Genomic DNA, 1,110,646 nt, shown 5'->3' with positions numbered 1-1,110,646 from the left:
CACATGAGACATTGTTCCTCCATGGCCTTGTACAGAATGGCCAGGAAAGTTCCCAGATGCTTTCCACGCCCTTTTTTTGCCATGAAACTTCTGTTTCCCCTTTCAGTAAGAGCTCTTACTACACTGGTTCCAAAACCAGTGCTTCCCTTGGCCGGCCAGAACCACAACTGCCGCTCCTCCTAGAAGCTCTGACTCTACTTTTTCCACCCGTTTCTAGGAAATTAGGCTTCACCTTGATGGAAGGAGATCTGAGTTGTCATATAATATCAGAAACGATTCAGTTGCAAGTGATCTCACCTTTGTCATTTACAAAATGCCCTGTTATAAGACACCATTGTTTTGGAGGTGATCCTCATAGAATGCTGTGTGTATATTTCTCTGTAAGTAGCATCACATCAAATGTTTCGTTGTTCTTTTTTTTTGTTTGTTTGTTTGTGTTTCGTTGTTCTTGTTCAGTGTCTTAAGTCACGTCCGACTCTTTGAGACTCCATGGACTGTAGTCCGCCAGGCTCCTCTGTCCATGGAACTCTCCAGGCAAGAATACTGGAATGTGTGGCTATTTCCTCCTCCAGGGGATCTTGCCGACCCGGGGACTGAATGTGTGTTCCCTGCATCTCAGGCGTATTCTTTACCACTGAGCCACCAGGGAAGCCCCAAGTGTTTTATCGTTTTCCTCTTTGTCATTCTTAAAGGTCTTTCTATGGCCTATACCTGCTTTTCCTGTGTCTATTTTCACCATTTGTAAAAGCCTTGGGCAAATCGCTCCCACAGCAGTGCTAAGACAGTTCATTGACCCGTTTTATGCATTTTGATGATAAAAGACAAAACGCCAGTCTTATTTTCACTATGATCACTTCTGTAGCAAGTTCATGAGAAAAGTACTCACCTAGGGGAAATAAAGTTCTTTACCAAAGACATCAGGTTCAGCCCTCCTGGTCCCCCGCTGAAGCCAGTCCGCATCGTCTTTAAGTGATACCTCCCTTTGTCAGGGATCTCCCTGTGGAATCAGACCTTTGGGTTGTCTTATTTGTTGGTAATAGTGCACTTGGTCAGGCCCTTACAGGAGAAAGCTAAATGCAGGGTGGAAAAGAAATATTTAACCACTAGAAACCAGAGGAACTGCGCACTCTAAACAGGGGTGTTAACTCTGGTGCTCTGTGCTGTGTGAATTATGCTCAGTGACCACGGCAGCCCACCGCATGTCCGCCAGGTGGGCTTCATGTACAGAGTTCTTACTGCTGTGAGAACCAGGGATGCCCCAGCTAGGTGACTGCAGTCCTTAATGTAGTGCCCACTTTTATGATTGAAGTCAACTTATGAGGAGAGATGAGACCTCTGTTCTTTAGTGTTTTATCCAAGGGCATCTCTTGCCTTCATTGTGCGTGTATGTTGCGAGGGTTGTATTATTGGGTTCTTTGCCAGTTTCAGCATTAGTAATGGCTGCAACTGAAGGGCTGAAGACGCTCGTGGCTTGGCCACAATAAGTTTTTACAGCATTTCACTTTATCAGTTCATTCCAAACCTGATACCAGGACCATCACAGGTGAAGGTTACCAGATTTTTTAATTGAACTCTGATATTATCTTTGATGCAGTAAATACAGCTTTTTTATTTTACTATCTTCTGTGAATTTAAAGAACTCATTAATGTCTACCAAAGAAGAAGGAAATCGTTGGGGGTGTGTGTGTGTTTATTCAGTGTGTGGGAATGCTGAAATGTAAAACTCTTCCTTGTCTCCTATATTTACTAAAGACTGCCTTTAATCCCTTTCAGAAATTGATCTGCGGTTCTGTCCACCTTGACATTTCCTTTCTTCCATCCCCTTCTCATAAACCTGGAGAGGACAGGAACATCATTCAGAAAATAGAATTTGCCTCAGAGTTTTGCTTTTCCAGCTGATGCAACCCACCAGCCAACCTCCTTAGCCATTCTGGGCTCAGGCTTGAACCTCTTGGGCCCCAGGTATTAATTTTGTTTGTTTTGTTATCCGAATGCTCTGAAAACATTGCCTGCAAATTGTGGGCATTGATAACGCCCCAAATGGCAGAAAGGTTTTCTTCCATGTGCCTGGCCTCCTGCCCTCTCCGCCCCCCACCCTGCACACGATCTCCCCAGGCCCTCAGATACCAGTGTCCCTGTGTGGGACACTTTTCTGGATGCTGAGTCAAGGGGCCTCATGTGTAGCTTTACAACCACTGGAAATAAGGTTTATTTGCCTTTCAAAGAGGAAGGGTAGATGAACCTGAGACCAGGACCTAAAATATTGCATCCTCATGTCTGAAGTCTACCTACAGTAGCCTTAACTACAGTTGTTGAACTGCAGGCAGGGTTTGTGTAATAGTCCATCCTGGAAAATCTGGACCGTAAACCTTGCTGTTCCCACCCGCCTGACTCCTCAGTCTCATCAATCCAACTACATCCATCCCAAGGCGATTAGAGATATTATGGGTGCAACCCGGGAAAATCTTAGGAAGATTCCCCAGGTTTCAGAAGGCCTAGAATCCTCTCCCTTCTCTTAGTCTGGATGAAATCCAGGCCAGGAGCTGGGGGGTGGGGGGAGAGTTCACTAAGGCCACTGCTCGCAAATCTTCTAGACACAGGCATGCAGGGGACTGGGATCCTTCCAAAGACCTCTGGACAGGGGCTCTTGGAACCCCCCCTTCTTCCTGTGTGTCTCCCGAGTGGCCACCACAGCACTCAGCTGGCTTTCTAGAGACCTGAGTACCAGCGCAGCCCTTGCAGTTCCAGGAGAAAGGGGCGCCTGAGACACCTGCCCCTCCCACTTCCCTGCCCGTGCCCCTGTGATTGTGTTCTTCCATCCTCTGAGTTTGCTGTTATTCCTGTTTTCCAGAGTTGTGGGGCTTAAGGACTTCACCAAGAGCACCCTCAGAGGTGTCAGATCAGCCCAGAGCCTAACGCAGTCTCTCCCACTCCAGGCTCCTTAGTCTCGTGTTCATGTCTTAAGCCCTATTACCAGCCCTGAGCCTGCACCCATGCCCCCCGCCCACCTCCCTCCCAGCCGGCCTCAACAAAAGGATGATGAGAAGCCCCGGGTGGCACCCACACCTTTGCCTCCCCTGCTCTGGGGTTCCCTGCGTAGTGGTGGTCAAACCTCCAGGCCACCACAGATGTTGACTCTCTGTGTGGTTTCAGCTGGTTGCGTGCTTGGTGGAAGGGATGACCGGAGTCACGTGCTCCTTGAAGCAGGGTCCTCTTGCCATGTGGGTTCTTTCGCTGATGTTTTGATGCATTCTGCAAACCGTTGGAAGGCAATTCTTCCTGTGTGTAGCGGCTCCCTCTGCCCTCAGGAATTTGATTTACAACCTGGCCAGGCCATAAACCTCGGCTCTTCTGAAAAACAGCGAAGTATGGGAAAGAATGTAAATTATAAATACTGAATTCCTATGGTCAGCAATAATGTAATGGCCTGGCTTGTTGTGTTTTGTGTTTTTTTTCTTTAAATACGGCATCCATATGGCTTTCATTTCTAAGGGGCTAGGTTCACCATCACCCACTCCCCATCACCACCATCACATATTTCCTAGGGAGCAAAGATAACCGTGAAATGTCCCACTGGGATAGGGTGTTTTTTCCACAATGAGAAGAAGCACTTTCCCATGTGATGACTCACTGGTCCAAGGTGGACATGCCGCTCTTCACTGAGAGGTTCGGGACCCTAGGTCACAGTGACATCACCACAGTCTGGTCACTGTGCTCCAAACCATCGCCTGGTGTTGTCACTTAGCAAACCCCACCCCCAGTGTTGACTTTCTAGGAGGAGGCTTTCCTGTAAGATTGTTGAAGTCCTCGCTCTGTCCCTCTGACCAGTCTAGGTCGGCTCACTGGAAACAGACTTCTCACTTCCACTTGCACCGCTGCTGGTGCCGTCATCAAAGACAGCTTCAAACTCATCCCGAAGACCAGCTGGTGGCTGGGTTTGAATTTTCGTTCCAGCAGTGGGTCAGCTCCTGGTTTAAATTTCACATGCAGGGCAGAAGCAGCTCCTTGCTCTGCTGAGGCAGGACGGAGCCACTGGTCACTGCATAAATTCCTGCTTTCCTCCTCTGCAGAATCCAGTGCCTCAGAGGGCTGTGCTGGTCCTCAGCATTTCTGCCTTTAAACGCAACCATGTCCCCAGTACAAAATGATGGGTGAAAGCTGCGAAAACACCCAGGGTCCCAAGCTACTGTTAGAACAGCCCTAGTCTACCATAGCATCTATTAAAAGTCAATGGGATTGTGTTTTCTTTGGTCAGGAAGTGTGCTAATAGCAGAGGAGGGTGTGTGAGAAAATGATGCTCGAGCTCACAGGGGTGTCTACCCACAGAAATATATAGGTTTGCACGCACCTTTTCACCCCCACGCTCGCCTTCATGCCTTCTCTCCATTTTCTTTGGGTCGTATTTGATACACAAAATGCCAAGCCCAAATCTAGCATGGGACCTGCCAGGCCACACATAGGGTGTGGAGGAGAGGGCCAGAGTTCTCAGAAATGTCCAAGGGGAGGTTGCATACATTTTGACCACCAGGATAACCTCAGATGCAGTTCTATTCCTCAAAATTGTGTCTCTGCCAGAAGGTACTATGTATGTACCTCTAAGTAATTTCAACAGAAATCAAAGATAAGCCCAGCAGTGATGGTCACAGAATACGTGTGTTTCAACTGCTGGTTACTTTTGTGTGTCACTGTGACTGGGCTAAGGGCTGCCCAGACGGCTAGTGAAATGGTATTCTGGCATGTGTTGTTGGTGACGGTGTCTCTGAAAGAGACTGGCATTTGAATCCGTTGACGGAGTAAAGCAGCTCTACCTGATGTGGGTGGGTGGGCCAGCCTCACGCAATCTGTTCAGGGCCTGAATAGAACAGAAACACAGAGAAAGGGTGAATTTGCTCTCTGTCTGCTTGATGTGAGGCATCCCTCTTCTTCCCTTGGACATTGCTGCTCCCAGTTCTCAGCTTTCAAACTCAGACTAGAATTTATACCCCCCTGCCCCATGCATAGTGAGGCCTTTGAACTTGAACTGAATCACAGCACCAGCTTTCCTGGTTCTCCAGCTTGCAGACAGCAGGTTGTGGGTCTTACAGGCCTCCGTAGCTGTGATAGCCAGTCCCTATAATAGCTCTCCTCATATATAGAGACGTATATATATATATATATCCTGTTGGTTCTGTTTCTCTAGAGAACCTAATACCGCCAGCCTATATTTGGACTAAGGTTTGTAAGTCAAACTTATAAAAAGAAAGGAGATAGTTGGAGTTGTAGAGTAAAGAATGCTCCAAAATGTGGATGCTGACCTGTAAATCAACTTGTATTGTCAACTGGTTTTCCAGATAACGTTGCTGTGAACAGCAGAATTGCCTTTTAAGTTTAGACTAGTGGTGTACACACAACTTCTTGAATGCTGCTGTGAAGATGGCCAGGGTTGTGAACCTTTCCCAGAGGTGTGTAATAAGGTTGGCCAAAGAAAAAAAACAAAAAGTTGGCATCGTACCCTGGACTCATTGCCTCAACCTTTCACGCTTGCCCTAACCCAGTCCTTGACTGTTAAAACATCTTTGCCATTATGGCCATACCACCATGAACACACCTGATGTCGTCTGAAAAATCACTGCAAACAGTTGTATCTTGTTTGAGAAAATCCTCTACTGAGTAGCTGCTCAGGCTGGGAGAGGGAAAAAGAATGTTCAGTTTTTCCAAATAAATTTCTTCATATTTAGCGTGTTGGCATCACCCAACTGCTCTGTTGTTGAGATGCTAATGTGACTGGCAGATAGTGGTTTTGTCCTACATGACAGAATCAGTTCAGGTCAGTCGTTCAGTCGTGTCCGACTCTTTGCGACCCCATGAATCGCAGCACGCCAGGCCTCCCTGTCCATCACCAACTCCCAGAGTTCACTCAGACTCATGTCCATCGAGTCAGTGATGCCATCCAGCCATCTCATCCTCTGTCATCCCCTTCTCCTTCTGCCCCCAATCCCTCCCAGCATCAGAGTTCTTTTCCAATGAGTCAACTCTTCGCATGAGGTGGCCAAAGTACTGGAGTTTCAGCTTTAGCATCAGTGCTTCCAAAGAAATCCCAGGGCTGATCTTTAGAATGGGCTGGTTGGATCTCCTTGCAGTCCAAGGGACTCTCCAGAGTCTTTTCCTACACCACAGTTCAAAAGTATCAATTCTTCGGTGCTCAGCTTTCTCCACAGTCCAACTCTCACATCCATACATGACCACAGGAAAAACCATAGCCTTGACTAGATGGACCTTAGTCAGCGAAGTAATGTCTCTGCTTTTGAATATACTGTCTAGGTTGGTCATAACTTTTCTTCCAAGGAGTAAGCGTCTTTTAATTTCATGGCTGCAATCACCATCTGCAGTCATTTTGGAGCCCAAAAAAATAAAGTCTGACACTGTTTCCCCATCTATTTGCCATGAAGTGATGGGACCAGATGCCGTGTTCTTCGTTTTCTGAATGTTGAGCTTTAAGCCAACTTTTTCACTCTCTTTCACTTTCGTCAAGAGGCTTTTTAGTTCCTCTTCACTTTCTGCCATTAGGGTGGTGTCATCTGCATATCTGAGGTTATTGATATTTCTCCTGGCAATCTTGATTCCAGCTTGTACTTCTTCCAGCCCAGCGTTTCTCATGATGTACTCTGCATATAAGTTAAATACACACATGACAAAATAATTAATAGTAAAAATTAATGCTTAACTATTTGCTGAACACCATGCTTGGTGCTTGCCATGGTTCATCCACCCCTCCAAGCTTATGGGACAAGAGACAGGAGAGGCCTTCCAGAGAGAAGCAGTGGGGCCGGTACCCAATGAGCGAGGAGTCTGAGATGGAGCCCATACTCCTTGGCATCTCAGGGATCAGGATGGGGCAACCCAGCTATGTGTCCAGCATCAGCTCTTACCCCCTGCACCAAGGGTGCCCCATCCCCCCACTGATAGCACTGTGGGATCCCTGCCACTCCCAATGCCCACCAAGCACACTGTCCTTTCAGGCTGTGCAGCGTCTGTGACGCACCGGGAACGTCTGCCTCTGCACTCTGCCTGATCGTTTCATGGTCCTGCAAAGCTCAGCTCAGATGCTCTGTGCTCTGTGCAGCTCCCCCGATCCCTGATGTGCACGGCCACGCTCCTTCCCCGTGTGCTGTGTCCGCCTTGGAGTAGGGGGCTCTCTCCAGTCTCCCAGGCTCAGTCCAGGCTCCCAACAGTGTCTATTACCAACGCCTGACCCATGGCAGGTGCTCAGAAAATGCTGTGAATGAGCCTGAGAGTGAGCGGGTTTGTGGGCCAGGGGCCACAGACCACCTCTTCCAGGATGGACCCGCAGTGTGTGACTGCTTCATTTCTGGTTTCACGGGAATCCTGTACGGAGTCCTCTGGTCCAGGTGCATCTCGGCCTGCCTTTGAGTCTGCAGTTCTGCTGCCTCCACTGTTTAATTTTTCTTCAAGAGAACTTTTTGGCTCACTGAAAAATTGAGCAGAAGATAGAGTTCCCAGGTACCCCCTGCCCCTCCTTATGCATAGCCTCCCCCGTTATCAGCGTCCCCCACCAGAGTGGGACATTTGTTACAGTTGATGACCTGCACTGACACATCAGGATCACCCAGAGTCCAGTTTACCTTTCCATTCACTCTCGGTGGTGTACACTGTGTGGGTTTAGACAGGCATATAATTCCTACCGTTTTAGCATCATACAGAGTATTTCCACTGCCCTTGGTGGTGTGGATCCAGGTAGAAACTGGCCAGCATTCTGAATCTGCCTTGCAGCCTGCTGGGATGCTCAGTTTAGACAACATATAAAGTTTCCTGGATGCAGGACAAACCCAGGCCTATGGAAAGAGCACGAAGTTAAAGTATGTGGTACTTTGAGCAGTGACGAAGGCATAACCAGGGAGCTGACGTGTTTGCTCCAACACCAAGAATTCCAGGACAATTTGTTATTCAACCGAAGCCAGTGTAGTTGCTACAAAAAATAAGCCTGGGAACATACCTTTTCCTTCTTTTTGTCTTTTTACATACCCATTCTGTTCTCTAGTGCTGTGGTGAAGACGTCAAAAACAATAGCTGATGCTGTTTGCTATTCTCTTTCTTGCAAGAGAATAAGAGCCAGGGCTCTGGTCAAAACATGGCTCTTATAAGCTAAAGGTATCAGCTTCCTGAAAGGGCTTGACAAATGCTAACATACTCTTAAGAAACCCTGGTTGGACGGGCTTAGGAAAATCCTAGGTTTTATTAGGAATTATTTTTTGCCAGATTAAGCCTAGCCTGAAGGCATCAATTACCTTCTTTCTTTTTCTTAAAGTTTTATTAAATAGAAGGGAAATAAAAACTTGGCTTGTCTGATTTGCCAAAACCCAAGTAGTTACAGGACTAGTATCCCAGAACCTCATAGGCAGGTGTTAGAATGGGCTAAGAATTCTCTGTCAGCTTGTTTCAGCACTGGTGGTATTCTGGAGAAGAAAATGGCAACCCACTCCAGTATTTTTGCCTGGAGAATTCCATGGACAGGGAGCCTGGCAGGCTACAGTCTATGGGGTCACAAGAGTTGGACACGACTGAGTGGCTAAGCACACACAAAAAAATCCTCTGTGCTCTGACCATTCATTTCTCCCTCCGGGATTTCAGGCAACAATGGACCTTTTTTTTATTGTCCCCATAGTTTTTGCCTTTTCCAGAATGTCGTATAGTTGGAATCATTCAGTATATAGCCTTCTCAGATTGACTCCTTTCACTTGCACCGAAGATTCCTTCATGGCTTGATAGCTCATTTATTTTTAGGGCTGACTACCATTCTATCATCTGAATGGGCCACAGTTTGCTTATCCACTCACCTACTTGAAGACATCTTGGTTGCTTCAGTTTGGGTAATGATGAGTAAAGCTGCTATAAACATTTGTGTGTGGTTTTTTATACAGACATACATTTTCAGCTCCTGTGAGTAAATCCCAGCAAGGCAGTTGCTAGATCATATGGTAAGAATGTATTTAATGTTATGAGAAGCCACCAAACTGTCTCCCAAGGTGGCTGTACCATTTTGCATTTCTACCAAAAATGAATGAAAGTTCCTGTTGGCAGCATTCTTGCCAGCATTTGGTGGTGTCTGTGTTCTGGATTTTGGCCATTCTGATGTAGGGATATGTAGTGACACCTTGTTTAAATTTTCATTTCCCTCCAGACATGATAGACCTGCCTCCACTTCTTCAGCTAGTGTGTTTATCTTTGTGCCGACACCCTGGCATTTTGGAGGGCTGCCTTGCTTCCTTTTTTGTTTTGTTTTTTTCTCTTTAAACTTCCACCAACAGTGGAAATTGGTAGAGCCCCTTTGGAGTGTTAATCAGAAAATACCTTATTTTCAAGTTTATTAGAACATCTTTCCTTTGAAGGTGATGACTAGGGATCACTTTTTGATTCTCAACATGCAGGGGAGGGGTGCAGACTATAGGTACCAAAGGCACCCACTCTCCTGCTTAGGATTTGTTTTGATATTGTAAACTCCAGAAGAATGGTCTGATTCTCTCCTTTGGATCCTGGTTCATCCATATAACTTAAAGCTCAGAAAGTTTTGTGGGGCGCTCCATTTGGGGATTCAGAATTGTAGAGCTCTTTTAGAAAAAACTAATATATAAAGCTCTTACTCCCAATATTTGATTTTTAAAAAAGCAAATGCCAAGCACTGTTTATAATAGCCAGGACATGGAAACAACCTAGATGTCCATCAGCAGATGAATGGGTAAGAAAGCTGTGGTACATATACACAATGGAGTATTACTCAGCCATTAAAAAGAATACATTTGAATCAGTTCTAATGAGATGGATGAAACTGGAGCCAATTATACAGAGTGAGGTAAGCCAGAAAGAAAAACACCAATACAGTATACTGACACATATATACGGAATTTAGAAAGATGGTAATGATAACCCTGTATGCGAGACAGCAAAAGAGACACAGATGTATAGAACGGACTTTTGGACTCTGAGGGAGAGGGAGAGGGTGGGATGATTTGGGAGAATGCCACTGAAACATGTATACTATCATGTAAGAAATGAAGTGCCAGTCTATGTTCGATACAGGATACAGCATGCTTGGGGCTGGTGCATGGGGATGATCCAGAGTGATGATATGGGGTGGGAGGTGGGAGGGGGATTCAGGATTGGGAGCTTTTATACACCCGTGGTGGATTCATGTCAATGTATGGCAAAACCAATTCAGTATTGTAAAGTAAAATAAAGTAAAAATTAAAAAAAAAAAAAAGCAAATGCCATATGGCCCCAGCTCTAGGTTACCTCCTGGGGCAGGAGGCTTGGAAGAGGCCAGGTGAAAGAGGGCTGGAAAGTGGAAGCATCACCAACTTTGCAGTAAACCTACCTCCACTGGAGCCGGTACGACCTGTGCTTCACCTGCTGGGGGAAATAAACCACATCTTGGATTCTTCCGGTTAACTGCTCAAACTGCTGTTATCAGCAGGAAACATAGCCTTTTCCCCTGCAGCTTTTTCCCACCCCACTTAAGCACTCTAAGAACATTCGGGGATTTGTTCTACGCCGTGAGTCAGAGAACAGAGCGATTCCATCAGTCGTGGAACAGTCTGATTCAGGTGTCCTGCCGCACAGAGCAACTGTCCACTGGGCCAGGACCCCTTGTCAGTCCCCATCCCATAGTCACAGTGTCCCCACGTGGGCAACCAGCTGGCACCACCATACCATCCCCAGAGCAGGAGACTGGGCCAGCACCAGGGAGTCTATTGAATGTTCAAGCCTCAGATCCAGCCTTTTTCCAGACCCAGCTCTTGTTCCTTGGGGGCCCGGTTCGCCAGCCAGGCCCCTCCTGTTCTCTCATGGATGAGCTTCTGTTGGGGCCTCAGCATCCATTACCACCAGGGGCAACCTAATCCATCCGGAGGTTACCCCCAAAGCCAAGAGTGGAGCTCCTGGGCCCCTCTCCTGCCCACTCTGCAGCCCTGGCTCCTCCCGCTGGCAACGGCTCGCCAACAGAGGGTGTTGCCAGCAGGTGCCTTGCCAGGTCGCAGAAGTGGGCCCCCAGTTTTCCAGTCCTGTGGTTCTCTCCCCATAAGGAGCTGCCTGGATCTGACACAGGCGTTCCTGCTCCTGTGTAAGCTGCTTCTTTCCTGATGGAGCCACAGCACCTCTGGTTTTCAGATGGTGACCGCGGTGTTTGTGGGGGTTCTTTCCGGAGCCACGGAGTCTGGGCTGCCAGCAACTGCATCTGCTGTGTGTCTAGGAAAGATGTCCGTCCTTCCGTGTCTTGCCGTGCCTGGTAACTGCTTTAATGAAGAAGGAGCTGCAGCGAAAAGGCACTTCTGTTGGTGACTCTCCCCCAGGTTGAAATAATTATCTTTCATCCTGCTAACTTTAGCCTCCTGGGACCAGTTAGTTTGGGGAACTGTTTTTGCTTTTGAACGCAAATGTTCTTCCCCCTTGCATCTGCTCCCCACAAGCTTTCCGAACACGCAATGGCAGACCATTGAGTTAGAGTGTTTTATCCCCTGAAGAAAGCGCTTATGTGGTTTTTGAATATATGTTTCCTCAAGAAAACCGCCCCCATGTGGACCATCCGCCTTTTGTGAAGAGGCGTCTAGGTGAACCTGACTTCCCTCCAGGGTTAACTGAGCCAAAAAAGAATCACTCGCTTGGCTGCAGGGAGAGGGCAACCTCTGTTCTGCAAAGTTACCATCCCCATAACCAGCCAGCCAAGCCCTTCTGCTAGTTGAAGCCAGGAGACAGGTTTTATTAAAAGATGGTGAGGAAATGACCCAGAAGCACACGTTTTCACCTCTTTTCCAGTCCAAAGAGAGTTGCTCCCAGGTGCTGTTTCTGCAGTCCAGCTTCTGACTTGCAAACTGTTCAAGAAGGAGGTGGTGGGCTGGATGGCTCAGAGCCCGCATGATGTAAGTTTCATGTTGTAACACATACATGTGCAGACAGAGGAATCTGACATTTGGAGGAGGGGCTCAGGGTCAGCCAATGGTTGTACCTCTATAGTTCATATGTCAAGGCACCAAGGTCCCCCTTATACCCATCAAGGTGCCCACTATCCAAAAAACAAAGCAAAACAAAATCAGTGTTGGTGAGAAATGTGGAAACCATTTTTGTGCACTGTTGGTGGGAATGTAAAATGGTGTAACTGCTGGAAAACAGTATGCTGGATCCTCCAAAAAGTGAAAATAGAATTACCATATGATCCAGTTAATTACACTTCTGGGTATATATCCAAAAACTGAAAGCAGACTCATAGAGATACTTGTACATCCTTGTTCACAGAAGCACTATTCACAATGGCTAAGATACAGAGGTATCCCAAGAGTCCACTGACAGATGAATGGGTAAGCAAAATCTTGGTATGTACATATGGTGAAATACTCAGTTCAGTTCAGTCACTCAGTCCTGTCTGACTCTTTGGGACCCCATGGTCTGCAGCATGCCAGGCCTCCCTGTCCATCGCCAACTCTGGGAGTTTACTTAAACTCATGTGTATTGAGTCGGTGATGCCATCCAGCCATCTCATCCTCTGTCGTCCCCTTCTCCTCCCACCTTCAATCTTTCCCAGCTTCAGGGTCTTTTCAAATGAGTCAGCTCTTCGCATCAGGTGGCCAAAGTATTGGAGTTTCAGCTTCAGCATCAGTTCTTCCAATGAATATTGAATTTCCTTTAGGATGGACTGGTTGGATCTCCTTCCAGTCCAAGGGACTCTCAAGAGTCTTCTCCAACATCACAGTTCAAAAGCATCAATTCTTTGGCACTCAGCTTTCTTTATAGTCCAACTCTCACGTCCATACATGACTACTGGAAAAACCATAGCCTTAACTAAAAGGAAGGAATCCTGGACTTCCCTGGTGGCGCAGTAGATAAAAATCTGCCTGCCAATGCAAGGGACAAAGGTTCAATCCCTGGTCCAGGAAGATTCCACTTTAGAGCCCAGGAGTCACAATTATCGAGCCCGCCTGCTGCAATTACTGAAGCCCACATACCTGGAGTCTGTGCTTTGCAACAAGAGAAGTCACTGCAATGAGATGCTTTCGCACGACAACAAATAGTAGCCCCTGCTCGCTGCAAGTAGAGAAAGCCAGCGTGCAGCAATGAAGACCCAGTGTAGCCGAAAATAAAATAAATAAACATTTTTTTTAAAGGAAGGAATCTTGCATTATGCTGAATGGAATAATGCAGTCACTAAAGGATGAATATTCAGTATGAGTCCACTTACCCGAGGTACTTAGAGTAGACAAAACCATAGGGACAGAGAGTAGAATGGTGGTTGCCAGGGACTTAGGGGAGGAGAAGATGGAGAATCTTTGTTTAATGGGAGCAGAATTTCAGTTTTACAACATAAAGGGTTGTGGGGGTGAATGAATGACAGTGATGTTAACAAAACATTATGAGTGTATTTTAAACCACTAATCTGAACACTTGATGACTAAGATGGTAAATTTTATGTATCTTTTACCACAATTTAGAAAAACAATTGGATTAAAAAAAAAGACACCTAGGCCCAGAGTAGTGAAGCCACTTGCCAGGGTCACACAGCTGGCTGCACCAGGGCCAGGCTTCAGGCTGCCTCCAGAACCCTGCTGCAACTTTCCTGCCCAGGACACGTTATCCTCCCACAAGTCACCGAAGAAGATGAACCATGTGTGGCTTGTGCAGCTGCCCAGGTGCATGCATTTAGGGGACTTATCCTTTATACCAAACTTCTTTTCCCCTCGCCCCATCGCTTTTCTCACCTTCGGAATTTCTCACCTTCAGAATCCGACTCCACTTTCTGAAGCCTTCTATCACTAACAGGTTTAGAATTTTAAAGCACATGTACAAAAATAGAGTGCACAAAGGTGCACTGAGGGTGCTGATGAAAAGGTGGCAAAACTCCCATAAAATTAGAGTATTCAGAGTGGCCAAAGCCTGGGGTGATCTGAGGAGCTTGGGAAGTGCTGAGAACAACTTTTCAAATGACGGTGGGGAGAGCTTTTGAAAGTCATATACATAAGGCAAAGAGGGAAAGCAAAAGAACAGTGTCTCCTGTTTGGAAAGAGTTCCATCTGATGATGTCCTTCTCTGCTGCAGGTCCTTTTGAGATGTCTATTAACTCTTTATTATGTCAAATTAAGTTTATCTAAGTCAAGTTCAGGCCCTCCTGCACATACCCCCACCCCATCTCTATACTTCAGCCATTCTGACCTATTTTCCTTACTTGAATATTCATCATGTCTTCCCTATCACATCCTGTTCCCCACTATTTCTCTAGCAAATTCACCCACATCCTTATATTCTCAGACAACACTTGGGCAGGAAGACCTTTGTTGACACCCAGCCTAGATTATCTGCTCCACTGCACCATCCATCTCCTTTTGTAAATCTTAGTTCTTGTTCAACAGCTGTCTTCCCTGCCAAAGTTATTAACTTCCAGATTATTTTTGGTTTGTCCACTCTCAGATACCCAACACTTACCACAACAGCACTCAGAAAATATGTTTCGGATGAAAGAATTCTTCAATGTGTAGATGATATAGAAAACAGGACAAGTCAATACAGGCATGACAAAGAAATGAAGGGAGGGAGAGATATGGTTAGCCAGAAAAGAACTGAATGAAGTGAGGGATGCTCCAGCTAGGTTTAGAAGAGAATGATATGAGTTAGAGGAGATCCAGGAAGTCAATGAAAACATGAAAGTCTGAGGCAGGGTAGTTAGGAATCTGCCTTGACTAAAAGGCTGAGTGATTTATATATCATTTATATAGTCTCCATCAACAGAATGATATTCAGCCTGGAAAAGACAGAGTATGCATTAGTAGGAGGGAACAGAAGCCCGAGATGGCACCTAACTGTGTTAAAAATGTCATCTCTAGGTAAATGTCATGTAAATATCATGGTGCTGAATTTCAGAGCTGTTGTGGGTTAAACCTGGAGAAAAAAAGAAAGTGTCATTTAAGAGAGAGGAGGAAAGAGACTTTTGAAAACTGTCGATGCACAAGCTTGGTATGAAAGCACAATAAATTCTAGAGTAGGTTATTAAAGATGGCCTGTGTCCATACTTTCTGAAGAACACATTAATCACTGGGCATTAACAGAAGTTCAATAAACAAGCCATGCAAGCTAATGTGTCCTATTTTCACAGGATTACAAGATTGGGAGATCAAGGGAATATCACAAATAAGCAAAAAACACAGCATAAACCCCACCTAAGATAAAAAAAAGAGATTTAAAAAAAAATTTAAAAACCACCTCACCTTTGAGAAACTAGGGTGCTAGTATAGTTCCTTTTTGAGAGTCACCATGCACGTTAGCTCATTAAAGACTCTGAGAAGGTCTGCAGCAAAGAACATATTTAATATTATCCCCTGAAGCATGAAGAATGTTTTGGACAAATTTCAGCAAAGTAATTTGTTAAGGTTTTTTTTTTTTTTTTAAAATATCAGCTCTGAAGGAGGTGGAGAAATGTGGACTTAAAAATACCTGTTGGGATCAGAGCCAGGTAGACACCTGTACCTGAAGAGCATTAATTAACTGATTAATAGTCACCTGCGAAAGGTCTCGAATGAAATGTCTCAAGACTCTGCCCTGTCTCCTGAAATGTTCAACATTTTATCACAACACGGAAAATCTTCTAAATTTTTATTTATTTATTTATTTATTATTTTTGGCTGAGCTATACAGTCCCTGGAGTTCTCCAGGCCAGAATATTGGAGTGGGTAGCCCTTCCCTTCTCCAGGGGATCTTCCCAACCCAGGAATCAAACTGGGCTGTATAACCTTGGACAAATTTCTCAAGATCTCTTAGCCTCAAAGCCCTTTGATAAGAAATCATCTTCCCCATTTTGTGGGGTTATTTTGATGGTCCTGGAGCAGGGTGGGTGGTCACTGTATGCTTCTCTTCTCTTTCTCCCATGTGAAGAAGGGCAGTTGGAGAAACTAGAAAGGAGATTTATTGGGTATAGATCCAACAGAGAGACTGAACCAGTGGGGAAATCCCCCCAAAGGAGGTAGATTTGGCTGATGAAAACTAAGAACTCCATAAGAACCAAAGCTGGAAAACAAAGATATGGGCTTGGCTAGCTTTAGGTTGGCCATGGCACTACCACAGATTCTGTGTAAGAGATTTCTGCTTTGGGTGGGTGATAGGATTAGGTGACTCCCCAGATACCTTCCAGCTCTAGAGTCCATGATTCTATCTCAGCTAGACTGTTGATTGTTCTCTTCTATATGTAGTCAGTTCATAGATATTCAGCTTCCACTCATATATATACTTATTTAAAGTATATATCTAGAGTATCATATGTAGATACTTATTTAAAATCATTCTTTGGTCATTCCCTATGGATGAGCTCTTTCTTGTTTTAGGGCCTCTTTAAAGCCTAGTTTAGAGATTTGTCCTTATTGGGAACTTAATAAATGGTGAAGGACTATTAAGAGAGATCAGTGGTGGTCTGATGACCACACACTCACACTTCAGACTCATACAGGCATGTGTTCAAATCTTGGCTCTATTTCTTGGCCGTGTGACCTTGAGCAAGTTTCTCTCTGGGCCCCCATTTCCTCATCTATAAAATAGAGATGGTAATAAAAGCTGTAAGAGATCAAATGAATAGGATATTCTAATTTCTTAGGAAAACAGTGTCTTCCATTTTATAGTTGCTGTCAGAGTGAACTTAAACCTTTCTGTTGCTGTTGTTCAGTTGCTCAGTCATGTCTGACTTTGTGACCCCATGAACTGCAGCATGCCTGGCTTCCCTGTCCTTCACCATCACCTGGAGCTTGCTTAAACTCATGTCCATTGAGTCGATGATGCCATCCAACCATTTTGTCCACCTACATAGGACTAATAGAGAGATTTTCCAGTTACACAGTAAGCAACTTATGGATGAATTGGTTCCTTCCTTTACATTCTTATTTAAAAATATTTTCTTCTAAACAATGTTCTTGGCTATCATGCCTTTTCTAAAACCAGCTTGAACATCAGGAAATTAACGGTTCACATATTGCTGAAGCCTGGCTTGGAGAATTTGGGGCATTACTTTACTAGCATGTGAGATGAGTGCAATTGTGCGGTAGTTTGAGCATTCTTTGGCATTGCCTTTCTTTGGGATTGGAATGAAAACTGACCTTTTCCAGTCCTGTGGCCACTGCTGAGTTTTCCAAATTTGCTGGCATATTGAGTGCAGCACTTTCACAGCATCATCTTTCAGGATTTGAAAGAGCTCAGCTCGAATTCCATCACCTCCACTAGCTTTGTTCGTAGTGATGCTTTCTAAGGCCCACTTGACTTCACATTCCAGGTTGTCTGGCTCTAGGTGAGTGATGACACCATCGTGATTATCCTGGTCATGAAGATCTTTTTCGTACAGTTCTTCTGTGTATTCTTGCCACCTCTTCTTAATATCTTCTGCTTATGTTCAGTTCAGTTCAGTTCAGCCGCTCAGTCGTGTCTGACTCTTTGCAACCCCATGAATCGCAGCACGCCAGGCCTCCCTGTCTATCACCAACCCCCAGAGTTCACTCAGACTTACATCCATCGAGTCCGTGATGCCATCCAGCCATCTCATCCTCTGTCGTCCTCTTCTCCTCCTGCCCCCAATCCCTCCCAGCATCAAAGTCTTTTCCAATGAGTCAACTCTTCGCATGAGGTGGCCAAAGTACTGGAGTTTCAGCTTTAGCATCATTCCTTCCAAAGAAATCCCAGGGCTGATCTCCTTCAGAATGGATTGGTTGGATCTCCTTGCAGTCCTAGGGACTCTCAAGAGTCTTCTCCAACACCACAGTTCAAAAGCATCAATTCTTCGGTGCTCAGCCTTCTTCACAGTCCAACTCTCATATCCATACATGACTACTGGAAAAACCATAGCCTTGACTAGACGGACCTTAGTCAGCAAAGTAATGTCTCTGCTTTTGAATATGCTATCTAGGTTGGTCATAACTTTTCTTCCAAGGAGTAAGCGTCTTTTAATTTCATGGCTGCAATCACCATCTGCAGTGATTTTGGAGCCCCCAAAAATAATGTCTGACACTGTTTCCACTGTTTCCCCATCTATTTCCCATGAAGTAATGGGACCGGATGCCATGATCTTCGTTTTCTGAATGTTGAGCTTTAAGCCAACTTTTTCACTCTCCTCTTTCACTTCCATCAAGAGGCTCTTTTGTTCCTCTTCACTTTCTGCCATTAGGGTGGTGTCATCTGCATATCTGAGGTTATTGATATTTCTCCTGGCTATCTTGATTCCAGCTTGTGTTTCTTCCAGTCCAGCATTTCTCATGATGCTTCTGTTAAGTCCATACCATTTCTGTCCTTTATTGAGCCCATCTTTGCATGAAATGTTCCCTTGGTATCTCTAATTCTCTTGAAGAGATCTCTAGTCTTTCCCATTCTGTTCTTTTCCTCTATTTCTATCAGCCATGTGAATTCCAGGATGAGGGAAGGTTGTGTTAAGCAAGTAAGAGAAGGCCATGAGCCTGGAGGTGAGTGGGATGGGGGTATAACTGGAGAGAAGGAGTGTGATGGTGGGCTTGACCTCACAGAACCTTGTTGATCACAGAATGAATCCTGGATTTCTTCTCTAACACAATAGGAATCCACTGAGGAGTTTTACACTAGGGAGTGACATTAGCTGATTTGTTTATCTAGAAACTCATTCTGGAGGTCAGATGGAAAGTGGATTGGAGAGGGCAAAGGGTGGAGTGGTGAGTGGAATCTTGCAGATGATGCTTTAGACCAAGGTAGAGACAGAAGAGATGGAGAGAAAGCAGGGTCAGACATACTTGGGACACATGAAGGTTCATAACAGCACTATTCACCATGACCGACAGGTGGAAATGGACCAAATGCCTAGAAACTGTTGAACGGATAAACAAATACGGTGTGTCCACATGGCCCTGCAGTGCAGGAGCTGTAGAAGACATGTGTTCAATCCCTGGGTGGGGAGGACCCCCTGGAGGAGGGCATGGCAACCCACTCCAGTATTCTCGCCTGGATAATTCCATGGACAGAGGAGACTGGTGGGCAACAGCCCATAGAGTCACAAAGAATTGGACACGACTGAAGCAACTTAACACACACACATGCACATGCGTCCATATGGTAGAATATTGTTCAGCCATAAAAAGGTTGATATAACGTGGATAAACCTAAAAAACCTTATGTTGAATATAAGAAGCTGGTCACAAAAGACCCCATATCATATGATTCTATTCATATGAAAGTCCAGAACAGGAAAATTTACAGAAGTAGATCGGTGGTTGCCTAGGGCTAGGGGGGAGAGGGTGATGGGAAGAGAGGAGAAATGGGGAGGGTCTTTTTGAGATGGTAAAATTATTCTAAAATTGATTGTGATGATGATTACACATATCTGGGAATATATAAAAAGCCATTGAGTTGCATACTTTAAATGCATGAGTTATATGGCACATGAATCATATCTCAATAAAGATGTTTGATATAAAAGACCCCCAACTTGGGAGGATGCCATACTGGTTTGGAAAAGGAGGTGCAGCCTCTCATCTCTACTTGCTCTGCTTCATTTGCCTTCCTCTCTGTGCACAAGGACCTTTGCCAACAAAGGTCTGTCTAGTCAAAACTATGGTTTTTCCAGTAGTCATGTATGGATGTGAGAGTTGGACTATAAAGAAAGCTGAGCACCGAAGAACAGATGCTTTTGAACTGTGGTGTTAGAGAAGACTCTTGAGAGTCCCTTGGACTGCAAGGAGATCCAACCAGTCCATCCTAAAGGAGATCAGTCCTGAATATTCATTGGAAGGACTGATGTTGATGCTGAAACTCCAATACTTTGGCCACCTGCTTCGAAGAACTGACTCATTGGAAAATACCCTGATGCTGGGAAAGATTGAAGGTGAGAGGAGAAGGGGACGACAGAGGATAAGATGGTTGGATGGCATCACCGACTCGAAAGACATGAGTTTGAGTAAACTCCAGGAGTTGGTGATGGACACGGAGGTCTGGCGTGCTGCAGTCCATGGGGTCACAAAGAGTCGGACACGGCTGAGTGACTGAATTGAACTGAACTGTGCTCAAGGAAAAGGGGGCGGACCTAGGGCTTACTCTATGTTCCACCCAGCCCAGTGACTGGACAATAGAAATCTCTGTAGCCCCAGATATGATCCTCTGGATGGAGACTCATTGCCTAGTGTGGGTCAGTGGCAGGGAAGCGGAGTTCCCCAGTACTTACAGGCAGGTCCGCCCCTTAGCAGGGCCATATGGGATGAGTAGCTCCCATCCTCGGAGGTCATAGGAGACGATTCTCAGATTTTTCAGACAGAGCTACCATGTAATGCACACTTCCATGTGCCACATCCAGTGTTAACTGCTGTCATATCCCTAATGCCACTTAATTCCTTATCTATACTGTGAAAAAGCTTCTGCTGACTAAAAGAAAGCATTCTCCACTGGGCTCAACTTGTGGTTTATGCACAAGGTCACATCAAGGCCACCACTGGTAAAAATCATCTCCCCAAGGGTAGGAAGGGGCCTCCTTGAAATGCGATTGCCAGCCACAAAGTCTGGTTTACAGAAGGCGGTGTTTTCCGGTCACTGAAACACAGGGCTGAGTCCCTTCTGGTTAGAGAGCTGCACTGGTCAACAAGAAGTATTTCTGAAAAACACTTTAGAACCCATCTGATGGAAGAGAATCTGCTACAAATAATATTTGGCTCTTAAATAGTGATCTGTGAATTGCCTGTTTAAAAGTCCTTCTTGACCTTTATTAAATCTGATGTTACTCTTTAGAAAGAATGATTGGTAACCCCTGAGGCTGAAGGTGGGGAGCGAGACACAGGGAAAAATTCGTCTTCTTTAACTTCAGCAGTGTCTACGGAGTAGGCAGAATCCAAATCCAAACCATATTTTCCAAAAATATTTTTCCTCTTAATTCTTAAATCCATGTGTACTATATGAGAAATCTAATCCGTATGTTTCTTACTCATTTACACTTTACTCATCAAAGCGTTTCCTCTGAAGAATTATTTGATGTCCAAGGAGACTTTAGAGACATTTTTCTTTTCAACAAGGCTTTGTTCTTAGAAATAAAGAAGTTGCTGCATTTATGCATGCAAAGAATAAATGAACTTGAACCCCAGAAAGGTTAAACTTTGTTTCAAGTAGATTCTATATTCAGAAGAAACAATTTGAGAAATGAGCTTTCTCTTTTAAATTTTTTAAGGGCGGGGGTGGGGGAGAGCCTCCAAACGGATGCTTGGGATTTCATGCCAGTTTCCTCTTCAGCTGTTGGTAAGTGCCCTTAGATAAAATCCACCTTTATCTCTGAGGTGGTCTTTGACTTTTTGTTAGAAGAGGCTGCGTCTAACTTGATCTCTGTCTCAATCTGTGACAGAATGTGCCCAGAGGAAGGCAAGGGTATGCTGAAATTCCGAGTATGTGTTTGAAAGAACAAAGCTCTTGATGAAAAATGTGCCATGGAGCTACGAGGCGGGACCACCACCTAACCCTTCTGTTAGGACGAGGAGCAACGCTGGAGGGAGACGAAAAGAAGTTTCTGGTTCCGAGAAGGCATCGGCGACCCAGAAACCTGGATGTCAAGGCAGGGCATGGCTTTGAAGGGAAGAAGCTGAGTCTGTTGTGTCTGAAGTTCTGGAAGAACTGCCATCTAGGCTCCTGGTGCTCTCTGGAGAGTGGTCAGTGCTGAATCAGAGGACTAGCCTCATGATGAGGAACTGAAAGCCATGGATGGACCTCCAGAAAAGGAAGCTGGGAAGCCCACTGAACGCTGGACCTTTGGGACAAGCGCCTTGCATTTCTTACAATACGATAGGGCTACGTCTCAGTGGGGGCTCTGCAGCCTCTGAGGCAGAGTGTGGGAAAACAGAAGGGAGGCTTTGGGCTGTCCCAGGGATTGGAGGAGGCCACCCACCTTCCACAGGGACAAAGGGTATACAGGGATACAAGATGTCCTACCATGCAGTAGAGAGCTCTGCTCAATGTATATGAACTTGTAGATAGATTTTTCACTTAAATGAATATCCAATGGGATATTTAGAAGTCAAGAGGAACCCAGAGTAATTTTTTGGTCTCTGAGCTTAGAATCTAACTACAGTTTCCATATATGCATATACATTTTGCTCCATTTAAATTGATGCTCAGTTTCACAAAAATGGAATCATGTAGATAAAACATTGTACTTTGCTTTGCTGAAACTGAACAGTTGTTGCATTTCAGAAAATCACATCTCTGATGGCAATAATTTGCTAGAATTTGAGTTAGTTCTCTGCATTAATAGCAACTCCATCAAAGGTGATTCTGCATATGTATTCCAGCACCTGATTACTTTGTCTTCAAGTACTCATGTCCAGCCATAAGTTGAAATACATTTTTCCCCCCAAATAGATTCGTTTCTCTTATCCTTCATATTAGAGTTAGGCCATTGTATTGCTTTTTAAAATTATTCCTATAGATAAGTTGTATTATCTATAACTTTCATTTCAAGAGAATAAAGGAGGTGTATGTTAAAAACAGTTAAGATGATAAGTGTGTATTATGTTTTATGTATTCTTTACCAAAATTTAAAAAAAGAACATGAAATGAATGTTTATATTATTCATTTAACCGAGTTTAGTTCAGTCGCTCAGTCCTGTCCAACTCTTTGCGACCCCATAGACTACAGCACACCAGGCCTCCTTGTCCATCACCAACTCCTAGAGTTTACTCAAACTCATGTCCATTGAGTCGGTGATACCATCCAACCATCTCATCCTCTGTCGTCCCTTTCTCCTCCCACCTTCAATCTTTCCCAGCATCAGGGTCTTTTCCAATGAGTCAGTTCTTCAAAGCAGGTGGCCAAAGTATTGGAGTTTCAGCTTCAACATCAGTCCTTCCAATGAATATTCAGGACTGATTTCCTTTAGGATGGACTGGTTGGATCTCCTTGGAATCCAAGGGACTCTCAAGAGTCTTCTCTAACACCACAGTTCAAAAGCATCAATTCTTTGGCACTCAGCTTTCTTTATAGTCCAACTCTCACATCCATACATGACTACTGGAAAAACCGTAGGCTTGACTAGATGGACCTTTGTTGGCAAAGTAATGTCTCTGCTTTTTAATATGCTGTCTAGGTAGGTCATAGCTTTTCTTCCAAGGAGCAAGCGTCTTTTAATTTCATGGCTGCAGTCACCATCTGCAGTGATTTTGGAGCCTCAAAAAATAAAGTCTGACACTGTTTCCACTGTTTCCCCATCTATTTCCCATGAAGTAATGGGACCAGATGCCATGATCTTAGTTTTCTGAATGCTGAGTATATCCCAGTATAGTATCCCAGTTGAGTATTTAACCCAGTATATCCCCAAATGCTATCATTTCAACATATAATTGAAATATCAACTTAAATTAATCAATAGAACAACTGTCAATGAGATATTTTATATATTCTTTCTTATACAAAGTCTTTGAAATCTGTGTATATTTTATTCCTACAGCAACTCTCAAGCCAGACTGGTCACACTCCTGGTACTCAGTGGCCACATGTGGGTAGGGGTTACCATATTGGACAGTGAAGTCCTAGAGAACAGCTAACACTTGCTGAGCAGACTCTAAGTGCCAGGTACTGCTGTGAACACTTCAGATGGAATGGCTCATTTAATCCTTATAACGGCTCTATGAGATAGACACAATGATTGTCCTCACTGAATATGAACAAACTGAAGCTCAGAAAGCCTGAGTCGCTGGTCCGAGGTCACACACCATTATGACATCAAGCAGAAAGCTAAATGCAGGCATTCTGGCTTCCAAGTCCTGCCTTAACCAATGCTGTGGACACCATGGTAGGACTTTCCCCTCAGACTCCTTTTCTGAACTTAGGGCATCTCCGCTGCCCCGGCAACCTTGGGGCAGCAGGAACCTGGCTGGCCCACCAGGCAGGCTGGTCTTCCTGGCCACTCCTGACAAGCATGGCAGAAGTGTGGGCCAGCCCTTCTGAGAAGCAGACGGTTTCCCCTGAAACCTTTTCATTCTTATCTAGATTTCCATGCAGAGAAATGGTGGGTCTGGCAAAGAAAGACAAATTCCATACGATATCACTTATACATGGAGTCTAAAATATGATATAAATGAACTTATTTACAAAACAGAAATAGACTCACAGACATAGAAAACAAACTTACGGCTACCAGAGGGAGAGGAGGGAAGGGATAAATTAGGGGTTTGGGACTAACAGACACACACTGCTGTATATAAAACAGAAAAAAAAATAGATAAACAACAAAGGTCCTACTATATAGCACAGGGAACTATATTCAATATCTTGTAACAAATTACAGTGGAAAAGAATATGAAAAAAATATATCTATGTGAAATTAAATCAGTTTGTACAGCAGCAGCTGTACACCAGCAATGGACACAACATTGTAAATCAACTATTCTTCAATTTAGAAAAACAAAAAAAAAAAGTAGTGGGTCTGGGCAAATGGAGTCTGGACAAAGCACAGATGCAGCAGAAGATTGTCCCAAGTCATGCATCTAATAAAGACTTGCTCCCAAGACCTTGCTGGTGAATTGTCTGCATTCCAGTAACTTTTTCTCCTGAATTTTCCTCAATAAGGACAGATTTCTTCACTTCCTGGGACTCCCTCAGGATTATACTGACAACTTCCCCATTAATTATCGAATTATGCCCCGTTACAAAATGATTACATTTGCTTCCTACCTAAACACCTCCTCTCATTGATGAAAAGTCTCGTTTAAACTAATATCCTTTAACTTGCTTCATTTCAACATCTCCGTAGAGGCTACTAACAAGCTGACTCCTTGCCCAGCTGGTCCCTCCGCCCTTCCTTCTGTTCTCTGTTCCAAGACCAATTTAGATCTGGCGGAACAGGAAAGGGGAGGACTCACCCTCTGAATCGGAAGCTTGGCTGGAACCTTCTTGAGGGATGAGGACAGTTAGCACACGACCTTGAGTCTGAACCCCCCTCAAGAGGGAGACTCCACCTGCTGCTTCCAGAAGCAGGAAAATTGCCTGAGAGTGCGGCCACTGGGGTAAAACGGCCTCCCAGCTTAATGAGTCAGGTAATTATACCCAGATTCCCTTTACAGGGGCCTCTTAATTATTATTTAATAAAGAGATGATTCCAGGCTGTGACCTATGAGGCTGGTGGCCTGATAACCATCTCGCTGGAGGAGTGCCTCCCCTCAGACGTTGTCCTTCTCTGGCAGGGAGATGGGGTGCTTTCAAAGGACCCCTCAGGCCTGCTTTTGAGAATATCACGTACCAAGAAACTCCCCTTCCTGGCACTGTCTTCTCTGGGGTGTCAGATGGGCCCCTTCCCTGGAGTGCTCTGAATCAGGTCAGTCTGTTCCTCTGAGTAACCCTGATCTCATTTTGTTGGCAGCAGGCAGCAGCCTGAGGCCCTGCTGCCCGCTCACGCCAGAGCCACCGGAAGCAGGAAGAGCTCCCTGAGCTCGGGGTGTGAGCCAGGCTCCGTCCCAAGTGCTTCTGAGGCCTGCTTATACATCTCTCCCCATTTTACAGATCAGGAAACTGAGGCTCACTGGGGTTATGCACAGTGCGCAAGGCCATACAACATATGGAACTGGGAGAGCAAGGATTTGAACCCACATCTCTATGGCTCCAGAGCAGAAGGGCTTAATTCCTGTACCATACCACTTGGTGTTAGCTGGCCAGAGGGAAAATTATCTGGATCATGTTTTTCAAGGCCAGAACTTTGGTAGAGTATCTAAAGACATCCATTGTCATCACTATTGATGGTGCATCATGCTCTTGGTCCCTGACCAGGGACCTATACTGCAATCATGGTTTCCCTGCCCCATCTCAGTATATGAGACCAGGGACGATGGGCTTCTCATCCTGGCCAGACCCCCAGGATGTCTTCCCTGGAAGTTTACAAACTGGAATTGAAGAAAAGAGATGCTTTATCCACCCTGGTGGCATCAGCAACTAGGTAGATGTGAGCTCCAAGTGCCCAGGGGTCATGGTCCAGGCTTGTGTAAAAATGCAAAGACAATGCTGACAACACATAAAGAGAAAAGTTTCCAGTTATATTCAAGCCCCTGATTCAAATTCTTGGGGCACAACCTGTGTATTTCCTGCAATTCAGCTCTGTAAATCATTAAAGTTCCACTGAAGTTTCTATCACTTGTAATAAAACTGTTCTAACACACCATGCTCTGGAATTTGGTCTACTGTGGACAACAGGGAGCTTCTTAAGTGTTTTGACGTGTGCGGCAGAGCGGCAGCTGTGGCCTGGTAGAGAGGCAGGCGTGGGGAGGGCCACGCAGTGAACAGGAAGACCACATGGAGCTTCCTGCAATGCAGGCAGCAACTGAGAGATGACTAGAGGCAGAATCAAAGTGACTGGGGATGGGGTCAATAGACACTTAGTTGGGAGAAGTTTTTAGATTTGATGATTGAATAAAATTGGGGAGATGATGCTGGAGATGCCCAAGATGATTCTGAAATGGATGGTGATGCCACTAGCTGAAAGGGAAACGCAGGAGGCAGAGTGAGCCTGGGGGAGGTGAGTGGTGACGTCAGAGGTAACAGGCTTGGCCGTGGAGAGCTGACTGGTGTCCAGCTGCCTGTGGCTCTGTTACGCTGCGTGGTATGTTCTGGCCCTGAGACAAAAGTGTGCTCTGGCAATCACCTGCTGGTCACAGCCTCAGTCCTGACTCACCCGTCCTGACCTGTGCAACAGCCCCCTGTCCATCCGTCTCTCAGTTCCCAGTCATCAGTGGTTCTATTTTTGTCTTCATATCACCCTGCAGACTTGTCAGAACTGGTATTGTCTTCCATAGATCCTGGGCTTTTTTCCATGGGATTCTGTTCTTCCTGCTGCTCTATTGAATTGAGCCACCTTGGATAACTCCCTGCCTACAGTGGTGGGGAAAGATGGCTAGCACTGTTAAAAACAAACAAAGGAATCATGCTGTAGGACACTGACTCCAGCCAATTTGACTGCTTATAATTATTTGGTGTGTGTGTGTGTGTGTGTGTGTGTGTGTGTAGGGTATCTATAGCTTACCATAGTTAAAGGGAGCTGAGGATTATATTGATAGATCTCCTCTACGAGGACTGCCCAGCTAAGGGGTTGATGGCATTGGGTAGGTTGCACTGAAAGCAAGACTCAGACCAAATTCTTCTATACACATATGTACCATTCATAAAACAGGCACTACAAACATGCACAATCTTTTTTCCTAAATTCAGTGAAATCTTTGCTCTCTGTCTGACACATACCTTGTACAATGAGACAATATTCTAGTGACAGAACTCATCTGGGCTTCTAGTCAGAATCAGGCAACAGCCTTATCTGTTAAGTGTGGCTCACAGATTAGGTGGAGGCTTAGGCTTCGCGAGCCAGTATGAAGGTTGTAAGCCCTTGAATTTGCAAGATTCTTCATCCTGCTCATGTAAGCATAGGGTGCCCATATTATATTTCTAAATAGTCACCATATCTTTTTCAACATTCATGTAATGAATGAAAATTATTTCTAAGTAAACAAACTCTCTACGGAGATTAGAAGATAAAGATTGCTGAGATCTACCCAGAAATAAACCCATGCATAGACGGCCTTCTAGTATTTAACAAGGAAGCTAAGAAGAGTCAATGGAGAAAGGAGAGCCGCTCCAGTAAATGGTGATGGGGATCTTCACGCGCAGAATAGAACTGAATCCCTATCTTACACCACTCACGGAAGTGAACTCAAAATGGATTAAAGACTTGAACATAAGACACGAAACTATGAAACTGATAGAATAAAACACAAGGAGGAAGCCCCTGACGTTGGTCTTGGCAAAGGTTTTTTTGGTTATGACGCTAAAAGCGCAAGTAACCAAAGCAAAAACAACCAAGTGAGACGACATCAAACTAAAACCTTCTCGCACAAAAAAGAGAAGAATCATCAAGATAAAAAGCAGAGCAGGAGAAAACATCTGCAAACCAAATATGGAACAGGAGAAAATATTTGCAAGCCATCTCTCTGATGAGGTGTTCATATCCAAAATATAGAAGGAACTCATACAACTCGATAGCAAAAAAACCCCCAAACACTCCAATTTAAAAATAGGAAAAGGACTTGAATAGACATTTTTCCAAAGAAGATATACAAATGGTCAACAGGTACATGAAAAAATGCTCAACATCACTAATCACCACAGAAATGGAAATCAAACCACAACAAGATATCACCTCACACCTGTTAGAACAGCTATCATTAAAAGACAATGGATCACTTTTGGCAAGGGAGTGAAAAAAAGGGAACCTTTGTACACTGTTGGTGGGAATGCAAATTTGTACAGTCACTATGGAAAACACTACAGGGATACCTCAAAAAATTAAAAATACAACTACCATATGATCCAGAAATCTCCTTTCTGAGTATAAATCCAAAGAAAATGAAAACGTCATCTCTAAGAGATATTTGTGCCCCCGTGTTTATTGCAACATTATTCACAGTAGTCAATACTTGGAAACAACCTAAGTGTCCATATAAAGAAAATGTTATATATATAACATGACACATTATATTGACTATGCTAAAGCCTTTGACTGTGTGGATCATGACAAACTGTGGAAAATTCTTTAAAAATGGTAAAACCAGACCAGCTTACCTGCCTCCTGAGAAACCCGTATGCAGGTTAAGAATCAACAGTTAGAACCAGACATGAAACAGCAGAGTGATTCAGAATTGGGAAAGGAGTGCGTCAAGGCTGTATATCATCACCCTGCTTATTTAACTTATATCCAGAACACCATGCGAAATGCCGGGCTGGATGAAGCACAAGCTGGAATCAAGATTGCCAGGAGAAATATCAGTAACCTTAGCTTTACAAATGACACCATCCTAATGGCAGAAAGTGAAGAGGAACTAAACAGCCTCTTGACGAAGGTGAAATAGAAGAGTGAAAAAGCTGGCTTAAAGCTCAACATTCGAAAAAGTAAGATCATGGCACCTGGTCCCGTTACTTCATGGCAAATAGATGGGAAAATTCTCAACATCACTAATCACCAGAGAAATAGAAATCAAACTGAAACAAGATATCAGGAAATAGTCACTGTGGATCGTGACTCCAGTCATGAAATTAAAAGACACTTGCTCCTTGGAAGAAAAGCTATGACAAACCTAGACAGTGTATTAAAAAGCAGACACATCACTTTGCTTACAAAAGTCCATATACTCAAAGCTATGGTTTTTCCAGCAATCATGTACAGATGTGAAAGTTGGACCATAAAGGAGGCTGAACACTGAAGAACTGATGCTTTCAAACTGTGGTATTGGAAAAGACTCTTGAGACTCCTTTGGGCAGGAATGAGCTCAAACCTGTCAGTCCTAAAGAAAATCAACCCTAGATATTCATTGAAAGGACTGATTCTGGAGCTGAAGCTCCAATACTTAGGCCACCGTATGCAAAGAGCCAACTCACTGGAAAAGACCTTGATGCTGGAAAAGATTGAGGGGAGGAGGAGAAGGGGGCAACAGGGGATGAGATGGTTGGATGGCATCACAGACTCAATGGACATAAGTTTGAGTGAGCTCTGGCACATAGTGAAGGACAGGGAAACCTGGCGTGCTACAGTCCATGAGGTCACAAAGAATCGGACGCATCTAAGAGATGGAACAACAACAATAGTGTAATATAATACATTATAGTAATATCACATAACATTCTATATTATATACACACAAACATAGATATATTATATATACACACACACACACAAACAATATTTACCCATTAAAAGGGAAGGAACTCTTGCCTTTGCAACAACATGTATAGATCTTCAGGACATTATGCTAAGTGAAGTAAGTCAGATACAGAAAGACATATTTGATGTTTTCAGTTATATTGGGAATCTAAAAAAGCCAAACTCCTAAAAGTAGAGAATAGAATGGTGGTTGCCAGGGGCTGGGGGTGAGGGAGGTAAGAGATGTTGGTCAAAGGTACAAAACTCTCAGCAATAAGATGAATAAATTTGGGGGATACAATGCACAGTAGGGTGACTATAATTAATGACATTGTATTAAATATTTGAAAAGTAATTAACCTCTAATTAAAATTAAAAACAGTTTAACAACAAAGAAAGAAAGTTAATAGAGTAGATTTAAAATTTCATCACCACAAAAAAATGATAATTATATGAGGTGATGAAAGTGTTAATTACCTTTATTGTAGTGATCATTTTGTAATATATACATGTATCAAATCATCCCACTGCACACCTTATACTTACACATATTATAAATATCTCAGTAAAGCTGGAATTGAAAAAGATGGCTGAAGCTCTGGTAGAAGTTACCTCTGGAGTGTGACATCCAATTAGCATCTATCAAAACTTATAAAAACTCTGGAATGTGTAGTCCTGAGCAGGGTACTTCGAATGTTAACAAATTGTTCCTAGAATGTAGATTAAAAATAACACATGCATCTCTCTGTCTAGGCTGAAGTATTTGAAATTAAATTGTATGGCATATAAATCATGCCATATACTCACCTCAGAACCTTTGCAGAAGCATTCACTGTGTGCGATGTCTTCATCACCTTCTCACTGATTTGCCTGGGTAACTCTTACTCAATCTTCATGATTTAGAATAGCTGTCACCTCCTCCACAAAGCCCTCCCTGATCCTCCCTATCCCTACCAAGGCAGAATTGAATGACTCTCATGTCTCTCATACCATCTGGGCTAACTTTTCATCACTGAGAATCAACTGGTCTTTCCCCATCACTTGATGATAATCCACAGTCGTTTTATCCCTAGTCCCAAGCAGAATATCTGGCCATTAGCACAGGCCCAGTTTGTTTGTAAAATTGAATTTAACTCACACAAGAAACCAATTTTCTTCTTCTGTTTCATTGCTTCCCATCCATGCGTTTGGAAAAGGAATTACCGGTGATGATTTGCTGGCCAAAGATACATAACTGATGAGAAGGAAATAAATGAGACGCAGTCCTGGATAGACCATAAGTATGAGAATAATTTGAAAGTGACCAAACATAGAATCATTTTTAGTTTGTTTTACTTTAAATGCTCCAAGTCTTCACAGAGTTTGCACTTAAGGTGGGCTCTGGAGCTTCTGCTGGCTGATCTCTGATATTTATCCTGAAGAGAGAAAGCAATCAGAAGTCTTATTCACTGGATGCTTTCCTAGAAGTCCTGCAATTCCTTGTGGAGAGAAGGTCGGTGAGGTGTTCTCTGCCAGACAGAAAGCCTGCCAGGAGACTGCTGACCCCATTTTATCCAAATACACAGAGTTGGACTTGACATTTGCAAAGTGCAGCTACACAAATGGTGGTAAAATGATGCCCCACCTATGCAACCCACATCAAAGAGGCTAAATGGGGTTTTCAATGGCAGAAAATAGACTCGGCAGAATACTTAGGTACAGCCGTTTATTCCCAGGAACTCTTTCCCTTGCAGCTATAGATGTGTAATTTTAAATCAGACCAAGCCTGTGTCTCATTGGACTTTTTGTCTCATTTAAATAGTGAAGAAGGAGAAAGGATGATGTGGAATTTGTGCATTCAAAATATGTCAGGTTTACACTCTTGGATATTAAGGAAAATACTGTGAGTGAATAACTGTTGTCCCCAGAGGCCCCTGGAAAGGAACTGGAGGCCGGGGGATTCCTGTTTCTCTTGCACATCCCTATCCACAGCTCCGACCTTCTCCCCACCTCAACCCCCTTTCCCGAGTCACCACGAAGTCACCCCAGAATCAGCAATCTGGGCAGGAAATCAACTCAGGACAGTTCTAACATGGATTGGAAAAACTGTGCTTCTGGGAAGGAGATTGGGCAGCAGCCACTGAGGAAGCTGGCTGGCATTTAGGTGGAGGACTGGTCAGGGATGCATGGCCTGGGGCTTGTTATCCTTCCTTGTGGGGAGCAAGGGCTTCTCTGAAGAGCACTTGGATATAAGTTCTTTTAATGCAGGTCATTCTGTGAATAAAATCTGGTGTATCTGTGTTCTTGGCTCTAAAAGTTCGTCACCCAGTTGTGTCTCTTTGCAACCCCACAGACGGTAGCCCGCCAGGCTTCTTTGTCCATGGAGATTCTCCAGGCAAGAATACCAGAGTGGGTTGCCATGCCCTCCTCCAGGGGAATCTTCCCAACCCAGGGATCGAACCCAGGTCTCCCGCATTGCAGGTGGATTCTTTACTGTCTGAGCCTCCAGGGAAGGAGGCTGGTTTAAACCTGACCTGTGGACCCCTTCGGCTATTTGTTGGATACTAGGAGGCTGCTTGACCTCTGTGAACCTCAGCTTATCCAGCTACAAACCCTCTTGCAGGGCTCTCATAAGAATGAAACGAGGCTTTAAAATTGCTGACATTTATGGAATGCTTACTCTGTACAAAGCATGTGTTGAGATCTACATGAAGGGTGATTCTATAAAACAGATATCATCCTTGTTTCATAGACGAGGAAACTGAGCTGAGAAAGCTTGACTAACTGGAGCCACGCTGCTATCAAACAGAGAAGCTGGCATTCAACACTGAGTCATCTAACCCCTGTTACTCTCAACCACTCTGCTCTAAGGGTTCATTGGATGGTCGGTGAAATGTTTTGCACAGTTTGAAACAGAGAGAACTCTCAGAATAGGATTAACTATGATGCCATAGTGATGATGTTAAAAGAGAGCTGATTTCAAACTAAGCTGAATCTGGAGGCAGACCGTGGAGTGACTTGGTCGTTGTTGTGATTACCCATGTGATGGTCCTGACTTGACAGCCTAGGGATAACCCCCCGCAGCTCTGTCAGCATCCTTTTTAAGTAGAATCTCACATACAGCTGGCTCAGGGTTTTTAAAAATGTTATCAATCTGTCTTCCATGTCCTCTAGTTCAGTGATAAAGCAGCACCTACTGTCTTAAGTCAGGTTCCTTGGGGGGAGGGGGGGAAACAACAACCCATAAGCAGAAAATTGATAGGCAAGTGCTCTAGGGATCATCGACTATGGGGAATGAAGGCTGAAGGCCTGAGCAGAGAAGAGAATTGCACTGCAATGCAGTCCCAACAAAGACCTCAGCCTATCCCACTGGGACCACTGGGGCCAAGATGGTCTGTGGTGGGCAGAAATCTAGGATAGTACAAAGATTACTGCCCTGCGGTGTACATGTGGCTTCCCAGGTGGCGCTTGTGGTAAAGAACTGCCAGACAGTGCAGGAGATGCAAGAGACACGGGTTTGATCCCTGGGTCGGGAAGGTCCCTGGAGGCAACCCACTCCAGATTCCTCCTGCCTGGAGAATCCCATGGACAGAGGAGCCTGGAGGGCTACAGAGCATGGGGTCACAAAGAGTTGGACACGACTGAAGAGACTTAGCACACAGCACGCAATGTACATGCCTCGTGCAATTCCTTTACCTTGAGTACAGGCAGGAGATGTGAATAGGGTGGACTGTCACACCCACGGCTAGGCTACTATTCAGTCGATTTGGAGTTATTATAAAGGAAGAGTATCTGGGTGGGGCCTGACCTAATCAGGTGAGGCCCTAAAGGGATCTGAGCCCTTCCAGAAGTGGGATTCCAAGCATGAGAGGGAATAAAGGAAGGGCTACATTGCAAGAAGCAGCAGGAAGGCCCTAGACAGCTGAGAATGGTCCCTGGTCAGCCCAGGAAATGGGAGAGCCATCTTAGAGTCACAAGAAACTAGTTCCGCCAACTCCTGATGGAACTGGGAAGAAGACAGTGAAACCTCAGATGAGACCACAGCCCCTGGCTGGCACCTTGGGTTCAGCCTGGTGAGACCTGAGCAGAGGATCCAGCTGTGCTGTGCTTGAACTTCTGACCTGCGAGATGACAAAGGGGTGTGGTTTATGCTTTATTATTTTAGTTTAATTTTTTCTTTTGAGATAGTTGTAAATTCATGTTGTAAGCAACAGTACAGAGAGATGCTGTGTACTGTTTACCCAGTTTCTCCCAAGGATAACATCTTGAAAATTTATAGTACAAAATCACAACCAGAATACAGACAATGAGACAGTCAAGACACAGAGCAACACATCACTGCAAAGATGCCCCCTGTAGTCCTCTTACAGCCAGTCCCCCTTGCCTCCTGCATCCCCTTCTTCAGTTTATCTTTAACTCTCTGCAGCCGCTAGTCCGTTCTCTATTCCTGTAATTTTGTCATTTCAAGAATGTTGTATGAATGTAGTAATACAATGTGCAACATTTTGGAATTGGATTTTTTTCACTTAGCATCATTCCTTGGAGATTTATCCAAGCTGTTGTGTGTACCAATTTCATTCTTTTTTACTGCAACGTATTCTATGAATGTACCACAGTGTGTTTAGCCATTTACCTGTTAAAGAATATTTTGGTGGTTTACAGTTTGGAGCTGCTACCAGAAAACCTGCTTTGAGCGTTTGTGTACAGCTTTTTGTTTGAACATGTTTCCATTTCTCTGTGATAAATACCTAGGATTGAAACTCTGGGTTGTATGCTTACTGTACAACCTTTTTGGCACCAGGGACCAGTTTCCTGGAAGACAATTTTTCCCCAGACTGAGTGAAAGGGATGGTTCAAGTGGTAATGCCAGTGATGTGGAGTGGTAGATGAAGCTGTGTGGCCTGGTTCCTAACAGGCCTCGGACCACTCTGCTTCCATGGACCATGGTGGGTTGGGAACTCCTGATTTAAGGAATGGCCAAATTTTTCTAAAGTAGCTAAATGATTTTGCCTTTCCACTAGCAATGTATGAGTGATCAAGTTTAATGCCATCACAACTGTTTAGATTTTCTGATAGATGTATGGTGATAACTCATTGTGCTTTTAATTTACATTTCCCTAATGGCTACTGATGTTGAGGCTCTTTTCACAGGGATATTTACTATCTCTATATCCTCTTCAGTTGGAGAAAGGAAAGGCCACCCACTCCAGTATTCTGGCGTGGAGAATTCCATGGACTGTACAGTCCATGGGGTCGCAAAGAGTCAGACATGACTGAGTGACTTTAAATGTAAATGTAAATGTATCCTCTTCAGTAAAATGTTCCTTCATGCCTTTCCCCTCAAATCTAATTGGATTGTTTTTCTTTTATCATTTAGTTTTGAATTTTGAGAGATCTTTACATATTTTAGATACTAGTCCTTTGTTGGAAAAATGGTTTGCAAAAATTTTCTCACTGTCTGAAAATTATCTTTTCATTCTCTAACAGAATATTTGCAAAGCAAATTTTAAAATTTTGATGAAACAATTTTTTTTTATTGGTTATGCTATTGGTGGCAAGTCTAAGAATTCTTTGCTTAGCCTTGGATCCCCCAAATTCTTTCTGAGGTTTTCTTTTCTGAAAGTCTCATAGTTTTACACTTTGCATTTAAGGTCATGATCCTTTTAAGTTAATTTTTTAATAAGATGTGAGATTTAAGTTGAGATTCATTAAAAAAACAGCCTTCTTCCATTGAACTATTTTTGTAATTTTGTAAAAAACTAGTTGGGCCTATTTGTGTGAATCTGTTTCTGGATTCTCAATTCTTTTCCACTGATTTACATGTTTCTCTCTCTCTGTAAATATCACAGCTCTGTCTTGAAATCAAGTGGGCTGATTCCTTCCGTTATATTCTTTTACAGTACAATTTTAGCTATTTTAGTTCATCTGCATTTCCAAATAAATTTTAGAATAATTTTATCTATATCTATAAAAAAAATCTTACTGGGATTTTGATAAGAATTGCATTAAACCTGCATAGAAATTTGGGAGAATTGACCTCTTAATTATGTTGAACCTTCCAATACATGAACATACTATGTCTCCATCTATTTAGATCTTTGATTTCTTTCAACATTGTTTTGTTGTTTTTAGCATAGAAGTTCTGTAGATGTTTTGTTAGATTTACACTTACGTATTTCCCTTTTTTTCTTTTTTTGAGTAATTGTAAGTTGCATTGTATTTTGAGCTTCGATGTGCACCTATTCATTGATATATAGAGATACAATTACCTTATTATATACAATTGTGCATATAGAAAACAAATGTATACAATTTTTGTATGTTTGTCTTATATCTTGCAACTTTGCTGAACTCAGTGATTTGCTCTAGGAGTTGGGTTTTTTAGTTTGTTTATTTATAGATTCCATGGGATTTACTACAGTCAACCATGTCATTTGCAAATAGGGACAGTTTTATATCTTCCTTTCTGGTCTGTATGCATTTTAATTCCTTTTTGGGCTATTCATTTGGTTAGAACTTCTAATACTATATTGAGTAAGAGTAGTGAAAACAAACATCCCCTACCTTGTTCTTAATCTTGGCAGAGAAAGCGTTCAGTCTTTCACCATTAGGTGTAATATTAGACTAGATACTTTTCAACAAGCTGAGAAAGTTGCCCCCTATTCTTATTTTCTTCTGAGAGTTCTATCATGAATACATGCTGAATTTTGTTAAAAAATTTTTGCATCAACTGATAAGACCATGTAGTTTTTCTTCTTTAGCTATTAATATGGTGGATCACAATGATTGATTTTCAAGATTGAACAGCCTTGCATTCTTTGAATAAACCTCCTCTGGGAAGGTGAGGAAGACCACTGGGAATGCTTTGTTGAATTTTAAGCCTCTTAAGAACAAATGGTGAGGCTTTCACCAGGCAATTAAGGAGGGAAAGAACTTCCACGGTGAGGTATTACAGTTACAAAGGCACTGAGGCATGAAACTGGCTTCTTCGAAAAAATGCAAATATTTCAGAATGTCTGGAGTGTTGAGACCCAGAGGAAGAATGGCAGGAATGAGACTAAGCTGTAAGCAGAGCACAGTTCCAAGGCTTTGTAGGCTGTGCTGTGGACAGTGGCCTTTCACTGAAGGTGATGGAAATCACTATGAGGCTGGACATAGGGAATGATCCTGTGAAGTTTCCCTTTTGGAAACCCCATGAAAAGGGAGCTGGAGGACTGAGCCTGGAGAACTTGGTGAATCAATAGGAAGAATCCTGGAACGGAAGGATGGAGTCTTGCAGCACCACTAACACTGAACGTACCATCTTCCGTCTTCAAATGCTTCTCCTCAGAGCCCCTGACTCTCCTTAGCCACTTGCCCAAGGTCATCTCAGACTCTTTTCTTTCATCTTCTACAGTTGATTGGTTGACAGAGCCTCTGTGTCCTCATTTCTTCTGTTCCTTTCCTCTACTCACTGCCACCAACTCAGTAAACCTGTAGTATTCCTTTACCACTCGCTGGCCTCCTATGTCTGCATTTCCTCCATCTCCAGTTCATTCTCCTGGAGTAGGAAATGGCAACCCACTCCAGTGTTCTTGCCTGGAAAATCCTATGGACAGAGGAGCCTGGAGGACTACAGTCCATGGGGTTGCAAAGAGTAGGACATGACTGAGCGCACACACAATTCATTCTCTGTCCTTGCCCCTGCTTTCATTTTTAAAATTCTCTAGTCAGATCACTTGTATTTCTCTATAAAAACGTCAGAAAGGGGTCGCTTGGTTTGGATCAAATGGAACAGACTCCTGGCTGCCTGGGGGCTTAGACTGGGGTCTTAGGGGAACTGCTTTGGAAGGTATTTAAGAGAAATCTCATGTGAGTTGTCAGGGGGCCTCCAGTGCCAAGGGTCGCCTCTACAGCACAGAGCACTGATGCCTGAAAAGATGCCCTCTCTTTAGCATGCCTGACCTCTGCCAAACTGCTCATTTTTTTCTTGTGGCCTCCCTCTCAAGCAAGCTGGTTAATGACAGGCACACAGAGACACTCAATAGGTACTTGGTGAATTGAACTGAATTGAACATAGTTCAGCCAGCTTCCACTGTTTCTGCATCTATTTGCCATGAAGTGATGGGACCGGATGCCATGATCTTCGTTTTCTGAATGTTGAGCTTTAAGCCAACTTTTTCACTCTCCTCTTTCACTTTCATCAAGAGGCTTTTTAGTTCCTGTTCACTTTCTGCCATAAGGGTGGTGTCATCTGCATATCTGAGGTGATTGATATTTCTCCCAGCAATCTTGATTCCACCTTGTGTTTCTTCCAGTCCAGCGTTTCTCATGATGTACTCTGCACAGAAGTTAAATAAGCAGGGTGACAATATACAGCCTTGACGTACTCCTTTTCCTGTTTGGAACTAGTCTGTTATTCCATGTCCAGTTCTAACTGTTGCTTCCTGACCTGCATATAGGTTTCTCAAGAGGCAGGTCAGGTGGTCTGGTATTCCCATTTCTCTCAGAATTTTCCACAGTTTATTGTGATCCACACAGTCAAAGGCTTTGGCATAGTCAATAAAGCAGAAATAGAATAGAATGTTTTTCTGGAACTCTTGCTTTTTTGATGATCCAGCGGATGTTGGTAATTTGATCTCTGGTTCCTCTGCCTTTTCTAAAACCAGCTTGAACATCTGGAAGCTCACGGGTCACATATTGCTAAAGCCTGGCTTAGAGAATTTTGAGCATTAATTTACTAGCATGTGAGATGAGTGCAATTGTGTGGTAGTTTGAGCATTCTTTTATTTTGGGGGGCTCCAAAATCACTGAAGATGGTGACTGCAGCCATGAAATTAAAAGACGCTTACTCCTTGGAAGGAAAGTTATGACCAACCTAGATAGCATATTCAAAAGCAGAGACATTACTTTATCAACAAAGGTCCGTCTAGTCAAGGCTATGGTTTTTCCAATGGTCATGTATGGATGTGAGAGTTGGCCTGTGAAGAAGGCTGAGCACCGAAGAATTGATTCCTTTGAACTGTGGTGTTGGAGAAGACTCTTGAGAGTCCCTTGGACTGCAAGGAGATCCAACCAGTCCATCCTAAAGGAGATCAGTCCTGGGTGTTCATTGGAAGGACTGATGCTAAAGCTGAAACTCCGATACTTTGGCCACCTCATGCGAAGAGTTGACTCATTAGAAAAGACCGTGGTGCTGGGAGGGATTGGGGGCAGGAGGAAAAGGGAACGACAGAAGATGAGATGGCTGAATGGCATCACTGACTCGATGGACATGAGTTTGAGTAGACTCTGGGAGTTGGTGATGGACAGGGAGGCCTGGCGTGCTGTGATTCACAGGGTCGCAAAGAGTCGGACACGACTGAGTGACTGAACTGAACTGAACTGAACAGCCAGCTTATTGCTTTACTATTATTTGCAATTTAATCTGTGTTTCTGGGACTTTTCTTTCCCCCTTCTCTTACTTACCTCAGTGTTAGAAAATCTCTCCTTTTTCTGTGCTTTCCTGTGCTTGGCTTGGAGACAAAGGAGGCAGGTGCCCTAGCGTCCTAGCTACCCAAGACTGCTGGCTGCTGTGTCTGTGCACCAGGGTCGTCCCTCCAGGCTCTCAGGGCACATTTTGCTGTGAATTGTGACAGTCTTTGGGGGCAGGGATTGAGCTGTCTTTGTGATAAGGGTTGGGGCATGACACTCCAGTCCCTGCCAGTCCAAGGACAGAGAGTATTTATTTAGTAAATGAGTGTTAATATTTGGTTACATGCAAAGCCCCCAGGGAGTCATTCCAAGAACACAAATGGACATCCCAGGCTTCAACTTCCCTGATCCAGTCTACCACCATCCCCAGCCCCCACCACACTCCTGAACGCTCAAGATGGAATTCTTGGCCTTCCTTCATTATCTTCCTTTCTGATCTGTCGCCTAAGTCCTCTCTGAGCCTCTTTTATGGCCCTATGCTGCCCAGGCATCCACTCTTGGCATTGTTCCAGCCTGACACCTCCCTCTTCCTGTCCCAGGTCATTTGTTCAAACTTGTGGTGTCTCCACTTATAATAGCTATTAAGGAATTCTTCCCCAGTCCCAGCCCTCTCTGCTCTTGAGTACTATCCACTCACCTCTTGACCATGATGACCTTCTGGTCTTGGGTCATCTTATCTTCTGTGTCAGGAACAATGGTGGTGGTGTCAACAGTGAGAAGAGCGGCCTCAGGGTGGTCCAAGTGGTTGCAAGGATGTGCTGGAGGCTTGGCTGAAGGACAGGAGGCCTGCACAGTGGAGAATTCTAAGAATTATCTCTGGGAAGGAATACAAAGACACAATGGCAGCTTTTCATGACATCCTATAAAAATCAAGTCTCTGTTAATATTTCACCCAGTCTTGTAAGACTGGTGGTAGTAAAAGAAGCTTTATGTGGATAAGGTGGCTGGATCTCACAGCCACAACTCCCAGGGAACAGCTGCCTCTTTAATTTCTTGCCCAAGCCCTGCCCACAGTGTGACTCTCTATTCAGTCCATCCAATGAGACCATATTGAAAAACAGACACCCTTAACCAGCGCACTTAGACTTCAGAGGACCCAGGCTCCCTGGCTGTGTGATCCCGTAGCATCAGCAATTGCCACCCTCAAATATTGTAAATGATCACTTGGAGCATTAATAAGCATACATGGTTGTCACTAGTCTGCCTTCCCTGGTCTGTCTGTATGTCACTCGTCCCCATAACCTACATCATAGCTCAGTGACTGCCAGAGATTGATGCTCAACAAATATCTGTTAAATGAATGAAAGAATAGGTAGATGACTGACTAAATGAATAAATGAATGAATTTGGCTTACAGTTCAAGGATAGCAAAAGAGAAAACAGACCCAGAAAGCTACTTACAACTAAGGAATCTGGCTTACACAGTGTAACTTACCCATCTCCAGCTTGTGTTCCTCTCCAGGGTCTCCCTGCCTGGCTTCTGGCATAACCCCACACCTCTCCCTTCCCACCTAGTGCCCTCTAGCCCAGCTAGACCTCAAGATAGATGCACCGGGCAAGGGGAACAGGAACTCCCCCCATGGTGGATAAGTTGAGTCTGAATCCACCCTCTAAGATTCCAGATTCCTGTATGAAGGCCTACATCTTCTCGGGATGACATGTCTCCTCCTTTAGGGGGTGTGTACTTCCTCTAGGCCAGAAGGGTAAAGAGCTTTCACCTCCCTTGGCGATGTTCATCAGTTTCTCCTAAAGTACTCTATTGAGAATTAGCAAGAAAGTGTAGGTGATCCTTTAACAGTGGAGGAGAGAGAGTTTCTATGGTGCATATTTGCCTATGTCCTCAGCAGGACAACCTGCTTTATACAGCAAAGAAATCTAAGAGCCACAATTAGGGGCATCGTTTCATACTTATCCTTTAAGGAGCTAAGGTTTCCCTTGTCAGCCTTCATAGGTACGATTCCTCTACAGGAATGTGTGCTAAGTCGCTTCAGTCACATCCAGCTCTTTGCGACCCCATGGACTGTAGCCTACCAGACTCCTCTGTCCGTGGGATTCTCCAGGCAAGAATACTGGAGTGGACTGCCATGCCCTCCTCCAGGGGATCTTCCCAGACCAGCGATCAAACCCGAGTCTCTTACGTCTCCACTACTGGCCGGCAGGATCTTCGCCACTAGCGCCACCTGGGAAGCTTGGTGAGGGACATTTTGTGCGTCTTTTTCTGTTGTAATTTTTTTTCCTTCTGAGATGTAACAGAAGCTGAAGGAGGCAACTGCAACAGGATAGTATTTCTTAAACCCAGTTCTGTCGTTATTATTTTTGTAAATTTTATCATTTTATTATGAGCCTTTAATGGGATGCTCCTGGGCTTCCCTCATAGCTCAGTTGGTAAAGAATCCACCTGCAATGCAGGAGACCCCAGTTTGATTCCTGGGTCGGGAGGATCCACTGGAGAAGAGAAAGGCTACCCACTCCAGTAATCCTGAGCTTCCCTTGTGGCTCAGCTGGTAAAGAATCTGCCTGCAATGCACGAGACCTGGATTTGATCCCTGGATTGGGAAGATCCTCTGGAGAAGGGAAAGGCTACCCACTGCAGTATTCTGGCCTAGAGAATTCCATGGACTGTATAGTCCACAGGGTCGCAAAGAGTTGGATAGGACTGAGCAACTTTCACTTTCATTCTCTTTGGCAAGCATCATCCCTGAGCTCTGTCAATGGTGGTGGCTAAACCAGGGACGGGGTACTCATGGGACCTCTTGTCCTCCTTGGGTCTGAACCACACCTTCTGATGGGCCCCAAAGGGAGTCTGGCTCAGCATCTACACCAGTACTCACGAGATTGAAGCTCATGTTGGGAAACCAAGAAGCAAGGGCAATTGCTGGGCTCCTTGATTAGTAAGAAGTATCTTCAGAGCATGCACCCACTAGGCCTGTGAGTGATGGCAGCCGGGGAAGGGCCTGAGTGGGTTTAGGTGGGTTCTTGGATTGAAGCAACACAAATTTATTGAGCAGAGGAGGCAGAGGACAGTTTTTGTCTCACAGGCCCCTGGCAGTGAGCTACAGACCCAGAGCAAAACAATAAAATGTCATGAAGAGCAGAAACCAAAGGCGGGAAGACAGACAGCTGTGCAGAGGAGGGGAAGGAGCCGGCAGGAACAAGATGGAGAGGTGGCTGAGACTGAGCGTGTGTGTCCAGTGAAGTCGAACATTTTCTTTGCAGATTCAAATTACCTTGTGAATTTTTTTCTAGTACTTTCTCATATCTCTGGGAGCAAATATGTGCATGGGGCATGTCTAAAACGGATGTATTTAAAGCAGTTTTTGAAGAAGCAGGTAGAGATAAGCTTCTAACTTTTAAACAGGGGAAGGGAGGGTTTTTTCCCCCTGACTCAGTAATGTGGCAGAGCAAGCAGAAACACACCTCTTCACTCAGAATGTCTCAGCTTCCCTTCCCACATTGTCTCCAGCTGTTTCTCAGACAGGACTTTTTTTTTTTTTTTTTTCATTTTTATTTTATATTAGAGTGTCTCAGTGGAAACTTTCCTATTTCTTTTCACGGGGCTTCCCTGGTGGCTCAGATGGTAAAGAATCCTCCTGCAATGCAGGAGACCCAGGTTCAATCCCTGGGTCAGGAAGACGCCCTGGAGAAGGGAATAACAACCCACTCCAGGATTCTTGCCTGGAGAATTCCATGGACAGAGCAGCCTAACAGGCTGCAGTCCATGGGGTCGCAAAGAGTCAGACACGACTGAGCAACTGACACACACACAATATAGCTGATTTACAATGTTATGTTGATTTCAGGTGTACAGCAAAATTTATACATACACAAATATCCATTTTTTTCAGGTTCTTTCCCCATATAGGTTATTGCAGAATACTGAGCAGAGTTCCCTGTGTTGTATATTAAGTCCTTGTTGCTTAGGAGCCTTTGTTTCCCTTTCTCGGTGGGCAACATATCTGACTTGAAAGTAAAGGACAGCATCCTGTATAATGGGTAAAGATTGAATATCTACAAGTGTTTATTTTCTTATTGTTTAAAAAATCATTTTCCTAAGAAGTTTAAGAGACACAAAACTCTGTGGATGATTTAAAAAGTGCACTGATATGAATGGAGAAGAGAAAGCTCATTCTGCCTCTTCAGTCATCCCACTAGTGTCTGACACAGAAGATTGGTTTTTTCCTTTCATTCTTGATATTTACATTAAATAATGAAATTTATTAATTAATAATTTAATAAACCATGATAACAATAGCAGTATATAATATCTGTAGCGGTCATGTAATTTATTATCCAATCTGGGGCTTTTGAGAGTGAAAGGGAGTGCTAACAATCTTTAATACAGGATAAGATGCTGGGAAAGACTGAGGGCAGGCGGAGAAGGGGACAACAGAGGATGAGATGGTTGGATGGCATCACCGACTCAATGGACATGAGTTTGGGTAAACTCCGGGGGTTGGTGATGGACAGGGAAGCCTGGTGTGCTGGGGTTCATGGGGTCGCAAAGAGTCAGATACGACTGAGCGACTGAACTAAACTGAACTGAATTGAACTGAAGAAGCTTAATCTTATATCCTGACATACATTCACCCTAATAACAGAAATAGCACAGATTCTAGAGTTAGACCCAGATTTCAGTTCCAATTCCCCACGTACCTGCCTGCTATGTGAGTGCAGACATGCTTTTCACCTCCAAAGCCCCTCTTTGTTCGTTTGATATCAATACTTACCTTGCAAGAGTGTTCCAAGGGTTAAGTGAGATAGTATATGTGAAATCAGCTAGCCTGGCACAGGGCTGGCATCCCAAATGCAGACATGTTCTTTGCTTCCTAGCAGTATTCCAGGGTTAGTGAGTTTGTCCCTTTCCTCATTTAGTCATGCACTCCTGAGTGAATTGGACAAGTGTGTTTTTTTGTTTTTTGGCCATGCCACACAGCATGTGGAATCTGGGATCTTAGTTCCCTGATCTGGGATTGAACCCACACCCCATGCATTGGAAGCATGGAGTCTTAACCATTGGACCACCAGGGCTATCCCAGACAAGCATGTATTGAACAAAAGCAACACATCTCCACAAGGGATGTTATGGAAACTTGTGGAGGTAATATATTTGGTTGTCACTATGACTTTCGGGGCCACTGTTGGCATTGAGCAGGAGGTGTCAAAGACACTAGACATCCTGAGATATGCAGAAAAATCCTGGACAACAAAGGCTTGTCCTTCAAACTCTCTGGACCTCTTAGTGTCCCAGTGGACATTCATTTTGGTGAAAAAAGAAAAAAATCTCTTCATAAATCTGAGCTTAGAGACCAATTTTATTTTACACATAAATGCACAACATTTTTCACAGAGTTTCAATATGCATTAGATTTTCCAGGAATGTATCAGCAGTGTAAATTAAGGGAAGGCCTGAAAGATGATGCTGTGAAAGTGCTGCACTCAATATGCCAGCAAGTTTGGAAAACTCAGCAGTGGCCACAGGACTGGAAAAGGTCAGTTTTCATTCCAATCCCAAAGAAAGGCAATGCCAAAGAATGCTCAAACTACCACACAGTTGTACTCATCTCACACGCTAGTAAATTAATGCTCAAAATTCTCCAAGCCAGGCTTCAGCAGTACCTGAACCGTAAACTTCCAGATGTTCAAGCTGGTTTTAGAAAAGGCAGAGGAACCAGAGATCGAATTGCCAACCTCTGATGGATCATGGAAAAAGCAAGAGAGTTCCAGGAAAACATCAATTTCTGCTTTATTGACTATGCCAAAGGCTTTGATTCTGTGGATCACAATAAACTGTGGAAAATTCTTCAAGAGATGGGAAGACCAGACCACCTGACCTGCCTCTTGAGAAACCTATATGCAGGTCAGGAAGCAACAGCTAGAAATGGACATGGAACAACAGACTGGTTCCAAACAGGAAAACGAGTACGTCAAGGCTGTATATTGTCACCCTATTTATTTAACTTCTATGCGGAGTACATCATGAGAAACACTGGGCTGGAAGAAGCACAAGCTGGAATCAAGATTGCTGGGAGAGACATCAATAACCTCAGATATGCAAATGACACCACCCTTATGGCAGAAAGACAGGAGGAACTAAAAAGCCTCTTGATGAAAGTGAAAGAGGAGAGTGAAAAAGTTGGCTTAAAGCTCAACATTCAGAAAACGAAGATCATGGCATCTGGCCCCATCACTTCATGGGAAATAGATGGGGAAACAGTGGAAACCATGTCAGACTTTATTTTGGGGGGCTCCAAAATCACTGCAGATGGTGATTGCAGCCATGAAATTAAAAGATGCTTACTCCTTGGAAGAAAAGTTATGACCAACCTAGATAGCATATTCAAAAGCAGAGACATTACTTTGCCAAGAAAGGTCCATCTCGTCAAGGCTATGGTTTTTCCTGTGGTCATGTATGGATGTGAGAGTTGGACTGTGGAGAAAGCTGAGTGCCGAAGAATTGATGCTTTTGAACTGTGGTGTTGGAGAAGACTCTTGAGAGGCCCTTGGACTGCAAGGAGATCCAACCAGTCCATCCTAGAGGAAATCAGTCCTGGGTGTTCATTAGAAGGACTGATACTGAAGCTGAAACTCCAGTACTTTGGCCACCTCATGCAAAGAGTTGACTCATTGGAAACGACCCTGATGCTGGGAGGGATTGGAGGCAGGAGGAAAAGGGAACGACAGAGGATGAGATGGCTGGATGGCATCACTGACTCGATGGACATGAGTTTGAGTGAACTCCACGAGTTGGTGATGGACAGGGAGGTCTGGCATACTGTGATTCATGGGGTCTCAAAGAGTTGGGTATGACTGAGCGACTGAACGGAACTGAACACTTTGTTCAGAATTTTACCAAGAGTTGCTCACCATCTCAGGAACTCCTGTTGCTAGTAGCAATACATCTGCAGTGGACTGCAATGGTAAAATGGCGAAGATTATGTCAGTCACTAATACAACACAACTGTCTTCAGCTGCAGGGGATTCCCCATAGAGAAATTAGCATCTGACTTCATGTCTGCTGGCATGGCCAAGCTTGAGAATTTACATAATGAAATCACATTTTTTCTTACAAATTATTTTCCTTTTCACTTTTTTCATTTTTCTTTTATTTCTTTTTAATAACAGGACATTGTATTCACCAGGGCTTCCCTGGTAGCTCAGTGGTAAAGAATCTGTCAGCAGTAAAAATCTGCCTGCAATGCAGGAGATGTGGGTTTGAGCACTGGATGGGGAAGATCCCCTGGAGGAGGGCATGGCAGCCCACTCCAGTATTCTTGCCTGGGAAATTGCATGGACAGAGGAGCCTAGAGGGGTATAGTCCACGGGGTCACAGAAGAGTCGGACGTGACTTAGTGACTAAAGAGCAACACTTGTATTCACAGCAGAAACTGGTAAATGCCCACCAAAAGGTAAATTCTCCTCTGTCTCCTGGGCCCCCAACTAGACTTGATTTCCCAGCCACCTTTGCGGTTAGCTGTGGTCATGTGACTGAGTTCCAGCCAAAGGCCTCTGAGAAATGATGCACAACACTTCCAGGCCTGGCCCGTGAAAACCTCGTGCACTCACCCCCCCATGTCTGCTTCTGCTCACCACCAACTGTTTACCTGCCCAGTCCTATGATAGAAACTAGAAATAAATTTCTGTTGTATTTAAGCCATTAAATATCGGGTCTATTTGTTTTAGCAGTTGGAGAACCTTAACTAAGTCAATGTGGTTTTCTTTTTTTTAATACTCATACATGGATTTCATGTTAAGATAGTAACGAGGGCATTATAAAATATTAGCTATAAAAGGGGCCTTAGGTTTAATTGAGTTGAGATCCACTAGCCTAGATTGTGGAAGGTTTTCTAAGAACTATAAACTGAAGAACACATTGACCGAATTCATCAAGTCCAACATAGTGTGTGCAACTACAGACACACACGTGTGCAGTTAATCACTAATTCCAGGCAGTGTGTAATGAGAACAACTGAATTATACAGATCAGTAACCTCCAACTTTTTTCATTTTGCAACTTCATTAGCTAAAAACTTTGTGAGCAAGCACACTCTCTATATATCTACATTTTTCATAGAATTCAAGACACTATCAACTGTATATCACATCTTACATCCCATGAAGAGAGAAAAATATTTTTGCAAATTAAATTGGGACAAAAAGCTTTCTTTAGGCATCAGTTGTAAAATACATCCTAATATGAGGATGTTAAAATGTGAACCAATGAGGATCTTAGAATTGCTGAAAATTGGTCATATACTTCTAAATGAATATATTAAGTCCATTTAAAAATATTCACAAAAATTGGTATTTAAAAGGCTGAAATTTATAAGCAAAATTTTCACTACTTTCATGTTGTACACCAAAGGATTGCCATAGGCACCCCACTTTGAAAACCACAGACATAGGTCCTTTGTGGGTTCCGAAGAGAGAGGGTTCCTATTGGCCATGCCTGTGAGGCTCTGGAAAAGTGGAAGAGAGTCTAGATGGAAGATGCTTCCAAGTACAGGACAGAGGTGTTTGGGGGACTGAGAATGGACCTCAGGTCTGGAAGTGACTGAGATGCTGAGCTTCCGTGTTAGAGCTAATGACAGAAATACTGTAGCCAGGAGAGGAACCTAGTCTTGGGAGAAATGATAAATAACTCAAGGGGAAAAGAGGCTGTCCAAGGAGAGCCCACCTTGAACAGAGTGAGCAAAGGATAGCTGGGCTCTGGATTTCACGTCGGCGTGGGAGAAGAATTTCAGTAGGTGCCATGTAAGTTGGATCTGGTAAGCCAGGTGTGGATTTCCTGCGCCCAAATCTCCTCACTACTGACTGTCACAGCGCCTGAAATTTCTCCTTTGAAAATTAATCTTTGTCAGGTAAAGGACTGGAGGCCCCAATTAAACTACAATTCCCCTAATGAAAGTAAGGTCTTTATTTCTTGTGAGTTAATATTTCAAAGGGAACAGGTTGCTGAGAGGAAAATGGTTTAGAAATACAGCGGGAAAGCTGGAGGTGGGAGAAAGTAGTAACCCAAAGTGGAGAAAATGTACTAACAGGAGAGATGGGAGGCTATGGCACCTACTGAAGGAAATTTTATGTTCACAATCTGCTTATGGAGTCTTGGATTCTGCACTGAATTTTATATATATATATAAATTACAAACATATAATTAACATAAACAATTATATATATTAATCACCTTATGAGAAAATGCACATCCATATATACTGCAATCATATATAAAACACACACACAATGTATAATTATATGTAATATATGTCTTTATAAGTATTTTGATCATATACATATTCCTGAATTTTTTTCTTCTCTGAAAACACACATACATATATTTGATACATAATAATTATTATATATAATTATATTCAATTGAAATAATAAAAAGAATAGCATCATTATTATATCAGAATTATAATTATGTGTCATGTACATATGTTTTCTTACAAGGTGGTTTCTAGTAAGAGAAAAATGATAAGAAAACTCAGAAATAGCCATTTGTAACATTTTCTCAGCCTAAAAGCAAGAGAAGAAATCATAAGTGAAAAGTCCTATTAGGTTTGAATAGATAATTTCAAAATTAACAAGGGAAAGTACCACCAAAACCAAGATTAAAAGGCAAACAGAGGAATACATTTTCAGTAAATACAACAAAGGGTTGCTCTCTTTGCTGCATAAAGGGTTCAAGCAATTCAATGAGGGAAATGCAAAAACCCTAAACATAAGCAAGGATGCATACAGACAGTCTGAAAAAGAAGAACTCTCATTAGTCAGTGGATACAAGGTCCGTGAGGGAGGGACCATGTCTGTGTGTTCACCATTGGAGCCCCAGGCCCTGGTCAGTGCTGTGTCACCTGTTAAGTAAATATTTGTTGAATGATTGATTTAATGAATGAACTCATTAATATAAGAAAAAGTCAATCTTGTGCTAATCAAATGCATGAAAATTAAATTTTTTTGTCCATAACTGAGCAAATATTTTTTAAATGGAGGAATATCCAAAGAATATCTAAAGGAATATCCAAAGTAATTAATATCTGTTGGATCATTGAAAAAGCAAGAAAGTTCCAGAAAAACATCAATTTCTGCTTTATCGACTATGCCAAAGCCTTTGATCGTGTGGACCACAACAAACTGTGGAAAATTTTTAAAGAGATGGGAATACCAGACCACCTGACCTGCCTCTTAAAAAATCTGTATGATGAGGTGATCACTAATCTAGAGCCAGACATCTTGGAAAGTGAAGTCAAGTGGGCCTTGGAAAGCATCACTACAAACAAAGCTAGTGGAGGTGATGGAATTCCAGTTGAGCTCTTTCAAATCCTGAAAGATGATGCTGTGAAAGTGCTGCACTCAATATGCCAGCAAGTTTGGAAAACTCAGCAGTGGCCACAGGACTGGAAAAGGTCAGTTTTCATTCCAATGTCAAAGAAAGGCAATGCCAAAGAATGCTCAAACTACTGCACAATTGCACTCATCTCACACGCTAGTAAAGTAATGCTCAAAATTCTCCAAGCCAGGCTTCAGCAATATGTGAACCGTGAACTCCCTGATGTTCAAGCTGGTTTTAGAAAAAGCAGAGGAACCAGAGATCAAATTGCCAACATCTGCTGGATCATGGAAAAAGCAAGAGAGTTCCAGAAAAACATCAATTTCTGCTTTATTGACTATGCCAAAGCCTTTGACTGTGTGGATCACAATAAACTGTGGAAAATTCTGAAAGAGATGGGAATACCAGACCACCTAACCTGCTTCTTGAGAAATCTGTATGCAGGTCAGGAAACAACAGTTAGAACTGGACATGGAACAACAGACTGGTGCCAAATAGGAAAAGGAGTACGTCAAGGCTGTATATTGTCACCCTGGTTATTTAACTTATATGCAGAGTACAGCATGAGAAACGCTGGACTGGAAGAAACACAAGCTGAAATCAAGATTGCTGGGAGAAATATCAATCACCTCAGATATGCAGATGACACCACCCTTATGGCAGAAAGTGAAGAGGAGCTAAAAAGCCTCTTGATGAAAGTGAAAGAGGAGAGTGAAAAAGTTGGCTTAAAGCTCAGCATTCAGAAAACGAAGATCATGGCATCTGGTCCCATCACTTCATGGGAAATAGATGGGGAAACAGTGGAAACAGTGTCAGACTTTATTTTGGGGGGCTCCAAAAATCACTGCAGATGGTGACTGCAGCCATGAAATTAAAAGATGCTTACTCCTTGGAAGAAAAGTTATGATCAACCTAGATAGTATATTCAAAAGCAGAGACATTACTTTGCCGACTAAGGTCTGCCTAGTCAAGGCTATGGTTTTTCCTGTGGTCATGTATGGATCTGAGCGTTGGACTGTGAAGAAGGCTGAGCGCCAAAGAATTGATGCTTTTGAACTGTGCTGTTGGAGAAGACTCTTGAGAGGCCCTTGGACTGCAAGGAGACCCAACCAGTCCATTCTGAAGGAGATCAGCCCTGGGATTTCTTTGGAAGGAATGATGCTAAAGTGAAGCTCCAGTACTTTGGCCACCTCATGCAAAGAGTTGACTCGTTGGAAAAGACTCTGATGCTTGGAGGGATTGGGGGCAGGAGAAGAAGGGGACGACCGAGGATGAGATGGCCGGATGGCATCACAGACTCGATGGATGTGAGTCTGAGTGAACTCCGGGAGATGGTGATGGACAGGGAGGCCTGGCGTGCTGCGATTCATGGGGTCACAAAGAGTCAGACACGACTGAGTGACTGAACTGAACTGAACAGATGCAGGTCAGGAAACAACAGTTAGAACTGAACATGGAACAACAGACTGGTTCCAAATCAGGCAAGGAATATGTCAAGGCTGTATACTGTCACCCTGCTTATTGAACTTCTATGCAGAGCACATCATGGGAAACACTGGGCTGGATGAAGCACAAGCTGGAATCTCAAGATTGTGGGGAGAAATATCAATAACCTCAGATATGCAGATGATGCCACCCTTATGGCAGAAAGCAAAGAAGAACTAAAGAGCCTCTTGATGAAAGTGAAAGAGGAGACTGAAAAAGTTGGCTTAAAGCTCAACATTCAGAAAACAAAGATCATGGCATCTGGCCCCATCACTTCATAAGAAATAGATGGGGAAACAGTGGAAACTGTGAGACTTTATTCTCTTGGGCTGCAAAATCACTGTAGATGGTGACTGCAGCCATGAAATTAAAAGACGCCTGCTCCTTAGAAGAAAAGTTGTGATCAACCTAGATAGCATATTAAAAAGCAGAGACATACTTTGCTAATAAAGGTCCATCTAGTCAAAGCTGTTTTTCCAGTAGTCATGTATGGATGTGAGAGTTGGACTATAAAGAAAGCTGAGTCCTGAAGAACTGATGCTTTTGAACTATGGTGTTGGAGAAGACTCTTGAGAGTCCCTTGGACTGCAAGGAGATCCAACCAGACCATACTAAAGAAAATCAGTCCTGAATATTCATTGGAAGGACTGATACTGAAGCTGAAACTGCAATACTTTGGCCACCTGATGCAAAGGACTGACTCATTGGTAAAGACCCTGATGCTGGGAAAGATCGAAGGCCAGAGGAGAAGGGGACGACAGAGGATGAGATGGTTGGATGGCATCACCAACTCGATAGACATGAGTTTGGGTGAATTCTGGAAGTTGGTGATGGACAGGGAGGCCTGGTGTGCTGTGGTTCATGGGGTTCACAAAGAGTTGGACAGGACTGAGTGATTGAACTGAACTGAACTGAAAGTAATTAAGTATAATGAAAAGGGCTTTCTCATGGGAATCAATGGTATGACTCAAAAGGAAAGCAGTTTGTCAACAACATTAACCTTGATGTGTCAGAACTTTTCACTGCTCACCTCCTTCTTTTTTCTAAATTCTTCTTTTATTTAATTACTTTATTTAGGTTGTATGGGGTCTTCATTGCTGTGCACAGGCTTTCTCTAGTTGAGGCGAGTGGCTCTGTGCTCTATTGTGGTGCATGGGCTTCTCATTGCTGTGGCATCTCTTGTTATAGAACAGAGGCTCTAGGCGTGTGGGCATTAGTAGCTGCAGCACGTGGCCAGCAGTGGTGGCTCTTGGGCTCAAAAGTGTGGCACATGAAATTAGCTGCTTCGCAGCATACAGAATCTTCCCAGACCAGGGGTCCAACTCCAGTCCCCTGCATTGGCAGGCAGATTCTTTACCATTGAGCCATCAGGGAAGTCTTCACCTACTTCTTATGCGTGGCAAAAACATACCTCCTCACCCTGCTTCCCCTCCTTGGAGTCAGAACTCGCTGTGTACCTAGTTCTGCCCACTGGGTTATGGGCAGAGGTGATGATGTGAGTCACTTCTGGACGGAAGCAGTTAGCAACATGCCCCTGAAGATGTGATCATGGAAGAGGCCCCGCTGAGAAGGTGGAGCCAAAAGACTGAACAGCCTGGACTGCAGAAGGAAGACAGCAGCTTCAGAGAGTAACCTGAACTGAAAGATGATGTGTGGGACTAGGAACTAAACTCTTAATTGCATTTTGTTAGGTCATCGAGACATGAGGGCTGCTTTCCTGTGGCACACCTAGCTTATTTGATTAATATGTTTATTTCATTCTGTTCATGTGAATATCTATTGAACTAAGCACCTACTATAAGACAGACCCAGAAATTCCATTTATGAAGAAAGAGAAAATCATCCTAAATAAGGAAAAAGATATTTATATATGAAGATGCTCATTGTAAGGTTATTTTAAAACCAACATTCCCATAATAGAACAGTAACTCTCAAAAGAAAAATGTATCACATGCACTTAGTAGATATTTATAAAGAAGTAATACATGGGAAAATATTTGTGACTGTCATTCTCTTAAATTTCCTATGCATATTGAAAAACCAGATTGAAAGAAAAAACACAAAAAATGTTGAAGTGTGGTTTTGTTGAGTGGTGAAAATTAAGATCATTTTTCCTCTTTATTTCTTTCTACTTTTTAAAATTTTCTAAGTATTTAAAAATAAAATGGTATTAATTTTCATAATGAAAAGCAGTCATCCTCTCCTAATGTTTAGATTTATAACAAATCGGTATTTGTGTTGTATCTTATTGCTAAGATTTTATTTTAAAAAACTTTGGAAACAAACCTTTCCCAAGTTACTCTAAAATCCAAATGGTGGGTGATCTTTATATTTTTTGCTACCATTTATTTGTAGAAATGCAGACATTGCAAATTTTAAGGAAAATTTTTCTATCTATTCATCTTTGTTAAAGACATTGCAAACTCCTTATTGATGTTTTTAAAACAGAATCTGATCTTGAGCAAGACCCTCCTCCTCTCTGGAACCCATTGTCTTTGTCTGAACAACAGAAGGCTGGGTCTAATAATCTCTTAGACTCCTGCCAACTCTAGCAGCCTAAGATTCTATATTCAAGTGAAATAAGAAGTTAATAATTTCAGATGGCAGAGGTGTCATTCAAGCAGGTTTTGGAAAAACATTTGTCTCATCAGTTGTGTGAACAGGTATCTATGGAAACAATTTATATTTGCATTCAAGGGAGATAATCATGTATGAATTTATCTCCATATTATCTTCACAAAGATAAGCTGTACTGGGGCAAAGCTTCTAATAGTATGTACTAGTAGATACGTCTTTACACCTTCTTGGTTGAATCAAGTAAAAATCAGGATGAGATACCATCAGAGTTTCAAAGACTGGAAGGTTTCACTTGAAAATAAGCTATAGGGATCCAGAAAGTCACAGTATTCAGTAGACACGATTTTTTGAAGCTTGAGAAAAACACTCTTGGAAGATGGCAGAACTAACCAAGAAAACATGGAAAGCAGAAGAGAAAAACTAGAAGCAACCAGTATCATTTTTTCTTCAACCTGAGTCATTTTTAAAAATTATTTATTCTTGATGGAAGGATAATTGCTTTATAGTACTGCACTGGTTAACTGGGTCATTTTTAACCAATGATTAGCTGCTCATCTCTGGGCCTGAGTTTCTTCTGCATGTAGAAAAGGAGAGACCTTAACCAGATGATGTCTAAGATTCCTTGCAGCTCTAATATTAACAGTGACTGAGCTAGCATTTAGTATTTTTGTTATCATGTGATGTCTTTCAGCACCAGATGAAGAACCCAAAGTCCAGGCTATGTGCAAAGAGGTGCTCTATGCTTTGATATTGCCTAATAAGGAGCACTGGTATCTTCCAGTTAACAGTTCTCAACTCCTCTACCTGTATTATTCAGGACTCTGGACACCAGTGACAAAACCTGAACATGATTTAGCTTAACTGGAAAGGGGGAGCCTTGGCTCATGTAAACACATCACTGAAAGAACGTGGGTCAGGTGACAAAGGACAATGGATTCAGAAACTCAAACTCTGTCCAGACTCTCCCAGCCCTTTGGGTGTCGAGGGCTATGTGTATCATGTCCCCTTTATCATGAGGGATGTGACTATGGGCAGCTCTGGGTCCTAAGCTTAGGACCAGAAAGAAAAACTAGCTCTCCACGTATATCAGGTAGAGACACTGATCACACAGCTTGGGTTACTGCCCAGTGCCTGAGTTGATTATCATGCCCAGAGGTGGGAAATATGATGATCTGGCTCAGCATTTGCCCAGTCTTTGTTGTCAAGAAGATTTGAGTCTGTTATTAGGAGTTGAAGGAAAAGATGCTGAACAGAAAAATTTAGCTGGTGTACTTGTTTTCTGCTTCTTGCATGTAGCAAGTAATCACAACCATAACGGCTTAAAACAGCTCCATCTGTGAGTTCACAGAGCTGTAAGTCAGAGGGCTGTGCTTGGCATGACTGGATTCTCTACTCAGGATTTCACAAAGCTAGAAGGTGTTCACAAGGTTTTGTTCCCCTTGGAAGCACGAGGTCATCTTCTGAAGTCATGTGGTTTTAGCAGTATTCAGTTCCTTGTGGGTGTGGGACTGAGGTCCTCGTTTCCTTGCTGGCTGCTCTCAGCTCCTAAAAGCTTCTCACCTACCTTGCCACATGGCCCCCACCATCCTCAAAGCCAGCCAGAGCTGAATCTGTCTCACTCTCCCAGTCTTTTTCACCAGAAAGAGCCCAATCCTTTTTAAGAGTTAATTTGATTAGTTCAGCCTTGCCCCAGGATCGTCTCCCTATTTTAAAGTCAATTGATTTAATGCCTTAATTATATATGAAAAATCCCTTTGCTGGAGTACCTACCTTAGTGTCTGAGTAGGTGAAGGCAGCAGAGGGTGGGATAAGAGGGTGGGAATTGGGGACCATCTTAGAATTGTCCCAACTACCACTGCTACCTGAGCTTAGGAATTTTAAATCAATCTTGAGCAGACCTATTCCAAAAGGCCAATCATTCCAAGACTTGAGTTTACTCACGTAAGCAATTAGTCTGATAAAATGAATTAGTTGCCCAAGAGTTAGGTAAACTCAAGCCTTGAACTCTTAGGCAACTAATTCATTTATCAGGCTAGTTGCTTGACTTGTATATAATGAAATGATTGAATATATTTGTTATTATTAATCTGATTCTCAATTTTAGGAAGATGGAGTGTAAACTAAAAGCAGAGATTGCTTAGTCAAAAGCACATTTTAAACACTTTCTGCATGCTCTTGCCCTGTGATCCCCTAAACTCAATTCAGTTCCCTGTTGTACACTCTTATGGGGCCCTGTTCCTTTCACTTGTGATGCTCTTCACTGCTTATTCAACATCAGCCCTCTAGACTACATATTGATAGCATTAGTGCCTGGCATACGGAATAAATATTTCTAAAACAGAGAGGACAGGTGTCACATCATACCTCGGGTGGACTTGTGGGCTTAGGGCCATGCCAGCACACATGGTAAGCGTTCCATCAAAATGGAAGGACTTCCCTGGTGGGCCAGTGGTTAAGAATCCGCCTTGCAATGCAGGGGGGATGCTGGTTCAATCCCTGGTCGGGGAACTAAGATCCCACATGCCGCAGAGCAACTAAGCCTGCATGTCACAACTACTGAACCCAAGCACCACACTGATGAGTTTGGACTTGAACAACGGGAACCAATGAGAGTTTTTGAATGGGGAGTGGCATTAGCTGTGTGCATGCATGCAAAGTCATTTCCAGTCACATCTGACTCATTGGTTAGCTGTGCATTCTCAAGCAAATATTTTGTCATTTGGAACCTCAGGTTTCTGGTGAGAGGAGTTAGGTTGCCCAAGGACAAAGAGACGTGCACATCCTCTGAATGTCATAATTCATTGCATAACTGTATGAAAGTCACGGCATTTTGCCTTCACCTTTTTGCACTCCTCACAAGGCAAGACAACCTGCTAAGAGACCAACTCTGTGAAGCTCATTTCACTTCTGTTTATTTAAGCGGGACTACCCTTGTGACTGCCTCTTGAGAAACCTGTATGCAGGTCAGGAAGCAAAAGTTAGAACTGGACATGGAACAACAGACTGGTTCCAAATAGGAAAAGGAGTACATCAAGGCTGTATAATGTCACCCTGCTCATTTAACTTATATGCAGAGTACATCGTGAGAAACACTGGACTGGAAGAAGCACAAGCTGGAATCAAGATTGCCAGGAGAAATATCAATAACCTCAGATATGCAGATGACACCACCTTTATGGCAGAAATTGAAGAACTAAAGAGCCTCTTGATGAAAGTGAAACAGGAGAGTGAAAAAGTTGGCTTAAAACTCAACATTCAGAAAACGAAGATCATGGCATCTGGTCCCATCATTTCATGGCAAATAGATGGGGAAACAGTGGGAACAGTGTCAGACCTTATTTTTGGGGGGCTCCAAAATCACTGCAGATGGTGATTGCAGCCATGAAATTAAAAGATGCTTACTCCTTGGAAGGAAAGTTATGACCAACCTAGATAGCATATTCAAAAGCAGAGACATTACTTTGCCAACAAAGGTCCATCTAATCAAGGCTATGGTTTTTCCAGTGGTCATGTATGGATGTAAGAGTTGGACTGTGAAGAAAGCTGCGTGCCAAAGAATTGATGCTTTTGAACTGTGGTGTTGGAGAAGACTCTTGAGAGTCCCTTGGACTGCAAGGAGATCCAACCAGTCCATCCTAGAGGAAATCAGTCCTGGGTGTTCATTGGAGGGATTGATGCTGAAGCTGAAACTCCAATATTTTGGCCAGCTCCTGTGAAGAGTTGACTCATTGGAAAAGACCCTGATGCTGGGAGAGATTGGGGGCAGGAGGAGAAGGGGACGACAGAAGATGAGATGGCTGGATGGCATCACCGACTCGATGGGCACGAGTCTGAATGAACTCTGGGAGTTGCTGATGGACAGGGAGGCCTGGCGTGCTGTGATTCATGGGGTCGCAAAGAGTCGGGCACAACTGAGTGACTGAACTGAACTGAACTGAACCCTTGTGACTGAGTAGTTCTTTCTAACCCTGTGTTGTTGCTGCCTGGGCAGAGGAAGTATCCAAATGTGGAGGGGATTTGAAGTCCTTTATTATGGGGAAAGTCTCCCATCTGCTTTGCAACTTTACTTCTGGGCAATAAGCAGAGATTCCTTTCTAGCTTGTTAATATTCATTCCAAAAACTACTGAAGGAGATGAAAGCTTGAGTTTAAATTTGTCAAGTATGTTTTAGCAGCAAAAAAAAAAAAAGAAAGAAAAGACAATCGAAACACAGACACACACAGACAGACACACACTCACGCAGGCTTGCTGCTGCTGTTGTTGTCATTCCATCCTGGGATTACTTGGTTTAGAAAGCTGATAATGCACGAAACACTCCCTATAGAATGTCCTAGCCGGGGAGTGAGCTATGCGATAAGGATCCCATATATGGGAGTGTGACTAAGCTCTGAGAGAAAACATGGCAGAGATGGCTGGCTACAAATCTGGGATAATTCCTCGAGAAGGAAAAAAAAAGAAGGAAGGGTAACAAAACCCGCGGTGCACAGGAAATGCCTGGCTCGCAGAGGGCAAGCACGTTTGTGTGGGAAAAACACACAGCTTGACCAGCGCCAGCTCCCAGCAGAAAGATGTTTTCAAAATACTGTCTCCCCAACTTTCAGATGTCTAAGAGGCTCTTTGGGGACTTTTGAAAAAGACCTTGGCCCTTCAGGTCGGGACATTTTTGAACAGCCTTTCTCACAGGCTTAGCTCTGTGTTCCTTGCAAACTGCTAAATCCCTCAACCTCTAGATTCTGTTTTGAAGTCATAAATTTCTCTCCAGGCATCTTGGTTTTCAGAAACCAGCAGGGCGTGTTTCATTTGTGAACAACTGGAAGAAAGCAACTTTATTGCCAACATTTTTTTTTAAGATTTTTTTTAAACTTTCATTGCCTTTTAATTTTACATAAAGGTATGCCCTGTCTGCCAGATGTTGGAAAGTGCAATGGAATTAATGTAGCTTAATCCTCAGAATCGCACTGGTTTGCTAGTCTAAAAATATCTCAACAGGCTAAAATGTTAGGCTGAATTTGCAAAATATAAACGAGAAGAGATAGATGTAATGCCCCTCATTTAGCTTCAAAAATTCAGCTGCACGAGTGCATTTAGGAAGTTATCTACCTGTAAGTCCACTCATCCTAGCCCCATTTCCCTGCAGACCAGACCATTGGAGGTGGTTTCAGTGGGGTTTGGATTATAGCCCCAGCCCTGACCCTTGCAGATGTGTATGTTTGGGGCAAGCCACTTCACTGAACCTCAGGGTTCTCACCTGAAAAATGAAAAAAAATAAATCTTTTCCCAGAGATGGGTAAACATGAAATGAGATCACAAATTAAAGCATTGATCACTAAGTTCTCACCAAATAAATGCCTGTTGTTATTAGATCATCAGCCTCACCCTATAGCTCAAACAGTAAAAAAATCTGCCTGCAGTGCAGGACACTAGGGTTCGATCCCTGGGTTGGGAGGATCCTCTGGAGAAGGGAATGGCAATCCACTCCAGTATTCTTGCCTGGAGAATTCCATGGACAGAGAAGCCTGGTGGGTTACAGTCCATGGGGTTGCAAAGAGTCAGATATGACTGAGTGACTAACACACACACACACACATACACACACACTCTACATGGGAACCACTTTGGAGGACACCAATCAGTGGGCCCCACTCAGCTTTTGGTATTTCTGCTATAAGCCACATTTGTAAGGGTCAATACATTGAAAATGTTAAAGCTAAAGCAAGTTTCATCAGAATAGCTTAAATCACACAATCTGCTACCCACTCCAGTATCCTGGCCTGGAGAATTCCATGGACTGTAGAGTCCTTGGGGTCGCAAAGAGTCGGAAATGACTGAGCTACTTTCATTTTCACTTTCACAATCTGAAGAACATTATTTCTTCAATAAAGTTCATTACTATTTCAATAATTATTTCATCATTATTTCAATAATTGACTATATATTTTTTCCTTAGTGAAGCAAGTAAGGATTTATTAGGAAGGAAAAAAAGTACAGTACATGTGGAGAGACACATGGATGGGCTCAGACAGAGTCACTGAGTGGAACCCTCGTGGCAGTTTGAATCGCTTATGTGGGGCCTTTTTTCTGGGCTTCCTTTGGCCAGTCATTTTGATTTGCCTGGATCCATCCATGTTTGGTATATCTCAGGATCCTCCCACGTGCACACACATCTCTCTCTTTTTTTAACCTTAAGCTTTTTCTTTTGTCTTGAGATATAGCTGATTAGCAATGTTGTAGTAGTTTCAGGCAAGCAGTGAAGGGACTCAGCCATACGTATACAGGTATCTATTCTGGCCCAAACCCTTCTCCCATCCAGGCTGCCACATAATGTGGAGCAGAGTTCCATGTGCTATATAATAGGTCTTTGTTGATTATCCATTTTAAATATAGCAGTGTGTCCATGACCTTCCCAAAGTCAAGTTCATTTTCTAAGTCTGTGGTGTGCACACATCTCTTAGCCAAGATGGATCCAACCGCAAAGGTCTGTGGGTTGATTATACATGTTTTTTACTATTTCAGTTGACATCTCTGTATCAATCTTTCTTGTAAGTCCCAGGTTGAATGTCAAGGTCACTGCCCTCTTCCCTCACCTCCTTGGGAGGCTGGTAGCTCAAAGCAGCTCATGACCCAGGTAGAGTTACCGTCAATCCTCTTCGTGTCTGCTTTCTTATTCCTGCTCACATTTAATGTGCTGATTTTCATCTCTTTCCTTTTCTCCTGGGCTCGCTCACTCCCGCTCTCTCTCTGATACTTAGAGTCATAAAGTTTTCAGACGACTGTTACTGCTACTGCTTTGCCTCTTTATAGTGACTGTTTGGGTTCAAATCCTCTGTTACTTAAATCTTTTGACCTCTGTGCCTCCATTTCCCTACCAGTAAAATGACTTGGAGCATGAAAAGACCTGCTTCTGACAGTGTTATGGAGATCCACCTGTGCTGTGTTCGAGGCCACGAGGCTCAATGAAAAGAGTGAGAGCTTTAGACCTGGAGGCGCCTGCCTTCAAATCTCAGTTCAACCATTTTTCAATTGTGTGGACATGAACAGTAACTTCATGTCTCTTGGCCTGATTTCTCATTTGGAACATAAAGCAGCAGACTGTTGTTGCTTGCCACATATCCATTTCTCATTTTCTTCAACCAATAAAAGCCTGATTGCGTTTGGAGCTGAAATATGCTCAGATAAAAAATTTTCATTTCCACTCTCCCATCTGATACTGGCCATGAACTGGAAGTAGAAGCCACCGAGGACAGTGGATGGAAGGTTATTCTAAAAGAATAGCCTGGGCTGCTGTGAGCTTCTGCCTTTGCCTTTCCTCTTCTCGTCCCCCCAGAATCTGAACACAATGCCTGGAGGGACAGCAAGTGGCCCCATAACCCCAACGTGCTAAACATGAGGATGAAGACTATAACTAAGGAGGGCTGAACAGAAAGAGGGAGAGCCCTTCTCTGATCGCCTAGCAGGGTTCCCAGCAAGTCCTGGGCTGCCCACTCCCAGGCTTGCAAAACACGTTACTGTTCAAATAGATCCCCATCTTTTAAGTTTTTATTGGTCAGTTTGTGTGTTATTTGGAGTCAGACTCTTCTCAAAATGGACATCCACAAGAACTAAAGTGATACTTGCTTCCCAGGATCCTTGTGAGAATAAAATAGGTTCAGTGTACAAAGCGTTTAGGGTTTTGGCATCTTGGCACACGGAAGACTTCTAATAACTGCCCATTCCTTTCCTGCTTCCCATCATCACATTTTGCATTTTCCTTGGTACAAGTAATTATCAGAGCTATTTGGGGACCATCTCGGATGTTTTGCTCTTAATGTGCCCCTAAGTATGAATTGCCCAACTGAACGTGATCCCACAGTCAGATGGTCACTTCCTAAAGCACAGATGTTTCTAGGCTACCTTCTTGGAACAGAATCCCAGGAGAAGGGATGCTAATGGTCAGGCGTTCTCTGCACTAATGCAGGGCATTTATGATAAAGTCCACCCCCCATATTTCAGTACTGACATCTTTACTAAGAAAAGGGCCTGAAAACCACTGTCTTATTGGGTACGTTTATAGGGCTTCCCTGGTGGCTCAGTGGTAAAGAACCTGCCTGCCAGTGCAGGAGACATAAAGATGTGTGTTCAGTCGCTGGGTTGGGAAGATCCCCTGGAGGACCCAGTCTAGTATTCTTGCCTGGAGAATCCCATGGACAGAGGAGCCTGGTGGGCTACAGTTCCTGGAGTCACAAAGACTCGAACACGACTGAAGTGACTCAGCATGTATACCTATGTTTAGCTTTAAAAAGAAAAGGTACGAGGGACAACACATGGCAGCTTTCTTCAAATATCACTTGGGTTCTGGGGAGACTCTGCCAAGTATTTAGCTGTGTGGATTTGGAAACAGCAGCTTCTGGAAACCCTTCCAGTTCTAGGTAAGATGCACTGTGGGTCCTGGGCTTTGAAAGGATGAGCAAAGTATAACTCAGCAAGTGTTTAGTGAATTGATTAATTAATTAAAGAGTTAAGTGTTTAGCCCTGATGTTTTTATGAGTAAATGTAGCTTAACTCCCAATATCCAATTCATTGGTGAGAATGTGCCTTTGTGTGAAATGGGGGTCACTTGACTTTGGAGTCATTTGAAATCCACCCTCTCTCTAATAAGCCCCTCTCTAAGAAAGTCCAGAGAAAACTATCTTGAAGGGGCAAGACCTACAGCTATCCCCATCCCAATTTCAAAGGCAATGGTTATACAACTGAAATTAATAAGGCCAGAAAACTGATTTATGCAAAAATCTTTTTTTTCTTAGCCAATTGTTTTATTTCAACTGAGTTAGTATCACACATTCTTGGCATCCCCTCCAAGAAGTCTCCTCCAAAAGTCGACTCATTGGAAAAGACCCTGATGCTGGGAAAGATTGAAGGCTTTCAAAAGGGGAAGGGAGCAGCAGAAAATGAGATGTTTGGGTAGCATCACCAGCTCAATGGACAAGAATCTGAGCACACTCAGGGACATAGTGGAGGACAGAGGAGCCTGGTGTGCTGCAGTCCATGGGATCCCAAAGAGTCGGACATGACTTAGCAACCGAACAACCAAAACAACAACAACAGACAAGAAGTCTACACAATAAGCCAGAAACATATGAAATGCACCCTTTGCTCTCAGAAATGTTATATTGACTGTACTTAAAGTTATTAAATCTTGAATGCATGGAAGAGAAAATGTCATAATGACACCAGTGGAGAAGAGAAAGCACGCACAAAATCTCCTAACATGAAGACAGCATGTTGAGAATTGAAGCAAAAGGGAATTTTTCATTACTTGTATCTGGGTTTTATGTTATAGTGAAAAGCACTTGGCTACTACAGTTGGTTTTCTGTACACCTCCTCTATAACTACCTAAGCACTCCATTGGGCAAAAATTTAATCAAATATCTTGGTTTCTAGTAAGTACATTTGCGGCAAGCATCAGTGACCAAAACAAGAAAATCTGAAGTATTTCTACCTACTTGGACACAATAAATGTTCACTTCTCAAATTCAGGTTGAAGAGGAAGGAATTCTCTTATGGAAACAAGGGAATGAGTTCTCTCACTTTTTATATTTTGGTTTAACACATTCATTTTACCAAGGACTCGGCATTAAGTTTGAAGTTTCAGCACCAGAACCTGTTTTGGAGGTGATATTGGAAAGCAGCATCACATTTTTTTTTAATGCACTTTCCCCACTATCCATAAAAGTGAGTTGAAACTTTCCCCATCACTCTGCATTTCTACAACCTGCCTTAAATTTACCTTTCTATTCAAATTTTGTCAAATTTCAAGTAAAATCCTCTTTTACAAATTATGAGAAATTTTGAAAAATGAAATTAAGCTACAGGACTCTGGCAATGAGGGAAATGATGAGGTTCAACTGTATGCTTTCATTATGACTTATTTTGATCCTCTAAAAAACCCTGCCTTTTCCCCTTTTCAAATTTTTTAAAAATTAAAAGATGTATACAATTTTAAGAAGTTACACTCTATTTATAGTTACTGTAAGACTTTGACTATGTTCCCTAGGTTTTACAATACATCCTTGTAGCCTGTCTTACACTCAGTAGGTTGTACCTCCTACTGCCCCACCCTTATATTTCTCCTTCCCCATGGTAACCATGAGTTTGTTCACTGGATCTGTGGGTCTGTTTCTTTTTGTTTTATTCACTGAAAAGTGAAAGAGAAGTCACTTAGTTGTGTCTGGCTCTTTGCAACCCCATGGACAATAACCTACTAGGTTCCTCTGTTCATGGGATTCTCCAGGCAAGAATATTGGATTGGGTTGCCATTTCCTCCTCCAGGTAGCTTATTTTATTTTTTAGGTTTCACATATAAGTGATATCATCCAGTATTTGTCTTTCACTGTATACACATTTCACTTAGCATCATGCCCTCCAAGCCCTCCATGTTGCTGCAAATATCAAAATTTCATTTTTAATGGTTAAATAGTATTTCACTGTGTGTATATATGTGTATATATATTATATGTAATACACACATAACATATACATTATATGTGTGTATAACATATACATTATATGTATAACATATATGTATAACATATACATTATGTGTGTGTATATGTGTGTATGTGTATATATATGTGTATGTGTGTATATGTGTGTATATGCATACGTGTATATGTGTGTATATGTGTGTATGTGTGTATATGTGTGTATGTACACACATATAATGTATATGTTATATGTCATCCAGTACCATTGCTGCTACTGCTAAGTCGCTTCAGTCGTGTCCACCTTTGTGCGACCCCATAGACGGCAGCCCATCAGGCTCCACCGTCCCTGGGATTCTCCAGGCAAGAACACCAGAGTGGGTTGCCATTTCCTTCTCCAAGTCCCATTACTTCATGTCAAATAGATGGGGAAACAGTGGAAACAGTGGCAGACTGTGGCCTTATTTTTTGGGGCTCCAAAATCACTGCAGATAGTGACAGCAGCCATGAAATTAAAAGATGCTTACTCCTTGGAAATAAAGTTCTGACCACCCTAGACAGCATATTAGAGAGCAGAGACATTACTTTGCCAACAAAGATCCATCTAGTCAAGGCTATGTTTTTTCCAGTAGTCACGTATGGATGTGAGAGTTGGACTGTGAAGAAAGCTGAGAACCAAAGAATTGATGCTTTTGAACTGTGGTGTTGGAGAAGACTCTTGAGAGTCTCTTGGACTTCAAGGATATCCAACCAGTCCATCTTAAAGGAGATCAGTCCTGGGTGTTCATTGGAAGGACTGATGCTAAAGCTGAAACTCCAGTACTTTGGCCACCTCATGCAAAGAGTTGACTCATTTGAAAAGACCCTGATGTTGGGAAAGATTAAAGGCAGGAAGAGAAGGGGACGACAGAGGATGAGATCGTTGGATGGCATCACCGACTCAATGGACATGAGTTTGAGTAAACTCCGGGAGTTGGTGATGGACAGGGAGGGCTGGCATGCTGCAGTCCATGGGGTCACAAAGAGTCGAACATGCCTGAGTGACTGAACTGAACTGATATGTATATACACGCACCTATGTATTTATGTATAGGCTTCCCAGGTGGCTCGGTGTTAAAGAATCTGCCTGTCAATGCAGGAGCCGCAGGGGATGCGAGTTTGATTCCTGAATTGGGAAGATTCCCCTGGAGAAGGAAATGGTAACCTGCTCCAGCATTCTTGCCAGGATAATCCAATGGGCAGAGGAGCCTGGTGAGCTAGAGAAGCATGGAGGGCTACAGTCCATGGGGTTGCAAAAGTCATATACAGGTTGTTTCCATACTTGGCAATTGTATATAATGCTGCTCTGAACACTGGGGTGCATGCATCTTTTCAAATTAGTGTTTTCATTTTTTTTTCAGAGTACACCCAAGAGTGAAATTACTGGGTCTATGACTTCAAAATTGGCAGTTCTATTTTCAGTTTTTTGAGAACTCTTCATATTGTCCTATACTGTGACTGCACCAATTTACATTCCAACCAACAGTGTACAAGAGTTCCCTTTTCTCCACTTCCTTGCCAATATTTGTTATTTGTGTTCTTTTTGATGAAAGGCATTCTGGCAGGTGTGAGATGATACCTCATTGTGATTTCAATTTGCATTTCCCTGCAGATTAGTGATGTTGAACATTTATTCATGTGATTATTGGCCATCTGCATTTTCTCTTTGGAAAAATGTCTATTCAGTTCTTCTGCCCATTTTTTAAATTGGGTTGTTTGGCTTTTTTGATGCTAAGTTCTATGAGCTGTTTATATATGTTGGATCCCTTTGCAAATATGTTCTCCCATTCATTAGGTTGTCTTTTCACGTTGTTACTGGTTTCATTGCTGTATAAAAGCTTTTAAGTTTAATTAGGTCACATTTGTTTATTTTTGCTTTTATTTCCTATTCTTTAGGAGATAGATCCAAAAAATTTTGCTGTAATTTATGTCAAAGAGTTTGCTGCCTATGTTTTCCTTTAGGAGTTTTAATGGTATCCAGTCTTGGCCACCTCATGCGAACAGCTGACTCATTGGAAAAGACTCTGATGCTGGGAGGGATTGGGGGCAGGAGAAGAAGGGGATGACAGAGGATGAGATGGTTGGATGGTGTCACTGCCTCAATGGACGTGAGTCTGAGTGAACTCCGGGAGTTGGTGATGGACAGGGAGGCCTGGCGTGCTGCGATTCATGGGGTCACAAAGAGTCGGACACAACTGAGCAACTGAACTGAAGTGAACTGAACTGAGTCTTACATTTAGGTCTTTAATTCACTTTGAGTTTATTTTTGTATCTGGTGTTAGACTATGTTCTAATGTTCCAATTTTATTCTTTTACATGGGGCTGTTCAGTTTCTCCAGCACTACCTGTTGAAGAGACTGTCTTTTCTCCATTGTATATTCTTGCCTTCTTTGTTGTAGATTAATTGACCATAAGTGCATAGGTTTATTTCTGTACTCTATCCTATTCCACCGATGTGTCTGTTTTTGTGGCAGTACCATACTCTTTTGATTACTCTATCATTGTAGTATAGTCTGAAGCTAGGAAGCATGATTCCTCCAGCTCTGTTCTTCTTTCTGTTCTTTTTGTGTTTTTCTCTTTCTTTTTGTGTTTTCATACAAACTGTGAAATGTTTTTTTCTAGTTCTATGAAAAATGCCACTGGTTATTTTGATAGAGGTTGCATTGAATCTGTAGATTGCCTTGGGTAGTATGGTCATTTTAACAATACTGATTCTTCCAATCCAAGAACACAGTGTATCTTTCCATTTGATTGCATCATCATCAGTTTCTTTCATGAGTGTCGTACATTTTTTGGAACACAGGTCTTTTGCCTCCTTAGGTAGGTTTATTCCTAGATATTTCATTCTTTTTGATGTGATGGTAAATGGGACTGTCTCCTTAATACCTCTTTGTGATATTTCATCATCAATGTATAGAAATGCAACATATTTCTTTTTTTAATTGGAGGATAGTTGCTTTACAATATTGTGATGGTCTCTGCTGTACATCAATGTGAGTCAGTTATAATTATATATATATATGTATGTATTACACCCCTCTTGTGCCTCCCCACCCCTCACCATTCCACCCCTCTTGGTCATCACAGGGTGCCAGGCTGGACTCCCTGTGTTACACAGCAGCTTCCCACTGGTTATTCATTTTACACATGATGTATGTCAAAGCAATTTTATCAACTTGTCCTACCCTCTCCTTCCCACACTGTGTCTCCCAGTCCATTCTCTACATCTGCATCTCCATTTCTTCTCTGTAAATAGGTTCATCAGGACTATTAATATTTTTCTAGATCCCATATATATGCATTAATATATGTTATTTGTTTTCCTCTTTCTGACTTGCTTAACTTTGTAAAACAAACTGTAGGTTCATTCAGAAAAAGACACCCCACATCCAAGGACAAAGGAGAAGCCACATGGAGATGGTAGGAGGGGCACAATCAAGGTAAAATCAAATCCCATACCCACCTGGTGGGAGACTGATAAACTGGAGAACAATAATGCCAAAGAAGTTCTCTCACTGTTGCAAAGGCTCTAAGCCTCACATCAGACTTCCCAATTCGAGGATCCGGCAAAGGGTTGGAAATTCCCAGGGAATCTGACTTTAAGGGGCAGCAGGATTTGATTACAGAACTTCCACAAGACTGGGGGAAACAGAGACCCTTGGAGGGCATAAACAAAGCCTCAAGCCCACCAGGACCCAGGGGAAAGCAGTCACCCCATAAAAGACTGAGCCAGACCTGCCTATGAGTGTTTGAGGGCCTCTTGTGGAGGTGTGGGTCAGCAGTGGCCTGACGCAGGGATGGAGCACTGGCAGCAGCAGTTTTGGGAGCACGTGCATTGTTGGCATAAGTCCTTTTGGAGGTCACCAGGAGCCTTACCATAGAGCCTGTAGACTCCAGGGCCAGGCCACCTGATGGTCACCTGTCCAGGCCAAACAACTAACAGGGAGGGAGCACAGCAAGCAAATGGATTAAAGATTTACTGAGCATGGCCTTGCTCACCAGAGCAAGACTCAGTTTTCTCCACAACCAGTCCCTCCTATCAGGAAGCTTGCACAAGCCTCTTATCCTCATCCATCAGAATGCAGACAGAAGAAACAAGAACTGTAATCCCACAACATCCAGAACTAAACCCCAATCCCAGGAAACTAATCAAAATGATCACATGGATCAGAGCCTTGTGTAGCTCAGTGAAGCTATGAGCCATGCCGTGCAGGACCGCCCAAGATAGATGAGTCATGGTAGAGAGTTCTGACAAAGCATGGTCTCCTGGAGAAGGGAATAGTAAACCACTTTGGTATTCTTGCCTTGAGAACCTGATGAACAGTATGAAAAGGCAAAAAGATATGACTTTGGAAGATGAGTCCGCCAGGTCAGTAAACGTCCAATATGCTACTAGGGTAGAGTTGAGAAATAACTCTAGAAAGAATGAAGAGACTGGGGCAAAGCAGAAATAACAGTCAGTTGTGGATATGTCTGGAGGTGAAAGTAAAGTCCAGTGTTATAAAGAACAATACAACAATATCACATAGGAACCTGAAATGTTAGGTCCATGAATCAAGGTAAATTGGACATGATCAAGCAGAAGATGGAAAGAGTGAACATCAACATCTTAGGAATCCACTCCAGTACTCTTGCCTGGAAAATCCTATGGATGGAGGAGCCTGGTAGGCTGCAGTCCAGAGGGTCGCAGAGTCGGACACGACCGAAGCGACTTAGCAGTAGCAGCAAAATGGGTAGGAATGGGCAAATCTAATTCAGATGACCATTATATCTACTACTGTAGACAAAATTCCCTTAGAAGAAATGGAGTAGCCCTTATAGTCAAAAGAGAGTTCTGAATGCAGTACTTGGGTACTGTCTCAAAAATGACAGAATGATCTTGGTTCATTTCCAAGGCAACTAATTCAACATCACAGTAATCCAAGTCTATGCCCCAACTACTGATACTGAAGAAGCTGAAGTTGACCATTTCCGTGAAGACTTCCAAGACATTCCAGAACTAACACCAAAAAAAGATGTCCTTTTCATCATAAGGGATTGGAATGTAAAAGTATGAAATCAAGAGATACCTGGAGTAACAGGCAAGCTTGACCTTGGAATATAAAATGAAGCAGGGCAAAGGCTAACAGAGTTTGGCCAAGAGAACACACTGGTCATAGCAAACAGCCTCTTCCAATAACACAAGACAATTTTACACATGGACATCAGATAGTCAATACTGAAATCAGATTGGCTGTATTCTTTGCAGCCAAAGGTGGAGAAGCTCTACACAGTCAGCAAAACAAGACCTGGAGCTGAATGTGGCTCAGATCATGAGCTCCTTATTGCAAAATTCAGGCTTAAATTGAATAAAGTAGTGAAAACCACTAGACCATTCAGGTATGACCTAAGTCAAATCCCTTATGATTATATAGTGGAGGTGACATATAGATTCAAGGGATTAGATCTGGTAGACAGAGTGCTTGAAGACCTATGGACAAAGGTTTGTAACATTATACAGGAGGCAGTGATCAAAAAAATCCCCAAGGAAAAGAAATGCAAGAAGGCAAAATGGTTGTCTGAGAGGGCCTTACTTACAAATAGCTAAGAAAAGAAGAGAAGTGAAAGGCAGAGAAGAAAGGGAAAGATATACTCAACTGGGGGGGGGGGTCCCACTTGCCAAGGAGACATAAGAGATGCAGGTTCTTTCCCTCAGGGAGGGCATGGCAATCCACTCCAGTATTCTTGCTTGAAGATCTTATGGACAGGGGAGCCTGGTGGGCTACAGTCCATAGGGTTGCAAAGAGTCAGACACAACTGAAGTGATACACACATACCCAACTGAATGAAGGGTTCCAGAGAATAGCAAGGAGAGATAAGAAAGGCTTCTCAAGTGCACAATGCAAAGAAATAGAGAAAAGCTATAGAATGGGAAAGACTAGAGATCTTTTCAAGAAAATTAGAGATACCCAGGGAGCATTTCATGCAAAGATGGGCTCAATAAAGGACAGAGATGGAAGAGACCTAACAGAGGCAGAGGAGGTTAAGAAGAGGTGGCAAGACTACACAGAAGAACTATACCAAAAAGTCATAATGACCCGAGTAAACATGACGGTGTGGTCACTCACCTAGAACCATCCTGGAATGTGAAGTCAAATGGGCCTGAGGAAGCATTACTGCAAACAAAGCTAGTGGAAGTGATGGAATTCCAGCTGAGCTACTTTAAACCCTGAAAGATGATGCTGTTAAAATGCTACACTCAATATGCCAGCAAATTTGGAAAACTCAGCAGTGGCCACAGGGCTGGAAAAGGTCAGTTTTCATCCCAATCTCAAAAAATACAATGGCAAAGAATGTTAAAACTTCTGCACAATTGCACTCATTTCATATGTTAGCAAGGTCATGATTAAAATACTTCAAGGTAGTCTTCAGCAGTACATGAACTTCCAGATGTACAAAGAAGATTTAGAAAAGGTAAAGGAACCAGAGATCAAATTGTCAACATTTATTGGATCATAGGGAAAGCAAGGGAATTCCAAGAAACCTCTACTTATGCTTCATTGTCTGTGCTAAAAAGCCTTGGATTGTGTGAATCACAAAAAATCATGGAAAACTCTTAAAGAGATGGGAATACCAGACTACATTACCTGTCTCCTGAGAAACCTGTGCAGGTCAAGAAACAAGAGTTAGAACTAGACATGGAACAACTGACTGGTTCAAAATTGGGAAAAGAATCTGTCAAGACTGTATATTATCATCCTGCTTATTTAACTTATATGCAGAATATATCATGTGAAATGCTGGGCTGGATGACACACAAGCTGGAATCAAGATTGTTGGGAGAAATATCAATAACCTCAGATATGCAGATGATACCACCCACCCCCATGCAGAAAGTAAAGAGGAATTAAAGAACCTCTTGATGAAGGTGAAAGAGGAGAGTGAAAAAAACTGGCTTAAAACTTGACTTTCAAAAAACTAAGATCATGGCGTCTGGTCCCATCACTTCAAGGCAAATAGATGGTGAAAAAGTGGAAACAGTGCCAGATTTTCTTTTCTTGGGCTCCAAATTCACTGTGGATGGTGACTGCAGCCATGAAATTAAAAGACACTTTCTCCTTGGAAGAAAAGCTATGACAAATCTAGACTGCATATTAAAAAGCAGAGACATTCCTTTGCTGACAAACGTTCATATAGTCAAAGCTATGGTTTTTCCAGTATCCGTGTATGGACTTGAGAGTTGGACCATAAAAAAGGCTGAGTGTTGAAGAACTGATGTTTTTGAATTGTGTTGCTGGAGAAGATGCTTGAGAGTCTCTTGGACTGCAAGGAGATCAAACCAGTTAATCCTAAAGGAAATCAACCCTGAGTATTCACTGGAAGGACTTATGCTGAAGCTGAAGCTCCAATACTTTGGCCACCTGATGTGAAGAGCCGACTCATTGGAAAAGACCCTGATGCTGAGAAAGATTGAGGACAGAAGGAGGAGGAGGCTATAGAAGATGAGACAGTTGGATGAGATCACCAACTTAATGGATGTGACTTTAAGTACGTCCTGACATGGGGTGGCAGACTTATTGACTGAACAGCAACAACAATGTTTCATCCACATCACTACAACTGACTTAAATTCGTTAATTTTTATGGCTGAGTAATATTCCATTGTATATATGCATCACATCTTCCTTATCCATTCTTCTGTTGATGGGCATCTAGGTTGCTTTCATGTCCTTGCTTTTGCAAACAAACCATGCTGCAATGAACACTGGGGTACATATGTCTTTTTGAATTTTTTTTCAGGGTATATGCCCAGTAGTGGGATTGCTGGGTCACATGGTAGTTTTATTGCTACTTAAGCAATCTCCATACTATTCCCCATAATGGCTGTACCAATTTACATTCCCACCAACAATGCAGTAGAGTTCCCTTTTCTCCATATCCTCTCCAGCATTTATCGTTTGTAGCTTTTTTGATGATGGCCATTCTGATTGGTGTGAGGTGATATCTCCTTGTAGTTTTGCTTTACCTTTCTTTAATAATGAGCAGTGTTGAGCATCTTTTCATGTGTTTATTTGCCATCTGTATGTATTATTTGGATAGAAGTATGTTTAGGTCTTCTGCCCATTTTTGGATTGGGCTGTTTGTTTTTCTGATATTGAGCTATATGAGCTGCTTATACATTTTGGAGATTAATCCTTTGTCAGTTGCTCCTTTGGCAATTATTTTCTCCCATTCTGAGGGTTGTCCTTTAACCTTATTTACTTTGCATTGCAAAAGCTTTTAAGTTTAATTAGGTCCCACTTGTTTATTTTTATTTCCATTACTCTAGGAGGTGAGTCAAAGGAGATCTTGCTGTGACTTATGTCAAAGAGTGTTTTGCCTATGTTGTGGCTAAAGGCTTTGTAGTTTCTGGCCTTACATTTAAGTCTTTAATCCATTTTGAACTTATTTTTGTATATAGTGTTAGGAAGTGCCCTAATTTCATCCTTTTACACATGACTGTCCAGTTATCCTGGCACTACTTAATGAAGAGATTGTATTTTCTCCATTTTACATTGTTTCCTCCTTTGTCAAATATAAGTCGTCCATAGGTGTGTGGGTTTACCTCTGGGCTATCTTGCTCATTGGTCTATATTTCCATTTTTGTGCTGATACCATCCTGTCTGGATGACTGTAGCTTTGTAGTATAGTTTGAAGTCAGGAAGGTTGATTCCTCCAGTTTCATTTTTCTTTCTCATGATTGCTTTGGCTATGCAAGGTCTTTTGTGTTTCCATACAAATTGTGAATTTTTCTGTTCTAGCACTGTGAAAAATACCATTGGTAGTTTGATAGGGATTGCATTGATTCAGTGGATTGCTTTGGGTAGTATACTCATTTTTACAATATTGATTCTTCCAATCCAAAAACATGGTATATCTCTCCATCAGCTTGTGTCATCTTTGATTTCTTTCATCACTGTCATATAGTTTTTTGCACACAGGTCAAATTTCTGTATATGAATTTTGTATCATGCAATTTTACCAAATTCATTGATGAGCTCTAGTAGTCTTTTGGTGGCATCTTTGGGATTTTCTATCGAGTTGGTCAAAAAGTTAGTTTAGGTTTTTCCATAAGATGGTACAGAAAAACTTGAACAAACTTTTTGGCCAAACCAATGTATATATATAGTATCATGTCATCTGCAAACAGTGACAATTTTACTTCTTTATTTTTTTCTTCTAATTTGGATTCATTTCATTTCTTTTTCTTGTCTGATTGCTTTGGCTAGGACTTCAAAAATGATGTTGAATAAAGTTGGTGAGATGGGTGCCCTTGTCTTATTCCTAATCTTAGGGAAAATGCTTTCAGCTTTTCATTGTTATCTTGTTAGCAGTAGGCTTGTCATATATGGCCTTTATTATGTTGAGGTATGTTTCCTCTGTGCTGCTTTCTGGAGAGATTTTTTTTTTTTATCATACATGTATGCTAAATTTTATCAAAAGCTTTTTCTGCATCTATTGATAGGACCATATGGTTTTTATTCTTTAGTTTGTAAATGTGGTATATCACCTTGATTGATTTGTGGGTTTTGAAAAATCCTTGCCTCCCCAGGATAAATCTCACTAGATTATGGTGTATGATCCTTTTGACATATTGCTGGACTCTGTTTGCTAGTATTTTCTTGAGGATTTTTGCATCTATGTTCATTAGTAATATTGGCCTGTAATCTTTTTTTTGTGATATCTTTGTCTGGTTTTGGTATCAGGGTGATGGTGGCCTCACAGAATGAGTTCAGAGGGGTTCACTGCCCTGCAATGTTTTGAAACAGTTTCAGAAAGATAGGTGTTAACTCTTCTCTTTAATAGAATTCACTTGTGAAGTCATCCGGTCCCGGATTTAAAAGCCCTATAGTTTATATGTTTCAGTTCAGTTCAGTTCAGTCACTCAGTCGTGTCCGACTCTTTGCAACCCCATGAATCGCAGCACGCCAGGCCTCCCTGTCCATCACCAACTCCCGGAGTTCACTCAGACTTGCATCCATTGAGTCAGTGATGCCATCCAGCCATCTCATCCTCAGTCGTCCCCTTCTCCTCCTGCCCCCCAACCCCTCCCAGAATCAGAGTCTTTTCCAATGAGTCAACTCTTCGCATGAGGTGGCCAAAGTACTGGAGTTTCAGCTTTAGCATCATTCCTTCCAAAGAAATCCCAGGGTTGAGCTCCTTCAGAATGGACTGGTTGGATCTCCTTGCAGTCCAAGCTCTCAAGAGTCTTCTCCAACAGCACAGTTCAAAAGCATCAATTCTTCGGTGCTCAGCCTTCTTCACAGTCCAACTCTCACATCCATACATGACTACTGGAAAAACCATAGCCTTAATTTTCATTAAATCTTGTAATAATGGGTAGCAAGCCTCCTTCTGGGGAAGGCAGGAGGAAGTCATGTGAAAATGAGTTGGCTCCTCAATACATGTCGGAGCCTCTGCCAGTCTGGCACTGTGTGACCTGGACATTGCAAGGGAAGCAGTGGAGAGTGGGGCCTAAGGAGGAGCCAGGTCCCCATACTTAGGGTTTGTCAGACAGCAGCAGGGGTCTTGTGTTTAGCTCTGAAGGCCACATTTTAATCCAGGCATTTCAAAACCAGAGAGCCTCAGAAGAGACCCAAGGGCAGAATCCTGAGGTGCTGAGGTGTAACATCTATTTATCTTACAGCTGCTTAAAGGAGCACCTGATGTCCAGTGTCAAGAGATTCCCCAGCAAGGGCAGAGTGGCTGCCTCAATGCTTAAAGCCTTGTCACTCATGAGGGGCAGCAAGGTCAGGTTTAGCATCCAACAGCAGCTCCATCAGAGTGGAAGATACAGAAAGTTGGTCTCAGATGGCTGGAGGAGGTCATGGAGAGGATGTAACCACCGGTTGACCCCCAAGCTGCACCCAGGAAATAGAGGCTCCTCACTCCCTCACCTGTCCTTGGAATGTGCATTCCCACAGTTGAAGCTCTCCCAGGGACCTGGCTTTGAGAGAGTAAGGTGTTGCTGAGGCCATCTGGATGGGATACGTGACTGAGCCCAGTAAGTGCTTCATATAAACTTTAAGATTCTAGTGGGCAAGTGCTGAGATCTAATCATCGTATAGCTGCCCCAGTAGTTAGAAGCCAACAAGTTTCCTAAGTAAGTTCCCTTGTTTATTAAACCTGCTACCTTGCAGTCTGAAGTAATCTGCTCGGTCTTTCCTCTCTCCTCCCTATATGTATGCAGGGGCCAGTTTGTGAACTCACACACATCAAAATGAAGAAGCCTGTTCTGACATGGAGAACTGCCCCCAAATGAGAGGACTGGCCTCATCTGAGGGTCTGGAGGTCATCCTAATAATGACTGATGGCTGTAAATATCTTTAAAATCTACAACAAACTCTCATATGTATCATCTCAGCTGAGAGGTATGATCCTTGTTTACTAAGGAGAAAATAGAGATGCTGAGAGACCGAATGACTTTTAAAAAGTCGTAGAATCATCTTAGAGCCTTTGAGTTAGAAGAGACAAAGAATGTTATTCAGACAGAAAAGGTATTTGAGATGCAAAGACTGATTTGAGACTCAAATCAGTTCTCCTAGCCTCCTGGTCCATGCCCGCAGATTACATCCCATTTCCTTTCAGCTTGTTTTTTGTTTGTTTATTTTCTGGGAATTTTCAAATTCTGTCTGGGGGGGCTTGCTGTGTGTCATTCTTCACCCTTCTTTTCTCCACCCTCAACCACAGCTTAACAAGATGTTTAAACTTGAGTGAATTTCTTAAACTCTCCAAGCCTCAGTTTCATTATTTACCCACTGGAGGTGATGGCGGGATTCATCTCTTAGGCCTCATGCTATGAGTTAAATGAGATGATACATACACATCTCTGGACACAGAATTAACACCCAGTGGGTTTTCAGCTTGATTTTTACCTTTGCCACACCTAGTCCCTGGAGAAGGAAATGGCAGTCCAATCCAGTATTCTTGCCTGGAAATCCCCATGGATAGAGGAGCCTGGAGAGCTACCGTCCATGGGGGTCACAAACAGCCTGACACAATGATACAGAATTAGCGCCCAGGGGGTTTTCAAGTAGATTTTACCTCTGCCAGCACCCGGTCCAGGCCTTTGTAATTCCTCACTGGGAACCATTTACGATTGCCTCCTAACTGGCTTTCCCACACCAATTTGTGCCCTGTCCAGTTGATTCTCCATACTGTAGATGAGGGGCCTTCCTAAAATTCAAATCTAATCATGTCGCTTCCTGGCTTAAAACTTGCAGTGGCTTCTGCTGATTTTTAGATAAAGGCCAAGACCTGCAACAAGGCCCACAACCCGGAGTGTGGTCTGGGCCCTGTGTGCCTCTCTGGCTTCACCTCATGGCAATCTCCTCTCGTTCAACACTGACCACTGCAGGCTCCTTCTCTCACCATCTAGGCTCTTTCTCCCCTCAGGGCCTAGAATGTTCTTCCACACCTTCAGGAAGCCCGATAGCCTCCTGCCACCCTCCACACTCTCAGCGCCCCATTTCCATCCCTTGGTGGCGCTAGGCCCACCACAGCTGTGTATTTGTGAGTATTTCACTACAGTCTGTCACAGTGTGTCTTGAGGGCCTTGCTCACCGGTGTTTCTCAGCATCGAGTATGGGGCCTGTCATCTAGCAGATGCTCAAAGAACATTGAGCGTGTACGGTGGTGAGAGCTGGACCGTAAAGGAGGCAGACTGCCAAAGAATTGATGCCTTCGAACCATGATTCTGGAGAAGACTCTTGAAAGTCCTTTGGACTGCAAGGAGATCAGACCAGTTAATCTTAAAGGAAATCAACCCTGAATACTCATTGGAAGGACTGATGCTGAAGCTGAAGCTCCAATATTTTGGTCATCTGATGCAAACTGCTGACTCATTGGAAAAGACCCTGATGCTGGGAAAGACTGAGGGCAGAAGAGGATGAGATGGCTGGATAGTATCACTGATGCAGTGGGCATGAACTTGGGCAAATTCTGGAAGATGGTGAGGGAGAGGGAGACTGGTGTGCTGCAGTCCATGGGGCTGCAAAGAATGGGGCACGACTGGGCGACTGAACAGCAACACGAAGAATGTGAACTGACTGGAGAAAGGCTTTGTAGCAGGCCCTTCCATACAGATTTCTGTGAGGCTTAAGCTAGAAGGTAGGACTCAATTTACTCCAAGAGCCCTTCCTTCTCTGGAATTGGATGATTCCACATGACTGAGCAACTTCACTTTCACTTTCCACTTTCATGCATTGGAGAAGGAAATGGCAACCCACTCCAGTGTTCTTGCCTGGAGAATCCCAGGGATGGGGGAGCCTGGTGGGCTGCCATCTATGGGGTCGCACAGAGTCGGACACGACTGAAGTGACTTAGCAGCAGCAGCAGCAGCAGCATGCTACCTTGTATATTTCCCTCCCTCCCCTCTCCAGACATTGTCACCTTTAGATGAGCTCACAGGAGTCTGTCAACAAATCCTTGCAAACGTATAAACAAATGACTCAGAGCAGTAGAAAACAAGCCTTGAACTGTATTCTGTGCAAATTCTCATCTTGACATTATTTTTACTCCCCCACAGAATGTGAAAAATATCAACTCTTGTCATTGTTGGTGAAAATGCCCATTGGTACCAACCATTTCTACAGTCCCTCTGGCAGTATCTTACGAAACTCAAGATGGTCAAACTTGATAACTCAGAAACTTTATTCCTTAGTAGACATCTGAGAAACTCCTGCACTTCTGCCCAGCACAAAGAACGACTGGCATAGCAAACATACAAGCATAATCACCTAATTTCCATCAACAGAAAGAAAAACAAATAATCTGTAATATAGTCATACAGTGGGATACACTAGACCAGTAAAAGAAATAAGTAAACCAGAACTTCATGTGTTAGCATGGTATCTTTTTTAAAAAGTTTAATAATGAAAGCAAATCTCAGGAGAATATACACCAAACAATTCTATTTAAGGAAATTTAAATTTAAGTAAGTGAAACCACCAAATGTGTTGTGTAGGGATTCTTAACAATGTAATAAAAATATAAGGACCTCAGACAGAATGGTAAACAGTAGAGTCCATGTAGGGCTGCCTCCAGAATGGAGAGAGTTGAAGGTGATATGAACACGGGTACCCAAGGGGCTTCAACCAGCCTGCTACTATCTTATTTCTTAAGAGGGATAGTTGGTAAACTGCTCATCATTATAATAGTATCTTTGTCATTTTGTAACATATCTGAACTATTTTATAATAAAAAACACTTTAAATATATTTGGAGTTACTGATTCAACTTAAAACAAGAGCAGCCACTCTGGGTTTTATTGGGCCCCTATGCATGTGTCTGGCTAGTGGTAAAGGGTTCCTTCTTCCCTTCCTGAGATGAGAGATGCCAGGTGAATTCTAAGCTTTCTTGCTGTCTGTGACCCTAGGACCCTCTCTCCCCGGGCATATTCTCAGAGGACCCTAGTGAGTATTAGGGCCAAAAATTTGAAAGAAGATGTTTGCCTTTAGCCTGGGGACCAGGTACAAGATCCTTTTTGCTCCTTTCAGGACGTAGCAAGAGAAAGGGCTGAAAAGAAAGAATGGAGCAAATAGATCAGAATTTAGCTCTAAAGTAGGCATTATTATGGACTTTCCCAGTGACTCAGTGTTAAATAACCCTTCTGCAATGGAGGAGATGCAGGAGACATGGGTTTGATCCCTGGGTCAGGAATATACCCTGGAGGAGAGCATGGCTATCCACTCCAGTAGTCTTGCATGGAGAATCCCAAGGACAGAGGAGCCTGGTGGGCTACAGTCCATAGGGTCACAAAGAGCGGGACATGACTGAAGAGACTGGGCACAGGCATTTTTATAGATGAATCTTTACTCTTCTGGCCAGAAGGAAGGCCAAGCCTTTTGGTATTTACATCAGATGTGCAAATAAAAACAGTTTATTTCTCCCAAGAAAGCCCATGGCAAAAGCTGCATGGCCTCCTGTTCCCCTCCACACCACGTACTACACACCTGTCTTTCAGCGTTGCTCAGAGGTAGGGGTAAGAGGGATGTCATCCTACATTAACAGGACATTTTATTTGTCTCCTGCTGATAAACTCTATAAAATGATGTCAGTGCAATATCTGCTTCTGAATCTACCATCTTACTGGCTCTTTGCTCCTTCTTCGAAAGAGCGTTGGGAGATTATAGAGTCCCCAGGGAAAGCCAGATAGGGCCAGTGATGAGAGCAGAAGGACCCTGAGCTATGACTCTGGCCCTGGAAGGGTGCTTCTGTCCTCTTGAACTCCACATCAAACCAACATTTCTTACCAAAAACACCTTAGACACAGCTCTCTGTTTTCCCTACTATCCTAACTCAACACCTAAAACAGGTCAAATCCACTACATTGTGGGCAAACACGTCATAATTAACTGAGCCCAAGGCTTGGGAAAGATGATCTTAGCGTGTCTGGTTTATCCTCAAGGCTAAGACTGCAGGAACCCCTTCTTTGACCTGCCTTCCTGCCTCGGATGACCTCAGTGGTTGTGGGATACACTTCAAGCCCTGCCTTCCACCCTGAGGTAATTGTAGCCTCTGAAAAATAGTATTTCACAGTGAAAATCAAGTTTGTGATTGCTGTAATATAAATCAACACAAATGCAAGTTTGTGTTGCTGTAAGCTTTCATCTTACTTTCTGTCTCAGGGTAGCCCTAATTCAAAGGCAAGTGGGTAGCAAAGGGTGAAGACTGGCAAGGGGATAGAGAAAGAATTGGGGGGTTGCAGGGCAGCAGGGAGGGAGTCGGGGGCTGCAGGACAGTGGGGCCGGGCCCAGCGTTTAAAGTCACCCTGCCCCCCCCACTCACTGTGTGAAGTGCTCCTGTGACTGGCCTGTAACCTGCCTCTCCTCTCCTTCTCTCTCGCTCTGTCTCTCTCTCTCTCTCTCTCTCACACACACACACACACACACACACTCCTGTGAGGGTAGGCTCTGAGCCGACACTGCCTGGATTTAGATCCTGGCTATGCCACTCAGGAGCTTGATGACCTGGGCCATGTTATCAAGCCATTGGAGGCCTCAGTTTCCGCCTTCTTCCCCAATAGTCTCTGCCTTGAGCACATCACCGGGAGGATGAAATGAGTTGATATGAGTCACATACTTAGTACTGGCACAGAGTAACTCTGACACTGGTGTTTGGTCAATCAAACTAGAGGGTAAGGGAAGGGCAAGGGAAGGGATAAACTGAGACACTGAGACTGACATACACGCTACTATATATAAAACAGATAACTAATAAGGCCATGGTGTATAGCATAGTGAACCCTACCCAGTACTCTACAATGATCTATATGGGAGAAGAATCGAAAAAAAAAGTGAATATATATATATGTGTGTGTATAACTGATTCACTTTGCTGTATACCTGGGATTTCTTTGGAAGGAATGATGCTAAAGCTGAAACTCCAGTACTTTGGCCACCTCATGCGAAGAGTTGACTCATTGGAAAAGACTCTGATGCTGGGAGGGATTGGGGGCAGGAGGAGAAGGGAACAACAGAGGATGAGATGGCTGGATGGCATCACTGACTCGATGGACGTGAGTCTGAGTGAACTCTGGGAGTTGGTGACGGACAGGGAGGCCTGGAGTGCTGTGATTCACGGGGTTGCAAAGAGTCGGACACGACTGAGTGACTGAACTGAACTGAACTGATACCTGAAATTAACACAACATTGTAAATCAACTATGCTGCAATACAAATTAAAAGAAAAAACAGCTGTGAAATTTCCCATTCCTCATCCTCTCCCTACTTGTCCAGCCTCAACTCGGCCCCTGTAAAACTCTTGAAGACCCAGGCGCCTTCACACTGCTGTCCCCAGCTCTCCCCTAAGCAGTGAGCAAGGTTGGGAGGCCAGGGATTCAACCATAAGGGTTCAGAATAACCACTATTGTGCTGGAGGACAGCCCAAGGCCCCTCTTGCCTCAGCCCTAATTCAAAGGCAGGTGGGTAGCAAAGGGTGAAGACTGGCCAGGGGATAGAGAAAGAGTTTGGGGGTTGCAGGGAGTTTGGGGGTCATGTTTTCTGCATCTTGCTCAGGACCACTGAGGAGGAGGGGACATGTGGCAGCCCTTGATTGTTGGTGGGGCCTCTGGTTCCATCAGCCTGCCTTTGAGTGGTGCTGGTTAGACACTGTCCTGCTCTCCCTCTCTGCTGTTAGATGGGGATTATAAAAATGGCAGCGTCTCATAGTCTTCCTTTCTCCTCCCTGCAAGCCTGATCAGGACTCTTGCAACACGTGCCTGGAAATACTGCTAATGTTTGTGAAATGATTAACACGTGCCTGGTTGTGGGCTAAACAGGGCTTTTCAGGTGGCGTTAGTAGTAAAGAACCCACTTGCCAATGCAGGAGACATAAGAGAGGCAGGTTCGATCCCTGGGTCTGAAAGATCCCCTGGAGGAGGGCATGGCAATCCACTCCGGTTTTCTTGCCTGGAGAATCCCATGGACAGGGGAGCCTGGAGGGCTACAGTCCATGGGGTCAAACCAAGTCAGACACAACTGAATTAACTTAACATGCACACACATGGGCTAAATACTAAACTTTAATCCCCCCAAGAACTACTTGAGGTGGGTACTATTACCAAACGCATTTTTCAGGGAAGGTCACAGGCCAGGGAGTTTAAGTGACGTGACCAGCTCTTACTTTCCCTTAGACACTTCATACTCAGCCCTGAACTGGCTTGACTCTTGCACCTTATCTGTTCAGGGACCTCTTAGATGTTGAGGGAAGGTGTGGCTCTGGTCCTCTTCTCTTCCATATGGGTTTCCTGAAAGCACATAAAGTGTCTAACTCAGGGCTGAGTATTGAGTAAGCTGTTAATGAACAGTAGCTATTATTATTACATAATATTTATTGAACTTGCTGTATTAGGCCCTGGAAGTGGGCCAAGAAAATAGGATACAATTCCTGTCCTCCAAGTGCTTACGTTCAAGCATGGGGTGGGTGAGTTGGGGAAAAGACACTGGCACCAGAGTAAATTGCAGATGCTTTTGGTAACTGCTGAGAGGCAGCCTGGACTGAGGTCATTCGGGAGACGTCTTGGGGGAGGAGGAAGGATGGAGAGATTTCAGAAAGAACAGAGGTTGTCTAGGACAGGATGCAGAGACTCCATTCTCAGAACCGCGGCAAGACAAGGGTCAGCATGGGGGAGGTCTCACAGGTTTGGAACTCACCCCTGTGATCAGAATCACTGGGTGTCCAGGCCTGCCGATGACAGGACGCAACGTGTGGCTGTGCCAGGAGCAGGACTGGAAGTCTGCCTGCGCAGTGGGGTCTAATGGCTGCATTTCATCATGCGGAAGTCTCAGAGTTTATTTAACCATGCATTTTTTGTTAGGCTTTTAGCTTGTTTCTCAATGTCCCACTATTATAAATAAGGCAGAGAGGCAAGATGGTAATAGACATGGAACTGATCATCAAAGAGGCCTGTGTTTGAATTCTTTCTCTGCCCCTTGTAAGCAATGTGACCACAGGCAAGTTACCTAATCTCTTGAAGCCTCAGTGTCATTATCTATAACATTAAAATGATAATGCTACCTAACTCACTGCATTGCTATGAATCCGGGGAAACCACGTTTAAGTGACAGATACTATCTCTATATATTTGACTGCTTATCATGTGATTATTAGGTGCCTGACTCTGTTCTTAACAAGGCAGTTGTGAGGATCCTATGCCTTTTTAAGAAGGCCTTGTCACTAACATCCTGGTGCTCGATATAAGCAAAACCAGCAGGGTCTTGTCCAAGGTTACAAGGCAGAAGGAGGACGGTACTCAATGTTGATAATCATGCGCCAGGGGCTTTCCGGGGGCACTGGTGGTAAAGAACCTTCCTGCCAATTCAGGAGACACAAGAGATGCAGGTTCGATCCTTGGCTTGGGAAGATCCTCTGGAGGAGGGCATGGCAACCCACTCCAGTATTCTTGCCTGGCGGGCTCCTGTCTGTGGTGTTCCGAAGAGTCGGACGGAACTGAAGTGACAGCACGCACACACACACGCACTCATGTGGCAGAGCCCACTTCCTCAGCACCCCTCTGCTCTCCTGCTCAGTAAGTGCTAGCTGGTACTGCATTTATCACTGTCATGCTGCTGTTGGCACTGTTACAGATTTGGGAGAGGCTGAAGGTGGCTCTCAGTCACTTTCAGATTTTCAAGCTCCTGGTAGAAATGAGAAAATGTCCAACAGGGCTTTTTAACATGTGGTGTATTTTAGGTGTTTATGTTTCACACATTCACAGTAGTAAATGTTTATTAAAAGAAAATGTAAAAATTCAACAATAGACCTAAGAGATAAGCCCTCGACTGAGTTTCCCTCCAAGGATGCACTGAAGCTTCGGTGTCCCTGACACCCAACCCAGAATCTCCCCCAGAGAAGCAGTGTTGGGGTCAGGAGCTGGTTAGACGGGGTTGCTTATCTTCGAGTTATGGGAGATGACCCCCGCCGTCGCTGCTGCTGAACAGTCTTCCGCAAGGCTGGTTTGTGGTGAAGATGAACAGGAGAGTGACTGGAGGGGACTTGGCATGCAAAGTAAATGCTAAACATTCATTGTGTAAATGTTAGCATTTTAGGATCCTGGAAATAATGCCATCCATTTATTTACAAATACCCACTTTCGTAGCAGGCAGTTATGTTAGATTCCAAGCAGCTTTTCTAAATTTTTTTTGAGAAATTGCCATCCTGTTTGTTCTTAGGGACCAACGCTAAAACCACTACCACCATCCCCCTCCTTCCTTCCAAATGACAGTATAGACTAGAACTCAATATTTATTAAACAAATGCTATTTGCAAAGTCCTGCGCTTGGAGTTGTAGCAACAGCAGTGACATTAACTGCGGCATTTACTGAGCGCATCATCGGCTGGGGCCGAGGCTCAGTGCTTCCCACACATAGTTCTTACTTAATCCTCAGGACAGCCTTATGAGGTCAGTGTGTTATTATCATCATGATTTTTCAGATGAGGAAAAGGAGCCTCACAGAGGATGTCTACCAGATTCTACGTCTGTTGGCTTATTGTTGGGACTCTGCTCTTACTGAAAGGCCCAAGCGACAGGTCAGACTGTCCCTGTGCAATTAAGTTTTGACATCTGTAAAATTGGACTAGATTATTTCTAAGATCACTTCAAAATTCTAGCTTTCTGTCAGATAGTAGACATTTCATATAATCTGGACATTTTTCTTTCAAATTGTACTTTCCTGTGGATTTTTTCTTATTTTTCTTTTTTTTTAAGCATGTAAGCTAAAGAGAAAAATGTATACATCTTGATGAATGAACGGAATGAACACCCACTTGTAACCAGCACCTAGAAAAGATTCATAGGCTTCTATTTCAATTTCAGAGATCTTATGTCATTAATTCACTCATCTAGTTAATATTCACTGAGCACCTACACTGTGCAAAAAAGGTGATGCAGAGTCAAGAGAACGAGAAGACATGCCACAAACTGGGAGAAAATATTTGTGAAAGACACATCTGATCAAGCACTGGTGTCCAAAATATAAAAAGAACTCTTAAAACTCAATAAGAAAACAAACAACCTGACTAAAAGATGATTCAAAAGCCTTAAGAGCTACCTCATCAACATATATATATATATATATATATATATATATATATATATATATATACATCAAGTGAGCATGTAAAAAGATGCTCCATATCCTATCTCATCAGGGAAATAGAAATTAACACAGCGAGATATCGCTACATACCTATTAGAACAGAGAAAATCCAGAACACTATCAGTACCAGATGCTGGTGGGGATGTAGAATAATGGGAATTCTCACCCACTGCTGGTGGAAATGCAAAAAGATACAGTCACTGTGTAAGACAATTTGGCAGTTTCTCACAAAACTAAGCATATGCTCTTACCATATAAGCCAGCACCACATTCCCAGGTATTTACCCAAAGGAGCTGAAAACTTAGGTCTACATGAAAGCTTCCACACAGATATTTATAGCACCTTTATTCATCATTTTCAAAACATGGAAGAAACCAAGATGTCCCTCAGTAGGTGAATGGATAAACTGAATCCAGACAATTCAGTGCTAAAAAAAAAGGAACAATAAAGCCATGAATAGACATGGAGGAACTTTAAATGCATATTACTAAGTGAAAGAAGCCCATCTGAAAAGCTGCATACTGTTTGATTTCAAGCATATGACATTCTGAAAAAAGGCAAAACTATGGAGGCAGTAAAAAAAAAAAAAAATCAGTGGTTGTCAGGGAGGTGGATAAACAGGTGGAACACAAAGGGTTTGGGGGCAATGAAACTATTCAGCGTGATGCTGTAATGGAGAATGCATGTCACTGTATATTCCTTACAACACACAGAATCAACATCACCAAGACTGAGTCTGAATATAAACTGTGGACTTTGGCTCCTAGTGATGTGTCAGGTGGGTTCACGGATGGTAATGAATGTACCGCTCTGCTGCTGGATGTTGATAATAACGGGGTATTGGGGCCAGGGCATATGGAACTCTCCACTCCTGGCTCTGTTTTGCTGTGAACCTGAAACTGCTCTACAAAATAAAGTCTATTTTTAAAGATTATGCAGAGTGGAAATTGTCATGAGGAGCCCCTAGTTTTAGCCTTGCCACTATAAAACCTGGGACAGACTACTCAGTCCTTTCTGGAAAATAAAGAAATAAGACTTGATAAGATCAATGCCCCCCTTTAACTCTAGATCTTGTACCAGAAAAATTATATTTAAGAACTTAAATCACTCCATAAAACACTTTGGTTTCGCTTGAGCTGAATCCCTCTTCATATTTAATTTTCTCCTGTGACTCCATCAAGAACAATTAAACAGAGCATGCTGTGTGCTGCGCTTGGTCACTCAGTCGTGTCCGACTCTTTGTGACCCCTTGGACTACAGCCCTCCAGGCCCCTCCATCCATGGGGATTCTCTGGGCAAGAATCCTGGAGTGGGTTGCTATGCCCTCCTCCAGGGGGTCTTCCCAACCTAGGGATCAAACCCAGATCTCCCACATTGCAGGTGGATTCTTAACCGTCTGAGCCACCAGGGAAGCCCAAGAATACTGGAGTGGGTTGCCATGCCCTCATCCAAGGGATCTTCCCAACACAGGGATCAAACCCAGATCTCCTGCATTGTGGGCAGATTCTTTGCCAGCTGAGCCACCAGGGAAGCCCAAGAATACTGGAGTGTGTAGTTGATCCCTTCTCCAGGGGATCTTCCCGAGCCAGGAACCCAAACAGGGCCTCCTGCATTGCAGGCGGATTCTTACCAGCTGAGCTACCAGGGAAGGTAATCATATCTAAAACCTTCCTACATTTGTTAATAGTACACAGAGAACAGACTCCAAACAGAACCGTGAAGAAAGCAAGCCTCCTGTTGCTGCCCCTCAGCTCCCCTTCCCCTCTCTTCCATCTCCCTGGAGCCTAGGTTTCTTGGGCTCTTCTTCCCCCTTTAGAGAGACTTGCTGTCAGGAAGGGCCCTCTGTAGCTCTGTAGTTCTCTAGTTCTCCCTGACATGCTTGCTTCTCCTGGATCATGAGGAATCACCATAGCTCCTTCAGTTGTGCCCTGAGGCCTCAGACCCAGATCTGTGATAGCATCAGAGGTGCAGGCCTCTGTTTCCATACCCAGCTCCCTGACAGGACTCTAAGCCTCATGACAATAAGAACCATCTCTTCCTCGGAGCACGGGCTCCATTTATATGTGTGAATAAAGTCCCTTCCCATCAAACATTGCTGAGAAAAGTCTGCTTTGTCCACCTACTATGGGGATACATTTTCTCCTCATGATTCGCGGATCCTGTGTTTTCAAATTTTCCCACTCACTGAAACGTGTTTGTAACCTCACTTGTATTTCTGCGGTCATTCAAGGACATGAGCAGAACAAAGGTGCACACCTGTGTCAGATGGTCTTTGTTCAGGTGTGAGTTTTGTGTTGTTGGCTGTGAGTTCAATGTGAATGAAGCGACACTATATGCTCAGTAAGGTGTCAACAGTATATATCTATAAGGTCACGTATTGTCAGCTGATGAAAAAGTGACCAGAGCCCACAGGAACCTAACCCTCGTTTTCCCCTAGGCGCTCATATCAGTTCAGTTCAGTTCAGTTCAGTCGCTCAGTTGTGTCCGACTCTTTGCGACGCCATGAATCGCAGCACGCCAGGCCTCCCTGTCCATCACCATCTCCCGGAGTTCACTCAGACTTACGTCCATCGACTTAGTGATGCCATCCAGCCATCTCATCCTCGGTCGTCCCCTTCTCCTCCTGCCCCCAATCCCTCCAAGCATCAGAGTCTTTTCCAATGAGTCAACTCTTCACATGAGGTGGCCAAAGTACTGGAGTTTCAGCTTCAGCATCATTCCTTCCAAAGAACACCCAGGGCTGATCTCCTTCAGAATGGACTGGTTGAATCTCCTTGCAGTCCAAGGGACTCTCAAGAGTCTTCTCCAACAGTACAGTTCAAAAGCATCAATTCTTCGGAGCTCAGCCTTCTTCACAGTCCAACTCTCACATCCATACATGACCACAATAGCCTTGACTAGGCGGACCTTAGTCGGCAAAGTATGTCTCTGCTTTTGAATATACTATCTAGGTTGCTCATAACTTTTCTTCCAAGGAGTAAGCGTCTTTTAATTTTATGGCTGCAGTCACCATCTGCACTGATTTTGGAGCTCCAAAAAATAAAGTCTGACACTCTTTCTACTGTTTCCCCATCTATTTGCAATGAAGGGATGGGACCGGATGCCATGATCTTCGTTTTCTGAATGTTGAGGTTTAAGCCAACTTTTTCACTCTCCTCTTTCACTTCCATCAAGAGGCTTTTTAGTTCCTCTTGACTTTCTGCCATAAGGGTGGTGTCATCTGCATATCTGAGGTTATTGATCATATTAGTATTTGCTAATTCAGCACTTATAGTGACTTTATAGAATTACTTTATAGAACTACTATGAATAATGACATTCAAGTGTATTTGCTTTTTTTTACAGGGAGAAAAGTATTGACTCTCTTTATAGGAATCCTCTGACCATCACAAACAAGTGAGTTTATTTGGCCAACAAACAAGGTGGAAGGCATGACCAGTCCCCAGGTCCCTGAACTCATGGTCCTCCACTGAGTACACATGGTTTACAACATTCTGTCCAGCTGTCCCTAGAACATTTTCCAGAAAAGTAAAAAGAACAACCAAATGTCTTGCTGCTCCCTTTCCAGCATGTGATTTCACTGTGGGAAATCTAGACTTTGCAATAAAGGAAAGGCCAATTGTTTTCAACACTTAACTCTATTAGAAACATCATTAATAAATAATCAGCTTTTTAAACAACTTACCATGAGAAAAACAAAATATAAATTCTTACCCAGTCCTCAGACCTTCAACACTCTAAATTCAGATTCTTTATTAAAGATTAAAAGGCAATTTATGTATTAAAATATGAATTGTACTGAAGCTCTGCACTGAAGATTAATATTGAGCAAAACAACTTTCTACTGCTCAGTAAAAGTGAAGAAAAAAGTATCAAAATTTGCCACTTAGAACTTGAATCTTGGGTCCACTAACTTCAAAAGATTTTTTCCCCCTCAAAAGACATAATGAATGAAGGCACTAACTTTAAAAACAAATAGGAAAAATAAAAATTATAAACACAGATATTGTAATAATTCAACCAAGCAGTTAAGTTTCCAGGGGCTGCTTAAACACAACTTGGTGGCTTAAAATAACTTGGTAGAGAGAAATTTATTCTTTCCCAGTCCTAGACGCCAGAAAACAAAGCAGACTCACTGGGCTGAGATCAGTGTGTCAGCAGGACCATACTCCCTCTAAAGGAGAAATTGTTCTTTGTCTTTTCCAGCTTCTGATGAGCAATGCATTCCTTGGCTTTCGACCTCATCACTCTGTGGTCACCTTGTTTTCTTTTATGTGTGTGTCAAATCTCATCCTATCCCTTTCTTATCAGGATTTATTACATATTGGCCCACCCAGATAATCCTAGATTTTATCCCCATCTCAAATTCTTTAACTTAATCAAAACTTCCAAGTTGTTGTTGTTGTTGTTTTTCTGTATAAAATGACATCTACAAGTTCCAGGGATTGAACCCGGGTCAATCCCTGGGTCGGGAAGATCTCCTGGAGAAGGAAATGGCAGCCCACTCCAGTATTCTTGCCTGGAAAATCCCATGGATGGAGGAGCCTAGTAGGCTACAGTCTATGGGGTTGGAGAGAGTCGGACACAACTGAGCTACTTCACTTTCTTTCTGGGTGGCAATGGTGGCTCAGACAGTAAAGCATCTGTCTACAATGCTAGAGACCTGTGTTCAATCCCTGGGTTGGGAAGATCCCCTGGAGAAGGAAATGGCAGCCCATTCCAGGACTATTGCCTGGAAAATCTCATGGACGGAGGAGCCTGGTAGGCTACAGTCCATGGGGTCGCAAAGAGTCAGACACTACTGAGCCACTTCACTTCAAAGGTTCCAGGGATTAGGAGATTCAGTTCAGTTCAGTCGCTCAGTCATGTCCGACTCTTTGTGACGCCATGAATCGCAGCACGCCAGGCCTCCCTGTCCATCACCATCTCCCGGAGTTCACTCAGACTCACGTCCATCGAGTCCACGATGCCATCCAGTCATCTCATCCTCGGTCGTCCCTTTCTCCTCCTGCCCCCAATCCCTCCCAGCATCAGTCTTTTCCAATGAGTCAACTCTTCGCATGAGGTGGCCAAAGTACTACAGCTTCAGCTTTAGCATCATTCCTTCCAAAGAAATCCCAGGGTAGATCTCCTTCAGAATGGACTGGTTGGATCTCCTTGCAGTCCAAGGGACTCTCAAGAGTCTTCTCCAACACCACAGTTCAAACGCATCAATTCTTCGGCGCTCAGCCTTTTTCACAGGCCAACTCTCACATCCATACATGACGACTGGAAAAACCATAGCCTTGACTAGACGGACCTTAGTCAGCAAAGTAATGTCTCTGCTTTTGAATATGCTATCTAGGTTGCTCATAACTTTTCTTCCAAGGAGTAAGCATCTTTTAATTTCATGGCTGCAGTCACCATCTGCGGTGATTTTGGAGCGCCCCCCTCCCCCACAAAAAAAAAGTCTGACACTGTTTCTACTGTTTCTCCATCTATTTCCCATGAAGTGATGGGGCCAGATGCCATGATCTTCGTTTTCTGAATGTTGAGCTTTAAGCCAACTTTTTCACTCTCCTCTTTCACTTCCATCAAGAGGCTTTTTAGTTCCTCTTCACTTTCTGCCATAAGGGTGGTGTCATCTGCATATCTGAGGTTATTGAGATTTCTCCCGGCAATCTTGATTCCAGCTTGTGTTTCTTCCAGCCCAGCGTTTCTCATGATGTACTCTGCATAGAAGTTAAATAAGCAGGGTGACAGTATACAGCCTTGATGTACTCCTTTTCCTATTTGGAACCAGCCTGTTGTTCCATGTCCAGTTCTAACTGTTGCTTCCTGACCTGCATACAGATTTCTCAAGAGGCAGGTTACGTGGTCTGGTATTCCCATCTCTTTCAGAATTTTCCACAGTTTATTGTGATCCACACAGTCAAAGGCTTTGGCATAGTCAGTAAAGCAGAAATAGATGTTTTTCTGGAACTCTCTTGCTTTTTCAATGATCCAGCAGATGTTGGCAATTTGATCTCTGGTTCCTCTGCCTTTTCTAAAACCAGCTTGAACATCAGGGAGTTCACGGTTCACGTATTGCTTAAGTCTGGCTTGGAGAATTTTGAGCATTACTTTACTAGCAAGTGAGATGAGTGCAATTGTGTGGTAGTTTGAGCATTTTTTGCATTGCTTTTCTTTGGAATTGGAATGAAAACTGACCTTTTCCAGTCCTGTGGCCACTGCTGAGTTTTCCAAACTTGCTGGCATATTGAGTGCAGCACTTTCACAGCATCATCTTTCAGGATTTGAAAGAGCTCAACTGGAATTCCATCACCTCCACTAGCTTTGTTCATAGTGATGCTTTCTAAGGCCCAGTTGATTTCACATTCCAAGATGCCTGGCTCTAGATTAGTGATCACATCATCGAGGCCAGGGGCGGTGACCTTGAGGAGCCACCCCGAGCCCGAGGCCAGCGGTGGCAGCTGGGAGGAGCCACCCACGCCCGAGGAGAGGGCTGGCCGCCAGGAGGAGCAACCCAAGGAGTGGTGGCTTCGCAGGCACAGGAGGGCCTAGAGGAGTTATCCCACGTTGAAGGTCAGAAACGGTGGTGGTAAGGAGATACCCCTCATCCAAGATAAGGCACAGCGGTTGTGCTTTGCTGGAGCAGCCGTGAAGAGATACCCCACGCCAAGGTAAGAGAAACCCAAGTAAGATGGTAAGTGTTGCAAGAGGGCATCAGAGGGCAGACACACTGAAAACATACTCACAGAAAACTAGTCAATCTAATCACACTAGGACCACAGCCTTGTCTAACTCAATGAAACCAAGCAATGCCTGCAGGGCAACCCAAGACGGGCGGGTCATGGTGGAGAGGCCTGACAGAATGTGGTCCACTGGAGAAGGGAATGGCAAGCCGCTTCAGTATTCTTGCCTTAAGAACCCCATGAACAGTAGGAAAATGCAAAATGATAGGATACCAAAAGAGGAACTCCCCAGGTCATTAGGTGCCCAATATGCTACTGAAGATCAGTGCAGAAATAACTCCAGAAAGAATGAAGGGATGGAGCCAAAGCAAAAACAATACCCAGTTGTGGATGTGACTGGTGATAGAAGCAAGATCCGATGCTGTAAAGAGCAATATTGCATAGGAACCTGGAATGTCAGGTCCATGAATCAAGGCAAATTGGAAGTGGTCAAACAAGAGATGGCAAGAGTGAATGTCGACATTCTAGGAATCAGCGAACTAAAATGGCCTGGAATGGGTGAATTTAACTCAGATGACCATTATATCTACTACTGCGGGCAGGAATCCCTCAGAAGAAATGGAGTAGCCATTATGGTTAACAAAAGAGTCCGAAATGCAGTACTTGGATGCAATCTCAAAAACGACAGAATGATCTCTGTTCGTCTCCAAGGCAAACCATTCAGTATCACAGTAATCCAAGCCTATGCCCCAACCAGTAATGCTGAAGAAACTGAAGTTGAACGGTTTTATGAAGACCTACAAGATCTTTTAGAGATAACACCCAAAAAAGATGTCTTTTTCATTATAGGGGATTGGAATGCAAAAGTAGGAAATCAAGAAACACTTGGAGTAACAGGCAAATTTGGCCTTGGAATGTGGAATGAAGCAGGGCAAAGACTAATAGAGTTTTGCCAAGAAAATGCACTGGTCATAGCAAACACCCTCTTCCAACAACACAAGAGAAGACTCTATACATGGACATCACCAGATGGTCAACACCGAAATCAGACTGATTATATTCTTTGCAGCCAAAGATGAAGAAGCTCTATATAGTCAACAAAAACAAGACCGGGAGCTGACTGTGGCTCAGATCATGAACTCCTTATTACCAAATTCAGATTTAAATTAAAGAAAGTAGGGAAAACCGCTAGACCATTCAGGTATGACCTAAATCAAGTCCCTTATGATTATACAGTGGAAGTGAGAAATAGATTTAAGGGCCTAGATCTGATAGATAGAGTGCCTGATGAACCATGGAATGAGGTTCGTGACATTGTACAGGAGACAGGGATCAAGACCATCCCCATGGAAAACAAATGCAAAAAAAGCAAAATGGCTGTCTGGGGAGGCCTTACAAATAGCTGTGAAAAGAAGAGAGGCAAAAAGCAAAGGAGAAAAGGAAAGATATAAGCATCTGAATGCAGAATTCCAAAGAATAGCAAGAAGAGATAAGAAAGCCTTCCTCAATGATCAATGCAAAAAAAGAGAGGAAAACAGTAGAATGGGAAAGACTAGAGATCTCTTCAAGAAAATTAGAGATACCAAGGGAACATTTCATGCAAAGATGGGCTCGATAAAGGACAGAAATGGTCTGGACCTAACAGAAGCAGAAGATATTAAGAAGAGGTGGCAAGAATACACAGAAGAACTGTACAAAAAAGATCTTCACGACCCAGATAATCATGAGTAGGAGATTAGGACATACGTATCTCTTGGGATGGGGCATTACTTAGCTTGCCACATGCAGTAAACCTAATAATTCTATCTATTACTTGTGACATAACCTAATGAAAAAGAGAGGTGCCTGTGAGAACACCCCCTCTGTTCCTGAGACCCCCACACTTCATAGTCAGTTGAGATTTTTTTTTTTTTATGATAACAATGATGATAAGTTTCTCAAGCACCAGCCATGTGCCTACTCCTGTTCTAAATCCAAGCCTTGCCCCACAGAATCCTCACAATGACCCTACATGGTAGGACAGCCATGCTTTCACATTTTACAGGTGTGGAAATGGAGGAGGCTAAATCCATCAAAACAAGACCTAGTTTCCCCCACAGTCAGTCTTTCCCATGAGGAAGCTTCCATAAGCCTCTTATCCTTATCAGAGGACAGACAGAATGAAAACCACAGTTCCAGAAAACTAATCAAACTGATTACATGGACCACAGACTTACCTAACTCAACTGGGTGCTGTTTTTGCTTTGGCTCTGTCTCTTTATTCTTTCTAGAGTTATTTCTCCACTGATCTCCAGTAGCATATTGGGCACCTACCGACCTGGGGGATTAATCTTTCAGTGTCCTCTCTTCTTGCCTTGTCATACTGTTCATGGGATTCTCAAGGCAAGAATACTGAAGTGGTTTGCCATTCCCTTCTCCAGTGGACCATGTTTTGTCAGAACTCTCCACCATGACCCGTCCATCTTGAGTGGCAAAAACAACACCCAGTTGTGGATGTGACTGTGATGGAAGCAAGATCCGATGTTGTAAAGAGCAATATTGCATAGGAACCTGGAATGTCAGGTCCATGAATCAAGGCAAATTGGAAGTGGTCAAACAAGAGATGGCAAGAGTGAACGTCGACATTCTAGGAATCAGTGAACTAAAATGGACTGGAATGGGTGAATTTAACTCAGATGACCGTTATATCTACTACTGCGGGCAGGAATCCCTCAGAAGAAATGGAGTAGCCATTATGGTCAACAAAAGAGTCCAAAATGCAGTACTTGGATGCAATCTCAAAAACGACAGAATGATCTCTGTTCGTCTCCAAGGCAAACCATTCAGTATCACAGTAATCCAAGTCTATGCCCCAACCAGTAATGCTGAAGAAACTGAAGTTGAACGGTTTTATGAAGACCTACAAGACCTTTTAGAATTAACACCCGAAAAAGATGTCTTTTTCATTATAGGGGATTGGAATGCAAAAGTAGGAAGTCAAGAAACACTTGGAGTAACAGGCAAATTTGGCCTTGGAATACAGAACAAAGCAGGGCAAAGACTAATAGAGTTTTGCCAAGAGAATGCACTGGTCATAGCAAATACCCTCTTCCTACAACACAAGAGAAGACTCTACACATGGACATTCCCAGATGGTCAACACTGAAATCAGATTGATTATATTCTTTGCAGCCAAAGATGGAGAAGCTCTATAAAGTCAGCAAAAACAAGACTGCAAGCCAATTGTGGCTCAGAGCATGAACTCCTTATTGCCAAATTCAGACTTAAATTGGAAATAGTAGGGAAAATCTCTAAACCATTCAGGTATGACCTAAATCAAATCCCTTATGATTATACAGTGGAAGTGACAAATAGACTTAAGGGACTAGATCTGATGGACAGAACCTCCTCTATGGATGGAGGTTCGTGACACTGCACAGGAGACAGGGATCAAGACCATCCCCATGGAAAAGAAATGCAAAAAAGCAAAATGGCTGTCTGGGGAGGCCTTACAAATAGCTGTGAAAAGAAGAGAGGCAAAAAGCAAAGGAGAAAAGGAAAGATATACCCATTTGAATGCAGAGTTCCAAAGAATAGCAAGAAGAGATAAGACAGCCTTCCTCAGTGATCAATGCAAAGAAATAGATGAAAACAGTAGAATGGGAAAGACTAGAGATCTCTTCAAGAAAATTAGAGATATCATGGGAACATTTCATGCAAAGATGGGCTCAATGAAGGACAGAAATGGTATGGACCTGATAGAAGCAGAAGATATTAAGAAGAGGTGGCAAGAATACACAGAAGAATTGTACAAAAAAGATCTTCATTACCCAGATAATCATGATGGTGTGATCACTCTCCTAGAGCCAGACATCCTGGAATGTGAAGTCAAGTGGGCCTTAGGAAGCAACACTACAAACAAAGCTAGTGGAGGTGATGGAATTCCAGTTGTGCTCTTTCAAATCCTGAAAGATGATGCTGTGAAAGTGCTGCACTCAATATGCCAGCAAATTTGGAAAACTCAGCAGTGGCCACAGGACTGGAAAAGGTCAGTTTTCATTCCAATCCCAAAGAAAGATAACGCCAAAGAATGCTCAAACTACTGCACAAGTGCACTCATCTTACTTCCCCTCATACCTCAGTTGGCAAATCATTTGCCTGTAATGAAGGAGACCTGGGTTCAATTCCTGGGTCGGGAAGATCCCCTGGAGAAGGAAATAGCAATGCACTCCAATATTCTTGCCTGGAGAATCCCATGGACAGAGAAGCCTGACAGGCTACAGTCCATGGGATCTCAAGAGTCAGACACAACTTAGCCACTAAACCACCACCACCACCACGCACTAGTGAAGTAATGCTCAAAATTCTCCAAGCCAGGCTTTAACAATATATGAATCATGAACTTCCAGATGTTCAAGCTGGATTTAGAAAAGGCAGAGGAACCAGAGATCAAATTGCCAACATCTGCTGGATCATTGAAAAAGCAAGAGAGTTCCAGAAAAACATCTATTTCTGCTTTACTGACTATGCCAAAGCCTTTGACTGTGTGGATCACAATAAACTGTGGAAAATTCTGAAAGAGATGGGAATACCAGACCATGTAACCTGCCTCTTGAGAAATCTGTATGCAGGTCAGGAAGCAACAGTTAGAACTGGACATGGAACAACAGACTGGTTCTAAATAGGAAAAGGAGTACATCAAGGCTGTATATTGTCACCCTGCTTATTTAACTTCTATGCAGAGTATGTCATGAGAAATGCAGGACTGGATGAAGCACAAGCTGGAATCCAGATTTCTGGAAGAAATATCAATAACCTCAGATATGCAGATGACACCACCCTTATGGTAGAAAGTGAAGAGGAACTAAAAAGCCTCTTGATGGAAGTGAAAGAGGAGAGTGAAAAAGTTGGCTTAAAGCTCAACATTCAGAAAACGAAGATCATGGCATCTGGTCCCATCACTTCATGGGAAATAGTTGGGGAAACAGTAGAAACAGTGTCAGACTTTTTTTGGGGGGGGGGGCGCTCCAAAATCACCGCAGATGGTGACTGCAGCCATGAAATTAAAAGATGCTTACTCCTTGGAAGGAAAGTTATGACCAACCTAGATAGCATATTCAAAAGCAGAGGCATCACTTTACCAACCAAGGTCCATCTAGTCAAGGCTATGGTTTTTCCAGTGGTCATATATGGATGTGAGAGTTGGACTATAAAGAAAGCCGAGTGCCACAGAATTGATGCTTTTGAACTGTGGTATTGAAGAAGGCTCTTGAGAGTCCCTTGGACTGCAAGGAGATCCAACCAGTCCATCCTAAAGAAAATCAGTCCTGAATACTCATTGGAAGGACTGATGATGAAGCTGAAACTCCAATACTTTGGCCACCTGATGTGAAGAGCTGACTCATTTGAAAAGACCCTGAAGCTGGAAAGATTGAAGGCGGGAAGAGAAGGGGATGACAGAGGATGAGATGGTTGGATGGCATCACCGACTCAATGGAAATGAGTTTGAGTAAACTCCAGGAGTTGGTGATGGACAGGGAAGCCTGGTGTGCCTCAGTCCATGGGGTCGCAAAGAGTCAGATACGACTGAGCAACTGGACTGAACTGAACTGAAATCCATGTTAACTGAGGCACAACCAGGCTTCAAAACTGAGAGTGTCCACTTCCCACAACAGTGTCTCTGGTTGATTGGGAGTGCACCACACCTGACTCCCCGGAGAAGAACATCCCTTGGGCAGGAGCAGGAGCCGCTGCTGCAGGTGTTCCAAGACTGCTTGGTGTTACACAACTGGCTTGTGGGCTCTGGCTCCATGACCTCCACATTACCCTAAAATAAAACACTGTACTTGGAGAATAAGAATATCCCTTTGTGTCATAATGATAGCGTAGCTATTCAGAATATTTTAAGTTTACACGAGCATGCAGGCAAATCTTACTTTCTTATAGGTAGAGCTGATCTAACACATTCACTCCCTTTGATTTTGGATCCCGTGCTGTGCTTTGCTTAGTCGCTTAGTCATGTCCAACTCTTTGCGATGCTGTGGACTGTAGCCTTTCCCTTATCCAGGGGATCTTCCCCACCCAGTATCAAACCCAGGTCTCCCACATTGCAGGTAGATTCTTTGCCGCCTGAGCTACTTGTCCTGGAGTAGGCTGTCTCCTAGCTTGTGCTCATGCTGCTCTTCTCTGCTCAGTTCCCATCTCCTTTCTGGTCATCTGGCATCACACAGTGAGCACCTAGTATATGCAGGGTATTGGGCTCAGTGCTGCCCATATAAAGGCAATTAAACAGGAATCCTCCCAACAGCAGATTCTAGAGCCAATTTATTCCAACACTCTTCAAACTGGTTAGAGCTAGTCACTGGTTTATTTATTCCATTCAACAAATATTTATTGGGCATCTTCTTTGTGCCAGGCATGAAGGGAGTAAAAAATAAAAAAGGTATCTAAGCAGCCTTAGAGAGGGTAACTAATGCTTCCAGGAGGAATTACGAAGCTTAAAGATGGATAGGAATTGCCTAGATTCATTTCCAGGAGTAGAGTAATTGTGCAAGGCTGGGTGTGAGGGGACCAAGGAAAAAGTGGCGATGGATAAGGGTGAGGGGTTAGGGTCAGAACTTGGAGGGGCTTGAAAGCTATGTCAAGATTTCTAGACTTTGTCCCAAGGGGGAAAATGAGCTCTTGAAGATGTTTTATTTTTTAATAAATAAAAGGTTTGTTTACATTACGAGAAGCACACAGATTCCATACAATACATGCCGACAGAAGTAAAAAGAGTACATTGTGTATCTCCCACTACAAGTTCCTGACACAAGAGTTAGTGCCCTAAGTATATCATGCATGTAAAAAGAAGGAAAACAATAAAAACTTTAAAAAAAATTGGTGGTGATTATATCAATGTCAATCTCTTGGTTGTGACACTGCACAAAAATCACCTTCAACATTACCATTGGAAGACATTAAGTGAAGGGTATAATTATCACTATTATTTCTCACAACAGTATGTGAATCTACAAAGATCTCAGAACAAAAGTTTTTTTAAAGGCACACACATACAAAAATAAAGTCAAAGAGATCTCGGGAAGGAAAATACTGATGTAGTAAAACAGCACAATGGACCCGCTGGTAGCTTCTGAACACCAATGAGCGCAGCCCGTCCAGTGGAGCTTTGGATGCAACTAAAGGTTCAGCTGTGGGTCTGTAACCCACATTTTCACTGCAAAAAACAAACAAACAAACAAAAAACCCTGAGAATGCTTAGAGCATTCATACATGAAGGAAAAAATGGAATGACTCAGATGGCAATAAAATTCTAAGAAAAGTAAGACTGTGTGGTTAGGGAAAGAGGTGGCTGTTGGACTATGATTCATAAGTGGGTTTAGATGTCCCTAACACCCACCCTACCAGCAAATAAGTCTATGTTCTTTCATTGGCTATTGTAGGATACAGTGCTCCCCAGAGTCTTCCTTGCCTGCAGGAGCTTCCAGTGATGTTTCTAGCAATGTTCCTTGGATCCTAATGAATACGTGATATAAACTGCATAGCAAAATTGAACCCAAATATGGAGTAGGACATGCTCAGGTCCTGATCCTCAACTCATAAGATGAAACATGCCATCACTAACAGGTTAGAACTTACCAGCCTCTTGAAAGGTTTTTAACAACAGGAGTAATGTAATCAAATGTGTCATCTAGAAGATCTCTTTGGCAGCAGGATAGACAATTTATTTGGGAGGGGGGTGAAAGTTCAAAGGAGAAACAGTAAGAACTCCCACTAAAGGGGCAGTGGCAATAGAGAGGAGACAGATTCCAGAATTATTTAGGAAGCAAAAAAAAAATCGCTATCTTAATCATAAGAAATTCCCATTAGAGGTTGGCTCTTGAATCTGCTGGGATCAAATTTGGCTGTAAAGCAGAATGTTCAATAGTAGTGGTTTAAACAGGATAGATGTTTATTTCTCTCATAAAAAGAAGTCTGGAGACTTCAGTTCAGATGTGATCTGGTGGCTCCAGAGTCATCAGGGTGTCAAGTTCCTCCTGTTGTGATCTACATTGCTAGTACATAGCCTCAGTCTTTAAAGTTACATTTTGGTCCAAGATGGCGGCCAGAGCCCATCTAACTGGTCCATATCACTGCTGGTGGAAAGAAAAAGGGAGAAAACCGAACCATCAACTTCCACAGCGCTTTCCCAGGACTTCCGCATACATCAATGTTTACATCTCATTGGCCAAAACCAATGGGTACACCTACGAAAGAGGATGATAGGGAAATAATATATTCTAGCCCTGCTATCATTACCAGTACATATGGAGTGGATATCTGATGAATACTTAACAATCTCTGTCACAGCTATCAATTAAATGAGACACAGAGAAGGCAAGAATATCCTAGTCCTCCAGGGGATGAGTCACAGAATTTGGTGGACACTGTGTTATGTCTTCCAGGTCTCCTTCCAAGAAGGACTTTTTGTCTCAACTGCAGGGAGTGTTTTCGACAGAGAGCTTTCATCTGTCAGACTCTTCTGAGAGCCTTTGCACCCAAGGAGCCTAGACAGCCTACACATAACAACCACTGCTACAGGAATATAAAGGCACGTCCACCTTCATCCAACTGAGGACAACTCAGAAGGACTACGCTAGCTCCACATCCTTCCTTGGAGTTGGCCAAGGCTATCGTTGAGTTACATGGTACTGTGAATTTTCAAGCTAGAAACTACACTCCCCAAAGAAATGACTAAGTTCCTGTTTCTTGCCACAAATTTCTCTCTTTTCCCCCCCAGAAGGGACTCCTACTTTCTTGCCCTCCCTTCCACAGCATGCAGGCCATATTCACTCTTTAATAAACATCCTGGGTGCCACGCTCTATATAAGAGTCTGCTTCCCAGGCAGGTCAATGCGGCAAGGAGGGAGGGTACATCTACCGAAGGTGTCAGAAACTCCAGAAGGAGGCGAAATGTTCGCATTTACTGAAAGCAGAATAGGCTAGAAAGACGGAGACATGCTGCTGTGCACACAGCCCCTTGTTCTATTTCCTACTTGCCTTTCACGGCTGCCAATGCATCTTCTACGTCCTTTCCAATGTGTAACTATCCGTCTAGGTTTGGATAACCAGATCCTCAAACTTGTCAAAACTGTGCGTGAAGAAAGGAAAATGGCCATTGGGTGAGAGCTGAGTCTCCCTGGAAAGGAAGTGTCTGAGCGGGCTCATGGACTGCCACCATCATTAGTTACACTTAGAGCCTTTTTTTTTTTTTTTCTTTCTTGGATCTTGGCTAGGCTCCAGAAAAGTGAGATGGGACTCAAAACGCAATAAAAAAGAGAGGGAAAAATTACTCTACTTTTGAGGCATTTTTCTCTCTAACTCAGAAGCCAACTTTCCTTGCTCTATCTGGGGGTTTACAGAATCTGGCCTAAAACAGTCTGTCATTATAGACACCCCTTCCTCTGGCTTTCCGGGTGACTGAGATGGTAAAGAATACACTTGCAAAGCAGGAGACCCAGGTTCGATCCCTGGGTCGGGAAGACCCCTTGGAGAATGGAAAGGCTACTCACTCCAGTATTCTGGCCTGGAGAATTCCATGGACAGAGGAGTCTGGTCGTGGTATCGCAGAGTCGGACACAACTGAGTGACTAACACTTTTACTTTCTTCACTTCCTCTGGGGTTCTGTCTGCCCATTAGTGAAAGCTGGTCTGCACAAATGTTCACTTAGGAAGAGAGCACCTGAGCACCCAGTCATGTGTGAGGGGTGCTCATGAAACATGGAGAAGAATCACAGACGGGCCAGAACCACGTCATCACCCAGCTCTCAGGCAGGCGGCCCTTCCCGCGGACCCCCGCCTCCTCACCGGTGGGGATGAGGACCTGCAAACACTCCTGTGCGCCTAAAACTCCATGGTCAGAAATGCTTTTCCACTTTCATGACTCGGAGCAAACATTATTCACATCGTGCCTCTGAGTACACCCACTTCTGGAAAAAAAGAGAAACGCGGCAAGAAAAGGACACTCTGCCATCGTTTCTTCCTGGAGTTTAAATTCTGGGTTAGGAAGCAGCAGCTGCTAGCAGCACAAGCCTGTGCACTATGTGGCTTTTGAGGTTTGCACACTCACAGATCTCTCTGTCTCTTCCCGTTTGTCTCTGTCAACAACTAACACTGCAGTCTTTATTCAAAAAATGAATTTGAGATGGCACCTTTTCTCACAAAAGCACTTCTCAGGACAGGGTGAGCAAGCAGTCCACAGCAGTTTTCTCCTGGTTTTTTATTTTAAAATTTTTAAAAAACATTGGGCTTTTTTGTTGTATTCATTTATTTATGGCTGCATTGGGCCTTAGTTATGGCATGCAGGCTTCTCACCCCACATCATATGGAATCTTTGTTCCCAGACCAGGGATCGAACCCACACCCCCTGCATCTGGAAGGCAGATTTTTAACCACTGGACCACCAGGAAAGTCCTTCTTTGGGTTTATTTTAGTGAAAAGTGCAAGGAAAAGATCCTCTCTGTTTGAAAAACCCAAACTAAGCTCACACAAATCTGTAAATAAAATTTCTTAGAAACTTTTATTCATTTTAAAATCTTCCAGGGTCTGCCACTTGGAGTATGGTAGATATTAATGTTTGTTGTATGAATACGTGAAACAGTGAATGAAAGAAGTAAGGAAATGAATGACAATTACTGAGTGAATAAATGGAAGTGAGCTCAAGAAGCCTGCTGGTACGAGGATAAATTCAGCTCATGAAAGGTGTAACACAGGAATGCTGGGAGGAGGTGGAGGGAGCAATCACATCGGGTGAGATCCGTGAGGCTCAAACTGGCTGTATCTGGCAGAGTCACCAGGAGGGTTCACAAACCCCGGAGCCCAACCTGTTAAATAAGAGTCTTTGGGGGTGGACTCTGGCAATGGTGTTTTTAAAAGCTCCTTAGGAGATGCCAATGTTCAGCCAGAATTGAGAACACTGGGACAGGAGGACCAGAAAGGGATTCACCAAGGAAATGGTTTTTGAAAACAACCTTTAAGGATGGAGAGAGTTTTTTTTAACTTTTTATTTTATAGTGGGGCATAGCCAATGAACGATGTTGTGATAGTTTCAGGTGAACAGCGAAAGGACTCAGCCATATATATGTATCCACAAGATACATGTACCCCAACCCCAGCCATACATTGTATCCATTCTCCCCCAAACACCCCTCCCATGCAGGCTGCCACATAACATTGAGCAGAGTTCCATGTGCTATATACATTAGGTCCTTGATGGTCATCCATTTTAAATGCAGTGTTGTATACATGTCCATCTCAAACTCCCTAGCTATCACTTCCCCAAGGATGGATGGGGAAGATGGAGTTTTGACTTGTAAAAATGAGCAGGAACCAGGGAAGATGTCCTGACCTCCTTTCCCTCCCAACTGCAGTTTCAGACAGTCTAATTGAATCGTCTAATTCAGACAGATATTGGCAACTGGTAATGACGCACCTAGGCAGTGAAATGGCTTTCTCCCCTCTGGACCATCTAAGAGCCTGGTCACTAGGTTCTGAGGGACTCAGGGGAGGGGCTGAACACTGAGTATCCTGGCCTGAGGGATCGCCCATCCCAGGGAATGTCTGTATCCATTGGTATATCCCAACTCAAGAGCTGTATAGGGAGGTTGAGGCCATTTCATCCTTGAGGTTGGTGTCTCATGAAAAGATGGAAAATGCAAAGTCTCCCTTCCTGAGGTGCCTTCACAGGGATGGGACAACCTATCACTGGTTCCACTGCCAGCTCCTGTGGCAGGGACCCAGAATGCCTGCCACTGCTCGTGAAAGTGATGCTACAGAAGGTTCTTAGCAGCTATACCCAAGCCCCAAGGGATAAACAAAGAAAAACAATACATTAAGGCTAACAGCTAGGGAGAGAGAAAGAACAAACAGAGCAATCAGAACATAAAAAATAAAGACATAAAATGCTGGAGCTACTGGAGAAGATAGTCAACAAACTATACACAAATATAATAATAATAAGAGAAGCTGTGGAGACTTAAGAAAAACCTTCAGAAGACAGCCTGTCATGCAAACAGACAAATGTGATTTTTCAGATCCAAACAAACTGAATTAAGAAAAGAGTAGTTGAGATTCACCTCAGGGCCTGGAGGATCAAGTAGAAGAAACAACCTAAACCACAGAAATGATGGCTTCTGTCAGGGAAAACAGCAACTCCAGCTGGAGAAGGAGGAACAGCTGGAGAAGAGGCAACAATTAAACAATGATGCAAGACAATTTCCTACAGATGAAGAAAGATTCATACCTGTCTTGCAAGTTTTCACCAGATTCTACACCCACGTATATCTTGGTCAATTTCCAAATTCCAAAGGTAAAGCAATCAATATTTCAGTTCACAGGTAAAAAGAATGAGAAAGGAAAATCACATTGGCCTTTAACTCTGCTGCACTAAAAACTAGAAAAACATTTATAGACTTTGGAGAAAAAAAGGATTGCCACCTAGGATTCCTATGCTGGCCAAGTTAGTCTTTATTGATCATCAAGAAAGAAAGATATTTGGGGTGTGCAAGAATTCAGAGAACATATTATTCCCATAGCCTTTCTGGAGGAAATACTAAAGAAAGGGCTCTAATTAAAAAACAAATGAATCATAACAGAGAACTCAAGATCAGGAAAAAAGAGTGAGTAAAAGGAAAGAGTCGTGAGCTATGATGCTTGCTATTTATATAAATATATGTAATATATCAATCTATCACTGTAGGTTGCCTGAGGATGTGTAATATAAATTCCAAATAAGGACTCTTGAAATAGGCAATGAATGTTCCCAGGAAATTCTAATAATAATAATAATCTGCAATGAAGAGTTCTTCTGTATCTCAGCAAAGCCTAGAAGTGGGAGAAGGATGAAGCAGCAAAGCAAAAGCACTTATTATATCTCCTTTGGAGAAGGAAGAGGAGGGAGAGAGGAAGATTAAGCCTTCTAAAGGAGAACCAGTAAACATGAAAGATGAGTGAGCTAAATAGGAAAGAAAATCACATAAGATACTATTGATTAAATCCAAAGGCTTGTTCAGACAAAGTTCATTAGAACTGATAAACCCTTCCCTAGTCTCTTTAAAGAAAGACAGAACAAAGAAATAAACAAGAACACCTGAAGCTCACATCATGGTATGTCAATTACACCTCAGTGAAAAAACAGACAAAATTGAAAGTGAAAAAAAGTCATCATCACAGATACAGAAGAGATTAAAATAATTTTAAGAATGCATTACATGTTATTCTATGACAATAAATTGGAAGATCTAGAAGAAATTACCAAAATTAATCCAAGTAAAACGAGTAACAATTTTAGTGGGAGAGAAGAGAAAGGTTGTTAAAGATCAGCCATTAACAAGGGTATCAGGACATATGGTTTAACAGCTCAGTGTTCCAATCTTCAAAGAATAGATAATATCAGTATTAATTAATTTATTCTAGACCATGGAAAAATTGAAAGCTTCTCAGTTTATTTTATGAAGCAAACATGATTTTAATGCTAAAATCTGATAAAGATAGTTCAAAAAAGGAAACTGTAGGCCAGTCTTATTTCTAAATAAATATTAACAAATATAATTTATCAATCTGGCAAAAAATAGCACACTGTAACCAAGCAGATTTATTCTAGGATCACAAAGCACAACATAAAGAAATTTATCAACATGAATATTTTCATCAATAAGTTAAAAATGAAAAACCATATTCTATCAATAGTTCCTGAAAAGGCATTTGATAAAGTTGAGCAGCCATCATTATTAAAACTTTAAGGAAAATAAGAATGAAAGGGTAGTTGTTGGATATAATTGTCTCTTTATCAAAAATCAGTGGTCCATATCATTCTTATTGGCCAAATACCAAAGGTATTTCAAAAAATCAAAACCAGACAAAAATACCTACTGTTGCCAATTGTAACTCAACATTTTCTTTGAGATTCAGAGATTCAAACAAAGCGTGGTAAGGTAAGAAAATGAAGGACTGATGCTGAAGCTCCAATATTTTGACCACCTGATGCAAAGATCCAACTCACTGGAAAAGACTCTGATGCTGGGAAAGATTGAGGGCAGTAGAAGAAGGGCACGACAAAGGCTGAGATGGTTGGATGGCACCACCAACTCAATGGACATGAGTTGAGCAAACTCTGGGAGCTGGTGAAGGAATGGGAAACCTGGCAAGCTGCAGTTCACAGGGGCACAAAGGGTCGGACATGACTTAGCGACTGAACCATAGCAAAGAAAATGAAGAGATTAGCACAAGCATGTGCAAGAGGAAATAAAGTATTGGAATGTTTCTTTTTGCTCACAATTCTGTCTCTGCATTTCATATTTATGCCTGTTATTAGTGTTCCTGTTTAACATTGCCTTGAAGGTTTTTAAAAATAAAATAAGAACATAAAATAAATATAACAACCAGCACCCCACAAGCCCCCCATCCTCCCCACTCCTAGTCTCCTCCAACACAAAGGTGGAAACCATCTATTATCTTGACTAATACCATACTTTGCCTTCAGTAGGTTTGGTTTTTAGCTGAATAAAACGTGCTTAGAATTTCCATGGACAATAAATGTTCAGAAGATGAGAAAAATAGGGGAAAAAGTAACAATAAGAGGTGTCTAACCCTATGGGATATCAGAGCACTCCAAAAAGCCGTTGTAATCAAACCACTGTCTGCAGGAAGAGACCAACAGTGAGAGGGACAGAATTTGGATGAAAAAAATCAATCCTGGTACATGTGAGCATCTAATACATGACAAAGTTGGTAAGTCAAGTCACCAGGGAAAGAATAAATTATTTAATATGTGATACTAGTCCAGCTTGCTAGAACAAGTTAAATCCTATCCTATGCCATATCCATAAACAAATTTTAGACGTACATGGGACTTATTATATTTCTATGAAGTAAAACAATAAATAGCTTAGAAGAAAATCTAGGTAAATAGATTGGGAAATCTTGGTAAATAGGCTGGGAAATCTCATCAGGACGGGAAACTCAGAACCTCTGAAAGAAAGACATATTCCACTTATTTAAATTGAAAATGCTGCTAAGATAATAGATTTGGAGGGGAAAGTTTTACAGATAACTTGATAAATGATAAATAATGACACTATAAAAATACCTCCTACAAATTGCCCAATTAGAAAAATGGGCAAAGAGTATGATAGATAATTCGTAGAAAAGTAAATCCAAATTCTCAATAAACTTGAAAAGGTGCTCAAGCTCACCAGTAGTCCATAGACTGCAAATTAAGTTTACAGCGAAATATCACTTTACAAAGATCTGGATGGAAAACATTAAAACAAGAGTGATAGAGACTGTTGATAGCTGGGGTGTGGGTCTTCTCCATACTTTACTGTTGAAAATATGATGGGCCATTTTGAAAGCAATGTAGAAATACATGATAAATTTTAAAATACACATGCTTTTCAAACCTGGAATCTATTCTGTAGAAGCAAGAACATCAGCACATAAAGATACATGCGTAATAAAATTTATTGCTTCACTGTTTATAGGGACAGAAACTTAAAACAAAAATATCTTATCAAAAGAAAGATAAATAATGGATAAATTATGAAAGAGTATCATCAAGGATTATTATGTAGCCAATACAAACAATGAATTAGAACCAGAGGACAGGGATGTCCACAAGATATTTTTGAATGAGAATTGGAATATGTACAAAATCCATGACCTAATTTTTCCAGAGAAAGCAATGAACTACCCAAAACCCTACATAGAGGTTCTATCAGTTTATTATCCATCTACCTATCTATCTAATCTCTCTATGTATTGTGTATATATTATCTTGTATCATTATACGACAATGTAGAAAGTTAGAAGGTTATTAGCATCTGGTCATCTGGGGGTAGGGGATTCGGGCACAGAGTTGGTGGGTGAATACCTGAGAGGACTAAGAAGTGGGACATTGCAGGGAATCTATGGATGGGAGTGAATAGCTGCACTCATCTCTCATGGGGATTTCGAGGGTTCTGGGTATACCCAAAGCTCAAACTCCAAGGATGCTGGTGGGGGCTGTCTTGGGGGATACTACTGCCAGACTCTCCTTGGAGCATGTGGGTGTGGGAGGTATCACAGAGCAGGTCTCCCGTCCCTCCCAGCACCTGACCTGGTGAGATCACAACACAATGAACACCAAGCACACCCTGGGGCACTCCTGGTCTGGGATGTGCAAGACCTCATGCTGTGTTCAGGGTGAATGCTCCTGCCGGTCTCCTGCCCAGGGCACCCTGGTAACCATGGGATCACTGTGTGTACGGAACCCAATAGCCCTGGGTCCCTTAGGACCCAGTCTGGTTAGGCAAAATCCTATTGAAGTCCACAACTACTTATTAAAAATAAACCCTAATTTTCACTTACATCTCATAAAAAACATTCAGGGATCCAATTCCTATTCCATATCAACATCTCAAACTACCCTATTTCTGGGTTTTACTTTGAGATGATAAAAATGCTGCAAAGCTAGGTAAGGTGGGTGGTTCCACCGCAGGGTGAATGTAACTAAATGCCACTTAATTTTTTCACTTTAAAAGCATTAATTTTATGTTATGCGAATTTCACCTCAATAAATCATTTAAGGGGGAAAAAAAGATGCCCTTTCTCTCCCAGTCGAAAATTGCTTTTGTTATCTTATTCTCAGCTCTACCAAAAACATTCCTCAAAACCCAGTCCACAAACCCGTCCAATTTATTCCCCTCTCTCTTCCCTCTTGTTTCTAGTTGTTTGCATTCATCCCCCATCCTCCAGCTCAAATCCCAGGAGACAGGCTGGAAACCATGAACTTCTACCAGGGGGATGGGGGGGCTGTTGAGAAAAGAGGGGAGCTGAGGGGAAAAAGATACATTTTCTTTTAACAGGTGGTGGTACTGACGAGGCTCGGCTGGTATTACTCATTAGTAAGTGTGCCTCTTTCACGTATGGGAGTTTAAGGTAATTTGGGTAGCAGCCACCCTCAGCAGCTTGTCTTCCCCACACCCTGAGTCACTGCCCCTGCCTGTCAGGACAGCTGTTCTCAGCCCCTCCCGCCCCCCGTAACTGGGCGCCCCCATCTAAAAGTTACTTTTGGAAGGGGATAGGGAACCTCCCTTGTTGGTGGGAGGGAGTCAGGTTGGGAGAGCTCTGCTGGGCAGCATGCAGTCTTGCAAAACAGGTAGCTTTGTTTACTGTTCTCCATTTCATTTGCAAAATTGTACCCTTTACTAAAACGGCCTTGGGACTCAAACACAACAAAGACAGGCACAGTAAGATGGCATTTCATTAAAATACAGAAATACAAGTAGTCAACATCTTGATGGAGCAGTAGAAATCGCCACAATTAGCAAACATCCAAGCAGCCACTGCCACTTGGCTGCTCAGCCACTGAGAGGGCAGGAGACAGGCGTGTCCAGCTCAGCCCTTCACCCTGCTCATCCCGGGCAAGGCGGAAAGGCAGGAGCAGGCCAGTCTGCAGCGTCTGGGCCTCCAAGGCTCCAAAAGGCACCCTCCAGCCCCTGCCTTAAATGAAGGTGGGCTTCCTGTGCTTTTATGGGTTAACTGTGGTTTTAGGGAATCAATCTGATCATATTACTAATACCAAAAAACACTTGGAAAGTCATTATGGTACAGCAGAAAGAGCTTTCTACTCCCACTCCACCCTCCCCACACTATTTTATTTTTCTTTAAGTCAAATTAAGTGTGAAGTGAAAGTCACTCAGTCATGTCTGACCCCATGGCGGATACAGTCCATGGAATTCTCCAGGCCAGAATACTGGAGTGGGTAGCCATTCCCTTCTCCGGGGGATCTTCCCAACCCAGGGATTTCAAATCCTGGCTCTGTCCCTTACCAGCTGTGTTGAACTTGTACAAATCACGTCAATTCTGGAGGCTTCTGTTTGCTCATCTCTGGGCAAGGTCAGAGTGATATCACTGGTTTACTAGGAGTCTCAGTTCAGTGGGGACATAAACATGAAATGGTTTATTTTTCCTGAAATTGCTTCCAAACTCTCCACTCCACCCCCAACACCGCCCCCACTCCACCAACCCCGCCGACATTTCTCACTGGGTAGCAGCTCCTCTGAATGACGAGTCAGCCCAATTCCATGTATTTCAGTTGCTTTTTATCATTAAGGGGTTATATTCAGTCCTTAAGATTCTGCTTTGTTCGTTTTAAAATTTCAGTCTTCTATCCATTTCAAATACTTTCCCTTCCCTCTTAAAATTGCCAGACAAAATGCAGGATTCCCATTAAATTAAGAGTTTTAGATAAATAAGTTTTTAATATATGTACTTCTCATTTTGCTTGTTAAATCTGGGAACCCTCCCTCAAGCACAGGCTTTAGAGAGGTGGTTCTCAACCCAGGCCATTCATTAAAAATTTCAATGCCTGTGTTCCATTCCAGATCAGTTAAGTCGGCATATCTGGGCATACCATGAGGTTTGTTTTTTTTCTTTTAAGTTTCCCCAGGGTTGAGACTATTCCAGGGTTTTGCAGGGTGGTCTGGCTTCCTCTGGTTCTACCAACATCTCCCACTTCCCAGCATGCTTTGCTTTGGTTTTTGGACATAGAGAAAGGTGAGGCCAGTCTCATTTTATTAGACTACCGATTGTAAACTAGTAACCCTCTCCACTGGTCACCACGGGGCTTCCATTTGGCACCAACAGGCTGTTTGTTCCCAGTGCATGGTGGGAGTCCAAATATGGGCTCTCCTGTGAAGTGCATTTTGTTGGTTCTCTGAAGGGCCTGTGTGTGTGGGGGGGGGGGGGTCTTCCTTCTGTGTGCCCCTTGGTGTAGTGGTGGAGGTGGTTTAGTGTCTAAGTCATACCAGCTCTTCTGGGAGTCCGTGGACTGTAGCCCATCAGGGTCCTCTGTCCATGGGATTTCCTAGGCAAGAATACTGGAGTGGGTCGCCATTTCCTTCTCTGCTCCCTGGTATAGAGATCAGGTTTTATTTGCCTCTCCAAATCAGCTCTCTGCCGGAAGTAACTTCCACCCCCAACAATTTCTTGCTGCTTGCTGCCCAGCACCATGTTACACTCATAATAACTCAGGCTTGTTGAGGTTTTCTAAGTGCCCAGCCCTGTGCTCAGCTATTTCAAATGTTATCTTGCTTTAATCCTAGAAACAGGGTGGATTCCCCACTTTTCAGATAAGTAAATATTAACTAGGAGAGTTTAAGTAATTTGCTGAAGGTCATACAACTAATAAGAATCAGAGCTCAAACTTGGCTCCAATATCTTGCCTTTACCACTATAATTTATAAATACTCCTATTGTAATGTGATTTATTAAACTTATCTTGCTGTCTACTACACAGCAGGCACTTAGTAGATATATTAGTTCTCTTCCTAGATAACCTCATACTCGAAATCTATCATCATTGAGTACAATTTTATGCCTTTCAGTCCAAGTTACTCGGAAACAATTTAAAGCTTTGTTTCTTCATTCCCATATAGTAATCTATTAACTAATTTACTCTTTTAAAACATATAGTATATGTCAGGTTCTGTGCTAGTACCAAGATAGAGAGTAAGAAAACTTCAGCATTCATTTCTTGTGGCTGCTGCTACAAATTACCACATACTTGGTCACTTAACAGAAATTTATTCGCTCACAGTTCTGGAAGCTGGGAGACTGAAATCAAGGACCACATTCCCTCTGAAGATTCTAGGGGACCATCTCCTTGCCTCTTGCAGTTTATGGTGAATCAAGGTATTCCTTGGATTGTGGCTGCATCACCCAATCTCTGCCTTGGTCTTCACATGACCCTCTCCCTGTGTTTAATATGTCTATACTTTTCATTGATTCTAGGACTTACCCATATAATCCAGGATGATTTCACACACCCTAATGGCAGAAAGTGAAGAGGAATTAAAGTCCCTCTTAATAAAGATGAAAGAGGACAGTGAAAAAAATTGGCTTAAAACTCTATGTTCAAAAACTAAGATTCATGGCATCTGGTCCTACCCCCTACTGGCAAATAGATGGGAAAAAAATAGAAACAGTGGCAGATTTTATTTTCTTGAGCTCCAAAATCACTGCAGATGGTGACTGCAGCCATGAAATTAAAAGACTCTTGCTCCTTGGAAGAAAAGCTATGACAAACCTAGACAGCATATTAAAAAGCAGAGACATCACTTTGCCAACAAATGTCCATATAGTCAAAGCTATGGTTTTTCCAGTAGTCATGTACTGATGCAAGAGTTGGGCCATAAAGAAGGCTGAGTGTCAAAGAACTGATGCTTTTGAACTGTGGTATTGGAGAAGACTCTTGACAGTCCCTTGGATTGCAAAGAGGTCCAACCAGTCCATCCTAAAGGAAATCAGTCCTGAATATTCTCTGGAAGGACTGATGCTGAAGCTGAAGCTCCAATACTTTGGCCATCTGATGACAAGAGCAGACTCCTTGGAAAAATCCCCGATGCTGAGAAAGATTGACGGCAGGAAGAGAAGGGGATGACAGAGGGTGAGATGGTTGGATGGGATCACCGACTCAATGGACATGAGTTCGAGCAAGCTCCAGGAGATGGTGAAGGACAGGGAAACCTGCTGTGCTGCAGTTCATGGGAATGCAAAGAGTCAGACAAGATTTAGTGACTGACCAACAATGACTCATCTCAAGGTCTTGAATTTAATTACATCTGCAAAGACTCTTCTTACAAAAAAGGTCACATTCACAGCTTTCATGAGTTAGGATTAGCCATATTTTTGGGGGGTGGAGGGTACTATTTAACAATACAAAATTATAATGGAGCTTTCCAAGTGGCACTAGTGATAAAGAACCTGCCTGCCAATGGAGGAGACTTAAGAGATGTGGGTTTGATCCCTGGGTCGGGAAGATCCCCTGGAGGGGGTCATGGCCATCCACTCCAGTATTCTTGCCTAGAGAATCCCACAGACAGAGGAGCTTGAAGTCTAAGTCCATAGGGTTGCAAAGAGTCAGACATGACTAAAATGACTTAGCACACACAGCACAAAATTATAATGTGGTGTGTTGGAAAGAACTTGAGTTTGGTCTTTGGAGTGAAAAAAATACATATATCAAATTCCACCCAAGGCATTAACTCAGGCAAATTATTCATATTTTCTAACATGCCAGTTCAGGTCTTCTGAGAAATGGTTGGAATTAGATGTGCAAGAGGCTTATTGGAGGACATCCCTGTGGGATTCCTCAGGGATCCTTACTTGTAGTTTCACCAGATGGACTGTTCTGCATGATATATCTAGCTGCAAGGGAGTCTAGGAAGAATATATTAACTTCCCCATCTTTATTGTACAGATAGGCAAGAGGGAGAGGGGATTTTGGGTATCTGATACATAATACCTAGATAATACAATGCCTGAACCATACAATATTGGTGTCCACAGTGCCTGTGGCATGACATTTGGAAGCTTCAGTTCCTATCATGGAAGCGAAGTGCCTAAATTGGCCTAAATCTTTGTTTGAGGAGGAGGGAAGGGTCATCATGGTGATGTTTGGAAGTGTACTGTTTGCCAGATGAACGAGGACATTTCAGGCAGAAGATGTGCAAATGCAAAGATGAAGATCTGTGGGTCAGAAAGGCCTGATGAAGAAATGGTCAGCAGTTTGGGAAAGTTAGACTTTCCTCATACCAGCACTTGATATTTTCTGTTTTCTTCTTCTTCTATATAATTGCCATTTGAATGAGTATGAAGTGATATCTCATTGTGGTTTTAATTTGAATTTCTCTCATGATTAGTGATGTTGAGACTCTTTTTATGCATTTATTGGCCACTTGTACATTTTCTTTAGAAAAATGTCTGTTCAAGTCTTTGCCCATTTTTTAATCTGGTTGTTTTGTTGTTGGATTGCAAGACTTCTTCGTATATTCTGGATATTGATCTCTTATCAGATTGATAATCTGCAAATATTTTTTTCCATTCCATGAGTTGTCTTTTACTCTGCTGATACTGTCTTTTGATGCAGAGAAGTTTTATATTTTGATGAAGTCCAATTTTTAATTGCTTTTTTTCCCTTGTTGCCTAGGTGCTTAGCATCATACCCAAGAAATCATCACTAAATCTAATATCATGAAATCTAAATCCCTATGTTTTCTTCAAAGAATTTTCTAGTTTTAGTTCTTATACTTAGGACCTTGATCCGTTTTGAATTAATTTTTATATATGTTGAAAGATAAGAGCCCAACTTCATATTTTAAGAGTGGGCTATCAAGTTTTGAGCACTTCATTTTAAATAAATTTAGATATTTGGAGAAATTCACTGCAATGCCTTTAATTTTCTTTTTCCCTGAAGATTGGTACAAACTTCATCAGAGTCTGTGGGATGACATTTGGAAACCATAGTCAAAGGAGAGACAGTGATGGCCTGAACCGGAGCTGCAGAGTGGTGTTGATGGAGAGGCCCAGTGTGGGAGATGCGGAATCAACAGAGTATCATGCTCTTTGTTGATAATGTTTGGGCATTTTTCAAACATCCTAATTTCCAAATATAAACTTCAATATATTTGTGGAAACATGGTATAGTTGTTCAAATTCCAGCTCTGCCCTTACTATATGACTCCTCATCCATAAAATGACATTAACAGTAATACCTCCTTATAAAATTGGCAGGAGGGTTAAGTCACTGAATATTTGTAAAACCCTTAGAAGAGTGCCTGACATATGGTAAGTGCTGCTTAAATAAAAAACTACCAACTAGAAGTTTCTGGGGTCCCTGATGGACCACTAGAATTTATCCCCTTTCCAGACACACATCTGCCTCCTTCCTCTCCTGACCCATGGCAGAGTCTGCTGGGAAGGCAGTCAGCTGACTCTCCCTAACTTCTACAACATAGACTCATCTCTGGGGACCAAGAATAAATAGTTGGCCTGTTATTGATTAGACCTTGAGGCCACTCTTTCCAGTGACTATTGATCTATTTAGAACACTATGCAGTCACTGATTTACAGAACAGCGTCCTGAGCATGCAGAAGACACCCCGCCTAGAATGGCAAAGTTAATGGAACATTGCTCTGGCTGGGCAGAATCCTTCAGGTGATGCCAGCATTTAAAATCATACAAGGATCTATCTTAAATGCTCGGTCATTGTCTTTTTCTTAATCATACACTCAGACAATGATTCAATGTATCATGATGTTTATTACATTGTGATTTATAGCGAGGGAAGATTGGAACTGGCTTATGTGTCCAACACCAGGGGACCAGTAAATAAATTAAAGGCAGCTGCATGACAGCTCTCAACAGATAAGATCCACGTTCCCACCAGTAGGATCCCTGGGCCGCCCTGGATTCTGTACACACTGCATCCTAGTTATCAAACTCTCCTTCAGTTCTGTGTGGTCACCTTGTATCTATCCAGTAATTTCTCCCCTTTGCTTAAGAAGGAAGAGCTAGTTTCTGTTGCGTGTAAATGAAAGAACTTTCATACCATACCCTAATTGCTTTAGGGACATGCATCTTATATCCTCAAGTAGAAGTTAGCTCTTCGATGCTAAGGACTGTTTTCTCTGTACCTCTCTGAGTTCCAGGAATAGCAGGAATGCAAACGCTGTGGATTTCCCTCAAGTAGGTGGGAGGCCTGAGGGGGAACCTAACAAAGCACTCCTGAATGGTCGGCATGGTCACTGGGAGGCTTAAGGTGTGGGGAAGATGACGGGAAATAAGGGCCACCTCCCATCTAATCAGTATCGGACGAGGGCTTTTCAAGAACAAAGCTAGCTTTTAAGAGGAGAAAAAGTCTGTTATATAAAAACATTCTCTTTGCTGCTAGTCCTTAACCTGCAGGCCCAGCTCACAGAGAGGGTGATCAGCCCCTCGGGCCCTGAGCTGAATCCCGCACTATCTAATTAGAAAGGGTCCCGGGGACATTTCAAGGGGCCTTTCTGAAGTCAGGCTTATACCTGCTTCCAAACTGAACCCTCCCAATCAGGTTTTCCTTTTCTTTGTTTTTTTTTTTTTTTAAATTTTGTGATGTGGACCATTTTAAAATACTTTACTGAATTTGTTACGATATTGTTTCTGTTTTATGTTTTGGTTTTTTGGCCTTGAGGCATGTAGGATCTTAGCTCCCCAACCGGGGATCCCCAGCCACAGGCCCTGCATTGGAAGGCGAAGTTTTAACCATTGGACCACCAGGGAAGTCCCTTTTATCTTTCTTTTTTTTGGAAGAAAACAATTTCATAGATGATGTCTACTGTGCAATGAAGTTTTTGTACAGTATCTATCCCTCCTCAAATGAAGTACATCTCGACAGGGGTAAACCACATAGCTGCTGGCCTGAGCTCGGCGGCCTGCCCCTCCTGTGTGCCTGTCTCTGTCTCTGTCTCTTTCGGTCCCTGATTTCCTCTTGGGTCTCGACTCTGCTCCCTTCGGCAGGAATGACAGTGCTCAAATTCCTTCCTGGCATCATCGCCAGTCTAACACTCACCTCTTCTGCTTAGACGCGTGTCCCCCAGAAAGCCTTCTCGGATCCCACTCCAACCCCCACCTGCCTTCTCCCCTCCCCCATCTCTGAGTCCACCCCCCACACCCCCGGCTAACACACTGTCCCTGTTCACACTCTTCCCAGCACTTTCACACTGAAGAGCAGCAGTCTGCTTGCCCGTCTCCCCGCTAAAGTGCATGGAGACTGCATGAGGCCAGGGACTGGGTCTTACCCCCCACTGCAGTCACCGCATTGGCGCTTGGTATAGAGTTCACTCATTCACTCAGCGATGAAGACCGCATCCTGTGTGCCAAGCACTGGGAGCAAATGATGAGCTGAAACACAATGCCTGTGCTTACGGAACTGCTCTTCTAGCTCAGAAGACAGAGGTGAATCAGAGACACAAGCAAATATTATGAAACATCTCTGAGGTGCTAAGCTCTGTGCTAGATACCAGGACACAACTCTACACTGTGATCAGAGTGGAAAAATACATTTGTGATACAATGGAGAAATGCACAGTGCCACGAGGCTCATGATAGGGGACTTGACCTTGTCCAGGTGGGTGGTCAGGGAGGGAATCTCCTGAGGAAATGACCCTCTTAACTTCTTATGCCTGTGCTTTGGACACAGTAAGAGGGATGTGTGTGTGTCTAGATTTACATGCCAATCTAGATATAAAACCAGAGCTAGAACTGGAGATGATAGAGGGATATCCCGAGATGGGAGGGTGAGCAGCAAGGTAGCTAGGCAAAGAGGAAGGAGTCTTTGTGGGGTGTGAACAGCAAGTTCAAAGGCTCCGAGGCGGAAGGGATTGTGGGGTGTCCGAGGCCCTGGCCGGCATGTAGCCCCCAATACAGACATGGAGGCAGATGGGCTGCAGAGACCGGAAGTCAGTAAGTCTGCATCGGACGGCCACTGCAGCCGCAGCACACTTACTACTGGAACGTGGCCTCCGTGTCTACCTGCCACACTGGCTGGGGTGGTTCCTCTTTCAAGCAGGGGTACACCTCCCTGCTCTCAGCCTTTGCTTCCCCTTCCAGCTTGCTGATTAGCTGCTGATTTATTCCAGTTGGTTCATGGATGTGGCCTCTCAGGGTTCAGGCCCACCCGCACAGTCTCATTGGTACTTCCTACGCACACAGCTCTCTCCTCACACTCTGCTTTCTACTGCCTCCTGAATCCCCTTGTCACACAATCTGCTATGCAGAGTGACATCAGGGAGCCAGACTCTGTTATACAGGTACTGTGAAAAGGCATGCAGGTGGCTTAAGCCACACTCGTTAAACAGCAAAAAAGAAAAAAAAGAGGCCGAATCATTTTCTAATTTTGCTGTTAAGATTTTCTCTCCTATCTTATGTAAAGCTGAAGAAATCTTTAAGATGTTAACTTGAATTTCCTTGAAGGAGTTATTGTAAGGCTTCTAAACCTATCTATGCTGTTGGAACAAACCAGGGAGATTCCCTTTAGTTTGTTTTTCTCTTTTCACATGTCTCTTTGACAGATCAAATAAGATCCAGATGTTGGAGGGTGCTAAGTTGCTTCAGTTGTGTCTGACTCTTTGTGACTCTATGGACCACAGCCTGCCAGGCTCCTCTGTCCATGGGATCCTCCAGTCAAGAATACTGGAGCGGGTTGCCATGCCCTCCTCCAGGGGATCTTCTCAACCCAAAGATGGAACCCATGTCTCATGTCTCCTGCGCTGGCAGGCAGATTCTTTCCCACTAGTGCCGCCTAATTGGCTCTAACTACTTTTTGCTTTCCCTTTGCAACTCATGGGCTCCTGGGACAATTCTTTAAGATTCTGTGTATGACCCAACTCCCCACGCCTCACCATGTAGGAAGCTCAGGAAGAGACAGCACAAGAGAGGGAAGACAACAAAATCAAAGCGTGAGAGACCTCCATGACAGAAGTTGTTCGTCCAAGGAAACTGGACAGTGAGAAAAGCGCCTGGGCCACTCGCCTTGGGGTGTCGGAAGGCTTACTTCCGCCATAGGGCCCCCCCTGGGGGACAGTGATCAAGTGACGGCTGGGCAAAGATGAGATGGCTTCAATCTAGGGCGAGTTTGCGAGCAGAGAGAGGGAAATCATGGCCATCTTCGGTCGAGGAATGAAGACACGGAATGATGACAGCGAGAATGCGACTTCTCCAAGCCAGAGACATCACTAAGCAGTTGGCCACCTAAGGATTTCTTGTAAGGTATCTTGGATCTTTAAGAAGATATTTTGTAATTAGAGGCCAGGCTAAAATGACGCCACTGAAGAGACTGGTATCCTCACTTTTCTTGTAGATGTATTTTTCTGTCACACAAAGTGGCATATACAGAGGAAAAGCATAGACACAAATAATGTGATCCCATCACCCACAGCCTGTGGATCTTTCCCTAAAGTCTGCATTAATCTGCGCATGTAAAAGTACCCTCAAACTTTCCCCCAAATTAGGAAATCTCATGGCATAGTCTATCTTCTAACTTGCTTTTCCTCGCTTCAAAATGTATAACGATGTATAATATCAACATATATAGATTTGTATGACGTTTTATGATAAAACAGTACTCAATTACATAAATTTTGAGCAATTTCATTCCCTCCAGCTTAGCAATTTGTCTTTTTGCATTTTTTTAATCGTTATAAACAATGTTACAATGAAGTCTTTGCCAACGAAACTCAGTACATAGCCATGCTGATTATCTCAGGGTAAATTCCTACAAAGTAGAATTGCTGGAACAAATGGCATATTTTTAAAGAATTTGCATAGGATTACAGAGTACCCTTATAAAGATCATGCCAATTTATATTCCTGGGTCCTGCTGGCAATGTAAAAGCATTCCCATTTTCCCCCATTCTCAGTAAAGTGTATCTTACAAGATGTTAATTCAGGAGAATGTTGGCAATACTAATTAGGCAGTGAAGAGAAGTAAGCATCAAAACTTTTTCACCCGCCTCCTTCCATCGTGAGCTTCCTCACACTCCTCCGTTCTGTCTCCTTGTTTTCTCCTTGGCATGATCTGGGTGCCCATCTCTCTCCTGCATTAAGTCTTAACAGGTTTGAAGGCACGGAACATGTCTGATTCAATTAATATTTTTCTGTACTCTTAGGGCCTAGCACAGAGTTTTGTTGGTAATAGATCTGTTAAATATTTGTTTAATACGGTAGGTTAATTGAATTAAAATGTATGATTTCGATCCAAAATAGCTCACAAAGTGACACAGTGTAGAAAAATAGCATTCGGTAAAATTATGAAAAGAGTGAAAATGAGTGTTTTATCTTGACATCCGAAAGCTGCTTAGCAAGAATCTGTACTCTTGGGTTCCTAAAAGAATCCTCGCCAATGTCGCCCACAGTCAACAGGCTCATTTAGTTAGTCATTCATTTATTCAGACAGTTACTAGGGACCTGTCAAGCACCAAGCACATCAGTGAAATGAACCCAGTGGCTGCACTCAGGGATTTTGCTGTGGAGCTGGAGAGCTGAAACATACACATTGATTCCACGAGAGATGATGAGTACCCATGATGTGCCAGGTCCCAGGGATACAGAAATAAATAATATCTTAGCTATGACCTCTAAGAGCTTATGATCCCGTGGAGCAGAGAAACTGGAGAGAAATAATTTCACCATGGCGTGATGAGGGCTCTGCCTGCCATAGCAGTGCACCAGCAGAAGGCACCAGCATGTGGGAGGAAAAGAGTAAGCTTCAGGATCAGGCAGACCTACATTTGCATTTATAATCCGCTTTCCAGTTCTGGGACCCTGGGCAAGCCACTTCCAGCTTCAGTTTCCTTATACCAGGTTTTCTAGGAAATAATGTGTGTGAAAGGCCTTCAGTATCTGTAGGTGGTAAGTGATTGTGGTTAGCAGGATGAGGGAGAGGAGCGGGTGTTAGGATTGAACCGGGCGGGATAAAAGGGACATTACTGGGCACAAAACGTGGAGAAGAACCTTTCAAGGAAAAGGAACAGCATGTGCAAAGTGGAAGCATGAAAACCACTTGTCCATTTGGAAAATCACGGTTGTTTAGTGATGTTGTGCCAAACAACACAGAACAAGGAAGGGTGGGGAGTAAAGAGCAGGAACTGAGCAAAAGACAGATCACCGCATGGCTGCGTATGTCATAGTGAGAAGCATGGGTGGTATCTTCTGTAGTTGATATGTCCAGTACAGCAGCCACTAGCCCCATGTGACCCTGTAACTGTACGTGAATGACAGACATTGAAAGCAGACTTCCAGTTACCAGAGGGAAAAGTGGGGGGGAAGGATAGATTAGCAGTTTGGGATTAGCAGATACAAACTACTACATATGAAATAGATAACCAACAAGGACATACTATATACCACCAGGAACTATACTAAATAACTTGTAGAACCTTATATGAAAGTATATGTAGTACCTTATATGAAAAAGAATATAGTTTGTTCCAGAACACACACTGAAGCTCCCAGCTGGAGGTCTGAAACAAGCTAGGCAGCCACCACAAATGGGCTGGTGTTGGCAGACAAGATCACAACGGCCCTGCAGTAGCACACAGGGTGGAGACTGGCACCAGCAGCTGCAGTGGAAAAAAAATAACAGCCCAGAAGAATATATGATCCACCCTGTGCAAGAACTCAAGATCCCAGAAGTTCGGTTCCTGAAAGTGTTTTCTGCACAGAATGGGCAAATTGCAATCACCGTTGATGAATAATTAAAGAAATAAAGCTTTTGACAGAGGATGAAATTGTTGGATGGCATCACCAACTTGATGGACGTGAGTCTGAGCAAACTCTGGGAGATGGTGAAGGACAGGGAAGCCTGGGGTGCTGCAGTCCCTGGGGTCGCAAAGAGTCAGACACGAATGAGTGCATGATAACAAAGCTTTTGACATTAGGAGTTTTTAGAAAAGTGTCAATATCTGAGATGCAGAATTTTATATCTTTGGCTTCTTTAAAGTTAGCAATACAGACAACATAGAACTCTCTATTTTTTTTGTCTGTATTTTGTCAGGCAATATAGACAAAAAAAAAAAAGAACTCTAATCTTCCAGTTTAAAAAAATTCACACTGGGCTTCCCTAGTGGCTCAGTGATTAAAAAAAGATTTGTCTGCCAGTGCAGGAGACATGGCTTTGATCCCTGATCCAGAAAGATCCCACATGCTGCGGAGCAACTGAGCCTGTGGGCCGCAACTACTGAACCTATGCTCTAGTGCCCAGGAGCCTCAACCACTGAGCCCACATGCCACAGCCACTGGGGCCCGCGTGCCTTAGAGCCCATGCCCCACAGCCAGAGAAGCCACCACAATAAGCCTGTGCGCCACAGCTAGAGAGTGGCCCCGCTCTGCAGCCAGAGAAAGCCCGCACAGCAACAAAGACCTAGCATGGCAAACAATAAATAACTATTGAAAAGAATATATATATTTTATATATATGTTTAACTGAATTCCTTTGCTGTGTACCAGAAACTAATCAACACTGTGTACAGTGTTGATTTACAACACTGTAAATCAACTACACTTCAGTCAGACTGTGAATCAACTATTCAGTTCAGTTCAGTTCAGTCACTCGGTCATGTCGACTCTTTGCGACCCCGTGGACTTCAGCATGCCTGGCCTCCCTGTCCATCACCAACTGTTGGAGCTTACTCAAACTCATGTCCATTGAGTCGGTGATGCCATCCAGCCATCTCATCCTCTGTCGCCCCCTTCTCCTCCCACCTTCAATCTTTCCCAGCATCAGGGTCTTTTCTAATGAGTCAGTTCTTTGCATCAGGTAGCCAAGGTACTGGGGTTTCAGCTTCAGCATCAGTCCTTCCAATGAATATTCAGGACTGATCTCCTTTAGGATGGACTGGTTGGATCTCCTTGCAGTTTAAGCAACTCTCAAGAGTCTTCTCCAACACCACAGTTCAAAAGCATCAATTCTTTGGTGCTCAGCTTTCTTTATATTCCAACTCTCACATCCATAAATTTAAAAAATGAACTGAAATAAATAAATGTAACTGATTAAGTACGAAATAAAATGTAAAATTCAGTTCCTCAGTCACACAAGGCACCTTTCAATACTCACACTTCATCCCAACATTCACATGAAGTTAGTGGCTATCATATTAGACAGTTCAGATAGAGAACATTTCCGTCATCAGAGACATTCATATTGGACAGTGCTTCTTTAGAAGTCAGCAGACCAGAAGCACTGGTCTCAGCTAGGGGCTTGTTAGAAATGCAGACTCTCAGATCCCCACACCAAGTGAAGTGGAATCTGCATTTCACAAGATGTACCCCGTCCCCCACCCCATCCCAGGTGATTCATATTGCACATAGACACTTAAGAGGCACGCTCTCTAGAATGCAGAGCCACTGAATGGGTTAGGAAGAGACAGCATGGTCAAACTCACAATGTTTTTCTTTATATTTTCTGTTCAACATCCCCCCATTTCCCCGACCCCCACCCCTCCAGCAACCACCATTCTACTCTCTACCTCTGAGTAGAGACAGAATTGTCCTGTGCCCATCAATAGCAGGTTCATGCATGTTGTAGCAAAGGTCAGGATTTTCTTTTTTAAGGCTGAATATCATACATCTATCTCTCTCACATTTTCTTTATCCACTCACCCATTGAGGGACGCTCAAGTTGTTTCCATTCTTAGCTGTCGTGAACAGTGATATAGTGAACATGGAAATGCAGGTGCCTCTTGGTGGTGGTTTAGTTGCTAAGTCGTGTCCACCTCTCCTGACCCCATGGACTGTAGCCTGCCAGGCTCCTCTGTTCATTGGATTCTCCAGGCAAGAGTACTGGAGTGGGTTGCCATTTCCTTCTCCAGCAGGTACGTCTTTGAGATATTAATTTTATTCCCTTTAGATATATAGTACTCAGAAGGGAGTTGCTGGACCATACAATAGCTACATTTTTAATTCTTTGAGGTACCTCCATACCACTTTCCATAACGGTGAACCAATGTACATTCCCACACATTATTCAGGTGTTCCTGTTTCTCCACATCCTTTCCAGTATTTATCTTTGGTGTTTTGATAACAGCCATCCTAACAGGTCTGAGATGATATGTCATTGTGGTCTGAATTTGCATTTCCTTGATGGCTAGTGATATTGAGCATCTTTTCATATATCTGTTGGCCATTGGTATGTCATCTCTGGAAAAATGTCTAGTCGGGTCCTTTGCTCATTTCTTTAATTGGGTTATGTGTTTTCTTGCTATTGGTTATTCCTTGTATATTTTGGATATTAACCTGTTATCAGATATATGGTTGGCAAATATTTTTCCTATTTCCATAGGTTGTCTCTTCATTCTATTCATTGTTCCCTTTGCTCCGCAGAAGCTTTTTTGCTCGATGAAATCCCATTTGTCTATTTTTTCTTTTGTTTTATATGCTTTTGGGGTCATTAAAAAAAATTAAAAAATTATTGTCCAGACCCATGTTTCCCCTACATTTTCTCCTAGCAGTTTTACAGTTTCAGGACTTGAGTTTTTAACTCATTCTTGAGTTGACTTTTGCATATGGAGAGAGATGAGAGTCCAATTTCATTTTTATACATATTGATATCTGGTTTCCCCAGGACCATTTACTGAAGAGACTGTCCTTTCCACATTGTGTATTCTTGGCACCATCATTAAAGATTGTCTGGTCATATATATGGGGGTTTATTTCTAGGTTCTCTTTTTCTGTTCCATTGGTCTATATGTCTTTTTTATGTCAGAAACCATATTGTTTTGATCACTGTAGGTTTGTAAAATAATTTTAAACCAGAAGGTGTGATGCCTCCAGCTTTGTTCTTCTTTCTCAAAACTGCTGCAGCTATTCAGGGTCTTTTGTGATTAGAATTGTTTGGTTTTTTTTTTCTTCTATTTCTGTGAAAAATAACACTGGAGTGTTGATCAGAATTGCATTGAATCTGTAGATTACTTTGGGTAGTACGGGCAGTTTAACAATATTAATTCTTCCAGTTCATGAACACAGAATATCTTTCCAATGATGTGTGTCTTCAGTTCCTTTCATTAATGTTTTTCAAACCTCCATTTTAGAAGTTTATTCTTGAATGAGGATACCGAAAAGAAAGCAAGACCAGCAGAAGAGAGACTGGTTAGGAGACACTCGCAATAGAGCTACTGTTGCTGCTCTTGAGTAAATTTTTAAAAGGCAATTTTTCTTCATTGAAGCAGCCTAGACAGGCCTGGTGAGCAGAGTGCAGGCTACATTTAAGCCTTGCTTCGGCCCAGGCAACCTTGTGCAGTGAGCCAAGTGCATGATCATATGAGGAAGCATCTTGGCAGTTGTCCAGGTGAGTGATGCGGGAAGCCTGAAGTACATAGCTTTAGGATATTGATCAACAGCAACAAGCACCACTATATGTAGCATTGCTTTGTAACAAGCCATGTGTGTTTTACACATACAAAGCAGAGGCGGTGGCAGTTGTGAGAAAATAGGAGTCTGCACCACAAGGACCAGTAAGGAGGGCTGGCCTCTTCACATCACGCGCTAACGGGCAGTCCTGCCCTGTAGAGCGCCTGCTTAATTTCACATCAGGAAAGTGATTAATTTCCTTAGACCAATGCCATTATTTCTTGGGTATAATACCCATAATTTGAGATTCGAACACAATTCCAGTAAATTATACTAATCACAGAAAAACTTCATTAAGCTAAAATAGGTTTATTCAAAAGAGTGTCGTTTTAAGCAATCAGTATTCTCAAGTTGAAATGTATGTACCTGTTTTATAATAAAGGAGACTGTATACTTCAAAACTTTGTTCGTTGGAAGCCTGGTTTTTCTAAAATAATCTGAGTTTTAGAAAATGTTAACTCATTTGGGGAATGGTCACCTTTTAAATTGTGGGACATAATGCTGAAAAAGATTAAAACAAACAAACCTACAAGTAGCCTTATATGGAAAAAGTCTTTAAAACTCAGTTCTCCCTAGTCTGAATACTTCTGGATTTCTCAGACAAGGCAAAGTTTTCTTTGTGCCCTTTGCAATGGCTTTTATAACATGAGTTGAGGCAGAAAAAATGTCTACCATTTGCTACAAGAGTGTTGTACACAACGCATAATTATATTGGTCAGAGTTCCTGCAGGCATTTGATTGGCATACTCAGCCAGGCTATCAGAGGATTGTTGAATGAAAGGATCATTCACAGCTGTGTAGGTGGGCTGAAGGGAATCAGTGGCAACTGTAGCAGCATGCTGCAGAGAAGGCAATGGCACCCCACTCCAGTACTCTTGCCTGGAAAATCCCATGGACAGAGGAGCCTGGTAGGCTGCAGTCCATGGGGTCTCAAAGAGTTGGACACGACTAAGCGACTTCACTTTCACTTTTCATTTTCATGCATTGGAGAAGGAAATGGCAACCCACTCCAGTGTTCTTGCCTGAAGAATCCCAGGGATGGGAGAGCCTGATGGGCTGCCGTCTATGGGGTCGCAGAGAATCAGACATGACTGAAGCGACTTAGCAGCAGCAGCAGCATGCTGGGTCTAGCAACAGCTGAGAGCTGTTACCAACCTAGGCTGGAAGGGGGAAAGGGAGAAGGTATTTTTTTGAAACTCTGCCAGTGAAGGCTGACCGTAAGGAGCCCTGGCCTTTGATAGAAAGATGCAACTAACTTACCCAACCTGGAAGGAAGGAAAATGTGGGAATAAATGTCCCAGCCTCAGACATCCCTTCTCCAGGCACTTCATGTTGGCCAAACCTAAGAGGAAGCCAAATGGTAAGAGAGTCTAATGCTGCAGTCCCTTCAGGAAAGCCTCCCCAAACAAAAAGCTACATAGAGAAGGGTGAAGAGTGAACAAACAATACCCAGCACTCACTTCAAAACCACAGACACAGTTAAATACTTATTTTACATGTTCATAATACCTTATGGTTAGCAAGGAATTTCAAATATCCTTCAAATATGCACCTCAGAGCAAATACTCCATATATATTTATCAAGTCAATGAGATATATTATTTTCAACTGATCTATTTTTTTCTTATTCCTAATAATTAGGTTTCTTTTATATTTTTTTATTATGGAAAAATATTCATAATTTGCCATTTTAGCTATTTTAAGTGGCCTTATGTACATTCATGATGTTGTGTAACCACCATAATTATCCAGTGCCAAAAGTTTTTCATTATCCCAAATGGAAACCCCATGCTACAAGTTTATTTTTAAAGTGACAGACTTCTGTGCAAAAATTTGTGGAAGATAATTTGTATATAAGAGCTATTAAATGGTGTGACAATTTTCCTGTTAGAAAAGGATAAAGGATAAAAAAGTAACCCAAGTTTCAATATGACTCTGTCTAGAAAATCCCATGGACCGTGGAGCCTGGTTGGCTGCAGTCCATGGGGTCGCTACAAGTCGGACACTACTGAGCGACTTCCCTTTCACTTTTCACTTTCATGCATTGGAGAAGGAAATGGCAACCCACTCCAGTGTTCTTGCCTGGAGAATCCCAGGGACGGGGGAGTCTGCTGGGCTTCCGTCTATGGGGTCGTACGGAGTTGGACACGACTGAAACGACTTAGCAGCAGCAGCAGCATAGATACATAGTGAAATACATGGAGTTACTATGTTGGTACAGGTGTAATTGCAGTTTGGGACCATGAATTTTAAATCATTATAACGACTCAAATATATCTTTATTAATCAAAATAGTAACCAATACAATAACATCTTTTTTGCCAATGAGAAATAAGTTTATCCCTGTAGCATGAAAATCCATGCTTTGGGATTCAACAGCTCTTAGAAAGCATTTTCTGCCTCCTGCTGATTATGGAAGCGTTTTCTCTACAGAAAGGTATCAAGATGCTTGAGGAAGTGGTAGTCGTTTGGTGAGAGGTCAGGTGAGTATGGCGGATGAGGCAAAACTTCGTAACCTGATTCGTTCAACTTTCAAAGTGTCGGTTGTGTGATGTGCAGTAGGGCGTTGTCATGGAGAAGAATTGGGCCCTTTCTGTTGACGAATGCTGGCTGCAGGCTTTGCAGTTTACAGGGCATCTCATTGATTTGCTGAGCATACTTTTCAGATGGAATAGTTTCCCTGGAATTCAGAAGGCTGTAGTGAATCAGACCGGAAGCAGACCAATGACCGCTGACCTTTTCTTGGTGCAAGATTGGCTTTGTGAAGTGCTTTGGAGCTTTTTCTCAATCCAACAACTGAGCTGGTCATTGCCGGTTGTTGTATAAAATCCACTTGTTGCATATCACAACCCAATCGAGAAATGGTTCATTGTTGCACAGAATAAGAGAAGACAACTCACCAAAATATTTTTTTTCTGATTTTGTCGGCTCATAAGGCACCCACTTATCGAGCTTTTTTCACCTTTCCAACTTGCTTCAAATGCCGAATGACCATAGAAAGGTCAACGCTGAGTTCTTTGGTGACCTCTTGTGTCGCTGTAAGAGGATCTGTCTCGATGATCCTCTCAGTTGGTTGTTGTCAACTTCTGACAGCTGCCAACTGCGCTCCTCACCTTCAAGGCTCTCGTCTCCTTTGCACAACTTCTTGAACCACCACTGCACTGTTTGTTCTTTAGCAGCTTCTGAGCCAAACGTGTTGTTGATGTTGCAAGTTGTCTCCACTGTTTCACAACCCATTTTGAACTCGAATAAGAAAATCACTCAAATTTGCTTTTTGTCTAACATTTCCCTAGTCTAAAATAAGTACAAAATTAATAGCAAGTAATAAGTCATTAGCAAAAAAAAAGTGAGAAACGCACATTAAAATAATGTATAACATAACCACATTTATTTTAAAAATGTATTCAATGTCAAAGGCAAATTCAGTTCAGTTCAGTTGCTCAGTTGTGTCCAACTCTTTGCGACCCCATGAATCGCAGCACGCCAGGCCTCCCTGTCCATCACCAACTCCCGGAGTTCACTCAGACTCGCATCCGTCAAGTCAGTGATGCCATCCAGCCATCTCATCCTCTGTCATCCCCTTCTCCTCCTGTCCCCAATCCCTCCCAGAATCAGAGTCTTTTCCATTACTTTGCCAACAAAGGTCCGTCTAGTCAAGGCTATGGTTTTTCCAGTGGTCATGTATGGATGTGAGTTGGACTGCGAAGGAAGCTGAATGCCGAAGAATTGATACTTTTGAACTGTGGTGTTGGAGAAGACTCTTGAGAGTCCCTTGGACTGCAAGGAGATCCAACCAGTCCATTCTAAAGGAGATCAGCCCTGGGTGTTCTTTGGAAGGAATGATGCTAAAGCTGAAACTCCAGTACTTTGGCCACCTCATGTGAAGAGTTGACTCATTGGAAAAGACTGATGCTGGGAGGGATTGGGGGCAGGAGGAGAAGGGGATGACAGAGAATGAGATGGCTGGATGGCATCACTGACTTGATGGACGTGAGTCTAACGATGCAAAAACCGCAATTACTTTTGCACCAACCTAACACACAGAAATATTGGGCTTCTCTCATAGCTCAGCTGGTAAAGAATCTGCCTGTAATGCAGGAGATCTGGGTTCGATTCCTGGGTCGGGAAGATCCCCTGGAGAAGGACATGGCAACCCACTCCAGTATTCTTGCCTGGAGAATCCATGGACAGAGGAACCTGGTGGGCTACCGTCCATGGGGCTGCAAGAGTTAGACATGACTTAGCCACTAAACCACCACCGGTACACAAAACTGACACATCGACTGTAGTTAATTCAAATATAGGACCTGGATATTTAAGGAAACAACTTCCTGTTGACCACCTTTATGACCAAATTGGCCAGAAAGTCGATCAGTGTGACTGCTCAGATGTTAATGCCTTCTGAGAGCACTGCCTTCTTCCTTTTCCAATGAGGAAATAGTCATTTTCGAGTCTCAAAACTTGCCAATGAGGCCAAAACAAATTCCCGAAGGAGTTTTGAGCAAGCATAATTTCACAGTCAGAGTCTGATGCTGGGAGGGGTTGGGGGCAGGAGGAGAAGGGGAGGACAGAGGATGAGATGGCTGGATGGCATCACCGACTCGATGGACATGAGTCTGAGTGAACTCCGGGAGTTGGTGATGGGCAGGGAGGCCTGGCGTGTTGCGATTCATGGGGTCGCAAAGAGCCGGACACGACTGAGCGACTGAACTGAACTGAACTGAACTGAACCGAATTTCACAGTCGCAGCTGGCCTGTTAGTGGCAGGTACTAGGTCCAGCCCTGCGTCGGCCATTGACTAGCTGCGCATTGCAAAGCTCGCCCACCTCACCTCCCTTATGTGTAAAACAGCGGGTCTGGACTTTGAGCCCTAAAGCACCTTGTGACTCTAGCCTCTGTCCAAAAACTTCTGAAGCTTTCACTGAAAAAGTCTCACAGTCAAAAGACAGCAAATATCTGAACACACGGTATTTACCCTTGTGATGAAATAGCCAATGTGGAATTTGACCCTTTTGACCAATCATGACGGTGAAAGTCAACATTCTGTGCATGTAAAGCCAGTGGAGAAACAAGTAAGCCAGATTCACTGACTAATGTACTTTTTAATGGGTATTTTAATGACAAGGAGAAGCTGGTTCTGACCTTTTATCTGCAGCACAGTTCTCCCAATGGTGCTGGCAGACTGGCACTGATCCATCCCCACCTGGTCTCCTTGGTAACCAAGGGCCTAGATCTGTGAGATGCTTGCAGGACATCTGGCCAGGATTAAGGTGCAGACAACCATGATAAGAGATCAAGCCCGTAGCCCCGGCCTTTGAAGACCCCTTGCTCATTAGGGCTGGGGTGTGGAGCGCGGCTGGCAGTCAGGTTGGTACATTGGTTGAGAAGGTAGGAATCAGACTGCTCGGGACTAAATACCAACCTGTCTCTCACTAATGGTGGAACCTTGGGCTAGTTTTAATTTGCCTCTCTAGGCCTTCATTTTCTTACTTGTAAAAGGAGTTTACTAAAAGTACCTTCCTCGTGTGGTTGTCAGTATTAAATGCATTTAAATACTGAAAGTTCCTAAGCAAGGGCTCAACATGAATTAGCCAGCAGTAGTAACAGTGAGGAGCTTCCCTGGTGGCTTAGAGGGTAAATACTCTGCCTGCAGTGCGAGAGGTCTGTGTTTGATCCCTGGGTTGGGAAGAGCCCCTGGAGACGGCATCCCACTCCAGTATTCATGCCTGGAGAATCCCATGGACAGAGAAGCCTAGCAAGCTACAGTCCATGGGGTTGCAAAGAGTCAGACATGACTGAGAGACTAACACACACAGTCGCAATGAGATGATTATGCAACACCGGTAAGAAAAACAGAGCTTCTCTGAGATGACCACATCCAGTATTGTGGTAGGGAGATCCTAGCAAAGGTGGTGGGGCTATAAAGACAGCTGGAAAAGTCTCTGGCCTGTTCTTTAACAAATACACAGTTAGACTGGGCTTTCCTGGTGGCTCAGTGGTAAAGAATCCACCTGCCAAAGCAGGAGACATGAGTTCGGTCCCTGGGTTGGGAAGATTTCCTGAAGGAGGAAATAGCAACCCACTCCAGGATTCTTGTCTGGGAAATCTCCTGGACAGAGGAACTTGGTGGACTCTAGTTCATGGGGTCTCAAAGAATCTGATACGACTGAGCATGCATGCACACACACACACACACACACACACACACATATGCACACAAGGTTAGACTATCAGGGCAGGGTTATTTGAACAGCAGGAGAAGATTGTGAAGGTTGAAATCAATGGCTTTGGCAACAGACAGATCTGAGTTAGGATCCTAGCCCTGCAGGTTACTAGCTGTGTAAATTTAACTTAATCTGACCCTTACTCTCCTCAAACATACAACGGGCAGAATCTACCTCAGAGGGTGTGTTGATGATGAAATGGATAAAGTATGAAAAGTGCTCAGCACCCCTCCTAGGTCCCATCCTGCTCCATCTGGTCCAGTGGTTTCCCATATCACTCCCATATCTCCCGTACACTTATTCATTCATTTCATCTGTCAAACATTTTCTAAGACTACCTTTCTGTCTATTACCAAACCTGACCCCAGGAATTCCAAAATGATTGAGATGAGGTTCATGCTTCTGAATATCTAAACAGCATAAATATCCTCCTAAATATCCTAATGTCCCAATCTCATCTGGAAATGAATCACAGATCCGCCCAGTCACAGGAGAGCCACCTCAGAGCGCCCCATGCACTGGTGTGAGATTATGGAGGAGGAGAAGTCAGGAGAAGGGTGAGGAGGTCAGGACTAAAGGAGGCATCTGGAAGGTGGCTGAGGAGAGGTAGTGTGGTCTCGAGGTGAGGGGTGCAGGCCCGTTTCAGAGGCTGCCTTCAGCATCCCAGATCTCCTCCCATGAACTTATACAACATGGGTAAAGTTGCTTCATCCCTCCCTGGCTCAGCATCCTGGGCTGTAAAATGGTGAAATGAAGCTTCCTCAGCTGTAAAATGGTGAGGTGATAATATCTAAGAACAGTGGCTCAGACGGTAAAGAATCTGTCTGCAATGCAGGAGACCCAGGTTCAATCCCTGGATCGGGAAGATCCCTTGGAGAAGGAAATGGCTACCCACTCCAGCATTCTTGCCTGGAGAATTCCTTGGACAGAGGAACCTGGTGAGCTACAGTCTATGCGGTCTCAAAGAGTCGGACTAACACTTTCAAGAATTAAATGAGTTGAAACCTGATGAAGCATGCAGCTTGTATTAAAAATTATTGTTATGGTGTGGGTGAGAGAAAGGGAGAATTTTTCATGCACTAAGATATCAGAAGCTTTTGTTTGTTTTTTAAACTGGACATTGTCCACATAACGCTGCCACTGCACCCCTTGAAGTTGACAAAGGTGGATCCTTAGTTTATCCCCAAAGAACCCAGTCTCGTGGCTTATCAAAAATAGTGGGGCTCCCAAAGGCCTGGGTGCATGTGTGAGTGCTAAGTTGCTTCGGTCGTGTCCAACACTGTGCGACTCTCTAGACTGTATAGTCTGCCAGGCTGCTCTGTCCATGGAATTTTCCAGACAGGTTGTCATGCCCTCCTCTAGGGGACCTTCCGGACCCAGGGATCAAACCTGCATCTCCCGCGGTTCCTGCATTGGCAGCTGAGTTCTTTACCACTAGCGCCACCTGGGAAGCTCAAAGGCCTGGGGGAGGTACTTATTTACCTGCACTTGGGGCCACTTTGCAGTAAGAGCTGGCTCATTATTATGTGGGAGCCTGGAAACCCCTTCTCTTTGGTCACCTACCCTCCCACAACCACTTTCACCCCCAGGGTCCCAGCTCCATCCTGTCATTGGCCCTGAGTGGGAGCTAGTGAATGGCATCTCCCAGGGCTCCACTCAGGTCCATGACTGAGGTCCTGTTTGCCCATGTTTTGAAATTCTTCAGGTAGGGCACCCACTGCATAAGTCAGACTCTTTCTTTTTAAAAAATGTTTATTTGTGTTATTTCTTTGGCTGCACCAGTTCTCAGTGGCAGCACACAGCATCTTTGATCTTCATTGCAGCATGCAGAGTCTTTAGTTGTGGCGGGAAGGATTTATCTAGTTCCTTGACCAGGGTCCGAACCCCAGACCCCCTGCATTGGGAGCATGGAGTCTTCGCCAATGAACGGCCAGGGAAGTACAAGTCAGGCTTTTTCAAGCTAAAACCAATCTCTTCCCAGAGGATAATTTGTATTTTATACTAAAGACCCCTTCCCTGCTAAGGGAGAACAGGGAGGGACAATAGGGGTGAAAGCATTTACCCTACATAAAATATTAATGTCCCTACTCGATCCTCCACACTGAAGTCTGGCAGAGAGACCGTTTCGTGGCTTGCTTTAATTATAAGTTCATCCAATGCCAAGCTTAAGCCCCCAAGGTCTAATTTAGGAGGGTTAAGGGTTTAGTGGAGGCTTTGCATTGCTGAAGAGCAGCTGGAGAGGAGCATTGCCTTGTGCCCCAGCTAGGACTCTGATTTCCAGCAGCATCCAAAGTCTCATCGTCCCAGAGACTCAGTGGCCAGCACGGGCTCAGTGTGTCACCACAAAGCTCATCACCGGATGCGTTTGGCTTCCCTGGCCAAGTTCGGGAGAGCTCTCTTATCGTTTGATGGTCTGGAGACAACTAAGGCTGTCTTCATCTTCTGTGCTGCTGGCTCGTTTCTGTCTGGGAAGAGCAGACGCTGCTAGGGCTTCCCTTTGCCCTTGACAGCGGTGAAGGAGCCCCGTGGACTGATCCTTCCCATCATAGGTAAGGACCAGTAGTTTAGAAGAATTTAAACAGCAAGCAGCATTTCTTGAACAACTAATGCACACACTGCAAATGGCTTGGTCCAGTGAGAGAAGAGAGATGAGAATGCCAATCACCGTAAAAGGAGAAAAGACCGGAGGGAAAAGGTATATAGACCCTGGAGCTGAGAGAGCCAGAAACAGCTTCCCCAAAACAGGCGCAAATTGTCCCAGAAGTAAGGTATAATTCATAGAGCATCTGTTTTGGATATTGCACTTATTTCAATTAATTCTCTCACCAGAGTCACAGAGCTGATAAGTACCAAAACCGGGGTTTGAATCTAGGTTGGTTTGAACCCAAATCCATTTCGCTGCATCCTGCTGTTAAGGAACCAGGGAGGCCTGGGCAGGTGGCTTGGGTGATGGGACCTCAGGCCAAGAGAATCACCTCCTCAGCAGAGGGAAATCTCTGTGGGGTTGAAGTCAGACTGCAAAGGCCTGTGTAGAAATCCCTTCCTAGGTCTGAGGCAGACACATGGCATTGCTTGTTGCTGGGTCCTGAAGGGGCCTTAGAATTGTTCTCAGCGGCACATAGCAGGACCACTGTGGATCAGATTTGAAACATATCTGCCACATAGAAGAAGAGAATGGATCTGGAGGAGACAGAGAAGTTCTAAAGGAACCTCACAGAGCCAGAAGCTCAGGAAGGATGACTTGAATTTTCTCGTCTCCAGTTGCCTAAGGAGGGAAAAGTTAATAAAATTCCACTGCTAAAAAGTTGAGGCTAATGCTTACCCAAGGAAAAGGAAGCGAGGTCAGGATGACTTCTTTTTTTTTTCTCTAGTCTCATGCTAAAATTTCACCAATACTGCTGGTAAACACTTGTTGACTACCCCCAAATTCAGACTCCAGGATGGTACTGAAAGCTTAGGAAGGAGTGCCCCAAATTGGGCCTGGGCATAGAAAACTTAAGAGCAGAACAGATTCATGCCAGCTGCTTGCTTTGCTTTCTCTAATTAAAGCACTCTCCAGTTAAGGAGAAATGTTAAAGGCTACCCAGCTTTGGTTGAAACATGTATGTTGGACTGAACTAACTTGAGACATTACTCTGACTCAGCCAGACTTTGATTAAAAACCTGCATCATTTTCTGCCTCAAGTTTCTGAGCACTAGGTTGATGTCTGAAACCCCCAAAAAAGGTTAATCTCCACACTCCATTAAGAGGAACAACGATTTCTCAGGTAGGTTTTTCTTTTTTTTTTTCCTGCCTGCAATATCTTTGTAATATTCTTCCAAGGGCTCCTGTGGGCTTAATATATATGACATTCAAAAAATAATAGTAAATGAATTTCTATCCATTTCACTGAGGGAGTTTTTCTCTCCATTTGTAATCTTTTTTTTTTAAATGATTATCTTTGCCTTGCAGGAAACAGAAGTAGAGGTGATTTGGGGCCATCTGTGTAATTCTGGGATCAGCTCTCTGTGATCAAAATGGAAACAAATCCCAGATGAGAGCCCCAACTGTTTGAGAAGAACATAGCAAAGCCCAGTGTTCCTGACCAAGTTGTCACATAAAGAGCAGAACTATGGATGAGAGCTGTACAACATCTGTTGCCTGGGTAACCATCCATCCACTGAGCCAGCCCTGAGTCATAAGTGGTGTGGGGAGGAGGTCTGCTAGGACAGAGAGCAGTGCGAACTCTTCTCTTCCTTCCCCACCTCCATACATGGCCTAAGGATGCCATACAAGGTTAATAGGAACCTGAGTGTGTGTGTGCTCAGTGGCTAAGTCGTGTCTGACTCCGTGATCCCATGGACTGTAGCCTGCCAAGCTCCTCTGTCCATGGGATTTCCCAGGCACGAATAGCAGAGTGGGTTGCCATTCCCTTCTCCAGGGGACCTTCCTGATGTATCTCCAGCGTTTCCTGCATTGGCAGGCAGATTCTTTACCACTGAGCCCCCTGGGAAGCCCCCGTAGAAACGTTCTAGATCTGTATCCCTAAAGACCTAAAGACCCCTCTTTCCCTAACCCTCATTCAAAGATTCATGGACCTCCGTCAGTCTCATCACAAAAGCTCTCCAGATTCTTTTTTTTTTTTATAATATATATATTTTAAACTTTATTTTTAACAGCAAAACATTTTGTATTGGGGTATAGTTGATTAACAATGTTGTGATAGTTTCAGGTGAACAATAAAGGGACTCGGCCACACATATACATATACCCTTTTTCCCCCACCCCCTCTTCCATCCAGGCTGGCATATGACACTGAAAAGCTCCCCAGGCTCTAATCAGTGCCAGCGCATTATCAGTGCTAAGCAACACTGCTCAAATGCTGGTCCTCGACCGGCGCCATAGCGTCTGCACACCAGCACCTGGCTCCCAGGCTGCACTTTGAGTAGCATTAGAGCACTGATGCCTTAGGACCACTATGGCAGCCCACCAGATTCACACACTTACCTGCAGGGATGGGAAAACCTACTGTGTGGTTTTCCTGTCATGCATTTCATCACATCCTTGATACTACACACAAATTTAGAGAGAAAAATTAATAAATATGCCTTTGCTGAGTAATTAGTTCCAGTTCTCTAAAAACACCCTTAAGTATATTCCCCAAAGAATTGAAAATAGGTATTGAAACAAAAACTTATACACAAAGGTTCGTAGCAGCACTATTCACCATAGCCAAAAGTTGGAAACAACTTAAATATCCATTAATAGCTGAATGGATAAACAAATTGTGGTATATCCACACAATGGAATATTACTCAGCCATAAAAAGGAATGAAATACTGATATATATCATGACATGGATGAACCCTGAAAGGGTTTCCCTGGTGGCTCAGTGGTAAAGAATCCACCAGCCAACACAGGAGCTGGAGGAGACGTGGGTTTGATCCCTGGGTCAAGAAGAGCCCCTTGAGGAGGAAACGGCAACTCACTCCAGTATTCTTGCTGAGAAAATCCAAAGGACAGAGGAACCAGGCAGACTCCATGGGGCTGCAAAGAGTCATACACGACTTAATGGCTGAGCACAAAACATGTATTGTGCAAGCACAAACCTTGACAATATTATCCTAAGTGAAAAACTAGGCACAAAAGGTCACATATTGTATGATTTCATTTATATGAAATATCCAGAAAGGTACATACGTATAGAAAGGAGGTCAGAGGTTGCCAGAGACAGAGATGTCATCTGAATTTTACCTCAATTAAAAAGGAGTATGTATAAAAGAAAGGTGGAAAGAAAATGTATAAAAAAGAAAAACAAATAAAAAGTATTCCCCAGAGTTGCACCACCCAAAATCCAACACTCTTCTCACTTTCTTCCAGTTTATGTTCCACAGAATTCATATTGCTTTTATAATTTACATTGTGTTTTCATATTTAATGTTATTTCCAAAGTATTGCCTATGGTCTATATAGGCAATATAGAGCTTAAATACTGGGTAAAGCTCTTTGATACTTATTTTTAAATTGCTTCTTAATATTGTTTTAATTTATATACAGATATCTGCAGTATATGAAAATATGTATTTATATACATCACTGCCAGCACTGACTAGTCTCCTAAAAGATAAAAAAAAGGGAATAGTGTATGGTTGTTTTAATACTATTTCATTTGCTTGTTAGTAGTCAAATAGATGGGGAAACAGTGGAAACAGTGTCAGACTTAATTTGGGGGGGCTCCAAAATCACTGCAGATGGTGACTGCAGCCATGAAATTAAAAGATGCTTACTCCTTGGAAGAAAAGCTATGATCAACCTAGATAGCATATTCAAAAGCAGAGACATTACTTTGCCGACTAAGGTCCATCTAGTCAAGGCTATGGTTTTTCCTGTGGTCATGTATGGATGTGAGAGTTGGACTGTGAAGAAGGCTGAGCGACGAAGAATTGATGCTTTTGAACTGTGGTGTTGGAGAAGACTCTTGAGGGTCCCTTGGCCTGCAAGGAGATCCAACCAGTCTGTTCTGAAGGAGATCAGCCCTGGGATTTCTTTGAAAGGAATGATGCTGAAGCTGAAACTCCAGTACTTTGGCCACCTCATGCGAAGAGTTGACTCATTGGAAAAGACTCTGATGCTGGGAGGGATTGGGGGCAGGAGGAGAAGGGGACGACCGAAGATGAGATGGCTGGATGGCATCACTGACTCGATGGACGTCTGAGTGAACTCCGGGAGATGGTGATGGACAGGGAGGCCTGGCGTGCTGCGATTCATGGGGTTGCAAAGAGTCAGACACGACTGAGCGACTGAACTGAACTGAACTGAACTGAAGCTTGTCATCCTACATCTTTCTTTTTCAAATAATACATGTTTAGTAGAGACTTCTTTGTTTTGTCTTTGTCCGAGTAGAGAATAGCTAATTATTATTGTTTAGGGGAGAAGTTAATAGTAAAGACTTTAAAAGACTGGAGTAGACTAAACTAGACACAGTCGTCCCTAAAGAAGGAACTAAAGAATTGGAAGATTGATACGATCAAATAACCTGGAATGCAAGACTGAACAGAGAGAAAATATGCAAGACAAGCGCATATAAGATAAAAGTTTACAATCCTGGTGAAAATCAAGTAGGTTACATCTGTGAAGGATCTGACCTTGCATGAGCGAGGAAGGTGGTTAAACACTCTGCAAGACTATTGTCTTCCAGAATGATGCTGGAAGAGCTACGTTCCAGCCCTGAGAGATGCTGCCAGAGAATCACAGAAAGAACACAGAAGAGCATCAGGACAGATCCTGAGATGCAGGCTGTTCAGTCTCACACGTGCTTAGCTGGTTACACCTCAGGGTATGGAGCGGGGGATAGTGCCAACAAAAGCTGTGACTGTGGAGGCCACGTAGTCTGTCTTTTCCAGGAATTAACTGATACTAAATTCCAGGCCTGAAACTAAGAAATAACAGCAATAGAAAATTTTTAATTTAATCTGGAGCTTTATAGTATTGAGATGCTACTCACACGGAAATGTGGCAAAAAGCCACCAGGGTCACACAAAATTACTGAGCCTTGTTAATGAGTAGCTGAGGATGGGACATAGGCCCACCATGTCACTGACTGGCTTTGGACCCTTGCTCAGAGCCTTGCTGATCCTTAGCTTTTTCTCCTTCCTAAGCCTCAGCTTGGTCTCCTTGCTAAGCATCCCTCTTCAGGAATGCAAAGAATAGCTGAACAGAACAGTAATTTTAGCATTACAATGAACACTGCCCAACATTAGTCTTGTCTCTGCTATACTTTAGTAAATCCAGGGGAGAATCTCACAAATTAACAAGGACTACTGAGGGTGGTGGTCTGGGAAGATGCAGAAAAGAGGACCCTCTCTTTTCCATTTTTGAGTAAAAACAACAGGAAAAATGGGTTCAACTTTAGTATGCCCAGGGAGAAACTGTGATTGAAAGTGACAAAATTTGTTGAAATAATGAATGCATGACAGAGGAACTTCACCTTTGGTGAGAAGAAGCTATGTTCTCAGTGGTCATATCTCAGTCCTTTGAGGCTGAATTGTGATATACAGCAGGAGTTTCTCACTTTCTGTAGCTCAGAGTATGATATCCTGCAAGCCAATTCTGCCTTTCAACCAGAGCAACTCTGCTCACAATCATTTATATATTGGAGTTGTATTAATATACTGCTTGAAAACACAGTCCTACTTAAACTCAAAATCTTTTGCACAGCAAGGGAAACAATAAACAAAACAAAAAGACAATCCACAGATTGGGAGAAAATATCTGCAAATTATGTGACCAATAAAGGATTAGTCTCCAAAATTTACAAACAGCTTAGGCCAATAACAGCATCTAACAGCCCACTCAAAAAATGGGCAGAAGACCTGAACAGACATTTTTCCAAAGACGACATACATAAGGCCAACAGGCACATGAAAAGATGTTCGACATCAGTAGTTATTAGAGAAATGCAAATCAGATCTACAATGAGATATCACCTCTCACCAGTCAGAAAGGCTATCATCAAAAAATCCACAAACACCAAATACTGGAGAGTGTGAGAAGAGCAGGGAATCTTCCTAGACTGTCGGAGGGAATGTAAATTGGTACAGCCACTGTGGAGAACGCTATGGAAGTTCCTTAAAAAAACCTGAAAGGATGCATGCACCCCTGTGTTCACTGCAGCACCGTTTATAATAACCAAGACATGGAAGCCACCTAAAAGTCTACCAACAGAGGAATGGATTCTGAAGATGTGATACATATAGACAATGGCATATTACTCAGCCGTTAAAAAGAATGAAATAATGCCATTTGCAGCAACAAGGACAGACTTAGAGAGTGTCATAGTGAAGTCAGATAGAGAAGGAGAAATAGCGTATGGCATTCCTTATAGGTGGAATCTAAAAAGAAATGACCCAAATCAACTTACTTACAAAACAGAAAGAGACTAACAGACTTAGAAAACAAATTTATAGTTGCTGGGGGGTGGGGAAGGGATAGTTAGGGAGTTTGGGAAGATCATGGACACACTACTATATTTAAAATGGATAACCAACAAGGACCTACAGCATAGCACATGAAACTCTACTCAATGTTATGTGCCAGCCTCGATGGGAGGTAGATTTGGGGGAGAGTGGATACGTGGATATGTATGGCTGAGACCCTTTGTTGTTTATCTGAAACTACCATAACATTGTTAATTGGCTATACCCCAATACAAAATAAAAAGTTTAAGGTTTGGAAAAAAAAAACACAAACGATTCAATTAGAAAATTTAGTTAAGTAAATCTTGGGGAAGAAATAAACACAATGGTATAGGTAACTTAAAAATAAAAAGATGGGCAAGGTAGACCAGGCAAACACTAATGCAAAGAGAGCTAGAACCGCTGCATTAATAACAGACAAAGTAAATTTCAGTTCCCACGGATAAAGATAGACACCACCCCACAACAGAAGTGTCAATTCACAAGGCAGACTCAAGCCTAAATGTGCACGCAACTGGCAACAGTTTCAAAACACACACAAAAAAGGCATATAGTACTAAAAGGAGAAATGGAAAAATCCACAGTTACAGCTTTAATATTCTTCTCTCGGGACTTGATAGAATAAATAGACAGAAAATCCATAAGGATATATGAATTGAACATACAATCAACCAACTACATCAAATTGATGTAACATCAGCTCTAAGAAATACTGATCCCTGGGCCCCACCCCAGACCAAAGACATCAAAATCTCCAGAGGGTGAAGTCCATGCAAGGGTATTTTTGCAAAGCAACCTCAGTGCTTTTGCTGTATAGCCACCATTGAGAACTACTCTTTGAAGTACTGAAAAAGTGATAGAAAATTATCTGGGGGCACAGATGAATTGCCAGGGCCCTGTCTTCAAGGAGGGTGTCACTGGGTTTGAAGAATATGCTTGAATTTATCTCGTGGGAAAGGATTAGGAGGAAAGGCCTTCAGGCATGGGAACAACATGCACCAAGCCACAGAGATATGAGAGGGTATTTAGGGAATGAAGTACAAAGTATATCTATTGTGCCACCTTACACACACACACACACACACACACACACACACACACACACACACACATGCTTGCACATATACATACATGTGTGTATATATATATATATATATATTAGTCGCTCAGTTTTGCCTGACTTTTTGCGACCCCATGGACTGTAGCCTGCCAGGCTCCTCTGTCCATGGGATTCTCTAGGCAAAAATACTGGAGTGGGTTGCCATTGTAATTCAAATGCTTATTTCCTACTGTTAGGGTGAACAAATGACCTAAACTTTCACAAAGCTCTACATGGAGAAGGGATAGAAAATATTTGAAGATAGGTTCTCACTGCGTAGGAGAAATCTGGGGAGTGAAAATTACTAAAAATCATTTGTTTGGATCTCAATTTACATACAAGGATTTAAATAGTGTGGTAGACTGAAATACTCAATCCATAAGTGAGAGTCGTTCAGTCACGTCCAACTCTTTGCCACCCCGCGGACTGTAGACTGTCAGAAGCCTCTGTCCATGGACGTCTCCAGGCCAGAATCCTGGAGCGGGTAGCCATTCTCTTCTTCAGGGGATCTTCCCAACCCAGGGATGGAACCCAGGTCTCCCACATTGCACGCGGACTCTTTACCCTCTGAGCCACCAGGGAAGCTCTAAATCGATAAAGCCCACCGGAATAGAATGTTTTTGTGTTCAGCCTGGGCGGGTTTGGCTTTTCCTTTTGTTCCCTCTCTAGCTCTCCAGTCTCACTTCTGGCCAGTCTCCCTCTGCCCCCGTACCACCTTGTAGTTTATTCTTTAACAGCAGAAAGAACACTGGACTGAGTCACCTCCATACTTCTTGCTTCTGTGCCTTTGCTTATGTCGTGCTCTTTGCCAGGATGGTCTCACTCTCTGCTCCCCAGCCACCCTGGTTAATCCTCTACTCTTCAACTCAGATATCACCTCTTCCAGGAAGACTTCCCTGAATGGAAGTGCTTTGGTTGGCTCTTAAAGATCCTTTAAGATCCTCGTTTGTAAATTCAGGATACTTTGCATTTTTCTGCATTGTCTTTGGATATGCAGTAAAATTTTATAATTTTATTTCTTAATTTTGAAGCACAGATCTGAAGGAGGTTCAAAAAGCTTATGTCATTTCTGAGTCTCCCGGGAGCAGCTGGAATCCTCTATTGTGATTATTTTGCAAGAAGCAGATTTGAAAGATTGTAGCAAACAGACATTTGTTTGTCTTGGGCATTCCAGAAAACATTGAGGAAGGCCTTAGAAAACAAAACTCTAAGCTGCAGCAGGTGGTGTTATTTCAGAGAAGAAATTAGGCATTAATAAGGTTGGTAACACTAGACCCTGATGTCTATCTCCTCTTCGTGTTGGGAAGTTGTTGGAGGGATGCCAGAGTGCTCCATGGACACATTCTAGGCTTTCTAAGAAACATAAAATTGAATTCCAGAGGCCCTTTAATGTAGGGTGAGGTTTGTCAGCTGTAAAGTTTTTTAACCGGAAGTGAAAACCCCAGGTAAACATTCATTCTCTCTCCCCCTGTGGCAGGGGACAGAAAGAGAGAGCACAAAAATCTTGACAGAGTAAGGAAATTAACCTGGCATGGTGATGGTGATGAGAGTTTTCATGATGGGACATTATAACTGTCCTTTGGGACAGAACCGCCAATTGCCCTGCTTAATGATCTGACTGTGTGAGGACAAGGCTATGTTTGATAAGATGTTACGTGAAAATAAAAGTAAGCTACAGAATACTACGAGAAGAGCCGACTCATTGGAAAAGACCCTAATGCTGGGAAAAGATTGAAGGCAGGAGGAGAAGGGGATGACAGAGGGTGAGATGGTTAATTGGGGTTTCCCTTGTAGTCCAGTTGGTAAAGAATCTGCCTGCAGTGCAGGATACCCAGGTTCGATCCCTGGGTTGGGAAGATCCCCTGGAGAAGGAAATGGCGATCCACTCCAGTATCCTTGTCTGGAAAATCTCATGGACAGAGAAGCCTGGTGCCTGCTGCAGTGCGTGGGGTCACAGAGCTGGCCACGACTGAGCGACTAACACACGCACAAATCAATGGACATGAGACTGAGCGAGCTCCTGGAGATGGTGAAGGACAGGGAAGTTTGGCTTTCTGCAGTCTATGGGCTCACAAAGAGTTGAACATGACTTAGCAAGTGAACAACAGGCTACTCAGGTCTTCCCAGATGACTCAGTGGTAAAGAATCCACCTGCCAGAGCAGGAGATGCAGATTCAGTTCCTGGGTCGGGAAGATCCCCTAGAGAAGGAAACAGCAACCCACTCCGGTATTCTTGCCTGGGAAAGCCCACGGACAGAGGAGCCTAGTGGGCTACAGTCCACGGGGTTGCAAAAGAGTCGGACAAGACTGAGCAACTAAACACCAGCAACAGATTATCATATTTGATGTTGTCCTAACTCTATTTAAAACAGGAACACAGGTGCTTTACAAAAACAATTGTGGGGAATGTCATTAACTTTTCAACTGTGATCGTCTATGGCTCTTGAGACTACAGGTAATTTTAAAAGATTCTTTTCCATTATGGTTTATTAGAAGATAGTGAATACAGTTCTCTATACTATGCAGTGGGACCTTGCTGTGTGTCCCTTCTTTATATAACAGCTTACATGTGCCAGCCCCAACTTCCCACTCCATCCCTCCTCCAGCCCCCTCCCCCTGGAGAACCGCAAATCTGTTCTTTACAGGTAATTGTTTTTGCTTGCTTGCAGTTTTTGGTATTTTATCTATTTTTTTGTACTGAGCACACATTGCATTTATAGTACAGAAGCAGTGAGCTTTATTCAATAATAGTAAATAATAGTAAATTAAAAGATGAGACTGTGTGCAGGAAGAGGGCACGAGCTGGACCTAAGAATCAGATCCATCAAGCCGTGAACTTGCAGAGTGAAGATGTGGACATGGTTGTTCCTTATTCTTTGCCAGTTTGACAAATGGAAAAGGTAATAACTCAGTGTTTTTAATTTTTCTTATTTTAACACCAGTATTATTGAATCCTTCTCTTTTGGAAAAAAAAAAAATGAGAACGCACTGTGGGAGTCTGCCACACAGTATGATACCATCAAAAGGGCACCCACAGTATTCTCTGTATATACCAAATTCACATTTCTATCATCAGGGAGTTTTCCTTCAAAACTGGCTGAGCTTCCAACGAATGCATAAATAAGGTTTATAGGACTCTGTGTTCTACCAGGGAATCTGTTAGCCTCACGTAGAAAATACAAACTCAGAGTGAGCCCATGGGTGGTAGGTGAGGTGGGTGGGCTTTGGAGAAAAACTGACAATACAAAGAGGAGAAGGCAGTCCCGTGGCTACACTTTTCATACACAACTGGTACCCAGGTACCTCCATGCCAGCCTTTATGTGCCACCACTGGGCTGGGGCCAACCATCTGCCACCTGGAGGAACCTGGTAACAACACTGTCCACCTATCAGAAGTGGGGTCAGTCACTGACAAAGAGTCAGGGCTTGATTAGAAAGTGACAAGTGAAGAGGAGGTGAATCAAACCTCACAGGTATTTCTGTGGCTCCTGCTCTCTGGTGCAGACCCATTGAGAGTTTGTCCAGGAAGCCGAAAGAATCATTCTGTTTCTCAGAATCACAGTGAAGTGTCACTCCGGGGATTCCCCTGAAAGTCCTCGCCTCATTTTGAGCCATGACTTGTTGACGTTCATGCCTATGGAAAGAGTTAATGTTAATATCTGTTAGGATCTCTCTACATATACGAGCCACTGAGAAAATGTTCCTGAGCTTCGGGATGCTGTTATCATACCTGGTATTACTGTCATTACTGACTTTCACTAAATCGATTGTGTAATCTTCATAGCATTTGATGACTATCCTTTGCTGAATCAATTTTCTGAACAAAATCTTCCTAGTCTGACTGTGGAACTGAATGAGGTTTTAGAACACAGCAAGCATGAGCTTGATGGCAGGTTTAGCAGGGTGTGGGAGATGAAAAACAGGAATACTTACAATTAGACAATGACCAGTGACAACTATTATTTACATAACAAATACTCAGTGATACCAACAGCATTAATGACTATTTGAATTAATTCTATATTTTAAATTCCCATGTAGTGAAACCAACTGTGTGTGTGTGTGTGTATACAGCGCTCTGCATTTTAATATTTGTAGGGATTCTCCTATCCACCAGCACATCAGGGTACACAACAAATCCATCGCCTCAGAAAAGTCCCCCATGTTGCTTCTTTGCAGTCACACTCTCCCCATCCTTACCCCTGGATACCGGTCTGTTCTGTATAACTACAGTATTGTCCTTTGCTCTGGGTTGCTTCAGTCGTGTCTGACTCTGCGATGCGATGGACTGTAGCCTGCTGGGCTCCTCTGTCCATGGGATTCTCCAGGCAAGAATACTGGAGTGGGTTGCCATTTCCTTCTCCAAGAATACTGTAGGTGGTTGCCATTTCCTCCTCCAGGGGATCTTCTAGACCCAGGGATGGAACCCACATCTCTTATGTCTCCTGCGTTGGCAGGCGAGTTCTTTACCAGTAGCGCCACCTGGGAAGGTCTTACGGTCTTTTAGAGACTGTCATATAAGTGGAATCATACAGTATATAACCTTTCGAGATCCTCTTTCATACAGAATAATGCTTTTGAAATCCATGCAAGTCACTGCATATATTAGCAGCTGGCTCGTTTTTGTTGCTAAGTACTCCAATGCACGCCTGTGTCACAGTTGAGGCATCATTTGTGGAAGGACATTTGGGCTGTTTCCAGTTTGGGGAAATTAAGAATAGGGCTTCTCTAAATATTTGTGTACAGATTTTTGTATGAACACAAGTTTTTATTTCTCTAAGGTAAATGCCTAGGAGTGAGATTGCTGGGTTATATGGTCTATATTTAAAATTACGGGAAAGTTTCAGAGTAGTTGTACTATTTTGCATTTCCATCAACTATTAAGGAGAGTTCCAGCTGTTTTCCATTCTTAGCAGCACTCTGAGTGGTCAGTAATTCACCGTTCTACTAGGCATCTACTGATATCTCATTGTGACCTCAATTTGCATTTCCTTGATGGTTAATAATAGTGAACTTCTTTCCTCATGCTTCCTTGCCATCCTTGTATCCTCTTTAGTGAAGTATCTGTTCATCTTTTATCTGTATTTTAGTTGGTTTGTTTTCTTACTGTTGAGTTTTGAGGGTTTTTTAAATATATTTTGGATATAAATCATTTGTAGAAAATTTAATTAGCCAATATTTACTCCCAGTTTGTTAGCCCCTCTTTTCATCCTCTTAACAAACAGTATATCTCACAGACAAAAAGGTTTTAATTTTGATGAACTTTAACTTATGGTTGTATTCTTTTATGAATCATGCTTTTGTGTCATCTCTAAGAACTAACCCCAAGTTAAACAAATATTTCCTCCTGTGTTTTCTTCTAAAATTTTATAGTCTTAGATCTATGATCTATTTTGAGTTAAGTTTTGTATAAGGTGTGGTGTTAGGTCAAATTTCTCTTTTTTTTGCCTATGGATGTCCAAATGTTCCAACATATTTGTTGAAAAGACCATCCTTTCTCCATTGAACTGCTTTTGGGCCTTTGTCAAAAATCAATTGACTATATTTGTGAGGGTCTATTTCTGGGCTCTTTATTCTCTTCCATTGACCTATGTGTCTATATCCCTTTACCAATACCTCCACTGTCTTGATATCTATAGCTTTATAGTAACTCTTAAAATCAAGTAGTGTGATTCCTCCAACTTTATTCTTCTTTCTCAAAATTTCATCAGCTACTTTTCAATGAGATTTGCTATGAATCCAACACTGTGCCAAGCACCTTATGTGAATGATCTCATTTAAGCTTCACAAAAAACCTTTGAGGAACTGTGTCAGTTCAAGTCTGTCAAGAAGCAGATGTCAAGGTGGATTTAAAAGTTCAAAAGATTTATTGGGGGCAATTTCTATAGAGGATGAAGGGGTGAGGGAGCAGGGGTAACAGGGAAAGATTTCAGGTCATGATGCTGTGAAAGGCCTGACACTGTGAAAGGAGCAGATCAGGAAGGAGGCTGAAGCAGGAGGAGATGCAAACTGTAGCACCACCTGGAGAAAATCTCAGCCAAGCTTACGGGGAACAATCGAGAACAAAACTTTCCCACTAGAGGAGCCCCATGTTGAGCAGCAATCTCCAGGCTCTTGTACCGGACCCCTACCCAACGTGCTAAGCTGTCGGTTGGAAGCAGCCTGAGGAATGTCTGGCCTCTCTATAAATGCTGCAGAGGACTTAAAACTTGGAGAGTTTTAAAACTGATTCTAACTCTTATTATTTCCCCAAATGCAAATTTCATCTCATGATTAAATTTAATGGTAACATTACAAACAAAATAATTTGAACCCCGCCCCACCTGCTCAAAAATGAAGATCTCACTGGTAAAAGAGTTGGAAATTCTATGACATTTTTCTGCTCTGGCAAGATCCAAATATTAGTAGAACTCAATATAGTGCATTTCCAACGGCTTTGAGATCCATTTCCCTGGCCACAGACACAGAACTGGACCTGGAATCTATTTCTTGCCCTGGTTCCTCATTAATTGATCTTTTTTTTCCCTTAATAACATTACCCCTTTCTCTTCTTCCTTTCTTATCTCTCCGTGTAAATTTCTTCAAAGATCAATGTCAACATCCACTCATATCCTCCTATCTGGTCAACAGAAGCCAGCTGTCTTCTGTTTTATTAAAAACCACATTCAGAATCTCTTTAATCAATGTGCTTATTTAACATCTGTAATAAAATGCTAAGAAATGAAAAAGCTTCTGTACTATGTTTATCATTGGCAAAACTTTCACTGCACTTTGATACTTTAGGGTGCCCTGTTAAAGCATTCAAGATATTTCCATTTGTACAAGACATTTTTAGTGAGATTTAAATGCGTATACTGACCAGCAGCTGCCAAATCAAGACTTTTTCTCCACTGATTTTTCACCAATCTTTCTATCCTTAGGAAAAGAAACAGAAATGTGAAAGGCATTTTTAGTAACAGCAATGATAACATCAATGTAACTCCCATTTTACAGATGAGCAAAGTGTGGACCTGAAAGTTAAAGTGACATCTAAAGCAGAGATTGTGATGAAAATCCAAGTTTCATGACTCAAAACATGTTCTCTCTTCTCTATACATGCATGTCTGTATATAGCATCATAATTTGTAAACAGAGAAGACAAACAAACCTTTAAAAAGTAAATAGTTGACAGAAAGTTTGGAGTGTTTGTGAGCATGGAACATGCTAGGCATCGCATGTTTATGTAGGAGCTCAGCCACTCACGCTAACGAGAGAATAACCTCAAGAAGTTTCAGAAACAGTTGGATGAATGAACGAATGATTGAGGGCCTGCCTCAAACCCAAGCAAAGCCGCCACTGCCAGCATCGGGGTCCAGAGGGTGACCACGGAGTCCCACCCATTTCAGATCATCTCTTCGGTTCATGATGTCACATTTTCCTCCCATTTGCCTTAAAATAGGCAAGCCTCTGCTAAGAGGCAGTGAATGGAGAGGTTTTCCCCCAGCCCTGGACAAAATGCACTTTCCCCCTCTGGGAAGGCATGGAAATGAGGGGTCGACCTTTCCAGAGAGCGCATCTAGGTGAATTAAGTTCACGCAGAGCATCCTCCTTCCACCCTGCTCGCTGTGACCACCACCCCATCACTTAACTCACCCCATTGTCTACATGTTTGTCTCCGGCATCGCTGAGTGAGCAATGTGATTTCAGAAGCACACTCAACCACCATTATACCCTACAGCACCCATCACAGCGGGCTTCCCTGGTAGCTCAGCTGGTAAAGAATCCGCCTGCAATGCAAGGACAACCCAGTTCTATCCCTGGGTGGGGAAGATTCCCCTGGAGAAGGGATAGGCTACCCACTCCAGTATTCTTGCCTAGAGAATCCTCATGGACAGAGGAGCCTAGCAGGCTGCAGTCTATAGGGTTGCCAAGAGTTGCACATGACTGAGCAACTCAGCACAGCACACAGCGCCCATCACAGCTCCTGATACAGTTGACGCTCCTTAAGCAATGGTCCAGATGAAGGAATGAGAAATAAATGATCAGTGTCAGAGCTAGGTTTTCGAGTCCTCTGATGAGGAAGAGGAGGAAGATAAAATGATGATGATGACACTAATGATATCAGTTAACATTTATCCGCACTTATTATATACCAGGCACTCTGCCACATGTTTCACACACACAATCTAATCGAATTCTCACATCCACCTTTACAAGGTCGCAATTTCCACTGATCACATACACATCCTAGGAAGCTGGGGCTTATTAGGGTTGAATAATCTGCTCAGGACCACACAATGAGGATATGGCAGAATTATGTCTGTTGGACTCCAGGGAGAGTAGCCTTAACTTTTATGTTATTCTGCTGGTCATACTGTCCAATCCAGAAAATGAATGCATGGTCCCAACCATGGTCTTTCAGAGAGGACAGGAAAGATTCCCTGAAAGATCTGGGAACCAAGTCACCTTAGCAAAGGGGAAAAAAAACAATTTAGTGGCAGTTAGGGCTCCATCTTCAAGGAGCTTACAGCCATAATAAGGAGATGAGATCAACATACATATTATATTAATGAGATGACCCAGACACGTGAAACTGACTGTTTTGATATCCACCCATTTATCTAGACAGCCATACCTCTACCAGTTGGTACACGCATCCTATATGCCCCATACTATGCTAAATGCTTTACATGCGTGCTTGCATGCTTAGTCGCTTCAGTCGTGTCTGACTCTCTGTGACCCCATGGACCATGGCCTGCCAGGATCCCCTGTCCATGGGATTCTCCAGGCAAGAACACTGGAGTGGGTTGCCATTTCCTTCTCCAAATCTTTACATCTACTTTTAAAACAATCCTTCCAAAAACTTTTAGAAAGTAGATATTATCTTCAATTATAGATGTTCTGGTTAGGAAAAGTAAGCAATTTGTGCTAGACCACAGAACTAAGACCAAATGGTGGATTTGAGTTTCTGAGCCAGGTCACAGGACTGCAGACCCAAGATGACAAGCTGCATCCTCCAAGTACTCTGAACCAGGAATGGTAGAGATCTGGCAGTTACCCCATTAAAGCAGAATGTGTTTCCAAAATGGAGACATCTTGATGAAAAATGAGGATTCTTAGCAAAGACTTGTCGATCTTGTATAAACAGTTGTTTTCCAGATTGGCTAATCATTCAGCCAGGATCTTATGTACGTAGGGAGCAGATAGATATTTTATCTTCTGCTCAAAGGTGATAGGTCTGTATAAGGGCCACATGAGGCATCCTGAGTAATGGGGTGATGGAACATGAAGGCGATAGAAGTCCTATAGCCCAAAGACTCTGGAAGCCTGAAGAGCAGCAGGTCTGCAGTTAATGAGGGAATGATGAAGGCCAAGTCCACAATTTCACCCAGAACTGGCTCTGTTTAAGGATGTGAAAGAATCATGTCTTGGAGACTTATTCTTGGAGGTTATTCCGCTTATTTTGTTATTCTGCTTACATAAGCAGAATATTGTCTAGTAAAAGAACTAACATTTTGGAGCACTTAATATATGTGCCAGTGTCCTAAGCAAGTTTTACAAGATTTCTAATTAAGTTTTGCATTAATTATACCACATTAAATTCTCACAACTAGCTATTAGGCAGTTGGCTCTCAAGAAATTAAAAAAGGATTGAAATAATGAATACTATATGCATTAATCTGTGCCTTGGGTTAATTTAACTTAACAATTTGTTTGGAGCTATTTCCAGATGCGCATATACTGATCTACTACCTTCTTTTAAATGGATACACATTATTCTATAGTATTGATGTACTCTAATTTATAGAACTATTCTCTTGTCGTTGGATGTTTACGACATTTCTGTTCTCTCTATGCAAGCAATAATCCAATGCATGTTTTTGTTCATACAACCTTGTATACATTGCCAATACTTCTTTGGGATAGACACCATCGTAGAGTGTCACTGTTCTTTTTTAAAAACGAAATACCCCAACTTTATTCACTGTTGAGTTGAAGAAACAACTCTAACTTCTGACCTAAGTTGGCTTTTGAAAGATTCTTTTTCTGTTTTAATATAAAGTTGAAAAATATTTTTTTCAAGATAGGAGGCATAAATTATAGGCCTCCTATTTGGATAATAGACGAAAAGCTACTCATAATCATAAAAGAGCTTTAAAATTCTATTCTGTGCTTCAGCATGAGGCAAATAGAAATTTTCAGAATAATGAATATAATTTGGGGTGTTTTGATGTCAAGTTTAGGCTTTACATTTTATAGTAATGCTTTCCATTACTCCTATTTTCAAGCGTTTTTTTGTAGATTTGTTCTCTTATACATGGAATAACAAAATTTGGGGGGAAATGTACTAGTGACTCCTCACGCATTTTTTTAAAAAAACATATTTTGCCTCTGTACATACTTTGATTCAGCTACCATTCCTAAATCCCCGAATTTGTCATTTCAGAATTAGAATGCAGCAGTAGCGGTAGTGGAGTGGGAGGTATAAACTATTGGGAATAAGACAGGTTCAAAGATGTATTGTATGAAACAGGGAATATAACCACTATTTTGTAATAACTGTAACTGGAAAGTGATCTTTAAACATTGTATACAAATTAAAAAAATAAATAAAGATGAGGAAAAGAAAAAGAAATGCAGTTGGTGGCTAGAATGCTTAGGAGGTGAAGAAACAAGCGAGACTACAATGTGGCCTGTGGGGTCCTCCTCCTGTGAAGATGGCTTCTACACCCTGAAAGCATTACAGATAAGCTACTCAAATGTGCATCAACAGATGAATGGATAAACAAAATGAAATATATACTTACAGCAGAATATTATTCAGTCTTAAAAAGGAAGGAGAGTCTGACACATGCTGCATCTTGAATGAACCTGTAAGACATTTTGTTAATTAAAATAGACCAGTCACAAAAATACACAATCGCTATGATTCCACTTACATGAGGCATCTAGAGTAGTTAAACTCAGAATGTAGAATGGAGGCTGCCAGTGGCAGAGTGCAGAGGAAATGGAGAGCTATTGTTTAATGGGTGTAGAGTTTCAGTTTTGTGAGATGAAAAAGTTCTGGATATCTCTTTCACAACAATGTGAATATACTCAACACTGCTAACTGTATGCATACTTAAAAATGATGAAGATGGTAAATTTTATGTGTATTTTATTACAACTTAAAAAATTATAGATGGGGACTTCCCTGGTGGTTCAGTGGTTGGGAACCTGCCTTGCAGGGCAGGGGGTGCAGGTCTGAACCCTGGTCGGGAAACTAAGATCCTACACGCTGCGGAGCAACTCAACTTGAGTGCTGCGACTGGAGAGTCTGTGCGCTGCAAGGAAAGACCCTGCCTGACGCAGCAAAGATCCTCTGTGCCGAAACTAAGACGCAAGACAGCCAAATAAATAAATATTTAAAAATTTAAAAATTAAACACTTTAAAAAATTTACAATGATTTAATCCAAATAACAAGGCATCTGCTAGACTCTGAGGCACCTACTCTCTAGTGCTCACATTTAAAGTTGCATTTTTAAACTTAGTTACAGTAGTTGGTGTAGCCTAGACCCCAACACGTTGACCTCAAAAATGTCAAGTGGCTAAAACATACTGAAAGATCATTTGTCTCACAAAACAGTCACTGACAGGTGGTAAGTAAATGTTAGTTAAATGAATGAATGAGTGAAAGTGGCTTATAAGATGTGTATGAAAGTGAAAGTGGCTCAGTTGTGTCTGACTCTTTTCGACCCCATGGACTATACCGTCTATGGAATTCTCCAGGAAAGAATACTGGAGTGGGTAGCCTATCCATTCTCCAGGGGATTTTCCCAACCCAGGAATCAAACCAGGGTCTCCTGCATTGCAGGCAGATTCTTTACCAGCTGAGCTACCAGGGATAAGATGTGTATACAAGCCCCAATACCAAGTATGAATCTCAGTTTATTAACTCAGATGTGAAAGAAATGACAGTTTCTTCTTTCAGAGTTAAAATTGCTTGCATGCTTAATCAGTTGTGTCTGACTCTTCGTGACCCTGTGACTGCAACCTGCCAAGCTGCTCTGTCCATAAGATTTCCCAGGCAAGAATATTGGAGTCAGCTGTCATTTCCTCCTCCAGGGGATCTTCCTGACCCAGAGATAGAACTTGCATCTCCTGCACTGGCAGACGAATTCTTTACCATTGAGCCACCTATAATTAAAATTAAAATATATTAAATCTTCCTTCTGCCAGGCTAGGTGGCCAAAGATAAACCTGAGGCTGCTCTTTGCACACTGTGGCAGTATGCTTGTGCTCAGCTGCTAAACCGTGTTCAGCAGTTTTGTGACCTCATGGACTGCAGCCCCCCAGACCCTTCTGTCCATGGGATTTTCCAGGCAAGAATATTGGAGTAGGTTGCCAGTTCCTTCTCCAGGGGTAGGCAGAATAACAACCTTCAAAGATGTCCACACCCTAATCCCCAGAATGTATGAATATGCTCAGTTCAGTTCAGTTCAGTTGCTCAGTTGTGTCCAACTCTTTGCGACCCCATGAATCACAGCACACCAGCCCTCCCTATCCATCACCAACTCCTGGAGTTCACTCAGACTCACATCCATCGAGTCAGTGATGCCATCCAGGCATCTCATCCTCTGCCGTCCCCTTTTCCTCCTGCCTCCAATCCCTCCCAGCATCAGAGTCTTTTCCAGTGAGTCAACTCTTCGCATGAGGTGGCCAAAGGACTGGAGTTTCAGCTTCAGCATCATTCCTTCCAAAGAAATCTTCAGCAAAAGTACTTTGCAGATACAATGAAATAAGGGAAGATTATCCTGGATTATCTGGGTGGCCAAATGTAGGCACTAAGGGTTCTTATAATTGAAAGAGGGAGGCTGGAGAGTCAGAGTGAGAGAGAGATGTACCAATGCTACTCTGATGGCTTTGAAGAAAGACGAAGGGGCCACAAACCAGGGGATGTAGGAGCTTTCTAGAAGCTGGAAAAGGCCAGGAAGCAGATTCTCCCCAGGTCCTCCAGGAGGAACTCAGGCCAGCTGATACCTTGATTTTAGCCCCATGAAACCCATTTCAAACTTGTGATCTCTCAACTGTAAAGTCATAAATGTGCATTGTTTTAAGCCACTAAGTTTGTGATAAGTTGTTTTAGCAGCAATAGGAAACTCATACACACCATCCTCACTTTGCTGGCATGGTAGCTAAATTCTGGAAGGGGGAGGCAACAGTATGCAGAAAGGTTATATAGAGCACAAGGACTCAGAGTAGAAAGCGTCTGGATTCAAAACTCAGATCAGTCACCTGTTCGGTTTATAACCTGAGTGAAGTTACATAACTTTTCCAAGAACGGCTACTTTCTCACCTGTAAATTAATACTCTCCTCTGTAAACTAAGATCAGTACCTACTTCTTTGGGCTATTGCAAAGAATGAATGTGTTCATTTAGGTGGAGGACTTAGCACAGGGTCTGGCATGCAGTAAACACTATGTCACTTTAGCTGTTATTGTGATTACTCTTACTATTATCATTTGGTCTTGGGTCTTAATTGGTCCGTGCTGGTTCCTGCCAAGTGAACCCTAAACCCAGGTCTGTCTGTGTTTCAGTTAATTCTCTTCCAGAATGTTCGGCCCACTCTGGAAACATGATGCTGATTCCCATACCAATCTGAAACAGGGACCCTCACCCAGATCCCTTGGAATCCTTTTTATCTGCTGGTTGGTGTGCTTGGCCCCCTTGCTTCTGCTTGGGCTCCAACTGAACCCTCTCCCCTGCAACCTCGTCCAGAGGATTGCCCTTGCGCAATGGAAGCCACTTTGCCCAGAGTGAAGATGCCCTCATCCAAGGTCAGAGCTCAAGGGAAGGGTGTAAAAGTTTTGCTCATCTGTCTGAAGGCAGGACAGACTCTGCAATAAACTTTACGCTCCAAAGCTTGAAGAGGACTGGATGGAACCCGCCTCCTTCCCCTTCGGATCCCGCTGCACTCCCCACCCTACAGACACCTCCCGCGAGAACTCCTTCAGTCTATCTCTTGCAGACACCTCCCGCGAGAACTCCTTCAGTCTATCACTTGCAGACACCTCCCGCGAGAACTCCTTCAGTCTATCACTTGCAGCACCTCCCGCGAGAACTCCTTCAGTCTATCTCTTGCACATGAAGTGCATCTTCGGCTCTGGTTCTAGGAAACTTCATCCGAAATGTACCCTAAGTTCTTGAGACACATAATAGGGGCTGTTTAGGGAACATGATAGGTGACCTGGATGAGAGATGATAATAAGAGGCTGTGGGACTGCAGAGGAAGGAAAGATTTGAGCCGGAGGAGCAAGGAAGGAGATCCACCCAGTCCATCCGAAAGGAAATCAGTCCTGAATATTCATTGGAAGGACTGATGCTGAAGCTGAAGCTCCAATACTTTGGCCACATGATGCGAAGAGCTGACTCACTGGCAAAGACCCTGCTGCTGGGAAAGACTGAAGGCAGGAGGAGAAGGGGACGACAGAGGATGAGATGGTTGGATGGCATCATCGACTCAACGGACATGAGTTTGAACAAGCTCTGAGTTGGTGATGGACAGGGAGGCCTGGCGTGCTGCAGCCCATGAGGTCGCTAGGAGTCAGACGCGACTGAGAGACTGAACTGAACTGAACTGAGCAAGGAAGGTGTCGCAGGTGGCCTGGGCCGACATTCCAGCTGTACGTACCTCATCAAAAAAGCATCCTTTTATACCGGGCTTTGTTGTCGGCCACTTTCAGACGTCATTGTGTCCTTTGCACACAGAATGCGTGATGCTATTTTCAATTCAACCTTAGTTGTTACAAAGTCATTTTTTTTTTCTTCAAAAGTAATGATGCTTCTACCCCTTAAGTTTCTCCTTAGGTCCTCTATGTTAAAGTTAAGACTTAAAAGCTCAAATATTTTTTGTACCTGGAAACCAAATACAAAGTTTCCAAGACAAGTAAAATTCTGTTTGTAGTTTTTCCTGAATAGATTTTTCAAAAAACAAATAAACCATTAAAATTGGAAACATTTCACCAATTTATACTATGATCTTGTTATTGTCCCTTTAGGTGACATACTTCTTAATATGTAAGCATTTATTGCCATTGTGTCTCAGACAGTCAGGATTTTACTTCGTTACATTTTCTGGGGTTTGCCTGTTTCTGCTCCTTCCTGACATTCCCCACTATCTAAGACAACTCCTGCCCCCATTTCAACTCTTCTCTCTCACACTTGCCATACAAATGCTTCTCACGTGCATGCTAAGTCACTTCAGTTCTGTTCGACTCTTTGTGAGCCTATGGACTGTAACCTGCCAAGCTCCTCTGTCGAAGGGATTTTCCAGGCAAAAATATTGCAGTGGCTTGCCATGCTCGCCTCCAGGGGATCTTCCAGACCCAGGGATTGAATGCACATCTCTTGTGTCTCCTGCATCTGCAGGTGGGTTCCTTACCACTAGTGCCATCTGGGAAGCCCCTGACATAAGCCTTTTTAAAAATTTTAAACAAAAGAACCATGGCCAATGGCAAGCCATTCTGGGAGTGATAAGAATATCATATGAATTCCCTGAGAAAGACATTGACTATATGTTCCATTGGAGCCACAGATAACAAACCTAAAGGACAGTGAGCAACAAGGTCCTACTATAGCACAGAGAACTATATTCAGTATCTCATGATAAACCATAATGGGAAAAAATTATTTTTAAAAACAATGTATATACATACACATGTATAACTGAATCATTTTGCTGAGCCACAGAAATGAACACAACATTGTAAACCAACCTCACTCAATAAAAAAATCTAAATTAAAAAGTCTGAAGGACAGCGTCTTTCCCAACACATAAAAGTGTTCAATGAAAGGAAAAATCAACAATGGCCAATCATCCACCATTGAACAGGACAAGAAAAATGGTGAACAGTGACTCTCCACCACCCATCTGCTTCTCTGTCCCCTTCTTTCTTATGCATTGGCACCTTATCTTTTCTGGACTGTTGCCAGGAACCAAACACGAACCTAACTGAACGGTGGGAACCGGCTCTGAGCTGATTCAGTTTGGGAACACAGCCCCTCCTCCAGTCCTGCTGGGACCCCCTGGAGAGCTGGGCCCTGCCAGGGTGGCGGAAAGGCCACATGTCCTCCCCTGGACCAGACATGCTGGCCCATGAAAGGGGGACTCAGAAGGGCCTCCGTACCTGCCCTTTGTCTGTGTCTCACTCAGAAACACACTCACAGGTGTGCTTGGACACTGGCGCATGGAGAGTCTCCAATGTAATTCTTTGATCTTTGCTTGAATGACAAAAATGACGCTTTTACTTCTTCCCATTTCTTTCTTTAAAATATACATTAACATATGCTTTGGGGCTTTTGTGTAGTCTATTTTTTTCAGTAGGTCTTTGCTTTCCTGTTTTTAGTTCTAAACCAAGAATGGAGATAGACCAGGATCCAGATGCCTTCTGAATCACTTCAAGGGCAAATAAGGAATTGCACTCATTAACATAGCATGTAGTAGTTAATCATACTGAAGTATTTTTATTTCTAACAAAAGCCTTGTAAAATGTCATCTCCATTTAATATAGTAACAAAAGCAGATGAAAAATAGAGTGATTTGGTCAAAACTCATCAGATTATGGCAGAGGCAAAGCAAGAAACCAAGAACTCTTTGATCCGAACCCAAAGAGCTTGTGTAACTTCCAGTTTAATGGGGCAAAAGTTGTGAGGACACATCTTTGAACATAAAACAAAAACAGAAATATAACTTCTAGCTCATTTACTAATTCTCAGAGAATGCAGCCTCCAGTTTTAGAGTTTGAAAGTCTACTTCAGCATTTGAATGCTTTTAGCACCAACCTCAATATGGGCTTTCTTTAGATTGCTCTTAGCGGCATTCCTTTATAAGATACTTTTCTAAATAAAAGGAAATCAGTGTTAACATATCATGCCCCTATCCCCACCCCTAATTGTGTATTGCTGCTTCTTGTTGTCCATAAAAGCAATAAAGCTATCATCAACAACTTCCACCTTCGTGACTCACTCCTTGGGTACCTGTCTTGAGAACACTAAAGCTGTGTGGAAGAACCATAACTCAAACGGTCCCTTAGGAAGAAGTACTACCTTTCAGTCTATGACAAAGAATCTGCAGTGAGAATGTTAAACGCAAGCACATTGAGAGGTATTTAGAGGAAAACGTCACCAGGGAAGAACACGAGAAAATAGCAGAAACAGATGAAATAATTTATGGCCTTTCTCCAAATTATCAAGTTGGGGTAAGTTTTCTGGATTTTATCCATTTCTTTACAAATATGAAGATACTTACGACTTTTATTGCTAGGTAAAATATCTATCCAAGAATACGATCTTGTATTTGAATTGTAAGAAGGGCTTTCTTACTCTGTTTTCTGCACATGATTGGCTAAAATGGAACTATTGTCTACTTAATTATTTCTGCCCTTTGTTTCCCTGTTATTTAAAGAAGTTCCAAGATTTGAGAATTAACTTTAAACTCATAGTTTGCAAATCATTTTTTGGCATTTGCTGGTGCTGTTACTGTGTAAAACAAGTATTATTTCTAACTCTATTTGTGTATTTATTCCCTCCCTTTGGAGGGCAAAAATAAATTGGCTTAAACTTAAATAAAGTTAAATGGATGTAATATTTTTCAGGGTTTCCCTAGTGGCTCAGACAGTAAAGAATCTGCCTGCAATGCAAGAGACCCAGGTTTGGTCCATGGGTTGGGAAGATCCCCTGGAGAAGGGAATGGCAACCCACTCCAGTATTCTTGCCTGGAGAATCCCATGGACAGAGGAGCCTGGAGGGCTATAGTTCACGGGTTCACAAAGAGTTGGACATGACTGAGTAACTAACACTTTCACTACTTCTCAATATTTTTCAATTAAAAAAAGATAAATATTCTCTATGCTATTAATGATCCCTGCCATCCCCGCATCAGTGCTCTCTTTTATTGTCCAAAAGGGAAGCAAATGTTTTATAGGTCAGTGAAAGTTTTAATGGACAAGTGTTCAAAACCTTTATCTATAATTCTAATTTAAACTAATTTGAGTTTATGATCTTTAGGGAGATTTGTGATCCATGTGCAGATTATTATTACAATAAATTATTTTCCAGTAGGGTTCAATATAAAGGAAATGAGCATGATTCTATGACTAGGCAGAGGAGAAATTTTCTAAGAAAAACAACCAAGGGTTGGAATGAGAAATTTTTTCCCAGTGATATCTTAAAATGTGAGTCAGATACTAATTTGTCCTGGGCGATTTAGTTGAAGCATCTCTGGGGGCTGAGTGATGAATTATATGACTCTGAAGGCTCTTTCCATTCCTGCAATGTGATGATAAATTTGGGCATTGCATTAGATTTGTATTCTTTCAAATGGGTGACATGGCTTTCTCTTCTTTGACTCCAATGAGAAAAATATCTGCTGTTGAGATTTTTCTTCTTAGGCTTTCTGTCACTTTTCCTATTTGAAAACAATGACGATGGATACAATTATCTATAAAAGGAAACAAAGTGAAATTGAATCCCTACCTCATACCAAATACAAAAATCAGTTATATATGGATTGAAGATTATTTGTCAAATGCAAAACCTTAAAACATTTTGAGTTTTCTAGGTGACTGACCATTGAGCTTTTAAATACATCAACCTGTAATGGCCGTCAAATAAAAGCTTGAGCTATTCAACTACAGTAAAACATAGAACTTTGGTTCATCAAAAAGACTTTTCAAAAGTGAAAAGATAAGACTGAGGGAAGGTGTCTGAAACATATATAAAAGATAATATTGTTATTAAGGTATACACAGAACTCCTTCAAGTTAATAAGAAAACGACAAATAATCCAATAGAAAAGCAGGAAAAAGAAATGAAGAGTCACTTCACAGAAGAGGTAATGTACATGGCCAATGCGAATCAAGACTATGAGATAGCATTTTATACCCATTTAATTGGCAAAAATTTAGCAATCTGATGATGCCAAATATTGGAAAGGATGTGAATCAAATGTAAATCGCTACATCCATTCTGGAAAATAGTTTGGCATCATCCTGTAAAGTCATGTCTCAGGACGCTGCAATTCTACTCCGAGGCATGTACTTGTGCAACTACCCAAACACTCATATTTTGGGGAATTAAAAAAAGGATACTCACTGTAGCCAAATAGATAAGTTATTCTGTGACAGTCACCCAACAGAATGAATGAACTACATCCATGACAACATGGGTGAATTTTAGTTACATAATATTGAGTGAGAAAAGTAAGTCTGAAATATTAAAAAACAAAGCAAAATGAAACCACATATTGTTTAAAAAGAACATTAAAAGTAATAAAGAAAATTTAAGATAATTGTTTCTGGAGTTGAGGAAGATAGCACATGGGTAGGTTTAACTTAGGGATCACTGTAGATCTTACATTGAATGGCAGGTTCTTAGATTTTCATTAAATAATTGTTAATAAAAAATAACTGAAAAGAAAAGATAGTTATGCTCGAAGAGGAGAGTGTGAACCAAGTATTATGATTAACTAGGTTTTATATATAAGGTCTCCCTAAGCTTCCAAAAGAAATAAAAATAAGACTAATCTTTTCATAATTGGATTATTTGTGTTTTTGTATTTCAAGTCTTATAAAATATCTATGAACCTCCATTCATAGATTCTATACTACTTAACCGTATGTACATCCACCTTCTCCCACTTTATCTCTTCTTGGTGTTTCCTTTTTGGGTTGCAGTTGAAAAAAATGGGCAAACAAAAAAATGCTTTAATGGTTTTCTCAAAAATCAGTTAGCCTAGAAAAATGACTTTCTAGACTTTTATCTTTATACCTAACAGCACATGAGTGCACATCTCCCCTAATTAACAGCAGTGACTTCATAGTTCTGTGAGGTTTTCACTTTTGCCTACGGGGCCACTTTTTCCTTAATCAGTCTTGCTAGGGGGTAATACTTTTATCAATCTTTTCAAAGAACTGACTTTTTAATTTATTTTCTTTCAGTTCAGTTCAGTCACTCAGTCGTGTCCGACTCTTTGCGACTCCATGAATCGCAGCACACCAGGCCTCCCTGTCCATCACCAACTCCCAGAGTTCACTCAGACTCATGTCCATCGAGTCAGTGATGCCATCCAGCCATCTCATCCTCTGTCATCCCCTTCTCCTCCTGCCCCCAATCCCTCCCAGCATCAGAGTCTTTTCCAATGAGTCAACTCTTCGCATGAGGTGGCCAAAGTACTGGAGTTTCAGCTTTAGCATCATTCCTTCCAAAGAAATCCCAGGGCTGATCTCCTTCAGAATGGACTGGTTGGATCTCCTTGCAGTCCAAGGGACTCTCAAGAGTCTTCTCCAATGCCACAGTTCAAAAGCATCAATTCTTCAGTGCTCAGCCTTCTTCACAGTCCAACTCTCACATCCATACATGACTACTGGAAAAACCATAGCCTTGACTAGATGGACCTTAGTCAGCAAAGTAATGTCTCTGGTTTTGAATATGCTATCTAGGTTGGTCATCACTTTCCTTCCAAGGAGTAAGCGTCTTTTAATTTCATGGCTGCAGTCACCATCTGCAGTCATTTTGGAGCCCCAAAAAATAAAGTCTGGCACTGTTTCCACTGTTTCCCCATCTATTTCCCATGAAGTGATGGGACCAGATGCCATGATCTTCGTTTTCTGAATGTTGAGCTTTAAGCCAACTTTTTCACTCTCCTCTTTTACATTCATCAAGAGGCTTTTTAGTTCCTCTTCGCTTTCTGCCATAAGGGTGGTGACATCTGCATATCTGAGGTTATTGATATTTCTCCCGGCAATCTTATTTTCTTTACGGTTTGTCTATTTTCTATGTTGTTAATCCTGACTTTACTAGTTTCCTTCTCTCTACCCATTTGAGTTTATTCTGCTTTTCAAGTTGAAAATTTAGGGAGTTGATTTGAAACCTGTCTTTGTTTCTAGCATAAGTATTTAAAGTTATACACTTCTTGGGGCTTCCCTGGTGGTCCAGTGGTTACGAAACCACACTTCCACTGTAGAGGTCACGGGTTCAATCCCTGGCATGAGAACTAAGATCTCTGCCTGCTGCACAGCACAGCCAAAAAATAGAAGAAAAAAAAATTAAGTTATGCATTTATCTCTAAATGCTGTTTAGTTATATTTTACAAACTTTAATATTTTCATTCACTCAAAAAATCTTTCTACTGTATCTTATGATTTCTTCTTTGACCTATCAGTTATTTAAAATTACAGTTTAGTTTCCAAATGTTTGGGCCTTTTCTAAGTATCTTATTGTTATTACTTTTAAATTTTTATTAGCTTCTAATTAGTTTCTACTGTGGCCAGAGTACATATTCTGCATGATTTAAATTGCTTCTGAAACTTATAGATGCTTATTTTGTGTGACAGATTATGGTGTACCTTGGTGGATATATCTTGAGAAGAATGTACATTCTGCAGGGGCTGGGTATGGTGTTCTGTAAATGTTAATAAGGTTAAGTTGAGAGATAGGTTTGTTCATATCTTCCATGTCCTTACTGATTTTTAAAATCTATGTATCCTGTCAATTACTGAGAGCATTAAAATACCCAGCTATGATTGTCTTCCTTAGTTCTGCCGGTTTCACTTCACGTCTTTTGAAGCTCTGGTTCTAGTTGCATACATATTCAGGATTATATGTTTTCCTGATGAACTGACATTTTAACACTATGAAACGTCTTTTAAAATCCTTTGTAATATTTTTTTGTCTTGATGTCTATTTTGTCTGGTATTAGTACTGCTACGTTTGATTTCTTAGGCTTACTCTTTACAAGGAATGTTTTTTCCATTTTTAAAATTACAACCTAGTTGGGGCTCAGTCAGTTCAGTTCAGTCACTCAGTCATGTCCTACTCTTTGTAACCCCATGAATCGCAGCACGCCAGGCCTCTCTGTCCATCACCAACTCCCGGAGTTCACTCAGACTCACGTCCATCGAGTCGGTGATGCCATCCAGCCATCTCATCCTCTGTCGTCCCCTTCTCCTCCTGCCCCCAATCCCTCCCAGCATCAGAGTTTTTTTCCAATGAGTCAACCCTTCTCATGAGGTGGCCAAAGTACTGGAGTTTCAGCTTTAGCATCATTCCCTCCAAAGAACACCCAGGGCTGATCTCCTTCAGAATGGACTGGTTGGATCTCCTTGCAGTCCAAGGGACTCTCAAGAGTCTTCTCCAACACCACAGTTCAAAAGCATCAGTTCTTCAGTGCTCAGCTTTCTTCACAGTCCAACTCTCGCATCCATATATATGGGGCTATACATCTATAAATGCATTCCTTATTAACTTCCCATAGTTGAGCCTTACTTTATTTTTCATAAAGCAGTCTACTTTATTTATTTATGGCCATGTCATGGGGCATGTGGGATCTTACTTCCCGGATCAGGTATCAAACCCATACCATCTGCAGCGGAAGGAAGGAGCCTTAATCACTGCACCGCCAGGAAAGCCCCAAGTCTTACTTTTTCATCCAGGCTGATTTCTGCTTTTAAGTGATATGTGTAGTCAATCTGCATTTAATACAGGTATTGCTACAACTGGGTTTAAATGTACCATCTCGCCCATTTTATTTCATTTGCCTCAAATGTGAGATAAGGTGACTAAACATTCTGGAAAACAACTCAGTTCCAGGCACACCATAAAAAGTTTGGTTACCCTCAGGTCACAATATGGATCCTCACCTTATCAACATCTAATTCTAATTACTATTCTACCACTTCATATAAAAAGTCAGAGCCTTAGCACCCATGCCATTCTTTTTGCTATTTCGCTCATGGATTTTATTAACACTAAGAACACATTATAAATTTTAGACTAGAATTGTAATTTTTTTTTACTGTAAACAATCAAATGTTTGTTTTTTTTTTAAATTAAGAGAAAAAAGATTTAAAAAGTATACAGTTGACCCTTGAGCAACATAGATTTGAACAGCATGGGTCCACTTATACACGGAGTTTTTTTCCCCAGTAACTATTACAGTCACACGATCTGTGGTTGGTTGAATCTGTGGATGCAGAACTACAGATATGGAGTGTTGTGTTCAGTATGGGGCTTGAGCATCCACAGTATTAATATATTTTGGTGGTGGTTTAGTCACTAAATTGAGTCCAACTCTTGAGACCCCATGGACTCTAGCCTGCCAGGCTCCTCTGTCCATGGAATTCTCCAGGCAAGAATACTGGAGTGGGTTTCCATTTCCTTCTTCAAGGGACCTTCCAGACCCAGGAATAGAACCCAGGTCTCCAGCCTTGCAGATTCTTTTTTTTTTTTTTTCTCCTATCTTACAGTCTCTCTCTCTTTTTTTATTCTTTACCGAGTGAGCTATGAGGGATGATTCTTGGTATATTTTGGTGGGTCCTAAAACCAGTTCCCCCATAGATGCTGCAGGATGACTGTACGCATCTTTACCATTCCCTGTATGCTTTCATTCCTGCCTGTAGATTTAGCTTCCGTTTGGTACCATTTCCTTTCAACATGAAGAATTTCCTTTAATATTTCTTACAGTGCATATCTGCTGGCAATAAGTCCTCTCAGCTTTTGCTTATTTGATCATTTCTATTTCATCTTCATTTTTCAAAGATACTTTTACTAGATAAAGAATTCTGGGTTGACAGTTATTTTTTCCCCTTCTAGCACTTTAAAGATCATTTTTCACTGTCTTCTGGCCACCAAAGTTGCAGAAAACTCAGTCAGTAATTTCTGTTTTTATTCCCCTGAGCCTAATGTGTCTTTTAATCTTGACTTCTTAAAGATTTTATCTTTATCATTGTTTTCCATCAACTTGACTAGAATGTGCCTAGGTGAGGTTTGTTTTGTATTCATCTCATACACTATTTGTTGAGTTTCTTGACTCTAACTTTGGAAAGATCTCAGCCACTGTTTCTTCAAATATTTTTTCTGGCCCGTTCTGTCTCTCTCTCGCTTCGTCTTTTCTTCCCCTCTTCACTCGCCTCCCCTCCTGTTTCCTCTCTTCTGTCCTTTTCTCTTTTCAGACACTAACGCATAGGATTTTCCAGGCAAGAGTGCTGGGGTGGATTGCCATTTCTCTCTCCAGGGGATCTTCCCGACCCAGGAATGGAACCCAGGTCTCCCGCATTGCAGGCAGATGCGTACCATCTCAGCCACCGGGGAAGGCAGTATATATATATATACATTAGACTACTTGATATTGTCCCACAAGTTAAAGAGACTCTTCATTTTTACTTTTCTGATATTTAATTTTCTGTTCTAGAATCTTCATCTAACTCTTCTTTTATAATTTCCATTTATGTGCTAATATTCCTTATTTGTTTAATCCTTTTCTTAATGTATTTATTTTTAAATAGAGGATACTTGCTTTACAATATTGTGTTGGTTTCTACCAAACATCAATGTGAATCAGTTATAGGTTTATCCATGTCCCCTCCCACTGAACATCCCTCCCTCATTTAATTTTTACATCCATTTTTTCCTTCAAGCCCTTGACATATTTATAGTAGTTATTTGAAAGTCTTTATTGGCTAAATATAACATCTTGGCCACCTCAGGGTTAATTTTTATTAGGCACCTTTCCCCCCCCCCCTTAATTATTGATCATATTTTTCTATTTCTTTGCATGTCAAGTAATTATCAAAGATATTCTGGATATTGTGAGGAACACCGTGTCAGAGTCTGGATTATTTTGCCTTCCATCAAAGAGTATTGAGTTTTTTTCTGGCAGGCGGTTACAGTAGTGGTAGATTTTCATGTCAGGCTTGGTTTTATGCTCTTTAGGGTGGGTCTATTTTGATTTTATCTTTAGTCCTAAGGAATGGCTAGAATGTACTCTTAATATATGGTCTTACTCTGATTTTCAACTGAATGCAGTGATGTTTGTCTACTCTGGCTGGTCCAGGCACCCACATCAGCCAGCACTATGCAATCTCCCTTATCTCTATTCTGCTCTTAGCTTCACAATAGCTGTGTCCTGCTAGGCTGCTAGCCCTCTCCAAGCACGTATGATGCATCCCCACCAGAGCTCCGGGGTCACCTTTGCCTAGCTACTTCCTTTCCAGGACTCTGCTCACAAATGCAGCCTTCCACAGCCCCAGTCTTTCATCCCTCCTCCTCAACTCAGCTAGACTGCTATTGGGCTTTCCCTTCCTGAACTACAGGCCAAAAATTTACCCCAGGAAGAAAACTAGGGTAGCCATAGACATCCTTTGTGTATTTCCCTTCTCTCAAGAACCACAATCCTGTACTTCCCATTAAGCAAAGCTTTGAAACAGCAACCTCATTTGTTTTGCCCAAATTTATAGTTGTTTATGATGGAGGGGGGAGCAAACCCAGTAGCAGTGACTCCATCCTGGTCAGAAGGAGAGGTGACATGACTTGATTCTTATAAGCTTTCATTCTGTTTTTATAAAACTTTGAATTTTTTATAGTGTTGCAAAGGAAATTGAATTATGACTTATAGTCACAGCTCAGAGATCTAATTTCTCATGCTTTTGCAAAGCTGTCACATCCCAACTGCTCTAAGTTTTTTTTTTCCTCTCAGTTGTCAGGATATTTTTCTGGGACACTTGTGACCTTTCCTTCTACCCGATGTTTTCCTTTTCATGTCAAACTTAGGCTCACTACCCACAAAGTTTCTTATTGATATCTTCTGGACTATCCACCTCAAAATTTAAATTCTAAAAATCCTAAACCCTTTTTAAAAATCCAGCATTCAGTCATTATTTGTGCATTATAAAAATGATTCCAGAATCTGTGCATTATAAAAATAGATTCCAGAATCTATTTTCAGTCTAAGCCATATTTGGGCGAAAGATCTCTAATACGTGATTTTTCTTACTTTTATGTATGTTGAAATTTTGTATAATAAAATGTTATAGCAAAAACAAAAAGAAAATTCCAAAAGTTCATCATTAGTTCTCTCTCATCTGTCCTAAAACTATTTCCTTCAAAACTAAGTGATGCTCTTAGTTCCAAGTCTAGGATTTGATGGGTGAGTATCTCTCCAAGATAATTCTCATTACTCTATAAGCATCAATCACTTTCCTGTTATCCTTAATCTTATCTGAGTTGACTATTTCATTTAATCTCTCCTAATTAGATAGCTCCTAAATCTGCAGGCATTTTTGCTACTTTCCTCTAGAACCTTCAAATGTCCTTTTATGTCTCATTTTAAAGCACAGTAACCCCAGCTGTATCTGGTTCTCCAGGAGAGCATTCTAGACAAGAAGATAAACATCACCTAGTAAGAAGGTGCTGAGTCCACACCTCGAGTCTTCTTTAGCTTGATACACATAAAAACCTTCTAATTATGTTCTCTAATGACAATACAAGTCATTTGACACTCGGTATTAAAAAATAGTTTACAAAATCTGCAAATAAGAAAACCAAAATGTACAATAGAAAACAAAACTGGAAACTTCCTCAGTGAAATATTTATAAATTTTTGCTTAAGCCTTTAAACAGCTAGCAAGTAACTAGTGTTTCCAATTCCTGACTAAGAAGAATTTATGGAAGAAATTTCAGAAGATTAAAAAAAAAGTTCTAGACATGCTGGTTTGGGAATCCCGCCTCTAAAACTTAAAAGCTGAGTCAATTTGAGCAAATGAGGAAAACTCTCAGAGTCACAGTTTCTAGTCTGTTATATGAAGACATTTCATGGTTTGCATGAAGTTTTCCCTGAGATGTCCGCCTTGCAAAGAACACTTGCTCTTTAAACCTTCTCTGTTCTCACTAAATGAGTTTCAAATCCTAGATCTGTCTGACTCCAGAGCCCATTCTAGCTACTCTGTCATAATTTCAGTAGTGTATTTCATTTCAGAAAATATAAAAGATAGGGCTTCCCAGGTGGCTCAGTGGTAAAAGAATCCTCTTGCCAGTGCAGGAGATGGAGTAGATGCAGGTTTGATCCCTGGGTTGGGAAGATCCCTTGGAGTAGGAAATAGTAACCCACGCCAGTATTTTGCCTGGAAAATCCATGGACAGAGGAGCCTGGCGGACTATAGCCCAGGGGTTGCAAAGAGTCAGACACGCCTGAGCCACTGTGCATGCACACAAAAATAAAGAAAGAGAGACTTCCCTGGTGCTCCAGTGGCTAAGAATTCACCTTGCAATGCAGGAGTTACAGGTCCTATCACTGGGGAGGGAATTAAAACCCCACGTGTGGTGGAGCAACTAAGCCCACGCGCAACAACTAGACAATTTGTTACTGCAACAGAAGATCCCTCATGACACAGCAAAGATCCCGTGTGCCACAACTGAGACCCAAGGGCAGACATATAAATAAACAGAAAAGTAAATATTAAAAATAAAATACAAGATAGCTTAGGAGGGTCCATCCACAGTGATTTTGGAGCCCAGGAAAATAAAACCATGGGCTTTTCTTTTCCCCTTCCATTTTTTCCCCTTGACTCATTGGAAAAGACTTTGATGCTGGGAGGGATTGGGGGCAGGAGAAGAAGGAGACGACCAAGGATGAGCTGGCTGGATGGCATCACCAACTTGATGGACGCGACTCTGAGTGAACTCTGGGAGTTAGTGATGGACAGGGAGGCCTGGCGTGCTGTGATTCATGGGGTCGCAAAGAGTCGGACACGACTGAGCGACTGAACTGAACTGAACTGATGTGCTGTGAAGGGGTGGGATAGGATGCCAGTGTCTTAGTTTTTTTGATGTTAAGTTTTAAGCCAGCTTTTTCACTCTCCTCTTTCACCTTCATCAAGAAGCTCTTTAGTTTTTCTTCACTTTCTGCCATTAGTGTGGTATCATCTGCATATCTGAGGTTGATATTTCTCCCGGCAGTCTTGATTCCAGCCTGTGATTCATCCACCCTGGCTTTTCACATAATACACTCTGCAGAGAAGTTAAATAAACAGGGTGACAATATACAGCCTTGTTGTACTCTTCCCCAATTTTGAATAAGTCTGCCGTTTCACGTCTGGTTCTAACCATTGTTTCTTGATCTGCATACAGATTTCTCAGGAGACAAGTCAGGGTGGTCTGATATTCTTATCTCTTTAAGAATTTTCCAGAGTTTGTTGTGACCCATACAGTCAAAGGCTTTAGCATAGTCAATGAAGCAAAAGTAGACGTTTTTCTTGAATTTCCTTGCTTTCTCCATGATCCAAAAAATGTTAGCAATTTGACCTCTGGTTCTTCTGCCTTTTCTAAATCCAGCTTGTACATTGGATAGTTCTCAGTTCCTGTACTGTTGAAGCCTAGTTTGAAGGATTTTGAGCATTACTTTGCTAGCATGTGACATGAGCACAATTGTATGGTAGTTTGAGCATTCTTTGTCATTGCTTTTCTTTGGGATTGGAATGAAAACCGACATTTTCCAGTCCTGTGGCCACTGCTGAATTTTCCAAATTTGCGGACCCACTGAGTGCAGCACTTTAATAGTATCATCTTTTAGGATTTGAAATAGATCAGCTGGAATTCCAGCACCTCTACTAGCTTTGTTTGTAGTAATGCTTCCTAAGGCCCACTTGACTGCACATTCTTGGATGTCTGGTTCTAGGTGACACCATCATGGTTGTCTGGGTCATTAATGACCTTTTTGTAGCCTGAGTGAGGAAAATACATTAGATCTCACACCTGAAAATAAAACTGAGAAGAAAATTCACCTGAGAAGACAGATGAAAATACAAGTTAAAAAAAAATAAGTGCACTTAAAGAGCTTAAATGCATCTGCAAATAAATAATAAAAATTAATACTAAAAATATGATTTCCTAATAAAAAAATAAGAAGGTGAAAAATAATCACTGCTAAGATCTAAAATGTATTTATTTATTATAATATAGGCTTTGTGTTTAGATGATTTTGCCCAACTGTAGGCTAATGTGTTTGAGCACGCTTAAGGTAAACAAAGCTAAACTGTTATGTTCAGTAAGCTAAGTGTATTAAATACATTTTTGACTTATGACATTTTCAATTTACAATGGTTTTATCAGCACATAGCCCTATCATAAGCTGAGGAAGATCTGTATTAGCAAATAATAGCAAGTTCTCAAAAACTGATAGACTAAAAGCAAGTAAGTTTTGTTAAAGGAATGTGGAAGTGGCTTGCTATTAAAAAAAAAAAAAACCTCACTCTCGGGGAACATCAGCACAATTTATTACATCAACTAGCTAAAGGACAGAACCCATAGAATCTTAGCAATAAATCTTGGAACAGAAGGGCTTTCATCAAATTCAACAACTATTCCTAATAAAAACTTATAATAAGTAATGAAACATTTCATCTGCTAAAAACTACCTGCAAACCAACCACAAGTATTATTTTAAATGCTAAGATACACTAAATTATTTTCCTTAAAATCAGGAGCTAGATTGGAATGCCTTGCTATCACCCTCATTGTTTATAACTTCTGTTGTTAAATAACTGGTATAAATATTAGAAAAGATAATAAAACAACACTTTTTGCTAATGATATAATTGTATGCCTAGAAATCCAAGAGACTCTATTAAAAAGATATGAGAGTAACTAAGACTGAACTGAACTGAACTGAAAGAATTTTAAAAGATGGTAGTATACAAAATGTAAGACAAAGCAGTTTTCCTCTAGCAATAATTTCCTAGATGAAATAGGAGAAACACTATAACAGTGCTAAAATATATATTAATATGGGACTATCTATAAAAAGAAGCTCACATGATCTATAAAGATCTATAAGAAACTATAAAATCTTATCAAAAATGGAAAGATCTTAACAAAGTTGAATATAAAATTTTCTGGTTTGAAATAACTTAATATCATAAAAACATAAATTGTCTCAAAGCCAATAATAAATTTAGTTCAATCCCAAATAGAATTCTAAAATGGTTTAACTGTCTAAAATATTCTTAGAATTTATATGGATGAAAAAACACCCAAAGATATCCAAGAAAAGTATGGAAAAGAAGAAAACAATGTGTAGTTAGAGAGTAGGAAGATTGGTTTTGGAAATATCAGAAGGCACTGTATTATCAAGGTAGTCAAATGATTATGGTATGACATGGAAACAGACAAATCAGTTGCTAGGATAGTTAATTGGAAATAGATTATAGTATATATAAAAATATACGTAAGATGGATTAATACCACAGTTGTAGATTGATGTATTTAGAGCAATTATGCAAGAGCTCATATAAGAAAAAAAGCATGTTACCATGTAGAAAAATGGGAAAAGGATACAAACAGATAATATACATAAGACCAACTCCAAATATAACAAATACAAACAATGCTTTAGCAACTTCCCTGGCAGTCAGTGGTTAAGACTTTGCCTTCCAATGGAGGGGGTGCAAGTTTGATCCCTGCTCAGGGAGCTAAATGGAGAAGGCAATGGCACCCCACTCCAGAGCTCTTGCCTGGAAAATCCCATGGGCAGAGGAGCCTGGCAGGCTGCAGTCCATGGGGTGGCTAAGAGTTGGACATGACTAAGGGACTTCACTTTCACTTTTCATTTTCATGCATTGGAGAAGGAAACGGCAACCCACTCCAGTGTTCTTGCCTGGAGAATCCCAGGGACGGAGGAGCCTGGTGGGCTGCCGTCTATGGGGTCGCACAGTCAGACACGACTGAAGAGACTTAGCAGCAGTAGCAGCAGCAGCAGCAGGGAGCTAAAATCCCACATGCCTTGAGGACAAAAAAAAAAGAAACAAGATTGTAACAAGTTCAACAAAGACTTTAAAAATGGTCAACATCAAAAAAAAAAAAAATAATAACCCTTAAAAAAAAAAAAGATGCCCTAAAGTACTGCTAAGTCGCTTCAGTCGTGTCCGACTCTGTGCTACCCCATAGACGGCAGCCCACCAGGCTGCCCGTCCCTGGGATTCTCCAGGCAAGAACACTGGAGTGGGTTGCCATTTCCTTCTCCAATGCATGAAAGTGAAAAGTAAAGTGAAGTCCCTCAGTCGTATCTGACTCTTAGCGACCCCATGGACTGCAGCCTACCAGGCTCCTCCGTCCATAGGATTTTCCAGGCAAGAGTACTGGAGTGGGGTGCCCTTGCCTTCTCCGCCTAAAGTACTAGTACTAGTACTCAGGAAAATGCACCTAACACTAGCAATAAGCTGTCATTTCCTACTTATTAAATGGCCAAGAAGAAAGTTAACGTCTATTGCTGGCTGCAACGCGGAGAAAGAAAAAGCATACTCTCAAACATCCCTAGCGGAAATGTGAAAACTTTCTGTTGTGAAACTGTCAAACAACATCACATAAAATTAAAAATATTTATACTTTCCAACCCAACAGTCCCACTCTTAGGCATCTAGCCTCCAGAAAGAAAATCATCATGAATTAAGGAAATATATAAATGGTATTTCCTGTAAGATTGTTTTTAGGAAACCACTGGAAACAGATTGAATGCCTTATTACAGGCAAATGACTGAATCAAGTGTGAAATACCCATACCAAAGGAAATATGCAGCCATTAAAAATTAGTGAAAGTTCTGTCAAGTGACTTGGAAGAATTTCTACAAGATGAAGGAGGTGTTTAATGTAATCTTTTTTGCAAAACAAGTAAGAACAAAATTAACCAAATACTTACGTGTGTGTCACGTATTTGTGTCTGTTTCTATATAGGGTTATACGAGTTGGGAGGGAAAGGACATTCAGACTGGGCTGTTCACATAAGTCACCTTGGGCTGTTGGTGTTGGGGTGTGGTGAGTGAGCAGGTGGCAAGAGGTGCTTTCACAATGCACACTGGACTGAAATCTGCAGAGAACGTCTCTTCCTCTGTGATGGGGGCATTGCTAACAGCTACACAAAAAAGAGCAAACATTAGACATACTGAATTTTGACATTATGATACAGTGTATTTTTTTCCTTCCCAGAAACAGTTTGCTTATTTCTATCTGAATTCAAAAGAGTAAGGGTTTTTTGTTTAACAATTCAATTCTCTTTACTTCTTTAGAGTCTACAATTTAAAATTTTACACTCCCTCTCTAAGTGTTTATGTAGGTTTAAATTTGTTATGGTGCACATTTTTCTAAAGGTAGAATGCTGGATTCTCTTGTTTACTATGCCCTTATTGACGCTATTTTTTGGTTTGTTTGTTTTGTACTTTTAGACACAACAGAACATATTTATATGAGCAAATTTTATTAATATTCAAATATCCTATCCTAGGTTATAATTAACAGGTGAGAATTAAGTGTCTTAAAGGTCTCTTTATTTGGTTGAGGGGGATCAGGGAAGGCTACCTGGAGGAGGTGTTGTGACACACAGTAAGCCTTCAAATGTTTGCCAGTGAGGACACTTCTAAACTGACACTGAACGGTCAAGTAAGAATTAGCCAGAGAACTGGGAGAACAGATGGGTTATTTCAGACAGAGGAAACACTAATAATGACAAGGGCATTTATTGGAAACTATGTGCAAAATAACTCAATAACTGCTTTGATGCATGAGCCTACAGATTCCACACATTAACCTGGCTGTTTCCAATCTACAGATGAGGAAACTGAGACTTAGAGTCAATGGGCTGTTGGGTGTCAAGGGCTCTTAAAGCACAATAAAGGGTGGAATTATGAGTCAAACTCCAGTCTGTGTTTTGCCAAACTCTGAGCTACTATTCACTGTAGTGTACTAACAGCAGGTATAAAATGCAAGATTCTGTCACCTGAGTGAGTTAACAGCTCACCCAGGCGTGACCACACTGCCTGTTTCACATTTCACTACCTGAAAGAATTTGGTAACGTTTCATATCTGGATGTTTGTGCACTTTGCCAGCTAGACCTTTTAGAAATATGTTCAATGAAGCAATTGCCAGTGTTAGCCTGCAGGTGGTCCCAATATTGATACTATTCTATTCAAAGAAATATTTATGTATTCTATTCTGCTTTCAGAATATTTAATATACCTAACCCTAGGTAATTCAATGATGTAAATACCTCTTTCCTAATTTTTTTTCTGAAAATCTAAATAACTTTTATGGTAGGTTGTCTTCACGAAACCTGTTCTTTACTCATATATGTATAAAGCAGTAAATGGCAAGGATTCCATTCTATTCCAAGTGAAGGAAACATAGTCAAAACTCTCGTTTTCAGCTCTGTCTTTGTCTGAGATCATTTGTTTACCAGGAACAGAAACCTTCTAAAACTAGCTAAGGAAAAATGAGGATTTTACCTTAAAGACTTGACTTTACCAGAGTATTTTGTAGATTCCCAAAGGAATCGAGTTGATTTGGATCTCAAAAAGAGGCTAGGAAAGGAACTGGAAAAAAATCAGGAATCTTACATTATTCTGGGGTCATGTGTTCTCTGATTCTCTCCTCTCTGTTCACCTGCTTTATTCTTTCGACGGCAGATCAGCCCCTTCTGTTTCAGCACACAAGAACCCTTGCTGGTTTTGGATAACTCCCAGGTCAATGTACAATTGAGTTAGACTCTAAGTTCCCTAGTTTAAATGATCTGAAGGGTGAATCTGGCCCACTAATAAATTGCCTTCTCCAACATCCAGCCCTGGTCTGCATAATTGTGAGCAAGGGGATGTGGGCTTTTTAGTATATAGTATGTAGGGTTCCCATCCAGGGTCTTAGAGAAGATGGATCTCTAAGAATAGTGGGGGGAGAGGGGTGGTAGAGCTTGCTGCCGTTAAAGTAATAGTCTATACAGACAGTAGTAACAAGAGGAATACCATTTTACATCAGATCAACCAAGATTAGATATTCCTGTCCAATTGGAATACAAGTGCAGTGCAAATAATTTGAAGATACCTTTATGGAACCTTTCTAATTTCACATATATAGCTCTTGGGAAAATGTTGCTTGATGCCCAAGAATGATATATTCTATAAATAAAGTTTTCTTTATTTCATATCTGATTTTAGGGTGAAATTTGACATGGACCTTGTCACAGACTTGTGACTGGAGGATAACTCTCAGTTTAAAATGTGTTACTGTAACATATTTTGAGAAAATTCATGTGCCTACCCCACAAGGACCAGGCATGTGCAGGTGACCCACGTATATTTGTCAAATGAATGGATGCCAATTTTGCCAGTCTTTCAAGAACCATGCCATTCTGTTCTGTTCAGTTCAGTTCAGTTCAGTCGCTCAGTCGTGTCCAACTCTTTGCGACCCCATGAATCGCAGCACGCCAGACCTCCCTGTCCATCACCAACTCCCGGAGTTCACTCAGACTCAGGTCCATTGAGTCAGTGATGCCATCCAGCCATCTCATCCTCTGTCATCCCCTTCTCCTCCTGCCCCCAATCCCTCCCAGCATCAGAGTCTTTTCCAATGAGTCAACGCTTCGCATGAGGTGGCCAAAGTACTGGAGTTTCAGCTTTAGCATCATTCTTTCCAAAGAAATCCCAGGGCTGATCTTTAGAATGGACTGGTTGGATCTCCTTGCAGTCCAAGGGACTCTCAAGAGTCTTCTCCAACACCACAGTTCAAAAGTATCAATTCTTTGGCGCTCAGCCTTCTTCACAGTCCAACTCTCACATCCATACATGACCACTGGAAAAACCATAGCCTTGACTAGTCGGACCTTAGTCGGCAAAGTAATGTCTCTGCTTTTGATATGCTGTTTAGGTTGGTCATAACTTTCCTTCCAAGGCTAGGGAAGCCAAAAAGGGTGTTCTGCCTTCTGTGTTATTCAGGGGATAATTTATGTACTCTATGATTTGACTTTCCTGCTTGTGTCCTGCTGCCCAAAATGAGACCATTTTGTTCAACATTAGCACAGACTCAAATTATGAAACTCAAATCAGCCAACATCTCTGGCAAAGGCTTGACAGAGGTGAACAGGGAGAACAGTGTGAAGACTGAGGCTAAGAATAGATTTTCTTGGATGGCCTGTGGATATTCATCACGGCCTCCACTCACTTGCCGTTATTAGCACTGGTAATATCTGGCTGGCTAGATTTCGTCATAGTCTCAGGTTCTATTCTCTTCTGGGTGAATTTAGTCAGGGCTGATGCTACTAAATGGATTTCTAACCCAGAGCCTTCGGAACATTCCAGGGGATGCTGAGTGGAAGAACCACCAGGTAGCATTTTTTTTTTCCCTCTGCAGTTTCTTGCTCTGACAGTTCCCCCTGGAACATAACACCTGCTAGTCCACAGTTATCATAGGATAGATACGTAGATACAAAATAGGTTCTCATTTTTATTTTTTATGATTCTGAGCCTTAGTCTCTGCATTCTGTTTTTTTGTTATATTTTCTTTCGAGATTCTTGAGAAAGGGCATTTATTTTTAGCAATCAGTGAAGCTATTTGAAAAGTGATTGGTTTTGCTATTGTATTTGCTGTGCCCCTCAAAGCACAGTCCTGAAATAAGGACTTGAAAACATAGGTTAGAGAGGAGCCAAATTCTACTGAATTTTAGTCCGTTATCAGTTTAAAAATATTTCAAATAGGTAAAAGCACAGATAGGTGACTATCCGTAGTGATAGTCAAATTCATAGATTGAGTGATCGTGTCCCACCACGTGTGCTTCCCTGACAGCTCAGACGGCAAAGAATTTGCCTGCAATGCAGGAGACCTATGTTCAATTCCCGGGTTGGGAAAATCCCATGGAGAAGGGAATGGCTACCCACTCCAGTATTCTTGCCTGGAAAATTCCATGGACAGAGAAACCTGGAAGCTACAGTCCATGGCGTCGCAAAGAGTTGGACTGAGCAAATTTCACTTTCCAAGAAATCCTTATCTCCAAGGTGATGGTACTAGGTGGTGCGACTTTTGGGGAGGTGCTTGGGTAATGACAGCATAGCTCGCATGGATAGGACTTGCACTCTTACAAGAGGCTCCAGAGAATCTCGCACCTCTGCTACTACATGAGGACGCAGTGAAAAGACAACTGCCTCTAAACCAGGAAGCCTCTTTTCACCAGACACTGCAGCTGCCAGCGCCTTGATCTTGGACTTCCAGCCTCCAAGTGTGAGAAATAAATTTTTGTTGTTTATAAGCCTCCTAGCCTATGACATTTTTCTTAAAGCAGCTCAAATAAACTAAGACACAGGTCTTCACCATTTTCAAGTTTAGACATGTGTCTAACATTGGGGACAACCCTGCTCCCACTCAGCAGGGTGAATGTTTTTGTAGCCAGCTCTCTGTAAGTGCTTTCACAGTCTGTGATTTTCCCACGGTCAGATTATCCTTTCGGCCACACCTGTTCATGCACTTAAGCACCAAGTCTTAAATATTTGTTATCATGTACCTGATATTATGTGACTCTCAAAATAGTTGCTGTCGTTCAGTCACTACGTTGTGTCCAACTCTTTGCAACTCCATGGACTGCAGCATGCCAGGCTTCCCTGTCCTGCACTATCTCCTGGAGTTTGCTCAGATTCATGTCCATTGTGTCGGTGATGCCATCCAACCATCTCATCTTCTGCTGTCCCCTTCTCCTTTTGCCCTCAATCTTTCCCAGCTTCAGGGTCTTTTCCAATGAGTTGGCTCATCAGGTAGCCAAAGTATTGGAGCTTCAGCATCAGTCCTTCCAATGAATGTTCAGGGTTGACTTCCTTTAGGATTGACTGGTTTATCTCCTTGCAGTCCAAGGGACTCTCAAGAGTCTTCTCCAGCACCACAATTTGAAGGCCTCTGTTCTTCGGTGTTCAGCCTTCTTTATGGTCCAACTCTCACATCCATACATGACTACTGGAAAACCGTAAAACAGTACCATCTCCTTATTACATAAATTCTCCTACAGATGATTTATTAAAAAAATACCAAGTCACTGAGAGTCTCAAAAATGCCAAGAGATCTGGGGTATGTCATCAGTTGCATAGATGCATTCCTTTCACAGATGCATCTGCTAATTCATTTTTACCAGTCTGCCTAAGCTGAAACAGAGAGCGGTCTCCACGCTCATTAGGTGGATGACCCAATAAACATCAGTAGCTGTGACAGCCAGTCGAGAAGTGCTTTTTCCTCTTTCACTAAAATTCTAATTTATTTGATGGGTTCTTAACTGTTGGGGAGATGGGAGGAGTGGCCTTGCCCAAAGCCTGGAGAGCAAACTGGGTCTCTTTTGGGAATAGAGATGACGTTTCTCTTATATTGTTCATTGTCCTTTGGAAACTCGTTTTAGAAGCTCTCCATCTCAAGAAATTCTTCAACCCATGGATGAATCCTATGGAACCCACAGGTTCTGAAACCCAGAGACTGGGGTTTGAGTCTCCCTACTTGGAAGCTGCTGACTCTGCATGTTTAGCCAGACCCTTTTCTGTGGGGGGTGGTGGGAGTGGGGGCGGGAGGGGATGGGATACGGGGTATTGGTGAGGGGAGCTAAGAATACTTTCATCCAGATTACAGGATGACAGTGGCCCTTGGACTGGCAGCCCGGCAGAAGTAGGAATGGCCACATTCAGCGCTGTGTTCAAACCACAGAGAATCTACCTTAAAACACCGTCACTGTTCATTCTCCCCAAAACCAAGCAAGACCTAGTCCCACATCGATCCGCCAGGTACCAGCTCAGTTTCTGTGGAAATTACAGCTCCCAGTCTCCTGATATTTTTCTGTTCTGTCCACTCTTCCATTTTTCCAAACTACCTCTTGGCTGCCAACACCTTAGATTTGCCTGTTGGGAGCCTGGTAGTTGGGACTTTTCAACCAAAGAAGTGGACCTCTCAGACTCAGTTCTTTTAACGTTTCCTCCGGTTCTCTAAATTTCTTTCTCTGAGACTTCTTCCATGAAATGTTACTAAGACATTGTAATTCTCACTTAGAGCATGAGTCTAATTTATTCCAAGTTCAAACATTTTCACGGTCTAGTATCTGTGCGTGCTCAGGTGTGTCTGACTCTTTGTGACCCTTTGGGCTGTAGCCCCCCAGGCTCCTGGGTCCATGGGATGTTTCAGGCAAGAAAACTGGAGTGGGTTTCCATTTCCTCTTCCAAGGGATCCTCCCTCCCCAGGGATAGAACACGCATTTCTTGTGTCTCCTGCAGTGCAGGCAGGCAGATACTTTTGCAGTTTTAGATCATAGTTTATCCAAGAAATATCTATTGTGTATTTTATGAAGCAGGAATGAGAATACAGTGGTGAACAAGATAGAAAGTTCCCTGGTTTCCTAGAGCAGGCATTCTAGGAGCAGAATGGCTCCATAATTCATTCACTTCAGAAGTCAGAGGGAAAAATAATGCTAGAAATAGGAAAGAACTATGCAGTTTGCCATGTTGTATAGTGTACTATAGACCCGGAATTGAAAAAAAAGACTTCACAACAAAATGTTTCAGATCGATTATCCAGGAAATAATACTAATTTTTGCAAACTAGAAATTACTTTATCCCTCTTTTCTTTAAAGTTCTCTTGAATCGGTAATTATTCAAGGTCTCCATCCAATTCTCATCAAATTGCCCTATTTGTAGCTTCCTATTTCTGTGCTGAAATGGAGCCTATAAAATACTTCAGGGGCTTAAACTGTGTGAGGCAAAATGGTACTTAAGTCTTTAGTTGAAATTACAAGCTTTGAAAGTGTTGCATTTTTAATTTATGGGAGTATTCCTCCACTTCCTTTTTTGGGGGAGGGTGGTTAGGGAAAGTGGGAAATACTCAACATACGTTTACTATATTGACTGTCTTCTCTTTTAAACACAATTTTCATGAACTGGAGACTTAGAAACACTTCATACTGCTTGCACGCATCTGTAAACTTCGTGGCTTCCCGCCCCCGACCCCGAGCAGTTTCTTACCGCTAGTCCAATTGTCGCAGGCAGAAAAGCTATTAATAAATACATATCTCGTTTTTCACCGATCTTTCTTCCAGAAAAGTGCAAGTGAAAAGGAAATAGAGAAGAAGGAGTACGGAGGAGGAGAGAGGAAAAGGAGGGAGAGACTAGGGGAGAAAGAAGCCAGAGAATGAAGGCGTAGCAGAGCGGTGGAGCATGGACTGAGGACGAGCGGACCCAGCGCAGCCGCGGCGCGGAGCCGCCTGTGGCCACTGGTCCCCGGAGCTGCCAATCCGGGCGTAATCCTGGAGGAGGAATTTCTCCCGGGTTTCGCTGGGAGTCACACTGCCGCCTCCTCTCCTCGGGCGGCCCGGAGGAGTCCGGAGAAGCAGGCTGGGGAGGGAAGAGGGAGGGAGCGGGAGGAGGAAGGGAGTGGGGGGTGGAGGAGGAGGAGGACCTGGGGAGGGAGGCGGCGGCGCGGGAGGAGGAGGAGGCGGAGGAGGGGCGCCGCGGCTGAGCCACTAGCCCGGCTCGGACGCGCTACTCTCCAGATACTCCGGGAGCTCCAGCCGCGCGGATCGCGCGCCCCCGCCGCTCTGCCCCCAAACTTCAGCTGCAGCTTCATTCCAAGCCATCTAATTTATTCCTCAAAAAAATCAGAAACGGAGCAGCGACACAGGGAAGGAGTCCGCGGAGGAGTAAAACCACAGCAGAGCAACAAGAGCCTCCGAGCCGCCTCCCCCGCCCGGAGCCACAATCCGGCCTCGGGAGTGAAGGAGCCAACAAGTGAGAAGGCGCCGCGGTCCCGGGGCGCAGCCGGAGGAAGCGGGCGCTCCGGAGCCCCGAGCCCCCCGAGTCCCGTCGACCCCCCCGAACCGCGGTCGCTGCGGCAGCTCCGCTCCTGATCTTTCTGCGCGAGCAGCGCCGGGCGCTGGGCGAGAAGCTTCGTATTCTCCCTCGTTGCAAGCGGGCAGCTGGGAGCCACCGGTCCCGGAGGAATATGCGGCGCGCTTGGATCCTGCTCACCTGGGTCTTGGTGGCCTGCGTGTCCGCCGAGTCGGTGAGTTGGGCCGGGCGGGGGTCGCGCGCCGTTTAGGGTGCGGAGGCCGAGCCGAGTCCGCAGACCCCGCGGAGAATCGGGGAGCGCCCCCTGGGGGATGCCCCCCCACCCAGTCCCCCGCTGCCGGACGTATAGCTGGGGATCCCGCGGGGATCTAAAGGATAAATGCGCTCCACGCCTTCTCCCCTTTCCCTTTCCGCAGAAAAGCGCCTCTCGCTGAAGTTACCCCGAGGTCCCCCGGGATGAGAGCGAAGGTATTGCCGTTTTGTCGAACCGCGGAGGCCGCTGAAGACGTTCCCAACTTATTCACCCTCCCGAGGGTCTTGCTGCGTCGCCGAGAAGGACCGATGGGGAAAGGGGGACGGGAGAGAGGAAGCGTGCATAGGGCTTCGAGGGAACTGATCCCCCCCGCGCGCTCCCCGAGACTCGGGGACGGCCTGGAAACTTTGGGGGTCCCTTCCTCCGTGCACCCTCCCCCCGCGCCGCCCCCCCGCCCCCCGCGCCAGCTTCTCTACTGGATTGAATGCAGGTTCTGGGAAGATGGGGCTAAGCTTTTTAAGAAACCCGCGAAGTGTCCGGAGAGGAAAGTTTGCAAAAAAGTTCTTTTGTTTGATGTTCCCAGTGGCTGGGGTGAGGGAGCAGACACTATGGGGTAACGCGACCCGCGGAGGCGCGCAGTCCTGGGTCCTGCTGGGGGGGCGGGAGGAGTGCGTGGAAAATGCACCCAAAAATGCCGGGGTGCGGACCCTGGACTCCCATTTCTGCCGACCCGTCCTGCTTGAGGGTCCAGGGGGCTCGTGGGCCATCAGGGGCGGGAGGGCATCTCTGTATGGATCGCGTTCGAGCGCGGCAGCTGGGCGAGACGGGGGTGCGGATGGCACTGCACTCGGCCTCGGGTCGCCTAGCGGCTCGCAGCCTGAAGCTTCCAGCCTGACGCGCTCGCTCTCGCGGACCCCGGCCGGGGTGCCCCCAGGCCCGGGGAGTCTCTTCTCCGGCTCCGGCTGCGGGCAACCCAGCCTCCCTCCCCGGCCTTGGTGGTGGGAACTGGGTTTCCCCTCTGGCTCGAGGGTTGGAGCTGGTTTCCCTACGACACCCAGTGAGCGCCCTCTACAGGGAAATGCCTCCTGGGCTTGCCCTTGTGCCTGGCGGCCCCTACCTGGGCGCCCCGAGCTTTGTCCGGCTGGGTGGAACCCCGAAACACCCGCGAGCCCGTCTACAGCCTCAGCGCGGTCCGGGGCCTCGGGTAGGGAGGACAGCTGTTTCTACCCCCCTCTCGTTCCCCATACCTCCTCCCTTGGCTACTTATCAACGTGTCCATTTCTAATAAATCGGACCGTCCCTTCCAAGACAAATCATGTCATCTTTAGGGGTGGTTTTGTAAAGGTTTTTTCCCCCCCTCGCCTTTGGCGTGTTATTCTTCCCTTCTCTCCCGGCCCCCTCCCTTTTTTTTTTTTTTTCCTTTTAAATTGATACGATTTAGGATTGGGAAACCTCTTTGGCACCGAGCAGCCGATGTGGCATTTATCATCAGTGCGCAGGGGCTCTGGGTGTGCTAGCAGGTCGCCAAACGTTACGCGGAGACTGGAGAGCGTAGACTGAACACATTTGGGTGCTGCGGCTGGCTGTAGAGCTCCGAGCCTTAACGGCATTTCTCTTTGGCATACGATCGTTTTTATCCGTTGGGATTGGTACTCTCCCAGGCAGTTATGAACTTTGGCTCTTTGCACAGATTCTCTGTTTCTTTCAGAAAATCATTACTGTTCATCTTGTTGCAAAACAGGGCAAAGGGAGAACTCTATCTAAAGGTTTTCTAGCGAAGCCTGCGTAAACAGCTGTGCTGGGCTAAGGAGGTCCCTTTTTGCTGAGTCCTGTTTGGAGATTTGCTAGAAAGTGTTACTATTTGAGGATTCTACAGGAAGAATATCTCCCTGGGTTTTTTCTTAAATCCAACAGTGATTCATAAGGAAGCTTTTTGGCTGAACGATACCTGTCTTCTCCCGTGACACCCTCCCCCCTGCCCCAACTCTTTGGGGTTCTAGTATTTCTCATTTCCAGCCAGAATTGGATGCTTTCCAAATGAGGTGTTTCACCGTGGTAGATACCATTTTCAGGAATTGGAATATCATTCAAAAGGGTGATTAGAGATTTTTAAAATGTCAACTGTAGCATGAATGAAGACTGTAGCAGAGAGTCTGTGAGGGAGGCAATTTTTCTCAAAAGCAGCTGTTTCAAGGCCCAGAAAGGCCAGTAGTTCATTTAAATTACTTTTCAGTCTCTGTTTGTTTCAAGTATAGCCACATAAATGAAAGACTTCATTTTTCAACGTTTTAGCCATTCTAGTACATTATTTCCAGTACTTTTCATTTTAATGGGAAAACTGCAACTGTTTTCCAGGGAGTCAGAAATAGTGATCATCTGGACTCAGAGCCTCTCTTTTTTTTGGAAGGAAAAGTGTCCGCAGTGCATTCTTGAGTTTTATACCAAGTTCAAGGGGGAAAAGAAAAGGAGATTCTCAGCAACTAAGGCTCAAGGCTATCTGTCTGTGGAAGGCAACCAGTGGCCCTTGGTTTCTGCATGCTGGAGACAGCAGGGAGAGCCTGGTCATGGCCGTGCATTTATACTTCCCACTGACCAAGCGAGGGGAAAGACTGACGGAGTGTGGCAGTAGTGATATGCTGCCGTTTTTCTATCAATTTTTTACATGATTGTTTATCTTTAGAAATAATACATTGCAGATTGCTATAAACACGTAATGTGAACTGGAGATATGTTTAAGAAAAGGAAGTGTTTTGAACTAGTGGAATTTTATACCCATGCTTAGATGTGTGTAAATTAAAAGAAACTGTCAAATCATTTGGACCCATGCATTACCTCTCATGTATTATGAAAGGCAGGCATTGGAAAGTTTGCATTCGAAGGAAAAATTAAATTGGAACCATATAACCTTTTGCAGTTCCTTAAAAAAATAAATTTTGGCTGCTCTAGTAATGTAGCTAATTATACTTGCTAGGGAATCTTAGAGGAACAAGGGCTCTTTCTCTGTTAGTTGGATTTTAGCAGTAGGTGGATGTCTCTTAGGAAGGAAAGATCTTATTAAGATCAGGCCTGTGGAAGAATGGGTGTCCAGAGGAATCTGAGTACACCTTCCAACTCCTACTTCTGGGACCTGGAACATGTAATTTTGATGGTGCTTGCCATTTGAGGGACTGTGTAACATGATTACACACGTGGCATCTTGAATAATCACTAGTTTGAAAAAGATTTCAAAAGATCATCTTTTTTTTTTTTTCCTGGGCAGAACTAGTCCTCAAGTCTCCAGAAGCCCCCCAGTGACCTCACTGGCCAACTTAAGGGGCCAGGAGTCTACTCAAGTTGGCAAAGCCCAAGGTTGACCCAACCACACAGAGCCTGGCCAGCTCTGTCATTAAGGTTTATAGGGAGTCCAGTTAAGTCACTGTGCTATCGGGCTGTCTGCTGGCAAGAATCTTGGGTTACAAGAGGAATGTCCTCTGAGATTAGATTCTCACGAGATTGTCTCTCCTCCATTGCCAAAACTCAAACCAGAAGATCTTGCCCATCGTTTTCTTCTTCGTAAGACAGAAGACCTGCTGTTCATGCCGCTGTCGAAGGTACATTCATGTATTTCAAAACCACCTGATTCTTTCATGCACCAGAAGCCAAATAAAGTTTTAGAGAAAAGCAGGAAGTAATGAAGAAGAACTGACTTGTTTTTGCAGAAAACAAGCTACTCTTTTTTAGTCACCTCTGCCAGTACCCTCATCTTAATTCTAGACTTTTAGATTTGAACCTTGAAGTCAGGCCCCTGATGTATTCATAGTTGTTGATTTTGTGACCAGTTGACCACTGAACACACTGACATGTTCATTCCATGATATTTATTCAGCATCTACTAAGTGTTTGGCGTAAAGGCGTGAGGAAACCAGGCAGCCCCTCTGTCTTCTTGGAGCTCATATGTTGGTGATCCAGGTAGCATTCCTTTTCACGTTTTTCTTGAAAAAAAAAAAGGGGGGAGGGGGGCCCTTGCCAACATGTAAAGCTGACCTGGTGGCTCAGTGGTAAAGAATCCACCTGCCAGTGCAAGAGACTGCAGTTCAATCCCTGGGTCAGGAAGATCCCCCTGGAGGAGGAAATGGCAGCCCACTTCAGTATTCTTGCCTGGGGAATCCCATGGACAGAGGAGCCTGGCAGGCTACAGCCTGTGGGGTCGCAAAGAGTCAGACACAATTTAGCAACTGAACAAGCCAGCGTGTTTCCCATGTTAGCAGCCATGTCAGCGCCCTTCCTGGCCCAAACATTTATCCTGTTGGATTTATTTATTTATTTATTTATTTATTTATTTATTTGATTTATCCTGTGCCGCGTTGTGTTTCCCTTGTCAGCCTGGTATGGCGTCTAAGTACCTCTGCCTTTCCAGGTGGCACTGGAGGTAAAGAACCTGCCTGCCAGTGCAGGAGACATAGGAGACCTGGTTCGATCACCGGGTTGGAAAGATCCGCTGGAGGAGGGCATGGCAGCCCACTGTAGTATTCTTGCCTGGAAAGTCCCATGGACAGAAGAGCCTGGTGGGCTACAGTTCATAGGGTCGCAAAGAGTCGGATGCAACTGAAACCAGTTAGCTGAGCACACAGCACAGCTAGCCACCACGCCGGCCCACCCCGGCCCACGCCGGCCCACCCCGGCCCACGCCGGCCCACGCCGCTCCATCACGCCTCCCCACGCCGGCCCACCCCGGCCCACCCCGGCCCACCCCGGCCCACGCCAGCCCGCCCCGGCCCACCCCGGCCCACGCCGCTCCATCACGCCTCCCCACGCCGGCCCACCCCGGCCCACCCCGGCCCACGCCGCTCCATCACGCCTCCCCACGCCGGCCCACCCCGGCCCACCCCGCTCCATCACGCCTCCCCACCCTCGCCCACTGGCCTCGCTTTCATGAATGCACCCTGGACATTGCCACCTCTTCAGTGTTTCTCCTTTTGAATTCTGTTGATTCATATCCCACGCTCCCAGGGAGCCTTTTATGATTGATCTAGCCATATTGTTTTCTTTCTGTAAGGCAGACTGGCAATCCGAATCACTGAAAGTATGTAAAAAATAAAGATGTCAGGGCCTTGTAACAATCAGAAGCCTAAAAGGGGGTGGGTAATCTGTATTTTTATGAAGCATCTCAGGTGATGCTAATAAAGTAGCCACAGTTGGTAACCACAGGTCCAGTCATACACTTTACCCCTTCTTACAAGCTATTTTGTATTTGTCCTGAAGCTCCACCCGGGTAAGAACCTGTGACCCTGAGGGCCAAGATAGAGACCAAGGATTTGGGATGGGGAGATGTTGGTACTTTGCTGCTTACTTCCTGTTAGGACTTGGACAAGATACTAAATATTTGAATCACTTAAAAAAAATACATATGTGTGCATATAAATTGCACTTGAGAATGCCTTTATAACAGGACTGTTGTGAGGGTAAAATGAGGGAGCATGGGAATGGCACCTAAGGTACAGAAAATAATAGTATTTTTCTCTTTTTCTTTCTTGGGCTCTGTTTTCTTGGCTATGAAATGAAAGAGCCATATTTGATGTTCTTGAAGCCCCTGAGCCCTCTGGGGGCATGGAGATTGGCCCCATCTGAGGAGCGGGCCCTTGTTGCCATAATTTTGACCCCTGCAGCAAACGCCTGTTGATGCTCCATATTTAAGCGCAGGTGCCCATGGCCTGGGAAGTTGGAGTCTGTTTGACCTGCTGACGCTCAGCTTTGCTGTGGCCCCTGAAGATGGTGTGGTCTGGAATCAACTGAATCCCCCAGCCCCAGAGGAGGACCTGGGCTAGTTTGCTGCAAGTTTTGACTCTCTCGACCTCCAGTTTCATCAACATTGTAGCGTTGGTGTGAAGAATAAACGAGTCCAGTGCTTCCCATCCGTGTATATTCCTGCTTCCTTCCGTGTCTGTGTCGGTATCCTTCAGTTGGATCAAGTTTCTAGCAGGTCAGAAAGAGAGAGTTACAGTGGCATCGTGTGCTTGAGTGCCCCTGGGCATCTAGAATGAGATGGCATGGGAGGTGAGGCGTGTTGGGGAGCTGTGAGTAGAGATAGGAGGCATTTTGATTCTTTAAGAGTAGAAGTGCATGGAAGAATTTCTGGGGTGATTGCCTAGAGGGGTGATTGGCTCTGAGTAAGAAAGGATTCTTGAAATAGATGGTGTATGTCTGTTTTTCCTCTGGTGTCTTAAAGAGTTGATGAGACTTGGGGAAAGCCTTAAAGCCACTGGAAAATTCTCCATTTGAATCAGCAGAGTGAGGCCAACTGGTATACCTGTCAGTGCTATGCGAGCCAGGGCATGGTCTTAGACTCCAAGCTATAGAAAAATGTTATTAAAAATGAGATATGTTTTCGCATTTCTCTCCTCTGCTGTTGAATCTGTTCTGTGAGAAATGTCACAAAGATGCAGTTGTGTCCTTTATAAAGCGTTTTAATGTTTATTGTCTTTTCTTATGATTATACACGCATGTGAAATATGAATAGTACAGATGTTTAAGGAGAATGGACAATTAATAGAGTTCAGTCTCATGGTAAGAATGACACATAGAACAAGATACCCAGTGAAAGGAAAATTATTTTTTAAAAGTTCTTATCAAAAAAGAGTAAGTTAAAAATTGTATTTTTGTACAATTTATTGTTAAGTATAAAGGCAATAAAAGTAAACGTATTATGTTGAAGGCAAAAGTGATGTTTTGCACACCCGTAATTAGCAATCATAATCCCTGTGGGACTTCAGCTTTCCCATCTATAAAATGATGAGGTGAGCTAGAAGAACATTCTGTCTTTAATATTTATCTTTTTCTATGTATGTGCTTCGGGGTATAATTGGAGCAATGTTAAGATTAACCTAATCAATAAGTGATTATTAAGCTCCTGCCAAATACTTACTATTCTATTACTGGAGCAAGGAACTTACTCATGTTACAGAAAAGCAAGTCATTTCTACTAGCTGGTGGTAATCAGTTAACTTGAGCTAGGTATTCATCATGTCCTGGGATTATATACATCACTCTAAATATTCAGGATCTAATGTTTAGTGTTTTCCCATGTATGTTCTCATATAAGCCAGTGTATTATAGCCTCAAGAGCAGTTAATGTGATAGAACTCACTTTCATTCTAGAGGGAAGACAGCATGACTTGTTGATGCAATTTGGAGGGCTTTTTGAAGCATAAACCACCGCAGGGATCTCAGGCTACTCTTTTGGTTTCTGGCCTTGACCTTCATTTGCAGAGACGGGCCTTTAACTGCCTTCCCTATGGGTTCTTTCTATAGCACTGGAGCCCAGCGTCAGTGCTGTGAAGACAAGACTCAATGAGCAGATGGTAGAGTGGCTCAGAGCCTGCGCATTGGAGTTCAGATGTGCCTGGGTTAGAATCCACAACTGTGTCACCTTGGGCAGGCTTCTTAACCTCTCTGTGCTTAGCTTCCCCATCCGTAAAGTGGAATATCCTAAAATAGGGTTTTAGGACTATGTAAGACAGAATACATTGGAACTTTCAGCACAGTAGTGTATCTACACTCTATGTCACATGTTGCTGCTGCTGCTAAGTCACTGCAGTCGTGTTCGACTCTGTGTGACCCCATAGACGGCAGCTACCAGGCTCCCGCGTCCCTGGGATTCTTCAGGCAAGAACACTGGAGTGGGTTAGTCACTAGTATTCTAATTCCTGGTTTTCCGCTTCTAAAGTGTGGGGATTTGACATACTATATGGGCTCATCTGATAAGTTCAAGTCCAGAGAGCAGCCCAGAATAGGCATGATAGAATGGTTTTTCATAGCTGGGTTCTTTCTCTGACTTGGGGAGGCCTAGCTCTACCCTGAGATATTGGGGACATTTTTATATTGATATACTCGAGATACTGTGGGTTAGGTTCCAGGCCACTGCAATAAAGCAAGTATTGCAATAAAGCAAATATCACAATAAAGCAAACCACATGAATTCTTTGGTTTCCCAGCGCATATAAAAGTATGTTTATACTATACTGTATTCTGTTATGTTAAAAAAATAAATGTACATTATCTCAATCAAAAATACTGCTAAAAATGCTGACCATCATCTAAGGCTTCAGCAAACTCTAATCTTTTTGCCGGTGGAGGGTCTTGCCTTGATGTTGACGGCTGCTGACTGATCAGGGTGGTGGTTACCAAGGGCTGGGGTGGCTGTGGCAATTTCTTAAATTAGACAACAGTCAAGTCTGCCACGTAGATGAACTCTTCCTCTCACGATTTCTGTGTAGAATTTGGTGCTGTGTGATAATTTTACTCACAGTAGCAGTTCTTTCAAAACTGGAGTCAGTCCTCGCATACTTTGATGCTGCTTTATCAACTTAGTTTATGTCATATCCTAATCTTTTGTTTTCATTTCAGAAAGCTCTTTGAAAGATCAAAAAGATCTATGAAGCTATTCATAGCGTCTTCAGGAGTAGATTCCATCTCAAGAAACAACTTTCTTTGCTTATCCATGAGAAGCAACTCCTCACCCATTGAAGTTTTATCATGAGATTGCAGCAGTTTGTTCACATTATCAGGCTGTGCTTCTAATTCTAGTTCTCTTGCTATTTTCATCCCATCTGCAGTTACTTCCTCCACTGAAGTCTTGAACCCCTCAAAGTCATCCCCTCCAAGGGTTGGAGTCAGTTTCTTCCAAATGCCTGTGAATGTTTATATTTTAATTCTTCCCATGAATCACAGATGTTCTTAATGGCATCTAGAATGGTTAATCCTTTCCAGAAGGTTTTCAGTTTACTTTGCCCAGATACGTTAGAAGAATCACTATTGATAGCCTTACGAAACGTATTTCTTAAATAGTAAAAGTTGAAATGATCCATGAGCTGCAAAATGAATGTTGTGTTTGCAGACAGGAAAACAGCCTTCATCTCTTCTCTCAGCAATCACCAGGTGGATTGTTAGTGAACAGTAACGTTTTGAAAGGAATCTTTTTTTTTTCTGAGCAGTACATCTCAACAGTGGGCTTAAGATATTAAGTAAACCATGTTGTAAACAGAGGTGCTGTCATCCAGGCTTTGTTGTTCCTTTGACAGAGCACAGGCGGAGTAAATTTAGCATAATTCTTAAAGGTCCTAGGATTTTTGGAATGATAAATGAACACTGGCTTCAACTTCAAGTCACAAGCTTTATTAGCCCCTAACAAGAGAGTCCTTTGAACTTGGAAGTCGGGCATTGACTTCTCCTCTGTAGCTATGAAAGTCCTAGATGACATCCTCTTCCAGTAGAAGGCTGTCTCATCTACACTGAAAATCTGTTTAGTGTCACCACTTTCATGAATTATCTTAGCTAGATATTCTGAATGGCTTGCTGGAGCTTCTACATCAGCACTTGCTTCTCACCTTGTACTTTCATGTTACAGAGATGGTTTCTTTCCTTAAACCTTAAGAACCAACCTCTGCTAGCCACAACCTTTTCTTCCATGGCTTCCTCACTTCTCTCAATCTTTGCAGAATTGAAGAGAGTCAGGGCCTTGCTCTGGATTAAGCTTTGGCTTAAGGGAATGTTATGTCTGGTTTGATCATTAAACTTTTTCTATATCAGTGATGAGGCTGTTTTACTTTGTTCAAATTTGTGTGTTCACCTGAGTAGCACTTCCATTTCCTTCAAGAACTTTTCCTTTGCATTTGTAACTGCAACTGTTGGGCACAAAAGGCCTGGCATTTGGCTTCTCTCAGCTCTAGACATGCCTTCCTCACTAAGCTTACTCATGTCTAGCTTTTGATTTAAAGTGAGAGACTCTTCCTTTTACTTGAACATGTAGAGGCCACTGTAGGGTTACTAATTGGCCCAATTTCAATATCATGTGTCTCCGGGAGCACGGAGGCCAAAGGAGAGGGAGAGAGACAGGGAACGGCTGACCGGTGGAGTGGTTAGAATACATACAGCATTTGTTAAGTTTGTTGTTTTAAATGGGCAAAATTCATCCCCAAAACAATTACAATAGTAACATCAAAGATCACTGATCACCATAACAAATACAGTAATAATGAAAAAGTTTTCAAAATGTGAAACAAAGCCACAAAGTGAGCAAATGCTGGTTGGAAAATGGCACAGACAGACTTGTGAGATGCAGGGTTGCCTCAAACCCTTAATTTCTAAAAAATGCGGTATCTTTGAAGCACCATGAAATGAAGTATGCCTGTGCTCAGCCTTTTCTGTAAATGTGGGCAATATGAGAGAATGTGTCATTGATTATTTCTGGCCCATGATAAGTTTCTGCAGTAATTTCATCTCTACAACTCTCTCCAAAGGAAATAATTGTAGCTGGGTAAATGTATTTATTGAAGCCTTACTTATGATAGTTAAAAAACTAGAAACAACCTTAGTGTATAATACTAGAGAAATGGTTAAACAAAAGATTCTGAGTTACACATTAAATATCATATAGCCATTAAAAATGGATTTGAAGAATGTTTATAACTTGGAAAATGTTTATAATAGAAAAAAATCTGATACACAGCTGTATATAGACAACTGTGTAAATCAACTTCAATAAAAAAGCTGTACAGTAAAACCCTGATTATCTTGAATAAATCTGTATATATCTATACGTATATGTGATGGTAGTCGTTGGCTTAGTTGTGAAGTCACATCCGACTCCTGCGACCCACGGACTGTAGCCTGCCAGGCTCCTCTGTCCATGGGATCCTCCAGGCAAGAATATTGGAGTAGGTTGCCATTTCCTTCTCCAGGGTATATACTGTGGATTTATGCATCCACAAATCTATGCATATAATGAAATTGCATAGAACTAAATGAACACAGACATAAACACAAATGAATGCAGGTAGAACTGGGGAAATCTGAATAGGAATGGTTGATTGTATCAATGTCAGTATCCTTGTTGTGATGTTTACTTTAATTTTATAAAATGTTACCATTGGGGGAAATTGGGTTAAGGGAACAAGAGAAGTTTCTATATTATTTCTTACAGTTTCAGGTGAATCTCAACAAAAAATTGAATCTCAATTTCAGGTGAATCGGAACAAAAAATGTGAGTCTCAGTCAAAAAATTGTATTAAAAAAGTGGCACCAGATCTAGGTGGTTTTACAAACAAGTTCTGCTGATCCTTCAAGGAACAGATAATTATTCCGAAGCTTAGAGAGTGACAGGAGACTGTTCTTCCTCATTTCGTGAGGTTAGCATTATGTCAGAAGCAGATACGGTGAGCACAGGAAGACAAGTGTTTAGGCCACTTTCAGTTGTGATCATAGACGCCGACATTTAAAACAGAATGTTATCAAATTGAGTACAGAAGCTTACTGAAAGAAGAGTAATGAGTTCAAGTAGGGTTGATCCAAGGAATGCATCACCATCAGAAGAGCAGTGCAGTCATTGACAGTTTAAGGGGGATAATGATATGATCATCTCAACAAATGCAAAAGAGCACCTGAGAAAAGTTTCAGTTCAGTTGCTCAGTCGTGTCCGACTCTTTGTGACCCCATGAATCGCAGCACGGATAAAAGTTTACAAAAATGTTAATGTAAGGGTCTAGTATCTGGTTAAGTGAAGACTTACTGTAGAAGGCTTGGTACATCTGTGCTGAAGGCTCAATTCATTTGACATGTTTAGGAACCAGAGGGACCACTGTTTGCTGAGTTGTTAGGCAACGGTCTGCCTGCGTGGATGACAGGTGTGTGACATCGCAGTAAGTGTGGGTCGTAACATATATAGATCCAGCTCACATGCGGTCGCAGTCCTAGTGTTGCCACGCTTCACTTGTGCGCCCACCCTAATCAAGATAACACAGGGGATGATATTGCAGGCTTTGGAATCAAGTATACTGTGGTTCGGTTCCTGCTATTACCACCTGAAAGCCATATGACCTTGGGGCACAGTTGCTTATCATTTCTGAGCTCGTTTTTTTTTTTTTTTTTCCCAGTGTAAAATTGGGAATTATAATATTTTGCCTCTGGGTTAATTTTCAAGACTCGCCTCTGTAGTGATTGAACACTTCTAACAAAAAAAACTAACCCATAGTAGATGTTTTAAACTTATTTGGTTCTCTCTCCTTTCAGCATTAAGTTTTGTGATTCTGGAATGTATTATGTATGCATCAATATGTATGCATGTTTCTTGTTTCTCGCTTGCATTCTGACCCTTGGCACCAAGGGACATACATTTTCACACAATTTAGGACCAGTTTGTTTTTCACGAAGCAGGGTGTGATGCGGCAGTTTTTTTTTTATTTCCTGCATCATCCATTCCCTGGATTATATTGAGGTGAAGCTCAAAATAGACGTGCATGCAGGTTGGAAATTTAGTTAAGACTTGAAATATCTGACCTAGTACCTGGGATTGTAACTGTAAAATGCTTCAAGGTGTCAACATTGGAATCCTATTGTAAACACTGATTCATCTGTTAGGTGCACTAATGAATTAAAATCTTAACTTCATTTATGTCTCACCTCTAACTCTTTAGCTAAGAGTAGGGAGTATTTTTTAAATTTTAATTTCATGGCTGCAATCACCATCTGTAGTGATTTTGGAGCCCAGAAAAATAAAGTCAGCCACTGTTTCCACAGTTTCCCCATCTATTTGCCATGAAATTAAAAGATGCTTACTCCTTGGAAGGAAAGTTATGACCATTCTAGACAGCATATTGAAAAGCAGAGACATTACTTTGTCAACAAAGGTCCGTCTAGTCAAAGCTATTGTTTTTCCACTAGTCATGTATGGATGTGAGAGTTGGACTATAAAGAAAGCTGAGCGCCGAAGAATTGATGCTTTTGAACCGTGGTGTTGGAGAAGACTCTTGAGAGTCCCTTGGACTGCAAGGAGATCCAACCAGTCCATCCTAGAGGAAATCAGTCCTGAATATTCTTTGAAAGGACTGATGCTAAAGCTGAATCTCCAATACTTTGGCCACCTGCTGCGAAGAACTGACTCATTGGAAAAGACCCTGATGCTGGGAAAGATTGAGGGTAGGAGGAGAAGGGGACGACAGAGGATGAGATGGTTGGATGGCATCACTGACTCAATGGACATGGGTTTGGGTGGACTCCGGGAGATAGTGATGGACAGGGAGGCCTGGTGTGCTGCAGTTCATGGGGTTGCAAAGAGCCAGACACAACTGAGCGACTGAACTGAACTGAACTGAAGGGAGTATTTTAATTGTATTTGAGTTGATTAGGTTTTGTAATTGTCCTGATTAGTTATTGGATGAAGATTTATATTTGGTAAGGCAGTTGTTGTTGTTTAGTCATTTGATTCTTGTGACCCCATGGACTGTAGCCCACCAAGCTCCTCTGTCCATGGGATTTTCGAGGCAAGAATACTCGAGTGGGTTTCCTTCTGCAGGATCTTCCCAACCCAGAGATTGAATCTGTGGCTTCTGCCCTGTCTCCTACATTGTGGGCGGATTCTTTACTGCTGAACCACTGGGTAAGCTGTGGTAAGTTAATTCATGGTACTGCATATCAACCAGGTGCAAAGCTCTTGTCTCGTGAGTTAAAAAGAAATGACATGATACCTACCTTCAAGCCACTATTATCTATCTTTTGATTATTCAGGGCAATTACAGATGCGTTGGGCCCATATTTAACATATGCACTCTCTGTAAACTGTCTATCACTTTGTTTTTGTCTCAATCTCTTTTGGCATATCTAGCAATCACAATTGCCTGAGAACTACAGTTGAGAAGGGTAAGAAGAACAGCTTATAGAAGAGAAGTCACTGCTTTCCCAGGCAAACAAAAAGTCTTCCCTAAAGTGGGACCGTGTCTTAGAGAGAAAACCACAATTAGACGCTGGGTTTTGATCCTTTTTTCTTTCCCTCCATCTGCTCTGCAAGGAAAGACTTCTGAATATTAAAATGTACAAAAGGCACAAAGAGCAAGAAATTGTTTACAACCTGAGTAGTCGATTGCTATTTATATCAGGGGAGAAAGAAATCTTATGTTTCATCCAGTTTAATTCTCCACACTCTGTAAGCTTTGGAATCTTAAGGATTAGAGCTAGAGCTTATATTAGGTTTGAAGGGTTGATCAAAAGGTCTTAGTCAATGAATGAAAGAGGTATAAAAGTGTTGGGATGATTTTCATTGTGTTCTTTTTGGATTCTGCCTTTTCGGGATGTAACAGTGGATTTGGGGGCTGGAATTGACTTGTCCAAGATCACATAGTTAGCTAGTGGTAGATGTATAAATTGGGCACAGGCTATCTCATTTATTGCTGTTTTTCTTCTTACCATAACACATTTCCTATCTGGCTCCTTCTTCCTCATTCCCTACACTAATGACTAGCACTTAATACACTTACTTCTGGCCATGTTTGATGAATAAATGAAGTTCCAAGTAGAATGTACATTATTTGTTATATACGCTGCATCAACATAGTTCATGTGTTTTTGTGCAAAATGAATATTTAAAGTGATGTTTAGATCATTTCTGAATTTCTAGCCAGAAAGGTGCTCCTGCGAACTCCTTTACTGTCTGTGAACCTTTGGGCTCATTTGGGGAGGAGGGCAGAGAGCACTGGGATCCGGAAGACCCATAGAGATCAGGGACTGAAATCAAATTGATTTGTAAATCTTGGGAAGATCGTAGGCAGAGATAAAAGCTTCTTGGAGATTAGAATCAAAACTAGAAGCAAAATCCTCATGAATTAATACCACATTTTATTTGAGTAGCAAACTGCTGTTGCAGGTTGAGGAGAACATTCTTTGGATTTTTAGACTAAAATTATGTCAGTGCCTTCAGGGAAAAGAGTCTGTGCAACTGAGTGCCCAAGTAGAAGTGCTTTTTCCAGTGCTGGGTGAAGGTTTATCTTCTGACATCTTTTCTCTTGAATACTATTGTTGTAAATCTTAGTGTAATAATTTAAATACGTTTGAGCCCTAGTTTTTCAGAAAATAAGTCTGTGGGATGATATTTTGAAGAAATGAATCTTGTTAAAAGACAACAGCATGAGACATTACCTCCCTGATCTCCTCTGTGCTCAGAACTCTGATCAGCACTTCCCATTTATTGCCTATAATTGGTGGTATTACTTGCCACGGCTGTATTTTAGGTGACTGAGCAGAAGTCAGATCCTCCATTTTTCTACCTTTAGATAGTCCTGGTTTGATACTATACTCTTTCAAGAGAGCAGTGAGGGTTTAATCACTTTTTAATGCAGTCTCTGATGGGTGCAGCCCCCATTAGTGATGGGTCAGACCCTTCATTTGCATTGTTGAGCTAATAGTCTAGGTCACCCATTTCCTAATTTCTTTACCAATATTCAGCATCTTACCTTGAAAGCTTTTCTCCACAAGCTTCAGTCTGGTAATAGAAACTCTTTAAATGCCAGATCTGTTGGTACCTGGCTGCAGGGCTTTCAGCAGGTTACTTAGTTTTCTCATCTATGAAAAGGGGATGAGTCACAGTGGCCGTTCATCGAGATGCTGTGAGGATTAATGAGCACTTAGGAGAGGGCCTGGCATGGACTTGGCGCTGGTCTCTGGCTGACGTGCATTGAAATGGATGGCTAATAAGATATGTTGATCAAAGAACCGTTTTTGAGGTTTTAAAACCTGAGGCTGAGAAAAATGATGGTGCTGCTGACCAGATAGGAAAGACAAAAGGAGAGGCTGACTTTTTCTTTCTTTCTTTTTTTGTGGCTGTTGTGTTTTGGTGATAAGAAGAGGTGTCTTTCCTCTTCAGCTCCTAGTCTTCTGTGAAGAACAAGTTCAGAATCAGTGATTCTCAGTCTTTCCTGGACATTAAACTCACCTAGGGAGCTTTTCAAAGCTCTCTGTGCCTGGGCCCCACTCAGGACCAATTAAACCAGAACCCCAGCCAGCTGGGAAAGCTCCCCGGGTGATTCTCACTTCTAGAAGATTTGAGAACTACGGTTCTGGATGCTTGTTTGATCTTCGCCCAGCTCCTAGGAAAGACTGAGGGCAAGAGGAGAAGGGAGCGACAGAGGATGAGATGGTTGGGTAGCATCACTGACTCAGTGGACATGAGTTTGAGCCAACTCGGGGAGATGGTGAAGGACAGGGAAGCCTGGTGTGCTGCAGTCCATGGGGTTGCAAAGAGTCGGACATGACTTAGCGACTGAACAACAGTAACAGCTTTGAAGGAAGTCTGGCACGCAAGATTTTGTCCTCTTAAACCCACTGTCCACTGCATGTGACCAGCCACGTGGAGCGCAGTGGCTTCCCAGGACAGATCTGCTGCTGGGCACAGCCTAAGCTGCATACAATTAGGAAATACTCACACCCTCCCAGGGCTTCCCTTGTGGCTCAGCTGATAAAGAATCCACCTGCAATGTGGGAGTCCTAGGTTCGATCCCAGGGTTGGGAGGATTCCCCTGGAGAAGGGAAAGGTTACCCACTCCAGTATTCTGGCCTGGAGAATTCCAAAGAGTCGGACATCACTGAACAACTTTTACTTTTCATGCTCTCCCAGGCTTTTCAAAACTTTTCTACCCTGCTCTTCAACATCTCTTTCTGCTGGTTCACACTCTTCTGATAATTATGTTGGTAGATTAGGATACATGTGAGAACTCTTTAGACAAAAGATTATAAATTAAATTTGTCCGAGGACGTCTTTAAAAATTTGAAATATATCCCTCGCCTTTTGAAAACTCTCCTCGGTGGAATGAAGGGTGCCTGTCTTTTTGGTCTGGTTGCAGAAAAGCATGTTTGGTCAGCTTGTTAGATTTGCCTGAGTTCAGGCTTTGAGCAGAGAGATGGTGTGTTTGACTGAGTGGAAATGTATTCTAGGGCTTGTGTGTATGTACTGGTCATGTGTAAGCCGTCTACACGTGTCTTAAATGATGGCCCTCTTATTGTAACTGCACTTCAGCTTTTTGGACCTGGTTCAAGCTGAATTAATTCCATGGAACTAGAATGTTTCCGGTTAGAGCCGGGAAGAGAGAATGCTTTAGGCTGTCCTGTGAATAAGACATCCGAGTTGTCTTTAGTTCTTGCTTAAGTAAAAAAGCAGCAGCCCATTATCCACTCTATTCATAGTTTACTTTGTTCAGATAGCTAATTCGGGAGCATGTTTGCCCTCGCTCAACTCTAAAACACAGTTTTCCATCCCTTGAATAAAAGGGGGTATCTTTAATTGACTCCGGGGGAAAAAAACCTTGTTTAAGAATTCTGGAGTTCTCAAAGCTTTTAAAAACGGCTCCGCAGGATAACATTAAAATGCTGACCCTTTAGAAACTGCCATTCAACATGGATCTGTCCTACAGTACAGTTGGAAAGAAGTAGTATTCTGAGCAAGCTGTTAAAGTGAGCTGTTTGCTATGATTCATAGGCTTTTAAACCTGATGAGTCTGTAATAGCCAGAATAAAATTCAGCGTTATTACTGTTTATTATTTTGGTCAGAACAGGGTTAAGTGTGTCCTTAGAAAAATACTAAGCCTTCACAGAGACTAGTCTTAGAAATTTAGGAAGCGGACATGTGAGTTCTTCTCCCCTCCCCCAGTGCAGGGCATGGCAACCCACTCCAGGATTCTTGCCTGGAGAATCCCGTGGACAGAGGAGCCTGGCGGGCTACAGTCCATGGGATCACACAGAGTTGGACACGACTGAAGCGACTTCGCGCACACACACGTGCACGCACCCGCAGTGTATCCTGATAGATGTTCCAGAGCACCGATAGAATAAAACTGGCAGATAAAGGCATTTGCTCTTAGGGGAAATTTTGGTCTGTTGGAGGCATTATTAACTCTAGCATTTGCTCAGGGGGTCTCAAAGTGGACAGATCAGAGCTTCTGTATCACCAAGGAACGTGTTAGACATGCGGGTTCTGGGCCTAACTTCAGGCCAACCAAATCAAGTCTGTGGGTGGGATCCAGCAATCTGAGTTTCTAAAAGCCCCTCAAGTGAGGTCTGTGGCTCACTAGAGTTTGAAAACTCCTGAGAAATGGTTCTTGTCTCTAACAGTCCAGGCGCCACTAAAGGACGGCTCCTGGGGGAGCCCACATGTCAGTGGGCTTTTGTTTTGTTTCGCTGTTTGTTTTCAGCTGCCGTGGTGATTCTGCTGTGCAGCCAGGCTTGTAGACCACTGCTTTAGGGCGTCACTACCAAAAATGTGGGCCCTGTTTTGGCAGCCTGAGCATCACCTGGGAGCTCATTAGAAATCCAGAACCCCAAACCCCACCTGAGACTGCTGACTTCTAATTTGCATTTTAACAAGACTCCCAGTGACTCATAGGCACATTATAGTTGGTGAAACACTACTTTATAGAAATAGTGAGTTCCCTTTATAGAAGTCAGCCCCTAGAATGCCCTTAATTTACAGTTCTGTTGAGGAGACAGAATAGCTGCTTCGGCTTCCATCTGATGTTGACTCAGGGAATCAGGCAGTGGTTGGGAAGAAAGGGATGGCTTGGTAGATCCTCCTGGGACTGTTAGGCTTAACGGTAGCCCGTAGCCATAGCCATAGCCATTTAAGCCATTTAAGCCATAGCCATAGACATTTAAGCAGTGAAGACACGGTCAGGTGCAAGTAACAAAAATCCTAGCTTGGATCAGCATGAGCAATAAAAAGGAATTTTTCGGCTGAGATAATGCAGAAGCCCAGGAGTAGTTTTGCCTTCAGTCTGGGCTGCATCCAGAAGCTGAAGTATCAGGTCTCTCAGTACAACTTTCCTTTCTTAGGTTTAACTCCCAGGACTTATACTGATTAAGGTAGCAGCTCAGCTGTTGTTAAAAAGAGATCCCCAAATACAGTGTCTTAAAATAGCTGTTTTATTTCCTTTTGACATAACAATCCAAAGACAGGGCTGCTGGGATGGTTCTGCTGTTTTCACATGCAGCTCTCATCTGTGGCTCCAAGGTGGCTGCTTCATCTTTACTGTCTCCCAGCCAAGAGAGAGGGTCAAGAAGATGGGCCCATTCCTCTTTTTTTTTTTTTAGCCATACCCTACAGCATGTGGGACCTTAATTCCTCAACCAGGGATTGAACCAGCGCCCCCTGCGTTGGAAGGTGGAGTCTTAACTGTTGGACTGCCGGGGGAGTCCCTGTCCATTACTCTTAAGGCCATAGCCTGGAAGTGTATGCATCACTTCCACCTATTAATACACCCCATTGGTCAGAGTGTACAAAATGCAATGCAGCTTGGGAAATGTAGTTTCTCCATGGGCAGCCACATGCCTGGTAAAAATCTGGGGAGGCTGTATTACTAAAGACAGGAAGATTTTAGATCTCGATGACAACTAGAAGAGACCACTCCCCTTGCGGTGGCAAGATGGGTCTGGCAACTCCAGGTTAGCAAGCAGCCCATCTTCTCAGCAGTTGTGGTAGAAAGAGCTTCTCTTTGCCAGTTATTCTACTAAGAATCCGAGAAGAGCTTGTCATTGACTCTTGATTGGCTTGACCTGGCTGTGTCTGGCCTGGGCCACAAGCATCATCCCTGGAACTATAAGTGGAGGAAGAGGCTGAATCCCTTAGATGGTGCTGGGAAAGGCTTGGCTCTCCAGATAAAAACGGGGGGACTGTTAACCTGAGGGGGGAGAATGAACGCCGTCAGAGTAGGACACTTCGTCTTCCCTTCCCTGTGCCCTGGCTCTTAACTATAATCACTTTTCTTTCCTCTTTCAAGCCTGATCTTCACCTTACTTTATTTTTCCAGAATAAGATGTTTGGCACACACAACATTTGGCCTTGGGGCTTATACTCCTAAGACCATGTCTTGGAAGTGGGCTCATATCTTGCAGGGGGAGAGGGGGTCATAACTGGGAAGGGGTCCTAACTGGGAAGTGGAGGTTGTAACTTGGATGTAGGTTCAGGCATTGCCCTTTATCCATGTGAAAACTCCTACATCCATCTATTTAGTGACCAGTTGAATAGCAGATGTATTACAGAGTAAACTTACACTTTTAACTGGCATTTGGACCTAGACAGGAAAGGGAAGTGGAGAAGTTGGGGGTGCTAAAGCCAGGGCTGGGGGAGTGTTTACTGTCAACTTAGTTGTGTATGGAATATGTGAAGATTATTGGCACGTTAGATAAAAGACATTTTAAGAGCAAATGTATTTGATGAGTTTAATAAACATAAGAGACTGCAGCAATGTACTTTTGATGTTTTATTTTAGTGATTGGTAAATATTAATAAAGGAGAAGATAAATTTGTGTATCTTTGACTGGCAAATGCTTTTTTAAAAACATTCTAAATAGTTTGCATCTTTAACAGCAAAAGATTGTATAAACAGAGGTCTTTAGTACATCCAACAGTGATGAATGTTATAAAAATGATGAATTATGCTGTTTACCTCTCATTCTCAAGGTTTTGTTTCCTTTAATATGTATATTTTAGTAACTTATTCATTGCACAAAAGATCTGAGGTGGTTTCCAAGACTGCAAACTTTTCCACAAACTTTAAAAGAAATGGTATAAGTGGTTGAATTATATGCAACAGGAGCATTTGTAAAGCATATACTATGTTTAAAAACAGTTGTAACAGTTAAATGATAGAAAAATAATGCATAATATTCAAAATTACATGCAGTTTCCAAGCCTCTCAACTGAATGCTTATTGTCCTTTTTAATAAAAATATGGATTGCAGGCATATCTGATATAAATGAGTTAAAATTTCATTTGCCCATAACTTGGTATATTACGTTAATAAGATTTATCCAAAACGCTATTGTTGGTTTAATAAACATTAAGAGATGCCTCCTAGTGTTTGCTGTTTTTCTCCCTGGGCATTCACTGCTCTTGTGAGCCTTTACCAGACTGCTTTTGTAGTTTTTTGCCTTGAGGTATAAATAGAGACAGAAAACCCAGAAGATTCAAACCAGTTCCATATCATAAACTATTTGCAGATGTGTTTAGTATTCATTCAGAAAAGCCTTTTAGTTAATTTCATATAAAACTACTCTCTTTTAGCATCTCCATGTGTGAGAGCTTGTATTTATTTTACTGGAAAATTTAAAAACAAAAATATTTTTCTGGAAAGCATCATCATCTTACAAGCACCAGGAAGACATAATGTGATGGCTTACATCTGACCCTTTGCCTTAGATCTTTCATTGTTTTGGACAGTTAGGAATAAAAAGGGTGGTAGCTTCCAAGGAGACAGATTTTGATTGAATAAACGAAAGCCCTTTCTGAAAGGTAAGCAGGGATGGAATAGGCCACTTCAGAAATAGTGAGGCCCCAGCCTAGAAGTAAGTGAGCATGTGCTTGGATGGCCGTTTGGGATCTTTAGAAGAGATTCAGAGCATCAGGTGGCTGGGAGGTTAGTTGACCTTTATTGCTTCCTTCTAACCTTAGATTCTGTTGTTCTTATAATATTTTAAAGTTAGACACTGAGCAACTTAAAATAGATTTCCTTTCCTTTCCTAATAACTTCATTTTAGACTACACATTGTTTCCTTAGTTGAAGGACCAATTTTCTGTCCAACTGAAAATTGGACAGATTTCAATTGGCCAACTTTAGGGGACAGGGAAACTACTGAAATGTGCCATTGCCTCAAACATCAAGGGACCTTGACAGGTGCTTAAAACAGGCAGAATGGCCAGCTTGATTGCCTAATGTGAGCCAGAGAGGTGTGTACCTGGCGGATGAGCAAACTCAAGTCACAGAGAGGGGCCAGGACTTGAGGGCGAAGGAAGAGTCTCCAAAGGACGAGAAGCAGCTGGCCTCCAAGCCAGCATGAAGGATGTTGGGGAAAGGAGCCACCGTCCCAGTGTGTCCCAGCGGCGGGAGGTCCACTGAGCTGCCCAACCATTCACTCCTCCATCACTTTGTGACACACAGCCAAGGTTCTTTGCTTAGACTGGATGAGGCAGTCATGCTCATGATCACCCATGACCCGTGGGCTGTGAAAGTCGCTCAGTTGTGTCCGACTCTTTGTGACCCCATGGACTGTAGACCACGGAATTCTCTAGGCCAGAATACTGGAGTGGGTAGCCTCTTCCTTCTCCAGGGGGGTCGTCCCAACCCAGGGGGTTGAACCCAGGTCTCCTGCATTGCAGGCGGATTCTTTACCCGCTGAGCCACCAGGGAGGCCCTTATGACTTTCCTTAAAGGCTTAAGCTACTATTGTGAAAAACACCCCCGAAACAAATGATGGGCTGCAGGTTAGGAACTAACAGGAGGTCGGTAGGTTGGGAACCGTTTCTCTATCTCTTCACTGTTGTCCACAGAGCACCTGCTTCGTGTTTTCTTGTTTACTCTGCGTGAAGCAAGACTGCTGGCCAGGTAGCCACAAGACTCGGGTTCCTGTAAGCTGGCCTTTCTCTGCCGGTAACCAGCAATGACCTCTGGCACATCTCTCGGCCTCTTCTGTCTCATTTTCCCTATTTCTAAAATCCATGATCTCTGCCACCGAACGTGCTATAGCTCTATAAAGGCTGCACTTTTTTTTTTTTAAGGAAATACTTTTTTTTTCTCCTTTCTGCCTACTGCCTTGGAATAAAGTTTTCAAAATTCCAGTCCACATTGTAACATGGTACTCTATTCTGTTCTGCTTTGTCAGCTGAGTACATTGGTTCCAGTTGTCATTTAGAATGCTATAATCTTCATGACTAACCATTTCCTCTCTCAGAGACGCCACCCCATCTAGCTGCTGTCGCTCAGATTTCTTCATCCCAGATAGGAGGATGGAGGTTGCTTCTGAATATGGGAAATAGAAATTTTTTGGAGTATGAGGTGAAATTCTCACAGTAGGGAGAATGTGGTCCACCTGCTGGAGGCAGGAAACAGCTGTAGTGTGAAGGCCAGCTGTCCTTTTTCTGTGGATCAGAGTTCCCAGCAGATTTCTTTCCTCATTTTTAAGCTCTGAGTATTACACACTACATGTACAGTTTTGTTGTCCTGGAATCTAATAGTTCTGTTGAAAACTGGCAAGCAAATGCACTCTGGAAAGTTCCTGAGGCTTCGAGTAGCTCAAGTATGGTATTCTGGGGGCGGGGGTCCCAAGGACTGACTGAATTTCCTCTTCCAAAGGTGGTGGACATTTCACCTGGTACGATTCAGCCACAGATTTTCAAATTTGAATATCTCCCAAATGCCTGTGAAGTTGATGGCCAGAATTATTATGAAAAATGCTGCCTAACTATGATCACGACACACCCACTGATTTACAGCTCATTAGCCCCAGGACTGGCCAGAGATGCCTTTCCAGGTGGATGGGTCTCCTTGCTCAAGTACTGTCCTCACGCTGCCTGGATTAGAACCATCTTGGGGGAGGGAAGGGGTGGTTTATTAAAAGTGCACTTTCTTGGCTCCCACCCTCGACACTGCATTTTAATGTCTAAATACTGAAGTTATAGAATAACTGCTCTAGGCTGGAGAACTAGAAAGCTTGGAAGGACTTTCTGTGGACTCCACCTCTCTGCTAATAACCTTTTCGGTGTGTTTATTTCTGGTCTGTGTGGTTTAGTCGTTAAGTCATGTCTGACTCTTGTGATCCCATGGACTCTAGGCCGCCAGGCTCCTCTGTCCGTAGGATTTTCCAGGCAAGAATACTATAGTGGGTTGCCATTTCCTTCTCCAGGGGATCTTCCTCACCCAGGGATCGAACCCAGGTTCCCTGAATTGCAGGCAGATTGTTTACCGACTGAACTACCAGGGAAGGCCTGGTCTGAGGTCCTCAGAAATACGGAATTTGACACTGAACTCAGGATCAAAACATACCTTGCATTATCTGAAAACAATTTATTATTCAAAAAAATCATTTGCTTGGCCATGCATCACTGGCAAAGTCTTTCTTTCTGCTCTTAGTAGTTAATGTACATATATTTGTGTGTATATATATGTGTATATATAATTTAATAGCTTTAAGATACAACTCATATGCCACAAAGTCACCCATTTAATGTTTACAGCACAGTCTAGTGATTTTGGTATTTTCACAATTGGCAACATTTGCCACAATTTGATTTTAGAACATTTTTCATCACCCCAAAAGGAAACCCTCTCATTCCATCAACAGTTACCTCTCATTCCACCCCCACTAAGTCCTAGGTAACCACTAATCTGCCTTCTGTCTTTATAGATTGTCTCTATAGTTTTGTCTGTTCTGGACGTTTTGTGTAAGTGAAGTTATATAATATGTGGTCTTTTGTGACCAGTTTCTTTCACTTAGCATGATATTCTCAAGGTTCATCCATGTTGGTGCACAGATGAGTACTTAATTTCTCTTCCTTGCCAAATAATATTTTGTTATATGGATGTACCAAATTTTGTTTACCCATTCATCAGCTGATGGACATTTGGATTGTTTCAACTTTGGGGCATTTATGAACAGTACTATGGGGCTAGTGGCTCAGATGGTAAAGAATCGGCCTGCAGTGTGGGAGACCTGGGTTCAGTCCCTGGGTCAGGAAGATCCCCTGGAGAAGGAAATGGCAACCCACTCCAGTATTCTTGCCTGGAGAATCTCATGGACAGAGAGGCTGGGTGGTCTACAGTCCATAGAGTCACACAGAGTCGGACATGAGTGAAGTGACTGAGCAGGATGAACAATACTGTTCTGAAAATTTATGTACAGGTTTGTGTGTAGACATATGGTTTTGTTTCTCTTGGCTATATACATAGGAGTGCAATTGCCAGGTCATATGGTAACTCTATGTTTAACATTTTGAGAAACTGCCAAACTGCTTTCCAAACTAGCTGGAATATTTTATATTTCCACCAGCAGTGCACGAGGGTTCTCAGCATCCTTGCTAACACTTGGTATTATCTGGCCTTTGATCATAGTCCTTCTAGTGAGGGTGTCATGGTACCTCACTGTGGTTTTCCTTTTACCTAATGACTAATGACGTTGAGCATCTTTCTGTGTTCCTACTAACCACTTGTATTTCCCTTTGGAATATGTCTGTTTAAATCTCTGCCCACTTTAAAATTGGGTTATTTCTCTTATTACTGAGATTTGAGTGTTCTTTATATGTTCTAACTGCAGGTCCTTTATCAGATACTCAGTTTGTAAATCTTTTCTCCCATTCTGTGGATTGTCTTTTCATTCTCTTGGTAGTGTACTTCAAAGCACAGAAGTTATAATTTTTATTAAGTCATGTTTATTTTTCTTTTGTTGCCATATATGAGGAGCCCTTTCCTCACTTTATTCCTATGTGTTTTAAGAATTTTCTATTTCTAGGTCTTACATTTAGGTTTGTAATCCATTTTAAGTTAATTATTAATTTTTGCATGTGTTATGAAGTAGGGGTACAGCTTTTTTTTTGCATGTGGTTACTAGGTATCCCAACATATTTTGTTAAAAAGAATATTCTTTCCTCCATTGAATTGTCTTGGCACCCTTGTCGAAAATTACCATAATGACTAGTAGACCATAAATGTAAGGATTTATTTCCAAACTCTTGATTTTACTCCATTTATCTATATGATCTATATGCAGTATTTTATGGACAAATTTATCTATGTAAATTTATATATATGTATCTGTTAAATATATTTCAGTCAGTTCAGTCGCTCAGTCGTGTCCAACTCTTTGCGACCCCATGAATCGCACCACGCCAGGCCTCCCTGTCCATCACCATCTCCCGAAGATTGCTCAGACTCATGTCCATCTAGTCCATGATGCCATCCAGCCATCTCATCCTGGGTCGTCCCCTTCTCCTCCTGCCCCCAATCCCTCCCAGCATCAGAGTCTTTTCCAATGAGTCAGCTCTTCGCATGAGGTGTCCAAAGTACTGGAGCTTCAGCTTTAGCATCATTCCTTCCAAAGAAATCCCAGGGTTGATCTCCTTAAATATATTTAATATCCATTAAATATATCTATTGAGTTCAGTCGCTCAGTCATGTCTGACTCTTTGTGACCCCAAGGACGGTAGCCTGCCAGGCTTCTCTGTCCATGGAATTCTCTAGGCAAGAGTACTGGAATGGGTTGCCATTTCCTTCTCCAGGGTATCTTCCTGACTGGGGGATCAAATCTGGGTCTCCTGCATTGCAGAAAGATTCTTTATTCTCTGAGCCTCCTACCTGGTGGCTCCCTGTGTGTGCCTGGCCACCCCTTAAACAATGGTACGTTTTATCATTGTTGCCTACATGTGTAACTATAAGAATAAACGTATATCCTACTGTTGATTTCATATTTTGTTAGTAATTCTGGTGAGAAGAGGCTAGGAAGCACATAAGATGGGGGATTGAAGTGACCAGTGCTCTTCGTTTAATGGTATGAAAAGCCTAGTCACGTGCTCTGAGGATATTTCTTCGTTATTTTAATATTTAATGATAAAATATGTGGCACAGAAAGAGTAAGAAACAAAAATTTGCTGTGACACCGTGTGGTAATAGTTAGGAAGATGGCCTTACCTTGAGAGCAGTTACCTTGCAGATAAATAGTTGAAACTTCTTTCAGAAATGTCTAACTTTTGTTCTTGGGTTCATGGGAATTTTAGAGATACAGGCTTTTAATTGTTCACAGCTGGTGCATGAATATAGTGGTAATAATAATTAGGAACAATACGGTTCACCTCTTAAGTTGTTAATTTTAATCACTAAAGTTTTTTGATCTGAAGTCTGGCAGCGTCTTCCAGTGGGAACGTTTGGAGGGGTTCCATCCTAGTTTTCAGTGAGGAAGTATGCATGTCTGCCTTGTCTTGCTAATTTGTTACAATGATTTCCATGGTTTGATTTTCATGTCTTCCACCTAAAAGCACACACAAAAAACCAGCCCACACTCAACAAAACCCTTACTGTATACAGGGCCCTTGAGCAGATGCGGCAGGCACCAGGAGCCTGGATCAAGGATATCTGCGGAGCTTGTGGCCTCAGGTGTGGCCCCTTACCTGATGGAGATGGGAGCCTTGTTAGGAGAGGAAAAGTGAGTTTGAATTACGAGCTTGTGAATGGAGGCCAAGCCCCAATGTGGTTGACACTCATTACTTCCTTGGGATGAAAAGAATGCTTCCAATTCCCTAGCTAGTAGAAGCAGTCGTAAAGCTGATTTTATAAGTTATTTATTCCTCCCACCTTGCTTTTTGTCAAGTCTTCAAATTCCACAGTATTAAGACAAGTTTCTGGAGGCATTCACTCTCCATGACTCCATCTTAGGGAAATTTTTCTAAGTGATAAATATTTATTAGCGAGTAAGTATGGATTTCCCTGGCTGTCCAGTGGTCGATTCTGCATTTCCACTGCAGAGAATGTGGGTTCAATCCCTGGTCAGGGAACTAAGATCCCACATGCTGCATGGCACAGCTAAAAAAAGAGGGGGGAAAGAGAGAGAGAATAAGTATTAAAAAAACGTGTATTCTTGAACAGTGATTTCAATGGAAGTAGTATTCTGAGAAATTTTAAAGCAACAACAAAACAGATTTCAAAATAGAACATGTAATTATATCAAATTGTTAAAAGATACCTCTTTCACCTTGGATACCTCGGGGAGAAAAAAATCTTAAATTGACATTGCATATGTGAAAGAAATGTAAATCCTAATTTTGGTTATTTTTAGAAGTTAGTAGTAGAACATTAATTACATGAACAAATTTATAGCTTCTCATAATTCACACTGACCCCTGGTTTGGCCGAGGCGGCCCACTCTTGTGTTCTGGAACTAAGTAATTTCTCCTAGCACATCCTCTTTGCTTTTCCCACAAGACTTCCTGGAACAAGACAGCGTTCGCCAGGTAGAGTTGATACAAGAATCCTGCCTAGATAACTTTGTGATGACAACCTTTTTTGCTTTTAAAAGTACGCGTTGTAAAAAACTCCCTTGAATCTACAAATAAAACCCATTTTATGAAGCTAGGTTGTTATTCACATTGTACTTCCAGGAAAACAAATTGGAATTAGTTTTCACTTCAGAGCGCCGTGAAAGTGAAGTGCAGCAAGTCAGAGAGCCGCAGGAAAGGCTGTGACCTTGTGGAAACACCAGGTCAGTATTGGAAATTAGTGTGAGATCCCCAAATGCAGCAGTTTCTAAGTGGGTGATTTTTGTCATTTTATTCACTTTTGCTAGCTCATGAAAAATTGTCAGAGTGAACAGAGAGGGACAGCATTAATTCCCTGAATAAGGAACCCTTACATCCCTACCCCTCAAAGACTGTTTTCTCATCCCAGCCTATTTGTAGGTGATCAGTGTGCGGACACTGTATGTGCTTATGTCTTCTAAGTATTTGCTTCTGGAGAACCAGCTTGAAAAAGCAAAACAGAAAAATCCATTGGCATTTTGAGAGTTGAATCCACAGAAGATGTTGTTTGCAATGTGCTGCAAACATAAGGTTCAAACAGCCGGAACAGGCCTGGTGCCAGGCAGTTTTACTGTGAGAGAAAGAGGAGGTCTGAAGCAGTCCTTTTAGGATTATCTCCAACTCAGCAGCTGCTGTCTGAGTTTGATTATGCACATCCTGCTCTGGGAGACCTGCCTTAACCCTGGGCCCCTGGGGAACCTCAGGCCTCTCTTTTAAATAAAAGGCTCTTCCCCTGGACACCCAAGGGCAAAAGCCAAAACAATATGGAGGTTAAAAGAAAGTGGAGCTTTTAAAGACTGGATTTGAGCGAACAGTCTAGGAAGGAAACTTGAGTGCAGAAGTTTGGAACTTGCAAGAGCCTTTTAAGACCCTCTGATTTTATGGATGAAGGAGCAGAGGCTTGGGGAAGTTAAGTGACTTGACCAGAGAGAACCAGTCAGAACTGAAATCCAGATCTCCTTGCCACCCTCCTACCCCCCAACCCTCACCACCCTACCGGCCCCACCCAGCCACGGTTTATATAGGATCACATGCTTTAAAGATGGGATTCTCACACCCATATAAATGACGCATTGTATATTTTTAAAAATTGAGCCGAAAGAGAAGAAATGTTGAAAGAGCATTGGAGTTAAGAGCTGACCAGGTGTATTCAGATTTTTCTTTCAAGCAGCAGAGTTTCCTCAGTGTGTAAATAAGTGGACCAGTAAATAGATTATTCCAGTAAATTCTGTGTAAGATTTTTAAAGGTCAGTTCAGTTAAGTCGCTCAGTCGTGTCCAACTCCTTGAGACCTCGTGAACTGCAGCACGCCAGGCCTCCCTGTCCATCACTAACTCCCAGAGTTTACCCAGAGTCATGTCCATTGAGTCGGTGATGCCATCCAACCATCTCATCCTCTGTCATCACCTTCTCCTCCTGCCTTCAGTCTTTCCCAGCATCAGGATCTTTTCAAATGAGTCGGTTTTTAAAGGTAGAACCAGGCATATTGGAGAGGTGTTGGGAGGGAAAAGTTGAATCTAGGAAGATGGTTCTGAAAACTAGGAAGGATGTTTGTGTAAGGAACTCTTATTCAATGATTGTGGTATCTGGAGCTGGGCTACAGCCTCTGAGGATTTATGACCTCCAGTCTGGTGAAGGTAGGTGGGCTTCCATTATCTGTGTTGAAGAATGCATGTGGGATCCTTGAGCCTAAGGCTGTCCAGGTAACTAAAGGCTTTGTCAGAGAAGATAGCTGCCTAGAGTTCTTGGAGAAGAATGCATGGTTGGTTGTTTTACATTTGTTTTGGGAAGTGAGAATTTCCCCCTGCCCTATGGTTGAAATAAGATGAAGTTTTCTTCCTTTTAAAGTTTCAGAAGCTAATTTCTTACAGAAAATAATACTGAAATCCAGGAATATTACTAAAATGTGGATACTTTCTCTTCTTGCCTGCTTAAAGGACTGAGCTGGTCGAGTTTTTTTGGTATAACGGCACCGGGTAACATTGTTGACCTAAAAGGGTTTTGATTAAACGAGAGAGAAAAATCAGAACAATCTTATTCACTAACATGCCAGTCGGATTTGCAGCCTATTTTTATACTTTTTAATAGTGGAATTTTTATTCTCCTTTTAAGGTTATATTGAGTGTGAGCTGAGTATCCTTTTCTACACGCCACCATCCTTTCTGTGAAACCTAAGAGAAAAAGACTACATTTAGGATACCCTGAGATACACTGGGATGTGTTTCTTTGCACTTAATTTTCTTTCTAGGATTTTGGTGACATCTGTAGCTGAAAATAAAAGGAGCGATGGGTGATCCGGAGCATGTCTCAAACAGGCAAATGTGAGAGTCTTCCTTTGGAGCTATGCCTTAGGAATGTCTTTTATTTAGTGGCCTAATTAGGACAGGCCTGTGTCGGTTTATTGATTGACAAGCTTTTGAAGTACCTGTTGCCTGCAAGTGTGAATTTTTAAAGCAGTTACCTGATTTTGTTTTTTCCCCTCTGACTGGAGAAAAGTTAGGGCCTAAGAAGACGCTGTATATTACTTTCCTTGTTCTTCACCAAAGACAAAGTTTTGAGTTCTTTGGGAAAAGAAGTTTATCCGAAGGTCATGAGTCCTTCCCTCCTTTGTTTCCCTTAATTGATAGCAGCAGCTCTTTGTCCCATTGGGATACATTGTCTTAATGCTATTCTTATGCAGTAATGATATTAAAGGAGGCAGCTGAAGTGATTTTCTCTGTAGGCAATTGTTCCGTTTATGATATATTATAAAACTTTTTGAAGAGCTATTTATACGTGTAAGAGAGGGGAAGTAGCTTAAGGATCTATGATCTTTGAGATAGTTACTAATCTATCTAATTGGATCTTTAGAGCAAAATGGGCAGTTTGTGGATGTGTAGTGTAGGATGAATTCTGTGTAAGTACCACCTCTGAATTGTCAGCTTGCCCAGAAGTGACATTCCTCAGCTGGGAACTCTCTCTGGGTTGTTGTTCAGTTGCTAAGTCGCGTCCGATGATTTGTGACCCCATGCCAGCCTTCCTTGTCCTTTACTATCCCCCAGAGTTTGCTCAAACCCATGTCCATTGAGTCTGTGATGCCATCCAACCATCTCATCCTCTGTCACCCTCTTCGCCTCCTTTCTCTGGGAAGGGGGTGTGTGTATATATATATATATATAAAATCTATTTCTGGATTAGTTTCACACAAGTGAAGTGTCTTTCCCACCTGCTGCTCTTTGCCTGGGGTTGGAATTTTTCCCTTTTACTGCTTGTCACTTGGCCTTTGAATGGAAATGTGTCCTCCCTTTCAGAGTCAGAAGATTGTGTAATTCATCAGGAGAAATTTCTCCGAAGACTTATTAATTCAGTTGCTCCATGGCAAACTCCGCACACTACAATGATAAACTTCTGAATTTGAAATCTCTTAAAATTTTTTTTCTTCCCAAAATGTGTACAATGAATTTCTGAGCTGCTAAAAATCCCACATTGTATTGGACTGTCATTCTCTGTAATCTTGTTTTAGAGGATTTGGTGTTGTTAGGCTGCTTCAGCTAAACCACATTAACATGAAATTCAGTCTTTTGAAGTGTAGAAGCAGTGTGGGAAGAATGATGGGAGATCCTAGGTTTCCTTGAAGAAGAGAGAGGGATGTATGGGGAATATACATGAATGTCCCTTTCCCCGGGCCTCAGATGGTAAAGAATCCGCCAGCAATGTGGGAGACCTGGGTTTGATCCCTGGGTTGGGAAGATCTTCTGAGGAAGGAACTGGCTACCCACTCCAGTATTCTTGCCTGGGAAGTCCCATGGACAGAGGAGCCTGGTGGGCTAGAGTCCATGGGGTCAGAAAGAGTCGGACACGACTAAGTGACTAACACACACACACACACTCAACCATGTTTGGAAATGTGACTTAGTAATTTTGGTTGGGAGTAAAGCTTGTTCCCGGTGCCTTGGGCCTCTTCCAGTCCTAGGTATTGTTGGAGAGGAACCTTTCATTCTTGGCCTTCTGGGGGAGATTTACATCTGTAAGCCGGATAGAAATACGTGGCAAGGTGATTAGTTTAATTGGCCCACTAGTATAATTATTCAGTAGGAGGTGACTGTGGGATGGCTATTCTAGTCCAAAATGCCTGGGAGGAAGGGGGAGGAGACTCACTGAAAACAGCAGCAACCTTACAAAACGTTGGTTTAAATGTGCATTTAATAGCAAATTATCCTGTCACTTTAAGAAGGATGGAGGGATTCTTAACCAAGTGGGATTGGAATCCAATCCCCCCGGCTCCCCCCAAAAAAGAGGTGGGCTTTTTTTTGCAAGGATAACTGTGGGGGAATTCTGTGAACAATCTTTCTCCCCTTAAGTAGTACCGGGGATAACAGGATTTAGTGGATGTAAACTCGCCCCAACCCTCAGCTAGTCATCCTTCCCCCAGGTGTTGCAACAGGCAGGGTGGCCGCAAGCTGGTGTGGCCCCAAGAGTGGGGGTGTCTTGGCTTCTTTCAGAAAAAGCCCAGTGGAAGGGAATGTGGTAAAGCGGCGTATTTTTCTTTCACATCAAAGGGCAGGGAATGTTGTGCAGACAGTGAGCTAAGGAGGAGGGAGCAGCCCTTTCGGTGCGCGCTTTGGGAAAGTATGTGTGGAACGCGGTGGTTCAGGGACCAGGGCCCTCCCCCACCCCCCAGAGGGTCCAGGTGCCTGCCTGGTTGCTGTGTTCCTGGAGCCCAGTGACCGGAGGCTGAAATTGCAGCCAGAAGAACTGAAAATAAAATTGATGGCTTTATTGGACATTCTTTTTGTGAGATTTAACTTTCTAATGTGCACATTTATCACTCTGGGGATGGCATTATCCGTGGTTGACCTTTCGTTTGGGGGAGCTGCCACTCGCTGACTGCTGCTCCCTTCAGCTCTGCTTTGATTCCTCTCCACATCTGCTGAACATGTGAGATAAATATATATATATATGTGTGTGTGTGTATGCACGTATACACTTTTTCCTCTGAAGCACACTGACAACTGGCTAGAAAGATTTAATGAAAATCAGTCAGAACTAATTTTAGCTAGCTATTCCAGTTTAGGGTCCTGGCTCTCCTGGTTCCTTTTCAAATGTAGACATTATGGCTTCCTACAAGTTGCTGTGGGGAGCATGGGGCAGCATGGGGAAGGCTCTTTGGGCAGGAGGCTGGGGGTCTTTGGCTTATTTCCACCCCGCTCCACACTGCCCCCTCTTTAATGATTTGGGGGTGGCTGGGAATCATAAGCCTGCAAGGCTTGTTGTCAATGTGCTCAGTAATATTTAAAAATCGTCCTTCCTTCCCTTCCTCCTTGCCAGTAGGGATCAGAGCATGGCTGTGGTTACACCTAATAAACCTCAAAGACTTCCCTGGACTGTTTAATGGGACCTCATGCATGGCAACCCACTCCAGTGTTCTTGCCTGGAGAATCCCCATGGACAGGGGAGCCTGGTGGGCTGCAGTCCATGGGGTCACAGAGAGTGGGACATGACTGAGCACGCACGGGGTGGAGTGTCATGCGCCCTTCCGTGAGTGGTGGGTGGGTTCTTATTTTGAAAAGATGTGACGACTGAGGACTTTGCAATTATTACAATCTTTCATGGGATCAGAATTTGAGGGAGACAAGACTTAGGCCAGTATTTAACAGGTCATCGGAGCTTCCACATGAGCGTTGGGGGTGCTGGAGGCGTTGGGTCACAAACATAAAATTGCAGTCTGTGTTTCCGCTTGCTCCAGAGAAGTGGCTGGAATGCCTGCTCTCCTTCTTCAGGAGAATCCCAGTCAGGATGTCACCGTCTCCCCAAGTGCTCCCGAGTGTTTGTGGCTGCCCACTCCCTCTCCCTACGACATCCTCGGTCTCATCTTTGGCCAATCTGGAGGCAGGAAGTAGTGGGACTTCCGGTTTGGGTGTGAGGTCACTAGGGCAGGAGGCGGCCTTGTCTTGGACGTGGTCATCCTCTCACCTTGGTGTTGATGCAGCTTGCTTTCTGCAGCAGCTCCATGCTCAGCCTCCCACCTGTGCTTGGTGAATACTGCTCGGCCTTGCTGCTGCAGCATTGGATGGTCGACTTAGGTCCCTGGACAGATTCCTTGTCAGAACACCCTTCCCAGTAGAGGGAGGCTGCACCCTCCTGCCCCTGTGTCCTGGTGGGACTGCATTACCTCTGAGCTGCTTAGGAGATAGGGACAAGGTTCTTGCCCTGGGATCTAAAAGTCAGGCCCTGTTGCTCTAGTCTTTTCCTTCTCCTTAAAGCTTCCTTATGACAAAATCTTCCAACCCTCCAGGCAGGTTTGCTGAACTCAAACAGAAGGTAGTGCTTAGAAGCGTTGAGACTCTCCTCCTCCAAGATCATGCCTTACGACAAACTGGATTCCCAGGTCTTTATTGATTTCTGGGGGTTTCCCTTGATAGTTGCATTCCCCCCCTCTCCTCAGGAAAAAAGCATTATTTGGCCTTACTTTGGCCATAAATAGAATCAGAATGAGACAAGGAACTCATGTAACTGAAAGGGTGGTCATCACAGTGCTTCCAGAGGGGAGGACTCAGGATGTTTGCATATCTCTTATCAGTATACAGAGCTTTATTAAGTTTTATAAACTTATCAAGATCACTCATAATGGTAACTCTGTGGGGTGGGCGTCACTGACCTTGTTTCACAGAGAAGGAAAGTAGTCACCCCTTGAGGTTGGAGGAGAGGCTTAGCAAAACTAAGCATTTGATCCAAAGTAAAGCATCCAGTGGTAGAGATGGTCTTGGCTCTTGGACTTGACTGGTAGTGGTTTGCTTTGGAGTATTTCTCTGTGATTTGGGCCTGGCCAAAGTGGCTTTGTACTGATTACTGTAATAGGTCTAAATTGATTAGATTTCAGTAAATACGTACTGATCATCTATGATTCAAGATTTAAACATAGGAATCTTTAATGGCAGACTTGAAGTTTTGTAGAGAATGAAGCATCAAAAATCATTTTACAGAGGCAAAAGAAAAAGTTACAAGTTTACATGCTTGATGTATAGACCAAAACCACCCTGTTATTACTTAACAATATGTGTTTCTCCTTTTGCCTCATGTGGCCAATAAATGCAGAAATTTCTTTACTCTCTTCTTTGCATTAAAAAAGTGGAACAAATGTCTCTAGCCTGTTCTCAATGCTATGAGGGAGAGAGAGGAACTTCTTTCTAGATTATAGGAGTGCCAGGCGAATGGTCTCCTATTAACAGTGGATAGATTGTGCCTGGAGACCGGTGGAAATGCCATCCCCATTGAGGGGAGGACAGTAAACAGTTGAGCAAAAAATGAGGAAAGGTCTTTCCCGTTTCTTTTTGAGTACGAAGGGCCTTTGTAAGACCTTGGGGTATATCACAAAGACAAAATGGTCAAGCCAGGGAATCCTGAATTGGATTCTACATGGATTCCCCTGCATGTCCCCGTGGGTTTCACTTGGCTCTGTTGACCCATCCATAAAACCGGGATGGTGATACAGCTTCGAGGAAGGCTTGGAAGGTACTCACAAGGTCCTGGATCTGCAGGGGGTGGAGGTTGGGAGCTGGCCACCAGCCTGGAGGAGAGAGGCAGGTGTCCTCTGGAAGGTGATGACTCCATGCAACTGTCTTTCTGATGTCTGCGTGGCTCCAGTTCCTAATACTTGGCTGTATGTTCACGTGTCAGAGTTACACTTTGTTTTCCATGACTCCTGTTAATTTTGGGCATGGACGCACCCAGGATTTATTTCTACAGCTAGCACGGTGATTGACCCATAATGGGTGCTCAGTAAATACTGGTTGAGTGAATGTATCCCAAGGGGAAGAGGGACAATGTGCCTATTCACAGGTGGGAAGAGACCAGGCCTGCGGACAAGTTTCGAGCTTCTTTATTTCTGCCTCTGGAGTGTTTGAATGCATGCTTCATAGCATTGGAGGCCATGCTGCCATGCCATAAATAACCCCAGAATTGGTCTTTGTTTCCCACTGCGTTGCCCAGGTCACGGCTTATCAGGAACAGGTACCGAGGGAGGTTCCGCCCTTCTCCCGCCTCTGCTGGGTGCTTTCTGCCTAAGCTAGCCACCCATTCTCAGGGCTATGTTTGTCCTTCTCACAGAGAAATCTGATCATGGCACCCTCCTTACTAGTAAGTGCCCTCAGTGGCTCCCTGTCGCCCCCAGTAAAGCCCATACTCCTTGCGCCCTCTGACCTGGTCCTTCTACTGTGTTGGATATCAGGACCCCCTTGGGCAGCCCTGCAGGCTGTTTGAGGGTGAAAGGCAGTGGAGCGGGGTGGTGTTGATCTACCAGATGGAGTTAGATCTGCTGGGTTTAACCGGGGAGTTTTAAAACCTGCTCTGAGTTGGTCTCCAAATGAGCTGAAAATCAGTATATTTGGCACACATCAGTACAGTACACTAAGAAAAAGAAGTTGGATGTTTGGAATAGGTGCAATAGTTCATGTTAAGGGACAGAGAAAATCATGATGCTAAAGGATCTTTGCATATAGTCTTCAAAGACCTATTTGATAAAAAGTGTTTTCAACTGACCCTGTAGTTTATTTGGAAGAATATATATATGTTGTATAGGTGCACGTGTATCTACACTTGCATATATCTTTTTAATTTGGAAAATAAATGAGACAGAGACTTGTATTATGGAGATTGAAAATTACTGTAAAGCTATAATAATAAAAGAGGATGACGTGGGTGTAAAAATGTACAAACAACCAAACAAAATAGCACCTCTCAAAAATTTTCAGTGTGTGGAATAACAATTATATGGTAAGTCCTTGGGAGAAGGTACTGGTTATCTGGTAAAGGAGGTTGTGAAGTTGGATACTTAAAAAAAAACAACCCACACAACCTATTTAGATCTTTGCCTCAGGTCATCACCAAAATACCATTCTTGTACATTGGGTTATGTATTTTTAAAACCCTAAACCAAAAAAATATTGAAGGATATTTGATCTCTGAGTAAGGGTGTCTTTTTAAGGCTGAAAGCAAGAAGCAGTGGTTGCTCAATTAGGTACATAAAATTATTACTTATACTGAGGAATTATCAAATGACCAGTGATCACTAGTACCAAAAAATGCAAGCCCAACAAGTGTTCATTCTTCTAACATCGTATCAGGCAAGATTTAGAAAATGCAAAGACTTCAGGATTCATTCAGTTCAGTTCAGTTCAGTTGCTCAGTCGTGTCTGACTCTTTGCGACCCCATGAATCGCAGCACGCCAGGCCTCGCTGTCCATCACCAACTCCCAGAGTCAGGTATGCCATCTAGCCATCTCATCCCCTGTTGTCCCCTTTTCCTCCTGCCCCCAATCCCTCCCAGCATCAGAGTCTTTTCCAATGAGTCAACTCTTCCCATGAGGTGGCCAAAGTACTGGAGTTTCAGCTTTAGCATCATTCCTTCCAAAGAAATCCCAGGGCTGATCTCCTTCAGAATGGACTGGTTGGATCTCCTTGCAGTCCAAGGGACTCTCAAGAGTCTTCTCCAACACCACAGTTCAAAAGCATCAATTCTTTGGTGCTCAGCTTTCTTCACGGTCCAACTCTCACATCCATACATGACCACAGGAAAAACCATAGCCTTGACTAGACGGACCTTTGTTGGCAAAGTAATGTCTCTGCTTTTCAATATGCTATCTAGGTTGGTCATAACTTTTCTTCCAAGGAGTAAGCGTCTTTTAATTTCATGGCTGCAATCACCATCTACAGTGATTTTGGAGCCCCCCAAAATAAAGTCTAACACTGTTTCCACTGTTTCCGTATCTATTTGCCATGAAGTGATGGGACCAGATGCCGTGATCTTTGTTTTCTGAATGTTGAGCTTTAAGCCAACTTTTTCACTCTCCTCTTTCACTTTCATCAAGAGGCTTTTTAGTTCCTCTTCACTTTCTGTCATAAGGGTGGTGTCATCTGCATATCTGAGGTTATTGATATTTCTCCCGGCAATCTTGATTCCAGCTTGTGCTTCTTCCAGCCCAGCGTTTCTCATGATGTACTCAGTACTCATTAGAATGCACTTAGACATCCTTTCAGGAAAGAAATGTAGTTTAAAAAAGTCTAGATAATTTAAAGTGGTTGGATTTTATATATACTGGGGAATATTTCTATTTAAAGACTTATGTAAATTATTTAAACATGGAAACCTCTAGTTTTATAACCTTGGTTTTTCATTTTAGTTTTGTGGTTGCTTTTTAAATAACAAAGGCCCTTTGGACTTTGAGTTGTCCAAAAGAGAGATACCTACAATTTAATGCTTTTAATCATATACTATTCCATATAAAATAGGGCAGAGAGATTAAACCATCAGGGAAAGCATGACTTATTCAGGGGTTTTGTGACCCTTAATATTCTAGAAGACCATAATGAGGCATTATATGTAAAAGACAAGTCAGCCTAGACTCCAGTTTCTGAACTGTTCACATTGTAAGTCACAGAGTGACTTGGAGTACACTGCTTTAGCTCTCTGGGTCTTAACATCCTCATCTGTAAAATGGGAGAGTTGCGTTAACTCACAGTTTCCCAGCTAGGATGCTGTGGCATAGCTGTGCTGAGATTTTGATGTGTCTGAGCCCTCGGGGCCACTGAACAGAGCCTGTGGTGGAGGCCACAGACCTGTCACCTCCAGCCAAGAATAGCCACTTCTTTCTCCCAGTGGGTTGTGCAAATACTACCCAAAATCACACTTAACTGCATCAAACCTGGATGAAGCAAGTTGTTCTACTTTTAGATTCAAGAGGTAAAAGCTAGGTGGGGAAGGAGATAATTTCAGATATCATGATGAACCACTCATCCTTTTGACTATTCAGTAGTGTGTTTAAAAATAAACAGAGGAAAATACATAAGAATGTTATCAGTGATTGTTTTTGGTGGTGGGCTTATGGATAATTTTTTTTCTTGTTTCTAATATTCTGTGTCTTTCAAATTTGCTGTGTTAAGAATGGGTTAAGTTTAAAATGAGAATAGTCAACTAAAAACAAAGTCTCCCTGTAGCCATCGTCATATTCCAAAACTCCATGAGTACAGGGGGCCACTGTGGCTATCAGTGTTATGATTCTGACAAAAATAAAATGCCAAACCCGGGACCCATTTCTCTTTATGTAAATATCCTGGAGGATTTTCATCCCAGGGTTTCTTGCTTGGGCCAGTTTATGCTGTGAGGAGTAACCTTGGAGCAGAGGCCTGCTGTTGAGGGAGTTAGAAGCCTTCTCTTTACTCAAGGGTCGCCTACCCCAAAAGTCATCTTCTTCCCCAAATGCTTTCTGCCCTTTCTCCCATCCCTGAGATCCCTGGAATTACTGAGTAATTCTTCTTTCTTTGTTCTTCTTGATCCCCAGTGTGTATATAGTTAGATGTCCCTTGTGCCCGCTCAGCTAAGCAATGGAGATTCTGTTTTTAACTTGTCCTCTCTAAGGCAGCCCTTCTAGGTTCTTTGTCATTATATTATTTTTTCCTCTCCCAGCTCCCTCCTGCATATTTACATCTTTCTGATAATGAGTTGCCTGGAACTTTCCGACCTGATAGTTTAAACCACACCAGAGATTGTGGGCTATTTTTTTTTTGCCTCTGGTTGGCTTTGCTTTACTTTGAGGAAAAAACAATATAGACATTAAATGTGTTTAAACCCTATTTTCTCTGGCTTCTTAAAAAAGCATTTTTGATTGACTCCAAACATTTTAGTTCTCTGAAAAGTGTGATTGTTTTGTCTAAATGTTGGAGGTGGCAGGCCCATGGGTCATGAGAAGTGCCATTATAATTCTTCAGCAAAATTTTAGAATGATTAATAGGGAGGCTACTGGGGCATATAGTAATGACTCATAAAAGTCAGAATATTCTATAATACTATATGTATGAAGACTGTACTAAATATTGATTCCTTCCTTTTATATAACACTTCAGTGTCTTACAGGGTGCCTTGACCTTCTGAACAGAGATAATAAACTAAGGTATTCAGTAATAGAAATTTCCAATTGGTGGAATGCTAGTAAAGGACGTTGTAATTATATATGTTGTTTTCCTCGAGAGATGCCTCTGCAGTCTGAGCCATTGTCACAAATGTTGAGTGTTTCCTGATTATACAGCACCATACTCTGCATTGCAGCTGAGAGCATCATTAGTCATTGGCCATGGGCCGTAGCTCAGACTTACAAGATGTCAGAGTTAGTGGGGACCTTGAGGTCATCCAATCCAGTGCTTCCCAGTCATTTTCACTTCATAGAACACATTGAAAAGGTTTATACACTCACTGCGGGGAGACAAATGGCTGCTTTTGGCTGGAGGTGTGGTTCTGGGGCCTCCACTGTGGGCTCTGTACAGATGCCCCGAGGGCCTGGGGGCATCAGAAGCCTGGCACAGCTGGGCCAGCACATGCCAGTTGGGGAACTGCGATCTAATCCAACCCTCCCATTTTACAAATGAGACATCTGTGTTTACACATCGAGACCTAGAGAGGTAAAACAGCTTGTTCAAGGTCACACAGTGAATTAGTGATGTTATAGTAGATAGAACTGGAGCATTTCCGAGTCTGAAATGGCTTCTCTTTTACATAGAATGATCTTTTTCAGGATCGTTAAGGACCATAAAGACCTTTTACAGGGCATGTTTTCCCAAAAGGTTTATTATCTCTTTGCCCTATTTTGTAAAAGAGAAGTACATGCTTAAGAGTAGTAAATCATACATATATTTCAACAATCCAAAGAATAAAAGGTTGTTTAAAAAAAAACAGTAAAATGAAAGTTACAAAACTGGAAACGGCACAGTATATATAAAAATCACCAAAACCATCTTAAAATATTTTATTTACACAAATCAAGAATGTACTCAGTGTTTAAAAACTGTAAGTTTGGGAGTTGTCTTGCTTTTGAAATTCAAGAGATAAAAGTACGATGGAAAAGGAGATGAAAAATGTTAATAATCACAGTGAACTGCTGTCACCTCCATATTTACATTTAAGCCCTTTGAGAATACTAAGTAGCTGTGGTTCTCTGGGGTAGTTTTATGATTCGGTTCTGGTAGCTTCTGAGTTCTCCTTCCCCCCCATGGTATGACTCACTGATTCTAGTATCATCACAGCTTAGTTCAGACTTACATACGTCCATGTGTGTGCCAGTGAGGATGGTATTGGAACAGGGCATCTCGTTTTCAGTTCCAGGACTGAACTACAAACTCTGTGTGCCAGTTTAGGACAGTTTATGGCATGCTAGAATCGTGACATCAGATGGATTTGTTCCATCATTACCTCAAGATGTGTAAGTCTAGACCAGCATCACCTACCATTTACAGCTGTATCTTAATCTCTGTCTCCTTTTTCTCATCTATACAGTGGGGAAATCATGGTACCTGTCTGCTAACTTTGGGCACCAGTTAAATACTTTTTATAAATGCAAAGACTCAAGAATAACATCTGGCACATACAAGCCCACAATAAATGTTAGCTACTGTTATTATTTGCCACCATGATTGTCTTGGGGTAAGGGGCAGGTAAGGCCTTCAGATGTGGGTAAGAGCTATTCTACCTTGTCAGTTTCAGACTAACACCTTTTATAAAGGTAGCAGTCACCTAACTGAGTTCTTGCAGCACCAGGGAGTGTGAATCTTGCCAGGTACCACCAACAGGCTCCTTTTGGGGGGGGGAGGGTTGTTGGACTTTCTTCTTTGGAAGAAAGATAAAGAAAGCCTGCCTCCTGGGACATGGGGAAAATGTATTTCCTCCCATATTTAACATTAAATTCTGGTCATTATTTTGTAGACTGTTGTGGAATAGGAAGGAGAGATAAAGATCCCAGCTTTTGACTTTCCTAAGACTTTGCAGCTAACCAGTATCTTCAGCGTGGTACTTTCTGAGCCATGCACTCCTCCAGATGGTGTGGGGGGAAGGGCTAGAGCTTTGAATTCAGACAAACTGGCTTTGGCTTCTGGCCACATGTGACTGAGCTCGTCCCGGCTGTGCCTTCACCTTCTCTGGTAGTCCTCCAGGTGGGAGCCAACTGCTACAGGTGTACAAGCTATCAGGGATGCGGAGTAAGAGGCTAGCGAGGTGCCTGGCATGTAGCCCGTTTGCCATGAATGTGCCTTGTCTCTTCTGAGTTCATTGTTGCCAGAATTGTGGTTTCATTTTTTAACTTTATTACCTGCATCTTTGGGCAGTCTTGTGTGGTAGCCCAGGGCTGTTTCTCACCAGTGGCCTTTCCATGGTGACTTTCAGCTAATGGTCCTCAAGCTTCTCGTCCTCTGCCTTCTTCCCCCACCAACTTTTAAGCATCATACTGAGTTTCTTCAACCCCTTTAGTTTTTTCACCCAAGTTGTCAGTCCCTTCATCACAGTCGCTAGCCTCACTGTGCTTCTTGCTGTCTCACTGTCCTACCCCTTCACCCATAGGATTGCCAGATAAAATACAGGGTGCTCAGTTAAATACAATTTCGGACAAACACCTAATTTTTTTAACATGAGTATGCCCCTTGCCCTATGTGGGACATATTTATACTAAAAAGTATTCATTATGTGAAATTCAAATTTGACTGAGCATCTCCTATTTATGACTTTGACAACCCTATGAATATCTGTTACCAGTTACACTGCTGTGGCATATTTTGGCTTTAAGAATGCCAACAGGAAAAAGAGAGGCTTCCCAGGTACCTCCTGAGGCAGCGTTTTGACTGCCTTGAAAAGAAAATGCCCAACAGTTAGGAGAATCTGACAGTTGGTAGGAAGCTCTGTGATGTCAGGGCAGGAGACACATATCCACTTTGATTTGGGAGATTGACACGATATTAAAAAAAAATGGTCATTTAGCAGTTCAGCATTATGTCAGGCAGTTTTATGAAACGTAGAAATGGCTTTTTCATGCAGCTCAAAGGCATGATGTTGAAATGGAAAACCCAAACAGGAATGATTTGTGTTCATCAACTGTGAACACTTAAGGAAATGTCCATGGGGAATACCCAGTCATCAGATGACATGGACTTACCCTACAAAGAATCTAATTTATGGGTGAGAAATTTGAAAACAGAATGGCTTACGCCAACTTTTCTTTTTCTTCTCTTTGTTTCTTCCCTTTCACTTCTCTCCTGAAAGACAGAACTAGAGCTGTGGACAAGAATAATCATGGGAAGGTTGGTTATTGGCTAAGTGCTCCCAGGTAGAGGTTTCACTGGTGGCTCTGTGATACTTTTTGAGTATCCTCTGGGTGTGGGTGGTCATCATATTTCCTGAGTGCCTTGTGTGTGCCTGGCAGGGCTGTAGGTGCCAGGGCTGCAGCAGCAAGTGGCCTAGGCCCAGTTCCAGCTTCATGGAGCTTGTGCTCCATCAGTGGGGGCACCTTGAGAAATACAAAGATGTGCCAGGTTGGGAGGAAATCCTGGCCTTCAGGAGCCCGATGAGGATTGGCTCCTGTGTGCTTTCCCTCTGTTCAGTCAGAGAAAGGGTACGTCGTTGGCCAGAGCACTGGAAACCTGTCTGGGCACTGTTGTTCGGAAAGCTCATCAAACCTCAGGTCGCTCATTGGGGAATTTTACACCAGAATCTTCAGTCCAACCTGACAGCGGCAGGCTGTAATAAAATAGCTAGTCAACCAGCCAGTCAATCTGTCTTCTCAAAATAACGAAGGGATCTTCCATGTTTTGTCAGATAGCATGCCTGCTAACACTGGCACATTAGCGGTACCTTCATAGTCGTCTACTTTACGAAAAATGGTGGAACTTGGTTCATTCTAATGACCTTATGATAAATTTGAGGGGACTGAGAAGATTGTGCTGTGATAGTTAGGTGTTTCTTCCTTACCAGGAGAATTTAGAAATGGTGCAGAGTAAGAGAGAAGACAGGTGGTTCTGGAAGTTCTCAATTTTTTTTTTAAGGTAAGAGAAAAAGCCTGATTTTAAAGCCCTTGGAGTCTGAACTCTTGCCTGTATTCTAGAAGCTTCTTGGACTGCTTGAGAACCCCAGCCTGAAGTTTTTACAGGACCTCACAGTGTCCAGATATTTCAGAGCTGTCACAAAGTTCTCCATAAATTCTGGAAGCAATATACTTAAGGAATAAATGCCTGCTGTGGAGTACTCTTTAAGGCTCCTTTCTCTGTGACAGTAATGAGGTGGTTATCAAAAAGACTGCCTAGAAATCAGTGGTTTTAGGTGTTCAGGGAAGTCAATCTAATAACTTTTCTTCTGAAAGATTTTTGCTTTGGGATATTTTGTTTATTTTGTACTGGTTTCAAATGCTATTTTAATGAGCCTAGTATTTTGTAGTGGGCTTATAACCTAGCCATGAATTTTAAGGATAATTTAGGGGGAAAAAGTTGATTCTTCTATTACTTAAGGGCTAATATACTTAAAAATATCTGTCAGCTTTGTCTTTAAAATCTTTTTATTTACAAGTGACCCCTGACTTTAAGCCTAATTGGTTTCCGAACGTTTAGTCTTGAGGCCTGGCCATAACACAAACTCTTGTTTCCTGTAGGCTGTGTTGAATGTAAAGCTTATGTGATGTATTGGGCTTCCCTTTCTGGAAATCTGCTTTATAGTGTCAAAAATAACAAAATGGATATGAAAATATATCAGAAATTAAATTGTCCTTTTTAAAAGACAAATGTTTATTAAATATTTTAGATGAAAGATAGTTTAAAAAAAGAAAGCTTTGCCGTAAATAAATGTTACTTTGGGGAAATTTTCCTGCCTAGGTTGGATTGATTGAAGTTGTTAGTTCAGTTTCCCTTAAGCAAATATAGGTATTTTTGCCATTGCTTCAAGTTCCTTAAAATTGTATTATATAATGGAATGGTCTGCCTCAGATTCTCTTGTGCATGAAAATTGATAGAAATGCCACCAAGTTTCTTAATTGCTGAAACCTGAAGGAGGGGCAGTTGCCGCAGCAACTTCTGTAGCCACCAGTACTCCGATATTTCAGAAGGATCTTCTTTGCTGAGCTGTGAATGGAATATTAAGAATTCATTCAAGTCTTCAGAATGAGCAATTGCTGGAGAAATTCATTTGCCCTAAGTACAGTTAGAGCAGACAGCTAGCTGGATGTGTGCCGTCCCCAGGAGCATCAGCCGTGCCGGTTCACTGACCGAGGTGTTGACTTTTGGGGGTCTGATTGCCATCAGTTTTGTTACCCCTGTAAGGATCTTATAAGAGGAGAGGCAGTTGCAAATTGAGCTGTCTTTGGGGTTTGTTGCCTGGCCATTATTAGGATGTTCTCCTTTAATCTATGTGGTTTGTGTCTCAAAACAGTGAGCAAAACCAAAGTTTTGGCTAAGAGAACAAATTTATGCTGTAATCATTTGTTGGTTTTTCTTTTCAATAAGAAAACAAAGCAGGGCTTGGCATTACTTGTAAATAACCAGCACTGGCCATAGAATTTCATGTTGGAGTTCTTTCAGAAGTGACATTAAAGGAGGATCTTTTATCTCCCATGTTGTCAAAGATGAAACACATCTAAGTGTGAATGAGATGATATTAAAGCATTTTCTTCAAACATCTTGGGCACTTCTTTTTTTCTTACAGATCGTCTCATTTGGTTTTGTGCTTTGTAGAGTTGCATACACGGTAAATTACTTAAGAATGTGTGGATGTGTTGACTCTTACTTTCTGGTTGAATTTTTGTTTTTAAAAAATTACTGAATTATGTTAAGAAAGGAAGAAAACCATTCATCTTGCATGATTGCTTATGGTCAAGGAAGCATTAATCTATAAATCAACATGTGTTAAGTGTGGTAGTTATTTGCCTAGCACCAGACCACAGGGATCAAAGGAAGATAAGAGGAATGACCTCTACTCCCCTTAAAGTCTCCTGACCACTTATTAGTGATTAAAAGGCAATAAGACATGAGTTTAATGAGTTTTTCACTACCAGTGCATTCTACTCTCATTTTTTTCATTCATCCTGTTTGCTTGTGTTAGATAACATTTCTGGTCTTCTTAGTCTTGTGGGTTACTCCCCTCCTCAGATTTTCCAGTTTTCTAAAGTGTCCTTTTTGGATCAGGGTCTATTTTAACAGTTTCCTACCCTTTGGGAGGGCTTCCCAGGTAGCTCAACTGGTAAAGAATCTGCCTGCAATGCCAGAGACCTCAGTTCAATTGCTGGGTCGGGAAGTTCCCCTGGAGAAGGGTTAGGCTACCCACTCCAGTATTCTTGGGCATCCCTGGTAACTAAACTGGTAAAGAATCCACCTTCAATGCGGGAGACCTGGGTTTGATCCCTGAATTGGGAAGATTCTGGTAAAGAATCCGCCTGCAACATGGAAGACCTGGATTCAATCCCTGGGTGGGGAAGATTCCCTGGAGGAGGGCATGGCAACCCGCTTGGGTATTCGTGCCTGGAGAATCCCCATGGACAGAGGAGCCTGGCGGGCTACAGTTCACGGGGTGGCAAAGTTCCAGACACGACTGAGTGACTTGAGCACAGCAGCACAGCACGCTTTGGGACGTCATATGAGAGGAACAGACAGAAGCAGTTCGGACTAATTAACATGGCTGGGAAAATAGGGCCATATTGACAGGAAGAGTTCCAGAAGAAATGCTTCTAAAACAAGTCATTATATTTAGCTTCATGAAGATAATTCGATCAGGCTTCCAGGAAGTGCTAAGGAGTAGGAAGAAAAGTATGTTCATTATGAACAGCACCTCTTATCTACGTGCGTCTGATGTCTGTTCATTATGAACAGCATCTCTATCTACGTGCGTCTGATGTCTGTTTAGAATCTCAAGATGGTGGAGGAAGGAGACGGGAAGCCCCTCCAGGTGCGGCGGTGAGTGCCTCGACGACTCAGAAGTCCGCTGCTCTTGGCAGGTCCCCGGTGCCGCTGCCTGCCTTGGAGGTCACCCTTGTGGAGACAGTGGCTGCCCAGAACACCGCCCCCAGCCAGACACACACACACAGCTTTATTTAAACTTCGGTGGTTTGTGGAAGTCAGGATCTGAAAGGCTTTATCAATTGCTTATTCATTCTGTAGTGGCTTTCTCTTTGCAGATGAAGAGGCTACCCTCCTGGCCTTCGTGAAAATAGGTTTTCCTCCTGCCCTGAAACAGAAGCTTTAAAATATAAACTGATAAAGGCAAGGCGTTTAACCAGGAAAATTTCAGTTCACACAGGCCCAGTGAGTTATTAAGTCCCATACTCTCCTTGAGTGGTAGGGCATAGAAGAGAGCCTTGGGAAGCATTTTCTTACTTTTTTTTTTTAAATTGCAAGTTCATCTCTGTTTCTCTGAAAAGTGAAAGTGAAAGTTGCTCAGTCATGTCCAACTCTTTGTGACCCCATGGGCTATATAGAGTCCATGGAATTCTCCAGCAGAATACTGGAGTGGGTAGCCTTTCCCTTCTCTGGGGGATCTTCCCAACCCAGGGGTTGAACCAGGTCTCCCACACTGCAGGCAGATTCTTTACCAGCTGAGCCTCCAGGGAAGCCCTTAAGAAAGAGACTTAAAACTCACACTTGAGGAGACTGTGTTCCAGTCTCTGAGGTACTTTGATTCAAAAGGTATTTATTATTAAAAAAAAAGCACATATGTACAATGGGTTATTACTCAGTTTTAAATAGAGGAAATTCTGAGACCTGCTCCATGGATGAACTTTGACGAGATTATGCTGGGTGAAATAAGCCAGTCACGAAAGACAAGTGTTAAGTGTTGTAGGATTCCACTTTCATTTATGCGAGGCACCTAGAGCGGCCAGATTTCTGGACACAGAAAGAAGGTAGAAGGGTGGTGGCCCAGCGACTGAGGGCAGGAGAAATGGGGATTTGTGTAATGGGTACAGAGTTTCAGTTTTGCAAGATGAAGAGAGTGGATGGTAGTGATGGGTGTAAATCATAGTGAATGTAAACACTCCTGAACTGTACAGCTGAGAATGGCTAACGTGATATATTTTATGTTCTACATATTTTCCTATGATTTTTAAAGATATTTATTTATCTGGTTTTTGGGTGCCCATTATACTCCAGTGACTGACACAAGTGTCCCCAGGTTTAGGGGAGCTTTGCAGGTCAGTGGGAGGTGAGGGTATGATGGCTGCTGGACTGGGGGTGCACTTACATCTTGGTAAAGGATGCTTTGGCCCTAAACTCAGGTGAACCTGCACCGAGGCCTGAAAAAGGATCTCACCTGCTTCTCTGTGATGCCCATTTCTGCCTGGCTTCGCCTCCCAACACATGGTGTAGCTTGTCTCTGTGTCCCCAGAGCCCATGCCTTCAGGATCCCTTGAACCCGTTTTCTCCTTTAACTGGTTTGCTTTCTGCTCCATTCCGAAATCCAGCTCTGCCCTTCCTCCTTGGCCTCCGTTTTTGAATCACCTGTTTGGTGTGTGAGGATCTCCAATTTTACAGCCCACATCATTTTCCTCCTTTGGACTGTCCATTCAGGGAGGACATGGGCTCTGTGGCCCTCTGACCTGGGCAGCACCCAGCACAGTAAAATGCACTTAATGAATGTTTTGGATGAGGATGAGCCTCTGAAGTTGGAAGCTGACGTTGTTGATGCCTATTTAATTGAAGGTTGCTAATGCCTCTTTAACAGTGAAGGATAGTCTTTCTTCCATTTCTACCAGAGACCAACAAGCTGTCAGGTTTTCCAGTGGTCCCATAGGGTCGCAGAGTCGGACACCATGGAAGTGGCTTAGCACACACGCGGGCTTAGCATATGTCCTGGGTTTTCATACCTGATTTTCTGGCTTAATTATTAATAGCTCCCCTCTTTCCCTCTCCAAAGTGCCCTGGTTGAACGACAAATTTTATTGCTACTGTGGTTAAAAGGAGGAACTTGTGGAGAAAATCAGTTATTAAGGAAAACTGGGGAGCAGAGGAAGGCAACTTGAAGCTGCTAGATATTCAGGAGGTGAGGAATTTGAGAAATAGCTGCAGAGTCTGGCATGTTAGGGGTTCTTTGGATGGAAAAAAGTATTTGACTCTTAAATTATAAGCATGCTAATTAAATTATAAAGCATATGCTAGTCTAATATGTTAGAATTTGAAAGTCTTGAGGGCTGTATGGGATCAAAGGAGGATTTATTTTAATTAGTCACATTATAGAATCCTTTAGTGCAGGTTAACAGGTTAATATGTTTACTTAGGGCTTCAAACATTTTTATGGCTAATGGCAAAAGAGTTCAGTATAAGGTACAGATGTGTGTATGTGTCTTGCATTTGTTTCTTGTTGTCTGTTAAAATTCTGTTTTTTCTGTGAGTATGTATTTAACTTAGATAATTGTATAGTGGATATTCGTTATTGATTGACCCTAGCTATTTAAAAAAGCCAAGATGATAATGAAGGAAACTAGGTAGGACCATAGTAATATCTTTATAATTATTAAGGGAGCATCTTGTAATCTGAAGAAAATAAGTGTTTTTTTTTAATCGAATATCATTTAGGACTTTTTTATGTTGCAGTTTTTAATTTAAACAAATTTGAGCTGACTTTCTGTTAAGGAGGTGTCTTTGTTTATTAAACAGAAAGACTAGCTGTAAGATGCTTTCAGGATTGGTTTTCTAGCAGCCCAACAATTTTAGCATCATCTTGTTTATTTCCATTTTTCCACTCTGGCATCTGCTTCTGCCTGAGCCTAGAGCTCCCCTTGCTGTGGACAGTCATATTATTTGAGGGTTGTTTTTTTTTCAATGGAGACAATGTATACTTTAAAATATATTTTAAAACTTTTCAAAACCTACCCAGTAATATTGCCTTACATTTTGAAAAGCTTTATAATTTTACAAAGGACATTCACATCCATGTGTTGGAATAGCACTTTTCTTGGGTGGGGAAATTATCATTTGCATTATATTTTGCATATGATAAAACGGAGTGTGAGACTTACTCAAGGTGTTATAGCTGAAGAAATGAACCTGAACCCAGGTCTCCTGACTTTGTGTCCTTTGCTCTGCTAGAAGGATCCTTCTCATTTCTTCCTGTCTAGTTATTGCCAAACATAGTTTTCCTCCAATTTTCTTTCCTTGGAGGCTTAATTTGAGGTTGGGCCACACTATTGTTAGGAAGGAAAGAACCTGCGGGCCGTTGGACTGATTGGACATGGTTTCCCCATCAGCAAAGTGACTTGACGGATATAAAGTCATCCCTGTCCTACGGGTGAACCCAGGAGAGGTCAAGGAGCATCAGTTCAATTATCCTTTCAACAGCTCTGCCTCAATTGCCCGTCCCATCCCATTCCAATCATAAGGATTTTTCCTCTGTGTTCCTAAGCTCTTGCCCTTCCTGCTTGCTGACTGTCCTCTCAGTCCCAACCTCAAAAACTGGGTGAACTGCTGCTGCTTTTTTCTCTGTTTATTCTGGTCATCACTGCCTCTCTCCTGAGCTCCTCTAGTACCTTGACTTTCTCTCATAGCACTTACTACACACTGCTTTGCGCTCTAGCTATTTGTGTTTATTATATACCTTCCTACAAGACTGTGCTGAGTCCTCAAGGGTAATAACCATTTCTCGATCATCTTGGTGTCCCCTGCGCCCTTAGCACGGTGCCACATATCTGAGAAGCTTTGCAGTTAATTTTTTTGAATAAATGAGTGGATTTAGGAATGGTTATGGCCACTCATGGGCTTTCCCAGTGCCTCAGCAGTAAAGAATCCGCCTGCAATGCAGGATACACAGGTTCGATCCCTGGGTCAGGAAGATCCCCTGGAGGAGGCCATGGCAACCCACTCCTGTATTGTTGCCTGGAGTATCCCGTGGACAGAGGAGCCTGGCGGGCTACAGTCCATGGGGTCACAGAGAGTCAGACACAACTCAAATGACTTCGCACGCTTGCACACATGCCTACTCATAAGATTTGAGGATTGAAGCTTTTTGAAACACATGCATATTCTAGGGCAGTTTATTATTGGTATAATTATCACCTGAGTTGTGCATAACTTAAAAAAGTAATTGTATATCTTTATGCAATAGGTTATCATGTGGAGTTTTAAGCCTGCACTACTTTTTATGGGCCTGTTTAATTAAATGGCACAGGGATTTTTGAGACGCTGCTGGGAGGAGGGGGAGGGGCCGAGTTGAGGTCTTTTCCAGAAGCTCCGTGAGCTGGCTCTTCGCACTGTCGGTATATCCTGTTAGGCTAAGCCCTAGCACAGCTGTCTCCACCTGACTGGCTTTGCTCTGGTAGCTGGCATCCATTGCATTAGCTGAGAGAGCAGGTTTAAAGACTTTAACTCTTCTCCGCCTGGGCTCTGTTTCAGAAATATTTTGGAGGCGTTTCGGAAAGTAGAGACTCAACAGACAAGATTTTGGTGGTTTTGAGAGTTCTTTCTTTTAATGTTTACATATTTACATTCATTCCATGTTCTTCCAATTCTGTAGAACCAGGACTGGGCTAATCACTAGTGTCTTAAGGACTAAGTGTTAGTCACTCAGTTGTGTCCGACTCTTTGCGACCCCATGCACCGTAGCCCGCCAGGCTCCTCCATCCATGGGATTCTCCGGGCAAGAATCCTGGAGTGGGTTGCCATTTCCTCCTTCAGGGGATCTTCCTGACCCAGGGATGAAACCCAGGTCTCCCACATTGCAGGCAGATTCTTTACTGTCTGAGCCACCAGGGAAGCCCATTTTAAGGAATAGGTAGTTCAGATGTGTGAAGTTAGAGAAAAATTCACTTGAGAGAGGCTCACGGAGCTTCTGGAAAAGACCTCAACTCTGCCCCTCCCCCTCCTCCCAGCAGCATCTCAGAAACCCCTGTGCCATTTAATTAAACAGGCCCATAAAGTAGTGCAGGCTTGAGAGAGATCAGAATAGATCAGTCCATGTTGGGGAAGGAAGGGCTTTGAGGTAGACCTCTTGAAATAGGTAACATTTAAGTAGGTGGAGAATATTTTCATTTAGAGATAAGAAACAGAAAAAAGTCTTAGGTGAGAATGAACATGTAAATATTAGGAAGGAGGCAGGCAAGGAGAATCTCACCCAGGCTTCAGTGAAAGATGATTTGTGAACAATGGTTCGCAAACTGTGGGTGCATAAGAAATGTCCACAAGCTCTGTAAGCACGCACATTCCTGCACCTTACTCTGAAATTCGGTCAGTTCAGCGTGTTCTGAGGTTTGGGGTGTGGCCTGGGCATCTGCATTTCTGACAAACGTCCTGCTGACCATGAGCTCCCCAGAGTGCTGGGACCCCCTGCTTTGTGGAGTAAACAGGATACCCTGATAGGGTAGCAGGGATGACATTTGGCATCCCTTCCATTTTTGGATGGGGTTTTGTGACTTAAGGTGGGGAGACCAGAGCTCTGGCTGGAGGAGTGGTTCTGGGGCTGCTGAGTTATCCTGGTGAGGTGGTACAAGCTGTGAGGGGACAGGGAGAGGGGAAGATCAGCAATTAAAGGGCAGCCTGCAAAGAAAGTATTAGCTGAAGAAGGAGTTTGCCCTTCTGTAGACTGCTCAGACAGAGAACGCAATGGCGTCACACTCCAGTACTCTTGCCTGGAAAATCCCATGGACAGAGGAACCTGGTAGGCTGCAGTCCATGGGGTCGCTAAGAGTCGGACACGACTGAGAGACTTCACTTTCACTTTCCACTTTCATGGATTGGAGAAGGAAATGGCAACCCACTCCAGTGTTCTTGCCTGGAAAATCCCAGGGACGGGGGAGCCTGGTGGGCTGCCGTCTATGTGGTCGCACAGAGTCGGACACGACTGAAGTGACTCAGCAGCAGCAGACTGCTCAGAAATTGCAGAGGAATTTTCCACTTCCATAATCTATCGCATTTTTTAGAAAGGAAAGCCTTTACATCCACCCCTTGAAGGGCCCAACAGTGGTCCCTCACAGAGTCCAAAATAGCCTAAGGTCAGAGAGTGGTCCACTTTGACTAGGAGTCCATGGATCCTGGATGGAACCTAAGGATTTCACGAATCAGCTGCCAGAAACTGTAGAATTTTTTGTGGACAGACCAGTTTCAGGGTGTGGTGACGGTCCACACTCTTTCTTATGTTCTCAGAGGAGCCCTTACTAGCATTTCAGTTCAGTTCAGTTGCTCAGTCATGTCTGACTCTTTGCGACCCCATGAATCGCAGCACGCCAGGCCTCCCTGTCCATCACCAACTCCCAGAGTTTACTCATGTCCATTGAGTCGGTGATGCCATCCAGCCATCTCATCCTCTGTCGACCCCTTCTCCTCCTGCCCCCAATCCCTCCCAGCATCAGACTCTTTTCCAATGAGTCAACTCTTCACATGAGGTGTCCAAAGTACTGGAGTTTCAGCTTCAGCGTCAGTCCTTCCAATGAACACCCAGGACTGATTTCCTTTAGGATGGACTGGTTGGATCTCCTTGCAGTCCAAGGGACTCTCAAGAGTCTTCTCCAGCACCACAGTTCAAAAGCATCAACTCTTCAGCGCTCAGCTTTCTTTATAGTCCAACTCTCACATCCATATATGACTACTGGAAAAACCATAGCCTTGACTAGACGGACCTTTGCTGGCAAAGTAATGTCTCTGCTTTTGAATATACTATCTAGGTTGGTCATCACTTTCCTTCCAAGGAGTAAGCATCTTTTAATTTCATGACTGCATTCACCATCTGCAGTGATTTTGGAGCCCCCAAAAAATAAAGTCTGACACTGTTTCCACTGTTTCTCCATCTATTTCCCATGAAGTGATGGGACCAGATGCCATGACCTTAGATTCATTTAGGGCAAGCTAATTTAGTAGAAGGAAATGGCAACCCACTCCAGTATTCTCGCCTGGAGAATCCTATGGACAGAGGAGCCTGGCAGGCTACAGTCCACGGGGTCACAAAGAGTTGAACACGACTGAGTGACACACGCAATGACATGAGTTTAGTCCTTGGGCTTCCCAGGTGGCACTGGTGGTAAAGAACCTGCTGCCAAAGCAAGAGATGTTAGAGACACGGCTTTGATCCCTGCCTGCATCAGGAAGATCCCCTAGGGGAGGGCATGGCAAGCCACTCCAGTATTCTTGCCTGGGGAGTTCCATGGATAGAGGAGCCTGGCGGGCTACTGTTCATAGGGTTGCAAAGAGTTAGCCACAACTAAAACGACTTAGCATGCACAGCATAGCACAGCAATTTAGTACTTGACTGATTGGCTGGCCTGCTGTCTCTCTCTTCTCTGTTTTAAAAATCTGAAACAAATTCCTGTTAGTGAAAAAATCAGCCAATTAAAGAACACAGAGGGCTCCAGTTCAGAGAATGGAGTGATGGAGGAGACATGGACCTCCCAACAGAAGACCCTCTCTTTCTTCTGTGTGATGGGAATGCCGTCCTCATAGTAAACTGGAGGGAAAAAGAAATGGGGCCAATTGTTGTAGAACGTACGGTGGAGTTTTCTGTTCCTCAGTGGTCTCAGCTAAAAGTACAAACAAAGAAAGGGAGGTGAATTATTAGTTATTACCATCAAGTTTGGAGCTGAGAAAGAAGGCTGGTGTGTGAAACAGGACTATGTGTGAATGGATTTCTCAAGTGTTTCATAAAGATTTGTCAGAATGGTTAGTCCTCTAACCATCTAGAGTCCCTCACCTCTGATTCCTTATGTGGAATTACAAAATGCTTCTGGGAAGAGGGCTTGCACACGCCTTTTATTTGAATTTCCATATATTGATTAATGGGCCCAGCCGTGCATCCTGCTGTGAATTCCCGCTGTTGATGGGAGCCCTCACAGAAAGCAGAGCTCTTCTGAACCAGCACTTTCCACGCAGACCACAGGCTGCTATATTGGGTGTGACCATTTTTTAAAAAGCCGCTGTGCTAGAATGAAAACGGACCATTTCTAAATGGCCTATTGATTCGCAAAACCTTTTTGTGTGAGGTTGAATGGTCTCATATCCGAGTTGAGTGGAAAGCGCGGGCTATTTTCAATTTATTATTGTGTCTCAAAGGCTTGAGTTGATGGCGTTTAGGCAGTGATGTCCCATCCCCCGCCCCCGGCCAACCCCCTGTTGAAAGTCCCACTCACATCCGATACCTCGGATGTACATATGAAAATCTGGTTCAGTAGCTTATCCTATAAAAGTCTCCCACAGCCACACTTACAGTGTGAGTCACAGTTGGTAAATAAGGATCCAGGAGGCCTAATTATGACTCAGGCTCACCCATAAACTTGGGGACCACCTCCCCAGCAACGCTTTCCACCATTATTTAGGGAAGAAGCTGCCGGCAGTTGTTAGGGTTTGCCTTCATTCGCTGTATCACAGTATTTAATCGTGAGGTTAGTCTGGACTCTGCATAAAATTTGCACATGGCAATAAATGGTATCAGGGTGTACCTAGATAGAGGATTTTTTTCTCCCCCTGCTGATACAGGATATCGAAGTGGCTCTTATGTAAAACTATGGGGTCTGAATTTAAAGGATACTTTGTCTTGATGGCTGACCTGACTTGGGTGGTTCCTGGTTTGGCTTTTTATGCAAAGTTTAGACAGGTTTCATAGATGTTACAATAGCAGCAACAATAATAATAAAGGTAGTTGAGATGCCCACGCTTTATCTTTCCCCAGACATGAAAGGTCAAGGAGGAAGAAAGTTCTAAGGATCACAGATGCTTTTTGCTGCAGACTGCAGTGTGATCCATCTTGATAGAAGGATTCTACTCGCCTTCAGGCAATCTTCCCTGCAGGGAGCGAGCTGCCATCCTTTCTCTGTTCTTAGCCTATATTTTACCCCATCATCTCAATGCTTCCTTTTTTTTCTTCTTGAAGTGACAGGAATATTCATGAAAGGTGAGGAACTGCTGGAAGTAACCATGACCTGAAATGGACCAATGAAATTGCTGGTCTGAGCCCTCTGTTTAAACTGTCAGTTTTAATGGGTGAGAATCTGCTTTGCCGTGAACGCAAAACAGGGAATTTGCAGCTTTGAGGGCATGCGCTTCACTCCTCTTGATGTTGATTTTGGTGGTGAGTAGGACCGCAGCAACAGAAAAGCTCTGATCCCCAACTTTAGAGCCTCCTAGACGAGAGTGTGCGCATGGAGTAGACATCATGTCATGCGTTTTTGCAGCATATTATGTGTTGGGTGAAATTTCTTCTTATCACTGTTCTAGCAAATTGAACTCAAATGTGTCTATGTACCTTTTATCTCTATCTGTCAGAAGCATTTCTTGGGTAGTCTGAGTGTAGGCATCTAAAAATGGAGTGTTGAAAGAACACTCTTAAACTGAAATTGAGATCCTTAGTTCTTCAGGTAAACTTAGGGAAGAGTCTTGTATGAAAACAGTTGGCATAGCAGTGTTTCTAAAATGTTCTCCTATTTTTCTCCTTTTCATTCATTTTCCTCCCAGGAGGAGATCTTGATATGAGGAAAAAGCAAACAAATCCCCTCCCCCCCCCCCCCCCCCGCCCCCGCAATGTTTACATATGTTTCCTGGTCTTGAATCACAGTCCCCCTAAACAGCTGGGAGGCTTGAGGGTCTCCTGCCAATGTGGGATACCCGAATAACAAAAGTCTTATCTGTTAGTCTTATCTAACTCAGAAAATGGAGCTGAAGTCTATTTGAGAGCTGTCCAGCAACTGCTGTGAACTGAGCAGCCTTTTTAGAAATGAGTGGCTTATGAGATGTTGGGAAAGGGGGGGTTCAACCCTAATAACAGTAACTCTAGGAAGCGTTAATACAGCTTGTAGATAGAACCAGTTGTCTTCACAAGTAGGCCCGTTGGAACCAATAATTTGGGGAATGTTTATTAATTGGCCCTTTGTTTCCCCTTAGTTGGTGTGTCTTCGGGGACAACATGGTTTTAAAAGATCTTAAATCAGTTTTTCTTCTGAAGGCTATAGTGATAACTTCTGTATGTTTGCATACCCTGAAATGCCTTACTATAGAAACTCGATAAGTACTGAATATTACTCAAGTAAGTATTCAAAAAATTATTGAATTTTATAGTTTTAAATTTAATGAACATTGTTTAAAACAAAACTTATTTCTTTAGGTTGAACCAGAGCCTAAAAACTGTTGTAGTGATTAACTGTCCTAGTCTTTTAGCTCAAAGAATAGAGTTAGAAGAACTTTTCTGATTCATTGGGTGTGAAATCCAGCTCCCTTTTGAGACTTCTCTCTTGCACTTTGGTGTGAAATTTTACACTTGGGCCTCTGGGGTTTCTGTAGCAGTGTATAGTCCCCCCAAATATGGGCAGCTTAGATAGGCTGCGACCTCTTGGCTCACATGAAAATTTGAACCCCCAGCGCTTGTCAGTGATCTCATATTTACAAGTATGTATAATGTAAAATGTAAGAATTAAAATCAAAGTGGAAGATGGGATAGTTGCCCCAGTCTTAGTGTAGGATTTTTGATTGAATCTAGCGATAATTCAGTTCAAGCAGTTGATGGAGAATGCTAACAGTCATTCCCAGAGAGAGAAAAATTCTACTGAAGAAGAAAGCTTAATGGCCATTGATACTATCATTATTGGCACACTTGTGTAAGCTGTACAGTGAGGAGGGAGTTTTGATGCCCCCCCCCCACATTGTCCACGTGTAGCACTTGGGCCGATTCCCAACCAACAAACAGACCCCTAGAACCCTGGAGAAGTAACTTAGCCCCAAACAAGACCCCTGACCTCCGTTCTCCAGGCATGTCTCATTAAAAACTAAAGTGCTCCACTGAAGTATATTACAAGGATTCTTATTTAAACTAGCCAATCATAACAATTCCAGTAGTCATGTATGGATGTAAGAACTGGACTATAAAGAAAGCTGAGCACTGAAGAATTGATGCTTTTGAACTGTGGTGTTGGAGAAGACTCTTGAGAGTCCCTTGGACTCCAAGGAGATCCAACCAGTCCATCCTAAAGGAAATCAGTCCTGAATGGTCATTGGAAGAACTGATGCTGAAGCTGAAACTCCAATACTTTGGCCACCTGATGCAAAGAACTGATTCATTTGAAAAGACCCTGATGCTGGGAAAGACTGAAGGCAGAAAGGGAAGGGGACGACAGAGGATGAGATGATTGGATGGCATCACCGACTTGACGGACATGAATTTGAGTAAGCTCCGGGAGTTGGTAATGGATAGGGGAGCCTGGCAAGCTGCAGTCCATGGAGTCGAAAAGAGTCAGACACAACTGAGCGACTGAACTAAACTGAATTGAACTGAATTATAACGATCCATTGCCCTTTTCTAACTATTCCTCATCAGCATTTGGAGGCCCCAGGAACCTTTTGTGTGGGTCCTGATTCTGGAGTTGCAGGAGTCAAATTGCTTCTTGTTGATGAGTGACCTGATCATTTTTCTAGTCCTAGTATCATCAGCTGGAGAAGGCAATGGCACCCCCCTTCAATACTCTTGCCTGGAATATCCCATGGATGGAGGAGCCTGGTGGCCTGCAGTCCATGGGGTCGCTAAGAGTTGGACACGACTGAGCGACTTCACTTTCACTTTTCACTTTCATGCATTGGAGAAGGAAATGGCAACCCACTCCAGTGTTCTTGCCTGGAGAATCCCAGGGACGGGGGAGCCTGGTGGGCTGCCGTCTATGTGGTCGCACAGAGTCGGACATGACTGAAGTGACTTAGCAGCAGCAGCAGTATCATCAGCTCCTGGTTCCTACCCACCATCTCCGTGATCATTGGTCTAGAAAGGTCCCTGGGTTGCACATAACTCACAGGTTGCTATTGAGGAGGACTTGAAACTTTTCTCCTGCCAGCCAAGTCCCACCTGAGCAGGGCTGCTGGCGATAGGAGGAAACTGTCCCCGGGGAGCTCCAACTTGCTTCTAGCCCTTTGGCCCATTAACTCATCCCCTGGGGGAGGTATTCTTCGGCCCACGCCCAGACAGGTGGTGTAGGTGCATAGAATACACCTTCTACATGCTTGCTCTGGGTTCCTACAAACCCCCAGAAATTCACCTCTCACCCACTAAATGGGATTAAGGGAGAATCTGCTTAAAAGATAAGAATCTTATCTTATTTCTTGATAAGAATAATTTTTCTTCTCAAACCCATCTCTACATGGGCTTTTCAAGTGGTTGACTCTGCTTGTTTATGACAGCAGGCAGATCGTTTTGAGACTCTATGGAGGGAGAGATACCAAGGAAGAAACCAGTTATAGAAAAAGTTCTTAACTAGCTCAGTGAGCTTGCCAGGCCCTCTGCTCTGAGACTTCAATCTCTCCACTCTGATTCCACCCCTGCCCCTACCGTGAACCCAGGTGTCAGAGTCTCTTGTGCCCACTTCCTTTTTCTTAGAATATGTTTTCTCAGATATCTCCATTTCCATCAGTTCCCCTCTTCCTCCTTCCTCTTCCTTGAACAAGATCAGCCTGAGTTCACTCTTGGTGGGCAGGGTGAGTGCCCCAGAGGGACTTGATCGGCAATATGAGGGACCAGTTCTTGCTGCCTTCTTGGAGGACTTGATGAGTCCTGGTTTGGGAAAAGGAACAAACTTCAGCATTCTTCAGCAGAAACCTTGAAACATTGGTGTGTATTTGACTTGCCCCTAACTTGATGGTGTTCTTCTCCAGCTGGGCTTGGCTTAAAGCCTTACTTCACCCAGACTTTGTTCAAGCTGATGTCTCAGTCTCCACATGAAATAAGGAATGAAATACAGATTCTAGTGTCTAATATTAAACTCTAACTTGTTTTTACTCATGAGTTCCATCTTGAGACTCTGTTCTACCCAGAGGTCCCGAAGGCCTTCTTTCCCTCTTTTGTTTTGATATATTAAAGTTCTTAGATTATATTCCATGTTATTGATCTTGGCACATATGGGTTTCAAAACTGAAAGGGAAGTAAATGGTGCGGTGTTGTTGCCATGCATTTGTTTGAATTCTATCCAGCATCTAAAAGGAAGGCGTTCTATCCAGCCACTGTTTTTTGACTTAAGATCAGTTTGCACTTTGCCTTTTAAAAAATGGATTTTTTCACTCAGTACATTTGGTGTTTGTGTACCTAGGCATTTATTCTGACTCAATATCATTGTCAAGTCCTAACTTTTACTTAGGACAACATTTTCTAATATTCTTACTTATAGGCACTCTATCTCTGCTTTCAATGCTAAAAGGAACAAAGGTTTTAGGTTTTTGTTCCTAACTCTTAACATACAATTAAAAGTATTTTTATACTGTTTTGAAGGCTGTCTATTTTGTTCTGTGGTTCTGTTGTTCTGTAGAAGGGATACTTTACAATCCTTCAGTGTGTACTTAGTTAGCTTTTCCTAGAGTGGTCTCCCCTCCCCCATCCCACGTTGGAAGATGGAATGATGAAATTCCTGGGGCTTCTTGAAGCTTCTTGCCTTTGTCAGCCGGTAATGCTTCTCCAATTCATTAAGCTTATAAGAGTTTTCTGGTATTGAATGGAAAAATCTTGTAGGTATTTCAGTAATTTCAGAATAGCTATTTTATAGTCAGACTGATGAAGAGAAAAAAGCAATTTTAGGTTTGAAGTTAATATGTAATGAAAATTTCATATTTTAAAAATGATGCAAAAATCTGACACCTTTATTTTACAAAAGTTAACACCTTTATTTTACATTGAGGGATAAATTGCTAAAAGACATAAAATAAGTTTCATTTGATAAATATTTGTAAGAAAAAAATGTGTTTTACGAGGCATACTTTTTAAATAGACTCAATCCCTATGAAACCAGTATTAATTTTGGAAAATACTAATTACAGGCATTTAGTTTTAATAACAGATCTGTAAGTATGCTATACTCATGGATTGTTTTAGAATGTACTTTTATAAAATTTTATACTGTTTTATTATTTTGATTTTTAAAACATATTTTTTGAAGATTCCTGTAGCAGTTTTAGCTGCAAATGACCTAGAAGTTACACTGTATAATATGAAAATAGCCTAAACTGTGTGTGTGTGTGTGTGTCTTGCTCAAGTCATTCCTCTTGCTAAATTTGATTGCTTTAATCTCTTCCTTTTAGGAAGAGATAAGGGTCATGGGAAGTTGTAGAGATAAGCAAGCCTTACACCAACATCAGTTTTAGAGCACCCTGCTTTTTTTTCTCTTGCTTGCTATTTTTTGGCAGCAAGAACTGCACACACCAAGAACGAAGTATATGATAGAGTCATTTATCCATCATAAAGAACCACAAATGTATTTTTTTCTTTATGCTTTATTGCTCTACTTTAGAATATTGCCTTCAAACCATGAAAGCCACTTGTACTTACTTATGTCTAATGATATACAAGGATTGGTAAGCTTTCTATCTAGTTTGGCACCAAGCTTTCTGTGTAATAAGATTATTGATTGATGACATACAATTCTGGATTAATACCAGAGATATTTTTCCTGAGGAAGTTTACATGGTGGTAGTTAAGATTCTAGTATATTGAAATATAATATATGGTGTATTGAAATATATGAATAGCTGAAGAGCAGGCTATCCATCCATAAAAGGTCAGAGTGTAGGTTAACATCTGAATTTTAATTAGGTCTTAAGTTTTGTAAATATCATTTCTTTCAGTGAAGCACAAGTATGAGAATATTACCCTTAAAGTGTGTTATATCCACCTGGGAAGCCTCCCACCTTTGGGCACATGTTTCCTAATTTGATGTTAAAAGGAGAAAATAGAATTTATGCAAATCATGGTTTATGTTCCAACATTTAATTTAAAGTAACCAGTAATCTTATAATGCCAATGATTTTCTAAACACTTGACAAAGCAACTTCACATGCTTTACCTAATGTATTCCTCACCGGATGCTGGGAGATAGGTCTTGGTACCTTCATTTGACACACTGACTGAGGCAGAGGTTGGCATCCACTTGTTTTTGATCTCGAACTTGGGACTAGGAAGCACTTATCTGATTTGGGATCCAGTCCACTTTCTATCGTTGCTACATGGAGCTTTTTGGGGTTTTGTTATTTCCTCTTGTTTAATGTCAAGGTATGGACACACCCTTACCTGCCTGCTGCACGTCTGGCCTCTGCCTGCTTCTCCGCCCCATCTCCTCGTGTTGCCTGCTCTCCTGTCACCCAATAGCGTGGGCAGATTTCAGCTTCTCCTGTGGGCCACTTCCTTGCTCCAGGGACTTTTGCATAAACTGCTCTTTCTTTTATTATTTTTACATTTTGGCCGCACTGAGAAGCATATGGGATTTTAGTTCCCCGACCAGGGATTGAACCCTTGCCCCCCGCCCCCTGAGTGGAAGCACAGAGTCTTTAACTGCTGGACTGCTAGGGTTGTTGTTGTTCAGTTGCTCCGTCGTGTCTGACTCTTTGCGACCCCGTGGACTGCAGCACGCCAGGCTTCCCTGTCCATCACCAACTCTCGGAGCTTGCTCAATCCAACCATCTCATCCTCTGTCATCCCCTTCTCCTCCTGCCCTCAATCTTTCCCAGCCTCAGGGTCTTTTCCAATGAGTCAGTTCTTCGCTTCAGGTGGCTGAAGTATTGGATGTCCACGGAAGTCCCAGAGACTATTACTTCTGTGTGAAACGTTCTTCCTCTCTGTTTCTCTTTTCTTTTCTTTCTTCCTTTAGTTAAGGCCTGTCCACCTTCAGCTCTCAGAGCAGTCCCCTTTGACCACTCCTCCCCCACCCCCAGCACACACACAGGCACACACACTTGTGGCTCTGCTCACCTCTCCTGGGAACACTTATTTCTCCAATCTGTTTTCATGGCATTTGATTGACTCTCATTAGACCAAGCTCCAGAGGGACGGGGCTCTGTTCAGTTTTGCACCTTGTGTTATAAAGGGGGGCGTACGACCTCCTTGTGGGGTCTTTAGGGATCATCACAAATGGCCACAGAGGTTACCCCCCAGAGAGGCATATGAAATTAAAGGCATTATCACACTCACAGGTCCTGGGAGAGGGAGGCCCAGCGTGCGATGCAGGGGGCTGTGTGCGAGGAGCTCCAGGGAGCACACTCAGCGGGGCAGGTGGGGGCGGGGAGGACCCTGGTCGGGTGCCTTCACTGGGTTCAGGTGGGGAATACAAGCATGGGAGGTGAACTCACTGGTGTGTTTGAATGTCACTAGCTCACAACTGGGGGAGGGCAGGAAGGGGGACGTGTGGTAGGGCCAGCTTTATTGCACTGGGGCAACTGGTCATTTGCACGAGTTGTTTTGACAGCCTATCTGTGGTGATTTTGAGGCAAAGGAAAATAAAAAGTTGGAAAAATTTACACACATTATATTCTCAGCCTTTAGTATGGTGCCTAGCACTTTAGAGGTTTCATATTCCTGGATTGGTAGGTGGATGGATGGTTAACACAGACTTTGTTTTGTCTCCTTTCATAGGCCGCTAGAATCGGGGGGCACTCATGGGATTCAGTTAGCGTTCATTAAGAGTAGCTGAGTGGGAATTCCCTGGCAATCCAGTGATTAGGACTTGGGCCTTCCACTGCGGTGGCCTGGGTTCAATCCCTGTTCAAGGAACTAAGATTCTGTAAGCTACAAATCAGGCCAAAAAAAAAAAAAAGAGTATCTGTTGTGGCACTTGAGTAGATTTGAATAACTTAGAAATGTTTTGTTTAGTTCAAAGTCCAATCAGTTAACCAATGTCTACTGAGTATGAGCCAGGGTGTGAAGTGTTGTAGCTTTCTGGTCTTCTTTATGTCTCCATTGTAGCATTTACTCATAGTTTATAGAGCAATGAGAATGATTCAGGTAGCTGAAAGAAGCCACCAGGTAAACATGCACAGCTAATAAATATTGATATTTATTTAAGGGAGCTGCGTAAACATTTAAACACAAAATGTATGTCACTGGAGGAATTTAATAAAGTCAGCTAGATTAAAATTTTTTCCCTCTGGTATATAATACTTCACAGTCTTGAAAGTTTTCAGAAAATGTGGCTACTTCTCAGTTACTCCTGACAACACTTACTCTCCAGATTTAATAGCATTTTCTGCACCAATGTCCTTCCTTTGTTCATCTCTCAAACTCCTTTATTGACCCTGCAAGTTGAGGCATCCATACAAATCCAGAGGCTTAACTTATTTGCCTGCTTAGAGAAGGTTCAAGTTAGTATAAATTTTCTCTTGGTCTAAGAATAGTATATTTCCAGCTTGAGCTGTAATAAATTGTTAAACTTTTAGTGAAAGCTGGACTTCTCAACTTCCTCTTGAGCTTGGTTGTTAAAACATAGTTTGTTTGCAGTGAATTCTCAGAATATCACACAAACACGTATGTTCAAATATGATTAAGTGACATACTTGGAAGTCCGAGTATGAATTGGAAAATTTATGGTTTGGATTATTTTTGTAATGTAAGTTCAGATTTTTCATCATTATATTTCCCTCTTTGGGGATGATCATTTGAGAAGTTTAACTACATATAAGCCAGGTTTAAGAAATTTTATTATGCTTAAAAGAGAAAAAACTAAACATGGAAATGATTCTTCCTCTTTGGCCACACTACTGCCCTCATGCTGTGGATCTTAACTTTTAACCAGTTTTAAGACTGGATCAGTTGAACATTTTGTCCTATGTGTGGTCACTCCATACCTTTATATAAGGATGGTGTTTCTTGCTAAACAGTATTTCTATCTCTTTGATACTTGCCCCAAGCCCAAGAACACAATACCTCTGTTGTATAGTAGGAAAGTCCTAGAATGCCAGGCTGGATTTTTTTTTTCGGCTGGCGGGGGCAGTGGGGGGGAATGTTTTTTTAAAGAAGATACACAAGTGCAAGAGGAAGGTAAGTATGTTAAACTGATCCTGAGGATAAATGTCAGGGCGTGTCTGAACCGTGTCTACACTCAGTGTACTTTGTAAATAAAGCCCATAATTGGTATGCGTGAGTAGTTAGCAGTTCTAATTGCATGAAACCCATCTGAGAAGGATCCATTCTGTTCTTGGCGGTTGAGGAGATTGTAAGTGTAGGGTAGAGCTGTGTGTCATTTAGAAATGTTTTGCTAGGGCTCAGACATGCTGCTTTTCTGGTGGGTGGAGATGGGGAAAGAGGAAAATAGCTGGATTTGTCTTGATTCTTGGAAAAGAAGAGGATTTATGATTCAGGCTCAAGGCTTTGGTAACTAGGAACAATGCCCAAGCAAAAGATATAGTCAATGGTGGCTTCATGGCAAGAAGCTGAAAGACCTTCATTGATAAGGATGTTGCCTGTTTAGGCGCCTGTGTTGGTTGTTGTCTTCAATTGATACCTTGACATGTATGGAGGAAATCTTTTCAAAGTGAACCCAATGACAATGTATTTCTGAATGTTACCTTTTAAAATAGGCTTTGAATTCTGATGACTAAATTCCTGACACCTAGTGGGTGCTATGAAATATTTATTGAATGGAAGAATGAATGTGATTTTTAAATGGAGTAAGTCCATACCAGTTCAGTTCAGTTCAGTCGCTCAGTCGTGTCCGACTCTTTGCGACCCCATGAATCGCAGCATGCCAGGCCTCCCTGTCCATCACCAACTTCCGGAGTTCACTCAGATTCACGTCCATCGAGTCAGTGATGCCATTCAGCCATCTCTTCCTCTGTTGTCCCCTTCTCCTCCTGCCCCCAATCCCTCCCAGCATCAGAGTCTTTTCCAATGAGTCAACTCTTCGCATGAGGTGGCCAGAGTACTGGAGTTTCAGCTTTAGCATCATTCCTTCCAAAGAAATTCCAGGGCTGATCTCCTTCAGAATGGACTGGTTGGAAAAGCAGAGACTTTACTTTGCCCACAAAGGTCTGTCTAGTCAAGGCTGTGGTTTTTCCAGTAGTCATGTATGGATGTGAGAGTTGGACTATAAAGAAAGCTGAGCACCGAAGAATGATGATTTTGAACTGTGGTGTTGGAGAAGACTCTTGAGAGTCCCTTGGACTGCAAGGAGATCCAACCAGTCCATCCTAAAGGAGATCAGTCCTGAATATTCATTGGAAGGATTGATGCGGAAGCTGAAACTCCAATTCTTTGGCTACATGATGCGAAGAACTGACTCATTAGAAAAGACCCTGATGGTGGGAAAGATTGAAGGCAGGAGGAGAAGGGGACGACAGAGGATGAGATGATTGGATGGCATCACCGACTTGATGGACATGAGTTTGAGTAAGCTCCGGGAGTTGGTGATGGACAGGAAAGCCTGGCGTGCTGCAGTCCATAGGGTTGCAAAGTGTCAGACATGACTGAGCGACTGAATTGAATTGAACTGAAGTCCATATCAATCAAATATCCATGTCTGAATCATTTCCGTAAATCATGTGAAATTTTTTATTCTTCTGTGTACTAAACTAAGTGATACATATTAATTAAGCACCTCACTAGAAAACTCTTAAATCATATATTGTCTTAAATCTCACCTATAAAGATAATTTCCAGATTATTTCATGGGTTGCTAGTGAACGAACTGGTTTATTTTTTGACTGTTTTGCATGACTTATTGGAGTTGGGAAGTAAGTCTACTCATGGTAGTTTAACGACTAAGTTATCTTCTTTATACACAGTTCTGATCTATGTGCTTGTCACGTGGGGTCTCCTTCCCAAAGAATGATGATGGAAGCATACTTACTGTATTTGGTACAAGGTTCAGTGGTGACTAGATGGGATGTAATGTGAAAGAAGAGAGTCAAGGCTGAATGGTCAAAAAGGATGTGAGACTTGAGGTAGGCCTAAAAGATACAGGATTTTGAAGGCAGTGAAAGTGAGTCGCTAGTCGTGTCCAACTCTTTGCAACCCCACAGACTATACAGTCCATGGAATTCTCCAGGCCAGAATACTGGAGTGAGTAGCCTTTCCCTTCTCCAGGGGATCATCCCAACCCAGGGATTGAACCCAGGTTTCCCACATTGCAGGTGGATTCTTTACCAGCTGAGCCAAGGGAGAAGAAGGGAAGGGATTGCTGGAGAATCCCCCCTAGCTCGGAGATGGAATTGAGTGTGAAACAGTGAGGAGGGCGCCCGACTTGAGGCTTTTATAATAGATGGGAGATGAGGAGGAGTTGGGTGCCAGTCGGAGCATTTGGAATTTAATAAGATAAATAACAAGGAAACATTGAGCATTTCTGAAAAGGGAAGTGGAGGAATGAAACTGGGGTTTTAAAGATAAGCTTGACTTGGTATGTTTATGAGTACTTCTCGTGACATTAGCATAACTTGCAATTTCCGTAGCCCTAATGACCAGTAATAGTTTAGTGATTAAACTTTTCTGAGTATTAGGTTTTTGTCTCCATTTTTATGTCTCTTTAAGTCAGAGTACAGATAAGTAAGTTCAGTCCCTACCCTGCAGGAGGAGAGGTAGAGGAAACTCAAGAGATCTTCAGCCAGATTCTAGCCAAGCTGGAGTTAATCCAGGAATAGTAAGTCAACTTTGCTCTTCTAGCTACTACTGACCTTCCTAATGTGAAATGAATTGTAAATACTTGGGGAAACGAAAACACCTAAGTCATAGTTTCTGAGTTGTATTCATCTTGATCTTAAAGATGACGAAATACTGAAAATTGGTACTCTCCTTAAGTGTTCATCTGATGTGGTAACAGCTTTTTTGAGATATAATTCACATGCTCTACAGTTCATCCATCTAAAAAGTACACAACTCAGGGGTTTTCAGTGTGTTCAGAGTTGTGCAGCCATCACCACACTCTAATTTTAGAACTTTTTCATCAAGCCCCTGAATGAAGACCAATATCCATTAGCAGTCACTTCCCTCCTGCTCCTAAGCCCCACGCCATTCTCACCTCATCTCTCATGCCTCCCAGCTCTAGGCAACCACTAGCCAACCTTCTGTCTCTATAGTCCAGTTGATATTTATTTAAACTAGTAGTTTACAGAATGTTACCACAGATTTTGGCATCAGAAGACCTGGGTTCAAACCCCAGCTTCCTAGTACAATGACCTTCAGAAAAAAATTAGCTTTGTAAGTCTGTTTTCATGCATTTAAAACATGAAAGCTACTTCACAGCTTTTTGTGTAGATTAAAGGACGTTTATATAAAAGTATTAAGTGAGGTATGCCTTCCACAGGAGGTATATAACTGAATTATTAAAGGGTTTCAAATATTGATCCTTTAAAGTAGTTGGTGAAGCATAAAACAATGCGTAAAATTGTCTGGATACAAAAGGACAGAGTTTCTGTTTTTAAGGCTATAGCTTTATTGTCGTGTGACTTTAGGGTTTGACTTTTAAGATGGAAGAGTGCTTCTGGATTTCCCTATAGAACCAAATATAGTGCTACTTAAAGCTATTTTTGGATCACAGACTCCTTGGAGAATTTGATGAAGGCTGTACACATACACTTGATTTCATTTCTTTTAAAAATCAGGAGGCTGATGGATCCTTTAAAACTATCCATATACTCCCTACACAGTATATTAAGAGCCCTTAGTCTTTTAAAAGAGAGAGAAAATAGCTCTTCAAAGCTAGAGTGAACAGTGCCACCCACACACTGGCAGGAAAACACAACCTTTAACTTGAAGGGTATTTGTTGATCTCCTAGTTTTTAATGTCCAGGTCAAAGTGTGCCCAGTAAGTGTTTGGCCCAGCAAAGGGGACTTTCTTCTAGGCACAGAAATGTACACACATCTCACGCAGAGAAGAAATGGAGGGTAGTGTCCCTGAAAGTCATTGCTGGGGAGAGGAAGGAAAAACAACGAGAGCATCTGTCATATTGTAAGCAGTGCCTGCTCACCCACCCCCTGGGCCTGCCCATTTTAGAACCCTTGTATAAACAAGCACTGATTCCCACTGGTCCGCGGGGATGCGGGAATTCACAACAGCCTTACTGTACGTGAGCGAGATGGCCTTGATTGAGGTTATACTCCAGATAGCTGCTGCTTGATACCGCTCCACTCTTGTTTGTTTCATCGCGGTTCTGTGACCCCATGGTGTGGCATCCCTCAGTAGATTTAACAAAGTTCTTATCATACCAAAACAGCAGATTTCTTCCTTATCATGTCTATTTTCCCAGTTCCTTCCCTTAGCTGGAAATGTTTATTATTGTGGGAAAATATGTAGGTACCAGCAGTGAAAGGATCTGATGAAGAACAAAGTCCAGAAGGTTGTGATGGGGAGAAAAGATGAGCTGAAAGCGAAATGAGTACTGGTGAACACGGCATGGCCAGGAGGCCCTGACAAATAGGAAGACCACTTGCTGTCCAACCTTTGCATCATAGTCCCCTACCAGATGTGTTTTCCAGAAATCTTTTCTCCAGTCTGTGGCTTCTCTTCTTGTTTTCTTGACTGTGTAGTTTGCAGGGTAGAAGTTTTCAATTTTAATGAATTATTATCAATTATGTCTTCATGGATGATGCTTTTGGTATTGTCTCTAAATAGTCATTCTTATACCCAAAGTCATTTAGATTTTCTCCAGTGGGATCTTCCAGGAGTTTTGCGTTTGACAGTTAGGTCTATAATCCATTCTGGGTTAATTTCTCTGAAGCATGAAAGTCTGTGTCTAGACTTTTTTTTGGCGTGTGGATCTTCCCAGGTGGCGCTAGGGGTAAAGAACTCATCTGACAGTGCAAGAGACCTAAGAGACGCGGGTTTGATCCCTGGGTCAGGAAGATCCCCTGGAGGAGGTTATGGTAGCCCACTCCAGTTTTCTTGCCTGGAGAATTCCATGGACACAGGAGCCTGGTGGGCTACCGTCTATAGGGTCGTAAGGAGTTGGACACGAGTGAAGTGACTTAGCACGCATCCAGCACCATTTGTCAAAAAGGCTGCTTCTTCTCCATTGTACTCCCTCTGCCTCTTTGTTAAAAATCAGTTGACTACACGGTTGACCTTTGAATTATGCCAGTTCACCTATATGTGGGTTCGTTGTTGTTGTTGTTTTTTTAATAGTAAATATTACGGTCCTACACGATCCATGGTAGGTTGAATGGCTGGCGTGATAGACAGATGGGGAGGATACAGGCAACAGTGGATACAGAAAACAAACTATAAGTTGTGTGTGGATTTTCAACTGCAAGGAAGGTTGTCACCCCTAAACCCCTGCGCTGTTCAAGGGTCAGCTGTACTTCTGCATCTGTTTCTGGGCCACAACCTGTTAGTGACTTAAAGTGACAGAGGTGGTACGGTTACTGAACTGCCCTGCCTCCCTTCCTTGCTCTTGGCAGGACTTCTGCAGGTGATGGTCAGCCAGGGGAGCCAGAGGGCAAGGGGCTGACATGGCAGCCCCCCCACCACCCTGTGATCTTAGGAGCTCTGGGAGTTTCCAAGGAAAAAACTCTTTGTTGCCAGGGTAAAAGGGAAAGGTTCTGTAATAGAATAAAAGTGAATCTGATGCTTGTTTCCTGCTGTTCATCAGGTTCCCCATTCATAACACTTTCATTCTTACTGATAAGATAATTAGAGCAAAATTCTGTGTAACTACTAGAACCAGGGATTCCTTTGAAACAAATATAATTGCTAATCCTCACCTTCAATTCTTCATTCTAGGGCAACCTAAAATACAATTAGGGCTGTTTTCAAGCAGAGCTGTTGTGTTTAAATTACCCCACTTCTCTCACTCTCTGTATCTACAGGCTGATCTCAGTTCCAGATTTCCCACTTGGGGACTTGGATGGTTCTGCTATTTGGTGATAAGTTAGTAAGTGTAAGAAAGAAATTCACTATGAAATTCTATTCTTTTTTTTTTTCTATTCATTTGCCCCGCGAATATCACTTAACTTTGTGGCTTCAGACCATCATTTTCACATGCCCGCATCATTTCTAATCTCTTTTTCTGGCTCTGTGCTCTTTTCTTTTTCACTGTTCTGATCACCTGGTAGACGTTTTCCTTGGATGCTCTGTTGGTATCCCAAACACCAAAACCAACATTGGCTGGTCTTCTCCCAAACGTACCTTTCTCATTGCTTTTCTATAAATGGTGTCGGCAAGATGTCTCTGCTGCCAAGCCTTACTGAAATTTCCAATCTTGAGACCTTGTAAACCCCTCCTTTGTCCCCATTTCATTATCTTGCTCTAGAGTAGCCTTCCTGATAGCTTTCCATCAAGGCTTCCCAGCTATTCCTAATCCACCCTTCTAAGGATCTCACTTCCTGCTCCCGAACTTTCAAGTGTGCCAGCCTTTTGGTGTTCTTTCACATTTCCCAGTTCAAAGTTTGGGCGTCCTGGGCTGGCACTCAATATCGTCAGTTTCCTGGTTTTAAAACCTAACTTTCCTCTTATTTCTACTACATTTCCTCATGCTCTTTTCTACCTGAGCGTTCTTTCTGTGTCCCACCCCATTTCATATAAATATCTTGTACTTTTTTCCTTTTGTGTCTTCATTCTCTTCTAAGCTAGTGGGCCTCAGGCTTCAGTGGGCATTAGAGCCACCTGGTAGTCTGGTTGCAGCACAAATCACCGAGTGCCACCCCCCGAGTTTCTGTTTCAATAGGTCTGGGGTGCAGTCTAAGAATTTATGGTTCTAACAAATAGCATCATGCTAAATGCTGGGCTTGATGAAGCACAAGCTGGAATCAAGATTGCCGGGAGAAATATCAACAACCTCAGATATGCAGATGACACCACCCTTATGGCAGAAAGTGAAGAAGAACTAAAGAGCCTCTTGATGAAAGTGAAAGTGGAGAGTGAAAAAGTTGGCTTAAAGCTCAACATTCAGAAACTAAGATCATGGCATCTGGTCCCATCACTTCATGGCAAATAGATGGGGAAACAATGGAAACAGTGAAAGGCTTTATATTTTGGGGCTCCAAAATCACTGCAGATGGTGACTGCAGCCATGAAATTAAAAGATGCTTGCTCCTTGGAAGAAAAGCTATGACCAACCTAGACAGCATATTAAAAAGCAGAGACATCACTTTGCCAACAAAGGTCCGTCTAGTCAAAGCTATGGTTTTTCCAGTGGTCATGTATGGATGTGAGAGTTGGACTATAAAGAAGATAGAGCACCGAAGAATTGATGCTTTTGAACTATGGTGTTGGAGAAGACTCTTGAGAGTCCTTTGGACTGCAAGGAGATCAAACCAGTCAATCCTTAAGGAAATCAGGCCTGAATATTCATTGGCAGGACTGATGCTGAAGCTGAAACTCCAGTACTTTGGCCACCTGATGTGAAGAACTGACTCATTTGAAAAGACCCTGATGCTGGGAAAGATTGAAGGTGGGAGGAGAAGGAGATGATAGAGGATGAGATGGCTAGATGCCATCACCGACTTGATATACCTGGGCAGAAAAAGATACCTATCCCATTGCTTGCTAATTTATCAAAGTTTGTGAAGTAAAGAATGGACACAGAATGACTAAAATGCAACAGAAGTCAGTTTTGAGATATGAGTTTGAGTAAGCTCTGAGAGTTGGTGATGGACAGGGAGGCCTGGCGTGCTGCAGTCAATGCGGTCGCAAAGAGCTGGACACGACTGAGCGCCTGAACTGATGAACTGAACAAATAACCGGGTGATGTTGACGGTATAGAACTCCACCTTGGACCTTGAGTACTGCTCTTCAAAGCAATTTTCAAAGCTGACACGGAAGTATTACAGTCCATATTTAATACATTTGGGTTAAATTTAGCTCATAAGAAGGTTGTCTGTTATCCACATCTGTGCACTGGAGTTCGTGTACAGCAGTGCTAAAATGGAGTTTTGAACTTCAAAATGTGTATCATTTAAGCTCTTACTCTGTGCCAGCTGACAGGCCCTTTGCCTGTAAAAGCACTGTTGAATTAAGGGTTATACTTCTGTTTCCTCTCTACATGCTACATGAGGATACTTGTCATCTTGACTCGTGGGCCACAGATGGCCTTGCTCTGTCATTACAGACCAGCAGGCTCTCCAGCCAGTCAACTGCCAATTACCAAACTACAGGGCTGTACACTGAAAGTAATGCCAGCACCTCGGTTGTTTTCTGTTCCCAGGCCTGGGTACAGCCTTGTAGCTTGGTGGCTTGGTAATTACACCCTTTAAAGACTCAGGTGTCCCCATGTGTCCTGATGAGAAGGCTATACATTTTAGTCTTATTTTTAAATGTAGGGATCTATCCTTGTCCCATTGGAAAATGGATGTGTAGGCCGCCTGTACCAACAGCAGCGGGTAGGAAAGAGCAGGTAGGAAGGTGGTGCGGGCTCCAGCTTCTTAGAGCCACTTCTGCGCTTTTCACTTTTCAAGGGCAAGTCCAAGGGTGCATGAGTTTGAGGAGGGTGTCTGGAAGATAACCAGAACCTAAAAGAAGACTTTTCACTCATCTTCTCATTATAGATACATTCTCTGGGTATAGTCTACAGTCCTTTAAACTTCTAGCCTGTGGCCTGGCCTCACGCAGGGAAGTAAAGGACCTCTTTGGGGCTTCTTTTGTAAAGTATTCTGAAGGGAAAGTGTGAAGAGTGCTTGCTGCTGAGTCAATGTGCCTAAGATATAGTTACCTCTGGACTTTTAATATCTAACCCCAAACAAAACATTCTGAGGAAATGTCTTCTGATTCTAGATATCTTTTCCTGTGGTTCGTCTTAGAAGTTTTCTCATTTCTGTGTAGTTAGGTGATGAGGTTGACCTTGCTGGTGCTTTGCAAAGTGCCTTGCCCATTGCTTTGGGAGTTGAACTTTGTGATCCTTTAGAAAACTGACTTCATGCCTTCTGTTGCATTTTAGTCATCCTGTGTCCATTCTTTACTTCACAAACTTTGATAAATTAGCAAGCAGTGGGATAGGTATCTTTTTCTGCCCCGGTATATTTATTTATTCTTTAAAGTTGTACATTGAGGAAAGGAAAGTAGTTTTTAGGAAAATTGTAATGCATTAAACATGTACAATAAAGGCATAAAGTGTATCAAGTATTTTAATTATACTTTTTTAAAATGAATATTGTATGACTGAATTATTGTATGAATGAATAGTGTACATTAATACACTGAGGTCTTATTTCTGAAGTTTTTTTTTAGAAATAAGATTACTGTTTAATAATAGTCTGGTTAAGTGTATACATTCGCTGTCTGTAAGTTCAATTTTTAAAAAATTCTCAGAATGTTTTTCTAGAGGTGAAAGTTATATTAGAGATGCCCAATCTCTTATTTCATAGGTAAGTGCAGTGAGGTCCTTTGTTTCTTGTTAGATAAGAAACGGAATCTCTTTGGGTTTCCCCAGTGGCTCAGCAGTAAAGAATCTGCCTACGATGCAGGAGATGTGGGTTCGATCCCTGGGTTGGGAAGATCTCCTGAAGGAGGGCTTGGCAACCCACTCTAGTATTCTTGCCTGGAGAATCCCATGGACAGGGAAGCATGGCCGGCTACAGTCCATGGGGTTGCAAAGAGTTGGACACGACTTAGCACGCACATGCACACATGTAGGGAGGCCCTGATAAATCACACTGATTTCTGAAACCACCCTGAGTCCGACTTTATCTTTTATTCAGATGATATCTCAGGGTCCTGTGGGGTTGTCATACTGAAAAGAATCTTCTGTGTTTCTCTGTGTGGAGGAAATAAGTTTAGGTTGAGTCTTGGTTTAGCAGCGTTTTGGATCAACAGAGCATAGCACGCATGAGCCCCAGCACTGGTCTTGTGTGGTCTTGCTTGCTGCGGTAGGGACAGGGTCGGCAGTGGTGTGTGACGCCAGCACCGGCAACACTGCTGTAACTGCAGCGTTGACAGTGTCGCCTTGTGGCTGTCTCAGTCTCCCTGACTCCCACTGTAGCCCCTTCACACATCCACATAGATTGGGAAAAGCTACCTTTCCTTCCACCAGCCCTGCCCTAGGTGTGTCTGATCAAACAGGCCTCATAGATAATGGTCATGAAGAAACTGAAGACTTTTGGAGCGAAATGGTGTTTCCCTTGGGGGTGGGAAGGGAAGGGTGGAAGACTGGGGGATCAATGACCCAGAGTGTTGTGAAGTTGGAGTTCTGCAGCCAGTTGAAATACCTGAGTTGTCACTCGCTGGAAGACTCATACTGTGAGTGGAGAATGCCATATGCGTGATGCTCTGGAGATCTGGGCTTGAGTCTGCCTTCTTTTCTGCCCCTTACATCACTTATTAGCTGTGTGATCTTCAGTAGGATTCTAGACTCACATTTTTTTAATATACTTTTTAAAGACATTTATATTTTATATTATAGTTGATTAACAATATTGTGATAGTTTTAGGTGGACAGCAAAGTGGTTCAGTTGTATATATACATGCGTCTGTTCTTTTTCAAATTCTTTTCCCATTTAGATTGTTAACATAAAATTGAGCAGAGTTCCCTGTGCTATATGTAGTAGGATATTGCACCTCTTTTTTTAAATTTTTAAAATTTATGTAATTTTAATGGAAGCATAATTGCTTTACAGTGTTCTGTGGGTTTCTGCGAAACAGCAACATCAAGCAGCCATAGGTATACGTATGTCCCCTCCCTCGTGAACCTCCCTCCCCATCCCACCCCTTTAGATTGTTACAGAGCCCGGGTTTGAGTTCCCCGTAGAGTCACTTTTCTTTTTTTTCAAACAAAAGATCTTATATATTTATTACCAAGCCAGCTCACTAATATAGAAACACTGAAGCAAAGAGACAAATCATTTTCCCAGTAAAGCACATTTGGCTGTCCAGACAGTAGTGATGTTTTCACAGCGATATAGTAAGATGCCGGTGACCTTGATACAGCATCTATATGTGTGCCAGCTCAGGTGAGCGACTCCTTACAGACCCAGCTCGGTTCTTCTCCAGTGTCTCCTCTTGGAGCTGTACCTGATTCTGTTACACATTATCATCCAATCCGTTGGGGCGTTCGGACAGTTCTGCTTTTGTTTCTTGGCCATGAATCACTTGATCCTGAAAGTCTAATGAGAAGACTTGGTGAGAACAGAGAGAAGTGAGAGCATCTCATGACGGAGAAAAAAAGAGAGCACCCCTTTTGCTGTTGATGGTGCCCACTGCCTGGTCTCCCTCATCTGGGTGCCAGGAGCATTAACTGCCTCACCTGGCTGTGGGAAGCCATCACTGGATGATGTGGAGGTGTGGCATAAAGCGGTGAAATGAAATGTCAAGTGTTTTATCATGGTAATTATCCTGGTTAGAGTGTTTATTATATTGGTTGACTTTATTGTGGGTTTCTTAGATGCTTTCTCTTAAAGAAATTGGGAATTTTAATTTGAAAGCACAGTTCACGTAAAAGCATTAGAGTTGACTTTGGTAAATTCATGAACTTAAACACTTAAACTCTCTCTCAGCCTTTAATTATTGTTTGATTGTTTAAGAGCATTTAATTTGTCCTAATGCTATGGCGTTATAGAACCATTAATAGTGTTATGGCTTTGGAAGCAAAGGCTGCAGCTAATTCCTTAGAATGATAAGAAATATTGTGAAAGGGTTTTGAGTTATTCCACTCACAATATTTCTGGGAAAATAATTAAGTATGAACCATCACAGATTTTATTTGGGCATGTTTTACATGTCTAAAGAAGCTTTCATAATAACCATTGTAGTTATTTGGTTCATGTGAAAATGAGCTGATAAGCATATGTAACATAACAGAAAATATTTTTGCTCGTCTTAGTTTCCCTAAGATGTTAGTTGTCTTTTGTTTTAAGTCATTCTGACCTTGCAATTTGAGACGCTTGGGCATTATTTTCATATGTTAACTCCATGGTAAGCATTTATATTTAAGGAAGGGTGTGTGTACGTGTTTGTGTATGTATGCTCAAGTATATCTTTATTTCTGTCTACACAGTGAAAATTTTATAGTAAGCTATCACGGCTATAACAGTTTCTATCAAGTGTCATCAAAGTCTGACTAAGGGAATTCTGGCAGCAAAAAGATAGGGAGAATTCTCATTTCTCAGTTGCAGTTTGAAGAGAAAAAAATGGTTTCATAATGACTTCTTATGAAAGTCTTAAGTTGTGGCATGTTCTGATCAAGTGTTCACAAGGGTAATTTAGTAGTCATAGATATTTTTTTCCTAAACTTATTTTTTCCATAAAAGCCTCATTACCCAACTATATCCTGAGAAGTAGAGCGAGAGTAACATCTCTTGAGTACTGACTGTGTGCCAGGCACTGTTACATACGCGGGTGGCATTATATCGTTGCAGAGGTATACTCTTCACTTTTTAGGAGGGGAAACTCCTGTGAACTCTTGCTCTGCTTCAAACCTAGGTCTGCACGTCTGTAGTTTTCCCACTGCTTCCTTTTGTGCACGCTCAGTCGTGTCCAACTTTTCGCTACCCCATGGACTGCAAAGGCTGCCAGGCTCCTCTGTCCATGGAATTTTCCTGGCAAGGTTAATGGAGTGGGTTGCTATGTCCTACTCCAGGGGATCTTCCTGACTCAGGGATCGGACCTACGTCTCTTGCGTTTCCTGCATTGGCAGGCAGATTCTTTACCACTGCGCCGCTATTGCCCACTGTTTATCTAACACTCTAGTAAAGGTGGTTCTAAACTTGAAGGAGTTTTCTTTGTCCACTTTTCCTTGAAGGAGTTTTCTGACCATAGCTCAGGCTGCCATTTTGGAAAAGTCGGTCTCTTCTGAGTGTTCTCAGTTTTCTTTGCTTTGTCTTAAAAGTTATATGAGGTAGGGGCTAGGTAAACCCGATCTGCAGCAAACCCTGTGGGTTTTTCATCTCTTACTCAGAAGTACTTAATTACTCTTGGCACCTCCTATAGTGAAAGAATATATCTTGTGGGGGTGGAAAATGAAATGGTAACTATAATGAATAAAATTGTTGGCCAGTCACAAGTTGGTTTAAACAAAAGTGGGGAGGAAGCAGCTCAAAAGAATTTACTTTTCATAATGTACCTTTAAAACATAATCAGAATTTGTTGAAGATACTAAGCAATCATCCAGTTGCTAAAATGGTTGGATGAGAACTTGGTGATAAAGGCCTGAAGCTCTGTCTGTATTAGCTAGACAGCCAAGGTGGCTGGAGAGGTGATGTCTGTGGGTCAGCTAGACAGCCAAGGTGGCTGGAGAGGTGATGTCTGTGGGTCAGCTAGACAGGCAAGGTGGCTGGAGAGGTGATGTCTGTGGGTCAGCTAGACAGGCAAGGTGGCTGGAGAGGTGATGTATATGGGTCAGACAGGCTCAATGTCTTGCCTGAGGCAAAACCTGGAGGTGGAAGTCTCACTTGGTGTTCTTGATTCGTAGGTGGGAAATAAACACCGCAGAGATTGAGTTAGAGGCAACTTTTCTTGTATCTGCAGGTTTGAAGAATGTGAACTGGTTTGGTACTGTAAATTGAACATGAGTCTGTTGAAGCCAGGAGCTAGTTGGTATAAACCGCGTGGAGAACCATGGCTTAGGCGGCCAGTTTGGAAAAGTGGGTCTTTATTCCTAAGGAAAAAATAGGGGAAAGTTAATTCATTCAATAAACATGTCCTGAATATTTTCTGTGCTTAGTAGGGAAGCAGGTGATGAGGGAAACTATGTCTGTGGGGATAGGAAGACATAAGTCAGAGAATAATAGAAATGAGAGTCACGAGGAGTAATGAAGTCATTCCGTGATCAGGGAAGGGTGAGGAGTTACATGCGGCTGTTGCTTAGGTGGAATGTTCTTCCATGTTCACTCCCCCTTCTTCCTTCTTATTAACTAAGTCTAGAGATCCTTTCCTCCATGAAGGTCTTTCCTGACCCCCTATTCAAGACTAGATTAGATTTCCTTGTTGTGGGGACCTAAAGTTCAGTATAGCACCCCTAGCAGACATCTGCCCCCTGGATGATAGCTTGCTCTTACCTGACTTTAAGCTCCTGTGATAGAAACAGCCATGTAGACACAGTACCCTTCAGTAGGTTCTTAAGTATTTGCTAAATGAAGCTATAAATGTTGGAATGTAGTTGGGGAGGGCCCTGTAATAATAATAGATATTTGTTGAATGCTCATTATGTGCCAGGCAAGGCTGAGTCTAGGCTCTTAACCAGCGTCCCATGCTGCCCTGAGCCTTTTGTGAAAGGGAACATCTGATTACTGGTGGTCTCCAGGGATGTTGCCATTCTAGATGATAGAGGATCTCAGTGATATGTTGGAGATGGAGTCTTCCATTTGTAAAAAAAATCTGCTCTAAAGACATCTATCTAGGAATATTTAAATGATTCTGTTCTATTTAATATATGCTTGGCTTAGAGCAGAAAACAAAACGTACAAACAAAAAACAGAAGACACAGGCCCCACCTTGAGGAGCTTATATTCTGCTGAGCATAGACATAAAAGTTAAAATAATTTTGGCTAGAGAAAAGTAAGTGAAAAAAGTTAAAAAGGTGACCTGGTAGACCTATGCTATCCACGATGGCGGCTGCATACCACATGAACACTGAGTAAGTGAATCACGGCCACTCCCCACTGTGAAGAGCTGTAAGTGTAAGATGCACACTGCAGTTTAGAGACTTAGTATGAAAAGAAAATTATCAATATCCCATTTTTTACATTGATTACATCTTAAAATAAATTGTTTATGTTTTTAGTTGCTAAGTCGTGTCCAATTCTTCTGTGACCCCATGGACTATAATAGCCTGCCAGGCACCTCTGTCCGTGGGATTCTCCAGGCAAGAATACTGGAGTGGGTTGCCATTTCCTTCTCCGGGGGATCTTCCCGACCCGGGGATTGAACCTGTGTCTCCTGAATTGCAAGCAGATTCTTTACCACTGAGCTACCAGGGAAGCCAGTTGTTTATGTATTGGGGTAAATAAAACATAATAAATAAATGACAGGTGAAATATGCTAGACACCAAAGGACAAATATTGTATATTCCATGTATATATGAGGAATAAGCAGATTCCAAAGACAGAAAGTAGAATGTTGTTACCAGGGGCTGGAGGGGCAGGAAATGGGAAATTATTGTTTGATGGCTAGAGAATTTCAGTTTGGGATGATGAAAAGGGTCTGGGGATGGAAGGTAGTCATAGTTACTTGACAGTGTGAGGGTACTTAATGCCGCTGAACTATACGCTCCCCACGTGGTTAAAATGGTGAAATTTATGTCCGTTTTAATCACAGTTTTTAAAAAGCCAAACAGATAAATTTAATTGGAAAATTTTCACTGCTAAAAATTTAAAAATTACACATGTGCTTTGCATTATAGTGTTTTCGGAGTGTGTTGGGATAGAGAGTGGTGGGTAAGACGGTCATGAAAGGCCTTTTTGAAAAGATTTTCTAAAAGAAAGATGAGTCCTCTGAAATGAGAAGGAATTGACCACAAAGAAGCCTGAGGGAGAGTTTCAGGCAGACAAAGAGCTAGTGCAATGATCCTGTGGTGGAAACAAGTGGGAGTGCTTGTTGTGGGGGGCGCGAGTGAGATAAGGACGAGAGCAGATCCTGCAGTCTTACAGGCCATGGTGAAGAGTTCAGGTACTCCTTCTGCTCAATTTGAGAACAGAAACAATGCAATTAAAAAAATGCAAATTCTGTATAGATGAAACCATACAAAGTTGCTGATGTTTCTGACCTCCAAAATGGTAATTTCCTCTCATCAGACCTCATAGTGGGATTTGTTTCACCCGGGATGTGCCCTTTCTGCAAGCGAAGAATGCACTTTGATTGTTTCTAATTACTCATTCTTTGGTGGCTTCCTCGGAGGACAGCGCCCTGTCCCGTTGTCTTGCAGAGCACACAGGGCCTGACAACACGTCTGTGTGGAAACGGAAGAAAACCTAGATGATCACAAGCTGACGCTGTCACAAGGAATGGAAAACAATCCTGGAGGCAGTCTCTGGAATGTTTCCTATTTGATAAACCATTGTCTTGGTCAGCTTGGTGATTCTTGGAACCTGGAAGAAGAGATAATAGTATCTTTAGTACCTTTGCATCTCTTGTCTCTATCAAGTCACCGGGGGCATTTATTATTATTGCACAGGGGAACTTTTCCTTCTGGAAAGGCCTTGGCTCAGGACAGGTAAATGGAAGGGTTGGCCTTCCCCGTAGCTGGGGAGGGTTGTAGGAAAGGCAAGTTGGGGTGCTTTAACCTTGTATTAAAGGCCATCAGCGCCGGCCCAGGTCGTATCTCAGCCGTGCTTTGCTTCCCGAGGCCACCAAGGTGGTCTTGAGGTGTGTTATTACCGCCTTTCCTGGAGCAGGGACCCGGAGGCAAGGAGAGGTGAGCCCCCCAGAGGTGCTGCAGGCCAAATCTTTTCCTTAATCATCTTTGGTTCCAGAGCCGCTGGTGGAAAATGTTTATTCATGTTAAAGAGGAAGATGGTTAATACCTAAAATCTTTCATTTTCTGGAAACAGTCTCTGGCCTTGGAAACCTCTCTGGCCACCTGCTGGGGACCACTGAGTCCAGTTAGGGATAAAGATTACTGCCTTGGGCCTTGGGGCATCTCAGGTGGTGGAGAGGGAAGAGGTGAGTGCAGATTCCTCGGGCTGTGTGGGGCGTTAAAAGTTGTCTGTACTTTGCCTTCTGAGCCCCTGCTTTTGCACAGCTCTTTGAGGTTCCGCAACTCCCCCTTGGTCCTGCCTGTGAGGGGGATTTCCTCTTCTGTGAAAACTTTGCCTCCTTCAGGACTCCCTCCCTCCCTTGGGGCAGAAGCTCAAGGCCCAGGGAGCAGAAGGAGGGGTTAGATGAATGCATGGAAGCAGATGCACTAACACGTGCTAAATAGATAGCCACTGGAAATTGGCTGCATGACTCAGGGAACTCCACCTGAACCTGATGCTCTGTAACAACCTAGAGGGGTGGGAGAGAGGTTCAAGAGGGAGGAGACATTTGTACCCTTACGTCTGATTCATGTTGATGTATGGCAGAAATCAACCAATGTTGTAAAGCAATCACCAATCAATTAAAAATCAATAAATATAATTTTTTAAAAGTTGTCTGGATGTGTTGTGCTCTCCTGGGATGACTGGACATCTTTTCCTGGTAGCCTAGGTGCTGTGCAAGCTAATTTTCTAAACACAGTAGAGGCATGTGATGTAATTTTTGATGTCTGAGCCACAAAGCAGGAATGTGTCCCGTAATTTCCAGCAGATCTCTCAGCTCTGCATACTGTGATCTGTTTCTGTGGGTCACTGTTGTGTCATCTTCGTTTACTGTCAAATGGTCAACTAACAGAAGTCATGAGCCGCTTTCATTCACCACTTTCTAACCACACGAGGAACTCCATATTCGGGTAGCTCATATGAAGGTGGAGTTGTGTTTAGGGGAGTTACAGAGCCTTTCCTTTGTTTTTCAGTCCTGATAAGCTTGTTTGGTTTGTTTTATATAAAGGTTATCCAGATCACTGTGACCCCCTGGCTTCATTATGACACAGATTAAGAAAGTTGTGTGGCTCCCCAGATTGGCCTGAGTTTGAGTAACTGTCATTTTTTTTTTTTTAATCAATAAAATGGTAGCTGATCTGCCTAAAAGAGAAAATCTACACAATTATAAATAATCATCCATTGGGTTTTTATTTTCCAGTTTACAGTGTTGGTTCACAGGTTGTCTCTCTTTAATTTTCCCATAAAATCCGGGAGACAGGTGTTGTTTTTTTCTCATTTTACCCAAAAGGAGATGGACTAAGCCTCTGAGTTTCTGTCTGGGTGCACTGATTTCAGGTTGGAGTCTCATAAGCCCCTTCTAACTCCCGTGTTGCCTAACTGTCTGGAGCATGGCCCAATGGACTATAAAAATCCATTCATTCAATATAAGGGGAGGAATCTGTCACCCATCAAGTTTCATTTCTGATTCTCTCCCTAGAGGTATCACTGGCACGTCCTGCTTGCTCGGTCTCCAAGCTCATCAAATCTCAAACCACTGCTGTGGGAACCCCATGCCTGCTTCTGCCTGTATTTCTGATTCAGTGAAGGGCTCTACCCCTCATTCCAGTCCTGGGTGTTAGGGTTGTATGTGAGTGATGGTGAACTCACCATGTGATCACTAAAGCTCAGGATTCTTCAGCTATAAAATGGGGCTAATTAATACCTGCCCTATGTTGTGAATATTTTGAGGTCTCATCCGTTTAAATTTGGTACACAAATGCACTGTAAGGATAGCAGCCACTATTGTCATTTTAAAAAGTCATTATATCCTCTTACCCCTCATGTGATCAGTTGTCAGGTCCTACAGGTTCTACCCACATTAATGCCATCCAGTCTGTCTGCCTGAGACTTCTTACATAATTGCTGCCATAATTTGACTCATCAACCGTGGCTCCAGTCCAGCCCCTCTAATCCATCATCTGCACTATATCTAACCTGATATTTCCCAAAGCACAAATGTGAACTTCTCCTTTAAGCCCCTCATTTACTTACAGAATAAAAATTCTTTAGTTTCTCCCCAAAGGCCCTTCATGACCTGCCCCTTTACACAGCCTCCTCTCACTATCATTCCTGTTCCTGGACGCACACGCTGCCCTCCATAGTGTGGAACTAAGACTTCTCTGAATAACCTCCCATCCAGTCTTGGTCCCCTAAAAGCTGGCATTCTCTGCCTCCAGTTTCCCTTCTTCCCTCCTGCCCCTTAAACCTTCCCCAACCCCATCCCCATGCCTAGCTGGTATCATCTCACCTTCAGCTTCAGGGTCTCAGTACTTCCCATAGCATCCTGCATACAGTAGGTGCTCAAGAAGTGAACAAATTAACTCTTGGTTTCAGTGGATACAGGGTGGCCAGGCACCTTTAGCCCTGGGTCTTCTCAACTTGACGGCATCTCTGAGGAGTTGGCAAGGCTGGACCACAGACTGGATCTTTAGGAAAGACCCTGGATGGGTAGCTGAGCCATGAGGAAACGTGTAGTCTGCCCTTGGGAACTTGGGGTGAAGAGAAATGAGGTCACTGTCACCACAATTCATGCACTTCATCAGCCTACGTATGATTGACGTGTATAGCAGTAGACTGCCCTGGTAGCTCAGCTGGTAAAGAATCCACCTGAAATTCAGGAGACCCTGGTTCAATTCCTGGGTCGGGAAGATCCCCTGGAGAAGGGAATGGCTATTCACTCCAGTATCCTTGGGCTTCCCTTGTGGCTCAAATGGTAAAGAATATGCCTGCAATGCAAGAGACCTAAGTTCAATCCCTGGGTTGGGAAGATTTCCCTGGAGGAGGGCATGGAAACCTGCTCCAGTATTCTTGCCTGGACAATTCCCATGGACAGAGGAGTCTAGCAGGCTGCAGTCCACGGGGCTGCAAAGAGTCAGACACCACTGAGCGACTAAGCACAGCATAGCACGTATACAGCAGCAGCCGTCTCACCAGGAATTTATCCAGAGTTGTCACTTCACTACTCAGAGTTTACTCCAGAATTGTCCCTAAATATTCCTGGCAGAAGCAGCCGTCCACATCCTCCCCCTACCCTCAGCAACAACCAGCTGGGAGCGATCAGCCATGGTTACCGTGTCCATTAGCTGAAAAGTAACAAAGCCGGGCCTCTTGGCTCTGCAGGCTGTAGGCTCTTACCTTGTTGTGACCGAGATCACTCCTGTCCAGAGTCATCTGACAGCTTTCCACAGAAGATTGTGAGGTGTTAGTCTTATTGTTTTGTGAGAAAGACATTGAACACTTCTGTCCAAATGTTATGGTCTGGAAAACTCAAGAGCCACCTAGAACTTACTGCATTACATGTTATGTTTGAAACCTCTAGAAATCCAAGCCTCTCTCCCACTGTGGGGATTTGCTTTGCCCCTTCCTCAGAAAGATGCAAAGCCTGCTAAATGTGTTCCTGAGCGGGTTTTGACATCTTTGAGTTACTGTTGTTGTTCAGTTGCTCAGTCGTGTCTGATTCTTTGCGACCCTGTGGACTGCAGCATGCCAGGTTTTCCTAACTTCACTATCTCCCAGAGTCTGCATGCTCAGATATATAGAAGTGCCTGAAAAAGGACCCCACAATCTACCTGCTGTGAGTCTTAGAAACGCAAACCTGTCTTGAGAGAGAAGTCTATGACCAGGGGAAAGGATTTATTCTCTAAGACTCTGGTTGCTCTCTTTATTGGTTGGTCTGTTTTAGCCAACTTTTTACTGAAGCCCAGTGCCTTCAGGAAAGGACACAAACCAGAAGTGTACAGCTTGAATTTGCAAATCACCCTTTTCATATATTAATATATAATAATTTCTAAGACTCAGTGCCACCAGCAATTTCTTGTTGAATTAAATGGAGGGAAGGTGAGGATGGAAATGGGAAGTTCTGAATCCTTTTCCCTTGACACAGCTGTTTGATAACTTTCCTGTCACTTATGTGCTCAAGGAGGTAGTTTTGTTTTCCTGGTGCTAATATTTGAGCCACCCACAGCCTGGAATTTTTGCCTCCAATTTGGTTTCTTTTGCCTTTTAAATGATGAATCCCATGAAGCCCCCCACCCCATGTATGAAAATGGCCTGCTGCTGTCTATGTGTGTCGGATACTTGTTTGTCCAAAGAAAGGACACCTAAGAGTTTATCTGCACACCTGGCTCTGATAAGGGAGTTCCAATCTAAGGTGGATTTCCCCCCCTTATTCTGAAGATGCCTCTCTTATCTCCATGTCTTTCCCTTCTCTGTCTTCAGAGGTGGAAATTCTTTAGGTCTGTAGTTTATCTCTCAAATTCACGACCTTCTTTTCTTCTGGAAGATTTATCTGATCACCTCCCCTTTCCCATGTGGCCCTTTGTGGATTCAGTTAGTTGAAGCAACTTAACACAGGCTGTTGCACTTTTCAGTGAAGTTCAATCCACTCTTCCTTCCGGTTAGGAAAACATCCCTTTCTTGACCCATTAGTGATGAACTGTTTACGTTATGATCAGCCTCGGTGTCATATGAAATGTTTTCAGCTGGAATTGTCTCCCCCATTACCCCAAAACTTTTTAATTATGAAAATTCTTAAATATACATAACAGTTGAAAGACTGTCCTCCACCTGAATTCAGTAATTGGAAGTCATATTTGCTTTATTTATGTGTAGATTTTGGAGGGTTATGCTATTGATAGTAAAATTTATCCATCAGGATATTTCATCCATGAGTACTTCAGTATGCACTCCCTGTGAGTAAGAACAGTATTTTATATGAAAACAGTCTTACCCAAGAGAGTTAATTCTAGGTCCATACTATCTTCTAATATCCTGTCCACATTCAAATTTCCCCAGTTGTCCTAAGAATGTCTTTTATAATTTTTTTCAAAACCAGGCTATACCAGAGTTTTTATTTCCTGTAGTTTATTAGTGCGTCAGAGACTCTCTGGGTGATTGTGATGGCTCAGGGGACAGAACAATGTTGCAGTCGTGTAGACATTTCTCCAGGAGAAGATTGCATTTACCTGTCTGTTTCCTTACTTGCTTCATGCAGCAGTGGAGGCAACAGTGAATTAATAAGCATGAATGCAGACACCCATCACTGCTGTGAATGGACCACTCATCACTCCTAGAAGTCCAGAAGGTCTCGTTTTTTTCATGCAGCTAACTGTATCTGCCGTTGCTTTGATGCAGCCGTGTACACACATTTTTAGCACCTAGAAACCATCTCGTGTGTGCTGGTTTGCCAAAAACGTGTGTTGTTATTCTGGAAGGGAGCATAGCTCAGGAGAGATATATGGGCAAGAATTCTCCAGAAATTTGGATTTCATGATAATTAATAGAGTCTATTTGGGGGGAGTTCATTTTAAGATGTGCAGAATAATTGAACAGATAGTATGTAGGTTCATGTATCTCCCAGCACTCCGTCATTTCCCTTATTGTTGCACCCATTGGTTGTAATTAATGAACCAATATTGATACATTATCATTACTTATAGTCCACAGTTTGCATTAAGGTTCACACTTCGTGTTGTATATTCCTATGGGTTTTCAAAAAATGCTTATTTATTTACTTGTTTATTCTTATTTATTTACTTATGCAGGATCTTTAGTTGTGGTTTGCAAACTCTTAGTTGTTCCATGTGGAGTTTGGTTCCCTGACCAGGGATTGAACCCAGATCCCTTGCATTGGGAGTGTAGTCTTAGCCACTGGACCACCAGGGAAGTCCTCGTTCTATGGGTTTTGACAAATGCATCATATCAAGTATTAACAATTACAGTTTTCCACAGGATAGTTTCACTGCCCTAAAAATTCCCTGTGTTCCACCTGTTCATCCATTCCTCCTTCTCCCTGAAAATCTGACCTTTTTACTGTCTCTAGTTTTGGCTCTTCCAGAATGTCATAGTTTAAATCATACACTGTGTAGCCTTTTCAGACAGACTTTTGTCACTTAGTAATAAGCATATGTTTCCTCCACATCTTTTAGTGGCTTGCTAGCTCATTTTAGCTTATCACTGAATATTATTCCATTGTTTGGCTGTATCACACTTTGTTTATCCATTCACTTTGTTTATTCATTACTGTTATTCTTAAACAGATAATAGAATTTTTTGGCACATATTAGGTATTTGGTTAATTAGTAGTTATTTAATGGCTTAGATTGAATCCTTACTTTTTTCTGATAGGTGTGTAGTGCAAAGGGAGTGTTGTGATGGAAAAGGCAATTCTGTGTTAGGAACTGATTTCTGCTAATGTGCAGTTATCGTTTAAGGATAGAGCATTTAACCCCACAGCCGCTTAGCCCAGCAACTGCAGACAACTTCGATATGCCCAGGCTTCTAACAACAGTTTAAACATTCTCCCTAGCATTGCAGTGTCCCATATAGTAGCCACCAGCCACATGTGGCTATTTCCATTTGAATTGATTAAAAATAAAATAAAAAACTCAGTGCCTCTGTTGCACCAGCCATATTTCAGCCGCTTGATAACTGTATGTGTCTAGTGGCTTCCACGTTGGACAAAGCACATCTAGAGCATTGTCATCATCACAGATAGTTTCGTCGAACAGCCCTGATCTAGAGCATTCAAATAGAAGGATGGGATTGAAGTGAGTTGACCAGGCCGATTCTGGTTTCTCTTTAAGGCTTAGCTGTTTTGTGCTGCAGCAGTTTTACAATGGAAGAGAGGAAGGCCAGAGATTTGTCTGCTGGAGCAAAGTTGCTTAAAATAACTTACTAGGGATAAAAAGGCTGCCCAGGGCAGTGAAGCTGTGAAATCCTCCTTGTGTGACAGCCCCAGGAGGCCCAGCTTGACAAAGGGTTAGGCCCTTGATCAGCTAGTGTTAAGGACCTTTACAGAACTCTGAGTTCTTGCTTATTTAGTTTGGTGAAAAAGCAGGGGCTTTCTCTAATTTGAGGGGTTGGGGTGGGTGTGGAAAGGGAGTTAAACTTCTCAACTAATAAGCTTGCAAATTGTACACGCATCCCTGAGTAAAATCCTGTGGTCCTTGGATTCCAGGAATGTGAATCTTGACCGAATATCACATATTTGCCACAAAAATTGTAGCTCTCTCCCTTGAAATTGACATTACTCTTATTTGGGAGCAAAAGCAAATGGCAGTTTTCTTGTGTGTTTTTTTCCTTCTTTTTTGCTAGCTCTTGGATTTGCTCAGATCTAATTTCATTCACACGGTAAGTGCCATGCTGACACAAAGTATTATGGGTTGTCAGTCTGCTTGGATCTCAGTTCTGTATTCATTTTATGTATGGCATTTTACTGAAGTCTTCAGGTTTTTTTCTTCTACATTGAAGTCCAGATAACAGACATTATATGAAATTGTGCTTTTCCTTAATGCCTAATCTTGAAATTGGCTGTTGATGCTGGTGAGGGTTTTTAATAGAATTTTCAACGGAAAGCACCAAATTGCTCTGTTTGCACAGTGCAGCTTTCAATGTTGACTTTTCACCTTTTGGCATGCTCAGGCTTCTAAGGGGCCTCATGTGGAAAGGCAAATTTGACAGAATAATATATCAACCAGAATTCCTGTGAAAAGGCTTAAAATATTCTGGTATTTGGACGTCCAGTCAGGATGTGACCACTTGGAATCATGACTGTCTATAAACACAGGCTTACAATTGATAGTTTCTCTAAGAATAGGCACAGAGAAAATAGTATATTATCTTGCAAATGAAGAACTGGAAATGCCAGACCTCAAATGAAGATGGATTTCCCTTTAATCTTTCAGCTAGTGTCACCTGCTAAACAACTCTCAGAAGAGTTGCTGAGATTTAATCAGTATTTAATAATTATTGCATTTGTTCAATTGACTTTGCTTTAAAAACTAACACATCAGCCCTCGAATAAAAGGCAGGGTAATGGATGGATTTCTTATATTTACTATGGTTTTCAGTTAATTTTAAAAAGTATATTTTCATTCAGACACTGTTTCATGTTAGCAAAGTCTTGAGAAATTGATTATGGTTTCTTCACATGGGGTTGTTTTCTTAAAAGCCATGCAAGGGGAAAGAATCAATATTAGAGCTTTCTGAGTGGCAGCTTTATACAGAGCCCCCCCAGCACAATTGATTACAGCTGTTTTTGTAAAGGATTTAAAAAGAACAATCTGTATTAAAAACCTCCTTTGCTATGAGCTTGAACAGTTCCAAGCGGGTTTCCATGGGGGCTGCGCTGCAGTGTGACCACTTGAAGGGCTTGTGGCCGCACCGGCGAGCCAAGGCAGTCGGATGAGAAAGGCTATTAGGTGAGGGGGTGTCGGAGTGCGTGCCAAAGAGGTTACTGTGGCAGCTGCAATCATTCAGCCGAATTCCTCAGCCTCCAAAGCAGGAGAGGCAAGAAGCAAGTGACTTTTCTACCAGTGGTGTGTAAAGCAGCCGGAAAAGAGAGATGAAAGTCAGTTTCTGTTCCAAAGCATTGGCCAAAGGCAGGGATGTTCAGGCCAAGTAAGGAGGCATAGAAATGGATAGCCCCCAGTTTCCACACCCCCAACTGCTGCCTGGAGGCCAGTGAGGAGTGGATGCGTCTTCCATGGGCCTCTTACACCGAGCACCAGGAGAGAGCTCTAATCAGGCTGCCCGCTGCTGTTGTCCCAGTTAAATAATAAACTCTACTCTGTGGGCAGAGGCACTGCATGGTGGCAGGGTGCCTGGAGCAGTCACATCTATCCCAAACCAGTCCCATCTTGAACGGCTGTGACAGGAACAAAGTGAGAGACCGGGAATGTGGGCTGGGCTCCCCAGTCTTTACTTCTCAGGAAGACCTGTGCTCTTTCGGAAATGAAGATGTAACAAGCAGCCCTGGGTGGCTGTCATCTGAGAAGGTGGGGCGTTTTACATAGACCTTGCCATGGGTTGCTTTGCAGAAGGCATTTGCAGGCCTAGGGTGGCCCATTAATTTGGGAAGAAGTCAAAATCCTGGGGAATGTGGGGATTTTTAGAAAATATTGTTACATTTAGTACCCATGAGTGCTAAATCTCCCCATAGGCCTTTGGTATGGCTTGCTTTAGAACTGATGGAATCAGTTGGTAAGCAGCCTTTGTTACTGGATTTACTTGGGGAAAAAAATTCCTTGAGATGATCTGATAAGTTTTTGACTCCCAGTGATTAATATTTGCTTTTCTTTATCTCCTGTATTTTTAGAAAATGAAGTGCTATTTCTCTTATGAAATGTGCTTATGAATGTGTGTTCCAACTGAGACTTTTAATTATCACTAGGGAATAACCATGAATCGGCCTCACTTGGATGCAAAACATAATAATGATGGGCTCTTTTCAAAAAAATATATTCTCAAAAGCATTTCTTAAATATTATTTTTTAATTGCACATGTAATTTTACCATCTTGCAGGCTCCCCTTTTCCCTTCATCTTCCATACCCTTGTATCGTAAGAGTATAGGATTCCATCAGCAGGATGTTGGAATGTCTCCATAGATGCTGATCAGAAAGACAGACGGCAGCGCTGGGTGGTGGGGATTAGGTTACCTTTTGGATTTTTGAAGTTTTTTCCCCACATGTTAGTTTGAATAGCCAAAGAAGTGTTTATCATTGTTGGGAAAAAAATATGACTGTCCACACAGCTTCTTTCCTCTTCCTTTGGTAAGATTGTAAATATTGTCTTCAGATAAATAACTCATAAACAACACTCGACAACACCAACATGAGTGCTTTCTCAAATGCATTCGTATAAGAGATGGCACAGGTCACGTGACTATAAACGTACTCCCTATGAAACAGGTGCTTTTGTCTGGGAGCTCAGGTTTCATTTCTTGTGGAATTTTATACGGGATCCACAATGGATTTCATAATCAGTCTCTAATACCTTTAAATCTTTGCCTGCTTCCTTTGTTAAGGAAATCATTTCTTTAAAGGCTGCTTGGCCTTCCTTGTTAATTGGTTGAAGAGTTTGATCAGGAACAATTCCTTTCTACAACAAAAAGAAATACAGGGCCAGAGGCTATGAGTCTTGAGCAGAATCAGGATGTTTTTCTGGGAGATAATCAAGAATGTGATTAGCTTCAGCTCCCAATAGAGCCACCACTGTGACTTGGCACTTGGTATTAAAAATCCACTCTTCAGAACAGTTTGACTTCAGTTTTGAAATCTGTGGTCTCATCACCTTTGGAGGTATCTCCTTCTGTCTAGCTTTGTTCCTTTTATTTAGATAAGTGCCGTCACGTTTTCAGTCTTCCAGGGTAAGGAAGCAGTCACATGTCATTTTCTTCATTGAAAAAGTCTCCTAGATCAGGTAGTCACCTTGGCAACCCAAGGCTTTCTAGAATCAGCAAAAGGAGAGAGAGAACAAGAGGCTCTCCTTACAGACAGACAACATCGATGTAACAGAGTGAAGTGAAGTGAAACTTGCTCCATCATTTCCGACTCTTTGCGACCCCATGGACCGTGCAGTCCATGGAATTCTCCAGGCCAGAATACTGGAGTGGGTAGCCTTTCCCTTCACGGGATCTTCCCAACCCGGGAATCGAACGCAGGTCCCTTGCATTGAACGCGATTCTTTACCAGCTGAGCCACCAGGGAAGCCCAAGAATAGTGAATTGGGTAGCCTATCCCTTCTCCAGGGGATCTTCCTGACCCAGGAATTGAACCGGGATCTCCTGCATTGCAGGCAAATTCTTTACCAACTGAGCTATCAGGGAATGTAACAGAATGTGCCCTGAAAACCGGGAACAACTCAAAACATCTTCAGGGCTCACTGGCACATCAGCCCTGGAGTGTGTCTGGGGCACAGTGCTTCCAGGTCAGATAGTGGCCACTGCAGGTGGGGACTAGACAGGAAGGAAGATTGTTGACTGGGGCACCAACAGCCACACCTTGACGTGAAGTGTCTTCCCTGCTTTAAATAACCCAGAAGCAAAGTGTAACTAATGAGATGGGTAATGAGACACAGGGCATTTTAGAACCTAGAATCTTGTGATTAAATATCCATTTTGCTAGACCTCTTGCCTTTATGGCTTTAGATAAACTGGATCAGGAGTGACCAAAGCACTGTGGTGTGATTCTGGGGCACTTTCCTGAAATGTGCACTTTTTTTTTTTTAATGTTTGTCACTTATATACCTGTATACTTCCATGACGCTTTCTTTAGGCTCTTTCTACGTGTATGTAGCTGTCTGTTTAAATATATTAGCTGTTAAAAGTACTGTTGATGTTTGGAAGCTGGTTCCTGGCCATTTCCATTGTTTGTGGCTTTAGCAGCGTATATATGTTGGGAAAATATAACAGTAATTAGGAACAAGATCATTCGCAAGCCACCAGCCTCACCAATTAACTCTTCATTTTTCTATTGATTTGAGATTTTGAGAGTTGTAATATTAGAAAATATTAAAGCAATATATACTTTTTAAATACAGTGTGTTGTCCAAACATTCTTCCTCATTGTTCTGTGGAATATGATTTTTAATGGCTATGTTGAGAAAATTAATGTATGAGACATAATTGACATAGCTATCCTTCTGTAGGTGTATTTACATTGTCTCAGTGGTTTTGCCTTAATTCAGAAGTAAACATTCCGCCTCGCCTTCTGTTTAGAATATTTCCTTAGGATAATTCCTGAGAGTAGAAATATCTGATCAGATGTTAGAAAAGATTTTATATCTTCTTAAAACACATTGCCAATGTGCTTCCCAAAGGGCTCATGCCCATTTCTGTAAGTTGGCATCTTTCACACAGAACTCCTCTTTACAGGCCTGAAGGAAAGTGTCCGTATCAATGTTCAATCTCAGTGCTAGCTTAGACCTGAAATAGGCTCAGTTGGAAATTCCATCCACCAACTGCCCCTCATCTCTTGAGAGTAAGTTTATTCTCCAGCATTAGTTGGAGCCTGGCAGGGTGTGGTCTACCCTTTGGACCTGAGATCTTTCCCATTTTCCTGTCCCATAGGCATCCTGGGGCACTCTGTCAGCTCCCGTATAGTGTAGAGAATATATGTGGCTATGCCTCGGGGCTTAAAATTGTAGCAGTTGAAAAGCCTTTAGAGTGAATTATTAAATCTAAACCAGAGCCTTTTGGCTTCCTGTGCTTGACTTGGAGTCTGTTCCATTATGGTAGTTTTTACAAAACACTTCTGAATGAGAAATACATTCCAAATCTCTTTTCCCCCCACCTCTCCTGCCAAACGCCACCAGGAAACAGAATCTGGTTACTTCAGTTAGAATATATTAATCCTGACCCTCTCCAGCCCTTGGGACTTTTCAGGTTAGGCCCACATGGCTTCTATTTTTACTCTAGTCTAAACTGTGGTCATATGGATGGCAAAATAAATACTAGAATATTTTAGTTCGGGAGGGAGAGAGGCAGCAGTGCTTATAATAACATGGCAGCAAACCTCTCTCTTCGCTCTGCTTGATATTCCAAAAAAGGAAGAAAGCGCCACTCAGAGCACATCTGTAAGTCATGAACATTTTCCTTTTGTGTGTCATGCATATTCAACATAACCCCCCTCCCCACACGGCCCAGGCGTTGCTTTAATATCCATTGCTCCGTAAGATCCCTAGTTTTGGTGCCAACAAATTTAATTCAAGACCCAGGTAACTTCCCTTCTCTCTTTGGACCAAGAATGCAAACCCTTTATCACAAAGAGAAGTGCAAAGTGGTGGTGTGTTCTGCTCCTGTCCCCCACTGCCCACCCCTCACCCTCTACCTACTTTTTCACGTCCATGTCCCTGAAGAGGAAGACTGGTTGTGTTTACATTTGAAAAGACCCTGATGCTGGGAAAGACTGAAGGCAGGAGAAGAAGGGGACGACAGAGGATGAGATGGTTGGATGATATCACTGACTCAATGGACATGAGTTTGAGTGAACTCCGGGAGTTGGTTATGGACAGGGAGGCCTGGCGTACTGCAGTCCATGGGGTCGCAAAGAGTCGGACACGACTGAGCTACTGAACTGAACTGAATCCTAGGAAGAAAATTAAATTGAATTTCACAATATAGATATTTCAAAACTCAAAAGTTACGAAAGGACATAAAGTGAAAACGCTCTCCAGGTGAGAGATTTTGCATTTAGTTAGTTGACCCTGTAATTTTCTCTAGGTGACAAAGCATAAAGTATGTCAAGAATTTAGGTGCGAGGCTTAGATTTCTTTCAGCTCAGTTTAGTCGATGGCTTTTCTTCCTGAGACGGTGGCCTATAGAGACTGAGGGCTGTGCAACAGGGGGCTTTGTAGAGTGATATGGCTATGATACGATTATTGGCAAGGGAGCAGATTCTTGCATATTGGCAAGGAAGTGTCTGTAATCAGGGCCGTTTGTTGTTACCAAGGCATAGTTTAAAGAGAAATGGGACCGACGCCCTGAATCCTGCCTGTTCTATGTTGTAATGCTTGGGGGTGGGGGCGGGGATGCAGAGGAGAATTGCATCCTTCAGTTAAATAAGCATGCAGGGCCTTCTGGGTCCTCCTGTTTGAGATATTGGTTTAAATTTACCCACCAAACCATTTACTGAGCCAGGACCATACTGTAGACTCAATAGACAAACCCTGTAGGAAGAAAAATAATGTTGAAGCAGCTACTCCAACGTACCTATGGTGAGACATCTTTTGTGACAATGATATGGATTCTGTTGAATCATTAATATACATTGAGATGAGCCAAGAAATCCTTTGGTCAGATTCTTTTGCTATTCTTTTTCTTAACATGCTGATTGTTGGGCTGAGCATTTTATTAGAGAAAGATTTTGTTTGTGCTTTGTTGGCTAGAAAATCGAAGTGCTTTGACCCACATTCTGTTCTTTTTTTAAACAAAGAAGAAAATTTCGACTGTGAGGTACACTAACTCAGTGTTACTTTTTGAAACACTTTTCAGCCATTCCGATGTACTCCAGAGACTAGTGTTGTGCCCGGCTCCTTGGAGGCATTCTTAAAGAGTTGGCGAATTCTTCTCAAGTCATCCTTATCTTTCTGTTAGTCCTCCTCACAATATAAGGCTAAATTCCAGATTCCCCTTTTCATAAGGAGACCTTGTAAGAGTTCATGGATTGAGTTTTCCCCGATGTGTTTTAACCAGGTAACTTGTTTCAAATATGTGGTTATTTTCTTTCACCCAGTGGCTTTAAGCTTGCTTTCAGGCTTTCAGAAAAATGCGACCTCTCCTATTTGTTGAACCTTTACCCATATGCTGGCTCTAAAGCAGTAGGAGATACAGAAAACACCAGACCTGCTCCTGGTTCCTCAGCCTCTTCAAGTAATATACATTCTAAGGGGTGAGGTAAGATTATCGCATTCAACAGGAAAATCTGCCATGACTAGTAAATTCTGAATGAGTGGTTCAGACCTGCAGGATTGTAAGTAGTTACTTGTAGGAATTCTGTCATCTCCCATGCTTTGGTTTGTTTCAAAAGGTTCATGGAACTAGCTGAATTCTTTCACAGTCACTGATGATTTGACTCTCTTAGAGTTTATTTTTTGATGTGACATTTTTATGAGCAGCCCAGTCATCTTTTTGCTTCATACTTCACACCCAAATGTGATTCTGCCTTCATAAACCTGATATTTTTCTTTCCAGAATTGGGTTTATTTTCCTAATAGACACAAGTAAATAATTTATACTAAATTCCCACTTAATAGAAATGCATGCTGAAGTGTTTCTTAAAGTTAGAGACTAGCTTTTTATGTAATTAAGGACCAGCGTAGGTGTTTGAAGCAGGTCTGAGCTTAAAGACCTTTCTTTAGGATTTCTTAAGTAGGAATTTAAGAATCTGCTTTCATGTGTGACCTCAGCTTTTGTATGAGTTACACACAGGATAGTAGAGTAAGTCTAAGCCATTGTTAGATAGCAGAGCATTTTATGTAAACAAGTCCTTAGAATAAGTGCTTGGTAAATACAGTAGCACTTGCCTGTAAATATATAATGCAGTCATATCTCACACATGTTCAGGGACCACAGTATGCTTCCCAACAGTAAACATAGGTTTCTTTCCTTCCATTACATCTTTGATTTGGGTGGGACACCTAACAGAGATGAAGGTGTTACTAAAAATGAATGAGTGACAGTTGGCATCCTTCACAGGGGCAGTGTACAGGATGTTAGGCAGAGAAGAAATTGTTAAGCTAGAATTCTAACTCTTCACACAGATTTTTCCCCATCTATAATGCCAAAAACACTAGTTCTGAAAGATGTTAAATAGATTTTCAGGGCATGTGGGGAGAATTTCCATGGCCAAAGTTTGAAAGTGTTGGATCAAGCAGAGTTCAACAAGACTCTTGTATTACAGTTCTTCTCAGGGCCTTTATTATGATTACGTGTGAATTACAAGGCGGGGTGGTGAGGGGTGGGTAGTGGGCAGGCCCAGCAAGGCCAACACTCTCAGTGAGCACACACTTTGAAGCCCTGACTTGGACATGAATCCTTATTCTCCACTCCTGAGCTGTCTGTCTTTGGACAAGCCTCAGTTCCTTGGTCTGTAGTGGAGATTGTTGAGATGATTAGATTTGCCAGTGCTTATAAAACACTTAACACAGAATGCCTGGCACATAATAAACACTTAGCAGTTAGCTACAGTTAATCCTTTTGAACCCCAGGCTGACTAGCTCTGATAGCTTCGTGTTGTGGGGCATTATAGTTCAATAGCAAGAGCCCAGAATTTAGGTGGCAAATGTTTTGGGCTCCAGTTTGACCACCAACTAGACTAGATGATTTTTAAGTGACTTTATCACTGTGGTGTTCTGTGTCTTCACTTTTGAAAGAAATAGGTCATCTGGATGCCTATAATGTCCAGTCAAGCTCTAAGATTATATGTTCCCATGGGCTCTACCTAAGCCACAGTTGGCAAGTTCATCTTAAGGGCAAGTATATCATCCCTGTGGGACTATGTAGGAGAAAATTTTAATTATTATTTCATTTACAGTGTGTGTTCAACTAGTAATAAAATAGGTTATTAAGTCATCTCTGGAAAAATAAGCTAGAGTTACAGCCAGTGTCGTGCTTTGTAATCACCATGAAAATAAATAAGCATTTGAGTCTTTGAGGCCAAGTCAGGACTGAATGTGCCTTTATGCTAAAACTAAGAAACATCATCCAGGTGCTTGTTTTCTATGAGGTGATTCAGAGTGTCATAACAGGCCACACAAACATTTAACTTTTAAGTCTGAAGGCTAATTTTCTGAAGTTTGGGTTTGGGGTGGTGGTATCCATAAATAGGCTTTCTACTTTCTGACTTTGCTATCAGCCTAAGTTTCCACCATGTGTGCGTGCAAGCTAAATCACTGCAGTTGTGTCCAACTCTTTGCAACCCTATGCACTGTAGCCCACCTGGCTCCTCTGTCCATGGGATTCTCCAGGCAAGAATACTGGAGTGGGTTGCCATGCCCTCCTCCAGGGGATCTTCTCAAACCAGGGATCCAACCCACATCTCTTGCCCTCCTCCAGAGGATCTTCTCAAACCAGGGATCCAACCCACATCTCTTGCAGCTCCTGCATTGAGCCACTAGGGAAGCCCCAGTTTCCACCATAAGGTGAATTTAATACCTACTGCTTTGAGCTTTAATTATCTTGACCACTGTTTATTGGTTGCACTAGTTTAAGGCATTTAGAGGACATCCATCTAGTATATAAAGCAGTGTATCTTTAAGGAAGACCTCGGATTTCTAAATAACAGATTTCCACCCCGGCAGTTGGAAACATGAGATTTGCCGGATGTAGGCTTCACCTCATAGTTAAAAAAACCAACAAGTAGATTTATTCAGTTGCCATCTCACACATTTTCTTTGCTGAGACAATGGGAAGATTTGTGATATTTCTTATTTTGAGATTAGTGCACTTGGGGTCTTCTATGCACCAAATCAGCATTTTCTCTGTTCATTTTTATTACAGATGTCATATATGTTTGGGCTGAACTCTTTTGTCAGAATATTGGTTTTCATCATCTTCAACTACGCGAGCCCCTCAATTTTCTGTCCTTGGAGTTTATTTCCTCTTAGAGGTTTTGTATAAAGTAAATTGATGTCACCAGGTCTGAGTGGAGATTTTTTGTTGTCTTTGATTTGTGTGTGTGTGTGTGTGTCATGGAACCTGGGGTTTGGGTGGAGGAAGTGGCAGTAACTGACTGGAAATGCAGGTGAGGTCATGTAGTGGAAGAATGTCTTTCAAGGCCAAGGAGTTTTTATTTTAATCCAGTGGAAGATAGGGAACCAAGAAAGGGTTTTTTATATTGGCAGGGGAGCAATGTGGTCATGTTTAAGAATGGTCCCTTGGCAGATGATGGATTCAAAGACAAAGCCCTGAGGGGTGGCTGAGGAAGGAAGCCTTTGTAATGGTCCAGGCCCAGCATGGCACGGTTGCTGCAGTTTGAAGGGCAGGGAGGAAGCGATAGAGTTGGGAGATAAAGGCAGATTTTACCAGCCTTCAGGCATTACCTCCTCTGTGGAGGTAACTCGGGGCTCGGTTTCCATGGCTGAACCTCCGTTGTGTCCTGTGGTTGCTTTTCCTCTTCATTGTACCTCTGTGCTTTCCACATCTTCCCTCTGCTCTCCCACAGCATGTCTCGAGTCAGCTGAGGGGAGAAAGGTCTGAAAGACCAGCTTTGGTTTTCTTCCAGCTTGTACTCTGAGCCCTGTTAGCCAACAGTATTGACGCTGCCCCTCGGTCACGGCCAGTCCCCAGTGAAACAAATTCGATAGGAAATCCTGCCGTCGAGCTGGGCCTCTGCACGTTTCCTCCCCATTGGTTTCCTTCATGCAGGGTCTCTGTCTCATCGAACGCAAGAGTGTTCCGTGTGTCTTGGGGTTTTCTGCTTAGTGAGGCAAATCACTGTTGGCTGGTGTAGAAGCCGTAATCTTGAGTCACCCCTTTTCTTGGCTTTTGGAAAGATGCGTGTCTTGCCCCCAGGGGATGTGAGTGTAGAATTCATTTCCCTTTCTGGGCATGTTAACTGCAGCAATCCTTTCTGCACAGAGTGTGGAGTCTTCACCAAAGGAATTGTCATGTTTGCAAAGAATTTTTTGTTAAGAGGAAAAGACAGTGGAGGTTTTCTTTGAGCGTTATCTGCTACTGTGGGAAAAGAAGCCTGCTTATATGAGATCAGACTATGGAAGGTTGTGTGTGTGTGTATGTGTGTTTGTGTGTGTGCGCACGCGCATCTGCTAAGCTGCTTTAGTTGTATCTGATTCTTTGGAACCCTATGGACTGTACCCACCAGTCCATGTACCCATCTCTGTCCATGGGCTTCTCCAGGCAAGAATACTGGAGTGGGTTGCCATGCCCTCCTCCAGGGGATCTTCTCAACCCAGGGATCAAATGTGCAGCTCCTGCGACTCCTGCATTGGATTTTTTTACTGCTGAGCCACCAGTGAAGCTCTCTATGGAAGGATAGATATTAGCAATTCCTCTTAGGTGCTTGGTGCCCCTGATGTCAGAAGAGGAGATAACTTTTAGTGTGATGTCATAATTATTTGTACCACATCAGACAATGGAGGAACAAATCCTTTTAGCTGCCCTCGAGCACATTAAACATCCCATCAGCCCCAGGACTGCCCTGGAGCCTCGCAGAGCCTGAGGGGCTGAGGGGGTGCCAGCTTCTTTAGATGCGTCCTGAGCCCAAGTCTTGTAGCAATTCAGGTCCCACAGCCTCCTCCTAAGGAGCTGGTTGTCATAGAGAAGTGAGTTGCTTGTCAAGCCAGCCTGTGTGGTTGAGTTGTGAGGTGGCCACAGTCCTCTGGGAGACGTGTTTTGGCCCATCTGCCTGTGCGTGTGACAGACGTGCCCGTCTAGCAACTGGGTCACCTAAAGAATAGACTTGCAGTTTACAAGTAGGGATTAAATATTTCACGTGGCCCGTGCCACCTCCAACTTCTTTGACAGAGCCAAGAGGAAAAAATCATTCAGTGTTGAGAAAAGGCAAACAGGTTTCTGCTTTTAAGTTCAAGGTTGCGCAAATAGGTCCCTGTCCACGTGTACAGTTTGGGACTGATGGTCTCTGAGGCTTCGGATGGAAAGATATCAACTGTAGGAGTCCCCCAGGACTCGTGACATGTGTTAACTCTGAAGCCTGAGTCAAAGGCCAGTTTGTTTAAGGTAATCTCAGTCAGCAAATATTTATTGAATCCCCAGAGGGCCAGAGAGCTTAGGTCATTGAGGCCCTGCCTTCTCCAAGTGTGCTCTGCTGAGGGGCCACAGGACAATGCACACCAGACAATTAATAACACCGAGCCTTTGTCTTCAATTGTTCACAGGCTAAAAATCCAAAATAGTAGTTTCTAACAAGGGGACGTGGAAGGTCTGAAAAAACAGAGCCTGTTTTGTAGACTGGACTTGAGAGAAAGAATGAGAGGGCTCTGCCGGTGGAGTTCATAGGACAAAGTTTAATACACACAGGACAGCAAACGGCCCAAGCGCTGTTTGCTGAGCACTTGCTGCCCCCCAGATGGTGTGATTGTAGGGGGTTGGGTGAACTGAGGACGTATGAAGCACAGTCCTTGCCCTCGTAGGAGCTAAGAGACTGCCAGGGTCAGTGACGCCGATGGTGGGCCTGTGGAACCCATGGCTCCTGATACTGTAGGTTCACGAGCTTTGGGAAGCCCGGCCTGGACTGGTGAAAGCCTTGGAGACTGCTATCATGAAGCATGGCCTCACAGGGCAGAGTTAAGCTCTGACTGTTCTAGGAAAATTCAAGCACACTCTTGTCTCAGGGTGGTCGTTCAGTGCCTGCCGGCCAGGCTACTGGGAAACCAGGGCCTCATTAAGGTGTCAGTTCTCAGAACGTGCCGATGTGGCCGCTTGAGCAAAGCGGGCATCCATACCTCCACGGTAGTTGTCACTGAGGCCTGGAGGACACCGGCTTGGGTTTAGGACACCAGCTTGGGTTTAGGATACTTCGGTCTCTACAATCAGCTGTCAAAACCCGAGAGAAGAAAGTGGTGCCGTGATGGGGTGGCCCCGGCGTCCTCCGTGGAAGGTTCCAGTCCAGTGACAGCTGGAGCAGAAGAAGGCTTTATTTTATCAATAAAAGGAAATCTAATGAAAGCCACTGTAATGAGGGAAACATTTTTTTGTCATTCCTGTTAAAAACAAACATTCCATTTGATTTTTAAAAAATAGGACAATAATGAGTGCTGCCTTTTTCCAAACACGAGGGGTTTTTAGAGGCTTACAGGCTGCTGTATTTGTTTCTGGGCTGTCATGAGATACTGGTGGTAAAATATCAATTTACTGAAACCATTTAAGAAAAATTATACATCTACTCAGCCTCCACTTCATGCAAATGACTCTCTTGACAGGATTAGATTGAATTTTAATACTAAAACTCTTACTGAAGTGCTAAGAAGCTGTGGAACTGGTCAACTTAGCAAATGATCCCTTTCCCTATTCAGTGTGTGATTTGCTATTACCCAGTGCCAGGAATATAAAAAGAATGCGCTCCTGTGGGTTTATCTGCATTTCTCATTAAGGCTCCACTAAGCCTGTGGGCCCCAGATGCGGCTCGCGGTGGGCTTGCCCTGGTCCACAGCCTCGCAGGCCCTGCTCCTGGCGGGGTGTGGTGCTGGCCTCTGCACGGCCCCCAAGAGCTCCTGGCCATGCTGGTGCCTCTCTGAGTGTGGCCAGGCCTGTAAATGTCCAAGGGACCTTGACACATCCCTAGGAGATGGTTTTTCCCAAGCACCCTAATACATCCCCAAGGAAGTCTTAAATGAGTTGACTGTCTTGCAGCTTTTCCAGTCAAGGAGCCTCACGGTGACTTTGGGAAAGCAGATGGCTCCAGCTACCACTGGGGCCACTGGCACTCAGACAGCTTTAGTGGGAAGTGAGGAAATAAGCCCCGTGATAGGTGCTTCTGAGGCATCTTCTGAGGATCCACTGGGTTAGGTTTCCCTCAGGAGCATTGTCTGTGGTCAGCCCTTGACGTCATACGACTTGTCAGGGTGTGCCAAGGAAAGGTAGGGACAAAAATCGGTTTAAAGGAACAGGAAAGAGGGACAGGTAGTCACTGAGGTATAAGCCTGAACAGTGAGATGAATGAATAAACTCATTTCCTAATTTCTCACCATCCTGAACCCCCTCTCTCTCCTTTCTCAGCGGGCAGAGCTGACATCTGATAAAGACATGTACCTCGACAACAGCTCCATTGAAGAAGCTTCAGGAGTATATCCTATTGACGATGATGACTATGCTTCTGCATCAGGCTCGGGTAAGGCTAGCTACATCCACACTCATCTCTGATCTCTGTGTTTGTGTATGCATGTGCACTCACACACACACACTCTTACACACACATACACTCACACTCTATTGGAACGTGCTTCAGGGAAGCAAGCAGGAGGCATAACTGTTAAGGGCACGCTCAGTGCCTGGGTGTGAATTCTAGCTCCCAGCTACTTGAGCTGTGACATCTTGGAAACATATTTAATTTGGCTGAACCTCAGTTTCCTCATTTATAGAATGGAAGATGATAATAATCCCTCCCACATAGGGTTGTCATGCATCTTAAGGGGTTGATACATCTGTAACTCTTAGAGATTGCTGCTTGGCGTGTAGTCAGTGTTCTGTCAACATTATCAGAGTGATGTCATGAAAACCACCCTCAAATACTAGTTTCATAAAACTGCCAACCCTACCTTAAAGCTTATAGAGGAGACCGAGAAGAGTTATGCTTTCTTACTACTAGTGTATTGCTCAGAAGTAGGAGGCAATAGCCAAGTAAAATGATTGTACACTGATATCTTCAACTCCTGTGGTGTATCAGTTATCTATTACTTCAGTAATGCCTTGTAACAAACCATCCCAAAGTGTAGTGGCTAAAAACAACAGTCATTTTGCTTAGCTGCTTACTGTTCAGGGTGGCAATCTAGGTGGCCTGACTGGGCTCTTTCCCATGTCAGTGGTCAGCTGCAGGCTGAGTGTGCTCATCTTGCTGGGCTCTGTCATATCTGTGGGTAGCCAGGCAGACGTGGCTCTGGTCACTATGGGCTCTCTTTCTCCAGAAGGCCAGCCATTTGTCCACAGGGAGGAGACAGAGATCCCAAGATAGCAAGTAGGAGTGTGCAAAGGCTCTTGAAGTCAAGGCTTAGAATGGGCACAATTTCACTACCATGTTTGACAGGTCAAAGCCAGTCGTAGGCCCAACCCAGACTCTGCTTCCTAGTGAAGGGAGCCGTAGGGTTGTCACAGTGCAGAGGAAAACACTACAAGAAAGAGAAAAGATTTGATCATTTTGCAATCAATTTCCCATACCTGGGACATATTTCACCTGTGCCAGGATTGGCTCCCAGGAAACTGAGAAAGAGGAGGAGCTTGTGCATGTATTAATGATCAGATCAGGAAGGTGAGGTCAGCAGCATCCTAGGCAAGTCTTATCCAGGATCTTCCTTGATTTGAGTTTCATTTTACATTCAACATTTGGTAAAAGTCTGTGTAGTCAAAGCCATGGTTTTTCCAGTAGTCATGTACAGATGTGAGTGTTAGACCATAAAGAAGGCTGAGCATCAAAGAATTGCTACTTTCAAACCATGGTGCTGAAGACTCTTGGGAGTCCCTTGGATATCAAGGAGATCAAACAAGTCAATTGTAAAGAAAATCAACCCTGAATATTGATGCTGAAGCTGAAGTTCCAGTACTTTGGCCACCTGATGTGAAGAGCCGATTCATTGGAAAAGACCCTGATGCTGGGAAAGATTGAGGGCAGGAGGAGAAGGGGATGACAGAGGATGAGATGGTTGGGTTGGTTCATTGGACCAACTCAATAGACATGAGTTTGAGCAAACTCTGGGAGATAGTGAAGGACAGGGAAGCCTGGTGTGCTGCTGTGCATGGGATTGCAAAGAGTCAGACATGAGTTAGCAACTGAATAAATGCCGAATGTAGATGTCTCACAATCAGATCAGCGTGGGCTTCAGAATAACCCAGAACAAATTAAAATTGTGTCTTTGGGAGAGATCTAGCTATATAAGAATGAGTATCTTAGGTTGGAAAATGCAAGTCTGAGAAAGACAAGAAGAAGGGTTGTGGCCGACCTAGTTAACAGTGAGCTTACAATGCAGTCCTCTTGTAAAAATAGCCCTAGTTATTCTGGGGAGAGTGATATATATCACACACGCAGGATGAGTGTGAAAAGTTGTTCTCTGTAGCCCACAACTCTATTAATATTGTTCGCTCATGGCACCTCTTTTTTTTTGTTAACACCTCAAAAGTGCTTTGTAACTGTCTTCTTCAAAATGTCTCAGGAAATATACCTATACATACATTTTGGTCCTCATTTCACAGATCTTAGAATCTGAGAGTTGTTAGAGACTTGTAGAGGTTGTCCAAGTTATTTTTCTGATTTCTGCTAAGATTGTCCTTAAATTTAATATAAAGAATGCAGATTCAGTCCTGCTCCTCTGGAAGCCCCCCATGTCCCCCATCCAGATGAAAGGAGATTGAAATGGTAGTTTGAAATCCTGAACCACTCATCAGACAGATCGAGCTCAGACTTAAATGTGGGCCCACATTGCCTCTGCCTCGGCTGCAACCTTGGGCAGATCATTGCTGCAAAGAAGTGTATCGTTCTGGATTTTGGAAACCTCCTTGCACTATACTGGGGATGTTGATTTTCAGCTTAAAGGTAGCAGAAGATATAACTAAAATTTGTAAAGCCCTTATTACATATTTACTGCATGTCAGACACTGTTCCTAGTCTTATAACATCTCTATAAAGACAGATTCTGTTACCTCTGTTTTTCACATGGAAAAATCTAAGGCCTGAGGAGATTGAATAGCTTGCCTCAGATCACACTGTTTAAGGGAAATGGAGCTGGGATAGGGGCTAGGGAGCCGGGCTTGGGAGTGTGTTCTCTTCACTCCTTTGCTCTACTGCCTCCCTGTGTCCTGAAACCCCACTCTAGAATGGGGAGACCCTGCCTCGGTGATGCACAGTCCTTGGTGGAAACTGGGGTCTCCTGGGTTTTGGCCAGTGTTCCCTCTGTTCTCAGTGCTGTCATGCTGTTCAGTAGAGGAGCACAGGGCCTGCAGGAATGTCCCAAGACCCAGAGGGTACCTCCCAGGGGAGAAGATATATCATCCTCTTACTATACATGTGGACTCAGGGGTGGGCATTGACAGACATGAAAACTTCAACCATCCACTTAAACGTTTCATGGACATTCACTGTGTGCCAGATGCTTGACCATATTCTTTGGACACACAGAGATGAAAAACTAGGTCTCTGTACTCAAGGAACCAACAGTCAGATGAGAAAAATGTAGAAATGAGAAAAAATATAATTGTTACACCATGTCATGGATGATATAGCATAAGAAGGTGCTATACAACAAAAGTGTAAGAGCTAAAAGCAGAGTTCTGGATAAAGGTGGCGGATTGAAGGTATATACCTTCCAATACCCAGCTAAACTGCCCGTAAACGAATTGGGCCTAAACTTGTGAAGACAAATGGAACTGTATAGGAGCCAAAGGCCACAGTGTTCTGAAAGCTGGGAGGCAGATGGGCTTGTAGTAACAGACTTGGCAGGCGTGAGAAAGCTGAGTTAGCCAGCTGTGGGGTGCAGACGGGGGCAGGGATGGGAGAGCAAAGAAGCAAACTAATTTACACGGCAGAGTCCCCACAGGGCCCTAGAATTCACACCACTAGATGGAGGGTGAAGATGATACCGAACTCAGGATGACTGACTGAAAGTTTATGAACTAAGTAGATTTCCCACCTGAAACTATCACAACATTGTTAATCAACTATACTTCAGTACACAATAAAGAGTTAAAAAAAAGAAAGTAAGTGGATTCCCTAATTCCTTCCCATCAGAATGCAGCAAAGAGATTGATGCTCCCGATCTGAGAAGAAAACTGGAGGTTTGTTATCTGGAGAGGAAAAACAGAGGGGTCTTTGGACTGGAAATGTATCAGGCACATTTGGGGATGGGGGCCCCACATTGAAAACAGGGAGAGCAAGTTCTTAGATTAATGCTTAGGTTAATGCAGAGATTTTCCCAGTTGTCTCCTCCCAGTCAGTTCCCAGAACTTGGCCTTCACCCTCTCTAGGGACTTGAACCAACTCAAAGGAAATAAGTCTAAAATACTGACATTGGCATTTAACAGACTTCTGTGTGCTCAGAGTTTCTAGTCAGCTGCTCAACCTTTCCCTCTTAAATATGAGAAGACAACCAAGGCTCCCTGGACATTTATAGGAGAGCTGTAAATGTCTGAAAGATCAAGACCTTCCTATACCTCCAAATTGGAAGAGAACAGAAACTCACAGTGAGAACTTAGGGAAAAACTTATTAAATTTGGAGAGATAAGGTGCTTTAATGTTGAAACAAGAAGAGGATACTATAAAAAAAGAACATTGTGAGAGTGCAAGAGTCCTTGGAAAGTGAAACTGTCATGTCAGAAATGAGCAACTCATTAGGAAATGAGATGATATGCAGATTATTTATTCAACTCATTCAACTAGTGTTTAATAATGACCTATAACATGGGGAAATAGACATCATTCTAGGTGCTAGGGACACTTTAGTAAATAAAATCTAACGATGCTTTCTCTGATGAAATAATCTTATTTATTCCTTCCTATATTCTCTATTTCCCAATTTCATCTGTGAAAAAAAATGCATTATATTTTTAAAAGATTTATTTCTTCAGGAAGTAGAAGAAAATGTTATTTTTTTTTTTAAAGAAGAGACTCAGTGAACAGTGGAAGCAGATTAAAATAGTTCCATGATGGAGAAAGAGGGGATGACACTGATTTTAGGAATGAGAGTTTAAGCAGGAGAGTTTCCAAGGTGGAAACAGGCTTTGGGCTCAAGGCTAAGCTGTTTCAGGCACAGAGGACAGTGAGAGCTGAAAGTCAGGGGTGAAGGGGATGTGATCAATGGGGTTCCCAGATTTCTGGTTTGGGCAAGAGGGTCAATCTTTTTAATAAAGATGATAAATGCAGTGGAAGAGCCACCTGAGGTGGGTCACTCATCTAATTTAAGAAGTGCTAACTTGAGAGAATTTTCTACTTTATAAAATCTCTTCTTTCACAACAAATTCTCCAAACTCCTAATTTGGCGATTCGTATTTGTAACTATTGTAAGCCAAGAGTCTCGAAAACCCTTAATTGAAAATTTTTCCTTTCTCATTGAATTTTTTTCCTAAGAAGCAAATCAGTCATATTATGTATAAAATTTTGATGGAAAATCAGGGAAGCTGATATGAGAGAGCAATGTATTTGGACCCATCATTATTAATGACTTACATTTACGTAACATTTTATGTACACAGAATGCTTTCAAATATATATATATAATGTTTGCACCTCTGAGAATTAGTTGTTAGCTCCATTTTACTGATGAAGAAACTAACTCAAGCATTATTTGTCCAAGGTCACAGAGATAATAAATGCCAGAACAAGTACTAAGTTTGTTTAATGCCAAATCCCATATTTATTTCAATATACTCTTCACCATTTTTTTTCTGAATAATGAGTGTACATGCTGGAGGGAAATCAATATATTAAAATATTTTAAATGAGTCATATTCATAGCTTTGCACTTTTCCTAGTATCTTACCTCATATTTTTTGAACTGCTTGTTATTTTAACATGATTCCATGCAGAATCTGGGGCTATTCATCATTTCTTCCTGTCTGAGGAAGCAGGTTAGTTTGAGTTACAGACTTTGAATTTTTTAAGTTGTTACAAGTTTGACAAATGATCAACTTAAAAAGAATGTTGTATTTGAATGTGAACAATTCTCAAATGTTATTTTTGTAAAAAGGCAAAATGAACAAACAAAAAGACATAGTGCCAGTTGGAAGTCAGTGATTAGTCCTTACCGCACAGATACTGGGCCAGCCCCTGGAGGTGTTGGGATTTTGTTAGACACTCTTGTGGGGAGCCAATCAAATGCAATCCCTCAGCCATGGGAAGCTTGTGATAAGTGCAGTCTTAGGGTAAGACAGGTGGTGCTAAATAAGCAGGTGATGAAGACTCTAATGTGGAAGGAAGCCCTTCTCCAAGGAATGACATTTGTGCTAACGTCTAGAGGTGAGGTTTAGAAATTAACTAGGCAGAGACTTCTGGCCGAAGATCAGGGGACCACAGCTGGAGTCTAGGGGATAACAGGATAAATGATGCTGAAGGAAACTGAAAGAAAGGTAGGCCAGGACCAGACTACACAAGAAGAGGTGGCGGCATTTCATATTCACCTTGAGAGCAGTGGCGTGCCACTGGTACAGTTTTAAACAGGAGAGTGATGGGGTTGCAGCCCGTCTGTGCACAGAGGACTGGAAGGAAATGAGGAAGAAGGGAGGTATGGTGATTATGGAAAGACTGGATGGCGATGGAAGCCCGGGAACCCTAGAAAGGTGTCAAGAGAGGAGACGTAAAAAGAAGGTAAAATCCATAGAACTGGGTATAGGTTCAGTGTGGTGGTGAGGAAGAGGGGAGGGAGCCAGAGCTGTGATTTACAGGAACGAAAGGTTCCACTCACTGCCAGATAACATGAGGAGAAAAGACTGCCTTTGTAGAGGGACAGGCAGGGAAATCATGAGTTCTAGTTTTTAAAAATTTTATTGACGTGTAGTTGATTTATAATATCGTATTCATTTCTGCTGTATGACAGTGATTCAGTTGTGTATATTTTTTCAATATTCTTTTCCATTATGGTTTATCACAGGATATTGAATATAGCTCCCTGTGTTATGCAATATGACTTTGTTGTTTATACATTCTATGTATGATAATTTGCATCTGTTAATCCCAAACCTCCAATCCTTCCCTCCTTACCTCCTCTCCCCTGGCAACCACAGGTCTGTTTCATGAGTTCTATTTGAACATGACCGAGATGTATTTACTACCTTTGAGTCATTCAAGTGAAAATGCCAAGTAGGCTGGTGGATATGTAGGTCTAAATTTTGGAGGAGTGGTAGAAGGGAACCACTTGGGTTAGTTTGGGTTTCATTTGTATTTAGATGTAACAGAAGCCATGGGTGAGAGAGAAAGTGTACAGTAAGGTGCAGCCTAGGGCTCAGCCTTAAGGAACTTTTCATATTTTGTGTCCAGGTAGAAGACAATGAATCTGCAAAGGAGACTTAGAAATAGCCAGAGAGGTGAGAGGAAAGCCAAGAAGTCAGAGTCATAGAAACCCAAAGGTAGTGCATCAGAAAGGAGGTGAGAGTTGACAAGCGTCCAGTAATACTAGGAGGTTCAATTAGATGAGGACCACTCTGGAAAATGCCACTGGATACGGTGCGTGAAGGGGAATGGTGACCTTAAGAAAACAGTGCCAGCAGTGTGATGACCAGGAACAGTCGACTAGAGGGAGTAGAGCAGAGAGTGGAATAGGTGGTGTGGGAAGGAGCTGGTGAGTCTGCACAACCCCACTGAGAAAGTCTGGCTATAAATGGGGCAGGAAGTGCAGCAGCTCACCCACATACAGGGTCGGTGTTCCCTTTTTGTTGTTGTTGTAATGGAAAATGGAAAATATAGCATGTTTCAGCATCAAAGGGAAGCAATCTCTTGAGGAGGGGAGACTGAACACACAAGCAAAAGAAGGGCTACTTGACGGTCTTCCCTGGTGGTCCAGCAGTGAAGAATCCACCTTGCAACGCAGGGGACATCAGTTCGATCCCTGATTGGGGAACTAAGACCCCACGTGCCATGGAGCTGCTAAACCCAGGCACTGCAACCAGAGAGCCCGGGTGCACCAACTGCTGAGCCCACAGGCCACTCCTGGAGAGTCTGTGTGCCACAATGAAACATCCCTCATGCCACAACTAAGACCTGATGCAGCCAAATAAATAAATTGTTTTTAAAAGGGCTACTCGAGAACATTCGGGATAATAATAATATAGAAAAAAACTCCAGACTCCCCACAGATCCACTTTGAAGTCACTTCTTCAAACTCTGAAGACTGCAGGAAGGTTTATGCTAAGTTCCTGAGGAGCAGGTATTGTGAAAAAACATGGCTCTGTCATCATCAACTTTAGACCATGTAGCCTGAAACTGTAGAATTCTGTGTCGTGACTCATGTGCTTAGCTCATCTTTGCTTATTCTTCCAGGAGCTGATGAGGATGGAGAGAGTCCAGAGCTGACCACGTCTCGGCCCATTCCAAAGATACCGTTCACTAGTACTGCTCCGAGAGTGGAAACCACAACGCTGAGCAAGATACAGGACAAGATCCCTGCTCAGACAAAGGTGTGTTTTATTTCACATTGCGTCATCAGGTTATGGTCAATGTGCCTTTTAAAAAAATTGTACAGAATGTTCCTTTTAAGAGGCACCTTTTAAAACTGTGTAAGGACAACTGGTCTTTTCATTATATTGTAAATGGCTCCTCCTTACTCTTCATGATCGTTTTGACATTTGCCACTTACTGCTTTTTTTGTTGTTGTTAAATAGGCTGTGTTTTTCAAAGCAGTTTTAGGTTCATAGCAGAATTGAGTGGGAAGCACAGAGAGTTCCTGTATACCACCTGCCCTCACACACGTTCAATTGCCCCCCCCCCCCCCCCATCAACATCCTGTGACAGAGAGGTACACTTGTTACAACTGATGAATCCACATTCAGTTCAGTTCAGTGACTCAGTTGTGTCCAACTCTTTGTGACCCCATGGATTACAGCACGCCAGGCTTCCCTGTCCATCACCAACTCCTGGAGTTTACTCAAACTCATGTCCATCACGTCAGTGATGCCATCCAACCATCTCATCCTCTGTCGTCCCCTTCTCTTCCCACCTTTGATCTTTCCCAGCATCAGGGTCTTTTCCAATGAGTTGGTTCTTTGCATCAGATGGCCAAGGTATTGGAATTTCAGCTTCAGCATCAGTCCTTCCAATGAACATTCAGGACTGATTTCCATTAGGATGGACTGGTTGGATCTCCTTGCAGTCCAAGGGACTCTCAAGAGTCTGCTCCAACACCACAGCTCAAAAGCATCAATTCTTCAGCGCTCAGCTTTCTTTACAGTCTAACCCTCACATCCATACATGACTACTGGAAAAACCATAGCTTTGACTAGACGGACCTTTGTTGGTAAAATAATGTCTCTGCTTTTTCATATGCTGTCTAGGTTTGTCATAGCTTTTCTTCCAAGGAGGAAGAATCTACATTGGCTGGTCATAATCTCCTAGAGTCCAGAGTTTAATTTAGGGTTTGCTCACTGTGATGTATTACCTTGTATGGGTTCTGACACATTTCTAATGGGCATTTTTCCACCATTAGTGTAGCCTACAGAATAACTGCACTGTCCTAAAAGTCCTCTCTCCCATACATGTTTGTTCCTCCTGCCCTCCCAGCCCCTGGAAACCACTGATTTCTTTTTACTATCTCCGTAGTTTGTGCCTTTCCAAAATGTTGCATAGTTAGAATCATGTAGTATGTAGTCTTTTCCGATTGGCTTCTTTCACTTAGTAATATGCATTTACAGTTCCGCCATGTCTTTTCATAGCCTAATGGCTAATTCTACCCATTATTTTTATCACCCGGGCCTAGCTTATAAACAAATCTTTTTTACAGGGTGCTTTTTCTTAAGGAACTCACAGCCCAGTTAGGAAGCACAACCTTTTCAGTTTATGTGACGTACATTAGGAAAATTTGTTTTTATTCCATAAAGAATTGGTTGTGAGTTAAAACCATTGTAAACTTTACATCTGCTGAAATAGCTTATGGACTAAGAAGACTCCAGGTACTTAATCTCAGTAAGTATTTTCCCAAAGTCTTTTCAGGCCCACCACCAGTGGCATGTAAACTTCAGCTCTTCCAGTGATAATGATGAATGTGGGTACATATCTATATTCATTTTGAGAGCTGTCTTATTAAGAAATAAGATCTTTGGTCTTAAAACAGAGCAAAGGTTTCTAATGGAAACTAGGGGACTGGTGATTTTGGCTTTATTAGCATGGTATTGCAGTTAGCTGACCAGCTACTACTAGGTAAGCTTCTTACGTTGGAAAATGCATGCTACAGTCTGAAGAAGGCTGAAGTTTCAAATCCTGCTGTTGTTGTTCAGTTGCTCAGTCATGTCTGACTCTTTGCTTCCCCATGCACTGCAGCACGCCAGGCCTCCCTGTCCCTTCACCATCTCCCAGATCTTGCTCAAACTCATGTCCATTGAATCAGTAATGCTATCCAACCACCTAATCTTCTGTCGTCCCCTTCTTTTCCTGCCTTCAATCTTTCCCACATCAGGGTCTTTTCTAATGAGTCTGCTCTTTGTATCAGGTGGCTAAACTATTGGAGTTTCAGCCTCAGCATCAGTCCTTCAAATGAATATCCAGGGTTTATTTCCTTTAGGGTTGACTGGCTTGATCTCCTTGAAGTCTAAGGGACTCTCAAGAATCTTCTCCAATACCACAGTTTGAAAGTATCAGTTCTTCGGCCCTCACCCTTCATGGTCCAACTCTCACATCCATACGTGACTACTGAAAAAACCATGGCTTTGACTAAACGGACCTTTGTTGGCAAAGTAATGTCTCAAGTCCTAGATCTGGTCAAGTGTCTTAGCTTCTCTGACCCATTTCTTTTGGGTCCTTGGGAAGATTAAATGTGAGGGCATGCAGCATGGCACCTGAGACTCAGTAAGCACTCTGTAAGCCTTCATGGAAGTCGGTTAGAGCAGTAGAGACTGGGGCAGTTCCCCAAGGGAAAGTGTGGAGTAGTTGCGGCAGGAGACTGCAGACAGTGGAGGATAGCATGCTGCTTAGGAGAGCCTGGAATCACAAGTGTCCCTGCTTGGTGCTCACCCGTCTGTTGGTTACAAATGAGATGCTGCCAAGGTTTAACAGCAGACAGGACGTGGAAGACTGTGTCATGAAGGTAGGGACAGGCTGTCTCCGGAGTGAGAAGTGCCCCCTCTGCAGGTAGGACTGCACATGGGCTTCCAGCCCAATGACGCTCCTCCCTTTCCCACATTGCACTTGTTCTTCCCCTTCCCACAGTGCACTTCTTCCCCTTCCCACAGTGCACTTCTTCCCCTTCCCACAGTGCACTTGTTCTTCCCTTCCCCCGCTAACCTCCTGCCCACGCCACTCCCCACACAAGCACATAGGCTGGGGAGGAACAGGGCTGGCTAGGTTTCTTCAGATGTGGAGCAGCCAGGACAGTCCTCTCCAGCCTGGAGTGCCCTCTGTTGGGTGGAGAAGGGCCTGTTTCCGTTAGCGGTAGACGAACTCCACAGGCCAGGCACTAGAAGGAGGAGCTGTGAGCCGTGAGGCAGACCCATCTGGCTCCCTGCATGGTAGCTGCTCCAGAAATGGATTCTGTAGAATGAATGAAAAGAAAAAGGGAGAAGAGAAGTGAAAAGCAACAGGTGCAGCTGAGGGTAGGTCATCCGGGGTGGCCGCTGAAAGATGCGTCTGACTCCACTGCACGTATATGTGACCAGTTGTCGTGACTGAATCCCCTGAGGTCAGGAACCATTAGGACTCACTAGCTTGAGACACGGAGAAGGCAATGGCACCCCACTCCAGTACTCTTGCCTGGAAAATCCCATGGACGGAGGAGCCTGGTAGGCTGCAGTCCATGGGATCGGGAAGAGTCGGACATGACTGACCGACTTCACTTTCACTTTTCACTTTCATATATTGGAGAAGGAAATGGCAACCCACTCCAGTGTTCTTGCCTGGAGAATCCCAGGGACAGCGGAGCCTGGTGGGCTGCTGTCTATGGGGTAGCATAGAGTCGGACACGACTGAAGTGACTTAGCAGCAGCAGCAGCTTGAGACAAGAAACTCAGTTTTGGCTTCTTGTGGTAGAGTTTTTATCTTCAGGAAAACCTTATTTGACATAGAGCTGTGTGGTCAGTTGACAACAATAGGTTGAAAATTGATGTAAGTTTTAAAAAATTGACTTTAAGGGAGTAATTGTGTTAGATTGAAATAAAAAAGATAGCTGTTTGGCAAATGAGCTCAGAAATGAAGGACCCCAAAACATTTTAATGTGTTCTTGGTATCGTTTGTTTTTGATGTAGTAATAATAAAAGTTCATCCATTTGTGGGAGATTTATTGAGTGCTACTCATTGTGTCGAACACTTTTTGCAGTACTTATCATGATAATGATAATATTAGTGATTAAATTTTCTATTTTGTAATTACATGGCACAGTTAAATTAAACATTGCCTTTCGGATACCATTAATACAGACTTTGCTTTTGATTGGGGGCGTCACAGTGGCATTGATGTCACTGTTATAGATATTCTGTCCAGTTTGTTGTAAATTTATGTGACTAAAATAAAAAGAATACAGGTATCTGTTCAAGCAGAGCATTGCTCGTAACCTTTTACTCCGTTACATTTTCATGGTATCCAAAGAACCAGACATAGTTATGACAGATCTTTAATTGACCTCATCTAATCATCTATGCTGCCTTTTCATAATTTCACTTTGCACATGTATATGAGAGTCCAAGAATTTCAGATTAGTTCTGTACTATAGAAAGTATTCTTATTAGTCAAACTCTTCCTTTCATACAGTGAAACTTGTAAATTTAAAGAGTAACTGTTCCATCCAGAGCACTTAGAAGCTTGTGCACTCATTCCTGTGAGTAGTGTGGTAGCCCCAGTTCTGTGGAGACCTCCTGTCCCCCAACCTGCAGACCCCCTGAAATGCAGGCTCATTCCTGGCTGTTGGATCAGAAGCTGAGTAAAATGGAAATGTTAACTCTCTCAAAGGATTTTAGGGACTGAAAAGACCTGAGGGGAACTCATGTGATCTGTCATATAAATGAGACAAAGATAACATGGATGAATTAAATTCCATCTCTAATGTCACAGTAGCTACTTACCTTCACCTCATTCACCACCAGAACTCACTTCTTCTTTCCCTCATCACAAGCCTGGGTATCAACCTCCTTGAGTTTTCTCTTCCCTTTCCTAACGCTCCCTTAACTGCTAATGAGCAGTGAAAAGTCTCCTAGATGAGAATCCAGATAATTCATTTTCTCATCTATTGAGTTGTCTGTCCTTCTACCAGGCATCCAATTAACGATGGGCTTTCCATGAGAAGAATGGAGGAATTGAGGCAGAATACTGTCAATGAGCTTTTCTCTTTGCTTTCCCTCGGTACAGGAAAGCCAGGGGAGACCTTATTTTCTTCTCTCACAATAATGTCGCTGCTGCTGCTAAGTTGCTTCAGTCGTGTCCGACTCTGTGCGATCCCATGGACAGCAGCCCACCAGGCTTCCCTGTCCCTGGGATTCTCCAGGCAAGAATACTGGAGTGGGTTGCCATTGCCTTCTCCAATGCATGAAAGTGAAATGTGAAAGTGAAAGTGAAGTCGTGTCCGACTCTTCATGACCCCATGGACCGCAGCCTACCCGGCTCCTCCATCCATGGGATTTTCCAGGCAAGAGTACTGGAGCAGGGTGCCATTGCATTCTCCACACAATAATGTAGAGAATAGTGAAATTTGGAGTGCATGTTGTATGGCAGTGAAATGATCATTTTCCTGTAGCCTCTGCTTTTTGTAAGTCATGGCAGGTTGAGGGTTAAGTCAGTACAGGGTTTTCGTGTGGCTTAGGAAAATGAGACAGGCATTCTTTATCGTGCTTTATTATACGTCATCTTCAGTGGAAACCAGTCTAGTGCTCTGTCCACTGAGGCAAGGCCCACTGACCTGGAGCTCAGATGGATACACCTAGTGATCCTTCTTGGAAACACTGATGACCTTAAGGCACCCCAGAAAGGTGAGGTCCCTATGCTTTTTAACCCTCTAGGCTAAGTAGCTAGTGGCCGTATTGGATGAATGCTGGCCTTCAAAAAGCCATCAGGCATTTAACTGGGCCGCAGCTTAGAATCCTAATGAAGATGGTTGGCTGCTCTTAGGAAGAGTAGTAAAGCTAAAAAATATTTTTGTCTACAGTACGAGACCAGTGGAATTTGACAGTGTTTTTCGTCAGTAGTGTTGGCCAACAAGAACTTGAGCCTGATAGAGAAGAAACAACTCATTTGAACTGTGCTTATCTAATTCAGTGGTTCTCAAACTGTAGAATTATCTGGAGAACTTTAAATAAGTACCAACAATAAGCAGTGCCAGTTTTACTCAGTCCAGAACAATGAAACAGTCTCTAGTGGTGGTCTTTTATATATATATGTTTTTTTTTCTTTAATTTTTCAGGTGATTTCAGATTTCATTGTAATCTTAGGTCATTTGTACACAATGGCCAACATTGGTGCTGAAGGTTAGAAAGCCAACAGATGATTTATGTGATGGTATAAAGGGCTATAAAGTGTTCAGGGGTTTTTGAGAGCTGGAAGATCAGGGCTTTGTGAAGGACAAATGGACAATGAAAGAAATGAAAATTTTGTATTGGAGTTAGAAGTATATGAACCAAGGCACAGATGTTAGGAATCAGTTTTGGTAAGTAAGTGGTAATAGAGATGGCTTTTCAGGGCTTCCTACTGGAGATTAAGCAGTGGCCTTGGGAGATGGATTGGAAGCCACCCAACGCATGCTGTTGGGTATGATGTGGTAAAGACCTAGATAAGGCCTCAGGAATGAGAATCCATGGAAGACACTGAATTTGAAGGAATGGTGAAAGGCAAATTGAAAGGACTATATCTATATATATCTATATCTATCTATCTATCTATCTATATATACACATATACACACACATATATATATGATATATGAGGTATCACTTAGTCATGTCTACCTCTTTGCGACCCTGTGGACTGTAGCCAGGCAGGCTCCTGTGTCCATGGAATTCTTCAGGCAGGAATACTGGAGTACGTTGCCTTGCCCTCTTTCAGGAGATCTTCCCAACCCAGGGATTGAATCCAGGTCTCCCACATGGCAGGCAGATTTTTTACCATCTGAGCCACCACCAGGCAAGCCCATTGAAAGGACTGTGACATACCAAAAGATATAACTTGAAATGTGCCAAAATAACTTTTGGGGCCCAAGAGAATAGTAGTTCCTATTGATGAAAATGGGGAGGGGGTCAATCTGTTATGATGGTACAGCCAAGGATGAGGGTCCTGTAGGGTGCTGGTGGGTAGGAATAATGCTGCCTGGAGGTGAGATGGTGAGAACTGGAGAATACTCAAGAAACTGAGAATGCCCTTCACTGGACAGATAGAAAAAGTGAGGCCCAGAAAAATAGTGGATCAGGGCCACACAGGAGCTCTTTACAGAACCCAGGCCCCCCTGAAGTCTAGATTCTAATCCAGGGTGTGGTGAAGGTGTAAGAGTGAATAAATAGTGAGGATCATTACAGATGAAGCCTGTTGGCTGTGCCCCACAGAGCAGGCAGAGCCCTGGGAGAACACTCAGGGAGAATGCCTGCAGGGAAGCTGCCATCGCAGTACCCCAGGTCGCAGAAAGGTGATGAAGGAGTGAGTTGAATTGGGTAATGTTGTTGGGTTGGAGCAGCCAGAAGGGGATGGTGGCCGGAAGACTGAAGAGTGGTAAGAAGGCTAGAGATCCTTGTGAAATGTCAGCTTAGAGAATAACCATGCCATTAGGGTTATTGCAAAACTCCGTAAGTTGTCCATCTTGCCTATACATGTGATGGGTGTTGTATAAAACCATGAACAATGCAGGTCCACCATAGGACTCACCCATTGGTATACACATCACACAAAGGGATTATTTCATTTATTTTATAAACCCAGTGTTTGAAAAAAAAAAAAAAAACTTGGGAAAGTACTTACTATTTCTTTCTTCCAGCACATTAAAAGATTTTTATAATCTTCCTTTTCTTTCCTTTTTTTTTTTTGCCTATACCAGTCACCTGAAGAAATTGATAAGGAAAAAGTTCACCTCCCTGACTCAGAAAGGAAAATGGACCCAGCTGAAGAGGATACAAATGTATATACTGAGAAGCACTCAGACAATCTGTTTAAACGAACAGAAGTCCTGGCAGGTCAGTAGCCCGGTGGAGGGTCCTTAAATAGGCTTCTGTTTGTCTGAGTGATGTTCAGAAGTATCAGCGGAGTTTGCCGGATGTTACCTTACTACTGAAAACCATCTTGAGCGCCTGTCTCATTTCAGAGCGAGTGAGGCAAGGGTTAGGCAGAGGTTGTCTCTGTTTTCTGTCAGCTCTCTCAACCTACCCCTTGGCCTGCCATTTGAGTTGGGGTGGGGAGAGGCAAGAAGAAAGTTAAGGCCTAAATTGGTCTAGAACAACTGGGTGTCAAGTATGGCAGAATGTGAAGCTCGGTCAGGCTTGATACAAGACCTCCTGATCTCAAGATAAATTTAAGAGATGAGAAGGTTCTTTATGGAGAGGGCCGTTGATACAGTGTCTACGGCACAGAAGGATGTTGTCTCTAATCATAAATAAAGTATTAACCTTTGATTTTAAAGGGGAAGATTTGCAAGATATTACAACACAGTCCTTTTTAAAAATTTTTATTTTATTGAAGTCTATTTGATTTACAACGTTGTGTTAGTTTCTGATGTACAGCAAAGTGATTCAGTTATAGATATAATAGTTTACATCTGCTAATCCCAAGCTCCCATTCTAGCCCTCCCCCACCCGCACCCCTCCCTTAGCAACCACAGATCTGACCTCTACCTTTGTAGAACACTTGATCCTTGAGAGGAAAGTCCCAAATCCAAAATGACAAAGGAAATTTGCATGCTTTTTTTCACAGTTCCCTTTGCGAAATTTAAGTCAGTTATATCATGTTTTGTGTTTTCATTGAAAAAGCAATTAGAAGATTAGATTACAAAAATGTGAATGCTGAAAAGGCTTAAGAGTTTTAATGTATGGAACTAGTTGAGGTCACAGCCAGATTTTTTCTTATTGAGGCTTTTGGGTGATATTATTAATACTAATCAAAGGAAGTATTATACCTCTTGAAGAATGTCAGCTTTGCTTAATTACCTGGTTGCTTCACTGAATCCAGTTTTTTTTTAGTTTTGGGGTTTTCAAATTAAGCTTTTTATGAAAGTGTCGATAAATTGGCCTTAACAAAGCTAATTTCTACCATCCTTGAATCTCTTCTATAAGTAATCTTCCTTTTGGTGTGTTTCAGCTGTCATTGCTGGCGGAGTTATCGGCTTTCTCTTTGCAATTTTCCTTATCCTGCTGTTGGTGTATCGCATGAGAAAGAAGGATGAAGGAAGTTATGACCTTGGAGAACGCAAACCATCCAGTGCTGCTTATCAGAAGGCACCTACTAAGGAGTTTTATGCGTGAAAACTCCCATTTAGTGTCTCTATTTATGAGATCACTGAACTTTTAAAAATAAAGCTTTTGCATAGAATAATGAAGATCTTTGTTTTTTGTTTGTTTGTTTTTTTCATTAAAGAGCCATTCTGGCACTTTAATGATAAAAATCCCATTGTATTTAAATCTTTTCATGTATTTCTTTAGAACAACATAAAATTCAAACTTAACATCTGCAGTGTTCTGTGAATAGCAGTGGCAAAATATTATGTTATAAAAATGCTCAATGTACATGGAATCAGTTTAAATTTCTATGCGCAAATATGAAAAGAGTGTTTTTATCCGATGGTTCGAAGATGAAAGCTATTTCATTTGTGTCAGCATGTCTCAGAGTGACCTTATCAAGTTGGTCTTACTTTGTTAATTTATCTGTTGTTCCCCTCTACTCTGCTCGCCCTTGAAAACGAAACAAAACTCTATGCCTTTTGTAGCTGTTACGGTGCAATTTGTCTTTGGGTAATTCAGATAATGGTAATTTAGTGTATATGTGATTTTCAAATATGTAAACTTTAACCTCCACTTTGTATAAATTTTTAAGTGTCAGACTATCCATTTTACACTTGCTTTATTTTTCATTACCTGTAGCTTCAGGCAGATTTGCAACAGCAAATTAATGTGTAAAATTGGATTATCACCACAAAACTGTTTAGTCATGTCTATCCATTCAGATCTTCTTTTGAGAGGATTTGATGTGAGTTACTGACAAGCCTCAGTAAACCCAAAGATGCTAACAGTATTTTGAGAAGTTGCTGCAGATTCCTTTGGCCACTGTATTTGCTAATTTCTTGCGATTTGAAGGTACGAGTAGGGACTTAAGGAAAAAATCAGTTTTTGTTCTTACAAATGCATTTAAGTTGTAAACGTCTTTTTAAGCCTTTGAAGTGCCTATGATTCTATGTAACTCGTTGCAGACTGGTGTTAATGAGTATATATAACAGTTAAAAAAAAAGTTGGTATTTTATAAGCACAGACAATTCTAATGGTAACTTTTGTAGTCTTACAAATAGACGTAAATTGTAATTTGGGAATATAAAAACTACTGAATAAATCATGTGGCCTAATATTGAAAATGTCACTGTTATAAATTTTGTACATTTTCGATCAAATGTACACTTCCCCTTTGCTAACGACCGTCTGCTCTCAAGGATGTTGTGGGTTTGATTTCTGAGTGTTCCACAGTGTCTGTAAATCAAAACCAAAGAGCTCATTTGATGAGGCTGTGTATTATCAGATTCGCTTCTGAATTGGCCAGAGGAAATCTGAATGTATCATCCTGTGTGTGTTTGGATGTAGATATTGGAAGGCTGCCAGGGAGGGAATTGTGAGTTTCACAACCTCTATAGAGATAGCTGATGGCAATATTGAGATGGATACCTGCTCTGGCAAATAACTTTTAGGACTATAATTTCCAAAGAACTAAAGAGGGCTTTCCTGATGTCAGTATCTATGGTTTAGTCCTCTGGATTGTTTTACCTTTGAAACTGTGCTCCGAATCTCTCCTGAAGTTTAACCGAAGAAGTAATAGATGGAATACCATAGTTCACACTATGGGGAAGAAGAGTCCCTCAGGGAGGTTCTAGGTGTTAAAAGGAGGGCTTCACTGCTTAGGAATGAGGTTGCCAGAGAGCAGTGATGCCTAAGGAAGAGATGGAAATGGGAGGGTACCCTGGTGCCCTGGCTGGGGACTTCCTTCTAACTGAACATTTCCTTTTTCTGTTTTACCACCAATTTTGTTTTAAAGTGTGAGCTGCCAAAGTTGGAAGAAGACAGCAAAAATAGCAACCTTTCCAACATATAATTTGCTTTTAACGAAGTATGAATACTTGCTTCATTTGGAGAACATTCCCTGGAATTGCCACAGAACTCAAAAAAAAAAAAAAAAAAAAAATTGATGCAGCACTCAGAACAGTGTTTACTTAAATTCTTAATGGCCTTAATTCTCAAAGTCCTGTCCCATCACTTACAGAATCAGTCTACTGCAGAGTGATTAAAAGGAAGTGATAGCACTTTCTAAAGCTGCACAATGTCCCTCGGTTATGGAGGTTATGAGTGTAGTGGGTATACCTCTAACTGTGCAAAGCATAGCAAAGTTCAGTTTGTAGAATATTAACTGCTTGGAATATTCATGTCAGGAAAAGGGAATTTCTGGCAAATATTTTGTCACTGCTGTAAAGCAAAATATTTGTTAAAGTGCCAAAATAAAGTCTGTCATGCTGAAAGTAAAAAATCATTGTATAGACTGACATCCAGTTTTCTTCAACTCTACGTTTTCTGCTCAGTTTTTGTTTTTTGGTTTTTTTAAGATTCAGTAAATACTACTATGAAAACTGTTAGTAATGATTACCAAGTCCAGGAAAATTTTGGTAAAATATAAATATTAAAGCCAATGTGAAAATTTCCTGTTTCCTTAACCACATCTAAATGATTTCCTGTGTGTGAATATGGCTTTCTTTGAGAAGCTTGCAGTATTCAAACTGTCCCATTTGGAGCATATGTGGGTAATGGTATGAGCTCATTTTTAAAAAAGTTTCACCTGCAACTGCCTAGTACCTGAACTTCAGGATTAGGACATTGTTAATAAAGTTGAATTTAGGTTAGACAAGATTATAGAAATTACCATCTATTAACATGAAACTTAATACTTTCAGCTCAGATGTTTAAGGAATTATATTTTGGTAATTTTTTTTTTGCAAGTAAAAGACAATATACACTTCCTTATTAAGAATATAGCCTGTTTGTCTAGGGTCTAGGAGACAGCTAAATAAGGAGAACAAAGTTAATTTACCTTGGTTGCCCTAAAAAACTAAAGGGTACAGTAACTTTGTAGTTTTTAGGAATTTATTTCTTCAATATCTCAGATATTTTGAAACCGTAAGGAAAATTTTTAAGTGAGGAGCAAAAATACAAAACAAAAAATATTGCAGGATTAATTTTATAATCCTACATGTGTGCTCAGTTGTGTCTGACTCTGCAACCCTTTGGATTGTAGCCTGCCAGGCTCCTCTGTCCATGGGGATTTTTCAGGCAAGAATACTGGAGTGGGTTGCCATTTCCTTCTCCAGGGGATCTTCCTGACCCAGAGATGGAACCCACATCTCCTGCATTGCAGGCAGATTCTTTACTGTTGAGCTATCAGGGAAGCCCTAATTTTACAGTAAGGATATTCTTTACAGCTTTATTATAATTATATAATGAAATGCTTGGAAAAGTGTATTAAAATGTATTTGGTTTTAAAAGGCAATGACTAAGAAAACGACCTCTAACTTGAGTTTTTTAAATTCTAAGCCTCTGGCAGACAACAGTGAGACCCTCAGAGGTTTCCAATTAAAATAAATCAAGCCAGCTGATAAATAGATTTATCTAAGTAATCACTAAGGTTTTCTTCAATGCCCAAAGAGATCCAATCAGTCCATTCTGAAGGAGATCAGCCCTGGGATTTTTTTGGAAGGAATGATGCTGAAGCTGAAACTCCAGTACTTTGGACACCTCATGCGAAGAGTTGACTCACTGGAAAAGACTCTGATGCTGGGAGGGATTGGGGGCAGGAGGAGAAGGGGACGACAGAGGATGAGATGGCTGGATAGCATCATGAACTCGATGGACATGAGTCTGAGTGAACTCTGGGAGATGGTGATGGACAGGGAGGCCTGGCGTGCTGCGATTCATGGGGTTGCAAAGAGTCGGACACGGCTGAGCGACTGAACTGAACTGAACTGAATATTTTATGACCGTAGTGAAATCAGAGGTTTGTTCATTTCTGGGGAATTAGACTTAGTTGGCATTGGAAACTTGAAAAAGGATAAAACAGCTATCTGCCATTATCGGTTGAGTCACTTAGTCATGTCCATCTCTTTGCGACCCCATGGACTGCAGCACGTCAGTCTTCCCTGTCTTTTACCAACTTCCAGAGCTTGCTCAAACTCATGTCCATTGAGGCCATCCAACCATCTCATCCTCTGTCGGCCCCTTCTGCTCCTGCCCTCAATCTTTCCCAGCATCAGGGTCTTTTCCAATGAGTCAGTTCTTCGCATCAGATGGCCAAAGAATTGAAGTTTCAGCTTAAGCGTTAGTCCTTCCAATGAATATTCAGAATTGATTTCCTTAAGAATTGACTGGTTTGATCTCCTTGCAGTCCATGGGACTTTCAAGAGTCTTCTCCAACACCACAATTCAAAAGCATCAATTCTTCAGCGTTCAGCTTTCTTTATCGTCCAACTCTCACATCCATACATGACTACTGGAAAAACCATAGCTTTGACTAGAGGGACCTTTGTTGGCAAAGTAACGTTTCGGCCATATAGAATTGATAAAACAGAATCAGAATGAATTTTGTTCCACTCTGTCTCCTAACTCTGGGCAACTTCACTCTTATTTATGGTTCTAGGATTTCATTCCTTTTTGTTTATCTGCTGCATATGGTCTTTAGCAGAGCTTTTTCTGACCAAGAAATCGTGGTGACTGTGGGAAAATTGGTTTCCTGTGAATTAGCTGGAAGGGTGTAACCTGAGCAACTGTCCTAACCCATAAATAGCAGAGTGAAGCTTTAGGCTTTGGTGCTTCAGATGTGCTGAGTGCAAGACTCATTCATTCCAATTGCCTCAACAAAATAGCACACATAAGCCACAAATGCTATGTGCAAGGCATTGGAGGTTTAATCAACAGATATTTGCCTAGTGACTTGTCCTGGGCTCCTTCCTAGAAGCTGGGGGTATAGTGGTGAACTAGGTAAATAGAAATCCTTCTCTCATGGAGTTTGGAGAGAGCTGCATAAGAGAAACAAAATTCATGGATAAAATCAACAAGTAGAAATGATCACTTGGTGGTAGTATTTCCACAATGGACCTGACACAGGCTGATGTAAGGGACTGAGGGCTTATTTCAGCCCAGGTGGACTAGGAATGCTGTGGTCACCATCTCAAAGTCTCAGCAGCTTAAAACAGGAAACCTGGTGCTCATGCCACAAGCCCATGGGTTGGCAGAGAGAGCGACTCTGAACAGTCGTCATCTTCACTCCAGGCCTCGGGCCAGTGGAGGAGCCATGATCTGGAACACTGCCAGTCTCGTGGCGGAAGAAAAGTCATGGTGAAACACACAGTGGCTCTTGGGCATCCCCTCAGTGGCAATGTGTATCACTTCACCCATGTTTCATTGGGCAAAGCAAATCACATGGCCACAACCAACTCCCCAGGTGCAGAGAAGTACAGTCCCACTCTGTGCCCCTAAGGACAGAGGTGGGCTATTTGCGAACAGCTGTAATCACTACCACCTGGTCAGGAACGCTCTCCAGGAGAGTAGGGCCTGAATGATATGGAGCCAAACGTGCTCACGTTAGGATGGACATCCAGGCTGTGGGATGCCTTTCAGAGGGACGGGGCTCGGCAAGTTGGAGGCACAGTGAGAAGGCCAGCGGTGCCTGAGCAAGTGCACAGGTGTAGAAGAGGTGGGATAAGAGTGCTGAGATGCGTAACTGCCTCCCGCTTAGTCTCCTTTCTTCCACCTTTGGTCCCTTCTATTTCAGTTCCCGTGAAGAATCTAGGCTGGTCTCTTTACGATATAAATTATTTATGTCACTTCCTTCAGTGGCTCCTGTGTTATTGAGGATAACATCCTAACTCCTTACATTTGCCCTCCAGATCTTTAGGAACTGAACCCTGGACAATGGATGTAAGGAGACAGGGCGGAGGCTGGGTGGGTGGGTAACCATGGCCAGTTCAGAGGTCATGATCGTTACCTAGCAGAGAAATGATGGTGGCTTGGCCTAAGGGGGTAATAGTGGAGACTCAGAAGCCTGGAGAGGGACTACTGGGGAGGTGGAATCAATGGCTTTTGCTAAAAGATTGGAAGGAACAGAGAGGAAACAAAGGAATAAGAGGTCACTCATATTTTTGACTGAGCTGGGTGATCCGCATTTTGAGAAGGAGAGACTATCAGGGGGAATTGGCTGTTAAAACAAGATCTCTTTGGACCATGTTAAGTTAGAACTGTTAGACACCCACGTGGAAGTGTCTGGTGAACAACTGAATGTAAGAATCTGGAGCCCAGAGAAGGGGTCTGAGCTGGAGATGTAAATTTAGCAGCAGTGTCCATTATTGCCTGTTTGTACTCTGACTCACTTCCTTCTCTTCCCTGCTCTGCTCTGCATGGAAATTGGAGTGGGGGTGACCCATGCAAGCTATGTCCCCCAAATTTCCCTGCCAACTGACTTCTGAGAAAGTCTGACCAGTGTTGGCAGAAGGCTAAAGATCAAGAGGAAGGGAAAAGCCAGCGTACTTTCCCCTCTCCTTGCTTTGAGCAGCATCTCCAGCTTTAATGCATCTCCTCTATTGTTTGGATTCCACTGGTCTGACTCTCCTCGGAGTACCACCCCCCTGCCACCCCCACACTGTTCCCAAACTCTCGTAAACCCCACTTTGCCCTCCTTGTCTCTCCAGCCTCAAGAGGGTCACAGCTTCCTGCTGTTGCTATTCTCTGGGTTATCTGATTCTCCCCGGTTTGCCCGCACAGCTTTTCCAATGTCTTTGTCAGTAATTCCCTGGATTAAATTCCGTCTGTTTTGTTACCCCGCAGGGGTTCTTTTTTCCTTCCTGGCCCCCGACTGATGACGCTGGAGTGAGCGGCATGCAGACGGTGGTACTAAAGCCATGGGACTAGATGAGATCATTGGACAGGTGGACAGTGGAGCGGGAGGAAGGCCCTAGGCCTGCCTACTCACACAGTCCTTTGCAGATGAGCCACTGCCAGATTCGCTCTAGAGCTGGTCACAGGACTGGATTTTCCTTTCGGCAGATGCTTAGCAGGAAATCCCCATAATGCTTGATAGGGTGCTCGTTTTTGAGCACATTAATAAGCATGTTAAAGTATCTGCTTCTACCAGGTCATTAATAACATACACGATGGACTGTTGTTAAAACTGAAAAAAGTCATGGGGAGGTAGTAAGAATTATCTGAATATTCAGGAAATATCTCTGTCTTCTGTGTTTACAATAGGAAAATACCAGTACACTAAACAGTAATTCTGCTTGTAACCTTGTCCTGGGATCGTTGAAAGCAGAGCTTTATTTGTTTCTTAATTACATTCTGCTCAGGTAAATACCAGAGTAATCTGGCATTTCCTCTGCCCAGACCAATTGCAACAAAAACTGATAAAGATGGTGCAAAATGTAGATGAGTTTGGCTGCCTGTCAGACCCAGAACTTGGAGGTTAGGGAAGATTTCCTTTTCTGATCACCCCATATCTCCATCCTCTCCTCTTTTTTTTCTTCTTTTTCTCATCCAGTTCACTGTTTCACATGTAAAATAAAGATGATAACATACACTGCATGACCTGTTGTGGGAATCCGGTGGGGCACAGGTGGTGAGGTAATGCACTTAATGCACTTTCTGGTATGGTTCTGGTAGAACCTCGTTTCAGGATCGTTTATTCATCCCTTCACCAACTGCTTCCTGGGCACCCACTATGTACCAGACACACAGGTCCAGCCCTGGGAATACAGGAGCCAATGAAACAAAGTTCCCGTTCTCAAGTAACTTACATTCTAGCGGGAAGAGATAGACCATAAATACGTAACATGTCAAAAAGAAAGTGACATGTGAACAGAGAAGAAGGAGGGGAGGGACTGAGCTATGGTGGGTGTGGTAGGAGGCCTGGAGCTCTGGGGAACATTCTAGGCAGAAGGAGCAGTAAATGCCAAGACCTAGTGTATAGCCAAGGAGCAAGTGGGTTAGAGACAATTGATGAGCTGTCAGAGAAGGGCCCACATGCCAGATGATATGTGGATGGCCGTGTAGCTGAACCAAGGAGCGACGTTACCTCTCCTACGCTTACAATTTATTCTCAAAACTTAGGAGGCATCAGAATCAGCGGGAGGGCTTGTTGAAACAGATTTCTGGACGCTGCCTCCAGAACTTCTGACTCTAAAGCTGAGGAGAACTCAAGAACTCTCATTCCCAACAACTTCCCAGCTGCAGCTGCTGCTGCTAGTCCCAAGGACCCCACTTTGAGAACCACTGCTTCAAACAGATTGCTTCGATTATGGTGTTGAGAACAGATTGGTTGTGGATGATGAAAGTGAAAGTGAAGTCGCTCAGTCGTGTCCGACTCTTTGCGACCCCGTGGACTGTAGCCCACCAGGCTCCTCTGTCCATGGGATTCTCCAGGCTGGAGTGGGTTGCCATTTCCTTCTCCAGGGGATCTTCCCAAGCCAGGGATCGAACCCAGGTCTCCCACATTGCAGACAGACGTTTTAACCTCTCAGCCACCAGGGAAGCCTGGTGGTGGATCTGGGCAAAAACACAAGCGGGAAGACTAGTGAGCCGGTTTCAGTCCTCAAGAAGACACGACCATCACAGATGGCAGTGGCGAGAGTAGTGGATTTTGGAGAGCCAAAAAAAAAGATGCTTTAGTCACATCTGACTCTTCTGTGACCCCATGGACTGTAGCCCACCAGGCCCCTCTGTCCATGGAGTTCTCCAGGTAAGAATACTGGAGTGGGTTGTCATTCCCTTCTCCAGGGGATCTTTCCAACCCAGGGATTGAATCCAGGTTTCCCACGTTGCAGGCAGAGTCTTTACTATCTGAGCCACAAGCTGTTGCAGTCCTCGACAACCATAGAGAGACAACCATATTGGAAGGCAGTGGCGAGAAGTGATGGCCACATGTTACGTGCCTGCTTTGGCTTCAGTTTTCATTGTACTGAGGGACTGGATCAGGTGTGATTCATTTTGCTGCTTCCCAGCCTGAGCACACCTAGGCCAGTTCTGGAGAGCCACGGTGGCCAAGTCTGAAAATCCAGATGAATACGTAAGTGGTTTATTGACATTATATTTTACTACCTGATTACATTCGACAATTCACATTTCCATACTTTATGGCCACCCCGTATTTTGAAAGTGTGGCCAACAGCAATTACTAACAAGCCCTGGGTGACACTCTTCTCCCAGATGGCTGCAAGCTCCTGACTTTTCCCTTTTTCTTGAGAGATCAGGAACCACTGTCATGATCCAGTCCCCAGCCAACCCACTCCTCCCTCTTCACTCCTACAACTTTCAGCTTGTACCTTTGTCAAGCCTCATGTTACGTATCTGCTTATGCTTCAGTTCTCAGTGTGTTGAGGGACTAGATCAGGTTCGATCCATTTTGCTGCTTCCCACCCTGAGTACCTCGGCCCGTTCCTAGCCTTGGATAATGGACACACACCCATATCATCAGCTCTCTTACTAGCTCTTACAAAATTCCTCCCTGAAATGTAGTAAGGCACCATATGTTTGGGACATTCAGCCAAGCCAAACCAAACCAAACAATCTATATCACGTCAAAAATCTAAACAGAATCCAAGCAAGTAGGTGTTCACAGATATTTGTTAAGACCTTGGGCTTGAACATCCCCCCACTTAAAACACGGAATGTGCTCTTGATGGGTTAATGGTATTCTTCCAGATACACTTTATCATTTGGTAGATAAATATTTATCATTTATACGGGGAGCTGATGTGTGTTTTCTCCCTTTGTTCTCCCAATATTTCCGTTATGGTGCCACATAATCACCAAGCTGGATCCATGCTGTCCTGAGATCAAAAACTACCCTTTTTATGACCTCCCCTCCCATTTATGTGAAGGAGGCTGGGCTGTAAGCATGGTATGAAAAAAATTCTTATATGCCATCTTGATTGCTAACATCTGTTCAAATTTCCATTCATAAATTTAAAATTCAGGCTTCTGCAGCCATCTGTTTTCTTGCAACAATCTGAAAAGAAGAAAAGCCCAAGGCAGATGTGCAGGCGGGAGAGAAGCTTTCGCCTGGCTCGGCCAACTTCGCCGAGTTTCAGCTTTGCTTTCTTTCACTGCCTCAGCAGAGGAAAAGTGTGACTATCATTCCTGCTGGGAGGCATTTCAGCCCCTGTGCCACAGTCTCCTGTCATACCAGGACAAGGGATTAGGAATCGAGCAAGGTGTTCTTTTTCTCCACACTTCTCTTTTTAGTTCATTTAATCATGTTAACCCCATATTCTGGACAACTTGTTAAAAAATGCATTTATTTATTTATTTTGGCCTCAAGGTTTGTGGGATCTTAGTTACCTAACCAGGGCTCAATCGAACCCGCACCCTTGGTGGTGAAATCCCAGAGCCCCAGCCACTGGACCCCATCCCCTAAAAAATGTTTTTTGTTCATTTTGTCATTTCTTTCCGGTGCCCTCTCTGTCACTCCTTGCCTCTCTCTCTCTGTTACACACGCACACAAACACTATGGATGGAGTGCCCATTTTATGAACAAGAGGACAGGTACTGAACGCTTCCTAGTGATCTGCTCTGATCAAGAGGAAACTCGGCGAAACTTCTGCCTGGCAGAAGCTGGAGAACTGGAACCCATTGCTTGCCCAGATCCTGGGCGATTTTGTAGCTTGCTGGGCCACTGGGCCTCTCATGAGGAATTTCTCCGAGGATGACTTTGGCATGGTTAATGGATATGATTTGGCAGCTGTAGGACCCAGATGTCAAGCTAGGCAATGGCCCTTTCTGATTTTGCTCTTGGCATTGTTATCGATGTCTAGGGGACTGGGCTGCTTCTAACGCCGCTTGGCTTTATTCCATCAGTGCTGTTGCAGCAACTGTGAAATGCCTTTGAAAGCTGACATGACATTTTGGAGGCCTGCTGGGCTACAGTACTCTTTTAAATGCAACCTAGCCCGGGACTCACTTTTAGCTTTATCTAAATTTTTTTTTTCTAGTTTATCTTGAGAAATAAGCCGTCAGCAAACCACATGCAAAGTCTATTTCACATTCTTCTGTGCCTCTCTGAAAACCTCAGCAATATGAGCAAGGATCCACCCATCCCAAACCCTAGTTTACCAGTCCTGTACGTAAGCTGGTGGTTTGTGGGATCTTCTTGCTGGGCTCTATGTACTTATTTTCATTCTACTCTGACATTGCTTTTATATATAGCTCATGACTGATCTCACTGTGTGACCTGGGATGAATCATTTAACCATTGTGACAACTTCTTGAAATAAGTGCCATGAGAGTAGACAGAAACTTGCCTCCATTAGGCTTGCTGGTGGAGATGGTGGGGGAGATGTTTGCATGTGTGGGTAAGGGCCAGGCCAGCATGACGGACACACAGATTCTCAACTTGCAAGTTACCCGTGATTCTAAACAGCTGTTGTCACCCCATCAGAGGAGTCCTGGCCGCTGATCTCACCCTCCACCCCTGCCATCATTGGAAGCCTCGAGCAGTTTCTGCCTCCCCCTTTGGTTCTCAGGATCCCTGCCATGTCCACCTCCCGGACTCCTCAGGACTCAACAGTGAGACTCATCCAGAGACAGGGTTGCCAGCCTCAGTTTACAGCTTCGTGTCAGAGTGAAACGAGCCCAGAGCAGAAACAGCAAACGCTCAGCTTCAGGGCCCCTCTTCCTACATTTCTGTTCATGGAAGACATTATTAACTGATCCTCGTCTGCTAAGGACAACCTCAGAGTTCTTCTCTAGACAGCACTCACTGCCCTGTGCAGCAGCTAGTCACTGAGTAAAATCGAGTTGGGAGATAAAACCTCTTCACCGTCCTTTGCCCAGAGGGACACTGGTCTTGAGGCCATAGTTGTTATGAATCAGCCATGTCGTTAAATAAGTTTGAAATATTTAAAAAGGTTGGCCTAGGACCAAACAATTTGCAGTACTGTTTTGGTGGGAAATATATTAGAACTGAAAATACTGGCTTGCAAGTGAACTTTTGGAAAGCAACTGGCACATACATGTGCTTCCCTGGTGAGTCAGTGGTAAAGAATCCACCTGCAGTGTTCGAGATGTGGGCTCCAACCCTGGGTCAGGAAGACCCCCTGGAGAAGGAAATGGCAACCCACTCCAGTATTCGTGCCTGGGAAATCCAATGGACAGAGGAGCTTTGTGGGCTACAGTCCATGGGGGCATGAAGAGTTGGACACAACTTAGCGACTAATCCACCACCACCACATAAATGTACCAGCACAACTCCTGCACTTTGGTTATGTGGTGGCAAGAGCGGCCACATGGGTTGAGGTTGAGAACTGGGACTGCCTAGTTCTAATCCTGTCCCTGCCTCTCGCTGGCTGTGTGACTTTATTTATACAGCTTAACCTCTTTGGGGCTCAATTCTTTCAACTATAAAATGGGGAAGGTAATAGAATTACCCTTCTCATAGGATTATGATGATGATGAAAAATGTTTTATTTGGGGCTTCGTTGGTGGTACAATGGATAAGAATCTGCCTACCAGTGCAAGGGACACAGGTTCAATCCCTGGTCCGGGAAAATTCCACATGGGCAATTAAACCCATGCATCATAACTACTGAAGCCCAAGTGCCTAGACCCTGTGCTCTGCAACAAGAGAAGCCAGCACAGTGAGAAACCCACACTGCAATCAGGAGAAAGCCCACGTGCAGCAACAAAGACCCAGTGCAACCAAAATAAATGAATAAACCATTTTTTACTGTGTTAAAAATGTATTATTTGTAAAGTCCTTAGAATAGTGCCTAGCATACAGAAGGTGCAATAGAAGAGTTCATGAGTTAAAATAAATGCCACACCCCAATCTAAACTGGGAGGCTCTGTTTCTTTTCTGTTTTTTCTTTTCTGCCTAGGGATTATCTGGCTATATTAGTCCATTTTAATACCATACAGAAGCATTTCAGTTACCTCACCTGTAAAATTGGAATTAGAGCCCAGCTGCAGAAGGATATTGGGAGTACTAAATGAGTCAATACATTTGTAAAGTGTCAAACGGGCTTTTCAGGTGGCTCAGTGGTAAAGAATCCAAGTGCCAAACAGAAGACTCGGGTTCTCCTATAAACCGAGAACTTGGGTTTTGTTATCTTTAGGAAACGAAAAATGAGATGATTGCAAATTTTGTAGTTGTATAAATGAGGGGCTATGTGTACCTATTAATAACCCATTCAGCTCTCAGTTTTTGTTTAGTTGCTAAGTAGTGCTCAATCCTTTGCAACCCCACAGACTGTAGCTCCCCAGGCTCCTCTGTCTGGGGGATTTCCCAGGCGAGAGTACTGGACTGAGTTGCCACTTCCTTCTCCAGGGGATCTTCCTGACCCAGGGATCTCACCTGACTCTCCTGCCTGGCAGGTGGATTCTTTACCGCTGAGCCAACTGGGAAGCCCATTTAACATTTTGCAAATGTATTAACTCATTTAGCACACTCAACATCCTTCTGCAGTTGGGCATTAGTTCCAATTTTACAGATGATTTAAGTGAAATGCTTCTAAATAGTGTTAAAATGGACTGATACAGCCAGATACACCCTTAAGCACCTCTCAGACACATGGAACAGAGGTGATCACCCCATTCCAGAGACAAGCAGATGCTTCGAGGACTTTGCCCAATGTGTTCTGTAATATCAACACATCCCAGCTGATAAAAATGTGAGTTATTCAAGGTTGTGTACACTGAAGCACTGACTCTTTCCAGCTAATTCTTTTATTTAAATTTTACTTTAAAAATATCTTTTACTATCACAGAAAGAGGGCATGGACATTATTATATATTAGAAAATAAAGACAAACAAAAATAGAATAAAATGCCACTCAGCGAGTACCAGTACTAACGTTAGTATTTATGCTTCTAGAACTTTCCTTGTATTTCTTTGTGTGTGTGTGAAATGAGATCACATTATGCATACTACTTATTCTATGCTGCTGCTGCTCCTAAGTCGCTTCAGTCGTGTCCGACTCTATGCGACCCCATAGACAGCAGCCCACCAGGCTCCGCTGACCCTGGGATTCTCCAGGCAAGAACACTGGAGTGGGTTGCCATTTCCTTCTCCAATGCATGAAAATGAAAAGTGAAAGTTAAGTCGCTCAGTCGTGTCCGACTCCTAGCGACTCCATGGACTGCAGCCTACCAGGCTCCTCTGCCCAAGGGATTTCCCAGGCAAGAGTACTGGAGTGGGGTGCCATCACCTTCTCCACTTGTTCTATGTAACCTGCTCTTTTTTCCCCTGGTGAACGATGTCCATTTTTCCATTTCAGCACGTTTCATCTCATCTAATAACAAACCATATTTACATTACCCAGTCATCTCCAAAGTGTGCTTTGTTGCTGTTTATTCAAATTTGAATCCCATCCAAGACCATGTTTGCATCTGCTTGTCATATCCCATAAGACTCTCTTAACCCATCCCTGTTTTCATGACAAAGTTTCTTTGAAGAGACTGGCCTAGTTGTGCTGCCTCCTTGACCTTTGCTTTCTTCAATTTGGGAATGATCCTAAATTTACAGAAACATTGCAGTACAAATTATCTGTTTGTTTTTTTTTCTGAAGCATGTGAGAGTGAGTTGCTAACATGATGCCCCATCACATCCAGACATTTAAGTGTGTATTTCCTATATATATATATTTAAAAAAAAAAGACATTCCCCTACATGACCACAATGCCACTAGCAAATCAGGAAATCAACACTAATATATCACTACCACCTAATCTTCAGATCCTCTTCAAGTTTCTTTAATTACCCCAGTAAAGCCTTTCAGATGAGGGATTCAGTCTGGAATAACATGTGGAGTTTTGGTATCATTTTAGTCTCCTTTGATACAGAACATTTTTCCATCTTTCCTTGACTTTCATGACCTTGACATTTGCGGAGATTTGAGGCTTTTGTAGAGCATCCCTCCACACAGATTTGCCTGATATGTCTTCCTGATTAAATTCAGGCTGTGTGTCTTTGACAGAAATATCATAGAACTGATGCCGCCTCCCATCAGGTGTCAAAAGACTTAGATTTGCCCCATTACTGATGATGTCAGGGCTCAGTGGTAAAGAATCTGCCTGCAATGCAGGAGATGCAAGAGACATGGGTTCGATCCCTGGGTCGGGAAGATCCCCTACAGGAGGAAATGGCAACCCACTCCAGTATTCCTGCCTGGAGAATCCCATGGACAGAGGAGCGTGGCGGGCTGTTGTCCTTGGGGTTGCAAAGAGTCAGACGTGACTGAGTGACGAAGCATGACGTAGCATGATGATGAGGCTAACATTGACCATTACACTGGTATCTGCCTCCCAGGCATCTTTCCCTTTGTAATTTGTCAGTGCCTTATGGGGATTTATTTTGAGATTAGGGAAATAGCTCATTATGCTATTTCTTTTTAAAAATATTTGTTTATTTGACTGCACCAGGTCTTAGCTGCGGCATATGGAATCTAGTTCCTCAAGCAGGGATCGACCCCGGGCCCCCAATGCATCTCAACCTCGTTGAGAGCATTGGACCACTAGGGAAGTCCCTATACTACTTCTTATCATACCTTAACATTTTTTATTTATTTACATCAGTATTGATTCATGGATTCCTACTTTAATGGATCACAATCTGTAACTGTCTTTATTTATTTCCATATTTAGTATTATTCCATATTTGGCTAGTGGGAGTCCCTTTAAACTGGCTTCGGTGTCTTTTTGATGTGACATGGCTCTAAATTCTTTGATCACTTTTCAACTTTCTGGAACAAAAAGAGGTTTCAGGGTGATCTTATACTTTTTGTAGCCCAGTTCTGGAATCACCCGTTTATCCAAGGATCCCTGATGTTTTTAAAGTGCAGAATAGTGTTTAGAAATCACAATCTAGACACTTTGGATGTTCATTGATATTGGGGTATCACTACTCCCGGATCCTCTCATCCTCCCAGTGCACAGAAATAAGGGATGTGTATTTGTGTGTGTACACATTCACATTTTGAAAATCTATTTATCATCTCTCTGTTTACTCTCTCTATATCTGTATTGTAAATAGTGTGTTCACATCATCATCTTCAACTCTAATCCAACACACAGGGTTCATACTAATTTTTCTTTTTCTGTATCTGTAATTTCCTTCTCCAACCGTGAGGCATCTAGCTTTCCTTGTCCTTAATATATCTTCTTATTTAATCAACCCACTTCTATATAACCAATCTTTCATTTGTCCTCCTTATACCACTTGGGCTCCAGTGCCCCACACTGGGCTGACCTACCACATGGATGCCCTATTCACCCAGCTCAAGCCCTGACACTTCATACCGCCACCCCTGCTTCTGTCTGGGCATCCTCCTCACCCCACTGGGGCTCCCACTCCATACCAGCACCGCCCCCCAACACCCAGTGTGGACGTCTTCCTCACTCTGCTCAGGCTTTACTGTCTTTCACTGAGTAGCACCCCAGTGAGGAGGAGACACCCTCCTCACTTTGGCCATGACACCCCACACGGGGTCACACTCCCACATGGAGCCTCGCCTCTCCCCACTCAGCCTTCAACTCCTCACTCAGGCAGCTCAACCACATAAACGCCCTCCTCACCCTGCTCAGGCCAAGCTACCTCGTGCCAGGCTTGGCCCTGTGTGGATACCCTTCTCCTGCCATGCAGACACTAGCGTCCTCCTCTGGGCCACCACAGCTCACCAACCCCCTAGGTCCCCAACGCACACACACACACACACCTTACTTGCTCAGCTCCATCTAATGGATTTTGCACAAGTTGTTCAGGAAGAAGGAAGGAAGGGAAAGAAGAGGAGGAAAAGAGGCCATAGTTGACTCTGGTGGATGAGACTGCTATCATCCTCTCCCACCAGTGGTCGAGACCCTGGATCCATGTTTAGTAGTGATTCCACAAATACCATGAATTTCTTTTCTGTGTGTGTTTTTTTTTTTTTTTTTTTTTTTTGAGAGAGAGAGGGACATAGAGAGAAAGAGAGGAAGCAAGCCAGGAAGAGATTTCTATTGTTCTTTCCCAATGGATTTGGTGAAGAGGAATGTCAGTTTGCTAATAATTAGTAGGGAACTATGGAGAAGGCAATGGCATCCCATTCCAGTACTCTTGCCTGGAAAATCTCATGGATGAAGGAGCCTGGTGGGCTGCATGCAGTCCATGGGATCACGAAGTCAGACACGACTGAGCAACTTCACTTTCACTTTTCACTCTCATGCATTGGAGAAGGAAATGGCAACCCACTCCAGTGTTCTTGCCTGGAGAATCCCAGGGATGGGGGAGCCTGGTGGGCTGCCATCTCTGGGGTCGCACAGAGTCAAACACGACTGAAGCAACTTAGCAGCAGCAGCAGTAGGGAACTGATTAGTTTGCAGAGGAAACCATAACAAAGTACCTCAGACTGAGTGACTTAACTCAGTTTCTCACTGTTCTGAAGACTAAGAGTTCAAGATCAATGTGTCCATAAGCTTGGTTTCTTCCGAAGCCTCTTTCTTTGGCTGAGAGATGGCCATGTCCTAATCACTTCTTCCAATAAGGACACCAAACCTATTGGATTAGGGCCCACCCTAATGACTGCCTTTCAACTTAATTACCTCTTTGAAGATTCTATCTTCAAATACAGTTACATTCTGAGGCACTGGAGATTAGGACTTCAATAAGAATTTTGAGGAGACACAATTGAGTCCACAATAAGGACATACTCCAATAAGGCTAAAAGTCTTCATAAGGCTAAAACTGACCAGAGTGCCTTATGCAATATAGATGTTAAAGATTTCCATATTTTTATGATTATTAAACTTTTTATTTTGTATTGGGGCATAGCCACTAATAATGTTTTCATAGTTTCAGGTGGACAGCAAAGGGACTCAGCCATACATATACATGTATCTATCCTCCCCCAAACTTCCTCCCATTGAGGCTTCCACATAACATTGAGCAGAATTCCTGATGCTATACAGTAGGTCTTTGTTGGTTATGAGTTTTAAATAAAACAGCATACATGCCCATCCCAAACTCCTTAACTGTCCCTTCCCCCATCCTTCCCTCCAGCAACCATTATTTTGTGCTCTAGGGCTGTGAGTCTGTTTCTACTTTGTAAATAATTTCATTCGTATTATGTCTTTTTAGATTTGGATGTAAAGGATGTCATTCTACGTTTCTGTTTCTCTGACTTACTTCACTCTGTTTTGACATTCTCTGGGTCCATTCATGTTGTTGCAAATAACACTATTTCGTTCTTTTACATGGCTGTGTAATATTCCATTGTATATAAGTGTCACATTTTCTTTATCCATTCTTCTGTAGATGGACATTTAGGTTGCTTCCATAAAACGTCCTTATTTGAATGACTAACCTCTTCATGAAAGTTTATTCTTCTATTTTCCCATCAAAAATTCCTACTAACAAATCTGGGGAAAATAGTCTGAATAACTTTGGTGGATGACAGAGGAAGCTTTTGTTGTTGTTGTTTGGAATTTGGCAGGAGTTGCGGCACATAGCTTGCGGGGTCTTATAAGCCCCGACCAGGGATCAAACCCATGCCCCCTGCTGTGGAAGCGCAGAGTCCTAACCACTGGACCACCCTAGAGAAAATTTTGACCTTTGGGTTTCCTGAATAGCATAAATTAAAGCCAAAGGCACCAGCATGAAAAGAAGGGGAACATGTGTTAAGGGGCTCTGGAAGGTTTGCTCCAGGGCCCATGGGAAAAAGCAAAATGACAAAGTGGTTCTTGCTTATGGAGAGATGTCAGGCTCAGGGGTCCTGGGCCAGGCACAGAGGCTGGAGATATGGGTCCACAGGATACGAAGGCTGCAGCCCAGGGCTTTTGGAGGAACTAAGTTCGGGGAGACTGAAATAGAAGGCCAGGCTCAGTGGACCGTGAAGTGTCAATCCAAAGAGATCTGGGTACCAGACCACAGGACAGAAATAGAGATGAGCAACCAGGGAAGAGGGTTAGAGTGGAGGGAACACAGCGGAACCTGGAGCAATTTTCTGAACCTCTGGGACATAACTAGGAACTGTCTTTAGCTCCCCAGCAGTCTCAGTCAGGGTGAGCTTAGCCCTTACAACCAAATCATGTACTCTATGAATTAGGACTCTCTGGGAAGCAAACAGCAGAAACACTAAGTAAAATAAGCTTAAATATTAATAAAAAAAGGAATTATTTGTGCATGTAGCTGAAAGGGGCAAATCTACTTTCAGAAACAACTACATCTTGGGGTTCATGTGGTATCAGTACTTTCTGCTTGGCATCTGCTCAACTCTGCTTCCCTCTTTGGTTTGACTGCATTTTTTAAACCACATGAAAAGGGCTAGGAAAGATATTTTCAAATAGACCATCTTCCACTTTCCTTTATCTGTCCAAAAGAATCCACCCTCTTTCTTCCAGTGTCTGCAGTACATTTTAAGGAAGACTCTAGTTCAGTTTGAGTCATATATCCATTAACAAACCAGTCACATGGTCAGGAAGATGGCGTACTCTGAGTTCGTTCTGGGTGTGGTGGGAGCGGGCACAAGTGTACCAGAATCGCTTGGAAGGAGAGAGCAATGGATCTCTAGAAGGGTAGCAAAGTGCTCTTACCAGAGCAATAGACTATGGATGCATGGAGAGGGGTGGGGTGAACCACACAACCATTCCAGGCTGCTCTACCCAAACCAAGGGTGATAGATTTTACAAATTCCAGTCATCTCCTGTCCTGAAGTATCTATGTGCTAGAATTATCTCTATCATGTCCAGGAATGACCTTGGAAGACTAGGTCTGAGGACTCTTAACGTTCTTGCTATGGCACTGGCTTCCTTCTGAGTCAGGCCCTTTCTCTATATGCTAAACTAGCGTCTACTCTCATCCACTTTAAAAACATTAATTAATTAATTGGCTGCCCTGGGTCTTCATTGCCAATCTCATCCACCTTTGTTTGTCATTTTAGCGTCCACAAAGAGATTGGTAAGAGTTACACTGACTCGAGCACATGTAGTGGGCAAAGTGTGTCCCGGGTTGGCCAAGCAAAGAAATGAAGCTTCAGGTCTCTGGAGAGATAGTCCTTGCCAGAGAGACCTAGCAACAGTTTCTGCCTCTAGTAGAAAATGTTATAATATACTCACAGATAAGGCAGATAGCATTGACCTGCTTCTCATTGCACTTTCTTCATTCTATCTATCTATCGGTTATCTTCTGTCAGCGATTTCACTTGTATACACTCACCATGTGCCAGGTGTCATTTTAAGTGCCTTTTACAAACACCAGCTTCTTTATTCCACATAATTTTCATATCCTAACATTTTGTGTCAGAGTTGAGGAAATAATTTTTCTTCTGCAGGTTTATGAAAATCCTCAAATTGATCCTAAACATTTGAAAGTAATCAATAATTAAAATGAACAATGAGAAACTTGTTCAGTCACTAAGCCATGTCTGATTCTTTGCAACCCCATGGACTGCAGCACGCCAAGCTTCCCTGTCCTTCAGCATCTCCCAGAGTTTGCTCAAACTCACGTCCATTGAGTTAGTGATGCCACCCAACCATCTCATCCTCTGTTGCCCTCTTCTATTCCTGCCCTCAATCTTTCCCAGCATCAGAAACTTACCTCAGAGCAGATCAAGGTTACCTCCCTCCTCCACCAAAAGAAGAAGAAGAAGAAGAAAATGTTAAATAAGTAAAGAAGAAACAGTTAGAACTGGACATGGAACAACAGACTGGTTCCAAATCAGGAAAGAAGTACATCAAGGCTCTATATTGTCACCCTGCAGAGTACATCATGCGAAATGCTGGGTTGGATGAAGCACACAAGTTAGAATCAAGATTGCCAGGAGAAATATCAATAACCTCAGATACGCAGATGACACCACCCTTATGGCAGAAAGCAAAGAAGAATTAAATAGCCTCTTGATGAAAGTGAAAGAGGAGAATGAAAAAGTTGGCTTAAAACTCAGCATTCAGAAAACTAAGATCATGGCATCTGGTTCCATCACTTCATGGCAAATTGACAGGGAAATAATGAAAACAGTGAGAGACTTTATTTTGGGGGCTCCAAAATCACTGCAAATGGTGACTTCAGCCATGAAATTAAAAGATGCTTCTTCCTTGGAAGAAAAGCTATGACCAACCTAGACAGCCTATTAAAAAGCAAAGACATTACTTTACCAACAAAGGTCCATCTAATCAAAGCTATGTTTTTTCCAGTCATCATGTATGGATGTGAGAGTTGGACTATAAAGCAAGCTGAGTGCCAAAGAATTGATGCTTTTGAACTGTGGTGTTGGAGAAGACTCTTGAGAGTCCCTTGGACTGCAAGATCAAACCAGTCAATCGTTAAGGAAATCAGTCCTGAATATTCACTGGAAGGACTGATATTGAAGCTGAAGCTCCAATACTTCAGCTACCTGATGCGAAGAACTGACTCGTTGGAAAAGACCCTGATGCTGGGAAAGATTGAAGGCGGGAGAAGGGGACAACAGATGATGAGATGGTTGGATGGCATCACCGACTCAATGGACATGAGTTTGAGTAAACTCCAGGAGTTGGTGATGGACAGAGAAGCCTGGTGTGCTATAGTCCATGGGGTCACAAAAAGTTGGACATGACTGAGTGACTGAACTGAACTGAAATATGTAGTCCTTGGGTCTTCTGAAAATTATAATTTCAGACAGTCCTCTGAACTATCTTAATGTGATATAAATAAATGGAATTCAATCTTCTAGGTACTAGATACTATGGTAAAAAATGACAAAAAAGAAAATCTGTGTGCTTCATTGCTTGGTGGTGTCTGACTCTTCGTGACCCCAGGGACTATAGCCTGCCAGGCTTCTCTGTCCATGGGATTCTCCAGGCAAGAATACAGGAGTGAGTTGCCAGGCCCTCCTCCAGGAGATCCTCCCAACCCAGGGATCATTCGAACCCAGATCTCTTCCACTGGATTCTTGACCATCTCAGCCACCAGGGAAGTCCTTGTAAAAAAATATACTTACTTATTTGTTCTTAGCAAATGAGTCACAGTTCCTGCTCTCATGAAACTTACTCTCTAGTGAATAATAGTGAAATGTGGCAGAGACTGATAACTGTCTCCCTGTTTATTCCATCCTTCTTCATATTAGTAACAGAATCCCCAGAAATCTTAGCTGTGCTTGTGGTGGGCAAGTGCAAAACTACTTTCCCTAGCACCTGTGTAACTAAATGAGGCTATGAAATTATATCTGGGGTAATTAGATGTGAGCAGAAGTGTGTGACTCGCAAGTCAGTTGACTGAAGAATCTCCTTCCTCTCACGTCTATTGTCTCCCTTCCCATGGAGGGAAATGTGTAGATACGGTGCTGGGGTCTACCTTCAACCACGGGTAAGAACCACACTCAAGCAGCCTGACTCAAAATCAGATCCCTGTAAGAGAAATAAATCTTAGAGGAAATGACTTAAGTAACTCTGATTTCCATTATTCCAAGGATGGTACAAAGCTCTACTACTGTAGATACATAAGATAAAGGTTAAGTCATTACCACCATGGATGCTTTATAGCATTGAACCTTAATTTTCTTGATTGAGAAGGGCTGCTTGAGGATGTTGAAGAAAAAATTAAAAGAAATCTGCATTCCTGGATGTCCACATGGACCTCAGCCTCCAAACCATTTTGACTGCAGGCTCATTTTGAACAATATGAGAGAGAACTGAATATCATTATTATTTGAGTTTCTATGTTTTTTGCTGTCTCATATTCAGCAGCTTAGCCTTTTGCCTATCTAATTTATGCCGACAGGAGAATGAGCATTGCCATGGGATTCAAGAGAGCTGGGTTCAAAGAGGTTTTTGATGTTGGGCCAGTTGGTCTCAATCTGAGAAGATAAATAAGAATAGCTTGGGGGTTGTCCTTGTCACAGAGCTTTGGCCAAGAGAGCCCATCTGGATAGAACAGTGGTCACACACTCAGGGAGAACGTCTGTAAACCAATGCCAGGAGCTGCTTTTCCCACCTGCCTCCTGCCCTGCTTTGTCCTAGATCCTTGTGGGGCAAATACCCCTCTTATTTATGAACCAAAAATTCAACCTGCCAAGGAGTAAAGTGAACATGTAAAAGAGCTGTCAGACCAAACACATATCGTTCTGCTGACTTTCTCTGGAAGACACATCTTTCCTCAAAGACAGAAAGTTGTCGTTGCCGACAGAGACGGTGTTAGTGGTCATCTTAGGGGAATGCTGTATTCTGGGTTCTACTCAATTTTTGTTTCTCTCCAATATGTTGACTTGGCAGCCCCAAAGTCAAGCCACTGATCTCCCTTCTCATACCTCTTATCAATAGCCATGGCACGTTGTAGATAGCTAGCATCGGTGCCCAAAACGCAAAGCCCATGGAGAACATCACGTGCAAGTCTTGCAATCACAAGGTGGGGGAGATATCAATCTATATTTTATGGATGAGAAAGCTGATGTCTAGAGAATTTCAATAACTTTAAAAAGGCCACAAAGATATTAAGTGATTGGCTCCACAATTGAAGTTCTTTCTATAGACTACTTTCCATGTAGTCTCTAAATATTGAGTAAAAATGTCCTCTATGGTAGATTGAACTGGTTTTTAAAATACTTTGAGACTATGCCAATATCATTCTTTTTAATTTAGTTTATTTACTTGGCTGTGCTAGGTGTTAGCTGTGGCATGTGGGAGTCCAGTTTCCTGACCAGGAATCGAACCTGGACTCCCGGCATTGGGAGCACAGAGTCTTAGCCTCTGGACCAGCAGGGAAGTCCCCTGGATTGAACTACTGACCCCACTTTTTACTTCTCCTTGTATCTACATTCTTTACAATGAGTTGATTGTTTCTCTCACTAGAGGCACAGGGTACTGCCCTGCCTCTTTACTTTGGACTCAGCTGTACGACTTGCTCTGGCCAATGGAATGTGGGTGGACATCGCTATGCCCCTGTTCAGAGCCGTGGCCTTCAGAGACATCACAGTTTCTGCCTTCCCTCTGGGACTTCTGTCATTGCCATGGAAAGAAGATGCCCTGGATGGTCAACTGCACCAAGGAGGATAAGAAGCCCCCCATAGGCAGTGCTTCCCCAGGGCCCAGAATTAACACACCAGGATCAGATGTGGAGCCCAACCTACAGCAAGGGACTGAGCCCGGCAGACTTGCAGAGCAGAGCAGCCAGCTGAGCTTAGCCTAGAATGGGCCTGGCCAGCCTGAAGACATGAGCAAAAATAAATGAGTTGTTTTAGACACTGAGATGATTTGTTATACATCAATAGCTGGCTGAGACAATCTCTTAGAATATTTTTTATCCACTGTAGAAATTTTTGCACTGTCCTGAAACTGGGATGAGAGAGGTAATTATTCTGCTTGTAAAAGTTCCCTGTAGCTTCTAGGATAAAGTCCACACTCTAGCTGATCTCCAGTCTTGGTTCTTATCCTTGCCTGACTGTCCACTTTATCAACTCTACAAACTCGCCATGCTGGGTCCCCACGTTGATCATTATGTTTCACACCTTCATGTCTTTTGTGTATTCAGTAGCCTCTCCCTGGAATGTCCTGACTCCTCTGCCTAATTAATTCCAATCTTTTTTTCAAGATGAAGCAAAACATCACCTAATTCGGGAAGCTTTCTTGGCCCTCCAGTATGATTTAGATGCTTCCTTAGGTATGTTCACCTTTAATCTAGCCCTTGTCACACTCAAAACCATCTTTTCACATGCTTGCCTCTTCCACCTGCCTCTAATCTCCTTGAGTGTAGAGACAGTGTTTCATTTGTCTTTGATTCTTGGAATCCATCACAATACTAGGCTGAGGACAACCCCCACAGGGAATGAATACTAAGAAAAAACATAAATATCAAGCAATCACTTAAAACATTCTCAAACTAAGAAATCCTTCTGTATTTAAGAGGAGGCTCTTTTTCCTCAATAGGGGAAGGATTTTAACTGTACATGATCCCCCAGGCCTCATACCAAGTACTTAAGGGCTGCCACTATGTTTTTTTTTTTTTTAATTTAATAGTCAGGAAATGCACATAACACAAAATTTGCCATCTTAACCATTTTTAGCTGTACAGTTCAGTGGCACTAGGCACATTCACATTGTTTTGCTACCATCATCATTGTTTATCTACAGAACTCTCTTTCTCTTGCAAATCTGAAATTTTGTATCCTGTAAACAATAATTCCTCATTCTCCCTTAACTCCAGTCCCTAGCAACTACCATCCACTTTCTGTCTCTCTGAGTTTGACTATTACAGATACTCCTTATAAGTGGAATTATCAGTCATTGTCCTTTTATGACTAGTTTATTCAGCATAATGTCCTCGAAGTTTATCCTTAAAGCATACATCAAATTTTCCTCATTTCTGAGCCTGAATAATATTTCAGATTTAGCTTTTTTTGGCTAATATTTTAGAAAATCCTAATCTACCATTATGTTTTAAAGGTAAAGTGACATCTCATGGACAATGAGACCAAGAGAAAAAAAAAAAAAAAACCCAACTGGATTTGGTCCTGCAATTCTGGGAAAACTAAACTGTTAATCAGATAATTGCAGAATAGCACATTCAAAATAAACATCAAGCAATTCCTTTGAAATTCTGGTGTTGGAAAACAGGGCCACCACCTGGTATATTCTATATTTATTTGGTTTTGGGGAGTGCAATTTGGCTGCAGTTCACTATAATTAAGAACAGTATTATAATGGAGTTTAGCTCAATTCATATATTGGCTTTGACTTATGTGACACATGTTATCGTTTGGATTTGTTATGTGAGCCAAAAGCTTTATTTCAAACATGGTTTCTACCATAGTGGTGTTCTCTGCTGGGAATGGAGGAATGGTTTTGAAGTATAACCCATTCTCTTATATTTAATTTCTTTCTTTTTCTGGCAATGCCACACGATATGCAGGATATTAGTTCCTGACTAGGGATCAAACCTGTGCCTCCTGCAAGGGAAGCATGGAGTCTTAACCACTGGACTGCCAGGGAAGTTCCTATACTTAATTTTACCTCTCGGTTCTTACATGGCTCTGCAAGTCAATTTACTTCACCATCATGGTTATCCTGGCCAGCTCAGTCTTAACTATTACTACAACATGAATATTTATTGAGTGCCTACTGTATGTCAGACAGTGTTCTCAATGCTGGAAATACAGTAGGTAAAAAGGAAAACTATCTGCCCTTGAGGAATTTTCAAACATCATATAATAAACATGCTAAGTAAATACTATTACATAGTATGTTGGAAAATCTCATGCATGCGGAAAAATTGCAGAGCAGGTTAAGGGTGGATGGGGCTGGTTATAGTACTAAATAGGTGAAAGTGAAGTGAAAGTGAAAGTTGGCTCAGTTGTGTCAGACTCTTTGCTACCCCATGGGCTATATAGTCCATGGAATTCTCCAGGCCAGAATATTGGAGTGGGTAGCCCTTCCTTTCTCCAGGGGATCTTCCCAACCCAGGTCTCCCACATTGCAGGCAGATTCTTTACCAGCGGACCATGCAAGGGAAGCCCAAGAATACTGGAGCGGGTAGCCTATCCCTTCTCCAGGGGATCTTCCTGACCCAGGAATCAAACCAGGGTCTCCTGCATTGCAGGTGGATTCTTTACCAACTGAGCTATCAGGAAATCCCATACAGTAGGTAGTCAGGGTTAACCTTATAGAGAAGATGAGAAGTGACCCAAAACCTGAAGGACATGGCTGAGGAAGAGTTGGTGAAGTCTAGGAAGAGGAGCAGCTAGAGCAAAGTTCCTAATGTGGGAGTGTTTAAGGAGTGGCAACAAAGAAAGCAGTCTGGTTGGAGAAGGCTAACCCTGGGGAGAAGTGAGAATGGAGGCTACACCACGCAGCATCTTGTAGGCTGTTATTAGCACCTTGACTCTCTGGATACAATGGGAAGTTACTGGAGAGTTTTGAACAGGATGACATTATTTGACTTTCACTGTTAAAAGTTCTATTCCAATGTTTAAATTTAAAATGCTTTAATTATGGTAAAAAGCATGGAACATAAAATATATGACATATACGCTTTAAGCATACAGTTCAGTAGTGTTGGGTGCATTTCCAAGGTCGTGCAAATCTCCAGACCTTTTGCATACTGCAAAACTGAAAACTATACCCATTAGACAACTCTCCATTTCCCCTTTCTGCTAGGCCCAGGCAACCATCATTCTACTGTTTCTATGAATTTGACTACTTTAGTTACTTCATATAAATGGAATCTTATGAATATTTGTCTTCTTGTGAGTGGCTTGGGCTTCCCTGGTGGCTCGGTGGTAAAGGATCTGCCTGCTAGTGCAGGAGATGTGGGTTCAATCCCTGGGCCAAGAAGATCCCCTAAAGGAAGAAATGGCAACCCATTCCAGTATTCTTGCCTGGAAAATTCCATGGACAGAGGAGCCTGGTGAGCTCCAGTCCATGGGGCCACAAACTTAGCATAATGTCCTCAAGATTCATCCACATTCTAACATTTGATAGGATTTCTTTCCTTTTTAAGACTGAATAATACCCATTGGATCTATATACTGAGTTTTGTTTATTCATTCATCCACTGATGAAAATATGGATTGCTTCCACTTCTTGGCTCTTGTGAACAATGCTGCTATGAACATGGATGAGCAAATATCTCTTTGAGACTCTACTTTCAATTCTTTTGGCTATATACCCAGAAGTAGGATACCTGGAACTTATGATAATCCTATTTTTACTGTTTTGAGCATTTTTCTTTTTTTAATTTAATTTTTTGCCACTTTTTAAATTTTTTTAATTGAAGGATAATTGCTTTACAGAATTTTGTAGTCAAACATCTGTCAAACATCAATAAGAATCAGCCATAGGTACACCCATGTCCCCTCTGTCCTATCTCCCTCCCCATCCCACCCTTCTAGATTATCACAGAGCCCTTCTATACTGACTGCACCATTTTACATTCCGACTAACAGGGTGCTACTGTTCCAATTTCTTCATAACCTTGCCCACACTTGTTATTTTCTATTTTTGGTTTTGTTGCTGGCTGCACTTTGTGGCATTTGGGATCTTAGTTCTCTGAGGGATCGAATCCATGACCCTGCAGTGGGAGCTTGGAGTTTTAACCACTGAACCTCCATTGAAGTTCCTGTTTTTTTTGTTTTTTAAACAGTAGTCATCCTAATGGGTATGAAGTGATATCTCATTGTGGTTTTGATTTGTATTTCCCTAATGATTGGTGATCATCTTTTTACATGCTTATTGACTATTATTGTATGTTATCTTTGAAGAAATGTCTATTCAAGTTCTTTGCCCATTTTTAATTCAGCTATCTGGGGTTTTTTTGTTGTTGAGCTATAGGAGTTCTTTAGATATTTTGAGTATGAGCCTCTTATCAGATACATGATTTGCAAGTATTTTTTCCTGTTTTTAGGGGGAAATTTTCACTCAGTTGATTGTGTTCTTTGAAGCACAGAAGTTTTAAATTTTGGTGAAGTCCATTTAACATATTTTTACTGTTGTTGCCTGTGCTTTTGGTGTCATATCCAAGAAATCATTGCCAAACCCAATGTCATGGAATTTCTTTCCAAGGTCTTCTTCTAAGAGTTTCATAGTTTTAGGTCTTATGTTTTAGGTATTCAATCCATTTTGAGTTAATTTTTGTATATGCCATAAGGTAAGAGTGGAATTTTATTCATTTGCATGTGGATGTTCAGGTTCCCAGAACCATTTGTTGAAGAGACTATCCTTTCTTTATTGAGTAGTCTTGGCATCCTTGGCAAAGAACATTTGGCCATATACATGAGGATTTATTTCTAGGCTCTCTGTTCTAAGCCATTGGTCTATATGTCTGTGTCCATGCCGTCAAATGTAAAGGAGTCAGATAGAAAATAATATAAATTGTATGAGTCCATTTATATAAAATTCCAAAATGATTTAATCTATGGTGTTAGAAGTAAGGGGGTATCCTTGTGGGTAGGTAACAACTGTAAGGGGCATGAAGGGGTTTTGGTGGTACTGGTAATATTATTTATTGATCTTTGTGCTGATTTATACAGGTATGTTCACATGAAAAGTCACTGAGTTATACACAGGTATTTAGCATTCATAATTATCAGACTCTTTATACTGTTTAGTATAATCTTAATTAAAAGTGGTTGCCTAGAAACAGAGAAATATGATAAAAATCCATTGATTCTATACTGCTTTTAATTATAATGACACTCATTTTCCCTCACTGGATTTACAGTAGACAAGTTAAAGGAATAGATATATGTTTCAGCCTTTCATATTCAGGGAGACCTCTTTTTCACATACCTGGAGAGTAGTTAGAAGTGAGTGATGAAAGGGAATAAGTAACGCTTCTTATTGCTTTCTTTGAAGAATCAACATAACATTAGCTTTTGTTAGCTGACAGATAGCATTCGATTATAACACCTTCTCTAATTGCAATATTCTGATGATGCCAACTTTGACAAAAAACACCATTTTTTTTCATAATGCCAAGTTGATCAGGACCCACCAAAATAAGGACCCACAGTTATTCCTGCAAACCCACGTCAAGGGAAAAAGAAGGTGTAGACCTCTCTTCAGTAGTATGCATATTAGAACTTCCCAATCTGTGTGCCTTGGTGCACTTTGTGTTGGGAATGAATTACATGTGTATGGAGGCCGGATTCTGCTTAACCTTCAAGAGTGGTTAAGCCAGGCCTACAGTGGAAGAAATTACTGGGCTGGTCATTCCTACAATGAGATACCTCGTTCTTCAAATCCATTGTTTACTATAGATATTTTCCCTGTGCAGTAATGTACAAAGGGTTGGAAAGTCAGTAATGAGAAAAATAATAAGAGACTCCTAGCACAGTGAGGCAATGGCAACCCACTCCAGTGCTCTTGCCTGGAAAATCCCATGGACATGGATTTTGAGCCTACATGGCTCCCATGGGGGAGCCTGGTAGGTTACAGTCCCTAGGGTTGCGAAGAGTTGGGCACGACTGAGCAACTTCACTTTCAGTTTTCACTTTCATGCATTGGAGAAGGAAATGGCAACCCACTCCACTGTTCTTGCCTGGAGAATCCCAGGGATGGGGGAGCCCGGTGGGATGCAGAGTTGGACATGACTGATGTGATTTAGCAGCAGCAGCAGCACAGTAAAGAGTTCCACTTATAAACAGAGAATTATTTCTAAATTCTGGTAGTAACTGAGCTTTCTGGATGGGCTAGAGGAGTCTCTAGGGAAGAAAAACAAGGTATAGTGGTTTCCAGAGAAAGCTCTAGAGTTCAAGTACTTGTTTTTGAATGATGGCTCTATCATTAACCAATTGCTTTGAAAAGTACTTGAAAAACAAAATGACACAGCCCTGTGCCTCATTTTCTTCATCTATGATTCATAGAAACCTACTTCAGAGAGTCATATAAAAATTAAATTCCATTAGCTCAGTGCTCAGCATATAGTAAGTGATCAAGAAATATTAGCTATTGCTAACTGACTACCACTGTGTACCATTTATTGAGTACCAGGCTTGAATGCCAGACTTGCAAGGAATTTTTATAAAGTTTATTCAATCTAATCCTCAAAGTAGGTTTATTATTTCCTATTTTATAGATAAGAAAAGTAATGCAGAGAGAGGCTAAACGACTTGTCCATGGCTAACAGCTAACAAATGGCAGAGCCAGACTTTAACTTCTAGGTCACGTAAACTCATGGTCTTTCAATGTTTTTGCTAATATACTCGCTGGGACATTTAAAAAAAATTACTTATATAATTTTCATTATAATTATAATAGTTACAAAGAACACAATTTCCAGCATTGTGAATACTGATATTTCAAAATAAAACTATTATATCACTCTTCGTATCCAATGGCATTTAAATTTCACAGTGATTGGCTACTCACCATAGTCCAAATAAAAATACTTGAAAAAACTTATAATAGTTATTAAATTCACACAGTTCCTTTCCTTCCATGAACTTATTTTTCCATCTCAATCCCCTTATTCCAGGATTTTATCCCCCAGTCTTTATGATTCAAAGTATTTTTTGGCTTCCGTATCTGTCATAATTCTTTACATTAATAAATACACATAAATTTCCTGTGACCATAAGGTCTTGTGTTAAAATTTTTTTCTAAATTGAATTATCATTATATTTACCAGTAGTTCAAAATTCATTAAAACATATTATGAATTCACTAATTATTGAATATGGGCTTCCCTGATGGCTCAGTTGGTAAAGAATCTGCCTGCAACGCAGGTGGCCCTGGTTCAATGCTTTGGTTGGAAAGATCCACTGGAGAAGGGATAGGCTATCTGCTCCAGTATTCTTGTGCTTCCCTTGTGACTCAGCTGGTAAAGAATCTGCCTGCAATGCGGGAGACTTGCGTTCGATCCCTGGGTTGGGAAAATCCCCTGGAGAAGGGAGTCTATCCATTCCAGTATGCTGGCCTGGAGAATTCCATGAACTGTATAGTCCATGGGGTTGCAAAGAGTCGGACACCACTGAGCAACTTTCACTTCACAACTATTGAATATAAATGTAAGATACAGGAATGAGATAGATGGGGGTCATGTAGATCTGTAGAACTCTGATTAAGGACATTATCAAAATGTCCCTTAGCTTGCTCAGGGACATCTCTTCCCTCAGGACAATGCCTTTTTAGGGAGATGAGGGATGTGTGAGAGGAATTCTTTCTTGAGTTTCTGGATCTTAAGCCTCTCCACGCCTGTCTGCCTCTTGGAAAGTCCTTCATCACTGAGATGACTACACATTCCAGTTTATGCCTGTTATTCTGGCGTAAGTATTAACAGAAACCCTGTCACTCTCGTAAGTATCTCCGTTTGGAGGATAATATTGATCGCCCCATCAAGTACCCCTTGTGGTTCCCCAAGTGAACATTATTCAGATTTGAAGACCACTTTTATAAACCAAGGTACCTGAATTTCTTTTCTCCTGTTAAATTGTAAAAATATTCATTGTACACTTATGTTCCATGTACTATATTTGTTACTCTGACATATCTTGTCATCAGTATATACCCCTTTTTCTACGCCTCTTTTTTAACAGATAAGAAAACTGCAAACCCAGAGAGCTTAAATGACCTGTCACAGGTGGTAAGTGACTAAACCAGAACTCATGCCTTGCTCCCTGTTTCTAAACCTGTGCTTATAATCAGGTGTAATCTATGGGTCTCCAGCCTTGTGTTGATTCCCATCCCTCAGGCATGGGGGTCCCACCTTGTTGAAACTTGGGTTGTAGTTTAGGTCTGCCAAACTGCCCTTTTGCCCAAATCTCCACATCAAACACTTCCTACCAGGCTCCCTTTTACAGTTCTCAGCACTTTCTCTTCATCCCTCTCTTGATTCTGTTCACCAGCATCTCTTCTCTAGGTGACCGCACAGTGTCCAATCCATTTAGCAAAGGAATACAGAGCAATCTCTCCAAATGTTAGCATTCTGCTCACCTTCCTAAGCCAATGTGGTGCTTCCCATAAAGATGAAGTTTGAACCTCTTAAGATTTACCAGGCCTTTCTTCTCAAATGTACATGTCAGCCCTACTGAACTTTCTCCTTTTTCTTTTCCAACCTCACCCACTTTGCCTGTATTTGTGCCACACATATACCCATCTCCCAAACCCATCTTCTGTTCACACTTGGGGCTTCCCTGGTGGCTTAGATGGTAAAGAATCTGCCTGCAATGCAGGAGACCTGAGTTCAGTCTCTTGGTGGGGAAGATCCCCTGGAGTAGGGAATGGCAACCCACTCCAGTATTCTTGCCTGGGAAATCCCATGGACAGAGGAGCCTGGTGGGCTATAATTCATGGGGTCACAGAGAGTCAGACCTGACTGAGCAACTAACATTCGTACTTGAGATCTTAGTTAGATCTCCAGGCAGCTTGGTTGGACTTTGTGAGCCACTCTCTGTCCCACTAACTTGGTGTCCTTCCAGTGGTGTGTTGGAGCCAACTGGAACAGTCTCTCAAAGCTGATTATTCACATCATTTCCCAAGTTCAGCATTGCATGACATCACGTTGGCATCTTGAAACTGGTGACAGTGGAAGTGGTGCAAATCAGGGTCTTTTTTTTTTTCAACATTTTCAACATTTTTAGTCAACATTTATCAGAACAACACTGTGCCCCTCCTGTATTTTCATAATGCTTAGAACACCATTTACTTTATATGTCAGATACTGTTCTTATTGATGAGGCTATAAAGGTGGGCAAATAAGATAATCCTTACCATCATGGAGCTGACAATGCTGAAAGGGGGAGATTGACCTTAGTCAGATATCCACATAAATTAAATTAAAAATAATAATTATGTTAAGACTGAAAAATGCTTTAAAAATCTACAATAGGTGAGGCTTCCCTGGTGGTCCAGTGGTTAAGAATCCGCCTCCCAATGCAGGGGACATGAGTTCTATTGTTGGTTGGGGAACTAAGATCCCACATGCCTTGGGGCAACTAAGCCTGCATGTGACCAGAGAGTCCATGTGTCACAACAAGAGAGAAGCCCGTGCGCTGCAATGAAGACCTGGCACAGCCAAAACATAAATAAGTAAAATAAAATGGAAAGAACATACATGAAAACAAAATCTGTAATAGGATATTTGACCTAGTCTAAGAAGGTTTTCCTGAGCTAAAATCAGATGAAGCATAAGTGTAGGTTTAGGAAGGAGCAAGATGAAGGAGCATTCCAGGTCCAGGAAACAACATGTGCTACGGTTGGAGGGAGCATGACCCTCAGGATCAAGGGAAAGAGGACAAGTGTGGCAAGTGGGAGCTTGGTGGGAGATGCAGCTGCAGAGTTAAGGTTACACAGGGCTTTGCAAGCCTCACCAAAGAGTGTTGTCTTTATCCTAAGAGTGATGGAAAGTCACTGAAGTGTTTTGAGTAGGTAAAGCACATCGATCAAGTAGAAAATCAGCACAGCGTGGCACTTCAGAAATCAACTCTGCAGCCAGGTTGCCTAGCTCGAAAGGCTGACTCTGTGACTTACTAGCAGTTTACTAGTAACTTCTGTGTGCCTCAGTTTCCTCATGAATTGCTGCTGCTGCTGCTGCTAAGTCGCTTCAGTCATGTCCGACTCTTTGTGACCCCGTGATGGCAGCCCACCAGGCTCCCCTGTCCCTGGGATTCTCGAGGCAAGAATACTGGAGTGGGTTGCCATTTCCTTCTCCAATTCATGAAAGTGAAAGGTGAAAGTGAAGTCGCTCAGTCGTGTCCGAATCTTCACGACCCCATGGACCGCAGCCTACCAGGCTCCTCCGTCCATGGGATTTTCCAGGCAAGAGTACTGGAGTGGGGTGCCACTACCTTCTCCGTTCCTCATGGGTTAAATGATGATAAAACCTAATCTGCAGGCTGTTTATCAGGTTGTAAAGCTCTTAGAACAGTACATTCAGTTCAGTTCAGTCGCTCAGTCGTGTCTGACTCTTTGCGACCCCATGAATCGCAGCACGCCGGGCCTTGCTGTCCATCGCCATCTCCCGGAGTTCACTCAGACTCACGTCCATCGAGTCGGTGATGCCATCCAGCCATCTCATCCTCTGTCGTCCCCTTCTCCTCCTGCTCCCAATCCCTCCCAGCATCAGAGTCTTTTCCAATGAGTCAACTCTTCGCATGAGGTGGCCAAAGTACTGGAGTTTCAGCTTCAGCATCATTCCCTCCAAAGAAATCCCAGGGCTGATCTCCTTCAGAATGGACTGGTTGGATCTCCTTGCAGCCCAAGAGACTCTCAAGCGTCTTCTCCAACACCACAGTTCAAAAGCATCAATTCTTCGGCACTCAGCTCATCATAAATGCTAATGAAAATGCTTGTTCAATTAAACAAACAAAAATATCTTTGGTAAGACAACTGAATATTGTGGGAGGGCTGCGGTCTAATAGGGGATGCAGATAAAAACAAATCATTATAAAATAGCATGGAGTAAGCACGAAACATAGTGGTAACACAAAGATGAAGATGAACTTGGTTTCCAGTTATTAGGAGCAGAGTCAAGAGCATAAAGGATGTTCCAGTTGGAGAGAGCAGCACTAAGAGGGGTGGAGATTCACAAATGTCCCTGACTTGGATGCGATGCTTAAAGCTTAAAGCCAGACATCAATAAAAACCAATGAGGGGGATGGGGGTGCAACGGTGGGGGTTGAAATTCCTGGTGGTCCAACAGCTAGCGCTCTAATAGTGGGGCCAGGTTCCATTCCTGGCCAAGGAACTAAGATCCGGCAGGCTGCCTATACACAACAACAATAAAAACATCCCCCTCCCCAAACAACAACGAGGGGAGAGATGTTGTGGTAGAGGGACTAAGGTGTGATTAATTTCAACTCCAAAGCAAATGCAGAGGCTTTATGGAGGAGGGCTCCCATTAAGGTTGACGGCAGAGGCCTGAACAGGTCACAGTGCTAACTTTGCATCTCGCTAGTTTGTGATTTGACGTCTCTAATTCTTAATGTCCTCATCTGTAAAGTGGGAATAATAATAATAACAGTAATAACTCATAGAGTTGTTAAGTCACAGTTCATGCATTAAGGTCTTAGCATAAAGTATCCAATAAATGTGAAGCTATTATTATTATTATTATATTATGAGTTGAAACTTGAGTGAGAAGAACTTCGATTGGCACTAAAGGAATAAAAGGTCTCGAAGTCAGAAAGCATGTGACACATCTGAAGGATAGCAAGTCAAAAGGCACTTTAAGATATGGTCATCAGGGCCAATCTATGAACAGTTTTTACTGGTCCATGATGAGATAAATATAGAAATTGAGAGCAAACACTTAGAAATTGAAAGAATACAAAAATAAATTGACAGTAATTTTATATTTGTATACCTGCATCTGATCCCATCACTTCATGGCAAATAAATGGGGAAACAGTGGAAACAGTGGCTGACTTTATTTTTCTAGGATCCAAAATCACTGCAGATGGTGACTGCAGCCATGAAATTAAAAGACGCTTACTCCTTGGAAGGAAAGTTATGACCAACCTGAACAGCATATTCAAAAGCAGAGACATTACTTTGCCAACAAAGGTCCGTCTAGTCAAGGCTATGGTTTTTCCAGTGGTCATGTATGGATGCGAGAGTTGGACTGTAAAGAAAGCAGAGCGCAGAAGAATTAATGCTTTTGAACTGTGGTGTTGGAGAAGACTCTTGAGAGCCCCTTGGACTGCAAAGAGATCCAACCAGTCCATCCTAAAGCAGATCAGTCCTGGGTGTTCATTGGAAGGACAGACATTGAAGCTGAAACTCCAATACTTTGGCCACCTGATGTGAAGAGCTGACTCACTGGAAAAGACCCTGATGCTGGGAAAGATTGGGGGCAGGAGCAGAAGGGGATGACAGAGGATGGGATGGTTGGATGGGATCACCAACTCAATGGACATGGGTTTGGGTGGACTCTGGGAGTTGGTGATGGACAGGGAGGCCTGGCATGCGGCAGTTCATGGGGTCACAAAGAGTTGGACACAACTGAGTAACTGAACTGAACTGAATTGAAAATATCTGTAATGAAAATTGAGACTTGGAGTTTTTATGGTTTTTTTTTTTTTCACTTTTCTAGCAAGTTTTAGAGAGAAGGCAATGGCACCCCACTCTAGTACTCTTGCCTGGAAAATCCCATGCATGGAGGAGCCTGGTGGGCTGCAGTCCATGGGGTTGCTAAGAGTCAGACACAACTGAGAGACGTTACTTTTACTTTTCACTTTCATGCATTGGAGAAGGAAATGGCAACCCACTCCAGTGTTCTTGCCTGGAGAATCCCAGGGACGGGGGAGCCTGGTTGGCTGCCGTCTATGAGGTTGCACAGAGTTGGACACGACTGAAGTGACTTAGCAGCAGCAGCAGCAGCAAGTTTTAAATTGTATCTTACAAAAGTGACAGTGCATGGCTTATTGGAAATAATAAATAAATAATAAACTATCTTTACCTCAGATAATTTGAGAAAAAGTAATACTGCAGAGCTGGAGATAGCAACATAGAGATGATCCTGGTGGGCCAGGGTCACCTTTGAGGAACTATTTGAATGTCTGAGTTCACACTTTATTCAACGGGCAACGGGGTTACTAAAAGTTTAGACAGATTGTTAACCGAGGGTGAAGTGTATCGAGGTGAATGGACACTGCAAATTTTGTACTTTTTAACGTTCCCAGGGAGCATGTGTTTTTGTTGTTGTTAAAGAGGAGACCTGAACTGCTCCGTGTCTCACAAATATAACTGTTTTTATTTGATAAGAGTGTGGTTATACAAAGGAATTCAAATTTATGAAAACAGAAAACGTTGAAAATACGTGAGCACACATTGTGTGACCAGTGATGCGAGTGGCTCCTTGATACAAAAAGCTACGCCAGGTAATCAGATGAATCTGCTTTCTCCAGCACCCTCATATAATTAACGCATCAACCGAAGAGGCAGGACTCTGCCGGATCTCTCCCAGCTGGGGTCTTCTCGTCCATCTTCATCACCCTCGGCTCTCCAGCAACCCTGCGGGGTAGGATGGGACAATAACGCTCTAATCACCAGGTAGCCGTGGGAGGCGTTGGACAGCTCACCTATCCCAGGGTTTCCAGACTCTGCCCTCATCCAGGTGCTGAGACAGCCAAAACTTCCACATTTTCCTTTCAGCTCCTGAACCCCTTTCTTCGCTACCCGCCCGGCCACTCCTGCAAGCATACGACACCTCGGGTGAGCCCTTTGGCCACCTGAAGTCACATCTCAGGTAGGCCCTTTGGTCACTTGCGCTCTTGAAACCCCCTCGTGGCTCCGAGGTTCAAGGCCGTGGGCACCCGCGAGGCCTGAGAGCGACGTTCTGGCCGAAGGACTCCAAATAAAGACGCCAGACTGCGGGGGCCCAGGACACTGTGGAGCCAGATCCAGAAGGTGAGGTGACAGCCGGTAGCCCGCGGCCCTCAGGTCGCTTGAGTCGCAGCGAGGCCGTGGTCGGGCGTCGTGGAGGCGGCGCTTGGCCCCCCGCCCGCCTGCGGGCGCCCGGAGTCCCCGGCCGCTGCGCCCCGCCTTCTCGCCGCAGAAGCCCCGGCAGCTGCCAGGACCAGGTGGGGGGGCCGCGTCGCGGGTGTGGCCGCCGCCACTTGAAGGCTGGGCTCTGAACCTGGCCCTGAGCACGGCCACCCCCGCCGGCGCCGCCATAGCTCCAGCGGCCGACCAGGTGCGTGCGCCGCCCGCCCGCCCCAGTCAGCCAACGGCTGAGCTGGCTTCCCCGGGAAGGCGAGCCGAGGCGGGTGGCCGACCCCAGAGTGAGGGGAACTTTCCGAGTAGCTCTTTCGTGGGAGCGACGGACAGACGGGGTGGGGAAGCCGCCGGGAGACCGGTCTGGCCTGTGGCTTCCGCAGCAAAGGCCCAGAAATGAGGACATCGAATGAGGGCGCCGGGATGGAGGAGGATGCTGGGCGCAGAGGGCGGGAGCCAGGCATCATGGCTCCTTTTTCCTCTCGTCCTGGGACGCGGGAGGGAGTGCTCCGGCCCCAAGCTGCCACGCTGCTTGCCTTGCCTGCATCTGGAAGCAATTCCTAGTTCTCCCTTTTATCGGGCGCTCCTTTGTGGTTCTTTTCACCTTTTATCTTGTACTTTCATTTTTGGTGTGCAATTCTAGGCTCCACGCCGGCTCTTAAGTTCCACGGGACAGAGCCCCTGTTGGACTTGTCAGGTCCTCAGTGTGGTTGAGACGGTAAAGCGTCTGCCTGCAATGTGGGAGACCCAGCTTCCTGGGTTGGGAAGATCCCCCAGAGAAGGAAATGGCAACCCACTCCAGTACTCTTGCCTGGGAAATCCCATGATGGAGGAGCCTGGTAGGCTGCAGTCCATGGGGTCCCAAAGAATGGGACACGACTGAGCGACTTCACTTTCTTTTTCTTTCAGTAGTACTCAGTGAGGAATTGAGCAAAAAAGTGAGTTTCTATGGAGGAGAACTGGTGAATTAACGTCAGTGAATGAATAAGCCTGAAATAGATCTGAATGAAGGAATACATGAATGGATATAAATACATACAACGTGGAGGCAGTGGAGACAGAGGCTTACAAATCTTTATCTTCTGGTAGTTTTCCAAAGGCTGTATAGATGTTGCACTCATAAACGCAGTCATTCTGATTGTGGCTGTTTAAAAGTTCTATGCTGTATTAATCCGCAGAAGCACCCCTTCATTTTCCATTTTAGGTAGATTTTCCTTTATGCATTGCTTAAAGTGAAGTACGTCTAGGCTGCTTCTTCTGGGTGTTTTGTTTTTTTTTTTGCTTGTATTTTATTTTCTGACTTTGCAGAATCAGTGTCACTATAATTTTTTTTTTTACATATTGTGTACTTTATAATATTTTTTAATGTATTTATGAAAGATAAGTGAATCTGAAGGCAGTACCACGTGACTCTGTTTTTAGTAATTTGTAAAACCAGACATTTCTTTGAATTCAGGATTGTGGAGGATCTTGTTTGCTTTCCCAAGACAGGTGCTGGCTGGTTTGTGGGTGACTGAAGAAGGCTGCCTATAGTTCAAAGAGGAAAAGAGAGACATTTATCTGTGTGCAGATACTGTTGAAGTGACACAGGTGGAGACTTCTTTAATTCAATTGGTCACTGCTTCAGTTCCAGGTTTCCAGGCCTGGGTTTCAGAAAACCTGGATGACTTTAGACTTGTTCCTTTATCTCTTTAGGTCTGTTTCTTAATCTTTGAAATGCAGGAGGTTCGGTAGGGCCCCTTCCTGAGGTAGACTTCCAGGATTCTCTTTTATTAGGTAAAAGGTGAAATTGCAGATGATTTTAGGAAAGCTTAACTCACTTCAACTGCTCTGCTTGGAATTCTGTAGAATATTGGCCTCACTGTCATATCTGCAAATTACAACTCATTCCTCATCTTCACATCTGCTGCAGAAGGACCTGGGAGTTTGAGATGAGAATTATAGACTCTGGGCAGGAGGGGAGAAAGGAGGGCAAAACAGTTTTGTGCATTGCCACAGGCCTCCCGTCCTGGGGTCTAACTTGTTTTCAATACACCCAGCCTGACAATGCCATATATTTTCAGTATATCTGGGGAATCATCACTATTAATTTGCCTGCTTTGAGATTAGTTATCATAGATCACAACATTTTGGAAATGGAAGGACCTTAGAGATTTTTAAAAGGCACTTAAAAAGTCATTTTACATATATATTAAAATATTTCTTGCATGCTACATTTCACAAAGCCCCAAATGTGTTAAGTAAAATAAAATTAACATTACCTACTTCTGTTCTTTCAAGTCTCTTGGGAGAAGAGAAGTCAGATGTGGTGCTTGGTGGAAAAAAAACCACAACTTTTTGTGACTCTGTTCTCAAAGATCCAGTTGTTGGGTCGCATATGATTCCGACATGGAATGTAACAGAAATGATATTTATGGGCCAATGACCACTCACCAAGCACTGTTACATTTAACCTTTTTACTTGTTTTGCCCCATTTCATCCTTGCTGTAAACTTAAGTGCTGCATACCTTGTAATCCCTATTCCACCTTCCAAAAATAGAAACAGTGAAATGGGAAGGTCAGGTATTCAAAACACAAACAGATGGAGGCAGGGTTTCTCCCAGAAATGTAGACAATCCCTGCTAGGAAAATCTGTGTAACATTGGAGAATGTGGTCTCTGTGTGTGTTCCAGGATATATATTAAACTCTTGGGCATTGTGGATAAGGGTATTTAGAATGGGAGCTCAGGAGGGGGATAATTGAGACTGAATTACAGAGAATTGGTATAGCATTTTGAAAATTATTGAGTTCCATTGCTACTCTGGAAGACTCACATTTTTACATAGGTGCACATACATCCTAATGTTAAATGTGCTCATATTTAATAATCCAGGGAGTATAAAAAGGATCAATCACATCAAGAGATATATGGATGAGTGGCACCTATGGACATCAAACTGAGTACAGTGTTGTTTCTTGGGCTAGTTTTCTGATCCTTGATAAGTTGCTACCTCCCAACCTCCTTCTTTATAAGAGTGACAACTCCTAATGCAAAATACAATGCCTACCTTGCTGTAATCTAGGGGCAGGAATGCAGGATGAGTTTCCAAAACTCTTATAATTAATTGACAAGAGCAAAAGAGGGAAAGAGAGGCCCATAAAGTAAGTGGTAAATTATTTTGTTTCTTCGTCAGTCGAGTTTCCTAGAAGGCAGAGACCAGTTGCAGCTGCTTGAAAAACTAAGAGTGATGCCAGTTTGATTTAGCTCAGGAGGCTGAAACTTTCTGCCCTGAAGGCTGGTGTGATGGAATAGACCTTCCCATTGCTCACAATATTATGAAAAAAACATTAAAGCAACAATTTTTATTACTTGCCCTGGAGCTAGAGCTTTAAAATGTACTTTCTTCTCCCCCTGCCCTCCCTAAACCACTTAGGTTTTTTAAAACAAACAACCCATTTATGTGTTTGCTACATTAGATTATTAGTCCTTTCCTTTATTTTTGGGCTCTGTTTCTTTATTGCAGCTAAGATGAAGGACTGGTGTGCTTCTGTGGAATTTTTCTTTAATTATTATTTTATAACTCTGTGTGTGTTAATTTCAGTAACCGTTTATTGAGTGCGTACTGTGTGCCAGATAAAGATGAATGAGATCCCAAGTTTATGGAGGGAAGCGAGCCATCCACAAATAATTGCAGCACAGGATGATGTGGAAGTAGTGGCCACTCATTCTCCCAGGAGAGAGGTTTGGGCAGAATTTAGGAAGACTTCACAGAGCAGGTGAATTTTGAACTGGATTTTGAAGCCTAAAGGCCAAAAGGAGGGAGAAAAGTGTTCTGAGCACAGAGAACAGGATGGGCAAAGACAAGGAGGCCGTGTGAGCATAGCACTTGCCAGGGAGAGACATGGATTGGGTGGGTCTTGTAAGGCTGGGGCCAGAGAAAGAAGGTCCTTGAATGTCATGTTATTTCAACTTTATTACAGCCTAGAAAATTTTATTTAAGAGTTTTAAAGCTAATTTTTAATAGGAGGAGTGCTATAATTTGACTTTCTCTAGAAAATAACTCCAGCAATAATATTTTGGGGAAACTAGAGAAGGAAAGCTGGGAGGCCAGAGGAAAATGAGGATGCTGGTGCTATAGTCCAAAGGAAATAGGATAAGGGTCTAAACTAGCATAGGTTTGAGAGATTATCAGCAGATAGGCAGAGCAGGATTTAATGACTAGCCGGATATGGGAAGTAAGGTTGACAATAATTCTGAGGTTTCGGTACTGCTTACTTAGGTAGATGCAGATGCCACTAATGAGGGTAATAAACATCAGATGAGGAAGAGGTTTGGGGAGGAAGACAGTGAGTAGAGACAACTCACAGATGTGAGAACATGTAGGAATATCCTTGATGTAGACCCTTGACTAGTGACTATAGTACTGTGACATCATATAGCCAAGACTGGTCAAATTTTATGACAGATCTGCAGTCTAAATAGACAAATCAATTCAATAAATCATGTAAAAAGAAGGAAAAAACACATTAGACTTTACTAATGATGTTTATATTTCAGGTGAGTTTCTTAGAACTCTAATTCTTATGTAAGTTCTACTGAAAAAAAAAAAGATACTCAAACAATCAGGGGTTATTAAAAATTATCAAGACAACCAAACTAGAGTGACACAGAGGGGAGTGGTTGAAATGAACAAAGAAAGATAAGCAAATAGTTGGAGTGTAGCAGAGAGGACAGATTGCTCAAGACACAGGTAGAGGCAGATTTGGAATACAGAGATGACATTTGAGCTGGCTCTTCCAAATAATGTATTTCTTTAGTGGTAAGAGTATCACAAGCTTTGGTTTCTCATCTATTCAACTTGTTCAGTTCAGTTCAGTCACTCAGTCCTGTCCGACTCTTTGTGACCCCATGGACTGCAGCATACCAGGCTTCCCTGTCCTTCACCAACTCCTGGAGCTTGCTCAAACTCATGTCCATTGAGTCGGTGATGTCATCCAGCCATCTCATGCTCTGTTGTCCCCTTCTCCTCCCACATTCAATATTTCTTGTCTTTTCCAAGGAGTCATTCTTTGCACCAAGTGGCCAAAGTATTGGAGTTTCAACTTCAGCATCAATCCTTACAATGAATATTCAGGACTGATTTCCTTTAGGATGGACTGGTTGGATCTCTTTGCAGTCCAAGGGACTCTTCAAGAGTCTTCTCCAACACCACAGTTCAAAAGCATCAATTCTTTGGTGCTCAGCTTTCTTTATAGTCCGACTCTCACATCCATACATGACTACTAGAAAAACCATTGCCTTGACTAGATGGACCTTTGTTGGCAAAGTAATGTCTCTGCTTTTTAATATGTTTTCTAGGTTGGCCATAGCTTTTCTTCCAAGGAGCAAGCGTCTCTTAATTCAGCTTGTTAGGGAGAGACAAACAGGTGATTGTTTAGAGGTACTGTGCAGAGGGTTTGTTCTTATTTTGCAGATAAAGTGTTGGAAGACTTCGAACTAAGAGAAGAAAAACAGAGTAAGATAAAATGAGAAGGGTAATAATTAGGAGGAATTTTCAGAACATTTAATGAATTCTATGAGAAATAGTTGCTAACAAAGAAAAAGTTAGATTGATGTAGTATTCTCTTAGGGTCATGGCATTAGACTTTCTTGGAAAAAAGGATAAATTAGCATAGAACCTTATATATTAGAAAGAATTTTTACATTTGATTGTTACATGAACCCTCAGAAGCATGTGCAGCCAGGCACTATTATCTTTCTTTTATAAACTAAAAATCTTGATGTGAAAGAGGCTGTAGTTTGTCTCAGATCCTATAACTGGCAAGCACTCCAGGCCTTCTGAATTTCAGCCCACTGCTCTATCCATTGTTTTGGAATCTTGCTTGCCTGGGAACCTTGATGTGTTACAGTATGTCCCTTCCACTCCCACCATGTCCATCATGTAAAAATAAGAATAATGCAGATGATATTTGAGGGTCAAGAAAACCAAGATTGGGGAGAGAGGCAGTGATGGAAAGGCTCCTTACCACCAGCTGTGCTACATGCAGTAGAAATGGTCACGAAGTCTCTAGAGAATATCTGGGGAACTCAAACAATACTTAAAATGTAATAGGAGAGTCTACAATGTGAAACAATTTTATGATTAAATCTTGCAAGAGGCAAATAACCCTTTAATTAAGTGGCATGTTAATGGCCACTAGGATCTGGTAAAGGCAAAGATCCTTCCCTAGAGCTCCCAGAAGAAATGCAGTCCTGCCAACACATTGATTTTAGCTGGTAAGTCCAGTGTTGGATTTCTGACCTACAGAACTATAAGCATTTGTTTTGTTTAAGCCACCAAGTTTGGGGGTCATTTGTTACAGCCAGCAATAGAAAACCAGTGCGTTATCCTATAGATTTGCTGTAGGGTTAAGGAATGTAAGCATTTAGGAAAGGCCTTCTCAGTCAATACTAGCTACTGTCATTATTATTTTTTTCACTGGTACTTTCCCTTCTGTTTTTGCCTTTTTGTAATAGCCGTCCTGCGGTTACCCCTGATTGTTGGAAATCACTCCCCTCCTTCCCTGAGACTGTGACCTTAGGAGTTCCTCACTCCCAGGGTAGCCAGTATTCAGCCTCCAGCAATTTGTTAGAATTACCATTCAGGTATTCCTACATTTTATGGGTTCAGTGGCTTCTGCTCCAGATAAGCCAGAGCTGGGCTGTGACTCTCTGGATTTGCCTATCTCTGTAGACTTCAGGATGGTGGTTTGCTTTTTACCCTCACTTCTCTGTTCTAAGGGGAGTGGTTGTCAGTTTGTTCAGTTCTATTTCCTTCTATAAGGACAGGAGTAATGAAAGAAGTGAAAACAGTGCTCTCAGTACCCTATAGCTGTAATGAGCTCCTCTGTTCTTAAGAGAATTCCATCTCTATACTGGATCCCTTTCTGTTCTTTGGTTTTCAACTCAGCTTCATTCCAAAGAATGCTTTCTGGATTTTCTCATAGATTGAGATGCCATTAACCAAAATAGAAAACCCAGAAAGGATTCTGTGATGTGTCTGAAATACAGGGTACAAACAGGCTCAAAACCTGGGGAGATTAACCTTAACTCTTCCCTATTCCTCATCCTCCCAGATTTTAAGTCACCAAATGCTGTTGTGTCTACCTTTGATAGCACCTGAAATTTTCTGTTTTTTAATTGTCCCCATCCTTTCTATCCCCTTCATGGATCACAGCCTTGTAAGGGCAAAGGGGATTAACTCAATGAAGTTATGTGCCATGCCATGCAGGGCTACCCAGGACAGATGGGGTCATAGTGAAGAGTTCTGACAAAACGTGGTCCACTGGAGAAGGAAATGGCAGCCTACTCCAGTATTCTTGCCTGGAGAACCCCATGAACAGTATGAAAAGGCAAAAAGATATGACACTAGAAGATGAGCCCACCAGGTCAGAAGGTGTCCAGTGTGCTGCTGGGGAAGAGCAGAGGGCAATTACTAATAGCTCCAGAAAGAATGAATGGCTGAGCCAAAGCAGAAATGATGGTTAGCTGTGGATGTGTCTGGTAGTGAAAGCAAAGTCCGATGCTCCAAAGAACAACATTGCATAGGAACCTGGAATGTTAGGTCCATTAATTAAGGTCAATTGGATGTAATCAAGCAGGAGATGGCAAGATTGAATATTGACATCTAAGGAATCAGTGAACTAAAATCGACAGAATAGGCAAATTTAATTCAGATGATCATTATATCCACTCTGTGGACAAGAATCCCTTAGAAGAAATGGAGTATCCCTCATAGTCAACAGAAGAATCTGAAAGGCAGTACTTGGGTGCAACCTCAAAAATGACAGAATAATCTCGGTTTGTTTCCAAGGCAAACCATTCAGTATCACAGTAATCCAAGTCTATATCCCAGTCACTGATGCTGAAGAAGCTGGAGTTGACCGGTTCTGTGAAGACCTACAATACCTTCTGGAACTAATACCAAAAAGAAAAGAGTTTCTTGATGCTTTTGAATTGTGGTCCCAGAGAAGACTTTTGAGAGACCCTTATCTTCAAGGAGATAAACCAGTCCATCCTAAAGGAAATCAACCCTGAATATTCATTGGAAGGACTGATGCTGAAGCTGAAGTGTCAATACTTTGGCCACCTGATGCTAAGAACTGACTCATTGGAAAAGACACTGATGTTGGGAAAGATTGAGGGCAGGAGGAGAAGAGGGCAACAGAAGATGAGATGGTTAGATAGCATCATCAATTCAGTGGACATGAATTTGAGCAAATTCTGGGAGATAGTAGATGACAGAGCAATCTGATGTGTTGCAGTTCATGGAGTTGCAAAGATTTGGATGTGACTTTAGCGACTGACCAAGAACAGCAGTCCTTTCCTATCATGGCTCAACTCATATCCTTTATTGTTTCTTGCCTTGGACGGGCAGAGTCTTTAAATCATGCACACTGCTTCAAGAGTTGGATCATAGGCCAGATCATATTATTTTCCTTCTCAGAAGACCTACACTTTGAGAAATTACCTGTGAAATAAAGTAGAAACTCCTAATATGACATTTAAAGTTCTTAAAGATTTGGCATTAAAATATATTTCTCAGTGCATTCCTAGTGCCTTCACTTACTGTATTAGTTCTCTAGGCCTGTCATAACAAAATACCACTGACTGTGTAGCTTAAGCAGTAGAAATTTATTTTCTCATAGTTATAGAAGTTGAAAGTCCAAGATCAACATGTCAACGGGTTTGGTTTCTTCTGAAACTTCTCTCTTTGACTTGCAGATGTTCATCTTCTTGCTGTTTCCTCATATGGTCATTTTTTTTTCTGTTCATGTGCACCTTGGTGTCTCTATATGTTCAAATTTCCTCTTCAATCAGGTTATATTGGCCCACCTCCCCCAGTGCCCTCATTTTAACTTAATTACCTCTTTAAAGTCCCCATCTCTGAATATCATCACATTCTGAGGCACTGGGTTGTAGGACTTAAGCATATGAACTGGGGTGTGACATAGTTCAGCCCATAACACCTGTAAGACCCCTCCGTGTATTACTCTATATGTGTATATTGGATTGCATCATGGGGGCACAGCTTGACGTGGGAAGATTTGAAAGATACTGATTCCTGGGTCCCACCTAACTGTGGGTTCTGAACCGCTCTGTCTGAAATGGGACTGGGAATATGTTTGTTGTAGGCATGTGTATGTTTCAGGTTCCCCCTAGTGCTTTATAATACTGCAGCTTTTTATACCCCAGACTTTTCAAAATAAGTAAGTTCTGGAGAACATGTTATAAATGTTCACATCTTTGCTCACGATTGTTCTTTAACTAGAAAGACCCTTCCTACTATACAGCTGTGAAAATTCATCTATCCTGCAAGGCTGAGCTGAAATATCATCTTCTCTGTTATTACTTCCTTGTTCTCTCCTGTGATAATCCTGCACAACTTTATTATTACAGTTGACCCTTGAACAACTTGGGGATTAGGGGCACCAACCCCATAGCAGTCAGAAATCTGAGAATAACTTTACAGTTAGCCCCACCTATCTGTAGTCCTCAGATTCAACCAACATTTGATCCTGCAGTACTGCGGTATTTATTGAAAAAAATCCAGATGTGAGTGGACACACACTGTTCAAATCCATGTTGTTCAAGGGTCAACTGTACTTTATTGTTAATACTTTAGAATCAGTTTCCTGTTTTTTGTGTGTGTCCTAGTCATTTGCCTTCATCTTTCACCAGCTTCCTAAGGCCTATGCCTAGGATGACCTATTCTTTATTTCTGTATATCTGAAACAGTTGTAGTTGCTCTGAGCACAGTAGGTAACCAGTCACTGTCTGTAGTATGAATCAATGAACTCGTTAATAAATGCTACTAATTTCTTTTTCTTTAAGTGGGTTTTAAAAAACTGGACTATTGTTGCTTTACAATTTGATAAGCTTGTTTGTTTTATCCAGTGCTCTCCACTGGATAAAAAGTCATAAGAAAATTATTAGCTTTACAATGTAAAACTAATGGCAGATTTTACTCTGGAATTGGGTATCCTTAACATGATACAAGAACAATATTCTTCCCACTTAGTGTGTATTTCCCACTTAGAACTTTAAACATGTAAAAATTTTTCCTATAGAAGGTGTTTGATAATAGGAAGAGAATATAGTGAAGGCATCATAACAATTTGTGATAATGACAAATTTTTCTTTTTGCATTGCATTTTCAAGGCAGAGTGTGGATGGTTCAATTCTTACAGATGAATGGATTTCCCAGCATCCACTTGTATATCCTTGTTTATCCTCCCAATCGAGAACTGATTCCTTTTAGGGGGGATATGTTAAGGTGGAAATCTATTAGCTGAGCTAATAATAAGCTGTGCTTTTCTGGGTCAGTGAATAACAGAAACAGTTCTTGAAATAATTACATCAGCTAAGATCCAGTTTCCGAGTAGGGATCAAGAGTCCGGCTTATCCTTTGTCAGTCTTTTCAAAACTACTAAAACTTCTAGAGATGGGGTAATCGCCTCTTAAATAATAGCTCCAAAGCCTTTTCTGAACCAGAGCAGGCAGTAACGGGGATTGGCAGGGGAAGGACTGATGTCTACGCATGAGGGGAAAAATGACTCTGCCTTGAAAAAACAGATGAGCCTTTGGATGTGGAAATTTACAAGACTCAGAGAGCCCTGAAACATCTTTAGAAGCTGAGCCCAGCTGAATAATGGGAGGCTGTGTGCTGGCTTGGCATAGGAGCCTGTCTGGCACAAACTCCACTGTAAACAACTCTTCAAACATTTGCATCTGCGTACATGACATTGGATTCTCAAAATGTCCAATTAAACACTTTTCAATAAAAGAAACGTTTGCTTCCTCAGTTGACCTGGTGTCAGCCGGGCCTGTCTGGTGGGGAAGGAGTTGCAGCTGTTGAATGCCCTTCGTTTCTGGACCCAGTCATGTCCTGGTGGTTAGGACTCAGTGCTTTCATTGCCATGGCCTGGGTTCTATCCCTGATCAGGGAACTAAGATGCACAAGCCGAGTGGTGCAGCCAAAAAAAAAAAGAAAAAAAAGAGTCTTCTTGAAAGCTGTGGAAACTGTGCCAACCTGTGGGCCATGGGATTAGGTTAGGTAACTAGAGGGAAACACTGAGGCAGTGAGTGCTTTTCAAACTCAAGAAAACCTACTTAGTGCTGTAGTTGTTTTGTCCTTTGAGCTTGAAAAATTGTAAAAGTGATAATAGTAGCTGAGAAAGTGAAAAAGGGCAGTGCTGATTTTTAAAAAAATATTATTCTCTTGAGAACTATAAGAGAACTATATATAATTCAGTTTTTCAACATTTCAGCAAATATATGTTGAATAAGTGTTAATGGTGTGTAAGTATGTGTGTCTGTAGTGTATGCATTTCCCTGTCTGTGCTGACAGACATGGAACTGCTCAAATTGTGACTGGTATAGCAATGAAGCTTCTGGACACATGACACAGATGCACAAAGGGAGAGAGGAAGGGAATAAGAGAGAAGAATCAAATTTAGATATTCTTTAGAAAAGTGGGCATGTATAAGGAAGTGAAAAGCAAGTGACCTTGAGTAAATTTTTCAGTGCTATTAGCTCAGTTTCAGAGAAAGCAATGGCACCCCACTCCAGTACTCTTGCCTGGAAAATCCCATGGACGGAGGAGCCTGGTGGGCTGCGGTCCATGGGGTCGCTAAGAGTTGGACATGACTGAGCGACTTCACTTTCACTTTTCACTTTCCTGCATTGGAGAAGGAAATGGCAACTCACTCAGTACTCTTGCATGGAGAATCCCAGGGTCAGCGGAGCCTGGTGGGCTGCCGTCTATGGGATTGCAGAGTCTGACATGACTGAAGTGACTTAGCAGCAGCAGCAGCAACTTCAGTATCCTAGTCTTTAAAATAGGGACTATAATATCAAGAACATCAAAGTTTATTGTCAGAATTAATTAAAATGATCTATATAAACTGCTTACAGGCTTTCCAGGTGGCCCATTGATAAAGAATCCTTCTCCAAATGCAGGAGATGTGGGTTCAGTCCGAGTCAGGAAGATCCCCTGGAGGAGGAAATGGAAACCCACTCCAATATTCTTGGCTGGAATATTCCATAGACAGAGGAGCCTGGTGGTTTATAGTCCATGGGGTTGCAAAGAGTCGGACACATGGAAGCAATTGAGCACGTATGCAAACTGTTCACAGTGGCACTTGCCACATTGTGAATGCTCAGTCAATGTTAGCAAATGATGAAATATTGATAACTTTTTGGACAGAGAAGATTGAAGCATTCCTATATGGTGAAGGGAAGGAGCCAAGAAGAGGGAAAAAACTGGATAGCTGGTGTGTGGCTGTACTACGTTGAGTCCATCTTGTCAGCTCTATTTTAGGTCCACAGTTCTAACCCCTACCCCTCTTTCTGTGAGGCTGAGCTTTAGCTTAATTGACAAGGAATTCACTCAAGCCAGATATGTTCCCCATCAACGTTTACCCATGTCTTCTGGTATGAAAACTGGAAGCCTGCCTTATGCTTACACAGATGGTTACTGGTCATGAGATCCCCGGGGAGGGAAAAAATCCCCCATCCCCACTGGTGTGGTCATGCTTCTCACTCGATAGTTGGATTCTGTTTTTAGCTTTGGCCCCTTTAGATCCCCCATACCCCTTTCCATGGTGCAAAGTGCAACTGCAAACACCTCCAGATCATCCCATCTGCCTGATCCTTCCTGTGTGTAGGTTACCCATAGTAAACTTTGTAATTGCACTTAATGGCATTGCCTGCTTTGTTTTCTGGTCTCAAAGTTCCTGGTCAGTTTGGAGGATATTCTTCAGTGTCTCTGCCTCTCACTAATTGCTACAATATGGATAGAGAATTTGGCTTTGGAAAGGAGGGTGCATAGTTCTTTCACTGAGATGGGAGCTGAGAAGAATTGTGTAGATAAAGGGAGAGAAAAGTTTTGGGTTGAGGATGAAGAAAGCCAAGTCATCTCATGGTCATAATATCATATTCTCAGTTATGTAGAAGAGGAGAGCTTTTGCTGAGCATGAGGGGAGTAGAGGTTGAATCTGGGGCTTAAGGAGAGTGGAAAAACTTTGTAGCAGCTGCTGTGGGGAATTTGATAGGAGTCAGTTGAAGATAAATATAAGGGTTGCTGAGCAATGCAAGGGACCCAGCTGAGATCAGACAGCCTTAGTTCATAGTGGAGATATTTGCCATGGTTAAGAAAATGTTGATGATAATATCATGGAGCACGTGCAATTTTGAAGAATTGGCAGCTTAGATGAAGAGGAAAGGCAAAGGTGTTATAGGTGCTAATGAAAGCATTCTTGGAATCGTTAACCACCAGGTGATGTTGTGAGCCAAGATTAATCTGAAATGGTAAGTTGGGTAGACAGAAATACAGTCAGACTGGAGGCAAGGAGATCCTTGGACTGGAGGCAAGGAGACCTTTGGACTGCAAGGAGATCCAACCAGTCCATTCTGAAGGAGATCAGCCCTGGGATTTCTTTGGAAGGAATGATGCTGAAGCTGAAACTCCAGTACTTTGGTCACCTCATGTGAAGAGTTGACTCATTGGAAAAGACTCTGATGCTGGGAGGGATTAGGGGCAGGAGGAGAAGGGGACGACAGAGGATGAGATGGCTGGATGGCATCACTGACTCGATGGACGTGAGTCTGAGTGAACTCCGGGAGGTGGTGATGGACAGGGAGGCCTGGCATGCTGCAATTCATGGGGTCGCAAAGAGTTGGACACGACTGAGCGACTGAACTGAGAACTGAGGAAGCAAGGAAGTGTCTTAGTTAGCTCCAGCTGCTGTAACAAATTGCCACAGAGAGGGTGGCTTATGCATGGCAGAAATTTACTTCTCACAGTCTGGAGGCTAGAAGTCTGAGATCAAGGTGCCAGAATGGTCAGGTTCTGCTGAGGACCCTCTTCTGGGTTGTAGACTGCCACTTTCTCGTAGTATCCTCACATGGCAAAAATAGAAGGTGCCCCTCTTACAAGGGAACAAATCCCATTCATGAGGACTATATCCTTATGACCTAATTAACTATCAAAGGCCCCACTTGCTGATATTGCCACATTATTATGGTGGTATTATATGCATTTTATGGTGATACATTCAGTCTATTGCAGGAGGCTCTTCACTTAGCTGGCATCAGTCTAGCTGCTACTCTGCCACACATGTGCTGAGTGGTGGGGATACAAGGATGAAGAAAACACAATTCTCTTTAAAAGCTCAAAAGCGTTTATTGAGCTTCCGCTGTATACTGGGCAGATCATACAGAGGACATTGATTTTTCCTTTGAAAAGCTTTAAGACTGGTGACATAATCTAGATAATTTTGATTCAGAATTTTGATTCAGAAATGGTAAACTTCAAAGGAGATAAGCAGAGGGTGCTAGAAAATTGTAGAAGAATACATGTAACACATTCTGTGAGAAGAGGAACCAGGTCAGGAAAAGCACCCGGGAAAAAACTGTGCCTGAGTTGACTCAAAAAGACTGAAGGAGCATGAAGGTGGAGAAAAAGCAGAGTGAGGGAACTGCAGATAAGAAAAGGTTTCAGAGAGAAGGTGATCTTTGAGATGTGTGATGTATGATACTACTGCTAAAGTAGAAAAATAAAAGACCAGAATTACAGTGGTGACATTTTTGTTGGCAGGGAGAAAAGGAAGGGATGTCAGAGGATAGAATGATAAGATTTAGTGACACTGAATATGTGGGAGAATGAATAGATGAGACTGAACGATAGGACAGTTATGTTTACATTAACAGAAAGAGGCAAATCCTCTCTCTGGGTTAGAGAAGATTCTGGGGAAGGTGATGAGTTTGGAGATTTTGAATCAGAACATCTGGTTAGAAGTGAAAGCAATGTGACTAAAATGATACTAAACCAAAAGGAGAGATCTGTAACTTTCGTAACTGGAAAGTTCAGAGATACTTTTGGTATCTCTGATACATGGTGTTAGTCATGGCAGGATTCAGGTTACAAATGATGTGATATGGACCAATCTCTAGCCCTGTTGTCTCTGTCTTTTGGCTTAGCTTGTCCTGTTTAGCTTCATTTTGCAGACAGGTTCTCAGTATACAATAGGCAAAATGAGTACCTATAGCTATAGATTCCCATCCTGACATTCCCAGTGGACACAACGTTTCTTTTTTCGCAGTTTTATACGTGAAGACTTTATTTTACCTTTTCTCAATTATAATTTTAAAAATGTAAATTATTTCAAATGTTCAGTATTCAGTGTAGTCTGATTGAGGGACAACTATAATTGTCTTCCAATCATTTGAAGTTAAAGACATTTGTATTTTCCAAATTTATTTTATTTCCATCAATCTAGGAAACTTTTAAACATCTTTCTACCAAGTTTCTTGAATTTTTACCCCTTTATTTACTTATGCTGTTCTAATCACACCTGACATCAGATTTTTCTGTTAATTTCCCCTAATCAGAAGACTCAAGAAAATCCTCCCTTTAAAATAATTGCATTTACATTGTCATTTGTCATTGCATTTATTGCAATCAATGCAATTAAAAAGTAATTCAACCAATATTATTTTAGCATCTTTTTGATTTTAGACTGAAATATGGAGGAAATCAAAATACATAGTTACATAAAATAAAGCTGTCTGTTTTTAAGACAGTCACGGTCTAGCGTCAGAGACAAACATCCGAACATAACACTCGGATGATCAGCAGTGATCCTCAGGAGGAATATGAGCAGAGGCCACCGATGCCTGCAGAGCAGAGAGGCTCGCTTCTGGCCCAAGAGCCAGGCCCCAAGGGCTGCGCAAAGATAGGGTAAAGGCAATGCAGGGGCCAGTTGGTGTGCAGGATTAGAGGGAGAAGGAAGAAGGGAAGGCTGCCCACCAAGTTCTGAGAATTTATATGTGGAAGGATAGTGTGTTCTATCATGAATGGGAATCTAGAAAGACGTTAAGGAGAAGGGGTTGTGAATTTAGTTAGGCTTTGAAGGTATCCACAAGTTGAGATGCCTCCCAGGCGCGTTTGGAATGTAGGTCTGGTCCAAGAAAACAAACACAGGGTTTGGGATTAGGTGCAAAGAGACACTGAATATGGTTAAGCTGGGTGAGAAAAGCATTTGGGTAGGAGAATAATAGCAGCAAACTCAGTAGATCTTAGAGGGATCTAATGTCAGCACAAAAGGAACATTTAGAAAACAAATCCCAGTGATAGATGCGTGTCTGAGTTCCCATCTTTTAATTGCAAGGAGAGGCTCTTCTTCCTCCCTTCCTTCCTTCCTTCCTTTATTTTTACACTTAAAAAAATGAATTGTTCACCCATTTCTCCCAGTCTTAAACCCTTGCCTGTATCTGTGAGCCTGTTTTCTTTTTAGCTTAATTTTTTAAGATTCCACTTAAAAAATTAAGTGGAATGGCATTTATCTTTGTCTGACTTATTTTACTTGGCATAATGCCCTCATTTTTGTCTAAATTTCTAATTGTATATTTCTGTTATGTTTCTCACCCTGGAGAAGTGGCTGTCTGTAGGGGATGTCCTATGTGTTTCAGCGGTATACTCCTCTCTCAACCCAAAGGCCAGGGACCAGCTGGTTCCAGGGTAGGTTCTGCTTTGTGTTTGTGAACTCGGTTCTCCAGCATGCTGAATTGCAGCTTACTTGCTTCTGGTGTCTGGCTTCCTGGTGGGAGGGGCCAGTCCTTGCCCACTAGTGGGCAGACCTGGGCCTCAGTGCTCTGGTGGACAGGGCCATATCAAGGAGTGTGTCTAGAGGTGACTGTGAGTTCAGAAAGTCTTTTGGTAGCCTGTCTGCTGATAAGTGGGTCTGTGTTCCAGCACTGTTGGTTGTTTGGCCTGAGGCATCCCAGCGGTGGAACCTACAGGTGTTCATTGGGGCCAGGTCTTGGTGCCAAAATGCTGGCCTCCTGATACCTCCACCACCAGTGTTCTTGTCCATAAGTGAGTCATAGCCATCCCCTGCCTCCCCAGGAAGCCTGCTAAGACCAGCAGGTAGGTCTGGCCTAGGCTTGTATGAAGTCCTGGGTCCTGGTGCCCATGAGACCTTGTGTGCGCGCTCCAAGAGTGGAGTCTCCATGTCCCCCAGTCCTGTGGACCTCCTGCACCGTGCCCTGCTAGCCTTCAATGCCAAATGCCTCGGGGGCTGCTCCTTCTGATGCCAGACCCCCTGACAAGGGAGCCTGTCATGGGACTCAGAGCTCTCACTCCTATGGGAGAACTTCTATGATATAATTATTCTCCAGTTTATGGGTCTGCCCTGGGGGGATGGAATTTGATTATATCACTAGTGCATTGCTCTACGGAGAAGGAAATGGCACCCCACTACAGTACTCTTGCCTGGAAAATCCCATGGATGGAGAAGCCTGGTAGGCTACAGTCCATGGGGTCGCGAAGAGTCAGACACGACTGAGTGACTTCACTTTCACTTTTCACTCTCATGCATTGGAGAAGGAAATGGCAGCCCACTCCAGTGTTCTTGCCTCGAGAATTCCAGGGACAGAGGAGCCTGGTGGGCTGCTGTCAATGGAGTCGCATGGGGTTGGACATGACTGTAGTGATTTAGCAGCAGCAGCATTGCTCTAACCCTCTTGTTGTGTTCCTTCTTATGTCTTTAGATATATAATATCCTTTTTGGTAGGTCTTCGTCTTTTTTGTCAGTGGTTGTTCAGCAGTTAGTTGTGATTTGGTGTGCTCAAGAGTGAAGGTGAGCTAAAAGTCCTACTCCACCATTTTGTCCTTCTGACAATTTGGTAAAATGCCTTTAAAGACCATGCATTTTGTTGAAAATGCTAAGATTTCACTCTTTTTTTTTTATGGCTGGAGTATTCCATTGCGTATATATTGCAGTTTCTTTGTCCATTTACCCATGGATAGACAGTTGTTGCCAGTATATTGGCTAATATAAATAATGCTGCAATGAGTGCATAATTAAGTGTTTTGTTTTCTTCAAATAAATACTCAGAAGTGGAATTGCTGGATCATATGATTCGTTTTATTTTTAATTTTTTGAGGAACCTATTTGCCATAGCTTCAGCAATGGAATGCAGCAATGTGCATTCCTCTCAGCAGTGCACACAGGTTTCCTTTTCTCCACATCCTTGCTAACACTTGTCATTCTAGTTGTTTTGATAGCAGCCATTCTAACAGGCATGAGGTGGTATCTCATTATGGCTTTGATTTGCATTTCCCTGATGATTAGTATAAAAGCAAAAACAACACCCCATTGTAGATGTGACGTGTTGGAAGTAAAGTCCGATGCTGTGAAGAGCAATATTGCACAGGAACCTGGAATGTTAGGTCAAAGAATCAAGGCAAGTTGGAAGTGGTCAAACAGGAGATGGCAAGAGTGAACATGAACATTTTAGGAATCAGTGAACTCAAATGGGCCGGAATGGGTGAATTTAACTCAGATGACCATTATATCTACTACCGTGGGCAAGAATCTCATAGAAGAAATGGCGTAGCCCTCATGTCAACAAAAGAGTTCAAGATGCAGTACTTGGATGCAATCTCAAAAATGACAGAAAGATCTCTGTTCATTTCCAAGGCAAACGATTCAATATCACAGTTATCCAAGTCTATGCCCCAACCAGTAATGCTGAAGAAGCTGAAGTTGAACGGTGCTATGAAGACCTACAAGACCTTCTAGAACTAACACACAAAGAAGATGTCCTTTTCATTACAGAGGACTCGAATGCAAAAGTAGGAAGTCAAGAGATACCTGGAGTAACAGGCAAATTTGGCCTTGGAGTATAAAGCGAAGCAGGTCAAAGGCTAACAGAGTCCTGCCAAGAGAACGCACTGGTCATAGCAAACACCCTCTTCCAACAACACAAGAAAAGACTCTACACATAGACATCACCAGATGGTCAATACCGAAATCAGATTGATTATATTCTTTGCAGCCAAAGATGGAGAAGCTCTATACTGTCAGCAAAAATAAGACTGACTGTGGCTCAGATCATGAACTCCTTATTGCCAAATTCAGACTTAAATTGAAGAAAGTAGGGACAGCCACTAGACCATTCAGGTATGACCTAAATCAAATCCCTTATAATTATACAGTGGAAGTAACAAATAGATTCAAGGGATTAGATCTGATAGATAGAGTTGGCGGGGTCCAGACCCGGTGGATCCAGGGTAATTCGAAGGGGAGACAGAATCGGCATCCTAGGAAAAAACTTATTTAATTACAGGTATATAGAGAGATTAGAAGCAGATAGTGTAGTAGGAAATATTAGTAGAGAAAAAGATGCTGAATAACTTGGTTTACGTGGGATACCAATAAAATTCCAAGACAAGGAATTTGCACCATCTACATTGGGCCACTGGCGCCACTTGAATATTGGAAGGTGCCCCTCCTTGGGCTCCTTTTCGCATGGAACTTAAAAGCCGGGGCAAGTAAGTAGATGTGGCGGGTAGCCATGCTCCAGATAGGAATTCAGCCAGAAAAACGGGGAGCAAGAAAGAAATGACACAGGGGAATCAGTCTTTCCAGAAACTGATCCGATTTCTTTATTTTTTAGGTTTGCTTATATACCTTTAGTTATACATAGGGATGAATACAGAGTCACGTGGGAGTCAGCAGTCCTGACCTTTATCAAAATCAGGTGCTTCACATAAATGTATAAAAAAAGGTCTTAGGGGTTTTACATCATCTTCTGGCCATGAGGCCTGTTTACATTTTATGATCCTTTCTTTCTGATAACCAAAAAACTTATTTTTTCCAAGGGTGTTTTTTCTTAAACCAGGCGCCACCCTCTGAAGGTAGCAGATAAAGTTGCATTCCTATAGGGTGAGGGTGTAGTGGGTTACAACTAAGAAAGGAATTTATTTAACCTAAGGTTAACATGATTATTCTTAAAGGTTAATACTTATTTCTCCTATATGCTAGTTATATTCATTATAAGGGCAGGGAATATGGAGATTTAGCAGCAAACATCAGCCCAACAAATGAAAACCCTTCACCAATGTTCCCCTCAAGATCTATTTAGTCTTAAGATAGTGATAAAGTTACATTTTTGCATAGCAAGGACACAGTGATTTATAACAAAGTACAGTGATCTATAAAAAAAGAAAATTCATTAACTCAAAAGGTTTAGTATTGCTAACATCAAAAACTACTATATTTCCTTTTCTATATTCCAAATACATTAATATATTCCCAGGTGCCTAAGGATACAGAGGCCTGGCGGCAACCATTGACTCAACAATGAGAAAAGCTCTATGCTAATTAAGATTTTCAAAATACTCCAAACTCTCTGTGCTGTTTATGGTTGAGAGGTAGTAAAAAATCATGTGCATAGTGGCAGGAGTATGGATAATCCTGTCACACAAACTAGGCTGCCAGCAGAGAGGTTTGACCTGAGACACCCTTGTCATGCCCAGGAATTTTTATTGACTGGAGCTGCAAGTTTACACCTTCTCCGAGAGAACTGGTGGGGAACAGCCCCCCATAAAGTCAGAGGTGTAGGTGAGAGCATGAAACAGTAAAGTAGGTAGACTCTGGTTTTGGGAGTAGATGCTCGGGAACAGGGGGTTTCCTGACGTTCGATCCTGCCTTTGTGTATGCCGAAGCCTCCTCCCTCATGACCTTTGCCATGGGTGGAGTTCCTCATGCTGGCTCCCAGCAGAGAGTGCCTGAAGAACTATGGCCGAAGGTTGGTGACGTTGTACAGGAGGCAGGGATCAAGACCATCCTCAAGGAAAAGAAATGCAAAAAGGCAAACTGGTTGTATGAGGAGGCCTTACAAATAGCTGAGAAAAGAAGAGAAGCAAAAGGCAAAGGAGAAAAGGAAAGATATATCTGTTTGAATGCAGAGTTCCAAAGAATATCAAGGAGAGATAAGTAAGCCTGCCTGAGTGATCATTGCAAAGAAATAGCAGAAAACAATAGTATGGGAAAGACTAGAGACCCCTTCAAGAAAACTAGAGATACCAGCGGAATATTTCCTGCAAAGATGTGCATGATAAAGGACAGAAATGGTATGGACCTAATAGAAGCAGAAGATATTAAGAAGAGGTGGCAAGAATATATAAACAAACTATACAGAAAAGATCTTTGTGACCCGGATAACCACAGTGGTGTGCTCACTCACCTAGAGCCAGACATCCAGGAATGTGAAGTCAAGTGGACCTTATGAAGCATCACTATGAATAAAGCTAGTGGAAGTGATGGAATTCCAGTTGAACTATTTCAAATCCTAAAAGATGATGCTGTGAAAGTGCTGCACTCAATATGCCAGCAAATTTGGAAAACTCAGCAGTGGCCACAGGACTGGAAAAGGTCAGTTTTCATTCCAATCCCTAAGAAAGGCAATGCCAAAGAATATTCAAAGTACCACACAGTTGCACTCATCTCACACGCTAGCAAAGTAATGCTCAAAATTCTCCAAGCCAGGCTTCAATAGTATGTGGAATGTGAACTTCCAGATATTCAAGCTGGTTTTAGAAAAGGCAGAGGAACCAGAGATCAAATTGCCAACATCCGTGGGATCATTGAAAAAGCAAGAGAGTTCCAGAAAAACATCCTTCTGCTTTATTGATTATGCCAAAGCCTTTGACTGTGTGGATCACAATAAACTGTGGAAAATTCTGAAAGAGATGAGAATACCAGAGCACCTGACCTGTCTCCTGAGAAATCTGTATGCAGATCAAGATGAAACAGTTAGAACAGGACATGGAACAACAGGTTCCAAGTCATGAAAGGAGTATGTCAATGCTGTATATTGTCACCCTTCTTATTTAACTTATATGCAGAGTACATCATGTGAAATGACAGCTGGATGAAGCACAAGCTGGAATCAAGATTGCCCAGAAGAAATATCAGTTACCTCAGATATGCAGATGATACCACCCTTATGGCAGAAAGCAAAGAGGAAGTAGAGCCTCTTGATGAAAGTGAAAGAAGAGAGTGAAAAAGCTGGCTTAAAACTCAACATTCAGAAAACTAAGATCATGGCTTCCAGTCTCATCACTTCATGGCAAATAGATGGGGAAACAATGGAAACAGTGAGAGACTATTTTTGGGGGCTCCAAAATCCCTGCAGGTGGTGACTACAGCCATGAAATTAAAAGACGCTTGTTCCTTGGAAGAAAATCTATGACCAACCTAGGCAGTATATTAAAAAGCAGAGACATTACTTTTACAACACAGTTCCATCTAGTCAAAGCTATGGTTTCTCCAGTGGTCATGTATGGATGTGAGAGTTGGACTATAAAGAAAGCTGAGCACTGAAAGATTGATGCTTTTGAACTGTGGTGTTGGAGAAGACTCTTGAGAGTCCCTTGGACTGCAAGGAGATCCAACCAGTCTATCCTAAAGGAAATCAGTCCTGAATATTCATTGGAGGGACTAATGCTGAAGCTGAAGCTCCAGTACTTTGGCCACCTGATGCGATGAACTGACTCATTGGAAAAGATGCTGATGCTGGGAAGGATAGAAGAAAGAAGAAGGGGATGACAGAGGATGAGATGGTTGGATGGCATCACTGACTCAATGGATATGTTTGAGTAAGCTCCAGGAGTTGGTGATGGATAGGGCAGCCTGGCATGCTGCAGTACATGGGGTCACAAAGAGCTGGACATGACTGAGTGACTGAACTGAACTGATGATTGATAATGTAGAGCATCTTTTTGTGCACCTATAGGCTGAACTGTGGCCACCTCATGTGAAGAGTTGACTCATTGGAAAAGACTCTGATGCTGGGAGGGATTGGGGGCAGGAGGAGAAGGGGACGACCGAGGATGGGATGGCTGGATGGCATCACGGACTCGATGGACATGAGTCTGAGTGAACTCCGGGAGATGGTGATGGACGGGGGGCCTGGCGTGCTGCGATTCATGGGGTTGCAGAGTCGGACATGACTGAGCGACTGAACTGAACTGATAGGCTGATCTGTGGTGTTGGAGAAGACTCTTGAGAGTCCCTTGGACTGCAAGGAGATCCAACCAGTCCATTCTATAGGAGTTCAGTCCTGAGTGTTCTTTGGAAGGAATGGTGCTAAAGTCCAGTACTTTGGCCACCTCATGCAAAGAGTTGACTCATTGGAAAAGACTCTGATGCTAGGAGGGATTGGGGGCAGGAGGAGAAGGGGACAACAGAGGATGAGATGGCTGGATGGCATCACCAACTTGATGGACGTGAGTTTGAGTGGACTCTGGGAGTTGGTGATGGACAGGGAGGCCTGGCATGCTGCAATTCATGGGGTCACAAAGAGTTGGACACGACTGAGCGACTGAACTGAACTGAGGCTTCCTGCATGTCTCATTTGGAAAATATTTATTCAGATCTTATAACTATTTTTTAATTTGAATCTTTTTTTCATTGTTATTAGGTTATATGAGTTATTTATATATTTTGCATATTTAGCCCTATGATTTGCAAATATTTCTCCTATTCAGTAGATAGAATTTTCATTTTGTTGATGATAGTTCTAGTGTTAATTTTTTTGGGAGACTGTTTTCCACAGTGGGTGCACCAGTGTGCGTCTGTACTTTGCTGTATAGAAGCTTTCAGTTTTATATAGTCCCACTTGTTTATTTTTGCTTTGGTGTCAGATTCGAAAAATCATTGCTAAGACTTACGCCGAGGAGCTTACTGTCTATGTTTTCCTTTAGGATTTTATGATTTCAAGTATTATATACAAGTTTTTAATTTATTTTGGGTAATTCTTTTTGTGTGGTGAAGATAGTGGTTCAGTTTCATTCTTTTGCATGTGGCTGTCCTATCTTCCCAACGCCAGTTATTAAAGAAACTGTCCTTTCCTCACTGTATATTTTTGACTCTTTTGTTATAAATTAATGATCATGTATGCCTGGGTTGATTTCTGAGCTCTCTATTCTGTTCCATTGATCTATGTGTCTGTTTTTATGCAAATGCCACACTGTTTTAATTACTGTAGTTTTATAGTATGGTTTGAAATCAAGGAGCATGATGCCAGGTTTGTTCTTCATTCTCAAGATTTCTGTGGCTATTTGGTGTCTTTTGTGGTTCTGTACAAATTTTAGGGTCATTTGTTCTATTTCTGTGAAAGATACCCTTGAAATTTTGGTAGGGATTACACTGAATCTGTTTATTGCTTTCAGTAGCATGAACATTCTAATAGAATTAATTCTTTGATTGCATGAACACAGAATATCTATTTATTTGTATCTTTCTTAGTTTCTTTCATTAATGTCTTTTGTTTTCAGTGCATATGTCTTTCATCTCCTTGGTTAGATTTGTTTCTAGGCATTCTATTCTTTTTTATGCAGTTGTAAGTGGGATATCTTTCTGATATTTCATTATTAGTGTATAGAAATGTGGTAGATTTGTGTGTGTTGATTTTATATTTTACAAATTTACTGTGTTTGTTTATTCTAGCCATTGGTTTGATGGAGTCTTTACGATTTTCTATATATCTACAAAGAGTGACAGTTTTACTACTTTTTTTCTAATTTGAATGCTTTTTATTTCTTTTTCTTGCCTTATTTCTGTGAGTAGGACTGCCAGTAATAATTTTTACTTGCAACATCTGTATGTTTTAAAATCTGTTTTTTTATTATTCGGGTATGGTGAGGCCAACAGATCAGGAAATGATTGCCAATGAATTGTGTTGCTCACAGTTCCCAGGAGGGAATGTGCCAATGCTGCTCATGGTTCCCAGAAGGAAGGGCATGCCATGCCATGCCTGGTCACATAGGGAAGCATCAGGATTGGTTAAGAGGTAAAAGGAATGAGGGGGAAACATGGGCAAAAGACTTGATTGTAGTTTTGGCAGGAAAGAATGAGTTAGACTGGGTAGGCAGGCTTGGTGTTGGCTAATATGAATAATTTCAATGGACTGTCAGATATTGGAACTGTCCCAAGTTGTTTGGTACCTGGCCCTGGGTTGATTAGGGCAGGGAAAAATTGGTTTGGCCTGTGAGAGTTAGATAAAGGAAGTGATTGAACAGTATGGGTTTTAGATTGGTTGATTGTATATGAAAGGGATGTTCATTAAGAATTCACTAACCCTGGTGGGCTGCAGTCCATGGGGTCACTAAGAGTCAGATACAACTGAGCGTCTTCACTTTTACTTTTCACTTTCATGCATTGGAGAAGGAAATGGCAACCCACTCCAGTGTTCTTGCCTGGAGAATCCCAGGGACGGGGGAGCCTGGTGGGCTGCCATCTATGGGGTCACACAGAGTTGGACATGACTGAAGTGACTTAGCAGCAGCAGCAGCAACCCTGGGAGGGGTAGTTCTCCCAGTCTGTGAGGTCCAAGATGCCAGAGCTTCAAGAATATAGACAATAAGAAAATATAGTTGTTATTTTACAATATCAATATCAGTGAAGATTCTGATTGGCCTTGCTTGGGTCATCCTATCTCTGTAGTTTGGGTATGGAGTGTGGATAGGAATGGTACTGTGATTGACAGCCAGTCTAGACCAGAGGATAAACTTAAAGCCAAAGAAAACAAAAAGGAGGAAGCTCTGCTGGGAAGCCAGGAACTATAGTTACTGTAGTGCCCTGCAAGGCACCTGCAGCCATTGTGGTGGAGCTGAGCAACTTGCAATTCAAATATGGCTCTGGGCTTCCAGACTTCAGACAGGTTAGGGGGTTGTCTTTGTCTTAGCAGCTCTCGTTGCACAGCGTGCACTGTTCCCTGGCTTGAGGCCTTTCTTTTATCTTGGGCTTCTATAAGTCTATAGAGTTCCTGAAACTCAATGAGTACATGTATGTTTTCCAGTCCCTTTGACTAGGTACCAATGTTCTCCTCAATGCTTACAACAGAAATCTTAGCTTTTACTTCTTGACGCCTTTCCTTTCCCCTCTCTCAAGTCATCTATCTTCTTCTGAATCTCTTCTAGATTTATCCCTTTCTTATGCATATTTTGCTGCCGACTTTCTAGTTAGGGTCTTCATCAGTTTTCTAGTCTCTTCTTTTTAGTCCATCTTTCTTCATATTGTCAGATTTATCTCACTGGGGGAAAATCAGCTCCTACTCCTGGGGATAAACCACCCCCCCGATGCTGGACTGGAAGAAACACAAGCTGGAATCAAGATTGCCGGAAGAAATATCAATAACCTCAGATATGCAGATAACACCACCCTTATGGCAGAAAGTGAAGAGGAACTAAAAAGCCTCTTGATGAAAGTAAAAGAGGAGAGTGAAAAAGTTGGCTTAAGGCTCAACATTCAGAAAATGAAGATCATGGCATCCGGTCCCATCACTTCATGGGAAATAGATGGAGAAACAGTGGAAACAGTGTCAGGCTTTATTTTGGGGGGCTCCAAAATCACTGCAGATGATGATTGCAGCCATGAAATTAATAGACGCTTACTCCTTGGAAGAAAAGTTATGACCAACCTAGATAGCATATTCAAAAGCAGAGACATTACTTTGCCGACTAAGGTCCGTCTAGTCAAGGCTATGGTTTTTCCAGTCATATATGGATGTGAGAGTTGGACTGTGAAGAAGGCTGAGCACCGAAGAATTGATACTTTTGAACTGTGGTGTTGGAGAAGACTCTTGAGAGTCCCTTGGACTGCAAGGAGATCCAACCCGTCCATTCTGAAGGAGATCAACCCTGGGAGTCTTTGGAAGGAATGATGCTAAAGCTGAAACTCCAGTACTTTGGCCACCTCATGCGAAGAGCTGGCTTATTGGAAAAGACTTTGATGCTGGGAGGGATTGGGGGCAAGAGAAGAAGGGGATGACCGAGGATGAGATGGCTGGATGATATCACTGACTCGATGAACGTGAGTCTGAGTGAACGCCGGGAGTTGGTGATGGACAGGGAGGCTTGGCGTGCTGTGATTCATGGGGTCGCAAAGAGTTGGACGTGACTGAGCGACTGAACTGAACTGAACTGATCCAACAAGTTACTTTAACATTATATAGAGAGAATGGTGCAAACACAGCACAAGGGTGAATGTCTGAAGATTGAAATTCAAGTCACCTCTTCTGCATTTCATCAAAGATATTTTATGGCTTAAATGAGAAAATGCTTGCTTGAAAAATCTTTATAAACTGTAATGTTCAGATGATAGTGGTTTCTTTCTTTCTCTTTCTGTGCTGTATGAATTCTAAGTCTTTTCCAAACTCTAATTTTCAGCCTTTTCTCCTCTTTTTAAGTGAACTCCTCTCTGTCTTCACATTTAGCCCACATTTGGTTGTATCTTTCTGTATGTTGCTAAACCTGAAATGCTCTTCTCTTTGCTCTTCTGACAACTAAGTCTTAACCACTATTTTTTTTAAGACCTGACTAAAGTCCTGCCTCTTTTATTAAGTCTTTTTAATATTCAGGTCACCCATATTCTCTTTTTTTTCTTATACTTCATTTTTCACTATTGATCATTTACTTTTTAATTTTTGCTTATCTTTTAGTCTATATAATTGTTTTATACTTCTGAGGGCAGGAATCCTAACTTTAACTACTTTTGTACTGTGCATAGTTCTGGTCGTATAGTTTTAAATAAATGACTGATAATTAATTGTTAATTGGGGGAAAGTGCTAATCTGCAATAATTGCACTTTGGATATGCTTAGTGAGCTTCTCTTTTCCCCATAGGAAGAAATAATTGTGGATTGATTAGACTGACAGATGCAGAAACAGCTTATCCAACTTAACAAACCCTTATTGAGTTCTGGAACATATGGCAAGTGCTGAATAAATGTTCATTTGTTCACTTATTCAATCAACAAATATTTGTTGAGTATCTACTATTTCCCCACACCGTGTGAGTTATTGTAATACATGTATACTATTAGACATTCAGACACTGAGAATCCAAGCATGAATCTGACATGGTCCTCATCGTCAATTTGCTTTACTTCAGTGACCAATGATGACACTGTTGGATGATTGTAAGTCATTTTAGAAAAGTAAATAATATGCTGTGGACACGAAAAGACGGGAGCAATTCATTCTGACTTGAATAGTTCAGGAAAGGATTCACAGAGGAGAAAACATTCAGAAAAAAAATGAAGTGGGCAGGGAGGTAGCTTTGACACTCATGTTTGCTTTGTGACAGTTTTGTACTTTACACAGTGTGTTGTTAAAAATTATCATGCTGGGAGTTTCCACTTCTGGGAAGATGGAGTAGATGTACTCTTTTCTATTTATCCTACTAACTACCACTAAAAAACTTATCTGTTTGTCTGTCTACCTACCTACCTACCTACCTACTCCAACAAAATAAGATTCTGAAAGGTGGACAGAAGGTAGGCCAGCTGCAGATGTTGGGACCTGAGTCCCTTGGGTTTTCTTTTTGTGTCATGTATCTCAGACTTGGAGCTGAAAAAGCTGGCAACTTGGAAATGCCAGTGAGTACAGAAAACAAACTAACTAACCAACAGAAACCGCCCCCCGCCCTTCCACAAAAGTCTGTTCTCTCTAGTTGAATCAGGAAAGAGAGAATCTAATAAGAGAGAAAACTTTTAGAAAGTAATCACTCTATTCTAGTCAAACATTACAGAAAAAAATGTAGCCCGTTGTGACCCATGCCAACAAAGACTGAGTGGATGGATACCTTAGACTTCTTCCCTCCTAAGACTGTCACAGGATATCCCAACATGCCTACCAGGTGGTGGTCATGGAAGACCAAACAGGGAACTAGGACTTTCATGCCCAGCAGCCACTAAGGAGCCTCCCCACCCTGAACTCCATCTGTAGAGTACATAGAGATCATGTGGGGAGCCGGGGCTGTGGCCCATTTGGCAATAATGTACTCCTCCCTTTCTCTGCTGGCATGGTGTCAGAGGAGATATTCTGTAATGAGACCATCTCACTACGTAGTGTAGACTATGTGGAAAATCTGAAACTCCCATCCTCATTCAGAATTCATAGGAGACCCCTCTCTGAGTGTCAGTGGAGGCCACGTGGGAAACCTGGACTGCTGTCTCCAATGGCAGTGTTGGGCTGCGGCATCTCCAGCCCCCTTCTACTGCTGGGGTATCAGTAAAAAAAAAAAAAAGAACAAACAGTTAAAACAGAAGGTTTAAAAAAGATCCAGCCCTGGTGGCCCAAATGGTAAAGAATCTGCCTGTAATGCAGGAGACCTGTGTTCAATCACTGATTCAGGAAGATCCCCCGGAGAAGGAAAAGGCAGCCCACTCCAGTATTCTTGCCTGAAGAATTCCATGGTCAGAGGAGCCTGGCAGGCTACGGTCCACGAGGTTGCAAAGAGTCGGACATGACTGCGCGACAGACTTTCACTTTCAAGGAATAACCAGCCTGGTTCCAACAGTCTTGACAGCCACCTCACCCCTAAAGGGAGATTATTATTATTATTATTTTTGGATGATATGGGATGGAAAATAAAGCAATATTTCAGGAGCTTCCAGGGTAAGGAGATGCCAGGGAAAAAAAACAAATGGCACATGTGGGAGGACACACCCAAACAGTAGAGACAGGATGACCCAAGTAAAGCCAGTCAGACGTAGCATTACTGTGACGCGCTGTGCTGTGTGTTTAGTTGCTCAGTACCAAATGGCAAAAACGGTCTATAAAAACAAGAAAACTACAGACAAATGTCCCTCCTTTACACATAGACAGAAAATCCTTAACACAATATTAACAAATAGATTTCAGCAACACAGAAAAAGAACTTTATTCCAAGGACTGCAAGACTGATTCAGTATTTGAAAATCAATCAGCATTGTGATGGCTGGAACTATTAGGAATACAATTATAGAAGCATACAATTTACAGTATGTGCAAACCTAAAGTGTGAGTGTGCTAGTGAAAAGCATGTGCAAGAATGTCTTAGTAGAGTAGACGTAATTCTTCTTTTTCAGTATTTCTAATGTTTCATTGTAAATTGTGAGAGCTATACAGTAGTGTAACGTGGCATTTGTAATATTATTTAGCCCTTAACTTGCCAAGAAGAATATACTCTATTGGGATATATAGCTTCACTATACTACTAACCACTGTTTTGTCATATCCATGTGAATTATGTAAAACAAAAGTGTTATATCCATGTGAATTATGTAAAACAAAAGATAAACAAATGGTCTAGCTAAGGTTTGGCAGCTGCAGCAAGGAACCTATCAATTTGAAGTTTGTTGTAATGGATTGCATTTAAAACTAATTCTAAGTGCTTGAAATGAATAAAAAAATCTACAACTCATTTCCAAAAATTGGAAGAATAAAGAAAATAAAGGTCTTGCCAACTTTCCCTTGATTTGTCTTTATGAAGTATATGGAAGTTTAGCATTTTAGATTCTTTCCTAATTATCAGTTAATTTTTCTGATCTAGTTAAAACAACTAAGTTTTAACTAGAGTGGTAATTCACCACTATGATATTTAGGAATCTGGCAGAAAAAGAGATTCAATAACATCTTACGGTTTAAAGGAATTCTTACAGATTTAGGTGTAATAGATTTTTGCTTTAATACAACCAGATAATTGTCTTTCTGTTCAATGTCCAATTGTTGTTGATCAGTTGCTAAGTTGTGTCCAATTCTTTGCGACCTTGTGGACTGTAGCACACCACCGTCCTTTGTCCTCCACTGTCTCCCGGGGTTTGCTCAATATCCAATATCAGCTTCAGTTCAGTTCAATTGCTCAGTCATGTCCAACTCTTTGCGACCCCATGAATCGCAGCATGCCAGGCCTCCCTGTCCATCACTAATTCCCAGAGTTCACCCAAACCCATGTCCATTGAGTGAATGATGCCATCCAACCATCTCATCCTCTGTCGTCCCCTTCTCCTCCTGCCCTCAGTCTTTCCCATCATTAGGGCCTTTGAGTCAGCTCTTCACATCAGGTGGCCAATATACTGGAGTTTCAGCTTCAACATCAGTCCTTCTAATGAACACCAGGACTGATCTCCTTTAGGATGGACTGGATGGATCTCCTTGCAGTCCAAGGGACTCCCAAGAGGCTTCTCCAATACCACAGTTCAAAAGCATCAATTCTTTGGCACTCAGCTTTCTTCACAGTCCAACTCTCACATCCATACATGACCACTGGAAAAACCATAGCCTTGACTAGACGGACCTTTGTTGGCAAAGTAATGTCTCTGCTTTCTAATATGCTGTCTAGGGTGGTCATAACTTTCCTTCCAAGGAGTAAGTGTCTTTTAATTTCGTGGCTGCAGTCACCATCTGCAGTGATTTTGGAGCCCAGAAAAATAAAGTCAGCCACTGTTTCCACTGTTTCCCCATCTATTTGCCATGAAGTGATGAGACTGGATGCCATGATCTTCGTTTTCTGAATGTTGAGCTTTAAGCCAACTTTTTAACTCTCCTCTTTCACTTTCATCAAGAGGCCTTTTAGTTCCTCTTCACTTTCTGCCATATGGGTGGTGTCATCTGCATATCTGAGGTTATTGATATTTCTCCTGGCAATCTTGATTCCAGCTTGTGTTTCTTCCAGCTCAGCATTTCTCATGATGTACTCTGCATAGAAGTTAAATAAGCAGGGTGACAATATACAGCCTTGATGTACTCCTTTTCCTATTTGGAACCAGTCTGTGGTTCCATGTCCAGTTCTAACTGTTGCTTCCTGACCTGCATACAGGTTTCTCAAGAGGCAGGTCAGGTGGTCTGGTATTCCCATCTCTTTCTATGTAATAAAAATGAATCCAAGAGTCAAAAAGGAGGCAAAATAAAGCTTCATGGACATCTGAAACCATTTGTGAAAGCTGCTATATTTAATATCATAAAGCAGCTAGTTAACAACTCCGGATGCCTCTTCAGGACTGCACCACTGTGTCACTCCTGGACCTTGTGATGATGTCCTCTGGGGTCATGTATTACACAGTCAGCTCAGTTCTGTGTAGCAGCCCTAACACCTACCTGGTGCCTAATACTCTTCTAGGTAGTGGGGATACAGCAGTGAACTAAACAGGTGAAATCTCTGCCCTCAAAGAGTTTCCATTTTAGACTGGGAATATGGACCATAAGCTAAATGGATAAGTTAATTTTATACTATGTTTAGAAGTGACATGTTCTATGCAGAAAATAAATTGAGGGAGGAAGAGAAGGACTGGTAGAGTCAGGGAGGCACTGGAATTTTGAATCTGGTGGTCAAGGAAAAAGTGAATTTTGAGCACAGCCTTGAAGGCACTGTGTTCCTTCTGGGTAAGAGTGTTCCAAACAGTGAGAACAGTTAGTACAGAAGTTCTAAGGTGCGGACTTTGTTCTTTAGCAAGAAGACCAGAGTGCCTGGAGCTGGGGGAGAGAGTGGGAGTAAGGAGGTCTGAAAGTAGCAGGAGCCTGAGGGTATCTGAGGGAGATGGGGCGCAATTTGAGGGCTTTCAGCAGGGGAACATCCTGTTTGACAGCTAACGTTGGCTTGAGTACCATATTGCCTTGCTAGTAAGGAAGCAGCTTAAATACCACAGTGAAGCAACTTAGCCATAAAATGCTGTTAGGGCTGCAACTGGGGAAAAGGGTGGTTAGACTGAAAAAAAGGAAAACCCCCAAACCACACACACACAATACCCGATGAGACTTTTTTATTACTTTTAAGATAGTGGAGATGGAGGAATTGGAGATAGTCCTATAATAAAAACAATCTTGTATCTCAAATAATTGTTGAATTAGAAACAATGAAACTGATCACAGATCTACTTTAGTAGGTAGTACAATAATATCCCAACCATTACCACGGTATCTTAAACTTTTCAACATTGCAAAATACCCCAAATACCTGTTTCAGGTTGGATTCCTCACACTGGAAAAACCTGTTGAAAACCGAAAAGGTTTTGAAGAGGAAGGAGCCTGAGATGTAGAAGGGGCCGAAATGCATGAATTTTCTGAACTTTTTATCCTTTCTTTAATGATGTTATATTCAATACACTTTTGTGGTTTTATGTTTATTGTTTAATCAATATACTCCTTTATATCTCATTAAAGTCAGATCTACATGGCTGGGACTTCCCTGGTGGTCCACTGGCTAAGACACCAAGCTCCCAACGCAGGGGACTTGGGTTTGATCCCTGGTCTGGGAAATAGATCCCACATGCCACAGTTGAGTTTGCATGCTGCAACTAAAGATCCTGCATGCTGCAAAGATCACGATCCCACCTGCCACAACCAAGACATGGTGCAGCCAAATTAAAAAAAAAAGATCTATGTGGCTGAATAGTATTGTTTTGTAGTCTCTAATGTGTAAGACTTCATGACCTATAACCCAAATTAGTGGTACTAAGGCTGTAAGTTTCCTGAAGAAATGTTTGTGGAGACTAAGATAATGAAAAGCTACCTGTCTTACTTGGCTAAGAATTATTGCATTGGATTCACATTTCTCTAGATAAAAATCTGTCAGCATGTCCATGACAGGCACACATTTTCGGGTTGAAACTTGGCATGGCAGTTCCAAAGAAGAAAGAGATTCAAACAAAACGCGAAGAAAATCTTACTTTTGTTTGAAGAAGGAGACATTCCCTTTGTACCCTGATACAGCTACATCCCACAGAAGTGGGAATGTTGATTTTTATTTTGTTTCTAGGAAAATAAGGAGTGCCTTTGAAAACAGTTTATCTTCAGATGTAAAGGAGGAAAAACACCTTTTGATGTTTGGCAACAGATTTGCTTAAGAACAGAAATGGTTTAGAGGGCTTTTTAAAAAGAAGTAGTATTATCTACTTTTTTTTCCCTCCTGGTTATCATAATCAGATTGAAAACTGAAACACTGATACCCTTAAGGGTGCAATTTATCTGGCCTGTCCCTGGAACAAAACAAGAATACCCACAAAGGTGACACCCTCTTTAGAAAGATAAATAGACACTAAGTGCATATTTGTTGAGAATTTGAGAAGATACATGACAGATAAAAAAAAGTATATAAAAAAGGCTTTAAATTTTTATAGTTTTTGAGGCAATATGTGCAAGTGGAACACCACTCAAAAAGAGTATGTAGTGAAATGTCAGATTCCCTCTTCCTTCTGCCCTGAGCTACTGGGTTACTCTTCACAGAGGCAACCCCTGCTCGCAGAGGAACCCCTTGTTGTCATGTCTTGGGTATTCTTCAGGAGACAGTTCTTCTTCTTCTTTTTTTTTTAAGTAGTTAAATGGTAGTTTATTATGCATTTTATTCTGTGCCTCTTTTTTTTTTTCTGACATTTCATCTTCAGGCTGATCAATGTTTGTTCAGAGAGAGCACTTCATTCTTTTTAATAGTTTCATGTTTTACCTGAACAGATGTACCATAATGTACTTAGTCTCCTATACACAGGCATTTAGGCTTTTCTACACTTTTACTGTTATAAACTACATAACAGTAAATATCCTTGTGGACTTCCCTGGTGGCTCAGATGGTAAAGAATCTCCTTCAATGCAGGAGACCCAAGTTCGATCTCTGGGTCTGAAAGATTCCCTGGAGAAGGAAATGGCAACCCACTCCAGTATTCTTGCCGGGAGAACTCCACGGACATAGGAGCCTGACCATACGGTCGCAAAGAGTCAGACACAAATGAATAACACACACACACACACACACACACACACACACACACACACACACACACACACACCCTTGTTTGTAGGTCTTTTTGCTTGAGTATATTTGTAGGATAATTTCTAGAAGAGGAATTCTTATGTTAAAAAATGCATGCTCTCTATAGAAATTGTACACCCCCAGCAGCAATAGATAACTGTGCCTATTTCCCTATCTCCTTGTTACCACCATGTAAAAACCTTAAGATATTTGGCAGTCTGATGGAGGGAAATTGTACCCTGTATTGGTCTTTATCTCATTATAAATGATGTTGAACATTTTTTCCAAACTTTAAAAGTGATTTATATTTTCTGTGATCTGTCCATTCATGTCTTTTAATTCTTTTTAAAAGCATTATTACAAACAAAATGAAAGGACAATCTACAGAATGGGAGACAATATTTGCAAATAGTATACCTGTCAAAGGATGAATCTCCAAAATATTCAAACAGCTCATACAGCTCAGTGTCAAAAAGAGCAAGCAATCCAATTAAAAAAAAAAAAAAAACAGGCAGAAGATCTGAATAGACATTTCTCCAAAGAAGATATGTACATGGCCAAAAAGCACATGAAAAAATACTCAGCAATCACTATGTATTAGAGAAATGCAGGTCAGAATGACAGTGGGGAATCACCTCACACTGGTCTGAATGGCCATCATCAAAATATCTACAAACAGTAAATGCTGGAGAGGGTGTGGAGAAAAGGGAACCCTCCTTTATTGTTAGCAGAAATGAAAATTGGTACAACCATCATGGAGAACAGAATGGTTCCTTAAAAAGGAACAGAGGTTCCTTAAAAAACTAAAACTAGAACCACCATATGATCTAGCAATCCTACTCCTGGGCATTTACCTGGAGAAAGCCATGATCCAGAAGAATACATGAACCCCAGTGTTTATTGCAGCACTGTTTACAATAGCCAAGACATGAAAGTGAAGTCGCTCAGTCGTGTCTGACTCTTTGCGACCCTGTGGACTGTAGCCCACTAGGCTCCTCCGTCCATGAGATTCTCCAGGCAAGAAAACAGGAGTGGATTGCCATTTCCTTCTCCAAGAGATCTTCCCGACCCAGGGATCGAACCCAGGTCTCCTGCATTGCAGGCAGAGGCTTTAACCTCTGAGCCACCAGGGAATCCCTTGGAAGCAGTCTAAATGTCTGTCATCAGAGGAACAGATAAAAAAGATATGGTACCTTTATACAATAAACTATTTCTCAGCCATAAAAAAAAAATGAAATAATGCCATTTATAGCAACATGGATGGAACCTAAAGATTATCATACTGAGAAGTAAGACAGACAAATACCATATGATATCACTCACATGTGGAATCTAGTTAAAGAAAAAAGATAGAAATGAACTTAATTACAAAACAGAAACAGACTTACAGACACTGAAAATAAACTTATGGTTATCAAAGGGGAGAGGTGAAGGGGAGGGAAAAATCAGGAGCTTGGGACGAACACACAGATGCTACTGTATATGAGATAAATAACCAGCAAGGACCTGCTAAATGGTACAGAACTCTACTCAGTATTCTGTATATGAGAAAAGAATCTAAAAAAGAATGAATGTATGTATATCTATAACTGAATCACTTTGCTGCACATCTGAAACTAACACAACATTGCAAATCAACTGTAAGCCAATAAAATTAAATATTTTTAGAAAGCTTTATTGTACTTTTCTTATTGACTTGTGAGAATCCTTAATGCATTTATGACTATGTTTTCTCTAAGAGTTTTATAGTTTCTGGTCTTACATTTAGGTCTTTAATCCATTTTGAGTTTATCTTTGTGTATGGTGTTAGAAAGTGTTCTAATTTCATTCTTTTACATGTAGCTGTCCACTTTTCCTGGCACCACTTATTGAAGAGACTATCTTTTCTCCATTGTATATTATTTCCTCCTTTGTCAAAGATAAGGTGCCCATAGGTGCATGGGTTTAACTCCAGGCTTTCTATCTTGTTCTATCACTTGTCTGAAAAGCTTTTGACTTCTCAATCAATTTTGAATGAGATCCTTGCCAAGTAGAGTAATCTTGGCTTTATATTTTTCCCTTTCAGAACTTTAAATATATCCTACCATTCCATTTTGGCCTGCAGACTTTCTTCCAAAAGATCAGCTATTAATCTTATGGGGTTTCCCTTGTATGTTGCTTGTTGTTTTTCCTTGCTGCTTTTAATATTCTTTCTTTGTGTTTAATCTTTGTTAGTTGTGTCTCAGCATGTTTCTTCTTGGATTTATCCTGTATGGGACTCTCTGCACTTCTTGGACTTGATTGACTATTTCCTTTCCCTTATTGGGGAAGTTTTCAACTATAATTTCTTCAAAAATTTTCTCAAACCCTTTCTTTTTCTCTTCTTCTGGGGTTCAAATGTTGGTGAGTTTAATATTGTCCAGAGGTCCCTGAGAATGTCCTCGGTTCTTCTCACTCTTTTTCCTTTATTCTGCTCTTCAGCTATTATTTCGACCATTCTATCTTTCAGCGGACTTACCATTCTTCTGCCTCAGTTATTCTGCTATTGATTCCTTCTAGAGTACTTTTAATTTCAGTAATTATGTTGTTCTGCTCAGTTTGTTTATTTCTTCTAGGTCCATGTCAAATGTGTTAATTGATTCTTCTGTTTTCTCCATTCTCTTTTTGAGGTTTTAGATCATCTTTACTCTCGTTACTCTGAATAACTTTCAGACAGTGTTGCCTATTTCCTCGTCATATATTTGGTCTTGTAAGTTTTTACCTGGTTCCTTCATTTGTTGCGTATTTCTCTGTCTTGTCAATTTTTTCTGCTTGTGGTCTCCTTTTCTCAGGCTGCAGTGTTGCATTTCTTCTTCTTTTTGGCTTCTGCCCTCAGTGGATGAGATTGTTCTAGCGAGTTGTGTAAGCTTTGTGTGGGGAGGGACTTGCACCTGTGTTCCTGGTGGGAGGAGGTAAGGTTGTTTTTTCCCCTCTGATGGACAGTGCCGTGTCAGTTGGTATGTTTTGGGGTGTCTGTGGGAAGCCTGTCTGCTGATGACTGGGTTTCTGTCTTTGTCTTGCTTGTTGTTTGGTTGAGGCATTCTGCAGTGGGTGTTGCTGACAGTTGGGTACAGGTGGAGGCCTTCGTGGGAGTTCTCACTAATTAATACTCCCTGGGGTCAGGCGTTCTCTGGCAGCCTAATGTCCTAGACTCAGCATTTCCACTCCAAAGGCTCAGGCCAGTCTGTGGCAGGGAAACCGAGATGCCACAAGCTGTTTGTTATGGAAATAAAGGGGTTTAAAGCAAATACACAAAAATAAAAAATAAAACAAGAATGAAAAAACAAACCCCAGACAAATGATTAATACAAAATCAGACAAATAATAACAAAAACAAAGGAACACACACACACATACACAGAAACAAAACCAAAATAGTCCAAAGAAAGGAAAGTACAGGAGAGTGACCTGGTGAGCAAAGGAAAGCAAAAAATTTATCGACCAATTAAAAACGAAACAAAATAAAACATAAACCAGAAAATAAGACCAAAGCAGAGTGCCAACTGGAGAATAAAGCAAGGAAAACAAAACAAACGAACAAGCATGCTGAGATAAAGACAGAAAAGGAAGGAAAAAAAATAGAAAAGCAAAGTTAAGCAGAAGTGTATAAAAAAGACGTATATATATTAAAGAATATCTACAGCAGGAAAAGAACAAGAAAAACAAGCAAAACTAATAAAAAAGATAAAAAACTGCACAGAAGTTCAAAAAGCCAACTTAGAGGTAGAAGTATATAAAGGAAATAAAAACTGTGACTTAATAAAAAGTTCTCAAAAGCTTAAATAAAGTTAAGAATAATAATAAAATCAACAACTATAGCAACAGAGGAAAAAAAAGAACAAAAATCCAGAAACAACTACTGAGTGAATCAAAAGACAAGAATAATACTAAATGTTCTTCTCGCATCTCAGTTATCAGCTTCCTTTCCCTCAAAACTGAGTCACAGTCTACCGTCACCTCCCTAGATGGCCTTCCAGGACTGGGCTGGTCTCTATACCTGCTGTGGGGACAGCTCAGACTCTAATCCGGCCCTTCCCTTGCATGTTCTTGCCTCCACTGTCCACTGCTGCCAAAGCTCGGGTGTTTCCTTTTGTGGTAACTCTCCCTGTCCTTTTATATGTTCCATAGACACAGAGTCTGCCTAGCTGATTGCATGGATTTAATCTGCCGCTCGTACAGCTGGTGAAACGGTTCTCGATCCTCTTCCTTAACCTCCCTGACCCTGGAGTTCAATTGTAGTTTTATCCCCAACTCTGTGGTAAAGAACCTGCCTGCAATGCAGGAGACCAGGGATTGATCCCTGGGTTGGGAAGATCCCCGGGAGGAGGAAATGGCAACCTGCTTCAGTATTCTTACCTGGAGAATCCCATGGACAGACGAGCCTGGTGGGTTGCGGTCCATGGGGTCACAAACAGTCAGACACGACTGAAGCGACGTAGCATGCAGGCATGCATTGGAGAAGGAAATGGCAACCCACTCTAGTGTTCTTGCCTAGAGAATCCCTTGGACAGAGGAGCTTGGTGGGCTGCTGTCCATGGGGTCGCACAGAGTCGGACAAGACTGAAGCGACTTACATGCATGCGTGCAAGCAACCAGCACTGTTACTTTCGAGGGTGCTCCCGAGGCTGCCCTGGAGGACGGGTCTACCTCAGTGCGGGCCAGGTGTGACCATGGTGCAGCTTCTTGGATCACTGGGACCCCTGCACTGCCAGGTATGCAGGGAAGCTGGTAGCCACGGGCACAGGAGATTTGGCCCTCTAGCCTCTGGCACCTCTGCCCCAGTGAGACCTGAGAGTATGCCCCTTGAGAGTATGGAGGTGACAGCGGCTTGGACAGTGGGGACTCTGGCGGCTCCAAGTGTGCAGGGCCACCAGCAGCCTCAGGGGCAGGAGCTATGGCACCATTAGTCTTTTTCTAGCTTCTGGCAGCTGGTGTTACAGGGCCGCCTTGGTTCAATAGCCCTCCAAACTGGTGAGAAAATCGTGATCTCAAAAGAGTTCTCAGTGTACCATTCCTGTGTTTCTTATTGTCCTGAATGCCACCAGTTGGAGGAGGAAATGGCAATCCACTCCAGTTCTCTTGTCTGGAGAATTCCATGGACAGAGGAGCCTGGTGGGCTACAGTCCATGGGGTCCCAAAGAGTCAGACATGACTGAGTGATTAACACACACACTGCCACCAATTCTGACTGACTACACTAAACTTTCTTGTCTTGGAGTTCCTGCCAAGGATCTGGCTCAAGCCATTCTGCCTTTGTGCCACCATTTGAATGAACATCAGCCCCTAAGTAAAAGCTTTTTGTAGTCTATAGAGGTGGTCATTTAATTTTCTTTATTATATTATTAATATGCAAAATTATTTAATCAATTTTAATTATAAAATTACTCTTTTATTTTGGGAATAAACTCTCCTTGGTAATGGCATGAGATATTTTAATATGATCCTGGATTCTGTTTGCAATATTTGTCTAATGTTTTAAAAATGAAATATTTATGAATATTCAAATATTCATAAAATGAATTTGAACTGTAGTTTTGTTTTTTCTACACTATCTTTATTGGAGGTTTATATCTTCATAAACATAATTTTGAGGCTTTTCTTCTTTTCCTATGCTCTGAAACACTAAATGGCATTGGGCTTATCTGCTTCTTAAGGATCTGGCAGAATTTCTCTTGTAAATCAAACTGTGTGTTGAAATATTTTTGTAGGAGTAAATGTTTGACAATTTGTCCTACTTTTTCTATGGACGTTAGTCTGTTAAATTTTCATTCCTATCTGGGGTAGATTTCTTAGTAAATAATCTGTTTCATCTTAGTTCTCAAATTTACTCACATTGAGTGACCAAAATTGTGTTTTAGGATTTTAATTTCTTATGCTTTGTTATTTTCTCATCATTGTTTCTTTCCTTCTAAGTAAAAAAAAAAAGTATGCAAATCAAAGGTTTTCTTTTGTATTCGCCACTCCCTCTTCACCCAAAAAACAGTTCTTGGATTTACTTATTAATTCTATCATGTTCTCTTTTTCTAATTTATTAATTTCAACATTTATTTTTATTAATTTCTTCCTGATGTCTTATCTTTCTTTTCTTTTATTTTGCCTTCTTGAGTGCTTAAATTATCTTTTTCATTGATCCTTGTTTCTTAATACTTTGGCTGTATCTTCTAGATAATCTAGTTACCCTGTTTTTCTAAACAGTGTTTCAGTCCACATCAGTTCAGTTCAGTTCAGTCACTCAGTCGTGCCTGACTCTTTGCGACCTCATGCATCACACCATGCCAGGCTTCCCTGTCCATCACCAACTCCCAGAGTTTACTCAAACTCATGTTCATGGAGTCGGTGATGCCATCCAGCCATCTCATCCTCTGTCGTCCCCTTCTCCTCCTGCTCCTAATCCCTCCCAGCATCAGGGTCTTTTCCAGTGAGTCAACTCTTCACATGAGGTGGCCAAAGTACTGGAGTTTCAGCTTTAGCATCAGTCCTTCCAGTGAACACCCAGGACTGATCTCCTTCAGAATGGACTGGTTGGGTCTCCTTGCAGTCCAAGGGACTCTCAAGAGTCTTCTCCAACACCACAGTTCAAAAGCATCAATTCTTCGGTGCTCAGCTTTCTTCACAGTCCAACTCTCACATCCATACATGACCACTGGAAAAACCATAGCCTTGACTAGATGGACCCTTGTTGGCAAAGTAATGTCTTTGCTTTTGAATATGCTGTCTAGGATGGTTATAACTTTCCTCCCAAGGAGTAAGGGTCTTTTCATTTCATGGTGCAATCACCATTTGCAGTGATTTTGGAGCCCAGAAAAATAAAGTCTGACACTGTTTCCACTGTTTCCCCATCTATTTGCCATGAAGTGATGGGACCAGATGCCATGATCTTCATTTTCTGAATGTTGATCTTTCAGTCAACTTTTTCACTCTCCTCTTCCACTTTCATCAAGAGGCTTTTTAGTTCCTCTTCACTTTCTGCCACAAGGGTGGTATCATCTGCATATCTGAGGTTATTGATATTTCTCCTGGCAATCTTGATTTCAGCTTGTGCTTCTTCCAGCCCAGCGTTTCTCATGATGTACTCTGCATATAAGTTAAATAAGCAGGGTGACAATATACAGCCTTGACGTACTCCTTTTCCTATTTGGAACCAGTCTGTGGTTCCATGTCTAGTTCTAACTGTTGCTTCCTGACCTGCATGCAGGTTTCTCAAGAGGCAGTCAGGTGGTCTGGTATTCCCATCTCTTTCAGAATTTTCCACAGTTGATTGTGATCCACACATTCAGAGGCTTTGGCATAGTCAATAAAGCAGAAATAGATGTTTTTCTGGAACTCTCTTGCTTCAATCCACATAGTTCTTTTTTTTATCATTATTTTCTAGATATCCTACATCTTCTGTTTTTTAGAAAGTAATTTCTGTATGTGCTTGGCTGTATCCGGCCTTAGTTGCAGCGTGTGGGAATCCTCACTGAGTCATACAGGACCTTTGGTTGCAGGGTGTGGACTCTGCTTGTGTCACGTGGGCTCGGCAGCTGTGGCTCACCGGCTCCAGAACACACAGGCTTCAGTAGCTGTGGTGCCCGGCTTAGTTGCTCTGCAGCACTGGGATTGTAATTCCTCAACTTCTTGCATCCCCTGCATTGAAAGGCGGATTCTTAACCACTGGACCACCAGGGAGGTCCCTCTACAGCTTCAATTTTGGTATCATCTTTGAAATATGATATCAGTTACGTCATATTTGGAAGCAGAGAAAACTTTAGCAATATAAGTTTATTCATTTATATTGAAGTGTAATTGACTTACAATGTTGTACCAATATCTGCTGTACAGCAAAATGACTCGTTTATACACATTTATACACTTTTTAGTATTTTTTTTCCATTATGACTTATCACAGGATGTTGAATGTAGTTCCCTGTGCTATACATTAGAAAATTGTTGCTTACCCATTCTGACTGTGAGAGTTTGCATCTACAGCCGCAGACTCCCAATCCATCCCTCTCCCTCTCCCTCCCCCTTGGCACCACAAGTCTGTTCTCTATGAGTCTGTTTCTCTATAAGTCTGTTTGTGGATAGATTCACTCATACCATATTTTAGATTCCACATATAACTGGTATCATATGATATTTGTCTTTTTCTGACTTACTTCACTTAGTATGGTAATCTCTAGTTTCATTCATGTTGCTGCAGACGGCTTTTTTTTTCTGGCTGAGTAGTATTCCATTGAATATATGCACCACAGCTTCTTTATCTGTTCGTTTGTAGATGGACATTTAGGTGGCTTCCATGTTTGTGAACAGCACTGCTATGAACATGGGGGTGCATGTGTCTTTTTGAACTATAGTTTATCTAGGTATATTCCCAGTAGTTGGATTGCTGAATCACATGGTAATTCTATTTTTATTTTTATGAGAAACTTTCATTCTGTTTTCCATAGTGGCTATACCAGCTTACATTCCCACCTATAGTGTAAGAGGGTTCTAAAAGTTAAAGAATTTAAAGATATCTCATGGTAGAATATTTTTTATGTTCTAGTTTTGTTATTTTAAAGTTTTATTGCATTGTGATCACAGATATTTATACTGTTTCTACTTTTTTGGAACTTGCTAAAGTTTTCTTTGTTTCCAGATAGTCAGTTTTGTAAATGTATCTTGGGAACTTGAAAGAAGGTATGTTCTCTATTTTCTGAGCATATCACTTAGCGGTACATTATTTTATTTATGTTTTCTAAATTCTGAGATATATTCTGTCTATTCTGTCATGTACATGAAAGAAAAGAATCAAAATTTCCTATTGCTGAGATGATATTTTCTAGTTTAAAACTTCTATTTTTTAAATATATTTTGCTTTATGGATAGCAATGCTATATTGATGGATACTTAGATATTTGTAGCAATTAATCTTCATATTGGATTGTACTATTTAACATTATAAAGCTTTTTTTCAGTTAATGTATTTTACTTTGCATTCAAACTTATCTGATATTAATATCATGAACCTTGCTTTCTTTTTATTTGCTATTGCTTTTTAGAGCCTTTGCTCTTCCTTTTATCGTCAACCTTTTTTACCGAATCTAAAGGTCTCCTCTTACATGCCGCAGATAGTTGGATTTTGCTTTGAGAGTCAGTCTAAAGGTCCCTTTTTTCTGTAAATAGTTAAGTTTAAGTTATATGTGTTTATGGAAATAAATGTTTGCTTTTAGTTCTGTCATCTTTTTGTTAGTTTTTAAATTTACAATATGAATTAAATACAGTTTAGTTGGGTGAACTGCCTTGTTGGGTTGTGTGTGTACTTTATGGTAATTTGGAAGATTTGTACTTTTGTTCTAGTAGTTACCCTTATGATCATCTTTACATATTTCTCTCTCTTCTCCCTGTGAACATTGATGAACGTGGCTATTTCCACTTCTTTCCACTACCTTCACCACCAAATTCATAGTGTTATATTTCTTTTTATCTCTTTAAATATAATTCTACATTTAAATATGTTATATACATTTAAAACATTTAATTCTAAAGCTTGATTTGTCAGTTTTAAAAGATATCTTTTGACCTCTAGTATATCAAAATATTTTCGTCAATGAATAACTGAAAACTGTCAGCAAATCTAAGGATTGCTTAATCGATAAAGACGTGTTATCTCAATAACAAATGTCCAGAGATAGGATAGTTCTAGTATCTCAGTAGTGTGTTTAGGACCTTGGGTTTTTGCATCTTTCCACTTTGCATTCCTTAGCATGTAGACTGTATCTTCATGGTTATCTCTTTTTGGTTCCATTACAGGGATGGAGTAGCTATGAAGCTGAGGCAAGAGATGGAAAAACAGTGCTGTTTTGCCTTCTCACATTTCTTCACAAGAGCAAAGAAACAAATGTTTCCTCATCCCTCATTGGCTAGAACTGAACCACATGTTCATGCTAAGGCATTAACTGTTAAGGCAAACAGACTACAAAGCCTGGCTTAGACCATTCCTCAAAACTGAGGGGAGCCCCCCCAGCTCTGCTGAAGAAGCAGCTGGGGAGAACAGACTTGTGCAGGAGGGACCTACACATTGGTGTCTGCTATCCCTGCTTCCTTAAGATGGGAAACCAGCAGAAGTAGATCATCACTAACTTTCTTGTTGCTTGGGTCCTTTACTTGTTAATAAACTTTTCTGCGTGTTATGGCTTATAACACAGTAATTCTATCCTATAATCATAATCTATCTATTTGTTTTGTTCTTAGTTAATAGTGAATTCAGTACTGCTGTTAGTCATTTTTTGTTGGAATTTTTTTCATTTATTTCTTGATTAGCTGAGGTTAATATACTAGCAGTTTCTTCTAAGGATGGTGAAGAGGAGAGAGAGAATCAATTTGGGTCCTTCCATGCTCAAAAAATGTTTGTCAGCTGTCGTTATACTTCAGCAACGGTTCTTTTGGATACAAAATGCTTGGTCTTAATGTATTTCCTTGAGAATTTTTCTCCAGATCGGGAAATAAATATGGATTGAATCCTGTCTGTTTCATTGTTTTGATTATGTGCTTTGGAGACAATGTCTATACATATGTTTGATTCCATTTTTTGAATTCCATATATTTCATTTTTGCTGTAATTGTTTGAAAATTGTAATTTTGTTGTAAATAGTTTTAACTTGTATTTGCATTTCATTCTGATCACTGTTCTCATTTGTGTCCTTCCTGATCCTTACTCTTTTTAGCGGTCTCTTTGGGCTGTCTCTAAAATGATTTTCATTTCTCTGATGATTTTATTTTTCTCTTCTATTGATGAATTCCATCAATACAGAATTAATCTCTTCCTATTGACTTGGTTGATTTAACTTAAGCTCTTGTATATTTACACTGAGTTTTTGTTTTATAGGGGCATTTGCTTATTTTTGATTTTGTGAAGTTATATCTGGCCACATTTTTTAATCTGTTCTGTCCCAATATTTTTTTAAGTCACCTTTTTTCTCCTTTGTGACTTTTATGTAATTTTTTAATTTTATGTGGCTGTGCTGCATGGCTTGCTGGATCTTAAGTTTTCTGACCAGGATCGAACCTCCCTGGCAGTGAAAGCTCTGAGTCCTAACCACTGGACCACCAGAGGTTTCCCTTCCCTCACTTTTTATAGTCCTCTTTAAATGAGGCATGTCCGTTCCATGTCAGTTATTTGTGTAAGGTTTGTAAGGGAGAGGGACGACTGCTGTGTTCCAGGCTAGTAGCAGATGTCCCTGGGACATGGGACTTTGTTGGAGAGTATGGTCTTTTAGCTTTCTTTCTTCCTCAGTGCTTCACCATCAGCTTTCTGAAAATACGGCTTGTATGTTTGACTTGTTATCTGTTCCCAGCTACCTGCTTTCTTCTGTGCTAACTCTGGTCCAGAAAATCTGCTGCTACTTCATGTCAGTACTATCATCATTCCAAACAAGGGGTTGCTGCTTCTTTCCATCAGGTTGGGCAGTTTGGAAAACTGTCCTCGGCTGGTTTTGTCTCAGATCAGTAGCCACCAGTGCTCTCTTCTGACATCTTCGTGCAGCCCTGTTTGAGCTGTGACATAGGTTTATATGTCTAATGCAAGGGAAATGTGGTATGCCCGCCTCTTTTGAACGCTATAGTTGTTGACTTGTGCAGACTCTTGCGGTCTCTCCTGATAATGGCAGGGGTTAGGAAAAGCTGACCTAGAGTTGCAAAATCACTGCAGATGGTGACTTGCAGCCATGAAATTAAAAGTTGCTTGCTTGCTCCTTGGAAGAAAAGCTATGACCAACCTAGACAGCATAGTAAAGGGCAGAGGCATTACTTTGCCAACAAAGGCCCATCTAGTCAAAGCTATGGTTTTTCCAGTAGTCATGTATGGATGTGAGAGTTGGACTATAAAGAAAGCTGAGCGCCAAAGAATTGATGCTTTTGAATTGTGGTGTAGGAGAAGACTCTTGAGAGTCTCTTGGACAGCAAGGATATCAAACCAGTCAATCCTAAAGGATATCAGTCCTGAATATTCATTGGAAGGACTGAGGCTGAAGCTGAAACTCCAATACTTTGATCACATGATGCGAAGAACGAACTCATTGGAAAAGACCCTGATATTGGGAAAGATTGAAGACAGGAGGAGAAGATGACAGAGGATGAGATGGTTGGATGGCATCACCGACTCAATGGACACGAGTTTGAGTAAACTCTGGGAGTTGGTGATGGACAGGGAGGCCTGGCGTGCTGCAGTCCATGGGGTCACAAAGAGTCAGACATGACTGAGCAACTGAACTGAACTGAACTGAACTAGCCTTGATACACAAACTGGGACATCAGTCAACTCTCTGCAGATTTTGGACTTGTTAGCCCCAAAATGGTGTGAACCAATATCTTATAATAAATCTTTGTTTTTCTGGAGAACCCTGGCTAATACACACAGGGTATGGAGACTGACTAAATATAGGAGCCACAGATGAGTTAAAGATGACTTAAAATTTGGGATTAAGAATTGTGGAGAATAATAACTGTAGTAATAGAAATAGAAATGGGGAAATTGAAAATAGGAAGTCAGTTTTGAGGGAGAATTTGTTTGGTTTTGGTTTAGTTGACTCTGAAGTGAAATTGGAGATTCAAGTGAAGTTATTTTGAGTGGCTGCAGTAAGGTGGGCAGCTGTGTTGGTTAGTCTGGGTGTGGCATCTTGGAATCATCTGCAAGTGGGAGAACAGAAGTCACTTGAGAGAGCCAAGTCCACAGGGCAGTGAGATAGAGGAGCCTGGTGGGCTGCAGTCCATGGGGTTGCAAAGAGTCTGGCACAACTGGCAGAGTCAGACACAACTGAGCGACTAACACTTACTTACTTACTAAGTTACCAGTATTCCTCAAAATGTTTATAATTTGATTGAGGACTTAAGAACTACATTTGAACAATAATACAAGTTTTAAAAGTTAGTTTAAAAAGTGGAACATTTTGGTAACTAGTATAAGAATTAGTTTACTTGGAGAAATGCCTTTTTTGAGATGATGTTTGATAAGTTTGGGCAAGAGTTGTTAGGCTCCAAGGCCTGGCAGGTCCTCAAGTTTCTGCAAGAACGAATTTAAAAAGCAGGAGGATCAAGAGGGTCATTGATGGTGGTATGAGAGATGGCTTTAGGGAGAGGAAAGCCAAAAGAGGATTTTTTTCATGTGAAATTCTCTGTTTTCTGAAATGTGACCCTTTCTTATTCACTATATATATCAGTAATAACCATAAAAATCACAGTAAAAGTTTGTTGAGTAGATTTCCTTTGGAAACCAGTAAAGGAGCTGGGATTTATAAAAACACACACTTGCATATGATTAAATTCAAGACAGTGATGCTGTTAATAAGTCCTGTAATTTTGGAGAAGGGCAAGGACTCTTTGGTTTGAGTTGTCTCTGGGAAATGGATCTTGAAGTGAATCTGAAAGGCTGGATGCAATATGACCGACAAGGAGAGCATTCCGTCGGTGACTGTGATGTTGGTAAAGGCAGGAATGTACCTAAGACAGGCTTGAAACAACACATGAATGGTCTGGTCTGGCTGGATTCCTTCAGGCTTTCAGTGGGAGTGCAAGATTGCAGATTTGCTTGTAAATGAATATAAGGACTGTCCTGAATAAAGTTGTTGTTGGTTTTTTTTTGCCTCTCTATGCCTTGTGGGATCCTAGTTCCTCCACCAGCGATCAAACCCATACCCCCTGCAGTGGAAGCTTGGAGTCCTAAGCACCAGACCAGCAGGGAAGTACTGAAGTTGTAGTTCTTAGTAAAGGATGAGCCTTCCATAGCCTGTGAGGGTTTTTTTTCACTGTACTTCACAGTGAGAGCCACCATTCATTTTGTTGTGAGACTTGGCCTTAATACTGTCAAAAATACAGAGAGGGAGCCGCTAGAGATGGGAAAACCAGGATAGATTGGGGTCACTGGGGCTCAACTAGGAAAAAATTTTGAGAAGCATGACTTGACCTATAAAATCCCAAAGCTGAGAGAGGTCAAGGAGAAGAGCCTTTCGGCAATTTGGAATTCCTGATGTGTAATAACACATCTCAGCAGTGGGCGTGTGGCGGGATGGAGGGCAGTGACAGGCATGTGGCAGAGAGTTAGAAGGAGGCGGGTGGTGAGGAAAGAGCCATATTGGTAATGAGTGGGAGGGACAGAACGAGTGGCAGTCCAAGCAGGTGGTCCACTCAGATAACTCTGACCAGGCAGAGAGGACTTCAGCACCAGGTAAGAGCCTGGAAGGAGAGAGCTTAGAGACAGGGACTAGAAATGTAAGAGTGAGCGGCCCCATGAAATGCCAAGGTGGACAGGATCTGGACAAGTCGGGCTAAGTGTAATTGACAGGAAGAGGGACATTCTCCCTCTGGGTGTCTCCTTCAGGGGGTACTTCTGTTAGTGAGAATTCCAGGGAAGGGGAGAGCAGAGGTCTGACTCCCACAGTCAGTGAAGTATGGGGTCAGGGACTTCTGGGCTCCACTGTATGGAAGGGGTTTGATCTTTTGTGAGCTGTGGTTCTGGTAGAGAATGGAAACCAAGGAAGAGACTAAGGGAAAATATGGGGTGAATTTATTTGATTACTTAAAGTTTTGATGCAAGATTAATTGAGTTTAAAAAAAAAAGCATTTGCAGAGAGAGCAGGCAGAAGAAGTGGGCCATGACGTATAAACAAGCATCTCTGGGGGCCAGGATGGCACAAATGACTGAAGGGGGCAGGTCATGGACTGGAGAGCTCCTGCCCAGGCTCCGGGGGGAACCGCTCCCCAGCCTCTGCAGCTGTCACTGTGCACGGCCGGTGTGGCCCATCCTGGGAGATGTGGAGTTTATGTGAGCCCTCTGGATGAATTGGCACTTGTTTCCAATTTTTAAAAAAAAATGCTGTGTAACTCAAACCAAAATGCCCATTGGCAGTTTTGGGGCCTTGGCCACCAGTTTGTCAGCCCTGTTAAATGAGGGCCGAGGAAGCCCTTGGTGTGGGACTTTTGGTTTTTTTAATGGCTGGCTTTTATTTGGGAGCACCACTTAGCGATGGAGAGCAGGGACATGTTTCTTCATCAGTTTCAGTTGAGTGGCGTTCTTCTGACTCCACTGACAGACGGACAGTATTTAAAAACAGTTGTCACTGAGGCACTAGACTTTCAACATCCTTTGAAAGAATCTATAACCACAGCTTCACATTTGTACTCCACTAAGTACTGGTTCCAAATAGGAAAAGGAGTACATCAAGGCTGTATATTGTCACCCTGCTTATTTAACTTATATGCAGAGTACATCATGAGAAACACTGGGCTGGAAGAAGCACACGCTGGAATCAAGATTGCCGGGAGAAATATCAATAACCTCAGATATGCAGATGACACCACCCTTATGGCAGAAAGTGAACAGGAACTAAAAAGCCTCTTGATGAAAGTGAAAGAAGAGAGTGAAAAAGTTGGCTTAAAGCTCAACATTAAGAAAACGAAGATCATGGCATCTGGTCCCATCACTTCATGGGAAATAGATGGGGAAACAGTGGAAACAGTGTCAGACTTTATTTTTTGGGGCTCCAAAATCACTGCAGATGGTGACTGTAGCCATGAAATTAAAAGACACTTACTCCTTGGAAGAAAAGTTATGACAACCTAGATAGCATATTGAAAAGCAGAGACATTACTTTGTCAACAAAGGTCCATCTAGTCAAGGCTATGGTTTCTCCAGTGGTCATGTATGGATGTGAGAGTTGGACTGTGAAGAAAGCTGAGTGCCAAAGAATTGATGCTTTTGAACTGTGGTGTTGGAGAAGACTCTTGAGAGTCCCTTGGACTGCAAGGAGATCCAACCAGTCCATCCTAAAGGATGTCAGTCCTGGGTGTTCTTTGGAAGGACTGATGCTAAAGCTGAAACTCCAGTACTTTGGCCACCTCATGTGAAGAGTTGACTCATTGGAAAAGACTCTGATGCTGGGAGGGATTGGGGGCAGGAGGAGAAGGGGACGACAGAGGATGAGATGGTTGGATGGTGTCACTGCCTTGATGGACGTGAGTGTAAGTGAACTCTGGGAGTTGGTGATGGACAGGGAGGCCTGACGTGCTGCGATTCATGGGGTCACAAAGAGTCGGACACGACTGAGTGACTGAACTGAACTGAACTGAAGTTCAGTTAAAATTTGAAAGGCATGGTACCAAATTCAAAGGCAGAACTCCTGTTGCATTGTATTGAGTGGAATGCAATGTCACTTCTCCTGTCACTTGGATTTGGTAACAAGGGCCCATGTATCAGCACCCCTTATTGTAAAGTGAGATGCGAATAAGTGGAGTCAGACATTTCTCCCAGAACTCAGTAAGAGGTGGCCAGACTGTTGTCATTCTGAACTGTTACCTCATACCTCCCCCATCCTTTCTCAGCTGAGGAAAGAAAGCGTGGGGCAGAGAGGAGAAAGAAGGCATTGTTACCGTTGTGAGATGCTGACCAAAGGTCCAAGTGTGGCAGTGTTTCCCTCCTTTCCGCACGGGGCCTTCCTGAGGACCTCCAAGCCCTGTGATGGGGGGGGGGGGGGGTGGCTGCCGGATGAGAGCCTGGGGGCGTCCCGGGAGCCTGGCTTCTCTCGCCGGCTTTTAGATGGTGGGTGACGTGGGGCAACAGAAGCCGCTCTTGATGCTGCCATCAGCACGGAGTGGAGCTAAGCACGGGGAAGGAAGGAGAGAGACCGACACGGCTCTCTGAAGTGTAGGGCTATATGTGAATTTGGAAATTGGTGGCTGCTGCTTGCCTGGTCCTGGAGTCTGCCAAAGCTGATAAAGAAGGCTCCAGAGGGTAAGGCGTCTAAGAAGGCAGAGGGGATCTCCCGCCCCACCTAGAAGGCCCTGAAGGGGATTTCCATGGTTCCTGTGGCTCTGCAGAGGAAGCAGAGAATGCAGGCTGGGAGGCCTGGGTTTGGGGATGATCAGGTGACATCTAGTCAGGGGCTGGGGCAGATCCTGGGGGGTGTGGACTGACGGCTGAGACAACAGGGAGACATACCGCCCAGCTCGCTGAGAGCATTCTCTGTCACAGACGGAGACGGAGCAGCGCGTCTCCCCAAGTAAACCACACTCACCTTCTGGGTAAAAACCTGCCAAATCTGTGATGACCTCCAGCGGCTGAGAGAACCGGACTCGGCCAGAGTGGACACACGAATACACTGGCGTGACCGCGCACCTCTCGGGCAGCTGGCCTGAGAGCTCGAGCCCTGCCACCTCACAGATCTCCCTCTGTGCCCCAAAGCACTGGCCGACTGAAGCCTGGAAGGTGGGGAGGGGAGGAGGTGCCCTGGGCTCTGAGCAGGTCTCTCCACCTGGAGGGTGAGGAGGGGAGAGGAGCAGACCAGGGCCCCTGCCCCTCCAAGCCCAGACCTGCCCTGAAGCAGGGCTGCCCCCGGGGGGTGGAAGGAGGGGTGCTTGAAACTGGGTGAGAAACAGGAGTCCAGGAAATAAATGGGTTTGTGTCTTAAAAACTGCACTGAGACTCTTCTAATAACTGAAAATGATCCGAAAATTCTGGAGTCTGTCCAGATGTTACTAAGGGACGATAAGGTATATGGTGCTTTTTGGCACAACTCACAGGAAAGACTGGGGAAAAATAAAACCGTTTCAAGTTCGTGTTTCGTTGAATGCAGACCATACAATTACCTGGTTATATGCAATAGAGTAGAAAGGATACAGATATTAAACTCAGGCTGACTTGGGTTTGGGTCCTTTCTCAGCCACTTACTTTCCACATGATTTCTGGCAAATTACTTTCTGCACAGTTTCCTTAACTGTGAAATGCGGATGGGTTGTAGCAAACACCTCCCAGGGATTTGAGGGAAGATTGAATGAAATAAGTTCTAGGAAGTGTCTGGTGTGATGGCTGCAGCATGGATCCTTGAAAAGGGGAGTGATCATTACTGTAACTCAAGACAGACGTGATAAGTCAAGGACTAATGGCCAGTGTAGCTGTCACCTGTCATTTACCGCAGTTAGATGTGTCAAATCTGCTAAGCATTTGATGTTTTCTAAATCCCAAACTTTCTTTTTCAGTGAAAGCAGTAACAGTTTCAAAGCATTTTTCTGCTTGATTTGCAAGTTTAAACATATCTAACTGGAATCTAATTCTATAAAAACCATGAAAAAAGGGTCTCTTGTCCTGATCAGAAACACAAGGAAGCTCCAAAGAAGAGACCCGAGGCAGGGCTTCTGTCAGCCTCCAAATGTGCCACACACGTTTCACTGGGAAAACGCTCTGAATGACATGCTCTCAGCCTCGGGAGCACGTTCCTCGGCAACCTTGGCAGAGGGGATTTTTATGCTGCCAGCCAGAGCCCTGCCACTTGGGGCTGGCTTGAGTGCCTTTGCTCCTGACCAATTCCTTTTCCCCCATCTGAGGAACTTTTGTACGCTGATGGTCACTGTATCTCTTCCCTTGTACTCACTGGCCCTAACCCAGGCTTCCTCCCCTCTTCTCCCAGCTCAGCGGTGCAGGGGGAGGTTTGCTTTGAGAAGGCCCCGGCTTTGGCACTGCCATCCCACCTGGCTCCTCATCTCTCTCTTTACTTTGCCTGGAGCCTAGATTCCTTGTGACCCACTGAAAACTGATGGAGCAGCTCTAGTCCCTTGCTGCCAGAAGGAGGGCAAGTTGCAGAGCTGCCCAGTTAACAAGAAGACTCCTTCTGCCTGCGAATGGTCGATTCTTTCCCTTCCCCTCCCTTTCCTTCTCTCCTCACTCATATTGTGCCACTTTTTTTTTTTCTTCACATTTTTGTGCTTTTTTGGGGGGTGATTACAGTGTATAAATTGGCCCTCAAATGTAGTGCTGAAGTGCTGTCCAGCGTTCCAAGTGCAAGAAGGCTGTGATGTGCCTTACATGGAAGGCAAGGATAGATACACTTTGTTAGATAAGCTTTGTTCAGGCATGAGTTACAGTGCTATTGGCTGTACATTCGATGTTAATGCATCACTAGGTGTTATGCCCCTAACACCTGGTAGCTCAGATGGTAAAGTGTCTGCCTGCAATGCAGGAGCCCTAGGTTCGATCCCCACGTTGGGAAGATCCCCTGGAGAAGGAAATGGCAACCCACTCCAGTACTCTTGCCTGGAAAATTCCATGGATGGAGTAACCTCGTAGGCTCCAGTCCATGGGATTGCCAAGAGTCGGACACGACTGAGCAACTTCACTGACTGACTGAGGTGTTATATATGCTGTCTTTAAAAGAAACACATGAAACAAAGTTAAGTATTGATAAGTTGCCCAAAACCTTGTAACCAGAGGACAAGGAACCTAACCCTGTATTTCCCTAGGAGCCTCAGTTTAGTATTCTATAGTTCAGTGCTTGTGGTGACTTTATAGAGTATAACTACCATGAATAATGAGACTTGATTGTACATACTTTTCTGGCAAAGATGATAGAAAATATCTCCTTGCCATCTAAGTTTGGCTAGACACACAGCCGTGTTGTCAGTTTGCCACACGCCGCCCCTAATGCTGTACAGGCTTTGCTTCCTCATGTTGTAAAATCCCATACCCAGTATCATACATAGTACCTGAAGTGGCTGATGCTCAGTAAATACGGAGTGAATGAATGAGTTAACAAATGGTAAGTGAATGCTTCATATCCATAAGATAAACTAGTTTATTATTCCACATCTTAAGAAATACAAGAATGGACATGGGAATCAATAATTTCTTTAAGTAAGCCATAAAACTTTTAAGTTGCCTTCTAGTTGATTATATACTGTTTGTTAAGCACTGGCTGTTGGGATTTTCTGAATGGAATTTTACAGTTTGTTATATAGATTGTTTGTTTCCCTTAGTCCTGTCTGATAAGATTAAGGTCCGTCTTGGGTAAGAATGCAGTGTTGACTTCCTAAGAGCACTTTAGTAAACGGAGAGATTATCAGCCACCAATGTCACTTGCTTGTCATCTGTTTGACTGTTGGGTTCAGAGATCAAGAATCACCAGCTTAGGGAGGTAGATTATGTAAGGGATTCTGGTCCATGAAGAGCCTTATAAATGCCTGGGGACCTATAAACGTGGATGATTTTGTTTCATTTATTTATCTATTCAGCAAGGATTTTGAACAAGTATTTTGGTGATGTAATTTGTAGTGTAAAAATGTGACTTCCCGGAGATTGCAGCTATTCTGTGGCATATTGGAAAATAGTCCTATTTAGAAAGCAATATATTTTATAATTTATTCCTTAAATATGCATTGATCATCTGTTATGTCCAGGCACATGGGTTATAGCAGCAGACAAAGCCTCTGTCCTTTGAAGTTTCCATTCTTCCAGGAGAAGCAGATAGTGAACAATAGATCAGTGCTTTTTCCTTTGGCCTTGTTCCTAACCCAGCCACTCTCTCACATCATGAATTGTATTGTCCCCATATTATTATCTGAAATTATCTTGCTTTGTGGGAGTCTATTTGTTCATTGTCTGTCTGCCTTCATAGGTATATCGCTCCAAAAGAGTGCACACCTTGCTTGTCTTTTCTGTTAACTAAATCTTCATCACCTACAACAGTGTTTGGTCTAATCAGTTCAGTTCAGTTGCTCAGTTGTGTCCGACTCTTTGCAACCCCATGAATCGCATGCCAGGCCTCCCTGTCCATCACCAACTGCCGGAGTTCACCCAAACTCATGTCCATAGAGTCAGTGATGCCATTCAGCCATCTCATCCTCTGTCATCCCCTTCTCCTCCTGCCCCCAATCCCTCCCAACATCAGAGTCTTTTCCAGTGAGTCAACTCTTCGCATGAGGTGGCCAAAGTATTGGAGTTTCAGCTTTAGTATCAGTCCTTCCAAAGAACACCCAGGACTGATCTCCTTCAGAATGGACTGGTTGGATCTCCTTGCAGTCCAAGGGACTCTCAGGAGTCATCTCCAGCACCACAGTTCAAAAGCATCAATTCTTCAGTGCTCAGCTTTCTTCACAGTCCGACTCTCACATCCATACATGACTACTGGAAAAACCATAGCCTTGACTAGACAGACCTTTGTTGGCAAAGTAATGTTTTTGCTTTTGAATATGCTATCTAGGTTGGTCATAACTTTCCTTCCAAGGAGTAAGCGTCTTTTCATTTCATGGCTGCAGTCACTATCTGCAGTAATTTTGGAGCCCCCCAAAATAAAGTCTGACACTGTTTCCACTGTTTCCCCATCTATTTCCCATGAAGTGATGGGACCAGATGCCATGATCTTCATTTTCTGAATGTTGAGCTTTAAGCCAACTTTTTCACTCTAATAGTATCTATTTAATAAATGTTTCTCTATACTACATGATGGCTCAGACGGTAAAGAGTCTGCCTGCAATGAAGGAGACCTAGATTCAATCCCTGGACCAGGAAGATCCTGTGCAGAAGGGAATGGCAACCCACTCCAGTATTCTTGTCTGGAGAATCCTGTGGACAGAGGAGCCTGGTGGGCTACAGTCCATAGTCTCAGAGTTAGACACTGAGCAACTAACACTAATAAATGTTTGGTCATATTTATTTGTAGTTGTGGTAATGTTATGAAGTGTATTCTCTGAGATTTTGACTTAGCGCAAGGAATCAGGAATGTCTTTAAGAAAATACTGATTGAATTGAAGAAGTAAGAATTAACCAAAGGGGACAAGGAGGGTGTATTTTCCAGGCAGAGGAATCGGGACAAAGCATGGCATGATGGAGTGTGTGAGATTAAGTCAACATATCTAGAGTTCAAGGGTAGGAGAATGCATAAGAGCCTACAGAGGTAGGAGAGGGCAGGACATCAGGGATTTCAGGCTGTGTGAAGAGATTTAAAGTTTTATCCTACAAGCAGTGGGAAGCACTGAAGAACTGTAAACAGGAAATCAGTCTTGTTGCTCTATAGATTGGAGGGAGACAAATCAGTGTGACCTTTTGTGGTTTTGAAGATGAGCCATTCAGTTTTGGAAATCTTGAAGTCAAAGTTCCTGTAAAACATTTCCAGTTGGAGATGTCAAATAGACAGTTGTGTATACATATTATTGGGTTTAGAGAAGAGGTCTGAGATGATTATACACATTTGCGTAAAAACACACTGGTGGCTCAATGGTAAAGAATCCGCCTGCAACGCAGGAGATGTGAATTTCATTCCTGGGTTGGGACGATTCCCTAGAGAAGGAAATGGCAACCCACTCCAGTATTAGAGAATTCCATGGACAGAGAAGCCGGGTGTGCAGTCCATGGGGTCACAAGAGTCAGACACGACTCAGTGACTAACAAACAAACAAACAAAAAACTGTAGATGCTATTTGAGGTCGAGGGTATTGATCAATGGCTAGGGAGAGAGTATAGACTTTAAAAAAAAAGAGAGAGAGCTTTATTTAATTAGTTGTGAGGAACTTCACCTTTAAAAAAATTTATTTATTTTATTTGGCTGAGCTAGTTCTTAGTTGCCCCATGTGGGTTCTTAAACTGACATATTCAAATTTTTAGCTGTGGTATGTGGGATCTAGTCCCCTGACCAGGGATCAAACCTGGGCCCCCTGCGTTGGGAGTTTAGAGTCTTGGCCACTTGACCACCAGGGAAGTCCCAAGGAACTTCAGCTTTTAAAGATCTGACAAAAAGGATGAACAGGGAAGAATCTTAAAAGCGGCGGGGGCTGAAATTTTATATTTTCATCAATTTCTATATCCTCTGTAGACAGTTTTGTTGTCAGTTGCCCAAAGAGAGTTACATCCACCTTAAGCCTAATTTCTCAACTGAAATTCAACTTAATTTATTATATTCTAATTATTCATTTTCTTGTCCGTTCCTTCTACTGTCCTTGAGAACTGGGACTTTGTTTTTTAAAACCATGCTTGAAACCCTAGCATCCAGCACACCAACAACCTGCTGCTGCTGCTGCTAAGTCACTTCAGTCGTGTCTGACTCTGTGTGACCCCAGAGACGGCAGCCCACCAGGCTGCCCCGTCCCTGGCATTCTCCAGGCAAGAACACTGGAGTGGGTTGCCATGTCCTTCTCCAGTGCATGAAAGTGAAGGTTTGTGTTTGTCGCAAAACAGATGTCTGTGTTTGAGTGGGAATAAGGATCCTCCTTAGGAAAGATGAGTGAGGACAGAAAGCAGAGCTTTTCTTACATAGCTTCTCTGGGTGGCAACCATAGACAATTTTAAGAATTTTGTCTAAAACTGTGCAATGGTGACCTTCAGGTATCAGGAAATATATGGGACCATTTCTAGGGGTAGAGGAGTTCAAATGCTTCATCTGTGATGTGTTTGCGTGGATTTGTTCCTATCCCAAGGCCTGTGGCTGCTAGAAGCTGCTGTGTCACAGTTTGGTATCCACCAACAGGCCTCTATTCTCTTTTCTATTGCTTTTTTTTTTTTTTTTTTTTGGTCGTGTCCTGCTGCTTGTGGGATCTTAGTTCCCCCGCCAAGGATCAAACCCATGCCCTCTGCTGTGGAAGCCTGGAGTCCTGAATGACAGGGAATTCCTCCATCTCTTTCTTAATTGTGTACTGCCACTTCCCCTAACTTTTTATGAATCCTTCTTTTTCCTTTGCTGGAAGAATCCAGGAACATGTTTCACAATTATAGGCATTATTTTTATTGTTCTGTTGCTCAGTCATGTCCAATTCTTTGTAACTCCATGGACTGCAGCACGCCAGGCTTCCCTGTCCATCACCAGCTCCTGGAGTTGACTCAAATGCATGTCCATAGAGTCGGTGATTCCATTCAACCATCTCATCCTCTGTTATCCCCTTTTCTTCCTGCCTTCAATCTTGCCCAGCATCAGGATCTTTCCTGATGAGTCAGTTCTTTGCATCAGGTGGCCAAAATATTGGAACTTCAGCATCAGTCCTCCCAGTGAATATTCAGGACTGATTTCCTTTAGGATGGACTGGTTTGATCTCCTAGCAGTCCAAGGGACTCTCAAGAGTCTTCTCCAACACCACAGTTGGAAGGCATCAGTTCTTCGGCCCTCAGCCTTCTTTATAGTCCAGCTCTCACATCCATACATGACTACTGGAAAAACCATAGCTTTGACTAGATGGGCCTTTGTTGGCAAAGTAATGTCTCTGCTCTTTAATATGCTGTCTAGGTTGGTCATAGCTTTTCTTCCAAGGAGCAAGCATCTTTTAATTTTATGGCTGCAGTCACCTGCAGTAATTTTGGACACAAGAAAATAGTCTTTCACTGTTTCAGTGTTTCCCCATCTATATGCCGTGATGTGGTAGGACCAGATGCCATGATCTGAGTTTTCTGAACGTTGAGTTTTAAGCCAGCTTTTCCACTCTCCTATTTCAGCTTTATCAAGAGGCTCTTTAGTTCTTCTTTACTTTCTGCCGTTAGAGTGATATCATCTGCATATCTAAGGTTGTTGATATTTCTCCCTGCAATCTTAATTCCAGCTTGTGATTGATCTAGCCCACATTTCAGATGATGTACTCTGCATATAAGTTAAATAAACACGGTGACAATATACAGCCTTGACACAATTTCCCAATTTTGAACCAGGCTATTGTTCCATGTTCTTTTCTGATTGTTGCTTCTTGACCTGCATACAGGTTTCTCAGGAGGCAGATAAGGTGGTCTGGTATTCTCATCTCTTTAAGAATTATCCACAGTTTGTTGTGATCCACACAGTCAAGGGCTTTAGCGTAGTCAATAAAGCAGAAGTAGATGTTTTTCTGGAACTCTCTTGCTTTTTCTGTGATCCAACGGATGTTGGCAATTTGATCTCTGGTTCCTCTGCTTTTTCTAAATCCAGCTTCTTGTAAATCTGGAAGTTCTCAGTTCACATACTCATGAAGCCTAGCTTGGAGGATTTTGAGCATGACATTGCTAGCACTTGCTGCTGCTGCTGCTGCTAAGTTGCTTCAGTCGTGTCTGACTCTGTGTGACCCCATAGACGGCAGGCCACCAGGCTCCCCCAAATGAGTGCAATTGTGCAGTAGTTTGAGTATTCTTCAGCATTGGCCTTCTTTGGTATTGGAATGAAAGCTGACCTTTTCCAGGCATTATTTTTACTAAAGATTTAATATTTTTGTATGGTTAGTGACCCTTGTCTCCATTCTTTATTCTGAAATGCATTACTTCATTTCATATAATTTTTACTTTTGGTAATGGGGTTTCTATTTTCTCTTTGATAATGGATCTGATAATGATGATATGATCAGTGTGTGAAGGTCACTGGTCCATCCCGTCCTCGCATTATTCCACTCCTGTGGGGGTGTCTGTGCTGGCATAGCCTCTCATGCCCATGTTTGGGGATTGGTTCTTTTTCCTGGGCTGAAGCAACAGCTGTAATATTGAAACCTTGCTGTCAGCTAGTGATCCAGCCCTTGATGCCTGGACTCTGCTTTAATTCGTGATCTTTGCTACCTGAGTTTTCTTTTCTCAAGACTTAAACTGTTTGTTCTTGACCTGTGGAATTTTATGCTTACTTGATCTGTGGAATTTTTCTTAAGTCCCTAGTTTTGAACCAGTGACTCTGTTCTTTTAAGCCAGCTCTGTGTTTTTCAGCTTCTGCCTGTTATATTTCTTGTCTCCAGGATGACTTGGATGACTGGGCACTTTGTTAGCTTTGGGCAAGGGCATCAGCCTGACCTGCATGTGACTGGAGACGAGTAGTGCTTAGCTTTGGAGGGTTGGGGTGAGTGCATGGAGGGTGTCAGGGCAGAGAGTCTTGGGGAAACAGGGGCTGCTTTGGTGAGGGGCTTTCATCAAAATAAATTTCACTGATTTCAAATCAAGGTGAATATGAAATTCTGTCTACATGAGTGAAGACCAATTTTTTTTTTAAAACATTTGAAGGCATACATTTAAGATGACAGTGTAATGTTAAAAATGGGAAGTTATGATTTATAAGCAGTAGTATAATTTTGAATAGCATGACCTTTTTCATTGACACTAACTTGCTTTGCATCTTCGGGTTTCATTATATTCATACTGTGAGTAAAACCCAGAAAACTTATAGAGGAAGAAATGATTTTTTTAATTGATTTTTTAAAAAATTCAGTAGTCATTACTTAATCCCTTTTACATGATTGCAGATTTTAAATTGCAGTAATGATCTTGCTACTCAATTAGCCTATTTCTTACAATTGTAACCTTCTATATTTGTGAGTAGCCACAAATATAGGAGAAAACCAATAATAAAAACCTTTGAGTTCAACAAAAACATGCTCCACACAGTCCATGAATTCACCCTGTAATACTAGAATGGCATTTCCTTTTTTTGTAATAGGCCTGGAACTTATCTGAGTTAGTTATGTCTATGGCATTTTATTGATTTTTTTCCTGGAAATATATAGTTTTTACTTTTGACCTAGGAAACAAAACAAAAGATGATGGCCTTAAACATAGCCCTGTACGAAGTTACTGGCCTGAAAACGTAATTGAGAGAGACACTGAGGATATCAGTGCTGTTCAGAAGGGATTTCTGTGATAACAGACATGATTGTCTGTACTGTTCCCTACAGTGGCCACTGGCCATGTGGCTATAAGGAACTGAATATAAATTTTTATTTCATTTTAACTTAAATAATCACATGTGGATAGTGGCTTCTATCTTAGATGACACAGTTCTAGGTCATTGTATTGGTTTCCTATTGCTGCAATTAAAAAAATTATTATAAAGTTAGCGGGGTAAGCACATGATCGTATTTTCTTATGGTTCTGTGGGTTAGAAGTCTGGCAGAGGTCACAGTGACCTAAAATCAAGGTGCTTGCAAGGCTGCTTTCTTTTCTGGAGACTCTAGGGTAGAGTCCATCTCCTTGCTCTTTCTGTTTTTTGGCAGTGGCCCACATTCCTGGGTTCAAGGTCCCTTTCCTTCATTTTAATGCAGTGTTACATATCTCTGTCCCTTTCTTCCATAGTCACATCTCCCTCTGACTCTCCTGTCTCTCTCTCCCACTTTTAAAGACCCTTGTGATTATACTGGATTCACCTGGATAATCCAGCCTACTCTCCCTGTTTTAAAGTCAGATGGTTGGCAACCCTAATTCCCCATTTCCATGTAACCTAACATTTTCATAGGTTTAGAGATTAAGAGTTGGACATCTTTAGGAGGACTTTATTCTGAATTCCACATCATCTTGTAAATATGGAGCCATTTAGTGAAAGGGCAAGCTAAGCCCTGTACATCTTTTTCATCTTTTATTTGTTGAGCCTATGCCTGTTTTTCATTCACTGCTGTTTGAAGTTCTCATAATGATTTGAAAACAGTAGAAATTTAAGTTTAAAAGGAAGCTTATACCTAGAGATAAGGTATAAGGTTATTGGACTAAGGATTCCTAGTCCAATCTTCTTTCCCATACAGTATTATCCTCTTCTATAGAATCTGGTTCATTTGAAGGTGAAAGTGAAAGTTGCTCAGTTGTGTCTGACTCTTTGCGACCCCATGGGTTATACAGTCCATGGAATTCTCCAGGCCAGAATGCTGGGGTGGGTAGCCTTTTTCTTCTCCGGGGGATCTTCCCAACCCAGGAATCGAACCCAGGTCTCCCTCATTGCGAGTGGATTCTTCACCAGCTGAGCCACAAGGGAAGCCCAAGAATACTGGCGTGGGTAGCCTATCCCTTCTCCAGCGGATCTTAGCTTCTGTCATTAGTTTCCTATGAAGGGTACGCCACACTTAGGAACAAAATCTGTCTCAGTGTTGTATACCTTTAATTGTTTTGTCATCCTATCAGCTGGCCTTTTATTGTCTCCACACAGTAGCACTCTGGTTTTGACTTTTGGAACAGTGTTGGTATACTTTTCCTATGGTGTTACTATCTCAAGAAATGGTGCTACCCCTCAACAGGTGTCTGAGCAGAAAGTTTCAGAGTTCTCTCTGTTTACCACCATTAAAGATCCTAAAACGTATAGCTCTGAAAATACTTCTCATATAGTCCGCTTTCTTCATTGTGGTAATTAATTATACTTTCCAGTCCTGGAATTTAAAGTTTTTAATAGTTTTCATTTCTCTGCTTAGAGTCTCATTTATTAACTGAGTACTTTTTCTTGAATTCTCTGAGCATCTATATTTTCTTGAACATGTTTATAATAATTATTTAAGAGTTTCTATAAATTCAGCACCTGGGCCATATTGGAGTCAGTTTCTATTGCTTACTCATTTCTTAACTGTGGACCACCTTTTCCTTTTTCTTTGCAGATCTAGCAATTTTTGATTGCATGCTAGATATTGCAGGTGATACATTTTAGATATTATATGATCTGTTATTGTCCTCTGAAGAGTATTTTTTCTTTTTAGAAGGCATTTGCATTTTTTTTAGAAGACATATGATCACTTTGAGCTTGGATAAGCTTGGGTTATGCTTTGCTAGAATGGTCCTATGGAAAGCTCTAGGTGTTCCCAAAGCCTAACTTACTGAGACTCATATAAATACTCAGTTTCCTGTGAAGATCTTGTTTAGGCATAGTTTTAGGCTTTTCTTGTTAAGGTCTAGAGTAGTCTGTACTCTAGGGCATTGTTTGTCAATATTTTAAAAAAGATTACCCACTAAGGGGACGTCTGAGACATTTTCACTCCCTACCCATCTTTAACCCTGCTCCCACCTCCCTTAATCCTCTTGTGACGTTTTAACAATATATCTGTTTATGAGCTGTGTAATAGGTAAGCTATTTTTCACTTTCCTTCTCTCCCTGGCATTAATTTTCACCCTTTTGATGCTCTCACTCTTGCTGAGCATACAGGTTCTAGGGTGTGGACCCTGTTCATGAGATGAAGCCTTTTTGGTCTTTCTCCTGGGTGCCAAGGGGTTTCACGAGGTGAACATGAGATTTTTTCCTCTTTGGCTATGTCAGAACACCAGGATTTTCCACCAAGCCTCAAGCTCTGGTTTTGCTGTTTCTTTTTCAACCCTCCAGCAGCCACTCTCTGGGAAGCTCTCGGTAGTCTCAGCCCTCAGTGGGGGACTTGCAGGGACACCCACAGTGACTTCCCAGGCTGCTCGTTGTACGACTTGCTCCTCTCCATTGCCCTTCCTGGCGGATTCCAGCTCTTCAAACTCGGAACTCAGCTTTCCCAGTTCAGAGAGCCTGCTGTGCTCTGCGTGGATTCTAGCTCCCCTTGCTGCTTTTGATAAATTGTTCCTAGGCAAAGAGCTGGGCAGTTGGGGTCACCTTGTGAGTTTTTTTCTCTCAGAGATTACAGTCTTGCACTGAAAGATGTTGTCAATGTCTGAAAATCATTGCCCTCATTCGGTTTTATGGTTCTGTGGGAACAGTGGAAGTGTTAGTCCTATATGAGTAACTCCTGTCTCGGACTCCTATTGGAAGCAGAAATCCTTCCTCTGCTTCTTTTAGAACCCATCCATCACTAGTACAGGTGATAATCACCCAAGATTGAAACAGCAGCCTTTTAACTGTTCTGGTCTCCTTACCTTCAGCCTCCATACAATCTCCAGAGGGAACTCTGTAAAACACCCATCTGCTCTGTAATTTCACTGGTGGAAATCCTCCTTAGGAATTCTATTACCCTTGGGATAAAGTTCAGACTCTCTAAAGTGACTCAGAGTCCTCCCTCTTTGATTCATCCCCTGCCTTCCTCTCCAGCCTTGGGTTTCGTTGCTCTGTCTTGAACCCTTGTGTGGGTCACGCTGATCTCCCCCAGTTGTCAGATGTGCAGCGGTGTTACTTCCCTTTGCACATTTACTTTTCTGTGTCTGGAATCCCCACATCTTGACTTCCCACCTTACTTGGCTATCTCCTGCTCTTTAGGTTGCAACACAGACATTTTTCCTGGAAGGCCTACACAAGCTTCCTGCTATATGAAAGTAGAGCATTCCCATGAAACCTATGAAACCAAAATGATGTAAAGTGCAAAACATATCTTGCTAACGGATGTACAGAGTAAACTGAGATACAAGTATAAAGTCAGGAGCTACCTGGAATAACAGGCAAGTTTGGCCTTGGAGTACAAAATGATGCAGGGCAAAGGCTAACAGAGCTTTGCCAGGGAGTGCACTGGTCATAGCAAACACCCTCTTCCAACAACACAAGAGACAACTCTATACATGGACATCACCAGATGGTCAATACTGAAGTCAGACTGATTATATTCTTTGCAGCTGAGATGGAGAAGCTCTATACAGTCAGAAAAAAACAGGACCAGGAGCTGATTGTGGCTCAAATCATGAACTCCTTATTGCCAAATTCAGACTTAAATTGAAGAAAGTAGGGAAAATCACTAGACCATTCAGATATGACCTAAATCAAAGCCCTTATGATTACACAGTGGAAGTGACAAATAGATTCAAGGGATTAGATTTGATAGACAGAATGCCTGATGAACTATGGATGGAGGTTTGTGACATTGTATAGGAGGCAGTGATTAAAATCATTCCCAAGAAAAAGAAATGCAAAAGGCAAAATGGTTGTCTGAGGAAGCCTTACAAATAGCTGAGAAAAGAGAAGTTAAAGGCAAAGGAGAAAAGGAAAGATATGCCCATTTGAATGCAGAGTTCCAAAGAATAGCAAGGAGAGATAAGAAAACCTTTCTAAGTGATCAGTGCAAAGAAATAGAGGGAAACAATAGTATGGGAAAGACTAGAGATCTCTTTAAGAAAATTAGAGATACCAAGGGATGTTTCATGCAGAGATGGGTACAATAAAGAATAAAGAACAGAAATGGTATGGACCTAACAGAAGCAGAAGATATTAAGAAGAGGTGGCAAGAATATATAAACAAACTAAACAGAAAAGATCTTCATGACCCAGATAACCACAATGGTGTGCTCACTCACCTAGAGCCAGACATCCAGGAATGTGAAGTCAAGTGGACCTTATGAAGCATCACCATGAATAAAACTAGTGGAAGTGATGGAATTCCAATTGAGCTGTTTCAAATCCTAAAAGATGATGCTATGAAAGTGGTGCACTCATGATGCCAGCAAATTTGGAAAACTCAGCAGTGGCCACAGGCCTGGAAAAGGTCAGTTTTCATTCCAATCTCAAAGAAAGGCAATGCCAAAGAATGTTCAAACTACTGCACAATTGCACTCATCTCACATGCTAGCAAAGTAATTCTCAAAATTCTCCAAGTGAGACTTCAATAGTATGTGAACTGAGAACTTCTGGATGTTCAAGCTGGACTTAGAAAAGGCAGAGGAATGAGAGATCAAATTGTCAACATCTGCTGGATCATTGAAAAAGCAAGAGAGTTCCAGCAAAACATCTACTTCTGCTTTATTGACTATGCCAAAGCCTTTGACTGTGTGGATCACAATAAACTGTGGAAAATTCTGAAAGAGATGGGAATACCAGACCACCTTAATTGTCTCCTGAGAAATCTGTATGCAGGTCAAGAAGCAAGAGTTAGAACTGGACATGGAACAAGAGACTGGTTCAAAATTGAGAAAGGAGTACGTCAAGGCTGTATATTGTCACCCTGCTTATTTAACTTACATGCAGAGTACATCATGGTGAAATGCTGGACTAGATGAAGCACAAGCTGGAATCAAGATTGCCAGGAAAAACATCAATAACCTCAGATATGCAGATGACACCACCCTATGGCAAAAAGTGGAGAAGAACTAAAGAGCCTCTTGATGAAGGTGAAAGAGGAGTGTGAAAAAGCTGGCTTAAAACTCAGCATTCAAAAAAATGAAGATCATGGCATCTGGTCCCACCACTTTATGGCATATCATTGGGGAAACAATGGAAACAGTGAAAGACTTTATTTTCTTGGGCTCCAAAATCATTGCAGATGGTGACTACAATTAAAAGATGCTTGTTCTTTGGAAGAAAAGCTATTGACAAACCTATACAGCAATTAAAAAGCAGAGACATTGTTTTGCCAACAAAGGCTTGTCTAGTCAAACTACTGGTTTTTCCAGTAGTCATGTATGGATGTGAGAGTTGGATCAAAAAAAAAAGCTGAGTGCCATAGAATTGATGCTTTTGCACTGTGGTGTTGGAGAAGACTCTCAAGAGTCTCTTGGACTGCAAGGATATCAAACCAGTCAATCCTAAAGGAAATCAGTCCTGAATATTCATTGGAAGGACTGATACTGAAACTGAAGCTCCAATACTTTGGCCGACTCATTGTAAGAGACCATGATGCTGGGGAAGACTGAGGGCAAGAGAAGGGGGTGACAGAGGCTGAGATGGTTGGATGGCATCACTGACTCAATGGGTGTGAGTTTGAGCCAACTCCAGGTGATAGTGAAGGACAGGGAAGCCTGGTGTGCTGCAGGTCATGGGGTTGCAAATAGTCAGACATGACTTAGAGACTGAACAGCAATGTGTGCGTGTACCTTGAGGCAACACTTTGCTCACCCAGGGTGGAAACAGTCATACTGGGCCTAGGATTGGAGACACTTGACTTATTGCTGCCTTATACATCCTGAATATTTGTACATCCTGGTTTCACATTTCCTGAACATTTTCCTATGAAAATTTTCATTATAGGTAGGACAGTATTTTCTAGCTGTGCCTATTTTTCAAGGATGAGAATTCTAAAAAATACTTTTTATTATGAAAAATTTCAAAATATCATATAATAATGAATATCCATATATACATCATCTGGATTTAATAATTGTCAACATTTTACCACATTTGCTGTATCATTTTTGTTTTATTGCTAGTGTTTATCATCCCTACATATTTCTCTAAAAATATGGCTCTTTCTTGCAGTGCCATATACTATTATTGCTTTTATTAAAATGAGCTAGAATTCCTTAATATCATATAATACGTTGTCCATATTCAAATTTCTTACTTGTCTTCAAAGTATCTTTTGTAGCTGATTTGTTCAGTTCAGGATCTAAACAAGGCCAATACATTTCATTTCCTTCTTATGTCTCTTAAGCCTCTTTGAGCTTAGAACAGTTCTTTCTTATCCTTACTTTTATATGTGTGTGTGTCTTTGTGTGAACACATGACATTGACTTGTTACAGAGACAAGCCAGTTGGCTTACACCCTGTCTCATTTCCTGAATTTGTCTGCTTTTTCAGGATGGATTTTGATGCTTTATTTGATGTTGAACATCTCCTTGGGTCTGAATATTGGCAGTTGGGAGACCCTGTACACAGAGGGCCCCAGATAATAAGGAGGATAGACTAAAAAGGCAGTAGGGTATTCCGTGTTCCTGTGTTTTGCTTCCTGGCAGAGCTGATAGACTCATATGAACTCACAGCACCATAGTCCTTTCAGAAAGAACCAGCAAGACTTTTTCTTTTTGCTAGGTCATTAGCACAGAGCTTGAGGGTATAATGATCCTATTGGACATATATGTTGAATAGCATATCTTGAGTAGAACAAGTTAAAACAAAGAGACAGGAAGATGAAACTAAAACTATGAGAAGGCCATAGGAAATTACCAGTAGCCTGACAGCTTGGGTTTGTTCTCTCCTGAAGTCTGCTCATCTCTCTCGGTTGTAGCAGGGAACCAAATTTGGAATAGACAACTGCAGAGGATGAAGTGTCTTGGGAGAAGCTGATGACAGACCTTAGGAGATTAGGCTTGGGAAGAGGAACACAGCCAAAGAAGGAAGTGTAGTATAGGGAGGCAAACAGTGAGAGGGTCCAGCTCACCTCTTTTCTCCTTCCCCCCAAAGACTGGTGCTATGAGAAAGGCTGTAAAATCTTTCTGATCTTAAAGGTGTTTTGGAAAATTACTCAGTCCTTATTAGCGTTCTTAACTTACGCAGGGGAACTGAAACTTGAATGGTATCGTGTGGGAAGATTTAAAAACAACAAATACCTAGGTCCCACCCTCAGAAATTCTGATGTAATGAGTCTCAGATGTGGCCATGACAACAGGATTTTTAAAGACTCCCCAGGTGATTCTAATGTGCATCTATGTTTGAGACCTACTGACCTAGAGCAATAGACCATATATGCATTATCTTTTCTTTTTTTAAAGACATTCAATCATCTTTCCCACCTCCATTAAGCTATATGGAATTCTAATGCATAAAAAAGATAATAGTGGATTTTCTTTACTGAAGGTGTTTGTGAAATCTTGCTCATTGGACACCATTTGCCATCTGCATTACTAACTTTTTCCAAGCTCTCATTTCCTCCCTATAGCAGCATCTTCATAGAACTAAGTGCCAAAGAGGAAGACTATTCAGAAACATCACCCATCTAGAGTTTACTGGATTTTAGCCATCTAGATCTGGATTTGAACGCTACTTGTTAACTGTGTGACTTTGGACAACTACACCTAAACTCTCTGACCCTCATTTCCTTTACCTCTTAATTGGAGATGATACCTATCTCACACGTTGTTAATAAAAAAGAAAGTTTGATATAAGCTAGTGTACTCTCAATAGAGGTTAGCTCCTTGGGTACTTCAGGCTTTCCTTGAGGCCACTGTAAACTTTCAGGTCTGTTCTGGCATGGAACTGATGGTTTGGCTTAATCCAGGAAACTTCAGTTGCCTTCGTATTGAACTTGCATTGTCGGATGAACACAGATCCGCTCTATCCATGACAGGTCAAAAGTTCTTGATTGACTTGTAGCCTCATGGGAACAGATGGAGTGGGGGCGGAGTTGTTCCTGTTGAATGAAGGAGAAGCCAGGAACTTCCATGAAATGTCTCAGGAAATACTCTGTAACTTCGTAAATTGAATGAAGTGAGATAATCATTGCAGAGGGAAGCAGGTGCAAGCCTATTTTCATGAGAATGAAAGCAGTATGAGGGTCTAGAAATGGTGGTGATGGATGGGCTGGAGTTTGATGTGGGAAGGAGTTCTCTGTGGGCCAGACAGAGATGTAGGTTCATAGATGACGGAGGATTTTTTTTGATTCAAGAAACTTTTTTTTTTTTTTAATGACAATGGAATTTTAAGCAAGTATGTAAAAACATGAACATATTCTTTCCCATTTTGCTATCCCAATATAGATAAACAAAACTCCCAGGTAATACAGACACCTCAGTGTTTTTCATTGTGCATATGCTGAGAAGTGTAACTGAGCGATATGAATTTAACTTGCTCCTCCTTCTCCTTCTTCCTAACCCAGACTTTGGTTAAGTTGTGAAATGGCTGGAGGTGTTCAGGAAGATGACAAAGGAGAAGTCAGAGGCTGGGAGAATTACAAAATTAGATGATCTGTAATTGAATAATGTTGAGTAGAATACACAAATCAAAAGTGTCTAAAATCTGTTTAAAGAAAACTCATTCGGGTTTGGCCCTATCTCAGTGACATTGAACTAATGTTTCAAGTCTCAGCATGGCTAAATGTGGTATTTCCTGTTTATCTTCCACAAGCTGGCATTGATTTCCACATCGTGTTTCCTGCACACCCCCGACCTCTACAGAATGAAAAATGCTTTCCTAGTTTCCTCAGCACTCACAATGAAGAACCTTCAGAGTTCTTTTATTTCTGGCCTCTGACTAAGCGGAGGAATAGCATCCTGTTACAATAGGTGTTTGAGCCAATTAGGATGTTTGGTGGGCTCACTGTGGATTATCTTTAGTCCATTAAAATTTTTTTTTTTAAATTATTGACAGGTTATTATCCAAAATAGGTGAGTTTGGTTGCTAACCCATTTTAATGTAGTATTATAGTTTTTATTTCCATTCTTAACAGACAGATGAGAAAAAAAAAAAAACAAAACACTTTTAAGAAGTAAGAAGTAGAAAATGTTCATTTGGAATGATAAAACCTTTTGGTAATTTGAAATTGAAACCAAGGCAGTTTCTGGCACACTGTGAGCTGGGGCCTCCTCTCTGGGGCCCCGTCTCCTGTCATCTGGCATGCCTCTTCTCACATCCAGGCGCCCCGTAGGGGCCCCGTGTGGCTCTGGGATTACAGTTTACTTGCCCATAGTGTCCTATAAGAGCACCCCCTGCAAGGCTAAGATCTGATTTATTTTTTTAGCATTTCTCCTTCCCAAGAAAATTATTATTATTTTTTTTAATGCCTCAGGGTTAACAAGCTATCTGAGGAATGAATTTGATAAAGATAGCTCAGTTTAAGTTCTGTGTGACATCAATGGTAGGGCTCAGTGTTTCAGCCTGCTGTGAGTGTATACATTTCAAGAGAAGTTTATAAACCCCAACTAATGCATCCATCTGTCCACAAAGGCATTTCAGGATTTCATGTATCGATTTTAATGACAGGGGCAGAATGGTGTACAGTCATTTATACAGACTTCCTCAAATCTCAACGCAAGATTTATGTTTCAAACCTATTTTAAAGATAGGGCTTACTTAAATTTTAACTTAATGTCACTTAATTCCCTTTTAGTTATACCTCCCCATTGCCAGGACATTTAAAAGTCCCCTCCCTTCCTACCAAAGATAGGAAGTTGGTGACCTCTCAGTTTCTACCCACTTGTGACTCTTCTCAGTACTGGTGAAGAGGCGAAGCTTGTAGAGTATAGGCATTTCAATTCTTCCCTTTGCATTCAATTAACAGTTGACTCCCTTGATTATGATCCTGACTTTGCAGTGTGAGGCACATCTTTATTTCCCTTTCACTAGTTTTAACAACGAACTTTTTCACTCCATTGTTACTTAATGAAGACATGGATAATAGTGAATACATGATTCAGACAGTTCTTAGAACAGCCCTGGTCAATAGAAATAGCATGTGAGCTCCATACTTAATTTTGAATTTTGTATTAGCCACAATAAAAAATAAAAAGAAACAGGTGAAATACATTTTTAGTAATATATTTTATTTAATCCAGTGTAAAATATTATTTCACTGTGCAATCAACATAGAAAGTGAAGTATCTCATACTCGTTCCCCCCGCCCCCGCCCCACCACCTGTACATAGTCTTTGAAATCTAGGATGTAGTTTTATATTTTATAGCACATCTCAGTTTGCAATAGCCACATTTCAAGTGCTCAGTAGCTAAATGTAGCTAGTGACTATATTGTTTTTAGACTTCAAAAGTTTCTGAGTAAGAAAGACTACTGAATTGTGAGCTTAGGTTTAGTTTTAACTGGACTGTATTCTTTGTGAAAAATGTTTGTCTAAACTGATGATTTTTATTCCTAAATCTTCCCTGATGTTCTCCACTTCAGTAATCGTCACTGGCAGGTTTGCTCTATATGTTTTTATAGGTAGGGCTCTGTGCACCTCCAAGAGCTACTGATTACAATGCACACGGCTGTTTGCAGTCGCACTGTGTCAGTAACACTGCCTAATTGTCCATGCCAGAAAGGGAGTTTGTAATACTTTATCTCCTCCACCCCCTTGCCCATCTTCTCCAGTCTCTCTTTCACCGAGTGATGTTGGTTCTGCCTCCAAAATACATCTAGAATCTATCTGACTTCAGCTCTCAGTCTCTGCTACCACCCCTTTAGAGAGACTGCTACCAACTGGACTAACGCAGTGGCTGCTGACTGGTTCCCCACATCCACTTTGTATGTTCTCCAGTCCTTTCTCCATGTTGCAACCTGTGTTGGAAAAGGCAAGTCTGAGCAGGCCTCTCTCCCTCTGAAAATCTTCTAACAACCTCCCGTGCTTTTAGGATAGAGTCCAAAATCCTTTGGTGGCCCACAGGGTTCTCTGAGGCTCCTACCCATCTACTATTCCTTCCTTCTTTATTTTGCATTGCTTCTCTCTTCCTTACTAGGACTTTCACACACTTTTCAACTTTTACTTCCAGGGCTTGTTGCCTCTGTCTTTGCTTGGCTAGCTTATTTTTGCCATTTCAGGCCAAATAGGACTTCCTTGGGTTGCCGCCTTTTCTTCCTTGACTCTTGGGTTCCCATTATGTTTTCATAGTACCACTATGACTCCTTCAACATTGATCAGAGTTTTATGATTATTTGTGTAATTTTAGTGTATTATCTGGGTTGGCCAGTGTAAGAGTCACGATGAAAGAGCGCACTCTCTCCCTTGTTCATGACCTTTGTATCTTTGGTACCAGCCCTGGGCCCGGCATATTGCAAGCCTTCAGTAAATTCCAGCTGAACCTGTAAGTGGCTCAGCCTGTTGTTTCGGGCAGTTTGGTAGCTTTAGGAGGCTTCTTGAGGTTGCAGAACCTCATGTTGATATGACTACAGTGTTCTAGCTTCTGTTTTCCTGTGAACATCTTAGAGTATATCCTTTATGAAGCTACTTCTTCGGCAAATTGCTGATAGATTTGGGAAAATTCCACTGGGCATTGAGATAATGACCGCAATATCACCAAATTTGTTTTGTAGAATAAGCGTACTTTTACCACCAACCTCCCCTGTCCTCATACCAGCTCACATGGTTGTGGAATTCCTAGGTCATAGGACCATATAATTCCAAATTGTTTTCCAGAGTGTAGGAATTCTTTGTTTGCTCTATGTTATCTGCCATACTTATCAGACTTTTGTGTTTTTGCCAGCATTGTGGTGTAAATGATGTTTTATGGTTTAAATTTATAATTTCCTGATTTCTAATGAAAATCTAATGAACTTTTAATTTTTTTAAATTCACCATTCCTGTTTTCCTTTTTCTAAAATGACTTTTGCCTTTTTTTCTGTTTGGTTGTTCATCTTTTCCTCATTGGTTTTTTGAGATTTTTCTATATTCTAGGTCCTAATGCTTGATGATATTCGTATTGCTAGTATTTTCTCCCAGCTTGTTGCTTTTTACCTCCTACGTCATTCTATATGGTCTTTTCACGAATCAAGATTATTAATTTTAATATAGTAAATTAGCCAATCTTTTCCTTTATGGTTCTGCTTTCTAAAATCTCATTTAAGTACACTCCACATTATTCCAAAGTTATGAATCTGTCTTTAGCTTCCTTTATTTTGATCAATAGTATTTTTGTTATCTTTCAGTTCTATGTATTTTCTTTTTTTTCACATTTTTAAAGATAACTTTTTTTTTTTAATTTTAAAATCTTTAATTCTTACATGTGTATTTTCTAATTTTAATTCTTCTGTAACCTCTGGGTAATTTAGAATTGTGTTTCTGAATTTCAAGTATATAATTTCCTTTTATAGTTCTTCTTGCTACTGATACTTAATTTAGCTATTTACTTTCAGATAACATTGTGAGCTAAGAGAATGTGAAATTTGTTGAGATCTCTTTTATGGTCTGGTTAATGGTCTTTTATGGTATGGTTAATTTTTATAAGCCATGTGTGCTTAAAAAGAATGTGTATTCTCAAGTTGTTGAATGAGTTGTATCATAGGTGCTCAGTAGATCAAGTTGTTGAATGAGTTGTATCATAGGTGCTCAGTAGATCGAGTTGGTTGTGTAGTTCAGATTTCTGTGTCCTTATTGATTTTATTGCTGTTGTTGTTTTGCATGTCAGTTACTGAGAGAGTATGTTAAAATCTTCCATTGTTATGTGGATTTACATTTTCTTTTTAGTTCAGACTCTTTTTTCTCTATATACCTTTGAATCTATGTGATTAAGTGCATATACATGTAAAATTGTTACATATTCCTGGTGAACTGAACATTTTTATTAATGATTATCTTTATATCAGTAATCCTTTTGCCTTTAAATCTGTTTTGTCTGCTATTGATATAGCTTTACCAGTTTTTTCTTGATGACTGTGTTTGATGTATTTTTTCATAAACTTTACATTAAATTTGTGTTAAGCCTTATATATGGCCCTTACAAATAACTTAAAGTTGTATTTTAGTTTTTAGTCCAGTCTGACAATATTTGTCTTTTAACCAGACAGTCAGGTTCATTTATACTGATTGTGATTAATGTTATACAGGCATACCTTGGAGATATTTGGGGTTTGATTCCAGACCACTCAATAAAGCAAATATCCCAATAAAATGGGTCATATGAAGTTTTTGGCCTTCCAGTATATATAAAAGTTAGGTTTATACCATACTGTGGTCTGTTAAATATGTGATACTAGCGTTATATCATTGGAGAAGGAAATGGCAACCCACTCCAGTATTCTTGCTTGTAGAATCCCAGGGACAGAGGAGCCTGGTGGGCTGCTGTTTATGGGGTCGCAGAGAGTTGGACACGACTGAAGTGACTTAGCAGCAGCAGCAGCAGCAGCAGCAGCAGCAGCAGCAGCAGCGTTATATCTCCAAAAACAGTGAAAAAAAAAAGAAAGCAAAGCCTAAAAAACAACAATGACAAAAAACAATGTACCTATTTTAGTTAAAAATTACTTTATTGCTAAAAAATGCTAACCGTCTTCTGAGCCTTCATCAGATTGTAATCTTTTTTTCCCTTTGAATATTTATGTATGTATCTGGCTGTGCCAGGTTTTAGTTGTAGTGTGCTGGGTCTTCGCTGCAGCATGAGAACTCTTAGTTGAGGCATGTGGCATCTAGTTCTCTTGACTAGTCTAGAACCTGGGCCCCCTGCATTGGGAGCATGGAGTCTTAGCCACTGAACCACCAGGGAAGTCCCATCATTAGGTAACCTTTCTGCATGTGGAGGGTCTTGCCTCATTGTTGATGGCAGCTGACTGATCAGGTTGGTGTTGGTGATTGCTTGAAGGCTAGGGTGGCCATAGAAATTTCTTAAAATAAGGCAATGATTGATGCTTTCTTTTAGGAGTGATTTCTCTGCAGCATACAATGCTGTTTGATAGAATTTTACCGACAGTAGAACTTCTTTCAAATTGCAGTCAATCCTCTCAAATCCTGCCACTGCTTTATCAACTTGGTTGATTTAATATTCTAAGTTCCTTGTTGTCATTTCAACAATCTTCACAGTATCTTCACCAAGAATAGATGCCATCTCAAGAAACCCCTTTGCCCACCTGAAAGAAGCAGGTTCTCACCTGTGAAACTTTTATCATGAGACTGCCAACAATTTGTTCACATCTTCAGGCTCCACTTCTAATTCTAATTATGTTTCTCTTGCTGTTTCCACCACATCTGCAGTTACTTCCTCCACTAAAGTCTTGGGCCCCTCAAAGTCATTCCATGAGCACTGTAATCAACTTCTTCCAAATTCTTTGAATGTTGATATTTTGACCTCTTCCCATGAATCATGAATGTTCTTAATGGCATCTAGAGTGGTAATCCTTTCCAGAAGGTTTTCAGTTTACTTTGCTTAGATCCACCAGAGGAATATCCATGGAAGCTATAACATTACAAAATACATTTCTTAGATAGTAAGACTTGAAAGTGGAAACGACTCCTTGACCCATGGGCTGCAGAATGGTTTTTGTGTTAGCAGAAATGAAAACAACGTTAATCTCATTATACACCTCCATCAGAACTCTTGGATGACCAGGTGCATTGTCAATGAGCAGTAATATTTTGAAAGGGATCGTTTTTTTTTTCCCTGAGCAGTGGGTCTCAACAGGGGGCTTAAAATATTCAGTGAGCCATATTGTGAACAGATGTGCTGTCATCCCAGCTTCATCGTTCCATTTATAGTGCACAGGCAGGACAAATTAAGCATAATTCTTAAGGGCCCTGGAAATTTTGAAATGGTCATTTAAACTTCATTCAGCTTCAAGTCATCGGCTTCATTAGCCCCTAACAAGAGAGTCAGACTGTCCTTTGAAGCTTTTAAGTGAGGCACTGACTTCTCTTCTCTAGCTATGCAAGTCCCGGATGGCATCTGCTTCTTACAGAAGGCTGTTCCATCTATATGGAAATCTGTTGTTTAGTGTAGCCACTTTCGTTAATTATCTCAACCAGAACTGCTGGATAACTCCTGTAGCTTCTACCACAGTATTTGCTGCTTCACCTGGTACTTTTATGTTACAGGCTTCTTTCCATAAAGCTCAAGAACCAACCTCTGCTAGCTTCACACTTTTTTTCTGCAACTTGGTCACCTCTGCAGTCTACACAGAATTCAAGAGAGTTAGAGTCCTGCTCCGGATTAGTTTTTGGCTTAAGGAAATGTGGCCGATCTATCCAGATCACTCAAACTTTGTTCTTTCTTCACTAAGCCTATTTCATTTTCCTATCATTGGTATAGTCACTGGGGTAGCACTTTTATTTCTTTCAAGAGCTTTTCCTTTGCACTCATTCACAACTCGGCCGACTGTATGGTTCAGGAGGCTGGCTTTTGGCCTCTCTTGGCTTTTGATGCGCCTTACTCGCAAAGTGTAATAACCATTTCTAGCTTTTGATTTACAGTGAGAGATGTGCAGCTCTTTCTTTTACTCAAACAAATGCTTAGAGGCCATCATAGGGCTCCTAATTTGCCTAATTTGCCTTATTTGCAAAGTGTAATAACCATTTCTAGCTTTTGATTTACAGTGAGAGATGTGCAGCTCTTTCTTTTACTCAAACAAATGCTTAGAGGCCATCATAGGGCTCCTAATTTGCCTAATTTCAGTATTGCTGTGTCTTAGGCCCAAGGAAAGGGAGAGAGTCTGGAGTGGTCAGAACACACACAACATTTATTAAGTTTGTCATTTTATGTAGGTGCAGTTTGTGGTGTCCCAAAACAATTATAATGGTGACTTCAAAGGTCACTATCAGGTCACCATAACAAATAATAACGAAAAAATCTGAAGTGTTAGGAGAATTACCAAAACGTGACACAGAGGTTTGAAGTAAGTGCTGTTGGAAAAAAATGGTCCTGATAGAGTTTACTTGATGCAAGGTTCCCAGAGAGCTTCAATTTTTAAAAATGCAGTATCTGCGAGGTACAGAAAAGTGAAGCACCATAAAATGAGGTATGCCTGTATTTGAATTTATTCCTTCCACCTTGTAATTATTTGGACTGAAGTGTTGATGTGCATTGTGTCACAGTCTTTGGCTGAAAGATGTTCCACGTCACTGAATAACTCAACCACCCATGTTGGATTATCCCTACGACCCCAACATGGTAGAGACTTGGGACTAAATGGCAACAGAACACAATGCAGGAACTGGAGACAGTATAAGGCCAGTGGTAGGAAAGGAGACGTTCACCTTCATCAGTGTTTGAACAACTCTCATATGCACATAAAAGAGGAAATAAAACATTAGCAGCAAGTGACAGAGCTAGAACAAACGCTTGGAATAATATACTTTGTTCATTGAACAGCTGTTAAGTTCCATATACATTGCTAAGCACTTTTCACATATAATTTACTTCACACAACAAACCACTAAGGTAGGGAGTTACTGTTTTCATTTTACAGGTGGGGAAACTGAGGATCAGGGAGCTTAGAGAAGATGCCCAAGGTCGAACAACTGGTAAGTGGCAGAACTGGGAATTGTGTTCAATCCTGTATGGCTCTACAACTCTTGTTTTTTTCATTAAGTGATATCACAGGGAGTTGAACAGGTAAATAGCAAATAAAAGAAGACCTGTCTTTTAACTAAACTTGATCAAGAGCTTAAGGACCTATCATTTGGGGGAAGTGAGCATCCCATCTTTAGCCATTTCCAAGCAGAGAGAAGGTGGTCACATATCAAGGCTGTGGCAGTGGGAGTTTTACTTTGAGTGGGAAGTTGATCGAACAGATGCTTGGATTAGATGACCGATAAGGTCTATCAAGCTCAGTTTCCATCACCTTATTGAAACTGTGCCAAAGCTTAACAAGTGTATGCCTCTCAAAACTCTCCCTCCCTTTTTTGAGAGGAGCCACAATGTGAACCTGTCCTTTCTTCATTCAGGCTGCTCACTCGCCGCAGTGTTACATGATGTGCACAGGTGGTGGCTTAATAAAATGTTATTTGATGATGACTTGATGAAAGTCGACTTGGCCTGTTTAGATAGGAGAAGAACAAGTCCTGTGTATTTTATAGAGTGAAAACACGAGTGCAGCATAAGGTTCATTAATTTGGCATGCTGGAGCCAAGAGATACAAGAGCCGAGAGACTGCATTTAACATCAGCCTCCTCACTTGAAAAACTGTCAACAATCAAGCAGTACTTTACTTTTAAATTCAGTGTTTTAAAAATGAAATATTATTTTATAGGTAGGTTTTTTACAAGTAGCCAGAACTGGGGGGAAAAAGGTCTGTCCTCTGTTTCTTGCTTTCTTGGTACATTCTGCCTTGTGAAGGCCAAGAGCCCATTAAAAAAATAAGAAGTTAGTTGATTTCTGTCAGCAGTTTTATCAGGCTGCCTGTCCTGTAGTCTTTTCTTCTGTACACCTTATTTTCTTTATCCTCACTGTCACTCCATCAGTAACCACTTCTTCTTTTAAAGCCTTGCCAAAAGCAAATTTCTTCCAGATGCTTCTATTGACCTATGCTTCTGCTTGTACCTGAACCTCTCAAAGTGTCCAGTAGTGGCAGCCGAAGTAGATGAGAAGGGATTTTGTTTTTTCGATAGTCCTTTTAAAATGTGTAAAAGCAGTGTCACAGCTACCTGTATGCTATACCAGGCCTCTGAGCAGTGTAGGAAAAGTCTCATTGTGGTCTTATGTGAAGACACTGAGGCATAAGGAGGTTATGAATTGTAAATAGTTAGCAGTGTTAGCATCTTTTAGCCCCTTGGCTTTTACAGTCAAATGCTGCATTCCGAACTATTTCCCACCAGTTTCTGACTCTTGGTGTTTAAGCCATGACATGGCTGATACCTGGGGCTTGAGGTATTTACAGTTTGCTGAGCTCCTTGTTGCAAAGGGCCAACCAAGTGCTACCCAAGGCGTGGGAAGAGGCATGGCTGTTAAAGCCTACTAGCATGTGAACACACTTTGAGGAGGGCCTCCCACTGGGGTGAAGGTGCTGCCATCTGCCTGTGTGAGACTAAAGCCACCCCCCAAGATCCTTACTTTCAGAATTCGGCCGTGTGACTCTTAGGTGTGGACCATTCTGGTTTCATCTAGTTGCCCACGCTGACTTTGGATTGTCTGTGGGCAGCCAGAGATGTGCAGTGTGAAGCTTCGTGGGAACTGGGAACCTAGGGCTTGGGTTCTGAAACTTCCTGAGATTGGACTCATTACTTTTGTTGCCCTGGCCTCAGCCTTCTCATGTGACTGTTGTGCCAGACCAGTGATTCTTCGAAGATGGTCCTTGGATCACATGTCTCAGAACTTCTAGTGGGGGAGCTTGTTAAAAGTCAAGATTCCTGAACTCCATCCAGGCCAACAGGATTGGAGCCTCTGGGGGAAGGGACGCAAGTGGCTTCCTTTTAACTCCTTTTAACAAGCTGAGCAAGTATGTGCGCTGAGGTTCAGTCACCTGAGACAGCCTATGATTTTCTGGGTGAGAAGACGAAGAAGGATAGCAATTGTAAATTTAATTTTGGCAGAGATTTCGTTACTTTTTTTTTTTGCGCATAAAACTTTTTTGACATACAAAAGCTGAACATATTTAATGTACTCAACTTGGTGCATTTGGAGATAAGCACACACTTGTGAGACCATCAGTGCAGTCAGTGACATGAACACATCTGTCACCTACAGATTTTCCACTTGCTCCCTCCTTTCCCTCTTCATTCTTCCCTCCCTTCCTTGTGATAAGAACACAACATTAGATCTACTCCTCAACAAATCTTTAAGTATGTAATACAGTACTGTTAACTGTGGGCACTAAGTTGTACTTGTACAGTAGATCTCTAGGACTTACTCACCTTGCATAACTGAAACCTTGTCTCCTTGAACCAACATTGCCTTATTTCTCCCTCCTCCCAGCCCCTGGTAACCACTGTTCTACACTCTGCTTCTATGAGTTTGACTGTTTTAGAGTCCTCATATAAGTAGGATCATGCATTCTTTTGTGTCTAGCTTATTTCACTTAGTAGAATGTCTTTCAGGTTTATTTATATTGCTGCAAATGGCAGGATTTCCTTTTTTATAAGGCTGAATAATACTATATTGAGTGTAAATACTACATTTTATTTGTCCATGGACATTTAGTTTGTTTCCATATCTTGGCTATTGTGAAAAATGCTGCAGTGAACCTGAGAATGCAGATATCTCTTTGAGATTCTGATTTTAGTTCTTTCAGATAAATACCCAGAGGTGGAATTGTTGAGTCATGTGGTAGTTCTATTTTTAGTTTTTTGAGGAAACTCCATACTATTTTCCATGGTGGCTGCACCAATTTACTTTCCCACCAATAGTATATCAAGGCTCTCTTTTCTACACATCCTTGATAACATTTGTTATCTTTGTCTTTTCGATGATAGCCATCCAACATTCAGAAAACTAAGATCATGGCATCCAGTCCTATCACTTCATGGCAAATAGATGGGAAAACAGTGGAAAAGGTGGCAGACTTTATTGTTTTGGGGTTCCAAAATCACTGCAGATGGTGACTTGCAGCCATGAAATTAAAAGACGCTTGCTTGCTCCTTTGGAGAAGGCAATGGCACCTCACTCCAGTACTCTTGCCTGGGAAATCCCATGGATGGAAGAGCCTGGTAAGCTACAGTCCATGGGGTCGCTAAGAGTCAGACACGACTGAGCGACTTCACTTTTACTTTTCACTTTCCTGCATTGGAAAAGGAAATGGCAACCCACTCCAGTGTTCTTGCCTGGAGCATCCCAGGGACAGAGGAGCCTGGTGGGCTGCTGTCTATGGGGTCGCACAGAGTTGGACACAACTGATGCAACTTAGCAGCAGCATCAGCAGCTTGCTCCTTGGAAGAAAAGCTATGACCAACCTAGACAGCATAGTAGAAAGCAGAGACATTACTTTGCCAACAAAGGTCCATCTAGTCAAAGCTATGGTTTTTTCCAGTAGTCATGTATGGATGTGAGAGTTGGACTATAAAGAAAGCTGAGCGCCAAAGAATTAATGCTTTTGAACTGTGGTGTTGGAGAAGACTCTTGAGAGACTCTTGGACAGCAAGGACATCAAACCAGTCCATCCTAAAGGAAATCAGTCCTGAATATTCATTGGAAGGACTGAGGCTGAAGCTGAAATTCCAATACTTTGGCCACATGATGCAAAGAACTAACTCATTGGAAAAGACCCTGATATTGGGAAAGACTGAAGGCAGGAGGAGAAGGGGACGACAGAGGATGAGATGGTTGGATGGCATCACCGACTCAGTGGACATAAGTTTGAGTAAACCCTGGGAGTTGGTTATGGACAGGGAAGCCTGACGTGCTACAGTCTATGGGGTCGCAAAAAGCTGGACACAACTGAGCCACTGAATTGAACTGAATCCTAACAGGTGTGAGGTGACATCTCATTTTGGGTTTGACTTACATTTCCCTGATGATTAGTGATGTTCAGCACTTTTTCATGTACCTGTTGGTTATAACTGAATGCTCTTCTTTCATGTCAAAGACTCTAGTTGTTTTAAATTTGCCAGAAATCAACTAATTAGTATGTGATGACAATATATTATTTTCATTATTTGTGTCTGTGTTTCCTAACTTACAATCTGCTTTGGTCCTGTTTCTTTCCTGCATAACTGCAGTAACCTTCAGTCTCTTCCTAAGGATGGATTTGTCTGAGGATATTTTGGTCTGTAAAATAACAAAATCAAAGAATTCCCTCACACAATTGATATGTTATTTCTTTGTGTTATAAAACACTTAATTTCTCAACAGATTTTACTAGAGCTTTTCAAGTACTGCATCTTACCGTATCTTTGTAGTTTTATCTACCAATTTTTCACCCTCATCCATCCATCCATCTACTGATCTATCCATGGATCCATCCATCCATCCAGGAATCATTTGGTTCTCAAACTAGCATATGTAGCTGATTACCTAGAGTTAGTCATCCTGTTAAATTTTTTTAATATGAAATAGTTTTACTCCATCGTTGGAGTATTTTACGCCATCATTGGATATAGGGACAATCTTATTCATATAAAATATGCTAAATCATTAAATCAAAAGCATTTATTAGTAAAAAAAGCAAGCACTGGATTTAGTTTGGCTTTTTGAGTTTTTTATTTCACCGTTTTTGTATTTATTTTTACTGTTTGCTACTTACTGCTATTAGAAAATTGAAAAAAGTACAAAAGAAAAGATGAAGAAAATGATTTTCCACAAATGACCTCTAATAGCCAAAGCAATCTTGAGAAAGGAAAATGGAGCTGGAGGACTTCAAACTATAGTATAAAGTTATAGTAATCAAGACAGTATGGTACTGGTACAAAGACAGACTTATAGGTCAATGGAATAGGACAGAAAGTCCAGAAATAAACTCTCGCATTGATGGTCAATTAATCGACGACAAAGGAGGCTAGAATGGAAAAAAGAGAGTCTCTTTAATAAATGGTGCTGGGAAGACTAGACAGCTATATCTAAAAGAATGAAATTAGAACATTCTCTAATGCCATATACAAAAATAGGCTCAAAATGGATTGAAGACTTAAAGATAAAATTCTTAGAGGAAAACATAGACAGAATGCTCTTTGACATAAATTGCAGCAATATCTATTTGGATGCAATTCCCAGAGTAATGAAAAAAAAACAAAAATAAACAAATGGAACCTAGTGGAACTTACCCAAAAGGTTTTGTACAGCAAAGGAAACTGTAAAAAAAAATACACAGAAAGCCAGCACCCAAAATGGGAGAAAATATTTGCAAACAATGCAACCGACAAGGGCTTTATCTCCAAAATGTACAAACAGTTCATTCAGCTCAAAGTCAAAAAAAGCAAACAACCCAATCAAAAAATGGGCAGAAGATATAAATGGACATTTCTCCAAAGAAGACATATAGATGGCCAAAAGACATATGAAAAGATAATCAACATCATTAATTATTAGAAAAATACAAATCAAAACTACAATTAGGTATCACCTCACACCAGTCAGAATAGCCATCATCAAAAAGTCTGCAAACAAATGCTGGAGAGGGTGTGGAGAAAAGGGAGTTCTTCTACACTGTCAATGGGAATGCAAATTGGTACAACTATTATGGAGAACAGTAAGGAGTTTCCTTAAAAAACTAAAATAGAGCTACCACATGATCCAGAAGAAGCCATAATTTGGAAAGACACATACACCCCTATGTCCCTAACAGCACTACTTACAATAGCCAGGACACAGAGGCAACCTAAATGTCTATTGACATGAATGGATAAAGAAGATGTGGTACCTATATACAATGGAATATTTGTTGTTATTCTTTAGTTGCTAAGTTGTGTCCAACTCTTTTGCAACCCCACTGACTGTAGCCTGTCAGGCTCCTTTGTCCACGGGATTTCCCAGACAAGAATACTGGAGTGGGTTGCCATTTCCTTCTCCAGGGGAATCTTCCTGACCCAGGGATAAAACCCCATCTCCTGCATTGGCAGGCAGATTCCTTACCACTGAGCTACCAGGGAAGCCCCACCGAATTACTTAGCTATAAAAAGAAAATGAAATGATGCCATTTGCATCAACATGGATAGATCTAGAAATTACCATACTGTGTGAAAAAAGTCAAACCAAGAAAGACAGATATCATATGATTATTTATATGTGGGATCTAAAAAAATGACACAAATGAACTGATTTACAGACTTAGAAAACAAACTTATGGTAATCAAAGGGAAAGGTGGGGTGGGGGAAGGGATAAATTAGGAAGTTGGGATATAACATATATACACTGCTGCTGCTGCTAAGTCGCTTCAGTCGTGTCCGACTCTGTGCGACCCCATAGACGGCAGCCCACCAGGCTCCCCCGTCCCTGGGATTCTCCAGGCAAGAACACTGGAGTGGGTTGCCATTGCCTTCTCCAATGCATGAAAGTGAAAAGTGAAAGTAAAGTCGCTCAGTCGTGTCTGACTCTTAGCGACCCCATGGACTGCAGCCTACCAGGCTCCTCTGTCCATGGGACTTGCCAGGCAAGAGTACTGGAGTGGGGTGCCATTGCCTTCTCCACTACTATATATTAAAAAAAAAAAAAGATCCTAAAAGATGATGCTATGAAAGTACGGCACTCAATATGCCAGCAAATTTTGAAAACTCAGCAGTGGCCACAGGACTGGAAAACATCAGTTTTCATTCCAATCCCAAAGAAAGGCAATGCCAAAGAATATTCAAACTACCACACAATTGCACTCATCTCACACACTAGCAAAGTAATGCTCAAAATTCTCCAAGCCAGGCTTTAATAGTATGTAAACCAAGAACTTCCAGATGTTCAAGCTGGATTTAGAAAAGGCAGAGGAACCAGAGATCAAATTGCCAACATCCTTTGGATCACAGAAAAAGCAAGAGAGTTCCAGAAAAGTATCTACTTCAGCTTTATTGATTATTCCAAAGCCTTTGACTGTGTAGATCACAACAGACTGTGGACAATTCTTCAGTTGGGAATATCAGAGGCCCTTAACGGCCTCCTGAGAAATATCAATAACCTGATATGCAAACGACACCACCCTTATGGAAGAAAGTGAAGAGGAACTAAAGAGCCTCTTGATGGAAGTGAAAGAGGAGAATGAAAAAGCTGGCTTAAAACTTAACATTCACAAAATGAAGATCATGGAATCCGGTCCCATCACTTCATGGCAAATAGATGGGGAAACAGTGAAAACAGTGACAGACTATTTCCTTAGGCTCCAAAATCACTGCAGATGGTGACTGCAGCCATGAAATTAAAAGACACTTGTTCCTTGGAAGAAATTTATGACCAACCTAGACAGCATATTAAAAAACAGAGACATTACTTTGCTGACAAAGGTCCATGTAGTGGTCCATGTAGTGAAAACTATGGTTTTTCCATTAGTCATGTATGAATGCGAGACTTGGACCAAAATGAAAGCCTAGCGCTGAAGAATTGATGCTTTTGAACTGTGGTGTTGGAGAAGACTATTGAGAGTCCTTGGACTGCTAAGAGATCCACCCAGTCCATCCTGAAGGAAATCAGTCCTGAATGTTCATTGGAAGGACTGATGCTGAAGCTGAAACTCCAATACTTTGGCCGCCTGATGCAAAGAAACTGACTCATTGGAAAAGACCCTGATGTTGGAAAAGACTGAAGGCAGGAGGTGGAGGGGACGACAGAGGATGAGATGGTTGGATGGCATCACTGACTCGATGGACATGAGTTTGAGCGAGCTCCGGGAGTTGGTGATGGACAGGGAGGCCTAGCGTGCTGCAGTCCATGAGGCTGCAAAGAGTCGGACACGAGTGAGCAACTGAACTGAACTGATATATAAAATAGATAATCAGCAAGGACCTATCGCATGGCAGAAGGCAATCTTTTAGATAAGCTTCAAAAAATTTTTTTGTGTGCTTTATAGTTTCTACAATGTTGTTTTTGTTTCTGCCATATAACAATGTGTATCAGTCATAATTATACATATATCCGCTTTCTTTAGAGCCTCCCTCCCCTCCCCTGGTCCCACCCCTCTAGGTCATCACAGAGTGCCAGCCTGGGCTCCCCATGTTATGAAGCAGCCTCTCACCAGCCATCCACTTTACACATGATACTGTATGTATACTGATACCACTTTCTCCATTCATTTCACTCTCTCCCTCAGCCACTGTGTCACAAGTCCATTCTCTACATCTGCATCTCCATTCCTTCACTGCAAATAGGTTCATCAGTACCATTTTCTAGATTGCACGTGCATCCGTGTTAACACTTCAGTCGTGTCTGACTCTTTACAACCCAATGGACTGTGGCCGCCAGGCTCCTCTGTCCATGAGATACTCTAAGCAAGAATATTGGAGTGGATTGCCATGCTCCTCCAGGGGATCTTCCCGACCCAGTGACGGAACCCAGGTCTCCCGCATCTCCTGCATTGGCAAATGGAGTCTTTAGCACTAGAACCATATGGGAAGCCCCTAGATTCCATATATATGCTTTAATATATGATGTTTTGGAGAAGGGAATGGCAACCCACTCCAGTATTCTTGCCTGGAAAATTCCGTGGACAAAGGAGCCTGGCAGTCTACAGTCCATGGTGTCGCAAAGGGTCGGACAGGACTAAGCGACTTTCACTCACTTACTCATCCGTTGTTTTTCTCTGTCTTACTTCACTCTGCATAACAGGCTCTATCTGAAGAAGAATATATATATATATATATATATATATATATACACACATATATACATATATATACATATACCTAAATATACCTAAATCACTTTGCTGTATATCTGAAACTAACACAACCCTGTAAATCAACTGTATTCCAATATAAAATAAAAATTAAAAAACCTTCCAGGGCTTCCCTGGTGGTCCAGTGATTTAAGAACGCACGTTGCAATGCAGGGTATTTCAGTTCCATCCCTGACCCAGGGAAAGCCCACCTGCTGAGGAACAACTAAACCCATGTGCCACAACTGCTGAGCCTGCACTGGAAAGACCACAAGCTGCAGCTCCTGCAGCCCACGCTCCTAGAGCCCGCGCTCTGCAATAAGAAGCCAGCACCTGAGCAGCCCACACACTGCAACTGGAGAGTGGCCCCTGCTCTCTGCAACTAGGGAAAGTCCAGGCGCAACAAAGAAGACCCGGCACAGCCAAAAAAATTATGGAAAATAAACAAATTAAAAGAAAACCCTTCCAGTTACAAAATACTTGAGTCATGGTCATGAGATGTACAGCTTGAGGAGTATAGTTAATACCTATGTAATGTCTTTATATGGTGACAGATGGTTACTAGACTTATCATGGTGATCGTTCTGAAATGTATAGACAGATAGAATCACTATATTGGGCACCAGAAACTCACATAGTGTTCAGGTATATATTATACTTCATCAAATAAATAAGTTCATTGAAACAGAAATCATATCTGTGACTACCAGAGACTAGGAGGAGAAGGAGTTGGATAAAGGCAGGGAAAAGGTGCAGATGTCCAGGTATAAGATAAATAAGTGCTTTGGATGTAATATACATCATCAGCATAAGTAACACTGCTGTATCTGTATTTAAAAGTGATGAGTAAATCCTAAGAATTCTTATCATGAGGAAAGATATATTTTCTTTTTATTTGTATCTATATTAGATGATCGGAGAAGGCAATGGCACCCCACTCCAGTACTCTTGCCTGGAAAATCCCATGGATGGAGGAGCCTGGTAGGCTGTAGTCCATGGGGTCACGAAGAGTCAGACACTTACTGAGCGACTTCCCTTTCACTTTTCACTTTCATGCACTGGAGAAGGAAATGGCAACCCACTCCAGTGTTCTTGCCTGGAGAATCCCAGGGATGGTGGAGCCTGGTGGGCTGCCATCTGTGGGGTCGCACAGAGTTGTACACGACTGAAGCGACTTAGCAGCAGCATATTAGATGATAGGTTTTCACTAAACTTCTTCTGATAACCATTTCATGGTGTGTATGGTGTCAAATCATTATGCTTAAACTTATTACAGTGCTTTATGTCAATTATATTTCAGTAAAACTGGAAGAGAAAAAGCCCCAAAGATGTTTTTATCCAATAATAACATAAAATTTAGAATTCCCTATATGTTACTTTAGAAATAAAGGTTTGTTGCAGCAGATTGCCATTCTATAAACTACCTTGATTCTGCTTGTGTAGCACCAGGGTCCTCCGTGAAGTAGCGGAGCCTGTGTTGCTGTGGTTTCTTTCTTTCTGGTTTGCCTTTCTGAAGCTTCCCTGTTTGAAGAATTCTTACTCATTGTTCGAGACTCAGTGGCTCTGTCACCGTCTCTGTGAAGCTGTCTCTGACACATATGGACCCAGTGAAGTGCTCTTTCCTGTGTATTTTCCCTGTTACTTGGAATATTTGTCTATACTGTCTAATAATTCATATTGAACATAATAATAAACACTGGGTTAGAAATATCCCCTGGAGGAGGGCAAGGCAACCCACTCTGGTATTCTGACTTGGAAAATCCCCATGGATAGAGGAGCCTGGTGGGCTACAGTCCATGGGTTCAAAAAGAGTTGGACATGCCTGAGAGACTAGATGTATTATTATGTTTCTGTCTCCCTTACTAGGTTATGTTTCATTCTACTTTATATCTAAGTGCTTCTATAGCACAAAGTGATGTTCAATAATTTATGTTAAATGAAAATTTTCTTTTGGCCAAGATATTTGTTCTTCAAGAAATGTATCCTTCTTACCTTATTCTGTAATACCTGGATCACGGGACCTTATGTGTATCCACTTAGCCATAACAGACTGGCTAAATGATCTGACTTCTTTCTTCGCTCTGGGAAATAGCTCCCCCTGCCAAAGAGCAGTCAAGAAAAATTCATTTATTGAGTGTGATGTGACGATGGCTATTTGAAAAGCTTGAAACTACCTTTTTAGTGTAAAAGACTTGTGTCTGTCTCAAGTCTAGATTAGGGCCAGTGTTTGGTTATCTCAGTGAGTAAGGATCAGTTCAGTTCAGTTCAGTCACTCAGTCATGTCCGACTCTTTGCAACCCCATGAATCGCAGCACACCAGGCCTCCCTGTCCATCACCAGCTCCCGGAGTTCACTCAGACTCACGTCCATCGAGTCAGTGATGCCATCCAGCCATCTCATCCTCTGTCATCCCCTTCTCCTCCAGCCCCCAATCCCTCCCAGCCTCAGGGTCTTTTCCAATGAGTCAGCTCTTCGCATGAGGTGGCCAAAGTACTGGAGTTTCAGCTTTAGCATCATTCCTTCCAAAGAAATCCCAGGGCTGATCTCCTTCAGAATGGACTGGTTGGATCTCCTTGCAGTCCAAGGGACTCTTAAGAGTCTTCTCCAACGCCACAGTTCAAAAGCATCAATTCTTTGGTGCTCAGCCTTCTTCACAGTCCAACTCTCACATCCATACATGACTACTGGAAAAACCATAGCCTTGACTAGACGGACCTTTGTCGGCAAAATAATGTCTCTGCTTTTGAATATGCTATCTAGGTTGGTCATAACTTTTCTTCCAAGGAGCAAGTGTCTTTTAATTTCATGGCTGCAGGCACCATCTGCACTGATTTTGGAGCCCCAAAAAATAAAGTCTGACACTGTTTCCACTGTTTCCCCATCTATTTCCCATGAAGTGATGGGACCAGATGCCATGATCTTCGTTTTCTGAATGTTGAGCTTTAAGCCAACTTTTTCACTCTCCACTTTCACTTTCATCAATAGGCTTTTCAGTTCCTCTTCACTTTCTGCCATAAGGGTGGTGTCATCTGCATATCTGAGGTTATCAATATTTCTCCTGGCAATCTTGATTCCAGCATGTGCTTCTTCCAGCCCAGCGTTTCTCATGATGTACTCTGCATATAAGTTAAATAAGCAGGGTGACAATATACAGCCTTGACGTACTCCTTTTCCTATTTGGAACCAGTCCGTTGTTCCATGTCTAGTTCTAACTGTTGCTTCCTGACCTGCATACAGGTTTCTCAAGAGGCAGGTTGGGTGATCTGGTATTCCCATCTCTTGAAGAATTTTCCACAGTTTATTGTGATCCACACAGTCAAAGGCTTTGGCATAGTCAATAAAGCAGAAATAGATGTTTCTCTGGAACTCTCTTGCTTTTTCCATGACCCAGCGGATGTTGGCAATTTGATCTCCAGTTCCTCTGCCTTTTCTAAAACCAGCCTGAACATCAGGAAGTTCACGGTTCACGTATTGCTGGAGCCTGGCTTGGAGAATTTTGACCATTACTTTACCAGCATGTGAGATGAGTGCAATTGTGTGGTAGTTTGAGCATTCTTTTGCATTGCCTTTCTTTGGGATTGGAATGAAAACTGACCTTTTCCAGTCCTGTGGCCACTGCTGAGTTTTCCAAATTTGCTGGCATATTGAGTGCAGCACTTTCACAGCATCATCTTTTAGGATTTGAAATAGCTCAACTGGAATGCCATCACCTCTGCTAGCTTTGTTCGTAGTGATGCTTTCTAAGGCCCACTTGACTTCACATTCCAGGATGTCTGGTTCTAGGTAAGTGATCACACCATCATGATTATCGTGGTTGGGAAGATCTTTTTTGTACAGTTCTTCTGTGTATTCTTGCCCCCTCTCCTTAATATCTTCTGCTTCTGTTAGGTCCATACCATTTCTGTCCTTTATCGAGCCCATCTTTGCATGAAATGTTCCCTTGGTATGTCTAATTTTCTTGGAGAGATCTCTAGTCTTTCCCATTCTGTTCTTTTCCTCTATTTCTTTGCATTGATCGCTGAAGAAGGCTTTCTTATCTCTTCTTGCTATTCTCTGGAACTCTGCATTCAGATGCTTATATCTTTCATTTTCTCCTTTGCTTTTTGCCTCTCTTCTTTTCACAGCTATTTGTAAGCCCTCCCCAGACAGCCATTTTGCTTTTTTGCATTTCTTTTCCATGGGGATTGTCTTGATCCCTGTCTCCTGTACAGTGTCACAAACCTCATTCCATAGTTAATCAGGCACTCTATCTATCAGATCTAGGCCCTTAAATCTATTTCTCACTTCCACTGTATAATAATAAGGGATCTGATTTAGGTCATACCTGAATGGTCTAGCGGTTTTCCCTACTTTCTTCAATTTGAGTCTGAATTTGGTAATAAGGGGTTCATGATCTGAGCCACAGTCAGCTCCTGGTCTTGTTTTTGTTGACTGTATAGAGCTTCTCCATCTTTGGCTGCAAAGAATATAATCAATCTGATTTTGGTGTTGACCATCTGGTGATGTCCAGGTGTAGAGTCTTCTCTTGTGTTGTTGGAAGAGGGTGTTTGCTATGAGCAGTTCATTTTCTTGGCAAAACTCTATTAGTCTTTGCCCTGCTTCATTCTGCATTCCAAGGGCAAATTTGCCTGTTACTCCAGGTGTTTCTTGACTTCCTACTCTTGCATTCCAGTCCCCTGTAATGAAAAGAACATCTTTTTTGGGTGTTAGTTCTAAAAGATCTTGTAGGTCTTCATAGAACCGTTCAACTTCAGCTTTTTCAGCATTAGTGGTTCTGGCGTAGACATTGATAACTGTGATATTGAATGGTTTGCCTTGGAAATGAACAGAGATCTTTCTGTTGTTTTTGAGATTGCATCCAAGTACTGCATTTCGGACTCTTCTGTTGACCATGATGGCTACTCCATTTCTTCTGAGAGATTCCTGCCCGCAGTAGTAGATATAATGGTCATCTGAGTTAAATTCACCCATTCCAGTCCATTTTAGTTCGCTGATTCCTAGGATGTTGACGTTCACCCTTGCCATCTCTTGTTTGACCATTTCCAATTTGCCTTGGTTCATGGACCTGACATTCCAGGTTCCTATGCAATATTGCTCTTTACAGCATTGGATCTTGCTTCTATCACCAGTCACATCCACAGCTGGGTATTGTTTTTGCTTTGGCTCCATCCCTTCATTCTTTCTGGAGTTATTTCTCCATTGATCTCCAGTAGCATATTGGGTACCTACTGACCTGGGGAGTTCCTAATTCAGTACCCTATCATTTTGCCTTTTCATACTGTTCATGGGGTTCTCAAGGCAAGAATACTGAAGTGGTTTGCCATTCCCTTCTCCAGTGGACCACATTCTGTCAGACCTCTCCACCATGACCCGCCCGTCTTGGGTTACCCTGCAGGGATGGCTTAGTTTCATTGAATTAGACAAGGCTGTGGTCCTAGTGTGATTAGATTGACTAGTTTTCTGTGAGTATGGTTTCAGTGTGTTTGCCGTCTGATGCCCTCTTGCAACACCTACCATCTTACTTGGGTTTCTCTTACCTTGGGAGTGGGGTATCTCTTCACGGCTGCTCCAGCAAAGCGCAGCTGCTGCTCCTTACCTTGGACGAGGGGTATCTCCTCACCACCGCCTTTCCTGACCTTCAACGTGGGATAGCTCCTCTAGGCCCTCCTGTGCCCGCGCAGCCACTGCTCCTTGGACATAGGGTTGCTCCTCCTGGCCGCCACCCCTGGCCTCGGGTGCAGAGAAATTCATAATCTTTCATTCTGACCTGAAAATTGCTGAGATGATTTGTCAGTAAACAATGCAGACCTTCTAGGATTAGAAGGAAGAGGCAGGAAGGCCACAGTTTGGAAGGGGTGCTCTGCTGCCAGCATGGAATTCAGGAAGGAGCCTTAGTTCAGGTCTGATGAAGAGCTTAAGAATGAAGGAAACGCAAGGGCATGGCAGTCAAGAAAGTATCTTAGTACTGGCGGTTAACTCTGGTGTGAGAGAACGGGGGCTTTACACTGTTGGTGAGTACTGAAGTGTAAACTGGTACAGCCTTTCTAGAGTGTGGTTTTACAGTGTGTGATCAACATTTTAAGGGTGTTTACATTTACTTTTCTTACAAATTATACTTCTAAGGATTTTTGTTAGTGGAATCATATGAGAAGAGTACCAAGATGTTTGTATAAAGATACTTATTTGAAATCAGCCTAAAGCTTCAAAAATAGGGAACTGATTAAATATATTGATTCATCTATACAGGGGAATGTTACATAGGCATTTAAATAATGATGTAGGCTTATATTTACTAAAAAGGAAAGAGGTTCACAATATATTAAAAGAAAGCTGTCCAAGAAACCATAAGTGACTATGATTATTCTTTATAAAATATATATACTCGTGTATATATGGACCAAGCAATGGGGCTTCCCTAGTAGCTCAGATGGTAAAGCGTCTCCCTGCAATGCAAGAGACCTGGGTTTGATCCCTGGGTCGGGAAGATCCCCTGGAGAAGGAAATGGCAACCCACTCCAGTATTCTTGGCTGGAGAATTCCATGGACTTTAGCCTACCAGGCTCCAGGCTACAGTCCATGGGATCGCAAAGAGTCAGACACGACTGAGCGACTTCACTTCACTTCACTTAAACACTGAAACATTTTTTTCTTTTAATTTAGTGTTATAATTTTCTACAGAGAGCATATAATGCTTGACTTATAAAGAGAACAATTTTTAAAATATTGTTACTTACAGAAGGATAGTTCATTCAGATTTGTATTTTCTGGATTAAATGAATAAATGTATCACTGTGTTCAGCCCTCTTTTTGGCCCCAGGGACTGTAGCCGCCAGGCTCCTCTGTCCGTGGGATTCTTCAGGCAAGAATACTGGAGTGGTTTGCCATTTCTTCCTCCAGAGGATCTTCCTGACCCAGGGATCAAATTCAGGTCTCCAGCATCTCCTCCATTGCAGGCGGATTCTTTACCCCTTGTGCCACCTGGTTTTAGCGAATTAAATGAGTGCATCAATAGGCAAACAGCTTTACTTCCAGCTTGGCAATGGTAGGTAATAATGGAAAGATTTTTCTAAATTTTATTCTTCCATCTTCTTCCACTGAAACTGTTTCTGAGGGACAGCTGCTTTTAGTTTTTCTTGAGATCTTTTCTCCTTCCATGGATTTCGCTTCTCAGACTCTCATTTATGAGGTTACATACCTTCCTTGGTGTGAGGTTGTGCCCCTTTCTTTTTCTGAATGTTGCTGGTGTATTATATTTCTGGCTGGTCATTCATTATTTTTGTTCATTTCATTAAAGGTTTTGAGAGTCAGGTTTCATGGTCCCGTGTCATTTCATTATTTTAACCTGTGGGTCCGTCCAGAAGCTATGAGTTCTAGAAAATTCTTCCTCTCTAAAATTTGGCAAGTATTTATCTATTCTGCTTCAAAAATATGTTTTAAGTTAATTCTAAAATCTTTTTGAAATCTATTGTTGTATGGTTTGAGGTGAGACCATACATTTTTTTTTTCTTCCAAAACGCTTGTCCAGTTTTACAGAAATTATTGAGCAACCCATTTTATTCCATATAGACTTGTGATATGTACTTTTTCATATATTAAGTTATAATATATATAAGTATTTCAGGCCTGTTTTTTGTTGTTGTTGTTTCATTGTTTTGTCTGTTGATTCTGACACTGGTATTATACTGTTCTCATTTTAAAATACAATTTAATATCTAGTTTGAGTACATTTCCACTTATGTTACTGTTTTCTTGCATACTACTCAATGCTTGGCATTATGTCAAAAATATAAATTTGTTTGGAAATAATTGACATTTTTCATTATTTAGTGTGCCCTCTTGAACATGTTGGTTTAATTTTCTCCTCTGTTTCATCTCTCAGGGTTTTCCTTAAGTAATTTGCAGTTTGCAGCTGTGAATTTGAAATTTGCAGTTTGTGAATTAGACCTTCCCCTCATTACATTTTCTAACTGGTTATTATATAGGAAGTTACTATATAGGAAACTGAATCTTGAATATATATTTTATAATTAACCAATTTGTTGAGTGTTAGTTGTTATAATTTTGCTTTTTGATTCTCTTATTTTTCTAGGAAACAATCATCTCATGCAGAAAATTATAACTTCTATCCTGTTTTCAAATATTTATGTATCTTTCTTTTTGAATGTTAGTAATGATCCTGGACATCTTTTACCTTCTTCCAGATTTTAATGAGAGCAATTTTAGTAATTTGCTGCTAAAAGGGATTGACATTTGGTCTAGGAGAGATTAAGAAATATACTTTGCTTCCTAGCTCACTAGGAGGCTTAAAAATTTAAAAAAGTGTTGAATTTTATCAAATGATCTTTTGTCCTTTTTGATAATCTTGGGCTCTTTCTCATTTGACCTAGTGATGTAATGTGTTATATTAATATATTTTCTGATATTAAATAATACTTGCATTCCTGAGGTAATCCCTACTTGATTATGCTGACTTATTGTTTTAATATACTTAAATTCACTGGTCTCTTATTTAGGATTTTCACAACTGTATCTATAAATGAATTGTTTCTAGAGTATCATTAGTTGAAGTATTTTCTAGAAGGAATATTACAAGGGGGAAAAAAGTTTCCACGGTCAAACACATTTAAGAAAGACAGATTAAAACACTTAAAGAACTGTCTTTGCTTCTGGCCTCTCAGAGACTTTAATATGCTAATTAATACGTGCTGTAAATTTCTGAGAGAGTGTTTTCCAAACTAATGCATAGACTTTTCCCCTTAGAAACTTAGACACTAATATCCACGGAACCCTTTTTAGAATATATTACTCATTTTCAAATTTTAGCGTTAGAGTTATGTTAACATCTCAAAGTGAATTGGGATAACCTTTCATAATTTTATATGCTCTGGAATAGATTATACAATACAGATATTAATTAGTTTCTTGAAAACTTTCAAAGCCTTGCCCATAGCATTGTCTTGGCCTGGAACCAATCTCACAAATTATCTCTTGATAACATTAGCAGTGTCTTCCATGAATATTCAACTTTCTTATTCCACTGAATCAATTTTATTAATTCATATTTCTATAAAATGGTTCATATTATTGAGATTTCTAAACTGGTTAAAATGTAAATGTGTAGAATTTTTGTTAATTGATAAGACATGTTCTTATTTGTTGGTAAACACAATGGAAAGAAATGATCTATGCCAAATATTTGAATTATAGTATATAGCACTTTGTAAATGGTAAATTCTTTTTTCCCCTACTTTCCTTCTAATTTTGTTTCTTTCTTTTTTATTCAGTTTGTCATAACTTCCTGAATTTAAAAACTTTTCCTGCCCAGATAATCACCCCTTCTACTTATCTATTTGTCCACCTATCCATCTATTTATTTTATTGGTTTTCTGCTTAGATTGTTATTTTATTTTTCCTATGTTTCTTACAGTTGTTTTGCTTTTTCTTTTTGTCTAGTTTCTTAAGTTGACTGAAAAGTTTATTTAAACAAAATTCTTGACTAGTGATAAAAATAAGCCTATTAATTTAATTTTAAAATAGTTGTGTATTTTTGGTCTTTTATGCACCTAGTGCAATATTCAAAGTTTACTAAAAGACTTGCAAAGAAAACTGAGTCTCCTTCCTTCCCCTGGCCCAGTCATCTACTCATCAATCCCCAACTACAGTTCCCAATTCCTTGTGTTTGTTCCAGAGCTACTCTTAAATGGCTGTGTCAGGAATGAATACCTTTATGCTTAGTTTTAATTTTTGTTAGGTTTAAAAAAGACCTGCTTTTTAAGGAAAATTTTATTGGCATATAGTAAATTTAAATTAAATCAAAATTTAAATTAAAAGATGCTTTCTTCTTAGAAGGAAAGCTATGACAAACCTGCTGCTGCTGCTACTAAGTCGCTTCAATCGTGTCCGACTCCGTGCGACCCCATAGATAGCAGCCCACCTGGCTCCGCCATCCCTGGGATTCTCCAGGCGAGAACACTGGAGTGGGTTGCCATTGCCTTCTCCAATGCATGAAAGTGAAATGTGAAAGTCAAGTCACTCAGTCGTGTCCGACTCTTAGCGACCCCATGGACTGCAGCCTACCAGGCTCCTCCATCCATGGGATTTTCCAGGCAAGAGGACTGGAGTGGGGTGCCATTGCCTTCTCCAGACACAGTGTATTAAAAAGCAGAGACATCACTTTGCCAACAGAGATCCTTACAGTCAAAGCTTTAGTTTTTCCAGTAGTAGTGTATGGATGTGAGAGTTAGACCATAAAGAAGGCTGAATGCCGAAGAATTGATGCTTTCGAACTGTGGTGCTGGAGAAGACTCTTGAGAGTCCCTTGGACAGCAAGGAGATCCAACCAGGCAATCTGAAAGGAAATCAATCCTGAATATTCATTGGAAAGACTGATGTTGAAGCTTTAATACTTTGGCCACCTGATGTGAAGAGACAACTCTTTGGAAAAGACCCTGATGCTGGGAAAGAAGGCAAAAGGAGAAGAGGGCAGCAGGGGATGAGATGGTTAGATAGATCACTGATTCGATGGACATGAATTTGAGCAAACTCCAGGAGATAATGAAGAACAGGGAAGCCTGGCATGCTGCAGTCCATGGGGTTGCAAAGAGTCAGACACAACTTAGTGACTGAACAACAACAAAAACAGATAGTTGATTTACTATATTGTGTTAGTTCCAGGTGTACAGCAAAGTGAATCAGTTATACATATACATATATCCACTCTTTTTTAGATGCTTTCACTATGTAGGCCACCATAGAGCATTTTTTATCTTATTTTATTTTTTTAACTTTTTATTTTATATTGGAGTATAGCTGATTAACAGTGTTTGTGATAATTTTAGGTGGACATCAAAGGGATGCCACCATCTATATACATATATCAGTTCTCTTCCAAAACTCCCCTGCCATCTGGGCTACTATATAACATTGAACAGAGTTCCCTGTGCTAAACAGTAGGTCCTTATTAGTTATCTGTTTTATGTATAGTAGTGTGTAGATGATCTTCCAATTTATCCCTTCCCCGCTTACCACCTGATAACCATGTTTGTTTTTTACATCTGTAACTCTATTTCTATTTTGTAGAGGACCTACTTTTAATTTAATTTCTCATTTAATACAGTAATAGGACTGTGGCTTTAAAACTTTTTCACAAGATGTTAAATTATTTATTCATTTCTATTTTTATTGCATTGTGATTAATGTAGTCTGTACTCTTTGAACAGTTGTGACATACATCATGTGATCAATTACATGGTCAATTTTTATAAATATTTCGTGGATATTTTAAGTTGTATTGTCTTTAGAGGCCCAAAGTATATAATTATTAATCAAAACATTTTTTGTTTGTTGTTATTTAGTTGACCTATTATTATAGAGAGTAATAAATTGCTTTCTTTTTCAAATTTAACTTTTGTCAATTTTTATTTTTATTTCTGATAATTTTTGTGTTTTATATTTTATGTACATAAAGCTTAATTATTCTTTTATATTTATTTAAGAGTCTAACTTTTACTTCTTTAAAAAAATTCTATAAGTAATACCTGAGAGAGTCATTTCCTAGGCAGGTTGATAAGAAGTCCAGGGGTCCCCAAGGAGAGAGGGGTCTGGAATTCTCAAGGAGGAAGAAAGGACAAACTTTTTTCCCTCTACATTCCTTAGGATTATATACCAATAATGTATCCTGCTTGAGGACAGTCTCTGGAAAAAACCTGGCTAATCCTGTTATCTTGAGATGTAAATTATGGGAGTAGGTCTAGTGAGGTCTTTACAACCTCCAGACATTCTTTTGATTCATTGTAATAACTAATTGGAGAGTATATAACTCCATTGCTAACACTAGCAAGGGGGTACTCTTTCTGCACCCTTCTGCTGTCTATGTCAGAAGCTTTCTCTATCCCTTTCATACTTTACTAAAACTCTATTGCACAAAAGCTCTGAGTGATCAAGCCTCGTCTTTGGCCCCAGATTGAATTCTTCTCCTCCAGAGGCCAGGAATCCCGGCATCTTTTCGTGGTTCAGCAACAACCTTTCATACCTATACCTGGAAATAAGAATTCAAGTAATAGAGAAGGACATCAGATGATAAGTAAAATATTTTTTCAAATTCCCCACCTACAATGTCACACTTAAATTGTAATTATTTTTATTTTTCTAAGTGGTTACTTCCATAAGTTTTAATCTTATATAAATCTTATATAAATCTTATAGGTTTATACCTTTCATTCTTAATTTATTAACTTAATATTACATATTGACTTTTCAATATAAAAGATTAAGATTTAAGTTATTTACACAAACTTTACCTCTCCTCAAATTCCTAATTTTAATGTTTTATTAACCTTTATAATTTAAAAAAGCAGTTAAACTGTAACTTCTTGATTCATACATTTTAAACATTTTTTAATGCTGTTATTTATGATTTGGAAATTAATTTCCCAATTTAACATCTTTTGTGCCTCTCTTTTTCTGCCATCCAATTATGTTATCGCTTTTGTTTGGAGAAAGCTTAGAGCATTTTGTTCTCTAGTTATAATGAATGACCCTTCCATACTTTGTCTATAGATTGAAAGTTAAAAGTTGATAGATGGCATTTTAATATAATAAGTCATATAAATATTCACTGTATATTTGGTAGGAATATTGAAAATGTAGAGAAGATAGTGCAGTTCAACATATATGCCCCTTGAAGGTGAATGTTCCAAAGACAAGGCTAAATGGATTCTTTCTCTTTTAATATTTCATCTATTACTCAGACTCATTCAATGATTTAACTTGTTTCCTATGTGGACCATTCTTAGAAAACGATTTTGCTTTTTCCTTTTAGAATTTCTGATTGTCTTTTTTCTTAAAAGAAGCACATGCCACTCTAACCATATACAATATATGGCAACTGATAGTCATGGTATTTTTAAATACTTTAGTTTATATTGACATAATTTTTAGGTCTGTCTATAGCTAGCACCCTAGAATTTTTCTTAATTTCACTTCTGGATTTGTTCCACTTATTCCTGACATCCTGTATTTTATTCTGTAGTTATTATTTTATTACATCCTTATTTTTATTCCATTTTTCCCCCTTGTAGTTCATACTCAAATGATTTTTTTTTTTCAGAAAAGGTATATCAAAGATAAACTTTCTAGGTCCAAGTTTTTCTGAAAATATCTTTGCTTTGACCTAATGCTTGACTGATATTTTGCTAGGTATAGAATTCTAGATTTAAAATAACTTCTTAGCAATTTGAAAGTATTGCTTCTTTGCTTTTTCATTTGTCTTTTAGCATGTACCATTCCTGATAAAAGTGTGAGGCCAAGTGGATTCTCTTTACTTTCTAGGTAATCTGAGTTATTCCTTCTGGAAGCTCTAAGATTTTCTTTATAACATCAGTATTGTGCTTTTGTCAAAAGTGACTAAGAATTGTTTTTCTACTCTTCCTAGTGAACATTCCTGGATTCTTTTAACCTAAAGACAGATATCTTCAAGTTTGAAAGTTTTTTATTCTATTCTTTTTTTTCAGATATTTTCTGCTTTTATTTTCTTTTGTAGTTTTTTGAAACTGGCATTTCAGAGGGCTCATGGGAGGGAAGAGTTATTTGTAAGTAATTGGTCTGCTTTCTCATATGGAAATAAAGCTCAGTGTAATTTTTTTTCAATGTTAAATGTGCTTTCTTCTAGTTAATAGTTTTTGTCTTGAGTTCCTGTATGTTTTGTATGTACAGTACCGTTTCCCTCTCATTTTTTCTACTTTTGGCTGATATAGCTTTATTCAGCCTCATTTTCTTTTAATTTGTTGATTGTAAGCAGTGTTGAGTTGGATTAATACTCACTAATAGTATTTTAAAATGGTGACTTTCCTATTAATCAATTCTTAATTTTGATTAGACCCTACAGGCAGAATATGTGTAAGTAGTATTTTCAGCAAGTGTGTGTATGTCATATTTGCTAAACATATTCACATCTGAAGATGCTGTTCTGCTGCTTTGGGATGAGCATAGTAACTTGCCCTGGTGTATATTCTTTGGGCACAGCTTTTTTCTGTAAAATCTGTGTGTAAATGTGTACCCCTTTGTTCCTGTTTTGGGTGGGGAAGTCTGAGACCAACCTTTTGCTTCTTTCCATCCTTTTCCCTCTCTATTTCCCTTTGTGGCAGTTGTTTTGTTGCCTGGATCTGGGGTGTGTGTGTGTGTGTGTGTGTGTGTGTGTGTGTGTGTGTTTTCAGGGTGAAATTCAGAAAATTTTCTAGGTATGATTTTCTGCAATGATTTTGAACAGTGTCTTTTTCTTTCATCGACCCCTCTAAAGTTGAGACAAATTTTGTTTGTTTATTGCTTTTAATCTTATTTTTTTTTTCCATTTAGCAAACGTGTAGGTGGTATTGAATATATATTCTGTGTTCATCCTACTTGTCATCTTCCTTTGTGTAGTTTTTTGTTTCTCTGTATTCTGGCAGAATTTTTCAAACTTTTTCTCTGTATTTTTGTTGTGTACCTGGTCTAACAAGCAGCAGTTTAAACATCTCCCAGGAGCTTGTTAGGAGTGCAGAATTTGGGTTCCCCTCTAGAACTGCTGAGTCAGAATTTATATTTAAGAAGGGCCTTAAGGGATCCATGTGCACTTGAAATTTTGAAAAGTGCTACTCTATCACAAATTCCATTTTATGCAATGTCATTCTATTCTTCATTGTTGTTAATATGTTTTAAAATCCCCAATTGCATTTTGGGTTTCTAATATCTTCCTATTTTAGCCAAGTCTTTTGGCAGTTTATTCTCTAATTATTGTGTTCTGATTTTGCTTGATAGAGATGGTGACCTTTTGCATCTTTATGAAGAGGACAAAATAAGATTTAATTTTTCACTTGTAGAAAACTTATTTTAGTTTCTCTTTCTTTTAGGTTTTAGGACATTGTTTTTTCTTTTGCTGAAGGCTTTTTGTTTTTCATAAGCCCATTATTGGCTCTTTTCCTACTTTATTTATTCCTGAATTATATGAAATCTAGCCAGGATTTGTTCTTATTAATAAAAAGAATAGGTGAATTATTTTTCACTCTACTTACTGTTCACATTGTTTGGCTCAGATATAATGTAAAAATTTAATTTCATGTTTTCTTTATTTCTTATTTTTATATCTAGCAGGCATTCACCTATCAAGGATTTAGATGGATTACAGTTAATATCCTCTTAATACAGCTATTGCAGTTTTTGAAACTATAAGGTTTCATGTTATTTGCAGTTTTTAAAATAGTATAAAACATTAAATACTCTTAATGTGTCATCCCAGAATGTGAACTCTTCCTGTCTTTGTTCCTATTTATGATACTTTTTCTAAAAGAACTTCGCTTCCACCTATATTCATTATGTTGCTAAGTTAGGAGAGCTGAGGTCTCTTAGCAAAGTAGTCTAGACAGAGCCAGTAGACAGGAAGCTGTCCTATGAGAACTTCTGACCACTGCAGCTCTTGTATTCTAATATTTGGTGCTGGCTTTTGAGATGATAGAGATCTTTTCCTTTGTTCTCTGGACCATCCTTCGTCTGGATTTAAAGATGAAGCCTGTGATGCATAGTCTAAGGACACTCTTCCTAACCCATTCCTCCTGAGGCTTCATTCAATGGAATTTTGATACTCATAGTGATTGATTATCCCTTCTGATCTTTGGTTTCTGTACTTTACCATCTATTACATGTGTTTGTGTTTGGGTTTGCATTTATCAGCTATTATATGTGGTTTTTATAAGAAGAAGTGAGGAGAAGCCCTGTTAAGTACATCTAGCTTACTACCATGCTAAGGAGACCAGTCATTAGCCTGTTACTGAATTTTGATGAACTAGGGATCTCAGGTGGCTTTTGGTTTTCTCTTTAGTTATTATTATTTTTATTATAAAGTTTTCTTGTTTTATGTTTATTTTTGTGTTTTTAATTCATCCTCAGAGGCTGGATTCTCTTTCACTTAACTCATCTTGGGTGATCTCTCAACTTTTTCCCTTGAACGTTTTTTTGAGTCTTCTTATTGGTTCTACATCCTGGTTTATCACTGGCACGGATGAGTATCTTAGGTACTGAATCACCAATTAGACCATGAGCTACTTTCTTGAAGATCAAAGTTGTCTTGAAAGTGAAAGTCTCTCAGTCATGTCCGACTCCTTGTGACCCCATGGACTATACAGTCCATGGAATTCTCCAGGTCCGAATACTGGAGTGGGTAGCCTTTCCCTTCTCCAGGGGATCTTCCCAACCCAGGGATGAAACCCAGGTCTCCCGCATTGCAGGCAGATGCTGTACCAGCTGAGCCACCAGTTTAACTTTTTTAAATTAAGACTTAAAAAAAGTCTTCACTGTATTTCCCATTCAGTGGATGTTCAACATTTATTTACTGATAAACTTCATGAAGGGCCGATAGCTTCTACTCCTCTTTCTTCCACCAAAGCTTGAAAAAGGACAAAGTGGGATTATGTTTTCTAAGGAGAATCTGGAACCCAGACACCTACTATGCAGGCCTCACCCCCTTGCTTTCTGATCTCCTGGTGGGGGAAGCATGTGCTGCCTCACCTGTCTCCTGAGACCAAGCCAATAAGCGTGCTGTTCCGGGGCTGTGGGGGATGGCCAGCCTCTCCCTCCTTCGTCCCTGTCCTGCCTTTAATCTGCCTTCACCGAGCTCAGCTTATTCTCTTGTTTCCTTTCTTTTCTTACCCCTGAACCTCCAGTGAAAGAAGAGATTTTAGTATTAGAAAAATGGGCTGTTGAATTCCAAAGTCAGAAATAGACCACATAAATATGTATGAAGCATTAAAACCCTTCTTTGAAGTGTGATTTCCTGACTAATGGATGCTTCTGGCTTGATTTTTTTTTTTTTTTTTTTGCACTCAGTTAAGCCCTATTCAGACCAACTTTTTCTGGATGAACTTAAGAACCTTATGATTAGTATCCATTAGCATTTCCATAACATTTAGTATTATAATGATCATAGCTTCTGAAATTTCTGTATCATATTTTTTGTGGCGATTTATGGTCATTATTTTACTTGATACTCTCAACAATGCTGAAGGATGTAGGGAGTCTATCCTCATTCCTGTTCTATAGATGAGAAGACTGAGGTGCAGAAGGTTTAAGTGACTCGTCCAGAGTCCTGCAGCAAGTAAGGTGGCAGCATGGGGACCCGGAGCTAGGTCTCTGGCGAGGATGACAAGGGTGTGCTTCCTATCGCTGTTAGTAAAGAAAGCGATCACTGAGTGTTTACAGCAGACCAGCCACTGTGTTGGCTTCCCTGATGGCTCAGTTGGTAAAGAATCCACCTGCAATGCAGGAATCTGGGGTTCGATCCCTGGGTTGGGAACACCACCTGGAGAAGGAAATGGCAACCCACTCCACTGTTCTTGCCTGGGAAACCCCATGGGCAGAGGAGCCTGGTGGGCTACAGTCCACGGGGTCACAAGAGTCAGACACGACTTTGAGACTGAATCACCACCACCACCAACCACTGTGTTAGAGCTTTTATATTCATGATGTCATTTATTTTTTACCTTTGGTGTGGACCACTTTTAAAGTCTTTATTGAATTTGTTACAGTATTGATTCTGTTTTATGGTCTGATTTTTTTGGCCCCGAGGCATGTGGGATCTTAGCTTCCCAACCAGGGATCAAAGCCGCATCCCTTGTGTTGGAAGGTGAAGACCTAACCACTAGATCACCAGGGGAGTCCTTTCATGGTGCCACTTAATTCTCTTCCTAGCACAGCAGATCCAGCCATGTTATCCCCCCAGCTGCACACAAGGGAACCGCAGCTTAGACAGGTTAGGCAACTTGACCAAGGTCACACAGCTCACACTGATAGGGCTGTGCTTTGAGCCTAGGTTTCTCTGGTTTCATAACCCAAGCTCTTAGCTACTTGCTCCCTCTTAGCTTTATATTGGACACAGCCAGTGAGGATGTTCAACACAGCCTAGCTTTTAAAAGGCTGCGCCGTTTCTAATGATTTCCTGAGCTATGATTAAAAATTTCATTCTCCTCCCTATGACTCTTACAAACCTGGGATTTATTGTCGGGTAGAATTGGGAGAGCTGTGTGTATAAGAGGGGCAGAGAAAGTGACAGGAACTAGCGTGTACTGAACACTGATTTTATGCCCAGAGGCTGTTGGCAACCTGTGTCACTTTTGAGAACTCTAGAAATCTGATGTTACCATTCCCATACTGTGAAGGAGGAAACACAGGTTCAGAGAGGTGAAAGAACTTTCTGCAAGCTTATGAGTGGAGGAGTCAGGATTTTTTCCCCAGGTCTGTCAATGGCGATGCTCTCATGGCTAATGGGAGGGAGCAGTATTTCTCAGGGCCCAAAGGAGGACTTTAACCAACTGAGAAGAATTTAGCCCCTGCTGGTTATAAGCATTATAATCAATATTCTGGAGCCCCATAAATTATCCTATGAAGGAACTCAGAGAAGCCAAAGAGAAGAAAAATTGGCGAGTGTTAGGCTACAGTGCTTAGCTTCTATCATGATGCCAGCGGGTCTTTGACTGAAATACATAAGAACTGGGACTTAAGCTGCAAAAACACATTGGTAAACATCATAATGACACACACATTCAGGAAAATGATGTTTTTAATTTTAAATGCTATGCAGCCTTCCCTTATATAGTCAGTACTGGGAAGTTGTGGTGTACCAGGAAATGATTTACATTTTAGCCTTAGGGCAAAAATATGGAACTTGTAATTATGTCAGAGAGAGGCACAGTCTTCTAACAAGAAAAACTAAAGCTATAAAAGTCTCAGGATGTGTGTTGATTAAACTGTTGTGTGGCTGAGCATTTTGTCTGAGACGTCTTAGGAAATACGTAGCTGTTTCAGGTGAAAACCTCCCTTCTGAGTCTCTCGTGCTCTAGTGACAAAGTGAGGAGGTCGTAGGTGACAAGCGTTTTCCTGTTCTTTCTAAGGCCTTTTTGGTGTGAGGTGGTTTTGAGCAAGGAGGCCTGGCCAGGCTGGGTTTTTGGCTCATGGGAAGAAGGATGCATGTCTGCTTTATGCCTAGGCCGGCCTGAAGCCTGTGATGCCATCACATGCAGATAAACTGCCTTGCAGACTCGTCGCCCTCCGATGTGACTTCACCGCCTCCAGGGGCCAGAGCTCTCTGCACCATCCACCCCTCTCAGCACCCCACATATTCCTCTCCCAGAAGCCTTACATTGACTTCCTCAATGGGATCCCCCTCTGTAGGGTCTGTAGGGTGACCAGGGGTGTGACTGCCCTACCCTAGGGAACTAGAGTGAAGGGACAAAGAGGTAAGAGAAATCACTCAGGGTGGAGAAGTTTTCTGTTTTCTGTGCTCTTTCTCCGTGAGAGAGGCACCCTGCAGCAGGGGTTCAGAGAATCAGCTCTGCAGTCACAAATTTGGGTGCAGATTGCGACTCTGTCCCTCATTCACTGTGTGACACCACCATTTATCTTTTCTAAGCCTCTCTTTCATCTATAATACTATGCTATTGATACCTAGCTTCCAGAGTTGTGAGAATTAAATGAGATACTGCTACTGCTAAGTCACTTCAGTCGTGTCCGACTCTGTGCGACCCCATAGACGGCAGCCCACCAGGCTCCCCCATCCCTGGGACTCTCCAGGCAAGAACACTGGAGTGGGTTGCCATTTCCTTCTTCAGTGCATGAAAGTGAAAAGTGAAAGTGAAGTCGCTCAGCCGTGTTTGACTCTTCGCGACCCCATGGACTGCAGCCTACCAGGCTCCTCCATCCATGGGATTTTCCAGGCAAGAGTACTGGAGTGGGGTGCCATGTGATGTTGAGTCCCTATGACTTGAGGAGGAGTAGATATTATTTGGGGTTTCCCCGGTGGCTCAGCTGGTAAAGAATCTGCCTGCAATGTGGGAGACCTGGGTTTGAACCCTGGGTTGGGAAGATCCCCTGGAGAAGGGAACGGCTAGCACTTATGCCTGTATTCTCGCCTGGAGAATTCCATGGATTGTATAGTCCATGGGGTAGCAAACAGTTGGACATGGTTGAACAGCTTTCACTTTCAGATATTATTTTAACTGTTACCTCTACTAATAGTATCAAATCTTATCAGGGCTCCATCTCTTTACTCTTTGTGTGATATTAATATATTCATCACCACTGCTATCCTAACCCTCTCCTGTATAGACCACAGTAAACTAGCTTAGCTAGGCCTTTTGTTGTTTAGTCACTGAGTCGTGTCCTTCTCTTTTGCAACTCCATGGACTATAGCCTGACAGGCTCTTCTGTCCATGGAATTTCCCAGGCAAGAATACTGGGGTGGGTTGCCATTTCCTTCTCCAGGGGATCTTCCTGAGCCAGGGATCAGGGATTAAATCCTGCAGTGGCAGGCAGATTCTCTACCGCTGAGCCATCAGGGAAGCCCCTAGCTAGGCTTTTAAACAAATGGAATTTATCAGCTGCAACGCCCCCATGCACCACTTGCTTAATTGTAGTGAAGGTATGGGTGTGTGTATGTCTGGGAGAAGGGACTTGCCAAAAAACCTGCCCCTAGAGCACACTATCACATGCTGGAGTGGCTTTATTGGAAGTCTATCAGGATGTTTATAATACATTATTTTTAGCTAGAGTTTATTTTTCTGGGGAAATAATTTCATGTTTTAGAATTGACAGTTATTTTGTACAACTGGTTGATGGCCACAAAACTCTAGGTTCTTATCTTTAATGTTTGATTTCAAGATACTGTGAGGTGTCCCTGAAAGATAATGGACATGGGGGTCAGATCTGGGTTCAGGTTTCACCTGTGAAATGTACCAGCCATGAGAGCCTTAATTTTCCTCATGTGTGAATATAAATAACATCTACATCATGGGATTAAAAGAAAAAAAAGCAAATAATAAAGTATCTATCACATTACATAACGCCTAAATAGCCTCAATAAAAGCTGCTGCTGCTGCTGCTAAGTTGCTTCAGTCATGTCTGGCTCTGTGCGACCCCAGAGATGGCAGCCCACCAGGCTCCCCTGTCCCTGGGATTCTCCAGGCAAGAACACTGAAGTGAGCTGCCATTTCCTTCTCCAATGCATGAAAGTGAAAAGTGAAAGTGAAGTCGCTCAGTTGTGTCCGACCCTTAGCGACCCCATGGACTGCGGCCCACCAGGCTCCTCCGTCCATGGGATTTTCCAGGCAAGAGTATTGGAGTGGGTTGCCACTTCCCTCTTCACAATAAAAGCTAGTGGTTATTATTTTGGGCAGGTCCAAACAGTGAGATCCAAACAGTGGTTATTATTTTGGGCAGATCCAAACATCCTGTTAATAAAATCTAATGGCTTCCACTTTTTATTCTTGAGCTCTGTGTTCTGCAGAGATGTCTCAGAAACATCTTTCTCACACAAAGGAAGGTGACGGAAGGACTAAGGAAACTATCTGGGATCCTTGCCTCTTCAAAAGAAGCTCTGTTTATATCTCTTCTATATATAGGGGCTCTGCATAAGATTTTTTTTAAGGAAAAATGCTTAAAAAGTGAGCCCAAGTTATCAGTTTTTTCATTATGAATCTTACTTCGTGTTGTATCTTAGAAATCTTTTTGTAACCGAGGTCACAAATATTTTTTATATAGAAGTTATATAGTTTTAAGTTTTAAATTTAGATCTGTGATCCATCTTGAGTCAATTTTTATATATGGTGAAAGTTTTGGGTGTTTGTTAGGGCTGTTATAACAAAGTGCTGCAGACTGAGTGGCTTAAACAATTCATTTATTTTCTCACAATTTTGGAGGCCAGAAGCCTAAGGTTGGAGTATCAACAGGGTTACTTTTCCTGAGGCCTTTCCCCTTGGGCTCTGGGTGGCTGTTTTCACCTTCACATGGTCCTTCCCTTATGCATATCTGAGTTCTGACTTCTTCTAATAAGGACATGAGTCATGCTGTATTATGGGTCACCCGTATGACCGAATTTTAAATTAACTCTAAAAACCTTCTCTCTAAGTAACAGTCACATTCTGAAGTACTGCAAGTTAGGACTTGAACTTTTTAAAAAATATTTATTTATTTGATGTGCTGGGTCTTAGTTGTGTCATGTGAGATCTTTTGTTGTGGCACACAGACTCCATTTGTGGCATGTGGACTCAGTAATTGTAGTATGCGGGCTTTGTTGCTCCTCAGCATATGGAATTTTAGTTCCTTGACTAGGTATCGAACCCATGTCCTCTGCATTGCATGGTTCATTGCACTGGACCACCAGGGAAGTCCCCAACATATGAATTGAGAGGGGAACATAATTGAACTCATGATATATGTATTGAAGTGAGAATTTTCTTCTGTTTTGTATAGGTATTTAATTGTTTTAGCAACAGTTTTGTGAAAAGAACCTCCTCTCTTTCCTGAAGTGCCTCTGGGTCTTGGTTGAAAAGCAGTTGTTTATATAAATGTGAGTTGATCTCTGTAGTCTTTGTTCTGCTCTATTGATCATTTGTACTCCAGTACCATGCTATCTTGATTACATTAGCTTTATAATAAGTTTTGCAGAAAAATTGATAAATTGGGCTTTTTCAAAATTGAAAACTTCTGTTCTGCAAAAGACACTGTTAAGAAAATGAAAAGACAAATCACAGATGGGGAAAATATATATATATATTTGGAAGTCTTAGATCTGATACAGAATTGATATCCAGAATATATAAAGAACTATGAGATCTGACTAATAAGAAAATAACCCAATAAAAAATAGGCAAAGGATTTGAATATATACTTCATCAAAAAAGATATGTGGTTGGCAAATAAGCACATGAAAATATACTCAGCATTGTTAGTCACTAGAGAAATATAAAATAAAACTACAAAGCCACTATTAGGAAAATAAGAAAAGACTGACCATGCCAAGTATGGCAAAGATATGAAAGAACTAGAGCTCTCATATACTATTAGTGGGAATGTAAAATGGCACAATCACTTTGAAAAACAGACTCCACCAGAAAATTACTAGAGCTAATCAATGAATATAGTAAAGTTGCAGGATATAAAATCAACACACAGAAATCACTTGCACTCCTATACACTAATAATGAGAAAATAGAAAAAGAGATTAAGGAAACAATTCCATTCACCATTGCAATGAAAAGAATAAAATACTTAGGAATATATCTACCTAAAGAAACTAAAGACCTATATAGAGAAAACTATAAAACACTGGTGAAAGAAATCAAAGAGGATGCTAATAGATGGAGAAAAATACCATGTTCATGGATTGGAAGAATCAATATAGTGAACATGAATATACTACCCAAAGCAATCTATAGATTCAATGCAATCCCTATCAAGCTACCAGCGGTATTTTTCACAGAGCTAAAACAAATAATTTCACAATTTGTATGGAAATACAAAAAACCTCCAATAGCCAAAGCAATCTTGAGAAAGAAGAATGGAACTGGAGGAATCAACCTGCCTGGCTTCAGGCTCTACTACAATTTGGCATCTTTTAAAAAAAGTTGAACATACATTCATGGTCCAGTCATTCCATTACTAGGGCATATATTCATACAAAGAGTTTGCATAAATATTTATACTAGTTCTATTTGTCATTGCCCCAAACTGGAGACCACCGAAATATCTATCAACACTTGAATGGATACATTAACTGCAGTATATCCATAATAATGAAATTTTACTCAGCAATAAAAAGAAATGACCTTACATGTTACAATGTGGCTGAATCTCAAAATAGCTATGATGGGTCATAGAAGCCAGCCATAAGAATACATACTATATACTTCCATTTATATAAAATTCTACTAAATGCAAACTAATGTTTATTAATGGAAAGCAGATCAGTGGTTTCCTTGGGCTAGGGTAAAAGGGTTCAATGTGGAGTAGAAGGGAGGGATTGTCAAGCAGAGGGCATGAAGAAACTTTTGGGAGTTTGAAAGAATATGTTCATTATCTTAATTGTGATGGTCCCATGAGTTTAAACATATGTCAAAACTCATCAAATTGTGTATTTTAAATACACAGTGTTACTATATGTTAATTATACTTCAATAAAGCTGCTTTGAAAAGTGGCTGAAAACATTTGGACTAATGGTATGAAGACTCAAAAAATGAGGTGAAAAATACAAGAATATTAGCCATCAGCTTTCAGGCCTATTAGAATTTCCACTATCCCAGTAGCATTTGGGCAATTCTTTTCTTGTATGCTTTAGGAAATATCCAGTCAAGCCAGCGAGGAGACCAAGAGGAGATTCCTTACAGTGCTGGCAGACTGGATATTTCAGCATGGAACCACAAAATACCATGGCAAATTGAGAATGGTTGAGCTTTTTTTCACAGAGTTCAGTACCTTTGAATTAAATGCACATTCAAGTCTGGTTCTAGTAGCTAGAGGTTACTTTTTTTAAATCCACAATTTGCTATCCCCACTGGGTGTGGAATTCAGTAAAACCAGCCTTTGCACATGCCTTTATGAAAGTCTGTACTTAGATGTGTTTGGAACAAGAGAGAAAAGTAACTAGAGGCAGATTTGCTTCAGTCTGGACATAGTTGTTTGGCTGACCTTTTTACACTGGTTTTCTGGATTGATTAGACTTTATTAACTGATAGGGTTTCAGGGGTGATAACTCAGACACAGTCATTCTGCTCTGGGCTTGAACTTAGTACACACATTCCTGGTGGTTAAGTCACATATTTTTTGCTTTGGAGTTAGGCATTGGAATATAATTGCTGAAATAGTTGCATGGGTTCTACGGTGCAGAAACCAGAATGTCTCCTGAAAACATTGGCTAAGAGGTATTGATAATTTGTGTCTCTTCTTGTTCCCATCTCTAAAAGAAAGATTCCACCAAAGTTCAGAGCACCTTATACATTTTGAAGTTGTGATAATGCATGGAAATGATTGGTGTCTGTGGGACTCTAAGAGTGAAGACTAAACTTACAGTGTTCTCATTACTCTATGGAATAGAACCTGGGAAAAAACCCTACTGTCAGACACAAACATTTCCACCTAACATTCATTTTCAACCAGGGAATAGCAAGTACTGTGGCATTGTATAGTCACTTGCATTTAAACACCCTATTTCTTTCACAAGTCCATAAACATGTTCCACATAATAGCATTAGTACCATTGAGACTATACAGTAGGAGCTTGAAAGTAGGACACATTTAATCTTTGCAGCTTCTCTTTTCAGTGTGCTAAGCACTTGGTTAAATTAAAATTCCAAGCAGTACTATTCAGAGACAGCATGGGGTGGGACTCTCATTTCTGGCCAGCATTCCTCAAGCACATAGAGCCCAGGCATTGTATTTAGCGCTAAGGGACACTGAACCACAGCTGTTGCCTTCAGTGAGCCTTCAGCCTAGAGACAGAGGTTGAGAAACAGGTGATTTATGATGCAGAGTGATACGTACCATGGAGAAAGTACTTGGAACAGAGTAGCACTGGGACCTATAGGAGGATCATCCAACCCAAACTTATCAAGTCAGGCAAGGCTTTTCAAAAGTTGAGTCAAAGTTACCCCTTCAGAGAAGCAGTGGAAAAGCTTCTGCATTTTAGTACTCAGGTGACAATGAGCAAATCACTCAGATTGCATAAACACATCACCTGATGTTCTCTGAACCTCTGTTTTGGAAGTAATTATTATTATTTCCTTCTGTGATTGAGGAAGAGGATTAAATCAGATAATATACACGAAAGCACGGAGCCCAGTCACGTGCTGAGGCAAGGGTCAATACTGGTTTTCTTACTCCCTTTATTTCCTGCTTCCCCCTGCATCCAGTGAGGAACTTGATCACAGAGTGGTCAGTTCTGGAGGATTTTCAGCTGTCATCTCTGTCACTTGTCGTTTACCTTCCTGCTTCCAATTCACCAGGGGCTTTTCCTTCTGATGCTGGTCTGGACCATCTCGTGGACGGCAGGAGGTCTCTCCTGTCCTGCCAGTGACACCTCATGAGGGGAAGCGGTTGGCCTCTGAGCAAGTGGTGACGGCAGAGGGAAGATGAGAAATAAACAAATGAAGCACCGTGGGCCGGGCTGAACAGAACACCGAGGGGCGGGTGGGTGGCCGACAGCCCTCACCTGTGCAGAGCCTGAGAGATGGCCTTCGTGACTGGGTGGAGGGAACAGAGGCCTGGATGCTGGTCTCCGGGGAGGACAAACAGAAAGTAAAATCATCTTCGAGTATATTTCAAGTTTACTCTGCATCTGTGCATCTTGCAAGTAGTACATTATTTCAGCTCTTGGTTAGGCCTTAACTGCCGTAAAAGCGAACGGTACAACTGTGTTGGGTGGGCGTTCTCACCGAAGAGCGGGTCTTCCTGACACAGACATGCTGCCAAGTTTGCACCACTGGCTCCTCTACTTCCGCCGCACTGCGTTTTTCTCTTGTTCATCTCTCTGTGTACTTCTCATCCGAAGACGTCTTTGCTTTTTCCAAACCCAAACCACCGTCTGCTGTTGCAGATCCACCTAACCTTCAGGCTTGTTTTTCTGCCCAGCTGTCACAACAAACTTCCCCTCATCTGCTACTAAACGTATCTGACACTGCTGTGCAGGGTGCGAGCTGCCGACTCATTACCTGGGGGCTTTCCAGGCGAAGCTGATGTTATCCAAAACTTCTCATCTGTTTCAAAGGGTACAATTTCCTACATCCTCTGGAGGGAAATCACACACACTGCTCTTAGGAAACAGGCCGATCCTTCACAGATTGAGCAGACCTCTAGGCAATTATGGGCGATTATTCCCGACTCCGTGTTTCCTCACCTCATTTCCCATAACAATGACTTAAGTGACCTGACTATTTAGGCTTTTCATCTTTTGAGTCAGATATGGGGAATAAATCACCAAAACCCAGACAAGCTGTGGTACCTTTTATTTCTCCGTCCTCCCAAGCCTTTTTTTTTTTTTGTCTCTCCCCAGAGGTAACAATTCTCTTTTTCTTTTTATTTTCTTCTGCAGTTTTTATCTGGAATCCGAGAATCTTTTCTTTAAATCTGTGTTCATTATCCTTTAAATCATACAGTCTCCTGATAAGCATGATTGTCTTTTAATAAGTTCCTTTCTGGATTTAGAAATTTCCTGTTAAGAAAAGTTACTTTCAGCTGGTGCTCCATGCCTCTTTAAGGTTTTTTTCTCCTGCCTTCTCACCTCTGGACCGAGATATATTTTCCCCACTGTCGTCGTTCCACACTCCAAACTCATCTCTAAGTGTCTCCCTAATTCCTTTTTTTATTTTTTAAAATTGGCTTTTTAATTTCCTGCTGTCAAACATCTGCTGTATCACCTTGCTTTCTCCACTTTGTAGAAAACTTGTTTTATGAGTGTTCTTTCTCCCCAGGATAATTTGGCTGGCTGTGCTCTGATGGAGTGCTACCAGGGTTTTATTTTACATTGACTGATTAAGCACTTTGAGTAATTGTTTTAGCTCCATTACTGTGAATCTGTTTGGCTTAACTCTTTTCTTTTGCCGCCTCTGATTAATGTGTGACCACTGGGACAGGGAGGGCTCAGCGCATTCATCTCCCCTTGACACCACTGAGAGGTGCTGGAGCCTGAAGCAGCGGGTGCTGAGTGCTCCCATTGCAAGAGGAGGGAGCACGCACAGTTGTCAAGTGAGCATGCATGCGCAGGTGTGTGTATATATGTGTGTGTGTGTGTGTGTGTGTGTGTGTGTGTGTGTGTGTGCTATCTCATGTTTGCTGATGGTGCTGTGTGGCAGCCATCTCATAGCAGAGAGCAAATGTTAGGATTTGGGGAAAAGAGTATCTGCAGATCAGGTTTTAAAACTGAATGGTGAGTTTCTGTTCATAGTGAGTGCATAGCTAGATGGTATTTTCTTTTTAAGCTCATGAAACTTAACAGCTGTTTAGTGAAGCCCACAGTTTCATCCAGGTCTGTCTGACAGGTTTAATAGCAAATTTTGCAGTTAGTGACTTGCTGAACAGGGCTCCCTGGCTTGGGCTGTAATAAGAACTGTGTTTGCAGCACGATTCAGTGAGTCTTTCGGCTTTTGTGTTTATAGAATGGGGTGTGGGGGGCTGGCTAAAGCGAGGGAAACAAAAATGCATGTTCCAAAGGAAATTACTTACGTCTCTACCAGAGTGCTCCTTGGAACTTATTATTAACCAGTTCAGGGGAAGAGAGATGGGGGAAAACATGCTGTTTAGCAGTAAAACCCCATTAATACAGTCAGCTTACTGTAACCCTGTATTAGCAAGTCGTAATTAAATCTGTATATCTCTAGCTTTATAGTTTTCTGCAGCAGAGTCTCTGGAAGCCTTCTGCATTTTGTCTGATTCAAGAAGGGCCATATTCTCTGCCTTTCCTCTGGAAGAGACTGCTATGCCTTGTAGTAGTTTTTATTAACATCACCAGATCGAAGACAAATGCTTCACTGGTTTTATTGACAGAAACAAAGCATTTCCTGTTATTTCTCTTACTTCAGGGGTCCAAGTTCTAGAAAACTAGGACTTTATGAGACTAAAATCCCATGGCGTTTTCTCCTTTTCTTCAGTTCTCTCGGATCACAGGACCTCAGAAATACTTCCGTCTATGATTACCTGCTTTGCATTTGGCTCCCCAAAGGGTATGGGCTGCATTCTTCATGACTTGTTCTGTATTTTTGTTGACTGTATGTGCTTGGCATGGCTGCTGATTGCAGATGTGTGCACATGTGGCAGAGTCACTGATCATGGACCCCTGTTCTCAAAGGGATCCACCCTCATTGTCAGTCCAGCATCCTTCACTAACAAAGGGACCAAGAGCTGTCTCATTATCTATTTGAAGTTTCTGTACAGATTTTGCAAGCCAAGAAGATAAAGTTTGTCCTAGAGTTCATGGTTGATTTAATTTATTGGCATTTTAATCGTATTGTTTCCCTGAAGCAACATGTAAGGAAGCTTCATATTTATTGCTTTTAGTCTCAGCATGATGTAGGTCAAAAGTCAGTTACATTCAGCTATATGACAAAGATGCCTGTTTTTGAACAGTAGGAATTAAGGCTTTGTTATCTTATATAGTCAAGAAAGAGATAAAGAAATCTGGGAAAAAATTGGTAAAGTGAGCCCAAACAATTTTCTTAAAATTTCTCAAAACTGCACACTGGTAAGCAATAAAATGTCAAGGGACAAAAAGGTGTTAACTTTGTGGCTCATCCTTATGGGCTGTGAAGGGATAAGAGAGAGAAGGTCACTTGACATTTGTAGAGAGGGTCTCTGGGTGTTCAGTGTGGCCAGTGAAAGGAGAGAGGTCTGCTGGTAGATGTCTTAGCAGGTTGCCACCCCCACACCTCCCAACCCAGAGCTCCTGGGATTGCCTCTGCGAATGGGACTGCCACTCAGTGATGGGACCAGATTCCATGATCTTAGTTTTCTGAATGTTGAGCCTTAAGCCAACTTTTTCACTCTCCTCTTTCACTTTCATCAAGAGGCTCTTTAGTTCCTCTTCACTTTCTGCCATAAGGGTGGTGTCATCTGTATATCTGAGGTTATTGATATTTCCCCCGGCAATCTTGATTCCAGCTTGTGCTTCCTTTGCCCAGTGTTTCTCATGATGTACTCTGCATATAATTTAAATAAGCAGGGTGACAATATACAGCCTTGACGTACTCCTTTTCCTATTTGGAACCAGTCTGTTGTTCCATGTCCAGTTCTAACTGTTGCTTCCTGACCTGCATACAGATTTCTCAAGAGGCAGGTCAGGTGGTCTGGTATTCCCATCTCTTTCAGAATTTTCCACAGTTGATTGTGATCCACACAGTCAAAGGCTTTGGCATAGTCAATAAAGCAGAAATAGATGTTTTCCTGGAACTCTCTTGCTTTTCCGGTGATCCAGCGGGTGTTGGCAACTTGATCTCTGGTTCCTCTGCCTTTTCTAAAACCAGCTTGAACATCAGGAAGTTCATGGTTCATGTATTGCTGAAGCCTGGCTTGCAGAATTTTGAGCATTACTTTACTAGCCTGTGAGATGAGTGCAATTGTGCGGTAGTTTGAGCGTTCTTTCGCGAAGCCGTTCTTTGGGATTGGAATGAAAACTGACCTTTTCCAATCCTGTGGCCACTGCTGAGTTTTCCAAGTTTGCTGACATACTGAATGCAGCACTTTCACTGCATCATCTTTTAGGATTTGAAATAGCTCAACTGGAATTCCATCACCTCCACTAGCTTTGTTTGTGGTGATACTTTCTAAGGTCCACTTGACTTTAGCTGGTGGGAGGAGGCAAAATGGTAGAAGGCAATTTATTCAAGTGCTAGTACGGAGTATAAAGAAAGTGTGATTGATATTAAATATTTAAGAAAATCCATAATAGAATGTTAGAGCTGGAATGTAACCCTTTATTTTACACGTAAAGAGAGACTTCAGATCAATTGTTTAAGGTCATGCATCTAGAGAGGGACAGCCAGGACTAAGTCCCAGGTCACTTGACTCCCTTTATGAAAGAAAGTTGCAAATATGCTATAGTTTAAAGGAGCAAACTAATGTCTGATGCAGGAAAAGTAATCATTAAACTGATGAATCGGAACTGTATACTTCTGTTGTGAAATATAACTGCTTGTTTGAGGAACTTATTTTTCTATAAATATTTACTGACAGATATTGTGATATTTGGGCTTCCCAGGAGGCACTAATGGTGAAGAACCTGCCTGACAGTGCAGGAGACATAAGAGATGTGGGTTCAATCCCCAGATTGGGAAGATCCCCTGGAGGAGGGCATGGCAACCCACTCCAGTATTCTTGCCTGGAGACTCCCATGGAGAGAGGAGCCTGGTGGGCTACAGTCCAGGGTTGCAGAGTTGGATACAACTGAAGTGACTTAGCACGCACATTGTGCAATTTGCTTAGTATAAAAAACATATAGAACACATTCCTTCCAGCGAATTTTCTTGGTGAATTTTATAAAAGTGAAGCATTACTGCTGTTAAGTGATGTATACTCCAACAGGGTGACAGACACAAAGACACAGAGTGCACAGTGCACTCCTGAAAAGGTAGCAAATGATTCTGCCTGGAGCTGGAGACTGATGAGCTGGACCTCGGTTTTGATCATGAGTTCTCCAGGAGCAGAAGAGATGAAAAGGCGTTTTTGGCAGGGGAAACAGCAGGAGCAGAATTAGTGAGGTGTAAAGAGTTTTTCCTGACTTAAAGGAATGGCAAATGTTCATTAGGGCTTGCAACATCGGGGTGGGAGAACACCAGGAAACAACTGTCAAGAAAGCCACATCTAGAACACCGAACAGTAAACCGGGCAACAGACGCTTTATGCCCAATCATTCAGTTTGGCTCCTAGATAAAGCTGATGGCAGCATGGAACACAGATTTCAAAGGGACCTGAGTTTAAGGCAGCGAGATGTGTGAGGAAGGGTTTCACAAGAAGGGTAATGAGGTTCTGAGCTAGGGAAGTGATGGTAAACTGGAAAAGAGGGAAATGGGTCGAGAAAGAATCTGAAGGTGGAGTTACATGACCTGCTGGCTGTTCACCTGTTTCCCCAAGGAAGAGGGAAGAATTCAACAACACAGTGTAGTTTCTAACTTGCTGACCCAGGGTGGGGAACAGGAGCAGGTTTGGAAGGGAAGATTCTGAGTTTGGTCCTGGAAACTTAGAATTTAGTTGCATGTGGGAAGTCTAGGTAAACCATATGCTAGGTCCTAGGCTTTGCTTATGTTCCCGAGTTCAAGGTTGTACTGCTTGTCACATGATAGGCCCATGAATCAAAAAAGAGTTGTTGGGGCAAGGAATAGTGACTTTATTTGGAAAGCTAGTAGACTGAGACAGTGGTGGACTAGTGTCCCAAAGAACCATCTTACCTGAGTTAGAATTCAGGCTTCTTTTGTGCTAAAAATGGAGGAGGTATTATTGGTTGTTGCAAACTTCTTGGTGTGGGAATCCTTTGTTCTTACAGCTGTCCTCTTAGGTCAGGTCAGGATGTTCCTATAAACATCCAAGAAGACACATGTTATTCTGCAACTTTTTATCTCTCTATGAATGGAAAAGCATTACACCTTTAAAGCTAAGAACCTGGAGAATGGGCTATCTTGTATATTTCAGGCTATAGGCAACATTCTTAACTTGAAGCAAAAGCATAGAATACAAAGGTTAAAGTAAAAGAAAAGATCCAATATGGAGTCAGATTTATTCTTCCTTATTACACTAGTAAAGTAATGCTTAAAATTCTCCAAGCCACGCTTCAGCAGTACGTGAACCGTAAACTTCCAGATGTTCAAGCTGGTTTTAGAAAAGGCAGAGGAACCAGAGATCAAATTGCCAACATCCGCTGGATCATTGAAAAAGCAAGAGAGTTCCAGAAAAACATTTATTTCTGCTTTATTGACTATGCCAAAGCCTTTGACTGTGTGGATCACAATATACTGTGGAAAATTCTGAAAGAGATGGGAATACCAGAGCACCTGACCTGCCTCTTGAGAAACCTGTATGCAGGTCAGGAAGCAACAGTTAGAACTGGACATGAAACAACAGACTGGTTCCAAAATAGGAAAAGGAGTATGTCAAGGCTATATATTGTCACCCTGCTTATTTAAATTATATGCAGAGTACATCATGAGAAATGCTGGGCTGAAGGAAGCACAAGCTGGAATCAAGACTGCCAGGAGAAATATCAATAACCTCAGATATGCAGATGGCACCACCCTTATGGCAGAAAGTGAAGAAGAACTAAAGAGCCTCTTGATGAAAGTGAAAGAGGAGAGTGAAAAAGTTGGCTTAAAGCTCAACATTCAGAAAATGAAGATCATGGCATCTGGTCCCTTCACTTCATGGCAAATAGATGCGGAAACAGTGGCTGACTTTATTTTGGTGGACTCCAAAATCACTGCATATGGTGACTGCAGCCGTGAAATTAAAAGATGCTTACTCCTTGGAAGGAAAGTTGTGACCAGCCTGGATAGCATATTAAAAAGCAGAGACATTACTTTGTCAACAAAGGTCCATCTAGTCAAGGCTATGGTTTTTCCAGTAGTCATGTACAGATATGAGAGTTGGACTATAAAGAAAGCTGAGAACCAAAGAATTGATGCTTTTGAACTGTGGTGTTGGAGAAGACTCTCGAGAGTCCCTTGGACTGCAAAGAGATCCATCCAGTCCATCCTAAAGGAGATCAGTCCTGGGTGTTCATTGGAAGGACTGATGTTGAAGCTGAAACTCCAATACTTTGGCCACCTGATGCGAAGAGCTGACTCATCTGAAAAACCCTGATGCTGGGCAAGACTGAGGGCAGGAGGAGAAGGGGACAACAGAGGATGAGAGGTTGGATGGCATCACCGACTTGATGGACATGGGTTTGGGTGGACTCTGGGAGTTAGTGATGGACAGGGAGGCCTGGAATGCTGCGATTCATGGGGTCGCAAAGAGTCGAATAGGACTGAGCAACTGAACTGACCTGATTACACTTATGGTGTTAATTAGTATGAATAATATATTTAATTACGGATCCCCGAGAAGGCCTGAAAGTACTATAGCAGTTAGAAATATAAGGTGAAAGTGAAAGTCGCTCAGTCATGTCTGTCACTTTGCAACCCCATGGACTATAGATTCCATGGAATTCTCCAGCCAGAATACTGGAGTGGGTAGCCTTTCCATTCTCTAGGGAATCTTCCCAACACAGGGATTGAACCCAGATCTCCCACATAGCAGCTGAGCCACAGGGAAGCCCAAGAATACTGGAGTGGGTAGCCTTTTCCTTCTCCAGCAGATCTTCCCAACCCAGGAATTGAACTGGGGTCTCCTGCATTGCAGCAGATTCTTTACCAAGTGTCGACATCTGTAAATAACAGAAAATCCAATTAACAGTGGCTGTAACAAATGTAGTTTATTTTTCTCACATAAGGGACAGATTGGTGGTGCTGATGTTGGTTTAACTGCTCAGTGATGTCAGGACAGTACTCTTGGAGTTACCGTTTTGGTTACAAAGTAGCTAATGCAGCTCTAATATTATGGCCATTTTCTTGTCAACTGCTTCTGTTTGGGTTATCTTTGAGTAGAATTGGATCTCAGGGTCTTCTCTGGTTAAAAAGTAAGCAGGAAGAGTGAGGAAGAGAATTGTTGAATTTACTTAAATCACTAGTCGCTATCCTGTTAGATGCAGTGCCTCTTAAAAAAAAGCAAAACAAGTAATTTATAATGCCTGCTTTATTATCCTGAGTAAAGCATCACAAATAATATGCTTTTGCATATTTTCAGGTAAATCACTGTGCTATCCTAACTGTAATATAAAGAGGCCATTAAAGAAAAGTAATTGATAATAAAGTACTTCAAAACATACCTTCCTAGGCATGACTGCACTAGGTGACATAATGACATGTTCAGAGGCTTACATAGTGAACGTGACCGCAATGAATGCAGACGGGTCCAGGGTTGATGGTGTCTCCAATACCAGGAGCAGTGCAGTCACTGGTGTTTCACCGAAATGATGAACTGCTCTTAGTAAAATCCTGAAAAAGCACAGTATGGTCCTCCCTTGATATACATGGTGGTTGCTTCTTGAAAAAGTCAGCTTGCATTAAAACTGCAAAAAAACCAGTTTTGCATGTATTTGTATGTACAATAGAATTAGGGTCAAGGTTCAAATAATAGGTTTTCACATTAAAATAAAAATCTGTGTAGAACATAGGAGAGTTCTTAGTAGACAGGATTTCCCTCCACAGAGCTGTATGTCTAGTGTTGCTGGCCTCTGCCAACTAATTACTAGTAGGACCCCTACATCTTTATGACAACAAAATACGCTCTCCCCTACCCACCACATTTACAAAATATAAGACTGGTGCCATCCATATTAAGGGCAAAAAGCCTAGATTAATGGGGCTGGACACTTTGCACCCCAAATAAAATCCAGTTTTGTTTAGCAAGAAAAGGGAGGGATGGATATTAAATAAGTAATTAACAGAGTCTACTTAGGAACTGAGTCTTGCTAATTTTTATATCTTTTCTAAATTCTTGCACAGCTCCTGGCAGATAGTAAGTTCTCAATGAGCTTTCTTGAAGGACTGAATGATTAGATATAAGCTATGGAAAGCAGTTCAGTTTAGTTCAGTCGCTCAGTCGTGTCCAGCTCTTTGTGGCTCCATGAACGGTAGCATGCAGGCCTCCCTGTCCGTCACCAACTCCGGGAGTTCACCCAAACCCATGTCCACTGAGTCGGTGATGCCATCCAACCATCTCATCCTCTGTTGTCCCCTTCTCCTCCCGCCCTCAATCTTTCCCAGCATCAGGGTCTTTTCAAGTGAGTCAGCTCTTCGCATGAGGTGGCCAAAGTATTGGAGTTTCAGCTTCAGCATCAGTTCTTCCAATGAACACCCAGGACTAATCTCCTTTAGGACGGACTGTTTGGATCTCCTTGCAGTCCAAGGGTCTCTCAAGAGTCTTCTCCAACACAACAGTTTAAAAGCATCAGTTCTTTGGTGCTCAGCTTTCTTTATAGTCCAACTCTCACATCCATACATGACCACTGGAAAAACTATAGCCTTGACTAGATGGACCTTTGTTGGCAAAGTAATGTCTCTGCTTTTTAATATGCTGTCTAGGTTGGTCTTGTTTTAACTTTGAATTTAATAAAGGAAACAATCTTCCTTAAGATGGTTAAAGGGCTAATTATTATAAATCTAGGAGCATTAGTGGGAGTCAGGAAGTGAATTTTGATGTGCCAGTTTATAAACTAGTATTTAACAATTATGGCCATTGTATCTGCTACACATGCTAGGCTGAAGACAAAGAGTTAAATTTATGTCAGTGAATCCTGTTCAGCAATATAGGTTTAGGGAAAATATCTAAGTCTTTATATAAGTAGTATATGCAGTCTTTAGAAGAAAAAGTGACACAATAAAAAAAAAATCAATAAAAATCTCAGTCTCTAAATCTTACTTTTTCTGTCTTTCAGCACATTCTCTTTTCATTGTGTCCTTTTCAACTTCACTTAGTCTATTCATTGTGGCATTTCTATCATAGCCTGAGACATTTTCAAACAATAATATTTCAGGGAAAAGATTTAGAAATAGAAGCAAGGATTTTGTTTTGTTTCCTCAAAATATAAACCTATTATTAGAGAGAATGTAATTCACAGCAGAAGCAAAGTTGGTTTTGCTTAAGTTTCCTTCCAAATTTAAGTAGAAAAGAATGAAAATGACATTTCAATTTTATCTCTTTTTGTGAAAAAGATAATCTGTAACTATGGCTCATGAAGGCAATATATGAAAAGAGTCTTTTTTCAAACAGTGCTCCAAAGGTTCCTTTGAATATGTAACTTTCTAAATTCAAAGACATGATACAGCATGAGTTTTTTAAAATAGTTGCTTAAGATTTTGAAGAGTATAACGTTTAATATTTCTACAGTTGGAATTCAAGTAGAGGAACAATGACTTCAAACTTTTGTGTACAAAAATAATATTTTAAAAAATGTGTTTCAGTTCAAGTTTAGACATTTCAAGTGTCCTGTAATTTGCTCAAGAGTGTGCTGGATTTTTTTTTTTTTTTCAATCGGGTTATTAGTAATTTAGGGATATTAAATAAAATCTTGAGTGTCTTTGTAAATGAGTTATTTGACAAACACATGTTTTGTAAGCATGGGTTATTTTTCCCTCTGTGAAAATTCCGAAGAATAACCCACATAGGTAATAAGTAGTGGCTTGATTGGGGATTTTGTGGAACTACATGCTGTCCTTGTCCTGATGTGGAATCTGTGTGGATTCTTTGTGCTAAGGAGCAGGTCGTACTGAAGATCAGAAAGAGAACTATCCTTCCTTCCTTCCTTCTTCCATCCCTCCCTCCCTCCACCCCTCCCTCCATCCCTGCCTCCATTACTTTTCCTACACGTGTGGTGGAAACTGTTTATTAATCCCCCGTTACAGTGCCCTGGGGACTTCTGTCCCGTATACTTTGAAGCTCCACACAGAGGACCTTTTTAGTTAGACCTTGAGGAATAATTCCTTTCTATCACTGCTGTATCTTCCACAGCAGTGGAAGTGCTGTATCTTCCATGCTTATCCAGCTCCTTGCTATTTTTTCCTTAGCCCAAGTTTTGTAAAGCCCCTCTGTCTTTGCATTCTTTGTTCTGCTTTCCTTCAGGGCCACCCTGGCCTTTTTCCCACACTATCAGGAAACTCCTCCTAATCGCCCCTCCACTTTGTTTTCACAGAACCTTGTAACCATCTCAGTTATTGGGCTTTCACATTTTCAGTCTGTTTATTGTTCTTGACGGCTGTTTAAGAGTATGAGTATTTTCTTAAACATGTGTGCCTTTGGTGCTTAGTAGGTAAGATGCTCAATATATTCTTGTTAAATGGCTGGAGAAATGAAGCTTCATTTACAATTATAATGGGGAAATGTTTGCGATGAGTGATTCTATTTATTTTTATTGATCACCATAGAATTATTTTCTCCCTTTGCAGACTACAGAAAAATACTATAGCTTGCTTAATTTTATTTGACTGAATGACTGTATAGGGACCTGTTCTGTCTCTGAGCCAGGGCAGACTGACAGCCTCTCAGATCAGCAAACCTTCCTGGTGATCCTCTATAGAAATTTACTGAGGTCAGTGTGGTGCCAGTGTTTTGTGGTTCAAATGAACCACAAGGGTTCAGCTTTAGTGACTGTATCTTTCATGATTTTAGCCAATCCTCTTTTTTCCTAGGTAAAGCATTTACATGTTTATAATTTACTGTGTAAAACCGTATTTTGATTTTCCAAAAATTAGCTCTGAGCTACTAGGGTTATCCTCTCGTACGAGTGTGAAAAGATTTGGCAAGTAAATCTATATTTATGTTTTCCAAAGCTTTCTTGATTTTATGCAACAAAGTATTTCTAATTTTGGCCTGTGTATATTCACACTGGGGTGGGCTGTGTTTTAGTCTTTTCCTGCAAATAAACTGGGGTCTTTGGCCATCCTTCTCATTTGGATTGACTCCAGTTCTAGAATGAATGTTTTTGTTGTATGGCGATCCTAAATCTGCGAATTAGGAACAAATTTCTTCAAGTTGTTTTTGATTATTGGCTTTTATTTAGTCTTACTCTGTGTATATTTCACTATTTTAATCCTTTATTTCTTGCTAGGACTGTACAAATATATCAGATTTGTACAAAGTGTATATCAGATTTGTACAAATTATATATAGTCCTTGTGTTTTTAAATTATATACGATATTTTTGTTTTTTTTTCTTGAGTGGAATGTGATATAGAAATATCTTGGTCCATTTTTCTTACCTCTCCAAATATAGACTGTTGGTTATAATTATTTCTGCTAGTTATTAGTGAGGACATATCTTAGTTGGGCTAATGTACCTTTCTAAAAACAATAATAATAAAATAAACTACAATACTTTTGTAGTGCTCCATTGGAGAGATATATAATTATGCATTCTAGCCAAGTATTACATTGGTAATTTTCTGATTATGTTACAGAGGAGAACTAGGTTTAGAATCAACTAACATGTATTTAGTGCTTACTTATGTCAAGTATTCTAGGTGATTTCTTGTGTCATGCATTGTTTTGTGCCTTTGATCTTAGAAAATTTTATACTCAGGGAAAAACTGATCCATTGGGAAAAAAAAGTTAAATTACTTTTAAAAATAAGCATTTATTGCATTTGTGGGATTTAAAGAAACAGTGAAGTTAAGGTACTCAGAACAATACTCAAAGATACTGAATTATGTTTTAAAGTAATTATATCATTTTTAATGTCAAAATTTAGTTAACTGACCATGTTAAAAAGCATTAAGAATTGTTATCAAAATGATGTATTACCTGTTAATTCAGTTGACATATATGCAAAAAGATGTAAAGATGATAGACTCAGGCCCGGTTATTTTCTGGACAGCCAGGATTGACAGATGATGTTCTGGTGGCCCTCTGATAGGGATGCCATTCATTTTTTTCTGCTTCTGTAGCCATTTCTTGGGGAGAAGGAAATGGCAGCTTACTCCAGCATTCTTGCCTAGGGAATCCCATGGACAGAGGAGCCTGGTGGGCTGCTGTCCATAGGGTCGCACAGAGTCAGATACGGCTGAAGCCACTTAGCATGCATACATGCATTGCAGAAGGAAATGGCGACCCACTCCAGAATTCTTGCCTAGAGAATCCCGGGGACAGAGGAGCCTGGTGGGCTGCCATCTATGGGGTTGCACAGAGTTGGACACGACTGAAGCAACTCAGCAGCAGCAGCGGCAGCCATTTCTTGAGCCTGTCTTGAGATATTGTGTCTTTTCTGTAGCTTTTCATGGTCCCCTTTGTTCTTCTCTTTGTTCTGGTGCTACTCTATATACGTATATTTTATTATGTGTATTTGCTTCTCAGACTGCCTTTAGGTATCCTTCACTGAATTTCTATTAATGTTAATGCATATAATTTTCTATAAGAAAGTGAAAGTGACTCAGTCTTGTCCGACTCTGTGACTGCACAGACTGTACAGTCAGTGGAATTCTCCAGGCCAGAATACTGAAGTGGGTAGCCTTTCCTTTCCCCAGCAGATCTTCCCAACCCAGGGATCAAACCCAGGTCTCCCGCATTGCAGGTGGATTCTTTACCAGCTGAGCCACAAGGGAAGCTCAAGAATACTGAAATGGGTAGCCCATCCCTTCCCCAGCAGACCGTCTGACCCAGGAATCTAACCAGGGTCTCCTGCAACGCAGGCAGATTCTTTACCAACTGAGCTATCAGGGAGGCCCTTCCTATAAGAAAACCATTCTTACTCCTTTAGGAAGTATGTGTTAGTTGGACCACTTACCTGGTTGATTGTAGTTGCTGGCTTGTCAGCTGCCTGGGAATTATATCAGAGGCCTTGATTAACTTTCTATAAAAGGAGGGTATGGATTAGGGATCCCTAAGTTAACTGGTATCTCTACAGTGTTGTTGTAATATGATTCTAATCCATCACTAGACATGTATTATGAAATCATGAATTAATGTTTGCAGAAGGCTTAGAGAATTTTTTAATAAGAAGTAGATACTTGTGGTTAGTGCTAATTAATAGATAACTTATTAACCTCTTTTTTTCTTTTCTTATAAATTGCTTTTAACACAAGCATCAGTATAGTACCTGTAGAAATGTAAAAACCTATGTGTTGACCCTTAAACAAGGAGGGGTATTGGTTCCAGGACCCACGGTGGACCCTGAAGTCCCACAGTCAGCCCTCTGGATCCGTGGTTCTGCATGCACAGATTCAATCAACCCTGGACCTTGTACTACTGTAGTATTTATTGGAAAAAAGTCTGCCTATTAGTGGACCTGGGAAGTTCACACCAGATCAACTGTAGTTCAGGGGTCAACCATAGTTATAATGAAAGAGAAGCAGCAGCCATGTATAGTTTTTATAATTTTTCAAAATAATTTCAAATATGATATCAAGTTTTTAATTCCTATAGCTTCTTTGTGAAGGAGGCAAAGACAAGTACTCTCGTACTCTAGGGAGGCTGAGACCTAGGGAGATTAAAGGATTATTAACTCCTTCATAAAAAGTATTGAGTGCCTATGTATGGATATAATGATGAAATGATGAATAATTTACCCTACTTGACTTTGAGAGCAGGAGAGACAGATTTATAAACAAATATATTAGTTAATAATACAGTTAATTATGGGCTTCCCTGATTGCTCAGATGGTAAACAATCTGCCTGCAGTGCAGGAAACCCAAATTCAAACCCTGGGTTGGGAGGATCCACTGAAGATGGGAATGGCAACCCACTCCAGTATTCCAGACTGGAAAAATCCATGGACAGAAAAGCCTGGCAGGCTACAGTCCATGGAGTTGCAAAGAGTTGGACATGACTGAGCAACACACACACACACACACACACACACACACACACACACACAGAGTTAGTTATGGCAGACACACAGAAATGATGCATGTACCTCTGGGGTACTGTTTGGCAAGGCTCCATAGAAGAGGTGATTTCTAATGTATTCTCATTTAAGAGTGAATATAGACGTTTGACAGAAAGGGAGCAGGGTGAAGAAAGGTCCTTGCAATAAAAGGGAATGAACATAAGTAGAGACTCAGAGTTATGAAAGGACCTGGGTATTTGAAGAACAGGGTACAGTTCAGTGTAGGTAGAATATTGCTAATTATAAATATAAATGTTATATAAAGTAAAAATTTCTAATAGCCATATTGAAAAGTAAAAAAGAGATAGGTGAGATTAGTAATAATCCAATATATCTGAAATATTTATGTTGTTTTCTCATACTTAAGTATGAAGTAGTTGATTTTAAAGATCAAATCAGGTATATGTTTTACATGTACAAACATCGCAGTGTGGTCTAGCCACAGTTCAGGTGTTCAGTTTCTCAAAGCTTAGGGGTGTATGTACATGTGAGAGACAGAGAGAGGGAGAGAGAAGAAATGAGAATGAGAATGAAAATGTGTGCACTCTAGAGGGGCAGGAGGAGAGATGAGCTTGAAGTGGTTGTTGGAACCGTATTTTGAGAGGCCTTGTATGCTGTCTGTCTGAATCTGGAATTTATTCTTATAGTACTTTATGACTGTGCTTCTCAAACTATCTGTCATGAAGGACCAGATTCTTAAATTTAGAATTTGTTTCAGACTGATACTTTTGCAAAATATCATAGTGAATTAGAAAAATAAAATGAGTTATACAAAGGGAAGTACCATTTTTAGTTACTAGATTTGACAAATATACCATTGTTCTGTCAGTTATCTATAAAGGACTCTGAGCTAGTGCTGTTCAGTGGAACTTTCTATGATGATAGAATGTTCTCGCTGTGCTGCCCAATGCAATATCCACTAGTGACATGTGGGTATTGAGCATTTGAAATGCAGCTAGTGTGACTGAGAAGCTGATTATTTAATTTAATTTAATTTAAATTGTAATCACATTAGACTATTAGCTACTGTGCTGCACAGCACTTAATGTGTTTACTCTGTTTCTTTTCGATTGTGCTCCGTCTTTGTTGCCGCTCTCTGACTTTCTCTAGTGGTGCCCAGGCTTCTCATTGCAGTGGCTTCTCTTGTTGAGGAGCACAGGGTCGAGGGTGCTTGGGCCTAAGTAGTTTCAGCATGCAGGCTCAGTAGTTGCAGCTGGTGGCTCTAGAGCACGGGCTTAGTAGTTGTGGAGTAGTCGTGGTAAATGGGCTCAGTTCCCCTGAGCACGTGGGATGTTCCCCGACCATGGATAGAACCCGTGCCCCCTGCATTTCAAGGTGGATCCTTAATCACTAGACCACCAAGGAGGCCTTGAATATGTTTATTCTTAATCTTTGTGTTTATATTTTGTGGAAAAACACCTGTGGACTCACATTGGTCCACAAACCATACTTTGAGTAGCACCGTCTACATTATGGTCTCTAGAGCTAGAAAGCCTTTGTGTATCTTTGGAAAGTTACTTAATCTCTCACTATCTCAGGATCCTCAATTCTAATATGAAGGTAATAATAAGAAACTGTCCCATAGGGTTGTGAGGATTAAAGGATGTGGAGGGGATAGGGTTAGGGAGAGGATCAAGAAAAGGTAACATGTGAAAGGGCCTCAAAGGATGAGTTCCATAGGCCTTTCGGGTAGAGGGAACTCTGAAGTGGATTTGGATCATACTCTGTTTATAAGAAGGGCTTTCCAGGGGGCACTAGTGGTAAAGAATCTGCCTGCCAATGCAGGAGATGCAAGAGATGTGGGTTCGATCCCTGGGTCAGAAAGATCCCCTGGAGAAGCGAATGGGAACCCACTCCAATCCCATAGACAGAGGAGCCTGGTGGGGGGGGGTGGCTACAGTCCATGGGGTTGCAAAGAGGTGGGCACAACTGAGCACTACCACTGTTCAGAAAAAGGGGTAGCAGATAACACTGCCCTCGCGCTGTCGGAAAGATCTCCTGGAGAAGCGAATGGCAATCCACTCCAATCCCATAGACAGAGGAGCCTGGGGCTGAGGGGGGGAGGCTACAGTCCATGGGGCTGCAAAGAGTTGGGCACAACTGAGCACTACCACTGTTCAGAAAAAGGGGTAGCAGATAACACTGCCCTCACCCTGTCACTCGGCTTCCCTGGTGACTCCGTTGGTACAGAATCTGCCTGCGATGCAGGAGGCCTGGGTGGGGAAGATCCCCTGGAGGAGGGCATGGCAACCTACTCCAGTATTCTTGCCTGGAGAATCCCATGGACAGAGGAGCCTGCGAAGCGGCAGTTCATGGGGTCACAAAGAGTCAGACGTGATTGAGCGCAGCACAGCACATTCCTATCACTGTTACCACTATTTCTTCCTCTCTTTCCTAGGTATCTTCTTATTATAATCTTTTGGCAGATTTTAAACTGATTTCTAGGTAATATGTGATTTTGTGGTTTTAATAAATGCTACGCTATCAATAAGGACAACTGCTGTCTCTTTCCTTCATTCCTGGGAGTTATGAATTTGATGGAAACTGGGTATCGGTTGAGAAGGGATGGGGAATCTTATTTGAAAAGCAGTCCCTGGGTTATGGGCAGGTAGTTGTGAGACTCTTTTCTCCTAACACGCATTTCTTCCTTACACAGATGATTTTAGGAAGAAAACTGACTGGAAAAACAATGAAGTTCCTTCTCTTCATATTATTCGGTGTTGTTCACCTTTTACCCCTGGCCTCTGGGAAAGCTATATATGGGAATGGCCCCTCTCAGAGGACTTTACAAGAAGTCAAAGAAGAAATAGCCCGCTATGGAGATGTTGCTAAATCAATCATCAACCTTAGTGTTTATGGTAAAGCCCAGAACAGATCCTATGAGCGACTGGCACTTCTGGTTGATACTGTTGGGCCCAGACTAAGTGGCTCCAAGAACCTAGAAAAAGCCATCGAGATCATGCAGCTAAACCTGAAGGGAGATGGGCTGGAGAACGTCCACCTGGAGCCTGTCAAAATACCCCACTGGGAGAGGGGAGAGGAGTCTGCTGTGATGCTGGAGCCGAGGATTCACAAGATGGCTATTTTGGGTCTTGGCAGCAGCATTGGAACGCCCCCAGAAGGTATGATTTGCTTTCTCAAGTCAATTTGCTGTGTTCATTATAAAACTACTGCCATGTGACATAACTGATTATAGTGTGCATGGTTCACATTATAATTGGGTGATAAAAAGAAAGAATCATTTTCCATTTCATTGGCTTCATGAGTTCTGTACTCATACTCTTTTTCTCCCTTCCCCTTCTCCCCCCGCCTTTTCTGAAAGTGTCACTTTTTAAAATGAAGCATCTACTATTGGTCCATGATACTTATGAACTGAATCACTTAATAATTTCTATCTAGTATAACATTAGTATCATTTTGTAGAGAATGCCATATATGTAAATAGGTCACAAAAGCTGTGATTTCTTTCAAGTGGCCTCAATGAACAGAACTTCTTAGAATTAATGAAATAGAGGATAGAGCCTTGCACATTGAATTGATTTGAAGTAATTATTTTAACAGAACCCAAGGCCTCTAATGTGAAGAGTTGTTAGGATGGTGTTCCGTCTTTACTCAACAGCACTCTGGCTCAGCTTCATCAGACAATATAAACGCTTAGATCAGTAATGTGTAAGTAGTCAACAGTGAGCCACTGATCAGTAATGGACTCTTCATGGACTATGCATGTATTCATGGACTGTTTTCCTATGGCAAAGTAACTATAGTAGAGTTGGTGCACCGACCTTCCACACAGTTAGAATCTGCACAGAACTTACAGTCATCCCTCCACATATGGTTTGGTTCTTCTGTATCCGTGAGTTTCTACATCTGCATATTCAACCAACTACAGATCATGTAGTACTGTTGTATTTGCTATTGAAAAAAAATCTATGTGTAAGTGGACCTGTGCGGTTAAAACCTGTGTTGTTCAGGGGTTAACTGTAGGTGATAAAAAAAAAAAAGTTGAGCTTTTCTAAAAACTTTATGAAAACCTTTGACCTTCTCTAATGCCAAGAGAAACATCCAGTAGAGAAGCAGATGGTCAGCTTTTAAAAAGCATCGTCATGGTAACGATAACCCTGTATGTGAGACAGCAAAAGAGACACAGATGTATAGAACAGTCTTTCGGACTCTGTGGGAGAGGGTGAGGGTGGGATGATTTGGGAGAATGGCATTGAAACATGTATAATATCATATGTGAAATGAATCGCCAGTCTAGCTTTGATGTACGATACAGGATGCTTGGGGCTGGTGCACTGGGCTGACCCAGAGGGATGGTATGGGGAGGGAGGTGGGAGGGGGCTTCCGGATGGGGAACACGTGTACACCCGTGGCAGATTCATGTTGATGTATGGCAAAACCAATACAATATTGTAAAGTAATTAGCCTCCAGTGAAAATAAATAAATAAAATAAATTAAAAAAAAATAAAAAATAAAAACCATCTTCATTGAGATATCAGGACTTCCCTGGTGGTCCGTCCAGTGGTTAAGACCCCTCCATTTCTACTGCAGAGAGCACAGGTTTGATCCCTGGATGGGGAGTTAAGGTCCTGCATACCCCTGGGCATAGCAAAAAAAAAAATCTTTATTGAGATATAATTCCCATATCATAATTACTCACCCATTTACACTTTAGTAGTTTTCAATATATTCACAGAACTAGCACAATCTTAACTGAAGAACATTTCATCACCCCCTGAGGAAACTTTATACTCATCAGCAGTCATGCTTCATCCCTTTCCTACCACCATCCTAAGCCCCAGGCAACCACTAATTTATTTCCTGTCTTTATGGATTTGCCTTTTCTGGATAATTCAGATGAAAGAAACAATACACTAGTATTTTCTTTTGTCACTGAATTTTTTCACATAGCATGTATTTCAGATTCATCCACGTTGTAGCATGTATCAATACTTGATTCATTTTTATTGTTGAAAAATTTTCCATTTTATAGATATACCATATTTTATTTATCCATAGATCAACCGATGAACATTTTTTTCCCCACCTTTCAGCTATTAAGAATAATGCTATAAACATTCATGTGTAAGTTTTTTGTATGTACTTTATTTCTCTTGAGTATATACCAAAGAGTGAAATTCCTTGTGTATATGATAACTCTTTGTTTAACTTTCAGAGGAATTGCCAAGCTGTTTTCCAAACTGACCACACCATTTTTCATTTTCATTTTCACTCACGTGTTCTAATTTTTATACCTATGTGTCAGAACTTGTTTTCTGTCTTTTTGGTTACAGCTGTTCTAGCGGGTATGAAGTGATATTCATTGTGGTTTCCATTTGCACTTCTCTAATGGCTAATGATTTTGAGCTCCTTTCCATGTTCTTGTCTGCCATTTGTGTGTATTTTTCAGAGAAATATATATTTGAAGCCTTTGTCCAGTTTTTTTTTTTAAAGTTACTTATTTATTGTTGACTGTACTGGGTTTTTGCCACTGTGTGTGGGCTTTCTTTAGTTGCAGCGAGTGGGAACTCCTCTCTGGCTGCAGTGCCTGGGCATCTCATTGCAGTGGCTTCTCTTATTACAGAGCATGGGCTCTAGGCACGTGGGCTCAGCACTTGTGGCCATGGGCTTAGTTGCTTTTTGGCATGTGGAATCTTCCTGGATCAGGGATTGAACCTGTGTCCCCTGCATTGGCAGGTGGATTCTCAACCACTGGACCACCAGGGGTATCATTTTGCTCAGTTTTTAATTGTGCTAGTTGAATTTTTATTATTGAATTGCATAAGCTCTTCATGTATTCTAGATGCAAGTCTCTTATCAGTGTGATTTACTAATGTTCTTCCCCATTCTATGGATTGTTTTTGTGTGTGTGTGTTTTTAAACTTTCTCGATGGTTGTATTTCCTGCAGAAATGTCTTTAATTCTGAATTAGTACAATGTCTCTAATTGTTTTCTGTTGATTGTACTTTTACTGTTATATTTAAAAAACCATTGCCTAAACCAGGTCACAAAGATTTATTCCTGTTTTATTCTTAGTTTTATTTATTCTTCTAAGAGTTCTATAACTTTTGCTCTTACATTTAGGTTTGTGAGTTAATTTTAGATGTGAGGTAGGAGTCCAACTTTGTTCTTTTGCTGTGGTTATTCATTTGTCTTAGCATTACCTGTTGAAAAGACTATTTTTTCTCCATTGAATTGGATACATTTCATTTATTGATTTTCAGATGTTAAACCAACCTTACATTCCTGGGATAAATCCCAGTTGGTTATGGTGTAGAAAGCCTGGTGTGCTGCAGTCCATGGGGTCTCAAAGAGTCGGACATGACTGAGCGACTGAACAACAGCTCATTACCCTGCTGTGTCCAAAGTATGTTCTCTAGGTCCGTGTCTCTATTCCTGCCCTGCAAATTCGTAGGACTCTTTTTTCAATTTATTTTTAATTGAAAGATAATCGCTTCACAGCACTGTGTTGGTTTCTGCCATACATCAACATGAATCAGCCACAGATATACATGTATCCCCTCTCTCCCACCTACCACCCCCTCCCTCCCCTCTGGATCATCTCAGAGTACCAGTTTGAGCTCCCTGATTCATACAGCTAATTTTCACTGGCTATCTGTGTTTCTGTTTTATATATGGTGGTGTATATATTTACTCTCATCAGATTCTTGAGCCGTTTTTTTATTACTTCTGACACTTTGAATTTGTCATTTCATTGTTCTCTGGCCTCCATTGTATCTGATGAGAAGTTAGCTGTTCACATTGCTGGAATTCCCTTGTACAGACATACCTTGGAGATGTTGTGGTTTGGTTCCGGACCTCTGCAATAAAGTGAATATTGCAAGAAAGTGAGTCACATGATTTGTTTGTTTGTTTGTTTCCTAGTACATATAAAAGTTATATTTATACTATACTATAGTCCATTAAGCGGGTAATATCAGTATGTCTAAAAAATGTACATGCCTTAATTAAAAAATAATGCTGTTTGGAAAATGGCACCAATGGACTTGCTCAACACAGGATTGCCATAAACCTTCAATTTGTTAAAAAGAAAAACACAGTAACCGAGAAGGACAGTAAAATGAGGTATGCTTCTATGTGACAGGTCATTTTGCTGTTACTGATTTCAAGATTTTTGTCTTTGTTACCAGTTTTCAGTGTTTTGATTTTGATGTATCTAGGTGGGAATCTCTTTCCTTTTATCTTGATTAGAGGTTGTTGAACTTCACTTATAGATTAATATCTTTCATCAATTGGAAATTTTTCAACTGTTTTTTTTTTATATATATATATTTTCTACCCTCTTTTTGCTCTTTTCTCCTTCTGGTACTTCGGTTATGAGTATGTTGGTGCACTCCCGTACTTCTCTGAGGCTCTGCCCATTTTCTTCTTCTCTTTCCCCCCTCTCTTTTTTCTTCAGATTGCATAATCTGTATCAATCTGATAGCTTAAATATACTACTGAGTCCCTCTACTGAATTTTTCTTTTCAGTTATTTTACTTTTCAACTCCACAATTTCCTTTTGGTCTTTTGTCTCATTTCTGTCTTTTGATTGGTATTCTCCATTTGATGAAACATTGTCATCATACCTTCCTTTAATTCTTTAAGTACGGTTTCCTTTAGTTCCTTGAGCATGTTTATAATAGCTGCTTCGAAGTCTATGTCTGTGACAACTAACCCTCTCCAGGCAGTTTCTCTTGCCTGCTTTTTTTGTGTGTGTATTGGTCACACTTGCCTATTTCTTTTCATGTCCCGTTTATTTTTGTTGTTGTTTAAAACTGATTTTAAATAATGTATTTTAGCAATTCTGAGTACTGATTCTTGTCCCTTCTCCACTGCCTACTGGAGATTGATGTTTTTATTGTTTTGTCCTTTATTAGCTTAATGAGTTAGTTTTACTAACTTTGTGAAGTCTCTTTCTCCCATAGTGTACAGATTCTGATGTCCCTATTCACAGTGCTTTTATTTTTCCTTTAGTCGGGCTCTCCAGGTGTCATCCTGAGGTCTATACAGGCCACTTACTGGTCAAAGGTTGTGGTTAGGTCCCCTTAGCCAGTTATATTTTTACCCCTTATTGTTGGATGTTTGTGTTGTTTAAGGGCTGTTATTAAAACTAAAGAATTTATGTTTTTGCCCCGGGTTCAGTCAGGGCCTAGTAGCTTGAACACCTCTTCTCCAATCAGTCTTGAGAGGTCACAGCCTTGGACATGTACATAGTGTTCCAGCTTGCGAGGATGTGTATGATTTTAATATTAAGCCCAGTTTAATAATATTTTCCCCTGTGTCAGAATAGCTTATTTTTCAGCCAGTATTTGGTTAGAGGTTGCACTTGAGCCTCTTGTGCCAGTAGGGCCTCTGCCCTTTGTTGAGGGATCTGTGTGCAGCTTGGAAATGTTTTCAATCTGACCCATGTCCAGTTTCAATTGTTTCTAAGTAGGAACATGTGCATATAGCCTTCCCAAGCCCCAGGGTTTATTGTGATCCAGGGAGGGCTTTTCTTGGTTGTTGTTTCTCCTGGGTTTTTTTGTTGTTGTTGTTGTTATTGTTGTTGCTGTGAAGTTCTGATTGTTCTTCCATTTGGCTTGTTGCTAGCAGTATCATGAAACTCTCAGTATCATGAAGTATCAGTATCTCCCAAGCTCTCCATCATTTGCAACAGCATCCTCAGGTATGGAATTGTCTGTTTTCTGTTCCAAATAAAATCACCATCCTGATTAAGAACCTCATCCCTGGTTAAGAACTTCATCCACTTGGCTTACCTCTTCCCTGGGAGTTCCCAGGATCTCAGCACAGAGATTGTGGCCTGCTTCCCTAGAGTGACATCCCTGGGAGGTGCTAGAAGGGAGGGGTGGTGGCTACTGGTCTTTTCAGCTTGCCTGTCCCACTATGGGACCTCTTCCTATGAGCAAGCTAAGATAGCTGTGGTCAGGTTCCAGTCTTCTCATGGCTATTTCCACCATTAATATCATTGGCATAGTGTTTCTACCAGACAGGTAGAGGCTGGGTAGAGAAATGGGGTGAAGTGACCAGAATACAGTTTCTATAACATGGAACTGGGGATGTGAGAAGGAAGCAGGTCATTGCCAAAAGCTACAGACTCATAATTCTAACTTAGATTTATTAATAGTGTATTTTCTTGAATGAGTGTTTTTCTACTTGCTATATGCCCTTAGGACAATGTTGAGAGACTTTAAGTGATTTTTTAAAAATATTTTTTCCCAGTTAAATGTTTCATAGGGAAGAAGAGCTGCCAAGTTTCTCACTCCAACATTCTGGATATACCACTGGGATGGCTAGTTGTGATCTCTCTGAGGCTGTATGAATAATTGGTAGAGTCCTCTAAGGCTTTAGAGAACCCTCCACTCGGGTTCTATATTGTCAACGAGGAGTTTGCTTAATTGCCTTCTGTTATTGCTCATCTATACCAGTGTGTGTGTGTGTGTGTGTGTGTGTGTGTGTGTGTGTACATATATATTTTCTCTTTAACCCTCTTAACTGTCTTTAAAGGTCTACAGGTTTTTGTTTGTTTTGTTTTGAACAAATGAGAAAAACAGACTACAAAAGATTGGACAGTCTGCCCAGGGTTACACAACTAGTGAGAGGCCAAGTTCAGGCATGAACAAGTGTCAAATTCCAGAGTTTGTGCTTTTCGTCATTAGACTATATTGCCTCACATACAAATAACTTAATGTTATTTTCACTTCTAAGATTTCCTTTTTTATCCATTTGACTGAAGCTGATCTGTCTCAAGAGTTGCTGGTACCTGCACTATGATGATACCAGTGTCTGTACCTTATTATGGATATTTCTTCTCATTTCTCTTTCTTTTCTATACTCATTTCTTGTATTTTAGCTGGGCCTGCTCTTCTCTGGCTCTCTGACTGGGAAAACTAAGCCAAGTTACTGATTACTGCTGGGGCCTTAAAAACCCAAGGGGAAGTGAATTTTACTCATTGGAGTCTACTGTGGTGTTCTAAGACTCACTTTCACCCCATGCCCTCTTCCATGGAGCTCAAGGTACATAAACAATTGTCTGGCAACTGATCTATTTTAAGCTCTGAGAAGACCGGAGAGTTAGGCTGGATCAGGTGTGGGAAAATTCCCAGAGGAGATAGGGTAAGGTCTGCATAAAAGGACCTCTAGGTACAGGTATTATGGTGCAGAGCTCATCTCCCTGGAAGCCCATGCTGTATCCTTGGTTTAGCCACCTAGCTGTGTGACCTTGGCCCAGTCATTTAATCTCTATGGCCTTAATTTTGTCACTTATAAAATGAAAAATGGCTGACATATAAGTCTATAACATCTTTCTAGATTAGAAAGGCTGTTTTTTTTTTTTTTTTTTCTGAGAATCCGGAAGGGATGGGTGAAGATGATCAGAATATTAAAAGAGAAGTATTCTAGGCACATGCTATGGAGCAGATTCCTTATATAACTGGAGCTAATGTTTTTAAGCTTTCCATCTCTAGACTTGAGTATTACAGCATTTATTAATTTGTGTGTCTGGGTTAAGACTGTGAGCTATCTGTGGAAAACTGGAGGACGATTTTCTACTTGGATTTCTGAGAACTACTGGTTGTCTTGCAAACCCGCAAATTGAGCATCCTGTCTCTCCAGTGTTTCTCATCTTCATTAATATCATTGCCAACAACCCAGGTGCTCAGACTCAGAGCCTCAAAATTTTGCTAATATCAGATATGGTATCTTACTTTCATGTTTTGGTCACCTGCCAGTTCAGTTCAGTTCAGTCACTCAGTCGTGTCCAACTCTTTGTGACCCCATGAACTGCAGCACGCCAGGCCTCCCTGTCCATCACTAACTCCCAGAGTTTACTCAAACTCATGTCCATCAAGTCGGTGATGCCATCCAACCATCTCATCCTCTGTTGTCCCCTTCTCCTCCCACCTTTAGTCTTTCCCAGCATCAAGGTCTTTTCAAATGAGTCAGTTCTTTACAGCAGGTGGCCAAAGTATTGGAGTTTCAGCTTCAGCATCAGTCCTTCCAATGAATATTCAGGACTGATTTCCTTTAGACAGACTGGTTGGATCTCCTTGCAGTCCAAGGGACTCTTTTCCAACACCGTATTCCAAAAGCATCAATTCTTTGGTGCTCAGCCTGCTTTATAGTCCAACTCTCATATCCATACATGGCTACTGGAAAAACCATAGGCTTGACTAGATGGACCTTTGTTGGCAAAGTAATGTCTCTGCTTTTCAATATGCTATCTAGGTTGGTCATAACTTTTCTTCCAAGGAGCAAGCATCTTTTAATTTCATGGCTGCAGTCACCATCTGCAGTGATTTTGGAGCCCCCCAAAATAAAGTCAGCCACTATTTCCACTGTTGGAAATATTTCCATCTATTTGCCATGAAGTGATGGGACCAGATGCCATGATCTTCATTTTCTGAATGTTGAGCTTTAAGCCAACTTTTTCACTCTTCTCTTTCACTTTAATCAAGAGACTTTTTAGTTCCTCTTCACTTTCTGCCATAAGAGTGATGTCATCTGCATATCTGAGGTTATTGATATTTGTCCCGGCAGTCTTGATTCCAGCTTGTGCTTCATCCAGCCCAGTGTTTCTCATAATGTACTCTGCATAGAAGTTAAATAAACAGGGTGACAATATACAGCCTTGACGTACTCCTTTTCCTATTTGGAACCAGTCTGTTTTTCCATGCCAGGAATGCCCTTATTTAAGGATTCAGCTTTAATGTCTCCTCTTCTATGGAGATTTTTTCTGTGCTTACTCATCCCCAAAGAAGTATTGGCAACTTCCTCTTTTCTCCTTTTTTTGTACCCTATACTTGTGTATGTCATCAGCATTTCTCTACATGTAATAAGCCTCTTAGAATTAGAGATCCCAGTTCTAGTGGTTCTTGACTGGGGATAATTTTGCTCCTTAGGGGAAATTTGGCAACATCTGGACACATTTTCGATGAGAGGCAATGCCTTTAATGGGTAGAGGTCAGGAATACTGCTAAACATCTCACAGTGTACAGAACAAGCGTGCCTTTACCCCACATCAAATAATCATCCATTCTAAAGTGCCAGTAGTGCCAAAGTTGATAAATTCTGTCTTAGCTCTTAACATAGTAACTCATATACAGAAAAGTTTTGAGAAATATTTGTTGAATGAATCTTTCCATTTATCTCACTCCAGCATTCAGTTGGTCACCAAGACTGAAATGTCACATGACTCCACTTTTCTATTCTCAGGGTTCTCCTGCCTACAGTGTTATAATCACTTCCTAACTGATTTTCCTGACTCCAGTCTCATTTTAATCAGTTTCCATACTGCTGATTCAGTTGTCTTTGTGAAATAGAGATCTCATTGTGTCACTCCCTTACCTAAATGCTTTTCATTTTTCACAGTATAGTTTAGATCCTTATGACCTTTTAAAAAGTGACCCCAGGCTGTGTTTCTAGGCTTGTGTCTAGTTTCTCCCAAGCCATCCACCTTGTGCTTCAGCCACATGATCCTAACTGCTCTTGCCTGGACATATTCATTCCTCCTTGATTTAAAAGCTGCTGCCTGGATCTCTGCTAACCCAACCCTAATCCTAACCCAATCCAACCCTTCTCTGTTTAGAGAATTCCTACCCATTTTAAAGACTCATTTAAGGTGGCTCTCTTCTCTAAGTCTTTCTTGAACCCAAACCTAAATAAATGTAATTGTTCTTTCATCTTCATTCTCATAGCACATTGTTTGCCTGTATTATACAGTGATCACAGTTTACTATAGACTGGTTCCAAATAGGAAAAGGAGTACATCAAGGCTATATATTGTCACCCTGCTTATTTAACTTATATGCAGAGTACATCATGAGAAATGCTGGACTGGAAGAAACACAAGCTGGAATCAAGATTGCCGGGAGAAATATCAAGAACCTCAGATATACAGATGACACCACCTTTATGGCAGAAAGTGAAGAGGAACTAAAAAGCCTATTGATGAAAGTGAAAGAGGAGAGTGAAAAAGTTGGCTTAAAGCTCAACATTCAGAAAATGAAGATCATGGCATCTGGTCCCATCACTTCATGGCAAATAGATGGGGAAACAGTGGAAACAATGTCAGACTTTATTTTTTTGGACTCCAGAATCACTGCAGACGGTGATTGCAGCCATGAAATTAAAAGACGCTTACTCATTGAAAGAAAAGTTATGACCAACCTAGATAGCATATTCAAAAGCAGAGACATTACTTTGCTGACTAAGATCCGTCTAGTCAAGGCTATGGTTTTTCCTGTGGTCATGTATGGATATGAGAGTTGGACTGTGAAGAAGGCAGAGCGCCAAAGAATTGATACTTTTGAACTGTGGTGTTGGAGAAGACTCTTGAGAGTCCCTTGGACTGCAAGGAGATCCAACCCGTCCATTCTGAAGGAGATCAGCCCTGGGATTTCTTTGGAAGGACTGATGCTGAAGCTGAAACTCCAGTACTTTGGCCACCTCATGCAAAGACTTGACTTCTTGGAAAAGACTTTGATGCTGGGAGGGATTGGGGTCAGGAGAAGAAGGGGACAACAGAGGATAAGATGGCTGGATGGCATCACCGACTTGATGGACGTGAGTCTGAGTGAACTCCAGGAGTTGGTGATGGACAGGGAGGCCTGGCGTGCTGCGATTCATGGGGTCCAAAGAGTCAGACATGACTGAGCGACTGAACTGAACTGAACTGAACTGAACTGATAATTAGTTGTTTACATGGTTATCTCTTGAGAAATTGTGACCTACTCCAGGGAAATGCACATCTTCATTATCTTTGTATCTCCTTCAGCACTACACCTAGTAATGTAATACTAATGCATATTAACTAGATGTTGATTTGATGAGTAGATTGTGATAAATATTACAGATTTTAAAAAGATATTTAAAGTTTGCTTTGCATCTGAGGTAAAGGCGCAAAGGAAAGAGGAGGATAAATGAACACCAATCAAATCACGGTGAGGTTGTTTACCCATGGACTCTTTTTGAAAATTTTAGCAACATGGATCAGAAAGCCTGGAAAGCTACAGCATAATCTTATACCAAATTCTCACCATATTAATCTTATGGGAATTTAAAATAGCCCTCCTGCATACTCCCAGCACATCCATCAAATGAAGGCCTTCTACATTTGATCCATTTCTTAGTGAGGTGCTAACTGATTTATAACCAAGAACTTAAAATCAGATAATTAGTTATTTGCACCTGTCCACTTTTCTTCCTTTGGCATCATTAGGAAAAGAGCATTTTCACTGTTTTTTTTTTTTTTTTTTAAATTTGTTTGTTTGTTTGTTTTGTCAGGACTTAACCTTTGTCTGATACCTAATGCAGTATGGGCAGAAGTGCTCTCAAGAGCCTATGTCTACCGATGGTACTCGGACTTTGGAGGTGTGGGGTCAGCTGAAGGATCTGATTCTAAAGTGTTCCAAGTTGCAAATTCGTTCTTCAGCATCACATCAGGATTGGGAATGAGAAGAAAGGGGGTAAAGGAACTCACATTTATTGAGAGCGCATCTGTTATACATGAGTCATCGGGCCCATTCTGTAACTTATGTTGTCTTTTGGGTTAGGTGTTGTTCACTCTTTACACATTGCAGGCTCTGGGCGGTTCAGCACTTTGTCCAAGTAACACAGCATATAATATGTGGCAGTCATGTCTCAAGTCATACCTTCTCAATGGCCTTCCCTCTTCACCTTGCCTCTTGGTGGATCTTTCTGCCAACACTTTGCAGGTGTATCTGTTTTCCTCTTGGTTGTTTCCTCAAGAATAGGGACACTGTATCTGTCTCCTATGTGCCTTAACACTCTCACACAAACATAACTTAAAAAGCACAAACCACAAGATGAAAACATCCCTGAATTTGATAGCATCAGAATTAAAAATTACTATTCAATGAAAGATACCATGAACAAAGCTGTTAGGCAGATGGAGAAATGGGAGAAGATATCAACACTGTCTAAAATTGTTATTAGATTACATGTAGGCTATGAACTACTGGAAATCAACAAGAAAAAGGCAGTAACCCTGTTAGAAAAATGAACTAAGGCTCTGAATAAACAGTTTAAAGAAGTGGAAGCCTGAAAGTTGATAAGTCTATTAAGAGATCTTAACTTATTAGTAATCAGATCAATGCAAGTTTTAAAAATAATGAAATAATTTTACAGCTGAGATGTAAAAATGTATTGGTAGTGCCTTGGTGACATAGGAACCCTTATATATTGATTGGTGGGCATGAAGCATGGTGCCACCATTCTGGAGAGCAAACTGGTAATATTTAGTCCACTTAAATATATTTTCATACCCAGTGAGCAAGTAATTCACTTCCTTAGTATATTTCTCAAAGACATTTTCACACAGGTACACATATGTACTACCTAAGGGGATGAATGCAGGATGATTATTGTAGCCTTATTTGTGGGGGTAAGGCTCATCTGGAGGTCCATCACTGGGAGAGTAGACACGTGAAGTATGGTAGATGTCCCCCAGGGTATGCTATACAGAAGTTGGAAGCAACAAACTGAACTATATATATATAATTTATATATATATATATATATCTCAACATAGATGTATTATACTGTTATATCTTACATGTATAAAGCTGAGTAAAAAAATAAAAAATAGAATGGCATACCTAATATAGTTGCATACATAAAATATAGTTTTTCATGTATGCAGAATTATAGTTCACATTTTACAAGAAGACATATATGCAAAAAATATCTTTAGAATAGTTACCTACCCAGGACATGGGTTAGAATTAGGAATGAAGAATGGGGGTAAAATAGAATTGGTTCAGTTCAGTTCAGTCACTAACTTGTGTCTGACTTTTGCGATCCCATGGACTGCAGCACGCCACGCTTCCCTGTCCATCACCATCTCCCAGACCTTGCTGAAACTAATGTCTATTGAGTCAGTGATGCCATCCAACCATCTCATCCTCTATCGTCCCCTTCTCCTGCTGCCTTCAGTCTTTCCCAGCATCAGGGTCTTTTCCAATGAGTCAGTTCTCTGCATTGTGGCAAAGTGTTGGAATTTCAGCTTCAGTATCAGTCCTTCCCATGAATATTCAGGACTAATTTCCTTAAGGATTGACTGGTTGGATCTCCTTGCAGTCCAAGGGACTCTCAAGAATCTTTGCCAACACCACAGTTCAGAAGCATCAATTCTTTGGCACTCAACTGTTTTTCTGGTCCATCTCTCACGTCCATACATGATCACTTGAAAAGCCATAGCTTTGACTAGATGGATCTTTGTCGGCAAAGTAATGTCTCTGCTTTTTAATATGCTGTCTAGGTTAGTCATCGGAGAAGGCAATGGCACCCCACTCCAGTACTCTTGCCTGGAAAATCCCATGGATGGAGGAGCCTGGGGGGCTGCAGTCCATGGGGTCGCTGAGAGTTGGACACGACTGAGCAACTTCACTTTCACTTTTCACTTTCATGCATTGGAGAAGGAAATGGCAGCCCACTCCAGTGTTCTTGCCTGGAGAATCCCAGGGACGGGGGAGCCTGGTGGGCTGCTGTCTATGGGGTTACACAGAGTCGGACATGACTGAAGCGACTTAGCAGCAGGTTAGTCATAGCTTTCCTTCCAAGGAGCAAGCATCTTTTAATTTCACGACTGCAGTCACCATCTGCAGTGATTTTGGAGCCCAAGAAAATAAAGTTTCTCACTGTTTCCATTGTTTCCCCTTCTATTTGCCATGAAGTGATGGGACCAGATGCCATGATCTTCGTTTTCTGAATGTTGAGCTTTAAGCCAACTTTTTCACTCTCCTCTTTCACTTTCATCAAGAGGTTCTTTAGTTCCTGTTCACTTTCTGCCATAAGGGTGGTGTCATCTGTATATCTGAGGTTATTGATATTTCTCCAGGCAATCTTGATTCCAGCTTGTGCTTCATCCAGTCCTACATTTCACATGATGTACTCTGCATATAAGTTAAATAAGCAGGGTGACAATATACATTCTTGATGTACTCCTTTCCTAATTTGGAACCAGAAATAACTCCAAAAAGAATGAAGAGATGAAACCAAAGTGAAAACAACACCCAGCTGTGAATGTGACTGGTGATGGAAGTAAAGTCTGATCCTGTAAAGAACAATATTGCATAGAAACCTGGAATGTTAGGTCCATGAATCAAGGTAAATTGGGAGTGGTCAAACAGGAGATGGCAAGAGTGAACATTGACATTTTAGGAATCAGTGAACTAAAATGGACTGGAATCAGTGAATTTAATTCAGATGGCCATTATATCTACTACTGTGGGCAAGAATCCCTTAGAAGAAATGGAGTAATCCTCATAGTCAACAAAAGAGTCCAAAATGAAGTACTTGGGTGCAATTACTTTTTGCCTTTTCATACTGTTCATGGAGTTCTCAAAGCAAGAATATTCAAGTGGTTTGCCATTCCCTTCTCCAGTGGACTTCATTTTGTTAGAACGTTCCGCTATGAGCCATCTGTCTTGGGTGGCCCTACAGGGCATGGCTCATAGTTTCATTGAGTTAGGCTGTGGTCCATGTGATCAGTTTGCTTAGTTTTCTGTGATTATGGTTTTCTTTCTGTCTTTTCTGTGATGGATGTGTGGGGCCATGCTCAGTAAATCTTTATTCCAATTTTCTGTTGACTGGTGGGGCTGTGTTCCCTTCCTGTTGTTTAGCCTGAGGCCAAATTATAGTAGGGGTAATGAGGATAATGGTGACCTCCATTAAAGGGACTTGTGCACGTGCTGTTGTATTCAGTGCCCCTGACCCCACAGCAGGCCACTGTCAACCCATGCCTCCGTCAGAGACTCCTGGACACTCCCAGGCAAGTCTGGCTCAGTCTCTCATGTGGACACGGTTCCTTTCTCCTGGGTCCTGGTGCACACGCGGTTTTGTTTGTGCCCTCCAAGAGTCTGTTTCCCCAGTCCTGTGGAAGTTCTGTAATCAAATCCCACTGGCCTCCAAAGTAAAATTCCCTGGGGGTTCTCAGTCTCTTTACCAGGTTGGGAAATAGAATAAATAAATTAAAAACAAGCAAATAAGACATTTGCCTTGAAGAGGCCAATGAGGATGGTATACTATAAGCTAAAGAGTATAATTAGCCCAGCACTTTGATCTACCTGGCTGTCCATGAGCCATGAGGTTAAGGTAGACATCTGGGTAATTTGCCATTTTCTCCAAGAGGAAAGGAAACCATTTCTCTTTTACTTTTTAAACATTATCTAGTTACCTCATCATCCATAATCTTATGGCAATCACTTAGATTTATGTTTACACAATGTAAAATCTTCACTTTTTACTTATATGTTTTTAGTTTGGATATAATATACAATATTTGTCATTTTTATCTTTTAACTTTCAAAACTTCTGAAAGCAGGGATGATGTCTTCTTTTACATTTGCTTTGTGCAGCCTTTAGCATAGTCAGACCCTTAGGTCACATTAGTTTAATTTTTTTGGAAAATCTTCTAGGAAGAAGGTTTCTTTTAAAATCTGAATGTATGGATGGTGTTCCCTAGAGACTTGATGATGAAATAATGTAGGTTGATGATACCCAGGTATCCTTTCTATAAAACACCCTTTTCCAGCTCACATTTCCTCCTGTCCTTTCCTTTAACAAATCTCTAACTCCCTTTTACTAATGGACGGTATCATTGGTTAATAACTATAGGTTTTTGATAATTGGTATTGTGGATGAACCCAAGAAACGTGTTCAATAATCAAAAGACTACAGTTAGTATTGAATTACATCATGAAGCACTAGGAAATTTAGGTGTTTCTTCTCAACAGTTGTGAATCTTTATTTCTCTTTCTCTTTGTATCCCTGTTGTTTGTACTCCGTCTCTCTCTTCATTGTTTCTTTCTCTGTGCCTCTCTGTACTAACCATTGCTGCCCTTCTCTCTTATTATTCTCTTTATTTCTTGCTTTTTTTCTTTTTATTTTTTGCTTTGGACTCTGTCTTTTTATTTCGTCTCTTTTTGTTTCCTACTTCCTAGTTTCTGGTTCATTGCCTCACGAACAGGGTGGTCCAAGGCTGATGTCTTTGCAGCTCCCTAAGGTTATTGCTTTCGATACAACTGGAACGTCTATCTTTTTCTTAGTCTGTAACGGTCCTCTTTGACAGCCTCATTGTGTTCTTAGAATTATAGTCACTTGAAGCAAGTTGGTGAGCACATGTTTTGTACTCTTACAGCAGTAGAGGGAAAATCTGTGATGTGTTTCACATTGAAAGGCTTCCCTGGTGGCTTAGATGGTAAAGAATCCACCTGCAATGCAGGAAACCCAGGGTCAATCCCTGGGCCGGGAAGATCCTTTGGAGAAGGGAATGGCTACCCAGTATTCTTGCCTGGAGATTTCCATGGACAGAGGAGCCTGGTGGGCTATAGTCCATGGAGTCTCAAAGAGTTGGACATGACTGAGTAACTGACACTTTCATTTTCACGTTGAAAATGGTTTCCTCAGAATCAGTGTCATTTTGATGGCTATTGGGAAAACACATCAGTGATATCGATTAGCTGAAGGTACTTTGATTTCTCCAGGGTCACTCAATAGGCCAAGGCTTGTGGGACTCCTCACATTCTTGATTTTCTTTGTCTGAAAAAAAATTGCATGTACATTTTCCAAGATGTTTTAGAATTTTATATCATCAAATTGAAACATTTTTCTGAGGACACATTAAGATTTTTCTTCTTTAGAAATAGATGGCTTAGATGTTTTAGATAGACTACTGGTAAATATATTGGCGCCTCAATGCCTGATTGACAAAGTGGGTGATAAACAAACCTCTGGGACCAGATGACATCCACCTAGTGTTTTCAAAGAAAGTTGAGGGTAAAACTGTCAAAACTTGTTTGAAAGTGAAAGTGAAGTTACTCAGTCATGTCCGACTCGTTGCGATCCCATGGACTGTATCCTATCAGGCTCCTCCGTCCATGTGATTTTCCAGGCAAGAGTGCTGAAGTGGATTGCTATTTCCTTCTCCAGGGGATCTTCCCAACCCAGGAATCGAACCCGGGTCTCCTGCATTGTAGGCAGACGCTTTACTGTCTGAGCCACCAGGGAAGCCCTCTGTGCCATCTCCTCTGTGGCTCAGCTGTCTCCTCTGTGGCTCAGTTCAGTTGCTCAGTCATGTCCAACTCTTTGCGACCCCATGAATCGCAGCACGCCAGGCCTCCCTGTCCATCACCAACTCCCGGAGTTCACTCAGACTCACGTCCATCGAGTCCGTGATGCCATCCAGCCATCTCATCCTCTGTCGTCCCCTTCTCCTCCTGCCCTCAATCTCTCCCAGCATCAGAGTCTTTTCCAGTGAGTCAGCTCTTCGCATGAGGTGTCCAAAGTACTGGAGCTTCAGCTTTAGCATCATTCCTTCCAAAGAAATCCCAGGGTTGATCTCCTTCAGAATGGACGGGTTGGATCTCCTTGCAGTCCAAGGGGCTCTCAAGAGTCTTCTCCAACACCACAGTTCAAAAGCATCAATTCTTTGGCGCTCAGCCTTCTTCACAGTCCGACTCTCACATCCATACATGACCACAGGAAAAACCATAGCCTTGACTAGGCAGACCTTAGTCGGCAAAATAATGTCTCTGCTTTTGAATATACTATCTAGGTTGGTCATAACTTTTCTTCCAAGGGGCAAGCGTCTTTTAATTTCATGGCTGCAGTCACCATCTGCAGTGATTTTGGAGCCCCTAAAAATAAAGTCTGACACTGTTTCTACTGTTTCCCCATCTATTTCCCATGAAGTGATGGGACCAGATGCCATGATCTGAGTTTTCTGAATGTTGAGCTTTAAGCCAACTTTTTCACTCTCCTCTTTCAGACGGTCTAAATAATGGTGAAAACCTAAGATAGGGCCAGATCAGATTTATAACTGGTGGGAACTGCTGTGAACTTATAAATAGGGAAATTTTTGGATAAACATTTTTCAGAAAACATTCTCTTGGCTCTGTGACAAATAGATGAGAAAGGAGAAAGATCACAGGGAGTTCAGATTTGAGGGACTAACAGTTTGGATAATGATTTCATAAATGCAGACATGTATATATATTGGTTAGCCTGTGTGGCTTGTGGGATCTTAGTTCCCCAACCAGGGATTGAACCTGGGCCCCTGTAGTGAAAGTGCCAAGTCCTAACCACTGGACTTCCAGGGGATTCCTCCATGAATATTATTAAATAAATATCTATGAATACATTTCAGAGAAGGCGATGGCACCCCACTCCAGTACTCTTGCCTGGAAAATCCCATAGACAGAGGAGCCTGGTAGGCTGTGGTCCATGGGGTTGCGAAGAGTCGGGCACGACCAAGTGACTTCCCTTTCACTTTTCACTTTCGTGCATTGGAAAAGGAAATGGCAATCCACTCCAGTGTTCTTGCCTGGAGAATCCCAGGGACGGGGGAGCCTGGTGGGCTGCTGTCTATGGGGTCACACACAGTCAGACACGACTGAAGTGACTTAGCAGTAGCAGCATGAATACATTTTGGATACAAGAGATCAAGAATGGGAGAAATTAAAGATTACAGAACTTTCAAGTCTGAATTAATAGAAAAATGATAACCACAGAGAAAGAAGAGAATTAGGGAGGGAAGTAGACTGAAGACAGTTGAAATTGGGTTAGTTTTTAATACACTGACCTTTTGAGGGTGATTCCATAGAAAACTTTCATGTTCTCTTATAGAACATTCCCAAATGCCACAAAATGTTAGCAGTGGACCAGGGTGGTCACTAATCTCACCTATGTGACATTTCTTTTTTCCTTATTTAAGTTCTACAAACAATTGAATTCTCTACTGATACTGCCATAACAGTGATTCATGTTTACTTATCTGTCAAGTCAATGTACTGTGAGCTTGATTCAGACAAGAGCTGCATAGAATGTCTTCCTCTTCAGGCCCCAAGGTTGCATCTCTCATGTGGCAGGTGCACACTACCTGGTTGTTGTGTTGGCCCCCTCTGTATGCCCAGCACAGCATTAGGTGGCAAATATACTGAGATGAGTCAAACAAGGAGACAACGCTGGTGTAAATAAGATGGCAACGTAGAGAAGCTGCATGCATGGATTAAACAACCCTGCAGATGGACATGACATTGAAGGATGAAGGAGTCCCTGGGGCTAAGAAGGAAAAAGAGATATTCCTAAGACAGGAAAGAAGACAAGCAAAGCCATGAGGGTGTGCAAGTGTCTGATGAACTTGCCTGATGACTGGAGGAGCATGTTTATAGAGAGAAGAAGGGGATATGATAGGGCTGGGAAGGTACAAAGATAGACTGTAAAAATCCTTGCTAAGGTCATCTTGTGCATTCTTACCTTTCTTAGGACAGAAATTATTTCTAGGGTAAGGAAAGAAGGGAAGGGGAGATTAGATGGTATCCAAATTGGTATCTCCTAGTCAAGCATAAAGAACTAGCTATGAAGAGTTTTGAGTTTTAATCATTGTTACTATATCATGTGACCAGGACAGTTAAAAAATTTGTCCGAATGATTTGGGGTCAATTTTTTTGGTATTTATAATTATTACTAGTAATTATGTAATATGTATTTGATATGAGAATTCTTGAGAGTTTTTAAAGTAAGATATCTAGGTTTTTGGTTTTAAAGAAATCTAATGCACCAAACAATAGCTCATAGTTTCTTGATCATACCAGATCAATGAAATAATTTCCAGTCTTGCCTTCATGAGCAACTGCTAACCTCGTTGTCTACTAAGTTCACCTCCTTCTTTATGCTGCCATTTTGTAGTCTTTCTCTCTCAGTCTTGTTATGATCCAAATGACTTTAAAGCTTATGTACCTTTTAGTGAAAGAATGCTTTGCAGAGTATGTGTGTGTTTTTTTAAAAGTTCAGACTTCCATATTGTGCTGCCCCTGAACCTTACTCTTCAAGTGGATTTTCTCTACTTAATTTGGTGAAATTACCACAAAACATCCAGGACTTTGCTGAGAAGGCTCTTGGCTGTCTCTGTCAGTTCATGGAACAGAACATTTGTTCTCGGACTGTATTTAATGCATTATTTTCATCCCAAAGAGCATTTATTCAGCACTCATCTTTGGGTAGATTAGTGCTATACCTGGTCTAAACAAAAACTAAATAGCTAATGATGTACCAGCAGGAAGTACCAGTTTCATACAGTTCTTTAAAACAATATTCTCCCAATTTTAAAAAGTAATGTGTTTCTTTTCAAATGTAGAAATTCAAAAACTAAAGAAAAGCACAAGTAGGAATACAAAATAACATGAAATCATATTGCCCAAAAGTCAGAACTAAGAACATTTTGATCTATATACATCTTCTATTTTTTTTCTTCATTTGAATGTTTATATGCATTTACAATACATTGTGAACATTTCTACACTTTTTAATGACTGTGCAGTATAATTGTTCAGAACATGGCTTTGAGGTTGTCTCCTGATTTGATTGCTAATTGGCAATGTGACCTTTATCAAATTTTTTAACCTTCAAAAGGCTCTGTTGTATTTTCTGCAGAAACATGATAATAATAGTGTTTACCTCGTAGAGTTACAATCAGGGCAAAGTGAGATAATACGTATAAAGCATTCAATGCATGACACATAGCGTTTTATTATCTGAGTCCTTTATTACTGATATTTCAGTTGTTTGTAGGGATTTTTTTGTTTTCTGCATGTAATATTTGCTAAGCTACACGACACAGTTGGTGTCATCAGATTTCTTACTGTGCAGCTATTGATTTGTGTGTCTAGTTCAATTATAAAGAAAGAACTGCTGAGCCAGCTCTCACCCCATTGCAGGTTGTCCCCTGTGGGAGTTTTTCCATGGGTTTCTGACACTTGGGACTTCTCTCCATTGTCTTCATATGGCATTGGTCGTACCACATGGGCTTCCCTGGTAGCTCAGCTAGTAAAGAATCCGCCTGCAATGCAGGAGACACTAGTGCGATTCCAGGGTTGGGGAGAGCCACAGGAGAAGGGATAGGCTACCCTCTCCAGTATTCTTGGGCTTCCCTGGTGGCTTAGCTGGTAAAGAATTTGCCTGCAGTGTGGGAGACCTGGGTTCAATCTGTGGGTTGGGAAGATCCCCTGGAGGAGGGAAAGGCTACCCACTCCAGTATTCTGGCTTGGAGAATTCCCGATTGCAGAGTTGGACACGACTGAGCAATTTTCATTTTTACTTTCTTTTTATACCACATGACCTCACTTGGTTGGCGTGAGGTTTATGCAGTGGGTGATGCTCTCGCATGCCCTCCACAGTAGGACTTGGTAGGAGTGAAACCTGGGAAGATGGGGCTGGTAACAGAGGTGTGGTTGGCCTTCCACGTGGGTCTCAAGGCTGGTGGATCTGAGTCATGCTGTCATAGGATTTTATGAGTGGCCGCCAGAGCCCCTGTATGCAGGGTACCGAAGTCTAGGGATGAAACCAAGTTGGAATTTAGGGAGCAGAGTCAGGTATCACCAGCACAAGGTAGGATGGACAAGGGAATGAAGCTCACATATCTTTAATGAATTTTGGTGCTACTTTGGCTGGAGGTACTAATTCAGTGGTGTGTTTGTCTGCTTGTATCTTGGTGATGTCTTGGAGGCTCATGCTGCTCCTCCTCCACTCCAAATTTATATATTTATTGAAAGTATAATACAAATGAGGTAATATTAAAGTTTAAAAAATTTTAAAAGTTTGACTCTAGCAAAATGCTCTGGGGCAGCAGAAATTCCAAGTGCTCCTAGAGTGTGAGTTGCTACCTTTTGAGAGGTGTTATGCAAATGAGCAAATCCTATATGAAGTTAAAGAACATTCACATAATGCTGTGTTTATACATTTATATATAGTAAAGGTTTAAACACATGTGTAATCTGAAAATTACATTTAGATAATAAGCATTATCTCTGAAGAAAAAAAGAGAATGAGATGGGGGAGGTAAAACACTACAGATTTGTGCTCTATGGATATTTATTTAAGGGAAAAAAAAAGAACTGAAGCAGAGATGACAAAATATTAAGATGTAAAGAGGATGAAGTATGTCTATCCTGTATCTAATTTTCATATGATTAACATACTTCATGATTTACTAGAATGGGGAAGAGGAACTTAATACATGGTCACAAACGAAGAGAAATTCCAGCAAGACAAATGAAATTAAGCCTTTCCTGAGCCATGATCTCTGTTCCCTTTGTTAGAGAAAACCACTTAGCTGTTGACAGTCTGTGATTCAGAAGTATATTGTGTATTCAATCCCTGTCTACCTGCACACTTAATGCCCTTGCTCTGAACTAAATATATCTTGGGATCATTTATCCTGTAATTTCTGACAGTTTCTTTTCAAGAAACTTTTGCTTCATGAAAGTAGGTGCAACTATAGTTTCTTCTCTATTATGGACACCTAGTTGATGTACAACTATGGATGATGGATGGTGACTGCAGTCATGAAATTAAAAGACACTTGCTTCTTGGAAGAAAAGTATGGCAAACCTAGATAGTCTATTAAAAAGCAGAGACATTACTTTGCCAACAAAGGTCCATATAGTCAAAGCTATGGTTTTTCCGGTTGAGCCCTGAAAAATTGATGCTTTCAAATTGTGGTGCTGGAGAGAAGATTCCTGAGAATCCCTTGGATAACAAGGAGATCAAACCAGTCAATCCTAAAGGAAAATCAACCCTGAATATTCACCAGAGGGACTGATACTGAAGCTCCAATACTTTGGCCACCTGATGAGAAAAGCTGACTCGTTGGAAAGGACCCTGATACTGGGAAAGACTGAAGGCAGAAGGAGAAGGGGACAACAGAGGATGAGACTGTTGGATGGCATCACTGGCTCAATGACATGAGTTTGAGCAAACTCTGGGAGATGGTAAAGGACAGGAAAGCCTGGCTTACTGAGGTCCATGACGTTGCAAAAAGTCAGACACAACTGAGCAACTGAATAACAGCAAAGCTGATATACAATATTACATGTTACAAATGCACAATACAGTGAATCACAAATTTTAAAGTTTCTATTCCATTTATATTATAAAGTATAGGCTATATTTCCCATGCTGTGCTATATATGCTTTTAGTTTATTTTGTGTCTAATAGTTTGTACATCCTACTCCCCTACCCCTATATTTCCCCTCCTCCCTTCCCTCTCCCCACTGATAACCATTAATTTGTTCTCTGTAGCTGTGAGTGTGCTGCTTTTTTATCTTCACTAGTTTGTTGTATTTTTTAGTTTCCACATGTAAGTAATACCATACAATATTGGTCTTTCTCTGTCTGACTTATTTCATTTAGTATGTGTGTGCTGTGTGCTTAGTCGTTCAGTCGTGCCCAACTCTTTTGGACCCCATGATCTATATCTGCCAGGCTCCTCTGTCCATGGGGATTCTCCAGGCAAGAATACTGGAGTGGGTTGCCATGCGCTCCTCCAGGGGATCTTCCCAACCCAGGGGTTGAACCCACGTCTGCTGCAGTGCAGATGTATTCTTTACCGTTTGAGCCACCAGAGAAGCCCAAGAATACTGGAGTGGGTAGCCTATCCCTTCTCCAGGGGAACTTCCTAACCCAGCAATCAAACCAGGGTCTTCTGCATTGCAGGCGGATTATTTACCAGCTGAGCTACCAGGGAAGCCCTCATTTAGTGCAATAGTCTCCAAATCCACCCATGTTACCACAAATGGAAAAATTTCATTCTTTGTTATACTTGAGTAGTATCATATAGATATCATATATATATACACACCACACACACGCACACATATATACACCACAACCATAGTTTTTATTGTTGTTGTTTTTTTAAATTCAACTTTAGAATCACTGATCTAGAATACATGGGATGAGTTTTAGATGCTAAATTGTAGATTGTGCTCAGACCCAAAGCAACCGTGAAATCAAAGTATATTTATATGCAGATTTGAAAGTCTCTTTTTCCATTTTATTTTGTCAGAGAGTTGAATGTATTAAGCTGGAGACCAGAGACAGTGTCAAGGTGAACATCTGTGAGGGGGTTCACACTCCTCAAGGAAAAGTGTGCTTTTTATGGCCTTGGGCAAAGTTGGGGTTTGGTACTGTTGTTAATTTTACAGATCACTCTATTGAGACCGTGACTGCATCTTGGGGTTACTCTTGAATCCAGACAACGTTAATTTTGTCCTCATTTGTATTCTATTCAGTTTTACCAAACTAAATGTTTATCAGTTAGTGATTTTTAGTAAGGTTGTTAAGATTGTAACAATATAGTTTTATTTTAAGAAAATAGAGGAAAAAAATAACACCTTTTAAATTACCTGTGTCATTTTATGAGCTAAAGAAAAATAAAACTATGAAGTGGGTCTTGGTAGCTGAGCTGTAGCCGCTAGGTGTCTGGGCTGGCTTTGGGAGAATTTGTTAGGGGATCACACTGAGCTTGGATACACAGAGCATGGGAAGTCCCTTATCCTTGTCATCACAGAATTTGGCGTACAGTTCTCTCCTCTCAAGGATGGAGGCTTCTAGCATCTCTGATATTGTTTTCTATTCCTGGCCCCTCTTAGAGAAATCCAATGTATTTTTGCTAAAATTCTCTAGAATTTTAGTTGGGAACTTCAGAGGACAAACTTCTCATGCAAAGCTTGTGGAAGGAAAGGTGCACTTTTTATCTAATTATAGTCCAAACATCCCCTAAACTCACCAGGTTACTCCTTTGTGGTGCCTATAAAATATGGAAAGGACAGGAGCTTAGAAGATATAAATGGGAGTCTGTGGTCCTTGTGCTTTTCCAGGGTCTCATGGTGGCCAAGATTCTTAACTTTGAGCCTTAGTTTCCTCATCTTCTAATGGGGCCAACAGGACCTACTTCAGAAGTGTTTAAAATACCTGGCTGCCAGTGTGTTCTTGCTGTTGATCTATCAGACATCTGGGAAGGTTGTCTCTGATACTTAGCAGCTGAACATCAAAAAGGACTGTTTTATGGAGTTGCTGTAAGGGTAAAATAAGATCACCCAAGTGCGTGTGCTTAGAAAATATAAGTAATAAATCTGTGCTGTTAAGGCAAAACGAATGCATTCAGTTCAGTTCAGTTCAGTTGCTCAGTCGTGTCCGACTCTTTGCGACCCCATGAATCGCAGCATGCCAGGCCTCCCTGTCCATCACCATCTCCCAGAGTTCACTCAGACTCACATTCATCGAGTCCATGATGCCATCCAGCCATCTCATCCTCTGTTGTCCCCTTCTCCTCCTGCCCCCAATCCCTCCCAGCATCAGCATCTTTTCCAATGAGTCAACTCTTCGCGTGAGGTGTCCAAAGTACTGGAGCTTCAGCTTTAGCATCATTCCTTCCAAAGAAATCCCAGGGCTGATCTCCTTCAGAATGGACGGGTTGGATCTCCTTGCAGTCCAAGGGACTCTCAAGTGTCTTCTCCAACACCACAGTTCAAAAGCATCAATTCTTTGGTGCTCAGCCTTCTTCACAGTCCAACTCTCACATCCATACATGACCTCAGGAAAAACCACAGACTTGACCAGACGGAGCTTAGTCGGCAAAGTAATGTCTGCTTTTGAATATACTATCTAGTTTGGTCATAACTTTTCTTCCAAGGAGTAAGTGTCTTTTAATTTCATGGCTGCAGTCACCATCTGCAATGATTTTGGAGCCCCTAAAAATAAAGTCTGACACTGTTTCCACTGTTTCCCCATCTATCTCCCATGAAGTGATGGGACAAGGTGCCATGATCTTCGTTTTCTGAATGTTGAGCTTTAAGCCAACTTTTTCGCTCTCCTCTTTCACTTTCAGCAGTTTGACCAAACAATTCTTCAATGAGAATAAATAATTATTGCCCCACCACTTCATTTATTTAAAAAGCATTTTCCTACATAGTTAAACACATGCTTATTATTCGATGTTGTTGTTTAGTCATGAATTCCTCTCTCACTCTTTGCGACCCTAGGAAATAGCTCATTAAGCTCCTCTGTCCACGGGATTTCCCAGGCAAAAAAGGTGGAGTGGGTTGCCATTTCTTTCTTCAATGCTTATTATACAACCCAGCAATTCCATTCCTAGGTATTTACCGAAGAGAAATGGAAAAAGATGCCCATACAAAGGCTTTCCTGTGAATATTCATCTAAATTGTATCCATAACAGCTGAAAACTTGCAGTGGCTCACATGTTCAGCACCGGGAGAAGTGGATCAACATACGTCGTGCATCCATGCAGTGGAGTACTACTCAGCAATACAACGGGAGGATGCCAGGTGGATACCGCAACACAGATGAATCTCAAAGCTGTATGCTGAGTGAGAAAAGACAATCCAAAACATTTCATATCTGTGGTGCCATTTATATAAAATCCTGTAAAGGCAAAAGGTTAGTGGCAGAAAGATTAGTGATGGCCAGGGGTCCAGAATGGCAGAAGCGATTGACTGAAGAAGGCAGGAGGGAGCTTTTTGTAGTGATGAAAATAGTCTATATCTTGATTGTGGTGAACAGTTCCATAATTATATATGTTTGTTAAAACTCACTAGATTGTATGCTGAAAACTGGCCTATTTTGTTTTATATAAATTATGCCTTATAACAAGTTGATTTAAAAATTAAAGTAGTTAAAAATACTTTTCTCATGAAAAATAGAAAACATAGTCTTGAAATAGAGAGGAGGAACATTCTATTACAAATCAAGATAGACCCCTTTTACAGTTTATATATTTCAGTTTCTCCCTTTAAGTAATACATTTCCCAGCCTCATTTTTCTTGCATTGAGCATTAGTCTCTAGTAGTATGAAACTTGCTGAGGAGTCCTCCATATACACTGTACTGTTTCGCTCTCTGCCATCAGTTGCTTATGCTGAACATTTGGGTGGACTTGCTCCCTTTCTGTCCTCGCCTGGGGCTCCCACTTCCTCTCTCCTTCACCTGGCTGACTCCCACCTACCCTTGAAGATCTGGTTTGGAATTCACTTTCTCCAGCAGGCTTTCCATGATTTTTCCCTCACCTCTAAATATGGGACACCCTTGAGTATCCTCATATATTAGCTGTATCACAACATTTTCCAGATTACATTATAATTAGGTCTTTATGGACTTGACTTCCCTACAAGATAATAATCTTTTAGAGGTTGGGCACTGTAGCTTAAATGCTTTTTATCCCTGGAGCCCAGTGTGTTGCTAATGTCTCTGAAGGAAAATGAATGAATGAATGAATGGAAGTGTATCAGGGAATTGTGGTGAGGCAGTGGGAGATTGTGAAAAGTTTGGAAAAGAAGGAAGATCTAATTGAAACCCAATCTCTCAGTGGTTAGAATAACTTTGGACAAGTTGTTTAATGTATCAGTTTTAGCTTTCTCGTATAAGAAATGAGGGACATAGTCCTGTCTACTGAATAGGCTTCCTGAGAGACATGAATAAGATGTATGTGAAAGTACTCTACGGAGTGACACAGTTTGCACACATGAGTTATTTTGTATCATTGGAAGGAAGTAATTTCTCAGCTCTGGGATATAGTGATACAAAATCAAATCAAATAGGTAAAGTCTGTTCACCGTCGATGATTTAAGATTGAGTTCAGTCAGCATTACGTTGATTTGTTTACCCAGCTCCTTGTGGCATTAGTTAGAACTTCCTCTGCTTGTGAGAGACATCCATAGTCTTGTCAAATCCATTCACTCTGTTATTTCACACTGAAGCAACTGCCAACCAGTGTGTAAAATTTTTGAAGGCAGGGCTCTTCTTATTTATCTCTGTGTCCTTCTTAGTGCTTAACAGAAAGCAGTGCACCCAGACATGTGAAAATGATAAACCAAGTAGTGCTTACCATAGAATAAAGAAGTCTAGAGAAATGTTATCCAGTTTTCTTTAAGAAGGCTAAATTTCAAAATCAAGTTGCAGTTGCATCTCCTTTTCAGAGTCTGTTCATGAGTCAGATAATTTGGGGTAACCACAGAAACTCTCCAAGTTGCTGCCAAGTTGAAGCTAATAAAAATCTCCTGGATCTTCGGATATTTACCAATGCCTTCAGTTGGAACTTCATAAGACTAATGATGGAGAAGGAAATGGCAACTCACTCCAGTATTCTTGCCTGGAGAATTCCATGGACAGAGGAGCCTGGTGGGCTACAAAGAGTCCGTGGGGTCACAAAGAGTCAGATATGACTGGAATGAGTGACTAAGACTAATGAATTCATTGTATTTAAGATCCATTTCCCATAACTTTTAAAATCTACCATATAATATCTGTGTGGCATTCCTTTCAGCATTTCATAGAGATTTTCATTTTAAAAATAATATTTTACCTTGGTTGGAGAAATAATGGGGACTAGGTCTTATTTGTAGGTAATAGATCAAGCACTAGGCACTTGACCTGCTCTAATTGGATAGATACATCGTTAATTTTAGTTTCTATTAACCTAATTGATATTGCTTGGAACAAAATGGGAGAAAAACTAATTAGATGTATAAATTTTGAGGTACATTAAGACTTTAACCCCCTTCACAGATTGTAACCTTGTTGTGGCAAAGGGGTTTACATAACTTAATGAAGCTATAAGCCATGCTGTGCAGGGCCACCCAAGACGGATGGGTCATAGTGAAGAAGTCTGACAAAACGTGGTCCACCTGAGGTCATGGTGAAATGGCAAACCACTCCAATATTCTTGCTGTGAGAATCCCATGAACAGTGTGAAAAGGCAAAAAGATATAACATCAGAGGATGAACTGCCCAGATTAGAAGGTGTCCAATATGTTACTAGGAAAGAGTGGAGGGCAAATTACTAATATTTACAGAAAGAAAGAAGTGGCTGGGCCAAAGCAGAAATGACCCTCAGTTGTGGATGTGTCTGGTGGTCAAAAGAAAGTCTAGTGCTATAAAGGACAATGTTTCATAGGAACCTGGAATGTTAGGTCCATGAATCAAGGTAAATTGGACGTGATCAATCAGGAGATGGCAAGATTGAAGATCTAAATCTTAAAAATCAGTGAACTATAATGAATGGGAATGGGTAAATTTAATTCAGATCACCATTGTATCTGCTACTGTGGGCAAGAATTCCTTAGAAGAAATGAAGTAGCCCTCATAGTCAACAAAAGAGCAGAGATGCAGTACTTGGGTGCAACCTCAAAAATGACGGAATGATTTTGGTTTGTTTCCGAGACAAATCATTCAATATCACAGTAATCCAAGCCTATTCTCCAACCACTGATGCAGAAGAAGCTGAAGTGTGCTGGTTCTATGAAGACTTACAAGAGCTTCTAGAACTAACACCAAGAAAAGGTGTCATTTTCATCATAGGGGATTAGAATGCAGAAGTGTGAAGTCAAGAGATACCTTGAATAACAGCCAAGTTTGACTTTGGAGTACAAAATGAAGCAGGGCAAAGACTAACAGAGTTTTGTCAAGAGAACATGCTGATCATAGCAAACACCCTTTTCCAACAACCCAAAGGACCACTCTATGTGGACATCACCAGATGGTCAATATAAAAATCTGAATGATTACATTCTTTGCAGCTGAAGAAGGAGAGGCTCTATACAGTCAGCAAAAAGAAGACAGGAAGCTGACTGTGGCTCTTTTTGCCAAATTCAGACTTAAATTGAAAAAAGTAAGGAAAACTACTAGGCCATTCAGGTATGATCTAAATCACATCCCTTATGATTACACAGTGGAAGTGACAAATAGATTCAAGGGATTAGATCTGGTAGACAGAGTGCCTGAAAAACTATGGATGGAATTTGTAACACTGTACAGGAGACAGTGACCAAAACAATCACTAAGAAAAAGAAATACAAGAAGGCAAAGTGGTTGTCTGAAGAGGTTTTACAAATAGCTGATGAAAGAAGAGAAGTGAAAGGCAAGGGAGAAAGGGAAAGATAAACCCAACTGAATGCAGAGTTCCAGAGAATAGCAAGGAAAGATAAGAAGGCCTTCTTAAATGAACAATGCAAAGAAGTAGAGGAGAAGAATAGAATGAGAAAGACTAAAGATCTCTTCAAGAAAATTGACGATATCAAGGGAACATTTCATGCAAGGATGGGCATGATAAAGATAGAAATGGTAAGGACCTAACAGAGCAGAAGAGATTAAGAAAAGGTGGCAAGAATACACAAAAGGTCTTAATGACCCGAATAACTGCAGTGGTGTGGTCGCTCACCTAGAGCTGAATATCCTGGAGTGTGAAGTCAAGTGGACCTTAGGAAGCATTACTACGAACAAAGCTAGTGGAGGTGAAGGAATTCAAGCTGAGCTATTTAAACCAAAAGGATGATGCTGTTCAAGTGCTGCACTCAATATATTAACAAGACTCTTGAGAGTCCCTTGGACAGCAAAGAGATGAAATAAGTCAACCCTAAAGGAAATCAACCCAGAATATTTATTGGAAGGCCTGATGCTGAGGTTCCAATACTTTGGCCACATGATGCGAAGAGTTGACTCATTAGAAAAGACCCTCATGCTGGGAAAGATTGAGGGCAAGAGGAGAAGGGGGTGGCAGAGGATGAGACGGTTAGATAGCATCACTGACTCAATGGACATAAATTTGTCCAAATGCCAGGAGATAGTGGAGAAGAGAGGAGCCTGGTGTGCTGCAGTTCATGGGGTCGCATAGAGTTGGACACTAGTTAGCGGCTGAGCAACAACAACGGTTCATCAAAATAGTATTGTGATGATATGACTATTTTCAGACACAGATGGAAATCAGTGAAGTTGACAAGAATATGTGAGAGATTCTGGAATATTTTACTGGTAAAGTAAGTTCTACAAATATTAAATTTATGAGATAACATTATAGTAGAAAGCAAAAAATTCTCTATATTATTGACATTTTTAATAAGTGAATTTCCATTTCAAGGTGATTTAAACCTATGTTCTATTTTGGTAGGTAATTTAAAATAATTTAATGATTTGTTAGCTTAACTTTTCAAATATGCCAAGGGGCACTAACTTCTTGAGGCATTTATAGATATTTATCCAAATGTGTTCTTGGTCAGGATATGAAAATATTTGGGGAATAAATCCAGTACTTGTTCATATTTACTTTACACAAATCAGAATTTCCCATGAGTGACTGTATAAATTGGGGGAAGTGGAAAGAAAGAGGAACTTGAATATAGACCAAATATTTGTTTATAGTCTTTATTTAGAAATCTGCCTTAGTGATTCTGATAGTTGGGATATTAACCCAATAATTCCTTTTCTTTGTAGATTATTATTTTCATATAAAATTATATATGCTTACAAGGCAATTCTCTTTGGTGTGCTCAAAGAGAAATACTACATTTTTACCAAGTGGGTTATCTTCAGTATTCTAATATAGCAGAACAGTTGTCCCTTGGTACCTGTGAAGTATTGTTTCCAGGACCCTCATTGGATATAAAAATCTGGGATGCCCAAGTCCCTTCTATAAAATGGCATGGTATTTGCATATACCATGATGCTTGCTCCTTAGAAGAAAAGCTATGACAAACCTAGACAGCATGTTAAAAAGCAGAGACATTACTTCGCCAACAAAGGTCTGTCTAGTCAAAGCTATGGTTTTTCCAGTGGTCATGTATGGATGTGACAGTTGGACCATAAAGAAGGCCGAGCACCAAAGAACTGATGCTTTTGAACTGTAGTGTTGGAGAAGATTCTTGAGAGTCCCTTGAACAGCAGGGAAATCAAACCAGTCCATCCTAAAGGAAATCAGTCCTGAATGTTGACTGGAAAGACTGATGCTGAAGCTGAAGCTCCAATTCTTTGGCCACCTGATGCGAAGAGCCGACTCATTAGAAAAGGCCCTGATGCTGGGAAAGATTGAAGGCAGGAGAAGGGGACGACAGAGGAGGAGATGGTTGGATGGCATCACTGACTCAATGGACAGGAGTTTGAGCAAGCTCCGGGAGATGGTGAAGGACAGGGAAGCCTGTCGTGCTGCGTCAGTGGGGTCGCAAAGAGTCTGATACAACTGAGTGACTGAACAACTGCAACAACAATTTGCATATAACCTACCCACATCCTCCCATATACTTTACATTATCTCTAGATTATTTATAACACCCAATACAATGTAAAGTGAAAGTGAAAGTGAAAGTAAGGTCGCTCAGTTGTGTCTGACTCTTTGCGACCCCATGGACTGTAGCCTATCAGGCTCCTCCGTCCATGGGATTTTCCAGGCAAGAGTGCTGGAGTGGATTGCCATTTCCTTCTCCAGGGGATCTTCCTGACCCAGGAATCGAACCTGGGTCTCCCACATTGCAGGCAGATGCTTTACCATCTGAGCCACCAGGGAAGCCTTAATACAATGTAAGTGCTATGTAAATAGTTGCCAGCACATGGCAAATTCATGTTTTGCATTTTGGAACTTTATTGCTTTTTTTAAAAAATATTTTTTGTCTGTGGTTGGTTGAGTCCATAGATGCAGAACCTGCAAATACAGAGGGCTTTATTTTAGCACAGCTTTTTGGCACAGATATTTTCCTGTTCATACCCTCCCCCACCTCCAGGGGTTGGGGGGAAAAGGCTGCATTATAACTTCTCAGAAGTTTGCAAGCTTTCAAGATGGTTTGGCATCCTTACCTTTATATGCCATAGGAAAAATGTTTCTCAGCCATTCATCTTTAATTATATTTAAATTTACATTAATTTTTAAAAGGATTAAAAGCACCTTCCAAAATGATGTGCCTATTTACTAAACAGCATGGATTAATTTATAGCTGTTTATTGAAAAAAATGTGGTTGGTCTAGGTCTCTTGCCTCATGCATAATAAAGAACTTCTCTTTTTGAAAGTAATTACTATAAAATATTGCTGGAGGGATCGAAATGTTAGTGTGATTGGGAAGTAGTATCTTTGCGCATAGGCAGTCTGTTTTGAATATCTCAGATGCAAACATAAAACTGGAATAGTATTGTCAAGGTCAAGGAATGAGAGGCATGGTTAGAAGAGATCCTTAGATAATGGAGTCTTTGAGAACAGAAATGGGTTTCCTTGCTCTTCCTTGATCTGCTGTGAAGTGCCTCAGTGTTGGTGCAGCACCAGTCACATAAGAGGGAAGGATGCTGTTGCTACTAAACCAGACAAAAGAGAAAAAAGAGGTGATCTTAGAAAATACTGAGTCCCCACCAAGGTTGTCCTCTCAAGCTGAGCAGATGTCTGGATTTTTAGCCATATGTTATTGCTTCTCTTTATCAAAACAGAAACAACACATCCATTTTTAAGAAAGTCAAAATGTTTGAAGTCTAGGTTGACAGTGATTTGGGCCCTCACTCAGAGTGAGAGGCTTCTGTGGCTTTGGTCCTGTGTTTGATACCGTAGATTAGTGCAGAAAGTTGCATTTATAAACTAAGTGGTGATTTAGTTTTGTTCTTCCCCCACGGGAAAGACAGGAAAAAGTCCAAACACTTAAGCATTGGTGGCAGGTGGAGGCCTTCTAGAATTTGGCTCCAACCTAAGCATAACTTTGGCATAGTCAATAAAGCAGAAATAGATGTTTTTCTGGAACTCTCTTGCTTTTTTGATGATCCAGCGGATGTTGGAAATTTGATCTCTGGTTCCTCTGCCTTTTCTAGAACCAGCTTGAACATCTGGAAGATCATGGTTCACGTATTGCTGAAGCCTGGCTTGGAGAATTTTGAGCATTACTTTACTAGCCTGTGAGATGAGTGCAATTGTGTGGTAGTTTGAGCATTCTTTGGCATTGTCTTTCTTTGGGATTGGAATGAAAACTGACCTTTTCCAGTCCTGTGGCCAGGGCTGAGTTTTCCAAATTCACAGCATCATCTTTCAGGATTTGAAATAGCTCAACTGGAATTCCATCACCTCCACTAGCTTTGTTTGTAGTGATGCTATCTAAGGCCCACTTGACTTCACATTCCAAGATGTCTGGCTCTAGGTGAGTGACACCATTGTGATTATCGTGGCTGTGAAGATCTTTTTTGTACAGTTCTTCTGTGTATTCTTGCCACCTCTCCTTAATATCTTCTGCTTCTGTTAGGTCCATACCATTTCTGTCCTTTATCAAGCCCATCATTGCATGAAATGTTCCCTTGGTATCACTAATTTTCTTGAAGAGATCTCTAGTCTTTCCCATTCTGTTGTTTGCCTCTATTTCTTTGCATTGATCGCTGAGGAAGGCTTTCTTATCTCTTCTTGCTATTCTTTGGAACTCTGCATTCAGATGCTTGTATCTTTCCTTTTCTCCTTTGCTTTTTGCTTCTCTTCTTTTCACAGCTATTTGTAAGACCTCCCCAGACAGCCATTTTGCTTTTTTGCATTTCTTTTCCATGGGGATGGTCTTGATCCCTATCTCCTGTACAGTGTCACAAACCTCTGTCCATGGTTCATTAGGCACTCTGTCTATCAGATCTAGGCCCTTAAATCTATTTCTCACTTCCACTGTATAATCATAAGGGATTTGATTTAGGTCATACCTGAATGGCCTAACAGTTTTTCCTACCTTGTTCAATTTGAGTCTGAATTTGGCAATAAGCAGTGCATGATCTGAGCCACAGTCAGCTCCTGGTCTTGTTTTTGTTGACTATATAGAGCTTCTCCATCTTTGGCTGCAAAGAATATAATCAATCTGATTTTGGTGTTGACCATCTGGTGATGTCCATGTGTAGAGTCTTCTCTTGTGTTGTTGGAAGAGGGTGTTTGCTACGAGCAGTGCATTTTCTTGGCAAAACTCTATTAGTCTTTGCCCTGCTTCATTCCGTATTCCAAGGGCAAATTTGCCTGTTACTCCAGGTGTTTCTCAGCTTCCTATTTTTGCAATCCAGTCCCCTATAATGAAAAGGGTATTTTTTGGGGGTGTTAGTTCTAAAAGGTCTTGTAGGTCTTCATAGAACCATTCAACTTCAGCTTCTTCAGTGTTACTGGTTGGGGCTTAGACTTGGATTACTGTGATATTGAATGGATCACAAGACTTTACCTGTGTGGATCACAATAAACTGTGGAAAATTCTGAAAGAGATGGGAATACCAGACCACCTGACCTGATTCTTGAGAAACCTATATGCAGGTCAGGAAGCAACAGTTAGAACTGGACATGGAACAACAGACTGGTTTCAAACAGGAAAAGGAGTACGTAAAGGCTTATTTAACTTATATGCAGAGTACATCATGAGAAACGCTGGGCTGGAAGAAGCACAAGCTGGAATCAAGATTGCCAGGAGAAATACCAATAACCTCAGATATGCAGATGATACCACCCTTATGGCAGAAAGTGAAGAGGAACTAAAGAGCCTCTTGATGAAGGTGAAAGAGGAGAGTGAAAAAGTTGGCTTAAAGCTCAACATTCAGAAAAGGAAGATCATGGCATCTGGTCCCATCACTTCATGGGAAATAGACGGGGAAACAGTGGAAGCAGTGTCAGACTTTATTTTCTTGGGCTCCAAAATCACTGCAGATGGTGACTGCAGCCATGAAATTAAAAGACGCTTACTCCTTGGAAGAAAAGTTATGACCAACCTAGATAGCATATTCAAAGGCAGAGACATTACTTTGCCAACAAAGGTCCGTCTAGTCAAGGATATGGTTTTTCCTGTGGTCATGTATGGATGTGAGAGTTGGACTGTGAAGAAAGCTGAGTTTCGAAGAATTGATGCTTTTGAACTGTGCTGTTGGAGAAGACTCTTGAGAGTCCCTTGGACTGCAAGGAGATCCAACCCGTCCATTCTGAAGGAGATCAGCCCTGGGATTTCTTTGGAAGGAATGATGCTAAAGCTGAAACTTCAGTACTTTGGCCACCTCATGTGAAGTGTTGACCCACTGGAAAAGACTCTGATGCTGGGAGGGATTGGGGTCAGGAGGAGAAGGGGATGACAGAGGATGAGATGGCTGGATGGCATCACTGACTTGATGGACGTGAGTGTGAGTGAACTCCGGGAGTTGGTGATGGACAGGGAGGCCTGGCGTGCTGCGATTCATGGGGTCGCAAAGAGTCGGACACGACTGAGCGACTGAACTAAGCATAACTTTTACTTCTTTGCAACTTGAACCTCAATTTTCCATTCCTGTATTTAGTTGAGATATTCTAGGCATCTCTGGTGGGAAGGAGCGAACAAGCTATATCTGGACGGGGGCAAGGCCTGGGAGCTGTTGCAGAGGTTGACACTGAGATCACTGAGTTCAGAGTGGCATGGAGACTTTGGGTGCTGCTCACGCCTGATATTCTTTCTAAGATGATGGAACAGTGCTTGTCCAGGTGACTGTGTTTGGATAATGAGACATTTCTCGATGCTGGGCTGTCATTATACTCTTAGGTCAGGCCATGTTCTGTGAACTGACTTATTCATTTCCAGAAGGAGGAGCCAATCTGAAAAGACATGTAGGAATTAGTGAGGAACTCAGGCTACCAGACTGTCCCCAGAAATGTCTTCTATTTATTTATTTTTTTCTTTTAAGTACTTCTTGAATCATTTTGTCATTATTCTGTCTACTTACCTAAATCAAGGATGAGACCATGAATAAGCAGAATTTCACTTAAATTAGCCTCTGTGTTTTTTTTCTAAATGTACAGAAAATCAATCTGTTTCCTTAAGCCTTCCCCCAAACTCCCTCAATGGGATACAGGGACTCTATCAGTTAGATTAGGGATTGTGAGTCCTGCAAAGGCAACACAGCATCTTTTTGGAAACAACATATTTTTCACTAGGAAGACTAGAAGTTGGAAAGTCAAAGGCTTTTGGCACAATACTGTGAAGGGACTCTGGATGGATAAATGTTCCTGGGGAGTTTTCATTCCAACTTAAGAAAATTTGGCTCCAATGAAGGAAGCAGTCTATTTGCTTTCATAAGATTAGTTTTTAGGGCTATCTAAGGGCTAATGAATAAATAAACTAATCTAAATCTAGATATTTGTATTTTATTAAATTATGCTCTCAATATATAATGTCTCTCAATAAATGATTTTGAAACCCTATTATTCTTTTATTCATTGAGTAAACTTTTATTGAACACATACTATATGCCAGTCAGGTGTTGGTGGTGTTGTTATAGAGAGGAGTAATATACAGTTGGTGGCATCAGTTCTGGGGTAACAGTGCCCACTGACTTAAAACACACTCTTGCTGTCTGGTCCATCTTTGTACCTGTTGACATATACCCAAAGGATCTGAAAAGTTATGGCCACATAAAAATCTTACAGAGATGTTTATAGCAGCTTTATTTAAGATTGTAAAATTCAAAATCAACCATGATTTTCTTCAGTATATAAGCAGACAAATAAACTGTGTTCAGTTCAGTTCAGTTCAGTCACTCAGTCATGTCCAAGTCTGCGACCCCATGAATCGCAGCACGCCAGGCCTCCCTGTCCATCACCAACTCCCGGAGTTCACTCAAACTCACATCCATCGAGTCGGTGATGCCATCCAGCCATCTCATCCTCTGTCGTCCCCTTCTCCTCCTGCCCCCAACCCCTCCCAGCATCAGAGTCTTTTCCAATGAGTCAACTCTTCGCATGAGGTGGCCAAAGTACTGGAGTTTCAGCTTTAGCATCATTCCTTCCAAAGAAATCCCAGGGCTGATCTCCTTCAGAATGGACGGGTTGGATCTCCTTGCAGTCCAAGGGGCTCTCAAGAGTCTTCTCCAACAGCACAGTTCAAAAGCATCAATTCTTCAGCGCTCAGCTTTCTCCACAGTCCAACTCTCACATCCATACATGACCACTGGAAAAACCATAGCCTTGACTAGATGGACCTTTGTTGGCAAAGTAATGTCTCTGCTTTTGAATATGCTATCTAGGTTGGTCATTACTTTTCTTCCAAGGAGTAAGCGTCTTTTAATTTCATGGCTGCAGTCACCATCTGCAGTGATTTTGGAGCCCCTAAAAATAAAGTCTGACACTGTTTCCACTATTTCCGCATCAATTTCCCATGAAGTGATGTTACTTATAGACAAATATTCAGGCCTAAAAAGGAAAGAGCTATCAAGCCACAAGAAAACATGGAGGACGTTTAAATGAATATTATTAAATGAAAGAAGCCAATCTAAAAAGGCTAAACTTTGTATGATTCCAACTCTGTGACATTCTGGATGAATAGGCAGAGCACATTTAGGGCAATGAAATGATTCTGTACAATACTATAATGGTGATACATGTCGTTATACATTCATCCAAACTCATAGGATGTATATGACCAAGAATGAACCCCAGTGTAACCCATGGGTGTGGATAATGATGTATCAATGTAGATTCATCAGTTGTAGCAAACTTAACACTGTGGTGTGGGATGTTGATAGTGTGGGAGGTATTTGTGTGTAGGGGGGAGTGAGTATACGGGAATTCCCTGTTTTTTACCCTCAATTTTGCTGTGAACCTAAAACTTGTCTAAAAATAAGTTTTATTAATTAAAGATATATATTCAAAAGAAAGAGGCCAGTAAAGTCTATAATCAGGAATGTCCCAATGGGGAAGCTCTCCTATATGTGGGAAACACAGAGCCTAGTGTAGGGTTGAGCTCACATATTCAATCAACATATAGAGAGCTTAACTATGGAGGAATGGTCCTAGAAGACCAAACAGTAAATGAAGAATAATGTCCCTTCTCTCAGGACATTTCAATAAATACTTGTCATTTGAGTTGCAACCATTGTGCATCTTTTTTTTTTTTTTCTTGTTGAGATCAAAGAATGTGTGGATTCACATACTTGGAAGTGATAGAAAATCCCATTTGGCTAAAGGAGATTTCCAATTGGCTTAAATAAGTGTATCAGCTCAAGTGACCAATAGTAGGGCTGACTTCACATAGCTTCTGGATTCTGGCACTGCCCTCCTTCATCTTCAGCATCTGTGAGGTGTGATGCTCCTCCACAGCTCCAGGTTCTCTCAGACCCCGCATCTTATTATACTGGCCAGGGAAAGAGAAAGTATCTCTTCCAGTGGTCCCCATGGGAAAGGCAGACACCCTAGGAACAAGTCAGCTTTAAGAGTCACTGGTTACATGTCCCCTCTGAATCCAGTGCTGTGGTCTTGATGATGGGATATGCTGACTACTTTAGGCCAAGCAGAACCCACCTTTAGATTTAAATGAGGGACCGATCCCACCTAAATCATATGGCTGGGAATGGGCAGCCTTCACCTACTCCCAAATAGAGGAGAGATGGTTGGTTGCTGGGTAGCAAACAACAGATGGCCACCACAGAGGATATCTCGTGATACCGCCCAAGTATGTGATGATGTTTTTCTCCAATATTCTGAATTCAGTACATGTTTGCTGGATTGAATTAAATTGACCATATTTTTCATGATCCATTTTAGCAGAATAAAGAGGCTCTCAAGTCATTCATCCCCAACAACCTGAATTCAACAAAATGATTGGGAAGGTTTTGATGAGTTTCTGAAGAGCTACCAATTAATGAAAACCAGGCATTCATTTAACACCATTAATAGTTTATTAATTGGTACCAGGAACTTAAGCAGAAGTGCTGTGGTAATAGAAACATTAATGCAACAGGAACCCATGGCTTCTTTGGTTCCCAAGAATTCATGTGGCCCATTTATAATCCTTGAACCATTTCTAAGAAACTACTATTCTAGACAACCTCATGATGAAAAAGTAAAACTTTAAGACTTTCCATTATATTTTAGGGCAGACGTTTTAAAGAAAAGAAAGCAGCAGATACTGTCTGTATTCAATATAATAAACCTTAGAGATGAAAGGTAATAATTCTTCGGTTTAAAAGATTTATAAGAAACTAATAACAGGAAAAACCTGTTGTCTGGATTTACTCTGGCAGGATTTCATATGTACACACTTCGGCTGGATTTCACACAGAACGCTTCAACTTGCTTTATTTCAGATAAGTCTTATGTTCATATCTGTAACTATCACTGTCCCTGTTTACTGAGGTGAAAACGGAAACTTAACCTAGGCCCCAGAGTTTGGTATATTGTAGATGAAAGATTCCAGACATATCTGATGGAGCGCTACTAACATCAAAAAAGGTAGATTGAGAGCAACTATCTTTCTGGTGATTGAATCCTCATCCAGCTAATCAGCAATATGTGTTTATAAGATGCCTAACTACTGGACACGTGAAATGTCTTAGAGGCTATATCTATAAAGACTTTAAGCATATTATCTTATAAGCACATATATTTTCTAGCTGCCACATAGATTATAATCCACAGACATAGAAAAATCGTTGATGAGTGGCCCTTAAATATATAACTTTATCTTTTACTTCTTCATTTAACCTATTTCCAGTGTTCATAAGACTATCTCTTCAAATAGGTTTATTTGATGGTCACTTCAGTAAAGATTCAGTTTTAATAAAAATACTGAATAAACATTTACGTAGTTCTTACAATGTGCCAGCCACTGTTTTAAATGTTTTGCTTTAACTCTTGATTCTCTCAGAAGCTCTATGAATAAAAACTTTTAATATCCTTATTAAATATACGGTTTTAAATTTACATATTTATATTTGTATTTTATTTGTTTTCTGCCTTATTACCAAAAGACTTTGAGGAGACTTCAAAACTACACTGAAAATAAATGAAGAAAGTGAACAGGTGCAATCAAATAAAATAATGCCAGGATTAATATTATAGAAAAAATACATATCATAAAGTTTGTGCAGTTGCTAGGGATCACCATAAGTTTAGCTACAAAGTGCCTGGCAAACAAAGCAAAGGAAGAAACATAATCAGATACAAGATTCACAGTGTCCATAGTAGGAAACAAGCCAGTGTCCAAAGTAGGAAAATAAGCCAGGAAGTGCAAATTTCTATAAGAAAAGTATTTTGCGGCCCATCATGAAGAAAATGCCACGTGATATAGTAATGGCTGAGTCCATTTTACCACAGATACAACTGTGGGGACTTCGTTTCTTCCCCCATATCCATTTCACCCTCTGCTTTTAGTATTCTCCCCTCTGTCTCTTCCTCCCCTCTTTTCTTTTCTCCTTCTCCTCTCTCTGTCCTTTTTAATAACAGCTTTTTTGAGAGTATTAATAAAATCACTTAACATTCAATTTGGCTCAGTCTCTGTGGGGTCTCTGGGTCCTGGTGCACACAAGGTTTGTTTGAGCCCTCCGCGTGTCTCAGCTGGGTATGGGGCTTGATTCTAAACATGATTTTGCCCCTCCTACTGTCTTCCTGGGGCTTCTCTTTTGCCCTTGGACGTGAGGTATCTTTTTTTTTTTTTGGTGGGATCCAACATTCTCCTGTTGATGGTTGTTCAGCAGCAAGTTGTAATTTTGGAGTTCTTGCAGGAGATGAGTGCACATCCTTTTGCTCCACTGTCTTAGTCTGGAGTGTCACCTGTGGGGTACGGGTCGGCAGTGGCCTGTTGCAGGGGCTCTGGGTGCAGCAGACCTGGGTGTGGCATAAGCCCTCGTGGAGGAGGTAGCTATTAACCCCACCACAGAGCCGCCAGAACTTACCCAGAACTGGGGAATCAGACTCTTTCAGGGCACAAACAAAACCTTATGTGCACCAGGACCCAGAAGAAAGGAACAGTGACCCCACAAGAGACTGCCCCAGACTTGCCCATGAGTGTCCAGGAGTCTCTGGTGGAGGTGTGGGTCGGCGGTGGCCTGGTGCAGGGTCTGGGGCACTGAGTGCAGCAGTGCGTGCATGGGACCTGTTGAAGGAGGTCACCATTATCTTCATTGCCTCCACTGTAGTTTGGCCTCCAGTCAAGCAACAGGGAGGGAACACAGCCCATCAAGAGAAAATTAGATTAAACATTTACTGAGCATGGCCCCACCCATCAGAACAAGACCCCCCTCAGTCAGTTTCTCCCATCAGGAAACTTGCATAAGCCTCTTACCCTTATGCATCAGAGGGCAGACAGAATGAAAACCACAACCACAGAAAACTAACCAAATTCATCACATGGACCACAGCCTTGTCTTAACTCAATGAAACTATGAACCATGCCATGTAGGTCCACCCAAGATGGATGGGTCATGGTGGAGAGTTCTGACAAAACATGGTCCACTGGAGAAGGGAATGGCAAACCACTTCAGTATTCTTGCCTTGAGAACCCCATGAACAGTAGGAAAAGGCAAAAAGATAGGACACTGAAAGATGAATTCCCCAGGTCAGTGCTACTGGAGATCGGTAGAGAAATAACTCCAGAAAGAAGGAAGAGATGGACCAAAGAAAAACCAGCACCAGTTGTGGATGTGACTGGTGATGGAAATAAAGTCCAATGCTGTAAAGAGCAACATTGCATAGGCACCTGGAATGTTAGGTCCAAGAATCAAGGTAAATTGGAAGTGGTCAAACAGGAGGTGATAAGAGTGAACATCAACACTTTAGGAATCAGTGAACTAAAATTCACTGGAATGGGTGAATTTAACTCAGATGACCATTGTATCTATTATTGTGAACAAGAATCCCTTAGAAGAATGGGGTAGCCATCATAGTCAACAAAAGAGTCTGAAATGCAGTACTTGGATGCAATCTCAAAAATGACAGATTGATCTCTGTTCGTTTCCAAGGCAAACCATTCAAATCACAATAATCCAAGTCTATGCCCCAACCAGTAATGCTGAAGAAGCTGAAGTTGAATGGTTCATGAAGTCCTACAAGACCTTCTAGAACTAACACCCCCAAAAGGTGTCCTTTTCATTATAGGGGACTGAAATTCAAAAGTACGAAGTCAGGAGATACCTGGAGTAACAGGCAAATGTGGCCTTGGAGTACAAAACGAAGCAGGGCAAAGGCTAACACAGTTTTGCCAAGAGAATGCACTGGTCATAGCAAACATCCTCTTCCAACAACACAAGAGAAGACTCTACAGATGGACATCACCAGATGGTTAATACCGAAATCAGATTGATTCTATTCTTTGGAGCCAAACATGGAGAATCTCTATACTGTCAGAAAAAACAAGACCTGGAGCTGACTGTGGCTGAGATCGTGAAATCCTTACTGCCAAATTCAGACTTAAATTGAAGAAAGCAGGGAAAACCACCAGACCATTCAGGTATGACCTAAATCAAATCCCTTTCACTTATACAGTGGAAGTGACAAATAGATTCAAGTGATTAGATCTGATAGAGTGCCTGAAGAACTATGGATGGAGGTTTGTGACATTGTACAGGAGGCAGGGATCAAGACCATCCCCAAGAAAAAGAAATGCAAAGAGGCAAAGTGGTTTTCTGAGGAGGCCTTACAAATAGCTCAGAAAAGCAGAGAAGCTAAAGGCAAAGGAGAAAAGGAAAAATATACTCATTGGAATGCAGAGTTCCAAAGAATAGCAAGGAGTGATAAGAAAGCTTTCCTCAGTGATCAATGCAAAGAAACAGAGGAAAACAATAGAATGGGAGGACTAGAGATCTCTTCAGGAAAATTAAAGATACCAAGGGAACATTTCATGCAAAGACAGGCACAATAAAGGACAGAAATGGTATGGACTTAACAGAAGCAGAAGATATTGAGAAGAGGTGGCAAGAATACACAGAAGAACTATACATAGAAGTTCTTCATGACCCAGATAACCACGATGGTGTGATCATTCACCTAGAGCCAGACATCCTGGAATGCAAAGTCAAGTGGGCCTTAGGAAGCATCACTACGAACAAAGCTAGTGGAGGTGACGGAATTCCAATTGAGCTATTTCAAATACTAAAAGATGATGCTGTGAAAGTGCTGCACTCAATATGCCAGCAAATTTGGAAAACTCAGCAGTGGCCACAGAACTAGAAAAGGTCAGTTTTCCTTCCGATCCCAAAGAAGGGCAATGCCAATGAGTGATCAAACTACTGCACAATTGCACTCATCTCACACACTAACAAAGTAATGCTCAAAGTAATACTAACAAAGTAATATCCAAGCCAGGCTTCAGCAATACATGGACCATGACCTTCCAGATGTTCAAGCTGGATTTAGAAAAGGCAGAGGAACCAGAGATTAAATTGCCAACATTTGTTGGATCATCGAAAAAGCAAGAGTTCCAGAAAAACATCTCCTTCTGCTTTATTGACTGTGCCAAAATCTTTGACTGTTTGGATCACAACAAACTGTGGAGAATTCTTCAAGAGTTGGGGATACCAGACCACCTGACCTGTCTCCTGAGGAATCTGTATTCAGGTCAAGAAGCAACAGTGAGAAGTGGACATGGAAGAACAGACTGGTTCCAAATTGGGAAAGGAGTACGTCAAGGCTGTATATTGTCACCCTGATTATTTAACTTATATGTAGAGTATGTCATGTGAAATGTGGGGCTGGATCAAGCACAAGCTGGAATCAAGATTGTCAGGAGAAATATCAATAACCTCAGATATACAGATGATACCACCCTTATGGCAGAAAGTGAGGAAAAACTAAAGAGCTTCTTGATGAAAGTGAGAGAGGAACGTGAAAAAGTTGTCTTAAAACTCAGCATTTAGAAAACTAAGATCATGGCGTCTGGTCCTATTGCTTCATGGCAAATAGACAGGGAAACAATGGAAACAGTGAGAGCTTTTATTCTGGGGGGCTCCAAAATCTCTGCAGATGGTGACTGCAGCCATGAAATTAAAAGATGGTTGCTCCTTGGAAGAAAACCTATGATCAACCCAGACAGCTTATTAAAAAGTAGAGACATTACTTTGTCAACAAAGTAGTCAAAGCTATGGTTTTTCAGAAGTCATGTATGGGTGTGAGAGTTGGACTATAAAGAAAGCTGAGCATTGAAGAATTGAATCTTTTTTCACTTTGTTGTTGGAGAAGACTCTTGAGAGTCCCTTGGACTGCAAGGAGATCCAACCAGTCTATCCTAAAGTAATCAGTCCTGAATATTCATTGAAGCTGAAAGTCTAGTACTTTGGCCACCCGATGTGAAGAACTGACTCACTGGAAAAGACTCTGATGCTGGGAAATATTGAAGGTGGGAGGAAAAGAGGATTACAGAGGATGAAATGGTTGGATGACATCACTGACTTGATGCACATGAATTTGAGCAAGCCCCAGAAATTGGCGATGGACAGGAAAGTCTGGCATGCTTCAATCCGTGGGGTCACGAAAGAGTTGCACATGGCTGAGCGACTGAACTGAACTAACATTCAATTTACTCATTTAAAGTATACCATTCAGTGATATTTGGAGTTATGTGATCATCACCACAATATATTTTAGAATGTTTCATTGCCTTCAGGACAGGCACTCCCATTAGCAGTCATTCCTCATTGACAGCCCCTAGCTGGTGGGCTGCAGTCCATGGGATCGCTAAGAGTCAGACACGATTGAGGGACCTCACTTTTAGTTTTCACTTTCATGCATTGGAGAAGGAAATGGCAACCCACTCCAGTGATCTTGCCTGGGGAATCCCAGGGACGGGGGAGCCTGGTGGGCTACCGTCTCTGCGGTCGCACAGAGTCGGACACGACTGAAGCTACTTAGCAGCAGCAGCAGCAGAAACCACTAATCTGCTTTCTCTATGGATTAGCCTATTCTAGATATTTTAAATGAGTGGAATCATACAAAGTGAGATATTTGTTATTGGGTTTTTCTACGTGTTCTAATGCTTTTGAGGTTCATCCATGTTTTGGCATGCATCAGTACTTCATTCCCTTTTTATTGCCAAATAATATTTTGTTGTATCAATATACTGTGTGCTGTGCTGTGCTGAATCGTTCAGTCACGTCCAACTCTCTGCGACCCCATGGACTGTAGCCCTCTATGCTCCTCTCTCCATGGGGATTCTGCAGGCAAGAATACTGGAGTAGATTGTCATGCCCTCCTCCAGGGGATGTTCCTGACCTAGCAATTGAACAGGGATCTCCTGCATTGGAGGTGAATTCTTTACCAGCTGAGCTGCCAAGGAAGCCCTACTACTATTACTGTCAATATGCTACTTTTTAAGAAATCCATGTATCAGTTGCTTAACTGTGGTATAGCCTTCCAAAGGCTATACCATTTTTCGTCCACATCAGCAGTGAATGAGCTTCTGTTCTTCCATATCCTCACCAGCACTGGTATTGTGTTTGGATTTTGTCCATTTTAATAGGTGTGCAGTGTTATCTCATTGTTTTAGCTTACAGTTCCCTAATGATACATGATACTGAACATTTTTTTTCAGTATGCTTACTTCCACCTATATGTCTTCTTTGGTAAGACATATGTCTTACCAATATGTCTTACCTATATGTCTCTTCAGATCGATTGCCCATTTTGCAATTGGGTTGTTGGACAACCTATATATTTTTAAAGTTGCAAACTAAGTGTATATGCTTATAGTGGCATTACTCTGTACCATATTCACAGGAGAACAAGACATAGGATATATGAAAAGAATAGCGTTTCCATTCTTCAATTCCCTCAACTAGGGTGAATTTTAAAAATATTTCAAACTTGTAGAAAACTGTTCCTTAGTAAGATTTAATAATTATAAAATTTGGGGCATACCTGCTTCATACTCACAGACACAAACACATTCGTATATACTTTTTAAAATAAAGAATAAATAATGTTTTATACAGTTGAAGCTCCTTTTGTACTTCTCACCAATTCTTTTCTTTTTTCTTTCTTCTCCCAAGTATAATAACTATTCTGAAGGTTATGCTTCTTTCTCCCCTACATGTATTTATTCTTTTGCTTTATATGTACATGTCATAGACTACACATGCGATTTTATTCTGTGTGTTTTTAAATGACACATTAATCGAACAAGTTGGTCTGAGAATGCTGCTTTTAAAAACTTTCTTTTTATGATTTATCCATGTTGATACGGGCTTCCCTGGTACTCAGACAGTAAAGAAGCTGCTTGCAATTCAGGAGACCTGGGTTTGATCCTTGGATCGAGATGATCTCCTGGCGAAGGAAATGGCTACCCACACCAGTATTCTTGCCTGAAGAATTTCATGGACAGAGGAGCCTGGTGGGCTACAATCCATGGGGTTGCAGAGTCGAACGCGACTGAGCAACTGATGCTTTGATTTTCATGTTGGTACATATGGATCTGGTTCATCCAGTTCAACAATTGTGTATTCTTTTGAATGAATATAAAAGAATTTATATATATTTCCCTATTTATGGACACTTTTGTTCATTATTTATACTTTTATTATGTTATTTATGCTTTTATTCAGTTAAAAATAATGCTACAATATCTTTGTATAGTATTTCCACAATGCACATGTATGAGAGTTTCTTTAATTTCTTTGAAGTCAATGTTAATACTTAAGTGTGAAATTGTTGGGGCAACCCACTCCAGTGTTCTTGCCTGGAGAATCCCAGGGACGGGGGAGCCTGGTGGGCTGCCGTCTATGGGGTCGCACAGAGTCAGACATGACTGAAGTGGCTTAGCAGCAGCAGCAGGATTTCTTGAACTTTACTTGAAATTGCTAAATTTCTCTACAGCATGTTCATGTCAATTTACACTACCATTAGCAATGTGTGAAGGTTGCATTGTCCTTACATCCTTGTCAACCCACGGTATTGCCAGACTTTTAAACTTTTCTTTTAATGGATGTAAAATATTATTTCACTGTAGAATAATTGGAGGCTAAATGCCTTTTGGTTTATTGGTCTCTTGCATTTCTACTTTATACACATTACTTATTTATATTTGTTGACCATTTTCCTGTTTAATTTTTCCTATAGATTTTCCAGAGTTCTTTATATAGTTTGGAAACTAATCCTCTGTTAGTTGTATGAAGAGCAAATATCTTCTCCAAGTCTGCGCCACTTTAATTTTGTTCACTGTGTGTTTTTCAGACATGAGTTTTTATATTATTATATTTCACTGTAGTCAAATTTAATAAACATTTCATTGCAGTTTGCACTTTGTGTCTTTTAAAAATTCCTTTCCAAGACTTCCTTGGTAGTCCAGTGGCTAAGACTCTGTGCTCCAGCATAGGGGGCCTGGGTTTGATTCATGGTCAGGGAACTAGATGCCACATGCTGCAGCTAAGAGTTTGCGTGCCACAACTAAGACTTGGTGCAGCAAAACAGATAAATAAATAAAGTATTAACAATTCCTTTCCTACTCTGATGTAATAAATATTAGTATAATTTCTTCAAACATTTTTAAATTGTGATGAAAAACACATAATGTACAACTTGGTACCTTAGCCATTTCTAAGCGTACAGTTCAGTAGTGGTAGTACATGTACATTATTGTGAGACAGATGTCCAGAACTTTTTTATCTTGCAAATCTGAAAACCTATACCCATTAAACAATAATTCCCTTTTTTCTCCTCTTCTAGCCCCTGATAACCACCATTCTACCTTCAATTTCTATGAAGTTGATCATTGTCATATAAGTAAAATTATATACTACTTTTTGTGTGTGTGATGGTTTTATTTCACTTACCATAATGTACCAAGGTAAGCTATGTAGCGTGAGATAACATTTCCTTCCTTTTTGAGGCTGAATACTATTACAGGTATATCCATTACATGTATATACCACATTTTGTTCATCTGTTCATCTCTTGATGGATATTTAGGTTGCTTCCACCTCTTGACTATTGTGAATAGTACTAGCATGAACATGAGTGTTCAAATATCTCTTAGAGACCATGCTTTCAATCCTTTGAATATATTCCCACATGTGGAATTTCTGGATCATATGATAGCTCTGTTTTTAATTTTTTGAGGAATGGTGATGTGTTTGCAAAGAACTGACACATTTGAAAAGACCCTGATGCTGGGAAAGATTGAGGGCAGGAGGAGAAGAGGATGACAGAGGATGAGATGGTTGGATGGCATCACCGACTCAATGGACATAGGTTTGGGTGGACTCCGGGAGTTGGTGATGGACAGGGATGCCTGGCATGCTGCAGTTCATGAGGTCGCAAAGAGTCAGACACTACTGAGCGACTGAAATGAACTGAATTGAACTGAAGAGTGCACAGGAGTTCTAGTTTCTCCATATCCTATGAACACTTGTTATCTTTTGTTATTGTGATAGTAGCCATCTTAAGGAATGTGAAGTAATATCTCATTGTGTTTTTGTGTATTCATGTCTTTCCCCATTTTTTAACCAGTTAATCAGGTTAACTTTGTGTTCTGTTGTTGTTGTTGAGTTATAGGATACTTTTATGTATTCTGGATATTACCCAATTATGAATTGCAAATATTTTCTCCCATTCTATAGGTTGCCTTTTCACTCTGTTGACTGTGTCCTTTGATACACAGCAATTGTATAAGTTTGAAGTAGTCCCAGTTGTCTATTTTTGTTTTTGTTGCCTGCCCTTTTGGTAACATACCCTAGAAATCATTGCCCAGTCTAATGTAATCAAGCTTTCCTTCTGTTTTCTTTGAGGAGTTTTATAGTTTCAAGTCTATGTTTAGTTCTTTAATCCATTTTGAGTTAAGTTTTGTATAAGGTGTAAGGTAAACTTTCAATTTCTCTTTCACATGTGGATATCTAGTTTTCTCAACATCAGCTGTTCAAGTTGTCTTGACATCCTTGTCAAAGATCAGTTGACTTTATCTGCGAGGGTTTTATCCTTGGGCTCTCTACTCTATTTCATTGGCCTGTTTATCTAGTTCTATGCCAGTATCACCAGTATGACCAACCTAGATAGCATATTCAGAAGCAGAGACATTACTTTGCCAACTAAGGTCCGTCTAGTCAAGGCTATGGTTTTTCCTTGTGGTCACGTATGGATGTGAGAGTTGGACTCTGAAGAAGGCTGAGTGCTGAAGAATTGATGCTTTTGAACTGTGGTGTTGGAGAAGACTCTTGAGAGTCCCTTGAACTGCAAGGAGATCCAACCCGTCCATTCTGAAGGAGATCAGCCCTGGGTTTTCTTTGGGAGGAATGATGCTAAAGCTGAAACTCCAGTACTTTGGCCACCTCCTGCGAAGAGTTGACTCATTGGAAAAGACTCTGATGCTGGGAGGGATTGGGGGCAGGAGGAGAAGGGGACGACAGAGGATGAGATGGCTGGATGGCATCACCGACTCCATGGACATGAGTTTGGGTGAACTCCGGGAGTTGGTGATGGACAGGGAGGCCTGGCGTGCTGCGATTCATGGGGTCTCAAAGAGTTGGACATGACTGAGCAACTGAACTGATCTGTGTTAAATTTCAAAAGATTTTCATGTCTTTGATCTCTCTATAACTCATTTTTCTATATATTAGAAGGTCGAGGGTAGTTTAATATTATTCTAGGATCTTTCATAGAATGAGTTATCATTTCTCCACTGATTGGAGTGTTGTATTCTTTGTCTTCTTGTATCATATACCAAACTTTCATCGCTGGGTGGGTCTATTTCTGGACTCTATTCTTTTCCATTAGTTTCTTTTTCTTTCCAAGTAGTAGTACTACATTTTTTCATTATGTAAGCTCTATAATAAGTCATACTATCTAGCAATACCCTCTCTGTGTTTTGTTGTTATTGAGATGTTCCAGGCTATTTTTGGCTTCCATTCTCAATATGGGTGCAAGAATGGATTTTTTCTGTAATATATTCACAATTTTTCACATTAATTTCTGTTGCCATTAATAATAACATAATTTTCTCTGTTACATTTTAAACATCAGGATCTCCTTGGTATGTAGGATGTTTTAATTTGTGTATATTGATTGTGTAAACAGTGTGACTATTTTCTCTAATATTTTGTCTATGGATTTTTCTCAGATTATCTACAGATGATTATGTCATTCTCAAATAAAGACATCTTGTTCTTTCCTTCCAGTACTTAAGTATTTGATCTATTTTCTTGTCTTGCTTCATTGGTTAAGATGTCTAGTATATTGCTGAATAGAAGTTGTGATAACAACCTTGTTTTACTCTTATTTAATGCTTGAAACATGAAGTTACAAGGTCATCAACACCTTGGATACAGTCCTACATGATCTTGAAAAATAGAAGATGGATTATCACTGTTCACACTTAAAACCTCTCAATTATTTCCAACTAATTAATAAATACCCGAGTTCCTTAAAGTGGCCCTCAAGATTCTGCCCAAATTGGTTCATTCTACCTGTCCGGCTTCATTCTGTATCGCTCTACCACTCTCCCTGGTCCTCGTTCACTTCCTTGGATGTCATCTCACTTCAGAGCTTTTGCATATGCTGTTTGGTCAGCTGGGACTATTTTATTTTTCCCTTTCCACTCCTGCTCCACCTGCTTAATGTCTGTTCATCTCACAGGTTCTTAACTAAATGTTTCCTTTTCTTAGAAGATTTTCAAGATCCTTTCAGACCAGATCAAGTCCCAAGGACTCCAATTGCAGAGCATCATGTATTAAGTTGTAATTATAATATGTTTGCTGGTTTTGATGGTTACCGACCCTACCCACTAGAATGTAATCTTCATTTAGTGAAACCACCATATCATTGATTGTATCTTTAGCACTTTGGAATGGCCTAGCATATTGGAAGGGCTCAAATACATTTATTGAATAAACAAATTATTGTAGGTGAAAATCTCTTTTAAAATGGAAATATAGGGACTTCCCTAGTGGTCCAGTGGTTAAGACTCCATGCTTCTGCTGCAGGGAGTGTGGGTTCAATTCTTGGAGAACTAAGATCCCACATGACATGGGACGACCAAAAAATATGTATATATATATATACACCTCTCCCACTCTAACATCACTTATTTAAGTTGAGTCTAGTTTGATTCAATTATGTGCTGAATCAGATAGATATTTGGCCGAGCATGGAAAGATGGGTTATTTGTAAAACAGGAAGGAATAGGGTAGAGGATATAGGGAATAAGTGAATTTGGGTATCCCAAAGGCAACATAAGATCTTTGAATATTTGAAAAGTTAATGGTACTTATTTATTTGTGAGGCTTCAGAACATTTTTGCTTTTCTTTTCCACTTTCTAAGTCCAGGGATTTGTGGAACAGAATCAGTTGTTGGGCACCTTCGAAGATTATTGGCCACCTGAGGAGAGAGTCCTAGAAAGCTTATCAGTACATGCTTACTTAAGTTAATTGGGAGGGAATCTATGTGGGATGGGGTGAGAAGAGAATGGATTCGGAGTCAGTCTGACCTAAATATATTCAAATTCTGCCACTTTCTAGTTTGATAAGATCTTTAAACTTTCCTGTACCTTCCTGAAACTTCATATTTTCTCACCTATTAAATGTGGTTAATGCCTTTATGCTTAAATCACTCCTGCTTAAACTGTATGGTGATAGCTTTTAATTATAATTGTAATGGGATTGACATTGATAGCTGAGTTTATGTCCTTCCAGTCAATGGACTTTAATAAACGGCATCCTGGAAATTTTCTCATGTAATGCATATGATTCTGATATTTCAATCATGTCTCTAGAACCTTCTTTTAGAGGCAGATTGCTGTATCAAACTAATCATGAACCTGAGCCAGGTTTCTTATTATTGAGAGCAGATATTCTGTTTGGTTACAGTATTTTTTTCCTAACTTTTACTTCTCTAAGAAGAGCATAAGACAGTTAACATTTCAAAACATAGCTTTACAAAAATCCCATTTTGGAATGCCAGATTGTCACAGAGTTATTTTATATCTCTAATATAACACTACAATAACATTATTTTATACTTGGTACAAACATAACCACACCAGTTTCTATCATTTTTGCTCTTGATTTTTGAGGATAGAATTTAGAAAATGCATTCAGCTATGAAACATTGAAATCTCCTGAAAGTATATAGAATTATTTAACTGCGCAACAGGGCTTCTTGTTTCTTTGGAAGTAACATCAGGTGGGTTAGCTAACTGAGCTGCCAAGACTGTATTTTAATGATCTCTAGGGCTTATCTCCTACTTAAAATTCTTTGTCATTTAGTCTATGTGTGTTAAATCACTGGCGCTTACTAAATTCTTCTTCAGATTTGTTTTCTTTCTACTGTTTGGTGTTTGATCGCTTTGATGTTTGATAGGAGGAAGACAGTAGTTATCTAATTTTCACTGAACAGTCTTCCCTAAGGCATTAAATATATTTATTCTATATCTTATCTGTCATCAGCTGCAGATTGTAAAATACCGATAGAAACTTGGAATTCAAGGCTCCTACATCACTCAGCTCTTCCTCAGTAATGCATGATAATACACAACTCCCAAATCTCTGTGGCTTGCAACCACTAAATTTCGTGTCATATGCATGCATGCATGCTAAGTTGCTTCAGTCATGTCCAATTCTTTGCGACCCTATGGACTATAGCCCGTCAGGTTCCCCTGTCCACGGGATTCTCCAGGCAAGAATACTGGAGTGGGTTGCCATGCCCTCCTCCAGGGATTTTCTGACCCACTGCGTCTTGAACCCACATCTCTATCTCTTCTGCTTTGGCAGGTGGGTTCTTTACCACAAGTGCCACCTGGGAAGTTCCAAGGTTTATGTCATATATATAACATAAATTTATAAACATAAACTTTTTAAATAATATATTTAAAATATATTTATATATGCATTATATATTTTATATATATGTTTATATAATATGTATGTTAAGTTGGTAATGCCTTTGTTTCTACCTCAGATATCTCTTTTCACCCCAGGATTCAGGCTGAACGAAAAACCCATCTGGGACACTCCATTCTCGTGGCTGAAAGTAAAGGGCTCTTCAAAGGCAGTCAGAACTTAACAATAGCTCTTACATTTCCCGCCCAGCTGTGACCACACACCCTGGCCACTCACATTCCATTGGCCAGAACAAGTCTCATGGCAAACCCAGTGTTCCAAGAGATACCCTGCAGTTTACAAGGCAATTGATGAGTAGGTGGTCATTTTTTTAATAGAGAAGCATAGAGGAAATCATCAAATTTAGCACAGATGTAATTTTAGATAGGGCTACTGGCATCTTTTTCTGTTTTGGCCTGTTCTTCTGATGCTACTTAAAAATGTCCCTTCCCTCCTCCTCTCTCCCATCACTCCTTCTGTGCTTATTGCTGCCAAGTAGACCCATGAAACCTACTCAGCTTCTTTGCCCAGCCTGACTTGAGTTCTTTATGATATGCTGCCTAAGTTATCAATTTAGTCTAAATTGACAAGAAGTCACACAGCCTCTGGAGCTGTCTGACCTGATAAAGACTAGCTCTGCTCCGAGCCAAGAGGCTCCCTCTTTGTTGAAGTCATACCCACTATTTTTGTTTTACTTCTGGTAATCGTTTGAAATGAAATTTTATATAAATCATATATTTATTGCTTATACTTATTCTATGTATGTCCAGACCCCTTGCATACCTACTCTTGTCTTATAATGCTTTGTAATACGCAGAATAATTTTTACCTCTATCATCTTATACAGTGCTCCCATGAATCCTGGTGGTATCAGTATTGTGATTCTCATGTTATAGGCTGGAGAAAGTTGGGCAACTTGTTCCGGATCAAAGGCTAGTGAGCCTTGTAGCCAATATATAATGATGGAGACTTCTTATTACTGATAAAGAAATACCCTATTTAAAGTATATTGTGAAGAATAACATATATATAATGTAATAAGTAAACACTCTGTAAAACAGTTTGAGAGTAAGATGCTTGTTTTACCAATAGGATTCACATTATTTAGATGGAGAAAGAAAAATATCATATGGTATCACTTACATGTGAAATTTTTATCTATAAAACAGAAAGAAAACAATTTTATGGTTAACAAGGGATAAGGGGAGAGGGATAAATTGAGAGATTGGAATTGACATATACACACTAGTATAGTATATGTAAAATAGATAACTAATAGAGGACCTACTGCATAGCACAAGAAACTCTGTAATGACCTATATGGGAAAAGAATCTAAAAAAGTGAGATATGTATGACTGATTTATTTTGCTGTTCACCTGAAACTAGCACAATATTGTAAGTCAACTATACTTCAATAGAAATTAAACAAACAAAAATTTTCAAAACTGTCTTCATTTTGAATGATTTGATCACTAAATTTCAGTTGATATACAACTTTCCCCAGGAAAAGCGTTATGTAGATTGGGCAGTACAGATAGTGGAGTGCAAAACTCCATGTCAGTCTCCCCATCACAGTGAAAGATGTCCCTTCCATACTATTGCCCAAAGTCGGTTCACTGTTCTTTTTCTCCACTGCCCCGCGCTACTCCAAGCCACTGTCACCTCTCAGGCAGAATGTGGCGGTGGTGCAAGCCCGCTTCCTTACCTCCTCCAATGCTCCATCACCCTGGGCCCAGTGATGTTTTCTAAATGTAAATCTGAATTTGCCTGACTTCTCGATCTCCACCCAAATGCCTTCCATAGTACAGCTACAGGGCTCCCGTGTGATGTTGCCTACATACCGCCCGTCTCCTCTCATGCTATCCTCTCCCTTACTGTCTCAGTTCAGTTCAATTCAGTCGCTCAGTCATGTCCGACTCTTTGTGACCCCATGAATCGCAGCACACCAGGCCTCCCTGTCCATCACCAGCTCCCAGAGTTCACTCACACTCACGTCCATCAAGTCAGTGATGCCATCCAGCCATCTCATCCTCTGTCGTCCCCTTCTCCTCCTGCCCCCAATCCCTCCCAGCATCAGAGTCTTTTCTAATGAGTCAACTTTTCGCATGAGGTGGCCAAAGTACTGGAGTTTCAGCTTTAGCATCATTCCTTCCAAAGAAATCCCAGGGCTGATCTCCTTCAGAATGGACGGGTTGGATCTCCTTGCAGTCCCAGGGACTCTCAAGAGTCTTCTCCAACACCACAGTTCAAAAGCATCAATTCTTCAGCACTCAGCCTTCTTCACAGTCCGACTCTCACATCCATACATGACCACAGGAAAAACCATAGCCTTGACTAGACGGACCTTAGTCAGCAAAGTAATGTCTCTGCTTTTGAATATACTATCTAGGTTGGTCATAACTTTTCTTCCAAGGAGTAAGTGTCTTTTAATTTCATGGCTGCAGTCACCATCTGCAGTGATTTTGGAGCCCCCAAAAATAAAGTCTAACATTGTTTCCAATGTTTCCCCATCTATCTCCCATGAAGTAATGGGACCGGATGCCACGATCTTCGTTTTCTGAATGTTAAGCTTTAAGCCAACTTTTTCACTCTCCTTTTTCACTTTCATCAATAGGCTTTTTAGTTCCTCTTCACTTTCTGCCGTAAGGGTGGTGTCATCTGCATATCTGAGGTTGTTGATATTTCTCCTGGCAATCTTGATTCCAGCTTGTGCTTCTTCCAGCCCAGCATTTCTCATGATAACTCTGCATATAAGTTAAATAAGCAGGGTGACAATATACAGCCTTGACATACTCCTTTTCCTATTTGGAACCAGTCTGTTGTTTCATGTCCATACTGGAATCACAGTACTCTGCTCCCTTCCACCTCACCCCAGCCTCCCTGCCAATGTCCCGTAGTCCCTCAACACTCATTCCTGGGATTGCAAGGACTTCCCTGGTGGCTCAGATGGTAGAGAATGTGTTTGCAGTGCAGAAGACCTGGGTTTGATCTCGTGAAGTTTCCCTGGAGAAGGAAATGGCAACCCACTCCAGTATTCTTGCCTGGGAAATACTATGGACAGAGGAGCCAGGCGGACTATGGGGTCACAAAGAGTCAGACACGACTGAGCAACTAACAACACACCTTCTCAGCAAAGCTAAGATGAATCCTGTTTTAGTCTATAGAAACTCACCTCTCTATCTCCACTATTACTGAGGCCTGTGGATTTTATTCCTTACATACCACTGGAAGCTGACCAAGGTGCACAGTATCTTGCAGCTGCTCACTTTACCAGACGTATTAGATAACTGGTTTTGGCGAAAGCCCTCGCTCACCCACACCCATCCCCTTTACAAGGAAATACCAGCGGCTGGGGAGAAGGCTACCATTTCAGACATGTTTCAAACCAACCATGTTTCAAAGCAACTGTGTTTCAAACACAGTGCACCGCATGTTCTAAGCTATGAATGCTCCCTTTGATAATCACTAAGGTTGATCAAGGTGCCTAATTGTGTGACTGCCTTGCCTGCTGTGGAAGCAGTTTGGATTCTAAGTGATCAGATTGCTAAGGACTGGTCTGTGCTGTATGCTGTGGCTAAGGGTGTTGCTGAGTTGGGTCTCTGGACAACCTGAGTGGCCTACATTACATGTTGATTAAAAATAGTGGTCCTGGGGTAGGTACCTCTCCAGCAAAAGACAAAACGTGCAAACTCTGTATTTTAGAGGTCAAGGTAGACCAGCTACTTTGCTTGTGGCCCATCCTCAAGTGTTAGTGTGGAAAGACAGCTTGTGGCATGCTGTGATGTTGAACAAATGAAATGGTGAGAATTTATTGTGTCCTTGGATTGTGATGAAGTCAGGTCTGGGCTCACTTGCAAGGCGGACAGACAAGGTTTGATTGGAGCCGGCTCTCGGAGGCCAGTGTGGATAGGGCGATTCTGTTACTGGAGCAGTGTTTTGCCTCTTGCTCTTCTAACTTTCACTCAGATAATAGCTTCAGTTCAGTTCAGTCACTCAGTCATGTCCAACTCTTTGCGACCCCATGGACTGCAGCACGCCAGACCTCCCTGTCTATCACCAACTCCCGGAGTTTACTCAAACTCATGTCCATTGAGTTGGTGATGCCATCCAACCGTCTCATCCTCTGTCGTCCCTTCTCCTCCCACCTTCAATCTTTCTGAGCATCAGTGAGTCAGTTCCAGTGAGTCAGTTCTTCGCATCAGTTGGCCAAAGTATTGGAGTTTCAGCTTCAGCATCAGTCCTTACAATGAATATTCAGGACTGATTTCATTTAGGATGGCCTGGTTGGATCTCCTTGCAGTCCAAGGGACTCTCAAGAGTCTTCTCCAACACAACAGTTCAAAAACATCAATTCTTTCGTGCTCAGCTTTACCTATAGTCCAACTCTCGCATCCATACATGACTCCTGGAAAAGCCATAGCTTTGACTAGACGGACCTTTGTTGGCAAAGTAATGTCTCTGCCTTTTAATATGCTGTCTAGGTTGGTCGTAACTTTCCTTCCAAGGAGTAAATGTCTTTTAATTTCACTACTGCAGTCACCATCTGTAGTGATTTTGGAACCCCTAAAAATAAAGTCTGCCACTGTTTCCACTGTTTCCCCATCTGTTTGCCATGAAGTGATGGGACCGGATGCCGTGATCTTAGTGTTCTGAATATTGAGCTTTAAGCCAACTTTTTCATAAGATAATAGCTTAGTTTAACCATATTTTCCTGAAAATTATTTCAAGGAGACTCTTCTACTTGTCTTCTTAGAATTCAAAGAATGATAGGGGTCCATAAATATCTTGGTTAACAATTAGAAGATTTTAGAGTGTCCCACTATCTGTTTTTTGGGACCTGGCAGAAAGTCTATTCACTGAATTTGAATAGATGTTTCACCTATTTTGGGGTTCCCTTCTTTGTTCTTTACCTGGGAATGCCCTTTTCTTTATTTTCAGCCTACTGAAATCTTTTAAGTCCCACTTAAAGTTTTATCTTATTGGGACACTTGCAAGATTTCCCCCTATCAGAATTGATATGGATTTATGTTACTTTTTTCATGAAATTTTACTCTGTACTTTCAGCACTTGTGACATCCTGTGCTTTTTAAAGTTATTATTTACCTATTTTTCTTCCCCAGATTATACACCTTTTGAGGACAGAAATGGAACTTAAAGTTCCTATTATCCCCAATGCTCAACACAAATCCCACCCAGTAGGAGGGCTATAAATTTTTTCAATAACTTTGAATCTTTAATGCTTGTTCTTCCATGAAAAGGTTGGTGCGTAATCATTATCATCTTCTCCCCCAAAAGATGGATGCTCAGAAAGGACTGTTCTGAAGTTCTTTTTATTTGCCTTGTCATGAGTTTGCAATTTCCTTACCACTTCAGGCCAAAACATCAGATTTCCAAGAACAGCTCTTATCCTTTTTTTCTGTAATTGAATTCAGGAAAACCAACCATTCCACTGGACCTAGTAGCCTTGTATAGCACACTTGGTATAAGATTACGTGGTGAAGAGTGAGACACTAGGCTTTCTTTTAGATGGGGCTGGAGTAATTCTTATTTGGGGTTAAGTCTTTTGAAATCAGAATCCATTTCCTGAGATTTCCCACTTTGAATTGAGCCCCAGAGACATGTTTTTCTGTCTGTAATCTTTTCCTTTTAATAATAGAAAACATTATGAAATTCTCACGTCACTATCTTCCTACTCTTAACTGTTCTTGGGAGGAATCAGGGCAGAAGAGACTGAGATTTATGTCTCTGTATCAAATTTTCCATAGAATAAATGATCCCAGCCAGCACCACAGCAGTCAGCGTCTGTCGTCTCTGCAAGAAAACTGCAGCACTAGCTATGCACAGGATGAGGCGTTTAAAAAAATAAGTGAATCAATTTTGAAAATGAGAAATGGAGAACTAGAAGTGGAGAATAGAAGGGAACCTGAGGCTTTTTATACTAGTTTTATAATATAATCAGCTTTAGCTAAGAGAATCACTTTATAATATGAATACTTTTACCTTCAGTCTTACATTTCCTTCAGAATTAACTACCACCATTCTTTTCATCACTCTAAGAGTTTGATGGCTCTTGTCCTAGAGTAAAACATCCCTCACAACTCCCCCGTGAGAAGATTGGTACCTAGTGTGATAACAGTGCTCTGATGTATGAACAAGATGAAGGAAAAATAAAGGATAACTTAAGGCAGCTTTTTATATACTTACTTCTGTTTCTTATTCCTCTTCAGATGAAAATCCAGAGCTTTTCTCTTGATATGTTTTACATTTCAAAAGAAGATAGCAATGATGTTAATAGGAAGAGCATGACCCATGGATTCAGATGACCGATAATTCAAGTTTTAGTTTCAGCACCTCGTAGTTGTGTAAATTTATTTCTATGCACTTCCGTGTTCCTAATGACTACTTTGCAGAGTTGCTATGAACACTGGTTTAAACTCAAATATCACTATTATGATTTTATCAATTATACTCACTTACAGAAATATATAAGTTCCTTGGAAGTATGCATTTTAAGGGAGTGATCATGGATGGGGTATTATTACACTTTTATTATTTGGTTTCTCTTTATTTCATTCTGTATATGCATGTGTACATGTGTGCATTTGTGTCTATGAGTGTGTATGAGTAAATTTCACATATTACCTGTCAGGTACCACTTAAGGCATTTTGATAATATTAATGAATAAGGCAGACAAGAATTTCTACCCTAACCCCCGCACTCCCACCCCATGGAGCTTACATTACTGTAGTAGAAGCAGCTGGAAGCTGACAACTGCTATTGAAAAATTAAGCTAGAAAAGAGAGATGGGGGTTGGGAGTGGGTTACAATTATTAATAAGGAGTTCAGGACACCTGATAATGGTTTTATGTTTGAGGTTTTCATATACTAGTTTTAAGAACGAGGGCATGAAAAGAAAGGAGCAGAGAGGAGAGAAAAGAGTAGCAGCCTGCTGATTTGTAGGAAAGCAGAAGGATTTCCTTTGTGTAACGTGTCAAAACGCAACTAATATGGAAGAGTGAGGTTTTCCAGATGGCCTGGTTTTATTGTATTCATTTTGAGCAAAAATCTTACTTAAGTATTTTTGTACACACCCTGACTTCCCAAACAGTGGGTACTGAATACAGGCTGCTCTAGGAGGCCCTGCCGTGATGGCCATGTCTGTTCCTGCTCCTGTGCCATTCTACACAGTAGCCACTATTTACATGTAGCTATCTAAATTTGAGTATAAGTTGATTAAAAGAAATGGCGTTAAAAATTCAGTTTCTGAGTCACATTAGTCACATTTAAAGTGTTTGGGGGACCCCGCTGGTAGTCCAGTGGCTAAGACTCTGCAATCCCAATGCAGAGGGCCTGGGTTTGATCCCTGGTCGGGGAACTAGATCCCACATGCCCCAGCTAAGAGGTCCTCTGCTGCATTTAAGAGCCTGCCTGCCAAAATGTAGACCAAAACTCCTGCCACAACCAAGACCTGGTGCAGCCAAGTAAGCGCATAAATAACGTGCTGTAGCCACATGTCTAATAGCCACCGTTAGCCCAGACACAGAACATTTCTGATACTGCAAAAATGTCAGTAAGTGCATATTTGTTATGTTTCATGTTCCTGTCTCTGACATTGCTTTTTTTCCCCCTGTGGTACTGCTATCAGCTTCCAAACCTATCTCTTCTTTTTGATACATTGTTTCCCATAGTTCATAGGTTTAAGCACTAGATTTAGAATTTTATATAAATAAGGGTAACTAGGCTTTAAGAGCAAAAGAGCTTCCTTATGTTCAAGTGCCTGAGTTTTTATACTTGGGGTTTATATTTCTGTTCTGACTGCCTCAAGGCCTTTTTCGCTTGGTTATTGTTGTGCAGCTGTGCTCTGGGTGGTCAGAGAGTCAGACTGCTGAGTTATTGTGGGAGAAGTGCTCTCAAACTTTAAAGATAAAATTGTGCTTCTATGGAAATGCTTCAGATCCAGTCAATGGCCCCTTATTTGGAGCAGTGCCATTTGAGGGAAGCTTATTGACTGGCTGCCTACACACACGCTGAGCACTATGTTAGGCCCAGGAGATACAAACCAAGGTAAACACAGCCCCAGACCCTGAAGAGTTCCTGGTTTCGGTGGTATTGTCAATCATAAATAAGCAAAGTTTCATTGTCTCTTAGGCATTCCTGGTGGCTCAGTGGTAAAAAAATCTGCCTGATAATGAAGGAGCCCTGGGTTTGATCCCTGAGCTGAGAAGATCCCCTGGAGAAGGAAATGGCAACCCACTCCAGTATTCTTGCCAGGGAAATCCCATGGACAGAGGAGCCTGGAGGGCTACGGTCCACAGGGTTGTGAAGAGTCAGGCATGACTGAGCGACTAAACAACAACATTGTCTAGTGCCTGGGTATGCCCAGGAGACTGAAAGTCAAGAGTTGAGTGGCTCTCTCACTAGCCAGCCTTCCTGAAGGTAGGGGGAGGGGGTGACACAAAGAAGCCAGAGGCCTCGAGAATGCTCCCTAAAGTGATGATTCTTTTTTTTTTCTATGTTTTATTTAAATTTTATTTTTATTGGAGTATAGTTGACAGAGGATGAGATGGCTGGATGGCGTCACCGACTCAATGGACATGAGTTTGAGTAATCTCCGGCAGTTGGTGATGGACAGAGGCCTGGCGTGCTGCAGTCCATGGGGTTGCAGAGTTGGACACGACTGAGCAACTGAGCTGAACTGAACTGAATAGCTGGTTTACAAGGTTGCGCTAGTTTCAAAGCCTGTCTGTCTATATAGACACGGGCTCCCTCTCATGTGTACAGTAAAGTGAATCAGTCATACATATTCACATATCTACTCTTTCTTAGATTCTTTCCTGATACAGGTTGTTGCAGATTATTATGTACAGTTTGAGGGAGTGATTCTTAAACAGCATCTGAGGGATAAATAGGTGTTAGTCACGTGACAAAGTTGGGAGCATGGGGTCAACAAGACATATCTACCGTAGTGTGAACAAAGACACTGAGAAATGAACTGCTGTGGTGAGAGTGGAAACTTTTAACTTTAGTATTGACCTACTTTAAAATAAAAGGGAGCCCATGTCTATACAGACAGACAGGCTTTGACGGTTCCTTTGGAGTGATAGGTAATGGGCAGAGGGGGCAGGGGGCAGGGGCCAGGGAGATGGTGGCACAGGCTGCTCTGACTTTTCCGCAGTCCGAGTCCTTCACCCTGGCGGCTCTCTGGAAGTTAAATTTGAGGGAGCTGGGCTGGAGGCTGGGACACTAGCGGTGGCGAGGTGAAGGAGGAGGAACTCATGGTCGAAACAGAAGGGCACCAGAGTGATGTGAGAGGCGTAATGTGGCAGAGCAGAGGCCCTGCTTTCAGGTAATACTTAAGGAGTCAGAGTCTCAGCATCTGAGGACTGATGGGACCTGGAGGATAAAGGAGACAGAGGAATCGGAGATGACCCTAAGCTTTCGGGAAAGCGGGTTAATTTGAAGACTTCTTGCAAGGTCTTGGTGACAGGTTTTGACCTATAGCTGCTTCTAGTGTTCTGCACTGGCAACTGATGTCTAGGTTAGGTTTTGGCTCATTAGGACTCTGTTGCTCACATTTGTTAAAAGAACTTGAACCATAGACCCTAGTGAAGTACTCCCCTTGTATGATTTTAATTTTGCAGTGGCCAATGAAAATTTATAGAAACTTGGCTTCATTTCTAGTGGCTCCAATCCAGATACCAAAATTACCCCATTGCTGGGACACCCCTTGGGTGGACCATTGAATCTGTTATTCATTAGAAACATCTGAAAAGCATCAACAAAATTCCTGTGACATGCCAACAATAACGCCAGTCAAATTTCAAGGTAATTCCAGGTTTCAAAAAGTTATGAATCTCAAACTCCGTCTAGCCAAGCCTTTATTTGTATTCTTACACATAATTATCATGTGAAAAAGCTAGTGGCTTCCTTACACTTCATAATTGTACATTGCTTTCCTTAGATTATGAATTAAGTTCTGAGTTCTGAATGTTGGTGGAGACATACTTATAGATCTGTAGTCAGTCACTTTAAAGTGATGGTACAGATTCAGTCTGGATGGTGGAACCAGAAGCAGAGAGCAGCCAGCTCAAAGGGTCCATTGTGGTGGGGCCCGTGTTGAAAGCAAGAATTCTCTCATACCTGCAGTGTATTTAAAAAGGATTTTCCAAGTAACAGTTACTATTTTAATGACATGTTAAGCTTCCAGAAGAACTTGATTCTCTAGTTTGCAAGATTAAAGAAATATGCCAAATCCATGTTGATACTTGGGTTTTTACTGCCATATTTCATGACTGCCTGGCTAAAGCTATAAAACAGTAGGCGCCTGCCTCTTTACTTTAGATAGTTATATTTAGCTACTGCATCTGGCCTTTGTTGCTAAATATTTTTTTTCTTGTCACTGTAACTACTCCATCAAATTGAATCCTCAGTGGTCTGGCAGTTTTTGAATGACTTCTCAGAAGCTGTGAAACCTGTCCTAATCAGGAAGATCTGGGCAAGACTCGTGGTGTGAAAAAAGATGTCACATCTTTCTGAATGAGACAAGAGGACTATAGAATAGTTACATAGCATCTTCAGAATTTTTAGGTGAAGAATAGTGATATGTTTGGTAATGAACAAGTCCTATAAATCGAGACATGGGCAGTTTTCACATTCTTTAAAAAGATTCAGTACAAAGAAGGAAAGAAAACAAGCTGACTTTTTGTGGCTCTTGGGAGAAGTTACATTAACTATTTGTTAAAAATTGGAAGTATGAAAAATCATTGGTTCCTAAGAATATTTTTTTTATAAACTGCCATCCTTTGTATGACGTCAATGAATGTTGTTTAGCCACATATCAAAATAGTTTTATGAAAAGATAAATATGTGTTTCATTAATCCCAAGGGAAGCTTTCTAAAATGTGTTTTTTAAATAAATAATTAGTGTCATTTTGTGAAACTCATGACCTGTTAGGGTGGGAAAGAGACAAAAAAAAGACATCTTTGCAAGCAATTTGTGATTTAATAGCAGCTGGTCAAGCGAGTTGAAAAACCTAATGAGTCGTATATTAAATGTTTTGAACGCCTTTTCTCTTTCTTGGGAAACTGGCTAACCCCCACAGTCTTTCTCCCATAGCAAATGGCTCTGAAACTTTGATCTTTGCAAACCGGTTTGCCAGATGTAGTGGATAGAGCATGTGTGACCTTTTGTGTGCCAGTTCAACCTGGCTGATCGGAAACCAGGCGTTAATCTTGCATGACTTTTATTTGTAGGCATTACTGCGGAAGTTCTGGTGGTGACCTCTTTCGATGAACTGCAGAGAAGGGGGCCAGACGCAGAAGGGAAGATCGTCGTTTACAATCAACCTTATACCAACTATTCCGCAGCAGTGCAGTACCGCATGGAGGGGGCGGTAGAAGCTGCCAAAGTGGGGGCTTTGGCATCCCTCATTCGATCCGTGGCTTCCTTCTCCATCTACAGGTTGGTCATCAAGTTCATTTGAAATGCTTTAAAAAACCAGGGTTTTCCATCAAAGAGAAGCCCTTACAAAATAAAAACAAACTAGTCAAATGAAAATACTGATTGTTCATGGAATTTTCCCCCATTACACATTTGGTTATTTGTTTGTAGTATCTTCCTTAGCCTTTTCAGGATTCCAAGCATCATTGGTGCATTCCTTTAAAAAGTTTTCTACATCCACGATGATCCCATAACATTCCTTATATAACCAGTATGTTTTATGTATTTTTATTGGAGGGAGAACTGAATTCACGTCTGCATTTCATTAAAGATTCCTAATGACTTCAGAGGAAGCCAGGCTTTTTTCCATTGTTGCTGCTGCTGCTGCTGCTGCTAAGTCACTTCAGTCATGTCTGACTCTGTGCTACCCCAGAGACAGCAGCCCACCAGGTTCCCCCATCCCTGGGATTCTCCAGGCAAGAACACTAGAGTGGTTTGCCATTTCCTTCTCCAATGCATGAAAGTGAAAAGTGAAAGTGAAGTTGCTCAGTCATGTCCGACTCCTAGTGACCCCACAGACTGCAGCCTACCAGGCTCCTCTGTCCATGGGATTTTTCCAGGCAAGAGTACTGGAGTGGGGTGCCATTGCCTTCTCCGTCCATTGTTGCTAGAGAAGTGAACTACAAATAAAGTGGGTAACATGATGGGGGCCATCTATGGTGTAGTGGAAAGCGTTGAGGCAGCAGAGGACCTTGGATATAGACCTGGTTCTGCTTCTAAAGAACTAAGAGGCCTTGGGAATGTTCTTTTTTAATTGAAGTATAGTTGACTTACAGTATTGTATTAGTTTCAGACGTACAGCAAAATGAGTCAGTGTTTTTGCAGATCACACTCCGTAAGTTATTACAAGATAATGCCTATAATTCCCTGTGCTATACAATATATTTTTGTTCCTTCTTTATTTTATACATAGTAGTTTATACCTATTAATCTCATACCACCTTGGAGTGTTCTTAAATCTCCTAGGGCCTCAGGATTCTACTCTATTAATTGGTGATAATTAACGACAATACTTTTACAAAATTATTTTAAGATTGAGGTAAACTTATGAAAGATACTCAGTTTTCTCTAAAGGTCTATTTTGAGGGCAATGGAAGCTTTGTCTTTTTCTTTGTATTTCTGATTGAGGTATTTGCAAAGCACTTTATTGACCCTCAGCCCTAGGAGGAAATTTAGCATTGTAGTAGATAAAAGTTCTAAAAACTGACCTGGAGACATTGGGCCAATTTAATAGCTGCATAAGGTAGTGTCATATATCAAGAATAAAATATTTGAGAAACATGGATAAAAGAAACACCATTTTAGTCTTGTAGCTCGGTCTGTTTAAGGTAAAAGAAACATGCAAAAGTAATTGCAAACAGAGTTTATTTGGGTCTCAAGACTAGATCCTTAGTATCTTTTGTAAAGGAAGGCTTCTGTATTCTGCACAATTGTTCTTTGGCACTGGAGTCACAGCTGCTTGACCTCAATTAGCACCCTATGTCCTTGAAAATAACTGAGGAGACATCAGAGCCTAATCAGAGTTGTTCAAAAGTGCGCGGAAAAGGAGATTTTTCTTTTACAGGGTATAAGATATCTTCCCAGGGGAGGAAGTTGGGGCATGCTAAAACCACTTGTTACAAGTTTTAAGAGAGAAAACCTAGTTACAGTGATGTCATAGTACTTAAAATAATGCTCTTTGTAGAGTCCTTGAAAGTTTGGTGACTAGTGAAATACTGATTGGGCCATATTGTTTCAGATGGTTAGTCTTCCCAGGCGGGAAGTCCTGAGATGGCCAGCTCACTTCCCAGAATACTTCAGTTACTCCTTAGAATAACATACTCAGCAGCTTGTGGCCATTCACCATGGTTTCACTGGTCGTGAGACCTAAATTATGGGGCTAGTCTGTTGCTTTGCGAAACTGGGTAAATGCCAGAAACATTTATTTGAAAACTACTACTCATAAGACTAAAAAATTTCCAGATGATTTAATGCACAGCAATTTGCCCGGGTTCACTGGCCTTTTTTTTCTTTTTTTTTCCCCCTGTTACAACGAAGACATCTGGAAACTCAGGCTGTAACCTAGATGCACCAGAAGAAATTTGTCCAGCAAAATTAGCCTGTGTCATTAGTCTCTAAGATTTGGGGTTGCCAACATGTAGTGTGTATTCAAAAGGCATTTTGCTTAATATTTCTAGATCTAGACTGATTATAATTTTTCATTAATTTTATGGCCAGCCATATTTCAATGGCCCTTAACTTTTTTAACTCTATATTTTCAACATTTATAAATGCAAAATAACATTGTTGTTTATGTAGAACTTTAGACTCTTTCACATATGTTGTCTTTCATCTTATTTGTTCTGATAACAATCCAATGGACCAAGAAGATGCCTTATTATCCCCATTTTACAGAGAAATAAAAGTTCAGAGAATTCAGCATGTTAACATGTTTAAGTGTTGAAAAGTGAAAATCAAAGAGAAACAAACTCTCTCTCTGTCTCCCCACTTTGAGCTAATTGTTTTTTAGAAACCAGTTTTTTTTATATAGAGTATTCTGTATTCCAGTCTGTAATTCTTTATCCCTCATTTGCTCTCCAGACCATCTTAACTTAGCTCTTCTTGATACTGAAATGGAACTTGCTAAGGTCACAAATAGCTGCCTAATTGAATACAGTGGACATTTTTCAGGCTGTCCTCTTATTTTACCACTCTGAAACGTTTCTTACTATTGACTGCTTTTTTAAAATGTAAATTTATTTATTTTAATTGGAGGTTAATTACTTTACAATATTGTATTGGTTTTGCCATACATCAACATGAATCCGCCACAGGTATACACGTGTTCCCCATCCTGAACCCCCATCCCTCCTCCCTCCCTGTACCATCCCTCTGGGTTGTCCCGGTGCACCAGCCCCAATCATCCTGTATCATGCATCAAACCTGGACTGGCAATTCGTTTCGTATATGATATTATACATGTTTCAATGCCATTCTCCCAAATCATCCCACCCTCGCCCTACCCCACAGAGTCCAAAAGACTGTTCCATACATCTGTACCTCTCTTGCTGTCTCGCATACAGGGTTATCGTTACCATCTTTCTAAATTCCATATATATGCGTTAGTATACTGTATTGGTGTTTTTCTTTCTGGCTTACTTCACTCTGTCTAATAGGCTCCAGTTTCATCCACCTCATTAGAACTGATTCAAATGTATTCTTTTTAATGGCTGAGTAATACCCCATTGTGTATATGTACCACAGCTTTCTTATTCATTCATCTGCGATGGATATCTAGGTTGCTTCCATGTCCTGGCTATTATAAACAGTGCTGCGATGAACATTGGGGTACATGTGTCTCTTTCATTTCTGGTTTCCTCAGTGTGTGCCCAGCAGTGGGACTGCTGCTTTTTTTTTCAGTCCCTAGCATCTGTAACTTCTTTCTCATATTCTTCTTCTTGCTCCTTCCCTCTTTCCCGCTTTCCTTTTTCCTTTCCTGTTTCTCTGGCTTCTCGCTATGAGTATTCTACCCGAACCATCCCACCCTGCTTCTGGCTTCAGCCAGCACCTGTGCAATGGCCCTTTCCAAACTCACCTCTCCTGTCCATACCACTGCCTGAACTCTAGGTCCGCATGTCCAAGTACCTGCTGATTCACCTTTTGGGTGTTCCATAGCTATCTCAATTTCTTTCTTTTTCAAAATTGAACTCATTCTTTCATGTTTTTCTCCTGCATTTTCTATCTCAGTGCCATCTCTTCTGCCTTCTAAAGTTAGATGGTTCGTGATCGTTTTTTCCTCTTCCCCTATCCATCATTTCTAGTAGCTACTACATCTCCTAGGTTCTGCTCTTTGTCTGTCATTTTAGCAAATACGTATTGTCAGGAATCACTAAGACTTCCCCAATGCAGCCCATTTCCTCAAAGTTTCATGACTTTGCAAATGCTTTCTCCCCTGCAACCTTCTATTCCCTTTCTCACTGTCTCACAGTGTCCTTCAAGATTCATTTTAAGCACTTCTTCTGAGGAGCTCTTCCCAATATCCAGCTTCAGCTCAGGTGAGCTGCCTCTTTTGGGTATCCCATGTCAGGCTATGCATACTCTGTATCATATTGCCTTGGAGGTAGTTTGAGTTCATGCTTTGGTATGGTAGATCAAGTGTTGTAAGGCTTCCCTGATAGTTCAGATGGTAAAGAATCTGCCTGCAATCCAGAAGACCCCAGTTCTTTCCTGGGTTGGAAAGACCCCCTGAAGAAGGGATAGACTACCCACTCCAGTATTCTTGGGCTTCCCTTGTGGCTCAGCTGATAAAGAATCCACCTGCAATGCAGGAGACCTGGGTTTGATCCCTGGATTGGAAAAATCCCCTGGAAAAGGGAAATGGCACCCACTCCAGTATTCTGGCCCGGAGAATTCCATGGACTGTACAGTCCACGGGATGGCAAAGAGTCGGACACAACTGAGCAACTTTCACTTTCACTTCAAGTGTTGTTGTAACAAACAAATTAGCCACTTAGCACAATAGGAATTTCTTTCTTGTTCACATAATAGTTCCAAGAGAGTGTTCAGCAGGTGGCCTTTTGCTCCCATCTTGTGGCTCCATCACCTCTAAGAAATCAGAGTCCTTGGCAGGGTCCCTAGCATCCAACTGGCAAATAAGGAGATGGAGAGAGAAAGTCAATAATCAAAGGCGAGGCTTTCTGTGGTCAGGCCTGGGTATGACGTACCTCATTGCTCACATTCTATGTCCACAATGCGGAGTTATGTGGAGGCCGGGAAATTTGGTCTGTTTTCATGCTCACCATGAAAGGAAAACGAGTTTGGTGAACAACTGTACAGTCTTCTGCAACTGTCTGACTCTACACTAGACTGTAAGTTCCAGGATAACATGGATTAAACACTTTACCTTGGTATCCCCATCATCTTGTATAATATTTGATATATAGTGGCCACTCAGGAAATGACTATTGGAGGAATCAACTTGTCTGAGTTTATGTGATCAGTTATGGCAGATTGCTCTTACAACAAATCAGGTGACCCAATCCCTAGGGCTCTCTGATCAAACTGTGTATCCTCTGTATAGTGAATTTAAAATAACTTGAACTTTTAGGGCACTTTGCTCTGTATTTGGAGGAAAATATCCAGATGCCAATTTGCCAGGTTATATCTTTTTTCTGTCACCCTTAGCCCTATGCCAGTGGGTTATACTGGATTCTGTTTAGGAATAGTGTAGAAGTCAGTAACTCTGGAGAACAGAATAGAAGCTGTCATTTGTTTCTGCTTGATTTAAAAATTAGAGAATCTCCTAAAGGACAGGCAATGTGTTTTACGGACATCGTGACTTAACATCTGTCAGTAGAGTTAGCAATATGTGTCAGCTGTTTTGGAAGTACAACAGTCACGTGGTTACATGAAAGAGGTCCTCAAAAGGCAGCCCATTACTTGCTGCAGCATTATCTGTGGGCTTTTTGTCATTATTTCTCTGTGTTCCCATTATTAGTGTTTTTTGTGTTCAAATTGACTTCAAAGAGAAGATTTGTCCTTCATTGATGCTTTTGTAATGACTTTTCTCTTGTTCAGTATTAAGTATCAAGTGGGGACTATCTAATAGGGATTCTCATTAGATCTGTTTTAGTTTTCCTGTGTGTAAAGTACAGTTTGCCTTGTCATAGGAAGACATTTACGATAAAAGTAATTGTAAGAGACTTCAGCTCTGCAGAGAAGAGCTGCTCTATGGAACCACTTGCCTTACGTTATTTCTCAAATTAATCATATTTTTTACTAAATGTTTATTGAAAGCTTACCTGTTACTCAGAATTTGTCAGGCACTATGGTTGCTCAGATGAATTAGACATGTTTTTGGTTCCTTGGAAATTTCTATCTGGCTAAAAGAGAGGAAAGTAAGCTTACAATACGTATGATTAATGTAATATATTTTATATTTCATGCTAAATGCGTGATTGGGAGAAGGGACCAAGATAAGAAATTGACATTTATTAAGCATACTTTGTTTATACTTCTTAGAAGGCTTAAAAATTTTGTTTTGATTAATGCTTTATATAACCTATGGAAATAGGTATTATTATTGTTCTTTTATGGAGGGAGAAACAGGTTCAGAAGGGCTATGTAACTAGTCAAATTGCACAGCTAATGAAAGAACCAGGAGTCATACTCAGAGAGGCTCTGGCTCTGAAGTCAATGCACTTTGGATTCAACCAGCAACTTGGAGAGTTAACGCTCTAGAAGTCTAGGAGAGGCAGCAGCAGTCTGATGGGGGCTGGCTCTGTGGAGAAGGTGGGCTTGGGGTACTCAGTGAAAAGGCTAAGCTTGAACAACAGGTCTGATGGGTGCTGGCTCTGTGGAGAAGGTGGGCTTGGGGTACTCAGTGAAAAGGCTGAGCTTGAGCAAGAGGTCTGATTGGGGCTGGCTCCATGGAGAAGGTGGGGTTGGGGTACTCAGTGAAAAGGCTGAGCTTGAGCAAGAGGTCTGATGGGGCCTGGCTCCATGGAGAATGTGGGCTTGGGGTACTCAGTGAAAAGGCTGAGCTTGAGGAAGAGGTCTTATGGGGGCTGGCTCCGTGGAGAAGGTGGGCTTGGGGTACTCAGTGAAAAGGCTGAGCTTGAGCAAGAGGTCTGATGGGGGCTGGCTCCATGGAGAATGTGGGGTTAGGGTACTCAGTGAAAAGGCTGAGCTTGAGCAAGAGGTCTGATGGGTGCTGGCTCCGTGGAGAAGGTGGGCTTGGGGTACTCAGTGAAAAGGCTGAGCTTGAACAAGAGGTCTGATGGGGTCTGTCTCCATGGAGAATGTGAGGTTAGGGTACTCAGTGAAAAGGCTGAGCTTGAGCAAGTGATCGGAGCTGGAAAGACTTTCTGTACATGATCAAGGCAGGAAAGTGGGAGTGCCTGATGCGCTGGGTGATATTTAAGTAGACCAGCTGGACTGGAACAGGGCTTCATGCGAGATCAGAGAAATGTTTTGAGGTGAGAGGAAGATATCAGCTTTAGGAAGAATCCAAAGTACCAGGTTAAGGAGTTTTAAGTTTAATGTGGAAGAAATGGGAAATCACTGAATGTGTTAGAGTTGGAGGTGACGTTTAGGAGCATTGTTTCTCTAAGAGTGGTCCCTGGAACCTCATCAACCTCAGTTCAGTTGCTCAGTTGTGTCCGACTCTTTGCAACCCCATGGACTGCAGCACGGCAGGCCTCTCTGTCCATCACCAACTCCCAGAGTTTACTCAAACTCATGTCTATTGCGACAGTGATGCCATCCAACCATCTCATCTCATCCTCTGTCCTCCCCTTCTCCTCCTCATCAGCCTCACCTAGGAACTATTGATATGCAAATTGTTAGGCTCCTCTTGAGATCCATTAAATTAAAACATGCTTGGGGGTGCGGTATGTGATTGAAACAGCCCTCCAGGTGATTCTGAGCTATGTTAAAGTTTGGGAATACTGTTTTAGATCAGTTTGGTGAGCATAGATGATGTGCTTTGCCACCGTAAGGACACTGATCTCTGAATGCATATGTGAAGTAATGAGGACATGGCTGGTGGGAGTGGAGAGGAAGAGGCAGCAGAAGGGTGCTGGGCTGTGCCTGGCAGGCTGTGCAACTGCCCAGCCGTGACACTGAAGCAAGAGCCCCGAGACAGCAGCAGCCATCAGCAGTTTATTGGATAGAAGATTTTACAGCTCGGAAGCAGAGTCCGAGTGGCACCCACTGCGTATGGCAGATAGCAGGCAGGGTATGGCAGCAGTTTTTGCTTCTTGGGGTAGAGGAGGGTAGGGGGAAGGGACGTCAGGTTGGCGCATCGGTTATCAGACAGACCATCAGTGGGGCAGGAGGCGAACGTAGGTAAGCCCGACTCTGATTAAGCTTTATGATTAAGAGAATTAGATAGTCATGAGGGTGCATGTTGATGAAGCAGGGACTGGTTGAGCAGGGAATGTACAGAGTGCAAGAGAACAGCCATCTTGAGTGGCCTGATCATACAGAAGGGTAATGAAAAGAATATCAAAACTTAAGGACAGGTTGCATTTGAAGGGAGGAAAGACGAGGAGTCAACGTCAACATTAAGTCAAGGATTGAAAACCAAGGGTTGAATCTGCATTCAGTCCAGCCCAATATTTTAAAGTCATGAGCTTTGTGTAAAAATAGGGGTTTGTGCAGGTGACGTCTTGTATTTCTGTAAGGTGAACTGCAGCCTCGTGGGTTAGCACCAAGTCCTTTTGGTTGATGGCTTGTGTCTTCCCCGGTCTGCCTCAGTTTCCATTTCCCTTTGCCCAGCTTGGGGACTGAAGAATGATGAGAGACTCGGGGGGTCAGGAAGGGGAGCCCATAGAGAGGCAACAGAGTCAACTGGGTTTCTAGATCTTTTGAACTTGAGACGGCTGTGAGATTGTCTCATTAATCTGGTTTTTATATTTTGTAAGAAAATCAGTTAAGCATTTCCATTTCTCTATTATCTACTTTTTGGGTCACCCAAGGCAGTTTAACATTCTAGGCTGGCTTCCTTGCAGTGCAGTACACCTTGGGACTTCTGCCTCCTGCTCTCTCAATGTGTGAGCTCAAGAATGCAAAATAATTTTTATATTACACCAAGCAAAATATAATTGAGAAGGAAACTCTGCTGAGGCCAAATTGTCTATTGTACTCCCATTGCCAAATATACATTTTTTCCCTAGTTATTTTCTCCATTGCCCCAGATAATTGAACACAGGCTATAAGTTTTAATCAGCTAAGGAAGCAAAAAGGCTCTGCTTTCTCTTTATTGTGAGAAGTGCGTCATCATACTGGGGAAGAATTCATTGAGGTGGGAATGAGCTGATGATAGAACTTGGCTTTGTAACTACCACTGGTTTATGTTTTATATCACTCGGCATTTGTGTACTGTATTGATAGAGTATAGTGAAGAGGAGGAACAGAAGCAATCCAATTTGAAGATGACTAAGAGCTGATTAAACATTCAACTGGAGAGAAATATGAGTGAATCCAGGTGATGTTTATGGAGTGTCAGAGAGGGAGAATGTTGGACCATCTGGCAAGAGAGCTGTGAGGAAGTATATAAATCAGTGCCTATAATGATACTTAATTAATACAGTCGATAAGTGGCATAATTGAAGCAATGGTCGGGCTACATTGTAGCATTTAATAGCTTCAAAGAGGGTTCTGATTAAAACCATTACAATTTATAAAACACTCTTCATCTTAAGAAAGCATCTTGATGAGATTTAACATGAACATTTTTGTAATCAGAGGACCAGTTTCAAACATTCATAGCAGAGGTGAAATGTCTTAAGAGGTCTATTTCGGATGATTATTAAAAGCCCGTGTATTCTCAAGAGAGTAAAAAAAGCCTGTCTTCCTCCCTTTGTTTTTTAATGGGAGAAAAATTAATGCTGCTACTTTATACTTAGACTGTCTTGGATTTTTGATGTCCTGGTGGTTTGCTTCTTTGGCATGACCTTAGCATAATTAGCTATCAAGCTTGATTTAAGTTGTTTTGAAGTATTTTTGCAGCCTAGGGGGCATATGTGCCACTGGTGATTACAAAATAAAGAGAGTGTCACCATGATTCATATGGTGCAACTGGACCAACCTCGATTAGTAGGCGCTTTTTCTTCCTGCTTTTGTGTTTGCTCGTTCGCTCTGAGGCCCCTAAGAGATGCATGGTAATCAAGCAGAATACCAGTCCTCATCGTTTATGCAGGTGGAGGCCGCAGTGCTCCCGAGGGGGAAACCCACACTGAACACTGCATTTTTTTCTTCTCATCATCCTTTTTTTTCCATGTCTCTCTGATTTTTGAAAGGCAGATCTTTTGTTTAGAAAGCCTTTGTTAGAAATTCCAAAATGTCCTTTCATCACTGAGTTCTTATTACTGCTTCGGGTAGTGTGACAGGCAGGCATATTATCTGGTAGTGGGTAGACTCAGACGATGTGCTCTCTAGAGGACTCCAGCCCCAGTTCTGGAGTCACAGTGGGTCTGGGTCTTATTCAGTCTCTTGACAGGGTGTGACCTTGGCATCCTGGGTAACTCTCTGAACCTCAGTTTCATCTGTATAATGGGGAAAATTGTACCTTCTTCTGAGCATTTTGTGAGGTTTAAGTGAAATTCTATAATTGCCTGACACAAAGTAAGTTTTGCATACATGTAATGTACTATTATTATATAATTTTGCTAAGTAATGAATGGATATACTCACTGAATAAAAAAGGAAGGGAGGGAAACATGGAGAGAGGGAGGGAAGGAAGAAGAAAGAGAAGAGAAGGAAGGAAGGAAGGAAGACAGGTAGGAAAGAAGGAGAGAAGAGAGAAAGGAGAACTTAACTTCCTCAATATCGCTGTTGTGATTGCTGCTATCTGATCGGGAGATGCCTAACATTGTATTGCCATTTTGATCTCCATCTGTTTAGTTTGTTCCAACTCTGTTAGGGTTGTGTGTTTACTAATCTGCTTCTCTTTCTGGATTGGAAGTTCTCTTGGGGACATACTCCGTGTCTTATTCATCTCAGTGTCTCTGGGGCTGGGCACAATGCCTGGCACACAGTATTGCTGGAATGAATGAATAAAAAGTGTTAGAGGGAGCCTATTAGGTTTGCTAACATGTAAATTCAAGATGTCACCATTTCATATTCATAAAAGTGGAATAATAATAGAGATGAGGTAACTAACCTGAGTTGCTACTTATCAAACATAGAATCTCTAGAATCTGAAAGGAGACTATACAGTTATGTAAATTTTGGTAAAGAATTGCAAACTGCTGTTACTTGGGTGCTTTGTGAGGCTGCTATAATTAATGGTCTGTTTGCATTCCCAGTACAGACTGTCATTTTTCATCTGCTTGTAACCTTGATATAAAGGTTTATTCTTGGCTGATATTTTGCATTCATAATTTTAAAATATTTGTAAATGTTCATCTTCTATTTTCCAGCTTTCTGATTACAGAAAGCATAAGCTTAAGAACCATATCACTATGGCATGTTTCTCTGAATCCCTAGTGGTAAAAAGAAATTAATGCATTTTGAATTCAGGTTTCAGGATTATGACAATGTTGTTTGCTTATACAGTGCCCTTTGAAAAATGTCTAGTGTAGCATATGAACCGAAATAATCCCCGGTAGCCTCAAGTCTGCTTTTTACTATTGCCTGTGCTTCTGTTCCCTTTCTCACATCAAAGCTGAAGACCGTTCCAAAAGTCCTCTTGAGTCCAAAGGACCCTTTGGCATCTCTAGCCCCCTGGAGAAAGTACCGATCACAAGGTATTACCAGGAGGACTGTGTGTGTGTGTTAAGTCACTTCAGTCATGTCCGACTTTTTGCAACCTGATGAACTATATGTCCCTCCAGGCTCCTCTGTCCATGGGATTTCCCAGGCAAGAATACTGGAGTGGGTTGCCATCCCCTCCTCCAGGGGATCTTCCCGACCCAGGGACGGAACCCACATCTCTTACGTCTCCTGCATTGATGGGTTCCATAGATGGGTTCTCTGCCGCTCGTGCCACCAGAGAAGCCCACCACGAGGGTTGGAGATGAACAAAGTAACAATATAGAGCGTGGGATTTGAAGTCAGACAGACCTAGATTCAAAGGCAGGTTTAGCCACTTAGAGGTTGTATGAATTTACATACATGGTTTAATGTGAGAACCTCTTTGCTCATCTGTAACATGGCGAGAATACTCTCTCATAGCATTGTTGAGAGAACTGTATGGGATAAGCGTTCAGTGTAGAGACCCTGGCACGTGAGAAGCAATCAGTGAATTTTGTGACTGACATCTTATCTTTGTCATGGTTGTTGTCATCATCACTGTCTTCCTTGGATAATGACAGCACTAAGCAGGTGGGGCGACATGAACTGAAACACTTTAAAAAGCAGCAACTCCAGAACTCTCCTCGGTGTGGGCACCAAAGACCTTGGTTCTGTGTGTCTCTTGATTTCAGGAGCCCACTCCTGTAGTCTCCCTCACTCTTTGGCTTAAAACTCCGTTCTCTTTTTACCCCCTTTGACCTCACTTTCAGTGCTCCACACCGTTCTAGTGCCAAAGATACAGTGACTCAGACCGATCAGTGGCCAGACCACAGATGAAGCGACTCATATCAGTACCAGGGCTCAGACCCCCGATCTTGGTAACTAACTGCTCTCCGTCTCTCTCTCTCTACTTGTTCAGTATGTGTTTCTCCATGAGAATATACATTCCACAAGGACAGGACTGCATCTTTCTTGTATATCATTATACTCTCAGTACACATGACAGTTACTCAAGAACTGTTTATTGATTCAAGTTGTGGTTAGCACATTTGCTTTTTTACACAGAAGGTCCTGGGATCCATCCCCAGTGGAACCAGCTCCTGGGAGTATGTCTTTTGGACTTCTCTGGTGGCTCAGATGATAAAGAATCTGCCTGCAATGTGGGAGACCCGAGTTTGATCCCTGAGTTGGGAAGATCCCCTGAGAAGGGAATGGCAACCCACTCCAGTATTCTTGCCTGGAGAATCCCATGGACGGAGGAGCCTGGTGGGCTATAGTCCATAGGTTTGCAAAGAGTCAGACATGACTACGTGACTAACACTTTCACTTTTTCACAGTTACTATTAAAAAATTATCCAAGATAAAAAGAATGGAGAACCAACTATAAATGGATATATACTGACTCATGTCTATTTTCTGAAGCCACATTCTAAAGCATCACAGATGTTTTTCCCCAACTTTGTTTTTTGGTAAAATATCAGTCTGTGGTAAAATTGAAAGACTATTAGATGACTCATATACTCTTCGTAAGAAATTTGCTGGACTTTTTCCTGAAGAGATGGTATCTTTCGTGTTGCCACCTGCCATGTGTAAGAGTTCAGCTTGCTCCACTTTCTCGCTGAAAAATGATGTTTTCAGTCTGTTTAATTTTAGCCATTTTCCTGATGACTAATGATGTTGAACACATATTCACATGTTGGTTGGCCATTTCCAAATTTTCCTTTGTGAACAGTCTGCTTAAGTCTTTTCTCTATTTTATAATTGGGTTGTTTTTAAATTATTCCATAATAGGAATTCTCTATATATTCTAGATGAAAGTCCACTATTAGATATATGTTTTGCAAATATTTTCTCTCAGTTGGTGTCTCACCTATAGTTTTGTTTTTATGTTAAACAGTGCCTTTTGATGAAAAGTTTTAAATGTTGGTGGATTTTAACTTATCAAGATTTTCAGTTGCTTTCTGTGTCCACTCATACACCCTTCACCTACATTCATGATTTAATTTTTACCACATTTGTTCTCTTTCACCTTTTAATCAATTTAAAATGAGGTAGGTACAGCCACAGAGCATTTAAATCATAAATATATGAGCATGTACTTCATAAGAACAAGGAACTTCTGTAACATAAGGCAGTATTTATTGTTGTCATACTTAGGAAATTTAACATAGTTGTATAAATATTATATAATGTAAATTCCATTGATATTCAGATCTCCAGTTATCCCCAACTCTCAATAATTAATGTCCCTGCTTTCTAAAAAGTTCTAGAACCCAATCAAGGATATGGCATTACATTTAGGGGTCATGTATCTTTCGTCTCCTTAAACCTGGAATTGTTCCCTAGTCTTTTTATCACTTTGACATATTTGAGGATAAGGGCAGTTGTTTTGCAAAGTGTCCCTCAGTTTGGAGTCAGTTATTTCCCCATTATTAAATTCAAATTAAATATTTTTGGCAAGAATTCTAAATGGATATGTGGTGTACCCCCTATTGCATTATATAAGGAAATGAGTAATAACAGTTTTCCTTAATAGTGAAGCTAAGTTTGATCACTTGTCTAAGGCAGTATCTCTGGATTTCTTCATTAGAGAGGTTCTCCTTTGTAGGATAAATAAATACACTGTAATTATGGGGAGATGCTTTGAGACTTTGTGAATTTTATATTCTCCATTAAATTTTCTTCCAATGAAAATTTAGCATGTGTTGATGATCGTTGCCTGCATCAGATATTACATTGCCAGTTACAAATCTATTCCTAATTCAGTGATTCCTATTATATACATTTTTTAACTGGCACTTTTTTGTAAAGAAGAGCTTTCACTCTTTTGATTGTTTCTGATTATCACTTCATGGATTTTTTAAAAGGAATGTATTAAAATTTATTACTGTCATTCTTGTTGATAAAGCATCAACAATTTCAAAGCCCTTAAGTGTCAAAGCTAATATTTTATGATAAGCTCGAATATTGGAAACATTAACAGGAATTCCCTTTTTTTTTCTTTTAATCCAAAGGAACCCAAACTATCCTAGGTAGTCAGCTAATTAGCAGGGTGTAATTAATACCATCCATTTCCTCTGAACTTTGTCATTAACAGCATGCACTCTGGAGTAATGACTCTGGAAATATTTTTAGAGTTTATCATTACCAGTGTGTACCATATGTGAATGAAGATCCTCACCCCATCCATAATTGCTGTTAATTATTAAAATAAGCAAAAATCTCAGATCCAGAGTCTGGAGAAAGCAATGGTACCCCACTCCAGTACTCTTGCCTGGAAAATCCCATGGACAGAGGAGCCCGGTGGGCTGCAGTCCACAGGGTCGTGAAGAGTCGGACATGACTGAGCGACTTCACTTTCACTTTTCACTTTCATGCATTGGAGAAGGAAATGGCAACCCACTCCAGTGTTCTTGCCTGGAGAATCCCAGGGACGGGGGAGCCTGGTGGGCTGCCGTCTATGGGGTCGCACAGAGTCAGACACGACTGAAGTGACTTAGCAGCAGCAGCAGCAGCAGATCCAGAGATTGCTTCTCCAGAGTTTTGTTTTCTTTTTTAACCTTTTTCTTTTCACTTTTTTGCTGTGTGGTGCTGATGTTCAGGAGTGTGTCTAAAGGGTTCTTTCCAGAAGGAATGAGTCTCAGTGTGGGTTTGCAGAGGCCTGCACGGATGCCTGTTTGGGAGGAGTTTACCTAGTGTCTGTGGTGGGCTGCAGAACACTGGAAGTTATCCAGCCACTGCATCTTCCCCACGTCATCAGTGCTTGCGAAGGGGTGACCGACTTTGGCCAGTGAGTCAGCGGGTATTAGTTTAATAGCTCAATGAACGTCTGTTTCCACACTGGTTGCTCCTCTAAAAATTAAATATTTGACATCTAGGAGAAAATGATTTTTGACATTTACCAACTTGATTCATTCAATAAACATTCATCAGGTGTCTTTTATAATTCCAGGCCAGGAAGGACCCAAGTTTTGTAGGGCTAGGCACTTATATAATTTGAGGGTCTCTTTAAGGAAAAGAACACAAAATCACAAAAAAATTTAGATATAAAATCAATATTTACTTAGTTAGAATAGCAAATTGTCAAAAGTTACACATTTAAGAAATCTGCCAAAGACTATAAACATTACAAAAAATTTTTTTAAATAAGTATCTGTCAAGTGTCTATATTTTTCCTGTGTTTTTTCTTGCATAGTCTGATTGGTCTTTATATTTTCTATAGAGAGAATAAAAAAGAAAATTCAGATTTTCCTTTACCATGGTTGAAATTTAGATTTTATTAGTGATAGTTTGGGGAAGTTTATTTCAGCTTGACAGATTTTTGTTTGCAATATCATAGGCATTTTTAAGGCTGTCAGATTTCAGAAAGTTGCTATCAAGTTATTTTCACATATGAGCTTAAGGACATTACAGATGCTCTTGAGTACAGTGACAATGAATTGACAGCAGTCTTTGGATGCATATTATGACTTTCTGCTACCTTTATATTTGTCACTGTTTTGTGTCAGATCAAGAAGTGTCAGTGCTTTTCTAAGGTGATTTATCATTCATTATTTGTATTATTAAATAATCTAAGAGACTATTCATCATGAATGCTTAAAGCACATCTCTTTCTCCCAGTAAAACATGGCTTTTCTATGTCTTTTTTTCTGGTATTTATTGCCAGACTGGTCAGAACAGACATGTTATATATGCTAACATGTGATTTGATCTGTTGACTCAAATAAAACATGTGACTTCATACATCAACGCACTCACTGTTTGCAGTACAACCATAGGCTTGTGCCCTATGAACATAGGGTTTCTGACAAATTGCATTTTGCATGACTTGCTCAAAAAAGAAAATTAAAACATAAAATTAGGAGGTGTCTTCATAATAGCATACCCTGAATTCCAGAATCTGTTCTTGACAAGTTCTTTCCATGTTAAGTAGGTGCCCATAGGAATGGAATCCTTCAGTTGCAGTTTTGCACACCTGATAACTGGAAGGAATTTTGAGTGACCAGCTTCTGAACCTCTACCACTCACTGCTTACTTTCATCGCCAGGTGTTGCAGGAGCCGTTCTCAGCACCATGTGACCTCTGGCCCCGCCCTTTGTATTATGACGCCACTAGCCCTGGGAGCCTCTCTCATACCAGGTGGAGATTATGACTGTGAATCCTGTAAATGCATCCCCAGTCAACTTCCTCAGAATGTCTAGATTCATTCTGATACTGTCTTAACATGATGGGAGGTAGGACAGAAATAGAGTCAGAGTGTATTAGTGAAGTCGCTCAGTCGTGTCTGACTCTTTGCGACCCCATGGACTGTAGCCTACAGCGCTTCTCCGTCCATGAGATTTTCCAGGCAAGAGTACTGGAGTGGGTTGCCATTTCCTTCTCCAGAGGATCTTCCCAACCCAGGGATTGAACCTGGGTCTCCCGCATTGTAGGCAGATGCTTTACCATCTGAGCCACCAGGGAAGTCTTTAGGAGAGTTAATACTGTGAAGTGCATGGACCTGAGCTGGGCTTCCAGTGAGGCCTCCACAGATGGAGCCGGTAGCACCATGCTCACCTTCCTCCTCCTCCTCATTTCTGTATGTGTTTTAGTGGTCTTTTCAGTTTTTGGTAGTTTGGCACTTGCAATTCTTTATAAGCAGCTTCTTCCTATTTCTACTCCATTTCCCTTTTAGGACCTAGATTTCAAAATGGTAGAGCTGGATGAGCCCTGAGAGAACGTCTACTCCACCCCTTCATTTTAGAGTTGAGGAGTAGTGACCTTGGGGCTGAAGGTCACCCCTTCCTTTTAGAGATGGGCAGTAGTGACCTTGGGACTGAAGGACACCCCTTCCTTTTAGAGATGGGCAGTAGTGACCTTGGGGCTGAGGGTCACCCCTTCCTTTTAGAGATGAGCAGTAGTGACCTTGGGGCTGAAGGTAACTCAGCCATGGTAGAACAGGGACAACGTGTCTTTTAGCTCCTGATCATATTTCTTTTCTCTCATGTCTCCATGGGTAGATCTCTATCAGTTATCCGCAGCCTCCCTGGATTGAGTCAATTAACTTAGACATACATTGATTTAATCTCTGTGGGATTCCTCCCCCCACCCCAATGGATATTTTTAAGAGTTAGCATGCACAATGTGCTTCTGAAATGCCACCTAATAGGGTTGCCTTGCTCATTTTGATAGGACTTTCAGCAGAGTGCTCTATATCAGGAACACTGTCACAGAAAATAGGAACTCACCTGGCGAAGAAGTAAGCTTTCCACGGACTTGGTGTTTTCTTCCCTCCGCAGGGGAAGAGTCTATATGTCAGCTACCTGGTCTTCCTCTGGGGTTTGGTTTTTAATCTCCAGGGAGGTGAGGCTGACAAAATCTCATCTGTTCTCTTGCTAAGGAAAGAAGCTGTGAAATAGATCTTCATTGCTTACATGCCTTATGTTGCTTAGCACCAGCTGTATCCATAACACCACAGTGAATTTAAAATACTGCTCCTTTGGAATAATTGTTACAAGGGACTCTGAGACTCATTAATAGCCCAAATAGGCATTGTGAAAGTATACTGATTTTTTTTTTTTTACTTTATTTTACTTTACAATACTGTATTGGTTTTGCCATACATTGATATGAATCCACCACGGGTGTATGGATTTATTCCTCTAAGAAAAAACTTAAGTTCATGAATGTATGTCCAAATACTGCTTATTACTGATGTGGGTTTTTCTGCTACAAGTTCTAGGAATCTGTTAATTCAAAGTGGGGAAAGGAAATGAGCTAACGTATATTCAACAGCTTTTAAGCATTGAGTACTTTATATTAAATCTCAGCTGAACCCTTGGGTTGCAGGGGACTTTAGATTCATTTTACATTTGAGTAACTTGGTCGAGATTGTATCCTAGGACATTTTGAAGAAAATTTCTTTGATCATCTATTTGCCAGCTTAAGAACTGACAGTGTTGATGTAACTAAACTGGAAATAGAGGAAGTAATGTATTGATAAGAGTTTTGTAAAATCACTTTGGTAAAAGTGGAAAAGAGATCAAGTGATATGTTCCAGTTGAGAAGATCGGGCCAAGAGAATGAAAGAAGGAAAATTGCCAACAAATGTATGAACACCAGCATTAACAATAGTGAAGAGGTTTTTGCAGTCCTGGGCCCTTTTCCTTTGGAAGGTAGGTTTTGAAAGACATCTTTGACTGTATTTCTGTGAGGCTCTTCCTTTCGCCTCTCCTACTTCTCTTTATTTAGTACCTTCTTGTGGCTCCTAAATGAGATTCCCTGTTACCTGTCAGACTAAAAGGCAGAGGCACAAGCTGTTCCCTCCTGGCAACTGGTTATATCTTCGCTTCCAGAGCTTTGCCCTGTGGCAGCTTCAGTCCATTACCATCATCCCTTTTGCACATATTGGCAGCTCCCCAAGGCCTGGGGAGGAGGGAAAAAACCAGATCTGTAGATATGCAAAGCTCAAAATCAAGAGTTAGGTGATGAATCACTCCTCCACTTGCCCTTGCCTGTTACTGAATCCTGTTCAGCTGGGATGGAAAAGAGCATTGGCCATGCTGTCCCAAGCAGATCAGATTTCTCCGCTGCCATCTCTTCCTTTCTTAACTAAAAACAAAACACCACACAACAATCAGACCCCAAAAGGAAAATGACACTGGGTGAGTGTGATGGTGGCTTGTACTGCTTCCTATCTTGTGTGTTCCATCATATTTGCCTTAACAAATACGATTGGAAGTGGCCCTTTTTCTTCTTTTCCTACCTTCTGGCATGAGATTTATAGGTGAAGATAAAAATGCTCTGGCTCTTCAAGGAAGAGCTCCTTTTCTGCTCTCCTGCTCTGCTTGAATCCCATTTCCTTGCCCTCTTCTCGCTCCTGCTGACTTGCTTACTCTCTCTCTCTACCTCCCTCTCTCCTTCAATCAGGGCTTGGAGAAATCTTTCACTCTTCTTTTGACAAGTGTCAGATAGACAGTATGAGCTCATTTAAGCTGAACTGTCTGGGGGAAGCTAAATTTGTTGAGGAGAACAATAATTTGGATGACAAGTGCCAGGACACACCAGATGGCTCAACAGGAGAAACTCTTATCAGGCTCCCAGCTCACGTTCCAGGTGGCCTGTCTATCTCTCCCTCCCCTATTCTTATTTGCTGACCCAAACGGAAACTTTGAAATACAAATGCAGTTCCCCTTGGAAGTTGCGAAGAAAAAGACGTGATAGTGACTCAGCCTAGCAAGTCTACAACTCCCTCCCCTTGTATGTGCTTATTACTGCTGATGCTCTGCAGAACCCTTTGGGCACATATTTGAAGAAGCCTCAGTTGTGAACCCTGCTAGTTGTTTAATAAACAGGCCTATTATCCAAGCTGAAAAAACTTTGACATTTTGGACAGTCACCCACCTTGGCTACATTTGACACGTCTTAATATAGGCTCTTCGTATAGCTCAGACGGTAAAGAATCTGCCTGCAACGCAGGAGACCCAGGTTTGATCCCTGGGTCAAGAAGATCCTCTGGAGAAGGGAATGGCAGTCCACTCCAGTATTCTTGCCTGGAGAATCCCATGGACAGAGGAACCTAGCAGGTTACAGCCCATGGAATTGCAAAGAGTTGGACATGACCGAGCGGCTAACACTACTACTCTTAAATATTCTTCCCCATTTGCCTCCCAGTTGGACTGATCTTTTTGAGGGGAAGGGGGTGGAGGACGACTCTCACTTGCCAGACAGGGAACCTATAGACATAATTGTCATTGGAAGTTATTTAGTGGAAGGTAAGATTTTTTTTTTTTTGGTCCATGTAAAACCTCCTAAAATTCAAGGCCAGGGCACCATGACAGGCTGTAATTTATGAATCATTAAATTCTTAACATACCCTGAGAACAGGAAGAGAGAGATCAACCTTTATAGACACAGGTGGAATTTCTCCTCTGAACACTGGTAATTCATGTGACATTTGCTGTTTGCTTATGTTTGCAGTGGAATTCCTCCCCTCAACCTTGCACTGTGCTGTTACTGGTCACTTAGGAGGCCTTCTGAGGGAACAACACAAATTTATGCAAGTACACAAACAAAGCAGGTGTTTTTAATGCTGGACATCAATATTTTTTTGGTCAATACTTGGTTCACATGAGAACCTTTATTTTTTCCAGCCTGTAAGCTTTGGCTCTGGATTTACATGTTTTGGAGGTTTGATGTTGTTGCTAATTCAGTGATGAAATTTATTCATAGAAAAGGATTATTGTGAGCAAAGAAATGAAGTACCAAATAGTGTAGACAACCCAGGATACATGTGCTTGGTATTAGGAATTGCACAGTTGGGCAAAGCCAGTTGATGGCAATGGCATATTTACTTGGAGGTTGGAGTTTCATTAATAACTTAAAATGGGAATCAGAGAAAAAGACGTCTGAGCAGTCTTATCTAGCTGTTACAACCCCCACGTGGCAAGATAGCATGTTGTACTTCTCCTCTTCTCTCCAAGAACTCTTGGGACTTTAGCACATGAATATTATTGAAGACTGTTTTTCAAGAGGAGTTTTAGGTTTACAACAAGACTGAGAGGGGGATACAGAGATTTCACATGTACTCACTGCCCCCATACATACATAACCCACCCCACAAACAACATCACTCCCCAGAATGGTGAAAATGTTCGCCCAGGATTAGCCTACAGTGACACATCATTATTACCCGAAGTCCAGAGTTTTCCTTAGGGTTCCCTCCTTTCTTTTTGGCTGTCCTGTCTTTGTTGTGGCGGAGTTGGGGGGGGGAGGGGCGGGGGGCTTCTCTCCAGTGGCAGCACAAGGGCTTCTCTTGTTGTGGAGCATGGGCTTACTTGCCCTGTGGCGTGTTGGGATCTTAGTTCCCCAAGCAGAGATTGAACCCATGTCCCCTGCACTGGAAGGTGGATTCTCAACCACTGGACCATCAGGGAATTCCCTAGGGTTCACTCTTGATATTGTACATCCTATGGGTTTGAACAAATGCATAGTGACAGATATCCATCATTAGAGTAGTATACAGAATATCTTCACTGCTCTACAAATCCTCTGTGCTCTGCCTGTTCATCTCTCTTTGCCCTTGCCTCTGGCAACCATGATCTTTTTAGTATCTCCATAGTTTTGCCTCTTCCAGAATGTCTTATCATTGGAATCATACAGCATATAGCACTTTCAGACTGGCTTCTTTAATAATATGCACTTAAGTTTTCCCCATGTCTTTTCATGGCTCAGTAGGTTATCCCTTTTTAGTGCTAAATATTATTTCATTGTCTGAATGTTTCACAGTTTGTTTATCCATTCACCTATTGACAGAGATCTTGGTTGTTTCCAAGTTTGGGCAGTTAATGAATAAAACTGCTATAAACATTTGTGTGCAAGTTTCTGTATGAATATAGATTTTTAACTCTTTTGGGTAAATACCTAGGAGTGTGATTTGTGGATTGTGTATTAAGAGTATATTTAGTTTTGTAAAGAAAGAAAGAAAATGAAGTTGGTCAGTTGTGTCCAGCTCTTTGCAGCCCCATGGACTGTAACCTGCCGGGCTCCTCTGTCCATGGAATCTTCCAGGCAAGAATATTAGAGTGGGTTGCCATTTCTGTTTGAATCATTTTTGCCTTTCCCCCAGCAGTGAATGAAGGTTCTTGTTGTTCCACATCCTTGCCAGATGTGGTGTTGTCAGTATTTTAGATTTTAGCCATTCTAATAGGCTGGGCCTCCTGATGGCTCAGTGGTAAAGCATCCACCTGCCAATGCAGGTTCGATCCCTGGGTTAGGAAGATCCCTGGAGAAGGAAATGGCAACCCATCCCAGTATTCTTGCCTGGGAAATCCCAAGGATAGAAGGAGCTAGATGGGCTATAGTCCATAGGGTTACAAAAGAGTCGGACATGACTTAGGGACTAAACAATAACAAATAGGCTTATAGTGGTATCTCATTGTTTTAATTTGCATTTCCCTGATGACATATGATGAGTAGAATCTTTTCATATATTTATATCCTATCTGTATATCTGAGGTGTCTGTTAAGGTCTTTGGTTCATTTTTAAATTGAGTTGTTTGTTTTTTTTAATTGTTGAGTGTTAGGAATTCTTTGTATGTTTTGGAAAACAATCCTTCATCAGATGTCTTTTTTTCCCAATCTATGTCTTATCTTCTAATTCTCTTAGTATTATCTTTCATAGAACAGAATGTTTAATTTTAATGTAGTCAAGCTTATCAATTATTTCTTTCATGTATCACATCTTTGATGTAGTATCTAAAAAACATCAGTATAACCAAAGTCGTGTAGGTTTTCTCCTATGTTATCTTCTAGGACTTTTAGAATTTTGCACTTTATGTTTAAGAGCCGTTTTGAGCTAACTTTTGTGAGGGGCATAAGATGTGTGTCTAGATGCTTTTTGTTTGTTTTTTGCATGTGGATGTGTTCTAGCTCCTTTTGTTGAGGAGACTATCCATTCCATTGTGTTGCTATTGCTTCTGTGTCAAAGATCACTTACCTATATTTATGAGACTGTTTCTGGGCTTCTGATTTATTCCATGGGTCTATTTGTCTGTTCTTTCACTAACACCACAGTGTTTGATTACTGTAACTTTGCAGTAAGTCTTGAAATTGAGTAGTGTCACTCTTTCAACTTTGTTCTTCTTTAATATTGTGTTAGCTATTCTTGAAACTTTATTTTTGACAAATGTAGATTTCTGGGTTTTAAGGACATGCCAGATTAGCAGATGTAGGACTGCTAGAGGATATTTTTGACACTAAGAGAAGAGACCAAAACTAAAGTGTAGCCACAAAGTTGGATTTCCATACCCATAATGATAGAAATTCATAAGGATAACATTGAGTCACCCAGAAAAATTATATTGTGACTCTTTTTTGGAAGTAACAGATTAGGGGAACTAACCTTTATTTAGTATAAGAAATTGGCTCACACAGTTATGGAGGCTGATAAGTCCCAAGACCTGCAAGCTGGAGATCTGCTGATGGCATAATCCCAGTCCACGTCCAAGGGGCCGAGAACCAGGAGGGCCAGTAATACAGTTCCAACTCAAAGACTGCAGGCCTGAGACACAGGAGGAGCCATTGTTTCAGTCTGAGATGAAGGCAGGAGAAAACTGATGTCTCAGTTTGAAGGCAATCAGGTAGGAAGAATTCTGTATCACTTGTAGAAAGCCATCATTTTATTTCATTCAGACCTTCAACTGATTGGGTGGGACCCCTTCATATTAATCTGATCCAGAAACACCCTCACAAAAATACCCAGAATAATGTTTGATCAAATATCTGGTACTTTGTGGTTCAGGCAAGTTAACACATAAAATTAACCACCTCAGCCATTTCCCATCAGTTACATTAAGATGTCTTCCTATCTCTAGACAACAAGTGAATGCTGAGAAAAGGGAACTGATGGCCTCATGTCATGAGCCCGAGGATCCAAGGCAAAGATGGTAAATTCAGTCCTGATAGGAGAATTCTTGGTTCTGGGAAATAAATAAGCTTCTAAATTATGTAATTCATTCATTCTATCTTTTTTTTTTTTTTTTTTCCATTGCAGCCTCAGTTCATATACTGCTTCCTCAGGGGGCTGTCCCTAGACACTGCCTAAAGTAGTCCTTGTAGCTGCTCTCATTTATTCATTCACAAAAGTTTATTGAGAGCCTATCCCATGAAAGGCATTGGGAATTCAACAATGACTGTAGTTAAGAGACAAGGTCCCCACCCTTGTGCATCTTGCCCACTAATGGACCCAAATGGAAACAAAGGAACAAATAAAGAATGTAATTTCTGATAGTATTAAATGCAATAACAAATACAATAGATTAATGCAGTAGAGTGTAGACTTGGCCACAGTGGTGGTTACAGTAGCTCTGCTGGTCAGGGAAGATGTTTCTATAAGATCACATTCATCTTGTATTTGAGTGATGACAAGAAGCTGTCCATTCAGAGACCTGGAGGAAGAGACTCTTGGTCAGAGGTAACAGTTAGTTAGATAGCACAACAGGGAGAATCATTTGACATGTTCTAGGTACCTAACAGAAGCTGATGTGCCTAGAACAGCGGGAGCAAGAGGGAGAGAGGTAGGAAGTAGCTGGCAGAGAGATCAGCAGGGCTACGTCTTCATAAAAGGGGTCGTATAAGCCTTGGTTTGGAGCTTACATTTTACTCTAATGGAAATGGGTTTTTAGTGGAAGAGCAGTACAATCTGGGCTTCCCTTGTGGCTCAGCTGGTAAAGAACCCACCTGCAATGTGGGAGACCTGGGTTCAATCCCTGGGTTGTGAAGATCCCCAGAGAAGGAAAAGGCTACCCACTCCAGTGTTCTGGCCTGGAGAATTCCATGGACTGTATAGTCCATGGGGTTGCTAAGAGTTGGAAACGACCGAGCAACTTTCACTTTCAGTACAATCTGTGCTTTAGGAAATGACTGACCTCAGTGTGGGACACACAGATTGTAGGGAAAAGGAATGGAAGAAAGAAGCCCACACATTTAGGAGGCTGTTTCAAGGGGTATTGTGATACCTGGATTGTGCTCATGGCAGTGGGGATGGCCAGCTGTGGTCAGATTTGGCTGTTGAGGAAGCAGAGTCTTCAGGACTTGCTGATGGATTGGATGCAGGAGGTTAAGAAAATAAAAGATTCAAAGGTGAATGCTAGGTTTTATTTTCTAAGTGGCATTTGTCTTGATTTGAAATTATCTTGCTTATTCATTTGTATATTTTCCTGTTTGTCTCCTCCTGCCAGGCTACAGGTACAGTGAGAGAAGCAACCTTGCTTATATCATCAGGTGCTAAGGAATTGCTTACCCTCAGCATCTAGGACAGCGACATGGCTTGAATGTGTGTGTGAATCAATCATCGATGGAGTATTTTGTATGAACCAGGCCTGTCCTAAAGCTGAAGTATAGAGAACAAGAAAGTTCTGCATTTCTGTAGTCTGCATTCTGGTGGAGGCGATAGACAACAAACATGTGAAACCAGTTGTTTCAGATTCTGATAAGTGCTATGTTGTTCTTGTTCTTGCTGTTCAGTTGCTAAGTCATGTCTGACTGTGTGTGACCCCATGAACTGAAGCACACCTGGCTTCCTGGCCTTCACTGTCTCCCAGAATTTGCTCAGACTCATGTCCTTTGAGTCATTGATGATGCCATCCAGCCATCTCATCCTCTGTCACTGAGTTGAGAAAATGATAAATAGTTTATCTCTTGTTCTCCATGTGTTCACTAGATGGTAATTTCCACGGAAGTAAGGTCTAGGTCTTATATTCTGTGTATAGTGTCAAGCAGATAATCTGTCCCTAGGAAATACAAATAGGCTGGTCATGCCTGGAAGCCACCCTTGGTTCCTAGCGTGCCTTAGGCACCTGTTTTGTTATCTGTGCAAGTGGACAGCTAACGAAAGTGGCCAAGCCTCTCCTTTCTCATGTAGGTCAGCAGTGCCTAGATCCATGGGTCTCTGCCTGGACAGGCCTTGTAAATTAACTGCTCCCCTGGCTTTGGTTGTCACTAAACATGGACAGTCCACCCATGGACTCACACAGTCAGGCACAGCCTTGCTGCAAATTTAGCTGAAGATCGTGCCTCAAGGTCAGTAGGGAAGAATTAAGTCTGTAAGGAAGATACACTCAGGCCAATAAACATGGAGTGCCAGAAATCAGTGCCCAGAGGGAGCTAAGAGCATCCACATGTTTATTAAAGAAACAAAAAAACACCTTTTCCTCCCCTACTAAAGGAACATATTTAGAGTTCCTCTGACGAAATTGTTTCCTCCATGGTATCTGCTTTGAACAGAAGATTTTCAAAAGAGCTTTGTTTGACCTTAAGCAATCTTTTCCTCAGATAAGGATGCATGATCAGGGGAAAATTTTCACTGTTTGTTGGTCAGCTATGAAAATGAAAAATGAAAAATCTTCCCTGACTGGAGTAACCTCGAAGTGCTTTGGTAGCATGACATTTTCCAGTTGTCCATTTACAAGCAACTGTAAACACTTTAGCCAGAACAGACTTTTTGGTTGTTAGGTAGTCTCTAAATATTTGTCCATCCTTCCTGTTTACTCATTCTCCACTAGGAACCATTCCTAAGGCTTTGCCTTCTTTAATGCTTTTTCTGTCTCTGTGTTCTTCCTAACTCAAGATCACTAACCCATTTTGTATTTTTAGGAGGAAATATTGATCAGAAGGCAGACTGGGAAGAGGTGAGTCATGGCAATTCTTATGCTGTGAAAGTGTGAGCTTAGCATAATGCTAACCAGACAGTGGAAGCTTGATTCATGATTCAGTAGTTTGATGGCTTCAGTGGATGGTGCCCTGCAGAGTGAATGTCTGTTTTCTTGCTAAGCACTATGGCCAGAGTGTCCTCATCTGGTTTAGATCATAGACAAATGTAGAGCACTGACCGCATATGGACACTCTACTAGAAGTGAGGCAGGATACTGAGATCCACCTGACACACTGCTGTCCTCTGGGGCCTCAGTGTTGAGTGCAGGAAAGAAGTATGCACGAGCACTGTCTCTCCAGGAAGCATGTACCTGTTAATAAGTTAATAAGGGAAATATGAAGTCTTACAAAAAATAGTATGTGATCAGAGAACTTCCAGATGTTCAAGCTAGATTTAGAAAAGGCAGAGGAACCAGAGATCAAATTGCCAACACCACTGGATTATAGAAAAAGCAAGAGAATCCCAGAAAAACATCTACTTCTGCTTTATTGACTATGCTAAAACCATTGATTATGTGGATCACAAAAAACTGGAAAATTCTTAAAGACATAGGAATACCAGACCACCTTACCTGCCTCCTGAGAAATCTGTATGCAGGTCAAGAAGCAACAGTTAGAACAGGACATGGAACAACAGACTGGTTCCAAATTGGGTAAGGAGTACGTCAAGGCTGTATATTGTCACCCTGCTTATTTGACCTCTATGTAGAGTACATCATGCAAAATGCCAGCCTGGATGAAGCACAAGCTAGAATCAAGATTGCCAGGAGAAATATCAATAACCTCAGATATGCAGATGACATTACCCTAATGACAGAGAAGAGGAACTAAAGAGCCTCTTGATGAAAGTGAAAGAGAAGGGTGAAAAGCTGGCTTAAAACTCAACATTCAAAAAACAGATCATGGCATCCAGTCCCATCACTTCATGGCAAATAGATGAGGAAACAATGGAAACAGTGACAGATTTTATTTTCTTGGGCTCTAAAATCTCTGCAGATGGTGACTGCAGCCATGAAATTAAAAGATGCTTGCTCCTTGGAAGAAAAGCTATGACAAATTTAGACAGCATATTAAAAAGCAGACACTACTTTGCGGACAAAGGTCCATCTAGTCAAAGCTATGGTTTTTCCAGTATGGATGTGAGAGCTGTACGTAAAGAAGGCTGAGTGCCAAGAATTGATGCTTTTGAATTGTGGTGTTGGAGAAAACTCTTGAGAGTCCCTTAGACTGCAAGGAGATCAAACCTGTCCGTCCTAAAGGAAATCAATCCTGAATATTCATTGGAAGGACTGATGCTGAAACTGAAGCTCCAGTACTTTGGCCACCTGCTGCCAAGAGCTGACTCATTGGAAAAGACCCTGATGCTGGGAAAGATTGAAAGCAGGGGGAGAAGGGGATGACAGAGGATGAGAGGGTTGGATGGCATCACCGACTCAATGTACATCAGTTTGAGCAAGCTCCGGGAGATGGTGAAGCACAAAGAAGCCTGGTGTGCTGCAGTCCATGGGGCTGTGAAGAGCTGGACATGACTGAGTAACTGAACAACAATGAGAAATAGAGGAGACAGATGATAATACTTTAGGGTAATCCAGGCCTTACTAGGGATCCTTCTGTAAATTTTCTACCAGATTTTAATTTTGAGTATTTTTCTTGGATTGTTAGGTCTCTCTAACTTGTGGCAAACCATATCAAGACTGGTATGTGTGCCTATGTTCATTTTTATCAGATAATCTTCCATCTGTTTTGAGTTTATGCTTTGTTTCCACTTATTTAAATCCTGAGTTATTTACACAATAGCGTTAAATATCCTGAATGCTACTCTTGTTTTTCCCACCCAAATGAAAATTGCTAATGCAAAATTGTATTAACAAAATGAGTATAACTGAAATCGCCATTCCTAGGGTAGTTAATGAGATCTCCCACTCTTTCTGTCCTTCCACAGGCTTCTTTCCTTCTATCCTATCAAGGCAAATAGGTTACTGACTGACTAATTTTCCAGCTGTTGTGAATGTTTAGTTTTGTGTTTAGAAATATTTTAAAATAAATTTATATAAACTACTAAATTGCTTTTACTTTCATTTTCTCTTAATTGTCATTTATGTTCTTCTAATTCTTTGTATGCGTACTAATTTTTGTGCAAATACCATGCGTTAAGAAAAAAAAAAAAACTATAGAGGCTTCATAGGCTTACTAACTATGGTTAACTAACCAAGTTAAGGGACTGATCTTCTTAATTCAACTGCAGACTAAGTTGCATCAGGATAGGTTGCAATTTTGTTACAGCTCAGACTCTATAGGTTTCTCCCTGTTCTAAGCATGGCTCCCTAGGGCTTTCCATCGAAAGCCTGGTATATCTCTGAATCCTTAGTCCCAAGAGAATGCAGAATTTCTGACATGCTTTTGAGAAGTTTTGACTTAATTCTCTACTTTTATGCCATGTGCAACTTCATAATCTGCCAACTTGATGGGGAGACCAGCTCTGTGGTCAAGTCCCTCATAAGGCCAGTCTTGTCGTGGAAGTCCCAGTGGCTGCCAGAGGACCTGCTGCTGGCCCTGTCCCAGTGCTGTCTGCTGCCTGCGCGGACCCCAAGCTTGTCCTCTTGACCGTCTAGCCGGAGCCAGCTCACGAGCAGCAGATGTCCCCCGGGGGTAGCTGCTTATACTTAGGTCACCTCTGAAATCTTCCTCTCTTTCTGGAATTTTACTTTTCAGTCCTCTTTGCTTCAGTAATGCTCTCATATCATACATATATGATTTTTGTCATTTATTTGATTGTTCTTATTGCTTATAGTGAGAAAGTTGGCCTTCTATGAGTAATTCATTATACCCATGGCTCTATGAATAACTCATTATACCCAGAATTAGAATTTCTCCCTACTTTTTTTTTTTAACTCCTACAGATGATTTCATAGCATGATATACTATCGTCTACAGTTTATTTAGCCGTCACCCTGTTTATGGACATGCTGATTCTTTCCAGGTTTTCACTGTTGCAGTCTTGTAAATGAAATTAAAGTATATGCATCTTTGTGTACTTTAAAGTGTATGGCAATTACTAATATCTGGAACTTCTGGACTGACAAATATGGATTTTTAATTTTGATAGCGATTACCAAATCGTTCTCCAAAACTATTTAAATTAGATTCTTCGGGGCTTCCTTTCAACTAGATCAATACTTTTTAGGTCTGCCTTTGACCTAGTACCAAAATAGTTCTACTAGGAACATGGAGAGGTCTACAGACTCTGTTCCAGAGACACTGAGCGCACTGTGGGCCCTGCCGCTCTGACCCTGATGGTCTCCTGAGGGCACATTCAGAACTTTTACAATGTGTTAGATGATGATGCAGTGGGTTACAGCACTTCAACACATTCTCTAAGACACCAGTGGAGTGAAACCTGAGGAGACAGAAAACAAAAGCAAATCACTGAGAATAGCTTATTTCCAATACAGGCAATTCCCCAGTTGACAAGCTTAGCTATTACTGCACTGAGAGGATACTGGTGACTGCTTTAAAGTCGTGGGACCTGCTCGTTATTCATATCAGTGGTTTTCTTCATGTGCTTGCTATAAAATCAGTCTTTTGGCTGGTTCACTCAGTGCATGTGAATACCTTTTCAGATTCCCTCATGCTCCTTGGCCCAGTAGCGATTCCTTTTCTTGCCAGGGCACAGGGAGTGAGAAGGTAGCTTTTTCTAAGCATTTATTTGTATTGAGTGGTGGGAAGTGTGAGAGCCCGTAAGCGTGGTGTGCACAAGTGTGCTTGGTCTGTAGGACTCCTCCAGTTCATAGGGTGGGTCGGCTGGGATAGTGACCTTGGGCCTCCTTTCACTCCAGGGTAGAACTAAACTCTTGGCTGAATAGATGGGAGGTAGGGATAAGTCTCAGGGCTCTGGATACTTAACCTAAAATTCTAAAGAGAAATTCCTTATTCCTTTTTCCTTTACTGTAGCTTAGCTTTAGGTAGTATTCATAAGCTCTCTGTTATACTAAAATAAGAAACTGTAGTGCTTATTTTCAAAACCAGTAAATGGATTTTAAATGTGAGGTTTTCTAGTAATACATGCTGGTTTATTTTGAATTTAAAAATTTTGAGTTTTGATTTAGTGGTGTCATTTTAATTCTTTGAATATAGCAGGAGAGGGGTCAGAAATAAAACAGCCTCTTTTCTGGACTCATTTATTTATTCACTCTTCATTAAGCAGTTATTTAACTTCCTCCTAAATATTAGACATTGGGCTTTGCATTAGTGATAGACAAATGAATAAGCCGGTGATACTTTTGTTGGTGGTATGCCATGAAAATTGTCTAGATTGAATTCTAAGCCAGCATGAGCACTTTAGAATATAGAAAATAGAAATCAAACAGAAATACTCCATTTAGAATAAAAATTATACAGCCAGTTGTCTAAGAAAGTGCTCTGCTTCTTACCAGTAATTCAGAATCTTATGACTAACACTGAGCAGAAAATTGGGAAGAACAATGAAAGAGGTAAGAAGTTAATGGAATGGGGACAGAGTTGAGAGGACAGAATTTAAACAGAAGGAGGAAAAGCAACAAGGATTGAAGAAGGTTGTTTAGGTCACTAAGCTTACAAGATCTTCTATTTCCCAACCAGTACCTTGTGACCCTGAAGACATAAGGACATGAATACAGTATACTAATGCATATATATATGGAATTTAGAAAGATGGTAATGATGACCCTATATGCGAGACAGCAGAAGAGACACAGTTGTATAGAACAGTATTTTGGACTCTGGGAGAAGGCAAGGATGGGATAATTTGAGAGAATAGCATTGAAACATGTATATTATCATATGTGAAACAGATTGCCAGTCCAGGTTTGATGCATGAGACTGGGTGCTCACGGCTGGTGCACTGGGATGACCCAGAGGAATGGGATGGGGAGGGAGGTGGGAGGAGGGGTTCAGGATAGGGAACACATGTTCCCATGGCTAATTCATGTCAATGTATGGCAAAAACCACTACAATATTGTAAAGTAATTAGCCTCCAATTAAAATAAATAAATTTTCAATAAAAGGACATGATGAGGAAGGATATCACTGGGCTGTGGAACATTCTTCACAGTCTCACTTCCCTTAGCTGATTCTGGCATCAGAGTTGACATAGAGCACATGCTGAAGAGTGTATGGAGATACATCTTAAACAGGTGTGTGTGTTCTTAAGAAAACTTGAGGTTTAAATTCAGACTTACTTACTTTCCAAAAATTAGATGATTACCCAGAATGCCTGGCACCCAGTGCTACCAAACTGGGGATGTACAGGACAACACTGGTCCAGCCTCTGAGACCAAGAAGCCACGAGAGGGCAGGCTGGAATACAGCCAACCATGATATAAGATAGGATATGATGAAGACTTTACAAGAAATACAAACAAACTATTGTGGGCATTCAGAGGAAAATGCACTTCTGGTTTTTGGATAATTGACTAGACAGAGAATAAGGAAGGCAAAGAATCAGAGAAGCCTTCATGAAGGAAAGAGTACTTTAACTTACCATGGAAGATGGCTTGAACGTCAACGAGTGATAGATCTCAACAGGGCTGGAGGATATGGACATTATGCGTGAGATAACAGCAGCTTTGGGTTTAGAACAAAGCTTTAGAAGGAGTATGATGACTATTGTTATATCGTTGGGTGGGGGTGGGGGTGGGGATGGAGGACGCAGAGAAACAATATGCTTTGGGGTCACACAGATATGTCTTCGATCTTTTCTGCTCATAAATGTGGGACTATGCCCATGTTACTTAATCTTTCTGAATCTCAGTCCTCTCATCTTAAAAATAGGGACTGTAATATTTGTTCCTTTTGTGTGTTTGATTTTCTTTTTCCTGAAGATTTGTCATAATCTATGTAAACTCTTTGGCTGTCAGGAAATGGTAGCAAATATTATGGTTAAGTAGTTAGGTTGTCTCAGTTTGAGGCCATGGTATTAGGTTAGACCAGAAAGGTATTCTGTGATCAAATTTTGGTTGGTCTAAAGGAGCTAGTTTGAGAATATGGACTTTAATTTACATATAGATATCGGAGAGCCATTGAAAACGTTTGACTAGGAAGCAGTTAAAGTTTAGAATGGGAAATTTTATTCTGACAGCAGTGCTGATGCCAGATTCATTGTGGAGATGAAATGTGAAAGATTAGAGCAATTAATGGAGAATGATGTCAGACCCTACTGGTCACACCCGAATATCTGTTCTTTCCCCTTTCAGTTTTTAGCTGTAAGGATGGCCAAGCTTTAGCTGTAAAATAAAGACTGTTTTCCCAACTTTGCTTGTGGTTATGTGGGGCTGTAAGAGTATGTTCTGCCCAGGAGTGTCCATCAGGCAGCAGCATGCCTAAAAGATTGCAAGCACACATCCTTCACTTCCGTCGCTTCTTTGATTCTGCTACTGAGATAATCTGCCTTCTTGGTAGGTCTAGATGCTCATTTGGACCCTAGGAATACTGGAAAAGGTGAAATAGCAAGAGTCTGAGTCTCAGAAGACTTCATGGGCCACAACTGTCATATCAGTGGTAAACTAAATTCTGCCAGACTTCCACATGAGAGAGGATTAAACTATCTTACTGAAATCATTGAAAATTTGGCATTCTGTTACTTGCAATAGCATGTAAGCCTAGCCAACTTGGAGTTGGAGGGGAAAGTGAATAGGAGCTTGCTTTCTAGGAGTCCAAGCCAATGGCAATTGTAGGAATATAGGGGCGCATGTTTGGAGCCAGGGGAAGGATGAGGCTTTTGATTTGGGGTTCAGTCCAGATGGAGATGTCAGATGATTACCATATGTAAAATAGGTAGCCAATGGGAATTTGCTGTGTAACTTAGGGAACTCAAACTTGGGTTATGTTATAACCGAGAGGGGTAGGATGGGAAGGGAGGTGGGAGGGATATTCAAATGGGAAAGGACAAGGGTAACCTATGGCTGACTCATGTTGATGTTTGATAGAAACCAACATAATACTGTAAAGCAACTCTCCTTCAATTAAAGTTAAATAAATGTTTTTAAAAAGGAAAAAAAACCCCACAAAACCAAACAATGTTTGAAGCCTGGAAGAGTGGTCAGAGTTGGAGGTATTGACTTGAAGTGGGAAACAGGCCTCGAAATAGTTCTGATAAGTGATTATATGGGAGGGGATGAAAATTCCAAGGGAAAAGAGTGTAGGAAGTGTGTAAAATTAGTGCAACAAACTGAAGGCTGACACTGGATGAAAACTCTGTTCACAGATGGTGGGGGAAGGGCAATAGAGACAGGCGAGTTAGGCAGAAGCAGCATACTGAGGCTGAAGGTTAAAGGAAGAATCGAGACTAGATTGGTAACGTTTATTTCTTTTCCAAATGGTGAGAAATGTGGGAGAGGAACAGAAATTCCCAGGTTCCTCATAGTCAAGAATGTACTGATTAGATGTGTTTATTTGTTAATGAATAAAATGCTGTTTTGTTGAATGTTTCAAGGGAGGGGCCTTTCATTGCAGCCCACCGAGTTATTTTCTGTTTTTAAGACTTGGTTACAACTTTGGTAAGCTCTTCTCAGGTGGGCAACTGCATCCCAAAGAGTCTCAGTGGATCATCTTGGTTGGAAAGTTACTTAATGGCTTTTAAAGCAGTGAGCGGATGATCATACTGCGTAAGCAACAAACCATGAACACTGAGAACTCATGATGCCTTAGTTTTGGCATCAAATGAAATGAACGACAAATTGTATTTCACACATTGTAATGAGATGCATAATTGTTAGTGGTCTCCAGGACAACAGGTCATATAGTAACTGGCTGTCACTGGTGGTAGCCAGTATTACTTTTGTCTGGACATACCAGGTGTTGATGGGAATAGCTGTAAGTGGGATAATGTTGAGCAATGTGAGGGACAGGATGGCTTGTGCCAAGAGGAAGGGTTGAGAAGTGGGCACCTTTCCCCTCCTATTTTTGTAATCAGCTTGTGCTAGAGGTGGGGGCCTAGAGTGTCTCGCCCCTAGTCAAACCTACCAAAGGACCTAGTGGGGCTACCTGTCTGGTCTCCATGTGCCAGGACTGGCCGTGCTCTCTCGGTCGGGGAAGACGGAAGATACTGCCACCTGTGGCTGCATGATTTCCTGCAAGTGCTTCGAGACTTTCTGCACCTGAAGCTTTGCTTCCTTTTAGCAGGAGATTTTGGACCATAGAGACTTCAGAAATTGTGATTATCTGCACTCATCCAGACTCTAAAGGGGAAGGTCTGTGTATGTGAAGGTTACAGGACTCTTTGTGAGACAGAGGTTTGCTTTAAGGAGCAGTATACAAAATAGCAAAATAGCTAGTGTTCTGTGATATGGAAGACAAAACTTTGCAGTTATGAATGAACCATAAGAAACCCCAAAGGGTCACAAACCATGATAACAAAATATCACATTCTCTTGGTATATCATCCAAATCCAGAGGAGTGCCTCAATAAATACTTGTTAAATGAATTTTGGGTAAATATTCTTATTTCAGGAATATTTTAAAATTGCATCCTAGATCTATGTGTCCTCTGTGTTTTCACCTATAAGGAAATGAACACCAGTAGCTAATTGGAGTGGTAGGGTGAGGGATGAGGCATAGAATGGCACAGCCCTGAGAGGCAGCATGTCTTCCCCACAGAACAAAGGTACTGGCAAAACTGTGGTTCAAATTTCAGTTCCTTTAATTACTAGTTGTGTGCTATTGAGCCAGAGTTTGACCAGAGTTTCTCCGTTTAATAAAATGTAACAATACTGGTTCCAAATCGGGAAAGGAGTACATCAAGGCTGTATAGGATCACCCTGCTTATTTAACTTATATGCAGAGTATGTCATGCAAAATGCCAGGCTGGATGAAGCACAAGCTGAAATCAAGATTGCCGGGAGAAATATCAATAACCTCAGATATGTAGATGACACCACATGTATAGCAGAAAGCAAAGGAGAACTAAAGACCCTCTTGATGAAAGTGAAAGAGGAGAGAGAAAAAGTTGGCTTAAAACTCAACATTCAGAAATCTAAGATCATGGAATCCAGCCCCATCACTTCATGGCAAATAGATGGGGAAAGAATGGAAACAGTGACAGACTTTATTTTTTGGGCCCCAAAATCACTGCAGAGGGTGACTGCAGCCATGAAATTAAAAGACGCTTGCTCCTTCGAAAAAAAGCTATGGCCAACCTAGACAGCATATTAAAAAGCAGAGACGTTACTTTGCCAACAAAACTCCATCTAGTCAAACCTCTGGTTTTTCCAATAGTCATGTGTGAATGTGAGAGTTGGTCTATAAAGAAAGCTGAGCACTGAAGAATTGCTTTTGAACTGTGGTGTTGGAGAAGACTCTTGTGGGTCCCTGGACTGCAAAGAGATCCAGTCAGTCCATCCTAAAGGAACTCAGTCCTGAATATTCATTGAAAGGACTGATGCTGAAGCTGAAACTCAAATACTTTGGCCACCTGCTGTGAAGAACTGACTCATTTGAAAAGACCCTGATGCTGGGAAAGATTGAAGGTGGGAGGAGAAAGGGACAACAGAGGATAAGATGGTTGAATGGCATCACCGACTTTATGATATGCATTTGAGTCAACTCCAGGAGTTGGTGATGGGCAGGGAAGCCTGGTGTGCTGCAGTCCTTGTGGTCACAAAGAGTCGGACATGACTGAATGACTGAACTGAACTGAACTGAACTGAGCAATACTTGCCTTACATGATTGTTGTGAAAATAAATAAAAGTTATGAGGACCTGCTTAATAAGTTGTCAGTACAATGCAAATGTCAGATGTTATTACTGATACTAACAACAGTGTAATAAACTGCTAATAATTGTAGCACTGCCAGGGAGTAGGATCCGTGGAGGAAGGCATGAGAGCAAAGCTTGGGTGGACTGTGTGGGTTTTGGGCCTCTGGATATGTAGGAAGGCAAGTGGCTCCAAAAAGTAGAGTAATAATGATGGTTGCGATTTTAAATTACAGTGGGCTAGAAATTTTGTATAAACTGTTCTGAAGACTCACCAACACTCTGAGCTAGATATTACCTGCATTTTACAGATGAGAAACCTGAGGCCGAGCCTGCTTTTAAAGCTGCTCTAAGTTATACTGTTAGTGTCAGAGGTGGACTTGACCCTGGTTGTTCTGGTTCATATGTTGACCCTGCCTCTCCAGGATTCTCCATGGAATCAACAGTTCCCTGAATGATAGCTAAGCTCTGTCTAGTTTGAAGGCTTTCAAAGGCTAGCTTTCACTCGGCAAGACAGTGAGTCTGTCTGGAGTAGAGAGGCAGATATTGAGAATAAGCCACCAGAGCAAGCTAGGTCTGTCTTTGCAGAAAGGAACAGAGAAAGAGGCTCTGCTAGATCGGACTTAGCTTTGAGCAGCACGTAGATGATGTGCTGAGGTATTCAGGTATCCCTTTCATTAACAAGTGCATGTGAGAGGAGCCCAGCAGGACCCTTCTTAGTGTGTGCAGTCAATACGCTGCCCTGTGGAGGGTGGCCATTTACTGGATTCCTATTCCACTCAACTTCAGTTCATTTAACTTTGGAGGGCTTGCAACCTGCCTTTGTCTCCTAAGCTGCACTTTCTCTAGAGTTGTTGTGTGACCGATGCTTGTCAGACTTAGTTAGAAACTCGATGGTATTGATTTTAAGTATACCCATAGGGTTTGAGAACAGTTAGAGAGAGTACAGATGAGGAGAGGTTAAGTATTTCCTAAACTCAGGTTGTCGATATTAGGCTCATCATCCTCTAGTAAGGGACATAATCATGGATACAATAATGTGTATTTTTGTGTATCCATCAAACATTTATTAAAAATGCACTGTGCATTATGGTGCGTACTAAATGCTATGCATACAGAGATAAAGATGTAAACAATGCTTGTCCTAGAGAGTGAAATAGAGAGACTGAGGGTGGCATTCAGGTTAGTCTCAGAAATAAATGCTCAATAAGCTCTTGCAAAAATGTGGAATTTCTTTTTTCCTTAGAGGACAAGGATTGCATTTGTTTTATTCAAAGATGTAGCCTGTCTTCATTACCTTAGCACAGAATTTGGTTTAGCTGAGTGCCCAAGACATTTTGTGAAATGACTTAATATTTTTAATATAGTATTATTATAATATAATTTATTATAGTATTAATATTTCTAATTGTATGATCAAGTGGCCAGAATGAGTTAATGTAACCCATGAGTTCTTTTTACTCCCTTTAGTGAGCTTGAAACTTTGGGTTGCCAAAGTCAACCTGGTAGCCAAATGTTTAAATTCTGGTAATTAATGATTGTGCTTAGTCACAGGTTTAGTGAATGATTTATTTTTAATAAAAGCAGAAGACCCATGACAAGCTCAGCAAATCTGTTGGCAGTTTTAAGACATTGCACCAGATTGCTTAGGAAAATTTCTCAGTAAATGAGACCTATTAGATTATATAATATTCTTGTAAAACAACTAGGAAAATAACAAAAAATTACATCTATCTTGGTATTTAATAGCAGAAATTACATGAAAAGGGGGACGATTATGGGAAATTTATATGTTACTTGGTGACTTTTTATGATTTGAAAGAGTAATAGATATTATTATAATTTCTCACAGAAGTTTAATTGTAGTTCTAAAGTAGAAATAATAGTTTCTGTTTGATTACTATTTTTTGGAGTTAAGTTCCATCTATTTTTGGATGATTTTAGTTACCCCTGCCTTTAAAATTAAAACTATAAATTTAAGGCTAAATACCTCAAAATAGTGTTTATGAAATGGATTAAATCATATGGAATGTTCCAGTGCAATCTGAAACCATAGCAAGAACTACAGGTTTGATGTTTGAAAAGTGTTTCAATCAGTGATGGATTTGTAATTATTGGGGGCTGGTTCCTGAATCTTTAGGCCTAGGCCTTAGGAATGCATTATCCAAATGTTTATAAAATGCCATTTTACTAATGTCCTGCTTATACTTTGACTTTGTGGTTAAATGTATATATATATATATATTTGCCTACCCTGGTGGCTCAGAGATTAAAGCGTCTGCCCTCGATGTGGGAGACCCGGGTTCAATCCCTGGGTAGGGAAGATCCCCTGGAGAAGGAAACGGCAACTCAGTCCAATATTCTTGCCTGTGAAATACCACAGACAAAGGAGCCTGGTGGGCTATAATCCATGGGGTTGCAAAGGAGTCAGAAATGACTTAGTGACTAAACAACCACAACAAGGCCATATTAAAGCTTATATGTTATATTTAGGTTCAGAGGATAAAAAACTTTTATCTTTTCATCTATTTTTGAGTCATATATTGCTGCATAAATTTACATATATACTATTTGGGTTAGAATATATGCACACTATTGAAATATGTCTTAACCATTTTCTTGTGTCACTAGAGATTCATCAAAATATGATGTTTAATGGCTGTATAGCCATTTGTGATGATTTTACCATCCTTTATTTGATTTTTCCTATCTTTTAAGGGGGTTTCCCAGGTGGTGCTAGTGGTAAAGAACCCTTTCATGGTGCCAGTCTTAGTCTCCTGGCGATTCACATCTACCTTTTGTCTTCCCTGAGTCCCTCTTAGCTCATTATGGTATTTGTAGAGTTGAAAACAGTGGTCATGAAGACCCTCATTGAGATCAGGGGAGAATGTATGAATAAAGTGAGAACGTCTACAGAGATAGAAAATATAAGAAAATACCAAACAGAAATCACAGAGCTGAAGAATACAATGTACGCTCAGTTGCTTCAGTTGTGTCTGACTCTTTGTGACTCTGTGGACTGTAGCTTGCCAGGCTCCTTGGCCCATGGGATTTTTCCAGCAAGAATATTGGCGTAGGTTGCCATGTCCTCCTCCAGGGGATTGTCCCGACCCAGGGATCGAACCTGTGTCTCCTGAATCTCCTGCATTGCAGGTGGATTCTTTACTGCTGAGCCACCGTGGAAGCTCCGAAGAATACAATAAAATTTCTAAGGGAGGTTTAATAACCAATACCAGATCAAACAGAAAAAGAGATCAGTGAACTTGAAGACAGGGCATTGGAATTTATTGTCAGAGCAGCAAAAAGAAAAAAAGAATGAAAAAGAGTGAAGACAGCTTAAGGGATTTATGGGACACTATCAAGAGGACTCTTGATGGTGGTCCTATGATGTAAATATTGCACCAGAAAGAGAAGAAAGGGAGAAAAGGACAGAAAGCTTATTCAAACAAATAATGATCAAAAACCTCTCTAGCCTGGAGAAAGATACTAACATCCAGATACAAGAATCCCAGAGACCTGCTCTGTAAAAGAATCTAAAAAGACCCACACTGGGACACATTATTATTATTACACTGTTAAAGTTAGCACCAAAGTGAGAACCTTAAAAGCAGCAAGAGAAAAAACAGCTTACTAGGCACAAGGGAAACCCTATAAGAGACTAAAGGCATATTTTTCAACAGAAACTTTGCAGACCACAAGGCCTAGCATGATATATTCAATATTTGGGAAGAAGCCTATCAGCCAAGATTACACTCCCTGGCAAGGTTGTCCTTCATAAATGAAGCAGAGATAGAGTTTCAAGACAAGCAAAAGCTGAAGGATTCATCACCACTAGATCAGCTTTACTAGAAGTATTGAAGAGAATTCTCCAAGATGAAATTAAAGGATGCTAATTAGTAACAGGAAAACATAAGAAAATATAAATCTCACTGGTAAAGGTAAACACACAGTTAAATTCAGAATACTGTTGTAATGGTGGTAGGCAAATCACTTATAAATACTTTATAAAGGTTAAAAGACCAAAATTGTAAAATAACTATAATTACAATTGGCTGATATATGTGCGTGCTAAGTCACTTCAGTTGTGTCCGGCTGTTTGAGACCCATGTAGCCTGCCAGGCTCCTCTGTGCATGGGATTCTCCAGGCATATTGAATACTGGAGAATCGGTTGCCATGCCCTCCTCCAGGGGATCTTCCCGACCCACGGATCATCTCCTTCATCTCCTGCATTTGCAGGTGGGTTCCTTACCACTAATGCCATCTGGGGAGCCCTGGTTAATGTATACACAAGGAAAAGAGATATGAATTGTGACAGGAAACATAAAATGTTAGGGGGAGAGTAAAAACGTAGAACTTTAGTATGTGTTTGAAGTAAAGATTTAAAATAGGCTGTTATAAAGCATATAACATATAAGATACTTTATGTAAGCCTCATGGTACCCCCCCAAAGCTGAAACCTATAGTAGATACATAGAAAATAAAGAAAATGATTCTAACCATACTATTAATAAAAATTATCAAATCACAAAGGAACAGAACAAAAGAAGAAGAAGAAAGAAAAGAATTACTAAACAGCCAGAAAATAATCCACAAAATGGCAAATAATAAGCATACTTGTAAATAATTACTTTAAATGTAAATAGACTAAGCTCTCTAATTAAATTAAAATTATTCAGTGACTGAATGGATAAAAAACAAAACAAAGCAAAAAAGATCCGACTATATGCTGCCTAAAAAAGATTCACTTTAACTTTAATAAAGTGAAGGTGAAGGAGTAGAAAATATATCCCATGTAAATGTAAACCAAAAGAAAGCAAAGGTAGCAATACAGATATCAGACAATATAGACTTTAAGCCAAGGATTATAATAAGAGACAAATAGACAAAAATCAATTGCATCTCTATACACTAATGAGACACTTTCAGAAAAAGAAAATAAAATAATTCCATTTAAAATTGCATAGAAAATGATAAAATGTCTAGAAATAAATATAACCGAGGAGGTAAATACCTGTTCTTGGAAAACTATAAGACATTGATGAAAGAAATTAAAGACACAAATGAAAAGATATTCTGTACTTTCTAGACTAAAGGAATTAATATTGTTAAAATGCTCATTCTTTGCAAAGCAGTCCCTCAAAATTTCAATGGAACTTTTCATGTAAATAGGAAACAAATAATTCCTTGAATGGAAGCACTAAAGACCCTTAATAACCAAAGCAACCCTGGGAAATAATATAGATAATAATAATATATCCTATAATAGGATAATTTAATATACAAAAGGATAATTTTTTTCAATAAATGATATTGGGAAAACTGGATAGCCATATGCAAAAGAATGAAGCTGGGTCCCTTTCTTATACCACATATATAAAATCAACTAAAATGGATTAAAGGATTGAACACAAGACCTAAGTCCATAAACTTCTTACTTGGAAACACAGGCAGTAAGCTCCTTGGACTTGGCAATGTTTTTTTTTTTTTTTGATTTGATAAAAAAAAAAAAAAGCAAAAATAAGTAAGCTGGACTATATCAAACTAAAAATCTTCTACACAGTAAAGGATACCACCAGCAAAATGAAAAGACAGCTTACTGAATGGGAGAAAATATTTGTGAATTGTATATCTGTTAAGGGTTAATACGCAAAGTATATATAGCTGATACAACTCATAGTCAAAAAATGTGATTAAAAAATGGGCATAGAAACTGAATAGTCATCTTTCTGAAGAAGACATACATATGGTCAACAGGGAAATGCAAATCAAAACCACAATGAGGTATTGCTGGAGTATCATCAAACAGAAAAAAGATAATGAGTGTTGGTGAGTATATGAAGAAAAAGGAACCCTTATTCACTGTTGGTGGGAATGTAAATTGGTACAACCACTATGGAAAGCAGTATGGATATTCCTTAAAAATTTTAAAATAGAACTACTATATGATCCAGCAAATCCACTTTTAGGTATAAATAAAAACAATATCAAAGAGATATCTGCAACCCCATGTTCAATGCAGTAATATTCACAGTAGACAAAATAATAAGCATTATATGCATCTGTCGACAGATAAATGGATAAAGATGCTGATACATATGTGTGTGTGTGTGTGTGTGTGTGTGAAAAGTGAAAGTCGCTCAGTCATGTCCGACTCTTTGCAGCTGCACAAACTGTACAGTCCATGGAATTCTCCAGGCCAGAGTATGGGAGTGGGTAGCCATTCCCTTCTCCAGGGGATCTTCCTAACCCAGGGATCGAGCCCAGGTCTCCCCATCGCAGGCAAATCCTTTACCAACTGAGCCACCAGGGAAGCCCAAGAATACTAGAGTGGGTATCCTATCTCTTCAGGGGATCTTCCTGACCCAGGAATCAAACCGGGATCTCCTGCACTGCAGGCAGATTCTTTACTAGCTGAATTGCCAGGGAAGCCCGCGTATGAATATGCATGTGCAATAGAATCCTATTTGGCCATGAAAGAGGAAAATCGTGCCATTTGTGACAACACAAATCGACGTTGAGGGTTTTATGGTAAGTGAAATAAGCTAGACTGAAAAATACAAATACTGCACGGCATCACTCACATATGGAACCGTAAGAAAGGTCTCACTGGTACAAACAGAAAGTAGAAAATTGATTACCAGGGCCTGGGTGTGTGGGGGTGAAGGAGGATAGGGAAAGGTCGGGAAAAGTCTTCAGATTTTCAGCTATAAGATGAATAAGGTCTGAGGACCTGATGTAAAACATGGTGACTATAATTGATAACACTGTACAGTCGACCCTTCAAGAACTCTGGGGTTAGGGCCACCAACTCTATGTGCTGTCGAAAATCTGCATATAAGTTTATAGCTGGCCCTCCATATCTGTAGTTCCCCATCTGAGGATTCAACCAACCCCAGATTGTGTAGTACGGTAGGACATATTTATTGAAAAATAATCCATGATATAAGTGGACCTGGACATTCAAACCAATGTTGTTCAAGGGCCAATGATATTATATAGTTGAAATTTGCTAAGAAAGCAGAAATTAAAATGCTCTCACCAAAAAGGAAAAAAAAAAAAGATAAATATGTGAGTTGACAGGTGTTTGAATTAACTCAAGGGGGAAATTCTTTCACAATGTATACATAAATCAATCATTCTGTACAATTTAAATATCTTACAATTTCATATGTCAATTATATCTCAAAGAGGCTGAAATTTTAAATAAAACTATCATTTTTAAAATTTATTTTTTATTGAAGTATACTTGAATTACAATGTTGTGTTAATTACTGCTCTATAACAAATTGACTCAGTTATACTAAATACACACACACATATATATATTATATATATATTCTTTTTCATTTTGGCTTATCACAGGATATTGATATAGTTCCCAGTGCTATACAGTAAGATGTTGTTTATCCATTCTATATATACCAGTTTGCATCTACTAATCCCAAACTCCAAATTATACTCTCTCCCACTGCCCTCTTCCTTGGCAATGACCAGTCTATTTTCTATGTCCCTGAATTTAAAAATTATCATTTTAATTAATGGAATTGTAAGGGCTGTTTCATTTTCATTAATGGAATTGTAAGGGCTGTTTGTTTTCATAGTACAATTTAGCCTATTGTGATTGATACACTTATCACACGTATTCAGACTTGGAATCTGGTTTAGAACTTGTGATCATCAAATGGATCCATATTTACCTTCATTTTATTGAATTATGTGCCAGATCGCTGTAAATACCTTCAGATTCTCAAACAGTTGGGGAATATTTCTCCCTACACTTCTGTTTTTGAAGTGTTCCTTTGACTGACTTCAGGTATATTTAATAACTCATGTCACATACAAATAGAAGGATTCATACTTTTTGTTCTTACAATATTTATGTTTAGCTTTGCCCATATTTTTCTGTCACTATGGCAAATACCAATATCAAATTTAAGATAAAAATTTGTTTTTTAAGGCTAAATTTTGTAGTTGTATAAAAATGAGAAAGTTCACGGGCAAAAAATTTCCCCTGCTATCTAAACTTATTTCTTTTATCTATATTTTCTTCTATTCCTTGGGTATAACTTCTATATTACTTATCATAGTTTATATAGAACTCAGCATTTTCTCTATATCAACAATTTTCATGTGGTTTTATATGTTTTGTAATTAATGCTTTAATGGCTGCAAAAGACTCCATTGAAATTGAACACCATAATTTATATTGTAATTTCCTTATTACTGAACTGTTAGGTTGCTCTCATTTTAAAAAAGAAATACTATGACCGATTCATGTCAATGTGTGGCAGAAAGCACTACAATATTATAAATTAATTAGCCTCCAATTGAAATAAATTAATTAAAATAATTTTAAAAATAAAATTCACAATCTTAAAAAAGAGAGAGAGAAATACTGTTGGTAAGTCATTTTCTACAAATACACTAGGATATATACATCTAATTAGCATTATTGTGTAAATACCTTTTAAGATTAAACACGTATTCTAACAGTTGCCATTGATGCAAATATTTCTGATACCTATCTTGAAATTCTTTAGAGCCAATTAGTTAGCCATGCATTAACAGCATTTTAATTATTTTGTAACATTCATTCATTTTGTTCATAATACTATTTCATAACATTTTGACTATTTCAAAAAATAAAAATTTTAAATATCAAATTTTGCTTCCATTTTTAGACCATTTGGAAGACTGCCAAATTCTCTGAAGGTGGTTTTCGAAGAAAAAGTTCCAAAAATGCTTAGAGCAATGGGCAATCACTGCATTCATTCTGCAGCCAGCCTCCCATAGTGACAGCTTTAACAGTCCTTTTGATACATGAGTTTCAGTAAGTTTGTCACCTATCAAGTTCATAATGCTATAGTCACACTCTGTAGAAAACTAACATTGTTACAAATGTCAGATCATTGAGAGTAAGGACTGATTTTTTCACAGCACTTCTGTTACTATCTTGTATATGTACCTGTGTATATTTGGGACAGATTCTCTGGAAATGAATACTCTGTTAAAGTTAGTTTTTCAATTGATAGGTGCTATCTTTGAATAAATTCTTTCTGCTAGTGAAGTCTCAAACTCTTCAACACTATCCACATCATCTAGGAATTTGTTAGAAATGCAGATGCCACTGCCTCACTCTGGACCTATTAGAAATTCTGGTTCTTGGGTCCAACAGTTTGTATTTCAGCAAGTCCTTTATGTGATTCTGATGCAGATTCATGATAAATAAATAGTAGTAAAGTTGCCTGGGGAAAACTGAAAATAAAGTTCAAGAATATGATACTATGATGAGAGAAGTTGGTGTCAGAGGCCGTAGGTTAATAAAATTCAATAAATGTTTTCTGAGCATGTATTATAGACTGAAATTTGAAAATTGTGCCGTAACATCAAGTGAAAGTGAAGGATTAATCGCTCCATCATGTCTGACTCTTTATAACTCCATGGACTATAGCTCACCAGGCTCCTCTGTCCATTAAATTCTCCAGGCAGGAATTCTGGAGTGGATAGCCATTCCCTTCTCCAGGGATCTTCCTGACCCAGGGATCAGACCTGGGTCTCCTGCATTACAGGCAGCTTCTTAACTGTCTACACCACCAGGGAAGTCCCAACATTGAGTATGTTGCAGAGAAGAAGCCAGTTCTGATTCCGTGTTGGAAGCTATTTCTTTGACTTGCCTTTTGTTGCTTTTGTTATTACAGTCATACATAAGGTCCTGGCTCTAAGGACCCTGCACTTCTGCCTGACTGTAAAGGGCCTTTGTTCAGCTCATAGAGAGATAATCTCACCCTGCCCGCCCGTGAATAGCTACAACAAAAAGAAGAGATTAATACACCTCTTCCAAAGACTGGCCATTTGTGGAGATATTTTGCAAGACAGAAAACACTTTCACTTTAGTCCCCTCTCCCTCTCTTTGGTCTTTCGACTTTAGTTCCTCATTGCTTCTTTCTCCCTGACTCTACGAAAGAAACTGGTATCCAGACCGTAATGATATAGTTACTGTGAGGCATTAGTCTGCCATCTTCTCAGTAAGCTGGCTTTCTGAATAAAGTCATATTCCTTGCCTCAACACCTAGTCTCTCCGATTCATTGGCCTGTCATCGTGAGCAGAGTGAGCTTGGACTTGGTAACAAGTACCCAAAAGCAAAACTGATCTTGTCTTTGTTTTCATGGAGCTGATGGTCTAAAAGAGATAAAATGTATAATGGATATAAAATGTGTAAATAAATACAATGATCTCTGGTACTTTAATGTAGAAATATATGCAGTATATGACTGGTGATGATAAGTACTGTTTATAAGCTACATATTACCAGTGAGGCCCAGTGCAAGTGTATAATCACAATGTATAATCTCTTTTGGTCTTCCCATCAGAAGGAATATAAAAGCTTAAAACATTCTGTATGGCTTGAATAGGTTCCCTTGAATCTGGAAAAAATAAATTTTTTGTCTCAAAGTTCACTGTTTCTTATCCAGAGAACTTGAGCTATTCATGAAATCTGTATTTGTCAATTCATTTCAGAAATGGGTATATGGGCACCTATCTCAGAACTGAGATTAAAAATAAGGTAATTCATGAAATTGTTTAGCTCAGTGTATGTCTTACTATACAATAGATAGTAATTATTGCTGTTAACTAATTAACATCATCAAGATTATCATCATTTTTACTAGTGTGGTGTATGGCCGTATAATACAGATTCTTTACAGTTAAAGAGGATGGACTTGAGACAGAATTACCAGGGTTCAATTCTAGCTTTGTCAGCTTCTAGCTGTGAGACTGTGGACTTTGCCTCTCTATGCTTTAATTTTGTCATCTGTAAAGCGGGGACAATACAAGTCCTTACTTGATGGGGTTGTGGTGGTGGTGTGGTTTAGCCGCTAAGTCATGCCCGACTCTTGCAACCCTGTGGACTGTATCCACCAGGCTCCTCTGTTCATGGGATTTCCCAGCTAAGAATACTAGAGTGGGTTGCCATTTCCTTCTCCAGAGGATCTTCCCAACCCAGGGATCGAACCCTCATCTCTTGCATTACAGGCAAACTGTTTACCTCAACTGAGCTACCAGGGAAGCCCTCATAGGGTTGTAGTGACTGGTAAATGAATTAAAGCATATAAAACACTCAGCACACAGCCAGCCCCATAGCAAGTGCTTAGTAAGTGCTATTATTATCATTAACATCTTTGGAACATTCTATGAACCACTCTGTTGGAGAATTTGACTTCTGTTCATGGTATTTGTGATTTTGATGGAAAGATTTATGTTTTAAGGGTCCATGGAACAGAAAGATCACCTTTCCTTAAATCTGTAGGGTTCATAGCTCCACTGCTTATTTGAGTAAAGGTCTTTTCGTGGTGCCTAAAATAGGGGGAAAATGTTGATACTAAAGTAAAGCTTTAAAAAAGGCCAAGAGAAGGAAAAACTTTAAGTCCAAGGGCAAGACATACATTTTTATTTCATGGAAATGCATTGTTTAAGCACACTTACTGAGAATGATGCACGGATGCTGTTTGTAGACATAATTTTCCTCTTTTGAAGTGACTAAGTGCTGACTTTCTGTCTGTGCCAGAATCCTTTTCAGAATTAATTCTATGCCCTTCTGTATCATTGTGGGATGGAGACCTCATGAATGACTTTCCTAAAGGTAGAAGACATGTACCTGTTGACTCAGAGGCTGAGAAGATGTACACAAGCAGGAATAAACAGTTGAAACACTACCAGATGTATAGGAAGAGCCCTTGAACTCAAGTGCGATTGACGTCAAGAAAATATTAACTTTGTCGTTCTGCTTAGATGGCGTGTCGATGGACTGGCACTGCAGCAGGATTCGGCTGCAAGAATTTCCTGTAATTGATGGTGGAAGAAAAAATGTCAACATATATTTTTCTATTATTTTGCCACAGGTACTGAAATGCCCATGACCTAGAATTTCAAGGATTCAGATTGCTACTGTGATAGCTTCAGATTTTGCTTCCAGGTTTTTTTCTTTAACAGACTGACACAGACTTCTAAGGATTTAATTCTGTTTATTGTTAATACTTCAGTTCACATGATTTCAGTCTAACAAGATGACTAATTTCTCAAAGAATCAAGTGACTATTAACTCAATTGACTTCAATCCAAATTCATATTCAATCTTTATCATACTTTTATTTAACATTATTTTATCTACATGTTTCTGTGTGTAGCTTTTGGCCATTTATTTGCAGTGTAGCTCATTTATTTTCTTGCCACCTCTCCTGAAATTCCTCTGCTGGACTGTTTCTAGATTTTCACATTTATACACAGAGACATAGAGAACATCTTATTATAATTTTTTTAATTTTATAATATTTCCATGGAGTTTGTTCTCCATAGCAGAATAACTGAAAAAAATAAGAATTTTTAAAGTTATTGTTACATATTGGGATATCACACTATAGAAATATCAAACTAATTTGCAGTACCCTCAGCGTGGGATATATGCATGCTTCCACCTTGTCTATACGATATTGGATTTTATTTTAATTTATGTATGCAGTGGCTTTAAAAATAGAAGTAACAAAGTTTACCATCTTAACTGTTTTAAGTGTACAATTCAGTGGTATTAAATACATTCATAATGTTCTGGAGCCATCAAATCACTCATCTCTAAAACTCTTTTCATCTTGTAAAACTGAAACTCAGTACCAACTAAACAATAGCTCCCCTCTCCCAGCCACTGGAAACCCCCATTCTACTTTCTGTCTCTGTGATTTTGACTAGTTTCAGTACCTCATAGTAGTGGATTTACATGGTATTTGCCTTTTTTTGACTGCCTTACTTCACTTAGCATAATGCTCTCAATATTCATCCACATTGTAACATATGTTGGAGAAGGCAATGGCATCCCACTCCAGTACTCTTGCCTGGAAAATCCCATGGATGGAGGAGCCTGGTAGGCTGCAGTCCATGGGGTCACTAAGAGTCGGACACGACTGAGCGACTTCACTTTCACTTTTCACTTTCATGCCTTGGAGAAGGAAATGGCAACCCACTCCAGTGTTCTTGCCTTGAGAATCCCAGAGACGAGGAGCCTGGTAGGCTGCCATCTACGGGGTCGCACAGGGTCGGACACGACTGAAGCGATTTAGCAGCAGCAGCAGTAGCATATGTTAGAATCACCTTCCTTTTTAAGGCAGAATAATATCCCATTTCATATAAACACCACGTTTTGCTTATCCATTCAATTGGGTTGGTAATACATTTTAGCTGTTGATATAATGCTGCTGTGAACATGGGTATACAAATATCTATCTGAGACCGTGCTTTTAATTATTTGGGGAGTATGGCCAGTAATATGGTAATTCTATTTTTAATTTTTCAAGGAACAATCATACGGTTTTTCGAGGAGTCTGTACTCTTGCACATTCCCACCAATGACACACAAGCGTTCCAGTTTCTCCATATCCTCACCAGTACCTGCTATTATCTGCTTTTTGATAGTAGATATTCTAATGGGTATGAGGAGGTATCCCACTGTAGTTTTGATTTGCCTTTCCCTGGTGATTACTGTTCAGAGAAGGCAGTGGCACCCCACTCCAGCACTCTTGCCTAGGAAATCCCATGGACGGAGGAGCCTGGTGGGCTACAGTCCATGGGGTCTCTAAGAGTTGGACACGACTGAGTGACTTCACTTTCACTTTTCACTTTCATGCATTGGAGAAGGAAACGGCAACCCACTCCAGTGTTCTTGCTTGGAGAATCCCAGGGACAGGGGAGCCTGGTGGGCTGCCGTCTATGGGGTCGCACAGAGTCAGACACGACTGGTGCGACATAGCAGCAGCAGCAGCAGCAGCAGTGTATACATTTTGATCTCAAACTCCCTAACTATCCCTCCCTTTCCTCTTCCCCCTGGTAATGTTAAGTCCTTCTCTAAGTCTGTGAGCCTGTTTCTATTTTGTAAATAAGTTCATTTGTATCATTTCTTTTTAGATTCCACATATAAGACATACTATATGATATTTCTCTTTGTCTGCCTTACTTCACATTCAGTGTGACCATCTCTAGGCCCATTCATATTGCTGCAAATGGCCTTATTGCATTCTTTTTAATGGCTGAGTAATATTTCATTGCATATATGTACCACATCTTCCTTATCCATTCCTCTGTTGATGGACATTTAGGTTGCTTCCATGTCCTAGCTATTGTAAACTATACTGCAAAGAACATTAGGGTACATGCATCCTTTTGGACCATGTTTTTTTCAGGATATTTTCTCAGAAGTGGGATTGCATGGTCATATGATGGTTCTATTTTCAGTTTTCTAAGAAACCTCCATACTATTCTCCATAGTGGCCATACCAATTTACATTCCCACCAACAGTGTAAGAGGGTTCTGTCCCTCTCCACACCCTCTCCAGCATTTATTGTTCATGGATTTTTTGATGATAGACATTTTGTTTGGTATGTGATGATATTTCATTGTAGTTTTGACTTGCATTTCCCTAATGATTAGTGATATGGAACATCTTTTTATGTACCTCTTGGCCATCTGTGTTATCTTCTTTGGAGAAATGTCTATTTAGGTCTCCTTCCCAAATGTTTAGTTGGATTGTTTGTTTTGATGATATTAACCTCGTGAGCTGTTTGTAAATTTTACAGACTAGTCCCCTGTCAGTCCATCATTTGCAAGTATTTTCTCCCAATCTGTGGGTTGTCTTTTGTATGTTTATGGCTTCCTTTGCTGTGCAAAAGCTTTTGAGTTTAATTAGGTCCCATTTGTTTATTTCTTATTTCCATTTTTCTGGGAGATGGATCAAAAAAGATATTGGTGTGATTTATGTCAGAGAGTGTTCTGCCTATGTTTTCCTCTAGGAGTTGTAGAATGTCCAGTCTCACATTTAGGCCTTTAATCTACTTTGAGCTTATTTTTGTATATGGTGTTAAAGAATGATCTAATTTCATATTTTTACATATAGCTGTCCAGTTTTTCCAGCACCATTTGTCAAAGAGACAATCTTTCCACCATTGTGTAGTCATGCCGCCTCTGTCATAGATTAATGGACCATAGGTGTGTGAGTTTATTTCTGGGTTTTCTGAACTGTTTCATTGATCTATATTTCTTTTTGTACCAGTGCCATACTGTTTTGACTACTGTAACTTTGTAGTGTAGGCTGGTCAGGGAGCCTGATTCCTCCAGCTCTGTTTTTCTTCCTCAAGATTGCTTTGGCTATTGGGGTTTTTTCGTGTTTCCATAGAAATTTTAAGATTCTTTTTTCTAGTTCCATGAAAAATGTTTTTGGTGATTTGATAGGGAATGCATTGAATCTGTAGATGAATATATAATTTTTATGCTTATTGACCGTTTATATATCTTTGTTTAAATATGTGTTTAAATCCCTAGCCCATTATGGAATTATGTTGTTTGTTTTTTTGTGTTTGAGTTTTCAGAGTCCTCTGTTTATTCTAGATATTAATCTGTTATCAGAGATATGATTTGTAAACATTTTCTTTCATTCTGTAGATTGCCTTTTTAACCTGTTGATACTGTCTTCTGATGCAAAATTTTCTAATATGCATGAAGTCTAATTTGTCTATTTTTGTTGTCGTTTTTTGTACCTTCAGTGTCATACTCAAGAAATCATTGCCAAATCCAATGTCAAGAAACTTTTGCCATGTTTTCTCCTTAGAGTTTTATAGCTTTAGGCACTACATTTAAATTTTTGATTCATTTTGAGTTAGTTTCTGTGTGTGATGTTAAGTAAGAGTCTAACTTCATTCCTTTGCAAGTGGATATCCAATTTTCCCAGCACCATTTATTGTAAAGACTGCCCTTTCTCCATTGAATGGTCTTTGCACACTTGTCCAAAACCCCATATATTCAAAGGTTTATTGCTAGGCTCTCATTGGTCTACATGCCTGTCTTTATGCAAGCATAACACAAGGAGATCCAACCAGTCCATTCTGAAGGAGATCAGCCCTGGGATTTCTTTGGAAGGAATGATGCTAAAGCTGAAACTCCAGTACTTTGGCCACCTCATGTGAAGAGTTGACTCATTGGAAAAGACCCTGATGCTGGGAGGGATTGGGGGCAGGAGGAGAAGGGGATGACAGAGGATGAGATGGCTGGGTGGCATCACCGACTCGATGGACGTGAGTCTGAGTGAACTCCGGGAGTTGGTGATGGGCAGGGAGGCCTGGCGTGCTATGATTCATGGGGTCGCAAAGAGTTGGACATAACTGAGTGACTGAACTGAACTGAACTGAACACTGTTTTGATTATGTTGATTTTGAAGTAAGTTTTAAAATCAGGAAACATGAGCCCTTCAGCTTTGACCTTATTTTTCAGGATTGTTTTAGCTATTAAGGCTCACTGAGATGCCATATAAACCTTTGGATGAATTTTTCTATTTCTTCTCAAAACATCCTTGGAATTTTGATAGGGATTGCATTGAATCTGCTGATGACTTTGGTAGTATTGACATATTAACCATCTTAAGTCTTCTAACCCATGAAGAGAGTTTCCCTGGTGGCTCAGTGGAAAAGAATCCACCTTCCAGTGCAAGAGATGCAGGCTCAATCCCTGGGTTGTGCAGGTCTCCTGGAGAAGGAAATGACAACCCACTCCAGTATTCTTGCCTGGGAAATCCTGAGAACAAAGGAGCCTGGCAGGCTACAGTCCACGGAGTCCCTAAAGAGTTGGATACTACTTAAGGACTAAACAGTTCATGAACATACACTGTGTTTTCATTTATTTATGTGTTCTTTAATTGCTTTCAACATTGTTTTAATTGTATAAGTCTTTCACCTCCTTGGTTAGTTAATTCCTAAGTATTCCATTTTTTTATGTTACTGTAAATGCAATTGCTTTTAAATTTCTTTTTCATCTTGCTCATTGTTTATGTATAGAAATACAACAGATTTTTGCATGTTGGCTTTGTATCCTGCTACTCTTCTGAATTCATTATTACTTCTAATAGTTATGTGTGTGTGGGGGGGGGGGGAATCTTTAGGGTTTTCTACATATAATATTATCTGTGGACAGAAATAATTTTACCTCTTTCTTTCTAACTTAGATGCCTTTTATTTATTTATTTTTTCTTGCCTGGTTGCTTTCACCATTGCACATGTTCTTTTGCCTTGTTCCTGATCTTAGTGAAAAAATTTTGTCTATCACCATTGAGTATGATGTTGGCTGTGGGTTTTTCATACATGGCTTTAGTTATGCTGAAATTGTTTCCTTCTATTCTAATTTACTAAGTGTTTTTTATCATCAAAGGGTTTTGACATTTCTTACATGTTTTTTTCTTTATCAGATGAGGTGATCATGTATATTACACTGATCAAATTTGTTTGCCATACCATCCTTGCATTCTAGAAATAAACTGCACTTGGTCTTGGCATATATTCCTTTTATTGTGCTGCTGAATTTTGTTTACTAGTATTTTGTTGAGGATTTTTGCATCAAATATTCAGGGATATTTGTGGTAGCTTTCTTTCCTTGTAGTATCTTTACCTGGCTTTGGTATCAAGGTAATGCTGGCTTCATAGAATGAACTAGGAAGCATTCTCTCTTCTTAAATTGTATTGGAAATATTTTGAGAAGTATTGGTATTAGTTCTTTAAATGGTTGGTAGAATCCACTACTGAAGCCATCAGTCAGAAGACATTTTTGATTACTGATTTAATTTCCTTACTAGTTATAGATTCATTCAAATTTTCTATTTTTTCATGATTCAGTCTTGGTTAGTTTCATGTTTGTAGCGATTTGTCAATTTCATCTAGGTTACCCAGTTTGTTAACGTATACATATAACTCTCTTAAAATTCTTTTTAATTTTGTGCAATTGATAGGAATGTCCTGACTTTCATTTTGTGTGTTGTATTTATTTTTTCATTCATCTCTAAATATTTTATAGTTTCCCTTGTGAGTTCTTTGAGCCAATGGTTGGTTAAGAGTCTGCCATGGACTTTTCAGAAATATGTAAATTTTCAAGTTTTCTGATATTTGTTTCTAACTTTATTTTGTTGTGGTCAGGGAACATACTTTGCATATGTGTCTTTTTAGATATACTGAGAATTAGATTTTGGCCTAACATTTGGTCTATCCTGGAAAACATTTCATGTAGATTTGAGAAGAAACTGAATGCTGTTTTTGTTAGGAAGAGTAGTCTATATATGTCTGTTAGATCTGGTTGGTTTATCGCATTGTTTAAGTCCTTTATTTTCTTACTCATTTTCTGAGTGGTTGTTCACCATTACTGAGAGTTGAATATTGAAGTCTATGACTATTATTTTAGAAACATCCATTTCTACTTTCCAATTCTAATTCTGTCAGTGTTTGTTTCATATACATTTATAGTCTGTTATTAGATGCATAAGTATTTATAATTCTTATGCCTTCTTCCTGTATCAAACCTTTTATTAATAAACAATATCCTTTTTTTTTCTCTTGTAAAGTTTTTTGATTCAAAGTCTATTTTGTGTGATGTTAGTATAGCCACTACTGTTCCCTTCTGGTTACTATTTGTATGGAATATCTTCGTCCATTCTTTCGCTTTCAATATGTTTGCATCTTTGACTTCAAAGCAAGTCTCATGCAGATAGCAGATGGTTGGATCACTTAAGAAAATCAGCTTTGCCAATATTTTTCTTTTGATTAGAAAGCTTTATCCATTTACATTTAAACTAATTTTGATAATTAGTGACTTCTGTCATTTTGCTACTTGCTTTCTTTTTACCTTTTAGCATTTTTGTTTCTCATTTCCTGTATTACTATCTTCTTTTGTGTTTAGTTGATTATTTTCTAGTGGAATGTTTACATTTCTTTCTCATTTCCTTTTGTTTATATTCTAGAGCTATTTTCTTTGTGGTTACCATGGGGATTACATTTAACATCCTAAAGTTATAACACTCTAATTTGAATTTAGATTAGCTTAATTTTAGTAACATACAAAAACTCTGTTCCTTTACAGCTCTTTCCCCAACCCTTTTGGTTGTTGATGTTACAGGATTACATCTCCATATATTATGTGCCCCAATACATAAACTAATTATTTTCGATGAATTGCTCTCTTAAATCATGTAGAAAACTAAAAGTGGAGCTACAATCTGTTTTTACAATAAGAAATAGCTCTTATAATTGCCCATTTATCTTTACTGAGATCTTTATTTCTTTCTATAGCTTCGAGTTATTGTGTCCTTTTATTTTAACCTGTGGGATTCTTTTGATCAGTTCTTAAAGAGCAGGGTTATTCTATCATATTCCAAGAATCTTCTGCAATGGCTTACTTCAGTAATTTTAGTTTGAACTTATTTATTTGATATGGAGCTTATGTTTTTAAAAGGGAAACTTTAAAACTTATAATTTTAAAATATTCAATGTACTGATTTTTCTACCTTGGTTGTTGCAAGTTTTGGGAATATCAGTTCAGTTCAGTCACTCAGTCATGTCCGAATCTTTGCGAACCCGTGAACCGCACCATGCCAGGCTTCCTTGTCCATCCCCAACTTCCGGAGTCCACCCAAACCCATGTCCATTGAGTTGGTGATGCCATCCAACCATCTCATCCTCTGTCATCCCCTTCTCCTCCTGCCCTCAATCTTTCCCAGCATCAGGGTCTTTTCCAGTGAGTCAGCTCTTCACATCAGGTGGCCAAAGTTGGAGTTTCAGCTGCAACATCTTTCCTTCCAATGAACACCCCAGACTGTTCTCCTTTAGGATGGACTGACTGGTTAGATCACCTTGCAGTCCAAGAGACTCTCAAGAGTCTTCTCCAACACCACAGTTCAAAAGCATCAGTTCTTCAGGGCTCAGCTTTCTTCACAGTCCAACTCTCACATTCATACATGACCACTGGAAAAACCATAGCCTTGACTAGATGGACCTTTGTTGACAAAGTAATGTCTCTGCTTTTTAATATGCTGTCTAGGTTGGTCATAACCTTCCTTCCAAAAAGTAAACATCTTTTAATTTCATGGCTGCAGGCACCATCTGCAGTGATTTTGGAGCCCCCCAAAATAAAGTCTGACACTCTTTCCACTGTTTCTCCATCTATTTCCCATGAAGTGATGGGACCAGATGCCATGATCTTCGTTTTCTGAATGTTGAGCTTTAAGCCAACTTTTTCACTCTCCTCTTTCACTTTCATCAAGAGGCTCTTTAGTTCTTCTTCACTTTCTGTCATAAGGGTGGTGTCATCTGCATATCTGAGGTTATTGATATTTCTCCCGGCAATCTTGATTCCAGCTTGTGCTTCTTCCAGCCCAGCGTTTCTCATGATGTACTCTGCATAGAAGTTAAATAAGCAGGGTGACAATATACAGCCTTGATGTACTCCTTTTCCTATTTGGAACCAGTCTGTTTTTCCATGTCCAGTTCTAACTGTTGCTTCCTGACCTGCATACAGATTTCTCAAGAGGCAGGTCAGGTGGTCTGGTATTCCCATCTCTCTCAGAATTTTCCACAGTTTATTGTGATCCACACAGTCAAAGGCTTTGGCATAGTCAATAAAGCAGAAATAGATGTTTTTCTGGAACTTTCTTATTTTTTTGATGATACAGTGAATGCTAGTAATTTGATCTCTGGTTCCTCTGCCTTTTCTAAAACCAGCTTGAACATCTGCAAGTTCACAGTTCACATATTGCTGAAGTCTGGCTTGGAGAATTTTAAGCATTCCTTTACTAGCGTGTGAGATGAGTGCAATTGTACAGTAGTTTGAACATTCTTTGGCGTTGCCCTTCTTTGGGATTGGAATGAAAACTGATCTTTTCCGGTCCTGTGGCCACTGCTGAGTTTTCCAAATTTGCTGGCATATGGAGTGCAGCAGTTTCACAGCATCATCTTTCAGGATTTGAATATATTTGGCGGCAAATAAAAATAAATCTGACTTTTACTCAGGATTCTTTGGAAAAAGAGACCCAAGAAGGTATATATAAACTGTTCAACAGATACATAGAGCACATATGTATTTGTTGAGCACTTTAAAATATGGTAGGAAATATAAATACTTAAAATACGGTAGAAGCTACAAGTTCTTGCTGTATAAAGAGTCATTTGACATGGTCTAGACTCTTGAGTAGCTCATTTCTACTATGGGATGTTTAGGCATGTGAATATAACAGTATCATAAGGGCTATAAACAGAAATATTGAGGGAGAAGCAGGAGTACATAGGGGAATGAGTCTGGAACTCTGCCTTGGTGGTATTCAGACACGTTTATAGAAAAAGGGCCAGCCGAACTGATCACTGAAGGAAAATGCCCAGTTTTCTTGGTCCTCCTTTAAGGATAGTGAATCAACTTTTTGCTCAGATAAGACTATGAGATGATAAAAGTGTTACACCAAAAAGGGTCCTTATGTCAGTTAAGCTTGGGAATGCTTAGTCAAACATGTTTCTTAGCTACGATGCTTCTCAGAGCTATTGGTAAACTAATGTGCTTTGTGACTCCTCAATGCAGGGAAATAGTGCTCAACGTCTCATGACTGTATTTGCCCATGGGATCTTTTGCCCCTTACCAGGTTTCTTCGGCCTGGTATTCTGTAGAAAACACCCTGAGAACATGGCTCCAGTGTTTCCTTTGGTGCTTAGCTGATACTTCGTTGTTGTTGTTGTTGTTTTTTAACTTTTAAATTTAAAAATTAGTTTACTAATATAGTGTTTTGTTTCAGATGTACAGCAAAGTAATTCAGATTCATATTAATTCAGGTTTTTTGTTTGTTTGTTTTGCAGATTCTATTCTATGTTACTTCAAGATATTGGGTAAAACTCCCTGGGCTATGTAATAAATTACTTGTTGCCAGCTATTTTATATGTAGTAGTTTGTATCTGTTAATCCCATATCCGTAATTTGTCCCAATAAGCTTGTTCTCTATGTCTGTGAATCTGTTTCTGTTTTGTATATGTATATTCAGTTTTGTATTACTTTTTATATTCCATATATGAATGACATCATATAGTACCTGTCTTTCTCTGATTTATTTTGTTAGGTGCAATAGTCTCTAGGTCCACCTGTGTTGGTACAAATGGCAGTATTTCATTCTTTTTTATGACTGATATTCTACTACACGCACACACATGCACACCACATTTTCTGAAGCCAGTGGTCTGTTGGTGAGCACTTGGGTTGCTTCCATATGTTAGCTACTGTAAATACTGCTGCTGTGAACATTGGGTGCGTGTATCTTTTCAGATTAGTGCTTTTGTTTTTCCGGATATATACTTAGGAGTGGTGTTGCTGAATCATATGGTAGTTCTATTTGTAGCTTTTTAGGGAACCTCCATGCTGTTTTCCGTGGTGGGTACAGCAATTTTACATTTCCACCAACAGTGTATGATAATTTCCCGTTCTCCACATCCTCCCCAACATTTGTTATTTGTAAACTTTTTGATGACAGCTATTCTGACCTGTGTGTGGCTTTGATTTTCATTTCTCTAATAATTAGTGATTCCTTTCCTCTTTTCTTCTTGCTGAGCCTGGCTAAAGATTTATTAATTTTATTTATCTGTAAAAAAAAAAAAAAAAAACAAAACAAACCAAAATAACAGTTCTCTGTTAATTTAGGAGAAAAAGTTACCTATTGTGGTCTTGAAGGGGTATTTTTACGTGGGAGTGTCTCTGTGTAGACTGTGTTTTATCCAGTGTCTTTGGCATGAGGGCTGATTTTGATGTAGACACCAGCCACATCTTTCCTCAAGGTGTGCTGGCTCTGTCCCCTTGATAGGGAGCGTGGTTGGTGTTGGAGGGTGTAAAACCCGTGCAATGTGTGAGGTGGAGCTTTGTCTGCTCTGTAGCTATCCCTGGCCTGTCGGGGGTGGGGTGTGCTCCCCATTTGCTATAGCAGAAGTCCCGAGGGTTGGGCTTAAGTAGTCTGTTCCCTTTCAGTGTGTGTTTTGCCCTGAAGGACAGGAGTACTGAAGTGAGTGAGGCTTCCGTGCTTGCAGAGATCTGATGTACTGCCCGTGTAGGCGTGCGCAGCACCACTCAGACACAACCCCAGGTGCGTTCCTCCCCTTGTTGCAGTCTCTAGCATAAGGGCATCTAGGGCTGTGTGATCTAGGGCGAGGCTGGGGTGTGCTGTGGGCAGGGGTGGAGCAGTCGCTAGGCTGGAGCCGGGGGTTGGGGCACCTTGACTAGAGGAATGGCAGCGGCTGTACTGCTGTCAGTGACCTGGGCTGCCTCTGCAGGTTGAGTTAGCACCAACACTGGAGCTGTGGCCCCACACCCCCAGAGCCCCTGCCCCAGAGCCTCCTGTGAGTCCCTGGATTGGGTCTTCTCTCAGGGCCTGTCTGCTCCAGATCCAGTGCCAAGACGTGGTGTGGAGTGGGCAGAGTGGGGTGTTGCCCCACTTGGATTCTGCAGCACGGTGAGGTGGCAGCCACGGTACAAGGCCCTCTCTACCCTGTTCGTTAGTAAGCCAGCACCTGCACACTCTTTGTGAGTGGAGTCGAGACTTCTCCAGCCCTTCTCCAGTTCCTGCGGTTCTCCCTGAAGCCAAGAGGGCTTGTCTCCTCCATGCAAGACTCCAAGACTGAGCTGCTCAGCTGTGGCTCAACCTAATCCAGCCCCAGGTCCAGGGTCTGCCTGTGCAGACCCTTCTTTCCTTCAGATCCTAAGGGTGGAAGTTCTGACCCTATGTCCTTTTTCCATCCTACCCAGATGTGTGGAAATCTTCACTACAGCTTCTGCTGTAGAGTTCTGCCAGTCTCCAATTAGTTTTCCATGGGAATTGTTCCACATATAGATGTGTTTGTGGGGGGAGGTGAGCTCCACGTCCTCCTGCTCTGTCATCTTGCTCTGACCTTGTATGACTATCTGATGCTTTCTTTTAAAAATATTTTCTTCATGTCAAGAAAGAAATCAACCATTCCTTACCCCCTGACCCCAGAGTTCTAATCAAGAATGGATAATAAATAATTCAAATGTCTTTATCTTATTTCCCTTATGACAAAATGTGCTGTCTAATTTGTTTTGGCTTTTATAACAAAAATACCATAGACTTATACACAACCAACAGTTATTTCTTACAGTTTTGCAGGCTGGAAAGTCCAAGATCATGGTGCCAGCAGAGTCAGTGTCTGGTGAGCACCCACTTCTTAGACAGTGTCTTTTCACTATAACCTCATGTGATGGAAGGAGTGACGGATCTTTCTGGAGCCTCTTTTCTAAGTGTACTAATCCCTCTAAGGTGGGCTATATCCTCATGACTCAGTCACTTGCCAGAGGCCCCACTTCCTAATACCATCACCATGCAGGTTAGAATTGCAACATGTGAATTTTGCAGGGACATAAACATTCATCTATAGCATGTGCTGTGAGTTATGTCTTCAGTTCTGTGCTAATAGGAGGATGTTTGGGCTCTGAGGGTAATGAGAGACTGACATAGTTTAACAGTGTTAATAATAGAAACGGCATATTTCTTACTGAGAAGACAGCGATCTTGGGTTAGATGATCTTTAAATACTTTCCAGTCCAGTTAATCAAAACTGTTTCCCATTGAGACTTAAACTGAAAGCAACATTTAATTAGTAAAATGGACAGAACGTTTCATTGGTTAAGGTTACCGTCTTCATTTATAAAATGATTTTTATGTTGCTTTATATCTTTATCATTATTATTTTTACTAAATGAAGTATCTATTGTAACATTTTTGTTATTCCAAGGTAGGTTTTCATCTTACTTAATACGCAAGTACGTCTTTCTTTTAGAGATTGTAAAGATTCAAGGAGAAAATAAAACAAATTAAGATGATGAAATGACTAAATATTAGCAGAAAATTGTAACTTACATAGAAGAACAAGATCAGAAAGGAAAAAAGGGAACAAATACATGTTTTGATGTTAAGGTTACAAAATATCTAAAAATAACAAAACTAGTATTTATACAAGACTTCTAGATGACAAAGTCTTGGGTAAATTTTTTTAGATATCTTGAATTCTATTTTATATTAATTTTACAGGCAGTACCTCCTTATATCTTTAATTTTCTTTATTTTTGTTGTCTTAGAAAGAAGCCAAAACCTTCGTATATGCTGTGTATGTTAAAAAAAAAAATCACTTGGTTTTATTCCACTAAGCACTTTGACCATCTTCTTTCTGTCTCACACTTGTGGAGCTGGCTGGGTTCCTCTGTTTCGGAAGCAGGCACAGCTCTCTGATGCTGTCTGTTACAGTCTCCTTAATAAGATCTTTCAGTGAATATATTAATAGGCTGGTTGAGTTTTGCTCATGTGGTATCTGTCATCAGTATGGACTAGAATTCAACAATTTGACTTTTTCTTCTCTTTTTTTCTGCCATTTCAACTGAATTATAAAAATTAGAAATGAAATTTAGTCCTACTTTCTCTCTCTTAATCAAGATTTTCTTTTGCTTTCCTTTTTTTTAACCTGTGGGAGTTGAAACTATGTCAATGTTTCCTTTTTGGGAAATTATGGTGTAAATGAATCCTTTTGCTTTTGTATTCTTAATGGCAGTATAAATGCCTGAGATCAGTTTACTCTTGTTGTTGTTAATAACAGTAGAAAAGTCTGAGATGAATTTACTGTTAAAGTGCTAAATCTAAAAAAAATTAATAAAGTCAACTGTAATTTTTGCAAGAAAGTTATTTTCAAACTGATTTTTAAAACAAACAAACAAAATTTGTTGTTTAATTACTAAGTCATGTTTGATTATGTGACCCCATGGACTGTAGCTTGCCAGGCTCCTCTGTCCATGGGATTTTCCAGGCAAGGATACTGGAGTGGGTTGTCATTTCCTCCAGGGGATCTTTCTGACCCAGGGATTGAACCTGCATCTCTGGCATTAACAACTGAATTCTTTGCTACTGATCCACCAGGGAAGCAAATAAACAGAATAGATGCTCTTTTAACCTTCCTAATAAGGAAGTTTAAAAAAACACTCTCATAAAAACAAAAGACGATAGCTTCAAAAGCTCCCAGTCCTCATAATCGTTTCCACCTCTTTTTTCAGGAAACAGTCCAAGACTTCACTGTGTTGTGAATAATTTTTACTTTAGTCAATGTCTCCATGCCCCTGTGGAAATCTACCTGTTCCTCAGTAAGGATACATAATTTTCCTTTTGTAGGATATTTAACATCATAAGAGGATACCCACTTTCAACAGTTGATTTGAACTTTGCAAATTTTGAAGTACTTGGAAACACAGTGTACCTTGTATTTTCTATAAAGAGCTAGTCAAAAGTGACTAGCATAATGGAGTTTAACTGATGTATGGCAATCAGGTGGGAAATATCAAACCTCCTTGTTTAAACCTTGCACTTATTTTATGTAGATAAAAGACAGTATTCAACCTACTTCAAATTGTATCACTTTACACCACATACACAAGAAATTTAGTAGAATTTGAAAAGCTGATTTGAAACTTAGTTTCCATATTTTTACATTTTTACATTTTGGGATTACTCTCTTGCAAGCGCAGAGAGCAGCAGGCTTTGTTTTCATACATCTCATAAACCAGAGTCATGAAAGCATAGTTTTTGAATGAACTTTTTCCCTTGAAGAGAAATCTGGAAGCTTAGGTTTTTATTTTGATATTTTATATTAAAAGTTTTATTAGGATACATTCACAAACCATATAATTTACTTTTTAACACATACAGTTTTTTTTTAGAATATTCAAAGATCCATCACTGTCTAATTTTAGAACATACTTATCATCCTGATAAGAAATCCCATATCAGCATTCACTCCCCATTTCCTCTCCTTTCCAGCAGCACAAGACAACCTAAAATTTACTTCCTACCTCTATGAATTTGCCTTTTCTGAACATTTCTTGCAAATGGAATTTTATGATACAGTAGGTCTCCTACGTGTAAACAAGTTTTGTCCTGAGTGCGTATTTATAAGTCTAATTTGTTTATAAGTCCAACAAAGTTATTCTAGGTACCCAACTAAATAAGCTGATAAACAGTATGTAATAGACTTTATAATACTTTCCACACAGATAACACATAAAAAAACAAATACAAAAAATAAAGAAAGCATTCTTAATCTTATAGTATAGTACCTTGAAAGTTACAGTAGTACAGAATAACAGCTGGCATACAGAGGCTGGCATCCAGGAAACAGTTACTGACCGGAGGAGGAAGAAGAGGTGGAAGATGGTGGAGCTGAAAGAGTCATCAGCAATAGGAGACAGTGCAAGCTGCAAGTTCACTCCCATCCCGGGCTTGAAATAAAGATACTGTACTACACAGTAAAGTACCCCAAAGCACACCACTTATAGAGAATGCACGCACATGACGAGGTACGCCAGACATGTGAACTAACTTATGTGGTGAGACGTGTAAATGTGTTCATGTCTTTGAACGTTTGCCACTTGAAGGTTCGTATGTAGGGGACTAACTGTGGTGGTGTGTGATTGGCTTCAGGATAATGCTTTCAAGGTCCATTCATGCTGTAGCATACTTCAGAACAATTGTTGTTTATTGCTGAATAGTATTTCATGGTATAGATATAGTGTATTGGAATATCCCCTCATCAGCTGATGGACATTAGGTTTGTTTCCGACCTTGGCCTCTTCTGAATAATACTGGAAACATTTGTGCACTCATTTTTGTGTGAACACATATTTTCATTTCTTTTGAGTTTATACCTAGTAGTAGAACTGTGGGTTATATGGTAACTAAATGTTTAACTTTTTGAGGAACTGTCAAATTCACTATGCCATTTTATATTCAATACCAGCTATGTACAAGGACTGAGTCTTCTGCAGTATTGCCAGCGTTTGTTTTCACCTTTCTTTTCGTTCATAGCCATCCTATGCAAAGCGGCACTTTGTTGTAGTTCTGACCTGCATTTCCCTTATAGCTAGTGGTGTGCGGCATCTTTTCAGAGGCTTTTTATGCCTTTGTGTATCTTATTTGTTGAACTGTCTATTCAATTTCTTCACGCAGTTTTAAATTGGCTAGTCTTTTATTATTGAGCTCTTAAGAGTGATTAATATATTTTAGACACAAGCGCCTTCTCAAATATTTGATTTGTAAAATTTTTCTCCCATTCTGTGGTTTGTTTTCTTCACTTTTTGGTGGTGCCGTTTGAAGTACAAAAGTTTAATGATTTGATGATTCAATTTATCTCTTTTTTCTTTTGTTGCTTATGACTTCAACGTTGTATCTAAGAAACAATTTCCTTACCTGTGATTGTGAAGTTTTATAGTTTTAGCTCTTACATTTGGGTCTATGATTCCTTCATATTTTGTGTGATGTAGGGGTGCAATTTCATTATTTTTCATGCAGGTATCTGGTTAGTCCCAGCACCATTTGTGGAAATACTTTTCATCCCCGATGAATTACTTCAACCCTCCTGTTGAAAATGAATTGACCATTCTTAAAAAGTTTACTTCTCAATTCTCAATTCTATTTTATTAATCATTATATCTACCTTTATACCAGTACTATCCTTTTAATTACTGTAGATTTGTAATGTGTTTTTGAAAATGAAAGTGTGAATCCACCAATTTTGTTCCACTTTTTCAACTTGTGCCGGTTATTTTGAGTCCCTCGCTTTTCCATATGAATTTTGGAATCAACTTGTAAATTTCATCAAAAAAGGCAGCTAGAATTTTGATAGGGATTGCACTGAGTCTGTAATAAATTGGGGGACTATTGCATCTTAAGAGGGCTCCTTGGTGGCGCCTGCAGTGCAGGAGACGCAGGCTCAATCCCTGGCTCAGGAAGGTCCCCTGGAGGAGGGCGTGGCAACCCACTCCAGTATTCCTGCCTGGAGAATCCCATTGGCTGAGGAGCCTGACGGGCTGCATTCCGTAGGGGCGAAAAGATTTGTACACGACTGAAGCGACTGAGCACGGCAGGCACACAGCAGGGGTTCTCCAGGCAAGAATACTGGGCTGGGTTGCCATGCCCTCCTCCAGGGGATCTTCCCAACCCAGGGATCGAACTCAGGTGTCCCTCATTTCTACTTTATTGCCACTATATTATATTGTTTATCACTACTGTACAATTGACTTTTGTATATTGATATTACATCCTGCAACCTTGCTGTGCTTGCTCATCAGTTCTAGTAGTTTTTGTGTGTGTGATTCCTTATGATTTTCTGTATGTTTGACCATCTGTGAACAGTTTTACTTCTTTTTTCCAGTCTAGATTTCTTTTATTTCTTTTTCTTGTCTGATTTTTCTAGCTAGAACCTCTAGTCCAATGTTGAATAGAAGTGCTCAGAGCAGACATCTTAGTCTTGTTTTTTGATCTCAGGGAGAAAGTATTTCATCTTCTACCACTAATTAAGATGTTTGCTATGGGTTTTTCATAGATAGCTTTTATTGAGTTGAAGAAGTTACCTTCCATTTTTAGGTTGTTGAGTGTTTTTATTGTCAAAGGGGATTAGATTTTGTCCAAGGCTTAGTCAGCGTCTATTGAGATGATCGTGTGATTTTTATCTCTTATTACGTTATTATAATGTACTGCATTGATTGACTTTTTGATATTAAATCAATTGCATTCCTGAATAAAGTCCTCTTGGTCATGGTGTTTTCATATGTTGCTGTATCAGTTTGTTTTAGTTTCTTCTTCTTCTTTTTTATTTTTTTTTGCATTTATACTTATAAGCTATTTTGGACTGTAGTTTTCTTTCCTAGCAGTGTCTATCTCTGGTTTTGTTATTAGTAGTGGTGGCCTTGTAGAATGAGTTGGAAAGCATTCCATTCCCTTGTATTTTTTGAAGACTTTGCAAGGGATTGGTATTAATCTTTAAATGTTCTTATTTTGAGTTTTTTTTACAGCTTCCTTTTCATTTATGCTTTGTTATTTGTAAATTGCACATGGGGCTTGTAAATGGGGTCAGAGAGCTGGTGTCTATGCTGCTCATCTCCTGTAGGACAATTGACAGTGACAATACAAAACGTTAACTCAAACTGCTGAGTCTTCTTTCTGTCTACTTCCACTAAACAGTGCTGAATACTCCACCACCAGAGCACATGCTTAAGTACAGAAATAAATTAGAAGCATTTTATATCTTGAACTCAGTACCACAGTTGGGAAATGCCATTTTCCTCAGTAGAGCTATGGGTGTATGCCCAGTTCACTGTACCTGGATTAAGATCTCTTACCTGCAACTTAGTGCCAATTTGTTTGGAAACATTATTTAAAAGAGCCTATTAAGAAGTGTTACACTGACCTCCTTTTGAGTCAGAGAGCCTGAGAACAAGGAGAGTTTGTTGGATCCTAGACATCACGTAAGGTAATATGAATAATAAATATTTAGATTGTCTTCCTACATGTTTCAAAATACTTTCAGTCATTAATCACTCTACCAAGTCAGTGGGGAAAATTAACACTGAAGACATAATAATAATAACAACTAATGTTTACTAAGTAATTCCTATGTGCCAAGCACTTTTAAATCCTTTACCTAAGCTATCTCTTTTATTCCTCATAGCAATCTTGTGAGGTCAGTGCTAATATTCTCCACATTTCAGATGTGGAAGCTCAGAAACAGAGAGATGATCCAAGTTGCTTGGTGTCAGGCAGGCAGAAAGTTGGCAGAACCAGGATCTGACCTGAGTTATGTAACTCCATAGCCTTCCCTAAACCAGAAGTCAGAGTGGATCAGGCGTATTCTGGAAGAAGGATTCAGATTCAGGCTTTGTTTTATAAGTTTTAGATTTAAAAGTCATTTGTCTCTCTCTTCTGAAGGATAAAATTTCCAGCCAACACTTAAGAAATGTCTATAAAGAATGTGCTTAGATGGTCCTAAGGACTTGAGCTCACATAGTCTCTCTCTGCAAGATTAATGTAATAGATAAATTAGTATGATAAATATTTAACATTTATCGAGTGCTTACTATATTCTAGGGTAAGTGATATGTTTGTATAAATTAAGTAAATTTGCAAAATAACTATGAAGTGGATATTATAATTACCATCTTCAATCACAGATGAAGCCACTGAAGCAAAGATGTATAACTTTAGTGCATGCATACTCAGTCGCTTCAGTTGTGTCTGACTCTTTGTGGCCCTAGCGACCATCACCCGCCAGGCTCCTCTATCCTTGGGATTCTCCAAGTGAGAATACTGGAATGGGTTGCCATGCCCTCCTCCAGGGGATGTACCTAACCCAGGAGTCCGACCTGGGTCTCCTGCATTGCAGGCATTCTTTACCTGCTGAGCCACCAGGGAAGTCTGATGTGTAACTTGACCAAGGCCAATTAGTAGTAAGTGGCACAGTCCAGATTTGAATCCAGGATCTCTATTCTTAATCACTTTGCCATGCAGTTTCTCTAGTCATCACCTAATACACGGTCACGAGAATATAGTCACACCAAGAAGGCAGTGGTAAGACTGCATCACCATGTTTGTGCACGTGAAGACTGAGGTCACTTCTCCAGGAGAGAAATGTGTTATGGCTAAAAGGAGGAGAGACACTTTTCTCTGAATATGAGACAACCTGAAGCAAGTATGGAAATATTAAAAAAAATTTTAATTTGGATAAGAAGGCTCTTAGCTTGTGCTTCCACAGAAGACAGGGATAGACTGATGGGATACGGGGAGCATTCAGGAGCCTTTTTCTTGTAGTAGTGACATCACTGGACCTGGGTTTATTTGGCACTTTTCCTTATGGAAACACAAACATTTCTTCCAACATTGTTCTATGGTTTTCCTGCAGAGCGTTCTACCCTTATGCAGGGCATTCTGCTCTTACGCAGGGCTACATTGCAGACCTCTGTGTTTGGCTGGGAAGACAGCAGCACTCGAGCCAGACCAGAGAACCAGGTACATCTACGCCAGTTTGTGGGTCCTCTGGTCTGTAGCTGCGATAGAGTTTCATCTCCTCAAACACATGTGTTCACCTCTTGGTCTTAAAGACACTGCGTTTGAAGCAATTTACAACTTTTTAAAGGGTTATTCAAATTATCAAAATACATTTTATAGAATGTTTTCAATGAAATTATTATTAAACTGAAGTTTCTAAGTTATTTTTATAAAAAAAAAAATTACCTTCACATCAAAAGCAAGTAAACCAATATTGCCCACCCTTTCTGTTCCTCACATACAAACAAAGACCAGTAAAAATCAAATGTCAAATGCAGGGGCTTTTAAAAAATACGTTTGGTCCATTTCCACTATCAAGGTAACCTGGTGACTTCTTTTCTCAAGTCCTCACACAGGTATTCAGGAATACCAGAATGGTGTGCCAAAGATCCCAACAGCTTGTATTACGGTGGAGGACGCAGAGATGATGTCAAGAATGGCTTCTCGCGGGAACAGAATTGTCATTCAGCTGAAGATGGGGGCAAAGAGCTATCCAGATGCTGATTCCTTCAACACGGTGGCGGAGATCACTGGGAGCAAGTATCCGGAGCAGGTGAGATGGACTGTCTGGGAACAGGATGTTGCGGTCAAGTTTCAGTTTTTAGAAATGGTTTAGGAAAGAGAGCACGAATCTGCAGAGCTGATCCTCATAGACTCATTAAAGGCAGACACTTCATACACACACACACACACACACACACAAACACACACACACAAGGCTTCCATGGTGGTTCAGATGGTAAAGAATCTACCTGCAATGCAGGAGACCCAGGTTCAATCCCTGGGTGAGGATGATCTCCTGGAGAAGGGAATGGCAACCCACTCCAGTATTCTTGCCTGGGAAATCCCATGTACCAAGGAGCCTGGAGGGCTACAGTCCATGGGGTTGCAAAGAACAACTGAGCAGCTAACACACACACACACACACACACACACACACACACACACACACACACATTTTCCCTATTAAAAGTTTACTACATTGAATGAACAAGGGCAGGACTAACTGAAGGGCAAAACATGACCCGCTGTGTGGAAGTTCGACTCTGAATAGCTGAGGGCAGTATTTGTCTGTTTGTGTCGTATTTCTTCCATTTGGAACCAGCTTGGCATTTGAGATCATGCCAATAGTTGATAGTACGCTTATTGTGTGACTTGTCTTACTTCATCTTTTCAAAGCTCTGTGAAGTAGGTCTATTTTCTCCATTTTACAGATGAGGAAAAATAATCTAGAAGGAAACTCACTTGCCTAAGGTCCATACAGCTAGTAAATGGCTGAGAAGGGACTCAAACCCAGGACCTTGTGAATATTAAACCAATCTGTAGACCACAGTTTATGTGAAATCTTTAGAGGTTTTTTTGTTTTTTTTTTTTCTGTTTGTTTTGTTTTGTTTTTTTTTGAAAATCAAATAGTCCTAGATACATATTCAAACTCTATGCTAGCTAAAGATCAAATAACTTCAGCGAGTTACTTATTCTCTAAGTCTAAGAGAATTTATCTACAAAGAAGGGGAAGAACAGGATTATTGTGAGGACTAGATTAGATAATGCACATCCGATAGCCTCCTGATACAGTGTTTGTCGTGTCACAGGCACCCACTGAATGTCATGTTTTCTTCCTATGACATCAGATGTACAAAAAAACAGCTTTTATAAGGTTTCTGGTATGAATCGTATTTATTAGTAGGTATTGGAATTCTGAAAAGAGCCCCTAAAATAAAGCTGTTTGGAAAGTTTAGACTGGTATTTTGTTTAAGGAGATCAGCGGGGTGAAAGGACAAGTGCACTGTGATGGAGAAACTTCTGCATGTGTCTAGCTTGGGGCCTCTCTCAGACTTAACGGCTGTGCTGCCGTACAGATTCGTTTTAAGTTCAGAACCCTTTTCTCTCTTCCTAAACGAACTGCTCCCAGGGCTGGGGCATTGATCAACCCTGGGGTTATAAGACACAGATATAGTGGGAAAGCAAGATCTCAGTAGGACCAGGGGAGTCAGACAGCCATAGCGAAATTATGATTTTAAGTGTTGAGAAGAGAAGCAAGCCCCTTGTCTCTTCAGGAAACAGAGGCAATAGAAGAGCCAAGAGTCCAGGTTCCAGGAACTGAGTAGTCAAGACCCCCTGGAGTCTAATCCTTACTGTCAGTACTTCCAGGACAAAATGTTGCTATGTTAAGGTTGTTAGTCCAGGTGGGAGGGGTTTAGGATTATATTTTTATCAGCTGTCCAGGTGCACACGCTGGTTCTAGCCTAAGTACGGGTGGCAAGGTGAGAGTGAGTTATCAGAACCGTAGTCTGAAATGGCCAGTGGGTGTCAGGGTCTGTGGCTAAAGCATTAAAACAGAGGCATTCTTGGGCAGCAGCAGCAGGAAGGTTGAGGTGGTGCTGGCTCAGAGCTTCCCAGGAGCCACTGGCATCTTCCTGCTGCGTGCGCTCACTCTGCTCCTCAGCCCTGCAGGACTGTTTTTCAATCAGTTTTATTGAGGTATAGTTCACATAAAATAAGCTTACCAAATTAAAGTGTACATTTCCATGAGTGTTGGAAAAATGCACCCAGTAACGTAACCCCAAGCATAACGGAGAATATTTTCCTGACCCTAAATGTTCCCTTGGGCCCCCTTACAGTCCATCTCCTCCTCAACTCCTCTGTCCCGAGGGACCACGATCTGCTTCCTGAGACTATAGCTCTTTCTTCTCTGGAATTTCATGGAGATAGAATCATGCACGTGGAGTCTTTCACACTGGCCTTATTCACTCAGCATGCTTTTCAGGTTTATCCATGTTGTATCTGCTGCTCATTCCTTTATTCTGCTGAGTAATATTTCATTGTGAGGCTAGACCACAGTGTGTTTATCCATTCACCAAGGATGATGGACATTTTGGTGGTTTCTGATTTTTGACTGTTATGAATAAAGCTTTTGTGAACTTTCTTGCATAAATCTTCTGGCCATATGTTTTCCTTCTTTATAAACAAGTGCCTAGGAGTGGAATTGCAAGGCTTGCCTGAATCTTAGCATCCTAATCTCTGTAAAGATGCTTCAGTCTGTATTCTATGGGGTAACACCTTCTCCAGGTGTGTGATGGACAATTGCAGAGAGGTCCTAGGAATCAGGATTTTACCTCAATGATAGTATTGCATAGCATTCCAAGAGTTAGTTATAAATATTTTGTTACCTAGATGTAAAGGATGGAAGATAAGCAAAAGGTCTCCCACAGAGAAGTCACAGCATTACCTGCCCAAAAGGAATGTGCGTGAGCGCTTTGCAGGGGGGGGGGGGGGGGCGGGGGGCGGGGCGGGGCGGGAAGAGTCTGTCTTGCAGTCTGCCTGGAACCACAGAGAGGGTCTAGGCTATGAAGGGAAGCCGGAAGCGTGTGTTTCCCCGCTAGGGGTTAGGCAGCTTAATGAGCATGAGTAAGCACAGTACATCCCTTACAAGCCTCCTCGGGAAGCCCTCCCCTCATTCCACCACCTGACGCCACTGTTAGACCGCCATCTCCCACCAGAGCTTGTTGCAGATGCTATGAGCCTCCTGTTTACTTTCTTTTTTTCCCTAACGCCTATCCCAGAATTTGGCAAGCAGTGGCTTCTCCATACATATTTTATTTCAGTGAAATGAGAAAAATTTTAAAAAAAGAAGAAAATGAATGGATGATTTTCTTAATCTTTATTCTGTTTAAATCCAAAAGTTTTCCTGCCTATTTAGAACATTGGTTGTCCATGGGCATATTGGACATCATCCCCAAATGCATTTCTATGTGGCTAAACTCGAGTTCATCAACTCCCTCACACCTGACACCTCATCTTAATTTCTTGTCTCTGTTAAAGGAACCCTATTTACTTATGAGCACAGTTCAGAGACTTCAAATTATTTTTCATTCTCTCCTCTCTATTACTGTCCTACAGTTCAGAACCATATCCTATTCAGTCTACTTTCAACCTATTTAAAAAAAAAATCTATTCCTGCTTTGTCTTTATGTTGTTATTGTTCTAATTCAGGCCCTTGAAATTTCCCCCCTGACTTTCTTTTCTTCTGTTCTTTTTCTGCTTCTGCATTTTTGCAGTGCAGTTCAGTTATGTTTTAAAATGCCGATCTCATAGTGGAGTTTCCAAGCTGTCAGGTCCCTGTCCTGTCCCCTAAAAGATAAAAGTTATGATAAAGGTAAATGCTGGGACTTTGATGGCCCTCCACTGGTTAAGACTTCACCTTCCCATGCAGGAGGTGCAGGTACTATCCCTGGTTGGGGAGGGATGCCTCGCAGTCAAAAAACCAAAATATAAAACAGGAGCAATATTGTAATAAATTCAATTCAGATTTGGAATCGAACTGGGGTCTCCTGCATTGCAGGTGGATTCTTTACCAACTGAGCTATCAGGAAAGCTCCCCCAACCCCCCCAAAAAAATAAAAGTAAAATAAAGGTAAATGCTGAAGTGAGTGATCAGAGGTGAGGAAGACAGAGGAAAAGCGATCACATTGGGAAAAGTTTAGGGAAGTTGAGTAGGAGGCAGTTATGGTTAAATTATATAGTACTATTCATAAGCGAGTGGAAAATTAGAATGAAGAAGGGGAAAAGGAGATGTATGGCAGAGATCCCAGACCACCTAGACCTATTCTTCCACTGGCTAGTGAGGGAGTTCAGCTCTCCTAAACTCTGAAAAACTTTTCTAAAATCATTTAACTTTATTTTAAATTTTAATAAAGTTTTAATTTAAATTAGTATGTTGACAATGACATGAATATTGGTCTTGATCGTTTATGTTGACCTACTTATCCCTGACATATCCTTGATACCTTGCTTCTTATTAACGCCAGTGAACAATGCTAAATAGTGCTGAGCAAACCAGTCGCAGTGGATATTATTGCTAAAAATGAAGAGGATATGTTTTGAAACCACCATTATTCTGCCTGCAGCCAAGCATTGTGGGTGACCTGAAAGTGGTCTAACAACCAGGCAGTGGCCGATACTCTTCAACGCTGACACCCACCTTATATCTCATACATGCACAGCACCTTGATGAAAAGAAAGCATGTAACACATAAAGAATCCTTCTGATTTGGCCCAAGATCTATGGACAACATGTTGTGAATTTTGGCTCTGGAAAAGTGTATATGTGATTAACAAAGCTTTAGTTTCAGAACCCTGTTACATAGTTCAGACATAAGCCTTGACTGAATTAACCACAGGCTTTAAAAAATGCCAGTTAACAAATACTTTATTGGGTTTCAATATATGAAAAGGCAGAATAAGGGTATTATAGACAAATCCTACCCGCTTCCTAAAAACCCCACAGGACGGCTCCTCCAGGCCTGAAATCCTCTCTCCACTCTTCCCTCTTCTGAAACTGCTCCTCTGTGATTTGGGCGTGTTGTGCAGGGCTCAGCAGACCTGAGCACTTTGAGGGGGTGCATTGCACTGGTGAAAAGCAGGTCGCTGGGAGCTCTGACCTTAGGCCGTTTTTTAAAATATTAATTTTTATTGAAATATAGTTGTTTTAGAATGTTGTGTTAGTTTCTACTGTGCAACAAAGTGTATCATTGTATATATAATTTATTTTTATGAATTACCTTTCCATTTCAGTTCAATTCAGTCACTCAAAGAGTGACTGAGAGTGACAAAGAGTCTCTGACTCTTTCCTACCCCATGGACTGCAGTATGCCAGGCCTCCCTGTCCATCACCAACTCCCAGAGCTTGCTCAAACTCATGTCCATCGAGTCAGTGATGCCATCCAACCATCTCATCCTCTGTCATCCCCTTTTCCTCCTGCCTTCAGTCTTTCCCAGCATCAGGGTCTTTTCCAATGAGTAACTTCTTCGCATCAGGTGGCCACAGTACTGGAGTTTCAGCTTCAGCATCAGTCCTTCCAGTGAATATTCAGGGTTGATTTCCTTTAGGATTGACTAGTTGGATCTCCTTGCAGTGCAAGGGACTCTCAAGAGTCTTCTCCAATACCACAGTTCAAACCCATCAATTCTTCAGCTCTCAGCTTTCTTTATAGTCATACATCCATACATGACTACTGGAAAAACCATAGCTTTGACTAGACGGACCTTTATTGGCAAAGTAATATCTCTGCTTTTTACTATGCTGTCTAGGTTGGTCATAGCTTTTCTTCCAAGGAGCAAGCATCTTTTAATTTCATGGCTGCAGTCACCATCTGCAGTAATTTTGGAGCCCATCCCTCAAAATAAAGTCTCTTTATTTTTTGGAATGCAAAAGAAATAAGGTCTCTCACTGTTTCCATTGTTTCCCCATCTATTTGCCATGAAGTTTCCCCTTCTACATGCCATAAATGAAAATGCCTTTCCATTTAGTTACCACAGAGCGTTGAGTAGAATTTCCTGTGGTACACAGTAGATTCCTCATGAGTTATCTGTTTTAAATATAGTAGTGTATACATGTCAATCCCAATCTCCTAATTCATCCCACCCTCCCCCCACTTGGCATTTACAAGTCTGTGTCTCTATTTCTGCTCTTCAAATAAGCCTATCTGTATCATCCTTCTAAATTCTGCATATACATGGTATTATCTGATATTTGTTTTTCTCCTTCTGACGTACTTCAGTCTGTATGAAGTCTCTAGGTCCATCTGTGTCTCTGCAAACTGGCACAATTTTATTGCTTTTTATGGCTGAGTCCATTGTATATTTGTACCACATCTTCTTTACCTATTCCTCTATTGATAGACACTGACGTTGCTTCCATATCCTAGCTATTGTATTAATAAATAGTGCTGCAGTGAACATTGGGGTGCATAGATCTTTTGGAATTACAATTTTCTCCCAGTGTCTGCCCAGGAGTGGGATTGCTGGGTCATATGGTAGTTCTATTTATAGATTTTTCTAAAAAGAATCTCAATACTGTTCTCCATAGTGGCTGTACCAATTTACATTCCCACCAACCATGTAGGAGGGTTCCCTTTTCTCCACATCTTCTCCAGCATAAAGTGTTTGGAAATTTTTTGATGATGGCCATTCTGACTGGTGTGAGATGATACCTCATGGTAGTTTTGTTTTGCATTTCTCTAATAGTTAGTGATGTTGAACATTTCTTTCATGTGTTTTCTGGCCATCTGTGTGACATTAGGCCTTTGAACTCCTTTCTGTCAGACAGCTTTACCCCCGGGAAATCATGTATTTGTGTGGCCCATCCATGATTGAAAATGAATCTGAAAGGGTGGGAATGAGAGCTCCTTGACTTCTGAGCTGATCCTCCCTGGCCCTAAAATAGCCACGTTATTCTACTCACATTTATTAAAGAGCGGATATGCATTGGAAAATTCATAGGAAACTTATTGCCATTATGAATAGGTTTTATTTGTTAGTAAGTCAATAGAGGGTATCACACCTATTAGAAGAGTCTTACACAAGTGAGGCAGACAGGTAAGGCTCTTAGCAATCAGCAGCCATTCCCTGATCTGCAGATGGGGAAACTGAATCCGAGTGACTTTGTCCAAGGAGACACAACAAATGTGTGATAGGTCACATCTGGAAGGTGACTACAGGTTTCCCGACTCCCATTTCTTTCTACCTCAAAGATACTCCGTTGTGCCGGGGTGCATTTTAGCTGGACAGATAGTGTGTAAATCTGTGGGATTTTGTTGATTCATGATTCAAGTCATGCTATGCCTGCTAAGTCATTATTTGTGTCTTTTTCTCATGCTGTGTCTTCTGATATCACTTTTCTGGGCATGAGCAACTCTCAGATATACTGTCCGTTGTTGTTTTGCAGTTTCCTTAGCGCACCCGTGAGAGTTGTTACTTGGAAACCCAGCTGTGCTTGGTCCATTCCTGCTACTCATCCTCTCTCCACTGAGTTTGATTTGGGTCTCAGCCTCTAGCTCCCTGTCCCTTTGGAAGAGGAGCTGATAGACACAGCACTTCTTTGGTGTCAGTGACACTTTCTGATGCCCTCTTCCCCTGTGGCCCTATTCATACAGCTTTACCCTCACCAACCAGGTAATCAGGTGTTTCTGTTTTAGCAAAAGACCAGAGATGAAGACAAGATAGACCTACTACCAATCTCATCATCTAAAAAGCACTTTTTATTTGGAAATAATTTTAAGCCCCCAAGAAGTTGTAAAAATAGTGCAGGAAGCTTGGGTGGGGTATATCCTTGTTCAGCTTCCCCAGTGATGACATCTTAGAGAACAGTGGCACAGAAACCCAATGAGGAGACGCTCTGAAGATGCTCCCAAGAGTGAGCCTGTCTCCTGGAAAGCAGCGGCTGCCTGTGAGCAACCTCTGTGGAGCCCCCAGTGTAGGTGGGACCCCGTGCTAGCATCTCCCCACACGGTCCTTTCCCAGGCTTCATTTATGATCCTTCCAGGGTCTCCCACTCAAACAAGCAAACAAGAAGGAGGGTTGTGCTCAAACTGACATGACTGGGACCTGGGACCGGGGCCACAGGGCAGCTATGGGGGAGACTCTACGGGAGACCAAGAGCAGAGTCTCTTGAGCTGGCCTAAGGCTGGCTGGTTGCTATTGTTCCTCAGTGATCTCCTAGGCCTTATTCTGAGGTCTTGCTTAGTAAATGCAGTATTTTTCAAAAGTTAATACATTCAAGAATTCTTCTGAGGGAATTGCACGTAAAGAAGTATGTTTGGGTTTTTTTTTTTTTTTTGGTTAATAATATCCAAACCCATTTCAGTAAAGCCTTGATGGGGGGGTGGTTAGTCTAAGCCTTTTTCCAACAGCAGTTATTTTCAGGGATTCAAAGGACAATTTCATTTTCATATGCCGGTATTATTTCAAATATAATGCCGCACTGTGCAGGCTAGCGGGAAATGTTGGAATGAAAGCTCTCGTCTGTTCACTGGACAGTTTGCTTTTTCTTTTGTTTAGTGTGGGACAGAGTTTCTCAGCGTCATCACTATTGATATTTGAGGGCAGATAGTTCTTTGTTGTGGGAGGCCACGGTTTACATTGTGGAATATTTAGCAGCGTTCCCTGTCTGTCCCCTACTCCCCAGCCGAGACCATCAAAGATGTCTCTAGGCACTGCTAGATGTCCCCTGAGGGACAGAGGTCACTGCACATGGAGGGTCACTGGTGTGGACTGATGCAAAGAGCCCACTGGGTGGGAGTTGCCAGGCCTTGTTTCTGGTTTTATTTCTGCCACAAATAACCTGAGCGACTTTGGGCCACTTAATCCTTCAAAGACAGAATGGGGGACTTTGTCTGGAAAAGCTCAAAGGTCATTTCCAGCCTTAAAATTCCATTCTTAAAAAAAGAAAAATACCTGGAGATTATCAGGAGCTTGACAGTGCAGACTGTGTGCTCTCAGATGCTCAGACACAGTGGGAGCCCTTTCAGTGTTTCACAGAGTAGGGGTGTTGGTAGGTGTTCTTTTCTTTCATTTTTAAAAAAAAAAATTCTGTGTTCAAATAAGTTAGGAACTCTTCTATTGAGAAAAGTTAAACAAACACCCCACTTTTTTTTCTGAAGAACTTCTTAAGCCTTTAATGTGCTGATGTGCACTGGAACTCTCTAACAGGTCGTTTTGCAATAATCCCCAAACTTTCTGAGAAACAGGAGAAAAGAGGAGTAAGATCTATCGGATAGTTTATATTTTGGTGTTTTTTATATTCTTCCCCCTTTCAACCATTCATTCATTCATTCGACACACATTTATGGAATATGCGGTGTGTGTCAGGCACTAGGGTTACAGCAGCAGCATTGAGTGGGCAGCATAGCACCGTGGCTAGAAATGTAGCTTGTAGAATTCACATCCTGCCTCTGACATTTTGTTGGTAGGTTATTTTGCCTCTCTGACCCTCAGTGAGTGTTAGCCTTCTTTGGAGAGGGCAGAGCTTATGCAGGAGTAAGGATCTGAAAATCAGGAGGGACTAACCACAGAAGCCTGGCGTGCCCCTCGGAGGGCTGGGCTTTGTCCTGTTAGTAGCACGGAGGGGCTGAAAGGTATGGTTAGCAGTAGATTTTTCACTTTGACTCACTCTACCCACTGTATGTATTTGAGGGACAAAATACTGAAATTCAGCCAGGAAATTAGCTGTATGTGAACAGAGACAGTTGAAATAGTGTTAGAAAAGAGGAGATGGATTCAGGAAATATTTAAGAAATAAAATTGGCAAGAGTTGTTAAAGTTTGGAGAGAAGAAAAAGTGCAGTGTGGGTGACTTGGAGAGTTTATTCATTAATTCTGCAGGAATTTACTGAGCTCCTACTCTATGTTGATATATTAATTAGCCCTCAGTAATTTGTGAGGTTTCATGGTAGAGACAGGGAGTTAAACAAGTAAGTGCAGTAACAGGTGCTAAGTGCTATAATATGGTAGCCAAGTGGTATGATGGGGAGAACCATCCTGGTCAAGGAGGCCAAGGAAGGCTTTCTGGTGAGATCCAACTTATTCCTACAGCAGAATAGTTAACCATGAAGGGTTAACCATGCAAAAGGTTATGGGGATGTAGTTGGGATGGGGAATATTCCAAGAAGAAGCAGTAGCATATGTGAAAGTCCAAAGAGTAATGTTATTCTTTTTTAAGGAGTGTAATGCGACCTCCTGTAATTTCCCAATCAATTTGATAATGAACTTTGTATTCATGGAGCTAAGGCATAAAATAACCTAAAGAAAAAGGCTTGGCCTGTTTCCTGTATGTGTGTTTTTAAAAATACATGATGGAAAAGCTTAGCAATCCCTTTGGAAACTGCCTTAACACTGATGCTGTCAAGACCCCTGCTGAAGGAATAAACAAAACCTGATTGCCCTGATGGACAAACTCATTCCATACATAATTGAAAGTTAGAGGCTGTGCAGCAAAAGCAGCTTTCCTTTCATCTGAATACATAGTCTGGTGATTTGTAAAACCTTCTTAATGGGTACAGCAAGTTATTCTGCCTGGGTGGGAGCCTTTTTACTCACTTAAGCAGCTGTTTAAACTTTCATAAGCAAAGTAATTATTAAATCTTTCATGAACATATTGGTTGGAACATTTGTTCGCATCTTAACCTTGAGCTGGAAAGTTTTGAGGGCTGGGGTTAAAGAGTTTTAAACTGGGAAATTTCATTCTTTTTTTCTTTCTTATTATAAACTTTTTATGGCTTAGAACCAGCCAACCTAAATCATGGTAGGAAAAAATGCGTGTGTGGCAAGCGTAAGACATTTCATTGTTTATTTTTCAAATTTCTGAAATGTGCTCATAGCTGTGCATGCCTCTGGGCTCGTAAAGACAGCCAATGGAAATAGCTCAAGCCAGACAGGCTGTTTTAGATAGATAGCCACCCAGGTAGACAAGGTAAGCCTGGAAGAGCTCTTTTACCTGGACTCAGTAAGTCATCCTGGAGTGCAAAATGGGACTTAAAAGCAGGAAGGTGCCATCTGTCATGGGTCTGAATACCTTTCCCTTGTTAATAATGGAGTCATTTCATAATCATCATATGATGAATAATAATACACATTAATGGAGTACTAAAAATGTGGCGGGCAGTGTTCTAGATGCTTCTCATGTATTATCACCTTGATCTTTATTATGACCTTGTCAAATAATCAGTGCTGTTATCCCCATGTTACATATGAAGAAACTGAGGAGGCTTAGGGAGTTCACAGAGTTCAGAAGCTTCTGAGTGGCAGACATGAGTTTAACCCAAGTCTGTCCCAAGTCTGTTCCCAGAACCCATGCTCTGAACAATTCATGGTCTTGTACTTCTGTTCTAGTTTCTGCAATATAGCTGTTTAAAAAGTTTCCTCTCTTTAACCTGAAATGAAAAGAAAATCAGGACAACTGTCAGTATCACAGTGAACAACAACACAGTCTGAGGCCGAGAGGACAGGAAAGGTGATAAAGGGGCTCTTGTGTGGTGACTGATAAGTAAACAAGGCAGTAAATTCTGGAAGCCAGACTATGCTCACACAGGGCTTGCAGTACTGACTGCATCCTGCCTGGTTCAGTAATCATTCAGTATCTCACAGTTTGCAGTGGACTCTCACCTGTATTATTCCACTTCATCCTACCCACAGGACTGGTGGTTACAACTCCTACTTTAAAGATCAGGAAGCTGAGATTCAGAGTAACTAACTTGACTAAAGTCAGACACTTATCTACTTAAGTGGGAGATGAGAGTCCTCTATAACTTAATTTTAAGTTTGATTCCTCTGTAACTTAACTATTTTAGTCAGTGCCCAGGTCTTTAGTTTTATATAGGATAAAATAAATGGTGTCCTAAAAAGCAACTTAAAAATGAAAGTGTTTAAATAAATAATTAGAATGCAGTAAGAGCAGATCATCACCATGGAAAAGAAATGCAAACAAGCGAAATGGCTGTCTGGGGAGGCCTTACAAATACCCGTGAAAAGAAGAGAAGCGAAAAGCAAAGGAGAAAATGAAAGATACAAGCATCTGAATGTAGAGTTCCAAAGAATAGCAAGAAGAGATAAGAAAGCCTTCCTCAGCGATCAATGCAAAGAAATAGAGGAAAACAACAGAATGGGAAAGACTAGAGATCTCTTCAAGAAAATTAGAGACACCAAGGGAACATTTCATGCAAAGATGAACTCGATAAAGGACAGAAATGGTATGGACCTAACAGAAGTAGAAGATATTAAGAAGAGGTGGCAAGAATACACAGAAGAACTGTACAAAAAAGATCTTCATGACCAAGATAATCATGATGGTGTGATCATTCACCTAGAGCCAGACATCCTGGAATGTGAAGTCAAGTGGGCCTTAGAAAGCATCACTACGAACAAAGCGAGTGGAGGTGATGGAATTCCAGTGGAGCTATTTCAAATCCTGAAAGATGATGCTGTGAAAGTGCTGCACTCAATATACCAGCAAATTTGGAAAACTCAGCAGTGGCCACAGGATTGGAAAAGGTCAGTTTTCATTCCAATCCCAAAGAAAGGCAATGCCAAAGAATGCTCAAACTACCACACAATTGCACTCATCTCACATGCTAGTAAAGGAGTGCTCAAAATTCTCCAAGCCAGGCTTCAGCAATACGTGAACCATGAACTTCCAGATGTTTAAGCTGGTTTTAGAAAAGGCAGAGGAACTGGAGATCAAATTGCCAACATCTGCTGGATCATGGAAAAAGCAAGAGAGTTCCAGAAAAACATCTATTTCTGCTTTATTGACTATGCCAAAGGCTTTGACTGTGTGGGTCACAATAAACTGTGGAAAATTCTGAGAGAGATGGGAATACCAGACCACCTGGCCTGCCTCTTGAGAAACCTATATGCAGGTCAGGAAACAACAATTAGAACTGGACATGAAACAACAGACTGGTTCCAAATAGGAAAAGGAATACATCAAGGCTATATATTGTCACCCTGCTTGTTTAACTTCTATGCAGAGTACATCATGAGAAACGCTGGGCTGGAAGAAGCACAAGCTGGAATCAAGATTGCCAGGAGAAATATCAATAACCTCAGATATGCAGATGACACCACCCTTATGGCAGAAAGTGAAGAGGAACTAAAGAGCCTCTTGATGAAAGTGAAAGAGGAGAGTGAAAAAGTTGGCTTAAAGCTCAACATTCAGAAAAGGAAGATCATGGCATCTGGTCCCATCACTTCATGGGAAATAGATGGGGAAAAAGTGGAAAGAGTGTCAGACTTTATTTTGGGGGGCTCCAAAATCACTGCAGATGGTGAGTGCAGCCATGAAATTAAAAGACGCTTACTCCTTGGAAGAAAAGTTATGACCAACCTAGATAGCATATTCAAAAGCAGAGACATTACTTTGCCAACAAAGGTCCGTCTCGTCAAGGCTATGGTTTTTCCAGTGGTCATGTATGGATCTGAGAGTTGGACTGTGAAGAAAGCTGAGTGCCGAAGAATTGATGCTTTTGAACTGTGGTGTTGGAGAAGACTCTTGAGAGTCCCTTGGACTGCAAGGAGATCCAACCAGTCCATTCTGAAGGATATCAGCCCTGGGTGTTCATTGAAAGGACTGATGCTGAAGCTGAAACTCCAGTACTTTGGCCACCTCATGCCAAGAGTTGACTCATTGGAAAAGACTGATGCTGGGAGGGATTGGGGGCAGGAGGAGAAGGGAACGACAGAGGATGAGATGGCTGGATGGCATCACAGACTCGATAGATGTGAGTCTGAGTGAACTCCAGGAGTTGGTGACGGACAGGGAGGCCTGGCGTGCTGCGATTCATGGGGTCGCGAAGAGTCGGACACGACTGAGCGACTGAACTGAAGAGCAGTCTTGGTGGCTTTAAAATCTGCCCGCACTTTCTTTGATCTCCTTTCAAAAGATGGAGCTGGACTCTATTCTGTACATGTAGTCTAAACTTAGTGTCTTACTTTGTTTTAACTGGAGGATAACTGCTTTCCAGTGTTGTGTTGGTTTCTGCTGTACGACGGTGTGAGCCAGTCATCATGATATATATGTCCGGTCCCTCTTAAGCGTCTCTCCCCTCTCCCATCCTGCCCCTCTAGCTGTCAGAAAGCCCCTGGCCGGGCTCCCTGTTTTGCATGGCAGCCTCCCACTCCTTATCTGTTTGAGCGCAGGCTGGGCTCCCTGTTTCGCATGGCGGCCTCCCACTCGCTCCCTGTTCTGCACATGGCAGTGCATATATGTTAGTGCTACTTTCCTCACTCATCCTGCCCTCTGCTTCTCCCACTGGGTCCACAGTCTGTTCTCTGCATCTGCTTCTTCACTCCTTCCCCACAGATAGGTTCTTCAGTACTGCTTTTCTAGATTCCACATATATGATATTTGTTTTTCTTTTTCTGACTTCACTCTATGTTACAGGCTCTAGGCTCTTCCACCTCACTACCACTGACTCAAATTCGTTCCTTTCATGGCTGAGCAATATTCCATTGTATATATATATATATACCACATCTTCTTTATCCGTTCATCTGTCGACGGACATCTAGGTTGCTTCCATGTCCTAGCTATTGTAAATAGTGCTACAGTGAGCATTAGGGTACAGGTATCTTTTTGAACTGTGGTTTTCTCAGGGTATATGGACTTAACAGAAACAGAAGAGGTTAAGAAGATGTGGCAAGAATACACAGAAGAACTATACAAAAAAGGTCTTTATGCCAGATAACCAAGATGGTATGGTCATTCACCAGAGCCAGACACCCTGGAGTATTAAGTGAAGTAGGCCTTAGGAAGCATCACAATGAACAAAGCTTGTGGAAATGAAGGAATTCCAGCTGAGCTATTTAAAATCCTAAAAGATGATACTGTTAAAGTACTGCACTCAGTATGTCAGCAAATGTGGAAAACTCAGCAATGGTCACAGGACTGAAAAAGGTTAGTTTTCATTACAAGCCCAAAGAAGGGCAGTGCCAAGAATGTTCAAACTACCATATGATTGTACTCATTTCAAATGCTAGCAAGTTTATAAAAAATCCTTCAAGCTAGACTTCAGCAGTACATGTACTGAGAACATCCAGATGTTCAAGATGGGTTTCAAAGAGGCAGCGGAACTAGAAATCAAGTTGCCAACATTCACTGGATCATGGAGCTAGCCAGGGAATACCAGAAAAACATCTACTTATGCTTCATTGACTATGCTAAAGCCTTTAATTGTATGGATCATAAAAATCTGTGGAAAATTCTTAAAGAGATTGGAGTACCAGACTGTGTTACTTGTATCCTGAGAAACCTGTATGTGGGTCAAGAAGCAGCAATTAAAACTGGACGTGGAACAACGGACTTGTTCAAAATTGGGAAAGTAGTATAACAAGGCTGTATAATGTCAACCTGCTTATTTAACTTTTATGCAGAGTACATCATGCAAAATGCTGGGCTGGATGAATCACAAGCTGGGATCAAGTTTTCCAGAATAAATATCAACAACATCAGATATGCAGGTGATACCACACTAATGGCAGAAAGCGAAAAGGAACTGAAGATCCTCTTGATGAAGGTGCAAGAGGAGAATGAAAAAGCTGGCTTGAAATTCAATATTCAGAAAACTAAGATCCTGGCATCCAGTCTCATCGCTTCATGGCAAATAGAAGGGGAAAACATGAAAGCAGTAACAGATTTTGTTTTCTTGGGCTCCAAAATCACTGTGAACTGTGACTGCAGCCATGAAATCAAAGGAATCCTGCTCCTCAGAAAGAAAGCTATGACATACCTGGACAGTATGTTAAAAAGCAGAGACATCACTTTGCCTGATGAGGTCCATATAGTCAAAATTATGGTTTTTCCAGTAGTCATGTTTGGATGTGAGAATTGGATCTTAAAGAAGGCTGAGCACCAAAGAATTGATGCTTCTGAACTGTGGTGCTAGAGAAGATTCTTGAGAGTTCCTTGGACTGCAAGGAGATGAAACCAGTCAATCCTAAAGGAAATCAACCCTGAATATTCATTGGAAAGACTGATGCTGAAGCTGAAGCTCCAGTTCTTGAGCCACCTGATGTAAAGAGCCAACTCATTGGAAAAGACCCTGATTCTGGAAAAGATTGAAGGCAACAAGAAAGGGGCATGATAGGATGAGATGGTTAGATAGCATTACTGACTCAGTGGACATGAATTTGAATGAACTCCGGGTGAAAGTGGAAGACAGAGAAACCTGGCATGCCGCAGTTCATGGGGTTGCAAAGTCTCAGACACGACTTAGAGACTGAAAAACAGCAATGGTAGTTTTATTCCTAGAATCTCCGTGCTGTCTCACTAATGGTTGTATCAACATAGGTTCCTACCAACAGTGCAAGAACATTCCGTCTTCTCCTCTTCCTCGTCAGCATTTATTGTTTGTAGAGTTTTTGATGATGGTCATTCCGACTGGTGTGAGGTGATAGTTCATTGTAGTTTTGATTTGCATTTCTCCAATAATGAGCAATGTTGAACATCTTTTCATGTGTTTCTTGGACATCTTTCTTTGGAGAAATGTCTTTTTTTTTTTTTTGACTGGGCTATTTGTTTTTCTGATATTGAGCTATATGAGCTGCATATATTTTTTGGAGATTAATCCTTTGTCAGTTGCTTCTTTTATAATGATTTTCTCCATTTCGAGGACTGTCTTTTCATCTTGTTTACTGTTTCTGTTGCTGTGCAAAGGCTTTTTAATTAGGGACACTTTGTTTATTTTTATTTCCATTACTCTAGGAGATGGGTCAAAGAAGATCTTGCTGTGATTTATAAAATGTCAGAATGTACTACCTATGTTTTCCTTTAAGAGCTTTATAGTTTCTGGCCTTACATTTATGTCTTCAATCCATTTAGAGTTTATGTTTGTATATATTGTTAGGAAGTATTCTAATTTCATTCTTTTACATGAAGCTATACAGTTTTCCCAGCATCACTTATTGAAGAGGTTGTCTTTTCTCCATTGTATATTCTTGCCTCCTTTGTCAAAGATAAGTTGTCCATAGGTGCTTGGATTTATCTCTGGGTTGTCTATCTTGTTCTGTTGGTCTATATTTCTGTTTTTAGGCCAATACCATACTGTCTTGATGACTGCAGTTTTGTAGTATAGTCTGAGGTCAGGAAGTTTGATTCCTCCAGCTCTTATTTTTCTTTCTCAAGAATGTCTTGGCTTTTTGGGATCTTCTGGGTTTCCATACAAATTATGAAATTTTTTGTTCTAGTTCTGTGGAAAAATGCCATTGGTAGTTTAATGGGGATTGCATTGAATCTGTAGATTGTTTTTGGTAGTATAGTCATTTTCACAATATTTATTCTTCAAATCGAAGAACATGGTATATCCCTCCCTCTGTTTGTGTTGTCTTTAATTTCTTTCATCAGTGTTTTATAGTTTTCTGCATACAGGTCTTTTGTCTCTTTCAGTTCTGTTCAATTCAGTTCAGTTGCTCAGTTGTGTCTGACTCTTTGTGACCCCATGAATCGCAGCACACCAGGCCTCCCTGTCCATCACCAGCTCTCAGAGTTCACCCAAACTCTTGTCCGTCGAGTCGGTGATGCCATCCAGCCATCTCATCCTGGGTCATCCCCTTCTCCTCCTGCCCCCAATCCCTCCCAGAATCAGAGCCTTTTCCAATGAGTCAACTCTTTGCATGAGCTGGCCAAAGTATTGGAGTTTCAGCTTTAGCATCATTCCTTCCAAAGAACACCCCAGACTGATCTCCTTCAGAATGGACTGGTTGGATCTCCTTGCAGTCCAAAGGACTCTCAAGAGTCTTCTCCAACACCACAGTTCAAAAGCATCAATTCTTTGGCACTCAGCTTTCTTCACATTCCAACTCTCAGATCCATACAAGACCACAGGAAAAACCACAGCCTTGACTAGACAGACCTTTATTGGCAAAGTAATGTCTCTGCTTTTGAATATGCTATTTAGGTTGGTCATAACTTTTCTTCCAAGGAGTAACCGTCTTTTAATTTCATGGCTGCAGTCACCATCTGCAGTGATTTTGGAGCCCCCCAAAATAAAATCTGACACTGTTTCCACTTTTTCCCCATCCGTTTCCCATGAAGTGATGGGACCGGATGCCATGATCTTAGTGTTCTGAATGTTGAGCTTTAAGCCAACTTTTTCACTCTCCTCTTTCACTTTCATCAAGAGGCTTTTTAGTTCTTCTTCACTTTCTGCCATAAGGGTGGTGTCATCTGCATATCTGAGGTTCTTGATATTTCTCCCGGCAATCTTGATTCCAGCTTGTGCTTCTTCCAGCCCAGCGTTTCTGATGATGTACTCTGCATAGAAGTTAAATAAGCAGGGTGACAATATATAGCCTTGATGTACTCCTTTTCCTATTTGGAACCAGTCTGTTGTTCCATGTTTAGGTAGGTTTATTCCTTGGTATTTTATTCTTTTTGTTGCTATAGTGAGTGGGATTTTTTTTCCCTTAATTTCTCTCTCTGTTTTTTCATTGTTAGTGTATAAGAATGCAAGAAATTTATGTATATTAATTTTATATCCTGTGACTTTACTACATTTATTGAATAGCTCTACTAATTTTCTAGTGACATCTTTAGAATTTTCTGTGTATAGTATCGTATCATCTGCAAACAGTGAGGATTTTACTTCTTCTTTTCCAATCTGGATTCCTTTTATTTGTTTTTCTTCTCTGATTGCTGTAGCTAAAACTTCCAAAACTATGTTGAATAATAGTGTTAAGGGTGGGCACCCTTGTCTTGTTCCTGATCTTAGAGGAAGCACTTTGAGTTTTTCACAATGTTTTATGTAGGTTTTTTGTATATGGCCTTTATTATGGTGAGGTAGGTTCCTTCTATGTTGATTTTTCTGGAGAGTTTTCTTCATAAATGGGTGTTGAATTTTGTCAAAAGCTTTCTCTGCATCTATTGAGATAGCTATTATCTTTCGGTTTGTTAATATGGTATATCATATTGACTGATATGTATATATTGAAGAATCTTTGCATTCTTGGGATAAATGGTGTATGATCCTTTTAATGTGTGGTTGGATTCTCTTTGCTAGAATTTGTTGAGGATTTTTGGGTCTATGTTCATCATTGATATTGGCCTGTCATTTTCTTTGTTTTTCATTTTAGGAATGAACTTGTAATGAATAGAGTGTGGCAGAAATGATTGGTGTGATGTCTGCAATTAGAACATAAAAAATAATGTGACTTTCTCCTTGTTATTTCTCACATCACTCACTCTGGGAGAAGCCAGCTGCCATGTTGTAAGGATACTCAAGCAGCCCTGGGGATAGATCCACTTAGTGAAGAATTGTAGCTTTCTGTACCAGCCAACACAAATCAGCCAGCAAGTAGATCCAGCAGCTCTAGTCAAGCCATCAGATGACCGCAACCCTGGCCAACATCTAGATCACAATGTTATACGAGACTCTGAGCCAGCACCACCCACTAAGTCACTTCCAAATTGTTGACCCACAAAAATTGTATGATATAATAAATGTCAATTGCTTTAAGCCGTTAGGTTTTGGAGTATGTTAATATAGCAATCAAAGAATATAAGAAACACAGAGAACAGTAACTGAGTCTGAGCTATCAGCAAAAGTGACTACTGAAGACGAGAGTGATGAGTAGGGATTTAATAGGTGGAGCAAGAATTTATCGGGAAGCATCCTGTGCAAAGAGAAAATGTGTGTAAAAAAGCTTAAACACTGCAAGGCACATTTTAGAAACTGCAAGTGAAGAACAAAACAAAACTCACAACTCACAAATCATAGCATTTGGAGTATAAGAATCTTGCTAAGAAGTTATTATAGTGTATGATAATGCAGTAACTAATGTTCCTGAAAGTGACTTGAGTCTACAAGAAAGTATCAAATGTAATATTGAAAAAGATAGGAAAGTAAAACATTGAAGTATTTACTTCAAAAATTAAAAAATACTGTATAAATCCTAAGTGAAGGGGATAGTTTAGGCTATCCAAAATAGCCACCTCCCTATGTTGTAGCTTCACTAGTGTCTGGGTCTGTGTTTTGAAAACTTTAGGCTTAAATGTAGGGCCAAGAAATAGCTAATGAAGAACACCTGGATTTTCCCCAGGATTTCACCCTACCAGTTCTGCTACAACAATCAGGTAGAAATTAACATTTTATAACCAAATACGTGTTTTGCTTGGCATCATGCTAACGAACTGAAATTTTATAAAAGGGAATAGCTCAAATTGACTTGTTATTCTATGCTTATCTTATCAAATGACTATTTATTGAGTGCTATTCATGTGTTACCCACTCTGACAGGCTCATAAAGCAAAGCTTTATGTTTGTGTTGCAGAAATCTCTTTGAATCCCAGGTCCAGCTCCACTGTTTTCTAGAGTTAATAGCAGCTCCTGGTAGAAAGACTCCGTTTATTGTTTAAGTTGGACTTTAATATAAAATTAATACCTACTTATTTGAAAAATAGAGAAAAATTAGAAGAATTTCACTCAGAAGCACATTAACTCAGAAAATTGCTCTCAACATCTTGCTGCTTTTTCTTCCCTGTATTTTCTTCTCTGAACAATTTTATAGTTATATTTTATAAATGTTGTCAGATTAAATTTTTGTTTGACATCAGGCAAAATATCCCTTGAAATAGAAATGTTAGAATCCCAGTTATTCAAACAAATGGTGCTTTATAATTAACCTGTTATTAGATGTTTTGGTTATACATGAATCTTTCAGTGAAAACGATGTTATAGCTAAATAAGGATTCAGCCAGGGAATATTGAAGTTGTCTTTTGAACTGTTCATGGGCTTTGCTAAAATGGAGTGCTTTTAAATAATAACCAATGGGAAGCTTAGCAAAGGGTTAACAGGATTTCTCTCTCTGCCAAAAGAACTGCCTTTGGAAAGTTCTAAGATGACAATAAGGCTGTGTGCCGAAAGTGCCATCATAGTTATACCATTAGTTAAGTTAAACACGGATGATTGGAGGAAGAATGTTATTATTCTGTGCATATTCTTGACTCTTAATTTAAGGTTAAAGTAACTTAATTTAATGTCATGTGAATTTTTAGCAGCAATTATGGCCAGTTAATGCATGTTCTTCCTTAGTCATGCTTCATCCCTTAGCAAAATTACAATATTTCATTCCAGAGTTATTCTGACCAGATTTGTAAGTAGCACTTTCTCCCATTTCCCTCAGTGTTTATATCAGAAGGCTTTTGAGTTTATACTATAAACCACCATTTGTGTATTTTCATAATAAGCCTCCAAGAATTGGGATTGGATTTGAGGGCCCAAGACGCGATGCAACACAGGGTACTGGGCCCAGGCTTTCTTTCTTTTATCCTTCAGGGGATATTGGGTAGACAATAGTGATGCCGTCTTAACATATTTTTTCTGGTCTTTCTCATCTCCGTCTGTCTGGTGTACCACCACTCAACCAATATGCCATTATGCTTATTCCTTAAGTATCCCTCTGTGTACCATCAATTTTAAAAAGTCAATGAGCCCCTACTTCCTATAAGATAATAGCTAACACTTCTTAAACCTTTCACGTAAAGCTTAGTATCTACAAGCTATTATACTGGTCATGCCTCTTCTCTCAGGTGATCTGTGTTCTGGAAGTCCAGAAGATTCTCTGTTCCATGTGTTCTGTGTCACTTCCAAGTCTCTTTGCCTTCCCCATACCAACCTCCTTTTCTGTATCCACCTGCTGAAATCGTACCACTCATTCTAGCTCAATATTTAATTGAGTGAATGAATAACATTAATTTATTTAATAAATATTTACAGAACACCAGTTGCATGCCAAACACTGTTCGAGGACCAGTGCAAGTGCCAAAATGCCTTTCTAATTAGGATGCGCTGTGTGCTGTGCTCAGTCACTTCAGTCATGTCTGACTCTTTGCAACCCCATGGACTGTAGCCCGACAGGCTTCTCTGTCCATGGAATTCTTCAGGCAAGAGTACTGGAATGGGTTGCCATGCCCTCCTCCAGGGAATCTTCCCAGCCCAGAAATCGAATCCATGTCTCTGGAGTCTCCTGCATTGCAGGCAGTTTCTTTACCCACTGAGCCACCTGGGAAGCCCTTCTAATTAGGAGCAGTTCAGTTCAGTCACTCAGTTGTGTCCGACTCTTTGCAACCCCATAGACTGCAGCATGCCAGGCCTCCCTGTCCAACAGCAACTCCCAGAGTTTACTCAAACTAATGTCCATTGAGTTGGTGATGCCATCCAACCATCTCATCCTCTGTCAACCCCTTCTGCTCCCGCCTTTAATCTTTCCCAGCACCAGGGTCTTTTCAAATGAGTTAGTTCTTCACATCAGGTGGCCAAAGTACAGGAATTTCAGCTTCAGCATCAGTCCTTCCAATATTCAGGACTGATTTCCTTTAGGATGAACTGGTTGGATCTCCTTGCAGTCCAATGGACTCTCAAGAGTCTTCTCCAACATCACAGTTCAAAAGCATCAATTCTTTGGTGCTCAGCTTTCTTTATAGTCCTTTACAGTCCTTTCACATCCATACATGACTACTGGAAAAACAATCCTTGACTAGATGGACCTTTGTCGGCAAAAGAATATCTCTGCCTTTTAATATGCTGTCTGCTGCTGCTCCTGCTGCTAAGTCACTTCAGTCGTGTCCGACTCTGTGTGACCACATAGACAGCAGCCCACCAAGCTCCTCTGTCCCTGGGATTCTCTAGGCAAGAATACTGGAGTGGGCTGCCAATTCTTTCTCCAAATAGGCTGTCTAGGTTGGTCATAACTTTTCTTCTAAGTAGCAAGCATCTTTTAATTTCACGATTGTAGTCACCATCTGCAGTGATTTTGGAGGCCCCCCCCCAAAAATCTGTCACTGTTTCCATTGTTTCCCCATCTATTTGCCATGAAGTAATGGAACCAGATGCCATGATCTTCGTTTTCTGAATGTTGAGTTTTAAGCCAACTTTTTCATTTCCTCTTTCACTTGCATCAAGAGGCTCTTTAGTTTTTCTTTGCTTTTTGCCATAAGTGTGGTGTCATTTGCATATCTGAGGTTATTAATATTTCTCCCGGCAATCTTGATTCTGACTTGTGCTTCATCCAGCCCAGCATTTCTCATGATGTACTCTGCAGAGAAGTTAAATAAGCTGGGTGACAATATACAGCCTTGATATACTCCGTTCCCTATTTGGAACCAGTCTGTTGTTCCATGTCCAGTTCTAACTGTTGCTTCCTAACCTGCATACAGATTTCTCAGGAGGCAGGTCAGATGGTCTGGTATTCCCATCTCTTGAAGAATTTTCCACAGTTTGTGATGATCCACGCAGTCAAAGACTTTGGCATAGTCAATAAAGCAGAAGTAGATATTTTTCTAGAACTCTTGCTTTTTCAATGATCTAGCAGATGTTGGCAATTTGATCTCTGGTTCCTCTGCCTTTTCTAAATCCAGCTTAAACATCTGGAAGTTCACGGTTCACATACTGTTGAAGCCTGGCTTGGAGAATTTTGAGCATTACTTTGCTAGCTAATTAGGATAGTTACTCTCAGAAAAGCCCAAAGAAGCCTTTCCAGTTATGATAGTTATTCTCAGCCATACACAGTGTTTCTGTCTTCTGCACTTTTATTGGTTTTTTTATACTTCTCTTTTGTCACAAATCTGAATCTCATTGCTATGTATATAGTAGACTCTCAAAAATTCTTTTTGAAATAAAGAAATGAATGGGTAGATGAATTAATGAACAAAGAAAAGTTTTGACTTCTTTAGTAAGAGAAACTAACGACTAAAATAAAATGGTTAAACTAGGATAGAAATTTAAGATTGTTAGGGGTTTCAAGTCTATGAAACACTCCTATGTGGTTTCCACATGAATCATTTCAACAGAGAAAGGAATGCCTGAAATCCTTATCTTCTGGTTTCTAGATCAATCCTTTCTTTCAAGCATGTTAACACATTCTACACTATATTCTAGAAGTCAAAAGGAGCCTTATAGTTTGTCATTGGTTTTCATTATAAGACATAGTGTTTTAGGAACATCACTAAATAGGAAAGGGGCTTTCCCTGATAGCCTGGTTGATTAAGAATCCACCTGCAATGCAGGAGACCCCAGTTGGATTCCTGGGTCAGGAAGATCCACTGGAGAAGGGATAGGCTACCCACTCCAGTATTCTTGGGCTTCCTCATGACTCAACTGGTAAAGAATCTGCCTGCAATGCCAGAGACCTGGCTTCGATCCCTGGATTGGGAAGATCCCCTGGAGAAGGGCGAGGTTACCCACTCCAGTATTCTGGCCTGGAGAACTCCATGGACTGTATAGTCATAGGGGTTGTAAAGAGTCAGACATGACTGAGCCACTTTCACTTTCACTAAATAGGAAAATTCTACTTTCAGTGGGCCAATAACCTATTTTAGCTTTAAAAAAGGCAAGATGTTAACCTTAGTCATAAGAAAAACATAGAAGATTAAATAATTTGGAAAAACCATTTATTTTGAGCAATGAGTAAGAACTAGGTGGCTTGGTTAGTTCCTAATAGAAGTGAGACATCAAAAGAATCATCATAACGATCAGCTCGTGTTTACCATGCGTCAGGTTCCTCATTACCTGTCCAGTTTTTCGTTTCTCCCCTAAAGAAGTCTATTGAATCAGGTACTTTTCTCCTCTGATCTTTGTTCCAGTCTTTTTCCTCTCCATTTGTCCATTATACCACCACTCAACCAATTTTCCTCAAGTATGCTTTTAGGCTTTAAAGAGATTCGGCAACTTGTCCATGCCCACTAGATTAATAACCATGATGGGGAAGCAGATTAAACCTTAGCTCTATGCATGATGGATGAGACTATGGGATTGATTTTTTTTTTTTTTTTTTTTGCAGGAAGCTATTGGAATCATAGCAAGGCAAAATCTCGAACAGTTCTACTGTTTCTAGTAGTTGATGGTTTCATTTTAGTCTGTACACCATACCAAAGCAGAGTAGATGAGACTCTCCTTAAGATGATCATTCTGTCATAATCTACAGTTACTCTGAATTTTGTTTTCTTATATTTCAGTTAAAGAAACAAAAAAATAAGTAGTGGGCTTCTAATTAAGGAACTAGAACTTGAGAAAGGTGTGTCTGCCCAGGATCCCTCCCTTTGGGAATGTTCCCTCTTCCAAAATTTGTGCTTCCAGTAGACCACCAGCTTCTACTGCAATGCAAAGAATTGCAAACCTGAGGAGAGACACAGAGGGAACGAGGAGGCTGGGACTGAATCATCCATGACTTGCCCTACACAGTTCAGGATCTCTGGGCCTGGGGTTTTCCTTCTGCAAAATGGGGTTCATATGCCTCACTGAGTTGTTGAATATTCAGTGAGATACTGTCCATGAAAGCTTTGGCACAGAGTTGTTATTCAATGAATGCTGTTTACCACACTTTGAGATTAGTAGTCTTAGGAACAATTCTTTTTCCCTCAAAGGAAGAAAAGCAAAAGTAGATGCTTTCTCCTAAGGAGACAGCATACACAAAATTATTAATGGTGCTTGAGAAGAACATCCAACCATTCACATGATGAGTTAGCAAATGATGCTGAGGGTGATTGTGAACTGTGGGATGTCACACTGCTGCTTTGTTAGAGTACTGCTGGTAAAACTCACAGTGCTCGGCTCTCACAAAATCAGTGGTCTCTTGGGAGGTGGAGGTTTGATGGGGGACATGGAGGGAGTAAGAAGGATGATAGTCTGTAAAGAAGTAGCCATCTAGGCATCCAGTTGCCAAGCCTCACCATTTTAATGAATGAGGAGGCTCCAGCATATTAATCAACATTCAGCTATGGGTGGTAAGAACTTCAAAAGCGAAACAGTGCAGATTGGATTTGATAATAAGAATATAGAGAATTATAAATGAGATGTCCAGGAGGCATCTGTGTTAAGGAAACCTAGGATCAAGACTTGGTTATTTTAGCCGATGAAAGGTTCTGGGCAATTTTAGGGTCCTGCTGGCTGGTGGAACACTGATGTGAAATGTTGGGGGAGTTTTGATCAAATGTGTACCTTTGATCTTTAGTATAGGGGCCTGGAGAGAGTATTAGAAGCCATAGGTGCAGCTACATAGCTATTTAAAGTGACCTTTTGTTATATTATTTAAGTTTGAACAGTTGCCAATTTACCAGCCATTGTACAAAAAGTAGGGCACTTGGAATTTTTAGCATATTTCCAATAGATATGAGGCTGAAAATGATTGTTTAATTCATATTCTAGCATTTAGATGGAACAGAACAAGGTTCTAGGGTAACAGAAAGTGTGAGCGAACAGGATGATGGAAAAGGAGAATTTCCTCTCTCGTCTAGAAACTTTGGGCCAATTCTTGGCCAAAATAAAGAACAAAAAAAAAAAAAAAAGAGAGAGAGAGAGAGATGTCGTCTTTTATAGACCCTCTTTTTTGTCCTCTTCTTCCAGTTCCTGTTAACTTTTCTCCCACATAGTGCCCCCTTGTTGCAAGACAACCCAATGAAATAGGCATTATTCCAATGATGTAACTAAGAAATATGAGACTCAGAAGAGTTTATGTAACTTGCTGATGTCCATATAATAATGGGAAAAGTCAGCTTCATAATCAAGTCTATCTGGCTCTGAAACTCACTAACTCTAACATTTTTGGCTTGGAATGTTTGAGCTAATAGACCACCATTAACAAAATAAAGGATTATAGAAGAAATATGAGATGGAGCATGGTACGGACAAAGGAAAGGTGAACTTGGCTTTAGATATGTAGATTTTGAGCTGCCCTAGGATAGCTATGTCCTGCTGTCTGGTCCCAAGAGAAGTCTTGGTTTGTTTCCCAGTGGTGGCGATGGGCATACTTGGAGTGATTCATTTGCTGCGGAAGAGCAAAAGATAAATAGGTGGATATATTGACAGAGAGAGCTAGGTAGATACGTAGGTATATGAACAGATGTTTATTGGTGAGGTGAGTGGAAATTGGGAAGTGTTTGCAGTCACTAGTCAGTATTCCTACTGCTTAGCAACTTTATTTCCTCATGGAGCTATGACAAATAGAACTTTCATATTTATTTTTTGTGCCTAAGGGCTGATAGTGCTGCCTATGAATGATGCATGAGTGACAGTTTTGTATTATGAACATTGCTCTGACTCTTGGAATCAGAGAGTCTCAAGGCTGGAAAGAAACTTGATATTGTCTCTTGGGTTTGCTCCATATGCAGACTTTGTTTTACATCTGCATGAGATCCTTACTGACACATCCCAGTTCTTTAGATGGCTCTCCCTACACCTCCCTGTTGAGATGAAACCTTCCTACCCATGAGCAGATATTTACCAGTTGTTTCTAGTTCTATCCACAGAAGACAGATCCCAGTATCTCTTCCACATGAGAGCTCATCACATATCTGGAAGCAGCCTCCCTGCCTCTCCTGACTTTCTCTTTGCTAGGCTGAGTTTCTCCTCCAGCTCTTCAGTGGTTCTTTGGGGGACATGTTCCTTTAGGGAAGATGTTGGCCCAGGATCTGGGCATGCACTCCACAGGTGGCCTCCAGTATCGCCCTATTCAGGGATTGTTTCACGGGCAGAGAGCCTTTCATCCAGGGTCACTCCCTGTCCTGAAGTGGTCCACATCCAATGACTGATTCATACGAAGGTATGAAAGCCCAGTTATTTTGGTCCAATGGGTGACAATTCTGGCAAGCCAGTTTAGTCCCAGAGCTTCCAGTGGGGCCAGGTGAGGCCATGGTTGGGCTGTATTGCACCTTGACTTCTCCACCCGTTCCTTCCTGTATCCTTCCTCTCGTCCTCAGGTCTGCATCCCAGGGATGTAAACAGTCTGCAGGCCAGAGTGTGGTGCAGTCTGCCTTCTGCGACACCTTATCTCTGACGGGTGGTTTCATGAACCGTGGTTCTCATGGTTCTCACTTTGTTCACAGACCTAGATACCTTGGTAGGGCTTCCAGGATGGATGGGTACCTAGGACAATCTCCTATCTGACCATTAAGCTTTTGACTCTGAAGAATATTTTAAGTTTAGTTTCATTGCCATGAATCCAATGTGTAGAGCTGATATAGTAGAAAAAAAATTTTTCAGCCAAGGTACCCCGCTCAAATGTACGACTAGAGACAGGGCTGACTTGTGAGTAGTTCATTCTGAGAAATTATCTCAAGGAATAGAAGTGGAAGACTGGAAACAGCAAAGGAGGGAAAGCCCGTCCAGTGGTTCATCAGTGAGCTACTCACCACCATGGGTACCTGGGGTACACCCTCTCTGTGACCCTCTGAGAAGCAGGGCAGAGTTTTCTGCCAGAAAATGAAAGGAGAGCATTTCTCCACCAGCTCCTGATCCCCACTGGTCAAGACTTTCCCTGTAAGGTACCCACTCCCTTGCTGGTCCAGGCTTGCCCACACCCTGAGACTACTGGGAGAGGGCCTGTGACTTTCCCAGGAGGCACACGCTGAAGGCTCTGGGCAGAAAGTGAGAGACGCCTGGTGCAGCTGAGGCAAAATTCTGTCCAGTTACATCTGCACGGAACTGGCCACTGCAGCAATCATGGGTCTGAAAAGTTGGGCCGAGATGTGAGACAAGGCTCAAGAGGGGACCGGTCTATGGTGGTAGTCCCAAACATGGTGTGGTCCCAGGATTTTCTTTGTGTGTGGGTTTTAAGAAGGACTGAGTGCACTGGACTGGATTTACTCCTAACAAGTTTGTAGAACAGTTGTCAAGCTTTTTTTGCTCTGATCATAAGAGGCAGAGAGAATTTCTAATGAATTGGAAGTAGTGAAGTGGTTGCTGACTCATGAGTAGAATTCTGAACTTGGCTAGATGTGTCAAGAGCAAACTATCACAGAGAGACGTTACAGAAGCCCCCATTTAAAGGCCCATATATTTGGCGTGCTTGTTTACCAACAACAGACATGTGTTGCTAAGTATTTTGACAGTGGTTTTCTAAGAGTTCCTTTGATGTCTTTGATTTAACTGCCCGGTGTCCACTACATTTTGAATGTTGCAGAGTTTTGACTCCGATGTTAAGCCAGGTAGTGCTTTATAATTAAATCAGGGTGAGGAGTGAGGGGTTGGGGAGGTAGCTTGGGATCCAAATGAAGCTCATCTTCTTTCTCTGTGTGAACTGAAGCCCTGTTTCAGCATACTTCCTGTGGAGGTGCTGCTGTCCCTTGTGAGTGACTCAGCTCTGAACGGGTTAGTCACAGTGATGGCCGTCATTTCGTCCCTGCAGTTCTTCATCAGCAGCTTCCTAATGAGCTCATCTTTGGGGTGTCAAGTGGCAGAGCTATGGGCTTTTTTCAGGAGATTTGAGAGATGTAGTCAGACAGCCAATTAGCATTTTTATTTACTTTGGGAGAGCTGTGAGTCCCAAGACCTGCATAAGATTGTCCTGGTAATACTTGCACTGTCTGTAAAAGCATGTCAAAAATTTCATACTTGTCATCTCAGGAACCTGGCAGTAACAGGACTGAGCAGGCCAGGACTGAGAGCCTGGTGACAAAGGAGAGGCTGATGAGCACTACACATCCACAACTTGAGATATCCAAGAGCGGGGAAGATCAACAGAGGTGAAGAGAGACAGCCTGGGTTAAGTTCACGAAGCTCATCTCAGAACCGAGAAGCTAGTCAGGACTCTGAGTGGAAAGAGAGATATGGGGTCCCAAGCCAGAGCGCCTAGGAAATCAGATGTCAGGCTATGGAACAGATGTCTAGCGATGTTAAATACTTTTTCTGTGTCCCTTATTACATTCATGTCAGGTGCTGTTCTATTCATTTTGTGCATGTATGTAATTTCACTCCCAAAATAAGTCTATGAGGTAGGTGTGTGTATTATGGTATGAGGAAAGGATGATCATTCAAACCTATTTAGCAGATGAGACAACTGAGGCACAAAGTGGTCCAAAAGCTTCTCCAGTGTCACATAGCTCTTAAGTAGCTGAGCCTGGCTTCAAACCCAGGTTTTCCCCCAAATTTATGCTCTTCTGAGTATTGCTCGTGCTTACATAGCTGCTTCTGAGGCAGAGCTTCTTGTATATCACAACTTTCCTTGATGAAAAGCCAAGAGTGAGTATGTGGGAGGAGAGGAGATGGCCATACCAGACACACGTTCTCTATGCCTCTTCAGATCCATCTGGCCCAACCACATCATGCAGTCACAGCCCAGGGAATCATCCAGCCATCCACCCTGGGAGAACTGGGTTCTTGCCCTTGCTTGTCTCTGTGCTGCTGGCCAGCTAGTCTTAAGAGTTTCTGGCTCTTTCTTGCTGCCACTTCAGAACCTGGATGAGATACCAAACCACGGGCCCTGGTATGCAGCTCTAAGAGCATCAGAAGAACCTAGGGGTTACGATCCAGACATTCAGGAGGGTTAGCTCCCTGTCGGGTGAGACTTGACCAGAGGAATGCAAGCATCAGGGGCATGCGGCCTGGTATATGCCGTCACCTGCTGTGCCATCAATGAGGTATAGGATTTTCCTGCTAGAACATCCAGAGAAGTCCCTTGTGTCAAGTGGATTCACCTGCCTGAGGACTTGGGTCTCTCTGTGGCTTATCTTAAAGCAACAGTCTGACTTTACTTGGCATTGCTTGGCATCCTTCCTGGTCCCCCTTTCCTTCCTTATAACTCTTGCTCTTCTGGGTTTACTGCCTTCCCAGCCCCCCGCCCGCCCACTCCAGCCCCCTCTTCCCCACGCCACCCCCCACCCCTACCGCCACCATAGTTATTAAAGCCAATCTAAGAAGGTAGGCCTGGGCTAAAAAGTGGAAACAGAGAAGTGGGCAATGTCTCAGCAATACTTCATTGTTCAGTGGCAAAGAGGACATTGATTCTTTGAAAAACACGTTTAGAATAAAGTGCAAGTTGATATTACAACTAGGAAGTGTCAGTACTTAGCAAGTTAATTTCACCAAATGTGAACAAGTACAAAGGAGGAGGGGCGCTTAGGAGTGAAGAACATCTCAGGTATGCTGTCTCTGATTAGGTTAATTGGAGATCACACTTGTTTCACCGCCTCTTATACCTGTCTCCTTCTCCTCTTCATGTTGCCAACAGTAGAAATAGCCAGCATTTTCTAAACTCCTGTGTGTATATGTGCTGTGTCATGTCTGACTCTCTGTGGCTGCATGCACTGTAGCCTGCCAGGCTCCTCTGTCCATGGAATTTTCCAGGCAAGAATAACGGAGTGGATTGCCATTTCCTTCTCCAGGGGATCTTTCTGACCCAGGAACTGAACCTGAGTCTCTTGTGTCTCCTGCATTATCAGGTGGATTTTTTTACCATTCTAAACTCCTGACACCATGCAAAATGGTGAAGAATGTTTCATTTATTCCTTTGAGGTAGAAAAGTGAGACTCAGAGAAGTGCCTATGGAGCAGCTAATGAATGCTGAAGCCTCTAGGGCTGCCAGACTCTGAAGGCTGTGCTCAAAACTGATACCTTCCACTGCCTTCTGCAAAGTTCCTCATCAAAGCAAGTTCTTTGGAGCAGGGAAGAGCCACATGGAGAGAAAATATGGCATGAGAGCATCTTATTCCCTTTGTTCTAATTTGCTCCAGAAGCAACTTCTGATGGAGCCAGCTGCTTGTGTTTGGAGTGTCCTTGCCTCCCAGGAAGAAGTGCCTGTTCCTGGGTAGCAGACTGTTGATACATCTCAAGCCAAGAAGAGATACTATTGTAAAATAGTAAATGGGCCCTCTGGCTTCTGGACCATGCGCATAAGATTTGGATTGGCATGAACCTGTCCTCTAAGTCTGCCTGGCAAAGCCAAACCCTGAATGCAGTGACCTTTTGAAGGTCACCCAGCCCAGAGCAGCCAGCAGATTCCTCCTTAATAAATTTCTTGATAGGTGTCCTTAGGGGAGCCAAGTTTTATTTAAACATTCCTTTGACTTGAAAGTTCTTACCTCCCAGCTTTCCCTCCTTGCTACATCCCCAGTTTTGTGTTTTTGCACAAATAGGACCACGTTTGCCGTGGAAACAAGTCATGATACAGGTGATCCATCCAAACAGAAACACAAATTGCGTTTCATATTTGACTTTGAGATGTCTCGCCACTTTTTACCCTTTTAGTAATGTTTTCTGTTGTTGTTACTTAGTTTTCCTTTGTTTGTGTCATTTATTGTTGTTTAAATAATGGAGACAAAGGCCTGTGTTGAAAGTCTTGAGATCTGGGACCTGATTGCAGTTCTGCCTTACCAGCTGGGGGTGACTCTCATCTAGTCCTTAAGGGACTCAGTTCATTCACCTGCAGAATGGGAGAGTTGGGTAAGAGTATTTATTCCCAAACCATGCTGATCATAGAATCACCACTGATCCTTTTTAAAAAGGACCCCATCTTAGGCCTATTCACAATTCCGGTAGAGGGAAGAGAAAGCAGAGTGACGAAGGAGCAGAGGCCCAGAATCCATAATTGCAACAAGCTCCCGAGGCCATTCGGATGCACAGTTCAGGAGCCGCTTTATGCAGCATTGCCAGTAGCACAGCTCCAGGGCTGCCATCTGCCTGTGCGGGCTCTGTGGGCCCTGTTCCCGGGGAGTAGAATGTGACTGCTGCCCTTGGAGCTGTGTGATACAGCAACGCTATGGGAGCGGATGACTGCAGACGGTCATCTCCAAGCATGGATGCTCTCTGACTTTGTGTTATCGGAGTGGAGTGAGGTGTTGAATAGACAGCAACTCGGAAGCATATAGTTCCCCACAGAGGCACAGTAGCTATGATGCTAGGATAGGACAGTGGATGGAAGCTTAAAAACAGCTAATGAACATTGCCTCACAGGAAGCCGGTCATCAGATTATCGCCTACGTCATGCCTAGCACCCATCTGAGATGAGGGACAGAAAGCAGGGCATCGAAGGCAGCCTGGCTCAGGGTTCATCAGACAGAGTTGAGCTGAGCAAGAGAAGTAAGACATTCTCCCAGCTAAGACAAGCTTGCGTTGCCAATTTCTCCTCTTTATGGGCTTTGTTTTCCCTTTTAGTTCAGTCACTCAGTCGTGCGCAACTCACTGCACGCCAGGCTTCCCTATCCATCACCCACTCCTGGAGCTTGCCCAAATTCATGTCCATCAAGTCGGTGATGCCATCCATCCATCTCATCCTCTGTCATCCCCTTCTCCTCCTGCCTTCAATCTTTCCCAGCATCAAGGTCTTTTCCAATAAGTCAGCTCTTTGCATTAAGGTGGCCAAAATATTGGAGTTTTAGCTTCAGCATCAGTCCTTCCAGTGAATATTCAGACTGATTTCCTTTAGGATGGACTGATTGGAGCTCCTTACAGTCTAAGGGACTCTCAAGAATCTTCTCCAGCATCACAGTTGAAAAGCATCAATTCTTTGGCTCTTGGCCTTCTTTATGATCCAACTCTCATATCCATACATGACTACTGGAAAAACCATAGCTTTGACTAGATGGACCTTTGTCAGCAAAGTAATGTCTCTGCTTTTTAATATGCTGTCTATGTTGGTCATAGCTTTTCTTCCAAAGAGCAAGCTTTTGGAAGCTAATTTCATGGTTGTAGTCACCATCTGCAGTGATTTTGCAGTCCAAGAAAATAAAGTCTGTCACTGTTTCCATTGTTTCCCCATCTATTTGCCATGAAGTGATGGGACCGGATGCCATGATCTTAGTGTTTTGAATGTTCAGTTTTAAGCCGGCTTTTTCACTGTCCTCTTTCATCTTCTTCAAGTGGCTCCTTAGCTCCTCCTCACTTTCTGCCATTAGGGTGGTGTCATCTGCAAATCTGAGGTTATTGATATTTCTCTGTTTAATCCTGATTCCAGCTTGTGCTTAATCCAGCCCAACATTTGCGTTATGGACTCTGCATGTGAGTTAAATAAGCAGGGTGATAATATACAGTCTTGATGTACTCCTTTCCCAATTTGGAACCAGACTGAGGTTCCATGTCTGGTTCTAACTGTTGCTTCTTGACATGCATACAGATTTCTTAGGAGGCAGGTAAAGTGGTCTGATATTCCCATCTCTTGAAGAATTCTCCAGTTTGTTATGATCCACACAGTCAAACGCTTTGGCCTAGTCAATAAAGCAGAAGTAGATGTTTTTCTGGAACTCTCTTGCTTTTTCAATGTTCCAGAGGATGTTGGCAATTTGATCTCTGATTCCTCTGACTTTTCTAAATCCAGCTTGAACATCTGGAAGTTCATGGTTCATAACCGTTGAAGCCTGGCTTGGAGAATTTTGAGCATTACTTTGCTAGTGTGTGAGATGAGTGCAGTCGTGCGGTAGTTTGAGCATTCTTTGGCATTGCCTTTCTTTGGGATTGGAATGAAAACTGACCTTTTCCAGTCCTGTGGCCACTGCTGAGTTTTCCAAATTTGCTGGCATATTGAGTGCAGCACTTTCACAGCATCATCTTTTAGGATTTGAAATAGCTCAGTTGGAATTCCATCACTTCCACTAGCTTTGTTTGTAGTGAGACTTCCTAGGCCCACTTGACTTTGCATTCCAGGATGCCTGGCTCTAGGTGAGTGATCACACCATCATGCTTATCTGGGTTGTGTAGATCTTTTTGTAAGTTCTTCTGTGTGTTCTTGCCACCTCTTCTTAATATCTTCTGCTTCTGTTAGGTCCATACTATTTCTGCTCTTTACTGTGCCCATCTTCGCATGAAATGTTCCCTTGGTATCTCTGACTTTCTTGAAGAGATCTCTAGTCTTTCCCACTCTATTGTTTCCTCAATTTCTTTGCGTTGCTGTCCCTTTACATATTTTAAAGTCCCTTTTGAAAAAATGATCCAGCCATTTCTTAACCGAGTTAAAAAAAAAAAGAGATTTGTTCACATTTAAGCCTGTACAAAGATATCACAGTAGCTGGCAGAAGTCAGGTTATGTTGGGAAATAATTGAGTACTCTAGTTTAAAGTTAAAATTCTGGGGGGGGAAATGTTGAGATTCAGTTTTGATTAGATTAGATGTTATAAACGAATTTTTTTCCCCCTCACAAACCAGTAAAATGCTTCTGAGATGGCTTGAGTTGTGTCCATTGTCTAGAAGAGTCTTTTGCTTAATTTGCATGAGGCACTTCTCGGCAGTGCTGATTTCTGCCAAATCTCCGGCCAATTCTGATTCAGTGGATCCGAGGAGATACCCGGACTGAGCCTTATCATGAACCTCCAGGGCCTGTATTTTGAGATTGCTCTCCTGACAATGAGAGGAAGGATGATGACCTCTGTCTCAGAATAGAGCCTCCTTGCATTTCTAGGGAATTATACTAACTCCTTGGAGCCTCAGTTTCTTTCGTGGAATATAAATAGAGATTTTCTCCTAATAAAATCACAGGTCTTAGAAAAATATTTCAAAATAAACTATGAGATAAAAGAGATGATGGTGCTAATTACTTAGAAAAGAAATCTACGTGAGTAAAAGTCTACTTCATGGGCTTCTGTAAACTCACCTGCTGTATCCACCACTGGGCACAGGAATATGTGTACAGAGGTACCCAGGAAGCCTGGTGTTTCACATGGATGTCCAGATTTCACAGGCTCTTATTGGTAAAGGGACATTATTCTGCCAAGGAAGGAAGCATGTGCACAGCAGAGTAGATGACTGAAGAGTCTCCAATATGATTTGCACCAGAAAGCATTTTATTTCCCCTGTGCTTGGAATCCTCTTCTCCCTGATATTATCACCTCTGATGGCTTAAGAGTGTAGGCAGGTGTAATGATCCAGCTTTTCACCAGAATCTGTACACAGAGGTATACAGGTGCTCGCCTCATTTGTTTTGGTTTGTTTTACTTTCAGTTCTGCGTGAATTCGCTTTTTCTCAGATGTTAAAACTTCAAATGTCCTTTTATGATTTTGTTTATATTGCAGTAATATTCATTTTTTAGTGATGAGAACTGTATGTCATGTTAGCAAACGCAGCTCCAACTTACGTAAAATAGACATACTGCAGTTTCTTTTGACCCATGTGCAAGGAATGTACACGCTGGTGAGACTCATGCACTTTTTCCTCTATGTAAAATAATTTTTGACGAGGCTCTGAAATTGTACATATAGATTCGAATTTGGCTTTGGGAGAAGAGATGCTGTCATTCAACCCCTTGGTGCTAAAAATGAGAAATCCTCAACTATCTATGCTAAGGGGTGGAAACAAATGGATGTTATATTTGCTATTTTGAGAATTAAAAGGCTATGTTGGCCTGGCAACATAATATAATGAAGAAAATTGAGTCCTGGATGGTAAGAAATGGACTTTATTTTCCAAAATGAACACAGCTCAAGTATTTACAAAGTGGGCAGTAAAGGATAAGGACCCGGTGTGTTTATTCTGATCATGGTACATTTATCACTGAATTAAGCCATCAGCCATCAGGGAAAAACAAAACAAAACAAAGAACCCCTCTGACTTTTCTTTTTCTGTATATGCTCATGTCCTCAAATTCCAACATTTCTTACTGAAAGGGGGCATGTATGCAAACCTCATCTTTTTCTTTCATTAATGATGATTTCAGATTAAACCCTTTGGTGCTAGGAGCTGACATTTTCCAAGACGCCTGTGAAGTCCAGGGGGCAGGGGGCCCTTGTTGAGGCAAGCTGGAGTCCTCCCGACTCCATGGAGTCATTGTGGAGATGTACTTTAGTTAAACTATCTGACAGCCCCCAAATGGAAGACTACAGCATGACGTAGCATTATGATTGCATTGTGTGAAGAAGTAAGTGACTTTCTAAGTCATGAATAGGATGAATCATATTCATATGCAGATGTATTAGCCTCTTGACGCTGGAAGTGTGGGTTTATAGACAGGAAACCACTGCTGGCAGTGGGTGGACCACTGTGGCTGAGAGGAGGTTAAAGGTCATTTAACTAAGGCAGCTAAGACATATTCAGACATAGATTTTATCCTAATTTTTCATATCTCTATCTGAGTGAAGTTCATCCTTAGTACTGAGTAGGAAGTTACAGTCAATGGTAGTTCATTCTTACTTACACATATAGCCCAACTATTTTTTTTTTTGGTAATTATGTTGAATGTTTCCCTTTGACAAGGAAGTAGACTATTAGGTATGTCCTATAAGTTGTCTTGCATCCATTGTATAAAAAAGAAACAGGAATGAGGAAGAGAGGAGAGCTGAGACTGGCTGGCATTCAGAGCATTTGTTTCTTCAGAGGGAATGTGTAATACCATACACTAAGCACATAGGTAATTTGGGGGTTTTGGGTTTTGGTTGTTTGTTTTGTCCCCACCCCACCTCCAAATCTTAAGGTAATTTCTATGACCTTGGCCAAGGACCCTTCCTCCGGATTAATGACAGCATTGACTGTGCCCCAGGCTGGCCACTCTGCACAGCCGGCTCTCCATCCCCAGCTGCTGCCTAGGGCTTAGTCTCATCAGTTCAGTTCAGTTGCTCAGTCGTGTCCGACTCTTTGCAACCCCATGAATCGCAGCACGCCAGGCCTCCCTGTCCATCACCAACTCCCGGAGTTCACTCAGACTCACATCCATTGAGTCAGTGATGCCATCCAGCCATCTCATCCTCGGTCGTACCCTTCTCCTCCTGCCCCCAATCCCTCCCAGCATCAGAGTCTTTTCTCGTGAGTCAACTCTTCGCATGAGGTGGCCAAAGTACTGGAGTTTCAGCTTTAGCATCATTCCTTCCAAAGAACACCCAGGACTGATCTCCTTCAGAATGGACTGGTTGGATCTCCTTGCAGTCCAAGGGACTCTCAAGAGTCTTCTCCAACAGCGCATTTCAAAAGCATCCATTCTTCGGCACTCAGCCTTCTTCACAGTCCAACTCTCACATCCATACATGACCACAGGAAAAACCATAGGCTTGACTCTGCTCTGAAATTCCGTTAGTGTCACACAAGGTGTTTCCTTGGCTTTGATTTTGAGAATCCCTTACTTTCATTCCCTGATCTCAGTCAGCTGTCATGGAAAAACAAGAGACAGAAACTGCATATAGAAGGAGATCCTAAAACTTCCCTCGTGTCTGCTCATAGCTGAAGTTCTGGATTCTGGTGGATGGAAAGGCTTGAACCTTGAGTCACTCTGTTCAGGAGTGACTGAAGTTCATGCTTCATAGCAAGAGTTCAGGCTCTGCAGACTCCTTCCTGTACCGACTTTCACAAAGTCTGCCTCTTGGCCGTAATGCAGCCATCCTGGAGGAAACTGGCCGTTTCTGCGGGGATTTCTGGCAGGGCTGCTCAGAGCTTTGCTTTCCACACTAACTCCATTGCATTATTCCAGTGTTTCCCATTTCCCATACCTGGTCTCCAGCTTCTCAAAGCTGGCTGTACTTGCAGGGGCCACTTGCTTCTCTTAGAGTCCATAGTAAGGGCCTTGCTTGTTAACTGCAGGGTCTTTCTATTACACATCAGTGTACACACTTTGCTGCTATCGTTTGTACGTGTCTACAGTAGAATTTCCGTATCTTGCTCCTGGTAGTGCATTACAGGCAAGCATGAAATGTAAAGTGTTCATTTAAATAAAAAGAAAAATCTCAAATTGGTCATTGATTTACCTTCCTGTAGTTTTATAGTTGGTGACATTTCTCGACCTTGCTAGTTATTTCATTAGATCCACACAAGATCTAGTCATCTGGTTAAGGATTTTAAGCAGACACAACTACATGCCCAAGAAACTGTATTTACTCTTCCTGTTGGTCATACTAAAACTGTCTTTCCTTAAGTATATGGCCCACAAGCATGTGAAATAACTACAAGAAACTGTTTTTGCACACTCTACATCCCGTAATATTCTTACAAATATATGATAGGGATGTGCATTATTTTTCTTCATACAGGAAGGTTAAATAAAGCACTATGTCAATCTGCTTTTAAAAAAAGAAAGACAGAAAGAAAGAAATCTACATGAGTAAAAGTCTATTTCAGGGCTTCTGTAAACTCACCCACTACATCCACCACTGGGCACAGGAATATGTGTACGGAAGGTACCCTAATCTGACCTAGTTTGCTTCGAAGCCTTTGAAAGATTTCTAGAATATCAAATTGGCAAGATTGCTGTTAGTTACGCATATGCGCTCAGTCAACTCTTTACAGCCCCATGGACAGTAGCCTGCCAGGCTTCTCTGTCCCAGCGAACTCCCCAGGCAAGAATACTAAAGCGGGTTGCCATTTCCTACTCCAAGGGATCTTCCTGTCCCAGGGATCGAACCCATGTCTCTTGCATCTCCTGCGCTGGCAGGCAGATTCTTTACCACGGCACCACCTGACTATTAGTTTTATCTCTATGCTATTAGAAATTAGGATCTGCCAAACTAATGTAGAAGAATTTGCCAAGGCAGATTGATAGAAGGAGCTCAATAGATGAAAAGAAATATGGACCAAAGAATTATATATATATATATATATATATATAAAACATAAAATATATACTAATATATATATTTCTATATTTTATATAGAACTATATGTAGTTCTATATATAGAACTATATATATGGTATATGGCCACTGTACACACATATATATAGTATATGGCCAATATGCACACTATATTTTATACTTTTGATATATTTTGATCCTATTCAGGTAATGTATTAGTCAAAGTCTAGCTGCTGTAACAAACTCCACAATATAGTGACTCAAATATCAAAAAGATTTATTTATGGCTCATGCAGCAGGCCTGTTCTGAGTGGTCCATGTCTCCTGAGTCCCTCTGCTTCCTGTTGTCGTTCAGGCCACAGTTTCCTTCCATTTTGTGGCTCTTTCATAACCCACGGCAGTTGTTATCATCCTTATTGCAGCAGATGACTTGTCAGCTGGAAAAAAGATAAGAAAATGTGGAATATCTTAAGGTTCAGACCTAAAAGTGGCCCATGTCACTTCCATTCACAAGCCATTGACAAGCTTCAAAGCAGCGCCATGCTTAAGTGCAAGGGAGGCTGGGAAGTGCAGGTTCGCTGAGTAGCAACACACCCAGCTACGCCTCTATTATTAATGCTCTAGAAGTAGGGGGGAGAAGGCAATGGCACCCCACTCCAGTACTCTTGCCTGGAAAATCCCCTGGGCAGAGGAGCCTGAAAGGCTGCAGTCCATGGGGTCGCTGAGGGTCGGACACAACTGAGCGACTTCACTTTTGCTTTTCACTTTCATACATTGGAGAAGGAAATGGCAACCCAATCCAGCATTCTTGCCTTGAGAATCCCAGGGACGGGGGAGCTTGGTGGGCTCTATGGGGTCGCACAGAGTTGGACACGACTGAAGTGACTTAGTAGTAGAAGTAGGGGAGAATAGAGTTGGTGACTCTCTAGCAGTATCTGCCAGAGAAAAGGTATATGGTACTTTGAAAGTGGGGCCAGTCACTGCACTTCCTGGCTTCACTAATTGGCTGCTGTGCTGAGTATTCCCTTTCCTTGGATGTGCTGTTCCCAGCCTATCTAAAACGTCACTCCTAGCATCCGGCCACGCCTGTTTGTTCTTCTGGGCCCTGTGGATGCTGGCATTCCTTTTTCTCAGCCTTAGGGTTTTTCTCCTATATCCTGTGCACCTCAGGGGAAAAGACTTGTTGAGTCATGTCGAACAGCCACTAAATGTGCTGTTAGTTGGAAAATGTTGGTAGAAGCCCTGGTCTGGATTGTCTTCCATTTGCTTCTCTGACAGTTGTGACACAATGAATCTCAAGCGTGACTCTGGTCACGTAATCAGAGGCTTGGAAACATTACAGACATTTTCTTCAGGATCATCCAAGCAGAAGAGGAGTTCACGAATTTTCAACATTTTTACCAATGGTTCCCAAGACTCCACCTGCCCCTGCGCTCCTTGGTTCTATACGAGCTGCTTATTGAATTTCTCTCTCTCTCTCACTCCCTCTCTGTTGAGGGTGGGGACAAAATTCGGGGAGAGAATGTTCTAACCTGACAGTGTATTTCAGAATTCTTAGAGTTGGTTCCTCATTATTTTGTGATGTATAGCACTATTCATAGTGGGAAGGTCTTATAATTAGAGGCCTTGGGATGTTCTAAAGATGAAACTACTCTGCTGCCCTGCACCTTGCGTGATTAGTGACTTAGACCGGAGGCTGGCAAGTGACAGACATTGCTAAGGATGACAGAAGCAGACCGATGTGAGCACGAGCTGCTGCCAGGGTGGGTACCTTGGTTCGGCAAGTGACATGCCCTCACCATGGGAACTGGATCCCTGTGAGAGTGTGGTGTGACTCCAATGAGATGAGATTAGTTCAAAGAGGAATCTGAAGGCAGGTTGAGCTGAGAAACTGTTCAGGAAGCTCAGATTACTAAAGGCAAAAGCACTCATGTGTATCAGTGGAGAATGGGAGACAGATTACTTTCCCAACAGCTAGCTGATATGGTCACTAAAGATTGTCTTACTGGAAAAAATTATACAGCCATTCTCTTTTCAGTTTTTACACACACACAAACACACACATATACACACTGCATAAATACATATATTTCGTGAGAGGGGCAGTTTGTTTTATTTTTGTAGCAGAATTTAATAGCCTCTTATGTGCTCCAGGAGACCCAGGCTGCCGGCCATGTTCCCACAGCATTCTGGAATTTTTCCTCTATCAGCCTGCCCTGATCCCCACGTGCCTTTAGTGGTTCTCTGGTGCCTCTCCAACTGCATTTCCATAACTTGGTGCATGTTCCATCTTGGGCTTTGTGTTTTGCCACTTGTGTTGGCCGTGTATAGTATGTGACGTGACCCATTTTGTGTCCAGCAGCGAATGTGGCTAGGAGGCTGCCTGTGATGTGCACTGTGCCTTCAGTGAGGGGACAGCTGTGATCGGAATGGATTTGTGATGGAGAAAGAGGCCTTCATTTCTCAGCCTCTTTTCCCATGGATATAAAACTTTGTTATGGTAAACTGAACCTCTGATATCATATACAACTGCTGGCATTCTAGATTGTTTTAATGGCCACTCCCTAGTGCTTAATACTAAGCATTACCATCTGTTTCTTTCTTAATTATAAATGCAGCAGGAATTCACAATTACATCAGTGACAGTGGAAATAAGATGGAGTTAGAGGCCTTGTACTTAACACAAGGCAGCCTTCCTCTTAATGCTTTTCTTCTGTGGCAGGCATTGGTCAGAGAGGAGAATTCCTCCGTGGTTTCTCTCTGTTTCCTTCTCAACGTGGGTACCATGAGCATATTATGCTTTAAATTCTGCTATTTTCTTTTAGTGAGAGAAAGAGATGTTTATTTTGTCCATGGGGCTGGGGATGTGTGGGCAGATCTTTCTCACAGTATTGGAAGCCAGGGGTTTGCTTGTCTTGCTGTTGTTGGCCTGTGTTTTTGTGAGAAGAGAGATGAGTTGTATTAGCCCAATGCCATGAGTCACAGCCATCCCCCAGAGAAGCGATGGGAGTGGACATCTGAGGAGCTTTGATCAGCCCACTAGTAGCCAGTTTGCCTGACCCTGAAAAAACAAGGGAACATTTGTGGAGGGAGCTCATGTAGAAACTGCAGAAAGATTCAGCTCTGCATGGCTCAGCCTTTTATTTTTAATTAAATGGAAAAATCACCAAGTTTTAGACTCATGATATTTTAGAAATAAAAGAAATCCTTAGAAGCCACCTCAGTCCAAGTCCTGGCCACTCTGCCTTTGCCGTGTGGTTCCCGACCAGGATGAGCTTGCGCCTTGGAGTCGGAAGAGCAGGGTTTGAACCCAGAGCCACCAGGCTGTGCTCTGCGTTCTTTTCACTAAGTTCTCGGGGTCTCTGGGCTCTTCACCTGTACCAGTGGCTACATGATGCTTCTTGTGAAGCCTACCATTTGGGTTATATGAGAGAGGATGTGTACATCCTAGCCCATTTCTTCCCTTCTTTCCATTCATATTTATGACAGATGCAGACTGGTACAAAGAAGCTGAGCGCCTTGTCCAGGGTTGTACATTGAGGTAATGGCAGACCTAGAACTGGGAGGAATGTTTCTCAGGCTTTTTCTCGCTAGGTCACATCTAGACCTCTGGCTGCCTTTCCCTTCCTTGTCGTCCACTGTACTTTTAAACAATGATGACCTTAATCACGATCACTTGTGTGGTGCTTTTTAAATCTGTAAAGTCCTTTTTAAAATGAATGTGTGTGCATGTGTACTAAGTCACTTCAGTTGTGTCTGACTCTTTGTGACCTCATGGATGATAGCCCACCAGGCTCCTCTGTCCATGGATTCTCCAGGCAAGAATTCTAGAGAGGGCTGCCATGCCCTCCTCCAGGGGATCTTCCCAACCCAGGGATCAAACCCAGGTCTCTAATGTTTCCTGCTTTGGCAGGTGTGTTCTTTAACCACTAGCGCCACCTGGGAAGCCCTTTAAAATTAACATTCCTATTTAAAGACCCTGATGCTGGGAAAGATTGAAGGCGGAAAGAGAAGGGGACGACAGGGGATGAGATGGTTGGATGGCATCACCGACTCAATGGACATGAGTTTGAGTAAACTCCAGGAGTTGGTGATGGACAGGGAGGCCTGGCATGCTGCAGTCCGTGGGGTCACAAAGAGTCGCACATGACTGAGCGACTGAACTGAACTGAACTGATTTAATTTGCAGTTGGTGAAGTATTGTTCCAATCATGTCACCGCTTCTTACTTTACAGTTGGGGAAAGTGATACTCGCAAAGACCAAGCACTTTGTTGGGGTCTCACTGAGGACCGACTGAGGGCTTGAGCCCAGGTCTGAGCAGCTTCATTGTGTGGGCCTCGCTCTGTGCTCAGTGGATGCTTGCGCCGTGCCAGCAGCTGGAGGAGAGGACTGAGAGATGGGACAAACAGGAATCCGCGGCATTAGCTATAACTGAGTGGCCGCAGTCAGGAGTTTTTAGGATGAGGATGCTGCAAGGAGACCAAAGTGATTTTCTGGAGTTATATTAATATTTTAGTGATCCATGTGCTTTCGAGCCATCAGACCCCATCGGTACATAGAGAGATCAAGCTTAAGACAGCAGGCTTCCACTGGGAGTAATTATAAAACCAAACCGAATGTACGAGACAACAGCCAGGAAGGGCCCTTGCTCCAACATGTGAATGAGTCGACTGCTCCTCCAAAAATGCAGCTTGTAAATGAGGAGACGGTCTGAGCCATTTGTTCTTGCCAAGTGCAGGTTCAGGCCAGCAAGGACAAGGCTGGTGCATGTTCTCCAGAGGGCACACGGCAGCTGAGCAGGAGTGGCGTCTGTGGGCCGTGGCTTGCCCCCTTGTCGTGGTGCCGGATCCACGTGAGGAGCCCCTCTGCACTCCCCCAGCCCCCCACTATGCGTGTTCTGTCTGTCCCCCACACTGCAGTCAGGGTTAGGGGTCCTTGGTGAAAGGGACCCGCGGTGAGTTGCACTTCCATCCGGCCTCTTGCATTTAAGGCTCATGCCCCACCACCCCTAACCTGCTGCCACTGAGCCATCCAGGCCCACCATATAATAATCAGGCTTACTGAGAAGCAGTTCTTTCCGGCAATACAATGAAATCTTTAAATCTCAGAAACCCTTCTAATGGCCATATGTAGAAAACCATGCACATTTGAAAAATGTAAATATTGACATTCTGAGGTTTTCCTGTGAAACCTAATGCAGTCTGATTTTCTCATTATTTCTGCTCTTTCTGTGGGCATTTTCCCGAATGGAGGTTAATAGAGCAGCACAGGGGCAGCATTATTCAAAAGGGCACAGCAGGGACTGGCCAGAGTCAGCCAGGCCCGGGCTGAGGCTTGGCTCTGCTGCCTAACTGCGATGACCTAGGAGTTTTCTGAGCCTCACTTTCCCCACCTGTAAGGTGACAGTGATGCTCCCTCCTGCCCACTGTTGCTGCCAGGATCAAAGGAGCTGCCCCATGCAAAGTGCTATAATTCAAGAACAGCATTTTGCTTGATCTTGCTCCCCAGAACCAGGTGAGTGACTCATTTGTGATGTTTTTTCCTCATTAGGAATCTTTAGCTAGACAAAGGTCATTCAGAGATTCTTGTTAACATTTGAAATGCATTCATTGTATGGGGAAGATTAAAAGATATTCTTTTTAAAGCTTGGTACCTCACTCTAGAAGTCAAGTCTTCTAACATCAGTAAGTTTTCACTCCAGGTTACTTTCATTCCTTATCCTTTCACTGCGAGGAAGGCAGCTAGAAAGGCATTCTCTCTGTTAGCTTGCAAATTAATGTGAAAATACCCTGTATGTGCCAGGGTCATCTCTGGGAGCATATTGGTTTTTTTAATATAGCCTTTTAATGTCAGAAAAATCTCAAATTTCCAATATAATAATAATAACTAAAAATGCTTATTGAAAAGTATATTAAATGATAAGGATATTTTTGAGGACTTGGGGACATGTAAAGAGGTTACTATTTTTTCATAAATGTATGACATCAGGCATGTGCCAAATTCATGACTTTATGTAGGATTTTCTTTAGGGTTTTATAGAAATAATGCTAAAATAAAGGAATTCAGTGAATTTGTCGGCCAGCTCTTTGAGGGAAACAGCAGAATCTGACCTACCTCGAAGGAGCACTAAGAGAAACAATCAGTTATATTGCTGCAAACTTAGAATCTTTAGTCTCAGAAATCAAATCTGCCTCAGCTACACAGAATGATTCCATATGCTCTCCTCTGATACCTCCTCTCTGTCTGTAAAACGGGCTGTTCTTAAGGCCCAAGTGCTGGTAAAGAATCCGCCTGCAATGCAGGAGACCCCGGTTCGACTCCTGGGTCGAGAAGATCCCCTGGAGGAGGGCATGGCAACCCACTCCAGTATTCTTGCCTGGAGGATCCCCATGGACAGAGGAGCCTGGCAGGCTATAGTCCATGGGGTCGCAAAGAGTCAGGCACGCCTGAGCGACCAAGCACAGCATGAGGCCCACGTGAGTAAGACATGGTGAGACAGGAGTGCTCTGATGAGGAGTGCCTGCAAGCCATGCCCCGTACAGATGGTTCATCTGATCCTGACATTCTGACCGTGTGAGGCCAGGACCCACTGACTCCTCCTCCGCTTTCCTCTTGCTCCTCCCCTCCAGCCACACACACACAAGCTACCATTACTTTCCCGTATGAAGAGGACTCTGTTTTAAACCCTCCTATTCTACTAAGCATGCAGAAGCACTGAGCAAGGCAATCAGGCAACCGCATGTAGCTCCAGATGTACCTTGCATATGGGGCCATTGTCCATGGTGCTTGTAGGGCTGGCAGCATTTTAAAGAATGGTTACAACACATATGGTCCCTTGCTTTTCACTCTGGCTTTCAAAGTCTTGCTGAGCCAACCACGTCATCCTTCTGGTGTGTCCAGAAGAGCAAATATCTATCTGCTCTCAAGTTGTGAACGCCTGTGCTCCTCTAGCACAAAGTGATGGATAAGTTGATTCCAGATCAGAGGGAGGGGCAGCGGGCTTTGCCCTACCCATGCAAGGGAAGGCGGCCCTGCCCATATGCCGGTGGGGTGTCAGAAGAGGAAATTAATTGGATAAGACTGTCTTCTCTTAACTCAGGACTCTAGACTCGCATCTATTCCATGCTTTCAGGCTTTATGGGACAATACTTTGCCATTCCTTTTCTAGTCAAGACTCTAGTTGTGATTTCAGGTTGGAGAGTAAACCGTCTATATTCTGTAAATGTACTGTTTTCCACCTAAGGAAAAAAAAAAAAATTCCTCACCAACTAAAATTCCAAAGAGGCAATTCAAGGGATGTTTTTTTGGGTAATCTAACTATTTATAAATTATTATTAGTCAGTCTAAAGTCTTGCTGATTGCTGAAAACTTTACCGAAACAACCACAACCACAGTATTATGATCATTGAGATCTAAGTCATTAAGTCATTACTTTGCTGTTTACACTACCCGCATGCCCTTGAACACCACTGAAAAGAACTTGTGAAATAATGCTTCCTAAATACCTGTTGGATTTACAAAGTGATTATGAATGGCTTTTCAGGAAAATTATTTTTATTCCTTTCATTGTATTCAAGCTTATCTACATAATTGTGCCATGCGTGTGTTGGGGGATTATGGTGGTAAGTTTGGGTGCATAGCCAAAACAAATTTAGTTGTTTTTCAATAAACAAATTATATTAGTGCTGCTTTCATTTGGACTTCCCAGGTGGCATTAGTGGTAAAGAACCTGCCTGCCAGTGCAGGAAATCGGTTCAGTCCCTCGTTCAGGAAGATCCCCTAGAGGAGGGCATGGCAACCCACTCCAGTATTCTTGCCTGGAGAATCCCATGCACAGAGGAGCCTGGTGGGCCACAGTCCATAGGGTTGCAAAGAGTCGGACACGACTGAGTGACTTCACTTTCACTTTCACTTTTGATTTTGATTAGCTTTGTGAAAGAAGGTACCATCCCAAGGACTGCATAGCTTTGAAAAGTCAGCCATAGTTACTCGCTACAACCTAGACAAGAGGGAAAAAATAGTTTTGGTTTATTCCTTGAATGCCCACATCACAGAGCAGTCTATAGCAATGGTTGTGAGATGGAGAAGCGACTAGAGTAGGGCCCAAAACAGAACTCTGGAATCATCTTGTGGTACTCTCAGCAGGTATTGCTGGTAGGAAATTAATAGATATACACACTGTGAGGTTAGCTGGCATTTTATCTATACTCTGAACAGCTTTAGGAAATATAATTGACTTGTGCTCAGAAATCTGAAATACAATTTCTGCAATAGTAATTTTCCCTGCAGCTTTGGCATTTTATTTTCCATTAAACTCCTTCGTTTTCAGTGAGGGGAACAAAGCCCCAGTTCTGCTTTGTCATTTTGGTATGATTTATTTTTAAATTATAGTAAGGGATTTTGGGGTTAGAATTCCACCAGGCTACTTTCAAGCTGAGTTTGCTGACTCCAGTCAGCCATAAACCAGCCCCACGACCAGCGTACAAAACAGGAAGTGGCATGATGGGTGCCAGGAGTAAGGCGATTGCTCAGATGGAATAACACTTGGCAAATTGGAGGAATTTGTTGATGTAAGCCTGACTCGTGGGTTAGAGACTGACTTGTGGGATGCGTTTCTGCCAATTGTGGTCCATTGTGCAGTCAGAAATGGGAAAAAATTACTTACTGCAGCTGGCTCTTTGGCATTGAAATCACAGATGGAATAATCTGAGGGATATCTTCTAAATTATCAGAAAAGATGGATTGTGACACAGGAGGCTGGTGTCCTGGGTTATCTGCTCTACCTGCCTTACATAACGCACAAGAGAACTAAAGAGCCAGAAACAACTGAGTGGGCCTTAGCACTGATTTGCCCAATGAGAAGTGAAACTAGCAAAGATCTTTCCTTCTTGCCATTGCAGGAGCCTCTGTTTTCTAAGAGTCAAGGTTTAAGAAGGTTCTTTTCCGGTATCCCTCCTGTGTGCAAGGCTCTTTGGACATCGGGGAGGTGGAGACAAGCCCACCGAAGTGTTGATAGCATCCTGTTCTAGGAGCATGCTACTTGTGTACCTAGAAGTCCACTGCTGACAGCCTGAACACTAAAATAGCTAAAGTTGGTCTTTGGAAGCGTCCCTGTGACTGAACATACGCTTTCTTTTTCATTCATGGATTTGTGAATATTCTAAAAAAAAAAAAAATTATATTGATTTGCAAAAGAAGAAATAAGAGAAAACACACCACCCACCCATGTAGACAAAATGGGTTACTCTCAACATTGATGAATTGTAAATCACTCACTTGAGTTTTCTGTACTTGTTTCTCACTGAATGCTCCCTTCCCAGAAAACATCAGTTTGACTCTGATGTCTTCCATCTCTGTGCTGCCAGTGTTGAGGGGGGATCGTGAAGATTTCTCTCTCGAGGGTCCCACCGCTCAGCTCTGTAACTTGCCATGTCTGTTCTGTATCTCATGATGCTTGGGTCCAAATGTCCTATTGGCCTTAACCTTCCCTTTGGATTTTAAGGAACAACTGTGGTTGGACGGCTGGTATTTTGGCCCACTGAGCATCTGCTTCCTCTTCTTCTGGAAATGCCTTAGTTACTTGGGGGACCTTTCTGTCCCACTTTGCATGCAGGCTAAGTAACAAATAAGCTTCTCCACTCTACTCTGCCTATAGGTGGTCACATGATTCAAATGAGAGGAGATCAGCAGATCCTGCTGCCTGTCTGGGAGCTGCCTGCTTCCTGTCCTTTGGGAAGCCCAGCTGGGTAGCTAGCTATACCTAAGATTCTGTGAACTGCCCCGTATCTTTCCAATAAATCCCTTTATTTTGTCCCAGTTGGCCAAAGTCAGCTACTGTTTGCTGACAAAATATACATATTGACCTTCAGTGCCAATTGATGTCACAGTAGTGTACAGCATGTTGAAAATATATTGTAGATTGTTGCCTACAGTTCAGAACATTTTAGAATTCAATGGGATCTTGCATATGAATTTAAATAATGTTCCCTCTTATGCTGTTTTATTTCTCCCAAGAGTTTTAGAAACTTGTGGGTTTAACATGGAGAATTAGAGCAGAAATTATGGAAATTTGTGACCATTATCTTCTTTTTCAGCAAAGTTTTTATTTCAGGACAGTTTTAAATTTACAGGATGATTGTGAAAATAGTGTAGAATTCCCATATAGCCCACGCCCCCAGTTTCCCGTTTTTAACATCTTATGTTAGTATGGTACATTTGCCATAACTTGTGAACCAATATTGATGTTGACCCACGCTTTATTCATGTTTCTTCTTACCCCCTGATGTCCTTCTTCTGTTCTATGATCTTATCCAGAAATCCATGCTACATTCAGACGGCTCACCTCTTACACTCCTCCTGGTTTGACTGTTTTTGATGTCCCTTACAGTTTAAGAGTGCTGATCAGATATTTTTATAGAATGTCCCTCAATTGGGATTTGTCTAATATTTGCTAATGATTAGATCAGAGTGATATATTTTGGGGAGGAAGACCACAGAGGTATAAAGTGCCATTCTCATCACACGATATCAAGGGTACACATCAACAATATGAGATTACCTTTGAAGTTGACTTCATTTGACAGTTTTCTTCACCTTAAAGTTTTCCCTTTACATATTGTATTCTTTGGAAGGAAATAATATGTGCATCCCACACTTAAAGAGTTGAAGAGTCAGGCTGTACCTCTTAAAGGGTGGAACACCTATATAAATTATTTGTAATTTTTCTGCACAGATTTGACTTTTTATTTGTCTACTTACTTGTTTATTCCATTGTTTATGTTACAATGGTTACATAGATACTTATTCTACCCTTCAGGTTATAATTCAGTGAAAAGTGAAAGTGTTAGTCACTTAGTTGTGTTACTCTTTGTGACCCCATGGACTGTAACCTGCCAGACTCCTCTGTCCATGGGGATTCTCCAGATAAGAATACCGGAGTGGGTTACCATGCCCTTCTCCAGGGGATCTTCCCAACCCAGGGACTGAACCCAGGTCTCCCACATTGTAGGCAGATTCTTTACGTTTGAGCCACAAATTCAATACTAGTTTATTTTCTTGCTCATATTGTTGCATCTGTGGCCACTGGGAGCTTTTTCGTTTGGCTCCTGTATCCCTTTGACATACTCCCATTATTGTTGCATGGGTTGTTGTTTTCTTGTTTTTATGCACTTCCTTGCTTTCTGACACTACAAGATGCTCTAGGCTAATCTTGCATGTTTCTGCCCCAGTTTGAAAATCAGCCATTTCTCCAAGGGACCTTAGTTCTTTTTCTAGGAGACTGTCATGAAAAACAAAGATCTGGCCCTGGGTATGCCTGCTACTCTATAGTAATAAGTAAATGTCATTGGTTCTAGGTCCTCTCAGCTGACAGAGCAAGGAGATATGTTTATAATACCAACCCATCTGTATATGCATATCTGTAAATATTTCTGTATATAACCATCTGTATGTATTGCTATGGACTTACTTGGTGACTCAGTGGTAAAGAATTTGCCTGCCTGTGCAGGAGGTACAGGTTCAATACTTGGGTTGGGAAGATCCCCTGGAGGTGAAAATGGCGACCCACGGCAGTACTCATGGCTGGGAAACACCATGGACAGAGGAGCCTGGTGGGCTGCAACATGGGGTCACAAAAGAGTTGGACATGACTTAGCAACTCAACAACATCCATGGATATATTAAACTAAACTTGAATTCATCCTGACGTCTCTAGCTCTAACCCTTTACTGCATTATAGCCTTATCCTCTGGCTTTTCTATAACCTCTCACCCAACAATGAGAAAGCTGGCTCCCATCACCCCCCTTCCCTTGAATTCCAGTGTGTGCATTTTATTGCTTCAGCACTGTTAACTCATACTCCTGCAGGAAACAATTTTATCAGCTAACTAGTGTACGATGCTTATAGTTTCATTTTTTGTCATGTAGCTGCTCTGTTTTCCCAGCATCATTTCTTAAAGAAGCCATCTTTTCCCCATTATGTACTTTTGTCACCTTTGTTGTGATTAATTTTTCCAATCCCTAACCATGCTATATCTTTCCATTGCGTGTGTTGTCTTCAGTTTCTGTCATCAGTTCTTATAGTTTCCAGAATACAGGTCTTGCACCTCCTTTATTCCTGGGTATTTTATGCTCTTTGATGCAATTGTGAAGGGAGTTATTTTCTTAATTTCTCTTTTTGATAGTTTGTTGTTAAAATATAGAAACACAACAAATTTCTGTTTATTAGTTTTGCATCCTGCAACTTTACTGAATTCATTATTAGTTCTAATAGATTCTATTGAAGTTTTTAGGCTGTTTTATATATAGTATTATGTCATTGGCAAACAGTGACAGTTTTATTATTTCTTTCTTTTCAATTTGTATTCCTTTTATTTCTTTTATTGTCTGATTGCTGTGGTTCGGACATCCAATACCATTTTTGAATAAAAGTGGCAAGAGTGGACATCCTTATCTTACTTCTTCTCTTAGGGGAACTGGCTTTAGCGTCATACCATTGACTACGATATTGGCTATACATTTGTCACAGATTGCTTTTCTTATGTTGAGCTATGTTCCCTCTCTACCCACTTTGTTAAGAATTTTTATTATAAATGGAAGCTGAATTTTGTCAAAAGCTTTTTATGCATCTATTGAGATGAACAGATGGTTTTTACCCTTTATTTTGTTAACGTAGTGTGTAACATTGATCAGGATATTCAGTTATCCTTAAACCTCACTTGATCATGGCGTATGATCCTTTTACTGTATTGTTAAATTCAGTTTGCTGATATTTTGTTGAGGATTTTTGCACCCATGTTTATCTATGATATTGATCTGCAAGTTTGTTTTTTTTTTCCTTTGAGTGTGTCTGGTTTTGCAATGAAGATAATGCTGGCCTAGTCAAATAAGTTCAGAGAATTCCTTCCTCATCAGTTTTTTGGAGTAGTTTGAGAAGCACAAGTATTAATCCTTAAATGCTTGGTAGAATTCTCCTGTGAGTGGTTTTGATTACTGATTCAATTTAATTACTGTAGTTGATCTATTCAGATTTTCTGTTTCTTTGTGATTCAGTATTGGAAAATTGTATGTTTTTAGGAATTTATCCATTTCTTTTAGGTTGTCCTTTGTTACTGTATAACTATCTTAATAATAGGATCCTCTGTATTTCTGTGGTGTCAGTTTGAACCTCTCTTCTTTCTATTCTGGTTTTATATATTTGGGTCTTTTCATCTTCCATTGATCTTTAAAGTTGTTTATTTGACTCTATCTCATTTATTTTTGCTTTGATCTTTAATACTTCTTTCCTTTTACTAACTTTGAGCTTTGTTCTTCTTTCTCTGGTTCCTTTAGAAAAAGATTGGATTGCTTATTTTACCTGTTTCTTGAGGTAGGTCTCAGTTCAGTTCAGTTCAGTCACTCAGTCATGTCTGACTCTTTGCAACCCCATGAATCACAGCACACCAGGCCTCCCTGTCCATCACCAACTCCCGGAGTTCACTCAGATTCACGTCCATCGAGTCAGTGATGCCATCCAGCCATTTCATCCTCTGTCGTCCCCTTCTCCTCCTGCCCTCAATCCCTCCAAGCATCAAAGTCTTTTCCAATGAGTCAACTCTTCACATGAGGTGGCCAAAGTACTGGAGTTTCAGCTTTAGCATCATTCCCTCCAAAGAAATCCCAGGGCTGATCTCCTTCAGAATGGACTGGTTGGATCTCCTTGCAGTCCCAGGGACTCTCAAGAGTCTTCTCCAACACCACAGTTCAAAAGCATCAATTCTTCAGTGCTCGCCTTTCTTCACAGTCTGACTCTCACATCCATACATGACCACTGGAAAAACCATAGCCTTGACTAGACGGACCTTTGTTGGCAAAGTAATGTCTCTGCTTTTGAATATGCTATCTAGGTTGGTCATAACTTTTCTTCCAAGGAGTAAGCGTCTTTTAATTTCATGGCTGCAATCACCATCTGCAGTGATTTTGGAGCCCCCAAAAATAAAGTCTGACACTGCTTCTACTGTTTCCCTATCTATTTCCCATGAAGTGATGGGACAAGGTGCCATGATCTTCGTTTTCTGAATGTTGAGCTTTAAGCCAACTGTTTCACTCTCCTCTTTCACTTTCATCAAGAGGCTTTTTAGTTCCTCTTCACTCTCTGCCATAATGGTGGTGTCATCTGCATATCTGAGGTTATTGATATTTCTCCTGGCAATCTTGACTCCAGCTTATGCTTCCTCCAGCCCAGCATTTCTCATGATGTACTCTGCAGGTCTAGATCACTATAAACTTCCCTTTTAGAATTGCTTTTCCTATGCCCAGTAGATTTTGGTACATTATGTTTCCATTTTCATTTGTCTCCAGTTATTTTTTTTATTTCTTTGATTTCCTCTGTAATTTCTTTAATAGCCAATTATTTTTCTTTGTAGCATATTACTTACCTTCCACTTGGCTACTTATTTTTAAGTTTTCCTTGTAGTTAATTTCTAGTCTCATATTGTTCTCATTAGAAAGGATGCTTGGCATGATTTCAGTCTTGTTATGTTTACTGAGACTTGTTTTGTGGCTTAGCATGTAATGTAGCCTGGAGAATGTTCCAAATGCACCTGAAAAAAAAATGTTTATTTTACAGTTTTTTGCATGGATTGTTATATATATATAATAAATCCCTATGCTGTAATGTATAGGTTAAGGTCAGCATTTCCTTACCATTTTACTCCTGAATAATCTGATCATTGATGTAAGTAGGGTGTTAAAGTCTTCTACTATTTATCCCTTTATGTTTGTTAATATTTGTTTTATGTATTTTGGTGAACCATGTATGTTGGGTACTTATATATTTTCAAGTGTTATATCTTGTTGGACTGGTCCTTTTATCAGTATGTTCTTGCCTGGAGAATCCCAGGGATGGGGGAGCCTGGTGGGCTGCCGTCTCTGGGGTCACACAGAGTCGGACACGACTGAAGTGACTTAGCAGCAGCAATGCCCTTCTTTATCTCTTTTACAGTCTTTGTTTTAAAGTTTATTTTTTCTGATAAGCTCCAGCTTTCTTTTCATTTGCATGAAATACCATTTTCCATCTCCTAACTTTTAGTCTGTGTATGTCTTTAAATGTGAAGTCAGTCTCTTGGAAGCAGCATATATGTAAGTCTTATTTTGTCTCCACTCACTTACTCTTTGTCTTTTGATTGGAACACTTAGTTCATTTACATTTCCAGTAATTTGTTATCGGTATGTGATTATTGCCACTTTGTTCATTGTTTTCTGATTGTTTTTGTAGTTCCCTGCTATATTGTTTCTTCTCTTGCTCTCTTCCCTTGTTATTTGATAACTAGATTTAGTGTGACATTTGGATTTCTTTCTCTTTACTTTTGTGTATCTATTATACATTTTTGGTTTACACTAAACATGAAAGGTCCGTCTAGTCAAGGCTATGGTTTTTCCAGTGGTCATGTATGGATGTGAGAGTTGGATTGTGAAGAAAGTTGAGCCGAAGAATTGATGCTTTTAAACTGTAGTGTCAGAGAAGACTCTTGAGCGTCCCTTGGACTGCAAGGAGATCCCACCAGTCTATCCTAAAGGAGCTCAGTCCTGGGTGTTCATTGGAAGGACTGATGTTGAAGCTGAAACTCCAATACTGTGGCCACCTGATGCAAAGAGCTGACTCATTTGAAAAGACCCTGATGCTGGGAAAGATTGAGGGCAGGAGGAGAAGGGGACGACAGAGGATGAGATGGCTGGATGGCATCACCGACTCAACGGACATGGGTTTGGGTGGACTCCAGGAGTTGGTGATGGACAGGAAAGCCTGGCGTGCTGTGGTTCATGGAGTCTCAAAGAGTCGGACACGACTGAGCGACTGAACTGAAACATGAGAAATGTGTGTATTTTTTAAGTTTATGATCTCTTAGGCTTGAATATATTTTAAGAGACCTACACTTTCATTGCCCCCTATGTTTCATGTTTTTTGACATCATATTTTATATCTTTTAATTTTATGTTAACTATTAGTTGTTCTGCATTTTCCTTTATAGTTGGCCCTACATATCCACAGATTAAGTCAACCATGAAACTGGTAAAACTGTACATTTTCTATTGAAAAAAACCTACATATAAGTGGACCTGTATAGTTCAAACCCATGTTGTTCAAGGGTGAACTGTAGATAATTTCACTGTTTTAATTTTTTTTAACCTATCTACTAACTGTATGATTGGGTGATCCACTGCCCTTACTATATGTTTGCCTTTACCAGTGAGATATTTACTTTTATGATTTTCTTATTTCTAAATGTGGCCTATTCCTTTCCACTTAGAAAAGTCACTTTTACATGTTTTTAAGGCTGGTTTAGTGGTGATAAATTCTTTTAACTTTTGCTAGTTTGTAAAACATTATCTCTTTCAATTCTGAATGATAACCTTGCTGGGTAGAATATTCTTGGTTCTAGGTTTGCCTTTCATAATTTTAAATATATTGTGCATCTCCCTTCTGGCCTGCAAGGTTTCTATTGAAACCTAGAAAACTAGTCACTTTTCTCTTGATGCTTTTAAGATTCTCTCTTTCTCATTAATTTTTAACATTTAAATTACTGGGTGTGTTGGTGTGTGCCTCTTTGAGATTTTCTTGTTTGGGACTGTCTGTGCTTTCTGAACCTGGAAGTTTTCATCTCTCATTACTTCAGATAATTTGTCTGTACCTTTCTCTCTTTCCTTTTCTTCTCAGACCGCTATAATGTGAATGGTAGTCTCAGAGGACCCTTAAATCATCCTCATACAAAATATATATGCATATAGTTTTCTTTTTTCTCTTCCACTTGAGTGATTTCCACTACCTTGTCTTCCGGATTGCTGATCTACTCTCCTGTATCATCTAGTCTACTGTTGATTCCTCCTAGTATATTTTTCATTTCGGCTATCGTATTCTTCAGCTCTGACTGACAGTTATTATATTCTTCAGGTTCTTTTCTGTAGTTCCTAATCTGTTGTAGTTCTCCCCATACTCATCCATTTTTCTCCCAAGATCAGTGAGCATATTTATAATCATTGCCTTCAACTCTTTCTTGGGTAGTTTGTCTATCTTTGTTGCATTTGGTTCTTTTTTTCTGAGGTTTTTCTCTTGTTCCTTTGTTTGGAACATATTTCTCTGTTTTGCCTAATTGTGTATGTTTATTTCTATGTTCTAGGTAAGTCTGTTATGTTTTCTGATCTTGGAGAAATGATCTTGTTTTGCCTAATTCTGTGTGTTTATGTCTTTGTATTAGGTAAATCTGTTAGCTAACTAACTAACTAACCCTGATCCTGGAAAAATAATCTTATGTAGGAGACATCCTCTGGGACCCAGCATCATACTTCCTTCTGGTCATCAGAACAGATCCTCCTGGGATGTTTCTTATGTGGCTGCATGGGTCCTTCTCTTGTGGTGGGGCCAGATACCATAGGCATGCTGGTAGTGAGGCTATGAGGCTCTGACTTACGTAGCTGCTGCGTGTCTGCTGGGCGAGGCCAGCTCCTAGCATGACTGGCTGTGTGGCCCAGCCATGTGTGGTTGCTGGTGAGTGGAAAGGCCCCCTCAATATTAGACTGGAAGGAGCATTTCAAAATTATACTTGCCAGTGCCAGTATCAGCACAGTAGAATGAGATCCAAAAAAAAAGTCTTCTGCCTGTGTCTCGGTCCCCATAGGGAGTCTCAGTTGCCTCTCACCTCTCCAGAAGAGACTCCAAGACCAACCCAGGTGCCTTTCAGGTTACTTCCTCTGCCCTGGGACTTGGAGTGTATGAGCTTTTTCACATGTCCTTTAAGAGGAGAGTTTCTGTTTCTTATACAACCCCAGCTCTCCTGAAGATAAGCCCTGCTGGTTTTCAAAGCTGGATCTTCTGGGACTTCATTTCTCTTGGTACAAAACCCTGGGTTGGGGAGTCCAAAGCAAGGCTCAGACTTTTGCTCCTTAGGGAATGCTGCTTCTCCTACCCACCTCCTTGTGTTTCCTTCCTTATATCTTTAGTCTTAGGAAGTGTTTCCTGCTAGCCTTATGGTTGTTCTCATGAAAAGCTGCTCTCTGAGGAGCTGTCATTTTGGTGTGCCCAAGGAAGGTGATTCAGGGTATTCCCACTCTGCCATCTTGATTCCTTCCCAGTCACACAATTTTAAAACATAATCTTTTTAAAATTGTGTTTTACATTTATCCAAGGAATAAACATATAGTTAAAAATGTCAAATAGTACTGAAAAGATTGTAATACAAAAGGCTTTATAATATTAAAAAAAAATAGCAGTCCTTCATCTGACTCCATCTTGACCTGTTTCTCAAGAGCAGCACAGTCACCACTCAGCTGTTTGTATCCATAATTCTGAATAATGTGCTTATAACTTCTACTGAGGTATCAGCTTTAAACATTATCCATTGATTTCCTAATATTTTAGATGAGGATTTAACTTTTATTTCACCTCCTTCCTGTTACCAGTTTCTTTATAACAGTAACTTCACAACTTTTTAAAATTAAATCAATATTTAGTTTTGGATTATTTAATTTCTTATTGATTAAAAAATCCTGGAATTGATCATTAATTTTTGTACCTATCACAGTCTTCTGGTCTAAATTTTTTTCCCACATGATCAAACTTATTAATTTTCAGTCTTTCTTACCACTCATCCTCACCTCCCAGGATCCTCTCTTTTCTGAAATACTTCCTTGAGAATAAGTATGTAAGTGCCAGGAACAAGGACGTTGGTACTTGGGAACTGGATATAAAAGGAAAGTGAGGGTTCTGTTGTTTTATATGAGGCTCTCAATTAATCTCCCCATTCTCAGATTGGTGCCTTATCCTGCATTGGTCACTGAGTTTCAAGCCTTTGCCTCTGTGAGACTTACACTTCTGTTTGCTGGCGTTCGGAGAATACACATAAAAATCTGTCACAGTTTTATGCCCCCAAACTATGCTGCCTCTAAGAAGTATTCTTGGGTGACCTGGAAGAATTGTGGGAAACTGAGAATGCAAGAACTGTGGAAATTTCCAAAAGAGCTGCTGCTGCTGCTGCTGCTAAGTTGCTTCAGTCGTGTCCGACTCTGTGCGACCCCATAGATGGCAGCTAGAGTTTTCTAATTAGATGGAGGCATCACTCGTATTTTAATATAATTTCCTGCAGATTTGCTGTGATGTACATGTGTGTGTGCTCAGTTGCTTCAGTCGTGTCTGCCTCTGTGATGCTATGACTGTAGCCTGCCAGGCTCCTCTGTCCATGGGATTCTCCAAGGCAAGAACACTGGAGTGGATTACCATCCATGCCCTCCTCCAGGGAGGTCTTCCTGACCCAGGGATCCGGTGACGTCTCCTGTGTCTTCTGCATCGCAGGTGGATTCTTTGCTGCTGGTCCACCTGGGTAGCCCTTGGTATGATGTAGTTGCAGCCTAATCTTTAGAAAGAGTCATTTCATCAATGACTGACAAGTCCAGTTAGGATTAAGACAAGAGAGCCACATGAGATAATTGAGAATATGGGCTCTGGAGTTAGACACAACCAAGTTTGAATCTTAGCTCCTTCACTGACCAAACGGGTAAGTCATTAGCTTCTCTGAGCCTCAGTATCTCCACATTAAAGCTGAGATAAAAAAGATACTCATGGTTGTTGTATGAGGGTTGGGTAAGGATAAAACAAGATAATGCGTATAAAACACTTAGCATAATACTTGACATGTGGTAAGCTTTCAATAAGTATTACCTATACTTGTTGTTAGCTGTCATGCCAACTAATAGAATGTCAATCAAGTATTCGATAGTGTCTAAAATTACTTGGTAATGTTTAGGAAAAAAATTGGGGGTGGGGGAGTAAAAAATTTACCAGTCTAAATAAGCAGCGTACTTTCTTCACTGAGCCCCGTTAAATTGAAAGATTGTGTTCCAGCAGCCAAGGAAAAGAGCAGCTACACGAATCATTTCTTATGATCTAAAGTCCATTAGCTACTCCATTTAGCTGTTAATGTTGTGAGGCCATTGGTGTAAACAAATGTGTTATTTGGTAATGGACTTGTTTTCTTAACAATTATAATATATTGTTTTCTCCAAATGCTATCATTTAACTCTGGCATTCTGCTAATTAGTCAGCAGATCAGCCTTCAGTGTTGTTACAGTATCTCATCCCCTCACCACACTTTTATATTAAAATATATTTAGTTGGTGTTATGGGCTAAATTCTGTGCTCCCCCCCGCAACCCCACCCAAAGACACTGAAGCTCTGATATCTAGTACTTTGGAAAGTGACCGTATTTAGAGATTGGGTCTTTAAAGAGGTGATTAAGCTAAAATGAGGCCTTTAGGGTGAGCCCTAATCTAATTGATGTCCTTCTAAGAAGAAATTGGGGCACAGAGAGACCAGGGGTGCGTGATCACAGAGGAACAGTCATGTGAAGAGATAAAAGGAGACCATCTTGCAAGCCAAGGAGACTGGCCTCAGGAGGAATCCAACCTGTTGGCACCTTGATTTTACACTCTCAGCCTGTGAGAAAACTTGAGAAAAAAAAAATTTCCATTAAGCCCCCTACTCTGTGGTATTATGTTATGGCAGCCCTAGCTGACTGACACAGCTGGCACTGAGGAGAAAAACTCACTCCAGAATTTCTGATTTTATTTTATTCCTTGTAGTTTATAAAGCACTTGTCACACACATCATTTGAATCTTGCCCAGCCCTTAAAGTGTTATTATTTACTCCATTTTACAGATGAAGTGCTTGGGCCTTCAGAGAATCTATGCAAACACAGGCGGCAGGCGGAAGTGAGGCTTTTCATTTTAAGCCTCCTCCTCTTTCCCGTCACCATGAGTGTACACTGTGCGTCTGTCTCTTCCCAGTGTAGTTCATATACTGGATTTGTTACTAGAGAGTTCTGACAGGTTAACTCTGGCGGGGTATCACTGGTGACTGCAGATCACTGCCTAATGCTGGGATGAAGAAAATAGCAAACTTGCCAAACCTGAAAAGAATATTTTTATTTATTACTCAGCTTTCAGAATCCAGTGCCTTTAGATTTTCTATCATTGTTCCACTGAAAGTGAAGAGTGGAATATTGACATACCCTTTTTTAAATCTATTTTTTAATTGGTGGAAAATTGCTTTACAATTTTGTGTTAGTTTTTCTTGTACACAAATAAGGCATAAATATATATATCTTCCCTCCTAAGCTTCCCTCCTGCCCCTCCATCCCACCCCCTCTAGGTTATCACAGAGCTCCAGGCTAGACCCCCTGTGTTATTTAGCAACTTCCCACCAACTGTTATATATATGCTTGTTTTTCTCTTTCTGACGTATTTTGCTCTGTATAAGAGGCTCTGCATTCATCCACCTCACTACAACTGATGCAGATGTGTTCCTTTTTTATGGCTGAGTCATACTCGAGGCATAATTGCCCCACAGGTTCTTTATTAATTCGTCTGTCAGTGGCCATCTCAGTGGCTTCCAGGTACTGGCTATTGTGAGTAGTGCTGCGGTGAACAGTGGGGCGCATGTGTCTTTTAGAGTTGTGGTTTTCTCAGGGTTTATGTTCAGTAGTGGGATTGCTGGGTCACATGGTAGACTTATTCCTAGTCTTTTAAGGAAACTCCATCCTGCTTTCCATAATGGCTGTATCAGTTTACATTCCTAGGAAGAGTGCAGAAGGGTACCCTTCTCTCCACATCCCCTCCAGCATTTATTGTCTGTAGATTTTTTTGAGGATGGCCACTCTGACTGGTGTGAGGTGATACCTCTCATTGTGGTTTTGATTTGCATTTCTCTAATAATCAGCGATGTTGAGCATCTTTTCACACGTTTGTTGACCACCTATGTGTCTTCTTTGGAGAAGTGTCTGTATCGGTCTTCTGCCCATTTTTTGATTGGCTTGTTTGTTTTTCTGATATTGAGCTGTATGAGCCACCTATATATTTTGGAGATTAACCCTTTGTCAGTTGCTTCTTTTGCAATTATTTTTTCCCATTCTTAGTTGCCTTTTCATTGTTCTGTTTCTGTTTGGATTTGAAGCTTTTCTGTGGGTAGATCAACTCTTAGTTGTTCATTCGTTCCACAGCTATGTGTTGAGCATCTGTTGGGAGGCCTGAGTTTGGATGTGAGCTTTTGAAGTAGGATGTCATGTGTGTGGATGGAGGGGTGTGGCTTGAATAGAGAACTGTGGCCCTTGAGTCAGGGAGGTTTCTCCTTTCTGTGAGATTACACGGTCACTTCTTTGCTGTGTTGAGAGTATACCTCCCCCCACCCCAAAATTAAGCTTCCAACATTCTCCTTCATTCTCAGAAAGATTTCTACAGCAATTTGAAGAAGTGTGCCTCAAAATAATATAGTAAATAATCTGATATTATTGGTCTTATACAATCTTAGTTTGCTGTCATAGTCATTCATAATTAAAGTTATTATAACTGTTTGCTCATGTGTGGAAATATCTTGGGAGAGAAGGTGAGTAGATAGGACATTTAAGTAACAACTTTGATTAGTGATTTCTTCTCTATTATTTTTATACAACAATTTAAAAGGAGCTTGTGCATATTATTTATTTATTTTTTAACTAAAAATCTTACTTCAAGAAATGGAGACTGCTTCTCTTTACTCCCTAACAGTAGCAGCTATTTTTTTCAAGCATATTTTTAAAATTAAACTAAATTTTTAAATTTCAGAGACCTTTGTTTTTCTTGTGAGACAACACAAAGTATGTAACTTTAATTCTCTGGCCATCTAATTAGAAAGATGTTTCCTAACTGTCATCAGTATTGGAATTGGTCCAGAGCCCATATTTATAAAACAGTAACTATGACAACCCATTTTCCTAAGAAGGATCAACCCTTAATACTTTCCCAACTGTCTGTTTTACAAGATGACATAAGTAGTGAGTTTGGTGGGAAAAACACAACAACTTTGAATGATAATCAAAATGCTTTTGCAAACAGAGGCTTTAAACCTGTTTGTTCAGCAGCATGTGATTCGGACAGTGGGAGTTCATCAGACAGCAAGGATTAACCCCCTAATTTGTTTCTCTTTTTCCTTTTGGAAAGGGCTAGACTGCTATGAATTCCATGTACTCAACCTGAGCTGCCAAACAGGATTGGAGACTGACTAGCGGCTGTAACAGGAGGCAGGGATAATTTTATTGTTTTCCTGTTCTTCATGAGTCTTTGCAACAGGGTTTTGTTTTAAAAGAATTAAAAATTTATTACAACTTTTGATTCAATGTCTCTCTGAACCTGAAAGGCTTTTAGATATTGCATGCTTAAATAGGACAGTAGAACATGCTTAAATCTGATTAAATAGGACAATATGGAACCTCCCTGGTGGTCCAGTGGTTAAGACTCTGTGCTTCTAATGCCGGGACCCCGGGTTAAGTCCCTGGTAAGAGTACTAGATCCATGTGCTGCAACTAAAGATCCTGCATGCTGCAATGAAGACCAAAGATCCTGCATGCCGCAAGTATGACCTGGCACAGCCAAACAAATAAATAGATAAAATTTAAAAAATAAGACAGTGTTACTTACCTATCATAATTTCCACCAAATTCCTTATAGTTACCTCCGGTGCAGAGACTCCTTTTAAAAAATGAATACTTAGTGTTGTGTTAGTCACTCAGTCGTGTCTGACTCTGAGACTCCATGAATTGTAGCCTGCCAGGATCCTCTGTCCATGGAATTCTCCAGACAAGAATACTAGAGTGGGTTGCCATTCCCTTCTCCAGGGGATCTTCCCAACCCAGGAATTGAAGCCGGGTCTCCTGCATTTCACATGGATTCTTTACCATCTGAGCCACCAGGAAAGCCTGTGAATGCTTACCATAATGTCCTTGAAAAGCCAATGTCTTTGAATGAATACATTCATGGGTGGTGTTGATTAGATTACCTCAAGGTATGCAGAGGGCTCAGAGTGCCCTAGGCAGGGTCAGAACAATCCTTTGGTGCTTGATTAGATGATTCATCCCGTAGGATTAGCTGACTTCCAAAATCAAGGTAGTGGCAGGGCTGTGCAGTTGAAACCACTCCTTAACATCGACCCTCCCCTCAGTCCATTCCCATATGTCTCAATGAGAATAAACTCCCTGTAGGGATAGGACCTGCCTCTACCAGAGCGGCTCCATGTTTCCTTGGGCCAGAACTAGGTAGAAGGTAGCAGGCTGCAAACTGTTCGTCGATATCTCCATGAGCCATTGCCACTGAATGCTGAAGTTATCTTAGCCAAGACTCAGCTACAAAGATAAGAACCTCTCAGTCAAGATCATAGCAGCCCTCTTAGTGGCACAAGGCACACTTAACCAGATTGATGTTCTTTTAGTCTTTATTCTCTTGGCCTCTATGTTATCCTCACTTGATTTTTTTAAAATATCATCTCTCTGGAATCAAAATTCTAATATGGAGGTTAAAAGAAATGCATTAAATATTAAATTGACACTGGACTGGAAGAAACACAAGCTAGAATCAAGATTGCCGGGAGAAATATCAATAACCTCAGATATGCAGATGACACCACCCTATGGCAGAAAGTGAAGAGGAACTAAAAAGCCTCTTGATGAAAGTGAAAATGGAGCATGAAAAAGTTGGCTTAAAGCTCAACATTCAGAAAATGAAGATCATGGCATCCGGTCCTATCACTTCATGGCAAATAGATAGGGAAACAGTGGAAACAGTGTCAGACTTTATTTTGGGGGGCTCCAAAATCACTGCAGATGGTGACTGCGGCCATGAAATTAAAAGATGGTTACTCCTTGGAAGAAAAGTTATGACCAACCTAGATAGCATATTCAAAAGCAGAAACCTTACTTTGCGACTAAGGTCCGTCTAGTCAAGGCTATGGTTTTTCCGGTAGTCATGTATGGATGTGAGAGTTGGACTGTGAAGAAGGCTGAGTGCTGAAGAATTGATGCTTTTGAACTGTGGTGTTGGAGAAGACTCTTGAGAGTCCCTTGGACTGCAAGGAGATGTAACCAATCCATCCTAAAAGGAGATCAGTCCTGGGTGTTCTTTGGAAGGAATGATGCTAAAGCTGAAACTCCAATACTTTGGCCACCTCATGCAAAGAGTTGACTCCTTGGAAAAGACTCTGATGCTGGGAGGGATTGGTGGCAGGAGAAGAAGGGGACGACAGAGGATGAGATGGCTAGATGGCATCACTGACTCAATGGATGTGAGTCTGAGTGAACTCTGGGAGTTGGTGATGGACAGGGAGGCCTGGCGTGCTGTGATTCATGGGGTCACAAAGAGTTGGACACGACTGAGCGACTGAACTGAACTGAAGATTATGAAGCAATGAAGTGTAAGAAAATGGTATAAAATATGAACTTGAATCATCAGTGGCTGTATAGTTAAGCACATGGTGGTCTAGGCATCCAGAGAGAGTGCCTTTTTGATGTCCCCGAGTTAACTGTCAACCAAAGAGGACAAGAGTCAATGGATAAACCTCTCAGCTGTGCTCATGAAGTGCTTCCTTCTCCTCTTACACTGGCACTGCTCTTCCATCAGAATCATGCAACTGGATCCTTGAACCCAGCCAACAGGAATAATTGAGTCTCCTTCTTCAACTTCTGTTTCTCTTTCCTTCAAATGTTATTTCCCATGGTTCCAGTATTAACTTAATTTTTTTTTTCTGTTTTCCCCAGTAACATACTTTTATTGGTCCATCCATCCATCTGTGCATCTATCCATCCATCTTTGCATCTGTTCCTCCATCTAATCATCCACCCCTCCATCATTTGTCAAGTATACAAGGCATATTCTCAAAGCTTTATTTCTCTGGGCAGCTTAGGAAGCCAATGAAAGATTAGATGCTCTATTTGTAGTTTGATTCTTCAAAAGCAGAACCTATAATAAAGAATTGGAGAGTGCTTGAGAGTTCCAGGAAAACATCTATTTCTGCTTTATTGACTACACCAAAGCCTTTGACTGTGTGGATCACAATAAACTGTGGAAAATTCTGAAAGAGATGGGAATACCAGACCACCTAACCTGCCTCTTGAGAAATCTGTATGCAGGTCAGGAAGCAACCGTTAGAACTGGACATGGAACAACAGACTGGTTCCAAATAGGAAAAGGAGTACGTCAAGGCTGTATACTGTCACCCTGCTTATTTAACTTCTATGCAGAGTACATCATGAGAAACGCTGGGCTGGAAGAAACACAAGCTGGAATCAAGATTGCCGGGAGAAATATCAATCACCTCAGATATGCAGATGACACCACCCTTATGGCAGAAAGTGAAGAGGAGCTTAAGAGCCTCTTGATGCAAGTGAAAGAGGAGAGTGAAAAAGTTGGCTTAAAGCTCAACATTCAGAAAATGAAGATCATGGCATCTGGTCCCATCACTTCATGGGAAATAGATGGGGAAACAGTGGAAACAGTGTCAGACTTTATTTTGGGGGGCTCCAAAATCACTGCAGATGGTGACTGCGGCCATGAAATTAAAAGACACCTACTCTTTGGAAGAAAAGTTATGACCAACCTAGATAGTATATTCAAAAGCAGAGACATTACTTTGCTAACTAAGGTCCGTCTAGTCAAGGCTATGGTTTTTCCTGTGGTCATGTATGGATGTGAGAGTTGGACTGTGAAGAAGGCTGAGTGCTGAAGAATTGATGCTTTTGAACTGTGGTGTTGGAGAAGACTCTTGAGGTTCCCTTGGACTGCAAGGAGATCCAACCAGTCCATTCTGAAGGAGATCAACCCTGGGATTTCTTTGGAAGGAATGATGCTAAAGCTGAAACTCCAGTACTTTGGCCACCTCATGCGAAGAGTTGACTCATTGGAAAAGACTCTGATGCTGGGAGGGATTGGTGGCAGGAGGAGAAGAGGATGACCCAGGATGAGATGGCTGGATGGCATCATGGATTCAATGGACGTGAGTCTGAGTGAACTCCAGGAGATGGTGATGGACAGGGAGGCCTGGCGTGCTGCGATTCATGGGGTCGCAAAGAGTCGGACACGACTGAGTGACTGAACTGAACTGAACTGGTAGCTTATTTGATAGGTGACTCAAGGAAGCCAAAGTGAAGTAAAGGAGAAAGAAAGAGGAAAAAATAGTAAAGGATGCATTAGACATGGGTAACTGAGATGCAGGTAATTGCCATGGACAAGTGGGCTCAGTCCTGCTGAGAATTTTTAAAGAAACTTTGTAGAGCACACTTCAGAATTGTCCCACTGAAAGATGGGAAAGCTGAGAGATTTATCCATTGACTCTTGCCCTCATTGGTTGAGAATCACCTTGGGGGCATTAAATCCCAGACATGTTTCAGGACTCCCTCCTAGTAGACTTTTAATGCCAGACAAAGTCCTTGGGTATAAAAGCAGAGAAGAGAGGTATGAAGAGGTTCTGTTCACCAAGGCTGCGGTGAGCCCAGAGGTGGGCCCAGAGGCCGTGGGGTGAGGTCGCCATAGTATCTGCATCCATCCTGAAATAGAAATGCATGAGACTTTTCCATTTTCCAGTTAAAGTTTACCAGAGTGGGTATTTACTCTATTTCATGTACAGAAACACAGCCCTATGCTTAGAACTGGACTTACTCATTTCCTGAATATATATAGCTTCCCTTTTCTTTACAATCTCTTTTCAGCAGATTTATGCAGACAAGAAAGATATTGCAACTGAAAGCACCACTGCAAATTTCCCTGTGCTGATATTAATCATGCCCATTTGATTTATTATCTATCATTTGAAAAGAATATTTCACAACTATCATGCAATGATTTTTTTTTTACAAAGAATGATTATATCTATGTAGCATAACTCTTTTAATGGCTAATGCAGTTTGTTTTATTACCCATTCACTCTCCAATTATTGTGTGTTAGTAAGCAGACACTAACATGGAAAGCTGGGAGAGAAATATCTGATTCCGCCCACCTTTCAGAGAAGAAGAGATGGATATAAAACCAGACTAGACACAATGACTGATTGCTATACCCTCAGTTTGGTGGGCTTAATTTACCAGGTACCACTGAATTAATTAAATTTAAAGAAATGTCCATGGTTATTAATACTTTCAAGTATCAGAGAAAAGATTTTTACTAATCTTTTATAATTGAATTGTCCATGTCATTTTTTTATAATGCAGCTTCCCCTTTTGTTTAATTTTTTCTACACTACACATTACTGGGCTGAGGACAAACATAATTGTAACTAATATAGGGGAAATATTATTGAAATGCTTGAAAGAAATTCATTTGGAATTAATATCTCAGAACAAGTGCCCATAAACTCTGACAAAAATTAGTAATTAACCTTCTTTTTGTATTTGTTTATGGTTGCTGTGTAGAGCATGAACACGTTTTATATAACATGTTATTTATAACATGCTTATCAAACACATACCAAGTTATATCAGAAATTTCTCTGTCTCTCCGCTTATTCAAATCTTGTCCAGAGTTTACGGCCCAGACATAATTTCTCTTTCTATCATGACTTTTCTTCAATCTCTTCTAATTCAGTGCTTCTTATATTGGGATGCAGTTGGGGAGCTGTTAAAATTTCCCCCCACCCTGGGCTACTCTCAAGATTATTTAAATCAGAGCTGCTAGGGGTGGGATTCAGGCTTCTTGATATTTAAAAGCTCAGGTGGTTACAATGTACAGCCAAGATGGAGAACCACCATCCTACCTGCATGGCTTTGCTGCCTTCTCTGAAGACCCAGAAAACCTTGATTATAACTCTTAGAGTCAGTTATAATTGTCCCTCGTTGTCTGGATCAGAGTACTTTGAGGATGGACTAACCCAGCCACTCTTTCAGTTCCCAGATGCCACTGACAGCATTCTGGTTGTCCAGCTTGAATACCCGCAGTGGCAGGGAACTTATTCCCCACTGCAGGCTAATCCATCTTTAGACAGTTTCAGTTCGGTCACCCAGTCTTGTTTGACTCTTTGCAACCCCATGGACTGCAGCATGCCAGGCCTCCCTGTCCATCACCAACTCCCCAAGCTTGCTCAAAGTCATGTCCATCAAGTCGGTGATGCCATCGACCCATCTCATCCTCTGTCGTCCCCTCCACCTCCTGCATCTTGGGACAGCTCTAAACAGTTGAGATCCAAGTCCATCTCTTTGTAGCTTCACACTGTTTTTCCTCTTTCTACCACTTTCGGGGAAAAAAAAAAAATCTTCCCCCAGTTTTTTTTTTTTTTTAATGTTTAAATAATGCATTCAAAAAAATTTAAGGAATGCCTACTACGTATGGGACACTGGTTACCTCTTTGGAAGTAAAAGTACAGATTCTTAGGAAGATTTGAAAGTCAGTTTTCATTTCTATAAATGAATTGTTTTGTTTTAATATGGCACATTTCTTATATAAAAAACTGTCTAGGCTAGGACACTAGAAGACCACGTGGGCTTAAGCTACAACATGAGAAATTTCTGTTATGACTATAAAACTTTGGGAACAGTTTACCATGTGAGGCTGTGGAATCTTTTCTTGAAACTTTAAATAGGACATACTTTCATGTGACTCTGTTTATATACTGCCTTGAGGGCTGAGGGCAGTGTCTTGGGTCCCTTCTCAGAGTTCCTTCTGGGTCATTCTATGTCTCTAAATGAAACCAGGCTAAATGATTAAGATAGCTGACTTTTGATACTTTGGGGAGAGGGAAAGATGGTCCAGATTGCCTCCCCTTTGGTTATTCCCCATGATGCCAGCAGCCAGCTGGGGTCTCCCAGGAGAACCTTGCTCCAAAAGTGCTTGATCATGCCAGTTCCCTAACACTGAAGGTTTTTCTAGAAACAAAGCACATTAAAGGCTGGTCTGGGTTACACTAGCCTTAAATGGGTTCCCAAGGCTTTTTCAAGCAGAGGAAGGCAGGCTGGTGAGACCTGGAATTCTGCAGGCTCCATTCCTGTTGTGTGGATCCCAAGGAATGGTGTTGGAAGATGTTAGGAGAATGGTACCCACGGAGGTGTTGTGAGGTGGTGTTGGCGCCAGGGCACAGTGGAGATGAGCAGCCATGAAGGAACCAGTGCCGGAGAAGTGTTGAAACTCTATGCCGCCCCATCAGAGGGAAAGTCAGGGGTCCCGGGGACATTTTCGTGGGTACCAGATCAAGGTGCCACTTCCCCCAAGTTAGAAACACGTCAGAGAGGCCTTTTATACTCCAGACACCAACCTAGCTAAGATGTTTCCACCATCATCCTCTCTTTGACCTTGGGTTCTTATTTCCTTCAAGATGATCTGAATTCCTTCTGACTGAGTTTCTCAGTGCCATGAAATTTGCACTCTGGTGATGAATTCTGGCTTATTCCTCCACCCTGCTCTGCCCTATCCCATGATAACATCATGCCAGGACATAGCTGCGCCCTCTGCAACCGTATCGACCTTAGAACAGACACAGGCACTGAAAATATGCAGGGCCGGTCCAGCAAGCACTGTATAGCTCGAGTTCATCATGATGTTTTACAACCAACTCATTTTGTGGGTTGACCGTACCCATCTCTTATTCTCAAGGAATAAGAGGAAGCGTTTTCTAACATCCTAAGACAGGGAGTGAGGGGAGAGTGCACTTTGAGTTCCAGACCCTGGGCTTTTATGCACTAATAACCTTCCCTCCTTTGTGCTTTTGAAAAGAACATAAACCAAAGCAATTAAATTAAATGGAGTTAACATTGCCATGGTAGCATAAATCAGCTGTCAGGAAATTCAATATTCAGGGGTTAACGTTCCTTTCGTACGCGCTGTCTAGTGCCTGCCTACTTTGAATTAGGAATTAGCCAAAAATTAGGTCTTGGTTTAAGATAGGATTGCACGAGAGAGAAAGAGAGGTGCTGGCCTGTGTGGAGCGGCAGAGACACAGCCTGGTGATTTGTGGGTGAAGCGTGTTTATCAGATGTTGACCTTATGGCCGGATACAGGCCTCTTAATCAGGTTCTTCTGACGTCGTTATTCTGAACAGGCAGGCACGGTTAAGCAGTTTCCCTCTGTGCTCGATGGTTCCCGAGCAGAAAGCACACAGCCCCATGTTTAGACTGCAGCCACCCGGGCTGTGCTCTGAAGAGCCGCCAGGCCCTCCATGTCAGCAACTCTCCCGCTGAAAAGCAGAAGTCTCTTCACTTGGTTTGTGGACTGAAAACTGCTTGCAAGATGGGCTCCTGAAGTTCAGACCTGGATGAAGGCAGATGATACTCCATATCTGAAGGCAGCAAGTAAGAAGAAACAATTTGCTTAGACTGGTGTCTGATTTTTAATTTGAGGAGTCCAGGGCCCGAAGGCTTTCTGCTCAGTCTGAAAACAAACAAAACCCAAACTCTTCAGTCCAGGTCACTTTCAAGGAACTGTGAATGACTTAAAAACCTGTATTTTTCCTATACTCAGAAATGGCAACCCACTCCAGTACTCTTGCCTGGAGAATCCCAGGGACGGGGGAGCCTGGTGGGCTGCTGTCTATGGGGTTGCACAGAGTTGGACACAACTGAAGTGACATAGCAGTATTCCCAGTGAGAGAACGCTCTCCCCTTCCACCCTCATTCTGGGGCATGACTTTTTCTTTCTTTCTTTTTTTTTAAGATCCAACTGTATTTTTTTTAATTTATTTATTTTAATTGGAGGCCAATTACTCCACAGTACTGTAGTGGTTTCTGGCACACACCGACGCGAATCAGCCATGAGTGTACATGTGTCCCCCATCCTGAACCCCCCTCCCACCTGCCTCCCCATCCCAACCCCCAGAGCCATCCCAGTGCACTGGCCTTGAGTGCCCTGCTTCATGCATGGAACTTGGACTGGTGATCTGTTTCACATATGGTAGTATACATGTTTCAATGCTATTCTCTCAAATCATCCCACCCTCACCTTCTCCCACAGATGGGGCATGACTTTCTAAGCAACTGTTAGCAAACATTTATCTTAGAGCCTGAGCAGACTTTTGAATGGTGGAAGATCGTTCTGACAAGTGAGTGATAGCTTAAAATCCCAGGTGCTTGCTTTCTTTGTTAATTGGAGAAGGATAGGGGAGTAAGACGTCCTAAGGAGAACCTTTCCAAGGCAAAGAAATAAAATGTGTAACACTCATTTTGTTCCCACGAGGAAGGCCTTACTGAAGCAACCTGTTGTGTTGGGTGGAAGGAATGCGGCAAGTAGGATTTTTTTTTCCCGCAGAAGTTGTTTAATTATAATATATCCTTATTAAGGAATGCTCTGCAGGGATTGAGAACAGTGGAACTATATGTACTGACATAGAAAGCTCACCAAATACATGGGTCTGGGAAAACAATTCTGTTTTGAATCCTACTCCTAGTTAACTTGTGTTTTGCATAGTATTTTTAAAATTTATTTTAATTGGAGGAGAATTACTTTACAACATTGTGATGGTTTTTGCCATACATCAGTATGAATCAGCCATAGGTATACATGTGCCCCCTCCATCCTGAAGCCCCCCTCCTACCACCCCCACCACCCTACCCCCCCAGGTTGTCACTGAGGACCGGCTTTGGGTTCCCTGCTTCATATACCAAACTTGAACTGGTTGTAGGATGTTTTGCTTTCTTTGAACATGGCATGTCATGCTGTAAAGAGGTTGTGCCCCGGGCTATTTTGACCTGCTTAACAAGAGGAAACAAAAATGTTCTTCTTTCTAGGCTTTCTTGTATGCTCCTTGAATGTCAGTTTCTCAGTTCAGATCCTAGAGAATTGGAATGCAGTCCCTTCTCAGGTTATCCTGCTGTGGCTTATTTCAGAAATCCAAGTGGATATTCCTGCCGTTTTCTTCAGCCTGGTTCAAAGCTTGGCTTCTCTCCAGTTCTGACTCCCTGAAACATGCTTAATTTTTTCTTACATCTGCCTTTACACCCTAGGGCTTGGGTTGAAAATGTGCTTTCAGTCTATTCTTTTATTTTCAGGAGTGTGTATATAAACACTCAAGTGGATTGTGCTCAAATATTATCACTTGTGCTTGCTCCCAGCTGAAAGCATCCACTGAAAAACGTAGGTAGAGAATTCACTTTAGGTCTGTGTTTCAGAGACAAAAGTTTCTTCACAAGTTGCTTTGAAAACAGCCTTTTCTGTGTGCTGAGAACTCAAGGGGTGCTGTGTTCAGGTCAGGAGGTAAGTCAAGAAACATCCCCAGCTAGAGTGCTCAAAAACCAAGAGGAGGGCACTGATCCTTCCCAAACTTCACTGCTACGAGATCAAGACGGAGACACAGGTTTCCTGAAACATATTCAAAAACTGTAGAGGTTTCTATGACAACAGAAATGAACAGGGGAAATACAGTGTTATCTTCTCTCCTTAAGATCTCTCAGCTTCACATGAGCCCAAGATCAAGAAATTGAATTCATCAAGTCACAGAGCAAAGAGGGACATGTACTTCTTTTAGCCCAGCAGATGTCTAGCAATTGGAACTCCTTAGATCTTCACTGGATGAGGACTTAAGAGAACTGTTACATTTTTAAAATACACAGTGATTTTCTTTTTGGACATAATGAAATGTTAATCCTGTTCACTTGTGCAGAGTTTATTCGGAATAGAAAATCTCTCTCGCCTCCTGGTCCCCCATTGAAGTCCACAGAATTGCTGTTTCAGAGATTGGATTCTTTGCTTAGCTGTTTCTAAAGTGTAAGTCGAACCCTCACAAACACGATTACCAAAAAGTTCTATCTCTGGCAGTAAACGATGGTATTCTTTGGGGACTTTCAGTTTCACTGGAGGCATAACTTGCATGCAGCCATTTCCCAGTGGTTAGAGGCAAAGCCGTCACTGCCCTCCTGGTTCCCAATGATGACTTTTCAAGTGTGCAGAGTGCAGGGGACCATGCCGGCTCCCTTCACAGGACCACAGTGGATGTGTTGTCTGACCGCCTGGCCAAAGGGTAGGAATGGAGATCGGCATCGCTGGCTGCTGGACAGTTAGAATGTCAGACAGATTTATTTCTCCTTGGACTTGTGTCCGTCAGCCCCGAGGGAGGAGGGAGATGCTTGTCCCCTAGAAAGACGTTCACATGGCAGGACTGACATCACGGTGCTGAGTCTCATAGCCTGCTTTGCGTCAGCTCCCTGAGGGTGGTCCCCAAGCAGTAATGAGTGTCCAGGGCAGAGGGACAAGAGGAAAACCAGGAGTGCACTTTCCCCCTTTTTTGTCAGTGGCTGTGTCCTCACCAAAGGTCACAGACACACTCTCTCCCCCTCTTCCCTCAAAGGACTCATCAAAGCAGTGATCACAATGTTGGCTAGGAGGTGACCGACTTTCACTTATAGAGTATTCCAGGGATCAAGGCTATTCACCGACATTCAGCAATTGCTGGTCTGACCTTTTTGCCTTATCGCCATGCTGGCTTCAAACACGAAATAAGTAAAAATGACTTCATTGTCAGCTTCTTTTCTTTTTACTTCTCTTTAGCTTCTCTTTTGTGCCACAAAGAACACACGCATCCCCTGCTTATCTGAAGATGTTTTGGCAAAAGTGAAGTTTTGGTCCTAGAATTTTATGGTAACCCCAGAGAAATTGCCATGCAGTTTCCAAAACTGTTGTGGTTTTTGTTGTTGTTGTTGTTCATTTTTATTATAGTCCCACTTTTTCCTTTGCTTCTGTTTTATCTCCCAACTTGTGATCGCCTTCCCTGGCAGCTCAGGTGGTAAAGAAAGTGCCTGCCGTGCGGGAGACCCAGGTTCGATCCCTGGGTCAGGAAGATCTCCTGGAGAAGGAAATGGCAACCCACTCCAGTATTTTTGCCTGGAGATTCCCATAGACAGAGGAGCCTGGAGGGCTACAGTCTATGGGATTGCAAAGAGTCGGACATGCCTGAGGAAGTAACACTTTACTTCTGTGATCGCCTAGACTGGTTGACACTCAGCCTTCAAAGAAGGAGTAAGCATGTCAGGAAAAGTGCAGAGGAGGCTGCCGTGGGCTTAGCCTGCTTCGGTTGGTCCTCCCTTTCTTTGTCTGGGGCCCCTGTCTCAAGCTCAGACACCTGTTCCAGAACTTGGCGTCACTGAGCCCTGGGATTAACCTTAGAACTACTGCTCTTCCCTCTCCTTGACCCCACACACCCTGTTCTCCAAGTTCCAAAAAGAGTCCTGTGAGCAGAACTGCTCCAAACAGAAGTGCCTCGTTTGCTAGAGCTGAGAGGAGAAGAGGGACCAGGCTACATCTTAGTATGATGAAAGATCTTAGACCTTGATTTCGTACATCAAGGTCTTCCTGGTGTGAGTTTAGTCCCCTTGCCTTGAAATGATATTTATGGATCTCTGTGGACTCTTTCCCTCCAGCCAATTAGTAACTTCCCTGGAGAGGAAACTTAAGATTTTTTTATTATTATTATTCTGTATTTTTTTAAAGTCCCACTCCCTAATTGGTCTCAATGTTTCTTTTTTTAAAGCTAATTTTGAATTCTAGAAAAATTCAAACATTTTAGAAAACCACACACACACACACACACCCACACACAAACAGAAAAGGCAAGCCCCCTGTGGATACAGAGGGGTGACTGTCCTGTCTTGGTCAAGCTCCCCCTTGGTCCTGCTTTTCCAAAGAACCATTCACCTACTTGATTAAGTAATTGCCTGTGCCTTGACTCCAGCGAGTACAAACGGCCTGAGGAGCAGCCTCTCCCAGGTAAGGGTTCACCTGTGATGCCAGGTTTCATCTGTTCACCATCATTTGTGCAGCGTCTAGGAGGGAGCTTATTTCTAAATAGGTCTGCAGTGAGTGCTGGTTCAGTGTTTGTGGCGAAAGGAGGTGTCTGTAGAATAAGGGTTTAATGCTGTGACTCTGAATGCCTGGGAGAGGGTGTTATGGCCTTTTCTGAAAATCTTCTCACCCCTCTCCAGCAACCTCTGAATTCTCGCTGATTGCTGATTGATTTATTCTTTACAAATTGCCACAAGAGATAAAAGAGATGATTTATGCCCACTCGTTCAGGCCGTAGAGTCCTTCCACGTGGCTTCGTGAGGCCCACTGAATGTTTGCAGAGAGCCACCAAAACACTCTTTCCACAGGGAATCGGCGATTTGAAAGGTGTGGTGGATGTCACGCTCTTCTGCCGTCTGTCTCTGGGAAGTAGCTTGGATCTGGCTTTGCCTAGACCCCAGCAAAGTCACGAATACCAGACTGGGTGAGAAAACGCCAAGTGTCACTGGGAGGTGACGTCCCCCCGATGCTGCTGTGCCGGGCAGCCAGGGCCACCTGTTCTTGCTCTGCCTGCAAGTGAACGTGCCCTCCTGGAAGGAGTGAGGGGCCAGGGCGAAACGGAAAATGTTCTGTGCCATCAGCAGAGGCTTCTTGTGAATGTCTGTCAACCTTATTTATTCAAGAGTCATTTACTGAATAAGCAGCCTTTCCTGGGTGGGGTCAGCGGTAAAAAAGACACCTAACAATGCAGGACACACAAGAAACAGGTTCAATCCCTGGGTCAGGAAGACCCCCTGTAGAAGGGAATGGAAACCCGCTCCAGTCTTCTTGCTTGGAGAATCCCATGAACAGAGGAGCCTGGCGGGCTACAGTCCATGGGTTCGCACAGAGTCAGACCCGACTCAGCGACGAACACTTTCAAGCCGCTGACAAGACGTCCTCCAAGTTGCTTTTATTCAGTGGAGGAGACAGAAAGCTGGTTTTCTCAAGGCAGTAGCTACATGCTAAAAGTAGAGGAAGCGTGGTGGCAGGGGTGGAGGGAAGACTAGGAGGACACTAAACTCAGCTTGGGATGGTGGTCAGCGATGGCTATGGGGGGCAGTAACCTCATCTGGTTAAGATGAATAGCTACATGGCAAGGCGGGGAGGATTTAAAGTAGTGTCTTTAAATCATTGCTCTTTGCTAAGTACCAGTGATGATAATGTGGTGTTGGTGGTGTTGATGACGATAGAGGGGCGGGGAAACGGCCTGACAACTAGAGAGTCCTGATTTCAAATCCTAGCCCTTCTGTTCTTAGCTCTGTGATCTCAGACAAGTCACCCAGCCTTACTGCGCCTCATCTGTGAAATGAGACTGCTGATGTGTACTTCCAGGAGGGCTGGAATGATTACAGGAATGTTTTCAAGCAGCCTAACACAGTGCCTCGTACACAGGAGGTTCAGGAAGAAGTTTCAGGGGCAAGGAGGTTGAAATGAGCATTCAGTAAAAAGGCAGCAAGCGTAGGGGAAGCTAGCAGTGGGTGTGGTTGGTGGATGTGGAGGGAAGAGCCCTGAATCTGGGGAACCTAAGTTCCCACCCAGCATCTGTCAGTGGTGCCCGAGGTGCCCTTGGGAGTGTCTTTGGCACCCTCGGGGGTCTCCCATCCTTGCTGAGAGGCCCATCCACAATCAGAAATTTTTAAGTGAGGGGAACATAAACCAAGGGACCCAGGATGAAGGACCACAGAGAGATCACTGGGTGATGTGATGATGCCGGAGGCTTCGTGGAGGAGAAGAGCCTTGAGCTGGGTGCTGCAGGTCGGGTGGGCTTTAGACAGGAAGGGCTCATTGAGGAGGGCACTCAAGGCAGGGGCTCGCTGGAGCAGAAAGGGCGCAGTCACACATCAGTGTGGCGGCTGCACCCTTCACCTCCTCACCTCTAGCCTTGCTCCTGGAAGAATGGTTCATACAGATCTTGACTTTGACTCAGGAGTGTCTTTCTTTGATAGTCAGGGCTGGTTCTGGCAAAATTATTAAGTTATTGAAGTTCATCTTCAATGAAGATCATTCATTTTCCTGTCAGCAATGGAAAATGGACCCAACCTGTGGGTCCCTGTCAGCTCGGCTCAACAATCGTCCTTTGCAAACCTGCAAAGTATGCCTTTATTTAGTTATTTTCTCCACTCTCAGAAGTATGTCTGTAATCACGGCATGTCAAAGCTTAAAGGGAGCTTAGAGTCCATTCGGAGAAGGCCATGGCACCCCACTCCAGTACTCTTGCCTGGGAAATCCTATGGACGGAGGAGCCTGGTAGGCTGCAGTCCATGGGGTCGCTAAGAGTCGGACACGACTGAGCGACTTCACTTTCACCTTTCACTTTCATGCATTGGAGAAGGAAATGGCAACCCACTCCAGCGTTCTTGCCTGGAGAATCCCAGGGACGGGGGAGCCTGGTGGGCTGCCGTCTTTGGGGTCGCACAGAGTTGAACACAACTGAAGTGACTTAGCAGCAGCAGCAGAGTTCATTATCATCTACCCCCCTTTGTTTTTATGAAGGGATGTGGCCCAATGTTAAGTATTTAGGGACAGAGCCAGATCTTTGTGATCTCCAGTTCTGTTCTTTTCCTTCCTGTAGCCTGTGTTTTTCTCCACCATGCATTCTGATCAGGGCCTCAGCACCCATGTATGAATCAGAACTTTTGGAGTTCAAGTTTCAGAAACTTGGAGAGACTGGTTTAATGAGGGGACAATGTCTTGGCTCTTGTAACTAAAGCACTTTTGTGGGGCTAAATACAGGTTTCTGGCATGTGTCCAGTGTTACCCTCTCCTTCACAAGGCTCTACTTTTTCAGTATACTTCATTCCTCGGCAAACTGAAAAATGGTGTCCTGAAGGCCTTAATAGCATCCAGGCTTGTGTTCTATCATTTTAGAGAATTGTGGTGCTGGAGAAGATTCTTGAGTCCCTCAGACTGCAAGGAGATCAAACCAGTCAATCCTAAAGGAAATCAACCCTGACTGTTCATTGGAAGGATTGATGCAGAAGCTGAAGCTCTAATACTTTGACCACCTAATACAAAGAGCCAACTCATTGAAAAAGACCATTATGCTGGGAAAGATTGAAGACAAGAGGAGTAAGGAGCATCAGTGGATGAAATGGTTAGATAGCATCACTCAATGAACATGAATTTGAGCAAACTCCAGGAGACAGTAAAGGACAGGGAAGCCTGGTGTGCTGCAGCACATGGGGTCGCAATGAGTCGGACATGGCTTAGCAATTGAACAACAGCAAAGAGAAATGGAGAAAACTTTTTTTCTGGCAAAAGTCCTGGAGAAAGCTTGCATCCGTTTGACTGGAGTCATTTGCCTCCTTTCATTGTGTTGAAGGGCTGCAGACCTGTTGTTGTCAGCACTAGCTAGGGTGCTCACAACTAGAACCAGGGTTTGTGGTCTCTTTCACCCAAACTATGGACTGAGTGTGGAGAAGAGCTGGTTCCCAGGACAAATCCAGGTTTCTGTTTTCAAAAGAAAGGGAAATGGATGTTGAGCCAGCGTGTGTGAACTGACTCTCACACCACCCACACAGCCTACCACTGGGCGATAAAGCTTCAAGCTTCGTATCCTTGGTAGAGTTTGCCTTCTGGTGAAGGACTGTCAGTGGCTTAGTGTGTGTAACATGGGAATTTTGTGTCCCGTGGAAAGGCCCAGGGAAAGGGGTTGGAGAGGATGAAGAGGTTGGATTTCAGGATCTCCTGAAATCATAGCACAAAGAAACTGTCTACTCTGTCCGCTTCAAAATCTCCTCTTGATGGCAGCCCAGGCAATCAGAGATTTCCTGAGATTAAAAGGTCTGCACTCGTGAACCACCTGTGGGTAACTGACAGCTGGCTGTCCATCACCATGCACTGCTTACCTTTCTAATGAGCACGGCCGGTGTCTGATGAGCCCAAGTCGAGCGGTGAAAACCAGAGAGAGAGTGGTCATCTTACGTGCTGGTTTACGCTTTCTCGCCTTTTCGTGGTCTTTTAGTGTACTTCTCGCGTGCTTGGAGAGAACCCTGAGCCTTGTTAAGCAGGAAGGACCTGCATTCTCTCATCCTAATGCCTTGTGCCAGTGGGTACATGTCAGAGGAAGGTAGGGATGATGAGCAGTCGGAAGGTAGCGTTGTTCAGTGTGGTGGGACGGACGAGTGCAGTATTTCTGGGCAGAATTGAATAGAATTTTGCCTAAGATCTTTTAGAAATTGTTTTCAAGTTTGTTTTAATTCCTAATGTTCTCTTATATGATTTCTGACTCATTTGCCTAATGGTATCATTTGTGTTTAAAAAAAGAACACTAAGCCTTCATTATTTACTTTGCCTGATGCTTTTCAAATACCACAGAATTCTGTAAAGCCATCAGAAAGACAGAGGGGGTCAAAATGAAACATTCATCTTCATGGCTTTGGCAAAGAATTCTTGAGATAATTCAGCACAGAGGAGCCAGTGCAGGTCTCTGATAGCTGTACCTAATGCTAATTAACTCACGTAATCTCTTGCCTGACAACAATTAGTAGAAATACGCTATATATCTAAATACTCCAAAGATCTCGAGAGATCTTCGGAAAATATTTCAGAACAGTTAGAAACAGCAGAAGTTCGAAAAGCAAAATACCCCTAAATATGTGCAAGAAGAGACTATGGTTTGTATTCTTTCTCATAATTATATCAGTGGCCCCTAGCAAAGAGATTTGTGAAAGGGAAATTCCCAGTGATAAATCAACAGCTTCATCTTTACATTGGATATTCATCTTGGATATCCATTGCTTCAAGTCATTAGTCACTCAGTCCTGTCTGACTCTTTGCAGCCCCACGGACTGTAGTCCTCCTGGTTCCTCCATCCATGGGATTCTCCAGGCAAGAATACTAGAGTGCGTTGCCATTTCCTTCTCCTGGGTATCTTCCTGACCCAGGGATTGAACCCTGGTCTCCTGCATTGCAGGCAGATTCTTTACGGTCTGAGCCACCAGGGTAAAGCAAAACAGGGTATCTATTTTGTATTGTCACATCTGTGGATGCAGCGATGTGTGATTTTTTTGGTTTCTTCCCTCTCTCCTTCCTTCCTTGGTTCCCTCATTGCCTCTCTTTTCCCTTTTCTTTCTCCCTTGCAGTATTTGATGGATCCCTTCTCTGTGTCCTTGTCCCTTCAGATACAGAGGTGACTAAGACTCAGTCCCTGTCCTCAGAGCTTGCGCTTCAGTGAGAGATGCACACGAGTAACTTCACGGAAAACGTCAGTAGAGTATAAAACTATTATGATGGAGGAAGTACACAGTGTGTGTGGACCATTAAAGAAGAGGAGCACTTAACCCAAGCTCAGGGAACCAGGAAAAGCTTCTCAGAGGAAGTGAGTTTGGAAGGACAACTTGAGTTAACCAGACCTGGTCTTCCATGGCTGAGTGGAAGCCTGAGGGGAGCCTGGCCCTGGGTTTAATCTCCCTCCTGGGCTCAGACAGGTGTTGGGGGACACCCCCAGTCTCAGCTGCCGAGATGGCATTCAGTCTAGAGATCATCATCTGAGAGCCAAAGGGCTTAGCCACGGAGTTCACAGTGCAGAGAAGCATCCAGACCTTGGGTACCAAGATAGGAGATAGTCATCCTCAGTCTCTCAGGCCTTGGAGAGACCGGTGCACGTGCATGAGAGTGGCTAGGTGCCATCCTCAGGCCCAGAGGTCATGGCTCAGCTCAGCCTGCAGAGGGCCTCAGCCGTGGGCACTGCCCAGGCCCGCCCAGTTGTTGCCTGCCCCTGTAGTCACTGGGGCCACCATCACCCACACCTCCAGGCATCCCCTGTGGAGTTACACTAGCAGGGCTTTACTCTTTCCCTTTTATTACTTAACTCTGTAGAATCTAGCTTTGCTTCTGGGAAATCCTTTACGTCTAAGGTTCACTGGATTAGAGTGTCAGCATTTCTTATCAGCACCTACCGTGTAGCTGGCACTGGGCTGGGGACCAGGGATATAGACATGAAAGGACCTGATGTGGTCCTTTAGCTCTACATTTAAACCATTATTTTTTCTGGTACTCATAAAATTCGTTTTGCTCAAATACATGCATACTTGCCTCTTAGAAATAAGTAACACAATACAAAAATATAGAGGCCAAAACCTTCGTGTTTCCTTCTTCCTCTAATTCTAGCTTCTTTCACCCATGTCAACCACTGATAACCTTTCTTGGGTGTATTCCTAGTTCTTTTTCTAGGCATGTACGCATGTGTGCTAAGTTGGCTCCAGTCGTTTTCAACTCTTTGCCACACTATGGACTATAGCCCCCCTGGGCTCCTCTGTCCCTGGGATTCTCTGGGCAAGAATACTGTCCATATATAATTGTATCAGTTGGGCTCACGGCAGGAAACAGATGGAGCCATCAAATTAGGATCCTTTGAGTTTAATAAAGGGACAATTTACAAAGCGTGAGGAGGATGAGGGGAAGCCACAGGAGACAGTATTTAGTAGTTTGAGCCTGAAAGGGCACCGAGAGGGAGTGTCAGGGATACCTGGACATGGGGGACGTGTGGCAGAGAGGACCTCTGATGGTGTCGAGACCTTTGGTGGAGAGATGAGGCTGCACGTCCAGGGAGGTACGTTTCTGGGAAGAAGCACACGGATTGCCCTCTTTTCAGTCCCTCCACTCTCCTACTAAAGTTCCCCACCGCCCCTGCCATCGACTGAACCCTATGGGAAGCCTGGGGCACGGGGCAGGAAAATGGATTGATGTCATCCATCTAGGTCAGCCTCCTTGGCCAGAGAACAGGATGGAGCATGGGTTAGAGGGCCAAACAGAAGTGATTCAATACAAATATATACTTACCATATAGTTATATGAGCTTTTAACATCTTTGCTAACTTGTTCCAGAAATGGGAGTGTCCCGTGGTGTTCTGACTTGCTGTTTTGTTAACCTAAACAATTTGTCTTGATCTTTTCCTATCAGAAGGTACAGATCTAATTAACTTATTTTAATGGCTGTGTAGTATTTCATGAGGTGCTGTATCAGAATTTTAAATATTTTATATATGTCATAGGTGAGGGGTGTAACAGAATATGTACCACCTATGTACATTAGGAAGCCTAAGAACGATTATAATGAAACGAGTATGTATAATGAAACGATCTCAATCTAAGATCTCATATAAGGAAGCCTAACAATGAAACAATCATCTGTTAAATGAAACAATCTCAGCCTCCGGTCACTAGTCCCATTGACTACCTTGGGCTTTACTCCTGGACTCTCTGTGTCCCCTCACCCTGCAAATGCTAGTCTGGACTTTCTGTGTTAATCCTTTTATGTTTTTTCTTAAATAATTTTCCCATATATGTATCTCTAAACAGTATATTCTATAATTTTGCCTTTTAAAAAGCTATACAAGACTATTTTAATTGTATGTAGTCTTCCAGAATTTGTTTAAAAATAAATAGCATACATTTTGCTGTATGCAGCCATGCTTCATTTATTTTCACATTTTATAATATTCCATTGTGTGACTGCCACAACTTACCTTCCCATTTGACTGCTGATGGACTTTTGGGTTGGTTCCAGTTTTTACTGTTTCAAACAGTGTGGCTTATGAACTTTTTTTTGCCCATGTCTCCTGGTATGTACATGCAAAAGTTGCTCTAGGGCATATACCTAGGAGTGGAATTTCTGGATCAAGGGGTTTACTCATATTCAGCTCTGCTAGGTGATGCCAAATTGTTTTCAGTGGGATTGGGCCAATTTACATTCCCACCAGAAGTACGTAAGGGTCTGGTTGTTCCTTGCCCTCCCCGTTGCTGGATGATTTCAGATGTCTTAATTTTTTCAGGGATGCCAAATGAAAGTTTAATGAGAGTCTGACTCTGTTATCATAATAAATATTTTTAACGGGCTATCCTAAAACATGAATTCTACTTTTCTCAGTAAAAATTGTTTCCCTTTCCTTCCCTATTTGATTTGCCTCATTGTTCCCTGTTACCCAGTTTGATATTGATACATTGAAAACAAATATGCCAAATCAGTTTTAAGTTCTTCTCAACTCTAAAAATTGGAGAAGGTAATGGCAACCCACTCCAGTCTTCTTGCCTGGAGAATCCCGTGGACAGAGAAGCCTGGCGGGCAATAGTTCATGGGGTTGCGAAGAGTCGGACACAACTGAGTGACGGAGCATGCAGACAGCTCTAAAATGAATGTGACCTGATAGGGCTCCACGTAAAATTATGGTTCATGAGCCGAAGGTCAGGGTTCATCCCATGAGAAGGACTTAGCTCACGAAGAGGGACGAAAGCCCACAGTTCTCCATGGTACCCTTTTACCGACCTCAGACCACCTTGATTTTCACAGCGAACTAGACGATGTGCTGTTGGAAAGGAACTGTGTCTCCCTCCGTCTCTCCCTCTCCTCTATTTTTCCTTTCTCATGGATTCATTAATGGATCAGCTAAAGTCCTAGTGGAAAAGACAAACTGAATCCCTGAGTAACTTCCAGATCGGGTGCTGTGGAGGGGCTAGATGGCTTCCGGAGTACCAGGAGGAAATTGAATGACTTCTGTATTCTTGAGCCCACCTCAGTTCCTGGGATGAGGTAGGCTGCACTGAGCATTTGCTGAATGAATGAATGAATCCTATAAAGAGTTTTCAGTTCTTCATTCATTTTCATTTAGGGCTTCCCAGAAGGCAATGGCAACCCACTCCAGTCAGTACTCTTGCCTGGAAAATCTCATGGACAGAGGAGCCTGGTAGGTTGCAGTCCATGGGGTCGCTAAGAGTAGGACACGACTGAGCAACTTCACTTTCACTTTTCACTTTCATGTGTTGGAGAAGGAAATGGCAACCCACTCCAGTGTTCTTGCCTGGAGAATCCCAGGGACGGGGGAGCCTGGTGGGCTGCCGTCTATGGGGTCACACTAAGTTGGACACGACTGAAGTGACTTAGCAGCAGCAGGTAGCTCTAGTGGTAAAGACTCCACCTGCCAGTGCAGGAGACATAAGAGATGTGGGTTCGATCCCTGGGTCGGGAAGATTCCCTGCAGGATGAAATGACAAGCTGCTCCAGTATTCTTGCCTGGAGAATTCCATGGACAGAAGAGCTTGGTGGGCTACAGTCCATGAGGTCACAAAGAGTTGGACACCACTGAGTGACTAAGCACACTGTCATTTAGGAAGAACTACATGAAGTTGAATTCCTTATCAACTAGTCCACCTTTAATTGCTGGAGTTAGTCTTTTGTAATTTAATATTCAGAACACCTCGTATTATCTCTTGTTCTTTTTGGAGATGATAACGATTCTATCAATTTATTTTACTTAAACCTTTGCATTCTTTCAAGCACTCTGTCCTCTTTCCCCAAATCTTGGGAACTGGCATTAGCTCCTTATAATGCACCAGCCTGCTTTTCCCCCTTTTCATACAAGTAAGAGCTTGTAATCACCCAGCGTTTCTCTGACCTAGAAAGGCTGAGAAATTCACATTAATGAAAACACAGGGACTTTACCAAATTGCTCTCAGCCCTCTCGCATAGAAGTCCGTCTGGTGCTTGGTAATTAGCTGGATGGAATGTGGGTAATGGATGGAGTGCGGAGCTGCCACTGCTGCAGACGGGCTCATGGAACTTTGCAATCAGGAAGCGCATTTGTGGGCCAGGGGAGAACTGCTTTTAACAAGCTGCTGGGATTGGCTGAACTCCTGCTGGCCTTGCACTCTCACTGTTATAACCTTGATACCTTTCTCGTGTGTACACTTTATTTGCATTCCAGACCCAGCTGAATTTGCCGGGGTCCCTAGTTTCTTTAACCATTTGTCTTGGCTGGCTTGCATACAAATCAGACCTGTTCAGACTTTCAGCTGCCTGTTACTCCCCCAGTTTACACTCTGTAATGATTTCGTTCTCTTTAGGCTTTTTTCCATAGCATGGCAGTGCACCTGAATGCTGGACAATATGGTTGCTATGAGTATTAGTGGTAATACTAATGAATATATTAATTACATTAATATTAATATAATGCTGATTAAGCATCAGCACGGGTTTGAGAGGATGGGGTGATCGAGATGCTTGCAACTGAGAGTTTCCTGGCCAGCCCACTGTGGGACCCTGGAGAATTTGCCAAGCCAGTCCAGGTTCCCCACGCAACTCCTGCCAGAGGTGACATTTTCCTTTCGCTGCTAGGAACATAACTGAGATCCATGGTTCTACTGGAGCAAAAATGTGCAGTACTCCTCCATGTCCTCACGGGAGTAGGGCAAGCACAATATCACACCTGGGCACGTCCTGTTCATTGAGATGTCGAATTCTCATACCTATGGATCAAATATAAGCATTTTAATATTTTAAAGTATGCAAATGTAAGAACACTGAACTGATAAAAAGAGAATAAGGCAGCTCACTTTTAAAGATGAAGATGCTTATCCATTCAAGCTTCTATCGAAATATTGTTTTTTTTTGATGGTAATGTTTATATATTAGAATACTTTATTGTGCTTATCCTTTCTCCTTTCCTTTTCTCTGGAGAAGACAGCTTGTTTTGCAATGTCTAAAAAATGTACAGCTCCATGTTGATTTATAATTTGAGAGAGGATCTGGCTATTCTTGTTAGGAGAACCTGATATGGACTTTTCAAAAACTGCCTAACTTGATTTCACAAGTAAATCAGAAAAAGCAATTATTTGGTATATTTTCTTCTCTCTCTCTCTCTTTTTAATTTGGTACATTTTCTATATTTCATTCTCTTCTTTCATCCCTTTAAGGAAGGAGCCAAGTGGTTTCTTTCTCTCTCTCTTTCTTTTTCTTTCTCCCACCTCTAGGTTTCTCCCCCTCTCTCCTTTCTTTGTTTCCTTCCTTCCTCATCAAGCCTTACTGTCTTAGGCTGAACTTCAATAGTTGTTGTTTTTTTTTTTTTAATAGAAATTGCTCCCCTCATGGCTCAAACAGTAAAGAATCTGCCTGCAATGCTGGAGACCTGGGTTTGATCCCTGGGTCAGGAAGATCCTCTTGAGAAGGGCATGGCAACCCGCTCCAGTATTCTTGCCTGGAGAATCCCATGGACTGAGGACCCTGGCGGGCTACAGTCCATAGGGTCACAAAGAGTCAGACACGACTAAGCGACTTAACACTTGCCAAAGTGTTAAGTCTTGCCAAAAGCTATGTGTAGGAAGGAATACTACCAAGTCAGCATTGTTGGAGCCAAGTTCTCAGGATGGCAAGCTCTGCCCATTTGCCTCCTTTGGTCCCAGTACGATTTGTAGAGTTAGGTTCTCTGTTTGAGGCTGGGATGAGGTGCAAGGATGAGGCAAATGAAAGGGACACTGGGGGTGTAGGAGAGAGAAGCCAGAGCTCAACCAGTTCACAGCTCCTCCAGCTGACACAGAGATTCACCACCAATAGCAGGCTCATGACTTAGTCCCCCAACGTGAGTCGAATATCTTGCACTGGTCTTCAAACTTCAGCATGCACAGGAATCATCTGGGTGACTAATAAAAACGTAGACTTCTCAAACCCATGATCAGGTTCAGTAGCTCTAGGATGGGACCCAGGAATCTGCATTTGTACCGATGTCACAGATGATTCTGATGCTAGTGGTCTGAGGACCATACTTAGAGAAACACCAACTTGGTGCCTCTTGTCTCTTCCCTTCTGCTCTTTCTCTGCTTCAGGAAATGACTTTGAATATGATTATTTTAGTGTCACCACTTGAACCACAAGAAATTCCTGTGATGTAACCTTTATCTAACCTAGTTGAACTCTATCTGAGAGGGCGTTAAGTGTATTTACTGGAGATTTACTTTCTGGAAGACTCTCACCAGACCCTGGTAGCTCAGCTGGTAAAGAATCCACCTCCAATGCAGGAGACCCCACTTCAATTCCTGGGTTGGAAAGGTCCCCTGGAAAAGGGATAGGCAACCCACTCCAGTCTTCTTGGGTTTCCCTGGTGGCTTAGTCAGTAAAGAATCTGCCTGTAATGTGAGAGACCTGGGTTCGATCCCTGGGTTGGAAAGATCCCCTGGAGAAAGGAACGGCTACCCACTCCAGTATTCTGGCCTGGAAAATTCCATAGACAGCGGAACCTGGCAGGCTACAGTTCATGGGGTTGCAAAGAGTTGGACACGATTGAGTAACTTTCACTTTCACCAGACCCATGTACTGTCTTCCGGTTCGAGTAGACTGAAAGCTGCTGTCTTCAATTGAAAGATGCTAGCCTTCCAGACCTACCCAAATTCTGTTCCTTTGGAAAACCTTCTAGTACTCCAGTGTAGAATAAGAGAAACTCGTAGGATGGAATTTTAAATACAAGAGCTGAACAATCTGAAAGTAAATTATCGAAAATGTGAGGGCTTCCCTCGTGGTCCAGTGGTTAAGTATCCACCCGCCAATGCAGGGAACACAGATTGGGTCCCTAATCCAGGAAGATTCCACACGCCACAGAGCAATTAAGCCCCTGTGCCACAACTGCTGAGCCTGCGTGCTGTAGAGCCCACGCTCCATAACAAGGGAAGTCAGCACCGGAAACCGAGAGTAGTCCCCCGCTCCCCGCTTTCCGCAGTTGAAGAAAGCCCATGCATGCAGCCATGAAAACGCAGCACAGCCAGAAATAAATAAATAAATGGCAATAGATGAGTTTTTTTTTTAATTGAAAGTTTGCCCATATCATGGTTTGACCTATTTTCATGAATCTATAAAACACTGAAATAATACAAATAATTGATAATTGACTACCGTGAGCCAGGCTTTGTCTTAAATGATTCGCATGTTCAGCTAATCCTCATGATAACCACTACTTTAAGTATTATTATCGTTATTCTTCTTTTATAGATAAAAAACCCAAAGCACAAGGAAGTTAGGGAACTTGTACAACTAGAGCATAGCAGTTCCGGTCCTCTCGGTTTGTGTAAGTTAAAATGAAACTGTTATGGAAACTCTAGGAATCTGAAGAAGCCTTCTTTATCAAAAGGAAGAAAATAAACATATAGAGGGCATTAAAGACCTACAGCGCAACCACTAGTGAGAAGTGTTGTAGCCCTTTTTTTTTATCCGGTTTTTCAGAAATGTGTCTAGGCTGCAGATACAGTAGCTGCGGCCTTTAATGCATGTTGGGGTTAATTCCAGAACTTTTATTGTCACTCAGGATTTGACAATGTAATAGCTATTTGTGTCACTAGGCCTTTTAGGCTGGAAAGTTCTGCACATTAGTAACTGGTAAAGATCTTATTACAGAAATTACTGTCATGATCTTGGAAACTCTAACTTAACCCACATTGATCACAATATGTTTCTGGCATGGTCAAAAATTTTCTTCTGATTCAAGTAGCTTTATAAAGTGTATTTAAGGGCTGGCTCCAATCTCTCTGTAGTTACACAGCCCTTCTGTTAGTTCTGCCAAAATCCCTTTTAAGTTGTTTGTGTGTGTGTGTGTGTGTGTGTGTGTGTGTGTGTGTGTTCTGGAAAGAAGAGCTAGGAAGACAATTGGCTTTGAATTCCAGAGTCCTCTGTACGATCAAAATGCCCCCCTGGCCCCACCAGTCAAGTGCTGAGGGTGGGATCGTTAACATTCATGCCCAGTTTTGCATTCTATGACCCTTGCTCTAGAAGCTCAGGTCTCCAGGCCTCCCTTCAAAGTCCCTTCTGGCAGTTCTAGGAGTTCCCCTTGGTACCTGCCTTGTTCCCAGTCCCGCTTTTTCATGACCACCTGTTTCTGTTTCCTTGTTCGTGTATCTGTAGGTGAAGAAGTTTGAATATTTAATCTGTGATAGAAAGGAACAGAGTCCTATGCTTTATCATTTCTTTCTGAAGAGAGGCTTTATACAAAGAGGACTGGTACAAAAATTCCTTCTTATAGAGGTGTAGAGTTTTTCATATGTCAACCAGCTGTAACCTTTTGAAGGTTTAATGAAATCAGCAAATATAATCCAAAGTACAAGAGTAGATATGAATCAAGTCTATTATTGTTGAACAAATGGCATTAATTTTCAGTGCACATGTGGACCTGAGTTTTAAAATATTTGTTTGAAAAATGTCAAGCTGCTCATTGTTTTAGAATATTTGAGCAGCTTGCCAGTATGCTCTTTTTAAACAGTTGTACTTCTGAAAGGTTACAGTGTTCCCATATTTATTCTTCAACTTTAAAAATTCTTCCAGTGGCAGAGGGTAGTGGGGAAATACCTTAAATTCCTATTTTTAATGGTTTAATGGACTGCATTTCCTAGAGGGTATAAAAATTCTCCTTCACTTTCAACAATAGCCTCAGGCTAGGGACTCACTTTATACCACATGCTTGTCATTCTGTCACTGTGTGGAGAAGTTCTCTTTAGTGGCCCCCAGCCCCAGAGGTTATAGAATTAGATTGCTTAAAGCTAATGTCTAGTCAAGGCTATGGTTTTTCCAGTGGTCATGTATGGATGTGAGAGTTGGACTATAAAGAAAGATGAGTGCCGAAGAATTGATGCTTTTGAACCGTGGTGCTGGAGAAAACTCTTGAGAGTCCCTTGGACTGCAAAGAGGTCCAACCAGTCCATCCTAAAGGAGATCAGTCCTGGGTGTTCATTGGAAGGACTCATGCTAAAGCTGAAACTCCAGTACTTTGGCCATCTCATGCGAAGAGTTGACTCATTGGAAAAGACCCTGATGCTGGGAGGGATTGGGGGCAGGAGAAAAAGGGGACGACAGAGGATGAGATGCTTGGATGGCATCACTGACTCGGTGGACATGGGTTTGGGTAGACTCTGGGAGTTGGTGATGGACAGGGAGGCCTGGCGTGCTGCAGCTCATGGGGTCGCAAAGAGTCGGACACGACTGAGCGACTGAACTGAACTGAAAGCTAATGGAGCAGCTAGTATCACCTGTGTCTAGTGTCAGCGCCCCCAGGAAGGAAAGGGCTCAAGGGAGATCTAATACTCACTGAGCACTCTAAGGACACTGGGGATTAGAGAATAATCAGGAGAAGGCAGTGGCACCCCACTCCAGTCCTCTTGCCTGGAAAATCCCATGGGTGGAGGAGCCTGGTAGGCTGCAGTCCATGGGGTCGCTAAGAGTTGGACATGACTGAGCGACTTCACTTTCACTTTACACTTTCATGCATTGGAGAAGGAAATGGTAACCCACTCCAGTGTTCTTGCCTAGAGAATCCCAGGGACGGGGGAGCCTGGTGGGCTGCCATCTATGCGGTCGCATGAAGTCAGACACGACTGAAGTGACTTAGCAGAAGCAGCAGCAGAGAATAAACAAGGCAGCCATGGTCCCCACCCTCCTAGAGGTCATGATGGTAATTTAGCAGAGGTCAGTGTGGGTAGAGAACACAGAAGTCTCTGAGTGGGTACAAGGAGGCCCTTGAGGATGTTGGGGGAAAATGTAAAACTTAGGTTTATCTCATTTCAAATTTCTATTGCTGTGGGTGTTTCATAATGCACGTACTGTGCCGGTGTTGTGAGCCATTTTTTTATAATACACTTAATTATTTCATATACACATACAGATCTGCTTTAGGACCGCTTCTGTCCTGTTCCTCTGATCTTAGCTGATATCTTTAAGAAAGATTGACAACTGTATTTTAAAAATCTATCTAGTCAGGAAATCGATTTAATCAGAACGCTCCATCCCACAAATGATTTGATTGAGCTTGCTTTTTCTTTTTTCCTCAAGATGAAAGAGGCCCCAGCAGCATGGTTATCTTTTGCACTTAAATCCAGTTTAGCGTCCCTTTCAAGTTAGATTTGAAATTGGAGGAACTTACATTTCTCAAAGGTAATCTGTTGTAATGGTACGATAGTCCATAAAACCCAAAACATAACCCTCCTCGCTAACTTGTTCACTTGTCCCCGTTTCATCCAGTTTGCACCGCATGAATTCTTCCTTAACTGATTTCCCCATGTTCCAAAACTGCGTCCTCTTCTTGAGGAAGTTCTCCACACCGTTAGTTCGCTTTCACATTCCCCTGAGTTTGCTCTCTGCCCATCTCTTGTGAGGCTGAACTGCAGTCAGCCCAGGTGACTCCCAGGTGACTTGCCTTGAGCAGTGGCTGCTCACCGGATGCACTGCAGCGGCCCAGGGGCGTACTGCCTGGTTGGTACCCCCAGTGCCACAGACCACAGGCCCCGAGGCTGCTTTCAGTGATGTCGCCTTTCCCACTGACCGTGAAGGGGTCTGTGTCTGCTTTGATCTTCTGTTTATCCGGCTCCTCTTCCATTTGATTCCATCTTCAGTGCCCATCCCTTCCCCAGTTTTCCCTTGTAGATAGATTTTTTTTTCCCCTAAAAAAAAAAAAAAAACAAAAAACCTTCCCTGTTGGTTCCCTTCGACAAGACTTCTATGACAAGTAGGCATTTGCATTACTTTGATTTCCAAAACAAAATTATTTGATGAATGTCTCTGATTAGAAAAATAATCCTAGAAAATCTCACTTCAGTTTGCTATATCACACCTTTCCTGTGACTTCTAGATCTAATATGTTGCATTTCCCCTACTTGAAAGAGAATTATTATCATTTCCAGATGGATCTGTTTATGAGCATTTAAGTAATTTCTAGTAATTATCAGCATGTCCATTCATAATTCCCAAATTCAAATTAAACCAGTATTTCTGGTACTTCAAATATTTCCTAAATGTGGTTCCCTGATTCACTGTTCTGCTAAATGGTGACAAGTTGTGAAGAAAGATTTAACCACTCAAATTCATTCCAACCCCTGGATCTTTGCATCAGCTGTACCCTTTGGCTGGAGTTTCCTTTCCCAGATCTTCGTGTGGCCAGCTCTTACCATTCAGTTTTCAATCAAACTCTGCTTCCTTGGAGAGGTATTTTTCTGGCCAACGAGCCCCTCACCATTCTTTACACATCATGCGATTTTATTATTTCACAGCATGTGTCATTGCCTGGGGTTATCTCTGTGCACTTGGTCATCACCTGTCCTTCAACTGGAATGTGATTTCAGAAGGCCAGAGGCCTTATCCATCAAGCTCATTGCTCTCTCCTCACCACATATGCAGTATGACGTCTAACAGTGGATTGATAAATGCTTGCAGAGTACATGGATAAAACATTTTGGAAATGGTGGGTAAAGCTAAACAGGTTTCTCTAGAGTGGTATAGCATTTTCTAACTATATTTAGATGGATGGGACAGATAACTGTGGGAACACAGAAGGGATGGGATATGCCCAGACTAACCTGGGGGGCGATGAGGACATGGGGGTAGAGGGTGTGTCGTTTGCTTTTTCGCTTTACAGAGATTTCTAGCCCCTGTACTTTTAAGATTGTGTTATAGAACAGGTTTAAGGATAAACCAAGATGAACCCCATAGGATGTCAGGGCCCCTCCCTCCCATCTCCCTCTCTCTGTGCCCCCTCATGTATCACCATCCAGTGCAACTCACCTTTTTGAATAGGTTTTTGAGCCAAGCCAGGTCAAAGGTAAACTTCTCTCATGTCTGATTTACCTATGTTACTTTGATTTAGAAGCTGATTTTGAGATAATGATTTGTAGCCCTGGACGCAGAGCTGGTTCCTCTTGACACATGGCGTGAGCTCCAACAGCTCTGTCCATAAGGAATCCTAGGGAGAAGCCTCGGGCAGGGCAGGCACTTAGTGCTTTAGGGCTCCTGTCTGGCCCAGAAGACAACTGGGCGCCCGCAGACCTATGTTTCTCTCTTGCTGTTATTTTGTTTTCTTTTTATATTGTTGAATATTTCACGGATACTGCAATAGTGTAAATATAAAACAAAAATAAACAAACTGTGGTGCTAGGGTACCATGCTGTTAGACTTTACGTATGTGGGCAGTGGAGCAGGAGTAAGTGAAGTAGCAAGCTCATTTTCTGCTCAAATTAATCTTTGGGTAACAACCTGGAACTTATCATTCCAAATGCCATTGTCTGTGTACACAGATCTGCTGACCCCTCCACGTCTCTAATCAGAAGTATCATGGATTTCATTTTTTTCATAGAGAATCACCAATTTATATTTCACATTCTGGACTGAAGCTTTTCTGTCTGTTGTTTTCTAATGTTATCAATTAAAATTGGAGGAAGTTGTGCATCATGTTTAATTGTTTAATAATGTTGCATCCTATTCAAAAATAAGGTTGGTCTATAATTTACTTTATTGTACTGTCCCTGTCTTTTTTTGGTTTCAGTGTAACACCTTGGTAAATGAGTTGGCTAGGTTTGAGGATATTCTATTTCTTTTGATTGGGTGAAACTCACCTGTAAAACCTCTTGAGTCTGGTGGCTTAGTTTGTGTGTGTGAGACGGAGGGTACTTTCTGATTCTTGATTGACTTTCTTAATGTTTATTGATATTTCCAGGTTTTCTATTTCTTCTTAGGTCAGTTTTGGTGATTTTTCTTTTTCTAGAAAATTAATCCTTTGATCACCCTAAGCATAATTTTAAAAAAATTGTTATACAGTCTTTCCACAGATTAATCTGGAGTGGAGGTTTTATTTTCAGTTGCTGATTTGTGGACACTTTTAGCACTCTGTTCCTTCGTGTGCTTTGAAACTTGGGTTTGCTGGCTCTTTCTGATGCTTTAAAATTCAGTTTGTGGTGTTGTTTGCACTGTGTTCTCTCCCTCTGGGTTCAGTTCTCTCTCCCAAGGTTGTGTGGTTGCTTTCACTTGGCTGAGGACATTGCCAGTCGAGAACCAGGCTTCATTATGTTGTATCAGCCACTCTTGCCAATGGTGTTAACAAGGATCACATATCCTGTTACAAGGCCAGTGAATGGCTTGATTCAGTGCCTGGTTCTCAATCATATCTTAGTTCATTTCTCCTTCGTAGGCGCAACTATTTCATAAAGCTTCACCTCTTGGCAGGTTTCTTTTGTTTTCAGCCTCCTCTCTTGAACTCAGCCCTCTTGCTTGCTTTCACACAGTTAGCCTGGCTTAGGTTTCCCTTTCTCCAGTGAAGGGATTTTAGATTTTTGTCTGCCTACAGGAACAGAAAGCCCAGCAGTCATGGCTGGCTTCTACATCTGGAGCCTTGCAGGTCCCCTGGCTTCAAACTCACTCACTGCCTTGTGATTCTAATCCATTTCTGTCCACAGAGATGTTTATCTGGTTTTTGGAAGCAAATTATAACCTTTTGATTTTCTCTTTTTATAATTTCATTTCTAATTGCCACATGTTTGGGACAAAGGTTCATGAAGGTGTGAATTTGCTGACCAGAAGTCTTATAGTTAACTTTTTAAGCATGACTTTAATTCTGGTCCTGATTTCTTGTTCATAGCTCTATATGGTTCTGACCTTCAAAGAATGCGTTGAAGGTTAATTTTTTTTTAATGTTTATACTCAGTGTTTATGCTCATCATTGAGAGGAAGACAGTTATATTATCCATTATGCATAGTAGAGAGTAAACTTCTTTAATAGGTTTATGTGATTAAATTGTATAAGTCAAAGTAATCAATTGGAGATTTGTTTTCATTGTATATTGATCACAACAACTAATATCTTTCTCTGTAAGGGACTGAACTATTTTGATTCTGAGTCACATTCTATTACTAAATAGAAGAAAATCAACCATTGATGTGTTGATTCTCTACCATATTTCAGGTCTTTTGAGAAACATACACAAAGGACCTAACTGCCACTAGGAGAGCACAGTGTTTCTCAGCTGAGGGATGGGGCTGTGGGTGCACCCTCCCCTCTCTCCGGGAGAGGTGCACCAGATCAGGGGTAGGAGCCTTTTTATTTTTGAAGTCTGCACACTCTTCCCCCTTCCCAGGCCCCTACCACCAGGGGAGGGTAGTTTATTCTTTGCCCCCCAGTTGCTTGAGAATACCATCAAGAGATCCATTTGTACTAAAGACAGACACCATTTCATCAGGACATCCTGCTAACAACTAAACATGTAATGAAACACTAGGATGAATGCCTAGGAAACTAGGTGGATGGAGCCTGCACTGGCTGCCTGGCATGAGTCCCTTTCCCCGTGCTTGTGAGTACATCAATGCTGGGGATATTTGTTAATGTTCACTTTTAGATCCATGGAAATGGGAGCCCAGAGAGCCCAAGCAGCTTACTGAAAGCTCCTTGTAAATGACAGAGTGTGACATGTGTGCATGCTAAGTCACTTCAGTCATGTCCGACTCTTTGCAACTCTATGGACTGTAGCCCACCAGGCTCCCCCATCCATGAGATTCTCCAGGCAAGAATACTGGAGTGGGTTGCCATGCCCTTCTCCAGGGATCGTCCTGACCCAGGGTTCAAGCCCATGTCTCCTACACATCCTGCACTGACGGGTGGCTTCTTTACTGCTAGCACCACCTGGGAAGCCTGGTGGGCGCCAGAGGTGCGCTTTAAATCCTACCCTTCTACCTCTAGAGCCCATGGTCTTAACTACTCTGTTGAAAGAAGAGGGGCAAAGACAATGTTGAAACCTGCTGTACCTCATCGCAGTTTACTGGAGGAACATATGGACATTGAAATTCATAAATTGTTAAAGTATAGAGTTGAATGAGATAAAACAATGCTCCTTTGATAAGCCATTTAGTTATTTCTTTGATCTTCAGACAATGCTACCCTTAAATTTGTCTACAATAGCATAAACTGTTGATATCTGCCCTTTGTCATCCCCTCCCCATTCTTGGTGATTTTTTTTACCTTCCCTACAGAGAGTATGCTCAAATGTGATGTCAGGGTATGTTTTTTGTTCCCAGCATAAGCTTCTCAGTTCTACACGAAATATGCCAGGCTTCTGATGCTTCCTCCAAGACTCTATTCTAGACTCTCCTGAGAAGAGAGCTATTGTGTAGCCAGTCTTACTAGCTCTGTAAATGCAATTGACAGTGGAATCATTCATTCAATTAGCCATTGCCAGGGCAAAACTCATCTCTGGTACATGGGCAGCGTCAGTTCAAACACCTGAATTTATTTTCACCCAGTGCTACCTGGTTACCTAGTAACTGCAGAGTTATTTAGAGAAGCCTGTGTGTTTGTGATTGATTGAGCTCTAACTTTCCCCCTCAACCCCCCACTGCCTTTGCAACCTACTGTTGAAATGAAAATGTAACTTAGCTACTTCATGGCATATGGATGTTTTCAGATGGAAGAAGTTCATGCTGTTTTAAATTAAGCTCACCAAACAACATTTTTAGAATATTTGTCATATTTCTAAATAACATGTGCTTGTGATTGATACTCTCTCTAATTCAAACTGGCAGCACATAGTACCCAGAACCTGTGCCTGTGGCAGTGGGCTGTGTGAAACCCACTTATGTGCTCCAGCTCCCCAAGTGAGGCTTTCCTCGAGAGAATTGTTTGCAGCATTTGAGGTCGTCTTAAAATAATTATGGTGTAATCAATAATGGCAACCATTTAGGTGTTCTTACTCTGTGCCAGGGACCATGACAGTGATGAACATGTTATTTCATCTCATTTAATTCTCACAATACACTTTCAAGGTGTGTATTATTCCTACTTTACAGCTAGGGAAGCAAGGTTTAGAGAGGTTAAAGAACTCAGCCATGTCACATGAATCGGGATAAATTGTTTAAAAAATTCTTTAGATTATGTGTTAAAGCTAAACATAGCAGATTAATTTGAGCATAGTCAAGTAAAAGGTAATGTGTTAAAAGCAATCAAAAGTAGGCTATGTACCATTTATATGAAGCAGGCAGAGGGATGTGATGGAAATAACCCTTGGCTGTGGGTCAGAAGTTCCGGGTTCTATTTGCAAGCCCTGCCACTTGGGCAAATTACTTCCCTGTGTAAAAGCAGGGTGTTGGCCATGATCTCCTAAGGTTATTTTTACTCTAGTAGAGTGTGGATGTAGGAGCCTGACAAGGAGTCCAGAGACAGATAGGTTTCTTAATCTGTGTAATTCTAAGCAGTTAAAGAGTCCAAGTAAATTCTGTGAGCTATCAGGAAGGTTCCTGCAGTTTCTTTATAATACACACAAAAAGTTATGTCATCTATACATTACAAGTTTGATTGCCACATCTCCAAAATCCAGTGGAATTGGAGAAGGTTCAGAATGAACCATCAAAATGATATAATGAGACCCTTATAATGAGTGCAGCAATCTTTATACCTTGCAAAGAAAAAATAATAATTCATTTAGAAATGTCTGCCAAGTCATAATTTTTATGTATTATGTACTTGAGAAGATAATCTTAGGGCAGATAAAGGGAAATACAACTTGGGGTTGATAGACTCATGGGATTTTTTACCCATGGATGCAAAACATGAAAATGACTTTGATAACATTTAATTGAATGAAGAGGTGATGGTCCGTCATGAATTAGTAAAGGAAACTGTAAAAGGTGGAGCTTCCCCGAAAGGATGGCGTTGAGAGGGATCATATTACTCTGCCCTCCCACAGGACGCCCCTAGGTTCCAGTGGAAGTTGATGCAGCAAGAAGGCAAACTTGAAATCATAAAAAGTTTTCTTTTTTCAGTACAGCACATTTCCTTAATAATAAATGTCACTAGCAATATAATTTCAATTTTTATTTTCAGCCCAGTCAAAAAAAAAGCATAATAGAAATTTATTGTAGAAAAATAAGTAGTATCATGGGAATTGCTGAATAATGGCCAGGATAAGTCCATTTTTCCTTTGAGAATCATTGAATCTTGGGGTCGACGCTGCCTTTAGAGATTATCCAGCTCAGTGCCCACCTGCCACTCCCACCTCAGGTCAGGAATCCATCTTTACCTGACAGGTGTTCCTTCTGCTTCTGCCTGGTTCTTCCTCTTTTTGTGGATGAAGCATTTAGCCCTCTGAAGCCTTCTCTTCCTCAGTGTAACATATTCAGTTGCTCTTCAACCAATGTGATGTCCACATCCTGTCTAATCCCAACAGCTCTTCTCTGGCCACAGTCCTTTCCCCTAGAAGATCTGCTTAGGTATTTAGGTGGGGAAAAAAAGGGAGGAAAAATTGTTTGATTGATTAGAATAAAGTGAGAGTCAGAATACCATATTTTTAATCAACAAACCCTAAATTTTACTAACATTTTTTCATAGTTGAGACACCCTCTTGGCTCAATATGCTGATGCCCACATGAATGCTCTGGTTGTCCCCAAATGAACTGTGATCAACCCACCACCAAAATGTGCAAGGCGCACCTTCATATTCATCCTGCTGAATTATCTTGTTGGCTATAAGCTATTATTTCTGTCTCAGGATATTTTTGGATCTTGATTTGACCCAACATATTGATTCATCTTATACTTCTATCTTCCTAAAATTCATAAGCATATCTTTAAGATATCGATGAAAACATTGAACCTGATTATACTGACATTAAGAATTTGGTGCAAATTATGTGACTTTTATTGATGCTTATATTTCTCTTTATCTTGCTGTAGTTCTGTATTCTATTAAAATATACTGATTGTGCTACCAAATACAAGTTAAATTAATAAATACTTGTCTTATTAGCATTTTGATTTTTCAGAAAAAAGGACAACTCAGGAGAAAGAGTCCATCTTCCTCCCTCCCCCTCTTCCTTTCTTTCCCCAAAGTATATAATTAACTATTCAAACCACATGGCTATAATCAACATTTAACTGATGAGAATATAACCTCATGACAAGTCAAAATACTTAGGGGATCATGGATGGCCTCATCAGATTTGACATTAAGAAATCTAGGACTACAATGGGATAATAATGTCCCAATATCCATTTATGGAGAAAGTGAACATTCTTTTATCACGATGTTACTTTAGTCTAATTAATTGCATTTTGGAGAGACAAAAGCTAAACTATTCATTATCTTTTTGTGGCCTCTGATAAGTTTTGAAAATTACCTTGTATTCTCATTAGTTTCTTTTCTTGATAGGCACTCCTCATGGACTCTTGGTCCCTCGGGCCCATTTTTATTCCTTTCTGTCTAGCAGGTCTGCCTTTACCAAACATTATGACATTCAAACTGCTCCTACTTCTTATCCTTGAAGTGAAGTGGAATCGCTCAGTCGTGTCCGACTCTTTGCGACCCCATGGACTATAGCCTATCAGGCTCCTCCGTCCATGGGATTTTCCAGGCAAGAGTACTGGAGTGGGTTGCCATTTCCTTCTCCAGGGGATCTTCCCTACCCAGGGATCAAACCCAGGTCTCCTGCATTGTGGGCAGATGCTTTATCCTCTAAGCCACCAGGGCAGCTCTTTTATCCTTGAAGGTCACTTTAAAAAGGACAGAGGACAAGTTTTGGGGTTGTGCAAAGCACAGCCATGCTTCAGGTTAACTTTGGACTTAGAAGAATTCACTTCCTGGCAATTCCTTTTGAGCTGTGATGCACAAACATACAGTTAACCCACTTTTTAGCTATAGTGACTTTTGATTCTTGTGAGACTAAAATTGTCACTTCTCTTCTTCATGTAGATGTGTAATTTGCTTGTGAATATTGAAGTTGAGCTTCAGTTTATTGTATTTTGAATGGAAAGAGAGAGTTTTTCAGTTTGGGTAAATATATGTAGTGTATACTTTTCCCTGGATCTCATAGCATATATATTAGGTACAATGCTAGATAAGAGGTCTATTCTGGGTTTTTTCCCTAGGACATGAAACTGAAATCAAAAATAAGACAGAATCAGGATTAATGGGCAAAGTAATATTCTTTTGCACAAGGATGCAAGAATATAAAATGTTTAATATTTTCAACATCTTTCTCCTAAAACAAAATCTACCAATGGAAATCTGGCTTCTTTCTGGAGTCTTAATATAGAGATTATTGACTCCTATGACCTGGCTGATAGAATGTGAGGTCAAGTATGATGAGAGGACTAAAAGACCAGGAAGGGCTACCCTTGAGCAGCAAGCCTGTGGCTTGGCTCCTTGACATTCTGTCCTGAAGTTAAAAACTAGTTCATCAAAATGTTCTGAAAAGTCCTCTATTGGGAATTCCCTGGCAGTCCATTGGTTAGGACTCTTTGCCTCCACTGCAGGGGTCACAGGTTTGATCCCTGGTCAGGGAACTAAGATCCCACAGGCTGCATGATACAGCTATAAAGAAAAAAAAATGATGTCCTCTATCTGGGTAGCTATAACATGATTTGGTGGTCTTTTGTTTAAGCTATACTTTATGCATCAAAATTAAGCTTGTCTTAAGTGCTGGTGTCATAGGAAGCCATGGAGCTACCCCTGAGTTCACTACCAAGTTTTAGGACTTGGTATGGTTGACTTCTGATTCTTTCTTACCACTGTGGTCCAAAGATACAGCAGGCAGGAGCCAACAGAATTACTTAGATGTTTGAGGCAGGAATATTTTAGGTAACTTTTCTTTAAATTACACAGGCTATCATGGCTGGGTATTTCCAGTGCCTCCTTCCCACTTCTGAGCTTACCTAGTCTTAGCACCATCCACGAGGACCTCTAGCTTGTGCACATCAGAACATGGAGAAACATCTTCTCTTAACTTTTGCCAGGTGAACCTCAGCAACCTGCCACAAGCTTGAGTCCACGTCTTGATCTGGGTTTACATCTCTTTTCTTCCTCTGCCTTTCTCCAGGTTTCTTTGCCAACCTCTTCCCTTCTGATTGGGCTTCTCTGGTGGCTCAGCTGGTAAAGAATCTACCTGCAGTGTGGGAGACCTGGGTTTGACCCCTGGGTTGGGAAAATCCCCTGGAGAAGGGAATGGCTACCCATCCAGTATTCTGGCCTGGAAAATTCCGTGGACTGTATAATCCATGGGGTTGCAAGGAGTTGGACACGACTGAGCAACCTTCACTTTTACACTTTCCCTTCTAATCTGTTCTCTACTTCATCTTCCGTTTTGTGCTGGTCATTCCTCTCCTCCCCCTCTCTCCTTCCTTCCTTAATTCTTTCCTTCCTTTCCCAGTCATCACAATTAAAGCAAGTAAAAATCCCTCATCCTCAGACTAAATTTCTTTCTGTTAAGGAAAAAGTACACAGAAGTAAATGTGTATACTAATCCATGCTAACTTGACTTTCTCTTTATGGGAACTGGTGGTAGAGAAGGAATTATTGTATAACCTTTCAGGGACTGTGCTTTTCAAAATGACAGTACTCATTTGAATAGGTAAATCTTGGCCTGTTATTTAGTTTTGTCTCATGGCTCAGAACGGGAAGTTTTATAGACTGAGCCTTTCAGCTGATCTTGTAGACCAGCTTCTGTAGGGAATGTTCGGAATATCCGAGAAGGTTCAGTGACTGAGAAAGTTTCCACAATCAATAGACGAACAAGCATCAAAAGCAGTACTCTAAGCTGCAAAGGCTTCTGGGATTTTAGAAACCATTAGGGGGCAAGAAGAATCTTTTAGCTTATAGATCTAAATGGCAAAAAAAAAAAGTTTCTTTAGGTAGGAAGCACCTTAGCCTCCATTTTCTATAATGAAAGTGATGTACCACTATTAGCTTGTCTAAATCAAACCATGAAAGCGTCTGTAGGATTTCAAAGTACCATGGGCCTCTGTTCTTTCTATTTCTAGTCCTATATACCATGCCTAACAAAATTCTGGAACACAGTGGTCAGTGAATGGTCGTAATAAGTGAAGTTTTATCCGGGCACAGTAATAATATCATAGTTGGATTCAATCACAGGAAAGATGGTCATCGAGGTATAAGTTGCCTAAAGTCTCTGTCTCTCACGCCTCCCCTGAGAAGGTTTAAGTGCAATGTTGTAACTCAGCTTTTCTACTCCTCCCATCCTCTGAAGTGAGGCAGCTTATCCTGTAGTTGCTTAGACCAAGGGAGGAGGCATGCAGGAGCATAGTTCTTTCACTTAAAAGAATATCATCTCTAGTTGCAACCAGTCCTGACTTCTGGATAAAACTCAATCACCTCCATTTAATCGGAATAATTTCCTTCCATAGAGCCTCTGCTGTGCCCCATCCACAAATCAATGTTTAATCAATTTCAGCCATTTCTTCCAATACACTACAACCACATTTTCTAAATCTACTGGAGACTTGGTTTTTGTGAATCACAGATAAATTAGGCCCATCTTGGTTTTCCCTCCAACATCAGCTCACAGAATTCAACTAGAAATAGGCATGATCTTCATTTTCTGAGGCGAATGAGAGGGCCCTGCATGGGTAAGGGGGTCCTGTAGGATGGAAAGAGCCTCTTTCAGAAGCAGCTCTGTGATGCATGAGCATTTGGACAGATGGACCATTTTATTGTGACCCACAAGCTATCAACACCCAAAAGCTTCACTAAACAAGGTTTAATGATAAGAAACCAAGTCAAGAGGAGATAAGATGTTTGCTGGGTTATTTCTGAACACCCTATGTGTCAGGAGCCCCATTCTATTCTGCAAACCACCTGGTCTGTTCATTGGGGAGGATAATATCTGTTCAAACATTGTCCCCTTTGTCTGTTCTAGGCAATAGCATGAAACATTCAGCAACTGCCCTCTGAAAGCCAAGTCTTTGTCTCTGACAGGAATTATGAAACAGATTTCTTGAGAGGTGCCTACCCACCTGTGTTTAGATTCTAAATTTTGGGAGGATTGTGGTAGCCACAGTAGCTGGGACATGCTGAGGGAAAAGTCTGTTGAGGTTATGGAGACTTTTCAAAGCACAGTTTCCCCCTTTAAATTGGTTTGAATAAAACAAGAACTCTTGAAAACTGTCATAGACTTTGGACAAGATGGGACCTTGAAAGATTTTATTTATTCCTGTGTCCTATTTTAGAAACCCTCCAAGGAATGGAGTTTTCCATAACCTTTTCCCTGTTACCTATTTTTTTTAACTTCTACAAAATCCTTCCATCAGAAAGTTCTTGATCGTTTCTATGACCCTAAATGCTCACTGCTGCAGCCCAGACCTGTTCCTTTGCTCCATCTTCTGCTGCTCATATCTGCCACAGAGGGTCCCATCACAGCTGAAGCCCATTATTAGATCACTTCTTGGCTTCTCCTTTAAGGCTAAGTAATGAGAAGGTTTTCCTTCTCTTTTTGTAGGTCATATTTTTCAACTGTTTAATGAATTTTGTTGTTGAAAATTTGATCGGGGATTTCCTATGTCTGGAAATGCATTAGTCCTTGAACTCTGTAGCCCTAATACTCCTCCCTGCTAGCTCTTTAAATACACAAAATAAAATGAGACAAAGAGAATGAAGCAGCTGCAAACAAAACAAAACATCACAAAACTAAAAAATAAAACCACCAGATTTGTCATTCTGGCTTTTGATTGAGCAAAACATTTATAAAATGAAGCATGCTTCGGAGAGGTTAGCATCTCATTTATTGAAGATTGATCAACAAGAACTTGGTCAGGTTTAGGTAAATGCTTATACAACTCACAGTTTAAAATGCAGACTGTGAAAATCTAGGCACACCAAAATGGCAAGGGTGAGACAGTACTGGCCCCCCCTTTTTTTAAAGGTAATTACATGGTTATTATTGTAGAGGAATATAAATACATATTTTAGCTTTTATTCTAATTTTTTAATATAAATTTATTTATTTTAATTGAAGGCAAATTACTTTACAATATTGTATTGGTTTTGCCATACATCAACATGAATCCACCACAGGTGTATACGTGTTCCCTATCCTGAACCCCCCTCCCACTTCCCTCCCCATACCATCCCTCTGGGTCATCCTAGCGCACCAGCCCAAGCATCCTGTATCCTGCATCGAACCTGGACTGGTGATTCATTTCATAATTGAAATTATACATGTTTCAATGCCATTCTCCCAAATCATCCCACCCTCTCCCTCTCCCACAGAGTCCAAAAGACTGTTCTATACATCTGTGTCTCTTTTGCTGTCTCGCATACAGGGTTATCATTACCATCTTTCTAAATTCTATATATATGCGTTAGTATACTGCATTGGTGTTTTTCTTTCTGGCTGACTTCACTCTGTATAATAGTACTGGCCCTTTATTCATACAGTTGGCTCTCTGGGTCTGCAGGTTCCACATTCACAGAAATCAATCAACTGCAGATCAAAACTATTTGGGGAAAAAAATTCCAAAAAGCCAAGCTTGAATTTACTACAAGTTGGCAACTACTGGTATTTGCATAGCATTTATGTTGTACTAGGCATTATAAGTAATCTAGAGATGATTTTAATGTCTATGAGAGGTTGTGCATAAGTGATCTGCATGTACTATACCATTTTATATAAGGGACTTGAGCATCCATGGATTTTGGTATTTGCTGGGGGCCCTGAAACCAAAGGGAAAATGTTAGTAGCTCAGTCATGTGCAACTTGTTGCGATCCCATGGACTGTAGCTCCTCTGTCTGTAGAATTCTCCAGGCAAGAATAATGGAGTGGGTAGCCATTCCCTTCTCCAGGGTATCTTCCCGACCCAGGGATCAAACTCAGGTCTCCTGAATTGCAAGTAGATTCTTTACCATCTGAGCCACCAGGAAGCCCAACAAGCTGAATTTAGAAAAAGCAAAGGAACCAGAGATCAAACTGCAAACATCTGCTGGATCATGGAAAAAGCAAGGCAATTCCAGAAAAAATATCTACTTCTGCTTCATTGGCTATGCTAAAGCCTTTGACTGTGTGGATCACAACAAACTGTGGAAAGTTCTTAAAGAGATGGGAATACCAGACCATCTTACCTGCCTCCTCAGAAACCTATATGCAGGTCAAGAAGCAACAGTTAGAATCGGAGATGGAAAAACAGACTGGTTCAAAATTAGGAAAGGAGTATGTCAAGGCTGTATCTTGTCACCCTGCTTATTTAACTTCTGTGCAGAGTACATCCTGTGAAATGCTGAGCTGAATTAAGAATAAACTGGAATCAAGATTGCTGGGAGAAATATCAATAACCTCAGATATGCAGGTGACACCACCCTAATGGCAGAAAGCAAAGAGAAACTAAAGAGCCTCTTGAAGAAGGTAAAAGAGAAGAGTGAAAAAGCTGGCTTAAAACTCAGCACTCAAAAAACTAAGATCATGGTGTCCTATCCCTCCACTTCCTGGCAAATAGATGGAAAAACAATGGAAAAGTGACAGACTCTATTTTCTTGGGCTCCAAAATCACTGCAGATTGTGACAGAGCCATGAAATTAAGACACTTGCTCCTTGGAAAACAGGCTATGATAAACCTAGACAGGGTATTTAAAAACAGAGACATCACTTTGCCAACAAAGGTTATTATAGTCAAAGCTATGGTTTTTCTAGTAGTCATGTATGAATGTGAGAGTTGGACCATATTGAAGACTGAACACTGAAGAATTGATGCTTTTGAATCAATTCAAAAGCTGGAGAAGACTCTTTGAGAGTCCCTTGGACTGCAAAGAGATCAAACCAGTCAATCCTAGAGGAAATCAACCCTGAATGTTCATTGGAAGGACTGATGCTAAAGCTGAAGCTCCAATATTTTGGCCACTTGATGGGAAGAGCAACTCACTGGAAAAGACCCTCATGCTGGGAAAGATTGAGGGTCGAAGGAGAAGGGGATGACAGAGGATGAGATGGTTGGATGACATCACTGACTCAGTGAACATGAGTCTGAGTAAACTCCTGGCCATAGTGAAGGACAGGGAAGCCTGTATTGCTGCAGTCCATGGGGTTACAAAGAGTTGGACACAGCTGGGCAACTGAACAACAGCTGGAACCAAACACTCTGAATATACTGAGGGAAAGATGACTGTTATCTGGTGCTTATCTGTAACTTTGGAGATCATTGAGTCATTATATTTCAATAACTTTTAATATGCTACTAAATACAATAATCTTAGGTTTTACAATTATAGTTGATCTCTAGTGGACTTTTAGAAAGTAATGCAAACTTTTTTCATGCTTTAGTGACAAAATTATGATTGTAAGTAAATACAGACATTTTCCATATTTTTCTTTGCAACAGCTGAAATGAATGAGATAAATCTGACCTTTAGTGTTTGTTTCAACTCACTTTAAAAACTATCTTTGATAACTCTTGCTATGGTTTAACACAGCACACATACCAAAGACTCTATTTAGCATGTATATGCAATCTAAAGGAGGATGAGAGGGTTACATGTCTTCTCAGTGTCAGAGATAGAACACCACCATTGCCTGCGAAGCCCACTGTCTGCCCTCTCTGATGGTCTCTTCCTCTCTGCCTGAACCTCATCTGATATAAACACTCTCCTAAGTTTCATTTACTATGACTTTGCTTTTTCTTCACAATTTTATCATATTTTTTATGCAGTGCAAAAGATTACTTAACTCACTGAATTTTGCAGTTTGTGTTAGGGAATCATACTCTTCTATTTCTTCTTCAATTTATTTTCTTCTTTCTTTTCCTTTCATATTTCTGTTCTTGTGTTCATTTATAAATGTAGCTATAGGTAATTTTAGCTACTTTATAATATTCCGCTGTATGACTGTATCATAGCTTATTCATCTCACTGTTGTTGGACATTAGGGTTGGCTCTAGTTTGAAAGAAGGGTCCTGGATGCAGACGTATTTGCTCCCTGCTTCCCAGCAGCACCAGTCGTCATCTGTACCCCTGCGTCACGAGGTGGGCTCTCAGGGCTTCTGCCCTGCTCTCAGTTTTTCCTGTCAGCACCTAATGGAATCTTGTGGAAAAGATCTGGGAAACGGATACCTAGAGCACTTATATAGGAGGTTCCCAGGGTTTCTAAACTCTCATGTTAACTCACACTCACCCTTGAAGAATTTGTCAGCATTTCATTGTCTTTATTCCTGCTTTTATGCCTGTTACCTCTCCCTCTACTCTCTGCTAAAGGAAGACTGTATCCCACCTCTCCTTAGATGAGCTCCTTATCCTCTGGAATTCAGTTCCTCTGACTGAATGACAATCTGAGACCTCTGACGGGCTTTTAAAAAGTTACGATTTTCGAGATTATCCCGATTTCTCATTAAGGTGGGGGCAGAATTCTCCGAGGCTGTCTATGATTTAGGAGGAAGCAGACTGATTTTTCTTCCTCTTCTTGCCGCCACCATGCTCTATCCCCTTTCTCTGCCTGATTTTTCTTTGTAGTACTTGAAACTATCATTATATTTATGTATTGCCCATCTCCCTCACGAGCACATAAATTCCATTAAGGCAGAATATTTGTTTTATCTATTTCTATGTCTCTGGCTCTTAATAGACACTCAATTAAAATTGTTGGATAAGTGCAGGTAGGAAAGCCCAAAGAGCAGGACCTTTTCTCCAGTATTTTGCACCTACCTGTTTTCATAAGAATGTACTTCCTCTGAAGTTCCTCTCTCCCTTGTTCTGCCATGTTTTTCATATGTCCCATTTCAACTATATTCTTATTCATCTTTTAATCAAGCAAATCTGATTGCCTTCAGTATCTCCATATACCCTAATAACAGAGAAGTGGGGACCTGTCCCTGGACTGCTATCTGTCTACCCCTGATTTACTGTGTCTTTGCTCTCAGACTCACAGCTGGCCTGCAAGTGTTTCTGCACCACTGCCAGTCTAATTCTTCATCCTGGCAGGCTGTCATCCAGGGTATCTCTGCCCTGCTGCAGAAGGCCCTCCCCGCTCCCACCCTAAGGCCAATTCTTTGGTGGTCAGGACTAATGTGTGCCTCACAAACAGCAAACTCTGTCTTTCAGAGCATTGCGGTTCCCATCCTGCCCTCATGTTTGTTGTGTTGTGGCTGTTCTTGGCTCCTGCTGATGGTTTTAATCATTTTTACTCAGTACTGCCTTTAGAAGAGACGGTGGTGAGAAGGAAGTTGGAGGGCGGGGAATTGGTCAGTGCTCTGCTTGCCTCGGTGAGCAGCACACAAGAGGGGTCGATGGGTGGGAGCCCCACTTCTCTGTTGGTTCTAGGCCATGTTATTGCTTGAGGAGCTCCACTTCTGGCAACAGAACCAGTGCATTCTCCTATCTTTTATAAAGTGATCCTTTTTCGTAAATCTGGAGTTTACTGTGTCTCAGAGTTGTGTGTTTTTGTTTTGTTTGCTTAAATCAGATCCAAATGTGTTACAGCTGATATTCATTTCTGCCTGACCCTGGCACAAGACGTAGTGACTTTGTTATGTGTTACTGGGTTATCCTTTGTGAGACTGCACTAAGGAATGCTAAACAGACACCACATTAACTGAGACCCCCTGCACTGCTATTTCCCAGGTATAGGTTGAAGCTTTTATGATTAGGAAAATTCAAGTTTGTTAAACATGTCGCTGGATTTGAAGTAGTTTTCTGTCATCACCTAGTTTTTGAATCAGTTAATATTAAAATTACTGTCTCTTGATGATCCCCAGTATATTCTTTTCTGTAAGAAAAAAAAAAAAAAGTAAAACAAACTCTTATAATCCAAATGGTTTGTAATCATTCTTCCATATCACTGTGCCAAAGTCCTTATCCTGTGAGATAACATTTACTCCCCTATCATTCAAAAACACTTCCATCTTTGAACTATTAGTTTAAGTAATAATTCTGGATTGGAGAACAGAGATATTTCAGAAAACAGAAAGAAGTATGATTGTAAAAACAACCTCAATTATTCCAAAATCTGAAGCTTCAAACAATAGCTGCCTTGATTTACTGACTCATGTATTATATGAGAAAAAGTTGATTAAAACAGATTTTGACACTTTTTATCCACTGGAACTTGAACTTCATTGGGAAAATGGTTCTGAGGGGGTAAGCATGTTGACTAATTGGCTTGTTCATCCCACAGGGGATTATACCACTTTCTGAACCAGAATTTCCTGCTATTGCAACATGTTTTTTCTTTATTCTTTTTTTTGCCTTAGAAGCAATCCATTTGGGTTCATTACATGGCCGTTTGTTAGTCTGGGGCATTGTGCTTGTTTGTGACTACAGTGAAGTCATAGTAAGTCAGGACTGTCTGTATACACAGAGTCAATGGGAGATCCTGCAGCTGCTCAGGGAAGACGGCCGTGCTATGGGTCACTCTGACATTTGAAACCCCAAATCATGCTTTCCCAAAGTCCTGGGGCACTTTCATGTTGATCATCAAGAAGATTTGTTCAAGTTTGGTTTGCTTATTTACTGTATGCTATTCATAGGATCAGACTGTTGAACTTGGTTTTTTAAGCTTTTTATTGAAGTGTAATATTCTCAGTATTGAAGTGTAAAATTCTCAAGCTGGAATTAAGATTGCTGGGAGAAATGTCCACAGCCTCAGATATGTAGATGATACCACTCTAATGGCAAAAAGCAAAGAGCCTTTTGATGAGGGTGACAGAGGAGAATGAAAAACTGACTTAAAATTCAGCAGTCAAAAAACTAAGATCATGGCATCCAGTCCCATCACTTCATGGCAAACAGAAGGGGAAAAATGTGAAAATAGTGACAGATTTTATTTTATTAGGCTCCAAAATTACCAGAGGCAGTGCCTGCAGTCATGAAATGAAAGGTTCTTGCTCCTTGGAAGAAAAGCTATGACAAACCTAGACAGTGTATTAAAAAGCAGAGACATCCTTTTGTTGACAAAGGTCCATATGGTCAAAGCTATGTTTTTTCCAAAGCTATGGTGGTTTTTGTTTGTTTGTTTGTTTGTTTTTTGGTGGTTTTTCCACCGAAGCATCAATTCTTCAGTGCTTAGCTTTCTTTCCAGTCCAACTCTCACATCCATACATGACTACTGGAAAAACCATAGCCTTGACTAGACAGATTTGACTAGATATGGTTGACTAGATTAGTCAACCACAGACTTGACTAGTATTTATAATCACACTCGATATATGAGAGTTCCAGTTATTCCACTTCCTCACTAATATTTTCTATCTTTTTCATTTTAGCTATTTCAGTGGATATGTATTGTGGTTTAACATATATTTCCTTGTTCATAATGAACCTGAGTGACTTTCATTAGTGATTTGTGTATCTGTCTTTGAGAATTGTCTGTTCAAGCTTTTTTTCCCATTTTTCTATCATTTCACTCTCCTTTTTGTTACTGTTTCATAGGGGTTCTTTATATAATCAGAATATGGGACTTTGTTGAAAATATGTTTTATAAATATTTTCTTCTCTGTGGGTTGCCTTTTCGCTTTTGTAATGGGATCTTTTGATGAACAAATATTCCTAATATTTTTAAAGTCCAGTTTATTATTTTTTCATTTTATAGTTTGCACTTTTCTTATCCAGTTTAAGAAATCTTTGCATACTCTAAGTTGACAAAGCTATTTTCTGCTTTCCTCCAACATCTTTATTTAAATTTGTAATTCATCTGACTTGCTATTCATATATTGTATAATCCAGAGATCAGTATATAATTTCCATGTAGATATCCTGTTAGCCCAGCATCATTTTACTTGGTTTTAAACTTGTTTAAAATATATCTATGAAATTTAGTTTTACTGAGATATTTTTATATTTTTCTAGTGATAATTATTAATGATTCTCAGAAAACAATTTAAATCTATGATGGTGTAAAATTTATAATATAATCTATAAATTTATTTAGCATGTAAATTGAGATATTTCTTAAAAGTTATTCTGTTTAATTAGACTCTAGTTTGTAGTACCAGCATATTTATTCAACACTAGAGTGATTTATAATGCACAAACACAATAATTAAAAACAAATTAATTGTTCTTGCTTTTTCATTTAAATTCAATTCAACACATGTTTATTATTTGTCTGCTAGAATTTGGGACAACTGAGAATATGGTTGAAGTTTTGAGCTCTATCTGCATGTCATTTAGGTTTCAAGCCATATAATAAAGTTGTCAAACATCCATCAGTAATAAATAATTCTTCTTTAGCATTCAAAATTATATTAATAGAGGTACAAGATGAGAAGTTTTATTCCTATTAAGATGACCTTATACCCCTTATGTAATACCTCTATACCAAGTTTTCCATTAGCAATGACACAGTTCTTTTAAAAAGTAAAAATAGAAAAGAAAATATAAAACTTCTTTTCTGTATTTGGAATGCCTATGAATGCTTCTTCTTTGATGTCATTTCTGCTTGGTTTTTATTTTTTTTCTCTTTTTATTATTTGTTCTAGGTTGTACTGGTCAGTGGACATCTGGACAGCTGGGATGTTGGGCAGGGTGCCATGGATGATGGTGGTGGAGCCTTTATATCATGGGAAGCCCTCTCGCTTATTAAAGATCTTGGTAAATATTTAGAAAGTAGTTAACCAATGTGTGAGGTTGTCAGTGGTGATGTTTAACTCAACACACAAAATGCTCAGCAGATTAGTTGCTGTGGAATGTTCAAAGATTCTCCTGAGGTCTGTATGTTTTTTGTCAGTTGATTCCCAGAAAAGAACTAATTTGTCCCCATGAAGAACGAAATTTTTATTCAAGTGTCCACCAGACAGCCAAAGTATCAAATATAATCAGCCACTGGGGAAAATGAACAAGCTAATAAAACTGCAGCAAATGCAACCGCATCAGCTAGAGCCTATGTAAGGAAACCATAAACAAGTGGAAAGAAAAATCAGTAGCTCGCCCACTTCCTTTTCCTTGTTTAAAGACATCACCTAGCTGCTCGGATAGCTTTGCTGCACTCATCTTTCCATATCTGGAGTCAAGGCGAGCAAAGTAGGCCTGGAGGAATGATTCTTTTCACCACAGTGAGGAATCCAGCATGAAAAACTGGACCTTGCAGGTTAAACTAGACATGGGGGGAAAATGGATAGGCATACAGAGCAAGAACTAATTGTGAAAATAGTTTATTTTGATGACCCTATTTGCAAACAAAAAACATACATTTCCTTTTTGTGGGCTGGTCAAGAGGTGGATTTTAAGTGAGGTTAGAAATAATCAAACAATCTGTAATGACAGTTCCATATCTGAATCAGACCAGTGGTGGTTTGGAAAATGCCTCATCAGCAGAATGTTTCCATTGTGACTGTGGAGTTTCAAATGTCATAGAGATCAGAGCACTCCCTTTGGTGAAAGCATTCCATTGCTTACTTAAATACCCATGTGTTCAAATCTAAGCTTTGCCTCTGACTTTTAATGAACCCTTGAAAGTGAAAGAGGAGACTGAAAAAGTTGGCTTAAGGCTCAACATTAAGAAAACTAAGATTATGGCATCTGGTCCCATCACTTCATGGGAAATAGATGGGGAAACAGTGGAAACAGTGGCTGACTTTATTTTTCTGGGCTCCAAAATCACTGCAGATGGTGCTTGCAGCCATGAAAATAAAAGACACTTACTCCTTGGAAGAAAAGTTATGACCAACCTAAATAGTATATTGAAAAGCTGAGATATTACTTTGCCAACAAAGGTCCGTCTAGTCAAGGCTATGGTTTTTCCAGTAGTCATGTTTGGATGTGAGAGTTGGACTGTGAAGAAAGCTGAGTGTGCGGAAGATCAATGCTTTTGAACTGTGGTGTTAGAGAAGACTCTTGAGAGTCCCTTGGACTGCAAGGAGATCCAACCAGTCCATCCTAAAGGAGATCAGTCCTGAGTATTCATTGGAAGGACTGATGCTGAAGCTGAAACTCCAGTACTTTGGCCACCTCATGCGAAGAGTTGACTCATTGGAAAAGACTCTGATGCTGGGAGGGATTAGGGGCAGGAGGAGAAGGGGACGACAGAAGGTGAGATGGCTGGATGGCATCACCAACTTGATGGACATGAGTTTGAGTGAACTCTGGGAGTTGGTGATGGATAGGGAGGCCTGGCGTGCTGCGATTCATGGGGTCACAAAGAGTCGGACACAACTGAGTGACTGAACTGAACTGGACTGAACCCTAAATCAGCTCTTTAAATGATTTTTTATCTTTTTGGGGGGACTTGAGCCCTGTTTTTTTAATTAACTAATTTATTTTAATTGGAGAATAATTATAATATTGTGATGGTTTTTGCCATACATCAACATGAATTGGCCACAGATATACAATTGTTCATCTTAACAATAGACTACTGAAATTGTCTTGATGGGGGCAAATCTTTAGTGTATAATTTTGATTTATATCTTACTTGTGTTTTAAAAATGGAAAAATGGAAAGGTGATTGTGCAATTTCTTTACTTCTAATTAGACCAGTGTCTCGCAACCCTGGCATTATTGCTATTTGGGGGCAGATAATTGCTTTTTTTTTTAAATTGAAATATAGTTTATTTACAATGTTGTGCCCATCTCTGGTGTACTGCAAAGTGACTCAGTTATACATATATATGCATTCTTCTTTTGTATTCTTTTCCAATATGGTTTAATCACAGGTTTATTTCGTCGAGTACAGTTCTCTGTGCTATACATTAGGACCTTGTTTTTTATGCATTCTAAATTCAGTAGTTTGCTCTGCTGTGAGGTCTGTCCTGTGCATTTTAGGATGTTTAGCCTCATCCCTACTAGATGCCAGTAGCACAACTCCCCTTGTCCCCAAGTTGTAACAGTGAAAAATGTCTCCACCTTGCCAAATGTCCCCTGGTGGGTTGTGAATGACCTGAATACAAGGTCATTTTTTTTAAATGAACTAATTAGTAACTTTATATTGTTTATACTTTAAACATCATTACCATACTGAGCACCTACTATGTGAAATCATTCTGTGAAAGCTGAGCATACCACATACTCTCTGTTCTTAAGACCCTTAGAATATAATTGAAGACATTCATTTGCACCTACACACATAGTTATAAAGATAAAATATCAAGTCTGCTTTCAGAATTGGGTAATATTTGAAAGATAAATTGTCCAGCAAATAAAAACAGAAACACGCATTCCTTCAGAGATCTGGGAAACTCCACATGTAGATTCTTTCCTCTTCTTCCTTAAAAAAAAAAAATACCCTTGGCTATCTGCCCTTAATTTCATTCCAGAATGAAGTGGGTTCGAGAGATGAGGCAGGCGACTATCAAAAATTTTCCTCTCCATGGGGCACAGATATTTATATTGGAAGCTAATTTTAATTCAGTGTGTTCCAGCCAGCTTGACTGGAGTCACAATGGTAGTGTAAAAAGAGAACTAGGCCCATCTCCGTTAGATTTTTAGGTCACTCTGTGCCACAGACTGCTTTCTTGGCCTGGGGCAGGTCATTTGGACTCTGGATTTGTTTTCTTCATCTCTCTTCAGCTGTTAGCCTCCAGAGTGTTTTACCTGCTCTGGTTGTGCAGCCACTCAGTCATGTCGTGCTCTTTGTGACTCCACGGACTGCAGCACGCCAGTCTTTCCTTGTCCCTCACAATCTCCCAGAGTTTGCTCAGATTCATGTCCATTGAGTGAGTGATGCCATCCAACCCCACCTTATCCTCTGTCTCTCCCTTCCTCTTCTTCCCTCAATCTTTCCCAGCATCAGGATCTTTTCCAGTGAATCAACTTTTCCCATCAGGTGGCCAGAGTACTGGAGCTTCAGCATCTGTCCTCACACTGAATATTCAGGGTTGATTTCCAAAAGGATTGACTGGTTTAATCTTGCTGTCCAAGGGACTCTCAAGAATCTTCTCCAGCACTACATTTCAAAAGCATCAATTCTTCAGCGCTCAGCCTTCTTTATGGTCCAACTCTTACATCTGTACATGACTACTGGAAATACTATAGCTTTGACTATATGGTCCTTCATCAACAAAGTGATGTCTCTGCTTTTTAATATGCTGTCTAGGTTTGTCATAGCTTTTCTTCCAAGGAGCAAGCATCTTTTAATTTCATGGCCACAATCACCATCTACAGTGATTTTGGAGCCCAAGAAAATAAAGGCTGCAACTATTTCCATTTTTCCCCATCTATTTGCCATGAAGTGATGGGACCAGATGCTATGATATTAATTTTTTGCATGCTGAATTTAAGCCAGCTTTTTCGCTCTCCTCTTTCACTTTCATCAAGAGGCTCATCACTTCCTCTTCACTTTCTGCCATTAGGCTGTTATTATCTACGTATCTGAGGTTTTGGTATTTCTCCCTGCATTCTTGATTCCAGCTTGTGATTCATCCAGCCCAACATTTTGCATGATGTACTCTGCATATAAACTAAATAAGCAAGGTGACAGTATATAGCCTTGATGTACCCCTTTCCTAATTTTAAACCAGTCCTTTGTTTCATGGTGGATTCTAGCAGTTGCTTCTTGACCTGCATACAGATTCCTCAGGAGGCAGATAAGGTGGTCTGGTATTCTCTTCTGTTTAAGAATTTTGCACAATTTGTTGTGAGCCGCATAGTCAAAGGCTTTAGCATAGTCAATGAAGCAGAATTAGATGTTTTTCTGGAATTCTCTTGCTTTTTCTGTGATCCAACGGATGTTTGCAATTCTGTCTCTGGTTCCTCTGCCTTTTCTAAATCCAGCTTGTACATCTGGAAGTTCTCAGTTCACGTACTGTTGAAGCCTAGCTTGAAGGTATTTTAGCATTACCTTGCTAGCATGTGAAATTAGCACAATTTTATGGTAGTTTGGACATTCTTCGGCATTGCCCTTCTTTGGGATTGGAATGAAAACTGACCTTTTCCTATGATCGCTGCTGAGTTTTCCAAATTTCCTGGCATAATGAGTGAAGCCCTTTCAGAGCAGCTATCTTTTAGGATTTGAAATAGCCCAGCTGGAATTCCATCACCTCCACTAGCTTTGTTTGTAGTAATACTTTCTAATGCCCACTTGACCTCACATACCAGGATGTCTGACTCTAGGTGGGTGACCACACCATCATGGTTATCTGGGTCATTAAGACCTTTTTTGTATAATTCTTCTGTGTATTCTTGCCACCTCTTCTTAATCTCTTCTGCTTCTGTTAGATCCATACCATTCCTGTCCTTTATTGTGCCCATCTTTGCATGAAATGTTCCCTTGGTATGTCTAATTTTCTTGAAGAAATCTCTAGTCTTTCCCATTCTCCTGTTTTCCTTTATCTCTTTGCATTGTTCACTTAAAAAGGCTTTCTTCTCTCTCCTTGCTATTCTTTGGAACTCTGAATTCAGTTGGATATATCCTTCCCTTTCTCCTTTGCCTTTTGCTTCCCTTCTTTTCTCAGCTATTTGTAAGGCCACCTCAAACAACAATTTTGCCTTCTTGCTTTTCTCTTTCTTTGAAATGATTTTGGTCACTGCCCCTGTACAATGTTATGAGCCTCCATCCATCGTTCTTCAGGCACTCCATCAGATCTAATCCTTTGAATCTGTTACTTCCACTGTATAATTATAAGGGATTTGATTTTGGTCATACCTGAATGGCCTAGTGGTTTTCCCTACTTTCTTCAGTTTAAGTCTGAATTTTGCAATAAGGAGCTCATGCTCTGAGCCACAGTCAGCTCCAGGTTTTGTTTTTGCTGACTGTATAGAGCTTCTCCATCTTCAGCTGCAAAGAATATAACAATCTGATTTTGGTATTGACCATCTTATAATGTTCCTGCGTAGAGTCATCCCTTGTGTAGTTGGAAGAGAGTGTTTGCTACAACAGTGTGTTCTTTTGGAAAAAGTCTGTTAGCCTTTGTCCTACTTCATTTTGTACTCCAAAACCAAACTTGCTTGGTACTCCAGATATCTCATGACTTCCTACTTTTGCATTGCCATCCGCTATGATGAAAAGGACATCTTTTTTTGGTGTTAGTTGTAGAAGGTCTTGTAGGTCTTCATAGAACTGTTCAACTTCAGCTTCTTTGCAATCAGTGATGGAGGCATAGACTTGGATCACTGTGATGTTGAATAGTTTGCCTTGGAAGTGAACTGAGATCATACTATTGTTTTTGAGATTGCACCCAAGTACTGCATTTCAGACTCTTCTGTTGAGTATGAGGGCTACTCCATTTCTTCTAAGGGATTCTTGCCCACAGTAGTAGACATAATGGTCATCTGAATTAAATTTGCCCGTTCCTATCCATTTTAGTTCACTGATTACTAAAATGTCAATGTTCACTCTTGCCATCTCCTATTAGTGTCTTTTCTAGGCTTGAATCTTACTTCTTTCATCATGGGACCCTAAATCACTGTTAATTGAGTTGCATTCAGTTGCATGAATAAATGCATGTAATCGTGAATTGAATTATCTTTCTGCAGCTTTGAAACTACACTGACTTATTTGCTTTTGAAAGTAGTAGTAAGTCTCCTTCAATTCAGGATTTAACTCTTCTATAGATATCTGAAAACCTATGTAAATATATGAATACAACTCTAAAGAGTAACATTTCTTTTGAGTAGGTGTTAAGAGACAGCATGCTATACTGTTAAAACAACACTATGGAGCCAGACTGCCTGGGTTCAAATCCCATCTCAGCCACTCACTAACATGTGGCCGTCAGTAAGTTACTTTCCCTTTCTGTGCTTATTTTCTTACCTGTGAAATGGAAATAATAATAGTTCCTATCTCACAAGGTTGCTCTGAAAATTAAATAATCTATTTATATAATGTACTTAAAACAGAGCCTAACCCATCCCCAAAACTCAATAAAGTAACTTTTATTATTTAATAAGCATGATCTAACAGTACTGTATTTTTTACTTAAGGGATTTTTTTTTTTTATTTTTTTGTCTTTAACCTCTGATCTGCTCAGTGATTGCCCTGCCTCCTAACTTAATATGTTAATTGTAACTCTAGGGCCAGATGCTATGATATCCCTAAATATCCTTTTCATTTACTGTTGAAGTCACCGTCCATTGTATTATGGAAATCCATTGACCTCTGCACTGTTCTCCACTTTCATAGTAAATTTTCAAGAGTCTAAATTTCTCCTGGTCATCTTCTGCTTCCACTTTCTGCTTAAGTTGAATGCCCAGAATCCACACTACATCTCATATTCTGCAATTGCACCTACTGAGTCTTACTCTTTAATTTTAAAATTAAAATTAGATTGTGGATTTATGTTTATAGATTACCTATGTATTTTAATATGAAGAACTAGGTCTAACATGTGACTGATGCCTTCTAGATGAAAATTACTGATTTACTTGAATGAGAGCTAGCACTTTGGGCTAGAGGCCAAGAAATGGGTTCATAATTATGTTACTTAATTACATTGAGTCCAGGCTATTTAGTTGGTGAAATATGAAAGCTCTATGGCAATCTGTTTTTCCAAGAAAAGTGAGACTTCTTTTGGCTGCTGTCCCTTGGACAATATGTCATGCAGAATGCATGTCAAAGTCCCTCAGTGGGGCTTGTTAATTTGAAGTGTTGGTCTAGTGGGACTTTCTGATATTTAGGCATATTGTTCTAAGATTCATTCTTCATGTCTCTTCTCTCACTACTTTTATAGATTCACTCTTTTGCGCAAGCCATCAGCTAAAACCAGATTCAATTAATCTAACAGAAGAGATATTTGTACTTTGCAAATGTAATCAGTCATTTCTGAGTAACTGTCAACAGAAGGCTATTTGCTGTGAAATGCTATTGAATACTTTGTTGTGTTTGTGGTTTACTGGACTTGAAACTCAGTGTTTATTTGAAATGTCATTTCCTGGAATGTTCTGGTGTCAGTGGACAAAGCCTGTAGCCAAAGAAGTTATGCTTCAAAATGTTCATTTGGCACTTGAATAATAGACTACCATCCATCCCCAAATTCTTCCAACTTTACCATTTTCCATTAAGTTAGAATTTTTAATTTTCAGGCCTAAACAAAGGGAAAAAATTACGGTACTACCTGGTTGTTGAAATGTTGGATATATGTGAAACATCTTTTTAGAGAAATTTTAATGTGAGTATCTTGACTGTAATTTTTATAGAGTTGGAAGTCTGTGTGTTAGAAAATATTTTATTCATATTTCATTGAGTCAACAAATATTTAATATACTGATTGAATGTCAGTGTGCCAGATACCTTGCAACAAAGAGGAATGAGACACAATCCTTGAAGTCTTTGAAGTAAGAGAGACATTTAGTTTAAAAATTGCAATGAAATTGTTATAAACACTTTAATTGAAATATGTGCAAATTACTTCAGGCAGCTGGTAAAGAAAGGGACCAGCATGGCTTGTCTGGGTCAAGGCACCTTCACAAAGGTGATATTTGAGCTTTCTTTTATAAAGATAAATAGAAATTCTTGAAGCAAAGGGGGCACAATGAAGGATTCCCAGCAGACTGTAGAGCTTCCAGTGCTGTGCATCGTTAAAAATGAGGAGAAAACTGTTGACAGTTAACAGTCATGGGACTGTGGGGAGAAGGGAGGATTTGCAGAATTGCAAGAGATGCTCTTTTTACCTCCTATACATATATACCATTAGATTTTTTAGTAGTAAAGTTGTGTTACTTTATTAAGGGAAAAAACCCTCAAAATTAAAAAAAAAAATTCTTGGTATTGCCATCACTATAAATAGTCTGCTAACAGGAACTACAGAGCAGAGGTATGAAGTAGGAAGAATCACACGTGAGTCATCAAGCCTTCCAGGCCCAGAAGTATACACAGCCAAATGCATGCCAAGGCTTTGGTGTAGTTAGAGCTTTATGGAATCATTTCTAATGCAGCAGGTTGCCTCTTAGAGGTGAGGACCCATCCAGGAAAAGGGTTTTCTTCTCCCAGGCCCTCGTCAAGCCTCCTTGGAAAAGCCTCAGGAAGTTCAATCCAGAATATCTGAGTTAGGGATATGAAAAACTTCCAAGAGAGGGACACCTGAAGGGTAGAGCCAGTGACAGAGAAAGCCTGAAGCCAGCTCAGGACTAGCCCACATCTAGAAAGAAGAGCCCATTGGAAAGAATCTTCTCTTATGGTCAGATAAGTTTGGGAAACTCCCTCTTGGTAATTTCATTATTCATTAAAACACATTTGTTGGGAGAGTCTTCCGTGACTCAGATGAGCTTTGGAAGTGTTGCTCTGGGCCATTGCCTGTGTTGGCAGAAGTGAGGAAGAATCCAAGAATGCTTGCTGAGGTACAGTTCATGGAACTGAGTACAAATGGCCATGGATTTATTTTCATTCTAGATTTTGTGGGTTGTCTTTGGGCTCTTGTGTTTGCCAGAATATTGACAAGATATAACCATGTAATGGTTCCTGAATTGGCATGGGAGAGATTATTCTTTTATTATGTCTTGAAGAGCATTTGTACCCACCCAAGTGCAAATTTAACCTAATACATAACTTTATTTCTGTACTATCTGAGCCTATTTTATTAAGATGAATGTAGTATTATTGGAAATGTTTGACATATGCTGAAGGCTCTCTCTGCCAGGTTTTTCTATGGCTCCAAGTACATTAGAATTTGTTAGGATTTATTTTTTCTAGGAGGAATTTTTATCTTAAAACATTCCACAATGTTTAAATTCCCTCCTCCCATTTTAGATGCTGTTCCTCTGCAATTATTTTGTGAACACAATTATTTAGGAAACTTACAGCCCTGGGAAAGATTTCCTATTATACCTCAATCCCTTTAGGAAATAATATGTCTGCTTCTGGAACTCTCCATTAACTTGGAAAAGAATTAACTTAGAAAAAAATGTTTTCCCCAACATTACACTTTATTAATTTGAATTTTAATGTATAGATGGTTGTTTGCCTTTTTTTTTCTGAACAAATTTTGGTCTTGATATTTTATGATTATATTTAGTGATGCAAATACCTAGAACAATGGAAGAAGTAAAAACTGTGAGTTGCTTGCTTTTTCTCTTTTTTGTGTAAAATCTAAAAGTAGATTTATAGTAAGGGGACATTTATGGCTCATTCTCATGATCTTTAAAGGATGGTACTCTCATTTTTATTCAGCTGGTTATTTCCTCTAGTGGCAGGTTATGTAATGTCTGGCTTTACCTTAACACTTGTGGCGGATACATATTTTTGCAGCTGGGAATTGCTGAGAACTTTTCTTAAGGTTTGAACATATTGATAAGTCTCAGTAAAACACTTTGCATCTTTATATCTCATTCAGATAACATAAATATTTCCACTGGTGTGTGTAAATGTAACTGTGTAGATTGATCTTCCAAATGTGTCATGAGATAAAGTAAGATTTATTAAAAATGAATCACTTAGAAGGTATCCTACCTTTTAGTTTGGATGTGATAGGGGAGATTCTGTAGTCCTTTTCAAGCCTTAGACTACATTAATATTGCTGTTATTATTTTATCAGTTAGCTAAAATATACCATTTCTTTGTAAAAATAGACAAGACCTTGGCCCAGTGACATTCAGCATCATGACAAATTCCTCACTGTCTGACAGAATCTGGAGGGGTGGCAGATGAATGCTGTGAGAGGAAGGGTCTCGGGGGGCCCCTCTGGAGCATACTCAGCTTCTCCCACATCTAATTTGATTTGGCCTATATGCCTTAGAAAGCTAAGAAATGTGGTGTTGGTAAAGGAAATGGAAGCTTTAAAAGTTGCTGCTATTTATCCTGGAGAAGAACAGCTATGGAAAAACAGTAATGGTATCCTTAACACCCCAGTGGATTTCTTCCCACTCAAGAATGGGATCCATATAAGCCCAGGGCAGGCTGTCTCAAAAATGGAGGCTACCTCATTAAAACAGTGTCATCACAGTGTTGCACAACTTGGCTCACAAGGAGATCTCCTCCTTCAGTAGTAAATGTTGAACACCCACTTCATGGTCAACAAATAAAAGGGATAGGACACAGATCTTTCCATCAAAGAGATCACAGTCAGGAACTGGTAGCTTCACATGGACAGAGATTTGAGTCAAGCCTTGAATGGGTGGGAGACAGGAGAAGAAAAGACAAAATTAGAGCTCAGGAAAGTCCATGGTTTTGAGGAGTGGAGGACGCTTTTGTAAATCTAGAGCAATAGGTGAGTGAGGAGTGGTGGGAAATTAGGGTCAGTTTGTAAAAAGGCATTGGACACAAAGCTCAACTTTGGAGTTGGTGTTCTAGGTAGTAGGAGCCATTGAAGATTTTAAGCATGGGATTGACTTCTTCTAAAGATACTGGGTAGGCTGTGGGATGAATAGAATGGAGACACAGGAAAGTAGAGTCAGGGAGATTCCAGCTATACAGAGCCTGGAAAACCAGAGTTTGGGAGTTACTAAGCAAAGTTTATTTGCCATGTAGCTGACAAGCCAGCTTCTACCTCTCGATGCTAAATATACCGAAGAGGAAGTGCTGGGGTTTCCAAGGATGCTGTGTTCTTTGCCGACACACTTCTCTGCATCCTGCTTAATGCTACATTTTGTGAAAGCTGAGGTCTACTGAGCTTAGAATGAATTCCATTCCAGTAAGTGTGCCTAAAAACAGAAGTCTGCAGACCAAGAAACAAGGAAATATATTATGAACATCTGCTTGGACCTTGGGAGATAAGGATTTAGTTTAGTTCATTTTTAGGCACCACCAACCCTGTGAACATCCTCAAAATCCAGCTCTAGGGATGGAGAGTTTCTACTGGGTGTGTGCCAGAAATGATAAGTATTAAATTAAGTTGACTATTATAAGATTACTTGTTTGTGATCCTGCTAATGCCATCCTCATATTGGATAAATCATTGCTAACGAACTGATGCCCAGTCCATGTTCTTGTTTGACCTCAACATCTCCAGACTGTACCATGTGACCCAGATTTCATGGACTTTTTAGCCCATGAAATCCTCCTTCCTTAACCCACAAATAACTCAGAATCTGTAGGCAAATGAGAGGCAGCATGGAGAGTAGAATACGTATACCCTGCTTGTTAGAGTATTGAGGGTTCAAATCCTTCTATGCTACTTAGTAGCTGTATTATGTTGAACAAATTTATTTAACCTTTAAATCTCCATTTCCTCTTCCTTACCATGGTAACAGCTTATCTTGAATTGTTAGAGGATAATTTGAAATAATTTAGATAGTATCTGCCCCCTCAACTAGATCATCGGTAATAATAACTATGATTATTAGATGCTAATTGCCAAAGCAAAGGTGGATATTCTAACAGAGGGTATAACCTTAGGATTGACTTTGTCTCTCAAGGCTTGATGTCTGTATTCTTTGCACAGTTGGGGTTGGCTGGGGTCATCCCTAAAGCAGAGAAGCCTCATAATGAAAGAACAGTAGTTGGCTCCAATGAGCCCAATTCACATACCATCACCCCAGGATAGCCCGCATCCATGAGCATATATAAGGCTAATCTATAAGGCTGATTCTCTCCTCATTGCTGTAGAGAAGGGCACTAAATAGATGCTTCAAAAATGTGACACAGAATTAAAGTAACATGCACAGCATATGGGAATGGAAAGAGCTCCATCTTTTTTGTGTGTCTTTTTAGCTTTCTGCCAATATCCTTAAGCTAGTAATACCGTATTTACACAGACTTATAATAGCTACCAGGGAAGCCCTGTATAATATCCCTGAAGAAAAATAAAATAGTAAAATCAGGAAATAGCTGTTGAGAGCAACATAATCTACTACAAAGTAAATTGAAATATAGAAAAAACTTAAAGCGGGGAAAACAAAGAATCAAATCTAGTTCTTACTCTTATAACTAAATTCTCAAGAATATTTCTGCTTTTTAATATAATAAAAAAAATCCTGCACTTTCCGGTCATTCTCAGAGGATCATCATGCATAGAAAACTAAGGACAATGGCCACTAATGCTTGAATTATTGTTCTTTCTCTGTAATAATGGCATATTTTAAAAGAAATATATTTAAATTGTAATTGAAAGTATTCCAAGTTATGGCTTTGATTAATGTGTATAGAAAAACATGTCAGGAACTGTTTCAAAGGCTGTATTTTTGTTCTCATCACCATAGACCATATATCCACTTAGCCATACCATATTCAGTTGTTTCAGGCAGCACTTTAGAACAAGGGAAGATTTTATGAAGTGATTCATACTAGAATTACTCCTTTTTAAAATTTATTTATTTTAATTGGAGGCTAATTACTTTACAATATTGTATTTGTTTTGCCATACATCAACATGAATCTGCCATGGGTGTACAGGTGTTCCCCATCCTGAACCCCCCTCCCACCTCCCTCCCCATACCATCCCTCTGGGTCATCCCAGTGGACCAGCCCCAAGCTTTTTAATCTTTGCTTTTTGGTATTTGTTATCAATTTTGTACCTTTAAGAACCCAATCTTCAGTACCCATTTTTACTTGGGAGCGAGATTACTGGCTTGACTGCTCTCTCCCCCTTTGGACTCTCCTTTTTCTCCACTAGGTCGCCTCTGTCTCCTCCCTCCCCATTCTCTTCTCTACCCAACTCTGTGAATCTCTGTGTGTTTCAGATGGTGGAGAACACTTAGGGAACTGATTACTGGCTGGATCTGTCTCTCTCCTTTTGATTCCCCCCTTTTATCCTCCTGGCCACCTCTGTCTCCTTCCTCCCTCTTCTTTTCCCTGTATAACTCCATGAACATCTCTGTGTGGTCCAGACTGAGGAGTGCACATAAGGAAGTGATTACTGGCTAGCTTGCTCTCTCTTCTTTTGATTCCACCTCATCTCATTCGGTTCACCTCTAACTCCCTTCTCCCTCTTCTCTTCTCCATGTAACTCTGTGAATCTCTCTGAGTGTCCCTCATTGTGGAGAAACTTCATCTTTAACCTAGATGTCTTATCAACAGTGCTGTATAGAAGGAGAAGTGTTGAGATTACTGTAAAAATAAGACTGAAAACCAGAAGCAGGAGGCTTAAGTCCAAATCCTGAGAACACCAGAGAACTGACTCCAGGGAACATTAATCGACAGGAGCTCATCAAATGCCTCCATACCTACACTGAAACCAGCAATTAGAATTACTCTTTTTATGAAAGATATGTGTGAATTCATCCTTTATAGTTGAATAATTTTAGGTGGAATCATTTGAGTATCATTTTAGCCACAAATAAAATAAAGAGCAGAATTTTCGAACTTTAGGTGTTGCAAAAGAAACCAGTGGTTAATTTAATAAAACATTAGTTTTTGGTAAAAATGGAAAACATATATCAAAAGAGGCCCATATGTTTTCACTTAATATTAATATAATAAACAGACATAAATTAAACAACATACCAGCAAACATTAATTGAACATCTAGAAGAAAAGAGGAGAGAATTAATACATGAGGAATATTTCCTGTGCACCAGTTACATCACATGACCTTTTTCAATCCTCAAAAGAGCCCTTTGATGTATACATCATTATGCCTGGAAGGTACACTGGACTAAAGGCTAGATATAGCCTTTAGTTCCTTAGCAAGAAAATAGATGACAATATGCTTGCAGGACTGTTACATAAATCAAACACAATGTAAGCATATGCATATCTATCAGACTTGTAAAGATGAAAACTCCATGCCACAGATGTTGAAGAACACTGAGGTGGCGATGCTGCCACTGATGGTGGCCATCTCACAGACTTGGAATTCAAACAGAGCGCTTCAGTGAAGAAGTGATTTGGGAGGTAGGGAGACAAGGCAACCTTAAAGCGGTGGTAGTAAGAAAAAGCTTCAGTGATGTCCTACAGCGTTTTATAATGGTAGCATCATTTTACTAATTACAAATGTATAACATTCCTCTTTCTAAGAGTCAACAGTAGCAGTGGATATTCTTGCTTTAGGGACTTAAATGAAGGAGAATCAAGTGAGATTTCTCATCCAGGTCTCCTTAGATTGATGTGAAGAAGAGAGGAGATGCTCCTTGACTTCAGGATGAAATAATAATGGCATTTAGCTTGCTAGAGCACAGTGTCCCAAGCTCTGAGCAACGTGTGGGGTATGCAGTTCTCACTGAGTCTGGAAGGTAGAAATTACTATTATTCCTTTTACAGATGAGGGGCCTAAAGCTGAAGCTGGTTACAATTTCTGCAAAAGTAGAAAATCTCTTATTTCTTTTTCTTAATGTTTTTCTTTTTTTCTTTGCCCCCTTGTTTTTAAACAAATAATTCAAATATTTGGAAACCGACATAAGATAATAAACACCAACAATCCTCCACCCAGATCTCATAAATGTTAACAATTTCAAATATTTGTTTCCGAACCTTAGTTTAAAAGATGTTAAACATATATAGCTTTTATTAGGAGAAGGCAATGGCACCCCACTCCAATACTCTTGCCTGGAAAATCCCATGGACGGAGGAGCCTGGTAGGCTGCAGTCCATGGGGTCGCCAAGAGTCGGACACAACTTCACTTTCACTTCTCACTTTCATACATTGGAGAAGGAAATGGCAACCCACTCCAGTGTTCTTGCCTGGAGAACCCCAGGGATGGGAGAGCCTGGTGGGCTGCCGTCTATGGGGTCGCACTAAGTCAGACACGACTGAAGTGACTTAGCAGCAGTAGCAGCAGCTTTTATTATGTTGAGGTATGTTCCTTCTATTCCTGCTTTCTGGAGAGTTTTTATCATAAATGGATGTTGAATTTTGTCAAAGGCTTTCTCTGCATCTGTTGAGATAATCATATGGCTTTTATTTTTCAATTTATTAATGTGGTGTATTACATTGATTGACTTGCAGATATTGAAGAATCCTTGCATCCCTAGGATAAAGCCCACTTGGTCATGTATGATCTTTTTAATGTATTGTTGGATTCTGATTGCTAGAATTTTGTTAAGGATTTTTGCATCTATGTTCATCAGTGATATTGGCCTGTAATTTTCTTTTTTTGTGGCATCTTTGTCAGGTTTTGGTATTAGGGTGATGGTGGCCTCATAGAATGAGTTCGGAAGTTTACCTTCCTGTGCAATTTTCTGGAAGAGTTTGAGTGGGATAGGTGTGAGCTCTTCCCTAAATTTTTGGTAGAATTCAGCTGTGAAGCCGTCTGGACCTGGGCTTTTGTTTGCTGGAAGATTTCTGATTACAGTTTCGATTTCTGTGCTTGTGATGGGTCTGTTAAGATTTTCTATTTCTTCCTGGTTCAATTTTGGAACGTTGTACTTTTCTAGGAATTTATCCATTTCTTCCAGGTTGTCCATTTTATTGGCATATAATTGCTGATAGTAGTCTCTTATGATCCTTTCTGTTTCCATGTTGTCTGTTGTGATCATACCTCAACATAATAAAAGCTATATATGACAAACCCACAGCAAACATTATCCTCAATAGTGAAAAATTGAAAGCATTTCCCCTAAAGTCAGGAACAAGACAAGGGTGCCCACTTTCACCACTACTATTCAACATAGTTTTGTAAGTTTTGGCCACGACAGTCAGAGCAGAAAAAGAAATAAAAGGAATCCAAGTTGGAAAAGAAGTAAAACTCTCACCATTTGCAGATGACATGATCCTCTACATAGAAAACCCTAAAGACTCCACCAGAAAATTACTAGAGCTAATCTATGAATATAGTAAAGTTGCAGGATATAACATGAACAAACAGAAATCACTTGCATTCCTATATGCTAATAATGAGAAAGCAGAGAATGTAAGGAAACAATTCCATTCACCATTGCAACGAAAAGAATAAAATACTTAGGAATATATCTACCTAAAGAAACTAAAGACCTATATATAGAAAACTATAAAACACTGGTGAAAGAAATCAAAGAGGATACTAATAAATGGAGAAATATACCATGTTCATGGATCGGAAGAATCGATATAGTGAAAATGAGTATACTACCCAAAGCAATCTATAGATTCCATGCGATCCCTATCAAGCTACCAATGGTATTTTTCACAGAGCTAGAACAAATAATTTCACAATTTGTATGGAAATCCAAAAAACCTCCAATAGCCAAAGCAATCTTGAGAGAGAAGAATGGAACTGGAGGAATCAACCTGCCTGACTTCAGGCTCTACTACAAAGCCACAGTCATCAAGACAGTATGATACTTGGCACAAAGACAGAAATATAGATCAATGGAACAAAATAGAAAGCCCAGAGATAAATCCACACACCTATGGACACCTTATCTTTGACAAAGGAGGCAAGAATATACAATGGAGAAAAGACAATCTCTTTAACAAGTGGTGCTGGGAAAACTGGTCAACCACTTGTAAAAGAATGAAACTAGAACACTTTCTAACACCATACACAAAAATAAACTCAAAATGGATTAAAGATCTAAATGTAAGACCAGAAACTATAAAACTCCTAGAGGAGAACATAGACAAAACACTCTCCAACATAAATCACAGCAGGATCCTCTATGACCCACCTCCCAGAATATTGGAAATAAAAGCAAAAAATAAACAAATGGGACCTAATTAAAATTAAAAGCTTCTGCACAACAAAGGAAACTATAACCAAGGTGAAAAGACAGCCTTCAGAATAGAAGATAATAGCAAATGAAGCAACTGACAAACAACTAATCTCCAAAATATACAAGCAACTCCTACAGCTCAATTCCAGAAAAATAAATGACCTGATCAAAAAATTCTCCAAAGAAGACATACAGATGGCTAACAAACACATGAAAAGATGCTCAACATCACTCATTATCAGAGAAATACAAATCAAAACCACAATGAGGTACCATTTCACACCAGTCAGAATGGCTGCAATCCAAAAGTCAACAAGCAATAAATGCTGGAGAGGGTGTGGAGAAAAGAGAACCCTCTTACACTGTTGGTGGGAATGCAAACTAGTACAGCCACTATGGAGAACAGTGTGGAGATTCCTTAAAAAACAGGAAATAGAACTGCCTTATGACCCAGCAATCCCACTGCTGGGCATACACACCAAGGAAACCAGAATTGAAAGAGACACATGTACCCCAATGTTCATCGCAGCACTATTTATAATAGCCAGGATATGGAAACAACCTAGATGTCCATCAGCAAATGAATGGATAAGAAAGCTGTGGTACATATACACAATGGGGTATTACTCAGCCATTAAAAAGAATGCATTTGAATCAGTTCTAATGAGGTAGATGAAACTGGAGCCTATTAGACAGAGTGAAGTATGCCAGAAAGAAAAACACCAATACAGTATACTAACGCATATATATGAAATTTAGAAAGATGGTAATGATAACCCTGTATGTGAGACAGCAAAATAGACACAGATGTTTAGAACAGTCTTTTGGACTCTGTGGGAGAGGGCAAGGGTGGGATGATTTGGGAGAATGGCATTGAAACATGTATAATATCATATAAGAAACAAATCGCCAGTCCAGGTTCGATGCAGGATATAGGATGCTCGGGGCTGGTGCACTGGGATGACCCAGAGGGATAGTATGGGGAGGGTGGTAGGAGGGGGCTTCAGGATGGGGAACATGTGTACACCCATGGCGGATTCATGTTGATGTATGGCAAAACCAATACAATATTGTAAAGTAATTAGCCTTCAATTAAAATATTAAAAAAATTATACTGTCATTAAAAAAAAGAAGCTAAACATTACCAGTATAGTTGAAACCTGTTTTGCACCTCTCCACAATCCATCCTTTCTCCCCTGCAGTTGTCATGCTCTGATTGTTATAACATTATTCTGTAAGTGTGTTTATCCAAAATCAGTATCATATAGTTATTGTTATTTTGAATTTACATAAATGGTTTTATTCTCTTCCATATGTGGATTTATTGTGTTTTATTTATTTATTCTATCTTCTTCAGGTGACTGTTTAGTCCACTAATATTCAGCCTTTCTTATAATATTCACATTTAAGGCCATACATCTCTTGCTAATCTCTGGTTTAGCTACTTTCCACAAGTTTTGAAATAGTGTCTTAATGGCCATGAAATCTAAACATGTTAGAATTTTCATTATGATTTCTTCTTTGATTACTTAGTCATTACAGCTTTAAGTTTCTAAAAATATTAGTTATAGAGTTCTAATTTTGTTAGAAAGTGGTTGTTAAACATGGATTATGTAATACTGATTCTTTGGTATTTTTTGAGAGAAAATATTGGTTTATTACTCAGTCAAATTTTAAAACCTGTGTCCTTTTGACTTACAAGAAGTATGTGTCCTCATTTTCCTGAGGATAGCATTCTACATATGCATTCAGTAGAGAAAATATATTAATTGTGCTCTTTACTGTATTATTACTAGTTTTTAATCTGATTGCACTATCAGTTTTTGAGAGCAATATATTAAAATCCCCCACTAAGATTGTGATTTTATAAATTTCTCCTTGAATTTCTGTTAGCTTAATTAGCTCTGTATAGTTTGAAGCTTTGTTGCTGTGTCTGGTTGAGTCTGAAGATCTTCTCATCCTTAATAATGTTTTTTCCCTATAAGTCTATTTTATATTAGTACATACCATGACTATCTCTCTTTCGGTTACTCTTTTTCTATGTTTAATTTTGATTAATCTAGGTCATTGTGTTTCATTTGATTCTGTTACAAACAGCATATAGTTAGATTTTTAAATATTCAATCTCACAATCCCTGTCAGTTAACAGGGATGTTTATTCTGCCTATCTTTATTGCTGTTACCTATTTTGTTGTTGTTGCTCAGTTGCTAAGTCATGTGAACTTTATAATTTTCAATTCTTCCTCCAATTCTCTTTTTATGAGTTAATGCTATGAATTAAAAATGATTTTTAAAATGCATAGTTTCTAAGCATTTATACATATTTATTGAAAGTTATGACCAACCTAGACAGCATATTAAAAAGCAGAGACATTACTTTGTCAACAAAGATCTGTCTAGTCAAGGCTATCTTTTCCCATGTAGTAGTCATGTATGGATGTGAGAGTTGGACTATAAAGAAAGCTGAGCACCAAAGAATTGATGCTTTTGAACTGTGGTATTGGAGAAGACTCTTGAGAGTCCCTTGGACTGCAAGGAAATCAGTCCTGGGTGTTCATTGGAAGGACTGATGTTGAAGCTGAAACTCCAATACTTTGGCCACCTGATGCAAAGAGCTGACTCATTGGAAAAGACCCTGATGCTGGGAAAGATTGAAGACAGGAGGAAAAGAGGACGACAGAGGATGAGATGGTTGGATGGCATCACTGACTCAATGAACATGAGTTTGAGTAAACTCTGGGAGTTCGTGATGGACAGGGAGGCTTGGGGTACTGTGGTTCATGGGGTCGCAAAGAGTCAGACATGACTTAGTGACTGAACTGAACTGATACATATTTATATGAGAAGGGGTCCTTTTGGCATCACCTTGAGCAGCCAGAAGTTCTCTAGTTCTTTTCAAAGAAAGCAGAACACTTTTCATTCACCCTAATGCTTGGCATCTGGAAATGAGAAGAACTGGAAAACCAGGATGGTGAGCTGTCTGTGGCATTTACTGTCATGGAATAATGAGAAAGGGACAGGAGAAAAGAATGGAGGGCTAAGGCCAAAGTCCCCTATCATTTTACCATCCAGCTTCCTTTGTGTTTTCATCTTTATTTGCATGCTTTGCAAGATCTTGAAAACAAACCTCTTAACTAATGATGATTTATTTTCAAATTTTGTTTTTCATTATATTTTTTAACATCCACACTTTTATCATGGGCTGACCAGTGTTACTCTTATTAAGTTGATATTCTTCCAACCAAGAGCAAAAAAAAAAATAGTCAGTTTAATTTACACAGGGAACCATTTCACATATAAAGGTGCAATTTTTTGTTCTGTGATTTTAGAAATTGGTTTATAGACCCTCTCATGGAAACACTGACATAAAGGCACTGATAGAGCCCTAGAGAGAGAACAGTCATTCTTGCTTACCTCCTTCTCTCCCAAGGTCTGGATATTGCTGGCTGGTCCAGAAACTGCATCTGAAGTCCCTGCTAACCCTCTTCTCAGCATCTACAGAGGTTGGAGATACAGTTCCTAAATGGTCTGAGCACAGGTGTTTAATAGTTTTCAGAGGATGCTATTTGGACTAGCAGGAAGACTATCACGCAAAATCCTCTCATTGCCACCCTTAATAAATGACCCCAATTTTCATATCAGTTTATAAAGTCCTTGGACATCTAATCAAATGTGTTTTTATCAGTGATTCTGCCAGCTTTTATAAATGCAACTTATATAATCACCCTCATTTAAAGGTTTTCACTGTGGGTTTTTGTTTATTTTTTCAGAATAGTACCTTAGAAAAATCTATTTGATTTTTCTTGGTAATTATTAAGCAGTCTTCTCCATCCCCCCATCTTGCAGCCCCCAACACCCATCACTGAAGAAGAAACAAATCCCTCATTCCAAATCTAAGCCATGCATGACACTCACACCTGAGCTTACTCAGAAGCTGCCCTGTTATTGAAGGACAGTGGGCAAAGCCCTAGTCACTGGAGAGCCTGAGGCGACAGTGGGAGGGTGAATCAGGAAGCCACCAGGAGCAGCAGCCATTTCTTTGTTGCTTTATGTAGTTAGAGAGCATAATTTTGGAATGGACTTGCTAGAGGGATAAACAATACAGCTCTGTTATCCAAACTGGTGAATCACACTTCTAGCCTCGTAATTTGCCTGATTTACTTCTAAGTACTGTTCTTTATTTTCATAATGAAGAAAGGCCATTAAGTGAGGGATGGGTACACTAGTGAGGACAAAAGAATCCACCTGCAATGAGGGAGACCTGGGTTTGATCCCTGGGTTGGGAAGATCCCCTGAAGAAGGGAACGGCTATCCACTCCAGTATTCTGGCCTGGAGAATTCCATGGACTATATAGTCCATGGGGTTGCAAAGAGTCAGACACAACTGAGCAACTTTCACTTTGTGTGTGTGCTTAGTCACTCAGTTGTGTCCAGCTCTTTGTGACCCCAAGGACTATGGCCCGCCAGGCTCCTCTGTCCATGGGAATTCTCCAGGCAAGAATGCTAGAGTGGGCTGCTGTGCCCTCCTCCAGAGAATCTTCCCAACCCAGGGATTGATCCCAGGTTTCCCCCATTGCAGGTGGATTCTTTACCATCTGAGCCATCAGGGAAGCCCATTGAGGACACTTAGGAGTACATATTTAAATCTAGAGAACATGAATAAAGAGAATAGAATAGAAAGTGGTGTTGGTCACTGTTGGTCAATGGCCTGGAAGGAGTGGGCATAGGTCTCAGAGTGGGCACAGGAGGGAGTCACATGGGAAGTGGGTACATATTCATCCTTCATGCCCTTCCACGGGGCCTGCCACCTGCTGTCTTCAAGAGTATGCTACATGACATCTACAGCAGGTCCCTACATCGGCCATACTATTTCATCTCTTCTCCTTCACCTCATCTCCAATACATTACATGTGCCTGTTGTTTCCATAGTCAGGTTTGAGCTCCTTAAGCATGACTTTTAATCTTTGCATGTTCAGCCCCCAACACAAGATACTATCAATAGTAGTGTTTGTCAGATTCAGCAGAACTGATCCACTGAAATATTTTGGGCCAGGAAAGTGAGAAGGGAAGCTTGATTTGGCAGGTATAGGAGTCAATCCGCAGAGACCCTGGGTCTCTTACAGAAACACAGGGCAGGTAAGTAAGCCAGCTGTGACTAAAGGGGTAAAGAAGAAGAGAAGATGGTAGAGGTACAACCCAGCAGAAGCATAGCCTGGTTGAGGGAGCCAGCACAGATTGAAGGAATGATGTTTGGGTACATATTGTAAAGTCAGATGGGAAGTCCACATCTAAGTCTGGTTGATCTGAGTGCCATCATTACACTGTCTCTGGATTTTAGCTTTTTGGTAATCACTTAGCCTTTATTTCAGAGAAGGCAATGGCACCCCACTCCACTACTCTTGCCTGGAAAATCCCATGGACAGAAGAGCCTGGTGGGCTGCCGTCCATGGGGTCGCTAAGAGTCGGACACGACTGAGCAACTTCACTTTCATTTTCACTTTCATGCATTAGAGAAGGAAATGGCAACCCACTCCAGTGTTCTTGCCTGGAGAATCCCAGGGATGGGGGAGCCTGGTGGGCTGCTGTCTCTGGGGTTGCACAGAGTCGGACACGACTGAAGCGACTTAGTAGCAGCACAGCAGTAGCCTTTATTTAATCATTTAGTCATTTTTTCTTTTGTCCTTCCTAAGCTACATCTTAACCATCACATTGGTGTTAACTCAGAACACTTCTTCTAACCTCGGCAGTCTCCCAGGTGAGCCACATTCAGTCCTTTTGCTGTACACATCAGGGTGATGGTTACTGGAGGCTGGGGTGGCTTTGGCAATTTCTTAAAATAACAATCAAATTTGCCTCATTGATCGACTCATCCTTTCCCTTTCATGAATGATTCCTCTGAAAGTGAAAGTCACTCAGTTGTGTCTGACTCTTTGCAACCCTATGGACTTATACAGCCCATGGAATTCTCTAGGACAGGATACTGGAGTAGGTAGCCTTTCCATTCTCCAGGGGATCTTCCCAACCCAGGGATTGAACCCAGGTGTCCCACAGTGCAGGCATATTCTTTACCAGCTGAGCCACAAGGGAAGCCCTAGAGCATACAATATTATTTGATAGGATTTTACTCACAGTAGAACTTCTTTCAAAATTGGAATCAATCTCTCAAACCCTGCCACCGCTATCAACTCAGTTTATGTCATATTCTAAACCCTTTGTTGTCATTGCAACAATCTTCCCAGCATCTTTATCAGGAGTTGATTTCATCTCAAGAAAGCTATTCAGTACTTTCTTTGCCCATTCATAAGAAGCAATTCTTCATCTGTTCAAGTTTTATCATGAGATTATAGCAATTCAGTCATATCTTCAGGCTCCACTTCTAATTCCAGTTATCAAGTTGATATTCTACAACCAAGAGCAAGACTCTCACCAGCAAAAATATTATGGCTCATTGAAGGTCTAGATCATGGTTAGTGTTTTTTGGCAATAAAGTGCTTTTTTAATATATCTGAACATCTATTAAATAGATTTTCTCTTGTAGATATTCTTTTTACAAACACTTTTAAGTATAGTTAGTAAAGCAGTATGGCCAATAAAGTTTGTAGATATTTTTTAAAAGAGTTTGAGATAAAATATACACGTTGAAAAAATTTTAAATATGGAAGTATTTTTTAATAAAAAAATAAAGTGACAGTTATTTCCTCTTATGGAAGAAGATAGATTTTATTGAATAATTTTTTCAAGTGGGGAGATTAGTTGTGGTCACAGTGGCAAATTCTTCATAATTCTCCAAATGCTATAAAAAGTAACTTAATGGCATGAAGTGAATTCCCATGATGGGAGTTGTCCTGTCATTGTGAATTGTGGTGATCATCTTTGAAGTAATTTTTCTTTCCACACTGTCTGTCAGCAACTATGTAGAGTTTGTTTTAGACTCAAAAATGTGTGAGATGGGTTGATCTACATCCAAGCGATTCAGACATTTTTGGTTGTTGTTTTTGGATCTGGTTGCTGTTCACTAGTTCAGTTGTGGGGTAGTTTTGTTATGTTTAGCTGTCCTGAAATTTTATGGTAATATGCAGTTTTTACATGCTCTTCTCCCTCCCCGACTTCATTTACTGAAAGATGCCTAGAGAAGAGAGGGAATCTTTTATCTTTCCTCAGTGATACTAACTTCATTATATTCACTTTTTCAAATAATTCATATACCTACTATTCTACACAAGTCTTATTTCTAAAATGTTATATGTATTATTTAAGACTGATCAGCATTTGCTCCTGTTTACTGCATACACCTCCAGGGTTTCTGTTTTCTTTTCAAATCTTTCAGACTGGGAAAAAATGTGCTGTTTGTGAGCAGATAATTTAATTTCAATAGATGCCTTTGTATTTCTCTCTCCCCATGACTTATTGCTTGAAACCGTGAGAAATGTGAGTACAGATGCTGTTTCCCAGTTCTGACCAAACCTTGGTTGTTGACCTGACAAACTTGGGGAGATTTGTCTCTTGTGACTCGGTGGAGGAAGCAGTCATATTCGCAGTTAAAATCTTATGAGACATCATCAAGAAAAAGGAAACTTGGTCATTCTGCTTCTTGTTCAGAGCAGCCGGCAATTTAAAAAAGCAATTCCTCGCTAAGGAGGAGGAGATAAAAATGATCAAACAGAAACGCCTCCTCCTTCAGTTAAGTATGAACTGAGGATGCTGTGTAGTACTAATGAAATCAAAGTCTTAGAGGCCTTCCCTTGATGAGTGTGTGTATATTTTTATTTGGTGCTTATTTTTATTTGGTCTTCAAAAATGTATTTTTCTCATGTATTTATCCTCCTTAAGATAAACACATCTAGATCAAACTGGTTTTCTTGTAAAATGCTTGTTTTATATAAGAGCCTACTTAAGATGTCCTGTTTGCCTCGGCTGTGTTGAGATGAAGACAAGATTTTTATCCGCTGTGTGAATTCCCCCTGCTACAGATAGGGCCCGGCCTTGCATCTCCCACAGCCATCCCTTCAGGCCCCTGCGCTGCCAGGCGGCAGAGGTGACCCCCGTCACGGTGACACTGCACAGGGGAGCCGGCCCTCTGCAGACCCCAGCTCTGAGGCACCAAATGAAAAGTGCCGCAGTGGCCACTGAACATGTTGTTTGTGAGGAAGCATCTTCTTCAAGGGGAAACGATTCTGAAGAAAGCAGTGGGCGTGGCCAGTTTTACAGGGTATGACTGGTGAAGCATGTCTTCCTGTCAAAAGCGAGTGCCGCAGAAAAGCAAAGAAAGCAACGTGTGAGCTGGATTTCCTCAAACCCCAGCAATCGTGGGCAGTGGGTCCTGGGAGGAGAGGAACAGGGAGCCTCAGCACCTCCGTGTGAAACCACCCAGACTCCTTCCTTCTGTTAAAGGGGTTCCAGCGGTCTCAACTGTGCTAAACCATAATCGGACATTTTCCTACCTGTGGGTCTTGGTTTTCGGTTTCCCCCTGGACCTTTTAGCCAGAAGTGGAGCTCCTGTATCTTTGAGAATCACAGGATCGTAGTTGCTAGAGCTGGAAGCGGATCTCAGAGATCATCCAGTGGAACAATCCGTTCGTAGGGATAGAGTAGAATGTGGCTCGTGCAGGGATACAGAGCACAGAGTGTGTCGCAGGCCAGGTTTTCTGACTTGTGGCCCTGGGCAGGCTGTAGTACACGCACCAGCTGAATCTCATTGCTCTCCAGGATGCACATTCTACTTCTTGGAATGGGCCACTGTGGCCCCCAGGAGCCCTCCTCACTTCCACCTGGACACCTCTGCTGACGCCGTGTGTCCTTTCCTCCAGCTCCTCTAGTCAAACTCACCACCTCCCGAAGCACACAATCCATCCTATTTCCAAAGTAAAGGCTCTACAGCTCTTCCCATCTAAACAAACCTCTCCTCTCCCTGGACTCCTTCACCCCATTTTTACCCTCTGTTTCATGTTTCCTCTCAGAGGAGGCAATGGCACCCCACTCCAGTACTCTTGCCTGGAGAATCCCAGGGACTGGGGGGCCTGGTGGGCTGCTGTCTGTGGGTCGCAGAGTCGGACGCGACCGAAGCAACTTAGCAGCAGCAGCAGCATGCTTGCTTGCTTGCTCTCAGCTTCCTAATCAGACCACACTCTCTGATGTCTGAGTTTTTTTCTTCTGCACTGTAGTCCTCCCACTCCTCCCGCTAGGCTGAGAATACAGCAGACTCGCTGCTGTCAGTGGGTGGATTGAACAGTCTCCTGTCAGGCAGGTAGAGGCAGGGAGAAACACACCACACAGAAGTCACTTGCACTCAAGTTCAGGTCCTCTTCAGAATCAGTCTCCACTGGTCAAACATTTCTAGCATCTGTATCAGCAGCCATTATTTATTTATTCATTTTAATTGGAGGATAATTGCTTTATAATATGATTTCTGCCATGCATCAACATGAATTGGCCATAGGTATACATGTGTTCCCCCCCCCATCCTGAATACCCCTCCCACCTCCCCCCCACCCTATCCCTCTAGGTTGTCCCAGAGCACTGGCATTGAGTATCCTGCTTCATGCATCAAACTTGGTCATTTATTTTACATATGGTAAACATCTATGTTTCAATGCTAGTCTGTCAAATCATCCCACCTTCTCCTCCTCCCACTGAGTCCAAAAGTCTGTTCTTTACATGTGTATCTACTTTGCTGCCCTGCATGTGGGATCGCCAATACCATCTTTCTAAATTCCATATATATGTGTTAATATACAGTATTTGTCTTTCTCTTTCTGACTTACTTCACTCTGTATAATAGGCTCTAGGTTCATCCACCTCATTAGAACTGACTCAGACACGTTCCTTTGTATAGCTGAGTAATATCCCACTGTATATTTGTACCACAACTTCCTTATCCATTCATCTGCCGGTGGACATCTGGGTTGCTTCCATGTCCTGGCTATTGTAACTAGTGCATCAGCAGTCATTTTTATGTATCCCTTCCCTCCAGAGACAGTTCCAAAAGAGCTAGTTCCTATTCTTGTTGAGATGGAAGTCTCCCAACAGCCTTGCCAATAGTATAGTCATGCTGCCCGTAGTTTCATCTAAAGCTCTTCTTTGAGAAGGGGTGGAAGCCACAGGAGGGCTATTATCGTAGATGGTCAACACAGGTATCTACTGACTGCTGACTGGGGAGCCCTAGGAAAGCTGCAGGATTCCTTATGATAGAAAGATTTTGCATGGAAACTAATAAAGACCATAGTTATCCTAAACAAAAGTCCTGTGAATCATAGTGCAATTCAGAGACATGCTTTCTACCTCCTTTTTAAAACCCCTCTGAAAACAAGAGCCCTGCAGTTTAAGGCCAGGAAAAGAAAGGACACAAGGTCAGCTCCAGGATCTCCTGTCATCTGTTTATTCTTTTCTCATTCTAGTCTGTATTCACCATGTTCAGCTTTCGGTACACTCAAAGCATGGGGCCTCGATTTTAGAAAGGGGTCCTCAGAGGCAGGCAGCCAGGTATGTAGCAACATGGAAGGAGCCCTGGATGACAAATAGAAAGACCGACGTTTGAGGCCTGACTGTACCACTTACTGGTTTAAAAAAATGATGCTCAAAAAAAAGCCTCTTACCAATCCCAGCTTCAGTCTTGCCTGTTAAATATGAGTAAGAATCCCTGCCCTACATCTAGATATTCTCCACACATAGAATTTCCTGGCGTTTCCTTCACTACCAGATTATCAACTGCACGAGGGCAGGCCCTGTGTGTGTCTGGTTTACCACTGCACCTCCAGAACTCGGTCCACAGTGGGGCATGTGCCATAGTCAGTGGTTGGTTGATGCAGTGACAGGAAGAGTTAAAAGCAGTTGTGAGCTGTTATATGATTCCTGTTATCTGTGACCTTCCTGTCCTGGCTCTGTAGAGAATGGTAGATTTTAGTTTGGGTTCCCATTTTCTACTCTCCATGACTGAGAAGGTAAAGACTCAGCAAATCCGCCGACCCACACTGACCCTTGGCTGTAAGCGAGGCCCATCAAAAGTTCATGATATTTCTCTGTAGCGTCTTCCCTGGTCTCACAGTACCTGGCACACAACGTGGAGGCTTTTGACCTTCTCTCAGGTCTGTTCTGCTTCCCGTGATGCATGGGTGCGGGTGATCATCGACAGCAGGGTGACCTTCTCTGCTTATCACCGCTGACCGGCTCTCCTGCAGTTCTCTTCTTTGGTCTTTGATATATGAGTATTTTTAGCGGCAGAGATAAGCTTCTCATAGTGCGGCCCTAAATGCATTTCCTGCCTGAGGGTGTACACGTGTCGGCGGAGGAGGCTCTAGCTTATCCAAGCGAGCTCTTATTTTAAAGCCTCCCTACAGGTGGGCTCTGACGGCCTCTGGCACCAGACAGGTCTGCATGTGAACGTTTCATGTAGCTGACAGTCTGGTAAAGAAGGGAAATGTTAAAGAAACAATTTCGTGTGTAAAGAACACCAAGTTGTAGGGGAGGTATTAGCAAATGGGGAAACTGAGGCTGAGAGAGACAGGAAGCTTGGCTCAAAGTTTTTGAGACAGTAAAGAACACAGTCAGGCCTCCTTACTATAAAATAACAGTCATGCCTTGAACAAGAGATGTTGTGATGACTCAGTAAGGAAATATGTCTGAAACTAGTGAGCCCAGAATCTGGTCCAGAGTAAATATTTAGTGAAGGTGAGTTTCCACTCACTTCCTTTCCCTTCATTTTCTTTTCTATAAATTAACCTGAACGAAAAGGGGCAGAATTAGACTTCATCCTGGAGTGGCTCACCTTGAGCACTTACTCTCAACTCATATTTATCTTTCAGATTGCTTGGGAACCCATGTTTCCTGTTAACACCAATTGCAGGGAGTAGCCTGACCTTCATTTGCTGACAGAGACACAAACAGGCAGAACACAGTGATGAATGCCTCACTTTGGGCAGGAATTGAATGCTGCCTGTGGGGCAGGCTGGCTCTGGCACCTGCACTGACTGTACATCATCCCTGGAAATTAACCCATCTTCACCACAGTCCCTGAGGTGGAAACGAGGGCCTGCCCACTGAGCGCCACCTTCACATGGAAAGGACAGATAGCTAGCACCGTACATATATGGTGCATCTACATCCGCAGTCACACCAACACAAATGTTTTAAGCTATTCTGTTGCATGAGTGGGTTTGTATACGCGTTACTAGGTTTCTTGATAAGAGTTGAATGGAAGCTAATAGTTTTCTCTGAACGTATAGTGATTACTAAGGTCAGGAGTCAATGTCCTGTTTCACATCCACTCTTGCTCACTTTATTACCACCTCACGCACCATCAGGCATGTTGGTATAAGAAGATAATGATACGGACCCTGGTCCTTACAGGTACAACAGATGCAGTCCTTTATAAATTTCAAAAGCGTGATTACTCACAAAAAATAGATGATTTTAATTCAAAGGAATGGTAGCTATATGTAGAAATAGGTTACATATCGACAAAGTTTTGTTCTCTTTTTTCAAGGCAATAATACCTTAAACAGTAAAGACAGTTTAGTCTTTACAGTTAAATCTATTAATTCAAACAGTATCTAGCAGTATAGATATTAGCTCATATACATATGAGCTAAGCCATAGCATGTACGTAAAATTTTATGTAAGATATTTGTATATATAAGTGAAGTCGCTCAGTCGTGTCCAACTCTTTGCGATCCCGTGGACTGTAGCCCACCAGGCTCCTCCGTCCATGGGATTCTCCAGGCAAGAATCCTGGAGTGGGTTGCCATTTCCTTCTCAATAATTACACATTTATGTGTGGAAACAAATGATAAATGCCTCTTCATAAAGTTAATATATTTAGTTTCTACGATTATGTATTAGTTCATAGCATATCCAGAAGAAGAGCAGAAACTACCTCAAATATTTCAAGCAGGAAGTGATTCAATTTAGGAAATTTGAGCCTATGACAGAAAGTTAATGTTTACCAAACTTTGTAGTGTTCTCTCATCCTCTTTTGCTATGAGGTTGGGAACTTATGATGGTCAAAGGACTATGGAGGAGAGTGAATTAATTTCCTGGGGCAAAAATGGTTAAGCACTTGTATGCCTCTTTCAACACTTACTGCCCCTGGGAGCAACCCTGGAAGCTATATAAAAAGATGGAAGAATCCTGGTTGTTTGAGTCACCAGATGGAAGAGAGCTCTTATCAACCTGTGTTTGGACTTTGCATGAGCATAAGTCAACTTTTACCAGACTAACACAAAGAGATTTGAGAGTGTTGTCTGTGAGGTATCTACAATGATTGCCTTGCAAATAAAGGCACTTTCCCTCTCTCAGGGCAGCCTAGGAAAGGGAATATCAGGGATGCAGCTACTGATATTCAGAAAATCTTGAAGCAACAGGAACTACTGGAAACTTTCACCAATGATTTCAGTTGTCCCCAGCCCCAAAGTGAGTGGTTTTTAGGAAGATACTATGAAGCTGTTGGCAAAAGCTCGCATATTCTATCAAGGCCAAAGTGACTATGCAGCTCAAAAGAACAATAGTGGTTGCTATTTCTCTTTTGTCTTTGAAATCTCACGTGAATGAAGCTCACTGTTTTCTTCTCACCTCATAACACTGGTGGCATGGATTCCTGGAATTGTAGCTCCTGGATTTCCTATCCCTCTAATACCAGGGAGAGTAGTGAAGGAGAAAATGGTTTTGCGTTGCAGAAAACAATTCGGCATACACAGGTAACCCAGTTATCAGGGTGAAGATAGGTCTCAGTTTGTCTGGAACAGTCCCAACCTATTCCTGTTGATGCAGAGTAACTATTGATAGTGCCCTGTTTCAATCACAAAACTCCCAGTTTGGACACCAAAGTACATGGCTGGTGGTGGCTTAGTCGCTAAGTTACATCTGACTCTTGCGACCCCGTGGACTGGAGCCTGCCAGGCTCCTGTGTCCATGGGATTCTCCAGACAAGAATACTGGAGTGGGTTGCCATTTCCTTCTCCAGGGGATCTTTCTGACCCAGGAATCAAACCCTGGTCTCTTGCATCATAGATTCTTTACCTACTGAACTACGAAGGTACATGGCTATCTTCCTATTATTAACATGGTGAAAATATTTTGTATCCTCTGCAGATGCTTATTGAAGATCTACTAAGTACTAATCATTGTACTAAGCACTGGGGACATGGAGAAACAAAGGCACACATGATTCTGATCTTCATGGAATTAGAATCTGATTTGGTGAATGATGCGGGTGTAAAGAGAGCAATACTATAAGGATGGAGCAGGGTAGATATATTTGAAAGAGGCTGAGAAATTAAACTAAGCAGTCTTGATAACTAACCTGCATAGGCTCTTGAGTCGGAGAAGGCAATGGCACCCTACTCCAGTACTCTTGCCTGGAAAATCCCATGGACGGAGGAGCCTGGTAGGCTGCAGTCCATGGGGTCGCTAAGAGTCAGATACGACTGAGCAACTTCACTTTACTTTTCACTTTCATGCATTGGAGAAGGAAATGGCAACCCACTCCAGTGTTCTTGCCTGGAGAATCTCAGGGACAGAGGAGCCTAGTGGGCTGCTGTCTATGGGGTCGCACAGAGTTGGACACGACTGAAGCAACTTAGCAGCAAGCTCTTGAGTCAGACTCTCTGTATTTGGAAACCAACTCCACCACTTATTGGCTATTTTAACTTGGGAAGTTAACCAACTAATCTTGGCCTCAATTGGCTAATCTGTAAAACGGGATTAATAATAAATTGCTGTTAAAACTAAATGAGATACCTGATAAAGCTTAGGAGTGTTTATCATACAGTAAACACTCCATAAATATTTGTTATGATCACAATAATAAAGAAGAAGGAGGAGGAGGGGGCAGAGGAGGAGTAGGTTCTTCTGTAATGAGTGAATATGCCAGAAGTATCTGAGAAACTCACAGGTTTTCGACTTTGGAGTCTTGATAGATGGTTGTGTAAAACAGAAAATGTGAAGAACCAGTTCCTAGTTTCCTTGATCTTTTCTTATATCTTTTTAATCTCTATTTCATTTATTTCTAATCTAATATTTGTTGTTTCCTTCTTTATATCAACTTTGAGGTTCATTTGTTCTTCTTTTTATAGCTCCGTAAGGTATAAAGTTAGGTTGTTTGAGACTTCTCTTGTTTCTTGAGGTAAGCGTTTATTGCTGTGAACTTCTCCCTTATAATGACTTTTGTTGCATTCCATAAATTTGGTACGTTGCATTTTTATTTTTATTTGACAAACCTTTAGCTAGACACATCAAGAAAAAAAAGAGAAGACTCAAATAAATAAAATCAGAAATGAAAGAGATGTTACAACTAATACCCCAGAAATACAAAGGATCATTATAGACTAATATGAACAATTATTCACCAACAAATTGGAAACCCAGAAGAAGTGGATAAAAATCTAGATGCATACTACCTACTAAGACTGAATCATGATGAAAAAGAAAATCTAAACATACCAATTACTGAAAAGGAGATTGAATCAGTAATTAAAAACCTCCCAACAAACAAAATTCCAAGATCAACTGCCTTCACTAGTGAATGCTACCAAACATTCAAAGAAGAATTAATACCAATCCTTCTAAAAATCTTCCAAAAACAGAACAAAAGGGAACTCTTCCAAATGCATTTTATCAGGTCAACATTATGCTGGTAGCAAAAATTAGCACACATGCATTCTTGATAAACACAGATGCAAAAATCTTCAACAAAATATTAACAAACAGAATTCAACAATACACTAAAAGAGTTATACACTGTGATCAAATGGGATTTATTTTAGGGATGTAAGGATGGCTCAATATCCAGAAATCAGCCAATGTGATAGACCACATTACTAAAATGAGGATAAACATTATATGATCAACTCAATAGGTGCATAGAAAATATTTAACAAAATTCAACATCTATTTGTGATAAAAACTCTCTCACAAAGGGAGTACAGAGGGAAAAAACTTCAACATAATGAAAGCCATATATTACAAGCCCACAACTAATATCACTGAACAGCTAAACACTTTCCTTCTAAGATCAGGAAAAAAATAAGGATGTTCACTCTTCTCACTTCTATTGAAAATTTTATTTTTATTGGAATTCCCATTCACAGCATTTAGACTGAAAAGATAAAAGATATTCAGATTGAAAAGGAAGAAATAAAACTGTCACTGTTTGCAGATAACATGATACTATATATGGAAACCCTAAAGACCATCAAATTTAAAAAAAAACTGTTAAAACTAACAAATTCAACAAGTTGTGAAATACAATATCGATACTCAAAAATCTGTTTCATTTTTATACACTAATAACTATCAAGAAAAGCAAAGATTTATAATTTATAAATTTATAATTGCATCAAGAAGAATAAAGCACCTCGGAATAAATTTAACCAAGGAAATGAAAGACCTGTATATCAAAAATTACAAGATGTTAATGAAAGATGTTGAAGAAGACACAAATAAATGGAAAGATATTCCATGCTTAAGTAATGGAAAAATTAAAATTGTTAAAATGTCCATACTACCTAAAGCAATCTATAGATTCAATGCAATCCCTATCAAAATCCCAATGGCAGTTTTCACAAAAATAGAACAAGCAATTCTAAAATTTGTATGAAATCACAAAAAGACCCCAAATAGCCAAAGCAATCTTAAGAAAGAAGAACAAAGCTGGTGACATCATGCTTCCTGGTTTAAAACAATATTACAAAGCTATAGTAATCAAAATAGAATGGTTTTGGCATAAAAACAGGTACATAGATCAATGGAACAGAATAAAGAGCCCAGAAATAAGCTCACATACATATGATCAATTAAATTATGACAGAGGTACCAAGAATATACAATGAAGAAAGGACAATTTCTTGTTAGGAAAACTGGACAGTCAAATGAAAAAGAATAAAACTGATCACTGTCTTACAGTTACATATGCAAAATTTAGGTTGAAATGGACTAAAGACTTAAATGAAAGCCCTGAAACCAATAAATACCTAGGAGAAAACATCAGTAGTAAGCTGCTTGACGTAAGTCTTGGCAATGATTTTTGGACTCTGATACCAAAGCAAAAGAACAAGAGTAAAGATATGCAAGTGGGACTATATCAACCTGGAAAGCTTCTGCACAGTAAAGGAAACCATCATCAAAATGAAAAAGCTGCCTACTTAAAGGGAGAAAATATTTTTAAATCCTCTATCTGATTGTTGTTCAGATAAGGTCCAACTTTATGGTCCAACTCTCACATCTATACATGACTACTGGAAACACCGCTGCTTTGACGATATAGACCTTTGTCAGCAAAGTAATGTCTGCTTTTTAATACACTGTCTAGGTTTGTCATAGCTTTTTTCCAAGGAGCAAGCCACTTTTAATTCCATGGCTGCAGTCACCATCTGTAGTGATTTTGGAGCCCAAGAAAATAAAAGTCTGTCACTGTTTCCATTGTTTCCCCATCTATTTGCCATGAAGTGATGGGATCAGATGCTATGACCTTCATTTTTTGAATGTTGAGTTTTAAGTCAGCTTTTGCACTCTCCTCTTTCACCTTCATCAAGAGGGTCTTTAGTTCCTCTTCACTTTCTGCCATAAGGGTGGTGTCATCTGCGTATCTAAGGTTATTAATATTTCTGCTGGCAATCTACCTGTTGGGGGCTAATATTCAAAATAGATAAAACATTTATACAACTCAATAGGTTAAAAAAAAAAACCACCTGAACAACCCAGAAGATCCAAATACGCTTTTTTTCTCAAGAAGACAATAGACTGCCAACAGGTACAAGATCATCAGGGAGATACAAATCAGTACCCCAAGGATATCACCCCACAACTGTTAGAATGGCCCTTCTCAAAAAGACTAGAAATAATAAATGTTGGCAATGATGTAGAGAAAAGGGAACTCTCATGCATGCTGGTGGGAATGTAAGTTGATACAAGTCACTATGGAAAATGGTATGGAGGTTCTGCCAAAAAATTAAAACTGGAAATCCCATATGATCCAGCAATTGCACTTCTGGGTATTTGTCCAAAGACAATGAAAACACTAACTTGAAAATATATATGCATCCCCAAGTTCATTGCAGCATTATTTACAATAGTCAGGATATGGAGACAACCTAAATGTTCACTTCCCTGATGGATGGATGAGAAAAGAGACGATTACGTGTGTGTGTGTGTGTGTGTGTGTGTGTGTGTATCACACATATACATACACTTCCTTGGTGGCTCAGTGGTAAAGAATCCATCTGAAATTCAGATGTGGGTTCTATTCCTTGGTTGGGAAGATCCCCTGGAGGAGGAAATGTCAACCCACTCCACTGTTCTTTCCTGGAAAATCCCATGGATGGAAGGAGCCTTGGAGGCTATAGTCCATGGGGTTGCCAAAAGAGTCAGGCATGACCTAGTGACTAAACGACAACAAAATCTGTCTCTCTATCTATACACAGTAACCAATAACAAGAAAATCTGCTACATATATACATGCACATATATGTGTGTGTATCACACAGACAATGAAATATTATCCAACCATAAAATAGAGAAGAAGGGAGAAAGGAGAACCCACTCCAGTAGTCTTGCCTGGAGAATCCCAGGGACAGAGGAGCCTGGTGGGCTACAGTCCATGGGGTTGCAAAGAGTCGGACATGAGTAAGCAAATAACACACACATAAAATAGAAGGAAATCTTGTCATTTGCAAACATGGATGGACCTTGAGGCATTATGCTAAGCGAAAACAGTCAGACATAGAAAGATAAATACCGTATGACCTTTCTTATATATAGAATATGAAACCAAATAAATAAATGAAAGAAAACAAGCTCTTAAAAATAGTAAATGCAGGGGAAACATTTATGTGGGGGAAATAATGCATACAGTTTGGATATATTACTAAAAGAGTTGATACAGGAAAAGCCAATTTAAGTGGGGGGAAATAAAAGTTTGTGTTGAGTTTGAGGGACCTGTTGGTTATCCAAATGACAGTGTCTTATAAGAAGCTGAATATCTAAATCTGGGCTTAGACAGAGTTCTGAGTTGGAACGTAGATTTATGAGTTTTTAGGATCTTAAGTGGTGGTTGGAACCAAGGAAATATGGGAGATCAAACAGTATTCAGTGTGAGACAAGAAAGAGCCATTACTTGATATCTGGGATAAGCCAATATTTGAAGGTCAGAGGATAAAGACCCTTGAAAAAGACAAGAAGGAATATAGCCAGATAGGTAGAAGAGAATCAGCGATAGGTGTGGACGAAGAGCAAGGTGGGTGTCAGTGCTGAGTGCCAAACACGGCTCGAGAGGGTAAGAACAGAAATGAGTGCTATGGATACAAAAAGGAGGGTCTATTTGTGATTTTAGAAAAAAGTAAATTCAACGGAGTAGGGAAAGTAGAAGTCTGATCACAGAGTAGCAGTGAGGATGAGAAGAATGTGGAGATAATGAAACATCCTTTTCCTCAGGACACTTGACTGTGAAGGAGAAAAAAGTGTCAGGTGGTGGCTGGAGCCTCTTTAAAAAAAAAAACAAAAACAGAGCTTATGGGATCATTTGGCCCCCGGGTTGCAAAAGAATTTGCAGACCAGGAAAGGTTTTTAAATTACATAACCTTCAAAGTTCTTTCCACCTCAGTGTTTATTATTCCATGATTCTCTACTTAATAATTTCCAAGGTTCAGCTTTTATTTTCACAGGGTGATACCTGTACACAAATCATAAAATCTGTCTTATCCTAACAAATTTAAATTAGAATTCAATTTGATCTTATGAGTCTTTGGGGATATATATCTTCAAACATAAATCCATACCTAGTATATTTATTAACAGGGCTCTCAATTTTTTAGCATCACATCATTTAATTCCTTTACAACCTACCTCTTTAATGGGTTACTTTTTACAACCAGTTGCTTATGCTTATTATCAGTTTATCTTTTTGACTTATTTTTCATGCATATGTTTCCAGCTTTTTGCAAAGAATAATTATTGAATCATTAGATCATAACATTGGATGAGGTTTACTGAATGATAATTCTTTTCAAAGACTTTAACATTTTCCCCCAGAGCTCTAGTTGGATTATTGACTAGAATAAAGCAGTTAGTTTGCTACTAGTGGGATAAGGTAGACTAAGCATCTGGAAATGTTCTACCAGGAGGAGCCAATGGCCTTGTTTTTAAAAGGTCCCAGGTTTCCCATCACTCACCTCCAGTCTTGCTAGGGCATAAGAGAATCAGAATTTATGACTGCATCGTTATTCAAGACTGCTGCCTTTTATCTGAGATATTCTGTTTGGAAAGTCTCTTCAAATGTTTTCTTAGCCTCAGGGGAAAAATTTCTCCCACAGATACCTCAGTTTTGATCAAGAGCATTCAGAAATCCCCTTTTAGTTTTTTCTCTACCAATTAAGTTCCTCTTAAACTCGTAAATGAGGTTCCACTGGTTTATTAGAAAGCTCATGTTAGTTTGAAGAGTCAAAGTTGCTCGTATGGACAGACCCTAGGGAGCTAGGGAAAGATTATTTTCCTCTGAAGAGTTCAAGACATATAATTTAATTTTCCTCTGGTATTGACCAAGCTCATATTTTTGCTGACTTCATATGTAACAATGTCACAAATCTCCATCCATAGCTCTTCAGGCACTCTTTTAATTTCATGACTGCAGTCACCATCTGCAGTGATTTTGGAGCCCAAAAAAATAAAGTCTATCACTGTTTCCATTGTTTCCCCATCTATTTGCCATAAAGTGATAGGACCAGATGCGATGATATTAGTTTTCTGAATGTTGAGTTTTAAGCCAACTTTTTCACTCTCCTCTTTCACTTTCATCAAGAGGTTCTTTAGTTCTTCGCTTTCTACCACAAGGGTGGTGTCATCTGCATATCTGAAGTTATTGATATTTCTCCTGGCAATCTTGATTCCAGCTTGTGCTTCATCAAGCCTGGCATTTTGCGTGATGTGCTCTGCATATAAGTTAAATAAGCAGGGTGACAATATACAGCCTTGACGTACTCCTTTTCCTATTTGGAATCAGTCTGTTGTTCCATGTCCAGTTCTAACTGTTGCTTCCTGACCTGCATACAGATTTCTCAGGAAAAAGCTCAGGTGGTCTAGTATTCCCATCTCTTTAAGAATTTTCCACAGTTTATTGTGATCCACACAGTCAAAGGCTTTGGCATAGTCAATAAAGTAGAGGACATGTTTATCTGGAACTCTCTTGCTTTTTTGATGATCCAGCTGATGTTGGCAATTTGATCTCTGGTTCCTCTGCCTTTTCTAAATCCATCTTGAACATCTGGAAGTTCACAGTTCACATATTGTCGAAGCGTGGTTTGGAGAATTTTGAGCATTACTTAGCTAGAGTGTGAGATGAGTGCAATTGTGCAGTAGTTTGAACATTCTTTGGCGTTGCCCTTCTTTGGGATTGGAATGAAAACTGACCTTTTCCAGTCCTGTGGCCACTGCTGAGCTTTCCAAATTTGTTGACATATTGAGTGCAGCACTTTCACAGCATCATCTTTTAGGATTTGAAATACCTCAGCTGGAATTCCATCACCTGCAGTAGCTTTGTTTGAGGTGATGCTTCCTAAGGCCCACTTGACTTTACATTCCAAGATGTCTGACTATAAAGAAAGCTGAGTGCTGAAGAATTGATGCTTTTGAACTGTGGTATTGGAGAAGACTCTTGAGAGTACCTTGGACAGCAAGGAGATCATCCAGTCAATCCTAAAGAAAATCAGCCCTGAATATTCATTGGAAGGACTGATGCTGAAGCTGAAACTCCAATACTTTGGCCACCTGATGTGAAGAATTGACTCATTGGGAAAGACCCTGATGCTGGGAAAGATTGATGGCAGGAGGAGAAGGGGATGACAGAGGATGAGATGGTTGGATGACATCACCGACTCAATGGTCATTAGTTTGAGCAAGCTCTGTGAGTTGGTGATGGACAGGGATGCCTGGCATGTTGCAGTCCATGGGGTCACAAAGAGTCAGGCAAACTGAGCAACTGAACTGAACTGACATATGTAATGCAGCCTATCCCATTTCAGTTAGGGACTGGTCTCTGTTGTTCCCATTTAGTTAGAAACTTCCGAATTGTTTTAATCATTTTATTTTTCATGCAGATGTGTAATGCCTTTTCATAATTACGGTATTAAAATATTCTATTTCTTAACTCCAAATAGGATTAGTTGAAAGATACATCTTTGCATTAAGAAATTTTCATGAGAAAAAAAATTTAAATGTGTATGTTGATCATAATTCTATTTTAAAAACATTAAATGTTGAAGAATATGCTCTTGTAATTGAAAAGTTCTGGTATTAATGATCATTTCACTTGACTGAGACTTTCCATCTGAGGGACTCATCATTAGTTAATATTCATCCATCTATTCTTCATGCATCCATTCAACCTGCAGTTATTGAGAGCATTTGGGTCTTAAGCTCTGGCTAAGCAATGGATGATGAACGCTACCTGGGGATAATCAGAGTTTTGAATTTATAAAGTCAAGTCATTTACCATAGGTCTTAAGCTATTATATTTCTTAAAACTGTGTTCAACACCTTTCTCTCAATATTTTAAAATCCAAATTGAGAAGGGTAGAAATGCTATGGTGGCTTTCTCACGTTATCTCCATCACCTCCATTCCTCTGCTTATACCTTTCCTTCAATCTTATATTGTCTTTTGTTATCTAGCAACCTGAGTTTATATCCATTTGCAGCATGCCATGCTACCCTAGTCATCACAGGGTGGCAACATTATGGTGGAAAAGATTTGAAAGTAAGAAATAAGTATGTTTAAAATCTTCAAAAAATAAAAGAATGAATAGCATCCATTAAAAAGGAACAAATAGTTTACGAAAATAACTGAATAGTAGAAACTAGAGTGAAACTAAATGTCCAGATACAAAACAGAACCAATTATAACTATTGGAAATAAAATGTATAGTCATTCAGATTTAAAAAAAAATCTCAACAGAAGGAATAGTCAAAGAGAGACTATGGTTTGGAACAGGTAAATTAGAAAATAATCAAATGGCATAAAAGAGAAAAAAGAAAATTGAAAATATTAAAGATTTTAAAATATAACAAATTCTAGTGTACATTAGTAAATAGTCCCAGTAGGAGAAAACAGATAGCAAATGGCTGAATATTTTCTGTAATTAAGGCAAGACATGAGTATTCATAGTCACAAAATTTCAAAGAATGCCAAGCAATATTACATTTTTAAAACTTCTTGTGTTTATGTTATAGTGAAGCTAAAGAATGTCAAGGACAAAATGTTTACTTTTCTAAATGAGGAGACATGAAATAATCCTGCAGCTCTCCTGGTTACTGGAGGTTTCTTCTGACATTCTCCTGTGATGACGCTTTCTTTTATATTAGTTGTTTGCTTACAGTCAGTCATGTTGTCATTGCGCTCTCCTCCAGCTGTTTTAGTTTGCTGCTGTTCTTTACTATTTATTAGGCAATCCAAAAACTGTTTTTATTAAGAAACTTTCAATAGTTAATAAATAAGAGTAGTCCATGGAACAAAGGGTAGGCTTAAAGCAGCATGTAATCATACTAGAGTAACGCTGGCTTCTATTTATAGAATGTTTGCTATTTATGAGGCACTTTTACAAGACCTTTCTCATATAATCTCCGTCCATGATAGCCACGTGAGGCTGGCACTACTGCACCATCCTCGCCCTCCAGATGAGGACCCTGGGTTTTAGTTCCAGAAGCTGAGTCACTTGTCCAAGGTCGTGTAGCTTTGACTAGTACGGTCAGTGAGATATCCTAGATTTTAACAGAGTCAGTCTAATACTAAGCCCCTTTTTTATGAAAAAGAGAAGCCTTTAGGAAAACTACTGGCTATCTCTCTCAGCAGCCTTCCTCCTGTGGGGATTGTATTCTAGAACATTGACATTGATGACTTCTGATCTCCAGACAAGTGATTGGTTGATTTATAGATGATTCACTTTTTCAGATCCACATATGGCCAAGATCATCCAGGCTAGATAAGCATAAGTACTCTCTCAGCCAGTCTAGTTATCCCTGTGATATATATTTCTGGAGAACCCTTTATAGCACTTACTTGCCTTTTGTAGATTCTAACAAAAGGGCATTTCCTCTCTACTCTTTTGTATTTCTCTTGAAAGCATGCACTGGTTCTACTTCTGAGTTTTATAAAGTTTAGGTGAGAAGACAAGTTGAGCTTTCCATTCGGGTTGGAGGAGAGGTATCCACAGAAGACCAGCAAGGCTAGGGATCATTAATAAGTCAAAGAGTTGACTGGTCTTATAGTTTATTTAATAGGTCTGTCTTTGATTCTCAGCTCTGCAAGCTGAAAGCTCTATGATTGTGGACACCTCAATGAAATTCTCTTATCTTAGCTCTTATGTCAGTAAAATTAATATAATCATTTAGGCACTGAATTTTTGGAGGGATCAACTGAGAAATCAGTGTTAAAACCATTTGAGCCACCTCAGAGCACTGTATACAGTTTAGTTGTTACTAACCTGAAGTTTTTGTTTTAGGTGAATGTATTTGTCTGCAATCCTTTGACTTCACTTCCTATGACTCTACCCACTGTACAGACTTATACACTCCTTCAGGTGTTCTCCCTGAAGCCCGAGAGCCTTGGCCTTTGCTTCAGTGGTAACCAGCTTGGCTGTATTTTGAGACCCCAGCACTAAGTTCCCACCTATAGCTTACCTCTCTCATTTCCCAGGTGGCCTCGTGCTATATAACTTGGTCTGAAGGTATCTGTGTGCTTTGTCAAGTGAATTTGGTAACTAAAGTATTTGATAAGGACCTGGGTGCATATTGATAACTTCTGCTTGGTAGGGGCCTTTAAAATTACACTCTTCCTCATGATGCCAAACCAAGTGGGGGGGGGGGGAAGAATTCTAGTTGTTAGCAGGGACATACATGGAGCATTTACCTTAAACCTTATCACTCGGTGAGATATTTTGTTGATGATCATCATCACCGTTATCTAGGATATGTGCACCTGTCTCTATTACTCAGACTTAGGAAGGAATTTTGGCATGTTGAGCAACATTGAATTTATAATATTAGAGAGAGAATTACATTTTGGATTTAACTATTCTGACATCTTTTTCTTTAAGCCTCCTAATTCATTTTTATTACGTGATATCCAAAACCATCCTTTGAAATGTTAACAGGAAGACTGAGGATTAAGAAGGACAGATAGTAAAATCACAGAATTGAATTCACAATACATGAAAGAATTCCAATAAAATTATAGACAATAATATCCCTAATATAAATATCCCTAATATAAAGTGTTCACAATAAAGAAATGAGCCAAGAACCATAATATATAATTCACAAAAACGTAGTAGCAATCAAATACATGTAATTCAAGACAATGAAATAACACTTTTGCCTTTTAAATTAGTTATTAAAAAAAAAAAGAATACTGGGGCTTCTCTGTTGGCTCAGCGGTAAGAATCCAGCCGCCAATGCCAGAGACATGGGTTTGATCCCTGAGTATGGGAAGATCCCACATGCTACAAAACAGCTAAGCCCGTGTGCCGCAGCTACTCAGCCCGTGTGCCCTAGAGCCCGTGCTCCTCAACCAGAGCAGCCACCGTGTGAGAAGCCCGCTCACTGCAACAGGAGAGCAGTCCCCCGTCTCTGCACCCAGAGGAAAGCGCTCACTGCAACAAAGACCCAGCACAACCAAAAATAAGTAAGATTCTATTTTAAAGAAGAGTACTGGCAAGAACACAACAGAAAGACATTTTTATACCTGTGTGCTGCTGCTACTGCTAAGTCGTTCCAGTCGTGTCCGACTCTGTGCGACCCCATAGATGGCAGCCCACCAGGCTCTGCTGTCCCTGGGATTCTCCAGGCAAGAACACTGGAATGGGTTGCCATTTCCTTCTCCAATGCATGAAAGTGAAAAGTGAAAGAGAAGTCTCTCAGTCGTGTCCGACTCTTAGCGACCCCATGGACTGCAGCCTACCAGGCTCCTCTGTCCATGGGATTTTCCAGGCAAGAGTGCTGGAGTGGGTTGCCATTGCCTTCTCCAATACACTGTGTATAGGAGTATAATTTGATACTAACTGGTTGGAAAGCAATTTGGCAATATATCTCAAGAGGTAAAATTACCCTTTGACTAATTCTGCTTCTCTTAATCTATCCTCAAAAAATTCAAATATCTGGAAAGGCTTTTGTTGAAACTAGTCATTACAATATTATGTTTAATAGTCATTACAATATTATGTTTAATATTAAACGTTGGCAATAAAAGTATAACAAGTGAAGAACAGTTAACTTATGCTTCACCCTTACAATTAAATATTTTGAAATAGAAATAGAAATTTACAGAGATAACACAGATTAACATGCAGGTTGTAATGTAAAGTGAAAAATCTACATGTGTAATGGATCAACTTAAACCAATTTAAAAGCATGGAAGGGACTTCCCTAAGGTCCAGTGGCTAAGACTCCAGGTTCTCAATGCATGGGGCCCGGGTTTGATCCCTGGTCAGGGAACTAGATCCCACATGCTGCAAGTAAGAGTTCTCATGCCACAACTCAAAGATCCCCCAAGCGGGAACAAAGACTGAAGATCCTGCGTGCTGCAACTAAGACCCAGCACAGCCAAATAAGTATATAAAAGTGTTATTGTTGTGGTTGTTCAGTTGCTGTTGTGTCTGACTCTTGGTGACCCCATGGAATGCAGCATGCCAGGCATCCCTGTCCTTCACTTTCTCCCGGAGTTTGCTCAGACTCATGTCCATTGAGTCAGTGATGCTATCTAATCATCTCATCTTCTGCCACCCTCTTTTCCTTTTGCCTTCAATCTTTACCAGCATCAAGGTATTTTCCAATTAGTCAACTCTTTGCATCAGGTGGCCAAAGTACTGGAGCTTTAGCTTCAGCATCAGTCCTCTCAATGAATACTCAGGGCTGATTTTCTTTAGGATTGACTGACTTGATATCCTTGCTGTCCAAGGGACTTCTCAAGAGTCTTCTCTAGCACCATAATTTGAAAGCATGAATTCTTTGGCCCTCAGCCTTCTTTTGGACCAACTCTCACATCTACACATGACTACCAGAAAAGCCATAGCTTTGCCTATAAAGACCTCTGTCAGCAAAGTGATGTCTTTGCTCTATAACTGTATATCACTACACATAAATCGTACTGATTACAAATGAACTTATCTATTCATTGAAGAGGTTATCAGTTTAATAGGGTGAAAACTAAATGTCCGTCTAGTCAAGGCTATGGTTTTTCCAGTGGTCATGTATGGATGTTGAGAGTTGGACTGTGAAAAAAGCTGAGTGCCAAAGAATTGATGCTTTTGAACTATGGTGTTGGAGAAGACTCCTGAGAGTCCCTTGGACTGCAAGGAGATCCAACCAGTCCATTCTAAAGGAGATCAGTCCTGGGTGTTCTTTGGAAGAAATGATGCTAAAGCTGAAACTCCAGTACTTCGGCCACCTCATGCGAAGAGTTGACTCATTGGAAAAGACTCTGATGCTGGGAGGGATTGGTGGCAGGAGGAGAGGGGACAACAGAGGATGAGATGGCTGGATGGCATCACCGACTCAATGGACTTGAGTTTGAGTGAACTCCGGGAGATGGTGATGGACAGGGAGGCCTGGCGTGCTGCGATTCATGGGGTCGCAAAGAGTCGGACACGACTGAGCGACTGAACTGAACTGAACTTAAATAGAGTTGTGGTTTGTTTGTTTGTTCTGAATATAAAATCTCAGTTTTTCGTCCTTCAAGGCTAATCTTCCCGCTCTGGAAATATTGATCTCCACGTGCATACAGTGTTGCACTGAATAATGGGAACCTTAAAATTTTTTAAATTGCCCATTTCATATGCTCCATAAATAACCATCAATATCCCAAGTACCCTCCTCAGTTTAGAATCCTGAAAAAGTCCTCAAAAGTGTATGATGATGGAAGTATAGTCTAAACAAGCCCAGTGGTGCCCTAACAGAGGCCTTTAGTTTCAGGCAGCTGAGTCTGTCACCTGGTCTGAAATCCTTGTACCTGTGGGTTTTTGAAGGATTATTCATAATTATTCATAATTATCAGAAGTATTATTCATAATTGTCAGAAGGAAGCAATTTTGAAACCAAGAAAACTGTTATAGTTTGCAGAAGGGACAGAAGTAAGATTGAATAGGAGTGAAAGATTCTAAAAGTAGAGTTGCCTTTTCTGCATCTCTTCTGTGTACCTGTCATGCTGTTCCTTAGGTTTATTCAAATCTGACCCAGAAAAAGGTGTCAGGAGCTGGACTCCCGCGGTCTCATAGGTTCTGTTACTCTACCACACCTGTTACCGTCCGTGACTAGGGTGGCAAGGAATTGCTCTGCAAGGGACATGAAAGGACTTTATGCAATGTACATTTGTTGCCTTCTAAACATTTGTCCTGTTGGGAAAAAATTCCAGCTCAGATTTCTTAGACCAAATGGCAGTTCAGCCCAATGTACCTGCTTCTGCCCTACATGCGTCAATTATAACTGTGTCTCTCCCTTTCTTAGAACCCCTGGGAACAAACAGGAAAAAGTAATAACAACAAAATATTTATTAAAATGCAAATATCATGACAGGTTCCTTGATGCGAGGGAGCCTGGGAGGACCCAGGTGCACAGGGAACCAACTTATCTGGTCGCAGAGCAGCAGCGCCTGGAAACTGACAGGCTCTGAAGGGAGCCTTTTGTTACCTGACCTCGGCAGCAGGTTGCCAGCTCATTCTCCTGCATGAAATAGTTGAAACTTGCCTTTCAACTAACCAGAGAGATAGAATCTTTTTCCCTTTGGCAACCTAAGTAAATTAGAAAAAAAAAAGCCACTGCAAAATAGCAGGAAAGCATGAAAAGTGCTTTATGGAGAAACATAAAAGAAAACCAGAGGAAAGCTTATTCAGCCTCGGTCATTAAAAAGCACACTCCTGCGCCCAACCCTGTCTCTCCACCCCCACCACCCCCTGCACCAAAGTTGGTTTGAAGAGTTTCTTCTGTAGAGGAACAGATGCACCCCAAGTACCCCGATGTCTGTAACAGCTGGTTCTGGAATGAGAGGAGCTTCTCTCAAGAGAGACAGACCTCCTGTTTCATTTGGAGTTTGGACACAACGGTTTTCTGTGTGGCTTCATTTTTGGCATCTGACTGTTTTGACAGAAGCTGTGTGGTGTTTTTTCAGCCAGATCTTTGAGAGCTAGTGTCTTCCCACGATGCCCTGGCAGCTGATGAAAGCAGGCCCACCCTGCAGAAATGCCACAGGTATTGCCTAGGATAAAATGATACACAAAGGCTACTGAGAACTTGTTTGCCTCCTGACTCATGTGTTGTTTTCCTTACAGAGGCTGTTTTCAAAGCCTATTGTGTCTGCAGCCAGGTCATGGAAGATAACAATTAGCACACCAAACTGGGAGTCACGATGAGGCTGTCTGACACTGCCCTTAGAAAAATCCTTCTCTTGCTCAACAGCCAAGGCAAAGAACTATTTCTAAATGACAAATGTGTATACATTTTCAAAAAGGATTGTGATTTCTCAGGCAGCCAGAACACAGTTATGCTTTACAGTCTAAGGTGATCTAATTCTTGAAATAAGCTTCATTCTGGGCAATGACATGCATTTTCTAGATGGGAGGAAAAAATGTTACTGCTTATAATAAAGAACAGGCTGTTTTTCTTATTTGGGAACCTCAGGGGAATGAAGCAAGTTTTAATACCATAAAGAAGTGGGCTGCGAAGCACTGGGATAAGTCTTGTTTATTTAACATTTAATGCCCGTGCTCTGTTAGGTGCTAGAGAGAGTCACTGAGGTGCCATTATTTAATGCTGGAACAGTTAAACAGTTTGACTTAGATTAGGCAGTTGACTCAAAGTAATCCAGGTCCAAGGCTCAAAAATGAACACATCAACATGGTTAGCACACAGAGCGTTTGAACCAACGTGTGGCTGGGTGATGGGGCGCTGAGTCATACTCCCTCCTTAGGTCCTTGTGAAGTCCGGGCCTTGAGGAAGAGGTCTAGCATCTCTATGTTTTAAAAAAATCCCTCTATTGCCAGTTGTCATTTGAAGAATTTAAAGACAAAATTATGTGCCCAGAGCAAATTGATGCCTTGTGCCACTGATTTCCCAGCACACAGAAATAGATTTAAGCAAGTAGTGAGTCAGGCCGAGGAGAACTGGGAAGCTAGATCAATAGCCCAGCAGACTCTGTAATAATGTGTTGGTTTATACTTGGGCATTTTAGACTGTTCGCTTACACAAATGTATATACATGTACCTTCAGTTTGCAGCCAGCATGGGCCTAGTGCCAAGAGATTAGCTCTTGGCCTTGACTGGGTTCCTCATTTTCCAGTTTGGTGACTGGATGAGAGCGTAGTTTTCTTATTAGAGTCTTGAGTGTGTATCAGTGATATCATGTTATCATCTTCATCAGGTATCTATGCCCCTTACCTTTGGACTCTTCCCCATGTGAGTCAGCCCTGGCCCACCAGGCTCATTGAGGGCCCCCTGGGCAGGCTAAATCCATGGGCTCTGAGTCAGAAGGGCCTGGGTTCAAGTGCTGCTTCTGCCAGTATTATATATATGACCATGAGTGAGTTGCTTCATTCATCTTCCTAAGCTTCAGTTTCCTAGTCTGTAAACTAGAAATAGTGATAATACCTGTGTCCTTGTGTTACTCTGAGGATCAGTTGAGAAAAATTAAAGAAACACACACAATGCTTAACAGACTGTAAAGCTGCCTTAGCATGTTGCAAGCACTCAGTAAATGGTAGCTTCCTTTTGACCTTACTTCATTAGCAAACATCTCTATCCTCTAGTTAGTCTTCTGCTGTCTACATCAGGGTGAGCGTGACACCATGGAAGTCTGCCTGGTTTGTATTCCAGGTATACAAACACAGCAATTTGAAATGTATATAGAATACACTCCAAAAAAGGTACTGTAAAATATTGATGATATTCCCTGTGCTGTACAGTGTGTGTGTGTGCACGCGTGCGTGCATGTGCACATGTGTGCACTCAGTCGCTCAGTCATGTCTGACTCTGCAACCCCATGGACTGCAGCCCACCAGCCTTATTGGCCCATTATAGCCTTACTTACTTACTTACTTACTTCTTCACATGCTGACTTGGTGGCTCCACCGTCCAGGCTGTGGTCCTGGCTTGGGGTGCAGCCAGTCCTGTGCACAAGGTCTCTTGACTGTCCAGGGTGCTAGCCTCAGTCAGCCAGCTGCTCGGGCCCCCGCTGATCAGCCCCCGGGCACTTGTTCACCATCTGCAAGGCCCCGTGCTGGCTTGCAGCAACCACAGCACACCAGGCTTCAGAGAGCCAGGCCAGATGGCACCTACATGTCGGGACTCTTGGAGTCTCTGTTTGACAAATTCCAGCATTCTTTCTACCCGGTCCCGACACTTTCCGCCTCATCTCCTCCATGTCACATCTGATTTCTCCTTATCTTAGAGGATGGATGCAGAGTCTCAGGAGTGACTGTGGCTTGCTGACAGCCGCTCCAGCCTGGGTGGTGTTGGCAGGAGGGGCTGGGAGGAACAGAGGAAGGCATCCACATCTTGAGTTTGTGACAGTGTTGTTTATGGTCATCAGTTTTTATTTAAGGAATTATTTATCTATTGAGGGGAAAAAAAGATGTTCTTTATTCTGTATGAAAAGAAACACAGGTTACCATTTGATTTTCATCTCTTGAAATGGGACTTGAGAATGAATGTCTGTATCATATCTATATCACTATATCCTACTCATTTGCTTTCTTGATTTTCTTAAATCTTGATTAGTTTTCTTTCTTCTTTTCTTTTATTCTTTTGTTTGTTCATTCATTCGTCTGCTCATCCATCCATTAAACCAGGTGAGAGATCTGGCCCGCTAAATGACAGAAGGTGACACTTTTCTCAGAGCGCGGCGTACAGTGTATAGTGGTGAACAGCGATGTGATGGCTCAGAGCCTACAGCACACAACGTGATCTGTCTGTATCGTTTCTATGATTTCTGCAGGCAGCTGGTTGGTGGTGTTTAATTGGCTGTTATGCTTTGTGTCTGTCTTTGTACCACTTCTTTCCTTCCCTACACTTTGCATTTATCTCAATCTTTTTTTTTTCTGAGGAAGGTTGCTCTGGAAACTTGAGGGATTTGAAGGTTAGGGACCTAATAGAAATGAATGAAGTGAAGTGTTAATCACTCAGTCATGTCCAACTCTTTGTGACCCCATGGGCTGTAGCCCGCCAGGCTCCTCTGTCCGTGGGATTGTCCTGGCAAGAATAGTAGAATGGGTTGCCATTCTCTTCTCCAGGGGATCTTCCTGACCTAAGGGTTGAACCCAGGTCTTCGGCATTGCAGGCAGATTCTTTACCATCTGAGCCACCAGAAGACATGTAAGCAGGCCCTGTTCTCCACAATGGTGATGCCGGTAACCTAACACTGATGACTCCGTCCTCGGTGGACTCAGTGAAACATACACTAGTTTGCTTATCTCCACATCGTACTGAAGTTCAGATCCCTATGGTTTCCCTATGGCTTCGGTATTTGTCCTAAGTTATTTTTGTCTTATTTGTCAGAGAATATTCCTACTGTAAGAGAGCCTGAGTCTGGGTGGTCTAGTAGAGAAGGTGCAGACACTGGGTTCATATCTAGCCCCTGGTTCTTACCTGCCCTGTGACATAGTGCAAGTCAGTTGTGTTCTTTTAGCCTTTATTTCTAATCTGTTACTTGGGGATAACAGCCCCAGGTATCATCATACTCCTGGGTACTGTAGGATTGCTATGAAAATGAAGTGATCCTGTCTGGAAAGAAGTTAGCACAAAGTCCAGCTCAATGGCTAACATCCAGTCTACCCTGCTCTCCTCTCCTCACCTCCCCGTTTCACAAGCTCACAGCTAGTCAGCCATTTCTAAGACAGGAGCAGTGGGGCTGTAAATACTTACTTTGATAAAATCACTCTCCACCACTCCACTCTTTGATCACCTTCTGCCTCCCCTCCAAGTGGTCCTAAACTCAAGGACCAGGTCCTAAGCTCAAGGGAAGGTGGTAGCATGATGTGGTTAAGAGCATGGAATGGGCACCAGACAGCCCTACATTGGAATCCCAGCTCTGCAAGTTACCGAATGTGTAGTAAATACACACCGTGACTCTCCCTCTAATGAAATCTCCTTCACAAAGACAGTGAAATCTTGATGATTAAAGAAATAATTTTTCTTGCGAAGAACTTAAAGCTCCTAGAATACCTTGTGAGTGTCTCTTTTCCAATAGGTTTTATTACTGACAGTAAAAATATATTTACATTTGGAGTTTATTTATGACAGTAGTATTTTCTGATTTTTGCAGAGCCCTCTGATTTTTGTGTGCAGAGAAAGGATCTTGTCTAACTTATCTAAGCTGGGCTTCTAATTTTTTAGATTTCATTTGAATATTTCTGGAGCTCAGGTCCCCAAAATGCAAGAAACTCTTCAGCACCTCACCCAGAAGTTAAAGTATTCTCTCTGTCACCTATTTACTTTGAGTCCGTGATGGTTTTTGGACCCAACACGTTATAAGACTTCTGTCACTCCTGTCGCTGTAAATCTCAGTACTCGAATCTCAGTTCAGTTTCTGCATGGCTCGGTGTCTTGCTCATCTCTATTGGCCTAGAAAGGGTCCTCCTTTGCACTGGTCCCAGCCCTCATCTGCCCTGACCAAACGCATTTACCCAGCCAACTATCTATAGTCATATTCTTGCCACTCTGTCTCTTGAAACTGAATGCTTTTAGATGGATTTGAAGACCCTTAACATGGACCTCTGAGTAACGGGACAGACACAGTAGCTTTGTTAGAGTATATTATTTTCTGACATGAGAGCTTCAGCTAATAAAGACTGAAGGCAGAGGTTGCACAGGACGGGTCAGCTCTTTCCGTGCAGCTAACTGCTTGGGAAGGCAGTAGCATGATGTGGTTAAGATCATAGTATGGGCATCAGACAGCCCCACATTAGAATCCCAGCTCTGCTGGTTACCGACTGTGTAGTATTGGGCAAATGACAATTTTTCTGTCCCTTGGTTTCATTATTTGTAAAAGAGGAAGGCGCTATTACTTGCTTTGCAGAACTAAATGAAATCATGTTTCTGAAATTATATGATACAGCGTCTGGCAACGTCTCGGCAGTGTCTGGTAGGGTACTGAGTGCCCATCCATCTTGGCCCCCTCTTCCCGCATCTTGTGCTGAATGTTGGCCATCTCTGTAATCACATGGATGATGCTGTCATTGCTTTTCCTCCTACATCATTGCTCTCCCCCAGTTCTTTTCTTCGTTACCTTTCTTCCTTTTCTCCCAATTCTACCCTTGAACCTAGTTAAGTCCCCATCCAGAGCAATGACAACTTAATTTTTAAAAATCTATTTTCTTTAAACAGATTGAAAGTACCTACAACAATGATTGATGGTGATGGCAATGATGATAAGAATAAGGTGGGAATTTCTTACCCACTTTGTCTTTTTGACTGTAAGTTTCAAAGAGCATGACTGTCTTTTTCAGTCCTAAACTCCTTGTTCCTGGACCAAGAATAGTTGTTGAATTAAGGAGTCTGATATTTCAAGCAGCTTTGACTATGCCATCTTCTTGATTTCTGCACAGTTAGTCCAGGTGAGTATTTGTTGATTTATATGTTCACCTGTTCTAGCACAGAATTAGTTTCCTCTTTTATGGCATGGAATTCTTTTTTTTTTTTTTTTTTACTTTATTTTACTTTACAATACTGTATTGGTTTTGCCATACATTGACATGAATCCACCACGGGTGTACATGCATTCCCAAACATGAACCCCCCTCCCACCTCCCTCCCCATAACATCTCTCTGGGTCATCACCGTGCACCAGCCCCAAGCATGCTGTATCCTGCGTCGGACATAGACTGGCGATTCGATTCTTACATGATAGTATACATGTTACAATGCCATTCTCCCAAATCATCCCACCCTCTCCCTCTCCCTCTGAGTCCAAAAGTCCGTTATACACATCTGTGTCTTTTTTGCTGTCTTGTATGGCATGGAATTCTTAAACACATGCTTGTACATCCAAAGATGGACTGTGCTGTGTTTTAGTAAGCATTATATATACACATTAAATATCAATGACAGGAAATAATGTTCTTGAAATGTCAGTGTCTACAAAGGGAAAAAGAATTCCAATAGGTTGATTTTAAGGTTTGAGGACAAGGGGTCCTGGGAAAAGTTCCGAGATTGGAGGCATCGCATTCCTTCCCACACTAAGCACATAACTCTGCATGGGTTTGGTTTCATTTCAGAAGCAAAGTGTCCACAGACTCTGAACATGCCCTGGGTGCTTGGCCCTGGGATGGAGCCACTAAATTTGGAGAGTCTTTCTAAGACGACAATCCCCTGATCTCAAGTACATTTTTACGAGTGCCTATAAATACTTTAACAGAATATATAAAATCTCTCCCTTGCCCTAATGGCTTTTATATGTAAGATGTGACATAATGACCTGGAAAAGCAAGAGGCCCACGAGGTCAGATAATCCATTACCTTGGCAACGTGGCATGCATAGATTATGCAGCATTGATTTCACGGAAATACTCTGAGTTTTCTCTAAGTTTTCTTTCATCTGGAGAATATAAATAAGTTCACACTTTTCATAATTGAGAAATGAAAGTGTTTGAGACAAACAACACATCTTCTGTAAGGCCAAATACTTCTCTTGAGAAAATGTCAGCCTCACATCCCTGTGGGTGGAGCTCAGTATTTGCAAAGTCATCAATGATAATATTCTAGATCTAACAGAGATGGCAAAGATTCCAGTCTGTTTCCATGTTCCAAACCTGTCCAAGCCCAGCCTTTTTTCCAGGCTTTACTCTCCCTTAGGCAAATGTAACTGATAACGGATTTAATGTTTAAAACTGTCTTGTGTCCAAAAGTTCTTTTTGCAGATCTAGTCTGTATCTGTCTTGTTTCAGTTTAAAACAACTTCCACTAGATGTGCTAATCCATTCATCAGAAATACGTGTAGGGCTCTTCAGTTGACCAGGGACTGGTTTGTGGAGGTCAAGAGCAGGAAGTATTAATACATTAGTCATGATTAATTGCCAAATGGGTAAAACAGAAAATAATTGCTTTGGAGCTCAGAGGAAGAAGAGAGTGGAACTGGAGGTCTTAGAACTGAATTCTAAAAGATGGTTGGGATATAGGTAAATCAAGAAGGAAAAGAAAGGGCAAAGGGGATGGGATAAATGGTGTGAGGAAAAGCACAGAAGTAGGAAGAACATGAAGAGACCAGTTTACTGGAAATGAGACTTTGGGAAGGGGAGAAGTAGAGGCAAGTCTGGAGGGGCAGATTGGAACCCATCTGTGTAGGCTCTTGAATGCCATACTAACTAACAGGACAGTTCAGTTCAGTTCAGTCACTCAGTCGTGTTGGACTCTTTGCGACCCCATGAATCGCAGCACACCAGGCCTCCCTGTCCATCACCAACTCCCGGAGTTCACTCAGACTCACGTCCATCGAGTCAGTGATGCCATCCAGCCATCTCATCCTCTGTCGTCCCCTTCTCCTCCTGCCCCCAATTCCTCCCAGCATCAGAGTCTTTTCCAATGAGTCAACTCTTCGCATGAGGTAGCCAAAGTACTGGAGTTTTAGCTTTAGCATCATTCCTTCCGAAGAAATCCCAGGGTTGATCTCCTTCAGAATGGACTGGTTGGATCTCCTTGCAGTCCAAGGGACCCTCAAGAGTCTTCTCCAACACCACAGTTCAAAAGCATCAATTCTTCGGCACTCAGCCTTCACAGTCCAACTCTCACATTCATACATGACCACAGGAAAAACCATAGCCTTGACTAGACGGACCTTAGTTAGCAAAGTAATGTCTCTGCTTTTGAATATACTATCTAGGTTGGTCATAACTTTCCTTCCAAGGAGTAAGCGTCTTTTAATTTCATGGCTGCAGTCACCATCTGCAGTGATTTTGGAACCCAAAAAAATAAAGTCTGACACTGTTTCCACTGTTTCCCCATCTATTTCCCATGAAGTGATGAGACCGGATGCCATGATCTTCGTTTTCTGAATGTTGAGCTTTAAGCCAACTTTTTCACTCTCCTTTTTCACTTGCATCAAGAGGCTTTTTAGTTCCTCTTCACTTTCTGCCATAAGGGTGGTGTCATCTGCATATCTGAGGTTATTGATATTTCTCCCGGCAATCTTGATTCCAGCTTGTGTTTCTTCCAGTCCAGTGTTTCTCATGATGTACTCTGCATAGAAGTTAAATAAGCAGGGTGACAATATACAGCCTTGACGTACTCCTTTTCCTATTTGGAACCAGTCTGTTGTTCCATGTCCAGTTCTAACTGTTGCTTCCTGACCTGCATACAGATTTCTCAAGAGGCAGGTCAGGTGGTCTGGTATTCCCGTCTCTTTCAGAATTTTCCACAGTTTATTGTGATCCACACAGTCAAAGGGTTTGGCATAGTCAATAAAGCAGAAATAGATGTTTTTCTGGAACTCTCTTGCTTTTTCCATGATCCAGCGGATGTTGGCAATTTGATCTCTGGTTCCTCTGCCTTTTCTAAAACCAGCTTGAACATCAGGAATTTCACGGTTCATGTATTGCTGAAGCCTGGCTTGGAGAGTTTTGTGCATTAGTTTACCAGCATGTGAGATGAGTGCAATTGTGCGGTAGTCTGAGCATTCTTTGGCATTGCCTTTCTTTGGGATTGGAATGAAAACTGACCTTTTCCAGTCCTGTGGCCACTGCTGAGTTTTCCAAATTTGTTGGCATATTGCGTGCAGCACTTTCACAGCATCATCTTTCACGATTTGAAATAGCTCAACTGGAATTCCATCACCTCCACTAGCTTTGTTCATAGTAATGCTTTCTAAGGCCCACTTGACTTCACATTCCAGGATATCTGGCTCTAGGTGAGTGATCACACCATTGTGATTATCTTGGTCATGAAGATCTTTTTTGTACAGTTCTTCTGTGTATTCTTGCCACTTCTTCTTAATATCTTCTGCTTCTGTTAGGTCCATACCATTTCTGTCCTTTATCAACCAACTGCACTATAAACCAGTGGCCATCAGAGCAAGGTGCTGTGTAGGACCATCATTTGGGTACAGGAAAATATTTATTCTCTGTCTAAAATGAGACATTAATTTCTTGCTAATATTTATTGCACATGTAGACAATATTATATGTGTCATTTATTCATTAATATACACATGTGGTGATGCATCCTCCTGTGTTTTACTGGAAGCAATGCATATTCAAAAAAGTATGGAGGCAGACTCCTTCTTTAGATGATGAATGATTAAAGATTTTCATTTAATCAGTGACATATTCAAAGCAGTATTTTAAGAAGATAAATCTGGCAGCAGTTCTACAGAGAGAAGAAGCAGTTAGTTGGCAACCACAGCAATTCAGAGGACTTAAATAATCGTGGCCATGGTGGGAATGGAAAGAAGGCGGAGAGTTCCAGGGACACATTGATAATCTTGTTCCTTTCACAGTGAGATTTTCCCTTAGCAAGAGCAGTCAGCAGTTACTTTTGCTAAAGAAGATGAGGTTTTTTTGTTGTTGTTCAAAATAGATTGCAAAAATTTTTTGATATGACCAAACATGTTGTGGTCTGAAAACTGAAACTTAAATAGAAACAAGAATAAGAATTATGATTAATTATTGGTTGAAAACAAGTTTAGATAACTTTACAGATCATTTTATACACAAAGAAAATCTTTAAAAATATTGGTAGCATCTGCTTCTCTCCACCATAATCCTAAAAATGAGCATTTGGAAGAGTAAACAGGGGCAGCTAAATGATGGTGCTTCATTATATAATAAAACGCCTATGCTTTATATCTGCTGCTTGGTGTTGAAAAAGGATTCCAGAAAGCTTCCCTCTCAGTTGTTTGTTGGAGATGCATTATTTGTTGATAATCCTTGATTGAAATACAGATACTCTCATGCTTCCTCACACAGCACCATCTTCATAAGAAATACAATTTAGAGCACCATATTGGCGAATGTAAATTTGTAAGAGAGGTAGGTTTTGGTACTTGTGCTTTATTTACCATAATTTTTTTAAAATTGCACTATTTGTTTAACTTCCCCATTTGATGTTGTTGCAAGGTAGAACTCCTAACAAAAGTGTGATTCAAAGTTCAAATCTATCATTAAGCAGGCTTCTCGATTTCTCCTTGCAGATAAAAACCCTCTAAATAATGATAGGGAAAAAGAAATTGTATGTTTTAAAATGCCAGCTAGATCAGGCTTGTGATCCCTACAAGACATAACATTATCTTAGAAATATTTTGATGAAACAGCTGTATGATCAGGCATTTTAAACAAGAAAAACAAATTCATATATTTTAACTCTAGTCAGGCATCAGATATAAACTTAACATTTGTCTCAGTCAAGTTAAACTCCACTACAGATTGTGTGTGTATGTGTGTGTGTGTCTGTGTGTAATTATTTTGGCTGAAAATGAGTAGAATGTAGTATAGAAAATATACATATAACATATTGACAGACATAAAAATTAGAGGTAAGTTTAAAATTTCCACATTAAGTAGAAGTGAATATTCTCATACACTGCTGGTGGGAATATATATTGATAAGCTTTCCTTAGGGCATTACAGATACATTTCAAGAGCCTTAAAAATTAAAAATATTTATAATATTTAGACTAATTATTTCTATTTTTAAAAACTTGCCCTGAGGAAAAATCTTAAATATGCAGCAATAAGAGATTAGGTAAAAAGTTTAAGAATTATTTTCTTGAAAATTATTGATTATAATCACAGCCATATATGTCAAGATTTTTAAGTGGTAAAAGTAGAATAAAATCAAATATAAAAATCACTCTTTGTATATGTATACAAATACAAGCATATTAAAATTATAAGGAAATACCATATGCTTATAGGTTCTGTTTTCTAATTTTTATTGTTTTTCATATTTTAAGGATATATTGTTTATAATCATAAAGAAATTGAAGTGAAAATTAGAGTTATCAAAGTCTAAAATGTAAATACCTATAATTTAATACAACTAGCTGACAGAATGATTTCTGTGACCATAATATATTTATTCTATATTTAGTGACTTGATCAGCAAGAGCTATTGAGTAATAATTTTGACTGTTAATAGATCCACCTGTGGTACAAAAGTAGGTAAATGTATTCGTAACTGAAGCAGATGCAGAAGCTGAAGCGCATGTTAACCAGGCTACTGGGGTGGTTTCACCTGTGTTATTTGGACTTTGGTTTCACAGTAAAAGTACAGCTTAACTTTCTGAACTAAGGAGTAGCTAGCATGCTTTAGATTAAATGAAAAGACAGTAGCTACGTATACACTTATGTAAATATGTTTATTCACTCATTCATTCAGTCAGTCAGTAAACAGTTATTCAGCACTTGCTGCATGTCAGGGACTGGGTCAGGATTATGAAAGAGAAACAAGTAAGTCTCAGAAAATTAATGATCTGGTGGGGAGACCAACATGTAAGTGTGGCTGAAAATTGACAGAGAAGTCTGTAGGAAGTTCTAGAAGAACTCTAAGAAAGGAACAGCCAGCTTTTCCCTAGAGTTAGGGGTTACATCTTAGATAAAGTAAATGTTAGCAATGGACTTTGTCAAATGAATAAGCGCTTGCCAGGTGGAAAAGTTGAAGGAGCATTCTAGATAGGAAGAAGAGCATCAGTCTACAAAGGACCAGAAATGAGACAGCATGGCATCTCGGGTCAGGGACAAGTAGGAAATATGTGGCTGGAGCTCAGAGTGAGAGGTAAAAGCAGGATGAAAAGAGTGGGAAACTGGATAAGGGCCAGAAACGGCCTTCACACCCTGGTGGTCACAGCATTTCTACTTCAGCAGTGATTAATCATGGTTTTCCTGGCTAATAGAATCCTAATCTTTATAATGAGGTAGGACTGTTCCCTTTGAATTATGGAAATTATAACTATTATGACCTGCTCCACAAACACAGGTTATAAATATGATCACATCCTTCAATCTTCTTTGCCATTAATCATCCAAGCCTCCACAGACCTTATTAGCACAAAGTCTATTATCTACTCCAGAGGTTCCTGAGCCTTGACTCAAGACAAATGGGTCATTTCTCCTCCAGAAACCTGTGGCTGGATCCACTTGTGACTGCTATTCTTTCTGCCTGCTGCACGGCACTGTTCACAGTCTTAAGTTACAGTGGTGCCCATTTTGGGGAACAAGGTTACAACGCCCCTTGCTGATATTCCCATCCTCAGCTGTTGTTCTCTAAATCATAACCTCTACTAGAGTGGCTGGATCTGGAGGAGCTTCTGGACTTGGCCACACGCTAGTCTAAAATTCACCTTTCCCCTCAGTCTTACTCCACTGTGTTGAGCCCAGGACAATAACAACCCAGATTCCTCTCTTCATCAAGGTCATTTTGTTTTAGTGGTTTCCAGGACCTTCCCTGCCCTGGGGCCTTTAGCCATGGTCACCCTGACCAAAGCTGTGGTTTTCCCAGTGGTCATGTATGGATCTGAGACTTGGACCATAAAGAAGGCAGAGTGCCGAAGAGTTGATGGTTTCGGACTGTGTTGCTGGAGAAGACCCTTGAGACTCCAAACCAGTCAATCCAAAAGGAAATCAACCCTGACTATTCATTAGAAGGACTGATGTGGAAGCTGAAGCTCCAGTACTTTGGTCGCCTGATGCGAAGAGCTGACTCATTGGAAAAGACCTTGATGCTGGGAAAGATTGAGGGCAAAAGAAGGGGATGACAGAGAATGAGATGGTTGGATGGCATCACCAACTCAATGGACATAAGTTTGAGCAAACTCCAGAAGAGTGCAGGATAGGGAAGGCCATGGGGTTGCAAGGATTCGGACATGCCTTAGTGACTGAAGAAGAGCAGCACTCTGCCTCAACAGTTCCCTCATCCCCAGTCCTCCACCCAAGGAAGCAGCAGTCAGAGCACTGGCTTTCCTCCCAGAAGGCTCCTTTCACACTCTGATTTATCTCCTGCCTGGTATCCGGGTTGTTCCGTCAGAGAGCCCAAGAGGCAGTAACCAGCAAGACGGAGTTTTACAAGTTTGTTGCCCTGCCCCAGTGCCCCCCCAAAGTGCCTAATTGCTTTATATTTACATGACTATGAAAGATACCAAGTGATTCTTCTGAGAACAAAAGATCTTCTTCCGAGTGATTTTCTGTTCCTTCCTATAAAGAGTAGTCACAACTTACTTCACAAAAATAATGAATCTTCTTTATGTAACCATGCCCCCTGTTTTAAAAAATCAGTGTAATGTTTTCATATATAATGAGCTAAGTAAGTTGGCCAAAATTGAAGTAGGTCTCAACCCCCAAACCACTGTGTTCACTGCCTCATCTCACTCAGCTTATGTGCTAATATAACATAGGCTGCCTTGGTGGCTCAGGTGGTAAGAATCCACCGGCACTGCAGGAAACCTGGGTTCAGTCCCTGGGTTGGGGAAAGTCCCCTGGAGGAGGGCAGGGCAACCCACTCCAGTATTCTTGCCTGGAGAATCCCCATGGACAGAGGAGCCTGGTGGGCTACAGTCCCTGGGGTCGCAAAGAGTCAGACACGACTGAGCGACTAAGCACAGCACATATCATTATTTATTGTTTAATTTAGATGCTACACTTATACTAGTCGAGTTTATTACAGAATTGTGTAATAGATGCAATCATGGCTGACTCTTTGCAACCCCATGGACTGCAGCCCTCTAGGCTCTTCCATGCATGGGATTTTCCAGGCAAGAATACTGGAATAGGTTGCCATTTCCTCCTCCAAAGAATCTTCTTGACCCAAGGATCAAACCCGAGTGTCTTGCATTGGCAGACTTATTCTTTACCACTGAGAATTAGACATCTCTAAGTGCAGATATTGAATTGTTGATAAAGAGGAGCTGGACAACAAGTGTATTTATGATCTAAAACTGCATATATGTATAAATTGAGTATATTTACTATAAGAGAAAAATGTGTTTTCTCTGCAAAATTTGGGCTTCCCAGGTGCTGTTAGTGGTAAAGAACCTGCCTGCCAGTGTAGGAGACACAGGTATGATCCCTGGGTTGGGAAGACCCCCTGGAGGTGGGAATGGCAAAGCACTCTAGTATTCAGGCCTGGAGAATCCTATGGACAGAGGAGCCTGGGGGGCTACAGTCCATGGGATCGCAAAGAGTTGGACATGACTGAAGTGACTTAGCACGCATGCATGCTGAAAAATTAGGTCTCAGAACAGAGAAGAGTACTTATATAGTTTTGGTAGGATTGAAGCAGAGTAGTAAACAGGCATTTGGGTTAATACACTTTGTTTATAAATAGTGTTCTTTAGAATTCATAATTTGGAAAATCTCTCTACAGGGGTAGATTAATCTAATTTTGGCTCACTCCTCATCCAAGTGTAGGACAGTCAGTTGACCTTTCCGATTTATCAGTTTTACTCTCAACCTTCTTATCTTTAAATTTGATAACAACAAAAAATAAACTCCTACCAGATTATCTTCACCCTTTCTCATAGACACTGTTTTCCCGGGAGCGTTATCACTCTCCTCAATGAAATGAAAGTGAGTGCAGGTATGTCATATTTCATAAACAAAGGCAAAATTCTGACATATTATCCATAGTCTATGTTCTTTTAAAGGATAACTGTAATCCCATATAATGTTTCTTGTACTCTCTAAAGTTCTAATTAAAAATTCCAGGAGGTCAGGAGATCTCTGGGCAGTTTTGTTATATTGATGGGGGAACTAATTGCTTATCTTCTGACAAAACCTCAATGAGACACGACTCCAAGCCTGCTCCGCCCAGAGTCCTTTCTATCAGCTCAAAGACTTTTTTCCTGTGCTTGCCTTAGTCTGGTGCTGTGAACCCCTGAGCCAGGGCCAGAGCTGTGAGCTAGGACTCCTATGTTACCCTGGTTTTGCTACAAGATGAGAGCCCTGCCTTTGACCTTGAATCACTTTGTTGTGTTGCTGTCAGTATTATTGCTTTATTATTGTTGTTATTTTTGTTACTTCATATACTTAAAATTCCCAGCTTTTAAAACCAGTTTGGATTTGAGATACACAATAAATTCTGTTATTTAAAATGATAAATATAGACATCGCTTATATCAATTTCACTCAGCTTTCCGATTTATTGTGTGTGTGTGTATGTGTGTGTGTGTGTGTGTGTGTGTGTGTACTTTATCCAGAAACTAAAAATTCTGATTGTCTTGTTTTTAAAGTGAGGAAACAACTTCTGTTTATTTGGAGGTAGACATGCTCTGTGTTGGAATGAGGGCATATTCCATGCTGAAAGAGATTATGTGTTTTTCCACAAGCTAGATGAAACTTGTATCTTCCCCTTGGCTGCGAGTGTATTCTGTGTAAACAAAGATGTTCTGCGGCTCCTAGGGAAGAGGAACGAGGAAGATGCCTCTTTCCTGGTACTCTCACAGGTACCTCCTGGAAATCACTGGCACAGGCTAAAGTTCGTGGAGTGATGTAGAAAGAAGCTAACACATGATTCTTGAAAGCCTACTGTGTGCCAGGAACTGTGCTTCATATTTACTTAAATGCCTGGTCTCATTTAATTTTCTTAACAAGGCCATAAGGCAATTACTCTTTTCCTTACTGTGTAGATGAAGAAACTGAGGCTCAGAGAGATTAGACAACTCCCCTGAAGTCACAGAGCTAGAAGGGGCAGAGCAGGAACCCCGAGTTTATTGAGATCCCAGGGCCAACACCTCCCTGTGCCCCGCACTGCCTGTCTGTGGACTCAGGTGGCCTGGGAGCTCGAACTCCAGGCTAGAGTCAGGCTCTGGGGCTGAGTGAAGGCCCTTTCTCTTAGGTCCTAGGGGCAATTAGAAGGTCAGAGCAGAAAAGAGACTTTGCAGCTCAGTCGGTATCTGCTTAACCGCCGGTTTCCTAACCTCTTCTGTTGGGCCTTCACCTTGATTGCGGAGTAGAATGGGAACTGAACTTCTCCAGGACTGAGTGGGGGTGGGGGTCTCTTTGTCTCCTCAGGGCCAGCTGTGCACTAGCTAGGCTGCTGGTGTTTGCGGGTTTTAGCATCCCTTACTTCAAACAGATCACTTTTTTGTTATCTTAATGGAACATCACTGGCCACCTGGCTGATTTGAAATGTGAGGGAGACTAATCCTATACAGCAATGATTTGCAAGTTAGAACACCAAGTCTTACGGGGATATACAGAGCATTTGCTTTGAAAAATTAATTTTTCTCTAATTCGTGCTAAACTGTCACTTGATCCTTATTTAGAGAATTCCATCATTTTAATAATTTGGTACTGTTTTGCTGGTAAAGGCAGAGATATGTAAACAGAAAGCTTTTTCCCCCTTTTCTATGGGTTTTAAAAAATGTTCAGAATTTTCATTTGCAGCACTTTATCCTTTTTTCTTTTACTGTTTTCTATGTTGCAAAAAAATGTCATTTGGTTTAAATTGACATTAAGCACATTTCTGTTTGAGCAGCCAGTGACTGTAATCTTTAGATAGACTGATTAGGTTTCTTTCTCCAGCAACGGTTTGTGCTATGAAGATGAGTAGGCAGTTTGACTCTGTGGAGCAGGCAGTGGGCCCTTCAGGATTCTTTTTCAGCAGGGTTCTTTGTCAGTCCCTGCTGAAAAAGTCTTCAAATGACTTTGGAAGATTGTACGGAGTATTTAGATGCCCCTTCTCTCTATGGGTATGCTCTGTGCCTGGCTATCCATTGGGTAGCTTTATAATTTGTTCATTGAGTGTCTGCCACATGCCAGACACAGAGTGTCTTACATACAGCATCACATCTCATTTCATCCTCACAACCACCCTGGGAAATTGTTATGTTATGAACAGGTAATGTTCCCTCCACTCTTCAGATAAGGAAGCTGAAGTTCAAGTGGAGAAATATCTCAGTGGTTACACACCTGCTGCTTGTTGATAGCAGGGCTCAGCAGATCTGTCCACATTTTTAACTGTACTACTTTGTCTGGAAAATGAACTAGCAGGAAAGTTTTAGGAGATGAGGCTGGGATAGTGTTAGAGAGCTTTGACTTTTACTCTAAGACACCACACCTTGGATTTATTTATTCATTTGGTACCTAGTTCAGTTCAGTTCAGTTCAGTCACTCAGTTGTATCCGACTATTTGCGACCCCATGAACCATATAGCACACCAGGCCTCCCTGTCCATCACCAACTCCCGGAATACACCCAAACCCATGTCCATCGAGTTGGTGATGCCATCTAACTATCTCATCCTCTGTCATCCCCTTCTCCTCCTACCCTCATTCTTTCCCAGCATCAGGGTCTTTTCAAATGAGTCAGCTCTTTGCATCAGGTGGCCAAAGTACTGGAGTTTCAGCTTCAACATCAGCCCTTCCATTGAACACCCAGGACTGATCTCCTTAAGGATGGACTGGTTGGATCTCCTTGCAGTCCAAGGGACTCTCAAGAGTCTTCTTCAGCACTACGGTTCAAAAGCATCAATTTTTCAGCACTCAGCCTTCTTTATGGTCCAACTCTCACATCCATACATGACCACTGGAAAAACCACAGCCTTGACTAGATGGACCTTAGTCGGCAAAGTAATGTTCTGCTTTTGAATGTGCTGTCTAGCTTGGTCATAACTTTCCTTCCAATGAGCAAGTGTCTTTTAATTTCATGGCTGCAATCACCATCTGCAGTGATTTGGGAGCCCAGAAAAATAAAGTCAGCCACTGTTTCCACTGTTTCCCCATCTATTTGCCATGAAGTGATGGGACCAGATGCCATGATCTTTGTTTTCTGAATGTTGAGCTTTAAGCCAACTTTTCACTCTCCTCTTTCATTTTCATCAAGAGGCTTTTTAGTTCCTCTTCACTTTCTGCCATAGGGTGGTGTCATCTGCATATCTGAGGTTATTGATGTTTCTCCCAGCAATCTTTTTTTTTTTTTTAGTTTTTTTTTTTAATTTTAAAATCTTTAATTCTTACATGTGTTCCCAAACATGAACCCCCCTCCCACCTCCCTTCCCATAACATCTCTGTGGGTCATCCCCATGCACCAGCCCCAAGCATGCTGTATCCTGCGTCAGACATAGACTGGCGATTCAATTCTTACATGATAGTATACATGATAGAATGCCATTCTCCCAAATCATCCCACCCTCTCCCTCTCCCTCTGAGTCCAAAAGTCCGTTATACACAGCTGTGTCTTTTTTCCTGTCTTGCATACAGGGTCGTCATTGCCATCTTTCTAAATTCCATATATATGTGTTAGTATACTGTATTGGTGTTTTTCTTTCTGGCTTACTTCACTCTGTATAATCGGCTCCAGTTTCATCCATCTCATCAGAACTGATTCAAATGAATTCTTTTTAACGGCTGAGTAATACTCCATTGTGTATATGTACCACAGCTTTCTTATCCATTCCTCTGCTGATGGACATCTAGGCTGTTTCCATGTCCTGGCTATTATAAACAGTGCTGCGATGAACATTGGGGTACGTGTGTCTCTTTCAATTCTGGTTTCCTCGGTGTGTATGCCCAGCAGTGGGATTGCTGGGTCATAAGGTAGTTCTATTTGCAATTTTTTAAGGAATCTCTACACTGTTCTCCATAGTGGCAGTACTAGTTTGCATTCCCACCAACAGTGTAGGAGGGTTCCCTTTTCTCCACACCCTCTCCAGCATTTATTGCTTGCAGATTTTTGGATCGCAGCCATTCTGACTGGTGTGAAGTGGTACCTCATTGTGGTTTTGATTTGCATTTCTCTGATAATGAGTGATGTTGAGCATCTTTTCATGTGTTTGTTAGCCATCCGTATGTCTTCTTTGGAGAAATGTCTATTTAGTTCTTTGGCCCATTTTTTGATTGGGTCGTTTATTTTTCTGGAATTGAGCTGCATAAGTTGCTTGTATATTTTTGAGATTAGTTGTTTGTCAGTTGCTTCATTTGCTATTATTTTCTCCCATTCAGAAGGCTGTCTTTTGACCTTGCTTATATTTTCCTTTGTTGTGCAGAAGCTTTTAATACAACCCAAAACCTGTGGGACACTATAAAAGCAGTGCTAAGAGGAAAGTTCATAGCAATACAGGCATACCTCAAGAAACAAGAAAAAAGTCAAATAAATAACCTAACTCTACAACTAAAGCAACTAGAAACGGAAGAATTGAGGAACCCCAGAGTTAGTAGAAGGAAAGAAATCTTAAAAATTAGGGCAGAAATAAATGCAAAAGAAACAAAAGAGACCATAGCAAAAATCAACAAAGCCAAAAGCTGGTTCTTTGAAAGGATAAATAAAATTGACAAACCACTAGCCAGACTCATCAAGAAGCAAAGAGAGAAAAATCAAATCAATAAAATTAGAAATGAAAATGGAGAGATCACAACAGACAACACAGAAATACAAAGGATCATAAGAGACTACCAGCAGCAGTTGTATGCCAATAAAATGGACAACGTGGAAGAAATGGACAAATTCTTAGAAAAGTACAATTTTCCAAAACTGAACCAGGAAGAAATAGAAAATCTTAACAGACCCATCACAAGCACAGAAATTGAAACTGTAATCAGAAATCTTCCAGCAAACAAAAGCCCAGGTCCAGACGGCTTCACAGCTGAATTCTACCAAAAATTTCGAGAAGCGCTAACACCTATCCTACTCAAACTCTTCCAGAAAATTGCACAGGAAGGTAAACTTCCAAACTCATTCTATGAGGCCACCATCACCCTAATACCAAAACTTGACAAAGATGTCACAAAAAAAGAAAACTACAGGCCAATATCACTGATGAACATAGATGCAAAAATCCTCAACAAAATTCTAGCAATCAGAATCCAACAACACATTAAAAAGATCATACACCATGACCAAGTGGGCTTTATCCCAGGGATGCAAGGATTCTTCAACATCCACAAATCAATCAGTGTAATTCACCACATTAACAAATTGAAAAATAAAAACCATATGATTATCTCAATAGATGCAGAGAAGGCCTTTGACAAAATTCAACATCCATTTATGATAAAAACTCTCCAGAAAGCAGGAATAGAAGGAACATACCTCAACATAATAAAAGCTATATATGACAAACCCACAGCAAACATTATCCTCAATGGTGAAAAATTGAAAGCATTTCCCCTAAATTCAGGAACAAGACAAGGGTGTCCACTTTCACCGCTACTATTCAACATAGTTCTGGAAGTTTTGGCCACAGCAATCAGAGCAGAAAAAGAAATAAAAGGAATCCAAATTGGAAAAGAAGAAGTAAAACTCTCACTGTTTGCAGATGACATGATCCTCTACATGGAAAACCCTAAAGACTCCACCAGAAAATTACTAGAGCTCATCAATGAATATAGTAAAGTTGCAGGATATAAAATCAACACACAGAAATCCCTTGCATTCCTATACACTAATAATGAGAAAGTAGAAAAAGAAATTAAGGAAACAATTCCATTCACCATTGCAACAAAAAGAATAAAATACTTAGGAATATATCTACCCAAAGAAACTAAAGACCTATATATAGAAAACTATAAAACACTGATGAAAGAAATCAAAGAGGACACTAATAGATGGAGAAATATACCATGCTCATGGATCGGAAAAATCAATATAGTGAAAATGAGTATACTACCCAAACCAATTTACAAAATCAATGCAATCCCTATCAAGCTACCAGCCATATTTTTCACAGAACTAGAACAAATAATTTCAAGATTTGTATGGAAATCCAAAAAACCTCGAATTGCCAAAGCAATCTTGAGAAAGAAGAATGGAACTGGAGGAATCAACCTGCCTGACTTCAGGCTCTACTACAAAGCCACAGTCATCAAAACAGTGTGGTACTGGCACAAAGACAGAAATATAGATCAATGGAACAAAATAGAAAGCCCAGAGATAAATCCACACACCTATGGACACCTTATCTTTGACAAAGGAGGCAAGAATATACAATGGAGTAAAGACAATCTCTTTAACAAGTGGTGCTGGGAAAACTGGTCAACCACTTGTAAAAGAATGAAACTAGATCACTTTCTAACACTGCACACAAAAATAAACTCAAAATGGATTAAAGATCTAAATGTAAGACCAGAAACTATAAAACTCCTAGAGGAGAACATAGGCAAAACACTCTCAGACATACATCACAGCAGGATCCTCTATGATCCACCTCCCAGAACTCCCAGCAATCTTGATTCCAGCTTATGCTTCCTCCAGCCCAGCGTTTCTCATGATGTACTCTGCATAGAAGTTAAATAAGCAGGTGGACAATATACAGCCTTGACGTACTCCTTTTCCTATTTGGAACCAGTCTGTTGTTCCATGTCCAGTTCTAACTGTTGCTTCCTGACCTGCATACAGGTTTCTCAAGAGGCAGAAACCCATCTCTTTCAGAATCTTCCAGTTTATTGTGATCCACACAGTCAAAGGCTTTGGCATAGTCAATAAAGCAGAAATAGATGTTTTTCTGGAACTCTCTTGCTTTTAGGATGATCCAGTGGATGTTGGTAATTTGATCTCTTGTTCCTCTGCCTTTTCTAAAACCAGCTTGAAATTTGGAAGTTCATGGTTCACGTATTGCTGAAGCCTGGCTTGGAGAATTTTAAGCATTACTTTTCTAGCGTGTGAGATGAGTGCAATTGTGCAGTAGTTTGGTACCTATTTATTGGGCACCAAATATGTGTGCCAAACAGTCTAGGCACTGGGGGCATCACATTGAACCAGAAGCTTACACTGTGGCTCTTGGAGGTCTTGAACAGAGAAATGACATGCTCTGGCATATGTTTTACAAGGGGCCTGCTGACTGAAGTGCAGACCATCACCTGCAGAGGGGCATGGACTGTGGCAGGGAGACCAGCTTGGAGGCAACTGCAACAGTCCAGACAAAAATGGGTGGGTCTTGGACCAGCATGGGAGCAGAGGTGAAAAGTTGGATTCTAGATAGACTTAGCAGGAAACACCAATGGGATCTGCTGAACAACTGGATGTGGAAACTGCTTTTCTGGGCTTCAGTTGGAACTCAGGTCAGGCTGCCTCAACTCAACTCAACTCAACCCAACAGTTAGAACTCAACAGCCTGTGCTGTTTGATGTCTAAATTGCTCAGGTGTAAAGTCATTTCATAGTGTTTCATTTAGTGAAAAGCTTATCTCCTTTTCAGTACCTTAGCACTAGACTTCTGCAAGGAGAGAATTCTTGTCAGTGTCCAGAGGAGGAGGAACAGAGCTCCATTTCCCAGGAGCACTTATCATCCAGGCTGCAGTCAAGCAGCCTGCTCCCTTCAAGAAGGCCACGTGCCTGGGTGGCGGCACTGGGTAGTTATATTTGATGCTTGCTGTGTGCCTGTCTCGTGGCCATTCAAAGTCCTTCCTTATGGCTTCCCTGCAGTGAGGCAAGAGGAAAGGTCTTCTTAATGAGGTTTCAGCCCCGCTTCATGTTTTTTGCACTTATTATTTCTCAGAAGCAACATTATCAGGTCCAAATCAGAAATAAGTTTCAAGTCTTGGTCAAAAAGTGGAACTCCCAACATACTGTTTGACCCTTGTAGTTAACTTTTATGGAGCTGACACCATCACTCAAAACTGGTTCTAAATATGCCAGATCTGCCAGTAACTTCAATGACTGCAGGATGTAAGTTTGTATTTCCTGCGTCAATGAATGCAGCATTGTGTTTTCTTCATGATCATTCATTACTAAGGATAGCATGGGCAGTTGGTTATACTCGTGTATTTAGACTAAGAAGCAACCCATTCCTACCTTATCTTGAAGTAGAGACTAATCACAGGGTTTCAGTTAATCATGGGAAGGAAGGCCTCAGGATCTGCCTAGAGTCTTCCTAACTACGTCTTCTGGATGAACTCTAGTAGCCCAGTGAACCTGGCCATCAATTGTGTCCTACTGGGTACATTGTCCAGTTAAAAATATGAACAGAGGCTCTCACTCCCTGGGCTGCAGACAGCATTCATCACAATCCCTTTCCTCATTAACCTGCCCTGGAGATTGGCCCTGAGGGTCCTCCTTTGCTGGGTCTGCCACACCGTGAATCAGGCAGCCACACCGGCAAGAGATGAAAGGGCATACCTCTGATTCCCTCCTGCTTCCCTCCTGCAGAATTCAGATGAGAGGCCCTGCCTTTTTTTTTTTTAATTCAAAATCAACTGAAGAATCACTTGTTTTATTATTATTCCCAGGGCTGCGTCCAAAGAGAACCCTGCGTTTGGTGCTCTGGACCGCGGAGGAGCAAGGTGGAATCGGTTCCTCCCAGTATTATCAGCTGCACAAGGTAGGAGAGCAGCCACGGACTGCTGGGCACTTGCACGTGTAAGATCAGTGTAAATACACCAAAAGCACTGATGCTGTTGGTTTGAAAATTCCCTCTACTGTCCTGAAGACTCAACAGTACTCTGTGGTAGGCTGACCCTGGCAAACACCCTTGAAGAAATCTTCGTCATTCAGCCCCATAGAGGAGAACCCCCTGGTGAGCTGAAGGATTTTCTAATTCTACGTTAGTCTGTGGCATTAGGAAAAGTCCACTTGCTATGTAGCCATTTTTGTTGACTCTCCAGTCCTGCCGTGCTCATGTGTGCCAGAGAAGCAGTGACAATCTCACGGTCCCTGTTCCTCTTGAGCCCACCCTCATGCCCCAAGGTCCCAAGTGCTGGTGTTTGAAAGCCACATCCTGAGACCTCGAGTCAGCCAGGATAATGGCTGTGGGAATGGCAGCAAGCAGAGGTCTCAGACCTGGGAGTGTGGAGGGCAGTGTGGTTTGACACTGACCAAAATAAGGCAACAGTGAAGCCTGAGGCAAGAAGGTGATGGTGGAAGATCATATATAGAAATACAAGACCACATTTAAGACAGGGAACAGGGGCTCTCAAAGCAAAAGAAATAAAAGCAAAAATAAACAAATGAGACCTAATCAAGCTTAAAAGCTTTTGCACAGCAAAAGAAACCATAAAGAAAACAAAAAGGCAATCAGTGGAATGGGAGAAAATGTTTGCAAATGACTTGATCAAACAAAGATCTAATATCCAAAATGTACAAACAACCCAATCAAAAATGAGCAAAGACCTTATAAGACATTTCTCCAAAGAAGGCATACAGATGGCCAAAAGACACATGAAAAGATGCTCAACATCACTAATTATTAGAGAAATACAGATCAAACCCACAATGAGGTATCACTTCACATCAGTCAGAATGGACATCATTAAAATGGCTGCAAATAATACATTCTGAAAGACAAGGGAACCCTCATAACCTGTTGGTGGGAATGTGAATTGGTGCAGCCGCTTCAGAAAACAGTATGGAGGTTCCTTAAAACATGAAAACTAGAACTACCATATGACCCAGGAATCCCACACCTGGGCATATATCTGGGAAGGATAAAAACCCTTAATCTGAAAAGGTACATGCACCCCAGTGTTCATGGAGGCACTAATTTACAATAGCCAAGACATGAAAAGAACCCAAGTGCCAGTCAACAGACTTATGATGTGGTGTGTATATATATATATACATACATACATACATACATACATACATACAGTGGAGCATTATTACTCAGTCATAAAAAATTGACATTTTCAGCAACATGAATGGACCTAGAGAATATCATACTAAGTGAAGTAGGTTAGACAGAGAAGGATAAATATTTTATACCACTTATATGTGAAATCTGAAATAATGCAAATGAATGTATATACAAAACAGAAATAGAACCACAGACATAGAAAACAAATTTACAGTTACCAAAGGGGAAAGGGAGTCAGGGTGGCGGGGGATAAATTAGGAGTATGGCATTATCACATACAAACTACTATATAAAATAGATAAGCAATGAGAACTTACTATATAACAGAAGATGTACAGAATCTTGTAATAACCTATAATGGAAACTATTCTGAAAAAATATGTATACCTAACTGAATCACTTTGCTGTACACCTAAAATTAAAACAATATTATAAATCAACTAAACTTAATTTTAAAAAAATGAGGGGCAGGGAGATTAATATCAAGAACAACCTTTGAGAAAGAGGAGAAGGGGCAAAACGTACAAGCACAAATCAAATGTTAGTTTAAAGAAGAATTCCCCAGTCAGTGACTGCTGAGCAGTGGTGGCTGGGCAGAGGAGCGGAATCTGGTCTGCTGGACTGTTCTCCCTGCATCTGCAGGCTAAAAGGAACACATTTTGTAAATTTCAGTTATCTAAGTCAGAGAGAAGTCTGCTGTTTTCCGAGTTGTGATTGTATCCTTTTTGATCATTTGACAAAGTCAGTCTCTGTTACCCTATTTCAGTTATGCAGAGCTTAAGAATAAGTTCAGGGTCACAAATTTGGTCACTAAATATTGTTACTTTCTGTACAAAGGAAGGCCATGCCTTTTGCCCAACCCTTTCTCTACTTCAGTTCTTAAGGCCTCAAGTGTTTATGGAGAGTAAGGTTATTTCAGATTATGTCCTTGGGTTGGTGGGCCCATAGCATCATCTTTTCTCCGTTGTAGTAGGAGAGATCAGACTGAAAAATCAGATGTGTCTTATAGGACAAGATCAGACAGGAAGTCATTCTAAACCCAGCAACATTCATTTCATATTCTCTGAAAATCTACCGTCTCAGGTACCATATTAGGCGTTAGGTTTACTGTCATTAAGAAGCCTCACCCTGACCTTACTGAGACAGCTATCAAAAGAATGGCACCAACCACTGAGCTTCAACCACAATATAATGTGTTAAGAGTGTTCTGGTAAAAAAATAAATCAACGATGGCAGAGACAGAAAATCCACGTAACCTGGGCTTCGGGAGCCGTCACAATGGACTGCATGAGAGAAATGACATCTAAGCAGAGACTGAGGACTAAGCAGAAGCCAGGTAAGGGAAAGGTGTTGGCAGAGAGGAAGTGAGTCCAGAGCAGTGGGACCTCCATGCACCAAGGCTGGAGGTACAGAGGTCACTGAACACAGCAGAAACTGAGAGGCATTCAGAGTGGCTGCTGCATCAATGCAAGGTGCCCCACGGGAGGAGCAAAGAAGAGAGAGAAAAAGGAGCCTGGATGAGAAGGTGCAAACCATGTTTCGAAGTTTGCACTTTATCCAGAGGACAAGGGAGTAATTAAATTATTTTTAAGAAGGCGCGTTTAGAATGTATACATCTTGGCCTCTATTAAAAACAAAACACCTAAAGGAACTCTTCTGAAGCTCTGCCATTCTCTACTTCAAGAAAAAAAAAAAGATGTATTAATAAAACTGCAGTGGCTCCAGCTTGAAATTTCCTCAACCACTGAAATTCCTTAGATCTGAAAAAAAAAAAAAATTATTTCTCTGAAGATTTTGAGTTTTGCTGTAGTCTACTACATGGATAAAATTAGAAATTACTTGATTTTAAACTTCTAAGAGGTTGGCAGGTATGAACACACACACACACACAGATATATATGAATATATACTCAAAGGACATGCAATGAAGCTGTTTTATCTAGAAAACATCCATGTTGCCTTCCTACAAATGTGTCTATATACTGGTGGCTGGTCTGAATTGCAATTTCAGGGATCAAAAGAAGAAATTCCAGAAAGAGAAAACATAGGCCTTTTGTTTTAGGATAACTCTTTATCTCTCCTTTAAAAAGACATTCTGTGTGTTTTACAAGACACAACCAATTCTGAAGGACTTAATTCTATATTCTTATGATTAGCATATGGATCTAAGAATTGTCAAGAGCAAATGATTTCTGGGTGGCTGAGTTTAACTTTAAAGTAACTATAACAAGGACCTCATCCTTGAGGAGTAAGTGAGTTTGAGTGAGTAGTCAGGAGGGAGAAAAAAAGGAAAGCCACTCTCCTTCATACTGATGAGAACTGCCTGACAAATACCCTTGGCATCGGTATGAGTGATAACAAACAAGAACAGAACTTTAATTTGGTAATTATAAAAAGAAAAGATTTGAACTTTTAAAATAACTATGCTAGCATTTTTATGATATAGTTATGTTTATTAATGATCTATATCAAGGATCAGTAAGTTATGACCTGTGGACTAAATCCATATGTTTATGTACAGACCTCAAGACAAGAATGTTTTTATATGTTTTAACTGATTATGTGACTGAGATTGTATGTAGCCTGCAACTCCCAAAATAATAAGTATCTGGCCCTTTACAGAAACGGTTCATTGATCCTTAATTTATATGATAAAAATCATAAAATATTTTCATGTTATTTCCATGTAATAATTTATTTATAACTTTGTATGACCTAAATGATAATTTTATACATTTTATTTGGAGCCAGTTAAGTGTTTTGCAGAAAGATATTATTTCAATAATGTAAATTACATTACCACTCTTTTTTTATGCATTCTTATTTGGTGTAGAGTTTTACCATAAAGTTAGCTAGACTTTCGTAGCATTAATTATAAAGAAAACCAGTATGCAAAAAATTTCTTCTTTTTGTAGTTTGTAAAAAATTATTATTTCTTCTTTTTTGTTGCCCTGAATATATTTTTTTATCATTATAGAATCTTTTCAACAGTAAAAGTTCTATAAATATTACTTTAATGGATATGTATATAAGCTAAACTTTCATGGGAATAAAGTTAATATTACCATTTATTATCCTTTTCTTAGGAAATATATCTTTGTTTATAATTAATATATTCATAGAAAGATATATAAAATTAAAATGATTTAAAATCATATGCTTAAACTTATTACCTAATTTTCAAAATTGTAGTCAGATTAATAGCTGCCTTTATTTCATAATTATGCTTTCTTATAAAGTATTAGTTCAATTATTATAATAATTGCTAGCCTTACTTAATTGTCATGAAATATGTGAGGCTATTTGTGGTTTGCATATAAATTTTGAAATGAAAATCGAACTTTATTGTGATACCTAAAACACTTTACAAGGAAGCAGATTCCAACTGAAAAATGTCTATGAGCATTTTAGCAAGCATTACTAATAAATATTCAAATGGGAAATACTGAGTTTTTTGCTATATTTTGGAGTCAACTTGAATAGAAATCATTCCTGGTGTCCATCCAGCATGCCCATAACAATTCATAGCATAAAGTCCCATAAAGGCTGCAGAGCTGTGTACATAATATTCTCTCTCTTTTTTTTTAATGGCAAAAACACCACAGTATTATAAAGTAATTAGCCTCCAATTAAAATAAATGAATTAATTTTTAAAAGTTATTTCACGTATTTTGATAAACTGTAAACTTTTCTCTCCTAGTGTGGAAATCCTTTCCACAGGCTCCTTACGTTATCACATGAACTTGAGAATTATTTAAATGTATATTGTTTGTACTTTATTGATTCATTTAAAAGTAACACATTTTTCAGGAGCTTCCCTGGTGGCTCAGTGGTAAAGAATCCGCTGGCCAATGCAAGAAGACTCCAGAGACACAGGTTCTATCCATGGTTTGGGAAGATTCCCTGGAGAGGGAAATGGAGACCCGCTCCAGTATTCTTGCCTGGAAAACTCCATGGACAGAGGAGCCTGGTGGGCTACAGTGGATCAGCTTGCAAGGAGTTGAACATGGCTGTGACTTAGCACACTCACACAGTGTGAGGTGTGCTCCTGTGACAGAGTAGTGAAGTCCCATCAGTCGGCCAGTGGGGAATTTTTCCAGGTCCTCTATTTTGGAGTACTGATGGGGGCGTAGTAGGGGTGAGGCTGGTGAATTTCTTGGTGGGATTAGGTGGCCATTGGATGTTTAGGTGAAGGGGCCACCCCTCCTTACCCTCAGCTAACTTCCTGCTTAATGCATGGCTTCACAAAAGAGGCAGATGGGACTTAGCAACTAAACAATAACAATGCATTTTTCCTGCTGTTTTATTGAGGAATAATTAGCACTCAGTGATAAAATGCGCAGTTATGCTGTCTGTCTCATCCTTTGCTGTGCTCTTCTCCTCTTGCCCTCAATCTTCCCCAGAATCAGGGTCTTTTCCAATGAGTTCGCGCTTCGTATCAGGTGGCCAAACTATTGGAGCTTCAGCTTCAGTCTATCCTTCCAATGAATATTCAGGACTGATTTCCTTTAGGATGGATTGGTTGGATTTCCTTGCAGTCCAAGGACTCTCAAGAGTCTTCTCCATCACCACAATTCAAAAGCATCAGCTCTTCAGTGCTCAGCTTTCTTTATGGTCCAACTCTCATATCCATACATGACTACTAGAAAAGCCACAGCTTTTACTATATGGACCTTTGTCAGCAAAATGATGTCTCTCCTTTTTAATATTTTGTCTAGCTTTGTCATATCTTTTCTTCCAAGGAGCAAGCAGCTTTTAGTTTTGTGGCTGCAGTCACTGTCCGCAGTGATTTTGGAGCCCAAGAAAATAAAATCTGTCACTGCTTCCACTTTTTCCCCATCTATTTGCCATGAAATAATGGGACCAGATGCCATGATCTTGTTTTCCAAATGTTGAGTATTAAGCCAGCTTTTTCACTTTCCTCTTTCACCTTCATCAAGAGGCTCTTTTAGTTCCTCTTCACTCTCTGCCATTAAAGTGGTATCATCCACATTTCTGAGGTTATTGATATTTCTCCCAGCAGTCTTGATTCCAGCTTGTGCTTCATCCAGCCCAGCGTTTCTCATGATGTACTCTGCATATAAGTTAAATAAGCAGGGTGACATTATACAGCCTTGGCGTACTCCTTTCCCAATTTTGTACCAGTCCTTTGTTCCATGGTCGGTTCTAACTGTTGCTCCTTGATCTGTATACAGATTTCTCAGGAGGCAGGTAAGGTGCTCTGGTATTCCCATCTCTTTAAGAAGTTTCCACAGTTTGTTATGATCCACAAAATCAAAGGCTTTGGTGTAATCAAGAAAATAGAAGTAGATGTTTTTCTGGAATTCCCTTGCTTTTTCTATGATCCAGTGTATGTTGGCAATTTAATCTCTGGTTCCTCTGCCTTTTCTGAATCCAACTTGTACAGCTGGAATTTCTCAATTCACATACTGTTGAAGCCTGGCTTGAAGGATTTTGAGCATTACCTTGCTTGTAGTCCTATTGCCACTGCTGATTTTTCCAAATTTGCTGACATATTAAGTGCAGCACTTTAACAGCATCATCTTTTAGAATTTGAAATAACTCAGCTGGAATTCCATCACATCCACTAGCTTTGTTCGTAGTAATTCTTCCTAAGGCCCACTTGACTTCACACTCCAAAATGTCGGGCTCTAGGTGAGTGACCACACTTTCATGGTTTTCTGGGTTATTAACACCTTTTTGTATAGTTCTTCTGTATATTCTTGCTGCCTCTTCTTAATCTTGTCTGGTTCTGTTAGGTCTTTGCTGTTTCTGCCCTTTATTGTGCCCATCTTTGCATGAAATATTCCCTTGGCATCTCCAATTTTCTTGAAGTATCTCTTGTCTTTCTCATTCTATTATTTTCCTCTATTCCTTTGCATTGTTCACCTAAGAAGGCTTTCTTATCTCTCCCTGCTATTTTCTGGAACTCTGCATCCAGTTGTATGTATCTTTCCCTTTCTCCTTTGCCTTTTGCTTCCCTTTTTTCTTAGCTATTTGTGGCCTCCTCAGAAAGCCACTTTGCTTTCTTGTATTTCTCTTTCTTGGGGATGGCTTTGGTCACCCCATCCTGTACAATGTTACGAACCTCCATCCATAGTTCTTTGGACACTCTGCCAAATCTAATCCCTTGAATCTATTCATTACCTCCACTGTATAATCATGAAGGATTTGATTTAGGTCATATCTGAAAAGTCTAGTGATTTTCTCTTCTTTCTTCAATTTAAGCCTGAATTTTGCAATAAGGAGCTCATGATCTGAGCCTCAGTCAGCTCCAGATCTTGTCTTTGCTGTCTGTATAGAGCTTTTCCATCTTTGGCTGCAAAGAATATAATCAACCTGATTTCGGTATTGACCATCTGGTGATATTCATGTGTAGAGTTGTCTCTTGCGTTGTTGGAAGAGAGTGTTTGCAGTGACCAGTGTGTTCTCTTGGCAAAACTCAGTTAGCCTTTGCCATGCTTCATTTTGCACTCGAAGGCCAAACTTGCCCATTACTCCAAGTATCTCTTTACTTCCTACTTTTGCATTCCAATCCCCTGTGATGAAATGGATATCTATTTTTAGTATTAGTTCTAAAAGATCTTGTAGGTCTTCATAGAACCATTTGACTTCACCTTCTTCGGCATTAGTGGGGGGGGCATAGACTTGGATTACTGTGATGTTGAATGGTCTGCCTTGGAAATGAACCAAGATCATTCTGTCGTTTTTGAGATTACACCCAAGTACTTCAGTTCAGACTCTTTTATTGCCTATGAGGGCTGCTGCATTTCTTCTAAGGAATTCTTGCCTACAATAGTAGACATGATGATCATCTGAATTAAATTCACCCATTCCCATGCATTTTAGGTCACTGATTACTAAAATGTTGATGTTCACTCTTGCCATCTCCTGCTTGATCACGTCCAAGTTTCCTATTGTGTGAGTAAGTATATAACACAACTTCTTCATCCATTCTCCTACTTACGGTCATTTGGGTTGCTCCTAGCTTTAGCTATTGTAAATAAGGCTGATATGACATTTTTGTACAAATCTTTAGGTGAAGATATGCGTTTCTTTTCTCTTCTAGGAGTAGAATTGCTGGCTCATGTGAGAGACGAATGTCTACCTTTGTTAGAAACTGTCAAAGTGGCAGGAGGTTATACCATTTGACATTCTCACCACCAACATACAAGAGTCCTAACTGCTCCCCCCTACCCAATATATAGTAGTATTTGGTAGACTTTTTATTTCTGACCATTCTTGTGGGAATAATAATTTTATGAGACACAGTTCTGAAAAGTCCCACGAAAAGTTCTGACTCCACTTCTAATGGCCATCATTGTTTCACCCTTTCCTGCTTCCTTGCCTTCACTCTTTGTTCTGTCTTATGATTTACCAAGATCAAAGGCCTTTTTACCCAGCAGGAAGTTTGTGGAGCTATTCCTGGTTGGAGTGACCTTGTTTCCATTTGGGGGAACACGGGAGAGCAGGTTATAGAAATGCCCTCCTCTCATGACCGCAGCTGACTCCATAGAGACAGACCTCACAGCAGGGTGGAGCTGCTGGAACTCAGCTGGAGCCACACGGGGCCTGATGCTCCATCAGGTTTGGGAAGGGAGATTTCCCTTATGTCCCCAAAAGAGTTTATTCTAGAAAGTGGGAAAAGAATGTCAGAAAATGCTTTGAGTTATTCTTTGTTGATAAAATTATTATTTTTAAAAAATATGAACAGTTTTTTTTTTTGGTTGAATTCAGCTTGCATTCACTGAGAAAGGAATGTCACCACACGTAGAGGATATTATTGTGCTTTAGTGATTTTTAAGAGTTTACTTATCAGAGTGGAATTTAACTTTGGAATTAAAAAACATTGCAGATGATTTTATTGAATTTTCATGTCAATGAGTCAAATGAGTGTTGTCCAGATGCCATTTGCCTAATCTGCTTTTCATGGGAACAATGTTACTTTCTTCTCTACTCTTAGAAGGAGAGCAGGATGTCATTTCTCATGTCCTGAAACATACAAAGGAGGAAAAACACCCTAGATTAGTTTCAACTCTATTGCTGGCATTTTTAAATCTTTTCCATTTTAAGCAAAAATATGATCTGGCATAATTATAATGAGTAAGGTAATCTGGCCTTGAAAAAGCCTCATTACACAAAGTAATCAAATAAAATAGATTGATATGTTCTATTCTGGCATGAAAAATATTTTAACCTTTTCCTGATTTATTGCACAAACTACTGGCAATTGAATTACTGGGATTATGAACACTGCTGTGTTCTGGTAGTCATTAATAAGGGCGATATTTTAAACAGGCTTTATTAAATGAGGGATGGGATGTATGATCATTCTAAATACATTAGTTTATCCTAACTCTAGCCAACTCTAAAACAGAAAAAGTTAAAACGAATATGTATAATATTTTGTCAGAATTTCTGGTGTTGCCACGCTGAGGAACAATATTTCCTCTTTACTTATGTAAATATATAAAAATGCCAGCTTCTTTTAGTAGTAAAGTTCTTGCCAACTTCCCAACCCACGCTGGGTTCATGTTTCACTCTAAAATAAAAGATACTTGGAAATGCTTTTGAGAATTCTTCAATGTTATTTGGGCAAATGGATTTACTTTGGCATTTTTATTTCACCAACCCTATTGCTTCCATGTAATGTTGATTTAGCTAGGGTGACACTGCTAGAGAGAAAACAGTGTTGTACTCATCTGCAGCTCTGGTTATAAAAATAATAGACCTGATAGGCTCATTCAGCCTGATTGTGTCTGGACTGGGTCTCCAGAATGGCATTTCTTATATTGTTAATGTTCCGTGCAGTATAGATGTACTAATCAGAGGTTATGGTTTCAGTCATTACTGCTGGGCTTCAGTGCATCCATGTTTCTCTTTCAGTATCTAGGTATTTGCATTAGTCTGTCAAGCACATCACAAAATTGGTTTAAATTTCATTTCTCTTAGTGTCTTCTTGGTCTGGAGTCCCATGTAGTTCCAACATTCACATAATTTCTACAGCAAGCCTGGGAGCTCTTTGGGGTCTTATTCGAATTTGTGAATTTTATTTTATATTTTAAGGAAAGTGCTGTCTTTTGCATTTGTTTGCTTTCTCCTGAGAACTCCATTATGACTCTGGGACTTTAGCATATTCTGTATTGTATTTATATAGATGCTATGTCAGCCTGGGCAGAGATGTCAAAATATTTCCTTTGGTTTTAGGACAATCACATTACGGCACCTTGTCAAAGAACATGAGTAGGCTTGGACTCACCTCTTTCTTTTAACTCTTTAGAAGGTATACTTCTTAGCTAAGCTTTTAGTATTTTTTTCCATATAGAAGAAAAGAAGTCGTTTAAAGTAAAAAGACTACCTTAGACAACTAGAATGGAATCTTTGAGCTTGCCTACAGTCGTGGGGCGATAGTTACCATATTTATCATATGACCTTATGTCACAGGTCACAGTGAAGTCTGGCTTGAGTATTGGTTTTGCCCAAACATGTAAAGAACCACATCCTGACTTCTCTACTACGACTACTAATCCAAATAAGGCAACCACCTGTCAAAGTTGGTTCTAAGAACACTGTGCCAAATCCCCAAGGTTTATTGTGAATTCTTGTGGTTGGCATCTTACCTCATTTGTTCTCGATTTGTGAAACCATGACTGACTTCAGTTTGTACCCAGCCTATTTTACTAGCTTACTAGAGGTTGCCTAGTAGTCACAAACAGCTTCTGCCTCTACTGCTAACCAGGTCGTGATCTGACCCGGAAGGACCCGTAGCATATTTAGTGCATGAACTTCCTAAGAAATCAGGTTGGCACACAAGGATACGCAAATCTGAAGTGAGATGTCATGCTTAGGCTCCCAAGTGACTTATGCATCACAAGAGCCTTTGGGGTTGAATTGTCACATCCCATGCACAAGTTGCAGAGTCCAACAAACCACTTTTGAACCACCAGCACTATTTTAATTCGCCTAGGAATGTCATCTTCCCTTTGTCTTCTAAAGTGAGGGTTGGTCAGCTTTTCTTAAGGATCAATAAGTAAATACTTTAGGTTTTCAGGCCATATCACCTCTCTATTCAACTCAGTCTTTATAGGTCCAAAGTAGTCATGGACAATACTAGACAAATGACTTTTCCAATAAAATATAAGAAGGAGAAGGAGAAAAAGGAGAGGAGGAAGAAGAGAGAAGAGGGGAGGAGAAAGGGCAGAAGGAAGGGAGGAGAAGGAGGCAGTCAGATATGACGTGCTGGCCATAGTATGATGATTCCTGTTATTGGGAAGAAGTTTAGAGAACTTTCCTCCAAATCTTTTTTCAATTTCATAATCACGCCTTTTGGAGAAAGAGGTTTGTAGCACATGATGATATTCTAACATTTAGAGTGTCTTTAGCTAACATTTAGATTTTAATATGACTGTTATTTGTATGCTCAGCACTCAAGAGGTTGCAGTTTTTTCTCCTTAGATATTTGGCCAACAGAATACTCCATTGCCAGGTCAGTCTATCTCATTAGTCATAGCCCAGTGAGGCACACAACAAGTATAGTACGCTGATTGGATGACAGGGTTAATATACTTCCTCAATATTTCCTAAAGAAGAGCAGAAGGTTTTATTAAGATAACTAAATATGATAACATTTGAAAATATATTTTAAATGGCATTTTTAAAATGTAGAAGCATCTTTGAAAGAAATGAACACTCTAATGTGTAATATCTTGGCAATTTTCTACTAATCCATAGCAATTGTCATTCACTGTTTAACCACATCCTAGTTTTATCCATAGATTTGCCTGCTGTGTCTTTTTAAATCTGAATTATTATGTGAGAGAGAAGCTCTTCCCAGGAAACCCCAAGAACCTCATGTCGTTCGGTAATTAGTAGCCCTTCTAGAGGGAGAAGGAAATGGCAACCCACTCCAGTATTCTTGCCTAGAGAATCCCGTGGACAGAGGAGCCTGCTGGGCTGCTGTCCATAGGGTCGCACAGAGTCGGACACGACTGAAGCGACTTAGCATGCATGCATGCACTGGAGAAGGAAATGTCAACCCACTCCAGCATTCTTGCCTAGAGGATCCCGTGGACAGAGGAGCCTGGTGGGCTGCTGTCTATGGGGTCACACAGAGTCGGACACAACTGAAGTGACTTAGCAGCAGCAGCAGCAGCCCTTCTAGAAGCTAGGACAAACGTAGACAGCATATTAAAAATCAGGGACATAACTTTCTTGACAAAGGTCCATATCAGTTCAGTTCAGTCGCTCAGTTGTGTCCGACTCTTTGCAACCCCATGTATCGCAGCATGCCAGGCCTTTCTGCTCATCACCAACTCCCGGAGTTCACTCAGACTCACTTCCATGGAGTCAGTGATGCCATCCAGCCATCTCATCCTCTGTCGTCCCCTTCTCCTCCTGCCCCCAATCCCTCCCAGCATCAGGGTCTTTTCCAATGAGTCAACTCTTCGCATGAGGTGGCCAAAGTACTGGAGTTTCAGCTTCAGCATCATTCCCCCCAAAGAAATCCCAGGGCTGATCTCCTTCAGAATGGACTGGTTGGATCTCCTTGCAGTCCAAGGGACTCTCAAGAGTCTTCTCCAACACCACAGTTCAAAAGCAGCAGTTCTTCAGCACTCAGCTTTCTTCACAGTCCAACTTTCACATCCATACATGACCACTGGAGAAACCATAGCCTTGACTAGACGGACCTTAGTCGGCAAAGTAATGTTCTGCTTTTGAATATGCTGTCTAGGTTGGTCATAACTTTCCTTCCAAGGAGTAAGCATCTTTTCATTTCATGGCTGCAGTCACCATCTGCAGTGATTTTGGAGCCCCAAAATATAAAGTCTGACACTGTTTCCACTGTTTCCCCATCTATTTCCCATGAAGTGATGGGACCAGATGCCATGATCTTCATTTTCTGAATGTTGAGCTTTAAGCCAACTTTTTCACTCTCCTCTTTCACTTTCATCAAGAGGCTTTTTAGTTCCTCTTCACTTTCTGCCATAAGGGTGGTGTCATCTGCATATCTGAGGTTATTGACATTTCTCCTGGCAATCTTGATTCCAGCTTGTGTTTCTTCCAGCCCAGCGTTTCTCATGATGTACTCTGCATAGAAGTTAAATAAGCAGGGTGACAATATACAGCCTTGACGTACACCTTTTCCTATTTGGAACCAGTCTGTTTTTCCATGTCCAGTTCTAACTGTTGCTTCCTGACCGGCATACAGATTTCTCAAGAGGCAGGTCAGGTCGTCTGGTACTCCCATCTCTTGAAGAATTTTCCACAGTTGATTGTGATCCACACAGTCAAAGCTTTGGCATAGTCAGTAAAGCAGAAATAGATGTTTTTCTGGAACTCTTTTACTTTTTCCATGATCCATCGGATGTTGGCAATTTGATCTCTGGTTCCTCTGCCTTTTCTAAAACCAGCTTGAACATCAGGAAGTTCATGGTTCACGTATTGCTGAAGCCTGGCTTGGAGAATTTTGAGCATAGTCAAAGCTATGGTTTTTCCAGTACTCATGTACAAATGTGAGAGCTGGACCATAAGGAAAGCTGAGCACCAAAGAATTGCTGTTTTTGAACTGTGGTGTTGGAGAAGACTCTTAAGAGTGCCTTGGACTGCAAGGAGATCAAACCAGTCAATCCTAAAGGAAATCAACCCTTAAAATTCATTGGAAGGACTGATGCTAAAGCTGAAGTTCCAATAGTTTGGCCACCTGATGTGAAGAGCAGACTCACTGGAAAAGCCCCTGATGCTGGGAAAGATTGAGGGCAGGAGGAGAAGGGAGTAACAGAGGATGTAATGGTTGGATGGCATTACAGACTCAACAGACAGGAGTTGGCACAAATGCCAAGAGATAGTGAAGGTCAAGGAAGCCTGGCGTGCTGCAGTGCATGGAGTCACAAAGAGATGAACACGACTTAGTGACTGAACAATGCAACAAGTCTTTCTAGAAGTTTGTCCTCCACTCTGGTTGCTGCAGTTTTTGTGTACTTCTGCTAGAATAATACATAACCATTGAAAAATGGTCTGTCGATGATGGTTTGAGGACTGAATAGGCAGAACCAAGCTAGCAGGGCTGCCAGCAAGGGCAGTGCTAGAAAGCAGATACTGGATGTTGAGTTTACTTGGTATGAGAAGGAGTGTCCAGAAGTCACAGTAGGTAGTCCTGAAACTGCGTTACTTTCAGGACTAGAGATCAAACGGAACTGAGAAGTAGAATCGTGGGACACAGCTGAGAGCACAGCCTGAGTATTGCCCGTAGTCCTTTGTCTTTCTCTCTGGAACTCATCCCAGTAGGTCATTCCCATAAGTATTAACCCAAGTCCTGTGTTTTCTTAAAGATACCACTTGTCCCCTGATAGAGTAGATTATGGTCTGGCTTTCTAGCTTGCTTATCAGTTAGGATACAGCTATAATCTATTTGTGTTAAAAGCATATTTTACCTTTATGTATAATTTTTTCCAAACTAAACGATTAGAACTCTCATTCCTTATTTTCTTTCAGAAGATCTCACTCTTGCATCTTCTTATCAAATGCTTGTACTGCATTTAACATTATTCATTCTGGAAGCTGAGGTTACCCCTAGCAACCAGCAGTTTGCCTACACTGCTTTGGTTTCAGAGTTCTCTTAAAGGAGCATTCTCAGAATCAATTGCTCAAGAGCTTTTATACCCACACAGTACAACATATATAGACAACAATTTGAAATTTTAAAACTTAGCAAGACCTTTCAATGGAGGTTTAAGTTGGTTTCATAACATGAGTTATCTTGAGGCTAGACAGAATATTCATTACTAGTTTAAAAAAGAGTGTAATTTACTTTTAGAAATTTCTATAGTTTCATTTAATGAAACTCATCCTCATGAAAGTGCACATGATCCTATGTTCAGTTCAGTTCAGTTCAGTCACTCAGTCGTGTCCGACTCTTTGTGACCCCATGAATCAGCACTCCAGGCTTCCCTGTTCATCACCAACTCCTGGAGTTCACTCAAACTCATGTCCATCGAGTCGGTGATGCCATCCAGCCATCTCATCCTCTGTCGTCCCCTTCTCCTCCTGCCCCCAATCCCTCCCAGCATCAGGGTCTTTTCCAATGAGTCAACTCTTTGCATGAGGTGGCCAAAGTACTGGAGTTTCAGCTTCAGCATCAGTCCTTCCCAAGAAATCCCAGGACTGATCTCCTTTAGGATGGACTGGTTGGATCTCCTTGCAGTCCAAGGGACTCTCAAGAGTCTTCTCCAACACCACAGTTCAAAAGCATCAATTCTTTGGTGCTCAGCTTTCTTCACAGTCCAACTCTCACATCCATACATGACCACTGGAAAAACCGTAGCCTTGACTAGACGGACCTTTGTTGGCAAAGTAATGTCTCTGCTTTTCAATATGCTATCTAGGTTTGTTCTAACTTTATTTCCCAGGAGTAAGTGTGTTTTCATTTCATGGCTGCAATCACCATCTGCAGTGATTTTGGAGCCCCAAAAGGTAAAGTCTGACACTGTTTCCACTGTTTCCCCATCTATTTCCCATGAAGTAATGGGACCAGCTGCCATGATCTTCATTTTCTGAATGTTGAGCTTTAAGCCAACTTTTCACTCTCCTCTTTCAATTTCATCAAGAGGCTTTTGAGTTCCTCTTCACTTTCTGCCATAAGGGTGGTGTCATCTGCATATCTGAGGTTATTGGTATTTTTCCCGGCAATCTTGATTCCAGCTTGTGCTTCTTCCAGCCCAGCGTTTCTCATGATGTACTCTGCATAGAAGTTAAATAAGCAGGGTGACAATATACAGCCTTGACGCACTCCTTTCCTCATGAAAGTACAGATGATCCTATGTTAAATACTTGTAAATTTGCATTTTAGGAAACTCTGCAGGTATTCACCAACACCTGGGGGTTGTATGGCGCACCTCCAAGCCTGTCACTGGCATGACTGTGTGGTATTTTCCCCTCCAAAGCTCTGGAAGACTTTATTATGCCCCACAGAACTAAATGGGAGACAATGAAACTGTTTTACCCTTTGAATTGAATAGGAAAGGTCAAAGGGAAAAGAATGCAATAGTAGAGGAGGAAAGTGCTTTTTGAAAATTGTTTAATTTTTCCATATAAGAGAAAATACTTTGTTCCTTTTAATAGATCTGGAAATGCAACACTAGAGATTTTTTTGGTTAGACTTATACAGAGAAAAGAAACAATCAAGAATTTTGAGAGATCCCATTTCCCAAACAAATATGTACTATGTTCTTACTATTTACAAGATGTTATTATAATCACTTGCATCTGTATGATCATTTATAAATCTGAATACTTTTTCATAGACACTGGTAATAGTAATGACCCTGGCAGTTGCCAGGCCATGTACTGCTTTCCTTATTTGATATTTGAAAAAATAAGGCTCAAGAGAGTTTAAAAAAAAAAAAAACCATGTTACACAGCATGGATATGCGCTCCAGAGCCTGAACCTGAACCTAGCTTTTCTGTCTCCAGACTTGAGCCATAATGATTTCTCTGTGTACTTATATGTAGGATTTACATACATTTGCCGTCTATGGGATCACACAGAGTTGGGCATGACTGAAGTGACTTAGCAGCAGCAGCAGCAGCAGCATGTGTACGTTTATCTGCTTGCCATAGTCTGAAGCATATACATACCAATTTATTAGGCATGCTGGACACAAAAGCTTTAGCCTAGTCAGTGAAGCAAAAGTAGATGCTTTTCTGGAATTCCCTTGCTGGCTCTATGATCCAACGAAAGTTGGGAATTTGATCTCTGGTTCCTCTGCCTTTTCTAAACATAGCTTATACATCTGAATGTTCTCAGCTCATGTATTGCTGAAGCTTATCTTGAAGGATTTTGAACATAACCTTGCTAACATGTGAAATAAGCAAAATTGTACAGTAGTTTGAACATTCTTTGGCATTGCCCTTGTTTGGGATTGAAATGAAAACTGACCTTTTCCGGGCCGGTGGCCACTGCTGACTTTTCCAAACTTTCTGACATATTGACTACAGCAATTTATCAGCATCATCTTTTAGGATGTGAAATAGCTCAGCTAGATTTCCATCACATCCACTAGCTTTGTTCGTAATAGTGCTTCAGAAGGCCCATTTGACTTCACACTCCAGGATGTCTGGCTCTAGGTGACCACACCATCGTGGTTATCTGGGTCTTCAAGACAGTTTTTGTATAGTTCTGTGTATTCTTGCCATCTCTTCTTAACCCCTTCTGCTTCTGTTGGGTCCTTAACATTTCTGTCCTTTATCATGCCCATTCTTGCACGAAATGTTCCCTTTATAGCTCCAATGTTCTTGAAGAGATCTCTAGTCTTTCCCGTAAGGAATATGACAAGGCTGTATATTGTCACCCTGTTTGTTTAACTTATATGTAGAGTATATTGTATGAAATCCCAGGCTGCTTGAATCACAAGCTAGAATCAAGATTGCCAGGAGAAATATCAGCAACCTCAGATATGCAGGTGATACCACTCTAATAGCAGAAAGCAAAGAGGAACTAAAGAACTTTTTGATGAGTGTGAAAGAGGAGAGTGAAAAAGCTGGCTTACTACCCAACAGTCAAAAAACGAAGAACATAGCATCTGGTCCCATTACTTCATGGCAACAGAAGGGGGAGAAGTGGAAGAAGTGACAGATTTTATTTTCGTGGGCTCCAAAATCACTGCTGGTGGTAACTGCAACCGTGAAATTAAAAGACACTTGCTCCTTGGAAGAAAAGCCATGAGAAAACCTAGACAGTGTATTAAAAAGCAGAGACATCACTTTGCCAGCAAAGGTCCATATAGTCAAAGCTATTGTTTTTTCAGTAGTCATGTACCAATGTGAGAGCTGGACCATAAAGAAGGCTGAGTGCCAGAGAATTGATGCTTTCGAACTGTGGTTCTGAAGAAGACCCTGGAGAGTCCCCTGGACCAGGCAATTCTAAAGGAAATCAACCCTGAATATTCATTGGAAAGACTGATGCTGAAGCTGAAGCTCCAGTACTTTGACCACCTGATGCAAGGAATCGATTCATTGGAAAAGACCCTGATGCTGGGAAAGATTGAAGGCAAATGGAGAAGAGGGCAGCAGAGGATGAGATTGGTTATATAGCATCACTGACTCAATGAACCTGAATCTGAGCAAACTCCAGGAGATAGTGAGGGATGGGGAAGGCGGGCGTGCTACAGTCCTTGGGGTCACAAAGAGTCGGACGTGACTTAGAGACTGAACGACAGCAATGCTGGGTGCAATAACACGAGTGGATGAATGGAGAAGTCACTTCTAAATGCTTAGTTTAAAACACATATAGCACAGAATCATATTTTACTATATTTTAGAGTATAAAGGTCAAAATACTGTATAATCATGCAGACATTGGCTGTCACCAATAATTCTCAATGTTTTATATTTACCCTTTCTCTGAAGACTGTAAAAATAAATATACTCATTTGTTCCTGAGGTTAATTCTCTAAATCCTGTTACAATGATATAAAAAAATTTTAATATTCACTGTAATTTGCGTTTAGTTTGGGGCATTTTCTAAGTAATGTTTTAGCTAGACAATAGATAAAATTAAAAAAAAAAACATGCAACGAGTACTCTTAGTGATACGAAAGTCTTCACACTAATAAAAGTTGAAATCATTTCACTGTTTAAAAGATTGACTTCAGATCAGAGGCTGTCCTGGGTACCACCTTAGGACATCTTCCAAACATTTCTCCAAAGAAGACATACAGATGGGCAACAAAAACATGAAAAGATGCTTGACATCACTATTATAGAAATGCATATCAAAACTGCACTGAGATATCACCTCATACTGGTCAGAATTTTCATCACCATAAAATCTAAAAACAGTACAATCCTGGAGAGGATATGGAGAAAAGGGAACTGTCCTGCACTGTTGGTAAGAATGTAAGTACAGCCACTGTGGAGAACAGTATGGTGTTTCCTTAAAAAACGAAAAATAGAACCACCATGTGACCCAGAAATCCCACTCCTGAGCAAATACCCAGAGAAAACCATAATTCAAAATGACACATGTGCCCCCGTGTTCATTGCAGCACTGTTTACAATAGCCAGGACATGGAAGCAACCTAAATGTCCATCACCGGAGGAGTGATAAGGAAGATGCGGAGCACATATACAGGGGAATGTTACTCAACCATAGAAACAAACAAAACCACGCCATTTGTAGAGATGTGAATGGACTTAGAATCTGTCATGCAGAGTGAAGTGAGTCCGAAAGAGAAAAACAAAAATCGTATTTTAGCACATATGTGTGGAATCTGCCTCTAATCTTGAAAGAAAGGAAAATGAGATGAAAACTCTGATCCTTGAGAGATGGATATAGTATATATATTTATCTGTTTACATCTTTTGTATATGTGTTGAGCTTAGACACCTAGGAAAATATACTGAAACTCTCCACAAATGGAGTTCAGCTTACTTGCTCCAAGATAGCTGTGCCTGGAACGCTAAGTAAGGAGGATACACCAGGATGGAGCCCTGCTTATGTTATTTTTACACATTTCCAAAGGCAGAGATTTCACTGTGTCAGTATTTTTTTTAGCATTACCAGACAATAAGCATATTGCAGGCTGTGTCCACTTAGCAATGTCTTAGTTTAAGGATGTAACTTGGAATAGCAGAGGAGCAGTTATAATAGAAGTTAGCCATGAGGTCTCCATTAGGTCTCCAAAAGTCAGTGTGCCTTAAGCCTTCCCTGCCTTATTAATCTCTGTGTAAAACACCAAGGAAGGAAAGACAAATTGTGGGGTGGGGGATGAATTGTACGTTGTGAAAGAGGAATTTAAACATTATTTACAAACTAAACTCAAAGAACAAATTCTTTAGCACTTGTTCTGTTTGTTCGTTCATCTGTTTTGTTTTTAAGTAAGGGGGATCTAATTTATTCTCTCCTTGGTGGGGAGATAAAATAATTTATACCTTCGGGATGTTCTTTTCTTCATAATTGAGACCTCAGTTTGTTACTGCTTTTGGCAAACTGTTTTCTGAACATGAGGCAAACTGTACCTGCAGAACAGATTGGTGTCTGCTCTTCTTCACTGAAAGGTGCCTGACCAAGAGCCGCCTCTCTTGAGTAGTTCAGTCTGCCACAGTCTAACACAACAGCAGTGGAAAGGAAAGCGAAAGGAAGGATGTGTTCAAGAGTGTATCACGTCTTTGGAATCTAAACCACTAAGTCTATTGGCTTGCAGAACTGGACATGGAACAACAGACTGGCTCCAAATAGGAAAAGGAGTACGTCAAGGCTGTATATTGTCACCCTGCTCATTTAACTTCTATGCAGAGTACATCATGAGAAACGCTGGGCTGGAAGAAGCACAAGCTGGAATCAAGATTGCCGGGAGAAATGTCAATCACCTCAGATATGCAGATGACTCCACCCTTATGGCAGAAAGTGAAGAGGAACTGAAAAGCCTCTTGATGCAAGTGAAAGAGGAGAGTGAAAAAGTTGGCTTAAAGCTCAACATTCAGAAAACGAAGATCATGGCATCTGGTCCCATCACTTCATGGGAAATAGATGGGGAAACAGTGGAAACAGTGTCAGACTTTATTTTTGGGGCTCCAAAATCAGTGCAGATGGTGATTGCAGCCACGAAATTAAAAGACACTTACTCCTTGGAAGAAAAGTTATGACCAACCTAGATAGTATATTCAAAAGCAGAGACATTACTTTGCCAACAAATGTCCGTCTAGTCAAGGCTATGGGTTTTTCCAGTGGTCATGTATGGATGTGAGATTTGGACTGTGAAGAAAGCTGAGTGCCGAAGAATTGATGCTTTTGAACTGAGGTGTTGGAGACGACTCTTGAGAATCCCTTGGACTGCAAGGAGATCCAACCAGTCCATCCTAAAGGAGATCAGCCCTGGGTGTTCTTTGGAAGGACTGATGCTAAAGCTGAAACTCCAGTACTTTGGCTACCTCATGTGAAGAGTTGACTCACTGGAAAAGACTCTGATGCTGGGAGGGATTGGGGACAGGAGGAGAAGGGGACGACAGAGAATGAGATGGCTGGATGGCACCACCGACTCGATGGACGTGAGTTTGAGTGAACTCCGGGAGTTGGTGATAGACAGGGAGGCCTGGCGTGCTGCGATTCATGGGGTCGCAAAGAGTCGGACACGACTGAGTGACTGAACTGAACTGAACTGAGAGCTTGGCAGAAATACTGGCCACCCATGTGATTTTTATCTTCACACTCATTTAGGCAATTACCTTGACATGGGACACAGTAGTGATGGTTTCCATTGAAAGGCTCTATTTAAACATCTTTTTTTCTGAATCACTGAGATGAGAATGGAGCAAATTAAGATGGAAAAAATAATCGCTGATATATAAGGTTTCTACTTCCAGTTCTCTTAAACTGTGTTAATGCCTAATTAATGACATTCCTATTGTACAAAAATATTGAGAATGCAAATATAATTTCCCAGCTAATTATTTTGTTATATTGAAGTGACACATGTGAAGTAGTAGCTTAATGTGGTTTTCATAAGAGCCAGCAGTTGTGGACTTTCACTTAAAATCTTCAAGTGGAATGAAATGCACTTTTTTCATGACTACTTCTTATATTTATGTGTGTACTCCTACCTTATTTTAGCAAATATTTATCATTGAAGTAGGGTAGTGAGGTTTATGTGAGTAAATTATTACTGACAGTGAAACCCAAGGAATGTAAAGGGATATGGCTACCAACAGCTGCAAGAATCTGGACTATTCCTCTTTTTCAAAACACAGCTCCAGCAGTTGATGTACAAATAGTGGTGGAAGAGAGGTCCTTTTACATAAAAACAACAGCAAAAAAACCCTCAACCACTCACAGATCTTCAGCTAGAACAACAGAATATCAAATCCTGTAGTCTCAAATTTAAGCTGTAAAATAATGGTGGGGCCTGAGAGAGGGGAGAGAAAACTGGAGAGGCACTTGGTAGGGTTGATTGGAAGAGATTTGATTCTCCATTTATTTGATTTAAGGGTTATCAGTTTTAAGGAGTGCAATTAGAAATAATAAAGCTTTTTCAGGAAAAAAAAAATGTACATGTGTGTGTTCTCAATCCTTTCCAACTCATTGTCACCCCACAGACTCTAGCCCGCCAGGCTCCTCTGTCCATGGGATTCTGTGGGCAAGAATACTGGAGTGCATTGCCATTTGCTTCTCCACGGGATCTTCCTGACCCAGGGATCAAACCCACCTCTTTTGCATTGGCAGGCAGATTCTTTACTGCGCTACCTGGGAAACCCCTCAGGAAAAGTGAAACTACTTTAAATGTACAGTTTTTAAGAACTGACAATAGAGTACAGCATCTCACACTTTTGTAGTTCTCACCAAGTCTAAAGATGGCTCTGGATACATTTTGGCTCTGAGCAATTAGGCCTCAAGTCTGGTGGGAGGCCACGTGGTATAACCTGTGCTACTCATCTTGATGAGGGGCTAAGGATGGCCTCTTATGGTTGACAGTTCAATTATGAGGCATATTGAATATAGGCTTTCCTCTGTATTTTCAATTGGGTTAAGGTTGTTTTTTTCTTCCATTTAAGAATTTTAATATTTCTGAAAGTCGTACAACTTCTTTTGAAAGTCTAAGGAAGTTGTCAACAAATTGTTCCATACCTGAGTAGAGGCCTCCATGATGCATGTTTGCTAACACCCATCTTTGCTAACCCTGAACACTCCAGGATTTAGCCTGAACATCTGGCAATTTCTACTGCCTTTCATTGTTTGCCTCATACACATAAATCAATCTTCTGTATACATGAAACTTATGAGGAATTTTAGTCAATAATGAGGGGCTAAAATTTAAAATTTAGGGATCTGTGTTGATACTAATGCAAATAACCAAAGCATAAAACGAAATCTCAGAGACCCTTTGTGTGTGATGATGCTTGTTCATAGATAATGACAGCTAATAAATGGCATAATTTGTTTTTTTGCCTGGAATTTGGCAAGTATCTTATGGAATGTATCAACAACAAACTGTTAGTCACTCAGTAGTGTTCGACTCTTTGTGACCCCACAGACTGTAGCCCACCAGGCTCTTCTGACCTTGGAATTCTCCAAGCAAGAATACTGGAGTGGGTTGCCATTCCCTTCTCCAGGGGATCTTCCCAACCCAGGGGTCAAACTGGGTCTCCTGCATGGTAGGCAGATTCTTTGCCATCTGAGCCACTAGGGAAGCCCCAGCAATCAATAACAAGGTGCATTCCAATTTCCAAAATGCTAAAATAGGAGAAAAATGTGATTCTTATAATCACGGAAATTTGGTGTTTATCTGTTGACTTTTACAGTGGTAGAAATAGGAGGTACAAAAAAAAAAGAAAGCTAGTATTCAAGTAGCTTCTTGGTTCCTAATCTACCTTAGATAGTCCACTTTCCACCCATTGTCCTGCCATAATTATTAACGTTATGCTCTTAAAGGAGTTATTGGTTTGGGTGATCATTTATATGACTGTTGTATGTACTGGACACTTGTTGGTGACACCAACGGTGACAAGTTTCAGGAGAACTGAATAGCTCAATATACAATATATTGATAAATACATATAATAAATTCATATAATCTTCAGGAAAACCTTGTTAAATCAGTCGTTCCTTTGCTGAAGAGGGTACAAAGCCTAGTGAGATTAAATGGCCTGCCAAGCTCATTCAACTTGATGTTACAGAACCAAGACTCCAATCCAGATGTCCAGGGCCAAAGAATTCTAGTGATTTTAATAATAATAACAGGAGGAATATTACCATAATCATCATCACGTTAATAGTAAAGCTATCAGTTACCCAGTGGAGGTTGGTGACTATTGTTTGTTTCATTGACCACTTTGGCAATCTGGTGAAGACTATGGACATCTTTTCAAGAACTATTTTTTAAAGCATAAAATAAAATGCATAGTATTACAAGGATATGAATTTTATTAAAATACAGTTATCAAAATTTCAAACTAAATATGTGATATTTTTATATTTTTAAATGCATAAAATAAGATCTTGCACTATTATCTATTATTGTAGTTTCAAGGAAGTGGTGAGCATAAGCATTATTTTGAGATTTCTACAAGTCTAACATGATATGAAAATATCTGTGATGTCTACTTTTGCTTATACTACTGTGATTTGTTACTTTCATTCATAATTGAAGGAAATTCTAAATTTCAGTTAGAGGATATTGAAAATAAAAATGTGCTTTTTTCCCACTCAAGTGGGACCACCTCCAAATTTATGAACTCCCAAGGGATTCTAGGTTAAGAACTCTTGGTTTCAATAAATTGGCAAAATAACTATTAACCCCATCATACAACTAAATAAACTGAGGCTCAGAATATTCAGTAATGTGCCTAATATTTTTCACCCAATAGCCAAGAAGAAGAGTATCAAGTGATATTAGCATCTGTGCATCACCTCTTTTGACTCCCCAGTGGCAATCACTATTGAGATGGGAACTCAATAGCATCCATCCCTCTCTGAGACAGATGACCCCATCAGGATTAAAATCACTTGCACCTTCTTCAAACACCAATGATATCCTTGGTGAAGATTGCAGATAACCAAAGAGAAATTTGGGGCAAGGTCTCTGTGCCTGATTGTTTTTATTCAACTTTCCTCCAAGCATTTTTAGTGTTTAGTCTCCCCCTGAGTGGTCCCCAGGTGGCTTTTCAGAATGATCATTATTTCCGATGTATTTGATGCTATTTTCTACCGTAGCTGTTTTCCTTTTCTACCTTTAGGTGATTACTGCTATTGCTTATTACTATTCTCAGATGAGCGAAATTGTTTTTCTACACCTCCCCTAGCTCAATATAGATACTTATTCGGATTTTGTTCTGTAATTGCTGTAATTCCTTAGCCTCTTTTTATCTAAACTATGCCTATTAAATTATCTTAACTCTTCTCAAAGCTAAATTGCCTCATCTGTTTATTATTTTTCCTTCATTTTGTCTGAATACTTTAAAACTTACGAACTATGTGAGGCAATTGTTAGAGCTCTAAGTAGTCCCAGGATGCATTTATTAGTTTCTGTAATTGAGTCTTACCAATTACACCGTGTATTATTGGCCTCACGTTGTACTAACTGTAGCGTAACAAACCTTAAGATTTCTTTTAAAAATTATTTAATATTTTAAAAATTCTGTGTGCATGCCCCCTTGGCAGTTCAGCTGGTAATTGCTCATTCTTCCTCTTCCTGTTCATGGTGGCCTTTTTATTTTGACAAATCTTGCACATTAGGATTTCTCATCTTTGATGGTGAAATGATCATGACATAGGGTCTGCTAATGTCTTTTAGCACTGTTTTCACCTGAGAGAGAGAGAGATTACTTTGGCTGCACAGCTTTGTGAATAAGATTATCTTCATATTCAATTATTGAAGGAATCTTAGAACTTTCATTTGCAGTTAGGTAATTGAAGAGCATTTTTTATTGCTATTAGTTTATATAGCCTTATAGGAAGGATTTATTTTTAGCCCTTATAACAGATGTTTTAAAACTTTATATATTTGAAAAGCTTTATAAAATACCCCTTCATGGATCACAGCCTTGTCATGGCGAAGGGGCTTGCGTAACTCAAGCTATAAGCTATGCTGTGCAGGGCCACCCAAGATAGATGGGTCATAGTGAAGAGTTCTGGCAAAGCGTGGTCCACTGGAGAAAGAAGTTGCAAACGACTTCAGTATTCTTGACTAGAAAACCCTGTGGACAGTATAAAAAGGCAAAGACATATGACACTGGAAGATGAGCACCCTGGTCGGAAGGTGTCCAATATGCTACTAGAGAAAAGTAGAGGGCAATTGCTAATAGCTTCAGAAAGAATGAAGCCTCTGGGCCAAAGTGGAAATGATGCTCAGCTATGGATGTGCCCAATACTGTAAAGAACCATGTTGCAAAGAAGCCTGCAATGTTAGGTCCATGAATCAAGGTAAATTGGATGTGGTCAAGCAGGAGATGGCAAGAGTGAGTATCAACATCTTAGGAATCAGTGAATTAAAATGGATAGGAATGGGGGATTTTAATTCAGGTGACCATTATAACTATTACTGTGGACAAGAATCTCTTAAAAGAAATGGAGTAGCCCTCAGAGTCAACAAAAGAGTCCAAAATGCAATACTTGGGTGTAATGTCAAAAACTGTAGAATGATATTGATTCATTTCCAAGGCAAGCCATTCAGCATAACAGTAATCCAACGCTATGCCCCAACCACCAATGCCTAAGAAGCTGAAATTGACCAGTTCTATGAAGACCTACAACATCTTCTAGAGCTAACACCAAAAAAAGATGTCCTTTTAATCATAGGGGGTTGGAATGCAAAAGTAGGAAGTCAAGAGGTACCCAGAATAACAGACAACTTTGACTTTTCAGTATAAAATGAAGCAGGGCAAAGTCTAACAGAATTTTGTCAGGAGAACATGCTGGTCACAGCAAACACCCTTTTCAACAACCCAAGAGATGACTATACACGTGAACATCACCAAATATCAATGACCAAATTGACCAAATGGTCAATACCAAAATCAGATTGATTGTGTTCTTTGCAGCCAGAGATGGAAAAGCTCCATACAGTCAGTAAAAACAAGACTTAGAACTGACTGTGACTCAAATCATGAGCTCCTTATTGCAAAACTCAAGGTGAAATTAAGTAGAATCCCCATGGACAGGGGACCCTGGTGGGCTATAATCCATGAGGTCACAAAGAGCCAGACACAACTGAAGCAACTTAGCATGCACACACACACAGGAAAAACAACTAGACCATTAAGGTATGACCTAAATCAAATCCCTTATGATTATACAGTGAAGATGACAAATAGATTCAAGGGATTAGATCTGGTCGAGAGAATGCCTGAATAACTATGGTAAGTTTGTAACACTGTACAGGAGGCAGTGACCAAAACCATCTGAAAGAAAAAGAAATGCAAGAAGGCAAAGTGATTGTCTGAGGAAGCTTTACAAATAGCTGAGGAAAGAAGAGAAGTGAAAGGCAAGGGAGAAAGGGAAAGATATAGACAGCTGAATGCAGAGTTCCAGAGAATAGCAAGGAGAGATAAGAAGGCCTGCTTAAATGAACAATGCAAAGAAATAGAGAAAAACAATAGACTGGGGAAGACTAGAGATCTCTTCAAGAAAACTGGAGATATCTAGGGAACATTTCATGCAAGGATGGGCACGATAAAGGACAGAAACGGTAAGGACCTAACAGAAGCAGAAAAGATTAAGAAGAGGTGGCACGAATACACAGAAGAACTTTACAAAAGGGATTTTAATGACCCGGATAACCACAATGATGTGATCACTCACCTAGAGCTGGACATCCTAGAGGTGAAGTCAAGCAGGCCTTAGGAAGCATTACTACAAACAAAGCTAGTAGAGGTGACCGAATTCCAGTTGAGCTATTTCAAGTCATAAAAAATGATGTTGTTCAAATGCTACACAAAGGTCAGCAAGTTAGGAAAACTCAGCAGTGGCCACAGGACTGGAAAAAAATTTCATTCCAATCCCAAAGAAGGGCAATGTCAAAGAATGTTGAGACTACCGTATGTTTGCCCTCATTTCACATGCTAGCAAGGTTATGCTCAAATCCTTCAAGCTAGGCTTCAGTGGTACTTGAACTGACAAATTCCAGATGTCCCTGCTGGGTTTAGAAGAGTCAGAGGAACCAGAGATCAAATTGGCAACACTTGTAGGATCCTGGAGAAAGCAAGGGAGTTTCAGAAAAACATCTACTTCTACTTCATTGACTAAGCTAAAGCCTTTGACTGTGTGGATCACAACTGTGGAAAATTCTTTAAGAGATGGAAGTACCAGACCACCTTACCCGTCTCCTGAAAAACCTATATGCAAGTCAAGAAACAAAGAGTTCCAGACGTGGAACAATTGACTGGTTCAAAATTGGGAAAGAAGTATGACTTATATGCAGAGTACATCGTGCAAAAGACCAGACTGGATGAGTCACAAGCTAGGGGAGTTGCTAGAATCAAGAGTGCCAGGGGTAATATCAACAACCTCAACGATACCACTCCAGTGGTAGAAAGTGAAGAGAAACTAAAGAGCCTCTTGAGGGTGAAAGACAAGAGTGAAGAAACTCAGCATTCAAAAAACTGAGATCATGGTCTGGTCCCATCACTTCATAGCAAATAGAAGGGGGAAAAGTGGAAGAAGTAACAGATTTTATTTACTTGGGCTTCAAAATCGCTTCAGACGGTGACTGCAGCCATGAAATTAAGACATTTGTTCCTTGGAAGGAGAGCTATGACAAAACCTAGACAGCATATTAAAAAGCAGAGACATCACTTTGCCAACAAAGGTCCATATAATCAAAGCTATGGTTTTTCCAGTAGTCATGTACAGATCTGGGAGTTGGACCAGAAAGAAGGTTGAATGCTGAAGAATTGATGCTTTTGAATTGTGATGTTGGAGAAGACTCCTGAAAGTCCCTTGGACTGCAAGGAGATCAAACCTGTCAATCCTAAAGGAAATTGACCCTAAATATTCATTAGTAGAACTGATGCTGAAGCTGAAGCTCCAGTACTTTGGCCACCTGATGGGAAGAGCAAACTCACTGGAAAACACCCTGATGCTGGGAAAGATTGAGGGCAAAAGGAGAAGTGGGCAGCAGAGGATAAGATGCTTCAACAGCATCAGGGACTCGATGGACATGAATTTTTACAAACTCTGAATGATAGTAGAGGACAGAGGAGTCTGGCATGTTGCCGTCCCTGGGTTCACAAAGACTGAAGGCGGACTAGAACTGAACAAGGCTGAATGATCCAGGTGAGAGATAATAGTAACATGGACCAGTGGATGGGGTGAGAAGTTGTTAGCCTCCGGGGATATTTTTAAGGGACGAGCCAATAGAATCTGATGGTGAATTGTATATAGAATATGAGAGAAAGGCGACCAGTGTGACCCCACAGTTGGAAGCCTGAGCAACTCGAATGGGAGTTGTTAGAAGGATCTGAGGAGGTGAAAAGGAGCTTAGTTTTGGACATGTTAAGTTTGAGCTATCAGACATCCACATGGAGAGGTCAAATACACAGCTCAGTAAAAAAGACTAGAGTTTAGGGGGAAGTCTAAAGGTAGTCATGGTTATGGAGTTTTCTCCATATAAATGCTCCCTCTGTATCAACAGTACTACTTTCCTGCTCTCAGTACCTCTGCCTCCTGTCCATTGGAAGCCCAGCTTCCATGATTTCAACAGAGGGATGCTATCTTTGCCCTCCAGCAGATATAAGAGCCTTTAGTCCCCAGGACTATGGGCTTCCCTGGTGGCTCAGCCATAAAGAATAACCTCCCAGTGCAGGAGACATGGATTCGATCCCTGGGTGAGGAAGTTCCCCTGGAGTAGGAAATGGCAACCCACTCCAGTATTCTTGCCTGGAAAATCCCATAGACAGAGGCGCCTGGTGGGCTACAGTCCATGGGGTCTCAAAGAGTCGGACACGACTGAGTGACTGGACAAGTCTCTTGAGTTAGCATTCTCCAAGGTCTCCTTCATCGCATCCTCATGAGACTCATTGGAAGTCACTCTGTCTGGGCTGTTCTCTCCCTATTCCTGATTCAGTTTCCATCTCTCCTTTCCTTCCCCCAAGGCCCTTATAGCCATCAGCCCCTTAAGGCATTGGATGCTCCACCACTCCATTCAACAAGTCAGTTGATTCTGTTTGATTGAGATGGTTTTGTTCAGCCTTCTTTGAGGTTCAATTCAATCATCTATGGACAACTTGAGGCTACTTTAATCATAAAACCAAATAACTAGTACCTCTTGCCCCCAGATTCTTCCTGGCCAAGATCATTTCTTTCATTCTTTTGGTGAAGAATTCTGGAAATTCAACTAAGCAAGTAATTGGGCATTTCAGCATATCTGAAGGTGCTTTTTGAGAATGTTTTTTAGATTTGCTCCTAAACCCATGTCAGCAGAGGAGGGATGGTCTAACACATGGGGAAGATTACAACCAAACTTTTTAATTTTTTAATGATAAAAATTCAAACTTTTCCACATATCCAAATTATATGTAAACATATGAATCTTCTTTGAATCGATAATATAGAATATCCACTCATTCAATAATTATTTATTGAGAACCTGTTACATGTTCTTGGTGTTTCAGGTACCCTGTCATTAAGGTGTTCCCTGTAATTAGGGAGCCTCAGTTCAGTTCAGATGCTCAGTTGTGTCCGACTCTTTGTGACCTCATGGACTGGAGCACGCCAGGCCTCCCTGTCCATCACCAGCTCTTGGAGTCTACCCAAACTCATGTCCATTGAGTCAGTGATGCCATCCAACCATCTCATCCTCTGTTGTCCCCTTCTCCTCCCACCTTCTATCTTTCCCAGCATCCGGGTCTTCTCAAATGAGTCAGTTCTTCACATCAGGTGGCAAAAGTATTGGAGTTTCAGCTTCAACATCAGTCCTTCCAATGAATACTCAGGACTGATCTCCTTTAGGATGGACTGGTTGGATCTCTTTGCAGTCCAAGGGACTCTCAAGAGTCCTCTCCAACACCACAGTTCAAAAGCATCAATTCTTGGGCACTCAGCTTTCTTTATAGTCCAACTCTCACATCCATACATGACTACTGGAAAAACCATAGCCTTGACTAGATGGACCTTTGTTGGCAAAGTAATGTCTCTGCTCTTTAATATGCTGTCTAGATTGGCCATAACTTCCTTTCCAAGGGGTAAGTGTCTTTTAATTCCATGGTTGCAGGCACCATCTGCACTGATTTTGGAGCCCCAAAAAATAAAGTCTGCTACTATTTCCACTGTTTTCCCATCTGTTTGCCATGAAGTGATGGGACCGGATGCCATGACCTTAGTTTTCTGAATGTTCAGCTTTAAGCCAACTTTTTCACTCTCCTCTTTCACTTTCATCAAAAGACTCTTCATTTCATTTCAGTTCAGTTGCTCAGTCGTGTCCAACTCTTTGTGACCCCATGAATCACAGCACACCAGGCCTCCCTGTCCATCACCAACTCCCGGAGTTCACTCAGACTCACATCCATCAAGTTAGTGATGCCATCCAACCATCTCATCCTTTGTCATCCCCTTCTCCTCCTGCCCCCAATCCCTCCCAGCATCAGAGTCTTTACCAATGAGTCAACTCTTCACATGAGGTGGCCAAAGTACTGGAGTTTCAGCTTTAGCGTCATTCCTCCAAAGAAATCCCAGGGCTGATCTTCAGAATGGACTGGTTGGATCTCCTTGCAGTCCAAGGGACTCTCAAGAGTCTTCTCCAACACCACAGTTCAAAAGCATCAATTCTTCAGTGATCAGCCTTCTTCACAGTCCAACTCTCACATCCATACATGACCACTGGAAAAACCATAGTCTTGACTAGACAGACCTTTGTTGGCAAAGTAATGTCTCTGCTTTTGAATATGCTATCTAGGTTGGTCATAACTTTTCTTTCAAGGAGTAAGCGTCTTTTCATTTCATGGCTGCAGTCACCATCTGCAGTGATTTTGGAGCCCCCAAAAATAAAGTCTGACACTGTTTCCACTGTTTCCCCATCTATTTTGAATGAAGTGATGGGACCAGATGCCATGATCTTCGTTTTCTGAATGTTGAGCTTTAAGCCAACTTTTTCACTCTCCTGTTTCACTTTCATCAAGAGGCTTTTTAGTTCCTCTTCACTTTCTGCCTTATATGCTTCCAACTATCACATAGGATGTTCTTATATGAAAAACTTCAAATTTAACTGAGTATCCTGCATCTTACCTGATCATTCAGGTTGTAGTCACATGACAGCATGCCTGGGCTGGGTGATCAAAGATGGTCCTACTTATGGAAGTTGGGACTGGACTGACTGTCATCTAGGCTGATCTTCCCATGTGGTACCCCAAGCTTCCTTACATGTCAGTCTTAGGGCAACAACAGGTCAAGGTGGCAGCTATAAGCCTTCTTTTGGCCCATACTCTGAAGTCACAAATGGTCACTTTTGCCAGAGTCTCTTGGTCAAAGAAAGGCACGGGACCAGCCTACATTCAGAGCATGGGGGAGATTTATACCTCCTGATGAAAGGAATGTCACATTCACATTAGAAAAGGAAATATATACAGGGAATGGGAGGGTTTGTAGCCATTAAATAATTAATCATAAGTACTAAACATAATAGAGAAGTCCCTGCCATCAGGGTCCAAACTCTATTCTAAGAAGAGGTAGGAAAACAAGCCCTCTTGACTGTTTTTGACCACCTCAACATCTAAAGATCAGAAGGATGAGGAAGCCAGCCAGGAAACCGAGGAGGCTCATCCAGTGATGCATGAGGAGAGCAAAGAGTCTAAGGCCCCAGAAGCCAAGGGAAGAAAGTGTTGGCAGGAATCAGCAAGTGACCAGTTCAGCTCCACCAAATATTTGCAGTTTAATGCTAAGTGATCTCAATCTTGGAATTTTCACTAACTTCTACAAAAATTCTAGGGGGGACAATTGCTATTTGAGAGTGGGTTAGGAAAAGGAGGCGCAGTTAATAATCATACCATGACAGACAGACTGCCCAGAGCAAACAGCGAACATCCAATCAGTCATCCAATTTGGTTTCTGCCTCAGTAACCGTTAAATAAATACAGGTTGCTTCCTAAAGAAACAGCTTTATTGAAGTGTGACTTAATATTTTGCTTTTGGATTTAATTGAGGATCAATATTTAGGAAGCAGTGTTATGAAAGGAGTTTCTGCCTCTTTTATAAAAACTGCTATTGGAGACTCTTTCATAATTTTGTTCAATGTTCCTCATAGAAAGAACCATGTGGCAATTCCTCTCAGAATTGATTGCTGGCAAAACTGTTAAAAAGAGGATAATCTGGAGCTGAAGTAAGTTCTCCAAGGAACTGGTGATATCCTTTCTTTTCCCAAGTAGTGAGAGCTTTGTAGCACGTTGCTTTTTCCTCTTACCTTGGCGGCACTAGCTAAGTTACATCTCCAAGTTGCTGTTGGGATATCATGTCAGATTTTCCCAGTTGTGACCTTATTTCTCCTCACATATTTCTTGAGCACCCACCATGTACTGAGCTCTGTTATTTAAGCTAGAGGTGTGGTAGAGATCCACACAGATTCAATCCCTGCCTTCAGGGCATTTTTTTGGTTCTCAAGTTTACAGTACTTTAAAAATATGGTATTAGTGTTTTATAAGTTCTAAGTTCAGTCACTCAGTTGTGTCCGACTCTATGCGACCCCACGGACTGCAGCACGCCTGGCTTCCCTGTCCATCACCAACTCCCGGAGCTTAATCAAATTCATGTCAATAGAGTCGGTGATGCTATCCAATCATCTCAGTCTCCGTTGTCCCCTTTTCCTCCCGCCTTCAATCTTTCCCAGCATTGGGGTCTTTTCCAATAAGTCGGTTCTTCGCATCAGGTGGCCAAATTATTAGAGTTTCAGCTTCAGCACCAGACCTTCCAATGAACATTCAGAACTGATTTCCTTTAGGATGGACTGGTTGGATCTCCTTGAAGTCCAAGGGACTCTCAAGAGTTTCATCCAACACCACAGTTCAAAAGCATCTGTTCTATCAATTAGTGTCTTATAGGAAGACTTTAGTGTCTATAGGAATTCTTTCAGGAGCAACGTGGGTATAAAAAGCCAATTGAATAAAGTGTAACAGTGTGGCGCATTAGGTAGGGGTCTGGTGTGTTGGAAACGGAAGGCGAGGGGAGAGGCAGAGTGTGAAGCCTTGAGTAGGGCCAGAGCCTGCAGCTCATATTTGGGTACCGTTGTCTTTCATGAGGTTTCAGACCCTCCGTTGTGCTTCTGAGAGAAAAGAAGGCATGTTTAAAAAGTAAAATTACTTTTAAAGCTGTGTTTAGCATCTTTACTAATATTAGTAAAGCATTTAAGGATATTATCATAATCCAAACAGGCTCTAAGTGCTTATCTACTGGCTGTGGAAAAAGGAGAATTAGTGATTAACAATGCTTTAATATGATACACCATTGGATCACATAAATATTTCAGTTCCAGATTATAAAGTAGCCTATTTTTGCAGGACATGAAAATAAGCACTATTATTTTTTAAAAGAAATAACCTGTCTACACATAAGAAAAAGAACCCCTTATCAGTTGTAACCTTGAATAGGGATTTAAAGAAGCTGCTGTGGGCTTTCCAGCCAAGAGAAGGGGACTGGTTTGAAGTCAACTCAAAAGCTCTGTCTTGGCTGATAAGACCCCACTGTCCAAAACAAGAAACACGTCTCTGTGCCTATTAAGCATGTAACAGTGTCAGAGAAGAAAGGTCAGACGAAGGAAGGGATCCTCTTTTAAACGATTTAGTTCTTACACCTTGATGGCAGCATGGCAGGCACAAGAGGAGCCAGGCAGGGAAAAGCCACGCGAGGGAGGAGGTCGAGAGAGGGACGGAGAATGAAAGAGGCAGAGCAGCTGCTTTCACAAAGCCAGCTGTGTTGGAGATTTCTCTTTACAGCTGCTTATTGAAATGTGTATGAAACGAGCAATGCAAAACACTTGGGCAATGCATTATGTTAAAGGAATCAAAATTTAATTGTGGGGACTCTGAGTCCCACTGATTTCAGCTATTGATTATGTTGCTTCAACATGCAGGAATAAAATTAAAAGCTGAGATAGACAACGAGCTGCCATGTAAGCTCTTAAGCCTGTCTTACCAAATACTCTGGTTACTGGGTCATTTTTATTCCTCAAAGAAATGTGAATATAGTCATAGTTCCAGTATAATATAAATAAAATTCTTATTTCTTTTCGCCTATGTTTATGCTATATCTTTCAGCCTTCCAACTCACTGTTGTTACTGTAGTGACATTTATAGAGGGATCATGTGTTTTCCATAAGTTTAAGGGCTATACATGGGCCTTAACCAGCTCAAGAGAATTCACTGAGATCTGGAGTGCTTGGAGCAACATTGTGAAAATTCGATTGCCCGAAAACACAGGTTTGACTCACAGGAGAAACCTTCTTTGCACACACAGAGAATGATGGGGTTGGAAAGGGGTCTCCGGAAGCCATTTATTCTGTGCCATCTCCAGGCAGCATGGTGGCTAAACCGCAATAGGTGTCTGCGATTTTAGCACCAGTGTAACTTACCCAAGACTGCCCCTTCTCCCGAGCCACAGCCAGTTTAACTGTCAAATAAAAATAACGTATGGTCCTCCACCTTGTCATCCTCTCTTTCCTGACTCTCCCCGCTGGGTCCTTAAGGTTGTTCAAAACTGAGTGCTGGCGACTGCCAGAAATAAAAGTCTGAACCTCGGGGTAGACATGACCAGAAGGGAAAACCTCTTCTTGGTTTTGCCCAACAGGGAGAAACCTCTTCCTATCACCCCGTCATGACAGGTGTTTGACCTAAAGCTCCATGCAGCACTCCCCTACCCCATTTATATACCCTTTGAAATGGGAATCCCGGGGTCACTGGCTGTGCTGGAGAAGATGGCTGTAGCAACTCAGAGCATGGTCTCATAGGATGATTCCTTCTGAGAACTTGTTTTGAGCTTACCACCTGACCAAACAGTGTCACCACCATCATCTGCAAAATATTAACTTTTACCGGAGCAGGGACGTGGTACCAAGACAGATGGCCCTGTGTTGGAGGCGGCGTTGAAGAGGGGTGCATTTACTTCTTTGAAGATTGAACTAAGGAGGCTAAATGATTAATTCAAATAATTAGGAGTCTCTTTTTCTCATCATTTGATTTTGGGGATTACGATTTTCGTTCAAAACTAAAAACAGGTTGCCTAGGTTATGAGAAAATAAAAGCTTTAAAACAAAAAAAGATGCCAAGTTTGGGAGGAGAGGAGATGTCAAGCTTGGGTCTATGTTTCTGAAGATTTATCTTGAGTTTTATAAAAGCAAAAAACACAAACATCACCCTTGTGTTTATGTTAGGAAGTAAGCATTTGAAAATATGCAATATGTATTTTAAACACTGTTCTACTTTTTAATCTTGCGTTGCACCCAAAGAATGCTAATGGTTACCAAACTGTTCTTTGGCAGAGTAAGCTGACCCTTAAAAAAAGAAAAGAAGTGATACGATGTGATTCTAGCACAAAACAAACGTATGAATCTTCAACCCTAAGCAGATATTAACTACTCGAGCAACCCCAAGCTAGGAGGTTAGCCAGCAGCTTTTCTCTGCATTGCATTATGTCCATTACAGGGCAATGAAGGACAGTTTCCATGACTCTTAAGAAAGAGGTGTTTCTCCTCATTAAGAGAGCAGGGCAAGGAGTTTACACGTAGTATCTGAGCTTGTCACTGAGCTTCTCAGCCTCCCCATCTATACGTTTGCCTCAATTGGTGCTGGTTATCTCAGCAATAAAGCATTCAGTCTCCAGAAGGGAGGTTTCTCCCTACATCCTCTAAGTAGGAGGATGGATATTTGGTTTTGTGTGCAGAAATGGGTTGAGTGAAACCAGCATGGGTCTGCGCCACTGTCAATAGCTATAATCAGCTTTCCAGGTCGACACTGAGTGTGTCCCCAGTGACCCATAGCATAGTGAGGGACACGGATGTTTGTGACAACACATTCCTGAGAAGCAGCAGTTGTAACAGCCCTGTGACCTGGCTTATTCATCCCGGTTTCTTTGTGCAGAGACATTTTGTTTTCCCAGCTCTTTGGCCATGTGCTAACGATTAGACAATGATGCCAGCAATGAGGAGGAAAAGCAGTGTCATGGATGGTGGGTGGTTTGTTTTCTTAGTTCCTTGTTGAAAACATATGGAAATGTTTGTATATAAATAGACAACAGTGGACTGCTGCCGTCATGTTAGCAACAGCTAGTAAAATCCTCCATGAATAGAAATCTAGCACGTCTCTACCGATGACAGAATTCTGATTTACTGAAATCTGCACATCCTGTCTAATTCGGGTTGGAAAAGATATTTTATTATTTTAGGCTTTTTATTCCTGGTTGGTAGGAAATGGTGGAGCAAGGGTTTTGTTTTTGTTTTTGTTTTCAATCTTCTCTTTGCCTAATCAAATTACTTTGTTAGCAGCGACAATAAATTCTGTCCAAACAGATTTTGTATTGTGATCATGCAAGAATATTTTAAACTCCGTACATTTGTTTGACTACAGTCTTTGCATTTATTAATTAAAAGCAAGGACCTGTGTGGCCTGACAATTGGAAGTAAGCATGAGCAGACAGAGTATTGGAGAGACTGAGCCCACAGGCTTGGGGAAGCAGACCTTTGGGCTTGAATTCTGACCACTCCACTCACTAGCTAGGTAAGCTTGGGGAAGTTAGTTAACCTGGCCAGACCTCAGTTGCTTCATCTGTGAAATGAGAAATATAATAGTACTTATAGAATGATTATAAGCATTACCTGGGGTAAGCTATAAGGCATGTCACACAGTGTCTGGCACATTGGAAGCACTGCAAAAATGATACCGGTTATCATTATATGCTAACAGAATGGTTTATATGGAGGCTTTTCTTGAAAACCTGAGAAGTCTGGATCTTTCGTGGTAAGACCAGTACTGGGGTGCCACCATTATCCCCATTTCATGGCAGACGAACCTAAGAAGTCACACAGACTGCCGAGAGTCACAGAGCTCGTGGCTGGTCAGTCTGCAGATTAAACTCAGACTGAATAGTCCCAGGGCCCATACTTGCTATCACTGTGCTGAACCTGTTGCCACATAGCATCTGACACCTCTGAAAGTGCCCTGATTTAAATTATTCTCAACATTCCTATCAGCATCCTGGCATTGCATGGTACCATTCACAGATGGTGGGATACCCTGGCCCTTGTTCATTTGTAGAGGGTCAAGAAGCCCTTCACACATATTGTTTAAGGAGCTTGGACAAGTTCAACTCACACAACCACTTTCACTGTGGTCCACAAAGATCTTTTCTTTGAAGACCCTCAAAGTTCCATGTGCCCAGGCTCATTGTTCAAGCTTGGGTGTGTGCTCAGTCGCTTCAGTTGACCCCATGGACTGTAGCCCACCAGGCTCCTCTGTGCATGGGATTCTCTAAGTAAGAATACTGGAGTGGGTCACTGTGCTCCTCCAGGAGATCTTCTCAACCCTGGGCTTGAACCGGCACCTCTTACATCTCCTGCACTGGCAGGCGTGTTCTTTACCACTGTTTAAGCCTAGAAAAAGGCATTTGTTCCAGCCTACAGATGGAGATGCTAAAGGTCAAGGCATCATGACTTGGGGACAGAGAGAGGCCAGACACTCCTCTCGGCAGTCCAGCAGGTAGGTTCTTGAGCCAGGAGTAGAGCTGAGTGGGTCCAGGGCTGGGCACGCCTCACCAGGCAGATGCCCAAATCACTACCTAGCTCTACTTCCAACTAAAAAGTATATAGTCAGGAGCAAATTGGATAATTTTCTTATTGGAAGGATGGAAGTGTGTGAGAAACATGGGAACCCTCACAGACATTACCTAACTGTGTCTTTATTTAAAGATAAATTGTGCTATTTCTTTTCTCATTTTTATAGGGGAGGAAAAGAATTTGGGGTGGGAGCAATGGGCACATAAGGGGACAGGGTTAACCCTGCCGAATTCATGTCAACTTGTTGACCAGCACCAATGTGCTAGCTGAAAGAACCCTGAATGTAATACATTAATGCAAATATTTTTGCATGTTATTAACTCTTAATGATGCTACCTTCTTGCAGTAGCCACAGCTGAAAGCAGAGAAAAGTGTTTTGTTTTGTTTTCTTTTTTTTAATCAAAATTGCCTTGGGTCTCTCTCTAAAAATCACCATGAAGACAGAAATTCCTTAGAAGTGAAAGTGGAAATACCAACAGACTTCTGCTTTGTCAACCTTCTCATCATCAATGACAACAGAATAGGTATCCCAGGACCACAAAGTTCAGTCCTATAAATGTTAGAAATGTCCTTCTTTAGACCCCACCACTGTTCTTGCTGTTGTAACAACAGTGCCCATCCACGGCAATAGGAAATCATTATAAAAAGTATCTGTTTTACAAAAGAAAAAAAATAGTTATGCAACCCTGAAATTGTTACGCAAGTGAAAAATCATTCTAATTCAAAACAGGTGTAACTCCATGCTAGCTATAGCATTGTGGAGTTTTGGAAAGCATAGTATTTCAGACCCAGCTCTCTCATTTGCCAACTGTGTGACTTTGAGCAAGTCACCTAACCTCTCTGATCCTCAGTTCCTTTTCCATAAACCACTATCAATGATAAAACTGCCCTGTCTACTTTATGGGTTATGGAAGAAGATCAAAGGAGATTGCAAACATGAAAGCCCTCTGAAAGCAATGTAAAAATGTCATTATTGATTTTTACTAGGTGAGTAATGACAATGCCAGCTTGAGAATAACTCGACCAAGGTAGTATTTGGTCAGTCTTGAAGAAAAGAATGGTTCCTGAGAAATAGATGGCCAGGCCACTTTAAACTTGAAAGAACCTTAAACTTGAAAATCTTTGGGCTGGGTGGCAGTTGTGCTGTGCAATCTGGTGAGGGCCTCTTCTAGGCTCTTGCTGTGACAATATTGGCTACATGAAATCACTGTGCTTTCTCACCAGACTTTATTTGGGAAAAGTTTACACACTAGCCTCCTGGCAGAGCTGCTGGGGTTTAGAGTTCTACAGTTGTACCCCAGAGAGAGCAGCATTTCACTGGCATTCTATTACCTCCCTCCCTGGGGACTCAACAGATGGCACAACAACAGAATCAGAAACCCAAGACAAACCTGTTGGTTTGATGCTTTTAAGCCGTTGCAGAATCCACAATTAAAATAAGACAGAATGTCCATCAAGAGGAAAGAGGTGCAGCGAAATAGGCCCACAGAGCGTACCTATTTTTGGCCTGAACGTGGCTAATGCTATCTGGAGATCCCTACTGTAGAAAAGGAACTGTATCTGGTACAAATTAAGCTGTTAAGAAAATTAATTGAAAGAATATTATTGATAATAGCAATAATTGAGTAATTTTAATATGGAGCTTTATGTTGATTTTCATTGAATTTAAAGAAAATCTTTCCAAGTCAACTCAAATTTGGCAGATCCCAGGATGAGTAAGTTTGCATCTTAGAACTGTTAGTAATATGCAGACCAGACCCCAAGTCCAGCAGAGCCTCACGTGTTTTGGCAAGAACTCGTGAGGAGATAAAGTCTCTGATTGTTGTTTTTTCAGTAACTCCCAAAGAGAAAGCAGAGTGCAGCAGATATGAACCAAACACTTATCTCTTTTGTTTAGGCAAATAGTTCCAACTACAGCCTCGTGATGGAGTCTGACCTGGGAACCTTCTTACCCTCTGGGCTGAAGTTCACTGGCTCTGACTCGGCCAGGATCATCATGGAGGAGGTCATGAGCCTGCTGAAGCCCATCAACATCACACAGGTCCTGAAGGCTGGAGATGGGACGGACATTAACTTCTGGATCCAAGATGGAGTGCCTGGTAAGAGCAGAAGATGAAGCTGGGGTTCTTTGCATACTGCCAGCGATTTAAAACAAAGTTTCTGTTCTAACACGCCACAACAGATACTGGTAGGTCAATTAATACATGGACAGCCTTAGCTTTTGTCTACAAGAGATAATCTGATGATTTCCAATATTGGGATAATAATACTCCTTTATATTTGTTTATCCATCTGTCTTCTCTTTCTAAAGTACAAGTTCCTCTCTCCAAGAAATTCTGATTTAATGACTCTGGGATTGGGCCTAGACATTGGTTTGGTGTTTTTAAAAACAGGTATGTGGTGATTGTAACACAAATGATCTCCTGACCAAAATTTATGAAATAGAGTAGAAGATAGTTCAGTTCAGTTCAGTCGCTCAGTCGTGCCCGACTCTTTGCGACCCCATGGACTGCAGCACGCCAGGCCTCCCTGTCCATCACCGACTCCTGGAGTTTACTCAAACTCATGTCCATCGAGTCAGTGATGCCATCCAACCATCTCATTCTCTGTCATCCCCTTCTCCTCCTGCCCTCAATCTTTCCCAGCATCAGGGTCTTTTCAAATGAGTCAGCTCTTCGCATCAGGTGGCCAAAGTATTGAGTTTCAGCTTCAGCATCTGTCCTTCCAATGAACACCCAGGACTGATCAATCTCCTTTAGGATGGACTGGTTGGATCTCCTTGCAGTCCAAGGGACTCTCAAGAGTCTTCTCCAACACCACAGTTCAAAAGCATCAATTCTTCAGTGCTCAGCTTTCTTTACAGTCCAACACTCACATCCATACATGACTAATGAAAAAACCATAGCCTTGACTAGATGGACCTTTGTTGGCAAAGTAATATCTCTGCTTTTTAATATGCTGTCTAGGTTGGTCATAACTTTCCTTCCAAGGAGTAAGCATCTTTTAATTTCATGGCTGCAGTCACCATCTGCAGTGATTTTGGAGCCCAAAAAATAAAGTCAGCCACTGTTTCCAGTTTCCCCATCTATTTGCCATGAAGTGATGGGACTGGATGCCATGATCTTAGTTTTCTGAATGTAGAGCTTTAAGCCAACTTTTTCACTGTCCTCTTTCACTTTCATCAAGAGGCCTTTTAGTTCTTCTTCACTTTCTGCCATAAGGGTGGTGTCATCTGCATATCTGAGGTGATTGATATTTACTACTACTGATATCCTTCTAGCTCTAGTCGTGTGCTGCAGAAACTTCTCTGACCCAAATAATCCCCTACCCAAAACCAAAGTATCTGGAATTTTACCACTAAAGATTTATTCTCTGAGGTTGGCAACATTTTGTTAATCATTTTTTCCTAATGCAAAGACTGCTTTAAGTGGTTGGACATAAACTAGTTTATCCTAATCAGTGATTCATCAGGTTGATATTTTTAAGACAAGTCCTGGGCAGGTATGAAATTATGTAGTAGGACTAGGCATGGGATAGTTACAGGACAAGAAAGAAGACAAACAAACTTCCTTCATAAATTTGCTGAGACTGGCCATGGGAGAGGGTTATTGATGATATTAGACCTCTGATCACAGAGGTTTTTCCCTCAACACCATTATATCCATAACCAAAAACACTGTTAAAAAATCTATTTGTGTATTATTCTGTACTTGTATTATGCAAACAGGAAGTCTAGCTTTTGAATAGTCTTAAAAATTATTTTCCAGAACCATTTTTATAGCTACAAAATATTTCACAATTTTTTTAAAGTCTCTCAAGATCCACCCCACTCTAGCCTTTTTTTTTTTTTTTTTTTTTCAGCCTGCAAAATAGACTTTGTCAATAGCATCAGTTCAGCTCAGTTCAATCACTCAGTCGTGTCTGACTCTTTGCGGCCCCATGAATCGCAGCATGCCAGGCCTCCCTGTCCATCACCAACTCCCAGAGTTTACCCAAACTCATGTGCATCAAGTCGGTAATGCCATCCAGCCATCTCATCCTCTGTCATCCCCTTCTCCTCCTGCCCTCAATCCCTCCCAGCATCAGGGTCTTTTCCAATGAGTCAATACTTCACATGAGGTGGCCAAAGTATTGGAGTTTCAGCCTCAGCCTCATTCCTTCCAATGAACACCCAGGACTGATCTTCTTTAGGATGGACCAGTTGGATCTCCTTGCAGTCCAAGGGACTCTCGAGAGTCTTCTCCAACACCACAGTTCAAAAGCATCAATTCTTCGACGCTCAGCTTTCTTCACAGTCCAACTCTCACAGCCATACGTGACCACTGGAAAAACCATACTGTATGGATGTAAGGTTTTTTTTAAAGTTCATTCTTTAGCTATTATAGATTAAAGCATATTTTAGATGTTAAGGTTGGTAATAGTCTGTTATAACTAAAAAGAGAAGGAGTTTTTCTTTATTGTAAGACAAGGACCTAAATTCTCTCCAATGGTTGTGTATATTTTAACCACATTTTGAAATAACTTAAAACAACATTTCCATTTTCAGTGCTGTGGTTCATCTGTACAGAACCGAGACTCTCTCCATATATGTGCTTTTAATCATGATCAAGTTCTAGGGGAAGGATGTTTGCCCTTTGAATTGTATAAAATGTTTTTGCTTGAATTTTAGATTTTTCTTGACCCATGAATTTTCCAGAAAGAATCTTCTTAAAATTTCAGAAAAGCTCTGTAAGTTTGCTGGGTGGTAAGAAATGAGAAAAACCCTGACAGGTTGTGGGTGAATTAGTGTGAAGACTGGAGGTGGTGAAAGGGGAAGGGAGGGGTGGAGCTGAAACCAAAGACAGAAGGAGAACAAAGACATGTGTGCTCCCTCGTGCCGCGTAGTTTCTGCCTTTGTTGCACTGGATGATTGAAAATCAGTTCTAGCATTATTACTTCCATGTTGATATTCCATAAGAATGGTTCTGTTTGGAATGAACAAGTTGATTTGATTGTCTTCACAAAGGTAAGGAGGGCTTCCCGTCTTGCCACAGAGTAGTGGGGAATTTGAAACCCACTGTGATTACTTAAGAACTCATGTGAGTTATAATTTACTCAACATTTAAAAAACTAAGATCGTGGCATCCAGTCCCATCACTTCACGATGAATAGAAAGGGAAAAAGTAGAAGAAGCGACAGATTTTATTATCTTGGGCTCCACAGTCACTGCTGATGGTGACTGCAGACATGAAATTAAGACACTTGCTCCTTGGAAGGAAAGCTACGACAAACCTGAAAAAGAAAGTGAAAAAGTGTTAACTGCTCAGTTGTGTTCAACTCTTTGCCACCCCATGTGCCAGGCTCCTCTGTCCATGGGATTCTCCAGGCAAGAATACGGGAATGGGTAGCCATTCCCTCCTCCAGGGGATCTTCCCGAACCAGGGATCGAACTCAGGTTTCCTCCCTTACAGGCAGTTTCTTTACCATCTGAGCCACCAGGGAAGCCTCTAGACAGCATATTAAAAAGCAGAGACATCACTTTGCCAACAAAGGTCCATATTGTCAAAGCTATGGTTTTTCCAGTAGTCATGTATAGATATGAGAGTTGGACCATAAAGAAGGCTGAGCGCCAAAGAATTGATGCTTTCCAACAGCGGTGCTAGAAAAGATTCTTGGATCCCTTGGACTGCAAGGAGATCAAACCAGTCAGTCCTAAAGGACATCAACCCTGAATATTCATTGGAAGGACAGATGCTGAAGCTGAAACTCCCAATACTTTGGCCACCTGATGTGAAGAGCTGACTCATTGTAAAAGACTCTGATGTTGGGAAAGACTGAAGCCAAAAGAAGAAGGCAGCAGAGGATGAAGATGGTTAGATAGCATCAATCTATCTAAACGGTTATATAGATTCACAACTCAATGGACATGAATTTGAACAAACCCAAGGATATAGTGAAGGACAGACAGGCCTGGTATGCTGCAGTTCATGGGGTCGCAGAGTGGGATAAAACTTAGTGACTGAATGACTTAGTGATTAAACAAAAACAATATAATTTACTTAACTCCTGCTACCTGTCAGACACCCGGTTAGGGTTTTTGCAGACACTGTCTTTTTGCTCTAGATGACCATCCTAAGAGTTAGGTACAGTTATTCCTGTTCTGAAGATGAAGAAGCAGACTCAGAGGGACTGAATGACTTGCCCAAGTCTATCTGGCTCTTAAGTGCGGAAGTCACCCTGAGAACAGGCCACTTTGGTTTCAAGGCTGGTGGCCCCTTTCCCACAATGTGCAACAGCACGGGGCGTCTGGAATGCTGAGATGGTCTTCCAGATCTATGACAGTGTCTGAAATGTTTATCTTGCTCGGCTCTTGCTTATGCAAAGGATTTCAGTTCATTCCTGCTCCAGAATAATTTACCCCTGGGGAAAGGAGTCTGTTATTGTAAATAACTACTTATTTCTTCTCACATTCTTTGTTCCACTCCTCTCTCTATCAGGAAGGTTTATGTAAACTTGGTAGCTCATTTAGACTGCAACTTATGTTTCCTGGAATTCTTTTTCATTCCGTTTAGAGTATTGTAAGATGGAACCAAATTATTGCTGTTTTCCCCTATTATTATCGAGCTATCTTCTGGTGTTTCAAGTTTGAGCTCTTCCTGGAAGAAATAATGGAACTGTTTATAACTCTTGTTACCCATCGAAAATTTTAGGAACTTTAGAAAAAAAGATAAAGAACCATAGTTAATCTGAAAAAGAAAATTAAAGTATACTAGTTGTGTACTCGGAATTCTTGAAGACATGGCAAGTTACAGTGAGTTAAACCTAAAAATAGGACTCAAAATACTAATTTAGTTATGATTTAGATAACTGTTCAGCTCACTTTTGAAAAATTAATGAGAAATATTTCCAAATTCCATTCATCCTTTCTTCTTTCTATTTTTCTTCCTTTTCTTCCATTGAACTAATAAATATTTATTGAGCCCTTTCAAGTTGTTGGCCTATCACATTTCTGTAGTGTGATGACTGAGCCCCACTTTTTAAATGGCTTTTGGATACTCTGTATCAAAATACTAATTAAGAGCACAGATAGGATTAAAATTCAACATGATTTTCATTAATTATAGAAGTCAAATGTATAAATTTATGAAATGATCATCTTTGGAGAGGAGATAGGATATCCTTCATCCATCTAGGTGATGTCCATGATGAACAGAATAATTATCAACATAAATATAAGGCTTTGGGTTGGAGGAAAGTTTTTAAAAAAATCTTAGATATGTGCCTCACATAAACTCTCTGTTCTAGACATCTTCATAGTTCAGCCGCCACCCTCTTCTATATTTCTTCCTATTTTCTCTCCAAATCCTAAATGCTCTTTAAGGCTCACTCCATATTCATCTGTGTCTGGGAATCCTTCTTTAACACAGCCTGGTGCTCTATTGCTTTCCTGAATTTCTAAAACACTTCTGTAATCCCGAGTATGGCACTCGAGACGCACACTAACATTGCACTGGGTTACTTGGAATTTCCCTTCATCCTGCCTCCTGTACTCAATGATCAGTTCTTTGAGGTCAAGGGTTTCTATTTCTTTGCATCCTCTTTAGCTGTTAGTTTAACTGTGGGAAACATTTAAATTCTTGTAAATATCACAAGAGAAAAAAAAAAACATAGAAGTAATTGTTTTCTCAACAAGCTTTGGGTCCTTCAGCTCAAAAGTGTGGTTAAATTAAAAGATGCTGGGGAAAAAAAGACATACAGATGGAAGGATGACATAAATTAAGAAGGTTAGAGTAATTAGGATTATTTACCTTAAAGGAGTAAAGACTGAGAGAAGATGTTGATTAGTATTTTCTAGTACATTAGTGATTCTTATACCTAAAATGGTAAACAGTTATTCCCTGACTCTCTTTGAAAAATAATATAAGAACATCGAAAGTGTCCAAGATGCATTTAGGTGAGTCTCTATTGATTCCAGATAGCAGAGAGGCTTTCAATCTTAAATTTTTGCCTGATTTTCCAATTATGAGGTCTGAGTTAGAGTGACAGGAATCTATTTCATTCTGAACATGTCAGTAATAAGATATAATTCATGGTACTCAGATGTCCATAAATGCATCCTGCTTGAACACTTTTCTTTAGAAACTCTTCTATAAAATGTACATTAATGAAAAAGTTAAATACTCTGTTAAGGTGACCTGAGGGAGTGAGCGCATCATGACTGCACATCTTCCAATAAGAGTTTCTTCCTCTGCTTCAGAAGCTGAGAAGCAGTCTTTTGCTGATGATCTCGGCGAGTGGTAGACAGTCTGCTGGGAAGGATCAGGGAGTGTGTTCTGGGTTCACCACTTTGAACTGCCTGTGCCATCTTGGGCAAATGATGTAAGTTTTCGCAGCCTCACACAGTTATTATTAAGCATTCTTTCTGTATAACTTTTTAAATGATTTATTTATTTATTATTATTTTTGGCTGCACTGGGTCTTCATTGCTGCGTGCAGGCTTTCGCTAGTTGCAGCAAGTGGGGGCTCCTCTCCAGTCGCGATGTACCGGCTTCTATGTGCAGTGGCTTCTCTTATTACAGAGCACAGACTCCAGGGCACACAGGCTTCCGTAGTTGCCGCCCACCAGCAAAGTCGTTGCGGTGCACGGGTTTAGTTGCTCCGCAGCATGTGGAATCTTCCCCGACCAGGGGTTGAGCTGGTGTCCCCTGCACTATAAGGCAGATTCTTATCACGGGACCACCAGAGAAAACCAGACTATTCTTATCCTGCTGTATGGCCCTTGGGAATCAATAGTAAAGGAGACAGACAAGCTCCACAGTCTCTACAGTCTAGTGAGTGAGACTTGATAATCTCATATGTAAAATGGGTATGGTCACCACCAAGCCCCCACATATGTTCCTCCTCCTTCTCTGTCCTCTCTCTCATTGACCAGGACCACCTTCCAGAAACCACACAACCATCCAGGACACAGAGCCAAATGCTCTCAAGTCCTGTTTACTCCAAATTCCTCTTATTTTTAAAGCCCACTCCCTCCTTTCTACCCCACAAACCTTATCCCAGCAGTACTCACTGATTTTCCTGTGGCAGCCTGCCGCTAGCATCTCAGCCTGCATTCTTGGTTCCCTTCCATCTAATTGGCTCACTTCTGCCAAAGTGAACTTTCTAGATTAAAAATCAGACTATCAGTTGGGTTGCCCTTGGCTGCAAAATAACACAGAAGCTGCAACTTCTGTTAGAACACACTCCCTGATCCTTCCCAGCACACTGTCTACCACTTGCCGAGATCATCAGCAAAAGACTGCTTCTCAGCTTCTGAAGCAGAGGAAGAAACTCTTATTGGAAGATGTGCAGTCATGATGGACCCACTCCCTCAGGTCACCTTAACAGAATATTTAGAACAGTAGTAAGGGGATTTTTTAAATTTACTTTAAAAAAGAGCTCTGGAGTAGGTGGTTACAGAATGCTTAATTTAGTCATCAGTCATACCAAATATCTTGGTTCTTCACATCTTTCCACTGTCCCATCATCAGCATGACTTCTGTCTTCAGGCTTGTCCCCTCATGGCCCCAAGATGGCTGCAGTTGTTGCAGGCAATAGATTCTCACACACTGTACGGCAATGGAAGCGTGAATGTCCATAATGGCTGGCCCTTATAACAGTGAGGCAGTCTCATCCAGAAGCTTTAAAGCCAATTGTTCCTCAGTTTCATTGGCCAAAATTGTAACATGTTGGTGGCAGTAAAGTGGAATAACCAAAATTGTATTATATTGATTAAATTTTACTTCCTGGGTCTAGGGTGGAGCCCAGTCTTCCCTGAAAATGTAGTCTCCTGATGCGTGAGAATACCTGGATTCTGTAGGAAGATCAGGGTTCCCACTTGTGAGCAGCGAAGAGTAGCCGCATATTTAATCATCTCTCCTCCTTGCTTAAAACCCTTCATCGCCTCCCATTGTTTTCTGTGGCAGGTCTTAGCTTAGCCTGAGATTCAAGGCCCTTCTGCTTTCACCCTGGGCTGCTATGCAGCCTCCCCTCTTATGGCCACCCCATTTTTCTGTCCATCTCTTATTTATACAAGTCTCATTCACCGAGATTCCAGTGCACCCTGTACTCTCATTTTCCTTGCCACTGAGCCTGCCTGTTCTGTCTTCTTCACCAGCGAATTCCTACTCGTCCATGATTCAGCACCCTGTTCTCTTCTCACAAACCTTCTTTAATCCCTAGCTGGCTGGGTGAGTAAGCCCTGGATGTGTTCTCATAACCCCCTGTTCACCTCTCCTCATGGCAATTACCCTTTTAGAGCTGTGATTGCGAATTCATCATTTCCAGCATCTAAGGAGTGCCTGGCCCTGAATTGATTACATTTTACTTCCTGGGTCTAGGGTGGAGCCCAGACCAAATGGCCTGAATGGCCTGAATCAAATGCTGCATCAGTATCATAGTAGGAAGAGTGTGATGTTGTACAAGAGGTTTGTAAACTGAAATGCCATAAGTTGTGACTACTATAGTAATAACTTTGCTTCATCAAGCTGTCCTGTTATGTATTGTTTTTAAAATCACATTTTAATTTCTTTCATTTTTTAAGAATAGTTCAGACTCCATAGTGTAGTACCAAATATTCAGATTACTCAGAATTTCTCATATTTTCCATTTTGCTTCTTTCTGATACCTTATATGGCATTAAGCAGAACTAAATTAAAATGTTTTATTTCTACATTTCCAAAGGCCTTTCTTCTAAAATTTTCCAAGGAAGGAGAAGATGAGGGCACAAGTAGGAATGTACAGTAAATTGAAGGTTTAGCCTTTGGGCCCAGGGCTCATATGTTTTCCAGTCCCAGATGGAACAGTGCAATATAGTAGTTCTATGTCCCCTGCTGTCCCTAATGAAAAGATGCCTCCTTTACGGTTAAAAAAAAAAAACAGCGCTAGTGATGTGTGACTGGAGAAGGCAATGGCACCCCACTCCAGTACTCTTGCCTGCAGAATCGCATGGATGGAGGAGCCTGGTAGGCTGTAGTCCATGGGGTTGCTACGAGTCAGACACAACTGAGCGACTTCACTTTCACTTTTCACTTTCACCCATTGGAGAAGGAAATGGCAACCCACTCCAGTGTTCTTGCCTGGAGAATCCCAGGGACGGGGGAGCCTGGTGGGCTGCCATCTGTGGGGTCGCACAGAGTTGGACACGACTGAAGCAACTTAGCAGCAGCAGTGATGTGTGACAGAGTGATGCTGCATGGTGAATAGACTTCACACCACTGGGAACATGAAAAGGACACTCCCTGGTTTGTTACTATAACCCTCTACATAGTCCAGCGGTTTCACTCCATCAGCAAGCCTGTCTTGAGTGCCGACTGTAAACCAGGCACTCTGGACACTGAGGCTAGAGCCTGAAAAAGACCAGCTACCTGCCCTTGTGGAGTTTACAATGTAATGAGGGGTACGGAGAGGGCAGTAGGAAGAGACAAAATGTAACAAATCCAGAATGGAAACAAACAAACATTAGGGAGTGATAAGGGTAATACAGAGAATTATAGCAGCGGTATCACAAGAGAAGAGACAATTCCCCTGATTTTCCAGGAAGAATAGAATTCTGAGGGGTAGAGAGGGGGTGCATTCCACATGAAAAGATGAGGGTACATGTGACTGCAGAGGTGAAAAAGTTTAGCGGGTTCTTGAAGTGATGAGTAGTCTGGTTTGGCCACCTCTTCAGGGATCACAGGCTTCCCTGGTGGCTCAGATGATAACAAATCTGCCTGCAATGTGGGAGACCTGGATTTGATCCCTGGGTCAAGAAGATCCCCTGGAGAAGGAAGTGGCAACCCACTCCAGTATTCTTGCCTGGAGAATTCCATGACAGAAGAGGCTGGTGGGCTACAGTCCACGGGGTGGCAAAGAGTCAGACATGACTGATCAGCTAACACCACTAGTACTCAGGGATCAGAGCCTTGTCACAACAAAGGGTCTTGCATAACTCAATGAAGCTATGAGCCATATAGTGCAGGGCCCACCCAGGACAGATGGGTCATAGTGAAGAGTTCTGGCAAAATGTGCTTCACTGGGGAAGGAAATGGCAACCCCTTCCAGTATTCTTGCCTGGAGAACCCCGTGAATAATATAAAAAGGCAAAAAGATATGACACTGGAAGATGAGCCCCCCAGGTAGGAATGTGTCCAAGATGCTGGGGAGGAGCAGAGGGCAATTACTAGCAGCTCTAGTAAGAATGAAGGGACTGGTTGAAAGAAGAAACAGTACTCAGTTGTGGCTGTGTCTGGTGGTGAAAGCAAAATCTGATGCTCTCAAGAGCAATATTGCTTAGGAATCTAGAATGTTAGGTAAACTGAATCAAGGTAAACTGGATATGGTCAAGCAGGAGATGGCAAGAGTGAACACTGATACTTCAATGGATGGGAATCAGAGAATTTAATTCAAATGAGTATTGTAACTACTACTGTGGGCAAGAATTCCTTAGAAGAAATGGAGTAGCCCTCACAGTCAACAGTAGAGTCCAAAATACAGTACTTGGGTGAAAGCTCAAAAACGACAGAATAGTTTCAGTTCGTTTCAAAGTCAAGCCGTTCAACATCACGGTAATCCACGTCTATGCCACAATCACTAATGCTGAAGAAGCTGAAATTGACCAGTTCTATGAAGACCTACAATGGCACCCCACTCCAGTACTCTTGCCTGGAAAATCCCATGGACAGAGGAGCCTGGTAGGCTGCAGTCCGTGGGGTTTCTAAGAGTTGGACACGACTGAGCAACTTAACTTTCACTTTTCACTTTCATGCATTGGAGAAGGAAATGGCAACCCACTCCAGTGTTCTTGCCTGGAGAATCCCAGGGATGGGGGAGCCTGGTGGGCTGCCGTCTATGGGGTCACACAGAGTCAGACACGACTGCCGTGACTTCGCAGCAGCAGCAGCAGCATGAAGACCTACAAGACCTTCTAGAACTAACAAGAAAAAAAGATGTCCTTTTCATCATAGGGAATTGGAATGCAAAAGTAGGTAATCAAGAGGTACACGGAATTACATGCAGGTTTGGCCTTCCAATAGAAAATGAAGCAGGGCAAAGTCTAACAGAGTTTTGTCAAGAGAACATGCTGGTCACAACAAACACCCTTTTTCAACAGCACAGAAGATGACTCTACACAGGGACATCAACAAATGATCAATACTGAAGTCAGATTGATATGTTCTTTGCAGCCAAAGGTGGAGAAGCTCTATACAGTCAGTAAAAACAAGACTTGGAGCTGACTGGCTCAAATCATCAGCTCCTTATTGCAAAACTCAGGCTTAAACTGAAGAAAGTAGAGAAAACCACTAGACCATCCAGTGAAAGTGAAAGTGAAATTCTCTCAGTTGTGTCCAACTCTTCATGACCACAGGGACTATACAGTCCATGGAATTCTCTAGTCCAGAATACTGGAGTGGGTAGTCTTTCCCTTCTCCAGGGGATCTTCCCAACCCAGGGCTCGAACCCAGGTCTCCCACATTGCAGGTGAATTCTTTACCAACTGAGCCATAAGGGAAGTCCTGACCATCCAGGTATGACCTAAATCAAATTCTTTGTGATTATACGGTGGAGGTGATGAATAGATTCAATGGATTAGATCTGGTAGAAAGAGTGCCTGAAGAACTATGAGCAGAGATTTGTAACACTGTACAGGAGGCAGTGACCAAAACCATCCCAAAGAAAAAGAAATGCAAGAAGACAAAGTGGCTGTCTGAGGAGGCTTTACAAATAGCTGAGGAAAGAAGAGAAGCAAAAGGCAAGTGAGAAAGGGGAAAATATACCCAACTGAATGCAGAGTTCCAGAGAATGGTGAAGGGAGATAAGAAGACCTTCTTAAATAATGAGAAGAAATAGATGAAAACAATAGACTGGGGAAGACTGGAGATGTCTTCAAGAAAATTAAAGATATCAAGGAAACATTTCATGCAAAAATAGGCATGATAAAGGACAGAAATGGTAATGACCTAATAGAAGCAAAAAAAGATTAAGAAGAGGTGGCAAGAATACACAAAATAACTGTACAAGAAAAGGTCATAATGATCCGGATAACCATGATGGTGTGGTCACTCACCTTGAACTAGACATCCAGGAGTGTGAAGTTAAGTGGGCCTTAGGAAGCATTACTATGACCAAAACTAGTGGAGGTGATGGAAATCCAGCTGAGTTATTTAAAATCCTAAAAGACGATGCTGTTTAAGTGCTGTGCTCACTATGTCAGCAAATTAGGAAAACTCAGCAGTGGCCACAGGACTGGGAAAGGTCAGTTTTCATTTCAATCCCAAAGAAGGGCAATGCCAAACAAAGTTCAAAGTACTCTACAAGTGCACTCACTTCACATGCTAGCAAAGTTAAACTCAAAATCCTTCAAGCCAGGTTTCAGCAGTTTGTGAACCAAGAACTTCCAGAGGTACAAACCGGATTTTGAAGAGGAACCAGAGATAAAATTGTCAACATTTGTTGAATCATAGAAAAAGCAAAGGAATTTCAGAAAAACATATGCTTCAGCCTCAGTGACTATGCTAAAGCCTTAGACTGTGTGGATCACAAGAAACTATGGAAAATTCTTTTAAGAGTTGGGAATAACAGACCACCTTACCTGTGTCCCCTGAAAAACCTGTACACAGGTCAAAAAGCAACAGTTAGAACCAGACATGGAACAACTAGTTCAAAACTGGGAAAGGAGTATGTCATGGCTGTATATTGTCACCTTGCTTATTCAACTTATATTCAGAGTACATCATGCAAAATGCTGGGCTGGATGAAGCACAAGCTGGAATCAAGATTGTCTGGAGAAATATCAACAACCTCAGATATGCAGATGATACCACTCTAATAGCAGAAATTGAAGAGGAACTAAAGAGCCTCTTGATGAGAGTGAAAGAGAAGAGTAAAACAGCTGGCTTGAAACTCAATATTCAAAAAAACTAAGATCATGGCATCTGGTCCCATCACTTCATGGCATATAGATGGGAAAAAAGTGGAAATAGTGACAGATTTTATTTTCTTCAGCTGCAAAATCACTGCAGATGGTGACTGCAGCAATGAAATTAGAAGACACTTGCTCCTTGGAAGAAAAGCTATTGACAAATCTACACGGTGTATCAAAAAGCAGAGATACCAGTTTGCTAACAAAGATCCGTATAGCCAAAGCAATGGTTTTTCCAGTGACATGTATGGATCTGAGAGTTGGACCATAAAGAAGGCTGAGCCCCTAAGAATTGATATTTTTGAACTGTGGTGCTGGAGAAGACTCTGGAGAGTCTGTTGGATAGCAAGGAGGTCAAACCAGTCAATTCTAAAGGAAATCAACCCTGAATATTCTTATACAGAGTGAAGTAAGCCAGAAAGAAAAACACCAATACAGTATACTAACACATATATATGGAATTTAGAAAGATGGCAATGACGACCCTGTATGCAAGACAGGAAAAAAGACGCAGCTGTGTATAACGGACTTTTGGACTCAGAGGGAGAGGGAGAGGGTGGGATGATTTGGGAGAATGGCATTCTATCATGTATACTATCATGTAAGAATTGAATCGCTAGTCTATGTCTGACGCAGGATACAGCATGCTTGGGGCTGGTGCATGGGGATGACCCACAGAGATGTTATGGGGAGGGAGGTGGGAGGGGGGTTCATGTTTGGGAACACATGTAAGAATTAAAGATTTTAAAATTAAAAAAATAAAAAACTTAATACTAAAAAAAAAAAAGTGAAAATAAAAAAAGAAAAATAAAATAAAATAAAAAATAAAAAAAAAAAAAGAGAGAGAGAAAAAGAAGAAAAAGAAAGGACTGATGCTAAAGCTGAAGCTCCAGTACTTTGGCTACCTGATGCAAAGAACCGATTATTTGGATAAGGACCTGATGCTGAGAAAAGACTGAAGGCAAAAGAAGAAGGGGCCAGTGGTAGGTGAGATGGTTAGATAGCATTACTGACTCAAAGGACATGAATTTGTACAAACTCAGGAGATAGTGGAAGACAGAGGTAGCCTGGCATGCTGCAGTCCTTGGGGTTGTAAAGAGTCAGACGTGACTTAGCGACTAACAACAACAGCTGATTTGGCCACAGTTTAGTTTAATATAGGGAATTAGAGCTAAAACTCAAAAGGTCTCTTGGGACCCCAGTTTGACCCTGTCTGTCATTTAGGAATTTGGGACAGCCAGAAAGTTTTGAAAGTTTAGAACAGGAGGGAGATGAGGTAGGGCTCAATTCCAGCCCCTGAAAAGGCACCATCTAACCCACAGCATCGTCCTTGGGAGACTCAGAACAAATACCAGCACATCTCACGGGTTGGTCTGCATGTCCTCTAGCAATTTCTTGCTAAAATTGCACTGTTTGGGACGTTTTGCTACTTGACGGACTATCCTCCTGGAAAGACATAGAGAGTAGTCCCATAAAACGTTGCACCATGATTGGCAGTGGTAGCTGGGGTTCTTGGATGTTAACAATGAAGTCTGACTATAATTGGACATAATCGGCCTGTTGAATCTCCTTTGAGTCAAACAAATCTTCGAGTACAGTGACAGCTCATCTATTTCTTTTGAGCTCTACTAAAACTATGCTTATCAATGTAATTACTTTAATAAGCATAGGATTATGGAAACAACAGAAAAACATCACAATGCAAGAGATATTGGTGAAATTGATTTTTTGATTGAATAAAGTCTTCTGACTATAGAAGTGATTTCTATCTCAGTTATGTATGATAGATTCCTTAGATTATGTAATTTCATTGGCTTAAGATCCTTCCTTTTTTTTTTTTTTTTGCTCAGTATTAAAATTCAAAAATGACTACTTAACCTGATATTTTTGTACATTCCCCTCATGGGGATTTCTAACAGTTAATGAAGTCTCTCTATTATCTCATTTTTATAAGAAAGTGTGAGATTGCGTAATTCTAGGTAACTAAACCTTCTTTTCCAATACGACATTTGCTATCTTAACTGTCCTTCCAGTTCGTACTGCATAAGTCAAACATGGGTGAGCTCTGTGAAATCTGTTGGTTGTGGATCTTTGTGATGTGATGAGCCGTTGGCTGTAACAGGACTAGTTATGAAGTGCATCCTCAGAATTCTTTCTTTTCTTCATTTCTTCCTCCTTCCTTCCTCTTTCCTCTGTCCCTCCTTCTCCTCCTTCTCTCTCTCTTCCTTCTTCCCCACTCTCTTCATTCCTCCTTTCCCCTCTCTTCCTTCCTTCTTTCTCTCTCTCTCTGTCTTTCTTTCTTGTTGCAATGGCTGGAATAACTTCCCAACAACTGAGAGAACAGAATGGTATGTAAAGATGGGCCTAGCTTTCATTAGGGCTTTCATCACCCAAAACTATCCAGTTGTGAACAATGTATACCTACCTGAAAATGTTTGCTGGACACATATTTACCAAAAGTCCACATTTTTGGAAGAAATGTTTTATTAGGTATTATTGATACCATATTTAAAGCATGAAGGGCCTCATAGATATCATTTTAATATCTTTAGTCAATGCTATAGTGCAAAGCGCAAATGGAAGAGTCAGTAATTCCCCACTCACTATTCCTGATAGAGGATTTTACCTGAGATATCCAATTATCTGACATAATTATAGTCACTTGGCATGTTAACTTCAGTGGCTTTAATTTTTCATTTTGTGTTGATGTAGACCCAGATACGTGTTCAGGTTATAGTTGTGGTTCACAACCCCAGCTGAGCTTTAAAATCACCTGCTGCTGCTGCTGCTGCTGCTAAGTCGCTTCAGTCGTGTCTGACTCTGTGATCCCATAGACAGCAGCTCACGAGGCTTCCCTGTCTCTGGGATTCTCCAGGCAACAACACTGGAGTGGGTTGCCATTTCCTCCTCCAATGCATGAAAGTGAAAAGTGAAACTGAAGTAGCTCAGTCGTGTCCAACTCGTAGTGACCCCATGGACTGCAGCCCACCAGGCTCCTCCGCCCATGGGATTTTCCAGGCAAGAGGACTGGAGTGGGATGCCATTACCTGGAGACTTTTAAAAACATATCGGCACTTGGGCCCTACCCCAAAGACTGAGGTTTTATTGGTCTGGCTGTGGGGCCACAGCAGTTGCGCAAGTTCAGGGAGAACCATTGACCAAGAACACCATCGTGTTCCACACTGAAGGGGCCTGCTGTGCTTGTGCAGACTTGGGGCCTAGAGAGAGCACTGGAGAACACTGGTTCCAGAAGCCACCCAGGGGGTTTCAATATGCAGCCAGACTTGAGAACCATTTTGAGGTAAAGCATAGCCTAGGCCTCAAGAGCATGGGTTTAGAAGCCATGTAGAAATGGATTCAAAATCTTGCTTTGCTCTCTAGCTGTGTGACCTTAAGAAAGTAATTTCACCTTTTGAAACTTCAACTTCTTCATAAATAAAATGGTGATAATGATACCGTCTCATGAGATTATATTGAAAAAAAAAATAAAGACAATCCAAAAGCAATGCTTGGCACGAAGTTAACTCTCAAGAAGCCACTGTTATTATTTCAGTTATGAAAGCATAATTTCTGTATTAGTCCAGACTCCTTCAGTACTCAGTGACAGAAGTCCAACTCCGAAGACCTGAGACAGAAATGGAGGCTCTGAGCACACCACAGGAAGAGGAGGGCTGGATCTGGTCTCACGGACTCAGGCCTTAGGATGCTCTTAGCGCATGTATCCTCTCTCTCTCTGGTGCTTATTCCACCTTCATGCTGCCTTCATTCTCTCAAGCCAGCTGTCTCCTTAGGGGCTAAGCTATGACCTTAGGCAGCTTAAAGCTCAAAGGCTTAGATCTTTACAGCCTCTTTAGTACAGAAGAACCGAGTAACTCATCACCTCCAACTCAGCTGAGAAAATCACAGTGGCCCAGCCTGGCTCCTTTGCTCATCCTTGTGGTCAAGATGTGCTGTCCTTAGAGTGGGGAGAACCAGTGATATGCAGGTAGACAAACACAGAAACCACCTTTATTTTCACTGTTAAGACCTGATTCAAAATATGTAAAACACATAAAAGCTCTGCTATCTAAGATCTATTAGCAGATGGAAGGACAACAATGAAGTCCCAGAAGCAATTAAAAAAAAAAAAATACCCTGAATTTATAACACCTAATCCCTCAGCTCTTCATGACTGAAGATGAGTTTAGGGCAAAAAAGAAAAAGCATTCCTTCACCCTTTCTGGCTCAGCTTACCTGAGACACTCAGGCAACAAGGTACATGCAAAGCTGGATAAATTGGTGCTACACTTGCAGCAACCCACGTGGTCTAACACCGAAAGTGCTCTCTGCGGCCAGTGCCACCCAGAGGTCTCTCCTTCCTTCCACAAATGGGAAAACTTAGCAGACTTGTTCATAGGAGCACACTCTACAAATACTCTCTGTATTTATCCAAGAAGTCAATGAGGAAGAATGACCCAGAAGACACAGCCACACTCTCTAACATTTGCGTTGTTCTAACCACTTACCTAACATTTGTGTTAGAGAGGCAGCAAATGTCTAGAGCAACAGGCTTTGTAGCTTTTCATCTCTGTGCCTTTGACAAGTCATTTAACTTCTGTGAGCTTCAGATTCCTGATCTGCGAGGTGAGGGCAATAACATTGCACAGGACTATTGTGAGAATGAAATGCATTTGATAAGTGATAATGTATTTGAAAGTCAATTACACCCTACACAGTTGATCTTCAATAAGTGGTTTCAGTGTTTGGGGTATAGTTTTATACTTTAAAGAATTACTGAAGAGACCTTGCTATGATCATGCTCTTATGTGTTTAGACCCGGTAGAGAGGATGACCTGAATATTCTAGGAAATACTGCAGAAGATGCAGGAGTATTATCGGTATTCACTGACCTTGGGGTCTTAGCATGCTGACTTTGTGGTTGTGCAAATGAGGAATGAAAACTGCTGACATTCACCACAAGTGACCCTGGTACTTGACTGGTTCAACAGCATTATCTAGGAAAGCACCTGACTCACCTCATTACAGCATGGTGAACATTGCGGAGAAGGAAGCAAAGAAGGAAAAAGCCATATGTTAATACCGTCAGTAGCTCTTCTATGTCAAATGATACTTTGGGGATTTTGAGGCCTCTTTACCCTTTCTATTCAGCCAAAGTAAATTGATTATGGGTTGATAAAAGTTGGTGGGAGGATTATATAAGTGAATGTGTAAAAGCCAACTGGCTCATGGCCAAGGACACAGATGGCACTCTCACTGACTCTCTTGGGCAACATCAAGTTCTAGATTCTGTACTGTGAACCAAGTAGGTATCCTTTGTTGGCAAGGAGCCTCATCACAGACAATTGATATTCAGATAGTATGCAGCAAAAAATATATACAGTGTGCATCTTCTCTGACCTAAAAAAATGGGAGAATTACATTTCTAAGCTTCTTCTAGTGTTGACGTCTTAACCCAAAGCCCATATTTTTCCAGAAGTGAAAATTCCTTTTGATAATAAAACAGAGGTGTTTTAAATGAAAGAGAATTGAGATTACATCTACCTTTTAGGAGCAAGAGATTAAATAGCACAGAATTGCCTATATCAAACAAACACATGAATAAAGGTCAGCTAAGGATTTTAAATTGTTCAGAAGAATGGTACTTCAACATCACTAAAATGTAGGGAGCAAATTGATGAGGATATCTCAGCAGTAAAGAGATGTATTTTCTTAATATTTTTTACTGTCTGGTCTTGGTACAATTTTATCTCAATTTCTGCTAATACAGCCATATAAATGCCTGATTTATACAGCTTAGGTATCCCATGGCAACATGAGCTTGTGCTTCTGTCTTTCATTTCCTTCCTATCCCTCCCCTTCTTTTCTTCTTGAGAGTAGCCAGAAGAGGGTTCCTATTTTCAACTGTTGAATCTGTTTATGAAAATTGCAACTAAACAGCTTAGCACAATTAAGCAGGGTGCCTCATTCATCAAACCTTCATTTTTCTAAGACTTTCAGCCTGTCAGTCACCAAAAAAGCGTCTGTTAGGTGGAAGCTGTATTTCTAGTCTGCTGGCATGCCACATCTGGTGACGATTACAGGGGCACATACGGTGCCATTCATGTCACGGCCTGTGCTTCCCTGTGCCTCGGGTCACAAGCCCTCAGAGACATTTACAAGTGTGTGCTTTTTAACTGTCCTGGAACTAAAGGGTTTAATTTTGCCTGATAACGTGTTTATGTATCTTGTAAAGGAACTAATCATTCCCTTTTGCTTTCCCTTATGGTGTGTGTGTGTGTGTGTGTGTGTGTGTGTGTGTATCTGCACCAAAAAAGAACCATGCCATTTAATAAGTATACAGACCTTTTTCTACATAACCACCCACTTTTCTTGTATACTGCTTCTTTACTTTTTTTATTCATTCTTTTGTTAAATAGCACATTTTCTGGCTTTTCTTGGATTTTATCTGTTCTTTGAATACTACTTAATTCTGATTTCATTTATATTCTTAGTCAAGATTTGGGTCAGATTTTTCAAAATATGATCCATGTGTTTAGAAATCATTGGGATTCCCTCTGGAGTTATGCTTTCTTTCTTTCGGACCTCTAGTTGACCTGAGAGCATTTAGCCTTTTTCATTCTATAAACAGTATTATTCAAGAAGTATCTGGAACCTAGAAAAGAGAAGCTGGATTTATAAGTCATCCATCTAGGTATTTTATCTGTTTAAGCCTAGCACCTGGAATATTTGGCAATGTCCAAAGTATTGACCTTTTTTTCTGCTTTCACTCAACTGTTTAGCATTGGGTATGCATGACTATAGGAATACTAATTTTGTTTTCATTTAAGACATAGGTACTTTTGGACATTGTACCTCTTATTAATATTATAAACAATGAAATGAATCCTAGTAGAAGAGGTACCTCAAAGTTATTTAATGGCTGAAAGAGAATTAGAAGAGAAAGAAGTTCAGACTGAGATTAAAGCCAGTGGTAGTTTCATCCATGGTGGATAACAGTGTTTCTTAATTTTTAAATATCAAGTATGTTGTAATGCTTAACTATCACTGTTATCTAAATGAATTACCACCATATTGGAGAAGGCTGGAAGCGACCCACAGATTCTTTAGTGCTTATTGAAGAGGAGCAGCTCAAGGAGTTTTGAGAGTTCTACAGAAGAGAGAAAGCTCTTACATCCAAGTTACCACATCCTTCAAGTGGGGAAAGCAGGATGCAAGAGCATGCCTCTTCTCCAGCATTAAATTTTGCACCAGTTTGCTATTAAACACAAGGATTTGTGAAGGAAGTGATTCTAATTGCTTGGCACTTCAAAAACTTGCTCTACTGTTCAGTGGGTTAGAAATAGTTAGAAAATTTGATTGCATTATAAGTCATGCAAATTTACCTGTAATAAATTTTTGCTGTACACCTAAATAATGTATTATTCAAATGCAACAATAGAATTCTCAGAGGGGAAAAGGAAGCTAATATTTATTGAAGATCTGCAAGGTATTACATTCATTGTTTTATCTTCTCCTCTTAATATCCATGAGAAGATACTGCTATCTCTGTTCTGCAGATGAGGAGACAAGCCAGGACTGCCTAGGAGCCTTCCCCTAACTTGTATGAGGTGTAGCACAATCTGACATCAGCTCTGCATGACTGCAAAGCCTGTTTCCGTCTCAGCTATTTTTACATCCCTGGGATTTTGTTGAAAACAGCAAAGAGTGGCAGCTTCTTAGCTCACTTAGGCTTTGCAATCCGTGTAGCCTGACTTGCCAAAGACACACACCCAACTTCAAACCTACAAATCAACTTGAGGCTTGATTAATCTGGATTTGAGTCTAAATTATCCCATAGATCAAATAACGCTGTATCCAGTCTCTAGTTTCTACTTTATAGCCAGCTCAAAATGTCTCAAGACTCATATGTCCCAGGGAACAGGAAGACTGTCATCTCATATTAAGTATATGCTGTGCTGTCTCATATTCATTAAATGTATGGCACCTAAATTAAGAATCCTTCAGGTTGGCTCTTGAACTGATATGGGAAGAGCCCATTTTGAGATGTTTCTACACAAAAAGAAAGCTACCATTGTGTACTCTTTCCAGCCCTCTTAAAATAAGAGGAACCTAGTTTCTGTGGAAGTTTTTAGTAAACCTCATTGCTTGACAATTAGTCAGATGTCTTAAATACGGCTTTCCTTCCTTCTTTATTTTTCCGCTTATGGTTATATGTTAAAGCTCTTTGGCTGTTGTTTGCCCCCCAGGTGGTGGTAAATGACCATTACTGCTAACAGGCACAGGCGCGTGCTAACAACTGCCTCATACATATTCAACAGGGGCACTCTGTGCGAAGAGCTGGGAAATTAGGTAACTTGCCAAGTCTTTCCACATCTAATATCTATGATAATGGCTGCAAATTACATGGGACAGAAGGAATGGCCTTGCACTGTGAAAAAATGAGGGAATCAAGATAGCCTCTGGCCCCTGGCTTGGGCAGGCAGCTGCCTCTGGAGTCCACCTCTCCTGGCCCAGAGAGCCGAGGTCACCCTCAGCCTAATGAGCTTTCAGCCCTGCCTAACGAACAGCCCTTTCTCAGCAAGTCCTTACCACCCTCCCTGCAAAGTAGCAGGCTCTTCTCTTTATTTTAATCTTTTGTTATCATGGTAATTAGCATTAGATCTTGAATAGTAAATTAAGAAATCCAAAACAGAATTTTAAATTTTAAAAGCTTTTCCTCTAGGAATCCAGTTGCATTAATTTTGTGGGCGGGAGGTAAGTTAAATTGGCCAAGTTTGTGCATTCATTACCTCATTCTAATCCTCCGCATCACAAATGCAAAAGGCTGTCGTTAAATTGGAGAACTGACAAGAACTGGGATTTCTCAATATCAGTGTTGAAAGATTAATTTGAAAAGATCTCACTAAAAAACACAAAAGGTTATTGCTAGCATGGGATATTTTATATTCATAGTCTGTAGCTGGTTTTAAAAATACCTATTTGCAGTACCCGATTGAGAAAGAAGTTATACATTTAGAGCACTTTATCAAATTTTAAATTGAAATAGTTATTATTTTGTTCTGGTGAGATGCAATCACAATTTATAAGATAATATCAGAAGTTTCTTTTCTCATCAAAGGATATTTGACTTCCAGTTATTAAACATTTTACATCCAAACAGAAGTTAAAGAGAGAAAAAGGAAGAAAATTACCTTTTTTCACCTATTTTCTTCATAATATAATTTTAAAAGAGAAAGTACTTACTTCTTTAACAATATTTCATACTTTGTGTTTGCCCTAAAATTACTGATGACAAAAAAGAAATGGTAGTGATGAAAGGAGTGGGAATAAATTTCAGGTAAGTATACTTAATTTTCACACAACTATTTGCCAAGCTGAGATTAGGGTAAAAAAAAATGTAAATATTTTGCCTTTGATCAATGGAATTTTAATTTTATAAATGGCTATATACCTTGATGTGTACATCTGTAGCGCATTTTAAACATCTGTGTTCAAGATGACCATTTGGGAAAAGGAAGCTAAAAGGTTCATTGACTTCTCTTAATACCTGTTTTCTGGTTCTGTATACTGTATTCAGATCCCAAATGAAACTTTTGTAAAGAGAAATTTTATACAAGTTGATTACCTTAGTTTAAACTCTGTTACCTAGAATGGCATTTTAAAAACCAGAATGTGATTTGCTGTGAGTTTTTAAACGTTATACAATTGTTGAAGAACTGAAACTTAACTGGTTTCAGCCATGAAAATGAGAATAATTGAGACTGAAATGCTAGACAGGCTGATGATGGTCTCAGCTCTGTTAACAGGCCCCTCACTCCCTTGTGTTGCTTTTATTAGTCAGGAGAGATCTCTGCATTCACACCCAGGGCTTGGTCTGCTCTAGGGTAACAGAGTGGTTTGTCACATGATTTTCATCCCACTTGATTAGCTTTAGCCATAGATAGCTTTAAAAGCTTGATTAAAACTAACTACATATACAGGAAGAAAATAAATAGGTTGCCTAAAGCATAGCTATAAAAAATATGAAGTCCAAGCTATGCTTGAAATAACTTTTATAGGTGAGCCTTCTATTAAAAAATATAATAATCTACAACGTTACACTCCTAAGGTTCCCAGGCAGCCGTTGCTAATAAGAAAATTACATTGCTTCTGCATCCCCTTGCTGTATATTTGCTTCTTTCCTAAAAGCACAGGCCTAGAAGCGATTTTAACGATCCAGAATATATCCTAAGGCCCCATTTCAATCAAGACCAGACCTAAAGCCGCAGATTCTGCTAACATCAAAATAGTCGCTAGTTCTTGCTATTAATACAGGGAATACCTGCCTGCCCCATGAGCATAAGAACAGCAGTTCTGTTGTAAGAGGATCTGAAAACCCTCTGGATCCCTTTATGCTGAAGATCTCTTTATTTTGTAGTCAATAAAAACTAAGAGGGCCACTTCTGACATTTTTGTTTAGTGACTCCTGAATTAAACATTTGCAACTCTTTCCTTTTCAGCACTATTCCTAACAAGTAGAGGATAATGGTTCGGGGTGTTGACCCTTTCTTTAACTTTGAGTGGTTTTTGCAAACACGTGCTTACCCTGGACCAGTAGTATTCAAACAGTGCAATTAGGAAGCTCTCTGAAAGCTTATTAAAAGTGCAGATTCCTGAGTTTTATATCTGAAACAGTATTGCAGTAAGTCTGTGGTGGGACCTGGAATCTTCATTTTTTTTAAAGTTCTCCTGATGATTAATAAGTAGAACATAGGCTGTCTGGGAACCATCCTTTGATGAAGAAGATGGTTTCTGACTTTTTTACCCACAAGTCCAAAACAACAGGTATCTACTGTAGCTACCTGAGAATTAGATGACCTGGGCAGTGTTTTCCTAGGTTTATTGACGTTACCAGGTTCAGACCCAAAGGCTAGTTTGCCTGAACACCATTTAGTGGCTGCTGAGAGCGCCCTGGGGTGGGAAGACCTGGGTTAGTTCCAGGGCCCTGTTGATGAAGCTTTGGCAGCGTTGAGCGACTTATTATCATGACTCAGTTTTCTAGTAGATGAGTGGAGATAATTAGCTTTGCCTTCTACCCACCTAATACCAAGGCTCTGACAGACGTTGAGGACAAGTTGTGAAAAGAAGCTAATCCCTATGTGGTAGTGTAGTTACATAAGTAACAGATTTCCAGAAACCGAACACCCGTGGAAAAGCTATCCTTTTCCTTAAGTTTTATAATATTTTCCCTCAGTTTTAGATGATGGTTTGTAAAACTATTTCCTCAGAGACTTTGCCCATAACTTTCAACTTTACCTTCGTCCTGTCTCAATTCATTTCTGTAAAGGTACTGAGATGCCAGATTACGTGTCACGTTTCTAAACCACCCTCTGACTGGGGCCCTTGGAAATCTTACATTTCCCATGCTCAGAAGCTAGGAGGTCAACCATATTTGACTCACCAAAAATAACAAACAGCTGCTGAGCTAGCCCGAGATGGTGTATGATAAAAAGTCTGATTAAACCACAAAGCCTTCCCAATCAAGAGTCAGTGTATGGGTGCCTGTATACAGGACTTCATGCAGAAGAGAAGAGGCCAACTGGGGGAAAGCTCTCAAGTGGTTCTTTGGGAGAAGAGGCCAACTGGGGGAAAGCTCTCAAGTGGTTCTTTGGAATTGGAATTTTTGCAGGGAAGCCTCCTTGCTTCCTCGCTAGGGGAGCCTCTCTCGTTTTGCCCACTTCATCCTTTCCAGACACTGTGTGAACTTCACTTCAGAAAAGTGTGCTGCGAGAGTTCTGTCACCTCTGCTTTGTCGACCCAGGGAGATGCCTGTGATGGAACCAGGCGAGTTTATCACTCGTTGCAGTGAGGGAGGGCACATCCCATGAGGAACCTTGAGGCATCTCAGTCAAAGAATGTTAGAAAGGACTTGGGAGATTCAGGGTTTGGTGAGGAGAGGGTTTGGGAAGGTCCAAGGAAGTGTGAGTAAACTCCAGGGGTTGGTGCTGGACAGGGAGGCCTGGCATGCTGCAGCCCATGGGGTCGTAAAGAGTCAGACAGGACTGAGCGACTGAACTGAAGGAAGCAGAGCTTGCCTCTAACTTGCTTGCCTTCTGGAAGAGGGACAGTTCAGTGACTGGGTATCTTCAGTCTCCTGTGTTGGAAGCAGACCAAATGCATTTTACTCATTTTAATGAGTAAAGAAGGAACAGTCACTCCTATTACTCAGAAAAGGAGATGTTTCGTATTTTGTGGTTTGCAGAGTAACTTTGTTTTGGTCTGGACTTACACAGAACAATGCAGTGGCTTGTTTTTGACTCACTTTGTCAGTCACAGAATGCCCTTGTCTGACGCTGGTGTTCTACGAGGTTCTTGATGTGTCCAGCAGGAGAACGAGATGGCCCGGCTTCTTTAACAGCCCTGCCACCTACCTGTAAGGGTCACATCAGTTTCTGAATGCCAGGGGCTGTTTCTCCTTATTCCGATCAAGTGACCTTGTATAAAAATCGGTTTTAGAGCAGCATGATTTAGTTTGTTGTGAATGTTTCAAGTTCTCTTTGTAGATACTTTGTTGTCTGTTTTGTTTTTTTTTAATTAATCTTCAGCTTTGCCATTGTTTATGATTGGTTTATCTGATCTCAAGTGATCTGCCCCTGCTATTTAGGAACTTAGGCATTAGGGACATTTAGGGACTGAGGAACAGTAAGTAGAGTGAGGAGAGGTTCCTCCCCATGAAGCTGTAAATCAGTAGGAAAATGATAAGGAGGAGCAAGGAAAGATACAACTGAGGCCAAAGTCTACTCAAGTCTGGAACAGATGAGTGGACAGATGGGTGCTGCTGCTGCTGCTGCTGCTGCTGCTAAGTCACTTCAGTCGTGTCCGACTCTGTGCGACCCCATAGATGGCAGCCCACCAGGCTTCGCCATCCCTGGGATTCTCCAGGCAAGAACACTGGAGCGGGTTGCCATTTCCTTCTCCAATGCGTGAAAGTGAAAAGTGAAAGTGAAGTCGCTCAGTCGTATCCGACTCAGCGACCCCACGGACTGTAGCCTGCCAGGCTACTCCATCCATGGGATTTTCCAGGCAAGAGTACTGGAGTGGGGTGCCATTGCCTTCTCTGGACAGATGGGTGGGTGGATATAAAATACCAAGCCCATCTGAACTCCTTGCCAGACGTGTTGCAGTTATCCTAAATATCTCTAGAACCAATAACCAACAAGGCATATGATTCCTCCCATTTTATTATTTGTTTATGTGTGTACACATATCCATACATACATATTCCACATGGTATTGACACATAATACTGAAATTATGGGCTGCTAAAATTATGGGAAAAAGCAACTAATGTTTCACAAGATTTTCTTAACTAAGGGGAACACAAGTAGGATGAAGACTCAGTAAAAAATCTATTTGCAACGTCTCCCACATTGCAGGTGGCTTCTTTACCAGCTGAGCCAGAAGGGAAGCCCAAGAATACTGGAGTGGGTAGCCTATCCCTTCTCCAGGGGATCTTCCTGACCCAGGAATTGAACCAGGGTCTTCTGTATTACAGGCAGATTCTTTACCAACTGAGCTATCAGGGAAGCCTGTTTTAATCCCCATTACCTTTGAAATCTGTCAGAAGTCTCTTACTAGCTGTGGTTATCACAACCTCAGCATCATACAGTTTGAAGCCTATGAAATGTTCATTTTCATACAAACATAGAAGAGAGTCAGGGTTTGAGGGGTGCATTCCTTTCCAAAAGACACTCCTGTGGAAACACTCGGTGGAAAGGCAGCCTTCCTTTAGAGGTGTGGGAAAGAGCCCAGGGGTGCCTCATGAGTGCTATAGATGACTGTAGAGGCTGGGCTCTCACTCAGCATTTAGGACCCTGGGCACAGGACAGTGGTCCCTCTTCTTTTCCGGATTCTTTGTAAGGACTAACCTATTGAGAGGTTAAACCACCAATCAGAATTTGAAATCTCTAAGGGAAATAAATGGCATGTGATTTCTTTTCCTTCTACTTTAAAGCCTTGTCATAGCCAGTATCTAGAGCCTATGGCACTGTAAGGTCTGAGGCTTTATTAAATAAAGGTAGGGAGTGCCCTTAGCTAGCTCCTCCTTCTACTCTTGGAGTATGTGAAAATCTCCTTGCTCTTCTTTTTTTTTCTCTCTCTCTCTCTTGTTTCAAATTGAGCATTCCACAAAGAACAAAATTCTTCTCTGATAACTCTTATAAAACATTTTGTGCTTGGCTCTCCAGGGATTAAGAATTGGACACATGATTCTCCGTTCATTTTTCAAGTGTCAAGAGAGAATGGAGTTTAAAGGCTCCAGTTCCCTCGCAGGTTACCCTGTCTATCCAGATGAATTAGTATTCAGCACAGCTTTGGGAAAATCTCAGATGATTTGAAGGTTTGCAAATTGTTCTGACTCATAATGAAATCTCAGGCTGAGGAAATCACTAAACAGTTCATGGGCATGAGCTTTTCTCCGGATGTCTGGACACCTTGGATCAATTCCTTCGTGTGCCTTCTTTGCCTCTGAACAACCAAGGGGTGCTTAAAAGTCACGTACACGCTAACTTGGTGCCCCTGCAGACTCAAGACCTCTGACCTTAGCTAAACCCTTGATGAGGCCTCATACTTCGGCAACATGTCCTCAGTCACTTCCTCTCCCAAACCATCTCCACTGACATTCTCCTGCGCTCCATTTGCTCCCTCGCTCAGCAAAGAGCCATCCAATATCCATCCTTTCTCATTCTCCCTTTTGGATACAGTAGGGTATATGTCTTCTTATCTCAGGCTACATTCTGGGTCCTATATCCTTGTATGCCCTCAAGCACCTCAAACTAAAAATTAGAGTTTCTATTCAATAGCTTTGGCTTCCCAGGTGGTTCAGTTGTAAAGAATTCTCCTGCCAAGCTGGAATCGCAGGTTCGATCCCTGAGTCACGAAGATCCTCTGGAGAATGGCATGGCAACCCATTCCAGTATTCTTGCCTGGAGAATCCCATGGACAGAGGAGCCAGGTGGGCTGCAGTCCATAGAATCTCAAAGAGTCGGACATGATTAGCAACTAAACAACAACAGCAAATTCTATAGCCTGAGTCCTCTTTGTTCCCTGAAAGATTTCCCTTAAGAATATAAAATATCCTCAAGTCTTTAGCATTAAGAAAAAAGCATAAACATGTTTACATGACTCCATGACCTTCCAGCTCTTTCTTTCCTTTGCATCGCAGCTCCTGTCCTCCCTTTCATTCCTTTTCACACTACAGACTGAGCTCCACCTGAAGCAGTCCACCAGGACTGCCCTTCCCAGGACTCAAAGGTCTTCCTTTTGCCCAAATCAAATGGGCCCATGTTAGTCCTTTCTTAACTTGATCCTTCTGAAGCATCAACACTGTCAAACACCGTCAAACACCGTCCACATCTTGCAGCTCTTTACTTCCTTAACTTCTTTGCACTTCTCTTCCCCAGTTTTGCACCTCCTTTTCCCTCTTCCTTTTCAAGCTTCTCTCCTTGCACTGGCTTCTTCAGTGTTAGTTTGTATATGGTATCATCCTTAAACTCTTATTCAACTCACTGTTCCTAGAAGATAACTCTATAGATCCCCAAATCTGTATGTCCAGGTGTTGAAATCCATATAGCCACTGTTACCACTCGGATGCCCCGTGTGCTAGTCGCTCAGTCATGTCCAGCTCTTTGCGACCCCATGGGGTGTAGCCCACCAAGCTCCTCTGTCCATGGGGATTCTCCAGCCAAGAATACTGGAGTGGGTTGCCATGCCCTCCTCCAGGGGATCGTCTCAAACCAATGATCGGACCCAGGTCTCCCGCGTTGCAGGTGGATTCTTTACCCTCTGAGCCACCAGGGAAGCCTTTCAGTGCCCTGTAGGTTCTTAACTCCACATGTCTCAAGCTGAACTTTTCTCTCTCACTGCAGCCCATCTTTAGGAAGAGCAGAGAGTCATCCTAGTCACTCAGACCTGCAGGCTTTGTACTGATGTTGCCCTCTCTTCCTCAGTCAGCCGTATCCATTCAACCAGTCCCTGAGATACACCAGTTCCACCTTCCAAATGTAGCCTCTCCTCTGTTCATTGTGCTCTAAGTTACAGTGCTCAACTGCCTGATTACTATGTTGTTTCTACCCATTTTCCTAAAATGTCGCTTCCCATTGCTTTCTAGGCAAACTCTAGAGCAAGACATACAAGGTCTTTCACAACCTGACACCAGTCAAATTCTCTAGCCTGGGCTCTTACCAGGTTTCCATGTGGACCTCCACTCTGGCCATAATATCCCACTCAAAGTTCCTTAAGTGAAAGTGAAGTCGCTCAGTCGTGTCTGACTCTTTGTGACCGCATGGACTGTAGCCTACCAGGCTCCTCCATCTGCGGAATTTTCCAGGCAAGAGTACTGCAGTGGGTTGCCATTTCCTTCTCCAGGGGATTTTCCCAACCCAGGGATTGAACATGGGTCTTCCACATTGCAGGCAGACACTTTAACATCTGAGCCACCTGGGAAACCCACAAAGTTCCTTAAAAACACCAAATTATTTCACAGTTCCTCCTTTTATATACTGCTGCTTCTGCTTCTGTCTTCCTTTTTAATCCTCCCAGCTAATTTCTAATTTTAGGCTCAGCTCAGATAGCTTCTTTACATGCTCATTCAGGAAATGTTGGCAATTATTATAGTTGCTGCTTTTGTCGTTATGCCTCCATTTAGTATGTAAGGCTGTTTGGTGCCCCTCCTGTTGATTCTTTTCATAGTAAACCTGTAACACAGCATTAATCACACTATTATATGTACGTTGTAATCAGCTACTTGTTTTCCTCACCACCTACTTCTGAACTTCAAGCATCTCACGTTACTTATCCATTCTACTTTCTTTCACTCACTCACACTACCTACCTGGACCCTACAGCATTTGAGTTTGCTATCCCTGTTTAAAATAAAGACCATCCATAGTTTTCTAGTGAAATTCTTGTGATGCTGATAATGATTACATTTATTGAGTTCTTACTATATGCTAGGCACTTTCTAAGTGTTTTATATATATTGTTAATTTCATTTTATGGGTGAAGGAACTAGAGATGAGAGAAGAAAGTACCTTAGCCAAATGATACACCTTTTAAATAGTGAAGTTGGGGTTTGAACACATGGAATAGTAGTCCAGAGTACAAAAAGAAAGGAGAAATATCTTCCATGTCCTGATATTAACCTTAGTCTATCCTATTATTCTGTGAGAGAGAAATCCTGGAAACTCAACTCAAATGTTCATTATATATCTAATTTCTAATTGAATTATTAGGTTGGTGCAAAAGTAATGGCAGTTTTGCCTTGTTGAAGTTAGCTGATTGATATCAGGATCCATTCTTAAATAAATGTGGTTATGTTATACATCATTTTAATGTGCATTTCTCGCCTTATGTTTTTTGATAATGGCTTCTTACTTGCTGTTTATTTTATATTTATTTTAGTCTAGGGAGCTGATGTTAGACAAAAAGCAGATTCAAGAGATTTTCTTACTCAAATTCAAAACGGGTGGTAAAGCAGTAGAGACAACTCTCAACATCAACAATGCGTTTGGCCCAGGAACTGCTAACGAACGTACAGTGTAGTGGTGGTTCGAGAAGTTTTGCAAAGGAGGTGAGAGCCTTGAAGATGAGGAACATAGTGGCTGGCTGTCAGGAGTTGACAACAACCAGCTGAGAGCAATCATCTTGATCTTGACATTGATCTTCTTACAACTACACAAGAAGTTGCTGAAGAACTCAGTGTTGACCATTCTACAGTAATTAGGCATTTGAAGCAAGTAGGAAAAGTAAAAATCTCAGTACATGGGTGTCTCATGAATTGACTGCAAATCAAAAAAAAAAAAAAAACAAACCGTCATTTTGAAGTGTTGTCTTCTCTTATTCTACACGACAACAATGAACAATTTCTTGATCAGATTCTGACATGCAACCAAAAGTGGATTTTACACAGCAGCCAGTGATGACCAGCTCAATGGCTGGACTGAGAAGAAGCTCCAAAGCACTTCCCAAAGCCAAACTTGCACCAAAAAGAGAGTCATAGTCACTGTTTGGTGGTCTGCTGCTGGTCTGATCCGCTACAGCTTTCTGAATCCTGGTGAAACCATCACATCTGAGAAGTACACTCAACAAATCGATGAGATGCACTGAAATCTGCAACACCTGCAGCCAGACTTGGTCAACAGGAAAGGCCCAGTTTTTCTCTGTGACTTCGCTGGACCGCACATCACACCACCAGTGCTTTCAAAGTTGAACGAATCGGGCTACCAAGTTTTGCATCATCAGCCATATTCACCTGACCTCTTGCCACCTCTTAAAGCATGTCAACAATGTTTTGCAAGGAAAATGCTTCCACAACCAGCAGGAGGTAGAAAATGCTTTCCAAGAGTTCACTGAATCTTGAAGCATGGATTTTTACGTTACAGAGATACACAAACTTATTTCTCATTGGAAAAAATGCATTGATTGTAATGGTTCCTGTTTTGATTAATAAAGATGTGTCTGAGTCTAGTTATAATGATTTAAAATTCACTGCAATCCGAAACTGCAATTACGGTTGTGCCAACCCAATAGGTCTTTGAATAAAATATACTTCTCTCAAGTTTATTACCTAGACATGTAAATAATATACAGACATACCAAAACAACTAGGAAAAATATTATAAATGGTAGAACTTACAAATGATATGAAAATTAAGTAATGAGAAAGATTAAGCCTGGTTGAGAAAAACCCAGGAAAGCCTTTTTTAGAAGAGGTGGCATCTCATATGCTCCTGAAAAGTTGGGTCCTAGTGGGTGAAGATGACCAGGGCTGAAGAGTGTATGGCATTTGAAGAGTGGTTGCAGGGGAAAGAACAACCACCTCTTATTACTTGACTTTATGACAGAGGAGTGAAACAAAAGCAGGAGGCTTCAGCAGTCTTTCTCCCTCCGGAGAAAGGAGGGGTAGAGGTAGAAGACAGTCACTCCTGGTTCAGAACCCATTGGTTGCTGCCATGCAGGGGTCCCTGGAAGCAAGGAAGTATGCCCCAAAGCTTTAGACTGATGCATGCTTCCTTCCCAGAGCTCATGCATTCGCACATCAGTTGGTCTAAGTGTGCCTACTTCCCTGGACAATAAGGTGAGCTGATTTTTTTAATGGTATCTTAACACCCCAGGAGAAAATTGAGCTATCCTGAGGCCTTGAAACTGAACCTTGTGCTTCTAGTCTTAAAAAGTTGTTGGTTCCTAGAAAGCAGCACAGTGAGCCTTTCTGTTCTACTCTGTGGATTTCTCAGGAGATCCTTGCAAGGATTTTTGCTCAGTGAGTCTGATCCCTTTTTTGTTTAACACAGAATTATTTTTTTGCATGCATTTTCTTAGGGAAAATAGGTAATAGCCATAGGAAATCTGACACTTCGGTTAGTCAGTCACTAAGTCGTGTCCAACTCTTTGTGACCCCATGGACTGCATCACACCAGGCTTCCCTGTCCATCACCAATTCCCGGAGCTTGCTCAATCTCATGTCCATCGAGTCAGTGATTTCATCCAACCATCTCATCCTCTGCCGTCCCCTTCTCCTCCCAGCTTCAATCTTTCCCAGCATCAGGATCTTTTCTAAGGACTCAGTTCTTTGCATCAGGTAGCCAAAATATTGGAGCTTCAGCATCAGCATCAGTCCTTCCAATGAATATTCAGGGTTGATTTCCTGAAGCCGGTAGCAGCCAGCTCTGACATGACTACTTGATGACTCACTTCTTCTAATGTATGAATACACAAAGAGTCATTTTGAAATCCTTGCTTGCTATTTGATGCCTTGCATATGGAAAATGCTTAAGAAGTTGCATTTGTGATTCAGTGTACACATACGCACTTGACTGGAATCCCCATTTTCTAGTCCTACCCTCTGTCAGGAACCAGTGGATGCCAGGCCCCTGTAACCGACACAGAATCTGGTGGCCTTTTATCAGTCAGAGCTGTAATGCTGGCAGCTACAATGAACAGCCCCAGCTCAGGGACTTAACAAATAAATGCTTTGTTCTTACCCAGGTCACGGTCCAGTGGGCTGAGTGTTTGGGAGGGGACGCTGTGCACCACACAGTCTTCAGGTTCTCCGACTCCTCCCCTCTACTGGCCTCGCTGTGCCCTCAAACCTTCAGAGTCTTCCACTGAAACCTCTGCGTCTATTCAGGGAGAGGGGGATGAGGAAGGGAGGGAAGGGGAGAGGGGAGGAAGGAAGGAGGGACTTGGAAGATGACAGGAGAGGAGTTTGGAGCCAGGCCCTGGAAGTAATACAGGGTTTTGGGGTGGGGGGGTTTTCTTTTTGGCCACACTACAAGGCTTATGGGATCTTAGTTCCCCAGTCAGGGATCAAACCCACGCCCTCTGCAGTGGCAGCACAGCGTCTTAACCACTGGACCACTAGAAAAGTCCTGGAAGTAGTACATATCACCTTTGCCCTACATCCCATTGCCCAGAGCACGTTACGTAGCCCTGTCTAGATACAAGGAACCTGGGAAATGTAGCCTTCTTGTGTTGAGGAGAGAAATAAAGTGGCTTGGTGAACACGTAGTATTATCTCTATCACAGTCTTTATCCTCTTCATTATTCTGGTTATTATGCATATTTTGAAAGTTTCAAAGCTGCCTTCTCCTACTCTCAGATATCCATAAGTTGGTGAAGAACATTGGGAATACGCAAATAATACAGGCTTCTCAACTTTGCCCTCCCTCCTTTTTCCTTGATCATAGCTTTCTGCAACTGCTTCCGATTTAGTTCAGTTCAAACACACTGAGGTTCTACCATGAGTCGGCCCCTGTCCTAGGTCATGATGAGTACATCACGAACAAGACTGCTTTTAAGATGCTCAGTCTGTTGAGGGCCAGCCTTACCATGTCATGTTCTAACATCAACTCCAAAAGTCTTTCTCCAGAGAAATTCTCCTTCTCAGACTGCTTCTAAGTCCTTCAGAGAGAAGGCATAGTCCCCTCTCCACATCAGCTCTAGACAGCAACTCTTTAGAGAAAGCCTACTTGTTCTTCCAGAGATTCTCTGTTTCCAAAGGTTCAAAACCATCTACAAATGTCCCTAGAATTAATTCTGAGAGATAAGTATAGGGAACGTAAGCCAGTGCCATGCCCCTGCTTATAGCTAAGATTCTGTTTCAACAGCTGTGTCCTGAGGCATGACACAAATCCACTGTGTTCGCCCGTACAAGGTGAGCTCTCACACTTCTCTGTGTGGCTCTGGATGTCCCAGGCTGGCATCACAGGCCTCTGGAGGAAGCTTGCTCTGAGGCAGAGAGAAGAGTTGGCAGGAATCCCAAGTTCCCCTTCTCATGTCCTCCCATAAGGAAAAAGGGGACTTTATGCAAATCAGTTCCCACAGACAGCCACTGAAATCTCATGATTCCTCAAGGAAGACATGGGTGTGGGTGTGTGTGGGTGTGGGTGTGTGTGTGTCTACAAAATTCAGGGGGAAATTTTGTGGAGGAGACTGCCTTAGGCTGTTAAATATAAGTTTAATTTAACACAGCAAGAAAGTATCTTTTTAAATCAAGTTTTAAAAACATTCTAAATGCCAGATTTCCTAAGATGAATTCTCTGGAAGAAGTCCTAAAACAACTTCTTTGATCACTTCCTATCATACTTGAGAGAGGAAAGTGGTGTTTTTGTTGTTTATTTGGTTGGTGGGTTCAGTTCCACCCTTGTTCATTTTGGTTATAACAAATCTTAAAATATGGTTTTGGGTTTTTTTCTGAGCAAGTATTCTCATAGTGTTAAGTTTTCACCACCCCTGAAATGTTGTAAGAGTAATTCTAGTTACCCTCAAGGAAAAGATCAAAGGAGGGAAGAACATGTTAATGAGGCATAATGATTCAAAACCTTTTCAACTGTTGTTCCCAAGTTTGGTGGAACTTCCCAGACATATCTCTAAGGAATGAATATTTTGGATTTTGCTTTAGCATGGATGAAGAAGCATCTCCAGGCAATATCCTCCTCAAGATTTTCTAAAGTCACTTACCCAACAGTATTGTAGATTCCCCAGAGTTAGAAAATTATTAGAGAATTGAGTGAGCTGGTATCTCAAGTGAGGTTGCTTGTCCAGTCCTCTGATATTAGCTGGCTATATACTCACACGACCAGGACAACACTTCATTTGTGATAAGTTGTACAGCAGTGAACTTACATTGCTCTTTCATAGGCATGGAGAAGACACAAGCATGGTTACTGTTGTAAAGAAGCTTAAAACCCAGAGGTGGACCCTAGAAGCAGGAACCCCAACTGGAACTCCATGAGAAGCAGCCTTATTCACTGCTGAATACCTAGTGCCTAAGTAGGACTTGGCATGTAGTGGCTCCTTTAGGCGTATTTGTTAAATGAATGGAGATGAGACAACATAGAGAGAGTTGAAGGAGCTAAGCATGAATAGCAGCAATCCATGAAGATGGTAGAGTTGAGCAGAGCCATGAAGAGTTATAGGCTTCGAGTGGATAGAGGAGAGTCAGATGGGCACACCGAGCCAGGAGATGAGAAAAGAGAAGCAGAGAAGAGGGAATGATCACAGTGCAGTGGGGAAATGGGCTTAACTCAGGTCAGAGAATCACACGGTGACGTGATAGAAACCAGGCAGACCAGGCATGCAAGTATGGACTTTGTCACACCATTTGGGTTTCTGTCGAGTTCTTCAAGAAAACTAGAGATACCAAGGGAACATTTCATGCAAAGATGAGCTCAATAAAGAACAGAAATGGTATGGACCTAACAGAAGCAGAAGATATTAAGAAGAGGTGGCAAGAATACACAGAAGAACTGTACAAAAAAGATCTTCACAACCCAGATAATCATGATGGTGTGATCACTAATCTAGAGCCAGACATCTTGGAATGTGAAGTCAAGTGGGCCTTAGAAAGCATCACTATGAACAAAGCTAGTGGAGGTGATGGCATTCTAGTTGAGCTATTTCAAATCCTGAAAGATGATGCTGTGAAAGTGCTGCACTCAATATGCCAGCAAATTTGGAAAACTCAGCAGTGGCCATAGGACTGGAAAAGGTCAGTTTTCATTCCAATCCCAAAGAAAGACAATGCCAAAGAATGCTCAAACTACCACACAATTGCACTCATCTCACATGCTAGTAAAGTAATGCTCAAAATTCTCCAAGCCACGCTTCAGCAATACGTGAACTGTGAACTTCCAGATATTCAAGCTGGTTTTAGAAAAGGCAGAGGAGCCAGAGATCAAATTGCCAACATCCGCTGGATCATGGAAAAAGTAAAAGAGTTCCAGAAAAACATCTATTTCTGCTTTCTTGACTATGCCAAAGCCTTTGACTGTGTGGATCACAATAAACCATGGAAAATTCTTCAAGAGACGGGAGTACCAGATACCTGACCTGCCTCTTGAGAAACCTGTATGCAGGTCAGGAAGCAACAGTTAGAACTGGACATGGAACAACAGACTGGTTCCAAATAGGAAAAGGAGTATGTCAAGGCTGTCTACTGTCACCCTGCTTATTTAACTTCTATGCAGAGTACATCATGAGAAATGCTGGGCTGGAAGAAACGCAAGCTGGAATCAAGATTGCTGGGAGAAATATCAATCACCTCAGATATGCAGATGACACCACCCTTATGGCAGAAAGTGAAGAGGAACTAAAAAGCCTCTTGATGAAAGTGAAAGAGGAGAGTGAAAAAGTTGGCTTAAAGCTCAACATTAAGAAAACGAAGATCATGGCATCCGGTCCCATCACTTCATGGCAAATAGATGGGGAAGCAGTGGAAACAGTGTCAGACTTTATTTTTCTGGGCTCCAAAATCACTGCAGATGATGACTGCAGCCAAGAAATTAAAAGATGCTTACTCCTTGGAAGGAAAGTTATGACCAACCTAGACAGCATATCGAAAAGCAGAGGCAAAGGTCCGTCTAGTCAAGGCTATGGTTTTTCCTGTGGTCATGTATGGATGTGAGAGTTGGACTGTGAAGAAAGCTGAGTGCTGAAAAATTGATGCTTTTGAAATATGGTGTTGGAGAAGACTCTTGAGAGTCCCTTGGACTGCAAGGAGATCTGACCAGTCCATTCTGAAGGAGATCAGTCCTGGGTGTTCATTGGAATGACTGATGCTGAAACAAATTCCAATGCTTTGGCCACCTCATGCGAAGAGTTGACTCATTGGAAAAGACTCTGATGCTAGGAGGAATTGGGGGCAGGAGGAGAAGGGGACGACAGAGGATGAGATGGCTGGATGGCATCACAGACTCGATGGACATGAGTTTGAGTGAACTCCAGGAGTTGGTGATGGACAGGGAGGCCTGGCGTGCTGCGATTCGTGGGGTCGCAAAGAGTCAGACACGACTGAGCGAATGAACTGAACTGAACTGAATTGAACTGCCATTTATTCAGTAACCTAATTTAAGATCTATAATTTGGGGATAATACTAAAATATATATTAAATAAAAATCAAGAAGATACAACAGGTGAAAAGTTATAAACTTGAACTATTTAAGAGATGGTATTATTTTTATTATTATTGTTTCTGGGTGACCTTTTGATTGTGGAGGTACTCTTAGAATGCAGAAAATGGTTCATAGAATGGCCTAGAATGTGTTCCTGGGAAGAAATAGGTAAAAAGATGAAATCTATTGACTTCTTATTGAATAATTTCAAAATAGGACAAGTGAGAAAAAAACTTTAAAAGTGACTATAGTTAAAAGTTAAATTTGTGTAATTAATTTAAATTACTATCAATTGGATATATTCATTTCACAAAGGTATATGCAGGAAGTAAAGATCCATTGATTCACTGAGTCAGTGAAGGAACTCGATTAGAATAATATCCAAGCACACTTGTATTGTTCAAGAATGTTCAACAAAGCTTGATTGTTACTGATGTTTTGGGGAATATATAGCATTCCGTATCTTTAGAGAACTTGACAAACATCGATTTAAACTTCTTTTCAAATACATTTTCAAATTAAAGTCATTGTTTCCGAGTATGCCTAGAAGCAAAAAGCAAGATCCAGTGGTTGTGAGTGAAAGAAATTATTGAAGAGGCAGAAGTGAAAACTACATATTCACAGCCTAGAGACAGTTTCAGATGATGGCATTGTCTTGAAACAAATTTGGACAGTAAGCTCCGCCCACAGTTAGTTGTGTGGAAGTTTCTGCAAATGCACACACTCCTCTCTTACTCTCAGTTCAAAGCAGACATCATTAATCAATCACACATTCTTTCCAGCTGAGTCTTGGTTTGGCCATTAGTTCTTTTCGCCATTTAGGGTTTTAGAAGCCAGTACCCACTTGGAGAAGGAGATGGCAACCTGCTTCAGAATTCTTGCCTGGAGAATCCCATGGACAGAAGAGCTTGGCCAGCCCTAGTCCGTGGGGTTGCAAAGAGACAGACATGACTAAGCGCCTAACACACCACTAGGTCAGAGCTGACACAAACAAAAGGAAAACTACTTACTATCCTGGAGTGAGGGATGGCTCCACAAAGTTGCAAATACAGAACCCCCCCTTATGACTGTTAATGGCCCAGAAGTGTATAAGCGCATATGATTCAAATGCATAGATGCAGGACTGATATGAAAGCCACTCTTTCAGCTTTCCTTCTCACATCTTGCTTGCTTCATTTATTCGGCTCTTCTTTATTTATTTATTGGACTAGTGACTCTGCTACCCCCAATCCCCTTCGGTTTACTTATAGCTCACCTTATACTGAGTGCTTAGGAGAGAAAAGGTATAATGAGACCATTTCCTGCTCTGGAAGCATATACAGTACTGTATACTTAGACAAGGTCAAGCTATGTGAACCAGACAAATCCTGCTCCCTTTTAAAATGTGATCACTTGAGCTTTTTGTTTGTTTTTAAAATGAAAAAGCGCTCAAACTAAAAAAAAAAAAGTAAAAAAAGGATGTGTTTCATTCTGGGTTTTCAAAGCTACTGCTGATTTCAAGAAAGCTGCTGGATAATTTCTTGTTAGCTCAATTCTGATAGAAGCTAGAAGATAAGAATACCTTAGAAACCAAAACACCTAATTATTAAACTACCCTTGTCCAACCAGCAGTATGTTTGGGTTAAGCTTCCCTTTTCCAAAAACATGGAGAGGAACAGGAAAGAGGTTCTGTGCTGGGAGAATCAGGTGAGGACCAGAGCGATTTGTGTCCAGCAGGAAGGTTGTGCATGTTACTGTTTCTCTTCTGCTCATGCAATGGAAGGCCAAGGCGGCTGCTGTGCAACACTGAGAGTCAGTGTCCTTTCACCCTCCTCCTTTTACTCTCAGTGTTGGAGTCAGATTTTGGAAATTTTATCAGAAATGTGGTTTGAGGTCAGAAAAGCCTGAGTTCAGGTATTAGCTTGTGACTTGAGGCAAGTTCTGAACCTGAGTCTCAGCTTCCTCATCTCTGAAATGAGGAAATTGAAAGTAGTTCCTCACTATTTTTATGAGGACTAGAGATTAGATGGTCTAATAAAGTTCCCAGAACTATGCCTAAACATGTTCTGGGCTGAATAAACATTATCTGTTATTATTTAACTATTATCACTAGGAATAAACATTATCTAGTGGTAGTTTAGTTGCTCAGTTGCGTCCGACTCTTTGCGACCCCATGGACTGTAGCCCACCAGGCTCCTCTGCCCATAGGATTCTCCACTCAAGAATACTGGAGTGGGCTGCCATGCACTCCTCCAGGGGATCTTCCTGGCCCAGGGATCAAACTCACATCTCTTATATTTCCTGAACTGGCAGGTGGGTTCTTTACCACTGAGCCACCAGGGAGGTCCAAATATCATCTATTATTATATTATCATTATCACTGGTGTTGTTTAGCTAACTGTGTCAGTTTCCTGTCACCCCTGTAATAGACCACCACAAACTTGACTTAACACAGATTTGTTCTCTTACAGTCTTGGGGGTTGCAAGTCAGAAGTCAGTTTCATGGGGCTACAGTTAAGGTGTTAGCAGGGATGGTTTCTTCTAGAGGGTGTGAGGGAAAACCCGGTTCCTTATCTTTTTTTGTTTCCCAGTAGTGCTACCTTGTGGCCCCTCCCTCCATTCTCGGAGTGCATAATTCTGATCTCTGCCTTCCTCACTCCATTATCACCTTCTCTGACTCCTTCTAAGTCCCTCTTATAAGGACCCTTGTGATTACATTGTATCTACCCAGATAATCCAGAATAATCTTCCGATCTTAAGATTCTTAATTTAGTCACATCTGCAAATTTCCCTTTTGTCATATAGACAGTCAGGGACTTCCCTGGTGGTCCAATAGTTAAGCATCCACCTTCCAATGCAGGGAACATGGGTTTGATCCCTGGTTGGGGAGCTGATATCCTACATGCCATGGGGCAACTCAGCCCACGTTCTGCAACTACTGAGCCTGCATACGCTCTGGAGCCTGCATGCCGCAACCAGAGTAGCTTGCAGGCCACAGCAAAAAGCCCACATACTGCAACTAAGACCTGACCCAGCCAAACAAGTAAAATAAGATAAAATTAACCAGTAAATGAAAGAACATTCACCAGAGAAGGCAATGGCAACCCACTCCAGTACTCTTGCCTGGAAAATCCCATGAACGGAGGAGCCTGGTGGGCTGCAGTCCATGGGGTCACGAAGAGTCGGACACGACTGAGCGACTTCACTGTCACTTTCACTTTCATGCATTGGAGAAGGAAATGGCAACCCACTCCAGCATTCTTGCCTGGAGAATCCCAGGGACGGCGAAGCCTGGTGGGCTGCCGTCTATGGGGTCGCACAGAGTCGGACACAACTGAAGCGACTTAGCAGCAGCAGCAAAAGAACATTCACAGGTTTGGGGGTCTGGAATTGTGGACATCTTTGGGAGCCATTTTTCAACTTCCCACATGGATCAGATTTGTGAACAACATTGTGATAATTTGCTTCATGTCTCTATGATGCAAAGCAGTGAGTAGAAACTCGGAGGACATGAGTACTTGAGATACTAACCAAACACATCATTTAGAAATCTCAAGAGCTTCTTCTGAAACATCCACTGTCTCCTTCTATCTTATCTCTACTTACTCAGGCAGGAAGATGTAATTAAATTTGTAGAAGAGCAGCGTGATCCTCAAACATAGATAGACTTGGGTTCACCATCCAACTCTGCAACCTGGTGGCTGGCTGGGTTACCTTGGAAAATTACACGATTGCCCCCAAAGCATCCCTGAGGCAGGGATTTGAGGCAGGTAGTTTATCTGAAAGGTGATCCCAGAAGCACTGATGGGGAGTGAGGAAATGAGTCTAAGAATGGAAGAAAGTTAACAAGCAGCATGGTCTTGGGCAGATTACTCCTGTGGGCCACTGGGTGCACTTTGGGTTCTGGGAGATGGTATAGAACTTACCTCAGAGATGCCTAACCTGGGAGGGGGTTCTTCATTGACCAAGTGCTGACCCAGAGGTGCTGCCCCCAGGACTCCCTGCCTGCTCAGGTCGCCCACAACTGGTGAGAAAGGCTGTGTGCGCTGGGGCTGTGAATGTGGCGTGACCACTCTGAACTTCAGCCCCTCCTCTGAAAACTGAGGACAGCAGTTCACTTGGCAGGGATTTTGTGAAAATCCGCAATCACGTGGTGAACCTCCTAATAGTATGCCCCGCATATGTTCATTCCTCAATAACTGGCAGCTCTTCAATAAGGATGACATCAAATATCCCCCTGTTAGTTTCTGCAGATGAAATTCATTCACACTTGGAAAGATCACTCGACACTTAACAAAGATCACTCAACATTTCTGAGCCCAAATTTTTTGTCTTCTAAAATCAGGGAGGGAAGTAAACTAAGCAATCTATTGTATTTTCCCAGGATTAATAATTCAAGTCTTCACAGATTGGTTTCCTGTGTTCTTTGACACTAGAACTTTCCTCTGGCCTCTGTGTATGTGACTGTGACCTGACCTGGGCTGATTCGGCCATCTGTGACCCTTAGGTTCTTCTTGGTAAATCATGGTAGCCCCTGAAGAAATTTTGAGGTAAGAGTTTCCTACTTAGCTGACAGCTTCACTACTAGGTCATTCTTATGCCCAGATGGAGCAAGTATGGAGATGATCTCAAATAATTTCTGCCAGTCCACATCTGAATATAATGTAGTATTTAAATTTCAATAATAAGAGCACATTTCTAAGATTCACCATGCTGCATCACTAATTTCATCAATTAAAAGAAGCATTTCTGACTTTTGGTATAATAATTGGCACAGCACTGCTTGTGATTTGAGACACAGAAAGCAGACACCTGTGGGAGCTAATAGGAAAGACCAGCCCGCGCTGTGCTTTCTTTGTTAGAATGCAGCACATTCCAGCACCTGGTTATAGCTTACCCTGAGAAATGGCCACACGGTATCACATGGCACATGCTGATAATTTTTGTCTGTCTTTGTTCAGTAGTAAAACATACTTAACAGAAAACTCACCCTTTTAACCCATTTTAAGTGTACTCTTCTGTGATATTATGTACATTCGCATTGTTACCCATCACCATGCCTTCGGGAACTTTTTCATCTTCTCAAACTAAAACTTTGAGCTCTATACCCAGAAAACAATATTAACAATAATTCCCCTTCCCAAAGTGGAAATAACCATTCCACTCAGTGGCTCAGATGGTAAAGCATCTGCCTACAATGCAGGAGACCCAGGTTCAGTCCCTGGGTTGGGAAGATCCCCTGGAAAAGGCAATGGCAACCCACTCCAGTACTCTTGCCTGGAAAATCCCCTGGACAGAGGAGCCTGTAGGCTACAGTCCATGGGGTCGCAAAGAGTTGGACATGACTGAGTGACTTCACTTCACTTTTTGTCTCTATGAATTTGACCATTCTACATTTCTCATATGTGTGGAATCATACAATGTTTTTCCTGCATTATTTTACTTAGCATGATGTCTTCATGTTGTAGCATGTATCAGAATTTCATTTCTTTTTAAGGCTGAATAATTTTCCATTGTATGTATATACCATGTTTTATTTATTTGTTTATCGAAATGTTCATTCAGTGAACATTTGAATTGGTTCCATCTTTTGGCTACTATAAGTGATGCTGCTATGAACATGGGTGTATAAATATATGCTGAAGTATTTTAAAGTAAAAACTAGAGACATAAAAATCTATTGCTTTTAATAGGAACCTAAAGAGCTAGTCAGATAACACAAAGAAAATATTGCCTAATCCTTAGTATTATTGTAGCTTAAAGCACTTTTAACTTCTTCACTACCTTAGTTATACTGAAAGCACTGGTCTTAAGGGTCTTCCAAATAAGATTTTGGAAGGAAACAGTTTGAAAATCTTGATTTGGTATTGTAAGACTGATTCTCTACTTCGTCTCCAAAATAGCTTTTAAAATACCATTCACACAATGGTTATTTAATTTCCTGCATGGTATGTTCATTCTACCAAATTCACATAAATTTCCACAACTCTTCAGTACTTCTGCTTGGTTTCCAAGATGCAATTGCATAAACCCTTGTATTCCATGACCTCAGCATTTTCATCAGCGATGCTGATACTTGCCTTCGTGTTCCTCACTGCTGGGATGGTGCAGTGCTTCACACATTCGTATTAACCTTTCTCTGCAAGACCATGCCTGTGGGGAGCCTCTGCCTTGAATTCCGATGGTGGCCACAAGTGAGCCGAGTTGGTTACACATTGGTAGAGACTGGAGATTGGATTCTGTGCAGGAGGGACTGTTTGTTTTCCTAATTTATATGTGCGAGGCACTGTGCTTACTTCAAGGGCCCTTGCTTGCAGGAAACCCTTGCCTAGACTATACTGACAGGGCCCTTACTTACAGACAGCCCTCGCCTTGACTTGTGGACCTTTCTTTGATATGCTGGGAAAGTGGGCTTCCTATTGATGAGTTCCTGATTCTGCCTCTATCTCTTGTCCAGTGGTAGACTGCCAGGTCTTGGAAAAGTTGGCCTTGGACTTTGATCACACATTCATTAGCACATTTTTATTGAGTACCTACTGTGTGTCATGCACTCTGCTGGGTATTTAGGTGACCTTAGTGAATGAAACAAAGTTCCCTGTCTCATGGTACTCAGATTCTGGAGTGGTTCCTGATGCTAGCCACAAACCACATGTGGCTACTTAAACAAAATATAAATTTAAATTAATTAAAATTAAGTAAAATTTAAAATTCAAGTCAAGTACATTTGAAGTGCTGGATAGCCAGACGGCAGGTGGCTACTGTACTGGACAGTACAGATGTATGGCATTTCCATCATGATGTAGGAAAGGGGAATAGTGGTATGGGGCAAAGAAAAGTAGAGAAGAGTGTGGGGAATGAGGTGGATGGAGACATACTAAGCAGAAAAGTGAGAGGGAAGCCTCCCAGCGGACTGAACAGCCAGAGCAACATACTGGTTCAGGAATCTACGTGACACGTTTCTGGACCTTCACAGAGACCTGAGTGCCTGAGGCTGAAGGAGCAAGGGAGGGAGCGGGCCGAAGGTATGAGGGTCTAGGGAACATAGGGCTTTGAAGAATGTTAACGATTTTCACTTTTACTCCGAGTGAAATGGGGAAGCCATTGCAGGATCTTGAGCAAAAAGACATGATCTGTCATATCGGGATGGTATCACACTGGAGTCTGTATTGAGAATAGACCAAAAGAGAGACCTATGAGAAGGCAATCGCAGTAGTCCAGACAAGAGGTGACTGGAGCTTGGAGCAGGGTGTGGCAGCAGAAGTAGTGAGAAATGGTCATATATTGGATATATTTTAAATGTAAAGCCAGCATGGTTTCCTGACAGACTGCAAGAGTAAAAGGTGATTCCAAAACGCTGCAAGGTTTTTGGCCTAAGCAGTTGGAAGAGGGGGTTGGCATAAAGTGGAATGTGGAAGGCTGTGACTAGAATGGATTTTGGAAAGAAGACAGGAGTTTATTTTGGTAGATGTGCACATTTGAGATGCCTGTTAGGCATCCAAGTGGAAATGTCAAGTAAAGAGTATAAAACTAAGAAAGAGGTGTGGGCTGGAGAAGCCATTTGGGAGTCACCAGCAGCCTAGCCGTGGGTTGGGTGGATCAGATGGGAATGAGTGTAGAGAAGAGAAGAGGCTCTGAGACTGAGCCTTGGCAACCCCAGCATATAAGAGGTTGGGATAAGATCAAAGAAGGAATCAGCATATATTTTCAATATGTAAAATTTCTGTATCAAGCTAACAAACTATTAGACAAAAATGTTTTTTTCCCATGATACTGACAAATACATACAAATACATTTCATAAGAACCTGGAAAACTAGGTTCAGGTTTAGAACTCTTGACTCTGGAGTTCTACACCCTAACTTGGTGGCAGAGGGAAAGGGCCTGTAGCCCACACTCCGTGATTGGGGGCAGAAGCAGAAGAGGGCATCAGAGAATGAGATGGATGGGTGGCATCACCGATGCAATGGACATGGACCTGGGCAAACTTTGGGAGATGATGAGAGACAGGGAGGCCTGGCGTGCTGCCGTCCATGGGGTTGCAAAGAGTCAGACATGATTGGGCAACTGAACAACATAAGCCTGAATGGTTCTCCTTTGGTAACAGGCAGGAAGACAGAGCACGGGGGTACTGATGCTGATGAGGAAGTAGCTGTGGGGGTGGGAGTGGGGGGTGTTCTCATCTTATTAATCAGCGCTCATTTCTAGAAGATCCCTGATTAAGAATACCTTGCCAGAATGCTGTTTCAGGTCTAAGCTGACTTTCTTGTTGCTAATTCTATTTAAGGGCTCACTAATGATTCACTGTTTTCTTAGAGTATTAAAAATCCCAACCTTGTATAGCTCTTTTACTTGCATAATTTCCCCATGAGGAACTCGAAGCACAGAGATGCAATATTTTGTCAAGAGATCACACGGTTAATAAGCAGTAGAAACAATTCTGCTGCCATTTCCTTCTGATTCATGATATACCAAAAAGCCCCCACTGGCCTTTGGAATATATTTCTTGATGTAGGAGTCTGGGAGTCTCTAAATAAGAATTTAGATTTTTAAGGGCTTGAAGGAATTATTCCAATAAGAAAATCAATAAAAGAACTGGAAAGATGAATAAGAACAGAACAACTTATTTCTTCCCATAAATTTTACTTTTGAAGTGTCAAAACATACAGTACAGCTCTTTTCAAACACTGAAACCTCTGCCATGCTGTGCCCTTTCTGAAGGGCAGTCCCCTTCTGCACATCCCGGTGATTTCAGCAATTACTTTTGTATACCCACATCCTACCCCGATCAGAAGGAAGGCTGTGGGGAGGAGCCTTGTGTGAGGTAAGGCTCCTTTCTTCATTTGTAAAAAGAGAATAAAAACCACTTTGTGTTACTCATGGAGACTTGATGAAAATCAGCTTTAAAAGATACCCTGAAGCATTTTCATCTTCATAGAATAGAAAGAGTTAAATATAGCCAATTGCGTATTATTTAAAGCAATACTTTGTAATCCAAGCTCAGGTCAGCTTCCGCTTCACCTGGGGAGAGAGAGGAACTTGTAACTGGGGACATGCCACCGCGTTTGCAAGGACTTCAGCCTTTGTCTCAATCTCCCTTTCCATGTCTCTTCTGCCACTGTCCTTGTTGACTCCCAGCTTCCAAGGCTGTGTCATCACCATTCAACCTCTCCATCATTCAGAACTGCTCTCCTTCAGGCATCGTGAATCGGAAAACCACCTTCACTGATCAACACCGTCTCGTGCACTTAGTCACTCAGTCGTGTCTGACTCTTTGTGATCCCATGGATTGTAGCCCCCCAGGCTCCCCTGTCCATGGGATTCTCCAGGCGAGAATACTGGAGTGGGTTACCATTTCCTCCTCCAGGGGATCTTCCTGACTCAGGGATCAAATCTGGGTCTCCTGCATTGCAGGCAGATTCTTTACTGTCTGAGCTACCAGTCAAATGTTTTATGCCTCCTGGACTTGCTCCTCTTCTTCCTGACAGCCAGAACCTTGACCCCTCTGCGATCTCCATCGGCCCTGTGCTCTCATCCCTATCCTCTAGCCATGACCACTTGGAATGTGCTCTCAGTGAGCACCGTACGCTTCCATCCTCCATGCCCTGCCAGTCCCGAGCCTGGCTAATGGTCTCCATCAGTAAGCCATGATGCGTAACTCTCAAAATGTGTCCATTCATCTCAGGAAAAGCCCCTTCCTAATTCTCTGTAGCATCCTGTTCTGAGCTTTGTCTATGCTCCTCAAGCCCCAGCCCTCGCTTTTTGTCCCCTTCACTGAGGGTCTCTCTTCCAGCTGTACTGAGACGTGAGGACATCCACTGGGAGCACTCACACACCGTGCCCATCGCAGCTTCACTCCGTCCTCCAGCTTCTCTCTGAAGCTGCCCAAGGCAGCATCTCCATGAAACTATGCTGTCCTTTACCCAGCTCCTTTCTTGTTCTATACCTTTTTTTTTTACTGAAATACAGTTGACATACAGTAAAAGGCACTCACTTTGATAAGTTTCGATAGTGGTGAATACCTTGGTAACCACCACCCAGAGTTAAGATACAACATTTCCAGATAGGTTCTTCATTCTCCTTTCCAGACAACTCCCAACCTCACCCCATCCCCAGAGACTACACTGTTCTGACTTCTATTATCCAAGCGCGGTTCTGGCTGTGCCTGAACTTTGTGTAAATGGAATAAGCGCAAGGAGTTGGGTCCCCCTTCGCTCTGTCGTGTGTTTGAGGCCCACCCATGCTATTGCACTTGTCAGTGATTGATTCTTTTTTACTGATGAGCACTTTCCATCCACAGTTTGTTTATCCATTTTCTGTTAAGTGCACATTTAGCTTTTTTCAGGGCTTTTTTTTTTTTTGTATTTATGCAGAAAGTGACTAGATACATTCTTTTTATTTTATGTTTTATTGGGGTATAGTTTCTTTACAATATATTCTTTTTTTTTTTTTACAATATATTCTTATACAAATGTTCTATGTGGATACATGTGTTTTCTTCCTTAGGGAAATATCTAGAAGGGCAGCTGTGTTTAACTTTGGAAGAAACTGCCTAACTGTTTTCCTAAATGGTTTTACCATTTCCCATTCTTTATATTCACACCTGATACGAAGAGCTGACTCGTTGGAAGAGACTCTGCTGCTGGGAAAGGTTGAAGGCAGGAGAAGAGGGTGGCAGAGGATGAGACGGTCAGTTGGCATCAGCAACTCAATGTACATGAAACTGAGCAAATTCTGGGAGATAATAAAGGACAGGGAAGCCTGGTGTGCTGCAGTCCATGGGATTGTAAGGAGTCAGACGTGACCTAGTGACTGAATGACATTCCTGCCAGCTGTGGACGACAGTTGCAGTTGCTCCACATCCGTCTCTTCTTTTCGTGTCCTCGTTCTTGCTTTTCTTTGACACGTGGCCCTGAATCATTAGAGCATCTTACCTCTGTTCCACTCGAGCTTCTTAAGGACTGCAGCTGTGCTTCGATGGGCTTTGCACATGCCAGTGCAGCCTTCCTTAGAGCTGGCTCTCTCTAAATCTGTACAAAACAGGAGAAAATGGAACCCAGTGAGTGAGGCAGGGGCTCTGGGGATTCTGTACACACAGCCCAAGAGGCCCAACAAAATCAATATGATCCGACTCTCCTGGCCGTGTCTTACAATACTGCAGCTTGAATGCAGGACTCCCGCGGCCATTTGTTACAGTCTTCAGGAAGGGCTTTTTATCAGATTCATAGAGGCAAGTGATACAAATTATTGGATTTCTTTTCCAACATAAAAAATAGCTATTTGCAGCCTTTTGAAGCTGGGTAAATGAGCCATTGATCTTACCTATAGAGCACTGCAGGGTATTTTTATCCTGTCTTCACTTCCAATATTCTATGACCGGAGCTCGCCTCTCCAGCCAAGCTGTTCTAATCGGTATTCCCTGGGCATACCCTGCCTATGCCCTACTCCTTGCCTTTTCCCATCTTATGGGGGAAATGCTTACATGGAATGCCCGGTCTTTTTCCCTCCTAGAAGTTACATCTTCAAGGCCTGGCATATGCCAATATCTCTATGATGCTTTGCCCACCACTTTACCCTTCGGTAACTATTCTCTCTTGTGAATCATTATAACCTTCCCAGTGGAGGGTGGTAGCCCCCATCCTGGCTTCCAGGGGCTCTAGGTTAATAGGGGCATCCCAGGACCCCTACATGACAAGTGTACTCCAAATGTCTGTGGCCAGCATTCAAGGGGGCCAGCTGCTATGCAGAATCTCTTTTTTTATATCCTTTGCTCAAAAGGATCCGCTCCACTTCTAGCCAGAACTGTCTGCCTCCTGCCATCATCTTGAAATGATAAATTGCCTCAGACCAGGTTTCGTCACTCACCAGTCAGTCGAGAGCTTGAGTTGCACTTCAGAGTGTGTGTCAAAGCATTCAGTGCTGCAGGCATGTGGAGAGGCAGCAAGTGGCATAGCTCCCCACCCCATCCGCACAGGCTGCTCACTTTCCAAGCGAGACACAGAAACAGTTGGCTGAAACTTGGTAAATATCCTGAGCAGGACGGGGTTGGGGGAGCTTATAAGCCTCCAGGTTTCCTTGTCTCTGTTCCCTCTCACTCTCTCGCCAAACAAACCAGCACCTTCTCTGTCTCCTCGTAGACTCTGGGCAGTCTCCCAGACATCTTCCTGAAAGACAGGCTGGACGAAAGAATCTTCTCTTTCGATTCCCTTTGTCTTTATTCAACCCCAGAAAGATCCTTCATTTTAAATACTGGACAGCGTGAGCAGGAGTACTCAGGGATATTACCTTCCCAAGCTTCCTTAATTCTGCCCGTCTAGTCATCCCTTCACCAGGCTAGGCTGCTTCACTTTGTCCTCACCTCCTAGTTCCTACAAAGCATGCTTGTTCATTCAAAAATATGTAATGCTCCTTTAAATTGTTTAATTTTTCACTAAACACTATTATTGTCATTGCCCTGTCACTAAGTCATCACCAACTCTTTGCCGCCCCGTGAACTGCAGCAGGCCAGGCTTCCCTGTCCTTCACTGTCTCCCAGAGTCTGCTCATGTCCATTGAGTCGATGATGCCATCCAATCATCTCATCCTCTGTTGCCACCTTCTCCTCCTGCCCTCAGTCTTTCCCAGCATCAGGGTCTTTTCCAGTGAGTCTGCTCTTTGCATCAGTAAACATCATGGTAGGGGTTCAAATCAAATGAAAGCCAGGATAAAAACAGTGCCTACTTCTAGAGCTTATGTTTACTAGGAGACATAGATACACAGAGAGACAACTACAAAAAAGTGTCCTGACTGGCATCCAGGGCACTGGAGGGACACAGAGAAGGAGCACTCGATCCAAGCTCAGGAGGTCTGGGTAAGGCTTTGAAAAAGAGCTGACCTTTAAGCGAGTAACACTTACCTAGACGTCAGCTGGAAGACATGAGCATGGGAGAGGGGTGCTTCATGTAATAAAGGCTATATGTGGGAACAAGTGGAACCTGTGAGAGTGGGGTACAGCAAGGAACCGAGAGAAGTTTGATGGTTTGGATCACAGGATGCAGGAGAGATCATGAAAACTGAAGCCGAAAAGGCAATTGTGGGCATGATCCTAGGCCTTGCCTGTACATTCGGATGAGTAGGGATGTCTCGTAGCAAACGGGAATCATTCAAAGGCTCATGGAGGAGAGAGAGTTCACCCCTTTAGTGGCTGCGAAGGTCACTCTGGCGAAAGCTTTGACAGCGTGGATTGGAGAGGTGAAGCCAGAGCAGCAGGCAGGCCAGACGAGCCGGACAGGGGCTCAGCCAGAGGAGCGGCGGGGGGACTGGAGAAGGCAGTGGGCTAGAGGCGTTGAGAGAGCTGGGGGAGAAGGAAGGGTAAAGGGCGAGGCCGGGAACGGGTTAGAGAGCCCAGGAGAGGGGAGGGCTGAGGAAAGCAAGGAGAGCAGAGGAAGAGGAATATACACAGGAGACTGAACGGGGGCGGCAGGGAGGGGGCAAACCTGCGGACGGATCACCCTAACAGGAGGCAACGGTGAGTCTTTCAAGAGACGGATGGTCAACCCGGTCTGATGTCCCAGGAAGAAACCCTTAAACCCACTGGAGTTACCGCCCAGACAGGCTGCAATTTCAGGGGAACGGTGGAGGTAACGTAGACTGAGCAGTGAGGCGGAAGTGAGGAAACAGAGATGGCAAGACAGGAAACTCTCTAGAGGACTGGCTATAAAGGGAGGAGACAGAAAGAGCAGTGGCTAGAGAGGGGTGGGGGGTAAAAGAATGGGTGGTATTGTAAGGTGGGAGAAACAGAAACAGGACTGGAACATGCTTTAGAATGAGCAAGGAAGGTGAAAACAGGGAATCTGTGCTGAGAAGCAGTTGTAGGATAGAAAGCAAATAAGAGAGAATATAGCAAATGAGGGAATATAGGCCCTGTGTCCACTCGATAACAACAAAGTTCTACAAGAGTAGGCTGAGTCCCCAATTTGCCAAAGGGCTGAAGAATCTGATTCCACACGGCAGCAGGGTGGGCTGGTCCCGGGGCAGACCCTGCGGCGCGTTAGAAGCTGAGGCTACCCAATCTCTGTGCCCGAAGTCGGGATAAACATCCCCACCTCGTCAGTGCAAAGAGCTAAGATGCAGAAGTGCTTAAAACAGTGCCTGGCACATGCAGGCAAGTGCTAATGAAATGTTAGCCGGAATCATCTAAGGAAGCCTAACTTTCCAAGGAAGGGACTCACCTAGTGGCTTCTCACCTGGGCTACTAATGAGTCTGAAAAAAACATCCTGTTCTCTAGACTGTAGAAAATCAGACCCGTCCTAAAGAGCTGGGTTCCTCAAGTCTGTGAGTTGGCTCCACTCAGAGGGGCAGGAGATGTGCCCATTGGGAAGGCGGTGTGTGCGTAGCCCAGAAATCTCCTGTAGACCCTACCCCGTTTCTTTCCAAAGCCTTTCCTCTGGTTTTCAGATGAGATTTCTCTGTTCAGGAGAGATGCCAGTGCTGGGAATCTCATAGAACTCCCAACCCCAGACACCAGGGTTGTGTAATTGCAGTGGCAGAGATTTGAATTGTTTTTTTGAAGAGACCACGTACTGTTTGTCTGTCAAATCATCTGTGTGTGGGTGGAACTGAAATTGTGGGAGATGAAGAATGAGATTGTGGTCCAGAGTAACGGGTGTATGGTTGGTGATTCTTAAGTGTTGGTTTCCTTTCTGGAAGGTATGGAGACTGTGTTCTTGGAGGGCAGCATGACCAGGTATAAGTCAGATGGGTTCAGTTCACTCCAGTCACTCAGCTGTGTCCGACTCTTTGTGACCCCATGGACTGCAGCACGCTAGCTTCCCCGTCCATCACCAATTCCCGGAGCTTGCTCAAACTCATGTCCATTGAGTCGGTGATGCCATCCAACCCTCTTGTCCTCTGTCATCCCCTTCCCCTCCCTCCTTCAATCTTCCCCAGCATCAGGGTCTTTTCCAATGAGTCCGTTCTTTGCATCAGGTGGCCAAAGTATTGGAGTTTCAGCTTCAGCATCTGTCCTTCCAGTGAATATTCAGGACTGAATTTCCTTTAGGATTGACTAGTTGGATCTCCTTGCAGTCCAAGGGACTCTCAAGAGTCTTCTCCAACATCACAGTTAAAAAGCATCAGTTCTTCAGTGCTCAGCTTTCTTTATAGTCCAGCTCTCATATCCATACGTGACTACCGGAAAAACCATAGCCTTGACTAGACAGACCTTTGCTGGCAAAGTAATGTCTCTGCTTTTTAATATGCTGTCTAGGTTGGTCATAGCTTTTCTTCCAAGGAGCAAGCGTCTTTTAATTTCATGGCCGCAGGTACCATCTGCAGTGGGATTTGCCCTCAAATTTTGACTCTACTGTTGAGCAGCTAAATGAACTTGGGTTTTTACATCTTCTTGAACTCTTTTGCTCATCTGGGAATGAAAACTGATAATACCCACTGCATCAGTGTGAGTTTGGGATAGAGACAGAGAAGATGGAAGTACCTGGCACACAGTAAGCTGTGTTTTTTCTTTGCCTTTCCTTGTGTGACTGTTTTAACTGCTGGGTAAACATGTTTACTCTCACAAATCTGCTGTATTTCCCCACATCTACTCAATATATCAAGTATTTAGTCATTCCGCCTCCTGATGCCTAGATCTCAGGGTGTGGAGTTTATACCATCACTAAACCCGCCATTGTCTTGTTAGATACAGACAGACCTTTGTGTGACTACAATAGAGACATTATTGCCAGTTGTCAGTATAGAGATAATGCTCTCCTCACTCTCCAGTGAAATATCTGCAGGTGTTCCTTCCCCCTTATTGAACATTTTGCAATTGCTTTTAAAAACAATGCCCTCCTCTCCCTGACCTGCCTCTTCTCCCTCCCAGCCTCCTAAACCCCACCTCATTTCCCTGTATTGTTTGCTTAATGGGCACTTTAACGAGTGTAGCGTTTCCATTTTGAAATGCACGGAACCCAAGACAGACATTGGATTTCTTCCTGGACAGTTTCCATCCCTTCTCCTCGTTTACAGCTTTCTCCTTTGTTTTTCATTCTGCAACACAGCTCAAATTTGCTGAACCAGAAAGGGATTGAAGGAGGTGTGAAAGAGAGACAACTCGCCTTCTCGTTGCTGCAGGAAGAGCTTATTAGCGACCTGCTCTCTAGAAGAGACCAAGTGCTCTAAAGATACTCCAGGCACCTCTTCTGTTTCCACAAAAGCCCAAGGCCTGAGTATACCGTGCATGACAGAATCTAATTACAGAGACAATTACAGTTACCTGGACTGCCCAACTGTTGTGTTTCGTAATCAAAAGCAATACTGGCAGGTGTGATTCTGAGCCTGCTGAAAACTCAGGGAAACTACTGAATGCTTACCAACCTGAAGCAATTTTATTCTAGCCGGTGGGCCTGTGTTGCTCAGCCTTTGTGTTAGCAGAAAGTTAGGGGATCTGGGGAATATACCAGGGCGCTTCTGCCAACACACAGACATCAGTCCCCCTGTAGGAGTGTCCTCAGCTGAGTCAAGTACTCATGTTTTTGAAACTGGACTTCGCAGCAATTTCAGAAAGCTCTGTGCCAGTTTTGAATTTGTTCTCTTTAAATAGTGGATCAGTACCTGACTTCAACAGCCTTCATTTGGCATTTGATAAGGAGAAATTGATTTTTCTCTGGGCCCGCACAGGCTGTAGATATTCGGTGAGCACAGAGTGTGCTGAGCTGGATGGAGGTGTGTATTCATACCCCTCGCCACCTGCTTCGTATTCATTCTGGCGCAGAGCTACAAATTGGCTCTCTTCCGCATCTCAGCCGGCTCTAGTTAATTTATGTCTCTACCTCTCTGCCACAGCACGCTAAGGAAATAGAGTTTTCCATTTTCGAAATCAGGTTTACTAAAAATGAAGCAGCATGGCAATAATTGTCCTTTTTTTTAATAGTTAAGTTCCAAGTGGAAAGCAAGAAACAGGTTCCGCAAGAGGAAGAAAAATCAGGGCGCAGAAACAGTTCAAAAGAGGGGGCAAATAGCACAGAAAAGTGGGAGAGGTTGACCGGGATGCATCGGAAAGGGAGAAAGCGTCAAGGAAGGAGCAGAAGGGAAGACAGGAGACAGGAAAAGAAATGATGTGGACCTGAGAAATGGACTCAACAAAGGAATAGAAAAAGTAAAGGCCAAAGTAAGGATTAAGGAGAAAAATGTCAGAGCCAGTGAGGGCTCTAGAACTGCAGGTTAGTGGGAGGATGTGGGCAGAGCTAGGAGTCCCTAGTGGGTTAGGTGTCTGAATGCCTTAGGACACGTGAGGGTCAGGGAGACCGCCCCCCTGCAGATGCTAACTCAGACTTGGAAATCAGAGCGAAGAAGACGCTTTAACTGTGTTTGGCCAGCCTGTGATGGGCAATGGAATTTACTGATGCATATTTCAACTGAATTTTCTAACCAAGTTCTTAAATAAACAGTCACCAGATGTAACTGAAAAAGCAGAATAAGGCTTTTGATGGTGAGCATTTCTATAGGAAAATCTGAAAATCCTCTATGTTGCTTTTTCCAAAGTTTTTAGTCATTTGTGGTTTTTAACCCTGGCTAGTATGGTAGCAACTGTGCCAATGCTGGACTGTGTGGATCCCTCTGGTGTTTACTTTTAACATCCTCCACGGTAGGGAGAGTGGCCAACACCTGTGGTCGCTAGAGAAGCCCCTTGGCAGAAAAGTTAACTCCACCAGAAACAAAGGGACCTTTCAGAAACTTGGTGTATAATGGGACCACCAGAAACTTCTTTCCCCAAAGTTGGGAAATCCAGAGCAGGTCTTCTCAGCCAGCCCACATTTGCAAAACCAGAACTGTCAGAAGACGGAGAAATGGCAGGAGGCCTGAGAGAAATCTCAAGAAGGTGTCATTTGGCCGATGGCTTCAGATCCAGGGTCTGGAAACTTGGCATCACCTCCTGGTCTTGCTGTGGATCCCGTGTTGGCAACTGGATATTCTGTTGAGTCTAAGAACTGATGCTCTCCAGTAGCCTGTGGATAATTTTCCATGTTGAGCAGACACCTTCTGTTATAGTTGGAGCTAAAAGTCCTCTTCGTTTGTGTGTTTCTTAGATTAAGTGTCTGATTCCACGATTTTTACCAATGAGTGGGAAAAGTAGCAACAATAATAGAGACTGGTTTATATTTGTCAGTAAGCTAGTCTTTCGATACCCTCTGATATTTTAATATCGTTGGGTATCTATAGTTAGATTTCTCTACAAATTCATGAAGCCCTGTCATGCTCAAGTGTTGCTGAGAAGCTGTTCTTGTCCTGTTCTTGCCCCCCAGTCCCTTTCCAGAGGAACATCATTACCTCCAGGCATGCAGAGTTATGGTTAACGGTCAATTCATTGAACACATATGATTTAGCAGTCAGGGTGACCATTTGCCTGGGACTTTTCTGGCTTGAGCCCTGGAAGCCTTGCATTCCAAGAAAACCCTCAGTCCCAGGCAAACCAGGACAATTGATCACCCGATCATCTTCCGTATTCTGACAGAGCCTGAAGAGACCCTAGAAATCACAGTGATTCCTACTCAATGATTCCTTTTGAAGTGCTGGTTAAAACTGAGTCCTCTTTACCAATTTACTTTCTGATTCACACATTCCTCGGATCGGAGGAGATAATTAAATACTATGACCAAAGATGTAATCATCAACACTCAAGAATAAAATTAAGCAAAAGATACTGCTGTTTAATTTTATAAAAAGAATTGTTTAATCCAGATTGGGATTTTGAAAACTAGTCAAAGACATAAAGTGAATCGCAAATCATTATTCTCCATCGGATACTCTTTGGTACCTCAAAGAAATCATTTCTAAAATGATATCATTTCAGGAAGTTTAAAGAATGAAATACAATGAACATGCCATCATTCTATCAAATTACACCTTTTCGGGGGTGGGGGATGTTCACAATAATGTGAAGGGATAGAAGACCAACCTGGAAGCCAACAGATGAGGTTCTGATCCTGGCACAAGTCACTAAAGGATCACTGACCCCAGACAAATCATTCCTCCCCCAGTCCAAGCATTTTCACATTTCAAAATGAAAGTGTGGATAAGAACTCTTTATGGAATAGCTAGCAGAAGAGAAGTATTAGAAGTCAGGAGACTTGTATTGCAGTCTTCACACTGCATTTACAACCATGTGGCCTTCCTTGGAGGCTCAGACCTTAAAGAATTCACCTGCAATGCGGGAGACCTGGGTTTGATCCCTGGGTTGGGGAAGTCCTCTGGAGGAGGGCATGGAAACCTACTCCAGTATCCTTGCCTGAAGAATCCCCATGGCCAGAGGAGCCTGGCAGGCTACAGTCCACTGGGTTGTAAAGAGTTGGACAGGACTGAGCAACTAAGCATACACACAGCCTTAGACAATGAGCTAGCCTCAGTTTTATCATATATAAAATGGAAAGTCATTAATAAACTATATAGCAGGGTTCTTGTGAAGCCCGAGTGATAATGCAAAAGCAAGGACAAATGTCGCATTCTATTGCCATGCAGTATCCTTTTGATCCTAAGGTAGCGTCTAACATGGGTCACAATGTGGTGCAAGTGTTGTTAAACTTTTAAATGTGAGCCCAGTGTGGCCCATCACCTGCTTTGTGTGTGTGTGTGTGTGTGTGTGTGTGTGTGTGTGTGCGTGTGCGTGTGTGTAGAGAGAGAGAGAGGGAGTCAATCATATTAACCAGCCATGCTCATTCTGTACATTTATACTCTGTGGTTGATTTCATGATACAACAGCAGAGTTGAATAGTTGTGTTGCCACAGAAACAGTATCACCCACCCAATCTAAAATATTTAGCCTCTAGCTCTTGACAGACTCAATGGACATGAGTTTGGGTAAACTCTGGGAGTTGGTGTTGGACAGGGAAGCCTGGTGTGCTGCGATTCGGGGGGTCGCAAAGAGTCGGACATGACTCAGCGACTGAACTGAACTGAACTGAGCTCTTTACAAGAATACTTGGCTAACCCTGATTTAGCAGAAAGGTTTCAGGATTGGTGTTCCAGGGTCCAGGATTCTCTTGGGTTCCATGTCACTGTAGGATATCATGCAAGTGATTTAGTCTCTGGTTCTCATACGCTTCAAAAGTGCATGTGTGTGTGCTAAGCTGCTTCAGTCGTGTCTGACTCTTTGCAACCCTACGGACTGTAGCCCTCCAGGCTCCTCTGTCCATGGGCTTCTCCAGGCAAGAATACTGGAGTGGAGTGCCATGCCCTCCTCCAGTGGATCTTTCCAACCCAGGGATCGACCCAGTGTCTCTCTCATCTCATGTCTTCTGCATCGGCAAGCAGGTTCCTTACCACTAACACCACCTGGGAAACCAGCTCCTCCAAAGAGGGAGATACAGATCCCACCCCATTTTTCCTCTTAGAAGTTTTAAGGTAGATAAGAGAACAAGTGTGTTGATATTTTTATGAAGGAAATATGATTTAAATTCAAGTATTATTCATAAGATGGGCCTCCCTTGTAGCTCAGTTGGTAAAGAATCTGCTTGCAGTACAGGAGACCCGGGTTGAATCCCTGGGTAGTGAAGATCCCCCGGAGAAGGAAATGGTAACCCACTCCAGTAACCTTGCCTAGAAAATCTCATGGACACAGGAGCCTGGTGGGCTGCAGTCCATGGGGTCGCAAAGAGTCGGGCACAACTGAGTGATTAACACTTACTTACTATTATTCGTAGGGCAGATGCCTTTAGATGATTTGGAAGCAATAACTGGTGTGTTATTACTCAGTGATATTAGTTGTCTCATGTACATCGTGGGGGGTTACTTAGATCAGTGATAGCATACAAACCCCTGTACGGTTGTAACACATCAAAAGCTACAGTAACACACCAGAATCTGATTTAATCAACAGTATCCTGTCAAGAGAGAGCGTTTTAATTGCTGCTTTATCCCTTTATTTGCTGAAGACTTCACTAAACATTTACAAGACATGAACTTCAGGTCATGCCAGCATCTCTGCTGAGGTCACCTGAGAGCTGGCCATGTTAATCCAGGACCAAGAAAGAAAAAGGACTATTCCCAAAACAGAACAGTGGTGGTGGGGTAAAGACCCAGAGAGGAGCTCCCTAAAGGAACAACTCTTAACATGTCTCAAAGTAGCCAGCTAAGTCTTAGCCAAGTCACCCCTACTCTTTGAAAGTACCATTGGCTCAGGTGCAGCCCATTTACACACTCTACATACAAATCTCTAGATTTATGGCAGAGATAAATTAGTGAGCAATCATATGCTCTATAAAAGAAGTCTTCACTTCACAAGCAGATTCGCTGCTGTGCCCCTTTAACTGATGTATTGCCAGTGGTGCAGTTCTAATAAAATCTCATTGTTAGAACAGCAGCACACGTGTGCTTTTTCATTGCTAACCTAGACGGAAATATGAAGAGCAGGGCGTGCTTAAGTCTCCTTAGATCTTAATGCAGCTTTTTGTCAAGGTCCTTTGTTCTCAGGCTAGGAGCTTACTGTTACTTATTACTTACAATTGGCTGGGAGAGATGGAGGTGCGTGATTCTTTAATACAGCAACAATGAAACAATATCATGTGCTTTCACTGATTAACCTACTCTGATTATCTGCATGAGATTCCAAAAAAGTGAAGAATAAGTCGTACAGGAATAAGCTACCTGGCCCTTTGAAGACAAGTCATCATAATATTAGAAACAGCACTAGTATTGAATAATATCATATGCCAAGCAGTATTTAACTCATTCAGTTCAGTTCAGTCCAGTCACTCAGTCGTATCCAGTTCCCTGCGACTCCATGGACTGCAGCGTGCCAGGCCTCCCAATCAGTCCTTCCAATGAACACCCAGGACTGATCTCCTTTAGGATTGACTGGTTTGATCTTGTAATCTAAGCGACTCTCAAGAGCCTTCTCCAACACCACAGTTCAAAAGCATCAATTCTGCAACACTCAGCTTTCTGTACAGCCCAACTCTCAACATCCATACATGACTACTAGAAAAACTGTAGCTTTGACTTGATGGACCTATGTCAGCAAAGTAATGTCTCTGCTTTTTAATATGCTGTCTAGGTTGGTCACAGCTTTTCTTCCAAGGAGCAAGCGCCTTTTAATTTCATGGCTGCAGTCACCATCTGCAGTGATTCTGAAGCCCAAAAAAATAAAGTCTGACACTGTTTCCATTGTTTCCCCACCTATTTGCCATGAAGTGATGGGACCAGTTGCCATGATCTTAGCTTTCTGAATGTTGAATTTTAAGCCAACTTTTTCACTGTCCTCTTTCACTTTCATCAAGAGGCTCTATAGTTCTTCTTTGCTTTCTGCCGTAAGGGTGGTGTCATCTGCATATCTAAGGTCATTGATATTTCTCCCAGCAATCTTTTTTTTCCCTCCCAGCAATCTTGATCCCAGCTTATTCTTCATCCAGCCCAGCATTTCACATGATGTATTCTGCATATAAGGTAAATAAGCAGGGTGACAATAGACAGTCTTGACGTACTCCTTTCCCAATTTGGAAACAGTCCATTGTTCCATGTCCAGTTCTAAGTGTTGCTTCTTCACCTGCATACAGATTTTTCAAGAGGCAGGTCATGTGATCTGATATTCCCATCTCTTTCAGAATTTTCCACACTTTATTGTGATCCACACAGTCAAAGGCTTTGGCATAGTCAATAAAGCAGAAATAGATATTTTTCTGGAACTCTTGTTTTTTTGATGATTCAACAGATGCTGGCAGTTTGATCTCCAATTCCTCTGCCTTTTCTAAAACCAGCTTGAACATCTGGAAGTTCATGGTTCATGTATTGCTGAAGCCTGGCTTGGAGAATTTTGAGCATTACTTTACTAGTGTGTGAGATGAGTGCAATTGTGCGGTAGTTTGAGCATTCTTTGGCATTGCTTTTCTTTGGAATTGGAATGAAAACTGACCTTTTCCAGTCCTGTGGCCACTGCTGAGTTTTCCAAATTTTCTGGCATATTGAGTGCAGCACTTTCACAGCATCATCTTTTGGGATTTGAAATAGCTCAACTGGAATTCCATCACCTCCACTAGCTTTGTTTGTACTGATGGTCCCTAACGCCCACTTGATTTCACTTTCCAGGGTGTCTGACTCTAGGTGAGTGATCACACCATCATGGTTATCTGGATCATGGAGATCTTTATTGTATAGTTCTTCTGTGTATTCTTGCCACCTCTTCTTAATATTTTCTGCCTCTGTTAGATCCATAACATTTCTGCCCTTTATTGTGCCCATCTTTGCATGAAAAGTTCCCTTGGTATCTCTAATTTATCTTGAAGAGATCTCTAGTTTTTCCCATTCTATTGTTTTCCTCTATTTCTTTGCATTGTTCACTGAGGAAGGCTTTCTTATCTCTCCTTGTTATTCTTTGGAACTCTGCATTCAAATGGGTGTATCTTTCCTTTTCTCCTTTGCCTTTAGCTTCTCTTCTTTTCTCAGCTATTTGTAAGGCCTCCTCAGACAACCGTCTTGCCTTCTTGCATTTCTTTTTCTTGGGGATGATCTTGATCACTGCCTCCTGTACAATGGCATGAATCTCCATCCATAGTTCTTCGGGCACTCTATCAGATCTAATCCCTTGAATCTATTTGTCACTTCCACTGTATAATCTTAAGGGATTTGATTTAGGTCATACCTGAATGGTCTAATGGTTTTCCCTACTTTCTTCAATTTAAGTTTACATTTGGCAATAAGGAGTTCAAAATCTGAGCTACAGTCAGCTCCCAGTCTTGTTTTTGCTGACTGTGTAGAGCTTCTCCATCTTGGGCTATAAAGAATATAATCAATCTGATTTCAGTATTGACCATCTGGTGATATCCATGTGTAGAGTCTTCTAACTTGTTAGCTAGCTCATTGAAACTCAAAGAAACCAAAAAGCTAGGTTATTACCATTCCTATATTATAGATGGGAAAATTAAGGCACAGAGAAGTAAAATACCCTTCCCCACCTCACAGGCTGATACATGCAGTCAAGGTTCGCACTCAGAGAGGCTGGCTTTATAATTTGTGCTATTGATCACTGTGCTATATTGACAAGTAAAGTAACTGTCAGATACTGAAATGTAGGAGCCTGTGACATATTTTTTACCTTCAAGAAGCTGTAAGTATATCTACTTCAAGCCATAGGAGAGAAACTTAGACTTGCCCTTGCCATTAAAAAAAAGAAGAAACTAGCAAACTAGACAAATATATCAGATAACTAGTTCACCCACTATACAACAAGGTGGTGAGGACTGTGATCCCTGGATTAAAGAAAGCCAAAGATGATCTCTGTCATTGCCCTCGTTTTCTGTCATGAGGCAGGAAGGGAACACCCAAGCACAACCCAGTGGACTCATTGAGTTTCAGAGATGGGAGCTCAGGGAGTCTGGGGGAGCTGTGTTTTGTAGGACAGAGTACTAGAGCAAGGAGCGACGCAGAAAAGTGGCTCCAGAAATCTGCATAAGGGTCCCCTTGAGTCTTTTGCTGCATACTAAGCCGAGCATGCATAGAATAAAATTCCACAAGAATCAGCAGAGAACAGCTATCAGGAAGCTGAAGGCTGAACAATTCCCAGAGACCACAGGGCTGGGAAAATTTTACATTTTGATCAGCCAAAAACTGGATTAAGCTTGTTGAATATGTGGTACATTTAATGGAAGAACAAAGAAGAAGTGACACAAATGCAAAGCGACAAAATTGTAGACTAAAATTCAAGCATATCAGTAATTACATAAACATAAACAGACCAAACCCTTTAATTAGAGGACAGAGATTGTCAAGCTGAACAAAAAATTAGACTTACATATATGCTATTTGCAGAAAGCACACTTTAAAGACACAAGTAGGTTAAAAGTAAGGGGATGAATAAAAGATATACAACAAATTCTGAACATGTGAAGACCATACTAACTGTACTATCCATAAAAATAACTGTCAAAATAAAGAATGTTATTGTAGAAAAGGGACATCTTGTAATCATAAAATAGTCTATTCATCAGTAAGGCGTACAAGTCTTAAATGTGAATGCACTCAATTACAGAGCTTCGAAAATACATGAAAAAAAAAAGACAACAGAAGTGAAAGAAGAGCCAAATAGACAGTTATGGTTGGAAATGTCAATGCTCATTTTTTAATGTTAGAAAAATTAGATAGGAAGTCAGTATGGGTATGGAAGGCTCAAACACACTATCAGCCCACATGATCAAATTGATATTATGGGATAATGAATTCAGTAATAACAGAATGCATGTTCTTATTTTAAATTGCACGTGGAGCATATACCATGATCAAGTATGTGCTGAGTCATTAAAAGCAATCTCAATGAATTTAAAGGGATTGAAATCATATATTCTGACTGACCACCATGGAATTAAATAAGAAGTCAAAAGCAGTAAGGTATTAAGAAAATACTCAAATATATAAAAATTAAACAGCATGCATGGGTCAAAGAAGAAATCACATGGAAAATTAGAAATTGTTTAGGATCTTCCTGATAATGATACAACATATCAAAATATGTGGGATGAAGCTAAAGTAGTGCTTTATTGTACAAAATGATAAGCTGATTCTAAAATCTATGCAGAAATGCTGTGGACCTAGACTACAGAACAATTTTGAGAAAGAAAAAAAATGTTGGAGGACTTAGTCTATCTGATTTTTAAATTACCCTGTCTACAGCAATTAGAGCAGTGTGGTATATTGGCATAAGAATAGACAAACAGATCAATAGCAGAGCAGAGAGTCCAAAAACGGATATATATATACATTATCACATAAAGTTTAAAAAACACTACAGTCACAAAGAATATACATAAATGCCCAATAATTGCATCAAAAGGTGCTTGACATTATTAGTCATCTTAGAAATCTGAATTTGAACAAAGATGAGACTTTCCTACATATTCAATGGCCAATTAAAAAAAAAAAAACTACGCAACAGTATAGGTGAACTCCAAAATCATCATGTCAGACAGAAGAAGCCAGACACTAAACCTGCGTACTGTGTAATTCCATTCATGTGACATTTTAGGAAAGACGTATGTAATCTATAGTGCCTGGAAACAAATCCGTGGTTGCCTGATGCTAAAGGTAGGAAGGAATGAACTGCAAGGGGAACTTTTAGTAGCGGTGGAAATGTTTTACAGCTTGATTGCGGCGGGAGTTACACAGGTGTGTACATTTGTCAGAACTTGAAGAACGTATACTTAAAATGGGTATATTTTATAATACACAGATTATATATAAAAGAAGTTAAATATTTGTTGCATAAACAATATTAGCACTTAGTATTGTCTAACTCTTTCCCAAAGTTATACAGCACATTGAATTCCTTTAGTTAATATGAGAAGTAGGAGATTAGCATGGGTTGTCTTGGTCTGATTGAATATTATAATTGAAGTTGACCTGTTTATCCACTGAGCTGCTACAGAACTTTGGATCTCATGTTTTCGTTCTTGGTGTGCCTGTCTTAGCTCCCTTAGTTGGGCCTCATAAGGCACAGGGGCTTGGTAGAATTGTAACTGTTCTTTGCTTAAAACTTGCCCCGACGCTCATTTTATGAATGTAGTTAATGCTGAATGAATGCACTACTGGAGACCAACTGGGTTGGGCCACTTTGGAAGGTCCCAAGTTCCCTGTCAATAGAGGAATTTAAGAGAAGACTGAGTGACTCTCCATTAAAAATGCTGCGAGGCGACTCAAACGTCAGATGGTGGCTGGACTAGAGAAGTTCTCTCCCATCTCTGATCTGTGTAAAAACAAAGCTTCCAGGATGAGGTGTTTCCCCACAGAGAGAAGAGATTCCAAAAATTAAGAGGGATAGTAGCCATCCTGACAATCCACTGACCACAGGTAGAGTGGGGTTCACCCCGTGACAACAGAGTGGGATCCAGTGTCTGTTACCAAGCAAGTGAGGTTTAATTACAAGCAAGAGAAGGATCTAATTCTGAAATGTACAAACCCGATATTCATTATGAAATCTAATAGAAGGAATTTCAAAAAACACAGATTCATGTGAGAAGTTCCCTGGAAAGAAAAGATGGTGCTGATGTGGGCATGGATCACCTGAAGATGGGGAGGATGGAAGATTTATAGAATTGCCCTTTCACCCCACTCTGTGAGGGCAAGACTCCTCACTCCTATGGACCTTCATCCTTAAGATGAAGGAATGGATTCAGCACAACATAAAAAGTTCTGCACATCCTCTCATCAGACTCCTTTGCTTAAAATTGTCATTAAAATCTTTAAGTCTAAGTTTATTCATCTGCAAAAATTCTATAAAAATAATTATAGAATCTTCATGAAGATTCGATAAGACCTTGCATATTTAGTTAGGTCAATTGCATATAGGAAGTACTTAGTAAGTCCTGGCTATGAAAATGGTTATGAATTATTATCTTTCTCATCATTAAACAATATGTCATCATACCCTGCCAATACTCCAGAGACGATAAGTAGGAGTACCATGTCCAGTCTGTACCATGCCCAGAGCGAACCACCCTGTGCCGCCCTCTAACGTCCTCTAATCCTTTCTGCATTAAAATCAGAAACCTGGGGAGAATGAGCTTTCTCCTTTTTAAGTTTCATCTGCAGAGTCCTAAGCAGCTTTGGATGTGATATACTTTATCTTCCAGTCAACCTGATTTCTACAGAGATGTATTCTACTAAATTAAAAGTTCTATGAAATTCCATGAGAGCAGACATCTGTAAGTTATGTCCATCAGTATTTACCCAGGGCCTAGCAAGATACTTGGCACTTAGTAGGTGCTCATCAGGTATCAGATGAATGAATGTGATCTCCTTTCCAAAAGCCTTGCATACACATCATATCTGACACAGCCCCAAGTGGTGTGGGGTTATGCAGCAATAAAGTCAAGATTCCTACTTTGTGTCACTCTAATCATATTGAGTAGTCATTTAACATGTCTACGGCAGCTGAAGATTGGTCTTCAGCTGTATGAAATTATCAAGAAATAATTCATGCTTCATGTTCCAAGTCCCTCTTAATAATGAGGTCTTCTTACCAGCTTAATTAGTTGGTAAAGGACAGCATTCTTTCCTTTGCACCTTTTCTCAAGAATTCTGAAGACTCTAAGAAAAGTGACTGAGAAGGTGAACCAACTAACTGGACTCCTGGTGTTACTTACAAACTCTGCTCTGGAAATTATTTCAGGGTCTGTAACAGCACATCTCAAGCACCATTCACCTTGCCCATAAAGCTGGAGTCTGAGTAGAAAGGATGGGACAGCTAAGGACATGTTTCACAAAGTAGCATTAGCTTCCTTTTTCATCATCAGCCTTTTTTAAAAGAACACACAGAAATGTATAAATTGTGGTTTATCTCACAACAGGAGCATTTAATCAAATGTACTGTAACTATATATTGGGCAATGGCACCCCACTCCAGTACTCTTGCCTGGAAAATCCCGTGGACGGAGGAGCCTGGTGGGCTGCAGTCCATGGGGTCACTAAGAGTCGGACATGACTGAGCGACTTCACTTTCACTTTTCACTTTCATGCATTGGAGAAGGAAATGGCAACCCACTCCAGTGTTCTTGCCTGGAGAATCCCAGGGACGGCAGAGCCTGGTGGGCTGCCGTCTGTGGGGTCACACAGAGTCGGACACGACTGAAGCGACTTAGCAGACTGGGAATAATCACTGTTTCTTCATGATAAGAATGGCCCTAAGAATTACATTGAGGGTGAACCATAATACCATTGGGAATTCAGCTACATTTAAATGCTAAATTTACACCTCAGCCTTATAAATTCCCTATAAATTGATGACTATGGGCCAGGATCTTTTCATGAGCATTGGCGTTTAATGGATATTCCTTGAATTGATGTTTTACTTTAAGTGAAACGTGCTTGCATTAAAAGCCTATTCATTTCCCAGTCTCCTTCTTATACATTTGTTTCCTTTGTTTTGGAATCCACAAAGCTTTTGATGTTTAGCTCATTTTTCCCCCTCAGTGCATAATGATTTTTAGAAGGTTATACTTTAAAAGGTTTTGTGTTTTTTAAAAATAGCATCTGTTTAGCAGATAGTCAATTAATGGGGCCACATTTAACTGCCAAACGGGAGCCAGCCAGGTGACCAAGAAAGAAAAAGGCTATTGGTGTAAATAAAAGAGCGTATTAGAATAACTGAGCCAGTATTCACCCAATTGTTCACCAGTGTCAACCTCTAAGTTTACTTGCTCTGTCTTCAAGGGTTTGAGGCAGGACTATTCACCATGTTTCTATTTTCCTTGTAGTTCTTTCCCCAGAAGCTGGTGTGAAAATTTGACTATATTTTGCAGTTGTATTCAAGTGGTCTGTGATCTTTTTGAAACCAATTGACTTACGCAAAAGTGTGGACATACTTATTTTGGATAAATCCATGCTATCTGACATATAAACAAACAATAAAAATCGAAAGGAGTCTAGAGGTGCTCCCTCCCAGATCAATTTTCCCCATTGGCCTGGGCTGCCTGTAAACTGATTCACAAGGTACCATTCTCCTTTTTCTGGACTTTGATTGCGTATTTTTCGCTGGTGGTGGTGTTGCTCAGTGGCCCAGTCATGTGCTACTCTTTGTACACCATGGACTACAGCACGCCAGGCCTCTCTGTCCCTCATCATCTCTCAAAGTTTACCCAACTTTATGTCCATTTCATTGGTGATGCCATCCAGCAATCTCATCCTGTGACACCCTCTTCTCCTTCTGCCCTCAATCTTTCCCGGCATCAGGGACTTTTCCGATGAGTCAGCTGTTTGCATCCAATGACCAAAACACTGGAGTTTCAGCTTCAGCATCAGTCCCTCCAAGGAGCATTCAGGGTTGATTTCCCCTAAGATTGACTGGTTTGATGTCCTTGCTGCCCAAGGGACTTTCAGGAGTCTTCTCTAGCATCACATTTAGTGTTACGTTTTATTATTTTTAATGCTGCTATCTTTTCACCTGAGTTTTTTTTTTAGTAGTAAAGCTTTCTTCTGTGTATTTCCTATTTTCTGTTGTACAGCTTCCCATGACCTTCACACTATGATATCCAAAAATGAAAGAGCCCATCTTGGTACAGACTCTTGGTCCCTCTAGCCCAGAATTCTACTGCTGACAATAGCCCCCAAAGCCATTTTGTGGAGGACTTGGCTGCTCACCTTGCCATGACCTCTAAAATTTGAAGTGCATACTCTAAAATAATGTCATAATTCTTTGTAACCCAACATGGCTTGATCAGCTCTGAATTTAGTTAGATCCCATTCAGCTCAGTTCAGTTCAGTCACTCAGTCGCTCAGTCGTGTCCGACTCTTTGCAACCCCATGAATCGCAGCACACCAGGCCTCCCTGTCCATCACCAACTCCCGGAGTTCACTCAAACTCATGACCATCGAGTCAGTGATGCCATCCAGCCATCTCATCCTCTGTCGTCCCCTTCTCCTCCTGCCCCCTAATCCCTCCCAGCATCAGAGTCTTTTCCAATGAGTCAACTCTTCGCATGAGGTGGCCAAAGTACTGGAGTTTCAGCTTTAGCATCATTCCTTCCAAAGAAATCCCAGGGTTGATCTCCTTCAGAATGGACTGGTTGGATCTCCTTGCAGTCCAAGGGACTCTCAAGAGTCTTCAACACCACAGTTCAAAAGCATCAATTCTTCGGGGCTCAGCTTTCTTCACAGTCCAACTCTCACATCCATACATGACTACTGGAAAAACCATAGCCTTGACTAGACAGACCTTTGTTGGCAAAGTAATGTCTCTGCTTTTGAATATGCTGTCTAGGTTGGTCATAACTTTCCTTCCAAGGAGTAAGCGTCTTTTAATTTCATAGCTGCAATCACCATCTGCAGTGATTTTGGAGCCCAAAAAGATAAAGTCTGACACTGTTTCCACTGTTTCCCCATCTATTTGCCATGAAGTGATGGGACCAGATGCCATGATCTTCGTTTTCTGAATGTTGAGCTTTAAGCCAACTTTTTCACTCTCCTCTTTCACTTTCATCTAGGGACAATTTTAGCCTGGGTAGGGGCAGGCAGGAGAGGGGACATGGAGATCCACAGTGTAACTGGAAGGGCTAGTGTGGGTTCTCAAAACTGATTCCACTTCCCAGTAGTGACACCAATCCTCAGGTGGGCTGCCTTGAACAGTGAGAAATACCCAGCTGCTCCTGTTCTTCATTTCATAGCCAGTTAGATCCCTATGCATGGCAAAACATTCCCTTCAGTCCTACAGCAAGCGTAACCTTTTGATTGTCAGCATAGTTTTATCAAAGTTTCTTTGAATGAGTAAAATACCCCCCTTCTCCTTTTTTGTAACTTTTTAAAAACCTATTTAAAGATTGTAAAAATAATACAACTCTTCCTTTTATGAAAACTATGACCTCTTTTTCCTGATAGACTATAGGGAAGTGCTTTAGTGCTTTAATATTAATAACAAACTTTTTTTTTAAAGCAAGTTTTACAAATCCACCAACCTGGCCATGTGGCAGTGAGTATCACTAATCAGAGGTTTGTAGTCTCCCTTGCAGCCTCTCTCATGAATGGACATCTTCCTATTGACCTGTTGTCCTCCAAAACAGTAGTCATTTACAATGGCTGTCTCCAGCTGCCGTATGTCCCCAGCATTCCTGCAATACCCCTGCCAGCCAGCCTTCCAGAATCATTCATATTCAGTACAGGAAGTAGGTCTACCCATGTCCATGCAATACTCCCAACTTCTCTCATTCCTTTGTGTCTTCTTGCCAACAGAATGGAGGTGGCACGCAGAAACAAAGGTTTCTATCTACCAACAGCTGTCTTCCACTGCACATGCAGCTTTGTAACCTTTATATATCTGTACCCAGAAATCAAAATCTTTCCATTTGAACACAACTGTAGAAAACCAGGATGATTTTAAGACTTTCATTATAAACTCCACCCTGGCACCAATTTTTAGAGTCTTTCCAACTCTGAAGACCCGTGTGCATTGAATATTCTCACAGTGTACTCTGTCAGAGACAGTTTTTACTGATGTTTTCTTAGGAGCATCGTTCTCAGGTATGGAGAGAACCGCAGAAAGGCATTTACAAGAGTCGCACTGACTCAGATAGGTGGCAGCTTTATTGACATCAGGCCATGAAAGAAGAATGGGCAATCATTTCTATATGGACAAAGGGGGATGAATAAATTAGGACTGACGAGTAAACACGAGTAAGATTCAAAATTACACCTCCCAGAAGAAGTGTCAATATTAGTTTGAGTTGCAAAACAAGGTAGATGCAGAGAGTGGTATTCTTTATAGCTACATACGGAAGCTGTGACTACACATGCACAAAGATAAAATTACAAACTCCAAGATAAGGAACCAATCATATATGAATGTGGTTGTACTTTTAAGGTTTCTAGGCAAGTGGTATTAAATTATAATTTTCTGAAGGGCAAAATCATGACTCATGGGGAAGGTACAAGGCAAGTCAGGAGAGAAATTAGGATATTAAGAGGTGGATGGTAGATGCTGAAGACAAGTCCAATTTTATACACACACACACACACACACACGTGTTTTTCTATGTATAGAGAGAGACACATATTGATATATACACATACATTTACATTAATATGTGTGTGTCTGTGTATAAAATTTGCTTTTCTTTTCCCCTCAACAGTCTTCATAACTGGGGACCATACAGGGAGAAGGCAGAAGACCAGCCCTTATGTTGGTGACCACCTTGCCCAGTGCTTTTAGAGTAATCATGGATAAAATCATAGACGGGATCCATGAGTTACTGAACTTTGGAGAAGAAACATGAATGTGATTATTCCTTTAAGGTTTAAGGTTGTAGATGGGTGGTATTAACTTATAACTTTCTAAAAGGTAAAATCATGATTCGCATGCAAATGAAAAATGAATGCATGTCATGTCCAAGATTTTATTCAATTCATTCATTAATATGAGAATCAGTAAGATATTCACACTAATTCAAAGAACATTTGAGAAACTGAGTGTGTGTGATTTAATAAATATTAACCTAAGATTCCCTAGATAAAAACTTGTTAACTGGTTAATGTTTTAGAGGCCAATAAAGTGTAACCTTCAGAACTAACTGTTCTATGGGACAGAAATAATTTTCAACTCTACTAGACTAAATATCTATGAGTTAACATAAAACATCACTAAGTCTGGGACCTTTAATCAGTAGTAAGCAACGAGTCAAACTAAGTACATTGTCCTAGATAGGATGGACTTCGCATGGACTTTGTCCCCGAATGACATTGGAAGTATACGCTACCCACCTTTTTGCTTTATTTTCAAATTGTGGATAATTTCCATAACAGTGGTGAAAAGTAAAGGGGCATATTGAGTAGTACAGAATAGTGTTTAGATCTCAGCTTATACGTGAAATATCCCATGTTTTTGGTAACAAGAATCTTCTTGTCTTTCACCAAGGCAGCAAGTGAGAGGAGAATCCCCAGAAAATAGGATTTACTTAGCAAAATTACTATAGAGTCAGAGAATGCAGTCAGTATATATCTCTACTTTTGCCCCATTAGATGTTTAATAATTCAATCATTTATCCATTCAGTGATCCAACAAACAGTTACTGAGCACTTACTACCTGCCAGGCATTGGGAATTAGAGTGAAAAAGACAAAGCCCTTGCTCTTCCTTTCTAATGGGAAAGCCAGGCAGCAAATAATGAAATCATTATAAGACTAACATAGATTTAGGTAGTAGAAATTGCTATGAAAAGTGAGGGGAAAGAAGCAGGGTAAGGGTGTAATGAATGATCAGAGGGGAGGGGTGGGTTTTAGATGGGATGGTGTTTAGCTCCTGGGAGGCCCTGCAGGGTGTGGCCCAGCGGGAACAGAGGACGTAGTGTCAGGAGAGGTTCTGCCATCCATCTTCTGACGAGTAGTCCCAGGCTGCCTGCGCCCATTGTCGGAACGTGGTTGAGCCTTCACTGTAGCTCATGGCCCAAGATACCTCCAGCTTGAATTTCCATCTTCTTGTCATGAAGCAAAATAGGGATGGGGGACTAGTGCTGAGAGTGGAGCAAACCACACACACACACACAGTTCTCCACCAGGGAAAATAAAACTCTTACATGTGTCCTGGGATAGGGCAGGGAGAGAAGGCGCAGGAAACTGGTTAGGAGCAGAGTGTTCAGGTCAGAGACACCTGGATTTGAATCCTGTCTCTATCACTTACTACCATGGGACTCCAGTTATTTAAGTCAATTTTCCATGTGTCAGTGAGGCATGATAGTCATTCCCTCATGGCGTCACTTGGAAAATTAAATGAAATAAACTCCAAAAAGCCCTAGACACACTGGAAGTCCTCAACAAATAGTTTTGTTCCTGTCATTCCTGCAGTTTGGGAGAGCCTGTAGTGCTATCTTCATGTAGCAGTAATTAATTAGTCTTATTACAGCCATACAGTTCTTCAGCATTATGGGAAGACGAATCATTATCATAGAGTTTGCTACTGCTAAGTCGCTTCAGTCGTGTCTGACTCTGTGCGACCCCATAGACGGCAGCCCACCAGGCTCCCCTGTCCCTGGGATCCTCCACTCCAACACTGGAGTGGGTTGCCATTTCCTTCTCACAGAGTTTAGGTACCTGTGAACTGGAGGTCCTCCAGATATGTGGGTGTTGACCTTTGATCTGTGGTCAAAATTATCGTAGCCACCAATTCAAGTTTTCCAAAGAGATGGAAGGAGGAAGGTCTTAGTGACACTTGAAACCTTTTAGCACATGCTTGGAAATTCCTGGGTGAGAATTTAGAAAGTAAAATTATAATCCTTTTCATGGAGTTTTGATCTGGGATGTTTTTCCAGTTCTGCTCCTGTCCTGTCGTTTCCTTTGTTTTACTGTTCTTTTCTTTTGTAAGTTGCTTCTCTTCTGGAGTGCTAGGGGTTAGGAAGCTATTAATTACCTGCACCTCACTCTATTTTTCAATGAAATTTAATATAGTAAGGATAAAACTGCCCCCTTTGAAAAGAGAGATTAAATGTCTGCAAATTTCACAAATTGATTTTCTAATTGTTTTGGTAATAATGTCTCTTCATCTGATAATGTTGCTGAAAGAAATAATTTTAATTAAACTTTAAATGTAGTTTTATATTTTATCCAAGAGACTAACTATTCTTGCAGGGATAAGTTAAGGCCATAACATTCTTCTCTAACCCCATAATTATTATGATCAGGAAAAGTCTGTAATACATTACACTGTAATTAAATTGCATACCCCAGACTGTTCAAGATCTGTTTATAAAGGAGAAATGGATTTTCCACAGCTGCTTGCCTGTGAGTGCATCCTTCATGAAACATTGCGGCAGTCAATGTATGCCCGGAAGTAACAGATGAATTGAAACTCTGAAAGCTTTCAAATGCCTTTCAAACACTTCTCATAACATGAATTGCTTAATTTGTGTACATGAAAACCCACTGATTACATATGAATGAGTCAACCTACGATAAGAGGGGGCCATGAGAATCTTTGTGTATTTACCACCCATCTCTTCAGAAATTAGCACGTATTCATTTAACCTTGTTCCAATATCCTGCCTGGACCACGGTCATTGATGGGATCGCTCTGTGAAGACTGGAATCTGCTGTGAGCAATGAGGGGCAGGTCAGGTATTTCTTACAATATTCACTGGACCATCTTCACCCAGTCACACAGCTGGAAAATATTTAGTGAGATGAAAGTTTACAGAAAGGGATTCAGAGAGGAGAGAGAAGTGGGGAGAGCCAGAGGAGAAGGGAAAATAATCCAAACCCGGGTCAAGGCGGGGTCACATAGAATAGACCTCACAGCCCAACTGGTTCCTCTTGAAGAATGATCATCAGGCTTCCCTGGTGGCTCTTTATAGAAGCCTCCTGCCAACGCAGAAGACATGGGTTTGATTCCTGGACCAGGAAGATCCCACATGCCACAAAGCACCTAAGCCCATGAGCCACAACTGCTGAGTCTGTGCTCTAGAGTCCAGGCGCCAGCATTACGAAGCCTGTGCACCCTAGAGCTTGTGCTCTGCAACAAGAGAAGCCACCACAATGAGGAGCCCGCGCATCGCAGCTAGGGAGGAGCACACCCCACCTCAGCCCCGCTTTGCTACAACTAGAGGAAAGCCCACCTGGCAACAAAGACCCAGTGCAGCCAAAACTAAGTAAATAAAAATTTAAAAAACACATCAGAACCTTGATTTATTAAATGAAGAGATTTAAATCCTTGAAGTTGTATTTAATCGGTCATGCTGTTGTGAATATGTTGGGTCAACCTTGTGGATACATAATACCTATAACAAAGTATTAACTGAGTGCCTAGTCATCCTCACCAGCGTCTTGAACTTGGGTATCATCAGCCCTGATTCATTCATGAATGAGGAAAACTGAGGCTGGGTGGCCTTGCGTGATTTGCCTGAATTCACCCAAGTTTAAATTTGAACCCAGTCATACCTGATGCTAACCCCTATGTTCTCTCAGCTGTATCTCCCTGTCTAGGTCCAGTTCGTTGACTGAGAAGCTCAAGGACATATCTTCACATCCTTAAATTCCAAACTTCCATCAGAACTAACTTCCTAAAGGTGAACTACCCTGAGCCTGCTGTAGTTTATTTCCAAGGGGTGAATGTTGGCCTTCAAGCAGACTCCTTCCTACCAGCTTTCTATTTCTAAAAACCATATACAATGGAATATTACTCAGACTTAAAAAGAAACACACTTGAGTCAGTTCTAGTGAAGTGGATGAACCTACACAGAGTGAAGTCAGAAAGAGAAAAACAAATATTGTATATTAACTCATAATATATGGAATCTAGAAAGATGGTACTGATGAACCTATTTGGAGGGCAGCAATGCAGACAAAGACATAGAGAATAGACGAATGGACGTGGAGCGGGGGGAGGAAGGAAGAGGGTGGGATACATGGAGAGAGTAAAATGGAAACATATATGTTACCATATGTAAAATAAGATAGCCAATGTGAATTTGCTGAGTGACTCAGGGGATTCAGAGCGGGGCTCTGCAACAGCCTAGAGGGGTGGGATGGGAAGGGTAGTGGGAGGGAGGTTCCAGAGGGAAGGGACAGGTGTACCTATGGCTGATTCATGTTGATGTTTGGCAGAAACCAACACAATTGTTTGTTCAGTACCTCAGTCGTGTCCAACTCTGTGTCCACGGACTGCAGCACACCAAGCTTCCCTGTCCATCACCATCTCCCAGAGCTTGCTCAAACTCATGTCCATTGAGTCAGTGATGCCATACAACCATCTCATCCTCTGTCGTCCCCTTCTCCTCCTGCCTTCAATCTTTCCCAGCATTAGAGTATTTTCCAATGAGTCGGCTCCTTGTATCACGTGGCCAAAGTATTAAAGGTTCAGCTTCAACATCAGTCCTTCCAGTGAATATTCAGGACTGATTTCCTTTAGGATTGACTGGTTGGATCTCCTTGCAGTTCCAGGGTCTCTCGAGAGTCTTCTCCAACACCATAGTTCAAAAGCATCAATTCTTCAGTGCTCAGCCTTCTTTATGGTCCAACTCTCACATCCATACATGACTATGGGAAAAGCCATAGCTTTGACTATATGGACCTTGTTGGCACAGTAATGTCTCTGCTTTTTAATATGCTGTCTAGGTTTATCACAGATTTTCTTCCAAGGAGCAAGCATCTTTCAATTTCATGGCTGCAGTCACTGTCCACAGTGATTTTGGAGCCCAAGAAAATAAAATCTATCACTGTTTCCATTGTTTCAATTATCCTTCAGCTAAAAATAAATTTAATTGTAAAAAAAATAATTTAAAAAAAAAAGAAAAAAATAATTTGATGATTCCCTGTTCAGAACTCACATACCTGTCAAAGACACTGTGCCATTTACCCCTAAGGATAGTTAAGATTTCCCCCATTGCCCCCACCCTGTATTGTCAGGTGCTCTCAGAAACTGAAATGCAGGCTGTCCCTCCATGCTGGTCTCTCCGAGCAGTGGCTGTCACTGATAAAACGTCTCCTTGGAACCACAGAGACAAAGCTGCAAGGCTGCCAGCAAGCCGGCTCTCATATCTCCTGTGGTTATCAGTGTTCTCATTGGTGGTACCAGATCTTCTGGAACTGTTTCAGTTTTGTAAAATATTCATGGGAACGTCAATGGTCTCTGAGGAAATGCTTTCCTTAAGTCACCAGTTTCTAAAGGGAGGCAGCCAAGTTCCCAGCCATCTGGCAGTCAGTTTCGTTCAGTCTGAGACAGAAATGGAATTTCAGAGGGCATGCACAAATATGTCTTGCATCTATTTTTTCAGTAAGGAATTTGGAGCCTTAGTCTGTCACCCACCATGCCGAGTCTTTAGGAAACTAAATGGGAGCAAACCAGCCCTGAGCAAGCCATAGTCTGCCTGTTGGAGTTAAATGTCCTTTCCTGTTTCTGCAGGCTCACAATTGTGACTGACCTATCTAGCTTCAGTGACTTCCATTCTGTGAAATCCTTGATGCCCTCCTTAACACATCCATGAATAAGACATCCATCCACCCCAAGTTAACTGGGATCCAGAGAGCATGTGCTTCTCACCAGCTTTAACTAGATCCAAAATGTCATGATCTCTGTTAAACTGCTTCTTTTTCCTACCAGAGTAAACACGCCGATTTGTCTCTCCTGGGTTGTGCTGTGAGTTCATGGCAGAAGTTGTCTTCTAGTTTAAAAATGGACTGCTGCCCTTTTCACTGTTTGGGGGTTTGGCTATCTTTGTCCACATGCTGGTCAGAGAATTTCAGAGGCTGGGGTATCATTGTCTGGCCCTGATCTTTGTCACTTGTCCCCCAAATTGTACCTCCTCCCCAGCCGTCTCCACATCACCACAGTCGTTCACACAGTTCCAGCTCCACATTTTTCTGGGATGTCTCCCTAAGGTGCAGCTCCAGTCTCCCCATCTTCTTGCCTGTTGCCCCCCCCCCCAGTGGCTCCCCATTTAAGGACTACATTCAGTCTATTTTCAGCCTTATTTAGGACTTTTCATGGATAAATCAGTTGCCAGCTTTATCTGCCTGAAATTAACCCACATCACCCAAACTGGAATGCTCCCATGTTCTGTTCACCTCTCTGCTGACATCCTAAGTGCTTGGGCTAGATACTGTTTCACTACTCCATATCAGTCCTCACCTTTCTCTACCCGATACCGTGCCCTGGGAGGCGAACTCTTACGGACTACCCTCTGGCCTATGATTGGGTTTGGCCAAGGGAGCCCAGTCGGATATGAGAGGCACCAGCGGGGACTAATTCTCTGGCTTCTTTAGACCCGCGCAGCTCCTCTGGTGGCCCTCTCCAGCAGATGGAACCGTAGCTATCGCTGCTTTCTTCTGTGCCTCTGAGGCTGAGAGGTGGTGATGGCCTTCCTTGCAGCTCCTTTAGCATCCCTTACTAGTTTCATTTAACCCTGACCACTCTTTGTAAATAATCCTTTCATTAAATTTTCCCAGTTTTCTCCTTGGAGTGTCCCATCTGTTTCCTACAAAGGCTCTAACTGACACAGCACCCTCAAGCCTCAGTTCACGTATAAAATTTGCTGATTTCATTCATTCGCTTTGCAAATACACATTCATCATCTATTTGCTGTTACATTTTAGGCTTTCTGTGGTTGTTCAGTTGCTAAGTCGTGTCCAACTCTTTGCGAGCCCATGGACTGAAGCCTGCCAGGCCTGCCTGTCCCTCACTATCTCCCTAAGTCTGCCCAAGTTCATGTCCATTGAGTCGGTGATGCCATCCAACCATCTCACCTTCTGCCGACCCCTTCTCCTGTTGCCTTCAATCTTTCCCAGCAACGGGGTCTGTTCCAGTGAGTCAGCAGTTCACATCAGGTGGCCAAAGTATTGGAGCTTCAGCTTCAGCTGGTGACAGAGTAGAGAACAAAACAGTGTTCTTGCCTTCAGGGAACTTACAATATAGTGGAGAAAACAAACGCGAAACAGGCAATTCTAAGAAAGAATGGTGACGATTCTAACAGAAGAAGTACGGAGAGCACACAGCAAGGGTACCTAACATAGGGCTCAGGAAAAGTCATTCAACTACTCGAAGTATCCACTGTTTTTTGTCCTTCCGCCACAGCATTCAGTACATTCTGATTGTGTTGTTATTACTTGTGGACACATTTTTGCTGCCTCAACTGCAGAATAAGCTTTTGAGAGCAGAGACTGTCTTTCTCACCTTTATGTCTTAGCCCACTGCTAGAAAGTTGTAGGAACTCAAGTACTTGTCCAGTTGAATTGGATAGAACCTTCTGAATACTTATGAACCTCAGCTCCAGCCCACACACTGAAGGGTGTACATCATTAGGCTGGATAATGGTGAGACTCCGCCCTTTCAGAGCTGTTTGAGAAACAGAAAAGATGTTTTATTAGCTTAGAAAGCAAAAAATCACTGAACAGGAAGAAACCTCCTCAACGCTGGTGAAGGGTTCAATAGGTGTTATCAGCTTAATACACCCTGTTTTGGATATTTGCCGACAGGTATTGGAATCTTTAATTGTCAGAGTTGAGAGCTCAGCTTTCTTTTATGTATTTACTTTGCTTCAGTGGCTTGTGTTATGTTTGATAGCATCATAGTTGAACTCAGTGTGAAATACGAATGAATACAGAGAAATTCGTATCTTACTCCAGAGCACGGAGTTTGGGAAGATAAGCACAGGAAAACCTTGGTACAAAGTTTTTAAAACTTGGGTTGGTGGAAAGAAAACCTGGATAGCATTCCGAGGCAATAGAGGGCTCAAGAACAATGAGACTGTCCACTGCACAGACCAGGAAGGAGAGGAATGGGAGAAGAGAACGATGGCAACGTGGTAGACCAGAAGCTCCTAGACACATCATGCCACCCCCGCCCCCCAAAAAATAATTATTGGGTAAAACGATGACTATCTTCCTATAATACATGGCTTAGTAAGGCAAAGTAAGGGGATTCCTCAGAGGTGAAAGATGAAGTGAGAATCTGTAAGAAGTGAGTAAACTCCAGAGCCTTTGTCTGAGGGTATCTTTGCCCATCCTTGTTTTCCTAGAGCATGAATTTTAAAGAGCAGTGAGTGCTTCTGGGACAGGAGACAAAACTTAGGATCCTAGTGTCCTTTATTGATTAACTTTAGATAAATATGTAAGCTGTTGAGATATCAATCATTTGAGATCTCCAGTGAGAGAACTGATATAAAGTGTGTAACTTCCAAACAAGAAGAGTTGGGGAGGTGGCGGAGGAATAATAGGAGGGGGAAAAAAAATTTACACAAGGAGAGCAAGAAAGGAAAGGAAAAAACAACAGAAAACAAATAAACAAATAGAAAGCAAAAATTGAGATGGTATAAATGAGTCCAACTTAACGATAATCAGAATCTACATTAATGAATTATAACCTCCAGTTAAAACCAAAGATTATTAGACTAGTTTTTAAAATTGAACTTTATTCATAAGAGAATTCCCTAAAAATATAAGGACAGAGGCAGACTGCAAATAAATTGATGGGAAAAGGCACAAAAAGAATGAGGTAAGGAAAGGAGGTTGTTATTAAATATTAGGAAAACTAGACTTCAAGACAAAAAGCCTTACTACAAATGGCAAGGATGACCACATATTAATAAAGATGTTCAATTTATTAATACCAGAAAGATGTGATTCCAAGTTTGTGTGCTCCTACACACATAAACTTTCAGTTCAGTTCAGTTCAGTTGCTCAGTCGTGTCCAACTCTTTGCAACCCATTGAATCACAGCACACCAGGCCTCCCTGTCCATCACCAACACCCAGAGTTCACTCAGACTCATGTCCATCAAGTCCGTGATGCCATCCAGCCATCTCATCCTCTGTCATCCCCTTCTCCTCCTGCCCCCAATCCCTGCCAGCATCAGAGTCTTTTCCAATGAGTCAACTCTTCGCATGAGGTGGCCAAAGTACTGGAGTTTCAGCTTTAGCATCATTCCTTCCAAAGAAATCCCAGGGTTAATCTCCTTCAGAATGGACTGGTTGGATCTCCTTGCAGTCCAAGGGACTCTCAAGAGTCTTCTCCAACACCACAGTTCAAAAGCGTCGATTCTTTGGCGCTCAGCTTTCTTCACAGTCCAACTCTCACATCCATACATGACCACAGGAAAAACCATAGCCTTGACTAGATGGAACTTAGTCAGCAAAGTAATATCTCTGCTTTTGAATATGCTATCTAGGTTGGTCATAACTTTTCTTCCAAGGAGTAAGCATCTTTTAATTTCATGGCTGCCATCACCATCTGCAGTGATTTTGGAGCCCCAAAAAATAAAGTCTAACACTGTTTCCACTGTTTCCCATCTATTTCCCATGAAGTGATGGGACCAGAGGCCATGATTTTCGTTTTCTGAATGTTGAGCTTTAAGCCAACTTTTTCACTCTCCTCTTTCACTTTCATCAAGAGGCTTTTTCATTCCTCTTCACTTTCTGCCATAAGGGTGGTGTCATCTGCATATCTGAGGTTATTGATATTTCTCCCGGCAATCTTAATTCCAGCTTGTGTTTCTTCTAGTCCAGCATTTCTCATGATGTACTCTGCATAGAAGTTAAATAAGCAGGATGACAATATACAACCTTGACGTACTCCTTTTCCTATTTGGAACCAGTCTGTTGTTCCATGTCCAGTTCTAACTGTTGCTTCCTGACCTGCATACAGATTTCTCAAGAGGCAGGTCAGGTGGTCTGGTATTCTCATCTCTTTCAGAATTTTCCACAGTTTATTGTGATCCACACAGTCAAAGGCTTTGGCATAGTCAATAAAGCAGAAGTAGATGTTTTTCTGGAACTCTCTTGCTTTTTCCATGATCCAGCAGATGCTGGCAATTTGATCTCTGGTTCCTCTGCCTTTTCTAAAAACCAGCTTGAACATCTGGAAGTTCACAGTTCACATGTTGCTTAAGCCTGGCTTGGAGAATTTTGAGCATTACTCTACTAGCATGTGAGATGAGTGCAATTGTGTGGTAGTTTGAGCATTCTTTGGCATTGCCTTTCTTTGGAATTGGAATGAAAACTGACCTTTTCCAGTCCTGTGGCCACTGCTGAGTTTTCCAAATTTTCTGGCATATTGAGTGCAGCACTTTCACAGCATCATCTTTTAGAATTTGAAATAGCTCAACTGGAATTCCATCACCTCCACTAGCTTTGTTCATAATGATGCTTCCTAGGGCCCACTTGACTTCACATTCCAGGATATCTGGCTCTTGGTCGTGAAGATAATTTTTGTACAATTCTTCTGTGTATTCTTGCCACCTCTTCTAATATCTTCTGCTTCTATTAGGTCCATACCATTTCTGTCCTTTATCGAGCCCATCTTTGCATGAAATGTTCACTTGGTATCTCTAATTTTCTTGAAGAGATCTCTAGTCTTTCCCATTCTATTGTTTTCCTCTATTTCTTTGCATTGATCGCTGAGGAAGGCTTTCTTATCTCTCCTTGCTATTCTTTGGAACTCTGCATTCATATGCTTATATCTTTCCTTTTCTCCTTTGCAAAATCAATTCTGATTCTAAGTGGATGAAAAATTTAAAAATGAAAAGCAAAACTTTAAAAGTTTTAGACTAGGACCCTAGGAACTATTTTTTGTGATATGAAGGTAAGGAAGGATTTCTTAAACAACAGAAAAAAGTAAAAATCATAAAGGAAAGTGTTCATAAATTCAACTATATTAAGAGTAAGAGCATCTATTCATCTAAATGCATGCTAAACAGAATGAAAAGAGTCACAAGCTGGGAAATGATTTATATAAACTGACCACCAACAAAAGGTTAGTATCTAAAATATACCAAGAACTCCTACAAACCAATAAGAAAAGGCAAATCGATTGAAAATAGGCAAGGGGCATGAACAGGCATTTCATGGAAAAGAAATGACCAAAAAATGCATATATAAAAACATAATCTCATTAATAATTTTAAAAATTAAAATCATATGAGATAATATTTCACATCCACTAGATAAGCAGAAACTAACAACACTGAGTGCTAAAGAAGATGTGAAGCAAGAGGAAGACTCATATACTAACAATGGGAGGATAAACCGAAAAGGAATACATTTTGGAAATACATGATGAAATTAAACATATGCATGCTCTCTAGCCCAACAATTCCACCCCTACGTTTAAAGCCTGGAGGGTGTTGATTATATTTATTTGGAAAAACTATGAAGAAAAGCAAGGAGTGGCTAACACACAGCAGAACAGGATAGTGGGTCCCTCTGGAGAGAGGAAGGATCCATGGGGTTGTGAGAAGGAGCTCATAAAATGGGCTTTAAAGGTAATGGTGATGCCTTTTTTGCATTGAATCATGGGCATATGTGAACTTTTATATTGTCACCCTTTATAATATACATTTTTGTTCTATACAATCTTATGTATGTATGGTATATATTTTAATTAAATGGTAAGTAAATAAATAATTAGGCCTGAGGCAAAAGAACCTGCAGAGTGGGCCCAGTAGGTTCTGAAGGATGACTAGGAGGTGTGAAGATTCCCTGAGGCTCTGATCCATAACTAAACTAGATGAACGCCTCACTAGAGTGAGAAAGCGAAAGTCGCTCAGCTGTCTCCGACTTTTTGCGACCCCATGGACTATACAGCCCATGGAATTCTCCAGGCCAGAGTACTGGAGTAGGTAGCCTTTCCCTTCTCCAGGGGATCTTCCCACCCCAGGGATCAAACCCAGGTCTCCTGCATTGTAGGCAGATTCTTTACCAGCTGAGCCACCATTCCTTGAGGCTCTGATCCATGACCAAACTAGAAAAAGACCTCACTGGAGTAAGAAGAAAGTTCTTAAGGGTGGTAGAGACTCCTGTTGGTGGGGCTTGCTGGGAAATTTCATGGGAAGTGACTGAATGACTTGAGAAAAAAAATCTTGAGCAAAGGAGTACTGACTTTCTTTTGTATCCAGGGATGTACACAATTTGCACTCTGCTGATACAAAAAAAAAAAAAAATACATATATTGTCCTTTTATAAATAGAGGGGACATTTGCATCACTTGCTTTTCAAACAAAGTTTATTTTCCTTCCCATAGCAGGAAGTTCAGAATTAGGCAATGTAGAGCTTACTCGGTGGGCTTGCAATATTTTCTAAACCCAGTCTCTTTCTGTGTTTCCACCTTGCCATTTTTAGTGTGGAGGCTTTTTGCCCCCTGCAGTTCTAAACTTCTCATCTCTTTTAATTCAGCACGAGGGCATTTCCTGACTCTTGTCAACCAAGTTAAGGCTTTCCTAGAACTCCCCCATGCCTGCCACTCATATCAGAGTTGTCAGAATGATGCCATACTGCCATTTCCTGCTGCAAGGGAGGCAGGGAATGTCATTATTTTGCCATCACAGCCTGTCCAATAGGAGCAAGGAAGAGGGCCAGTGGTATCTGAACAGCTATTCAGCAATGTCTGTCAAAATACTTCATTAAGATTTCTTCCTCTTTTCTCCCCAGGAGCCAGTCTGCTTGATGACCTGTATAAATATTTCTCCTTCCATCACTCCCATGGAGACACCATGACCGTCATGGATCCAAAGCAGATGAATGTTGCTGCCGCTGTTTGGGCCGTCGTCTCTTACGTCGTTGCAGACTTGGAAGAAATGCTGCCCAGGTCTTAGCAAGAAAAAGAGAGAGGGCACTTTTGTCCTTTCTGGCCAGGAGTCCTGGGTCTGCAGCTTTAGGAAGCTCCTTTTCACCCGACAACTTTATTAATCATTTACAAAGCACAACAATTTTTCTTAATTTCTGACATTATCTTTCTTGATACTTTCCAAATTCTGTTTTCCTAGTGTAAAAAATAATCCCACATAGAATCAAATCAAATCCCACCCCCATATAGAATCAAAATATGGTAGAGATCCCAGTGGGGGCATTTCTTTATACCACTTACTAAAAATATTGTTTCTATTTCAGAAGTAAATACTGGATAAAGCTTTGGAAGACCTCTGGCTTTTATGCATGTATTTATGAACATTAAATCAAATATAGTGACACCAATTTTTTGTTCTAAGTTATTCATTGAAAGGTAGAGGAATACACAATTGTAGTATGGTCTTAATTGAACATATGCAGGCATCTGACTTTCTAATTGATACACTTTGATATTATTAGAATTTTTTAATGAGGTATGAAATTTTTTAATTAATAGAAAAAAATGTTACCACTTGAGGAAAAAATCAAGTATGTACAATCCAATTTCCTTATTAAAGATCTACCATGAGCAAATGATAATATTATTTTACATTTATGTTTTATATATTTCATATAATATATCTATGAAGTTGGAGCTTATTCATATTTTGCTGATAACAAAACTGAGGCTCATAGGGGAAGACTCTGTGCTACCACTGCAGAGTGTATGGGTTCAACCCCTGGTCAGGGAACTAAGATCCCATATTCAGTGCAGCGTGGTCAAAAAGAAAAAATATTGAGGCTCATAGAAGCTAAATCATATTCACAGAGCAAAACACTTATCCTCATCTAGTCTGAGAATAATCTCTACTATTCTTTCACACACAATGTCCAATATTCAATTTAAAAAATTACAAGACACACCCCAAAATACAAGAAAAACTCATTGTCAAGAGTTAAAGCAATTAAGAAAACCAGACAAAGCAGCATCATATTTCCAGATATTGGAAATATCAGAGAGCAACGTTAACATAACTATGGCTAATATGTTAAAATCTAGTAGGAAAATGGGACTATATACATGAACAGAAGGAGAATTTCAACAGAAATATGAAAACTATAAAACAGCATCAAATGCAAATACTAAAATAAAGTACACAACATCAGAGATGGGTAATTTCCTTTTTGGGCTCATCAGCAGAATGGATAAGGCTGAGAAAAGAATCAATGACCTTGACAATAGGTCAATAAAAATTATCCAAACTAAAACACGAAGAGAAGGAAAAGTGAAGGAAAGCTAACACCAGAATGAATCACCCCAGAGTGTGAACTAATATGTATATGGCCTAATATACATGTAATTTGTTATCAAATGGTCTAATATACATATAACTAAATTCTTGGAAGGAAAAAACAAAGTATCAGTTTTATTAATGGTAATAATTAAAAAGATCCTTCATTCCTGGCAAGGTAGCTGACTGGTCCTCTGACTGATCCTTACACTGAACGCAAAATGCTGGATGACGTCTGAGAAACACATTTTAAAACATATGAATTAACTGATTAAAAGATAAAGACCATGAGACCCAAAATTAAGTAAAGACATGAACCAAGGTGATATAGAGCACATTGAGCTTTCTTTTGAACTTAAATTCTGTTTTCACTTTAGTGGCTTGGGGACTCAGCAAAGTCCATAGCCTGCCATATTAGGGATACTAGACAACCTCAATGAAACTGAGACCCCCAAAGGACTACGCAGGTTTGATACCTTATCCAGAAAGATCCCACCTTGCCGCACTACTAAGCGCATGCGCCACAGCTATTGAGCCTGTGCCCTAGAGCCCAGGAGCTAGAGTCCCCACGCTGCAATGGCTGAAGCCTGAGCCTAGAGCCTAGAGCCAGCGCTTCACAAGACAAGCCGCTGCAGTGAGGAGCCTGCGCACCGCAGCAAGGAGTCTGCACACCGCAGCAAGGAGTGGCCCCGCTCATCGCAAGCAGAGAAAAGCCCGAGCAGCAAAGAGTACTCAGCACAGCGAAAAATAAGTCAGTAAATAAAATTATACATTAAAAATAACTCTGAGAACCATAAGAAACATTACCGTTTTAAGTGCTGAGTGGAGAGTCCAGAGAAATTCCCACAGATTAAGTTACAATAACTATTAACTCCCAGTAAAAAAAATAAAATAAAATAGGAATCATAGCATTCTGAGCAAGAGCAGTACAAAAAAGAAAACAGCAAAATTAATTCACAATATCCTTTGATACTGGAATGTTTAAATTGATTTTCAAATCTATGTCTATAATGTTTAAGGAAGTAAAGAGAAGGGATTGAAAGTAGAAGAGAAAGCAAAGGGATATAATAAGTGACCAAGTGTATTGTAAAAAAAAAAAAAAAAGCATTGAACTTCTATTTCTATTGAAAACAAATAGAACTTCTATTCTATAGAAGTGTAAACTATAGTAAATGAAATTTAAAAATTAGAGGACCAGCATAACTGCAGATAAGAGAATTCATGAACTTAAAGAAAATAGTGAAGAAATTAATGATAATTCATCATCAAAAGAAAAAGATATGGAAAATATGAATGAGGTTAAAAATATGAAAGCTAGTGTTATATGGTCTAATTTATGTTTAATCAGGGCTCCAGAAAAGAGGAAGACAGAATCATCTGAATAATAAATGAAAATTTTCCAGAAATAAATATACCAGTCCACAGAATCTAGAAACTCAATGAATCCTAAAAAGAATAAACAAGAAATCTGCAATGACATGTTATAGAGAAACTACAGACCACAAAAGATACAGGGAAAAGTCATGTAAAATCCTAAATCCATTTATGATAAAAATTAAAGAGGACATCCTTACCTGATGAAAAACTCCTACCAAAAAAAGAAAAAGTTAAAATATCACAATTACCAAGCACTTTCCTTTAATATAAGGAATAAGGCATGAGTGCTTACTGGAGTCATGTGTAGTCAATGGTTTCTTAGATGTCCTGGCCACTATAGAAAGGCAGGGAGGGCAAAGTCAATGAGAAAAAGCAAGAAACTTTTTATCTATAGATAAACATGATTGACTATGTAGAAAATTCAAAGGAACCTACAAAAAAATCAAAACTAAAAACAAAATTTAGAAGTTTTAGAGAAAAAATTAACAGATATAATGAGAAGCATGTTCATACATATGCTTAGAAAATGCCACCAAATCTATATTATTTATATTAGTATCTAATAAAATATCTAGAAACAAATTTTACAAAAAGATGTTCAGGTTTCTTTTAGGGAGAAAATCGTAAAACTCCATTCATATATTTTAGTGAAAGTGTTAGTCGTCCCCAACTCTTTGTAGCCCCATGGACTGTAGCCCACCAGGCTCCTCTGTCCATGGAATTCTCCAGGCAAAAATACTGGAGTGGGTTCTCATTCCGGTCTCCAGGGAATCCTCCCAACCCAAGGATTGAACTCCAGTCTCCTGCACTGCAGGCAGATTCTTTACTGTCTGGCCCTCCAGGGAAGCCCTCATGTATATTAAGACAGAACTAAATAATTAGATAAATATGCCATGTTTAAGATTTGGAAGACTCAGTAGTAAAGATGTCTATTCTCCCCAAATTTATCTATAGAATCAATGCAATCTCAATCAAAATTCACAATAAGATTTTTTTGGTTTGAGTTCTTAATCTTGGTTTGTTGTTTTTTTTGTTTACAACCTGATTTTAAAATGTAATCGAATGACAGAAGACTAACAATAGCCAGCATTCCTGAAAAAGAAAGTGAAAGTAAGGGATCAAAGTAGCCATCAATGTGATTTCCAAACATTTTTATTTTCTTTCTCGGTAAGATTGTACCTTCTTGACCCCTGTAATTTAGTACCACCATGTGTTTTTGACAAAGAAATAGGAGCAGGAGTGGTTACCTCTGGGTGAAAATTTTAAGACCCAGTGCATGATTTTGGTAGACTCTTTCTTCCCTCATCATAATTAAGGACAATGTTCCCAAGAGTGCCTGCTCCAGGAACCTCTTTCCTGAGTGACGATGAGGCATGACCCAATTTCCAGTCTACCCATGACGGACATGATGTATGTACAAGAAATAAATCTTTATTATATACAGACGTGGATAATTTGTGAGGTTTTATTATCATAGCTTTCTCTGACTCCTTATCGGATGTAGTATTTCAGATGACATGGCTTTAGCACACGGGTAGAGAAATAGACCAATGGAACAGAATAGAGAGTCTAGATCCAAAGCCGCACATTCATGAAGACTTGGTTTATGGCCAGGCTGGTAGAGAAGATCAGCAAAAGAGACAAATAAAGAAAAGACTTCTCAGACAATTCTAGAACAGTTGTCTAATAAGTCAACAATTCGATTCCCACTTCATACCTCTTCTCTAGCATCTTGTTGAGAATAGATTGAAACAAGTGATTAAAGCACTTGCCTGATTTAAAGGCACAGTCCCCTGAGAAATATCTGAAAGCACCAAAAAGCGTGCACAGGGCATAGCAGCTTCAATAAATGTCCTCTGACTGGGGGACATCAGCTCCTTCAATCTGATGGCAAATCCATTTCTCAGTTTCCATTCCTCTGTTCTCTGCTTTGAGGAAATGACAGAAACAAGATGAAAAGTCCCATCAGAGCCATGTCAAGAGAGAGCTAACCTGAACACCAGCAGGAAAGTCCTGGCATTCTCTTGAGGCTTAGGCAGGATATATGGGAAGCTGCCAGTGAGGGAGGTCTCCACAGTTGTGCTTTAGGTGGTCCCATTTGTGTCCCATTTGTATCCCATCTTCACAAAAGGAGACAGAAGCCATAAATGGAGACCTGGGCTGGAGGTTGCTACAAGGTTGCCAGCTGCTACCCCAGCGGCCCTCCAGAGACACAGGAGGATCTCTTGACTGGTCAGGCAGTTTACAAAGTGGTGTCTTCCACCTCACTCCAAAACCCAGGCATCCTCAGATTCATGCTGGATTGAGAAATATACCACATCCTCCTTCTTTAGCCAGGCTTTGTGAGGTGGAATTCTGAGAGCATTATTCTAGGCTAATTTTATCTAACTCCTAGAACTAACCTCTCTGAGTGCTCTATTGATGCCCCATTAATTACGAGGCTTTCCTCTCTGACTGGAGGAGCAAACCGTCAGATGATTTCGGAGCTCTCTCTTCTATTCCTTTTAGCTGGCTGCTTCTCCCGCCTCTGATGGTTTTCTCCTATGCATGCATGGATCCGTGCTCAGCTGGGGAGGGCTGGGGGGCCCCCCCGAAGCTCTCCAGCGTCTCACTCTGCGAGGCGCTCCCTCCCTGAGACTGTGTCCTGAGAGCTCACACTGCCGGGGCCTCCCTGGACGTTCGGATTCCGCTCTTCGACCCACTGTGGTTCCCGGCTCTACTTAGGCTTTCCTTTCCTGAAGTGCGACCTCAAGGTGAACTAGTGCCATTTAGGACTCATTTCAGTCACTTTCTGTATCTCGGGCATGATTGCCCTTCATTTCCTGATGTGTAGTGTCTTAAAAACTATTGTTTATATATTTTATTTGAATTTTTAATTACTTCATACCTAAAACTAAGTCTAATCCCTGTTACCCCTACTTGGTCAGAAATGAGTATCAAGTCATTAGTTTTTATCCAGTGTATACACTCATTTTCTTTTTACATTTTGAACCTTTCTTTTCTCACTGCTTGATTCCAATTTGGAAAAGTAGTTTCTTAGAGATTTCACAAATTGTCCAAAGACTGAACTAAAATTCATGGCATCTCTGCATTATCAGAGTCCAAAGATAATCTAATGGTTTACCTGGTAATTATCTTTAGCTTCAGGATTATTTTCTAGAAAGACTATATCATATACATGGATATATACATTTACATATATATATTTGCATATAATATGTAATATTATATATAAATAGAGTGCAAGAGGTGGTGCAGTGGTAAAAATCCACCTGCTAATGCAGGAGATATGAGAGACCTGGGTTCAGTCCCTGGGTTGGGAAGATCCCCTGGAGTAGGAAATGGCAAACCACTCCAGTATTCTTACCTGGATAATCCTACAGACAGAGGAGGTTGGCGGGCTACAGGCTATGGGGTCGCAAAGAGTTGGATATGATGGAGCTCAACGAAGGACTGATGGCCACCTGATGCAAAGAAGTGACTCATTGGAAAAGACCCTGATGCTGGGAAAGTTTGAAGGCGGGAGGAGAAGGGGATGACAGAGGATGAGATGGTTGGATGGCATCATTAACTCAACGGACACGAGTTTGAGTAAACTGCAGGAGTTGATGATGGACAAGGGAGGCCAGTATGCTGCAGTCCATGGGATCACAAAGAGCTGAACACGACTGAGCAACTGAACTGAACTGAGCACAGCAGCAGAATAAATACCTTACACTATATATTTAATATACAAGTATATTCCCTTCATGGATTATTGCCTTGTCATGGTGAAGGGGCTTGCTTAGCTCAATGAAGCTATGATCCATGCTGTGCAAGGCCACCCAAGACAGACTGATCATAGTGAAGAATTTTGACAAGACATAGTTCACGGGAGAAGGAAATGGCAACCCACTCCAGTATTCTTGCCTGGAGAACCCCACAAACAGTTTAAAAAGGTAAAAAAACATGACACCAGAAGAAGAGCCATCCAGGTCAGAAGGTGTCCAATATTGCTACTGGAAAAGAGCAGAGGGCAATTACCAATAGCTCCAGTAAGAATGAAGCAGCTTGGCCAAAGTGGAAATGATGCTCAGCTGTGGATGTGTCTGGTGGTGAAAGTATAGTCCGATGCTGTAAAGAACAGTATTACATAGGAACTTGGATGATTAGGTCCATGAGTCAAAGTAAATTGGATGTACTCAAGCAGGAAATGGCAAGATTGAACATCAAGATCTTAGGAATTGGTGAACTAAAATTGATGGGATGGGAGAATTTAATTCAGATGATCATTATATCTACTCCCATGGACAGGAATACCTTAGAAGAAATGGAGTAGCCTCAAGTTAACAAAAGAGTCTGAAATGCAGTACTGGGATGCAAACTCAAAAAAAAAAAAAAAAAAAACCAGAATGATATTGGTTTGTTTCCAAGACAAACCATTTAACATCACAGCAAGTCCAAGTCAGTGCCCCAACCACTGATGCCAAAGAAGCTGAAGTTGACCAGTTCAATGAATACCTACAGCATCTTCTAGCATTAACATGAAAAATAGATGTTCTTTTCATCACAGGGGATGGAATACAAAAGTAGAAAGTCAAGAGGTACTCAGAATAACAGGAAAGTTTGGCCTTAGAGTACAAAATGAAGCAGGGCAAAGGCTAACAGAGTTTTGTCAAGAGAACATGCTGGTCACAGCAAACACCCTTTTCAACAACCCAAGAGATGACTCCACACATGTACATCACCAAATGGTCAATACCAAAATCAGATTGACATGTTCTTTGCAGGCAAAGGTGAAGAAGCTCTAAAGAGTCAGTTAAAAGAAGACCTGGAGCTGACTGTGACTCAGATCATCAGCTCCTTATTGCAAAACTCAGGCTTAAATTAAAGAAAGCCACTCAGCCATTCAGGTATGACCTAGATCAAATCCCTCATGATTATAAGTGGAAGTGACAAAACAATAGAAGGGATTAGATCTGGTAGAAAGAGTGCCTGAAGAACTATGAACAGAGGTCCATAAAACTGTACAGGAGGCAGTGACCAAACCATCCCAAAGAACAAGAAATGCAAGAAGGCAAGTGGTTGTCTGAGGAGGCTTTACAAATAGCTGAGGAAAGAAGAGAAGCAAAAGGCAAGGGTAGAGAGTGCAGAGTTCCAGAGAACAGCACGGGGAAATGCAAAGGCCTTCTTAAATGATCAGAGCAAAGAAATAGAGGAAAACAACAGACTGGGAAAGACTAGAGATCTCTTCAAGAAAGTTGGAAATATCAAGGAAATATTTCATGCAAGGATGGGCACAATAAAGGACATAAATGGTAAGGACCTAACAGAAGCCGAAGAGATTAAGAAAAGGTGGCAAGAATATATAGAAGAACTATACAAAAAGGGTCTTTATGGCCCAAATAACCATGATGGTGTGGTCACTCACCTAGAGCTGGACATCCTGGAGTGTGAAGTAAAGAACTGAACATCCTGGGTCTTAGGAAGCATTACTATGAACAAAACTAGAGGAGGTGACTGATTCCAGCTGAGCTATTTAAAATCCTAAAAGATGATGCTGTTTCAAGTGCTGTGCTCACTATGTCAGCAAATTAGGAAAACTCAGCAGTGGCCACAGGACTGGGAAAGTCAGTTTTCTTTCCAGTCCCAAAGAAGAGCAATGCCAAAGAATGTTGAGACTACCATACAATTGCACTCATTTCACATGCTAGCAGGGCCTCCCTGGTAGGTCAGCTGATAAAGAATCTGCCTGCAATGCAGGAGACCCTGTTTCTATTCCCGGGTCAGGAAGATCTGCTGGAGAAGGGAAAGGCTACCCACTCTAGTATTCTTGAACTTCCCTGGTGGCTCAGCTGGTAAAGAATCTGCCCGCAATGTGGGAGACCTGGGTTCGATCCCTGGGTTGGGAAGATACCCTGGAGAAGGGATAGGTTATCCACTCCAGTATTCTTGGGCTTCCCTGGTGACTCAGCTGGTATAGAATCCACCTGCAATGTGGGAGACCTGGGTTCGATCTCTGGGTTGGGAGGATCCCCTGGAGAAGGGAAAGGCTACCTATTCCAGTATTCTGGCCTGGAAAATTCCATGGGCTGTATAATCTGTTGTGTCACAAAGAGTCAGATGTGACTGAGCAATTTTCACTTTCACTTTTTCACATGCTAGCAAGGTTATGCTCAAAATCCTTCAAGCTAGGCTTCAGCAGTTCATGAACCAAGAACTTCCAGGTGCACATGCTGGGTTTCAAAGAGGCAGAGGAACCAGAGATCAAATTGTCAACATCTGTTGGATCATAGAAAAAGCAACAGAATTCCAGAAAAAAACATCTGCTTCATTGACTATATTAAAGCCTTTGACTGTGTGGATCACAACAAACTGTGGAAATTTTTTAAAGAGATGGGAATACCAGACCACCTTACCTGTCTCCTGAGAAGCTGGTATGCAGATCAGAAAGCAACAGAACCTGACATGGAACAACAGACTGGTTCAAAATTGGGAAAGAAATACACTAAGGCTGCATACTGTCACCCTGCTTATTTAACTTCTGGGCAGAAATACATCATGTGAAATGCTGGGCTCAGTGAATCACAAGCTGTAATTAAGATTGCTAGGAGAAACATCAACAACCTCAAATATGCAGATGGTACCACTCTAATGGCAGAAAGTGAAGAGTAACTAAAGAACTTCTTGATGTAGGTGAAAGAGGAGGGAGAAAAAGCTGGCTTGAAACTCAACATTAAAAAAAAGATCATGGCATCTGGTTCCATCACTTAATGGCAAATAGAAGGGGCAAAGTGGAAGCAATGACAGATTTTTACTTTGCTGGGCTCCCAAATCACGGCAGACCCCCAAATCACTCCAAATGATTGCAGCCATGAACTGAAAGACACTTGTTCCTTAAGGAAAGCTATGACAAACCTAGATAGCATATTAAGAAGCATTAGCATCACTTTGTCAGCAAAGATCCATACAATCAAAGCCATGGTTTTTCCAGTAGTTGTTCTTCATTTGTACAGTATTTCTCTGCCTTTTTCATTATTATTTTTTTAAAACCTATTGTCTTTGAGGTCTCCTTTTTCAGGCTTCAAGGTTTAATTCTTTCTTCCTTTTGTTTTCTGCTGAAAAATTGATGCTTTCAAACTGTGGTGCTGGAGAAGACTCTTGAGAGTCCCTTGGACTACAAGGAGATCAAACCTGTCAATCCTAAAGGAAATCAGTCCTGAATATTCATTGAGAGGACTGATTCTGAAGCTGAAGTTCCAAAACGTTGGTCACCTGATGCAAAGAGCTAACTCATTGGAAAAGACCCTGATGCTGGAGAAGAATTAAGGGCAGGAGGAGAAGGGAGTGGCAGAGGAGCAGATGGTTGGATGGCATCACTCTCTCAATGGACATGGATTTGAGCAAACTCTGGGAGATAGTGGAAGACAGAGGAGCTTGGCATGCTGCAGTTCATGGGGTTGAAAAAAGTCAAATATGACTTCGTGACTGAACAACAATAGTATATATATATTTTAAATAATATATAAGTACACATAAAGTGGGGGTGGTTTAGTTGCTAAGTCATGTCTGACTCTTGTGATCTCATGGTTGGTAGCCCACCAGGCTCCTCTGGCCATCGGATTTTCCAGGCAAGAATACCGGAGAGGGTTGCCATTTCCTTCTCCAAGGGATCTTCCTGACATAGGAATTGAACCCGGGTCTCCTTCATTGCAGGCAGATTCTTTACTGACTAACCTACCAGGGTATTCTCTATATTTAAAGTACATAGTTTTTATATAAACTCATAAGCTGCTAGCTGCCTCCTTGTTGCTCCCTAAAATGGGATGTTTATGTCCTGTTGGACCGGTGTCTCCATTTCCTTCAAGATCACCAGAGAGGGACACTCATGGGCCCCACCTCCCTTTGACTTGGAGTTGCTATGCCTTCTGCTTGTCGCCCTGCGTAGCATCTTTAGATCTCCCTCCCAGATGGTGGAACTCAAATACATCCCATTTTGTGTTCTCCACTCTCTGCCACCACCATCCTCCCCACTCACTCTAGAATTTTAAGTTTTGAAGCAACTTTGAAAAAGAGTTATATTCTAGCTTCAAGTTGCCATCAGCTGGCAAGGCTCCACCCCACCTCACCAAATGCCTCCTGAGTCTGCACCCACCGTCCCTCTAGGAAAGGCAACCTTTGCTCCAACCCCACCTTCTGCACAGGGTTTGGGGGCGTACCTTCACCTCCTATATCCTAGAGATGGATCTTATCCCATCCTTTCCCCATAAGGGTTTCTAGTTCCCTGGGGAAAAAAATAATCATTGCACATGCCAACTAAAAGCACGCCCTCATTGGGTGCTCTGCTGCTGGCTTACTGGAGGAGAAGGGAGGGGCTGGGTCAGGGGACAGTGTGAGTGTGTGCAGTGGGCAGTGTGTCAGCGGGTGGGGTGAGAAGTAATAGTGATAGCATAGGAGTTGCAGAGAGCTGCATGGGGTTGGGGAAACACGTGGTGGATGAAGAATTATGAGGAGAGGGGTCTAAAGAGTTTCTTCTCATGATAACTGCACTTGCACGTCATAATCACTTAGGTCTCCCAGGCAGCCAGGTAGCTTAGCACGTGCTGTTGAATCACTATGGCTACAGGCATTTTCAAGTACAATTCTCTTGTTTTCCATAAATTGTAAGAGGCCCTGTTCATCTACTAAGAAACAGCATTTCATTTTGAGTGGTGGCCTAGTTCCTATGCACACAGCAGCTTTCCAATTTGACTTTAGGGTCAAGATGCTTTTCTGATTCATTTCACTGAGTAGACTTAAGTGCAAATTGAGCAGAGAAACCCATTTAAATATTGTACAATGTGAAAAGGGTGAATTCTATAACAGAAAAAGGAGTGGATTAGAGGAAAAGGAGGTCGATTGCCGAATTTGCCCTTGACATTGTTAAAGATGTGGTTTTCAGGGTTCTGGCATTTCTGTGAATGATTTGGAATTGAAGTTCCCCAGAGTGCCCCAACTTCCTCACAATAATTACATTAATGACACCAAGAGTGTTTTGAAAATCCTCAGGTGCCTCCACTGCATACATTTCAGTGCCACACAGTCCTATTTGCCCAGTATGCTTCCCTTGTAATAATTTGAGATGCTTCTCACTTACCTTGAGTAAATATCAAAGAGATCTTGATATCTATATCTGTCTCATGAAATATACATCCTCTCTAACTGTGCCCAAATGATTAATTTACTGCTATGTGATGATTAGCATAAAAATCTCATCACGACACGAGATAAATATGTTATCAACTAATTGCCATTCGAAGTGAAAAATGTTTTTGCATAGAAATTAATGATGCATGCTTACTTCTCAATTCTCAGTTAAACCAGAAAACCCAAGACTGTTTTTGAAGCAGAAAGGAATTACTTTTGAAGTCTTTCTTTCTTTCTTTCTTTTTTTTTTTTTTTTTTTTTTTTGCCTTTTTGCTTTCCCTTTAGATGATCTGCAGTTCAGTAACGGAATGGTGACAAGCATGGTTAATGGGGTTTTGTACACAAGATGAGACGGGTGAACTCAGTTCTCAGCAAATCAGGTCTTCCAACCAATCAATTACACCATTTCAGGTAAAGGTCTTTTCCGTGGATGTTAGAGCCTCCCCATGGTCCTGAAACTTGACAGAGAAACATTCATATATATGCAGCATATCCTAAATATGTCCAAGTTCCTTGGATGTTCTTATTTGATGTTATAAGAATCTGATGTTATTATCATTGGTGGCCATTCCAGATCGGCCCAAGCCACACATCAACGAGTCTGATGGCACCTCAGAAAGCCTCACTTTATCTTCCAGATTTAAAGAACATTTAGTTGTGACTCAGATCTTGATGATAAAGTCACACCCTATTCCAACTAGTTCTCTTAATTCTAAGGACCAACCAGTCTATCCTCAAGATTGTGAATGTTCCCATGTTCGCCTTGTCATCCAAATCATATCATGATTATCACTAATGCCCAGCCTGGGCCAGTTATGTTGCTGGGAACTTTAAGTGCATTTTCTCAGTGAACCCTCACCCAATGCAGTGAGGTCAGCTCTATTTTAATTCCCATTTTAGGGATGAGAAATCCTGGATATACAACTCACAATTGACTTTTCCAAGATCATGGAGCTGAAAAAATGTGGCTAACATCTAGAAAATGCAAACCCCAAAGTCCCACTCAGACAAACATAAACCGTCTGGATGGTGACCCCTCTAGACTTCACTACATGGACAGATCCAGTCTAACTGGTTTATTTTCATTTTGAGAACTAGAAAGTGGGGCTTGAACAGTGCCACGCTTTGGCCCAAGAAAGAGGGGCCCTGCATATCACAAACTCACACAAACAACAAATTTCTTGAGAGATATAAGGGTGTTCCTGTCACCAGCTATCTGACACTCAAGGCAGGCACAGCAAGACTCTTGGGTCTAAGCATCCACCTCCAGGCAACGCCGTGTTGGCTCCAAAGAATCACTGCCGCTCAAGTCCTGCCTTTGAGAGACAACTGTATCCAAATGCTGTGAACATAGATGCTGCCTCAGAGCAAGAGGAGGTGAGGAAACAAGTACCCCAGAAGAAAAGAAATTCTTTCACTTGTCAAATCTTTCCTCTCAGACAGCAAGAAGGCAATCAGTTCAGTTCAGTTCAGTCGCTCAGTCGTGTCCGACTCTTTGTGACCCCATGAATCACAGCACGCCAGGCCTCCCTGTCCATCACCAACTCCCGGAGTTCACTCAGACTCACGTCCATTGAGTCGGTGATGCCATCCAGCCATCTCATCCTCTGTCGTCCCCTTCTCCTCCTGCCCCCAACCCCTCCCAGCATCAGGGTCTTTTCCAAAGAGTCAACTCTTCGCATGAGGTGGCCAAAGTACTGGAGTTTCAGCTTTAGCATCATTCCTTCCAAAGAACACCCAGGGCTGATCTCCTTCAGAATGGACTGGTTGGATCTCCTTGCAGTCCAAGGGACTCTCAAGAGTCTTCTCCAACACCACAGTTCAAAAGCATCAATTCTTTGGTGCTCAGCCTTCTTCACAGTCCAACTCTCACATCCATACATGACCACAGGAAAAACCATAGCCTTGACTAGACAGACCTTTGTAGGCAAAGTAATGTCTCTGCTTTTGAATATGCTATGTAGGTAGGTCATAACCCTTCTTCCAAGGAGTAAGCGTCTTTTAATTTCATGGCTGCAATCACCATCTGCAGTGATTTTGGAGCCCCAAAAATAAAATCTGACACTGTTTCCACTGTTTCCCCATCTATTTGCCATGAAGTGATGGGACCAGATGCCATGATCTTCGTTTTCTGAATGTTGAGCTTTAAGCCAACTTTTTCACTCTCCTCTTTCACTTTCATCAAGAGATTTTTAGAAGGCAGTAGTTCTTGTATAATTAGGTGTTTCCCAGAAGTGTGGGGCACCCATTGTCTTGATTCTCATCATGTTCCAATCTGTGGTTCTGAAAGTACTCATGAATAAGCTGGGTATTCACAACAATTGTACATGGTGGCACATGGCATTATTTAATATTTTCAATGTTATTTAATATTAATATCCATTACTTAGATTAGCAACTTGATGGACATTTCATGCTAGAACTGCAAATAGTTTTATATTTGTAAAATTATCAACATTCCATAAACTTTGAAATTTAAAAAGAAAATGTTTTAATATTTTTATTTTAAAATTTTGATATTTATTCAGTATAATTTATATTTCTCTTTTACTTAACAGTTATTATTTTAAATTGTGGTAGAATATACATATATATTAAGGCCATCTAGTCAAACCTATGGTTTTTCCATAGTCATGTATGCGTGTGAGAGTTGGACATAAAGAAAGCTGAGCACTGAAGAACTGAGCTTTTGAACTGTGGTGCTGGAGAAGACTCTTGAGAGTCCCTTGGACTGCAAGGAGATCCAACCAGTCCATCCTAAAGGAAATCAGTCCTGAATATTCACTGAGGGGACTGATGCTGAAGCTGAAGCTCCAATACTTTGGCCACCTGATGTGAAGAACTGACTTACTGGAAAAGACCCTGATGCTGGGAAAGGTTGAAGGCAGGAGGAGAAGGGGACGACAAAGGATGAGATGGTTGGATGGCATCACCGACTCCATGGACATGAGTTTGAACAAGCTCTGGGAGTTGGTGATGGACAGGGAAGCCTGTGTGCTGCAGTCCATGGGGTCACAAAGAGTTGGACACAACTGAGCAACTGAACTGAACTGAACTGATACATAAGATGAAGTTCACAATCTTAATAATTTTGAAATGTACAATTCAGTGACATTAAGTACATCCACATTATTTTTGGCGATCATCATCATCATCCATCTCCAGGGCTCTTTTCATTTTGTAAGACAGTAACATCCATGACTGTCTGCCCCGAGCCCTTGGCAGCTACCTTCCTACTCTCCCTCTCCCTGGATCTGACTACTCTGCACTGCACTGTGCTTAGTCATTCAATCATGTCCAGCTCTTTGCGGCCCCATGAGCTGTAGCCCCCCAGGCTCCTCTGCCCTTGGAGATTCTCCAGGCAAGAATACTGGAGTGGGTGGCCATCCCCTTCTCCAGGGGATCTTCCGAACACAGGGATCAAACCCAGGTTTCCCGTATTGCAGGTGAATTCTTTACCAGCTGAGCCACCAGGGAAGCCCAAGAATAACGGAGTGGGTAGCCTATCCCTTCTCCAGGGGATCTTCCCGACTCAGTAACTGAACTGGGGTCTCCTGCATTGCAGGCAGATGCTTTATGAGCTGAGCTATCTAGGTCCCCTATATAAGTGAAATCATATCACATCTGTCCTGTGACTGGAGTTTCACTTTTCCTCAAGTTTCATCCATGATGTAGGATGTGTCAGAATTTCCTTCCTTTTTAAGGCTGAAAACTTTTTCATTATATCTCATACCACATTGTGTTTATCTATTTATCCATTGAAGTTAATCCATTCCTACCTAGATTGTTCCCACTTCTTGGCTATTGGTCATTTCTTATGAACATGAGTGTATAAATGTCTTTTCCAGATCCTGCTTAAATTCAGAAGTAAAATTGCTGGGTCATATGGCACCTCTATTTTCTGAAAAAACACAATACTGTTTTCTACAGTGCCTACACCATCTTACACTCTCACCAACAGTGCACAAGAGGTCTGATTTCTCTACTTCCTTATCAACACTCGTTATGTTCCTGTTTCTTCCCCTGTATTTTGGGGGATCTTTTTGTGGGGTGTTGTTTTTGTTTGTTTTTTGTAGCCCTCCTAATGCATGTGAAGTGGTATCTTATGGTCTTGATTTGCATTTCCCTACAGAGTAGTGATGCTGAGCATCTTTTCAGGTACTTGCTGGTTATTTGTATATATCTTCTTAGAGAAATATCTTCTCAAGTCCTCCCCCCACTTTTTAATCAGGTCATTTTTTGGTCACTGAGTTGCAGAAGTTCCTTATATATTCTGGATGTGTGTCCATGCTAAGTCACTTCAGTTGTGTCTGACTCTTCGGGACCCTATAGACTGCAGCCTTCCAGGCTCCTCTGTCCGTGGGATTCTCCAGGCAAGAGTACTTGAGTGAGTTGCCGTGCCCTCCTCCAGGGGATCTTCTTGACCTAGGGACTGAGCCTGCAGTTCTTACATTTCCTGCATTGGCAGGCAGCTTCTTTACCACTAGGGCCACCTGGGAAGCCGATATTCTGGATATTAGCCCCTTACCCTCACTTCATACTTTATCACTGGAGAAGGAAATGGCAACTCACTCCAGTGTTCTTACTTGGAGAATCCCATGGACAGAGGAGCCTGGCGGGCCATGGTCCATGGGGTCGCAGAGTCAGACAGGACTGAAGTGACTGAACACTAAGCACCAGCCCCTTACCAGAGATGTGATTTGAAAGTATTTTCTCTCATTCCATGAGTTACCATTTCACTCTGTTGATTGCATCCTTTGATGCAGAGGATTTTTTAATTTTTATGTGATTCTGTTTTACTTTCGTTGCCTGTCCCTGTGGCGTCTTATAAGCCACTGCCAAATCTAGTGTCATGAGGCTTTCCCCCTATGTTCTCCTCAGAGAATTTTATAGTTTTAACATTTACTTTTAGGCCTTTGATCCATTTTGTGTTAATTTTTGTATACGGTATAAGATGAAGATCCAACATCATTCTTTGGAATGTGGATATCCAGTGTTTTCAACAGCATTTATTGAAAAAAACTGTCTTTTCCCCATTGAATGGTCTTGGCACACTTCTCAAAAATAATTTGCCACATAAAATGAAGTATTCGTTTCTAAGGTCTTTCTTCTATTCCATTGATCTATATGTCTATCTTTATTACACACCACACTTACTATAACTTTATGAGTTTTAAAACAACAAGCATAAGACTTCCAACTTTGTTCTTTTTTAAGATTTTTTTTTTAACTATTTGAGATCCTTTGAGATTCCATATGAATTTTTGAATATATTTTCTATTTCTGCAAAGGTTCACTATTGGGCTTTTGATAGGATTGCATTGAATCTGTCAATCATTTTGAATAATACTGACATCTTAACAGTATTCAGTCTTCCAGTCTACAAATAAGGAATGCTGTCTTAGCTTGGGCTGCTATAACAACATACCTTGGATTGAGTAACTTACACAGCAGACATTTCTTTCTCATAGCTCTGGATGCTAGGAAGGCCAGGATCAAGGTGCCATCTGATTCATTTCTTGCTGAAGGCCCTCTTCCATACACAGTCACCTTCACAATATGTGCTCACATGATCTTTCCTTGGTGTGTGCTCATGGAGAGATCTCAGGCCTCTTCCTCTTTTTATGAGGGCAATAATCTCACCATGAGGGCCCCACCTTCATGGGCTAATCTAACCCTAATTATTCCCCAAAAGCCCTAATTCCAAATATCATCCATTGAAGACTAGAGCTTCAAAATATGGGTTTGGGGGGAACACAAACATTCAATACACAGCAAATGCCTTTATATCTATTTGTGACAATTTCTTTCAGCAACAATTTGTTGTTTTCAGTGTACAGAACTTTTACCTCTTTGGTTAAGTTTATTCCTAAGTATTTGATTCTTTTTGATGCTATTATAAATGGAATTGTTCTCTTAATTCCCTTTGCAAATGGTTCATTGTTAGTATAGAGAAATGAGGCTCATGGAACTTTCCTGGTGGTCCAGCGGTTAGGACTCCAAGCTCCCAGTGCAGGGGGCCTGGGTTTGATCCCTGGTTGGGGAACTAGATTCCACATGCCACAACTAAAGATCCTGCCTGCTGCAACTAAGATCCAGTGCAGCCAAATAAATACATAAAAATAAATGTTTAAAAAATGCAGCTGATTTGTATATGTTATCTTGTACACTGCAACTTCATTGAATTCGTTTATTGCTTCTAACAGTTTGTGGGATCTTTGGCGTTTTCTACATATATCATGTTATCTATGAAGAGAGATAATTTTACTTCTTCCTTTCCAATTTGAATGCTTTTTATCTTTTTCTTGGCTAGTTGCCCTGGCTTTAGTAGTTAACTTTCAACATTTTAGAAGAGCAGTCACTTTTCTGAAAATGTATACAAATATTTTAATTGCTTACTTTTACTTTAATTTACATTTTTATTAAATGTATTCAAATTTTCTAGACTTTGAACACAAGTGCATTTTATTTTTTCATCCTGTAGAACATTTTTTTCAGCAGAGTGCAAATTATGTGAAAATCTGGATTATAAGAACACAATTCATGATTTTGCTGAATTGAAGGCAATAAAAATACAGTTTTTTGAATACATGTATAATAAATTTCAAATTATATATGTCTAGCCCAATAACAGAACACCCAGGCATGGATGATAATTAAATTCAACCATTTTTTATATTTTTCTGACTTTTTGTCATTATGTGTGTATAGTTTTCAAAACAGGATGCTACAACACATTTAGTTTAAGAGTTTGATGGTTTCATTTATAATGCTTAAATATTAAGCATATCTAAAAGTTTCTCACAGTCAAGAAGCCCAAGAATAGCTAGCCCAAGCTGGCCTCCTGCTCTATGCTCTTCGCCCAGAGCCTCACAATGTTTGATGGGGGCTAACTTGGACTTGAAAGTGAGAATACAGTAGCCGTCTCATGGACGGAAGTCACTCTGATGCGGTAACTGCCTCTCTATACCACAGCCAGGATGATATTAAAGATTTATAAACCTGATTATGCACTCCGTTGCCTGGAGACCTCTGGTAACTCCTCTTTGCACTTGAGATAAAATTCACAGTATGGAGGCCTTGCGTGTCCTAGCCCCGCCATGTCTTCCTTCCCCATCTGTGCGCACGCTGCTTTTTCTCTCTTCACTCTGGCCTCGTTGCCTTTTATTCCGGTTCAGCCCACACAGCCCCACCCCCGGACCCCAAGACCTCTCCAGGCGCACTTCCTTCTCGTTGTGACGCCCTCCTCACCCCTTTCCTGTCTAGTTAACTCCTGCTTGTCCATTGGACTCTCCCTAAGATGCCTTCTTCCAAGAAGCCTCCTTTGACTCTTTGGACTAGGTAAATCCTAATAACAACAAAACTAAAAATTATTTTGATGAGCATATATAAACTTATTGACCGTTCACTCTCAAATAGGCCGAGACTTAAGCGCTTCACACGTATGCACCCTTTTCATTCTTCCAAAAGTCCTCCCCTCCATTTTTACAAAAAGAGAAACCAAGGCTTAGACAAGTTAAGTCACTTACCCACAGTCACATTATTAATGAGGTGAGGCAGGATTTTAATCAAGGCTGTCCAACCCCAGAGCTTATATATTTAATCTCAGTGGTTTTCTTTGTAAGGGCACTATTTTGTCACTCATTCCACATGTTTATTCTGTTGGGGGCCAGGTACTGAGAGCTACTGTGGGCAGAGTGAAGAGCAACAAGACAGATAAGGCTCCTGGACTCAGGGAGCTTTGTCCCACTGGGGGACTGAGGCCAGGAAAAGTAAGAGGAAACAAATGAACGAGATCATTCCTATGGAGGAATCAAACAGGTTCCATGAGAGAGAGTCAGTGAGGAGAGCCTGCTCCTGAGAGGATGGGCTCAGACGGTCTCTCTCAAAGAAGGGACATTTGAGCTGAGTCCTGAAAGGTGATAGGGCAGGGCTAGCTAATTGTCCACCAAAATCCGGTCTACCTTTTCTATAAGTGATAACAGACCCCTTAAATCTTTGCTAGAGTATATCCTACAACCCTCCTTGTGATTAGAGGTAGCTACATGATTATGTTCTGGCGAATGGCTTAAAACCAGAAGTAGCATGAGAAACTTCCAGAAAGTCTCCTGACAAGAGTTGGTGGAGGTGGGTGTGCCCTTCTCCTCCCATCCTTTTTCTTCTTGGAAGGTTGAAGCAGCAGCACCAGACTTGAACCACAAAGTGAACTTGGGAAGCACACTCAGCAGAGACGCAAACAGAAAGGACTATGGGTCCCTGAGACTGTGGAGTACCCTGTCGGGCCTGGGCTGACTCACTCAGATTAATTTTATGGCTATTGTACTTCCTACTGAAGTATGACTAGACTTCTTTATGATTCTGAAGATTTAATACTGCTCTTTGGGAAGTGTGGACCACAGACTTTATACAAAAGCTTTTAACCACTGTAGTGACTGACTAAACATCCTCAGGAAGTCACTATAGACCCCTTCAGCAGCTGCCCCTGACTCCCAGTCACAGGAAATGGCTGGTTTTCCTTTCTCTCTGGCTTGCCTTTGGAAGGCATCCAGAAGGCGTTTGGCATGCCGGAAGGGCCACCCACTTGATCAGATGGCACCTGTCAAACTGATAGATAAAAACTGTCAAAATGCAGATCTCTGAGAATTGCCTCCATGGCATATTTGCAATTTCACAAACACATTTCAAAGCTCAGATAAAGTTTTTGATGTCCCTGATCTTTGCACTTCCAAATGGTGGCTGAACAAACAGAAATCAGTCTTCTTTGAAAACCTTCAAAGTGGTGAAATTGCCTAAATCAGTTTGTGGATTATTCTCTGACTTCCAAAGGTCAAGGAAGGGTTTTTGTTTGTTCCTCCTTCCTGAAACATTTTCACATTCTCTCCTAGGTACTTTTGTTCTAGGAAATGGAAATCCATTATTTATCTGTTTGATACGCAAGTCTGAATTTCCAATAAGGCCTTGACCACCCTTTCCAAAAACTGAAAATGATTTTTTTCAGAAACAGTTGTATAAACATTCTATTAGGAAATAGTAAATAGAACTTTACCAGAATGGGGGTAAATGAGTAAGGGCAAGAACTGACTTTTTTGTCAACATAGTTAAAGCTCATGAAGTCACAAATGTGTTGTTACCCCCAGAAAATCCTGTGTAAAATCCAGATTTTATAAAATTCTGTGTGCTGAGGTTATTAGGCTACACTTTGTATGAACTAGGACTTGATCATGGTAGCAAGAGGGATATATGATCTTGTACTTGTTTTTCAAGAATTTTTAACTTGGTCATCAATGTGTAAGGGTGACCTTCACTGTAAGGATGACAGAATGGAAGTGACCATACATTGAGATGAGCTCAGAGGCTGAGCCTTGGAGTCTTCACTGTCATTATGACCCTCTTTACCAGGATTCTGTAGGTAGCTGACAGAAATATACTTTAACTTCACGCACTAAAAGGGGTGTGGGGGGGGGGGTGTGGGTATCAGATAGAATGCAAAGATACTGAGGTATGAGGTGAGCTCAAGGTCTTAGTATAGTGAAGCCTCAGGAATTGAACCAGAGTCTGACCCCTGCTTCGCAATAATTTCCAACCTTTTTCACCTTTCAACTATTAGACAAAACAATGATATTTCTATGGCCCCTGGGGATAAAATAATGAGAATACTTCACACAACAGGGAAGTGACTTACTCCTTGGCACTGATTAGCTGCCCAGATCCAGCCCTCTCTTTAGTCTTTCAGTTACCAAGTTCTTAGGAAACAATCAGGCTTCCCTTTTGGCTCACCTGGTAAAGAATCCGCCTGCAATGCAGGAGACCTGGGTTTGATCCCTGAGTTGGGAAGATCACCTGGAGAAGGGAAAGGTTACTCACTCCAGTATCCTGGCCTGGAGAATTCCATGGACTGTGTAGTCCATGGGGTCACAAAGAGTCAGACACGACTGAGCAACTTTCATTTTTCACTAGGAAACAGTCATGGCCAACATTTATAAAGTCCTGTTAAGGAAGGCACTGTTCTAAGCACTGTACACGGATTTCATTCATTCATGAAATCTTCACACAATCCTGTATGTTGGGTATTATATATTCCTACAATATAGACAAGAAAACTCAGAACTTAGAGGCTAAATCATGTGCCCAAGGTCACGTGGTCAGCAGTGGAAGCCATGTTGTAATTTACTTTGGCTGGAGTTTGCCCTTTACCCTAAACTAGGGTGCCTCTACTGGGCATCAAAGCTGTCTATAAAAGGAAATGAGTTGATTGGTTGAGCTTGAGTCAGGCACCCATCCCTGAACCAATCAGGGATAAGAAGGGCATAGGATCACACTGGAGAAAGCAACTTGGTGCCCCTACCACACCCAGGGAAGGATGCAGGAAGGGGCTAAACTTAGCTCAGGAGAGCTTTGCAGCTGCCCCTGAGGAACCTCTTCCTCTTCTCTTTCCTCCTCTCAGGGGCCCAAGGCCCCTTCAGTTCACAACACATTACTGTCATCGTGTTTCTCTTTCTTTATTTCATCGTATCCCTCTTCTCCCCTTTGTTCTCCACCTGTCCTCAAAGGCAGCCACTCTGTTTGATAGAAATCATTTCATTTATATGTGTTCTTATACCATACATATTGTTTTGTGTGCATGCATTTTTAATTTACATATATGACATCAGGGTATAGGGCCCATTCTTTGTCTTCCTTTTGCCATTCAGTCTTGTATTCAAAAGGTATATAAAAGGTTGCCAGGCTGCCAGCACACTGTTTCCGACAACAACACATACATATGGTCTGCACCATTTTACTATTCCCCCAACCCATGTCTGGCCCAGTCATGGACAAACGGGTTCTGTAGGTCAGTTCGCCCAACCTGGGAGCCCCCTCGTCTGGCGAGGCCCTTCCCTGCCTGCTGCAGAGTCCCTGCTCTGTGCCCTCACAGTGCCCCATGCTCGCCTCTGTCACGGCGGAGACCACAGAGCAGCTCAGCTAAAAGTGCAGAAATGGGGCCCAACTGCCTGGCTTCAGAATCCTGTCTTTTTCGCTTCAATCTATGTCACATAGCCTCTCACTCTGTCAGCAAAATGATAACCACAGCTACTCATGGGATTGTTGTAAAGATTAAATGAGAAAAATCTATGAAAAGTGCGAAGAACGGTGCCTGGTACAAATTAAGTGCTATTTGTGCATATTATAATAACATTTGTGACATGTTTTGGAAAGGTCTGTTTACATGTCTGTCGCCACCACCAGATTATGAAATCCTCAAGGGCAAGGACCTTGGATTTCGATCTTCTGTGTGCCAGAGGCCCACACATTACATCAACCCAGGGCAGGCTCGTTGGACACTCTGTCTTTCTCATCCTCTGGTTTGACATGGCTGCAGGCTTTGTATCTAGAAACCAACTGGGTTGAAGAGGGACTAGATAGAACAGATTGGAGATATGGCTTTAAAAGGGAGAATTTTCCTGGACTCTAAAGCTGTGTAATAGAAAATATAGCATAAGCTGCCACCAACAGCCAAGAAGGTCAGCAGGTCACCCAAGACTGGTCTCTAAAGGACATCCTTACCCAGGCTGCTGTATGAACTCGCCTGGAGCATGGCCAGAAACCAGTTCTTGGTCATAAGCCAACATTTTCCGGCTTTGTATATATTCACCTCAATGTCTTCATCTGTAAAATAGGACTGAGAGCCACTACTTCATTGAGTTGGCCTAGAATTATGTAAGGGAACCATTACCAACTGCTTAGAACCACGTCTGGCATGGCCTCAATTGGCAATAAATACTATCTCTTCTTAGTGTCATTATCACCAAATCAGTTGTTCTTACAGAGCTGGGAGATGCCACATTCATTTTTTATCTTGTTCCAGGATCTTGGAATTTTTGTTTATTTGTATGTTTGTTTTTGTATTCATTTACTTATTTGGCATTCTGGTGGGAACTGTGAACAGGTTGTCTGTTGGAAAGTTCTAGCCCTTTTCCCTTAGCCTCAATGTTTGTGCCCTTGAATTCACAGGTGGGTGATACAGCTTTCCATCTTAGAAATTGTCTTAATAACAATATCACTTTCTGGTTGAAAGTTCTCTGAAATCTCAGCTTCCAGCAACCCCTGGTCAGATATTCCCCAGAATATGGGAGGGCACCATTTACAATCACACAACACACTTAAATGGGAATGAACCTCATTCCTTCTGTTGTTAAAATAAACAAATAAATAAAGGGGAAAAACAATGAAATCAAACCGAGGTCCAGCAGAACTGTCCTCAGAGTAACAAAGGTTTTTGCCATGAGCTTTCTAAGCAACATTTAGCTGCTATTGGGCCACGGAAAGACTCTTTTTAACAATGCTTAATTTCATAGGTGGAAAGAAGCCTTCTGGTGAATTACTGGCTGCCCTACACTAGAGCCTTATCTGTAAGAACCATTAGCTACAAAAGAGAGGTTAATTATAAGGAGAACTCCATGGCCTGAGCTGAGGGGTTTTAGTGACGCCCAGCGAAGGGTCAATCAGGTGGCCACGGTTGGTGACAACGGTCCCCTCCCAGCAAAGGCTTCGCGGAGAGTCTGATGCCACATGCAGCCTTCGGGCCTGTGCGCGGGCCTGGAGGCCTGGTCGTGTTTGGGTTCATTAGCTGTGGGGACCGTTGCCCACAGGGATCATTAACTACTGGTAGGGGGAAGGGGGCAGGAGCAAGCTGAGCAGAATTTCTCATTTTATAAAATGAGGATCTTGGTAAAACTCTGAGCAGACCTTGCCCCGGGGGCCGGCTCCCTGGTCCCTGGGATCAGTAAGTTGATGGAGACAGCTTTTTCAAGATCTTCCTCCCCACTCTCCTCTGTGCCCGGTGCTTCTGCCTTCAGCTGTGCCTGAAAACACACTCAGGTGGGAAGCACTTATTTCCAAGAAACTGCATGAGACATTTTCTTTCAGAAGCCCTTGGAAACTAAATTTTGTGTTTTGTCAAGAACATTGTATTTTGAGCCAGGAACTCAGTTCCCAACCCACTCACTCATCCTCCAACATTCTGAGGACAAAAGCAGAAGCCACGACAGGCAAAATGTAGTAGCTCACTTCCCAAAGAACTATTTTAATAATATGTATACACACTTCAGAGTCCACTGTGCTCATTACTGAGCACCTACTGTATGCCAGACCCTGTGCAGAGGACTTTTCCTGATCTTGCTCCCCCATACCCACAGCATCCGGACCTGCAAGCATCCATGATGCTCAGCAGTTCTGCTGACGACACACTGAGAGTCAGGCTCAGAGACCAACAGGCTACCTGGTGAATGCAGAGCTGGCATCTTTATGCTTTGACCGCTGTTGTTCCTTTGCGATTCTTCAACCCTGTTTCAACAGAATAACCCAGACAGGAACTTGCAATGTTCAAATCGTTGCCATAAGCATTCAGGGCTTAAGGGTAGGAATTTTCAAATGGCTCCCTCTGAGTATGAACACTCGATCTCACCCACCCCATCTATGCTTCTGGACTTTTTTTTTCTTAATATTCCTAACTTTTGAGTATGTGTGTAGGCAGACAAACCTTGTGACAAATACCTGGCCAGTCTGGAATGGTTGTATGGGTTGATGCTCCATGAATGCTACTGTGTTTTCAATATTGCTATGGATAAGTATCTATTTTTTTCTTCTAACACTTCCAAATCAAATTACCTTTTAAGAACACCCCCTTCACTGTGCTAGCGCTGGATGACATTTTACCATTTTGGACTTCTACTCTTCACGTCCTTTTGCAATTATGATAGTTATAAGACATTCTCCTGAATGGTGGTGTTGTCACAGGTTAATATAAATGAATGCATTCTACCACACTCTAGTTTCTTATCAACATTGAGCTTAAGCATTTTTAATTTGCAGATACTTTATATTTAGCAATGTTTCTGAGGCATTTCCACTTGAGTTCATCCAAGGCAGTGAGCAAATGAGGGGCTGACGCTGTTGCGGAAGTGAGCAGATGGCTGTGACCAGGAGCAGGGTTTGTGGAGCCAGCTCTCCTGAGTCTGAGCTCCAGCTGTAGCATCGTCGCTATTATCGATATTGAGCAAGTTCCTTCACTCATCTGCATTTTATATTCTCCTCTGTAAAAATGAGATTAAAATTGCCCCTACCTCACAGGGTTCCTGTCAAGCATAAATTCATGTGAAGTGCTTTTAAAAAATGCCTGGAACATAGTAGCTCTATGTGTGTGATTGCTGTTATTATCACAATTATCATTATTCCCCAAGAAGCAAGAAGCAGGAGCTCAACGCTTTGGGAGGCAGCCACCATGACCAGGAATGGAGACTATGCATGTTCATTTCTGGAACCGGAGTGGTTAGAGCACAAGAGCGCTTAGTGACATATTCGTGCCTCCCCTCCCCTCATTCACCGATCAGACTGTGCCCTGCGATGCGCATGCTTTTGAGATTATTCAGCTCTAATAAATAAAGAAACCTGTAGTTTACACACATAGGCAAACTATCTTAAGATGTTTAAAGACAGATCAGTAGCTATTAAGCAAGATGTGTGATTGTCATCAGCAGAATTCACGGAACGTGTTAAGTTTAAGAGAAGTAGTCAGCAGGTAGGGCATGTGCACGGTAAACGCAAGTAGAGAAGGGGTGGAGGAAGCAAGAGATGCCTAATATGTATAATGCACCTGAGTGCTAAATATTCATAATGTATTAAATACACATGAGATTAACTATCAAGAGTCATTAAATATACATGAGTATTTAGCATTCAAGTTCTCCTAATTTGAGAACCTACTAGTTATACTCCGTGGGTCACATGTCTTCTGCCCAAAAAACTCAAATAGAGTTCGTAACTGTTCATCAGGCTAATGGGCGTGTGACAACGGAGGCGAGGGACACCACATCTCTCTAGGAGGACAAGTATGTGACATTGACCCAGGGCACCTACCATGTGTGGCCCCTGTGTGAGGGATCCCCAACACCATTCTCATTTCTGATGATTTCTAGGACCCGTGGAACTCAGAAAAGCAGTTAAACTCTTGGTTATAGCTTACTATATAGCAAAACGATACAAGTTAAAATCAGCAAAGTAGAAAGGTGCATAGAACAGGCACAAGTTTCTAGCTGTCCTCTCCCAGTTGAACTGTACATGGATGACACTTCATTCTCCTAGCAGCAATGTGTGACACCAAATACAAAGTGCTGCCAACCAGGAAACTCAACTGAGCCTTGGTGTCCAGGGTTTTTATTGGGGTTCAGTCACATAGGCACAGATTGCCCATGGGAATGACTTAACTCCTCAGTTCCCAACCCCCAGAAGTCCAGCTGATGGTGTGTGACCAGAAGCCCCTTCCGTTAATCACACTGTTAGCATAAACTATCTGGCAGGTTCCAAGACCCCAGGTAAACAAGACATTTTTATCAGGCAGGATATTTCAAGGGCTCAAGGATTACCTCCCAGGAGCTGATCAAGGGCCAGTCATCTCTTTTGAATGAACAGAGCTTGAACACCCCGAGCCTGCTCAGTTAACCCTTTTCCAGCCACTCCTCTTGCTCAAACCTCAACGCTGGTCCAAGTAACCACACTACCAGCAGGGAAAGCTGAGTGCAGAGAGAGACACTGTGTACCTCAGGTAATGTGGTCCTTGCACCCCACTTGTACCCTATCCTGAGTGAGTTAACTCACCCCATCTTTCTTGCTGTATGTTTTGAATGTATCTTAGTCCTTGTGACTTAAGTACTTTAATTTGTTCTATGAGTCTTTCTGGGATAGCCTGCCTGATGGTGTATTTAGAGGCTACAGAGGATGAGATGGCTGGATGGCATCACTGACTCGATGGACGTGAGTCTGGGTGAACTCCGGGAGTTGGTGATGGACAGGGAGGCCTGGCGTGCTGCAATTCATGGGGTCGCAAAGAGTCGGACACGACTGAGCGACTGAACTGGACTGAACCTCATGGACTTGGAGATAATCTTCCTACACGATATGTCTTGCCTTCATCATTTATTTGAAGTGGGTGGAGAGCTGTGATCTATGAGTCAGCTGTTGTTGAGATATACCACAGGAGCAAAGGCTTATGACAACCATGGTTTGTCATGAATTAGGAATGATAATGCAATCTCTACAGGTGGGATAAAGAGAGAAGAGAAAGATAAGAAGGCAAATTCATGAGCGAGTTGGTATGACTGTGATCTCATTCATTGTCTCCAGACACTGCGGACCACAATTTGCCTCTAGCTCCCCACACTAAACCTTTTGGTTAAATTTGCTTATCCTCACAGCAAGCCATGACAAATGCCCTATCTGTCCCTTCACCATCTTCCAGGTGAGTAAAGGAAGGTACAAAGGAGCGCATGTGAGGTCATGCACTCTGTCAGTGGAACCAAAACTCATATGTGAGCACAGTTTACGTTCATCACTCTGTAGACTGCCTGGGCTCTGAGACTTGTTTGTCTTGGTCTCGGCACCTAGCACAGAGTACACAGAACTCTTTCATTTGCAAGTGACAGAAACCCAAGCCAAAAGGTGAAAAGGAATATTTTTCACTCACAAGCCTGAAAATTTTAGGGACCAGAACTGAAACTGCTAGATCCGTGGACTCAACCAGGCAGGGGTATTTGCCTGCCGATTCATCATCCCCCAGTTTTGTTTCTTAACTATTTCACTACCGTCAACTCTAAGTTAATATTCTTGTAGCTTGGCAATCAATGCTACGTGAGATTCTATTTCCCAAGAGCTCCAGCCACAGACCAGTGACTCCAAGTCACCCAATTAATCCAGTCCCTGAAGTAGGGCAGTGTCCAGCCTGGGTGGTGTACATATCACCTGATTTTAGGTCAGTCCCACTTGAACCACATGGATTGAAAATGAATAAGGACATTTTCCTAATGAAAAAATGAGGTTGTTGTCAAAAGAAGAAGGAACATCTCTGGGCAGGCAAAAACAACAAATATTCTCAGAGGGTTCAATAAACACTTGAATATATGGGTGGATGGATCAATGTTTGGATGGATGTGTGAATGAATACAAAAATGCAATGTCTGAGGCAAGGGTCTCTATAAGGAGAAACAAGAAAAAGGCTTTTTCCTATATCTTAACCGGAGAAGGCAATGGCACCCCACTCCAGTACTCTTGCCTGGAAAACCCCATGGACAGAGGAGCCTGGTAGGCTGCAGTCCATGGGGTTGCTACGAGTCAGACACAACTGAGCGACTTCACTTTCACTTTTCACTTTCATGCATTGGAGAAGGAAATGGTAACCCACTCCAGTGATCTTGCCTGGAGAATCCCAGGGACGGGGGAGCCTGATAGGCTGCCGTCTATGAGGTCGCACAGAGTCGGACACAACTGAAGTGACTTAGCAGTAGCAGCAGCAGCTATATCTCAACAGTGAGAGCAGTCCAGGCTAGAAATTCCTTTGGTTCTCTTCCACAAAAGAGCCACCAGGAGATTTGAGGGAAGTGGTTGGGGGAAGACTATTGAAAAATACAAAGAACGAGAACACGGGGAGGAGTTTCTCTAATGGAGGCCATTGCAGCTTTAATAGGACATCTGCCTCAAGCAGTGTGTGTTTCTGGTTGCTGCTTCCATTGGCATATCTCTTCTTCTTGGTGCAGTAAGAAGACCGCAGCTGTCAGGGGCTTTCGCAGCCCAGTGCACAAAGTGGCGCCACCCATCTGGAAGGCCCGGTCACCTCTGCTGGCACAAGCCAGCAGGGGCCTCTGGAAATATGAGCGCGCTCCACGGGGAAGCTCAGAATCTAACTTTCGAACTCAGGCCGTTCCTGTAGGTTGATTCCCTACTTTTCAGCCTTGTTTGTGTCCCTGTGAGGCTGCCATTTGGAAAGGTGATTTTCAGAATGAGATTTGGCAGGGCAAATAGAGCTCCAGTTGGGAAAGTACATCCACCCTGCAGAGAAGGTTATGAAAAAGGACAGGACGATAGATTCCAGCAGCAGGTTCAGAGAGAGGAAAAAAAAGAAAGAGCCACACACACCCTCACATATATAACCACCAGGCTGCCTTTGTGCACAGCATGAGCTCAGGGAGACCTCAGCATATTTCAGTCCCAAATCCTTGTCTTATTTTTCACCATGAGTTCCATTTAGGGAAAACATAATGCACATCTTACTACTTTGCCTGCACTTCAGTTTTGCCCTCAAGATTTATTAACCGATTTTTTATGTATTAACCCTTATAGTTGCTCTTGTGTGACAGCCTGTGTTCTAGAGCTAAGTGGACGTTTATGTCTTTTGTGTTTAAATCAAGGATTTGGGGGGAGTTTTATGCTTCCAAGAGCCTGAAGTTTCTTTTTCAACCTAGAAGCTTCTAAGGGTCACAGGCATCTGGGCTTCCAGGCTAGAGTGCTTAAGTCCAAGGTGCCTGTTGAGCAGTGGTGCAGCATGCTTTCAGCTCTGACAGGTACTGAGCTTGCCTGCCATCTGGAACCAGACATCCTGACCTTTCTCCTCCAGCATCAAGCCTTGCAGTGCCAAACTCAAGCCAATTAAGGTTGAATGGAAGAAAATGTTCTGATTCAGTTCAGTTCAGTTCAGTTCAGTTCAGTCGCTCAGTTGTGTCTGACTCTTTGCGACCCCATGAATTGCAGCACACCAGGCCTCCCTGTCCATCACCAACTCTCGGAGTTCACCTAACCTCTTGTCCGTCGAGTCGGTGATGCCATCCAGCCATCTCACCTCATCATCCCCTTCTCCTCCTGCCCTCAATACCTCCAAGAATCAGAGTCTTTTCCAATGAGTCAACTCTGCATGAGGTGGCCAAAGTACTGGAGCTTCAGCTTTACCATCAGTCCCTCCAAAGAAATCCCAAGACTGATCTCCTTCAGAATGGACCGTTTGGATCTTCTTGCAGTCCAAGGGACTCTCAAGAGTCTTCTCCAACACCACAGTTCAAAAGCATCAATTCTTCAGCACTCAGCCTTCTTCACAGTCCAACTCTCACATCCATACATGACCACTGGAAAAATCACAGCCTTGACTAGATGGACCTTTGTTGGCAAAGTAATGTCTCTGCTTCTCAATATGCTATCTAGGTTGTCATAACTTTTCTTCCAAGGAGTAAGCGTCTTTTAATTTCATGGCTGCAATCACCATCTGCAGTGATTTTGGAGCCCAAAAAAATGAAGTCTGACACTGTTTCCACTGTTTCCCCATCTATTGCCCATGAAGTGATGGGGCCGGATGCCATGATCTTTGTTTTCTCAATGTTGAGCTTTAAGCCAACGTTTTCAGTCTCCTCTTTCACTTTCATCAAGAGACTTTTTAGTTCCTCTTCACTTTCTGCCATAAGGGTGGTGTCATCTGCATATCTGAGGTTATTGATATTTCTCCCGGCAATCTTGATTCCAGCTTGTGTTTCTTCCAGCCCAGCGTTTCTCATGATGTACTCTGCGTATAAGTTAAATAAGGGTGACAATATACAGGCTTGATGTACTCCTTTTCCTATTTGGAACCAGTCTGTTGTTCCATGTCCAGCATGTTGTTCCTGACCTGAATATAGGTTTCTCAAGAGGCAAGTCAGGTGGTCTGGTATTCCCATCTCTTTCAGAATTTTCCACAGTTTATTGTGATCCACACAAGCCAGGCTTCAGCAATACGTGAACTGTGAACTTCCAGATGTTCAAGCTGGTTTTAGAAAAGGCAGAGGAACCAGAGATCAAATTGCCAACATCCGCTGGATCATCGAAAAAGCAAGAGAGTTCCAGAAAAACATCTATTTCTGCTTTATTGACTATGCCAAAGCCTTTGACTGTGTGGATCACAATAAACTGTGGAAATGTTCTCATTAGAGAATGTGATTCGCCAGCCTAGAGTTAGACCAAACTTAAAATCTGAGGGAAGAGACAGCAAGGTGCGAGCCCGTTTACACTGGGCTAACAAGGCACGAAGGCTGCTTTCTCACTGCACTTCGGTCAGGCAGGCAAACAGAGGTCCGGCAGGAATCCCAGAGTCACGGTCACAGAATTCACTCCTATGGGCCCTGCTGGGGCCCTACCCCAGCCAGGTTCTCTGCCTCGGCCAGAGAGGATGTTTTTTTAAGCTGCTGAATAAAATAAAATCAAAGATGAGGTGAGATGGATGCAGCATAAACTTTACTCAGTGGCCAAAGAACGGAGAAGCAAGAAATAAGTTTACAAATCAGTGAAATCGCACCTGGCGACAGGGATTTAATTTTAAAGAGTAAGACAAAGGGAGGGGGAGGGAGGCTAATGATGGGGAAGCGTGTGCATTTTTCTACTGGGGAAGGGGCAGGGCTTTTTCCAGGAAGTGGTTGCCACCCCCTTTTAATCCTTTCCTGGGCCTTAAGGTCCAGTGCTGGTCACTGATAGGTGTGCCGTTTAATGTGCTCATGTAGTAAAATCAGCATATAATGAGACTCAAGGTCTGTTGGAGGTCAGATTCATCACCACCTTGACCCTGGCTGGTTCCATCTGGGTTTTTGTCTGTTCATTTATACCATCCTTTCTTGTCTGTGGACACTTTAACTTAAAGATTTATGTTGACTCTTGCTAAAGGGCTTCCCAGGTGGCTCAGCGGGTAAAGAATCCGCCTGCCAATGCAGGAGCCACAGAGGACATGGGTTCAATCCCTGGCTCAGGAAGATCCCCTGGAGGAGGAGATGGCAACCCACTCCAGTGTTCTTGCCTGGAAAATCCTATGGACGGAGGAGCCTGGCGGGCTACAGTCCATGGGGTCACAAAAAGTCAAAGATAACTTAGTGACTAAGCATTCTTTTGGGCGAAAGGTGTGGGTTGGCAGGTTTTGAGCACAGACCTGGAGCGCCTCTGGCAACATCATCTCCTTAAGAACCAGAGGAAACGGAGCCAGTTTCATCTGAGAGGAACCTGAGCCCAGTGAGGCTGAGACATTCGGCCAATGGGGTGAGGAGCCCCGAAGTCAGACCTCCTCCCTCCAGCGTGCTTCCCGGAGGGCTGGGTCTGAAGGTTCCTGCCTGAACCAAACACAATGATGGAAAAGCATCATCTTTCCTGAAGTATTTATGCTTTTCTTAAGTGCATTAATTTTCCACCTTGGCTATATGTTAGAACCAAGGGGGAAAGCTTAAAAAAAAAAGAACAGAAAACTGAACATCTGGGCCCACCCAGCCCAATTAAATCAGGCCTGAACATCAGTATTTTTTTTTTAATTTTCCTGGGTAATTTTAATGCATGGATAACTTGAGAACCAAAGTATTTATCTGGGTTGAGGCAACAGGCTGCTGGTGGGTCAGGGAGGGGTCTCCCTGATGTATCTCACAGCAGAAGAGAAAGCATGATACCTGATGCTGGGTGGTGACTCGGACGAGCTTGCCCCTGGTGGGAGTGGTGGAGAGAGAAGAGGACGTGGGGACGGGCATCTAAAAAGTGTCTTCTGCCCTGAGAGACGGTTTCGGCCTCCTGAGCTCTGCCCGCCTGGATTCTTTGCACAGATAATCCCAAGCCCTTTCCCAGCATGGGGAGGGGTATTCTACAAGATTTTCTGCCTCGCCTTATTTTATTACCAACCCATCTCCACTCGTTCCAGTTCTGAACAGATGTAATTAATGGCAACAAGGGCTTTCCAGTCTACAAAATCAATACAGAAATGGCTGAAATAGTGTCTTGATGACAGAAGGAAGGGACAGCTCCTTGTACGTAATTCAACAGGCAGACAGGCTGCTATGTCCATAACTGCTCCTTCACACATGCAAATCTGGGAGGTGATTTGATATATGATCTTAACTGGGCCTCTGTAGGAAAGGAGGTCATGTCTGAACTTGGCTCAGAGAATCCTCCCCGCCACCGACCCCCCGTTCACCTTAGTACCTAAGGTCGAATTAATATTTTTAGTTGAATACCAGGTTATATTTCTTCTCTGCCCCCAACCCACCCACCTCCACCATCATTTCATTTGAATTCAGCTCTCATAGTCCAAGTATCAATACTGACAACTCATCTGACTGTTTAAAATAATTTTTTTTAAAGAAACACTTTCTCACATGCTGAAACAGATAACTCACTTTCTCAGACTTGATGATTTCCATGCATGACTTAGTCTTCAAAAGGATGGAGCCAGTAGCTCAGGGTGGTGAGAAGTCAGGTGGCAGCTGAGATTGATTAAGGGCTAAGGCTTTGCTCAGACCTTTGGACTGGAGGGTTGGAAGCAGGAAGTGATACATGATTTGAATTAATTCTTCATCGTTTTATTTTATTATTATTTTAATTAGGATTCAAATTTTATTCAAGAAGCTCTTTAATAAGAGAGGAAACTGCTAGGTCCTAAGGAACCAGGTGTCACCATTGAGGAGGCTTGTTCGTTACAGAAAGCAGTCAAGAGCTGCCCAAATCCTCCTCTACAGATGGAGCCATCCTCTCTCCACCAAGCATCTTGCCCCAGAAGAATAAGTTTCAAGTAAAGTCAAAATTTGACTCATAACATTTCTTTATCCCTAAATAACTACATAATATCATTTCTTTCTTTATTATGTAACTGGATAGACTTTAGGAATTGTGCTTCCGGGTGAATCCAAACTGCCCTTGGCCACAGTGGCCAGCCTCTGCCTTGCAGTGCTTTGTCATTGAAAGCTCCTGGCTGACCTTGGTCAAGTCACCCCGTTTGTTGGACTCACTTCCCTCTCTGGTACATGAGCCCCACGGGATGAGCGCTGGGACATTTCCACTCTGCCTTCTTCTGAGTCTCCACCTTTAATGCACATTTCCATTTAAGTGAGTGAAGAGAAGTAAAAAAGTCACTCGGTCATGTCCAACTGCTACCACATGGATTGTGCAGTCCATGGACTTCTCCAGGCCAGAATACTGGAGTGGATATCCTTTCCCTTCTCCAGGGGATTTTTCCAACACAGGGATCAAACCCAAGTCTCCCACATTGCAGGCAGATTCTTTACCAGTTGAGCCACCAGGGAAGCCCAAGAATACTGGAGTGGCTAGCCTATCCCTTCTCCATAGGATCTTTCAGACCCGGAAATCGAACCAAGCTCTCCAGCATTGCAGGCAGATTCTTTACCAGCTGAGCTACCAGGGAAGCCCAATACCACCTTATCAAATGGTGACCGCTGGCATCCAGCTTACCAGGGAGCTTGACAAAATGCAGTCCTGGCTCCCACCTAGAACCTCTGACTTGAGTCTGTCTCCAAAGTTATTTTTTAAGTTATATACTTACTTGTGTGTCTGTTTTGGTCACTAGTCTATCTTCAACTCCCAGAAAAGCTTTAGGAACAAAGTAGATGCTTAATAAGTATGTGTTAAGTGGATGAATGAATCAGCCTATTGCAGGCCCTTGGCAATGGTGGTTGGTTTAGAAACCTGACCAACATGACTGAAGCCATTCCCTTAGAGGCTGGATTCAAGTTCTAGGACTTTTCTTGAGAATAAGAAATTCTTTTATGCCTGGAATCAACACAAGAACTGTGGGATGATTTTGCCCAAGACTAAAGCTAACAAAGAGGAGAGTGGAGACAAGAGATTGAGTGAGGGAGACCAGGGCCCATTGGCATCCACCTTCTGGATCCAGCTGTGATCTTGTCCCTGCTGAGAGGCAATCAGTTGCTCTCTGTTAAGGCCATGCTGACCTGGGCACTGTCACTCATGACTGAAAAAGACCTGCCTGACAAGCCCTGAGCTCCAGGCTTCATTGGTGATTTGCCATCAGGATCACAGGCGCAGTCTAGGCTGCAGCTTTCAAGAGGGGAGACCATCCTTCATTCTTTCTATATCTCTCCTGCTCTTCCTCTCTGCTCTTGGAACTTGAATGCATCACTAAAATTGTTAACGATTGTTGTGAGAAATTTAATTTTGAAATGACTTAAGAATTTACAAACCATTTGTGCCTATTATCTCACTCAAAGCTCTCAACAACCTATAAGTCAGTGGAAGAACAGTCCAGTTCACAGATGGGGAAACTGACCCTGCAGGAGATGGAGGCACCAGCTTTGGCATCAGGTGGCTAATACCACAGCAAGGGCCAGCCAGGACACTAACTCAGGTGCTCCGATCACAAAGCCTTCACTTTCCCTCATCGTCTTTGTGCTTCTTTTTCAGGAAAAAATAATAGACCTAAAATTCAGTGATTTTACCCTAGTGGGTCCATGAACTCCAGTCATGAAAATGAAAGTGTTAGTCCCTCAGTCGTATCTGACTCTTTGCGACCCCATGGACTGTAGCTCACCAGGCTCCTCCTTCCATGTAATTCTCCAGGCAAGAATACTGGAGTGGGTGGCCTTTCCCTTCTCCAGGGGATCTTCCCGACCCAGGGATCAAACCTGAGTTTCTGGCATTGCAGGCAGAGTCTTTACTATCTGAGCACCAGGGAAGACCAGAACTCCAGCCATAATGGACATTTAAGATTCCTTGGCCAGTCAGAATGTAGCCAAGCCCCACTACTGGACTTTGTCCATGGAGCACGTCTCTAGCAGGATAAAGCCCAGACCCAGGAACTCAATGGGGCTTTGAGATACTTTAAGACAAGACATCAGCTGAGTTCATGTCACCCATCTTCCCAGCTGGTACATGCCACGTGGATCAGGTCTACAAGAATGGGATGATTTTGTTACTGACCAGGGTTCTTGGCCTCCTTCATCAATAGAAATTGATCAGAGGCCAGACAAAAATTCAGGCGAGGCTTTACTGGGTCCCTAATGCAGCAGGGGGCAGCAAGAACAACAGTTTCCCTTGCTGGCTTGCTCACTGAATGGGAGTGAGCTGGTTCCTGGTATGGGATGACAGAAGGGATGTGTCCGGGGGATGGGCCAGAGGTGTGGCTTAGGTGGTCTGTCCACCCCTTTGGTGGTGCTGTGTGCAGGGGGGCATATGCAATTCCCTGCCTTTGCTTCTAATGCCCTGCTTTTGCTCCCAGCTCTTCAGAAAGTGGCAGTGGGTTTTTGGTCTTCTTGTTTCGTTTTGTCCATAATTTGGCCCAGCTAACAAGCTCAAAGTTATTTTTAGCCCCTTATACTTTCTGTTGGAGAAGGAAATGGCAATCCATTCCAGTATTCTTGCCTGGAAAATCCTATGGATGAGAAGCTTGACAGGCTGCAGTCCATGGGGTCACAAAGAGTTGGACACAACTGAGCGACTCACACACACACATACTTTCTGTGTATTTTGCTGCTGAAGGAGACCTTTGTCCAGGTGCAAGCATTGCAGTGACGGGTCCCAGGTCCCAGCCTGTTTCAACTGCGCCCTCATTGTGCTTCACGGAGAATGGCATATTTGAGAACTTGTGCCCAGACGACATTCCTAAGCCTAAGAGATGATTCTTCCTCAAGACGCCACTCCCGTTCACAGATAACTATGTTCACTGTTCAGAAGCTGTGCCAACTTAAGCCTATCATTTATTTACTTATTTACTCAGTTATCATTTATTTATTAGGCTTTTAAAAACTGTGTCCTTTAGAAAATGACACTGGATACCAGCCAGGAATAAGATATCAATAAAAAAGCAAATATAAATATGATACTAATTGAAACTGTAGCGAGATAAAAAGATCTACCTAAAACACCACCCTGTTTGAGAAGGATCAGTTTAAAGTCACAAGTCAGAATATAAAGCTTGGCAACAAGAGGTTGTCCTTAAGGGGGTTAGGAATTCCAGAGAGTCCTTCATGGATTTGAAACTTGCCATAGAATCAGAGCAATACTCACAGAATATATCTTGAAATGATTAATAGTAGCAGGAATAATGGGGCTTCCCAGGTGGCACTAGTCATCAAGAACCCGCTTGCCAATGATGGAGACAGAAGACAGGAGGGTTTGATCCCTGGGTCGGGAAGATCCCTGGGGGAAGGCATGGCAATACACTCCACTATTCTTCCCTGGAGAATCCTATGGACAGAGGAGCCTGGTGGGTTCCAATCCATAGGCTCGCACAGAGCTGGACATGACTGAAGCGACTTAGCAGCAACAGTAGGAATAATGATGGTTGTACATAGGTTATCTGAAATAATGAAAATTGCTTTTCAGTTAGCAAAAAGTCACCCTCCACATATCATGTCATTTGATAGATCAGTCCTGATGGAAACCTGGAACTCCTCACAGGTATTTCAGACACAACCCCACGTATTATCCGCTGATACTCCAAATTACAGGCACTCAGAGTAAGGAACCATTGAGCCCAACTAGTCTGCTCTGCAGATGTTAACAGCAGCCTGTATTTGTGGAGCCAGGCTCAGAGCTACACACTTTATATTCATGATCTCGTTTGATCCTCACTATCTTCACCCTCAGTTGACTGGTGAGGAGACCAAGGCTTAGTACGATGATGTCACTCGTGGCCACTTAACTAGAGAGTGAGAGAGCCGGGCTCTGTGGCTTGAAGATGCTCCTGTCACAGCTCAAGGTCCCCATCTTACACAAGCCTGCATATTTTTCAAGCAGAGTCAAGGTAAAGACAGATTTCGTGCCTTGGTAGCAGACGGTCCTAAAGAAGACAAGGGGAGACAGAAAGGACTTGCATTAACCAGCTGTGTGACCTTTTGAAAATCAAACTCCTACAGCCTCATTTTCACCTGCTGTAAAACAAGGTGCTTAGATTAAATGCTCTCTGAAGAATAATCCGGCACTAACACTCAATGATACTGTGAAGTATGTCACGTTTGCTGACAGGCAAGTGTGACGGGAAGGGAAATTTTGCTATTAACAAAAAGAAAAGAGATGAACAACCATAGTCCCTTGTGCATTTTAGAGAAACAGAAAAATCCCTCCCAGGCCCCTTATTGAGCCTTTGGTTTTAGCATATTTCTTATACAAGAGTCTTACAAGTCCTCTGGTGCCCCTCATTTACTGATGTCAGTGCTTCAGAATCCTTCTCAACACAATGCCCCAGGCAGCCAACAGATGATCAAAGTGGACATCCAAGATAAAATGGACTTTATATCCCTCCCACACAGGAGTTATCTGGGTTTTTCAGAAGAGTATGAACCTTACAGACGTGCCAAGGTTATACTGTGGTCAAACGGTGGATGAGGGGCAGTCTCTTGAACAAGTGCAAGTCTACTAAACACATTTGCAGGGACAAGATTAAAACGCATCCTCAGAGAGCCCACGCTGCGATGGCCCAGCAGACCTGACAGTCCCTTAACATAAACTCTCATTGCTAGAGCTTGATTAACACCACCGAGGATACGAATCAGTCCATTCCCTTTCAGCCACGAGACAGAGCAGCTTCTCAGGGAGAGTCCACACCCAGACCTTCAGATTCTCTCTGGGAGAAAGAATGCTGCTCTCAGAATGCCAACTCCCACAGGCTCATGCACGAAACACACCGATTCTCTTATCCATCTATTTCAAGTCTTTTTCCCTGGGGAGTGAAGATGAGCCTGTGGGATCAGGGCAGCAGGCTGTAAATAATGGTCTCAGGGAGAGATGGATGATGAGAGAGTGTGTGGGCAGGCTCCCGGCTGCGATCACATCCCAGCTCTGCCTGCTTCGGTGACCACCCCACCTCTGCTCAGCGATGCCCCCAGGAAGGAGCGCGTGTCCTCCAGGCTTCTATTTTTGACTGCTGTTTGCCTATGCATTCTTGCTGCCCTTTCTCAGCACAAAGCTGAATGATACAGCCATAGTCAAGGAAAAACACACCCTGCAAAGCCAGCTTTCTTCTCAAAAAAACAGACACTCCCATGAGACCCTTTGATGTGCTGCATGTATTTTTTGATGAGAAAAGAAGAGGTATTTCTTGAGATCCTGGTTGGTGGTTAGTCAATGCCCAGGCACTGAGTAGCCTCTGAGTGATGGGCACAAGGGACACAAGACAAAACAGAGGGCCAGGTCTTAGTCCAGGGAGCCAGCAGTCTAGATGGGAAGCTGGTAAAGTGAATGATCACAGATGCTCACTGGAGTAACTGGGGCACGGACCAAGTGCTGTAGGATGGCAGTGGGCCACGGGAGCCTGGTTAATTGCCCAATCCAGGCACTAAGCAATGAAGAGCACCTGTTCCTACAAACAAACATATGCACAGAGCCTCATCACAACAGCTACACCCTCAGCTTCACTGCTGCTCTGCATCAATCTCAGGCATCTCTCTGAGAGAACACCCCAATCCAGGATAAGGCATGCTTTCTAACTTCCTGAAGGAGCAGCAGCAGCTGGTCAACCTGGGGGTCAAGGCAGTGAGGACCACAGCCGTCTCTCTGGCCGGTGAGCGCTCTGCACGTCCCATCTTGCCCTTGCTCCCCAGAAGCTCTCTGCAGCCACTAATCTTTGGTCTCCCTTACCCTTTCCTTGTGCTATTCAGGATTTTATTTTTTCAATAGATTCCCAGATTGAGTTCAGATTCTGTTTCAAATCTCTGGTATGTTTCAGGTTTGCTGATTGGACACTGACCGGCGTGGGGCACAAAGGTGTCCAAGAGACAGCCCTGCCTTCAAGGTCAGTGGGGGACAAGCCCTCACCCTTCAAGAGTGAGAACACTCAGGTTCTGTTCTTTCTCACTGCCTGTGACTGATGGGTGCAGGAAGGGAAACCCCTCACCAGCCCCGACTAAGTGTGCCCAACAAGAAGCACGACTCTTGGCAGGAGACTAGACTTAGCAGCAGCAGCAGCGGCAGCCTTCTCTGGGTAAATACATGGCACCTGAAATCTGTGTGAAGTGTTGAAAGTAAATTGAAACAATAGAACACCAGCGGGAAGCACATGCCAAAAGAAACTCAGGGACCAGAAAAATGTGATGGGCAGGAGGGTGCTGAGGAAGAGAATCAGAAGGCTAAGGGTGAGGAGTAAAGCGTTAGTTGCTCAGTCATGAGTGACTCTTTGCAACCCCATGAACTGTAGCCCACCATGGAATTCTCTAAGCAAGAATACTGGCATGGGTTGCCATTCCCTTATCCAAGGGTTCTTCCCAACCCAGGGATCGAATCCAGGTCTCCTGTACTGCAGGCATCTTCTGGGTGAGCAGTAAACAAGGACAAAGAATTCAGTTTGATGAAGGTCACCTCAGCTTGTTGCCTCGACTGAGCGCAGCAAAGGAGGCTGCGTTGGCTATCTGCCTGCTCAAAGAGCGGGGCATCAGTGCATCCAACTTCAGCCTAACAGCAGGGTTACCTTGACAGTGTAACGTGGAGGCTAAGGCATGGCCTCTGAGTTAAATCACACACTCACTGCACGGCTTGAGCAAGTGGTCTTACTTCTCTAAGCCTCAGTTTCCTTACCTGTGAAAAAATAGGGAGATGGGGAGAAGAGCCTGGTGATTTCTTGTACCAACCTGGTGGGACCACAGGACCCAGACAGCCGGTCAAACACATTTGGTTGTTGCTATGAAGGTATTTTTTGGATTAGATGAATAATTAGATCAGTAGCAAAACAAACTGTCCTCCATAATGTGGGTGGGCCTCCTCCAATCAGCTGAAGGCCTTAAGGGGAAAAACTGACCTCCCCTCACACAAGAGTGATTTCTGCCAGCAGACAGCCTATGGACTTGAGCTGCAGCATCAGTGATTCCCTGGGTCTCCACCTGCTGGCCGATCTTGCAGTTTCTCCTTACCAAGCCTCCACAATTGCATGAGCCAAGTCCTTAAAATCTCTCTATAGATAGGTAGATAGGCAGATAGATAGGTAGATATTATATGGTATATATACTGTGTTATATATGTATTATATATATAATCTTCCATATGTATATAACACTATATATACATGTTATTTTTCATATACATATAAAACACTATATACATATGTACATATTTGTAGTGACTCAGATGGTAAAGAATCTGCCTACAATGCAGGAGACCCAGGTTCAGTCCCTGAGTTGGGAAGATCCCCTGGAGAAGGGCATAGCTACCGACTCCAGTATTCTAGCCTAGAGAATTCCATGGGCAGAGGAACCTAGCGGGCTGCAGCCCGTGAGATCACAGTCAGACACAACTGAGAGACTAACACTTTCACTTTAACTTTCATATGAAAGTGATCTTCCCAATCAGGGCGATCTTCCCAACCCAGGGATCAAACCGGCATCTCTTGTGCCTCCTGCATTGCCAGGCAGATTATTTACCAGTGGTGCCACCTGGGAAGCCCCTGTTTAAAACACACGCACACATCCTATTGGTTCTGCTTCTCTGGAGGGAATAAGAAATTCTACTTTGTGAAGACATTTTGAAGTACTTAAGACAGTACCTGGTATCCTACAAGTGTTCAGCGTTACCCGTAAAAGAACGGGGTCTGAGACCAGCAGCCTCCTCACAGCCCATGGAAGGCAGAAGCATTTCTGTCCTGGGCTGTCCACGGTGGAGTCAGGAGACCCGAGTACAGACCCCAGCTTTACCCCAGGCCTGCCCCCTCACTGCACAGAGAGGAGCTGGGGGAACTGGAGCTGGCCCCCAGACCCAGATCCACAGCGCACCCCATTTTCCTTTGGTGAGTTACCCCACCTTAGGTAGCAGCATGGCCACTGAGAAGATGAAAGTAAGGACCTGCTTAGTTGAAGAGCTGACTCATTTGAAAAGACCCTGATGGTGGGAAAGATTGAAGGTGGGAGGAGAAGGGGACGACAGAGGATGAGATGGCTGGATGGCTTCACCGATGCAATGGACATGAGTTTGAGCGAACTCTGGGAGTTGGTGATGGACAGGGAGGCCTGGCATGCTGCAGTCCATGGGGTCGCAAAGAGTCGGACACGACTGAGCGACTGAACTGAAGTCTCCCCCAAGGACTCTGGAGGCAGGTTTGCACCCCAGAGATGCTATTGCTGGAAGCAGAGTTCTCCTGACTTTTCCTTTCCCTACCTCCCCCTCAGCTCAGAAGAAGCTATGCTGAGAGGTTACCCAGCTTGATCCCCAAGTTGGTTGAAACCAGACCAGCTTGTGATGGGCAAGTTTATACTTTCGTGCATTGCTTTTCTATGGCTGCTGTAACAGATGACCACAAACTTGTTTTCAAACACCGAAATTGATTCTCACAGCCCTGGAGGCCAAAAGTCCTGAACCAAGGTGTCAGCACCACCTCACTCCCTCCAGAGGTTCTAGAGGAAAATCCACTCTGTGCCTCTTCCAGCTTCCGGTGGCTGCCAACGTTCCTTGGCTGGCAGTTGCATCCCTCCAGCCTCTGCCTCCGTCTTTATATGCCTTCTTCTCCAGGAGTGTGAAATCCCCCTCTGCCTTTCTCTTGGAAGAACCCTTGTGGTGTCCTTCAGGGCCTGGATAACCCAGGTTCATCTCTTCATCTTCAGATTCTTGACTTATTCACATCTAGTAATGCAAACATGCTTTTTCCAAACAGAGGAACCTTTAGAGTTTCCAGGAATCAGGACAAGATATCTCTGGCTTCCTGAGGGAGGAAGATGCCCTGAGCTCAGAGGAGTTCACCCCATCCCCCCGGGTAACAGGGAAAGTCAGCAAAAGCCACAGCCTCAAAGATAAGAAGAGTGTCCCCAGGGCATCTGAGCGAGCCGCTCCCAGACTCGGAGGATGGATGGAGCCTGTTTGCTGAGTGGAGACACCCTCTCCCTACACGAGACTGACTCTCGGATGCCTTCCAAGAGCTTAGCTTGTATTGAAAGAGGACTTGGCTGGGCTCATGCTTCTGGGGAAATGGGTGGAGAGAGCAAAGGCAGGTTGGCCCCAGCAGAGGTTTATACTGGCCCAGGGATTCATTTGGGGAAAACTGTCTCACTACTACACCACTTACAAGGAGGACTCAGAGGCTCTTTTTCCCCTAATCTGTGGAGGTTTTCATGCCAACAAAAGCAGCTTAATTTTTTCGACATGGCCAACTTTTTCTCCCATGTCCAGCTCCACTCTTGAGAAGGAGAGAACCATCTATCTTCATATCCAGAATGATCCTCAGCATGAGAATGGGGAGACTTGAATTATGAGGCTCCACGGACGATATCCAGCTTTGCTTTGTCCCAGGAATGGGCAACTGGCAAGAAAAGTCTAGCCCTCAGCTTGCTGGCTCGTCTTCCCTCTGACACCCCTGGTCTTACCTGAACTTACTCTTTCCTTGCTTTTTCTCTGTAGCCATCCTCTGGCTCTACAGCTTTTGTCTTTCCCTTCTCTCCCACCCGCCTCCTGCTTGTTTAGCCAGGGGCATGTGGATGTGGAAAACCGTAACCCTTCGACCTTCACTTTTGAGATAAGCTTTGGAAGGTGCCCAGCTGAGATGCTGTCAGCGCCCTGGCCATATCCCCTCCGCTTTCACCAGGGCCATACACACCAGCCCAATCCTCCCTGTGATGCTCACCCAAGGGCTCTTTCTGACTGCAAAAGTCCTTGTGCCTGCTGTGCCCACAGGAGCCCGCTGGGAGTCAGTGGTCACATAGCACGTGGGTAAAGGCCCAAAAGCAGCCACTGATCGTCTCTCCCTGTCCCCTGGGGCAGGACGACTCCAAAGCCCATGCTCCACACTGGCCCACTGCGTTCCCGGTGGGATTAAGCTGTCTGTCCACAGGGGTAACTTGCCAGGTGATGTCCCCTCTTTATTGGGCTGTCTTCCTGTCTCATTCTCTCTTCCCCCCTCTGCTTCCTGCAATCACCTCCCCAAGAACCTACGTGGTCTCGAAGGCTTGCTCTCCGCGTCTGCTCCAGGGAGCAGCCTCCGCTGAGACATCCTCTTGTCATCAGTCTGGGACCGCCTGCGTTTCCCACACACCGTGGGCAGGACGCCCTGGAGAAGCACACTTTCCACGCCACAGTGCCAGGCTCACGCCCTGAAACCTGGCCCCTTTGGTCCCAGTGTGAGAAAACGGATGTGGCATTTCCATACTTACCGTTCCTCCTGTTTGCTTATTATCTCATGTTGCACCCGAGTCCAGCTTCTCCCACAACAAACACACGTTCTTCCTTTCAGAGGCTATTCCAAGACCAGTTTATGGTAAACCTCAAGCTTTTCTTGCTATTTTGGCTTGTTTCTCAATTTTTGCTTATGTCTTTCTGTGTGTGAGAGTGTGTGTGTATATGTTCTCAGAGGAGACTGGTTAATGACGTCTAGAAAAATTCAAGTTAATCACTTGACCCCTTTCCTCTACTCTCAAGCCAAATATGAGCAAATGGCTCTTCTTGGGAACCTTCCATCATCTCTTGCCCCCACTACAACTCTGTCAAGTCAGAAACTGGGCTCCCTGACTCAGCCCCTTCCAGAGCTGTTAATATTTATTTTTCTGTATTTCTTCAGTTTGATTGGCATCCTTTGACACAGACGGCTTTGAACTACATCCAGGATGGCTCAGCCTCCTTGACCTGCTCCATCAGTGAAGAGACCCTGGCATCAGCTTTGCCCCACGGTGACAGAGGGCCTCGGGAATTATTGTCCCACCGCTGGGTGTCTCTCACCATGTGTGGCCATCAACTCCTGGCTAATAGTCATGCCTGCTCATGTGATTCAAAACCAAATATGAATAGCTATTTCAGTTACTGATCATTTGATCAAACTCAGTGTTACCCTAACAGAATCCTTGACCTGGGTTTTAAATTGAGGTCAGTGGTCAAAACAACTCTGCAGTTCCAGCTCTCTGCTCCCCAGCAAGTTTGCCCATGATCATGAGGCTGTGGGTGAAGGGCAGGGGGCATGAGAGACAGTGCAAAGCACTGTGAGCTTTAACAGCACACAATGCTGGGCTAAATCTTGGTTCTATCACTTCGCCATGTATTACCCTAGACAGGTTAGGCAGCCACTCTGAACCTCTGTTTCCCCAATGGCAAAATCAGGGTGATTTTGGAGTGTTGAGTGGAGATGAGAAGACATAATGTGCGTCTTATTTATGGGTCATTTATGGGAAGGAGAGTGTTGGAACCTTTCACTATAATGGTGGATTTGTTGCTTTCCCCTTGAAGTTCGGATAATGTGAACCTAACCCAATACAGGCCCAGAATCCACATGCAAAAGATGTGCACCTGGGCCTTCCCTGGCAGTCCAGTGGATAAGATTCCATGCTTCCACTGCAAGGGTCACGGGTTCAATCTCTGGTCAGGGAACTAAGATCCCAGCCAACATACACACACACACACACACACACTCACTCACACACTCACACATTTAATAAGAAGAAAACTAAAGCCAGCAGACTCCCCTATTTTATCTTTAACAAGACATCATTCTAGACCAGGGGTCAATGAAACAACCTGTGGACCAAATCTAGTCCACTACCTCTTTTCATATGGCTCATTTTTTAATATTTTAAAATGCCAATTTAAAACATAGAAGGGAGAATATTTTGTGACCAGGGAAAATTGTATGCAATTCAAATTTCAGTCTCTACAAATAAAGTTTTATTAGAACTCAGCCGCACCCTTTCATTTGAGTGTAGTCTGTGATTGATTTTCATGCTGTAAAGAGAGTCGTGGCAGCAGAGACCACACAGGCCAGAAAGCCTAAAATATTTTCCATGTGGCCCTTTAGAGAAAATGTTTTCTGACCTCTGATCCCTGATCCTGGATTATTTAAGATGTGTTAACTCTAAAGAATGTCTCCAAGTTGCCTCAGGTGACGGGAGTTTATTATAAGATTATAACCTTCCGTGGAAAGAGCTGAGGCAACAGTTAAGCAGGTGCTGGCCCACAGCATCTGCCACCCCTGACCTGATGCCCCCCTGCATGTGGACCACGCCCTGTGGTTGCCCCCACAATCGACTTGAGGGCAGCATGAAGAGGCACCCAGCAAGGGCAATCTCCTGGCCTGAATTAGACCAGAAACTCTGTCACTGATATGCCAGGTCTTTCAAAAGGCTGGCCTGTTTTTACTTCTTAACCTCCTGCTGTCTGTTGGGTACAGTCCATCTGGTGCCGCATAAACACATTTGTCTCCTTGAGTGTCCTGAGCAGCCCTAGGAGGTCAGTGTCATCATCTCATTTTATGGGTGAATAATCTGAGACTGAGGAAGGTGAAACGCTGAGCCTGAGGTCACCCAGCTAAGAAGTGCGGAGTGAAGGTTTTAAATTGGGTTTTTCTGACTTCAAAAGCCCTTGGTTCTACCATTCACATATGAAATTCACTCATGAATTTCATTCTGAGAAATAGAAAGTAAAGCATACGTATTTTAAGGTGAAGGCTGAGCTCTCGGCTGGTTTCTGCTTTCCGGGGGTACAGAGTGGGAGGCGCTGCCCCTGCTCTGTGAGCTGCAGTACTGTGGGGTAATCACACTTGAAAAGGCAAGTTGCTTGCACGGACCCTTATTGCACAACTACCAGTGTGTGCTGTGTCTCCCAAGATTCCAGGGACTAACTTCTCACACACTTGGGATTTGGAAACTTAAAGCTGAAAGTGAGTAACTCCGTCATCCTCCAAATTAGACTGAGTTGTGACTTATCCCATACCGTGAAAAGAATCATAAAGACTTGATTACCATGTACAAATTTCTGATTGGCTGAGAGAACATGTCAAAGGACAAACCGCACTGTTGAGGAAGCGGTGAGGAGCCGGATGTCGACTTGGCGCCGACCCCTAGCGGCCATCCTGAGAAGTTGGCAAGCCACCATATGGCGGGAGACAGCGGACGCAGAGGAGAGGACAGAGGGAATGTCCCAACATTCCAACAAAGAACCTGACATGAGACACTGCGTTTTATAGAGGAATTATTGTTTTTGGAAAGCAACCTAAAGCAAGATTCTGGGTCCTTAAGATAGGCTAATAGGATTTCTGTTTAAAAACACTGAAAGTCATCTTTTAGTACAGATGCTCCAAAACCGCATGTAAAAATTAAATGTAAAAAATGAAAAGCACATTTTAATGCTATAAAACTTCATTTTTTAAATAAAACTGGAAAAAAGTTTTGTGATGTTTCTGAGATCCCATTTCAAACCATACTAACTCCAAAATCAATCATTAAAATAAAGAAATTTTACTGTGGAATTTACACAATAAATCTTCCTTTAGGGGGAAAAATGAAGTCAGTTCAGTTCAGTTCAGTCACTCAGTCACGTCTGACTTTTTGTGACCCCATGGACTGCAGCATGCCAGGCTTCCCCATTCATCACCAACTCCCAGAGCTGGCTCGAACTCATGTCCATCAAGCCAATGATGCCGTCCAACCATCTCATCCTCTGTCATCCCCTTCTGCCCCCTTCAATCGTTCCCATCATCAGGGTCTTTTCCAATGAGTCAGTTCTTTGCACCAAGTGGCCAAAGTATTGGAGTTTCAGCTTCAACATCAGAACTTTCAATAGATATTCAGGACTGATTTCCTTTAGGATTGACTGGTTGGGTCTTCTTGCAGTCCAAGGGACTCTCAAGAGTCTTCTCCAACACCACAGTTCAAAAACATCAATTCTTCGCCACTCAGCTTTCTTTATAGTCCAACTCTCACATCCATACATGACTACTGGAAAAACCATAGCTTTGACTAGACAGACCTTTGTTGGCAAAGTAATGTCTCTGCTTTTTAATATGCTGTCTAGGTTGGTCATAACTTTTCTTCTATGAAGTACAGAACCACATATTAGGGAATGGTTTAATCTATTTTTTTTAAGTAACATAAAATGTCAAACACAAATACCAAAAAATACCTTAAAAGATGAAAAAAAACCTAAAAAACAAATGACTAAATAAAACAAATGCTAAAGTAGACGTGATGGCCAGGCTTTCCATGTGGCACAGCAGTAAAGAACCCGCCTGCCAATGCAGGAGATGCTGGTTCTATCCCTGGGTCAGGAAGATCCCCTGAAGGAGGAAATGGCAACCAGTTCCAGTATTCTCGGCTTTATGGCCAGTATAGAATTCGACCAGAGACCAATTCAAGGACAGTTTCCTTCAGGGAGGACTGTTTTTGGAGCTACCAGGCTCATAGAGGGACTCAATGGAAGGAAGTGCCGGGGGTACAACGTCAGGAAAACCAAGAATGAAGACATGAGTCTGTAAATGGCAGATGCCTCCAAAGACAAGCATGGCACAGAGTTAACTTATATCCTAGGATTTATATAATCAGGTTGGCAAAAAAGCAACTTTGGGGGAAACCTCATCAAGGAGATGGAAGCTCACCTTATCTTCTAGGCTGTGTCCTCAGTGGGCAAAACAAAAAGTCCCTCCAGAACTTGGTCAACCTACAAGAATGTACTGAGGACCTACCTGAATACTGTGGGAGACCAGACACAAGGCTTTTGAACTGTGGTGTTGGTGAAGACTCTTGAGAGTCCCTTGGACTGCAAGAAGATCCAACCAGCTAATCTTAAAGGAAATCAGTCCTGAATATTCATTGGAAGGACTGATGTTGAAGCTGAAACTCCAATACTTTGGCCACCTGATGCAAAGCACTAACTCATTGGAAAAGACCCTGATGCTGGGGACGATTGAAGGCAGGAGGAGAAGGGGATGACAGAGGATGAGATGGTTGGATGGCATCACCGACTCGATGGACATGAGTTCAAGCCAGCTCTGGGAGTTGGTGATGGATAGAGAAGCCTGGCGTGCTGCAGTCCATGGGGTTGCAAAGAGTCAGACACAACTGAGCGACTGAACTGAACTGAGACTCGGGGTGGGAAACTGTCAGAGAAGAGGAGACAGCAGGGCGGGGAGGGCAAGTCCTCTGTGGCACTAGCATGGCTTCCTTGTCAAAACTTGTTCTCCAGTTTGGAGAGGTCCACTGCGCTTTAAACTTGGAGGCATCCTGTGTCCATGGGCACCCCTCAAGAGGAACTAGAGGCCAGGCAAAAGGACCAAATTAACCCAGAAGTGCCCTGTCTTGCCAGTGCAGCCTGCATGGAAATGAAGAGAGAGGTTGATACAGTAGTTCCTGACAAGCCATTGCCTGGCGGGCCAGGCAAGGGATCACAGGGTCCCCCCACTCTGAGACCCCCATCTGCTCTGTCGCCAGGCCCCAACCAGCCTTCTGAGATCCGAGGTTCTCCCCAGGGCTCAATCTGGTGCCCTTCGGACAGTCTGACAGTGGCAGGCGCCCTCTACACTGCAGCTCCTGGACATCTGTGGCTGCAGAAATGCCCTTGCCAATCAGTGGTGCCCTTTGCCTGTGCCCACAGGCCTTCAGCTCTCTGCCCGCAATGCCACAATGCTTCATCCTGAGCTTGCCAATCAGGCTCAGGTGTGGCTGACCTGGTCATGAGAGGCCAATAACTGGGCAGAGCAGGCAGAAATGAATTTGTTTGATAGCCACTGCCTTGAAGGTAACACTCATCCCTTTTCCAAAGCGTGCACACTGGCGACTTCTATGTGAAATTCATGGGGACATTATTTGGCAAGTCTCATGCTGACATGTTTATCTTGTTAGCTGTCAGGATGAGTAAGTATGCACGTTGAGTGTCATCATTCAGCCTGCACAGAGAAACACTACTGCTCAAGAAATCTGACACAATAAATACATTTCCTAACACGATTTGTCAGACTTATATTAATCCTTTGTTTTGAGCTTGTCGTAATTGACCTTAAATAGACCTACGATGACCCAGGGATGAGAGGCCATGAACTGCCTGCGCCATCTGCAGAGACGTGCGGAGAAGCAGCTACCCAGCCTGCATCGTAGATTGTATTGATGCTTGTCTCCTGGCATCTAATTACCCAGAAGACAGCCACCAGAAACCGTAGGTTCAAGCCTTGCCACCAAAGTAAGAAGAAAGCCAAGGTGTGGTTGAAGTAATTGCCACATTTCTTAACAGTCCTGTCCACTTTTCCAGAGGTTAAACACAGCTCTGAAGTGAGTTCAAACGCTGGGAATGAGAACATGGATTCGAGGGAGACAAAAAATTGCAGGGTATTGAAGGACTTCAGCGATGAGAAATGAATAAAATCACCCCTAGCCTTCCCCATTGGACCAGCTCTGTTCTGGCTTCAGGCAGCAGATTAATTGCGGCTCATCTGTGACAGTTTAGGAGTCTTGAAAAGGGACAGCATCCTATACCCTCTGGTAGGAATGTAAACTGGTGCAGCCACTGTGGAAAAAAGTACGGTGTTTACTTTAAAAACTAAAAATAAGGAGTTCCCTAGTGGCCTGGTAGTTGGGATTCCAGGCTTTCACTGTTGTGGCTGGGGTTCAATCCTTGATTGGGAAAATGAGATCCTGCAAGCCCCGTGACACAGCCAAAAAAACTGAAAATAGAGCTACCATATGATCCAGCAATCCCACTCTTAGGCATATATCCGGACAAAACTATAATTCAAAAATACACATGCACCCCCTATGCTCAAAGCAGCACTATTCACAATGGCCATGACATAGAAACAACCTAAATATCCACTGACGGAAGAGTGGATAAAGGAAGTGTGATATCTGTGTGTGTATCTATCTATATCTGTATCTGTGTCTATATCTGTATCTTTATATCTATATAATGGAATACTGGGCTTCCCCCGCGGCTCAGTGGTAAAGAATCCACCTGCAATGCAGGGGTGGCAGCAGACACAGGTTCAGTCCCTGGGTCGGGAAGATCCCCTGGAGGAGGGCGTGGCAACCCACTCCAGTATTCTTGCCTGGAGAATCCCATGGACAGAGGAGCCTGGTGGGCTACGATCCATAACGTCTCAAAAGTGACTCAGCATACATGCGTGCATAACAGAATATCACTCAGCCATAAAAGACAATGACATCATGCCACTTGCGGCGACATAGATGGACCTAGAGCTTATCATACCAAGTGAAGTAAGTCAGAACAAGAAACACGAATACCATATGATTTCACTTATATCTGAAATCTAAAATATGACACAAACTCCGCTATGAAACAGGAACAGACTCACAAACACAGAGAACAGACTTGTAGTTGCCAAGGGGACATGGTAGGGGGGCGGGGGTAGGGATGGAGTGAGAGGTTGGGGTTAACAGATGCAAGCTGTAATATATAGAATGGATACACAACATTGCCCTAAACACAGGAAACTTACTCAATATCCTATGATAAACCATAATGGAAAAGAATATATATATATATGAAATGGAATCATTTTGATATATAGCAGAAATTAATACAACAACATTATAAATCAACTATTCTTCAATAAAATAAATTTTAAAAATAAATAAATATACAAATAAAAGAGAGGGCAAGCCTCACCCTCTCCCATTTCCTAGGGGTACAGCTCCTCTGAGTCATTGGACCCAGGACTCTGTATTGTTAGGCCTGCACAGAGAAGGGCCTGATCTGCAGACTTGAAGTAATCCTGCCCATCCCAACCCCTCCACAGGAGAGTGAGCTTCTGGTCTTAGGCCTGGCAACTCTGGAATCAAGTTCAGAAAGGGCAAAACAGACATTGAAAACACTCTTTTATTTTTCCCAAAGGTTCTGTTTTATCTTCAAAGTGGCTCAGATGGTAAAGAGTCCACCTGCAATGCAGGAGACCTGGGTTCAGTCCCTATGTTGGGAAGATCCCCCTGGAGGAGGGAATGGCTAACCACTCCAGTATTCTTACCTGGAGAATTCCATGAATCAATTCCATGACTGAGCCTGGCAGGCTACAATCCATGGGTCCCAAAGAATCAGACACAACTGAGCAACTAACACTTCCAACACTTATAAAATATTTACACTGTGTGCTTGCTTTATTAAGATAAAAATCAAACCTTCTTCCCAACGGATTTTCTAAGGAAAAAAAAAAAAAGAAAAGTACCAGATTGTTTGGGCTTCCGAGGTGGTGCTAGTGGTAAAGAACCTGCCCACCAATGCAGGAGACTTAAGAGACAAGGGTTTGATCCCTGGGTCAGGAAGATGCCCTGCAGAAGGAAATGGCAACCCACTCCAGTGTTCGTGCCTGGGAAATCCCAAGGACAAAGGAGCCTGGTGGGCTACAGTCCATACGGTCGCAAAGAATTGGACAGGACTGAAGTGACTTAGCAGGCATGCACACACCGGCCTGCTTACCCTGAGGTTTTTCTGTCCTAACAACAGCTAGAATTTCTGGAGCACTTACTAAACACTAAGGGCTGTCCCAGAGCTTTACCTAAATCACATAAGCCTCATGCTTGCTCTCTGAGGGACCATCACAACCCACATTTTGCAGATGAGGAAGCTGAGGCTTCTCATCTGAGCTCTGGCTGTGTGAAATCTCACACAGCCAGAAAAAAGCAGAGGTGGGGTTTGTGTTTAGTTTTGTCTGACTCCCCAAGCAGGTGCCCTTGACCATCATGAATCACAGCCTTCAGGCCTAAGGAGCACAGTCATGGACCAGAAGCTGATCATTCGTTCTGATGGAGGACGGACTTTGAATGACACTCCCACAGCAATGACAATAATAACAGCAACAGCAAACAACCTGTGTGCAAGGCCAGGCAGTGAGAGTGTGGAAGGACTAGAACCCAGCACTCCTTCCTGAAGTCAGAGCCCCACCCAGCCACTGCCCGGGGAGAAAGTCTAAGGGGGACAGAGCCAGGCCCCCACAGCAGGTCAGCCCATCTTCTCTCGAGCACGTCAGGGAGCACTTTCAAGGAGCCATACACAGAGCTGCAGTAGTCCAGAAGACTCTGTGCCCACTGGGCGCCCTGGGTTTGTTCCTGTTCCGAAAAGGCGTGCGCCTTCAAAGGGCACTTCTCAAAAGAAATGTCAGTGCATGCCTTCACCAGACACTTTTTCCTCAAATTATACTTCCTTGCAGATTCCCTCTGAGAAAATAATGTGGGCAAATTCCTCTGGTTACCCTGAAAAAAGGAGGCACCATGAAGGGCCTTCTCAAGATGCTGGCTTGAATGTGTAGCTCGGTCAACGATGTGAAAGCCAAACGTTAACCAAGATGGCGTCCAGTGAACAGGGAATACGCGTTCCTTGACTCAGGCCGTCGTTCAGCCACTCATGCTTTGGTTCACGGGGTATTCGTTGAGCACCTACTAAGTGCCATGCCCTGTAGTGGATGCCTTACATACATTGGCATATGACATACTTGCTGCTTTTATGACTTCAAAGACAAATAGGGAAAAGTGACATCAATATCTGACTCCATTTAAAGAGCAGAAGATAGGAACTAATGAACTCATAGCAATAAATAACAAGAGCCCACGGTTGCTGAATATATCTGCGTGCCAGACACTGTGTGTACTAAACCATGTATCACCCTGTTCAAATCTTGTAAAGGCCTTAGCTAAGGGTTCCGAGGCTTAGCAATATTAAGTCACTTGCCTAATGTCATACAACTGGGCATTTCAGACAAGCTTCTCAGAATTTGATCCAGAGCCATGACCTAAAGGAGCCCAGGTTCCAGTCCAGTGTGGCCAGCAGAAGCCACAGAGCGACCTCTGACTCACAGAATTCCTGAGGGTTGAAGGTGTAAGGCCTGCGGGGTGTTTGCACCCACTTTAGTCATCAACGCCGAATACGAAGGTCTCTGCCTCTGTGTGGCAGGGTCTGGACAAAGGGCTTCTTTGTCTACCTGTGGATTAGGTGACAGTCAGTCAGGCAAGCCTTTAGAGCAGTGACCTCTAATAGGTTTTGAAGGAGCTGAACAAGTTTACCAGATGCTGTGTTGTGAGGGGTGAGGGGAGAAGGACAGATATTCTGGACGGCACAAGAACAATGTTAGCAAAGGTGGAAGCAGCTATGTTCAGCTGGAGGTGAGCAGGGGCCTCTGTGGGGAGAGTAAAAACAAGAGACAGGAAGAGTGGAAAAGTGGGGGGAGGACCAGATCTGGAGAACATGGAGGCCATGCTACCAAGTCACACTAGATCCTGAAGATGACAGAGACTGCAATGGAAAGGTCACTCTGCAATAGTACTGAAGGTGGGTTGGGGGAGACCCAAGTGGGAGCAGGAAGCCCAGTTATAATTTAACACTGTGGACACAGCACAAAGAGAAGGTCATTCAGTCAGTCAGCCAATCAGTCAGCAAATATCAATATTTAAAGAGTGTCCATAGAATAGTTCTATGGTACCCCAGAGCACGTGCAAGTAGTCAAAACTATTCTCACAATACTTCCAAAATTCTACCTTTTTCACCCTCATTCTCTTACACATGTCCCGTGGAGGTTTCCAGAGTCTACATGACCAGGGAAGACTCAACATACTGAAGGCACTAGCAGGTATGAGGATCCCTTGACATTTCATTAAGTCAGATTTAAAGAGATTTGCATCTGACTTAATAAAACAGGTGGCGCTAGAGGTAAAGAGCCACCTGCCAATGTAGGAGACATAACAGACCCAGGGTTCAATTGCTGGGTCAGGTCAATCCCTGGGTTCAATCCACTGGAGAAGGGCATGGGCACTGATTCCAGTACTCTTGCCTGGTGGATTCCATGGACAGAGGAGCCTGGTGGGCTACAGTGCATGGGGTCACAAAGAGTGGGGCACCACTGAGGCAACTTAGCATGTAACCAAAGAAGGCCTTGGGAAAATATAATCATTTGTTCATAAAAGTACTGACTTGTGTTAACATGTAATGGGTTTATTGTTTTTGAATGAACTAATAAATATGGGAAAACAGTGGCTGACTTTATTTGGCAGGCCGGGGAGGTGGGGGGGGGGGGGGGGGGGCGGGGGCGCTCCAGAATCACTGCAGCCATGGAATTAAAAGACGCTTACTCCTTGGGAGGAAAGTTATGACCAAACTAGACAGCATATTAAAAAGCAGAGACATTACTTTGCCAACAAAGGTCCTTCTAGTCAAGGCTATGGTTTTTCCGGTAGTCATGTATGGATGTGAGAGTTGAACTCTAAAGAAAGCTGAGTGACAAAGAATTGATGCTTTTGAACTGTGGTGTTGAAGAAGACTCTTGAGAGTTCCTTGGACTGCAAGGAGATCCAACCAGTCCATTCTAAAGGAAGTCAGTCCTGGGTGTTCAGTGGAAGGACTGATGTTGAAGCTGAAACTCCAATACTTTGGCCACCTGATGTGAAGAGCTGACTCATTTGAAAAGACCATGATGCTGGGAAAGATTGAAGGCAAGAGGAGAAGGGGACGACAGAGGATGAGATGGTTGGATGGCATCACCGACTCAATGGACATGAGTTTGAGCAAACTCCAGGAGTTGGTGATGGACAGGGAAGCCTGGCATGCTGTGGTCCATGGGGTCATGAAGAGTCAGACACTACTGAGTGATTGAACTGGACTGAACTGAATAAGTATTTAATTTAAAAATTTTTTCAATGTGGTACATACTGACAGATATATAAAACACTAACAGATAAATATAAAATACTGACAGCCCATATAAAACACTAGGTAGTGCCCAGGACCAGAGGAAGAAAGCAGTGCGCAGGCCTTCGTCCCTGCCCTCGGAAGGCTGCGGTTCTAGGTCAACAGAGACCCTTCAGGAAACCGAGGCTGTGTGCGGAATACAGAGCAGGTACTGGATGGAGGGTGGCAGGTGGTGGGGTGGCTGCTGCGTGCCTGCTGCTGCTGCTGCTGCTAAGTCACTTCAGTCATGTCCGACTCTGTGCGACCCCATAGACGGCAGCCCACCAGGCTCCTCCATCCCTAGGATTCTCCAGGCAAGAACGCTGGAGTGGGTTGCCGTGTCCTTCTCCAGCTGCATCCCTGACCGGGCGGCAAACTCACCCTCTTCTCTCACTCTCACTGAATGCCACTCTCCCCAAGGGCACCGTGTCCCATGAGGCCACTTGCCCCTCCCACACCCCTTGTGGTACAAGCAGAGCTGGAGTTGCAGCCAGCTTCGCCTCCTCCAGCCCCCTCCCTCCTTCCCACTCAGGCACTGATATTTTGTTGAAAGCTTCCCAGGACCAGTCAAGGATCATTTCCCAGGACAATCACACCATTTTTCTCATAGATGAGTTTTTCACACTTTCCTCCTCAAACGACTCTTCCCTCTTCTCACTCACAGCTTACTAATGCACCGAGAAAGTGGAAAAATCCAAAAAGAAGTTGCACGTTTTCCTAGCACCCATACACCCCCAGCACCCCTGGCACTGCAGAGACACCCCTCCCCTCCCTTCCCCCTCACCACCCCTCCCCACCCCATCCCAGCCCTGGCACTGATCCCTGCTCCCTCCTGAATTACCTCCAGGGGACTCTCTACCTGCCCCAGGTAGACCACTTGTTCCCAGCAGCAGTTTTCTCTTTCCTGCTTCATTCATTTTTCTCTCCTTACTGGAACTTTCCCATTGGCACACAAATATCATTTCTCCCATAAACAAACAAACAAACAAACAAACTCCCTTTACCTCACATCCCCATCTCTTGTCCCATTTCTCAACTCTTTTACAGCAAAATTCTTCAAAAGTGTTATCTCTCCTCCGGGTTTCCATGTCTTTCCTTCTCATTTATTCCTGAGCTCGTTCTGGTCACAACATTGCTCCCCCTTGAAACAGTGTCTTGGTCCTGAAGCCTCTGCATCCCTAAATCAGTTTGGCTCCATCCTCACCCTGTCTGCCCCTTTCAGTGCTTGTCTGCCCCCAGGGGACCGCATGCTCTTCTTCCAGACACTTTACCTGTCCTCCAGAGCACCACCCTCCCCGCTCTCTTCCCTCAGGAGCTCCTCCTTCCTGGTCGCCTTTGCTGGACCTTCCTCATCTTCCTCAGTTCTCTTAGACACCCTGGGTTCAGTCATCAGATCTTTTCTCTTCTCTCAACTCTAATCACTCCATAAATGTTTTAGGTCTCCATGCTTTAAACAACATCTATGTGCTGCTGAATTCCAAACTTCTGTCTCCAGTTCAGACCACTCATCCTTATGAACCATGGACTTTTAAGTCCAAACTATTAACAGCCATCTCAGATATCTTGGCATCCAGAACTGAAGCCCTATTCCCACCTCCCAAAATCTATTTCTTGCCAAGTTTCTCTCTCATCTTCAGAAGTGGAAACTCCATCCTTCCAGAGCTCAGATCAAAAGTCTTGGATTAACCTTGAATCCTGTCCAGGGATGTTGAGTTATTCAGCCTCCCAGGATGTGGAAGAGGAAGATTGCTGCAGTTCTTTGAGCATCCTGTATCTGTCTGTTTTTGTTTACGTATCTGCCACCCAGACTAGAAAGCAAATCCAGTACCGACCACAGAGTTGTGGTATGCTAGAAGTGCTTCATAAGTGTATTTGGTCCTTTTGAAACCAAAGGGGCAGAGAGGAGATCACAAGATATAGGACTTTCACCTTATGAAAGAGCTGATTGTTAAAATCTTCTGAAACAAAATCTGTTTTTTAATATTTATTTTTATTTGCTTATTTGGCTGTGCCAGGTCTTAGTTGGTTTCCCAGGTGGTTCAATGGTAAAGAATCTGCCCACCAATGCAGGAGATGCAGATTCGATTCCTTGGTCTGGAAGGTCCCCTGGAGGAGGGCATTGCAATCCACTCCGGTATTCTTGCCTGGAAAAGTCCAAGGACAGAGGAGCCTGGTGGGCTACAGTTCATGGGGTCACAAAGAGTCAGACACAACTTAGTGGCTGAGCATCTGTGGTCTTAGTTGTGGCACGTGGGATCTAGTTCCCTGACCAGGGCTGGAACCCTGACCCCCTGCATTGGGAGGGTGGACGTTTAGCCCCTTGATATCCAGGAAAGTCCTTGAAACCAAATGGCTACATCTCCTGCAGTGTGAACTGTGTCGTCTCAGCTCTGTGCAGTCACAGTTATCAAACTGCCACTTACTGAGTCATTTAAGAAGATAAAGAATGAGCTCCACCCTACACAGGTCAGTTATTTTCTCCCTAGGACTTCAGATCCAACTCCTTTTGAACCCACATGTCTTTATTGAGCAGCTACTACATGCCAGACTCTGACATGCTGGGGACAGAGAGCTCACATCCCTCACCCTTTGTCTCAGGGAAGCCTGGGAAGCTGTCCCAGCAGAAGGATGGTGCTTCTCTTTTGAGAATAATTCCTTGGAAATGATTTGTTTTTCTGCAATTCGGAGAACATCTCTCCAAAACCCCAAATAAGCACAATCCTATGCTGAGTTTCTGTAAATGGGGCCAGCACTGCCCTGTTAGTCAGGATTTGACCTTATTAAGCTGGGTCCCTGGTAGTTTTATTATTATTATTATTACAACAGAACTGGCTTACAGGGAATGCTTTCTTCCATGTGACATTGATCTCTTAAAGCCCAAGTCTAACACTCAGGCACTTGACATAATGAACATAATGACAAGCTTTGTCTTCCCATTGTCACTGCTGCTGCTGCTGCTTAGTCACTTCAGTTGTGTCTGACTCTGTGCAACCCTATGGACTGTAGCCTGCAAGGCTCCTCTGTCCCTGGGATTCTCCAGGCAAGAGTACTGGAGTGGGTTGCCATGCCCTCCTCCAGAGGATCTTCCCAACCCAGGGACTGAACCCAGGTCTCCTGCACTGCAGGCAGATTCTTTACCACCGAGCCACCAGGGAAGCCCTTTGTCACTGCTGCTGCTGCTAAGTCACTTCAGTCGTGTCTGACTCTGTGCGACCCCATAGACGGCCGCACATCAGGCTCTGGCGTCCCTGGGATTCTCCAGGCAAGAACACTGAAGTGGGTTGCCATTTCCTTCTCCAATGCATGAAAGTGAAAAGTGAAAGTGAAGTCGCTCAGTCATGTCTGACTCTTAGCGACCCCATGGACTGCAGCCCACCAGGCTCCTCTGTCCATGGGATTTTCCAGGCAAGAGTACTGGAGTGAGGTGCCATTGCCTTCTCTGGCCCTTTGTCACTAGTCACCATCAAATCCAGGCTTCTCATGACTCCCTAGAAATCAGAGAGACAACCCCCTCCCTTCCCCCACTGTACATCACTGGTCCAGCTTGGTTTAAAGGTATCAACCCATTCTCACTTATTCTCTCACGAACTCGAATTTATTACCACCCACATCTCAAAGAAAAAATTCAAAATTCCAAGTTTATCACCATCTTTATCAACATCCCAATTATTTTAGCTAAACCTATCTACCCACCATGTCTGCTCTTAAATCCTGAAATTTGAAAAAGGAATACCTTTCAGTGTATTAACTCCATTTATTCATTGTTTATTCACTCATTCATCATTTACGTGTCAGGCACATCACACACAGTCAAGCAGGCAGGCAGGCATGAGAACCAAGAACCGCGATGCTGATGACAACTGCCAGCATGGAGACGATACCAAGGTCAGCAGAACATCTGTTTTGTGCCACATTTTTCTCTCTGTTTGACATAGTAAAAGCCGAGCTCTACAGAGCGCTTAGTTTTATGCCAGGGACCATGCACAATTTAATTTTCCCCAGAACTGAATGTGATAGCCACTTAACATCTTTTTGCCTCGATTTCCTCATCTAGAAAGATTATTGAAGAGTTCTTAACTTGCTAGGCATAAACACCACACAATTTTCTTTCTTCAGTAACTGTAGGCAACTGCACGTTGCCACTTACAGTCATTTCCCTGTTTGTTTTCTCCAGTTGAACTTGAGGTTATTTATTTTAAAGTGCCAGCTTCAAAGTTCTTCTCCTGCTGGCTCCCCAGTGCTGACTGCATGTGTGGCTCCTAGGGTTTGGGGCCATGGGCTGGGATGAGTCAGAATCTGCTTTCTCATCACCCACCCTCTGATGTGTCTTCCAGGCAGGAAGAAGGAAGGGGGAGCGCTCCTCCTAGCTGACACCCGTGGGGAGACAATTGTCTATTCCAACCACCAGAGTGCCAGTCCAACTCCCTCTAGACATGGGCAGGGAAGGGGCGCCATACAAGCCCTGCTGACAAACCTCTTAACTCACGCAACTCCTTAGACATCACGTGGTCACTTCTGAGATTCTTCTGGCAGAAGCCCCGCTGCATTCCTCTTTGTCCCTTTCTGGGGAAGCACCCACTGAACCAAAGCTCCCATCTCATCCCTCCCAATTGTGGAGTTTGGGAGATAACTGCTGTCCCCTCTCCACCTGACTGCCTTCTGGCATCCCAGTGCTCTGATGAGTTGGAGGAGCAGGCACACAAACCCACGCCAGGCTGTGCGGTGACCAAATCGTGAGATCTGGCATGGTCTCTGATAGAGTATTGTTTGTGTTTTAGGCAAGTGAGGATTCCCTAAGAATTTTGGACATGGAGATGGCATGAGTAGATCTGTATTTTATTACAGACACTCTCAGAGCACAGTAAAGAATGGCAGGAGTGTGAGACGAGCAGCAGGACCACTAGGGAGGAGCCGATGGCATGCTTTCTAGCTTGAGATGTTTGCAAACATGACCAGTCTTGATCAATCTTTCTTGCGTTGTGACATGGCCTAAAAGCACTTCAACAAGCCTTGGGCAAGTTGATCTCATCTACCTATGGGTGGCTGTAATGGGTTGAATGTGTCCCATGAAGAGACATGTTGAAGTCTTAGCTTTGAATGTGAAGCCTTATTTGGAGATAAGGTCTTTATAGATGTGATCAAGTCAAGGTCGTTAGTATTAGACCAAAATACAGCGACTGGTGACCTTGTAAGGACAAGTAGAATTGAAGACACAGATACGCACACAGAGAAGAAGGCCATGAAAAGAGAGAGGCAGGGTTGGAGTGATGAGCTACAAGGCAAGGAACTCCAAGGACTACTGGTGACCATTAGACACTGGCAAAGGCCAGGAAGGATTCTTCCATGGTCTCAAAGACAGCGTGGGCCTGGTGACACCTTGATTTCTACAACTGTGAGACAATACATTTTCACTGTTTTAAGCCACCAAGTTTGTGACATCCCTACGAAACAAATACAAGGGCAAAATAATGACAAAGCATTAGAGTCATCTAGACCTATTGGATGAGGAAGCTGAGGCCCGGAGACCTGACTTGGCTTTCAAATGTCCACAGAGAGTGCCTGGCAAGGATGGTGTACTGGAAAGAACCAGATTCGTCCACCCCAGCTGTCATTTCTGACACTTTTGTGGCTGACCACTTTCGACTTCAGGTCCTCTGTCCCTGCCCAAATGCGTACTATACCTATATTAGTCAGCACAGGCTACTATAACAAAATACCATAGACTGGGTTTATTTTATTTTAAATAATAAAAATTTATCTTCTCACAATTTGGAGCTGGAAAGCCTGAGATCAAGGTTCCAGCAGAGTTGGGTTTGTTGGTAGGGTCTCTCTTCCTGGCTTGCAGACAGCCGCCTTTTCACTTGTCTTCACTTGACCTCTCCTCCGTGTGTGCAGAGAGGCTGGCCTCTCTCTTCCTCTTTGGCCACAGACTATCAGATTAGGGCCCCACCCTCATCCAACCTAGTTTCCTCCTGTTCTAGGCTGTATCTCCAAATAAAGTCACATTGGGAGACAGGGCTTCACTGTGAATTTTGGGGTTTTTTTTCAATCTGCTACAAAGTACCATAGACTGGGTAGCTTATAAACAACAGATATTTATTTTCTCTTAGTTCTGGAGCCTGGAAGCCTGAGATGGGTGTGCTGACAAGGCTGAGTTCTGGTGAGAGCCCTCCTCTGGCTTCTCGTTGTATCTGAACATGGCCGAGAGCAGGGAGAAGCAGGCTCTCTGGGGACCCTTATAAAGGCACTAGGCTCACCCATCAGGGCTCTTCTAATCTTGAAATGAAAGTGTTACTCGATCAGTCATGTCACACTCTTTGTGACCCTACGGACTGTAGCCTGCCAGGCTCCTCAGTCCATGGAACTCTCCAGACAAGACTACTGGAATGGGTAGCAATTCTCTTCTCCAGAGGATCTTCCTGACCCAGGGATCAAACCTGGGTCTCCTATAGAATTGCAGGCAGACTCTTTACCATCTGAACCACCGAATAGCCTCCAAAGGCCCCACATCCTAAGACCATTACACTGGGATATGGGGTTTCAGTATACGGATTTGAGGGGGACACAAACATTTAACCAATAACAGGGAGACATACTTCACTCCATAACAGTACTTAAGGCAAGTTTACATCATTTTCATGAGTCTCTTTCCTACTACCAGATTGCACGCTCCTTAAAGAAAGAAACCCTGGATTTTTACTAACTTGCCTTTTTTATACCCATTATAATATGTGGTCCTGGGTGAGCACTCAAAGAAAATTCAATGCCCTGATTAACTGAGTCACTTCTTTGCAAACTACCCAACTGTCTCAATTCTGTGGTCAGTTCCCATCCTGTACAAATAGATATGTGGAAATGTATATTGCAAAGTTGCCCTCTGTTAATGAGTATTTTATGAAAAGAAAATATTTCATGTCCAAATAAGTTTAGGGAGGTGCTAAATCATAAAGAGATAAACCTTTCCCTTTCTGTCAGGACTGCAAAGAGCTTTTACATGCTAATATTCGACTCTCCAAGATGAGTATTGATAGAAATTGCTCTTCCATCAGACCCACCCAACACCTGACTTGCACCGGGTGTCCCTCAGTTTCAGCTGTAGAATATTTTGGACTCCTAGTGGATTTCCATTTTGTTTTTAAGCAGAACATGAGCCAGAGTCATCCTCTCGTGAGCTGTAAGTCTGTACCAGAAGACCTGGAGATGCTGACAGGGTCCTAAATGTCACCATCTGCATATTAAACTCCCCAACTTCTCTCCATGCTACAGGGCCTCTGGTATCTTTGACCAGAGCCCTTTCCAGAGTAGAACAGGCACAGAAAGTAGCTCACCTTGATGGTTCATGGCGGTCACCTAGGAGACCTGCTGTGCCTTTCCACTCTGAGTGCAGGCCCAAGTAAATGAGACTCCTGTGCATCCTCGGAGAAGGCACTGGCACCCCACTCCAGTACTCTTGCCTGGAAAATCCCATGGACGGAGGAGCCTGATAGGCTGCAGTCCATGGGGTTGAGAAGAGTCGGACCTGTGAGCAACTTCACTTTCACTTTTCACTTTCATGCATTGGAGAAGGAAATCCACCCCACTCCAGTGTTCTTGCCTGGAGAATCCCAGGGACGGGGGAGCCTGGTGGGCTGCTGTCTATGGGGTCACACAGAGTCAGACACGACTGAAGCAACTTAGCAGCAGCAGCCTGTGCATCCTAGCTGAGCAGTGGGCCTCTCTCACCTGAGGTGGTGACCTTGGGGACATGGACACATTTGGAGCTTACCCCCTGTCCCTGCCAATGTAGAGAGGAGGAAACGGGGCCCAGAGAGATGCTGTGACTTTTCCAACATCAGAGTCAATGTTTTTTTCTTTTCTGACAACTATTTTTTAAAATAAAAAACACATAGTCATAATTTCAGATGTTTGTTACTTACTTATACAGCAACCTCTTACCTCCACCTCCCCTCCCATTTACTGATTCCCAGAAAACCAGTGCTTTTCTCTTACGTCTTCACCTGTGTTAAAACTGTAACCCAACCACCAATCATTATAGGGTGCTGTGTTTTTTCTAACTGCTTCAGAAAGAAGTAGATCTTGTCGAGGGTGTTAGCTCAGGGGTGGGGAAGAAGGGGAGGGACAAAGGCAGTCCTCATTGCCGCTGAGACAGCCAGGGGTCCCAGGGAGAGGCAGAGAACCTGTGCTTTCTCTTTCAAGTTCTCAACCACACTCATTCCCACCTTTCACTGGCTCCTGGAGGTCCTCTGAGTAGCTGGGCTGGGCATCCCCTAGGGGCTTTGGGAGAGAATCTTCCCTTCCCTGCCGAGACCCCTGATGCCCATTTCTGAAGCTCCCTCAGAGAGGAGAGTTCACAGCCAACAGTTACCCTGGAGAGGGAGCCGCAGACACCTCCCACCTTCTCTCAGGGCTTCTCCGTTCCCAGCATTCAGCCTACAAGAGCGAGCCCATTGGCCCCCATTTGGGGACATTGTCATTAAACAGGAGACTCTATCCTGCAGATACAAGATGACAAACAACACTTGGTCTCCTGCTTGGACCAGCCCTCCATCCCATGGGAGAGACCAAGAAAGTCTGGTGAAACTTGTTCTTCCCCATCCACCCCCACAAAGCATCCATGCCCTTTCCTAACAGCACCCTGATTTCCGAAAAGGTAGGTGGAGGAACTTCCACCATGGACCTCCCCTCCTAAAAGAGGAATCAGACGGTTCTCCCCTGCTACCCAAAGTCACAGGAGCTAGGCAGGACTGAGCCCAGGGAACGAATGCTTTCCCCCACTTCTGAGTCTTGAGTGTCCCAAGGAGCCACCATAGGGTCCCTCCAGCACAGTGATGGCACCCCGAGTGCCCAGTCCTGATAAAAGGCGACTCCCGGGCTCTCCTTTCCCAGGCCCCTGGGTCCCCCTGGCCTCCTGTCTTGTTCGTAGCCTTTGCTCCAACAGTCTTGCTCATTCTATGAGCGTCTCATCTGCTGCCCAACCAAACCCTCCCCACCACCCTTCTGCTGCTTAGAGTCACTTTCCCTTGTTTGCATTCAAGGAACCCTGAAGGATTCAAAAATAAAATAAAAAGAGGCACAGACAACCCTCAGTTCAGTTCAGTTCAGTCGCTCAGTCGAGTCTGACTCTTTGCAACCCCATGGACCACATCATGCCAGGCCTCCCTGTCCATCACCAGCTCCCGGAGTTTACCCAAACTCATGTCCTTTGAGTCGATGATGCTGCCCAACCATCTCATCCTCTGTTGATAACCCTCAGCAGGTATGCAGATGCTCATGTCACCCCCAAGGGGAGGGAAAAGGCATACAGGAGACAGCAGGGACCGTGTGCACAGAGACCCAGGACGCCTGCAATAGTCCCTGCAGCCGGCCCGTGGCCCACCCATTCTGCTGCTTGTGTGTGCCAGCCACAGTCAGGTGACCGCACTGAGCTTCCTCCCAGAACTGAGAGCTGACCCAGTGGATGAAACCACCCCGTCCTTCCATGTCTGGGCAAGGGTTCCCAGGGAGAGAGTGGGGTTCTTAGTGGTGACAGTGAAGCCAGGTGAAGGAGGGTATGGCTGGCAGCTTTGCATCCCCCGAGCTGTCTCTCCTGAGTGCCCAGGCGCAGACCTTCCACTGACCACGCCTTGAAGCCATGGCCGCTTTGAGTTCTGTCACCTTCCATCCCTTCATCTCAACCCTAGGTTGCTGAAAAACTCCCCTTTTCACGTTTACCATTCTCTGTTTCCCACCAGGCCACATCGACCCACATGTCAGTTTTATTGCTTTCATGGGGATGGTGCTTGTAATGTTCCGGATCAGTAATTTCCATAGAGATGCTAAGAAAACACAAATGCAAGAGAACTAAGTCTGACAAAAAGCTGGCCAAACAAAGGGAAGCGGGCCAATCGCATATTACAGTCTCAAGCCCCAAACTCCCAACTTATCTGGTGCCCCCCAGAGTCAGGGACAAAGGCAAGATAAGCCTGATGTTCCTGCGTGCCTGCCTCCTTTTTAATGAGGGCATTGGAAATGAGGTCTGGGAACCACTGGTTCAAGGTTTCAGCTGCTGGCTCCCAGACAAGGAAGGATCTTGGGGAAAAACATTATAATGTAATTGTGATGAAAATCTCTTTTCAATAGAAGATTTGCAGAACATTAAACACTATCCACAGACATTTTCAGAGAGTCCCTAGTGGCTGAGGACTAAAGCCTTTGAATCTGAGTTTTCCGCCATCCCCCACCCCCTGGGTCTACTTGAAACATCTCCTTCCACTTGGGATGCTGTGTTTGAGGTTTGGCAACGAGGTGGCATTTCCTTAAAAGGGAAAGAAAAAATACTTATTTGGGGGTTATGGCTCAGGTAGCCTGTGTTCCCAGAGGAAATGCAAGTCTTTGCAAGGAATGTTTGCCTCGTTCAGTATAAATAATGTTGATTTGTTTATGTATTAACCCCTGTTTGGTGATTAATGAGCAAAAATATATCTTCCGAGACTCAGAGCACACTGGATGCTTTTTAGTGGGCCAAGCTGAAGTAAATAAAGATGAAAAGAAGAGAGAAGCAGTGTGACTCCAGTGAAATACAGTCTCCTTAGTCAATCTGAAGTTTGGATGACCCAGGCTGTTTTTAGGGAAAATATTATCTTTTTCACTGGTATTTTTCTTTCTTTCTTTTTCTATTTGCACATTATGACTCCTGGAAATTTTAAATTACTTCTTCATGTTTGGAAAAGTAAGTAATTATATAATCTAGTTTGGACGTTGAATGATGCGGTAGGATTGATGATTTGGTGATTCCCTGATTTGATGGGAAAACCAGCTCAGGGACGCACTAGAGGACCTTAGGAAAGTTGTTTGCCCTGTAATCCTCAGTTTCTGCAGGGGTGAAGTCCAGAGAAAATACGCATCTCACCTCCCAGGGATGTTACGCAAATCAAAGCAGATAAGGGATTGCAAGTGCTTCGGGAATTGCAAAGCATGTCGCTGTTATAAGAGGGAAGGAACAGGAAGTCCAGGCTTGTGCACCCAGTGTGCACCAGGGTTTGCAAAATGACTCTGACACTGACCCTGCTACCCCTCCAATCTTGCCACTCCCACCCAATCCTTCCACCAGTGGCAGGCAAAATGACATAAATCAGATCATGTCGTTCTCAGTTTAAAAGGTTTTCCCACAGCAATTAGAATTAGCATGATAAACAACAAAGATGCTCTGTGCAGTAAGTCCCCTACTTACGAATGATTCCATTCCGAGAGCACGTTCATGAGACCAACAAAGTCAGCCCGGATACCCAAGTAACCCAATCGGCCATGTAGTACTGGACTGTAATAGATTTATAATACTTTTCACACAAATACATTAAAAACAAACACACAAAATAAAGGAAATATTTTTATTCTTACAATATAGTACCTTGAAAAGTAAAGCGGTACATGACAACAGCTGGCACACAAGGGCTGTCGTCGAGCAAACAGGCAAGAAAGGCTACTGACTGGAGGAGGGAGAAGAAGTGAGAGACGGGAGAGCTGAAGGATCCTCAGCAATAGAAGATGGAGGGCAAAGTGCAGTTTCGCTCACACTTGACATCGATGGCGTAAGTTCTAGTTCCTTGTTGGAACCAGATCTACGTTGGCATCTTTCAAAGTTTGCAACTTGAAGGTTTGTATGTAGGGTACTTACTGTATAGCGCAGGGAACTGTATTCAATATCTTTTAATAACCCATAATGGAAAACAATTGAAAAAAAGAATATATATGTATATACATATTTTAATACATGTGTATATAGGTATAAGTGTGTCACTTTGTTGCACACCTGAAACACATACAATATTGTAGCTCAACTATGCTTCAATTAAAAAAAAAAGGAAGAGTAGCAGGCAAACTCCCTGCAAGGGCCAGAGAGGCCCTGCATGGTCCTCCGCCTCCTCCAGGCGCAGCACCCACCATCCCGTCGCTGTAGTCACTCCGGGCTCCCTGCACCCTTTGGCCACGCTCAGCTCCTCTCTGTCTCAGGGCCCTGGCACATGTCAAGCTCTCTTTCTGGGAGGCTCTTGTCCTTTCTTCACCTGGTCAGTCTTTTCCATCCTTTTCAGTTTACATGTTCTTTCTTCCCTCTCAGCCAGGACTACTGTATTGACCAGATAGATTATAGAAGACAAAACTCCAGTGGATGCTGTTCATAGAAACCACAGTTTGCACAATAAGAAAGCACATGGGGACCTCAACCTCCTCCCCTAGTTCCATGATACCCTTGGTTTGCACAGGGCACCGTCTCCTTCATAGCAACTTTCACATTTATCCTCATTTATTTGTTAAATGTCCATCTTCTCCGCTAGACCAGCAGGATAAGGGCCATGGCTCTCGTTTTGTTTTGTTTTTTTTTTTCCAGAATCTTCAGTACCTAGAAGAGTGCCTGAAGACAGAAGGCAGCCAAGAAATGTGTTTGGACTGACTTTCTCTGAAGTATGTCGAAGCCACGTGGTGTCAGTTCAATGGCACTGAGTGAGCATGAGCATTGAGGCTTGACAAGCGCCTCCTCAGCTGCCCGTTGCCCGCCTCCAGCCCAGTGCTGGGGTGGACCTGAAAGCTGAGAGATCCAGAAAAGCCCCAGGCCAAGTTCACAGGACTCCAGAGGAAGATGAGCTCCAAGGCAGTTGGGAAAACCGAGACCTGCCCTCTGCTGCTAAGAGACACGTCTCTGCCTGCTAGAAGGATTTAGCTTCTCTCTCCAGAAATGAATTATTGCAAGGAAGCTAAATGACAGCAGAGCCTGAAGTTCTAAAGATTCTGAATTTCGATCCTTCCCTATCACCGGCGAGCTGGTAATTACTGACGAGTGATTATAAAATGTGCTGTCCTTTATCCTTGCTAAGATGTTTTTAAATGAAGCAAAGCACTTTATAAGCTCTGAAGAATGGCTGCACTCTAAAGAATGGCTTTAACAATGGGATGTAGCAGTTGATTATAAACCTCTTCAAGAATGTGGTCACCATTGCTTTCTTCTCACCCACTTCTTAGGATGCACTTTATCTTTAGTCATAACTTGTTGATTAGCCACTCACAAAAGCCTTAGGAGCAGATGATAATGCCCACTCTGTATTTCACACGATATTAAAAAAAAATAATACTAGCACATTCATGGAGAAGGCAATGGCACCCCACTCCAGTACTCTTGCCTGGAAAATCCCATGGACACAGGAGCCTTATAGGCTGCAGTCCACGGGATCGCGAAGAGTCGGACACGACTGAGCGACTTCACTTTCATGCACTGGAGGAGGAAATGGCAACCCACTCTAGTGTTCTTGCCTGGAGAATCCCAGGGATGGGGGAGCCTGTTGGGCTGCCGTCTATGGGGTCGCACAGAGTCGGACACAACTGAAGCGACTTAGCAGCAGCAGCAGCAGCACATTTAGGGCTGTTGTTTGGTGAGCCCTTACATACTCGCTGATTCTTGGAGCAAGCATTCATAAATGTCTTCTCTGCACCAGGGCTGTGTTTTCTGTTAGAAGACATGTGTTTCCTGCCGTGGAAAACCTGGCCAGCTAGGGCAAGGGGTTGGGTAAGAAAGAGACCCAGTGTACAACTAGGTGAAGTCCATCTGATAGAGGTGCCAATAGCAACCCTGGGTGGCACACCAGGAGGCTGATCAACCTGCCTGGGGGAGGAGAAGATTCTCAGGGACGCCTCTTGCAAGGCCACCCTGGACCTGGCAGGTTGCAGAGAAACATCCATAAGGGAGGGGAGGGATGGGAGGCTTCTGGAGCTATTCCTAGGCAGTGGGAACTGACTGGATCCCTTCCATCCTTTAGTTATCTGCCTCAAAACTCTGAGCTTCCTGTCATCAGCCCTGGAAGAAGGACAAATGAGGGGAATGTTTGTGGAGCACTGGCCCTTCCTGGTCTCTGGGGCCCCTTCCTCCCAGCTGGGTTTGTTGGTAGGAGGCCTGTGGACAACAACATGATTCCAAATTCCCACTGAACATGTAGAGGGCACTGGGCCCGGTGTGTTTTACTTCAATTTTTATAAACTTGTATATTCCAGAGGAAATGTCAGTCTTGGGTTTCTGACTTGTTTACATTCCTCAAAATGTCATTTTCTAGTCAAGATACCAGAAGCCTCTATAAACCCTTTTTAAAAATTCTCCCCAAAGGCTGGAATTTTTTTCATCTCCAATGTCCAGAGTGTGGTCTTCCAATCTGAACCTGAAAAAGAAGAGAGAGTTTGAGTTAGACCGCTTCCCACTTCTGACACCTGGGCTTTCCCAGGGCTGCTGCAGGGACTGTGGAAAGTGGGAGGGGCCTGTGGAGGGCAGGAGGGGCCGCGACGGTGACTTTGAGCTGAGGACGCTCTGCTGCTGTTATCACCACACGTGGTCAGGCAGGGACCAGCTTTGTCAACCTACTGAAGCTCCACGGAGCTTTGGAGGGGCAAATCGTTTAGTAAGATGTCTAGTTTAAAAGATAAGATCCAAGGAAACAAATGAGCTCACTCAACACTCCATGTTAAAAATGTGCAGACACTCAGGGATGAAGGGGAAATACAGGAGGAAAGATGAGCGTGTGGATGTGGCCAGAAAGCTGAGAAACAGGATTGTCTGCCGCTGTGTGGTGTGTCTCTTCTGATGCTACAGTGGAATTCCCTTCATCCTCCCCAGTCTTCAGTAAACTCACCTACACTCACAAGCGCCTGTGTGAGAGTTCTGTTTGAGGGAAGCTAAGGGACATAACTGGTTGCACATTTGGGTTGAACAACCCAGGTAGGTGATGAGGCGCTTGCTGAACCGACTAGTTTTGTGGCAGCAGGAGCTCACAGCATAAGGTGACCACAAGGCTGTGAGCCGCTCAGAAATTCCCATGACTCCTGAGAAAATAATCAGGTGTTCCGCGATCTGGAGGTTGAGGGTTTGAACAATGTCATCTAGCCCTTTAGAGGCAAAGGAACCCCAGCTAACATCTAGGTTTTTCACTTTTAATATCTCATTTGTTCACACTACAAGTAGATTACAATCATCCTCACTTTCCAAAGGAAAAGGTCAGAGGGGATAAGACATTTCCCTGAGTCCCACACCTAACAAGTAGCAGATCCAGAATTTGAACCCAAGTCTTCAGCGGCAATTTTTGCTTAATGTTTTGTTTTGAAATGCCCAGGAAGTTGCAAAAAAGAGTTCAGAGAAGCCTCGTGTCCCCCAGCTTCTGCCACAATTTACAGCTTCCCGCCACCCACTGAAACCAAGGATAAAGAATCGAACTACAGATTTGTGGCAAAAACAGGCTTTTTAGGTTTACAGGCCATCAGGCACTGCCTCTCTTTCTGGGAACCCGAAAGTAACCATCAAAGAGGTTAGTTAAAGAAGGTCAAACCCTGGGGCCGTGGCCTGCAACCCCAGCTGCCCATTCAAATCACCTGGTGCCCTTTATAAAAATACCTGTGCCTACCCCAGCCTCCCAAGCTCTGATCTAATCAATAACACCCGGGACTTAAGAGTCAGAATTTCCCCAAGCCCTGAGGGGTTTGAAGCAGCCAGTGTTGAGAACCGCTGCTGTAAAACTATCCATCGACTCATCAGACCCGGGTGTCAAGATACCCTCGCTCGTGAATCCCATCAGTGTGGTCTGAGATATCTGTAAGAGCCGCCCGTGAAAGAGAGGCTTTTGGGGGCACCTGGCAGGGAGGGTTTCTCTGTTGTGTTTACTGCAAAGCTCTGTGGTCCTGCCACTCAGAGCTGTATCTCCCTTTCTGAAATAGCAAACCAGCTCCGGGCACATCAAAGGAGATTGTCACTCCTCTGGCACTGGCTTTGTTTTCCCCTACAACTAAAGGAAGCAGGTCGGCTTATCTCCAGAACGCTTTCCCAGAAAGCCCAGCCGCCTGCTGTGTGAGGTCACCGGTCCCCAATTTGCATCCATCACACCTTGTACGGAAGTGGGGAGGAATTGGCTTGCTTTGTTTTCCAGCACTAGGGAAACAGATTTCTTCTTAAGCTTCACACAATAAATTGTATTAAATCCTTTCAGCAGGGTTTCCATGGCTATGTGAAAGCAAAATCATACAGTAATTGTTTTAAATAATACAGCAAGGCGAGCTAGAGAGTACATCTTAATTTCTGTCATCTGTGCGACGTTTCTGTTTGTATGGAAATGTTCCCAAGGCAGGAGAAAGGGTTCTGCATTCACTGGGAGTTGCTTGGCAAATGTAATGGAAGGTCAAATACAAACTGAAATAAACAGACCTACCAAATCCCTCAGCCCCCTGCCCTGCCCATGTGAGCCCTGGGGCTGCTTTGCTTCTTTTAAGTGGGAATCAGGATAGTGTTGATCTCTTCACTGCTTGGGCACCAAACCCCATCCTCCCATTGCACAAGCCTGGCTCCTGCTTCCCTGGGGGAGAGTTGGAGGTATACCCCAGACAAAGAGGACACACCTGGCAGGAACTGCTCCGCACCCCCGAGGATTGATTTGTCCCCTGGCACCCGGATGCCCTCCAGGGTTGAGCCCTTTCAGTAGTCTTAACATAGGATCCACAGCAATATCGTGAGTAACAGTCAGTCTTCAAAACTGACCCTCCTACGTTCTGGTCCAAGCCCCATGTACCAGTCTGCGACAAGTTGCCTCAACTCTCAAGATTCCATTTCTTCATCTATCAAGTGAGGGTAATGACAAACAGCAAAGGTTCTGAGTCTCAAATGAGGTCACGCATGGAAAAGTCTTGTCCTCCTACAAAGTGACAAAGAGTTAGGGCTCAATACATAGCATTCATTTTTAAATTGTTTTTACTATTATCATAATTATTCTTCAACAGTAAAAAAAAGCCCTCCTGATAATAAGGTGAAGCTGAGAGCTATTATCTGCCTGGTTGACAGCCGGGTTGAATGCCACAAGCACTACTGACCCCTTCCAGATGTCACGGAGGCTGCTGGATGCTGGAAAATCGGGGAGTTCTGGTCTCTCCAGGAGCTCCCGGACCAGGACTGGGACCCTCACCCACTGATGCTGATGACCATTACATTCGGATTGTGTTTGGCCACGGCTGCTGCCCACATTGTGCTATAACTTCAGGGAGAAATCGATTTTTTTAAAAAAATTATTGATTTATTTATTTTTGGCTGTGCCGGTTCTTCACTGCAGTATGTGGCCTCTTCGTTGAGGTGTGCGGGCTTCTCAGCAGTTTCAGCATGGGTTAGTTGCCCCATGGCATATGGAGTCTTAGCTCCCCAACCAGGGATGGACCTGGTGTCCTCCACATTGGAAGGTGGATTTTTAGCCCCTGGACCACCAGAAAAGTCCCAGAAATCTATTCTTGACTCAAGCTAGACAATCAGCTGGATAAAGGACCAGAGAGTTCTACATTATCACTGACAAAAATGACATCTTGGGGACCAAGCCCACATAGGCACTTCAACTTCCAAATACGGATACGAGTCCCTCAGCCAAGCCCTGAAGAGATTAATTCAGGGTAGACTTCATCCCAGGCCTTTGACGACAGCTGCTGTTGACAAGAACCTCATGTGGGCAGGGATGGGGGAAGGTGAGAGGAAAGAGAAGAGGGGAGTCGGGGGGGCCCAGTCTCCCCAAGTGTGTATGAGATCACTCGGTGGACAGGCCAGTGTTGGAAGGGAAAGGATGTTGGCTCTAACCACAGCCTGCCATTTTGAACCCTGTGGAAGTTTATTTTAGCTTTTCCTTGCTGGTTTTTTTTTTTTTTTAGATCATGAACAGTAAATAGTAATAGAGCACACGAAGAAAAATATTTGCCCACACAGAAGTTGTCTCTGGAGCCAAAAACCAAGACATATTTGAACTGCTTTGCTTTCCATCTGAGCCTGAGAGAGATGGTCCCTCCCTTCAGGTCCCCTGGGAGGCTTGGAACAAACCTGCCTGATTGATTCCAGGAGCTGAGCCTCATTGCAGGAGGAGGGGTGGGGCGTAGGGGAGGGAGAGGCTCGAGCCCCCAGGAGGTCAGGGGCGGCTTGTCCTTTGGTGTCCCTGGTGTGTTTGTAGCCTCTGCCCGAGCCTCACTCTTTGTTGATGCTGAGCCTGTCCTTGTCTTCCAGACGCAGCTCAAGCCCCACTTGCAGCTCCTCTCAGAGCTTTGTCACCAGCTTTGCTATAGATTCGATTCCAGAATCAGGCTCCACTCCCACACTTTCACGTCTCTTCTCCTGCGGTGCTTACTGTCTGGTTATACTTCCTGTTTACGCATCTGTCTCCCCCACTAGACGGTGACCTCTTGGGGAGGGACTGTCTCTTATGCATCATGGGTCTCCAGAGCACAGCACCCAGTCTGGTACACAGAGCCGTGCTATGAATAGGTGTTGAATGAGTGAATGACTACATGAATGAATGAATGACCAGAATGTGACCGAACCCATCAGTGTGCTGATGCACTGAAACTCAGTGTGATGTTCCTTTAACTCTCTCTGCCGGGGCCTCGGCTCTTAAAGCTTGCCCCATCCGCTCGGAATTCCAGGACCTACTCCCCAGCAATCACCCCAGCCCTCGGCATACACCTACACACGTGGGAAGATAGCACCATCCTAGGGCTCCAGGAAACCTTAGAGCCCTCCTCCTCTGCCTGGGAGGTCCACAGGTCTCACTGTGACAATAATCAGGGCTGCTCAGTCCCTCATTATCCCCTTCATGAACCAGGCCTGCTCAGCTCATATGTTGGTAGTAAGACCCACCTACAGGGTCATAGCAGCCACATTTTCAAAGACCAATTGGTACTAATTTTTCTGACCTCAGAATTTCTTTGGAAAATTTCTCCAGTGACTCAAAAATGCCCTCTTGGCTTGTGGGGGGAAAAAAAATAGAAAGTAAACGTAGAGATGTTGACGGCCTAATCTTACTCTCAGGTCATTAACAAAACACCAGACTCTTAACGGGATTCCTCCCACATTCCCCAGGCTTTTCATCTACTAATACCTTTTAGACAAAAGCAAATGATTTTCACTGATTCACTGACTGTGGTAGCTACTTACTACCCACTTACTAAGACATGCCCACTGGGCTTGTTGCTTTTCTCGTACATGACCTCTTTTAATCCCCCAAACAAGTACACTGGGTAGAGCCTGTTAACATTCTCACTCTGCAAAGAAGGAGATGAAGTTTTCAGAGATTTCAGTTGATTTACCCACATTCCTATAGCTGTGAATAAATGAAGGACTTGAGATTTGAAGTCTCATCGGCTTGTCTATCACTCTATAGCAAACCACCTCCGAAATGTAATGGCTTCATGCAAGTTGACTGTTGCCTCTCGTGGTTCCATGGGCTGGCTGGGCTTAGGTGGACGTCTTCACTGGCCCTCTGTCCTGGGGCCGCAGTCATCTGAAGGCCCGACTGGGCTAGATGTTCAAGAAGACGACTCATACAAGCTGCCTGTCAGTGTTGGCTGTGGGCTGGGATTTCTTCCAGGACTACCAATTGAGCACTACTGATTTTCTGTGGCTCTCAGCCCCACTCACTGTGATTTTGATTCTTCACTCTCAAGCATCCTTCCTTTTCCCTAAGAAATGGCCATGTTGGCAGCTTCGTAGCCTTCTTCTCCTGTTTGCCACCCGTAGAAGGCTCTTTGCCTTTTGAAAACTACCTCTATCTTTCTCAGTCCCAGCTGAAGGTGCTTCCTCATGTATAATGCTCTTAAATTTTTGTGAGCTTCCTAGGGACTCTTTTGAGTTCATGCCATTAGTCAAAATACACACCAACAAATCTCTTTGAGACAGACCCCTTTCTGCCTTGGGCTGAGAGTCGGATGTGTGGAACAATACCCATCAGATTCCTTTGAAACTTGTCTGTGTAGCTGAGAAGGTCAGTGAGGCATACTCTTAAAACTTTTGAAAAGCTTAAGTGTCTTGTAGCCATGCCTTGCAATGATCAATACCTTCATATCATATATTACTTTGAGAACCTTTTGAGAGGCTGGGAATAAGAATTCACTTTATCGCTAAACCCAACAAGGCTGCTTCTTTATATTTCATCTACATTTACTTGAAACTGAATAGTTCAGTTTTCAGCTCACCTCTCTGTCTGTACCTGCCTGAAAGAAAACAGTGGGCACTTTCAACATTCCACCTGGATGTATCCTTAGCCAAGTCTGCTATGTCACAGGTACTTTTCCTGTTGTTTGCATTACCATACACAACAGGGTTCCAAATTACCCATCATTGCAATAACTGTTTCCTCCTTTTCCTTTCTGTTTCCATTCATCGTTTCCTCAAGCACTTCCTGGCTTCTTGCTGCTTGGTCTCAAAGCCAACATCCCAGGATTTACGTTCTTATCATAGCAGCATTCCACTTACAGATACCGAATTCTGTTCTAATTATCTGTGGCTGCATAGCAAGCCACCCAAAACTTAATGGCTTACAACAACAACATGCTATTTCTCCTGGCTTTGTGGGTGGACTGAGCTCAGCTGGGTGTTCTCATTTGGGCTTTCTCATCCACTTACTCTCAGATAGCGGCTGGTTATCCGAAGCCCTGGCTGTGGAGGATGCTCAAGAAGGCTCACTTGAACAGCTGGCAGCTGATGCTGGCCTGGGCTTCTGACAGCCTGGCATCTGGCTCAAGAGGCACCATTCTGAGAGTGCACAATCCAGGAGCCCTAAGCAGAAATTACAGCACTTCTTATGACCGAACCTCAGAAATCCCAGAACATCATTTTCATTATATTTTATTAGTTAAGTAAGACACTATGGCCAGCTCAGATTCAAAGAGAGAGGATCTCATCTCTCAAAGGGAGGAGTGGGAAAGGAGTTGTGGTCATATTTAATTTCCCACAAAGCTCCTAATCACCAAGATATGTGTCCTCTCGTTAAAAGTAATGTTCTATGCAAATTATGGGTCAGCTCTGCACAGCTGGTAACTCATCCCTTTAAATGTTGATGTTGATTCTTCTCCAAGGCCATCTTGCAATCTCTTATCTTACAAAAATATATACACATCCTAGAAATATAGGGACCCAATCAATTCTTCTGAGTCTGACATCTGCAAAACATCTGCTGAATCTGATATATGAATGACAAAATTGACGATGGCTCTGTCAAACAATCATTCTGTGGGAAAGCTGGATGAGGAATATTGTTTCTCTTTAGACAATTTCTTCTCTAGGAATGATAAGGTGAGCTGCCTGAAGCAAAGAGGAAAATACCCAGGTCAAACACATTAAAGTGTATGTTAGTCTCTCAATCATGTCAGACTCTTTGGGACCCCATGGACTGTAGCCCTCCAGGCTCCTCTGTCCATGAGGATTAGCCAAGCAAGAATACTGGAGTGGGTTGCCATGCCCTCCCTCCTCCAGGGGATCTTCTCAACCCAGGGATCAAACCCAGGTCCCCTACATTGCAAGCAGATTCTTTACAGTCTGAGTCACAGGGAAGTCCAACCCACTTAGAACCCTCCTTTAATCACTACTGCTAAATGGCAGACCACTGTATAAGTCTATGTCCAATTACACACCTTCTGGATCATCAGTTTGATGGTTAACTGTTATCAACCCCATTTTACTGTCTTCATCACTCAGCATGGTTGTGTCGTGTGGCTGAAAGTGAGCAATCATTTCCCACTTAGACTTCCTCTGCCTCCAAGAACAAGCACACCATGAGGAATGAGATTGTTGGAAAGAAAGGTGAGAGGCATAGCATGCAGCCTGGGTCTTTGCGATTTTATAAATATGTTGGGGATAACAGTAGATGTTCTGTGATGGCTAAACAGCCACCTGGGTTTTCCAGGTGACACAATGATAAAGAATCCACCTGCCAACGCAGGAGAGGCAGGAGACAAGGGTTGATCCCTGGGTCAGGAAGATCCCCTGGAGGAGGAAATGACAATCCACTCCAGTATTCTTACCTGGAAAATTCCATGGAGAGAGGAGCCTGGCAGGCTAAAATCCAGGGAGTTGCAGAGTCAGATACAACTGAGCATAGCATAGCAGTGCTAATGAGACTAATGCGATAAAATTCTGGCTGAAGAGATGCAAATAAAAATGTTAAAGGAAATGGTGTGCCCCTTTCTCTCCTTGCTGCCCACCTGCTGGAATATAAAGGGCATGCTGGAACTCCAGCAGCCATTTTGGACTATGAGGTAATCTGAGGTATGGAAGTCCCTCATGGTAGAACAAAAAGCTAAGAGACTGGTCTACTACAAGAAGAATATCCTTGGTCTAGAACAAAACAAGAAATGAATTTCTGTCTTATTTGAGTCACTCCTATTTTGTTTGCTTTGGATTCTTTTTTTTTTTTTTGCTACTTGTAGATAAAACTAATGGCAATCAATACACTATGTCATCTAATTTCCACTCAACCTTGAAAGTAGGGCATATTATCCACATTTTAGCAAAGAGAATCCCCAGACTGGGAGACATTAAGTAGCTTAGTCAAGGCGGTCACATAATAATTGTTGAGCAAAGTTTTGAGACCCAGTCTATCTGAGCAGCTCTTATTTTTCTATACTATATTACTTATCTGAATGAGAATTTTTATCAAATTTCTAAGGTCTTTTAATAACATTGTATCCAACTTTCTTCTGTATTTAGCTCTCTCTTGCATCACAACTACAGAGCACGGACATCTCTGGCATCTGCTAGTGCCTGGAAGTTCATCTTTAGCTTTAATATTAGAAAAGGTTGCACTAGAAAAGGACATGTTACTTATTTGTTTTCTTTAGGGTCTCTAAAGACATTTATCTGGCCTGTATTTGAATAGTTTCCTGTAGAAATATCTTACCTGAATTATGACTCAATACGAAGTCCTCAGTTTTTATAGAAAATCAGTATTAAAAGGTGATTTGAAGAACATTTCTCGATCTTTGGGAACATATTGTTCCTTGTAAAATACAATTTTCATGCAATAAATTTCACATACAGTCTAGTGCCAGAAAAAAATGAAAACCATCTATTCAGATGCAATTCTATGTTTCCTGTTTTTTTTTTTTTTTTTTTTTTGCCTAACATAGAAAGAATAAGAGAGCCCAACAATGACTCTTTTGCTTTGGTTTCCAGGAATCTTGAAGCTAAATCTTATGTTATTTGCAGTCTTTCAATCAGCCCAGATACTAAAATATTTACTTCTGTTTTTTCTTTCTTTTTTTAAAACTATTTTTCTGTTTCTCCACTATTTTTTTCATATCTACAATTATCCATTCTAGGATATATTTTTGTTTTTACAGGTCACCTCAAGTCTGCCTTCAGTTATTTAACAAATATTTTTTATTGCCTCCCTCATAGCGCTTGACAGAAGGAGATGGCTACAGGCTACTCCTAACTGAGCCTTTGCTTATAACCCACGAGCACGACTTTCTTTGTTTTGGTTTGGTTTGGTTTGGTTTTTTATTGTTATCTTTTTTAATTTTTACTTTTTAACACCAAAAACATTTTGTATTGGGGTATAGCCGATTAGCAACGTTGTGATGGTTTCAGGGGAACAGTGAAGGGGCTCAGCCATACACATACATGTATCCATTCTCCCCCAAACCCTCCTCCTATCCAGGCTGGCACATAATGTTGAGCAAAGTTCCATGTGCTGTGCAATAGGTTTTTGTTGGTTATCCATTTTAAAAATAGCAGTGTGTACATGACCTTCCCAAAGTCCTTAACTATCTCTTCCCCCCCGGCAACCATGAGTTCATTTTCTAAGTCTTTGAGTCTCTGTTTTGTAAGTCAGTTCATTTGCATCATCTCATTTTAGATTCCACAATTAACTGTCATATGGTATTTCTCCTTCTTTGTGTGACTTACTTCACTCAGTCTGACACCCTCTAGGTCTATCCCTGTTGCTGCAAATGGCCTTATTTCACTGTTTCTAATGGCTGAGTAATATTCCATTGTATATATATACCACCACTTCTGTATCCAGTCCTCTCTCGATGGACATTTAGGTGGCTTCCGTGTCTTGACTATTGTAAACAGTGCTGTAGTGAGCATTGGGGTGCATGTGTCTTTTCGGATCTTCTTTTTCTCTGGATATATGTCCAGGAATGGGACTGCAGGGTCATATGGTTAGTTTTTTAAGAAACCTCCATAGTGTTCGCCACAGTGGCTGTACTGATTTACATTCCCACCAACAGTGTAGGAGGGTTCCCTACCCTTCACACCCCCTCCAGCATTTGTTGTTTCTAGATTTTTTGATGACAGCCGTTCTGACTGGTGTGAAGTGATATCTCATTGTAGTTTTGATTTGCATTTCTCTAATAACTAAAGATGTTGCACACCTTTTCATTGTTTTTTGAGAGAGGCTCACAAACCTCTAGGAAATAATCTATTCCAGAATTCAGGTGAAGAGCAACAGTAAACCCAGTATTTCCTCAAGTTCACTTTTTCCTCCCTGTTTTGGAAAATGGACATATTGTCTTCACCATGCCAGTCTTCTAACAGACAACACCCCTGGATCTCAGGCACTTGAATAGGAGCAGCCCTAGAGGGACTGAAAGAGAGCAGCGTGCTGAGCAGCCGTTCTGTTCCCCTCTTTCTTGCCAGAGTAGGCGGTGCTTCCCTGGGTTTCCAAACACTAAGTAGTGTTGGGCTCTCTTCTCTTCTCTGTCAAGCTCCCAATATCCTTCTCAAATGATGCTCACGCACTGTTTATGTACGCCTCTGTGCAACAGTCACCCTCCTCTCTCCCTGGGGACAATGGAATCTTAGCCCTTTGTAGCCTTTAAGGGATGAAAGAACATTATCCTCATTAGAGGAAATGTCCACACTACTCAACAGTGTCCCTCCTCCTCCCCAACAGGAAAAGCAAGCCCTGAGGACCTTAGGGAAAGTAAGAGATGGGGGCCTTCTTGGAGTCTGAAATCGGCCCATGGAGTGTGGCATCCTCGATGCCTGGGTTGCCCTGCTCCAGGAATCACCCGCAGGTTCACATCTCCATGTGACACAGCCTGGTTTGTCAAACATTCCTGAGCTTTCAGAGATGGAAAACACACACACGCACACACACACACGCACACACACACACATACACACACACACACACACATACAAATTGGGCCTTTTTGCTTGGCCAGGGAAGTGGGATTGGAATTTTGAGTTTTGACTCCCATGCCTGGAAACGGTTGACGCCATCATCTGAGAGAGCCTGCGTTTGCTGCTGTTTTAAGCTGAAAGGAGAGACCAGCAACAGTCCATGTTGCTCCGGCCTCCCCGGAGCTCACTGCCCTCTTCACAGAAGGTGCCTCCTGACCCATCCCCTCCCAGCCTCACAGTGAACTCACCCGCAGTGACACGTCATGGTTTTAAAGCCCTCGCACACCATCTGCGGAGTAGTTTTATAAGCTCTGCTTGACTGTTGAGGAAACCAGCTCAGGAAAATGTAGTGACTGGCTTAAGGTTAAAAAAACAAACAAACGAAAAGGCAGAGTTGGGACTACACAGCCAGAGCTTAAACTCCCAGATGAGAGCCACCATCAGCTCTCTTCAGCTCACAGTCCTCTGGGAGTCCAGAAAGGTGGCCTTCTCCCTCTCGGGATCCTAGCCCAGCTGATCCTCACCACCATCCATCCCTCCCTCCCTGGCGTTTTGCTTACACTTCTCACATCCTCTTAGCAGTTCGGGGTCCTCTGTCCCTGGCCTGTGAGAGTATCAGTGCCAGGGATGGTGTCTAATTCAACACTGACCAACCTCTGCCTAGCATCAGAAGTTGAATAACAACTAATAAACAAGTGAATAAACTTGGGGATGTCTCCCCCACACACGAACTGCACCCTGGTCCATGTTGCAGCCTGTATAGAAAAAAAAAAAAAGCAAAAAACAAAACCCACAGTCTTTTTCTTGGCAAAGCTACCTCCATGGCTCCATTCGTGCATAAAGGAGCAGGCATTGGATTTATGGGACATTTTGGTGAGAAAGATTTAAGACCCTGGAATAATGTCTGCTTCATCAAGTCCACATCAGAAAAATCAAACAAACCGGAATATGATATTTTATTCTGTTTCTGTCTTAACAGCTTTTGGAATTGTGGCCGGTGGAAACAGCATCATTGGCAATAAAAATATTCCTGGCCAGCCAAGGGACACATCTGGTTGGTTATGACGAGAGAGAGAGAGAACGAGCTCTTTCATTCCTCATGGCCTGAGAGAAGGCATGTGGGCAGGTCTACCTGGAGAAGATTTGCAACGTATCACTCCAGTAACTCCAGGAGAGCTGGGATGATGAATTTCATAACTGGAATGAGAACCCTCATCTAGAATAAAGTGTGGATGGTTTTATGAAATCATGGAGCAGAAAAGGTCCTAAGTGAGGATAATTCATCTAACACTAAAATTAGCCTAACAAATTCTCTTTTTTAATCTGCAGAACAGGAAACTCTTAAAACCTCTCTGGATGACACCTTTAAATACCTCACAATCTTCATGGGAAGAAAGTATTCCTTCTTTCTAACCCAAATCTCTATTGCTGAAATTCAAATTCATTCCCTTTTGCTTAAGGATTAATCAAAGATGTAATGCCTTGATCAATTTACAGGAATACATGAAATAAAATTAGTGTTTTTTAAAGATGTTGTGAAGTATATCTATTCAGTTCAGTTCAGTTCAGTCGCTCAGTCGTGTCCAACTCTTTGTGACCCCATGAATCGCAGCACACCAGGCCACCCTGTCTATCACCAACTCCCAGAGTTCACCCAAACTCATGTCCATTGAGTCAGTGATGCCATCTAGCCATCTCATCCTCTGTCGTCCCCTTCTCCTCCTGCCCCCAATCCCTCCCAGCATCAGAGTCTTTTCCAATGAGTCAACTCTTCGCACGAGGTGGCCAAAGTGTTGGAGTTTCAGCTTCAGTATCAGTCCTTCCAATGAACACCCAGGACTGATCTCCTTCAGAATGGACTGGTTGGATCTCCTTGCAGTCCAAGAGACTCTCAGGAGTCATCTCCAGCACCACAGTTCAAAAGCATCAATTCTTCGGCATTCAGCTTTCTTCACAGTCCAACTCTCACATCCATACATGACTACTGGAAAAACCATAGCCTTGACTAGACAGATCTTTGTCGGTAAAGTAACGTCTCTGCTTTTGAATATGCTGTCTAGGTTGGTCATAACTTTCCTTCCAAGGAGTAAGCGTCTTTTAATTTCATGGCTGCAATCACCATCTGCAGTGATTTTGAGTTTCAAATATCCAACTCAGGGCTAAACAGGCTGAGGATGCACTGTCTAGGACATATACATCTAATTAGGACATGAGAAGCGTTAGCAATGCACTGGGACAGTGAAGGAGATGGAGCTGAGGATCTCAATCCCTACAAAGGATAAGTAAGCACAGAGTTAAGTTAAGCTTTGGCACCTTAATAATGTCAGTGAAGGCTTGGTTTCTTTTCTCTTTTCTACTATGCTTTGCACAGGGTCAGTCATTTAAACACTTTCCCCCTCATTGTGGCAAAATAACTGCAGCAGCTCCAACCCTCACATTCTTACAGCACACCATCCCTTTGAAGCCACAGGCGTAAAATCCCCCTAGATGATATCAGCCTGGGTCATGTGTCCACACTTTAACCAGGAATTTGAATGTAGTGGTTGGCTTGATTTAGTCAGGAATCACCTCTGGACCTGGGTGCAGGGGGAGTGCAATGTCAGCTTCCTAAAAGCACCTGTGATTTGTAAGGAAGAAGAAAACAGACTGAAAATCTCAGTAGTGTTAGAGTAGGCAATTGGATGCTAGGTCATTGTGAAAATAACCAACCCCTTTTATCTTAATTAAAAAGCATGATATGATTTTCTGCACCCAGGACATCTGCTCAGAGCTGCGGCTTATGCACTTACAAGTCAGGGCCACACTCCCTGGTGATGAGGATCACCTCGGGTACTTGATAAAGATGCAGCTCTTCAGCTTCCTCCCCTGAAGCGTCTATTCAGGGGGTTTTGGATGGGGCCTGAGAATTTTTAATTCAACACATTCTCCAGGTGCTGCTTGTGAGACCACCACACTCCACAAACAATCCCAGCGCCTGCTCTTCCCGCTCCTGAAAGCACAATAGTGCCTCATGTCTGCAAAGATCTTCAAGGTAAGGAAGACCTATGCTCAAATCATGACTCAAACCGTGGACATACTCTAGACTTCAGAAGGGTATTTTTGGTCATTGTGAGCACTAGTCAGGAGTCTACGAAAATAACTGATGATGCTTGTTGAGCACGAAGTCTGTGAAGGCTGCTGAGTGATGCACATGAATTTTCTCCTGCAATACATCTCCTTCTGCAGAGAATTTTCAGGCAAAGCAGAAACCACCCTCCTTCTAAAATGTTCTTATTAAGAATTTAGCGCAACATGGATGCAACTAGAGATTATCATACCAAGTGAAGTGAGTCAGAAAGAAAAAGACAAATACCATATGATATTGCTTATATGTGGAATCTAAACTATGACACAAAAGAACCTATTTACCAAACAGAACCATTGATCCAGGAAACACACTGGTGGCTGCCAGGGGAGGGGGAGTCCTGGGGGAAGGATGGAGTAGGAGGCTGGGGTTAGCAGATGTAAGATTTTATGTATAGAATGTATAAGCAAGGTCCTAATGTATAGCACAGAAAACTACATTCAATATCCTGTGATAAACTATAAAGGAAAAGATTATTTTAAAAAAAGAATGACTATATATGCATAACTGAATCACTTTACTATACAGGAGAAATTAACACAACGTGGCAAATCAGCTATACCTCAATTTAAAATGCATATATTAAAACTGGAAGAAAGGAATTCAGGGACCCTTATAATTTATGAAAATCAGGATCCCCACAAAATAACAGTTTTACTTAGAATCTTTCTAACAGGAAATCACTATTTTGTCAATGTTTCTTTGATTGGTTTTGTGATGTGTTCAGTCATGTCAACTCTTTGTGACCCCATGGACTGTAGCCCACAAGTCTCCTCTGTCCATGGGATTCTCCCGGCAAGGATACTGCAGTGAGTTGCCATTTCCTTCTCCAGGGGATCTTCCTGACCTAGGGATCCAACTTGTGTCTCCTGCATTGGCAGGCAGATTCTTTACTGCTGAGCTACCAGGGAATTGGGGCTTCCCGGGTGGCGCTAGTGGTAAAGAAACAGCCTGCCAGTGCAGGAGAAAAAGAGACAAGGGTTCAATCCCTGGGTTGGGAAGATCCCCTGGAGTAGGAAATGGCAACCCACTCCAGTATCCTTGCCAGGAGAATCCCACGGACAGAGGAGCCTGGCGAGCTACAGTCCATGGGGTCGTTAAGAGTCAGAGGCAACTGAAGCGACTTAGTATGCACACCAGGGAATTAGACTTAATCAATTTTTAATGTATTGGAAGGATTCCTGGGATTGCCAGTAGCATCTGGGAAGAGAAATGCTGGACCTGGAGAGTGCGAGGTTTTCAGCTGTGGCTTCCTGGATTTCTGCTTCTCTCCATGTGTTAACAACACTTCTCCCCAACTCCCCCCTTTTCCAGCTTAAAACAAGAAGGTGATGCTGGCCCATAGTTGTCAGTTATGGATTACCTCTGTGCCAGACACCTGCACCTAACATTCATTAAATCTCAAGTCCAAGTTCTAGAAGGGAGATTCGGGTCAGCTTCGCGTACAGAAGGCGCCAGCTCCAGGTCCAGTTAGCTGTAACTGAGAAGAAGGGGGCGTGAGGGATATGAACATGGGCCAGGGGCCGTTTTCTATTTGGGGAAGGAAATTAGTTCTCAGAGAAAAAGAGTCTTTGGAGGTTGAAAAGATGGCCTGCATAAAGCTGCTGATGTAATGATTGTGAATTCTGTATCTCTTAAATGAATTTTTATCTTATTCATCCCAGAGGCACCGGAAAACATTAGAAATACAGCAGTGCAATACAGAGCTGGATGCCCTCATGGGTGCCCAGACGTACTGCAATGATCCCTCGGCTCTCTCGAGTGCAAAGCCAGCATACGGGAGCCAGTGGGGGAAGAATAAGCTGGATGGTTCCTGTGAGTCCTTGACCTCTCCGGTCGTGTCCTGGGAAAGATATGGGGAAAAGAATGCTTCATCTGCTAGAAATGATGAGAAAAAATCCTTGCCTCTGCCTCCCCCAGAACCCGCCCAAGGGCCCCCTCCCCATTCTTGGCCTGCCTAGAAGCCCCCCTGGGCCACTGCGCCTCTGTATCTAGTTGTAACAGTTCATCCTTGGCCGGCAGCGGACAGCCCAGTTGCTGGCAGCTCCAAACTGCAGGAGGCTAATAAAACGAGCGCTAATGAATGACTGGCTCTGCGATAATACTAAACTCTCAGATTTATTCACGTTGATGATTTGCGTGGAGTAGACCAAAGGGACTCTTAGCGGTGTAATGAGGAGATAAAACTCTGATGAATGAAGCATTACTTTGTTGCTTAAGGAATACTGCCTAATTAAGGAGGTTGTTGACCCTAATTGAAATGACGTTGCCAAGGTGAAGCAGATAGCAATGCCGGACCAGAGAGAGAGTTCCTTGCTCACAGCAGACTCTTCTGCCAACAGAGGACCTAACTTTGGTTTTGGTAAAGTTTATAAATGAGCTTTGTTAATGGGGCTTTTTAACCTGGGAATGGAGCTAGATCTGAGGAGGGCTAGGTGTCAGATTTTGCCCATATACAGGCTTCCTCGTTAAGTGAAAGAGACCAGGACAGAATCAGGGAGGGGGTCTCCGCCTTTCTCCCCTCCCTTCAGGATGTGCTGTTGCTCTGCTGGGTGTCCAAGCGTGCAGGGCCAGATAAAGAACTTCCAGAGTGCAAACCAAAAAAACACGGCCCTCCATGATGCTTTTAAAGCATCTGCCAGTAATGCGGGAGACCCGGGTTTGATCCCTGGGTCAGGAAGATCCCCTGGAGAAGGAACTGGCAACCCACTCCAGTATTCTTGCCTGGAGAATCCCATGGACAGAGGAGGCTGGTGGGCTACAGTCCACAGGGTCGCAAAGAGTTGGACACGACTGCGCGACTTCACTTTCACTTTCCATGATGCATAATTTAAAATAAATGTACTAGTAAACTTTAAAATTAATTCAAGAAATTCTAAAGATGTTCTGATTTTTTTTTCTACTAAAACTTCGATGCATCTTTTTGAAATATCAAATTCTCTCTTTCAAAGGCTACTTTAGTTCCCCTTGGATAAGCCAGCTCTGCGGATAAGCGAGAGAGAGAGAGAGCCAGGACTGACACCAACAGCCCCAAGTTCCAGGCCTTGGCTCTGCTCCTCCAGTGTCTAAGGGAGCTTGGGCAAGTCAGGTAACCTTTATGGCTCTCCGAAAGGTCATCCAGAAACTAATGGTTCCTCACTAGGCAGTTCTGGGGGTCAAATGAAATGTCAAAGTGCTTCCTAAACTTTGAAACGCGATGTAGGTTCACAGAGGAGGCCTTGCATGATATTCATCATGCAAATGCTTGACACAAGGACTGACATCCCAACACTATCCACTGCTGAGGTACAGGACTTAAAATTCTGTCCCCACGCCAAAACTCCTTACCGTTAATATAAGCACTCCTTCCTGCCAGAAGGGAAAGGTCTGCCCCTCCCTGAGGGTCTGATCCCCTCAAGAACTCACCATATTTGCAGATGCAATGCAAATAGATGGCAAAATGCAACTGCAAATTTTTCAATAAATGAGGGATTTCATGAAGTCGATGAAAGTGATGTTGGGGACTGCACAGTTCAGTGAACTAAGACAGTCACCAAGGAGTATGGGCAGAGGTAGGCAGCTACCAACAGACAGGAAAAGTGCAAGGTCAGTGCTGCATCAGAGAAAACCATTTGAAAGGCAAAAGCTTTTTAAGGGGCTTTTCAGGAAATGATAAAAGCTCAAGCATTTTTGAAAATTACTAGTTTCTGGATTGTGCTACAAAAGTTAAACGTGAAGAATTTAGTATTACATAATCATATGATTTTGCTGGAAATTTTTCACATGTAAAAATGTTCATTCGTTCTTTTTTTTTTAGTTGTAATTTTATTTTTTTAATTTTTTTTAATTTTTTTTTTAAATTTTACTTTACAATACTGTATTGGTTTTGCCATACATTGACATGAATCCACCACAGATGTACATGCGTTCCCAAACATGAAACCCCCTCCCACCACCCTCCCCATAATATCTCTCTGCGTCATCCCTGTGCATCAGCCCCAAGCATGCTGTATCCTGCATTGGACATAGACTGGCGATTCGATTCTTACATGATAGTATACATGTTTCAATGCCATTCTCCCAAATCATCCCACCCTCTCCCTCTCCCTCTGAGTCCAAAAGTCTGTTATACACATCTGTGTCTTTTTTGCTGTCTTGCATACAGGGTCGTCATTGCCATCTTTCTAAATTCCATATATATGTGTTAGTATACTGTATCGGTGTTTTTCTTTCTGGCTTACTTCACTCTGTATAATCGGCTCCAGTTTCATCCATCTCATCAGAACTGATTCAAATGTATTCTTTTTAATGGCTGAGTAATACTCCATTGTATATATGTACCCCAGCTTTCTTATCCATTCATCTGCTGATGGACATCTAGGTTGTTTCCATGTCCTGGCTATTATAAACAGTGCTGAGATGAACATTGGGGTACATGTGTCTCTTTCAATTCTGGTTTCCTCGGTGTGTATGCTCAGTAGTGGGGTTCTTTAAGAATTAATAGTTGTTATTAACTCCCTAAGTTTGGTGAACAGGAAATAATTTTTCTAAAGTTGTGTGTGTTTGTTTGCTCAGTTGTGTCCAGCCTTTTGTAACCCCATGGACTGTAGCCCTCCAGGCTCTTCTGTCCATGGAATTTTCCAGGCAAGAATACTGGAATGGGTTGCCATTTCCTTTTCTAGGGGACTTTCCCAGTCCAGAGATTGAACCTGCATCTCCTGTGTCTCCTGCATTGGCAGGCAGATTCTTTACCACTGTGCCACCTGGGAAGCCCAATTTTTATAAAGGTTTTTATTAAATATTTCATTTTCTAGGCAAAATCACATTCATGATTTGGGGGGGTTATTTATTTTTTTTTACTATCTTATCATGATCTTTTGATCAATATTTTAAGTGGATTCACTTTCACATAGCCTTTTTCCCATTAATATCAATCAGTCTCAGATAATGAGGACTTTTTATAATTATTGAATTGTTACTGCTAATTTCATTATTTCCCAGTCTACCTCCATGGAAATAGTGTTGACAGTCTCCTCAGGCCCAAGGGAGGGAAAGGAGTGAGCTTCCAGCCCTTAGGAAGTGGAAAGACTCAGCGAGTCACTCTTTCAGAGGTAAAGCCAAATGGCTTGGAAACAATACAGTGAAAGTGAGCCCAATTTGCTGGGCAGAATTGACGCTGGCATGCCAGGCTGGCGCAGAGCACCTTGGGAGAGCATGTGGCAGGGACTGGCTGTGAGGCGTGAATGCCACGGCCTCTGTACCACGGGGACCACCAGACTGGGCTCAGCCACTCCGGCTGGCCAGGAGATGCCCCTGCATCTTCTCCGGTGGCTAGACTGCTCCCTCCCTAAACCTCAGTCGAAAGAGTCACGTCTCGAGGGCACCCTTGGTGACCCCTCACTGAGGACCTAACTTAGATGTGCTCATCAGTAACCTTGGAGACAACAGGGTCCCACCTTACCAGCAGGCTGGGATTCAATCCAGGCTGAGGAATTCAATGTGCCAGAGTCCTTAGAACGTGACCCCAGGAGTTCTGGTCCCACATTCAGAGAAGATGTATAGCTAGAAAGTAAGATCTCGGGTGCTGCTAGGTGGAGTCAGGACCATGTCACATTTTTACCACTTTGCTAGCTATATGACCTCAGGCAAATTGCTTGGCCAGTCTAGACTTCCACTTTCCCTCTATAAAATAGTATATGTATGGCTGAGTCCCTTTGCTGTCCACCTGAAACTGTCACCACATTGTTAATCGGCTATCCTCCAATAAAAAGTAAAAAGCTTAATTTAAAAACTTTGTGGGCTTTGAGGTGTATCTTGGGTCAGACTCACCAGAAGCAGACTCTGAGAGGAGGATTTGCATGCAGGCGGTTTTTTTAGGACACGCTCCCATTACAAGAGTTGAGAAAACAGGCAGGGATGGGCCGAAGTCAAAGAAAGGTCTGGTTTCCTAGCCTGATCCTCCCAGGCACTTCGGAGGATGCTATCCATCAGCCCGTCCCGCTCACAAGGAAACAGGGTTTTCGTGTGCCTGCTCTGGTCATTCAGGGGCTCAGGGTGTGCAGGAGATATAGTCCAGGCACTCAGGCATTCTACCCTGTGGACAAACCAACACCAGGAGCCCTTAGTCAGATCTGATGAGATTCACAGGTGTGAGCCCTGGAAGCATCGATATGGTAAAAGAAGCCCCAGGACCTGGCAGGGGACACGCAGCATCTAACACACACAGGCTTGTAAGAGAGGGTTTGTGAAGAACACCTTGCACGGTGCCTATGCGGACAAGTTGCAGGACACGTGTCCCCTCTTGTTGTTGCCTGTGCCCCTCTGGTTGTAATCATGAAATTGTGATTGTCATCCTCTCGGGCATTCTGCCAGAGAATGTGTCATGAGCCCCAGCCAAGGAGCTGCTGGTCCTCCATGCAGGGAGATAATACATTCTAATGCACAGGAAAGAAAAGGGCACTAACATTTATTGAACAACTACCGCTCAAGGGTCAGTCGTGTGCTGAGCGCTTTCATAAGCCGTCTCATCTACTCCTTATAGCCGCCCCTTCAGGTAGCATTAGTATCTTTCACTTTTATGATTAAAGAAACAGATCAGAAAATCAGAATAAATCACCTCATATCACACAGTTAATGTCTAGGTTCTCAAGCAATACTCTTTCCCCCTAAGAATCAGTGTGTGTTAGTCATTCAGTCATGTCTGACTCTTTGCGACCCCATGGACTGTAGCCCGCCAGGCTACTCTGTCTATGGAATTTTCCAGGCAAGAATACCAGAGTGGGTTGCCATTTCCTACTCTAGGGTATCTTTCTGACCCAAGGATCGAACCCAGGTCTCCTGCATTGCAGGTAGATTGTTTACCATCTGAGCCATAAAGGAAACCCTTAAAAGGTGATATGGCAGAGTGTGCCTATTGCCAGCCCAGCATGTTCTGAGCAGCAATGTCAGCTCAGTTGCTCAGTTGTGTCCGACTCTTTGTGACCCCATGGACTGCAGCACACCAGTCTTCCCTGTCCATCACCAAATCCCAGAGACTACTCAAACTCATGTCCATTCAGTCGGTGATCCCATCCAACCATCTCATCCTCTCTCGTCCCCTTCTCCTCCTGCCCTCAATCTTCCCCAGCATCAGGGTCTTTTCAAATGAGTCAGCTCTTCTCACCAGGTGGCCAAAGTATTGGAGTTTCAGCTTTAGCATCAGTCCTTCCAATGACTATTCAGGCCTGATTTCCTTTAGGATTGACTGGTTGATCTCCTTGCAGTCCAAGGGACTCTCAAGAGTCTTCTCCAACACCACAGTTCAAAAGCATCAGTTCTTTGGTGCTCAGCTTTCTTTATAGTACAGCTCTCACATCCATACTTGACTACTGGAAAAAACATCTAGCTTTGACTAGACGCACCTTTTTGGCAAAGTAATGCCTCTGCTTTTTAATAAGCTGTCTTAGTTGGTCATAACTTTTCTTCTAAGGAGCAAGCATCTTTCTTAATTTCACGGCTACAGTCACCATCTGCAGTGATTTTGGAGCCCCCCAAAATAAAGCAGTGAGCAGCAATGTAGCCAGCTAAAGTAATAAATAACTCAGCTTTCCCTGCAACTAAGGATGACCAATAAAAGTAAAAGTGGGGCTTCTTTAAAAAATCAATTCCATCAGAAGGCTTTTTTTTTTTTTTTTGGCCCATCCTTCTTCCTTCTCCTACTTAGAATACAGATGTGATGACTGGTACTCCAGAAGCCATCGTGGGCTATGGAAGCTAGAGGGCCAAACTTATTCTAGGTATTGGACTTAGTTTATATGAGAGAAAATGAACCTCTATATTATTGAGGCCACTTTTATTTCCGTTGTCTGTTTCTGGCAGCTGGTCCTAATCCTTAACAGACACAAACTGAATGATATTTACGAGTTCTTTCAAGAAAGACTTCACTATCTTGAATCAAAGTAAACTGCCCATTTGTCCCAGGCTCTCTGTCCTGAACAATGTGGGTGCATCTCTATAAAACTGAAGCCATCAAGTCTAAACACAACAGAAAATGTCAAACTGCCAGCAGCCGGAGGTTTCAGAATTTCCAGGGCAGGTATAAGTTCCTTTGAAACTGCAGAAACTGGGCATCTGCTGAGAGACAAAGCCTGATCCGACAGGGTTCCCTGAAACCTCACTACCGCTATAACCTGGAATTCTATCATCATATCTTCACCACACACCATCCTTTCTTGGTCTCCAACAACTAGTTTCTCCGCAGGAAAGCAACAGCATCTCACACTGTATCTTGCAGCCCCATAACCTCCCCACTGTTCAGCAGCCTGTTTCTCCGAGTGCAGTCCCAGGAGATGGCGCATGCCTCAACTGAAAGATGACTTCCAACTCTATTCTGCCATTTGCAGGAAGAGTTGATCAGAAGCTCCAGTCAGTAGTGGAAGCTCCATGATCCGGAGCACAGAGGGAGGCTTACATAATCAGGGATGGTTTGTCAAAGCAAATTTCACATACAATGGATTCTATCACCTTGGGACTTGCTGGTAGAATAAATAATCACCGTTCACATTTTGTTAGCCACGCATCATTAGAGATGGGTGTTTGGAAATGGCATCCTGAAGGCGGCTGATCGGTCAGCACTCTTTTTAAGTGTGGTGAGTGCTCCAGATAGGATTCTATTAAAAAAAAGTTAAACGTTACCATGGCCAGATGCTGCTCATCATGGTTACTGGTGTTGAGAGAGCCAAGGCAAGCGACGCGATGGCTGAAGCTCACCTTCAGCGCCTGCAGCTGCAGGTGCAGGAGGAAAGCGGGGGAGAAGTTTCCCCACAAGGTGGAAGCTTGATCAGAATCCTTCCAAAGAAACATCTTGACTTTAGTGAAGCTTTAAGTCACTGTGAACTTCTCCACCTTTCTTCCATGGGCCTCTTGCCTCTGCTAATCTTCAGGCTGTGTCTGACCAAGTCTGATAGGATCACCTCAATACAACTATACGTCGGTGGCAGATGGCTCTGTCCTTGATGGGTCACACCCGAGTCAGAAGGCGGAGTGTTTCTCTTTATCGAATCCAAGCAGGGCTCTGACTGGGGCCCTCCCTTAGTGACCATGTGAGGCCAGAGGCAGGTCACTCCATTCCCGGGCCCAGTACAGCGCCTGGTACATGGTGGGTGCTCGGTAGACAAGTTAACCTGAAGTGGGTTGTCACCCCCTCGGTCTGGGCTTCTCTTCACTGTGAATAGCTCCCCTTTCAGCTTGCTGGGCCCTCATAAACACACGCTAATCGATCTTCCTGTTCCCAGACAGGAAGCTCCAGCCAGCATCAGTGAAAGGCTAAGGACAGAATGGACCCTGCTGACAATGTTGGTAGCAGGCAGCGGGGCTGAGAGCTCCTGTTCAGCCTACCGAGTCAACACCCACAGTTGTCCTGTCAGCGAATACAGGGGAATATCAGTATTATATTACTGGTGAGAAAACAAAGACATACAGTACTTTCTTAATCCAAGGTTTCATATGATGTCCAAATATGAAGATTCTCACAGATTGTGAAGATCTGCACTTATCATAAAAGGCAAGTTAAGAAATGCTCACTTGCCTCTCAAAAGGATTCCTTTACATTTCCTTAAACTTACCAGGGTTGTTTTTTGTTTTTTGTTTTTTGGTTTTTTTTGCATTTATAAAGTGTAGTTGTTAACAAAAAGCTGTATACAATTTTTAGCAAACTGTTTGGTCCACAAAGCAAAATTATATGTCCAATAGAGTTTTGTCCTAGTCAACCTGTATCTATGAGGCTGTTCTCACACGTTTCCAAATAGGAGCCTGGAGTTAACTGGGTATCATCAAAGGGTCTTCAGCCCCCTTCCTTTAGGTGAAAAACAAGGGACACAACTCCTGAGCCCTGGTGGGAATGGCCCTGCCTTCAGTGGGTCCAACTTAGCCACAGCTGTGATGCTAAGCTGAATCACTATTGGCTATTTTGTTCATCTTTCAGGGTCTTGTTTCCTCAAGGGAAAAAAAAAAGACTACGTTAGATAAGGCAGTCTCAGGTTAAAATCTGATGCCCTAGGATTCTAAATCTGGAAGAGCAGAGACAGAGAGGTGGGCAGAGTGAGAATGGGCAGTCACCTGTGCAAGAATAAAGAGGACGAAGCCCTTTTAGTCAAATTCCCACCAAAGCCCTATGAGTGGCTGCAAGAATAGCTGTTAGCAATACACTGGCCAAGTGCATTCCATCCGAGCTCTCTTTGAACTTGGGAAGGGTGGTGTTGGTGAAGGATCTGTTTCTCAGCATCCACCACGGAAGTGTTCCCATGATCTGTTCAGCTTCTGAAGCATCAAGGGGAGAGGTTCCTGTTTCAGGAAAATGAATGCTAAGGCTAGGAGTTGGGAGAACTTTCAAGTTCTCTCCAGAAGTGAAGCTGCAGTAGTTAACTGTCCTGTGTGCTGAGGCCGGCTTGCCTCATTCAACAAGATGAACCGTGAGAGTGTGCGGAGCTCGCAGAGCATGCAGCCGCTGCTGCAGCCTTGACTTACATTCTGTCCCCTTAAAAAACAAAGGCATTAAGTTTATGGATGTGTTTGTGAGCGAGAAGTCCCCTGCAAAGAAAACTTCTAGGATGTAAGTAATGTCCAGTGACAGAAGGGGCTTCAGGGATTCCTGACAAATGAGTGCTCTCCACATTTCAGGCTGTCTCTTCAGCCCATGGCCAGCTGCCCAGACCTCTCCAGCTTCTCTAGAAAAAGGGCAAGAGCTGTGTCTTCCCTGAGCCTCTGAGCCCGCTTCCTGCAAGGAAGGACAGAGAGGTGATGATGTGTGTAGGGCTTAGCCTGGGGGCTTCCTGTCTCTCGTGACGCCTTCTTTTTCCCTCTCCTGTAATGACTCCACAGCCCTTATAACTTGAGTGGAATCCCATTGAGGCTTCCCGAGTGGCTCAGTGGTAAAGAACCTGTCTGCCAATGCAGGAGACACGGGTTCGATCCCTGGGTCAGGAAGATCCCCTGGAGACGGGAATGGTAACCCACTCCAGTATTCTTGCATGAGGAAATCCCACGGACAGAGGAGCCTGGTGGGCTGTAGTCCATGGGGTCGTAAAGAGTTGAACATGACTGAACACGCATACGTGCACACAAACACACACAGGATCTCATTGAACAGAGGCTGGATGAACAATCCCCATAGTTCTATCCTGCTTTCCACGTTTCTGTGAACCCTAGCAATGTGGCGGGGCCATGACGATGTTGCGCAACTCCAGAGGGCTCCATCCACACAGAGGCCCCAGATGTGGTTAGGAGGGCTTATTTTTAACCCCACTTGGCACCTAGTATGTCATTGAGCCACAATCTACATGTTCAGTCTTAAAACCTAGATTTTATCTGTGTACTCAGTATTTTTTCTGCTCAAATTCTCATAACATTGTATACTCTTTTTGTCTCCAAGGTCACACGTGCCCCAGGAAAAAACAAACTCTTGGGCTAATTGACAAGGTCACTGGCTCCTCACCCACCCAGTTTTGTTAACAGGCTAACTACCCTTACTTCACATTCAAGTCATGTCCCCACCCCCACTCATGTCACATGAAAACCTTTATAGGTCCTAGACCACTCGTACATCACATCAAATACGTGAAAACATACCCGCAGTGTTCATGGATGAATAGATAGATAGAGAGAATCATACATATATTTTGCTGCTGCCGCTGCTGCTAAGTCACTTCAGTCGTGTCCGACTCTGTGAGACCCCATAGATGGCAGCCCACCAGGCTCCCCCATCCCTGGGATTCTCCAGGCAAGAACAATGGAGTGGGTTGCCATTTCCTTCTCCAAAGCATGAAAGTGAAAAGTGAAAGTGGTGAAAAGTGAAAGTGACGTCGCTCAGTCATGTCCGACTCGTAGCGACCCCATGGACTGCAGCCCACCAGGCTCCTCCGTCCATGGGATTTTCCAGGCAAGAGTACTGGGGTGGGGTGCCATTGCCTTCTCCACGTATATGTTATTTATATTATATTCCATATTTTTGCAATATATTTTTGAAAGGAGGTTTAATTTTCATAAATTTGAGTTTGCAAAAAATAAAGAACTGTTTTATTTTTATAATCCAGACTTTTTATATTTATGCATAACTCTATGAGACCTATATAGAATCTATTACTAGATAATAGTGTTATATTTTATATACATTCTCATGTATTCATTTTAGCTTTGAACTTTTCCTTATACATTTATAGCTAATAAATATTTTCAGAAGTCCTGAAAAACTTGTAGGCCTACATATAAGGACTAATGTAGAAATGGTCCCTTGTATCTCCCCATCCCCACGCTGCCCCAGCCAGCCCAAATCCTCTTCCTGGCTAGTGGGTGGCTGTTGCTGCTGGGCTCATACTTCTGTTGTGCTGGGCTCTCTGGCTTCCTAAGAAGACCACAGCCCCAAAAGTTGCTGCTCTTCCTTCTCCATTAAGGATGACGTCTCTCCCTTATGGAAAATTTATACTAAGTTCCCTACATGTTGGGTCAGGAGGTTATTCATGAGCCAGTACCCAGAACCTGTGTCTCAAGGGAGATATGAGAACTAGACTCCGTCCTGCATAGGAGGGAGTCAGTGCCCTGACTCCCCAGGGCAGCCTCCACCTCCTCACCCAGCATCATAAGCAATCTCGTCATCCGGGAGTCTGCCCAAATCCCAGTGTACCTACTCTCCAAAGGCTCATAGAAATCTCTCATGACATCTCAGAGCAGCCCACACTCACATTTTCATAGCATTTAACACTCCTCAAAGCATCCTTATGAAAAGATGAAAGATATTTTGAGTCAGAAGGATGATCTGTTGTGAGGATATTTTGACTCTTAAGAATACGACAATTTAAACCACAACTATATCATCATGGATACATTTTTGTACTGGAACTATTTTTTGGAAAAGCTCCACTCAGTCAATCTGATTCCTTGATCAATTTTTTTTTAATAGTCCAGTTAAATCCATTCAAAGCCTTTTCATTTTTGTCATATTGAACATCACAGAAGTTATTTTCACTGGGGGTTCTTTCCCATGCAGGTTTTACAATAAAGCTTTGACCCATCAATATGTGTGCTTTGTTTATATCAAATATTATGATTGTTATTTCTGCCTTTGAACAGTTCCGTTAAAGACAGTATTTCTACAAAGTTCAATGTTTCCAAGTCAGGCTTCACAGATCAGAATTTTACATCTCATAGATTTTAAACAGAGTTGGCTTTCATTTCTGTCGGTCCTCTCTTCCAGTGATATTCAGTATGAACCGTATAGAAAACTGAGACTGTGTCTCCTTCATGGCAAAGCCACAAACTGTCATGGGCTTTTACACCTCCCAGAACAAGCCTATCATTTAGGGCTGGGTTGAGTGGATACTATGAGTTGATCAAGCATAAGCACTGGAATGAGATTATCTGGGTTAAAATGGGAAAATTATTTAATCTCTCAGTTTCCCCATTTGGGAAATGGGATCATTCAGTTCAGTTCAGTTCAGTTCAGTCTCTCAGTCGTGTCCGACTCTTTGAGACCATGAATTGCAGCATGCCAGGCCACCCTGTCCATCACCAACTCCCAGAGTTCACCCAAACTCATGTCCATTGAGTCAGTGATGCCATCCAGCCATCTCATCCTCTGTTGTCCCCTTCTCCTCATACCCCCAATCCTTCCCAGCATCAGAGTCTTTTCCAATGAGTCAACTCTTCCCATGAGGTGGCCAAAGTACTGGAGTTTCAGCTTTAGCATCAGTCCTTCCAAAGAACACCCAGAACTGATCTCCTTTGGAATGGACTGGTTGGATCTCCTTGAAATTCAAGGGACTCTCAAGAGTCCTCTCCAACACCACAGTTCAAAAGCATCAATTCTTCAGCACTCAGCTTTCTTCACAGTCCAACTCTCACATCCATACATGACTACTGGAAAAACCATAGTTTTGACTAGACAGACCTTTGTTGGCAAAGTAACATCTCTGCTTTTGAATATGCTATCTAGGTTGGTCATAACTTTCCTTCCAAGGAGTAAGCGTCTTTTAATTTCATGGCTGCAATCACCATCTGCAGTGATTTTGGAGTCCAGAAAAATAAAGTCTGACACTGTTTCCACTGTTTCCCCATCTATTTCCCATGAAGTGATGGGACCAGATGCCATGATCTTCGTTTTCTGAATGTTGACTTTTAAGCCAACTTTTTCACTCTCCTCTTTCACTTTTATCAAGAAGCTTTTAAGTTCCTCTTCACTTTCTGCCATAAGGGTGGTGTCATCTGCATATCTGAGGTTATTGATATTTCTCCCAGCAATCTTGATTCCAGCTTGTGCTTCTTCCAGTCCAGCGTTTCTCATGATGTACTCTGATATAAGTTAAATAAGCAAGGTGACAATATACAGCCTTGACGTACTCTTCCTATTTGGAACCAGTCTGTTGTTCCATGTCCAGTTCTAACTGTTGCTTCCTGACCTGCATATAGGTTTCTCAGGAGGCTGGTCAGGTGGTCTGGTATGCCCATCTCTTTCAGAATTTTCCACAGCTTATTGTGATCCACACAGTCAAAGGCTTTGGCATAGTCAATAAAGCAGAAATAGATGTTTTTCTGGAGCTCTTTTGTCTTTTGATGATCCATCGGATGTTGGCAATTTGATCTCTGGTTCCTCTGCCTTTTCTAAGTCCAGCTTGAACATCTGGAAGTTCATGGTTCACGTATTGCTGAAGCCTGGCTTGGAGAATTTTGAGCATTCTTTTACTAGCATGTGAGATGAGTGCAATTGTGTGGTAGTTTGAGTATTCTTTGTTATTGCCTTTCTTTGGGATTGGAATGAAAACTGACCTTTTCCAGTCCTGTGGCCACTGCTGAGTTTTCCAAATTTGCTGGCATATTGAGTGCAGCACTTTCACAGCATCATCTTTCAGGATTTGAAATAGCTCAACTGGAATTCCATCACCTCCACTAGCTTTGTTCATAATGATGCTTTCTAAGGCCCACTTGACTTCACATTCCAGGATGTCTGGCTCTAGGTAAGTGATCACACCATCATGATTATCTTGGTCGTGAAGATCTTTTTGTACAGTTTTTCTGTGTATTCTTGCCACCTCTTAATATTTTCTGCTTCTGTTAGGTCCATACCATTTCTGTCCTTTATTGAGCCCATCTTTGCATGAAATGTTCCCTTGATATCTCTAATTTTCTTGAAGAGATCTCTAGTCTTTCCCATTCTGTTGTTTTCCTCTATTTCTTTGCATTGATCGCTGAGGAAGGCTTTCTTATCTCTGCTATTCTTTGGAACTCTGCATTCAGATGCTTGTATCTTTCCTTTTCTCCTTTGCTTTTCACTTCTCTTCCTTTCACAGCTACTTGTAAGGCCTTCCCAGACAGCCATGGTCAACAAAAGAGTCCAAAATGCAGTACTTGGATGAAACCTCAAAAACGACAGAATGATCTCTGTCCATCTCCAGGGCAAACCATTCAATATCACAGTTATCCAAGTCTATGCTCCAACCAGTAATGCTGAAGAAGCTGAAGTTGAATGGTTGTATAAAGACCTCCAAGACCTTTTAGAACTAACACCCAAAAATTATATCCTTTTCATTATAGGGGACTGGAATGCACAAGTAGGAATCAAGAAATACCTGGAATAACAGGCAAATTTGGCCTTGGAATACGAAATGAAGCAGGGCAAAGGCTAATAGAGTTTTGCCAAGAGAACGCACTGGTCATAGCAAACACCATCTTCCAACAACACAAGAGAATACCCTACACATGGACATCACCAGATGGTCAACACTGAAATCAGACTGATTATATTCTTTGCAGCCAAAGATGGAGAAGCCCTATACACTCAACAAAAACAAGACTGGGAGCTGACTATGGCCCAGATCATGAGCTCCTTATTGCCAAATGCAGACTTAAATTGAAGAAAGTGGAGAAAACCACTAGACCATTCAGGTATGACCTAAATCAAATTCCTTATGATTATACAGTGCAAGTGAGAAATAGATTTAAGGGACAAGATCTGATAGCTAGAGTGACTGATGAACTATGGATGGAGGTTTGTGACATTGTAAAGAGACAGGGATCAAGACCATCCCCATGGGAAAGAAATGCAAAAAAGCAAAATGGGATCATTATTAGTACCTAAATCACAGGGTACTTTAATCTTCTTGTGAAGATTAAAGCATTAGCATTCAAAGTCCTTCACATTGTACATGGTATATAGAAACTATCAAAGAATTGGTAGCTCTTGTTATTATTCCAGTCACCTTAAAAACTGTATCAGTTATCTATGACTAGAGTAACAAGCCAACCCCAAACCAAATGGCTGGAAATAGCAGTAACTATGGCTAAATAATCTCAGACAGTAAAGAATGTGCCTGCAATACAGGAGACCCAGGCTCAATCCCTGTGCTGGGAAGATCGCCTAGAGAAGGGAACAGCAACCCACTCCAGTATTCTTGCCTGGAGGATTCCATGAACAGTGGAGCCTGGTGGGTTACACTCCATGGGTCACAAAGAGACAGAAGCAACTGAGCGACTAACATATGGCTAAATAATATTCTGTTGTATTCATATACCACAATTTATGTATACATTCGTCCTCTGATGAACATTAGGATTGTTTTGTCCTTTGGCTATTGTGAATAGTGCTGCTATGAACATTCACAACTATTTGAGCACAAAAATGAATGAAGTACTGACACCTGCTAAAACATGGGTGAATATGGAAAGCATGCTAAATGAAAAGAAGCTAGTCATGAAAGGTCTGTCTCCATAGAGACAGAAAGCTCCTGGTGGCCACCAGGAGCGAGAGTGAGGGGGACCGGGAGTGCCTCCTTAAAGGGCACAGGGCTTGCTTGTGGGGTGATGACAGTGTTTGGGAACTGGAAGGAGGTGAGGGGTGCACAGCATTGTGGATGTACTGAATGCCACTTTAGTATTGTATGTATGCTTTAAAATGGTTGATTGTATGTTACATGAATTTCATTTCATTTAAAAAATAATGTAATAACAGCAATTTATTCTTTCTCATAATTCTGTGGGCCAGCTGGCAGACTCTGCTGGCTTCACCTAGGCTCCATTCAGCAGAAGGGTTGCCTGGGAGGGCATGGCCTCTCTTTCTAACTCATCCTCAAGGTAAGTCCAAACCTCAGAAAATCCCAGTGCCCCAGCACCTACCAAGTCTCGGCTTCTGTTACGTGTGCTGGTATCTCATTGGCCAAAACAAGTCACATGGCCAACCCCAGAGCCAGTGCGGGCGAGAACCACACAGGGGTGAATGCCAGGAAGCGTAATCTCTGGGGGCCATCACCAGGACAGTCTTCTATAGCCATCCTTATATTCATCTACCCCAACTTAGGCTTGGGTCTGAAATGACTCTTGTTCCTGACTCATGTGGAATAGAAAGCTTTATGCTTTTTAAACAGGCAGATGTAGGTCTTATATACATCCAGAAATCTCAGAATGGAATGAAACTCAGTTTCCTTCAGCATTCCTCTTTTCTGGACATGCTCCATATTTAATCTCACCGGTTTTGATCAGAAACCACCTTGCTCTGAATCTGCACTGCTGCTGAATGTGAAACATCGGAATGAAGGATCAGCAGAGACTCAATAAAATGTTCATCTTCACTGCATCCAATTCTGTGGGCTCTGGATCCACCACTCCTGACACTCGCAGGGGGTTAATCCTATCAGGACGGACTGGTCAGCTCGGGGACTTACCCAGGTCTTTCTCCCAGGGCTTCCCTGGGGGCTCAGATGGTTTTAAAAAAAAAATGCAAGAGACCCAGGTTTGATCCCTGGGTTGGGAAGATCCCCTGGAGAAGGGAATGGCTACTCACTCCAGTATTCTTGCCTGGAAAATCCCATGGACAGAGGAGCCTGCTGGGTTATAGTCCATGGAGTCACAAAGAGTCAGACATGACTGAGTGACTTTCACTTTTCTTTTCTCCCAGGGCAACTCTACCGGGAAGGGCTCCCACATCCAGGGCTGCCTGGCCGGGAGAGTGCCCTTTATGCCTGTAGAAATGACCGATGCCAATTTACAAAAGATATACATGCACATTATCTAACTTAAACCCTGTGAGGTGGGTCCTGTTACCACCCCCATTGTGCAGATGGAGAACGTGATAGAGGATGAGATGCAGAATCAGACCCCAATTTGGAAAAGGACTGTTTGCCTCCAGCCACCAGCTCCTTCCAGGCATGCCAGGCTGCGGAGGGCTGCTTCATCCAAGGGTAGGTCTTTCCTTTCCAGGCATCCATGCACAGCTGACAGGGTCGGGACCCCCAGACCCTGGCATTCTGGCCCACAGCAGGACCACCGTATGCTCCAAAGCCCCCCGTGGGGGTTGCTGAGCGACTCCTCCCCTGCCCAACCCCCAAGAGCCCCCACAGTGAGCCTGCACCCCACCACCCTGTGGACAGCGATGACAGGCCATGCTGGGCCTGAAGCCAAGAAGCCTGCCACCTGAGATAGGAGAGGATTCAGCCGTGACATACAGGGACCCAAGGTAGCAATGGCTGAAACAACACGGACGCTCTTTCTCTCACATATAAAAATGCAGAGGAAAGCCACCCATGACTGGGACGGTGGCTCTACATGCTCTTGGGGAGCCCCGCCTCCTTTGGGCTCACGACTCAGCCATTCCTCGGCCATTCCTGGGACGGCCATTCCATCAACATTAACAGATGGGCGGAGGGAGGGAGGGGTAAGGACAAAGGGAGTGGAGGGTGGGCTCCTGGAAGCTGCCCCCAACATCTCCACTTCCACCCCCAATATCCAGAACTGCCTCACCCTCTGCAAACAGGGGCAGGAGGACTTGGAGCTCTGAGCAATCTCCGTGGACAGGAGTGGAGAGAGGTGAGAGAAAGAACCAGAAAAAACACAGGAAGCTGGGTGCTTGTCCCCAGGCCATCCCTGACATTTACAGATGCACAAGGTGCTTGCAGAGAGAGGGTTTTGTGAAAAGTGCTGAAGGACCTGAGTGTTAAGTGTGGGCTAATAGAGGGGCAACACGGAGGCTGTGGTGCCAACTGGAAGCTGCAGCAGAGAAGTCTACCAGAACGTAGACCCTATTTCAGGAGAAGGATGGAATTTTCATAAACCACAGTCTATAGGTCTGAGTCCAAGGCATGGATTTCAAAATCACACAATATATTGCAGGGCACAAGAGGTCCTAAGCCTTTATCTACAGTATTCATTATTATCACTGTAAAAAAAATAATCAAGAAAGTTTTTTGGGCTAGTCAAGTGACTAGCCCAAAGTCATATAGTCAGTAAGTCTCAGGTGAAAAGTCCAGTGTTTTAAGTCCCTCAATCATGTCCAGCTCTTTGCAACCTCATGGACTGTAGTCTGCCAGGCTCCCCTGTTCATGGAATTCTCCAGGCAAGAATGCTGGGGTGGGTTGCACTTCCTTCTCTAGAGGATCTTCCTGACCCAGGGATCAAACCCGGGTCTCCTGCATTGCAGGCGGATTCTCTACCATAAAGTCTCAGGTCCAAGATTCAAATCCACTTTTGTCTTGTAGCAAGGCCAGTGCTCCCAATCAGTACCCCTACTGTCCTTGTCCACACTCACCCCCTCTTCACACACACACACACCCCCACACACCCACACACACTGCCATCCTTACATGGCTAAGCATGGTTTTCCCTCCAGGTTCAAGCCCAGCCAAGGAGCTGAGCTGCCAGCCAGCAGAAGACCACAGCTGGGGCATGAGGTATGGGGCCTACAGGACAAGTCCCTCGGGTGCCAGTGGCGGCTTCAGCCCTTACTTCAACTCCCAGTGGGCCCCTCGCCCTCCATGCCCACAGCTGCGCTTCCTGCCTTGCAGGCCCATGTAAAGAAAATCCCCGGGAAGAGGCAGGTGGAAAGCAACAGTGCCTTCTTTTGAAGGCGAGGGGAGCTCATAGAAGATGCACAGGGTGCATCTGCGGTGAGAGCCCTCCAGCAGAGGAGCCAGGGCAGGGCTTGGGCAGGAGAAGGGGCTCGCTCCTGGAGACACGGAGGCCCCGGAGTTGAGGATCTCATCCCCCAAGCATCCCGCTCCCGGGGCTGTATCCTGTCCTCAAATAAACAGCATCACAGCACTGCCCAGGGCCAGGGCCACTGAGCCAGGGGCTGCCAACCTTTCCACCAGCTCTCATCTTTCAAGCTGAAAATGTAGCTTTCAGAGTTTATTCTGGATTGAGACTTCTCTGTGTCATCTTGGGACCCAATTTTTAATTTACTTTTCATTGATTTAGATTCTCCAGGGATAGAAAAATATCCCGAATCAGCTGCCCCTCAATCCCCACTACACGCCTTTCAAAAAATAACCGAAACAAAGCCCCTAGTTGTCTAAAATGGTTTTCCTTTTTGTTTCAAACTGTTTTTTTTTTTCCTTCTGTGCTATGGAAATAGAAATAAAGCTTAAGAGAACAAATAGTTTCTCTAGGCTGGGCTGGAGCCAGAAAGTTTTATGATTTAGAAGTGTGGGTGGGGGAGGAGTTTGGGGGGGGGCGGGTGACCTCACTATGGCTCTCAGGCAGGGTGGAGGATGGGAACCAGGACATGGACCCTATCGGGCCAAGGACAGGCTGAGAGCCCCCTGAGTGCCTACGGGGGTGACCTGCAGCCCTGCTAGGCCTCTCCAGTCCTCACCCGCCCACCACCACCCCTGCGTCTCGAGGAAGAGGAGATTGCTCTGTCCACAGCCTCAGTGCTGAGACCCAGGCAGCCCCCACAGCATCACGCCATCAGTCTCCTCACACAGCCTGACTCCTAGGCCCGCCCCTTGGGCTCTGGGGTAAATTTACCTAGATACCCATCCATCCCAACCTAATTAGCCGTGCCCCTTCTGTGTCCGGCTGCCTTACCTCTTATTCCCACATTTTGTGCAACTCATCTAAACTCCCTTTATTCTCTCCCCAGCCTCGTCCCATCACCACGGCGTGGCCTGCAGGGAAGCACACAGCCCACCACCACCACCATCACCAGGGAGAGTTCAGCTCTTTCCCCAGCTGATGTTCTTTTTATAAGTTTGCGGGGGACATTTCCTGTAAACAATCATTTTCACATTATTATTCATCCATTCTAATTCTGTCTTACTGTGGGTTAAGTCACTCAGTAGTGTCCGACTCTTTGCGACCCCAGGGACTGTAACCTACCAGGATCCTCTGTCCATGGGATTTTCCAGGCAAGAGGAGTGGAGTGGATTGCCATTTCCTTCCGCAGGGCATCTTCCCAACCCAGGGATTGAACCCGGGTCTCCTGCATTGCAGGCAAACGCTTTAACGTCTGAGCCACCAGGGAAGCCTGTCTTGCTGTGGCCTAAGGTAAATTCTGCCATCTCTCTGGCCTTAGGAACTTCACCTGTGTGGCCAGTCTTACATCCAACCTTTCACTGGCCCAGTGTTGGGAGTCGCTGACCTGCTTGTATGTCCCTGAACCACCCACATTCCTGAGGGGTGACCTGTGATGGCGTACTCCCATCATGTAGAGAAGACAAGAGGGAGCCACAGGAATGCAAGCCCCAGAGTGGAAGCCATAGGGGGCATGGTGGGTGGTGAAGGGCAGGCCAGAGGCCTGAGAAAGGGGGGCCAAAACTCCTAAACCTCTCCAAGGTACATAAAGTCCCACAGCTCCCAGGAAACCCCGTAATCCCTCGTCAGATCCTCTGAGAACCCAGACTGTCATCTGGCTCTGCATCCCCACAGGTGAGAGGCCCCGCACCCTGCCCTCTGAAGGCGCCCTCCTCGCCCTCCAGGAGCAGCTGCCAACCTCACTGCCGGGCCTTCCCAGCCTCACGTGCCCACGGTCAGCAGTCACTGTCTGGATGACCCGCAGCCAAGAGGCACGCCAGAAACCACAGAGGAAAACACCAAAATCTGGAGGGAAGAACAGTAATGAAGGACAGAAGTGGGGGAAGAGCGGAGCTGCTGCAAGAGCAAAGCTCGATGCCCTGAGGGCTTGCAGCAACATGGTTTGTGCGTCACATTCAAGCCGCAACCAAATTTCCATAGTAGAAAGGCTGTCATCCTCACACTGTGAAGAAAGGCAAGGCAGGGAGTTGTCGGCGCCTGGTTCTGATAAACAACAGTGGTGTTTCTGTTCCTCCTTCCCACCCTCTTCTTAACAAGGATGACCTGGGAATGGACTTCTGCTCAGTGGACATCTATTGTTTTTCCTGCCCAGCATCCATCCCCACTTCCTCTGATGCTGACACCATCATTTATATTCATTTGAGAAAAATGATCCCTTCCCTATCGTCGTTCTTAATAGCTTGGGTGGGGTGACTCCATTTGGGGCTCCAGGGTGGGCATGACCCAGTTCTTAGCGATTGGTTGGAGTGTACGTAATGACCTAAGAACCAAGCATGTCAATCTCAGGACTTGTGGGGGAGAGCTGCAAGGGAAGAAACATTTTTTTTGTCTTCATTGATGCTGAATGAGTACTGAAGTTGGGTGCTTCCATTTCAAGAATCCACCGCATGGTGTTAAGCACCCAGCACTGTGGTCAGTAGGTCCCTTGAGTCATGAATCGCCCGTACAGCAGCAGGCACAGGTGGCACCACCTTCACCATGGGCCATCGGGCTTCTGAGCAGGCCACACAGCGGACTCAAATGCAATTAGATTCGGCAATGGAGGCACAGATTTCGTCATGGCCACCTGGTAAATGGTATTGTAGCAGAGCTGTTACCCTGCAATGTCCCGGCGCTAACCGTGGGTGATGCTTCGAATTGCCCCTCACAACGGCCGTCACCACATGCACTCGGAGAGGAAATTCCCCCCACGGAGGTCTGTCATATTGTGTTCTGTAGCACATCTGTCCCCAAAATGTGGCTCAGGACTGGGGACACATACAGAGTATACAGCTGCACAGGGAGCCAAGGACACAGCTTTCACCTTAACCTTTCGGCCGCCATAGCCACCAGCGTGTGCAGTGGGGCTGGGAATCACTCTGGCTGGCCGTAACCAAGACTGCACTTGGCACCGGGGTTGACCAGGACCACCGCTCTCTGTACATGGCAAGTTCTACATGGGGCCTCTGGTCCCCACTTGGGCTCTTCGGATGGGCACCTTGGCCTGAGCCTTATCCAAAGTGGAAAAGGGCATCTGAACGAACATCCTTGGGTGCCATGTAATCTTCTAACTGAACCGCCCTTCTCTCTCGCTGTGGGCGCATCTCACGCTTGGTAAACTGCTGCTCCAGTCTCAGTTGCCTCCAGAGCTTTAGGAGTGGAGAATTGGGCTGTTTATCAGTTTTATTTCTGTCAGTTCCTGCTGCCAGCAAATCAGCCCTCACTTGCATCCATGTCACACAGACAGGGTCTTTACCAGCTTGGCCCCTCCTTTGGGGTCTTCACACGCCTAACACTTCTGGCTTGCCAGTGCCCTTCTATTTCTCCCAAGCTAGCCACACCTAGGTCATCTCATAGATGGGGTGCCCCACACCATAGGGTGCAAGAAAAGCTGGCAGGGATCCAAAAGAGGTGGACAGGGCATTGTTCAAAATGGCGTCTTGCATGCGTGTTTTACAGGACCTTGCACATGGCCCTTATCCGGGCCTTGGGTATTTGGGTTAAATGTTGTTTCAAGCCCAGTTTTCTCACAATTTGGGCCAAATCGGCATAGGTATACCATTTACTCACAGTAGCCAGGAGCTCTCTGCGTTCACATACACGGTTCAGGTGGCAGCGTTAATGCATTCCATCAGGGTGTGTGTGTTTGATTAGGCGCCCCCTGCATGAGTTGCCTAGCACTCTACAGCCATTGTCTCAACGAGGGCTGAGTGGTTATAGATGCCAACCATTCATTTCATCCCCGGAACAAATGGTACCATCCACCCCTGTGTCCCAGAGTCGCAAAAGCCATGCTGCTAAGGGTTCTCCTTGCTTCAGCCGAAACTGCTTAGCCAAGTCAACCAACTCCACCTGAGTATGTGGTGGATATGCCATGAACTCAGCCACATTGAGGGCCCCTTGAGGATGCCCCGCTTGGGCCACAAGCTGCTCATGCTTCACTTTCTGCTGTACAATGGGCATCACTGCCAAGCGGGGACCCGTGGTCTCACAGTGTTCCTCGTCCTCATCCCTCATTACCTGCTAGTCCGAGGCGCTGGGTTCCTCAGAGCCACGCATCGCTCGCTCCAGCATGCGTATACAATGCCCTTGCTCCTCCTGTCTCTACAACTCATGCACTTGGGCAGCATCACGGAGGGCACTATCCATGTTCACCTTCCAGGCAACAAGAAAACCCACCCCATGATGCCAGCAGCAGTACCCGCCACTTTGTCCGGCAGATGGGAGCTCACTGCCTGTGACGCCTTCTGAAGACTATCAGGTGGCCAGTCCACCACCGCCCAGTCTTCCGCCAGGAGGACTGCAGCCACTGGGCACCACACACTATGTGGTGGCTACTGGCTTCCTCCATCCATCAGAGCCTCAGGCTCCTCCATACCCTGCCCACTACGTCAACTGCCTCGCTGTTTACACTGTTCCCTGAACCCAGAGTAGGCAAGGCATGAGTGGGGAAGCTGGAAGAAAACTCAAGGAGCCATAGGAACCGCAGACATGTTTATTCTTTCCAGGCTGGTGCAGCAGCTGTAATGCAATTAAATATGCTGTATTCTCTTGTGGTTGACCCAGTGGACACAGCCATAACTCAGCCATAACACAGCCACAAGGGCTTTTCAGGTGGAGTTTATAAGGGTACACACAGGCCACAGTGGCCCGTGGCCCAGTGAGTACATCGTTACATGCATGCGCAGTGCTGTGAGTGATCTCTGCTGTTACATAACCATGCAAAGTCATTGTTCACAGAACGTGGGAGTGACGGAGAGAGGATGTGGGGTGAGAGAGCCTGACCACCGCCATCTTGGCTAATTTGCTCTTTCCCTACAGTTAGCCTGGGTCACCATGGCTCCAGCTCAACTAGGGCTGAGGAGCAGTTAAAATACCCAACAGGCTGGGGTAAGGTAACAAAACACTCCCCACTCTAATTACAACAGTCCCGGAAAACAGAGCCTGAGAAATGCTACCCTGGGCATGACCCTGCCTGCTCCCTCCAAACCCCAACCAAAAAGAGGCTGGAAAAAATAAAGTTAGCATCTCTGTCGGGGGAGGGTGGAATCACATAACAAAAGCACCCCAAAATAAAGGGGAGTTGTCTCCCAGATAATGATCTTCCCAAAGTGAGTGGGCTACAAGGAGGATTCTCCATCTGGAACTCTAAAGAAATGGGGGTCTATATTCTGGATCATGGGCTTCCCAGGCGGTGCTGCTACTGACAAAGAAGCTGCCTGCCAATGTAGGAGACGTAAGAGACATGGGTTCGATCCCTGGGTCGGGAAGATCCCCTGGAGGAGAGCCTTGCAACCACCTTCAGTATTCTTGCCTGGACGATCCCATGGGCAGAGGATCCTGGCGGGCTACGGTTCCTAGGATTGCACAAAGTCAGACACAACTGAAGTGACTTAACATGCACCCATTCTGTTTCACCCTTTTTGGTTTAAAATGATAAACAATTCCTAACCAACTCATTATAGGGTCAACACAATTATCAGCCAAGTATGTGTTTGTGTTTATTTATTCAAAGGTTTTCTCTAGGAACTGAGGCCAATTTGAGAAGACTGTCCTTCATCAGAGGCCAAGTTAAAGTTTTGGCTGCAGCTATGGCATTTTTTGAAACATTATTCAAATGTCTCTAATGTAACTGTTTAAATGAATGTTCAGACTTAATTCGAATACTGTTTAGATCCACAAGGGGATTCCCTGGTGACTCAGACTGTAAAGAGTCTGCCTGCAATGCGGGAGACCCGGGTTCAATCCCTGGGCCAGGAAGATCCCCTAGAGAAGGAAATGGCAATCCACTCCAGTATTCCTGCCTGGAAAATCCCATGCATGAAGGAGCCTGCAAGGCTACAATCCATGGGGTTGCAGACTTGGACACGACTGAGCAACTTCATTTTAAATGTCAGCCTTACACAGTAAAGCTACCAGCGCTGATGCTTAAATTTAAGATTGGTTCAGATCTCTTGCTAAAACAGCAAATTTTTTTTTCCAGGAAACCAGCAATATTGTGTTTAACACCTAAAATTAATTTCCTTGGCCCCAAATATTCTCAAATCATTGTGAGTTTTATGCATTTTCTTTGGAAGGAAATAGCAAAAACCCAGCAGAAGATACAAAAATGAATCCTGCTTATTGAAACTAGTTTTTAAAGCACTTCTATCCAGTCATGAGTGAGACAAAGAAATCACAAAATACTTTCAAGAAGAACGAACTGTAAAAAGGAAGGAATTTGAGTCAATTCTAATGAGGTGGATGAACCTAGAGTCTATTATATAGAGTAAAGTAAGTTGGAAAGAGAAAAACAAATATTGTATATTAACATATATATATATGGAATCTCGAAAAATGGTACTGATGAACCTGTTTGCAGGGCAGCAGTGGAGATACAGACATAGAGAACATACTTGTGGATACAGACAGAGAAGGAGAGGTGGGACAAACTGAGAGAGTAGCATGGATACACGTACACTCCCGTGTGTACCATGGATAGCCAGTGGGAAGTCGCTGTATAACACGCTGGTGCCCTGTGACATCCTGGAGGGGTGGGGTGGGGATGGGGGTGGGAGGGAGGTTCAAGAGGAAGGGGACATACGTATGCCTATGACTGATTCATGTTGACGTTTGGCAGAAACCAGCACAACATTGCAAATCTATGATCCTTCAATTAAAAACAATTTTTTTAAAAAAAGAAGAATTTGCAAAATTATCCTCTCACCCAGACACCATTAAATCCTATGCTGGCTTTGGCTAAATTTTTATTTCATGCTTTTTTTAACTCTTCACTGTTATTTAACTCCTCCCCCATTTACATTATAAAGTACATTGCATATCTATATCCCACAGTTCTTTCAACACATCATGATACCTAACTCATGTCTCAGATCAGAGAAGGTACTAAATAAGCATGCTGTCCAGATCTATGAATAAATAGTGAATGTTGTCAGTCCTCCCAATTATTCTCTTCTGGATATGCCAGTGGTCACAGAGGCCGGTGAGACCTTGAATACCGTGTGGCAAGTGCCCACCCAACAACCATGCTCCTTTCTTCCCTACAAGCGTGTGCCCAGCCTCTGGGAACCAATCCTTTGGTTGGTTTAAGTCAGTCATGGCAGTAACATTCCCCTTAGCCAGGAATTGGTCTAAGATGGAAATATACATATGTGAGGCTCGTGCCTAGCCAATGAGATGAATGAGGTGTTAAGGAAAGTGCACTAGAGACTCCAGGAAAGATTTCCCTCTCCAGTTAAGACACAGAGAGAGAATTTCCTATTTGCCCCCAAGGCTACTTTTCTATTTTAGATACTGTCTCTGAGAATATGATGCCTGGAAGTGAAGCAGCCATCTTGAGACCATGAGACAAGTGTGAAGACATAAAGTTCTCACTGAGTCTATGCCAAAAATGTTAGAAGGATGGAAAGAGCCTGGGGACTCGATAAAACAACAGAGCAGCGAAACCAAGCATGGGATCACTTGCCTCCAAATTCCTTTTTATGAAAACAGTCACTGCCCTTATCCTTGGACTTCACCGGTCAAAGTTTCTGTTACTTGCATTACAGTTGCATACGTTACTTGCAGTTACAGAATACTGAAAGCATTCTATCTGATTCATATTACTCTCACTAAAATTTGGAGTAATTATGTCTCCTTTCTATAAGGGAGAGAACATCTGTTTTGACACCAAAGGCGCTGTCGTCCATCAAAATTCTGGCTGAGTAACCCTGATCAAGCTTTTAACTTTCAGAGCTTCAGTATCATTAACTATAACATGTAGACAATGCAGATTTCATAAGCTTACTATTATAAAAAGTAAAAAATAATTTGTACATAAGCCCCTCAGTCTGGTATGCAGCAGGTATTCAATAAATGCTCACTACCTTGCTTCTTTTCCCTCCATGTGATCCCTGTGTGGAGTAACAGGTTCTGTGAATTGTTGTCAAGTCCAACCCTTTGCAGCTCCATGGACTGTAGCCTGGCAGGCTTCTCTGTCCATGGGATTTACCAGGCTAGAATACTGGAGTGGGTTGCCATTCCCTTTTCCAGGGCATCTTCCCAACCCAGGAATCAAACCTGGGTCTCCCGCATTGCAAGCAGATTCTTTACCATGTGAGCCACCAGAGCAGCCCATAGGGAAGCATACTCCTAGGGAAATGCCAAGAAAAAACGATCTCTCACCATTTTTCTCACTCAGAGACAAGAGCAGTGCTAAGAACGACTGTCTGTGTGGGAGGCTGCAGCTCAAAGACCTGCTTAAGACCAGCAGGCCCATCTACGCTGCCCACACACAAACAAATACTCTTCTTTCGTAGCTGCGACATGCTTTTGTTGAGTCTGGTGCCTTCTGGGACTCAGCTTCCCTGTCAAACCATCCACTCAGGGGCCTCAGTAGAGGCCCCTTCTTCTAAGCAGCTTCAGGCCAGGAGAGCCTGTTCCCCACAGGCGGCCCAAGCTGGGAGCCTCTGAAGCGCAGGCTCCAAGGCTCAGCTGGCAGTGTCCGGAGCAAGCGAGCATGCCCAGAAGCCTCGGGGCACCATGGGCCTGCAGACAAGAAGCAGGCCGTCGGCAGGCTGTGTTCCAAAGCTGGCTTCGGATACACACCTGGGCACACCCAGGACCCATGCCCTTCCTGTTCACACACCCAGAGATGGCCTCACACACACACACACACACACACACGAACACACACGAACACACACATGAACACACACCCTTCCCATCTGTGGTGAGTGGGCAACTTCCAGAGAGCTGGAAGCCTGCCTGCAGTCACACACCCTCCTCACACCTTTCCAAAGTCAAGACAATGTTAGTCTAGCTCATCAACTCGCCTGCAGACCCCAGCATGAGAAGCAGGGCAGAGTGGTGGGTAATTCCCTCAGCTTTAGGAATGATAACTTCCATGACATGGAATATGCTCTTGGGCTTTTTTGATCTCACATGGAAAATGCAGGTAATAGGAATGGTTGCAAGGATGTGATAAAATGCCTTAGCATTGTGCTTAGCATGTGATATGTGCTCAACAGAATAGACTTAAGTGCCAGTGCCTATTTAGTAAGAGACAGTCTCTTCCCGCCAGAGGACAACTGCCAGGCACAGCCCATACAACCACCACGGGATCAGGCCGGAGCTCGTGTAAGACTAGCACGACCCCTGGCCCACACTCTTTGTCAAGCAACTCCTGTGCATACACACTTAGGATTCAACAGTGAGCAAAGAGCCTTGAGCTCTTACAGTCCAGAGGAAGAGACAAACTCAGAGACAAAGTCATAGTCTGGACTTGTGCTGAGTCCTCTGGAGGAAAAGAAGGAATACAGCGAGCAGTGAGGAGTGGGAGGACTATTTTATCAGGGAGTCAGACAAGACCTTCTCCTGAGAGAAAGCTGTGTGACCACGCAGGAGCTCAGCCCGAGGAGGGTTGGATGAGTCCATGGTGCCCACGCCGGAGGCGGTGCTGAGAGCAAAATGAGTTCTCAGGGCGGAAGAGGAAGAGCTCCCACATGACACACCCAGCCCGACAGCCTCACCTCCTGAGAGACAAGCATCCGGGTCTGGCTCCTCCGTCCCCCGAAGTGCTCTGAACGCTCTCTTAAGACACCAGGTACCACTTCACTAGGCAACGCAGCAGCAGGCTCCGAGGACCATAGGTGAACTAGCAGCATCTCAGAATTTAGGCTTCTTGATACTGAAACTCAAGGCCCCTCTCCCCTACATCCACTCCCTGGATGCCACTGAGCAGCTCACTCTAGCCCAGGTGCTTTTCAATGACATCATTCTTTGGCGATTGACTTGGTTCTAATCCAATTTGTGAAAGTCATTTGAATTCAAAGGACCTCTTAGGAGATCTCAGACTCTATATACACATCCCCGGATAAAGAGAGAGAAAGCTCCCAGGAAAGTCATCACACAGGCTTAGCTTTCTCTTGTTTTCCATTAGAGACCTGTGTGCTATGGAAATTACTAAAGCACAGCATACCTGGTACATGTCCAACTTCCTGCTCACCTCCATCTTCCTACTTGATTTCCAATATGCTGTGAGAGTCATTTGGTGCGGTTTTTGCCTGAGGCTTTGTGCAGGTAATAGCTTCCTTTCCCCACCATCTTTTAATGCATTTGTATTAGGTTCATGCTCCTCCTTCACTTGAAGTTATTCCCAATCTCCGCTCCTCGGTACTTCCAACCTCTCTGCCATTTGTCGTGAATTGTCAGGGACCATTCATTCTCTCACTTGTTCAGGACTGAATGAGCATCTACTGTGTGTAAGCTCTTGAGCTATTGGGAAAGCCAAAATAAATAAGACATACTGCTAATTACTAATCTGCTGTCTCAAGGATCTCATAGTCTGTGGTGGAAGCAAACAGATAAATGGGCAAGAACAAGTCACCCCATCAGGTACCGTGAATCGAAGTGTGAAGAAAATATAATGGAAATAAAGAAAAGGGAGGGATGAATTTCACCTTGAAAGATTAAAAACTACAGCATGGACAAAAATATCTGAGCCCTATCTGAGCACCCAAGAGGAGCTGCGAGGGTGTTTTTCCAGCAAATGGTATAGGCAAATGTGCAGGGTGTGAAGAAACACTCTAGTGTCCAGAGAACTCACAGTGGTTCTCACTAGCTAAGGCACACACAGGAAAAGGGAGGAAATAAGGGACAAGGATGAGAGGGAGTCTGCTGAAAGTGTGTTTGGAGCAAAACGAGAGTCAGTTGTGTAGCCAAAAGAAAGATGACCATAACTGATTGTGAAACATTAAATACATAAAATTCCGCAAGTTCAAAGACATAGTAAAGAGGGGAAAAAACATGCCCTTATTTGAAAGCATTAGAGACTATTACTACACCAACTTCTGATTCTAAACACTGGAAGCTAAAGGGAATAAGTTAAGCATTTATCTGCCTTCCTAGAAGGAAGTAGATAGAGTTCATCACCAAATGATGAGGGTGAAGTTTTCTTTATAGAATATCAGCTAAGATAGGTAAAAAAAAAAAAAAAAAAAAAAACTGCCAAGATTAAAAAATCACTATTTGGTAACCCACAGAGAAATAACTGATTTGGGCAAACATCATCAATGGCTACTAAAACCTTGAGATGAAAAGTTTAAGGGAAGAGGATATTCTCACAGTGATCAAGAACCATCTCAGAGATGACCTGCTTGGAAGGGGAAATGTATCTTTACAAAGGAAAGATCTAGTGATCACCCACCTTAACCACGAGACGAAACTAGCAGCGTGCACGTGCCTTCTGAAGTGACACCTTGTTTATGCAATATCCTCGCCAAACATGTTTCACCCAAATCCTCAGTTTTCAAGAGTACAGGAGACAGAATGAGAAGTTAAATTACACCGGGAAGAAGCAATCAGACAAATCCAGAATGTGGGACAACCTGTAAAACAACTGCCTAACGTGTCTAGAAATTCCACGTTATGCCCAGGTGGGGTGAGGTGGGGAGAACGTGAGTGAATTTTTCTTGTTTTAAAAGGAAGAAACACAGCAAGATGCAATGCCTGAACATTGTTAGACCTTGATTTTAAACCTAATACTATAAAATAGAGCTTCCCAGGTGGCACTGGTGGTAAAGAACCCACCTGCCAATGCAGGAGACTCAGGAGTCGTGGGTTTGACTCCTGGGTTGGGAAGATCCCCTGGAGAAGGAAATGGCAACCCAGTCCAGTATTCTTGCCTGGGAAATCCCATGGACAGAGGAACCTGGCAAGCTACAGTCCTTGGGGTTGCAAAGAGTCAGACATGACTGAACACACACACACACACACACACACACACACACACACTAAAATAATCTTGGGAGCAATGGAAAAGTCTAAATTTGGACTGGATACTAGACAGTATTCAGGAACTGTAATTTCCCACAGTCTGATAATGGTTTTTTGATCATGTAGGAGAATATCTTTATTTCTTATGAGATTCATGCTGGGTATTTAGGGGTGAAACATCAAATTATTTTCAGACATTCAGCAAAATAGGAACATACACACGAGTAAACAAATACGGCAAAAAGTTACCATTCACTGAACTTAAATGGTAGGTGTATGATGGGTGATCATTGTACTTTTCTATCAACTTTCATGTTAAGTTTTCATAATAAAAAAGTTTGAAAGAAAAAAATGTAGGGTCAGATCATGAATGGCCTGTTTTGAGCTTCTTGGAAATTCGGACCTTACTCCTGAAGGCTGAATGGGTCATTGACAGGATCAAATTTACATCTCAGAAAGATTATTGGCTTAATGTGTTGACTGAACTAGCGTTTACTGACCACCTCTAGCTCACTGGGCACAGAATTCGCCTGCAATGCAGCAGACCCTGGTTCAATTCCTGGGTCGGGAAGATCCGCTGGAGAAGGGATAGGCTACCCACTCCAGTATTCTTGGGCTTCCTTTGTAGCTCGGCTGGTAAAGAATCCACCTGCAATGTGGGAGACCTGGGTTCAGTCCCTGGGTTGGGAAGATTCCCTGGAGAAGGGAAAGGCTACCCACTCCAGTATTCTGGCCTGGAGAATTCCAAGGACTATATCCATGGGGTCGCAAACAGCTGGACACAACTGAGCGACTTTCACTTTTCACTTCACACCAAACGCTGAGGGAAGCCTGAGCTAAGTGCTGTGGGAGATAGGAACACCAAAAAGGCATTGCTGGCTTGAAATACATTTACCATAAACAGAGGAGGCGAGACACAAAACAAGCTTTCTTGTCAGAAGAGGTGACTGGGGGAGCTGGGGAAAGCACAGGCGCATGCACCTCCAGGTATTATTAAGTCGTGTTCTGGGTCGGCAGCACAGCCATGTCACCGCAAAAAGGACGAGTCTACAGGTGACTAAGATCTCCCGTCAGTTCTAGCCCTTTGATCTCTTATTCCCTGGAGGCAGAACCCCACTCTCATGAGAGATGCTAAAAAATGCTAATTTCCTTGAAGCAGAGTGTGGGAGTATGACTCATTTCTGGCCCAAGGAAACTGACTCAGATCCCCTGAAATCCACCAGACACTATAGGCAAAGATTTTCTTCCCTGATGAAAGAGACATGGGAGAAGACCCCTTCTCCTCCTTTCCGTCTGTCTTTAAGTGCAGCCGGGTGCGACTGTGGTGCTTGGAGTTAGGGAACCCCCAGGGGAAACCCAATAGAAGCGAAGCAGACAAGGGGACCCAGAGCCCTGATATCATTGTGCTACTGAAGCAGCCTGTGACTTCCTATCACCCAACTTCTTGTTACAGAACTTCTGTTACCCTTTTCCCCAATACATTCATATTTGACTATTGATACTTAGAGCCCCAAACCTCCCGACTCAGCCTTCATCTGCAGCCATGTGTGTCTGGAACCAGTCCTGACTCTGGGACAGAGCAGTGAGAGGAAGCCTTGGCCACATTCTGAGTCACTCAAGTCATCGAGTCACTGCCCCTCGTTGAGCTCCAGCAGCTGTGGACAATCAGGAAGGTTCACATTCACGTCAGCTCCGAGGGATGGGTGGTGACTGATGTGCTGTGCTGAGGGTTCTGATGCTTTGAGTGAAGGGTTAAATACAGGTTCTTCGTGCAGAAGTGCCTCCAGTCCTGTGCCAGACGACTGCCAGGCCTCAGGTTTACCCGCGCACGTTCAGAAGGTGTTTGGAAACAGGAGCCCTGAATTTGAGTCCCAGCTCTATTGCCTACCGGCTCTGTGATTTTGGTCATTTAATCTCTTCGAGCCATCTTATGGGATAATTATCCCTGAGATGATGAGAGTGACTGTGCTTTGTAAACCATGAAGTGTCACACATATTTCATCTTATATTTGTCAAACCTCAGCTCAGGACCAGCTTGACAGGAGGCAGGGAGAGGAGGAAGGAATTCAAGTTTCCAGCCTTGGACAGTCTGTAACTGAACACCTGACCAGATGGTGCCGGACCTGGGGTAGGGAAGCAGACTAACACGAGGTTGGAGTTTCAGGTGAAAGTGACTCGGCAGAAGTGAGCTGTGAGCCTGACTGGTGAAATGTAGCTGGAGAAGATTCCAAAAGCAGAAATGAAGACGCTAAGGACAGAGACAGAAACCACAGACTGGAGACGGAATCTCTGGGTTTTGTCTCTTTCCTGCCTCCATACTGGAGGGATACGGCTCCACCCAGCAGTACCAGTGGCTCCCCGAGGCCAAGGACCTCAAGGGATGAGAGCGTGGAAGGAGTTCCAAAATCTTCAGAGGGCAAAGGAGGGGGGAAGACCCCTCCCTCGGTGAGGCCACCCCCAAGCAGGGTACCTCCTTCCCTGTAGCAAATCAGTGCAGTGGACCGGAGGGGGAGCCCACGTGTGAGGGGAGACAGAAGCTGAGAGGGACTTCGGGTAAGCTACAGGTATTAAGACGCTTCTTTTCTCCTCCCTGCTCCCCCGTGGCACAGCACAAACCCAATACATTCCAGAAAAGCCCAGCACGTAAGAAGAAATCAGGTCTTTGGCATTAAAACTGAGTGAGAAAGGGGCAAGGGACTCCTAGCATAACAAGAATTACTCCGAGAAGCCCTCACTCTCCAGGTTATTAAAAGTCCAAATTGCCTTGTGAAGTCAGACCTAGAGGCCAGACTGAAGAGGTTTCCTTTAGCTACCCCCATGTGGATCTGACACCCTCATCGGGCCCATGTAGGAAAAGGGAAAAAAAGGATTGACTAACAATTTCAGGCAAAACCGAGAGGAGGCTGAAACGCAGAACGAGGGGCAGAATTCAAAGCTGTTATTTGTCCATAGCTGTCTCTCTAATGTCTGCAACAGACTGACACACATAGCAGGCAAAGAGTGAGGAAGACCTGGGGCAGTAGGGGGATGAAACCCCCCATCAGATGGGTTCTGCAAGGAACTGAACGGAGGGCTGTGGAAAGGGGCTTGGGAAGTGGAGGCTCTGAGCCTCTGAAGAAGCAAGTATATGAGCTTGAACTGGGCAGACGGCGGTCCCGGTTCACAATCCCGGAGGACTCTGCATGGGTCCCAAGAGGACACTCATGCCTGGAGAGGCTGCTCACACCTGGAGAGGCTGCTCACACCTGGAGAGGCTGCCCACACCTGGAGAGGCTGCCCCTGGGACCCTTCTGCACTCCACCTACCACTAAGAGCGAGGCTCTGGGTGTTCGATTTTTTTAGTTGAAAATATTCAAAATTGGGAGATGCTGATTCTTGCCACTTTTTTGAAGCTGCAGCAACACCAGGCCTGTGGGCCCCAAGTAAACGCCCTGGCACTGCCACACAGCTGCCCCAGCTATACACAGCCCAGACTTCCTCCCACTGCCCCGACACACACAGAGCTAAGATCACCAAGAGACAGCAGGCGGACAGCGGACAGAGACCTCAGCAGAAACTAGCCCTACCGCCACCTTGATCTCAGAAATCTAGCCACCAGAACTGGAAGTCAACTTCTGTTGTTTAAGCCACTTGATCTGTGGTACTTCGTTACGGAAGCCCTAATAACCTAACACATAACATCCTTATAAAGTAAATATGGCCCACTTCACAAATTTAATTACCAGCCTAGCCCAAAGGCATTTGAATATAAACTGTTTTAAATGCATTCTTTCACTCAATATTTGAGCACCTGAACACGGCACATTTGCTGTGCAACATCATACAAACCAAATTTTATCTTGTGAGTTAACAGCTCACTTCTATTTTTTTTCCAACCATCTTCGGCCAGGCAGCTTTATGTGGCATTTGGTTGTCTGCTGCTGATCTGCCCGATTTTTGGACAATGGTCCCCGTTATGAATCTATTAAGAACAGCATCAGAAACTTTAGTTGTCAACTATGGCTAGACATCAGAATCACCTGGGATGTGTTCAGAATAAACATCTACAACTGGATCAATCCCATTCCCCATTCTAATTCAGTTGGTATTTGCGATCTCTGCCAGTGTGGATATTAAGCTTCCCACATAACTCTGATGTGCAACCAAGACTGAGTGTTGTTACTCTAGTCTGAAAGGTCCTTGAAGTCACCCCCTTTGCTACTCCAAGTACAGTTCACAAGCCGCCAGCACCAGCATCACCTGGAAGTTTGTTAGAAATGCAGAATCTCAACTTCTACTCCAGACTGCTACATCGGAATTCGTATTTTAACAGGATTCCCCAAACGATTCAGAGGAACTCTAAAATTTGAGAAGCACTGGCTTTGCACTAGCATTACTTGGAAAGCTTCCTAAAAACAAGACTGCATGGCTTCTTCCCAGAACCACAGGATCTCAATCTCTGATAAGGGCTTGGGAATCAGAATTTTATATACTGTTATAGGTCTAGCCACACAAGGGCCTGAGGCTTAAGAATCACTCACGTATGCCACAGTATACATGCCGTCAACTACCTAGCCTCTGCTTAACCGTCCAATTCTTTTTTTAAAATAATAAAATATAATAGAGATACAAGCTTTTATTGTTTCCATCACACATGCAAGCTTACAACTATTTATACTGTTTCAGAACAGAGAAATAATTGCATCATTACCAGAGTGCCAAATTACCAAGTAAGACAACTGGTTACTGATTACTTTGGGGAGGTTATTTTCACAGAACACAGGAACAATTTCCAAATTATACTTTACATTCAAGTTCAGAGTTATATCATGAGACCAGGACACGCTGATAATTGTCATAGTCACACAAAGTCTCCATCTTACAGGGGAAAAAAAAGACTGTTATTCTGGTGAAAGGTCTCAAGTAAGCACCTTATCAAAGACTGGTAGATAAGTCTTTGAAAGAGTTTACAACAGAACAGTCTCTCTTTCCTCTTGTGGACACAGGGAAAAGGCAGCTTCATCACTTTTTGAGACTTCTTGTCAACTCTGAACACTTTCATTTCTAAGGCCCATCTCTGGAATGTCATTTGTTAACATGAAAAGCGAAAAGCAGATCTGATGTGGTAGTGAGAGTGCACCTCACCACAATCACCACCAGCAGTGTCTCAGTCTCCCAAAGTGGTCCCAGTTGAATTGGCACAGTGTCTTGGACTTTCGATAAACAATACAGGCGGGGAGATGGAGATGCAGATGAAACTGGGTTGACCGTAACTGATAAATGATGTAGCTAGGTGACGGCACACGGGGTCTCTCCACTTCTGTGCATGTCTGAAAATGTCCATAATAAAGAGGAAAAAGCTTAAAAAAAAAAAAAAAATGCCGACCTGTACAGCTCTATTTTCCCATTAGGCAAAAAATGGGGAAAATGATAAGATTTACTCAGAGACAAAATAAGTAGCACATAATCTTCCACAAAACACAAGGCCACACCTAGAACAAAAGAGAAAGCATCCAAAGAAATGTTATTCAGACTGTTTTTGTGATTTATAAAATCTACCAAAAATGAAAGATTGGACAAAAGTTTGGGCATACCCTCACCTCAGCAAAACATTTGCCCACTGCCCTTTAATTCTGTCCCTGCCCTAGGGAAGCCTCCTTCCCATCCCCTCTGTCTCTGAGAGATAGCTATACTCTCCTGGAGGATCCTCAAGCCACTTCCAGCTGCTTTGCCAAGCCCTCTCCACCCTAGGCTTATTCCCGCTCTAGGTTTTTGCCCCAACTCGCCTGCCCCAAACACCCTCTTGACAGCTCTTGAGGCAAGACCTCCCTAGCCCACGGGAAACTCAGAAGGAGGTCTTCCTATGGAGAGAGAAATTAGGGTGAAGGCAAGTACAGACACCCTCAGTACTTAGCCCACCCTCAAGGATGTGGGGGAAAGAGGGCACAGATGAGCCGAGGCAGGGAGGGCGCAGCTCAGCTTTTACACGCACTGGAAATGAGCCCTGGAGGTTCCGAAAAAGGACTCCCCCCACCGCCAACCCCCATGCCCCAGGGCAGCCTTGGGATCTCCCATACTGAAGAGTACAGTCTTCTCCAAGGGTATGTGAAGGTAGAAACCTAGAGAAAAGGAAGAAACCTCACTGCTGAGGGTGAGAGCTGGGGGATGAGCCCAGAGGGCAAGAGACACTTGCCCAGAGGAGGAAACAGAAGGCAACCGGGTCTTGGGAGACAGAGGAAAAGGCCAAAGCAAGAGTAACCCTAGTCCCCAACACTGCTGCCTGGGGGTGACCATTCTACCAGATGCACCACCATGTGAAGAATCTCCATGTCAGAGTGAGAGAGGGAACACAGAAGGCGGGAGGGAGCAGGATATGATCTGGCCTTCTGGCTTCCTCTACCCTCTTCCAGCCCAGTGTGTGCGTGTGTTTAACAAGGCCCCAGCCAACTCACTAGCTGTACGCAGAAAACCCCGGTTTCACAACTGTTTTGTTTTCTCTCTCTCTCTCTCTGTTTTCTCTTTCAGAAGTACCACTACTGAAACCAAAAACAAAAAAAGGGAAGGGAGGAGTGGGGGAGAAGCACAGGGACAGAGGGAAAGAAGGAAGAGAGGGTAAGGAAACAGAAAAAGGATTGAGGAAGGAGGTGCAGCGGCATGAGGTAAAGTAGACACAGGCCCACAGGTCAGAAATCTCTCTTCCCCAGCAACCCCACTATAGCACTCTGGTCATGTGGGAGGCAGGGAGGGGGGAGTGGATACAGGTAACTAGATTTTAAGTGAGTCCGGTTGCGACCCTCACCTGGAGCCACAGCTTGACAGCAGTGAGCACATGTCCACACGTACCAGCCTGCCCATCAGTCCAGCAGCCAGCAGAGTTCCTGGAAGGCTGGAGAGGGTAGGTGTGTGTCTCATGCACCAGCAGAGGGCCTGTGTCCACAGGTAGTTCTCGAGGTCCTTGTTGCCCAGGAAGCCAATTGGGGCCGACTGGCAACCTAGACAAAATCCAATGGCCTGACAGTGATGAGGTATGGTGCAGACCTTGACAAAGGTTTACCAGGAAAAGGCCCAGAGGCAGGAAGAGATGCAGAATAGTACAGAACCCATAGCAAACTGCTTCTCATCCTGAACCTCAACCTGTGTCTAGGAGGGCAGCATGGGTCCCTGGCCAAAGCCAGAGATCCTGCAGGTGGCACCTTGGCTGGTGACCCCAGAGCCAAGAGACAATCAGTTTTGGCTGATGGCCAATGCCACATGCACTAGCTTCATTCTGCAGTGGCCACCGAAAAGCTTGCCACAGATGGCATGCATGGCTCGCATGACCTCCAAGCCCAGCAAGTCACCAGCCCTGAAGTAGTAGAGCTTGAGGATGCGCTGGTCTTCCTGCTGACTGACTCATGAGTGTCCATGTGGGCAACATCAGAGCCAAGAACAGGGTCCAAGCAATGTAGAGGGAGGCAGCACACAGGAATCAAGTGAGTTTAACATATAAACAGGAGGGGCGAGATCATATAACATATGATACTAATGTAAAGAGAAAGCAAGAACGTCACGGGGAAGCAAAAGAACATGATCATAAATGCCATATTCTTGTAACCGAAGTCCAACAGGAATAGTGTGCAGAGGCCAACACGAAGAGAAGGCAGACAGCCAAACACCCAAGGCCAGCCGGGCACAGGGCCAGCAGGAGGTAGGACGCAGACTTGAGCAGGATCAGTTGGACTTGTTTACCCCAGGTTCTGGGGTCTCCCCTGGCGGCCTCGCAGGACCCGGCCTGCCCTCCTTTCCTTTCTCTGCACGGGCCCCTTCACTCATCAGGTAGTATTGTAAGGGATTGGGCCACAACTCCTCGTTGATTATCTCCACAATCTTGTCAGACTCGATGGAGCTGTGGTTTGAAAACCACCCGAAGAAGCTCCGGCCGTTGTCGGGGTTCCCCTGGCTAAGGGTCTGGAGGTCGTGCCCGGGGAGCCACTGGATTGGAGTGGAACGAGACACCACCTGACCCGAAGGGCCGCAGCCGTATTCCTTGATGAGCACCTTGTTTTGGAAATAGGGGTTGCGCCCGAAGTAGAACTTGATTTTGTAGCCCAGTCTCGCCAGGCCAAGCTCTTCCACCTCCAAGCTATTCAAGAAGCTGAGGACCTCTTTATCCTGGTTGTTCAGGAAGGACGAGAGCTGGGGGTGGTTCTGAAAGGCCTGCCCCCAGAAGCCTGGAATATTCTGGATAAGGAGGTTCCTGCGCTCTAGGTGGTGCAGCCGCAACTGCCCAAACTTGCGGGAGAGCCGCAGGTAGGCCCGGTCCGCCTGGGCGTTCATGGTCTCCAGCTTCAGCTGGACGTTCTCCAGCGTATCCATGCTGCCCTCTGTGGCCGGGGGCCCTGACCCCGCGTTCTCCACCTTCTCCTCGCCCACGGGGACGGAGGCGGCCTCCGCCGCGGCCCCTTTCTTTGGCTTCCCACCGGCCGAGGCCGCAGACCCCCTGCCCACCGCACTACAGGTATCTGGGGCCTTCTTTGCGGCGGCGCCGCGCCGGCTTCCGACGCGGGGCCCGTTTCTCGGCCTCGCGACGGCGCCCACGGTTCCCACAAAGACGGTGTCGGTCACCAGGCGCTCCGGGAGGGATGTGGCCTTGACCGGGCAGGGCCTGGTCACCGCCTGCCCGCGAGTCCCCGCCGCCCGGGCCCGGAGCGCGAGGCCACAGTCTAGGGGCAGCCGGCAGGCAGCCTCTTCCCCGGGCCGGCGGGGCGGCGCCGGCACAGCGCCTTCCGGGCCACCCCAAACCGCGCCAGCCTGCACCTGTGCCGCCTTGGTCTCCTCCCCGAGCCTCTGGCACTGTGGAGGGTCCGGGTCGCGTGGGGCGTCGTCAGGCGCGGCGCGGACTCGGCCTTTGGCGCGGCTCTTGCCACGGCCTTTGGCGCGGGAGGACCTTCTCCCCTTACTCCGGCCGCTCATGGCGGCAGCCGACTGGACCTCAAAGCCGCGGCGCGACCCCGCGGCCCCCCTGGCGCCGGCTTGCGGCCCTACGGAGCGGGGCGCTCCATGGCAACCGCCGACGTCACGACGGCACGACTGTACCGTCGCGCGAGGACGGGATGCACCCGCTGATTGGCTCCTCCGCCGCAGCTGCGCAAGAGCCGCCGACCCTCGCGGGCGCCCCCACCCCCCTATTTCACCTCTCAACTCACTCACAGGTTACAGAGGGATGTGCTTCCGTTTCCCTTTTTTTTTTTTTTCTCCCCTTCCCCTTTGGTCTCAGGTGTGCTCTCAGGGTCCTCTTCTACAAGATACCCTCAAGACAGTGATCATTATCAGTACCCCATGATATGCTTTCTAAACTAACCATCTAAAGTTCCTTCCATTAACTACTGTAACATCTGCCATGATGAACCTGCTCCTGGTCTGTCTCATCTTTGAAAGACTTTGCTGAGGGATGTGCCCTGGTACTTTTAACTCCAGGGACTTTAAAGGTAAGTACCGTAATGCCAGGCCACAGAGCCATGTGACATGTGGTTGGATTTTAATAGTAATTATAAAACTAACAGCGTCTAGTATTTTATGAGTATCATTACATCAGGCACTTTACTACATGCTTCATATGCCTTTTCTCAATGTATGAAGGAAGCATCATTATCATTCTCATTTTCCAGGTGAGAAAGCTATGGCTCAGAGATGCCAAGGAACATTCTTGACATAACACAGTAAGGCGTGGAAGGATAATTCTAACCCAGGTCTATCCGACTCATAACCTTTGTTTTATTTTCACAAGTGTCTAGTCCTTCCAGGCCTGTTCAGCTGTAAATTACTTCATTAGTTTTTATGAAAGTCAGACTCAGGACTTCCCTAGTTGTTCAGTGGTTGGTACTCAGCTTCCACTGCAAAAGGCAAGGGTTCAATCCCTGGTGAGGAAGCTAAGATCTCACTAGCTGCACTGCACAGCAAAAAAAAAAAAAAAAAGTTCAACCTTACCTGTTGCGCTAACATCAGCTGAGCACCTCTTCATCCCAGGACCATCACCCAAATCCTCTAGCTGCCTCAGGCCTAGTTTATAGAGTCAGGCTATCATTCAAGATATAGGACCAGGAGTGAAGGCTAAAAGTCAGAATTACTTGCTATAATTGGAGTAAGACAGGAATGTGTTCAGAGAACTATTATCATTCAAGGAGTAGAGCAGGGCTTCCCAGGTGAAGGTTTAGAAGGAGAGCCCCCATAGTGGCAGTAAGGAGGCCCTAGAAACTTCTTAGACCCTGCATGGAAACAGCCAAATCTCATATTCCCAAGAGAGCTCTGGACCGTACCCTTACTAGCCATGTGAAAGGACATGAAAGAGTGAGGCCAGTGATGAGGTTATGACCAGTATGAAAGCTTTCAGGATGTCCTTTTAAGCTCAAAGGGAGCAAGAAGGCCCTTGCAGCCAACCAATGGAGGAGAAAGCCTCAAAGCCCCTTGGTTCTTCACTCTCATTAGTCAATGTGGGGTTGTCGACTGGCAGTCTGGCATCACCTGCAAGCTCGTTAAAAATGCAGAATTTTAGACCCCCCTCAGACCTACTAATTTAAAATTTGACTTTTAACAAGATCTCAATTGGATTGTTTCCACATTCAAATTGAAGTATAGGAGACAAGGAATAAGAGGAATTGTTTTGATACAGGTGGACTTCCCAAGTGCTAGTGGTATAAAGAACCCACCTGCCAATGCAGGAGAGGTCAGAGATGTCCGTATGATCCCTGAGTCAGGAAGATCCCCTAGAGAAGGACATGGCATCCCATTCCAGTATTCCTGTCTGTAGACTCCCATGGACAAGGGAGCCTGGCGGATTACAGTCCATGATGGTTGCAAAGAGTTAGACACAACTAAAGCAACTTAGCCCAGCTCAGGGCCTTACTTTAAACCAGCCTAGTACAAGTGACTGCTGTCTTTCTCAAAGGCTTTTCAGTAGCTTGCAAGGCTCTCCATGATTTGTTCAGTTCCCTCCCCGCCACTATGCAGCTTACCTCTCTGAACACATCCTCTTGTCTCTCCCACCCACTTCCAACTACACTGGCCTACCTACTGTCCTTCAGACTCACTAGGTAGGTTCCTGCCTCAGGGCATTGGCACTGGCTCTTTCCCCAGGTATGGTTCAACTCCCCTGGCTGGCTCCCTTCACACTTTGCTTACATATAACCTTGTCAACGACTGTCCTATTTAAAATTGACACCCAGCCCCATCCTTCTAACTCTGCACTACTTTTTTTTTATTCCTTAGCACTTGACACCTTGGTAGCCCTTCCCTTCTCTAGAGGATCTTCCCACTCCAGGGACTGAACCTGAGTCTCCTGCATCTCAGGTGGATTCTTCACTGTCTGAGCCACCAGGGAAACCTGTAATACACTATGCTGCTGCTGCCGCTGCTGCTGCTGCTGCTAAGTCACTTCAGTCGTGTCCGACTCTGTGCGACCCCATAGCCGGCAGCTGACGAGGCTCCCCTGTCCCTGGGATTCTCCAGGCAAGAACACTGGAGTAGGTTGCCATTTCCTTCTTTAATGCATGAAAGTGAAACGTGAAAGTGAAGTTGCTCAGTCGTGTCCAACTCTTAGCGACCCCATGGACTGCAGCCTACCAGGCTCCTCCATCCATGGGATTTTCCAGGCAAGAGTACTGGAGTGGGGTGCCACTGCCTTCTCCGGTAATAACACTATACCAGCTCTTTATTGTGTTCATTATTTAACTGTCTCTCCTCTCTAGAATGTCAGCTCCATCAGGGCAAGGATCTTTGTTTTGTACATATGTGACTACAACAGTGTCTATGTCTGATACATAAGAAACACTCCATAAATAATTGTTGAGTGAAAGAACCAGTCAAAGCAGAGTTTTTAAAAGTGAGTTTATAAATTGATTTTTAATTTACTCTGAAATCAGAATATCCCTCTTTTCCCCACAGAAGCAATTTTATAGGTGCAGGTTACATATTTAAATCAATACGTGGAAACCTATTAAACTGATAATTTAGCTTTAGAAAGCATCTTTTGATATGGGCACCATTCAGGGCAGTCTTAGGTAAAAATCTAGAGTGATGCTTTAAAAATTAAGTTAGGGGAATTAATATTTAGCTTAAAAGGGATTAAGCCAGGAATCACCTTAAATCTTGTTGAAGGCCCTTTCATAATCACTTCTTCCCAAGGCCTTCCATCATCATTTCAGAGCACATATAAGCAGCCCTCGATCCCACAGAGAGGTTGTTAACTGTAATACATTCATTTGGCAATTAGACATGCAGTTTTGTGCTAGTGCTTGTCCAGAATTACCTCTTAAACCAGATAACCACAGTCTGGAATTCTCCGTAAATCTCGGCAGGGAGTCGGGGGGTGGGTTGGGATTAGCTGAAGTCATCACCGTCCCTGTATAAACTGCAGAAATTGATGGATTGGCTCACTTTTCAGAGCACTAACAGTTGGACCAACCTCCGTTGTCAAGAGCCTTAATCCAGCATTAACATCTGCGTCATAACGCTTCCCCATGACTAAACCACTGCAGGATTAATGTAGGCTGACCACTGCAGCAGTGTTTATTATACAATCTGCTTGAGCCTTTCATCATGTCAAAGAGATAAGCATTGAGTAAAGGGACGCGAATGTGAAACTGACACCTTATATACACTTCTCTGTTCCTTGAAAAGCTGGTCTGTGCTACTGAACTAAACTGTTGGTTTGCTTCTCAGGCATTAGTAGTTAATTTGTATGAGACTGCATCTTGGGTTTCCAGTTAGATCGTAGACTGTGTACGGGTAGAGACTGTGTCTCCTTTTTTATCCCTCAAAGCACCTAGTGTGGCCCTTACACATACTAGCAATTATAACACAATTTCACCTTTATTTTGCATTTTATCCAGTACCATGTTCCAATTCACTGAATCCCTAAACTACTCCATTGGGCAGGTACAGTTATTTCTCCCATCTTAGAGCTGAGGTTACTGCTGTACAAAAAGATCCTGGACCTTGCCCAAGGTCACGCAGCTAATAAATGGTCTTAGCCCAAGCAATCTAACTCCTGCACCCACACTCTTAGCCACTAATCTGTGATGTAAAATTATGGCTTGATAGATTGAAATATCAGACTCTCTCTAGTGGATAAAAATACCTTTTAATTTTCAAATATATATATTTAATACAGTTATATATGCATGAGTCTTCATATACACCTACAAATGTGTATAAACTGATATATATATATATATATATGTTGTGAATCATTTTCTATGGTGTGTATATGTGGCATGATGATGCTGAAGAGAAGTGAGTTTCATTTCAGCAGTCCACATTGGGAATGAAACATCATCATTTGCACTGCATTTGTGAAAATCATTCTATTAATGTTACGAAAGCAATACAAATTTACTGTCATGAACTCAGACCTGGAAGTATTTTTACCTTTCCCCAATAACTAGTCTTCACTGTTGTTCTCTGAAAATTGTACTTCCTCCATTCCTTTTAAGGTCTGATTTCTTCCAGTCATAGAAATTAACATGCTGGGGAAAAAAGACATTCCAGTCATCCAACCTATTCCCCAGTCAAGAGAACCACATTCCTCACTGTCTCCCTGCTGATGGGCTTTAAGATCCCAAATGACATTTTTTAGCCACAGAGATTTTCTCTTCCCCCAGGGTGATAGTTTGAGTCTGTTAGATGAGACAGTGAGTACTGCTTACGGTATGAAATTTTGCCAACTAACCCTCCCAGATTATGGAAGATCATTGGAAAGGAGTGACGTAAGGAATATTTTCAAAGGGAAAGAAAAAAAATCTGGCTCTTAAAGGTAAATTGCAAAAACTATTTGAACTAATATCTTGAAAAATGTGCCTAGCTTTTTCCCAGTTCCCTCCCCGCACCCTGCCACCCAAAGAGCAAAATGTTACAGCAGACCACCTAAGTCACTCCGTTCACATCATATTTTGTCATTGTTGTTCAGTCACTACGTCGTGTCTGACATTTTGCGACCCCATGGACTGCAGCCTGCTAGGCTTCCCTGTCCTTCACCGTCTCCTAGAGCTTGCTCAAGCTCATGTCCATTAAATTGGTGATATCCAACCATCTCCTCCTCTGCCGTCCCCTTCTCTTCCTGCCTTCAGTCTTTCCCAGGATCAGGGTCTTTTCCAATCAGTCAGCAATTTGGATCAGGTGGCCAAAGTATTGGAGTTTCAGCATCAGTCCTTCCAGTGAATATTCAGGGTTGATTTCCTTTAGGATTGACTGGTTTGATCTCCTTGCTGTCCAAGGGACTCTCAATGTCATATAAGTAGTCTCATGTCATATAAGTAACTGCAAAATATTTTAAAAATATTGGTAGACATAATCTTCCTTTCTGGCATTTTCTTTTCACCAAAAAAATGAGATATTTAGGCTGAGATTTTTGTTATAGAGAAGGGAAAATACCAAAGAACCCAGAAAGAGTAGAATATAGCAACTCAAATTCTTATTTTGAATTTCAGAATAATTTCTTGAGAGGGGAAGCTACAATAGCATTGAAAGAGAAAGTTTTAGCTCTGCAAGGGCAAACCATGGAGCGTTAAGAGTTTATAATATAAATCATAAAGGAAGAAAAACATGTGATGATATATAAGCCAAATCTCTACCACACAAAGAGGAGACAAAAATCTTTGCTGGCTGGAGTTGAAGAGCTTAGGAAACATTTAGAGAGTGCCTTGTTGGATTGTTGGTGCAAGATCTTGAGAAAGGAATTTTCACAGTTACCCCTCCAGGGGTCAAAACTCTTAGGGAACTGGTAGAGACCACCTTCCCTGGAAAGGAGTAGGGAGTACTCCTCTCAGAGTAGGGAGAACTAGTTCCCAACTTGTAAATTTGGACTCAGACAAGAAATACTCTTAGGGGTTTTATTCCCATTACAGGGCAGCCAGAAGTATTTGTACAGCGTATGTATTGCCAAAAGAAGTTATTTGAATTTTGTATTTTAAGTGTTGTTACCTAGTTCCTTGAATTGCCATGTTTAAGTTCATCTGAATTTTATAAACTGTTGTAACTATGAAAATTCATATTCACTACAATAATATTACCTAGACTAGACTGAGTAACTAATGGGTTTAAGCTATGCGATACCAAAGCCAAAGAAACTTAAGGGACAGCTGACTTCAAAACTCCTTAGAAGGTAAACAACATTTTTTAGAAAATAACAGAGTATTAACAGAAGACCTCATAAAACACAGTTATGATTGTAAAAATCAAGAAATTTATGAGATTCCAATCACCAAATATGAAGATTTTCACTACAATTTAGAAAGAGACCCTAAAGCACAACTAAGTGCTGTCCAAGAGAGTCTTCCACTAATTGCTTGTATGTAGAACTTAGAATCATGGGTGTACCCTATTTGTTGCTGCTGCTGCTGCTAAGTCGCTTCACTCGTGTCCGACTCTGTGCCACCCCATAGACGGCAGCCCACCCAGGCTCCCCCGTCCCTGGGATTCTCCAGGCAAGAACGTGAGTGGGTTGCCAGTGCCTTCTCCAATGCATGAAAGTGAAAAGTGAAAGTGAAGTCGCTCAGTCATGTCCGACTCTTAGCAACTCCACAGACTGCAGCCCACCAGGCTCCTCTGTCCATGGGATTTTCCAGGCAAGAGTACGGGAGTGGGATGCCATTGCCTTCTCCAATTGTTGCAGTTACTACTTTTAATGTGTAATTTAGTCATTGAATTTCTCTCTGGTTGGGATATACATATGCCAGCCTTCATCTCCAACCAGAGTAGAAGCTTGATGATTTACAAAGCCTGGTCTTGCCTTCTATGTAAGCTACATCATGCCTTCTCTGAATCACCCTAGAGTCATTCCCCAGTTGTCCAACAGCCCTCATCACTTTCCAGAACAAAAAAGCTGCCCTCAGTCAACACCTCCACATACTGTCTAGCGCAGAGAGCTGTAGGTGCAGAGTCTCTCTTTTCCCTACCATCTCTTTTCATGCCATATTTTGTTCAGATTATACCCATAGTTTTATTATCTTTATTATTCCCTTTCCTTTATGCACACACATACTCTTTTTTAATAGAAATTTATAATGTGTTAGTTTCAAGTGTATGGCAAAGTGATTTGGTTTATATATATATATATATATGTTCTTTTTCAGATTATTTTTAGATTATTATAAAATGTTGACTATAGTTCCTTGCACTCTACAATAGATCCTTGTTATTTATCTATTTTGTATATATATGTAGTAGTGTATATATGTCAACCCCAAACTCCTCATTTATCCCTCCCCCCTTCCCCTTTGGTAACCATAAGTTTGTTTTCTATGCCTATGAGTCTATTTCTGTTTAGTAAATAAGCTCATTTATCATTTTTTTAGATTCCACATATGAGTGATATCATATATTTATCTTTTTCTGTCTGACTGACTTCACTTAGTATGATCATCTCTAGGTGCATCCATGTGGAAACAAATGGCATTATTTTATTCTTTTTTATGGCTGAGCAATAGTCCATTGTGTGTGTGTGTGTGTGTGTGTGTGTGTGTGTGTACAAACACCACATCTTTCTTCATTCATCTGTCAGGTTGCTTTCATGTCTTGGGTATTGTACATAGTGTTGCTATGAACATTGGGGTGCTTTATCTTTTCCAATTACAGTTTTTGTGTTTTCTGGATATATATCCAGGAGTGGGATTATTGAATCACATGGTAATTTTATTTTTAAATTTTTAAGGAATCTCCATAGTGGCTGCACCAGTTTATATTCCCACCAACATGTACATACACACTCTTAACATATTTTCACCTTCTCTTTTTTCCCAACAACACTTTAATGGTACAGAAGAATTCTAGAGAAAGAAGTGAAGTTGGTAGATTTTCACTTGGAAAATTAATTGGGAAGAAAAGATCCCAACAGGACTTAGATATAAATCTTGGGATATCCCAGAAAAAAAAAAGAGTCATTGAGAAAGGACAGTATGAAAAACAGAAAGTGGAATCACCCTAACTTCATATATAATCTAAGATCTCTCATGGGTTACACAGGGTCCTAAGATTGAGGCTTCCCTAGTGGCTCAGACGGTAAAGAATCTGCCTGCAATGCAGGAGACCTGGCTTCGATCCCTGGGCCAGGAAGATCCCCTGGAGAAGGGAATGGCTATCCACTCCAGTATGATTGCCTAGAGAATCCCATGGACAGAGGGGCCTGGCAGGCCACAGTCCATGGAGTCACAGAGTTGGATACAACTGAGCAACTAACACATATACACACACATAGGATCTTCATGGAGGACAACCAGTACCTGCAGGGAGTTGGGATCCTGGGATGGGGGTAGGCCAGTGAATCCAATCATATCAATCAGCACATGTCACACACTGCCAGGTAGCTATGAGGGTGAGAAGACACCCTCCCCCCACCCCATGGTAAGCCATCGGTTTTTATGAAGCTAGGAATTTCTACTGAGTACATGAGGAAAATGAACAAAGGTAAAATTAAATTGATTTTTAAATTAATGGGCGAGCATTGTACAGTTAAAATGTTCAGTTGCATGTTGCAATCAACTAGCACCCGTAAGCATGAGGTTTGATTGTTCCTGGACTGATTTAACTGAAGATGCTCCTTGCCTTCTGGAATGCCTTCTTTGGTTATTCATTTTGTATTTGTGTAGCATCTGACAGCAGTAAGATATTTTTTAAAGCACTTTAAAATTAGCAGTCAAGAAGAAGAACAAAGGAAAATAAAGAGCTCAAAAATTAAGAAAAAGCAAAGTACAGTTGTCTCTGGGTATCTGCAGGAGATTGCTTTTAGGAGGGCACCTTGAATAAGAAATCCAAAGATGCTGAAGTCCCTTATATAAAATGGTGTAGTGTTTGCATATAACCTACGCACATCCTCGGAGAAGGCAATGGCACCCCACTCCAGTACTCTTGCCTGGAGAGTCCCATGGATGGAGGAGCCTGATAGGTTGCAGTCCATGGGGTCGCTAAGAGTCGTACACGACTGAGCGACTTCACTTTCACTTTTCACTTTCATGCATTGGAGAAGGAAATGGCAACCCATTCCAGTGTTCTTGCCTGGAGAATCCCAGGGACGGCAGAGCCTAGTCGGCTGCCATCTATGGGGTTGCACAGAGTTGGACACGACTGAAGTGACTTAGCATAGCTTAGCATATGCACATCCTCCTATATATTTTAAATTAGCAGTCCCCAACCTTTTTGGCACCAGGGACTGGTTCTGTGGAAGACAGCACCTCTGCTAGTGAGGCCCAGTTCTTCACAGGTCGTGGACCGCTACTGGTCTGTGGCCTGAGGGTTGGGGACCCCTGCTTTAAATCATCAGATTACGTGTAATATCCAATACCATGTAAATGCCATATAAATAGTTACTGGTATGCAACAAATTCAAGTTTTGCTTTTGACACTTTTTGGAATTTTTTTAATAGTTTCCTCCGAGGTTGGCTGAATCCACAGATGCAAAAACTACAGATAATGGAAGGTTGACTGTCCCCAAATGCATCCCAGACATTTGTGTCTCCTACACTTGCTAGAAGCTGGCCACAAATTTGATTCTGATGTTTATCCACCAGCGCAGAGAAAGAAATCAGACGTGGTGTAAGGTTCATAATGTTTTGTAATACTTAAAAACAAACAAGAAAAAAAAAAAAGATTCTCAGAGAAAATACACTGATCCAAAATGCTGAATCCAGAGAGGAATATCAGGACTGAAGGTCCCCTTAGCATCCTGACATTGAGTCTGGCACTGTGGTAACCGGAGCCCCACCTTACAGGCTGGTGGGCAGCTGGACAGAGAGCCAGGTTGTAGATGCAGTTCCATGGTGGTTCGGGTCCAGAGCTAGAATGGCTTATTCCAGAAGAGTCTGCAGAACTTAGAGGAGAAGGTGGGCATGTGTCTTGAGGTCAGCCTCTGCAGTAGGGCCTCCTCAGCTGACCGTGTGCCTGAAGCCTGGTGCTGCCTGTGGAAGGAGTCACACGAAGAGTGAGCTGGTGAGTTCCGTCCCACTCCCTGCTACCTAATGGATCCGAACCTTTTCTGAGAACCAGGCCCTCCTCTCCTTCCCCCTTTTTTTCTATCTCTGCTCACTTCCCTTTCTTTGCTTCCCCTGTACATGGATGCATTTGGGGAAACTGTTCCAATTGCTTCAAAAACTATTCCCCGCTCCTGGTCCTCCCCCATTCACACACAGGCTAAACCCAGTCTTCATGGAGTTAAACCGCGGTTCCCTCTCACAGTGATTCTGTACCACACTGTCTCCACAGTGTCAGGTGGCGGCCAGAATCAGAGTTCAGGTTCAGGACCCAGCATGGGGAGTAGTGAGGGAAGCAGGCCCAGAGCCAGCCTTTAGGGAACTGAAGAGGGAATTACGCCCCATCTCGGGCTGGCAGTTGCCACTCCACTCCAGCGGATCGTAGCCGTGGAGAAATCTGTATTTTTATGTGAAATTCCTCACTTTAAAACTCCTGAGACAGAGTGAAGTCTGAAAGAGAAAAATATCATATATTAACACATATATATGAAATCTAGAAAAATGGCCCTAAAGAACCAATTTGCAGGGCAGCAAAGACGATGCATAGGGAATAGGCCTATAGACCCAGTGCAGGAAGGAGCGGGTGGGGCGAATTGGGAGAGCAGCTCTGAAACGTACACTACATACGTTAAATTAGATAGCCAGTGGCAATTTGCTGAATGACACAGGGAGCTCAGATCTGGTGCTCTGTGACAACCTAGAGGGGTGGGATGGAGTGGGAAGAGAAGGGAGGTTCGAGAGGGAGGGGACATATGTTTACCTATGGCTGATTCACGTTGATGTATGGCAGAACCCAACACAGCATTGTAAAGCAGTTATCCTCCAATTAAAAATAAATAAAATAAAATTTTAAAAAATCCTGTGATAGCCAAACAAGACAGTCAGGCTTGTAGATTCTACTTTGCCACCTCAATCTTGTTTTTCTTTTTTTTCTTTAATTCAGTTTTTAAATGAAATCATGAAGTAGTGTCTAGAAATTACCTAAATCCCTCCAAAGAAGAGCAATTTTTGTGGCTGTCACTCAAGGAAAGCCAATGAACGTAAAGAACAGTAATCTCACTCAAGCTAGACTCCATCTTGTGTTGTTAAGGCAAGTGAGGAACTGATGGGAACCGGGAGACAGCTTTACTCAAGATGAGCACAAGTAAGGGATTATATTTTCGTCAAGATGTTTGTCCCTTTTCATTTTAAACTTCAAAGATAATGATTGTTATTTTTAATTGGTTTTATTTTTTCATACCTAAGATCCTGTGCTACCTCTGATTTCTTACCCTGTGTGACTTAGACTCTGAAAACATTTTTCATCTCCCTGCAATACGAAGGCTTTGCGAGATCAGCTCAGAGACACATCCGTACTGCTTTGCTCACCCAGCAGCTGTATCTGCAAATTTCTAACAAGCAAGTAACAGAATTCTGACACAAATGGTAGATTTGTGTGACTAACACTGCCTCTCTGGGTTGTTTACTTCTTCCTGTTCTCAATCAGTACCCACGTAATTGATCAGATGGCCCACATGGCCCCTCTGATTCTCACATTAAGACATTTAGGACACCAGCAGGTTATTGCTCAAACTGACAGTTTTCATAATCACCTCATACTAGTTAGAATGACTACTGTCATCAAAAATCCACGGACGACAAATGCTGGAGAGGGTATGGAGAGAAGGGAACCCTCCTACGCTGTTGGTGGGAATATAAATTGGTACAGCCACTGTGGAAAACAGTATGGAAATTCCTTTAAAAACTAAAAATAGAGCTACCGCATGACCCTGCAGTCCCACTCCTGGGCATACATCTGGAGAAAAACATCCAAAAGGATGCATGCACCCGAATGTTCATTGCGGCACTGTTTACTACAGTTAAGACAAATGTCCATTGACGGAGGAACGGATAGAGGAGATGTGGTTGATATATACAGTAGAATATTCCTCTGCCATTAAAAAGAATGAAATAAAACCATCAGCAGCAACAGGGATGGACCTAGAGAATGTCCTGCTGAGTGAAGTCAGACAGAAAAGGAGAAATACCATACGGCATCCCTTATATGTGAAGTCGAAAAAAGAAATGATGCAAATGAACTTACTTACAAAACAGAAAGAGACTCACAGACTTAGGAAACAAACTTATGGTTGCTGGGGGGAAAAGATAGTTAGGGAGTTTAGAAAGTTTGAATAGATACACTGCTATATATTCAGAATGAATAACCAACAAGGACCTATTGTATAGCACATGGAACTCTACTCAGTGTTCTCTGCCAGCCTGGACAGCGGGGGCGTTGGGGAAAGAATGAATATAGGTATATGTGCGGCTGAGTCCCTTCGCTATTCACCTGAAACCACCACAACATTGTTAAATGGCTATACCCCAATACAAAATGAAAAGGTTAAAGTTTATTTTAAAAAGGAAACCTAACACTGTGTCTTCCTCAGAAAAAGCCAACTCCATCTGGTCTTGGGTATGATTCAGCACTAATTTTTACAGTATCAAACTAAAAAGGGGTATAGCCACATTTAGAAAAGATGTTGCATAAAAGTGAACTGGGCAGCAGTAAGTTTCCCACTGCAGAATCCAGGCTGAAATGTGATAGTAAAGATCTTAACTCAAGAAGAGTATACAGTGTCGACTAAGACTTTACACACCCTCTGAGACGCTGGTCACTGGAGAGTAAGTAGACACTCTCCTACTCTAAGACCGCCTCTCGGAGGGAGCAGGAGTGTGGAGACTGGGGGATTCTCCACAGCTGTGAGCTCCAGAAGGATGAGGGTGGGGGAAGACTTCGAAATACAAGGCCAAGTATAAGGAAAGATAAAAGATCTATTTTCTGGCATGGGGATTCAAAGAGGGAACCGCTCCCACCCTGCAACCCTCTTTAATAAGAGAAAATAGCTAAAGCTAAGCAGCATGTCATAGTTGAGATTTCTGGAAACTCAGCCATTCCCAGCATCATGGGATCTGTGAGTCCGGAGTCAATGGCAAGCAAAACAAGTAGTAGTTTGAATATAGAATTATTACTTTATGTAGAACAGGAAGAGAAAGTGAACTGTCCTGTGGCTAAACATATGACCTGTTGGCCAAGGGATTCCTGCCTCCTTCCATGATGTGTTCTCTTCACTCCACCACCCACACCCCCACCCTCAAGCAGAAGGAAGCAAGAACCACCCCTGCAGGGTTAGGCCGGGAAATGACACTGGGCACCAGCAGGCTTCTTGCACAGGTTTCCAAGCATTGGAGTACCTGGGCAGCCCACCGATGAACTGAAACAAGATGAAAGTGCCTGTGGAAAGTGTTAGTCACTCAGTCATGTCTGACTTTTCCAACCCTGTGGGCTGTAGCCTGCCAGGCTCCTCTGTCCATGGAATTCTCCAGGCAAGAATACTGAAGTGGATTGCCATTCCATTCTCCAGGGGATCTTCATGACCCAGGGATCGAACCTGGGTCTCCTGCATTGCAGGCAGGTGCTTTACCACCTGAGCTACCAGGGAATCCCCTGTGGGAAGGAGAAGGCAAATATTCCTCTTGTTTCTTGTCTTCCATCACTTGAGCCAATTAAAAAGTAAAAGGAACTGAAAAAGAAAAGTAACAACAATCAGTTCTCCCAGTTTGTATAATCAAACAGGATTTCAGCAACCAGTGATATTTTAAAAAAAATAAATTACTACCATATGCCTCACATACTCCAGTAGTTGAATTCTTTTATCAATAGAGTTTATATGGCATTCTCTTGATGATGAAAGAATTTATCTCCTAGGAAAAATTCTGGAAAAAATCATGTTAAGAATCATGCTGGCATAATTCAGTTTAATCTAAGAGCCTGGCTTTCTGGCCTTAATTTTATCATCAGTCATGAGTGGCAAATATTCCCAACCACCCCCTAAAACTGCACACAGCAAAGTAACATGCCATTTGAAAATTAAAACAAAATTAATTTTATGATTTTGCAATTGCATTCGTGGGATGGGATAGGATGGGATCACATGGGATGGAGAAGGGGGTTGGCAGGAACAGATAGCACCTTAATGCAGCATATGTTAGGGTCTAAAGAAATTCTACCCAGACCTTTATGATTTTGAACTCAGATAACCTAGGCTTTCAAAGCTTTCCAGTCTTTCCAAATGGCTTTGCCATTTCCAAGGAAACTGTTCAATATAACAGTAACCCAAGTCTATGCCCTAACCAGTAATGCCAAAGAAGCTGAAGTTGAATGGTTCTATGAAGACCAAGACCTTCTAGAACTAACACCCCCAAAAGATGTCTTTTTCATTATAGGGGACTGGAATGCAAAAGTAGGAAGTCAGGAAACACCTGGAGTAACAGGCAAGTTTGGCTGTGGAGTACAGAATGAAGCAGGGCAAAGGGTAATAGAGTTTTGCCAAGAGAATGCACTGGTCATAGCATACACCCTCTTCCAACAAAAGAGAAGACTCTACACATGGACATCACCAGAAGGTCAAATCCAAAATCAGGTTGATTATATTCTCTGCAGCCAACAATGGAGAAGCTCTATACAGTCAGCAAAAATGAGACCAGGAGCTGACTGTGGCTCAGATCATGAACTCCTTATTGCCAAATTCAGACTGAAATTGAAGAAAGTAGGGAAAACCACTAGACCATTCAGGTGTGACCTAAATCAAATCCCTTACGATTACAGTGAAAGTGAGAAATAGATTCAAGGGATCAGATCTGATAGATAGAGTGCCTGAGAACTATGGATGGAAGTTCATGACATTGTACAGGAGGCGGGATCAAGACCAGGAAAAAGAAATGCAAAAAGGCAAAATGGCTGTCTGAGGAGGCCTTACAAATAGCTGTGAAAAGAAGAGAAACGAAAGGCAAAGGAGAAAAGGAAAGATATACCCATTTGGATGCAGAGTTCCAAAGAATAGCAAGGAGAGAGAAGAAAGCCTTCCTCGGTGATCAATGCAAAGAAATAGAGGAAAACAACAGAATGGGAAACACCAGAAATCTCTTCAAGATAATTAGAGATACTAAGGGAACACTTCATGCAAAGATGGGCACAATAAAGGACAGAAATCGTATGGATCTAACAGAAACAGAAGATATTAGGAAGAGGTGGCAAGAATACACAGAAGAACTATACAAAAAGATCTTCACAACCCAGATAATCACTATGGTGTCATCACTCACCTAGAGCCAGACATCTTGGAATGCGAAGTCAAGTGGGCCTTAGGAAGCATCACTATGAACAAAGCTAGTAGAAGTGATGGAATTCCAGTTGAGCTATTTCAAATCCTGAAAGATGATTCTGTGAAAGTGCTGCACCCAATATGCCAGCAAATTTGGAAAATTCAGCAGTGGCCACAGGACTGGAAAAGGTCAATTTTCATTCCAATCCCAAAGAAAGGCAATGGCAAAGAATGCTCAAACTATCACACAATTGCACTCATCTCACACGCTAGCAAAGTGATGCTCAAAATTCTCCAAACCAGGCTTCAACAGTATGTGAAGCATGAACTTCCAGATGTTCAAGCTGGATTTTAAAAAGGCAGTGGAACCAGAAATCAAAATGCCAACATCCGTTGGATCATCGAAAAAGCAAGAGAGTTCCAGAAAAACATCTATTTCTGCTTTATTGACTATACCAAAGCCTTTGACTGTGTGGATCACAAGAAACTGTGGAAAATTCTGAAACAGATGGGAATACCAGACCACCTGACCTGCCTCTTGAGAAATCTGTATGCAGGTCAGGAAGCAACAGTTAAAACTGGGCTTGGAACAACAGACTGGTTCCAAATCAGGAGAGGAACACGTCATGGCTGTATATTGTCACCCTGCTTATTTAACTTCTATGCAGAGTACATCATGAGGAACGCTGGGCTGGATGAAGCACAAGCTGGAATTAAGATTGCCAGGAGAAATATCAATAACCTCAGATATGCAGATGACACCACCCTTATGGCAGAAAGTGAAGAACTAAAGAGCCTCTTGATGAAAGTGAAAGAGGAGAGTGAAAAATTTGGCTTAAAGCTTAACATTCAGAAAACTAAGATCATGGCATCTGGTCCTATCACTTTATAGCAAATAGATGGGGAAACAATGGAAACAGTGACAGACTTTATTTTTTTGGGCTCCAAGATCACTGGAGATGGTGACTGCAGCCGTGAATTTTAAAGATGCTTACTCCTTGGAAAAAAAGTTATGACCAACCTAGACAGCATATTAAAAAACAGAGACATTACGTTGCCGACAAAGGTCTGTCTAGTCAGAGCTATGGTTTTTCCAGTAGTCATGTATGGATGTGAGAGTTGGACCATAAAGAAAGCTGAGCACCGAAGAATTGATGCTTTTGAACTGTGGTGTTGGAGAAGACTCCTGAGAGTCCCCTAGACAGCAAGGAGATCAAACTAGTCAATCTTAAAGGAAATCAGTCCTGAATATTCATTGGAAGGACTGATGCTGAAGCTGAAACTCCAATACTTTGGTCTCCTGATGTGAAGAGCTGACTCACTGGAAAAGATCCTGATGCAGGAAAGATTGAAGGCAGGAGGAAAAGGGGATGACAGAGGATGAGATGGCTGGATGGCATCACTGACTCAATGGACATGAGTTTGGGTAAACGGGAGTTGGTGATGGACAGGGAGGCCTGGAATGCTGCATTCCATGGGGTCGCAAAGAGTCGGACACAACTGAGCAACTGAACTGATCTGAACCCAGGCTTCCTGTTGGCAAGAAGCAGAAATACTGAAATAAGCTAATGAAGTACGGGGGCCTGAATTTATTTTCTATCACTTCTGTAATAAATTACCACAAATTTAGCGACTTAGCTCAACATAAATTATCTTAAGAGTTCTTGAGGTCAAAAATGCAAACTGGCCACACTGGACTGAAATCCAGGTATCAGCCAGTCTGCGTTTCTGACGGAGAACCTAGAGGAGAATCCTTTCCAGTGTTTCTCCATCTCCTGGAGGTTGTCCACATCCCCTGGTTCTTCAGCTCTGCTCCATCTTCACATCTTAATCCCACCAGCCTCCCTCTACCGCTTATCAGGCCCCTCCTGATGACAGCAGTCCAGCCCAGCTTCAGTTCATTTCAGTAACTCAGTTACTGTCCAACTCTTTGCAACCCCATGGGCTGTAGCACGCCGGGCCTCCCAGTCCTTCACTGTCTCCTAGAGTTTGTTCAAACTCATGTCCATTGACTCAGTGATGTCATCCAACCATCTTATTCTCTGCCACCCACTTCTGCTCCTGCCCTCCATCTTTCCCAGCATCAGGAAAGATGCTTTACATCAGGTGGCCAAAGTATTGGAGTTTCAGCTTCAGCATCAGTCCTTCCAAGGAATATTCAGGGCTGATTTCCTTTAGGATTGACTAGTTTGATCTCCTTGCTGTTTAGGGGACTCTCAGGAGTCTTCAACACCACAATTCAAAAGCATCAGTTCTTTGGCCCTCAACTTGCTTTATGGTCCAATTCTCATATCCATACATGACTACTGGAAAAACCTTAGCTTTGACTATACAGACCTTGTCAGCAAAGTAATGTCTCTGCTTTTTAATATGCCATCTAGGTTTGTCATAGCTTTTCTTTCAAGGAGCAAGCTATGACATATTGTATGACAATATACAGCCTTGACATATGCCTTTCCCAATTTTGAACCAGTTGTTCCATGGTCGTTTTTAACTGTTGCTTCTTGACCTGCATACAGGTTTCTCAGGAGACAGGTATGGTGGTCTGGTATTCCCATCTCACAGTCAAAGGCTGTAGTGTACTCAATGAAGCAGAAATATATGTTTTTCTGAAATTCCTTTGCTTTCTCTATGATCCAACGAATGATGGCTTTTTGATCTCTGTCTCCTCTGCCTTTTCTAAATCCAGCCTGTACATCTGAAAGTTCTCAGTTCACATACTGCTAAAGCCTAGCTTGAAGGATGTTGAGGGATAATAAAAATAGGTAATGTTTATTGTTTTCTCAGTACCAGGTACTTAGGCTGTATGTTGTCACCCTGCTTATTTAACTTATATGCAGTGTACATCATGTGAAGTTCTGGGCTGGATGAAGCACAAGCTGGAATCAAGATTGCCAAGAGAAATATCAATAACCTCAGATATGCAGATGACACCACCCTAATGGTAGAAAGCAAAGAGGAACTAAAGAGCTTCTTGATGAAGGTGAAAGAGGAGAGTGGAAAGCTAGCTTAAAACTCAACATTCAAAAAAGTAAGATCGTGGCATCTGGTACCATCATTTTATGGCAAATAGATGGGGAGACAATGGAAACAGTGACAGACTTTATTTTCTTGGGCTCCAAAATCACTGTGGATACTGCAGCCACAAAATTTTAAAAGATGCTCCATAGAAGAAAAGCTAAACCTAGAGCTTTAAAAACAGAAACTTAAAAACCCCACAATTTAACCTAGTCTCACTTCATGGAAAAGGAAATAGGAGTCTAGATTGAAATTGAATTGGCCTGTTGATGTGAAATTGATTTGAAATTTCAAATCAACCCTTGAAATTGAAGGCTTGTCCAAGGTCAGGGAGAGAACAAGTAGAAAGCCAGAGCCAGAACCAGGACTCTGGGCTCCCAATCCATTGTCCCTGGCCGCTGCTGCTTGCTAAGTCGCTTCAGTCCTGTCCAACTCTGTGCGACCTCATAGACAGCCTCCTACCAGGCTCCCCGATTCCTGGGATTCTCCAGGCAAGAACACTGGAGTGGGTTGCCATTTCCTTCTCCAATGCATGAAAGTGAAAAGTGAAAGTGAAGTCGCTCAGTCATGTCCGACTCTTAGCGACCTCATGGACTGCAGCCTACCTGGCTCCTCCATCCATGCGATTTTCCAGGCAAGAGTACTAGAGTGGGGTGCCATTGCCTTCTCTGTTTGTCCCTGGCAGGCGGTCCGAAGATCCTGGCGTGCATCTTTGCTGGTCACAGCCCAGTCACTTAGGGGCGACGACCATTTGCTTTAAATGGGTAACCTCGCTTCCAGCTCCCTGATGGGGGAGAGTGAGCTGTTTGAATTTTGCAGTGAAACCTCCACTTTAAAAGGAACCACACCTTCATCTTCCAGCGTGACTAGGCCCCTCTAAAAGCCGCAGCATGCACGTGTGAGCCTCTGGCTTCCCCGGGTCCCCACGGCCCCTCCTGCCTGGCTGGTTGCGATGCTGGAGCCTGTGAGCTGACCGCCAGTCAGAGCTTTCTCAAGTTCGCCACGTTGCCGTGACAAGACTGTGTCTAGGCCCAGATGTTTGGGCATAAATAAATAGCACATCTGGGACTGAGAAGGGGTCCAGCTGCGTGTGATAACCGGGGTGAGAATAGGGCCAAATGATACACAGCTGGAAACTGTTAGGAGCGAGGTGGGGGAGCGGCTGAAGCAGAGATGGGAGGAAAGAAATGGAAAGGCGGGGGCGGGGAGATCAAACCAGGGATCACGGCTGTCTGAAGGCTCTGAGTTATAAGTGCTGAGAAACAGACCCATGGTTTATACAGCAGCTGAATTAAGAGCATTCCTACCAAATGGTAGTTTATAATAATTGATCTCAAAGCAGAGAGACTGGGGCAGGGAAACTTGACTCGTGGACCTCTGGCAGCCTCGGATGTGTCGGTTTGGTCACCTCCCGGCTCTTTGCGTCTATAAATGGCCTCGCGGTGAGCTGGGTGAAGGAGTTCAGCCCTCCATCGATGAGCACCCCAGGGCTCCCTGCCTGGGATCACCTGGCATCTGGGAAGCTCAGCGAGTTCCCAGACTCCCTGGGCAGCCTCAGCTGCATGCGCCCCTGGTGATCATGCAGAGAATGAGAGCAGGGGGCGGCGGGGGGTGGGGGTTGGGGGTGCAGTGACATCACTCAATCCCAGCCCAGAGGCCCCCGGCGGATGAGTCACCGAGATGAATCAGCGATGGCTGCAGGGGGAGCCACACACCCACGGCCCCACCAGAGACTAAAAGCTACCTTGGCATCACCACCAAGCAGAGGAGAGGAAGTCTGAGTAAAGGGGAAATTCAGCCCAAAAAAGACAGGAAAACAATCCATTCCTCCTGCTCTTAATGGAAATCAAATTCATGGATTACCTCTTTAATGAGGCCTCGGTTTAATCTGCTGAATTAAAAATATCCCAAATGAGGTCATCATTAAGGGATGCCAGAATCCAAGCTTTGTAAGCAAAGCCCAGTATCCCAGGGCAAAGCTTTTCTAGATCCTTCCAGCCCCTTCCAGCTCGTTCTTGTAGCAGGTGATACCAAGTAAATCCTGATGTCTTAGAGAGGATCAAAGGCTTCTTCCAACCTGCTTGTGCTGCACTTCGTGGCTATAAAATGCAGGATTGGCGTCTTCTAAGGAAAGCAGATGACTAAACAGGATGGACCCCATGACAACACTTATACTTGGTTTGGTTGAGATTCCAGATTTCTGTATTCACAGGGAATCTGAAACTATAAATGACTTCCTTTGGTTCTTGGTTGGGAAAAGTTTCTAACTGGCAATTATTACACGTAGGAGAATTCTCAAAATAATTGAACAATAACAGGAGGACTAAGTTTAGAGGCTAATTCTTAGTTTATAAGAATTCCAGTGGAGAGGGGAAACCAGTCAACCTTCATAGTATCATTTCTAGTGATTCTGGAAGCTCGAAATAAATAGGAATATGGTTGGAAGTTGGTACAATTGATCTATGCAGTATTTAAAAACCTTTCTTCATTCATTCAAGAAACGTTTATTGACTGCTTTTTATAAACCAGGCATTACACTGAAAGCTGGGGATACACTGTTGAATGAGACACAGCCCCTGTTCTCAGGGAGCTTGTAATCCATCAACCCAAGTTCCTACAACCATTATGACTGTGAACACTCAGCTGTTCATTCTGTTCAAAATTAGCTTCTTGGAGCATCAATTGATTCTAAAGTAAGAAAAAAGTCTGCACAGAATTGAATGTATCCCATGCCTCAAAATAAAAATAGAATTGCATTTTGAAAAATCTTAATTTTGTGGTATTTCAAGAGCACAGAAACTGCATAAAGGGAGGTAAGCCAGAATTCTTTCTGTAGCCTGATAATTAATTTGCAGCTTAAAATCTACAAGAGACTCCAAACCAAAGTGGTCTTTTGAAGAAGACGAATTAGGGAAGTTGATGGAAAGCATGTTTCCTAAAAGCATGTCATAGTTCAAAATCCACACAATTCAAAAGCGATCGCAACCACAGATAGGTAGATATTACAGTTTGGGGGCCTCGGGGGCAAGAGTGCTATTTACCAGCTGAAATGGCAGGGTCATGTGGCAATAGCAGAAACACTATTTACAGTTTGTCTTCCTGCTGGTTTGAAATTATATCATACTTGCCTCATTTTGGGGTTTGTTTCCATCCTCTTCCTCCCAGGTGGTTGATCCATATGGGCTACACGAACAAGTCTCCTTGACCTGTGGCTTCCAGGCAGGTCCCACCAACAGACATCAAGGTGATGAAAAGAGAGGTTTAGGTGTCTCTTCCAGAACCCTCTGCCAGGCTACCACAGATCAACTGTGTCCCTTTACCAAAGTCCCAGCTCCTGTCCAACGATCCTCTCCACACAGCTAACCCTCCCAAGGAGGGCAGTGACTGCTCCTTCCCCTCTCCTTCAGGGCAGGAGAGGAGATTGCCACAGTTCCTTGCAGTTTCCCTACACCTTGCCCATGCCTTTGTCAAGAGCTCTTTCATACAGTTTAAGCTTGCCATCTATTTGCTATTGGGACCATGGCAAATCAAGGAGATTTATATTATCTCAAATGTTGTACCTAAAGGGAGACTTTATTACTGTCTTCACATTACATGATTTCGGATTTGCTTGGTTCAAACTTGCATGAAAAAGCAATAAATTTCAAAATATCCACAGGCCTATCTGTGTCAGTAATAGGGTTGAAAATCAAGGTTTACAACAACCTGCCTTAGTTCTCTCTCGGTAGCTTTAAACTATTGTCCTTTATGACTTTGCAGACCCTCCTTTTCTGCTTTATTCTTAGCTTAAATGGCAGATGTTAAGTTGTCCAATAACAATTCCTTCTGACCTGGCTTCGTTAATTTCTTGGCAAGAAGACGAAAAGACTTTACAGGCAGTGCATTTAAGGCAGTCACCCCTCTGCCTTTCCAATCATTGGCATCCCATTCCCAGGCCACAGGAATCTCTGACACATTCAGAAACAGATATGTGACTTCTCTTCTGCCGCTGCAGCAATGCACCAGGGTGGATTTTTATCTGGCTTGACTTTGCCATAATTTCAGCCCCTCTTGTTGGGTCACTGATTGGGTGGTAGACAACTTGGCTTCCACTGCAGCTCAGAGAAGCCAAAGCAGACAGTTTGGCTGCGGGGCAAATGGGTGTCTGTCACCAAGAGCCAAGGCTCGTCTGCTGATTCATGGTCACGGCCCGTCGTTCCAGCATTTGCTGCCTCCATCTGGAGCTCCCCATCCGTCCATTCGTTCCTGCACACTGGTGCCATTTCCACTTCATCACTTGCAAGGAAATGCATTCTGGAAGCATCATGGGAAAGGGCAGTCAGCAATTTCCTGAGATGCATGTCCAAGGAATATGGACATGAATATGTATATACTCATATATATGCATATATATATTCATATATATGTGCATCACTGGCCAGGGACGGACAATGACTGCCTTTGTGACAGGAAGCCATGTAGTGAACCACATGACAGCACTAAATTTAGAATCTGATCTGAATTTCAATCCTAGTTTCACCTCCTGTTAGCTGAGTAACCTGGACTCATTGCTTAACCTTTCCAGTTCTTACTTTTCTTCTCTGTTAACTGTGGGTATTATTAGTACCTGACTCGATGACTGTTGAGATTCCATGAAAGAGTATCAGTAAAGCTCTTAGCACATGACGTGGCACCGGGATCCCTCAGTAAATGAGGGCTCTCATCCGGGAGCCCCTCGGTGGTTTCCTACTGCTCCATGAACCCCTTCAGATTCAACACATGCTCCCCCTTCCCCTGCCTAACTACCAGCACGTAGATGCAGTTTCTCCCCTTGTTGCTGTGTCTAGATTCTCTAATCACGGGGGTTACGTCTTCCCGTCCCATAGAGAACTCAGATGGATAAACCCACCGGTACAGGAAAGGGCAGTGTCATAGGCATGCAAGGCTTTGCCCTTTTCAAAGCATGGTCTTTGTGGGGTGAAGGGTCAGGCTGAGCTGGGCTCCTCTGATGCCTCTCTGAGTAATGGAAAGACAGAAAAACACCATTCAGTCTGTAAAACTGTCTAGTCACTAACCCTATCTACCTACAACTCCTCTGTTGGAATCATATTTATCTACTCCTTGTCTCCCCAAAAGTATGACACTTAAATTTAATTCTTTGGATGAATGGATATCATTGAAGCATGCATGCAAAGTCAATTCAGCCATGTCCAACTCTTTTCAACCCAATGGACTGTAGCCCACCAGGCTCCTCTGCCCACGGGATTCTCCAAGCAAGAACACTGGAGTGGGTTGCCATGCCCTTCTCCAGAGGATCTTCCTGACCCAGGGATGGAACCTGAATCTTGTACATCTCCTGCATTGATGGGCACATTCTTTACCACTAGCACTAACTGGGAAACCTTATCATTGAAGACTTTGAAGCAAAGACTGTTTAGATTTAGATCTTTAAAGAGCACTCTGGCAGCTGCGTAAAGGATGGAGAGAAGAGGACGTAACTATCTCAGTGCTTCTGGAATGTTTGAGTGTGCCTGATCAGCTGGTGATCTTGTGAAGATGCACAGTCTTATTTGCGGGAGGCCTGGGGTAGGGCTGAGATTCTGCAGTTCTAACCAGTGCTGCTGGTCCATGGTTCTTGGTCCCAAGAAGTCCAACCATTTAGTCCAGCCTCTGATAGTCCAAGTTTGATACGGGACAGTGCCTGTGTGCTATCTTGCTCGGTACACCTCCTAGCGTTGGGTCTAGTATAATCAGCGTGTCACCATGGTTCTATAATAATATTAACAGATCAATTCAATGCCCCTTGTTAGGAAGGACTGAGTGTCAGAATGGTAAACATCCTTTTTCTCAGTCAGCCCTTCTCTTCCAGGTCTGTTGTGGAAACAAACCATTGGGACTACATCCCCCATTCTGTCACTCACACATCTCCATGTCACTCAAAGCACAAGGAGTTTTCTCGTCCAGGCAAAGAATGACTGGTCTGCCTCTTGGAGAACATCTGCATTTTTATAGATCAGAGGTTCTCAAAGTGAGGTCTCTGGACCAGTAGCACTGGCATCGCTTAGGGACTTGATAGAAATGCAGATGCTCAGAAGACACCCAAGACCTCCTGAATCACATTCTGGGAGCGACCCAGTGATCTCTGTTTCAACGAGTCCTCCAAGTGATCAAATTGAGAACCGCTGCCCTGCATTTGGGTTTCCAGGTGGAGAAACTTCAGCTGAGTGACCCTTCTGATGATTTTCCCTACCTTTTGGAGAGGATCTGTGTCCTCCTGGTGAATCTCAGGGAAGGAGTTGAGCGTTTGAGGTCAGCCACTGCTAGAATCTCTGATTCTCATCTTCCCTCCCACAAAGGATGCACTCTGCTGGAGAACAAGAATTTGGGGGTGCAGAATCTTCTAATTCTTCCTACCCATAAGCAATGACTATGATGACTTTTAAGGATGACCTTAATCTGATCTTGCAGGAGCCCTTCATGCCCGAGCAGGCGTGGCTGTGACATAAATTGCATTCCAGAAAAAAATGGAACATGTTAAACCTAGTTAAAACTAATCCTCAAATCGGCAGAGCTGCAGCATATGTGCTTTTTTAGACATTGGGCTAGGGAGGTTTTTTCCCTACTGGGATTATGTCTCTTTGACATTCCTAGAGGCCGAGTGTTTAAACAACATTGTCAGCTATGTTCTTCCTGGCTACAGAGCAACAGTGGTGGTTTCATGCCAGACCTTAATCTAGAAGTGCATTCAGGGACAAGTGTGAAAAGAGGGAGCTGATCCCCAGACTCAAGTCACCCCCAACCACCAGGCCTCAAGGTTATCCTCAGTTTGTTCACTAACATAAATTCTGGCCCTAGCTTTACTTCCCAGTGGCACTAACATTGGTGACACTTCCAAAGGATGATAGATTTCACTAATGAAGACATCAAAGAAGGGATAGGAGCCACTGTTTTTATAAAGAATGTCCCATCTCCTTGGGTTTACATAAAACAATCCCTGACTCCCCAAAGAAGCTCAGCCCCAAAGCTTAGAAGGCAACTCAGAAAGCCTGAAACCAAAACAGTGTTGCTGAAAGTGGGCTTGCTCACTTCACTCCGGGAGAAACTGGGTTGACTGTCAAAATACACTTCTGCCTTTGTAGCTCACTAGAATTGAAAGACAAATAAAAGCAGATGGGCTGATGAAGCAAGAGGAAGAGAAAGGTTTCCTTAGGAGAAGGTTTGGGGTGTTAGAGACAACGTAGGTGGATATAAAGGGGATCAGGAGGCATACCCAGCTCCAGCCGCTCATAAAGAGAAGATTAGGAGGAAACGTGATGAAATCTAACAGAGCCAGCTAGAACGAGCCCTCCCCCACCCCTACCCGCAAAGGGATCCCAAGTTCAGCAGATCATTGACAGAAGCAGGCTCTTAAACAGGAAGAAAGTCCATAAAGAGAGCAATCAGAGAAGCCACAGGCAGGGGCCTGCAGCAGCAGTGGTTACAGAAATCTTAGATTTGAGAAGGGAGGATCCATCTAAAATACCCAGAAGAAATACTGGGTTAGTTTCAAGATGGAACTGTTATCACAAGTGAATGCAGACAATACCTGTGACCTGAAAGACATGCCCAAGAAATCCATGGAATCCCCACAAAGGCACAGTGAAAACGAGACGCTTTAAAAAGAAGCCAAGCAGTTCAAAAGTAGATCAGGTGCAAGCCTCAGGTTACATGTTGGTCTACCAGAACTACACCCCCTCGGTTGGGGTATCCAACTCATGATATGAAGATGGAAAACCTGCTTTTGAATGATAGATGCTGGAAAGATCCAGAAATCTTTGATTTCTTAGCTCTCAGGATGAGGTTAGAGAATAAAATGGCAACCCACTCCAGTACTCTTGCCTGGAAAATCTCGTGGATGGAGAAGCCTGGGAGGCTACAATCATGGGGTCGTAAAGAGTCGGACACAACTGAGCGACTTCACTTTTTTAATTTCTTTCAGGATGAGGTACCCTCAGGAGAAAAAAATCTAGAGGTTAATAATAGGAAAACAATCCTAAAGTTTCTAAGTTTTAATTTGCTTCATGGGAGAGAAATAGACTTTGAATTAGGCTTGGTGACTGGGGCTGCTCCTGATGTAAATCTCTGAACTCGGCAAGAAAACAGGAACGTTTCGATGTCCAGTCTCTAAGGAAGGAAATGGTATTTTCATGTGGATTTCACTCCTACTCGTCCACCCACCCCATGCATGCTAAACTAGTGCGATAAGTAATCTAAGGAAGTTGTCTCCCAGCTGAATCTAAGTTCACAGGTCATGGATTATGGGAAAGTGCCCTGGGTAGACTGGATGGCATTCCGAAAAAGGTGAAACCGAAAGTTTTTCTATGTTTTTATCAGAGCCTTTACTATGATCTTCAGGATATTAAATATAGAGCTGTGGAGATAGAATTTGGCTAGGTATACCTGTGCTGGAAAATGAGCTTTTGATTATGTTCCTCTAGAAGATGGTGATATTCTCTAGAAGAAAGTAACTATAACTTCAGGTGTCTGAGAGACTTTGGGTTGGATCAGTTCACTTCAAAGACACCAAAGGAATGATACATCTTTCACTTAAAGGAACCCCATCTACGAGAACCTCTGAGAATTCTTTTGTCCCAGTCTGAGCCAAACACACCTGAGCAGTGGAGCTCCAGCCATTAAACCAAAGACGCCCCAGAAAACTTTCAAAGCACATTTTGTCATATTCCCGATTTCCAACTCTCTTCCCCATTCTCTGGCCACTTTCTACTGACCCCTGGCTCTCCCCATTCTCCTCCCAATTTCCAGTCACTTTCAACTGGCACAGATCTGTGCTGTCCAGTATGGTAACCGTGGATGGCTACTGGACACCTGAAATGTGGCTTTTCTGAATTGAGGTTTGTGATAAGATTAAAGTACACGATGGATTTTGAAGACAGCATTAAAAAAATGTAAAGTATGTCACTAATAATTTTTGTTTTCATTACATATTGACTCAATATTCTTGTATATTGATTAAATATATTAAAAATAATTTCACACGTTTCTTCTTCCTTTTCCAGTGTGGCTACTAGCAATTTTTAAATTACATACTACATATGTGGTTCACACATTTCTAATACAGGCCTAATACCTTGGGCCCCAAACAACTCATGCTCACATCCTACTCCTGATTCTCTAAAACACCCAAACCAACCTAACTTTTGTTCTCCTGGATAAGCACAGATTTCGGTGTTCTTAGTTGGAGAGCTGTTTTACAAACGAGCCATATGGTGCTAAGGGTTAACTATGTTTAGTGTAGTCATATGTTAGGGCTCTCACATGTATTTATTGAATACATACTGTGTGTATAGATTGTACTTGAACCAACTGGGCCTATTAAGGAAGCATCAGCTAGCCCTACCATCCAACAGCTAGCAATCTAGCTGGCTATCACCATTTGATGACAGTAATCTGAAATATTGACCTACCTTCCCCTAAAAGAATAAATCAAATAGGAATTTTAGGGACAATGGTAGAATCATGGAAACTACCTGTATTATGGTCATAGAGGAAGTTCCGTGGAGCCTTTCAATTCATACCACATGTGTGTCTGCATGCTTCCAGCCCACTGCATGATCAGTTGGAAATCTTTTTTTTTTTTCTTTTTGTCCCTGACAAGAATTACAGGGTCTGCATTTCTCTGGTGTAAATGTCTCTGTATTCTGAAGAAAGATAAGTGACTTCAGCCAAGTTCAGAAAATAAAAACAAAATGGCAAAATACCTTCTACTTTGTCTCTTCTGTTTGAAGACACAGGAGTCTGGTCTACCTTGCAACCTCATCTCCATATCTACTCACAGAAAAATCAGAACAGAACCAATTAAATAAGAGCCCCACTCAGCGAGCAAACACATTCTGAGAAAACGATTCTTCCTTCTCTGTTTTCCTTTTATTGAGAAAGCCAATCATGTCAGTTCAAGAGGCCAAAGATAATTTCGTTTAAAAATCGTACATTATAACCACACGAATTTTAGCCCAAATTAGGAATGGGATTTAGTTTCAATTCTCTTTCCTTTGAACTTGATTATTTTAAAAGAGGAATGTTTTGCTTGAAGCAGTTAGTATTTGCAGCCCAAACAGTTTCTGCTCACTGCTGTCTACAGGGTTGCCTTTGGATATAAATGTCCCTAATAGATCACAGTTTGGGGCTTAAAATATCCATGTTCATCCCAAAGTGTTTATTTTCTTTCTCCTTCTACAGACACTGTAGTCAATTTCTTTTCCAACCCTTTTTATCTCAAAGAAAACAAGTTTCATCATTTGAAAGTGTATCTTATGCCATAAAACCAGGTCAATATTAAGAGAAGAGTTGTAATCACATAGATCAGTATCAGCCACAAAACACAGGCTTTAAAGTGGAGAAAGATGAGATCTTATCAACCACAGTGATTAATTACAAATAAAAGAGAAAGCAGAGCCCAAGCTTCAGGCTAGAGATCTTATTTATTGGGATTTGTGCACTGAGACTGTGTTCGGGGAGCAGAGTGAACAATCCTGCCTACCTGCAGCTGCCACAGTTAAGCTGGAGTCCCAGATTCTGATTATAATCAATTGATTTATTTCCACGTCATGACAGATGTTCCTAGCCTGAACTCATGCACACTTTCTTGTGTCTCCTTGTTTTTATGGTCTATACACTCTTCTCTCTGCCTAATATGCTTCTCTTCACACCACTTCCCAACCCATCCATGCCTTCCAACCCACAGGTCCTCCCATCTCCCGATTCAAACAGAATCCCCTCTGAGGAGCCTTCCCTGGTGTACCTTCCAACCACCCCCAGGCAGAGACAGGTACCCCAGCATGCTCCCTCCTGATGCCCTTTGCACGGACCCCACTGCCATAGCACTTCTCTCTGGTTTGATTATTATCTGCCCATATGTCCTCCCAGGATGGTAAACTCTTGAGATAGGAAGTGGGTCTTGTTTACCAAGGTATCAATAGGTACCAAGGTATCAATAGAGCCTGAAACCAGCCATGCTCAGCCAGTCTTTTTTGAATGAATAAATTCAACACTTCATTCATACTTTCTTCTGTGCTCTGGAGTGTAATAGTACTGAGGGCAATTAGACAAAAATCTCTTCCCTATGGAGTCCAGAATTTCAAGAAGCTAGACCAACCAGCATCATGATGGAGCAGGTGATGATTAAGCTCTAGAGTGGGAGGGAGTTTGCTGCAGGATTGAAAGCAGGAAACCCACAGTGGCCATGAGTAATAGCCAGAGCCCAATGCGAATGTTCATTCACTCATACAATAAATATTTCTTGTCGGCCAGATGCTGATTTAGGAGCTAAGAATACACCAGGGAATGAAACAGAATTTCCTGCCCTCATGGAGCTTGGACTGCAAGGAGATCAAACTAGTCCATCCTGAAGGAAATCAACCCCAAATATTCATTGGAAGGACTGATGCTGAAGCTGAAGCTCCAATACTTTGGCCACCTGATGCAAAGAGCTGACTCACTGGAAAAGTCCCTGATGCTGGGAAGGATTGAGAGCAAGAAGAGAAGGGGATGATAGAGGATGAGAAGGTTGGATGGCATCACTGACTCAATGGACATGAGTTTGTGCAAACTCCAGAAGACGGTGAAGGACAGGGAAGACTGGCCTGCTACATACAATCCATGGGGTCGCAAAGAGCTGGACAAGACAGAGTGACTGACCAACAACATGGAGCTTACTTTTTGTTAAGGGGAGACAAGCCAACAAATTCAAACAATCGCCAAGAAGGCACATGCTAGCCCAATAAGGGACACAGAGACATCAGATTTTGTTAGTCTGTTTCTTCCTGCTGCTTGTACATTATGAGCTGGCTACTCTGTTCAGGTGACATAAAAAATGGAAGACCCATTTCCAAATGCCTTTGTGCTCACGTTTGGAATTATCCTTGCATCATTCACACTCCCAAACAGCTACTTCCTACTCCAACTCTCCTTCCCTTCTCCAGGGAGTTGCCCAGGTGACCAGCCTGCCCAAGTCAGTTCACAGGTAGTAATGGGGTCTGGGCTGCATAATTGACACTGGTCTTCATTTTTGGTTTCTAGGCTCTGCAATATTGAGGAATCAAGAAGGGGATGTGGTGTGATGCTTGTGGCAGGCTTCTGGCTTCTTACTTCTTTAGACATATTTTTGAGCATCCTAGTGATTGCCGCTGAGCACACCAAGATAAATAAACCATGGATTCATTCAACAAATATTTAATGAGAACCTACTAGAGTCCGGGAAGTAAGTCTATCACTGGAGATTCAATGGCAAGCAAAAGAGATAAGGTCCCAGCCACCGTGGATATTGCAGTATAGTCAGAGGGACAGAAATAAACAAGAAGATAAGTGGCAGTCCATTCATCACATAAAGGACAACTCACTCACCCTTGAGAACTGGTGCAGCGAAAGTCTTCCCTTTGCTTTCATGCACATCTTACTTTCCTTCTGTTTCTCTGGTTATGTCTCTTTGCCTTGTTTGTCCCACTTTTTCTTACTTTTTCCTCTTTTTTGTTTCTAAAGCTTGTCATTGTTCAGTTGCTCAGTTGTGTCCAACTCTTTGCCACCCCGTAGACCACAGCACACCAGGTTTCCCTGTCCTTCACCATCTCATAGAGTAGGCTCAATCTTGTGTCCACTGAGTCGATGATGCCATCCAACCAATGAGTCGGCTCTCTGCATCAGGTAGCCAAAGTAGCTTCAGGTGGCCATCAGGAGCTTCAGCTTCAACATCAGTCCTTCCAGTGAATATTCAGGGTTGATTTTCTTTAGGATTGACTGGTTCGATCTCCTTGCAGTCCAAGGGACTCTCAAGAGTCTTCTCCAATACTACAGTTTGAAAGCATCAATTGTTTGGCCCTCAGCTTTCCTTATGGTCCAACTCTCACATCCATACATGACTAATGGAAAAATCATAGCTTTGACTAGATGGACCTTTGTCAGCAAAGTGATGTGTCTACTTTTAATATGCTGTGTCTATGTTCGTCATAGTTTTTCTTCCAAGGAGTAAGCGTCTTTTAATATCACAGCTGCAGTCACTGTCCACAGTGATTCTGGAGCCCAGGAAAATAAAATCTGTCACTGTTTCCTTTGTTATCCACATCTGTTTGCATGAAGTGATGAAACCAGACAGCATGATCTTGAGGACCCTCAGATCTCTTCAGGTGAGGCCTCACCTTGGAACATATGGCTTCAGTCCTACGTATGAAACTTCCCACTAGAAATCCTCACTTGTTTGTCTTCAAAATTCTCAAATGTAATACATTCAAGTTGAATTTATTATCCCTATGCCACCCTCAAATCATAGCATGCTTACCTGCTATTTCCCCTAGTCTTAGAACCAACCTGTTAATTTCGTATCTCAATGGCAAAAACCACTTTCCCCATGGACACCCACCAGAAAGCCAAGGGTTGGCCTTTTCACCTCCCTCTGTCTTCTTCCCATATTCAGTCACATTTCTAGTCCTGTGGAGTCTGCTTCCCTAACACCTCCTGAAACTACCCATCCTCTGCTTCACCTTCACCAGTACCCCTTTCCATTTCTGGTAGGGATCACCCTACATGGTCTCCATTTCATCCCCAACCCCCTGATCTGCCTTTATGTGGCCACAAAGTCATCTCTGCACAATCACATCTAAGCAAAATCTTCAGTGACCCCCAGGTTACGTTAAGAAACATTTGTAAGCTGCTTCTCATGGCACACAAGGTTTTGCATTTCTCTCCAGCCCCATCTCTTGCTATTGTCATGCTTAAGTACTTGTGGTTCCCCAAACGTGCAACTCTGCCAGGAACATCCTTTACCCACTTCTTTGTCTGGTTAAGTCTCACAAGCTCTTCAAGACTCAGCTCAGAACTTCCTTTAGGAAGACTTTTGTATCAGCTTGGATATTTTCAACTTCAGCTAACAGAATATCAAATTAGATATTTATTACAGTGTCATGTAGAGATTCTTAGACTCTGCCGTTCTGGAACTAGCTCATTTAGCAGCTGAGGCTGCCTTTTTTTGTCTCCATCTCAGAATACGTACCTTGACTTCAAACATGAAATCCACACAAAATTACATCCAAAGGCAGAAAAATAAATAAATAAGAGCTTCTCCTTGAACATCTCTTTTATTTTTAAGCAGAGAAGAAAATCTTTCCCAGGAGATTTCTTTTCTGGTCCCATTGAGTGAAGTCCAGGTTGCTGTCTCACTCTGGACAAATCACTGGCAAAGAGAGAAGAGTTACTATGGTTTATCTGTGACTGGAGGAGAAGCCCCTTTTCTCTGAATGCATTACAGAACAAAGTCCCTATTCTGTGTGTGTATGTGTGTGCATGTGTGTGTGTGCACGCCAAGTCCCTTCGGTCGTGTCTGATTCTTTGCAACCCTGTGGACCGTAGCCTGCCAGGCTTCTCTGTCCTTGGGATTTTTCATGCAAGAACACTGGAGTGGGTTGTCATGCCCTCCTCCAGGGGATCTTCCCCACCCAGGGATAGAACCCGTGTCTCTTAAGTCTCCTGCATTGGCAGGCAGGTTCTTTACCACTAGCGCCACCTGGGTAGGCTATCAGGTTCCATAGGCAAGAACGAATGACAGAGATGGAGCTTGGCAGGCTAATGACAGTTTGGCTATTCCTCCTTTCCTATAGTTCTTTGCTCAGCACTCCCTTGCCAGAATGAATTGGGTTCTTGTCAAGTACTCTGTCATTGTGCTTCCCAAACTGTTTTGCAGTGTTGATTTAGTTATCTATCTCCTTACACTGACCTCCATACAGTTTATTCATATTTGATTTCTCAACACCTAGCGAAGGCCTAGTGCATAACTGCTGCTGCTGCTGCTAAGTCGCTTCAGTCATGTCCGACTCTGTGCGACCCAGAGACGGCAGCCTACCAGGCTCCTCTGTCCATGGGATTTGCCAGGCAAGAGTGAGTGGGTTGCCATGTTTGAATGACTGAGTGCTTGAATTAATTAGTAAGATGTCCAGGACACTTTCCGCATGGTTCCATTAATACTAATAATTTGATCCATGCAATTTCTATTGTTTTATTGCTTTTGTAGCTCAACCCTATGGTTGGTTACCTTCTGCAGCAGCAACCAAATGACAACTTTCTTCATTAAAAAGAGTCAATGTCTGTTGACTCCCAAGAGGATCATGCTGGAGTTGAACCATTTTTTCCAATTATTCTGTTAGTGTCTGCCAAGCCAGCAGGGATCAACACCATCTATCAGCTTCACATCTTTGGGGTGGAACTTCAAAGGCAAGGTCTCTTTTTCTGGGTCAAATTGACCTATAACTTTCATCTTCACACTAACCCTCCATCTGCAGAACTGCCATCATCTCTGCAAAGTGGCCAACAGCATCTCATTCAGTGCCTTAGCAAATATTTATTGAGGGAGCTAGTAAATGAATCATTTAACTGACTTGTGTGTAATCTTCAAAAACAGCCATAGCAGACAAGAGTTCTTATTTAAAAAGTATGTGCCACAGTGGAAACACCTTTAAAAATAACCAAATTAGCAGCTTTTATCAATGTTGACATTCTGTTCACAAACTAATTACCTGCTTATGTAACTGACCTTATTAAGGGATGTTGACACCTTCTGAAGTTATCTTTGGAAACCAGAATTGTACCCAAATACAATTACCATCTCGCCAGTTTTAAAAACTGCCATTCTGATGTGGCCAGAATTCCCTATTGAGTTCAGAAATCCACCTTAAATCCTTCAGTTGGAAGAAGAAAGGTGAATCAAATCAATAGATGAATCATGAATAAAATGGCCATCAATTAATTTGGGCATGAAAATAAAAATAGAAGTGTCAACAGAAGTAGGCACTGCTAATCTTCTAATGTAGGATAAACATTAGCTGGTTGCTGGAATATTTGTTTTTGGCACTTATATGGAAGAGGGTTCCTTAGTAAACAAAGAACTATGGAACAACGTAGATATTGCTCTTGTCAATATCCCATGTGACAATAAGCATTATCTCTGTGGCAGAAGTCACAGCCATCCCCTCAACACAGTCGAAACATGGAAGAGAATACTCTATTAGAAGGCAGAGTCCATGAACGCGAAGTCAAGGAATCCTGCCCCAGACTACCAGGCAGGAGTATATCTTGATGGAGGTCCTGTGAGCAGGATTTGTCAGACGCTCAGTGAGACCCAAATGTCACTCCAGCCATAAGGTGTGGTGACTCTCACTGGAATGGAGCGGCATCCTCACGAGGACCTGACCAGGCACAGCTTCAATGACTCAGCAACTGGAAAGGGGGCGTATGTGGCACAAGATGTAAATCAACCTATGAAGCCAAGGAACAGAACTACCAGTAAACACTGCCTCCAACAACAAACCAAAGGCTGATCTTAGCTCACCAAGATCATAAACTCCTAGAGAGTGGAAACTGTTAGATGAAGGCAATATTATTCATGAGTAATATTAAAGCTGAGCTAACTCTGAAATGCACATTCAGAAAATTGTCACAAGAGAGGCAAACTATTATACATAGAATGGATTAACAAATTCCTACTGCATAGCACAGAGAACTATAGTCAGTATGCTGTGATAAACCAGAAAGGAAAAGAATATGAAAAAGAATGCATATATACGTAAAACTGAATCACTATGCTGTACAGCATAAATTAAGACAACACTGTAAATCAACTATGCTTCAATAAAATAAATTTTAAGAAGCAAAAAATTGTCCCATGAAGATGAGCTTTGGAACTTATTTAATCCAAACTTCTCCTTTAACATAAGAAGAAACCAAGTTTTAAAGAGGGAAGGGGCTTGCCTTGTCTCAAACAGCTCTTTCTGGGAGAGTTAGGACTGAACTTCTGGACCCTTGACTCCAACCACATCCCACTTTAACTCTGCACCAGAAACTTCCCCCGACATTGTCATGGCTTTCAACCAAACTTGATGAACAAATCATGTCAGTCATGACTGTGTGCTAGTGTGGGGAGATCCTGGTTTTATGGGACTTAACACATATAATTTGGAAGAAGGGACTTCTCTAAGACAAAGAATACAAAATGAGAAATATAGAATTTGGTACAAAGGTGAATATTTCTTCAGACTGAGAGAGGAAAGTACAAAAAATTACAAATATAGCAAAGTTAACTAATAACACAAGTATTACAAAATCCATAAATGTAAGAGAATACTTTTATGAATTAATTGTCTGGCACATTTCTATAATACTTTCTTGCCCCACAGTTTTTGGCTCCATACTCTCAATATAACTCTTCATATAATAATAATTGTGTAATCTTCTCCAGAGAGAGAGTAGAAAATTTACTCTTTCTTCTAAAAGCAAACAAAAAAAAATTTACTGTCAACGGTTTAGAAAATTTACTCTGAGCTTCACAAATTATTATTGGCAATTTTGTACTAACTTTTAGGGTTTTCAAGTCTGGGAAGCTATCTTGTTGCTTTCAAAAATGAGGCGTAGGATTTCAGGACATTTCTTAGCTAATCTTAAATAGTTTTAAAACTCATGACACACATTCACTGGAGGAAACGCACTTTAAAATGGTTGCTGTGTTGTAATGCGCTACCAGGTTGTACAACAAATTAGTCATATGCTATGCAATGATTCAAAGATGAACATGTGTAAGAGTTTTGTTCAGGGATACACTTGTTTCCAAGGGCTGTTTCTTACATGCTGTTTTATCTGGAATCACCAGACTTCATCAGAACAAGAGATATTATTACATTCATAAAAACACGATCTGCTAGGCATGCAGAAAACACAACTTTGCATTTAGAATGGACTCTCCATTTACAGTATTTATAAGACCCTCATTATAATATTTTCAAATGTAAGGAGCATTATCAGTGTACACCCCACGTCATTCAAGTATATATCTGACCGAGGAGAGAGCTTCAATTTTGACAGAGTCAATGAGTGCCGAATTCTCTCATTACAATCTTATACATCTGGTGATTTAAAGACTTCTCCACAGACAAGTGTCTAGATATACTTGAAACCCTCTTTTCATCTTCTCCCTGGTATCAGGTCTGGACACGGAAGGACACATGTGTAACATGGGGCAGCCTCTGGCACAGTGAGTGGGGGAGAATTTCAGAAAGTCATTGACACCAGGAGATCTAGCAACAACTTCACTCTACGTGAAAGCGACTGGAAACCACATAAATATAAGCCATTGAACCAAACTAAAAGTATTTCTGAGTCTACATCCTCTTAGCAACAACCGTAAAAGTTCAGGCCATGATAAAGTCGCCTGACCCCAGGCAAAGTCAGAGAGGGAAAAGGCAGTGCTCTTAATTTACTGTGGTTAAAATGGCATTTGGAACGAAGATCATGGCATCCGGTCCCATCACTTCATGGGAAATAGATGGGGAAACAGTGGAAACGGTGTCAGACTTTATTTTTGGGGGCTCCAAAATCACTGCAGATGGTGACTGCAGCCATGAAATTAAAAGACACTTACTCCTTGGAAGAAAAGTTATGATCAACCTAGATAGCATATTCAAAAGCAGAGACATTACTTGCCGACTAAGGTCCGTCTAGTCAAGGCTATGGTTTTTCCAGTGGTCATGTATGGATGTGAGAGTTGGACTGTGAAGAAGGCTGAGCACCAAAGAATCAATGCTTTTGAACTGTGGTGTTGGAGAAGACTCTTGAGAGGCCCTTGGACTGCCAGGAGATCCAACCAGTCCATTCTGAAGGAGATCAACCCTGGGATTTCTTTGGAACGAATGATGCTAAAGCTGAAGCTCCAGTACTTTGGCCACCTGATGCGAAGAGTTGACTCATTGGAAAAGACTCTGATGCTGGGAGGGATTGGGGCAGGAGGAGAAGGGGACGACAGAGGATGAGATGGCTGGATGGCATCACCGACTTGATGGACGTGAGTCTGAGTGAACTCCGGGAGTTGGTGATGGACAGGAAGGCCTGGTGTGCTGTGATTCATGGGGTCGCAAAGAGTCAGACACGACCTAGCAACTGAACTGAACTGAACTGAACTGATAATCATGTGAACACCAAGCTGGAGATCCTCGCATGCTCTTGGAATGGAGCTCATACGTGAGGACCCTTGAAGTTTAAGCTTTATGAATTTCCTGGTCCTTGTGCTTCTGTGTGCCAACCTTTGTATCATCTCTACGCAGTGACAGGGAGAAAGTCAGCAAAGTCAGCCTTACATGTGAAGGGCATGGATTGATCAGATATTCTGATGGGAACTGTGTTCATTTTGTGGGACTCCCATAAGGGCACTGCATACTAAGTATCTCAAAATGACAGGAATTGATGGCCTTGCTGTTCTGGAGACTAGAAGTCTGGGTTGAAGGTGTCAGCAGGGCTGTGTTCCCTCTGATGGCTCTAGGGAAGGATTCTTCCTTGCCTCCTCCATCTTCTGGTGGCTCCCCGGAACCCTTGGCATTCTTGCTGTGAGGATGCACCAGTTCAGACTCTGCCTGCAATGTTGTGTATGTGTCTGTGTACTTTTTCTTCTTCTCATAAAAACACCAGTCATATTCACTGAGGAGCCCACCCTAATCCAACGTGGTGGTGGTCTAGTCACTAAGGTGTGTCCAACTCTTGCGACCCCTTGGACAGTAGCCTGCCAGGCTCCTCTGTCCATGGGATTCTCCAGGCAAGAATACTGGAGTGGGTAGCTGTTCCCTTCTCCAGGGGATCTTCCCAGCCCAGGAATCGAACCCAGGTCTCCTGCACTGCAGGCAGATTCTTTACCAATCGAGCTACAAGGGAAACCCAATGTGACTCCATCTTAATTACATCTGCAACAACCTTACTTCCAAATCAGGTCATGTTGTGAGGGACTAGGAGTTAAGACTTCAACATATCTTATTGGGGGAACATAATCAACCCGCAACAGAAAGGATGCAATGCTCTCCTCACGATGCATTAACCAGCTAAAACTTGTGATTCAATAAGCATCAGTTAGCACTGAGCACATGCTGGGGATCCAAACAGGGGAATGGTCAGGCCGCTACTCTTACTGAGCCCCCAGACTAGGAGAGAGACACGTGAACTGACAACACATTGCAGGCTGGCTTCGCCACTGCAGGCACATGTGGCCAGTATGATTGCCCGCTGAAGAGAGAACTCACAGGCCTGAGGGCTTCTGCAGAATGCCGTCTATCTGAATTGCCTCTAAGAATGACTGGATGTTCACCAGATGGACAAGAGAGGGGAAGAAAGTCCAGGCAGGGGTCTTGGTGCATGAAAAGGCTTGGGTTGAGGGGAAAGGGTACGTTCGGGGAGAAGTGTGTGTGATTTTGTATGGTTGGAAGCAAGGCAGTAATTTGTAGCAGCAGATTAGATCAGAAAAGTAGAGTGAGCTTGTCATGAAAGCCTTGTGAACCACGATAAGGAATCTTTATAGTATGGAGGGGAACCGGAGAGGTGTGAGAAGGAAGACAAAGCGATTGGATTTGTATTTCAGAGAGATGGCATCAGTGTGGAGGGTGGGTGAGACAGAAGAGGAAAGTGGGGGGCCTCGCTCTCTGAGACCCTTCCCCGGAGGACACCCAGGCTCGTGTCTTCTTTAATCTCAGCAACCTTCCAGATACACTTGGTAGCTGTGGGAACTGGGACCAGTGAGGTGAAGGAAGCCTCATAGCTCAGCCAGGCTAATGCATGCTTGGTCCATGGGCTCAAACCACAGCTGTCAACCCAGGAAGAGGCAGCCAGAGCCTGACCCAAGGCAGGAAGAAGCATGATAAAGAGAAGAGGACAGACTCGAAGGACAGACTAGAACTAAACTCCCATAAGGGTGTGTGTGGAATAAGAGAAAGGGGGAAGTCCACTGCCTCTTAGAGTCCTACTTGCACATTTCTTATGGTCCCTGCAGCCTGCAGTGACATGCTCACCCATGACAAAACAGCCCGAGGAGACCAAAATGCAAGAGACCCCCTGAGCATCACCTTGAACGAGAGGTTTGGTTTTGTCTCCTTGGCTTCTCTTTCTGGAGTCCTCACACTATAATAAAATGAATCTGGACCTTTACAGGGATCAGCCAGGGAACGGGAAAATTCCAGGGAGGAAGAAAGAGGGCAGGGAAAAGTCCAGTGCCTTGGAAACAGGTGTGTGCGTGTGTGTGTGTGTGTGTGTGTGTGCACATGTGAGCCAGAGTTAAGAGAATCAAGGCTGCTCTTTTCTCTTGGTTTTTCCTTGCAGTTTTGTTTGCCTATTCCTTTCTTTTCTTTCCTTGGGTCTATTACTTTCTGGGACATTCTCTGAAAGGCTTTGGGTGAAGTATCTTCCCTGACACTGGCCTGAGTGTGAAGGGTCAGGCTCCCCAAGCTCATAACGCAGGGAGGACCTCAGGGTGTGGTCTGGGTGTCCTACTGGTCCCACCTTTGGAGTTGGTTAAAGTTCATACCTGATTAATTGTATGTTCCATGCATATGTAACATGCATCAGATTAACTCTATTATAAGGTTTATTAAATTGCGGTAACCAATCATCTTCACAAATCTTCAAAACGTTCTGCTCAAAAATTCATCTCCTCACAAATGTTAAGAGTTGGAGAACTTCAGTTTTTATCCTGCCTTTTCATTCATTCATGCATCTATAACTCATCCTTCATTTACCAAGTGTGTATTAAGAAACTCTTCTGTGCAATCCTAGGTGGCCCTAGTGGTAAAGAATCCACCTGCCAAAGCAGGAGACACAAGGGACGTGGGATCCCTGGAGTAGGAAATGGCAACCCTCTCCAGTATTCTTGCCTGGGACATCCCATGGACTGAGGAGCCTGGTGGGCTACAGTTCATAGGGTCGCAGAGAATGGGACACAACTGAAGCAAAGCAAGCAGGCATGTGCTATCCTAAGATTCTGAAGACAAAATCATTCTATAAAACAGAATAACATGTGCATTTAGTAGAAATTGAATTTTTAAGTCCTCCTCTATAAATTTGTGTTACTGTGTCTTCTCTTTTATATGTAAAGGTGAGGTCACTAGCCTGTTCTCAGGGACACATATGCTCTGAGCTCCTTTCTGGGCATGGCAGGGGGGGCCCAAAACCATCCCTCTCATGCCTCAGGCTTTTTGTGACCCTGTGTAAGTACAATGCTTATGTTCTGAGACTCCATTCACTCATATACTCCACGCTTGTGTCTCCACGTGTGCTGGTTCCGATGACTTCCAATTCGTTTAAGTGTTAGGTTGTCTCCTTTAAGTTTGTCAAAGTCCCTAAAATACCTTTCCTTTAACCGTAATGGTCAACTGGTAGCGTATGTTGAAACCGTTGGTTTTCCAAACATAATGCCTGCGGTTAACACTGAGGTTAGCCTCATCATGGCTACAAAGCCAAACAGTATTGGGAGAAGACTGCCCTTTGGAGCGCCCCAGGTACTGGGACAGGGGAGCCCTGCGTGCAGGCCCAGTGTAGCAGGCAGACCTCAGCATGTGGGGGACTAGACCCAGACAACAGGGAGCCAACACATGACACATGACCCAAACACGGGGGAAAGGCATCTGGGAACAGGCCACACTCCAAAGCAGGCAGGCAGCAGGGCTTAGTGAAGGCAGTCAGCAGCGGCAAGAGGCAGGCCTTCAGATGGGAGCACAGGGAGAGCTCACATCAGGGACAGAGAAGAGGGCAGCGAAAAGAAAGATTGACTCTGGAGGCAGACAGACCTGGGTTTCATTCCTGGTCTGGCCACTCTGAACTGAAGACTGCTGCCTAATTCCACACCTGATTCTCTTCCTTCTGAGCCAGCGTCCTTTGCGGTTAGTCGTGGCCATCTGACTGCCTTCTTGCCAATGTCCCATGAGTGGAAACCATCTGGATGGGTACCTTAACATTTCCCATACCAACCCTCCATTCTGCCATACCCTCGGAGTGACCTTGGTACTGAGGGAGCACTCTAAGGTGATTGCATGCATGCATGCTAAGTGGCTTCAGTTGTATCTGACTCTGTGTGACCCTATAGACTGTAGCCCACCAGGCTCCTCTGTCCATCGGATTCTCCAAGCCAGAATACTGGAGTGAGTTGCCAGGCCCTCCTCCGGAGGATCTTCCTGACCCAGGGATCAAACCTGTGTCCCTTACGTTTTCTGCATTGGCAGGCAGGTTCTTTACCACTAGCGCCACCTGGGAAGCTCATAGATAAGTATGTTCTATTGTAAATAATATAAATATATTATCAATAAATATAATACAATATAAACACTATATCGTTTGAATTTAGAATAGTAGCTGATCTATAAGAGCCCTTCCCCGCTGGCTCAAGATGGTAAAAAATATGTCTGCAATGCAGGAGACCTCCTGAGTTCAATCACTGGGTTGGGAAGATCCCCTGGAGTAGGAAATAGCAACCCACTCCAGTATTCTTGCCTGGGGAATTCCATGGACAGAGGAGCCTGGCAGGTTACAGTCCATGGGGTTGCAAACAGTTGGACATGACTGAGCAACTCACACTAACTATAAGAGGCCCTCAGGCAGTGTTTGTTGAATAAATGGATGGATGAAGCAGAGCCCAGCTTTAAGAATAGGAACACAAGGTCAAGGACGGCTAAACAGCATGAGTGATGTCACGTGGAGCTAGGGTCCTAGGTTGGCTCTGTTATGGTCTTCTACACCCAACTGGTTCAAGAAGAGGGAAGACAAATACATTCCTGCCTGCGTGTCTATCCTGCCTGGGACACTGAGTCAACCAGGATTCTAAGGCTGCAGCTTTATCAACAATAAACGTGATGGTCCATTAATGGTGTCTATCTCAGAAAGGGAAGCAGGAAATAGAGGTAAGCGTATCTGCAACTGTTTTCCTGGAAGCTACTGTGGGACTGAACTTGCTGGTTTGGGTCAAATTATCTCAGCTGTAGAAGGAAGTAGGCCACAGAGAAAGGCAGGACTTGACAGCATTTTTGAAATGCCATTTACCACCTGTGCGGGCTATGATTACACCAAGGCTGACAGTCGTGTGATTAAACATCCCGAGATGATTAGTCTGAATGCGATTTGGGCTCCCGACTTTTTCCCATTGATTTTCAATGGATAATAATAACACGGTGATAAATTCTATGTAGAAAAAGGGCACAGTAGGACATTTACACCCACCGTAACCAGGCTTGTGTTCCCCTGTGACAGGGGCCACATTTCACTAAATGAGGACTTGGGTTAGCCTCCTTTTCATTACTGCAGTATGATTTTTTTTTTTCAATGGATGGCTTGGTTTGAGGCAAAGCACCTGAAGCCTAATGTAGCCTCGTCTGACAGTAATTGAAGATAAAAACTAAGCCTTCAAGTTTTGAACCATGCCGCGAGTAATTCAGCCTTGTTACAGCAAACCGTAAAGCTGAGGGGTCTCTTATTACCATATATCTGGCAAAATCATTTTCTATTTGTCCAAGACCAATCACCTTTTTCTCCATGAGAAAGGAGAGAGCCATTTTTCTCCAGTCAGTTTTAACTGACACATTCTGCAAGGTTTTAGGATTTGCGTAGCTTGGAGGCTGCAACAACACAATATAAATGAGTTGTTTAACTTCTCAAGACTTCCTCCTCTAAGGTCAGAGTCTCTCCCTGGAAGAAAGTCAAGCGCCTGCAGTCCTTATTTTACAAACCTTTAATTTATGCAGTGGACTTGCTTGGGGATACTGTCATACCTGTCATTGCCAGGATGACACCTAGACCCAAGCCATGTGTGCGTTTATTTCATTTTTTTAATGCATTGCCAATAGTTAAAAATACAATTGTATTGTTGCTATTCTTGATTTTGTTGGTTGTTTATCCAGTCACTTTGCTAAACTTTCTTACTAAGTTTAATAACTAAACTGTAGATTCCTTTGGATTTTCTTTTTTATATTTATTTTCATTTTTTTTAATTTCAAAAGTACGATAACACATTTACAGGAGACTTGGAAAATATAGAACAAAATTACATATAGTTCCACTATATATTACAGTTATTTTTTTTAAGATTTTTAGTGGGAGTTTCAATATCAAACTCTCAAAAATTAATAGAATGAATCTACAGAGAAGTAGAAGGGTAGAGTAGACCTGAGAAGCACTGTGAACCAACTCAACATATAATTAAGATTTATACAATTTTTACACAATGCTGCTAAGTCACTTCAGTCGTGTCTGACTCTGTGCTACCCCACAGACGGCAGCCCATCCGGCTTCCCCGTCCCTGGGATTCTCCAGGCAAGAACACTGGAGTGGGTTGCCATTTCCTTCTCCAATGCATGAAAGTGAAAGGTGAAAGTGAAGTCGCTCAGTCGTGTCCGACTCCCAGCGACCCCATGGACTACAGCCCACCAGGCTCCTCCACCCCATGGAGTGGGGTGCCATTGCCTTCTCCATTTTACACAATAGTAGGATACAAATTCTATTCAAGTTCCCATAGACTGTAAACCAGGAGACACTGGAACATATCCAGGGACATAAGACAAGGCACAAAAATTTCATGGTCTGAAGTTACTGAAATCATACAAAGTCTGTTCTCTTAGCACTATGCAATTATGTTAGAAATCAATATCAAAGGATATTTGAAAATAACCCACATATTTTCAAATTCAATGTGACATTTACCAAGAGAGAGCTCTGACTTAGTCATTGAAAGCCTCGATAAAGTTAGACTGAAAAAAAAAGAAAAACAACACAGAGGGTGATTGCAGAGTTTTCCTTTGAATTTTCTACGCAGACAACTTCAGATGCTATTAGTATAACTTTTATGATGCCAGCATTACACTGACTCAACTACTTATGACTGCTACTATAACATGAAATAGAACTAGAGACGGTAAGCCCTCTAGTCTTCATCCTGATGTTAAAAGGAATGTTTTCAGTACTTCATTCTTTATGATTTGGCTGCTGGAGAGCTTTTATAGACTTTTTTTTAAGTTAATGAGGTTTTTTCCTATTGAGCATTCCTCCTAGTTGCTAAGAGTTTATATCATGAACACATGGTGAATTTTAGCAATCCATGTACAGTAACTATTGATATAATTGTACCTTTTTCCTCTTTTAATTTTTTTGGCCATGCCACATGCTTGTGGGATCTTAGTTCCCTGACCAGGGATTGAACCCCCACCATCACAGTGGATGTGCTGAATCCTAACTACAGGACTGGCAGGGAGTTCCCATCCCCTTTATTTTAATATGTAGTAAATCATATTAATTGATTTTCTAATGCTTGACTTTATATCTTTGGGATAAATCCAACTAACTCATGACATATTATTATCTTCCTACATTGCTGAATTCAATTGGCTAATATTTTTGTGTAGAATGCTTGCACCCATGTTTATAAGTGACACTAGACTGTAATTCTCTTTTCCTGTACCATCCTTGCCAAGTTTGATATTGTTACTGTGCTAGACTCATATATTCTGAAATAATTTTTATAAAACCAAGATTTTTTTAATGTTTGATAGCACTTAGTAAAACTGTATGATTGTTTTTAAAAATACAATAAAACTGTAAAAATATTCTTGATATTTTGTGGCAATATTTAATATTACTGAATGAATATTTTTATTTCCTATAAAACTACTCAGATTTTATTTCTCTTGAATCAGTTTTGGTCAGTTATATTCTTCTAGGATTTGTCAATTAAATCTAAATTTTCTAATTTAGGGGCATTAAATTGTTCAGAGACCATATTTTCTTTTTAATATATGCAACATCTATAGTCAGATATTTTTGTATTTCTAACGTTAACTTGTGCCTCTTCTCTCTCATTTTCATTGTTTTCAGAGTGTGTCAATTTTGTTAACCTTTCAAAAAAACCTTTGACTTTGTGAGTCTTCTTTATTATGTGTTCATTTAACCCTGTGTTCTTTTTTTTTCCTTTTACTTTTTTGAGTGTATTTTAGTCCTTTATCCTGACTTCTTAAGATATTTAACTATTTTCTACCATAATTTTTGTCTGACTGCTTTTTAGACTATAAATTTCCCTCTAAATATAGCTTTAGTGGAAGCCTAAAATTTTTGATGGTATCTTTAATACGATTCAGGTTCTAAATATGCTTTACTTTTCCTTGTTATTTCTCCTTTGGCCTTGGAATGTTTCGAAGTATGACTTTTAAATTCTAAATAAATGGAAAATTTTAGTCATATATTTTTTTTATAGCTTAATTAAGCTTGCCTAAAGAATTCCATGGACAAAGGAGCCTGGCGGGCTATAGTTCATAGAGTCACAGAGTTGGACATGACCAAGCGACTAGTAGAAGTGTAATCTGACATAATCAAGTAAGATTTATTTCAGGAATGGAGAGTTAATTTAACACTCCAAATCAATCCCTGTAACTCACTAAACTAATAGAATAGAGGAGGAAAATTACCTGTTTCTTTCAATAGGTACAGACAGAAAGTGACAGCATTAGTGGCTCTAACTCTGCGACCCTGAGGACTGTAGCCCACCAGGCTCCTCTGTCCGTGGAATTCTCCAGGTAAGAATACTGGGGCTGGGTGGACATTTCCTTCTCTAGCGGATCTTCCCCACCCAGGGATCAAACCTGGGTCTCCCACTTTGCAAGCAGATTCTTTACTGCTTGTCTGAGCCACCAGGGAAGCCCCAGGTCCAGAGAAAGCATTTAATAAAACTCAACATTCATTCACTATAGAAACTACAAATAACTAGGCATAGATGCAAATTTCCTGTAAAGTGGATTTATCTACAGCAAGTGCCACAGTTATTTTTTGGATTATTAAGCTATTTGATAATTATTAAGCTTCAAACCCACCCTTTTTTTCTTCATTTTGTATTTTGGGAGCTTGGACTCTGCATATCATATTTTCCTTTGCCAACAAGCTCCCTGTTAGGCTTAAGGGGACATGAGAGAGGGCCTGCTACTCTGGAGAAGGAAGAAGGGGCTTTCTCTTTCCTATTTCCTTCCTGTTTGTTTGTGTTACGGCAGCCAAAGCTCCTCAACCTGGAAGCGGCAATTGTTTGCAGTTTGCAGTTTTTTTATACTGCAGAATCTGTCTCACCATGCCTGGTCAGAGCTAATAATACCAGAGCCCTGGTTGCCCCTCCTCACAGGTCTGTAAGCAGCTCCAAGGGTCTCTCTTCAAGGTCCTCAAGCACTAGTCAGGCAATGTCCCGTCTCCAGGAGTCTGCAGCCAGATCCATAGAGTCTGTTATCTAAGCTTTTGAGTTTTACTAATATTAATCTCTTTCCATTTTTTTCATAGCACAAGGGTAGCAGCTGCTTCTTGCCGTTACAATCTCTGTGATATTCAATACTTTATGTCATCTCTTTGCCTTTTCTCTTCTCCAAAACATGGATGACAACTCTTTAAATTTAATTCTGTCTCTTAAAATAACTGGTATGGTTTCTGTATTCTAACTGACCTTGACTGATAAATACCTGATGGTAAAATAGTGGACGCTTCTCCCCGAGAAATGAAATTAACAAGGATATCTGATGACATCTCATCTACAAAACATCATCTTGGAGGACCTAGCCAGTGCAGGAACAAAAGAAAAGAAAGTAAAAGGTATTACAATTAGAAAAGAAGAAATAATTGTATTTTGATAATATGATGGTATACATGTGTGCAAGGAGATCAAACCAGTCAATCCTACAGGAAATCAGTCCTGAATATTCATTGAAAGGACTGATGCTAAAGATGAAGCTCTAATACTTTGGCCACCTGATGAGAAGAACTGACTCATTAGAAAAGACCCTGATGCTGGGATAGATTGAAGGCAGGAGGAGAAGGGGATGACAGAGAATGAGATGGTTGGATGGCATCACCAACTCGATGGATGTGAGTTTGAGCAAGCTCTGGGAGTAGGTGATGGACCGGGGAGCCTGGTGTACTGCAGTCCATGGGGTCACAGAGTCACACACGACTGAGCAGGTGAACTGAACGGATCCATCTGTGCATGTGTGCTAAGTCATTTCGGTCGTGTCCAACTCTTTGCAATCCTATGGACTGTAGCCCTCCAGGCTCCTCTGTCCAAGGGATTCTCCAGGCAAGAATACTGGAGTGGGTTGCCATTGCCTTCTCCATTGCCTTCCCTTCTCTAGGGAATCTTCCCGACCCAGGGATAAAACCCATGTCTCTTACATCTCCTGCATTGGAGGTGGATTCTTTACCACTCACACCACCTGGGAATAGAAAACACAAAGTACCTTGGGAACTATGAAAAAGTAGATTTAGTCAGATTGGAATTATATACATATGTACATATGACTATAGATAGATAGATGCTGCTGCTAAGTCCCTTCAGTTGTGTCCGACTCTGTGCGACCCACAGACGGCCGCCCACCAGGCTTCCCCGTCCCTGGGATTCTCCAGGCAAGAACACTGGAGTGGGTTGCCATTGCCTTCTCCAATGCATGAAAGTGAAAAGTGAAAGTGAAGTCGCTCAGTTGTGTCCGACTCTTTGCGACCCCATGGACTGCAGCCTACCAGGCTCCTCCGTCCATGGGATTTTCCAGGCAAGAGTACTGGAGTGGGTTGCCATTGCCTTCTCCAAAATAGATAGATAGACCAAGGTAAATATTTATAAAGTTATATTTTCAAATACTCTGGCAACAAATTATTAGAAAATGGAATTTTTAAAAATATAATTCTTACAATAGTATCCGAATCCCCCCATATCTATAAATTTAGCAAAAGATGTAAAAACCATTAATGACAAAATGGCAACCCACTCCAGTGTTCTTGCCTGGAGGATCCCAGGGACGGGGGAGCCTGGTGGGCTGCCATCTCTGGGGTCGCACAGAGTCGGTCACGACTGAAGCGACTTAGCAGCAGCAGCAGCAAATAAACTGAAGGATTCCTACCCACTGACCAGGAATATCTGCTTTATATTTACATTGCTGTAGGTAGAAAATAAACTTCTATTGTGCTAAACAGGGTGAAATTTAGAGATTTGTTATAGTAGCTAGTATTATTCTAATTTAAATATTTTGGCTGAAAATACCAGTATGATATGATTTTTCTCAAAGGTTAATTAACTAAAATGTGCAACCCGTAATAATAAGGTTTTTATTAGGTTCCATTTCAAAGAGTTTTAATCAAAAATCACCCTGTCATTCCCCAACTTTCACTCTGCCCATTTCAGAAAAGCCCGAGAGGCTTTTCTATTTGATAGTCCTCAGAGGTGGGTTGAGCCAAACTGGTCCCAAGACCATTCTCAAGTCCAAGGGAGGAAACTCTGGAAAGAACACCTCTCTCACCATCTGTCTTTCCTTAATCTCTGTGCTGCGCTGTGCTTCGTCGCTCAGTCGTGTCCGACTCTTTGCAACACTGTGTGGACAGTAGCCCACCAGGCTCCTCCGTCCATGGGATTCTCCAGGCAAGAATACTGCAGTGAGTTGCCATGCCCTTCTCCAGAGGATCTTCCTGACCCAGGGATCAAACCGCCATCTCTTTTGTCTCTTGGCGTTGGCGGGCGGGTCTTTTATCACTAGCGCCACCTAGAGTATCAGAGATATATTCACCAGCCTTGCCCACTGGTGCTTTTTAGATCAGCTCTAACCTCAGCCTCTGATTGGATGGCTGAGCTGAAGCATTGGTTCTTTCCCTCTCTCCCAGCAGGCTGGCATCTGACGCAAATCTAGCTGATTTACTGGTTTGTCAGAGGCTGGAAGATCATTCAGATCCATTTTAAGCCGCATTCATGCTGATAAGTAAACAGGGAAACCAGTCTGTAAAGAAGCCAAAATGCAGTGCTTATTGCTGGAGAATATCAGGGGCCAGAGGGCACTGGAGTGAAAGAATTTGAGACTAACTGACAGTTTACCACTCCCTTGGAGCCTCAATATACTTTCTGCAAATGAGGCTCATGAGACCCCCATAGGCTTTCACTAAATCCCTTTTTCTTCACGATTATTCAGGTTGGCTTCTGTTGTTTGTAACACAGACCCTGATTGAGACAGAGTGTTATGACAGTATATAGCCAGGAGTCTGAGGAAGAGAGGAATCTCTGTCTTTTCTCAGTTATGCTTGTGTTAGAGTATAATTCTCTAAATATTAAAAACCTAATTTTCATATAAATAGATAAGTAAGCCCTTGTCATACTTTTATTCAATTCATTAATAAAGGAGCAGGCAGGATGACATTGCTGGATCAAAGGAGAATGTGAGAAGGCAGGCCTCTGCAGTCAGTGGGGGAGGAACCGAGGGCTGGGGTAGGATTGCAAACCCAGATACAAAACTGGTTAATATCCAAGAGAGCAGCATAACCATAATATTTGGAGTTGTCTTTTCTGCCAGACAGAAGATAAAATCATCACCATCTCACCCATACTGTAAAATGTCTGAGGCCAAATCAATCGTATAAATTATATTACATTCCCCCAGAGTGGGAGGGGATCCCTAGACAAGCTTCTGTGTGAAAACACATATGTCTAGGCCCAGCGGCCCAGATTTTAACAAGTTCAGAGGTGCCACCATTAGCAAACCACACTTTGGGTAACATGGCCTTAAATGACATTAAGAGGTCATGAAGTCATCATTTTGCTCACTTCCAAGTTTTGAATAACTTTTCTCAATACTCCATTCAAAGTGCCCAAGGGAGATCTAAACCTCCAGATGAGGAAAAGCAAACTAAGGCAAATAGCACTTTACTCTTGGCTGAAGATTTGAGCTCAAAATTGAGTGGAGGGCTTAGATGAACACTGCTGGCTTGTACAGAGGAGTCTTTCTTTTCTGTGTAGGTAGGTCACACTCTGAACCAGTCACACTGGACCAAAATAGCCATTTTCCCTCCAACTTATATTTGAGTCCCTGGTATTATGATTGCAATGCAGGGAAAATCTTATTTAAGCCACACTGCCCAGAGACAGAGAGGAGAAGGAATTAAAGAGAGAGGGAGAGAGTAAATTCCTTTCAAAATCAGGAACCAGGCTGACCTAGGAGGCCTTCTTCTGATGTTCCAGCAGAGAAGAGAGCTTCAGCTGGGGGAGGAGAAACAATCCGACCTTATCCCAGGGGAGCAGTCTTGACTCTGCTTGCTATCCTGGTTCCAAGGGATAATGTCACCAGATAAATTACAGGACAACTGACTAAATTTGAATGTCAGATAAGCAATGAGAAACTTTTTAGTGTAAGTATGTCTCCAACAAGCACAGGACATATTTACAGTAAAAAAAAAAAATTTGTGTTTAATCTGATATTCAAATTTGACTGGGCATCTTATATTTTCATTTGGTGTTATAGTAACACCAACTTTATATGGCTATTGTGAGGATTAAATGAGACAATGAAAGTAAAATATCTAAAACACAGGAAGTGTTTGATCTGTGTTCCTTGTAAACATCTTTCCAGTGGTACAGAAGATAGGTCTTAGAGAGAGAGGGTTAGCTGCCAATACTGGACAGCAGGTGTTATGGACTTGTGCCCCGGGCCCACCCCCTCACCAAAGTCCATACATTGAGTCCTCACTCTCAGTACTGTGGAGTAATGTGACTGTGTTTGGAAGAAAATCCTTTAAAGAGGTGGTTACGTTAATATGGGGCTTCCCTTATGGCTCAGCAGGTAAAGAATCCGCGTGCAATGCAGGAGTCCTGGGTTCAGTCCCTGGGTTGGGAAGATTCCCCTGGAGAAGGGAAAGGCTACCCACTCTAGTATTCTGGCCTGGAGAATTCCATGGACTGTATAGTCCATGAGGTCGCAGAGACCTGGACACAGCTGAGCAACTTGCACTTTCACTTAAGTTAATATGAGGCTGTTAGGATGAATCCTAATTCAATCTGACTGGTGTCTGTATAAGAAGAAGAAATTTGGACACAAAAAAGAGGCACTAAGGATTCAGGTACACACAGAAAAGATCAGGTGAAGACACCACGAGGAGGCGGCTGTCTGCAGCCACGGAAAGAGGCCCCAGGAGAAACCAAGCCTGTGACGCCTTGATCTTGGACTTCTAGCCTCCAGAACTGTGAGAAAATAGATTTCTGTTGTTGAAGACACCCAGGCGGTGGTATTTTGTTATGACAGCCCTAGCAAACCAATAGAGCAGGGAAGGGGTCAAGCTGGGTTCAAACCCCAGTGATCAGGCCCCAGGGGTTAAGTGGTGCCTAACCACTAGACAAGACCACCTACACTGTGGTGGTGGATTCATCCTAACATTTAAAGTTAACTATCAGTTGTGACGGTAAATGCCTCTGTTTCCACCATCCCCTCCACCCATCACCTCCTCCAAGATTCACACTCACTGTCCCGGTTGAGTTTAGCTTATCAGATAACCTAGATCATTCTCTACTCCACCTCCCACCACCTCCTTTAACATTCCTGGCTGCCAAGAAGCCCTTACTGAGAACGACAGGTGTTACCATCTGACTGCTGCTGGCACACAGAGTCGCACTCAATCGACGGTCACTCCACTGCCGCTGTGGCTGCTGGATGAACGTGTGAGTGACTTGAATGCACGGTGACCACCTGGCTGTCACTCCTAGACTCTTCCAGAACCTGTCTGTTCTCCTGCCGTGCTGTTCCCACCCAGCCCTCCTCCCCCCCTACCCCCAGAGTGAAAGTTCTGTGATTGGCCCTGATTACTTGTAGAATTTCTGAGCTTTGTGACAGTGTGTGTGTGTGAGTGTAATAAAAGTAGGGGGGAATACAGGGAGTGCCCACATTCTTGTCTGATTGCTCAGTATTTTATACAATCACAGGCTGTAATAGGCAACAGTGTGGACTGTTTTAGTTCCCCCAGTTTTACCAGCATAAATATGTCTACAGGCTATCCATGAAATATTTCCAGTGAAAGTTGGAAATAAACATCTCCCTAGAATGTTGAATGCTTTCAGTTCTTGAATTGAAAACCAGAGTAAAAGCTAAAACTGGACCAGAAGACAAAAAATTATTTAACTCTGCTAATAATTTGGGAAATGTGTTGTCCAAGAGAACAGCCTTTTGACTGCTAGCTGACTTCTCACTTGTCCAGAGTACCTATTATGGGTTGAATTGCAACCCCCTGCAAAAAAACAAAATAGATTCATGTTCTGACCCCTAGTACCTCAGAATGTGACTTTATTTGGAAATAGACTTAATCACTTAAATTGAGATGAGGTCATACGGGAGTAGGGTGGACCCATAGTACAACTGGGTCTTTATATGAAAAGGAGAGACAGAGACCCAGGGAGAATAGTGCCTGATGACAGAAAAAGTTATTGCAGTGATTTGATCCAAGGGTGCCAAAGACTGATGGCACGCTTGACCACCAGATGATCCAAAGGGAAGGATGCTACCCAGAGTCTCAGAAGGAGCATGGAACCTGCCTTTGTCATGATTTTGGACTTCTGGCCTTCAGGACTGTGAGGCTTTGATTTAAGCCACACATTTTTAGCCTTAAAAATGCTGTAACAAAGAACCAACATGATTTTAACTCTGATTTTTTTTTTTTTTTTTTGCTGGAAGTGTATGTAATGTTAACGATTCACAAACTCATTTTCCTCTGTTTTCCTTATAATCTTTGCTAGATTATTCATTTGAGCCATTATGTGATATATCTGTCATAGGCAATTAAAACACAGTCTTATCAGAACAACAAAAACGTTTGTGGTTCTTTGTTACAGCCACCCTAGGAAACTAACACAGTGCCCCTTTGCTTTTACAGGCTTGTCTGGGTCAAAATATCTTCCGTGGTTTTGTAAAATTTCACAAATTGTTCTGTTAGTTATCTGTTGCTGAGTAACAAACAAACAAAAGCTTAGGAGCTTAAGACAACAAATACGACTTTATCTCAAGAGCCTATGAATCAGAACTCAGAAAGGACACGAAGGACAGCTCATTTCTGCTCTGCAGTGTCTGAGGTTTCACCTGGGATGACTTGAATGCTGAGGACAAGAACGCCTGCGAGGCTGTCTAGTCTCTCTCCTCCTCCCTTTCAGGGTTTGCTGGCATGGATTCCTCAGAACCTGGTGGCCTCAGAGTAGCCTGAAACACCCTTGGAGAGCTCAGGACTCCAAAAGCATGTTCTAAGAGACTAAGCTGCCAGTTCTTATAAAAGCTACGGGCAGAACTGTCGTAGCACCTCATCTGCCATACTCTATTGATCAGAGCAGTCACAGGCCACCCTTCAGAGTGTCAAGGAGGAGAAACAAACCCTCTCCCTCGAAAGAGGGACTGTCAAAGAATTTGCAGCCATCCTTATTTCATGTTGCATGTAATTCTAAAACACGTATGTACACAGGGCAGTTTTTTGGTATGACAGTGGAGTGTAGCCCCACTGTGTCTGGCTTGAACAAAAAGAGTGGGGAAAGTTTGATAGGAGAGATGTTGGATCTGAGTGAGACAGTCCTCTCCAATGGGCCCCTGTCTTTTCCACTGCTTGAACTTTATACAACGCCAGAAAGAGTCACAACAATCTGGAAAATCTAAATGCAAACCCAAAAAGAAGACAAGAGGCTTTGATTTCAACTCGGAAATAATATGCTGTGAGGAAGCTCAAGAAACACCGTGCAGAACCTACAGTGCGGTGGGCAGGAGGGATCACCATTTACTTCTTGTTTGAGGGACTCTCATTTCCTTCCTCCTGAGAGGGTGGGAAACCATCCAAAATAGGACCTGCTGTTTCATTTTCCCTTACACTTCCTTTGTCAGAGGGCAGGGAAGGAACGCAGGTAGGCAGTAGGGACAGGAAGAAGAAATGCTTCAAAACACATTGTCCTGCTCGCCAGCTCTGGGGTCCGGTAGACCTGGATTGGAACCCCCACTCTGCTCCTTCTTGCTTGTGTCACCTTGGCAACTTCACATCCCTAAGCTTCCATGTCTTCACCTGCACAACAGGTATAATATTGCTAGCTTCATGGGATTTCTATGATCAATAAATTAGATCATGCTAGAAAATGCATGCCAAATAATTAGCATAGGGTTTGATATGGAGAAGTGAGTGTTCGACACATCTTTTTTGTTGTGGTCATCACTCTCGTCGTTGTCATTATCATCTTTAGCACCACGTGATTAAAGATGAAAATCCAAAGGAACTGACCAATATGAAAAGAGTGGATCACTTTGAGGAGGTTGGTTTTCTAATTTTTATAGGTTTTCTAATTTTTGAACTCTAAAATGAACATGCATTTATTTTTCTAAACAGGAGAAAAACAGATGCTATCTTTTAAAGTTGGTCAATATGTCCTTTTAGTACTTCCTTGAGCTCACACTGCTCAAAGCTCTCCTCCTATTGCCCACCTCTCCTCGCCCAGAGAAGGAGTGGATTATATAGACCGCAAGCACCCACAGCAGTGGGTCCCCACCAGTCCCTTCTTGAATGGTAACCACAGCTTCCTGGGAGTCTGGAAGCTGCAGAGAATAGAACACCCCTCCCCACCCTGGTGCTTTCCAGATTTGGCTACAGCTTCTCAAGACTGCAAACTGCCTTAGTTCACCAGCAAATGTGAAACAAAATACATGATCCCAACCAGAGCCAGCACTAGGGCGGGGGGAGTGAGGAACTTCAGGCACAAAGTATAACTCAACTTCCTCCAGGACACTGGGAGTCAGCGCCTCCCTCCATTCTGTACCCTGGGCACCTCACTCCCCCCACCCCAATGCCAGTGGTGAGCCCAACATCACCATGCCCAGGAAGATACCAGGACCCTAGACAGTTCCCACCCCATCCCTCTGCAACCCCTAGAGGAGAAAACGGGTTGACCAGACTGTTTATTGTGTCAGGAGTACTACCTAGACACTTAACAGAAAAGCTACAGTCCAGAAACCAGAGAATGTATGCCCTGGAGGGAGCAAGTCAGCCTTGGGTTCCGACCCACATGGAGACGGTTTTGTCATATCTTGTCCAGCTCCTGGGGTTGCCGTGGCCTCCGGCCGAGTCAGCCCATCTCCCAGACTGCACAGTGCATGCCCTTTCTCTACCCATGAATTTCTGCAGGGCAACTCCTGGGGCCAAACCAAACAGCTCTCATCTCCGGGAGCTGACATCATTTCTCCTTTCTTCAGGAAGGGGTGCTGGGCTTCCAACAGTCCTGACCTTCTCTTCTCTGTCTACAGGAACTGCTGCTCTGTCAACTACAAAGCTCTGGGGTACCAGTATTTCCTCCAGAGCATCATAGACTGTCCCCGCTCCCATTGCAGCTCTCTGTCTGCAGGACAGCAGCCACCCACCCCACTCCCTCACTACAGGAGCCTTCAGGCTCCAGAGCACATCTTCTGGCTTTTTCTGTGATGTTTTTGGTTTGTGTTGTTTAGTACTATTTTCAGTGTTGCTCTGAAAGTGGTAGATGATTACTTTCTGCTAATCATTTTCTGCCTGGCCTCCTAGACTCCTTTCAGTAACTCCCTCCAAAATTTCAGCAGTAAGTGATTTGGCACTTCACTTATTTGTCTAATGAGCTCCCCACCCAGGTATCTATGATGCTCACTGGGACCTCCCCTTGTCTTTACCTCGTTTCCCTCTCTTCTTCCCAGACATCTTTTATTTTTTACTCTTTTTTTATAATTTATTTTTAATTTAAAAAACTTATTGGAGTATAGTTGATTTACAACGCTATGTTAGTTTCAGATGTAAAGCAAAGTGAATCCGCTATATACATATATCCACTTAAGATCATGGCATCTGGTCCAGTCATTTCATGGCAAATAGATGGGGGAAAAATGGAAACAGGGGCAGATTTTAGTTTCTTGGGCTCCAAAATCACTGGGGACAGTGACTGCAGCCATGAAATTAAAAGATGCTTACTTCTTGGAAGAAAAGCTATGACAGACCTAGAGAACATATTAAAAAGCAGAGACATCACTTTGCTGACAAAGGTCAGTATAGTCAAAACTATGGTTTTTCCAGTAGTCGTATATGGATGTGAGAGTTAGACCATAAAGAAGGCTGAGCACTGAAGAATTGATGCTTTTGAACTCTGGTGCTGGAGAAGACTCTTGAGAGTCCCTTGTACTGCAAGGAGATCAAACCTGTCAACCCTAAAAGAAATCAACCCTGAATATTCCATTGGAAGGACTAATGCTGAAGCTGAAGCTCCAGTATTTTGGCCATCTGATGTGAAGAGCCAACTCATTGGAAAAAAAACCCCTGATGCTGGGAAAGATTGAGGGTAAGAGGAGAAGGGGCCACAGAGGATGAGATGGTTGGATGGCATCATCAACTCGATGGACGTGAGTTTGAGCAAACTTCAGGAGACATGAAGGACTGGGAAGCCTGGCATGCTGCAGTCCATGGGGTCACAGAGTCAGACATGACTTAGCGACTCAACAACAACTCTTTTTTAGATTCTTTTCCCATATAGGTAATTACAGTGTATTGATAGACTCAGGGATCAAACCCATGTCTCCTGTGTCTCCTGAATTGACAGGTGGATTCTTTACCACTGGGCCACCTGGGAAGACCTATAATAATGGAAAGGAGTGTCTATCTATCTATCTATCTATATGAATCAATTTGCCATACATCAGAAACTAATACGACCTTATAAATCACCTATACTTCAATAAAACCTAAAATAAATCAAAAATAAAAAGAAAGTCTAATTCTTCTGTCTTTGGCATGCTTTGTGAATTCCTGTCAACTAGCAATTTAACAGGTGTCACTTTTAATAAAGATTATCTTTACCAATTCTCTTTCCTCTAACTGGGTTCCCAGGATGGCCCTTCATAGTGAAGTGAAAGTCACTCAGTGGTGTCCAACTCTTTGTGATCCCATGGAACAGTCCATGGAATTCTCCAGGCCAGAATACTGGAGTGGGTAGCCGTTCGCTTCTCCAGGGGAATCTTCCCAACCCAGGGATCGAACCCAGGTCTCCCACATTGCAGGTGGATTCTTTACCAGCTGAGCCACCAGTGAGTACATGCAAGAAGAAGGTGTCATTCCTCTTGTCTTTTCTGCTGTGCTTGTTGACCTTACTCAGCAATTAATGACACTTAGGTCTCAGGAAACAGACCCAAGTGTGTCCTAAAGCTTTGCATGTCATGGCCAAGTTCTGAAGGAGTCCTCCACTGTTTCCACATGCCGTTAGGATTAGCACCAGAGGACACAGACCTTTAACTGGAGTTTATGGCCACATTTTGTCTCATTAATGGGAAAACAACCCAATGCCATCACACTCCCCTTTGTTTGGCAGCTGCCATGTTTTAAGAGTCAGCATTATTATCTGAAAAGTCATCTCTTTCTCTTACACTCAGACCCCCAGATATATGTAGCTACATTGAAAGACACATGAGCTAATTGAAAGACAGGGGATCTCCAAGGGTAAAATTTACAGAGGACACTTTATTCTGACTTTTGAGCCTGTCCGAGTCAAATCCTTTTTTCCACTTGTTTGTGTTTGTCCATAAAGGAGAGTGCAACCTGGTGAGTAAGGGAGAACCTGAGAGCCTGCTCAAAGCTCCAAGAATTACCTTCTACCCACAGCATGAGAGGAGGCGGTTGGTGCCATGCTGTTAGATTGGTATCTGGCCAAATTTATCAATGTCATTGTGAGAGGATCATCTTATTGGTCATTTAAGGATCCCAGTGTATTTGGTTTCATTAACTCCAAATTGAGATGAGCAGTTTATAAATTGCTTTCCCCCGGTAAACAAACTCATGTCTCCAGAAAAAAATTAAAGATTTGTGTGGATGAAGAAGTATCCCTGGGCAGGAAAGTACAAACAGACTATCCTTATATGACACTGAATAAATGGCTACAAAGGACCAAATCTATCTGAAGTGATGACTAGTCATCTGACGTCAGACTCGGCCCGGAGCAACTGAATAAAGTGGGATTTTTACCCCATAACTGATTCTGGCCCATTACAAACCTGACTGGTTTTGCCTCTCCGTAGCTTCTTCTTCTAAGTTCTGTTTATGTGGCCCACCTTAGATGATTCAGCATTTATTGTTCCATCGGTTTATTCTAAACGCATTTATTGAGGACATCCTTGGTATTCTAGGGTTAAGACTCAGCGCTTCCACACTGCAGGGGGCGCAGGTTTAATCCCCTGGATGGGGAACTTAAGAATCCACATGCCCTGCAGTGTGGCAAAAAAAAAGAAAAAGAAAAAACATTTATTGATCCCTATTCTATTCTTAGCACTGTATTGGATATCGGACAAGCAGAAAAGTAGAGGTAAAAAGTTAGTCTATACTCTTAAAGATGTTAGAGCAACTAGGGAGATACGCAAGTGGACAAATAACTAAAAGATACTGAGGTTAACATTGTCATTAAAAAGCTATAAGAAAGAACAAAGGAAGCAGTTAACTCTGCCTTAATGGTGCTCGTTTTGACCTAAGTGGTGTTAAGGTCAGTTGCCTTACCGGGGATTTGTGATTTTTCATGCAGGGGATCCAGTGTGCTGTGTACCCTCAACTCAAGTTCACGTCACACGGTGCCTTCATTTAAGGTGAATCCCTCCCGCACTCAATTTGTAAAATGCCAGGGAAAGACATCATTGTGCAAAGGAAGCTGTGTTTGGAAAGGGAGGCTGGGGTGTCATGGGAAGAGGTCTGGAGTTTCCCTGCTCCGGGAAAACTGGCTTAGCCTTCTTGGCTATGTTGGGTTTTTCTGAGGCAAAAACTAGTTGTCCAATTGGGGCCTGCTGGGGTATTTCACATGAGGCAGAATTGGTTCCTCGGGGCAGGGGGGGTTAACCCAGCCTGACCTCAGCTAGAAGTCCTTCTCAAGACCCTTTGTTTTCTTCAGCCAGTAAGTGTGTTTACTTGCATGTCAGTGGACCCAAAACAAATGTTGAAAGCCAAATTCAAGAACGACACGCAAAACTACCAAGTCCTTTTCTAAAGAATATCTCTCTAAAGGACACATTCCCCATTCGAAAATCCAAATATGCGTATTACAAAGGTGAACAAAAACAGTTCAAGGGAAAAACAAGGCATTCTACCCCTTTGAAAGAAGAATATATAACCCAGATAATATAAAAGGGTAATGTTTGTTAGAATATGGCCTTTTACATGAAATTAGTTCATGGATTTTATCTACAATCCAAGCATATTTTCTAAGTCTGAGTTGTGTCAAAACATGGCTGGTTGAATAATAGGCCACTTAAGAAGAATGATTATCTTGGGCTGGTTTCCACCAAGATGCTAATAGTCATGTCTGTATTGTATTTGCAGTTGTCCAAGTACTTTTGTATCCATCACCTTGCTTCATCTTCACAGCAACCCTCTAAGAAATTAGGACAACTATTTTACTCTCACTTGATACGTAAGAAAACCAAGGTCTGAGCACAGCAAGCAAGACCCGTGAGCCTGGAGGAATCCTAATGCTGCAGCTCAGCAACCTGTCCACTCCCTGTGCTACCTCCTGGGACGAGTGCCAGCTGTTTATGGAACTAGGTATCCCATGGGGACATCTCTCAGCCTTCTCATTAATTCAATTATTTGTTCGTTCATTTAACAAACCCTCACTGAGTGCTTCCTGGCTTGGGAAGATCCCCTGGAGAAGGGAAAGGCTACCCATTCCAGTATTCTTGGGCTTCCCTGGTGGCTGGTAAAGAATCTGCCTGCAATGAAGGAGACCTGGGTTCGATCCCTGGGTTGCGAAGAGCCCCTGGAGAAGGGAAAGGCTACCCACTCCAGTATTCTGGCCTGGAGAATTCCATGGACAGTCCATGGGGTCGCAAAGAGTCGGACACGACTGAGTGACTTTCACTTTCTTTCACTGAGTGCTGCTGGGCAGGAGATAAAGTGGTGACATGACACAGCCTCATCCAATTCAAAGTCAACTGCACCCACAGAGATGTTATGGGGAGGGAGGTGGGAGGGGGGTTCATGTTTGGGAACACATGTAAGAATTAAAGATTTTAAAATTAAAAAAATAAAAAACTATTAAAAAAGAAAACAAACAAACAAAAAAAAACAAAGTCAACTGCAGAAGACACATTACTAAACACTTTTAATAATAAAAGTGCAGTGATGCGATGACAGGGCAGCCAGGAACTCACTGCCCGAAACTCAGCACCCACACTGTGTGTAGCATTCAGCTGTCTCTGGGCTCTGCTGCCTTTTATAAAATAATAACAACCATCCACAAAGTGCTATTACATGCCAGGCACTACTGCATTTGGCTCGGATACATTCTCTCATTGAACTGTTGCTGTGACTCCTACAAACAGATACTGGGATTGCATTTTATAGAGGAGGACACTGGACCTCAGGGAGAGTGACTTGATGTGTTTGTCATGGATTGCTGCATTAAAAACTACCCCCCAGCTTGGTGACTTAAAACAACCAAATATATTGTGCTGTTATGTTATGTTAACATGTACATAGTTAATCATATTGCAGTCTTCAAAGCATTAGTACACGTGATTTATTTCATTCAAGATATAATGTACACACAGATATTTTAATTTTCACTCCATAAAGGAGAAAATTGTGATTCGAAGAGCATAAATGACTCGTGGATTTGTGTTAAGTCGTTATAATTTTTAGTGTCAACATTAATGACATTTTAGTGTTGGAGCTTAAATGATTTTCCCACACTCACCCCAGATGGAGTCTGGATTCCAGTTTTCTGCCTGCAAATCCCAGGAAGCCCAGTTGCTCTGATTATCCTTTTCACTGATATCTGTCTGTTTTCTATTTCTACTAAGCCCTCATGGGCAGCTTTTAATCCCCACTCATCTGTGTGAGGCAGCACTGTCAGAAGATCTAAAACCTCCTAAATCCCTTCAGAAGGGTCCTCAGCTCCCCCTCTGCCCTGCCAGTTTCCCAGAGTGACTGTAGCACCAAGGGCACCATGATAAAGACTGGGTACGAGGAGAGAACAGAAGCTCCCAGAACTTCAGGAAGCCCCCTGTGTGGGGGGGCACATCCCACTGTCCCACCCAAGGGTCACAAGGTGGCCTTTGCAAACAGAAGTGGAAATGTGTCTACCCAGGACTCAAAGCAAGTGTTGATCTTCATTCATTCTTTTGCAAATAGCTTTGGCCCTTCTTTGTGGTCCTCAAACACAACCAACCACTAAGAACCCCCCATTGTGTTTCAAACACACACTGCATCTCCTGGTTGACAACAACAGCCCCCTTACTGGGTGGTTCCCCTAGTTTCCACCCCTCAATTCACTCCCCCACAGAATCCAGAATAAGCTTTCTAAACCCAAATCTGATATTGAAACTCTTCTGCTTGAAAATGTTCAGTTCATTCCCACAGGTCTCAGCATTTAGCTCTATTTTTTATCAGAGAGGGGCCTCCCTGATAGCTCAGTTGGTAAAGAATCCACCTGCAATGCAGGAGACCCCGGTTCCTGGGTCAGGAAGAAGAAGAAGGGATAGGCTACCCACTCCAGTATTCTTGGGCTTGCCTGGTGGCTCAGCTGGTAAAGAATCCACTTGCAATGCGGGAGACCTGGGTTCGATCCCTGGGTTGGGAAGATCCGCTGGAGAAGGGAAAGGCTACCCACTCCAGTATTCTGGCCTGGAGAATCGCATGGACTGCGGGTTTGCACAAAGTCAGAAACGACTGAACGACTTTCACTCTCACGTATCAGAGAAGGCAAGGACTCGCTGATCAGGCTCCTCCCCTTCCCTCACCAGACTCACATCATCGCTTCTGCCCCAGCCACACTGACCGGCATGGCCGGTGTCTCTCGAGTGCCACTCACTCTCTCATTCTCTGACTGTTCTTGCCCCCACCCTCTTGCACCATTCACCTCGTCAGTGCAGCCATTCCTGCTGAAGCTTTCCCCGTTTCCAGCTCTGGATTGGGTCTCCTTCCTTTGCCGTCCCCGGGTGTGCCTTTTGCCCGTCGCTTATGTTGTTACTGTGTCAGCGCCAGGAGAACAGAGCTTGGATTTGCCTCGCCTTTTCTATCCACCATGGCCAGCCTGGCATTACAACCCAGAGTAGTGACTTAAAATTTTATTGAAAGAATGAGTGAACGCATGTGCCCCGCTTCTCCCGTGTTCCCAGGATTCCAGGCCTCGGCGGCTTTTACTCATCAACCCACAGGTCACCGAGGTTCCTGTGGTCCTCATGCCTAATGTGGGGACCTGCCCCGACTGGAGGCAACCTATTCATTCATTTCTTCCATCAACAGACATTTGTGCCAGGTATGTTCTGGGTGCTGGAAGAGAGTCAAAGATGAGTTAAGCACATAAAAGTTCAGACCAAAATGAGTTCTCAGTCTGGTGTCTCGAGCTTATGCTATTTCAGACTGCTCCTCGGGGAAATAATAGGCTCATGTTTACAAAGTACCTTAATAAAGACACCACCTTGGTATCACTGTTCTTTCTCAGATGCATCTGGTCTTCCTTCACTGTAACATTACCAGCCTGTGCTAGAATATTATCATCTTCTACGGCCCCATTTTTTTTTATTGCTGAAGTTTTGGAGTATGTGGCTCACAGCTCTCAATACCCCTCTCCGAATTGATGACAGCATACACACCGGCCGCAATGTTATTGCTTGGAATTGTTTTCTGAGATGGTAATAATTTTAGGAGTTACTGTTAAAAAGTGATATAGTTCAGTAATATAATCAGCAATATACTGTAACATTTTATGACCCGCCCTCCACTCCCTTCTAGTCAAAACATAAAAAATAAATAAATATTCTTCTCAAGGGACTTAGGGGTTTGTGAGCGTCTACAGGATTTTAAGTCATCTTCATTAGAGTTTATACAGTTTATTCTCTACGCTGCCTCAGCTCATGGGAACACAGGAAATGTCTCAGTAAGACAAGACTGACTTTTTCTAGTCCAACAGATACATTCATTTATTCAAGTATTTGTTTAATCTCCCACTAGTTTCAATACTTCTGTTGTTTGTTGTTTAGTCATTAAGTTGTGTCTGAGCATTTTGTGACTCCACGGACTGTAGCCTGCCCAGCTTCTCTGGGATTCTGTCCCATTCTCTGTCCATAGGATTTCCTTCCGCAGGGGATCTTCTCAACCCAGGGATTGAACTCATGTCTCCTTCATTAGCAGGCAGACTCTTTACTGCTGAGCTTCCAGGGGTAACATTGATTCAGTGTAGTCAGCTTCCATATGCCCTGCCGCAAAACCCACGTCTATGGGAGAGCTGATTGTACTACATCATTTTATAGAAGGGACTTGGCATCCACGGATTTTGGTGTCCAAGGATGGGGACTGGTGCAGGTCCTGGAGCAAATTCCTTGCAATACCCAGCGTCAAGTGTACTTACTATTTGCCAGAAGCTACAGTAAATGCTTTCCATCTACTACCCACAGCAGCCTTTAAAAATTGGTGCTCTTGTTATTCCATTTTACAGATGAGGATGCTGAGACTGAACAAGGTCAGATAAGTTATCCAAGGTCACATGAGTCCTCAGTGGCAGGGGAGGAATTCGACTTCAGGTCATTCTGACTCAAGAGTTCACATTTTTAATCAGTGCACCTCTCTCAGTTCCCTTAATTCCAGAAATATCTGCGATGACTTAAAAAACATTCAGTACACAAGATGACAAATCAGCGAAGTAAAGAAGTAAGAGGAAACTTAAGGCAGAAACCAGTAAGATGGAGTTGGAGTTAGCACACAAAATATATACCCGAGAGTCCTGTGTACTTTGAAGAAGAAAGCAGAAAGTTTGGCTCTCTATTTCTCAAAGAGGGACATATATTCACTTACATACTCTACAGTATTCATAAAATGAAAAACTAGGTTCTTGGGGGAAAAGTCTCTATGCTGGTACTGAGTTGTATTTCTTGTTCAGTTGCTCAGTCACGTCCAACTCTTGGCGACCCTGTAGACTGCAGAACGCCAGGCTTCCCTGTCCTTGACTATCTCCTGGAGTTTGCTCAAACTCATATCCATTGAGTCAGTGATGCCATCCAACCATCTCATCCCCTATACAGAGAATTCCTCACTTGAGGCTCTTAAAAAGGGCTGTGTGATGTAATAATAGACTGTCGCTGGCTACAGCACCCTGAAGCAAATTCGACCACAGCTCCATGAGACCAGCTCATGGATCCATTTACAACACAGCTCGGTGCCATGAAGAAGCTGAACCTCATAACCCAGGTGAAAAGAGCCAAACCCAGATTTTACAGCTTTCCAACAGCCCAGCTGAATCCCTGAAGGCAGAGTTCCATAATCACATTTTCTAACACCACGGGTGCAGGCATTCCATGGCACTGCTAAAGGAAAGCCCATGGTCTTCCCCTGGGTGTCTATGTACTGATAGACACTGACAAAGTAGATAACCAGCAAGGACCTCCAAGCTTCTATGGAGAATGAGAAGCATTTTAAAGACAGGCACATGGTATACACCCCATCCCACTCCTGTGCAGAGCGAGACACAGGAGAACCCCCCGAGCAGGGTGCAGATTCTCTCTACAAATGATTTCAGGCATACCAGGGTACTATGCTTGACCGAGCCCCCAAAGCTTTACTCCATAGAGTATACCTGTAATCATTTCAGCCTAGAACAAATTCAATCAGCTATTAACAAACTCCAGGTGCAGTCATTTAAAAAATCAATAAATATACTGATTAAGCCAGATACTGAACTTTAAGCAATGTCACTTCCTGGCAACCCCTCCAAGATACACCAGTAACTAAACACATTGATTTGTAGCAGGCTGTCAGGACAGGTTAGTTAGATGTTGGAAGATATTGAAAATAGGGCCAGTGGGATTCAATTCCAGCATCTTGAACAATTTTTTCCCACCTGCTTTGAGCACCCGCCAGGACCCAGGACTGGCATCCTAGAACCTTAGAGCCAATTTTGCCGCTTTGATAGAACAACCTCATTCCTGGGCACACAGTTGGGGAGACTGTGCTGCTGTGCTTTAAAGTACTGCATTATCTGAACTCTTTTGGTCCTATACCAAATCAGCAAAATATGATATGGGCTTGCCTGGTGGCTCAGACATTACAGCATCGACCTGCAATGCAGAAGACCCAGGTTCGGTCCCTGGGTCAGGAAGATCCCCTGGAGAAGGAAATGGCTACCCACTTCAGTGTTCTTGCCTGGAGAATTCCATGAGCAGAGCAACCTGGAGGGCTACAGTCCTTGGAGTCACAAAGTGTCGGACATAACTAAGCACCAAACCACACACAAAATATTACATGTGTTTGTGGGCATGGACGCACATGCGTGCTAAGTCGCTTCAGTCATGCCTGACTCTGTTACCCTATGGACTATAGCTCCTCTGTCCATGGGGTTCTCCAGGCAAGAATACTGGAGTGGGTTGCCATGCCCTCCTCCAGGGAATCTTCCCGACCCAGGGATCAGACCTGCGTCTCTTATGTCCTCTGCACTGGCAGGTGGGTCTGACCACTAGCGCCACCTGGGAAGTATATATGCTGCTGCTGCTGCTAAGTCACTGCAGTCGTGTCCGACTCTGTGCGACCCCATAGATGGCAGCCCACCAGGCTCCCCCGTCCCTGGGATTCTCCAGGCAAGAACACTGCAGTGGGTTGCCACTGCCTTCTCCAATGCATGAAAGTGAAAAGTCAAAGTGAAGTCGCTCAGTCGTGCCTGACTCTTAGCGACCCCATGGACTGCAGCCTTCCAGGCTCCTCTGTCCACAGGATTTTCCAGGCAAGAGTACTGGAGTGGGGTGCCATTGCCTTCTCCGATAATACACACACACACACACACACACACACACACATATATATATATATACACACACACACACATATGTGTATATGTATGTATATGTATCATTTATAGTACTAGATTATATGTATCAATTACCAAACAAGCAATACAAAATGGTCATTAAGAGAGACATTAGCTGACCCCCACTCTTGGGTATATATCCAGAGAAAACTCTAATTCAAAAAAAATACATGTACCGCAGTGTTCAGTTCAGTTCAGTTCAGTTCAGCCACTCAGTCATGTCTGACTCTTTGCGACCCCATGAACTGCAGCACACCAAGCCTCCCTGTCCATCACCAACTCCCAGAGCCTACCCAAACTCATGTCCATTGAGTTGGTGATGCCATCCAACTATCTCATCCTCTGTCGTCCCCTTCTCCTCCTGCCCTCAGTCTTGCCCAGCATCAGGGTCTTTTCAAATGAGTCAGCTCTTCACATCAGGTGGCCAAAGTATTGGAGTTTCAGCTTCAACATCAGTCCTTCCAATGAACACCCAGGACTGATCTCCTTTAGGATGGACTGGTTGGATCTCCTTGCAGTCCAGGGGACTCTCAAGAGTCTTCTCCAACACCACAGTTCAAAAGCATCAATTCTTCGGCTCTCAGATTTCTTTATAATCCAACTTTCACATCCATACATGACTACTGAGAAAACCACAACCTTGACTAGACAGACCTTTGTTGGCAAAGTAATGTCTCTGCTTTTTAATAGTCTAGGTTGGTCATAACTTTTTTTTCAAGGAGTAAGCTTCTTTCAATTTCATGGCTACAATCAAAATCTGCAGTGATTTTGGAGCCCAAAAAAATAAACTCGGACACTGTTTCCACTGTTTCCCCATCTATTTGCCATGAAATGATAGGACCGGATGCCATTATCTTAGTTTTCTGCATGTTGAGCTTTAAGCCAACTTTTTCACTCTCCTCTTTCACTTTCATCAAGAGGCTCTTTAGTTCTTCTTCACTTTCTGCCATAAGGGTGATGTCATCTGCATATCTGAGGTTATTGATATTTCTCCCGGCAATCTTGATTCCAGCTTGTGCTTCTTCCAGTCCAGCATTTCTCATGATGTATTCTGCATAGAAGTTAAATAAGCAGGGTGACAATATACAGCCTTGATGTACTCCTTTTCTTATTTGGAAAAAAAAAAAAAAAAAAATATATATATATATATACACACACTACTATATATGGAGTAGATAACCAACAAGGACCTACTGTATAGCATAGGGAGCTATACTCAATATCTTATAATAACCTAAAATGGAAAAGAATCTTAAAAAGAACATGTATGTATGTATGTATAACTGAATTATTTTTCTGTATACCTGAAATGAATGAAACATTGTCAATATATTTTGTTTGAAAAGAAGACGTTTGGGAGGAATGAGATACAAAACGAGTATAGACAGAAGTTCTCTGGAAGTTCTATTTTCTCCCTATCTCCCATTATATGGTCTCATGCACTCTTCTCTGGGGGCCACTGTCTAAGAATAAGGAGCTAGGCTTTTGCTGAACTGATTCCTGGCACATCAGACAAAGTTCCCGTGGTCCCACCCTAGCCCATCTCCCCAGCCTCCTGAGCCTATGCTTTAGAGCCCTCGAGCCACAAGTAATGAGCCCCTGTGCCACAGCCACTGAGGCTGCCACGTCCTAGAGCCAGCAAATTGCAACTGGTGAGCCTGTGAACTGCAGCTGCTGAAGCCCGTGGGCCTAGAGCCTGTGCTCTGCAAAAAAGAAGCCACTGCAATCAGAAGCCCACATACGGCGACAAAGAGCAGCCCCCACTCGCAGCAAGCAGAGAACGCGTGGGCAAAGCAACGAAGACCCAGAACAGCTGAAAATAAATTTTAAAAAAATTTTAATAAAATGAAATAGACCAATAGAAATGGAGAGTAAAATACTGACTGCCATGGGCTGGAGGGAGAGGAAAATGGAGAATTGTTGCTTAATGGGTATAGTTTCAGTTACAGAAGATGAATAATTCTAGAGATACACTATAGAGCATGGTGTCTTTAGTACTATGTACTTTAAAATGTTATGAGGACAGATAAGATGTTAAGTGTTCTTACCACCAAAAAAAAAAAAAAAAAACCACAAAAGAAACTGGTATATAATACTATTACCACAACCAAGGCACTGAACATACCCATCACCTCCAGTTTCTTTTGGGTTTGAGGGGGTTTTTTGGTGTATGAACACTTAACATCTTATCTGTCCTCTTAACATTTTAAACTACATAGTACAGTGTAGCTAACTAAGGACACCATGCTGTATAGCATATCTCTAGAACTGGTATTATGGATATATGCATATATCCGAAAGGGCTCCCTGGCAGTTCAGATGGTAAAGAAGCTGCCTGCAATGTGGCAGACCTGGGCTCAATTCCTGGGTTGGGAAGATACCCTGGAGGGGGAACTGGTAACCCACTCCAATATTCTCATGGACAGAGGAGCCTTATGGGCTACAGTCCACAGGGTCACAAAGAGTTGGACATGACTGAGTGACTAACATACATATATCCAAACTCATAAAAATGCAAACATTAAATATGTGCAATTTTTATATATTAATTGTTGTTCAGTCGCTCAGTCATGTCTGACTCTTCGCGACCCCATGGACTGCAGCACACCAGGCTTCCCTCTCCTTCACCATTTCCCAGAGTTTGCTCAAACTCATGTCCATTGAGTTGATGATGCCATCCAATCATCTCATCTTCTGTTGCCCCCTTCTCCTCTTGCCCTCAGTCTTTCCTAGCATCTTTCCAATGAACCTACTCTTCACATCAGGTGGCCAATGTATGAAGCTTCAGCTTCAGCATTAGTCCTTCCAATGAATATTCAGGGTTGATTTCCTTTAGGATTGACTGGTTTGGTCTCCTTGCTGTCCAAGGGACACTCAAGAGTCTTCTCCAACACTACAATTCGAAAGGATTAATTATTCGGCCCTCAGCCTTCTAAAGAAGGCTGGTCCAACTCTCACATCCATACATGACTACTGGAAAAACCATAGCCTTGACTAGACAGACCATTGTGGGAGAAGTGGCGTCTCTACTTTTTAATACGTTAAGTTTGTCGTAGATTTTCTTCCAAAGAACAAGCGCCTTTCAATTTCATGGCTGCAGTCACCATCTGCAGTGACTTTTGGAGCCCAAGAAAATAAAGCCTGTCACTGTTTCCATATTTTCCCTATCTATTAGTCATGAGGTGATGGGACCAAATGCCATGATCTTAGTTTTTTGAATGTTGAGTTTTAAGCCAGCTTTTTTACTCTCCTCTTCCACCTTCATCAAGAGGCTCTTTAGTTCCTCTTTGCTTTCTGCCATTAAAGTATCATCTGCATATTTGCGGTTATTGACATTTTTCCCAGCAATCTGGATTCCAGTTAAGTTTCATCCGGCCAGGCATTTCGCATGATGTACTCTGCATATAAATTAAATAGCTGCATATAAGTTAAATAAGTAGGGTGACAATATACACCCTAGATGTACCCCTTTCCCAATTTTGAACCAATTTGTTGTTCTATGTCTGGGTCTAACTGTTGCTTCTTGACCTGCATACAGGTTTCTCAGGAGGCAACAAAGTCTTAAAAATAAAAATTAAATAGTAAGGGTAGAAAGTGATTTTTTAAATAGAAGAAAACATCCCAAAGTTCTAGAAAGGAATTTCCAAGTGCTCAAGAGTATTAATGAAAAAGAGGCTGCCCAAGCATATCCTAATAACATTTTTCATTGGTAAGACTAGACGGCTAAAGACAAAGGAGAAATACATGAAACCTTCTGTGATATACACTGAGCAAGTCTCTCGATGGGCCCCCTACAAGTCAAGTGGCCTCTGACAGACCTGATTCAAGCAAAACAAAATTCATCCCACCACAAGTGGTAAGCAAAGAAACCAGGAGAACCTGCAGTTAAACTAAATAACTTGGTACATGATTTACAGTTGACCAAATTTTAGAATTTCACTCTCTGTATTATAGATTATCAGAGAAGGCAATGGCACCCCACTCCAGTACTCTTGCCTGGAAAATCCCATGGAGGGAGGAGCCTGGTAGGCTGCAGTCCATGGGGTCACAAAGAGTCGGACATGACTGAGCGACTTCACTTTGACTTTTCACTTTCATGCATTGGAGAAGGAAATGGCAACCCACTCCAGTGTTCTTGCCTGGAGAATCCCAGGGATGGCAGAGCCTCGTGGGCTGCCGTCTATGGGGTTGCTCGGAGTTGGACACGACTGCAGTGACTTAGCAGCAGCAGCAGCAGCAGCATTATAGATTATACATTGATTCTTTGATTCTTGAAGTAAGTTTCAGAACATCAAGAGACAGGCTGGTTTCAGAGCCCTTTATCCACTATTGTATGTAATGCTTAAGTGATATTTAGATTCTGCCCACATTGATTTCAGGCTTCTGCTCTGTGGAAAAAAAAACAATTTTGCAAACAGTCCAAGAACCCAGATCTGGGATCGCTTGCACAGTTTTGCAAGTGGAGCATGCAAGAAATGCCAGGAGCCAAATCTTAGCCCTCCAGTGAATTTTCAGGTTATAATTCCAGCAAGCAGATTATAGAGCTATGGTGAAATTTACTTAAAACCACCACCCATGGGGAAATCAATCATGAGCTCGAACCTTGACAAAATCCCTGACAGCTTTCTCCTGATACAAAGACATATAACAAAAGAGCAAGCAATCAGGAATCCTAAACAAACATCTTCAAGCAAATATTTTTTCTCTCTTTTTGCAAATACTGCTGCAACATAGGGCAGAAAACATTTGGCCTACATTGCTGAAAAGCAGTGGCCACAATTAGCATCTTCTATTAAAGGGTTTTGTTTTGTTATAAGTTGTAGACACAGTTACACCAAAGGCTGCCTACACTACCTTAGTGACACACTAGAAGCCGTTTCAAAATTGTGAGCTCACGCTGATGTTTCAATTTAACTCTAATTTTATTAACTCTTTCATCATCTGATTTTATATAAGCATTTCCTGATTCATTTTTCTCTAAAATGCCAGCTTTTCTCCTATCTTCTGTATACAACATATTCGTACCAATTTTAATGCTCTCTCATATATATATAGTCATATATATGCCCTACATATCATTATCAGGGGTTTAAATTATAATATTCTTAAAAACTTAAGCATGTTAATCTTCCCATAAAACACATAACAAAATCACTAACACAGAAATAAAACATATTAGAAATTCACAATTAGAGATTAGGGTGACTAGTGCCCTCCTAAATTATCCACATCTTAATCTCAGAACCTGTGAATATTAATGTTACTTTATATGGCTAAGAGTATGCTGCTGCTGCTGCTGCTGCTAAGTCACTTTAGTCGTGTCTGACTCTGTGCGACCCCATAGATGGCAGCCCACCAGGCTCCCCAGTCCCTGGGATTCTCCAGGCAAGAACACTGGAGTGGGTTGCCATTTCCTTCTCCAACGCATGACAGTGAAAAGTCAAAGTGAAGTCGCTCAGTCATGTCCGACCCTTAGCGACCCCATGGACTGCAGCCTACCAGGCTCCTCCCTCCATGGGGTTTTCCAGACAAGAGTACTGGAGTGGGGTGCCACCACCTTCTCCAAGAGTACCCTGCAGTTGTGATTAAATTAATGATCATGAGATGAGAGGATTATCCTGGATTATCCAGGTGGGCCCAATGATGTAATCACAAGGATTTTTTTAGGAAGGAAGCAGAGGGAGACACTACTACAGAAGAGAAGGCAGTGGGATGACAATGGTGGAGACTGGAGTGGTGAGTTTTTAAGAAGAAGAAAGAGCCACAGTAAGGAACACAGGCAACCACCAGACGAAAAGGCAAGCAAATTGACTCTGCCCTCAGAGCCTCCAGAAGGAATCAGCCATGTCAACACCTTGACTTTAGCTTAATGAAATTGATCCCATACTCTGACCTCTAGAACTAGAGGAGAAAAAAATTTGTAAGTCACTAAGTTTATGGTAACTTATTACACCATCAGTAAGAACTAATACCATCTCCCACGCCAAAAATTATTTTTTTAACTTGGAAATTTAAAAGCATTCAAAATAATCATTTGACTAAAAGAGAAATTATAAATTATTTAGAAGGGAATGAGTGTACTACATAGTGAAAGCTAAGAGATTTGGCTACAGTGGTACCAAAAGGGAAAATGTATAACCTCATAGATATTTATTAGAAAAAAGAATAATGAAATTAAATTTAGTGTTTGATTCTAGAAGCTAAAAAAAAAAAAAACCAAAGAATTAAACCCAAAGAAGCAACTAATGACCAAAAGGCAAACATTAATACATTAGAATACAAAATAAAAAAGAAATAGCAGACAAACTCTGCAACTAAGTTTGTTCTTTAGAAATATCAATTAAAAAAACTTGGCAAGTCTTGTTAAGAAAGAAGAGACAAAAAAATATGTGAGAAATTCGAAAGGTAATATAACCTTAGATACAGAAAAGATTGTGTTTTTTTTATATTTTTTTTATTTATTTGGCTGCCCCAGGTCTTAGTTGCAGCACACGGGATCTTTAGTTGTGGCATGCAAACCCCTAGTTGTGGTATGTAGGACCTAGTTCCCTGACCAGGGATCAAACCCAGGCCCCCTGCATTAGGAGCAGAGGGTCTTAGACACTGGACCACCAGGGAAGTCCCCAGAAAGGGCTATTTTTAAACATGAAAAATATTTTATACAACTTTATGCCAATAAATTTGAATGTTTACATGTATTGCATGTTTTCCTATGAATATCTATGACTCAAGAAGAGGTGGGAAAACAGTGTACACATAGCCACAGACCAAATTTTTTAAATTGCCAAAGATACATCCTGAAAATGATCATAGGCTCAGATGACTTTAATGGCAAATTCTAGCAAGCACACAAACCTTGTGTTATGTAAAGTAAGGGCATGAAGTGGGGGATGGGCAGCAGCAAGAGCATATGCGGCTGACATAACCCCAACACCAAGATGGAGAAGATAAAATAAATCAAAGAAATGATTGGCCAAACTTTCTTGGAAAAAAATTTAAAAGTCATAAATGTAAAAGCAGCAAAGGGAATATAGTAGTAATTTTCTAGAATATACATCATGGTTAAGTTGAGTTTATCATAATTATGCAAGTATTAAGTAATTATGCAGTGTTAAGATATCTATTAATTTAATTCAATGCATTGTCAAGTTAGAGATGAAAAAATTATGAAACCCAATATATTCTAAAAGAACATTATATTTTTAAAAAGCCTATCCTAAAAAGCTGGGCTAAGAATAGAAGCAAACTTATTAATATGACAAAGCTATCTAAAATCTCTAACAAACTTATATTAAAAACATCCCCATTAAATTCAGGTAAAAGACAAAGAAATCTCCTATCATCATTGTGTTAGATATCTAGCCAGTACAATAGGATAAGAAAAAGAAACAAGAGGAATTATTTGCAAGATTCAGAAGTACCAAGAGAGCTGTATTAAGTATCTGATCTATGAAAAACTTACAAAGGAAGAGGAAGAAGATGAGGCAAAGAGCCAAAATCAGGTCAGGACATAGAATTTGGGGCAATGCTATTTTGAGGATGCCTGATAAGGTCAAGGCAGTGATTCCTAGGTCAGGTAAATTATTATGTTAGAGCCTTAGCCTTCCCCCCTTCTTTTGCCTCTGTATGTGATCCAAATGTGAGGTTTGGGAGAAAATCTATCATAAACACACATACACACTCATGCACACAAATGTCATTATTTGTAGTAGATAATGATATCTTCTTAGAAATATCAAGATAACTTTATTAATGAAAACTACTAACGGATTCATCAAAGGAGCTGAATACATGATCAACAAAACCAGTCTTTTTCCAAAATTCATCAATTAGAAAATTTTATAGGAAAAGAGACTCCGCTCACTACTGTACCATAAAAATATCTAGGGGGGGGGAATGTAATAGATAATACTCAGAAAAAAATATGGAGAAAGCTTTGAAAAACAATACATTGAAGGATGTTTTTTAAGAGACCAGGCTAAATAGCTATCCATGTTCCTGAATTGAAATGTTTATTATTATATGGACTCTAATTCCCTCCAAATAAAATATAAACCAATGTAATTATAATCAAAAGGACTCTCAAACTATTTAACAAGCTGATTCTAAAATTCCATCAGGAATAAAGAACACATTAGAATACCCAAGTAAATTCCAAAAAAGAACAATGAAGAGGGACATGCTCTAACTTTCAAATTATGTTTTAAAGATAATATAATTTAAAGTTAGATATTGGAGCAAGAATAGAAAACTAAGTCAAAGAAAGAAAATAGAGAGTACAGATATAGTCTAACACACACACGAAAATTTAGTATATAATAAAGGGCTATTTTTGTTTTTCCAAATCTTTATTTCAATAAAAATGGTATGCAACTGCCCATTCCAAAAAATAGCTCATAACCCTGTATAACACAATTTTAAAAAATTAAATCTAGATATACTGAAGAATTAAACATCATAAGCAAAACCATAAAATTTTTAGATAAAAATAGTGAAAAACTCAAAATCCATAAAGAAAGAAATTGAAATATTGAATACATAAAATTTTTAAATTGCTCTGTGGAAAAAGATGTCATAAAAGGTTAAAAGTTAATGTGAAAAATTTGAAAAAATACTTTCAATAAATATGAAGACAAAGGATTAATATCCATACAGGGCAAAGAGAGTCCACAAATTAGTAAGACAACAACAGTCCGTTTAAAAAAAAAAAATAGAACAAGGGATATAAATAGACATTTCACAGAAGAAAAGATACAAAGTCAATTAAGAGATTAGAAGATAATAAAACTCACAAATGAACAAGAAATCCCAAATTAAAACAACTATGATATATATTTTTACTTACTACACTGACACTAATTCTTAAGCATGAAAATCCAATGCTAGTGAGAGGTTACAAAAAACAGCAATTTCATGCACTTTTTATGAGAAGATAAATTAGTAATGCTTTATGTATCAAAACTAAACTGCACCTACCCTTCCACATAGAATTTCCAATTATAAGTATCTACCCGAGAAACATACCCACATATGTGCACAAAGACACATGTTCATTGCAGCATGATTTGTAACAGAAAAATTTGGGGGAAAACTAATTTCCAATAAAAAGAAAATGGTTGACTAAATTTGTGGAAGATAATATATGTAGCTAAGTTTCAAGACCGACTTGTTCACTAAATACAGCTAAAATGCTGGAGGAAATACAACTAATATCTTAAAGGCAAAGAGAGCTGCAAAATAGCTAAGAATTACTAACATCAGATCATAAGTGAGGACGGGAACTTCAAAAGGCCGACAGAACCCAAAAATGTTCCTTTCACCAGAGCATATTTGCCAAGCGCAGTGCACTTCTGTTTCATTTTTATAGCCTGAGGAAGGCCAAGACCCACCAAAAGTTGGAGGACTAATAGAAAATTCTCATCCCCAGAAGTTGTACCCTCAAAAGGAGAAAAACAAAGTTCTAGAAGTTATATCCACAAGCCATTCCTCACTCCAATTTATTGCCCAAATTCATAGTGTCTAAGGTGGGTCTTATAAAATTCTCAAAACAAGTATTTGGTTTAAAGTGGTTCTGGGACTTCCCTGGTGGTCCAGTGGTTGAGAATCCACCTTTCGATGCAGAGGGCATGGGTTTGATCCCTGATTGGGGAGCTACAACTCCACATGCCACGAGGCAACTAAGCCTGCGCACCACTCTGCTGAGCCCATACGTCACAACTAGAGAGTCCGTGTGATGCAAAGAATGACCCCACGTGATGCAACGAAGATCCCACGTGCCACGACTACCAAATACATAAATACATGTTTTAAATGATTCTGAACTTGACCTTGTAATGCTTTCAGCTGTGTTGCAAAGGCAAACACTCACTGGAAGAATTCACCTTCATTCCTGCCTCAAGACTATTTTCACACATATACACACACACATACATGCACACACATAAACACAATGAAAAGTATGTGAGCTTTTTGCTAGAAGTCCTGTCACCAAGTTTGAGAGGCAGCTGAAACAATAGACAGCAAAAATAAATCCCCAAATTTAGATATGTGAATTATCAGTCAAAAACGTAAATAGTTCTGCTTACTGTGACTAAAGAAAGAAAATAGAAGCTTGAAAAACATGCAATAAAGTTAAAAAACTAGTAAAAAAAAGAAGATCTTACCAAACCAAACAATGAAAAGATGTTAATTAGCATTTTGAAGCTCAACAGACAGATTTAACAGCAGAATAGATTCAACAAAATCGACAATAAACTGGAAGATAGACTTTAAAAAGTATCCGGAATGAAGTAAAGAAAGAAATACATGGAAAAGATGAGCAACTTAGTAAGACACAGAGGATAGATTTAACATATATTGAATTGAAATTCATACAAGAGGAGAGAAAGGATAGCAGAGGAAATAATTTAAAAGATAACGGATAAGAATTTTTCAATAGTATTAAGAGACATCAATCTACAGATTCAAGATACACAAAGAAACAACACACACACACGCAAACTACAGAACACAGAGAGTCTCTATGTTCATAAGAGAAAAAAGATAGATTACTCCTATCACTTGAGCTGAAAGCTGAAATGCCAACAGCCACAATGAAAGCCCAAAGTCAAAAATTCAACAAAACAATAGAAAATCACTGTCAAACCAGAATGTCATATCCAGAGAAAAAATGTTTCATGACACATCTGTAATATGGATTATAAGTGGAATTTTAAAAGAACATAGTATGTGTATCTGTGCTGAAGGAAAAAATTATGTAAGACATATCATCATGGAAAACACATGTTGCAGAAAATACTGTATAATTCAATGTATGCAAAATGTAGACCATGTTTGCATAAGTATCTACATTATTCTATAAACATATTAAAGAGAAAGGCTTGGAACGAGCCATTAAAGGGTAAATAATGATTACTTCTGTGGGGGAGTCAGTTCTCTGACCACTGAGACAGGGAAACAGGGCAGGAACAGATGTGGCTCTGCCTGGCTCTTTCGTGTTCTGGGCAGGCTGTCTGCAGGGCACTCAGGTTCCTCCCTCTTCCAGGCAACAAGCACTAGGCCAGACTCTGCCTCACCTGGGCCTGCCAATGTCCTGCTGCTCCATCCTCACCTCAGCTGACAAATTCAACTGAAACAGGGAAAAAGTGGGTCGTCTATTTTGCCCTTGAGTCCAAATAGCATTTTCTAGTCCTGTTTTGTCAGAAATAGATCGAAATATGAAATTTTGATCCCAATCTGACATCTGCACCTTTTTTCTCAGTAAGCTTAGCAATTGAACAAGAATGACATGCATAATTGGTTACTTCAAAACTCCAACAAGGAGAATGTATTTATGTTTTAACTTGGAGATTCCCTGCTCATAGTGTGATTTCAAACCAAAGTTATTTGTATTGAAAAAGAAGCAGTTTGTCTTTGATTCGATTCAGTTCAACATCCAGATATTAAGCACCAACTATGCGCAAGGAAAGCATTACTTTTGGTAGGTACTTTTGGTAAGACAAGGTCTAATCTTAGAGGCCATTACAGTGCGGGGGGCCGGGGTTGGCAGGGAGGCCAGGCAGCAAACGAACGCTAAGGCAAAGCAGAAAGAAAACAAATGCTCAAAAAGAGGTAGAATCAAAGTTCTGCGAGAGCAAAGTGAACAAAATGAACAGAGGGTCTGAACAGCCTTCACGCAAGAGAAGGCATCCAAGCTGATCAGCAAGACGAGTGAAACTGTGATGGAGAAAGACAGGCAGAGAGGAGTGGACATGAAAGCATAAGGCAAGAAGATACATCCCAGGTTCATAAAACTCTGGGTTGCATGACACAGTGGGAACAAAATAAAAGAGAGAGAGACAGGCAGAGTGACCAAAAGGGACTGCAGTCAGGGTAAAGGAGCTGCTGGCTGTTGGACTCAGGAATTTAACGTTGTGCTGTAGACAGTGGGAAGGCATGGTGGACTTTGGGGATGGTCAGATCCGGACTCTGGAAACCTTGGCATGAAGGATGGATTGGAGGGAGAAGAGAGGGCTTCCCGTGAGGAATTCTGTAATGATGACCCACATAAAAGACTCAAGTGGTCTGAGCCACAGCACTGCCACAGTCAGCTGTGAAGTTATGAGGAGGGCAGACCTGTGGGCATCATGTGAGATGCGGGGAAAGAGAACCGTTTCAGGCTCAAGCTAGTGGCTTAGGAGGAGGGGGCAGAGTTCTCTCCAGGTGCCACCTGGCCACCCAGGAACAAGAGGCAGTGCCAGGAACCCAGCAGCCAGCGGGTAGCCTGGTTTCTGGAACAGGCTGAAAAGATATCACCACAGAGTAAAGTGAAACCTCAGGGAAGTTGCAAAGTGGCCCCAGAGCCCAGAACGGAAGCCAAATGACCTACTTCTAATGTTTCCTTTTTAAACAGAGGGCCTGGATGCCACGATCCTGGGACAGTCTACCCTCAGGGCTTCGGCTGGTCTGGTGGGCTCCAGCTTCCTGAACAAGGTCCTGCAGCAGAGGACTGGGTCTGAGGCATGGCTGAGTGTGGGGGTGCAGCACCCCTTTCTCCTGAGACCCTTGAGAAAAAGTAGGAGACTGGAGGAAAGTTCTCCAAGGCGAGGTCTGCACTCAGTCACACTGGGGTAGTCTGGGACCAGACGGATACGAACAACTTGGTCTGGTCCTCTCTGGTTTTTCTTTCCGTTTCACTGTCATTAAGTCTGGACAAAATAAGCCTGGTTGGGTATCTCCCAGATCTCCAGAACACGCATGGCTGAGAGCCTCCCAGCAGAGGCTTCGTTGATCCCTATAAAGGACTTTAATTATGCAAAGATCTCAATCATTTGATTAATTTTCAATGTGCATAGAAGCTGTTCATTTCCATCAAGCCAAAACACTTTTCATAAGCCTGAACAGCCCCTATCTTTACAATGTATCACCATCATTTTTTCACCATTGTCTTTAGGGACACCCAATGCCAAACCTTAAGGTGGGAGCTTTTAAAAAATAAAAAAGGACCTTTTTCACATTTCTGTGGCTGCCACGCAAGATTCAGCTTCCATAATTCCCCACCCACCCTGGCCCTGTGGGCCCCCGACTCTGTTGAACACCCAATCCACAGATGCGCTGGGAGATGGCCAGACCACAGCTGGGGAAGGTTGGCTGCATACGCCTGACCTTGGTGGCTGGGGATATGTGCACTGCTCAGGAGGCCTGTGTTATAATAGCCTCAGTGTTGGAGGAGAGCGTGCCAGGGGAGGGCTGAACAAAGGGTGGCTTGTGTGAGCTGGACCGCTTTGCTGCTGTTTCTGTTAGCTGGCTCCCCTGGCCATCAGATCCTCCAGCTTTCACTCCATCCCCTTCCTTTTTCTCCCAAGGACTGTTCTGATGGTACCCAGCCACCAGTGCCATCCAGACTCTAGCTGTTCTTAGGGTCAGGGCTGCGCCATGGTGCCCAGGACCACAGAGAACAACCATCACAGTAATGTAAAAAGAGCAGCTCGAATTTACTGAGCACCTAACTAGGTATGTGCCAGACATGCTTTTGTTCATGGAATCCACACTTTACAACCCTAAGAGGTAGATTCTGTACACTGCATATATTACAGATGAGGAAGCTGAGGCTTGGAGCACTCCATTCACTGATGCTGCCTTGCACCACGAGCTGGTAGACGCTGGAGCCCCTAGCTGCTGACTCCCCTCCTGGAGCTGGTAATGGCCACTCTGTACTCCTGAGATGGTTGGTTGACCTTCCCATTTCTCCGTTTATATTCTCCACTCCATTCACCAATGCTCTAGAGAGGCCAATGGAAAATGAACGCTACCCTCCTATTGGTATTGAGATTCCTTCAACCACGGCCAAGGTACAAATTTGGGCAAATCATGGAATAGACTGCTGCACTGAGCCAGAGTCTGAAATTAGCAGAAAGGGGTTAGAATAATGGGCAGAATCATCTAACATGATGGAATTTCACAAAGGCAGAGCCCCACATTGGACTCCTAAACACCACGTGCGTACAGCTGGATGCCTACAGGAACATCAGGTACGAAACACCCAAGCCGGGGACGTCCCTGGTCAGCCAGGGGTGAAGAATCAGCCTTCCAGTGCAGGGGACATGGGTTCGATCCCTGGTCAGGGAACTATTAATAAGATCCCACCTGCCGCAGGGCAATTAAGCTCACGTGCTGCAACTGGAGAGCCCCCCGAGCACTGCAACTACTGAGTCCGAGTGCCACGACGAGAGAAGCCTATGGGCTTCACTGAAAGATCCTGCATAAATAAATCAATAAATATTGTTTTAAAGAGAGAGAGGGGGGAGAAGGGGAGGGTGATTCCTCTGCCCCCAGAGGACATTAAAAGAAAGAAAGAAACATCCAAGCCCACACGGATGCTTGAAGCAATACTAACAACGATGGCTCTAATAGCTAACTTTTACTACACATGTCCTAGAATCCAGCCCTGCGTCAAGATCTTTCCTTTTACTAACTTATTTAGTCCCCATTTAAAAGGAACATATATACTTAGGTTAGGGCCACTTGCGTTCCCACAGAAGAGGAAACTGAAGCTCCGGAAGTTCCTGAAGTGATTTCCCATAATCCCTCACTAGCCAGTGGCTGAGCCAGGATCTGGAGACAGGCAGCTGGCTAAATTCTGCTCTAGCGCCCTCTCAGCTTTACAGAAGTTCGTTAGATAACCTGCTGCAACTGTACACTGCATGCACTAGAGTTTCTAGAATGAGGGAAGCGCGTTGGTGCTGGCCTGTGCCACACCAGGCCACACAGAAATCTACCGCAGCCAGCCCGGGAGGCCACACTTCACAGTTAAGACCACTGAACTAGGAGCTCCTTCAGAGGGAAGTGGTCAGGACGGCAAAGCAGCCAGCCCACATCCCACCAGGAGAAGCTAAAGGAGTTGGCCAGAGTTCCCTGAAGAAGCCGCTTCTTTAAATACCAAATGGGCTTATTTGTGGAAAAGGGACTGGATTAATTTTCATTGGCCTCAGGGGTCAGAACTAACAAGAGGGACGGGATGTCACTGGGAGAAAGCCTTCAGCTCAACAGTCTGCCAACCCTGGGGAAAGTGAGAGCGACAGATTTGCCCTTCCCTGGAGGGACTCACATAGGCTGGACCACCAGGAGGTGGAGTGTGGTCATAGGGGCCCCCCGATAGCAGATGTACAGCCGGACAAAGCACAGAAGCCCGCCCTGTGCGTGAGGATTCTCTGATCTTTGAGGATGACCTGCCCCTTCCTCTCTCAGACATGGCCAGTCTAGAATCACGGGGTGTTGCCTGAGCCCTCTTGCAGCCCCACACCCACCTGGCCCCAGACGATCAGAACAGAGGCAGATGCTTGATCCAAACACAGCCATCAGAGTCCCATCCTGGGAATCTGGGCTTAGAAATGGCGGCAGTGGACAACATCCAAGTGGCTGACCCTCTATTGTGTATGTATGAGAGCCTTAGGGCAGCCATGTTTGCCAACTAGCCAGAGGAGCAGAAAAATCAGTCCACATGAAAGAAGGAGCACATACAACAAGATGCTTCCAGGCCTGGGTGCCAAGTGCCATCTGAGGCCAGCTGCTCCCCTGCTCCCAACAGCAAGGGGACATCCTTGTATCCTTTTATGAAATATTCCCCAGGGAGCTTGTGATGCTTGTAACAGAGAGAATCCTGATAAGAAATAGTGGCTGGCCGTCAAGTCCCTCCCACAGAGGGTCTGTGATGGGACAGCCTGTCCCAGTGCAGCCCTTTGAAGTCGACTCCTAAATAGCCAGGAGCCTGTGTGCTGAGATAAGAGGCTGAAATGGCCATCTCGGGGCTTTTTCTTTCTTCCCTCACTTGCTGACCTTGAAGGGAACAGAAGGCCCTGAATGGAGCAGAGCTTCAAGTCGGCTGCCCTAACAGAGATTAGGGAGGGCCACTCCCCCTTAGGGCAGGTAAAGTCCTTGAGCTGCAGGGACACAGAGAAAAGGAAAGAGCTAATAATCGGACTCCTTTACTTCCAGACTCTTGAGAATCAAGAGCAAGCCCTGAGTGGAAGAGAACACAGACCGAGTTAATTCTGTAATTAAGAGTAGAAAGTCACGGAGGAGGAGGGAGCCACCAAGCGGCACTCTCCCTCAGAGAGATGGGGAAAGTCAGCATTGGAGCAGGCCAGGGGCAGCGGGGGTGGGGGGTGGGGGGTGGGAGGATGGGGGGGTGGAGGGGTGGGGGTGTGGAGTGGGTGGACGGTGTACTAGCATGGTGAGACCCTGACCTTGGGGGGGCTCTGTAATCAGAGACAGAAGGACCAGAACTAGGTGGGGTACAGGAAGGACTCTCAGGGAGGGAAGTCTGTATTGAGAGGTATCTGAGCCACTCACAAGCCCATCGAGGGCCTGGAGCTCATGCCAGCACTTCAAGGAAGCAGTTCCGGTGCCAAGGTCACATCCACCAGCCACTTCCATCAAGGAAACTTGCATGCCCTGGCTCACCTGGCAGCCTGTGCTGCAAGGATAGCTTAGCCCCCATCAGAATAGCCCCATGTGGCTCCTCCCCTATCAACTGCCCTAAATGTACCAATGTCCCTAAAACAGAAAGTGGAGCCTTACCCCCAGCGGCCATGGTGTATGGAAGCAAGAGTGCAGCCCCTGGGCTGGCAAGACAGCCAGAAGGGAGCCCTACCCCCAGCCCTGATGTACACAATTCACAGGTTCCAATGACTGGAATTGGAGACCACTGGGGGACCGTCTTCAGGGAAGATCACAAAGGAGGGACTTTGAAGGATGTGGGTACTGAGAAAAAGAATACCATGGAGTCAATTGCCCGTTTTTGTGTCTATGAGCAATGCGCAAACATCAGTTGCTTTGCTCAATGTACAAGGTAGGAAACTGAGGCTCAGTGATGGGAAAGGAGAGAAGGGAGACAGGAAACAAGTTTGTCGAAACCCACAGAAGGGAGGGGCTGTGCCAGGCATGTCCCTGCCCAGATCAGTTCCCCTGGGTCAGCTCATGTCCTCCGCTCCTGTTCTTCTTGGCACCTCTGTCAGCAAAGGGGCTCTCGTCTTGCCATGCCTTGGATCTCTCCTGCCCCCGTCTGCCTCCACTTTCCCCCCTTTAAACCCATGGTCCGCCGCTAACACATCCACCCTGCAGCATGCCCTCAGCCTTGCCCAGCTCTCCAAAGGCCATTTCCCCCTTCCTCCTCTCAAATCAGGCTGCTCTTCTCACCTCGCCCAGAGACACTCACAGGCTCAGAGGCAGCATCAGCATCCCAACGTCGCCCTCACACCTCTGTGAGCTCCCCCCCACTGAACAGCCTCTCCCTGAAAGCTCGCAGCTCTGCCTGCCCCACCCCCTTCACTCCGTCTGTCGCTCTGCTTGATCCTCTACAGTCACTAGCTCTGACATCTGGTCCATCATCTTCACGCTCCATCCGCAGCCCCGCCCCCAGCTTTCCCAGGACCTCAGCTTCCTGCATCCCATGCCTCACTATCTATTTTTTTCCCTTTTTTGCCATCAAGCATATTTTATTTTTTTGAAGTATACTCTTGAGAGTCCCTTGGACTGCAAGGAGATCCAACCAGTCCATTCTGAAGGAGAGCAGCCCTGGGATTTCTTTGGAAGGAATGATGCTCAAGCTGAAACTCCAGTACTTTGGCCACCTCATGCAAAGAGTTGACTCATTGGAAAAGACTCTAATGCTGGGAAGGATTGGGGGCAGGAGGAGAAGGGGACGACAGAGGATGAGATGGCTGGATGCCATCACTGACTCAATGGACGTGGGTCTGAGTGAACTCCGGGAGCTGGTGATGGACAGGGAGGCCTGGCGTGCTGCGATTCATGAGGTCGCAAAGAGTCGGACACAACTGAGTGACTGAACTGAACTGAAGTATAGTTGATTTACGATATTGTGTTAATTTCTACCATATGTCCCAGTGCTTGTTATACATATACATTTTTCATATTCTTTTCCATTATGGTTTAATCATTGATATTGAATACAGTTCCCTGAGCTCTGCAGTAGGACCTTCTTTGTCCATTCTATATAGAATAGTTTGCATCTGCTAACCCCAAACACCCACTCTCCATCCCTACTTCCCCACCCCCTTGGCAACCACAAGTCTGTTCTGTCTGTGTGAGTCTATTTCTGTTTTGTAGTTAAGCTCGTTTGTGTCATATTTTAGATTCCACATATGAGTGATATCATATGGTATTTGTCTTTCACTTTCTGACTCATTTCACTTAGTATAATAATCTCTAGGTCCATCCATGTTGCTGCAAATTGGCATTATTTCACTCTTTTTTTGTAACTGAGTAATATTCCATTGTATATAGGTACCACATCTTCTTTATCCAAATCTCTGTTGATAGACATTTAGTTTGCTTCTATGTCTTAGCTATTATGAATAGTGCTGTTATGAAGATAGGGGTGCATGTATCTTTTTAAACTTTTTTAATGTATTTATTTTTAATTGAAGGATAATTGCTTTACAGTATTGCATTGGTCTCTGCCATACAGCAACATGAATCAGCCATAGTCTTGAACCTCCCTCCCACCTCTCGCCCCATCCTATCCCTCTCGGTTGTCACAGAGCCCTGATTTGAGTTCCCTGAGTCATACAGCGAATTCCCATTGGCTCTTTTACATATGGTAATGTATGTGTTTCCACGCTCCTCTCTCCATTTGTCCCACCCTCTCCTTCCCAACCCTGTGCCCACAAGTCTGTTCCCTAGGTCTGCACTTCCACTGCTGCCCTGCAAACAGGTTCATCAATACCATCTTTCTAGATTCCATATATATGCATTCAGTTCAGTTCAGTTCAGTCCCTCAATCATGTCCGACTCTGCAACCCCATGAATCACAGCACGCCAGGCCTCCCTGTCCATCACCAACTCCCAGAGTTCACTCAAACTCATGTCCATCAACTAGGCGATGCCATCCAGCCATCTCATCCTCTGTCGTCCCCTTCTCCTGCCCACAATCCCTCCCAGCATCAGAGTCTTTTCCAGTGAGTC

General features: G+C 42.2%; 3 protein-coding genes and 1 non-coding gene across 5 annotated transcripts; 2 read left to right on the top strand and 2 right to left on the bottom strand.

The window, feature by feature from the left end:
- Positions 1-179,401: 179,401 nt before the first annotated feature.
- On the top strand, positions 179,402-300,697 carry SDC2 (syndecan 2). 2 transcript variants are annotated; one of them, XM_052651965.1, is made up of 6 exons: positions 179,402-179,890; positions 180,093-180,144; positions 281,397-281,508; positions 289,351-289,487; positions 297,021-297,156; positions 298,274-300,697. In XM_052651965.1, the coding sequence occupies exons 2-6, from the start codon at positions 180,133-180,135 to the stop codon at positions 298,435-298,437; spliced, it is 561 nt and encodes a 186-aa protein (XP_052507925.1). In that variant the 5' UTR covers positions 179,402-179,890; positions 180,093-180,132; the 3' UTR covers positions 298,438-300,697. The 2 variants fall into 2 exon arrangements, with proteins under 2 accessions (XP_052507925.1, XP_052507924.1); XM_052651964.1 differs by lacking the exon at positions 180,093-180,144.
- Positions 300,698-336,157: 35,460 nt separating this feature from the next.
- CPQ (carboxypeptidase Q) lies at positions 336,158-901,866 on the top strand. Its single transcript, XM_052651954.1, has 8 exons — positions 336,158-336,265; positions 465,491-465,956; positions 530,232-530,439; positions 598,701-598,908; positions 709,160-709,271; positions 778,148-778,239; positions 818,620-818,821; positions 901,391-901,866. The coding sequence occupies exons 2-8, from the start codon at positions 465,491-465,493 to the stop codon at positions 901,552-901,554; spliced, it is 1,452 nt and encodes a 483-aa protein (XP_052507914.1). The 5' UTR covers positions 336,158-336,265; the 3' UTR covers positions 901,555-901,866.
- Positions 547,087-547,158, bottom strand: TRNAC-ACA (transfer RNA cysteine (anticodon ACA)). Its single transcript has one exon. It is a non-coding gene; the product is annotated as a tRNA-Cys (tRNA).
- A 119,995-nt stretch (positions 901,867-1,021,861) lies between the features above and the next one.
- Positions 1,021,862-1,026,065, bottom strand: TSPYL5 (TSPY like 5). Its single transcript, XM_052651962.1, has 2 exons — positions 1,023,913-1,026,065; positions 1,021,862-1,022,605 (listed from the first exon to the last, which is right to left on the bottom strand). Exon 1 carries the CDS (start codon positions 1,026,063-1,026,065, stop codon positions 1,024,824-1,024,826), a length of 1,242 nt encoding a protein of 413 aa, XP_052507922.1. The 3' UTR covers positions 1,021,862-1,022,605; positions 1,023,913-1,024,823.
- Between the last annotated feature and the right edge of the window lie 84,581 nt (positions 1,026,066-1,110,646).

This window comes from Budorcas taxicolor, chromosome 14 (assembly GCF_023091745.1).
Source record: "Budorcas taxicolor isolate Tak-1 chromosome 14, Takin1.1, whole genome shotgun sequence".
Taxonomy (NCBI): domain Eukaryota; kingdom Metazoa; phylum Chordata; class Mammalia; order Artiodactyla; family Bovidae; genus Budorcas; species Budorcas taxicolor.
This window is presented reverse-complemented; position numbering and strand designations above follow the sequence as displayed.

Excerpts from the sequence above, each read along its gene's own strand:
- SDC2 (XM_052651964.1), top strand. The coding sequence starts at position 179,831 with ATGCGGCGCGCTTGGATCCTGCTCACCTGGGTCTTGGTGGCCTGCGTG. Across the intron at positions 281,509-289,350 it reads TGCTTCTGCATCAGGCTCGG|GAGCTGATGAGGATGGAGAG; the intron begins GTAAGGCTAGCT and ends TTATTCTTCCAG. Across the intron at positions 297,157-298,273 it reads ACGAACAGAAGTCCTGGCAG|CTGTCATTGCTGGCGGAGTT; the intron begins GTCAGTAGCCCG and ends GGTGTGTTTCAG.
- CPQ (XM_052651954.1), top strand. The coding sequence starts at position 465,491 with ATGATTTTAGGAAGAAAACTGACTGGAAAAACAATGAAGTTCCTTCTC. Across the intron at positions 778,240-818,619 it reads AGTATTATCAGCTGCACAAG|GCAAATAGTTCCAACTACAG; the intron begins GTAGGAGAGCAG and ends TCTTTTGTTTAG. Across the intron at positions 818,822-901,390 it reads GATCCAAGATGGAGTGCCTG|GAGCCAGTCTGCTTGATGAC; the intron begins GTAAGAGCAGAA and ends TTTTCTCCCCAG.
- TSPYL5 (XM_052651962.1), bottom strand. The coding sequence starts at position 1,026,065 with ATGAGCGGCCGGAGTAAGGGGAGAAGGTCCTCCCGCGCCAAAGGCCGT.